Source organism: Callithrix jacchus, chromosome 4, assembly GCF_049354715.1.
Source record: "Callithrix jacchus isolate 240 chromosome 4, calJac240_pri, whole genome shotgun sequence".
NCBI classification, from domain to species: domain Eukaryota; kingdom Metazoa; phylum Chordata; class Mammalia; order Primates; family Cebidae; genus Callithrix; species Callithrix jacchus.
In genome coordinates, this window is record NC_133505.1 from 88220869 (window position 1) to 89374301 (window position 1153433).

The following is a 1153433-nucleotide window of genomic DNA, read 5'->3' on the forward strand; positions in this document are numbered from 1 at the left end:
CAGCGTGCAGGGATAAAATGCTATTTCATTGCCAGTGGCCACAGATTACATTCCAACGCTAGCCAGAAAGTTGAGAAATTCATAAGACAGGACCCAGATTCAACATGAAAGACCAAACATATGCATCAACTACTGTTACTCCTCTTGCATCTTAATAAAATGGTAAAAAGTTGTTGGTTTTTTTAATGAGCCTACAACAAAGCTCATAAGAAAGGAATCAAGCAAAAGAACAGAAAGTTCAAAGAAATCAGGAAGAGAAAATGGAAATATGATCAGATGAACAAAGAAAACCAAACAGGGAAAACAGCACTTCCAAACCACATTGTCCAGTGAAACTCCAAGATCTAGGTCAACTAACACTAAGCAAGAATGGGACCTGGGCACCCATGAAAGTAATTAATAAAAAACTGAATATAGAACAGCTGAACCATTTGGTCCCTTGCAATTTCCAAAAATATAATGGAAGACTTTTATTGAAGACAAAAAAGTCAGATGCTCACGAATCTTCATTACAACTCTCTGAAGTAGACTCTACCTTATTATCCTAGTTGTTAAATAAAGAAACTGAGGCACTAAGATGATAAATAACTTATGGTCACATGGATAATGACTGATATAACAGGAATTCAAACCCAAGAACGGTTTGGCTCCAGAAAAGAAGTTCCTCAATAACCATGCTATACTGCCACAGAAAGCCAGTTGAAAACTGCCTTTATTAAACTGGGAGGCTTCAGATTCGGAATGGCAGACTGAGAACAAGCTCTAGTCTTACTTCCTTGCACAATCCTTAGAAAAACAGCCACCAACGTTATAGCACTCATCTTTACAGTGAAAAACAAGGAAGATGCCATCCTTCAAGACAGTGGCAACAACAAAAAAAATTAGCATCCATTTCTACACTGAGAAAAAAATGTCCGCATAGGACCAGAAAATTTGAAAACTCCTAAAGACAGAAGTCAAATGGGATCAGGTTAAAGAAGGAAACCACAAACTAAAGCATATGCAAAAAAGGTACTGCTTAATAAAAAAAAGAAAGGAGGCCCAAAGGTGCTTGAAACCCAGATATGGCAGTGACTATGGAGAGAAATGGGCCTTGGGGCAGCTAATGAGCAAGTACCATTCTAATCCCAACTGGAAAGCCGGCTTTCAGTGGGAACTTTGACTGCAAGCACCTGGGTCATGAAAACAGAGTAAAGCCTTGGGTAAAATGAGGGGAAACAGGTATTCACTAGACCCATAAAATGCCTACATGCTCTAGACATAAGCACTACTGCTCCTTCTCCAGTCACTGGAGAATGTACCTAGGTAGGCAGCACATGCTGACCCTCTCCCCAGAGCAGACTTTATAGACAGACTACTGGAATCTGGAGAAGAATACAAAACCAGGCTGGGTGCAGTGGCTCATGCCTATACTCCCAGCACTTGAGAGACCAAGGCAGGTGGATGGATGACTTAAAGTCAGGAGTTTGAGACCAGCCTGGCCAACATGGTAAAATCCTGTTTCTACTAAAAATACAAAAATAGCCAGACATGGTGGTGCACATTTGTAATCCCAGCTACTTAGGAGGTCAAGGCAGGAGAATTGCTTCAATGTGCAAGGCGGAGGTTGCAGTGAGCTAAGATTGCATCCCTGCACTCCAGCCTGGTGACAGAACAAGACTCCATTTCAAAAAACAAAACAAACCATGAATCATTGATATCTGATTAGAGGTACCAAACATAACAAATGGAAGCAATTGCATCCTGAAAAAAGAATAAAACTTTAGGATGGGGTATAAATAATTTCCTCAAAGACATAAAAGTGAACATGATATTCACAAAGTGAATCAAGTCTAGATTTTGAACACTAACAATTTAATCATTTAAATTAAAAATAAAAAGATCAATAGCTAAACGAAGTAGCAAAATGGACAATGAAAGCAAATTAATTAGCTGGATAATCAGACTGAGGAATTCACAACAGAACTCAAAGGACAGAGAATTTGAATACACCACAAAAAAATTAAGAAGTTCAGAGTACAGACCCTAAAGTTTCCAATATTTATCTAAGTATTATTTCAGAAAGGAGATCATATAGTATTAAAGGGAAAAAATATTCAAAGCAATAATGAAAGAAAAATTTCCAAAACTGAAGACAGGCATCCTCAAGGTAGGTAGAAGCACCCATTAAGTGTCAAGCAGCATGAATCAAAAAGACACATTATGGTATAAATGCAGAACTCCATTGATAGACAAAGCTCAATTGCCTTATATAATTTAAATATCTTGATTCTGTATAAAGGAACAAGAATCAGACTGACATAGGCTACCTCATCATCCACAGCACATCAAAGAATGTTTTTTTGTGGCTTCCTCTTAAAAATTTACATGGGAAAATTATTTTGAACCTAGAATTCTATGCTCAGCAAACTATCATTCAAGAGTAAATCAAAACAAAGACAGATTCTTTGAATATATAAAAGAATCAAAAAATTTTTTAACCTATTAACACTCTCTCCAAGAATTACTAAAGTACATTAGCAAAAAAAAAAAAAAAAAATACACACAAAGAGAAAGCAGTTTGATCCAAAAAAGCAATAAGCAAAAATATATTAAAAATATATAATATGTAGACTCTATTATATATAGTCATAAAATTATATATAAACATATTACATTTATTAATATCCTTATGTACATATTATATATCACATACAATACTATAATCAGACTGAGGAATTCACAACAGAACTCAAAGGACAGAGTTTGAATATAGAACAAAAAAAGTAAGAAGTTCAGAGGACAGACCCTACAGTTTCCAATATTTATCTAAGTATTATTCCAGAAAGGATATTATATAGTATTAAAAGGAAAAAAATATTCAAAGCAATAGTGAAAGAAAATTTTTATATCATATATATAATATATAAATATAAATAAAATAATATATGTCAAGTATACAAATATTTCTAATAATCTGAAACTAAAATTCCAGATAATCTCAAAATAGGAAGGATAAGTAGAGAAGGAAATAATATTCTAAGGTTCTTATCCTTTTTGGAGGAAAAATGATATAGATATTGATAAACATTAATACCAATAGAAACATATGTTTAATTATTAATATTAAAATTTAAAGATCAACCACCAGAAGATTAGCAATATATAGATCGTAAAATTTCCAAACCTTAGGATGAGGGGTGGAAATGAAACAAAAATGATCTGTTCAAGAAAGACCAAACAGAAGGAAAAAAGTTATTAAAAGAATATAAACTAGAAAACACAAAAGATGACAAGTAGAATAAATAAAAATATATCACTAATCACAAATAGGAATGACTTAAAAGAGTAAACATAAAAGACATTACTTCAATAAGGACAAAAAGAACAGAAAGACTCTAACAATAAAATTTGGGAAGCTGGAAACAAAAATAAATGATTACTGACTCAGCAAACCCTAGACAAAATAGAAAGTCTCTGGACTGGAGGAAATGTAGCACAGCTGAAGGATTAGTCTCCATATTAAAAAGAGGAAAATAAGTAAAAGTCTAGGTACGTACAGAATCTTGAAATCCATCACACTGTTCCCAGTTGGATCTCAGAACATTTTCAGTGATGCATCTATCCTCCAGATAGAATACTAGGAGATTCTTTTCTGGAAAATAAGAACAGTATAAAAGAAAATGACCAAAGGGTACTGACATTAGTAATTTCCCAATTAAACCTCCTAGTCAATCTCCCTGCTGGGAGACCAACAGTCAACAAGTCCTAACCAGGTTCACAGAGTTTCCCATCAGCTTATTAGTACCCATTCTTAAATGAGTATAGAACCAGATATTTGAGGAGAACCTAATAGGAGAGATCAAAACCACACAGAGAATAAAGCAAGTTGGAAGAAACAGAGTCTGTTTTTTGTTTTTTCTTTCTCTTTTTTAAAGCCTTTAAAATGTATTCATTGATTGATTCATTTATTAATATCTCAGAGAAATGAGAAAATTTTACATCCATAAGAAGAGGATGCTTTTAATAATGAACATTCAGCATAAAAAGATCTCTTAAAATTAAATATATGATGGATAAATTTTAAAATTTATCTGAGAACAACAATGTGATACTACATTACTCCTGCAAGAATGGCCATAATTTAAAAATTAAAAAAAAAATAGATGTTGGTGTGGATGTGGTAAAAAGGGAACATGCTTACACTGCTGGTGTGAATGTAAACTAGCACAACTGCTATGGAAAACAGTATAAGAACTAAACCTAGAACTGCCATTCAATCCAGCAATCCCACTACTGGTTATCTACTCCAAGGAAAAGACGTCATTATATGAAAAAGATCAGGCACACACATGTTTCTAGCAGCACAATTTGCACTTGCAAAAATATGGACCCAATCTAAATGCCCATGAACCAACAAGTGGATAAGGAAATTGATACACACACACACACACACACACACACACAATACTATTTAGCCATAAAACTGAACAAAATAATGGCCTTTGCAGCAACTTAGATAGAGCAGGAGGTCATTATTCTAAGTGAAGTAATTCGGGAATGGAAAACCAAACATCGTATGTTCTCGATCATAAATGTAAGCTAAGCTATGAGGACCTAAAGCATGAGAATGATACAATGGACTTTGTGAACTCGGTAGGGCTGGTCGAGGGGAGTGTGGGAAGGAGGTGAGGGAAAAAAGACCACATATTGGGTACAATGTATACTGTTTGAGTGACCGGTGCACTAAAATCTCAGAAATCACCATCAAAGAACTTCTTCATGTAACCAAAACCCAATTGTTTCCCCAAAACTATCAAAATTAAAATTAAAAAAAATTCTGGAAACAAAGAAACAATCCTGAAAGCTTTCATAGGGCAAAAATAGGTCACATGTAAGAAAAAAAAATCAAAGTTACATCAGACTTTTCAATGTTGGAAAACTTGGAGGATGATGCAATGTCTTCAAAAATTCTGCGAGAAATAGATTTCAACAAAGAATTCCATATCCAGTTAATTACCAACTAATTACGATGATGGAGTAAAGATATTTTCCGGCATAAAATGTCTCAAAAATTTATATTCCATGCACTCTTTCTCAGGAAGCTACTAGAGGAGGTGTTCCTACAAAACGAGTAATGAAACAAGATATAATGCATGGGATTCTAGAACCCCAAGTGGGTGAGGAAATTCACCAAATAATGGTGAAGGGAGACACTAGGATGACAGCTGTGTGGGAAGCCTAGGAATAAACAGGTTCAAGTTGGAAAAGTTGAGAAACTTCCAGTAGAGATTTCTCCAGAAATACAAATTGATAGCATACCGGATGTGCTCAAATATATCAAAAGGATATTTAAACAATTGGCAGAGTCTGGGTATAAATTAATGATAAGCATATATTTTAAAACTAAAATAAAAAGAAATAAATACTGTAATCCAGCACTTTGGAAGGTCGAGGCGGGTGGATCACGAGGTCAAGAGATCGAGACCATCCTGGTCAACATGGTGAAATCCTGTCTCTACTAAAAATACAAAAAATTAGCTGGGCATAGTGGCGCATGCCTGTAATCCCAGCTACTCAGGAGGCTGAGACAGGAGAATTGCCTGAACCCAGGAGTCGGAGGTTGCGGTGAGCCGAGATCGCTCCATTGCACTCCAGCCTGGGTAACAAGAGCAAAACTCCGTCTCAAAAAAAGAAAATAAATAATTCCAGGGAGAGCAAAAAGAGGTGTAAGAGAGCTTTGAATAATTTTACATAATCCAGTTATTAAAATATAATATTCATCTAACCAAAATTAAATATAAGTTCATCAAAAGGATAGAAGGAATTGAAGACTACTTGCAGTAGCTATGAAAGAATGCTACATCTTCGGTCTCCATAAGGGAAGGTCAATAGATAATGCTTCAAACAAAAAAAAAGGAAGAAAAGAAGAAGAAGGAAAAGAAGGAAGATAAAGGAAGAAAAATAAAAATAAAAAAGGAAGAAAGAAGAAAGTGTCAGTAAAACATGTTATTTAATAAGCTTGTTATAGCTATTTGACTCTTTAATCAGAAAACAGCAATAGCAACTTGAAAGGACTCATGTACTACTTTGCTAAAAATAAATTTTAAAGGCTCACATTTAACCACAAAGAAATGAGGACCAAACTGGCAACAGGCCATCAACAACACTGCATACTAGACTACCAAGCTGCAACACCTTCAAAGCTCCAAGGAAAAATACTTTTCAACCCAGAATTGTATATATCTATAAATATACATATATATACATGTATACATTTCAATGATCAAACATTATAAGAATGAAATAATCTCAGCCATGTATGAATTCAGAAAGTTTACATGCATGCATCCCATATGAAAACTATTTCCCTGGGAAAAAAATTTCAGCAAAACTCAAAAAGGAATGCAAGAAAGAATATGACTTGAGATACAAGCAACCATGGCTACCAAGTAATAACTAAAAGAAGAAAAGAAACTGAAGATGCAATTGAAATGTTCCTTTCCCAGTAGTTAGATTGCAAAAGCAGTATTATGGTGATTTTTTTAAAAAAACGAAAATATTTTGATTTTGGCAATAAATTTTTTAATACTTTGGATGTTACTTTAATTTGGGTTTAAAGTTGTTTTAGAGTCAATCTACAGATAAATCAGGGAATGCTGAATTCTAGCTAAAGATTGCACTCTAAATGTTATAAACTTTGACCATAAAAAATATGAATAAAACTTTTGTTAAAAGCAAGAAATTGAAGAGGTTGTGATTGAGGGGTTGTGTACTAAATTCCTTATTTTTCATAGTTAAGATGTAAAATGTACCAGCCAAATTATGAATTATAAGTTATGAATCATAAATATTTTATTTAAATTATAAAGAAAGGTACCAGAAGACATAAAATAGAAGTAGTTAAAAGTGGTACTAGTGTTTTCTTTGGGAAGTGGAATTAGGGATTGGGAGAGAGAACTATTATTTTTCTTTTCATATATTTTTCTTATGATTTGAATACTTTCACTATGCCTAGATGAAACTTTATTTTTTTATAGAAGACTAGCTTAAAATAAAGGTGGGCCCTTTCTAAGAGAGAACTAGTAGTATATCTTCCAATAGTTCATAAGGAATCCATGCAATTGAGTCCTTTGTGGAGGTCAAAACCCTCATAGGAAGATGTACAAATGTGATGGGGGTGAAAATGTTTCATTCATTAATTTATTTATTCAATATTAATCGAGGGCCTGTTATATGCCTTGCACTGTGTTAAGTATTGGGTACATATTGAAGAGTAACAGTTCTTATGTAGTTTACATGCTGGCAAGGAAAAGAAACAATAAACAAACATAGAAATAAGTATAGTAAAACTTCTGTACAGAGACTGAATCCTAAAAAAACATATATATATCAGTTTGGGGTTAAAACATTATATATTAATAATTATGCATTAGGAATATAGGTTTTTAGATGCATAGGAAGAGGACTGAAAGGATGAACACTGAAAGATCAGAATCAGGAACAGTAGGTGGAGGAAGGGAAAGAGTTTCACTTTTTATTTTCACATTTGTTTTGGGTAAGGAAGAATTTTGCAATTTTTATATTTAAAAATTAAAATAAGAAACTCATTGTAAAAAGAAGCTGGTCAAAGAAATGAATAACTGAACAATCCACTTACCAACACTTCTGGAAGAAATAAAAACATTTTCCCCATGAAGAAAGAGTTGTTAGCACTGTAGTACTATAAAAAGGAGAACATGGTATTATTTACTATAATTTATGTATTAGCAAACACCTGGCCAAAGCAGTGTTCTAGAGCATTACTTTACAGCCCTTTAAAATACTGAATTATAGGGGCACTGATTCCTATTTCTGTATCATAGGCCTCTTGTGTTTTACTTACGATAATTTCTTTATAGAAAGTCAGAATCGTGACTTTTTTTTGCAGGTCTTTAAATTCTAATAATTCATTTCACTTAGATTGAACAAACTTTTGATGAGCATCTGTGTGACAGGAACTTTGCCAAGGACCTGAAGGACACAAAGGTAAGACAGACAAATGACCCCCAGGAAATTTACAGGAGAGTCTACATCCATATCAGAATTTCAGCATCTTTGAGAGCCATAGGAATCTTTCACAACTGGCCTGTGGTTCTTTAGCACCTTCTCATTTCTACATCAAGTTATTGGGCTGTTTTCAAGGCAGTCAGGAGCCATTAGGCTTTTCATTTTTTTTGAGACTGAGTCTCACTCCATCACCCAGGTTGGAGGGCAGTGGCACGATCTCAGCTCATTGCAATCATCACCTCCCGGGTTCAAGCGATTCTCCCACCTTGGCCTCCTTAGTAGCTGGGACTACAGGCACACACCACCATGCCTGGCTAATCTTTTGTATTTTTTAGTACAGATGGGTTTCACCATATTGTCCAGACTGGTCTCAAACTCCTGACCTCATGATACCCTGCCTTGGCTTCCCGAAGTGCTGGGTTTACAGGCGTGAGCCACTGCACCTGGCCATTTGGCTCTTTTGGTTAATGGATATAGGAAACGAGGTACCATGCTCTTTGGTGAGTGATATCAGCAACCAAAATTAGAGTTGTGCCATGACCAAAGTCATGTATGTAAACCGATGTTAGAGCTTCGGTATTCACATTCCCAACTGGATTTTCAGACAGAGGCACCAACTTTATAGAGGTAGAGTATTGGCTCTAGCTCCTTAAAGTTTCATTTTGCATTGACTTGAATTCAGCTGCAGGTCCCTATCAGGTAACTATAAGCAGGTTCAATTGCCCTTACATCCTTTACAAACACTGAAGACCAAAAATATCTGGCAACTCAGTGTTTGTAGCTTTGTTATGGCACTCTTGGTATCATTTGTGAGTTTATATGTTGACTTGTCTATCTTCCTTCTCCAAAATATGAATTCTCTGAGGGCAGGGATGTGTCTTATTGTTCTTTGTCTCCCTAGTGCTATGCAAAATATCTGAAAATACATTTTTTTAAAAGTATTGAATAAATGAAAAAAATAAGGTTACTCAGTGGACAATCTACCCTGCAAGAATTATATCAAATATTCTTTGTTTTTCATAGACGTTCACTCCTATTTCCCAAAGCATTGAATCTTTGACTCTGTACTTAAAGAACATCAATGAAAACCCGGCCTTGATAATATTAGCAACATGAATTAATTCCTCTCTATGTTCCAAATCATATGCTGAGTCTGTGTGTGTGTTTACCTACATGTTGCATCATTTTATCCTTACAACAATGCATTAATTAGGTATCATTATCATGACTGCAACACATGAAAGAATCAAGGTCTAGAAATAACAAGCCTATGTGAGGACACAGTGAATACAAAAGAGACACAGGATTTGGATCCACACCCTTATGTTTTTAGAGCCTAAACATTTAGCTATTACACTATCCTAAAGGTGGAGTTCTCATGACTGTGAAATGTGAGAAAAAATAGTAAAGAAATGTATTAACTTCATGAAATGGTAGAGACAGGCAGGGTGACTTAGAAAACTGTGGCTATCTGGAATGCTAAGCCTTTGGTTAGGTGTAAGTTAATTCCAGTAGTATGGAATTGCTTTAAATAAGAATAATATATTTGAAAAGTCATTTCATTATGTTTCTTAGGCAGCATTTAGCCACTTACTTATTTACATCATGAGAATAATTAGAACTCATTTTGTAATTTGTAAAAATATGCATACTGAACTATTTACAATATTAAGGGCCATGATAATGCCATGTAATTACAGCATAATGGATTTTTTTTACAAGGGTTGATAAAATTAATCTTTTACTTGGTATTTTAATAATGTCTTTTTAAAAATGCCAGTGTTTGTTTAATTACTAATATTTTTGTTTTTAACATTTTTGGTAAAACTCCTTCACCTTCTCATGGAAATAGTTTTAAAGTTTAAAAAGTCGTAAAGGCCTAGGTTTACATCTTGGCTTTCCCACTTTCTATCTGTGTGACACTGGACATGTTACCCTAATTGAGCTTCAGAGAGCCACATGGAAAGCAAGAAAAGCAGCACTAATTTGTGAAGCTTTTTGAGGAGAAGAGATAATGTATAAAAATCCCCTAGCACGAGGTCTAGTCACCTTGTAGTGGTGATGATGATGATAACATCAACAACCTTTACTGAGTGCTTGCTACTTTTGGGCCCTTGTCTGAGCATTTTACATGAATAAACAGATTTTCTCAATAGATAGTAGCAGGCAATAGCAACTGTAGTAATGGTAGCACTCAGTCTGAGGACCCCATTCCCAATCCCACCATTTCCCTATCAAAAACAGAGCAATGGAAATTTTTAAAACATCTTGTATTTAAAATTTTCATACCCAAATGAGATGAAAATTTATGTCAACACTAAAACCTGCACACAAATGTTTATAGCAACTTTCTTCCTAACTGCCCAAACTTAGAAGCAACTAAGATGTTCTTCAATAGGTAAACTGTGGTGCATCCACACCATGAAATATGAAGCAGTGATTTAAAAAAAATGAGCTATGAAGTCACTAAAAGATATAAAGGAACCTGAAATGTATGGGAACCACACAGGTCCCTGTTAAGTGAAAGAAGAAATAAGCCACTTGAAATGGCTACATCTTGTATGGTTCCAACTATATGACATTATGGAGAAGACAAAACAATGGAGAGAGTAAAAAAAAAAAAAAAAAATCAGTGTTTGCCAGGTGTTTTGTAGGGGAAAGAGGGGAGTGAATAGGTGGAGCAAAAAGGATTTTTAAGGCAGTGAAATTCTTCTGTATAATATCATAATGTCATCATATATTTGTCAACACCTGTAGAATGTGCAACACAGAATGAGCCCTAATGTAAAGTATGGATTTCAACTGTGAATAATGCATCATGAGTATTAATATTGGGTCATCAGTTCTAACAAATGTTCCACACTCATAAAAGATGTTAGTAATAGAGGAAACTATTCAGGGGTTAGAAGTAGTAGTATATGGGAACTCTGTACTTCCTATTCAAATTTTCTGTAAACTTAAAACTGCACTGAAAAATGAAGTCTACTAATTTAAAAACAGCTATCAAATTGTACACTTTAACAAATATTATAGAGCTGTTTCAGAGACTTGTTAATACAAGCACTAATTTTTTCTGAAAAAAAGTCATTATAAAGCACTAAAAGTTGGGAATTATCTTCAGATTAGATGTAATTGGTTTCATTACTATGTTATTATTGCTTCTTGTTCATACACATGCACATAAAGAAAAAATTGCTCAAAGACTAAATAAAGAGACCTACCTCATCCATGCTGAACAGTCTCAGACACAGAGGAATCTGCATGTCATTGATTCTTAGTGTGGGATATATAACAGCAGCAGCAGCAGCAGCAGTTATCACCTGTAACTTGACAGAAACCCAAAGTCTGGGGCTCTGGCAACTTGCTGAATGAGTGGGCGGGGCCCAGCAAGCAGTGTTTTAACCAGCCCTTCAGGTGATTCTGATACTTGCTGAAGTCAATGGATGTCTACCCAAGATTCCTCCCAGACACACAGATACACAAGCAACAGACTCCCATGCTTGGCGATGGAGCTTCAACATAAGATTGGGACAAGAGTGAGGCCAGTGAGGTCCCAAAATATTCAACAATCAACATGACTAATACTTTAATGCAGTATTTTAAAAAATCATATGAATGCAAAAAAGTCGTGATGAGTAAAATACTAAAGTTTTCAATAAAGACAGGATCAGTGTTACTGATATTCCCTTTCACCTCAGGCTGCAGTCTGGCTCTGCAGTTAGTGCTTCAGCATCAGGAGGTGGGAGAGGGCCAAGGACTAGGGTCCCTGAAGCCAGCTTTGGCCCTCTTTCCTCACTGCAGCGCACACTCACACCAGTGTGTCCTGCTACTCTTGTCAGAGTCACAGTTTCCTCATTGCTACTTAGACTTCCCTTCACTACACTTATTAAAAAGTAATAAGTGTATCTTTCCGTCTCTATGAAAGATACAAAAAATTAGCTGGGCGTGGTGGCAGACGCCTGTAGTCCCAGCTACTTGGGAGTCTGAGGTACTCCTACCTCGCTTGAACCTGGAAGGCGGAGGTTACAGTGAGCCAAAATCACACCATTGCACTCCAGCAATGGGCAATCTGGCAACAAGGCAAGACTCCATAAAATAAAAAAAGAACCCCCACAATGTATTATCTCTTCATGCAAGAACTCACTAAGAAGGGTGAACTGAGCCACATGAAGTTCATTTGATAACTTTGCAAAAGTGCTTTACGAACTGAACATCACCACAAGAAGTTAGCTGTGGTTATTCTCTTCCTGGGAAGTATCAGCTGTAAGCCACATTTGGAACAAAGTAAGGTTTATAGATCTGGTGGAGGGAATTAGAGAAAAAAACAAAGACTACCATAACCAGGAAGAAGCACTGAGAAAACAGGGGAATGAGGAGGAAAAAAAAAGACAGATTTGCTTCCCTCCTATATACATAAAGAAAACTGGAAGAGATAAAGTGGGTGTAAGAGAGAAAGGGCAAAATGAGAAAATGAAGGTAGGGGGTATTGCTGTGCCAAAGAGCGTGGCTCAGCCTGAATCTCACCTGAATTCAGGAAGCTGAGAAATTATGGATTCTGATTCAAGTTAAAAGCAGCCAACAAGTAAAAAGAGCCAATGACATTAAAACTGAATTAGGCTGGGAACAGTGGCTCACGCCTGTAAGCCCAGTACTTTGGGAGGTCGAGGCAGGCGGATTACCTGAGGCCGGGAGTTTAAAACCAGCCTGGCCAACATGGTGAAACCCGTCTCTACTAACAATACAATTAGCCGCGTGCAGTAGCGTGTGCTTGTAATCCCAGCTACTCAGGAGGAAGGAGAATCGCTTGAACCTGGGAGGTGGAGATTGTGGTGAGCTGAGATTGCATCATTGCACTCCAACCTGGGCTACAGATTGAGACTTCATCTCAAAAAAAAACTGAACTAAATGGTCATTTTTAAATTTCAAGTGAAGAAACCTAGTGGAGACTTTAGCACAATTCAAACTTGTTCTATTAAATGGCAGGGGCTGGGGGAGTGCCTACCATAGCAATTATTTCTTTAAAAGAATTGAAAAGAGGAAGAAAAGTTCAGTTTGGAAGCCTTGATCAATCCCTGGAAACTTGAGTCATTCTGAATGAAAACACTAGGGAATCTATTACCCTAGTGATTTGGCCAGGGCAGAACTTTGCAAATTGTTTTCTTTTTGGAGAAACATATTTTTCTTTTTCAGTAATTGTTAATGAAGACCTGCAGCTGAGAGCCAGCAGCAGCTACAGGAGCTAGAACAGGACAAGGCTCAGCAGGTTACAGAAATCAGAGATCTAGCTTAAGCTGAGGAAACAGATAGAGGAATCAGGTGAAATAGGTGAGCTCCACCTTGACCTGCTACTAAGAACTAAGTTGCCGTAAGTATTAGGGTCCAGCAAAAATTAAAAGTCACCGCCATTACTTTTAGAAACAAAGAACAAAAGGAACTCCTCAGGGTTATCAGCATAGCTTATAAGAACTAAAATTATTTAACATCAATGTCCCAAAGAAAGCCTATTAAGGGAAACTGTGAAGCAGTGAATGGCAGTTGAACAGAGCCTCGAAGAGAGCAAGTATTGGAATCTGGGCCTCTCAGTTCTATTTAGCAAATTATCTAACAAGAGCCATCAGTCAGATTGGATGTAGGAAAGAATGGGAAGGCCCCTGCAAAGCAAGGACTTTGTGGAATAGGATAATGGAGCAGATGTGTTCTGGCAACAGATTCCCCAGAAAGTGCTCACTGCACTGTCCCAGCCCATCACGTTACAGTGAGATAAGGGTATTTTGATTAGAATATTCTTCATACAAGAGGTCAACACAGGCTGGTCAGGTCTAGGAGGGGAATTCACCATACACAGCTGGCATGCAACCCAGGTCTAGATCTAAGGAGATGACAACCTTGGGCCCACACTGAGGTAGAAAACAAAAAATTGAAAAAGGTTTCTAGAGGGACAGATAATTCTATCAGCCCAGGAGCCATGCCAACTTGAGGGTTGAGAGTGAGGAAAGAAATTCAAAGCTCTGATCCTGAGGGTTGTATCAATAAAGTAGATAATGGTTTTCCTAAAATAAAAAAAAAAGTCTGTTAATCTATGTATTCTCATATTTAGGTTTTTTTGGCTTTTCTTTTAGAGTGGAGTGATAGGCCTTTTTGACAATACTAACTTGTCTCTTATTAATTGGGAGTAAAAGATTCTTGTTACTGTTGGATAATAAAGACAAGGCCAAAAAGTTAAGATCTTTGCATAATAGAGCAGAGTTTTTGAAGATTCCTGATCACATCACCTAGGGATGTGATAAAATCAATCTTCCTTTTTGAAAGATTTCAGCAGCAGTGTGTAGGATGAATTACAAAGGAGACTGAAGACAGAAAGCCTATGATTTCATGCTGTTAGGATGATTTAAAATGTAAGAAAATCATTGCTAGGACTTGATGATAATTTTAGAATGGGACAAATTTGACAAAGAATTGTTCAGAGCTACATGTAGGTAGAAAACAGAGTAGAGAAGATCCAGGTCTTTGGGAGGGCACTAGAAGGATGGAGGAGCTCTGGAGAGCAATGAGGCAAGTGGGTGGAAGTGACTTTGAGGGGGCCAGATAGCAAATCATTTCAATGTTAGATTTTAGATTAAGCATAACATCCATATTTTGTGGACAATTAGAGATATGACAATGGATAGTGGGTGAGAGGTGGAAGAAAATTTAGAAAAGAAAATAACTAGAGTTAAAACTATATGCATAGTACTAGAGAAAACAGCAAAATGCACAGAAATAATAGTAACAGTAATTACAACTTCCACTTCTCATTGAATGGCTGCTGTATTCCAATCATTGTACCAGAAGTTTCATTTATTTGATCTCTAGACACTCTGAGATAGATTTGATTGTCCTATTACAGATGGGAAATTGAGCTCCACGTGGTTAAGGGACTTGCTTATATCACACATTAAAGAATCACAACTAGATTTCAGGCTGCCCAATCCAATGCCCTTTACACAGCCTATTTCCTTTCATGTATGGTGGTACAGTCTCCTTGTCACAAAACACTTGAGATAGAAAAATGAAAATATAGATATTGTAGAAATACAACTGGAGTAATTTTAAGTGGAACAGAGTAAGGGACAAGGAACATCAGGGTGTAAAGACTGGGTTCCCAACAGGGCACAGGCCTGGTCTAGAAAGAGGCCAAGAAATTTGTAATGCCTTCCTGTGATAATGAGAAGTCACTAAAGGAAGTCACTAATTTCCTCCTTTGTCCTTAACCTGACACAGCACAAAGATAGAACTTTGAAACATAATTTGGTTTTGAAACACTTAATTATCTTCCCCATTGATGCAAAGGGAAAGATGAAACCAAAACAGCAGCTTCAGAGAGGAGCAGAAGTTTCAGCAGGGAGTTGAACAGAGAGAATGGAGATGCTTTATAGCTTCATTAATAAATTCCCAGAATATTATACTTACCCACATTCAGTTATAAGCTTCCCTTTGGCCCTGTACATTCCAATGCCAAATGTAAACAATTTCTATTTTCCTAGTATTAACTATAATAATTATATGTTTGTTTTGAAGTCAAATTATAAGATGTTTAAATCAGTTCTATTTATTCTGCATTTACTAGTCAATTAATACGTGTTAATCTCTGGTAGATCTCTAGTATACAGAGACGAAGTAGACATTTCCTGCCTTCAAGAAATGCACCAGGGCCGGGCGCGGTGGCTCACGCCTGTAATCCCAGCACTTTGGGAGGCCGAGGCGGGTGGATTACAAGGTCAACAGATCGAGACCATCCTGGTCAACATGGTGAAACCCCAACTCTACTAAAAATACAAAAAATTAGTTGGGCATGGTGACGCATGCCTGTAATCCCACCTACTCGAGAGGCTGAGGCAGGAGAATTGCCTGAACCCAGGAGGCAGAGGTTGCGGTGAGCCAAGATCGCGCCACTGCACTCCAGCCTGGGTAACAAGAGCGAAACTCCGTCTCAAAAGAAAAAAAAAGAAATGCACCATCCTTACATAGGCAGCCATAAATTATACCACATGATAAAGCCTATCAGAGAAATATAAGTACATAGAGCATAAAGAAAAGCATTAAATTCTTGGCCTGCTATTGCCAGACAGAATATCATCAGGAGATAATGGTTTCTCTGGGCATTGAAAGGTGAGTACATTTTCTGAAAGGATCAAGGACACATAGAAGGATGGAGTATTTTAATTTGGACAAAAATGGAAACTAGAGTAACTGACCTGACTAGAACTGGCCCCAAAGCTCACAATCTAATAGACAATGTGTAAAGGAGCCTGAAGGATTTGTACCCTCCTTTTCAGTCCTGGTACCAAACTCCCATCAATTGAGTTGGACAAACACAGAAGCCTAGACCGCAGAGAGCATGTGAAGTTAGAGTGTGAGCAAAACCATGGTTCCAGGCCTTCCTCTCTGCCCATGAAAGCCCAAGCCTGGGAGAGGCTCTGACAAAGACCCGGCTGTGGGCTCAAGACAGGGTACAGTCCCTCTCGGTGTTAGAGTGCTTAGGAGAAGCTAAGGCTGATGAAGACAGGTCCTACCCATTCCAACAGGAGCCAGAAAAGGCCTGAGGCAAAGCCTTCTGATGCCTAGATCACAGCTCAGGAAGATCAGATACCAGGTCTGGAGCAGTAACATTAATGGGAGACCCCACCAAACCCAACATGATATCGTTATGAATATTTGTAATAATTCCCCGAGTTACTACTACAACAGAAGGTAAGTATTCATAATTTATTCTCTCAGTAACTAAATGAATATGATTTTGTGCTACTTTATACCTGTTTTACTTCTATTTCCTTCATAACTACAGGCTATATCATTCACATCATCATCATCATCATCATCATCCCAGCTACCAATTACGATGTATTTATAACGTGCCTGAAACAATGCAGGGAGATGGGGGTCTCTAATCAATAGAACACTGCTATAAGAAAGACATTATTAGCCCCATTTTATAGACAAAGAAATTCAAGTTCAGAGGGAATATAGGTATTTCCCTAAATCCCATATAGCTAATCAGGGGCAAAAATAGTGGGATGTCAAAGCCGATGTTTTATCTGGTAACAAATTAGTCATCTCAATGGTAAATAAGTCATTTTAATAAAAAATTTGGTTAATTAAAAGAGAATAAAAGTCAGATTGTTCAGTTGTTAATGTAAGAATGAAACAGTTGGGCCAGGCATGGTGGCTCACACCTGTAATCCCAGCACTTTGGGAGGCCGAGGCGGGTGGATCACGAGGTCAAGAAATCGAGACCATCCTGGTCAACATGGTGAAACCTCGTCTCTACTAAAAATACAAAAAATTAGCTGGGCATGGTGGCGTGTGCCTGTAATCCCAGCTACTCAGGAGGCTGAGGGAGGAGAATTGCCTGAACCCAGGAGATGGAGGTTGCGGTGAGCCGAGATTGTGCCATTTCACTCCAGCCTGGGTAACAAGGAAGAAACTCCGTCTCAAAAAAAAAAGAATGAAACAGTTGAGTGACTTTTTAAAAGGTTTTATTATATATACAGAAAAGTAAAAAAAAATTATTGAATTTTCACCAGCTGAAAAGACTGATTTTCACATTTTGGTTGGAGGTATTATAGATCCACGGATATAGTACAAAATCATATTTTGTTTATTACACCCTTACAACAAATAAGAGAGGAGATGTAATTTCCAATCTACAGACTTATATAATCTTATTCTAAAATGTACAGCCTTCTGACCCCATAACTTAAGTGTCTTGCCTGCTTTTCTGACCTTCACCTATTAAAAATTAGTCAATACATGCAATTAACTCCATCACCAAGAATTTTACTCCACTACATTCAGGTTATCTTTCCCACAGAAATATCTTAATTCTTCCCATATCTCCTAAGGAAACTCAACTCCCCTGAACTCAGTTCTGAGTTCTTCAGAAGTTAGAGATCTAGTGGAACCTGAATGGCTCCACTTACTCTCATCACACAAAACTGCAAACTATAGCAAGGAAGTCACATTTGACTGTAGCAAAGAACCTTGCAACATTGCATTTTTAAAGTTTTCCTGTCTGTCAGAGCACATGAATTATTATCCTACTCCCCCGACTGCTAAATCTGCCCCCTCTCATGGAGGTGCCAGATGCTGCCTATTCACTAGCAGTGGCTCTGTCACTTTTACTTTGCATCCTAATTAAGAAGACATAGAGAGACACAGGGAAGTTCAAGTACCAGAAGGATTCTGCTATCTGTCATACTGTCCTCCAGATGTTCTAATGATGCCTTTGAATTTGGATGGAGGAGACACACAGAAAGAACTCTGGCACTATGAAACCTTTCCGTGACTACTTGTTGAAGGAAGACAATTAACGACCGAACAGCTGCTAATGGGAACCTTTAGCTAGAGAACTTGTTATGAAGAGCATTTACCAGCACTCAGAGGAATTCATACTGATAAACACCTTACTTACATGCCCTATTTTTGTTCCAAAATGCACAATTTAGCCTTCCTAAATCAATTTCCTTCAATTACAAACAGAACTTATTAAGACAAGAAAGATTTATCACTGTTTTTTTAAAAAATCGTTCTGTGAGCTCGTGAAAGCCTGCAATAGGAATTATTTCCCTGAAATGTTTTAAAAACTTTGCACGTATTTGACTAGTAGCTAGCCCCTGGTATTGCATAAGGGAATTGTAAACAGATACTTTTGAATACTGGAGCCAGGCAGTAGGAACTTCCCTGTTGGACATTATTCACTAATTCACTTTCAAAAAGATACTGTGCTTAGAGTTCTGCGACAGCTCCACACCCCTATCCAGAGGCAATTAATACATGTTCTTGCTTTGGATATATGTAACCTGCAGAAGAAATAAAAGGATACAGTCAGTCATTCTTAAGTTATCATGGCAGTGGGCCTTGCTTTCAAAATGGCCAGACTTTATTATAACGATGGGTTGCTATTGTTCACAGTTGCTCCAAAGGGTGGGGTGGGATTGAAAAGGAAGCTTCTGGTAAGGAAAGAGAATTTGATCTCATTCTTTGAGGGAAGAGAAGGGCTAATTAATAAGATGGTCTTTTAAATAGAAATGCAGATAATTCTGCCCAATTTCATTATTCCAACAACCTCTTTCTCCACTCCCAAAGAAAAATGAACAATTCTTACTAATTTTCATAAACACTGTGCTAAGTAATCAGGAAATAATTAATTTAGATCTCTTCATTAGTAATGGGAATCAAATTCCTTAATGAACAGCCCCCCTTTTATTCAATGATAAGGTAACTATTACCAAAATATTTATTGATATAAAATTAGATCAGAGATAAAAAGCTTTTTTTCTTAAAAAAAAAAGGTCAAATATTCTATAAGGTGTAGCTGATTGCTGTCCTTTTTGTCACTGAAACAATACAATTCTAAAAAGTACTAGAACTTTGGAAAATAAGTTTAAATATTATTTTTGTTAAAAACATCAGCCAGTCGACAGCTACTATGTATCTTCTCAGCTGCAGCACTGGATTAAATGATATGGAGTGATACCAGTAAAAGCAAAGACTTTCCATCAAGAAAATTATCATGTAATTCATATTTTCTCAGCAGCAGTTCTCCTGACATTTTGGGATGAATAATTACTTGCTGGGAGGGTTGTCCTGTGCATTGAAGCCAGGGAAGAGGCCAGGGGCATTACCCCCTGTCCCAGCCATAGCAACAAAAACTGTTTTTCAGACATTACAAACTGTTCCCTGGGAAACAAAATCACCTCAGGTTGAGAACAACTGTCTAATTAAAATATCTAAAGCTCTGAGAAAACCTTGAAGCACATAGTTTTCATGAAAGGGATACACTAATATATTGAATAATAGCTCAGCATCTAAAAAGGTATCCAAATATATAGCCCTCTAGCTCAATAAGTGGGTGACCTAGTGGTTAAACTTTTGACTGTAGAGTCAGATGGCTTATGTTTAAAACCTGGCTCTACCTTTTACTAATTTCAGGGTAGTTACTTCTCTAAGCCTCAGTCCCCACCTCTTCAAAATGGGGATAATAACAGTACTTACATATAGTTTGTTTTGAAGATGAGACAAAATAATACATAGGAGGGCCTGGAATGACTCTTATCAACTATTAATATTATCATAAGTGGCATTCACATTTTGGTTGAATTGGAGAGACTAGACCTGTGATACATATTCATGTAGACATTAAGTGAAAAATAACTTTCAATAATTATTTTAGTGATGATGGAAATGTTAAGCATTTCATATGCATTGGTAGAATGATATTTACATTTTAAATAATGTTTTATAACAAATAATAACACATCTAATCTCATTAGTTTTTTTTTTTTTTTAGAGTAAAAGGGCACATACTGATCTAAGAATAATTAATCCAGAATGATCAAAATTGAGATGTATCTTAGGAAGTTATTGAAGTTTAAATCCAAAATTTGGGGGGAACCTAGGCAAAAATATGAAATAATATATAAAGAAAAAGAAACAAGGCTGACCATTGAATTCTCCACAGAATCCAATGCCAAAAACCAGTAAATCAACATATAGCAGAGCTTCAAAGAAGGAATTGTGAGCCAAAGACTTTATATCCAGTAAGCTCTCCTCCAAATTTTATGAAGGCTTCAGTCAAGCCATTTAAAATATGCAGAAATTCATGAAATTTAGTTGCCATGATTCCTCCTTAAGAAAACTGCTGGATGACAAGTTTCCTTCAGCTGAAGTATAGCTGGGGAAAATTGAGCAAAAGAAATTATGGCGAACCCTGAATGTATTTAATTGTAAACTTAAATTAAGAACAAAAGTTTGGAGAGAACTTTTATTTTTATAAAAAGGTCAAAACAAGGTGATAGGTAAAATAAGTTCTCTGATTGTTTCAGCTTTTATACCTAAAAATCCAAGGATCTCAAAGGTAACAAGTTAAATAATTATATAAAAGTATAACTAAAAGGTAGTCAATATAAAAATGTAAACTTCTCAATATCAAAAAAGCTGCATGAGGCAAACTAAATGAACAGACCAGAATGTGACAGACTTTTCAAAATAGAAACTATAACATGAACGAACATGACAGAATCAAACCAAGCATCTCTGTCATTTCAGTACATTTGAATGGCCTACACCAATTAAAAGACAAAAACTGAAATACAAATCAAAACCTAGTTCCAAAATAAAGTGATCCAGAAAGTGAAAATATAAATATAGTCAACCTTATAATAAGAAAGCAAATAAGAAGAAAGCAAGACTTAGAATTTGAACATCTGGCAGAATGGAATTCAGAACTAAAAGCATTAAATAAGACAAAGAAGCCTACTTAATAATGACAAAATGTAAAATTCACAATGAAGATTCAAGTGCTACAAATATTTATGCACCAACTAGCATAGCTGCATCATAATCAAAGCAGAAATGATAGCAGCTTCAAAGAGAAATACCTAGGAGTTCATTAGTAGTAAGAGACTTGAAATCACCTCTCTCAGTTTTTGACAAACTGTGTAGGAAAAAAAAAAAAGCAAGGTTATAGAATAATAAAATCAAAATCAGTAAATAGAAATCTGATTAATAAATATAAAACCCTATAAAACAAAAATTATACCTCATTTCATATGAACATAAACATTCACAAAAATTAGCATATTAGACTCAAAGATAACCTTTGTAAATTCAAAAAAGTAGAATTAATGCAATTAAATAGAAATTCCCTGTAGTTTTAGTTTAGAAATATACACATATGTGAGATATAATATGAGATACATAGAAATTATATTTATACACACATCTATGTACAAACATATATATGTGAGATATATTATCAGATATACATATTTCCCAATTTTCTAAGTATGACACCAAATCCATAATTGATAAATGAAAAGACTAATAATTTAAAACACATAAAACAACATTTTCATGTGGCTAAAACCACCACATGGTAAAGATAAAACATAAAGGAAAAAATGGTTAAAAATATTTGCAACAGATATTCCAAATGGCTGCTATTTCTAAATTAAAAGGAGCCTTATAATTCCATATGTAAAAGAGCAACGACTCAATTTTAAAAGGCTCTGAACAGTTTGCAGACGAGAAAATAAAAATGGCTCTTGTACATATGACAAGACGCTAAACTTCACTCTTAAGAAAAATGCAAATTAAAACAAGACTGAGATTATATTTTTCACTCATATTGGCAACAATCAAAGAATTAGATAACACACTGGGCTGGCAAGAGTGAGGGAATAGGCATTATCATGCATTGTGGCTAGGAGACTAAATTCATACAACCATTTTGGAGAGTGATTTAACAACATCTAGTGTAATTACCAATGTCCTTACCCTCTAACCCAGCAGTTACACTTCCAGAAATGTATCCTACAGACAGATGTATACTCACATATCTGATATTGTATTTGTACAAAGGTATACACAGTCACACAAAAATGGCAAATGTTTGCAAACAACCAAAATGACTATTAATAGAAAAACTGGTATATAAATTTTGGTATATTTATGTAATAGAATTAGAAAGAATAAAAATGCACTGATAAGAATGTATTAAAATAGAATGGACTCCAAGATATAATGTTTAAAAAGAGAGGGAAGGAGGGGAGTGAAGGATGGAGGGATGGAGGGAAGGAGAGAAGGATGAAAGAAGGAAGAAAGAAAGGGAAGAAGAAGAAAGTAGTGTAGAAAAGTGTGTGTAAAGTTGGGGTTGGGGAATGAACACACATATTTGTTTATAAACACATTTGCACAAACTGTCTCTGGAAGGATCCATTAGAAATTGATTAGTTTCTCAGCTGGGAAACAGCAGTGGAAGAATTGCCTTTCACTTTATGACCAAAAGGTATATTAAACTTTTTTAAAAATCTATTTTTGAGCCTATAGGTTGGATTTGGCCTGTGATTCGCTAGTCTGTAATCTCATCAATGGTCATTAAGCCAAAAGGGAGTACTTTATTATAAAATTGCTAACTTTCTGTTTAAATTTACCTAGAACCCATATATTTGCATTATTCAGTCAACTTTATCCCAGTATGAACAATTATTGTGATGCAAGCACTCTAACTTCTAATGCCCCCAATTCTGAGTTTATTATAAAAATAAAACATTTTGGTATGTCACAGATGAGATTACTCTGTTGCAAACTAAATTACACAGGTTTCACTTACAAGCTGTCTACTTCTGACTTGATAACTTTATAGTGTAGATAGATTCTTTCAGACTGAAAAAAGTTTTAATCTTTCCTGTTAGAAATTCAGGGAAGAGAAAAAAAGAAAGGTTTATCTTGCTCTATTCATTTCTCAAGAGAAACATAAGCTACATTTGCTCATATTTGGGGAAGAGTTTAAAAGCATAAATGTTGATAAATAGTAAGTAATCATATAAAAGAAGGAAAAAAACTAATCATATCTGACAGCATAATTCCCAAAACAAAGTTTTTCTTTTTATACCAGAAAAGTTAGGGGGAAAAAAACCCATCCTGTGTTGACTCTCAAATTGCTCTATAGATTCAAGTCTCTTTTGTCAGTCTCTGTATGGTTCAAATTTCTCAGATCTGAAGGCTTTTTGACCTTTGCAAAATGCTTATATTGTATAGATACACAATTTTTTTATGTATCTTACTCCCAATTAAATTTGTAATGGGTTTTGACCAAATTGATACCTATTTCAAGTAATATTTAGTGCCACGTCTAAAGAACATAGTGCAAATAGTAGATACACAGTGATCTCATTTTAAAGCTTTTCTTCCCAAAAGACCGCTTGAACTTCTCATCACATAAGCTAAAACTACCCAAGGTCTTTATTGAACTATTTATCTATATGCTCTGGGCCATTATTTCATACAAAAAGGTTTTTGGTGAAACAAGAGCATGGTCTCTTGAACCTTGCCTTTTAATTAGTATAAGCTCCTTGGAGGCTGATGATGTGACTTCACAGCAGATAACAGAATGGACCTAAGAAACAGTGCTAAAATTAAACATTCCTTCCAAATGTTTCAGGCAACCCTAAGCCATGAAATGCCTGCCAACCCCCTGAGAAGATCAATAGAGCAACCACTGGGCATATAAAGCAGAACCGCCCACTGGAAAGACCAGTTAACAAAAGTCCACAATGGGCAATCCGTCTACAGTATAAGCACATTCTTACAGAAGAATGGATTCCCTTTATCTATGCCTCTAACTCTGGTAGATGGTTCAGTGAGCAATTAGATCTGCAAAAACTAACACCCACATGCCCCAAACTGATAAGATGGCTTCACATGAATAGAATTAGATTATCACTGAGTTCTTGCCTTTAGGAATCACTTGAGTACTGATATTAAACACAAGCATTCTAGGGTCATCTTGAATAATAAGGCTTTTTCTTTAAAAAATTCAATTCAAATCACAAACATTAAGATGGGTTTTGTGGAAAAAGTATTTGTTCTTTTACTGACCAGCACATTTATCCATGTCATTTAGTTTGCTTCATTAAATTTAATGCTCATGTATTGTACATTATTTTTAAGAGGAAAAACATGCTCAAGCATTACATGCTCTTCCCAATAAATCTGTCAATGCAGAAGTATATACTGTATCTACTTTGCAATTCTGTACTAGGTTAGAATCTCTCTTTCAACAGCAAGTTATTTATCTATTGAAATAAATATCTCCTATGGTACTGTATAATTAAATATTTTTCACAGCTGAAATTATCCAGCCCCCTTACACAGAATTAACAGCCCTTTGTTCATACATATTGCTCCGGTTTGAATATCTCCTCCAACACTCATGTTGAAATTTAATTGCCATTGTGATGGTATTAAGAGGTGGGACCTTTAAGAGTGATAAGGTCAAGCGATTCTGCCCTTGCGAATGGATTAATGCCATTTTCATGGGAGTGGATTAGTTTTTGGGAAAGTTCAGCTTTCTTTTTCTCTCTGGTGTGCTTCCTTGCAATATGATGTCATCAACCATATTATGAAGCAGCAAGACAACCCACCAAGATGTGACCCCTCGATCTTGGACTTTACAGCCTCTAGCACTGTGAGCCAAATAAGTTTGTCTTTAATGAATTACCCAGTCTGTGCTATTCTGTTACAGTAGGAGAAAAGGGACTAAGTCAGAAAATTGGTACCCGGAAGTGGGGCTGTTGCTAAAACAAATACCTAAAAATGTAGAAGTGGCTTTAGAACTGTGTAATGGGTAGAGGCTAGAAGAATTTGGAGAAGCAGGCATTTCAGAGCTTAAGTTTGCCTGAAACTTTTGGAAGGAATGTTTAATTTTAGCACTGTTTCTTAGGTCCATTCTATTATCCTCTATGAAGTCACACCATCAGGCTCCAAGGAGCTTATACTAATTAAAAACCTAGATTGCTGTAAATGGACCAATAAGAGCAGTTTTTTTGTGAGGGCTCAGAAGAAGAAAAGAGCTGTTGGGAAAATACTCTTGAAGAGTACTCTTAAAGAGTAAATGAAAGTACTCTTAAAGAGTGATCAGCATGTTAGTACAGGTTAAGTATTCCTTATCCAAAATGCTTGAGACCAGAAGCATTTCAGGTTTTAAAAATTTTTTGAAGTCATTGCAGAAACATAATGAGGTATCTGGGGAATAGGACCCAAGTCTGAACATGACATTTTTAATGTTTTATATACACTTTATACACATACCCTGAAAGTACTTTTATATAATATTTTAAATAATTTGAAGCATGAAACAAAATGTGTGTATAGTAAACTATTTTATTACCCTTTGTAGGTGTGCTTTTGTGAGGGAATCTGGGTATGAGAAGAAAAATATATTGCAGCTGGAGGGGAATGAGAGGGTCTTTTATCCCTCAGGATGCTGAATAAACCATGTGTTGTGCACCTCAGTTTTGACTGCAATCCTTCACATGAGGTCAGGTGTGAAATTTTTCACTGTGGCATCATGTTGTTATTCAAAAAGTTTTGAACTTTGGAGCATTTCAGATTTGGGACTTTTGGCTTAGGGATACTTAACCTGTAGAAATATAAACAGTAAAGGCCAGTCTGACTAGGTCTTAGAGTAAAACGGGGAACACGGTATTGGAAACTGTAGTAAAGGTCATTCTCCCTATATAGTGGCTATTGGCTGAATTGTGTTCATGCCTGAGGGCCTGATAAGCTAGGACACCTGGTAGAAGAAATACCTAAGCAGCAAAGCATTCAGGCATTTGTGTGGCTACTCTTAACCTCATACAGTGAGATGCAAGATGAAGAAAAGGATTTAAAATGGAAGTTATAATAATAATAATTTTAAAAAAACAAAACAGAAAGATTTAAAAAGTTTATAGCCATGTAAAGAATGAAAAGGCATCTTTAGAAGAGCAAACCAAGAGTGTGGCCAAGCAACTATTTGCTAAAGAGATTACCATGGTTAGCAGGGAGCCAAGTGTCTTCATATAGACAATGGGGATAAGACCCCAAAGGCATATCCAAGATCTCTAAAGCTGTCCCTCCCACCACAGGCCCAGGAGCAGAATGGTTTTCTGGGTGCCCTCCATGGAACCACTGCCCATATCCAACTCAGAATCCATACAGTGTTCCTCAACTGCCCCATCTATGGCTGATCTGAGCCCAGGTGTGACTCTACCTGCCACTCCAGAAGTTACAAGCCACAAATGCTTAGCAATACCCATGTGATACTAATTCTGCAGGAGCACAGAATTCAAGAGTTGTGGAGGCTTAGCCACCTCCATACAGACTTCAAACAGTTTCATACATAGCCTGGGGGCCCAGGCAGAGACTTGACACTGGAGCAGAGCCACCACAGAGAGTCCTCGCTAGGGCAATGCTAAGCCCCAGCTAGGGGTCAGAGCCACCACAAAGAGTCTCCACTGGGGCAATGCCTAGTGGAGCCATGGAAGTGGGACCAACCCAAGACCACAGAACTATAGGGCCACCAGTGTGCAACTCCAGCATGGGAGAACTGCCATCAAAAGGTGCCAGTCCATGAGAGCTGCTGGGTGGACTGAGCCTAGCAAAACCATAGGAATAGGACTTTCTAAGGCTTTGGGTACCCATTGGCCCCACCCCACCCCTCCACCCCCAGCATGCCCAAGCTGTGGGACATAGAATCAAAGGAGATTATTCTCCAGCTTTAAGATGTGATTTTTTTTTCTCCCTGTTGGACTTTGGCTTACTTGGAACTAGTTACCCCTCTTTTCTTACATATTTCTCCCTTTTGGAATGGGAATGTCTATCCTATGCCTGTCCCAACAATATATTTTGAAAACAGATAATTCATTTAGTTTCACAGGCTCACAGCTGGAGGAAATTTGCTTCAGGATGAATCATGCCTTGAGTTTCACATATATCTGATTTAGATGGGACTCTAAACTTTGGATTTTTGAGTCTGTGCTAGCACAACTTAAGACTTTTGGGGCTATTAGGATAGAATGAATATATTTTCTATGTCAGAAGTATGTGAGTTAGGGGGGACCAGGGTTAGAATGCTATGGTCTGAATATTCCTTCCAAAATTGAAGTTGAAATCTAACTGCTGTCATGATGGTTTGGTACCCGCCTTATACTCAGAGGATATATATTCCAAGGCCCTCACTGGTTGCCTGAAATCATGAACTGCACCAAACCCTATATATACTATGTTTTTTCCTATGCATACACACCAAAGATTAAGCTTAATTTATAAATTAGGCTCAGTAAGATTAATAATAACTAATAAAACAGGATAATTATACTAAGAGTTATATATATCTCTCAAAATATTGTAACTAGAAGCACAGAATGTAAAACCAACTATAAGGGGGGACTACTTAAGAGGTGATTAGGTCGTGAAAGTTCCACCTTCCCTCATGAATGGATTAATGCCATTACCATGGGAGTAGGTTAGTTATTATGGGAGTTTGGCCCTCTTTTCCTCTCTCTCTCTCTCTCTCTCACTTCCTTGCCAGGTGATGTCATCCACCATATTGTGACACAGCAAGAAGGCCCTCATCAGATTTGGTCCCTTGATCGTGGACCTTCCAGCCACCAGATTCATGAGCCAAAGAAATCTCTTTTATTTGTAAGTTACCCAGACTGTAGTATTCTGTTATAGCAGCATAAAATAGACTAAGACATATATATTATACTGTTTCTCACATTTTCAACAGGTGTGGTTGTTGATAGATCTTCTGTTCACACCAGATTGGGACCCTCCTGTTGAGAGTGGAAAACAGATCTTCTTTATCTTCAAGTAAGCTCCAATGACTTTCACAGAGCCTCCCACATTATAGATGAATGAATAATGAAAACTTGTAGCCAGAGGTTTGTAGTCTTCTCTCTTTTGCCTAATCCCCACAGCAACATTGTGATGTGGGTGGCAAGGCAGGGGGGTGGAATGTTGAAGCAGTTAATTTCACCTGAGTGCCTCTCAAACTCATAGTCACAGTTCTCTTTTTTCTCTTAAGTTCTATTAAAACTATAACTTGTAGATTCACAATATAACTCTCTTCTGAATGTGGTAGGTGCTGCAAAAAAATGTCAATTAAGATCCATTGCAGTTCAGTGCAGAAACAGGCAGCCTGTGCAATGAAATTACCAAGTGGCATGTGAGGTCCCTAGTGGTGACACTCTACATTACCTACTGCATAGCCCTTTTTTATTCATGCCTCAACAGCCCCTCCCCCTCTCTTTGTCTTGCTCTACTCTGATCCTCTTTTTTCTTCCCCCACTCAACTATTTCAGCTTCCCTGCTTGCTCTCACAATGGCCCATGAGCTAAAAATATTGCCAGGTAGGGAAAGAAAATGCTTGGTGGAGTGCCACCATTCTTCTCTCACTTGCCCAGGACAAAAATCATTAACTGATTTTTTAACACTCTTACTTGCAATCTCAAAATCCTAAACATCGCTAGAGAGAGCCACCACCAACTAATAAGACTGGGCATGGAAGATGACACTTCTTGCAATCTCTGGGGGATTTTTATCATCTTGGCAGTAGAAGGTATTGACTTCAGCCTCAGTATCGAACTGGCAAAAAAAATAACTTCCTTTTTTTTCTCTTGCCCATTCCACCACTGTGATTGACTACTAGTGGCTCTTCTGGAGCACTGTTAAAGGTGATCAAGAGATAGCATTCTGGCCCAACAAGAAAGAATGCTATTATGCATTAGTAATGTCTTGCTAAGCGATCAGGAATACAGAGTGGCAACATACATGCTATGTATTTGCCCCATCTACCTTATTCTCATTTGGTAAATTACTATTCCAATACCCTCAATGCAACCAACAGAGCTAGCAAAGTTTATTTAGTTATTTAAACAATTAGCTGAACTTATATATGAGTTAATTAGAATTGAGTGTGAGCCCAGCATGACACTAGGCACTGAACACAGAAAGACAACTAAACACATCAATAATCTCAGGCAACAAATGAAGTCTAGTTTCTAACAAACACAATATGCCATTTGAACTTAAAACCAACCAGTAGGCAATACTGTCCATGTTCTTAAAGTTTAAAAAAAAGACTTGGCATTCAAACAGAACCATTCTTTTATGTTTAATCTTAACCTCGGCTTTGCAAAAGCCTAAACAAGCCATAAATACTTGCAAGAAATTCCCCAAAGTTTCTTGTTACATTAAAAAGGGAGTTAGGGTCCCTGATGTAAGTTCAAATAATTAAATATTGAATGCTGCCACTCCAAAGTGTTTGAGAATTTGTGGATTACATGTGCATTGTAGGTGATATCAATAACAATAGCTGAGGCCGGGCGCGGTGGCTCAAGCCTGTAATCCCAGCACTTTGGGAGGCCGAGGCGGGTGGATCACGAGGTCAGCAGATCGGGACCATCCTGGTCAACATGGTGAAACCCCGTCTCTACTAAAAATACAAAACAAAATTAGCTGGGCACTGTGGTGCGTGCCTGTAATCCCAGCTACTCGGGAGGCTGAGGCAGGAGAATTGCCTGAACCCAGGAGGCAGAGGTTGCGGTGAGCCGAGATTGCGCCATTGCACTCCAGCCTGGGTAACAAGAGCGAAACTCCATCTCAAAAAAAAAAAAAAAAAAAAAAATAACAATAGCTGAAATCAGAGCAAACGGCGAAAATAATAGACTAAAGCAATATAATTCTCCACAGATATAAGAATATGCCACACAAACACTAACTTTCCATGATAATCAATTCAGGAGAGTTGCAACAAACATAGAAACTGTGACACTGACGCATAAGAACAACAACTTGTCTGTGTTAAAGAAGATCTGTTTCCCTGCAAAATGCAACTTGAGAACAGAGGCAGCGGCAGGGCAAAGACAACAGATCAGAATGGTGTACATACAATTTAGCCTTCTGAGTTGAATCATCTTCTGCCATCAGTCTCCTCCCCTCTGCTATCGATCATGGTGGTTTCAGGTCCACTACTCTTCAGATCATTAAGCTGCTGATGTTTTTTTAGATCTCAAAACTTTGTTTGCCTCTGACATCTATTATATCAATACACTTTTGCTTGTTTATTTGCTTGGGAACAGGTTCCAAGCTTTTAAGTTTTTAACTAGATATATGCAACATATTAAATACATAAATTTTAACTAGATACATCCCTATATGAAACTGGAAGATAGTATATTTTTCCCCAAACTAGTCAAATAATCCAATAATTGGTCTATTTTTCAGCTGCCATTTTCTACTCAAAGGTTAGGCAGGTACCCATCCACCCAACCATCCCCAATCATTGAAGTAAAACAGAGCCACACGACAGATAAACATATTCACTGGCAATATATTTATCAAGGTGTGGTCTATAGACTGCCCAACTCAAAAATCTTTCTGACAAATGTTAAAACATAGATTTCTAGAGCCCACCAAATCTGTATTTTAGCAAACCCACCAGATGATTTCTAAAGGGACTGAAGTATGAGGAGCCCTGCCATTCGAGGGTAACTGCTAAATCGCAAAGGGCCTCTTCCATCTAGTCCCTAAAAGCATTTAAAATACATCAGTCAAACCAGTCACATCTGTGCAGAAGTATTAGGGTAATTCAAGGTCCAAAAGACTGGAAATTCTCCTAAGGTCGGCATGAGGCTCCCACCCTCAGCCTAATGGGTCCAGAACAGTCCTGCTCTCTGAGTGCACAAAGCATCTGGCAGCCATGTATGTCAGTGATGAAGTGACTCTACAAATGTTTATGCATTGGGTAAAAATCCTCAAACCTCATATAGGTCTCTTTCTAACCAGGCACCCACCTTCACTGAACAGGCAGTGCCTCTGGCCACCTGCCTTGCTATTATTTATTGACTGATATTACTGGCTCAGAAGGGCAGCTGCAAGTGAGTCACAGAGGAATTTTTGCAGCATCTCTGGCTGGTGCTGCTCATGGTGCAAGCACCCATAATTCCTCTGGTTGCCATCGATCAATGGCAGACACAACAAAAAATACTAACCAGGCAAGTTTAAAGCTCAAACATGGCTACTGAGGGACAGCAAGGCCATACACTGATTCCCCAGTTCCTTTTTAAGAAAGGAAACCTCAGAGATAAATACAAAAAATCATTCTCTTACTATTTTCAAATATCTAACCTTTAACTTTGTTTAACTTCAATAATTGCCTGAGTTGAAACTGCTTGTAAAGACAAGTTCAAGTTGAATACTAAGTTCCTCACTTGATTTTATTCAGCATAGATTTCCTTTTAGAGAAGTTATTTTGATTCAGACACACTAAATTCACATACATTTTACCACAAAAAAAGTCCCTATGCTAATGCTGGCACAGAATAAAAACACTTGTATTTGTGAATTCCAGAAGAATTTGTAAGCCTCCTGGTACTTGTATTATGCTTCCAGCAAATATACTTCTACCAAGGGCATGCAGAACATGACTTTGTACAGAAATGTTACTTTGCAGGACCACAGAAGCATGAAAGACCAGAACAGTGAAAGAACTGAAAACTTAGAGACAAAAATAACTGGAAATTATCTATTCTGCAGTCCTCATTTTGCAGTTAAAGAAGGCAGATTCTCTAGAGTAAACTCAGTTGCCTTCCAGCCCTGAAATTGGATTTTGCTTCATACAGCAGAGGTTCTTTGTGCCCAGAATTATCACTTCCCCAATCAGGGTTCCTATATCTGACCAGTTATCTATGGCAGCCCTTCCTAAGGGTTCCCGTATCTCCCTTCTCTGGCCACAGAACATACTGAGTTTATGCATGAGTGGGAAGAAGGTGCTGGAAATGTAATGCTTCATACCAGCTCTCAGCTAATGACAGAAAAAGTCAGATTATTAACCAGCTTCTCACTCTCAGGTGAGACAGCCCTTAAGTGTGCTTTACACCATCTCTCAGAGGTCAGGTAAAGTGCCTGCTGACACACCCTGTGGGAGCTTCCCTGACTCATTTCACTTTCCTATCCATGTTCACCGAATACTTACCCCTACTGGCACTCAAATCCTGGCCTTGGAGTGTTCTACTGGGGAAGTCCACCCTAATACAAAAGGTCCCGAAGCTATGGCAGAAAGGGAAGACCAAGCCAGTTTGGTTTTGCATATTTTAAGGATATTTAAAAAAAATATTTGTGGGCAGTGGTTTATGACTATAGTCCTAGCACTTTGGGAGGCCACAGTAGGAGGATCACTTGAGCCCAGGAGTTCAAGAACAATCTGGGCAACAAAGCAAGATCCTGCCTCTACAAAAAAAAAAAATTAAAATTTTTAATCTTTTAAAATAAATAAATAAAAATTAGCCAGGCAAGGTGTCTTGTATCTGTCATCCCAGCTACTCAGAAGGCTGAAACAGGAGGATGACTTAAGCCCAGGTGTTTAAGGCTGCAGTGGGCTATGATCATGCCACTGCACTCCAGCCTGAACAACAGAACAAGACTTTGTCTCCAAAAAAAAGATAAATATATTGGAACATGTCATGGGAACCTAGAATAATAAGTAAATAGTCTGTTTCAAATAGTATGACACATATTCAACCAATTCTTAACAAGAGCCAAATTTTCAGAAGCTTTGTTTCAGTTCAATCAGACAGTTATTCAGAACTGAATATAAATCAGGCTTAAACCTGATTTAACAAGCAATTTTGAGGTAAAACTAAAAAATCAACCATATTTATTCAAAAGTAGTATTTGGCATACTTGACTTATGAAATGAGGATAAAACATAGCAATTCTGTAAATATCTTCAGAATTAGGAGGAGAAGCAGGGAAAGATGACTGAAGAGAAGCCTCTAGTAATCATTCTCCCCTAAAAAGCACCAAATTGAACAACTGTTCACACAAAAATCACCCTAATAAGAACCAAAAATCAGATGAGTGATCACAGCACCGGGTTTTAACATCATATTATGGAAAGAGATACTGAAGAGGGTAGGAAAGTCTCCAATTGCCAATACCACCCTCTCCTATTCCCCGGCAGTGGCCTCATGACATGGAGAGAGAATCTGTGTGCTCAGAGGAGGGAGAGAGCAGAGCTTGTGGGAATTTGCACTGGAACTCGTTGCTGCCCTGTCACAGCAGAAAGCAATACTGAGCAGAACTCAGCCAGCTGAAGGCAGCGTTTAGACCAGCCCTATCCAGAGAGGAATCACCCATCCCCGTGGTTAGAACCTGAGTTCTGGGAAGCCCTGCCACCACAGGCTAAAGTGCTCTGAGGTTCTAAATAAACTTGAAAAGCAGTTTAGGCCATAAGGACTCCAATTCTTGAGCAAGTCCTGGTGCTGTTCTGGGATCAGAGCCAGTAGACTTGGGGTACATATAATATATGGAGACTCTAGCCAAGGCAGCCATGGGAGTGTTTATGTCACCCCTTCTCCAACCCTAGGCAGCACAGCTCACAGCTCCAGAACAGACTCTCTTTCTGCTTGATGAGAGGAGAGGGGAGAGTAAAGAGGACTTTGTGTTGCAATTTAGATACTGGCTCAGCCACAGTGGAATAGGGCACCCTTCAGAGTCCTAAGGCCCCAATTCAGGACCTAGCTCCCAGATAACATTTCTACATACTCTGAGCCAGAAGGGAACCTTCTGTCTTGAAGGAAAGGAGGAAGTTGTGGCAGAATTCATCATCTGCTGACAAAAGAGCACTTGGGCCCTGAATACTCAGCAGTGGTAGCCAGGTAGTGCTCACCACAGACCTTGGGTGAGACTCAGAGCTGTGTTGCCTTCAGTGATGACCCAGCACATTTCTACTTGTAGTGGCTAAGGGGAGAGACCCCTTCTGCTTAAAGAAAGGAGAAAGAAGAGTAAAAGAAACTTTATCTTACTGTTTGGATACCAACTTGGCAACAGTGCAGTACAAAACCAAGTGGGCTTCTGGGGTCTGTTATTCTAGGCCTTGGTTTCTGAAACTACTGTGAGCCAGAGGGATGCCCACTGCCCTGAAAGGAGAAACCCTGACCCAGAGCATTCACCGCAAGCTGAAGGAATAGCCCTTGGACCTTGAGTGAACATCAGCAATAGCCAGGTAGCACTCACTGCAGGCCTCAGGTAGTGGTGACCATGGGGAGAAACTCTTCTGCTTGTGGAAAGGAGATAGAAGAGTAGTAAGGATTTTGTCTTTATGGTTTGGGTATCAGCTCAGCCACAGTAGAATACAGTACTAGGTAGACTGATAAGTTTTCCAAATCCAGGCCCTGGCTCCTGGATGGCAACTCTTAACCTGTCTGGAGCTGGGAGGACCTTGCCTCCATGAAGGGAAGAACACAAGCCTAACTGCATTCACCATCTGTTGTTTGTAGAGCCCTAGGGCATTGACAGAACATAGGTGATAGCCAGGAGGTAGTCACTGTGGGTCTTGGGAGAGACCCAGTGCTGTGGTGGGTTTGGATTTGACACAGCACAGTCCCAATGGTGGTAGCCACAGCAGTGCTTGTGTCACTCCTCCCACACCTCCAGGCAGCTCAGCACAGAGAGAGAGAGAGAGAGAGACTCCACTTGTTTGGGTGAAAGGAGGGGAGAAGACCCCAACCTAGCAAGGGAGACCAATATTCAAGTCCAGGAAATACAGAGAACACCACAAAGATATTCTGCAAGAAGAGCAACCCCAAGGCACATAATCGTCAGATTCACCAGGGTTGAAATGAAGAAGAAAATGCTAAGGGCAGCCAGAGAGAAAGGTCGGGTTACCCACAAAGGGAAGCCCATCAGACTCACAGCAGATCTGTCGGTAGAAACCCTACCAGCCAGCAGAGAATGGGGGCCAATATTCAACATCCTTAAAGAAAAAAACTTCCAACCCAGAATTTCATATTCAACCAAACTAAGCTTCATAAGTGAAGGAAAAATAAAATCCTTTGTGAACAAGCAAGTACTCAGAGATTTTTGTCACCACCAGGCCTGCTTTACAAGATCTCCTGAAAGAGGCACTACACATAGAAAGGAACAACCAGTACCAGCCACTCCAAAAACATACCAAATGGTAAAGAGCATCAACAAAATGAAGAATCTGCATCCACTAACGAGCAAAACAGCCAACTAGAATCAAAACAGCAGTATCAAATTCACACATAACAATATTCACCCTAAATGTAAATGGACTAAATGCACCAATCAAAAGACACAGACTGGCGAATTGGATAAAAAACCAAAACTCATCAGTGTGCTGTATCCAGGAAACACATCTCACATGCAAAAATACACAAAGGCTCAAAACAAAGGGATGGAGGAAGATTTACTAAGCAAATGGAGAGCAAAAAAAAGCAGGAGTTGCAATTCTCATCTCTGATAAAATAGACTTTAAAGCAACAAAGATCAAAAGAGACAAAGAAGGACATTACATAATGGTAAAAGGATCAATACAACAAGAAGAGCTAATGATCTTAAATATATATGGACCCAATACAGGAGCACCCAGATACATAAGGCAAGTTCTTAATGACTTAAAAAGAGACTTAGACTCACACACAATAATAGTGGGAGACTTTAACAGTCCACTGTCTATATTAGACAGATCAACCAGACAGAAAATTAACAAGGATATCCAGGACTTGAACTCAAACCTGGAACAAGCAAACCTCAAAGACATTTACAGAATTCTCCACCCCAAATCCAGAGAATATACATTCTTCTCAGCACCACATCACACCTACTCTAAAATTGACCACATAATTGGAAGTAAAGCACTCCTCAGCAAATGCAAAACAACAGAAATCATAACAAACAGTCTCTCAGACCACAGTGCAATCAAGTTAGAACTCAGAATTCAGAAACTAACTCAGAACCGCACAGCTTCATGGAAACTGAACAACTGGCTCTTGAATGTTGACTGGATAAACAATGAAATGAAGGCAGAAATAAAGAATTTCTTCAAAACCAACGAAAATGAAGACATAACATACCAGAATCTCTGGGATACATTTAAAGCAGTCTCTAGAGGAAAATATATAGCAATAAGTGCCCACATGAGAAGGGTGGAAAGATCCAAAACTGACACCCTATCATCAAAATTGAAAGAGCTAGAGAAGCAAGATCAAAAAAACTCAAAACCTAGCAGAAGACAAGAAATAACTAAGTTCAGAGCAGAACTGAAGGAGATAGAGACACGAAAAACCCTTCAAAAAATCAATAAATCCAAGAGCTGATTTTTCACAGAGATCAACAAAATTGACAGACCGCAAGCCAGATTAATAATAAAGAATAGAGAGAATAACCAAATAAATGCAATAAAAAATGATAGAGGGGAAATCATCACAGATTCCACAGAAATTCAAACCATCATCAGAGAATATTACAAACAACTCTATGCACATAAACTAGTAAACCTGGAAGAAATGGATAAATTCCTGGACACTTGTGTCCTCCCAAGCCTAAACCAGGAAGAAATTGAAACCATGAATAGACCAATAACAAGATTTGAAGTTGAGGCAGCAATTAAGAGCCTACCACACAAAAAAAGCCCATGTCCAGATGGGTCCACAGCTGAATTCTACCAGACACACAAAGAGGAACTGTTACCATTCCTTTTGAAACTATTCCAAATAATTTAAAAAAAGGGAATCCTTCCCAAAACATTTTATGAGACCAACATCATCTTGATACAAAAACCTGGCAGAGACCCAAAAAGAAAAGAAAACTTCAGGCCAATATCCATGATGAACATAGACGCAAAAATCTTCAATAAAATACTGGCAAGCCCATTGCAACAGCACATCAAAAAGCTTATCCACCATGACCAAGTAGGATTCATCCCGGGGATGCAAGGCTGGTTCAACATATGCAAGTCTATAAACGTAGTTCACCACATAAACAGAACCAAAAACAAAAACCACATGATTATCTCAATTCACACAGAGAAGGCCTTTGGCAAAATTCAACAGCCCTTTATGCTAAAAACCCTCAATAAACTGGGTATTGAAGGAACGTATCTCAAAATAATAAAAGCTATTAATGACAAACCAACAGCCAATATCATACTGAATGGGCAAAAACTGGAAGCATTCCCCTTAAAATCAGGCACTAGACAAGGATGCCCTCTCTCACCACTCCTATTCAATATAGTACTGGAAGTTCTAGCCAGAGCAATCAGGCAAGAAAAAAAAATAAAGGATATTCAAATAGGAAAGGAGGAAGCCAAATTGTCTCTAATTGCAGAGGACATGGTAGTATATCTAGAAGGCCCCATCATCTCAGCCCAAAAACTCCTGAAACTGATAAGCAACTTCAGCAAAGTCTCAGGATACAAAATCAATGTGCAAAAATCGCAAGCATTCCTATTCACCAATAACAGACATAAAGAGAGCCAAATCAAGAATGAACTGCCATTCACAATTGCTACAAAGAGAATAAAATACCTAGGAATACAACTAACAAGGAACGTAAAGGATCTCTTCAAGGAGAACTACCAACCACTGCTCAACAAAATAAGAGAAGACACAAACAGATGGAGAAACATTCCATGTTCATGATTAAGAAGAATCAATATCATGAAAATGGCCATACTGCCCAAAGTAATTTACAGATTCAATGCTATCCCCATCAAGCTACCAATGACCTTCTTCACAGTACTGGGAAAAACCACCATGAACTTCATACGGAACAAAAAGAGAGCCCGCATAGCCAAGTCAATTCTAAGCAAAAAGAACACAGCGGGAGGCATCACACAACGAGACTTCAAACTATACTACAAGGCTACAGTAATCAAAACAGCATGGTACTGGTACCAAAACAGAGATATAGACCAATGGAACAGAACAGAGGCATCGGAGGCAACACAACATGTCTACAACCATATAATCTTTGATAAACCTGACGAAAACAAGCAATGGGGAAAGGATTCCCTGTATAATAAATGGTGTTGGGAAAACTGGCTAGCCATGTGCAGAAAGCAGAAACTGGACCCCTTCCTGACACCTTACACTAAAATTAACTCAAGATGGATTAAAGACTTAAACATAAGACCTAACACCATAGAAATCCTAGAAGAAAATCTAGGCAAAACCATTCAGGACATAGGAGTAGGCAAGGACTTCATGACCAAAACACCAAAAGCATTGGCAACAAATGCCAAAATAGACAAATGGGACCTAATCAAACTCCACAGCTTCTGCACGGCAAAAAAACAGTCACTAGAGTGAATTGGCAACCAACAGAATGGGAAAAAATTTTTGCAGTTTACCCATATGACAAAGGGCTGATATCTAGAATTTACAAGAAAAAAACAAACAAGCCCATTCATAAGTGGGCAAAGGATATGAACAGACACTTTACAAAAGAAGACATACATGAGGCCAACAAACATATAAAAAACATATAAAAAATCACTGAGTATTAAATCAAAACTACATTGAGATATCATCTCATGCCAGTTAGAATGGTGATCATTAAAAAATCTGGAGACAACAGATGTTGGAGAGGATGTGGAGAAAAAGGAACACTTTTACACTGCTGGTGGGAGTGTAAATTAGTTCAACCATTGTGGAAGACAGTGTGGCGATTCTTCAAAGACCTAGAAATAGAAATTCCATTAGAATTTAAAATGGGATTAAAATAGCAATCCCATTACTGGGTATATATCCAAAGGATTATAAATCATTCTATAAGGACACATGCACATGAATGTTCATTGCAGCGCTGTTTACAATAGCAAAGACCTGGAACCAACCCAAATGCCTATCAATGATAGACTGGACAGGGAAAATGTGGCACATTCACCATGGAATATTATGCAGCAATCAAAATGATGAGTTCATGTCCTTTGTAGGAACATGGATGAACCTGGAGAACATCATTCTCAGCAAACTGACACAAGAACAGAAAATGAAATACCACATGTTCTCACTCATAGGCAGGTGATGAACAATGAGAACACATGGACACAGGGAGGGGAGCATTACACACTGGGGTCAATTGGGGGGAATGGGGAGGGACAGCGAGGGGGGAGTTGGGGAGAGATAGCATGGGGAGAAATGCCAGATGTGGGTGAAGGGGAGGAAGGCAGTAAATCACACTGCCACGTGTGTATCTATGCAACTCTATTGCATGTTCTTCACGCGTACCCCAAAACCTAAAATGCAATAAAAAAAAGAAAGGAGGGGAGAAGAATAAGAATCTCTTCATAGTAATCCAGGGAACTCCTCCAGATCTTACCCAAGACCACCAAGGGGATACCTCTTCAAGTCTGCAAGAGCCACAGCATTACTGGGCCTGGGATACCCAGTAATGAATATATGGCTCCATTGAGCAAATGTGAAGATGATAACACCCAAGTTCCTTCAAGTATCTGGAAATTCTTCCCAAGAAGGATGGATACAAACAAACTTAGACTGCAAAGACTACAAGAAATACCTAACCTTTCAATGCCCAGACACCAACAAACATCCACAAGCATCAAGACCATCCAGGAAAATATGACATCACCAAATGAACTAAATAAGGCACTGGGGATAAATTCCAGAGACAGAGACATGTGACCTTTCAGAAAATTCAAAATAGCAGTTTTGAAGATATTTAGTAAAACTTAAGATAACACAGAGAAGGAATTCAGAATCCTAGCAGATAAATTTAACAGAGGTTGAAATAATTTTTAAAAATCAAATAGAAATTCTGGAACTGAAAAATGCAATGACATATGGAAGAATGCATCAGAATCTCTTAACAGCAGAACTAATCAAGCAGAAGAAAGAATTAGTGAGCTTGAAGACAGGCTATTTGAAAATGCACAGTCAGAGGAGACAAAAGAAAAAAGAATAAAAAGAATGAAGCATGTCTACAAGATCTAGAAAATAGCTTCAAAGGGGCAAATCTAAGAGTTACTGGCCTAAACCCATTTCCCATTTGCCCAAGAATACTCTTGTCTCTAATCATGTACATTTCTGTTACATTAGGATTAGAGATATGTTCTATTTAGAAATAACTCCAATAACAGCTTTTATATTTTATTTTCACATTGCAAATCAGTCAGATTTGCTTCAGCCTCAAAGAGTATGTTTATGTAAAATTAAATGAGCACTTGGCATCGAACCACACTTCTTTTTCCTAAACAGGAAATGGATTAAAGAGGAGACTGAGGAAGAGATCAAGGGAGAAATTTTATTCAAAAGAATAATAAGAGAGAACAGCTTAAACCTAGAAAAACATAAAAATAATCAAGTACGATATCATATTTGAATATTGGTCATATAACACCAAGCAGATTCAACCCAAATAAGACTACTTCAAGACACTAAATAATCAAACTCCCATAGGTCAAGGATAAAGAAAGGATCCTAAAAGCAGCAAGAGAAAAGGAATAAATAACATACAATGGAAGTCCAATATGTCACTCAGTAGATTTCTCAGTGGAAACCTTATAAGCCAGGAGACAGTGGCATGACACATGTAAAGTGCTGAAGGAAAAATTTCTATCATGAAACAGCATATCCAGCAAAAATATCCTATAAACATAAAGGAAAAATAAAGACTTTCCTAGACAAAAAAAGCTGAGGGATTTCATCAACATCAGGACTGTTGTACAAGAATTGCTAAAAGAATAGACAATATGTTAGGCAACAAAAAAAATGTCTTAAAATTTTCAAAAATATTTGAAATTATATCAAGGACCATCTGTGACCACAATGAAATAAAACTAGAAATCAATAACAAGAATAATTGTGGGAACTATACAAATACATGAATATTAAATAATATGCTCCTAAATGACCAATGATCAAGAAAAGAATCAAGAAAAAAGTTTAAAAATTTGTTGAAACAAATGATCATGAAAATACAACATACAAAAACATATGGGATATAGCAAAAGCAGTTCTAAGAGGAACTTTTTTTGAAACGGAGTCTCACTCTGTGGCCAGGCTGGAGTGCAGTGGCACATTCTCGGCTTACTGCAACCTCCGACTCCCTGGTTCAAGCAATTCTCCTGTCTCAACCTCCCGAGTATCTGGGATTACAGGCACACGCTGCCATGCCCAGTTAATTTTTATATGTTTAGTAAAGACAGGGTATCACCGTGTTTACCAGGATAGTCTTCATCTCCTGATCTCGTGATCCATCCACTTCGGCCTCCCAAAATGCTGGGATTATAGGCATGAGAAGAGGAACATTTATAGCAATATGCACCTACATCAAAATAGTAGAAAAACTTCAAAGAAACAACCTAAAAATGCATCCCAAAGAACCAGAAAAGCAGAAGCAAACCAAACCCAAAATTAGTAGAAGAAAATAATAATGATTGAATCAGAAGTAAATAAAATTTGAATGAAAGAATAATACAAAGATCAACAAAATGAGAACTTAGTTTTTTGAAAAGATAAGCAAAATTGACAAACCTTTAGCCAGACGAAGGAAAAAAAGAGAGAAAATTCAAATACATAATATCAAAGATGAAAAAAGAAACTTTACAACTGATAACATAGAAATTCAAAGGATCATAACAGGCTATTATAAGTAACTATATGCCAGTAAATTGGAAAGCCTTGAAGAAATGAATAAATTTGTAGACACAAACAACATACCAAGATTGAACCACTAATAAATCCAAAACCTGAATAGACTAAGAACAAATAATGAGATCAAAGCTGTAATTCAAAGTCTCCCATCAAAGACAAACCCAAGAACCAATGGCTTCACTGCCAAATTTTAGCAAACGTTTAAAGATGAACTAACACCAGCTCTACTCAAGCTATTCTAAAACATAGAGGAAGAGTGAATACTTTCAAACTCATTCTACAAGTCCAGGATTACCTGATACCAAAACCACAAGGCAACATCCCTGATAAACAATGAAACAAAAATCTTCAACAAAATACTAGTGAATTGAATCCAACAACACATCAAAAAAATAAAACACCATAATCAAGTGGGATTTCTCCCAGGGATGCAAGAGTGGTTCAACATATGCAGATCAATAGACGTGACACATCATATCATAGAATGAAGTACCAAATCATATGATCATTTTAATTGGCCCTGAAAAAGCACTTGATAAAATTCAACATCCCTTTATGATTAAAAGAAAAAATTTAAAAACTGAGTATAGAAGGAACATATCTCAACACAACAAAAGCCATATATAACAGACCCACAACTAATATCATACTGAACGGGGAAAAGCTGAAAGCCTTTCCTCTAAGATCTGGAACACGACAATTCTGCCCACTTTCACCACTGTTACTCAACATAATACTGAAATTCCTAGATAGAGCAATTGGACAAGAGAAAGAAATAAAGAGCATCCAAATTGGGAAGGAAGATATCAAATTATCCTTGTTGGCAGAAGATATAATCTTATATTTAAAAAAACCTCAAGACTTCAATGAAAAACTATTAGAACTGATAAACAAATTCAGAAGTTGCAGAATACAAAATCAACATACAGGAATCGGTAGCATTTCCACATGCCAACAGTGAACAATGTGAAAAAGAAATCCCATTTGCAACAGCTACAAATAAAACAAAATACCTAAAATTAACTTAAGAAGTGAAACCTCTCTACAATGAAAACTATAAAACATCATTAAAAGAAATTGAAGAGGACACAAAAAATTGGAAGATATTCCATGTTCATTAATTGGAAGAATTGATACTGTTAAAATATCCATACTATCTAAAGCAATCTAAAGATTCAATGTAATCCCTATCAAAATACCAATGATATTTTTCACAGAGCTAGAAAAAACAATCCTAAAATTTATATGAAACCTCCAACAGCTCAGAATAGCCAAAGATAGCTTAAGCAAAAAGAACAAAACTGGAGGAATCACACAACCTGACTTCAAATAATACTAAAAAGCAATAGTAGCCAAACAGCATGGTGGAGCATAAAAACAGACACACACACACACACACACAGAGAGAGAGAGAGAGAGAGAGAGAGAGAGAGAGAGAGAGAGAGAGAGAGAGAGAGAGAGACCAATGGAACAGAATAGGGAACCCAGAAACAAATACATTCATCTACAGTGAACTAAATTTTTACAAATGTGCTGAGGACATACATTGGGAGAAAGACAATCTCTTCAAAAAATGGTGTTGAGAAAACTGGACATCCATATGCAGAATGAAACTACATTCCGGTCTCTCACCATAAACAAAAGGCAAATTATATTGGATCAAGATAAATCTAAGACCTCAGACAATGAAACTGCCACAAGAAAACATTAGGGAACTCCCCAGGACATTGGACTGGGCAAAAATTTCCCACAAGCATAGGTAACCAAAGCAAAAATGTATAAAACAACCCACATCAATTAAAAAAGTTTCTGCATAGCAAAGGAAACAATCAACAAAATAAAGAGAAAATGAATGGGTGAAAATGTTTGCAAACTACCCATCTGAGAAGAGATTAATAACCAGAATATACAAGAAACTCAAACAACTAAGTCGGAAAAAAACCCTAATAATCAGATTTTTTTTAATGGGCAAAAGATGTGAACAGACATTTCTCAAAGGCATACAAATGGCAAATAGGTTTATGAAAAGGGGTTCAACATCACTGATCATCAGAGAAATGCAAATCAAAACTACAATGAGATATCATCCCAACCCAGCTAAAATGGCTTTTATCCAAAAGACTGGCAGCAACAAATGCTGGAAAGGATGTGGAGAAAAGGAAACCTCTGTATACTGTTGGTGGAAATGTAAATGAGTACAACGACTATGGAGAACAGACTGGAGGTCCCTTAAAAAACTAAAAATAGAACCATCATATGATCTAGCAATCCCACTGCTATATGTGTACCCAAAAGAAAGGAAATTAGCATATAGAAGAGATATCTGCTTTCCCATGTTTATTGCAGCTCTATTCATAAAATAGCCAAGATTTGGAAGCAACCTAAGTGTCCATCAACAGATGAATGGACAAAGAAAATGTGTTACATATATACAATGGAGTACTATTTAGCCACAAAAGAATGAATGAGATCCTGTTATTTGCATGCAGCAACATGGATGGAAATGGAGAACATAATGTTAAATGAAATAAGCCAGGCACAGAAAGACAAACTTCGCATGTTCTCACTTATTTGTAGGAGCTAAAAATTAAAACAATTGAAACTCATGGAGATAGAAAGTAGAATGGTGTTTACCAAAGGCTGGGAAGGGTAGTTGGGCAGGATGGGGGAAGGGAGCATGGTTAATGAGTAAACACTATAGTTTGACAGAATGAGTAAGAGTTATTATAGTATATGATAGCACAACAAGGTGACAACAGTCAACAATAACTTGTTGCACATTTAAAAACAACTAAAAGAGTATAATTGGATTATTTGTAACACAAACAAAAGATAAATGCTTGAGATGATGGATATCCCATTTACCCTCATGTGATAATTATACACTGTATGTCTGTATTAGAACATCTCATGCACTCCATAAATATATATACCTACTATGTACCCAAAAAATTAAAGATTAAAAATTTAAAATAAATAGAATTAATATTTGGTCTGAATAAGCTCGGTTTCCATATTTGGTGCACTATATTTCTGTTTTGTTGTAACTAAGACAGTTTTTCACCTATATTTTATTAAATTTGTATTGGGTTAACCCTAGAAATATTTTTTTAAAGGTTCACCTTTATCTTACATTTTTACTTCACTGGTATTTGGTAATGCTTTAGTCTCTGAAGCAATATACAATCTTTATTAAAATAGGTTTTGTCTATACGTTATAGGTTTTCAAAACACAGACTTGCCTCTCTTCCATTGTTGTTTTAATGGATATATAAAGACATAAAGGAAGACTTTAAATTAGAGCCTTTGCTTCACTGAGTCCAAGGTCACTCAAAAATTAATTTAGGATGAAACATATAATACTGTGGTATATTGGTACTTTTTTCCAAAGAAAATATACTGTGTCTATAAAATAGTCATTGCTTGCTACAGCAACACTGTTGGAAAAAAAAAAATTTTAAGTATCTGTGTTTTCGAGAAAAAGCTAAGATGCTAAGACTCCAAGTGAGCAAGTTATTTAAATGAAACCACTCAGTGAGCCAAAGATAAGAATGAAAACAGGCTGCAGGACCCCCTAATTCCAAGTTATTTTGTATAGGTTAAAATCTGCTTATTTAATCTCACTGCTGGGCAGAAGTGGATTTATCCTGAATCCACTGAAGCTTAAACTCCAGATCCCCACATATGCATACATCCTTTCAGAGCTCTGGAACCAGAACCCAATTACCCTCACTTAGTGTATGACTTTGTAAAAATCACAAAAGTGCACGCTGAAACCTACTTCACTCTGACTTTAAAGAAGATTCTTTAAATTTTTTAAGCTTCAGATTCTGCAAAACAGGAATTCCTTCCTGTGATGCTTGTCTATTAAAACCTACCTCTGTTTCTCAGCTGATTACTTACCCAACTACAACTCACAAACCAGCCAAAACATTTTGTCATTCAGAAGAGACTTTTTAGTTCAAAATTAACTCAGTCCTCACAGCATCTCCCCAACTCACAACTTCACTAATCCATGTCTTCCAGGAGGTATTTTACAATTACTCTGAACCTTTGTGAGAAACTTAGAAAGCTTTAGTGCATCATTGAGCAGTTAACATCTGTGGATTCCTACTGAGATCTGAGGCTTAAACCAATTAGTGGTAACCAGGAGCTTTGCAATGCGCTTTCATACAGAACAAGCACATGTTGATGTTTGAAATTAAACACATACTCTCCTGTAAGAGAATGTCCACACAGCATTCTCCTTCTTTGGCTCATGTAATTATCATTACATATTTTGCTCCAAGAGTGATTGATTATAGGACTCACAGAAACACTGAGTACCAAAAGAAAATATTTCTATGTAAGAAATCATACTCTTTGAATCACATTATTTTGTGGACTTCTATTCACGTAGTTCTTTTTATCTGTTTCATTGCAAGCCTCCACACCTTGCTCTTCATTCTCCACTCCCAGATCCCAGCCAAAATACTAAATAAAAAGAAATGAGCCTTAAAATAATGCCCAGACACTTTAGTGGTACAATCCTTTTAGGCTAAAAGTTAGCCATAAAGAAGAGATGGCAACTCACCCTTATCTCCAGCTCCTGAAATTCTAAATAATGTTGCCCAGTTTGTCCATTCTAGTTTCATTAATAATAAAAATACCTAACATTTATTAGACTAGGACTATTTTCCAGGCACTACACTAAGTACTTGAGTATCACACTACCTCATTTAACCAACCCAATAACAATAGAGGGTATTCTTTAATGTCTCTTTGTAAATAACAAAACTGAAGGTTAAGCAATTTTCCTAGAGTTAACTTTTGGTGACGACCATCTTTCTTTCCCAGGAATGCTCAGTCCCAGCCTCTCTCAAGGGGTGTGACTTAGGCTGGCCAGTTAAAGAATCCCATTCCTCTAGCCACAGTGATTAATTCAGGGATGAGCATTGTATTCATTTTCTACTGCTGCATAACAAACAACCACAAACACAGAAGGGTAAAACAATACCACCGGTTTATCAGCTCATATTTCTAAGGATCAAAAGTCCAGGCACAGCATGGCTGCCTTCTCTGCACAGAGTATTATAAGACAAAAATCAAGGTGTCAGGCAGGATGCGTTCTCATCTAGATGCTCCAGGATTGAAATCTGCTTCCAAGTTCATTCTTGTTCAATTCCTTGCCATTGTTGGACTGAGGTCCCATTTTCTTGCTGACTGTCAACCAGAAGCCACTCTCAGTTGCTAGTGGCGGCTCACATTCTCTGCCACAAGGCCCCCTTCACCTTCAAGCCAGCAAGTGTGTTGAATTCTGCTCATACTTTGTATCTCTGATGTCACCATCTCTGACCTAGACCCAGATTTAAAGGGCCCAGACAATTTCTCTAGTTTAAGAGCAACTGATTTGAGACCTTAGTTACATCTATAAAATCCTTTTTCAGCAACACCTAGATTAGTGCCTGATAAAATAACTGGAAAAAGGGTGTTATGGACACCATGGGCTGGGAATTTTCAGCACTGTCTTAGAATTCTGCCTCCCACAGGCACATAAATAAACCAAGCTAGGCTAGTCAGTATCCTCTTTACAAAGAAGTCTTCTTTCTTCTCTGAGCTCACTAACTGTATGCACAACATATGGCTGGAACTTTGAGATGGAGAGAGCATGAATGCAAATGAAACTAAAATAGAAGGAAGAAAAGTTGAAAGAGAAGATGCATTATTAAAGTCTCTGGATGCAGCAGCTTGAGTTAGCCTTCTGTTATATGAAACCAAAGAGTTCTAACCATCACAACTCTCTCACTCCAAAGCCCAAGCTCTTAACTACTAGGAAATGTTTCACTTTCTTTGACTAGGCTTTTGTATTCTAAGTGTTATTTTTATGAGTTTTTTTTGCACATTTATATAAAAAAACAAGCCAGCACTGTCAATCCTTATTTTTCCTTCCTATAATTATCTAAACATTCAAACATAAGAAAGCTATATCAATTACAGACAAGCATTTTTTAAAATGATAGGTAAACATCAGGGGAAGCTGAGTGAGGGCACACACAAACTCTCTGTACTATTTCTGCAACTTCAGTTAAGTCTTAAATGACTTTAAAATTTTATATTTTAAAAGTCCATTGATTGCTTGGGTATCAAATTAAGTCAACCATACTGCTTTGCTATATATTTATCAAATATTTTTTTCTGTTTTGAGGTAAAATATGCAAGATGAAGAAGCAGCGACCGACTGTGCAAGAAACTGTGTATAGTGCTCCAAACTGAAAAGGTCTAAAAGTAAAAATATTAAATACATTGTATATAATATACAACGCAAATATTTAGGTGTACTGACATCTAAAAAGTGTGCCACCATTCTTACTGATGTCATTTGTTACTACTGACAATGTTGAAAGTATCAATAGTTTTCTCTCTCCTGTAATGTTTTCTTCTTTAATTATCATTGTTTTGGGGGTTTTTGGTTTGTTTGTTTTTTATTTTTTCTTGAGACAGTCTTGTCTATTGCCTAGGCTGGAGTACAGTGGTGCAATCTTGGCTCACTGTAACCTAGACCTTCCAGGTTCAAGTAATTCTCCTGCCTCAGCCTCCCGTGTAGCTGGGATTACAGGTATGCACCATGACACCTCGGTAATTTTTGTATTTTTAGTAGAGATGGGGTTTTTCCATGTTGGCCTGGTCTCAAACTCCTGACCGCAGGTTATCTGCCCACCTTGGCCTCCCAATGTGCTGGGATTACAGGAGTGAGACATCACATCCAGCCTTTAATTATTGTTATAGGCTGAACTCAGTCCCTACCTCAACTCCAAAATTTACCTCAGAATTGACTGCATTTGAGGACTGGGTATTTAAAGAGACAATGATAGTTAAATGAAATGATTGATGGGTCTTAATCCAACTAGACTGGCATCATTATAAGTAAAGGAGATTAGAACATATGCATAGAAAGAAGATTGGGTGAAGATACTGGGGGAAAACAGCCATCTACAAGCTAGGGAGAAAAGGAAAGAGGGCTTAGAAGAAATCAACCCTGTTGACACCTTGATCTTTGATTTCTAGGACTTACAACTGTGGGAAAATAAATTTCTGTTGTTTAAGTCACCCAGTCTGTGATACTTTGTTATGGCAGCCCTAGCAAATTCATACAGCTTTCTATGATGTTAAATAAGGTACAGGCATATCTCATTTTATTGTGCTTCACTGTACTGTTCTTTGCAGATACCGCATTTTTTACAAATTGAAGGTTTGTACCAACCATGCATCAAGCAAGTCTATCAGCATAATTTTTCTAATAATGTGCTCACTTCATGTCAATTGTGTCACATTTTGGTAATTCTTGCAGTGTTTCAACCTTTTTCATAGGGTGACCTGTGTTCAGTAATCTTTGATACTACTATTGTAATTGTTTTGTGGTGCCATGAGCCACACCCATATAAGATAGTAAATTTATCCAATAAGAGACTGCTCCCCTGTCTTTCTCCCTCTCTTCAGGCTTCCTTATTGCCTGAGACATATCAGTATTGAAGCTAGGATAATTAATAACTCTACAATGGCCTCTAAGTGTTTAAGTGAAAGGAAGAGTTACATATCTCTCACTTTAAATCAAAAGCTAGAAATGATTAAGCTTAGTGAGGAAGGCATGTCAAAACCCAAGATAGGCTGAAAGGTAGATCTCTTATCAAACAGTTACCCAAGCTGTGAATGTAAGGAAAAAGTTTTTGAAGTAAATTATAAGTGCCGTTTCTTTCTTTTTTTTTTTTTTAGACTTTCGATTTCTTTTTCTTTTTTTTTTTTTACTTTTTTATTATTTTATTTTATTTTTTATTGCATTTTAGGTTTTGGGGTACATGTGAAGAACATGCAAGATAGTTGCATAGGTACACATGTGGCAGTGTGATTTGCTGCCTTCCTCCCATTCACCTATATCTGGCATTTCGCCCAATGCTATCTCTCCCCAACACCCCACCCACTGCCCCTCCCCATTCCCCCCAACAGACCCCAGTATGTAGTGCTCCCCTCCCTGTGTCCATGTGTTCTCATTGTTCAACACCCACCTATGAGTTAGAACATACGGTATGTTCTTGTGTCAGTTTGCTGATAATGATGTTCTCCAGGTTCATCCATGTCCCTACAAAGGACACAAACTCATCGTTTTTGATTGCTGCATAATATTCCATGGTGTATATGTGCCACATTTTCCCTGTCCAGTCTATCGTTGATGGACATTTGGGTTCATTCCAGGTCTTTTCTGTTGTAAACAGTGCTGAAATAAACATTTGTGTGCATGTGTCCTTATAGTAGAACAATTTACAATCCTTTGCATATATACCCAGTAATGGGACTGCTGGGTCAAATGGAATTTCTATTTCTAGGTTTTTGAGGAATTGCCACACTGTCTTCCACAATAGTTGAACTAATTTACACTCCCACCAGCAGTGTAAAAGTGTTCCTTTTTCTCCACATCCTCTCCAACATCTGTTGTCTCCAGATTTTTTAATGATTGCCATTCTAACTGACGTGAGATGGTATCTCAATGTAGTTTTGATTTGCATTTCTCTAATGACCAGTGATGATGAGCATTTTTTCATGTTTATTGGCCTCATGTAGTCTTCTTTTGTAAAGTGTCTGTTCATATCCTTTGACCACTTTTGAATAGGCTTGTTTTTTTCTTGTAAATCTGTTTGAGTTCTTTGTAAATTCTGGATATCAGCCCTTTGTCAGATGGGTAAATTGCAAAAATTTTTTCCCATTCTGTTGGTTGCCGATTCACTCTAATGACTGTTTCTTTTGCCGTGCAGAAGCTGTGGAGTTTGATTAGGTCCCATTTGTCTATTTTGGCTTTTGTTGCCAATGCTTTTGGTGTTTTGGTCATGAAGTCCTTGCCTACTCCTATGTCCTGAATGGTTTTGCCTAGATTTTCTTCTAGGGTTTTTATGGTGTTAGGTCTTATGTTTAAGCCTTTAATACATCTGGAGTTAATTTTAGTATAAGGTGTCAGGAAGGGGTTCAGTTTCTGCTTTCTGCACATGGCTAGCCAGTTTTCCCAACACCATTTATTATACAGGGAATCCTTTCCTCATTGCTTTTGTCAGGTTTATCAAAGATTGTATGGTTGTAGATATGTTGTGTTGTCTCCGATGCCTCTGTTCTGTTCCATTGGTCTATATCTCTGTTTTGGTACCAGTACCATGCTGTTTTGATTACCGTAGCCTTATAGTTTGAAGTCTGGTAGTGTGATGCCTCCTGCTGTGGGTTTTTTTTTTTTTTTTTTTTTTTTTTGCTTAGAATTGACTTGGCTATGCAGGCTCTCTTTTGGTTCCATATGAAGTTTATGGTGGTTTTTTCCAGTACTGTGAAGAAGGTCATTGGTAGCTTGATGGGGATAGCATTGAATCTGTAAATTACTTTGGGCAGCATGGCCATTTTCATGATATTGATTCTTCTTAATCATGAACATGGAATGTTTCTCTATCTGTTTGTGTCCTCTCTTATTTCGTTGAGCAGTGGTTTGTAGTTCTCCTTGAAGAGATCCTTTACGTTCCTTGTTAGTTATATTCCTAGGTATTTCATTCTCTTTGTAGCAATTGTAAATGGCAGTTCGTTCTTGATTTGGCTCTCTTTATGTCTGTTATTGGTGTATAGGAATGCTTGCAATTTTTGCACATTGATTTTGTATCCTGGCACTTTGCTGAAGTAAGTGCTGTTTCTTTCCCCATATTAGCATTAAGACTGTTTCTCTTATCGAGTAATAAGAAAGAGAAACAGTCTTAATGCTAATATGGAAAAAGTTTGGGTGGTCTAGATAGACAATCAAACCAGCCACAACATTCCCTTAACCCAAAGCCTAATCTAGAGTAAGGCCCTGACTTGCTTCAATTGTAGGAAGGCTAAGAGAGTTGAGGAAGCTGAAAAAGAAAAGGTGGAAGCTAGCAGACATTCGTTCATGAGGCTGAAGGAAAGAAGCCATCTCCATTACATAAAAGTATAAGGTGAAGCAGCAAGTGCTAATATAGAAGCCAGAACAGGTTATCCAGAAGATCTAACTATGATCACTGATGAAGGTGGTTACACTGAACAACAGATTTTCAATGTGGGCATAACAGCCCTCTATTGGAAAAGTATTTCAGCTAGGACTTTCATAGCTAGAGAGAAGTCAATGCCTGGATTCAAAGTTTCAAAAAACAGTCTGACTCTCTTATTAGAGACTAATGCAGCCAGTGGCATGAAGTTGAAGCCAGTGCTCATTTAACATTCTGAAAATCCTAGAGCCCTTAAAAATTGTGTGAAATCAACTCTGCCTGTTCTGTATAAATGAAACAATGAAGGCTGAATGACAGCATATCTGTTTACAGCATGGCTTACCGAATACTTGAAGTCCACTGTTGAGACCTACTCCTCAGAAAAAAAAAACCAAATATTTCTTTCAAAATATTACTGTTCATTAACAATGTACCTTGTCACCCATGAGGTCTCATAATAGAGATGCATAAAGAAATTAATGTTTTTATGCCTGCTAACAGAACATCCCTTCTACAGCATATAGAGCAAGGAGTGATTTCAACTTTCTAGTCTTATTATTTAAGAAATATAGTTTGTAAGGCTATAGCTTACATACACAGTAATTACTCTGATGAATATGGACAAAGTAAATTGAAAATCTGCTGGAAAGGATTCACCATTCTAGAAATCATTAAGAACATCTATGATTCTTAGTGAGTGGTCAAAATATCAACCCTAACATGAGTTTGAAAGAAGCTGATTCCAACTGTCATGAATGACTTTGAGGGGGTTCAGGACTTCAAAGGAGGAATTTAATGCAGCTGTGGTGAAAATACCAAGAGAACTAGAATTAGACATGGAGCCAGAAGATAGGACTGACTTGCTATAATCTCATGATAAAACTTGAATGGATAAGAAGTTGCTTCTTATGGATGAGCAAAGAAAGTGGTTTCTTGAGATGGAATCTACTCCTGCAGATGATGATGCTGGGAATATTGTTAAAATAATAATAAAGGATTTAGAATATTACATAAATATAGTTGGTAAAGCAGCAGCAGCTTTGAGAAGACTGACTCCAATTTTGAAAGAAGTTCTGTGGGTAAAATGCTATCAAACAGTAGCACATGCTACAGAGAAATCTTTTGTGAAAGGAAGTCAATCAGGGCTCCCGAATACCTGGGACCACAGGCAGGCATCACCACACCCGGCTTTTTTTTTCCTTTTTTGTATGTTTTGTAGATATGCAGTCTGCTTATGTCATGTTGTCCAGACTGGACTCAAAATCTTGAGCTCAAGCCATCCACCCACCTCGGCCTCCCAAAATGTTGGGATTACAGGCATGAGCCACCATGCCCAACCTTCACTGCTGTCTTATTTTTTTTTTTTTTAATTTTTTATTGGATTATAGGTTTTGGGGTACATGAGCAGAGCATGCAAGACAGTTGCGTAGGTACACACATGGCAGTGTGCTTTCTTTTCTTCTCCCCTTCACCCACATTTGGCTTTTCTCCCCAGGCTATCCCCCCACCTCCCCCTCCCACTGGCCCTCCCCTTTTCCCCCCAATAGACCCCAGTGTTTAGTACTCCCCTTTCTGTGTCCATGTGTTCTCATTTTTCATCACCCACCTATGAGTGAGAATATGTGGTGTTTCATTTTCTGTTCTTGTGTCAGTTTGCTGAGGATGATGTTCTCCAGATTCATCCATGTCCCTACAAACGACACAAACTCATCATTTCTGATTGCTGCATAATATTCCATGGTGTATATGTGCCAGATTTTTCCAATCCAGTCTATTATCAATGGGCATTTGGGTTGATTCCAGGTCTTTGCTATTGTAAACAGTGCTGCAATGAACATTCGTGTACATGTGTCCTTATAGTAGAACGATTTATAGTCTTTTGGATATATACCCAGTAAAGGGATTGCTGGGTCACATGGAAATTCTATTTCTAAGGCCTTGAGGAATCGCCACACTGTCTTCCACAATGGTTGAACTAATTTACACTCCCACCAACAGTGTAAAAGTGTTCCTTTTTCTCCACATCCTCTCCAGCATCTGTTGTCTCCAGAATTTTTAATGATCGCCATTCTAACTGGCGTGAGATGGTATCTCAATGTGGTTTTGATTTGCATCTCTCTGATGATCAGTGACGATGAGCATTTTTTCATATGATTGTTGGCCTCATATATGTCTTCTTTCGTAAAGTATCTGTTCATATCCTTTGCCCACTTTTGAATGGGCTTGTTTGTTTTTTTCCTGTAAATCTGTTTGAGTTCTTTGTAAATTCTGGATATCAGCCCTTTGTCAGATGGGTAAACTGCAAAAATTTTTTCCCATTCTGTTGGTTGCCGATCCACTCTAGTGACTGTTTCTTTTGCCGTGCAGAAGCTGTGGAGTTTCATTAGGTCCCATTTGTCTATTTTGGCTTTTGTTGCCAATGCTTTTGGTGTTTTGTTCATGAAGTCCTTGCCTACTCCTATGTCCTGGATAGTTTTGCCTAGATTTTCTTCTAGGGTTTTTATGGTGCCAGGTCTTATGTTTAAGTCTTTAATCCATCTGGAGTTAATTTTAGTGTAAGGTGTCAGGAAGGGGTCCAGTTTCTGCTTTCTGCACATGGCTAGCCAGTTTTCCCAACACCATTTGTTAAACATGGAATCCTTTCCCCATTGCTTGTTTTTGTCAGGTTTATCAAAGATTGTATAGTTGTATGTATGTTGTGTTGCCTCCGGTGCCTCTGTTTTGTTCCATTGGTCTATATCTCTGTTTTGGTACCAGTACCATGCTGTTTTGATTACTGTAGCCTTGTAGTATAGTTTGAAATCCGGTAGTGTGATGCCCCCCGCTGTGTTCTTTTTGCTTAGAATTGACTTGGCTATGCGGGCTCTCCTTTGGTTCCATATGAAGTTCATGGTGGATTTTTCCAGTTCTGTGAAGAAAGTCAATGGTAGCTTGATGGGGATAGCGTTGATTCTGTAAATTACTTTGGGCAGTATAGCCATTTTCACGATATTAATTCTTCCTAACCATGAACATGGAATGTTTCTCCATCTGTTTGTGTCCTCTCTGATTTCGTTGAGTAGTGGTTTGTAGTTCTCCTTGAAGAGGTCTCTTACGTTCCTTGTGAGTTGTATTCCAAGGTATTTTATTCTTTTTGTAGCAATTGCAAATGGCAGTTCGCTCTTGATTTGGCTTTCTTTAAGTCTGTTATTGGTGTAGACGAATGCTTGTGATTTTTGCACATTGATTTTATATCCTGAGACTTTGCTGAAGTTGCTTATCAGTTTCAGGAGTTTTTGGGCTGAGGCGATGGGGTCTTCTAGGTATACTATCATGTCGTATGCAAATAGAGACAATTTGGCTTCCACCTTTCCTATTTGAATACCCTTTATTTCTTTTTCTTGCCTGATTGCTCTGGCTAGAACTTCCAGTACTATATCGAATAGGAGTGGTGAAAGAGGGCATCCTTGTCTAGTGCCAGATTTCAAAGGGAATGCTTCCAGTTTTTGCCCATTCAGTATGATATTGGCTGTTGGTTTGTCATAAATAGCTTTTATTACTTTGAGATACGTTCCATCGATACCGAGTTTATTGAGGGTTTTTAGCATAAAGGGCTGTTGAATTTTGTCAAATGCCTTCTCTGCGTCAATTGAGATAATCATGTGGTTTTTGTTTTTGGTTCTGTTTATGTGGTGAATTACATTTATAGACTTGCGTATGTTGAACCAGCCTTGCATCCCCGGGATGAATCCTACTTGATCATGATGAATAAGTTTTTTGATTTGCTGTTGCAATCGGCTTGCCAATATTTTATTGAAGATTTTTGCATCTATGTTCTGGATAGTGGATATTGGCCTGAAGTTTTCTTTTCTTGTTGGGTCTCTGCCGGGTTTTGGTATCAGGATGATGTTGGTCTCATAAAATGATTTAGGAAGGATTCCCTCTTTTTGGATTGTTTGAAATAGTTTTAGAAGGAATGGTGCCAGCTCTTCCTTGCGTGTCTGGTAGAATTCGGCTGTGAACCCGTCTGGACCTGGGCTTTTTTTGTGTGGTAGGCTCTTAATTGCTGCCTCAACTTCAGACCTTGTTATTGGTCTATTCATAGTTTCAGCTTCCTCCTGGTTTAGGCTTGGGAGGACACAGGAATCCAGGAATTTGTCCATTTCTTCCAGGTTTACTAGTTTATGCGCATAGAGTTGTTTGTAATATTCTCTGATGATGGTTTGAATTTCTGTGGAATCTGTGGTGATTTCCCCTTTATCATTTTTTATTGCATCTATTTGGTTGTTCTCTCTTTTCTTTTTAATCAATCTGGCTAGTGGTTTGTCTATTTTGTTGATCTTTTCAAAAAACCAGCTCTTGGATTTATTGATTTTTTGAAGGGTTTTTCGTGTCTCAATCTCCTTCAGCTCAGCTCTGATCTTAGTTATTTCTTGTCTTCTGCTGGGTTTTGAGTTTTTTTGATCTTGGTCCTCTAGCTCTTTCAATTTTGACGATAGGGTGTCAATTTTGGATCTCTCCATTCTCCTCATATGGGCACTTATTGCTATATACTTTCCTCTAGAGACTGCTTTAAATGTGTCCCAGAGGTTCTGGCACGTTGTGTCTTCATTCTCATTGGTTTCGAAGAACTTCTTTATTTCTGCCTTCATTTCGTTGTTTACCCAGTCAACATTCAAGAGCCAGTTGTTCAGTTTCCATGAAGCTGTGCGGTTCTGGGTCTGTTTCTGAATTCTGAGTTCTAACTTGATTGCACTATGGTCTGAGAGGCTGTTTGTTATGATTTCAGTTGTTTTGCATTTGTTGAGCAGTGCTTTACTTCCAATTATGTGGTCAATTTTAGAGTAGGTGTGATGTGGTGCTGAGAAGAATGTGTATTCTGTGGATTTGGGGTGGAGAGTTCTGTAAATGTCTATCAGGTTTGCTTGCTCCAGGTCTGAGTTCAAGCCCTGGATATCCTTGTTGATTTTTTGTCTGGTAGATCTGTCTAGTATTGACAGTGGGGTGTTAAAGTCTCCCACTATTATTGTGTGGGAATCTAAGTCCTTTTGTAAGTCCTTAAGAACTTGCCTTATGTATCTGGGTGCTCCTGCATTGGGTCCATATATGTTTAGGATCGTTAGCTCTTCTTGTTGTATCGATCCTTTTACCATTATGTAATGGCCTTCTTTGTCTCTTTTGATCTTTGTTGCTTTAAAGTCTATTTTATCGGAGATGAGAATTGCAACTCCTGCTTTTTTTTGCTTTCCATTTGCTTGGTAAATCTTCCTCCATCCCTTTATTTTGAGCCTTTGTGTATCCTTGCATGTGAGATGGGTTTCCTGTATACAGCACACTGATGGGTTTTGGCTTTTTATCCAATTTGCCAGTCTGTGTCTTTTGATTGGTGCATTTAGTCCATTTATATTTAGGGTTAATATTGTTATGTGTGAATTTGATACTGCCATTTTGATGCTAAGTGGCTGTTTTGCCTGTTAGTTGTTGTAGATTCTTCATTATGTTGATGCTCTTTAGCATTCAGTGTGATTTTGGAATGGCTGGTACTGGTTGTTCCTTTCTATGTGTAGTGCCTCTTTTAGGAGCTCTTGTAAAGCAGGCCTGGTGGTGACAAAATCTCTGAGTACTTGCTTGTTCGCAAATGATTTTATTTTTCCTTCACTTCTGAAGCTCAGTTTGGCTGGATATGAAATTCTGGGTTGAAAGTTCTTTTCTTTAAGAATGCTGAATATTGGCCCCCACTCTCTTCTGGCTTGTAGTGTTTCTGCCGAGAGATCTGCTGTGAGTCTGATGGGCTTCCCTTTGTGGGTGACCCGACCTTTCTCTCTGGCTGCCCTTAGTATTCTCTCCTTTATTTCAACCCTATTGAATATGACGATTATGTGCCTTGGGGTTGCTCTTCTTGCGGAATATCTTTGTGGTGTTCTCTGAATTTCCTGCAATTGAGTGTTGGCCTGTCTTGCTAGGTGGGGGAAATTTTCCTGGATGATGTCCTGAAGAGTATTTTCCAGCTTGGATTCATTCTCTTCGTCCCCTTCTGGTACACCTATCAAACGTAGGTTAGGTCTTTTCACATAGTCCCACATTTCGTGGAGACTTTGTTCATTCCTTTTTGCGGTTTTTTCTCTAATCTTGGTTTCTCGTTTTATTTCATTGAGTTGGTCTTCGACTTCAGATATTCTTTCTTCTGCTTGGTCAATTCGGCTATTGAAACTTGTGCATGCTTCGCGAAGTTCTCGTATTGTGTTTCTCAGCTCCTTTAATTCATTCATATTCCTCTCTAAGTTATCCATTCTTGTTATCATTTCCTCAAATCTTTTTTCAAATCTTTTCTCAAGGTTCTTAGTTTGTTTGCATTGATTTAATACATGATCTTTTAGCTTACCAAAGTTTCTCATTATCCATCTTCTGCAGTCTAATTCCGTCATTTCGTCGCAGTCATTCTCCGTCCAGCTTTGTTCCCTTGCTGGTGAGGAGTTTTGGTCCTTTCTAGGAGGCGAGGTGTTCTGGTTTCGGGTGTTTTCCTCATTTTTGCGCTGGTTTCTTCCCATCTTTGTGGATTTGTCCGCTGGTCATCTGCGTAGTTGCTGACTTTTCGATTGGGTCTCTGAGTGGACACCCTGAATGTTGATGATGAAGTATTTCTGTTGCTTGGTTTTCCTTCTACCAGTCTAGCCCCTTCGCTGTACGACTGCTGAGGTCCGCTCCAGACCCTGCTTGTCTGGGGTGCACCTCTAGCAGCTGTGGCACAGCGAGGGATGCTACCAGTTTCTTTTTCTGCTATCTTTGTCCCAGGATGGTGCCTGCCTAATGTCAGTCTTTTGGATATAGAGGGGTCAGGGAGCTGCTTGAGGGGACAGTTTGTACTTTATAGGGGTTTAATTGCTGAGCTGTGAGCTGTGTTGTTCATTCAGGGCTGTTAGGCTGCTATGTTTGATTCTGCTGCAACAGAGCTCATTAAAAAAACCCTTTTTTTTCTCAAATGCTCTGTGTTGAGGGGTTTGGGCTTTATTTTTGGATGTCCGTTGAGGTCCTGCCCAGCTAGGATGCAGACTAGCCACTGTTTGCCTGCCGAGGCTCCGCCCTGCTGTTGTGAGGCTCGCCCTGGCTCCGCTGTTCTGCTGTTCTCCGCCACGCCCTGCGGCGGAGTCTCTTTGTTGTAGCGTGTTGCCTCGGCAACGGCTGGCTGCGTCAGCAGTGGGCGTGTATCTCAGTAGGGACGGGTTGCCTCGGCAATGGCTGGCTGCGTCAGCAATGGACATGTATCTCAGTTGGGGCGGGTTGCCTCGGTAATGGTGGCCGCCCCTCCCCCTCAGAGCGTCTCGGGCCGTCTGCATGGGGCTTGTTTGAAATTGCGGTTTTGTTCGTCCCACTGGGCCAATCCTAACGCTCTGTTCCTGCAATCCCCTGGGCTGGCCCACTGTCCAAGTCTAGCTCAGTCTCAAGTCCAGCCCTCTCACGTCTCCGGTTGCCGGTTCAACGGGGCACCCGGACAAATGCGCCCTGTGGGGAGCCTGGGTAGGGCCGGCCACCGCCACCCCGGCTGCCGGCTTCGCCAGGCGGAATATCTGCCTGGCGTCCCGCGTCTCCTCTTCACTTGGGAATTTCCCCGTTCCGTGGGCAACAAAGATCAGTCTGGAAATGCAGCTCAGACTCACCTCTCCGCAGACACAACGAGAACTCCGATCCTGGGTTGTTCTCACAGCGCCATCTTGAGTCCTCCTCCTTCACTGCTGTCTTATATTAAGCAATTGCCATAGCCACCACAACTTTCAGCAACCACCACCCTAATCAGTTAGCAACCATCAACATTTACGCAACATTAGGACTCACTGAAAGACTGTTACCATGTTTTGCAATCAAGTATTTTTTAATGAAGATGCTTACATTGTGTTTTTAGATATAATGCTATTATACACAACAGATTTTAGTATAGTGGAAACATAACTTTTATATGCACTGAGAAGTCAAAAAGTTTATGTGACTCACTTTATTGCAATATTTGCTTCCTTATAGTAGTCTAAAATCAAACAGGCAATTTCTCTGAGGTATGCCTGTATTTAGTTCCAGTTCTAAGCAACGGTCTTTGGCAAGGAGGAGATTAGGTCCAATTTTAGGTTGTGAACTCTGATCCACTAAAAATTTAATGAACCTTCTGGTTCCAACCTAACAGTGGATGTCAAGCCAGCTTTCCCAACAGGGCATCTTTCAGTGAAGTAAAAGGAGAGGTTTAAGTTTGGAGAAAATTTGAGGACTCTACAGAGGACTGTCCAAGAGATTGTTAAAATGGTGCCCAGTTGGGTATCATTATGCTACTTGCAACTTGGTACCTTTGAAAAACTATCTGTGAAGGGAAGTATGTTTTCCCACTGACTTCCATTAATAAATCCAAAGGTGCATCCATGAAAAATAGAGACAGTAGAAAAGGGTGACACTAGCACAGCTTGGAGAATACTATTCTTCAGTGAGTGTCTTACTATCAGAGATTCTGATTTAATTACTAGGCAGTGTAGTGCAAGTGTTATAATTTTTTTTAACTCCCTAGGAGATTCCAAAGTGCAGTTATAATTGAAATCATCTGATATACAACATCGTTTCTCCAACATGAATAAATATACAGATTACCTGGGGATCTTATTAAAATGCAGATTGTGATTCAGGAGGTCTAAAGTGGTGCCTAAGAGTCTATGTTTCTAAAAAGTTCAGGGACTACCAGGGCTGCCGGTCTGTGAACCACACCTGGAGCAGAAAGGCTCCAGAAGACAGTAACATGCCAGGATGACATTGATTTAGTCAGAAAAACCCGGAGGGCAATTTGGAGACGTGAAAAGTGGAACCTATATGAAGCAGAAACAATGTTCTTTAGCTTTGGCTACTGTGAGATCACCTTGCAGAGAAATCCATGAATGCAACCCCATCTTCCTTGCACTGTTTCCATAAACTCATTAAGCAACTAATTATTAAGCTGTTGTGATCTAAGTCAAACACTATAGGGATGGGGAGAGAGCAGCTTCCTTTTATGAGTAGAAACAATCTGGAGTGGGAAAGATGTATTCGTCTTCTTTTGAAGATGGCACTAGCCTGCTACAAGCTGTAAACAACAGGGGAACTCATTTGGCACACTTTCCCTGCAGCAATTTGTCAGATGTCATAATTCCATAAATAAAAGGCCCTTGGGAAAGAATAATGAATGTATTCCTTAGTATTGAATTTCTGTTCTGATATCTCTTGAGTCTCAGCTTTTATCTGTATACCAACATTATTTTAATATTAATATTATTTAGCTTTTGGGAAAAAAATTATTATGCTTTAAGTTTTGGGATATATGTGCAGAAGGTGCAGGTTTGTTACATAGGTATACATGTGCCATGGAGGTTTGTTGCACCTATCAACTCGTCATCCTCATTAGGTATTTCTCCTAATGCTATCCTTCCACTTTTTCCCAACCCCCCCACAGGCCCTGGTGTGTGATGTTCCCCTCCCTGTGTCCATGTATTCTCATTATTTAACTCCCACTTACGAATAAGAACATGCAGTGTTTGGTTTTCTGTTGCTGTGTTAGTTGGCTGCAAATAATGGTTTTCAGCTTCATCCCTATCCCTGCAAAGGACATAAACTCATTCTTTTTTATGGGTGCATAGTATTCCATAATATATGTTTGCCACATTTTCTTTATCCAGTCTAACACTGATGGCCTTTGGGTTGGTTCCAAGTCTTTGCTATTGTGAATAGAGCTGCAGTAAACATACATGTGCATGTGTCTTTACGGCAGAATGATTTATAATCCTTTGGGTATATACCCAGTAATGGGATTGCTGAGACAAATGGTATTTCTAGTGCTAGATCCTTGAGGGATCACCACACTGTCTTCCATGATAGTTGAACTAATTTATATTCCCAACAACAGTGTAAAAGCATTCCTTTTTCTCCACATCCTCTCCAGCATCTGTTGTTTCCTTTTTAATGATCACCATTTTAACTGGTGTGAGATGGTATCTCATTGTGGTTTTCATTTGCCATTTCTTTAATGACAAGTGATAATGGGATTTTTTTCATATGTTTATTGGCCGCATAAATGTCTTCTTTAAAAAGCGTCTGTTCATATCCTTTGTCCACTTTCCTATGGGCTTTTATTTTCCTTGTAAATTTGTTTAAGTTCCTTGTAGATTCTAAATACTAGCCCTTTGTCAGATAGATAGATTGCAAAATTTTTTTCCCCATTCTGTAGGTTGTCTATTCACTCTAATAGTTTCTTTTGCTAGGCAGAAGTTCTTTAGTTTAATTAGATCCCATTTGTCTATTTTGGCTTTTGTTGCAATTGCTTTTGGTGTTTTAGTCATGAAGTCTTTGCACATGCCAATGTCCTGAATGGTATTGCCTAGGTTTTCTTCTAGGGTTTTGTGGTTTTAGGTCTTACAGTTAAATCTCTAATCCATCTTGAGTTAATTTTTGTATGTGGTGTAAGGAAAAGGTCCAGTTTTGGTTTTCTGCATATGGCTAGCCAGTTTTCCCAACACCATTTATTAAATAGGGAATCCTTTCCCCATTGCGTGTTTTGTTCCAGTGGTCTACCTATCTGTTTTGGTACAAGAACTATACTGTTTTGGTTACTGTTGCCTTGTAGTATAGTTTGAAGTCAAGCATGATGCCTCCAGCTTTGATCTTTTTGCTTAGGATTGTCTTGGCTATACAGGCTTATTTTTGGTTCCATATAAAACCTAAAGTAGTTTTTTTTTTTCTAATTCTGTGAAGAAAGTCAACGGGAGCTTGATGGGAATAGCACTGAATCTATAAATTACTTTGGGCAGTATGGCCATTTTCACAATATTGATTCTTTCTAACCATGAGCATGGAATGTTTTGCCATTTGTTTGTGTCCTCTCTTATTTCCTTTAGCAGTGGTTGGTAGTTCTCTTTGAAGAGGTCCTTCACATCCCTTGTAAGTCGTATTCCTAGGTATTTTATTCTCTTTGTAGCAATGGTGAATGGAAGTTTTTTCATGATTTGGCCCTCTGTTGGTCTATTACTGGTGTATAAGAACGCTTTTGATTTTCACACATTGATTTTGTGTCCTGAGACTGTTGAAGTTGCTTATCAGCTTAAGGAGATTTTGGGCTGAGATGATGGGGTTTTCAAAATTTACAACCATGTCATCTACAAACAGAGACAATCTGACTTCCTCTCTTCCTATTTGAATATTCTTTCTTTCTTTCTCTTGCCTGACTGCCCTGGCCTGAACTTCCAATACTATGTTGAATAGGAGTGGTGAGAGAGGGCATCTTTGTATTGTGTGGGTTTTCAAAGGAAATGTTTGCAGTTTTTGACTATTCAGTATATTGGCTGTGGGTTTGTCATAAATAGCTCTTATTATTTTAAGATATGTTCCATTAATATGTAGTTTATTGAGTGTTTTTAGCATTAAGTGGTGTTGAATTTTATCAAAGGCCTTTTCTGCATCTATTGAGATAATCATGTAGTTTTTGTCATTGGTTCTGTTTATGTAATGGATTACATTTTTTGCATATGTTGAACCAGTCTTGCATTTCAGGGATGAAGCCGACTTGATTGTGATGAATAAGCTTTTTGGTGTGCTGCTAGATTTGGTTTGCCAGTATTTTATTGAAGATTTTAGCATCAATGTTCATCAGGAATATTGGCTCGAAATTTTCTTTTTTTGTTGTTGTGTCTCTACCAGGTTTTGGTATCAGCATGGTGCTGGCCTCATAAAATGAGTTAGGGAGGAGTTCCTCTTTTTCTATTGTTTGGAATAGTTACAGAAGGAATGGTACCAGCTCATCTTTGTACCTCTGGTAGAATTCAGTTGTGAATCTGTCTGGTACTGCACTTCTTTTGGTTTGTAAGCCATTAATTACTGCCTCAATTTCAGAAGTTATTATTGGTTTCTGCAGGGATTCGACTTCTTCCTGGTTTAGTCTTGGTAGGGTGTATGTGTCAAGGAATGTATCCATTTCTTCTAGATTTTCTAGTTTATTTGCATAGAGGTGTTTATAGTATTCTCTGACAGCAGTTTGTATTCCTATGGGATCAGTGGTGATATCCCCTTTATCATTTTTTATTTTGTCTATTTCATTCTTCTCTGTTTTCTTTTGCTCTTGTTACCCAGGTTGGAGTGCAATGGCATGATCTCGGCTCACCGCAACCTCCACCTCCTTGGTTCAGGCAATTCTCCTGCCTCAGCCTCCTGAGTAGCTGGGATTACAGGCACGCACCACTATGCCCAGCTAATTTTTTGTATTTTTAGTAGAGACAGGGTTTCACCATGTTGACCAGGATGATCTCGATCTCTTGACCTTGTGATCCACCCACCTCGGCCTCCCAAAGTGCTGGGATTACAGACATGAGCCACCACGCCCAGCCCTCTGTTTTCTTCTGGCTAGTGGTTTTTGTTAATTTTTGTTTTATTTTGTTAATCTTTTCAAAAAATCAGCTCCTTATTGATTTTTTTTAAAAGATTTTCTGTGTCTCTATCTCCCTCAGTTCTCCTCTGATCTTAGTTATTTCTTGTCTTCTGATAGTTTTTGCATTTTTTTTTTTTTGGTCTTGCTTCTCTAGTTCTTTTAATTGTGATGGTCGGGTGTCAATTTTAGATCTTCACTGCTTTCTCCTGTGGGCATTTAGTGCTATAAATTTCCCTTGAAACACTGCTTTAGCTGTGTGCCAGAGATTCTGGTACGTTGTGTCTTTGTTCTCATTGGTTTCAAATAACTTTTTTATTTCTGCCTTTATTTTGTTATTTACCCAGTAGTCATTCAGGAGCAGGTTGTTCAGTTTCCATGTACTTGCATGGCTGTGAGTGAATTTCTTAATCCTGAGTTATAATTTGATTGCACAGTGGTCTGAGAGGCTGTTTGCTACGATTTCCATTCTTTTGCATTTGCTGAGGAGTGTTTTACTTCCAATTATGTGGTCGATTTTAGAATAAGTGCTATGTGGTGCTAAGAAGAATATATATTCTATTGATTTCAGGTGGAGATTCCTGTAGCTGTCTTAATAGACAGCTTAATAGGTCAGCTTAGTCCAGAGCTGAGTTCAAGTCCTGAATATCCTTGTTAATTTTCGGTCTTGTTGATTTAATATTGACAGCGGGGTGTTAAAGTCTCCTGCTATTATTGTATGGGAGTCTAAGTCTCTTTGTAGGTCTCTAAGAACTTGCTATATGAATCCAGGTGCTCCTATATTGGGTGCATAAATATTTAGAATAGTTAGGTCTTCTTGTTGCATTGATCCCTTTACCATTATTTAATACCCTTCTTTGTCTTTTATGATCTTTGGTGGTTTAAAGTCTGTTTTATCAGAAAGTAGGACAGCAACCCCTGCTGGGTTTTGTTTTTTTGCTTTCCATTTGCTTGGTAAATCTTCCTCCATCCCTTATTTTGAGCTTATGAGTGTCTTTGCACATGAGATGGGTCTCTTGAATACAGCATATTGATGGGTCTTGAGTCTTTATCCAATTTGCCTGTCTGTGCCTTTTAATTGGGGCATTTAACCCGTTTACATTCAAGATTAATATTGTTGTGTGTGAATTTCATCCTGTCATTATTATGCTAGCTGGTTGTTTTGCCCACTAGTTGATGCAGTTTCTTCAGTGTCAATGGTCTTTACATGTTGGGTTGTTTTTGCAGTGGCTGGGACCATTTTTTTCTTTTCCATATTTAGTGCCTCCTTCAGGAGCTCTTGTAAGGTAGCCTGGTGGTGACAAAATCCCTCAGCATTTGCTTGTCTGTAAATGATTTTATTTGTCCTTCACTTATGAAGCTTAGTTTGGCTGGATATGAAATCCTAGGTTGAAAATTCTTTTATTTAAGAATGTTGAATATTGGCCTCCATTCTCTTCTGGCATGTAGGGTTTCTGCAGAGAGATCTGCTGTAAGTCTGGTGGGCTTCCCTTTGTGGATAACCCAACCTTTCTCACTGGCTACACTTAACATTTTTTCCTTCATTTTAACCTTGATAAATTTGACCATTATGTGCCTTGTGGTTGCTCTTCTTGAGGAGTATCTTTGTGGTATTCTCTGTATTTCCTGAATTTGAATGTTGGCCTGTCTTGCTAGGTTGGGGAATTTCTCCTGGATAATATCCTGAAGTGTGTTTTCCAACTTGGTTCTATTTTCCCTGTCACTTTCAGTTATGCCAATCAAATGTAGGTTTGGTCTTTTCACATAGTCCCATATGTCCTGGAGGCTTTGTTCATTCCTTTTCATTCCTTATTCTCTAATCTTCTCTTCACACTTTATTTCATTAAGTTGATCTTCAATCTCTGATATCCCTTCTTCTGCTTGATCAATTTGGCTACTGATACTTGTATATGCTTCCCACAGTTCTCGTGCTGTGTTTTTCAGCCCCATCAGGACATTTGTGTTCTTCTCTAAACTGGCTATTCTAGTAAGCAATTCCTCTAATCTTTTATTAAGGTTCTTATATTCCTTGCACTGGGTTAGAATATGCTCCTTTAGCTCAGAGTAGTTTGTTACTACCCACCTTCTGAAGTCTACTTCTGTCAATTTGTCAAACCTATTCTTTGTCCAGTTTTGTTCCCTTGCTGGTGAGGAGTTGTGATCCTTTGAAGGAGAAGAGGTATTATGGTTTTTGGAATTTTCAGCCTTTTTGCACTGGTTTTCCCTCATCTTTGTGGATTTATCTATCAGTCTTGGCTATAGGTGGTCTTTGGATGTAGTTTTTGCATGGTCATCCTTTTTGTTGATGGTGATACTATTGCTTTCTGTTTTTAAGTTTTCCTTCTAATAGTCAAGCCCCTCTTCTGAAGGTCTGCTGGAGTTTGTTGGAGGTCCATTCCAGACCCTGTGTGCCAGGGTATCATGAGTGGAGGCTGCAGAACAGCAAAGATTCCTGTCTGCTCCTTCCTCTGGAAGCTTCATCCCAGAAGGTCACCTGTCACATGCCAGCCAGAGCTCTCCTGTATGAGGTATCTGTCAACCCCTTCTGGGAGGTGTCTCCCCATCAGGAGTCATGAGGGTCATGGACCCACTTGAGGAGTCAGTCTTTCTGTTAGCAGAGCTCAAGTGCTATGCTAGGAGATCTGCTGCTGTCTTCAGAGCTGGCAACCAGGAACATTTAAGTCTACTGAAGCTGCATCCATGGCCATTCCTATCCCCAGGTACTCTGTCCCAGGGAGATGGGAGTTTGATCTATAAGCCCCTGACTGGGGTTGCTGCCTTTCTTTCAGAGATGCCCTGCCCAGAGAGGAGGAATCTAGAGAGGCAGTCTGGCTATAATGGCTTTGCAGTGCTCTGGTGGACTCTACCCAGTCCAAATTTCTGGTGGCTTTATTTACACTGTAAGGGGAAAACCACCTACTCAAGCCTCAGTAATAGCACATACCTGTCTCCTCACCAAGCTCAGGCATCCCAGGTCGACTTCAGTGCTGTGCTAGCAATGAGAATTTCAAGCCAGTGGATCTTATCTTGCTGGGCTCCATGCAGGTGGGATCTGCTGAGCTAGACCACTTGGCTCTTTGGGTTCAGCCCCCTTTCCAGGGGAATAAATAGTTCTCTCTCACTGGCATTCCAGGCACCACTGGGGGATGAAAAAAAAAACTCCTGCAGCTAGCTGGGTGTCTTCCCAAATGGCCACCCAGTTTTGTGATTAAAACACAGAGCTTTTGTGGTGTAGGCACCAGAGGGAAATCCCTGGTCCATGGGTTGTGAAGACCATGGGAAAAGCACAGTATCTTGGCCAAATAGCTCCATCCCTCACAGCACAGTCCCTCATGGCTTCCCTTAGCTAGGAGAGGGAGTTCCCTGACCCCTTGCACTTCCTGGATAAGGCAACGCTCCACCCTGCTTCTGCTCATCCTCCATGGGCTGTACCCACTGTCTAACTGGTCCCAATGAGATAAGCAGGGTACCTCAGTTAGAAATGCAGAAATCACCCACCTTCTGCACTGGTCTCTCTGGGAGCTGCAAACTGGAGCTGTTCCTACTTGGCCATCTTGCCCAGGAATCCCATTTATTTATTTATTTAGATCAAGTTTTTCTCTTGTCACCCAGGCTGAAGTACAATACTGCAATCTCAGCTCGGTGCAACCTCTGCCTCCTGGGTTCAAGTGATTCTCCTTCCTCAGTCTCCCATGTAACTAGGATTACAGGTGCCCATGACCATACTCGGCTAATGTTTTTTTATTCTTAGTAGAGACAGGGTTTCACCATGTTGGCCAGGCTGGTCTTGAACTCCTGACCTCATGTGATCTACCTGTCCCGGCCTCTCAAAGTGCAGGGATTACAGGCATGAGCCACCATGCCTGGCTGAGAATTTTTAATTGATACATAAACACATGGTATTTTGGGTAAAGTAATACAAGAATAATATTTTAGGATTTCCATTCTCCATAAATGTTTGTACCTAGCTTTAGTAGTTACAACACTACTGAAGTTTTTTATGGCTTTTTTAAACCATTAGTTGAAATGGTAATATGGGTGCTGATTTTAATTTTCATATGAGCAAATAAAGATGCATGAATGAACTTGAATGTGATCTTGGGAGATTTCTTCTAGGACAGCAGTCCCCAAAGTTTTTGGGGTTCCTTTTCATTGTTACAAATTATGAGGATCCAATTTGCTTTTGTTTATATGGGTTATTTCTATTGACAATCTTTTAAAAACTAAAACTGATAGATTTAAAAAATATTAGTTCACTTTAAAATAACAATAATAAAGTCTTTACATGTTATAAATATTTCAGAAAAAAATAAGTTTGTTTTCCAAAATAAAATTAAAAGAGTTGCATCTATAAAATATTTTTTGAAAATCTTTTTTGAGTCTGCCTTAAGAGAAGACAGCTAGAATGTTATATCTGCTTCAGGATTTAATTCGTTGTGATAAGTGGTATTAGTTAAAGCATATAAGGAAAATCAGGCATCTCAAGATTTGCAATCTAGAAAAGGAAGAGTATTTTAATATTCTTCCAGATAACTGTGGCTATCCCTCTTTTATTCTACACTAAAACTCAACAAGTGGTCCTCTCTGAGGTTAGCTGCAATATGAAATGAGAAACCATATTAATAAACTTCCATTCTCTGTTACATTAAAATCCACTCTATCTTACTCTTTGAATGGATCTTTTACCCAGGCATAATTTTGTGACATTTGGACTATCTTGTCTCCCTGACTTATGGAGATTTCCCAAATGTTGGTGCATTTCAATGCACAATATCAAAAAACACATTCATTATTATCCTTACCAGTTTCATCAGAAAAGTCTTTACGTGTTGGAAAATTATCAAGTTCATGGTGGCAAATACGAATTTTTAAAACTCAAATTGTCACTAGTAAGCTCAAATGTTATCACTGGCAACAAATGCTGTTAGTTTTCCTTAAAGTGACAGAACCAATTTGTTCATTAAAAAAATAAAATTGGCCAATTAGTCATGTCTTAATACCAACAGTTTGTTCATTAGCCATTCTTTCAACTGAAAATGGTGTTCCAAGGAAAACGTGGTTAGTTCAGCTACAACTCAACTCCACAAGTGCTTTTCCTCAGGATAATCATCATAACTCACAAGTAGAAGTGTTTTCTATGAGTACTTTCCACTTAGTCACACAGGATTATTGAACATGTGCTCAATAACCAAGATTTAGTAAAAATTATTTATACTACTCTATTGAAGATCCTAAGTAAAACTGGCCTTTTGTTTTTTAAACTGCAAGTGTGTGGCAATGACAACTAGTGCAGTTTGAAGCCTTAATTTTTCCTAAGGCACCAGCCACATTGCCTACCGTTAATTTTGCACTACCATTATTATTATTATCATTATCACTCTGTCACCCAGACTGAAGTGCAGTGGTATAATCCCTGCTCATTGCAACCTCCACCTCTTGCATTCAAGCAATTCTTCTGCCTCAGCCTCCTGAGTAGCTGGGACTACAGCCGCTTGTCACTACACCTGGCTAATTTTTGTATTTTTAGTAGAGATGGGGTTTCAGCATATTGGTCAGGCTAGTCTCAAACTCTTCATCTCAAGTGATCCATCCACCTTGGCCTCTCAGAGTGCTGGGATTATAAGCATGAGCCTGTGCCCTGCCTGCACTGCCATTATTTGACCACAGAAAGGGTTTATATTTGTTTTCCTTTTTTTTTTTCTGAGACAGAGTCTTGCTCTGTCGCCCGAAATAACTACTATCTTCTGCAATAGTGCTCTGTGTAACATATCTGTGAAATGCTGTATTAAAAACCTTCTTTAGTCCTTTCTACTTCAACATCCTATGAGAGTTTATGGTTATATTATATTTCTGCCATATTATATTTCTTTGAACTGACATAATTTTACAGAATGGAGAAATCTTACCAATTTTCATTAGGCTTCAATATTCTTTTCTACAATTTATTAATCAAGTTTTGATTTACATCTACAACATTTAACACAATGCCTGGAATAGTATATGTGTTTTGAAAATGTTTACTCTTTTATATCTTGTCACTTTTAAAAGAGAATTGGAGGTATTCTTTGTAAAAACACATACAATATGACAAATGCATTCTAAAAACCCAATCTAACAAAAAAGTACAGCATGAACAATTATAATTGGGTCATAAATTTGATGCCAAGCTTCCTGAAGTCCAAAGAAACATGAAATTTCAATCATTATTATAGAAAAGCCACATTATCGGCTGGGCATGGTGGCTTACACCTGTAATTCTAGCACTTTGGGAGGCCAAGGAGGGTGGATCACAAGGTTAGGAGTTTGATACCAGCCTGGCCAGCATGGTGAAACCCCATCTCTACCAAAAATATAAAAAATTAGCCAGCCATGGTGGCACACACCTGCAGTCCCAGTTACTTGTGAAGCTCAGGCAGAAGAATTGCTTGAACCCTCTACCCAGCAGGTGGAGGTTGCAGTGAGCTGAGATTGCACCACTGCACTCCAGCATAGGTGACAGAATGAGACTCCATCTCAATAAAAAGAAAAAGTAAATAAAAAAGAAAAGCCACATTATCAACTTAAGTTTTAATGGGAATTGACCAGAATATAATTCAGGGCCATATGAAATGATTTCAAGACAGTTTAATAAATATTAGATGTGAATTTCTGTTCTAATTTGTGACTAGTAAAATATTATTTTTCTATAATTTGACTCTTTCATTCATAATTTTTATAAAAGTTACTTCTGATTATACCTGGGAGGAGCCAAGTTGTCTAAGAAGTAGCCTAGGGAGTTCTCTCTCTCGTTTGTTGAATAAGGTAAAATCCTCTCATTATTCACTATGAAATCTCCAGACTCACAACAGCACATGCCAATCATTCTAGAAGGATTAAAGTTGGTATTAAAAAAAGCCTTTATGTATTTATTCATATATTTATGTATTCAGAAATTGAGCATCTTCTGTGTACAAAACCACAGTGTATGTGGTATAATCACCTCTATAAGACCTGCATATTTGCTTGGAGTCAGGTATCCAGATAATACATCATACAAATAATTTTTTTACTATAAAAAACATTAATACTTACAATACTTAAGAAGCAGCTAAAAGTAACCAACTTTTTCATTAAGTAGGGGCAAATTGTATACAGGACTTAGATAAGAGTATCAAGTAGATGTGCTAATAAGCTTCAGTCTACACAATATAATATGAAGATGCATAGAAAATATAAATAGATTTGAAGTGGATTTGGGACAGATGAATTATGTGTGAAGGGAAAAAAAGAGGAAGATTACATGTTAAAGCAAGAAAGCATGAGTAATAAAAGAGCACAAAACTGAGAACCAGGCTCTGTTTGTCTTTGTTTTGCAGTTACTAGTGAAGCAATCTTGAATAAACCTTTCAAAAACTTTTTCTTTCACTCTTCTAAACGTGAGTCCTTCACTACAACCAGGAGGGTTATTCTCATATCTTGGAAATCAGGTTTAGTCTACCTAATCATTATGACTTTATTCAAGTTGGTCTCTATCAAAGAATAATCTCTTCCATTTCTCTCCTTTCATTCAAAGTTCTATCTGTTCTCCAAGACAGAGTTCAAACTTCATGTCATACATAAAACCTTCCTCAATATTTTGCAACCTATGGCATTCTCATCCCCATCTTATTTCTTAGAGTATGTATAACATGTATATCATTCATTTAGAAAATAATTCACAACATTTGCCCTGAACTATTTGGTCATCATATGTCACATCTCCCTATTTAGTTACTATTCACCTTACAATACTAAATTCTAGCCTTTGCTGTCCCTAACACAGTACTAAATACATACATGATAGTTGCTCAATAAATACTTGTAGAATTTAATGGAAATTCACTGATCTGTGAAAAAGATTACTTACTGCCTAACAATGATGAAGAGATATTTCTAGTAACATGATGGTCACTAGTTACCAAAGTGATACTTACACTATCTGATCATTCATTGAAAGCCTTACAATAGGCTCCCTGAGTATCTTTAATAGAATGTTTCCCCCCAAATACGCTACCCAGACCTTCATAGCTTTCACTTTATCTTTTTATTAAGCAGACCCACTAGGTTTCCCCACCCTGTTAATTGCCTGTGGTTCATTTATTCATGTAATAGAGCTGGGCAGATCACAGTGATTAACAAAATAATGTAATTTCCCATTTCCCTTTGCTGTGTCCATTTTGTTGTGTCAGAAACTCATATAAGGATATTATATTCATCCTTACTCACTAAGTTCTTTTCAGTTTATAGTTCCAGTAGTAAATAAATGAGGGTCATTTGTTACTGTCACAGCTGTTCTGGCATATAATATTTTCATAGATTTTAACATGATTTTGACTTGCTTCTTTCAGAACAAAAATAATAATTTATATAGTACAAAAAGACCAGTTATTATGCTAAGTCAATGAAGGAGCCAGTCCATGTCATGAAAATCCTCATGGCATCTTGCTCACACATGGAGATGTCCAGGTAGATTACATTTGGCCCTGAAAAATCCATTAGATGTACATCACCAGGGTGACTAGAATCATCATGCTGGAACTGTGCGGCCTATTAATTCTTCTTCTTCATTTTTTTTTTTTTTTTTTTTGGACGCAGTTTTGCTCTTGTTACCCAGACTGGAGTGCAATGGCGCAATCTCGGCTCACCGCAACCTCCGCCTCCTGGGTTCAGGCAATTCTCCTGCCTCAGCCTCCCGAGTAGCTGGGATTACAGGCGCGTGCCACCATGCACAGCTAATTTTTTTTTTGTATTTTGAGTAGAGACGGGGTTTCACCATGTTGACCAAAATGGTCTCGATCTCTTGACCTCATGATCCACCTGCCTCGGCCTCCCAATAATTCTTCTTAACTCTGCATGGTGATACTTAATAGGTTTATTTTAATTATTTCGTACATTTATATTCTTAGAGGATAAAAGGGAAGAAAAATCTTGTAAAGAGCAAAAACATAGGCTTTATTTGGTATCCCATATTCAATGGCCCTTTAGGGTAATATACTTCAATTAGTTTTTCTAACAAATATCATCCAAAAGGTTAACATGGGTTAAATGTTAAATAAAGGACCTAAACATCCAGACAAGACATTTTCTCAAGCTGGAAACAATTTGCACAACATAAAATTAATATTTCTTCTATAATTACCTTGAGAGTTCATGTAATTGATCTAATTACACCCCCATGTGAAGCATCCACACTGCCTTTTTTATGATTTAAACCTAAACTTTAATGTGTTCTTCATGAATCATTAATGACAGGCCCAAACTAAAACTCAGAAGAACTGCTGAGCTAAGAAATCTTTGACTCTGTCAGCTAATTTACAAAGAGGATTTACAACAAAGGATCCTTAAGGATGTGTGTGACTTGTCTTGTGCAGTATTTTGAGGAGTGGTAGGAATCATATATCTCAAAGATCCACCCAGAATGTCTCAGGAATTATATTTCTCATCACAAATGGTCCTACTAAAACATCAAACACAGATGACTTGTAGCATAGTATTTTGTGATCTGTATTGAAGAATCCATTTGATCGGGGTCTAAACTCAGAATTAGAATTGCTGCAAATCTTTAATAATTACTAGAATCCCTCCTACCATTTATGATATGCTACATTCCACATACCAAGTCCAGTTAAACTGAGATTAATGTCCCCGTTTTACAGATATTGAAAAATCAATGAAGTTAAATAACTTGCAACAGGTCACACAGCTAAAAAGTAGAAAGAGAGAAAAAGGAAGAGTGTGAAGTGAAGTATAGGCAGATGCAGTGGTCCAGATAAGAGTGAATAGTAGCTTGGACAAGAATGCTGGTGGAAAGGTTAAAAACAGGAATATTTGAGAGAAATTCAGTGTGATCACATTGACAGGAGTTGGTGATATATTGGATATGAAGAGTAAGGGAGAAGTCAGCATCAAGAATAACTCATGGGTTTCTGGCTAATAGAAATAGACTGATCTTTTACGGAGATAAGGAACACTGAGTATTGATTGGCAAAATTCTAAGTTCTGGGCTGGACATGTTCAGTTTGAGATATGCTTGAGATCTCCAAGAGAAGTCAGTGGACTGTGGGACATATAAGACTATACTTAGGAGATCTTGAATGAAAATATTCATTTGTCAGTCATCTGGGCATCCATGGTAATTGAAATATAGTTTTGGCTGAGATTCCTTAGGAGAGGAATACAGCATGAGGAAAACAGGTGGTGGGGAGCAAGCCTAGGACTATGCTTTGAGGAAGATGGGCATGTATGAAGGACACAGAAGAAGTGGTCAGAAAATTTAACATAACAAAAACATGTATAAGAAAAGTTGAGAGAAGAGGTTATCTCAAGTAGAAGGGTGTGGTCATCAGAGTCAGATCAGGTAATTGGGCTCTGACATTATCCATTGAATTCAGCTACACTGAAGACATTGGTGATGTTCATAAAATGTATTTTGGTAGATTGTTGAGGGCATAAGTTAGATTGCAATGGATTTGAGAGGAGTAAAAAACGGAGATAATGATTATAGACAACTCAAGAAACTTGGTTGTGAATAGGGAGAGGAGAAATAGGATAAAAACTTATGAGGAGTATGTAAGGTTTAGGAATTTATTTTATCTAAAGAGATTTAAACAGGTATAAGTATGTATAGAAATGATTCATACTCATGGTGGAAGTGAAGCCTGTGATCCAGATGCCAAAGTCATTAACAAATGGACACCCAGAGGCTGCCAGATGACATATACGAGGAAATAGAGTGATAGCGCTGAATGGCATGAATCTCAATAGATTTTTTTCTTATAAAAGGGTAAGGGAGTGTTAAGTTGCAAGAAGCAAAGATAACAGTTTGTTTAATCACCAACCACAGGTTTGGCATGAGTAGTAAAAGAATAAATAGCACTACTTTGAGACGGCTATAAGAAATGCTCTGTCCTCAGGAGACGGGCTGGTTTCAGGAAAGGCAAGGAGGCCTTGGGAAAACCGAAAAGAGGTTAGGATACAAGGGCATATTAGACTGCCTATTAGACCATAAGCTCCTTGAGATCAAGCATTCTGCCACATTGATGAGACAGTTTAGACCTATGGTTCTTAAAGCTCTAGCGTGTATCAGAATCACCTGCAGGGCCTGCTAAAACACAGATTGCTGTGTCCCACCCTCAGAGTTTCTGATTTACTAGACCTCAAATGAGCTAAAGAACATGCATTTCCAACAAATTCCCAGGAGATGCTGATGCTGCTGTCTGGGAACCACATTTTGAGAACTCCTGGGATAATCCCTGCTGTGTGGTAACAAACCCTGAAATCCCATCAGCTTAACAAAATAAAAGTTTATTTTCACTTATTCAATGTGTAACTGGATACCTCTCCAGGGTAGTTCTCTTCTAAGCAGAAATCCAGGAATCTACGTTTCTCCTCCCTTGTAGTGATGTCATTTGGAACTTGTCGCCTCCTAGGTCAAAAGGCAAGGGAAGACTTAGAGAGTCATTTGAGATGTTTTCAGCAGTCAGGACTGGAAATGGTTTATATTATCTCTGCTCAGCTCCCCTTGATGAGAACTTAATCTCATGGTTCAAACATCATTGCAAGGGAGACTGTATGTAAATGTAAAGGAGAGAACATGAAGGTTTTATGACATTTATCATCTCTGTTGAGGCATCTTCTGTCTCTAACTTCAGCAGAGGGGATCGTACCAGTCAAGATCAAAAGCTCAATTGTATATTGCCTGATTCAATAAATGGAATAGAATTTAACAGTTATTTACTAAAACCTGGGTTTTAGCTTTCCTTCAGACAAAGCACTATTTCTTCAACTAACCACTATTACCTACTCATATTCCCAACACACACACACACACACACACACACACACACACACAAATCATGGCCTCCTCTGAGTTATCTTTTCTCACCTTGCCAGGCTCAACTTTCCATTGCTACATTTGGGACATTCATAGATTAAAGTGATATGCACATGTTGAAATGGAAAAGGAAATTATACTGATTAAAAAAGCAAGGCTATTTCAAGTTCATTCTCCTTTGCTCTGAATTCAAACATTTGAAGTAGAGTATTGGGTTCAACAAGCAGCCTTATTTTTGAGAAGGCTACCCCCTTGGGATGCTTCAGTTCCTGTATTACCTTCAAGGTCTTTATTATATTCTAGGGCTGGAGATGGCCGAGTGACAGGAGAGCTGACAGTTCTATTAGCCATAGAGGGAAGACAGGTTAATCGAGATTTCTCACATCTCCAGGTAATTAACTGGGTTTCCAAAGGTAACCCAGATTCCAGTAGGGCAAGCCACAAAGTCTTGTTACAAGATAAAGTGGGCTCTTCAAGGGCCGCTTTTACCTCTATGATCATCCATCACCCACTTGAAATAGAAAGCATTAGTCCTGTTTCTAACATGCTTCCTGCCAATCCCTGGTAGCACCTAGTGCAGAGTACAGAAATACAAACAAGAAAAAGAGAGCAATTTTCTGGGCTCCATGGTGCCTGGAGAGCGAGCTTTATCCTCTACTACTTGTGGTCTTGCAGAAAAGAAGAGATGGCGTGATGGATACTTGAGGTAAACACATTTTGATTTCAATCCATGGAGATCAAAGAGGTCATATTCTAATCTTATTTTCATCTCATTTGCATCATATTTTCATCTCCAATTGTAGCACAAATCTCACAAAGCTTAATAATGTGATAAGCACATCTCTTTTGGGAAAAATGAGAAAACTAAGGAAAAAAATAAAATAAATTCCCATGAGGAGTAAAAAATGTACTTATTATTCAGTTTCAATATAATTGACGTAATGGAGAAGTTTCCAATCAAACAGCAGTTAGATAGATGTTTTCTCAGAAATATTTTCACAGTGTATCATAGATAGAAATTACATTAAAACATGTAGTACCTAGCTATGGCTGCAAATTTTTGCATAGTACAAATATATTTAGCCTCAAGTTTTCATGACAGAGACCAAAGGAACAAAAAGTTAGTTTCTTAATTCTTGACCTCACTGAGATGCCTTTCAAAAAGAGGCTGAGACATCTGTAGCAACTGTCACTGAATTCACTTTTCAGGCATAAAACTGTACTGAGACTTGGACGAACATGATCCACATTCAGATGTCTATATATCTTGGGAAAGTATTGGCTGAATAATATTGTATTTGTAAAATGTCAGTGTGGCTGAAGAGCTCTAGTCCACAGAGAGAAGTTGTTTCAGCACCAGCAATGAATGCCTTACTTTTTATATGCTGTTGTAGAGATCCGGGATCCAGAGCTGTCCAGTCTCCATCAACACACAACGCTCCACAGAGAAACTTTCAGTAAGGTGCTTTAAAAAGACAAAGATGATATTGTTCTAGAATCAATCCTGCACTCAATCTGTAAATGCAGTGGTCCTCGGTATCCATGGTTCCAGGGCCCCCCTAGAATACCAAAATCCGCAGATACTCACATCCCTTAAATAAAATGGGGTAATATTTGTATATACCCTACGTACATCTTCCCATATACTTTAAATCATCTCTAGATTACCTTTAATACTTAATACAATGCCTATATGTCACTTCACTCACATGGATTCAACATAGTGCTTGGCATATGGCAAATTCAAATTTCGCTTTTCGAAACTGTGTGAATTTTTAAAACCTGCAGTTGGTTGTATCCACACAGTTGGATAGGAACTTGTGGATCTAGTGGGCTGACTGTATTTATTGGAGATCTATTATGTTCAATAGAAATACTTCTACATGATTTTCTACAATATTTACTAAGCATATGGAAAAGTGAAAGCATGAGCCTAGAAACCATGGCTCAGATTTTAGAACATAAATAGTGAGAGAAAGTTTAAAAGATAAATAAATATATGTGAAATTGCACTGTAACTTATTCAAACCTATGTGGTATAATGGCAGGGTTTTTATGGATTTTTCAAATTCCAGACTTGAGTTTCTTTATCACTTCATCATTTCTACCTCTGGATCATGGGAAAATTACAACTCACTGAGCCTCAGTTTCCTTATCTATAAAAGAAACATAATCTTATTTACCTGTAGAGATGCCATGAGAATTAAATGAGATATATGAAAGAGACTAATGGGTCATAAATGTTCAATAAATGGTAGCCATATCTGAGTTATAATTATTATCATTCAGCCTTCTGTGAACAGTTTATATTATATTAATATATACATTAATATATATTAAATGATGCTTATTGGTCAGCTATGTTGGCTCATACCTGTAATCCCAGCACAGTGGGAGGCTGAGGCAGGAATAGTGCTTAAGCCCAGAAGTTGGAGACCAGCCCATGAAAAATAGTGAGTAGAGGAGAGACCTCACCTCTACAAAATGTAAACAAAATTAGCTGGGCATGGTGGCACACACCTGCAGTATCAACTACTTGGGAGGTTGAGGTGAGAGGATCACTTGAACCTGGGAAGTCAAGGCTGTAGTGAGCCAAGATCGTGTATTAACAAAAAGAAATAATAATGCTTTTTATCAAAAAGGATGTAATTTCTAAAAAGAAGGTTTTGTTTATGAAAAATTTAAAAGGATTAAAAAAAATTTTTAAATTATCATACATTTGTGTAAGAGTTAACATCAAACATGTATTAACCTAGAAAGCTGGTTTATGTTTCAAAGTAAAGATGGATAAAAAATAAGAGAAAATTTATTCTGATTTGCTATTTAATTATACTTTCTATTGGATATTTGGATTTTAAAATTTCCATTGACCTTTAAACTGTTTATGTATCACAGTGTACATTTTTTAATGTTCTTTTAGACACATCCCTAGACAATTTAAAAGAAACAAACTAATGCTGGGTACCAACTACAGCACACACATTGAAGTTTACCAAACACCATAAAACACCATATAAGAGAAAGATGGTTCCTGAGTCACAGGGTCTAAAGAATTGCAGACATGGACGTTATTTTAAAAGTTGGTCATTTCTAATTAGTTCCTGTAACATCATTTATCATGGTAAACTGTGAGAGACCTGTTCATAAATATTGGAATTTGAAGGTTGCATTTATAGATAACATAGCTTATAGGCTTTTTCTAACTGGTCAATTGTCTACAGGTAGATCATTTTTCATAAGGACTAGACACACATTCTTATAGCTTTCAAAAATATTCATTTCTAGAAGGTCATAGTCACAGTTTCTTAAAACAAAAACTGTAAAAGACATGCATTATAAAAAAATTAATGTCTTTTTACCAATAAGAAGTTTCTGAATTTTATTTTCCACACTGTTCAATGAATTAAATGTCAGAAATCAGTAACAAAGCTTAAATGTTCCATGCCATCTGACAACAGTGTAAATTAAAAGCTTGTCAAGTTATTTAGTTTTAAAGATGAAGATAGACTTCCTGGCAGTCACATTTTCCATCACTGATGACTCTGACCATATCCAGAAAGGATATGAACTAACAAAATCCAGACAGGAAAGGAAGGAGAAGGACAAAAGGAAGTGAAAATCATAATGAAAAAAAGAAAAACAGAAAAAGAATAGTTCCCACAGCAGGAATAGAAGTAATGGAAGTAAACAGTTATTTTTCCAACTGCTTGAATATAAAAAGAACTCAAGAAAATCAGAAATTTTTTTTTCAATAAGTTATAGTAAATAAACAAAAAGACACCCCTTCAGAATCATATGTTTTTAACTTAAATGCAATTGTCCTTGTGGGGAAAAACACACTATAAGCAAATGTTTTCAAACTGCATTATAAATACAGATTGTATTTCATGTCTTAGTGTTAGGAGTGGCTTAATAAGCCTGCTAATTTGGCTCTCCTACCCAATAAAAGTAGTGGTATCAAGGCAGCAGCTCCAATGAAATAATTTAAGAATAAAAGCAGACTTGGGAAACTAATTGGATTTCTTATCTAATTTGAAATGAAAGAGTTTCATTTCTTTCACAAAAGTAAATTCTAGAATTAGGATTCATTTACGCTAAGTTTTGTATAGATATCTGATTGTGCTATTTTTATATACAATATCATATCTGTATATTTTACTATAAATATACTAAAATGAGGGCTGGGTGCGGTGGTTCATGCCTGTAATCCCAGCACTTTGGGAGGCCGAGGTGGGCGGATCACAAGGTCAAGAGATCGAGGCGATCCTGGTCAACATGGTGAAACCCCGTCTCTACTAAAAATACAAAAAATTAGCTGGGCATGGTGGCACGTGCCTGTAATTCCAGCTACTCAGGAGGCTGAGGCAAGAGAATTGCTTGAACCCAGGAGGCGGAGGTTGCGGTGAGCCGAGATTGCGCCATTGCACCTCCAGCCTGGGTAACAAGAGCCAAACTCTGTCTCAAAAAAAAAAAAAAAAAAAAAATATATATATATATATATATATATATATATGTATACACACACACACACACACACTAAAATGAACAATGATACAAACAAAGATTAGTGTTAATCTGTGCAGATCACAAATTCCTATAGAGGATAAAGACTAGCATATGATGGTATTTATATTGTTACAGTGAGATACCATTAAAACAGATGGATTTAGAATACTGCTGCTAAAATATGCTCCCTAAATTGTAATTCAATACAATAAAACATAGGATTCAACAAGGCCCAGTGTGACTGTCAGGTAACATTACCTTGTAATGGATTCCACTACATATACATTTATCCACACAGGCACATTAATAAATGTACAGGCGAAATGCCATGTTTTGAAAAATTGTGAATAGCAAATAGCATCAGTTTCTGATCTTTCTATTATTAATTTTAGTTTCTTCTGTAGCTGTCATGTATAACTAGCCTGTTTGCATTATATGAGCAGTCCCAAGAATACAATATTTAACAAAAAAATTCCACAAATCCAAGATAGCAGTGGCCACAGGTCCTAGCCATATGATATATACTTGTCCTTTGAGTTTCTGCTTGTTAAAAATAACCAGAGTGGTTTCCAGCACAGACAGACAGGACAACTCCTAACAGACTTCCCTTCTTGGATACTTTCTAGGTAACTGACATTATCCAGCAGGTGTATATAAGTCTTCTCATTTGAAAGTCAAACTCAGAAGCTAGCATTGATTATGAACATGTGACAGAAAGAACACAGTAACATGTACAATGAATTCAACCAAAAAAAATCTCTATATATTCTTTTAGGGTTATATGGTACTTTCACATGCTTAACAATACTGTAGATACCATTTTATAGCTTGCATAGAATAAGTTTAATGTGATTCCAGACCCACTGTCTGCCACTTCCCCTTTCTTTCCTTTCCCTTCCCTAGAAATTTAGTTAGGTAGGACAGAATGACATAGGTGTCCATACCAAGACGGGGGCAGGAAGCACAGTGGTTCACAGCAGGTATCAGGGCCCAAGGAGGGTGAGGAGGCATATATGTTGGGGAGGACCCAATGTGGGGTGTCAGAGCCAGAGCTGGGTGATGAGGGAATCTGTCCAATGAAGAGTGTGGCAGCTGTGATAAGAAATTGGTGACTTTTGGGAGAACTGATCAAATAAAAAAAATACATTAAGCATAGTGGGTACCAGGTGTCTCCCTGCCAGTAAAGGGAACTACCAATATGAAAAGAGAGGGAACTAGCATGAGGCCTCTGGTGTTGGATTGGAAGGTATCAGGGTGACCTCAGTTTTACATGTGTGTGTGTGTGTGTGTGTGTGTGTGCGTGCGCGTGCATGCATGTGTGTGTTTTCATACAGAAATAGATATAAATATATATAAATGTGTGTACACACACACACATATATTCTCTAGCTCTGTCTACTGATATTGCTACCCCAGTAGCAAGGACCATCCTAGCACTAAGATCTAAATACCATTCTTACTGAAAGAAACCAGAGCTCCTTGGAAAAGTGGCTAATTCCAGGGCTGGAGCAGGGAAAACATGAAATGGGCTGGAACATCTTGATGTGCCAGATAACAAGAAAACACTCACAGATGAATGAAACATTTCAAAAGAATACAGAAATCATCCTGAAGCAGTTCCCAGTGGTCAAATCTAAGACAACTGGGTCATTAAAATACCTAATGGTAATGATGAATTAAAATGCATTGTATTAGGAAAGCCTGAGAAAATTGAGTTATAAATAAATAAGCAAGCAAATTAAAAGTATAATATTTACATGTTTACATATTTTAACAGTTTCACAGCAATGTCCCACAAAATATTTGTTAATTACAGAAGAAAAAAGAATAAGATTGTGGGGAAACCTGGCAGAAACTACTTTAATCAAGCAATGAAAGTGAACATCATCAGTAATGGAACTGATCAGAACTGGTGCCACATGAGAGGATGCAATGAGGAGACTGCATCACTTCTGTGATGTTCCCGCAAAAGATGTATAATCATAATCTAATCAGGAGAAAACATCAGACAAACCTAATTCAGGAACATTCTACAAAAACAATGACTTGTTAAGTTTAAAAATAGTAAGGCTGTGAAAGAAAAAAAAAAACTAAGGAAGTGCTCCAGAGCAAATAATCCTAACAAGACTTGATACTAAATGCAACCTGTGATTTCGAACTGGATTATTTTGTATAAAGAACGTTAGCACATTTGATGAATGGAGTCTGAAGATTAGATGGCCATACTTCATTCATGTTAACTTCTTCACTTTGATGGTTGGTATAGCTGAATTGTGTCCTTCTCCCCACATTCACATGTTAAAACCTAACACCCAGTACCACAGAAGTGACTGTTTTTGGAGATAAGGCCTTTAAAAAGGTGACTAAGTTAAAATGAGGCCATTGGGTGGGCCCTAATCCAATCTGACTGGTATCCTTGTAGGAAACTTGGACACAGAGAGCAATATGAGGAATGCATATGCACAGAGATAAACCATGTGAGGACACGGTGAGAAGACAGCCATCTGCAAGCCAAGGAGAGAGGCCTCAGGAAAAACCAAAGCTGCCAACACCTTGATTTTGGACTTCCAGCCTCTAGAACTGTGAGCAAAACAAACTTCTGTTGTTCAAGCCACCCAGTCTGTGATACTCTGTTATGACAGCACTTTCAATTTAATATAATGATTACACTGTGGTTATGTAAGAGACTGTTCTTGTTTGTAGGAAACTAAACAAACAGGAATGGTGAGGTGTTAGGTTACTAGCTTATTCTTAAGTGCTTCCGGAAAAAATGTTCTTTGAAATGGACTTACAAATTTTCTTTAAGTTTTTTATTGTTTCAATATAAAAATATATACTACAACTTAAAAGTCCTAAAAGAAGTGTTTTCAGAGTTGAAAGAAGAGCAGAAAGGATAAAATCCATGCTGTTTTTGAGATGCAAACACACACACACACACACACACACACAGACACACACACACACAGGTGTCTCCAGGTCACTGACAATTACAGGATGAGTGGAAGTGGGTTTAAACTGAAAGATTAAATATATGAATGAAAATATATATCATCTCCTTAAACAAAAATACTTTTACACTCTTGGTGGGTATGTAAATTAGTTCAACCATAGTAGAAGATAGTGTGGATCTAGAACCAGATATACCATTTGACCCAGTAATCCCATTACTGGATATATACCCAAAGGATTATAAATCATTCTACCACAAAGACACATGCACATGTATGTTTACTGCAGCACTATTTACAATAACAAAGACATGGAACCAACCCAAATGCCCATCAATGATAGACTGGACAAAGAAAATGTAGTACATATACCCTATGGAATACTATGCAGACATAAAAAAGAATGAGATAATGTCCTTTGCAGAGACATGGATAAAGGTGGAAGCCATCATCCTCAGCAAACTAACACAGGAACAGAAAATCAAACACCAAAAATGTTCTCACTCATAAGTGGGAGTTGAACAATGAGAACACATGGACACAGGGAGGGGAATAACACACACTGGGGTCCGTTGGGGGTGGTGGGGCAAGGGGAGGGAGAGCATTACGACAAATACCTAATGTATGTGGGGCTTAAAACCTAGATGATGGGTTGATAGGTGGAGCAAACCACCATGGCACATGTATACTAATATAACAAACCTGCACATTCTGCACACTTATTCCCAAACTTAAAGTAAATAAAATTAAAATTAAAAGAAGAAACTATATATTGTCTCCTGTTAATAAAAGGGACTCTAAAGGCATTGATTGATTGATTGACCTGGTCTCACTCTGATGCTCAGGGTGGAAACCAGTGGAGCAATCACTTAAGCCTCAATCTCCTTAGATCAAATGATCCTCCTCTCTCAGCCTCCCCAGTAGCTCAGACTACAGGCACAAGCCACTACATCTAGCTGATTTTTAAAATTTTTAGTAGCGACAAGTTCTCACTATGTTGTCCAGACTGGTGTCAAACTCCCAAGCTCAAGCTATATTCCCACCTTAGCCTCCTGAAATGCTGGGATCACAAGCATGAGCCAGCATGCCCAGTTGCTCTAAAGGCTTTTATAAGTAGAAATTTCCTTACATTTTATTTCTATATTTAACTGATTTAAGCACCTGCCTTCATGCTCTGTGAAACTGTGGTTTCCATAAATTTCTATTCACAAACTCAATCTTGTGAGGGTTCCCAATTACGTTAGCAGTGAAAATGGAGTTACTCTGGATAAAATACTGGTTCTAGATGAAAAAGTTTACTCACCCTCCTTTCTCCTTTTCTCATAAGCTCAGGAACTGTGGGGTGCCTACTAAGTTTGTATTTCAATGAGGGCTCCTCTGGCTTCAAAAAGAGTGATGTAGGTTTTAGGTCTTTATCCCCCACCTACACACACACACTCATACCCAGGATTTCCTTAACACTCATATGGGTCAGAGGAGGAGGCAACAGGTTGGTACCATGCTGGCAAGAAGATGGTACTGACATCTAGATGCTCTGGCACGTCAAGGTTAGCTTTACAGCCATTTCAAAGCTGCACACTTTTTTTGGAGTCCAGACAAACTCCAAAGCAAAGATTATGCTGTAATATCTGTCTAGACTGAACCAGAATACTTCTAAACCTATCTTCAGGAGCTGGGACACTCAAGCATTGAGGGGATTGGTGTGTGTTGAAAATATAAGGTGAAAAATGGAGCTGCTGGACCCAAGACTGTCTAGACTAGAGTTGGCATCTATAAAGCTTCTAGCATAGCGATGGGTTCCTTGAGTCTATCCTCCCCTCCCCCTATTGCTTGCACCCCTTTAACACAAAGTCAGGATCTCCACCGTAAACTGCATTCTTGTTCAAAAATATTCACTGCTCCTGTTAGGGTAAAGATTATACTCTCCCACACCATTGATGTCAGACTTGGTCTCTAATTTCTTTTCAGCCAATAAAACATGCCAAAGTGACTTGTGTCACTCCTGGGCAGAAGCTATAGGAACAAGCACATGGCTTGCTGTCTTTTCCCTGCTCTGTCACAAAGCTAGCAATGATTCAGGTAAAGGCTACTGCACCCATCTGACCCCAGAGTCAAGAGTATGGGGAGCAGATTTGTAGTTTACCCATTGATGAACCTGTTTATATTAGCAATGTAGCGTGGAGGAAAAATACATCTTTAGGCTATAAACCTTTGAGATTTTGGAGGAGTTTGTTAACATAGAAAAATCTTTTGACTAATACAATATCCTATTACCTAGTTTCATTTCATAAAAGCAAACAATTAATTAAATACTTTTCAAATATTTAAATGGATTATCAGATATTTGGTTTTAAAGATATCTTGAACATAATATGTCATATTGTTTTGTGTCTATGAATTGATTACTTGCTAGATAGGTAAAGGTAAAACCATTTGTAGACCCCAAATTTGAGGTCACAAACTCAACTTTAAAAATATACTTCCACCCAGGGCTTTTCTTTTAACCCACCAGAGAGCACATGCATTATTTGCCCTTCCTTTATATCACATATTACATTATCCACAGACCTCAGAGAGAGATACCTGTTCCCCAACCACAAGTACTTGGGGATCGTAAGATTCTGTGTCACCTTTTCTTTTTTTTTTAGAGACTCATTATTATTTTTTTTTTTTTAGAGACTCATGATTTGAGCTATTGCTTAGTCCTGGAAGAACTTTAAAGAACCAGAAAGTTCAAGCTCCACTGTAAGCCTCCATGTGAGAACATCACATTCAAAGGCCTCTTGTTAATAAATTATGCCATCTCAAGCAGGACAGAGAGTAGTCTGGGCTGCTTCTATTTTTGGCTAAGAAAGAGATCTGATTCTGACAACTAACCTTCTGGGAAATGACTTTTCTACTATACCAAATTATAATAAAACAAATTTCTAAAACTCAAGAGTAAGACCCAGGCAGTGTCCTACTCTTGTTTTAGTGAATCTTTTAAAAAATTAATAAAAATAAAAAAACTGTGTAACCATGACTATAAACCAAGCAACTGAAGTTCTTCCACTGGAAATAATCTGTTTCTCTTTTAGTGAACTAGATGTTAATCCCCAAGATCATAATTTGGAAGTTTAGGACAGGAGGTGACAGATTGTGCCCCAATGGCTCAGAAAGGTAATTTAGCTAATACACTCTTGTTAAAGAAGTTGGAATTTACCTAGAAATAATAGCTCAGCTCTGCCAAGGGTTGATAAAAATTCAAAAGACCACGCTAATGTTTTTAATTTCTGTAAAACAATATTTCTCAAACTTTATTTCTTAGAACAGTATTATCCTGAAAGTTATTAACAAGAATTATGTGAGAAAAATATGTTAATAAGTACTCTATGAAAAATACTCAAATAAATTAGTGAAATGCCTAATATTATAACAAATTCTCTTTTTTCTAATGTACATTAGCGTATTAAAAACCCTGAAAAATAGTGCAATAAAGAAACCTGTTTTACATCATTTAACCAAGTGATTCACAAACTTTCAGGGAGTACCATATAATACCCTTTGGAACTAGTAATTCTCTATAATTTGATAAGATCCCTTGGAACCAGTAGTTCTCTGTAACTTGATCTAAAATATCAAATCTGTATAAGCAACACAAGATGGTCATCTAGTTAGAACTGAATTTTCAAAACTGTCTCCAAAGTCCTCAGGGGATTTTGTGTGATAAAGATATACGAGTCTGAAGAGGCACAGTTTAGAGCAAATGTCACCCAAATGATATCAGGCAAGAAATGGTTAAAAAGAAATACTCCTAAATCATTCCTGAGGCACTGCAATAGGGAGTGTTAAGAGGGATTACATAGGAAGTATCATCTGGTTAGGCAAATATACATGCATTTACAACATCAACTCCAATTTGCAAATGTTTCTTCCAACAAAGATTTATACTCTCTGCTATCACCTCTCAACTCCCAGCCATCGCCACCGTGGTATAAAGGAGAATGTGGACTCAGGATGGTGCCGTGAGAACAACCCAGGATTGAAGCTCTCGGTGAACGCGTGGAGGGTGAATCAGGGCCGCATTTCCAGACAGATCTTTGTTGCCCACAGAACGGGGAAATTCCCAGGTATAAAAGAGACACGGGACGCCAGCGCAGCAGTTTTGGCTGGTGCAGCTGGTGGCCAGTGCAGCCGGCAGCTGGCGCTACAACGCAGCGGCACTACACAGTGCTCCGCACAAAGCGCACTGGTCCGGGTGCCCTGTTTAACTGGGAATCTGAGACTTGAGAGGGCATATTGGCATATCCATCTGATTGAAAGGGACTTGGACAGTGAGCCAGGCCAGGAGATTTCAGGGAAATGGCGTTTGGGCCAATGCAGTGGGACAAACAAAACGGCGATTCCAAATGCTCCGGGTGGAGAGTTTCACTGCGGGCACAGCTGAACCCAGGATGGTGCAGCTTGGTGGGGGAGGGGCGTCCGCCATTACTGAGGCAATCCACCCCGACTGAGGTTACACTCCCATTGCTGACGCAGCCTGCCATTGCTGAGGCAACCCACCAAAACAGAGAGACTCGGCCGCAGGGCATAGCCCGTGGCAGCAGGGCGGAGACCGCAGCAGCAGGGCAGAGCCTACAGCAACAGGGCAGACCTCACATCAGCAAGGCGGAGCCTCGGCAGGCAAATACTGACTAGACTGCCTGCTAGCTGGGCAGGACAGCACAACAGACACTCATGAAGAAAGCCCCAACCCCTGAGACAGAGAATCTGGGAAAAAAAGGGTTTTTTTATGAGTTCTGCTGCAGCAGAATTAAACATAGCAGGCTAACAGCCCTGAATGAACAACAGAGCTCACAGCTCAGCACTTGAGCTCCTATAAAGTACAGACTGTATCCTCAAGCAGCTCCCTGACCCCTCTATATCCTGACATTTGGCAGGCATCATTCTGGGACAAAGATAGCAGAAAAAGAACTGGTAGCATCCCTCACTGTTCCACAGCCGCTATAGGTGCACCCCAGACAAGCAGGGCCTGGAGTGGACCTCAGCAGTCATATAATGGAGGGGCTAGACTGGTAGAAGGAAAACCAAGTAACAGAAATACTTCATCATCAACAATCTGGGCGTCCACTCAGAGACCCAGTCGAAAAGTCAGCAACTACTCAGACGACAGGTGGATAAATCCACAAAGATGGGAAAAAACCAGTGCAAAAAGGAGGAAAACACCCAAAACCAGAACACCTCACCTCCTAGAAAGGACCAAAACTCCTCATCAGCAATGGAACAAAGCTGGACGGAGAATGACTGTGACGAAATGACGGAATTGGACTTCAGAAGGTGGATAATGAGAAACTTTTGTAACCTAAAAGAACATGTTTTAAATCAAGCAAAGAAACTAAGAACCTTGAAAAAAGATTTGAAAAAAGATTCAAGGAAATGATAACAAGAATGGATAACTTAGAGAGGAATATGAATGAATTGAAGGAGCTGAAAAACACAATAGGAGAACTTCACGAAGCATGCACAAGTTTCAACAGCCAAATTGACCAAGCAGAAGAAAGAATATCAGAAGTCAAAGATAAACTAAATGAAATAAAACGAGAAACCAAGATTAGAGAAAAGAGCGCAAAAATGAATAAACAAAGTCTCTAAGAAATGTGGGACTATGTGAAGAGACCTAACCTACGTTTGATAGGTGTACCAGAAGGGGACGAAGAGAATGAATCCAAGCTGAAAAATACTCTTCAGGATCTTATCCAGGAAAATTTCCCCCACCTAGCAAGGCAGGCCAACACTCAAATGCAGGAAATACAGAGAACACCACAAAGATATTCCACAAGAAGAGCAACCGCAAGGCACATAATTGTCAGATTCACCACGGTTGAAATAAAGAAAAAAATACTAAGGGCAGCCAGAGAGAAAGGTCGGGTCACCCATAAAGGGAAGCCCATCAGACTCACAGCAGATCTCTCGGCAGAAACTCTACAAGCCAGAAGAGAGTGGGGGCCAATATTCAACATCCTTAAGAAAAGAACTTTCAACCCAGAATTTCATATCCAGCCAAACAGAGCTTCGGAAGTGAAGGAAAAATAAAATCCTTTGTGAACAAGCAAGTACTCAGAGATTTTGTCACCACCAGGCCTGCTTTACAAGAGCTCCTGAAAGAGGCACTACACATAGAAAGGAACAACCAGTACCAGCCATTCCACAATCACACTAAATGCTAAAGAGAAGCAACATAAAGAATCTACAAGTAATGGGCAAAACAGCCAGCTAGCATCAAAATGGCAGTATCAAATTCACATGTAACAATATTAACCCTAAATGTAAATGGACTAAATGCACCAATCAAAAGACACAGACTGGCAAATAAAATAAAAAACCAAAACTCATCAGTGTGCTGTATCCAGGAAATGCATCTCACATGTAAGGATACACAAAGGCTCAAAATAAAGGGATGGAGGAAGATTTACCAAGCAAATGGAGAGCAAAAAAAAGCAGGAGTTGCAATTCTCATCTCTGATAAAATAGACTTTAAAGCAACAAAGATCAAAAGAGACAAAGAAGGTCATTACATAATGGTAAAAGGATCGATACAACAAGAAGAGCTAACGATCCTAAACATATATGGACCCAATACAGGAGCACCCGAATACATAAGGCAAGTTCTTAATGACTTACAAAGAGACTTAGACTCCTACACAATAATAGTGGGAGACTTTAACACTCCACTGTCAATATTAGACAGATCAATCAGACAGAAAATCAACAAGGATATCCAGGGCTTGAACTCAGACCTGGAACAAGCAAACCTGATAGACATTTACAGAACTCTCCACCCCAAATCCAGAGAATATACATTCTTCTCAGCACCACATCACACCTACTCTAAAATTGACCACATAATTGGAAGTAAAGCACTCCTCAGCAAATGCAAAACAACTGAAATCATAAACAGTCTCTCAGACCATAGTGCAATCAAGTTAGAACTCAGAATTCAGAAACCAACTCAGAACTGCACAGCTTCATGGCAAATGAACAACTAGCTCTTGAATGTTGACTGGATAAACAATGAAATGAAGGCAGAAATAAAGAAGTTCTTCGAAACCAATGAGAACGAAGACACAACATGCCAGAATATCTGGGACACATTTAAAGCAGTCTCTAGAGGAAAATATATAGCAATAAGTGCCCATATGAGGAGAATGGAGAGATCCAAAATTGACACCCTATCGTCAAAATTGAAAGAGCTAGAGGAGCAAGATCAAAAAAACTCAAAACCTAGAAGAAGACAAGAAATAGCTAAGATCAGAGCAGAACTGAAGGAGATAGAGACACGAAAAACCCTTCAAAAAATCAATAAATCCAAGAGCTGGTTTTTTGAAAAGATCAACAAAATAGACCACTAGCCAGATTGATAAAAAAGAAAAGAGAGAACAACCAAATAGATGCAATAAAAAATGACAAAGGGGAAATCATCACAGATTCCACAGAAATTCAAAGCATCATCAGAGAATATTACAAACAACTCTATGCACATAAACTAGTAAACCTGGAAGAAATGGATAAATTCCTGGACTCCTGTGTCCTCCCAAGCCTAAACCAGGAGGAAGCTGAAACTATGAATAGACCAATAACAAGGTCAGAAGTCGAGCCAGCAATTAAGAGCCTACCATACAAAAAAAGCCCAGGTCCAGATGGGTTCACAGCCGAATTCTACCAGACACACAAAGAGGAGCTAATACCATTCCTTCTGAAACTATTCCAAATAATCCAAAAAGAGGGAATCCTTCCCAAATCATTTTATGAGACCAAAATCTTCCTGATACCAAAACCCGGCAGAGACTCAACAAGAAGAGAAAACTTCAGGCCAATATCCATGATGAACATAGATGCAAAAATCTTTAATAAAATATTGGCAAGCCGATTGCAACAGCAAATCAAAAAACTTATCCATCATGATCAAGTAGGATTCATCCCAGGGATGCAAGGCTGGTTCAACATACACAAGTCTATAAACATAATTCACCAAATAAACAGAACCAAAAACAAAAACCACATGATGATCTCAATTGATGCAGAGAAGGCCTTTGACAAATTTCAACAGCACTTTATGCTAAAAACCCTCAATAAACTGGGTATCAATGGAACGTATCTCAAAGTAATAAAAGCTATTTACGACAAACCAACAGCCAATATCATACTGAATGGGCAAAAACTGGAAGCATTCCCTTTGAAATCCGGCAGTAGACAAGGATGCCCTCTTTCACCACTCCTATTCAATATAGTACTGGAAGTTCTAGCCAGAGCAATCAGGCAAGAAAAAGAAATAAAGGGTATTCAAATAGGAAAGGTGGTAGCCAAATTGTCTCTATTTGCAGACGACATGATAGTATACCTAGAAGACCCCATCGCCTCAGCCCAAAAACTCCTGAAACTGATAAGCAACTTCAGCAAAGTCTCAGGATATAAAATCAATGTGCAAAAATCACAAGCATTCCTATACACCAATAACAGACTTAAAGAGAGCCAAATCAAGAGCGAACTGCCATTTACAATTGCTACAAAAAGAATAAAATACCTAGGAATACAACTCACAAAAAACGTAAGGGACCTCTTCAAGGAAAACTACAAACCACTGCTCAAGGAAATAAGAGAGGACACAAACAGATGGAGAAACATTCCATGTTCATGGTTAGGAAGAATCAATATCATGAAAATGGCTATACTGCCCAAACTATTTATAGAATCAACGCTATCCCCATCAAGCTACCATTGACTTTCTTCACAGAACTGGAAAAAACTACCATGAACTTCATATGGAACCAAAAGAGAGCCCGCATAGCCAAGTCAATTCTAAGCAAAAAGAATACAGCGGGGGGCATCACACTACCGGATGTCAAACTATACTACAAGGCTACAGTAATCAAAACAGCATGGCACTGGTACCAAAACAGAGATATAGACCAATGGAACAGAACAGAGGCATCAGAGGCAACACAACATATCTACAACTATACAATCTTTGATAAACCTGACAAAAACAAGCAATGGGGAAAGGATTCCGTGTTTAATAAATGGTGTTGGGAAAACTGGCTAGCCATGTGCAGAAAGCAGAAACTGGACCCCTTCCTGACACCTTACACTAAAATTAACTCCAGATGGATTAAAGACTTAAACATAAGACCTGGCACCATAAAAACCCTAGAAGAAAATCTAGGCAAAACTATCCAGGACATAGGAGTAGGCAAGGACTTCATGAACAAAACACCAAAAGCATTGGCAACAAAAGCCAAAATAGACAAATGGGACCTAATGAAACTCCACAGCTTCTGCACGGCGAAAGAAACAGTCACTAGAGTGGATCGGCAACCAACAGAATGGGAAAAAATTTTTGCAGTTTACCCATCTGACAAAGGGCTGATATCCAGAATTTACAAAGAACTCAAACAGATTTACAGGAAAAAACAAACAAGCCCATTCAAAAATGGGCAAAGGATATGAACAGACACTTTACAAAAGAAGACATATATGAGGCCAACAATCATATGAAAAAATGCTCATCATCACTGGTCATTAGAGAGATGCAAATAAAAACCATATTGAGATACCATCTCACGCCAGTTAGAATGGCGATCATTAAAAAATCTGGAGACAACAGATGCTGGAGAGGATGTGGAGAAATAGGAACACTTTTACAATGTTGGTGGGAGTGTAAATTAGTTCAACCATTGTAGAAGACAGTGTGGTGATTCCTCAAGGGCCTAGAAATAGAAATTCCATTTGACCCAGCAATCCCATTACTGGGTATATATCCAAAGGACTATAAATCGTTCTACTATAAGGACACATGCACACGAATGTTCATTGCAGCACTGTTTACAATAGCAAAGACCTGGAATCAACCCAAATGCCCATTGATGATAGACTGGATTGGGAAAATGTGGCACATATACACCATGGAATATTATGCAGCAATCAGAAATGATGAGTTCGTGTCGTTTGTAGGGACATGGATGAATCTGGAGAACATCATTCTCAGCAAACTGACACAAGAACAGAAAATGAAATACCGCATATTCTCACTCATAGGTGGGTGATGAAAAATGAGAACACATGGACACAGGGAGGGGAGTACTAAACACTGGGGTCTATTGGGGGGAAAAGGGGAGGGCCAGCTGGGGAGGGATAGCCTGGGGAGAAATGCCAAATGTGGGTGAAGGGGAGAAAGGAAGCAAAACACACTGCCATGTGTGTACCTATGCAACAGTCTTGCATGTTCTGCACATGTATCCCAAAACCTAAAATGCAATAAAAAATAAAAAAAAGAAGAAGAATGCAAATCCAACAGAAAGAGCACAGATTTAGAGCACTCAGATCAAAGATACAAACATCTACAGCCCCACAAAGCTATCCCTAGGGTTACCAGGCAAAGACTAATCACATGATCTGTGATTAGCAGGCAACCAGTAACCTCAACTGATCAGAAGACCCTCATCGATGATTCCTCACCTCTGCTGTCCTATGGTTCTGAACTGTCAGCCATGCTGCCCAATTGTGCCACACTGGTTTCTGCTATGCTAAGTACAGATCCTTGTAAATCTCCCATTTCCTGGTGTCTTGAGAGCTTGATAGAATCTTCTGAAGTGAAAAGTCAAGTGCTTCCTCCAAGTAACACTTCTGGCTGGAGAGGGTCAGTTTCAAGTATATGTAGCATTCTCTCTCTTATATCTGAAATCATTACTTCCTCAGACCCTCAGCATCTTCACTGTTCCTATATGAAACCTGAATTCCATTGTCCTCTACCCTCATTATCATAACATGCCCACATACTCCTGAACTTCCTTGGAAGTCACAGCAAAAGACAGGTTATTACTGTTGCATCCAGCAGGTTCTCTGACTCCTCTGTATATCACTGGATATAAATAGTTTTTCGAGACAATCACACATTTCACACATTACACTCAATTAAGTCTCAGTTCTAGACCACTTATGGCCCTTTAAATATACTGTCTTAGTCTGTTCAGGCTGCTGTAAAATACTAGAAACTGGGTAATTTAAACAACAGACATTTATTTCTCACAGTTCTGCAGGTTAGGGAGTTCAAGATCAAGGCACTGGCAGATCTCGTGTCTGTGAGGGCCCTTTCTCTGGTTTGCAGATGGCCATCTTCTCATTGCAGCCTCACATGGTGGAGAACAGAGAAAGAGGCAAGCTCTTTCATATCTTTTTTTATAAGGGTACTAATTCCATCATGAAGGCTACACCCCCATGACCTAATTACCTCCCACAGTCCCGCCCCAAACACCATCACAATGTGGGTTGCAACATACGAATTTGGTGGGGAGGGCATAAACACTTAGTCCATAATATTCTGCCCCTATTTCCCCCAAATCCATGTCCTTCTCACATGAAAAATACATTTATTCCACCCCAGCAGCCCCAAAAGTCTTTATTCATTCCAGAATTAGCTCTAAAACCTAAAGTCCAAAGTCTCATCTCAATATTATTTAAATGCGATATAGGTGAGTCTGGAGGTACTATTCGTCCTAAAGTAAAATTTCTCTCTAGCTGTGAACCTGTGACAACACCTGTGAGTGGGGTCAGTCATTTGCCAAAATGTAAAAGTGTGAAAAATATCTCAAAAGACCAATCTTAAGTTCTACAGTAGTTACATCATCTACAGAAGTAATTGGGGAAGTCACAAATCTCCAGAACAATAGTTGGTATCATTCAACTACATCTACTTTTATTAAAATTCATTAGTTTTATAAAAGGCAGTTCATTCTGGGGAAGGGCTAATATCATCCTTGCTTTAAGATTAAACTATAAACTAAATTCATCCCAAAGTTAGCTTGGCCTATACCCAGGAATGAGCAAGGACAGCCAGCATGGGAGTCTAGTAGCAAGATGGAGTCAGTCATGTTAGATTTCTCTCAGTGTCATTATCTTTGCAAAGATGGTTTCATTCCAAACAGGAGAAAAAAGAGAAAAGGAAGAAGTGACAGGCCTCCAGCAAGTTCAAAACCTAGCAAGGCAAACTCTATGAGATCTTAAACCTCAAGAATAATCCTATTTGACACAATGCTCTGCTTTCCAGATACTGAGATGACAGTCCAAAATGTTATGCCCCTAATCCCCCAAAATTCATTTAAGTGTATGAGTTCAGTTATACTTAACAAAATTGTCATATATAGATTGGCTGCTGACCTGAACTAAGCCAACAGAGTAGATTCAAGATTGGCTGAATCTTAGTTGACAATCTACTAAGCTAGCAGAGTAGACTCAAGATTCTGAATCCCTTTATAGAATATTCTCTGGGTATGCTGCATATCACACCACACAACTACAGGCTTACCTATTTGGGGGAAAGAGAGATTCACACCTACACAGAAGTACTCTTAACGTTAAGGTCAAGAGACAACATCGATCCAGCAGAAAGTCCTCCTGTAAGCATTGGTATATTTGCATTTCAATTTTGCTACCCCTTTCTGGTTTTAGTACAGGGAGTCCATTTTAACATATCACTTTTTTCCAGACAAGTATAATTTTTTTTCAACTTTCTTGGAACCTAATGAAGATTGACCCCTGACCTCTTGAGCCTGACCTTTTATTACCTGGCCCCACGTGTTTGTTTACTTGTATGTTATGTTGTTCTTGCATTGCTATAAAGAAATACCTGAGGCTGGGTAATTTATAAGAAAAGAGGTTCAATTGGCTCACCATTCTGCAGGCTGTACAGGATGTATAGCACAAGTATCTGTTGTTGGTAAGGCCTCAGGAAGCTTACAATTATGGCAGAAGGCAAAGGGGGAGCAAGACATCTCACTAGACAAGAGGGGGAGCAAGAGAGAGAGAGAGTGGTGGGGGAGGTACTACACACTTGTAAATAACCAGATCTCTCAATAAATCAGTCACTATTGCAAAGGCAGCCCCAAGCCGTGAGGGTCCCACCCCCATAACTCAAATACCTCCCACCAGGCCCCATCCCCAAAATTGGGGATTACATTTCAATATGAGATTTGAGGAAACAAATATCCAAACTATACCAAACTGGAAAGTTACTGTTGTTGTTTAGAGGTGTTTTTCCTTCTCTCCTAAGTAATGGTCATCCCCTCCGAAACTTTATGTTACTGAAAAGGCTACCAGCCTTTCAGCTGAAAATTATGACTAAAGCAACAATATATTTACAGCATTTGGGCCAAACTCTTGACAAATAATTTAAATATAATTGGTAGAGTTTTTTAAAAAAAAGCCTTTCCAAAATTTTTTTCAAAATCTTATTGTGACTACATATAACAGATTCCTTAATGATTTTAACTATGTTTTATTTATACATATTTTATTTGTACATTTTACATATTTCTATAATTAATGTCATTGGTTTAGACATTTAAATTTATAAATGTTTACCTATCTATAATTATCTACTTTTATTATATCTATACATATTTAACTATATTTTGTAGTATACTTTTTTAAGACAAATAATTTCAACGTTACTACAGAGTAACCTTAATAGCAACAACTGCATGTTTGGATATCTTCAAGCTCTTTCAAATCTGAAACTATTCCTGTGTAATACGGCAAATTCATTGGAACTTACCGCTTCCCTAACACTGGAGCAGCATTTCTTTTTTTTTTTTTTTGAGACGGAGTTTCGCTCTTGTTACCCAGGCTGGAGTGCAATGGCGCGATCTCGGCTCACCGCAACCTCCGCCTCCTGGGTTCAGGCAATTCTCCTGCCTCAGCCTCCTGAGAAGCTGGGATTACAGGCACGCGCCACCATGCCCAGCTAATTTTTTGTATCTTTAGTAGAGACGGGTTTCACCATGTTGACCAGGATGGTCTCAATATCTTGACCTCGTGATCCACCCGCCTCGGCCTCCCAAAGCGCTGGGATTACAGGCTTGAGCCACCGCGCCCGGCCTGGAGTAGCATTTCAAGAATGATGATCGAGGCACAGGAAAGCAACTTCAAAACTGCCATTTTTATGTGATAAAAACGTAGGTTAAAATTTAGAAAACAAAAACAAAAACAAAAACAAAAACCTGCATCTCCAGTCATGGGAAAATAATGCCCCGTTCCCTAACTTGGGCAGTAACACTTCCTAATACTGCCTCTCCCTGTGGACGTGAGATTAGCCATCTCTGCTTTTCTTCAAGTCCTAGAGTTCTCCAGCCTACATTGCTATAGCCATCAGGAGAGAGGAGAAGCAGCACAAAGAAATATTGGAACTTGAGTGAAGAACTCAGGAGAACTTGTTTTGGTTCACAAAATTTCATGACGAGAGTGACACAGGCACATGCTATTTCAGAACAGGTGATCAGGTGAATTTTGTAACTATTAAACATATTTAAAGAAATATAGTTCCATTATTTTCAGGTACACACTGCCAGCAGGTAAGACAAGGAAGTATAATTTAGATAAAGTTTCTCAAAGGAATTGTTTTAAAGAAATTCTGAGTGACTTGTAATTAACAAAACAATTTGAGGACACATGGGCATTTCTGAAGTGCTTGAAGGTATTTAAATGATTTTGTTCTCCTCTGAATATAAGCAACTGCCTATAATTTGGTTTACAGCATGTATTACTCTAGTTTAGTATGGCTTTCTTTATCGCTTTCCAGCAATGGCCTCAACTTACCCAATGACCACAGCAGGACGCTAGCCATGAGCTTCCTTTGAGCCTCAAACTGCACTGACATCCAGGCACTGTCTCCCAGACTTCCATTAAAATCTTGAGGTCTACATTTTCCTTGGCTGTGGCTCAAAACAGAAGCAACTCTTATCACCTGCGTTCTTCACCCATGTCCGGTTTTGCTCCGTGCTTTCTCTCCCCACCTCAGGATTCCCCGCCGGCCTTCCCGCCTTCCCAGAGTTTTCTTCCTCCGAAACGATAAACAAGCTCCCCTGCGCCCTTCAGCGCCTCACAGAAAGCTCGTTCCTGCTCCCTCCCTCACTGCCCTCACTAAAACCAGCCTTGCCTAAGATGGTTGCTTCTTGCTATTGACAGGCTTCGGGAGACAGTTCTAGCTCATTTTCTTACGCTGCGCCTGGGGATTGGGAATTGGAGTTGGCATTTTCAACAAAAAATAAAAATACATGCCACTTCCAGACCATTGGGTTTTGTTGTATTGTAAAAAATCGCCATTCCGTTTAAGACACTGACATTTGGCTATATGACTTTTTTTTTGAGACGGAGCCTTGCTCTTTCCCCCAGGCTGGAGTGCAGTGGCACGATATCGGCTTACGGTAACCTCCGCCACACGGGTTCAAGGGTGATTTTCCTGCCTCAGCCTTGCGAGTAGCTGGGATTACAGGCGACCATATCCAGCTAATTTTTTTTTTTTAGTAGAGATGGGGTTTCATCATGTTGGCCAGCCAGGCTGGTATCGAACTCCCGACCTCAGGTGATCCGCCCACCTCGGCCTAGATTCCCGAAGTGCTGGGATTACAGGTGTGTGCCACCATCCCGCCACCATCCCCCCGCCCTCCCCTGTCGGCTATATGGCTTCATACCCCTCCTCATCTCCATTGACTCCACCTCATTCTGAACTGTTCATTGCCCTGCTGGAATTCTTCCTCAGCTCTGGAATTCTGCCATCTGAGTTCCGGGCCATCCTGTGAGACTTTATGCAGATGGCCATTCAGGTCCCTAACCTTTATGGTTCATCACAGTTCCACTGATTATAGCTTTTGTCATTCCATCTATCCCTTTCCCCAGTCACACTGGAGCACTTGTCATTACTCAGAATTGCTCCTATTTTGAAAATTCATTTTCTATATTCTCTAACCTTCTGGCTCTGCCTTTCTTTACTCCTGATATACCAGTTCAGAAATCTCAGCAAGATTTCCCAAGCCCTAACACCTTTCTCTTCAAATTTACCAGTCCTTAAAATGTGTTCATTGTCTTTACTGCCTGAAGCCTCAAGACTCATGTTCCATCAATATCCCTTATCTTCCTTTATATTCTTTATTATAGTGATAATTATCAAAAGTCATATTGTTTTGATTTTTATGACTCTTTGAATAGAACGTAACCTCCTTAAGGGCAGGGACTCCACTCCTGCAATCCTAGGGTTTAACAGAATGAGCTTCTCATGAACCTCATACACAGCACAGATTCATTAAATATTTGTGGAAGGAAGAAAAAAAGGATACAATCATTTCTTCAATTCGGAGACTAAGAACCCCTTAATTAGTCCAATAAGTTTTAATTTGAAACAACTTTTCAGAAATGTGCATAATGATTCAGTAAATCTAAAAATGTATTATTCAACACTAGAAGGTTGACCTAATACTTATCAGTACATCTATGTAAGAGAATACTAAAGCAGTTAATGAAAAGATGCTCTAGAAGAATATCTAACAGTGTGAGAAAAATTTGCAATGTATCATTAAGAATGAAAAGCAGCCGGGCGCGGTGGCTCATGCCTGTAATCCCAGCACTTTGGGAGGCTGACTCAAGTGGATCACAAGGTCAGAAGATCGAGACCATCCTGGACAACATGGTGAAACCCTGTCTCTACTAAAAATACAAAAAACTCGCTGGGCATGGTGGCATGCGCCTGTAGTCCCAGCCACTTGGGAGGCTGAAGCAGGAGAATCGCTTGAACCTGGGAGCAAGACTACAGCTTGGCAACAGGGCAAGACTCCATCTCAAAAAAATGAAAACAAAAACAAAAGAATGAAAAGCAAGTTGCGGTGCAGTATACACAGTACAATCTTATGTTGATAAAATATATAGGCATAAAAAAGACTGGAGAGAAAATCTACGTGATTTTGAGTTTGGTGATAACGTTTTAGATATAATACCAAAATTACGATATATAAAAGAAAAATAATTGTTGGACTGTATTAAAATTTTAAAAGTCTGCTCTGTCAAAGACAGTTGAGTATCAAAATGTAAGCCACAAACGGTAGGAAAATATTTGCAAAACATATCTGATAAAAGACTTGTATCTAAAATATGCAAAGATGACTCAAAACTCAATGATAAGAAAACAACCCACCAAAAAATAAGCCAAAGATCTGAACAGATGCCTCACCAAACAAGATATACAAATGACAAAAAAGCATATGTAAAGATGCTCAATATTAGCTGTCATGAACTGCAAATTAAAATAAGAATAAATGGTTGTGTATGCTGGCTCACACCTGTAATCCTAATACTTTGGGAAGCCAAGGTGGGTGGAACACTTGAGATCAGGAGTTTGAGACCAGCCTGACCAACATGGTGAAACTGTGTCTACCAAAAAATACAAATATTAGACTGCCGTGGTGGCACGCACCTGTTGTTCCTTTGGAGGCTGAGGCACGAGAATCGCCTGAACCTGGGAGGCAGAGATTGCAGTGAGCTGAGATTGCACCAATGCACTCCAACCTGGGCAACAGAGTGAGACCCTGTCTCAAAAATAATAATTAAAAAAAGCAACAAAACAATAAAATACAAATACAACTACACAGTTGTTATAATGGCTAAAATCCAAGAGGCTAACCACGCTAATTATTGTTGAGGATGTGGAGCAGCAATAACTCTCATTCACTGCCGGTGAGACTGCAAAATGGGATGGTCATTCAGAAGCAACAAGGAGAGGACGCTAGAATGAAAATGAATCAGGGTTTGGCAGTTTCTAATGCTTTTAATTTTAATTGCTTTTAAGAGGCAGGCTGGAGTAAAATGGCATGATAGATCATAGTTTACTGTATCCTCAAGCTCCTGTGCTCAAGTGGTCCTCCCACCTCAGACTCTTGAGTAGCTGGGACTACAGGTGCGCACATCACTATGCTTGGTTAATTTTTAAATTTTTTGTAGAGATGAGGTCTCTGTTTGTTGCCCAGGCTGGTCTGGAACTCCTGGCTTCAAGTCATCCTTCTACCTCAACCTTCCAAAGTGCTGGGATTACAGGCAGGAGGCACCACGTCTGACCAAGTTTGGCAGTTTCTTACAAGACTAAACATAGTCGTTTCATATAATCCAGCAATTGCACTCTTAGCTACACACCCAAAAATTTTTAAAACTTACATTTACACAAAAACCTACGTGTGAATGTTTCTAGCAAGTTTAAATTGAAAATTGAAAGCGACCAATTTGTCCTTCAACAGATGAATGAATAAACAGTGGTAAAATTATTCAATGGTAAAATGTAGATTATTCAGTGATAAAAAGAAGTGAGCTATCAAGCCATAATAAGATATGGATAAATCATAACAAATGTTGCTAAGTGAAAAAAGTCAGTCTGAACAGGCTACATACTGTATGATGCCAATTATATGACATTCTGAAAAAGGCAAAACAATTTTAGAAAGAACAGTTGTTAAAGGGGTTTCAAGAAGAGGAGTGGGGGTTGAAAAGATGCAGCACAGGATTTTTAGGGCAGTGAAACTATTCTGTATGATGCTGTAATGGCAGATACATGTTTTTATATAGTTGGCAAAACCCATGTAACTTTACAACACTAAGAGTGAACCTCAGTTTGTGAAAAATTTTTAAAAAGCATTTAGGAGTTCAGGGGGTCTTAGCATGTCATCCTCAAATGCAGAATGTGACAAACGAATTTAACTTATTACAAATGTATGAAACAATTTCAGTGAAATGGGTAGGGGAGAAAAGGTACTAATAAGTAAGTTCAGAAGTGAGTGAATATAGGAAGACTAGTAGCAAAATAAGCTGCACATAATTACTGTGTTCCAGTTAATAAAGTTGTCTCCATGGGAATACAGGTTAACAATTCTGATTCTGCTAAACATGTATACTGTTATCAAAACATATGTAAATGGATGGCAGATGGTGGGAGCCAGGATTTTCACTGTTTGGAGTGGGAGGTTTTATACAAGCAAGAAGAGGAAGCTAGAATGATCACTATGGTAATGAATTAGATTTGGAGAAATCAGTATGAACACAAGTTTTAGCTTAAAATAAGTATTGATAGCTACATATAGAAATATTTTACATATATACACAAGTTGATATATATATATATGTATTTTCTTGCTCTATTGTGCTGAAAGGACCTAGAAGTAATGACACCCCATATTAATAAACACCCCTAGCACCCAGATCTTGCTTTCTAATGCCATTCTTTCATTAAAAGACAAAAGTTCATTGGAGAAATGGTCAATTCCAATTCTAGGCCTGGGGTCATGAATATGAGCCATTGAAGATGAGTAAGTACAGTACCAGAAAGTAAACAATTACTCCAAAAAAATCCCCCCAAACAAGCCCACAATTATAAGGGTATTTCAAAGGGCAAGCATACAGGAGCCAATCAAAAGAGCACTCAATGGCAAAAGTTGGGACAATCTGAGCAAGAAAACAAGTAAAATAATATTAGATTATAGCCCAAAGTATAAAATACATATCCATGAGTCCATACTGATATAAATTAAATGACTGAATAAATCATAAATGGAGGAGACAAATCTCTCATGCAAAAGAGTCTCAAATAATGTATGTAGATACTTCACCCTCAAGGTGGTAGAGCATAAGTCCCCATTCCATAAGTTTGGGCTGTACATAGCAACTTCCTTCCAAAGAGTACGGTATGGAGTGGAATAGGAGTAATTTCACAATGAAGAAATCTGACAAACAATACCTCATCCAGGTCATCAAGGTTAACTTAAACAGTAATAAGTTATGTGTATTTATGTTGCCCTGGATTATCTTTGAGGCTTTGTGGTATTCCTTCCACAAACACAAAACCTCAGTCTAATTATGACAAAAATATCAGACAAATCCCAATTAAAAGACATTCTAAAAAATTTCTGACCAGTACTCCTCAGAACTATCAAGATCATCAAAAACAAGCCAAGTATTAGAAACTGTCATAGCCAGGGATGGCCTTAGGAGGCATGACAACTAAAAATAATGTGGCATCCTGGATGGGATTATGGAATGCAGAAAGGACATCAGGTAAAAATTAAAGACATATGAATAAAATGTTACTTAGTTATTAATTATGTATTAATATCAATTCATTAATTGTACTATATGTGCCATAGTGACATAAGATGTTAAAATAGGAAAAACTGGGTATAAGGTATATGAGAATCTTTATACTCTATTTGCAACCTTTTGTAAATCTAGAACAATTATTTTTTTAAAAATATGTATTTAAAAAGAAGAAAAAACTGGAAAGATATCTCTCAAAAATCTTATTAGTAGTTGTGTTTTAGTGGCAGGATTATAAATAATTTTTCCTGTTTGTTTATCTATATTTTTAAAATAATACCATTGAATTTTTATTTTTAGACTCTTGAAAGTTTGACATTAATCTAACAGTCCCAGCATTTGGTCTCTGGCCTCTTCAGATAGGTAGCATTTTGGCCCTTGTCAAGCAAGTGACACCTGTTACCATCTCTAAGGGAGGAGTTCCACTGCAGGGAGGACAGCAAAGAGCATGACAATCAATGCCTTGCCAACACCAGGAGCAGCAGTCCCACGATGGCACCTCACGCATCAAGTTACCAAGAAAGACATGACACACAGGCACTGAATGGAACATCGCTTTTCTTGCATAGAGAAGAAGCAGAGAAAGATTGACTTCAAACAGGTGCTGTGAAGAGCAGGTCTTGCTCCAGAGCCAACACAGGGAGACAGTCTGCATGGGCCCCTCTTGTGCTATAGGTGAAGGACTCTATTTCTTCCTCGACAAGGAAAAGAAATAGCAATGTGATTGACCAGGTGTCATAAGATACACACAGTTTATGCAGAACAAAAAAGTATACACTGAACCTGGAGCAGAAAAAAGATACTCCCAAACAAGATGATATGCCCAGCACGGGTTGTGAGGGCTCCTTATCTCTACGTAGGAAAATGTTTCGGGACTAAGGCAATCTTTTATGCAGGCGTGCAAGGGTCAGTAGCCTGTGCATGACTGTTTTTTGCAACAGCCCTCATTCATAATATATACTAGACCCTGTAATCTCCTTTTGAAAAAGGAAATAAAGAAAATATAATTATCTCATAGTAGGTGATAGAAGTAAGTCATTTTAAATATTAGGGGAATACAGTTAGCCGTTAGTAGGAAAGGAATCATTACTTTTGCAAATTAAGCTGAAAAATTATGCCAAAAGGTAGCTACAAAACTCATAATGCTTAGTAAAAGTAAAATCCCAAGCTCCCCAGAAAAAGAACCCTTTGCTTGTGTTACAGAACTCAGAGAGACCAGCAGGGCAGACATTATGTGCCTATCTTTCACAGAGAATGATAATGTCTCACAGGGCATATAAGAAGACATCAGCTCTACCCTTGGCTGATACATGAATCCTTCTCAAACTTGCTTCACATCTTCCTAAAGTGTCAAATTTCAGTGACAGCAAGCGCATTTGCCACTGAGGTGACTGGTTTCATTTTCAGATAGATTCCAAAATCAAGTTATACAAATTAAGACTAAAATACTCCATTATAATTTGCATTTTTGTAAACAAATGGTTAATTAACAATAACCATGAATTGAGGAGATGAATATTATCTATAAATGATGGGTGCTTTTTTGTTACTTAAAATGGCAGTATAGAGTATAGAAATTAGAGTATAAGCTCATGTTTAATGTTGGGCAGTTCTTGAACCTCTCAGATCCTCAGGTTCGGCTCTTTTATGTTTTATTATTATTATTTTAAGATGGAGTCTCGCTCTGTTGCCCAGGCTGGAGTGCAGTGGTGCGATCTCGATTCACTGCAACCTCTGTCTCCTGGGTTCAAGTGATTCTTTTGCCTCAGCCTTCTGAGTAGCTGGGATTACAGGCGAGCACCACCATGCCAAGCTAATTTTTGTATTTTTAGTAGAGACAGGGTTTCACCATGTTGATCCCGCTGATCCCAAACTCCCGACCTCGTTATACACCTGCCTTGGCCTCCCAAAGTGCTGGGATTACAGGTGTGAGCCACCACACCTGGCCAGTTTCTGCTCTTTTAAAATATAGCTCTTTATAGTCATTGTAGGGGTTAAATGAATTCATACATGTCAAGTACTTGGGATGGTATCTGACACACAGCAAATTCTATATGAAAGTTAGCTGTTGGCCAGGCATGATGGCTCACATCTGTAATCCCAGCACTTCGGGTGGGCGAAGTAGGTAAATCACTTGAGGCCAGAAGTTTGAGAACAGCCTGCCCAACATGGCAAAACCCCATCTCTACTAAAAATACAAAAATTACCTGGATGTCTTTGGTGCACACCTGCAATTCCAGGAGAATTGCTTGAGCCTGGGAGCTGAGGCAGGAGAACTGCTTGAGCCTGGGAGGCAGAGGCTGCAGTGAGCCAAGATTTCATCAATTCCCTCCAGCCTGGGTGACAGAGCAAGACCCTGTCTCAAAAAAAAACTTAGTTGTCACATTAAGTAAGGTCAGTCAGTGGTTTTTACCCATCTCTTTTTAACTCTTTCACATTCCACTCAGATCTCCAACCCCAACCTTACACTGACTCCCTTCATCCCTGACAGCTTCTCACTCCTTCATGGCACAACCATTCTCTGAATTACCCAAGAGCAAAGCTTATTAATTCTTCCCTCTCTAACTTCCTTTGCAATTGGAGTTGCTACCTTCTAAAATCTAACTTTGGTTATGGGTCTTACATTTTTCCCCATTTCGATCACTAACACTGAGCTTAAGCACTTGTCAATTAATAATCTATTAACTTGGCTATTCTACTTTTCTCATCCACCCCAATCAGTTTATACCCTGATGCCAGGTTAAAGGTTATTTTTATTTTAATAACAGCTTTGTTGAGATATTCACATTCCATAATACTAAAATTTTTGAAGCATATAATGCAATAGTTCTTAGTATTCACAGACCTTTGCAACATTTACCATTATCCACTTATAGAATATTTTCATCACCTTAAAAAGAAATCTCAGACACATAAGTAGTCACTTCTAATTTTCCTTTTCCCCCAGCCAAACAATCCCTAATGTACTTTCTATTTTTTTCTTTTTTTATTGCATTTTAGGTTTGGGGGTACAGGTGCAGAACATGCAAGGTAGTTGCATAGGTACACACGTGGCAGTGTGATTTGCTGCCTTCCTCCCCTTCACCCACATCTGGCATTTCTCCAAATGCTATCCCTCCCCAGCCCCACCCCCGCTGTCCCGCCCCTATTCCTCCCAATAGACCCCAGTGTGTAGTGCTCCCCTCCCTGTGTCCATGTGTTCTCATTGATCATCACCTGCCTATGAGTGAGAACATGTGGTATTTCATTTTCTGTTCTTGTGTCAGTTTGCTGGGAATGATGTTCTTCAGATTCATCCATGTCCCTACAAAGGACACAAACTCATCGTTTTTGATAGCTGCATAATATTCCATGGTGTATATGTGCCACATTTTCCCAATCCAGTCTATCATCAATGGGCATTTGGGTTGATTCCAGGTCTTTGCTATTGTAAACAGTGCTGCAATGAACATTCGTGTGCATGTGTCCTTATAGTAGAACGATTTATAGTCCTTTGGATATATACCCAGTAATGGGATTGCTGGGTCAAATGGAATTTCTATTTCTAGGCCCTTGAGGAATCGCCACACTGTCTTCCACAATGGTTGAACTAATTTACACTCCCACCAACAGTGTAAAAGTGTTCCTTTTTCTCCACATCCTCTCCAGCATCTGTTGTCTCCAGATTTTTTAATGATCGCCATTCTAACTGGCATGAGATGGTATCACAACATAGTTTTGATTTGTATTTCTCTAATGACCAGTGATGATCAGCATTTTTTCATATGTTTGTTGGCCTCATGTATGTCTTCTTTTGTAAATCCTTTGCCCATTTTTGAATGCGCTTGTTTTTTTGTTTTTCTTGTAAATCTGTTTTAGTTCTTTGTAAATTCTGGATATCAGCCCTTTGTCAGATGGGTAAACTGCAAAAATTTTTTCCCATTCTGTTGGTTGCCGATTCACTCTAATGACTGTTTCTTTTGCCGTGCAGAAGCTGTGGAGTTTGATTAGGTCCCATTTGTCTATTTTGGCTTTTGTTGCCAATGCTTTTGGTGTTTTGTTCATGAAGTCCTTGGCTACTCCTATGTCCTGAATGGTTTTGCCTAGATTTTCTTCTAGGGTTTTTATGGTATTAGGTCTTATGTTTAAGCCTTTAATCCATCTGGAGTTAATTGTAGTGTAAGGTGTCAGGAAGGTGTCCAGTTTCTGCTTTCTGCACATGGCTAGCCAGTTTTCCCAACACCATTTATTATACAGGGAATCCTTTCCCCATTGCTTGTTTTTGTCAGGTTTATCAAAGATTGTATGGTTGTAGATATGTTGTGTTGCCTCCCATGCCTCTGTTCTGTTCCATTGGTCTATATCTCTGTTTTGGTACCAGTACCCTGCTGTTTTGATTACTGTAGCCTTGTAGTATAGTTTGAAGTCTGGTAGTGTGATGCCTCCTGCTGTGTTCTTTTACCTAGAATTGACTTGGCTATGCATGCTCTCTTTTGGCTCCATATCTAGTTCTGTGAAGAAGGTCATTGGTAGCTTAATGGGGATGGCACTGAATCTGTAAATTACTTTGGGCAGTATGGCCATTTTTACGATATTGATTCTTCCTAACCATGAGCTTGGAATGTTTCTCCATCTGTTTGTGTCCTCTCTGATTTCATTGAGCAGTGGTTTGTAGTTCTCCTTGAAGAGGTCCTTTACGTTCCTTGTGAGTTGTATTCCTAGGTATTTTATTCTCTTTGTAGCAATTGTGAATGGCAGTTCATTCTTGATTTGGCTCTCTTTAAGTCTGTTATTGGTGTATAGGAATGCTTGCGATTTTTGCACATTGATTTTGTATCCTGAGACTTTGCTGAAGTTGCTTACCAGTTCAGGAGTTTTTGGGCTGAGACAATGGGGTCTTCTAGATATGCTATCATGTCATCTGCAAATAGAGACAATTTGGGTTCCTCCTTTCCTATTTGAATATCCTTTATTTCTTTTTCTTGCATGATTGCTCTGGCTAGAACTTCCAATACTATATTGAATAGGAGGGGTGAGAGAGCGCATCCTTGTCTAGGGCCAGATTTCAAAGAAAATGCTTTCAGTTTTTGCCCAATTAGTATGATGTTGGCTTATGGTTTGCTGTAAATAACTTTTATTATTTTGAGATATGTTCCATCAATACCGAGTTTATTGAGGGTTTATAGCATAAAGCGCTGTTGAATTTTGTCAAAGGCCTTCTCTGCACCAATTGAGATAATCATGTGGTTTCTGTTTTTGGTTCTGTTTATGTGGTGAATTATATTTATAGACTTGCATATGTTGAATCACCTTTGCATCCCTGGGATGAATGCTACTTGATCATGGTGGATAAGCTTTTTGATGTGCTGTTGCAATCGGCTTGCCAGTATTTTATTGAAGATTTTTGCGTCTATGTTCATCATGGATACTGGCCTGAAGTTTTCTTTTCTTGTTGTTTCGCTGTTGGGTTTTGGTATCAGGATGATTGGTCTCATAAAATGATTTGGGAAGGATTCCCTCTTTTTGGATTATTTGGAATAGTTTCAGAAGGAATGGTAACAGTTCCTCTTTGTGTGTCTGGTAGAATTCGGCTGTGAACCCATCTGGACCTGGGCTTTTTTTGTGTGGTAGGTTCTTAATTGCTGCCTCAACTTCAGATCTTGTTATTGGTCTATTCATAGTTTCAGCTTCCTCCTGGTTTAGGCTTGGGAGGACACAAGTGTCCAGGAATTTATCCATTTCTTCCAGGTTTACTAGTTTATGTGCATAGAGTTGTTTGCAATATTCTCTGATGATGGTTTGAATTTCTGTGGAATCTGTGGTGATTTCCCCTTTATCATTTTTTATTGCATCGATTTGGTTATCCTCTCTTTTCTTTTTTATCAGTCTGGCTAGTGGTCTATTTTGTTGACCTTTTAAAAAAAACCAGCTCTTGGATTTATTGATTTTTTTAAGGGTTTTTCATGTCTCTATATCCTTCAGTTCTGCTCTGATCTTAGTTATTTCTTGTCTTCTGCTAGGTTTTGAGTTTTTTTGATCTTGCTCCTCTACCTCTTTCAATTTTGATGATAGGGTGTCAATTTTGGATCTCTCCACTCTTCTCATGTGGGCACTTATTGCTATATATTTCCCTCTAGACACTGCTTTAAATGTGTCCCAGAGATTCTGGGATGTTGTGTCTTCATTCTCATTGGTTTCGAAGAACTTCTTTATTTCTGCTTTCATTTCATTGTTTATCCAGTCAACATTCAAGAGCCAGTTGTTCAGTTTCCATGAAGCCGTGCAGTTCTGAGTTAGTTTCTGAATTCTGAGTTCTAACTTGGTTGCACTATGGTCTGAGAGACTGTTTGTTATGATTTCAGTTGTTTTGCATTTGCTGAGGAGTGAGTTACTTCCAATTATGTGGTCAGTTTTAGAGTAGGTGTGATGTGGTGCTGAGAAGAATGTATATTCTGTGGATTTGGAGTGGAGAGTTCTGTAAATGTCTATCAGGTTTGATTGTTCCAGGTCTGAGTTCAAGTTCTGGATATCCTTGTTAATTTTCTGTCTGGTTGATCTGTCTAATATTGACAGTGGACTGTTAAAGTCTCCCACTATTATTGTGTGTGAGTCTAAGTCTCTTTGTAAGTCATTAAGAACTTGCCTTATATATCCAGGTGCTCCTGTATTGGGTCCATATATATTTAGAATCATTAGCTCTTCTTGTTGTATCGATCGTTTTCCCATTATGTAATGTCCTTCTTTGTCTCTTTTGATCTTTGTTGCTTTAAAGTCTATTTTATCAGAGATGAGAATTGCAACTCCTGCATTTTTTGCTCTCCATTTGCATGGTAAATCTTCCTCCATCCCTTTATTTTGAGCCTTTGTGTATCCTTGCATATAAGATGGGTTTCCTGGATACGGCACACTGATGGGTTTTGATTTTTTATCCAATTTGCCAGTCTGTGTCTTTTGATTGGTGCATTTAGCCCATTTCCATTTAGGGTTAATATTGTTATGTGTGAATTTGATACTGCCATTTTGATGCTAGCTGGCTGTTTTGCCCATTCATTGATGTGGATTCTTCATTGTGTTGATGCTCTTTACCATTTGCTATGTTTTTGGAATGGCTGGTACTGGTTGTTCCTTTCTATGTGTAGTGCCTCTTTCAGGAGCTCTTGTAAAGCAGGCCTGGTGGTGACAAAATCTCTGAGTACTTGCTTGTTCACAAAGGATTTTATTTTTCCTTCACTTCTGAAGCTCAGTTTGGCTGGATATGAAATTCTGGGTTGAAAGTTCTTTTCTTTAAGGATGTTGAATATTGGCCCCCACTCTCTTCTGGCTTGTAGGGTTTCTGCTGAGAGATCTGCTGTGAGTCTGATGGGCTTCCCTTTGTGGGTGACCCGACCTTTCTCTCTGGCTGCCCTTAGCATTTTCTTCTTCACTTCAACCCTGGTGAATCTGATGATTATGTGCCTTGGGGTTGCTCTTCTTGCAGAATATCTTTGTGGTGTTCTCTGTATTTCCTGGACTTGAATATTGGCCTGCCTTGCTAGGTTGGGGAAATTTTCCTGGATAATATCCTGAAGAGTATTTTCCAGCTTGGATTCATTCTCTTTGTCACATTCAGGTACACCTATCAAACGTAGATTAGGTCTCTTCACATAGTCCCACATTTCTTGGAGACTTTGTTCATTCCTTTTTGCGCTTTTTTCTCTAATCTTGGCTTCTCGTTTTATTTCATTGAGTTGATCTTCAACCTCTGATACCCTTCCTTCTGCTTGGTCAATTTGGCTGTTGAGACTTGTGCATGCTTAGCGAAGTTCTCGTGTTGTATTTTTCAGCTCCATCAATTCACTCATATTCCTAAGTTGTCCATTCTTGTTATCATTTCCTCAAATCTTTTTTCAAGGTTCTTAGTTTCTTTGTATTGAGTTAGATGGTGTTCTTTTAGCTCACAGAAGTTTCTCATTACCCACCTTCTAAAGTCTGTTTCTGTCATTTCGTCACATTCATTCTCCATCCAGCTTTGTTTCCTTGCTGGTGAGGGGTTGTGGTGCCTTGTAGGAGGCGAGGTCCCCCAGTTTTGGGTGTTTTCCTCCTTTTTGTGCTGTTTCTTCCCATCTTTGTGGATTTATCCACCTGTCATCTGAGTAGTTGCTGGCTTTCCAATTGGGTCTCTGAGTGGACGTCTAGATGGTTGATGATGAAGTATTTCTGTTTCTTAGTTTTCCTTCTAACAGTCTAGCTCCTCTGCTGTAGGACTGCTGAGGTCCACTCCAGGCCCTGCTTGCCTGGGGAACACCTGAAGCAGTTGTGGAACAGTGAGGGTTGCTACCAGTTTCTTCTTCTGCTATCTTTGTCCCAGAATGATGCCTGCCAAATGTCAGTCTGATCATTCCTTTGTGAAGTGAGTCTTTGGATATATGGGGGTCAGGGAGCTGCTTGAGGAGACAGTCTGTATTTTATACGAGCTCAAGTGCTGAGTTGTGAGCTGCGTTGTTCATTCAGGGCTGCTAGGCAGGTACATTTACGTCTACTGCAGCAGAACTCATAAAGCCCCTTTTTTCCTCAGGTGCTCTGTTCCAGGGAGTTAGGGCTTTATTTATGAGTATTTGTTGCACTGTCCTGCCCAGCTAGGAGGCGGTCTAGTCACTGCCTGCCTGCAGCAGCTATGCTGAGCTGCTCTGGGCTCTGCCTTTCTGCCGTGGGCTCTGCCCTGCTGCCGTGGGCTCTGCCCTGTTGCTGTGGGCTCCACCCTGCTGTTGTGGGCTCCACCCTGCTGCTGTGGGCTCTGTCCTGCTGCCATGTGTAATTCCCTATAGTCCTGTTTATATGGGTGTGGTTAGAATTGCTGTGGCGATGGTGGCCCGCCTCTGTAATGGCAGACTCTCTCTGTTATGGCGGGTTGCCTTGGCAATGGCAGGCTGCAACAGCAATGTCAGAGTACCTCTGTAGGGGTAGAGTGCCTCAGTAATGGTGGACACCCCTCCCCCACCGAGCTGCACCATCCTGGATTCAGCTGTGCTTGTCGTGAAACTCTCAACCCTGAGCATTTCCAATTGCTGTTTTGTTTGTTTTTGTGCGGGTTGGGACCTGCTGAGCCTGATCACCTGGCTCCCTGCCTTAGAGCCCTTTTTCTTTTTTTAAAGTTGAGCGGTTGAATCTCTCCCAGGTGTTCCAGTTGCCTGCTGAAAGGGCACCCGGATCTGTATGATTTCCCATGTGGCAACCCACTGCACCAGCTGAAACAACATTGCTGCCCGGGAATCTCCTGGCCTGGCTTACTATTTAAGTCCCATTCAATCAGATGAATATGCTAATCTGCCTTCCCTAATCTCAAATTGCTGGTTTAATAGGGCAACCAGACAAGTGTATTTTGTATGGAGTGCTGCTGCACTGTGGTGCTGGCTGAAACAGCTGCACTGGCAGCCCGTGGGGATCCTACACCTGGGAATCTCCTGGTCTGTGGGCAATAAAGATCCGTCTGGAAATGCGGCGTCCACTTACCCTCTGCACTTTCATTGGGAGCTGCAATCCTGAGTTGTTCCTATAGAGCAATCTTTTCCTCTCCCCCGTACTTTCTATTTCCCCTTGGGTTCAGCTGTGCTTGTCATGAAAATCTCAACCCTGAGCATTTCCAATTGCTGTTTTGTTTGTTTTTGTGGGGGTGGGACCTGCCTAATATGAAGCTGCCTAATCTGGATATTTCATATAAATGAAATCATATAATATATAACTTTTGTGTCTGTTTTGTTTTCAGTTAGCATAAAGTTTCTAAGGTTTATTCATATCATAGCATACACCAATGCTTCATTCCTTTTTGTCACCAAATGCTATTCCATTATATGAATATAACCACATAGCATTTATTCATTCATCCAATGATGGGCATTTGGGTTGTTTCTGTATTTGGCTATTGTCAATAATATTGCTATAAGCATTTGTGTACAGCCTTCAGGAGGAACATCCATTTTTCAATTCTCAAGGGTATACATCTAGGAGTAGAATTGCTGGATCATACGGTAACTGTTATTTGAGATTTGTGAGGCACTTCCACTGTTTTTGAATGCAATTGCATCATTTTACTTTCCCACCAGGATATATGAGGGTTCTAGTTTCTCTGTCCTCATCAACCATTGTTATTATCCATCTTTCTATTATGGCCATCCTAGAGGATATTAAGTGTTAACTAATAGTTTTGATTCATATTTCTCTAATGAATAATTCATTGTGCTATATTGGACATTATTTTTTGTATATGTTTTTGTAGAAATATCTATTCAAATCATTTTCCATGTTTAAATGGAGCTGTTTATTATTTCATTGTTGAATTGTAATACTTCATTATATTTTTTGGTAATAAGAGTTTCTTGGTGGATATATATTTTGTGAGAATGTTCTCCCATTCTGTGGAGGCTGTCCTTTCAGTTTATTGATATTGTCCTTTATAGCACAAAATTTTTAATTTTGATACATCACCACTTATCTAAATGTTCCTTTGCTGCTTGTACTTTTGCTATTGTATCTATGACATTATTGCCTATGCAAAGTTAAGAGGACTTGCTCCTTTGTTTTTTTCTGAGTGTTTTTTTTTTTTAAGTTTTAGCTCTTTCATTTGGGTCTATGATCAATTTTGAATTAATTTTCGTGTATGGTGCTAGGTAAGGGTCTAGCTTCATTCTTTTGCATGTGAATATTATGTTGTCCCAGAATTATTTATTGAAAGTACTATTCCTAAATGGATCATTTCAGCAAAAGGATATAACAATTTAAAACTGCACCCCACAATGCACCCAACACCCAAGCACCACAGATATACAAAGCAAATATTATTATATGTAAAGAGAGAAATAGACTCCAATACAATAATAGTTGGAGGCCTCAACACTCCATTCTAAGCATTAGATCATCTAGACAGAAAATAACAAAGAAACCAGGGAATGCACTATACTTTAGACCAAATGGACCTGATAGAAATGTATAGAATGTTTAATCTGATCGCTTCAGAATATGCATTTTTCTCATCAACACATGGAACATTCTTCAGGATAAACCATATTTTAGGTGACGAAAAAAGTGTCAAAAGTTTTTTAAATTTGAAATCATATTGAGTATTTTCTAAGACCAAAATAGAATAAAACTAGAAATCAACAACAAGAGGAATATAGGAAACTATAAATACATAGAAATTAAACAACATGCCCCTGAATGATCATTTAATCAATGAAGAAATTAAGAAAAAAATCAAAAAAGTTTTTGAAACAAATAAAAATGGAAACACAACATATGGGATACATCAAAAGCTGTGTTGAAAGAAGTTTATTGCAATAAACACCTACATCAATGAAGTTCAAGGACAGACATAATAAGACTCTGTCTTCAAAAAAATTGTTTTTGTGTGTTAATTAAAAAAAATACTTTAGAGCAAGATGGCTGAATAAAAGCTTTCACCAATCATCCTCCCTTTAGGAACACTAAATTGAACAACTATTCACATAAACAGCACTTTCATAGGAATTGGTGTCAGCTCAGCCACAGTGGGGTAGAGCACCAATGGGGCTGTTGGGGTCCCCAATTCCAGGCCTTGGCCCTTACACAGCATTTCTGGACTTACCCTCAGTCAGAGGGAAGCCCACTGCTCTGAAAGAAGAGACCCAAGCCTCACAGCAATCACCACAAGCTGACTAAAAACCTCTTGAGCCTTGATTGCACATCAGTAGTAACCAGACAGCTCTGGCCATGTGGCTTTGGTGGTTGTAGCCTTTGGGAGAGACTCCTCTACTTGCAAAATAGGGAGGAAAGAGGGGAAGGATTTTGTTTTGTGGCTTGGGTGCCAGCTCAGCAGCAGTAGAATGGAACACCAGGTAGATTCCTAATTCCTAAGGTTTCCTACTAAAGGCCCTGGCTCCCAGACAGCATCTGTGAATCTACCTGGGAACTATGGAAACTTGCCACCCTGAAAGGAAGGACACAAGCCTGGCTGGATTCACCACATGCTGATTGTAGAGCCTTAGGGCCTTGAGCTATCCTAGAAAGTAGCCAGGCACTGGTTACTGTGGGCCTGGGGGATACCCAGTGCTCTGCTGGCTTTTGTGCTTCTGTTCTGTATAATCCTTCCCCTAGTTCCAGAGAGCTAAGCATAAACAGAGGGACTGTTTGCTTGGGAGAAAATAAGGAAAGAGAACAAGAGTCTCTGCCTGGTAATCCAGGGAATTCTACCAGGTCTTATCCAAGACCTCCAAGGTACTACCTTGGTAAAAGTCTGCAAGAGCCACAGTGGCACTGAGTTTGGAGTAGCCTCTAATACAGGTATAGCTGCAGTGACCAAAAACTTACACCTAAGTCCCTTTAATGCTTGGAAAGACTTCCCAAAAAGAATGGGTACAAACAAGTTGAGACTGTGAAGACTACAATAAATACCTAACTCTTCAATGCCCAGACACCAACAAACATCCACAAGTATTAGGACTATCAAGATCATAACCTCACCAAACAAACTTAAAAAGGCACTAGGGACCAATACAGGAGAAGCAGACATTTGTGACATTTTGGAGAATCCAGAATAGCCATATGAAGAAAATTCAATGGAATTCAATATAACACACAGAAGAAATGCAGAATTTGATTAGATAAATTTAACAAAGAGATTGAGGCCAAGGCAACCTGCCACTACAGAGAGAGTCTGCCATTACAGAGGTGGGCTGGCTTTGCTGAGGCAGTTCTATCTACACCCATATAAACAGAACTGCAGGGAAGTTCACACAGCAGCTGGGTGGAGCCCATAGCAGCTCAGCAAAGCCTCTGCAGGCAGACAGCGACTAGGCTGCCTCCTTCCTGGGCAGAGCAGCCCTGATAAAAAGGCAGTAGCACAATGGAAACTCATAAATAAAGCCCTAATTATCTGGGACAGAGAACCTGGGGAAAAAAAAGGGGTTTATGAGTTCTGCTGCAGCAGACTTAAATATACCTGCCCAGCAGCTCTAAATGAACAACAGAGACCACAGCTCAGCACTTGAGGTCCTATAAAAAACAGACTATCTTCTCAAGCAGCTCCCTGACCCCCATATATCCAAAGAGTCACCTCATAAAGGAAAGCTCAGACTGACATTTGGTGGGTGTCCTTCTGGGACAAAGATAGCAGAAGAAGAAACTGGCAGCAACCCTTACTATTCTGCAGCTGCTGCAGGGGATTCCCAGACAAGCAGGGCCTGGAGGGGACCTCAGCAATCCTACAGCAGAGGAACCAGCCTGTTAGAATGAAAACTAAGAAACAGAAGGAAATAACTTCATAATCAACAAACTGGATGTCCACTCAGAGAACCAATCTGAAAGTCAAAACTACAAAGATGACAGGTGAATAAATCCACAAAGATGGGAAGAAACCAGTGCAAAAAGGATGAAAACACCCAAAACCAGAACACCTCTCCTCCTACAAGGGATCACAACTCTTCACAAGCAAAGGAACAAGGCTGGATGGAGAATGAGTGTGATGAATTGACAGAATCAGGCTTCAGAAGGTGGGTAATAAGAAACTTCTGTGAGGTAAAAGATAATGTTCTAACCCAATGCAAAGAAACTAAAAACCTTGAAAAAAGATTTGATGAAATGCTAACGAGAATAGACAACTTAGAGAGGAATATAAGTGAATTGATGGAGCTGAAAAACACAAGAGGAGAACTTCCTGAACCATACACAAGTCTCAACAGTCGAATTGACCAAGCAGAAGAAAGGGTATCAGAGGTCGAAGATTAACTCAATGAAATAAAACGAGAAGCCAAGATTAGAGAAAAAAGCACAAAAAGGAATGAACAAAGTCTCCAAGAAATATGGGACTGTGTGAAAAGACATAATCTATGTTTGATAGGTGTACCTGAATGTGACAAAGAGAACGAATCCAAGCTGGAAAATACTCTTCAGGATATTATCTAGGAAAACTCCCCCAACCTAGCAAGGTAGGCCAATACTCAAGGCCAGAAAATACAGAGAACACCACAAAGATATTCTGCAAGAAGAGCAACCCCAAGGCACATAATCATCAGATTCACCACAGTTGAAATGAAGGAGAAAATGCTAAGGGCAGCCAAAGAGAAATGTCGGCTTACCCACAAAGGGAAACCCATCAGACTCACAGCAGATCTCTCAGCAGAAACCCTACAAGCCAGAAGAGAGTGGGGCCAATATTCAACATCCTTAAAGAAAAGAACTTTGACCCTGAATTTCATATCCAGCAATACTAAGCTTCATAAGTGAAGAAAAAATAAAATCCTTTGCAAACAAGGAAGTACTCAGAGATTTTGTCACCACCAGGCCTGCTTTACAAGAGCTCCTGAAAGAGGCACTACACATAGAAAGGAACAACCAGTACCAGCCACTCCAAAAACATAGCAAATGGTAAAGAGCATCAACACAATGAAGAAACGGCATCAACTAACGGGTAAAACAGCCAGCTAGTATCAAAATGGCAGTATCAAATTCCCATATAACAATATTAACCCTAAATGTAAATGGGCTAAATATCGCAATACAAAGACACAGACTGGTGAATTGGATAAAAAGCCAAAACCCATCAGTGTGCTATATCCAGGAAACTCATCTCACATGCAAGGATACACAAAGGCTCAAAACAAAGGGATGGAGGAAGGTTTACCAAGCAAATGGAGAGCAAAAAGAAGCAGGAGTTGCAATTCTCATCTCTGATAAAATAGACTTTAAAGCATCAAAGATCAAAAGAGACAAAGAAGGACATTACATAATGGGAAAAGGATCAATGCAACAAGAAGAGCTAACAATCCTAAATATATATGCACCCAATACAGGAACACCCAGATACATAAAGCAAGTTCTTAATGACTTACAAAGAGACTTAGACTCCCACACAATAATAGTGAGAGACTTTAACAGTCCACTGTCAATATTAGACAGATCAACCAGACAGAAAATTAACAAGGATATCCAGGACTTGAACTCAGACCTGGAACAAGCAAAGCTAACAGACATTTACAGAACTCACCACCCCAAATCCAGAGAATATACATTCTTCTCAGCACCACATCACACCTACTCCAAAACTGACCACATAATTGGAAGTAAATCACTCCTCAGCAAATGCAAAACAACTGAAATCATAACAAACAGTCTCTCAGACCACAGTGCAATCAAGTTAGAACTCAGAATTCAGAAACTAACTCAGAACTGGACAGCTTCATGGAAACTGAACTCTTGAATGTTGACTGGATAAACAATAAAATGAAGGCAGAAATAAAGATGTTCTTCGAAACCAACAAGAATGAAGACACAACATCCCAGAATCTCTGGGACATATTTAAATCAGTCTCTAGAGGAAAATATATAGCAATAAATGCCCAAATGAGAAGCAAGGAGAGATCTAAAATTGACACCCTATCATCAAAATTGAAAGAGCTAGAGAAGCAAGATCAAAAAAACTCAAAACCTAGTAGAAGACAAGAAATAACTAAGATCAGAGCAGAACTGAAGGAGATAGAGACACAAAAAATCCTTAAAAAATCAATAAATCCAGGAGCTGGTTTTTTGAAAAGATCAACAAAGTGGACAGATCACTAGCCAGATTGATAAAAAAGAAAAGAGAGAATAACCAAATAGAGGCAATAAAAAACAATAAAGGGGAAATCACCACAGATTCCACAGAAATTCAAACCATCATCAGAGATTATTACAAACAACTCTATGTACATAAACTGGTAAACCTGGAGGAAATGGATAAATTCCTGGACACTTGCCTCCTCCCAAGCCTAAACCAGGAAGAAGTCAAAACCCTGAATAGACCAATAACAAGATCTGAAATTGAGGCAGCAATTAAGAACTACTGCACACAAAAAGCCCAGGTCCAGATGGGTTCACAGCCGAATTCTACCAGACACACAAAGAGGAACTGGTGCCACTCCTTCAGAAACTTTTCCAAATAATCCAAAAAGAGGGAATCCTTCCCAAATCATTTTATGAGACCAACATCATCCTGATACCAAAACCCGGCAGAAACTCAGCAAGAAAAGAAAACTTCAAGCCAATATCCATAATGAACAGAGATGCAAAAATCTTCAATAAAATACTGGCAAGTCTATTGCAACAGCATATCAAAAAGCTTATCCACCATGATCAAGTAGGATTCATCCCGGGGATGCAAGGCTGGTTCAACATATGGAAGTCTATAAACATAATTCACCACATAAACAGAACCAAAGAGAAAAACCACATGATTATCTCAATTGATGCAGAGAAGGCATTTGACAAAATTCAACAGCCCTTTATGTTAAAAACCCTCAATAAACTAGGTATTGACAGAACGTATCTCAAAATAATAAAAGCTATTTACGACAAACCCACAGTCAATATCATACTGAATGGGCAAAAACTGGAAGCATTCCCTTTGAAATCTGGCACTAGACAAGTATGCCTTCTCTCACCACTCCTATTCAATATAGTACTGGAAGTTCTAGCCAGAGCAATCAGGCAAAAAATAAAGGGTACTCAAATACAAAGGGAGGAAGTCAAATCGTCTCTATTTGCAGACAACATGATTGTATATCTAGAAGACCCCATCGTCTCAGCCCAAAAACTCCTAGGCTGGTAAGCAACTTCAGCAAAGTCTCAGGATACAAAATCAATGTGCAAAAATCACAAGCATTCCTATACACCAATAACAGACTTAAAGAGAGCCAAATCAAGAATGAACTGCCATTCACAATTGCTACAAAGAGAATAAAATACCTAGGAATACAACTAACAAGGAATGTAAAGGACCTCTTCAAGGAAAACTACAAGTCACTGCCCAACGAAATAAGAGAGGACACAAACAGATGGAGAAACATTCCATGTTCATGGTTAGGAAGGGAAAAAAAAGGAGATTGAAATAATTACAAAGAATCAAACAAATTCTAGAGCTGAAAATGCAATTTACATAATGAAGAGCATCAGAATCTCTTAACAGCAGAATTGATCAAGCAGAAGAAAGAATTAGTTAGCTTGAAGGCAGGCTATTTGAAAATAAACACTCAGAGGAGACCATAGAAGAAAAGAATTATGAAAGAATGAAGCATGCATACGAGTTCTGGAAAATAGCCTGAAAAGGTCAAATCTAAGAGTTATTAGCCTTAAAAAGGAGAGGGTGCGGTGGCTCAAGCCTGTAATCCCAGCACTTTGGGAGGCCGAGGCGGGTGGATCACGAGGTCAAGAGATCGAGATCATCCTGGTCAACATGGTGAAACCCGTCTCTACTAAAAATACAAAAAGTTAGCTGGGCATGGTGGCGCATGCCTGTAATCCCAGCTACTCAGGAGGCTGAGGCAGGAGAATTGCCTGAACCTAGGAGGCAGAAGTTGCAATGAGCCGAGATTGCACCACTGCACTCCAGCCTGGGTAACAAGAGCAAAACTCCGTCGCAAAAAAAAAGAAAAAAAAAAGGAGAGGGTGGTAGGACGCTTATTGACAGGGATAATAAGGGAGAACTTCATAAATCTAGAGAAAGCTATCAATATCCAAGTACAAGAAGGTTAACAAACACCAAGCCCCCATATAAGACTACCTTAAGACATTTAATAAACTCCCAAAAGTCAGGGATAAAGAAAGGAGCCTAAAAGCACCAAGAGAAAAGTAACAAATAACATACAATAAAGCTCCAATATATCTGGCAGCAGACTTCTCAGTGGAAACCTTACAGTCCAGGAGAGAGAGAGGCATGACATATTTAAAGTGCTGAAGAAAAATAACTTTTATCCTAGAATAGTATATCCAGCAAAAATATTCTTCAAACATAAAGCAGAAGCAAAGACTTTCCCAGACAAATAAAAGCTAAGGAATTTTATCAGTGCCTGACCTGTCCTACAAGAAATTCTAAAGGGCATTTTTGAATCTGAAAGCGAAGGTTGTTGGTGAGCATTGAGAAATCCTCTGAAGGTCTAATACTCACTAGTAATAGTAAGTACACAGAAAACCACAGAATATTATAATGCTATAATTGTGGTGTGTAAACTACTCATATTTTGAGTAGAAATACTAACAGATAAACTGGTCAAAAATAACTACAATAAATTTTAAGATATATAAGTATCAATCAAACATAAATAGAAACAACAGAAAATTAAAAACGGATAAATTTAAAATGTAGATTTTTTTTAGTTTCCTGTTTGCTTGTTAGTTTGTTTATGCAAATAACATTAAGTTGTCATCAGTTTATAATAATGGGTTATAAGATATTTTTGTAAACCTCATGGTAACCTCAAATCAAAAAACATACAACAGATACACATAGAAAAATTAAAAAAATTAAAACATATCACCAGAGAATATTATATTCACTAAAAAGAACATGGCAAGGAATAAACAAAGAGAGAGAAGACTATAAAACAACCAAAACATAAATTTTAAAATGACAGAAGTAACTCCTTACTTATCAATAATAATATTGAATGTAAATCAACTAAACTCTGAAATCAGAAGACACAGAGTGGCTGAATAGATTAAAAAAGAAAAGCAAGACCCAGTGATCTACTGCCTAAAACACACTTGACTTATAAAGGCACAAATAGACTGAAAATAAAGAAATGGAAAAAATAATCGATGCAAATGAAAACCAAAAAACCAGCAGGAGTAGCTATACTTATATATGTATAAGTATATACATACATACTTATATATGACAAAAAAACTCAAGACAATAACTATAAAAAGAGACATATAACATCCTTGTATATTATATTTAATAATATACAAGGATGAAGAGGTCTATTCAGAAATGGAATATAACAATTGTAAATATATATGCACCCACAGTGGAGTACCCAGATACATAAAGCAAATATTGTCAGAATTAAAGAGAGAGATACACATCAATCCAAAATGGCTGGAGACTTCAACACCCCACTTTTAGCATTGGACAGATCAGACAGCAAAGAAACATCAGATTTAATCCATACTATAAACCAAATAGTTCTAATAGATATTTACAGAAAACTTTCTCTGACATCTGAAGAATACATTCTTCTCAGCACATGGATCATTATTAAGTATAGACCATACACTAGGTCACAAGAAAAAGTTTTTTAAAATTCCAAAAAATTGAAATTATATCAAGTACATTCTCTGACCACAATGGAATAAAATTAGAAATCAATAACAAAAGAATTTTTTAAAACATGTGGAAATTAAATGGTATATTCCTGATTGCGTGTCAATGAAGACATTAAGAAGGAAATTGAAACACTTTTGAAATAAATGATAATGGAAACACAACACACCGAAACCTATGGGATGTAGCAAAAGCAGTACTGAGAGAAAAATTTATAGCTATAAGCACCCACATCAAAAAAGTAAAAAAAAAACCTTCAAATAAACAACCTAACAATGCATCTTAAAGAATTACAAAAGCAAGAGCAAACCAAACCCAAAGTTGGTAGAAGAAAAAAGAAAGAACAAAGCAGAAATAAATGAATTTGAAATAAAGAAAACAACACAAAGGATCAAAAAATTAAAAGTTAGCCTTTATTTTAAAGAGAAACAAAATCAGGCCTGGCATGGTGGCTCATGCATGTAATCACAGCAACTTGGGAGGCCAAATTGGGAGGATCACTTGAGCCCAGCCCAGGAGTTTGAGACCAACATGGGCAACACAGTGAGATCTTATCTCTACAAAAAGGCAAAGAATTAGTGATCTCATGCACTTGTCGTTCCAGCTACTAATCAGGTTGAGGTGGGAGGATCACTTGAACCCAGGAGACAGAGGTTGTAGTGAGCCATGATCATGCTTTTGCACTACAGCCTGGGCAACAGAGGGAGACTCTATGTCAAAAAAGAAGAAGAAAGAATAAAAGAAAAGAAAAGAAGCAGCAGCAGCAGCAGAGGAGGAGGAGGAGGAGGAGGGAGAGGGGGAGCGGGAGGGTAGGGGAAGGGGGAGGGGGATATACATGGAAAAACCTTTAGCCAGACCAACTACAAAAAGAGAGACACAAGTAAATAAAATCATAGATGAAAAAGGAGACATTACAATTAATACCACAGAAATTCAAAGCATAATTAGAGACTACTACAAGCAATTATATGCCAATAACTTGGAAAACCTGGAAGAAATGGATAAATTCCTAGATACATACAACCCCCCCCAAGGTTGAACCATAAAGAAATTCAAAACCTGAACAAACCAATAACAAGTAATGAGATCAAAGATGCAATAAAGACTCCAAGCAAATCAAAGTCTGAGACCTGATGGCTTCACTGCAGAACTTTACCATGCATTTAAAGAGAACTATTACTAATTATACTCAAACTACTCTGAAAAATAGACAGAGAGGGAATACTTTCAAATGCATTCCTCGAGGCCAGTATAATGCTGATACCAAAACTGGACAAGGATACATTTAAAAAATTAAAAACCATAGGCCAATATCACTGATGAACATTGATGCAAAAATCCTCCACAAAATACTACCAAACTGGGTTCAACAACACATCAAAAAGATCATTCAGCATAACCAAGAATGACTTAACCCAGGGATGCAAGGTTGGTTCAACACATGCAGATCAATCAACATGATAAGTTGCATCAACAGAATAAAGGGAAAAAAAACAACACGATCCTTTCAGTTGCTGCTGAATAAGCATTTGATAAAATTCAACGTTCCTTCATGATAAAAACCATGAAAAGCCTGGGTATAGAAGGAACATACCTCAATGCTATTAAAACCATATGTGAGAGATCCACAGCTAGTAGCACATTGAATGGGGAAAAAGTGAAAGCCTTTCCTCTAAGATCTGGATCTTGAGAAGGATGCTCAGTGCTCAATTCACCACTGTTATTGAACATGGCAATGGAGGTCCTAGCTAGAGTAATCAGATAAGGGTAAGAAATAAAGAGAATCCAAATTGGAAAAGAGAAAGTCAAATTATCCTTGTCTGCAGATTACATAATCTTATATTTGGAAAAATCTAAAGACTCCACCAAAAACTATTAGAACTGAAAAACAAATTCAGTAAAGTTGCAGGATACAAAAGTAACATACAAAAAACAGTAGTACTTTTATATGCTAACAACTAACAATCTGAAAAGGAAATCAAGAGAGCAATACCATTTACAGTAGCTACAGATAAAATAAAATGCTTAGGAATTAACTGAGATGTGAAAGATCTCTATAATGAAAACTATAAAACATTGATGAAAGAAATTGGAGGACATCAAAAAATGAAAAGATATTCCATGGTCATGGATTAGAACAATCAATATTGTTAAAATATCTATACTATCCAAAGCAATCTACAGATTCTATGCAATCTCTATGAAAATAATAATGACATTCTTCACAGAAATAGAAAAACAATCCTAAAATTTATATGGAACCACAAAAAAACCATAATAGCCAAAGCCACTCTGAGCAAAAATAACATAACTGGAAGAAACACTAATGTGTTTCCTGACTTCAAATTATACCACAAAATTATAGTAACCAAAACAGCACAGTACTGGCATAAGAAGAGACACATAGACCAGTAGTACAAATTAGAAAACTCAGAAATAAATTCCTACATCTACAGTGAACTCATTTTTTACAAAGATGCCAAGAACATACATTGGGGAAAGGACAGTCTCTTAAATAAGAGGTCTGAGAAAACAATATATCCATATGCAGAAGAATGAAACTAACCCCCATCTCTTGCCACATACAAAAATCAAATCAAAATTAAAGACTGAAATCTAAAAGCCCAAACTATGAAACTAAAATAAAAAAAAACATAGGGGAAGCTCTCCAGAATATTGGACTGGGAAAAGACTTCTTGAGTAATATACACAAGCATCGGCAACCAAAGCAAAAATGGAAAAATGAAATCATATCAAGTGAAAAAGCTTCTGCACAGCAAAGGAAACTATCAACAAAGTAAAGAGAAAACCCACAGAATGTAACAAAATATTTGCAAAATAGCCATCTGAGAGGGGATTAACAACCAGAACACATAAGGAGCTCAAACAACTCATTAGAAAAAATCTAATAATCTGATATTAAAATGGGCAAAAAATCTGAATAGACATTTCTTAAAAGAAGACATACAAGTGGCAAATAGGTATATGAAAAGGTGCTCAGCATTACTGATCATCAGATAAATATAAATCAAAACAACAATGAGATGTCATCTTAACTGGCTTTTATGCAAAAGACAGGCAACAACAAATACTTTAAGGATGTGGAGATAAGGGAACCCTTGTACGCTGTTGCTGGGAATGTAAATTAGTACAATCACTGTGAACAGTTTGGAGGTTCCTCAAAAACTGAAAATAGAACTACCACATGATCTAGTGACCCCACTTGTAGCTACCTCTCCAAAAGAAATGACATCAGTATACAGAAGAGATACCTGCACACCCATGTTTATTACAGCACTACTCATAGTAGCCAAGATTTGAAAGAAACCTGTTTCTATTAACAAATGGAGAAAGAAAATGTGTACTATACACAATGAAGTACTATTCACCCTCAAAAAAGAACAGGATTCTGTTGTTTGCAACAACATGATGGGAGTGGAGAACATTAAGCGAAATAAGCCAGGCCCAGAAAGACAACCTTCACTTGTTCTCACTTGTTTATTGGAAAATTAAAATAATTGATCTCATGGAGACAGAAAGTAGAATGATGGTTACCAGAGGCTGGGAAGGTAGTCAGGCAGGTGGGGGAAGGGAGTATGGTTAATGCACACAAACAGATAGAGAAAGATTAAGATCTAGTATTTGATAACACAACAGGGTGACTACAGTCAACAGTAATTTATTGTACATTCTAAAATAAAAGAATATAAATGGATAGTTTGTAACACAAAGAAAACATAAAGGTTTGAGGTGATATATGTTCTATTTACTTTCATGTGATTATTATACATTGTATGCCTGTATCAAAATATCTCATGTATTCTATAAATATGTACAAAAAATGTACATTTTTTACATACCTACAAAAAAATTTTAAATTATAATCACCCCTCCCAACTTACATAATATTAGTTGTCAAGTATTTTAATTCTTCCCTTTGTTTTAAGCCCTCACAAATTAGATATCACTTTATAAAGATGATGTTTGTTTTGACTTGTTTTATAATTTTATCAATTTCTTTGTTCACCATTCTTTTGCATTTCAGATCTTTCTTCTAGAATAATCTTTCTTCTTTCTTAAATACATCCTTTAGAAGTTCCTAAGTATGATATGTAGATAATTCTCTCAGTTTTTGATTATCTGAAAATGACTTTATTTTATTTCATTTTATTCTTAAAAGATAGTTTTGGTTGGTACAAACGAGTTGATTTTTGGTGTTCTAGTTTCATAACAATATAGATAGACAGATAGATAGATGGATAGATAGACAAACAGACAGATAAATATCCTACTTGGTATAAATAGATTCATGTCTTAATTCAATTTTGAAAAATATGTAATTGTTATCTCTTCAAATATTGCTTCTTTTCTATTCTCTTTATTTTCAGTCTGGGATTCTGACTATAAATTTATTCACCTAGTTCTTCACAAACCTTGGCTATATATATGGTCACCTGGGGAGCTTCCTAACCAATAAAGATTCTGATTCAAGAGGTCAGCAATAAGGCTGAATCTGAGTTTCTAACAATCCCCCAGGTGGATCTCTTACTACTGTTTCTTGTACATGTCACATGGGACATAGTATTAGACTTTCTCTTTTTATCCTCCTCATCTCTTTTTTTTTTGAGACAGAGTTTTGCTGTTGTTACCCAGACTAGAATGCAATGGCACAATCTCGGCTCACCGCAACCTCTGCCTTCTGGGTTCAAGCAACTCTCCTGCCTCAGCCTCCCGAGTAGCTGGGACTACAGGCGTGCCCAGCTAATTTTTGTATTTTTAGTAGAGATGGGGTTTTACCTCGTTGACCAGGATAGTCTCGATCTCTTGACCTCGTGATCCACCCGCCTCGGCCTCCCAAAGTGCTGGGATTATAGGCGTGAGCCACTGCGCCCGGCCCCTCCTCATCTCTTAACATTTCTTTCATTTTACACCTCTCATTTCTCTGTGTTGCATTCTAGTTAATTTCTTTGAGTCTGTCTCCCAATTAACTTATTTCTCTTCCTTTATATCTATTATGCTCTTTAGCCTCTGTTTTTCAACAACTACATTTTTTATTTCTAAAATTTACATTTGATACTCTTCATAAATGCCTGGAAATTTTTATGTGCTTTGTTGCTTACACAATTTTTGTTGTTCCATCTTCCATTTATTTAAATGGTTCATAAAATGTTATTTTATAGTCTACATCTTATGCAACTATATTTTATGATTATCATGTCTCAAGTCTTTGAGGGTTCATATGTGTTGTGGGTTACCTATGCTAATTATCATTCTTTTTATTTTCTTTGCATGTTTGGAAATTTGTCTTTGTGAGTTCATATTTGGCTGATCTCGATCAATGGAAAACATAAGAGCATAAAATAAAGATATTTTCACCAAAGTCGATTTGGTTTCTATCAAATGCAAGCCAGGATAGTCTACCAAGCTCTATGATGACTTAAGTCACCTTTGAGGTTCTTAGACTTAACCTGGGACACTCAAGTTTAGCAATTTCCCACATATATCTTTTCACCAGACCGAACCACAGTTTCTTGGCATCAGAGACAATCTGGCTCCTGCCTTTCTTGGAATCCCTTACTACTTCTGTGTTAATTATTTTTTAAGTTCTCACAGCTTTTCCTTTTTTTCTGGTCTCTTTGGAAATTTCCCTTTCTTCAAACTCCAAAACATAAGAACTATGTCGTATGAAGTACCTAACTTTAGTTCCCAATAAGAAGACCTGCATGCACATGCGCGCGCACACACACACACACACACACACACACACACTGAATCCATTATATTTCCAGAGCCACATGTCATGAAAATATTTTTCACTTGAGTCTCCCCCACAACTGGCTGTGTGTGACTCTCAACCCATTACATGGTTATTTCCCCAGGTCCTGAATAAAGTTTGAATACATTTCAGTAGCTAGAAAAATACTCACATTAGATTCCTAACTCATAGAGTAAGAGCTATAGAAAAATAAGGACATGCAGAGGCCATGTATCTCTCTTTTCATGCAGAATAGTAAGTCAAGAACAATACTACACCCCTAGGAGAAGTGCAGAAATTATTGCTACCATGGAAGGCTAGAAAATGCAGAGTAGTAATTATAAAATGATCAACGTAATTCTCTAGTTTAGTTAGTGCAAAAAGTGATTGATTTTGGGAGAGCAGTAGTGAATTTTCATAACCTGAGTTAGTTGATGACTCCAATAAAAGCTACTGTTCCAGATAGAATATTTTTAATGGACTTTTTAACAGTTGTATTAAATTAATACAACCATGGATACCTAATAATTAGTTATTGATCCAGTGACTTTTTTTCAATCCCAACAAGCAGCAACTACCAGCAACCAATAGCTTCCCTGGGAAAAGAGATTAGTACAGTAAGTCATCCTTTAATGTTGTCAATAAATTCTTGGAAATTGTAACTTCATGCCAGACAACAACACTCTGAAACCAGTTTTATCATAGGCTAATTGATACAAACAAAAGTTAATTCCTACAGCATACTTTTGGTCACAAAACCATTACCAAACTTCTAAAGGCTCAAAACACTTATAGTATTAAAAATTGAAATAAATGCGGGCTACACATAAATTTTAGAAATAAATTTTATTAAGAAAGATTAATAAAAGCAAGTAAGATAATTATTTAGCCAGATAATTATTTACTGGTTTTGGTAAACTGGTGAGCAACCTCAGTCCTTGTGATAGGTTAAATCAAGGAATAACTGTTTACAAGTCAGAAATTGAAGAGTACCTCTTACCACTACACAGTTCAAAACCACACAATAACAAATATGGTGGGATCATTGAGCCCTTTCATCCTGTATCATTTACGTTTATGCATTTGGATGATTATTGTATACTTTGTGAATTTTTATTGGACAATAATAAAATTCATTATTCATTCATTCATTCATTTCCCAACCCACTTATTGCAGTTCGGGGTTGCCGGTGGATGGAATCTGTCAGGGCACAAGACTGGAACCAACACTATTCCATTGCAGGATGCACATACACACACACACACACACACACCCCACACATGCTGACATGCTTACTCAGACTAAGACCATTTAGAAGATATACCAGTTAACATAATGTACACATCTTTGGGATGTGGGAAGAAACTGGAGTACCTGAAGAAATCCCAGGCAGAATGGGGAGAACATGCAGACTCCACATAAAGGCCCCAGCCAAGAATCAATTCTTATTTTTCTCATCAACATTATTTATAATGAAAAACATTGAACAAAAAGATGTACATCTGTACATCTTTGTTATTGTGTTAGGACATAGCTGTACATCTTTGTTATTGTGTTAGGACATAGCAACTCCTCAGTGCTATGACACAGTTTCTCAGGGATCCAACTGTTTCCCATTCCACAAGATATCTCCCTACTTCATCACATTGTTGGTAACGATACAACCTGAAAAACAAAACAAAGCTGATTGCCTAGAAATCAAGCTCATCAGAAGATAGAAGGTGTCCTCCACAAAATTATAAAAATCTGAAAGCTCAATAAAGTTTTTGGCAGACCAGTAGGCTGCCTAAGCATATTCCTTCCAAAATATAAAATAAGTTGCAATATTTTGTACATACAATTCTTGGTGGGATCTTTGCATTTTTGAAGTAATATATACTATATTTACAAGGTAACACTTATTTCGTGACCTGAAACCTTGTCTAATTTGAGTAAGGCCCAGAGCAAGAGAAGAGTCTTCATCTTGTCCAAGCTATACTGCAAATAGCTCTTTGCACCTTGATCCCCATGACTTGGCCAATGCTATGGCTAATTAAATGCCTTGGGCAGATTAAGATAATACATGAAGGCTGTAGAAATTCCCACTAGAAGAATTACAATGAAGTCTCCTAAGAATTTGGGAGAAAACCGCATCCTCTTTGGTATGTAGCTATCATTCTTTTGGAAAACAGTAGTTTGATTGCCACTAGGCCCTGCTAACCATGGTATACCTGGTGATAAGGGACTCAGTTGACCATTATAAACTTGGTGTTACCAGATCTACCTACCCCTACAGTGGCTGCAAACAATACACTCCACAGTCAAGGAAAAGTTAGTGTATTAGAGACCAGCCTTAGACAGATCCTCAAAAGAAAGTTGAATAAGTATGCTGCCTACTCTTCTAGCAGGACTGCATCTTCCATGCTGCCATCTTCCCCTCAACTTACTTCATGGACCCACATTGCTGTGTGGAAAGTTCCCTATGATGCAGTGATATAAAAGAGAAACATGTGGCTGACAATAGGCAGAGACAGACCTCCATGATATTAGTGCCCACTCAGGAATTGAAGTGGAAGAGAACACTTTTTCCAGTTGGCAGAATTTCAAGTACGTTTTTTGTCCTCATTGGCTAGGAGAAGGGCAGATTTATTGGATTTAAAAGATCATCAAGCTCTTCGAAGAAACAGGATCAGAGGATTGATGACAAGAAAAATATCTATGTCTTATAGTGATGCTTATTATAATGCCTCCACTGCAGAGAAGTTTCTTAGTTGTCAGGTGAAGCTCAGCTAACCTGTGGTATTAGTTAGCCTCTTTCTCCAGCCAGCCAGTCCTTGTTGAGTGGGTTCTAAAGTCATCCATATTGACAAAGACAGAGGTTTTACACAAGCTCATCAACAAAGACCTCCTCTCACTGTGGTTGACTAAGTTACAGTCAGAGTCAGGTGCCAAGTCTGCCAACAACAGTTACTGACCCTGACCCCTCCGGTAAGGTAGAATATCTAATTGAGCCAGGAATTCACCTGTGGCAGATTCATTACACTGAATTCTGCTACATCCTTGGAACAGACATTTATTGTGAATTTGGGTATGCCTTCTCCTCACATAGCATGTACCAGAGACTTACTAGATGGCTTTTGCATCCTCGTGGATGAATCACACAACATTGCTTTTGGACAAGAAAGTCCTTATAACTATAAAAAGACATAAGAAAATGTTATAAAAATTCACTGGTCACAACTGCTTCCTCATTATCCATATGAAGCTGAAATTTCCTATTAAAGACTCAGTTACTGTATCAGCCAGTATCTAACACTTTGCAAGCTCAAAATGCTCTACTGTGGAATTTGGTAAATGCTCTGAAGAGCAATCAATTATTGCTAGAAAACAGGAGTTCCAGCACTGAAAGGGTGAATAGGGTTGGCCCTTTTTATAGCTATGACTCATGACTCATTTACAAAATATGTACTCCCAATCTCCATTACTTTTTACTCTACCGACTTAACTTTTCCATATCCAAGAGAGAAATGCTCCCATCAAAGGGTTTAACAATAATACCACTAAATTGGAAGTGGCAACTGCCATCTGCTCAGCTAGTCTCTTGAGGACACCAGATAAAACGACAAAAAAGTGGTGTTTGATCCTGATTGTCTAGGAGAAACAGAATAACTGCTACAAATTGGGGGCAGGAAGACTTTAGCTAGAATCCAATTGATCTGGTGTGCCTCTATTAAGTCAAGAGACAAAGATTAATGGAAAGGTCTTACAATCCAAAACAAACTGGACACCAAGTGTTTATATTCCTCAGAAATGAAGGCTTCACTGAGAAAGTCAACAGTCTGAAGGAAACTCAACCATGGCTCATGCCATGTAAGAATTATGGCATCTACCCATCATTTCTTCCTTGCTGTGTTGTATATATAGTTATATGCCTAGATAAAATGCCCTTCTCTTTTCTTTCCTTTCTCAGGATGGTTAGCTTTACTGTTTGGTACTCATATTGCAGAACTTGGAGTGAGAATTTGATTGATACACTAAATAAATTTTAGTTTCCTCCCTTCAGGAGTTTCTGATCATTCAGAATGTGGTCACACAACATTAGGCAATTTTTGGAAGTATAAGTTTAGGACTAGATTTTAATCTCTGTACACGGTACATAACACAATGCAAAAGATTAAAAGTATCACATTCATAATGTTTATGTCATTGAAAATGTTATCTGCCATCCCTTTACAAATAGCTCTCTTCAGATCTATCTTCCAGTTCATGAAATTGCTCTTCAGGTGTGTCCAAAATCCTGTTTAAAGTGCTCACTCAGTTTTTGCTTCATTTACATTTTCAATTTCTGGAAGTTCTATTTGGCTTCTTTGATAGTATATTTCTTTTCACCATTTTAATATACCTTTTAAAAGTCTAACAGATAAATATAACATCTGAATTCTTATGCTTGTGACATTGATATTTATTTATTGTCTTTACTAATTCTCATTCGGGGTAAATCTTGAATATTTTGTAATTTTAGAGTGTGAGCTCATCTTTAGAGGATCTATTTCTGTGGGAAACCACTTTGGCCTAGGGAGTGTGTTTGCTTTTCCCAGGTACACATGGGTTTCACTGACCTGTGATAACTTCTTGTCTTGTCTCTCAGCTTGTGGGTTCATATCATAAAGAAACATATATATTTGAATCATAAACCATGAGATGGCAAGCCTGTGATTATAAAGTTCTCCAGGGGAGACTTTGTCCCCAAGCAACAGATCTTAGCTAGAAAAGCTTTCACATAGCTTCCTTGTGTGGGTGAGAATATTTATTTTCTAGTTACTCTTTTACTAAGTGTTGCCCTTCAAGGGTCCCAGCTTTATACATATATCTCAGTCCCAATTCCTGTCTCTTACAATCCCCACATCTCATCATCTGTCACTCCATGGTGTTATAGTCTACATCCCTAGCTTCTCATGACTACTGGCACCCACTCCCACCTAACACACACACACACACACACACACACACATATAGCAGTAACTGCTATGGTGTCATTTATGACTTTCTATTCACTTTCTCCATGGAGATAATGTTTTATCAACTCATCAATGCATGTAAAGGAGAGGTTTAAAAAATTGCTCATATAGAATTTCTAGGCATTTTGTCATGAGAGGATTTGCAGTTTATTTCATATAAAATATTGTCTGGAAAGGAAGTCTCAGGTGGTAATAAATTAGAAAGGGCTGTGAGATAATGAATCTTAAAGAAGAGGTTGATTTGCTGAGAAAGAAAAAAGGAAATGGTAGTGGGAAAGAGGAAAAAGGTACCCTGCAGGAGTGTGGTGGTCATAAAGAACCACAACAGAAAAGGGTAAAGCAACTGGCTTTCATGACTGAAGACAAAAATCTTTGACCCCATCAGGGAGGACTGTTAGATGAAGGTGCACAGAAGTTGGAGAATGTGCTGGGTCATGTGCATTCTGGGAGGTGATGGGAATTTTATATTAAAGATCTGTATCAGGTCATCGTTAAAAGAAAGAAACAATATATACAGCTTTAAGATCCAGCCCAAATTCCCAGTTCCGTCGGGAAAAGGACACATGAAAAAAGCCTGACAGTTTTAAAATGAAACTCATTTAACCAAAGGAGATATAATAGAGCTGAGAGATGACTACTGAAGTCCAAAAGGAGACTGAACCCTCTGATACAATTTGACATTGAACAAGTGTTGACAGATTAGCATCCACAAGCACTTCTGACAAGACATAGTGCCCTCAGGCTGTGGACAAACGTGGAAGTGGGCAACTGACAGCCTGCAATACACATACCACTTTATTCCTCCTTGCTGCGTTTTATGATTACGAATCAGTTTTCTTTGACGTGCCCCATTTTTCACTGCAGCATCTTCGTCTCAGTGCCTTTATCAGTTATAACTTCATCAGAGCATTTGAGTGTACCATTTACAAAATTGTTTTTTGCTGAAAGTTAGAGAGTACAAAACAGTGCAATTCTATAGAACAAAAGAGAAGAAAGAAGCACTACCTGGAGACTCCAGCACAGACGGCTTTCATTTTTCTAACGTAACACCCTTGTGAGGTGTTTTGGCAATAAATTTCTTTATATGTTACAGTAAGATGAAATAACCATTGAGTTGATAATGTGTGTAGGTTTTCTCTATAGGTGGATAAGAGAAGAAAGTAGAGGCCTTTGATGTAATGTAAAGGATTCAATGTAATACTTAAATGCACAGTGAAGCATTTGATGATTATGCAGAATATCCACATGCAAGCCTCTCTTGCAAATCCTCTAGCTCATAATACAGTCTGTTATTCCTGTTCCAAATGAGAACTCAGTTCTCTCTGTAGGCAGCTCTACCTTATGCCCCTCGCTGTCTGTGTTCTCAGGCTTGTCTAATATACTTGAAGGACTACAGTAGAAGACTGGCAAATCCTGTAATTTTTTAGAAGCTGTCCGCATTCAGTTCAGCTTGGGCATCTTCTTCTGTGGACAAAATTGCTTGCATTTATTCTATCATCCCACATGTTAATGTAATGCTAATCGCCGTGGAATGATCAGCTACAATGGCTTTATTCACAATTATGGTCTGTAAATAATCTATAACCCATGAATAAATCTGGTAAATATTATTCATGAAAGCAACATAATGTCCTTAAAGTCACAGATTTCTCCAGGTATCAGTTGCAGCAAACAGGAGTTGGCATTGCAACACAGTTTCTGCTGTGCCTCAAATGTCAGATCGCTGCAACCAGATTAGTGTCTCTGTGTTCCTATCCTAACTGTGCCACAAAGCCACTAGTCCAGAGGAGGTAATTTATCCTCTTTCTGCCTCCCTTTTTCAATCAGCAAGGTGAGAGCAGGCTACTATTTGTAACTCAGCTAACGGAGTTCAATAAGTGTCAATAAATGAATAAATTGACCTTAATATAAGTTTAGATTCATAGAAAGTAAATTTTCTGGAAACATGCCTGCAAAAGTACCAGGTGTCATTCTCCTACTAGTTACTTCAAACTACTAACTACTAGTTACTTCAAATTTCAAATGTTTGGCTTAAAAGTTAAATCAAGGCCATTTTTTTATTAAAGTTTAGTGCCTCTTTGTATAACACATTATTTTAGTTTAACACAAAATAAATATATGCTGTGCTTGGGTATCTACCAAATCCCATCCCTTTTAGAAATATGGTCCACATAATCTATTTAGTAAAAAAGCAAATAAAACCAAACAAACTCCAGCTGCCCTTATGGAAAGTTACTGTCTGGGTGAGCTGAGTGTTCACCTCCAAGAGTCTTAGATTGGGTGGGCAGCTAACTCTTTCCTGAATCTGTTTTGTATCCAGTACAGTGGACAGGAAATAGCTGATAACTTTTGAATTCCATCAGCCCTGCAGTGACCAGAGGCGGCAAGGTGCCCATCTCTGCCCAGGGCGTCAAGTAATTCACGGAGTCAGCGGCTCCTGTTGTGCTTTTTCTTCTTTTCTTTCCTTTTATTTTTTTGGGAGTTCTAGCAGATGAATTAATCAAAGTCCCAGAGCTCTTGTGCCCCTCAAAAAAGAACCCTGAGAGACCCCATGTATGAATACATTTCCTCTCCTTCACTGATGCTCATTTTTCTTCTCATTAGCAGATAAAACTGAACTGGGCAGGATGGTTATTAAGTCAGTCCTTCTCTTGCTTTCACCATGATGTCTGCATACGCTCTGGCTTATTCAGTCTTCACATTGCTCTCCCCTTTTCTTCTTCCTCCTCTCTCTTCACCTTCAGATTTGATGTATACATGATTTTCAGAAGAATTCCCAGCAAATGTTCCATGAGTGGCCTTGCTTAATGGATCTCACCCATCACTTACATTTTCCCCCCAGCAATGTTCTCATCATGGCAAAGCTGCTCTACAGCGCCAGTGGGATGAGGTGGGATGGGGTTTGGGTCCATGATTCTCAAACACCTGTATGCTTAAGTGATACCATGCCACATCGTTGCCTGGTTATTAAGAGACAAATATATTAATATGTCTTGCTTTAAATAGTCAATGCCTTTTCTTGATCTGCATGTTATAGATAAGCTGTATGATTCCTTCTTATCATGTACTCTGAAATTAAGTTTTTTTTTCTGCTACACTGCCTGGAACTGACCTATCATGCACTCTGTACTTTCACATATTTATAATTGAAGCACAATTCCTGTATAATATGATTTGTCTCTGTGTTCCCACCCAAATCTCATGTTGAATTGTGATCCCAAGTATTAGAAGTGGGGCCTGGGGGGAAGGTGAGTGGATCATTGGGGTGATTTCTCATGGTTTGGCACCATCGCCCTGGTGCTGTCTTGTGATAGTGTTCTCATAAGACCTGATTGTTTGAAAGTGTGTAGCACTTCCCCCTTCATGCTCTCGCTCTCTCTCTTTCTCGCTCTCTCTTGCTCACTCTCTCTCTCTTTCTCCCCCTGCTCTCTCTCTTGTCACCATATGAAGACGTGCTTGCTTCTCCTTCACCCTTCTGCCGTGATTGTAAGTTTCCTGAGGTCTTCCCAGCCATGTCTCCTGGACAGCTTGTGGAACTGTGAGTCAATTAAACCTCTTTTCTATATAAACTACCCAGTCTTAGGTAGTTCTTTATAGCAATGTGATAGTGGACCAAATACACTGTAAAAATCTGGAAAATTGATCATATTAAAACTAGTACCCATCAGTTAATTTCACCTCTGGTCCTGAAAAAACATATTATTACAAAGAATTTTGCTCCAATGCCTTGGCCATTCTTCTTGGCCACCATTCTTTTTCATGTCACTCAGAACGCAGCCTAAGTTCGGGAAACCATCCTCACTTGTTTTGTGGCTGTGAAGGGGTCTGTCTGGTACACTTCCCAGCTGTTGTCTCTTCCTAACCTATCAGGCTAGGGCCCAGGTGCTGAGACAGCTCCACCCTGGCTCCTGTCAGTCTGCAGAACCTCAGAGGTCTGTTAATATTGGTCATTCAATTCCTGATCCAGACTGTCCCCCTCTGCCTTTGGCCACAAGGTCACTTCCACCCACACCAGTGATACACCCTGGCCATATCCCTTGTATCTCTCCCCAGGAGCAGGTAGAAACTTCTCTGTCCCATCTGGTCACATAGGTACCCAGGATTTCTTATAGAAGCTCAACTCAGACCCTTTCTTCCTCCATTCTGGAACTTCAATCAAATGTACCCTGATGGTCAAGGTCTATTAGGTCTTGACACATGAGTGATAAATATAAGAATCAGAGAATTTCTCTGCCTTAAAAAACATGTCTGGCTTTTAAGAGCTGTGTCTTTTTGCAAAATCCTATTTTGGATTTCAGGAGCTAATTTAAAACTTCTTGCTTTTCTTTTTATCTTCTTCTCCCCCACCCTTGCCTCAACACACACCCCGTCCCACTTTGTATTTCTGTTATAACAATCTTCAGCCTCCCCAAGGCAAAGCATGCTCTCCAGAACAGTGGGATGAACTGCAAAAGAGAAAGTATTACGTAGTTTTTAAAAACTGTCCCCTCACAAGGACAAGGAGCCACATTCTGTCTGTAACTCAATCAAAGTGCCTGACATCTACAGCTAATTCCTTTGTTTCCTTCAGACCCCCAAACCTGTATTTCTTCCTTTTGAAACCATTCCTGATACCATCTTCATTTTTTCTTTTTCTCTCTTTAAATCACTGCCCACTTTTCTCTGTCCCTTGTACACTCTGGAGATGAGCCCTTTATTGTTGCGTGAACTTCTCTGTCTTCTCATCTTCCTGATATTATCTAAACTTTTCACTTCCATTTTAATTTTTATTACTTTGACTTAAATTTCTTTGCCTCCATCCACCCCAAGCCTCATCTCCATTAAATACTTTTGCAACTAGGTATATATATTTTAAGCCTTTGGATTCATTTCTTCCCCCTAGTGCTTCTGGGACTAGGAACAGAGAGGATATTTAATGTGATTATTCAGGCAGTGTTAGAACCTATGTACTGGATGGGTATTCATTTTTTAATTTTTTATTGAAGACAGGTCTCACTATAGCCCAGGCTGGTCTCAAACTCCTGGGCTCAAGCAATCCTTCCACCTTAGTCTCCCAAAGTGCTAGGATTACAGGCATGAATCACTGTGCCCAGAGGACATCCATTATTATCTAAGGCCCAAAGAAAGAAATACCTCTAAGTAAGAAAAAACTGCTACCAACTAAATGGAGAATTCAGGACAGGCCATAGTACCTGGCCAGAGAAGAATACACAGGTTAGAGAGAGAGCTACAAAACAGAGTCTAACAACTGCAAGAGACAACTTTTCACGTTATAATTTTCCAGTAAGGCAAACAGCCAGCATTTTGCAGAGCATGGTGAAGGACCTCTATAAACACTATACTTACAATGAACAGTTTTCATTTGCATTTTTATTGACTGAAAACTTGTAACCAGCAGTAAGAATGCTGAAAGGAAAGAGAAAACAAACCCCACCACTATTTAATGAGTGTTTACCATGTGTTGGGCAGAATGCAAAGTATTTCACATGTGTTATCTTAATTTTCACAACCAACCCTATAAAATCAAACTATAATTTTAGCCATCACACAGAAGATGAAATTGAGGTTCAAATAAGTAAGTTGCCCAAAATCACACAGCATATACGTGACAAGATCTAGGTTGTTTTAACATAAGCCTACACTCTTTAGCCAGAATCAAGAGAGACAAGAAGTGATCACAGGCTGTAAATGGGAAATAAGGCGAATTTGGACAACATGGGGAGAGGAGGAATCCAAAACAGAAACCCCTCCCTTGGATATCTGTAGAAGAATGATTGTCCAGTGTTTAATGAGAAAGAACATGATATTGACATCAGAACCCCGTTCAGCAGTATATATAGGTATTATATATATTTACATTTTAAAAATTGTATAGCAATATATATTACTCTCTATACAGAGTAGATTGATTCTGAATGGATTATTTTTATATCTTTATAAAAGTATAAGTTAAAAATCCTCTCTGTTGTCAACTCTAGATACATAAAAATTTCAGTAAATGTTTTGTTAGGAATCATGAAAAAACAAATGAATAGTCTCCTTCTTATAGAATTATATTTCAAATAGTGTTTTAATTGTGTATGCCAATTAATATTCTTCATTTCATATTGTGTTATGTCACACTATTCTATATTGTCCTGAAAAGAGACAAAATGTTCTCGCTTGTAATCATTTTAAATCATATGTTAACATTTTCTCTTATTCAAACAAGATTTTTAAATCCTCTATGTATTCTTTGCAAAGTATTCTAGTGCCTGAGAAATTTTTTCAGTTATCGCTAAGACATGATCAGAAAGAGCAATTGTTTCACATTATATTTCATAGCCTCTGTTCCTTTTAGTTTATAATCCTATTAATTCTTTTGGGTCTATTTCCTTTTCTGTCAATATTTATACTTCAAAGTGTTAGCAGACATACCTAAATAAATACATTTAAATTCTCTTTTCTTGCAGGCTGATAGAAAATGTGATGGCACTATTACTTTGTAGACTCCTAGACTGTAGTGACCACAACTTATTAATGGTGTCTACAGAGTATTGGGTGCATAAAAGGTGCTGAGTAAATATTGGTTGATAGAATGTTGGCAATCTTTATACTGAATTTTTAAAAATAGTAATAATAATAAACATTTTCTGAATGGAGGTAACAGGTGTGTTTGGCATCATGCTAGATTTAAATTACTTCTGTTACTTAAGCCTCAAAAAGCACATTATTTCTATTTTACAAACGAGGAAATTAAAATCAAGAGAGGTCAGATGGCCTACTCAAGACCACATACAATAAGTGACAGTAAGTGATGGTGTCAGACTCCATCCCAGGTGTATCTGACTCCTGGGAGTCACTTAAAGAGCCCATCACTTAAAGAGTACACTTTTCCGGCCTCTCAACTTTCCCTAAGAAATTGCTGAAAACATTTTTGACCTCATCATTCCCTTTCACATTTTCTTGGAAAACATAAACATTTACAAATTTCATTTCCCAACCCTTGTCCAATTCACATCTATACTCCTGCAAGGAAATTTCAGATTTTTATCCTGTGTGCTCATTATTTATGGTTCTTCCCAGTTGTGTGCTGATAAATGTTAAACAGTCAATTTGGGAGAGTGGGATATGAACCCTGATCTATAATGCTTGTATGATTTCCATGATATAGATATTGCTGCCATAAATGATTTCAAGCTACCAACATGATGTCACTGAACAGAATTGGAAAGAGATATTCAATCTCTCAGGTACAGCTTTCTGTACCTGATGCCGGTGAATTCTAGCATGCCATCAGATCCTTCCCATACTGGCTTGCATGAAGGTGAAAGAAAGCATTAAAAAATTAAAATCCTCTCTGTTAGGATTTGTTCTGGGCAAGTACCTAGTGATATAGTTTGGCCCTGTCCCCACCCAAATCTCATCTTGAATTGTTGTTCTCATAATCCCTATTTGTCATGAAATGGACCCAGTAGGGGGTGACTGAACCATGGGGGCAGTTAACTCCATGCTGTTCTCATGATAGTGAGTTCTCATGAGATCTGATGCTTTTATAAGGGGCTTCCCTCCTCTTCACTCAGCATTTCTCCTTGCTGTCACCATGTGAAGAAGGGCATATTTGCTTCCCTTTTTGCCATGATTAGTTTCCTGAGGCCTCCCCAACCATGTAGAACTGTGAGTCAATTAAACCACTTTACTTTAGAAATTACCCAGTCTTTGGTATGTCCTTATTAGCAGCATGGGAACTGACTAATATATCTAGTTAGCACACATCTGTTTTAAACACTTTGAGTACTGTTTGATAAATTAAATGATTTTTTGCTCTTCCAGAACAGTAGTTCTCAAATTGTGGTCCTCAGATCAGCGTCATCAGCACCACCTGGGAATTTACACAAATGCAGATCTTTGAACCCACTTCAGGCCTACTGAATCAAAAAACTTGGTGGTGATCAAGGAAGGTCAGCAATTGTTTTAACAGGCATCCAGTGATTCTGTATGCTAAAGTTTGTGAATGACTATTCAAATGTAAAAATGTTTTCCATTTCAGCCCACAAGGTAGAGCAAATCTAACAAGGGAGAGTCCAGATCAATTTCAATTTTTTAAAAAGTGGGGAAAGTCCAAGTTCTGGCTAGTGCATAATGTAGACTGCAGAGAAGAAAGGTCCTGGCCCAATTATTACTGACATCTGAGTCAGGAGAAGTGTGTGTAAAACCTACCTGAGGAAAAGCCCTCCAAACCAGAGAAGAAATTTGCTGACTTTTGGAGACTCATTCCAGAAACAATGCCTTAGTAGGCATCAGAAGAGAATGGACCCAGTTGGAAAGCTTCACTCCTTAGCCTACATAGCTAGGGTGCCTCTGTGTTTTACATAAGTGAGTTAAAACACAGATTTCCTACTTAAACACCACCTGGGATAAATTTTTTCTGCCTATTTCAGTAGTTTACCTGTATTAGATTCTTCTGGTGGGCTTGTTACAACAACACAGATGGCTGACTTCCTCTCTCCCCGCCTCTTCACCACCTGACAAAGATTCTCTGCTTCACCAAACTCCAGTCAGCCTCCTCTGAACTCTCTTCTCAATGAGGCCCTGGCATGTAGGCTTCTGTGTTTGTCTCTGCATTGTCCATGTTAGCAAGAATCCTACTAAATCAGTTTAACCAGAACTCTCCACCCTGTAGATCTGATTACCCTGAATATCTAATCAGCCACCATCCTCTAGGTGGTCTGATCACCATGGCCTGCCTTCTGCAAGAATCCTCTTAGGTTCCTTTAGCCAGAATTTCCCCTTATTCCTGATATTTCCTCAAGTAAGTTTTCATCTTCTGATACCCCCCTGCTCCTTAGCTATTGTGATAGTTCATACTGAGTGTCAATTTGATTGGATTGAAGGATGCAAAGTATTATTCCTGAATGTGTTGCCAAAGACATAAACATTTGGGTCAATGAACTGGGAGACGCAGACTCACCCTCAATCTAATCAGCTGCCAGCATGGCTAAGAGAAAAGGAGGCAGGGAATATGGAAGCACTAGGCGGGCTAAGTCTCCTGGCCTCCATCTTTCTCCCATGCTGGATGCCTCCTGCCCTCGAACATCAGACTCCAAGTTCTTCAGCTTTTGAACTCTTGGACCCACACCAGTGGTTTGCCAGGGGCTCTCGGGCCTTCAGCCACAGACTGAATGCTGTGTTGGCTTCCCTACTCTAGAGGTTTTGGAACTTCCTTGCTCCTTAGCTTGGAGACGGCTCATTGCGGGACTTCACCTTGTGATTGTGTGAGTCAATACCCCTTAGTAATCTCCATATACATCTATGCCATTAGTCCTGTCTCTCTAGAGAACTCTGACTAATACAACTATAAATTCCCACTCATACTTGTTGTATTTGAAGTTGAGCCCAAACTCTCTCCTGTTAAAAACGCTGTGTAGTACCTTCGTTTGATAAGGTCTGTCTTACCATCTTTAACAAGGGTCATGGCACAGCTTTTCTTTAAGCCCACCAAGTTCCTGATTCAGTAGGGTGGGGTAGGGTCCAGGAATTTGCATTTGTAACAAGTTCCCAGTGATGCTGCTACTGGTCTGGGAACCACACTCTGAGAATTATTGGCACTGCCTACATTCTGTAAGTTCTGGGTAGTGTCCTTGAGTTGTTTAGAAGCTGTTGGATTTTGCCTCAGGGGCTGTTCTGAAAGGGTGTTTGGTGAGGAGATGCATACAGTGGAGCCAGCAATAGAAAAACTTACATTTTGGTCAGACCGTCACTGCAAAGCAGAGACACAGTTTAATCAGAGCCATAATTGTTACACTGCATAGGAATTCTAATTTTCTCTAGTGTATCTCATTTTATTGTGAAGAGACATTTACTGCAGAAAATTTTTATAATTAAAGCATGTAAGTGTAATCAGTTTTGGCTTATGGGAAGGCTTTGCTAGAAATCAAAATGTATACTGGCATCAATGTACAAATATTCTAGAAACCTACATTATGTAATTTATGAGGTATTCATTAATATTCGAACACATGATTTTCAGCACCTCATTCAGGAATGAGCTGAGACTTTCTCTGTGAAGATTCAGTGTTCCTATTACTGAAATGACCCAAATGTAGCAGGCAGTCAGTGCAACCTGTCTTCCTCATTCTGCTCCTAACGACATAAATAACCGAATAGTATTCATTAAGTTTGCAAATGGCATCATGCTGGGAGAGAAATTACCACAAAGGGGAGAAAAAAACTTAATACAACATGACCTTGATAATTTGGAGCAAAGGAGAGAAAATATAACAAACATTATCAAAGCAGAGTACTACATTTAAAGAGAAAATCCAAATTACAAAATAAAAGGAAGGTCATTATACATGCAAATTTGCCTCTTATTTGTTCATCTATTCAGCAATTTATTATTGAGCACATATTACATGCCAGGCTCTGGGGATAGAGTGGTAAACAAAACAGACATTGTTTCTCACTCAGGGAACTTACAGACAAGAGGGGACAGGGGCCTTAAACAAGGAAATAAACAAAAAACTTCCAGCTGTGATAAGTGTTTTCAAAGCAAAGAGCAGAGTAATATGAAAAAGAACAACTGATATGTGAGAGAAGAAACTATTAGGAGAGTGATTAGGGAAACCTCTCTGAGATATGAGCTGGAACACAAACAGAAGCATCTGCTTTTGAAAGAAGACTGTTCCAGACAGAGAGGGCTGTCCAGGCAGAGTGAATATTCTATGCTAAGTCTCCAGGCAGGAAAGGTCTTGGTATGTTCCAGGAACTGAAAGGAGGTAGGTGTGGCTTGAGCATACTGGACAAGACGGGGGAAGAAAAATATGAGGTGGTAGAGAGATGAGAGCAAGGGGAGAGAGAGATGAGGCTGCAGAGAAGGCATCCAGGGTAAATATGGCTCACAAGTGTAGTAACATTTTCAATCAGGAGCTGGCAAACATTTTCTGTAAATGGCCTGTATTAGGGTTCTCTAGAGGGACAGAACTAATAGAATACACACACACACACACACACACATACACACATACAAAGGGAAATTCATTAAGTATTAACATACACAATCACAAGTTCTTAAAATAGATAATCTGCAAGCTTGAAGAGCAAGGAGAGCCAGTCCATGTCTCAAAACTGAAGAACGTGGAGTCCAATTTTTGAGGGCAGGAAGCATTCAGCTTGGGAGAAAGATGCAGGTTGGGAGGCTAGGCCAGTCTCCCTCTTCACATTTTTCTGCCTGCTTTATATTTGCTGGCAGCTGATTAGGTGGTACCCAGCAGATTAAGGGTGGGTCTGCCTTCCCCAGCCCACTGACTCAAATGTTAATCTCCTTTGACAACACCCTCACAGACACACCCAGGATCAATACTTGGTATCCTTCAATCCCATCACGCTGACACTCAGTCATCACAGGGCCAAAGATTAACAGCTTAGGCTTTGATAAGTCATAAGGTCTCTGTGACAACTATTCAGTTCTGCAGTTGCAGCACAAAAGCAGACACAGACAATACTTAAATGAATATAGGTGGCTGTGTTCTAGTAACATGTAAATATTTATCAAAACAGGCAGTGGGTGGACTTAGCCTATAGGCCAAATTCTTTCAGTTGCCAACCCCTGAAAGAATAAAATTGGGCACAATACTATCCTAGGAAACATAGGTAGGAGCAGGATACTCATCTTCCAGATGAGTCAGCATTAGTCAGACCATCACTGAATGAATGTTTTCCTTGGGCTCCACACTTAAGTGGAATAGGATAAAACTTGTGTAGGTTCTAAAAAAGTGATGATAAAAGGTTTGGAAAACTGGCCAAGTAAAAAGTTTAAATGAGCTGATGTATTCAACTTGAGCAATAAAGAAGTTAATAAAATAGTTTCCACATGTTTTAAGTGTTATTTTGCTAAGAATTGTCCAACTGTTTGTTCACTGAGTAAAAAGACATGGGAATTAAAGAGAAGGGAATAGCAAGATGTGAGAAGAAAATGGAACTGGAAGAATATAATGACCTGACGAGGTAAACACCTATAAACAATGGGCCCCATTAGCTCTCCTCTCTGCCTTTATGGTAGACTCTTCTGTCCAGTAGTAAAATAATATTTTAATTAATGCATATTAATATATCTCATTTTAAAGGAACACCATAGTGTATACTTTTATCAAGTGAATAGTTGCCCATAATTAGTCATCTTTAAAACATCACACTTTCTTTTTTTTTTTTTTTAAAGCCACATTGTATAGATCAATTACTATAGGCCAAGTGTGCTGAGCATTTGACATGCATCATCTTGTCTACTCTTCACAATACTCCTAGGAAGTCAATACTATTCCCATCCTCATTTTACTAAAAAAGAGGACAATGCTATTATCTTCATTTCACAGAAAACTTAGACTTAGTGTTACCAAATAATTTGTCCAATGCCAACTAGCTAATAAATGGTAAACCCAACTAATTTTATTTTTTAAGTGAGGCTTAGTAAATGAGGTACAGCTGTATTTACACTTCTTTTTAAAATAGCACTGAGTAATATTTATCATAAGATTTCTACTTTTTGAATCAAAAAGGCCAAATATTAGAATGCACTTTTGGCTACAGCCAATCTAGCTTATCTGCAGTTCTATAAACAATAATTCCTACTTATTGTCTATGTGTGCTTGTTATGTGAAGAGGCTCAAATCTTAAAAAACTCTAAGCTATAGATTCATTTTTCTTAGCTCTCTTAGTATCTTTTGTAGTAATTAGGGCTTTTAAATTTCTTTAAAAAGAGGAAGCATAGTTTATTATTTCTCTGATACTTCTAATATTCTAATACAAATATCTGAAGTATTTGTAGGTCTGTTTTTGCTGTTTCTTATTCTGTTGGTTCCTACTCTTGGGTCTTACTCTCATATTGTGTTTAGATATTTTGTGCTATAAGCTGCTTGTTTTTTTCCAGAAAATTTATTGTGAGACTTCTTTGAGGCCTCAGATAAAGGAATATTCCTCCAGTAAATTCCAAATTGGAATTTACTTCTGCCAAATGATAGGAGGCACTACCACTTCAAGGCCAATTTAAACAAAATTGACAACCTGTGGTTTTATTGGATTGCAAATCTGGGAGACTGGGCTGCAAATCTGTGTCAAGATTAGCTTGTGGTTATATCTCAGGGATAGCTTTCCCTCTTTCTGTCACTACTTGGTGCCAGGGTAAATATGCTTGCACTCTTTGGAGGAGGCTATGAGGTGAATTTTTTTCTGGGTGACTCTTCTATTTTGAGATCCCAGTATTATGAGCAGATAGGTCTTCTATCACCCAAAGAGCCATATGCCCTTTGCTCTTGGCTCCTGGGAGAGGATCTCTAAGCCCTCGGAATGTACTGCCCAATAAGAATGTCTGTGTGTACCCGAGAGCCTGGACCACACCAATAGCATAATGTGATTTAGAGTTGAGGCTGTGAGTCACATGGTGTCAGCTTAAGCTCTAGAGGGGCTGGACCACAGGTCAGCTACAAGGCAGGCAGCCAGGTCTAAGTGACTGGGCCCCAATAAAAACGGAAAACCATGGCTCAGGTGAGCATCCCTGGTTAACAAAAGTGTGCACATTGTCTCGCATCCTTGCTAGGAGAAGTTGGCACTGCCCATGACTCGGCTGGGAGGGGACAATGAAAGTTCAATATGTGGATTCTGTCCCATGTGTCTCTGCCCTTGGCAGATTTTAATCTGAATCCATCTGCTGTAATAAATCATAGCTATGAGTATAAAAGCTGTCAGTAAGTTATGTGAATCCTTCCAGCAAGTTTTCAAGTCTGTGGCTATCTTGGGGACCACAAACTTGTAATTGGTATCAGAAGTGATGGTGGTCTTGGAGACTCCCCTACCTCTGCAGTTGTTTTCAGTAGAAAGTGGTTGCTTCAGTGAAAAGGTGGTCTCATTACCCAGCCAGTCACATAGTTAGAAATGGAAGAGTCTGTAGTAATTAGGAGACACAACAGTTTCCTGCCATATCTGTTTCACCTAAGTTGAGCAGTATGACAGAACTAACTTTAGTCAAAATGTCAGAACAGGCTTCTATGAAATTCAGATGTAGTCAAAGATTGACTAGTTTCTCAATAAAACAAATTTCATCATATGTGTATGCATCTATATATAAGATATACATTTATGGCTATATATGTGTGAATATACCTAACGAAATATCACTGGATTGAGAGTAAACAGATGTGGATTACATTTAGAGTTCTGATTCTGCCACTTCCTAGCAAAGTCAACTTTGGCGATTCACTTAAATTTTTTGAGTCTACTTTTTCATAAACCTAGTCACCTAGGTCAGGTGTTCTCAGTGGGGATGATTTTGCCTACCATGGGCCATGTTGGAAATTGATGGGCTACTTTTGGTTGTCATAATATTTAGGAGTACTATTGGCATTGAGGAGAAGCCAGGGATTCTAAGTTTCCCACACAGCACAGCACAGCACTGCCCATCAAAGAACTGTTCCACATCCCACACAAATATTGGATGTTTTATCAGACATTCCCATAGGTAAGATAGCTTTATATAATTATCTGAGCCCAGAATCGAACTCCATTTTATGCAGAAAAACAAAGTATGTTTTTGCATGATTTTAATACACATGGAATTTTCCTGATTTACAACTACCATGTATTGAGGGGAGATTGCACTTTGTTTGGTTTGGCACATTCCCTGAGATGCCGCTAGAGTAAGTCACTGAGGCCGCCCACCTGCGTGAGTCTGCACGTGTAGCTGCACATGTGTGGTGCAGGCATAGACTGCTCCACAGGTCTTCCGGCATGGTCCTAAACTGAGCATCCCCATATTAAAGGGCAGAGTATTTATCACAAATTACTTTTATTTCTCCTCTGTGTTGTACGTAGTGCATTATTTGTGCCTGTAAGTTATAGTATCTGTGGAATTAATTTCCAAAAAAAATTAAACTTATTCCTCCCATCTAACTGAGGCTTTGTCCTCTTTGACTATCATCAGTTTGATTTTTTTGTGAGATTAATTGTACAATATGGTGAATATGGCTAATAATTGAGTACTGTGTATTTCCTTTTTCTTTTCTTTTTTTTTGAGATGGAGTTTCACTCCGATGCTCAGACTAGAGTGCAGTGGCATGATCTTGGCTCACTGCAATCTCTGCCTCCTGGGTTCAAGTGATTTTCCTGCCTCAGCCTCCCAAGTAGTGAGAATTACATGCATGCATCACCATGCACAGCTAATAATTTTTGTACTTTTAGTAGAGACAGGGTTTCACCATGTTGGCCAGGCTGGTCTCAAACTCGTGACCTCAAGTGATCTGCCCATCTTGGCCTCCCAAAGTGCAGGGATTACAGGCATGAGCCACCACACCCAGCTAACTTTTGCATTTTTGGTAGAGACGAGGTTTCGCCATGTTGACCAGGCTGGTTTCGAACTCCTGACCTCAGGTAATGTGCCTGCGTTGGCCTCCAAATGTGCTAGGATTACAGGCATGAGCCACTGCACTTGGCTAAGTACTGTATATTTCAATATCACTAAAACAGTAAATTTCAAATCTCCTTATCACCAAAAATGTGAGCTATTTAAGATGATGGATATATTATTTCATGTGATTTAATTATGACACATTATATTAAAAATTATAATGTAACTTTGTACCCTATAAATATACACAATATAATTTGTCAATATATAATTAAAATATCTGATATAATTTAATACATAAACCACATAAATTTTATTCTGTGTGATATCCTAGTATCCTGTCAGATTTGCCCTATGTAGATTGCACACACATGTAGAAAATGATTTAGGATCCTCCTTTTTATGAAAAAATATCCACATTGTTAAGAATATACCAAGGTCCATAACTCTGTAAACTTTCTTCCTGTTTTCACTTCAATTAATTAGCCTAGTTTGGGATTTATGCAGTAAAAAGCTCTTGATATATTTCTAAGCCACCTTGTTCCATGTGGCTTATAACTACCTGCTCCTCAATATATGGTCTTTTATCAAGGATGATCTTCTGGTTCAAAGATGAAAGGGGCCATCAAGGTGATTTTCGAAGGTAGCCTCTACTTGGGACCAATTGATTATGTCTTCATTTCAGCAAAATTAATTTCAGTGGACTTACTACTAAGTAGTGAAATCACACTAGTGAATAAGATGTGTCTTTCATCATAAAAGTCTTGTAGTGTAATTGGGGAGAAAGTCTTCAACCCCAAAGGCTATGACATAATGCAGGGAATGTGAGGTATAAGCAAATGCTATGAGGGACCTGGGAGAGTAACTCATTTGACCTGAAAGAATGAGGAAGGGCTTTTAAGAAGTGAGATGGGGAAAAAAAAAAACAAAGTGGGATGGTTTGGGCAGCGGTGTTTCAAGCCGGAGCACTTCATTAACAGGGGGTGAAGAGGAGAATAGAAAGCATGAGGGAAGCCTCAGGGAAGTCTGGTTAACATGTTCAGAAAGTTAACATCAATGAGGAAATGTGGGCAAAAAGGCTAGAAAGATAGGTTAGGACCTATCATAGTTAGCTCAGGCTGCTATAATAAAGCACCATGAACTCCGTGGCTTATAAACAATAGAAATTTATTTCTAACAGTTCTGGAGCCTGGAAGTCCAAGAGCGGGGCACCATCATTGTTGGGCTCTAGTGCAAGCTCTTCCCTGGTGTGCAGACTGCTAACTTCTTGTTATGTCCTTGCATGAGGAAAAGAAGACAAGAGCTCACTGGAGTTTCTTCTATAAGGGCACTTATCCCATTCATAAGGACTCTTCCCTCATGACTTAGTTGCCTTCCAAAGGCCCCACCTCCTAATACCATCTCATTGAGGGTTCAGATTTCAATACATTAATTTTAGGGGGACAGAAACATTCAGTCAATTGCAGGATTCAGTTGCGGGGACCTTGAAAGCCAGGCTGAGAGGTCTGGAGAGAATCTTGCAGGTAAGAGGGAGTCATGAAGTTTGGAGGACAGTGACATGATCAGAGCTCTGGTTTTGAAAAATTCCTTAGCCAGCAACTTCAGGATGCACTGGGGCCAGGAGGAGGTAGGGAGAAAGGGATTTTGTTAAGTTGGTAGTTGTGCCAATGCCCCCAGGTAGGAATATGAGGGTGGGAAGCAGAGAAAAGCAACCATACTAGAATAAGAGGGCAGACAGAAATTCACAGAAGAGGAGGATTATGAGGAGGCGCTGTACCTTGACTCCACGGGTTCTGCCTGGGTGCCTGAGTGTTTAGTGATGATGCGGTAACCTGGATACCACCTTCAAGGGGAGGAAATGATAATGAGCTTGGCTTTTAGACCAGTTGGATTTGAAGGCAGATACTATGTTCATATGGCGATGTCCCGCACAATATTAGAAAAAGAGACTGAGTGCTCTAAAGTTTCCAGAGTATCTGTCACTTCTCTACTGCCTTTTCCTCCTCTGAAAAAAAGGCCCTCTTCTTTGTCACAGCTGAGGGGCTATAGATAGCACTGTGGTTAACAGCTCATGTGGAACCCAGTCATCCTAGAATCACATACTAGTCCTGCCTCTCTCTAGCTGTATGACCTCAGGTGAGTTATTGGATTTCTCTGAGCCTCATCAGTTTCCTCACGTATAAACTGGTGATAACAAAAGTATCTTCTGTATAATGTTCCCCAAAATAAATTAATTAATGCCAGTCAATACCTGGCATATTGGAAATGCCTAAAAATATCACCTGTTATTAAGCCAAATTATTTACCATTCAACGCACACACCCAGAACTTTCCTTCCTCCCATCATTTGTCCCTACTGCTGCCCTCCACCTACAGTGCTCTCCTATTCTCACCCCAGTTCATCCCCCAAAGGAACTGATTCCTCCCGATCACCTTACTCTCTACACAAGATTCTGAAATCCTACATACTTGACTCTAGGAGCCAGGGTTTGAATATATAATTATCCACAAGATTGGAAAATCTTGTACACTCACTGTGATAATTAAAAAAGACTTGACTGGCTTAGAAGGGGAAATCCAGACTTTATCCTATTAAAGAAAATACGCTCATGCTGTAGGGCTTTCCTAAAACCTTTAACAGAGGGATCATATAGCAAAGCACCTCAGCAAAATAAAGGCTTTATTGGAATATAAAAAAGGAGAAAATAAAAGTTTGGAAACCACAAACATGCGGTAATATCTAATGTTTGCTACTGTTCTTGGTGTGTGTGTGTGGGGACAATTGAATAGTTGGCACCTCTACTTTGGATTCCTCTTTGGCAGCACTTTCCCAGGTTAAAAGGGCTACCAGTCAGTTTTTCCCAGATACCTTCCACCTATGCTTTATTTTGGCAAGCATAACTTGCCTGAGAGCTGCAGAAATGCTTCTTTCTCTTGCCAGACTGGAAAAGATATTGTTCTCTGTAAAACTAAGATAAGAGATTTTGAAGCAGAAGGGCCAATCTGCTTCAAACTATGACTTTAACAATGTTTTCAAGTTATCTGAAACAGCAGCTCAATGTCATTCTTTGGGTTTCTACTTATTACAGTATCTTTCTTCTGTTTTAGAACAGTTCCTATAGCAGTATAATGAAAATAACCTTTTTTTTTTTTTCAGCCACAAAGAGAGAACTATAAATTATTCTTCACCCTAGTTTCCTTTCAGCACATACAAAAGCCCATGCTTGCTCGGCTCCAATAAATCAAAGCTTCAAAAAGGGCAAGGCAGCTAATCAGAGAATGCAGCTTCTTCTAACTAGACAATAAATTTCTGTGTCTGTCATCTTTGGAATTAGTAAGAGATAAAGGGCCACTTTACACAAAGTTTCCAAACCAGGTCAAGCAAGAGTCAAGACATAGAATGGATTTGTAAACCTGGTCATTATATACGTCTAAGACTTACTTATGTGTAAAATGCACATTAACTTTCACTTCTTGTTAGATTATATGGTCTTTGGTCTTTTCCAACAGGACCAATGACTTAATCATTTTATTTTCTAAAGGTTTATTTTCAAAAAATAAATGAATATTTTTAAGCTGGGAGGAATAAGGAAAATGTCTCTTAGAGGAAGGGATATTGGAAATAAATCTTAAAGGATATAGAACCTTCTAACAGCCAGGGAGATTCATAATCGTTTTATAAGATTGGATTAACTCAAATCAGTCATACCCTATTGACCCAACTTTTCTAGTTTTTCAATATGAATGTCCCCAGTAGAGTAATTAATGAAGCCAACATTGACCAAATTCATTCTCTGCATCAGACATCATGCTAAGCACAGGATTAAGATGAATAAAACACTGAAACTGCCCTCAAAGAGCGCCCACCCTTCAAAAAGTTCAACTGTTGCTTAATTTTATTACATAAAATAAAACACAAGAATCATTATAAATTGATTCCCAACTTTAATTGGAAGCTCTACATGAAAGTTTTGTTCCACAGCAATTTTCTGAAAAACAAAAACAAAACAAAACAAAAAAATCGAGTGACCTAAGCTACAGAGAAGACAGCTTTCCCAGGATAGAAAGGAGTTGCAAAAAATCAACTAAATCTAATATACTTTCACCAAAGCCACAGTAAAGCTGGTAATTTTACATAACCGCTTTAAAACTAAAAAAGAACAAGAACTATCAAAGCTTGTGATACAGCACTTCTATAAAGGTAGAATAGGCAATATATATATTATATATTATATATATAATTATATCTGTGTCCCAGGTTGAACCCAAACAGTGCTAACACCTGAGATTTCTGCCCTGAATCTGCTTATGTGCAGATCTAAGGACCAAGAGAACTTCTGCGAGAACCTCTGTTTAGAAGAGAGAATTCATCACTTGGGTTTGGTTGAAAAATAGTGTTTTAGTGTTTGAGTATATGGTACTCAAAATTTGTCCTCAAGTCTAGCCCTGGGCTGGGATGAGAATTTCAAATTTTAAAACATTCAAAAGAGCAACTTTCACTAAGAAACCACAGGGAAACACCCGTCTTGGGATCTGTGTCACAAAGTGCAACACATGGTGGAAAGGATCTACTTTTTCCTTCCGTCTATACCCTACACAGTGTAACTTTGACTTATTGAAGTTTCCAAGACTGTTTCACTCCTTTGCTCCATTGGAGGCTCCCAGGTAGGAGGGGAAACTACATCTCACATGGGGCAGCAGTGAAGATTAACAGCACCAAATGATGCTGGAGAAAAAAAGGAAGAAAGTGGCAGATGCCAAGAGGAAAATGATGCATAGGTGCACCCCATAGGGCACCCTAGACATAATTGGATACTATTTTGCAGGGAGAAGCAGGACTTTCAATAGTAAGTGAGGATAAGAATCAGATAAATAGGGTTTATTCCTGCTCATCTCATCTCATTGTGTACTCCCTGTGTTCTGCTCCAGAAACATAGGTTACTCAAGTATTAGATCCTAATTCATTTCAAGAATATGTTGAATTATTCTTCAAGTAGAAATAAAAGTGCTCACTTATCTGAAATTTGGTAACATAGTCAACAACTTCTTTCCCATCATGGTATTTCAGGTGGAACACTTAGATTTGATATTGCGGTGATCCCACAGCATAATTCTGAGAAGGAAAATGCATGGGGAAATATGAATAGAAGGGAATAGGGCTGGTTCACCAGGGAAGACACTTTGCCTCATTCTCCTGAGAACCAGTGAGACTGAATTAAAAAGATTCCTGGTACTTTTGAAATTAGATAAAAAGTAAATTGAACTTTAGTCCAGAGGGCATCCCTGTAGGATGCCTGGTCAGAAACTTTGGGGCTGGATTCCTTTTCTTACTTAAAGATTTTTGCAAAAGCTTTTCTGCTTGCAAAAGAAGATTCTAAAAAAGATCTCATTTTAAAATATCTGTATGAAAATGCTTAGAATGGACTGTCACATCCATTATTAGAACAAAGTTGACTGGAGATGGAAAACCATGTATTCCATTGAACCTTTAATGGGCTTCACAAATAATTCAAAGAATAGAAAAGAAAGCACTGACAAAGCTATTTGATCAAGACATATTTTGAGTTTTTTTGGAATTGGGAAACCTCTTCTTGTTTTGCAACAAGAGATCTTTTCTTCTTCTCCTCAACCTACCTTGTGTTCTGTAACCAGATTGATTTTTCTATGCATCACTTCTATATTATTGACCTGCTTAAAAACTCAGAAAATCAACTCCATAGGAAATGACAAGGAGGGGCGTCAGAGCAGCAAATTTAGAGTAACCACTGTATCTAAAATGTATTGCACACTGTGTGCCAGGTGCTGTTCTAAACATTATGTATGCATTAACCCATTTAATGCTCAAAAAATCCCTATAAGACAATGCTATTTTTTTTTACCCCATTTTCAAGATGAGCTTAAAGAACGTGCTCAAGATTGCACAGGTGGCATTTCAACCCAGGCAGGTGGATTCTAGAACCCTCACTCTTAACTTCTGCATCTATATTTCAGAACTCAAAAAGCCCTCAAGGGTATGAAAAATATATATTTTCTGTTCATGTTGTGCTCAAGCCCTGAAAAGTCAGAAGGGAGGGGAATGTTCTTCCGCTTTATGATGGCATTCAAAGCTTTCCACAATCTAACAAGAACTCTTTCCTATCTTATTATTCACGGTCCAATCTCAATTCCTCCAATCTAGCCAAATGTTCTTACTGTTTCAAAATTTCATTCTTCCAGAGTGTCTCATTCTTTCCATCTTCCTAATCTTAATCATCACTTAAGGCTCACATAAAATCCTGCCTCATCCAGATAAGGATGCCTTCTCTGTCCATTGGGAGGACCCCTTATTACCCCACAGCTGCTGGAATCCACACCAGCAGTTTGACATCATCACTCACTGCTTGGCAGGTTTCTCCTGTGTGTTTTTTCTCACCTCCATTCTTAATTTTACTTTCATACAAAGCAATCTCTAATGACAGTACTCATTTCAGAAACACTTTATGTCTGTGTAAGCAAAACAACCACTGTGGCACAACCACAAGTGGTCACCTTTGCTTACACAGGGCAGCGGCCCTGAACCTTTTTGGCACCAGGGACTGGTTTTGTGGAAGATGCTTTTTCCATGGACCGGTGGTGGAGGGGAGATGAAACTGCCCTCAGACCACCAGGCATTGGTTAGGTTCTCGTAAGTGGCCTGTGCAACTGAGATCTCTCCCAGCAGTTCAGAAGAGGGTTCACCTCCTATGAGAATCTAATGCCATCTGATCTGATAGGAGCTTAGGCGGTCATGCTTGCTCACCCTCCACTCACCTCCTGCTGTGCAGCCTGGTTCCTAATAGGCCACGGACTGGTGCTGGTCCACAGCCCAGGGGTTGGGGATCCCTGATGTAGGGACATCCTTGGCTTGATGGAATAAATGGAGACAAAAATAAACACAAGCACTGAAACTGGCTCTTCTATAATTGCCAGGAGCAATTGTCTTGGGGTTTGAAAGATACATAGGAAATGTGTTTTCTTGATTAAGCTCTCTGTTTCCTCTAGTGATTTTTAACACACACATTTCTAATTTACTAGTGATTTCATTAGAAGTTTAAAAATATTTATTTCAAGTTAATTTTCTCCCTATATCAACAATACATATCTCTTGTCTATGCTAGACAAAGTATCTGTGCTTGGACGCTGTTTCTTCTCTTCTTGACATCATCACTTTTCAAAAGGTATTGAATTGAAATGTGGAATTTTATTTCAATTCTTTTGTCACAGTATGCACCTTATTTCAAGAATTCTTTAACACTGGCACTAAACACAGTGTGCATAATCAAATGAACAATTCAGAGAATTTATTATTCAAAATACCTGTATTTGGACCTCGTGCAGTGGCTCACGCCTGTAATCCCAGCACTTTGGGAGGCTAGTGGGTAGATCACTTGAGGCCAGAAGTTCAACACCAACCTGGCCAACACGGTGAAACACTGTGTCTACTAAAACTACACACACACACACAAAAGCTGCGTGTGGTGGTGTGTGCCTGTAGTCCCGGCTACTTGGGAGGCTGAGGCAAGAGAATCACTTGAACCCAGGAGGCAGAAGCTGCAGTGAGCTGAGATTGCGCTACTGCTTCTGTACTTCAGCCTGGGCCACAGAGAGACACTTTGTCAAAACAAACAAACAAACAAACAAACAAACAAACAAACAAAAAACTGAACTGCACATGGGAGAAATCTCAGTTGCGAAGGCCACTTATGAGAATCTAACCAATGTCTGGTGGTCTGAGGGCAGTTTCATCTCCCCTCCATCACTGGAAGGGAGGGAAGGGGTGGGGAAGGAAGGGAACCCTGTATTTGGAGGATACAGTGACAGTAACTATTTTTTTTTTCAGACAGAATAGTGGGCTGAGCATGGTGGCTCTCACCTATAATCCCAGTACTCTGGGAAGCCAAGGTAGATGGATCATTTGAGGTCAGGAGTTTGAGACCAGTTTGGCCAACATGGTGAAACCCTGTACAAAAATTAGCCAGGTGTGATGGCACATACCTGTAATCCCAGCTTCTCAGGAGGGTAAGGCAGGAGAATCACTTGAACCCAGGAGGTACATGTTGTGGTAAGCTGAGATTGTGCCACTGCACTCTACTGTGGGCAACAGAGTGAGACTCCATCTCAAAAAAAAGAAAAAAGAAAGAATAGTAGATGGTATACTTTCTGAGTCCAATATGTACTTCTATGGAACATATAACTAATGACTAGTTTTGATACTTATATCGCCATCCTATGAAGAGAAAGTTTCAAGTGAAGGGGTCACACAGTGATCAACCCTTAAGTGTGGATTCAGGAAATGGGCATAGGAGTGATCAATGCTGGCACGTCTGGCTCTTTTTAAATGGTATTGCCTAGGGAGAGAGGAAGAGGGTGTGAGAAATGTAAGGGGAGGTACAGGTCAGAGAGATCCTTTTCGCCAAAGACTGGTTCCCTTCAGTGGTTTCCAGTGAAAAAAGAGAAGATTCTATTATTTTTGTGGGCATTTATGAAGCACTTTGTTTTTAAAATTTATTTCCCAGTTTTGATCTGCAGAAAGCCTGCCATGTCCGTTTTAGGCTGGGAAGGGCACTGGGCAAAGGGTGACAAGCCCTGTTTTCCTTGAGTTTAGGAAGAGTTCAACCAGAACCTCCATAGAGGAAATCTACTGCTGCTAACTGCTTGAAATTATATTAACCACTTATTGGTGTTCATAATTTTGTTTGTTTGTTTTTTAGCAGATTTATTGAAATTTGCAACCAAAACACAAATACAGTGCATACAAATTATGACAATAAAAATCATTTTCATCTTTTTCTAAAACAAGTAATAAAATAGTAAATAGTTTTAATCTATGCAATGTTAAAAAGATTTCAAATACAAATATTCAAATATTGATAGAAAGAAACTAATCAGGTTGCATATAGTAGACGAGAAAGGTGAATAAAGAAAATGTAGGCATCTGGTCAGCAATTGTCTTTCTGACCAGAAAGGTTGCCAAAGGTCCAAGCAAGTTTACTAAGAGACAGAACCACGACACAAATCCTACACTCTGCTTACCTTGTAACCAAAGGATCCTAGAATAAGCATGGCCCTGAAAATGGGATTGAGAACAAATCGGTTTAGTTTATTACAGAATAGAAAAAGGGCCATATTTTTAAAAGAATGGTAGTCCGGTTTAGATGCTTTTTTAAAATGTAGTTTTGAACAATTATGTGTTTGTCATTCTTAAAACTGGAGAATTTACCTCTTAGAATGACTGATTTCCATTAACTCCCTCGTACATTTTCTCCCAGATTGAGGATAGATGATGAGCTGATTCGGTAAATGAAATCTCAAATGCATCTTACAATGTAAAATACATCTTAAAAGGTAAAACATACAGGTAGAATGTAAAAATCTTAAAACATAAACCAAGAGAAATGGTTACATGAAATCATATTGAATGATCTTGTGTAGTTAAGATTATTTAAGAGTGTGCAGAACTCTTAGATAAGCATGTAGTGGGACACACTCCTCTGATGGGTACCATAAATGGTGATTCTTTTCTAGCTGCAGACTAAGATGTACCAATCATTCCTACATTCCTGAATAATGATGAAGTGTGGATCTCAATTAATCTTTGTTATACATTAGGCACAAAAACAAATGTACAGGGACAACTAGGTTTGCTTTATCTATCACACAAAATGAAAACTATCACTGTCAGCACTTTTTACAAGTCTGGCTACTAAGCAGACTTAATTACCAAACTTTTTTCTGGTATCTATGGAATCAAACATGCTTTGCTAATATTGGTGGATCCTTGCTTGGTCAAGCTAATTTGGCAAAAGTAGCAAGACTGCAGTTTGTATGTAATCTGTTGGCATTTGACAATGCAGCTGTTGACAGAATTGAATTATTTTAACCATATATGGTACCAACAGTATATGTACACTTTAAGCTCAATTGAGCCATGTCTGAAATAGCATCTCCCTTTACTCTTTCTTAATTCATTTTTTTCTTATTGTGCTTTTTAGAAATTATATAATAATTTTATGATAAAACATAGTACTTCTTTTTTGTCTGCTTCCCCCATGAGAATGTAAGCTCGATGAGGGCAAGGACTTTCTCTTATTGTCACTATCTGCAGTATCCATAGCTACTCCTGAAATGTAGTAGAGGTTCTAAAAGTACTCACTGAATGAAACCTGTATAGGTTTGCCATAACGAGTGGCCAACAAATTTTCAACAGGGTCTATCCACTGCAATTTTACCATGACTTTATACTGGGTAAGAGCGAGTTCACAGAACCATTTGTTTACATCAGATTTGAGAGACACAAAAAATGGACTGGAAAGTTGCTGTTTTACTAAGAGGTCCTTGGTAAACTCTTTTTTTTTGGTTTTGAGGCAGAGTCTTGCTCTATCACTCAGGCTGGAGTGCAGTGGCACAATCTTGGCTCACTGCATCTTCCACCTCCCGGGTTCAAGCAATTCTCCTGCCTCAGCCGCCCAAGTAGCTGGGATTAGAGGCATGCGCCACCACAGCCAGCTAATTTTTGTATTTTTAGTAGAGATAGGGTTTCACCCTGTTGGCCAGGCTGGTCTCAAACTCCTGACTTCAAGTGATCCGCCTGCCTCAGCTTCCCAAAGTGCTGGGATTAGAGGCGTGAGCCACCGTGCCCAGCTGGTCATTACTAAACTCTTAATAGCATGTCTGCATTCTGTGACATCCTTATCTAGGAATGCTACTGAAGAGATTGTGGAATTATACTGACAAAACATAGGACGCTAATGTGGAATGACTTCCAAGGGTCAGCATTAATATTATACTGCCTACTTCAGTTCTGTCTGGCCCTTCCAGCATGGTTTAAAATGAAATTTAAGTCTTTAATGCTGTCCCTGTGTCTCTTTGTCTCTGCATGTGTCTCATACACATCAATTTACCCACCCACAGCAATTTCTTTATTTAGACAAAAAGATAGAAAGGGCCATTTCCCTTTTCCCTTCATGCCCTGTAGCTTCAAAGTAGACTCTCACAGGTACAGACATGTTACCCCTCAGACCTATCCAGTGACGAGATGTAAATAGTTCACTTTAGGCACTGGCTCAGCAGTGCTGGCCCTTTCTTCCCAACTGTGGAAGATCCAATGGAGACCTGTTGAGCTTGGGAACTTCACTATGACAAGATTCATGTGATTCATGACAGACGCAACTTAAAGCACAGTAACTATAGTGTCGCTAGAAACCTGCCCTTTGTGTGCATGTGTGTGTTGCATGACCTCCTCTTACATCTGTCACTTCTTATCATCATGGACATTCTACCTCCACTCCCAACTCTGTGCCATCAGAAAGGAGGCTAGCTTGGTTCCTCCTAAGACCCAAGGAAGAGGTAAGATGAGGGTGTCTCACTACATTTGACTCAACTTGATTTTTCTAGGCAGGAAGGTTAGTAAATTAATATTCTTCTAGTTGAGTTTTTTGGGCAGTACAGTTATCTATGGAATCATGAGCACCTCTAGCATCTAAACCATAAACATACATTAGGATGGTAGTATGGCCATTGCATTTTTCCAGAGGGAGAAAAACTATTTCAGAAGAAAATTCTTTTTTATGCACAGGCTGAACTCTGTTTCATCTAATTTATTCCAATTTCTAACATTAGACAAATACAAACTGAACTCTAAGAAACAGTCAGACACAATGGTACTCACCACTAATGCATTCATTTGTGGAAAAAAATGGCATACTAAGCTCGGGCTACATGCCAAAAAGATTCAGATTTTGTAATAATATGTCAGGGGAAATCCACAACTCTATAGACAGTCACCAAATCTTGTTTATCAGGCCGTATCTTCTACAGCAGTGGTTCTCAGCATGTTGATTTTGTCAATATCTACAGATATTTTGGTCAACACAACTGGAATGGAGGAGGGGCTGTGCTAATGAATCTAGAGGTCAGGAACATTGGTGAACATCCTCCAATGCACAGAGCAGTCTCCCACAAAAAGAAGTATACAGACCAAAAGGTAAACGATGTTGAGGCTGAAGAACCCTGCTGTATACTGACAGATAGAAATCTGAAGCGTGGAAATTCACCTGATGTTTGGGAGCCTAGTAGCTAAGTGAACCCAAACTAATTTTTTTCTGTGGCTGTGAGTCTTGGACACATCACTAAAAACTTCAGTGTTTCAAACTGTGCTTAATAAAATGACTCTGTAGGATTAACAGTTGGGTACTATTCCTATGTCAGTTTACCAGTTACAGAATTAGGAGTGCCATACCACTGGTGGGCAAGTAGGACAAATGTTTTGGTTGTACTACAAGGAAGAAGATATCATGAAAGTTTTACCCAATCATAAAATGCCAGGTGATACCTGGGTTAAGAATGTTAGAGGTCGTCACGGTGGCTCACGCCTGTAATCCCAGCATTTTAGAAGGCTGAGGTAAGTGGATCACTTGAGGTCAGGAGTTTGAGACCAGCCTGGCCAATATGGCAAAACCTCATCTCAACTAAAAATATAAAAAATTAGCCAGCCGTGATGGTAGGTGCCTATAATCTCAGCTACTTGGGAGGCTGAGGCAGGTGAATCACTTGAACCTGGGAGACAGGCTGCAGTGAGTTGAGATTACACCATTGCACTCCAGTCTGGGCAATGAGAGTGAAACTTCGTCTCAAAAAAGAAAAAAAAAGAAAGAATGTTAGAAAACCTGGGGATAGAAAACTCAGTGTTTTTGAGGCACGGTTATTAGGTGGTCTGTAGGGATTAATCCTAATAGGTTTGATGAGCAGCAGGGATATTTGCAAATCTGGAGATTGTCCTCCTAATCCTGGAGGAGGAAAGGAGGATGTCAGAGAGAGATAGATCAGATCTTGGACAGAGGAGATGGACGTGCCTGGCTCCAGTCCCAGCTTTGATCCTAGTGGTGTGATTCTAGGCAAGTCTCAAACCTCTGTGAAATTAGGAGCTAGCCTGTACTCTGTGGGATTCCTTCTAGCTCTATCATTCTCTCTCAAAGGTTTCCTCAACATCTGTGATGGTACACAAGGATTAGAACAACTCTGAAACAGGCTGCTAGTGAGGTATATTTATTAATTTGCAATACTGTATGGTAAAGAAAATAAAGAACAAAAGAAACATGCAGATTTGCATAAACGAGAAAACCTCTGCGAATCATTCATTCAACACACATCTACTCAGCATCCACTCTGAATAAAGCATAAAATGTTTTTCTATTTGTTTTAAATGATCCTGTGAAACTCTTTAAAAGTTTATTTCCTAAGATTTATAGCAGTTAACATTCAGTTCCACCAATAAAATTCCTCATTGGATTCCACAGGACAGATGGGTCTCCATTAGCTAATAACCTTCCAGATGGTGCTGACAAAGCACATATGTGAATACTCCTCTCAGCGGGAAATAGAGATGTAACTTCTATACTTGCCTCAACCTGCTACTAAGACTTTCTTCACAATCCTGGATTTTCAAAGATCTAAAGTTAACTCTTGTCTTAGAGAATATATGCAAACAAGTAAACTTAAAACTTAAATGCAATGCTCTCAACCCATAGCTCTGGTTCTTGTCTTTGTAATCGATGCCTCCTGAGCAGACTGCCAGCCTCGGTGTACTCCTGCTTGAGAGATGTCTGTCAGGGGAGGAGAATGCCCAGCTCCAACAGTTACATCTTCAAAAAGGCCACCTGGAGAAGGAAGGAAGACCCATAACGCTTTACTTCTATAACATGACAAAAGGACTACATGCACATCAAATCAGAATCAGGTAAGTTTGGTCAATAAGAACACATGCCGATTTAAACAGAAAAATGACTCTTAGTGGAGCCTGACACTGCATTTTACAGCGGGAACCAATTAGCCTTTTTTTTTTTTTTTTTAAATGAACCATACAGTAATTAAGATGATTCACATCCATTTTACAGAAAAATAGAGTTTTAATTGAAACTAAAGTTCTATTGCCATGAAGTAATCCAGTCCTCATTCCCATTGGTTCACAACTATTGTTTTGGACCTTACATATTTAGAATTCTGAGTCTCATTCCTATGTGATTCCAGGTCCTCATCACTATAGGTAATTATACCAGTCTCTCCTAGGTCATGGTGGTACTTTCACTTATATTGTGTTGGTCAGCAGCAATTCATCTCAAAACCTAGAGTTAAAAAAATTAATTCATACAGTCTTAGGTTCAAAATATTTTCAGACTATGTAATGAGGCCCAAATCAAATGCATCTAATTTACCAATAGTTTTGGAAACAGACACAAACATAACAAAGTCTATCATAAATGTTTAGAAAGGTTTAGTTGAGGGGTGACAATAAATTGGGAACTGTGCCATATGAGGGAGAGAGTCAAGGATAGAGCAGAGATAGATCGTGAAGTATGGCAGGCTTGGGAAGCTTGTATGAGGCCTTTACTGGGGAGAAAGTGTGAGCAACAGAAGAAAAAACACTCTACTTTTTTTTTTTTTTTTTTTGAGATGGAGTTTTGCTCGTTACCAAGGCTGCAGTGCAATGGCACGATCTCAGCTCACCGCAACCTCCGCCTCCTGGGTTCAGGCAATTCTCCTGCCTCAGCCTCCCGAGGAGCTGGGATTACAGGCATGCGCCACCATGCCCAGCTAATTTTCTTTTTGTATTTGTAGTAGAGACAGGGTTTCACCATGTTGACCAGGATGGTCTTGACCTCTTGACCTTGTGATCCACCCGCCTCGGCCACTCTACTCTTAAAGAAGTATGGGACATCTGTCAATAGCATCAAAAGTTTGTCCTTAAGTCCTGAATGCAATAAAGAGAGGTATGTATTTAACTATCTCTGTTAAAAGGAAAGGGAAAGGAAGGGTCACACAGGGCAGAAAGCATCTGCTTTATGCTGAGTAATTCGGGATGTTACCCTTCATACAGTGCTAGTGAAAAGGCACCTGCTGAGTTTCTGTATCAACTTCCTGCTGAGTTTCTGTATCAAGAGAACACCAAATTGGAAAGAGCAGCAAAGAGGAAAGGTTAATTCCTAAACAAAATGTAAACACGGACAACTAATGCAAACCTCAAGAGCTTACTGTGAAGCTCAAATGAAATCATTGTTAGTTCAAGCTGCACCATTCTGTAACTCCCTCCACCACTTCACAGACCCTGGTCAAAGTAAAACGTTCCATGAGGGTTTGGACCATGACAAACATCCTGCCCAACCATCTGACTTTTTTATCATACCCTGGCGGGCAAAGACCCAACGGAAGTAACATCCCTATCATATCTTGCTGGACAAAGATCCAAGGAACATCCTATGACATCCCATTGGAAAAAGGGCCAAACCACCTGATCACAGGAACATCTTATCAATATCCCGCTGGGCAGCAAGCCATACTGCCCAAACCCCTCCCTCCCACACTTGTAAGTACTCCAGCCTGTAAGCAGTGGTGGGCTCTGGTATTAAGCTGGTCCCTTACCTCTGCAGTTCTTATGCTGGACATAAAACCTGCATTGCTGTAGACCCGCTAACTCTCTGTCTTTAACCCTCACCTTTCCTTCAAAACCTAACAGTAATTGTTAGGAACATCCCTGTGTTTTCCCTGTCTCTCAGCTGACAGGAGATATTAGAAGCCTGTGAATACACCAGATGAGAAGAGAGGCCCGTAGAGCCTGTTACAGGGGAAGGAAGACCAGAGGCCATGGAGTCTGACGTAGGGCTCACTGTGGGCAGTGTCCCTGGCAGGTAGCATTCGGCTTCTACATAGACAGTTTACAGGGACAGGAAGCTCACAACTGTACAAAGAAGACAATGCTGCTGCTTATATTCAAACAGAAAGACAATGGAAGAAAATCAGTTATCTCTTTTTTTACCTCTGAAAATTGCTGTCATGGAGTATTCCAACCAGAAACTACTTAGCGTAAGGATAACACTGATAAATTACGTTACAAAAATGGTTAAGAGGCTGGGCACAGTGGCTCATGCCTGTAATCCCAGCACTTTGGGAGAGGCCAAGGCAGGCAGATGGCTTGAGGTCAGGAGTGCAGGAATAGTCTGCCAATATGGTGAAACCCTGTCTCTACTAAATACACAAATTAGCCAGGCGTGGTGGCAGATATCTGTAATCCCTGCTACTTGGGAGGCTGAGGCATGAGAATCACTTGAACCCACGTGGCAGAGGTTGCAGTGGGCCGAGATTGCACCACTGCAATCCAGCCTGGCTGACAGAGGGAGAGTCCATCTCAAAAATAAATAAATAAATTAAAAAAAAAAAAAAAAAGGTTAAGAATTTTAGCTATACAGAACAGTGGTTCTCAACTTGAGGTGATTTTGTGTACTGGGGGGCATATGGCAGTATCTGGAGACATTTTCAATGGTCAATATTTACTGGAAGGGGGTGCTACTGGCATCCAGTGGACAGAGGCCAGGGGTGTTCACCTACCATGTAGAGAGCCCCTATGACAAAAAATTAGCAGCTAGCCCCTTTCGGCCTTTCCTCATCCACAAAATGGGAATTCTAACAGGATGTACATGAAATTTGTAAAACACTTTATTAAGCCTATTTTGATTGTTTTCGTCCACAGCATGGTCCTATGATTTAGTAAAGCAGGTATTTGAAACTTTGTTTTACATATGAAGAAACAGAAGTTCAGAAAATGTAAGAAACTTGCTCAGGTAGCAAAGCTGTTAAGTGACAATGGTGGGCTTAAAAAGAAATTGATTTCTAATCCATGCTTTTCCCACTATAACTTTACAGATGAATGACAGAAAACTATAGAGGCTTAGAGACTTCCAATCTTTGGTATTGCCGCAAATACTAAAAGATTTCTTTTGCCTGCCTGTGAATATGAACTCAAGATGAGGAACACTACAAAAGAGGCTGAGCTGATTAAATTAAATGATGCAAAATGGAGCCTCCCACTGAAAAAGAAAGAAGTTTAAAATTTGGCTTAATGCCTTTTTTTCCGTCTAGTTTTTATAGTTCCATTTGCCAAGCACATTATGTATTTTTAAAGACAACGTGAAACTGCAGTCATCCTTGGGAACAGGTACTGTACAATGCATTTTATTACTTATATTTTAAACACTGTGAGTTAACATATTTCAAATGCTGGTTTTGTGTTCTCTACCATTTATCCATGACAGGAAAAATTACTTCCCCTAACTGCCATTTATTTTAAGAGAGGATAATTTTATTTTGTTCCACTACACTGAAAAAGATCTCTATATTTCATCTTTTTAGTTTTATTCCCCAAAGTAAAAGTTTTAAAGCTTCGCATTGCATGTGACTATCGCTGCAGCTTTAAACTCTGTTGGTTGTTACATTTCTGGAATATAGTTACAAAGCATAAATAATTATTTTAAAAAACAAAAGACAATCTTTTCCTGTTGGTTGTAAGATTTGACTTAGTTTTGTGCACCTGAATAGTGACACTTGGGAATGAAGAGAGGGAGAGGACGTTAAGATATCTAAAAATTATTTCTCTGCTTAGAGTCATCATCGAAAAACAATCTTTTAAACCACAATAAACATGGCCAGGTTGATGTACTGTTGACCAAATGTAAGCCTGGGAAGCATTAATACATTTGTGTGAAACATTAAATACTTTTTAATGTGATTTTTACCCTAGATAACAAATTTATATTATTTCTCAACATTTATTTAGAATTTCAATCACTACAAAGATATATCATCAAGGCTGGCTACATAGAAAGGCTTTAGAAAGGACTCTTCACACTAAGTACACAGACACAAATGTTCCTTTTAAAAAGGACATTGTTGACTTAAAATCCAGTTTCTTGGCCAGGCATGGCGACTCACACCTGCAATCTCAGCACTTTGGGAGACTGAAGTGGGTGGATCACCTGAGGTCAGGAGTTCAAGACCAGCCTGGCCAACATGGCAAAACCTCATCTCTGTTGAAAACACAAAAATTAGCCAGGTACAGTGGTGGGTGCCTGTAATCCCAGCTATTCAGGAGGCTGAGGCAGGAGAATCGCTCGAACCCAGGAGGCAGAGGTTGCAGTGAGCTGAGATCCCGCCACTGCACTCCAGCATGGGTGACAGAGTGAGATTCTGTCTCAACAATAAATAATTACTTGAATAAAATAAAATAAAATCTAGTTTCCAAGATCCAAATTTCCTTTACAAAATATACATGTAAAAACAAAAATTAAATAAAAAACCCCAACTTTTTCTAGTATCTATCAAATATACTTGATGTCTTGAAATCACACTGGGATTAAGTAGTTTTTACTAACTCACTAATTTGGCATTAATCATGCCATGATGAGGATACCCTGGACTCAACTTTCTGTGTTGAATAAATACTGTAAGATATTCCTCTCTCTGGGCTGGGAGGCTAGCTTCATTCATTCAATCATTAATAATCATCGATGTGACACTGATTGTTCCAGCCACAGACCACACTGAGAAGGGATTCCTAAAATGAGAATGGGAGAGGCAGTCAGAGAATCAGGTGATTCCAGTAGCATGGAGTAAATTTAAGATGGACATTAACACCTGTTGGGAGAAACAAAACTATTTTTGCGTTATGAAAGCAAGAGAGCCTTCTGAGGCACTACCCTGGGAGAGGCAAAGAGAGCCATAAACCCTGGCATGGCACAGAGTTTCCCACACACTTGATCCCCCTAGGATGCTGGCCTGCTAAATGAATAACTGGCAGACAGGAAAGACCAAACAAAACACCAAAAATGTGAGAAACAGTCCAATGAGGAAGAAGATCCTGTCCCTCCAAATTGGCAACAATTATATGTGTAAGGGACAGAAACTATAGACTAAGGGAACACCAGTGTAGCCTTCCAAACCTGGACTTTCTGCACACATTCTGTAAAGACTTTTAAAAAGGAGAGAGAAAAAAAGATGGATGTCTGTAAATTAAACTTTCACTCTGTATTTGCTTTAAGCCCTGATGTACCATGAAAATTTACATATAACTAAAAAGCTTGTTGATTCCAAAAGTTAAGCTGAGCCTTGTTATGTCCTTAGCAGACATCTAGGTAGAAGGCTAGCAGTCCACTTAAAGGATGAGATGTACTACAAGAGATGTGTACATGGCAGGGGACTACTGGTGCCTTTTCATCTCTAGATGGGGCTGAAATCAAGGACCACTGTAACGGTTACTGTATCTTGATCCTATTCTTTGACAAAGCAAGTAAGTCCTAGACATGAACTTCTCCTCACTTCTTTTAGAATAACTGGACTACTGACAATATTGTTGGCATTGCATGGTGATATTGTAACACTGTAGAGAACAAGCATTTCTGATGCTCCCAGTCATATAAAGCAAATCCAGTAACTTTACTAATGCGATCAAACCCACGGGGCCAACATTTATATAGCAGTAGTCTTCTAATGTTACATTAAAACAGACTGCCTCTGAAGCACAAAACATTTGTACGAAAATAATTCTATGATATGAATATGAGTGGGTGTTAAAACACAAGATATAAAATGGTGCTACCTCAATACACACAGACTCACAAATCAAAAAGTCCCTGTAATTTCTCCTTCCTATGGAATATCTGCAGGAAGGAACCCGAAGAAGGGAACAGTGGCACTGCTGCAGCTTTGGCCTAAAGTGGTGTTTTGAAAATCACCACTGTGCTGCGACGTGCCTCTGATCAAACACATTTATTCAGAAACAGAGTTCCTAGAGCTCAGAAATAAAGTACTTTTCGCTAGTATCAATTAGTTGAAACATTTACAATTGCTTAAGGAGAGGTGCCTTTAGCAGCAAAACCATTCTAATACATCATATTTAAAATAAACCACCCCCTCTCTTACCTTAAAGTTAAGAAGCATGGCTGTTGAAGAAATGATATGCTTAAAATATTGGTACAATTAGAAATCCCAGGAAGGGACATGAACTCCTATATTATGGAACAAAATAGATTTCTACAGCAGTTGAATGGGTTCTGTCATTTAAATAAATTTATTTCACTGGCAATCTTTAAATTCCTATTTTAACTGTAATATTAATTCTTCAAAGAGACATGCAACCAAGAAGAAAACCTGCTTCATGCAGATAAAACACTTTCTGACCCACTGTGAAGGAAAGTAGAGGAACCAGCTTGTAAGCTTGTGGCTGTGGATCCCAATAGTTGTCAGTCGAAAAGTGTCATGGAAATACTATGCAGGCAGTAAGGAGATGCTGCAGTGAGTGGCCTGAGGCCAGGGCTACTTGTGCATGAGTGAAGAATTCTGTCCAGTAGGAAGAATGGCAAAAGGTGACCTAATACACTTTTTTTTTTTTTGAGGCAGAGTCTTGCTCTGTTGCCAGGCGCCAGGCTGGGGTGCAATGACACAATCTCGGCTCACTGCAACCTCTGCCTCCCGGGTTCAAGCAATTCTCCTGCCTCAGCCTCCCAAGTAGCTGGGACTACAGGGACACGCCACCACACCCAGATAATTTTTGTATTTTTAGTAGAGACAGGGTTTCACCATGTTGGCCGGGATGGTCTTGATCTCTTGACCTGGTGATCCACCCTCCTCGGCCTCCCAAAGTGGACCTAATACACTTTTTAAGAGAAAGGGCTAAGGAGGGTCATACCTGCCTTTGAAAACCAACCTGGACACTTTTATTTTATACCGGAAATAAAAAGCTTTACTTCTGTTGCTTAGTATTCAACAAGTTCTTTATTGCAATTATTGAAACTTAGAAAAGTCTAGATTTATATTGCCTATTATAATTCCTGTTTAAATACATGATTTATGATTATATGAATTATAGACAAACTGAGAAAACACAGAAAGGTACAAACAAAATTTTTGTGGCTACATCATTTAGGGATAACTACTATTAACATTTTGGATATATATTGTTAGATTTTTATTTCTATGTTTTCTGGACATTTCCATATAGCTGTTTTGTGAAATATAAGTTTTAAAACTAAATGTAATATATACTGTAGTAATTTTCATATAATACTGTTCTAGGATATTTTTAATTGCTGCATTATATTTTACTATGCATCTGCATCACTTAAAAAACAACAAAAAAGAGTAAGTGAATAACTTATTTCACCAGAAAGCAAATCTGAGTAGTTTGGTGAGGGAGCAGGGCTTGGGGAGGGGGTAGTATTCACTGACAGTCCCAGGAAGCACTTTAAAATAGTCCAGCCGAGTGGTTCTCAGGGGTTGTTTCTGGACCAGCATTGCTGGCCTCACTTGAGAACATGTTAGAAAGGCAAATTACGGTGCCCCACTCCAGACTTACTGAATCTAAGGGTGGGACCCAGCAAGGGGTGTTTTAATAGGTTATCCCGGTGATTCTAATGCTTGCTAGGTTTGAGAGCTGTTGATCTAGTCCAACCATTTTATACAGCTGAGCAAACCATTCTGGAGAAGGAAACTGGGTTAAAGTGACATAGCTAATTAGGCAAGGACTCTAACAAATGTCTTCTAACTCCTACTCCAGTGTCTTCATTTCTAGACCAGTGCAAACTCAAAGGTGCTGATTTGGGTGTTCAAAAATCCTTTCAAAAAATATCTCTTTCCTCTAGAAGACAATAAAATTGTCAAACAAGGGAGAAAGAAACAAATTATAACCAAGCTCCTTTATTAATATTTCCCAATATTAATAAATTGGGAAATATTAATAAAGGAGCTTGGATATAATCTGTTATTGCTGTTGACAAAAGGAAAGCCGAGCCCTTTTTTGTTCATTATGTAGAGACTGAAGAGGCCAATATCTCAAAATCAAATTGACTTATCATACAAAGTTAGGCTGTTAAAAGTTAAGTGAATGAATTTTCTGGGGGAGAGTGGCATTTAGTGGGGACACTTCCATTATGCCCTGATATGGCATATAACTAGACTGTAGCATATCACATATGACTACATTCCTTTCTAAATCTGGTCACTCCACATGGGTTTCTAGCAAATTTATTTGGTTAGCTCAAGTAAAGAAAGCGGTCACAAATTTGGCTTCAAAATAAGCTACAGTACCACCACCAAAGGCTGGCAAGGAAACTGAGTCTTCCATACATTGCTGAGTAGGGGAATATAAGAGTAGAGCCATTCAAGAAAACAGTTTGGCAGTTTATTTTAAAAACTAAACATGTAATGACTACATGACCTAACAACATCAGATTAGGATTTTGTCTCAGAGAAATAGAAACTTATGGTCACACAATAATCTGTACACGAATGTTTAAGTCGGCATTATTTTGATAGCCAAAACCTGGAATCAGCCCAGGTGCATGGTTAAATTGTACATCCACACAACAAACACGCCTCAGCAATAAAAAGCAGCCCACTATCAATATACATGTCTTAGAAGAATCTCTAGGGAATTATGCTGAGTGAAAAAAGTCAGTCTCTAAAGGTTACATATTGTAGCATTCCATTTACATAACGTTTTTGAAATGACAACATTTTACAAGTAAAGGACACAGCAATGATTGCAGGGGTTAAGGATGGTGGAGAGGAGAGGGTGTGATTACAAAAGACCTAGAGGAGGGATTCCTGTGTTGACAGAACTGTTCAGTGCCTTGACTATGTTGGTCGATACACAAGCATACACAGGTGATAAAACTGTATAGAACTCAGTGCACCTATCAACACTGTTTACATTTTTCAGTAGTTTGTATAAGCTCTTTAGTAAATGTTAATATGTTTTTGTACAGTGAAGAAATTAAGTGCCAAGCATGGTACCATCTCACTAAATCCTTAAAAAATCCACTTGAATTGAATATCTAATTTAATTCTCTCTAAATTATAAGTGAAGACTCAAAGGTCAGAGAAATTAAGGAACTTTTGCTAATGGCTGTAAAGCTAGTAACAAGACTAGGGGTACGAGCTGATATTTGTCTCAGCCTCACATTCATTTCATCATAAAGGCTCCCTTCCATTTAATTATGGTGAGTGATAACTGCTATGGTAACTTTAATTGAAGAAGGAATCCATAATGCAATTTTAAGCCAGATTTGGTAGCAGTTGAAATGATGCAGGCATTCTTTTTTTTTCTTTTTCTTTTTAGAGATGGGGGTCTCGGTTTGTAGCCTAGGCTGGTCTCAAACTCCTGGCTTCAAGTGATCCTCCCTCCTCGACCTCTCAAAGTGCTGGGATTACAGGTGAGTCACCATGTACAGCCAGCATCCTATTTTTTTGAGAAGAAAGTAGATTCCCTCTTTTGGATTAGTGGTAAGGAGGAGAAAGAAGAGATAGAATGGCAAAGTAAAATCCTACTTATAAGGGGGAAATAATTCTTTGATTAGAGGAGGAAACTTCTGGCAGCGGAAGAAAGTCAACAGGATAGATGACAAATTGGCCTGAAATCTTGGGCAGGAACTTTAAAGCTGGATACGTCATAGTAGCATAGTTCAATCAGTTCAGTAAAAGTGATTATGACTTGGAATAATCAAATAACAGGTAAGGACTGGCAAGAAAGGGATCAAATTGTAACCAGATGCTCATTTCTTTAGCCATTTACCACTCAGACATTCCTTTGAAAATACACTTAAGACATGCAAATTTTAAAAAGAAAAACATGCTAATATAGCCATTTAAAAATAAATATCATTTGTTTCTTAAGTGGACTTGCTGGAAATAAAGAGGGATCACAAAACAGTAATTAGCCTGTTTATTTTAAAGGAGGGGTTAATAATGGCTTATGAGGAGTTTACAAACAGTCATATCAACAGAGGGGAACAAACTGAAGAGGATGCTATGTGAGGTTTTAACAGAAATCTTGGCTTTTTTACTTTTATGCACATAGAAGGCAAAGGGGTTTCTTTTATAGATGAGAACAGTCCACTGAGCTTTTCCAGGTCAAGAACAGTGTAGGGTGTAGGAATAGAAAAAAGCTCTCAGCATTCAAAGTGGTAGATTCTCCATGAGAAGCTGGAAGTCTCAGGTGGCTACTAGGAAGGTGTAGAAAGGTGAATTCTAATTGATATGAAAAGACTGAAGAATTGGAGATAAAGTACAGTAAGTCCTCACTTAATGTTGTTGATACATTTTTGTAAACTGATTTTAAGCCAAAAAAGTATTAATGAAGCAATTTTTTTCATCAATGTTACAATGAAATGACGTTGAAGGAAACAATATTATTCAAGGACCTGCCATATGTCATTTTACTTAAGTCGCAGTTTCCAAGAACCTATCAATAATGTTAAACTAGGACTACTGTACATTACACAGAGAGAAGTAAAAACAGATTAGTGTAAGAAGGCAGCAGTTTGTACACTGCTAGACATGGTGGGAGAGCAGAAAAATATAGGCTCTTGGGAGAGCTGAGATTGAATACCTCCCTGACATTTACTAGCTGAGTGACCTCTTGGAGGCTTAGCTCCCTGCAGTTCTGCCCACCAGTGGTTGTGGGGATTAGTAATAAAGGACATAAATGGCTGGGCAGGCCATGGCACAGATGAGGTCTTCGATAAATGGAAGAGCTTAATATTATTACACTAAACCTTAATGTTTCTTTTAAATATTGCTGCAGATGTATCTCTTTCTCTACCTGATTCTAATGAACAAATTCATGTTTAATTGTTTATTTTTAAAGGAGAAGCATAAATGGCTAATTGTGTATATAAAATATCCAAGGCTTAAATAAGGCTTTTTTCCACCTGTTATCCCAAGTAACAAAACATCTACCAGTGACAGTCACTGAAATTGCAGATATTGCATCTGAAGAAAAAACAAAACCTATAGCATTTTCAAATATAAGAATGTAGGTGACTTAGTGTAAAATATCACCCACTACTTGAAAAATAACTTGAAGCCCAGAGGCCACTGACTGGACTGTGTAGGGGGCGTCTAGTGGTGTGTAATGGGCAGCACTCCTAGGGATTCAAAACAGCACATCCTGGATTGCTGACATAATCCATTCCTGAGAAATTCAACTCTGAATCCAGGATTAATGATTAAGCCATGGATCTTTAATACATGAAACGATTTGGCCGAATAGGCCTTTACTAATACAGGCACATCTCATTTATTCTCCTTTACTTTATTGTATGTTGCAGATATAGCATTTTTTACAAACTGAAGGTTTGCAGTAACCCTGCATTAAGCAAGTCTGTTGGCCTCATTTTTCCAGCAACATGTGCTCATTTCATTTTCTGCATCACATTTTGGTAATTCTCTCAATATTTCAAACTTTTCCATTAATATTATATTTGTTTATGGTGATCTGTGATCAGCGATCACTGATGTTACTGTTGTAATTGTTTTGGGGTGACACAAACTTAATCAATACATGTCATGTGTTCCGACTGTACCAATGACCAGCCATTCCCCTATCTTTCTCTGTCTCCTAGGGCCTCTCTATTCTCTCACACAAAACAATACTGAAATTAAGCCAATTAATAACCCTTCAGTGGCCTCTAAATGTTTAAGTGAAAGGAAGAGCCACACATATTTCACTTAAATGAAAAGCTAGAAATTATTAAGCTCAAGGAGGAAGGCATGTTAAAAGCCAAAATCAGCAAAAGCTAGGCCTCTTGCACCAAACAGCCAAGTTGTGAAGGAAAAGGAAAAGCTCTTGAAGGGAACTGAAAGTGCCACTCCAGTGAGTGACAAGAAAGCAAAAGTGTCTTAAAGCTGATATGAAGAAAATTTGGACAGTATAGATAGAAGATGAAACCATCACAACATTCCCTTAACTCAAAGCCTAATCCAGAATTAGGACCCTAACTCTCTTCAATTTTATAAACACTGAAAGAGGTGAGAATGCTGCAAAAGACAAGACTGAAGCCAGCAGAAGTTGGTTCATGAAGTTAAAGGAAAGAAGCCATCTCTAAAACATAAAGGTGAAGGCACAGGTGCTAATGGAGAAGCTGCAGTAAATTACTCAGACGATCTAATTAAGATCACTGATGAAGATCACTATGCTAAGCAACAGATTTTCAACATGGACGAAACAACCTTCTACTGGAAGAAGATCTTACCTAGGACCTTCACAGCCAGAGAGAAGTCAGTGCCTGGCTTCAAGGCTTCAAAGGACAGGCTAACTCTCTTGTCAGGGCCTAATGCACCTGCTGACTTTAAGTTGAAGCCAATTCTCACTTATCATTGGGAAAATGATAACTACTGCTCAGAAAAAAGATACCTTGGAAATATTACTGCTCGTTGACAAGGCACTTGGTAACCCAAGACCTCTTATGGAGATGTACAGGAGATTAACATTTTCATACCTGCTAACAGAACATCCAATCTACAGGGTATGGATTAAGAAGTAATTTCAATTTCCAGTCTTAGTATTTAAGAAATACATTTCGTAAGGCTATAGCTGCCATAGAAAGTGATTCCTCTGATGGATCCGAGGAAAGTAAATTGAAAACCTGATGGGAAGAATTCACTATTCTAGATGCTATGAAGAACGTCTCTGATTCATGGAAGGAGGTCAAATTATCAACATTAACTGTGAGCTGACCATGGACTGTGAACACTTTAAGACTTCAGTGGAGGAAGTCACTGCAGATGTGGTGGAAATAGCAACAGAATTAGAACTAGAAGTGGAGCCTGAAGATATGACTGAATTGCCAAAATCTCATGATAAAACTTGAATGAATGAGGAGTTGCTTCTTATGGGTGAGCAAAGAAGGTGGTTTCTTGAGATGAAATCTCATAGTGAAGATACTGTGAACAATGTTGAAATGACAACAAAGGATTTAGAATATTACATAAACTTAGCTGATAAATCAGTGGTGGGGTTTGAGAGGACTGAATCTAATTTTGGAAGAAGTTGTACTGTGGGTAAAATGCTATCAAACAGCATCACATGCTACAGAGAAATCATTCATGAAAAACAAGACAATTGACGTGGCAAACTTCACTGCTGCCTTATTTTAAGAAATTGTCACAGGCACGCCAACCTTCAGCCACCACTCTCTTAGTCAACAGCCATCAACACAGAGGCAAGACTCTCCACCAGTGAAAAGATCAGGACTCATTGAAGGCTTAGAAATCATTAGCTTTTTTCTTTTCTTTTTTTTAGCAGCAATAAAATATTTTACAATTAGATATGTACATTGTGTTTTTAGACATTTATAGTACAGTGTAAACATACCTTTTATATAAACTGGGAATCCAAAAACTTCATGTGACTTCCTTTGCTGAGATACTCGCTTTATTGTGCTGGTCTGGAACCAAACTCGCAATCCCTGCAGTATGCCCTGTATATTCAGCTTAAATCATAAGATTAACTTAAGAGTCTGGATGATTATTCACTCAGACACTGAATAATCATGGGAATGGATAGACTAAATATGACCTGTAATAACTAAATAATTAGTGTATTTCATTGTGGACTGGACTTTTCTGGTTACTGGGACACTGAATACTTGGAAATGACCAATGCTTACTCATATTTCATTGGAAAATATCATGAGCCTTTAATATTGGCTATCACAAACTGCCGGCTTCTAGTTCACTATGAGACCTACATCTTGCCATCCTTCTATAGAAATGCAAGTTCTATGACTTGTCCTCATTAGTTCACTAATTTGCACACTTCAATCCAAGTCAGAGCTGGCCCAGTGTACAGCTAAAGGGGCAGCGTGGCTTAGGAGGAGGAACATGTGTGTCAAGAGACAACATGGTGAGACTGCCCAGTCTTCAGGCTTTGGTGTCTTCATCTGTAAGACAGGCCTCCCCTCCTCTTCTGGTTGGTCAAGGATTGAGTCAGATACTGCAATTTCTGTGATTGCCCCCTGCAGGCACTCTCTCAAACTCAAGTCTGGGAAAGCTTACAACCAAAGGCCTCCACCTGCCTCAATGGGACCTGAAATTCGTGATTGAAGAGCTGCAAATGTAGCACTAAAAATTCAGGGGCTCTTCTGCAGCAAAATGAGAAATAATTTCTCATCAAGTAAGTCTATTGGCCCCAGTTTTCAGGATTGAAGAAGTCCTGAAAGGAGACGCAGAAACATAAATTTTAATGTGATGGGAGTAAGGACCATAACCTGTTGAAAGTATAAAGCCATGAAAGAAAATATACTGTTTTGATGGGGAGTAGAGAAAAATTTGAAACTCATATATTATTTTATATGTCTTTAACACACCTAAATTGCTAAAAGATTATGAACATTAACAATTATGTCATTGAGCCTAGTGTTCTCTCAGAAGTATTCCATTTGGTATATTTAAAGATAAGGCCTTATATACTCCTTTGCAAAATGTTCTCCTCTATTTTCTTTCAATTTAGGGGTAAAACATTCCTTTGAAAACATACTTTTATAAGTTTTCCGCTAGTTTTCTTTGAGTCTTCATCTTTCTAAGGCATTAAAGATCAATGGAAAAACAGTGGATCCAGATGGGTCCCTCAGTAGGGATCTTTGGACAACCAACCAGCATGAAGTAAGCGTGCATGCTCTCATTTCTTTTCTCAAGAACCCCGGGTTTATAACACTAGTATGATGCTAATAAACAAATGCAGAGAGGAAAATGTTGGGGGCAGGTTAAATCACTGGATATTAATCTTTTCACAGCAACATACCAACAAACAAGGCCAGCAAGACACAGTTTCTTACTTACATCTAGTCATCCCAGCAATCCTCTCTCCCTGTTCAAACATCTGCTTTCACTCTCCAATAAACCCTTAACACTAATAGTCTGTAGTGTACTAAACTGGTTTTGTTTTTAACTTACGGAAAAATTTCAAATACTAATATATTCTCTAGTGAAGATATAATTAATCTACAAGTATTTATTAACCAGAAACAACGATTACAAGCTCACGACCATTTGTTTCATCCAAATCCCTGCCACAGACCTCTTCTGAAGCAAATCACATATGATTCAGTATGTATGTTTAAAAGAGAAAGGCTACTATAAAAATAAAACCACAATGCCATGATCACATTTAAAATATCAACAATTCCTTAATATAACCAAATATCCTGTCAGTGACCACATTTCCCCAACTAGCTCATACATTTTTTTAACAGTTGATGTTAGTTTAAGTCAGAAACCATGTTGTATAAGTATTACAACTAATAAGTCTTGGCTCTTAAATAATAGATTCTTCTTCTTTCCTCTTTTCTCCATTTGCAATTTGTGTTTCAAAGAAATTAGGCCTTTTGTTCTGCAGAGTTTTCCAAAGACTAAAATGTGACTACTTTTATGCTTTTAGTGTCCTTGTGAATTCATGGATTTGAAATATATTTGATATGCTTTAATCCACTGCAGTCTTTCTCACGGATACTCAAACCTGCCCATCGTTATCAGTAGGAAACTCTTCAACTTAAAGCCTGAGTCCTTTTGACATGATCCCAGTAGTTTATAATAATTCGATTACTTTTCTCCTCACTTTACGGTAAGACAGAACTCAGTCTTGTCTTGCACATTTTTATCTCAGACATAGAATCAGCCATTTTCCCAAGAAGCCTGTTTCCTTTTAGTGGAGAATGGTATTTAGCCATCACATCTGGAGATTGCTTTATTGCTTACAAAGCACTTTGAACACTTAAACACATGTATACACCTAATACACGCCACTCCCCTTCTGCAGGCCACTGCATTCCCTTTTCAAAGTGCAGTGAGAAAACACCCTGCTTCAAGTGTCCTTGTATCCTGTTTAGAAACAAGGTCCTAAACTACTCAGAGATGAATCTTTCTGTAGAAAATACTACCTTAAAACCGTCTTAACTAGTAAAAAGTTCATGAGTTCCTCCCTTTTCCACTGTAATTAAAAGGAAACAGCTAAGCTCTGTTATCAGAAAATAGGAATGGAAAAAAGAATTTTTCTAGATAGAGGAATTAATTTTTTTTTTTAACTAGGTAAAGACATTCCTGTATGAGTAAAAGAAAAATGGAGGGAGAAGGGAGAAATAACTGCTTCCAGAAAAAGGCTCACCACAAAACTCCCTTGGGCATGGAATTATAAAAGTGACTCACTGCTTTATGTGGGGACAGGTTCCTGCTGTTAATTTGCTTGTCAAAGCTGTGGAAGGATGAGGTCAGGCTGTTGCTGTGTAGGGGCTGTGCGCACTGGAAGGCTATGCCATAGAAAATTAAAGTAGTTCTGTATACCTGTCTGGCTAATTAGGAGGAGTATTTCTAACCTCTAAGGAAAATACTCTCTAAACTCACAGGATGTTTGGAAGTGGAAACAAACAAACAAAATCCAGAAGGCATGTTTCATAGTGGTTTTTATAATTTAGATCAAATTTATTCAGATGCCCAAAGGTTTCTCAGTCCCTGAGTTTCCTGTAAAAACTCAAAACAATTATGAGTACTGGTGGGGGATGTAGGAAGGGAAAAGGACTCCTACAATCAATGATAAAAAGCCTTAAACAGATCTTTCACAAGAGAAGATAAACCACCTGAAAAGGTGCTCATATCATTGATCCTTAGGGAAATGCAAGTGAGAATCATAATTAGATATCTGGAATAGCTAAATAAAAGGTTGGCATCACAAAATGATGTCATTGATGAAGCAGGGAACAGCTGGAGCTCTCAGACATGGATGCTGGGAGTGTAAAATGGCACATGCACTTTGCAAAAGTGTTTAGCAATTTATTAAAAGTTAAATATCCGTCTACCCTACAACCCAGTAATTCCATTCCTAGATATGTACCTGAGCTGAAAACAAGTCCACAAAAAGATTTTACCAGAATATTTACAGCAGCCTTATTCAAAATAGCCCCCAACAGGAAACAATGTATGTGCCCACTAACAAGAGAACTGATTAACAAATCGTGGCATATTTATTCAGTGAACTACTATTCTGCAACAAAAAGGAATGAAATACTAATAAATGCAATAATATGGATAAATTGCAAAAACACTATGTTAAGTGGCAGGTCCAGACAACAAGGAGTACATACTGTATGATTCAATTTATACAAAGTCCAAATACAGGCAAAATGAATCTAAGAAGATAGAAAATAGAAAGAGTGGTTTTCAAAGAGGGAAGATTGACTGTAAAAGACCTGAAGGGAACTTTATGTGAAATGGATATAATCTAAATCTTCTTTTTGGATAATGGTTACATGGGTGTGTATCAGTGGTTCTCAACCAGGGAACATTTGGCAATGTCTGGAGATATTTTTGATTGTCATATTGTCATAACTAGGGGAATGCTACCGGCTTCTATAGGTAGAGGCCTGAGATGAACAGGACAGCTCTCTACCAAAAAAAAAAAAAAAAAAAAAAATACATCTTAAAATGTCAATAGTTGGGTACAATGTACACTATATGGGTGACACTAGTGCATGGACTTCACGGCTACACAATTCATCTTTGTAACCAAAAATCACTTGTACAAAAAGAAACTCAGTAACACCTTTTCTAACTCCTGAAGATTGAGGGGGCGTGGGGGAATTTCATATTTCAATCCTATGAGTTTCACTATGCTTAATATATCTTTATTAAAATAAAAAATATTAGGAGAAAGATGGATGGGGTATAGGACTTCATCTCAACAACTCTCCTTTCAAATACACTCTTTCTTTCTTCCCTTTTTCCACTTGTATAACTTACTCATGTTCTGTGCCACTCCAAACGTCCTGAAGGCCTCAGGGAGATGTTTACACAGTCAGTGCACAAAGACAGCCTTGGAGTCATAAAGCAGTGTGGGAGTGGAACAGGGCCTGGCTCAGGCTTCAGGTGAGTCAGCCCAGGTTTCCCAGTAAGCCTCAGCATTTCACTCGCTCCACTCTGGAGTACCACACTCTTCCTGGGCCCATGGCTCTGTGCTCAATTCATGCAGTTTGAAGTAGTCACGGAGTGTGACAAGTATGAAACTGGGTGAGGACTGTCCCACAGGTCACAGTAACAAGTTGGCAACTTACTTCTGTGGTTCTCTCTGAATCTAAGAGAACACTCCTGGTACAAAGTTAAAAGTTGTTCTTATGTGGAAAGAAAAATGAATCTGAAAATGCAATGCCATGAACTAGTTTAGGGTACAGGTACTATTAACTCTGATGTTTGCAGAAAACAAGCAGCTTATGATTCAGGTTACTAACGTTGAATTGCATAAACATTTTCTTCCTTGAGGGAATCTGAACTGTATAACATTAGCCTTTCTGCCAGTGATTTTCAGGCCTTCCCTAATACTTACAATGGTACCCAGAATATATTCTCTGTTAAGCCTGGAGGCAGCTCTGAGTCAGCTTTTCCCATTACCTGTACAGCTAAGCCATTCAACAGAGATATTATTCAGAAATGCCTCCAGAGAAGATGCTGCAGAGCTCCTTCAATTTTCTGGCCTTTGCTGCAGCTAAGAACTTTAGCTGACTTTTAACATAAGCATTCACATCTGCTTTCTTTCCCTTTATGCAGGGGTAGCTGCTTCAGATTTTGGGTGTGGCAAATTAGAACACCTGGGTTAGAAAAACTGCTCACAAAAACTTCCTCACTTACTCACTCTTAGAAGCTTCAAGTTTTGTACTTGTCTCTCACCTTCATGTTGATTCTCTGGGATTCGAAGTCTATGAGCAATGAAGCCCATTAGCTAAATTCTTTTGGAAACCTGACAACCTCACACTGTGCAGTTGTTCCTGTGGGCACATCTGCTGCTCAGTAGGGGAATGAAATTGGATGCTATCCTTCCCCTACCTCTCAACTTCACTGTTTAAAATGGCATGGAGTTTCAGAAGTGATTGTGGGGGACAAGAAAGGCACCTCTGTACTTTGGTCACCACCTTCAACATGTTCAAATCCTCCAGCTTTATGTTCGTCATTGATTAAAAACTTTAATTTCTGATTCCTGAAAGCTACTTCTTAGACTGGCATTCAAGAAAAGAGGAAAAGCACTGGTGATTTTAAATTCCCAAACCCTGCATGTGACACAGTCCACACACACAGACACTGAAAAGGGGACCCAAATGCCTCTTCTTGGCTACACTATGTGTTTTAGATTTCCCAGTAATACCCTTGCTTATCCACTCCTGTCCACAAAAGGACCATTCATGTGGAAGGGCAATGTCTTATCTAAATCTCTGTATATCCCTCTATGAGGTCTTGCACACAGGTTTTTAGTAAATATTTGTTGCCTGAATGAATGATTGGCTAAATTAATTATATAACTAGAATCTAGGTTTATTACTTTTCTGCATCAACATCAGAGAAAATAACCTTTTATAGGATGGAGCTGAAAAGAGACTGGAAGCTTTGTTATTTTCAACCCAGACTCTATTACTTCCACATTACTTGGCAAAGCATCCTGGCCAGAAAATGATCTCCTCTTTAAAACTTTGCTCAGAGTTCTGCTCTGTACTGCCTCAGAAGCCTCAAAGTTAAGACCAAGGTGCCACAGCCCTCACTGCTCTTCCTGGTTCTGCAGAGATGGCTATCAAAGAGCAGTGTCCAGGAGATTCCATGGTGATTTCCTGATTTTTCACAAAATCCATTGGGATAACATTGCAAGATTTCAAGAATTAGAATTAGGTGATAAATTTTCAAGCTGAAACATAAAAATAAACTCAATTGGCGAGTGATTTAAAATGTAGGCATTAGGCAGGTGGTGACTCTGACAATGTGAAGACTATTCTGAGTGTTATTCTGAACACTGCAGTATAGTTTGGATCCTAACAATCACTGCAGCTCGCCAGTTTTTCAAATGTTTACTTGCCATGCATATTTTGTGTCATCCTCGTCTGTTTAACTCAAAAGATCTAATCCCACCAGATCACCTATAATTAGAGAGTGATGATGCATTCTTAGAAGACAAATATAGACACCCCAGAGGTGATGCATCAGCAGTCTGAAAATAATTAATGCTTATTCTCACAAGGCCACCTACACCAAGACACTTGGGAACAGTTCACTATAGCTATAATGTCATAGAAGGATGGCAAAGTCATTTTTCTTATCTGCAGAAGTAGGTCACAGCAAGAACATTTTGGCAAAAATACTAGGGTGGACATGAATAGATTTTGTGACACAGCCTTTTCATTTATTACCTTAATATAAGACTTGATCATCAGTTCATTCTGTACTCTCCAGTCGTCTTCCTACATGGTAAAGAACCAGAATTGAGGCTTTGAAATTCTTTTTGCTGAAGAATTCCCAAATCCTTTGCAAAAAGCTCCATTACCAATATACTGCTTCTAAATGGAATAACAAGGACTCAAACATTTGAGACAATAACTGGTTTTTGTTTTCCTAATTACATGAAAATAGAATTTATCATAACTTAGAACACTTCTCACAAGTCTGAGCTAGGCAATATATAGTCACAAAGGCTAAAGGTTAGCTGAGTTTCCCATAGCAACCTTTTAAACTTAGCACATGGGCCACAAATGAGACAGATTTTATTTCTTTTGAGACTTTCATTTAAACACAATGGTCGACTCTTGCAAAAACAATCTGAGTTTTGTGCATTCACTAGTGCTGCTGCCTTCTAAATAATGAATAGCTTTCCCCAGTGAAGATGAGGGGGTAGAAAAAAGGTGATGTATAGGATCAGGAATGGGGACCACGACATTTACACTGGTAATTTTATAATCTCAGGAAAAGTCACGGTAGGAGTTGATATCTACCCAGCTTAAAACTTTATCTTGTCGTCAGTCAGAAATGCTCGAACTCTTCCAAATACCTGATTCTAAGGAGCTGCTCCAATTAATGCTGCACCTCCTTAGAATCAGGTATTTGGATTCACAGACTGACTGACACTGGACTTTCTTCCTGTGCGACAGAAAAACCACATGTCTCCAGGAAACCAGGCTTTTCTCCTAACTATAAGCTCCTATGAACCTATATTTTTAAGAAATTTGCTCTGAAGTTCTGGTAAGGGTTAGAACCCACTCTTTGGCTCCAACACAGCTACTTATTTGGGTACACAGTCCTTCCTCCCTTCTGTCAAATGTACTAAAAAGATTTCTTCCATGCTTTCCCCACTTTTTATCTCGCTAAGAGCAATTCTATTTCATTTTTCACAGAATATGATTTTCTATGTTCACTTTATCATTTTTACTCCTCTTAGTGTCATTAACGACCTTTGAGCTTAGTCAGTTATTCTATGCTTTTTTTCTTCCACATTCATCCTTTTTTTTTCCATTTTAGCACTGAAGGACAATTTTACAATGAGTAAACTGCAAAATTGGGTCCAAGTTCTCCTAGAGACATTCTTCTTTCTTTGAGCTATTAAATTGGAACTTTTTTTTTTAAAATCAAGGCTTTGACACAGAATAGGTACAATTATTACAATGTAAAATTAGTCTTTTTTCCAATGAAAGTGGTGTAATACTCTACTTATAACTGCACAAAAGGATTTGGGAAGCAGCGTATAAAAAAACCTATCAAGAGCTTCAAAGAGTTATGTGTAAAGTTATGATATTTTGTTCCTGACATGTAGAAATAGCCATACCAGTGTATAATGTTAACATTTTGCTTTCTGTATTTGCTATTGCAAATCAGTTCATTTAAACATTGTAGAATGAACTGCCTTTCATTCACCCATACATCCACTGGGTTCCTCCAATGTGCCAGGCAGAGTGATGAATTAAAGCAAATCAAAATAAAACAACAAACAACCTTTTTTTTTTTTAAATCCTGAGAATCTTGTCAGTGGTTATTCTGTGTTCTAGGCATGCCACACTCCTCAAAAATTATCTCATAAATTGTATTTACCTGCAAAAGATGAGGAGCCACAGTAACAATAACCCTACCTGCAGGCAGATTCAGTAAGTTGGACACAGTTTTACAGGACTGTTTCACTAATTATTAAGTGAAAGCACAGGGGCTATGCAGTCTATTGGGGAAAAAGAGGCTTTAGAATCAAATAACCTGTGCTTAGATTCTTGCTTTGTGGTTTGAGACCTATATGGCTTTGACTTAGCTTCTCTAAACCTCAGTTTCCTCACGTGAAAAACAGAAGTGGTTGTACAAGTACCAAAGGGTGGTTATAATAATTAAGTGAATTAAAATCCACAAAGTTTCTGTCACTGTACCTGTTGCAAAATTGATGTTCAATAAATTATAATTTTAGCAGCATCATTATCATGGCTGGGTTTTACAGCCTGGGAGAAATGACTGCCCGAAGCAAGGAATTCTTTTTTCTCAGAAAAAGAATGACAGGGTTAATTTTGAGTAGGCTGAAAATAACTAGGTTGTAAAAGAAGTGTATCACATGTCCTAACCAACCCCTCTTCTCTCTTGAGTTGTGCTCCTGATTCATTCACCTAAGGACCCATTATCTCCATAGATGCCCCTTTACATTAGCACCCCATTCACTGGGCCTTACCTGTCACCATTATCTTTTCCTCTATCATCAAAACTTATTTAGATACTTTATTTAGCTCAACTCAGGGTTAGTGAATTACTTTAAATGGGTCAAGGGAAGGGAAAGTGATAACTCAGTTTACTTTTTGCTTGGGGATGGAGGTGATAGAAATATAAGGAAGAGGACTGGATAGCTGGATCAAAACAAAATGAACCCAGAACTTAATGATTCAAACTGAAGGGCAGAAAGTGTCTTTTTACATATAAGCATGTCAATATTGCCCTGCTGATCAACTACAACATTCACATCTAGCCTGAGAGAATGGAAAGGCCATTCCCTCATAAGCTAAAAATGAATGAATGGATGCAAACAGCATATGCTCAGTCATAGGAGTACTGGCTTCATGGGACCTCATTCTGACTCACAGAATTACAGAAGACTACAGCTGAATACACAACACTAGAGTTTACAGATAGAGACACTGAGGCCCAAAGATGTCTTATATGACTTGCTGAAGGCAATCTAGCTACTAGCTGCAGAGCTAAAACCAGAACCAAGGTTTCTTTCAGTTTCATCCAAAACGAATTTAAAATGATGAAAGTATAGTGTGTTTAGGTGGTTAGAGTTATATTTTGTTTTTGTTTATTGTTATTTTGTTTAGTGTGAAAAGATGCAGTTTGATTTTTAGAAAGGGCTTAGGTCTGAGGAATTTTTGTGCCTATGGTGATGGTGGAACAGTCCATGAATGCTTTGAAACAGCAAGCAAACTTTCAAGCAGATATGGTTTGTTTTTCTTTTAAAGGAATAGGACCCAAAGCTTTTACCAGATTTTCAAGGGTGTCAGTAAGCAAAACCAGGTGAAACACAGTGGATTGGGTAGAGACTAGAGCAATTAGACTAGTGGTTTCCAAGATGCTGAAGGTGGGAATGTGTCTAGTGCAGACACAGGTGACATGGGGTAGGGAGAAGTTGGCTGGCAAAGTGGACTCTGCAGTGGCACCTTGAGCAAGCAGGGCAGCTTTACTTTCTTCCTGCTTTCCAAATTAGTGTTCTGCTCCATTTGTTGGAGGAAGGTTTCTGCTGCCAGGAGTAGAAGGACTGATACTATTGTTAGATGACATGCTATACAATATCAACAAAGCTGTGATCTCCACACTCATTTTTGAAAAAAATAATTTATAGCATTCTGCCAAGAGCCCCTATCTACTGCTGTCCTATTACTTCCCCATTTAGCAATCAAGATGATACCTCTTCCTTCCCAACATCTTTGTGAATGCATGCTGGTGGTAAGAAAATAAGGACCAAGAACTGAAGCCCCTTAGAAAAAAGAAACTAAGTCCATCCTCTCTCATCATGAGAGGATAATGGAAATTATTTTTTCCATTTCCCTGGCTTCTCAACACCCCAAAGGCCTGAGTGTTGCTATAGTTGTACCCGAAACCCTGAGTGGTCTGCCCACTTTTTTCTCTTTTATAACCTATCAATGCTCTCCTTTCCATTTTTTCTTCAGACAATAAAGAGTCGAGGGCCTATTTATAGAAGCAAAAAGTTTTAAGTTTTATAGAATGTTTGATAACTTCGGATAGGGAAAAATGAGATCTAGCAAAAAGCAATAAAGCTTAGGAAGCAATATATTTGGTCATTCTTACCCAAAATTAGAGCTTCATGCCCCTAAGACACAGTCTAAATAATGTTGTTTGTATTGCATTAACCTTGAGCTATAATATGGCAAAAGTAGATTACAGGAGATCACAGAAAAAATAGTTGTAACATTAGCAGCAGCTAGCAGGAATATTTTGGCAAGCAATTACTCTTACAGATTCGATTATAAACACAAGAATCACAGACTGGGCCTGTATGAGTCTGTACAAAATTCAAGTATAAATATTAAATATATGACCTGACAGATAAGTACAGTACTGAAAAATGACCATTCCACCAGCCAGTTTTGTAAGTTAGTTTTGATGTGTCTTCTTTAGCTTTTACCCGCCTCACTGAATGTGTTTCTGAAGGGTGGCAGAACCTAGGGTGGGAGGGGTAGTGAGAGACCAGCTGGTCCAATTCTACCTCTCCCACCCAACACAGGTGCAACCATTTCTTCTTGTCAAAATGCTCTCTTTGAATGATAATTTTTTCATTTTTTTTTTTTTTTTGAGACAGAGTTTCGCTCTTGTTACCCAGGCTGGAGTGCAATGGCATGATCTCGGCTCACTGCAACCTCCGCCTCCTGGGTTCAGGCAATTCTCCTGCCTCAGCCTCCTGAGTAGCTGGGATTACAGGCATGCGCCACCATGCCCAGCTAATTTTTTGTATTTTTAGTAGAGACGGGGTTTCACCATGTTGACCAGGATGGTCTCGATCTCTTGACCTTGTGATCCATCCATCTCGGCCTCCCAAAGTGCTGGGATTACAGGCGTGAGCCACCGCACCCAGCCTCAATTATAATTTTTAAAGATATTCTCTTATTGAACAGCTGGGCTTACACTCAGCAATGTTCCAGGTGTTGTGAGTTACCTTATAAAAGTGTAAGATAATAATCCTCTTTAACAGGCACCTATGATCTCACTGGAAACTGAGACAGACACTTGAGCAGCTGTTAGTCATGCTATGTGACGACAGGCAGAGCAGGAAGTGATGAAAATATCAGTGTTGATCTTACTGTCTTCTTTGATATCCTTTATAATACCTAGTATTAGGTATATGACACAGCTTGTTGAACAAGAGTTCAACAGAGCACTGGGCTGAGGAATAGGAGCCTGGCCTCTAACAGTCATTGAAGTAGATGTTTAGAATTAGAAATGGCATAGTCATAGGGACAGAAGTCATAATCATTTATTTACTATTTATTATATTCCAAGGACTTCTTGTACATTCACTGACTTTATCATTACAATACCCATAAAATAAGTAATACTCTTACTATACAGGTGAAGACGTCTTTCCTGAGGTTCTGTGACCAGTGTGTGGAAGGGTTGCAATTTCACACCTGGCCAGTTGTAGAAGGGCTGTGATTTCATACCAGACCTGTCCAGTTTGTAGGCCCATATTCCCGTCCTGCCCAAGTCCAACCCTTTCTCAGATTCTGTAAATCTGTGTTAAAATATCTACTATCATGTCATTTTCAATTATTAAATATAGCAAGGCTCATAAAATATTTAGACATTACTGACATCTAGGTATGTAACAATATTTTACTTCTTACATTAATACATCTTAACTACTACTACGACAGCAACAGTAAAATAACACAGAAGACTATAGTTCACACATCTTATTTAGTTTCCGGAGGTTCACACTGAAGGCTGGCACAATCAGAATACATTAATAACTAGTAAATTTCGTAGCCATTTTATTTCACTTCGATAAATGAAACATTGAGTTGAACTTGACATATGTGAGTAGTGAAGTAAATAAATATTGTGTTGCTGACTGGAAGGAGAATATACAAATCTGACAAAGATTTAACAATATGGTTACAAGAAAATTATTGTAGACAAATAATATCTACATACCTTTCAAGTGCTAACTCTCAAACAGGAAAAACAAATACAAATGGGCTCTATCTCCAGTACTAAGGACCATCTCATGTTTAAACAAAGTCAGCTGAAGATACAATCACTTCCTGATATGGCAACTAATTAGGGGGACTTGCATGAAACACCTGTATGTGCTCAGCTGGACCCCCTGATGCCAACTTTATTTAGTTTTAGAATGTTTCAATTAATCCACCCAGCTTCCTGCAATAAGAAGTCAGACAATGGTTATTAAAAGCCACTTTCTCCTACTGAGTCTAAAAATGAACACTGATAATTTGAGAGAGGGAGAAAACCCAGGAGCACTTAGAGAACAAGGGAAAGGCTAAGGTTCTGCCTCCAAATCCTGCTTTATCTTCCTTTTCTAAAGAATGTGGGAAAAAACGACAGTTCAAAATGAGAGCTCTTTCCCAATTTATATTCCCAGCATTGAATTAAAGGTGTAAATTCTAATAAGGAAATGCATTTCCACTCTCCTGAGAGATTACAGGAGCTTGACTGGGAAGAAAGAAGGGAGGGAAGAAAGGAGAAAGGAAGGAAGGTAAGGCTAGCATAAATGCTAGGACATGCAAATAGCTAGACATGAACAGGAAGGGGGAGCCCCTGGGAAAAGGAGGTCTGGAAATTCTCACACCCCAGAGACTACCCGAAACATGCATGCTAGATATGAGCAGAGAGGAAGGAAAATACTTAAGCAGGAAGGAACACCCTGGAACGTCTCTTAAGATAGATGCTCAGTAATTATTCACTCTGCAGTTAAGCTGTCAGAAAATAGCTGATGAAGAAGGAAAGAGGGCAAAAGTGAAATTCCTAAGAGGTACACAGGTGCAATAAATACATATTTAACCACTGTGAGACCTTCCTGGGGTGACTGTAATGAGCAACACCATCATTAGGAAGGAGTTACTTCCAACAGTGAGCCTATATCTGTGCATTAACTGACAGTGAGGGAGAACACCACATACCTGGAATGAGAACTCGGTGGATGAAAGGCAGAGACTTAGGGCAGAAGAGGGAAACTAGACAAAGACAAAGCTCTTTCCAGCAGCCCATTATGCCTTTCCTTTCAGAGTGTATTGTCTCTAAACTCTGCCACTGCTTTAACCCTTGCTGCTACGGTGGCTGTTTTCCAGCCAGAACCACCTCCTCCTCTCTCAACTGTACTTCCTTCCATAAACTTTCTGCTCTTCGTTTTCCTTCAACAAACTCCCTGCTCTTTGTTTTCCTTCAATAAAGTTTATGCTTTCTTTGCTAAATTTGTCTCTTGGCCTACTTCTTTCTCCAAGTAAGACAAGAACCAAGGACTCCCGCACTTTCCAGTAATACAATTGAAATGGATACAGAGGAATTATCTTTCTAGTTTTGGGGAATAACTTTATATTTATCTTCAAGTTGTCTTTTAATTCTGAAAAGAACAATGTTCATTTACCCTTCTATCAGGCAAATAAGGTAAAGGGTAAACATAAAACCTTTAATTTCCTGAATCTTATTGTCATGTGAACCTTTCACCAATCTGAGCTTTTCATGCTCCTCCTATATATGACTTATCATAAAGATACAATGTTTCTAAGTCATTTTACAAATAAGAAAATGATGGTATCAGGTATTAAGAAACATATCTGAGTTTTACTCAATGAAAAAGTTGAAAAACAAAGTATTTCCAGAAAAGGTTCCTAGTAGCTTAAATAATTAAAGTACCATGGAAAATAGAATTTGGTGTAACAGGATGAATTATGGAGATATATACTAGTGTACTATCTCCCTTGTTGATATGGATTTGAAACTAGCCCAACTGTCCCATAGAACTAATATTTACAGTCATTTAAAATAAACATAGAAATTGGCTCTCCTGATCCTAAAACTTAGATTTGTCTTATCTGAGTTCCTTCCTCAGGCCTCCTGGATAGTTTAAAGGAAGTGAAATTCACCAGATCACCACATCCAGACAGTGAGAAGCCAGACCCTCTCATCTCTCATGATTTCTTCACTTCTCCCTAATTCCTGTTTACCTACATGTAGTTACATTCCTTCCCTGCTATATATATATAAGCCCCTGATTTTAATTGGTCTGAGAGTTGGATTTGAGACTGATCTCCCATCAGCTGCAGCACTCAGATGAAGCCTCTTCCCTGGTAATGCTCATCTCAGTGACTGGCCTCCTGTGCAGTGAATATCAGGACCTAGATCCATCCCCTGGTGTTTTGGTAACAGATTCATTCACAGAAGCGTTATAAGAGAGTTTCCACTTTCTTCCTCTTCCCACATGCTTAGAAAGGGCAAAAAGACCCTCGTGTAGGGATGTAAGTATTAACAAGAAGAGGGGTGGGTTAGGTTCCCAAGTCGTGGTGACCCATGCTCTTTTTCAGTGGTTGTCCTTAGAAGTATCAGTACCTGCAAGGACAGATGATAATAAAGATGCTAGTGGAGACTCTGGAGGTAACAGCACAAGGTTCAATTACTAGCATGGCATAGAGGAAGTTAAATCACCAGGGAAACTGCCTACTTTTGAATTTGGGACAAAAGTGTCTTCCTAGCAATCTCTTTCCTGATTTTCCTGCACTGATGGATAGACCTGGTTACTTTAGGAGAATGAGAACTTACTTGAGAAAAACACACAGACACTGTAGTTTCACAATCTATCCCCAAACTGGCAATCAGAAAACAATATCACACAAGAAAAAGAGGGTTCACTGAAAACACTCCCTGAGAAAACTGTACTTCAAGTATCACCAAAAAAAAATGACTGTACTGTGAAAGTTACATTTTCCAAGTTTGTTTTATAAATTATGCTTCAAATGGAATATATATATATATGTGTGTGTATGTATATATAAATTATTTATATATATATAAATTATATTAAAAAAACACTTTCATAGGGAGAAGTATCTATTAACACTATAACCAAATACCACACAGTTGACTGAAGTGGGAGAGTAGTTTGAGATGAATTGTGAAACAAAGGGGATCCATGTCTAGTAATGAGTCTTTAAAGTCCTTGGCCAAAGTTTCTCTTTTCATCCAGGCTGACAAATGTGTTTTGGGATATGACATTCAGAAAAATCCTTGGAAAGTATTTTAAGAGTAATTTTTCTTACAGGAGACATAGTAAACTGGCTTCTGCATTCCTTTGACACACGTATCTGTTTAATATGATACGACCACACTTATCTATAATAGCACAAATTAGATGGAAATTTAAGATATGTTATACATTTTGCTGCCTTTTAAAATAATAATGCACCAAATATAAAGAGATTCCATCTAGCATTACTTCTTTTCTTGATGACCCAAAATAAACATTATTTTGTTTATTGTGTGAACTTGGGCAAGTCATTTGAACCTCTCCAAATTTTCAGTGTCCTCATCTTTACAATGGGAATGAAAGAATCATGATGGTGGATTAAATGAGATCTTCCTAATGAAACGCTTGGTATAGAGCCCCATATATTATTAAGGATTCACCCAAAATGTTAGCCACTGCTACTTTTTCACTTAGATCCTTTCTTTTGACTGTGATCTCAAAAATTGAGGTTGACCTATATATGTAGCTTTAAAAAAGTTACCACATAAGATTTGCAACTCCCATTTCTCTTCTAGGAAGGGAAAGAAAAGAAAAGAAGGAAGAAAGGAAGGAAGGAACGGAGAAAGAAAAGATTTAACTCCTATTTTTTCCAGTATCACAGCCTGATGTCAGAGGAAGCCCTCTCAGTATAGTACACTAAAAATACTGATTTTTTTTTTTTTTTTTTTTTTGAGACAGTGTCTTACTCTGTTGCCTAGGCTGGAATGTAGTGGCACAATCTGAGGTCACTGCAGCCTCCACCTCATGGGCACAAGTGATCCTCCCACCTCAGCCTCCCAAGTAGCTGGGGCTACATGTGCCCACCACCATGCCCATCTGATTCTTGTATTTATAGTACACTAGGTTTTGCCATGTTGCCCGGGCTGGTCTTAAATCTTGAGCTCAAGGGATCCACCCACCTTGGCCTATCAAAGTGCTGGGATTATGGGCATAAGCATCTGGCCCTGAATAAATATTTAAAAACAATGTTTTAAACATATAACTGAGCTATCAGGAGAATAACCAACTCTTCTGAGGTAGAAAAATTCCTGAACCCTCTTCAAAATCAGGGCTGAAGACAGAATTTTCCCTAAAGCCTCTGATCATCCTGGAAGGTCTAGACTTGAGCTGGTGCTTTAAACTTGTAAAAGGCTGAGGGTCAGCAGACAAGCCTGTGGCCCTGCAAAATGGCATGCTGGATCACACACTCCTGAGATCCTTCTTCCTCCATTCCATTCTCCCATAGTAAACAAACTGGAGAAAAAAAATCTACCTTTTAGAGGCAGATGGTGAATGAAGCTACTTGCCTATCTCAGCCTCAGTTCAGAATGTGGCATGAAGGGTCAGGGGAAAGGCACTCCTGAGAATTCCTGATCACAGGCGTGTTTGGGGTTGGAATTTCCACACTATTTATGGGGCCTCACTAACAGTTCTATCTGCAGGAACATATTTTCAACCAGGCCTTGAAGAACCCTGCCTAAGTCCCAAGTAGAACATGAGCTCGCCATCATAAAATCACCCAACATGTGAGCAAGTCAACAGAAACAACATACACAACAAGACCTGTAAACCTGTAGATATTTTCACTGGGAAGAACATATAGTAAGTATAAAGAAATAAAATAAATAGCAAGAGTATGCCTAGGCTACAAGAGACTTTTAGAACTTACAGGCAGATTTGAAAATGAACCAAACAGTATATCTAGAAAGGAAAAAACATAAGACTTGCTATCAGAAATGTAATAGATTAGACAAATAGGAAACTGGACATAGTAGAAGAAAGATGAGTAAGACCAGATAATAGCTGTAGCAAACATAAAAGGTATATTCTGAACAAATTCTATGAAAATTCTGAAAATACAGATGAAATGGACAAACCCCTAGAAAAGTGAAAATTATTGAAACTGATTCCAGAAGAAATAGAAAGCCTGAATCATCTTAAACATTTAAAGAGGCTGAAATCAGCAGTTAAAAATTCTTCCAACTTACAAAATACCATACCCAGATAGTTTTACCAACGAATTTTACCAAACTGGTAATTTCAATCTTATATAAAGTCTGCCAAAAACAGAAAAAGAAGAAACTCTCTCCAAGTCATTTTATGGGGCTATCAAAACCTTGATATTAAAAACCCACTGACAGTATAAAAGAGGAAAGTCTGTAACTTATCTAGACTCTGAACACAAACACAGATAAAAAACAAAATATGAATTTATATCATGACCTTCATATCATGACCAATTTAATTCAAGAATGTCAATTTAAAATTTGAAAATTATTTCAGGTAATTCACCATATAAACAAAATAAATGAAGAAACAAAACAAAATTGTGTGTTGGAAAAGCCTAGAGTCAAAAGTAAAAAAATAAATTTCAGCTTGTTATATTCTTTGTAGAACAATCACACCCTCACTGTGTACCTTGTCCTTCAAAATGGTGAAGAAGTGAAAAGAGGCTTTTTTAAAGCAGAAACATGCATATGCACAAGCAGCGTATTAAAAAAAGGAGGAGAAACAAGAAAAGTATTTGGAAGACCACAAATGGTAGCCATTAAACACATATTCTAACTAACTCAAAAATATTTACTTGAAAAGTTACTTAAAAATAAAAAGAAAAACAAAACCCAGATATAGCCATTTCCTCGTAGAGCTTAAAATTACTAACTGATGAAAAAATACTTGGATGAAATAAAAGTTGATATGAACATTTTAGAGAATAATTTGGTAAAATGTCAAAAGTCTCAAAACTATTCAGAGTTTTAATTTAGGAAATGATCAGGTGTATAGCCAAAGCTTAAGGACCAGAAACTTTACTACAGAACAATTTATTTTTTGTATAAAAAGTCAAATTTATTATGACAACAGCATAGTAACTTTGTTCACAGTTTCTAGTATAACAAATTCAAAACAATATTTTGCCTCACACTGGAAAGTGATTAGGTAATGTGTGAATTAATTACCATCTATAGAATATAATTTAAGAATATTTGCCAAGCAGCACAGTAGCTCTATCTTTAAAATCACTGAATCTTTGAATAAATTGAAAAATAAAGGCATATATATCTCATTTTGTTCTGCATTTTCAAATAACACCATTTGTTTCCTTTAGAAATTTTTCATCTATTTATTTAAAAATATTTTGAAGTTCAACTGTCCAATTTAAGGCAGAATATAGGAAACACATAGTATTTATATTAAACATTATCCTTCCTTTGAGTGGACCTAATTAAAAACTTATAAAGTTTTTATAAAGAATCCTTGTTGGCTTTCTGGTCATGCTTTTCCTAAGATATGGAACCTCATCTCTATTGCTCATCACACCTGCTGTGCCTAAATGAGCCCACTTCTGGGTCACAAATTCATTCAGCTATGTTGCAATTGCATATGCCCCGACAGATTGATATTTCTCAATGCTATTAACATAGCAAGTTGACAATCTGCAACTTTTCTTGCATAATGTTCACAGAGACAGTCTCCAGCCATGGTACTCCATTGCAATGCTAGCCTCAAATAGTTCTGTCCCTGTATATAGGGACAAAAAAGTGAATGATAAAGGCAAGTGATACAGACATATCTGTAAACAAAGTCTACTTTAAAAATAAAATAATGATTCAAAAAAAGGAATATAAACCAAAGTCATCTTCCTTTTAATTTGAACATATGTCTATCTTTATGAACCCATTTACTGACAAAAATGTCCTTGGAGTGCTGTCCTACTTTCTGCCTGCTCAGCACTTCTTCAACATTTCTTAAAATGTCTGAGGAATTTCTTCCTTACTCACCCTACTTTTTTTTTTTTAATTGTACTTTAGGTTCTGGGGTAGATGTGCAGATCATGCAGGACTGTTGCATAAGTACATACATGGCAAGGTGGTTTGCTGCCTTCATTCCCCCCATCACCTATATCTGCTATTTCTCCCATTATTAACCCTCCCCACTGTCCCCACTCCCAGCTGTCCCACCCCTACCCTTCCCCAACTGACCCCCGTGTGTGATGCTCCCCTCCCTGTGTCTGTGTGTTCTCATTGTTCAACACCCACTTATGAGTGAGAACATGCACTATTTGATTTTCTGTTATTGTGTCAGTTTGCTGAGAATGATGGTTTCCAGATTCATCCATGTCCTTGCAAAGGACATGATCTCATCCTTTTTTATGGCTGCATAGTATTCCATGGTGTATATGTGCCACATTTTCTTTATCCAGTCTATCATTGATGGGCATTTAGGTTGGTTTCAGGTCTTTGCTATTGTAAACAGTGCCGCAATGAACATATGTGTGCATGTGTCTTTGTAATAGAACAATTTGTAATTCTTTGGGTATGTACCCAGTAATGGGACTGTTGGGTCAAATGGTATTCTATTTCTAGGTCCTTGAGGAATTGCCACAGTGTCTTTCACAATGGTTGCACTAATTTGCACTCCTACCAACAATGTAAAAGTGTTCCTATTTCTCTACATCCTCTCCAGCATCTGGTGTCTCCAGATTTTTTAATGATCGCCATTCTAACTGGTGTGAGATGGTATCTTAATGTGGTTTTGATTTGCATTTCTCTAATGACCAGGGATGATGAGCATTTTTTCATATGTTTGTTGGCCTCCTGGATGTCTTCTTTTGTCAAGTGTCTGTTCATATCCTTTACCCACTTTTGAATGGGTTTGTTTGTTTTTTTCTTATGAATCTGTTTTAGTGCTTTGCAGATTGTGGATATTAGCCCTTTGTCAGATGGGTAGATTGCAAAAAAATTTTCCCATTCTGTTGCTTGCCAGCTTGTGCTAATGATTGTTTTATTTGGTGTGCAGAAGCTCTTAAGTTTAATGAGATCCCATTTGTCTCTTTTGGCTTTTGGTGCCATTGCTTTTGGTGTTTTAGTCATGAGGTCCTTGCCTATGCCTATGTCCTGAATGCTATTGCCTAGGTTTTCTTCCAGTGTTTTTATGGTCTTAGGCCTTATGTTTATATCTTTAATCCATCTGGAGTTAATGTTTGTATAAGGTGTAAGAAAAGGGTCCAGTTTTGGCTTTCTGCATGTGGTTAGCCAGTTTTCCCAACATCATTTATTAAACAGGGAATCCTTTCCCCATTGCTTGCTTTTGTCAGGTTTGTCAAAGATCAGATGCTTGTAGGTGTGTGGCATTACTTCTGAGGCCTCTGTTCCACTGGTCTATATTTCTGTTTTGGTACCAGTACCATGCTGTTTTGATTACTGTACCCTTACAGTATAGTTCGAAGTCAAGTAGCATGATGCCTCCAGCTTTGTTCTTTTTGCTTAGGATTGTTTTGGCTATGTGGGCTCTCTTTTGGTTCCATATGAAGCTTGAAGTGTTTTTTTCCAGTTCTGTGAAGAAGGTCATTGGTAGCTTGATGGAGACAGCATTGAATCTATCAATTACTTTGGGCAGTATGGCCATTGTCACAATGTTGATTCGTCCCAACCACGAGCATGGAATGTTTTTCCAACGGTTTGTGTCCTCTCTTATTTCATTGAGCAATGGTTCGTAGTTCTCCTTGAAGAGGTCTTTTACATCCAGTGTTAGTTGTAGTCCTAGGTATTTTATTCTCTTGTAGCAATTGTGAATGGGAGTTCACTTTTGATTTGTCTCTCTGTTGTCTGTTATTGGCGTATAGAAATGCTTTGAATTTGTGCACGTTGATTTTGTATCCTGAAACTTTGCTGAAGTTGCTTATCTTCTTAAGGAGATTTTGGGCTGAGACAATGGGGTTTTCTAAATATACAATCATGTCATCTGCAAATAGAGACTATTTGACTTCCTCTTTTCCTAACTGAATATCCTTTATTTCTTTTCTTGCCTAATTGCTCTGGCTAGAGCTTCCAATACTATGTTGAATAGAAGTGGTGAGAGAAAGCATCTTTGTCTTGTGCCAGATTTCAAAGGGAATGCTTCCAGTTTTTGCACTTTCAGTATGATATAGGCTATGGGTTTGTCATAAATAGCTTTTATTATTTTTGTGATACGTACCATCAATACCTACCTTATTGAGTATTTTTAGCATAAAGGTCTGTTGAATTTTGTCAAAGGCCTTCTCTGCATGTATTGAGATAATCATGTGGTTTTTGTCTTTGGTTCTGTTTATGTGACGAATTACCTTTATAGACTTGTGTATGTTGAACCAGCCTTGCATCCCCGGGATGAAGCCTACTTGATCATGATGAATAAGCTTTTTGATTTGCTGTTGCATTCTGTTTGCCAGTATTTTATTGAAGATTTTTGCGTCGTTGTTCATCATGGATACTGGCCTGAAGTTTTCTTTTTTTGTTGCATCTCTGCCCAGTTTTGGTATTAGGATGATGTTGGTCTCATAAAATGAGTTGGGAAGGCCTCCCTCTTTCTGTTTTGTTTGGAATAGATTCAGAAGGAATGGTACCAGTTCCTCTTTGTATGTCTGGTAGAATTCGGCTGTAAACCAGTCTGGACCTGGGCTTTATTTAGTTATTAGGCTATTAAGTGCTGCCTTAACTTCAGCCCTTGTTATTGGTCTATTCAGGGATTCAACTTCTTCCTGATTTAGTCTTGGGTGGGTGCAAGTGTCCAGGAATTTATCCATTTCTTCCAGATTAATTTGTTTGTGTGCATAGAGTTGTTTGTAGTAATCTCTGACGGTAGTTTGTATTTCTGTGGAATCAGTGGTGATGCCCCTTTATCATTTTTTATTGCATCTATTTGATTCTTCCCTCTTTTCTTTTTTATTAGTCTGGCTAGTAGTCTATCTATTTTGTTGATCTTTTCAAAAAACTAGCTCCTGGATTTGTGGATTTTTTTGAAGGGTTTTTTCTGTCTCTATCTCCTTTTCTGCTCTAATATTAGTTATTTCTTGTCTTCCGCTAGCTTTTGAGTTTTTTTTGATCTTGCTCCTCTAACTCTTTCAATTTTGATAATAGGGTGTCAATTTTAGACCTTTCCTTGCTCCTCATATGGGCATTTATTGCTGTGAATTTCCCTCTAGACACTGCTTTAAATGTGTCCCAGAGATTCTAGTATGTTGTGTTTTCATTCTTCGTTTCAAAGAACATCTTTATTTCTGCCTTCATTTCATTATTTATCCATTCTACATTCAGGAGTCAGTTGTTCAGTTTCCATAAAGTTGTGTGGTTTTGAGTTAGTTTCTTAATCCTGAGTTCTAATTTGATTACACTGTGGTCTGAGAGACTGTTAGGATTTCCATTCTTTTTCATTTGCTGAGGAGTGATTTACTTCCAATTATGTGGTCGATTTCAGAGTAAGTGCAATGCGTTACTGAGAAGAATGGATATTCTATGGATTTGGTTTAAGATTTCTGTAAATGTCTATTAAGTTTGCTTGGTCCAGATCTGCATTCAAGTCCTGGATTTCTTTGCTGATTTTCTGTCTCATTGATCTGTCTAATATTGAAAGTGGAGTGTTAAAAGCCTCCCACTATTATTGTGTGGGAGTCTAAGTCTCTTTGTAGGTCATTAAGGACTTGCTTTATGTATCTGGGTGCTACTGTATTGGGTAATATATATTCAGAATAGTTAGCTCTTCTTGCTGTATTGATCCTTTTACCATTTCATAATGCCCTTTTGTCTCTTTTGATTTTTGTTGGTTTAAATTCCATTTTATCAGAGACTAGGATTGCAACCGCTGCTTTTTTTTTTTTTTTTTTTTTTGCTCTCCATTTCCTTGTTAAACTTCTTCCATTCCTTTATTTTGAGTCTATGTGTGTCTCTGCATGTGAGATGGGTCTCCTGAATACAGCACACCAATAGTTCTTGGCTTTTTATCCAATTTGCCAGTCTGTGTCTTTTGATTGGGGCATTTAGTCCATTTACATTTAATGTTAATATTGTTATGTGTGAATTTGATCCTGCCATTTTATTACTAGTTGGTTGTTTTGCCCTTTGGTTGGCGTAATTTCTTCACTGCGTTGTTGGTCTTTACCATTTGGTTCTTTTTTGCAGTGGCTGGTACTGGTTTTTCCTTTGTGTGTTTAGTGCTTCCTTCAGGAGCTCTTGTAGGGCAGGTTTGGTAGTGACAAAATCTCTCAGCAATTGCTTGTCTGTAAAGGATTTCATGTCTCCATCACTTATGAAACTCAGTTTGGCTGGATATGAAATTCTGCATTGAAAGTTCTTTTCTTTAAGGATGTTGAATATTGGCCACCACTGTCTTCTGGCTTGTAGGGTTTCTGCTGAGAGATCCACTGTGAGTCTGATGTGCTTCCCTTTGTGGGTGACCCAGTCTTTCTCTCTGGCTGTCCTTAGTATGTTTTCCTTCATTTCAACCCTGGTGAACCCTCAACTAGAGGAGTATTGCTGTGGTGTTCTCTGTATTTCCTGTATGTGAATGTTTGCCTGCCTTGCTAGGTTGGGTAAGTTCTCCTGGATAATATCCTGAAGAGAGATTTCCAACTTGATTTCATTCTCCCTGTCATCTTCCGGTATACCAATCAGGTGTAGATTAGGTCTTTTCATGTAATCCCATATTTGTTGAAGGCTTTGTTCATTTCTTTTCACTCTTTGTTCTCTTTTCTTGCCTTCTCATTTTATTTCACTGAGTTGATCTTTAATCTCTGATATCCTTTCTTCTGCTTGATCTATTTGGCTACTGAAACATGTGTATGCTTCATGAAGTTCTTGTGCAGAGTTGTTCAGCTTCATCAAGTCATTTATGTTTTTCTCTAAGCTGATTATTCTACTTAGCATTTCATCTAACCTTTTTTCAAGGTTTTTAGTTTCTTTGCCTTGGGATAGAATACGTTTCTTTAACTCAAATAAGTTTGTTATTACCCACCTTCTGAAGCCCACTTCTTTTCAGTTCGTCAAATTCGTTCTCTGTCCTCCTTTGTTCCCTTGCTGGTGAGGAGTTGTGATCTCGTGGTGGGTGAGGGATATTTTTGATGGTTTCATTCTTCTTGCACTGGTTTTTTCCCATCTCTTGGATTTATATAGTTTTGATCTCAGGTAGCTGCTTGGGGAGGCAGCCTTTCCTTTGTCTGCCTGCAGAGGCACTACTGGGCTGCCACAGATTCCGTGGAGCTGCTGGGTCTTTTACTTACTCAGGAAAATTAGGCCAGCTTCTGTAAATGGCGGCTTCCCTTCCCCCCACCAAGCTCTATCATTCCTAGTCGCTCTCTAGCTCGTGTTCTGGGTGTGTAACTCTGGAGTGAGAGTTTTTTTTTTTAGTCTGCTGGGCTTTGTGCAGGTGGGACCCATCCTACAGTTTGGGCTGTTTCTCTGCGTTCAGTTCCCCTTCTTACTGGGGGACAGGTAGCTCCGTCCCACCAGCTTTTGGCTTTTGCGTCAGCCAGTGCTTCTGCCTAGATCTATGCTGACAGCCCCAGTACTGGCCAAAGTTTCTGTTCTGCCCTGTTCAGGCAACTTGCTGAGGTTTTCCAGCCCAGCGAAGATCACCTGTTCTGTGGGTTGTAGAGGGCTTGGGTGGAGCGTTGAATCCAAACCGAAGTGCCAGAGGGGGAGATCCCCTGGTCCTTAGGTCGGTTGCATGCACCTCCTGGGTGAGGCAGTGCCCTGCCTTGCCTCAACTTGCCCTATTTGGTATATACCCACTGTCCAACCAGACCCACAAAATGAACCTGGTACCTCATTTGGAATTGTGGAGACCACTTGGCTTCTGCGTCCTCTCTCACTGGGAGCTGCTTTCCAGAGCTGCCTCTTATTTGGCCATCTTGGGATCTGTCTGACCCTACTTTTTTAAGTCAAAAGCCAGAAAACTTGTAGCCAGGACAGCATCATGTGATCAGGCTCTATTGAATAGACACCTGGCTTAGGATTAGCTTCAGAAGCCTATTCTATGTTGACCATAGAAAGGAAGTTTTTGTCTTTCTGAGGACATCCTGGTAGAGTCACCTGTATAAATGATGTAGTGACATTTTCCTAAAAGCAATCAGGATAGTGTTGGGCTCTATTCTTGGCTGCATGCTTAACTGCTCAATATCCTTCAATAAACCCTGCTTCTACTCAAACTAGTCAAGAGACGATTTTGTTCCTTTAAGAAGCCCTGACCAACAGGAGGGATGAAGACAGAGTCAGCCTCTAAAATATGGGTAATGACAATAAGTGCCCCATAAATTATCAGAATATTAAATAATGCTTCATTTTGTGGTTCTATACTTTGTTCCTACTAAGTACAGACTAAACGCTCATTTACGTAGAAAAATCTTCCCAAGGTCAAATAACTGATAATTATATGATAGAACCAGCATTCAAATCCCCAGATTTCTAGCTCTATATTTAAAATCTTATTTTTAAAAAATGTCCCTGCCTCCCTTCCTCAATAGAGGATATAAAAACAACGGTCTCATGATCATCTTTCAAAACTATTTCCTAAAGAAGGAAACCCCAGCTCCCCAGCTTGCTTTACTCAAGCCCCTTTCAATTTACCTAACTGTGACTTCTAAACTTGAAGGTAAAATGGAGAGGAATCCAGGTAAAAGGTAAATAAGAAAGTCATATATCTGGTACCATATAATATGTAGCCTCTTTAAACTGTTTTTTTTTAACCTAGTAATATGCATTTAAGTTTTCTCTGTGTCTTCTAGTTTGACAGCTCATTTCTTTTTAGCACTGAATAATATTCCATTGTCTAGAAGTATCATAGTTTATCCATTAACCTATGGAAGAGACTGTTAGTTGTTTGCAAGTTTTGGCAATTATGAATAAAGCTGCTATAAAGATCACTGTGCAGATTTTTGTGTGGACATAAGTTTTGAGTACCTTTGGTATTGACCATAGGCAAGAATATGTTAAATTTTCTAAGAAATTGCCAACCTGTCTTCTAAAGTGGCTGTATCATTGTGCATTCTTACCAGCAATGAATGAGCATTTCTGTTGCTCCACTGGCATTTGGTGTTGTCAGTGTTCTGGATTATGGCCATTCTAATAGGTATGTAGTAGTTTCTAACTGTTGTTTAAATTTGCATTTCCTGATGATATGTGATGTGGAGTATCTTTCCATATATGTTTATTTGCCATCTATATATCTTCTTTAGTGACATGTTTCTCAAGGTTTTTGACCATTTTAAAATCCAGTTGTTTAGGTTTTCTTCTAGGGTTTTTATGGTGTTAGGTCTTATATTTAAATTTTTAATCCATCTGGAGTTTCAGGACATAGGCATAGGCAAGGACTTCATGACTAAAACACCAAAAGCAATGGCAACAAAAGCCAAAATAGACAAATGGGATCTAATTAAACTTAAGAGCTGCTGCACACAAAAAGAAACAATCATTAGAGCGAACCGGCAACCGACAGTGGGAAAATTTTTTTGCAATCTACCCATCTGACAAAGGGCTAATATCCACAATCTACAAAGCACTAAAACAGATTTATAGGAAAAAAACAAACCCATTCAAAAGTGGGTGAAACTTGACAAAAGAAGACATTCAGGAGGCCAACAAACATATGAAAAAATGCTCATCATCACTGGTCATTAGAGAAATGCAAATCAAAACCACATTGAGATACCATCTCACACCAGTTAGAATGAAGATCATTAAAAAATCTGGAGACAACAGATGCTGGAGAGGATGTGGAGAAATAGAAATGTTTTTACACTGTTGGTGGGAGTACAAATTGGTGCAACCATTGTGAAAGACACTGTGGCAATTCCTCAAGGACCTAGAAATAGAAATACCATTTGACCCAACAGTCCCATTACTGGGTACATACCCAAAGAATTACAAATTGTTCTATTATAAAGACACATGCACACGTATGTTCATTGTGGCACTGTTTACAATAGCAAAGACCTGGAACCAACCCAAATGCCCATCAATGATAGATTGGATAAAGAAAATGTGGCACATATACACCATGGAATACTATGCAGCCATAAAAAAGGATGAGTTCATGTCCTTTACAGGGACATGGATGAATCTGGAAACCATCATTCTCAGCAAACTGACACAATAACAGAAAATCAAATAGTGCATGTTCTCACTCATAAGTGGGTGTTGAACAATGAGAACACACAGACACAGAGAGGGGAACATCACATACTGGGGTCTGTTGGGGGTGGGGGGACCTAGGTTAGGGACAGCAGGGGCTGGGGAGATTGGAGAGGGATAACATTAGGAGGAATACCTAATGTAGGTGACGGGGATGGAAGCAGCAAACCACCATGGCATGTGTATATCTATGTAACAATCCTGCAAGATCTATACATGTACCCCAGAAATTGAAGTAAAATTTAAAAAAAGAAAAAAAATCCAGTTGTTTTCTTTTCTCTCAGATTGCAGCTTTTCTTTTTATTCTCTATAGGGTCTTTTGCAAAGCAGCAATTTTTATTTTAATGAAGTCCAGCTTATCAATTCTTTCTTTCATGGAGTATGCCTATGCACTACATTTAAAAAGTCATCATCAGATGCTAGGTTATCTAGAGTTTCTCCTATGTTTTCTTCTAAGAGTTTAATAGTTTGGTATTTTACACTGAGGTCTGTGACCCATTCTGAGTTAGTTTCTGTAAAGGGTATAAAGTCTGTATCTAAATTCATTTTTTTGTATGTAAATGTTCAATTTTTCCAACATCATTTATTACAAAGACTAACTTTTCTCTGTTGAAATGCTTTTGCTTCTCTGTCAAAGATCAGTTGACCATATTTATGTGGGTCCATTTCTGGGATCTCTATTCTGTACCATTGATCTGTCTGTCTTTTTTTTTTTCTTTTCACTAATATCACACTGGTGGTGATTACTGTAGCTTTATAGTAAGTCTTAAAGTAGAGTAATGTCAGTTCTCTAACTTTGTTCCTCCTTCAATATTGTGTTGGCTATTTGGGTATTTTGCCTCTCCATATGAACTTTAGAATCAGTCTGTCAATGTCCCAAAATTACTTGCTCCGATTTTCATTGGGATTGCATGAAATCTACAGATTGGAAATCTAGAGTTATAAAGAAGTTACATCCTGACCACATGTAGTCTTCATTTCCATGAACATGGAATATCTCTCGATTTATTTAGCTCTTCTTTGATTTCTTTCATCAGAGTTATACAGTTTTCTTCAAAGAAATCTTATATATATATATTTTGCTAGATTTATACCTACATATTTGACTTTTGGGGGGAGGATACTGTTTTTAATTTCAAATTTCATTTATCCATTGCTGGTATATACGAAGGCAACTGACTTTTGGATATTAAATTTGTATTGTACAACCTTTATAAAATCACTAATTAGTTTTGGGAGTTGTTTTTTGTTTTTTTTTTTAATTCTTCAGGATTTTCTAGATAAGACAATCATGGCATTTGTGAACAAAGACAAATGCTACTCTGGAAAAAAGCAAAACTACAGGGACAGTAACAGTGGGTGCCAGGAGTTGAGGGGAAGAAGGAATGAACAGGCAGAGCACAGAGTATTCTTAGGGGCAGCCAAACTACTCTGTATTATACTACATTGGTACATACGTGTCATTATACATTTATTCAAAATCATAAAATGTACAATATCGAGAGTGAACCCTGATGTAAACTATGGACTTTAGGTGGTAAAAATGTGTCAGTGTAGGTTCCTCAACTATAACAAATGTACCAATCTGGTGGGGGATATTGTAATGAGGGAAGTTATGAATATGTAGAGGCAAGGGGTATTTGAGAATCTCTCAACCTTCCTCTTAATTTTTCTGTGAACCTTAACTTTCCATAAAAATGAAGTCTACTTTTAACAATGATGAATAAGAATACAAAATTTGGTCAGATGCTAAAATGGATCCTGGGAACCACATACGATTGACTTTCTTTTTAGAGCCAATTCCTGTCAACCACTAAAACTAAAACAAGCCAACCAATCTCTCAGGGACTTCTGAAAACATTATTAATGTTGTTATATGTATCATAAATAAGCAGAGGAATAGGCGATAATATGATGAATTTTTAAAAAATACAGTTCAACTATGTCCTGATTTCTGTAATCAGATCTACACTGCAAATTGTCACTTCATCACGGTCAATTTGCAAATGTATCGAGAAGCTTAAAAAGATCTTTTAACACCTGTTTTAAGGACACCAACTACCTTACATTAGCCTGTCTGCATATTTAGGTAACAAGATTCATTTACCAAGTCTGCTTAAATTTTAAAACATGAATGCATTCAGTGATCATTTTATTTGCAGAGTAGAAAGAAGCACAGGGGAGCTTCTAAATGTTGGCTCTCATTATACTTCCAATTATTTCAATTATTTCAGATTATGCATAAGGCAATTTCCCCTTTGACAAAATGCTAGATAAAGATATCCATGGGAATCCAAACAGCAGCAGTCCCTGTCCATATGGTAAGTTATGTTCTTCTAGGGAAAAAAGCTGTAGTTAGGAGAAGTAATATAAATTTGATTGTCTTATGGAAATACTACTATAGCAAAGATATGCATAACAAAATCTAGTCCCAACTTTATAGACTACAAACACCTTACAGTTTATTCAATTATTCTGCATTATAATTTCAAACATAATTATTTCAAACATAATTCCAAAAGAACCATAAAGTGACCAAAATAAAACTATGGCTACTATGATTCTTGCTTCATTGTATGATGTAAATCCAAGGATGCAGAAGTAACATCATCAAAGTCATAAAAATAAACAAATCTTTCTTTGGGTAAACATAAGATATCCATCCAGTCCATAAGTCAATGAACCCTTTCTTAAAGACTTCCTTATTCATAAGAGTGGTTCTTCAATAGCCATGTTTATCTTGCATAACTCTGGGCCCTAATTACATCTGATAGAGATCAACTCTGACATAATAAAATCCTCAGTCTTACCATGGAACTAAGACTTTTGTGGGGAAAGAGTCACTTAATTGTGTTTTGAAAAAAACTGTAATTTTTGCTAAGCTTTCTTGATAATTAAGGAACTAATTAAGGGCTTTCTTTTAGTAAAAGCCTAAAGATATCCTATTTTTACAAAATTTCTCTACTGATTTTAATTTAATTTTGTTCATTTTTATGAGATTAAAGGGTTTGAAAAAATTCTTCTTTTAAAAAATGACCTTTTCTGTCAGTCTAGCAAACTCTAGTACTTTAATGGTTTTTTTTTTTGTTTGTTAGTGTGTTAGTTCTGGTTGGGGTGGGGGGAGTGAGTCCTCTGATTTTGTGATTTTCTGACAAAAGCTTAAGCTTTTCCCCTTTCTTCTTTTCTCTTTCATCCAATTGCTAAAAAGCTCTTCTTTTCTTCTCCAGAAATTACGCCATTTTTATGAAATAGACTTTTTTTTTTTAAAAAAAGTAGTTTTAGGTACACAGCAAAATTGAAAGGAAGGTGCACTGAATTCCCATATTCCCTCTGTACTCACATGCATAGTAATTGAGTCATGGGGGTGGTGACCCTCATGCTATTCTCATGATAGTGAGTTTCCATGAGATCTGATGGTTTTTTATAAGGGGCTTTTCTCACCCTTCACTCTAATTCTTCTCCTTGCTGCCACCATATGAAGAAGCATGTGTTTGCTTCCCCTTCTGCCGTGATTGTAAGTTTCCTGAGGCCTCCCTAGCCATGTTGAACTGTTAGTCCCTCAAACCTCTTTCTTTTATAAATATGTCTTTATTAGTAGTGTGAGAACAATTTAATACAGTAAATTGGCAATGGGTAGTGGAGTGCTGCTGTAAAGATACCCAAAAATATGGAAGCGACTTTGGAACTGGTTTATAGGCAGAGGTTGGAACTGTTTCGGAGGCTCAGAAGAAGACAGGAAAATGTGAGAAAGTTTGGAACTTCCTAGAGACTTAGAGAGCTCAGAAGACAAGAAAATGTGGGAAACTAGAGACTTGTTGAATGACTTTGACCAAAATGCTGATAGTGATATGGACGATGAAGTCTGGGCTCAGATGAAAATGAGGAACTTGTTAGGAACTGGAGTAAAGGTCACTCTTCCTATGCAAAGATACTAGCAGCATTTTGCCTCTGCCCTAGAGATCTGTAAAACTTTGAACTTGAAAGATATGATTAGGTTATCTAATGGAAGAATTATCTAAGTGAAAAAGTGTTCAATAGGAAGCAGAGCATAAAAGTTTGAAAAATTTGCAGCCTGACAGTGCAGTAAAAAAGAAAAACCAATTTTCTGGGAAGAAATTCAAGCCCACTGCAGAAATTTGCATAAGTAACGAGGAGCTGAATATTAATAACCAAGACAATGGGGAAAATGTCTCTAAGGCATGTCAGGGACTTTCACAGCAGCCCCTCCCATTACAGGCCTGGAAGCCTAAGAGAAAAAAATGGTTTCATGGGCTGGGCCCAGGGCTTGCTTGCTATGTGTTGCCTAGGGACTTGGTGCCCCGCACCCTAGCTGCTCTCATCATGGCTAAAAGGGGCCAACTTACAGCTCAGGTTTTAGCTTCTGAGGGTGCAATTTCCAAGCCCTGGTGGCTTACACATGGTGTTAGCCCTGTGAATACACAGAAGTCAAAAATTGAAGTTTGGGAACCTCCGCGTTGATTTCAGAGGATGTATGGAAGTGCCTGGATGCCCAAGCAGGATTTTGCTGCAGGGGTGGAGCCCTAATGGAAAACCTCTGCTAGCACAGTATGGAAGGGAAATGTAGGGTCAGAGCCCCATAAAGAGTCCCCACTGGGGCACTACCTTGCACCATGCACTTGGAAAAGCCATAGACACTCAACACCAGCCTGTGAAACAGTAAGGAGAGAGGCTGTACCCTGCAAAGCCACAGGGATGGAGCTGCCCAAGGCTGTGGGAGCCTACCTCTTACATCAGCATGACCTGGATGTGAGACATGGAGTCAAAGGAGATCATTTTGGAACTTTAAGGTTTAATGACTGCCTTATTAGATTTCAGACTTGTGTGGAACAGAGTGACCACTCTGTTTGGGTCAACTGCTCTCATTTGGAACAGGTGTATTTACCCAATGTCTGTACACTCATTGTATCTAGGAAGTAAATAACTTCCTTTTGATTTTACAGGCTCATAGGCAGAGAAGAACTGCCTTATTTCAGATAAGACTTTGGATTTGGACTTTTTAGTTAGTCATAGAATGAGTTAAGACTTTGGGGGAGTGTTGGATGGGCATAATTGTGTTTTGAAATGTGAAGTCATGAGACTTGGGAGGGGCCGGGGTGAAATGACACGATCTGGCTGTGTCCTCACTAAAATCTTGCCTTGAATTGTAGTTCCCATAATCCCCACATGCCAAGGGAGGAATCTGGTAAGAGGTAACTGAATCATGGGGGCGGTTACCCTCATGCTTTTCTCCTGATAGTGAGTGAGTTCTCATGAAATATGATGGTTTTATATGGGGCTCCCCCACCTTCACTCTCATTCCTCTCCTTCCTGCCATTATGTGAAAAAGAATGTGTTTGCTTCCTTTTCCACCATGATTGTAAGTTTCCTGAGGCCTTTTAAATCATGCTGAACTGTGAGTCAATTAAATCTCTTTTCTTTATAAATTACCCAGTCTCAAGTATGACTTTATTAGGAGCATGAGAACAGACTAATACATATAATACACATATCTACCAGTTATAGTATCAGAGAGTAGTTTCATTGGAAATTTGCTTTGGAATACTGACCCATTAAATGATACCTATCCTTTTAAATCATGTTTGTCCATTTAAATAGTACCTGTCTCTTTAAATGGTATATCTGGTCCTATGTGGCCTTTGGCTCTTTAAATCATGCACCCTTAAAATACCTTCCCTATACTCCATGCTCTGATCTGCTTGGCCATTTCCCGGCATTTTAACATTTAGGCTAAATTAAATCTTTTTGGTGGCCATTCCAAATCACCCTTAGGCACTGTCACTAGCCTATCTCTTCTATCTTCACAGTTTTTTTTGGTCTGCCTTTGCCCTCCATAAATCTTGGAAAGAATGGAAGTGGGAAGTAAGTGTGAAGAACTGAACACTAGAACTTACTTATGTTTTTTTCCCTATTTATTCACTGCTATTTGTGTTTTGGTATTATCTGTCTATAAGTAATGCTAAGGGTGTGGCTTTGTGCAGTGTTTTCCTCATTGGAAAGTTGTTTCTTACTTTAAGTTTAGGAGACTGATTACTACACATTGTCACTGTTTTCTGCTACTGGGAAATGTGTATGGAGCATTTTTAGACACCAGCAGATGTGCCAGAGGATGGAGAGAGAGGAACACAAATTTTAAATTAATAAAAAATGGCTAAAGGAGAAAAGCAGGGCTCTAGTTGTCTGTTAGAAAGAATGTGACAGTATGAGAGGGGAAAACATTTCACTTTGTGTATCCAGGGTCAAATTCAGGCTATGGCTTCTCTTGTTGATTCCTACCACCTGACCAAGCAGATCTGGGATTTTTTGGGGGGATGGGGGAAGATACAAACTAAATGGTTTACAACACTGATAAAAGGTATCACCTTCACAGTATGACTCGCTAGGCTTCACCATTATGCAATGATGGTGATAAGCACCTGAAAGACAAAGTTTAATAAACTCTTTTATATCTAGAGCAAATCCATCTTAAGTTTAGACAGATTTTATAAAGTACCTAAGCAGCAAATGGCAAGTTACACTTTGGATACCATCACTGAGTTTAAAAAGCAACAGCAGAGTTAAGAAAAACTAAATAATCCATTGAATAGTGAGCCAGCTTTACTGTCATGAAAAACAATTTCATTTTCATGCAACTCTAAAAGTAAATATATAGTCACAATCCATTTACCTGTAGAAAACACTCTACAGTTTGTGGACTAAACCACTGACAATATTTAGCACACAACCTTAGGGATGTTTACATAACCCTATTATTACATAAGGTATTTCATTCCCCCAGCATGCCACACACCCACCCTGAACATCCTTGACTCCATAGGTAGAGTGTAGCAGTAAAATGTAACACCAATTACATTAATTATACAAATGGCCACACCTTGCCTTTTTTATTTACAAAGTGCTTTCACAGATGGGAAGAGCAGTTATTATTTTCCTTCTGCAGCTATGTAATGAAAACCAAAGTTAGATCACAGAGTCAGAGATTACACTAAAAGTCTTTGCCTTCTTTAAAGATAAGGCAATGACAGGTAAAATATAAAATGAGAGAATTCCAAATTATAGCAATACTCCGCAAACAAGCTAAGCACTTCCATGAACCAAAGCACACAGTGAGGAGGCAGAGCTAGAGCTATGGAACTGCCTAATGGGCCTCAAGTTAAGTTTTTTTTTAATTTTCAAGGTATCAAATTAAAACAATCATTATGAGTGATATGGTGTAGCTCTGTGTCCCACCCAAATCTCAGCTTGAACTGCAATCCTCATAATCCTTGTGTGTTGAGGGAGTGCCCTGGTAGGAGGTGATTGGATCCTGGGAGCCATTTTCCTCACAATGTTCTCATGATAGTGGGTGAATTCTCACAAGACCTGATGATTTTCTAAGTGTTTGACAGTTACTCCTTCACACGCCCTCTCTCAACTGCTGCCATGTAAGACATGCCTTGCTTCCCCTTCCACCATGATTATAAATTTCCTGAGGCCTCCCTCCCCAGCCATGTGGAACTGCGAGTCACTTAAACCTCTTTTCTTTATAAATTACCCAGTCTCAGGTACTTCTTTATAGCAGTGTGAGAATGGACTAATACAATGAGGACATTAAACACAGCTTGCAAATCTTTTAGTTTGTTCTGTTATTTTAAATTTTTAACAGAGGGTCTGGACTTAGACTGCATGAAAAAGGAAACCAAAGAAAACTGTTGCTGACAAATGCTGCAAATTATGACTTAAATGGGGCTTCTCATCTAGAGAAATAGAAAAATACAGATATAGATATAGAAGCAGCTGCAAAACTACCATGGGGGTGGGGCAAGTTCTGGGAAGGAGTAAGGAGGAGAAAACAAATGTTAAACAAGGTTAGCTTGCAAATCAAAATTCCAAAACATGTGAAGACATCTAAGTTGGCCACAAAATTAACAAGCAGAAGAATAAGCACTTTTAGAAAAAATTAAAATAACAGAACAAACTAAGATTTATAGGCTATGTTTAATATCTTCATAAAGAAAGGATTTTAAAATGTGATACCTTGGAAATGAAAAAATATAACCACTGAAAAAAAACCCAGTAGTGGAGATAAACACCAGAAAGAGTGAACTGGAAGACCTAGTACTGAGAATTTTATCCTGATACAGCTATGAGATAAAAATAAGTATAAGTGGGGTCGACTCAAGATGGCGCTGTGAGAACAACCCAGGATTGGAGCTCTCGTTGAATCCGCAAAGAGGTGAGTCCAAGCTGCATTTCCAGACTGATCTTTGTTGCCCACAGAACGGGGAAACTCCCAAGTATAAAAAAGACACGGGACGCCAGGCAGTAAGTCTGCCTGGTGAAGCCGGCAGCCGGGGCGGCAGCAGCCGGCCCTACCCAGCAATCCCCACAGGGCGTGCTTGTCCGGGTGCCCTGTTGAACCGGCAACCTGAGACTTGAGAGGGCTGGACTTGAGACTGAACGAGACTTGGACAGTAGGCCAGCCCAGGGGATTGCAGGGACAGAGCGATTGGGGTACCCAGTGGGACGAACAAAACCACGATTTCAAACTATCCCGAGCAGACGGTCCGAGACGCTCTGTGGGGGAGGGGCGTCCACCACTACCGAGGCAATCCGCCCCAACTGAGATACACGCCCACTGCTGATGCAGCCAGCCGTTGCCGAGGCAACCTGTCCCTACTGAGATACACGCCCACTGCGGACGCAGCCTCCCGTTGCCGAGGCAACCCATCCCTAATGAGATACACGCCCACTGCTGACGCAGCCTGCCGTTGCCAAGGCAACACGCTACAACGAAGAGACTCCCCCGCAGGGCGTGGTGGAGACCACAGCAGAGCCTTCAGGAACAGGGCGAATCACACAACAGCAGGGCGGAGACTCGGCAGGAAAACAGTGGCTAGTCTGCCTCCTAGCTGGGCAGGACACCTCAAAGGACATCGAAAAATAAAGCCCGAACCCGCCAACACAGAGCATTTGAGAAAAAAAGGGTTTTTTTAATGAGCTCTGTTGCAGCAGAATCAAACACAGCAGCCTAACAGCCCTGAATGAACAACAGAGCTCACAGCTCAGAAATTGAGCTCCTAAAAAGAACAGACTGTCTCCTCAAGCAGCTCCCTGACCCCTCTATATCCAAAAGACTGACATTTGGCAGTCTTTATCTGGGACAAAGATAGCAGAAAAAGAAACGGGTAGCATCCCTCGCTGTGCCACAGCTGCTACAGGTGCACCCCAGACAAGCAGGGCCTGGAGTGGACCTCAGCAGTCATACAGCGAAGGGGCTAGGCTGGTAGAAGGAAAACCAAGTAACAGAAATACTTCATCATCAATAATCTGGGTGTCCACTCAGAGACCCAATCGAAAAGTCAGCAACTACGCAGACGACAAGCGGATAAACCCACAAAGATGGGAAGAAACCAGCGAAAAAAGGAGGAAAACACCCGAAACCAGAACACCTTGCCTCCTAGAAAGGACCAAAACTCCTCACCAGCAAGGGAACAAAGCTGGACGGAGAATGACTGTGAGGAAATGACGGAATTAGACTTCAGAAGATGGATAATGAGAAACTTTTGTGAGCTAAAAGATCATGTATTAAATCAATGCAAAGAAACTAAGAACCTTGAAAAAAGATTTGAAAAAAGATTCGAGGAAATGATAACAAGAATGGATAACTTAGAGAGGAATATGAATGAATTAAAGGAGCTGAAAAACACAATACGAGAACTTCGCGAAGCATGCACAAGTTTCAATAGCCGAATTGACCAAGCAGAAGAAAGACTATCTGAAGTTGAAGACCAACTCAATGAAATTAAACAAGAAACCAAGATTAGAGAAAAAAGCGCAAAAAGGAATGAACAAAGTCTCCAAGAAATGTGGGACTATGTGAAAACACCTAACCTACGTTTGATAGGTGTACCAGAAGGGGACGAAGAGAATGAATCCAAGCTGGAAAATACTCTTCAGGACATCATCCAGGAAAACTTCCCCCACCTAGCAAGACAGGCTAACACTCAAATGCAGGAAATACAGAGAACACCACAAAGATATTCTGCAAGAAGAGCAACCCCAAGGCACATAATCGTCAGATTCAACAAGGTTGAAATAAAAAAGAAAATACTAAGGGCAGCCAGAGAGAAAGGTCGGGTCACCCACAAAGGGAAGCCCATCAGACTCACAGCAGATTTCTCGGCAGAAACATTACAAGCCAGAAGAGAGTGGGGGCCAATATTCAGCATTCTTAAAGAAAAGAACTTTCAACCCAGAATTTCATATCCAGCCAAACTGAGCTTCAGAAGTGAAGGAAAAATAAAATCCTTTGCGAACAAGCAAGTACTCAGAGATTTTGTCACCACCAGGCCTGCTTTACAAGAGCTCCTGAAAGAGGCACTACACATAGAAAGGAACAACCAGTACCAGCCATTCCAAAATCACACTAACTGCTAAAGAGCATCAACATAATGAAGAATCTACAACAACTAACGGACAAAACAGCCAGCCAGCATCAAAATGGCAGTATCAAATTCACACATAACAATATTAACCCTAAATGTAAATGGACTAAATGCACCAATCAAAAGACACAGATTGGCAAATTGGATAAAAATCCAAAACCCATCAGTGTGCTGTATCCAGGAAACCCATCTCACATGCAAGGATACACAAAGGCTCAAAATAAAGGGATGGAGGAAGATTTACCAAGCAAATGGAGAGCAAAAAAAAGCAGGAGTTGCAATTCTCATCTCTGATAAAATAGACTTTAAGGCAACAAAGATCAAAAGAGACAAAGAAGGCCATTACATAATGGTAAAAGGATCAATAAAACAAGAAGAGCTAACGATCCTAAACATATATGGACCCAATGCAGGAGCACCCAGATACATAAGGCAAGTTCTTAATGACTTACAAAGAGACTTAGACTCCCACACAATAATAGTGGGAGACTTTAACACTCCACTGTCAATATTAGACAGATCAACCAGACAGAAAATCAACAAGGATATCCAGGGCTTGAAATCAGACATGGAGCAAGCAAACCTGATAGACATTTACAGAACTCTCCACCCCAAATCCACAGAATACACATTCTTCTCAGCACCACATCACACCTACTCAAAAATTGACCACATAATTGGAAGTAAAGCACTGCTCAACAAATGCAAAACAACTGAAATCATAACAAACAGCCTCTCAGACCATAGTGCAATCAAGTTAGAACTCAGAATTCAGAAACCAACCCAGAACCGCACAGCTTCATGGAAACTGAACAACTGGCTCTTGAAAGTTGACTGGGTAAACAACGAAATGAAGGCAGAAATAAAGAAGTTCTTCGAAACCAATGAGAACGAAGACACAATGTGCCAGAACCTCTGGGACACATTTAAAGCAGTCTCTAGAGGAAAGTATATAGCAATAAGTGCCCATATGAGGAGAATGGAGAGATCCAAAATTGACACCCTATCATCAAAATTGAAAGAGCTAGAAAAGCAAGATCAAAAAAACTCAAAACCCAGCAGAAGACAAGAAATAACTAAGATCAGAGCTGAACTGAAGGAGATTGAGACACGAAAAACACTTCAAAATACCAATAAATCCAAGAGCTGGTTTTTTGAAAAGATCAACAAAACAGACAGACCACTAGCCAGATTGACTAAAAAGAAAAGAGAGAACAACCAAATAGATGCAATATAAAATGATAAAGGGGAAATCACCACAGATTCCACAGAAATTCAAAGCATCATCAGAGAATATTACAAACAACTCTATGCACATAAACTAGTAAACATGGAAGAAATGGATAAATTCCTGGACTCCTGCATCCTCCCAAGCCTAAACCAGGAGGAAGCTGAAACTATGAATAGACCAATAACAAGGTCTGAAGTTGAGGCAGCAATTAAGAGCCTACCACACAAAAAAAGCCCAGGTCCAGATGGGTTCACAGCCGAATTCTACCAGACACACAAAGAGGAGCTGGTACCATTCCTTCTAAAACTATTTCAAACAATCCAAAAAGAGGGAATACTTCCCAAATCATTTTATGAGACCAACATCATTCTGATACCAAAACCCGGCAGAGACCCAACAAGAAAAGAAAACTTCAGGCCAATATCCATGATGAACATAGATGCAAAAATCTTCAATAAAATATTGGCAAGCCGAATGCAACAGCAAATCAAAAACCTTATTCACCATGATCAAGTAGGATTCATCCCGGGGATGCAAGGCTGGTTCAACATACGCAAGTCTATCAACGTAATTCACCACATAAACAGAACCAAAAACAAAAACCATATGATTATCTCAATTGATGCAGAGAAGGCATTTGACAAAATTCAACAGCCCTTTATGCTAAAAACCCTCAATAAACTCGGTATCGTTGGAATGTATCTCAAAGTAATAAAAGCTATTTATGACAAACCAACAGCCAATATCATACTGAATGGGCAAAAACTGGAAGCATTCCCTTTGAAATCTGGCACTAGACAAGGATGCGCTCTTTCACCACTCCTATTCAATATAGTTCTGGGAGTTCTAGCCAGAGCAATCAGGCAAGAAAAAGAAATAAAGGGTATTCAAATAGGAAAGGAGGAAGCCAAATTGTCTCTATTTGCAGACGACATGATAATATACCTAGAAGACCCCATCGCCTCAGCCCAAAAACTCCTGAAACTGATAAGCAACTTCAGCAAAGTCTCAGGATATAAAATCAATGTGCAAAAATCACAAGCATTCATCTACACCAATAACAGACTTAAAGAAAGCCAAATTAAGAACGAACTGCCATTCACAATTGCTACAAAAAGAATAAAATACCTTGGAATACAACTAACAAGGAACGTAAGGGACCTCTTCAAGGAGAACTACAAACCACTGCTCAACGAAATCAGAGAGGACACAAACAGATGGAGAAACATTCCATGTTCATGGTTAGGAAGAATTAACATCCTGAAAATGGCTATACTGCCCAAAGTAATTTACAGAATCAACGCTATCCCCATCAAGCTACCATTGACTTTCTTCACAGAACTGGAAAAAACCACCATGAACTTCATATGGAACCAAAAGAGAGCCCGCATAGCCAAGTCAATTCTAAGCAAAAAGAACACAGCGGGGGGCATCACACTACCGGATTTCAAACTATACTACAAGGCTACAGTAATCAAAACAGCATGGTACTGGTACCAAAACAGAGATATAGACTAATGGAACAAAACAGAGGCACCGGAGGCAACACAACATATCTACAACTATACAATCTTTGATAAACCTGACAAAAACAAGCAAGGGGGAAAGGATTCCCTGTTTAACAAATGGTGTTGGGAAAACTAGCTAGCCATGTGCAGAAAGCAGAAACTGGACCCCTTCCTGACACCTTACACTAAAATTAACTCCAAACGGATTAAAGACTTAAACATAAGACCTGGAACCATAAAAACCCTAGAAGGAAATCTAGGCAAAACCATCTAGGACATAGGAGTAGGCAAGGACTTCATGAACAAAACACCAAAAGCATTGGCAACAAAAGCCAAAATACACAAATGGGACCTAATGAAACTCCACAGCTTCTGCACGGCAAAAGAAACAGTCACTAGAGTGGATCGGCAACCAACAGAATGGGAAAAAATTTTTGCAGTTTACCCATCTGACAAAGGGCTGATAACCAGAATTTACAAAGAACTCAAACGCATTTACAAAAAAAAAACAAACAAGCCCATTCAAAAGTGGGCAAAGGATATGAACAGACACTTTACGAAAGAAGACATATATGAGGCCAACAATCATATGAAAAAATGCTCATCGTCACTGGTCATCAGAGAGATGCAAATCAAAACCACATTGAGATACCATCTCATGCCAGTTAGAATGGTGATCATTAAAAAATCTGGAGACAACAGATGCTGGAGAGGATGTGGAGAAAAAGGAACACTTTTACACTGTTGGTTGGAGTGTAAATTAGTTCAACCATTGTGGAAGACAGTGTGGCGATTCCTCAAGGCCTTAGAAATAGAAATTCCATTTGACCCAGCAATCCCATTACTGGGTATATATCCAAAAGACTATAAATCGTTCTACTATAAGGACACATGTACACGAATGTTCATTGCAGCAATGTTTACAATAGCAAAGACCTGGAATCAACCCAAATGCCCATTGATAATAGACTGGATTGGAAAAATGTGACACAGATACACCATGGAATATTATGCAGCAATCAGAAATGATGAGTTCGTGTCGTTTGTAGGGACATGGATGAATCTGGAGAACGTCATCCTCAGCAAACTGACACAAGAACAGAAAATGAAACACCGCATATTCTCACTCATAGGCGGGTGATGAAAAATGAGAACACATGGACACAGAGAGGGGAGTACTAAACACTGGGGTCTATTGGGGGGAAAAGGGGAGGGCCAGTGGGAGGGGGAGGTGGGGAGGGATAGCCTGGGGAGAAATGCCAAATGTGGGTGAAGGGGAGAAGGAAAGAAAAGCACACTGCCATGTGTGTTCCTACGCAACTGTCTTGCATGCTCTGCTCATGTACCCCAAAACCTAAAATCCAATAAAAAAAAAAAAATAAAATAAGTGTATATTTACAAATCATACATATACATATGAAAAAACAGTTACAAGACAAAGAGAATGCAAGAATGACTCCAATAGTATTAGGCTGTTCTTACACTGCTATAGGGAAATATCTGAGACTGGGTAATTTATAAAGAAGAGAGGCTTAACTGGCTCATGGTCCTATAGGCTTTAAAGGAAGCATGGTGCTGGCATCTGCTTGGCTTCTAGGGAGCCCTCAGGAAGCTTACAATCATAGCAGAAGGCGAAGGGAAAGCAGGTCCATCACATGGAGAAAGCAGGAGCAAGCAACAGAGAGGGTCGGGAGGTGCTACAACACACTTTTAAACTAGCAGATCTGTGTGAACTCAGGGCGAGAGCTCACTTATCACCAAGGGGATAGCCCATGCCATTCATAAGAGATGCACCCCTATGATCCAACTTCCTACCAGGCCCCATCTCTAACGTCATGGATTAAAATTCAACCTAAGATTTAGATGGGAACAAATATTCAAACTATATCACCAATATATATCTAATACAGGGACAGAAGAAGGAAATGGGGGTGGAGATAATGGAAATTTAATATATAACAGCTGATCATTTTATAGAACTACTTAAAGACAGGAGTTCTTACATGTATTCTCAAGAGTACTAGGTGGATTAAGGTTTTAAGACTCCACACTTAAGACATCACTCTAAATCTACAGTACATCAAGTACAAAGATAAAATCTTACTGGCTACCAAGAAAAAGAAAGGAGACAGTTTATCTTCAAAGGTATAGCAAATAGTCTTACAACAGCTGTTTTATCAACAAAAATAGATGTCAGCAGGCAATGAGTGATAGATCTTCAAAGTGAAAAGGGGTACAGAATTCTATACTTAGCTTAGCCATCACTAAAGACTGTGAACAAAATAAAGCCATTTCCAGATGTACAAAGACTGAGAGAGTTTCCCATTCACAGACTGTCAGTGACAGGAATACTACAGAAAGTGAGATGCAAGAAAAAAAAAACCTGACAATGATATGTATTAGGTAATGAATATGAAAATATTTAAAATAATAAATTTGTGTGTTTTTAAGTGAAACCAACAAAAACAACAGATAATAATAATGGGGAAATGTGGGGTGAGAGAGTGGAATGTGCCTAATAGGTGGTTAAAAAAAAAAAGGTAAGATCTTTGCTTGTTTAAAAAAGGTAAATATACTGAACAATTTAGTCTTTGCTAGAAAACCATATATACATTCTATCCTGCCCCTGCCAAAGATGGTAGACATAAGTCTGACTACATTAATAACATGAAAATGTAATATAAACAGATTTAACTCTGCTATTTAAAATAAAAATACCAAGAACCAAGTCTATTTTCAGTGCTCTGATTTCTGCTAAAAACATTAGCATACTTGGGGGACTTGATGAAAAGCAGCTGATGGTTAAAATGACCGATGTCTCAAATGCTTATTGCCTTTACAAATGATTTTCAAGCTGAAGTTAAATGACAAGAAAACAATAATTTACTACTAGCAGGAAGAGAATCAGAAATATAGGGACTATGGACACACGTAATTTTTTTTTTTAATGAAGAACTGCATTCAGATCTAAAGAGACAAGAAAAGGAGCCAGTACTAAAACATTATTCTGCTAATTTCTTACTCCAATTTAGCCTGTTCTCTGTTATCACATCTTTAGACTATATACCAGACAACCTTTGGATGCTACAGGTTAATCGCACTGTCTTAGATTACTGAAATCCAACTGTTGATGCTAATTGCATTAAGCCCCTAGTTGAAGAAATACATCCCTGCTGCCCAAACATGATCATTTGGTTTGTGACCATCACTTCCAACCTCTAACCCCCATAGAAGCAATGTGCTAATCTCAGAGAAGAGCAAACTGGATGATAATTTTTCTTCTTCAGGCTAATTTAATCCACAGGCTCTTACACTTCTGTGACTATTTCAACTACTAGAAGTTAGAATCAGTGGGTTTAGCTCTGGAGGAATGAAAACACAGGGGTAGCCAGGGAAAGTGACTTAGGCCCAGTCACGCTGGTTGCTGATTTCATAACAGTCATGAAGGATCTCAAACATATCTTCCACCTCCACTGCAGGCCCTTTTATTTATCTTACTGCACCAAAGATGAGATCTATAAGAGCAAGGCCCAAAGGGACAGTAAAATTATGTCATTCTTGTTTCCCATGTGTCCTTTGACCTATTCCCATTTAGACTAGAAAAGATGCTTAGACTAGAATATTCTAAATATTCTCACTTTGCTGAAATGATTACTCATTATCAGAAGGGCTCACAAAAGGTTCTCGATGGAGGCTTAAAACAGTTTCACCTTCTAAAACACATTCCTTTGAAGGCTGGCATCCTTCCCAGGCTGTTGTTTCCCCCACTAAGTAAAAAAAAAAAAAAAAAGATCCTGAGAACAACACAGCAGCTCTCTCCAGGACTGAGGCAAGCTCAGTTATTTCTTGATCCCACTTTGCTTCTAAAAGCAGACATATATCTTTAGCCTCCTTTCCAAGGAAGTAAGACCCACCACCAGGAAGCCACTTGACTGAACGCAGCCATGCTCAGTGTGTGGGAAAGAATGAAATCCTCTCGTTAGCAGCTCCAGGCAACAGAAGAGGCTCACATTTTAGAAAAATTCTTTGGAGTAACTATATTTATAAATAAAATACAAATACAAAATCACTGAAAAATTCCTAAGCCATACATTGTTTCAATGTGCACGAAGAACCAGAGTCAAAAATAAAAGGGGAAGAAGCCTAAGGGAGGGTAGAGAAGGAAGAGGTAAGGGGAGAAATTATAGGCTGTCAGAGCACATTCCAAGTTTCTGTGACACACAGCCCATCAGACAGGGTTCTTCCTTTGCTAGCATCCACATGAAAGAGTCACCTACATCTCAGAGGCGGGAAGAGCCAAGGGCCAGATAGCTCTCTAACCCCATCATTCCTGTCCCTTCCTGGCAGCTGTTTGGGAAATCTTTTTTTTTTTTTGAGATGGAGTTTCACTCTTGTTACCCAGGCTGGAGTGCAATAGTGCTATCTCGGTTCACCGCAACCTCCGCCTTCTGGGTTCAGGCAATTCTCCTGCCTCAGCCTCCTGAGTAGCCGGGATTACAGGCACGTGCCACCGTGCCCAGCTAATTTTTTGTATCTTTAGTAGAGATGGGGTTTCACCACGTTGACCAGGATGGTCTCGATATCTGGACCTCGTGATCCACCTGCCTCGGCCTCCCAAAGTGCTGAGATTACAGGCTTGAGCCACCGCGCCCGGCCTGTTTGGGAAATCTTACAGCATTAACTCCATTCTCTTGGAGAGCACATGCATACACACACACACACACACACACACACAAAACAAAAAACAACAACAACAAAAAACCCTATGTAATCTGACTTTATCTATGTTTTTCCTCAGTTAAACACTTTCAAGATGTTCACAAGAAATAAGGTCCTATAACATTTAAGGAATAGTTACATTATGCAGCCTGGGTGAATAAATTAGGAACAGCTTGGAACAAACAAAAACGACTCTGTGTTTCTACTTTAAACGAACTTCAAAAACACTTACATATATAATTTAAACTAACTCTTCATGGCATAAAGAAACTGGCATCCACAGTGGGTTATCTGACTAGGAGAGGGTCAGCAGACCAGACTAGACTTCGAGCGTCTGTCATTGGTGTGAGTGACTGTCCTACCATGTCAGACTTGCCGTGAGAACAAGAGAGGACTACAGAGGCTGCACATCCCTGAGAAAAGCAAGAAGCCCAGAGATTAGGAGACGCGGGGATGTCGGGTGTTCACACCAATAGCAGAAAGAAAAGTGACAGAGGTAACACCAGGATTCTACAAAGCATCTGAGGGTAAAGAAAGACGGAAAAAGTAAAAGAAAAAATACAAACTTCATGACAACTATTCAGTTGAGTGCAATAGGGACTGTGTTAAGTGCAGCTTAATAAGGAGAAGTGAAGACAACAGGAAAATAAGCTATTTGGATTAGTGACTAGGTGTATTTAAAAAAAATACGATTTTAAAATTTCACTTCTCACTTTAGTTGGGGTATATTCTCTTATCATGTGTTTCTTACTGTTTACTTCTTGAAATTCCCTATCAGATACACTTTTGGATGCTTGTTGATGCAGATTTTTGGACTCTAGAGTTATCGAATCGGAATCTCTTTGGCTAGGATTCTGATTTCTTAGATCACTAAGAGAACTAAATTTTAAACAAGACTCTCATGTACACTGACATTTAAGAACTAGCACCACAGTCTGATATAGTGGGACACACCTATAATCCCAGCTACATGGGAGGCTGAGGATTACTTGAGCTCTACAGTATTCAGTAAAAATGCTGTATAGGCTTGCAGCCCAGGAGCAATGGGCCATACCACATAGACTAGGTGTGCAGTAGGCTGTCCCAGCCCACCTAGGTTTGTGTAAGTGCATCTTACGACATTCTCTGTGATGCCTCAAGATGTGTTTCTCAGAATGTATCTCTATCATTAAGTGATACATAACTGTATTTCCTTTAGAATTAGGAAAAAAATAACTTACTAAAAACAAGCAAAGAAAACAAAAAGCATAATTATAGACTTAGTAAGCTATATATCAACCCTGCTTCTCTCAATAAAGCAAAGGGCAGAGCATCCTTAGCCCCATTAGACCTCCCCTACCAAGTGCTATAGAAGGCACAGAAACTGTCCAGCTTTGCCCACAACCTCAACTCCTTGGTAGGGACAGAAATGTCTGAGGAGAAGGTCATGTGGCAGGCATCTGAGTAGGGGATCAGCCTTTGAAAGATGTGATGTCGCAGCAACGTGGATCTGGCTAAATGTCTGGTTTACCTCTAGACTCTCTGCCTGGCCCCATCCTCCACATTCTCTCTAGAGTATGGCAAAAAGGAGAGTCTAAAATGAAAGGAGGAAGAGAAAGAGACTATTCAGCCTAGAGAACTATATTCAACTAAAAATACCTGCTTATTTCCCCAGACCACAGAATATCCTGCAGGACAAAAAGGAATGAAGATGGCAACATGTTTTCATACCCAAATTGCTAAGGCAATTCTCAGAAATTGTTTTGAGCAGAGGGACGGAAAATAGGACAGTAATCACTACCTTTGAGAATGAAGTTCCTAAATATAATGACTAGCACTCAACTCCTGATTATCTCTGCACACTGATGACAAAGGGATTAGCAGGAAGGGAAATATAGTGGACACATCCAGGGACCTGAGGTTGACAACACCACTCCCATCTCAGTTCCCTGGGATGCACACATGGATTACCACAAGTACTGAGTGAAAATTCTAGGAAGTGCCTGCCCATTTTGGTTTAGGTCTATCTGCTTCATGACTACACCTGCAGAAGCCCCTGGACATGCAGAATCACTCACACCTTTCTTCCCTACCAACTCTCAGCTAATAACAGGGCCCTGAGACCCTAAAATATAAAATCCCCAAGGCCCACTGATAGTCTCTTGGGAAGAGTAGATGTCTTCATGCCAGGAGATGAAACAGAGGAAAGAGCAGATTATTATCAGTACTGTGCCCCAGCTAGCATCTTCAATGAGCCCAATTTTATGTTAAATAAAAATATATTTGTGTGTGTATAAGCCTCCATTAAAAGCACTATTAAGAATTACTCAAAAATGGCTGTGTGCCATGGCTCACATCTGTAATCCCAGCATTTTGGGAGGCCAAGGCAGGCAGATCACTTGAGGTCAGGAGTTCAAGACCAGCTTGGCCAATATGGTGAAACCCCATCTCTACTAAAAATACAAAAATTAGCTAGGTGTGGTGGTGGGCACCTGTAATCTCAGCTACTTAGGAGGCTGAGGCAGCAGAATTGTTTCAACCCAGGAGGCAGAGGTTGGAGTGAGCTGAGATCCTGCCACTGTACTCTATCCTGAGCAAGACTATCTCAAAAAAAAGAAAATTACTCTAAAATGTCAATACTGGTTACTCCCAGTGTTCTTAATTTTCTTTATATTTTTCTGAATTTTCCAAATTTTTTATGATAAAAGGGTTTTTTTTTAAATAGGGGAAAGCATTACTTTAAAAAATAATAATGGCTATTATTCACCCAGAGATAAAAGTGCACTATAACAGATGAGGCCATTTATATAGTACAATGTTTGAAAGTACATAGAAAAAAAGAGTGCAGAGATTAAAATGTCACTTCCTCTTCTCTATAGCCTGTTGTTGCTACTTATCTGTAAGATTCCCATGCCTCTGTCTATCTATTTCTAGGAACCACTATAAGCTATTACATTATTATTTTTAAAGTTCTTAAGTCATACAGTTTGGCTCTGTGTCACCACCCAAATCTCACTTTGAATTGTAATCCCCAGAATCCCCATGCCTCAGGGGCAGGAACAGGTGAAGGTAATGGGATCATGAAGGCAGTTTCCCTCATGTTGTTCCTGTGATCCTGAGTTCTCATGAGATCTGATAGTTTTATAAGCATCTGGCATTTCCCCTATTGGCACTCATTCCTTCACCTGCTGCCCTGAGAAGAGGTGCCTTCTGCCATGGTTGTAAGTTTCCTGAGGCCTTCTCAGCCATACTGAACTGTGAGTCAATTAAACCTCTTTTCTTTATAATTACCTAGTCTTGGGTATTTAATCATAGCAGCATGAGAATGAACTAATTCCTTAAGTCTAAACCACAACTTTAAACTTCTATACCATCAAAGCTTTTCATGTGAGTTGCCAACAAATGGCAAAATGACTAAATCTAATTTTCATGTTATTTTGTTTTGTTTTCTTTTGATATAGCAATCGATAGGTAGTAAAACACTAGCTGAATGAGATAATTATAAAATTATTAATATGTGAATAACTGTGAAGTTAAATACATGATTTTTACATCACGAAAAAGATGCAAATTTAAGTATCAGTCAGTTTCTTAAAGTTAAAATCAAATTACAGGTAAGTAACATAAGCAATGGAGAACCTCCTTGTTTAGAATAGTATGTGGGTCTGATATTTAAGATGCTTCAATTGTTTCACCCTTCGCCACAGAACAGTGTATGATTTCAAGTCCCTCTAGAACAGGAAATATCCCTGACTAACCCTAATTATCAGCTGCTAATAAAGTCCATACAGCTTTTTATTTCTTCTTTTCTACATATTTTCACCATATGATTAAGCTATACAACATATACAGAACACTGTAATTTGATGATGCTCTACTTATTGGCATGATCCGTAATGCTTATTTCTCACACTGTTCCCATATATGAAGGTTGTTGTTCTCTAAAGGATGACATTAGTGAAAGAGATATTGTTGCTGCCACATGGTAAAAATAAGTTATACAAGACACAGGACTGTCAAAGAAGACCATTTGGCATTTTCTTTGATGTATCGGTATGATGTAGAATAAATAATAGATTCGGAATTAGAAGACCAATATTTAAAACATAGTCTCACATTTTGGTAGTTAAATAATTATACTTGCCCACTTAACTTACCTTTTTCACCTTTACTTACTTTTTAAAAATGGGAGTTAGATTGATTTGGAGGGGTGGAGCAAGATAGCAGGATAGAAAGCCCTACTCACTGTCCCCTTGACAAAAAACCAAATTCGACAACTATTTACACACAAAAAAGCACCTTCATAAGGACCAAAAATTAGTTGGGCACAGTGGCTCATGCCCATAATCCTAGCACTTTTGAAGGCTGAGGCGGGAGGATTACTTTAGTCCAGGAATTCAAGACCAGCCTGGGCAATATAGCGAAACCACGTGTCCACTAAAATTACAAATATTAGCCAGGTGTGGTGGCATGTACCTGTAGTCCCAGCTACTCAGGAGGCAGAGTTGGGAGAACTGCTTGAGCCTAGGAGGTGGAGGTTGCAGTGAGCTGAGATCACTCCACTACACTACAGCCTGAGTGACAGAGCAAAACCCTCTCTTTCAAAAAAAAAAAAAAAATCAAATATTAGGTAAGGATCATGGTATTTGATTTTAACTTCATATCACTGAAAAGGGTAGGAAACAGTCTTGAATTGCCAATGCCATCCCACCCCTATGCCCCATAACAGCTGCTCAGCTCAGAGAAATCTGTGTTTGAGGGGAAGAGAGTGCAGTGATTATGAGACTTCACATTAAACTCAGTGAAATAATTTTAAAAAATCATGAAGAAATTCTAGAGTACAAACATGCAACTTATATATTAAAGATTGAATCCAAGTCTCTCAATAAGAGAATTGATTAAGCAGAAGAAAGAATTAGTGGGCTACTTGAAAATACACAGTCAGAGGAGACAAAAGAAAAAAGAATAATGAAAGAATGAAGCATGCATACAAGATCTAGAAAACAGCTTCCAAGGGGCAAATTAATAGGCCTTAAAGAGGAGGTAGAGAAAGAGACAGGAGAAGTATATTCAAAAGGATAATAATAGAACCTCCCAAATCTAGAAAAAGATATCAATATCCAAGTACAAGAAGGTTATGGAAAACCAAACACATTTAATCCATAGAAGATTACCTCAATGCATATAATAATTAAACTCCCAAAGTTTAAGAATAAAGAAAGGAGCCTAAAACCATCAAGAGCAAAGTAACAAATAACATACAATGGAGTTCCAATACATCTGGCAGCAGACTTTTCAGGGGAAATCTTACAGGCCAGGAGAGAGTGGCAAGACATACTTTCAAAGCCGAAAGAAAAAAATTCTTACCCTGTGGTATTATATTTGGAGACAATATTCATCAAAAATGAAGGAGAAATAAAGACTTTCCCAAACAAACAAAAACTGAGGAATTTCAATACCAGACCTGTCCTTGAAAAAATGCTAAAGGAAGTACTTCAATCAGAAAGAAAATAACATTAATGAGCAATAAAACATCATCTGAAGGTACAAAACTCACCAGCAAAAATAAGTACATAGAAAAATACAGAATATCGTAACACTGTAATGGTGGTATGTAAACTACTATTAGATAGAAAGATGAAAAGATGAATTAATAAAAAAAACTTTAACAACTTTCTAAGACACAGAACAGTAAGATATAAACAGAAACAAGAAAAAAAATTTAAAAATTAATTAAAGCGTGGGGAACAAAGTTAAAGTGTAGATTTTTATTCTTTTTAGTTTTGCTTGCTTGTTTATGCAAGCAGTATTTAGTTGTTATCAGCTTAAAATAATGAATTATAAGATAGGTTTTGCAAACTTCATGGTAACCTCAAATCAAAAAACATACAACAGGAACATAAAAAATAAAAAACAAGAAAATAAATCACATCGCCAGAGGAAATCACCTTTACTAAAAACAAGACAGGAAGGAAAGAAGGAAGCGAAGACCACAAAACAACCAGGAAACAAATAACAAAATGGCAGAAGTCTTTACTTATCGATAACAACACTGAATATAAATAAACTCTCCAATAAAAAGATGGAAAAATATATTCCATGCCAATGGAAACCAAAAAAAAGCAAACTAGCTATAATTATATCATCTAAAATAGATTTAAAGACAAAAATGATACAAAGAAACAAAGACGGGCATTAAATAATGATAAAAGGGTCCATTCAGCAAAATGATATCATGATTGTAATTACATGTGCACTCAACACTGGAGCATCCAGATATGTAAAGAAAATATTAAAGAAAGATATGAATTCCAATAAAATAATAGCTGGAGATGTCAACAACCCACTTTCAGCATTCAACAGATCGTCTAGACAGAAAATAGACAAAGAAACATCAAACTTAATCTACACTATGGACCAAATAAACCTAAAAGATATTTACAGAGCATTTCATCCAACAGTTGTAGAATACATATTGTTTTCTTTTAATTTTTAAAAATGTTTTCTTTTTCTTGCCCTGTGCTATGGTGCTGAAGAATATACATTCTTCTCAGCACACAGATCATTCTCGATGACAGACCATATGTTAATGTCACAAAATAAGTCTTTGAACACTCAAAACACATTGAAATAACACCAAGCATCTCCTCTGACCACAATGGAATGAAACCTGAAATCAATAACAAGGGGAATTTTGAAAACCATATAAATACATGGATATTAACAATATGCTCCCGAATGACTAGTAGGTCAATGAAGACATTAAGAAGTAAATTAAAAAATTTCTTGAAATAAATGATAATGAACACAATATACTATAACCTATGGAATACAGAAAAGAAAGTTCTAGGAGGGAAGTTTATAACTATTAAGTACCTACATCAAAACAAAATTAAAACCTTCAATAAACTACCTAATGATTCATCTTAAAGAACTAGAAAAGCAAGAGCAAACCAAACTCAAAATTAGGAGAAATAGTAAAGATAGGAAGAGAGATAAACAAAATTGAAGTGAAGAAAACAATACAAAAGATCGACAAAATATTGTTTTTCAAAAGGCAAACAAAATTGACAAACTTTTAGCCAGAATAAGTAGGAAAACATGAGAGAATAAATAAACAAATAAAATCAGAGATCACAGAGGAGAAATTACAACTGACACTGCAGAAATTCATAGGATCATTAGTGGCTACTACGAGCAAGTATATGCCAACAAAGTGGAAAATCTAGAAGAAATGAACAAATTCCTAGACACATACCATACACCAAAACTGAACCATGAAAAAAAATTCTGAACAGACCAAATGAGATCGAAGCCATAATACAAAGTTCCCCAGTAAAGAAAAGCCCAGGACCTGATGGCTTCACTGCCAAATTCTACCAAATATTTAAAGAAGAACTGATACCAATCTTACTCAAACTATTCTGGAAAATAGAGGAGAATGGAATACTTCCAAACTCATTATACAAGCCCAGAAGTATTACCTTGATACCAAAACTAGACAAAGACACATTAAAAAAAGAAAACTATAAGCTAATTATCTCTAAAGAATATTGATTTAGAATCCTCAACAAAATACTAGCAAACTGAATTCAACAACACATTAAAAAGATAATTCTACATAGCCAAGTGGGATTGATCCCAGGGAAACAAGAATGGTTCAAAATATACAAATCAATCAATGTGATACATCATATCAACAGAATGAAGGCCAAAAACCACATGAACATTTCAATTTATGCTGGTGCTAAAAATGCATCTGGTAAAACTGCACATCATTTCATGATTTTAAAAAACCATTAAAAAACTGGGTATAGAAGGAACATGCCTTAACATAAAATAGCCATATATGACAGACCCATAGCTACTGTCTTACTGAATGGGGAAAATACTAAAAGCCTTTCCTCTAGGATCTGAAACATGACAAGGATGCCCACTGCCACTGTTATTCAACATAGTACCAGAAGTCCTAGCTACAGCAATCAGATAAGAGAAAGAAATAAACAGCATCCAAACAGGAAAGGAACAAGTCAAATTATCCTTGTTGGCAGATGATCTAATCTTATATTTAGAAAAACCTAGAGACTTCAACAAAAAGCTATTAGAATTGATAAACAAATTCAGTAAAGTCACAGGGGACAAAATCACCATACAAAAATCACTAGGATTTCCATATTCCAACAGGGAACAACCTGAAAAATAAATTAAAAAGTAATCCCATTTACAATAGATACAAATAGAATAAAATCACTAGGAATTTAATTAACTGAGGAAATAATAGCTCTCTACAATGAAAACTATAAAACATTGATGCAAGAAATTGAAGAGGACACAAAAAAATGGGAAGATATTCCATGTTCATGGACTGGAAGAATCAATATTGTTAAAATGTCCATACTACTCAAAGCAATCTACAGATTCAGTGCAATCCCTTTCAGAACAATAATGACATTCTTCACAGAAACAGAAAAAAAAAACTTAAAATATATATGGAACCATAAAAGACTCACAATAACCAAAGCCATACTGAGTAAAAAGAACAAAACTGGAGGAATCACATTACCTGACTTGAAATTATGTTACAAAACTATAGTAATCAAAACAGCACAGTAGTAGCATAAAACCAGACACACAGACCAATGGAATAGAATAGACAACCTAGAAACAAATTCATACATCTATAGTGAACTCATTTTTTACAAAAGTGTCAAGAACATATAGTGGGGGAAGGACAGTCTCTTCAACAAATGGCTCTGAGAAAACTGGATATCCTTACACAGAAGAATGAAACTAGTCCCATATCTCTCACCATAAACAAAAATTAAATCATAATGGATTAAAGACTTGAATCTAAGACTTCAAACTATAAAATTACTATAAGAAAATATTGGGGAAACTCTCTAGGACACTGAACTGGGCAAAGATTTCTTGAGTAATATCCCCAAAACACAGGCAACTAAATTAAAAATGGACAAATGAGATCACATCAAGTTAAAAGTTTCTGCATAGCAAAGGAAACAATCAACAAAGTTAAGAGACAACTCACAGAATGGAACAATACATTCACAAACTACCAATCTGACAAGAGATTAATAACCAGAATATATAAGGAGCTCAAACAACTCTATAGGAAAATATCTAATCATCTGTTGAAAAAAATCATCTGTTAAAAAAAAATCTGTTTAAAGAAGATATGAATAGACATTTCTCAAAACAATATACACAACTGACAAACGAGTATATGAAAAGGTGCTCAACATCACTGATCATCAGAGAAATACAAATCAAAACTATAATGGGATATCATCTTCACAGCAGTTTAAATGGCTTTTATCAAAGGCCTTCTCTGCATCTATTGAGATAACCACGTGGTTTTTGTCTTTGGTTCTCTTTATGTGATGGATTACATTGATAGATTTGTGTATGTTGAACCAGCCTTGCATCCTGGGATGAAGCCTACTTGATCATGATGGATAAGCTTTTTGATGTGCTGTTGCATTCAGTTTGCCAGTATTTTATTGAAGATTGTTGCATCAATGTTTATCATGCATATTGGCCTAAAATTTTCTTTTTTAGTTGCATCTCTGCCAGGTTTTGGTATCAGAAGATATAGTCTCATAAAATGAGTTACGGAATAAAAGCTATTTATGAAATACCCAAGCCAATATAATACTGAATGGGCAAAAACTGGAAGCATTCCCTTTGAAAACTGGCACTAGACAAGGGTACCCTCTCTCACCATTCCTATTCAACACAGTATTGAAAGCTCTAGCCAGAGCAATCAGGCAAGAAAAAGAAATAAAGGGTATTCAACTAGGAAAAGAGGAAGTCAAATTGTCTCTATTTGCAGATGACATGATTGTATATTTAGAAGACCCCATTGTCTCATCCCAACATCTCCTTAAGATGATAAGCAACTTCAGCAAAGCCTCAGGATATAAAATCAATGTGCAAGAATAACAAGCATTCCTACATATCAATAACAGACAAACAGAGAGCCACATCATGAGTGAAATCCCATTCACAACTGCTACAAAGAGAATAAAATACCTAGGAATACAACTAACAAATGACGTGAAGGACTGCTTCAAGGAAAACTACAAACCACTGCTTAAGGAAATAAGACACAAGCAGATGGAAAAACATTCCATGCTCATGGTTAGGAAGAATCAATATTGTGAAAATGGCAATAATGCCCAAAGTAATTTATAGATTCCATGCTATCTCCATCAAACTACCATTGACCTTCTTCACAGAACTTGAAAAAAAACACCTTAAGCTTCATATGGAACCAAAAATAGCCTGCATGGCCAAGTCGATCCTAAGCAAAAAGAATAAAGCTGGAGACATCACACTACCTGACTTCAAACTATACTACAAGACTACAGTAATCAAAACAGCATGGTACTACTACCAAAACAGAGATACAGACCAGTGAAACAGAACAGAGGCCTTGGAAGTAACACCATACATCTACAACCATTTGATCTTTGACAAAAGCAAGCAATGGGGAAAGGATTCCCTGTTTAATCAAACAGGAAAGGACTCTTTGTTTAATAAATGATGTTGGGAAAACTGGCTAGCCATGTGCAGAAAGCTAAAACTGGACCCTTTTACACCTTTTGCAAAAATTAACGCCAGATGGATTAAAGATTTAAACATAAGACCCAACACCATAAAAACCCTAGAAGAAAACGTAGGCAATACCATTCAGGACATAGGCATAGGCAAGGACTTCATGACTAAAACACAAAAAGCAATGACAACAAAAGCCAAAATAGACAAATGGGGTCCAATTAACTTAAGAGCTTCTGCACAGCAAAAGAAACAATCATTAGAGTAATATGGCAACCAACAGAATGGGGAAAAATTTTTGCAAGCTACCCATCTGACAAAGGGCTAATATCCAGAATCTACAAAGAACTGAAGCAAATTTACAAGAAAAAAAAACCATCAAAAAGTGGGTGAAAGATATGAACAGATACTTTTCAAAAGAAGACATTTATGTGGCCAACAAACATATGAAGAAAAGCTCATCATCACTGGTCATTAGAGGAATGCAAATCAAAACCACATGAGATACCATCTCACACCAGTTAGAATGGCAATCATTAAAAATCTGAAGACAACAGATGCTGGAGAGGATGTGGAGAAATAGGAATGCTTTTACACTGTTGGTGGGACTATAAATTAGTCCAACCTTGTGGAAGACAGTGTGGTGATTCCTCAGGATCTAGAAAAAGAAATACCATTTGACCCAGCAATCCCATTACTGGGTATATACCCAGAGGATTATAAATCCTTCTATTATAAAGACACATGCACAGGTATGTTTATTGCAGCACTGTTCACAGTAGCAAAGACTTGGAACCAACCCAAATGCCCATCAATGATAGACTAGATAAAGAAAATGTGGCACATATACACCACGGAATACTATGCAGCCATAAAAAAGGATGAGTTCATGTTTTTGCAGGGATATGGATGAAGTCGGAAACCATCATTCTCAGCAAACTGACACAAGAACAGAAAAACAACCACCACATGTTCTCACTCATAAGTGGGTGCTGAACAACGAGACCACATAAACACAGGGAGGGGAGCATCACCCACTGGGGACACTGGGGTCTGTTGGGGGGTTGGGGGGTGGGAGGTTAGGGGAGGGATAGCAGTGGGTGGGGTGATTGGGGAGGAATCACCAATGTGATTCCTGCTAATCACATTAGCAGGAATACCTAATGTAGGTGACAGGGGAATGGAAGCAGCAAACCATCATGGCATACGTATACCTATGTAACAATCCTGCAAGATCTGCATATGTACCCCAGAACTTAAAGTAAAATAAATAAATAATAAAAATTAAAAAAAGAAGAAAATCGAATTGAAAGCTAATTGCAATTTCATTGTATGAAATAACAATATATAGAATTAAAATATATGTCTAGGTAATATAAGTGCAGAGGGATGAATAAAGTTAACATTTTCTATTTTTTACAAATCATGCACAAGTAAAGAAAGCACAAAACAAAATGACTTTTCTCCAAAGACAGGCTAACAAATACTGGTAAGGATGTGGAGAAAAGGGAAATCTCATACACTTTTGGTGGGAATGTAAATTAGTACAACTGGTATGAAGAACAGTTGGGAAGTTCCTCAAAAACTAAGAATAGAACTACCGGCTGAGCACAGTGGTTTATGCCTGTAATCCCAGCACTCTGGGAGGCCAAAGTGGGCAGATCACTTGAGGTCAGGAGTTCAAGAGCTACCATGCAATCCAGCAATCCCACTCCTAGGCAGGTACCCAAAAGAAAGGAAATCAGTATATCACAGAGATATCTCCACTCCCATGTTTATTGCAAGACTATTCACAGGAGCCAAGATGTGGAAGTAACCTAAGTGTCCATCAACTGATGAGTGAAGAAAGAAAATGTGGTACATATTTAAAATAGAATACTTGTTAGCCATAAACCTGAATGAGATCCTGTCATTTGCAATAACACGGAGGGAACTGGAGGTCATTATGTTAAGTGAAATAAGGCACAGAAAGGCAAAGAAAGGCACAGAAAGGCAAACTTCACATGTTCTCACTTGTTTGTGGGATCTAAACATTAAAATAACTGAATTCATAGAGATAGAGATAGTGAGAAGATGGTTACCAGAGGCTGGGAAGAGTAGTGGATGGATGGGGGAGGTGGGGATGATTAATGGATTAAAAAAATAGAATAAATAAAATCTAATTTTGCTAGCATAACAGGATGAATATAGTAAAAAGTAATTTAATTGGACATTTAAAAATAACTAAAAGAGTACAAGTGGATTGTTTGTAACACAAAGCATAAATGCTTGAGGTGACAGACACCATATTTACCCTGATGTGATTATTATCCACTGTGTGCCTGTATCAAAATATCTCATGTAACCCATAAATATATACACCTACTATGTATCCATAAAAATTAAGAATAAATAAAATAAAATGGGAATTGTGAGGATCTAAAAAAGACAAGTGTTTGTGAAAACATTTAAAACTGTTTAGAATGCTGTCATCTACCTGGGGCTCTATGCCTTTAGAAATTCTATCCATACCATTTAGATAGCCTGGAGCAGCTGGTTGGAACTGGAGTTAATGAGGTAAGGTAAGGGAATAAACAGGAAGGGTTTCCTCCACTCAGGGACCAAGGCTATGAAACACTCCTTCCTTATCTTAGTTGAGTATATTTTCCAAGGAAGACTCTTCTGGGGCATTCTTAGTGGGAGTTAATCCTTAAGTTAGAGGAGAGGCAGAGCTTAGTCAGATGGCTCAATCTACCAGCAGAACCCTTTGCCATGTTACTACTTAGGTATACAGTGCACAGAGTGGATGAGTACCAGATGAAATAGAACTGGGAACAGGTACAGGGTAGGAAAGCAACGCTTAGCCAGGGACCTTCTGGGCCGCAGGCTAAATTCAGTGTATACCAAGGAATGCCAAAAGTAGATTTTGTTCCTACCATACCATTTTGACCAAAGAGGTTCTAACCAAAGGACAACCATCTAGTCTTAAAAGAGATGCTATCCTCCTGACAACTGGCTTCTAAAACTGTAGCACTACTTCTTGTGAAGGTAAAGAAAGTTGCCACTAAAAAGGTACTTAAGGGTCTTTAGTGACAGAAGTATCTCCCCATCTGTGTTCTGTTAACATTAGTCACATAAAATGCCACTAGAAAAAGTATTCCTGCTATCAAGTACATTTGGGAAATAATGTTTACATATTCCTCAACTAGGAGGATCACACTACCCTTTAACCACATGCAAGGTGCTGACAAGTCATGCCACTTAAAAAAATCTAACTTTGTTTAACTAATCTTATTAAAAGAGGTTAACATTATTTAGTGGTTAAGAATGGGGGTTCTAGAGCCAGGCCTTGTGCCTCACGTTCCTCTACTTATTAGCTGTGTGAGCTTGGGCACATTCTGCACATATGGCTCAGTTTCTACACCTATGAAATGGAAATGATAACATACTTTCCTCATGGAGGTGTCATGAAAATGAAATGAGCTACTAAGTACAAATCATGGAGAATAGTACCTGGAAAACAGAAAGCATTAAAAAATTAGCCATTATAATTTATATTACTATTTGATTATTAATTTCTAATTTTTTTAAATCTGTCACCCAAACTGCAGTGCAGTGGTGCAATCATGGCTCACTGCAGGATCGACCTTCAGGGCTCAAGCAATCTTCCTATTTCATCCTTCTGAGTAGCTAGAGGAATAGGCATATGTCATCACACCTGGCTAATTTTTTAATTTTTTACAGGGACGGGTCTTCTTATGTTGCCCAGGGGGGACCTGAACTCCTGGGCTCAACTGATCCTCCTGCTTCAGCCTCCCAAAGTGCTAGTGTTACAGCTGTGAGCCACTCTGGCCAGAGAAATGCTAAGTACAGAAAAATCCCCTCTCCACCCAAAGAGAAGTCAACATACTTTATGTAGCACAAAAAGCACAACTAAGAAATCAGAGTTTCAGTCTCCAATAGCAACTTAACCTTCTTGGGTATATGTTTCCTTATCTACAAAAATAAGATTATTAGACTAGCTAGTCATTCAAGCTTCAATAGGCTAGGATTCTAGGGAAAATGCATAGTTACCATTAAAACCAGCAGCTCTTGCCCAGTCCTGGTTCCAACCTGGTTGCTTTTAAGGTTCTACCGTCCAGACATCTTACTCAGATTTAAAGCTGCCATTTCAGGACTTCAGGTTAAGAGCTGGTTGCTGCCTAGCAAGATGAGTATGGAAATGGCCTTGTGCCACCTAACCCCAGAGTTCTGAAGCACATAGAGTGAAATAAACTAGCAACAGCAATGAAGTCAGCAGGCTGCAACTTTTCAGCTCCAGAGGACCCCTCTGTACCTCTAATGCCCATTGTCTTGGTTTCTGAAATAAAAACACGGGCATCATTCCCATTTCCCCTACTATGGTACTGTTGTCTCCAGTACCTACAAAGCCCCATCTTATCTGTACAAAGTACCAGGTTGTATTTCAATGTGGATACCCATCTGTGCTCAACTTTGTTGACAAGTGTCAAATCCAGACCTTATCTGTTGAGCCTAGCACTGTCCCAGTAGAGAAAGGGCTGGGGCTTCTGTGCTGAGTGTGTACTGCACATATCTCTGTGTAACCCAGTTCCGTCTTTTAGATTTCTAGAATGTCACATGGCTGTGTCCATCTGCATTTTAATTGTGCCTTCATCCACCCATCCAGCCACCTGGCCAACCATCCAATATTTATTAACTTCCTTCTACATCAAGGTACTATACTAAGTTCTACTGGCACAATATTGAACAAAAACAGACATTCCCCCACTCATTCATTCAAGTAGAAGAAAAAGACAGACAAATTAATGAACAAGATCAAACAGTGGAAAGTACTATGAAGAAATTTTAAAAGGTAAGGTTAGGCTGCGTGCGGTGGCTCACGCCTATAATCCCAGCACTTTGGGAGGCCGAGGCGGGTGGATCACGAGGTCAAGAGATCAAGACCATTCTGGTCAACATGGTGAAACCCTGTCTCTACTAAAAATACAAAAATTAGCTGGGCATGGTGGCGTGCACCTGTAGTCCCGGCTACTCGGGAGGCTGAGGCAGGAGAATTGCTTGAACCCAGGAGGCAGAGGTGGCGGTGAGCCGAGATCACACCATTGCACTCCAGCCTGGGTAACAAGAGCGAAACTCTGTCCCCACCAAAAAAAAAAAAAAAAAAGGTAAGGCTACAGAGTAATGGTGATGTGAAGAAGGAGGGTCAGGTTGGGCCTCTCCTCAGAGGGGATACCTGAACTGAGACCTGAACAACAAGAAGCAGCTGGCCATGCAAAAAACCTGGTGCAGAGTGTTCTCCCAGTAGCAGAGAAAACAGCCAGTGCACAGATCCTTCAGCCAGAACCAGCTCATGATAAGGACAGGGAGACACGGCCAGTATGCCTGGAGCAGAGTAACCGTGAGAGAGCCGGAGATTAGGTCAGAAAGGAAGGCAGGGCCAAGATGTTCCCCGGCTTTATTGGCCTAGATAAAGAGTTTGGATTTTATTTTCATTGCAACAGGATACGATGGAAGAATTTTGAGCAGGAAGTGACATGATAAGGAATGATAAGTCCATCCATCTTCTTGGGATCACTGCAACAACTATAGTATATGCTTAGCAATATGTCAGTTCATTTCAACCAAATCCTACATTTTGATCACATTAGAAATATTATGGTAGTGTAACAGAGAGAAAGCTATAACAAAACCACGAAAAGAGGTCCCTGTTGGCCTGAGAGAATTGTTAAAGTGTAATTTAAGAAGTCAGAATATCCATTCGGCAGACATCATCCTGGGACAAAGATAGCAGAAAAAGAAACTGGTAGCATCCCTCGCTGTTCCGCAGCCGCTACAGGTGCACCCCAGACAAGCAGGGCCTGGAGAGGACCTCAGCGGTCGTACAGCGAAGGGGCTAGACTGGTAGAAGGAAAACCAAGTAACAGAAATACTTCATCATCAACAATCTGGGTGTCCACTCAGAGATCCAATCAAAAAGTCAGTAACTACACAGACGACAGGTGGATAAATCCACAAAGATGGGAAGAAACCAGCGCAAAAAGGAGGAAAACACCCGAAACCAGAACACCTCGCCACCTAGAAAGGACCAAAACTCCTCACCAGCAAGGGAACAAAGCTGGACGGAGAATGACTGTGACGAAATGACGGAATTAGACTTCAGAAGGTGGATAATGAGAAACTTTTGTGAGCTAAAAAAACATGTTTTAAATCAACGTAAAGAAACTAAGAACCTTGAAAAAAGATTTGAAAAAAGATTTGAGGAAATGATAACAAGAATGGATACCTTAGAGAGGAATATGAATGAACTAAAGGAGCTGAAAAACACAATACGAGAACTTCGCGAAACATGCACAAGTTTCAATAGCCGAATTGACCAAGCAGAAGAAAGAATATCAGAAGTCGAGGATCAACTCAATGAAATAAAACGAGAAACCAAGATCAGAGAAAAAAGCGCAAAAAGGAATGAAAAAAGTCTCCAAGAAATGTGGGACTATGTGAAGAGACCTAACCTACGTTTGATAGGCGTACCAGAATGTGATGAAGAGAATGAATCCAAGCTGGAAAATACTCTGCAGGACATTATCCAGGAAAATTTCCCCCACCTAGCAAGACAGGCCAACACTCAAATGCAGGAAATACAGAGAACACCACAGAGATATTCCGCAAGAAGAGCAACCCCAAGGCACATAATCGTCAGATTCAACAAGGTTGAAATAAAGGAGAAAATACTAAGGGCAGCCAGAGAGAAAGGTCGGGTCACCCACAAAGGGAAGCCCATCAGACTCACAGCAGATCTCTCAGCAGAAACCCTACAAGCCAGAAGAGAGTGGGGGCCAATATTCAACATCCTTAAAGAAAAGAACTTTCAACCCAGAATTTCATATCCAGCCAAACTGAGCTTCAGAAGTGAAGGAAAAATAAAATCCTTTGCGAACAAGCAAGCACTCAGAGATTTTGTCACCACCGGCCCTGCTTTACAAGAGCTCCTGAAAGAGGCACTACACATAGAAAGGAACAACCAGTACCAGCCATTCCAAAATCACACTAAATGCTAAAGAGCATCAAAATAATGAAGAATCTACAACAACTAACGGGCAAAACAGCCAGCTAGCATCAAAATGACAGTGTCAAATTCAAACATAACAATATTAACCCTAAATGTAAATGGACTAAATGCACCAATCAAAAGACACAGACTGGCAAATTGGATAAAAAGCCAAAACCCAGCAGTGTGCTGTATCCAGGAAACCCATCTCACATGCAAGGATACACAAAGGCTCAATATAAAGGGATGGAGGAAGATTTACCAAGCAAATGGAGAGCAAAAGAAAGCAGGAGATGCAATCCTCATCTCTGATAAAATAGACTTTAAAGCAACAAAGATCAAAAGAGACAAAGAAGACCATTACATAATGGCAAAAGGATCGATACAACAAGAAGAGCTAACGATCCTAAACATATATGGACCCAATACAGGAGCACCCAGATACATAAGGCAAGTTCTTAACGACTTACAAAGAGACTTAGACTCCCACACAATAATAGTGGGAGACTTTAACACTCCACTGTCAATATTAGACAGATCAACCAGACAGAAAATCAACAAGGATATCCAGGGCTTGAACTCAGACCTGGAGCAAGCAAACCTGATAGACATTTACAGAACTCTCCACCCCAAATCCACAGAATACACATTCTTCTCAGCACCACATCATACCTACTCTAAAATTGACCACATAATTGGAAGTAAAGCACTGCTCAGCAAATGCAAAACAACTGAAATCATAACAAACAGCCTCTCAGACCATAGTGCAATCAAGTTAGAACTCAGAATTCAGAAACCAACCCAGAACCGCACAGCTTCATGGAAACTGAACAACTGGCTCCTGAATGTTGACTGGGTAAACAATGAAATGAAGGCAGAAATAAAGAAGTTCTTTGAAACCAATGAGAACGAAGACACAACTTGCCAGAATATCTGGGACACATTTAAAGCAGTCTCTAGAGGAAAGTATATAGCAATAAGTGCCCATATGAGAAGAATGGAGAGATCCAAAATTGACACCCTATCATCAAAATTGAAAGAGCTAGAGGAGGAAGATCAAAAAAACTCAAAACCCAGCAGAAGACAAGAAATAACTAAGATCAGAGCTGAGCTGAAGGAGACTGAGACACGAAAAACCCTCCAAAAAATCCAAGAACTGGTTTTTTGAAAAGATCAACAAAATAGACCACTAGCCAGATTGATTAAAAAGAAAAGAGAGAACAACCAAATAGATGCAATAAAAAATGATAAAGGGGAAATCACCACAGATTCCACATAAATTCAAAGCATCATCAGAGAATATTACAAACAACTCTATGCACATAAACTAGTAAACCTGGAAAAAATGGATAAATTCCTGGACTCCTGCATCCTCCCAAGCCTAAACCAGGAGGAAGCTGAAACTATGAATAGACCAATAACAAGGTCAGAAGTCGAGGCAGCAATTAAGAGCCTACCACACAAAAAAAGCCCAGGTCCAGACGGGTTCACAGCCGAATTCTACCAGACACACAAAGAGGAGCTGGTACCATTTCTTCTGAAACTATTCCAAATAATCCAAAAAGAGGGAATCCTACCCAAATCATTCTACGAGACCAATATCATCCTGATGCCAAAATCCGGCAGAGACCCAACAAGAAAAGAAAACTTCAGGCCAATATCCATGATGAACATAGATGCAAAAATCTTCAATAAAATATTGGCAAGTCGATTGCAACAGCAAATCAAAAAACTTATTCATCATGATCAAGTAGGATTCATCCCAGGGATGCAAGGCTGGTTCAACATACGCAAGTCTATCAACGTAATTCACCACATAAACAGAACCAAAAACAAAAACCACATCATTATCTCAATTGATGCAGAGAAGGCATTTGACAAAATTCAACAGCGCTTTATGCTAAAAACCCTCAATAAACTCGGTATCGATGGAACGTATCTCAAAGTAATAAAAGCTATTTATGACAAACCAACAGCCAATATCATACTGAATGGGCAAAAACTGGAAGCATTCCCTTTGAAATCCGGCACTAGACAAGGAGGCCCTCTGTCACCACTCCTATTCAATATAGTACTGGAAGTTTTAGCCACAGCAATCAGGCAAGAAAAAGAAATAAAAGGTATTCAAATAGGAAAGGTGGAAGCCAAATTGTCTCTATTTGCAGATGACATGATAATATACCTAGAAGACCCCATCGCCTCAGCCCAAAAACTCCTGAAACTGATAAGCAACTTCAGCAAAGTCTCAGGATATAAAATCAATGTGCAAAAATCACAAGCCTTCCTATACACAAATAACAGACTTAAAGAGAGCCAAATCAAGAATGAACTGCCATTCACAATTGCTACAAAAAGAATAAAATACCTTGGAATACAACTCACAAGGAACGTAAGGGACCTCTTCAGGGAAAACTACAAACCAGTGCTCAACGAAATCAGAGAGGACACAAACAGATGGAGAAACATTCCATGTTCATGGTTAGGAAGAATTAATATCGTGAAAATGGCTATACTGCCCAAAGTAATTTACAGAATCAACGCTATCCCCATCAAGCTACCATTGACTTTCTTCACAGAACTGGAAAAAACCACCTTGAACTTCATATGGAACCAAAAGAGAGCCCGCATAGCCAAGTCAATTCTAAGCAAAAAGAACACAGCGGGGGGCATCACACTACCGGATTTCAAACTATACTATAAGGCTACAGTAATCAAAACAGCATGGTACTGGTACCAAAACAGAGATATAGATCAATGGAACAGAACAGAGGCATCAGAGGCAACACAACATAGCTACAACCATACAATCTTTGATAAACCTGACAAAAACAAGCAATGGGGAAAGGACTCCCTGTTCAACAAATGGTGTTGGGAAAACTGGCTAGCCATGTGTAGAAAGCAGAAACTGGACCCCTTCCTGACACCTTACACCAAAATTAACTCCAGATGGATTAAAGACTTAAACATAAGACCTGGAACCATAAAAACCCTAGAAGGAAATCTAGGCAAAACCATCCAGGACATAGGAGTAGGCAAGGACTTCATGAACAAAACACCAAAAGCATTGGCAACAAAAGCCAAAATAGACAAATGGGACCTAATCAAACTCCACAGCTTCTGCACAGCAAAAGAAACAGTCTCTAGTGTGAATCGGCAACCAACAGAATGGGAAAAAATTTTTGCAGTTTACCCATCTGACAAAGGGCTGATATCCAGAATATACAAAGAACTCAAACAGATTTACAGGAAAAAAACAAACAAGCCCATTCAAAAGTGGGCAAAGGATATGAACAGACACTTTACGAAAGAAGACATATATGAGGCCAACAATCATATGAAAAAATGCTCATCGTCACTGGTCACCAGAGAGATGCAAATCAAAACCACATTGAGATACCATCTCACGCCAGTTAGAATGGCGATCATTAAAAAATCTGGAGACAACAGATGCTGGAGAAGATGTGGAGAAAAAGGAACACTTTTACACTGTTGGTGGGAGCGTAAATTAGTCCAACCATTGTGGAAGATGGTGTGGCGATTCCTCAAGGCCTTAGAAATAGAAATCCCATTTGACCCAGCAATCCCATTACTGGGTATATATCCAAAAGACTATAAATCGTTCTACTACAAGGACACATGCACACGAATGTTCATTGCAGCACTGTTTACAATAGCAAAGACCTGGAATCAACCCAAATGCCCATCGATGATAGACTGGATTGGGAAAATGTGGCACATATACACCATGGAATATTATGCAGCAATCAGAAATGATGAGTTCGTGTCGTTTATAAGGACATGGATGAATCTGGAGAACATCATTCTCAGCAAACTGACACAAGAACAGAAAATGAAACACCGCATATTCTCACTCATAGGCGGGTGATGAAAAATGAGAACACATGGACACAGAGAGGGGAGTACTAAACACTGGGGTCTATAGGGGGAAAAGGGGAGGGCCAGTGGGAGGGGGAGGTGGGGAGGGATTGCCAGGGGAGAAATACCAAATGTGGGTGAAGGGGAGAAAGCAAACAAAACACACTGCCCTGTGTGTACCTATGCAACTGTATTGCATGCTCTGCACATGTACCCCAAAACCTAAAATGCAATAAAAAAAAAAAGGAAAAAGAAAAAAAAAAAAGAAGTCAGAATATCATATATGTTAATGGTTTTAATTAATAAGATAAACCCTTCCTTTTGAGATTCAGCAGTGGTAACGGCTCAAGCAGAAGCATCAAGTGAGTTCTAAAATGACAGTTTTACAGAAAAAGAAGCACTGCTCACAGTGACTCAGCCAGAAAAGTAAGAGAATTGGAAATGTAAAGATATCTTTAACAAGTGTCATTCTGTTATTTTAGATAGCTCTTGCCGATATAGCTCTTTAAAAAATGTGCTTGAAAGTGAGTTTCCAATTAAAAAAAAAATTCTAAACACAGGCAAAATTAGAAGCCTCATTCCTTGTCATTATAATAAATGATGATGTGGGAGTTACAAAGATGAAAAAGCAGAGCATCTCTTTCTAATCCTGACAGACACTTTCCTCATTTTCACTGATCCTTCATCTTGGAGTGAAGACCTGCACAGGGAAGATGATTCCTGGTATGTTCCTTATAAGAATACATCTTTCCAGGGGTGACAGCAGGGACCAAACTTTAGTAGACACTTCGTAAGATTCTGAAAATTTTCTCTGTATCTGTGAATCTGGGAAAGCATGTGTGTTTTTGAAAATAATACTGAGCAAATGGACTAAAGCCACATGAACTACAATCACCAATACAAAAGGACATTGAGTAATTAACATGCAGACCACTCTAAGAGCTCCTCTAATTAAAGGTGCTAAGACCACCCTATTGTTGCCAGTTGCAGGCCAGGCTTCATGCACCTGTGTTTCCATGAGACTGAGATGACATCCTTAAAGCAGGCAAGGCCTCCTGGGGCTCATGGGGAAGAAATATAAATTAGTCTTCCTCTCAAACCTCCAATACTTGGTTTAGATTACTCTTTTACCTTTAATTTCGTTAAGAATGTGTTGAGGCTACGTTGTAATAAAATTACTCTCAAGTTAAATCATACATGGGAGTGTCCTGTTTCCCCCAATATGCCATAAAATCCTTGAAGTCAGAGTAATTTCTCTTGCTACCCACTCACCCATGGCATGAAAATTTCAAACAGTACATGAAGGAAGGAGTAAAATAAAAAATTATTGTTTTCCATTTTCATGCCTCAAAGATAACCACTATTAAGTTTCTTGTCTCTTTCTCCATGAACGTTTGTGGGCATATACTAACTTTTTGCATTATTCAATACCATGAGCAGAACTTAAAGAAATATGAATATATAGAATTTTAAATCATATCTAGTTTAAGGCAGTATACAAATAAATAAATACAAACTACTGCAAAATAAGAGGAGGCTATGGACATTCCAAGGCAGACCTAATAACCTGCCTCCACCCAGCATTCACACCCGCTCCACCCCCAGGACCTTAGTGGGCACTGCAGTTAGTGGCAAAGGGAGTAACCCTGGCGAGTGAGTCCAGTTTGGTCTCTGACCCACTGAGTGTTCCCTAGCCAGTTCACTCCATGCTCCAGGTCGCAATTTCCTCTCCTATAAAATGAGAAGATGTTCTAAAATCCACATCTTGTTTTACCACGTCAGAGGTACCAAGCAATATACAATGCTCCTGAAGTTTTCTTAGGATACAACAACAACCCCTCAGAAGTAGAAATAACCCATGTTTATTTACTTCTCAGCAATATATGTTGTATTCCCACCAGCATCAGAGAGCTCCTGAGTATTTTTCCATTGTCAAGAGTCACAGATAAGTCCAATTACATGTAGTAGTGATAAGGCCACAACTTAAGCCACAAGTTAACATCCTGATTCTCATTTGCCACCCCATTTGACAATTAGCTGACTGGGAGGGTGGTAGGAGGTCTCTTCATGCTGGTCATCTTGCTGGCCAGTTTACATTTGCAGCACTTAGACTATGGGAACAAATCAATATCCAGGGCAGTAGGGCAGTGATAAGGGAGAAGGCTAAGGAGAGAGAGGGAAATGGTTCAGACAGTAGAACTCTATTAAACAGACCAATCCTGTTAAACATCCACTTGGCAATCTGACTTCAGGCTAACAGCAGCAAAGCCACTAATAATGGTTTAGATTCCTGGGTCTCGTGCAAAGTTGGGAGAAAGGAGTTGGCATTCACAAGTATCTGCTGGATCTTCTTGACATTTCCCAGAGGCAAGATGGGAGCCGGAAGAACAAAGCCTGGAGTTATAGAGCTGTGGGTTCTGCCTGACTAGATAATTACCTAGTCAATTCTGCGCCTCTGTTTGTTCATTTATTTAAAAAGAGATAGACAAAGCCCAGGCACGGTGGCTCGTGCCAGTAATCCCAACACTTTGGGAGGCTGAGGCAGGCCGACTGCCTGAGCTCAGAAGTTTGAGGCCAGCCTGGGCAACACAGTGAAACCGTGTCTCTACTAAAAACACAAAAAATTAGCCAGGTGCGGTGGCATGCACCTGTAGTCCCAGCTACTCAGCAGGCTGAGGCACAAGAGCCACTTAAACCTTGGAGACAGAAGCTGCGGTCAGCCAAGATCACACCACTTCACTCCAGCCTGGGCAACAGAGTGAGTCTCCGCCTCCAAAAAACAAACAGAAAAAACCAGATGGACAAAGCAATACAGACATTATGCTTATTGTTATGATTTGAAACTGGGGAATTCCATGGGCTATCTCCTGTGAAAGAGAGGATCCTTGAAAAATAATTCCAAGTAAGACTGAGAAATCACAGCCTAGAAAAGAAGCCATTACTCACCTGAAAGGAATTCATATGGCGAAGAGATGAAGGCAGACTGGCATTACTCTTCAATAATATCAAAAGCAGCTCCAAGCAGGTTGCAGAGGGCAGGGTTAGGGGGTGGATGCTGATGTCACTTTCCCACGAGTTGACAAGGCTGGAACATAAGAACACATTAACTTTCAAAAATGTATTATCAGAATTATTTTTAAAATCTGATAGGAAAGAAAACTCAACTGTGAGAGAAAAAGGCGAAGTACAAAAACTAGAAATAAACTATATTAAAAATTCACAGAGAACATGCCCAAGACATTTTTATGGTGGTGATGATATAAAGCAGATGGATCAGACAATCTTTCAGGCCATCATTTCATACTCTAAAGTATACAGTCACAAATGCAGTCTCAGTTGTGTGGGACCTGCTGGGGGAAGGGGTGGCAGAGATTAACGGCTAACACACTGAATGCTTCCTGCATTCTATGCCCTGTTCTACATGTAGTATCTTGTGTACCCCATAGAACCAAAGAGAAGAAACTATTGTTCCATAGAACAATCTACAGCTATGAAAATTGTTTCTGAGCCGATAGGCCCTTATGGAACATTTACCTCAGTGATTTTCAAACTTTAAAAAAGTGACAGAATCCTTTTGTCAAAAAAAATCTTGTGACAGCCCCAACTTATAATACAAATAAAAGCAAAGCTGCTCTGTCTGAAGGGGAAAGGTTGGCAGGAGGCCTCCCTTCATCTTCCAGAGTGGCCCTTGAAGTATCTCTCCCATATCCTGCAGAACCTATTTGAAAATCCTTTTATTTGAGAGATCAGGAAACCAAGGGCTCGAGAAGTAAAGGGATGTGTCTGAGATGAGGCAGATGTGTAGAAACTGATATGGCTGGGTCTAGAATCCTGGCTTCCTGGCTCCTCATCTAATGCTTACACTAAAGGGAAATGTCAAGAAGTAATTATGAGAAAATAAAGTAATGAGAACAGCATGAGCTTTAGGTTTTCAATTTACTTGATTATTTCCTGTCTGATCTGCAACCAAAGTGTCTCTTATCACTAATTTTAAAGATATATGTATATAAGATTTATGTTTGTTTATATAAATATATATGTATTTTTTGCCACTTCTATAAACTTCTCTCTACAAAGTGATCTTTAACCAAGTCAGTGGTGAATAATGGAAACTTAGAAAGAATCAGTGGTTTGGGGCACCACGAATTTTTAACACTTTAGAGAACAAGTCATGGCAACTGGTTTTGATGTTTTATCAATCAAGTTACTTATTATGCTGATACATTTCTGATGTGGGGTGATGGCGTTCACTCTCCTTTGAAGCACTGGCCAATGAGCTGGATGGAAATAAGACACTGGTCATCTTCCTGAAAATGGTCCAATTTTAGTGTGGGGGAGTAAAAGTTCACCTCTAACGCCCTTTCAGCTCTTAGTAGGCTCTTCAGTTGGATCTGGGAGCCCAACTGACACCAGGCAGATTAACAAGAGAAAAGTCTACAAATTTTATTAGTTTTACATGTATATGGGGATCTTTACAAGTAAGTGAAGTCCAAAGAAGTGGCCAAAGCAAGGTGTTTTTATACATTTTTAGGCACAGAGTGATAAATATGAGGAAAAATGACAGGACAAAGAAAATCTGGCTAGAGGAAGTAAATTTTCCAGGGGAGTCACCAGAGATATATGGTGGGGGTGTGTAAAGCAGATGGAAGACAATGTAAATATGTTTATTCAGTTCCATTGCAGCCTCCAATTCCAACTCTGGTGATAACCGCTGTTTTGTCACCCTGGTATGGAGAGGGTGCCCCTCCCAGAGGAATCTTGATCGCTGCACACAGAAAAAGACAAAGCTTGCCCTTTCTTCTTCTTTTTTTGTTTTTAAGAATAGAAAATTTTAATCTTTACATATAACATGTCAAGATCCCTAATTGTTTTACAAGGTTCCCCCCCTCCCTCCAAAATCTGTATACTAAGTCTTGGCCTACATTGACCTGATTTGTAAAATATTTTCCTCTGTGCACTTTTTCCTTCAGCCTGAGGCTCTTTGCTGATCCATTCACAACAGAAACAGCTCAGCTTTCCTCTGGGAGTACCAATTTGAAAGCCCACCAGGCAGCAAACCTAGAATGTACTCTCTACTGCTGGGTCACAGAACTTCATTGTCATCTGCTCTGTAACCCAAGGACTCTACTACCTCTGAGGTGTTAACACCCAAGCTTTTCCTTACAGAAGAGCTGAGATGCTAAAGAGACCATCTGTAGCATCACCATAGGCTCTTGGGATTTCCTGAGCTCCCACATGGCTTTCTTCAACCACCTGGCCCACTTTCTTTAACCACGTTCCACTTTGGAATGCATGTCTTTAAAGCACCAAGTGATCTTAAGAATTGGCTGTTTCTTTGAATCCGGAGATCCAAGTTTCTATTTCGGTAGTACCTCCGAAAAGAAAAACAACAACAAAAAAAGGACTGGCACTGTTTCTAATGTAAGGCCTGCCTTTTATGCACCAGTTTTGTGTTAGTGACTGCTGAGTGCCAGTCCACACCCCTCAAACACCTCACAGTTGCAAACAGGGTGCTCCTACAGGTCCCAGGGTCCTGTTAGTGGAATAAAGCAGCTCCACAGTCTTTATCTAGCCTTCATGATAGAAGTAGTTAATCCTCTGGGAAATAGACTTGCAGCCCTGGGAAGAAAAGAAGTGTTCCTCCTTGGGGACATACACCATCATCTTGGCAATGTCATTCAGTGTCTCTTCTGTATACTGGAACAGCTGGCTCAGGAAGGCATTCTGTGCATACAGCCTCATGAAACTCCAATTTCTCCAAAGTTTTCACCTCGAAATAATCAATATACCAATCTGACATATTTTGGGATGGCATGTGCTTCACCCTTTCATAGGCAAAGGCACATTTAAGTGTCTTTTCTGTGTTTTAAAAATTATCTTATATTGATTGATTGGCTCTGCTATTCTTTTTGCTTTTACTCATTATATAACATTCTCAACATTTCTCTGCAATGAAAATTAAAATATTGCTATATTTTCTATAATTCAAACTTAGTACTAGAGCAGTGGCCCTAAGCTCACTCTCCACCCCTCCCTCATGCTCCCCATAATCCACTGTTGTCTTACATACACAGTTAACTGGGCCTAGAAGGCAGTTACTTTTGCTGGTGAATTTCTATTTATCTTGCAAGATCCACTTACATATCATTTCCTTAGCGATATTGTCTTGTTTCCTTCATAAGAACTTACCTAATACCATACTTATATCACTTACATACTAGTATATTTAAATACACTTCCATACTTACATCACTTATGAATGCCTTACTAGTGTTCTTATTTCGGATAGGTCTATGTCTCTAATTCTTTCCATATCAGAAACAAGTGATTTCCTCTATTTTTCTCATCTTATTTGGAAGTAAAGATTAAAAAGTTGCCTCGAAGATGGCCCTTTAGAAGCAGCTCAGGACTGCAGCTCCCAGTGAAAGCACAGAGGGTGAGTGGACGGCACATTTCCAGATGGATCTTTATTGCCCGCAGACCAGGAGATTTCCAGGCGGAGGAGCCCCATCGGTCGCTGGCACGGCTATTTCAGACGGCGCGGCTGTTTCGGCCAGCGTGGCTGTTTTGCCAGCGCCCTGGCGCAGCGGCTCTCCGTACAAAATACACTGGTCTGGTTGCCCTTTTAAGTGGCAATGGGAGCTCCGGGAAGGCAGATTAGCCCATTCATCTGATTAAATGGGACTGAAACAGAGAGACAGGCCAGGAGATTCCCGGGCACGTTGTTTCAGCCGGTGCAGTGCGTTGCTGCACGGGAAATCACACAGATCCTGGCCCATAATGCTTTGGACTTTCTGAAATGAGGTAAACACTGTAGCCTGGACCATGGCCTGCCAGAGTAGAAAGCATCTCAAGACAGTCACTTTTTGATCATTTTCCATTCATTCCTCTTTGGGTAGTAATATATTTGCAAGAGAAAGGAAAAATGGTAAATAATGCAAATAAATATTTTGAAGACATAGCTACTTAGTTAATTATGGGTATATCATGGTCGCCTTTAATTTTTCCAAAATTACTTCAGTTGTGTAAGCCTTAGGTTTCTTCTGACTATCATTTATCCTATTCCTAACATATCCAGATACCAGGTAAGGCACTTTAGTCATATTTGTTTCCCTAATCCTAATGCAGCCCTGAATGGCAGGCATTTTTCACCCCATTTTAAAGATAAGAAACCAAAGGTGAGAGAGGTTAAGTTATTGTCCAACATCAGGCAGTTAGTAAGTAGTGGGACTAGGATTCAGTCAAGTCAGCCTGAATGCAAAGCCTGTGCTATTCACACCACACCACACTGACTGCTGAGGATACTATATATATATTATTATCCTCTCCAGACAAACTATAAGTAGGACTTTAATTGCTGAATCTGCTAATGCTTATTTCTTCTGCAAGTTAACTCTTTGGCTTGCAAAATATAGTTGAGTATTTTCATCTTATTTTACTCTTTTTAAGATGCTAATTTATGTGTGTGCGTGTGCGCGTGTGTTTACTTCAAAACTTGACTAGTAAGGGTAGTTAAGACAGACACTGAAAAACACTTATGTTAGAGTAAGCGAAAATAATAACCATGTGGTGAGAAAAATGATTAGGAGGCAATACATTCATGGTTATTTCCATTACAAGGAAATAATAATCTGACTTTTACATTTTCTTCTTTACACTTTTAGTTTTCAAGTGTTACTTTTATAATCGGAAACAAGTTAATGTTATGCTGTTGATGTGATTTCCGGTTCAGACAAAAGAAATTAAATGCTGCATAAAAGTTTCAACATGCTGTTAAACGGCTATGGTATGCCCTATCAAAAAAAGGACACTCAAATAGAAATAAAAATACATTTGCACTGCCTTATCACTCACCAGCTAGTGATCATGGACAAACACTCTGGAGCCTAGTTTCCTCATAGGACCTTGGAGTCAGGTACACAACCTGTCCAGTGTATTAAACTATCCAATTTATACAAAAGGACACCTTTACACTAATGATAACCACAGTCACAAAAAAGATACAATTAATTCTCATTTAGTTACCCTTATCTCTATCTAATTACAGACATTTGCATGGTATGTGAATCCAACATTGGCATTTTAAATTTAATCCTTAAAATATTCTATGATTTAACACTTTTTATTCCCATTGAAGTCCATAAAGGAAAAGAGTGTTACCTTGATCACAGAGTCAACATAAGATAGCAAAAAAACCTCAAGTATGACCTTTACCATCTAAATCTCATTCTTTTTTTTTTTTGCACTGTGTAATTCCTTTATTTTCTGCATATTAGTGCTTTACCAACACTACAACCATAAAGAACACAATTCCAAGTACTGTACTTTTTCTTTTGGGGAGATCACAGTCTACAGACTCATTTACTTATATTAAACAAGATTAACCTCATTCAAAACTTACTGCAGTTTATAAATTCACATAAATACAGAAATTGATGCAATTAAACAACTTCAAAATTTTATTTTTTCAATTCCTAGAGTATAACTTTTCTGAAGGCTATAATTACCTGCTCCATAGTCACCAATGGTTATTGTTCAATTTAACTACATCAATTGTCAACCTTTTATATCCTTAAAGAAAATGTAAGTGAAAGTTACAATTTCTTACCAAAAGGTTTACGGTATTCCAAATTTCAACTATTTGCTTTCCCCTCCCCCTTTTCCAGTCAAACATTTCAAATAAACTAAAAATAACCACATCTCACGTGCAACATGCAATAATAGCAATCACTTGATGTATAAAATTTTAACTATGCCCCCAGTTATCTTAAGACACAAAAAAATGGCTGCCTACCAATCTGTCTTCACAAGTTAGAAATACATTTAAGAGTTAACATGACGGTTTCAAGTTTCCTCCAGTTTAAGCATTTATACCTTTGTGCTTGTTTTGTTTCAGGATGTTACTATAGCATTGATATTTGGATAACCCATATTTATGTACCTTAAGATGCAATCATTTAAAACACTAAGAATTACATTTATGGTGGAGCTTTGGGAATTTTAGAAAGCAACCAGTGTTCTTAGATGTGTTTATCAGCCTCATTTCTAGGGCTATTTCTACTAAAGTGAAACTGAGAACTCTTTTTAATATACCACGAACAAGGCAAAAGTATTTAGGCATGATTTAATTCCACCAAAAGAGATTAAAAACCTCACAGGCAAGTGATACGATAAGTTCTAGGTATCTTAAAACATGTATTTTAAAATAATTTGAAGAATCTTTGAATAAATAAGATTCTTCAAATTATTTGGTTCTAATATAGCTCAAATTCCTAATGTTCATCCTGCTGTTTCTATTCCCATAAGATGTTTTTCATGAGTCTCAGGATTTATTTCTAATGTTGTAATTTATAAACTTTCTCTGTAAATTATTTCTCTGTAAAAACACATAAAATATTACTTTAATCACAGGAAGCATTCATACATATGAACAAAGAAAGTAACAAATAAAAAATGAAATTACTTGTTTAGGAAAGTAAGTCTTACAGGTAACTTTCCCTCAAAGCTTCAGGTAAAGTTTTCATTTTGTTTTGTTTTGTTTTTTTTTGTTTGTTTGCTTGCTTTCCATTTAGGAAGAAATAAAGAAAAGAGAACAAAATAGAAAGAGGAAGAAATGGCTTGCATAATGAATCTATAGTATATATCCTAAAACAATCACCAAACTCATTATGTAGAATTTAGGACATATATTGACAAAGCCAGAGGTGTTACTTGCAACTCTGCCCATGACTCACATATTATATTAGTTGGAGTTCTCTAGAGAAACGGAACTAATAAGATATATGGGATTTTATTAAGGAGTGTTAACTCACATGATTGCAAGGTCCCACAATAGGCTGCCTGCAAGCTGAGGTGCAAGGAAGCCAATGCCAGTCCCAAAGCCAAAGAATATGGAGTTCAATGTTTGAGAACAGGAAGCATCCAGCATGGGAGAATGATGTAGGCTGGGAGGCTAAGTCAGTCTAGCCTTTTCACCTTTTTTTCTGCCTGCTTTATATCCTGACTGAGCAGGCAGCCGACTAGATGGTGCCCACCCAGATTAAGGGTGGGTCTGCCTTTCCCAGCCCACTGACTCAAATGTTAATCTCCTTTGGTAACATCTTCACAGACACCCCCATGATCAATAGTTTGCATACTTCATCCTGATCAAGTTGACACTCAGTATTAACTATCACACATATTAATACAAATGTCTGTTGATCCAAGCATTTTAAGAACCATTGGGCAGAATCTGGAATATTTCTGGTATTTCCTACAAAGATATCACAGACTATTGTACCTAAATCAGTAATCATCCACTATAAGTCAATAAGAAAGACATTTCAAAGGAAATAATGAACTGAACATTAGTTAAAACTTACTTCCGTGACTTTTAAAGTACTGAGAGAGGAAAAGCTTTCCTAGGAGACCAGAACTGACAGCCAGATGATCTTAGTCTAAAAGACCAAAATAAAAGTAGAGGACATACCATCCTTATTTCTAAACCCTGCCTTGTCAAAATCCCTAGAGAAATAACTATAGCCTATCTACTTTGAAAGAGGCATTGAGAAGGGAAAAAAGTCACTTTCTATCACTTCTACTGGTGAAATTGAGAATGAATCAAACCAATCAATATCAAAAAAAGAACCTGAGTAAATAGAAAGGTGATATAGTCTTCTAGGAAACAAGGAGGTCACTTAATGTAAGACAGGTTAAATTGACAAATAGAAATGATATAACAACATTACCAAAATTAAAATATTTAAAAGGAATCCAAGATATTATTGTGTAGAGAAGAAAAAAAATGATATGTATGAGAGAGCTCAAGATAAAAATATTTAACTTAAACCTCATTTCTCATATTTTAGTAGGTAATTTGAACTCTTCAGCCCTAGAAGAACCAAAGAAAGCAAAGAGTCTACTAAAAATGCTGAAACATTATGTTGTTTATACCTATAGACTTTAAATACTCAATTTCAAAGCTGTATCAATGATACGTCCATCAATGCAAGCTCTCAAACTTGCAAAACAAGCAAATGACAATTTAGTAATAACATTTTTATAAACATTTACCTATTTAATACATAATCCAAAATTTTAAATTCTTATAAGTCACTCAGGAATACAACATTTTAAAACAACTAAATGTATTGGAATGTCTGTTCTGATAAGCCATATTGACTGCATTATACTTAAAATATTTCAAAAGCATTAATTCAATAAAAATCTACCCTGAAAAAATGCATATACCAACTACTGTTAATCTAAATAAAGTTCATTAATTAATGAACAGTATCTACAAGAAAATCTTTCTTGAAAATTACAGAAGAAAAATTTGACCCTTTAAAATCACAAATGCCAAAACTGGTCTTTAATTCTCTTTGAATGAAAGGGATCTTGAGAGAATTTAAGTACACAGTTCCTGAAGGCTATGTCTTTCAAACTTCGCTCACATGACCTGTAAGCTTGTCAAGTCAAATCTCCCACACATCAGAAAGCATGGGGAAAATGGCTCTCATTTAAATAAGATACCAATAAGGCAGTCTCAAAATTAAATGTATTACTTCATGCCAAAAAACAAGAAATTTTGTCTTTTACAAATGCCTGTATCATTGCAAGACATCAGTTACTGAGAATGCAGAAATTAGATTAAGAACGCTTTCATTAAAGACAAGAATCTGTGCTACAAACAAACCTGCCAGAAACTTCATAATTAGAAGTGATATCATTAAGAACATAATAATTAGAAGTCCATCTAAAGAGGCCTGCTACTTCTTCAGATTCAATAAAAACTTTCATTATGGAAAATTTCAAATATACGAAGATAAGAGAGAAAAGTATAATAAACCCCATGTACCCAAGACCCAGCTTCAAGCCATCATTCTCACATGGCCAACTTTGTTTTATTTGTATCCCCACACACTACCCCACAACACCTCTGAATTATTTTGGAGGAAACCCCAGACAACGTATCATTCATTTCATGAGGAAATAACTCACTATGTATCTTTAAAGATAAATTCTTTAAAAAAGAATACCCATAATATAATTTATTACACTTTGAAAAAAGGAACAGTTCTTTCACATCAAGTCTGTAGTTAGTGCTCAAATATCCTCAACTGATTCATTCATTTTTTTAGTTTGTTTGAGTTTGGACTAAGTAAGAGCCACATATTGCAACTGATTGGTTTGTCTTTTAAGACATTCCTAATCTATATGCCACATATTGTATGATTCCATTTATATAAAATGATCAGAATAGGCAAATCCATAAAGACAGAAAGCAGATTAGGGGTTGTCAGGGGCTGAAAGGAGGAATGGGGAGTGAGTGCTAGTGGGCGGAGTTTCATTTTGAGGTGATGAAAATATTCTGAAATTGGATAGTGATAGTGGCATAACCTTGTGAATACACTTAAAAACCACTGAACTGTACCCTTTAAAAGAGAGAATTTTATGGTATGTATATTACATTTAAATTTAACAAAAAAGAAATTTGTAGAAAAATTAAGTCAGCTATAAGGATCCCTATATATCTATTCAGCTCTTTCTTATCAAGATGGAAGAATGTTGAATGCATTGATTTATTTATGTAACAGTAAACTAGTAGAAAGAGTAAATATTCACAACAGAATCTCAAACATATTATGGTTGCAATTGTAATTAATTCTAGAAAATTTTTACTTGCAATCAAAATGTGAGACAAATTGGCCTCTATACCATGTAGTTCACTACCTTAAAAATATTTTTTTCATTTATTTTTACTTCCATTCCCTGACTCAAATGGGAAAATCAAGCTCCAAATGATTTACTCTGTCAAGCTGGGATTTGCTCTTCCTTGTCCTTCATTTTTTCCATTTTAAATATTTAAACCATTTCTTCCAACTTTTTATTCTGAGATAATTGCAGCATCATATGCATTTGTAAGAAATACAGAGATGCTGTCTATCCTTCACCCAGTTTCCCCCAGTGGTAACGTTCTGGATCACTACATCAACATTGATATAAATCACCACCTCTTTTAAACCTCATGTTTAAACGTGCATTCGTTTGTGTGTTTCTGTGTATATTTACTTCTAGGCAATTTTTTTTTACATGTACAGATTCGTGTGACCACATTAACACTGAACCACTGATCCTTAACAAGGATCTCCTAAGGCAACTCTTTAGAGGCACAGCCACCTCCCTTCCCCATCTCCTCTACTCCCTACCCCTGGCAACCACTAATCTGTTTTTCATCTCTGTAATTTTGTTATTTTAAGAATGTTACATAAGTAGAATCATATAATATGCAATCCTTTTTTTTTACTTAGTATAATTCCCTCAGGATTCATCCAAATAACTGTATCAATAGTTTATTTTTTCTTTTTTAAAAGGAGATGGGATCCTGCTCTGTCACCTAGGCTGGACTGCAGTGGCATGATCATAGCTCACCGTAGCTTTGAATTCCTGGGCTCAAGTGATCCTCCCACCTCAACCTCCTAAGAAGCTGGTTCTAGAGGCATGTGTGCTATACCAGGCTAATATATATATATTTTTTAATTTAAGAGATGGATCAATATATTGCTGAGGCTGGTTTCAAACTCCTGGCCTCAAGCAATCCTCCGGCCTCAGTCTCCAGAGTAGGTGCAATTACAGGTTACTCAACTCCACATCCAGCTTTCATTGCTTTTTATAACTGAATAAATTTCCATGGACTATAATCATAGTTGTTTATCCATTCATCTACTGAAGGACATTTGGGCTGATTTCAGTTTGGGGCTATTATAATAATAGCTATGAGCTGCTATGAACATCTTTGTACAGGTTTCAGGGTGAACATTAAGTTTTCATTTCTCCAGGATAAAAGCCCCCAAAATCCAATTGCTGGGTCATATGATAAGCACATGCTTAAAACATTCTTAATGTAATCAAGCTTTTTGCATTTTAAAATTTACCACTTTTGGTGTCCTGTTTAAGAAATATTTGCCAAATCTCATATTGTACTGATCCTACCCGTTTTAACTTCCCTCACCTCTATTTCCTCTGTCTTCCCCCACATCATTGATCTCTCACTATCCAATGGCCACTCTCTGCCCTCAAATCAACTGCTTTGGCACTAATAATTCACTCCCTTTAAGGGCTATATAACATGTCAAGGTATGTGTGTCTAAAAACTGTACCTTGGTTATCTTTGCTCCCAGTTTTCTTTCCCTGCTATGAACAATGCTACAATAATGTCCTTGCTTACATTTCCTTACATTCTGGTACTTTCATTTGTTTGGAATAGTCCCAAGAGTGGTAATATCTGATTAAGGTATACATGAATTTTTAAATTTTAATAGATATTTCTGGAAAGTCTGTGCGAATTCACATTTCTACAACCAGTCATGAGAGTACTCTTTGCCTCATACTCCCACCAACAATGAACTAACAGTTGAAATTTTTAAAGTTTGATGGAAGTAAATTTATTCTGTGCTATTCATCTGGTTTATATTTGCTTAATTCTATTGAACTTGAGTTTATTTTCATATATTTGTTGGCTGTTTGGATTTGCTTTCTGTGAATTGCATTTTAAAAATTTTATCTTATTTTTAAATTTTGTTGAGTCATTTGCAGAGGTGCTTCACTGTACAGCTTCAGGAATGCCATCAGTAGCCTTAATTAGTAGGCCTTTTCTCATCAGTTTGTAAGCAATATGTAAAATCAAATTATAAATGGCAAAACATACAACTATTGTAATTGAAATCAGGAAGTAGACAGGAGTGGTCACTATCATTACTGATTAACATTTTCTTATAAAGGAGATGTTAAAATTAATCCCCCTTTCCCCTGGTGATATGACTGTTTTACCTAGAAAGCCTGAGAGGCTATGTTAACAAGTGTTAAAAAAAAATGTGGCCAAGATAACTATGTAAAAAGCAAGAATCTCTATTCCACAGGGCAGGGGTGGGGATGAGGTGGGGTGGGGTGGAAGTGAAGCCTAAAAATAGTAAGGAAAAACATTCCTCTTTTACAATAAGAACATCATTATAAAAATACTTAGAAACAGTCCAGTGCAGTGGCTCATGTCTCTAATACCAGCACTTTGGGAGGCCGAGGTCGGAGGATCGCTTGAGCTCAGGAGTTTCAGACCACCCTGAGCAACATAGCGAAAGCCCCTCTCTACTAAAAATACAAAAAAGTAGCCTGGCATGGTGGCTTACACCTGTGGGCTCAGCTACTTGGGAGGCTGAGGTAGGAGGATCCCTTGAGCCCAGGGGGTAGAGGTTGCAGTGAGCCAAGATCATTTCACTGCACTCCACACCGAACAAGAGTGGACCCTCTCTAAAAACAAAACAAACTTGGAAGTAAAAATTAACAAAAAAATACAAAGAACCTGCAGAAATTAGACTATATAACCTTACTCAAGAACATAAAACAAGACATGAAAGAATGGAAAGATATACTTAAATCATAAAGTGTCAATGGTCCCAATATTTATATTTTAATTTAATGCAATTTCAGTTAGAATCCGAAAGGGGTTGTCATAAGAACTGGATAAAATAATATTACTTGTAAGAATAAATGTTTGAAAGTGACCATGGCAAAAAGAATACTGATAGGCATAGTTGCTTTATGGATTAAAATATACAATAAAACCAATGTAATCAAGTCAATGTGGTGTTGATATAGAGGCAGACAAATAGATCCATGGAACAAAACACAAAATCCAAAAGTAGACCTTACTGAAATGTAACATATTTCTTTGGTATCTACTCATGATATACTATTACAATTTAAGGACAGAAAAATTGATTATTTATTAAGGGTGATAGTTCAAATAACTGCTCATCTGAAAGAAAATAAATTTAAATACTTGTATCATTTTCAAAAATAAATTCAAGATGTATTACAGGCATACATGTAAACATAAAATAAATATTGCCAAAAAAAATCTAAAAAAACTACTACAAACCCATAATCTACAAAGGTTTTATAATTTTTAAAAATTATATTGCTATCAAAAAAGTTTTACATCACAGGCAGACAGCAGAAACCCCTATTGACAGAAAGAACACCTATGAATTTATAAAAAGAGGACAAAGGACAGATTTCATTTTTTAAAAAGTTTCCAAGTAGTGATTTTTAAACAATTTTGAAGGTCATAGGTCTCAATGACAATATGGTTAAACTAGGGACTGTCTCCCCTCAACAACATTCATCTTTATGAAGAACATTTTGCATATAATTTTGGGTGTTTCTCAGATCACCCCTGTCTCCAAGTCCATTCATTTCCTTCTGTGATATAAATGGAATCATACAGTATGTGGCCTTTTTGGTCTGGCTTCTTTCACTTAGTATAATGTTTTCAAGATTTGTGGACCGCTGAGTAAGGATCAATGCTTTTCAGTCAAAATTCTCTTTTTCTAATTTACCATTTTTTGACAATATAATTTAAACAACTCCATTTTGAACTAATTATATATCATAATATTTGTTAGTATATTAATAAATATAACCATTTAGGAAAAGTTTTCAAAAAAAAGGTAACTTGCCTCACATTTTTACTATGTTCTATTATACTACCAGAGGAAATCAGTTAAAAACTTAGGAGGCTGAAAAATGCATTTCCAATCCTCTAATCACCCTCCAGAGTAACTGGCAGTCAAAGTATGTGGGTTGAGACATAATTAATTAGGTCCACTCTAAAAACATTCACATAAGAAAATCTGACACTTGGCATTACTAGATTCCCTGTCTCACAGGGGCCAACCCAGCTGACACTTTCATTAATCAGCATTACCTGCTCTGTCCCAAAGTGGAAGTCCTTTGCCAGTATGAATACAAAGTGTTTAGGATGCACAGGTACAAAGCAAGGATTTAAGTTTTTCTTTCTTTCTTTCATTTTTTTTAGAGACAGGGTCTCGCTATTTTGCCCAGGCTAATCTGGAACTCCTAGCCTCAGGTGATCCTCCTGTCTTGGCCTCCCAAAGTGCTAGGATTATAGGTATAAGTATAATGGCCTTTTAATTTTTATAAATAGCTCTTGATGTCTTTTCTTAGCTTATTTTTGCAAGAAAGAATCTTAAAAAGATACATCAGGAAATATGTTCACATTATTAACACAGACATTATTGGTATTGATAAAATGGCATTACTTATTTATAAATGCTTTATTTGGAGTTGTACTAGAGCTATTCAAGGTGTTTGATGTTTTCTTCTTTGATGATTTCCTAGACCTCGTATAACAAATAGGTTCTCTTCATTTTAAAATTCAAACTAGTTGGCAGTGACTGTGCTGAAATAGATGGTGAGACCAGAGATAGAGGGTGAAACCATGTCTTGTCTCAGCAGAAAAGAGAGAGATGATCTAGCAGAACTCTCTCAGCCCATGCCTTGAGAACAGGGTTCTGGCTATCGGCATCATATCCAACCACAGAGTTCCATTTCTACCTGCACAGGGTACCATCATCTTCAGTATCCTTGGCTTCCCTTTACACCTCTTCCCAAATCTATCCTCCGATGCCCTTCCTTTGGAAACCCAGATACCGTTCCTTCACGAGAGGGCAGTTGGCAATTGTATAACTCAATTCAGATGAATAAGGCCTGGCCAATCTCGGTATCTTAGCTACCAGTGAATGAATTTCATAGCCCTAAGTCATAAGTGGCTTTCTCTGACCCATTAGAAGATAAATCCTAATGACTAAGAAGTCTGTCCCTCCAAGAGAAGAGATTAGAATCCAAATACAAAGATCTCATGCTCTCAGTGAAAGAGCCCTTGATTTTGAAAAATGCCCTCAGGTTTAAGCCTTTAGACCTTCTGTGAAGTCACGTGTCAATGTAACTCTAGTAGAGTTGATTTTAAGTTTGCTCTTAAAAATAATCACATAAAAGCATAAGCTATATGTTGGAAATACCCTGGTTTTAGTTCTTCACACACTTAAAAATGTACATAATTCTACAAATTTAAATGTACCATAAAAATATAGTATGTTATTCCTTGTTGTACCGTTTATAATCCAGACTGCTGTAATTTCAAGAAGTGATATAAATAAAATGATGCACTTTAAAACATTTTCCAGTTTTGAAATCTGAACATGAATCATTCACATAACCAAAAATTATATTTTTAAAAAGAAATAAATGCCTAATCTATCCTTCTAAAATAACTGTTCTCTTAAATAAGCTATGATAGAAATAAAATCATTACCAGTTAATTTTGAAAACACATCTGTTTAAGAGTATTGTTTTAAAGAATATGCTAAGAAATTATTTTCAAAAGCTACATAAATGAGAAGCTACTAATATTCTGAAATCTGTTGTTTCTGCACAGGTAAAAGTTTATTCAGAAATCCCCAAATTTGTATGACTGAATAAAAGATAACACCATGTTATAGTACAAAAAACAAGACAACACTGGTCACACCTATTTTATGTAAGGTAGGAGAATAAATTTCCAACTTATTTGGCATAGAGAAAAATTCATTTCTACCAACTTGGATTTCATTATCCTGTAAGAATTTGATTTGTATACACCTAGATAAGATAAATATAACCAACAAAATCTACCAGGTCAGTCCTTACAGTCTCCTAAATTTTATATCTGTTACTTACTCATTAGCTGACTTGTAGAGAGATCTGATAAATTGAAACTGGAAAATATGCCCCAGTTTCATTCAAAGGTTTTAAGCACTAAAAGGCATCTCCCCGAAGATCATTTTGAGTTGAAGAGAAAAATATTTGCTAAGTTTTTCCAAGGTAGAGCAAAATATTTTTAAATGGCAGCTTTTGAAACCTAAGAAGAATTTCACTGAAATTTCCAAAGGCCACTATTTTTTTACTAAGAATAATAAAATTCTTAGCTTCTCTTTCCTTGTTACCACACCCTTAACATGAGCTATCTCTGATAAATGGATTTCATCATTCTACATTCTGTTCATTTTGAAGAGGCTAGCCTCAGTATTTGGTACCAAGGTATAAGAAAGACACTTAAAATGTGGGTAATCATTCCTGTCCAGCAGGGGTACCCAACCCTTGGACCACAGACCAATGCCAACCAGTGAGCCGAGCAAGTGAAGCTTCATCTGTATTTACAGCCACTCCCCATCACTTGCATTACCACTTGAGCTCTGCCTCCTGTCAGATCAGCAGCAGCATTAGGTTCTCTTAAGAGCCTGAACTCTATTGTGAACTCTGCATGCCAGAGATCTAGGTTGGGAGGTCCTTATGAGAATCTAATGCCTGACAATCTGTCACTGTCTCCCATCACCCCCAGATGGGACTGTCTGGTTGTAGGAAAACAGGCTTAGGGCTCCTGCTGATTCTACATTATGGTGAGTAGTATAATTATTTCATTATGTATTACAATGTAACAACATTAGGCTGATGCGAAAGTAATTGCAGTTTTTGTCATTAAAAGTAATGGCAAAAATAAATAAATAAATAAAAGTAATGGCAAAAACTGCAATTACTTTTGCACTAACCTATAACAGAAATAAAGTGCACAATAAATGTAATGTAATCGAATCATCCCCAAACTATGCCCCTCCCCACACCACCCTGGTCTGTGGAAAAACTGTCTTCCACAAAACTGGTCCCTGGTGCCAAAAAGGTGGGGAACTGCTGCTGTACGTGTATTTGTGTACCGTGATCCCTAAGTATCTACAGGGGAGTAATTCCGAGATGCCCCTGCAACAAACTCACATACACACAACCTGAAGATTACAACATTCATGTTCACTACACCCTTAAAATAGTGTATTGTTTGCATATAACCCACACATATCCTCCTATAAAAAACATCTCGAGATTACTTATAATACCTAACACAATGCAAATGCTATGTAAATAGTTGTAACATAGTATTTTAAAATTAGTATTTTTTTAATTGTATTTTTTTTTAACGTTTTTTAACCCCTGAATATTTTCCATCTGTGGTTGGCTTAATCCTCTGATGAGGAACCCGGGGATAATGAAGGCTGATTGTTCCACTTGGTGTGGCAGGGACTGGGGAAGGAGTTAAATATAACTACTCAAGAAATCAATATTCTAGAAGCATTTTAAAGTAATTGTAAGAAAACAGTGAAAGGTAAGGAAGCACCTGAATTTACCAATGTTAAAAGAGCTTTTTAAAAAAACTAACTTATTCTTTTTAAAAAACATATTGTGAATATTAAAACATTGTCATTCTCTGAAGCAATTCATACTATAATGAGAAATATTTATGAACGTTAAAGTGAGGAAAGCTTATAATTCTTAGCCTAGGGGAGCCTAGGGTATAGGAAGAAAGCACAGTGTTTCTTGATGATCTGAATAAAAATGCTTACGTTTTTATTTTAACAAAAGTATCACTTATAACCAAAATACTTTTGTTCAAATTTTGATAAATATATCTAAAATACATAAACTTGCTTTAGTTTAATAAGATAAACACATAGATTTTTCCATGAAAGCAGCAAAATTATACTTTTGATATCTGAGTTCTTCTCTTTATTAAGTCCCCAAGCATATTCTTCAATTTTGCTTCCTAATTACTTACAATATTGAGTTTTAGAAACTAGCAAAAATAATTGCTTTAAAGTAAGAAATCTCTAAAACTCAAGACTTAAATGACTGTAGATCTAATTGACATGGAAAGATGGTTATAATATTTTGATAAGTTAAAAAAAAAATAAAGAACGGCACATATAACTACACTTAACTTAGGCAAACTTAAATTTTCTAGCCATATCCTTCTGTGTATATGTACACAAAGAGATGCAAGCGAAGAAGAGTACCAAAATACTAGCAGTAGTTGTCAGTGTGGGCTACGAATATAAAAATTCTGCTTGCCCTCTTCTGTTTTTTCTTGTATTGTTTCAAATAAGTTCACAAGAAATATATACTATTTTGGTGATATACACAAAGTAGAGTTACTTTTGTTTTGAAGATATATAAAATGAAATGTCTTTGAAAGCTTTAAAATATGGATTAATGTAATATTTATATGAGAAACTGACCAAGTCATCTTAATGAGTAAACTTAATTTTTATTTAAATTAAGTTTTAAAAAACTAACCTAAAAAGTAGTCTTCTCCATGAAGGTTCTAAATTTGGAATTTAAGATTTTTGTCATTAGCATCAGTCAAGTTGCTGTAGATATTAAAAATGTCTACAAATTGACAAATATGGTGGATGCTATTAACAGAATTCTTAAGTAACAAAGAATACAAAATAAGTAACACAAATGATGGACTATTTGGGGTGATCTGAGTAGGTATATTATCTATTATTAAGAGAAGTATTACTAACAGATAAAATGAGATGTTAATAGAACCAGGAAAAAATTTTTTTAAGTACAAGGAAAAAAAGCTCACATCCAAGAAATGTAAGGCAAAATTATTTCAGGTAATTTCCATTAATTAGGAACAAGGTAAAAAAGCCTGTGTTATAAGAACAGAAAACCAAAGACCACATGTTTTCACTCACAGGCAGGTGATGAACAATGAGAACACTTGGGGACAGAGAAGGGAACAACACTCGTAGGGCTAGGTCGGGAGGGGAAGGGGAGGAGGGGATTGGGGGGATAGGAGGTGGGGAGGATGGGGAGGGATAACACCAGGAGAAATGCCTGATGTAGGCGACGGTTGTGTTGGGGAGATGCAGAAAGCAAACCATGGCATGTATGTACTTATGCAACAATCCTGCAGGATGCAAGACGTGCACATGTACCCCAGAGCCCAAATACAATTAAAAAAAAAAAAAAAGCCCATGTTATTTGCCATAGTACTTGGCAGAAACAAACTGTGGAATGTGGCTTCTTTGGAGAGCCGGTGTCTAACCAAACATTCAAACTAGTACCTATTCAGATTTTTTATTATGTCCAATAAAATAAAATCATAGAACCATAATATCCTGGTGCTATGGTTGCATTAAGTCTTGCAACTTAATCAGAGCCAGCTTAAGTCTAATCAGACCAAACAGCTGTTTTAACAGTTGGGTTTTTCCAAAATTAAAATATTCTATTCCTGACAGTGCCTAGCAACTCAACTGTTCAAACAGCTGCTCATGTTGAAGAGTTAAAAACTGAGTGTACATTCAAATTTTCCCCCATTTACAACAGCTCTGAGATTCTTTCAGAGAATAGAAGTTCCTAAACTTCATACCGACATCTCCCAACCTGTTTAAGTTTTTATACTTGTATTGCCTCTACATCTGTCCTTCAGCCAATATTTCTGCCATCATCGCCTGTCTTGGTGTTTGTTCTTTGTCTCCCACCATACTCTAAACCATAATTGCCAACTGGTGGTTTTGTTCTTCCCTCCTTAGAAACATCATCTGTGTGCTTTACACTTACTCCTCCATTGTCTTGGAAGCATTTTTACTTCCTCTGAAACCGGTGGTAACTCAGAGTCTCCAGGTTCTACTAAGTGAAATATTATTTCTAATGACTTACACTAGTACTACTCAGGTTAAAGAAGGTAAAGGCAAGACCCTTAAAAATAATCCAAAAATGCCCTCTGACACACGATTTTCAATTTTAGTCACTTTATAAATGTCTTCAAGGCCAGGCCCAGTGGCTCAGGCCTATAATCCCAGCACTTTGGGAGGCCGAGGCGGGAGGATCACAAGGTCAGGAGTTGAAGACCAGCCTGGCCAAAATGGTGAAACCCCGTATCTACCAAAAGCACAAAAATAACCCAGGCATGGTGTGTGGTGGGAGGTGCCTGTAATCCCAGCTACTCAGGAGGCTGAGGCAGGAGAATCACTTCAACCTGGGAGGCAGAGGTTGCAGTGAGCCAAGATTGCGCCACCGCACTCCAGCCTGAGCAACAAGAGCAGGACTCCGTCTCAAAAAAAAGTCTTCAAAATGTTGCATTTTCACCATGATCCCTATCAAAGATGCCTATTTGTCTATTTGTCTAATTTTCTGTAGCATACAAACCTATTAACCAACAATTATATTACCTACAATGATTATTTAGCTTTAACAATATATCCAAGTCTCTACCCAACCTTTCTATCCACCCTTTCACCCATCTATTCACCTACAGTCTCAGCTTAAAATCCTTGCCAAGTGGACTGGATACAACAAAGCTAAATTGACTCTGATAAGCTCTTAATGAGTACAAAAGATATTGATCCTCATTTTGTAACATTTGTTTTATTCTCTCATAATGTCCTTACTCCTCACAAATGTAATGCGTTACAAATCTCCCAGCACTTTGGGAGGCTAGGTGGGTGGATCACCTGAGGTCAGGAGTTCGAGATCAGCCTGGCCAACATGGTAAAACCCTGTCTCTACTAAAAACTACAAAAATTAGCTGGGTGTTTTGGCAGGTGCCTGTAATCCCAGCTACTCGGGAGGCTGAGGCAGGAGAAATGACTGAGCACAGGAGGTGGAGGTTGCACTGCAGCCTGGGCAACAAGAGTAAAACTCCATCTCAAAAAACAAAACAAAACAAAAAAAATCTTAACTCCCAGATCTGTCTAAAAATAGAATTACTACAGGACCCAGACTTATCAAACCTGAACATACCTACAAAAATGCTGAACACGTTTCAAGATTACAAGTTTCCCTGTAGCAGCTCCAGCTCTTCCACTGGGTTATATACCGAGAGATTCCGGCACATTAATCTCAGAAACAACCTCTCTCTCATGCCTCACATCTCAGTGGGAAAGGGCAGAAGCCAAAGACACTTCAACAAGTACAGATACCACAAATGAAAAGGTGCTCCCAGATCTTGTACCAGGCTACACGGTCCTGGGGCAAGTTGATGCTAATGGAGACACTGGAGTGCTGAGTCAGAATCAAGCAACAGCTTGATTCTAGGGCTGGAAGTCATTTTAATAAGTCATGTCAAAGCCTAAATTATAAGCCTGTAGAGCTAAGTTTTCCTAATTAAAGGAGACTTTGAAATACTGGCTTTGCTGTCACTATCCTATTATCGTAACGTCAGTGCAGAGATCCCAAAGTCTCCTAACTTTATTTTCAAGTAAGTCTGCAGAACAGTGTTCATTCTTCCAGCTTACAGTATTGTTAGGATCAGTTTTGCTTTACAGGGCTAAACATAGAAAAGTTTTCATTTTTAATAAGAGCTTAGATAAATAACCCGAAGTCCCAAAGGGCCTTGTTAAAGCAGCCTCATAAAAGTTTTACACTTGCATATGAGTTTGGAAAAAAAAAGTCTACCTAGCAGTTTGAGCTCCTGCTGACTTCTCTAGCCTTGGGGAAGTTATTGTTAAAATTCATATATCTTGGTATTTCAAATGATTTAAATCAGTCTATTATGATAAATCACCATGAAGTACACCAAATGAAAGATGCTGTTCAAACAAAAATTTCACTTTTAAATACACAAAATACACACAATGCACCCATCCGTATGTTTAAATAGCATTAAGGTTCTGATACATTTCTCATCACCACATTTTATCCTCAGAGCCTAGCATGCAAAAACGTATTTTGTGCTAGGTGATCTATTTTCCCTTTCTTTTTTTAGGAGGTCATTTCAACATATTTTGACTCTACTCTGAAGAATGAAAGTCTATGCAGGAAAGGTCCAATAAAATTGGAAACTAAATCAGTTGAAATAATATAACATACATAGTAGATAATGTTAACATTTTATCGCCTCCCTTACAAGACCTGGGAAAATCAAAACTGAAAGAGTATATTCAAAATGTGAGCCAATGATTGCTAGCAGAACAGAATGCTATGTTCAAACAACAGAACACTAGAGAGGGCTTTTTAAAAGAGCCCCAGTACCTAGCACTTCATCTTGCAATATGATAAATGCTTAATACATACTTGCTAAATGATTTTTTCATCATCATATAGATAATATTTTAAGATTTTTATGCCATTACCTGACTATTATCATTAGTGGCTCTCTGAACGTTGGACCAGTAACCAGAAATCGCCATGCAACTCTGAAATTGTGTAAAATTTCAATGATAGAACCTTGGAGTACATATTAACCTGAGATGAATTTTGCTCCTCTGCAACATTCCTAACATGTGGCTCTCTGGTCTTTGTTTGAAAAACTCCAGTGGCAGAGAAACTCACTACCAGAAAGTTCTTTGAACTGAGTGAAATTTGCTCTTCAGAACCTGAGCCCTTCAGAAAATACCTGACACTTCAGAGAATATTTAACACTTTCTCCTGATTTCTTTCTAGGCTTAACATTCCCCAAGTTTCTTCCAACACTGATTTCTTATTTATTTTTATTTGTACAAATTATGGGGTAAAGTGCAATTTTGTTACATGGATACATTACATAGTGGTGAAGTCTAAGCTTTTAGTGTGTTATCACCAAAATAATCTACAGTGTACAAACGAAGTTAATTTCTCATTACCTCTTCACACCCTTCCAACTCTCCAGCATCTATGGTTCCACACTCTATGCCCATGTGCACACAATATTTAGCTCCCACTTTTAAGAGCATGCAGTATGACTTCCTATTAATCAGTTGTCTTACATTTATCATTCCACACTCTATGCCCATGTACACACATTATCTAGCTCCCAGTTGTAAGTAAGCACATGCAGTATATGACTTCCTGTTTCTCAGTTGTCTCACGCAAGATAATGGCTCCCAGTTGTATCCATATCGCTGCAAAAGACATTATTTCATTCTTTTTCAAGGCCAAACAGCATTCCTTTTTTAAAAAATATATATATCGCATTTTCTTGATCCAGCCATCCACCAACGGACATTCAGGTTGATTATGTACCCTTGCTATTTTGAGATTTTTGAGTACTGCTGGAATAAAGATATATATGCATGTATCTTTTTAATGTAGTGATTTCTTTTCCTTTGGGTAAATACGTAGTAGTGGGGTTGCTGGATTGAATGGTAGTTCTATATTTAATTGAGAAGTCTCCACACTGCTTTCTGTAGAAGTTGTTCCAATTTACATTCCTACCAACATTGTAAAGTGTTCCCCTTGCTCTGGATTTTCTGTTTTTGACATTTTAGTGGCCATTTTATAACATATGGATGTTTTTGACATTTTAGTAGCCATTTTGACTGGTGTAAGATATCTCATTATAGCTTTAATTTGCATTTTCCTAATGATTAGTGATGTTAAGCATTTTCTCATGTTTGTTGAACATCATCTTTTGAATAATGTCTATTCATATCCTTTGCCTGCTTTATAATAAAGTTATGAGTTTTTTTGTTACATTGAGTTTTTTGTAAATTCTGGATATTAGTCGTCCATCAGTTGCATAGTTTACAAATATTTTCCACCCTTCTTCATGCTGTCTGTTCACTAAGTTACTTCCTTTCCTGTACACAAGCTTTTTAGTTTAATTAAGTCCTATTTGTCTATTTTTGGTTTTGTTGCTTGTGCTTTTGAGGTCTTAGTCATAAATACTTGGCCTAGGCCAATGTCCAGAAGAGTTTTTCCTAGGTTTTCTTCTCATATTTTTATAGTTTTAGGTCTTAAATTTAAGACTTTAATCTGTCCTGATTTCCATATGGTAAGAGATAGTTTCATTCTTGCATAAGGATTTCCAATTTTCCCAGCACCATTTATTGAAAAGGGTGTCCTTTCCCCAGCGTGTATTTTTTTAACCTTTGTCAAAAATCAGCTGACTGCAGATATGTGACTTTTTATCTAGGTTCTCTATTCTGTTCCATTGGTTTATGTCTCTTATTTTTATACCAGAACCATGTTCCAACAGTGATTTTATATCATATGGATGAATTTCCTTACTATTCCAGTTGTTTTTATCAACACAGTGATCATTTATTAAAATAATCCTACCATGATCTTCTTCAGTTACAAATGGAAATTTGCATAGCACCTTATATGTTATCCAATTCCTTCACATATATATTTTGATTTAGTGTTTATAACAACATTGTAAAATAGGCTTTCATTTTACAAACAAACAAACTAACTGAAGTTCAGGAGGTTAAATGAACATGCACATGTTTCTCCAGAAGAGCCAGAATTTGAGTCCTGGCTCCCAAGTGTTTTCTATCACACCTTTGAGGCTGTCTTGTTAGCTGTAAAATGGAGGTAATGATATTTGCCCTTTAAGCTTCAAAGCTTTCTTGTGAATATCAAAGAGATAATACATGAACATAGAATAAAAGGTAGGTTTTTATTACCAAGATCATCCATATGCAGAAGATTTCTGCTCTCTTAAGTATATAATTTATGAATGGGAGCAGTTCAAATAATAGGTGACATGTTACTGTTTTTTTACCTCCAGAATGCAAAGCGTATAGCAACTAAATGATCCAGTAGTATAACAAGACCAATGCTGCCTATAAAATAGTAGGAAAGTCACTCATCTTTTGGAGTCCTAAATTCAATGAAGAAACCATTTTTCTAATTTTTGTTTTTTTTTAACTTAGCCTATAATTATTTTATTACGGGCTAAAACACATGAGAATAATTCATTATGGGCATATGCAGGAGATAATTATTTGCATTAATCACTTTTTTTTTTCAAATTATACTTTAAGTTCTGGGGTACATGTGCAGAATGTGCAGGTTTGTTACATATGTATACACATGCCATGGTGGTGGGCTGAATCCATCCCACAGTCATCTACATTAGGTTTCTCTCCTAATGTTATCCCTCCCAAATCATCCTGCCCCCTGCTATCCCTCCCCTATCCTCCCCAACCCCCAACAGGCCCTGGTGTATAATGTGCTCCTCCCTGCATCCATGTGTTCTCATTGTTCAACGCCCAGTTATGAGTGAGAACATGTGCTGTTTGGTTTTCTGCTCTTGTGTCAGTTTGCTGAAAATGATGGTTTCCAGCTTCTTCCATATCCCTGCAAAGAATATGAACTCATCCTTTTTTATGGCTGCATAGTATTCCATGCTGTATATGAGCCACATTTTCTTTATCCAGTCTATCCTTGATGGGCATTTGGGTTAGTTCCAAGTCTTTGCTATCGTAAACAGTGCTGCAATAAACATACATGTGCATATGTCTTTAAAACAGAATGATTTATAATCCTTTGGGTATATACCCAGTAACAGGATTACTGGGTCAAATGGTATTTCTATTTCTAGATCTTGAGGAATTGCCACAATGGGTGAACTAATTTACACTCCCATCAACAGTGTGAAAGCATTCCTATTTTTCCACATCCTCTCCAGTATCTATTGTCTCCTGATTTTTTTCATGATTGCCATTCTAATTGGCATGAGATGGTATCTCAATGTGGTTTTGATTTGCATTTCTCTAATGATCAGTGATGAGGAGCTTTTTTTCATGTTTGTTGGCTGCATAAATGTCTTCTTTTGAAAAGTATCTGTTCATATCCTTTGCTCATTTCTTGATGGTGTTGTTTGCTTTATTCTTGTAAATTTATTTAAGTACTTTGTAGATTCTGGATGTTAGCCCTTTGTCAGATGGGTTGACTGCAAAATATTTTTTCCCATTCTGTTAGCTACCAGTTCACTGTAATGATAGTTTCTTTTGCTGTGCAGCTCTTAAGTTTAATTAAATCCCATTTGTCTATTTTGGCTTTTGTTGCCATTGCTTTTGGTGCTCTAGTCATGAAGTCCTTGCCTATGCCTATATCCTGAATGGTATTGCCTAGGTTTTCTTCAAGGATTTTTATGGTGTTAGGTCTTAAGTTTAAATCTTTAATCCATCTGGAGTTAATTTTTCTATAAAGTATAAGGAAGGGATCTAGTTTCAGTTTTCTGCATATGGCTAGCCAGTTTTTCCAACAACATTTATTAAATAAGGAATCCTTTCCCCATTGCTTGTTTTTGTACAAAAGGTTTGTCAAAGATCAGATGGTTGTAAATGAGTGGTGTGTTACTTCTGAGGCCTCTGTTCTGTTCCATTGGTCTATATCTCTGTTTTGGTACCAGTACCACAGTGTTTTGATTACTGTAGCCTCATAGTATAGTTTGAAGTCAGGTAGTGTGATGCCTCCAGCTTTTTTTTTTTTTTTTTTTTGCTTAGGATTGTCTTAGCTATGTGGGCTCCTTTTTGGTTCCATATGAAGTTTAAGGTGGTTTTTTCCGATTCTGTGAAGAAAGCCAATGGTAGCTTGATGGGGATAGCATTGAATCTATAAATTACTTTGGGCAGTATGGCCATTTTCACAATACTGATTCTTTCTAACCATGAGCACAGAATGTTTCTCCATCTGTTTGTATCCTCTCTTATTTCCTTGAGCAGTGCTTTGTAGTTCTCCTTGACAAGGCCCTTCATATCCCTTTTAAGTTGTATTCCCAGGTATTTTATTCTCTTTGTGGCAATTATGAATGGGAATTCACTCGTGATTTGGCTCTCTGTTTGTCTGTTATTGGTGTACAGGAACGCTTGTGATTTTTGCACACTGATTTTGTATCCTGAGAATTTGCTGAAGTTGCTTATCAGCTTAAGGAGATTTTGGAATAAGACGATGGGGTCTTCTAAATACACAGTCATGTGCTCTGCAAATAGAGACAATTTGACTTCTTCTTTTCCTAACTGAATATTCTTTATTTCTTTTTCTCATTTGATTTCCCTGGCCAGAACTTCCAATATGTTGAATAAGGGTAGTGACAGAGGGCATCCTTGTCTTGTGCCACTTTACAAAGGGAATGCTTCTTTTGCCCATTCAGTATGATATTGGCTGTGGGTTCTGCCATGCTGGTGTTCCAGACACCACTGTGGTATGAAGAAAAAGAAAAAAAAAAACTGCTGTGGCTTCACCCAGGAAGCAAACTTTTCTGGACACTCTGGCTCAGATACTGCACTTTTCCCATGGTCTTCACAACCTGCAGATGAGTAGATTCTCTCCGGTGCCTACCACACCAGCACCACAGGTTTCCAGCACAAAACTGGGTAGCCTCAGCCTCCCAAAGTGCCAGGATTACAGGCTGAAATGTATTTTTGGCTCTTTTCTGGTATCATTATGAACTCATGGATGTAAATATATGTTACCTTTATTCAGTTATTAACTTTATCGAAGCTCATATTTACCCATTTTTTTGGCCAGTGAAGCCTATTCAAGTTGTCTCCTGATATGTCTCTTTCTGACATGACCCCAATAAGGCTTGATAATTTTTTTTCTATTACAACAAGACATTACAAGCTGTTCTTGTATTCTACATGCTACATCCTGTGATCAATCCACTTCCAGTTGGATCCCTGGTTGTTTTTAGTGGGGAATGGTATTTAGAGATAAAATAATGTAGGCCCTAGGGATGCACTGCCACTGGGTTAGTCAACACTTTTAGGCTTTTTCAGCGAACAGAGCTAAAAAGTAGTATTTTTTTTTAAAGGTTAAAACAAACCATGTGCTCATTTAAATACTTCTATTTCAAATTCAGGACTATACGGCTTTATTTAATCTCATCAATCTTGCATCTGTAATACTTTCTCTCTCTCATCCCAAAATCCCAGTTCTCATGACAGCAACATAATTGTTCATTTGACTTATCCTAAAATCCACATATAACAGTCTCAGTTTATTACTACCACATTGTAACCAGTAATATGATTGTGAAAAAAGTCTTAAGATGTTTTTGTAGTTTCTTTTGTCATTAGGATATATCCCAAGAGAGATATACACTCCAATGACTGTGTTTTAAAGTCTCATGGAGTACGTTTTTGTGTGTTTATGAAACCCAACTGCATATGCACTTATTTTTCCATTCCCTTTGGATTTTTTTTTTTTTTTTGAGACAGAGTCTTGCACTGTTGCCCAGGCTGTAGTGCAGTAGTGCGATCTCGGCTCACTGCAATCTCCACCTCCTGGGTTTAAGCAATTCTCCTGCCTTAGCCTCCCGAGTACCTGGAACTACAAGCATGTGCCACCATGCCCAGATAATTTTTTTGTATTTTTAATGAAGACAGGGTTTTGCCATGTTGGCCAGGATGGTCTCAATCTCCTGACATTGTGATCTGCCTGCCTCGGCCTCCCAAAGTGCTGGGATTACAGGAGTAAGCCAAGGCACCTGGCTTCCTTTGGATTTTTAAAGGTGGTTTTAAAAATCATATTTTGCCTTAAAACTACGTAAAATATACACTTGTTCCCAAGTCAAATCTATGAAACCAGATATATTTTTTAAAACTTGAATCCTTGTTCTGTTCACTCTCTTTTCTTCCTTCCTTTATAAATTACTTTGTTTAAATTTTATTGTTTAGCCTTCGATTTTCAAAATGTAAACAAATATATTCATATTCTTATCATTCTTCAATAACAATAGTACACTGTACACTTTTTTCTTCACCAGAGTAGCATACAGTGATATTCATCATTCCTTTTTATAGTAGTATATTTAATTGCAAGAATATAATTTATTCAGCCAGCCTCCTATTGATGAGTATTTTGGTTGATTCATTCATTCACTCATTCATTCATTTTATAAATAGTGCAAATGAATAGTTGTATACATATGTTCTTTAGTTTCTAGCCAATGTGAACCTGAAATAAATTCCTAGAAATGTAATTATTGTATCAAAAAGTAAATGCACATGTAATTTTGCCAAATTTCCCTCCATAAAGATTACACTATTTTTATTTTTACCTAAGTATGAGACTTCCCATTTCTCACAGTTTCACCAAAAAATTATGTGGTCTAACTTTTAAATTTCTGCCAATCTAATAAAGCCCAGGAGAGTTTTATTTACATTTCTTTATTAGGAGTGAGGGTGAATATCTTTTTATATGTTTAAGAGTTCTTTTCATTTCTTTTCCAATGAAGTATCTAAGAATATTTCTACTCCAGTTTTCTATGGGGTTGTTAGCCTTTTTCTTCTTTATTTGTAGATTTTTAGAAATTGGAGATATTAGCCTTGGTCTCTTATTTAACTTACAAAAAGTTTTTCATAGTTGTTGTTTTTATTTATTTACTTATTAGATACAGGGTTTCACTCCGTTGCCCTGGCTGGAGTTCAGTGGTGACTATAGCTCCCGGCAGCTATAATCAGCTTTACCTTCCAGGCTCAGGCAATTCTCCCACCTCAGCCTCCTAAGTAGGTAAGACTGCAGCCCTGCACAACCACATCTGGCTGTTTAATTTTTGTCTTTTTTCTTTCTTCTTCTTCTTTTTTTTTTTTTTGATAATGTGGAGAGGAGCCTTGCTATGTTGCCCAGGCTGGTCTCAAACTTCGCCTAGCCTCCTAAAATGATGAGATTACAAGTGTGAGCCACACATGCCTGGCCTCATATTTATTCTTTATTTTTTATTTTTTACTTTGTTTATGATGCTTTTTTGTGTACAAAAGGGTTTTCTTTAATTTCTATGTAATCAAATTCATCACTCTCTCTCCTTATTACTTCTAGATTTGAGTCACTGTTAAAAAGCCTGCCCTACTCCAAGGCAATGAAAGAATTCATTCATATTTTCTTTCAGTACTTATGTGGTTTCTTTTTAAACCTCTGATCTGTTTGGAATAGATCCTCATGTAAGATGTAAAGATTAAATTTTATCTTATTCTTTGCATTTATCTCAGCATCACAACACTAATTATTATACATTTTACATTTCCTCACTGTTTGAGAGGCCATCTTTTCTAGGTATTATATTTATAGCTAAAATCAGGTCTATTTGATGTGTTCCAATGGTCTGTCTATTCATAGGTCAGAATCACACTACTTGAATTATAGTAGCTTAGTAATATATTTTAATATTAATATTTGATAGGGCTAGTCTTTGGTCTGATTTCTTTCATTTTCAAGGGTTTTCCCACTATCATTTCCAAATAAACTTTATAATCAACTTGTCTAGCTGACAAAACAAAACAAAATTTGATGTCATTTTTATTGGGTTTTAGTTTACTGTGTTTGTATATTAACTTAGGGATAACTGACATTTTAATGATAGTTACCTTCTTTTCCAAGGAATATGATATATATTTCCATTTGCTTAAGAACACTTTTGTACTGGCCGGGCACAGTGGCTCATGCCTGTAATGCCAGCACTTTGGGAGGCCAAGGCGGGCAGATCATGAGGCCAGGAGTTCAAAACCAGCCTGGAAAACATGGTGAAACCCCGTCTCTACTAAAAATACAAAAATTAGCTGGAAGTGGTGGCACATGCCTGTAATCCCAGCTACTTGGGAGGCTGAGGCAGGCGAATCACTTAAACTTGGGAAGCAGGGGTTGCAGTGAGCCGAGATTGTGCCATTGCACTCTGGCCTGGGTGACAGAGACAGACTCTGTCTCAAATAATAATAATAATAATAATAGTAATACTTCTGTACTGTCTTCCAAATGTATTTTATAATTGACCTCATATATGTTTTTGAGACTTCTGATTAAATTTAGGCATTTTAATTTCTTTTTTGTGTTGTTAGTGTACATGGGGTCTTCTCTTCCATAATATGTTGTGACTTTTGAAAAACTATATATATATATATTTATACATATGTATGAATTATACATATATTTATATTTTATGTATGTATGCATTATACCTATCTATGTATGCATGTATTATACAAATATATATATTCTTTATTTATAGATTTTTATATATTGAGGATATTAGCCTTGTCTCTAGTTTAAATTACAAACCATTTTTATAGGTGTTATTTTTATTTTATTTTATATATAATAAAACAATTACATTATATATATGTATAATAGCTTTGATATGTCCTGCCTGCCTTTCTTCCCCTTCCTCCCTTCCTCTCTTCCTTTCTTCCTGAGACAGTCTTGATCCGTCACCTAGGCTGGAGTCCAGTGGCATGACCAAGGCTCACTGCATCCTTGACCATCTAGGCTCAAGCTATCCTCCTGCAACTACAGGTGCTACACTGGGACTAGGCCACCACACCTCGCTAATTAAAAAATTTTTGTATAGACTGGGTCTTACTATGTTTTCTTTCTTTTTTTACTGTTATTTTGAGGCAGAGTCTCACAATGTTGCCCAGGCTGGTCTTGAACTCTCGGCCTCAAGTAATCTTTCCACCTCAGCTATCTGAAGTGCTGGAATTACAGGGATGAGCCACCATGCCTAACCTGTAATTTGCTAATTTAATAAATTATTTTGTTTGTAGTAGTTTTCTCATGGATGCTTTTGGGTTATCTTGATATATAATTATACTATTCCAAGAAAAGATAGTTTTACTTCTTCCTTTCCAATTTCTTGGCCTCTAATCGCTTTCTATTTCCATTATCTATGATCTCCAACATAATGTTAAAGATAAATAATTAAAGCCAATGCTCAAATATACTAGTAATTAGGCAAATATTACTTGTAGCAATAAAGTATCAAATTGGCAAAATTAAGAAGTACTGATCATGATGTGAAGAAATAGGAATGCTTACAACGCTAGTGTGGATGTAAATTCATATAGTTACTTCGGACAGTTGTTTGGAATTACCTAATAATACTAAGTCCCAATCATTCCACTGCTTATGTAAAGAAGAGAAAAGCTCACACATGTTCAAAAGAGATATGAACAAGAATGCTCACTGCTGTATTATTTTAAATGTAAAAACTGAAAACAATTTAAGTGTCCACAGAAATAACAGATATGTAAGTTGTGGTTTATTGTGACAAAAGAATACCTTACAGCAATTAAAATGAATAAACTACATGTGTCAACATGGAGAAGTCTTAAAAACAAGTGAAAAAAGCAAGTTGCAAAAAATACAATGTAATACCATTTATATGCCATTTAAAAATATGTAAGAGAAGGAAATAAAGGGTATTTGAATAGGAAGAGAGGAAGTCAAATTGTTTCTGTTGGCAGATAACGTGATTGTACATTTAGAAAACCCCATCGTCTCAGCCCAAAATCTCCTTAAGCTGATAAGCAAATTCAGCAAATTCTCAGGATACAAAATCAATGTGCAAAAATCACAAGCATTCCTATACACCAATAACAGACAGAGAGCTAAATCATGAGTGAACTCCCATTCACAATTGCTACAGAGGGAACAAAATACCTAGGAGTACAACTTATAAGGGATGTGAAAGGCCTTGTCAAGGAGAACTACAAAGCACCGCTCAAGGAAATAAGATAGGACACAGACCGAAAAACATTCCATGCTCATGATTAGAAAGAATCGATATTGTGAAAACGGCCATACTGCCCAAAGTAATTTACAGATTCAATGCTATCCCCATAAAGCTACTATTAACTTTCTTCACAGAATTAGAAAAAACTGCTTTAAATTTCATATGGAACAACAACAACAAAAGTCTGTATAGCCAATACAATCATAAGCAAAAAGAATAAAGCTGGAGGCATCATGCTACCTGACTTGAAACTATACTACAAGGCTGCAGTAACCAAAACAGCATGAGACTGGTACCAAAACAGATATATAGACCAATGGAACAGAACAGAGGCCTCAGAAATAATGCCACACATCGGCAACCATCTGATCTTTTGACAACCCTGACAAAACAAACAATGGGGAAAGGATTCCCTATTTAATAAATGTGTCGGGAAAACTGGCTAGCCATATGCAGAAAACTGAAACTGGACCCTTTCTACACCTTATACAAAAATTAGCTCAAGATGAATTAAAGACTCAAATGTAACACCTAAAACCATAAAAACCCTGGAAGAAAACCTAGGCAATACCATTCAGGATATAGGCATGGGCAAAGACTTCATGACTAAAACACCAAAAGCAATGGCAACAAAAGCCAAAATAGACAAATGGGATTTAATTAAACTTAAGAGCTTCTGCACAGCAAAAGAAACCATCATCAGAGTGAAGAGGCAACCTACAGAATGGGAGAAAATTTCTGCAATCTATCCGTGTGACAAAGGGCTAATGTCCAGAATCTACAAAGCACTTAAACAAATTTAGAAGAAAAAAAACAACTCCATCAAAAAGTGGGCAAAGGATATGAAAAGATACTTTTCAAAAGAAGACATTTATGTGACCAACGAACATATGAAAAAAAGCTCCGCATCACTGGTCATTAGAGAAATGCAAATCAAAACCAAAATGAGATACCATCTCATGCCAATTAGAATGGCAATGATTAGAAAGTCTGGAAACATCAAATGCAGGGGAGGATGCAGAGAAATAGGAACACTTTTACACTATTGGTGGGAGGGTAAATTAGTTCAACCATTGTGGAAGACAGCATGGCAATGCCTCAAGAATTTAGAAATAGAAATATCATTTGACCCAGCAATTCCATTACTGCGTATATACCCAAAGGATTATAAATCATTCTGCTATAAAGACATATGCACATATGTTTATTGCATCACTGTTCACAACAGCAAAGATGTGGAACCAACTAAAATGCCCATCAATAATAGACTGGATAAAGAAAACATAGCACATATATACCATGGAATACTATGCAGACATAAAAAAGGATGAGTTCACGTCCTTTTCAGGTACATGGATGAAGCTGGAAACCATCATTCTCAGCAAACTAGAAAACCAAACACTGAATGTTCTCACTCGTAAGTGGGAGTTGAATAATGAGAACACATGGACACAGGGAGGGGAACGTTACACATTGGGGCCTGTTGGAGGGTGTGGGGCTATAGAAGGGATAGCACTATGAGAAATACCTAATGTACATGATGGGTTGATGGGTACAGCAAACCATCATGGAGTGTGTATACCTATGTAACAAACCTGCACATTCTGTACATGTATCTCGGAACTTAAGGTATAATAATAAAAGTTAATAGTATATAATTTTAATATGTATTCTTAGTAAAAATACAAAAGTACTTGTATTTAGTAAAAGTATATATGACGGTCAATAGTCTTCTTAGTTGCAAAATTAAGAAGTTTTCACAAATTCTTTTTGTTTGGTAATGATAAACACCATGTTTCGGATACCATGTTTCCTCTGAGGAAGGATAAAAGAGAATGAACTTAGAGGAAGCTTCAACTGTGTGAATGCTTTACTTTTAACACTCTATCTATCTCTTATCAGGTTTTATTAAAAATGGGAGTAAGAAAATGGATTTTTATTACACTGTTCTGTAACTTTTCTGTAAATTCAAAACAGTTCATAACAAGTTAATTAATTAAATTATGAACTTGGTTAGAACTTTCAGAAAATTAGCAAAACACTGACAGACTGACCTTCTCGGTGAAGTAGAAGACATGAGAAAAAAAAAATTCTTTAACTGACACAACCAGCAATGAAGACAGATTTCTTAAACGATTAACTCTGAAGACAGTTGAATAAATTTGGTTATTGCTCTTCCTGCTGAGGACATCAGCCAGTAATCACATGAGGTCTCTCTAGGACATCAGTCTTCAGCTAGAGCACATGGGCTGTCACAGTCAGCATACATATTGTATACTGCATGCATGAAAGAGTGTGTAAAACATTGATATGGTCTGCCATGTGCCATTTCCTTTCTTTACTTTTTCTAAACCCTGGCAAACTTTTTCTAAAGTTGAGAAACATCTGAGATATTAAAGGATAAAGATTTAGCACATTAGAACCTAAGGTACAAAGTAAAACCAGCTGTTACCAGAAGATTAACTACCAAAAAGATAAAAAAGGCACAAAGAAAAACCAGCTGTTACCAGGAGATTAACTACAAAAAAAAAAAAAAGAAAAAAGAAAAAGAAAAAGAGAAAGAAATCAGACTTAACGTCTCCAAATTAAGCCCAATTCTAAAGTGAATATCACTTTTATCTGGAAGAATCAATCAGTAACTCTCAGTGACAAGTGAGTTCACAACACTACACAAAAATAGAATTAGAAAGGAAATAGACTAGAATCCAGCCCTCAAGCATCTTATTTCAAAATAACATATGTGTCATTTATAGATCAGGTTTATGAGATTCTTTGGGCAGAAAAGAAATATGTCAAGTCGAGACAAATACAGAGGAAGCAAGAGCTCCTTTATAACAGCAAATACCGCAAGCCTCTACTACTTAACTGTTAGCAGTGCAAGGCCCCTGGGTGTTCACCTCTGAGGCAGCATTATTAACCCCTGGCCTCTGCTCTACAAATCTCATTTCTCCAGGAGACTGTCCAGATAGCCACTTCCTTAGTCCAGGGAGCAGTTACTCCGATGGGGTTTGGAAAGCAAATGTTAATGTATTACTTACCTGGGGACAGTTGGCTACATGGCATGTAGTGCGTTCACTCATTAGTTAAAAAGATGAATTTTAGCTACTACTTTTATGCAACAAGAATACCAAACTATTCTCAATATTCAGAAGTAAAGGTTAGCAAACTTTTTTGTAAAGGGCCAGATAGTACATAGTTTATTATCTGTTTATAGGGCATATATCGCAACTACTCAACTCTAATGTAGCACGGCAAATGCAGACACAGATAATATGTATACAAACAGACATGGCTGTATTTCATTAAAATTATAAAAGCAGGGTAAGTTCCTGGATTTGTCTTAGTGGCTATAATTTGCCTAACCCAGATCTAAAGCAATCAAGGATCCTTTGAAAGGGAACTGTCCCATATACCCAAGTTAAGTTATTTTCACTTTTTAAAGCCCAATTCAATGCCAGCTTCAAAAAATACACAACACTTACTCACATATAAGCTCTGCCTCCCTCAGTGAAACCTTTCTATCTAATTTTCCAGGCTTCACTGCCCTGTTTCCTCCGAACAAAACACATAATGCAGGATTTTTAGCCTTTCAGAGATTAAGGAGTCCTTTTAGAAACTGGTGAAAGTTATGAATACTTGCCAAGCAAATGCACACATACATACACATAATTCTGCATCCATTTTTACAGAGGTCACTGATATGCTGCAGTTTGCTGGAAGTGAAGCCAATATGTCCAAGGACTCCACGTTTCTGCCATATCTCTCGACTTAGTTACTAACGAACATCTCACAGTTTAGGTAGGACAGGAATTTGAAAACAATTTGGCTGGGTGGCTCTGGATTAGAATCTCTCATGTGGCTGAAGTTGTTTATAAAAGGAAAATAAAATCTCAGGACCTCAGTTCACTATGACAAAAGGAAAAAATTAAACTGAAAGCTGAGTCATGTGAGAAACTGCCTTCCCTTCTTTTATTTTTTTTGAGACAGAGTCTTGCCCTGTTGCACAGGCTGGGGCGCAATGGCACTCTTTGGCTTACTGCAACCTCTGCCTCCCAGATTCAAGGGATTCTTCTGCCTCAGCCTCCCAAGTAGCTGAGACTACAGGTATGCACCAGCACTCCCAGCTAATTTTTGTATTTTTAGTTGAGATGGCGTTTTACCCTGTTGGCCAGTCTGGTCTTGAACTCCTAACCTCAGGTGATTCACTCACGTTGGCCTGCCTTTCCTTTTGTTCCTAAGCAGATAGCTACAGATAAAATGTTAAAAATCTCCAGAGGACTCTATGTTCACCTTATCTTATGTAAAGTGCCCATATACTGAGCACTATATGAATACATAATTATTCCTCTACCTGCTCCTTTTATCTTGCAACATGTGGATTTAGTAATGTGACCATACTCTCCCTCTTTCCCCTCCAGCCACTTTCCCCCTTTATATAAATACTGAAACCCTCAAAATCATCTTTGGAAAAAGGCATGAATCACAGATTGTTCATGTGAATTTGGGGTCCTTTTTTCCAGGCACATCTTTAATGTTGGCAAAATAAACTTCTAAATTGATTGAGAACCATCTCAGATACTTTTTGTTTTACACAGTCAAAATGCCAACAGGTGCTATAGTCATCCACAGGCCAGATGGGGACTAGGGTTACTGCTTCCGAGATGGTATATTCACAGGGCTACTGGCAGGAGGCCTCAGTTCCTTATCATGCGGGCTCTCCATAGGCCCTGGTGTCTTCATGCTGGCAGCTGGATTCCCACAGAAGGAGTGCTAAAGACAGAGCAGGGGGAAATCCACTGTGCCTTTTATGACCTATTCCCAGAATTAAAACTGTCATATCATCTTTGTTCTATCCCTGAGAAGTGAGTCAGTAAGTCAGTACACACTCAAAAGAGAGGGAAATTAAGCTCCACCTCTTAAAGAAAGGAACATGAAAGAATTTTTAAAACCCCATTTTACAACCACCAATACCTCCCAGGAACCCAAAACTAAGAAGGTGGTATTATGTTTATTCTGCCTGGAATCCCTCACTGTTTCTAGCACCATAATTATCACAAAAATACCCAGCACTGACTCATTACTATACTGAATTAGGTAAGGGTCAAGTAGTTTTTCATAATAATTTTGTGAATATGGTAGCAAACAATCTTTGGAAGTATCTAAATAGAATCTTTAACCCTCATAAATGAATTAAACTGTAAAATGAAGAATAGATGACAATTCCCAAACTATGCTCCAACAGCTTAAGAGTAAATCCTCCTCCCCCAAATTCTGGCTAAGGAAGATCTTACATAAGAAGGTAAAAATGGATAAATTTTGTAAAGAAATTTAACATTTTGAAAATTAAAAAAAAAAACAACAAAATAAGCATAGCAATCCCGTAACAGTTAAGATTTACTTTCTTTACTGAAAAAAGAACCATCTTCTGAGCATTTCCTGAATTCCCAACTTTTGGATTTTTCCCTTAAGGTTTTTCACCCAAGCTCTGTGTATATATAAATCTGCCAAAGACATAGCCTCAGGTGGTAGAGCTGCCAGCCATAATCAATAAGGTCATAGAGAATTAAATGCGCAAGTCATATTAGCATTACTTAGTGTCACCTGTTAAAAGTCCCTAGAACATAAATTTTAAAAAATTAAGATCTTCATGTAAAAAAAAAAAAAGATAAGTTTAAAGTTTTTATTACATTTTCTTTTAATAGATTCCAGCACAAACATGCACAGAGAATGTGTATAAGTATTCCAACACGTCTTGGAATAATAAGCACTCCAACATTTATAGGTCATGCCTCCAAGGTAAAGAAGTGGGATTTGTAGTTAGTCTGTACCTGTGAAGGCATCTGCAATTTTTTCTTTTGAGATGGAATCTCACTCTGTTGCTCAGGCTGGAGTGCAATGGCGTAATCTCTGCTCCCTGTAACCTCCGTCTCTTGGGTTCAAGTGATTCTCCTCCCTCAGCTTCCTAAGTAGCTGTTATTCCAGATGCCTGCTACCATGCACGGCTAATTTTTGTATTTTTAGTAGAGACAGGGTTTCACCATGCTGACCAGGCTGGTCTCAAACTCCCAATTTCAGGCAATCTGCCTGCCTCAGCCTCCCAAAGTGCTGGGATTACAGGTGTGAGCCACTGCGCCCAGCCGACATCTGCACCTTTAGGGAAGGGAGTATAAAGTAGGAGAAACTCAATTTCCCAATGGAATTGTGAGCTAGTAGATGATAGCGTTGGAATGCATAGTTATACTCTTCCTTTTTGTTTCCTCTGTAGGAAATGGGCACTGTCGGTCCCTGGTTGTGTGGGTATACTTGAATATCAGATCCAGTACTTGTAATTCCTCATGGGCTAGTATACTGCTATCTATAATTCTGAGAATCCAGAATAGTGGACAGGTTCATTTGACGTATTTCATATTATAAACCATTCCAGAGCTTACTTCTATCTGAGTCCTTTATTAAGAACTACCTCGGCCACTTGAGTCCTTTTCAGATAAGTAGTGATGGTGTCCATAATACTAGATACAGATTAGTCCCATTAATTCACACTATTAGAGTATGTGTTCCACAACTGCAAGAGTTTCGTAGTTTTTATTTACTAATGTGTACCTACCACCTAATACAGTATCAGTTAGTTGAATATATGAATAAACAAATAAATAAACCTTTTACCTTATCTCTGTTGTTAGGTTACTGTGAGAGAGAAAGAAACAGGGTATGGAGAGAGAGAGAAAGAGAGAGAGAGTCAGAAAAAGTATAATTCATTATTCAAGTGGTTTAAAATATAAAATCTTAAACGTATAAATAAATTCAAATTCTCTTTCTTTGATGGACAGGCATGCTCAGAAATTACCAACATATGACTGTCTTCTTCCAATCTGTTCCTCTTGCAGGCCTGTACCCAAGCTGTATTTGGCATATGCTGATACCTATCAGCCGACAAGGAAAATGGTTTACCTCTGTGAATATACAGTCATCCCTTCGTATCCACAGGGATTGGTTCCAGGACTCCCCTCGGATAGCAAAAATCCAGTCATGCTCACGTTCCTTATGTAAAATGACAGTATTAGGATATAACCTAGGAAATCCTCCTGTATACTTTAAATAATCTCTAGATTACTTATGATACCTAAGACAATGCCTACCCATCACTTCATTCATGTGGATTCAACATATAACTCAGTGGGCTACAAATCCAAGTCTTGCTTTTTGGAATTTTGTGGGTTTTTTTTCCCCAAGAAATATTTTCTTTCTGAGGCTAAAACCATGGGTGTGGAACCCACGGTGACAGAGGGTTAACTGTACATTCTCTAAACTTCTTTCTTAAATTTCTATTTTCCAATTTTCATCCAATTAATAACAGGGAAATCTCTTTCTATATGTACAATTTCTCGAAAGTGTATTCTTTGGACCTAGTGTTCCCATGAAAAAGAGTTACATGATCATGTAAGATTCACAGTGCTACATACTACATGTTTGTCAATTTCCCTGTTTTAATTAATCTAGAAACAAACTCTGTGATAAAATTAGCAAGGTTAAGTCACATCACCAGTAAAGATATTATTTAAAGTTGCTGAATGGAGAAAAAAATGGAAATAACAGATTCTAGGGAAATAGGAGTAAAACAATAATCCATAGAACCTAAAATAAACTTCCATGTATTCATATATTAATTTATATTAATTTTTAATTAATTCCCAAAGATGTAAGAAATAATTTATTAGCCATGGACAACAGAAGAAAAAATGTTAATATATTTGTTAATGACATTACCCATGCAATACTTATAAGCAAAAACACTAATTTGTATATCAATCCCCTACTTACAGAAATATTACCAAAAAGATAGATCCTAACTGAAATGGAAGGTTGAGAGTACTCTGAGAAAACACAATGAACTGTACATGACCTGCACAGATGAATTAACATTTGAGTAGTTGCAGTTTACCATTCTGATTGGATATGACAAAGAGTATGACATGCACAGGAGAAAGCAGGGGTAGGGAGTTAAACTGGAGCCAGGCTACAGAAGACCTCTAATCCTAATCCAAGGAGATAAGGATTTACAGCAGGCAAACGGAGGCAGGGGTATGAATGTAATGACCAGGCTAGGTGGATTCGAGGTAAGACAGGTTGAAGAGATGCATGTAAATACCACATGAAGAGGACAAAAACCTGAACTAGCTTGACATAATGATGAAGAGAAAAGAAAGAATGGATGTGAAGGAGTTTTTGAAGACCGAATGAATATGACTTCATAACACACTGGATGTGGGGGAAGTAAGAAACAATTTTAGGTTTAGTGGGGCCAACTTTAGCTTTTGAGTCCAGTGACCAGGAGAATCATGATGCCATTGGTAGACACATAAATAAGGGGAAAGATATGTTTGCCAGGAATGGTAATGAGTTTCTTCTGCCTTGGGCATACTGAATTTGAGAAGTTAGTGGGATATGCAGCAGGGACAACATAGAGACAAGAGGGAGAAGTAAACAAATAACTTAAGTGAAAGGACTGGAAATGTAGGCTTGAATGTTTTTACTCAACAGAAATTAGAGTTTCCTTTATGAAAGCAGATAAATTTAGCAAAGGGGAAGAAGGAGGCAGAGAGAATACGCTGCTAGCAAACTACAGAAAAAAGTAGAAATAAGGAGAAAGGGAAGAGGTCAGAGGCCAGAAGAAAATCAGGAGAATGCCAAGGCAAACACTTCCAAGAAGAAACCATGAATAATGCCAAATGCTATGGATTCAGAAAAAGCAAATAATTTTGCTTAACAACTGTGTTCATTTGAGATCTTTGAATCCGCAGTTTGCAATAAAAGCATAAGTGGGCATGCTAGAAAGATCTCCTTAAACATTATACAAAAGCAAAAGTCTTCAATTTCAATTGCGACAGTATCAAAATTTAAAACTTCTGTATGTCAAAAGAAATTATATAATTTAAAAGTAAGTTACAGGGTGAAAAAAGGACTATTCATCAAAACCAGATAAAGGATTAATACTAACGATCACACAAACCACCCACACAGACACACATACTCTCCCTCCTCCCCTCCACCGCCCCCAGTAACCAGCTTAAGTAGGTAAAGGAACAAGAACAGGCTAGTCACAGAAAAGGATGCTCAAATGTCTAATAAACATAAACAGATGTTTAACCACACTAGCAATCAGAGAAACAGTCACTTAAAAAAGACACAATTCTATCAGGCCAAAATTAGTAAGCCTGATAGTATCAAGTATTTTAACAGGTCTGAGGAGAAAAATAAAGGTGTCAACTAGAAACGCCCATAAGAGAGCAATTGGACAGTAGCTCTTAACCTTTAAAGTATTGGTAGTGCTGGGCATGGTGGCTCATGCCTGTAATCCCAGCACTTCGGGAGGCCAAGGAAGGTGGATAACTTGAGGTCAGGAGTTGGAGACCAGACTGGCCAACATGGTGAAACTCCGTCTATACTAAAAATACAAAAATTAGCCAGGTGTGGTGGAAGGCACATGCAATCCCAACTACTGGGGAGACTGAGGCAGAACAATCACTTGAACTGGGAGGCGGAGGTTTCAGTGAGCTGACATCATGCTGCTGCACTGCAGTCTGGGACACAGAGCAAGACTCATCTCAAAAAAACAAAAAACATCAGTAGTAGGGAGTACTTCCAACCTCTGATAAAAATGAACAAGGGCTTCTTTTATGGTTGATCTAGGGCTGGGGCAGGGAAAATATAAGGTGAGTCTGGAGTATTTTGTGAGATCAGGAAGCAAGGAGGTACTCAAAAATTAAAAGTTTGGGGTTAGACAAAGGGACATGGGAGTCAGCCCAAAAGAGCTCCCAATGGCCAAAGCTGGAACAATTTGAGCAACAAAATAAACAAATAAATAAATAACAAAATAGCACAGTACTGGATTACAACCCAAACTATAAAATAAATATACACAAGTCCTTAAGATATAATTGAATGAACAAACCATTGAGAAGAAACAAATATTTCTTACAGAAAAATTCCAAATAAAAGACAATACCTTCCTCCAGGAAATAGTGCTTATCACTCCTACCCCTTTGAGTGTGGGCTAGATTTAGTGACTCAATTCCAAAGAATCCAGCATGGGAAGAAAAAAAGAGCAGCTTAGTAGAAACGCCTGACCAACACTACCTTGGCTAAGTTATCAAGGCTAACATTGCCAGTGACGGCATGTGGATACCCTGATATAATGTGATGCTATTTTCTCCAAACCCGCCACCCAGTCTAATCATGAGAAAAACATTAGGCATGAAGGGGCATACTACAAAATGCCTAAACAATACTCCTCAAACCTGTCAAGGTTATGAAAAACAAGAAAAGACTATCATGGGCTAGAGGAGACAAAAGAGATACGACAAATTAATGCAATGTGGTATCATGAATAGGATCCCGGAATTATAAAAAGACATTACTGGAAGACCTGATGAAATGTGAATTAAGTCTGAAATGTAGTTAATAGCAATGCACCAATGTTGGTTTCTTAGTTTTGACAAAGATGCCATAATATTATCATCTTACATAGGGGAAACTGAAAATGGGTTACAGGTACACAGGCACAGCCTGTAGCATCTTTGCAACTCTTCTACATATCTAAAATTACTCCAAAATGAAGTTTTAAAAATTTTAAAATAAATATATCACAGGAACATCACCACCACTTCTTTCCATCCACTTTAAACAAATTGTTGCAAGCTCATCATCACTGGTCATCAGAGAAATGCAAATCAAAACGACATTGAGATACCATCTCATGCCAGTTAGAATGGTGATCATTTAAAAAATCCAGAGAAAGTAGATGCTGGAAAGGACGTGGAGAAATAGGAACACTTTTTACACTGTTGGTGGGAGTATAAATTCGTGCAACCATTGTGTAACACATTGTGGTGATTCCTCAAGGACCTAGAAATAGAAATACCATTTTACCCAGCAATCCTACTACTGAGTATATCCCCAAGAGATTATAAGTTGTTCTATTATAAAGAAACATGCACATGTATGTTCACTGCAGCACCGTCTACAATAGCAAAGACCTGGAACCAACCCAAATGCTCATCAAGGATAGACTGGATAAACAAAATGTGGCATATAGACACCATGGAATACAATGCAGCCATAAAAAAGGATGAGTTCATGCCCTGTACAGGAACATGGATGAAGCTGGAAACCATCATTCTCAGCAAACTGACATAAGAACAGAAAACCAAACACTGCATGTTCTCACTCGTAAGCGGGTGTTGAACAATGTGAACACATGAACACAGGGAGGGGAACATCATACACCGTGGCCTGTTGAGGAGCAGAGGAGATAGGGGAGGGATAGCAGGGGGTGGGGGGATTGGGGAAGGATAACATTAGGAGAAATACCTAATGTAGATAACTGGGGGGTGGATGCAGAAAACCACCATGGCATGTGTATGCCTATGAAACAATCCTGCACAAGCTACACATGTAACCCAGAACTTAAAGTATTAAAAAAAAAATTCTCCAGCAAAATAACCCCTATCTAGAGTAAACACTCTTCAAAAAGTTAATTAAAAAAAAAAAAGAATTTGTTGCAGAGATGCACAAGAAGGCATGTGCAAAGGTCTTCACTGCAGAATTGTATCAAATAAAAATTAAAAATAATTTTAATAGAATGACTAAATAAATCATAAAATACTTATGGAATATAGGTTTAAAGAATGAGATACATCTATATGACCTGAGAAGATATAATGTTGTGTGAAAAATAAATTGCAAAAAGACACTATGGTATATATTATTTATGTTTGTATATACTTCTAGAGGCATGTATAAATATATGTATACGTTTAGGTAAAAGGTCTGGCAAGATATACAGCGACCTCGTTACAGTGGTCGTACAGATGGGAGTGAAATTAGAAATGGTAGTAAAGGGATTTGAAATTGATCCTGTGATTTGAAATTATTTTACAAGGAGAATGCCTTCACCATTTATTTATTAGGGGAATTAGCAATGATTAATTTTCTTAAATAAGGGAGACAGTTTTCTCTAACACGGAGAGAAAATCACAAGAGTAAGGTTCTGGCAGTTGATACTGTGCAGTGAGGCAGAGGGTGTCCCACGGAGGATGGCACTATTGCTAGAAGCCTTGCGTAGGTCCCTGGAACAAGCATTTCCTCCCACAGTGGATGTTACAGTAGCAGCTAGACTTAACAGTGGGAACTCCAATAATGAAATGTTCCTTTTATTTTGCTTTGCAATAGAGGTGCATGCACCTGGAGGGCTCTTATGGCCATTGGGATAAAAAGTCCCCAAGTGATAATGAAAGAAACTGACTTCTTCCCTCTACTCCAGCTGACTTTAGGATTCAAAGATTATTTTTCAAACCCAAAGTCTAAAATAAAAGCAGAACCAGCCAGGAACATTGCAGTTGCTTTACATGACAAATGTCAAACTAAAATTCTGGCAGACACTAAAGATTATGCACTGTTTTCTTTATACTTGTCATCTCACATTAGGCCAATACATTTCCTTACAAAATGAGATTACAAAACTCATAAGGAAAATCTTGAAGGAAATTTAACTCAGGGCATGTACCTGAATAAGTGCTAAAACTCCATTAAGGGATTAGAGTTTTTCTTAATATATTTTAAGGGGATCATTTCCCATCAATAATCTTTGATATTTAAAAAAAAATTATAAGAAGCTTCATCTATATAATTAAAAGCTTTCTCTTCTACCAGATCTAAGTTTCGGTAAGTGATTAAAGCTACAGCTTCTTTCCAACTCTTAAGTCATTAAAACAGGCCCAATAGAATCTATAGTCCATCACTATAAATAATATTTAATACAAGAGTTACACAGTACTCTTTGCATGGGAACAATCAAACTTTAACCCTGATGAACTCATTCTCTGTGCTAGCACTTAGTAGAAGATAAGCTGGAAAAAATCACAGCATAAGAAAGGTTAATATCACTATGAATTTGTGATCATGAATCTCAAATGGGCAATGAACAATGCCTACCAATTACACACATCTCTGGTCATCTCACTCATCTCCTCTCCAAATGATCATTTTAAATCTTTTCCATTCTCTTCAAACCTGCAACTCTCCACTACCCTCATCCCTTTCCCTCTTGTGCCTCCTCCCCTTTGACTCCTATCTTACAAAACAGAAGCCATCAGAAGACAAGTATTTCATGTTCTCAAAACCCAATATGAAATCTATTCCATCAACTCTAATACTGATCTTCTGTCCTGTTACAAAAGGGGAGATATCCTCCTCCTGAGGCTGGTTGTTCCACCAGAGCTTGAGATACCAGACCATCCTATCTTGTCCTGGAATCCTGCGTTATCAGTCCTTCCTTCTTTCTCATGTGTAATCAACCTCTTCTCAACAGAGAGCTTCCCTGTTGGCATTTTTATTTTCTGAGTCAGAGTCTCATTCTGTCATCCAGGTTGGAGTGCAGTGGCACGATTTCGGTTCATGGCACCCTCACCTGTCGGGTTCAGGCAGTTCTCCTGTCTCAGCCTCCCAAGTAGCTGGGACTATAGATGCACACCACCACACCCAGCTAATTTTTGTATTTTTAGTAGAGACAGGGTTTCACCACATTGGCCAGGCTGGTCTTGAACTCCTGACCTCAAGTGATCCATCCACCCCAGCCTCCCAAAGTGCTGGGATTATAGGCATGAGCCAGTGTTGGCTTTTAAATAGACTAAAGTGACTCTAACCCCACCTGCCTACCTTAAGTAGCTTCCCATTCCCTACCTCTCTCTTCTGCCCTTCACAGTCAAACTTCTTGAAACAGCTGTACACACTTACTGTCTCTCATATCACCTCTCACTCATTATTCACCCATTCCATCCCATCCCAGGAACCCTACAAGATAATTCCTGCTAAAGTCATTAATAACCTTTGTAATCTACATCCAATGCATGTTTTACATTCAACATCTTACTTGACCTCTTTCTCAGCAGCATTCGACCACTTTCTCCTTCTTAAAGCAGTTTCCTCCTTTAGCTTCTAAAAAGCAACACTGTTGTTTTCCTTCTGTCTCACCATTCCTCCATCTCCTTTCCAGAAGCACCCTCCTTTAGCCCATAAATGTGGGACTTCTTCACTGCTCTGTCTTCTCTTCTCTTTTCCTAAATAGTCTTACCCATGTCTTTGGCTTCAGACCAATATGCAGATGGCTCACAAATTTACAGATCCACCCCCCAACCTTTCACTTGAACCCCAGGTGTATATATTAACATTCTGTTTGCTATTCCCTTTTGAAAAACTCAAAAGTACCTCAAACTCAACATGTACAAAACTGAACCAATTATCTTCTCCCAACACTTTATCTTCTTCCAGTGTTATCTATCCCAGTATATAGTGGCCCATTCCCCAAATCCAATCAGTCACCAAGTACTGCAATTTTACTTACTAAGTATCTCTCAAATCTATCACAGCTACCATCACCCAGGTCCAAACTATAATAATTTCTCTTAAGCTACTGCAATAGCTTCCTGTCTGATCTACCCAAATCCAACTGTTCTCTAGATGGCTGCCAGAATAATCTTTCTGAAGCTTAAATTAAACCACCTCTTCCTTCTCTCTGGATAAAATGTTCAACCAGTTCTTATTGTTCTTAGGATAAAGACCAAATTCTTTCAATTCCCTTTGGGACCCTGAGATGCTTTGTCTCTTGCCTACCCTATGCCTGCTGCTCTCTCTCTCTTTCTCTCTCTCTATTGCAGTCACCTTTACCTTCCTGTCACTGTGCTACCTCCCACCCCTTGCCTAGAAGCTCTTTACAGAGTAAACTCCTTCTCATCCTTCAGGTAGCAGTCAAGCATCAATCCTTTTTTTTTTTGAGACACAGTCTCGCTCTTGTTGCCCAGGCTGGAGTGCAATGGTGCAATCTCGGCTCACCACAACCTCTGCCTCCTGGGTTCAAGCGATTCTCCTGCCTCCGCCTCCCAAGTAGATGGAACTACAGGCATGTGTCACCACACCTGGCTAATTTTGTATTTTTAGCAGAGACGGGGGTTTCTCCATGTCGGTTGGGCTGGTCTCGAAATCCCAACCTCAGGTGATCTTCCCACCTCGGCCTCCCAAAGTGTTGGGTGTGAGCCACTGCACCCAGCCCAAGCATCAATTCTTCATGGATTCCTATCCTGACCCAGTTGGTCTCTCTCTGATTTGTTCTCATAGCACCATTTATCTCTTCATCATAGCACTGATCAGTTTGCAATTTTGCATTTATTTATTTTTCCTGCTAGACTTTAGTAAGTCTGTGATACAAGGCACAAGGTCTCTTTTAGTTCAATATTAAATTCCTAATACCTAGCACAAGAGTATACATTTAATAAGTATTTGCTGAATGAATGAATCAATGACCTTCTCTAATTCCTGAGGTTGAACACTTTTCTATTAACTGCCCAAATTCTATGGATTCTTAAAATTCAGCTTCTTTTGTTTAGTTCCATTGAAGATGCCTTCTCCCTTTACATCTAAATTTCCTACAGCAGCCTTGTAGGATGTATCCTTAGCTTTAGCTTCTCTCCATTTCACCTCTTACTACACAACATTGACAGGATTCTGGGTAACACCTTCTTACAGGCAATCAAGATGGTAATAGGAGAGAGGAAGGACCAGAAGGAAAAAGAGATTGTGCAAGGAAAGGGAAGGTTGAAGCCACCCCATCTGAGGATGTTTGGCCTGGAGAGAGCAGCAGGTTATCTGAGTAACTGAAGAGCTATCACATTAAAAAATTAGCAGTTCTGGAAGAGTGTTGAGGAGGCAGATTTCTCTCAAATGAAAAGACGACCATTCTAACAATTAGAACTTCAGTGTAGTTGTTTTCTAAGTCATAACTTTGCCATTAACCCAGAGGATTCAAGCACAATCTGGTGAAACGCATATCACAGATTCTTTAATATTACCTCATATCAGAGTGGTTCTTAATCTTTTCTCAGCTGTGGAACCCTTTCTTCCAAAAATCCCCCTTGAGTATAGACTAATATTTGAAAGAGATAAATGTGAGTATCTCTACAGTAGGTGGCTGACCCTTCACCCACCCTCCCAAGTCCTCTGGGAGCCACATACTCTCCTATTAGCTAGAATCTACCATATGAACATGTGCATGCTTTCCCTTCCAGCTCTTTTCAGTTTTTCCTGGAGGAGAAGTGGACGGGGGACAGTACTTACTGCCTTTTTTTCTATTTTCTTTAATTCAGCGAACAAATACTATTCTTCATGAAAACTTGTTCCGTAGCTGCTGTGGTCTGAATGTTTGTGCCCTCTCCAAAAGTCTTTTTTAAACTTAATTCCCAATGCAACAGTATTAGACCAGGATGGGTCTGCCCTCATGGAGATGAGATTATCACCTTTTAAAAGAGTTTGTAGGGGCTAGCTGGGCTCTTTTGCTCTTGTATCCCATCCATCATGTAAGGATATAGCAACAAGGCACCATCTTGGAAGCAAAGACGGGGCCCTCACCAGACATTGGACCTGCTGGCACTTTGATCTTAGACTTCCCAGCCTCCAGAATCCGGATTAATTCATTTCTGTTGTGTATAAATTACCTAGTCTCAGATATTTCATTATAACAGCAGAAGAGACTAAGATATTAGCATTTATATCCATTTTGGTCTTTTGAATAAATTCTGGGGGTATATTTACTATGTTGCCTTAACTTGACCATAAGTTCCTTTTTGGCAAAATCTTTTTTCTCCTGCTTTGAAATCACTTATTAATATAGTACCAAGTATAGCTGGAGGCAATAAAAAAGAGGAAAAAGAAAAACTTAATCCTTTTTCATATGAAAGGTTAAGATAACTACTTCAGGTCTGACTCATAAACTATCTCATATACAATTAGAAAACACAGAACAGAGAAAAACAATTTTATATACAGATTCCCCTTCCATCCTCTACCCAGTCCTGGTCCCTAAGCCCTTTTTATTCTCACAGGTCATGATTATACTTGTTTCATATTCTTTCATCAGAAAAAGGAAATATTCTCCTCAAAGAAGCAATCTCAAGATAATAACTGCTTTTCATAGGAAACCTGGAATTTCTAGGGAAAAAAGTTTCCTTTTATTATGTCTTATTTTCTGTCTCTTCTTTTGTGATTACTAATGGATTCAAGGATAGTAAAGGAATTTCAAATAAAATAAGTTTTAGTTTAGGCCACTGTACAGTCGTGTGTCACTTAACAACATGGACGCGTCCTGAGAAATGCGTTATTAGGCGATTTCATCTTTGTGTGAACATAATGGTGTATACTCAAACAAACCTAAGTGATACAGTCTATTATTCCTAGGCTACAGACCCACAGTGCACATTACTGTACTGAATACACTGTAGGCAACGCTAAAACGATGGTAATTATTTATGTATCTAAACATATCTAAACAGAGGAAAGGTACAGGAAAGATAGAGTATTATAATCTTATGGGACCACTGCCACACATGCAGTCAGTCACTGTAATGTCACTGTGCAGTTCATGATTATACTAACAATTTTAAAGGAGACATTTGCCATTTACAAATGAAAAAAATACATGTTTAATCTGCTTAATGAGTGGTCCCTTGATGAATCCATTTTGGTGATAACATAATAACAGACAAATATGTGAAAAGTGATTTCAAATGATGCATTTATATTTTTTCATAGGCACCTAACTACTTCTCTGTATCTTTAGACTAATTTCCCCTCAATAGACTTCTATTCTAAGGAGATAAGGCATTGGACATCTAAAGAAAATCACATTTGTACCCATAACTTCTGATCTAACATCAGATATGCACATACTGTAAATCAGAAGTTTCTGCTATTGATGTTACAGATTAAGAGACATAACTTTCACTGAATATAGTATAGCACACAGTATATTTTGGGGAGTAATCAACATTCTAAACTACCAGGAGAGTTTCTCTTGAGGAAAAAAATTCATAGTGGCCTTTTCGGATGTCCTAATATTTTATGGTGAGAGACTACATGATACAATGAAAAGCTGTGAATTTGAAATCAGGACAACTCAACCCTAATTCTAGTTTTGTCAGTAACATACTGACTGCCTGAAGTTATTTCTCTTTTTGGTTTTCAGATTTCTCAATTGTAAAATGTAAAACTTAAACATGCAATTTAAGTTTATCCTATGCTGCAAAGGCAATGTACTCAATTAGGATGCACTGACAATGTCACCTTGTGACTCCTAAGTGGGAAGTGGAACAAACAATTACTTGAGATTACACTCTTTAGGGTGTGGTGACACTTGTCAATTCATTCATTCATTTACTCTAGCATCATATTAACACTATTCAAATAAGTTAACATAAATTGTTTCAGCAAGTTACATAACTATTAAGTAATAGTCTTAGGTACTCTGCTGAATACAAAATCAGCATAATTAACCTTTGTTTGTTTTGTTTTTAATGAACCAAAAAGACAATTTCCTCTAAATATTCTCAAAACAACCTAATTTTATTTCCAAAGTTGTTTCAGGCAATGACAGTCTTTGCCACATCAGGTGCAGTGTCTCAGAATTAAGCAGAGTTTGGCAATGATATCTTGGAAATGACACTAAAAGCACAGGCAACAAAAGCAAAAATAGACAAATGAGACTATCTCACACTTAAAAACCTTTGTGCATCAGAAGACACGATGGGCAAAGTGAAAAGGCAACCTCCAGGATGAGAGAACTTATTTGATGAGGGATTAATATCCAGAATATAAAGCATTCATGTAACTTAACAACAAATTAAAAGAACTTGATTAAAAGGGGCAAAAGACTTAAACAGACATTTCTCTAAAGATGTTATACAAATAACAAACAAACATGAAAGGATGCTCAGTATCACAATCATCAGAAAAATGCAAATTAAACCACAAAGATATCACCTCATATCCATTAGATGGCTGCTATTAACAACAACAACAAAAACCAGAATAGCAAGTGCTAGGAAGGATGTAGAGAAATAGGACTGCTTGTGTACTTTTGATAGGATTGTAAAATGCTTCAACTGCTATAAAAGACAGTATGAAGGTTCCTCAAATAATTAAAAATAGAACTATCATATTATCCAGCAAACCCACTTCTAGATATATATCCAAAAGAATTGAGACTGAGCATGGTGGCTCATGCACGCAGTTTCAGCACTTTAGAAGGCTGAGGCTGGAGGATCAACTTGAGATCAGGGGTTCAAGACCAGCCTGGGCAACATAGTAAGATGCTGTCTCTGTGTTTTTTTTTTTAATTAAAAGAAAAAAAAGAGAAGAACTGCAAAGAGGGCTTCAAAGAGGTATTTGTACACCAATGTTCACAGCAGTGCTATGCAAAATAGCCAAGAGGTAGAAGCAACCCAAATGTCCATTGACAGATGAAAGGATAAACAAAACGTAATATATACATACCATGGAATGGTATTCAGCCTTGAAAAGGATGGAAATCCTGTCACATACTACTATGTGAATGAAACTTGCGGACATCACGCTAAATGAAATAAGCTAGTCACAAGAAGACAAACACTAAGATTCTACTTACAGAAGATATCAAAAAGTAGTCAATATTTGCTGGGCACGGTGGCTTAAACTTACTCCCAGGACACTGGGAGGCCAAGGTGAATAGATCACTTGAGGCCAAGAGTTCGAGACCAGCCTGACAATATGGTGAAACCCCTTCTCTACTAAAAATACAAAAATTAGCCAGGCATGATGGCTCATGCCTATAATCCCAGCTACTTGGGAGGCTGAGGCAGGAGAATTGCTTGAACCTGGGAGGCAGAGGTTGCAATGAACTAAGATAGTGTCACTGCACTCTAGCCTGGGTGACAGAGTGAGACTCTGGCTCAAAAACAAATAAACAAACAAAAAGCAGTCAATGTTATGGACTGAATCACATCCCTTCAAATTAATAAGTTGAAGCCCTATCCCCAATATCTCTGTATTTGGAGATAGAAGCCTGATGTCCCTGTATATGGAAACAGGACTCCAATGTTCCTGTATTTGGAGACAAAAGGTCATTAAGATTAAATGAGGTCCTGAATTTGATAGGGCTCCTGTTCTTACCAGAAGAGGAAGAGACAAAGGAGATCTCTCTCTCCTTTGACATGTGCAAGAGGGAAAGCCATGTGAGGACACAGAGAGGAGGCAGCCATTTACAAGCCTCACCAGAAACCAACCCTTGATCTTGGACTTTTAGCCTCTAAAATTAGACTTTTAGCCTTCAGAAAAAAATCAATGCCTGCTGTTTAAGGCCTAGTCTGTGGTATTTTGTTATGGCAGCTCTAGCCAACTATAACATAGTTAAATTCATAGAAGTAGAAAGTAGAATGGTGGTTACCGGAGGCTGGGGTGAGTGGGAAAGAGGGCTGTGGTTTAATGAGTATGGAGTTTCAGATTTGCAAGATATAAATGTTCTGGATATCTGTTTCACAACAATAGAGTATATTTAACACTACTGAAGTGTACACTTAAAAATGGTTAAAATAGTAAATTTTGTGTTATGTGTTTCTAAACACAATTTTAAAAATTAAGTAAAGTTTCAATTTTACTGCTGAAATAAAGAAAAAATAAGAAAACACTACTTTACAAGAAAACTACTAATACTATTCTAGGAGTCTGAAATATATATGGGTAAGGTTATACGTATTTTTATTTCACTGGAAAAACCCCAGTTTTTAAAATATCTTAAACTAAAACAGCAAGTCTATTTTGGAGGCAATATTTAGCAATATGTAGCAAAAGAAACCAAATTAGTTTATACAATTTAGTCTCTATATTCTACTAAAGCTAGGGATAAATATAACATTTCATCATTGTTTTTTCCTCAATATATTTTCTGAGAAAATGCTAATAATAATAGTTGAATGTAGAATTGTTCTTCCCAGCTAAAATTTTCACATTCCTAAGTTAGATACTTTATTCTTTGAAAAATGTGGGAAGAACCACTACCAATACCAATACTAGGACTCATGTAACTTATAAAGTGAAGAGAATTCAATTTCAGCTTAAATAAAAAACACTTCTTTACTCTTGGTAATTACATTCTCTTAAGTCTTTTTGTCCTAAAAATATAAATTAAAGGAGCTTTGTAACTATGAAATTCCTCACAAACATTTAATAAAAACAAGTCTATTCTTCCTATTTTCTTTACATAAAAAGAGAGTTGTGACGTAAACATTTATGTTTTGTCACTTATTCTGTTTATCCTAATACAGTTAATGAGGATTATATTTAATAGAAATTTTGGCTCACTGGATGCAATGGTTCATGACTACAATCCCAACATTTTGGGAGGTTGAGTTGGTGAATTACTTGAGCCCAGCAGTTTGAGACAAGTCTGGGCAACAAGGCAAAACACCATCTCTATAAAATATACAAAAAGTAGCTGGGTGTGATGGTGTGTGTGCCTATAATCCCAGCTATTTGGAAGGCTGGGGTGGGAGGATCGCTTGAGCTCAGAAGGTTGAGGCTGCAGTGAGCCGAGATTTCACTACACTACACTCCAGCCTGGGGAGATCACCAGAGTGAGAACCTGTCTCAAAAAGAGTAAAAAATAAAAGAAAAAAGAAATTTTGGCTCATGTGATAGTAAGATTTTCTTATTTGCTGGCCTAAATACAATTTCAAGAAAATTGTGGGCTATGTAACACACAGAGGGAAGAGGCAGACACAGTTTGATTTCAGATGTCTTGATTAGGGTTTCTCAAATTTGGCACTTCCGGCATTTGGGTTGAAAAATCCTTCGTTGAGGGGGTTCTCCTGTGTACTGTAGGATGCTTAAAAGCATCCCTATTTACTAGACACCAGTAGTTCTCCAAGTTGTGACAACTAAAAATGTCTCCAGACATTGCCAAATGTTTCCTGCAAGGCTAAATTACTCCCAGTCTAGAGCATATGAGGCCACAGGTGAACTGAGGAACTGGTAGACTTAAACTACAGAAGTTAATATAGATTCTAAAACCAAAAAGTTAATATTTAACATCTAAATGTTGATACACAAACTAAAAAATGTGATATATATAAAAAAAATTATTTCCACAATGCAAAATGTGGAGCAGTAAAAAAGCCACTGATGCTCACCAAGATATGAAACTCTGCTTGGAGTGGGCAGGAGGGGAGGAGGATGGAAAGTAATACACTTCAAAGTGTTGAGAGAGATGAGTGTCTATTGCTAGAAAGAAGGAACACTCTAAAAATATTACAAGCCACTTTTGTGTATGCTCAAGAAAACAAAACCATAGTTACATTTGATATTTTCCTCTTTTAGACTACCATCTGGCAATCCACACTTCCATTAGATAAAAGTTCTAGCCAATTGGACTAAAATAGTTAATACACCACCCCATGTACCAAAAATATGCCAGGAAGTCTACAGCTTGTTCAGTCACGCCCAAAAAGAAAGACACTAACATCCTTAAATGACAAAGTAAGTAACTCACAGCATGTATACCTACTTCTCTTTCTACATTGGGAGCAGAGAGTCAAATAGTAGTAGGAGAAAAATACAACAAAAATAGTTATATGCAACAGGCCAACTAAAGTAACCAAACTAATTTATTAGATGTCAACTTGTCCCTAAGACATCTGGAGTTTAAAAAAATCTACTAACCAAATATAACAGAACACATATGACTATGGTCACAATATTTCCAGCGTCAGAGGAATCTGTTAAGAATGAGTGAAGTAATGAGGCAGATGCATCAAATACTTAAAATACTCTTCAAGAAAGGAAAGGTAAAGATTCTACATATAATGAATACAAAAATCATCTAAATAACCACTTCCTTTTAACTAATACTTAAAAGTTGTCAAAAGACAAACTGGTATAGCCATGCTAATATATCCTTTGAGTTCTCTTTCACTAATCTACACAGGCAGGCTACGGTAACAAGAACCTACAGTTACCAATAGATAAACAATGATTATCAAATATGACAAAGATAAGCAGAAAATCATGCACCACTACATAGACATTAATTGTATAGGTTGGGTACTTTTATAAGTACTTGTCTAGGTGAGCAAGACAGAGATGGCCCCGATTCACATGGAGTTTACATTTCAGGGCAGGAATTCTAGTGAAATAATCAAACATTTGGGAAAAGCACCACCATAAAAGAGAGGTACCAATCTCAACCTTTGTTTTCAGAAACAGAAAAGCCAACACCCAAGGAAAACGTTAATAGAGAAAACACAAGACTTTAAGTAAAAATATTATTCTCACAGAGGTTGAGTAAATACTGTATCTGTAAAAAGAGTTTATGACATAAGAGAAAATTTTGAGTGAACACTCACCTTTAAACATATCTGTTTAATCTTAGAAAACCAAGGATAAAAAGAAAATCTTAAAGGTTTTTAGAGAGACAGAATAGGTATAATACATTTTCAGATATTCATGAATTGACTATAAAGTTAAAAAACTATTAAAAAGTATACTTCATCAAGTAAAAAATCAAAAAAAGAATAATGAGTGAAAAAATGACAAAAAGACAACATATCAAATAATACCATATCTTTTTAAGGAAGTATTTATAATAAAGATACAAAACATTCATGGTCATGATGCCTGAGAGTAAACAAATGGAAGAGAGCTTCAGCTTAATTCGGCTTAATACTTCTTTAAGAAGAAACATAACCATCATGTCATCAGAATCACAAAGAATCTCAACATAGGGAAGAGAGGAGGTTAGGGAGGGAGCAAGAAGACAAATATGAATCTCTAAGTCTTTTCTTGTTCAAGTGAAGAGTATGAATACTAATTAAATCTAAATATTGACAGTTAAAAAAAGAGTAAATGTAAATGTGTATTAAAATTTTAAGGTTAATCACAAATAATCATTTTGAAATAAATAAAAAAGTTATGTTTTACTTCCAAATCATCAGAGGAAAGAAATGACACAGAGAAGCAACCAATCTAAAAGAGAGCAAACTATGTCCAACTGCATCAAAATCATAACAAATGTGAATTAGTTAAATTCACTTTTAAAATAGAAGGACTCTCCTACTGGAGTTTTAAACTATCCAGCTATACACAGTTCATAAGGTATATCTTAATGCAATATACACTTAATTAAAAGAAACAAGACAGGTGAATATAAACACAGAAAAAATCAATAATTTTAAAAAAGTAAGTACAGCAATATTAACATCAGGAGAGATGGAACTAATAGGACATATTACACACACACACACACACACACACCCACACACATACATACACATATACATACGTACACACAAACATAAAGGAGAGTTTATTGAGGGGTATTAACTCACGTGATCAAAAGGTCCAACAATAGGTTGCCTGTAAGCTGAGGATTAAGGAAGCTAGTCCAAGTCCCAAAGCTTAAAAACTTAAAAACTCAGGAGTCCAATGTTTGAGGGCAAAAAACATCCAACACAAGAGAAAGATGGAGACTGGAAATCTAAACCAGTCTAGTTTTTTCATGTTTTTCTGCCTGTTTTATGTTCTGGCCACGCTGGCAGCTGATTAGATGGTGCCCACCCAGATTAAGGGTTTATCTGCCTTTTCCAGCCCACTGACTTAAAGGTTAATCTCTTTTGGCAACATCCTCACAGATACACCCAGAATCAATACTTTACATCCAATCAAGTTTATACTTAGTATTAAGCATCACAAGTCGACCCCTTGTCAACTTGACCCCACACACATGTCCTGAGATCATGCATAATCTTCAAATAAAGACAATAATAAGGTCATAATTACGCCTAACATAATACAACTATCCTTTGTACCACTGGAAATGCACCAATTCCCAACCCTATATTAATGAAGTTAACAATACTTATATGCTGATATGAAGTCAATAAATCTTATGCCACATGATAAAGGAAAAAGGAAATACTCATGATACTGACAATCCTCATTTCTGCAACTGGTCACCTGGTCATAGCTGGTATTGATAACTACCTTCTTCTACTATCCATCCTGTATTCCCTTTGCCTTCCACAAGCATCCCCGCCGCAGGTAGAGTGACCCAAACCTTTATTCCTGAAAGGTCTGGGTCATTTGTAGTCCTGCCTGGGTTGGGCTGTTGCAGTCTCCTGTATCCATGCATACACTTCCTTACCTTGTTGTGGAGTAGTAGACTGATTTCATCTTGATAGTCCAGGTCAATCACCCCAGCCAACACAGTTACTCTCTTCTTAGCCTGTTGACATAAAGGCAGGAGCCCAAAGTGTCCAGGTGGCAATCTTAACATCCAGTTTAAGAAATCATTGTTGTGTCTCCTGGTGGCAGCCTTCCTCCCTCTGGAACTATAACCTCTAAGCCAGTGGAAAGTAATGTTGCAGGAAGAGGAAGCAAAAATTTTGCTAGTGAATGGATCACTAGGAGTGATGGTAAGTGGTGCCACTTCCACTTCTACCCCTTCGTTCCTGGATCCGTGAGTCTTGGCTATGTGAAAAACAGTACCATACATTGGACACTCATTCAGAGTATACACAGCCTTCTGGAGAATTTTGTCCTGGCCCTGCAAAGTACTGTCACCTACTTGGCATTGTGACTTCAAAAGGCCATTCCACCATTCTATCAATCCAGCTGCTTCAGGATGATGGGGAACACAGTAAGATCAGTGAATTTCATGAGCATGAGCCCACTACTGCATTTCTTTAGCCATTAAGTGAGTACCTTTGTCAGAGGCAATACTGTGTGAAATATCATGATGGTGGATAAGGCATTCCGTGAGTTCAGAGATGGTAGTCTTGCAGAAGCATTGTGTGTAGGATAGGCAAACCCATATCCAAAGTTTCTATTTCACTGAGGACAAACCTCTGCCCTTTCCATGATGGAGTAGGTTCAACATAATCAACCTGCCACCAAGTAGCTGGCTGATCACCCCCCAAAATGCTACTATATTGAGGGCTCAGTGTTGGTCTCTGCTGCTGGTAGACTGGGCATTCAGCAGTGGCCATAGCCAGGTCAGCCTCTGTAAGTGGACATCCATGTTGCTGAGCCCATGCGTAACCTCCATCCCTGTCACCATGGCCACTTTGTTAATGGCCCCATTGGGCAATGACACAGGTGGCTGGGGAGAGACACTGAGCTATATTCACAGAATGAATCATCCAATCCACTTGATTATTAAAATCCTCCTCTGCTGAGGTCACCCTTTGGTTAGCTCTCACATGGTATACAAATATCTTCAGTTTTCAACCACTCAGAGAGGTCCATCCACGTACCTCTTCCCCAAATTTCTTTGTCACCAATTTTCCAATCATGCTTCTTCCAAGTCACTGACCATCTAGCCAAACCATTGGCTACAACCCATAAATCAGTATATAATCACACATCTGGCCATTTCTCTTTCCAAGAAAAGTGCACTGCTAGAACGAAGTTCTGCCAACTGGAAAGATTTCCCTTGGCCACTGTTCTTCAGGAATGTCCTAGAAAAGGGCTGTAGTACTGCAGTTGTCCACTTCTGGGTGGTGCCTGCATATCATGCACAGCCATCTGTAAACCAGGACCTCGTCTTCTCTTCCTCTGTCAACAGATCATAGGAAACTCCCATTGAGGCCATCAGTGCAGGCTGGGGGAGACAGGGCAGGGTGGCAGGAGTGGAGACCATGGGCATTTGAGCTACTTCATCATGTAACTTACTTGAGCCTTCAGGAGCTCAAGCCCAATCATGTAATGTCACTTCCATTTAACAATGGAAAGCTGCTGTGCATGCCCCACTTTATGGCTAGATGGGTTAGAAAGCAGCCAGCTCACGATATGAAGTTCAGATCGCATGCTGACTTGATGACTCGTAGTCAAATGTTCAGTTTCTATTAAAGCCCAGTAAAAGGCCAAAAGCTGTCTCTCAAAAAGGAGAGTAGTTATCTGCAGAAGATGGCAGGGCCTTGCTCCAAAATCCCAGAGGCCTTTGTTGTGACCTATGGGGGCCTGCCAAAGGCTCCAAACACCTTCCCCATCTGCCACTGACACCTTAAGCACCATTGGATCTGCTGGGTCATATGACCCAAGTGGCAGAGCAGCTTGCATAACAGCCAGGACCTGTGGCAAAGCCTTCTCTTGTTCTGGACCCTACTCAAAACGGACTGCCTTCATTCATGGGCCCATTGGGCGATGACAGGGATGGCTGGTGAAAGAGACTGAAAATGAGTCATCCTATTCACTTGATTATTAAAATCCTCCTCTGCTGAGGTCACCCATTGGTGAGCTTTCACATGGGATACAAATATCTTCACAGTTTTTCACCACTCAGAGAGGTCCATCCATGTACCTCTTCCCCAAATTTCTTTGTCACCAATTTTCCAATCATGCTTCTTCCAAGTGTTTGACCATCCAGCCAAACCGTTGGCCACAGCCCATGAATCAGTATATAATCACACATCTGGCCATTTCTCCTTCCATGCAAGGTGTACTGCTCAAAGTTCTGCCCACTGGGAAGGTTTCCCTTCACTGCTGTTCTTCAGGGATGTTCTAGAATTGGGCTATCGTGCTGCAGCTGTCCACTTTTAGGTGGTACCTGCATATCATGCAGAACCATTTGTGAACTAGGCCCTAGTCTTCTCTTCCTCTGTCAACTAATTATAGGGAACTCCCCAAGAGGCCATTGGTGCAGGCTGGGGGAGAGAAGGCTAGGTGGCAGGTGTGGAAACCATAGGCATTTGAGCCACTTCTTCATGTAACTTACTTGTGCCTTCAGGACCTGCTCAAGCCTAGTCATGCATATACTACTTCCATTTGATGATGGGATGCAGCTGTGCAAGACCACTTTATAGCTAGATGGGTCAGAAAGCACCCAGTTCATGATAGGCAGTTCAAGTCACATGGTGACTTGAAGATCCACAGTCAATTGTTCACCAAAGCCCAGTAACAGGCCAAGAGCTGTCTCTCAAAAAGAGAATAATTATCTGCAGAAGATAGCAGGGCCTTGCTCCAAAATCCTATAGGCCTCCACTATGATTAACTTATGGGGCCTGCCAAAAGCTCCAACAGCATCCGTAACTGCCACTGATAACTCAAGTACCATCGGATTTGCTGGGTCATATGGCCTGAGTGGCAGAGCAGCTTGCATAGCAGCCTGGACCTGTTGCAGAGCCTTCTCTGGTTCTGGACCCCACTCAAAACTGGCAGCCTTTTGGATAACTCAATAAATGGGCCAGAGTAACACACCCAAGTGAGGAATGTGTTGCCTCCAAAATCCAAATAGGCCCACTAGGAATTGTGCCTCTTTCTTGGTTGTAAGAGGGGCCAAATGCAGTAACTTACCCTTCACCTTAGAAGGAATATCTCAACAGGCTCCACACCACTGGACCCCTGGAAATTTTACTGAGGTAGAAGATTCCTGAATATCAGTCGGATTTCTTTCCCATCCTCTGGCATGCAAATGTCTCATCAAAAAGTCTAGTGTGTTTGCTACTTCTTGCTCACTGGATCCAATCAGCTTCATGTCATCAGTGTAAAAGACCAGTGTGATATCTTGAGGAAGGAAAAAGTAATCAGGGTCTCTCCAAATAGGATTATGACACAAAGACAAAGAACGGATAGACCCTTGAGGTAAGACAATAAAGACATATTGCTAGCCTTGCCAGGGGAAGGCAGATTGCTTCTGGTGGGCCTTATGAACAGGAATGAAGAAAAAGGCATTTGCCAAATCAATGACTACATACCAAGTATCAGGAAATGTGTTAATCTGCTCAAGCAATGAAACCACAACTGGTACTCCAGTTGCAATTGGAGTCACCACTTGGTTAAGCTTACGATAATCCACTGTCATTCTCCAAGACCCATCAGTGTTCTGCAAAGGCCAAATAAGAGGGCTGAACAGGGATGTGGTGGAAACCACCACCCCCATATCTCTCAAGTCCTTGATGGTGGTACTAATTTCCACAGTCCTTCCAGGGATGCAATATTGTTTTTGATTTACTGTTTCTCTAGGTAGAGGCAGCTCTAACGGTTTCCATTTGGCCTTTCCCACTATTATGCCCCTCACCCTACCAGTCAGGGAGCCAATGTGGGGGTTCTGCCAGCTCTTAAGTATGTCTATGCCAATTACACATTCTGGCACTGGGGAAATTACCACAGGATGAGTCCAGGGACCCAATGGACTCACTAGAAGTCAGACCTGAGCTAAAACTCCAACAATTACCTTACCTCTCCGTAAGCCTCTATTTTAACTGGAGGACCACAATGACGTTTTCAGTCCCTTGAAATAAATGTCAGCTCAGAGACAGTGTCCAGTAGTCTCTGAAATGTCTGATCATTTCCCTTTCCCCATTGTACAGTTAGCCTGGTAAAAGGCTGGAGGTCTTGTTGGGGAAGGATGAGAGAAAGTTTCACAGCATAAACTGTCAGTAGTGTAGTGGGGTCCTTCCTCAAGGGGACCTGGCTCTCCTTCATTCAAGGGGTTCTGGGTCTGTAAAATGGCTCAAGTCTGAAAATTGATTGAGGGACTGTGATTCTCTGCCTTTACAATTCAAATTAGTCTGGAAGTTTTCTGCTTATACAAATTAAGTAAGAATACAGTAGGCTTCCTATCAATTTCATTTCTAGAAACATTGCGATTAATTAGCCAATGCCAGAGCTCTACACAAGTCAAATTGTTCTGATTACTGCTTTGCCTCTGCTCTATTATGGTAGCTATGCCTACCTTGCCTTTGACAGCTGAGTGCCACCACTTGGCCCCTGCTACCTTGGGATGCAATTATTCCCATAGTATTTAAATTTTGTAGTTGAGTGACTACAGTTCCCACTGTTAGATCTGACATACAGAGAAGAGCAATTACAGGGCTCTTCAAAGATGCAGGTGCTGCCTTCACAAATCTATTTCACCAGGCATTGCTCAAGGGTAATACCTTCTGGACCCTCCCAGCTGGGATGAGTAGGTCTAAAGTGACTAATTCACTCCACTACCCCAATCTCCCTAAGCCTTTGGATCCTTTCCTCCACATTAAACCAAGGGAAATCAGGCATTTCCAGCTCACTCACAGTGAGCCATTTTTTATCCATATTTCAGCTAACCAAGCAAATAAACTATTAGAACCTTTTGTAACTCCCAAAGCTGCAACCATAAATGCAGAGCCCCTACTTAGTGGGCTCAAATAAATAAATTCAGCCTGATCCAACTATGTTCCTTCCACCATTATCCCACAACATTAATATCCATTCCCATGCCTGTTTTCCAGATTTGTGTTTATATACATTAAAAACTCAAGCAGTTCTTGGAAAACTGTGTAGCATACTTCCTTATGGGTCACACTCTAATCCTCACCTCTAGGGGCCTGTCAGTACTTGTCTAGTTATAGGTCTAGAAGCAAATAGGGGAGTTGGGGGTGGCTCCTGATGAAAATCATTATTATCTTGCCTGGCAACTGCCTCAGGGGAGGCTATCACTGTTGCCTCAGGCAGAACAGGGTTTATCTCCTCAGACAAAGGGAGAAAAGATGATAGCAGCATGGGTCCAGGAGGGGATGTTGCCACTACTGGGGTTGGGGATGCTGTTTCTTCTGGCAAAAAATGTTCATTGGAGTTTACAAGCCCAGGATCCTCAACTTCATCAGAGTCCTCCCACACATCCCCATTCCAAGTTGCAGGGTCCCATTTTTTTCCAATTAATGCCCTCACTTTAATTGGAATGCCTCACCAGTAAACACCTGGTGAGACCATGCCTGCATTTTTCACTGCAGGTCAGCCACTCGCATGATAAAAGCTTGTGTCTGATTTTCCACAATTTCAGCTCTTTCTCTACAGGAGATAGGACTCTCACTCAGAGCAATTTTAGCAGATTTGAGGCTTAGTATCTGTTTCTGAAGCTGAGAGTTAGAATCCCTGAGTTCATTGTTTTCCTTCATCACTTTGTCCAGTGAACTTAGGAGAAATCAACCAACTTCATTATGTTCCTTAGTTCTCCACATACAGTCAAAGGCATTATATATAGAGTCACTAAACTCCTTGACTCTCATGAGTGGTGAATCAAGAGTGTCAAACACATTTATTTTGCATAACTCTCTAAACAGTCCATGCCAAGAACTATCAGTGTTTTCCATGCTATCAGAAGTACAGTCCTTAGCATCTTTGGGTGTAATCATATCAAGCAGCAGAAACCTCAAAACCAACAAATATACTCCATCCTTAATATTCTGTTACTCTAGAGCCATTCCTGGTATCAAAATCTGAATTAGTCAGGGCTCTCTAGAGGGACAGAACTAATAGGATATATGTAGATATATAAATCTAAATCTTTATATATATATATATAAATCTTCATATATATAAAGATATATGTATAAATGTTCATGTATACAAATCTATAAATATATATATATACATATATCTATACACACACACACACACACACACACACACACACACAAGATTGTATTAACTCACATCATCTCAAGATTCTGCAACGGGATGTCTGTAAGCCAAGGAGCAAGGAAACCAGTCAAAGTCTCCATGATGAACTTGGAGTGCAATATTCGAGGGCAAGAAGCATCCAGCACCAGTGAAAGATGTAGGCTGGGAGGCTAAGCCAGTATAGTCTTTTCATGTTTTTCTGCCTGCTCTATGGTCCAGCCACATTGGCAGCTGATTAGTTGTTACCCACCCATATTGAGGGTGGGTCTCCCTTTCCCAGCCCACTGACTCAAATATTAATCTCCTGTGGCAACACCTTCACAGACACACCCAGGATCAATACTTTGCATCCTTCAATCTAAGCTAGTTGACATTTAGTATTAACCATTAGAGCAAGTTAGAAAGAAAGAAAAACTAGCATTAAATTGAAGAAAAGCAAAATCTTGTATTGTTAGTATATTCAATTAGTTGTCATGCCACAAACTTTTATTTATTTAATAATACAGCTTTAAAATACATAATGTGAAAACTGGTATCAAAACAGAAGAAAATTAAATAATCATAATGCAAGATTCAACATACCTGTCAAAAAAGTCCACATTTCAATAAACAGAAAAGATGAATATAAAGGGTTTTAATAAATTTCATGATATAAACCTAAATATATAAAAGTACACACAAACACACACACACACACACACACACACACACACGTCAACAGAATATAATCAGCTTAGTTGTTGACTATAAGGGCACCAAAAATAAAAAAAAACACAAACCCTCTAAAAGAGTCTCGAAAGCATAAAACTGAGTCCCATCCTTCAAACATGCCTCAATAAAATATAAGGATAGTGTCAAGTAAATCTGTTTTCTTTAGAATCACATCAGATAGGCAAAAATCTAAATGGCAATTTGGGTGAGAATGCAGGAAAATGGGCATTTATAAAAGCTTCAGGTGGGAGTATAAATTTATGATGCCTTTTGACAAAGCAATTTGGTATTAGCTCTCAAAATTTTAAATGTCCATACCCTTTGACTCAATAATTGTCCCTCCAGAAATTCCTCTAATATAAAAAACTTATAATCAGAAAACAGATATACAAGAGTACAACACTAATAACAGCAAAAAGGTAATAAACCAAATATCCATTAAAAGAAAAATGGCTAAATAACTTATAGTACCTCTATTTCATAAAATATCAAGCATATTTTAACTAATTATGTTTAGGTGCAAAATGAATAGAAAAAGAAGTAGAAGAGTAAACAACAAACTTTTTACTTCTAGAGAGGGATATGATGGAGAACTTTTACATTTAACTTTACATATGTTTTTAGTGTTTGAATCTTTTATGACTGGTACTACTTGCGTAAGAAACACAATTAATTTTTTCCAATGTCTTATTTACTTTCCAGAAAAAGACTAAGATCCTTCCATTCTTAGGACAAATTTGATCAAAATCATCTCAGAGTACAGGACAAGTACAAACTTTGAATCTGTGCCCATAAAAATACTTGCTGTTTCCTTTTCTGGGAATGATCTTCCATCAGATATGGCTCACCACTTCACTTCCTTCAAGTTACCTGCTTAAATTTCACCTTATCTGAGGGACCTTCCCTGACTTTGCAATTTAAAATGACAACAGCCTATACCCATCCTACCACTCACCAACTACCTTACCTTGCTTCATTTTTCACTAGAGTAATTTACTACCAGTGTCTTAGTGTGCTTATCTTTAAAATGTAGGTGATATTAGTATCTACCACACAGGTTGTTGTTAGGCTTAAATGAACCATAAGTTCTTAGATGAGTGCTTGACACATAGTAAGGGACATATGAGTCTGTATATGTCCTTCCCCCTATTAGAATAACAATGCTAAGAGGTATGGCCTGTGTTTTATTTATTATTGTATCCTGATGCCTGGAAAGTAATTATTTGTAAATATTCACCACTGTTGAAGTCTGATTTAGTACTGCAGCTATATGTATAGACAGCTTATATTACAAGAAAAAAAAACAATAATATTTGGTAAAAGCAAGCTTTCTGCATATTAACATGAATCATCTATAATGATTCAACCTATTTTAAACATAATATTTAGCAGTATGGCTCCTAGAAGCTCATGTAGGGGAATGGTACAGTGGCATATAATTTATTACTTTCTTAACACCAACATGGCAACAGAAGCTAAAACATAATGTGGAATGGGAAAACAAATGCACAACTTACTTTTCATTCCTGCTTTTGATGCATGGTTGGTAGAGGACCTTGACAGCACTCCAGGCAGAACTAGAATGTGCTTTCAATGTGTCTTCCAACAAGGGGAATGCTTTGATATATTTGGAATTTCTCAAAGATTCAATCAGCAAACTGTCTGAATTTAAAAGCCATAGCTAAAGATGTGAAGAGAAAGTCCAAGTGTAAGAATATTGTCACCTTATCCATATCTTATGACCTCTCAAAAAAAAAAGTCTACGAAAACACCAGAAAAAATAAATAAGACAATCATGTACATAATTTTAAAGTTAAGTAGGCCTTTCAAAATTAACATTTGGTAGAGCAACTGACATAAAGTAAAAAAAAAAAAAGACAACTGATTTGGAGAAAATAATACATATATAACAAAGTTATTATCTATAATATACAGAGCTTCAATAAGGGGGTAAAATAGCCCAAGAGAAATACAGGCAAAGAATATGAACACAATTAATAGAAAAAGTAAATGATAAACACTTATTAAAATCTTAATGTAATAATGCAAAAATTTTGCCACCAATTTTCACTTATCAGATTGCCAAATATAAAAGGATTGATAACATCCACTTCAGAAAATGGGTTTGAAGTCAGCATCCCATAAACTGCTGGTGGGAGAGTGTTTTGGGATTTGGATGCGTGTGATTCACTGAGGGAATACTCACAGGAGAAAGGAAGTGAAGGAAATGGGATAAAGCAGGGGAAAGAGCTAGTCAAGAATACAGAATTATCTGGAGTCGGGTTTCAGCCTGATCCATGGGGATTTCTACAGCATGAATCCCACCTACAGAGTTTGTTCTACCTTAAGACAAGTGTCCCTTGCTTTCTGTGTCCCAGGATCAAATCACTGGCAGCAGGCTGACCAAGGTTGGGTGGGTCAGGGAGGTGGGACTGTGGTAGACAGGTAACATCTATGCAAGGCAACACCTGTCATCTAAAGAGGAAGTCTGTGGAGAAGGGGGCAGCTGTGAGCCATTATCAGCCAACACTGTCAGCAGCTGGGAATGGGTGCACCAATCTAAAATGGGTGGCTCACCAAAAATGCCCACTATAAAGATAAATTAGTACAAGTTTTTTGAAAGGTGATAATCATCTGAGTTTCAAATATAAAAATTCGAATACTATATTAGATTAGAAAGAGGATTTCTAAAGAAATACTAAAATATACAGGCAATAATTATTTTCATTGCAGTTCGGTCGTAGCTTTACAGCAGAATACCAGTCATTAAAGAGCCAGACCTATATTTAAACTAATAAAAACTATCCTCATGATACATAATGTGAAGCAAGCAAGTTGCAGAAAAACACTAATCATGTGATACTGTTTTGTTTTTTTTTTTACAAATAGACAAACACCTGGGAGTGTGCCTATATATAGTTGTATACGGAAAGAATAAAAACAATGGAGGACACATATCAGACTGTTAATACTGATTGCCCCCGAATAGTATGATACAGTAAGGTAGGACAGGGACACACCTTCTTTATGTTCTTCGTGTTGCCTGAATGTGTTTCCAAAATATTTTACTTTTATAAAAAAGAAAAATCTAAATACATGTTAGAAAGTTTAAGAAGTTCCTACTCCTGATTTTCAACTTGAAAACTTACAATAAAAGAAAAACTAAAGCTGATATCTGGTAACTGTAAGGTATATTTAGTACCAACATCAGTCAGAAAATATTTCAGGTTTTTGTAGAAATGATCTGCATTTAGAAGAGCATGGGGTCCCCATAATGGATGGCCAGCTACAGAGTCACATCTACCAGCAACCTCAGGCCCTTCCCTCCTTTTTGTTACCATGTTTCCCTATTACCTTTTAAGTTTCATGAAGGCACTTGTATTCTACCTTGAGCACCTGGAACAGTGTCTTTCAAATAAATGCTCCATACATGTTTACTGGTTGAATAAAATAGTTATAGAAGGAGAGAGGATACTTGGGCCATGATACTTGGTTATACAGATAAATGTCCCAAATTTGTTTCTGCAGGACACTATTTTTAATAGAGGCAGTATAATATTAGATTCTGGTGGTACATGCTGGGATGATTGTTAGTCACAGAGCCTCTTCCTCAAAAAATGCCACCGATTCTCAAATATCACAGAATCAGAGGCATTTATTTTCAAATATCACAGAATCAGAGGCATTTAAAAACAACAGAAGAGGGCCAGGCTTGGTGGCTCATGCCTGTAATCCCACTATAATCCTAACAGTTTGGGAGGCCAAAGCAGGAGGACTACCTCAGCCCTGGAGTTCGAGACCAGCCTGGGTAACATAGCGAGACCTCATCTCCACAAAAAAATTTGTTTAATTGCCTGAGAATGGTGGAGTACGCCTGGAATCTCAGTTATTTGGGATGAGACTGAGCAAGGAGGGTCACTTTAGCCTGGGAAGTCAAGGCTGTGGTGAGCCATAATCATGTCACTGCACTCCAGCCTGTGTGACAGGTAAGAACTTGTCTCAAAAGACAAAAAACAAACAGGAGCAATAGAACATGTTTTAAACATAAGAGTACTAAATAGGAAAAAAAGCGAGACAGAATAGTGTTATAGTGACCAAAAAATGGCCATTACAAACTGAGAGGAAAAAACCTGATTTTGTGGTATGAGCTTCTAAATAGCAGGAATTAGGATTTCTTTCTCTCTGTATACCTAGTACCTACTACATAGAGGCATTTGATCATGTGTTATTAAATTAAGGGAGCTGATTTATGAATTAAACTGATATTAACATTTTTTATGACAGAGTCTTATTCTGTCACCCAGGCTTAAGTGCAGTGGCATCATCTTGGCTCATTGCAACCTCCACCTCGCAGGTTCAAGCGATTCTCCTGCCACAGCTTCCTGAGTAGCTGGTACTACAGGTGTGCGCCACTCCGCCAGGCTAATTTTTGTATTTTTAGTAGAGATGAGGTCTCAAACTCCTGACTTCAAGTGATTCACCTGCCTTTGCCTCTAAAAGTGCTGGGATTACAGGTATGAGCCACCGTGCCCAGCATGATATTAACATTTTTAATCCCTTATTTTCAACACCTGATAATTAAGAAAAAACTAAATAATTCTGAGACCGTGGATTCCTAGGCTACAAGAAGCTGGATAAAATAATTTCTTACCAAGATATACACTTTGTTGTCCTGACCTTGAATCATGAATCTAAAAGTGCTTCTAGCAGAGGAGAGCTGCACCAGACACTGGGCAATCACGCTCTGGACAAACTGAGACCTGTTTGAACAGAAATCAGTTTTCACAATGTGTGTCTCATAATAACTCTAACTGGCAAGATAAGCAAAAAATATCCACAGGGTACCTAAAAGCAGAGACATCCGCATGCCAGACTTTTCTATGTACTGCTCATTCCCTCACAATCTGTACTGATGTGGAATTTAATATATTTTGATGTATTCAGGTTTGCTACATTCCTTTTAAAACCTATTCTCCAATCCTTGATATGCTTTCCACCCCAAACCTAACTATTCACCCCTATTAAATGAAAAAAAATCCATGCTAGAACAAGTCAATATTCCATTTGTGGTGTAGCATATTAAACAGATAACTAATTCACAAAAGAAGGCAAGAGATTTCCTGCCAAACATCAGACAGTATTGTCTACTTTTTTTTCCATTTGGATCTCCCTCAAGTGTCAGCTTTGAGGTACAGAATCAAAGTATTTACATAAGGATAAAAGTCAAGGCTATATTCAGATTGCCATAATTGTTGGATATCAACAAATAAGCTGGAATAAAGGCATACCATGGTTAACTTGTTTGAAAACTAAAAAGAGTCAAAGAAACACTAATAGATTTAGTAGATAAGTACCATGTTTTTAAAACATAGGAGTCATTTGAAACTGACCCATATTTTTAATGTTAAATAATTCAAATTAAAACCAGAAATTATGTAATCCCAGCACTTTGGGAGGCCGAGGTGTGTGGATCACGAGGTCAAGAGATAGAGACCATCCTGGTAAACATGGTGAAATCCCGTCTCTACTGAAAATACAAAAAATTAGCTGGGCATGCTGGCGCATGCCTGTAATCCCAGCTACTCGGGAGGCTGAGGCAGGAGAATTGCCTGAACCCAGGAGGCGGAGGTTGCGGTGAGCCGAGATCGCGCCATTGCACTCCAGCCTCGGTAACAAGAGCGAAACTCCGTCTCAAAAAAAAAAAAAACCCCAGAAATTATTCAAATACTTATTGGTTACTAGGTGACAAGACTCTGGATATCTGGTAAATAGAAGCATAAAAAACTTTCAGAATTAGATTTATAAGAGCACATTTGTCTACAGCACTACATGAGGAAAAGATTTTTTTTAAATCCTCAAATCTTTTATATATGTATTTTGGTTCAACTATCTAAAAGGCTTTCTCTTTCCTTTTCCAAATAAAGAAAGATATGAATAAAAATGAATTCCCAAATGATCAGTTGTACTTCCTTTTCCCTACCTTCGAAATTACAAATATATACCATAGAATACTATTTAGCCACAAAAAGGAATGAAATAATGGATTCAGAGCATCCTGGATGTAACTGGAGACTATTATTCTAACTGAAGTAACTCAGGAATGGAAAACCAAACATCGTATGTTCTCCTTCATAAGTGGGAACTAAGCTACTAGGATGCAAAGGCCTAAGAATGACACAATGGACTTTGAGGACTTGGGGAAAAGGCTGGGTGAGAGATGAAAGATAAAAGACTACACACTGGGTACAGTGAACACTGCTTGGGTGATGAGTGTACCCAAATCTCAGAAATCATCACTATCATGTAACCAAACACCATCTGTTCCACAAAAACCTACTGAAATAAAAAATAAATTCAAAACCAAAAAATAAAAAATTAAAAGTCTGAATAGGGGAAAAAAATTACAAATAAATAAAAGTAATTTGCTATTTGTACCTTGGCATGATGGGAAAACTTCTCTCAGATGACTGAATAATGATCTCTGTCATATAAAACTTGGTAGTTTCTAGAAACGAAAAAGAAAATTAATAGTCTCCCCAATACACTAATAATTTTATTGTGGGCATGTTGCTCCAAATTATGACATTCCAAAGTAAATATTCAATATACTGGTAAAATTAGTATTCAGTATACATTTTCCAAAAACTACTTAGTTTCAGAAGACAAAGCATTGGTCACTAAAGGAGATAGTTCTGAAGCTTCTGTGTCTTTTTAGAAAATAATGCCCAGAGACTCTGCCCACACATACGGAAGATTATAAAAATTAGTTACACCACAGGCATAGTGCACGTATGTAGAAATTAGTCACTGGGTTTCCTCAATTCTACAGAACAGCTATAAACCTCTAAGTCAATAAAAGATATTTCTGGTTTGTTTTTGTTTTTGATTTACTATTTTCCCAGATAAAGTAGTTCTAAAGGCTTCCACTTGGTCTTTTCTACCATCATAGCCTAAATTCACAGGTTGAAAAATTAATGTGGGGATTCTGTCAGCAGCTAAGTGTGTTAATTTCAGTTAAGCACTCTGGAGTTAGGGAAATAATCACAGGAAGCATCCAGGGATCCACCAGACCCATTGTGAAATGGCCCTGAGCCAAAATTTTATTGATCACCTGATCCCCCACCCCTACTCTAACTGGAGGGCCACAGTGATGTTTTGGGTCTTCTAGAATTGATGTTCATTTAGAACCAGTGTCCAGTAGTCCCTAAAGTATAATTATTTGCTTTTCCCCAGTGCACATGGGAACTGTTACCCTGATAATGGCCATGGTTCCCTTTGTGGAAGGCTGGGAGAAAGATTAACAGTATAAATTTTAGGGAGCATACTAGGGTTTTTCGTTGAGGGCACCTGGCCTCTCCTTCATTTAAAGGGTCCTGGGTCTACAAAGAATCATGTGTGCGAATTGACTGAGGGGCCAGGACTCTATGTTTTTATGATTCAAGCTGGGCTTTTATTCACTTGATACAGAACTTTCTGCTTATACAAATCAAATAAGATTTTAGTAGGCTTCTTAACTGTTTTACTTCTAGACAACACCATGATCAACTAGAAAACACCACAGGTCTGAATAACTCAAATTACTGTGATTGTTGTCTTGATTTTCCGTCATTACACTAACCACACTCACCTTGCCTTTGATGTTTGAGTGTTCCTACCCTAAAAGGGGTTTTTAATCACAGCATCCCAAAACACAGATGCGGTGAACCTCACATTAGAATCTACCCAGAATCTTACTGACTCTATTGAGATACAATTCACACTAAATCTGGTCATGATTACTTACAGAAAATTTTAAATATCACATTAGATATTTAATAGACATAAATGTAAATACAACCATCTTGGATTTCTAAAAAAAATCTAAGAACAATGTTTAATCTTACTAACAATAAAAAAATGTACATCAAAACAAGATTTTTTTTTAGCATCAAACAAAATATTTTAAAATATGGTGTAGCGCTGGATACACTTATTCGCGTAGATGGATACGCTTATTCACACACTGCTGTGAGAACTGCAAATGACAGTTTCTAGAAAACCACTTTGCAAAGGCCTTAAAATTGTATAGGTACTATGGTACCATAATTAACTATATAAGAATTTATTTCACGTAAATACTCACTGGTATATAAAAACACTTATCTATAATGATTCTTGTAATATCAACAGAAAAATACTGAAAACAAATGTCTAAAAATTGAGAATAGGTTAAACAATTAAATGTTCAGGCAACATAATTCCATGCATGCTTCAAATTTTAAATTGGTCAAATTAAAACCAGAAATAATTAAAAATGAGGCTGTCATTAAAAATGGTATTGTAGGCCAGGTATGGTGGCTTATACCTAATCCCAGCACTTCTGAAAAGCCAAGGCAGGAGGATCACTTGAAGCCCAGGAGTTTGAGACCATCCTGTGCAAGGAAGTTACAGCCTGTCTCTACAAAAAATTGTTTTAAAAATTAATCAGGCACAGTGGCATGTGCCTGTAGTCCCAGCTACTTAAGGAGGCTGAAGCAAGAGGATCGCATGAGCCCAGAAGTCTGAGGCTTCAGTGAACTACTGTGCTCAAGCCTGAGAGACAAAGTAAGATCCCATCTCTTAAAAAATAATATAAAACTTTGTTGTCAAACAACTTTTAAAAAAACAGAAAATTAGTTTTTGACAGTGTGTAATTGCTCAATATTACACACAGAAAAGGTCAAAAATAAATTAAGTAGTTTAACAGATTATTATATCGATAGCCATGATAGATTTACCCATTTCTCCTTGAAGATTGGTCAATATTTACTATTTGAAGTTATGTTAGATGCAGAACTAAACTAAACCTTTTTAACTTTATGAAATAACTATGTATTATTTATTTACTTATTTAAGACAAGGTCTTGCTATGTTGCCCAACTGGATTGCAGTGGTGTGATCATAGCTCACTGTAACCTTGAACTCCTGGGCTTAAGTGATCCTTCTGTGTCAGCCTCCTTAGTAGCTAGGACTACAGGTATGCACTACTATGCCCACATAATTTTTTGTAGAGACAAGGTCTCACTATGTTGCCTTGGCTGGTCTCAAGAGATCCTCTCATCTCCACCTCCCAAAGCAGAAGTGAACCTTTTTATCCCAGCTGTTATTAATCTATAATTTAATTATATTACTTTACTCCCACAGGTATTATTTCTATTATGTTACAGTTAATACTCATTTAAGTGTTATCTGAATATTCACTACCTAATCAAGCCTTATTGAACTTAGACCTTTTATGTGGGATCATTTTCTTCTACCTGAATACAGGTAGAATTTCTTTTCATAAGAAACCACTAGTAGTGAATTATCCTAGTTTGCATTTGTCAGAAAACATACTTATCTTAGCCTTCATTTTTGAAGAAAATTTCCACTTGATATTAAGTCCTAGGATCAACAGTTATTTGCACACATTGGCAATATTGTTCCACTGTCCTCAGACTTTCATTATTGCTATTCCTTTGAAGATACTCTATCAGTTTTCTTCAGCTGCATTTAAGATTATGTTCACTTTTTATTCTACAGTATTACTTGCATGTGTCTAGAACAGATTTATTTTTATTTTTCTTGCTAGGATTTCACTGAATTGGAATTCACCGGGCTCCTTGAATCTAGAGATCGCTGTTCTTCTTCACTTTTGTAAAACTCTTAACAATCTGCTCTTCAAAAATTGAACATGCTCCATTCTTTTCCTCATGGAAGTCTGATTAAACATACATCACATAGGCTCCGTCTGTGTTCTATTTCTCTTACTCTCTCTTCTATATTTTTTGCCTTTTGTTTCTCTGTGCTACGTAACAGGTTTTTCTTGTCATCTATCTTTTGTTCATTAATTCTGTCTTCAAATTGTACCTAATCTGGTGTTAACCCACTGGCTGAGTTTTTTAAATCAATTATAATACTTTTTTTTAGAAATTTTATTGTCTTTCCCAAATATGCTTACTGTTATAGTTTCCTTTTTTTCCCCAACGACCTTCAAATCTCTCATATTGCTAAATATGCTAAGCATGGTTATTTTACAGGTTACATGTAATTCCGATAAGAAGTCTATTTTCATTATTGTTTTTGGTAATGCTTGTTGATGGAAGTCTAATTTACTTGTGTGCCTATTTATCTTTGGTTGCATGACGAATACTATACCTGAAAAATTATCTGTGAGAACAACATGAGTTTTACAATAAAAATATTTCCTTACAAAGGTGATTTTGCCAGGCACCTGGCAAATGTCTTAGAACAAGGCAAACTAAACCAAATTTAAGACTTGAAATTCCCTAAAGTCCTAAAGGATTGATCTCTGTCTTTAATTCCACAGGGCTGTTCTACTTCCAATTCACCCTCACTGTGAGGGCACAGCATTTAGGGTCTCATATTTTTATTAGGTTCTCCTCTTGGGTAGTCTTTCATCTTTGTTCTTCTTAGAACAAAAGTTCTAATTTTAGAGAATGGGCAAATTGCAAAAAAAATGTGGCTTGAATGTTGTGCTTACCTCTTTTGAGTTTGCTTTTGTGGTAATTTGCCCACATTATTTTCCATTCTCCCTGATTTTATCCTTCCTATAGTTTCCAGTTACCACCTGGTATCTTTTGTGTCAGCCTGAAGAACTGTCTTTATCATTTCTTGTACAGCAGGTTTGCTAGTAATCCATTATTGCTATGTATTTATTTGGAAGCATCCTTATTTTGCCTTCACTCTTGAGAGTTTTGCTAGATATAGCACTGTTGGTTGTCACATCTTTTTCCCCCCAGCGCTTCGCATTATCTTATTTCAGTGTCTTTTAGTTGTCATTATTTCTATTAGAAATTCACCTTTATTGTACTATGAAATCCCTTACATATGAGGTTTTTCTCTTTCTAGTTCAAGGATTCTCTCATCTTCAACAGTTTACCAGAACATGCCTAAGTGAAGCGTTTCTGTGTTTATTTTACTGCAGGTTCACTGAAATTCTTAAATCTGTAAGCCAATATTTTTCAAACAATTTGCCAAGTTTTCAGCCAGTTTTTTTCTACAATTTTTTTTTCTGACGCTTTCAATGTGTCCTTATCATTTGAGATCCTATTTACACATTTTTTAAACACCTGATATTGTCCCACAGACTGGAGGTTCTGTTCATTTTGTTTCAGACTGTTTTATGTTTGGTTAATGTGTGTTAATCTAAAAGTTCTATCTTTTTTTAAAAAATCTTTTGTCATCTCAAATCTGTAGTTTAGATCATCTAGTGAATTTTTCTTTTCTGTTATAGTACATTTTAACTCTAGAATTACCAATTTGTTTTTCTTTGATTTTTCTAATTTACTGAGATTTGCTATCAGTTCAAAGGTTTTCTTAAAAAGCTCCTTGCCATATTTATAATAGCTGCTTCCATATGTTTGTCTGCTCAACTGAATATTTGTGCTAAGTACCTGTTTATTAAGCCACTTTTTCTTGAGTATAAAACATTTTTTCTGTTTCTTTACACATCTAATAATTTTTACACAGAAGCATGATATTGTGTGCAATATGTTGTAGCAACTGTGGATTTTGTTTTGCTCTTCTGAAGGTTGTTGGTTATTGGTTGGGATAGCAGTTGATTGACTCACCTGGACTCAAACTGTGAAATCTATCTCTCCACAGTGTGTAGCCACTAATATCTCTACTCAGCTTTAATTTTGTTTAGTCTGGCTCCCTGGTAAGTATCCACTGTACCTGCATAGGTTAGCTGTCAGCAAATAATTTGGGATGAGGCTCTACTCAGATACCTCAAGCTAGTAACACTTCTTGCAAGAATTACCTTCTGCTACCCAAGTTGTATGAGTAATGCAATTAAAGTCACAGCAAATTCACAGGTTCCCCCTAAGCTTTCAATCCTTATTGAAAATACATACAATAAATACTCCCTGCCATTTTTTTGTCTGTATGCAGAGTTTAGCAGTCAGCCAGAGCTGTGTGAGGACAGAGAAGTTATCTCAGCCCTTCTGTGACGCTTTGTGCAGCAGGTGGTTTTTGCATTGCTATAAATACCTGAGGCTGAGTAATTAAAAACAAAACAATAAAAAGCTTTCTGATATGGTTTGGCAGTGTCTCCACCCAAATTTCATCTTGAATTGTAGCTCCCATAATTGCCACCTATCATGGGAGGGACTCAGTGGGAGGTAATTGAAACATGGGGGCCTGTTTTTCCCATGCTGTTCTCATGATAGTTCATATGACTCAGGAGATCTGGTTTTATAAAGGGCAGTTCCCCATACATGCTCTCCTGCCTGCCACTATGTAAAACCTGCCTTTCCTCTTCTTTTGCATTCTGCCATGATTGTGAAGCCTCCTCAGCCATGTGGAACTGAGTCTATTAAACCTCTTTTTCTTTATAAATTACCCAATTTCAGGTATGCCTTTATTAGCAGCATGAGAACATTCTAATATAGTAAATTGGTACTGGTAGAGTGTGGTACTATAAAGATATTGGAAAATGTGGAAATAACTTTGAAACTTAGGTAATAGGCAGAGGCTGGAACAGTTTGGAGGGCTCAGAAGAAGGCAGGAAAATGTGGGAAAGTTTGAAACTACCTAGAGACTTTGAGGGCTCAGAAGATAGGAAAATGTGGGAAAGTTCGGAGCTTCCTAGAGACTTATTGAATGGTTTTGACCAAACTGCTGATAGTGATATGGACAATAAAGTCCAGGCTGAGGTGGTCTCAGACAAAGATGAGGAACTTATTGGGAACTGGAGCAAAGGTGACTCTTGTTATGCTCTGGGAAAGAGACTGGTAGCCTTTTGTACCTGCCTAGAGATCTGTGGACCTTTGAACTTGAGAGAGATGATTTAAGGTATCTATCTGGTGAAAGAAATTTCTTCCTCTTCTTTGAAACCAAGTCTCATTCTGTGGCCCAGGTTGGAGTGCAGTGGTGCTCTACTGGCTCACTGCACCCTCTGCCTCCCAAATTCAAGCAATTCTTGTGCCTCAGCCTCCTGAGTAGCTGCGACTACAGGTTAAGCACCACTATGCCTGGCTAATATTTGTATTTTTTTGGTAGAGATAGGGTTTCACCATCTTGACCAGGCTGGTCTTGAACCCCTGACCTCAAGTGATCCACCTGCCTCAGCCTCCTAAACTGTTGGGATTACAGGCATGAACCACTGTGCCCAGCCTGGTAGAAGAAATTTCTAATTAGCAAAGCATTCAAGAGGTGACAGAGCATAAAAGTTTGGAAAATTTGCAGCTAGATGAATAGGTATAAAAGAAAAACCCATTTTCTGGGGAGAGATTCAAGCCTGCTTGAATCTCAAGCAGAAGCTGCTTTCACAAAGCTGCAGAAATTTGCATAAGTAACAAGGAACCAAATCTTAATTACCAAGATAACGGGCAAAATGACTCCAGGCCTTGTCAGAAATCTTTGCAGCAGCTCCTCCCATCACAGATAGGAGGCCTAGAAGGAAAAAATGTTTTCCTGCTGTGCACAGCCAAGGGATTTGGTGCTGTGTTTCCCAGCTGCTCTAGCTGTGGCCATAAGAGACCAAGGTACAGTTTGGGCCCTGGTTTCAGAGGGTGCAAGCATCAAGCATTGGCAGCTTCCACGTGGCTTTGAGCCTGTGGATGCACAGAAGTCAAGAACTGAGGTTTGGGAACCTCCACCAAGATTTCTGAGAATGGACAGAAATGTCTAGATGTCCAGGCAGAGGTGTGCTGCAGGGCTGCAGCCCTCATGGAGAACCTTTGTTAGGGCAGTGCAGAAGGGAAAGGTGGTGTGGGAGCTCCCACACAGAGTTCCCACTGGGGTATAGCCTGGTGAAGCTGTGATAAGAAGGCCATCATCCTCTACACCCCAGAATGATAGATGCACAGACAGCCTGCACCATGTGCATGGAAAAGCCACGGTAACTCAATACAGGCCCATGAAAAAACTGGGTGGGGGAGACTGTTCCCTGCAAAACCACAGGGCCAGAGCTGTTTAAGGGCATGGCAGAGCTGTTCAAGAACTCTGCAAGCCAGAGCTCTTACATCAGCATGACCTGGATGTGAGATATGAAGTCAAAGGAGATCATTTTGGAGCTTTAAGATTTGACTGCCTTGCTGGATTTCGGACTTGCCAGGTGCCTTCAGCCCCTTTGTTTTGACCAATTGTTTCCCATTTGAAATGGGTGTATTTACCCAATGCCTGTACCCCCATTGTAACTAGGAAGTACCTAACTTGCTTTTGAATTTATAGTCTCATAGGGGGAAGGGACTTGCCTTGTCTCAGATGAGACTTTGGGCTTGGACTTTTGAGTTAATGCTGAAATGAGTTAAGACTTTGGGCGACTGTTGGGAAGGCATGATTGGTTTTGAAATGTGAGGACATGAGATTTGGGAGGAGCCAGGAGCAGAATGATATGGTTTGGCTGTGTCCATACCCAAATCGCATCTTAAATTGTTGCTTCCAGAATCCTCATGTGTCATGGGAAGGAGCTAGTGGGAATTACCAGAATCATGGGGGTGGGTTTTTCTTGTGCTGTTCTTGTGATAGTGAGTAAGTCTCACAAAAGCTGATGGTTTTATAAAGGGCAGTTCCCCTCATATGCCCTCTTCTCTACTGCCATGTAAGATGTGCCTTTGTCTTTCTTCACCTTTTGCCATCATTGTGAGGCCTCCCCAGCCATGTGATACTGTGAGTCCATTAAACCTTTTTCTTTATAAATTACCCAGTCTCAAGTATGTGTTTATTAATAGCATGAGAACAGACTAATACAGTTTCCTTGTCTCATGGTTCTGCAGGCTGTACAAATATGCCTCCAGCATTTGCTTGGCTTCTGGTGAGGGCCTCAGGAACCTGACAATCCTGGTGGAAGTCAAAGAAGGAGCAAGGTGTCTCACATGATGAGAACAGGGATGAGAGACAGGGGAGGTGCCATGCACTTTTAAAATAACCAGATCTCATGAGCATTACTCACTATCATGAGGATAGCACCAACACATTCATGAGGGATCTGCTCCCTGACACAAACACCTCCCACCACACCCTACCTCCAAAATTGGAGATTACATTTTATTAACAATATGAGATTTAAAGGAGACAAACATCTGAACTATGTTACTGATATGGTCTGGATCTATGTCCCCACGCAAATCTCATGCTGAATTGTAAACCCTAATGTAGGAGGTGAGACCTGGTGGGAGGTTACTGGATTATGGCTGTGGGTCCTTTATGAATGGTTTAGCACCATCACCTTGGTGTAGGTACTTGTGACAGTGAGTGAGTGACTTCTTACAAGATCTACTTGTTTAAAAGTACGTAGCACCTCCTCTAATTCTCTCTTGCTACTGCTTCCACCATGTGGGACGCCTCACTCCTCCTTTGTTTTGTGCCATGATTGTTAAGTTTCCTGAGGCCTCCCCCAAACCAGAAGCTGTTAGGCTTCCTGTATAGCCTGAAGCACAATAAGCCTATTAAACCTATTTTCTTTATAAATTACCCAGTCTTGAGTATTTCTTTATAGCAATGTGAGAATGGACTAATATAATTACTTTGCTTCTAAATATACTCCTTAAAATTTCTACTTTCTCCACCACCTACCCTAAACCAAACCCACCATGTAGAGATAGTAAAGCCGTGGGCTTTTCCTGCGTTAGTTGGGAAGACATAAGGTGGCAAGGTCCACCTGCATACCCAGGCAAAAAAAATTACAACTTGTTGTTCTTTCCCAATACAGTAGCAGTTTTCCATTACTTAATAGTTCTCAAACTGCTGCTTTACTTTTGTTCATTTTCCAGTACCCTACTATGGTTCTTATAATTCTTAAAATTGTCCGGTTTTGTACAGGTTTTCTACAGATTGCCCATTCTCTTCATGACACCATTTTTGGAAGTGGAGTCCTAGTGATTTACTTTCAGAACACATGTGGATATAGATATCTTATACCACCCCAAAAACTCACACATACTGACCTCCTAATATACTTTTGTATCAATTACAATGTTTAATTAAATGAATATTCAGTGTTTACATTATTATTATGATAATAATACCATGGAGATGTTTCCTTCCTTTTTCAACCTTTTGTTTTTTACTGTAGTGAATAACTGCTTCAATCACCTTTAGCTAATCCTTTCTACATAATAAAATAGTTTCTTTCAAGATTATCTGTCACATATTGATATGGTTTGGCTCTGTGTCCCCACCCAAATCTCATGTAGGATGTAATTCCCATATGTTAAAGGTGGGGCCTGGTGGGAAATGACTGAATCATGCGGGTGATTTATAATGGTTTAGCGCCATCCCATTAGCGTTGTCTTGTGATAGAATTTTCACAAGGTCTGATAGTTTAAAAGTGTGTGGCAGTTCTCTGCTCTCTCTCTCTCATCCTCTTGTGAAGAAGGTGCTTGCTTCTTCTTTGCCTTCTGCCATGGCCGTACGTTTCCTGAGGCCTTCCCACCCATGTGGAACTATGAGTCAATTAAATCTCTTTTCTTTACTAATTATCCAGTCTTAGGTAGTTCTTTAGAGTAATGTGAAAATGGACTAATATACATATGGTCAAACAAATCAACTAATTTATAACAACAAAAAAAATCGGCCAGCTATGTTGGCTCATGCCTATAATCCCAACACTTTGAGTCCAGGAGTTTAAGATCAGCCTGGGCAACACAGGAAGATGCCACTTCTACAAAAAATTTAGTCAGACACAGTGGTATGCACCTGTGGTTCTAGCTACTTGGGAGGCTGAGTGGGAGGATCAGTTGAGCCCAGGAGGTTGAGGCTGCTGTGAGTCATGATCACGCCACTGCACTCCGGCCTGGGCAAGAGAGTGAGACTATGTCTCAAAATATATATATATATTACAATCTTCTCTCCCATTGGCATCAATACAGGCTGCTATTCTCTAGGCCTGCTGCCCACTCCTTATCCTGCTCTCCTGAATTGTACAACTTGTTACCCAATTCCATGTCATCTCTTTCTAGATTAAATTCCTATTTTCAGTGATCTATATTTTATGGTGAATTACTAAGAAAAATAAACTGTTAAGAATTGTGTTTTGAGACTTTGTTATTTGCAAAATGGCTTTTATTATTTTCATATTTGACTGATAGCTTGACTGTGTATAGAATTCTGGACTGAAAATCTTTTTCCTTTCAAATTATGAAGGCATTGCTTCACTGCCTTCTAGCTTTCAGCTCTGTTGTTAAGAAGTTCAGTGCTATTCTAATTCCTAATCTGTCATATATTGACTGCTTTATTCCCTCTGGAAACTTCATCTTTGGTGTTCTGAAAATACTATAGTGGCCTTGAGTGGCTTCCTTGCTATTCCTCTATTAATTACAATGGGTGGCCCCTTTCAGTCAAGAAACTGAAGTCCTAGCTGTGGAGAATAGTCTTGTATTTGTGGTATTTTTGGTATTGGATAATTTCCTACATTCTGTTGTCTCTATTCTCTCTTTCTAGAACTTCTACAAGCTAGATGTTAATTGTCCTGAAAGGCTCAGTTCACTTATTCATTCAACAAATACTTACTGGGTACTTAATATGTGCCAGATGTTATACTAAATGCTGAGATTACAGGGATAGACAAGATAGACAATATCTCTACCTTCAGGAAACTTAATTGATTATATATATTTTTTGTACTTCTTCTTTAATCTCCTTTCTTTTCTTCCTTTTTTTTTTTTGAGATGGAGTCTCGCCCTGTTGCTCAGGCTGGAGTGCACTGGCACAATCTTGGCTCACTGCAACCTTATCCTCCCAGGTTTAAGAAATTCTCCTGCCGCAGCCTCTCTAATAGCTGGGATTACAGGCGCCCATCAGCATGGCTGGTTGATTTTTGTATTTTTGGTATGGATGTAGTTTCACCATGTTGGCCAGGCTGGTCTTGAACTGCTGCCCTCAGGTGATCTGCCCACCTCAGCCTCCCAAAATGCTGGGAATACAGGTGTGAGCCATGGTGCCTGGCCTCTTCTTTAACTTTCAATCTCTGTCTTTTGGTTTTAATTTCTGGCCTAATTCTTTAATTTTATCTTCCAAGTGTTTGATTTTTCTTTTTTGAAGTATCACATTTTAAAATTCCATATTATCTGAATTATGGAAGCAACATGATTTTATTTCTCCAAGGGCATTTTATGTATTTTTTAAAGGTTTTCTTCTGGTATACATAATGCGTTGCTTCTCAGTGCTTTTAATCTGCTTGCTAAATTATTTATTTGCCTTGGTTTCTTTTTTGTTGGAGATTTCCTCAAATATTTGATGATCCTCAACAATCCATTTCAATTTTAGTGCAAGGCAGTGAAATGCTGAGAGGAATCTCTTGTACTTATACCCAGTGAATGAACAAATACAAGTTTTTTGTACCTATACCCAATAAATTTTTTTTTAAGAGATGGGGTCTCCCTGTATTCTCCAAGCTGAAGTACAGTGGCTATTCATAGGTGCAATAATAGTACACTACAGCCTCGACCTCCTGGGTTCAAGTGACCCTCCTGCCTCAGCCTCCCAAGTACCTGGGACTACAGGCATATACCACTGTGCCTAGAGTAAGCTCATTTTTGTTGAACAATAATATAAGCTCATTTTTGGTTGAATCATCCCAAAGAATCAGTGTTTGCAAGTCTTTTCTCTAGTTGGTACTCTTCCATTATTCAAAAAAAAGAGGGGGTGGTCTTCCAATCTCCCACCTTGAGGATTATAAAAGCAAGTTGAAAATGAAGTGGGAAATCCAGGAGTCTAGTAGCTCCATATATACACTTTGAACCAATCATCCTGCTTCCAGCTCCTTGCCTCAGACTGCCTTCCCTGTTACTGGCTGCTTCCACATTCAAACCTGTTCTAGGGTTTTACAGTGAGTACTGGCTCACTCCTCATCCAAATTATCTACAGACACTGAAACTGCAGCTTCCTTCATGCTGCCAAGTGTATTCCAAAAAAGTCTGCTTACATCTCTTGTTTATGTCATTGTCAACTCTTCTCCATTTCTCTTTGCCTTTGTAGATATATATCTTTTCATTCCTCAACTGACATTTCAACAGGACTTCAGGGAGAAAAGAATTTAAAAATCAATTCACCTTATTTAACCAGAAGCCTTAACATTTTCTAAGGTGTTGCTTCAGGGGCTTGCTTTCATTTTCCAAAAATGACATTGAGGATGGTATCCTTTACTAACTCATTTTTCCTTTTTGGCTCACTGTGAACAAGTAACTGCTTACAAGATTCTGATGATTAAACAAACAAAAAAATACCATCATCTGCCTTCCCTTAAGTACAACTGCTTCATATAAATCACATCTTCTAATTAATTGTATTAACAGCAATTATTCATCATCCACAAAGCTAACACAGAATGCTGTGGCTCTCTAGACACTTTAAACCATATCTTTAAACAGCAATGCATTTTAATTATCAGGATTTTCATTATTATATTTTAAAGTAGTGTAACAGAGCTTACATAAAATATAATCAAAATATTGGGAAATAAAAAAGAATAAGGAACAAAGTACAAAACTCAGAATGTGTTTTCTTCCATTTCAACAGGTCCTCTCCCATCCCCAGCCCCAAAATACAGCCCCAAGCCAGATGGCAGCCAAGGAAAACAATTTCTCCATCTCTGGGCACCAACTCTTCTGACTGAGGAGTTGTATTAACAAAAAGGCTCTGCTCTGTAAGTTACCAGGAAGGTAACATCACAAAATAAAAAAGGAAGAAAGAAAGAAAAAGAAAAAAGCTCCAATTTTCTTTAAAATAGACCCAAGTACAAACTTTATACTATTACTTTATATCTACAAAAAGGCTATGAAACACTGAAAATGACTCAACTTCTTAATGCTTAAAACTCAATACTTTTGTACTTACGAAGGTCCAAATACAGAAATTTCTTGGTATACTGAATGATATGTTAGTTGGGGTCTATTTTGAAAAGGACCAATTTTACAACATGTATTAATCATCAATCTTTCCTATATATTTACTATAAGATATCATTCTGGCTTTTAAACAAGAAGGCAATAATTTTGCCTTCTTGTTATGAAATTCTTACCTGATGACATGGTCTCTCCCAACATTACCTTGCAACGCTTACAAATTACTTTGGTATTTGCCTTTGGTTCCTGTAGAAGAGAAAAATGTCATTTAAATGTCATTCAGCTTTTCTTAAAAGGAATATATAATTTTAACACAGTCCCCAGAGTGTACATTGAACTTTACATTTTATTCTGCCCTCTACTAAATACTGCAAATACACTTAGCTTGTATGCATAATTCACATGCACAGAGATCAGTTTTTCAAGTCTTAAGAAACAATAAAGCACAGATTCACTTTTCCAAAACTAGCCACTTCTTGATAATTCAAATATTGCCAAATAATTTGAATAAGTAGCACCTTAAATTTCTAAAAAGCTCTTCCAAATAGCCTTATAACTTAGAACAGGCAGATAGTGGACAACAAGACAGGGTTGATGACTTGCCTCAACTCATGTGTATACCACACAGAAAAATCAGAACTTGAACTCACACTGTTTGGACTCCTAGTCCAGTGTAATTTATATCAAAGTAACCGATAACCCTTAACTACCAAAAAATGAAAAGTTAAAAATATCTAGTCTGTTCATATACTTTCATTTTTTCCACTTAGGATAGGCACTGTAACTGGAAAGACAGGTAGTGCTCTGGAACAATTCCTGAAACAATCCTAACCTTTGAAAATCCAAATTCACTATTTGAGATACAGATTAAAATAGCATTTGCCTAATCAATAAACAAAGAATACTCCTTCTCACATCCATAATTCTACCTTTGTTAAAACCATACAACATTTCTCTCATGCAGATACACTGCAACAAGGCAGAAGCCATAGAAAGTGGGCAAGGAAAACTAGACTCTGCAACTCTGGACACTCCAGGGAACCCTTCCTGGGAAACCACAAAATAGGTCTAGGCTGAGGTAAAGAAGGACAGTGACTTCTGATGTGGGATAACGTGCATTTAATCTAAGGAAAAAAACTTTTTCCTGATTAATATACATTTGAGTATAAATATTTTTTCCTTGGCATAATTTCCTGAAAAGTTGTAGAAGTAGTACATTTAAATTGTGTTCCATGGATGTGCTGCTAGTAACTGACAGAACTGATGTTTGAATTTGGGCCCCTCTGATGCTAACGCTTCTAAACACTATGCTAAGTGTTTTTCAAACTACAGTTCATGCATCCCATCAGTGGGAACCAATTCATGGAACCAATTCAGTGGATTACTGTGTTTTTAAAAAACGAAATACAATAGAACAGAAAATATGGCAGTGCTTCAAACACTGAGTAAGTTGTGCTTCAAACACTGAGTAAATTCTGCTTCAATAAGCTGTTGACGTGTGTTTGTATATGTATGTATGCATACATGAGTGTGTGTGTGTGTTATCAGATCTTGATGTAAAAATATATATATTCAATTAGAGGTCAAAGTCAAGAGTAACAGCACAATTCATATTGGGCTCTTTCTCTAATGACCTATTCTTTCTCCCAGCATCAAAAACAGACAACCAGTAAAAAAATCCATAGATGTCCACAGCTCTTCTATTTAGAAACTCCCGAGACGAATCCCTTCATACACTAAAGTAACCTTCAGTAATATAAACACTTATTCCATTTTTTCCTGTTCTAGCTGCAGTATTTGCACAGATTCTGCAGACTTTCTCTAAAAGTCTCTGCTGAGAAAACGAAAGCACACATGAAATTCATAAGTCAGCTCAGACTTGGCTCAAACTTTTATCCAGGCACACTCACAAAGTGGGCCCCACAGTGTGCCATCTCTGGCCACTGTACCGACATCTTTATCAGGAACATCACAAACGGCAGGTCTCAGAGCCTGACCCAGGTGGGAAACTGGATGGGGTCATTCCCATCGGAGGTAAGAGACAGACACAGAAACCTAGGAAGGTGCCAATTTGTTCAGGTCCAGGAAAAAGAGAGCTCAGAAAATACTTTCTGAGTGGTATTCTGGCACTTTCATGCTTTCTTAGAGTAAAACATACCTGTATGGCTCCAAGTTGATATTAAAAATATTTTTTAAAGAGTACTATTTTGTACAAGTTAAATCTGATCACACTTATTAGATCTTACCAAAAACCAAAGGCTTTACTAAAAACTAATATTTGTATTGTAATAACAATGCTTGAGAAGAAAGAATCTTTCTATTTGAAGCAGAAAAATTTTTTTTCAAGTGCTCTGATATTTACTTCATCTGTAATTGCTCTCACAGAACATCTCACCTTGTCTTTCAAGGGGGCAGGTAAAGTGTTTTTTGTTTGCTTGTTGTTAAAATAAGACTCTATCCTTATCAGACATGGTTAATCAGGATTTAAGAATCAGATTAACAATAAGCAAATTACCTCAATCATATGTGTGGATCTTGATTCAAACAAACCTATAGTACAAGATACTTTTAAGACAATTGATAAAATCTGTATATGGCCTGGTATTTTATCATCAAGGAATAACTGTTAATTTTTGTAAGGTGTGATAATGATAGGGTGGCTACATTTTTTAAAATCCCTATTTGTAGATGTACATACTGAAACACATAGGGGTAAAATGACATGACTGTTTTAAAGCACTTCAGAAAAAAAGAGCAGATGAAGCATACTTGATAAATCCATATTGAAGTTTATAATACTATTCTTTTTATACTTGAGAATACTTAGAGTTTAACAACACATTTTTCTAAAAAAACAAAAAAGACACACATGGATTTAAAAAAACAAATTGCCAAAATCAACTAATTATTACCAAGTACTCCAAGAAAGAACAAAAAGATAAAGATGTTAATCATCCTTGCCAGCAGTAATATTAATATAATCAAAGATCAATTTTATTTGTTCTTTAAAAAAGAGTGAAGTCTTGAATAATAGTTTGAATCTTATAAAAGGATGAAATGCCATCTTTATCATCCCATTATTATAAGATCCCATTTTTATTATGTGGGTAGGCACAAAATAGCACAAGAGAGATGATACATGAATACGTGAATAGGGAAATCTTCAGCAGGTATCTTTTAAAAATAAGTAGATACTGCTGCAATGACAAAGGCGCAAATAAAGTACTGTAAGTTCTAAAAGGCTACGGAAGAAAAGAAATTAATAGAGTTGGGTTTCATGTCTGTTTGTTTGTGCTGTTTTTAAAGCAGATTTTTTAAATTAAACATATTACAACACATACATTTTGTTTAAAGAGAATCTCTTTTTGTAATGCATTTTTCTTCACCTAGCCTTCAAAAATAATAAAGCAAGTTGTGCAATGAAGCAGTCTAACAGTGTGGGAACTCTACAGAGCAAAGACAGACACTGTTGTGGACTAATTAAGTCAATATATCTGAGACATGGCAGGGCTGCTCAGAGAGGTGGATTAGCCTCCTGTCCCTGCTTTATTTTCTCTTTGTGTTGTTTCAATTTCTAAGGACTCTTGATATAATCTCACCAAAAAAATGTTTCCCAAGAGATACCATTAGGATGCTTTGTTACCATGTGACATTTCAAAACCTTGCTAGATGGCTAGAGTGGGTGATAGGAGAAAAAGGTTTTCAATAGCACAGAGAAGCCTTGTTCCCACAAGAGCCTTGAGAGCACTGTTTAAGCAGTCCCTCCAAATTTATGTTTCTATTTTGGTCACAGGCACACTCTTTGGACTACTATAATATACAATTAAAGCAGAACTTTCATCTAGGCTAACTTGAAGAAAATCTTGTCAACAGCAGCTTGTCATGATAGTACAGAATTTCCCACAGTCTCCTTGATACTAAAAACTGTTATGTCTAAAAATATGAAGGGACTTTCTTTAATGGATCAGACAGCTGTTTACTATGAAGAGAAATTCTTGTAAATGGCATCACATAACTGATAAAGATGTAAATGTGAAGAATATATTTCAGCACAGAGTGCTGAGTTTATTCAAAATCATGTTTCCCTCATTTAATCTTTCTCTGCTTTTCTGCTCACAACTTCCAAATATTTTTAAATGTATAGCTTAATCATAAAGATGAAATTTAAAACACATAAAATAATAAAGTATTAGTACATATATTTAGATCAAAATACAAATTAAATTAATCATATTAAATATAACAAATTTATATGAACTTACTATTCACCTTTTAAAATATAAAATGTAAAGTACTATAGTTCATCAGAGTTAACCATATTTAGTAAAGGGATTTCTGTTTACAGTGTAAGATGGGGCACTTAAATAATTTTATCTGACAACAACTTAACTTCCACATTTAACATTCATCTCCCTCAAAATAATTCTATAAAACTAATTTAAACCTAAGAGCTGCCCAACTACTACGTATTTCCTGCAGTCGCTCAGTTCTTATTACAAAAATTAAATGAGTTCTAAATGAAATTTAAAATACAATGTTTTTGTTCCCACCAACAATCAGATGCTAAAATGATTCTCTGGCAATGATTTTCTTTACTTTTTAAATAACATCTATTTTGACTGCCCATCAGGGGAATGATTTCTCATAGGGCCACGCCAATGCCACTGATTTTCTTTTAAAATAAAGTAAAACACTCGTTCTCTGCAGTGAAAGAAAATTGCCTTCTTCCCAAAGCAACTTATACAGCAAGAGCCATCAGACCTCACATTGTCAAGCACCAACTTAGACCCTGCAACACGAGCTTTATCTCCATTCCTGGGCTCCTCCATTCCTCTTTTTACTTGATGACATCTGCATTTATGACTTCGGTAGAAGTCTAGTCTATGGGCAGAAATACTAAAATACCTCAGCTTAATCAGATAGTACATATCCCAGAGCAAGAGAACACTTTTAACTTAAATCGGACTATTTAGGATAAAATGCACACAAATTATGGAATATTGTCCTAAGAACAAGAAAGTGGGACATTTTGGTTTGTAAAGTGGTAGTACTCCCCATTCTACACCTGCAGAGGTCTTCCTCTCCTTATTCTTCTAGGCCCCTGTGGCTGTTTTAGTTTAAAGCCAAAACATGATTCTTCCTGTTTTGATAAAGCAGATAGAGATGACAGTTGAACATAATGAATTTTGGTCTCTACAGCAGTCTGTGTAACAAGTCCTGAACTACGAGAAGATTGAAGAAACCAGTATCTAAGACAACCTCTAAATTAGCATTTATTTTGAAATGATATTTTACCAATTTACAATGGTTGTCAGAAGAAACACAGCACATCTCCACAGGAGATAGTTCAGGTCTTGGCTGCCACAAACTGGTTCTTAAATTCACCAAAAAGAAAGAGTCTCCAATAAAGCAGTCCTCTTCTTGCGGATGAAGTGGTTTATTAGCAAAGGGGTCGGGATGACAACACCATTCTCCAATTAGAGCTCCCCAATTCTCACTTGGCAGTGGGAGCACCCTGAGCAGCTTCCTAGTGGAAAGAGGAAAAAATTGCTTTACACAGAACAAAATAAAACTAACATTCTCTTAATTAAATGAACATAAAAGATGAAAGAAATTCATTAACCACAAGGCTTGCAATGCTAATTTTTCCCCAATTATAAAAGTAATATATACTCACTAGAGGTAATTTTGAAAATGCAAGGAGGAATACACAAAGCAAAAATCGTCCTTTTATCTCACTACCCAGAGGTAAGTACTACTTTTCACATGACATTGTGTTTCTCTGCCATCCATTCAAAAGATATATTTGGAATGGTGACTATACATACTATATCTTGTTTTTGTTGTTTTATTTAGATGAATCCTAATTAGTCCACAACATTCTATTCCATAAGTACATCAGAACTTTTGAGATCATTCCCTCACCTGTTAGACATTTACGTTTTGAGGATTTCATTATCAATAACTCTGTGATGAATGCTCCTGTTAGAACATTTATTAACGTATCTATTTCCTTGGAAAGAATCTTATATAAGTAAGAGATGATAAGCACAAATGATATGCATATTTTAAAACCCAACACCTAATAGATGAACTTCTTTCCAGAAAGGTTGTGCCAATCTCTAATTCCTCCACTCACCCTTTTCATAATTGGATATTATCATTTTTCCAATTCTGCACTAGTAATAGGTGAAATTATTTTCAGTACTGCTTTAATTGGCAACTCTTAAATTACTGGTGAGATTCATCTAGTTTTTCTACTTAGAGATCACTGTGTTTCTTCTGTGAATTGTGTTAGTGACTATTTTCCAGGATATTATTATGTTTTTATTAATTTGTAAAAATGTGTTCTATATTAAGAGTATAAACCCTAGCTCTATTAGTCTGTTACAAATTTTTTTGGTGTTCCTGACTTTTATTTCGGTTTACGTGTCTTAACTGTCAAATCACCTAACAACTTTCTTCTATAAATTCTTCTATTACTATGTTTTAACAAACTTTTTATTTTGGAATAATTTTAGATTTACAGAAAAGTTACAAAGGTAGTATATTAGTTCCCATATGCACTTCACCCAGCTGTCCCTAATGTTAATATTTTATGAGACCATGATACATTGGTCAAAACTATACACTTTGAATTTCACCTGTTTTTCTACTAATATCCCTTCCTTCCGTTCCAAGATCTAATTCATGATAACACTTTGCATTTAGTAATCATGTCTCCCTAGTCTCATCTGGTCTGTAATAGTTTCTCAGTATTTCCTTATTTTTCAGAAACTTGAGACTTTTGAAAAGCTCAGGTATTTTACAGAATATTCTTCAATCTCAGTTTGTCTAATATTGTCTCAAGATTAGACTGGTGGTATGGGTTGGGGGAAAGTCTCATAACATCAGAGAATATATCATATCAATACAACTTAGTGATGAAAATCTTGATAACTTGGTTAACATAATATCTGCTAAGTTTCTCCTTCTAACAAGATACAAATACTAGTAAATTATTGTACATTCAGATGTTATAAGTTAAAATATTTAAGATGTCAATTAAAAAAAAATATTTAAGATGTGAATGCAACTTTTTTTTTAAACAATGCCCCCGTGTTAACCATTTTCCTTTGATTTCCCCAAACAACTGAATCACATAAAAGGGCAATTACAATTTGGAAGAGGGTACACAATTTATAACTGCAGAGGACAAAGCTAGGAACAAGAAAGGTTGATTTTAGTTTACCATAAGGTAGAAGTTTTCCTTTGAAATTAGCATACACTGCACCATTGGTATCATCAAGGTGCTGAACCTGGTAGGCATACTAAGAAGTGATTCTTTCAACATACATTTCCTAGAAGTCTACTATGATGCAGGCATTCTCCTGGCACAAAATATGAATACATAACAGTTGTCTCATTTAAGATACTCATGTTCTAGTAAGAAATATAGACCTATAAACAAATAACAAAACCACATGTTATAAATGCTCATAACAGAGTAATGGTTCTAAATTCTTGGGGTGGCAGGTGCAGGGGGAGTAGTACAGATCCCACTGAACAAGAAAAGTGTTAGTCCCTTTCCTCAAACATACATTCCTATGAGCACACAAAATCTGCATATTACTTTAGGGGATTCATGGATCCCCAAGACCAATCCATGAATTCAGGGCAATATACACAAAGTGCTAGGGGATTAGATTGTGCATAGACTTCAGAGAAAAGGTAATATCTGAGCTGTCCTTTGAAGGATAGTTTTCCAGGCAATGAAAGGAATTAGGGGCATCATGGAAAAAACACTATGAAGGTAAATGCCATATCTGTTTACCTTGACACTGTACTTCTGTCTTACATTGCTCTTAACATATAGCACGAGCTCTTAAATATTTGTTGAAGAAATGAACTAGCGTATTTTGAGAACTGTAATGTGTGAAGCCCCTGGTTGGGTCTGTTGCACATTAGAATGAATGGGTTAACAAACCTTTTCCCTTGCTGCTTGAGAATCTAAACTTTGGTTTAACCACCTAGCTCTGTTACCCTGGAAACCAGGTAAGATCTTAGACATTGACTATATTGCTAGGCAACACTGCTTTACAGTAAAAATGATCCTTGGTTGGTAAACTGCATCTGAATCAGGAAGAAATGTGAATGCGCTGTAACTGTCTGATAGGAATGCTATGCTTTGGCCTTCCCTGAATGCAGTCTCTTCTTGGGAACCCTAGAAACAATGTCAAGAATTGCTATAACAGAGATCAGCTACTTAAAGCAGGAGACTTCTAAGCCAGAGCAACTCCTGTACCTCCCTGATCTGGAGCTTATGCTTTGTACCTGGAACTATGTCGTGTGGGGAGACAACAGTCCCCAGAAAGGTCTGTGAGCTGTCACTTGTGTAAACATGCAGAGGCCCTGCTGAGAGGACTTCTTGAAGCTGCCCTGCTGGCAAGGAACGTGGCCTGTGGTAGCCTTGTGAGTCCTCGTGTTTAGTTAACTTAAGAAGACCCTTGGTGGGCACTACACACACCTTATTTTATTTAATGCTTGCAACAACTTTGTGAGACAAGAAATATCATTTCTCTGTTCAGAGGAGGAAAGTGAGGTTGAGAAACGTCAAATAATCCGTGTAAGTTCACAGAATCAGAGGTGATCAGTAATGGCAGGTTCTTAGCCCAGGTCTTCCTGACTCCAAAACCAAACTCTTTCCTTAGAATATATTCCCTCTCCTGGTAATGCAGAACAGCAATAGAGGAGACTTGGGCAGGTAGGATGGTGGCAAACTGTGTGGGGTCTCCAGGCCATGCTAAGGGATAGGGATTTGGTACTTCAGGTGGGTGGGAAGTATTACAGAATTTTAAGTAGAGAAGCAGCAGGTCAGATTTGAATTTTACCAAGAAGCAGCAGCAGAAGAGGGCAAATAAATTGCCTGTTTAGAGTGGGAGGGAGTTAGGCCTAAATAGGCTCCTGGACTTTCTCCATCATTAAGCTCTTTTGTCTCCTGACATATTGCATGTCGTGCCAATAAACAAACCCTCAATACAGTGCAAATTATAACAATGTCAAAATCCCCTACATGATCAGGGAAATAAAATATTTACAGAGATCTGGGAGACAACTCACATTAACACAAAATGATATTTTAAACTTAATGTGACCACATATCATGGGAATAAAAGCTATAATATATCCTATAACAATCTATGTAAGATGCCAGGAGCAAGAAAGTGCCAAATCTGCAAGTCATGGCAAAGACAAAAGAGTTTTTAAAGTAGATTTTTTTAAATGTTTTGAAGAAAACATAAAACCTTTAAGGACAAAATATTTTAATCATTGCTTTATTGAAAGCATATTTATCCAAAACCATGAAAAATATACTTTGATATAATCTACTTCTCAAGACAACTTTCAAAATAAAATAGATACCATTGTTTTCAAGGTTAGTTTTTAGGGAGAAACCTGGTGGAGCTCAAAGAAAGAATGAAATGATTTCCTAAATTTCCTCTCAGCTTAAGATTCTATGACGAGCAGCAACACAACTTCAAAATAAATTAAAATTTGCTAGTTTTTAATGCACTATAAGCACAAACTTATAGAAAATAACTTAAAATACACATAAGATAAAGTATGCCCGCGAACTTTAAAGTTAATAGAGGTAAAGAATGTGAAAATAAAGAAACGTATGTAAGAAAATAAAATTATGCCCTTAACTTTAAAATCAACCATTAATCAGTGATAATAACAATAGTAATAACAGCTTTTACACATTGGATTATAACCAAGTGGACATTAAAAGTATTAATAGGGCCAGGCGCGGTGGCTCAAGCCTGTAATCCCAGCACTTTGGGAGGCCGAGGCGGGTGGATATTGAGGTCCAGAGATCAAGACCATCCTGGTCAACATGGTGAAACCCCATCTCTACCAAAAATACAAAAAATTAGCTGGGCATGGTGGCGCGTGCCTGTAATCCCAGCTACTCAGGAGGCTGAGGCAGGAGAATTGCCTGAACCCAGGAGGCGGAGGTTGCGGTGAGCCGAGATCGCACCATTGCACTCCAGCCTGGGTAACAAGAGCAAAACTCCGTCTCAAAAAAAAAAAAAAAAAAAAGAGTATTAATAACATCAATGATACCAAAACCCGGCAGAGACCCAACGAGAAAAGAAAACTTCAGGCCAATATCCATGATGAACATAGATGAAAAAATCTTCAATAAAATATTGGCAAGCCGATTGCAACAGCAAATCAAAAAACTTATTCATCATGATCAAGTAGGATTCATCCCAGGGATGCAAGGCTGGTTCAACATACGCAAGTCTATCAACGTAATTCACCACATAAACAGAACCAAAAACAAAAACCACATGATGATCTCAATTGACGCAGAGAAGGCATTTGACAAAATTCAACAGCCCTTTATGCTAAAAACCCTCAATAAACTCGGTATCGATGGAACGTATCTCAAAGTAATAAAAGCTATTTATGACAAACCAACAGCCAATATCATACTGAATGGGCAAAAACTGGAAGCATTCCCTTTAAAATCTGGCACTAGACAAGGATGCCCTCTCTCACCACTCCTATTCAATATAGTACTGGAAGTTCTAGCCACAGCAATCAGGCAAGAAAAAGAAATAAAGGGTATTCAAATAGGAAAGGTGGAAGCCAAATTGTCTCTATTTGCAGACAACATGATAGTATACCTAGAAGACCCCATTGCCTCAGCCCAAAAACTCCTGAAACTGATAAACAACTTCAGCGAAGTCTCAGGATATAAAATCAATGTGCAAAAATCACAAGCATTCGTCTACACCAATAACAGACTTAAAGAAAGCCAAATCAAGAGCGAACTGCCATTCGCAATTGCTACAAAAAGAATAAAATACCTTGGAATACAACTCACAAGGAACGTAAGGGACCTCTTCAAGGAGAACTACAAACCACTGCTCAACGAAATCAGAGAGGACACAAACAGATGGAGAAACATTCCATGTTCATGGTTAGGAAGAATTAATATCGTGAAAATGGCTATACTGCCCAAAGTAATTTACAGAATCAACGCTATCCCCATCAAGCTACCAATGACTTTCTTCACAGAACTGGAAAAAACCACCATGAACTTCATATGGAACCAAAAGAGAGCCCGCATAGCCAAGTCAATTCTAAGCAAAAAGAACACAGCGGGGGGCATCACACTACCAGATTTCAAACTATACTACAAGGCTACAGTAATCAAAACAGCATGGTACTGGTACCAAAACAGAGATATAGACCAATGGAACAAAACAGAGGCACCGGAGGCAACACAACATACATACAACTATACAATCTTTGATAAACCTGACAAAAACAAGCAATGGGGCAAGGATTCCATGTTTAACAAATGGTGTTGGGAAAACTGGCTAGCCATGTGCAGAAAGCAGAAACTGGACCCCTTCCTGACACCTTACACTAAAATTAACTCCAGATGGATTAAAGACTTAAACATAAGACCTGGCACCATAAAAACCCTAGAAGGAAATCTAGGCAAAACTATCCAGGACATAGGAGTAGGCAAGGACTTCATGAACAAAACACCAAAAGCATCGGCAACAAAAGCCAAAATAGACAAATGGGACCTAATGAAACTCCACAGCTTCTGCACGGAAAAAGAAACAGTCACTAGAGTGGATCGGCAACCAACAGAATGGGAAAAAATTTTCGCAGTCTACCCATCTGACAAAGGGCTGATATCCAGAATTTACATAGAACTCAAGCAGATTTACAGGAAAAAAACAAACAAGCCCATTCAAAAGTGGGCAAAGGATATGAACAGATACTTCACGAAAGAAGACATATATGAGGCCAACAATCATATGAAAAAATGCTCATCGTCACTGGTCATCAGAGAGATGCAAATCAAAACCACATTGAGATACCATCTCACGCCAGTTAGAATGGCGATCATTAAAAAATCTGGAGACAACAGATGCTGGAGAGGATGTGGAGAAAAAGGAACACTTTTACACTGTTGGTGGGAGTGTAAATTAGTTCAACCATTGTGGAAGACAGTGTGGCGATTCCTCAAGGCCTTAGAAATAGAAATTCCATTTGACCCAGCAATCCCATTACTGGGTATATATCCAAAAGACTATAAATCGTTCTACTATAAGGACACATGTACACGAATGTTCGTTGCAGCACTGTTTACAATAGCAAAGACCTGGAATCAACTCAAATGCCCATTGATAATAGACTGGATTGGAAAAATGTGGCACATATACACCATGGAATATTATGCAGCAATCAGAAATGATGAGTTTGTGTCGTTTGTAGGGACATGGATGAATCTGGAGAACATCATCCTCAGCAAACTGACACAAGAACAGAAAATGAAACACCGCATATTCTCACTCATAGGTGGGTGATGAAAAATGAGAACACATGGACACAGAAAGGGGAGTACTAAACACTGGGGTCTATTGGGGGGAAAAGGTTAGGGCCAGTGGGAGGGGGAGGTGGGGAGGGATAGCCTGGGGAGAAATGCCAAATGTGGGTGAAGGGGAGAAGAAAAGCAAAGCACACTGCCATGTGTGTACCTATGCAACTGTCTCGCATGCTCTGCTCATGTACCCCAAAACGTATAATCAAATAAAAAATTAAAAAAAAACATCAATTATCTAAAGCTCAAAAATACGGCTGCTGAAATTAGATAAATTCAGGTGACATTCTCTGACTGGCAAGCCACAAATCCTATAAAACTAGCTTAGCATTTTAATACTATTATGTACATAGTATGATTAGAGCCACAAAAGTATAATTTTATTCTAAAAGTTCCTACAATGTTAGCAACAGTGCAGCTGGTGCCTGTACTCTTTTTTTAACCTCTTTGTTCTCTTTCATGTAGAAAACTGACAGTATTCTTGGGAGTAGTTATTTTCAGATTACAATTGTAGCTCATCTGCCCAGTCAATCAATTGAGTGGTTGGATATCCTGACATCTCATGTTTCCAAAGATCCCATCTTGCTTGTTTCTCTCTAGGGTCTCAATGCCCTCATAAGCTCTGGTTTCCCTCTAGGGTCTCCATGCCCTTATGAGCTCTGAGCTGATACCTAGCACTACCCTGCCAGTGCAGGGAGAACAAGGTGGACCATCAAGAGACCTCAGGAGAGCCACTCTGTTTCAAATCATCTGAAAATCAAAAGGCTTGAGTTTGAAAGTTTGTTTGGCCAACTGATTTCATTCATGTATGAGATGAATTTATCTCTAGAAGACATAAATTCCAAACACAAGGAATATCTGGCTGTTTCTGAGAGTATTCACAACAAAGTAAATGTTACTACAGTTGCTGGCGATTAGGGCCTGTTAATCTTAACAAAAGCAAAATCAAAAATTACATATATTCACACAAATTTTAGAGAAAAACTATTATCTGATAAAATATAAATTGGAGAAATTTATTATAAAGAAATGAGACATTTGTTTTCAAATAACCACAACAAATAGCTAAGAATATGTGACCTTAAATTAAGAAAAAAAGCCACAGCCGGGCGTGGTGGCTCACACCTGAAATCCCAGCACTTTGCGAAGCCGAGGTGGGTGCATCATGATGTCAGGAGAACAAGACCATCCTGGCCAACATGGTGAAACCCCAACTCTACTAAAAATACAAAAATTAGCTGGGTGTGGTGGCTCGGGCTTGTAGTTCCAGCTACTCAGGAGGCTGAGGCAGGAAAATGGTTTGAAACCAGGAGCTTGCAGTAAGCTGAGGTCCCACCAATATACTCCAGCCTGGCAACAGAGTGAGGCTCCCTCTCAAAAAAAAAAGAAAGAAAGAAAGAAAAAGAAAATAAGCTGCCCTCATTAGCAGATGCCATGTGCCCTGGTGCTAGTAAGTATTAAAAGCCATTAATGAGTTTTAATGTTTAAACTGCCCTCTACAACATCTTATTTCTATAATTTGGTTGACAAGAACCTTTTTTATTTTTTTTTTAAAAAAAGGAATAAGCATTAGTTTCATACTGTCAAATAATCATGAATCACAAAGTACATGATATCTCAAATACGAAATGAGGTTCACTGATCAGGGAAATTTTGTGCCTCACAGAATATAACAGGTTTATCTAATCCAACATCTTCATTTATATGAAGAAACTGGAGCCAAGGAAATTAATGTAACATGTACCCAGATAATAAGACTAGCCAGTAAGCATATCTTAACTCTGGTCCACTGCTCCTATGGATTTGCTCCCAATACAGATAAATCAACATATTCCAAGGTAACTTCCTGGGAAATATGTTTACAATTAGTTGATTTTGATTATGGCACACACATACTCTTTTGAATACCTTTGGTCTTGTTTCTATTTAACGAGCACAAAGTTGTCCTTACCACTCATGTAAAACAGAAAACTGAGGGAGAAATAAGAATACTGGGTTTAACATTAACGGTCAACATGAAATGCATGTGCAGATACTTAAGAAACCATTTTTTTTCCATACAACATAGTCACAGGGCATGCTACCTAAGAGTTAAAGGTAAGTGAAGCCTTAAGTCATTTACTAAGGATTTCTCTGCATTATTGAAGAGGCATGCATATGCCAGGCACACGGGTGTGATACGAAAAAGCTTTTGTGTAAGCCTTGCTTAAATGAGGCAAAGGCTAAGTCAAGTCCACTGTTTATCTTCTCAGAGAGAAAAAGAGAAAGGGAACTCATTTCCTGGACACATATAGAGTATGTGAATCACAGTCCTGAAACCAAAAGCTTTGAAATGCTAAACTAGATAATTTTCTAGTTTGTTAATAGGAACAATTTGGAAAAGGGGGTAAAAGTCTATAAAACCAACTTAAAAGACTTGCTGAGCATTAACTATTACATATGTTACACCCTTTAACTCGCTTGACAAGTTTAGGAAACAGGCCTTATTAGAAGGCTGTATTACAAGAACCAGACGTAGCACAAATGTGACTTCCCAGCTACTAAGTCACAAAGCTGGAGTTCAAACCCAGGTCCATTCTCCTGCTCCTGCCTCCAGGGCCTGCGGATGGTCAGGGGTAGAGAGAGTGATTGCTGCCCTTCTAGTTCTCAGTTCCATGACTGTAAAAGGGACTGACACAGATGATACAGTTCTTGAACAGAAAAAATGGGGGCAACAGATAAATATTTTTCATATTATCATCCTCTTCCAATGAAACACGAATAACAGCCAATAATGAATGAACACATCCTTTACTGTAAGCAGCACCAGGAAATACTGTTACACGGATTTAACATGTTCTGACTATAACTTCTAGGTATTCCCATTGTTGTCTAGGAATGAATGTTTCATAAACTTCATTTGAGAATTCAACCAAAGCCTAAACTAGACTGAGGGAGCGGAAACACTCTTGATTAAACTACAATGTAAACTGAGATTCCCCTGAACCTTTTAGGATAAAGTGGGCCTGTCACTGAGTACATGCAGTAACTTCAACCTTTATGTAATCCAAGCAAAGATAAGGTCTCTCCTCTGCAAATTTAAAGTCACCTCATTTCTTAGTCAAGATAGTCCTTCTGAGGATCCTCCATTTGTAACCTCTCACTTATGCCAGTGTAACTCTGCACCATCTCATCCACCTGGGACACTGCCAGAAATCAGGAAGCAAGCAAGAGAGGTTGGTGGAAGGCCAAAACAAACATGTCAATGTTCATTCCATTCAACCAGCAAAAATTGATTGAGACCATACCATTCACCAGGGACAGTGCCTGATGCTGAGGATGGGAATGATGACGATGATGAGAATGGTAATCATAGCAGTAGCTAATTCTGAATGCTTGCCACATGCCAGGCACTGTCATAAACACTTAAACTCACTCTATTCTCCTAGCAAACAAATGAGGTAGGTCCTTATTGTTAGCCACATTTTTGCAATAAGACAATTGAGGCACAGAATGGTTAAGACTTGCCCAGAGTCACACAGCTAGTAAATGGCAGGTGTAAACCCAGTTGGTCTGGCTTCTGAGTCTGTACTACTAGGCAGACTCAGAAGGGACTACACTATATGGCACTCTCAAAAGACTAAGGATAAAGGATACAGTGGACAAGATTATCTCCACTCCGAGAGCCTACAGTTTAATTGTGAAGACAGGCAAATAAACCTTAGAAAAGCACCTAAACCAACCCAGGGTTGAGAGAAGGCTCCTAACAGTGGTTGTTCTGTCAGCTGAATTATGAAGTTCAGGTAGGAGCCAACAAGGGGGAGACAGGGTGTGGGGTGCATTCCAGGAAAGGAAGTCACTTTCATAAGGCCCCAGATGAAAAGAATCATGAAGAGACTACTGGGCTTACACACTAATCACCAGAGCTGTGTACAGAATGCTATTCAATAATGGGATGTTTTTGGGGCGAGGAGGAATAGGTTGGGGAAAGAAGTATGAAATGTGAGGGTGGAGAGTTAAATAGAGGTAAACTCACAAAGATCCTAACGTAGCATGTTTCTGGAATTTATATTGGAGAAATGGGGGGCCCAGGAGGGGTTTGACCAGTAGAGCCTGATACATTTGAGAACAATGACTCAGTTGTGCTAAAATAGATCAGACGAGAGGGTGAAACTAGAGGGAGGCTCAGTGGATGAGGAGCTGGCAACAAGTGTAATTAGGTGAGAAGACAGTGGCCTCAACTAAGGTGGAGGCACTAGAGTGGAGGCAAGTGGACTTACATAAGACATGCTATGCAAAAGAATCTGGCAACTAACTATTTATGGGCGGAACCCCTTAGAGCAAGCTTGTCTGACCCATGGCTGCTGGGCCACATGGGGCCCAACAGCTTTGAATGTGGCCCAACACAAATATGTAAACTTTCTTAAAACATGAGATTTTTCCCATTCTGTTTCACTCTAATGATTGTTTCTTTTGCCGTGCAGAAGTTGTGGAGTTTAATTAGATCTGATTTGTCTATTTTGGCTCTTGTTGTTTTAGTCATGAAGTCCTTGCCTATGCCTATGTCCTGAATAGTTTTGCCTAGGTTTTCTTCTAGGGTTTTTATGGTATTAGGTCTTATGTTTAAGTCTTTAATCCATCTGGAGTTAATTTTAGTATAAGGTGTCAGGAAGGGGTCCAGTTTCTGCTTTCTGCACATGCCTAGCCAGTTTTCCCAATATCACTTATTAAACAGGGAATCCTTTCCCCATTGCTTGTTTTTGTCAGGCTTGTCAAAGACCAGATGGTTATACATGTGTGGCGTTGCCTCTGAGGCCTCTGTTCTGTTCCAATGGTCTTATCTCTGTTTTGGTACCAGTACCATGCTGTTTGGATTACTGTAGCCTTGCAGTATAGTTTGAAGTCAGGTAGCGTGATACCTCCAGCTTTGTTCTTTTTTGCTTAGAATTGACTTGGCTATGTGGGCTCTCTTTCAGTTCTATATGAAGTTTAATGTGCTTTTTTCCAGTTCTGCGAAGAGGGTCATAGGTAGCTTGATGGCGACAGTGTTGAATCTATAAATTACTTTGGGCAGTATGGCCATTTTCACAATATTGATTCTGACAAACGGTTAATATCCAGAATCTACAAACAACTAAAACAGATTTACAAGAAAAAAAACAAACCCATCAAAAAGTGGGCAAAGGATATGAACAGACACTTCCCAAAAGAAGACATATATGAGGCCAACAACCGTAGGAAAAAATGCTCATCATTGCTGCTCATTAGAGAAATGCAAATCAAAACCACATTGAGATACCATTTCATGCCAGTTAGAATGGCAATCATTAAAAAATTTGGAGACAACAGATGCTGGAGAGGATGTGGAGAAACAGGAACACCTTTACACTGTTGGTAGGAGTGTAAATTAGATCAACCATTGTGGAAGACAGTGTGGCGATTCCTCAAGGACCTAGAAATAGAAATTCCATTTAACCCAGACATCCTATTACTGGGTATACACCCAAAGGATTATAAATCATTCTATTATAAAGACACATGCACACGTATGTTCACTGTGGCACTGTTTACAATAGTAAAGACTTGGAACCAACCCAAATGCCCATCAATGATAGATTGGACAAGGAAAATGTGGCACATATACAGCATGTAATATTACACAGCCACAAAAAACAATGAGTACGTGTCCTTTGTAGGGATATAGATAAATCTGGAAACCATCATTCTCAGCAAACTGACACAAGAACAGAAAATCAAACACTGCCTGTTCTCACTCATAGGTGGGTATTGAACAATGAGAACACATGGACAGAGGGAGGGGAGCATTACACACTGGGGTCTGTTGCGGGGGGACTACAGGAGGGAGAGTGATGGGTAGGAAGTTGGGAAGGGATAACATGGGGAGATATGCCAGATACAGGTGACGGTGATGGAGGCAGCAAACTACATTGCCATGTATGTACCTGTGCAACAATTCTGCATGTTCTGCACAGGTACCCCAGAACCTAAAGTGCAATAAAATATATATTTTTTTTAAAAATTATGAATTTTGGCAATTCTTTTAAAACTCATCAGCTATTGTTAGTGTTAGTGTATTTTATGTGTTGCCCAAAACAATTCTTCATCTTCCAGTGTTGTCCAGGGAGCCAAAAGCTTGGACTCCCCTGCCTCAGAGGGAGGAACTGAAGGCAATATCAGTATTCTACCTTGAGGACGCAGGTAGAAGTATAGCACTACTCAGGTAAGGAACACTGGAAGAGAAGCAGGTTTCAGATAAGGAGAATCTGTTCACTTATAAGTCTTAGGAACCTGACTCAGGAAACCCATCTAATGAAGAACTCTAAGTCCTTTCTTTAAACATTGTTAACAATAATTAGGATTTAATCTGTCTCTCTAGCCTATGAGTGACTAGTGGCTGACATTTCAGCGGGGAGGGTTTGTGCCCAAGAAACAAGAAGGTTGACATGAGGAAGAAAGAAGACCAAAAAAAAGAAAAAAGAAAAATTAAAACAGCCTTTGGGACCACAAAAAAAACCCTGATAACAACAACAAAAACCCAGCAAAGAGCCCTTCCCATCTCAACAGGGTAATCACAGCACATGGCAAGAATAAGTCATAAAATTAACCTAATCATTTACAAAAGGTTAATTTGTGCTCTGTATGCTCTGTTTTAATAAGCAGGAGTAATAGGAAATGGATTTTAGAAGGGCACTGATAAAAATAGTTAAAAAAAAAGTGTTGTGCAAAGCTTCTGTTATGTGCAAAAAAATCACTGAATGTGGGAAACGTCACTCAGCATTGCGCTGGATAAAACATGTGACAGATGCCATGTTTCTTTTCAGGAAGGAGGTGCTTCAGTGATCAGCACATGTTCTTCGGCCAAGATCAGCTCTCGTCCCTCAAAATCAGCATCCTAGTGCTCCCCTTAATGTTCCTAAGAGCTAAGCACTCTGTGATTACTAGCAAGTTTTGTGGCTGATTTTATTCAAAGTGACATTAAGCTGGCTTTCACTTTAAGGCCATATACTACTCCATTGACAATTACTTCAAAAATTTTGATGGGAAAAGAGATAACCATTGCCAGACACAGAATTAATAAGTGTTAAATATATTCCTTACCTGTCTTTTATTATGACTTCACCACAGGATTGGCAATAAAATGTGCAACATTCTTGGGCTTGTAAGTGTTGATTAAACATTGAAATCAGTTCTAAAGGAAGTCAACAAAATAGCAAATCTTAGAGGTTGAAACAAATATATTAACATACTTAAACAGTTCAACAGCCATGATAAATTACCATCCATAAACAGTTTATGATCCACCTAGAAGTACACATTTAATTAATACTATCTGATGACTCAAGCAGAAGCAAATATTGTGAAGTGTTTTCAAAAACAACAGATTTTGCTAAGTATTCCACAGCTAGGTGCTGCCCTACATTATGCATGTAACATTTGTTATTTCTCTCATTCTATAAATACCAACATTAAGAATGAGTGAAAAAGAACTATTTCCTCCTCATCAAGCTAACTACACAGATCTCCAACATGCTCAGCTTTCCTCTGCTATGTCTTACAGTAGTGTTTCATCAGAGTGAACAAATAGAGCTCTTAAATTTGAATTCATTTTTATTTTATTATTATTATCATCATTACTGAGATGAAGTTTTGCTCTGTTGCCTAGGCTGGAGTGCAGTGGCACAAACTCAGCTCACTGCTACCTCTGCCTCCTGGGTTCAAGCAATTCTCTGCCTCCGCCTCCCAAGAAGTGGGGATTACAGGCACCCACGACCACACCCAGCTAATTTTTTGTATTTTCAGTAGAGGCAAGATTTCAACATCTTGGCCAGGCTGGTCTTGAACTCCTGACTTGGTGATCCACCGGCCTTGGCGTCCAAAAGTGATGGGATTACAGGTGTGAGCCACCATGCCCAAATTTGAGTTTAATTTTATTTAAACAAGGTTTATGTCCATTCTAGCTTATTACCAAATGAACAAACAATAGACCTCAAACTCGTGTTTATTGGAAATCTCCCTGGGAATGAAACGGCTCCAAAAAGAGTCCAGTCTTCCCAGAGCAAAATTCAATTTCTAATGAAAGCTATGGGAAAACATTGAAAGCTGTGGGAAAAACATATATTTCTTACACTATGGGAAAGAGCAACATAAGGCAGCAAGTTTTCTTCATTTACAATATTTCTTTTATGAAATAAGGAATCTTTCATTTAAAAGAAACAACTAAAATATATCTATACAAGTCTAACTAAAGAAATGAGGTCATATCCATCAGTATCAAGCAATGTAGATTTTGTTTGTGTTCTTCTATATGTATTTTAAGATTTAAAAAAACTGATGCTAAAAGGTTTACACCTTGGACATTAAAAATCTTAACAGTTTTTAAGGGATGGCCAGAAATCCCTATAGCACTAAGGTGAAATAAACAGTATTATTCTTTAACTTTCAGCAGATTAAGAGGAGACCTAGGAATATAAAACAGTCTTTCCAGACCCACAAATTTTCAGTAAAACACTACCCTCTGCTGGCCACCCAGTATGATGCACTGGGTCGGGTTTAAAATTCAGTTTCTGGCCGGGTGCGGTGGCTCACACCTGTATTCCCAGCACTTTGGGAGGCCGAGGCAGGTGGATCACGAGGTCAAGAGATCGAGACCATCCTGGTCAACATGGTGAAACCCTGTCTCTACTAAAAATATAAAAAATTAGCTGGGCATGGTGGTGCATGCCTGTAATCTCACTCGGGAGGCTGAAGCAGGAGAATTGCCTGAACCCAGGAGGCGGAGATTGTGCCATTGCACTCCAGCCTGGGTAACAATAGTGAAACTCCATCTTAAAAAAAAAAAAATTCAGTTTCTGGTATAGAGAAATCCTGGGAGAGATCTGCTGCTGAGGATCAATCTACAGCTTTGCTCAAATACATACTACTATAGCTAGTTCCACATGGAGGGTCACAGTTTGAACTCAAAATAGCAGTATACCAGTATGATGTTTACTATACTTGTCCTTAAAGGGTGTTCTTAGCATTGAAAAGTCAACTTTTTAAAAACCCTGAAACATAAACTGAAGGCCAAAACTTTCAAAAGTCCTTTTCTACAAAACAGTTTGATTCAAGTTCATACCAGTACACATCTATTCACATTTATTCATTCAGCAAATATTTATGCACCACCTATTATATGGAAGGCACTTAGGCAATTAAGTGCTGAGGAATCTGTTTTGCATACTCTTTCATGCACTATGGAACAGACCTTTGATAGTTTTCCTTTTCAGATACTTGAGTAAAATATATTAAAAGTGTAAAGAAATAGGAGACCAACGAACACAAACAATGTGCAAATCAACACAGAGCAGTCAACTGAATTTTGTCCTATAGTTTAAACAATGTTTGCAGATTTAAATTTTTTAAAATAATTCCAGTTTTGATTATTTGTATATTAAGTTACAGAATACAGAATATGGATGGGCAAAAACCCAATACTATGTCCCCAGTGGTCTCTATTCCTCCATCTCAAAATCACAGTCCCAGAAAACACTCCACTGTGGCTTTCATGCTTGCCTTTCCCAAATTTCCAGATCCCAAAAAAATTCCTGCTGTGGTTACTCATGTAAAAGAGATAACTGTTTTGAAGGAGAAGGTGATGACAACACAACATCCAGATTTCCATGGTCTCTTCCCTGAAACAAAACTTTCTCTGCCCATTATTAGGTGTTCTCAGGGAGTCTACTTCCCATCTTGGTGACCCTAACCTTCTTGTTATGGTTATTCCAATAGTCATTCCCAGTATTTATCCTATAACATTTAAGTGCCATGACATCTCTTTTCCCTATCCCTTGGTCCTAAAGCCAACCCTGCCCAACTAAAACTAGTTATTCACTAATCCAGGACTTGAACAAAAATTGCTCTCCAGCAAAAAAAGAAATGAAACCCTTTCTGTCTTCTCTTTCCTCACAAAAGCCAAGAATAGAGACTCAAGAGAATGCTCAGCATCTCCCAAGTGGCTCTTCCAAACACTCCCGCTGACCCCACCTCCAGGATCCACACAGTTCAGATGAAAGGTTTATTACAGATGAGGCAGCAGTGAAATGTCAGTGTGCAGCTGAAAGAATTATAATCTTTCTCTGATAATAAACGTCACATAAGTCTTTTACACCCTGTTTCCCCTTTTGACATAATTTTAATCCCCCAAAGCATATATTACATATATTGTAATAGATGTTATGAATCAATAATTTTATTCAATAAATAACCTCTAGGTCTTAGGAAAAGCAAATTTCTACTGCCTTACTTAATCAATAAACCAGTTAAAACATGCAGTAAATATAACAGGCACAGTAAAAATCAAAATTAAATTATGTATCAAACTCAACTGCAGAACATTTTATGTACTCTTTTCTTTATCTGGACCCCTCAGAGTGGCCTTCCTGATCATCCTTCAGCCAACACTAGTCACTCCCTATCCCATTATTCTGTTTTATATTATCATAACATTTATCAAAATATTTTCTTAATATTTAAATTGTTCATTATCTGCTACCACCAATTAGAATGCAAGCTCCATGAGAGCAAACATCTCCCCTACCTTGTTCACTTCTGTATCCCCAGCATCTAGGTTGATGACTAGCACATAGCACAAACCAAAATGTTTGTTGAATGAATAAATTTCCATGTAATGTTTTCAAACCAATCAGGTCTTACACAATTGCTATCTGATTTAATCTTCCCATCCCTGTGCCAGAAAATTTTACAATTAAAGACACCAGGAAGTAAATGGGAAATCCCTACACTTTCTGCTCAGTTTTGCTGTGGGAGGAAAACAAAGAAGGGAGAGAAGGAGGGAGGAAGCCTCAGAGAGGTTAGGTAACATGTTCAATTGCATACAGTCAATAACTGGCAAGGCTGACAAAGACCCTAGATCTTCTAAACCCCAGCTTTTACCATGCTGCTGATGAGTCCTTTTATCACCTGGGAAAAGTTCACTTTACCAAAGGAAAAATCACCTTTGCTTTATAACAGAAAGGTAAATACAGAAACAGAGTGCTAATATTACTCACTTGTGCCTAATTCTGCCTTTGCCTGCAGCCGCAGGTGCAGTCCATCTCCAGCAACAAACTGCAGCCCACGGCAAGAGGAAGGTACAAGCCTGACCTCTGCTGGAAGCTGGATTTCCGTGCAGCCTTCAGGGGTTTTCACCTGGAGTGAAGATGGCATTATGGAAATATCCAGGGGCATAGCTCCTTCTTTTGGGTCTCTGGTAATTAAAACAAAACCCAAACCAATTATTTCTCATAATGATATCCACATGACAAAAGAAACAAAAATGGCTAAGGATCTCTTTGTTGCTCTTCAGTATGAGCTCTAAATTAACTGCCCCAGAAAAACAGGACCAAACAGATCATAAAGGAAAGCAAACTACACTAGATTTAGATCTGGTCAGAAAGTGCCCTTCATCATCACCGTAATATGCACATCCTGGGACGGATTTTTGGTTCTTTCTTCTGAAAACAGTACTAAAATCATGTTTTATCTTACAGTAAATCAGAGCAAAGTACTGTTATTTCATATATAAGATTTTAATAAGGAGACCAAGATTCAGTGAAACAAAGATACAAGAGAAAAATTTGTCAATTTTAAGAATAAAAAGGAAGAAAACAATATAGTGACATGAATATCAGGTGTGAAAGGACTTACTAATCCAATTCACAGTAAACATAAATTACTCAATATAGGCAAAAAAGAGTAAAACACAGTCCCTGTCAAAAGCCCCCAGGTGTCAAAAGTATAGTGGGGATAAAGGCATGTATGGAAATGACCCTCCTCTGAAGCTGCGATTGGCTTAGCATTGCAACAGAGGTGCAAAGTACCATGGCTGTCTCTTAAGTGCTCACAGCAGGCCATCTACACCGTGTCAACTAAATGCAGATAGCAGGTCATCCACACAGTGTCAACTAAATGCAGACAGCAGGCCATCCACATGGTGTCAACTAAGTGCAGACAGCAGGCCATCCACATGGTGTCAACTAAGTGCAGACAGCAGGCCATCCACATGGTGTCAACTAAGTGCAGACAGCAGGCCATCCACATGGTGTCAACTAAGTGCAGACAGCAGGCCATCCACATGGTGTCAACTAAGTGCAGACAGCAGGCCATCCACATGGTGTCAACTAAGTACAGACAGCAGGCCATCAACACGGTGTCAACTAAGTGCACACAACAGACCATTTGCTTGAGTGTCATCTAAGTACAGAGGGCAGACCATGTATTCGAGTGTGAACCTTGGTTAGGCCTTAGAAATTCACCTTAGAATATTTTACATCTACTTTCTGGCAGTTCCTTTTCAAAGCATATGGATCTGCACTTAACTGGCAATTAAGAATATTAAGCACCTGAGTTTTTCTTCAGGGATGACAGCCTCAAACCCGAGTCAAAGTCCAATTTCAAGAAATGGTGTTTAAGAAATGATACTCTAAAACAAGGGTCAGCAACTTTTTTTAAAGTGAAAGACCAGGTAGTAAGTATTTTAGGATTTATCAGCCACATATGGTCTCATCAACACAGTGATGTATGAATACACATTCTACTTTTTAGTTTTTAAAATACCCTTTAAAAATGTAAAATCAGCAGGTCGAGATGGCTCACGCCTGTAATCCTAGCACTTTGGGAGGCTGAGGTGGGAGGATGGTTTGAACCAAGAAATTTGAGACCAGTGGACTTCCGCCAAGATGGCCAAATAGGAACAGCTCTGGAGCGCAGTTCCCAGCAAGAGTGAGGCAGAAAGTGAGTGATCTCTGCATTACCAACTGAGGTACCAGGTTCATCTCAGTGGGACTGGATGTACAGTGGGTGTAGCCCAAGGAGGGTATACTAAGGCAGGGTGGGGTGCTGCCTCACATGGGAAGTGCAACAGGCCGGAGGGCCCTCCCTCCTATACAAGAGGCCACTGGGGATGTCCGGCCACTCCGGAGCTTCAGTTCTGATGGTGTGCTTTTCCTGCAGTCTTTGCAGCCCACAGACCAGGAGATCCCCGCATGCTGACAGGTGCCACAGGTTTCCAGGGCAAATCTGAGCAGCTGATTAAAATCTGAGCAGCAAATTCAACTGACACCATTAGTCCGCCCGCAAAAATCCAAGCAGCCGTTTTGACTGGCACCTGGAATGCTTGTGAGACAGAATCGCCCATACACCTGAGAGAAAGGGGGCTGAAGTTGGGGAGCCAGGTGATCTGGCTTGGGGGGTCCCATCCCCATGGAGACCAGTAAACTGAATCCCACTGGCTTAGGATTTTCGCAGCCAGCACAACAGTTTGAGCACAACCCTGGACAGTCAAGTTCCTTGGGGGTAGGGTGTCTGCCATTAACCTTACCTGCATAAACAACAGGACAAAGAAGTTTACACAGCAGGTGAGGGGAACCTGTGGCAGATCAACAATGCCTCTGCAGGCAGACTGTGACTAGAATCCCTCCTTGCTGGGAAGAGCATCTCTGAGAAAAGCAGCAGCCTGTCAGACTTAAAAATAAAGCCACACCTTCCTGGGACAGAGCACCTGGTAAAAGGAGTAGCTGTGAGTTCTGCTGCAGCAGACTTACATGTCCCGCCCAGCAGCTCTGAAGGGAGCAACTCAGCCCCAATCACAGCACTTCAGCTCTGACAAGGGACAGACTGCCTCCTCAAGCAGCTCCCTGACCCCTGTATATCCAAAGAATCACCTAATACAGGAGAGCTATGGCTGACATCTGGTGGGTAAGCATCTGGGATGAACCTACCAGAGGAAGGAACAGGCAGCAGTCCTTGCTGTTCTGCAACCCCCACAGGTGATTCCCAGGCAAGCAGGGTCTGGAGTGGACCTCCAGCAGTCCTACAGCAGAGGGGCCTGACTGTTAGAAGGAAAACTAAAAAACAGAAAGAATTAGCCTCAACATCAACAAAAAGATGCCCACTCAGAGACCCCATCCAAAAGTCACCAACCTAAAAGACCAAAGGTAGATAAATCCATGAAGATAAGAAGATACCAGCGCAAAAAGGATGAAAACACCAAAAACCAGAATGCTTCTCCTCCTCTAAGGGATCATAACTCCTCACTAGCAAGGGAACAAAACTGGATGGAGAATGAGTTTGACAAAGTGACAAAAGCAGGCTTCAGAAGGTGGGTAATAACAACATTCTTCACTATCACTATTAGATCGACAAGACAGAAAATTAACAAGCATATCCAAGACTTGAACTCAGATCTGGACCAAGTGGACCTAATAGACATCTACAGAATTCTCCATCCCAAATCCACAGAAAATACATTCTTCTCAGCACCACATCACACTTACTCTAAAATTGACCACATAATTAGAAGTAAATCACTCCTCAGCAAATGCAAAAGAACAGAAATAATTAACAACCAGTCTCTCAGACCACAGTGCAATCAAATTAGAACTCAGGACTAAGAAAGTCACGTGAAACTGCACAACTACATGGAAAGTGAACCTGCTCCTGAATGACTACTGAATAAATAATGAAATGAAAGCAGAAATAAAGATGTTTTTCGAAACCAATGAGAATGAAGAAACAATATACCAAAATCTCTGGGACACATTTAAGCAGTGTCTAGAGGGAAATTTATAGCACTAAATGCCCACATGAGAAGCAAGGAAAGTACTAAAATTGACACCCTATCATCAAAATTAAAAGAACTAGAGAAGCAAGATCAAACAAATTCAAAAGCTAGCAGAAGACAAGAAGTAATTAAAATCAGAGCAGAACTGAAGGAGACAGAGACACAAAAACTCTTCAAAAAATCAATAAATCAAGGAGCTGGTTTTTTGAAAAGGTCAACAAAATAGACCACTAGCCAGACTAATAAAAAAGAAAAGAGAGAAGAATAAATAGATGCAATAAAAAATGATAAAGGGGATATCACCATCGATTCCACAGAAATACAAACTACCATTAGATATTACTACAAACAACTCTATGCACATAAACCAGTAAATCTAGAAGAAATGGATAAATTCCTGAACACTTACAATCTCACAAGACTAAACCAGGAAGAAGTTGAATCCCTGGATAGACTAATAACAAGGTCTGAAGTTGAGGCAGCAATTAATAGCTTACCAACCAAAAAAACTCCAGGTCAGATGGTTCATAGCTGAATTCTACCAGATGTACAAAGAGGAACTGGTACCATTCCTTCTGTAACTATTTCAAAGAATACAAAAAGAGGGAATACTCCCTAATACATTTTATGAGCCCAACATCATTCTGATACCAAAACCTGGCAGAGAAACAACTAAAAAAGAAAATTTCAGGCCAATATCCATAATGAACATAGATGCAAAAATCTTCAATAAAATACTGGCAAACTGAATCCAACAGCATATCATAAAGATTATACATCATGATCAAGTAGGCTTCATCCCAGGGATGAAAAGCTGGTTCAACATACACAAATCAATAAATGTAATCCATCACATAAACAGAACCAAAGACAAAAATCACGATTATCTCAATAGATGCAGAGAAGGCCTTCAACAAAATTCAACAGCCCTTTATGCTAAAAACTTTCAATAAACTAGGTATCGATGGAACATATCTCAAAATAATGAAAGCTATCTACGAAAAACCCACAGCCAATATCTTACTGAATGGGCAAAACTGGCAGCATTCCGTTTGAAAATTGGCACTAGACAAGGGTGCCTTCTCTCACCATTCCTATTCAACACAGTATCAGAAGTCCTAGCCAGAGGAATTAGGCAAGAAAAGGAAATAAAGGATACTGAATTAGGGAAAGAGGAAGTCAAATTGTCTCTATTTGGAGACGACACGATTGTATATTTAGAAAACCCCATTGTCTCAGCCGAAAATCTCCTAAGATGATAAGCAATTCAGTAAAGTATCAGGATACAAAATTAACGTGAAAAAATCACAAGCATTCCTATACACCAGTAACAGAGAGAGTCAAATCATGAGCCAACGCCCATTCACAATTGCAACAAGGAGAATAAAACACCTAGGAATACAACTAACAAAGGACGTGAAGGACCTCTTCAATGAAAACTACAAACCACTTCTCAAGGAAATAAGAGAGAACACAAACACATGGAAAAACATTCCATGCTCATGGTTAGGAAGAATCAATATTGTGAAAATGGCCATACTGCCCAAAGTAATTTATAGATTTAATGCTATCCCCATCAAGCTGCAATTGACCTTCACAGAACTGGAAAAACCACCTCAAACTTCATATAGAACCAAAAAAAGAGTCCACATATCCAAGACAATCCTAAGCAAAAAGAACAAAGCTGGAGGCATCATGCTACCTGACTTCAAACTATACTGTGAGGGTACAGTAATCAAAACAGCATGGTATTGCTACCAAACCAGAGATACAGACCAGTGGAACAGAACAGAAGCCTTGGTAGTAACACCACACACCTACAAGCATCTGATCTTTGACAAATCTGACAAAAACAAGCAATGGGGAAAGGATTCCCTGTTTAATAAATGGTGTTGGGAAAACTGGCTAACCATGTGCAGGAAGCAGAAACTGTACACATTCCTTACACCTTATACAAAAATTAACTCCAGATGGATTAAAGATTTAAAGATAAAACCTAACGCCATAAATACCCTGAAAGAAAACACAGGCAATACCATTCGGGACATAGGCGTAGGCAAGGACTTCATGACTAAAACACCAAAAGCATTGGCAACAAAAGCCAAAATAGACAAATGGGATCTAATTAAACTTAACAGCTTCTGCACAGCAAAAGAAACTATCATTACAGTAAACCAGCAACCAACAGAATGGGAAAAAATTTTTGCAAGCTACCCATCTGACAAAGAGCTAATATCCAGAATTTACAAAGAACCTAAACAAATTTACAAGAAAAAAACAAACAACCTCATCAAAAAGGGGGAAGGATATGAACAGGGATTTTTCAAAAGAAGACATTTACATGGCCAACGAATATATGAAAAAATGCTTATCATCACTGGTCATTAGAGAAATGCAAATCAAAGCCACATTGAGATACCATCTCACACCAGTTAGAATGGCAATCATTAAAAAATCTGGAGACGACAGATGCTAGAGAGGATGTGAAGAAATAGGAACACTTTTACACTGTTGGTGGGAGTGCAAATTAGTGCAACCACTGTGGAAGACAGTGTGGCAATTCCTCAAGGACCCAGAAATAGAAATTCCATTTGACCCAGCAATCCCATTACTGGGTATTTACCCAAAGGATTATAAATCATTCTATTATAAAGACACATGCACACATATGTTCATTGTGGCACTGTTTACAATAGCAAAGACTTGGTACCAACCCAAATGCCCATCAAAGATAGACTGGATAAAGAAAACAGTGGCACATATATACCATGGAATACCATGCAGCCATAAATAAGGATGAGTTCGTGTCCTTTGCAGGGACATGGATGAATCTGGAAACCATGATTCTCAGCAAACTGACACAAGAACAGAAAATCAAACACTGCATGTTCTCACTCATAAGTGGGTGTTGAACGAGAACACATGGACACCAGGATGGGAACATCACACACTGGGGTCTGTTGAGGAGTAGGGGGCTAAGGGAGTAGTAGCAGGGGGTGGAGAGGTTGGGGAGGGATAACATTAGGAGAAATACTTAATGTAGGTGATGGGGCATGGAGGCAGCAAACCACCATGGCCTGTGTATACCCATGTAACAATCCTGCAAGATCTGTACATATACCCCAGAACTTAAAGTATTACAATAATAATAATAATAATAAAAGAAGTTCAAGATCAGTCTGGGCAACATAGCAAGACTCTACCTCTACAATAAAATTTAAAAATTAGCTGGATATAGCGGCACACACCTGTAGTCCTAGCCACTCAAGGGGCTGAGATGGGGAGGATCACTTGAGCCCAGGAGGCCGCAGTAAGCCATGATCACACCACTGCACACCAGCCTGGGTGACAGATCAAGAATCTGTCTAAAAAAAAAAGGGGATAAAGAATAAAGAAAAATCCAATTATTAGTTCACAGGCTGTACCAAAACAGGCTGCAGGTAGAATTTGGCCAATGGTCCATAGTTCTCTGACCACTGCTCTAAAGATAATACAATGTCTATTTGCTACCTCAATGACTTTCAAAGCAGACTGTGTAGAACTGACACTTCTAAGTGTCGCAAGACATACCACTGGGTTCCTAAGTCCCCACTACCACCCCATCTCTGGTTTGCCACATTTCTTTGCAGTCCCAAAAACTTCAGTCGTTTAATAGGGCCAAGCAAGGGAGGCACCAATACAAGGGTGGTGACACAGTGGTCCAGCATGGATATGAAAACCAAGCAGGCTGTGGAGGGCAAAACGGGTGAGGTGGAAATATTAACAGGAGGTGAGGGCGGCAAGTCTTAGCTCAGCTGCTATAACAAAATACCATAGATAGGTGGCTTAAACAACAGACATGGCAGAGCAAGAAGTTCAGTGTCTCTTCCTCTTCACATAAGGACACTAATATTGGGGGGCCCCACCCTCAAGACCTCATCTAAATCTAACTACCTCTCAAAGCCCCATCTCCTAACATCATCACTTTGGGGGTTAGAATTTCAACATATATATTTTGAGGGGACACAAACATTCAGTCCACAACAGGGTCCTGGCAGGCGAGGAGAGTGTCAACAATAGGCAGGGGGAGGTGGCAAAGGATGCCAGCAGACAATCACATAGAGGGAGACTGACTAAATAATAAACGCCAGGAGGACAATGAGGGCCATGATTCCCACTGTGGGAGAATGGAGTTACAAAAAGAGAAAGGGAGATAACTAGAATGGATGCTATGGTGGTGGGCCAGAATTGGAAATATCTGTGGGAAGTGATGGTTTTCAATGTTTATAAATACAGTAATAGAGATTGATGTAAATGCATCTATGTACATATGTATGTAGGCACATCCATACATAAACATCATATATAAGTCATACACAGTTCTGGGAGAAGTGACATCCAATAGTGATGAGTATACTTAGTGCCCAGATCTTGGTTTGTAAAGGTCACCTTCCACTTTTAAAAGAACAGAACAAACAAATAAAAACAAAGTTCCTCAGTAAAATGACTACATTCAGGGCTATAACAGGGAAAGAATGAAATAAGTCCGGAATATGCTGTTGAAACATGAAGAAATCAAAGACAGACAGGGACGTTTCAAAAAAGACCTAGAAACCATCCAGAAGGGATTTCCTTGGCCACATCTGGTATAATATGAGCAAAAAAGTAGCCCATTGAATAAAACAAAAATTAAAACCCACTGAGTAACCCACAGTAAGAATCATTTGTCCTTACTGATATACATAAATGAATAAAATGAAACTCTGATGAGGAACAGGGTATTTACATAATCTCAGAATACCTCTCAATTATTGATTACGAAGAGAAAAAGCATAAATTTAAGGTAGAGAAGCCTGGCAGACATCATCATTTCTTAAGTGCTCAAAGTTAACACAACCAATTTGATGGAACAAAGCAAAATCCTGTGCCACCTGATGGGAAGCGTCACTTCTCTTATATTCTGTTATATTCCTGCCAAAGATGCAAAAACTGAACTTTGTCTTGAAGAAACAGAAGACAAATCCAAATAAAAGGATTTTCTACAAAATGATTGTGCTATCATCTTCTAAACTGCCAGGATCATGAAAGTCAATGGAAAATGAGGAACTCTTCCAGACTGAAACAAAGAAAGCGTGACAGTGAAATGCAATGCATTATTCTGAACTGGATTCTTTCGTTATCAGGGATATTATAACAGACAACTGGCAAAGCATGAATGATGTAAGATCGTAGCAACATATTTCCCAATTCTAAGGGTTGGATGATGGTTACATAGGAGAGTCCTACTTTGAGACTAAGTCTGATGACAAGGTCCATACAATATTTTTATAGTTGAGGCTTTCTTCACCATTGACTTGTCTTCTGTGAGGTATCACACCCTGCTTTCAACTATCCAATGACTTCATCTCTCATTCTACAGACTAAAGTCCTTTCGATGGTCCATAAGTCACAGTGGTATAGTAGGCCAAGGCCACTACTAGACTCTAGTATGCTATAAGCTTTGGAGAACCTGTTGTTAAAATTCTAGCAGTTCTGCAAAGCAGGTCAACTCACCCAGTTGGTAGGTTGAAGGTCATCCATGGCAAAAGTATTCACACCAAAGAAATCAACAAATGCTGCAAATCAAGACCTTTCGTGTGTCTTTTTGTTTCCATGGAGAGTAGAATATTAAACATGTGCCAGCACACTGCCATAAGACGTTTTGCTGTGTGTTGCCCCACCTCACCCGCATCTCTCTGAACTAGGAACCCTTTCAAACATACTTTCTTAGAAATGGAAATTGTCTCACACAAGTATGTCACTTCTACATCTCACCCTTTTTAGTTTAATACTCAAATGTCTATTTCTCATTTGAAATAAAAGATTATAACTTTTTCCTCCCAGTCCCTTTTGGAATTCTCTACTTCTATTATATTTTATTTATTTTGTATATTCTCTGCTGCCTCTTCCACACTGCCACCATTAGACTGTAAGCTCAGCAAAGGCAAGTATTCTTGTCTTTGCTGCTATTACTGTTCATGGCTGTATCCTCAGCACTAAGAATTTGAATTTTCCGTACTAGAGTAAGAACACAATAAACATCTGTGGATTGAATAAATGAATGGCCAAAGTTTATCCCAAGAATGCTAAGACTGTTTAACATAAATAGATCTTTACATCTGTGAATGGAAAAATGAGGAAGCCAGACTCTTTTTAACAACCCACTATTGCAGGAACTAATCCATTCCTGAAAGAGAACTCACCTACCCATCTCCCATGGGAGGGCATTAATCTATTCAAGAAGGATCTGCCCCCAGGAACCAGGCACCTCCCACTAGTCTAGTCCCTATGTCTCAACAGTGCCACACTGGGGATCAACATGACAAAACATAGGGACAAAACACACCCAAACCATAGCAATTAGGAACGAGAACACCAATATTTACATTAACTATAAAATAAACTAAATATTTTAATTAAAACACACAGATCAGGCCAGGCGCGGTAGCTCAAGCCTGTAATCCCAGCACTTTGGGAGGCTGAGGCAGGTGGATCACGAGGTCAAGATATCGAGACCATCCTGGTCAACATGGTGAAACCCCGTCTCTACTAAAGATACAAAAAATTAGCTGGGCATGGTGGCGCGTGCCTGTAATCCCAGCTACTCAGGAGGCTGAGGCAGGAGAATTGCTTGAACCCAGGAGGCGGAGGTTGCGGTGAGCCGAGATCGCGCCATTGCACTCCAGCCTGGGTAACAAGAGCGAAACTCCGTCTCAAAAAAAAAAAAAAACACACAAAACAAAACGCACAGATCAGAATGTTTTTAAAATCACCAAAGTATATATTCTTTAAAATAGCATTCAGTTTTATGCTATTTTTACAGAAACACAGTATTTTTACAGTTTTATGCTTTACACTGAAAGACATAAGACAAGTTAAGAGGGTAGAAAAGACATACTATGCAAACAGTATAGTCAATTGATTTCTCATGAAGATACTGAATTATTTTAATGGGAGAAATTATGGCCTTTTCAACTCATGGTGACAGAATAACTGAATATCCTCATACAAAAAAAAAAAGAACTTTGATCCCTACCTCACTGCAAACACAAAAATGAACTCAACATGATCATAGATCAAAATGTAAAAGCTAAAACTATATAACTCCCAGAAAATAAACCTAGCAAAAAATCTTCACAACCTTGAGGTAGGCAAAGATTTAAGACACCAAAAAAAAAAAAAAAAAAAAACCCTTAAAGAAAAAGAAAGCAATAGAGTGGACTTTATTAAAATAACAATTTCTGTTCATCAAAGGACACTATTAAGAAAATGAGGCTGGGCATGGTGGTTCACACCTGTAATCCCAGCACTTTGGGAGTCCAAAGCAGGCAGATTGCTTGAGTCCAGGCACTTAACATTATTAGTCATCAGTGAAGTGAAAATTAAAACTACAAGATACTACTTTACACCCATTAGAATGGTTCAAACTAATAGGACTAACAATACTAAACCCAAGTGAGAATGTAAGCAGCTGAAACTCTTTTTTTTCCTGGTTGAGTGTGTAAAGTGGTACAATCACTTTGGAGAACTGTTTGGTAATTTCTCACAAAATAACACGCACATTTGTCCCATGACCCAGAAATTTCAGGTAAGTACCCTTAGGTACCTACCTAAAAAGAAATGAAAATGTATGTCCAAAAAAAGATTTATACAATATTGTTATGACAACTGTAGTCATAATAAGCAAACTCTGGAATCAAGAAAAACATCCAACAATAGGAGAACAGATAAATGAATTGTAGTATATTCATACAATGGAAAACTCAGCAAGAAAAAGGAACGAACTACTGATACATGCAGCCACATAGATGGAATATGAATCTTTAAAATATTATGGAAGGAATGCAGCCAGAAACTATATATATGCTGCATGAATCCATTTATAAGCAGTTCAAGAAATGTCAAAACTAAGTCGAGCAAAGTTAGGTTTCCTAACTTGCTTAAACAAGGGAGAGTAGTCCAAGGGAACTGTGAAAGGACCCTGGATGAGAGGAAGGGAGGGTTTGTTGGTGTGTGTGGTTTGTTTTTTGTTTTGATTTGGTACGGCTTGGGCTCCTAATTACAAGGTGCACCAGAATTGGAGATATTTGTCCAAATTCATGATTTTTGAAAAGAGAAAAAGAAATACATTTAGAGTACTAAGTATTATTTCCATTTCAAGATTGAAGAAATTCAGATTAAATTATTCTAACTTTGTGAGGAAGCAAGCATTTGAACTCAGTTCTCACGCCATATCCCAAACTGCCACACCAGATATCTGGCAGATTGAGAGAAAAGAGGAAAAAACTAAGCATCAACCTGTGACACTGTGTAATAACATTCTCAGGATTTTAACATCTAACTTAATCTCTCTCTGAGAAAGCGATCACAAAGGAATAGACAAGGGCGCCACAAATCATTAAAACTGCTTTCAAACAAAAAGAGAACATTTTCCCTAAAAGTTTCTTGTTTGTGCAGCAAATAACAAGCTCAACGTTCTCACTGGAACTCAGAATATGAATAAAAAAACGAGCTCCAATGAGAAGTCTGTAACCTTTCTTGGGGGTGCACTAAACTCACGTTTATTGAATGATTGTGTGGTTTCTCTGCAAAGAGCAGTTTGAAGAGAAAAGACCCGAAGTTATTTACAAAACAAGAAGCGCACACATAGGAACTGATCCAGTAAGGAGGATCCCGAAGAGAGGTAGACGAGGCATTTTTTGCATTGTTTTGTAGGAAACGCCAGGCACTGCCAACGGTGTTTTACATCACCATTCCTCAAATCTTAACGTGCATTTGATTCCTGGGAATCTTGTTTAAATAAAAGTTCTGATTCCATAACTCTGGTGTGGGGCTGAGACCCTGAGATTCTAAAAAGCACCCCAAAGATACCCAGACTGTCAGTAGGGGTGGAGGTAGCGGAGGCGACTACAGGGGAAAGCTTCACTTTGAGTGGTCGAGAGGTACTCAACTGGAAACAAGAAACTCAAAGTCCCTCGTTCCGAGAGAGCAGAGAGAGACTCACCAACCCCCAGCCCCCGGGAGCAGAAAAGCGTGCTGGGCACCGCGCCGCCTAGGATCCAGTTCTTACCCCAGGATCAGCAGCGCGCTCTGCAGCTGTCTCCGGACCTCCAGAAACACGCGTGTCTTCGCCGCAGTTGTCGCCATGGCGAGCGTCCAATCCCGGACTGGACCAAGCTGGAGGGTCCAAAGGGCCCGGGTCAACGTGACCAGGTGCGGTTCCACGTGCGGACCAACCAGCAGCAGCGTCGCTGCGGCGCAGGCGCCTGTACCAGACGCGCGGCTAGCACCGCCTACCAGCTCACAGCGCCACTTGCCGGCCGGAGAGCGCGCTACAGTGAACGCGCGGGACCCCGGAGGGCGGGGCGGGGCGGGGCGGGGCGCGCGTTTTCAAAACCAGGCTTTGGCCCAGTGCTGAGAAAGGTGGGCGACGAGAGGCAAGCTATCCTCCCACTTTGCTTCTCATGAGCGTGACTTGACGCGTTAGCCTCCCTGGAAATTACCATAAAAATCAGACCTAGGGTACACTCTGGCTAGCTTGAAGGGAAGGAGATGATGGAGGCAGGTGTTACAGGTGCTTTGTCCCCAGGAGATCCAAGAGCAGAATTCCCCGCCCCAAACCCACTTTATCCTGGTCTCTTTTATGAACAAGGATAGTTTGTTAGCCTCTGTCTAAAGCAACAAAAATTTCAAGAATTGACTTGCCATTGCTTCTCAACTTAGGATAGCTCCAAAATTGAAACAGGTGCAAAAACGTAAGGAAGTTTTTTGTTACCTGATGCAGAAGAGTGTGGCTGAAGTCTATCTTGAATACAGGATTAACCATTTTTTAGGGGGTAAAAAAGGACGTTGAGAATGATTACGTATGTACAGCTCCACTATTCACTTTCACAGAAGTAAAAACTAAGAGAATTCGTCATTCCGTTACGACTAGAAGACAGTTTTGAAAAGTTTGGCACAGTAAAGAACCTGATATAATGTAAGTACTTATAATGAAGAACCACTAAAATGTAAGACCAGGGTAGAATTTACAATAGGATTTCTTAAAAACAAAAAACTGCTATTTTTTGAAACAAAAATAGTGATGGCTTGTATACATAAAACCTTGTTTATTGATGTTCTATTATTTCAAAGTAATAATTACTGCACACCAAACACATTAATTTGAAGTATTTCTAAACAAAATAATTAGACCATATATATATATATATATAGATATAGACACGGAGTGCAGTGGCACAATCTCAACTCATTGCAACCTCCGCCTCCCAGGTTCAAGCAGTTCTCCTGCCGCAGCCTCCAGAGTAGCTGGGAGTACAGGCGCGCACCACTATGCCCGACTAATTTTTATGTTTTTGGTAGAGACGCGGTTTCACCACGTTGGCCAGACTGGTCTAGAACTCCTGACCACAAGTGATCCGCCCACCCTGGCCTCCCAAAGTGCTGGGATAACAGGCGTGAGCCATAGTGCCGGCCTAGACCATAAATAAATTCTTTTTTATTTTTATTTATTTATTTTTTCGAGATGGAGTCTCACTCTGTTGCCCAGGCTGGAGTACAGCAGCGCGATCTCGGCTCACTGCAGCCTCCCACTCCTGGGTTCCAGCGATTCTCCTGCCTCAACCTCCCCTGTAGCAGGGATTACAGGCGGTAGCCACACCCAGCTAATTTTTGTATTTTTAATAGAGACAGGATTTCACCATGTTGGCCAGGCTGGTCTCGAACTCCTGATCTCATGTGATCCGCCCGCCTAGGCCTCCCAAACTGCTAGGATTACAGGCATGAGCCACCTAGCCCAGACAATAAATTGTAAATAAATAAATCCTGTCATATATTTTAAGATAACAGCTTGAAACAATTTTTCTAAAATTAGTATTTGGGGTTATTAAAGTTCATCATGTTGACGCACAAATTATTATATCTATCACAATAATTTGAAATCATACATGGAAGCAACAACTCAGTTAAAAAAATTAAGTTTACTACTATTTGGTCTCAATTCATCTATTTGAAGTATGATGATTTCAGCTATGCATATCCTCCATCTTTAATCCTCGAAGCTATTGAATGTTTAAATATTGACACATTATATTGAAATACACATATTCCTTAGCACAGCTTACTCTTCATAATTGTTTTGTCAGCTTAAAAGATTGCTATATATTTAATTACGTATTTGTAAAAACTTCAATCATTTTTTGGACCCTACAGTGTTGACAAAACGGTGCAATCCACCTTGGAATAACTAGACATGATTGACAGAAAAGAGCTCTAGACTCAAAATAGTTCCAAATCTGATACCAAATATTTGTCTCCTAACTTCACAAGTCTCCTAACCTCTCTGGGCCGCAGGTTACTCACATGAAATATTGAGAAACTATTAAAATAATATTTACATAGTTATTTCAATAATTTAAAAGCTGTTTTCGGTTCCTATTATCCCTTCAAACTCTCCATCAAGATGAGACTGGCGCTGGCAAGTTGAAAACACCTGTTAAATCCCTTTCTAGCCACTCCTGAAATTGGTAGCCATGGCCGCTTCCCGCGACAGTCCACTTGAGGGCGCTGTGGTAACAGCTATCGCCGGGAGGCAAGAAGCCGACCGGGGGCGGGGATCGAAGGCCGCAGACGTCGACGCCGGCGTGGGCGCGAGCGCGGTGCACGCTGGGAGCTGTCACTAGGCCCTTCGGCTCCCGGCCTCGGTGTAGCTGCCGCGGTTGCCAGGAGAGCGGTGCCGGCGGGGAGCGGCTGAGCCCGCAGCAGGTAAAAATGTTCCCGCTCCCAGTGCGGTCGCTTGGCTGGTCGCCGGCTCTGAGCATCCTCCTCGGCCAGGATAGGCTAGGTTCTGAGCCCCCGGGACGCCTAGCGGGTCTGACTGCTGTGGCGTCGGGGGTGTTGCCCCTCTGGCCCCGCCTGGAGCCGCGAAGCTGGTCAGCCGCCTTCTGATTTCCGGGAAGTCGGGAGCTGCGCGGGGACTGGAGGGCCAGGGCTGGGGCCGGAGCCGGGACCTGGCGGAGGCGCTAGGGCGGCTTCGGGCAAAGGAGGCTGGAGGCGGGGCCGGGCCCGGGGGCAGGTCCAGAGCCTCCCGAGCTGGGGCGGAGCAGTGCGCAAGCTGGGGCAGAGGTCGCACCTGTGAGGTGGAGGCGCGCGGAATACCCTCTTTGTTGGAGGAATCGAGGCATTGTGCCTTCTCAGTTGCTGGGTTCTTTCAGCATTGAGGAGACACGAAGGCCCGCGATGGTTCCTGTTCTCCAGGGGGCTTAGAAAGGAGTACCGAAGTTTATTAAGAGGAGGTCGGAAGAGTCAAACGGCAGTTGTTAACAATTATCACCTTTGATTTCCTAGCCTTTTAAAGTTGCAACATAACAATAGCCACTTGTTCGGCTTCCTGCATTCCAGTACCCTGAGCAGGCGGGGAATGCACGCAACTATTCTCAAAAGCTAAGTAAATTGTGTTTTGAACATTTTTACACTATCTTAGAGTTCTGTGGAGCTTGAAAAACATAAAGATTGGAAAAATTACTTCGACTCCAGCTAAAGCAGTCAAAAAATTATAATTACCAAAAATGTAGGAAACTGTTTGCCTGACAAATAGGCCCTGAACTGTAGAGAGACAAATAACTCTGTTTTGATGTTGTTGGCTATTGTCTATGCAGACATAAGTTCTTGCATTTTAATTTTGTTTGTAGGTATTAATATGATCTACAGTGAATAACATGTCAGCATTACTGTGTTAACTCACCACCTGATAGATAACACAGTGATTTAGGTGGGCCGACTGAAGTTATGAGTAAATTAAAACCACCGAATAGTCTAAATGCTTTATTTTATGGTGGAGTGATTACTTTCAGCCACAATTGATAACTAAATCATTCTCTATAATTGTTAAGCAGTAGCAAATCTCCACGAGGGCTTGATTATTCAGCTAGTGCTGAAAGAACTAAAACACCTGAGTTGATACACGAACCAGAAAATGTGACACCATATCCCAAATCTTAAAGGTAGGTTAAGTGATGTCAGTTAAATGTTTGATTGTATACGTTCAAAGAATTCCTATTTTGTAGTTAAAGTAATGGAATGAGCTCTGACCTGGGGATGAAGAGATTAGATTGAAGTCCTTTAGTATGCTACTAACCAGGTGTGATCTCTAGGCTTTAGTTTTGTCATTGTTTAAGGGAATTTGAAAAGACCAGGGTTTTCCAAACTGGTGTTTCCTTCAGAACAGTCTTCTAAAGTCATTTGATAGGCTTACTTCCCCCAAAGCAGTGTTCCATGGCAAATAATTTGAGAGCACACTAGGTTAAGCTAGGTTTAACTTTTTTGCCTATAAAGGCAGGACTCTTCAAAACCTTTACTGTTAGGCTTATACATGGAAAATCTCCAGGGGAAGGTTATCCTAGCATTCCCTATACTTATCTAATCTATTTTCTCATGGCCAATTGGTTAACAGCTCTCAGAATGTAATTACCTGGAATACAAATGTGAAAACTACTGTACTTGAGTTGAGTCCCTTTCAACTATAAAAGTCCATGCATTAGGCTTTTTTTTTTTTTGGCTGTCATTCATTTTAAGCGTTTTGGGGCATGAAGATCTAGTGGCAACTCACTTGTATTAACAAAAAGAAATTATATTTTTCTTAGTAAAACATTAAGGACACACTTAAGTTCCTGTGAATCTTGATGCTTTAGTTATTGGCAGAAGAGTTATTTTTTTGTGTTTAAAAAAAAATTTTTAAGACCATAATTAACATTTTGAATTTGATTTTATGGTGGAGTGGAGTTGATTTTATTCAAAATGGCATTTTAAAGTTCCAAGTGAAGACTTGTTGATAATGGCATCACTTATATGATTTCTCCTTAAGTCTTGAATTCCTAAAATGCATTTAGGAATTAGGAGAAATCATAAAAGTGATGCCATTATCAACAAGTCTTCACTTGGAACTTTAAAATGCCATTTTGCTTACTGTGTAATAACTGCATAATTTTAAGAGGTTATATCATGGAAAAGAGCTAAAGGCTAAAACACAAATTCTGAGATGGTTATTTCTAAATTGCTTTACAAACAGGATGTGTGCTGAACACAATCTTAAATTGTTTTGCTAAAATCTGTTAAGTGTCACTAGCACACAACCATTGTGGATAGTCTGTCCATTCCTTGTTACTTTCTTAGGGTGAATGGTGTTAATGTACAGTTTTGCTTGGGCATAGAGGTGGGAAAAGAACATGAAATTTTAATAGATAAGCCTTAATTCAAGTAAATTCTCTTCCTGGAACTATTAAGCAGAAATCTAAAACTAATATTTTTTGTGTAATAGCCAACAGTTTTTATTGAGAATTTATTATATGAAAATATGATCCATTTGTCTTTAATTGGCGGTTTCCCTTTTTTCTTTATTGTATTTACTTCCTCCTCTGTAAGCTGTCCAAGCCTGAAATCTCAATGACCTTTCATTGCATTAGTCAATGATATGGTATCAAATTTATTAAGGAAAAATTTATATACACTGCTGTACATTCATTTAAGTGTGCATTTCAACAAGTCTTAGTAGACATATACACGCCTATGTGACTACCACCATAATCAAGATTTGGAACATGCTGCCACTCAAGCACATATTATACTTTTACTTTCTCAGGATGTTCTCCTGTTTCTGAGTGTCTAAATTATACCTATCTTTCAAGACCTAGCTCAAATGCTACCTTGTGAACCTTTTTTTGATTACCTCATTTTGAATTTATTTCCCCGTCTTCTGATTTTCCTATTCATATTGTTTTAAACATTATTCTCTGTGCTTTGTGGTGGCTAACCCAATGGCGAACATATAGCAGGTACTTATTTGTTGACCAAATGGATTAGTGTAATATTTTCTAAACTTCAGTCATTGGGATATTATATTCAACATTTTGGCCATATAGTCCTGTTTGACATTCTGTTATTAATATTTCTTTATATCAATGTGTAATGTTTTAAAGGAAACTTGAGATAACTATGAGTAGAAAGCAGGTGGCACTTGGCATAAACAGAAGCTGGACATATACGTAAAAATAATGAAAACCAAATGTTGTTAATTTCTCTGCCAGAGGCTCTAATTCTAAAACTTGCCCTTTGTTTAAAAGTAAGATTGGGGCCGGGCGCTGTGGCTCAGCCTGTAATCCCAGCACTTTGGGAGGCCGAGGCGGGTGGATCACGAGGTCAAGAGATCGAGACCATCCTGGTCAACATGGTGAAACCCCATCTCTACTAAAAATACAAAAAATTAGCTGGGCATAGTGGCGCATGCCTGTAATCCCAGCTGCTCAGGAGGCTGAGGCAGGATAATTGCCTGAACCCAGGAGGTGGAGGTTGCGGTGAGCCGAGATCGCGCCATTGCACTCCAGCCTGGGTAACAAGAGCAAAACTCTGTCTCAAAAAACAAAAAAAAAAGTAAGATTGGGAAGAATTTCAATGGTGACATCTTGCCAATGGTTAACATCTTGGCACTAAACTGGGACTTTGTTCTTGATGCAGCCAGAGGAACTGAAAGAGAATGAAGAGGGAATAACCTTGTTTTTTGTTTTTTTTGAGATGGAGCCTCGCTCTGTCACTCAGACTGGAGTGCAGTGACATGATCTTGGCTCACTGCACCCTCCGCCTCCCAGATTTAAGCTATTCTTCTGCCTTAGCTTCCCAATTACTTGCAATTATAGGTACCTGACATCACACCTGGCTAATTTTTGTATTTTTAGTAGAGGCGGCGGGGTTTCGCCATGTTGGCCAGGCTGGTCTCAAACTCCTGACTTCAGGTGGTCTGCCTGCCTCTGCATCCCAAAGGGCTGGAATTACAAGCATGAGCCACCACACCTGGCCCTTCATTTGATTCATTGTCACCTCTGCCCTCAGATCTGATAAAATCATCTCACATCTGTCCATTTGGTGGCCCAAATTTTTGTAGCTACCAAGTTAATCAGTGCTTAAAAATGACTTAGAATTTTATCTGTGCAATAATTGGGAAATAAAGTCTTAATTAAATTAAATTGAGAAGTGTGCTACATTTACCTTAAAAAATATAGTTACTTTAGAAAATACAGTACAACGATAATATAATCATTCTTGAATCAGATATGTCTCTTTTTTCAAAAATGTTCTGAATGTTACTGATGTTACATCTTATTAGGGTACATTACCCTTAAGATAAATATTTAAATCTAAAATCTAAATCTGAAAACAAGTGGGAACCTGTTAGATGACAAAGTGATGACTGTTGATTCAGGAGTGATGAAATGTTAATATAATTAACTAGGAAAGCTGCTGTATGAGTAGATGAGGTATTAAAGTTAATCTCCTATTGCCTTTAGTTTTTTCTCTCGTCACTTAAGTTTTATATAGCTATATTTTCATATTTCCATCCTGCTAAAGACATTTCTAGACTTTTTCTTTCTGAGATGACACATTCTACTCTCTTATGGATGGAGTTTCATATGAACAGACTGGAAAATAAATTCCCCGCTCTTAGTTTGTAACATACATCTTTTTCTGTGTGTGTGGTTTTTTTTGTTTTTTGAGACGGAGTCTTGCTCCCAGGCTAGAGTACAGTGGTGCAATCTTGGCTCCCTGCAACCTCCGCCTCCTGGGTTCAAGTGATTCTTCTGCCTCAGCCTCCTGAGTAGCTGGGACCACAGGCGCGTGCCACCACGCCCGGCTAATTTTTGTATTTTTTTTTTTTTGAGACGGAGTTTCGTTGGTGTTACCCAGGCTAGAGTGCAATGGCATGCATGATCTCGGCTCACCGCAACCTCCGCCTCCTGGGTTCAAGCAATTCTCCTGCCTCAACCTCCTGAGTAGCTGGGATTACAGGCACACGCCACCATGCCCAGCTAATTTTTGTATTTTTAGTAGAGACGGGGTTTCACCATGTTGACCAGAATGGTCTTGATCTCTTGACCTCGTGATCCACCCGCCTCGGCCTCCCAAAGTGCTGGGATTATAGATGTGAGCCACCACGCCCAACCTTAATTTTGGTATTTTTAATAGAGACGGGGTTTCACTATGTTGGCCAGGATGGTCTAGATCTCTTGACCTCGTGATCCACCCACCTTGGCCTCCCAAAGTGCTGGGATTACAGGTGTGAGCCACCGTGCCTGGCCTTGTAACATACATCTTGTATGTAAAGTTGCTGTTGTTAATTACAGGCATATATCCATATTGTGAGCTTAAAGTTTGCTGTTACTTTATGTTCATGAACAAAGAGCTTGGTTAAATAGACCCTTTCATTTGGTATTAACTGTTTTCCAAAAAAAAAAATTAACCTGAGTTGTGATAAGTTTATCAGTACACATAGTTTTTTGCTACTCAACCAGAGGTCAGATTCCTGTTAATATAAATTTCTGGGATACAACCTCAAAAATTGGAAGTAAAAAAAGCCATCTTGGATGCATAACCAAACAAGTGGTTTCTTTCCTGCTTCTCTACAGTAAAAGGAGCAGTATAGAAGCAGTACAGTTAAACAGTCATCCTTTAGAAGTGACAGCTGACTGTAATCTAAAAACCATAAAAGCACTGCAGTCTTAGTCCTTTGAATTATACAGGTAAATAGCCCTACGTTTTTCACTTGCTTTTGATTGTGCTATTATATTATGAAAAGGTACTATAAAGTATCAGCTACCTAAACCCCTAGAATATAAGTGTTATTTTTGGCAAATGTTCTAGATAGCTAGAATTTTTATGTACTCCAGATGCCATTGCAGAGCACTGATTATGCTTTTTGCTTGTGTTCAGCATGATGCAGCTGGCACAGTGGCTTTTCCATACATGCTCAACAATTAAAAAATTTCCTGGAGAGGTTTTTCTCCTGCTGGCCTGTTAAAAAATAGAATATAGTACAGTACTTGCTTTTAAAGAGAGTCTCCAACATTTTGGAAGAAATATGTATTTGAATGACTTTTCATATTGTATACAGCATTACCACCAATTAGCAGCCCATTTTTTTGCAAGGGGGGGGGGTCAATGGGGGGGGCGTTGGGTACTGAGTCTCTCTCTGTGGCCCAGGCTGGAGTGCAGTGTTGTGATCTCGGTGCTCACTGCAACCTCCACCTCCTGGGTTCCAGTGATTCTCTTGCCTCAGTCTCCCATGTAGCTGGGACTACAGGTACACACAACCAAACCTGGCTAATTTTTTTTTGTATTTTTTAAAATAGACAGGGTTTTGCCATGTTGGCCAGGCTGGTTTCAAACTCCTAACCTTGAGATCCGCCCACCTTGGCCTTCCAAAGTCCTGGGATTACAGATGTGAGCCACGGCACCCGATCAGCAGTTCACATTTGAGCCTGAATGAGGGATTCCAGAAATATTATATGGCCTCTGACATTTTATTGGAAGGCTGTTCTCAAAGCACTGTGTTCCAAAACTACATGATTCCATAACTTCAGGCTGCCAATTAGTTTTGTGTAATCTGGTAACTTTTATTATGTCTTAATATATAGAGGTTGTGGTTGAAAAAAGGAAAATATTATTTGAGAATAAACTGTTTTTAAGTTATCTATTGCTGTTGAAAAAAGGAAAATACTATTTGAGAATAAACTGTTTTTAAGTTATCTATTACTATATGACAAATTATCTTGAAATGTAGTGATTTAAAACAGTATCTCCCACAAATGTTGTCAGAGGGGATAGGGAAGTTGTTTGGGTTGAGTTCTGGCTTGAGTTTCTTATGAGGTTGCAGTCTGATGTTGGCGTCAGCTGCAGGTAGTCTGATTGCAGTTGGAGAACCCACTTCCAAAGTGGTTCACTCATGACTGGCAAGGCAAGTTGTTTCTGGCTTTTAGAGAAAAGACTCAGTTACTCCCACATGGGCCTCTTCATAGGGCTGCTTGAGTGTCCTTATGACATAGAGGCCAGCTTGCCCCAGAATAAGAGATTCTGGAAACATTAAGGTGGGAACTGCACTGTCTATTATGGACTTTTACTTCAGCAGTGTTCTACTGATTATTGACAGAGGCCAGCAATATTCTGTGTGGTAAGAAATTGTACAAGAGCACGAATATCAGGAAGTGAGGATCTTTGAAAGCCATCTTGGAAGCCAGTATGTGAATATGTATCTAAATTTTAAGCAATACCTGTTTACTCCGTGTGTGTATATACATACCTCATTATGATTTCGGAAAAAATATTCAAAGATGAACTTAAAATGCCACTTGAAAATTATGTGCCATACAAATCAAGCACTTCAACAAAATTCTTAGTCTCCATGGTGTTTTGGGAGGAGGTTATGATTTTGAGTTGAGATGTGGCATTTAAGATACAGATTTTAGTTTTATTTTCTTTTTGTTATATATTGGATGAAAGGAAACAGCACATTTTACAGAGTTGCTATTTCATGTTTTTTAGAGACATTATTTGTTATTTTACCCTTTATTACCATAAATAGAGTAATATGATTTTAAAAGTGTAAGAAAGTATACAGACAGTCCCCAAAACATGGTAGTTTTTTCTTTACACTGATGCAAAAATGATACACATGCAGTAAAAACTGGACTTGTAATACCCATACAACCATTTTGATTTCTTCTTCCAGTATAGTATTTAATAAATTACATGAGCTATTCAACACTTTATTATAAAATATGCTTTATATTGGGTGATTTTGCCCAACGATAGGCTAATGTAAGTGTTCTGAGCACATTTAAGGTAGGCTAGGCTAAACAATGATGCAAATAATAGTGAATCAACATGATGTACTTAACACTACTGAAATGTACACTCAGTGATTAAGGTAATAAATTTTGGCCAGGCTCAGTGGTTAATTCCTGTAATCTCAACACTTTGGAAGACCAAAGCCAGAGGATTGCTTGAGCCTAGCAATTTTAAATGAAATGTTAGATACATTTTAACTTAGGATATTTTCAACTTAGATGAGTTTATGTGAATATAATCCTTAAGTCAAGGAACATCTGTACAATGAAAAGACTCCCTCTCCTGGACCGTCATCCACCCCATTACCACCTGTCTCCTAGGAAGTAATGTTTTGTTTTCTTGTGTGTTCTTTGAGATATGTGTTGCACATATGCAAATTAATACATATTTTCCTTTTTTAATGTAAATGGTAGCATATTATAAACACTATTCTGTACTTTGCTTCTTCTAGTTAATGTATCTTCGCACTTTAAAAATCAATGTACAGACTTAATTCATTATTTTTACCAGCTGAAAATATTCTATTGTCATTCAATTTTTATAATGTTTATTGACTATTTACTGTGGATCAGGCAATTTGCTAGGAGCTGGGGATTTGAGAGCTAAAATGACAGATGAGGTCTCTCTGTTACAGGGATTACCACCCCTGGAGTTACAGTTCAATTACAATAAAGCAAGGTAAGTTCTATGATAGAGGAAGTTTACTGTGTAGTAGGAATTGACAAGAAGGAAGTGTGTATGTGAGTGTTGGAGAAATGGTGAAATGGTCACAGAAGACTTCCCAAAGGGGATAAAATCTCAGACCCAAATTAAACACTAGTTTGTATGGTCTAATGGTGTTTGACAGGGGTGCCAGGATGACTAAATGAGGAAAGTGTTGGGTAAACTGGTTAGATAGTAGGTAGATCGTGTTGGGTAAACTGATATCCCCGATGTGAAAAAATTAAGTTGTATGTCTTATACCATATACAAAGATTAACACAAAATGGATTAAAGACCTAAAGATAAGACCTAAAACTATAAAACTCGTAGAAGAAAGCATAGGAGAAAAGCTTTATGACACTGGGTTTGGCAGTTTCTTGGATATGGCAGCAAAACCACAGACAATAAAAGCAAAAATAAAAAAAGGGATTATATTAATCTTAAAACTTTCTGTGCATCAGAAAACATAAAGTGAAAAAGCAAACTATGGAAAGGGAGAAAATATTCATATATTGTATGTTTTGATAAGAGGCTAATATCCAGAATACATAAAGAGCTCATCCAGTTCAATAATAACAGCAAAATAACCAAATTTTAAAATGGGCCGAGGACTTAAATAGACATTTTTCCAAAGATGATATATGAATGGCTTACAAACATCTGAAAAGATGTTGAGGCCGGGTTCGGTGGCTCACGCCTGTAATCCCAGCACTTTGCAAGGCCGAGGCAGGTAGATCACGAGGTCAGGAGATTGAGACCATCCTGGCCAGCATGGGGAAACCCAGTCTCTGCTAAAATACAAAAAATTAGCCAGGCGTGGTGACGCACACCTGTAGTCCCAGCTACTCAGCAGGCTGAGGCAGGGGAATCGCTTGAACCCAGGAGGCGGAGGTTGCAGTGAGCCGAGATTGCGCCACTGCAGTCCCTCTCAGCAACAGAGCAAGATTACGTGTCAAAAAAGGAAAAACAACGTTGAAGATCACTAATCATTAGAGAAATTCAAATCAAAACCACAAAGAGATACCTAACCTTACAACCATTAGGATGGCTACTATTAAAAAAAAAGTATTGGGAAGGATATAGGGAAATTAAAAACTTGTTGGCCACTGTTAGTAGGAATGTAAAATGGCTCAGCCACTGTGAAACACAGTATGGCTATTCCTTAAAAAAAGTTTTAAAAATTACTCTCTAAATTCTGCAATCCCACTTTTGGATGTATCCAAAAGGATAAAAAAGCAGGATCTGGAAGAGGAATTTGCATGCCCATGCTGATAGCACTATTCATGATAATCAAGAGGTAGAAGCAACTAAATGTGCATCTGTGGATTTATGGATAAGCAAAATATAGTGTCTATATACAATGAAATATTAGCCTTAAGGAAATTCTGACACATACTACAACATAGATGAATCTTTAGGACATTATGCTAAGTAAAATAAGCCAGTCATAATAAAAAGACACATACGTATCTAAAGTAGTCTAATTCATAAAAACAGAAAGCAGAATTGTTGTTAATGGGTTAGAGTTACAGTTTGCAAGATGAAAAGTTCTGGAGATTGGTTGCACAACAACGTGAATGTACTTAACCACTCAGTGGTTAAGATGGTAAATTTTGACTAGGCTCAGTGACTCCTTCCTGTAATCCCAACACTTGGGGAGGCCAAGGCCAGAGGATTGCTTGAGCACAGAAGTTCAAAACCAGCCTGGGAAAAATAGGAAGACCCCTTTAAAAAAAAAACATAGTAAATGTTGTATGCTTAAAAAAAATTTTTTTTAAAGGACTATAGGCTGAGTACAGTGGCTCATGCTTGTAATCCCACCACTTTGGGAAGCCAGGGCAGGAGAATCGTTTGAGGCCAGGAGTTCAAGACCAGCCTGGAAGAGAAAGCAAGACCCTGTCTACAAAAAAAAATTTTTTTTTAATTAGCCATGGTGGCACCCACCTGTAATCCTGGCTACTCAGGAGGCTAAGGCAAGAGGATTGCTTGAGCCCAGCAGTTAGAGACTTCAGTGAGCCATGATTGTGCCACTGCATTCCAGACTAGGTAATAGAATGAGACCTTGTCTCAAAAAAATAAAAGGGACTTTAAACTTTTAAAACATGAAGGATATGTACATTTTTTTACATTTTATACTGTCATGTAAGCCATGTTTCTAAATCAAGAGTGTCCAAACTTTCGGCTTCCCTGGGCTACATTGGAAGAATCATCTTCGACCACACATAAAATACAGCTGATGAACTAAAAAGGTCCATACATAAATCTCATAATGTTTTAAGAAAGTTTACAAATTTCTTGGGCCATATTCAGAACTGTTTTGGGTTGTGGGTTGGACAGCCTTCTTCTGAATATTGAAAAAGATACTGATTTAAACATTAGCCAAATCAAAGGAGTTGAATCACAAGGTATCATGCAGAGGCATAGCATTTTGAGTTTAGTATGATTTAACAGAAAATTAAATTCTGTCTGTAAAATTAATAGCATAAAGGCACTGAGATGGGAGGGAGCAAGTCTTTAACAGTGGACAGTCACCTAGGTTTTGCTTAGCTGGGACAGAACTGTGAATGATAAGATTGAAGGAATGGTTCTACTTTATGAAGACCTTAGTTATATGGCTAACAGCTTGGATTTCATATCTCAGGAAATGAATGTCATAATTATAGCAGTAATAAGAGCACTTCCTATGTGCTTAGTTAACACTGAGCTAAAGTGCTTTCCAGGAATTATCAAATGTACTTTTTTGAGCTTTTAGCAGGGAACGTGCTCCACCTGCTCTTTCCTGGGTAGAATTAATTGGCTTTTGGAGAAGGTGAAGGTAATGAAAATAGGCTATTGTCATAGTTTAGGAATAAGATAGGCTACATGAATAAAAGACCACTCTGAAAAATGTGCATTTGTAGACTTTATTAAAACTGCTTCAAAACGAAATCGTCCAAGTACAAACTTGTTCAATATAGGAAGATGATGGTGCAGTTGACAGTTATGAAGGAAAAAGGGAAATTCTGAAAACAGTAGCAGTGCTTAACAGATTTTATAGCATTTCTTATATTGAAGTGATATTCTGACAACAGGTAGTATGAAATGGAAAGTGATATAATAACTTTATATTCATCGGTATTTTCGAGGGTGCCTATATTTTGTAGAGATTCTGAATAAAGATTTTATAATAAGCAATACCTTATTTTGGCTCTCATTCTGTTAGGTGCTTCAGAATCTACAAAAATATCTAGAGTTAGTTCTCTCTTACAGAGTTAACACCTCAGCAAAGTTATTTTGTTCTTTCATGGTGAGTATTAGTAATGCTGTTGTTTTGTTTTCATCTTGACCTTACAACATGAGAGGGGATGAACACTGAAGGGTTGTAGGAGCTGGGAGAAGGTCTGCTGTAGGCCAGACCCCATTTTTCTCAGTTAAGTGTCTTGATATCCTCAAAATTCATTCTAGATTTCTGTCCTTTGCCTATCAATGGAGTTAACCCTTGTGCAAGACTGCTTTCTGTCACCATTCTTTCATAGCTTTTTGTAAACTAATGTGCACAGATACATGCGTGGTCTGCATCCAATGTGAATCCTTATTTTTTAAAAACCTTTAAATTAGCCTGTTGGTGACTTCCTCTGTAATATTTTCATGTTATCCTTTAGATACATAGGCATGATTGAATTTGCATCACAGTGAATTTTTTGCATGTGTATTTTCTCTTATGATTTTACTTTTGGAACAGTCTTAATGTGCAAAAGAAAAAATCTTTAAAAAAATTGCATGGGGTTTTTTTTTTTTTTTTTTCTTTGAGACGGAGTTTCGCTTTTGTTACCCAGGCTGGAGTGCAATGGCGCGATCTTGGCTCACCGCAACCTCCGCCTCCTGGGTTCAGGCAATTCTCCTGCCTCAGCCTCCTGAGTAGCTGGGATTACAGGCACGCGCCACCATGCCCAGCTAATTTTTTGTATCTTTAGTAGAGACGGGGTTTCACCATTTTGACCAGGATGGTCTCGATCTCTTGACCTTGTGATCCACCCGCCTCGGCCTCCCAAAGTGCTGGGATTACAGGTTTGAGCCACCGCGCCCGGCCTGGGTTTTTTTTAATAGGAAAATTTTTTTTCTACTGGCTGTGATTAAAATTTATTTACAGATATTCAGCTAAATTGGAACACACTAGGAAGTATAGAAAAATGTTTGGCAGTATGTACAGTACAGTGCTTTTATGTTAAATTATGTAAAAACCAGTCTTTATTTTAAAATCCAACACTATAATAAGTTAAGAGAATACTATTTATTTTTAAATGTTGAAAACATTGTTAAATTACCAATTTTTAAATATATTGGTTAAATATTATTTTGCAAATAATGATTTAACGTATGGGTTTAATTATGCTGTAAAATTATTTTTGCTTATTTTACTTTATTTTTAGTAGTATGTTTTAGAATATTTAAAAGTTTAAGCAAAATTGTTGTCATTAAATGAAGAACTATAGCTATAAATAAAGATACTAATTTTGAGAAAGGTACTTTCTGATGAAAAGTGACGTTTCAAATAAGCTGGAAAAAAAAACCATGGTGAGATAGTTAAAAGTTATTCCTCGTCTTGTATTTCACGTCTCTATTTCTAATCATTCTGAATAGCCATGCATTCATTTTTATCATTATTCTTACGTCTTACTTTCTGCTATGTATAAAAAATAATCAATGTCTTCTTGCTTCTTCCAAACTATTAATGAAAGCAAAACAGAATATGGTCAATCTGTATAATTTAGATGTTCTTTAAGTGTACCATTCTGATTTTACTCTTAGACTGACTTTTTTTCCCTTGCCACCTAAAATGTTTGTTTCATTTCCCCCTACCCAATCAGTGTATACACAAGGAATTCATATATTTTAATGTTAGCAAAAACAAAACATTAGAAAGATATGTTTGAGAAAAGCAGATACATCCTAAAAGCAAAACTTAGTTGTTTGGGATTCTGTTTTAGATTATCCCCACAACTACTTCTTTTTATAAATACGGTTAATACAATGATATATAACTAAACCATAATATGTAATTGAACTATCAGTGATGTTCACAGGTTTCATCAAAATTTAGGAAACTTCCTTGATATATTTGTTTTCTGAACTACTGTTTTGTCCCCTTATAACTAATAACCCTCAGGAATTATGTCTCCTTTTGCCAAGAGAAAAAAACCTGTGTTTAGTAGGTCCTATAAGGCATCACTTAGATGCTTAATAATAGAATTTCTACACTAAAGCATACTCCTAGTTGATCAGGAATCCTGTTATCAGCCCTGGACATCCTAAATTTTGGGACAGCCAGATCTGTGATTCTGTTTTTGGATGTGCAGCCCAACGTGCAGTACCTCTCTAGTATTTCATCCCATTTCGGAGCATATTTTTACCTCTTAGGAATTATTTTCTTGGGAGGAGTAGATTGTTGTCTTCTATGTTCTATATGTGGTTCCCTTTGTATATAGTTCCACCATGGCCATTTATTGAATTAGAATCCCTGTTTATAATGTCTGCCACCCAAAACAATCTATACATTCAATACACATTGGTATTCTTTTTTTTTTTTTTTTTTTCTGAGACGGAGTTTCACTCTTGTTACCCAGGCTGGAGTGCAATGGCGCGATCTCGGCTCACTGCAACCTCCGCCTCCTGGGTTCAGGCAATTCTCCTGCCTCAGCCTCCCGAGTAGCTAGGACTACAGGCACACACCACCATGCCCAGCTAATTTTTTGTATTTTTAGTAGAGACGGGGTTTCACCATGTTGACCAGGATGGTCTTGATCTCTTGACCTCGTGATCCACCCACCTTGGCCTCCCAAAGTGCTGGGATTACAGGCTTGAGCCACTGCGTCTGGCCACACATTGGTATTCTTATCAAAATACCAATGACATTCTTCACAGAAATAGAAAATCCTAAAATTCATGTGGAACCACGAAAGATCTCAAATAAGCAAAGCCATCTTGAGCAAAAAGAATAAAGCTGGAGATATTTTACTACCTGACTTCATAATATACTACAAAGCTATCGTAACCAAAACAGCATGGAACTGGCATAAAAACAGACACATGGACTAATGGAACAGAATAGAGAGCCCAGAAATAATTCCACACTTTTACAACTGTTTGTTTGTTTTTTGATACAGAGTCTTGCTCTGTTGCCCAGGCTGTGGTGCAAGTGGCACAGTCTCAGCTCACTGTGGCCTCTACCTCCAGGTTCTAGCAATCCTCCTGAGTAGCTGGGATTACTGGGATGCACTACCATGCCCGATTAATTTTTATTAGAGATGAGGTTTTGCCATGTTGGCCAGGCTGGTCTCAAACGCCTGGCCTCAATTATTCCACCTGCCTCAGCCTCCCAAAGTGCTAGGATTATAGGTGTGAGCCACCATGCCCAGCCCTACAACAAACTGGCTTTTGACAAACTAGACAGTAGTACATGATGGTTTTCCTCAAAGCTTGTCCTGTCACCTTCTAGTCTTAGTTATTCTGAGGATAAGACCTCTTTTGATGCAGCAGCAACAGCAGCGTCTTAGCTAACCCTGCAGTGTACTTATACTCTAAAAACACATATTCCAATACAAAGCTTAAAATAATATCCAAACTCAAATACAGCAAAATTTTTTGCATTGTAGGCATTTTGTTCTTGCTATTCTTAAAATCTCTTAGGTCAACTCTGTGTGACAAATTTGTTTCCATCCTTCAGTAATATCAAACCGTAACAAAACCCTTTCTGATCAGTGTAAGTACCCTGCCTGGGGCCCAAACTCTTACCATCTTCCCCATAACATCACATTATTTCCTTGCTAGCGTTTGTTAACATTTGAAATTTTCATATTTGTTTGTTTCCTATCATCTCTCAATGGAATGCAAATACTATGATGTCAATAACCTTATCTTACTAGTTCATATCTGCATCGGCAGTCCCATCATAGTGACTGATAAACAATAGGCCCTCAAATATGATCTAAATAAATGAATTAATCTATCAATGACAATGTAGTTAACCATTTTTTTTTTTCTGAGAAAAGCTTTGTAGAAAAAAAATAAAAAGCAGTATATTTCTACTACAGTATATTTCTTAACTGGTATAGTCACACTTGGCCTTACTCTCCTCAAATATAGACTATATTCACATGGCTATTAAGTGCTTAAAAAAACAAAGATTACCTAAGAACATCTATAAAAAATGTGCTATATCCAGTAACTCTTTTTAAAAAATCTTGTTCAGTTTAATCTGTATTAAACATAACTGTAAATGTGAAGGAAGTCATTCCAGCCCTTGTGAAAGGAGATTTTAAAAATATTATTTAGACTGGGTGTGGTGGCTCATGCCTGTAATTCCAGTACTTTGGGAGGCCAAGGAGGTGGATGACTTGAGGCCAGGAGTTCGAGACCAGCCTGGCCAACATGTGAAACCGTCCCTTCTAAAAAAAAAAAAAAAAAGACAAAAATTAGCCAGGTATGATAGTATGTGCCTATAATCCCAGTCTCTCAGGTGGCTGAGGCACAAGAATAGCTTGAACCCGGAGGCAGAGGTTGCAGTGAGCCAAGATGGCACCACTGCACTGCAGCCTGGGCTACAAAGTGAGACTCTGTCTCAAAAAAAAAAAAAAAAAAAAGCTACTTAAGTATGATACTCCCAGAAGTCAAGTCAAATCTTTTCAAATTAATTAGATGCTAATCGCTAGTTGCAGAAAATTTTGGAAAAAGTTTTATTATACTTATGTAGTTATTACAGTAATGCATTGCTTGATGGGAATATATTTAGCTGCATGAGCATTAGAGCTAGGATTTGAATTTAGGCCATCTTGAGTTTAACCCCTGTTCTTGGAAGCCCTACCCTTTACTGCCTGTCTTTTCATTGCCTGGGGTTTCTGTGAAACAGTTTTATTATTGAATATATGTATTTATTCTGGAGAAGAGGCATGATACAAAGTTTGATACAATATGGGGATATGTTATATTTACATTTTGATCTAAGCCATGGTGTTTAAAGTGTGACATTCACAAACTTTGTTAACAGACGTGATGAAATAAGCACAGAGATAAAAGTAAACATTTAGAAACTTCTATAACAATTTAATGTTGCTGCAACAACTAAAGCACATGATTTTATATTTTAGAAAAGTATTGGTCAGTGTCAGTGATGGGTTGGGTGGAAATAATGAACTTTCACTACAGCTAGTTTGAGACGTATTGACCTAAGCCATTATAAAATAAAATATGGGGGAAAATACCTGAGAACTGCAATTTGTACTTACATATTGGATGAAAAGTTTAAAAGTCATGTATCTTTACCCTTCTCTTCTGATATATAATGAGTAATTTTATTTGTATTAAAATCATGAGGAATTATAACTAAATTTTTATTCCCAGGATTTGACCATTGTATTAGTTTTCACACTGCTGATAAAAACATACCTAAGACTGGGCAGTTTACAAAAGAAGGAGGTTTAATTGGACTTAGAGTTCCAAGTGGCTGGGGAAACCTCACAATCATGGTAGAAGGCAAGGAGGAGCAAGTCATGTCTTACATGGTTGGCAGCAGGCAAAAAAAAAAAAACTTGTGCAGGTTTTTTTTGACATCAGATGTCATGAGCCCCACCCACCACCATGAGAATGTCATGGGAAAGACCTGCCCCCATGATTTGTTTACCTCCCACCAGCTCCCTCCCACAACATGTGGGCATTCAAGATGAAATTTGGGCAAGGACATGGCCAAACATACCAACCACGTTTTCATATCAAAAATAATACAGCTCTGCTGATGAAACTTCTACAGAATGCCCCCTCTCATTTTTCAGCAATTTTCATAAGATTTTACTTTTAATATTCTGTGTTTTATGTGTGTCTTAAGCTATATGAACACTTTTAAATCATATTTAAATATTTAGGAATATTTTGGCTAAAAAATAAGAAAGTTCAAATTAATTACCTGACCAAACATTTTAGCTGTAGAAGCATGCAAGAGTTAAAAACCTTAGCTGGTCATTATTCATTGTTTTTTTTTTTTTTTTTAATAGCAAATAAGAAAAGATTATCTGAAGGATGTGTATGTTGAGTTAATATTGCTTAAAAATTGTTAGACTGATAAATGCCCTCTTTTCATTAATAGAAATTACTACTAAATTGCTTTGCAGGTTAATCTTCCTCATGCACTGAATATTATATATCTTCAAAATGAATGCTGTTTTCTATCTTATTCTGGAAATCTTGCTAAGGAAAGAAAATTGTTGATAAAATTTCAACTGCTGATAAATTTATGCATGTGTTTTACTCTATCTACCACAACAAGTACATTCTTAGGTTCATTGACTAAAATGTAGTTATTTTATGCTAATTTTATATGCTTTCAGAAAATCCAGTCCAGTCGATACTTTTCCTGAGTTTAATTTGGTTTTGCTGTCCTTTTGACTCTGAGAAACAGAATTAGAAATGTTTTCGATTGTGTTCACTCTATCCTTCATTCCATATATGTCACTATTAGTATTAACTGTTTTATTAGCTATCAAAGTTTACAGCTTTGCTTGTTTTAGTATGCTAGTCTTTTGTATCTGACATATATACAGGTATTGCTTTGTATGTATTCTGTGTATGTGTGTTTATGGTTAAATCTTGTATTTAAAAGTTGGTAATTAAGTAGCTTGTATCATTTTTAATTTATTACCAGTCTTTAACCATTATGTTTAAACACTTTAATCATGAGTCCAACTTGAGCCTCACTATATTGTAAGTTACATGTTTTCCAGCATACAGACATGTATAAAACATAGTTCCTACTCTTAAAGAACTTCCCTGGTAGGAAAATTGCATAGCGATTTCTTACATAAAACAAAATTAATTTGATGTGCAAGGTTAATACTATTTTGATTCACGTATTTAAGTTCATATTTATTGTGAGTTCCTTCGAGTACTTCAAAATACTGTTTTATGTTCAATTTGCCGCTGAGTCCAAAGCTTGAAGGCACAGTAGTGTCTCTCCCACCCTCCCATATTTGCCGGGGATATGTTCTAAGACCCCCAGTGGATGCTGAAACTGCAGATAATACCAAACTCTGTAAATACTGTTTTTTTTTTCTATACATATATAACAATGATAAAGTTTAATTTACAAATTAGGCATAGTACTGCTGCACTTTACAGCTATTATTAAATAAAATAAGGGCACAAGCACTGTGATACTGTAACAGTCAATCTGATAACCCACACAGCTACTAAGGGATTAATGGGTAGTTAGCATCAGTAGCATGAATACACTGGACAGAGGGAGGATTCACTTTGTTATGTGAGAGATTTCGTCATGCTACTCAAAATGCTATGTAATTTAAAACTTATAAATTGTTTATTTCTGGAATTTTTCATGTAATATTTCCAGACTCTGGTTGACTGAGGTTAACTGAAACCCCACAGACAACGAAAATGTGGATAAGGGTGGGAGAGAACTACTGTATGACTGTTTTTCCCCCCACATAAACTTTATATTAAGTCCCCTAGCATCAATACCCAGTTTTAAAGAGAAAAATAGATTGACTATATTATTTTGTTCTCTACTCTCACCCATCCCAATTGGGAATGAAAGTATCATGAGATCAGGAATGTTCTCTCTAGTCAGCACCTAAATATAGTGCTTGGCACATGGTATAGTGAAGCAAAATAATTTCATGTCAAGTGAAATCACATTTACGGTGATTACTCTCTTCAAAGATAGGATTTGGGGCTTGTCATTTTTGTGGATAAAAGAAGTGAAGTAGAGAATTGGGAAGCCCATCTTACCTCTCTTTGGCACAGCCTTAACCAAGGAAATTTTGATTTTATAAATCAATAGATTTTTTTTTTTTAAACACAAACAAGTTCTACTCATTGGCTGTATTCTCTAGTGGCTCTGAACCTTTGTGTTAAAAAACTGTTTTAACAGTTTTCTCAATTGTTTGAAAATATTATAAAAGAAGTAGACTCTCCATTGAAATGTAAGATGTGTAAATTTTCCATGTAATTTAAGGCAATTCATAGATCCCTGCAATTCACCTATTTAAAGTATATAATATGGGTTGGATGTGGTGGCTCACATCTGTAATCCCACCACTTTGGGAGGCCAACATAGGTAGATTATGAAGTCAAGATTTTGAGTCCAGCATGGTGAAACCCTGTCTCTACTAAAACTACAAAAAGTAGCCGGGCATGGTGGCAGGTGCCTGTAATCTCAGCTACTCAGGAGGCTGAGGCAGGAGAAGCGCTTGACCCCTGGAGGTGGAGGTTGCAGTGAGCCGAGATTGCACCACTGCACTCCAGCCTGGGTGACAGAGCAAGATGACTCTGTCTAAGGGGGGAAAAAATATATATATATACACATACATACATATATACGTACATACGTATACATACATACACATGTATGTATATATGTATGTATACGTATGTACGTATATATGTATAGTATGTGTGTATATATGTATGTATATATATGTATGTGTGTGTATATGTATATATATGTATATGTATATTTGTGTATGTGTGTGTATAATATGATGGTATTCAGTATATTCAGAGTTGTAAAATCATCGCTACAATTAATTTTAAAACATTTTTGTCATCCCCAAAAGAAACCCTATATTTATTTTGAGTTCATTCTCTGTTTTCCACCAAATCCTCTTCTCCCCCCAACTCTTATCAACCACTAATTTACTTTGTCTCTATAGATTTTTCTACTTTTTTTTTTTCGAGACGGAGTTTCTCTGTTGTTACCCAGGCTGGAGTAAAATGGCGCAATCTCGGCTCACCGCAACCTCTGCCTCCTGGGTTCAGGCAATTCTCCTGCCTTAGCCTCCTGAGTAGCTGGGATTACAGGCACGCGCCACCATGCCCAGCTAGTTTTTTGTATTTTTTAGTAGAGACGGGGTTTCACCATGTTGACCAGGATGGTCTCGACCTCTCGTGATCCACCCGCCTCGGCCTTCCAAAGTGCTGGGATTACAGGCTTGAGCCACTGCGTCCGGCCACGACATTGGTTTTTAAGTGGAACCTTGATTAAATTCTTCCTATTATCCTAGATTATCTATGGCTTGTAACAAATTACTCCTGAACTCAGTGGCCTGTAACAAAATATCCTGTGGGTCATGAATTTGAGATACTTAGCCTATGTAGTTCTGGCTTCCGGTCTCTCATGAAGTTACAGTCAGGCTGCCAGCTGGGGCCATAGTCAAATTAAGACTTGGCTGAGAATGGAGGATCTGCATCTAAGGTGGCTCACATGGCTGTACAGAAAGCTTCAGCTCCTTGTCATGGGTCCTGCCTTCTCCATAGGGCTCCTTGAAAGTGTCTTCATGATATGGCAGCTGGCTTCCCCCAGAAGTAATGATAAGAGAGTAAAGGAAACCAAAGTGCTTTTATGACCTGTTGGCCATTAAACATTGTCTCTTCTATGCTATTCTTTTCATTAGAAATGAGTCACAAAGTTGACCCTACGGTGCTGGGGGACTAGGCACTACTTTTTCAAAGAAATATCAAAGAATTTGTGGATTTGTTTTGTTTTGCTTTAGTAGAGAAAGAATCTTGCTCTGTCACCCAGGCTGGAGTGCAGTGGGGCAATCATAGTTCATTGTATCCTTGAACTCCTGGGCTCAAGCCATCCTGCCGCTTCACCTTCCTGGGTAGCTGGGACTACAGGTGCCACCATGCCTGGTTAATTTTTATTATTATTTTTAAATATATTTTTATTTTTTAGAATCTCACTGTGTTGCCAAGGCTGGTCTTAAAACCTTGGCTTTAGGCCATATTTCATCCTCAAGCCTCCCAAGTAGTTGGGATTACAGGTGTGAGCCACTGTACCCAGCTATGGACATACTTTAAATCACCACATGTTCTTGTCTGTTTTATTCAAAAAGTCTAATTCCAAACAGCTAATGGGCCTTCATTGCTCACTTATTATTTAATAAAATGATCTCCAAATTATTCATTTTAAAAATTGCCTTCTATGTTCCTGATTCTGCCAATCTAACCAGACTTAGTGTATTTTAGGATCAGAACAAAGTAAAGGAGCGTATATATCAGAAATGTTACATAAATATGACAGGGAAATAACATGATTTCTAAATTGATATAAGAAAATTTTCTACACTATTACATAATAAATTTTCACAGTCATTTTTCCAATTCCTAGGAAGGGACACACAGATTGTTATCTTTCAGGCTGTCTTTGAATACGTCCATGACTCTGCACACTAGCTGAAAAGAGTTTCAACCACTGCTAACAGTAGGAAACATTTTCAAGTTAGTCATTACCTTTGTAGTAGGATCATATGAACCCATTTTAATACTTTGAACCTTGGTTTCTCCTGCAAACTCTTTTGTAGGTAATGACTTTACATGAGTTTGGAACTGGTCTCTAGTGGGACATTGTGGGAGGATGAACACAGAAGAGCTGGAGTTATTGAGTGACTCCAAATACAGAAACTATGTAGCTGCAGTTGACAAAGCACTAAAGAATTTTGAGTACTCCAGTGAATGGGCAGATTTGATATCAGCACTTGGAAAACTTAATAAGGTATGTCTGCATTATCCATTTTGTAAAAGGAGTAAAAATTAGAAATCTGTATTTGTACTTGTTAGATTTCTCTAAATCTTGAAGTAAGAATGCAAAAACATAAATGAACTTTGGGTTACTCTTGGTAGTGCTATTTTTCTTCATGAGTTGCATGTCTATATAGTCAAGTATATTGTTAAGGCTTTGGAAGTTTTGATTGAAAGAAATAACAGTGCTTGAAAAATACAGTTACCACTATGATTATTAACTATAAAAACAAGAGAAGGAAGGAAGCAACTGTGTTAACTATGAGGGCTAGTAAATTTCTGTAATTGAACATCAGAGATGATCCTGGAATTCCTGGCAGCAAAATGAAAACCTACAGATGGAAAGCAGAAATTCCTGTGTCCTTTCCGAATGGCATATAGCAGCAAGCAAACACTTTGTATCTAGGCAAGCTGTAGTTATAATTTGGTACTTTTTACAAAGGCAGTTATATACAAGCAGTTGGTTATGCCTTGCAGCTTGTTCTTGAGTGATTCTTCTTGACATGTCTGAGTTTTATTCAGTTACTGTGGTGGCATCATTGATCAACTTTTGGCTCTTTGTTTTGACCTTTTTTTTTTTTGTAAACATCAGTTTTTTTCACCTCATACCCATAGTTAAGGTTTTGTTTTTTTTTTTAAATTGTTACTGAATGGGAGCATTTCTAAATGTTAAAGGGGTTAGATAGGAAAGGAGTGGTTTTTCAATAACTTATTTTATTTTAGATAAGGTCTTACTCTTTCACCCAGTATGGAGTCCAGTGGCATCATCATAGCTCATTGCAGCCTCCTGGACTCAAGGAATCCTCCCACCGCAGCCTTTGAGTAGCTGGGACTGCAGGCATGCCACCGTGCCTGGCTTATTATTGTTTTTATTTTTTTAGAGACAGGGTCTTGCTATGTTGGCCAGGCTGGTCTTGAACTCTTGGCCTCAAGTGATCCTTCCACCTTGGCTTCCCAAAGTGCTGGAATTACAGGCATTAGCCACCACACCCAGGCTATCAAATAGCTTAACATACAAATAAGGAAAGAAATTTTTCTCAAAATACATACAAAGATGTGTGTGGGGGAAAAAATGCAAATTGCTTTTCCTCTCCTCTCACACCACTACAATCAATGCAGAAGACTTCCATGAACCTAAATTAAGCGGTTATTTCTCCCTTATCAGCAAGCAAGCAGTCAGTTCTACCATGGACACCAGCTTGATGTGCCCCACTTCAATTTGGGTACTATCTACTGGAGATAGTATCAGATCCCACAAGGTTGAGGGCTAAGCCCATAAGACTGCCTTTCTCTTTTGATGCCAGTTAAAGCCCCAGGTTGTTTTACCTGTGCTTCTGACCAACTGGCTATAAATCAGATTTCCACAATCCTTTCTTTAGGTTTTATTTGCTAGAGCGGCTCACAGAACTTAGGGAAACACATTTACTGGTTTATTATAAAGGACATTACAAAGGATATAAGTAAAGTGGTACATAGGGTGAAGTATGAGTGAAGGGATGTAGAACTTTCATGCCCTCCCTAGGAGTGCCACCCTCCAGGATTCTCCACATGTTCAGCTGGCCTAGAAACATATTTTGAGCCTTTTGAGACTTCATTGGATTGGCATGATTGAAGCATGGACAGCCGTGTAGAAATGGCCTCTCTGTGCAGCATTCCTTCCTTCTGGTTAGGGGGCAGGACCCTTTCTGAAATGGGGGTCTTTTGACCTACAATGAGACCAAGTACTCCAGAGAATTTCATTATGGCCAGCTCCAAGATAGAAAGATAGGGGAAGATTTCTGCCTTAGGGAGAAAAAGGAGATGAGAAGAGGACAGGAAAAAGTCAGAGAGAAGTTGTTTTTTTGAGGCCTGGTTTTGAGGCCCCAAAGTTCCCCAATATTATAATAAGGTCAGTGGGAGTTATGAGCCAGGAAACATGGATGAAAACCTACACATACACTCTCACAATACCACACCAGGACACTAGTTTTCAACCTGATATGACAGATAATCACTTTGATACTCTAAAAAGAAAAGTTTACATTTTCAGTATGCCAAGGATTGATCTTAAAATTCGATACAGAAGCTTCTCTTTAACATGTTAGAACTTCTGACATTTATCATTTGAGGTTTGAATAATTCTTTATTTCTTTACAACATCCACAAGAACTTGCATCTAAAAGTACAAGTTTTCTTAAAGGTAGTTAGGTTATTTCTTTTTCTAAAGAGTTCTGAAGAGTCTGTTTCTGAAGATATACTGGGAATTGGTATTAAAGACAAGTCATTAAATGATGGAAATTAATTTGCCTAATTAGGTACATAATTCATTTTTTTAGATTAATCAATAGTCATGAAAATAGATTTCATGATATCTAGATAACTTAAAAGTAGAATACCCAAGTTATTAATGAAACAGCCAAAATTGTGATGGAAGGAGGCAAGGATTACATATGTGTATATATATACATTTGTGTGTGTGTGTGTATGTGTGTGTGTGTGTGTATTTTTTGAATGTAGTCTAAACATGTTTTAGTATATAAGTTTAATGAACCAGGAGATCTGGTGCGGACTCTTCTATTATACTGCCTTTGATAGTCATTTCATTTATTATGGGGAAAAAAAACTAATTTTTTAGTTTTTTGAAAAAAACTAATCTAAAATTTCAACCTCAGTTTATTCTTCTGTAAAATAAGACTTTTTATATTTCTTCTAAATTCCAGTTCTAACACAGTCCGTATTCATTCTGAGTCTTCACTTTATGACATTCTATCAATACTTTATCATAATACTGACTTCTAGGTTCAAACTAAAGAATTACATTTATTATAAGATCTTCTTTACTTAACTACCCTTGAGTGGTTGGTAAGATAGGATCTCTCTACAGAAATTTGGCCCAGACCATTATTTCTAAGGAAAGTTATGGTTGAATAAATAAAACAAAAAGTTGTTTTGTCCAATTAGAAAATGAGTTTATAAAAATAAATGGGTAATTATAATCTCGTATAGGTTTTCTTATAAGCGTTAGAATTACTTGCTATAATTTGATATGCCAGAACAATGGTTGTACTTTTTCCAAGTATTGTAAATATCTATGATGAGGCCAGACTTTATTTCAAACAAAGTAGCAAAAATAGATTGAAGGCTGATTCATGTAGCTATCTTCTCTTACATCAAATATTACAAATTTACCAAAAAAAAAAAAAATCTAAAATGCCTCTCTGCTCCATAAATTTGTTTTGGAAAATATTATTTTTCATTAAAAATGTTATTCTGTTAACAGGTTTATTTTTTAAAGAAATTAATTAAGTTTTTAACATTTCCTCAATTTTAATTTTAAATATGATATATATAGGCAAATTGACAAAATATACAGATCTACAATGATCATTTTTAATGATATTATGCTAGAAAATGGAAGTAAAATGAATGCAGTATTTTGTTTTTCTCAACTACATTAAAATGCTTTCTTTAAGGTTTTACAAAATAATGCAAAGTACCAGGTAGTACCCAAAAAGCTGACCATAGGCAAACGCCTAGCTCAATGTCTGCATCCAGCATTACCAGGTGGAGTTCATCGGAAGGCACTTGAAACATATGAAATTATCTTCAAAATAATTGGACCTAAGCGACTTGCCAAAGACCTTTTTTTATATAGGTAAGAATAATTTTACTATATACATATACACACACACACACACACACACACAAATAATATAAAGAAAATATAGTGCTAAACTTTTATACTTTCTGCACTAAAAATTAAAAACTTGAAAATTCCTTAATGATTAGAAGTTTTCAGATATCAATCTTATTGAGTCAGAAAAATGTCTTTAATGTTCGTTTTGTTTTTTATTCTTATACGTCATTTATTAGAAGTTTTCATTCAAAGTTGTTCAAACTATAGTACATTCTACCTTCTTAAGCTTGAAAACTGGCCTGAGGAAAAAAAATAAGATACCTTGATCTCTCAGCAACTTTCAACATAGTTGAATCTTCACTTGAAACAGTCATTTCCTTTGGTTTCCATGATACCACATTTTCCTTTTTAGTTACTCTTTCACAGTCTGCTTTACCAACCTTTCCTCCTTTATCCAAACTCCACACAGTTTCTTAGGGCTCACTTAATACAGTACCTTCTTATGTTTTCACTTTGCAGTCTCTCCTTAGGCAAACTTAGCTATACCCATGATTTATTTTTTATTTTAAATTATACTGTATGCATTTAAGATGTGACATAACATGCTGCAAAATACCTAAAGACAGTAAAACAGTTACTATAGATAAACAAATTAACATAGCTGTTGTCTTACATAGTTATCTTATTTTTTGTGTATATGACAGGAGTAGTTAAAATATATTCATTTAGTAAAAATCCCTAATAAAATATTATTAATTATAGTTATCATGTTTTACATTAGCTCTAGATTTGTTCCTCTGTCATTTCCCATTTCCTCTTGCCCCTGTAAACAACTGTTTTCTATATGCTGACTCCCAAATGGACATTTCCAGTTCTGGCAACAGCTTTAAACTCCTGCTTGCTTGACGTCTCCATATAGATCTTTAAAGGCAACTAAAGTTCAAACTGTTTAAAACTAAACTTACTTCTCCTCCTATTAACCTGACCTTTCTACAGTGTATATATTAAAGCTCAATAAATGGTATCACCATCTGTCCATTTATACAACCCTCAAATCCAAGAGTTACAGTTTCTGCTTTGTTTTCCCCACCCACATTCTCCCACCTCCCATGTACACAGTCTGTTGTTGAGAGTTCTGTTTCTTAAGAGAAGAGATGGTAGAGTCAAACTACCTCTGTGATCTGGGGCCATTGTCCACACCTGTTTGTGTCATTACCTGCACAACAAAAATAAGATTATCAACCTCATAGGGTAGTTAATAGTATTGAAAGAGTTCATACATATAAAATGCAATGGGCAGCATATAGTAAGTTCTCAGTAAATGTTAGCTGCTATTCTGATAGCTGTCTCAAATATATCTACTTCCCTGAACCTTCACTGGCAGCATGCAGTCTAAGTAAACATCTCTAGCTTGGGCTTTGTCACCAGCCTAACATTCGTCTACCATCTTTTCTTACCTCTTCTACCCTTTTCTCCACATAATACCAGAGTAGTCTTTTTAATATATTAAATAATGTTACTCTCTTGCTTAAAAAGTTTTATTGACTTCTTCTCAGCTCACTTAAGAAAAATTAGGGAAAAGCCTTTACCATGACATTGAATACTTCCTGAAGTATTCTGACCCTGGCTCTGTCAGTGACCTCAACTCTTAATAAACTAAATCTAAACGATTACTATTTTCCCCCAATTTATTCCACTCAGATCACACAGGTCTCTTTCTTTATTCTCTTTGCTATTCCCTTGCCCTGTAATTCTCAAATCCAGGCCTTTGATCAGATATCAGCTCCTCCATAGACTTGTTTAATTATCATCTGAAATGGCCCTTCTTCCACATTTTTGTCCCCAGTATTCTGTTCTATTGTGATGTGTTTTTAGTTAGGTTTTTTTTTTTAATCCTGTTGTTATATGTTGGACTTAAAAAAATCTATGAATTGGATAAAAAGGAATAAAATAATGGCATTTGCAGCAACCTGAATGGAATTGGAGACCATTATTCTAAATGAAGTAACTGAGGAATGGAAAAGCAAACATTGTATGTTCTCACTCATAAGTGGGAGCTAAGCTATGAGGATGCAAAGGCATAAGAATGATACAGTGGACTGCCGGGCACGGTGGCTCACGCCTGTAATCCCAGCACTTTGGGAGGCCGAGGCGGGTGGATCACGAGGTCAAGAGATCAAGACCATCCTGGTCAACATGGTGAAACCCTGTCTCTACTAAAAATACAAAAAATTAGCTGGGCATGGTGGCGCGTGCCTGTAATCCCAGCTACTCAGGAGGCTGAGGCAGGAGAATTGCCTGAACCCAGGAGGCAGAGGTTGCAGTGAGCCGAGATCGCGCCATTGCACTCCAGCCTGGGTAACAAGAGCGAAACTCCGTCTCAAAAAAAAAAAAAAAGAATGATACAGTGGACTTCGGGGACCCAGGAGAAAGGGTATAAGGGGGTGAGGAATAAAAGATTACATTTTGGGTACAGTGTACACTACTCAGGTGATGGGTGCACCAAAATCTCAGAAATCGCCACTAAAGAACTTAATCATGTAAGCAAACATGGCTGTTATGCAAAAAAGCCATTGAAAAAAATTTTTTTAATCTATGAATTGATGCCTTTCACCAATTTTGGAAAATTTTCAACCATTCTCTTTTGAGATTGCCTTTACTGCATCTGTCTCTCCCCACTTTTGGAACTATGTTTAAACATGTTATGTCTTCCCACTATGGCTTTTCCATCGCTTAACCATTTTTCAGTTTTTTAACTTTTTTGTCTTTATGCTGCATTCTCAGGAATTTCCTCTGACCTAGTTTCCAGGTCCCTAATTCTGCCTCCCCTTTTCTTAACCACTTAACTTTTCTTTTTAAACTGTCGATATAATTTACATACAGTAAAATGAACAGGTCCTAAGCGTTTAGTGTGATGTTTTGACAAATTTAGTCAATTTTGTAGCCACCATTCAAAATAAGATACAGAACATTCTTGTCAACCCAGAAAGTTCCCTCCTACCCACTTCTACTGAAAACGCCTACCATTTAACTACATGTATTTCCCTCAATCTGCAGCTTAATTTTTAAAACTTTCTAAACGGTATCTTTGAAGAACCAAAAGTTCTTTATGCTGTCTTTTGAAGTTTATTTTAATGAAGTCTGATTTATCAACCTTTTATTGAGTGGTCCTATTTGCTTCTTGTTTAAGGAATATTTCCTTGGTATATTGGTGTTAGAATGAAGAAATACAAAAAGTGTTTTTCTGTATTGACATTGTATTTAGAAATTTAGTTAAGTTTACTTATTCTTTCTAATAGCTTTTGGAATTTTGAGATATACAATCACACTATCTGTGAATAGCAAGTTGTATTTCTTATTTTTCACTTTTAATAATTTTTTTTTTTTTCCTTATTGTATTGACTTAGGTCTATAGTAAAGTGTTGAAGAGAGAGTAGGGACAAGTATATTTTTGTCTGTCTTCTCACTTCAGGTAGGAAATGTTAAATGTTTTGGAAGGTTCAGTCAACCTTCCATTTCTGGAATATATCCAGTTGGCTCGTGATTTAGAATCCTTTTTGTATCACTGGATTTTTTTTTTTTGTTTATTTGTAGTTTTTAATCTTTATTTAGTAGAGGATGGCCATGATATTACATTTCTATCTGATTTTGGTTTCAAGTTTATACTAAGTTCATAAAACAAATTTCAGATTGTTCTCTCTTAGTCAGCTCTCTGGAACAGTTTTTATAACATTGGTATAATTAAATATTTAGAAAATTTTATCTGAAATTTGTCTTCATGGGAAGATTTGTAATTACAGATTAATTTCTTTAACAGATATGGAACTATTCAAATCTATTTGTTAGTTCAGTAAATTTTTTTCTCTAGAAATTTACCCATTTTTACTAAATTTTTAGATGCATTGGCCTAAGTTCATAATATAGTCCTTTCTTTGTCACATGTAGGATCTATAGTAATGCCTCCTCTTTCACCCTTGATATTGGTGACTCAAGCCATCCTTTTTTTCTAATTGATTAGTCTTATCATAAGTTTATAAATTTTGCTAGTCTTTTAAAAACCAGCTTTTAGTTTTACTGATCTTTTCTACTGTGTATGTGTTTGCTCTCTGTTCTGCTCAAATAAGCCTTCTCTGACCACCCTGTTTAGAACCTGCTTCTGCTCCAATCTCATTGTTATTCCCCTGTACCTTTTTCTCCTCTGCTGTGACATTTATCACTATCTGATATGCATGTATGTGTTAAGACATGGAATAACCAAGCAATTAAAATACATACATATATACTCTCCAAAAAATAAACTTTATAAAGTTAAGGAGCAGGGATTTCTTCCTGTGATTAAGTGCTCTATTCTCAGTATCCTAAAGAATTGACAGATAGCAGACCCTTAATGAACATTTGTTTAGTGAATAAAGAAACACTATTTGCTGTACTCAACTCTTAGATATTTTAAAATATTATTAAAGAGAAATTAGCATGGAAATATAATAAAGATAAATGAGCATGGATGTCTTTTTTTTTGGGGGGGGGGACAAAGTCTCACTCTGTCCCCCAAGCTGGAGTGCAGTGGTGCAATCTCAGCTCACTGCAACCTCCACCTCCCAGGTTCAAGCAATTCTCCTGCCTTAGCCTCCCAAGTAGCTGGGACTATGGGTGCCTGCCACCAATACAAAAGTACAAATAATGTTTGTATTTTTAGTAGAGATGAGGTTTCACTATGTTGGCCAGGCTGGTATCAAACTTCTGACTTCGTGATCTGCCTGCCTCGGCCTCTCAAAGTGCTGGGATTACAGACATGGTGTAATCCCACACCCAGCCAAGCATAGATGTCTTAAAGATAGTATGTAAAGCCAGTAAAAGTATTTTTAATAGTAATAAATAATACATTCCAAGAGTGGTGTTAAGAAAACTGAGCATTGCTTAATCAGTGTTGCATGTAATTTTCTAATAGTTGATAGATTTTCCTTTCTCAAGGCAAGATTTACATAATTCCTGCCTGCTACTTTTTAACTCTTAAGAGTAAGTTTACCTTAAGCAACACAGTTATTCTTCAGTTGTAGTGTACCTGTTTTTATCCTTAGTATGTTATGTAAGATTAAATTCTAGAATACCGTTTCTAAGTATGGCACATATTCTTGTACACATGCACACACAAATGTTATGGAGTAAATTATATCATGGTTTTATAGTACTTTGAAGTATAGCTATTTTAAAAACCAAAATTTATATTAAATGTAAATACATTTATTTTTAATTAATGATTTCTTTTGTCTCAAGGTTTATAGTTTAACATAAATACAAATACTTTTAAAGTTTTATAACCTTTTACATGATAGAGTACCATATTGCCTTGTCAAGGTTATTTCTTTTTAATGTGATACAGTGCAGAAAGATGTTACTAAGAAGGCTAGAAGTGGAGTTTGAATGCATTAAAATATTTAGATGGGCATGTAAAGTAAGCTTTTTGTAAAATAATAAAATTAATTACATATAACATGATTCAGCAATGCTTAGTTTTCTTAACACTATCCTTTGAATGTATTATTTATTACTATTAAAAATACCTTTACTGGCTTTACATACTATCTTTAATGTCCTATCTGACCTCGTGATCTGCCTGCCTCAGCCTCTCAAAGTGCTGGGATTACAGGCATGGTGTAATCCCACACCCAGCCAAGCATGGATGTCTTAAAGATAGTATGTAAAGCCAGTAAAAGTATTTTTAATAGTAATAAATAATACATCAGTGTTATAAGACACTATCAGTGTCTGCAGACACTATCAGCATTTAGGTGACAAGAGAATAATTGAAATTGCCTAGGCACATTGTAAGTAACAAGGAGGGAAAAAGGAAAGTGGGCATTTTTAGAGTATTTAGGAGTCTCAGTATTTAAAGATTAGGTGGGGGAGAGTAGCCAGTGAAAGAGAGTCAGAGATAGGAAATGTACCAAGAGGCTGGACTCAGTGGCTCATGCCTCTAACCCCAGCACTTTGGGAGACTGAGGTGGGTCACCTTAGGTTAGGAGTTCAAGACCAGCCTGCCCAACATGGTGAAACCCCATCTCAACTAAACATAAAAATTAGCTGGGTGTGGTGGTGAGTGCCTGTAATGCCAGCTACTAGGGAGGCTGAGGCATGAGAATCACTTGAACCTGGGAGGTAGAGGTAGCAGTGAGCCAAGGTCGCAGTGAGCCGACATTGTACCCCTGCACTTCAGCATGGGTGACAGAGACTCTGTATCAAAAAAAAAAAAAGAAAAGAAAAGAAAATGTACCAGGAGACAGAGCAATCCTGGAAGTCAAAATAGAAGAATACTTCAAGAGAATGCTGTGGTTAATAGTATCAAATGTTAAATAAAATAGGATAAGGGTTGAAAATAGAGCATTGGATCTGGCAGTTGGTAGACATTGGTGAGCAAAATGAGAACAGTTTCAGTGGAGGGGGTAAAAGTATGGTGATTGATTAATGATGGAAGGTAATAAATAGAAGAAATGTATATACATATGTGTGTGTGTGTGTGTGTGTGTGTATATATACATATATATATATTTATATTTATATATATGTATGTATTAACAATTGATAGAGGATTGTGGCTTTACACCAGAAAGTTACTTAGAATAAAGATTTTGGGGCCGGTTGCAGTGGCTCATGCCTGTAATCCCAGCACTTTGGGAGACTGAGGCAGGTGGATCACAAGGTCAGAAGTTCAAGACCAGCCTGGCCAAGATGATGAAACGCTGTCTCTGTTAAAAATACAAAAAAAAAATTATCCAGGCATGGCAGCAGATGCCTGTAATCCCAACTACTCAGGTGCTGAGGCAGGAGAATTGCTTGAACCTGGGCAGCAGAGGTTGCAGTGAGCTGAGCTCATGCCACTGCACTCCAGCCTGGGTGATAGAGTGAGACTCCATCTCAAAAAAAAAAAGGTTTTGGGATTTGGTTGTTGCTGTTATTTTTTTCTAATTTTAGAATTTTGAAGAAAGATGTGAGTACATTTGTATTAAAAAGCAAAGTTGTCAGTTGAGGAAGAAAGATAGAAATTTCGGAAAAGAAAAAAGATAACAGATGAAGCAGGTCCCTGGGTAGGCAGATCATGGCCCTGGGGCACAGTGAAAAAAGGTACCCTGGAAGAGAGAGACTGTGACTGTATCTTTAGATCAAACAGTACCTAAAATGAGAGATGGAAAAGTAGAAAGCTGAAGCCATTCTTGATTATTTCTATTTTTTATAAACTAGGAGCAAGAGAGATTCTTAGTTCATTTGTTCGTCACTTGCTAACTACAGGACATGGTGCTTGAAACTTAGGATACAGAAATAAAAAGATAGTCATAGTCCCTTGTTTTCTGATATTCACAGTCTGTTGGAAAGATACACGTTAAGCAATTCAAATAAAGAATGATAAATGTTTTAGTAAGTAAATATTGGGTACTATGAGAACATCAAATACGGGGCCTAATCTAGTCTAATTAGGAGATAGTCTCCCTAAGGAAATGGCTTCTTAGGCTGAGGCCTGAAAGTTTGGGAATCACCCAGACAAAAAGGCTTTAAGTAAGAGATTGGAAATTATATCTATCAGAGCAGCATAGGGAAAGGTATGGACACTAAAAAGAGTGTAGAAGGTTCTAAAAGAAACTAGAAAGGAATTCTTCAGTATAGCTCGAGCAGAGGTTACAGGAGTAAAATTGGTGAGAGTGTATATGGACTGTACAGAGGTATGTAGTCTTCATTTCTTAAAAGACGTTAAAGGCCACATTGGCAATGGGAAATCAGTGAAAGGTTTTATTGAGAGCTGCTTCAGGGCAATAATGAAGCAATACATGTTAAAACATGAAGAGCAAGATACGATAGCAGCTTCTAAATAGCTATCTAGTGGAGATACAATTTATTATATTCAAAATTATCTGGGAGAGTGACTTGTAGAGAGAACTTGACCTGATGACTGATTGCAGGTTACAGTAGAAATTTTTTTTTTTTGATCTAGGGTCTCGCTCTGTCACTCAGGCTGGAGTACAGTGGCATGAGCACAGTTCATTGCAGCCTCTACCTCCCAGGTTCAAGCAGTCCTTCACTCTCAGCCTCCCAAGTAGCTGGGACTACAGGCACATGCCACTGTACCCAGCTAATTATATTTGTTTTTTGTAGAGATAGGGTCTCACTATGTTTCCTGGGCTGGTCTTAAACTCCTGGGCCCAAGCAGTCCTCCCACCTCAGCCTTCCAAAGTGCTTGGTTTACAGGTATGAGGCAACTTAGCCAGGTTAGAGTAGAAGATTTTTAAAGCTACTGAGGAGGCTGAGGCAGGAGGATGGCATGAGTCAAGGATGAGTCCTAGATTTATAGCTTTTGATCAGCCAGATAGAAGCCAGATAGATAGTGATTCCATATTTTCAAATGACAGTTATTACAGGGAAGGCACATGTTTTGCTGGGGCATGTTGGTGAATTCTGTTTTGGAATTGTGAAATATGAGAACTTTGTGAAACAGCTAGGTAGCTATTGGGTTTATAAGTATAAAACTTAGGTGAGATAACTGGTCTGGTTTAATGGATATAGTCATTAATATACAGGTATCATTTTAAGCCAATCAGTAAAACTTTTTAATCAAAAATAAGTAAAATATTTATACATATAATTGCATATGAATTAGTATTTTATAGTTACTTTGCTTCCCTCTCCCTGTTTGTCCTTATTTTTTTTTTTAACAGTTCTGGATTATTTCCTCTTCTTGCAAATGCTGCCATGTCTGTGAAACCAACATTGCTCAGTTTGTATGAAATATATTATCTGCCTTTGGGTAAAACACTGAAACCTGGTCTACAGGGATTGCTTACTGGTATTCTTCCTGGCTTAGAAGAAGGATCAGAGTACTATGAGAGGTAAGATTATATTTGGTTCAGTTAGGTAATTGAAGTCATGGATTTTTCAGCAAGCATCTTTAGGTAAATATGTTTTAACATCACAAATGAATTATTCTAGACAGTTCAGTGTATCACATGAGTAATTTTATAGCAATAAAACATTATTATAGTTTATCTAGTCTGTGTATCATACTGAAAACATAGCTAGTGGTAAAAGCATAGACTTCAGAGGTGGATATACTGAGTTGAAGTCCTGCCTATACAAACACTGATTTTAGGCAAGTTTTTTTTAGTGTCTATGAACTTCAGTCTCCTCTTCTTTAAAACAAACATAATACCTATTTCTTTGTGTTATTATAATAAGAAATTACTTAGTCCTTTGCCAAGCACATACAAGTCACTCAAGAAAATTGTGACTGATAATTTAAAATAATAGATAGGACATTTAGATTAATGAAAAGGATGAAAATTAGTTCATGTAGTAATAATTTTTAAATTGCTAATGGGAGAAAATAGCTTAGTAGCCAGTACAATGCTGTTTTGCTAGCTGTTAACATGGTAGTCTTGGTATTTAACTGTTATTTGATCTGTTTGGTGCCCATTATTATTTTTGGGAGTTAATAATTGTAGGCAATGCATTATGGCATTAAGTATCTCTAATATCGCATTACTAATATGCTTATTTTAAAAAACTGAGTTGAGGCAGCAAAAATAGAAAATACCAAACTTACTTTATAAGTAGACTTAATTATTAAATTTAAATATTTTATTCACGTGCATTGCCTAGTTATTATTTTTCAGCTGCTCCCATCATGCAGTAAGAATCCGATTCTTAATATATTGAATTACCTTTTTAAAGGCTCCTTGCAGAAAAAATAATTTTGTCCTCAAAGTTTAAAGCTTATCATCTCACTTGTTTTAATTAATTTTACTTTTTTACCTATTTGCCTTTAGTTTCATAAATGTAATATGAAATTATTTCATTAAGCTTATAAATTAGTTTTGTTTAAAACTGTTATTTTTCTCTTAAGCATGGACTTGATACCAATTATAACTCCGCTAGTTACAATTTAAAATTTTATAGAAGTTGAATAATGATCTTTATAACTGTGCTATTCCCATGATTTACCTTGTTAATGTTTTGCTAGTTATTTCATGTAAGTTCTGTAAAAAGATTTGTAAATGTTATTCTTTTACTGTGTAGATAAATTGAGGCCAGAAGAAATTACAGGGTTAGTTTTAAGTAGCAAGTAAACAGTAGAACTCATCAAATTCTCTTCACTATACTACAGTGTAATAGACTTTCATGTATTGCATTGTTTATCTTATGTTAAAAACAAATTTTTTTTTTTTCAACTTTTATTTGGATTCAGAGAGTACATGTGCAAGTTTATTACATGGTTATATTGCATGATGCTGAAGTTTTGGGTTTGGATGATCCCTTCACCCAGGTAGTGAGCTTAGTATTCAATAGGTTGTTTTTTTTTTAGCCCACTCCCCTTTTTTCCCTCTCCTAAAAAGTAATCTTTAAGTGTATTTCTTCTTAAAGCAGTGAGGTATCTTTGATTTTGTCATAGATCTAATTCATTGAAGTTTTGAACTATATAATGATTTCAGAAAGAAAGATTTGAAATGTCTTTTTAAGATTTTGTCGAAAGTCAACAGAACATATATTCTATAGGATTACTATTAACTGAAATGTATATGGTGTTTTAATACTCAAGAGTACTTTAACAGCCCAGTGAGGTAGGTTTGTGATGTCTTGTGATGTTTGTTTTTCTTGTCTTGTGATGGAGTTTTTCAGATCTCTGGATCTGTTGTTCTCTTCATTTTACAAATGAGGAGACTGAACTGAAGAACAATGAAGTGACTTCCTCAGCATATATAGTTAGTAAATGGTGGAGCCAGGGCTTAAAGTCAGTCTTCTGACTTCTTTCAGTCTATCACACTTGTTTCTAGGGTGGAACATATGACTGTAGCATGGATATTTGCATACATTCTGGGAAGAAAGTGATTTATTTTTAAAAATATGAAACTAAATGTTTCCCTTTTTAAACCACTTTATTTATACCTCAGAACAAATACGTTGTTGGAAAAGGTTGCTGCTGCTGTGGACCAGTCAGCATTCTACAGTGCCCTGTGGGGTAGTCTTCTCACCAGTCCTGCTGTGCGTTTACCTGGAATCACATATGTTCTTGCCCATTTAAACAGGAAGCTTTCTATGGAAGATCAACTTTATATCATTGGCAGTGATATTGAGCTAATGGTAGGTCTAAAAATATGGTTGCTCATTTCACAAATATTTCCTTAGAACCAGACACTATTCCAGACATATATTAAGGATTGTATAATGAATAGAGTTTCCATTTTCATGGAGCTTACATTTTTCAGATCTCTGGAGTGGTATACTCCTTAAAATACAAAATATTTCTATCACCCTTAAAAGTCCTCCATGTCTCTTTTCAGTCACTCCCCTTCCTCTATACTCCCAAGCCCTTCAAAACACTGATCTGTTTACTATTTCTATGGTTTTGCCTTTTCTAGAATGTTACATAAATCACTGAATATAAGTGGACTCATTTTTTGTGATCTTTAGATCCATGTTGGTCAGACTGGTCTTAAATGCCTGCCTTGCTCTCCCAAGGTACTGGGATTACAGGCATGAACCATTGCACCCGGCCTGTGTGCATATACCATTAATCAGTTAATGGACATTTGGGTTGCTTCTATATTTTGGCTGTTAAAAATAATGCCCATTGAACACTCATGTATGAGTTTTAGTATGGACATGTGTTTTCATTTCTTTCAGGTATATACCTAGTAGTGCCATTTCCTAGTTTTTTGGTAACTCTGTTTAGCTTTTTGAAGAATTGGCAAATTTTTTTCCTAAGTGACTGCACCAATTTTTATTCCCACTTGGAGTATATGAAGATTTCAGTTTCGTCACATCATTGCCAACACTTCTCTTTTTTATTATACTTCTCCCAGTGGGTATAAAGTATTGTCATTGTGGTTTTGATTTGCATTTCCCTAACGACTAATGAAGAACATATTGTGATAATTGGCATTTGTATAGCTTCTTTGGGTAAGTTTCTGTTCAGATGCTTTGTCCATCTTAAAAATTGGGTTATTTGCCTTTTTATTGTTGAATTGTAGGAGTTCCTTATATATTCTGAGTATTAAACCCTTATCATATTATATGATTTGAAAATATTTTCTCCCATTCTGTAGATTGTATTCCCATATTCTTGATAGAGTCCCTTGAAGCAAAAAATTTCAATTTTGATCAAGTTCAGTTTATCTAATTTTTTTTCTCTTGTTGCCTATGCTTTTGACATTATATTTAAGAAACCATTGTTTAATCCAAGGTATCAGAGATTTACTCTTTTTTCTTCTAATGTGTAAATTTATTAGAAATTGCCAAACTGTTTCCAAAATGGCTATGCTTTTTAAATTCAGGTTTTAAAATATACTGTTACATTTATTTTTAATGACTTAATGTAAATTTTAAACAAATCTTTTTTTACTTATTAAACAAATGACACACATGGAAAAACGTGCAAAATATCACAAAGGAATATTCTTTCTAATATTCAAAGAGATTTAGATAAATATGAATAATCAAGTAGAAAATGGATTTGAGTAGATAATTAACCAAGGAAATAAACATAATTCAAATATAAAGAGATGATCTATATTGTAATAAAGAAATAAAAGTTTAAACTACACCAAGCCAGTTTTCATGTCTAAAAAAACAATGGGAAAAAAAAAGGTATTAAGCAAGCATGTGGAGAAACAAATCATCATGCAAACTTGGTGGGAATATAAAGTGATAGAAACCTAATAGAAAGCATTATGCTATTTATTTATTTATTGACAGTCTCACTTTGTCACCCAGTCTGGAATACAGTGGCAAAATCTGGGCTCACTGCAACCTCCGCCTCCAGGCTTCAAGCAACTCTCTGCGTCAGCCACTGAGTAGCTGAGATTACAGGCGTGCACCACTGTGCCCGTCTAATTTTTGTATTTTTAGTAGAGACAGGGTTTCACCATGTTGGCCAGGCTGATCTCCAACTCCTGACCTCAAGTGATCCACCCACCTTACCCTCCCAAAATGTTAGTATTATAGGCGTGAGCCACCACGCCCAGCAGTATTATGCTATTTAAATTGTAAGTGCACATATCCCAAGAGCTGGCAATTCTATTTTGAGGGATTTATTTTAGAGATATAGTTGTATATTATGTAAATATTATATATTGCAATGTTACTTACAATAGTAAGTGCTTAGAAACAGTATAAGTGCACATAATTAGAAGCTTGGTTGAATAAATTAGAGTTCATTTACATAATAAATACTTTGGCCATTAAGAAATGAAGCTCTTTATGTAGTAATAAGGGAAGATCTCTGAAACATGTTAAATAAATGAAAAAGGCAGAGTTTAGAATATATGTATGTGTTTTTCTTGTATTCGCAGAAGATACTTACTAGTAAAACTGTTGCCTATGAAAGGGAAATTGGATAGTTGGAAGTTTTGCTGTATAGTCTTTTGTACTTCTTAATTTTTAAACTGTCATGATGTGTTTACTATTCAAAATAATGTAAATATCTTTAAATATCGATTGGATCCTCAGAAGCATACTTTTGAGAAAATTAAGAGTTGTTAACGTTTTTATAGCAAAATATTCTCAGTGTAATAAACAATAGATGTTAAAGATGCTGTTATTTCAGGTAGAAGCAGTAAGTACTTCGGTGCAGGACTCAAGTGTCCTTGTACAGAGAAGCACACTGGACCTCATACTCTTCTGTTTTCCATTCCACATGAGTCAGGTAAAATATTAATGCTGATATTAATATAAAGCATTCTTGGAAAACTGTAGATTGATAATGTGTAGTTTTTTTTAAAGGCATGTATGTTGAATTCTTGTATAAATCAGTAAGCACATAGAAAATAAGTTCCTTTTGAAGGAGTGGAATTTGTCATAAAAAAGAAAAAACTAAAAAAAGCTCCACTGATTTGATAAGAATGTGGTAATTCAAGTAGATTATTTCATACTTTTGAAAAAAATGATAACATATAAAAAGCAAGAGGTTCTCATTCCTAACTCTGAGTAAGCCAAGACTGAGACGCAGGCCTTCTACCCAGCCATCATCTGTATTGATGTTATATTATCTTGTTATGCTGATTTTAACATGCATGCCAGACCCTTAGAAGAGTTGACTATAACTTAAGAGCCAGCCATATGTTTACTCATTGTGATACTCTTTTTTTTTCTTGGAGACAGAATATCACTCTGTCACCCAGACGATAGTGCAGTGTCGCCATCTCAATTTACTGCAACCTCCACCTCCCAGGAACAAGCACTTGCCTGCCTCCGACTCCCAAGTAGCTGGGATTGCAGGTGTCTGCCAACACACTGGGCTAATTTTTGTACTTTTAGTACAGATGGGGTTTCACCATCTTGGCCAGGCTGGTCTTGAACTCCTGACCTTGTGATGCACCCGCCTCAGCCTCCCAATGTGCTGGGATTACAGGCGTGAGCCACCACGCCCAGCCTTGTCACTGTGATATTTATTACAAATAAGTGCAACTTATATTAAATTTATTACAATAAGTGCAAGTTATTGTAATAAATTTACTACAAATAAGTGCAACTAATTTGACAAATCATAAATGAAGATAATTCCTAGAACTTAATTTAATCAGTGCCCTCATTTTAAAAGAGATTATCTAAATTTCTTTGAGTTCTAAACCTTGATGAAGGTGATTTACAGCACCAAAATATAGGCATTCAGAATGGTAGAACTACATACCTAACAAAAGTAATAAGTATAGAGAATAACTACCTTGGACAAGAAAATTTATTCCTAAAAAGATATTAGTTGAAGAGACTATTAATTGAGTTTTTCCTTAAGAACTGTGATTAATTGATAACTGTAGTGAATTTTCATTATGACTGGACAAATTTTTCTTCATTACTCTATTAAGATTTTTCTTTTACTTTAATTTGATGTTGAAATGTTAATAAATAATTCTACACTTCATTGTATATACTGTCACTAATTGGAATGTAAATCACTCTCTGTTTCTATTTTGAGTCTTTGACCCTTAAACCAAGGGATTTTATTCTATCCTTTGGCTTCTTACAAAAAGAGTCAACTCAGCATAATCTAAATTTAGCAAATCTCTAGTATAGGGAGGGCCAAACAGCCCAAAAGATAAGAATGGTTTTTGCTTTGTCTTAGAAAACAAAGAATATGCCAAAGTGACATATGTAATCCAAAAGTCTAAAATATGTGCTGACTGGATCTTTAGCCAAAACATTTATTGACTTTCAGTCTTGAACTTTCCCATTGCTTTCTTACCTTCAAAATATTCAACATCATTGGGCCCTCATTTGATACATGTTTCAACAAGATCTGAGGAATTAAGTCATAGTAGACTCAAATTAAGAACTTAATTGGTAATCTTAATATTATTATCAGTGTTTCCTAAGCTTTTCTCAGTCTATTCTTTCTTACTCTACCTTCTCTGTATTCCTATCAGCCAAAATGTTCTAGATTCTTCCATTATGTAATATGTATTATGAAAACAATAGCTTTGTTGAATGTGTTTTTTAAAAGTACACACCCAATTCTAATAATCTTGTAATTCTAATACTTTTCTCCTTGTTAAAACTCACTCTTTGAATGAAGAGACCCCCACAAACAGCCTTTGTGTGAGTAACATGGCTGTTTATTCACCTAGGTGCAGGTGGGCTAAGGCCAAAAAGGGCGTCAGCGAAGGGTGTTGAGATAGGAATTGGTTTTATAGATTGCGGCAGATCTTTTGGGGAGGGGGCAAGGGTGTTGGAATAAGATCATTTATAGTGGCGGGAGTAGGGGCAAGGAGTATACATTACCATAATTTCAGTTACAGTGGTGGGTGGGGTAAGGCATAAGAGTAGTTAAGATGGCAGGGTTGGGTGAGGAGTATTCACATTATCATAAGAATGGTTAAGATGACAGGGTGGGGTGAGGGGAAGTTTATGTCCAGGTGAAGCTCTGCAGGCTTGGGGTGGGGGGTGATCAGCTGAGGCAGGCAGGATTTTAGCCTTTCTGGGTCCGAACTTGCACATGGAGGCCTTACACTCCCTACTACTCCACTCAATTCTAATACAGTTCTCCCTATTACTGTACCAAACTGAATAAGGATTATGATGTAGTCACCTTAGTTTCCCACTTTCCCTCTTTCTGTGTCTTACAGATTCTTGGCAAGTATGGATTGTATTATAATTGTGACTTAACAGTATTTTCATTACCATATTCCAAAAGGATGATTGCTGTTAGGAACTTTAGCAGTGGGACGGACTGCTACATTTCTTTTACTTGTTTCCTGGAAAGCACACCCAAATCTGTAGTACTTACACTTTGAGATTATAGTAGACTTTTTTCATATTAGAAATAGATGGTGATATCAGTTGTAATCAAGAAGCAATTTTTTTTATTTTTTAATGGACATGAATTATATACATTTATCCTGTACAATATGATGTTTGAAATACGTATACATTCTGAAATCTGTAAATTGAGCTAATTAACATTCATTACTTCACACTTAATTTTTAAAGTGAGAACACAAAATGTATTCTGAGCAGTTTTAAAGAATACAGTACATTGCTAACAACTATAGTTACCATGCTGTACAGTAGATCTTTTTGAACTTAATTTTCCTATCTGAAATTTTTTATCCTTTGACTAAAATCTTCTGCTTCCTGCTTTCTTAAGAAAAGTAGTTTTTCTCCCAAAATAAGATGGGGAGACTTTTGTACTTTTAAAGTTTTTGTGACAATATAATCCTTTATCTGATGTTGGTTAGATCAGAAGTTCTCAGATGCTTTAGTTGTAGCGCCCCATTACATTCTTTAAAAATACTGAAGGTCCTCAAAAATCTTCTGCTTGTATTGGTTAGATCTATGTTTATCATATTAGAAATTACAACTGGCAAATTTTAAAATATTTACCGATTCATCTAACAATAACAGTTATTAGCATAAATAACATTTTATGTAAGTAACTCTTTTCCAACATATAAAAAAATTAGTGAGAAGCATTGTTTTGTATATGTGCTGATTTCTTGATTGTCTGGCCTAATGGCAGAAAGCAGAGTGCTTTACATCTGCTTCTGCATTGTCTTTTGTGATTTGTTCTTTTGGTTAAAGTGTGTGAAGAAAATCTGCCCTCACATTGATAAATAGCTAGAATATTGAGAAGTATTTCAGTAGCATTTTGTGTTAAAATTACATGTTCTTTGATATTATACCAAATTTTGCAAGGTGTAGATTTTAAAAATTAGTTACAATATTGAGTCTTAAACCATATAAATGAACTTTCATGTTCTATTTCATTAAAATCCACTAACCTTTCTTGTACTTTGAGTGGATCTTTCAGTCATACATGCTTTTGTAACGTCATGATTGGATATTTAGGAAATACTGGCTTACTGAATTATGAAGATCTGAATGTTTTCACATTTATTATACGATACCAATCGTGTTTATTACTGTTGGCACTGATCTCATTGGTAAAGATTCTTAGATATGGGGAGAAACTTTTAAGCCCAGTATTGAGAAGCTTTCAAGCTAGTTCAAATCAAAATAGTACAATTTCAGCAGATGTGGCTCACAGCTGTAATCCCAGAACTTTGGTAGGCCTGGGCGAGCAGATTGCTTGAGGTCAGGAGTTCGAGTCCAACATGGTAAAACCCCATCTCTAATAAAGATACAAAAATTAGCTGGGCATGGTGGCACATGTCTGTAACCCCAGCTACTTGGGAGGATGAGGCAGGAGAATTGCTTGAACCTGGGAGGGAGAGGTTGCAGTGAGCCAAGATCACACCACTGCACTCCAGTATGATACAGCGAGACTCCATCTCAAAAAAAAAGTACACACACACACACATATTTATATACACACACAGTTTCAATCTAAGTGCAAGTTTTCCATAATTCTACTTTACTCTTGGAAATTCAGCTTTTATTATTTGTCATGATTAGTATTATTTTCCTTGAAATGACAGGCTCACTTTGAGAAAATGACTACAAAATGCCCAAGTCTGCATAATCATAGTTGGTGTTAGTAATTCTTTCAGGTAAAAAAAATGACATTTTGTGAGAAAACTGGTAGTTAAACTCACAACCCAGTTACACAATTGGTTTTTCTTGAGACAACTATCATACTTCAGTATACATCAGAAGTACTTTAAGTGTATCTTTCACTTTATGATGCAAAATATTGAAAGACATGCACTCAAAGGTTAATATTTAAGAAAAAAAATTTATATCATTTTAACAACACTTTTAAATGGAACTGACTTCTTTTTTTTGTTTTTGATTTTACTACAAGTACATGGCAGTAAAAATATAATGATTACAAGTATAGTGGGTGCCACTGTTGTGCTGCCTCTTTTCATGCTGAGGTGCATCAGGGCAAATGTCAACAGAACAAAAAGCCCCATAACATCTTGGTATTGTTATGAATATGCATAGTTTTATTTATTATGAATATGATTAGTTTTTATTTTGTGGACCCCCTGAAAAGGTCTTAGAGGTACCCAGGGGTCTTGAACTGTACTTTCAGAATCGTACAGTTCAATAGAAGACATTCGTGTTCAAAGGAGTGAACCTAATTTGTCAGTTGTTGGTGATCTGTGTTCTGTATCATTTCAGTTCTTTCTCTGATTCCTTTAAAATAAATAATCTGGGTGAATCCTTTCTAATTCTAATTCTATCAAAGAAGCATGGTATAGGACAAAGTTCACTGGTCTATGATTAAGGAGAAGTGTGTTCGCCGTCTAGCTGGGGCACTTAACTAGGCATTTGAATTTGGCTAAGCACTTAGCCAAAACCTCCAGAACCTGTGAGGCTTAGGTTCTTTATTTATAAAATGGTTGCTAAATTAGTTTCTACATTTTCTTCTAATTCTCATTCCAAGATTCTATTGTAAAGTAATTTATCTTAAAATTAATAGCAAGTTAGTTGCTTTACTTCTATTTTGATTTTTATAACTTTACCTCTTTTAGCTATAACCAGATCTCCTTTAATCATTTTTTAAATATCAAATTAAGGGTATTGGGAAAGTAGAAAAAAAAATCTCTTAAAAAGATCTGGAAGAAAATGAGAGGAAAATTAAGATTCATTAAAGCTGAATGATTGGTGGAAAATGGTCTATTATGTTGTTTTCTGTATTTTTCAATATGTTTAAAATGCTACAGGATAAAAATTTTTTAAAAGAATAAATGACTTTGAGTTGATGAAGTTAGTGACCTAAGTTTATAGTCAGTTGACAACATTGTAAATGTGAAAGACTAATAGCATATGATTTTCTTTTCTTTTTTTTTTTATTTTTTATTGGATTTTAGGTTTTGGGGTACATGAGCAGAGCATGCAAGACAGTTGCGTAGGAACACACATGGCAGTGTAGCATATGATTTTCTTATGTCTGTGCTATCTTGCTCCATTTTATTTTATGTCAATTTGCTTTATATAAAAAACTTTAAACTGGAAATTAAAATAAGTTACAGTTTCAGTTATACAACCAAATAGCCATGTTACCTAACTTTTTTCTTGTTTCCTATTCCTATTCCTTCTGTAAAATGGAAGTAATAATTTCTGTGTTTGAAATAATATATGAAAGTATTCCATACACTCTAATGTTCTGAGCATATTGCAAAGCATTTTTTAAAGAGGAAAAACGTAATATATATTATATATTGTTAAGTACAACCATTTTCCTAACTCTTTCAGGCCACTCGACCAGATATGATTAGGATCTTGTCAGCAGCCCTTCATGTAGTACTAAGGAGGGATATGTCTCTGAACCGAAGACTTTATGCGTGGCTTCTTGGTAGGTATTTGATGTATTCAGTCATAATTGGGAAAAAATGGAGGGAGATTTGTCACGTATCAGGATTACCAAGTTGTGTGTATGTCCTAAATTTTAACATTAAGATTTCTTGTGTAAATGGACAATAAAAATATAAACAGTATTAGTTGTGTATTACATGAAGAAATTTCAGAAACTTAATAGTTGAATAGGCTATTTGAATCCATAAAGTCATGGTGCCTAGTCTTTAATTTATTTTTCCCATTACAAATTGAGGTGGTTGTACTCTAAGTTAGTAGGCAAACAAGGATGAGCTAATAAAATGCTGGCATACTGTCCACAACTCTGAAGTCATCAAAGGAATCAGGACTAGCACTATTGTCTTATACATCATACGAATGTCCCACTCAGGCATTAATACATGTGTACACTTTGATTTTCCATGTTTTTTGTGTGTTTTGCCTGTCTTCACAACTCTTCACTCCCTAGAGTGAGGGGACATAATGTAACTTATTGTGGATGTTCTGCATATTCAGTTATTTCACTGTTAGTAAAATTGGCCAAAAAAAAAAAAAAGGATAATTCTGGAAGAATACTATGATACTTATGTATTGGTTTCCCTTTATTAAACTATCTAAAATGATCTCTCTTGCTGACATTGAATGGGCTACTAATTGGTAAGTGTTTAGTGCTGTTTTTGAGATTTTGCTGTTTTGGTATTTAGTGAACAACAGTTTTGAGGACTTTTTAATTAATTTTGTAATTTGTTTCCCTGGAGGTTTTGATAACAATGGTGCTATCATAGGACCCAGAAGCACAAGACACAGTAATCCCGAAGAACATGCCACTTACTATTTCACTACATTTTCAAAAGAATTATTGGTCCAGGTAATGAATATTTTCATTATTCTTTGGTCACTTACTGACCACTAGAGTTACTGAAAAAGTCTAAGATGAGGTCCTCCCTTAATTGATTTTACATTTGAAGCATGGAGACAAAACTTAGAAATTTCCCAAGAATGTTTATAATGCGCAAATGCATGTAAAATGATAAATAATCATATTTTAGACTACCACATAAGACAAAAGATTTTTTTCTCTTACTTTGTTTTCATTACTTTATTAAAACATGGTTGCAGCTTCTCACCTGTCTGCCCTGTGAAAGTTGGAGCTTTTCCAAAAATGAGTCAGGACCTGTGCCTTTTCTTGTGAAGCTCTGGAGAAGTTTTATATAATTTTTATTTCAATTATATTTGTTTAAGGTATTTCAAATAAACTGAAGAAAATACATGGTATCTGAAGCATTTTAAAGGAGTGAGGTTATAAGAATATAGTTATTAAGTCACTAGTGGGAAACTAATCTACTTACAGCAGATACTGCAATGATAATGTGGCATAGTTTGAGAAGGATTATCTTAAATAGAAATTCATCTGTAGGGAAAACACTTGGCTCATGAATATGTTTTTCTAAATTTACTTTGATATTTCACTATGTTTAAAGTAAATTTAGACAGTTTTTTTCTCAAGATAGATAAATATATTTTTTTCCTAGCAGCATAAGAAGGCCAAGGTTGGTGAAAAGGCTTCAGAAAAGCAATGGGTGCATAAATCTCCATTACATATGGTTATATTTAAAAGTATTTTTTCTTAAGGAAAAAATCTTTGAATATGTTTATTTAAATGACCAATGCATACTTTCCTTTTTTAAAGGCAATGGTGGGAATCTTACAAGTGAATGGATATGGAGAAGAGAGTACTCTAATGCAGGATCTAAAGCCTTTTCGAATTTTAATCAGTTTACTGGACAAACCTGAGCTAGGTAATATATACTGTCCTAGGGCATAATGTCATGTGTGGTACTTTGGGTTAATAAGAAAATAGAAAGTCATCAAGGAAATTGTTATATTTTGAGGTGGCTGTTAAATTTAAGTTCTCAACAATTTCTTAAAGTTCACTCTATGAAGTTAAGATACAGGTATTCATCCAGCTGATATATTATTATACGTTTGTCCTGTGCTATGTGTGTAGCAGAAGGAATCACTTTAAAGATGCTATTTAAGCTTCTCTTAATCCTGATTATATTACTGAAATTGAAACATTTATCTATCATGACCAATTTATAGTTCACAGAATCCAATGACTTGAGAAAAAATATTTGTTATATGAACTTTTTCTCCACATTCCCTTTATTTTGTAAACCTACAAAATATTCTCTTTATTCATTGTGTATTTCTTATGTATTATGGCACTCGAGACAGAAATCAGGAAACATCGTAAATATTTGCAACAATAAAATGAAATCATAAAGTATGTAATTTCTTCCAGTTATATACAGATGTGTTAATAGATGTCTTCTCACCATTTCTTAAAAATGAAAAAATTTTAAATGTAAGAATAACTTGAGTTATATAAATTGTCTTGAGAGGTATTTTAGCTATTATAACAAATGAAACTCAGGAATTTTTTTAAGGAAATGATATCTGTAATAGCAAGAAAATTTAGCCTTATGCATTTTAGTATTAAATTAATAGAAGTAATTACGAGTAGCATTTGTTGAATATTTATTTATTATATTTTAGAAATTATGCTACCCATCTTACAAATATTTTTTCTAACCCTTAACAGTCCTGTAAGCTTTGGTATTGCCCTCATTTTGGGTGAGGAAACCAAAGCTCAAAAAAGTTAAATAACGTGTCCATGGTAACAGAACTATTGCTGGCAAAACCAGTTTCTCTGATTCTGTAACTTCTGTTGTGTTAACCTGCACTTTAAATATTTGTTCAATTATGTAATGTTTTGTATTACCATCTCAAAAAAATGTGCATTTAGCTTAGTTTAGCTTCTGAAAGAATGTAATTTAAAAAATACTTGTTTTTAAAGCATTGTTTAATTAGGCCAATTTTCAGATAAGCATGATTTGCTCATGCCAATTAATTACTGTCTTTAATTTGCATATTAATTTTAGGACCTGTAATTCTAGAAGATGTCCTGATTGAAGTGTTTAGAACATTATATTCTCAATGCAAAGCAGAGTTGGATCTTCAAACAGAACCACCCTTCAGCAAGGATCATGCTCAGTTAAGCAGGTAGATTATAAAAAAATTAAATACGACTTAAAGATATAGTATGTATTCTCTTAATAGAAACTTGAAGTGTTAGTAATAACTGGGGATCATATTCTATGAAGTTTGTGTTCTAATAAGTTAAAATATAACTGTATTTTGATAATTTATTATAATTAACTGCACTGTAATCTTTCAAACAGACACTTAACAGCACGATGTCAGCACCACCACATTCCAGGGTTGGTTGTTAATCTCACCTGTTTAGAAAAATTAAATTTTACTAGTTTGAAGATACTGGCTCCAGGGAATTTACTTTCATTTACCAAACTCACAAGAAACTAATTGCCACATATTAGTTAATAATTGGAGTTGTAACAAATCAGGCGTATGTATGTGTGTGTACATGCATACATAGGACAAGTCATGTAACATTAGCATGTCCTGTTTTCTAATCAGTAATAGATGCTGACAAACATTTTTTTCTTCTCTACATTAAGTAGACCAACACTTTTCCCATATCATCTGTCATTGTAATATGGCAGAGGTTCCAAAACTACAGTTTTATTTTTTACATAGTTTGCATTTCAGTGGTGTCTTCTTGCTGAGACTTTGGAGCTACCCTGGGCTTTCCTAAAACATATATATACATATAAATGTTTTAAGACAGTTTTTAATTTCTGGTGATATAATCCCCTGTATTTTTTGTTGTAGAAGTTAGCATTAACTAACCTGGTACTCTTTTTCATTCTGTATGCTATCTATCTGAGAATTGATATTACCCATAGAGTATTTAATTAGTTTTCTCCTATGACATACTAGTTGTATTGGCAGTACCTCAGTATCTAAAGACAGTTGTTTTAATTGTTAGAAAAGACAGGAGGAGAAAATAGCTAGTAGGCTAAAAGGTTGCCACTTGAAATAACAAAGTTATTTTTTCCTGATGCAGTTTCAGTAATAATGACTATTAACAGCACTAGTTTGTTTTGTTGTTGTTGTTTTTCAAACTAAGAATAATAATTTGATTGAAGCTGGTCAAAATAAACTAAACCTTTTTAAAGAAAATCCTGAATGGCACAGGGAAGCAGATAAAATTCTTGAGAATCAAGGCTGTGAAAATCAAATCACTACTCAGTTTATACGTGCCAAGGGAAATAAAAGAATTTTGCCAAATTAACAGTACCACACTCTAATAGTTCAGAAAGAACTTCTTGTTCTTTGTCTTTTTTATTCAGAAATTATGCAAGGTGAATTTCTTATCTTGACCACATATTTGAGTTACAAAAATTCAAATTTGGAAAAATAACTGCACATAAAGTAATAGGGAAGTGGCAGTAGATAAAAATTGTTTGTTGCAGTCTTCTTAATAGCATGTATTCTAACAACTACCTAGAAATATGTACTGGCATTGCACTCAAATTTGAATTTGAAGAAATAAATGTTAATATTTTTTAGTTTTGTTTTCTTTTCTCTTTTTTCAGTAAATTAAGAGAAAATAAGAAAACAGCAGAGCTGATTAAAACTGCCAACCTTCTCTTTAATTCCTTCGAACCTTATTATATGTGGGATTATGTTGCACGTTGGTTTGAAGAATGTTGTAGGTATGTTGAACTTTCATTCCTTTTAATTTAGTAGCATCCAAAACTAACCTTTGAGTTTTTTCTAAGTTGTTAAATTTAGTGAATGTTCTTTTATATGTTCTACTACTAACAACTATTAGTTACTTACTATCCATAATCTGACTCTATGTTGTCACATAGTATATAAACTCATTGATCATATAATCTTAGAATTGGAAAGGAGTTTAGAGATCATTTATTCATACACCAGAATAGATTAAAGATTTTCCCTCTTCAGTTTATAGTAATCCAGTTTTTTATTGTATAGAAAAGATAGAAAATTTTTGGCTACTGCTTCAGCACACTTTCCCAAAAGAATATCCACTTTGATTAACAAAAAGTTTCTTGGCCTGACTTATGTTTTTAAAGCCGTTAGAACTAATTCATACTGTCACTGGCAAGTGATAAAAGCCTTCTACCCCTTAGGAAGTAAAGCCAAAAATATGTCTGAAAACCCTAGGATACTAGTGAGCCTATGTGGAATCTCTCTCTGGCTGCTACACCATATCCTCTCAACCGGATTAATCACTCAAGGCTCAGAAGCATGTAGTCAAAATGTAATTATGTATGATCTCGCATTAGAAGTCTTTTAATAAAAAATGTAATTATTGCGCCTATACATTAATCTCTTTAATGGTTTAGAAAGTTCTTGGCTTATTCAGCAGATGTTGAACACCCAGCTAAAAGCATCATGCTAGGCAGAAAGACAGTCCCTGTCTTCAAAGATGTTATAGTGAGAACAAATAAGACATGCACATGTATATTCCTAGTATTAAATGAAAAATTACAAATGTCTTAGTAGATTATAAGAATGCAGAGGAATCGTATCTTTGTGCCACCTGATGCTACCCTGGGATTTTTTCCTTCTACATTCAGAAATGCACACATCCACAGTTCTTCAGCCAATCTGGACCATTCTCTGAAAGTTAGAAAGTTATCTTTCATGCTGCTGAGGCTTCACTTGTGCTATTCTTTCTAAAATACTCTTCCCCCTTGCCCATCTGCTGAGAGCCTATGTAGAGGTTACCCACCTTTCCTTCCTTGACCCTCAAACCTCCTATCAGAATCAATACCTCCGACACTGTCACATTGTTGCATTTATTTGTCTACATGCTTATATTCTTGTTGGTCAGGGACTGTATTATATTCTTACTTTGTCTTCAGAGTGTAGGGCAATGTATAGTCATATAGAATTTCTATGATTTAATATGAATGTTTGTTGGAGGAATGATCTCTACTACTTGGATCAAAAGAGGCTTCCTGGAGGAGGTAACATTTGATCTCAGACTTTGAAGGATGGATGCATTCTGAACATGGGAAAATGAGATTGGGGAGGAAAGTAGTACAGAAGGACAAATGAGCCTGTTTTAAGACCCCAGTGTTAGAAATCAAGTAGCAATTAATCAATGTTAAGTGGGAGGTGACATCTGTGGTAGAAGCAGTGGGAAATAAGTCCCAGAAAGTGATCCATTCAGAACACTTTGAAGTGCAGAATGGGAGTTGCAGGGAGAGGTTCAGCCTAGGAATCTTGCTTTGAGAATTTTCCACATAAAGGTACAGTGTCCTAGGGGAAATAGAATATGTTGTCACAAAAACATTTCTGTGTGTGACCCAGTATTGACTTGGCCTTCATTAGAAGGATAATGATGCTGTCACAGGTACTCATGTCACTTGACAGTATACTTAATAAAGTCAATTTTGTCTTTTTAGGAGGACACTGCATGCCAGACTTCAGATTGGGCCTGGAGATAGTAGTGACTCATCTGAATTACAGCTGACCAATTTCTGCTTACTGGTGGATTTTTTGTTGGACATAGTTTCTTTGGTAAGACCACCTTGGTAAGAAAATACCAAAGAAATCTAATAATGCAGTTGAAATATTTCATATTGGAAGCAAGTCTTGTCTTTAGATACATTTCATCTTTAAAATTAAATTGATTTTTTCCTCTTTGGTAAGCTTTTTTAAATAAAACCTTTCAAGTGTTTTGTCTTTTGACATATACACATAAAAAATATATGGAGTATACATCATAATTGCATGTTATAAAATCTTAACTGTTTAGTGTATAGTGGTCTAATGCTGCATTTATATTAACATATTTCTATTAAATGAAGACTGTTGGAAATCTTTTCCCTTCTGTTTTCTCTCCTCACTTCTTTGCTTTCTCATTTTGAAGCCTACTAGAAGTATGAGGGTGCTGTGTCAGGTACGACATTCAGCCTGTTTTGTTTTTAAATGATTCTGTTTACTTTTGCTATGTTATAATTTTAATAATGTAGCAGATAAAACTGGGGTTCTTTTATAATATATGCTTTGCAATATTTAAATTGAGAATTTGGGATTAGAAATTTTATAAGGCATCAATAATAAAATATACAGTGTTAATTAAGAGCATGATGTGTATAAAACATTAAAGAGTAAAATTATTGCCTTATTTATATAGATTTTAAAAATGTAACTTTTGGGTTACACATTGTTTAAACTTTCCTTATTTCACTTTTATTTTCAGGAGACTTATATTGAAATCCAGACAGAACACTTGCCTCAGTTGCTACTCAGAATGATTTCTGCCTTGACGAGCCATCTCCAGACATTGCACTTATCTGAACTCACAGATTCACTCAGACTCTGCTCAAAGATCCTTAGCAAGGTTCAGCCTCCACTGTTATCTGCTAGCACTGGAGTTGTGTTACAGTTTCCAAGTGGACAGAACAATTCAGTCAAAGAATGGGAAGACAAAAAGGTAATTTTAACTATTATTTTTGGTATTAGACCATTTACATTTCTTCAAAGCAGAACGGTTACTTAGTAAAATCACTTATACATAAGCATTTAAATAATAGTGAGTCTTTCTTAGCTCCAAATGCAGTGTTAGTAGGCTTTTGGTTGTAGGGCAGTTTATATCAGTAATTTTCAATAGAAGTATCGTGAATGGCATATGTAATTCAAAATTTTCTAGTACCCACATTAAAGTAAAAAACACGTGAAATTAATTTTAATTAGTTTATTTAGACAATTGTAGCCAATATATTATTTCAGTGTGACCTACATAAAATTGATGTCATACAAAAAAATAAGTGAGGTAGCTTAAATTCTTTTGTCTACTGTCTTCAAGATCTAGTGTGCATTTTACACTTACAGCACATCATCTTCGTGCTAATTGGTTTTTGAGTATACAAAAGAGGCTAAAACAAAGGCACCACTCAAAGGTGGGCGCAACAGTATAAATAACCAATTAGGGAAGGGTAGGTATATGTTAAATAGGTGAAGAGTGGGGATCAATCAGAGGAAGGCATGCCACATGGGAAGAGAGGTTCTCAATCTGGTCTGTGGATTTATCCAGGACTTGCAGCTAGGCTTTAAACTGTCTTTGGCTTGAAGGTAGGGTTTCACCAGACCATTCCTGGCTGCCTAGGATTTGTCTGCCTCCTCCTGCTATCACTGCTAGTTGCTGGCTATCCAGTGGTGAGCTATGCATAGTCTCTGCCCTTCTCTATCCTTTCTTTCTAATTGGGAGACAGATATTAAACAAGTAAATGGGTATTTAATTACAGTTGTGGTAAATGTACAAAGGAAGATAATCAAATGGTAGGAATGTGGAAAATGGGGTGACCTGACCTAGGCTGGGGTCAAAGAATGCTTTTTTGAGGAAGGAATGTTTGAGTGAAGCCCTAGAGAGATTGGTGTGGTGAGAGAGGTAAAAAGAGAGCACTTGACAGAGGAGGAAGTCTAACAGCCCAGTGGGTTCGCCTTACCTACTGCCTAGACAGAGTCGATTTATCAAGACTGGAAGTACAATGAAGAAAGAGTAATTTATGCAGAGCCGGCTGTGTAGGAGACTGAAGTTTTATTATTACTCAAATCAGTCTCCCCGAAAACTTGGGGATCAGAGTTTTTAAGGATAATTCGGTAGGTGGGGGTGGGGGAGTGCCAGTGAATTGGGAATGCTGATTGGTTGGCTCAGGGATGAAATCATAGGGAGTTGAAGCTGTTCTCTTATGCTGAGTCAGTACCTGGGTAGGGGCCACAGAACTGGTTGGCTTGTCCAAAAGTGGGACCATTCAGTTGTTAGAAATATGAAAACTTAGGTTCACATAGTGATGTTACCTACAAGAGTAATTGGGGAAGTTGCAAATCTTAGGACCTCTGGAATAATGGCTGGTAATATGTAGAATTCCAGACCTTATGATTCTAACCTAGTAGCCTTTCATTTGTTTTACAATAACAATATAGCTTTAAACTATAAACTAAATTCTTTCGTAAGGCTAGTTCAGCCTATACCCAGGAATGAACAAGGACAGTTGAGAGGTTAGAAGCAAGATGAAGTCAGTTAGGTGTGATATCTTTCATTGTTGTAATATTCTCAGCTATGATTTCGCAAAGGCTGTTAAGCAGAGATGAGCACCAAACAGACTAGAGATGCAGCTCTAAGATAGGCAGAGGCCAGGTCTTAGAGGGCCTTGAGCTATTCCAGGGCTTTTATTATTTAGGAACAACGAGAAGACCTTGAAGGGGAAAAGGCAAATGGCATAATTAAGTTAGTGTATTAGAAAAGTTACTCTGGCTGCCTTGTGAAATGTAGATGAGAAACAGAAATAGATGTGGGAAGACCAGTAGTAGCACAGGTGAGAGGTGGTGGTACTTTGTACCAAGATATGAGGAGTAAAGATAGAAATGGATGGATTAGCAATATATTTAGGAGGAAAAATTGACTTAGTAATAGATTGATAAGGGTAATGATCGCTAACACTTAATGAGTGTTTACTAGTGCTAAGCATTGTGCCTTGTGCTTTATATATACCATCATGTAATCTTCATAGAAACTGCAGAATGTAAGAATTATGGTCTCAATTATATATATTAGGAAATGGTGGTTTGGAGAGGTTAAAGAGCTTGCCAGGTATCACATAACTAGTGAATGGCAGAGCCCTAGTTGATTCAAGGCCTGCATCCGTAACCCCTCTACTGATACGAAAATGGGGAAGGAGAGGAGGGGTGGAGAAGGTACCAAGAATGACCCCTAGGTTTCTATGTTACTGACTCAAGAAAAAGTGTGTCATTCACTGAGGCAAGGAACATTGGATGACACCCAGCTTTGGGCAACCGAGCATTTAGTTCATATATTAATAAGATCACTTTTTGTGATCTTATTCAAATGCAAATTATACTCTGACACAGTCACCCAAGGAATTCTTAGGTACAACTTTTACTTAAACTAAGCCAGAAAATATGCTTGATATTTATACTTACTCTATTCAGTTATAGGAAGGAAAGGCTAATATACTCTAGTTCTACTCCAGGAACTGGTTCATTTGTTTGTTTATTGTAATTGTCTCTTATCTTCCCCTCTAGATTATAAACTATTCCCTTTATTCCTACTACTTAATACAGTGTCTGGCACATGATATGAGAGTTCAGGAACTAGTCACTGAAAGAATGTAAGATTAATAGCAAAGATTTAATTATTACTTTGCATATTTCAATAAAAATTTTATATTCATGTGGCCCTGAACAGATGATCTATTATATTTTATTTGTAGTTATTAATATGTCATTTTTTAACCTTACATATCTCATTCCTTGTATTGTTTAGACATTAGGAGAGTGGTTTCATGAAGTAAATGAAATAGTCATTTGAAAACAAGGGTATAGATCCTAGAGATTTGTATGTGTGTATTTTTGTCCTCAATCTAACCTTACATATGCTGTGTATGTAGTCCATAATACTTGGTGAATGAATGTATATTAATATATTAGAACTGTATCAGTATTTTCTATTGATTACATATAAATCAGTGTAGGGGCTGCTTTAAGAGTTAACAGAATGGGTAGGTTAAATTGTGAATAATCTAAAATGTCTCTCAAACATGGCCATTTCTAGTTCCTAATATATCCTTTGCTACTTAGCCTTTTGCTTTCTTAACAATCTAACAGGTATCATCAGTTTCTCATGAAAATCCTACTGAAGTGTTTGAAGATGGAGAAAATCCACCAAGTAGTCGATCATCAGAAAGTGGATTCACTGAGTTTATACAATATCAAGCAGACCGAACTGATGACATTGACAGAGAACTGAGTGAGGGTCAGGGACCAGCTACCATCCCAATTGGTAGCACATCCTCTGAGACAGAAACAGCATCCACTGTGGGATCTGAAGAAACCATCGTTCAGACCCCTTCTTTAGTCACTCAGGGAACAACAACCCGAAGTGGGAAGACAGCCCAAAAGACTGCAATGCAGTGCTGCTTGGAATATGTCCAACAGTTTCTTACCAGACTTATCAACCTCTACATCATTCAGAGTAACTCTTTTTCTCAGGTTTTGGCTACAGAGCATCAAGGGGATCTTGGTCGAGAACAAGGAGAGACTTCAAAATGGGACAGAAATTCACAAGGAGATGTAAAAGAGAGAAACACAAGTAAACAAAAAACTTCTAAAGAATACCTTTCTGCCTTCCTTGCTGCCTGTCAGCTCTTCCTAGAGTGCTCAAGTTTCCCAGTTTACATTGCTGAGGGGAACCATACGTCAGAGTTACATTCTGAAAAATTGGAGACTGGTAAGGTCATCTCACTTTGGCTTATATTTCAGTATTTTCTGTAGTATGCTTTTTTTTTTTTTTAAAGAGGCACTCATTAAAACTGGGTTTTTTTTAGCCAGTTTTTTTTAAAGTTTTAATTTGTAAGTTTTTTTTTTTAAATGAAATACTGTATGCAGAGATTGATACATTGGAAGATTTTCTGAATTCTGATGTCTTTCACAGTTTTCTTGCAGGTAAGTAGGAGCTGAAAAGGAAATCTGCAGAAAAGTAATGTAGCAGTAGTTCTGCTTTTCTTTATTATGATGAGTAACATGTGTTTACCTTTATTTTTATTTTATTTTATTTTATTTTATTTATTTAAATATTTTGAGGTGGAATCTCGCTCTGTACCCAGGCTGGAGTGCAGTGGCACAATCTCGTTTCACTGCAACCTCCACCTCCCTGGTCCCAGTTGAAGCAATTCTCCTACCTCAGCCTCCCAGGTAGCTGGGATTACAGGCACAAGCCACCATACCCAGCTAATTTTTGAACTTTTTAGAAGAGAGGGGGTTTCCCCATGTTGGCCAGTCTAGTCTTGAACTTCTGACCTTGTGATCTGCCTGCCTCAGCCTCCCAAAATGCTGGGATTACAGGCGTGAGCCACTGTGCCTGGCCTGATTTTTATATATACACACATAGTGCAGTGACTACTGCATAATGTTTATTGATCAATATACTGATTTTAGGGACAGGAAAATAGATTGGTGACTTGGCATAAGAAAAATGTATATTGAAAAAAATATAAGAAGTTCTTCTTGCTACTTAATTAAAGCTCTAGACTAGGTGAGAAACCATGGTTTTGCTAACAGGTCAAGGCCTTAAAAGTATTTAGTGGCTTCGTTTTTCAAAATTAACTTAGAGTGTGTGTGAAATGTTTAGTATGATGAACTCTGATTCTACCATCTTTTGTTTCAGACTGTGAGCATGTGCAGCCTCCACAGTGGCTCCAGACTCTGATGAATGCTTGCAGCCAAGCAAGTGATTTCAGTGTTCAGAGTGTTGCTATTTCACTAGTCATGGACCTGGTGGGACTGACAGAGTCTGTGGCCATGGTCACTGGGGAAAACATCAACAGTGTGGAGTCCGCACAACCCTTAAGTCCAAACCAGGGAAGAGTAGCTGTGGTTATTAGACCTCCCCTCACTCAGGGCAATCTGAGGTACATAGCTGAGAAGACTGAATTTTTCAAGGTAAATTCTAAGAAATGCATATGAAAATTACAGCCATGTATGATACTTGGCCTAGTTTGCTTTAAGAATTATTTTAAAGATGATAATAAAGCTTCATTAAACACCTCTTAATATGTCATACCATGTAGAAAATGATGCTACAGCTGATATACATACTGCTCTCCCCATCTTATTCCCAATTTTGTGAGCAGGGGAGAAAGATAAGGATCAAGGAATAGGTATAGTAGGATAAAGAAAGAGAAGTATTAGGGCACTGAGGCAGTGGAGGAAATAATTTCAGCTGAAAGAGGAAAGCAGTAGAACTTACTTTCAAATTAAGTGGTTGTGACACTTTTGCTTTTCATACAGCGAAGTCTCCGCGCTCCAAAACACTCATGAAAAGCTTTTCTGACTCTTCATATTGTCTCATTATCATCTGTGGTATATAAAGTCATTCAGGAAAAAAATTCAGAAAATTCAGTCTTTGATTTCTGTCACAATCATATAAATATTATCCTCTATAACAAACATCAAGTAGATTTCGATTGTGTACATCTTAAGCAGGTAGATTATTTATACTGGACATTAAAAAAAAAGTTTTAAAATCTGGTTTCATGTCCTTGTGCCCCTTAAGATATTTCCTCCTGCTAGAGTTGATTTCTATAGTATTGTGGTGAACCCTGAAGATTATTGTATTATTATTATTACTAATTGCATTATTATTAATACTGTCACAGATCAAGCATATGTAGCTCTGAAATACCTGTTACCTATTTTATAGATTTTAATTAGTTTGGTTATTTGGACTATAAATTATTTTTCACTCTGTAATATACAACCATAAACATTAAATTGCATTCAGTTTGGGATTTGTATCTTATTAAGGATAATTTATTCTAGCATCACTTTACCAAACATCACTAAACAGCGTCTTATCTGGGCGCTGCAGAAAACATTTACATATCTGATTTTTTTTCATTAAGATGAAGTTTTGCTCCGTCTCATGATCTCAGCTCACTGCAGCTTTCGCGTTTCGGGTTCCAGCAATTCTGTCTCAGCCTCCCGAGTATCTGGGATTATAGGTGCATGCCACCGTGCCCAACTAACTTTTTGTATTTTTAGTAGAGATAGGGTTTTGCCATGTTGGCCAGGCTGGTCTCAAGCTCCTGACCTCAGGTGATCCACCTACCTCAGCCTCCAAGACACTGGGTTTACAGGTGTGAGCCACTGTGCCCAGCCAACATGTCTGATGTCTTAAAAATAAATATCATTAAAGGACTATCACAAAAGGTTCCAAGGGCTTGGGTGATCAGAAAGTAGGCACATGGAAGACTGCACTTACTAATCTCATCCTTGGGGAACAGAATATTAAAAACCTTTCACGTCTGACAGAGAGCAGGCATTCATTTGTACCTAATAGGAAATATTTGTTAAATAAATTTTCATGTATTGTATTGTAACTGTCACTTTTATATCTTTTTCTATAGCATGTAGCTTCAACATTGTGGGACCAGTTGGGAGATGGAACACCTCAGCATCACCAGAAGAGTGTGGAACTATTTTATCAATTACATAACTTAGTTCCTTCTTCTAGTATCTGTGAGGATGTTATAAGTCACCAGTTAACCCATAAAGATAAGGTAAATCCTCTTCTTATCTTGTGCACACGACCTTCCGCTGTACACGCGTGCGTGCGCGCGCACACACACACACACACACACACTCTATACTAAAAAGTCAATTAAGAAAACTTTAGGGAAATTATTGCAGTTAACATGGGAGTAAGAGAAAATAGCTTTGTTCACAGTGATCTTAATATCTATAAAATAAATGTATTCAGTTCTTTCTAGAAGCAAGTTCTTTACAAAAGCTCAGTAATATGAAAAATTAGGTTGTACAGAAATCAAATGCTGGGTTTCTTTGTTCAGGACACCACTTATGGATAACGATGTTTAGTATTGGTGGTCTCAGTTCTTGGGTCATTTAAAGAGGAACCAGTGGCCTCAGTTAGGGAACTTATGGATATATTAACTAATATATATGAAATGAAATAATGTATAAAAGTATATTTATAAGCCAGAGAATGCTAGTATGTGATATATTATTTGCATTATTATACTACATATCCAAAATAAGAATTTGGTATCCTAATATATGTGAAGTGTGATAAATAAGTCAGTCAGAGGTGGCTATTTGTCAGCCTTAGAAGAAGCTGGAATAAGCATTTTGACTAACTTAATCAGGGTAATTTAATGATGTTTGTGGTCTTCCTGTGCTGCTCTGTAATATAAATTAAAGATTTTATTGAAGAACTTATAGAAGTGGATTGTCCTATTTTTAAAAGCTCAAAATGCTAGTGAGTTTGAGTGGGTCATATTCAAGAAAGGAATTGTGTTAAATAAATGAAACATTTGGCAGAGGAGAAAGTGGTATATGATAGAGTAAATAAAAGAAATGAAAGCTTTATTCCAAGAAAAATGTTAAAATTCTATTTCTGCTATAATACTTTTTTTTTCAAAATTGTTCAGAAATAAGATTTTAGATAAAGCACTCTATTCTAAGAATTTAAGTTTTACATTAGTGTAAATCTAGGACCAATTATATGCCTATGTTCACTTGGGTAGCATTTGATTTTTAAAGAAATACTCCCAAGTTCTAAATAAAGACATACGTCCATGAAAAAAATTAAAATATCTTTTATTACTTAAGTTTTACATTTCTGTTGGTTGATATAAATTCAGGCTTCGTAAGAAAAGCATGTATTAAGCTCATAGAAAAAACAAGCACTCTTCTAACCTATCACAAGCAATTTAGAAACTTGCTGTCTGGTTTCTTGGGGCTTTTGCTTGGAGAATCCATAAATGCTAAGGAAAGACTTTAAGAAATTTGGATAATGTGACAATTTCTACTTGATTTATATTAATACATGTTTATTATCTAATACCAAATGTGCTTGCCTTCCTAAATTATTTTACATTTTTCTACCCATTATTATGTTAATCTTTTCCCAGGTAATCTCAAAAGTAGTTTAATATTTTTTTGTAGAAATGATTTTTAAGTGTTTAAATTTTTTTTAGTCAACTAAATCAGCTTTATAAGTGATGAAGAACTATTTGGGATTAATGCATCATTTCTGGAACAAAAATATATATAGTGCAATATAATCAATTTTAACAACTAAATGTTTATGCTAAATGAAGGACGAAGTACTTTCTTGACTCTAGATATGATGTGTGTTACTTTTTTCTTCTGTTATACAATAATCCAGTAAACTCATTATTTAAAGTCTAAACTCAGTAATAATTATTTATGAGACAGGATGAGATGGTCCTTCAGGTTCAATATTTCTGTATGTATTTACATATTTTCTATGTTTCTACCTCCGTAAAGAATATAAAGTTTATTGCAATGTGTGTTTGAATACTGTGGACATTGAACATATACATTACTCCTAAAATAGTTTGATTTTAATACATTACTCCTAAATACTTTGATTTTACTAAAATCACTTAATATCTTCAAGAGAGAATAACATAATTTAAAGTCCCATGTTTCTCCTCAGAAAATAAGGATGGAAGCACATGCCAAGTTTGCAGTCCTTTGGCATCTAACAAGAGATCTCCATATAAATAAATCTTCATCTTTTGCACGTTCTTTTGACAGGTCAGTCAAATTTTATATTAAGATCTCACAGTCAGATATCTTAATGTTGTCTCTTTCCTTGAGTCTACTGTCTAGCTTGGCAAGTGTAGGAGATAGCAATTTATAACTTTTATAAAGAAAATTTATTATTTTGAAAATTGTAAGCTGTATTAAAATGCATGGCATTTTTGCTCACCAGATTATTACTTGTTGATTTTATATTACCCAGCTCCCCTTCCCTTCCTTGGACAACTATTATTCATCATGTTCCTACTATGTGTCAGGCACCATTCTAGGTACCAATGATAAAGCAATGGATACAGCTTTCTTGAGTCTATATTCATGTTTAGTGAAATTGCATATAAATAATATATGGTGTGTTTCTCAAGCAATTATTTTCAAGCTTCTGCCTAAATTAGATTTTTTAAAATCTATAGCTGAAAACACTAACAGCTTCTTTCCATGAATCCAGAGAACTTGTAGCTGCCTAAGAGTGGGTTTGGTTTTTGTCCAGACTACATAGTTTACTTCAAATACCAGATCTGCATTAAATTCCAAGCTGCCATTTATAAGTGTTTTCACATATTGTCATAAGATAGTCTCATTAGCCGGTCTCATAGTGGTGGTCACGAATCTGTGTTCGAGCTCAGTCAGATCAGTTGTGGGGTTTACCGAACAATTTCAGCTGGTGCTTTTCAATGAACATTACCATTTTTAAGTGATCTGATATTGAACCCCTACAATGTATTGAATATATTGAACCTTTACTTTGTAAATAATCATCTCTAATTTGACAACTGTCTTTCCAATTTTAGAAGTGAGGGAATAGAGGTCAGGAAAAGTTGTTACTTGCCCAATACCATACAAAAGATTTGAATCTTGCGTTTTCTGATTCTGTACCACACCTTCATACCTTTCACAGAAGATCTTTACTTGAATTAAGCGTATAGCTTTGACTTACAAAGAGAGTATGAGCAGAGGAACATGGACCAATATGGAGTAATGTTGACTTGCAGAAGGCTCAGTTTATGTAGCTAAAAGAAGACTAATTTTTTTTTATTCTTCAGTAGTAATCTTATAAAAGTAATGTATGCTTGTGAAATTTCAAAGCAAAAGTATATTTTTAGAAGGGCAAAAAAATGTTTTCCTTTCTTCTTATATCTACCAAGAATGTTGGGATTAAGGTTATTAAGATGCTATGATTTTTGCTTAAGCATAAATTAATGTAAAATTTATGTTAGGTATGACTACTTCAAAATAGTTAATTTAAAATAGGAAACAATTTATTTTAGAAAAGAGTGTGACAGTTAACGTAGATGTTTGGTTCTTTGTTTTAATTATTTGTGTTTATTTTAGGTCACTGTTCATCATGTTAGATAGCCTTAACAGTCTTGATGGTTCTACTAGCTCTGTGGGACAAGCCTGGCTGAACCAAGTCCTACAAAGACATGATATTGCACGAGTTTTGGAACCATTGCTATTGCTCCTACTTCATCCAAAAACTCAGAGAGTTTCAGTACAGCGCGTACAAGCAGAACGTTACTGGAATAAGGCTCCCTGTTATCCAGGAGAGGAGAGTGACAAGCATTTCATGCAAAATTTTGCCTGCAGCAATGGTGAATATCACATAGAAGTAGACAGCTTTATTTAGAATTATTAAAATAAAGTGATAAGTGAATACAACTGTAATTGGCAGAAGAATTACATGTGAGATTTTCTCCATGGGCTTATTTTCTCCCTCCTGATGCACTAACAATGCCATGTGGACCATGTTAGAATATACATCAGTGACCATCTTAGAGGATGTGGGTCTCTCAGTTGACTCAGGGTAGGAATCAGGCACAGCTCTGGTTAGAGGCAGTCTTCAGTTTTGATGGAAATACCGTTAGAGCTTAGTTAGCAATTCTGGTCCTACAAGGCTCTGTAGATACTTTATTGGGAATTTATAGTAAACCTGTAATACACATTTTGCATTTCATGAGTCATTTTTCTCATCTTTCAAGAGAATAATAATGCCCAACTTTCAAGGTTTTATTACGATCATCAGATATAGTCATATTTGTGACATGCCCAAATATTCACTATTCCAACATTACTACAGAGTCCACACTTTATAAACTGTTGAGTGATGCCTTCTATACAGTGACAATGTCCCATTGAATTTATTTAAGGGACAAAACACTCTCATATATGTCATTTGTCTCTTGAGGGATTACTCTGTGGGGTCAGTATTGAAAAGATGATTTTACTAAGCAGGTTGTTGATGCCTAGAAGGCCGTGCCTTTCTCAGAGTTCCATGAAGCTGAAAGCAAACTGTCATATACCTACTTCATCTCTAGTGTGTTCCTACAGAGGCTTGCTTCCTCTCTATGACTTCTTTTCTACTGCCTCTTCTGAGTCTTCTAAGAATTTGCATTACCCTACGTATTGCCAAAACATCATTGTGTTAATGCTTTATCTGACTGTGCTGAATTCCCACTTCCTCTCTGAGATCAGTACCAGACCTCATAATGGTATTTTGATTCTTTCCCTAAATTTGCTAGCATTTGTTATGTACTACTTTGTATGGCACTGAGCCTTTCACCTTTTCTAAAAGAATGTCGTCATCATTGTATGCCCCCTAAAAAATACAGAAATGAATTATATATTTTTGGTTTGCTGCTAATTTTAAACTCTTCAGAGAGTTTAGAAACAGCATAACTAAAGTGAGATATTACACAGTGAGGAAAAATAAAATTTTAACCTGCAATAAAATGTAATTTTAATAGGAAAATACAAGTAGATGCTGACACTGATGATTAAAAATTTTGGTCAGTTTACATTTCTGCATTTCAGTTATTTTAATGCATTTTGTATTTTTCTTCTTTTACTGTTTTTCTCTACCAGCAAGCCAAGTACAACTCATCACATTAAAAGGAAATGGAGAAAAGCCACTTACCATGGATGAAATAGAGAACTTTAGTCTCACGGTTAATCCATTGAGCGACAGACTTTCCCTCCTAAGTACTAGCAGTGAGACAATTCCAATGGTTGTGTCTGATTTTGATCTTCCGGACCAACAGATAGAAATACTTCAAAGTTCTGACTCAGGATGTTCACAGTCCTCTGCAGGGGACAACTTGAGTTATGAAGTTGATTCTGAAACTGTGAATGCCCAAGAGGATTCTCAGATGCCAAAGGAAGGCTCCCCAGATGATGATGTTCAGCAGGTAGTGTTTGACCTGATATGTAAAGTTGTAAGTGACCTCGAAGTGGAATCTGCATCAGTTACATCTCAATTAGAAATTGAAGCTATGCCCCCAAAGTGCACTGGTACAGATCCAGGTGAAGAGATGATTAAAATTGAAGATGACTCCAATCAACAGAGTCAGAATGCTTTGCTAAGTAATGAAAGTTCTCAGTTTCTATCTGTGTCTGCAGAGGGAGGCCATGAGTGTGTGGCAAATGGAATCTCCAGGAATAGCTCCTCACCTTGTATTTCCGGAACCACACACACTCTTCATGATGGTTCTGTTGCTTCCATAGAAACCAAATCTAGACAGAGGAGTCACAGTAGTATTCAATTTAGCTTCAAAGAAAAATTATCAGAAAAAGTTTCAGAGAAGGAAACAATAGTTAAGGAGTCAGGTAAACAACCAGGAGCAAAACCTAAAGTAAAACTTGCCAGAAAAAAGGATGATGACAAGAAAAAATCTTCAAATGAAAAACTCAAACCAACCAGTGTATTCTTTAGTGATGGTCTGGATTTAGAGAACTGGTATAGCTGTGGAGAGGGAGACATTTCTGAAATTGAGAGTGACATGGGTTCTCCAGGATCTCGGAAATCTCCCATTTTCAACATTCATCCTCTCTATCAACATGTGCTCCTGTACCTCCAGTTGTATGATTCATCGAGGACTTTGTATGCTTTCTCTGCCATCAAAGCCATCTTGAAAACTAACCCTATAGCTTTTGTAAATGCCATTTCAACTACTAGTGTAAATAACGCATATACTCCTCAGTTGTCTCTCCTTCAGAATCTATTGGCTAGACACCGGATTTCTGTTATGGGCAAAGATTTTTATAGTCACATTCCAGTAGACTCAAATCATAACTTCCGGAGTTCTATGTACATAGAAATTCTTATTTCCCTCTGCTTATATTACATGCGTAGCCATTACCCAACTCATGTCAAGGTTACTCCACAAGATTTAATAGGCAATCGAAACATGCAGATGATGAGCATAGAAATTCTGACACTACTCTTTACTGAGCTGGCAAAAGTAATAGAAAGCTCAGCGAAGGGTTTCCCTAGTTTTATTTCTGACATGTTATCTAAGTGCAAAGTTCAGAAAGTGATTCTTCATTGTTTGCTGTCATCTATCTTTAGCGCTCAGAAATGGCATAGTGAAAAAATGGCAGGTAAGAACATGATTGCTGTGGAAGAAGGTTTCTCAGAGGACAGCCTTATTAATTTCTCAGAGGATGAATTCGACAATGGCAGCACATTACAGTCACAACTTCTTAAGGTGCTTCAGAGACTGATTGTTCTAGAACACAGAGTAATGACTATTCCTGAAGAGAATGAAACAGGTTTTGATTTTGTTGTATCTGACTTGGATCACATTAGTCCCCATCAGCCCATGACTTCTCTTCAGTATTTGCATGCTCAGCCAATCACGTGTCAAGGCATGTTCCTTTGTGCGGTAATACGAGCTTTGCATCAACACTGTGCGTGTAAGATGCACCCACAATGGATTGGTTTAATCACATCTACTCTGCCTTACATGGGAAAAGTTCTACAGAGAGTGGTGGTTTCTGTGACACTACAACTGTGCAGAAATTTAGATAATCTAATTCAGCAGTACAAATACGAAACAGGATTATCTGATAGTAGGTAAGAGGTGATTTTTAATTTTATTGTTATTGACATTTTTCACATATGACTGCTTAATGTCTGGAAAGTAGGTCACAACTTGAGTAAATTAGTGGTTTTTGGTAGGTTACAAATAGTATGTTACATTTCACAAAAAAAGAAAATTTGACTTGAAGAAGAGTATCAATAAAAGAATCTAGAATGGAAAGGGAAGAAAAATTTAAACAGGCCTGTTTTCTCCCAAGGTCTGAAATTAATTTTAATGTTCTTCTTGCCTGAGCTGGCAAAACTAATAGGAAGCATAGGAAGAGGTTTCCCAGGTTTTGTATTTTTATCTAAGTGCAAATACATTTCAGACTGAAAATAATTTAAATTTACAAATCTTTTCCATGCAATTTTATTTCTTGTTTTGGATTTTCATGGTTTAGAGGCAGATTTGATCTGAGTCCCCATGCTCAAAATGAAGTTTGAAAAATTAGTTCAAGTAGACTGATGTCTTATTTTTCTTTAGAGTAATCTCAGTTTCTACATTTAAAATAATAAGAAAACTGCCTGTATTGTTTAATGTTAATATGCCTCCCATTTCCCAATAGCTAGAGACTCACTGGCCATCATTTGTTTATTTCGTATAGAGTTCTGTAGTCAAAAGAACTCTAGTACATTTACTCCAACTCACTTACTTTATAGATGCAGTAGTAAAAGCCTTTTAGCCATTTATTAATCTAGTATTTATTGCACATTTACTATGTGCCTGACACATTGTATTTACTAGTGATAAAATATGAACTATGCTATCATAAAACTTGGATTTAAGTGAATTAACTTTATTTCAGGCCTCTGTGGATGGCATCAATTATTCCACCAGATATGATTCTTACTCTTTTGGAAGGGATTACAGCCATTATTCATTACTGTTTGTTGGATCCAACTACACAGTATCACCAAGTAAGACTGTACATATATTTGACTCCTTTTGAAAGACTATGAGGTCTAATGAATTTCCATTTGTAAATCTCAGTAAATAATATTATATATTTTTTCCTCCACTGTTAATAGCTTTTGGTCAATGTAGACCAGAAACACTTGTTTGAAGCACGCAGTGGAATCCTCTCAATCCTTCATATGATCATGTCCTCTGTGACATTGCTTTGGAGCATACTGCATCAAGCTGATTCTTCAGAAAAGATGACTATTGCTGCATCTGCATCTGTTACCACTATTAATCTTGGAGCTACAAAGGTTAGACAATTAATATTTAATCTGTAGAGCTCAAGAGTCTTTTTGAGAACCTTCCCAAAGATTATATTCAGAATATATGAATAATTTGTGTTGTATTTATAGGAAACTGCATAGATGAAGTAATTATCAATTTTTAATATTTTTCTTAGGCTATGGATAACATATCACAGAATTAGCCCTTTTTTAAGTAAATTTATAGAGTTGTGAACTCTATCAATTTTTGAATATGTCTTTTACCACAAAGATTCTTTGTGGCCATTTCCACTTCCTCTTCCCATTCTTAATCCCAATCAACCACTTATCTGCTTTCTCCATATATTGATTTGCTCTTTCTGAAAAAGGTCATATAAATGGAATGATAACAATATTTGGTCTTTTGTGTCTAGGCTTCTTTCAGGTGATTTAAGGTTTATTCATACTCTGCTCCTTTTTTTAGGACATTTTAAGTTGGCATTTTAATATGCAAAGCCCTCCTGGAAAACAATTTAGCAATCTGTACAGAAAGCTTTAAAGGTTTCATAGTCTTTGACCTAGTAATCTACGTTAGGAATGAATTCTAAGGTAATCGAAATTATGCAAAGATATATATACAAAGTGTTCATTATAGTATTATTTAATGGCAGAAGAAGAGAGATCCTAAACAAGAAATTAGGGAATGTTTAAATTATCCTTTTGGTTTTTAATTAAACAGGCAATAATAATCATGGTTTTGAAGAATTCTTATCAGATAGAGAAGGGCTCAAAAGCTCAATGAAATAGGGATGTTACATAATTGAACAAATAGCATGTTTTCAATTATGTAAAAAGTAAATCTGCAGAAAAAGGAATAAAGAAAGTTTACATTTTATCAGTAATTATCTCAGGATGATAGGATTAATTATTTTTAATTTTTTTTCTTCCTTGCACTCTGATATTTTCCAAATGCTGTGCCATGTCAAGTTGTCAAACTGACATCCTTCAATAGTCTAATTTTACTCCTAAATCAGACCACCTGGACCTAGGATCCATAGGAACACATACGGAAATGGGAGAAGGATATGGATGGGAACCATTAGAACATTTAATCTAAGTTTTGGATGCTTGGATTAAACTATACTTTTTAGGTTTTTTTTTTTGTTTTACTTAAATAAAAAATAAGGTGTTGTATAATTATAGAATGCCTCACCTTTTTTTAAAGTACTCTATATCAAACTTAGTCTAATTTCATATGTTGTGTTTTTCTAGTATCTTTTCACAGTGAATAGACTTGTATTTGGCAGATTGGTAGCCGTCATTTTATAGAATTTGTTTCTCTTTTAGAATTATAGTCATGGTGTAGCTCTTAATGTTATTAAAGGTTCCTCGTATTATTTAGGTAGGATAACCTATAAGAACTATATTATTTCAAAGAAACTAAAAATGCACTCTAGTTTTGAATATTTTCATTGTTTTAAATTTCACTTTCATTTGCTTCAAATTGTTTTAGAACTTGAGACAACAAATTCTTGAATTGTTGGGCCCCATTTCAATGAATCATGGTGTTCACTTTATGGCTGCCATTGCATTTGTGTGGAATGAAAGAAGACAGAATAAAACAACCACCAGGACAAAGGTATGTATTTAGGCATTTGGCACTTTTTGTTTTTGCATTTGATGTGTACATGCTAATTTTTACCTCTTCATACATTGCAGTGGGGCTGGGGTAGATTGGAGTATAAAGCAAAAGTTTTTCAACAGGGTTAGATAAATTATTGCCTTAATTTGTTTAAGTATTGATTAAAATTTGAGGTCAAGACCATGCACAGTGGCTCATGCCTGTAATCCTAGCACTTTGGGAGGCCAAGGTGGGCAGATCATGAGATCAGGAGTTTGAGACCAGCCTGGCCAACATAATGAAACCCTGTCTCTACTAAAAATACAAAAATTAGCTGGGCATGATGTCACACACCTGTAGCTACTTGAGAGGCTGAGGCAGAAGAATCGCTTCAACCTGGGAGGCAGAGGTTGTGGTAAGCTGAGATTGCACCACTGCACTGCAGCCTGGGTAACAGAGCAAGATTCCATCTCTAAATAAATAAATAAATAGATAGATAAATAAATAAAAATAAAATTTGAGGTCAAATATAAAAGATATTATGTGAAAAAAAATTTAGTATGATACTAAAACTAAGTAGAAATGGTAATATGGTAAAGTATGTTTTTAAAGTGCTAGTCATTTAGGGTACAAACCAAGGATATAGAGAAAAGTTTTCATCTTGACTCTTTTTTCATTATGTGTTAGTTCAAATAGTTCATGTTTCTGAATATAATTCACAATTTTTTTCTTCTTTTTTTACTTTTTCGGTAGAGATGAGGTCTCATTTTGCTGTTGGTCTTATATATGTCAGTTTTGTTGCTTTGAGTTTCAAAGCTCAAGAGAAATGCTCTATATTGGAAATAAATAATGGCACATTAGAATAGTAAGGCTATTATGTAACTTACATTTATTTTAAAAATATGATTTATCCACCTAAATTATATAACTTACATTTATTTAAAAAATATGATTTTGTTTTTATTTCACATTACATTTCTAAAGTAATCAAAATAAACATTCACACCCTATTACATTATTTTGCATGTGAAGATTCAGTAGTAGATGTCACTCACATTGAAAATTGAAATCCTGGACTACTTAAAAGCGGTTAAGGACATGTGATTTTACATGGCATGTTGAAGCCAGGCACAGTGGCTCACAACTCCCAGCACTTTGGGAGGCCAAGGCGGGAGGATTGCTTGAGGCCTGGAATTCAAGACCTCATGAGACCCTGTCTCTACAAAAAAATTTAAAAAAAATTAGCCAGGTGTGGTGGCATGTGCCTGTAGACCTAGCTACTCAGGAGGCTGAGGCAGAAGGATTAGCAGGCATATTATAGCTGATAACATGTAATTCACATAGAGCAATGCCTGGTACTTAATAATCACTCACAAATATTAGCTGTAATATTATTCCTCATATTTAAATAAAAATGCGGAACCAAGGATTACCAGTCACATGAAGAAAGTCTCTAATGTGATAGACAAAGACTGAAGCATCTAGATTTTCAAAAGTCAAACAATGCAGATAACAGAAGAAAACGTAAATAATAATAGTGTCCTTCAGTGAGTGGGACTGTGAAGTAGAAAGGGAAATTATAGGAAAGACCATTCCAAAAATTAAAATTTTTCATGGAAATTAAAAATTCTACGGCAGAAACAAAGCAATGTTTGTAAGAAAGTTGGAACAGAAAGTGGATACATACCAAAAGTAGAATATAAATTTAAAGATATGGAAAATAGGAGAAAGAGATAAGAATATTAGAGGAGTGATAACTAGAGACCCAGTATCTTTCTGCAGAATTTAAAAACAAGAGGAGAAAAATACAAAGAAACAATACAATAAAATTCCTCAGGAATAAAGTAAATATTTTGCAGATTGTGCCTAGCACTGTGAAAAGTGATGTGTGCAAAGATTAGCATATTATTTCAGAGCACTGGCGATAAGAGATCCTAAAATCTAAAGAAAGAATACTGGTCACATTCAAAAGAATGAAGATGAGATTTGTTAACAGCAACACTGGGAATATTGATTGGAAGCCAGTTTCAACCCATAATTCTATCTCCAGCCAAACTGTCACTCAAAACATTTTCAGCTATGCAGTGCCTCAACAACAACAACAACAACAGAAAATTGCCATCAGTTCACTTTTTCTTAGCTACTGGAAGATTTAACTCCACCGGAGGAGGAATAATCCAAGAGTGAAGAAGACAGGGGATCCAAGAAACGGGGGTTCCCAGACAGAAGAGAGAGCAAGGGGAATCTCTGGGATAATGGTAACAGGAGAGATATCAAGGTGACACTCTGTAGCAAACCTAGAGAGTAGCAACCCAGGGTAGAATAAAAAGACATCTAACAGAAATGTCTCCAGGAAAAAAGAGAAGAGAGGGAGGAAATGATACCTGATTAATTACCCCCACAGAACTCAAACTGAAACTCTCGCGAGAGAGGCTGACAGCAAATAACACCAGATTGAGCTCTGGGAGAGACACCATTGGAAAGGTGGTGCCAATCTCACCTGCAAACAATCTCCAGGAAGGACCACCCACCCAACAACCTGACTGAACCCAGGGAGCCCAGCAATGTCCTCTACAGGCCAAAAAAGATACAGCACCTCAATAGAAAACCTCAATAGAAAAATAACTGTCTGCTCAGACACTCCTCCTGAAATCACCAACTTCAAAGATTAAAGGGAGATAAATCCATGAAGATGGAAAAAAACCAGCACAAAAAGGATGAAACCACTGAAGAACAGAATACCTCTTCTCCTCTCAGGGATCACAACTCCTCACCATCAAGGGAACAAAAAAAGATAGAGAATGAATCTGATGAATTGACAGAAGCAGGCTTCAGAAGGTAGGTAATAACAAACTTCTCTGAGTTAAACGACCATGTTCTAACCCAATGCAAAGAAACTAAGAACCTTGAAAAAGGGTTAGATGAAATGCTAACTAGAATAACCAGCTTAGAGAAGAACATAAATCACTTGATGGAACTGAAAAACACAGCATGAGAACTATGCGAGGCATACACAAGTTTCAACAGCCGAATCAATCAAGCAAAAGAAAGGATATCAGAGACAGAAGATTGAATCAATGAAATAAAATGAGAAGGCAAGATTAGAGAAAAAAGAGTAAAAAGAAATTAACAAAGCCTCTAGGAACTGTGGGATTATGTGAAAAACCCTAATCTACTCTTCATCAGCGTACCTGAATGTGATAGGGAGAATGAATCCAAGTTGAAAAACACTCTTCAAGATATTATCCAGGAGAACTTTCCCAACCTAACTAGGCAGGCCAACGTTCAAATCCAGGAAATACAGAGAACACCACAAAGATATTCCTCAAGAGCAACCCCAAGGCACATAGTTGTCAGATTCACCATGGTTGAAATGAAGGAAAAAATGCTAAGGGCAGCCAGAGAGAAAGGTCAAGTCACCCACAAAGGAAAGACCATCAGACTCACAGCAGAACTCTCAGCAGAAACCCTGCAAGCTAGAAGGGAGTGGGGGCTGATATTCAACATGCTTAAAGAAAAGAACTTTGAACCCAGAATTTCATATCTGACCAAACTAAGCTTTATAAGTGAAGGAGAAATAAAATCCTTTACAGACAAGCAATTGCTGAGAGATTTCATCCCTATAAGACCTGCCTTACAGGAGCTACTGAAGGAAGTACTAAACAGGGAAAGGAATAACCAGTACCAGCCACTGCAAAAACGTACCAAATGGTAAAGAATAACGACGCAATGAAGGAGCCACATCAATTAATGGGCAAAGCAACCAGCCAGCAACAAAATGGCAGGATCAAATTCAAACATAACAATATTAACATTGAATATACATGGCCTAAACAGCCCAATCAAAAGACACAGACTGGCAAACTGGATAAAAACACAAGACCCATCGGTGTGCTGTATTCAGGAGACCCATCTCACATGCCTCACATAGACTCAAAATAAAAGGACGGAAGAAGATTTACCAAGCAAATGGAGAGCAAAAAAAAAAAAAAAAAGCAGGGGTAGCAATCCTAGTCTCTGATAAAATGAACTTTAAGCCAGCAAAGATCAGACGAGGCAAAGAAGGGCATTATATAATGGTAAGAGGATCAATGCAACAAGAAGAGCTAACTATCCTAAATATTTCTGCACCCAATGCAGGAACACTGAGATACATAGAGCAAGTTCTTAAAGACCTACAAAGAGACTTACACTCTTGCACAATAATAGTGGGAGACTTTAACACTCCACTGGCAATATCGGACAGATCAAGAGACAGAAAGTCAACAAGGATATCCAGGACTTGAACGCAGATTTGGATCAAGCAGACCTAATAGACATTTACAGGACACTGTACCCCAAATCCACAGAATACACATTCTTCTCAGCACCACATTGCACTTACTCCAAAATTGACCACATAATTGGAAGTAAATCACCCCTCAGCAAATTCAGAAGAACGGAAATCATAACAGTCTCTCAAACCACAACACAATCAAATTAGAAATCAGGATTAAGAAAAACACTCAAAACAATCACATGGAAACTGAACGACTTGCTCCTGAGTGACCAATGGATGAACAGTGAAATGAAGGCAGAAATAAAAACATTCTTTGAAACCAACGAGAATGAAGACACAACATACCAGATCCTATGGGACACATTTAAAGCAGCATGTAGAGCGAAGTTTATAGCAATAAATGCCCACATGAGAAGCAAGGAAAGATCTAAAATTGACACCCTGTCATCAAAATGTCTTCACTCATAGGCCGTGATGAACAATGAGAACACTTGGGCATAGGGAAGGGAACAGCACTCACAGAGCTAGGTAGGGGGTTGAAGAGGAGGGGAGGGGGGCACATTGTGGGGGCTGGGGAGGAGCAGGAGGGATAACACCTGGAGAACTGCCTGATGTAGGCAATGGTGGGGGAGGATGGAGACAGCAAACCACCATGGCACGTATGTAGCTATGCAACAATCCTGCAGGATGCAGGACTTAAACATGTACCCCAGAGCCCAAATACAAAAAAAAAAAAAAAAAAGCCTGGTGCAGTAGCTCATGCCTGTAATCCCAGCATTTTGGGAGGCCAAGGCGGGTGGATCATGAGGTCAGGAGTTCAAGACCAGCCTGGTCAATATGGTGCAACCCCATCTCTACCAAAAAATGCAAAGTTTAGCCAGGCATAGTGGCACACACCTGTAGTCTCAGCAACTCAGGAGGCTGAGGAAGAAGAATCACTTGAACCCAGGAGGCAGAGATTGCATTGAGCTGAGATCACGCCACTGCATTCAGCCTGGGTGACAGTGAAATAAATAAAAATAAATTTTTAAAAAGGTCACAGAATATTTTCTTAATTATGTAACGTCCCCTAAAAGACTTATATGCACATATACATAAATAAAATGATGTATTACCTAGGTCATTCCTGCAGCCAGTGAAGAACAGCTTTTATTAGTGGAACTGGTTCGTTCAATCAGTGTCATGAGAGCAGAAACTGTTATCCAGACTGTAAAAGAAGTTTTAAAGCAGCCACCAGCCATAGCCAAGGACAAGGTAAGAAAAAAACTCTTCTTCTCATGTGTTTACAATTCTGTTTCGGAAATGATGCAGGTAAGTAAGATCTTTTTTGTACAATAATGTCCTTTCATTATAGTACAGATTGCAGAGATGACTGCATGTGGGTCTCACACTGCTTCAATCAAAACAATTATCAATATTTGTAGTGACTTGCTATTCTGATTCTTTAGTAACCAGTGAAGAGCTGTTAACTGCTCGTATCTTCATATGTACATCAGAGGCAGTCAGGAACCATATGACTAAATTCTCAGGGGAGATTTTTCTGGTCACTTAAAGAACATAAGCCAGAGCTCAAGGTCAGCTTTCCTTAGTTGTTGCCATTTTTCACAGCTTCCTTATTGCTTGCTTTTCTAAATGAATCTCTTAATTCTGTGAACTCCCTCAAAGTTTGCTATAACCTTAGTTCTAGTCAACGTTATTTCTTGAACATGTATAATACTGTGCTATGCAAGGGCTACACTATGAATGACATAGTCTCTGCACATATGTTGCTTTGTCTCTATGCAAAAATAAAAGTCTACAAATTAGGAGTATTATGAACTTTTCTACTTTTTCTGCTCTTTGTTCAAGTAATACCAAGAGGTCATATTTTCTCAGAAAGTATATACCAACCCCAGACATGATACTTTGAGACAAGCCAAAATAGATCTAATCACATCCTTTAAAGAAATATAATGTGTATCTGAAAATGTTGAATTGTGTTTTCCTTTTATCTTGAATCCAAAGAGAATAAGATGTATGTGAATAGCCTGCATTCTTTTTAAGTTTTTAATAAAAACTGGGGCATTTGTCACAGGATTTTTAGTTTGTATTTTGAGTACCTGTTTGTGCCAGACATTGGGCTACATATGACGGATATGAAAAATTAGAGCCAATCCACCCTCTGCCCCACCAACCTGTGTCCCCTTATTAAGTTCTGAATCTATTAGACACTTGATTTTTCTTTGTGGTAAAAGAAGAAACCTTCAAGGAAATAGTTGGAACTAAAAAAGAACAAATTGGTAAGCATCAGTGGACATCAATATCATTCTCTGACCTTTTAGTAATTTCCAGAGGCAGGTGTTTTATTATATATTACACTCAACACTGTCTTTAATTTAGTGGCTATATTTGAAGCTGTTAGGAATTGATCACAAATTTGAACTACACTAATTGAACAGATATGTGTAATAAGTAAAGACTTAAATACACGTTTCATTAAAAATCTCAACCTAATTCTGACAGCACCGAGCATAAGCTACCTAAGATAGTGTTGGTACTTACAGAGTACATGGATCATTTAAAAGTGAGTGGTATGGAAGGAAAAATTGACAATCTTTCCATTCCTACCATCTATTTTTAACTTTTAAAATAGCTCTTGTATTACGAATTTTTCCTACTGAGTGGAAGAGAGGTGCATGGCTCATGAATGAAAAAATTATGATTTTGTTTTCTGTTAATTTTTTAAATTAAAAATTAGCAGTAAGATACAGAGTAGTTTCAACAATGAAAAAGCAAAGGCAGTATTCGTCACTATAAAACTGATTTCTTTTGTTTGTAGAAACATCTTTCTTTGGAAGTCTGCATGCTTCAGTTTTTCTATGCTTATATTCAAAGGTAAGATTACTCATAATGATCTCTCCTTACTATGTTGTTAGAAACAGAGAAACATTATTTATGGGTATATTAATACAAGTCATGAGTATCTTAGTGACCCAGCCATGTATATTCTACAAACCTAAAGACCTAAGGATATTGAAGATTCCTAGATAGTAAAACACTGAATTGTGACAAAAATCATTTAAATATAAATGAAAAGCTGAATCTACTCTTGAAACTATACATATTGCCACTGAATCCATTATTTTGGTATAGGTGAACATACAGTAATTCATTCTGCTTTTTAATATTAGGAATGACAATGTGAAAATACCTTCTTGCAGGCCAGGCGCCATGGCTCACGCCTGTAATCCCAGAACTTTGGGAGGCTGAGGTGGGTGGATCACCTGATGTCAGGAGTTTGAGACCAGCCTGGTGAAACCTCGTCTCTACTAAAAATACAAAAATTAGCTTGCCAAGGTGGCATGCAACTGTAGTCGCAGCTACTCAGGAGGCTGAGACAGGATAGTTGCTTGAACCTGGGAGACAGAGGTTGCAGTGAGCCGAAATCGTGCCATTGCACTCCAGCCTGGGTGACAGAGTGAAACTCTGTCTCAAAAACAAAAATGAGTATTATCTTCTTGCTATCATACTCCATTTTGCATTTAACTGACCTATGAACAGAAGTTATGATTGAGTTTTTGGAACTTCTTAAGAACCTGACTCTTAATCTTCCTTTATAGGATAATTCATTTTAATCACCAAACTCAGTGACCATTTGTAATCTGTGACTAGCATTATAAGATCATGCTATTTAGCACATTTAAACTGGTTGTGACCTAGAGCAAGGACTGCCTAAAATCTGAACTTACATACAGAAGTGTTAGTTCAGTCTAAGGTCAGACTGAAACAAAGATAATCTTCATTCTTTTTGCAGGTTAAAGACTAATGTTCAGTTGACAGCCCTCCATAACATGAGGTAGAGACTTACTTATAAGGTGAAGGAAGGAAAACTAATATAAGGGGGAAGTGGAGAGACCAGGTTAGGGAGTAGGTGACTGTGATGTCAGTAGTTAAACTGAGAATTATTGCAGTTTTATTTTACTTTTGAGGTTCCATGTGATAAATGGGATTTCAATAGCATAATTTCTAGATTAGGAAATTGCAGGCTGGGCTTGGTGGCTCATGCCTGTAATCCCATCACTTTGGGAGACTGAGGTGGGTAGATCACGAGGTCAGGAGATCAAGACCATCCTGGCCAACTCAGTGAAACCCCATCTCTACTAAAAATACAAAAATTACCCTGGCATGGCAACCCACACCTGTAGTCCGAGCTACTCAGGAGGCTGAGGCAGGAGAATTGCTTGAACCGAGGAGGCAGAGGCTGCAGTGAGCCAAGATCGTGCCAATGCACTCTAGCCTGGGCAACAGAGCGAGACTCCGTCTCAGAAAAAAAAAAAAAGAAAAAGCACTGAGGCTAGACACAGTGGTTCATGCCTATAATTCCAGCACTTTGGGAAACCGAGGCAGGTGGATCACTTGATCCCAGAAGTTTGAGACCACCATGGGTAACATAGTGAAACTCCATCTCTGTTAAAAGAAAAAAAAAAAGAAAAATGAAATTGCATTGGTATTTTAACTGTGTTGGTTTATTTATTAATGTTTATTTATTAGTGGTATTTTAACTGTGTTGGTTTATTAACTTATAAAATAAATGATTTATTAATGTTAGTAAAAATGTAAAGCTTTTAGGAATTTTGTTCTATCGTTGTCTATAAATGTAGGGAATGTTCCAGAAACTAGTAGAAAATTATAATTTGTTGTGGCTTTTGATACATACAGACTATATTTATCTTGCAGGATCCCAGTGCCCAATTTAGTGGATAGCTGGGCATCACTGTTGATACTTCTGAAAGACTCTATACAACTGAGTCTTCCAGCTCCAGGGCAGTTTCTTATACTTGGGTAAGTAATTTCACTTAAAAATATTATTTCAAATAAAAGGATAATGTTCATTATCCTTATTGTCCAGTATTAATAACAGCTGTTTTAGGTGACAGTGTGATCTTTCTACCTTTTCACACTGTTTTTGAGATGCAAAACTAGATGTATAAGGCCTATTTTGTTTTTGTTTTTTTTTAAAGAGTAGGGGCAGGGTGAGAAGAGGAAATACTCTTATGTTTATACATATACAGAATGTAAATACACTAAAATAAAACTGTTACAACAGCAGTTTTGGTGGTGGTGGAAAGTATGGGATGGAAAGAAGGGATCACATAGCGTGTCTGAAGGGGAACTTCATAGAGGAGGGATACTTGAGCTGGATCCCAAGCCTAAACAAGCTGGGAAAGTTTTTCTTTGTCTTGGAGTTTCCTGATTTATCTTAATGATTTATGTGATTATCTGATAAATGCTAGTCACCCATGACTGCAGGTACTGTGATGCCATACACAGTCTCTGTTTTTTGCTTGCCATTATTCTTGATTCTTAATAGGTCCCCAGTAAATACTTGTTCAGTGAATAGAGGTGGTGGGTGCAGAAAACCTTTGTGGAAAGAGGAAGGGGAAGAGAGTATACTGGGGCAAAGTACGTTGTTTGGTTTGGTAACCGAACAGGGCACAGACAGTGGTATAGTGGAAAATAAGGCTGGATGAAGAGGGAAATGGGAGCTAGATAAGGAAGGATCTTGAATTTTAAAGAATTTGGTCTTGAAAGGGAGTCGAAGTGGTTGCAGGTTTTTGAAGAGAGATCAGAGGGGAAAGAGGCTAGGCTTGGAATTCTATTTCAAGTGGGAGGTGTGAGGATGGTTTCAACTATTGACGGTATTGAAAGAACAGGATAAAGAAGGAAGAGGGGCCAGCAAAGGAGATAGAAAGGGAAATATCAAAAAGTTAGAAGAAAACTAGGCATTTAGTTGTTCCAGAAGCAAAGTGAGATTAAGAGGGCATGGTTGACACCTTCGGAGAGGTTTAGGAAGGTGAGGGACAATAAAAGGCTATGTTTGTTGACAATCTGGATAGGCATCCTAATTATCTAATCACCAGTTATCTGGTGATATAGGAGAGAGGGTTTGGAACGGTAGTAAGCACATGTTAAGAGCAAATGCTTAGTGTGGGAAAGTAAGTGTTGATTCTTCTTTGAGGATATTTGAAAAAAGCCAGGTGCAGTGGCTCTTGTCTGTAATCCCAGCACTTTGGGATGCTGAGGCAAGAGGATTGCTTGATGCTGAGGCAGGAGTTCGAGACCAGCCTGGGCCATATAGGGAGACCCTGTCTCTACAAAAAAATTGAAAATTAGCCAGATGTGGTCACACATGCCTGTAGTCCCAGCTACACAGGAGTTGATAAGGTTCAAAGAGCAAATGTATGTACAGTTCTTGGAATCATCACCAAATAACCCTGTTGGCTAATTTCATTAAAAAATTAAGTTCATTTGTTGTGATCTGTAGCTGCCCCTCTACAACATTATACTGTTTCCTCGCATGCCTTTTCTTCCTTTCAGAATGAAGGATCCTCTTCCTTTTTAACGTGCATATTCTGAATGTTAAAACAAAAAGTTGCAAGTTGAATATTTTCAATTATACTGGAAACTTAATTTCTTTTTGAAAATGTCAGTTTATCCTTTTGCCAACCATTCTACTGATCCTGTAAAATCACCTAGTTAATAAATAGAAATAGATACGAAGGTTGCTCTTTGGTTTCATTTTACATATTAGTTTGGAAGTAACTGTGCATATAATTTATCCTTTAAAAAATCATGTCAGTAAATATTGAGTAGACTTTTAGCAAATAATGAAAATGGAAATTTTTTCTTGAACTATTTTTAATGTGTTATGGTAAGAAATAATTTCTCTTTTACAGTTTAAGATTTTTTAAACTTCTCTGTTTATATATGAAACACATGTAGAAAAATATGCAAAGAATTAGTACCCAACTCTACAAATAAAAAGTTTGTAAAAAGTCAACATACCACTATACATTACAAACCCAAACTAAGAAATAAAACACCATGTGTTCCTCTACACCCCTCCCAATTAGTATTATTTTATTTCCCCAAATGTAACCACTATTCTAACACCACAGATGCATTTTGCCTTGCTTTCGAACTATAAGTATTTATAAATATTTTGTGTCTGACTTCTTTTTGTTCAGCGTATGTTTATGAGATTCGTTTGTATAATTCACATATCTATAACTTATTTCCATTGTTGTTTGGTATTTTTATGAACCTTCTGCAGTTTGTGGTTTTTTCTTTGATATGGGATTATGCCAAGTTTCCCAGGCCAGAATGCAGGCGTCATTCACAGCATGATCATTGCGCACTGCAGCCTTGGACTCAAGCAATTCTCCTGTCTTAGCCTACCAAGTAGCTGGAACTATAGGCATACATCATGACGCCTGGCCACATTCTACAATTTATCTTTTCTGCTCTTGCTGGACATTTGGGTTCCTTCCACTTTGGGGCTCTTAGAAATAATACTGCTTTGAGGATTCTTATACAGTGTCTTTTTATGCATACGTTTACGTGTGTCAGTTGAGTCATAGGATATGTATATACATATTATATATTTAAAATGGAAATCAAGACCACTAAGGCACTTATTCATTGTGAGAAATTAGATCAAATTATTTTCTCTTAGACTGATATTTCCCATTTCTGTTTTCTCTTTGGCCCTTTTAGGGTTCTGAATGAGTTTATTATGAAAAACCCTAGTCTGGAAAATAAAAAAGACCAAAGAGACCTTCAGGTAAGGCAGTCTGAGTTAAGAACTGTTGCCAAAACTGTTTCTCAGTGCCCTCAATTTGAAAATGAGAGAGTCAAATAAGATAAACTGTGAAGTTTTTTCAACTCAAACATTCTATGGGAATCAGCAGTCTTTTGTAAAACATTTATTATCAGAACTATAAACTACAGAAGTTCATAAGTAGTGTACATGTGTGTACATATATAGTTGTTCGTCCTTTTTTCTTCAGGATGTAACTCACAAAATAGTAGATGCAATTGGTGCAATTGCTGGTTCTTCTCTGGAACAGACAACATGGCTGCGACGAAATCTTGAAGTTAAGCCTTCTCCCAAAATAATGGTGGATGGAACCAATTTGGAATCTGATGTTGAAGGTATTCCTGTCAAACATTTAGGTTTATTATCTGTAAATAGGCATATGTTTACTAAGAAATCATTTTGGCTGGTTCTATAAGTAGCACAAATTTATACCTTGTGTCCAACAAGTAGCTCTTTTCCCATGGCAACTATATATATATATATATATATATATATATGTATGTACACACACAGACACACACACACACAAAACTTGTTTTCTGTGGGAACTAGCCATATCTTTAATTTTCTCTTATTTATAGATATGTTATCACCTGCAATGGAAACTGCAAACATAACTCCTTCTGTATATAGCGTCCATGCGTTGACATTACTCTCTGAGGTAAATATCATCAAGCTTTTTCACATGAACTTTCAAGTAGACAATTTCATGATTAAAAATTAGCAAGTACTTTTTATAGAGGAGTTTTTAATTTGAGAAACTATTTTGTACTTTTAGAAATCACTATATAGAATTAACAAAGTTTTTGCCTTGTATGTATTTGGATTATTTAGTTTGCCAAACATTAGTGATAAATTTAGATATTGCTCCCCTTCTCCATGTTCTGTTCTTTTTTAAGTGTATGGGGGTTTTTTAGTTTTTGTTTTTGTTTTTGGAGACAGAGTGTGATTCTTGTTGCCCAGGCTGGAGTGTAATGGTGCAATCTCGGCTCTCTGCAACTTCCACCTCCTGGACTCAAGCGATTCTCCTCCCTCAGCCTCCTGAGTAGCTGGGACTACAGGCGTGTGCCACCATGCCCAGCTAATTTTTGTATTTTTAGTAGAGACAGAGTTTCATCATGTTGGCCAGGCTGTTCTCAAACTCCTAACCTCAGGTAATCCTCCTGCCTCTGCTTCCCAAAGTGCTAAGATCACAGGCGTGAGCCACAGCACGCAGCCTAAAGTGTACTGTTTAAGAAAGGAAAGTGCTTTTGTATCACTATGGTGGCGAGGGGTGGAGGTGATCTAATGATGCCTGTCACTATAATGTATTTTACAGTTTACCAAACATTTTTATGTACATTGTCTGACAGGCTCTTTTTATACCCTATTATACACATGGCATTTTGTTTCTTCTTTGCAGATGTAGCTAGTGACCTTTATAAAGATCAGAACAATAGGATGAAGGTGAAATAGCTGTTAATTGACAGTGTTGGGATTTGAACAGCCCAGTGCAATTGTTTGGGATTTTTTCTAAGCCATATTTTAGCTGAGTCAGGGAAAAAGAATACTGTAGTTCTAGTCCTAAATTCACTTTACTCACTGTCACAGAAGGTTCTTGAACTATTTTCTTTGTTTTACTTTCCTATCTCCATTGGTAATGGCAAGATTTAACCATATTTATATCCTACAGTAACAATATACAAAAAAGCTAGATGGTGGCAAAACCCATTAACATAAAAATGATTCAGGAGTATTTAATTTTAGATTTTTTAATTTCAAGTAGACAGGGTTCTCTAACAAACTGAAAATCAGTACTTTGGGATGATGTCAGTTTCAGTTCATAGGTTACTCTTCATTTTTATGTTTTTATAGGTTTTGGCTCATCTTTTGGATATGGTTTTCTATAGTGATGAAAAGGAGCGGGTTATTCCTTTACTTGTAAATATTATGCATTATGTTGTGCCCTACCTCAGAAATCACAGGTACTATTATTATTTAAATAGTTTTTTAAAATTAATTCATAGCCTGTTAGAAACAAGTTCTGTTCCCTTATTGCCATTTCTAGAATTTTTACAAAATGACATTATTTTTACCTTGAATTATAATTGTTTAAAAAAAATTCATGTTATTTTTCTTACGGTACTTTCTCTTTCATATCTTCATGTCACTGTCTTAGGTAAATGTGAACATTTATCTATAACTTGATAGAATGATTAAAGTTAGGACATACAGGTTAAGGTTGTTTTTCTTCTTCATAGCGCACATAATGCCCCTAGTTATCGAGCTTGTGTCCAGCTGCTCAGCAGTCTTAGCGGGTATCAGTATACACGAAGAGCTTGGAAAAAAGAAGCTTTTGACCTCTTTATGGATCCCAGTTTCTTTCAAATGGATGCCTCTTGTGTTAATCAGTAAGTTTTTCTCTTGTTTGTATTCAGCATGATAATGTACCTCACAGTCTGCTGAAATCAGCTACTCTCTTGGACCGTCAGAATACTGTTCTTTAACAGCAACAACTAATCTTAATTACATGTTGTAACCGTTATCTCTTTCAGTTGGAGAGCAATTATGGACAATCTGATGACACATGATAAAACAACATTTAGAGATTTGATGAGTGAGTATTATGGGATGACAATCAATTTCTTTCCTGTGCATGATTCCTTCTTACTATTTACTCTTTTCTGGAGACTACTGAATTAGCTCTTTGTCAAGTTATACTTAGTACCCTATGGGAATATAATCTTAAAATTTACAGAGGACAATTTAAGTAGTAAATAATAAAACTATTTGTCCTTTTGAAGCAACTAGTGGAGGGAAGGGGCCGTCTCTAATTTGACTCTAAATTATTTCCTCAGCACACAGCATCATACCTCGCATATAATAGCACTCAATAAATAATTATTCAGTTAATGAGAGACTGACAGATGGTGAAGCATAGAAAGGCAGGCAGTTGAATCCAGCCTATCAGAAAAGTCACTTTAAATCTCTGGGGCTCTGTTTACTTCATCTTAAGGAAGAAAGAGGGGTGCCAAGAAGGACAGAACCACTTTCCATCCCCTCTTTCTAGTCTATCTTGATTGGGTTTATAATTTAGGATTCCATTTATAATTTCCATCTGAAAAAGTTTAGAAAATGTTTGAAAGTTACTAAATAAACTTAAATAGCAGTGGCATTATATGATTTCGTAATACTTTTTTTTAACAGATTCTTTAGCCAAAGCTACAGTTTTCTCATTTGGAAAAACGGCAGCATATCTGTTTTATCTTCATAGGGTTGTTTTAAGGTTCAAATTTATCCATTCAACAAATGTTTATTACAAGACAGCAGTGGGTCACGTGTTGTGCTAACCTTAATCAAATTTTAAAAAATTATTTCGTGGAGTAAGAAGTTGGGAAGAAAATAGGACAGTGTATGATGGATTTGAAACAACAGCTAAGCAGTTCATATTCAAGGTGAAACTAAAGAAGCCAACCATGAGAAGGCCTAGGGTCAGAATATTCCAGGAATAGGGAACAAAAATTACAAAGGTTGGCTGGGTACAGTGACTCACGCCTGTAACTGTAGCACTTTGATAGGCCAAGGCAGGAGGATTGCTTGAGGCCAGGAGTTTGAGACCAACCTGGGCAAAATAGCGAGACCCCTGTCTCTACAAAAAGAAAAAAAATTAAAAAATTAGTCTCAACTACTCAGGAGGCAGGAGGATTGCTTGAGCCCAGGTGGTTGAGACTGCAGTGAGCCATGATTGTGCCACTGCACTTCAGCCTGGGTAACAGAGCAAGATACCATCTCAAAAAAAAATAATGATAATAAATTACAAAGGTCTGGGGATGGGAGCAAACTTGGTGCATTGAAGGTATGACAAGCAAGACAGTGCTGCTAAGCAGAATGAGTCGAGGGTAAGTAATGACATGAGGAAGGAGAAGGAGGTAGGCAGGGCTACACCGTAAAGTATTTTTAAAGTAATGAGAAGGATTTAAGCAGATGGCCTCAATTAATAAAAGGGTTTCCTTGGGGTTTTATAAAATGGTATTATTAGTGGTTTTACCTTCTAAAACCTACAGTTCTAAATTTTCTTCTCTACATCACAACTTCTACCCCTTTGGTCTCCTGGCTTATATATGCTGGATCTGTTTGCCAGTCCATCTGCCCCAGAGAGGGGCATCAAGTTTTGTACCCCAAGATCCTCTCAGTTTTGGATGTCCTAGAGCATCCAGCTATTTTTAATAACAACAGAACAATCTTTTTTCAAATAACAGTGTCACAGTCTCTTTTACTTGCTTTTTCAGCTCGTGTAGCAGTGGCTCAAAGCAGTTCACTTAATCTCTTTGCAAACCGTGATGTGGAGCTAGAACAGAGAGCCATGCTTCTTAAAAGATTAGCATTTGCTATTTTTAGCAGTGAAATTGACCAGTACCAGAAATATCTTCCAGATATACAAGGTAACAAATGAAAAACCCTTTATTTTCTCTAACTTTAGGTTTTTTGTTCCTTAGAAAATACTTCTCTAAATTCTAAGTTGGGGTAAAATATATAAAGTATAGATCAATGGGGAATTAGAAATTTTTCTACTGAAACAACAAAAATTATCAACTTGCTGGTATCTAAAAGAAATCATCACTGAGTTGTAGGACGTGCCTAAATGTGGTCTCTATTTTATTTAGTTCAAATTTCTTAGAAATTCATGTTTGAGGATGAGGTATAAGATGATTTTGCTGTTCAGCATGTTAGCATGTTTTCCTTGTGGACAAGAGTTTGTATAGTCTGAGAAGACCAAATTATAAGGCAAAGCCAGGAAACTGTGGCTAGAAGTAATATCCAGAGATCTGTGATTTGGGTACTGCATGGGAGATTATGTAACATTTTTGGTAACCTTCATCAAATGGGTTTGGTGAACTTCTGTGTCCAGAAGGATATCAGTACACACATCCTCACCCTGTACCACCAAACAGCTCCACAAGAAGGACTTATCCAGAGCAGAATTATTTGCTGCTCAAGTCGGCGTACTCTAAAGCCTCAAGCCTCAGTAGCTGACATGGGAACATGATAGTTGTCATCTCTCTAGGGAGAATTTTCTTTTGATTCCTTGTTTCCTAACCTTTTATGCCTAATTTCAGACAGCATGTACACTTTTTGTCCCTATGATTTTTTTGTTTAAGTTGACTAGATCATTGCTACTCAAAGTATGGTCCATGGACCAGTATCCGGTCTGTGATCCCATCCATAAGTACAGAAATTTAGAGTAAACATTTTAAACTTCTGCTATTTGACAGAATCTGCTTAATAAGAAAATGACATTTGTATTTTGTGTATCTTTAATTGGAGCTCTCTTATAATTCATTATTATATTTTATGAAAATACCCACAATAGTTTGGAATTTTTTTTAAGTTTATCTTTCACTACAGATCAGTTTGAGAGTACTGGATCAGCTGATATAGAAAGTTTTATGTGATAAAGATTATTTAGTTATTGAAAATGCTCTGCATGTCTTTCAGAGAGATTGGTTGAGAGTCTCCGTTTGCCTCAGGTGCCAACTCTTCATTCTCAAGTGTTCCTGTTTTTTAGAGTGTTACTTTTAAGAATGTCGCCCCAGCATCTTACCTCACTCTGGCCTACGATGATTACAGAACTTGTGAGTTAATTTTAATTCAATCAGATTATAAATCTAAATGATAAAACGGTGATTTGTTTCCACGTGCTTACCAGATAAAAAACAAATCTTGGGAGAGAAATGAACTATAGTCAAACCAGTTACATATTACTTTTTACAGTTGAAAATAGTAAAACAAGTCAGATTCCATTTCCATACAGTTGAAATTTACAAATATGCAAAGTAGGTGGATGGCCAGCTCCTTGTGAATGATTATTTTCTTGGATCTGGTTTAGTGTTTAGTCTGTACTACACTACATTTTTAACTCTGTCATGGCCTGCAGTCCTGCAGCTGGAGCCATTTACAATAGCTATAGCAATACCCCTAGCGATAGAGATAGCTGAGCTGGATTTAACTGCTCTGGCATATATTCACTCTTGAAGTGCAGCACCAGTTAAACTTACTTCAGAGACTTTCACAAAGATTTTGTAAACCAACAGACAGTAAAACCTTCCCAAGTCCCACCTACACCATTCTGTCCCCTTCCTCAAACCATATCCAGCCATCCTCCTTCTCATCAGAATGATTTGAGGAGTTAGGAAAGAGGAATGAGTAAAGAAAGGAAAAGGTGTCTGTTTCTCTGAAAATCTAGCTTTATACTTTCCCTACAAATATATTTGCTTCAGTACTTCTTTTCTTTTTACTTTTTTAATAATTTTGACTCTGTTCCATAATCACTAAAAACAAAAGCTTGCCTTCATCTCACTGGATTCCACCAAATGATTAGCAGGGCTCTATGTGGCTAAACTTGCAGTTTTACTTTCAGACACTAAGTATAATTTAAAAGATTCTTAAAGTGTATTCTAAAATTTGCTTTTGTGTTAATGAAAATATAACTTAAAGATAACTTGAAAGGATTAAATATCCAGTTTAAATAAACATTTAACATTTATTTCACCATTTTCAGGTACAGGTATTTCTACTGATGGAGCAGGAACTCACTGCTGATGAAGATATTTCACGGTAATATGTAATTTAAGTATATTCTTGTCCATCATTTAATATCCTGAAATTATTCAGAATATTACTCAGCATCTAGGAGAATATAGATAGTATTTTTCTGAATGCTTAGTCTATTATCTAGTTGATCACATTTGGATATAATGTAGTTTTACTTATTCCTTAAGCACTTTAGATTGAATTACACCATCAGCATTCATTGCCTCGGGCCCCTAGACACAAATTTAGTTTAAAGCAGTACAGTATTGTTTCAGCTACATGAGCTAGGTTGATTTGGATAAGTCAAATCTGGTCTCTGAAACATTGCAACATACAGCAAACTCTGTTACGGTAGGTAACCCGAAACCAGGCTATCCATATGTGCAGATCTTACAGACGGTCTCAATTTAATGTACTTTAATTTTATTCTTTTTAGTAGAGACAGTTTATTAATATATGACTAAATATAACTTTTTATACAAATTTTTACACAAATTTATAAATTGAAAAGTTCAAGACCAACTTGAATATATTTTCTTCTTCAGCAGATTTATAAAAAGGCTCTCCTTTACTAATAACTATGTTTATTATTATAGAGAACAGTCTTATCTTTGCAGAAATAAACTGAGTAGTAAAGAAGTTTCTTGCTTTTCAGTTTATATTTTTATATTTCTTGAATGTAATACAAGTATACAAGTTATGTACTACCTTTTTTTTTTTTGGTTTGGAGACAGGGTCTCACTCTGTCACCCAGGCTGGAATGCGGTGGTGTGATCATGGCTCACTGCAGCCGCAACCTCCCCGGCTCAGGTGATCCCCCCACCTCAGCCTCCTGAGCAGGTGAGACCACAGGTGTGTGCCATCATGCCTGGCTAATTTTTATTTTATTTTATTTTTTATAGAGACAGGGTTTCATCATGTTGCCCTGGCTGGTCTCAAACTCCTGGGCTCAAACGATCTGCCTCTTTGGCATCCCAGAATGCTGAAATTACAGGCATAAGTCACTGCGCCCAGTTTATGTACTGTTTTTACATTCTTAAAGAAGAAAAGTAAATTTTTGATTTGAAAAAGGTGACATTTCGTTATGACCTTGCTTAGCAATTACTGGCACATTTAACTCAGGATGATTATGAAAAATATTAGCTGGCACTTTTAGATCTTTCCAGGAATTCCTGAGTAAATGGGTCCAGCTGCTGATGGCACTGTCTCCTATTTACAGGACTTCAGGCCCCTCTGTAGCTGGTCTGGAGACAACATATACAGGAGGTAATGGCTTCTCTACTTCATATAACAGCCAGCGGTGGTTAAACCTCTATCTGTCTGCTTGCAAATTTTTGGATTTGGCTCTCGCATTGCCCTCTGAAAACCTTCCTCAGTTTCAGATGTAAGTAAAATCAAGGAAATTAAATGTGTATTTTTTAAAGTGCATTTGCTTTTGTCACTGACATCTATGACTAATTAAAAAGTTTTTTGTGTAAGTTGAAATATTAATAATTTTTAATAAAATGTAATTCTTTTGGCACAGCACCAGTTATTGGAAGTAAATGGTTGATGTGGATACATTAACAGGCTATTGGGACAACAGATTGATTACCCTCCAGTTGTAAGACAATAGGGTACATAACATACACATGCTTCAAATCCAGGGAAAGAGACATACGATTCAACACATGATAGAGATAGATACTGTGGTAGCTCACGTGCAAGACACAGTGAGGCCACATAGCAGAGATCCCTACTAGCTCTGAGGGTCAGAGCAGGCCCTCAGGAAAATCTTAACCTCAGGTGGTAAAGATTGACAACTGGGAGGAGGCACAACTGTGAAGACAGAAGCAGGAGCAGATATGATAAGTCTGAAGTGTGGAGAGACCAGTATTGATGGAGCAGAATGTTGAGACGAAACTGAAAGGGAACTAAACCATGTAAGACCTTCTCAGCTGTGTTAGAGAATTTGGACAGCTAAGGAAGGATGTGATTTTGTTAGGCTTGAATTTTAGAATGTTTATTTTGCCTATGTAGTGTGGAGAATGGACTGGAGATGGGCAAGACTAGAATGAAGGAGGCAGTTTTATCTTAGATGATAATGAATTAAACTGAAAGGAATAGAGGAAATGATAAAATTCTCACAATGCCTTGGTTCATAAGTGGCAAAACTATTTAATTATGGTTTTTCATATATAAATTTAAAAAATAATGGGCAAGCTATGTAAGATTGTCTTATCAAAATGTAGCTAAGGTAATAGAATTTATCCACAAGATCAAGTATGTATTAATATGACTTATTATATTGTGTCATATTTTTCTTCTGGAATGGAAATAATAGGATGAAGAGTATACTAGAGCTTTTTCTCTTTTTTATTTGGACATGCTTCAAAATTTGTTTCACAAGGTTACTTTTCATTACATTTAAGGGTAAGAACTAGAAATTACTTTTAGTCTATTTCCTTTAATTTTTCTCTTCTACTTGAAAACCATATATATCTATGTTTTGATGAATTTCATTGGTTGGTATCTGTTACACAGATGTTACTCCTAAGGAAGTCCAGAAAAGAATACTAAACAGAATTGTAGGAAAATGGCCAATATTAACCAAGATACTTAACTTCACAAAAGTGATAGAAACTCTATTCTGTGGTGCTTTTTGAGGGACATTAAATAGTATGCTCACGATACTGACTTTTTACCTTTCATGACAAGAACCAAAATGAGTTTATCCTCTTGTCAAGATGTTACTACCAAAGGGAAGGAAACATGCCATTCTATTAACTAGTTTATTAAAAACTTTTGTCTTTCTAAAAATAACCTATAAAGTAGAAAATGTGAAGATTTTAATTATCTTGAAAGAGTAGTATCTTAGCATGATCCATATTTGGAAAGTTCAAAGTATTTGATAAGTTTACTATACGTAAGTTTAAAAGTAGCCATGTAACTAAACGGTACTATAAAGTTTGAAAGATAGCAATGAATTGGCAAAAGATATTTTCAATGTATATGACACAAGTCTAAAATGCTTTATAAAAATAACTTGTTAGAAAAATGGGCCAATGAGCAACACAGTTAATAATTTATAGGATGGTTTCCAAACATAGGAAAAGCTGCTCAGTTGCTCTCCTGAGTTTCCAATTAAAATTACAGATAACCAGTTTACTGTCTAGGAATGACCAGGAAAAGGTGGTGAGGACTGACTCACCTCTGAGGACTGACTCACCTCTGAAGACTGTGATCATCAGTCAGGTTCCCACTGAGAGCACTCCATGACCTGCCGTGGCCCCCACTCCATCCCTTATATGCATCTACCACGATGCCTATCTATCTTCTTACTAGTGGCCGGAAGACTCTTAATGCCAAGGGCCATGAGTTATTATCTATTGTCAGTTTCCTCCTCAAACAATGGCTTAGAAAATGCTGACTTAACTGACTGATAAACTGGGCTAAAATATTAAGTAGACAGAAATTAAACAGAAAAAAAAACCCATATTAAATGGCAAGGTGGATGGTGGTGGTGGGGGTGCTCTAAGATCAAGACATGGAATGAAGGTGAAGGAAAATAATAAAGCAGAGGTCTCAAAGAGTATGATGTGCTCCCGCAATTGCAAATGATGTTTCCTGGGTGGAGTGTTGGGTTGGAACCACTGAAAAGGTGGGCAAAGCCTAGTAGAGAACCAGTGCACCTCAGGTTATATATGGTGGGGTTGGGGCAAGGGAGGGTTCACAAATTGGCAAAGCAGCCCTGTAGGCTTCAAAGAACCAGTGTAAGCCAACTAAAAGGAACTGAAAACCTAGGTGTTAAACAGTCTTCACAGTCTCATGTAGACCAAAATGCTGATCATTTTTGAGGCTGTTTCAGAAAGTGTCAGTATGATTATAATTATTTGTATTTTGCTTGTGCTGTTTTTGTTTTTCTTTTGTCATTGTGATGATCTGTGTGTTTTATGGGGTAGAGTGAATTTGTCTACTTTGGCTATAAAATATCCTAACAACATTGTGGATAGGTGTACTTTATTTGGAAGAATAAAAAGGATCATACAGTTAAAAAAAAATTACAGATAACCATCAGCATGGTAAAGATCTAAAAATGGCTTTCATTTTATGTTTAGTAATAGATGCATTCTTACTCTTTTGGAAGTATACACTGATATTGTCCAATATGATTCAGAGGTTATATTTACCAAAATTTAAAATATTATTTTCTTTAAGCCTATAATTCTGCTAATCCAAGGATTTATCCTGCCTCTGTACTCTCAGATATGCACAAAAATAAGCATTACATAAGGGTATCCATTGTGGCACTTTTCTAAGTGCAAGAGACTGGACAATCTAGGAGATTGGCTGTGGTGTGTACTACTATGTTGCTGTTAAAAATAATGAAGTTTTATATGATGTAGAATTATCTCCAAGATAATTAATATCAAATAAATTACATCAGAAATATCCTACATGTATGATTAAATCAAAACAGGCAGCAGTCATTTTTTTTTTTTAAAGGAGAGGGTTGGTTGTGTGAGTATGTACTCTTCTGGGCATAAACTCTCTGGAAGGGCTTAGGAAGCTGACAACATTGATGGATCCTGTGTGGGGAGGAGACTACCTTTCTTTGGTATGCCCTTTTATACTGTTTGAATTTTTCCCATGGTCAGATATTATTTAGTTATAAAGACAAAAACAAAAATACAAGTGTAAAAAAAGTCTTACTTAAAGTTTTCTTAAATTCATTCAATTTTTTACTCCTTTACTGTGCAGCTAGGGAACATTTGGCCAATTATATGTTGAAAAATCAAGTCTTTGTCAGACTGTTATGTTACAGTACAAAGAGATAAGCTATATGAAAAAAAATTTCCTTTAAAGGACTTTTTGCCTATTAGCTATGAGAAAAGAAACATTTGTTGAGTACTTGATTTGTGCTAATGAAAAAAGTAATGATAAGAGTACTTTACAAGTTTTCATATCCTTTATTCCTTACAACCCTATGAGGTAGTTAATAGTATCTTTATTTACTGATGAAGGCTCAGAGAGGTTACGAAACATACCCAAAGTGACAAGGCTACAAGTGGTACAACTGGCATTTGGATTTTTATAAGCAGTGGGGTCATGATCTTTCTACTACATTATGTGGCCTTATCTTAGATGGCATAAAGTCTGCCTTACTGATGCTGATGTCATTATTCTATACATAGGTACCGATGGGCCTTTATTCCAGAAGCCTCAGATGATTCAGGTTTGGAAGTCAGAAGGCAGGGTATGCATCAACGAGAATTTAAACCTTACGTGGTACGACTAGCAAAACTTCTTCGGAAAAGGGCAAAGGTATTGCATTTTTTTGTGGTTGTTTTGTTTTACATTACTACATGTTGCATTAGTGAAGTATTTATTAAATACTTCATGGGAAACAACATTATCAAGTTCAGCTATTTTGAAAGCAAGTCCCTCGTTTTGTGAATTAATGTCCGTAAGATTCATATTTCTGGACATTAGAAAACATATGTATTTTAAAGGAATATGTGGTTATAATTTTTTTAAAGAAAAGAAAAAGGAAGTCTTTTCTACATTAATAGCATCTACCTTAAAATATTTTCCTCTCAAAAAAGAAAATAACTTTGGAACCATACACATGAGTACTTAAGACTGTAATCCTGAACAGTGTTCACGTCAAAAACTTGAGAATGTACTATATTCATAGTGTTCATCTTAACACCGTGATGAGAAACAGGAAAATATAACTTGAGAAAAATCAATACAAAAGGGATTTTTAGAACCTGTCAGACTTGTTTCAACAGAACTAATCAATGGGTAAGAAAATTATACATTTTAAATTTGTAAAAAAAAGAGTGAAATTTCATTAAAATTGAATGAGCTAGACATCAGTCCAAACAAAGGAAATAATCAGCATTCATTCTGTTTATATGAAATAAAATGTATATGCTAAAAATTCATTTTCCAAGTGTTCTTCATTTTCTGACATTAAGAAATGCATTCCTTATCCAATACGGTTATATAACCGAATCTGAAGTTTCACAGAACCATTCTGGCCCTTAACATGTGAGGTATTTTCCTTTTTGTAGTTCACAGTGATGATGCTGATTACAGATCTGAAGACATCCCCAACCTGCACTTTTTAAAACACTGCTTGAAATTAAACTGGCTCTACAACTCATTAATATAAAGCATCTTCTTAGAGAAATTATATAAGGTGAAAAGTAGGAATTTACTTAAAACATATACCATTAAAAAGTGTAGGAAAATAAAACTTGTAAAATATGTTATATCTTAACATACTTTTTATCTTCCCTAATCATGCTAATTTATTACAAATCTTTTCCCAAGAACCTACCAGCAGTGACACTGGTATGCTCGCTACTGGGCTTTGTTACTAACCTTTTGTCAGATTTTCTTTTGCATTCAACAAATTTCTAAAACAAATTGTACAATTTAGGAGTGATCTTGGTTGGTTGGTGAGCTCTAGTCTGCAGTGTGTGCTTTGAGTGCTCAGATATTTTCCAGTTTTCTGGAGTCCTTCTAATCAGGCAGCAGCTCTTAAAACTGAATTCCATAAACTATAGATATGGAATGGAAGAAAGTGATTAAAGAGGTTTTACTGGAAGAAATTTACATGAGAAACTTGATTTAAATTCCCAGTTGCTTCTGTAGGGGATTAATAAAGGGACAGGGATGAGGATGAAAGCTGGGTCCTGAGTTTAGAATAGGACTTTGGTACTTTCACTTTGATATTTCAGAGTTTGGGCAAGTAATCATGACAGATCTAGAAGCAAATATGACCCTAGCCACATGTCCATTCTGTTATGCCTGCCTTTCATTAGTAATGAGAATTTTTATAAGACCCCCTCCTTTATCTAAATAATAAATATGACAGTCTTTTGCCAAAATTTGTCCCACAGAGTAAGAAAAAATTATTTTGATTGAAAGGCATCTTCCCATCCAGATCACTTTAACCAAGGTCTTCATGGCCAAGCATACTTTTCACTGGAACAAAGGCTGTGAGTTCTCCTCTTTCCTTCCGCAGGACAAGGAGGAGGACTTTAAGACAGTGGTTTTGGAGGGATTGGAGATGGCCAAGAATCAGGTGAGGGTGGCAGTTTCATACTTATGATATGGCAGTAAAAGTTGCCAAATACCGAGACACAAACCCAGGTCTGAATGTCAACAAATGTAAGAGGTAAACAGGAAGGAAGTCTTTTTTCAAGTGTAGGTTGGTGAAGTCCAAGGAGAAATCATTTGTATGGAAATGTTTGACTTTAAATACTGAAATGATAGATATAGTTCTGATTAAGAGCATCAGAAGCTCTGAATCAAGTGTATTCTTGTCAAGAGCTTAATAAAAGTCCTTCTGTTAAAGGCTCATCTTGTTAAGAATATAAACAAAAGGTTTCCCCATAGTTTCTATATAGAGGGTAGAAGGATATTATTCATTTTCCTTCAGGATAAAGTCATCTCTGTACACTGTTGTTGAATTGCAGTTTGATTTAGGGGATTAGAGTCAGTATGGTACCAGTACTTGAGTAATAGTTGAAATGTGAAAGTCACAGAACTCTCATTGTTGCCAGTGTCAGTTAAGAAAGAAAGATAGTTTCGTATAACCTATAATCTAGACTGGAAGTTAAATAATTACTAAGAAGCAAACTTAAGTGATAGCTATTGAGTTTTATGGTTTTTGACCAGAGACAGATAAAGTAGGTAATCTTTTCTTGGTTCACTCCTGGATTCTTCCATTTTAACGTAAATCTTTAGTTTAGTCCAAAAGTAACTGCGGTTTGGTACCTTCAATTTTAAATCATTATAACTAGGTACAAACAAATCTTTATTAATCAAAATAGGAACCATTACAATCAACACATTTCTGTCAACAACAAGTAAGTTTGTTTCTATAGCATAAAAGTCCATGCTTCCAAATTTGATGAATTCTTAGAATGCATTTACTGCATCCTCTTAGTTGGGGAAGCATTTTCCCTGCAGAAAGCTGTTGAGATGCCTGAAGAAGTGGTAGTTGGTTGGCAAAAGGTCAGGTGAATATGGCAGATGAGGCAAAACTTCGTAGCCCAATTAGTTCAACTTTTGAAGTATTGGTTGTGTGATATGTGCTCCAGCATTGTCATGGAAAAGAATTTCCGTTGGCCAATGCCGGCTGCAGGCATTGCAGTTTTTGGTGCATCTTACTGATTTGCTGAGCATACTTATCAGATGTAATGGTTTGACTTGGATTCAGAAAGCTGTAGTGGACAGCAGACCACCAAACAATGACCATGACCATTTTTTGGTGCAAGTTCAGCTCATTGTCAGTCGTATAAAATCCACTGTTTGTCGCAGGTCACAGTCCAGTCAGGAAATTATTTGTTGCACAGAATAGGGAGGATGACACTTCAAAACGATTTTTTCTTTTTCACTCAGCTCATGAGGCACCCACTTACTGAGCTTTTTCACCTTTCCAATTTGCTTCAAATGCTGAATGACCATATAATGGTCAATGTTGAGTTCTTGGGCAACTCTCTTATAGTTGTAAGACAATTAGCTTTGATGATTGCTCTCAACTGATCGTCAATTGCTGATGGATGGCCACTGTGCTCCTCATCTTCAAAGCTGTAGTCTTTGCAAAACTTCTTGAACCATCACTGCATTGTATCAGAACTGTATGTTTGTTAGCAGTTCCTAGGCCAAATGCATTGTTGATGTTGCATGTTGTCTACTGCCCTATGACCAATTTTGAACTCTAAGAAAATGACTCATTTGATTTTTGTCTAATATCATTTCTATAGTCTAAATATAAATAGCAGTAAGTAATTAGCATAAAAGTGAGAAATGTGCTTAAAATGATGTATAATATAACCAAAATTTAAGAACATACTCCAACATAAAACGGCAAATTTCAACAATGCAAAAACCGCAGTTTTACGTTGCCAACTTAGTATTTTCCTTTTTCAGGATTTTACTTTAAGCAACAAGCTTGAGAGCACATAGAAGAAAAGCTGGATTTTGTATCTGCTTTACCCACTAGGAAACTAGTGATAATAAATTATTAGGTAAACAATGAGTTTCTCAGCAACATCTGATCTTAGAAGGCACACTCCATTTGTTAATATGACAGATAATAATTCTGCTTCCTAAGTCTTCATTATTTCTTCCATCTGTCTAGTTCACTGCTTATTTTCATTATCCTTAGTGTGGTATTGTATCTGTGATTCTGCCCAAGTTCAACCAACCTCAGTTGTCTTGTATCTTTCTCTAGACAGAATGATGTTTGTGGCTGTGTTTGTGTAATTCAGGTGGCTTCTTAAACTAGCCTCTTAATACACAAATTATTTGTTTATATCTAATGGACAGTTTTCATTAACCTTCTCATAGACTGTCCCATTTTATAAGTAAGGTACCTTTGTGTATCAGGGATATCACAAGTATGGCAGAGTCAGTACACTAACCCAATTCCTTTGACTCCAGGTCCAGCTTTCCTCCCTGTGTTGTTGAGCACAAAGAAAGAAAAAGCAGTGTCTCTCCTGAGGGATCCCTTCCTTTCTCTGTGATGCAGGACTGACAGTAATTCTGCACTCTGGACACTGCTACCATCAAAGCAAATTTAGGCCATTTGGATAAATGGGAATTAACTAATTATAATAAAAGGGGATGTATAAAGCTCTTCATTCCTTTTTTCTGTAGTCATTTTGTGACCTAGTCCGTGGTTATATACATTAGTGAGAGTTCAGAAACCTGGTACAGGAGCTCTCAGATACATAAAGCAAGTTCTTAATGATAAAAAAAAAAAAAAAGAAAGAAAGAAACCTGGGTGCTTTTTGAGTAAATACAAAGCACAACATAAAACTTTTTTGTTTGACTCTAATCGTGTTCAAAGCTATTTGTTAACTAAGCTTATCTGTCCATTCTAGTTGGGAACTATTACTACAGTGTTAGACTGCTCCATATAAAACTAATAGATGACACTAAAAGGTCTCAGAAGCACCAACGGTTTTGATCAGGTCAGGAGTAGAAACCTAATGTCATTTATGTTCATTCCTTGGCCAACTGCCAATGCTTATATCTTTTTAATTTTTCTAACACACCACATTCTTAATACCAATTCACTTTTTGTTTTCTGCAGAAAAATCCAGAAGAAGACAACTCAGGGAGGACGTTGGGTTGGGAGCCAGGGCACTTGCTGCTCACCATCTGCACCGTGCGCAGCATGGAGCAGCTTCTGCCATTCTTCAATGTGCTCAGTCAAGTCTTCAACAGCAAAGTCACAAGCCGATGTGGAGAACACTCAGGAAGTCCCATCCTCTACTCAAATGCCTTCCCTAATAAAGACATGAAACTGGAGAACCACAAACCATGTTCCAGCAAAGCCAGGCAAAAAATAGAAGAGATGGTAGAAAAAGATTTTCTGGAAGGGATGATAAAAACTTGAGCACCACTGGTGGTTCCATTTAGCTTACATGTAAATGTAATTATTTAAAACAAACACACTGCTCTGAGTTGTATAGTTTTTCTTTTTCTTTTTTGTATGTAACAAAACACATTTCAGGTTGTATTTAAGTTAAATATTTGTAAATAAGAGCAAATGTCTGAGCGTGGCCTGAATCAAGTTTAAATATTGTTGGCTCATATTGATTATGGTGCCTAAGAGAGCTATATATACATGTAAAGTCCATTGTTTTTATTGTCCTGAGTTGTCTTAAACCTGCAAAATATACACCACACATTTTTTCCATTGGTTTCAGGTTTGGTTTAATATAAGATTGGTTGAGGATTTTTCTCTTTCTTTCCCATATTAACCGTGTTCTGATATCAGAGTGGTGTCCCTTCTCCATCAGAGGCTGGGAAATGTATTACAATTAGTTTTCTCCCACATACCTTCACCAAGAGCAGTTAAGAATAACTAAAGGCTGGACCATGCATCCTTCTAAGTATTGCACGAGCATCTCCACCTCAGTATGTAGGGGGAATGGACAACCCCCTCCCTATTCACACCTCTGAGTTCCTGATGGCATCAGTCATATAGGTAAGTCATATAATAATCTTTCTTAAAACTGCAATGGAAAAACTGGTTATAAGTCTTCTCCACCTTCTCCATTTGTATCAGAAATGGGAAATGCTGTAAAACATCATCTTGCTCATATGATGGCAATGACAAAGATGCACAAAAAGTTAACAAGATTTAATTTTCCAGTAGTCTGCATGAGTTTTTCCCACATACAACTGTTGGGTTAGTGATTGAATTGTATACTTAAACCCCAATATTTTACATTAGTGAGAATCAGATGAGAGGTATATTTCTTTAATAAGTGTAAGGCTTACCTATTTATAAAGAATTATTCTGGTAGTGTTTTAAGAATAACAATCAGACCTAGAGACAAGTAGGGGTGCACTGTAAACATTATGATAAATCTATTAGTATTGCCATTATTGACCGCTTTGTAAAGACTTTTAAAAAGTCCAGTTTCTCGGGATTATGAAAATAATCTTCAGAAACCTGGTTGGGGTCTTTCTCCAATTCCTCCAGCCAGCTGAAATACTGCCAAGCTCACTTCATGTGCAAGGTGATCTGCACTTTCCTGCAAATTACATTAAAAGAGATTAGATGAGAAAGACATAGAATGTGTGTAACGTGTAAGACCATGTTACTTGGACTTCTGGGGGAGAGAAGGGTGATTCTTGATTTTGTTTCACAAATTCTAATGAAAATCTTTTTTCATCTTTCAGTAACAAATTCCAAGTCCTTTAAAAAAAAAATGGAAAACAGGCCAAATTTTTCCAAATAAGGTAAGTTTTTAATTAATTCATATTATAAAAATAGCTTTCATTCTAAAACTGAAAAATTCAATAATACCATAGTCCACAATTGGCCTAACAGTAACTATTGCTGCCTCAGTTGCCATTATCCTCATCCATCATGGATATTCATTCGACTCTGAAATGGCTTAAGCTTCTTTAAAAAGCTGACAGGTCCAGACGGGTTCACAGCCGAATTTTACCAGACGTACAAAGAGGAGCTGGTTCCATTCCTTCTAAAACTGTATCAAACAATACAAAAGGAGGGAATCCTCCCTAACTGATTTTATGAGATCAATATCATCCTAATACCAAAACCAGACAGAGATTCAACTAAAAAAGAAAACTTCAGGCCAATGTCTATGATGAACATCAACACAGAAATCTTCAATAAATACTGGCAAACTGATTGCAACAGCACATCAAAAAGCTTATTGATCATGATCAAGTAGCTTGATCCCAGGGATGCAAGGCTGGTTCAACATACCCAAATCCATAAACATAATCCATCACATAAACAGAACCAAAGACAAAAACCACATGATTATCTCAATAGATGCCGAGATGACCTTTGACAAAATTCAACAGCCCTTCATGTGAAAACTCTCAATAAACTACGTTTTGATGGAACGTATCATGAAATGATAAAAGCCATTTATGACAAACCTACAGCCAATATCATATTGAATGGGCAAAAACTGGAAGAATTCCCTTTGAAATCAGGCACTAGACAAGGATGCCCTCTCTCACCACTCCTATTCAATATAGTATTGGAAGTTTTAACCAGAGCAATCAGGCAAGAAAAAGAAATAAAGGGTATTCAAATAGGAAAGGAAGAAGTCAGACTGTCTCTATTCAGAGATGACATGATTGTGTATCTAGAAGACCCCCATTGTCTCAGCCCAAAATCTTTTCAAACTGATAAGCTACTTCAGCAAGGTCTCAGGATACAAAATCAATGTGCAGAAATTACAAGCATTCCTATATACCAGTAACAGACAAACAGAGCTAAATCAAGAGTGAAATCCCATTCACAATTGCTACAAAGAGAATAAAATACCTAGGAATACAACTAACAAAGGATGTAAAGGATCTCTTCAAGGAGAACTACAAACCACTGCTTAACAAAATAAGAGAGGACACAAACAGATGGAGAAACATTCCATGCTAATGGTTGGGGAGAATCACCATTGTGACAATGGCCGTACTGCCCAAAGTAATTTATAGATTCAATGCTATCTCCCATCAAGCTACCAATGACCTTCTTCATAAAACTGGAAAAAACTATTTTAAACTTCATATGGAATGAAAAAAGCCCGCATAGCCAAGACAATCCTAAGCAAAAAGAATAAAGCCTAAGGCATCATACTGCCTGACTTCAAACTATACTACAAAGCTACAGTAATCAAAAGAGCATGGTACCCAAACAGCAACACAGACCAGTGGAACAGAACAAAGGCCCAGAAGCCATACCCCACATCTACAACCATGTGATCTTTGATAAACCTGACAAAAACAAGCAATGGAGAAAGGACTCCATGTTTAATAAGTGGTGTTGGGAAAACTAGCTAGCAACATGCAGAAAGCAGAAACTGGACCCCCTCCTGTCACCTTACACTAAAATTAACTCCAGATAGATTAAAGATTTAAACATAAAACCTAATGCCATAAAAACACTAGAAGAAAACGTAGGCAAAACCATTCAGGACATAGGCGTAGGCAAGGAATTTATGACCAAAACACCAAAAGAATTGGCAACAAAAGCCAAAAGAGACAAATGGAATCTAATTAAAATTCAGAGCTTCTGTACAGCAAAAGAAACCATCAGTAGAGTGAACTGGCAACCAACAGAATGGGAAAAATTTTTGCAGTCTACAAAGAACTAAAACAGATATACAAGGAAAAAACAAACCCATTCAAAAGTGGGCAAAGGGTATGACCAGACACTTTTGAAAAGAAGACATATATGAGGCCAAGAAACACATGAAAAAATGCTGATCATCACTATTAGAGAAATGCAAATCAAAAGCACAATAGATACCATCTCATGCCAGTTAGAATGGCGATCATTAAAAAATCTGGAGACAACAGATGCTGGAGAGGATGTGGAGAAATAGGAACACTCCGACACAGTTGACGGGAGTGTAAATTAGTTCAACCATTGTGGAAGACAGTGTGGCGATTTCTCAAGGAAGTAGAGATAGAAATTCCATTTGACCCAGCAATCCCATTACTGGGTATATACCCAAAGAACTATAAATCATTCTACTATAAAGACACATGCACACCTATGTTCATTGCAGCCCTGTGTACAATAGCAAAGATCTGGAACCAACCCAAATGCCCATCAATGATAGACTGGACAAAGACAATGTGGTACATATACACCATGGAATACTATGCAGCCATAAAAAACAATGAGTTCGTATCCTTTGTAAGGACTTGGATGAATCTGGAAGCCATCATTCTCAGCAAACTGACACAAGAACAGAAAACCACCATATGTTCTCACTCACAGGTGGGTGTTGAACAATGAGAACAGGTGGACTCAGGAAGAGGAGCATCACACTGGGGGCAGTTGTAGAGGGATAGGGGAGGGTGGAGAGGGATAACATGGGGAGAAATGCTGGATATAGCATACACCTAAAGTAAAATAAATAAAAAGTGAAGAAAAAAAAGCTGCCAGGTCGTGTATAAATTACTTGGAAATGTCTCCGAGTCCCTGTTCAGTGCACTCACTGTACTCTGCCCTGGCTTTGCAGGCACTTTAAAGAGTATGTGAAGTGGGCAAATAATAAAAATCCATATGACAAGTCTTGAGCCCTTTCGGGAAAACAGAGGCACATAGTAAGGCTGTTCATTTAAAGGAAATATTTTGTAAAACAAATCAAGAATCCAGAATGCTATCAGTTGACTTAAAAATGAACTACAAAGTTGGTTGTTTTCATAACCTCATAAGATTATATTTTTAAAAGAAGAGAAAAGGATCTTCTACCTTATAAAGCAACTGTTATTCCTGCCAGTTAAAAATATGACACTTTCAGGAAGTCTAGAATAAGTCAAAAATATTTGGGGAAATAAACTAAGTGGGTCTAATTTTGTTCAAATATATATTTACTGAAAATTTTGTAGTCTTAATGTGAACCTAAAAGGCTCAACAAAATAAAGCCTTAATCATCATAGTAAGTGAGATTCTAAACACTATTAAAATAGTTTGCCTCCCCATCACCTAATATTAGGCTCTTTTTCAATATAACTATCCTAGCTTACTTGTGAGTCTGCTTCTGCATATACTCGGACGACATCTTCTGTACCAGAGGGCCGGACAAAAGCTCGCGAAAGCTTGTACTTCTTCACCAGGTCATTGATTGCCTCCTGCAATCCTGGGGGTGTAACTGCTTGTCTTTCAGCATTGGTAGTGCTAATAACTCTTCTGTCTGCAACCTAAGTGCAAGCATTTCATATTTGTTACTAGATTACACTTTTTTTCAGAAGCTTAATCTGTTAAAGTCTACCAAAATATTTTCACAGTAATAAACCTACATTTCAATTTATTGTACCACAAAATACAACACTGAGATAGTAAAGTCTCAGACCAACTATAAAATTACAATAAAACTTCGTAAGTATTTCTCCAAGGTCAGGGTAACTAATTTCAACACTTAAACAACTTTTCTCCTCTTTAGTCTATAAAGAATTACCTTTAGCAAAAAAGTATTTCCACAGACACTTGGAGTTACCACTAAGATAATGGCCAGTAAATACAATATGACCTTAAGTCCCATCATCACACATAAAAACAAGATAAGTGGCCCATTATATAAGAAAACTGATGGGAATCTCTTAACTATGCCAAAAATAATCTGAACAATCAATAGCCATTTCTGGCTTTCACAAATTCTGTTGCTATATAAACTGGCATAAACATGTACAGAAATCAGCAATTCATCTGAGTTCTCTCCCTCAGGAAGTACTCTGTGAACTAAACATAATGCAGAGGAAGTACTTTCACTTGAAATAACAGGGTATCTGAGTTTTGCTTCAAAATAATGTCGGGGCCAGGCACAGTGGCTCACACCTGTAATCCTAGCCTTTTGGGAGGCCAAGGGAGAAGGATCACTTGAGCTCAAGAGTTCGAGATCAGCCTGGGCAACATCATGAGACCTTGTCTCTAAATAAAACAAAATATATAGAAGAACATTGGGTGGGGGTATGGTGAATGTATAGGGCAATAACTGAAATCTGTTGAAGCCGGGTACATAAAAGTTCATTGTTTTGTTTATCTACATGTATATTTAAAATTTTCCATAATAAAATCTTCTTTTAAAAGTGATGCAGTCATTCATAGTATTATGTAATAAAGTTGGAAACCAAATACTTCTTAAACAATAGAATGGTTAAGTAAATGAACTTACTCTATAATTTTTTTTAAGCTATAAGAGAATATAGTTAGCTATCACTTATTTTCTAAGGCCTTATTTTCTATGTATTATGTGTTAATGTATAGAATGATGTATACTTAGGAAACATTTGTCAGTGAGATATAGTAAGAACTGGGATAATAGGTTTTACTTAGCTAATATTCAGAGAAGTTATTTTACAGTTTGTTTCTCTCACACCTGAACTTTAAGTTGTCTGTTTGGAAGATCTGTATAAAGAGCATCCCACTGTTGTACAGTCAAGCCCTTCAGAGCCAAGATTGCCTCAATCACCAGCATGTCAGAAATAGCATCACCAGCTGCCTGCAAAATGGGGAAACAAAGTCTAAAGAAACCACTTAACACAAGCAAATCTTGGAAACTGATGTTTTGTCTTAGAAAACCAATCAATCACAGTACAGGTTGAACATCATGAATCTGAAACATTTTAAGCACCAAAATAACATCACAAGTGAAAAATTCCACACTGACAGGTCAGTCAAAATGCAGGTACACAACTGCCAGGTATGGTGGCATAAACCCACAGTCCCTGCTACTCAGGAGGCTGAGATGGGAATGATTACTTGAAGCTAGGAGTTTGAGGCTGCACTATGCTGTGATAATGCCTGTGAATAGCCAGCACACTCTAGCCTGGGCAACATAGTAAGACCCTGTCTCTTAATAAAAAACAAATGTACTCCTGACTGTGAGGTCAAAACCAGCCTGGCCAAAATGGTAAAACTCCATCTCTATTAAAAATACAAAAATATATTAGCCAGGTGTGGTGGTAGGCACCTGTAATTCCAGCTGCTCAGGAGGCTGAGCAGGAGACTGGCTTCAGCCTGGGAGGCAGAGGTTGCAGTGAGCCAAGACTGCGCCACTGCACTCCAGCCAGGGCAACAGAGCAAGACTCCATCTTGAGGAAAAAAAAAAAAAGGCCCACAGTTTATTCAGCATCCCCAAGGGAAGAAGACGACCTTCTCAGCTTCCTTCTGCTATGACATATCCTTTCCATGCATGCCAGATATGTATCATATTTTTTACTATTAAATACTTGTGTGTGAGTAAGTGTTAAAAAAATGACTGTTTATTGATAGCATATAAATTCAGTCAGGAATGATGCTAATGCCAAACCACCACAGATTGTCCAATGGGTGGCTGAGAGTGACACTTTTGCTTTCTCATGGTTCAGCAGACATGTTTCATGCACAAAATTTACAGTATTCAATGAAATCACCTTTAAGCTTATGCAACATATATGAAACAAAAGAATTTAGTGTTTACACTTGAGTGCCATACCCAAGATGTCACATTATATATATGCAGATATCCCAAAATCCAGTGAATCTGGAATCTGAAACACTTCCAGTCCCAAGCATTTTGGATAAAGGATACTTGCCCTGTATACCGTGCTTTCTCACATGCAGCATGATTAATTGAAGTGTTTTTGTGGATGGATGAGTATGAATAATGATGTAAAAATCTCCATGGAAGACAATGGAGTATACAAAGAATACTGAAAGTAGCTCTTGAGAAATTTGCCTTTAGTACTCATTATCTATGAAATGAAATTAGACTGGATAACTGTAAGGCTCAGCCTAACATTCCATCACTCATTTTTCTTTATAATTAGATCCTTTTTGAGCTATTACCCCACAACAATGGATAGCATCATGGTAAAATGGAGAAACATGAGCTTTGGTGTAAAAGACGTAACTGATGATAGACCTCTTTTTTTACCCTATAGTAATTCTCTCAGCCCTTGTTTCTTCACTTATAAAATGGGAATTACAGTAATAACCTCTCCCTGTGTTACTGCAAGGATTACACAGGTATATAAAGTATCCAGTGTGTGCAAGACACTCAAATGACTGAATCACTTTCCTCCATCCTGAGTATCAAAAGACACCCCAACCCCAAGTCTCTAACCCACATATATGTCCTTTATCAATGAGACAGCCAGTTATTTTTACTGAATTTCCTCGAGGTTTGGCTAAAAAAATTTAATAATATGTATGTATGTATACACTCAGTAGCTGGATCTGTGATCCTAGGTAGAAGCTACCCAATATACTTAATTTGCCATCATAAGTACAGGGGAAGGGAAGCATATTAAAAATGTTCTGTCATTTCATTTCAGTATAAATCTCAACTGAATATACCACTATTGCAAGGAAGCTACCGGATGTCTCCACATTAATTTTGTGTGCAGCCACACTCTGTTCTGTCCATCTTCTGAATAATGTAAAGGTAACCAAGAGTACACTGCCCTATCAGTTCTTACCTGGTTAAACAAGTCAATAATGTTTTCAAGCATCTTAGCAGCTTTTCTTTTCTTTTCCTCCAGTTGTTCTGATTGTTTTATCTTCATTTCAACAGCCGTACTAAACAATGCCTGCAGCCAAACCATAAAAAATCATTCTCAAAACACTATCCATGCCCTAATCATAAGTAGTAGTATTCTACCCAACCCGCTTTTCTATCTTAGTGAATCTGGAGAAACTGAGGGGAAAAATAGTGGGAGCCTTAAAATGTATGAAATTAATGTAAGATCACATAAGAACCCAAAGATAGTACTAGGGAAAAAAATTTTATTGTGGATTATGTAACTGGTAATAAAAATTTAAACATGTGATTACAAAGAAAACACCACTGTGACAAGAGGTGAACACACACAATGAGTTCATGTTTTCCCTTCAACCAGCTACATCACTTCTGTGCAACCAGGTTACTTAGAGCCTGTCTATATTCTTTTTACTTTGAAGGATATAATTCACTGCAGCTAGTGCAGTTTTATTCTAAAACTTAAGGGTATGAGCTAGGCAAAATCAGAGAGTTCACAATATTTATCAAAATACAGCAAACAGTGCCATGGACAGTTATTACAATATATAATATAGATGCTTCTCAAGAGTCTCATCTCATTTGGAAACACCATCTTTTTTTTTTACTGTCTTCAAGAGGCCTAATACTAAGCAAGATTAGCATACTATGCTCAACTACTTGATAAAATAACAGTTTTCTTGAAAAAATAAGGCACAGGCTAGTCACTTATTTTTGTAAAGTTTTACTGGAAGACAACCACACCCATTCATTTAAGCTAGAGCAGCAGAGTTGAGCAGCTGCATCAGAGACCTTATGGCCCGAAAATCCAAAAATATTTACTGTCTACCTTTTAAAAAATAATTTACCAACTTCTCCTACTAGATCACTGAAGTTATGTCTTAATTGCATTTTGTAGGAACTTATTTTTCCCCTTTTTATATTTATGCCCTCCAAAAGCCAATTTTAAATTGTTGAGGAAAATTATTTGGTTTATGCTCAAATGTCCTATTAGCCACCTCAAGTGCATTTGTTAAATGAGGTCAGTATAAAAACATTTTTAAAATATTCTGAACATCATGAATCTACTAAGAACTACTTAAGTATACACTTTAAAATGTAATTTTATGTAAAATGTGAATTTGACATTATATAAGTTGAAATGTTTTTCAAATACTAAGAAAGCCATTAAAAAATTTCATACGCCTATCACTAAATTCATTTTCACTTCTTTTTATTAATTATCAACTTTCCAACACTTTGCAATTCACCATAGCTACTGAATTTTTCTTTTCCCCTCCTATGTCCAGTTAGAAAATGCAAAGACAACATGCTTATAAGAAAATTAAGAACTGCAAATTTTAAACTATTCAAAACACCTTAGTATATCTCTTTATATTCAAAGAAGAATCGTTATAATCTAAAAGAGAATCAGTTTTATAACACATCAATATATAAGATAACAAAATAATCTTTTTGTCACATCCAATTATTCCAACAAAGTACAATATTACCTATTACCTCCCAGATACAGAAATTTCATCATAAAAAAAAGTGCCAGCTAAGGTCAACTTACAGAGATCAAGAGAACTTACAGTGCCATGCCCGTTTGCTTCAAAATAAACTCCAATGTCAAACTCTTGAGCCTTGTGGTGCAAATGTTTTACACCAGTCTTAGTGCAATAGACAGGTACCTATAACACATGCATTTAAAGAAATACAGCAATTACTCAGATGTCAAATGTTTCTTGTATACCTAGTACCCAGAGATACAAGGGGAAACAAAACGTACTGGAGCTGAGTCTAGTGAAGAAGATGATTAAGCATTAAAACACAAATGGTATGTATACAATAGGAGCGCGAACGTACTCCAAAAGCATGCAACCAAGGGTAAAGCATGCAACCAAGGGTAAAGCATGGTGAGAGAGATGAGGGGCTCCTTATGAGACACGAAAGATAACAAGTGGGGGTGTGACATGACCTAACTGTTTTAAAAAGCTGAGTTTAGCTACAGTGTAAAGAACAGCTTAGAGTAGGATTCTGCAAGCTTTTTCTGTAACAGGCCAGACAGTAAATATTTTAGGCTTTGCAGGCCATATGGTCTCTGTCACAATTACTCTGCCATTATAGTGCAAAGGCAGCCACAGACCACACACATGAAAACAAATGAACATAGATCTATAATAAAACTTTGTTTACAAATAGTGGTAATTTCAATTAGAAGGTTAAGAAATGCAAGCAGGAGGCTTCTAGTACTAATCCCAGTAAGAAATAGTGGCTGGATCAGCAACAGTGAATAGGGAAAGTCATGGATGGATGGATGGATCTGAGAGAGCTTTAAGAATGGTTAAGAAAAGATAAGAGCAAAACTGCAAAAGAAAGATTAGCATTAGATTGGATGTAGGAGACCTCAGGAATGGCAAGGGCTGAAATATTTCATCTGGAAGACTGAGTTGAGAATTAACAGTTTCTTAAACTAGCTTATTTTATCTGTAATAAATTTTTAAGACAGAAAATGAAAAAACTAAACCCAAGTGCTGTGAAATAACCTAAACCCTGTGAAAGGGAGGCAAATAGGCCCCAGATGGAGTCCCTTGAATGAGTTTATTATAACCATGTATTAAAATCAGGTCACAAACTAGCAGCCTCAAGATATATTCCCTTTTGTCCAGCCACTGTTTCTTTTAAAAAAAAGTAGGAAATTCACATGAAAATTCATATTTCGTGCTTCTCTTGAAGAATCTGCCTACATTAAACATCAGCTAGCACATACTTCCCTGTTTTTAAGCACCTGCTGCCCTCATTCACTTTTCCTGTCCAAATCCTGCAGGAATCTGACTTTACAATTCCTGCTTTCTAGAGAATGGAAAGGTAACTAGAGCTAGTATAAATGCCAGAACTTGAAACAAGATACCAAAAGTTGGAAAAATGTTATACTCGTTAATGAGAAAAAGAGTAAAGGCAAACGGGCTTCCAGTTTTATTCGTTAACCCTGGTAACTCTCTGATCAAGTAGTGTGGTGCCGAGGGTGGTCATCTGGTGGACACCAGGGAAATAATTAGAATCTCCCACCACCCCAGAAAATCTCTCCAAAAAACATAAAGGCAAGAAACAGTTCTATTACTGAATAAGTATCAAGACAAACTGATGTTCAATCACAGGTGAATTTGCCAAGAGATAGCAAAGATAAACTCTCACCTTTTAATATAGCCAAGCAAATACATTCCAATCCAATTTTTCTAAGATAAAAGATGACTAATGATAAAAATTCTCTCCTTGACCAAACTTTAGTCAGGCTTAGGTGAGCCTGACTAGGCCTTGTCCTCATGTCTTCCAATAGTCTGATTTTAGTAAGAGTCATGGTAGGTGAGCTTAGCCAGAATCCCTCATCCTAATATCCCTCAATCCCACTCTTGAAATCTGATCTGAGTTCTCATTCTCCACCGTCCCCCAGGTAATATGTGACCAACTATCCTGGCCTACCTTCAGCAAAAGTCCTGTTAGGTTAGTTTAGCCAAAATACCACCCACTTAGCCTCGTTTCCTCTCAGTAATTTTTCACCCACTGACCAACACCCAGGCCACACACACCGTGCTCCTTGACTATAAAACCCCACTTCTCCTTTCTTCATTTGGAGTTGACCCCAATCTTTCTCCTACCATTGCAAAACTCCATCACATTAGTCCCTGTACCTATCACAGGGTCCTGAATCAAGTCTGCCTTACCATTTTATCAAGTGTCATGAATTATTTTTTAACACTAGTCCTCAAATAGGAAAACATGACACCATTTGTCACACACATGGTTTATCCTGAAATAGGGACAACCACCTGTGTTAACTGCCTCTCTCTAAGGGAGTAATAAAACTTTTCGTGCCTCTGTGACAGACAGATAGTTAGAAATCGGAGCCAGACACCTAAGTTAAACTCTCACGAGACTGGGAGACGGGGAGCTATCTTCCTTGATGTTTATACTTGAAATTGGTGATTCTCAGCCCTTAAAAAAAAGTATTCCTGAGCTACAAAACTGGCTTATTAGGCCTTTAAAAAGATTTATATTCATTGCAAAGGGGCAGAGAAATAATTCACCAGTTTTCTAAAGGAAAACTCCCAAGAAAAGGAAGGAAGAAAGTCTTCCTTTTTTCATCAAAGACAACTAAATTTTTTCTTATTTTTTATTTCTCTTTACCCTTACATAAACAGCAGCTCAGCTTCATGCACTACAACATAACCACTTTTATGAGGGCAGTATCTTCCTCACAGAAACATCTTATAATGTTAAGAAACTATCAGAAAACAAAAACGGTTCAATACCTTCATAACTTCTTCAAGATACCGTGTTGAACTTCCATTTGCATATGCAGTTTGTACAACACCAATATTCAAATTTTCTCCAATCTAGACAAAAACAATGTTACTTGCCATCAAAAGTATGGTTTACAAAAACAAATATAATGAGAGTTCTAAATGCTAACAAAATTATCAGCTAGTTCAATTGTACCTTAGTTTATGCAATAAATGTCTGACTGAAATTTTACATGTATACCAGAAAAAAGGCCTAAAATACTTTTGAGCACTACTTAAAAGCAATTCTATGAGAAATCCTCTTTTAAGAGGCCTGTATCTCCTGATCTTCACCTCTCTTAACGTTTTAAATAAAGTATCAGACCAGATGCAGTAGTTCATGCCTGTAAACCCCAACATTTTGGGAGGCCGAGGTGGATGGATAACCTGAGGTCAGGAGTCTGAGACCAGCCTGGCCAAGATGGTGAAATCCCATCTCTACTAAAAATACAAAAAAACAGGCATGGCAGCATCCACCTGTAACCTCAGCTACTTGGGAGGCAGAGACATGAGAACTGCTTGAGCTCAGGAGGCAGATGTTGCAGTGAGCCGAGATTTCGAGATTATAATAATTTCTAGCTACATCCTATACTTAAAGCTTGCCTCTAAGAGATTTCTAAAAAAGCAAAATGAAACAAATCTCACATTAGTAAACTTATAGTTAATGTATCTCTCAGATAATGAGATTTCCTATTAGAATTTAGGGCTTCAGGCAGTGACCACAGAACTCTCATTAAAGTTTCAATTATGAAGGAAGCAAAACTTCCTATAGCTTCAAATCACAAAACTTGGCCAGTATAAGGAAGAAAAGAGTACCTTCAGGTTCCAAAGCCAATGCCTCAAGTGTTCAAATGACTGGAATTACCATTGCTCTTTTTTTAAAAAATGTTCTGGCCACTAATGTAAGGAACTTGCACAAATTCTGCCTTTCTGACAAATGACTATGAAATATGGAACTATTTCACTAGTAAGTCTTGTTTCAGAGGGTAGCAATCCCCCACCATACCTCCATCAGGAGCTCTTTAAGGAAGCTGCTAATTAACGTTGCTATCTTGTCTCCATCTATGAGATGAAAATGGCCATCTGCATCATGGTAGTAATAAACAATTCTGTCTGCATCTCCGTCAAAAGAACAGCATCTTTCATTGGACTTAATTTCCATTCCTAGCACAGAGGATAATTTAACATGCATTTCAGTCTACAAATTTATTATAAAGAGTTTTAGAATTTTCTCTTAAAATCATCTTCCTAAAACATCAGTGTCTTAATCTTTAAATAGTACATAGTTGATTAGTGGTTTTTTTCTTTTTTTTTTTTTTTTTTTTGAGACCGAGTTTCGCTCTTGTTACCCAGGCTGGAGTGCAATGGCGGGATCTCGGCTCACTGCAACCTCCGCCTCCTGGGTTCAGGCAATTCTCCTGCCTCAGCCTCCTGAAGAGCTGGGATTACAGGCACGCGCCACCATGCCCAGCTAATTTTTTGTATTTTTAGTAGAGACGGGGTTTCACCATGTTGACCAGGATGGTCTTGATCTCTTGACCTCGTGATCCACCTGCCTCGGCCTCCCAAAGTGCTGGGATTACAGGCTTGAGCCACCGCGCCCGGCCAATTAGTGGTTTTTACAGGTCAAATTCATTCACTGCAAAGTGAAAAAAGGAGCATTCAAAATCTATTTATGCTGAAACTTGCTATAAAACTACCATAAAATTCGACTTTACAAGCCGGTTGGTTTGGCTAGACAGGTGTCCCATTAAGTTTTTTTTAAAGCTTTTAAAATGACATTTCTGAAGGTCATTTACCTAGTACCATGATCTTTACACAGAAAAAATCATCAGCAGATGAGTTATGTGCTTTAATTCTAACAGAATTGATTTTTATTTGTTCATACCACCAATAAAAAGAAGCAAAGAATTTTAACTTTGAGAGATAAATGGCTTGGAAATTTACATAACGTTGCTGAAATCTCAGCAATTGTCACATCAAATTTATTAGAAAATTTGGCTCTTCCTTAGCCATGACCACAGCGACTGACAAATCCAACATGAGGCAACTAAGAAGTAAAAGGCTTTTGTCAGGAATGGGATCATAAGATTTACTAAAGGACACGATGCAAGTTTCAGGAAAGCAAGGGCTATGGTTTTGTTCATACTGTAGTCCCAATGCCTAGAGCGTACAGAGTAAGAGCTCAGTATTTAATGAATGGATAAATAAGTGACAGAACTGAACTGTCAGTCGAGTAAATGTCAAAACAAGCAATTCAACGAAAAGGAGCTCAGATTGGTTGATTACACTGACATTTTAAATGCTTACTGAGTAAGGCATAATAACATGAATGAATGAGGCAACTGGATGATGAAGTCTATAGAGTTCTAGAATGCATGTCCTATTTAAGTGGGGCAACACCTATCTGATTGCAGTGGATTAATGCCATGTGTGACCATTTTCTCATTTTGGTAAAGAGATGCTGGAGATTTCAATATATAAGAGAAGTCACAGAATTTTTAAACACTGGCACACAGACACACACACAAATGCAGTGGGCCAAACAAAACATATCTGCAAGCTGGGTTTGGCCTAGGTGAATAATTTAGGGTCCATAATGCAGATAAATCCAGAACACCTCTTACTACAACTAAAATCTTAAGAAACGTCTTCCTCCTAATCTGCACTCAGTGGAAAACACTGACTGCTGAAAATTGTATAAGCAGTTACATTCACTTTCCGTAGTATATCTAATTCAGATAAAGTATCTAATAATACTTACTATGCTACCCTTTAGAGCTGTGATTCTCAAAAAGGGATCCCCAGACAAGCACTGTGAACAAAGCCTGCAAACCTGATAGAAATGCATTTCTATCATATGCAAATCCTATGCCAGACTCTAGAAATGCAGAAGTGGAGCCCAGGAATCTGTGTGCTAAAAAGTCCTCAAAGTGATTCTGACACACGCCAGTTTGAGAACCAGTGTTCTAGAATGCCACTTCCTGACTTTGCTTTCCCTACCTGATTTCCTGTAGACTATGAGGAGTGGTGTGATTTACAGACAGAGAGAGCAGACCATGTTTCAGTGGCTCTGAGAGTGGAAAGATTTCTCAGTGTCTAAATGTGGCAGAGCCAGGACTAACTGCATGATTGTTTTTTTGTTGTTTGTTTGTTTGTTTGTTTTTGAGACAGAGTTTCGCTCTTGTTACCCAGGCTGGAGTGCAATGGCGTGATCTCGGCTCACCGCAACCTCTGCTTCCTGGGATCAGGCAATTCTCCTGCCTCAGCCTCCCGAGTAGTTGGGATTACAGGCATGCGCCACCATGCCCAGCTAAGTTTTTGTATTTTTAGTAGAGACGGGGTTTCACCAAGCTGCATGATTCTTAACACACTTTACCACCTTAGTTTATAAGTGAGATTGGCTTCAAAGAGCATTAAAAACAAATTTTTACAGTGCTAGTATGACATACCCTGTGGAGGTTTTTGATGACTTTTCACAAAGTCAGCTCCACATAAATGATTGAGTTTTCCCTTAGACCCATCATTAAACAGCTGAACTGACAGGCCCTGTGAGAAGTAGTGTTCCATTTCCCTTAGCTTCAGGGCCCCTATGCCATTTGCACAGTCGACCTTAAGTGATCTGTACTCATCACCACTGCAGGAAGCCTACAAAGGAAAAAGACACATGGAAGAAATATTTCAAGTTACAAAAATAAAAGTGAAATATAAAGCATATATACATATGTGCCTATGTAAATATCCAGTTAACTCATCTATTTTAATTTTTAAATTTTATCAATTATAATTTATTTTAGCAATTTTTATAATTATAAAACACTAAAATCTAAAAACACCTGGAACAACAGAACAGTTTCGCTGATTCAACAACTTACAGAAATAGAACTTTATTAGAATTTAGTCTCAATTAATAGGGTCTCTTAAAAGTAATATTACAAGGCAGACATTCAAATGCAAGAATATGCATAAAGACAAGCAGTAATGACATGTCATTCTTTTTATAGTATGTGACATCATCATCAGGCAGATTTGGTTTTTTTCTAATTGTCTCCTCTCCCAGCTATCCTCACCCTAAATTATAAGTTCTATCAGAAAAAGGGCTTTTAGTTAATTGTCCCTGGTAAGGACATACACTCAACATTTGTTGATCAAATGAAGTATACTTCTTAAATCTCTCAACAGTAGATGCCTCAGGTACTGAACCAACAGCACCTACATTAACTAAGATCAAATTCATCTGAATAAATATGATAACCATAATCAAGACTCCCACCATGTTTTCTTCCCCAAAGGATCTCAGAATGTACCATGTGCTTTGCCAAATAAACGCCAACATAAGTTAGCAGGATACATAGAACAGAAACTTGTGTGGCCCTAAAGGAAAAAACAAAACAAAACAAAAAAAGAGATACACGGCATTTTTGGAAAAGGAAGGAGGAGGCGTGACAAACTTAAGATATTTTGTTCAACAGACTGTGCTACTTTATTTATTTGTTTTAACTCTAACCATATTCAAGAGAATTTTCACCTGTTTGATGAGTTCCACGAAAGCCTTAGAGAGTTTCTGGTAGTAACCTTCTAAGGTTGCCTTTCCATATCGGCCGCCCGTGTTTCGACAGTACACCATGTAGTGCAACTGGGGTGTTGTTAACAAGCCATAATCTGTCATAGAAATACCAAAAGCAGTTCACCACATTTCTTAACAGACAGAAAAATGTTCAAATTCATTCATATTTAGGAATTTCAGGGTGACAAATCCTTTTTTTGTCATCTCAGACATCTTAGAAAACATAAAAACGATCTTAAAAAGAAATATAAACTATTAGTAGCAAAAAAATCATTACATATAAACAGGTAACAATTTAAATATAAAGCAATACAGAAAAGTAATAATTGAGTTGTTTCCAGTAACATTGCAAACTATGTAACTCAGATGAATCCTCCTTCTGAAAACCACCAAAATGCTAGATAAAAGACAAAAATCTCCTTTTAAAAAGAACTACAGTGCGGACAAGTTATGGAACTATCAGGTCAAAACATGCCTAAAGGCAAGGACTCCAAGATCTAAGATAGTTCAGAAGCCAGTTTTGTTTTGAGGTAATTCCTCTAAACTAGAAATTGAGCTATGGTTTCAGAAGAAAAAGGCCATGCTGATCTAAGATCCAGAGCCCAGCAGAAGACCAGACTCTCATGAAGTTGAAATCCCAAAGAACCATACCTTCAGTGCAAGAGTGAGTCAGAAATTAATCACCCCATCTCATGACTCCCAGGACAGTTAGCTTAACATTGAGCAGGGAAGAGGGGGAAACCCATTCTTGAAGAGCTGTTACCAAGCACAGACCCTTGCATGGATTTCCTGCCCAAACATAACCACTGGGGTCCAAAAGAACTTTGTCATGAATTTTTTTTTGAGATGGAGTTTCACTGTATCGCCCAGGCTAGAATACACGGACACTATCTCAGCTCACTACAACCTTTACCCCCCAAGTTCAAGTGATTCTCCTGCCTCAGTCTCCTAAGTAGCTGGGATTACAAGGGTACACCACCATGCTTGGCTAATGTTTGTATTTTTAGTAGAGACAGGGTTTCATCACGTTGGCCAGACTGGTCTCGGACTCCTGACCTCCTGTGATCCACCCACCTCGGCCTCCCAAAGTGCTGGGATTACAGATATGAGCCACCACACCCGGCCTGTCATGTATCACTTTAAAGTGAACCCAGCCAGTGCCCCAGGTACCCAGCAGAAGCAAAAGACTAAACTTTACCAAAGACTATACCTTCACTGTAAACCTCAAAAACTTCTCATAATCCAAAATAGAAAAGAAAACCAGCTTACAGTTAAACATAGCTAACATATAAAAAAGGCACCATGAGCAAAAAAAGAAAAATGGGCAGCAAAGATGGACCAGTATCCAATAAGTAAATATTCAGTTACTAAACCTATCAGTTGGACCTGAACCTCAAACACAAGACTTTGACTGAAGGCAAAAAGGAGTCACTTTAAATTCTTGAGCCCTAAAGTTATTTAACAGAAATGATACCTTATGAAGGTAACCTTAGCTCTGGTATGATGATGAGATGGGAGGAGATGGAGAAGCTCAAAAAAATGCAAATAAGAGCATAGATTTTTTTAACAGAAGTGTTTACTACAGGAGCCCATTATTCTAAAAGGCATGCTAAAGGAAGAAACAAAAGAATTTTGTGACCAATATCAAAATTACCCAATAAACATTTACTAAATGACTAGTATATATACCCAATGAAAAGCAGCATCATCTATCCAACCTGTCAACTTAGAAACCTGGACTGTGTTCTTCACAGTTCTGTCCTCCCCACATATCACAAAATCCATTGAATGCAATACTAATTTTTTGAGAGTGACCCAGTTGGTCTCTTTCCCTTTCTTACAACTTTCCTTTCCCTTCTGTCTACAACACAGGGACTGGCTTAAATGAAAATATGATCATATCACTCTCTTGCATAAAATCCTTCACGGAGAGTCCTACTGCATCTGGGATACAGCCCAAGTCCTTGCCACGACCTCCAAGGTTTGAAATGAACTTTCCCCACCTTACCTCCTTACTCTCTTCTCCTAGCCCCCATTCTCCCTATGCTGCAGCTACATTAACCTTTTTTCATTTCCTGAAATACACTAAGCTGAAGAGACAAATGAGGGAAAGGTTAAAAAAAATTACTCTCAACTTTTTCCAGACTAAAACACTAGAAGATTGATGGTTCCAGCAATAGAATGAAAATGCTGAGAAAGACAACCATTCTGGAGATGACAGAAAATACAGTTTGGGGCAGGGTGAACACGAGATAGGAGCAGGCCATCTATGGCAAGATACCACTCAGATCAATGCTTTACAAATTGCAGGCCACAGACTGCCAATGGACCATGGAATTTACTCAGTGAGACCACAACAGGCATTTCCGCATTTTAAACAGATGACTGCACGTCATGTAGGATGGGTGAGCATTGTTTACTGAAGCTATTTCAGTTATACACACAAGCATACATTGACATGTCATGATACATAATGGGTTTCTTACTATGGGTTGATACACAGCAAAACAAATAGGCTATTAGAGGGATGTACACTGCAGATAGTAAAACATGTTTGATGAATTAATAAATGAATGAATAAAGGTAGTTCAAGCTATGGCAGTAGAGATAATCATTCAGAAATCATGTAGAAAGAGAGAGAGTCCCAAGGAATGCCCTCCTGGAAAGAGACAGGAGAGGAGCCACTAGAGAAGACCAATAAGGAATAGTGGCCAAGCAATTAGAGGCTCAAAGAAAGAGCTTTAATGCTATGGAAAGCTACAAAGACTTCAACTGTAACAACTTAACAGCATCAATTATTAAAATTATTTTTAGATCACAGCTCCTAAGAGTATCTGAGCAGAGGTATGTGTGTACTTCCTGGTAAAGTGCTTGCATGGCTAACACTCTGTACATCATATCATGAGGTCCATAGGACCTCTGCAGCATTCCCAGACATCCCACAGAGGTCCCTGGTTAAGAATCCCTACTTTATAATATCCACCAGATTGAGCAATCACAATGCAGATGGATGTCAGGGGTGGGCTGCGGAGACATTTATTTTACAAAGAGGTAAGGATAGAGACTCACCTGCAGAAGGCTGAAGAATGACAGAAAAGGAGGAAACAGAGAAGGTAAGCAGAGGGAGCCCTCAGGAGAGGCCAGACTTGACTGTGCAGGAAGGGAACACAGCTGGAACTCGAGAGGAGGTTTTAAAGGTCAAGAGAGGATGTTTGTTTTACTAAGAAAGATCTCACACTAGGAAATTATTCACCTCAAAACATAGTGGAGACAGTGCCTTCACAACAGACACAATGTGAGGAGGATCATATTCTCTTTTGTCTCATTTGATTCTCTGTCATTTGATATAAAAGAAAGAACAATCTGTCAAATATATTTCCCATCACTACTTGACAGGTAACAGCTGATTTCACAGGCGAGCAGCTATTAGGGAAGACCTAATATTGACAAAAGCTACCCCCAATGAACATCTTCAAGTACTTAAAAGGCTTTTGAGGAAATTCAGCCTTACCAAAGTAAAGGAAATTGTATTACTTTAGCCTTTCCCACCTGTAATCTCCTATAGTACTGCCATAGGTCAAACAAAACATGCCTGTCCAGAAACAACCTGGAAGATTGTTTTTAAAGTTATTATTTTGTATCTAGGAGTTCATTTTTTTAAACATTTTTTGTTCAGCTGTATTTTCAAACTTTTCTAAATCAATATGTATTACTTTTGGCAATTAAAAGCTTTTTAACATTAGTTTAATTGGTTGGGTGTGGCAGCTTATGCCTATAATCCCAGCACTTTGGGAGGCCGAGGTGGGCAGATCACGAGATCAGGAGTTCGAGACCAGCCTAACAGGGTGAAACCCCGTCTCTACTAAAAATACAAAAACTAGCCGGGTGTGGTGGTGCACCTGTAATCCCAGCTACTCAAGAGGCTGAGGCAGGAGAATCGCTTGAACCTGGGAGGTGGAGGTTGTAGTGAGCTAACATCACACCACTGGACTCCAGCCTGGGCAACAGAACAAGATTCTGTCTCAAAAAAAAAAAAAAAAAGATTAATTTCCAACTCAGGATAACCACATACCATGGAATTGACCTCCTAGAACAGTCACACCATCCATTACGGATTGTGAAAGTTTCTCACTGCTGGGCCTAGGAAAGAAAAGGAAGAAAATAATATATCCCATTCTGAAACTGGCAGGGTGACTGTTCTGCAAGCAAATGCAGAAATTACATGCTACAAATTTCAAAATAATAAGTTCCTTGTATCTGAGGTGAAAACTATAAACTCTGAAGATACTCGTAAATTATAAGCATTTTCTAGTAGCCTTTCACAATCTAGTTCTTGGGGAAATTTTGGCTTTTAAATGAATTTAGAGAACAGATATAAAGAACACTCTAACCACACGATACCCAAATACCTTTTTAGGTTTGACCACACCAACATGTCTGAACTCTAAGAACAGTAACCATAAATACTAAGTATACATGGTGTGTATAAGACTGTACTTGTATTAAGCCACCAAGTATATAGAACCTGTTTTCCATTTTGTAAAGTCAGAACAAATTATCTGAAAATAAAACAGATTACAAAACTCCCTTGTTGGAAAAGATGTTTTATCACTTACATTAGTTAATAGTTAAGAACCAAATACATGTAGGATGGCTTTACTGTGGTGGGATAATTTACTTCTGAACGTAAGTCACTTGGCTATTTCTGCTACCATCATCAGTATCTGGAAGACCCTCCGGTAACACAATAGAGGGTTAAAAAAAAAAAAAAACACCAGTCTAGGCCATTGGGAGATTGAGTAGAAATTTCGCTTTGAAAGAATCTCAGGTTAAAAATAGATCTTATGCAAAAAGAAATGCTACTGTTACAAAGTACACTTTTCATCTAACATTTTACAAAAAAATATATTTTTATTAAGGAAGGCAAAAGCTGCAAAATGTATGTGGAAAATAATATTGTATTTTTCAGTGAATTCCAGCATGGGGAAAATTATATAAATATTTGAAACAATAACATAGATTATAAAGTAAATCTTTAAAATTAATGAGTTCAAATCATGTGTTCTGACTCTGTAGGCAAAAAAAAATAAACCTACAGAGGGGGTGGGAAACATTTATTAAGTGCTTCTCTTGTGTCCGGAAGTATTTTACATACATTATTCTGCAGCTTGGGTTTTGGAGTGAGGGTTCAAACCAGTCAGCTCCCAACACCAATCTGTAGTAGTGACTTAGCTACAATATCCTACTAAAAAAGCCATGCAGGTAGACATGTGACTCAGGGTAGTTCTACTTTACTTCCATCCATTTGTCTTCAATATTAAAATTGATACAACTGTTTATATCATGTTTCCAAAGCTGCTTTTTTTTTTTAACAGTAACTCTTATCATCACCTGGTGTCTCTACCAACAACTACAAAGGCATCTTGTTGCAGATTCACAGCTTCTTTCTCGCTGATGTCAATAAGCACTCTCTGCATATCTTGTTCCTCAGCGTTTGCTAAACAGGTGGCATGTTCCTCCCAGGATGGTGCCAACATTTCACCCAAAGGATCAACCAATTTTACACCATTATCTTCCTTAAAAGAAAAACAAACAATAACCAATCTGCACATACTCATGAGGCTGGGTTGAGAGAAGAACTCAAAAGCCATTTCCCCTCAACCAAAGACAGTGATGGCTAAGCAGCTTCAACAATAAACACCAAATATTAACACTAGACCCTGGATTAGGTATTTTATATATATATATATCTCCTCATTAAATCCTCATCATACACATGAATTAAACTAATAATCCTGTTGTTATTCCAATCTTACTTTGAGAAAACTGACCTTCAGAGAGAGGTTAGGTTAGGTCATTTACTTATGATCACACAGCTACTAAGTGTCAGTACTGATATTAAAACATCGAGTCTATCTGACTTGCCTAACAACATTATGCCACACTACCCTTTGTAAAAAGGCTGTGATCTGTGCATTCACTATCAATAAACTGACCAGGGCACAAGTGGAGCAGAATAAGGGCACACAGAGACCCTGCTCACTATGACTCAGAACTCCAAGAACACACTGGCCAGCTTGTCAACCAGCGGGTGGGACAGAAACTGAAAACTGCCTCCCAACACCAGTCTGCTCAAATTCCTAGAAAGAAAATGTAGTTCACACAGTGAATGTCACCTAAAAGAAAAGAGAATTGTTTTGAGAAATGCCTCTGGAACTAGCAAGGAATATGAGGCTCTTTCTATAAGTCAAGTCAGTCAATCAATTATGGTAACTGCCATATTTAGACATTTACACATTTTTAGTGATAACACATTTGGACAAGCAATGCCCTTATTTGGGAGAGTAGGAGTTTACAATCCTTCACAGACCTACCCCACTTTAACTTGCTGCTGATTCAGCTACAAAGGCAAACATCTCACACCCTCAGCAATCAAATAGAAGCATATTACTCAAACCTGTATTAATGGCCCATAGGCCATACGGAATAGTAACATTGTGTCAAAAGGTAGACCAAGATATAAAAACAACCTAAGTGCTCATAAACCGGTAAATGAAGAAAACTATAATATATATATATATATATACACATATACACGTATATGTATATACACACACACACACAACAGATTATTCAGCCTTAAAAAAAATACTGCCATTTGCAACATGGTTAAATCTGGAAGACATTATGCTAAGGTAAATAAGCCAGACACATGAAGACAAAGACTGCAGGCTCATAACATCCATCTGTTAGGTAAAAAAGTGGAACTCATAGAAACAGAGAGTAGCATGGTGGCCGCCAGAGGCTACAGGGTAAGGGAAATGAGATGTTGGCCAATGGGTACAAACTTGCAGTTATAAGATGAGTAAGTTCTGGAAGAATAACGTACAGCCTGCTGACTGTAGTTCATAATAATCTCTGCCCTTCCCCACCCATCCCTAATATCTAATCACTGCTAAGTTAATAAAGGAAACACTTTTCAATTACTGAAAATGTCCTTGTCTTAAATCAATAATTTGGAAGGACATTGTTATTTCTTTAATATGGACACTCCAAAAATGACAGTCTCTGTTTATTCTTTTTTTTTTGAGACAGAGTCTCACTCTGTCGCCAGGTGCCAGGCTAGGGTGCAGTGGCACGATCTCGGCTCACTGCAACCTCCGCCTCCCGGGTTCAAGCAATTCTCCTGCCTTAGGCTCCCCAGTAGCTGGGACTACAGACGCGGAGACGTGCGCCACCACACCCAGCTAATTTTTATATTTTTTAGTAGAGACAGGGTTTCACTGTTGGCAGGGATGGTCTCGATCTCTTGACCTCATGATCCGCCTGCCTCGGCCTCCCAAAGTGCTGGGATTACAGGCGTGAGCCACCACGCCCGGCCTATTCTTTCCACACCCTCTAAGGAATTACAAACTAAATGATCATGCTTGTTAAAAAAAAAAAAAAAAAAAAAGTTGTTTCACATTCAAAGGCACATATAAATGAGAAGGCACATTCCTAAAATTAGAATTTGTACTTTAGATACAACTGCTCAGACATTAAAGCTTGAACTTGTAAGTAAGTGATAGTCTCCTTTATCAGGGCACTAAAATCATTACCTCAGGATTGTGGGATGCTGTTACCATGACTCCTACAGTGGATTTTGTCTGTTTGGACCTCAGAGCAGCTAATAATCCCATGCGAAACATGACATGATCAAGATGTTCTGCCTTTGTTCGAAATCCAGCAGTCCCGTATTGAAGAACCAGTCCACTGGGCTTGGCATGTAATGCTGAGTATTTTGTAATAGCACCTAAATCCATATCTACAAATTAAGAAATATTATTTTAGGCATAACAAGTAATCTCTCAAGAACCATATGCTTCAATAATTGCCACCCCAAACTAATAAGTCTGTCTCATTCTGAACCTCTTTAAAGAACCCTATGTTTAAGAGAGTAGTGGGCAGGAGAGTAAGTCCTGTGGGTAAGAATTACCAACTAGAAGATCTTGCCCAACTTGTATGGTCCACTCCTGGGCAGCCTCAGGGCAGATATCAGATTGTCCCCAACTCTCCTCCCATTTTAGCTCCAGGACTATTCCTGGACCCCGGGCACACTTAAAATGGCCCGCTCTCAAATAAAATGAAGATTTTATACCTATTCAGAGACTTGTATGAGCTCAAAGATCATTTCATTTTACAAAAGGGGAAACTAAATTAACATGGATAGCTGGTGAGGCCTAAAGTCAGATTCTTGAGTGGACTGAAACTACATACCCCCAAATATCTGAGAAATCTTTGTGGTTCTTTTGCTATTTCTCCCAAGCTACAGACACATATTCTCAAAGGCAAAGCAAAAGGCAACAGTTTCTTCTCCAAGACTACCCACATCTTTTTCCTTTTTTTTAAGGACAATCAGGACACCCTTCTAAAATGTTGCTCTAAAACAAGTAGTATCTTCTTTCTAAAGAATGCCACTTTTTTCCTTTACTTTTTTTTTTGAGATGGAGTTTCGCTCTTGTTACCCAGGCTGGAGTGCAATGGCGCGATTTCGGCTCACCGCCACCTCTGCCTCCTTGGTTCAGACAATTCTCCTGCCTCAGCCTACTGAGTAGCTGGGGTTACAGGCACGCGCCACCATGCCCAGCTAATTTTTTGTATTTTTAGTAGAGACGGGGTTTCATCATGTTGACCAGGATGGTCTCGATCTCTTGACCTCGTGATCCACCCGCCTCGGCTTCCCAAAGTGCTGGGATTACAGGCTTGAGCCACCGTGCCCGGCTTCCTTCACTTTTAAAAACCAAACATCGGCTGAGCACGCTGGCTAGCCAGCAATCGTAGCACTTTGGGAGGCCGAGGAGGGCGGATCACCTGAGGTCAGGAGTTCAAAACCAGCCTGGCCAACAAGGCAAAACCCCGTGTTTACTAAAAATACAAATAATAATAATAATTAGTCAGGCGTGTTGGTGGGTGCCTGTAATCTCAGCTGACGCACGAGAATCGTTTGAACCCAAGAGGCGGAGGTTGCGGTGAACTGAGATCACACCACTGCACTCCAGCCTGGGTGACAAAGCAAGACTTGTCTCAAAACAAAACAAAATCGGCCCTTAGCCCACTAATACTGCTTTCTGTGGGACACTCCAATTAAGTGGAACTTGGAGTTTCCAACTTCAGGCAGTAGCTTTCCTTCAGTGGTCTATATACTACGCATTTCCTGGGTCAATTAATTCCCAATTAGCACAGAGATGAGGAGCAGTCCCCCAGCTGTAGCCTCATAATCTTGTTTTCTTTACTGTCCTTCATTGCTTCAATGAACAGAATTTACAAGAAATGGTGAAAAATACTTGCTTTTGTCCAGTTGGAAAAAGCTGGCATTCAGCAAGCTAATTTAATTCAAGCCAGTGATCAAATCTCTTTCCTAAGGATGAATACATACTTGTAAAAACTAAGCAGCTATGTGTCATGATTATTCATAAGGGTGTAAACCAGTCCTGTTAACTCCAAAAAGCCGTTAAAAAAAAAAAGTCCAGATTATAAGCTTTCACCCTTCCATGTGTTTTAGGTCCTACAACTGCTTTCAATATGTCTGCGAATGCTTTTACGAAAGTATATTTGCCAAATCCAAAGTCCTCCCTAAGAAAGTTAAGAGTATCTATCCCCTTCTCTCCATTCAATCTTCAAACCTCCTCGGTGCCTCTCTCCCGCCTGCCCTCGAATCACCGCACCAGAGTGATTCCCCGCACTCCACCGTGAGGTCCCCGCCCAGGACCGCGGACCAGAGTCCCCGGAGGAGACCGCGGCCGGGCCCGCCCAGCCCGCACGCGAGGCGCAGGGACCTGTAGGTGTGTCCCGCGCGTTCCGCCGCTCCGTCAGGAGCCCGCCGGCCCTCTAGCCCCTCAGTCCGGCCGAGAATCCGACTTGTCCCGCTCCCACCGAGCCCCTGCCGACCAAGTAGTCCCTTTTCGCAACTCCAAGCCTCGGGCCCAGCTTACCTCAGTCAGGAAGCCCCCTTCACCTCCACAAAGCGGAGAAGCGATCAAGCTGCAACGTCGGCACCCAGAGCTGGCCCTCGCAACCGCAGACGTGGCCCTGCGTGGCTTCCGGCTCGTCGCCACGCCCCCCTGCCAATCACGGCGGAGGAAGGTCCGCCGGCCCCGCCCCCGCTTCGCCGTCGGTCGCGCGCAGCTCGCGCCTGAGGAACTGCGGCTGCGGTTCCGAGCGGGCTTTGGGTCTGTTTCCATTGAATGACCAGGAAGGGTGAGGCCCCCCGCGGTGGCCCGAGGGTTGGGGTCGAGGGTTGCGGGTCCTCAAAGCACTGCGACCGCGGAGACGCAGCCTCCGCCTCCAAATCCGGGCCTCTGGGGGCGGCAGGCCCCGCGTCCCTGGGAAGCTGGGGTTCCTAGTGGTCTTCGATGGGGGCGGGGGTGGGGAATCAGCCCTGTCGCTGGGCCTCCGACATGGCTACTTCGCCTAGCGTGAGCGCAGCCAGCGGCCCGCATCCCCCTCCACGTCGTCGAGGTCTCCTCCCAAACCTTTGAATCCGGGAAGCCTTCTCCAGCTGCCGTCTCCCCGAGTATCCCCTTCCCCCAGCACGCTGTAGACATCTTTTCTTTAATGACCTCTGAGACCCCCCACCCTCTCAGCCTGGGTCAGTCGGGGCAGAGGCCAGTGAATCCTAAACCTCAGGAGCCCTGAGATGCGGCCCTGGCGAAAAAGCAACCCCGGGGGAGTCCGGGACCGAGAGGTGGTGACGGGCGCTATGGGTGACCCCTGGGCTGGGGAACCCGGAGCCCATCCCGCTGGCACTGCGGCCTCTGTCGCCGCACCATCTGGCTCCACCCAAGCCCGGCCCCAGCCTTTACCAGAATTCAGGCTTGCAGAGCGTCTGCAGGCGTCGGCCAGCCACCTGCAGCGGGACAATTCCAAACACCTGTTGAAAGTGCAGATTCCCGGATCTAGTGCGGGAGGCGGGAGACGGGAGCCCCGACACGCGAAATTGGATTTTAGCGGAGTGTTTTAGGAGATGTTATGCATATTAGATTTTGGAGTGAGGAAATAAAGCAGAAGAGTGTAAGTGTCCGGTTTGTGCCCCTAGCTCTGGTGCAAAGCGTTCCTGCAGACCTGCTTCCACGTAAGGGGACCTTTGGGAAATTTCGCTGGACACCGCTGGCATTGACAAACCCAGCGTCGCTGGGCCTCGTGAGGTTTTCCGGCAGGTTGATTTCGAGGCGACATGTCTGCTTCAGTGAAAGAAAGCCTTCAGCTTCAGCTACTGGAGATGGAAATGCTGTTTTCTATGTTTCCTAACCAAGGAGAAGTAAAACTTGAAGATGTAAATGCCCTGACGAATATAAAAAGGTATTTGGAAGGCACAAGGGAGTCGCTGCCACCAAAAATTGAATTTGTGATTACACTCCAGATTGAGGAGCCCAAGGTAGGTGCCCTGATTTAAGTGTTTGCCAGGTGCGTAGTTTTTAACGGAAACATCTGGAACATGAGCTTTCTGTCAAGGAAATAGAAATATTCAAGGTGTATATTTCCTTGTTTGAAAGATATGGAATGCCCTATAAATTGTTTTCAGTAAATATCTTGAATTTTATATAAACATACACACCTTTTAACAAATATATATGGAGTTTTTATTGAAGCTATCTCACAGTCTTATAATGCCATTATTATTTTGTTCACTCATCCAGTTGGACTACCTTTCACATGTATTGTGATTTTCCTAAATCTAAGTATCGCCTGTAACAAAACTGGCTTTTAAGGAGTGAATGAGTGGTTTTTTTTTTTATGGCACCATAACAAAGCAAATATACCGATGAAAAAATCTAAAGACTAAAAATGAATTTACCTCCATCTTCTGATCCATTTATCATTAGCATAGCATAGGTAACACGTGGACTGGGCAATTGAGAACCACTGTTTTAGCTTTTCCTACTCCTTCTTCAGTTGCCATTCTCTCAGAGGAGACTTCCTGATTCCCCAGAATGGAATCTGTCCTGCTGGGTACACACTTCAGTGGAACCCTCCACTTTTCCATGGCACTGCTTCTCATAATTGAAATTAAATACTTGCTCTGTGTAATTATTTAATGTGTGTCTCCTTCACTAGGCCCTGGACTTCATGAAGGGCAAAGATAGTGTCTGGCTTCCTCACTTTTTTATCCCAGCACAAGGGCACCTGGCACATGTAGTTGTTCAATAAATATTGAGAGAAGGAATGCATAAAAGGAAGGAGTTGTGTATGTAAGGTACCTGGTACACAGCTGACAATAGTAGCAATAACTCATTTTTCAAAATCATGCAGTTGCTATTGATAAACCAGCTTATGTGATATTATGGTATTTAAATCTATTTGATTTTCATTTTAAGGTGAAAATTGATTTGCAAGTGACCATGCCTCACAGCTACCCCTATGTAGCACTGCAGCTGTTTGGACGGTCATCTGAACTTGACAGACATCAGCAGCTACTTCTCAACAAAGATCTCACTTCTTACATAGGGACTTTTGATCCAGGTGAGCTCTGTATATGTGCAGCAATCCAGTGGCTACAGGACAACAGTGCATCCTATTTCCTGAACAGAAAGCTTGTGTATGAACCATCTACACAAGCAAAGCCAGTCAAGAACACATTCCTCCGAATGTGGATCTACAGTCACCATATATATCAGCAGGACCTAAGAAAAAAGATTTTGGATGTTGGGAAAAGGTTAGATGTGACTGGATTTTGCATGACAGGAAAGCCTGGTATAATCTGTGTGGAGGGTTTTAAAGAGCACTGTGAGGAGTTCTGGCATACAATTAGGTACCCCAATTGGAAGCACATTTCCTGTAAGCATGCTGAAAGTGTGGAAACAGAAGGAAATGGCGAGGACCTGCGCCTTTTCCATTCTTTTGAAGAATTACTCCTTGAGGCCCATGGTGACTATGGATTAAGGAATGACTATCACATGAATCTGGGCCAGTTCTTAGAATTTCTCAAGAAGCACAAAAGTGAGCATGTTTTTCAGATACTATTTGGTATTGAAAGCAAAAGTTCAGACTCGTAAAAAGTGATTAAGAGGCCTATGTTTGTAATTTCACTAAGTCAGTATTTCTGTTAACAAGAGCAAAATAAAAAGTCTGGTGGCTGTGTAGCATCCTTGGTGCAAAACCTAGCTTCAGAATTTGCACCTGGTAATGAATTTCAACTGACAGTGAAACGAACAGGCCTTTAAACTTTATAACAGTGCAATTGTGATGTTATCTCTAGGTTTTTGTGTTAAGTCATTCAAAAACTATTTCATTATAAATTAATAAAAACAATCCATTTAACCTGTGAAGCTGATTTGATTGACAAGGAGTCCAAAGCCCATAGCTAACATCAAAAATCAAACTCCAGTTATGAATCAAAAAATATAAATAGCATTTCTGTTTTACATTGCAAGCACACGTGACACACCCACTTGTCTTTCATTATTGGAAATCAAGTTTAAAATGAGAACAGAAAAGAAGGACATGTTTACTTCATTTCTTACTTTAAACTCCTATTTTGAGTGTTTTAGTAAAACTAGATCCTAAAAGCAGTGGCAAAGGACTCGGAAATGAAGTCCCAGGAGTTATAAAGATGACACACCATGCTATGTATTCTTCTTCTGGCTGTTTGTATCAGTTAATGACACTAGCAACGTCGATACCAGTATTCTTAGCTTAATCCTTATACACAAAAGATAAAGACTTCATTCTTTGTCTACAAAGTATTCCTTTTCAATCCAGTCTTTGCCTGTGTGCCAGTATGCATTACTATACAGGATAAGAGAGTGTTGAGGGGACCAGTGTGGATGTCTGTATCATTGCCTTATGGGGAAAAAAATCTAATTCTCCAGTTAGGTGGTGGTAACTGCCATCTCCTCTGAAAATTCCAAGCTCCACAGGCTTCACCAGGCTTTTCAAAATGAGAGTTTATTTTAATGATAAAAACCCCTATTTAAGTAGCTCTTGCCAAGCCTTTTCATTACCAGGTATCCACCCCTCCCAAGTATTTCTGTGATTCTCCTGTGCTGAGATGTCTTGAGCAGCCTCCACAACTTTCCCCATTTCTGTGGTCTCTGTAGGTACTGATACCCTTTCCCGGGAGGCATTCCATTCTCCTACTAGGTCCTCTCAAGACGCCAAAGCTGGGTGCTGGGATTTAGGAAGATGCAGGGCAACACCTCACTCTCCATCCTGTGACACATCCTGTTAGATGTCAGACGGTGCTGTTTGTGCTGAGGAGCCTACAGAACTGATAAAACTACCTTCTGGTTTTACCCTCTGTGCTGTGGATGCAGACATGTCCTTGGGCTACAGAGAGGACATGATGGACCAGAAAGCCGTATGCCCAGGAGGTCTTAGAACTGGGTCCACTTTGTACTGCCTCTTTCTTCTTAGGTCACAATGAGTTTCCTCTCAGGGCACAATTCAGATCTTCAAGACATGGCTCAATGTGGGCCAGCCCTACCCTGCCAGGTCCTTCATCTTGCCATTCATGTTTCCATCCTAGCCTTGGTTGTGCTGGAACTCAGGCTGGAGCCTCACACTTTGCCTATATGCAAACAGAAGAAATAGGACTTACATTGCCAAAGAATTATTTCTTAATGTTTGCCAGCACTAAAAACAAAGTATGGGAATCTTTTTTCCCACAGTCTCTACAAAACTATCAATAAGTATACTTAACATTTACAAGTTTTTAGGCCTTAAACAGATGTAACTCCATTAACTTTATTCCTTTGAAATGAATCATTATATGCCATCTACCTACCTAATAGAGGTTTTTTTCCAGATTACATGAGCAAAAGTAGCTACAGAAAGATAAGTGTAAAGTAAAATAAATTCTAGGTTGTGAACTCTACTGCTTCTGGAGCTATTTCTGAGATTTTTTCAGAACCTGCTTTTATAAGCCTAATTTGATCATTCTGCAATAGTTTTTCCTGTCAGGAATACTAATGCAGATAGTATTATGGGGAAGGGTAGGTTTTATAGAAAAAAAGTACATGTCTAATTCAAAACTCAACTTTGTATGTATAGGAGACTGCTGGTTGTTGGCACAGCCTGATACGAGCACACACAAAATGTCCGGCATTCCCCTCCCCACTTCCCCTACACATACTGCTTATTTTAGGGAACTGCCCCTTCTCTGTGTGATTCGGGAGAAAGTGGCAGGAATCAAGGTGTCCTCTGGCAGCCTCCTGGAGAGATGGCTGTGAGCTCTTGCCACTGAAGCCTCTAGTGCCACCCTAATTTCTGGCCTACTACTGAATGCTCAGCTGTTCGGCTCCTCCTTTGAACGACCCAGCATTTTCCCTTTTGTTGTCAGAAATCAGCATTGGTCTCTATTGCTTGTAACTTACGAATCTGGATATTCTATATATTATATTTTTAAATGGTTGTTTGGAAAATGTGCTCATTTATAAAAAAAGAGCAGTGTCTTTTTAAAGTTTGCTGAATTAAATCAAGCATATTGTCAAGTATGTTCTTTGCTTTTCATTCCTTGGTCTGTTATGTGGTAGGCTAAGAGCTGAGGATACGTGCATAATGAATTGAGTGTCCCAGATGAGTTGGCAGACCACAACACGGGGACCTCTAAAACATTCCTTATTAAATCAAACATACATTGCCTGTGAACTCGAGCATTGATACATGACTGCTTACATGCCATCCATCTCCTCAGAACTGGAGAAGGCTTTGATGCTGTCTGCTGCAGTCTTTATGGAACCCTTTTGAACAGGTTTTTTTCACTTGTTTTTATCTCAATAGTTACTGTCTGAAGAGGGCATAGTGTTGCTCACACTTCCTGGTTTTATACCTAATCCTGATTTGCCACAGAAACTCTGAGCCCATTGGGTTTCCCTTATAAGGTCCACATGGTGGAACTAATTTCACCACACCCTGGACTAGCTAGAGAGACCTCTGTTTCTGAACCCAGTCAAAACTAAACACATTTGGATTAACCCATAAATTAATTTGAGCAAGGCACACGGAATTTAAATAGGCCTACTGTATTAGTTCATTCTCATGCTGCTAATAAAGACATACCTGAAGCTGGGTAATTTATAAAGGAAAAAGGTTTAATAGTCTCACAGTTCCACATGGCTAGGGTGGCCTCACAATCATGGCAGAAGATGAAGGCAGCACAAAGCGACGTCTTACATAGGGGCAGGCGAAAAAGCCTGTTGTAGGGGAACTCCCCTTGATGAAGCCATCAGATCTCATGAGACTTATTCACTACCTTGAGAACACTATGGGGGAAACCACTCCCATGATTCCATTATCACCACCTGGTCTCATCCTTGACATGTGGGGATTATTGCAACTCAAGGTGAGATTTGAATGGGGACACAGCCAAACCATACCACCCACCAAACACTGAGAGTTCTCAGTAGTTACAGGAGAAACATTGAGAAAATACAATTTTCCTCATTATGAAGGGGAAATCCCAGTGTGTACCAGACACTGGACCTCTATAAAACTTGACTGGAGGCCAAGTGCTTTCATGGGATTTATCATTCACCCTCTGGCATGATACATCTCACCAGGCATCCAGAAAACGTGACTCCATTCTCCATGTTTTATCAGAATATCACCTGCAGACGTACAGCATGCTGCCCGGTACAGTGGTAAGCTGATCAAAGGTCTGATATTGAGACTGACATTCTGACATAGAAAGTTAATGTAACATTGGAAAATGACAATCTACATTGCTTACTGAGATAGAGTCAATGCTTCACGTGCTCTTTACTTACTGGATAAAGGAAAAACAAAAAAAAAGCATTGACCAAATCAACAGCCAGCTACTTTCTGATTTCCTCCAAGAAAAATAACTTGTGTAACAGCAACTGCAGTTGGATTCACCATCTAATTAAGTCTCTGAATATGTGCAGTCATCTTTTATTTTATTTTTTTAAGATAATAGATCACTCACTCTCTCTGTTGCCCTGGTTGCAGTGTGGAGTGCAGTGGCCCAATTTCGGCTCAGGGCAACCTCCCCCTCCAGGATTCAAGTGATTCTCGTGCCTCAGCCTTCCCCGTCGCTAGGATTACAGGCATATACCACTATGCCTGGCTAATTTTTGTATTTTTAGAAGAGATGGGGTTTCACTATGTTGGCCAGGCTGGTCTCGAATCCTGGCCGCAAATGATCTGCCCATCTCAGTCTCCCAAAGTGCTGGGATTATGGGTGTGAGCCACTGAACCTGGCCTGTACAGTCATTCTTAGAGACCCTTCTCTCTCCTCCTATATGTGCCAAAGATCATGCTAAACCAAGACATGGTAAGAACCACACTCCTGCTGCTTTTAAAGCTTTTGATGGTGGGGCTCATCTCTGCAAATCTCTTCATACTTCCTGATAAAATAACCTTCTTTGTATGGATCAGGGATCCAATATTGCCACAGAGGATGAAGAAATTAACTCTAACTCTTCACTGGAAAAATAACTGGAGGATGGGTTTATTCCTATAGCATATACTTTGTTCCATAGACCACAATGGTTTCAGAGACCCCAGAAATTTATATTTGTTCAGAGCTGTTCCCAGGTGACCTTTGAAAAGCCGAATAGTTTCCTTTCTGCAGTGCAGTGTTACCTTAGCAAATGGAAACCTCAAAGGAAGATTTTGGAAACAGATTTATGATATTATTACAGAGTTCTTCATCTTTAGGGATCTTTCACTCATATCTGTGGCAATTTGGTGACACTGTATTTTGGTGGCTCCAGTCAGGCTTTTCTGCTATTGTTATATATATCAAGTAGGACCTATGTGGACTGCCAGTGTATTCGGTCCTAGGCCAGGCTGGCATTTAGCTGGTATGTACTGGCATGGCTGCATCAGTTTTATACAATGGTATCAATTTTTCTTGGTCAGTACCTATGCTGCCTCATTAATTTTTGAACACCATTTCAGGCCAGGAGTCCACGTGTTATCCACAACCAAGATTTCTGTGGGCTGAACTATTGATTACACTGGACCTGCTCCCATTCTAATCACTGTTTTCACCTTGTCTCCAGTTGTTAATTGCTACTAAATGCTATTAAGCCTGTACCAACCCCCAAGAGTCTGATGTCTCCATTGAAATCGGGAACCCCTTTTAACCACAGCATTTTCCACAAGCCTTCCTAGCTTAAAGATAAGCATCATTAAAAGTTTTTCATGGATGCTGGTACCCCTCTCACCAGTGGTATTTCTCTCAAGGCCTTAGTGAAAGGAAAGTGAGTGATAGGTCCTCTAAGGAGACTTAGGGGATCAATAGATTAGGATAGTCAGATTGCACACGAAAACTCCACTATAGCATTCCCATCTTTGTAAATCTTTGAATGCCTTTATTTTATTCAAGGAATGTTTGGATTCTCAATGTCATTTAATGTGGGCCATTATTAAGTTCATGTTTCACTCAACTAACTGAACAAGTACAATCACCCCCAGCTGCTGAAGACAGCACGCATAATCCAGGATCTGTGACAGGCATACCCGATTAATCATTTCTGCACAATCCAAAATTATGGTTCTCCTTGTCAGAGTAATGCTCTGAGAATACCACACATTTTTCTTTGGCTTTGTGCCAGTATATTTGAGAAAAGTCTAGAATTTTTTTTGGCATAAGTCTCCTCCTCCTGGATTTGCCTTTTAAATTCCAGCCACCACAGCCTCTCTCCATGCTGAAATCTGATTTGGGGTATATAGAAATAATATGAATACTGGAGGAGGAGCATAAGGCAGATTGGTTTCCCTTTACAAGGTAATTATTACCTCAAGTGAGGTCATTACAGGATATTCTAGCAAGGCAGTTAGAACCTCTTTAGACAGGAAGAGCAACTGTTCAGATTAGTGAAGGAGAACATGTCAACTATCCCAGGTTTCCTGGGACTGAGGGGGTTTCTGGGACAGAGGACTTTCAGTTTTGAAACCTGGACTATTGTTCTCCCTAGTGTAGAATATTATGAGTCCTCCAAATCCCCTTCCCCATTCCAAATCAAGGTCCTATTGTTTCTTGGTCAATACTCTAAGTTTTACCCAAGAGGCCTAATGAGGATGGCAGTTTAACTCATGGTACTAAAATAATTTGGCAACCAGCAAGATTAAATATGACCTTGGTTTTCAACTGTTACAGCCTTATTAACTAAACAGAGAGAAAAGACTTTGTTAACAAAAACATGGGGCTTTTTCTGGTTTTTAGATTGAGAATTCAGTTTAAAATTTTTGAGCTGAGGAGTTCAGATTCAAGCCTAAATTATCTTTCTTTATGTATCCATCTCTGTTAGCAGCAATAACACCACCTCACAGTCCCGGAATTCCTTGTCCTGTACACTGTTGTATGGCAGCAGTCATTTGATCCACCTAAATCTTCCCTTCCTTAGATAATACGTCTCATAAGTGTTTTACCTGATAGTTGTGTTTATGAGGTCCCAAATGTATTTTGCTACATTGATTTTCATTAACTGTATATTTTTACCATTCATACCTAGGTCTCTAATTCATCTGGAGTCTACCTATTCATACAGTGTAAGGTATGGTTCTAGTTTTAATTTTCTCCATATTGTCGGCCAGTTTTTCCAGTCCTTTTACCAAGCAGTCTGTTCTTTATTTATTATTTTTTGTGCTACCTTGGTGTATTAGTCCATTCTCACACTACTAATAAAGACATATCTGAGACTGGGTAATTTGTAAAGGAAAGAGGTTTAATTGACTCACAGTTCAGCGTGGCTGGGGAGGCCTCAGGAAACTTATTATCCTGGTGGAGGGAGAAGCAAATGCGTTCTTCTTCACATGGCAGCAGCAAGGAGACGTGCAGAGTGAAGTAGGGGAAAAACTCCTTATTAAAAGCATCAGATCTCATGAGACCTCACTTGCTGTCATGAGAAGGGTATGAAGGTAACTGCTCCCATGATTCAGTTGCCTCCCACCTGTCCTTTCCACATCGTGGGAATTATGGGAACTATAAGATGAAATTTGGGTTGGGACCCAGCTAAACTGTATCTCATATTCCTGTGGGTTTCCTGTTCCATTCCATTGTCTTGTGTGTTCTCATGACTTTGATGTATATCCAACTATCTGTAGAGTAATTCCGCCTTTGCTTTGCATTTATAAATTATTATTATTTTTTTCAGAGACAGAGTCTTGCTCTGTCACTGAGGCTGGAGTGCAGTGGGTATGATCTCGGTTCACTACAACCTCCACCTCCCAAGTTCAAGTGATTCCCATGCCTCAGCCTTCAGAGTAACTGGGCCCCCACACCCAACTAATTTTTTTTTTTAAAAAAAGAGATGGGGTTTCATCATGTTGGCCAGGCTGGTCTTGAACTTCTGATCTCCCAAAGTGCTGGGATTACAGGTGTGAGCCACCATGCCTCATGACAAATTGCCTTAATTATTTGTGGGTCATTATTTTTCATTTATGGAGAGAGGTAAGTTAAAATATCCAGCTATTATGGTGAATTTGTATATGCTACTATTTATTTCTGCCATGTTTTCCATGTATTTTGAAGCTGTTTCATTAAGAGCATAGTCAGATTTGTGTCTTTTAATGACTGACCCATTTATCACTATCTCTGGTAATATGTCTTGCCTCCTAGTCTACTTCTCTGATATTAATAGAACCACACCAGCTTTCTTGGGCTTACTTTTTGTATGAGATATCATTTCCCATCCTTTTACTGTCAAACTTTTTGTGTCATTACATTTAAACTATGTCTTTTATAAACAGCATGTAACTGTAAGCTGGGTCTGGTGACTCATAACTGTAATCCCAGCAGTTTGGGAGGCCAAGGTAAGAGGATCACTTGTGCTCAGGAGTTCAAGACCAGCCTGGGCAATATAGTAAGACTTCATCTCTATAATAACAAAAAAATATATAAATAGCATATACTTGGATCTTTAAAAAAAATCCAATCTGACAATTTTTGCTATTAAATTGGGGTGTTTACTTCACTTGCATTTAAGGTAATTACCAACAAAGTTGGGTTTAAGTCTACCATCTTGCTATTAGTTTTATATTTATCCAAGGAGTTAAGCTCTTATGCTCTTCGTTTGCAATAATCAAGTATTTTTAAATTGTTCTATTTCTTCCATTAGCTTTTTTTTTTTTTTTTTTTGAGGCAGAGTTTCACTTTTGTTGCCCAGGCTGGAGTGCAATGGCACAATCTCAGCTCACTGGAACCTCCACCTTCTGGGTTCAAGTGATTTTCCTGCCTCAGCCTCCCAGGTAGTTGGGATTACAGGCATGTGCCACTACACCCAGCTAATTTTTTATTTTTAGTAAAGACAGGGTTTCACCATGTTGGTCAAGCTGGCCTTGAACTCCTGACCTCAGGTGATCCACCTACCTCAGTTTCCCAATGTGTTGGAATTACAGGTGTGAACCACAGTTTCCAGCCTATTACCTTGTAAACTATATTTTTTGTATTATTTTTAGTGGTTTAGAGGTTATAATATTCTTATTTCAATATTCCTTGAATTCTTGCAATACACTTTAAATTGTAAGGTTTCTAGACTGTTCATGAAGTGGTATATTACTTACTACAGTATTCCTTTTAGAATTGATGAACCACTTCATGAATAATGTATAAAACATACAGTAGTATACTTCCATTATTAATCCCCCTTTCACCCTTTTCCCTACTGTTGCAATACATTTTACTAATACATATTTTATAGAACCCACATACATTGTTATTTGTATTAGTCAAACTCTAATACAAATTTTAAAATAATATTATTTATTCTTACACATTCACATTTTCTGGTGCTTTTCATTTCTTCCCAAAGATGCACGTTTCTATCCAGGATCATTTTCCCTCAGCCTGAAGGACTTCCTTTAGTATTTCTAGCAGCATATATCTGCAGGCCATGAATTATCTCAGATTTCATTAGTCTGAAATGTGTCTATTTGATTTAATTTCTGAAGGATATTTTCCCTATGTAGAGAATGCTAAGTTTTATTCTTTTGACACATTAAAAATGTCTTTCTATTATCTCTCACATTTTTCTGTTGAGAAGTTGGCTGTCATTCTTATTGTTGTACTTCTGGAGGCATTATACATCTGTTTCATTTGGCTGCTTTTAGGATGTTTATTTTTGGTTTTCAGGAATTTGATTATGATATCCCTAGTTATGGCTTTCTTTGTATCGATGCTGCTTGGGGATTGCTAGCTCTGACTCTATCAGTTGACACTTTTCACTAATTTGAGAAAATTTTTTCCATAATCTCTTCAAATATTTGTACTCCAGTATCTTTTCTTTCCTTAAAGCACCCCATAGCACATATATTCGACCACTTCATTTTAGCCAACATCTTTCTTTTTTCCTTTTTAAAAAAAATCTCTCTTTAAACTTCCATTTGGAAATATTCTGTTTATGTAAGACAAAAACGACAGGATTATCTCAATAGATGCAGAAAAGACATTCCATAAAACGCAACATGCCTTCATACCATCAACACTATGAAGAAACCACATCAACTAACAGGCAAAACAACCAGCTAGCATCAAAATGGCAGGATCAAATTCACACATAACAATAATAACCTTAAATGTAAATGGGCTAAATGCCCCAATCAAAAGACACAGACTGACAAATTGGATAAAAGGTCAAGACCCATCAGCATGCTGTATTCAGGAAACCCATCTAACGTGCAAAGACACACATAGACTCAAAGGGATGGAGGAAGATTTACCAAGCAAATGAATAGCAAAAAAAAAAGCAGGGGTTGCAATCCTAGTCTCTGATAAAACAGACTTTAAACCAACAAAGATCAAAAGAGACAAAGAAGATCATTATATAGTGGTAAAGGGATTAATGTAACAAGAGCTAACTATCCTGAATATGTATGCATCCAAGATAGGAGCACCCAGGTACATAAAGCAAGTTCTTAATGACCTACAAAGAGAATTCGACTCCCATACAATAATAGTGGGAGACTTTAACACTCCACTGTCAATACTAGACAGATCAATGAGACAGAAAATTAACAAGGATATCCAGGACTTGAACTCAGATCTGGACTAAGCAGACCTAATAGACATCTACAGAACTCTTCACCCCAAAACCGTAGAATATACATTCTTCTCAGCACCACATTGCACTTATTCTAAAATTGACCACATAATTGGAAATAAAACACTCCTCAACAAATGCAAAAGAACTGAAATCGTAACAAACAGTCTCTCAGATGACAATGCAATCAAATTTGAACTCAGGATTAAGAAACTCACACAAAACCGCATAACTACATGGAAACTAAACAACCTGCTCTAAATGACTACTGGATAAATAATGAAATGAAGGCAGAAATAAAAATGTTCTTCGAAACCAATGAGAATGAAGATGTAACGTATCAGAATCTCTGGGTCACATTTAAATCAGTGTCCAGAGGGAAATTTATAGCACTAAATACCCACCAGAGAAGTAAGAAAAGATATAAAATCAACACTTTAACATCACGATTAAAAGAACTAGAGGAGCAGGATCAAACTCAGAAGCCAACAAAAGGTAAGAAATAACTAAGACCAAAGCAGAACTGAAGGAGATAGAGACACAAAAACCCCTTCCAAGAAATAACAAAATCCGGAAGCTGTTTTTTTTTGAAAAGATCAACAAAAAAATAGACCACTATCCAGACTAATAAAAAAGAAAAGAGAGAAGATTCAAATAGATGCAATAAAAAATGATAAAGGGGACATCACCACTGATTCCACAGAAATACAAACTACCATCAGAGATTACTACAAACACATCTATGCAAATAAAGCAGTAAATCTAGAAGAAATGGATAAATTCCTGGAGACTTATGCCCTCCCAAGACTAAACCAGGAAGAAGTTGAATTCCTGAATACATCAATAACAAGATCTGAAGTTGAGGCAGCAATAAATAACCTACCACCAAAAAAAGTCCAGGACCCAACAGGTTCACAGCCGAATTCTACCAGAGGTACAAAGAGGAGCTGGTACTATTCCTGATGCAACTATTCCAAACAATACAAAAAGAGGGAATCCTCCCTAACTCTATTTTATGAGACCAACATCATCCTGATACCAAAACCTGGCAGAGATGCAACTAAAAAAGAAAATTTCAGGCCAATATCCATGATGAACATTGATGCAAAAGTCTTCAATAAAATACCGGCAAACCAAATCCAACACAACATCAAAAAGCTTATGCATCACAATTAAGTAGTCTTCATCCCAGGATTTCAAGGCTGGTTCAACATCTGCAAATCTATAAACATAATCGATCACATAAACAGAAGCAAAGACAAAAACCACATGATTATCTCAATAGATGCAGAGAAGGGCTTTGACAAATTCAACAGCCCTTTATACTAAAAACTCAATAAACTAGGTTATCAATGGATTGTATCTCAAAACAGTAAGAGCTATTTATGACAAACCCACAGCCAATATCATACTGAATGGGCAAAAACTGGAAAGCATTCCCTTTGAAAGCTGGCACTAGAAAAGGATGCCCTCTCTCACCACTCCTATTCAACATAGTATTGGAAGTTCTGGCTAGGGCTATCAGACAAGAGAAAGAAATAAAGGGTATTTGAATAGGAAAACAGGATATCAAATGGTACCTGTTCACAGATGACAGGACTGTATATTTAGAAAACCCCATGTCTCAGCCCAAAATCTCAAGCTGATAAGCAACATCAGCAAAGTCTCAGGATACAAAATCAATGTGCAAAAATCACAAACATTTTATATACCAATAATAGACAAAGAGAGAGCCAAATCATGAAGAGCCAAATTCTGAACTCCCATTCACAATTGACACAAAGAGAATAGAATACCTAGGAATACAACTAACAAGGGATATAAAGGACCTCTTCAAGGAGAACTATAAACCACTGCTCAAGGAAATAAGACAGGACACAACATATGGGAAAACATTCCATGCTCATGGTTAGGAAGAATCAATATCATGAAAATGGCCATGCTGCCCAAAGTAATTTATAGATTCAGTGCTATCCCCATCAAGCTACCCATGACTTTCTTCACAGAACTGGAAGAAAACCATCTTAAACTTCATATGGAACCAAAAAAGAGAGCCCGCATAGCCAAGACAATCCTAAGCAAAAAGAACAAAGCTAGAAGCATCACACTACCAGACTTCAAAGTATATTACAATGCTACTGTAATCAAAACATCATGGTACTGGTACCAAAACAGAGATATAGACCAATGGAACAGAAGAGAGGCCTCAGAATTAACACCATACACCTACAACCATCTGAACTTTGACAAACCTTACGAAAACAAGCCATGGAGAAAGCATTCCCTATTTAATAAATGGTGTTGGGAAAACTGGCTAGCCATGTGCAGAAAGCTGAAACTGGACCCATTCCTTAAACTTTATACAAAAATTAACTCTAGATGGACTAAAGATTTATACATTAGGCCTAACACCATAAAAACTCTGGAAGAAAACCTAGGCAATACCATTCAGGACATAGGCATGGGCAAGGACTTCATAACTAAAACACAAAAAGCAGTAGCAACAAAAGCCAAAATAGACAAATGGGATCTAATTAAGCTTAAGAGCTTCTGCACAGCAAAAGAAACTATCAGTAGAGTGAACTGACAACCAACAGAATGGTCAAAACTTTTTGGATGCTACCCATCTGTCAAAGGGCTCATATCCAGAATCTATGGAGAAGTTAAAAAAATTTACAAGAAAAAAACAACCCCATCAAAAAGTGAGTGAAGGATATGAACAGACTCTTTTCAAAAGACGACATTTATGTGGCCAACAAACATATAAAAAAATGCTCATCATCACTGTCATTAGAGAAATGCAAATCAAAACCACATTGAGATACCATCTCATACCAGTCAGAATGGTGATCATTAAAAAATCTGGAGACTACAGATGCTGAAGAAGACGTGGAGAAACAGGAACACTTTTAAACTGTTAGAGTGTAAATTATTTCAACCATTGTGGACAACAGTATGGCGATTCCTCAAAGATCTAGAAATAGAAATACCATTTGACCCAACAATCCCATTACTGGGTATATAACCAAAGGATTACAAATCATTCTATTATAAATACACATGCACATGTATGTTTATTGTGGGGCTGTTCACAACAGCAAAGAGTTGGAACCAACCCAAATGCCCATCAGTGATGGACTGGATAAGGAAAATGTAGCACATATATACCATGGAATACTATACAGCCATAAAAAAGGATGAGTTCGTGTCCTTTGCAGGGACATGGATGAATCTGGAAATCATCATTCTCAGCAAACTGACACAAGAACAGAAAACCAAACACCACATGTTCTCACTCACAAGTGGGTATTGAACAATGAGAACACAGGGACACAGGAAGGGAAACATCACACACTGGGGCCTGGGGGGTAGCGGGGGCTAGGCAAGGGATAGCAGGGAGTGGGGAGATTGGGGAGGGATACCTTTAGGAGAAATACCTAATGTAGATGATGGGGTTATGGATGCAGCAAACCACCACCATGGCACATGTATACCTATGTAACAAACCTGCACCATCTGCACATGCACCCCAGAACTTAAAGTATAATAACAACAAGAACAAATCACAAAAGAACACAAAAACTCTCTGTAAACTAGATATTGAAGGAACATGACTCAAAATAATAAGAGCCCTCTATGACAAACCCACAGCCAACATTATACTGAATGGGCAAAAGCTGGAAGCATTCCCCTTGAAAACTAGCACAAGACAAGGATGCTCTCCCTCACCACTCCTATTCAATATAGTATTGGAAGTCCTGGCCAGAGCAAACAGGCATGATAATAAATGAAGGCATGCAAATAGGAAGAGAGGAAGTCAAACTATCCCTGTTTGCAGATGACATGATTCTATAATTAGAAAATCACATAGTCTTGGCCCAAAAGCTCCTACAGCTGATAAGCAACTTCATCTGTTTCAGGATGCAAAATCAATGTAAAAAATCACTAGCATTCCTATGCATCAACAGCAGCCAAGCCGAGAGCCAAATCAGGAATGGAATCCCATTCATAACTGCCACAAAAAGAATATAATACCTAGTAATACAGCTAACCAGAGAAGTGAAAGATCTCTACAGAGAGAACTACAAAATACTACACAAAGCAATCAGATAAGACAAAAACAAATGGAAACACATCCCATGTTCATAAATAGGAAGAATCAATATCATTAAAATGGCCATACTATCAAAGCAATTTACATATTCAATAATATTCTGATCAAACTACCAATGACAATGACATTTCTCTTTTTTTTTTGAGAGTCTCACTCTGTCACTCAGGCTGGAGTGCAATGATATGATCTCAGCTCACTGCAACCTCCACCTCCCAGGTTCAAGTGATTCTCCTGCCTTAGCCTCCTGAGTAGCTAGGATTACAGGTGCCCACCACCATGCCCAGCTAATTTTTATTTTTTTAGTAGAGACAGGTTTTCACCATGTTGTCCAGGCTGGTCTTGAACTCCTGACCTCAGGTGATCCTCGCACCTCAGCCTCCCAAAGTGCTGGGATTACAGGAATGAGCCACCATACCTAGCTGATATTCTTGAAAGAACTAGAAAAGACTATGTTTAAATTCACATGGAACCAAAACATAGCCTGAATAGTCAAGGCAATACAAAGTAAAAAGAACAAAGTAGCAGGTATCACATTATGAAACTTCAAACTATACTGCAGGTCTACAGTAACCAAAACAGCATGGTACGGGTACAAAAACAGACACATAGGCCAATGGAACAGAATAGAGAACCCAGAAATAAGGCCACAAATCTACAACCATCTGGTCTTTGACAAAGCTAATAAAAGCAAGCAATGTGGAAAAGACTCCCTGTTCAGTAAATGGTGTTGGGATAACTGGCTAGCCATATGTAGAAGATTAAAGCTGGACCCCTTCCTTATACCATACAAAAATCAACTCAAGATAGATTGAAGACTTACATGTAAAACCCAAAACTGTGAAAATCCTGGAAGACAACCTAGGCATTACTATCCTTGACATAGAAAGAGGCAAAGATTTCATGACAAAGACATCAAAAGCAACTGCAACAAAAGCAGAAATTGACAAACAAAATCTAATTAAATTTAACTTCTGTAAAGCAAAAGAAACTATCAGCAGAGTAAACTGACAACCTACAAAATGGGAGAAAACATTTGCAAACTATTGCATCTGACAAAGGTCTAATATCCAGCATCTATATGAAACCTAAACAAATTTACAAGAAAAAGCAACTGCACTAAAAAGTGGGCAAAGGACATGAACAGACACTTTTCAAAAGAAGTCATTCATGCAGCCAACAAACATGATAAAAGGCTCAATATCACTGATCATTAGATAAATGCAAATGTCATTAGAGAGATACTATCTCATTGTGACATTAGTCAGAATGGCTTCATGACATTCTGGCTATTATTAAAAAGTCAAAATATAACAGATATTGGCAAGGTTGTGGAATAAAGGGAAAATTTATACACTGTTGGTGATAGTGCAAATTAGTTCAACCATTGTAGAAAACAGTATGGCGATTCCTCAAAGAGCTAAAAGTAGAAATACCACTCAACCCAGTAATCCTATTACTGGCTATATACCCAGAAGAATATAAATCATTCTACCATAAAGTCACACACACACACGAATGGTCACTGCAGCACTATGACTATTCCATGTCATAGCATAGACATGGAATCAACCTAAATGCCCGTAAATGCCAGATCAGAAAAAGAAAAGGTGGTACAGGAACTCCATGGAATAATATGCAGCCATAATAAAGAATGAGCTCATGTATTATGTGGAAATGTAGATGGAGCTAGAGGCTATTTTCCTTAACAAACTAGCACAGGAACAGAAAACCAATATTCCATGTCCTCACTTATAACTGGGAGCTAAATGATAAGAACTCATGAAAGAAGGGAACAACAGTCACGGGGGTCTACTTGACAGTGGAGGGCAGGAGGAGGGAAAGGAGCAGAAAAAATATTAGGTACTAGGCTTAATACCTGGATGATAAAATAATCCATACAACAAACCCCTCATGATACAAGTTTACCTATATAACAAACTTTAGCATGTATCTCCAAACCTAAAAGTTAAAAAAAGTTGGTAATTTCTAATGACCTGCCTTTGAGGTCATTGATCCTTTCCTCCATGACCTCCAGTTGGCTGTTAAGCCATCTGTCTAATGAATTCTTAATTTCAGATTTTTTTTTTACATTTAGAATGTAAATTTAATTCTTTGGATATTCTATTTTTGTGATAAAGTGATCTGTCTTTTAAAATTTTTCTCTTTTTGTCTTTTATTAACATTGATATGTTGTTATATTCTTTTTTGTGACATCTCCTTCTCACTATATTATATAATTTATTTGTTCCATGTGTGCTCTAGTAGCATTTTACATTTCTTCTGTTAATAGCAAAGTTAGCATTCTATAAAAAATTGTTAAATAATGTCTTGTTCCGGGGCAATGCTCCCTTCCTAATATGCATGGCAGGCTTATGAAGAGAGGCTGGTATAAATTGTTTTTTATCTATTTTATTGGGCATTATTTACCAAAATATTTTTGAAAAACATTTCCTGCAAACTTATTCTTCATTTTTCTCATGGAGATGCAGTGTTACAGCTATTTATACATAACTGTCTCTTCTAGACATGCACCATGCAATATGGTGTCACTAACCAGATGTGGCTACTGAGAATTGTGGCTAGTCTGAACTCAAAAATTTCAGCAAAGTCTCAGGATACAAAATCAATGTGCAAAAATCACAAGCATTCCTATACACCAATAACAAACAGAGAGTCAAATCATTACTGAACTCCCATTCACAATTGCTACAAGAGAATGAAATACCTAGGAATACAGCTAACAAGGGATGTAAAGGACCTCTTCAAGGAGAACTGCAAACCACTGCTCAAGGAAATAAGAGAGGACAAAACTGATGGAAAAACATTCCATGCTCATTGTTAGGAAGAATCAATGTCATGAAAATGGCCATACTGCCCAAAGTAATTTATAGATTCAGTGCTATCCCCATCAAACTACCATTGACCTTCTTCACAGAACTGGAAAAAAACATTTAAATTTCATATAGAACCAAAAAGAGAGCCTGCACAGCCAAGACAATCCTGAGCAAAAAGAATAAAGCTGGAGGCATCACACTGCCAGACTTCAAACTATATTACAAGGCTACTGTAATCAAAACAGCATGGTACTGGTACCAAAACAGAGATATAGACCAATGGAACAGAACAGAGGCCTCAGAAGAAACCCCACACACCTACGACCATCTGATCTTTGACAAACCTGACAAAAACAAGCAATGGGGAAAGGATTCCTTATTTAATAAATGGTGTTGGGAAAACTGGCTAGCCATGTGCAGAAAGCTGAAACTGGACCCCTTCCTTACACCTTATACAAAAATTAACTCCAGATGGATTAAAAATTTAAACATAAGCCCTAACACCATAAAAACCCTAGAAGAAAACCTAGGCAATATCATTCAGGACATAGGCATGGGCAAGGACTTCATGACTAAAATACCAAAGCAATAGCAACGAAAGCCAAAATAGACAAATGGGATCTAATTAAGCTTAAGAGCTTCTGCACAGCAAAAGAAACTATCATTAGAATGAACTGGCAACCAACAGAATGGTAAAAACTTTTGGCAAGCTAGCCATCTGACAAAAGGCTAATATCCAGAATCTACAAAGAACTAAAACAAATATACAAGGAAAAAAAAACAAACCCTATCAAAAAGTAAGCAAAGGATATGAACAGAAACTTTTCAAAAGAAGACATTTATGTGGCCAACAAACATATGAAAAAATGCTCATTATCACTGGTCATTAGAGAAATGCAAATCATAATCACATTGAGATACCATCTCATGCCAGTTAGAATGGTGATCATTAAAAAATCTGGAGACAACAGATGCTGGAGAGGAAGTGGAGAAACAGGAACACTTTTGCACACTTGATGGGAGTGTAAATGAGTTCTATCATTGTGGAAGACAGTGTGGCAATTCCTCAAAGACCTAGAAACAGAAATACCATTTGACCCAATGATCCCATTACTAGGTATATACCCAAAGGATTATAAATCATTCTATTATAAAGACACAGGCACACACTATGGCACTGTTTAAAATAGCAAAGACTTGGAACCAACCCAAATGCCCATCAGTGATAGACTAAAGCAAATGTCGCACGTGTACACCATGGAATACTATGCAGCCATCAAAAAGGATGAGTTCATGTCTGTTGCAGGGACTTGGATGAATCTGGAAACCATCATTCTCAGCAAACTTACACAAGACTAGAAAACCAAAAACCACCACATGTTCTCATTCATAAGAGGATGTTGAACAATGAGAACACATGGACACAGTGAGGGGAACATCACACACTGGGGTCTGTTGGTGGGGAGTAGAGGAGGGATAACATTAGGAGAAATACCTAATGTAGGTGATGGGGGATGGAGGCAGCAAACCACCATGACATGTATATACCTATGTAACAAGCCTGCAAGATCTACGCATGTACCCCAGAACTTAAAGTAAAATAAAAAAAAAATGTAAGTGTAAAATATGTGCTGGATTTTGAAGACAGTAGGATCAAAAGAAACTATCTTAATAATTTTATGTTGATTACATACTGAAGTGATAATATTTTGGATATACTGGTTTAAACAAAATATATTATTACCATGAATTCCACCAGTGTCTTTTTTTTTTTATGAAGCTACTAGGAAATTTAAAATTACACATGGGACAGTGGCTGTTCCAGACTACAGCCTAGGGAAAGGAGAAGAAACTAAAGAAAGGTAAACATAGATTTCAAGGTTACTTTCTTTACTTATTAGCTTTGTGGACTTGGCAAGTTACTTAACATATCAACTTCATAAGGAAAGTGAGGGGACTACATTAAATTAAAATAATGTATGTGACATATCTGACACCTAGTAAGTAACTATCTAATCTTGATTTCATTATCTTTACCTGAGGACAAGGAAGTGGCTCATACATCACAGTGTCCAGAATATGTGATTATGTAGTTTTTTTTTTTTTTTTTTTTTTTGAGACAGAGCCTCACTCTTATCTCCAAGGCTGGAGTGCAGTGGCATGATCTCAGTCATGGCAACGTCCAATTCAAGTGATTCTTATGCCTCAGCCTCCCAAGTAGCTGGGATTACAGGCATGAGCCACCAAGCCCAGCTAATTTTTGTATTTTTTTTAGTGGAGACAGGGTATCACCACATTGGCCAGGCTGGTCTCGAACTGCTGACCTCAGGTGATCTGCTCGGCTCAGCCTCCCAAAGTGCTGGGATTATAGGCACGAGCCACCGCGCCCAGCCACATATATTAAATGAATGATGTTCGTACTGAAATTAGCAGTTATTAGAATATTTTACAAATTCATCACACATAATCATACAAACCCAAGACCCAGCATTACAATGTAACATTTTAAGAAACAAGGACAATTATTTTATATTTTTATTCATTCACTTTTTCTATGCTTGAATAAATCTTTTGCATGGGTAAATATATTTAGTTAGAACTCTAAGACAACATAGAAGAGAAATACATAGACATTCTGATTCTTCTCCAAATAACTATTTTGAGGAAACTCTTGACTATATGTTGCCATTAGAAATACCTTAACCTCTTTTGCTCATACCTAAAACAATTTGTGTAACCTTCAACTTCCAATAAAATCATTTTATAGTAAAATTTATCTTGAACATCTTATACTCCTTAAAGCATTACTTCAAAAACAAAATTCTTCAAATAATTCTACAAATAAATAGCAAATGTTATTGCACCTTAGGTTTATAATTTATTAAAACTTTTTCCATTACTTCAACCATTAGTTTAGAAAATAAATTAATACAGTCTGGGCATATAACTACTCTTTCTTATAGAATGGTCTTGGTAGTCAAGTAATTTTAATACTTTAAGATAATTTCTGATATTGGGAACTTAATTATAACACTTTGTCCAAATTCAGAAGAAAGTGAGGTGATTGTAACACAGTGAGCCCTTAGTTACTCGAGTTAATCCAGAAGCCATTATGGCAGGTTACTCCAGTAGGAACTGACTCCTGAGATCTTTAAGAGGTCAGTTCCTCAGGCAGCCCCTTCTCAAATATCTTACCTTTATTCTCTCCTTTCAGACCTTCTCACTGCTCAGGCTGTGCTGAACTAAAGGTATCAACCTCTGGACAGGGGCCACAGTCCACAAAGGCCCTGTAGCAACAGTATAGTAGCTGAAGGATAGGATGACTGATCAAGGGGAAATAAAGGTGGTTTTAGGTGGGATTTCTGGCTCTAGAGCAAGGTAATAATAGCTTTACTCTGTGAGCTATAACACTGACAAAATAATAATAAAATCTAAGGCTGTACAGGGCATTGTAAACAGCGATGATCTTTCTTAGAAATGTTATAATTCGGCTGTACTAAAGAACATATATGATCTAGGACTGGAATAAAAATACCTGAGAAGCTATCTTTCTCTAGGCAACAATGTAGTGATATGTTATTTCTGCTTAGCAAAAGTTCACCTACGCCTAGATTCATTTCTACCTTTTTTTTTTTAAAAAAAGTAGATTTTAACAAAATGGTCAACAAAAGAATTATGCATTTTAATGTTGATTATATCAATTTATTACTAATTTTGGTCTTCCCATTAGTTTCATGTATAAAAACAATCAGTTTCTCAGTAGTAGGTTCAATAGCTTTTAAAGAGAATGTAGGCAGAATAATTCAGATAGAAACCATAAATAACGAGAAGCCAAAATGAAGCAAAATTGTCTCAAATGATGTTTATCCCAATTTATATCAATATTCTTCCATCAATTTTTAGACTGTAAAGTAAAATCTTAATCTAAGCATTTTATGAATCATTATAAAAGATTCCAACTTATAAAAATTATGAAAGGTTTAAAGACCTCATTAATAGAATTAGAAATGTTTGCTATTATCCTACTGGTCAGCTTTGGTCTGTATTTTCTGGACCTCTTCAGGCCAAGAATAACAATCAGGTAGAATCTGGTCATAATCAGTACTATACATCTGGGAGAGGATAAATGCTTCTTTGTTTTGCGGTTCAGGATAAACTGTGGCTGTCTTTTCTTGGTATGCATCTTTCACAATCTAGATATAAGAAAATAGTATTAATTATTTTAATAAATAGAGGTGATGGTGAGCCCATGTGAGTGGGAGTTTTTATCCATTTCAAAAACATTGTATATCTTATGCCTGCAAAAACATTGTGTATTATAATAAAAGCACATATAAGCAATGAAGATATAAGATGAAAAAGCAATTATAAATCATATAGTGAGAGAGGAAAATGACACAAGCAACTAAGGAAAGTGTGAATAAGTGAGGCTGATTCAAGCACTATCACACCTGGACTTCTCGGAGAAGCCCGTGTTAAAAGCATTGTCATGACCTGACTGATAATTAACTTGAACTAAATACCTAAATAGTCCTGCTAAACCTGAAGCTTGAATTTTTGTTTGTTTGTTTGTTTTGTTGAGGCAGAGCCTCATTCTGTCACCAGTCTGGAGTGCAGTGGTCTGATCTCGGCTCACTGCAACCTCCACCTCCCCAGTTTTAGCGATTCTCCTGCCTCAGTCTTCTGAGTAGCTGGGATTACAGGCTTGTGCCACCATGCCCGGAACCTTGAATTTTTAAGAATCCCTATTCTGACCACAGCCTCCTGAAAAATCTCCTCCTGTACTCCAGGGTCTCCTGATCCTGCTCAGCTTATCATCTGCACACTACAGTCAGTATCAGTGCTCTTTGCCAGTATCAGAGAATCTTGTCACCACGTTCTGTGTTACATGCATAATTCTAGTCCCTCGTTTGGGGACCCCTCATAGCTGGCTTTCTGCTTTCATAGCTGTGCATCCTAGAATCATGCAGTAAACTTTCTGCGGTGCTATATTTTTTTCTAGTCTGCACATTATATTTCCCTCTTTCTCTCTTTTCTTAAAACTTTCTCTTGTGGTTCCCAAAAAGCAATTCCAAACCTTCCTGCTGTCTTCAAGTTTCCATTTGACTTTCATCACTCGCTGGAGTGATTCTCCACTCATACACTGGAGAATCAGATTATCACATCATATCACTGGAGAAAATTCCAACTACTCAGAAAAAATGACCTTAATTTCCCCTTTGACCAACTCAAACTATCTCCTTAGTATCTTCACACATCTTCTCTTTCCCTACTTTCTTTTAGAAAAAGGGACTCTTCTCATCAAAATTAATCATTCCATATGTACTATTTAACTCACAAGCTTTTGTTTGTTTGTTTGTTTGTTTTGAGATGGAGTCTCACTCTATCCCCAGGATGGAGTACAGTGGCACAATCTTGCATGTTGCAGAATCTCTGCCACCTGGGTTCAAGCGATTCTCCTGCCTCAGCCTCCCGAGTAGTTGGGATTACAGGCTCCTGCCACCACACCTGGCTACTTTTTGTACTTTTTTAGAAGAGAAGGGGTTTCGCCAGGTTGGCCAGGCTGGTCTCAAACTCCTGACCTTAGGTGATCTACCTGCCTTGGCCTCCCAAAGTGCTGGGATTACAATGTGAGCCACCATGCCCAACTTAATTCATACCAGTTCTTAAAACAATATTTATATGACTGATTTATTTTGATAAGTCTGATTTCAAAGAATATCAGAATGATTAAGTATCTCTTCTCAATGTAAAACTATGCATTTATGAACAATTAAGGTTATAAATATTGTGCTGTGTTATGAAGAGATGTCTATGAAAAAGCAGGAAACAATATGTATACTTCATAACTATAATGATGTTAGAAAATAAAAAAATTAAAGACTCAAAATACAAGAAAAAAATGATGCTTACATTAGAAAAATAGAATATTGGTTATTTTCCTGTTCTCCTTTTATTTTCCAAAGTGCCTATAATGTGGTTTTATTACTTTTTAAATGGATTTGTTGAAATATAGTTAACACAAAATTCAACCATTTTAAGTGCACAACTAAATTATTTTTGTAAATTTACTGCACAACAATATACCACATTCAGTTTTAGAATATTACCATTACCCAAAAAAGATCCTCGTGCCTGTTTAAGATGGCTACATTAATTTTATAATAAAACACATTGTTTCATTACTGACACAGACTCTGTGGATATTCATCTCCTCTTTCTGCTCCCAGGTATATACCATAGAAATAATCCCCTCTCTCAATGAAATCTTCAATCTCTGTCCTGTCCATGCCAAACTCTCTGACAGAGAGCAATATTCTATTGCTTTCCTAATTCTCTGACTTCTTAACCTTTTGAACATCTTGAAATTTCTTTTGTAAAAATCTCTGATAACTTGTAAAGTACCAAATAAAAGTCTGCATCTGTTTTTCTCTCCAAGATTTGGCTGTGTTGGCCACAACTTCCACTCCCATTCTGAAATTATCTCTCCTAATTCTTGACATGCTGCTCAGTTTGGAGTCTCTTTTTAAAATCCTACCACTTCTCTTCTCAGCTGGTATCTTTCTTCTGTCTTCTAGACAGAATAACAACCTATATGCTATCCTCATTTTCCTTTCTATACTTGCTTTCTTGGCAACCCCACCCACTCCTAGACATTCACCAGTTACTTCATCCAGAAGATGCCCAGGTCTTTTATCTAGCCTCTTTTTAGGTTTCAGTCATTTCTATCTACTTGAATAAAATGGTACATCTGAATGTGCCACTGATACCTCAAACTTGCAGTGCACTTATATGGTCCTCCTCTCTGAAGTTGGTTCTTTGTTCTAATTTCTCAATTTCTGTGTATGCACTCTGTATTCTTCTATTACTCTAAGTGTAATAGCTGAATCTTTTTGCACTCCCCTGATGTCCCCTGCTTTTTTTCCTTCTCTAACTGTAAGCTAATTCCTTTTCATTTAAATCTCCAAAATGAACTTAAAATAATAATATGCTATTCAGCATATTAATAGTTTAATCTACTTAGAAACTAGCAGATACACATTAGTAGAAAATATGAACATATTTTTTCATAATTAGATAACGAAGCAGATTATTGTGTTAAGGTTTTTGGAGGATTACTTCTTTTTAAAACTCTACCTTTAGTCAACAAGATAAATAACGATATGTGACTCTTAACTGGTGTTGTTTAGATAACTTGCTAATAACTTAAGCTAGTGATTTTTAACCGAAACCAATTTGGCCCCCAAGGGACTACCTGGCAATGTCTGCAGTTTTGGTTGATACAACTGAGCAGATGCTACTGACATCTAGTGGGCAGAGGCCAGGAATGCTGCTAAACACTGTACCATGCCCAAGACAGCCACATGACAGTTATCCAGCCAAAATGTCCACAGTGCTGAGGTAGAGAAACCCCAATTTAAACATATAACTACTGTCATGGCTGAAGTGTGCTCCCCCCACCCCAAATTCATCGTTGAAGCCCTAACCACTAGTGCTTCAGAATGTGAGTGTATTTAGAAATAGGGCCTTTAAGGAGATAATTAAGTTAAAATGAGATTATTAGAATGGTCTAAATCCAATTTGATGGTTATTCTTATGAGAAGAGGAAATTTGGACACACAAGTGTGTGCATACACAGAAAAAAGTCCTCATGGGGACACAGAAAAAGGGCAGCTATCTGCCAGCCAAGGAGAGAGGCCTCAGAGGAACCAACCCTGTGGACATCTTGATCTAAGACTTCCAGCTCCCAAAATTATGGGAAGATAGGTTTCCATTGTTTAAGCCACACAGTCTGTGGCTTAAATATTTAAAAACAGTTACTAAATAACTGGTATGTAGTTACCCCAGCCTAAGGAAACTAATACAATTACACTGCAAAAAAAAATGTCCACCTATCTTCCAGTTTAGTTCCAGAAAGTTTCTCTGCCTTTGGGTTCTTCTTGGCTAATTCCCTCAGTAGCTCACCTGCCACCCCAACAGCTTCCAAGTTCTTGGCCCTCTTTATTTTGCCTCCAGTCCCAGTATTATCAGTTGTGATCTGTCATTTAAGATGCTATACATCATAGTGACATGGGTATGGAAAGTGGGGTTCAAGGTCTAAATGTCATGCTACCATATCTGTAATATTTTGCTAATTATCACAAATGTGATATAGAAAAGAATAACTTTCAAAAGGTGAAATAGGAGAAATCTGGCTGATAGGAAGCCATAAAAAATTATTTAAATTTTAGGAGAAAAAAGAATGACAGGAAGGAAAATTAATTATTCAGCCCAGTTCTTCCTTTCTTCTCTGAGGAGCAAATGCAGCTCCTAAGCTCTATGGAGTCACTATGCCTCACTTCTCTGACTTCTGACATAATAAGGAGATACAGGTATACATTTCAAGAAAGCAGATTTTATTTTTTATTTTTTTGAGATGGAGTTTTGCTCTTATTACCCAGGATGGAGTGCAATGGCACGATCTCAGCTTACCACAACCTCCGCCTCTGGGGTTCAAGCAATTCTCCTACCTCAGCCTCCCGAGTAGCTGGGACTACAGGCTGCACCACCATGCCCAGCTAAGTTTTGTATTTTTAGAAGAGACAGGGTTTCACCATGTTGACCAGGATGGTCTCGATCTCTTGAACTAGTGATCCACCTGCCTTGGCCTCCCAAAGTTCTGGGATTATAGGTGTGAACCACCATGCCCGGCCAGAAGCAGATTTTTAATATTTAAAAATGCATATTTAGCAAGAGAAGGAAGGAAAAATAATAAAGCTTGAACAAGAGTGGTTTTACCTTTTCTGCAATTTTCAGAGAAACATCTCTAATGGTATTCAAAGGAGGATAAAGCCGACCCTCTTCCAAGTGTTTATCTGACACTTGCTGAGCTATAACCTTATAAAAAAAGAAAGAAAGTGTTTATACTTCACATCATACAATGTGGCAGGTATACAAATAAGTGAATGTCACATATAATGGTCTATATAAATACCAGTGACATTAATAGGATTATCTAATTTCCTCATCACTTCTATCAATAAGGAAACTAAACCCAGAGAGGTGCGGTGGTGGTTGGGATCACACAATTGTTGAAAAAGATGGGAACAGAATCTAGGTTTCCTTTTAGTCCACTTCCTTTTCTACTGTACCATGAAATGCTAGATACTTTCCAACTGATACATTAGGGGAACAAGGGAAAAGAAAAGGAAGAGGAAGATGATAGAGTAATGAAAATGGATCCTGAAAGCAGAGGAGGACAGCTATCCGAGGCTAAGCATGCCATTACTCCCAGCTCCTTGTCATACTCCTGTGCAGAAGGTAGAGCAAAAAGCTGAGAAAGCTAGTTCGAAGTCTCACTATGAGTAGGATATTAATTTTATACGGATTCTGCATTATCTGAATCACCTAATTAGCCTTAACGTTTGCTTTCCCCAAACTATTCCCTAGTTCCAAATCAGTGTTACATTTTGTATTGAATCTTAAGGCAGAGACGGAGACTCAGTAACCCTGATGTTCTCTCCAGCTATAAGACTTTGATTAAATTTCTAGATGGGGGCGAATCTAAATCACCTTATACGTGGGCCTTTGTTCCATGAAAATGTGGTTGCAGAGAGGGAGTAGGGAACCTTCCTCTTCTGCAACATTTTAAATAATATTTATTTTTCAGTATATCTTAATAGCTTTTAGATTTTTAAATCATGAAATTATTTCCAAAATATTTATTTTTTGCCATCAACAAATATATATGACACTGAACAAGCATAACACTGCAGAAAGCTTAAAAAAAAGTGTTGCTGTCCTTGAGAGATTTGTAATTTAGTGAGGTAACAGTGTATGGGAAGAAAAAGAGAATGCTGAAAGAGAAGATGGCTTATGCTAAAGGTGAAATATGGGTGCTAAGAAATCCAGAGGAAGAGCAGTTCTGGAAGGCCTCATATGCAGAACAGCTTGAAAGGCAAACCTACAGGAATGCCTGGAGTTAGACAAACAGAAAGGGGGTGGGCATCCCAGACAAAGAAACAAAACCCAAAAAAAACCAGAGTCAGACCAAAGGCAGAGATGTGTGTGAGCTGGACTCAGCAGGCCCAAGTATCGTGACCTGGGGGAGCAGAGAGTCTGGGTAGTACAGAAATAAGGACTGGAGCACTACCAATGTCAAAAAAAGGAGTTTGGGGTTAAATCCTGTGGGTGACTGAGGATTTCCTGGTCATTTAGGCAGTGGGATGAGGGGAAAGAGAGGAAGGTAAAGTTACTGGTGTAACTGTTTGATTAGTATTGCTCTACATATTATACAAAATATTATAACATATAATTGCAGGGTGTTGACCATAATTTTATAATAACTTCATCATTTAACTCATTAATTTCTTGCCTTTGTAACAGGATGTTTGCCCTAGAATTGATGATCAGGGTCCCAAACTGTAGGACAAAGAGACATTAAGCATTCCAAACTATCAGGAAGCCATCAAACAAGTGAGGCTTGCTATCAACCTCAGAAGTAGAACCAGTCCTGCCAACCACACAACCACAGCCACCTGCTTCCCGAAGGCTGAGATGGTGAAATGCAGAGAAGTTTGCTGAAACCATGATTTGTCCTCCCCACTTCTTGGTGCATGCTACTCCTTCTTAAAGGCTTACAGTGTCCTCGAGGAAAGACTAGGGGGCATTCTATTTCCCTACTGAGCCTGAGCAGTTATAGATATGTGTATTCTCTATCTGCTATTGCAGGCTTCGTGTATTGCAGGGACAGGACATGACATTTGAATTGGATATAAAATTTTGAACTGCACAGATGTTTAATTATTGTTCACTGATGTATTCCCAGCACTCAGAATAATGCCTAGCATATGTCAGTTATTTAATTAAAAAATATTAAAAGAATGAGTGAACTGAAAGTTATGGGATCTTACCTAAATGTCACTAAGAGAAACAAGAGGGAAAGCTGGTAGAGAATGACTTAAAACAATGACTGAGACAAAATAAAACCATTTTATGTTAATTGCTCCATTGAATTGAAACTTTTAAAAAATCTTGTTAATTCTTGTTCTGCAAAGGATATGCAGCAGATTTAAATCAGAATTTCTCAGATGTGAAGGCAAAAACTTTTCAGGGTATCAGGTATGGTTATTTAATTGGATAGAAGAAAATGAATAGCACAATGTTAAAAAGATGTCACAGCATGGTGACTGAAGGCTCAGGCTCTGGTGTGAGGTAGACCTATATCTGATTTCTAATTCCATCAATTACTATCTGTATTTGAGCAAATTAGTTAACCTTTCTAGGCCTCAATTTTCTCCTTAGTAATATAGGATTAATAATAGTTCCTAAATCATAAGAATTAAATGAAATAAATGCTAACAACGAATTTACCACAGTGTCTGTCAGAAAGTATTCAATGAAACTTAGCTGTTTTGTTTTATTTGTTTATTTATTTATTTATTTATTTGAAACAGGATCTCACTCAGATTGCCTAGGTTGGAGTGCAGTGGCACAATTTCGGCTGACTGCAACCCTCTGTTTCTCCGGCCTTGGGTGATTCTCCCATCTTAGACTCCTGAGAAGCCAGGACTATAGGCATTTGCCATCATGCCCCACCACTTTTTCTTTCTTTTCCTTTTTTCCCCTATTTTTAGCAGAGATGGGGTTTCACCATGTTTGCCAGGCTAGTCTTAAACTCCTGAGTTCAAGTGATCCACCTGCCTTGGCCTTCCAAAATGCTGGGATTACAGATGTTAGCCACCGTACCTGGCCTGCTATTTTGTTTTAAAAAGAACAAATATGCAGCCCACATGGCCGAGTGGAAGCAAAATAGCTTTTGCTGTCAGATCTGGCTGTACAGTGTATAGCTTGTTAGCTATTTGATTTGGGGGCACGTTTTATAACTAATCAACTTCAAGTTTTTTCAAGTATTTATATGACATAATGTATGTATTCCACCTCTAACCACCAGCACACTGCGGGCATTCAATATCACTATTTCTTCTCAGAATGCCACACAAATATCATTTTAAAGTGATTGGAGACAGTGAGAAGATAGCTGAGTAAAGAAGAATCATTCTGAATCCTTACTCTCCATGTATGACTGTCAAACAAAGAAGGAGCCAAAGAATTGTAAAACAAAATCAAATAGCAAACAGGTGACCATGAGGAGATGCACTAAATGTAAGGACTTTATCTTAGGGGGAAAGGAGGGCGCATACACAAGTCCTAGCCTCACTCTATTAAATCATTTATTCAAAAACTCTTTGCTGCCTTTGATGTGCTTTGGTTCTCTCTCTCTAATGACATTATGGCTAATTTAAAATAATCTTTCTCCATTTTGTTTTGACATTGTTATGGCAGTTGGATTTCCAATTATCTTAAGTAAGGAAAAGGTTTCTCCAGATACTGCTGTCCATGATAATTATCTAAAGGGTCCTCTGAGGAGATATGAGAAAGGAGTGGCACGGGGCGGATGAGAAGGCACCAACAGGTGATTCAGGAAGAGTGGTGTGAAGTTAGGAAGCTGAGATTTGTCTCCCAGGTATGGACAGGAGGTGAGGAATCTATTCCCAGGCTATAGTGCAGACCACAAAAGGCCAAGAGGGCTGATCCAGGGGAGCACTGTGTGCTCTCAGCAGAGGTCCAGAAGACTGTCTACAGTGCCAGGAAAGCCAAAAATCTCTTCATGATATAACAATGTCCAGAAATGGCTGGGCGAAGTGGCTCACACCTGTAATCTCAGCACTTTGGGAGGCCAAGGTGGGTGAATCATGAGGTCAGGAGTTTGAAACCATCCTGGCTAACATGGTGAAACCCCCCATCTCTACTAAAAATACAAAAAATTAGCCAGGTGTGGTGACACGTGCCTATAGTCTCAGCTACTTGGGAGGCTGAGGCAGAGAATCACTTGAACTTGGGAGGCGGAGGTTGCAGTGAGCCAAGATTGTACCACTGAACTCCAGCCTGGGCGACAGAGCGAGACTTGGTCTCAAAAAAAAAATGTCCAGAAATATTTTTTGAGATTGGTGCTAACCCATAAAATTTCTAGTTCCATAAGAGATCCAACTAGTATTTTTGACAATAATCCTAACAGTTATTAAATTTGTAGTTGCAAAACAAAAAATTCAGATAGATCTCCTATAATTACTTTTGTTAATGACAAAATATAATCTAGACAAGAAGTACTTTTCTTCTTTTTGCAGCCATCTAGTAGTGAATGTCTGTAGTATTGTATTTATTCTTCTTGCTAAGATACATGAATAGTTCTATTTAATCCTATTCGACAAGTATTTATTAATTTTCTGCTTTGTGTATAGCATTGTGCTAGGTGCTACTGAAGTTTTAAAAGAAGTATATTGAAGATTCTCTGTCTTTAAAAAAGATAATCTACAACTTAGTTATAAAGAATACACCTAATCTTTTATGACAAGAAGCTCTCAAGAGCGTAATATAACCAGAAATAAAATTAAATGTCAAAGTGTGTAATAAAGACGGCCATGGCTTGGGAGAAAGATCAAGATGAGCTAGACTTGTCACTGAAAGATTCCAGGATGTGGTGGGATTTAAACAGTACCCTGAAGGGCAAACTTAGATCAGTAGAGAATAATTCTGAGGACTTTCTAGGCAGGATAAGAGATAAAGCAGTTACACAGGCATACATACACATGATGTGTTTGAAGGCTATGGGATGAGGGAGAATGAAAAGAATGTCAGGCTTCTAAGCTTTGGTGCCTGCTTGGAAAGGAGGTATCATTAATAAAAATGTGGATGCTGAGAATGAGGGAAGATAATCATCTTGTGTTTAAGGACACAGCAGGGCATTTCTGTGGAATTATTCAACAGGCAACTGGAGATACAGAAAAAGATGAAAACAGAGATACACAGATTTGGCCACTACTAAAATGAAGATGATAGAAAAAAATGAATGAGATCTTTGAAAGCATAAGAAAAAGAGAAGAAAAAACTGGTAACAAAAAAATGAATGCTAGAAAAAAGCTCTTACTTAAAAGGGAGATAAAAAGGAGACAGACAAAATAATGAATGGGGACATGATAGAGATGATATAAAAAACAGAGATGTTGGGTTGAAGCCTAAGAGAAAACCAGTAGAAAGCCCAAAAGATACAGCCAGAGAGATCACTAGCTATGATAAGAATTAGTGATGTGGTATGTTGACAACACCACATTTTTTTCTTCAAAGTTTTTGTTTAGTAGTGATTATTACCTTTCTTGGAGAGTAAATTGAAAATATTTTTCATAACATTTGTCACTAGAGGGCACTAGAGTTATTTAAGAAAGAAAACACTGACTATTGCAAGTAACCAAAACCGACAATGATTACATTTTCCTTAATGCAAAAACAACTTTCAAATGCTCTCTTAGTAATGAGACATCCATTTATGTTTAACAAGATTTTCTGAGTTAAAGAAAACCTGATACATCAGCTGGCATGCTTTTAATGCAGTGAAGAAAACAACAGGAGAACATTATAGCTTCCAGATATCTGTTCTCATAGAATGATGCTGGGCGCTAGCCACCAAAATTATGTTCCTTTAGATCATATCAGTAACATAAGACTCTGTCTATATATTTGGGATTCCTTTTCACAATGGAAAAAATAGTTGTAGGATAAAAATATTTGACTATCAAATTCTATTTGGATCAGTTCAACTGCGAAGGTTTAAAATTCAAGTTTCTCATACAAATCGTATCCTGTTCAAATCTGAAAACATGGAATCAACCTGATGAACATTCTGATTACCAAAAGCTCATGATTTTACAAATATATGCCCAATTACTGTATCATCGTGCTGAGGATTGGGATAAGGAGGGAACTAATAGGAACATGCAGCTCATATCACTTGTGCCAGGAATAATCAAAGCCCTTTGTCTCTGACCTAAGAGTTACATGTCTTCTGTCAATATCTATGAAATTGCGGCTAAGTTGTTATCTTGAAAGTAGAGTAAAAGCTCAGATCTTTCACAGTTCATGACAGTACAAGATTCCCCAGTGGGATTGCTCTGTGATGTTCTGAGAATCTTTTCTCAAGGCCCAGACAGAGCTCCCTTCTCCTACTCTTTTAATAATTTCATAAACAACTAATTTTCTACTCTGATTTAACTTCTGCTTAAATACTAGGGTGGTTTCTGTTTCCTGTACTGAACCCTAAATGATAAACATGTTCACTATACCATATCAGAATTTCACTTTAAACCTTCAAAATGCCATTCATTATTAAGCAATGTTCTCAATGGGGAAATATTTACCACTTAATCATCATTTGGAAACTTTTGTTGTTGTTGTTGTTTTGAGATAAGAGTTTTACTTTATAGCCCAGGCTGCAGTGCAGTGGTGCAATCTCTGCTTACTGCAACCTTCACCTCCCAGGTTCAAGCGATTCTCCTTCCTCAGCCTCCTGAGTAGTGAGTGGGGGTCACAGGCACGCACCACCATGCACTGCTAATGTTTGTATTTTTAGAAGAGAAAGGGTTTTACCATGTTTGCCAAGCTGGCTTCAAACCCCTGGGCTCAAGCGATCAGCCTGCCACGGCCTCCCAAAGTGCTGGGATTACAGGCATGAGCCACCGTGCCAGCCCTGGAAACAATATTTTTAATTGTCTCATCGCTGTCACAGAGCTTGATCTGATGTGTGAAGACACAAAAATTTTCCTCTTAAGAAATCAAAACACAACTATTCTGATATCTATTGAAGAAGAACCTTTTGTTTGTTATTCAGTATAAACATGCTACCAACTCCTTATTCTCCACTGGAGAGTTTCTCTTCTTCAGACTTTACTTCTTCCAGAGAGCAAGCTGAGATGCTAGATAAATAAAACATTAGACAACCTAGGCTGAGCACATGTGGTATTTTATACCCTTGGTAAACTTAGAGGATTTTACAATACCTCAGCAGTAGTGAGGAAAACCTTATCTGTGATGTGCTTCAATCCACACGCCACGACACCAAGAGCAACTCCAGGGAACACATAGGAATTGTTGCCTTGCCCAGGATATAGGGTCTGTCCATTTGGTAGAGTGACTGGATCAAAAGGACTGCCACTGGCAAAAATTGCACGTCCCTACAACAAAGACACACACAACTTACTTTAAAAAGAAGCAGGATATTTTAAAACAAATGTGTCATAATAGAACTACCCCGTAGCCTAAATTATGAGCACTTAGAAAGAAGTCTGTTTTTATATTAACTTCCTTATTAGTCTGGACAAGCTTTTGCAATATTGGGCCACCTGTTTTGGAATGGGTGATTATTACTATTCTCTATCTTACTCTTTACTCCCAAGAGGAGCACGCAAAGTACAGGACGCCCTAAGACAATCACTCTATTCTCTGCAGTGGTTCAACTCATAGGCTCATTAACCATTTCTATATAGGCTTCCAATTAATAGATTTCTGAAGATAAAAAATGATGGGCTAATATTTAAATATTAAAAATCATGATATTTTGGGTTGGGGCTTAGGAACTCACACATTTCCAAAATAAGAACTGAGAAAATCATATATATTTCTATATTGTAAACAATTATGTGAGCTGGGCATGGTGGCTCATACCTGTAATCCCAGCACTTTGAGAGGCCAAGGCAGGCAGATCACTTGGAGTCAGGAGTTTGAGACCAGCTTGGCCAACATTTCTCTACTAAAAATACAAAAATTAGCTGGGTAGTGGTGGTGGGTGCCTGTAATCCCATGTACTGGAGAGGCTAAGGCAGGGGAATCACTTGAACCCAGGAGGCAGAGGCTGCAGTGAACCTAGATTGCACCACTGCACTCTAGCCTGGGCAACAAAGTGAGACTCCAGCTCAAAAAAAAAAAAAAAGGCATTAACTTAGGGCCTGTTAGGTGCTGCATTTCATACTGCTAATCAAAAGAATATTTGTCTCATCTGTGATGGTGAGTGGACATCAAGTTGAGAGTATTTAGGTTTCAAAGGAGGAATCAGAAACCCTCGACAAATAATCACAGTCTAAGAAATCTATTTGAAAAGTCTAAAGCATCAAATCCTCAAGCATAGTTTAAATGATGACAGAATGGGTTTTAACGTTCATATCTCTTGGATCTAGAGTCTAAATTATAACCTGTTTTTAGGAAATGTCATAACATACCTTTTAGTTGTTCTTAAACTTGTATAACATAAAAATTCAACCTTCTTCAAGATATAAAAAAATGAAAATAGATGAGACAGAAAAACAGAAATTCTCAGCTAGCTGTATATAAGACACTTATGTTTTACACAGAATTTGGTTTTGTTTTCTAACAAGTCAGATACCTTAAGCTCTTTAGCAGATAAAATATTTTGTTATAAATAACTTTCTAATGTAACTAAATTATTATTTCATGTATAAAGGCTTTAGAAAATTATATTTGAGAAAAAGGCCTGTAACATTATGTATCTCCCTCCCCTCTTTCACTCCTACTCTTCCTGCCTATCTTTCTATAATCACCGTATGTTAAGGAGAAATGTCATTAAAAAAATGATAGTACTGGCTAGCTCAACATTCTCAAATATATGTTATTAATGTGGCAAAGGAAATCTTCCCATAACATTTTTGGATTATATTTTGCTTGTTCAATAGTCTTTTTGTATATTGTAATTTAAGTTTTCCTACCTTCACCTGTGCCTGCAGCAAGAGAAATTCACATCCACCAACAGGCAGAGACCTTTCCTTTTTATCCAATCCTTTAGCCAAAACAGTGTCTAAATTTTCATTCTCAAAATAACTTTTAATGTTTTATGTAGAAAAGCACAGACCATTAGGCAAGATCATAAGAAAGATATGAAGCATACATTTATATCAGATACATTCAAAGTTTAAAACATAACTACATAAATATGGCTAACTTTATGTGTGTTATAGATAAGTCTCTTAACCTTGGAGGCCTGTTGAGATATATTAAGACAAAATAATTATTAAACACTTATTAAATGCCTACTATGTGCAAGACACGATGCTAAAATTTTGTTGTTGCTCAAAGGACATTTGTTGTTTCCTTTAAGGATTTAAGGACTACTGAATAATGTGAGGCAAATTTCCCAATTTAGAGATGAGACAAAATTAGTGAGAACACTGATGCCATCCCAAATAAGAGAGATAAACAATGGAGTGACTCCTTGCCAAAAAAAAATCATTAATTCTAGCAAGCATTTAAGGATATATGATTAAAGTAGAGCCATTAAGTTCCAATTAGTGCGGAGTGACACAGCTTTCATGTTTACCTCTCTAGTTTGTTTTGTATTTCCAAAATAAATATTTTAGCTAGATAAGACTCAATCTCTATTTTGTTGTATTGATGTTTTAAAGTTTTTGAAGGGAAAAAGGCTCCTTTCAGCATATCAGTCAAATATAATATTACTTCAAACATGGTATAAAATAAATCATAGTAAAATACTGAAACACTGAGGACTCCTTTCCCAATCTGGCTGGATGTCAAGATAGTTGCCCAAATGTTCTACTCATGGTACCAAAACCCAAACCCAGGATTTTGCAGAGCAAAAATAAGGTTGTGGTTTTACACTGTATGCTTCAGTGTTTGGGAATAGCTAGTTAAAAAAGCTATTTTAATAAGTCTCTAGAACCAAGCTTTTATCCTTTCTATTTAACTACTATGTTTAAATCTTAGATATTTCCAAATAGTTTGATGAAAATTATCAGTAACACATTGAAATATGTATTTTATTTTATTGAAAGAGGATATATATAACATTCTAGAAAAGGAGATAGTTCTTATCCCTCTGACCTGTATGCTTTTCTTTCCATTTTGGGTGTATTTCCAAAATAAATGTTTTGTTATAATTTTTAAACATAAACAGTAAGTAAGCACCTTAGATATCCTAGGTCTCTCTATAATAAAAATTTGATTATTAAAGTATCAGCTATAGTTTTACTTTACCTTGGTTATTTTATAGCACTGCTCTGCAGAACATTCTGCTTTGCTAGTTGGATTACTCAAAGCAAAAATAATAGGCCGTTCATTGAAGGCAGCCATATCTTTGAGAATTTGTTCTGAGAATGCACCACCAATTGCAGCAACTCCTAATGAAGAAAAAAGAAACTGGTGATTAATGCTGCTATTGGTTAATTCACACAAGAAGCCCATGCCCCAAATCAATGATCTCTGTCAGGTCATTTTCTAATAGGCCCTAAATAAAATACTGTATAGAATATTTGTATTAAAATATAGTGACAAAAAGAGGCAAGTTTGTTAATGCCAACAATCCTTACAATCCTTAGGGTCACAAATCTACAAATACCTATTAAAGATAATATTTGGCTCCTATAATACAGTGAATTAGTGGCCAATCACTTGGAAATCTGTGTCTAGTATGTATACTTTCTCTATAAGTAATTCTATAAGTATATTTCAGTGTGTCAGGCTATCAAGCAATTAAGTTTTATAAACCAATGCTGTCACGTAAGACAACCGTCTGATTCAATTTCAAAAGTGAAGTACCACCCACTGAAATAACTTTAACAGAAGAATAAAGCAATTAGCATAATGGAAATGCAAAACAATAAGATTATTGACAGAATATATTTTGTAAAAACAATATTAAACACTTAGTAAAGTTCCTGTAATGGAGTACTTGTTTTATTATGATTATCATCATTATTTTCAATATTATCATCTGTTTCACAAGAGCTTCTAGGAATGGAGTATAATACAAGGTAAAAATCAACATTATATATACACAAAATAAAGAATAAAGTTTCATAATGTCCTTTGAGTTTTTTTTGTTTTTTTTTTTTGAGACAGAGTTTTGCTCTTGTTACCCAGGCTGGAATGCAATGGCTCGATCTCCGCTCACCGCAACCTCTGCCTCCTGGGTTCAGGCAATTCTCCTGCCTCAGCCTCCTGAGCAGCTGAGATTACAGGCACGCACCACCGTGCCCAGCTAATTTTTTGTATTTTTAGTAGAGACGGGGTTTCACCATGTTGACCAGGATGGTCTCGATCTCTTGACCTCGTGATCCACCTGCCTCGGCCTCCCAAAGTGCTGGGATTACAGGCATAAGCCACCGCGCCCGGCCCTTTGAGTTTTTTTTTAAACCATTTTAAAGTCTTGCAGTGCACATGCAATGTTTAATTACGGTAGTAAGTGCTATAAAGAATATAAAGATTTGTGACATGTAATCCCTATTTTCCAGGAGGGTCTTATCTATTTCAGTGTTTCTCAGCCTCAGCAGTATTGACATTTTAGGCTGGATAATTCCTTGTCTAAGGGGCTGTCCGGTGCACTGTAGGATATTCAGCAGAATCTTTCAGCAGCCTCTATCGGTTAGATGTCAGCAGCCCATCCCTTTACTCCCGTTACGACCCTGCTGCCCTAGTTAAGACAACTAAAAGCTTCCAGGTTGCCAAATGTTTTCTGCCTGGCAAAAATCTCTCTTATCTGAGAACCACTGTCTATCTGGAGTAATCAAGCCTAGAAAAGTGCTGAATGTGCCAGGTATTATTAGCAGGCTGACAGAGTTAAAGAAGGAGGCCACACACTTCAGCTCAGATCAGTAAATCAGTAAGAGAAAGAAGACAGGACTGAAGTTAAACATCTAGGTCTCTACAGGGTACTGTCACTTGAGTGAACATGTGGTTTTGTTTTTGAATTCAAAGGGTTAGAATTTTAAAAAGGCTAAATTATAACCCCAAAATTGGTAGTAAAAACACCAATCAGGTCAAAATGGTGGGCAGCCTGAAAGTGGAGAGGAGAAAAAGTTTACCTATGAGGGCAGTTGGTTTTATTTCTTGAACAATGGTTTCTAGATTCTTCATTTCTTCATGTTCATGGGCAAACTTCTCTTTCTCTTGTGTTAAGGAAGCACGTCCCTAAGTAAAGCAAGTAAGAAAAAAACTAAGAATCTGCCAAACATGTAAAAGAAATTTCAGTATATATATTAACAGTATTTATGCTTAACATTTTTATGTATGATGTGTTATAGCTATTCTTAAAGTCTCTTCTTCAATTGTCAGAATATTGTTTCACTCATTCTTTCAACAAATATTTATGTGTCAATGTTCTAGGCAATAGAGATATAACAGTGAACAAAACAAAGTCTTTCCTTCATTTTTTTTTTTTTTGATGGAGTCTCACCCTAACGCCCAGGCTGGAGTGCAGTGGCATCATCTTGGCTTAGTGCAACTTCCACCTCTCAGGTTCAAGCAATTCTCTGCCTCAGCCACCCAAGTAGCTGGGATTACCTGTGTCTGCCACCACGCACCAGCTACTGTTTTTGTTTTTTAAGTAGAGATGAGGGTTCACCATATTGGCCAGGTTGGTCTTGATCTCCTGACCTTATGATCCACCTGCCTCAGCCTCCCAAAGTGCTGGGATTATAGGTGTGACCCACCACACCTGGATGTTCCTTCATTTAACCGATATTTAAAATCCTAATTTTACAGACGTGAGAACTAATTAACAAAATGGCAATGCAAAATATCATTTAAATAATGATATTGTTTGCCACACATTGTGTTCTATAGTACATCTCAAAATCTGCAGTTGGCTTTAGCTGTAGCACTACCGATTTATTCTAAGAAAGGAATTTGAAGCTATATTTATGTCATTGTTAGATTTTCTCAATAAGTATTCATTTTTTATGTTTTTAATCTTCTGATTATACATGTGCCACGTGTTACCTAGTAAACATCTAATTATAATATTCTAGCTGTAAATTTAAAAAATTTGACCATATAATAAATTGCTGCCTAATTTTATATGGTACTTTATGACTTATACAAGTTGTTTTCATGTACTTCATTTGATCCTCTCAACAATTCTGAGAAGCAGGATAAGTAGAATCATTTTACATATGTGGAAACTGGGGTACAGAGGTTTTAAGGAACTTGCTCAAGGCAAGAGATTGTACTGGAACTCAGAGTCTTTTCTATACACAGAACCACCCTGGGCAAAAAGCTTAACAAATAGTAAGTCACAGTCTTTGCAAATTGTTAATAATGAAGATGCTATAATTTTCTTGCTTTAAGTGGTTATTACTATTTTATTTCTGTTTTTTTGTTTGTCTGAGATGAGGTCTCACTTTATCACCCAAGTTGGAATGCCATGATGTGATCAGAGGTCACTGCAGCCTTGAATTCCCAGGGTCAAGGGATTCTCCTGCCAAAGCCTCTCTAGTAGCGGGGACTACAGGCATGCACCACCATGCCTGGCTAATTTATCATTTTCTTTTACAGATGGGGTCTTGCTACATTGCCAGGCTTGTCTTGAACTCTTGGCCTCAGGAGGGATCTTTTCAGTTCAGCCTCCTGAGTCACTGGGATTATATGCATGAGCGACCATGCCAGGCCCTGTTTTTAAAAGCAATATACTTAATTATAAAAAGATTTGAAACATATGAACCTCTTTGTGATTGTCTCTTCATCTGTAAATAAAGATAATAAGAATTTCTACCTCGTCAGGTTGTTTGTAGGGTAAATGAAATGTAATATATGTAAAACACTCAGGACTGTACTTGGTTTATAACAAGAGCTCAATGCTAGTTGTTGCAATTACAATTTTTGTGAAGAAGAAAAATAATAACAATTTCAGCACTTAAAATTTTGGTATATTTTCTCCTATTGATAGTCTGCTGTAAAGTGCTATACTTCTGTACCAGTTTTCCATTGAGTGTAACATCAGATTGGATGGCTTTCTAAAAACAGAATTCACCATTAGTCATTTCTGAATTCTAAGATGTTATTATCTTACCTTTCCCCTATACATCAAAATATACTACATCTGAGAAACCGTGAAAAATAATCTTACTTAATTCATTCAGAATCAAATTTGAAGGTTACTATTTCATATTCATTTCAGCAGAGAACATTCTCGACTCTAGTAATATTAAGTTGAATATCATTAGTCCATACTCATGTTCATCACACTTATTAAAGAAAAGCTAGTCAAAGGAATCATATAATTCAGTTTTTTTCATCAAGATGCATCACATTGCTTAATAAAATTCATCTATTATCATTGCCTTTTTAGAATCAGTCATGGGTCCAAAAGAACACATAGTTGATTCTAGACTGATTTTGTGAGTAAACACTCAGTGTTCTCAAACACGTCTTTTCTATTTATGAAACAAGATTTTTTAAAATTGCCTTTTATTTTTTGAAACAGTCTTGCTCTGTCTGGAGTGCAGTGGTGCAATCACAGCTTACTGTAGCCTTCACCTCCCGGGCTCAAGTGATCCTCCCACCTCAGTCCCTGAAGTAGCTAATTGTTTTATTTTCTAGTAGAGATGAGGTCTTGCTATGTTTCCCAGGCTGGTCTTAAACTCCTGAGCTTAAGTGATCCTCCTGCCTCAGCCTCCCAAAGTGTTGGGATTATGGGTGTGAACCAGTGTACCCGGTCTCAAAATTGCCTTTTCGTATTTTAAAATCTATTACAATACTGAAATAATTACAATTCTCCAATTCTCACAAAATTTGCAATGATTGGGGGTGGTGGTGACACCTAATCTTTCATTGTCACCTCTCTTAGATTCACAGCTAGGAAATTTATTTTCTTTACATATCTCAATCACAGAGATTAAATAAGCATTATCCTAGCATGTAGAATGTGGGTAAACCTAATGATAATTTATTAGTCACAAATAAGAAAACAGAGGTATTTGAGGTATAAAAGAATTATCCTCAAATCATCAGACTTTTTTGATGATCATCAGACTTTGACTTGGCAGAAGCAATAGATTCAGTTGGTTCCAATTCCTCATGATCCCTTTCCTGTCAATCTTCTTTGCCATTTAACTTTGCAGTTTCTTCTACAAAAGGCAGAATATATACTTTCTCATCCTTGTTTTTGGACTTGAACATGTGACTTGCTTTGTTCAATAAAATGTGTACTGAAATAAGTGTGCTAGTTCCAAGCCTAGGCCTTAAGAAGAACCGGTGTTTCTGCTCACTTTCTTGTGGCTTTGTCATTGCTTTAAAAGTATGTGACAGGCTGGGTGTGGTGGCTCATGCCTGTAATACCAGCACTTTGGGAGGCCAAAGCAGTTAGATCACTTGAGGTCAGGAGTTCGAGACCAGCCTGGCACCCAACATGGCAAAGCCCCATCTCTACTAAAAATACAAAAAAGAAAAAAAATAACAGGGCATTGTGGGTCATGCCAGTAATCCCAGCTACTAGGGAGGCTTAGGCAGGAAGATCTCTCAAGCCCAAGAGTTCAAGACCAGCCTGGGCAGCATAGTGTGACCCTGACTCTATAAAAAATAGAAGTTTTTTTAAAATTATGCTTTAAGTTCTGGGATACATGTGCAGAATGTGCAGGTTTGTTACACAGGTATACACATGCCAAGGTAGTTTGCTGCACCCATCAACCTGTCATCTACATTAGGTGTTTCTCCTAATGCTATCCCTCCCCTAGTCCCCCACCCCCGACAGGCCCTGGTGTGTGATGTTTCCCTCCCTGTGTTCATGTGTTCTCATTGTTCAACTCCCACTTATGAGTGAGAACATGCAGTGTTTGATTTTCTATTCTTGTGTCAGTTTGCTGAGAATGATGGTTTCTAGCTTCATCCATGTCCCTGCAAAGGACAAGCACTCATCCTTTTTTATGGCTGCATAGTATTCCATGGTGTATATGTGCCACATTTTCTTTATCCAGTCTATCATTGATGGGCATTTGGGTTGATTCCAAATCTTTGCTATTGTGAATGGCACTGCAATAAACATACCTGTGCATGTGTCTTTATAGTAGAATGAAAATATCAGCCGGGCATGGTGGCATGCACCTGTCATCCAAGCTACTTGGGATGCTGAGGTGGAAGTATTGTTTGAGTGAGGAGGTCAAAAGTGTAGTGAGCTGTGATTCTGCCACTGCACTCCAGTCTGGGTGACAGAGCAAGATCCTATCTTAAAAAAAAAAGTGCATGATCTGGCTTGCTGCTGGTCTGGGGAGAATGAAAGCCTTTTTGAAGCAGATGTGCACCCATTCTCCCATCCTGTAGCTAACAACCACAGAGCCAATATCTTCACAGCTGTCCCATCTGACCCAAAGATAAGTAATAAATAAATAATAATTGCTGTATATCTCTGAGATTTTGTGGTTGTTGATAATATAGCTGACTGATACAGAAGTGATTTTAAGTTTGATTATATATTCCAACTTCTCTTTAACTCAATATTATTCCTATCTGTTGCGTTGTGAGTAGAAAGTTCTTTTCCCTGAAGGGCTTTGATGAAAAGATGCTTTTGTAAACTATATGCTACTTCAACACCCTTATTACTGCCTTCATTACTTGGCAAAAATAAATAATTTTTATTTAAATTTTATTATTTATTTTTTCTTATTACTGCCTTCATTACTTGGCAAAAATAATTCTCTTGAACTATGAGAAAGAAAAGAGCAATTCTGGTCATGGATAGGAATAGGAATTTAAAACCATTTGACAGTTACTGTTTTTTAACTATCTAAATCATTTACAAACTACGTTTGGAAGTAGTGTAAGCTAAAATTCATGACTATTTTGACTCTTAAACAGTGAGGAGAAGTACCAAATAAAGTTTCAGCTTAGGAAGGTGTATTTCGTGGGAGTAATAATTTTCAGCTTCAAGCATTCTAAACAAAACATGATACCGTTTTGGCTTGTTACTCTTTCCCAGAAATACAGGGACTAAACTGCAGATGTAAGGCAAGAAATTCAACTAATATCCTTCTGAAGCCATATGTGGCAAATACCACCAAACTCCTAATTGCTTCTAGCATGACTTCCTGTATATTTGCAGCTAAAAGTCTGAACTATGTTCCCCCAGACTCTCTCTTGCAGCTAGACTTTCTGCATGAAACATGTCATTTGCCAAGCTGATATATCTTCACACCACATTAAAGGAGAAATGGGCATCACCGTGACTATGCGGCTCTTCTGGAAGCTTGTGGTAGTGGTGTTTTGGTTTTTCTCAGGTAGATATGGCAATCTCTAGTATCTAGTACACTAAACACAGGTAGATGCTAAGTAATGGTGGTGGCAGCTACAATATCTGATAGCTTTCCTGTTTCTGGCTGAAACGCTAATTTTTGAGTAAGCAGTAATAGCAGTGGCAACAGTAGCTTCCTTGCTGATGGAGATTTGTATTGCAAGAATTGTTACTTAAAACTTAGCATGAAGCCTAATTCTCCAAGAGTTTACAGAGATTTGCTTTTTGGGACATTTTACAGATAAGGAAACTTATCTAATGTATGCTAGGTTCTCTACAGAGAAAAAAAGATCTCAAGATAATCATTTACTCCAAACTAGCTATAGTTATCTCAGTGAAATGTTACACAATAATCTTGAGGGCTGCTGAGAAAACTTATGTCTATAGAGAAGACTGAATCAATCTCAGTGTTTGCCTATTAGTCTTTTTGGCTTTCCACTAGACAACATGTAAATATTATGTAAATACAATTGCACAAATTTGCTAAATTATCTTAATATGTTACATAACTTTTGTTTCCAAATATTGAAACTCTTTTTTCATGCTGTAGCAGAGAATTCTAACGGCCCATCAATATTCTCTTCTTTTTTATTATTTATTTCCATTCTCTCCTTTTTAAAAATAATTATTTCCAGTTTTTGCTGGCTACATGGATTCCCAGGTGAAGACTGTATTTCTCATCTTTCTTGCACCTTGGAGGGACATGAGACTACCTGCTGGCCAAAGGGATGAAATGAAAAGTGATGTGTGAAACTTCTGAGTTGGGTCCCTAGAAAGGAATGAGACACACTACCCCACAGTCCATTCTCCATTCCCCTCAGCTGACTGAAAGATGGTAGTAAGTTAAAAGCTTCTTTCCACCCAGCAAAGGATGGTGGTTACATTCTAAGTCAGTGGTCTGTGTACCACTACACTATTAGGTGGCAAAAAAAACCCCACACTTTATCTTGTTTAAGTTACTATATTTTGGTGTCTCCTTGTATAGTAGCTTAACCTAAAACCTAGTTCCTTCAATTTAAATATGTGAAAATAACACAGAGAGACAGACTCAGAAGACTCTGCCTTGACAAGCTCTTATCTTCGAGGGCAAAGAAAGTCAGTGATCAAACTAGTAAGACCAAGAAAGTGTCCACACAATTTTGAAAGATTTGCAGTAATGTAAATTCTACCATCTTTCTATATTTAGGCAATTCTTTTTTATTCCTAACCAAATTACTGCTTACTGCAATGTAATTCCACTTCTTTCCACTCAATTTTGTACCATTACCCTTAAATAATCTTTTATAAATCTGAAGACATAATTAATCACATTTTCATTTTTCCCATATAAGGTACCTATATCTGTTCTCATGGGGCCACTTTCTTTCTTGTAATTATCAAAGTGGCTCTATTTGGAACTCTCAGATGCTTGTGTCACCCTCTATATATCACAGAACCAAAAAAAAAAAAAAAAAACTCCACTGAAAAAAATAACCAGTGATGAATACGGTCAAGGATATGCTCAAGGATTTTCCCATTAATGTTCTACTAATGTATTCCAGTATCATGTTTTATTTTTAAATAGCAGTAAAATATTATAATTATTCTTTACCTTGTGGTTTATTTTGAAATAGAAAAAACCTACCAAAATGATTGTGAGAGACATGAACATTTATAAGATTTTTCAGGATTGTTAACAGAATAGGAACAAAAAACAGTAAAAATGGTTTAAGGGGAAAATGTGCCACCAGTTATCTTTATTTTAGAAAATGCTTGGGCTCACCAAACAGTAAGATTCCGCACAATCCATGGTAAAACAGCACAGCCCAGCATGAAACAGAAATGGTAGCTCCCAAGGCAGGTTTGTGAAAGCAGCTGAGTAGAGGTTCCTAGTCTAAAAAAATGACCAGTCCTAGGCCATTCAACTACTGACAAACAACATGACAATGATAACATATCCAAACTGCTTCTGGCATGTAGTTTAAAAATTTGCATATGATAGCCATAAACATTGAAATATCTTCCTTTTCATTAGATTACTAAACCAAGAAGTAGTCACCTACAGAAGAAAATAAAATTAGCATAAGAGTAAATATCTTAAAGATGATTTTGCTAGCAGCTGAAATAACCAAATTCAAATTGATACATAATGATTATTGCTAAAAGCTACACATGAATAAGGGAGGAATTTGTTTATATTGTATGTGGACCCACATATCCATAATGTAAAATAAATTTACAATATGGTAAATAATCTGAAAGTGAGAGATATATTCCCTATTTTCTTAATGCAATGACTCAAAATATTTTCCTCAATGCAGTGCCCTGAATTATCCAAAACAGCAAATTTAAAATGTTTTAATGTATGTTACAGTGTTGTCTTCATCACTGTTGATGATAGTTAGTATGTCAATAGTTTTTGAATAAATTTTGTTTAGGAACATAAATATCTAGTAGCAGAATGGATTCTAACAGCTAACATCAAATAAATTTATGTTATTTCTGATATTCAGGAAAAGAAAGGCTCCACAATCAGACACAGAGTATGTCTAACTGACTATCCAACATATATAAACATTGGAGACAGAATATGGGACTAAAACTCAAGACAGAGGCATCTTTAGGCTCCTCTATGTACCACACTACCTTGGGCAAGGCATTGCATACTTCCAGTGATCTTGGTTTCTCCATCTATAAAATGGTTTGGATTGGTGATCATGGCAGTGCTGGTAAGAATAAACCAGATGTGTGCTTTTTAAAGCTAACTGAGCACCAGTCATGTGAGGAAAAATAGCCTAAGCTTCCAAAACAAATTCAGTTCCAGGATGAGGTCCTGGTATCTCTGTGTATTTTTTAAAGAGCTTCCCAGGTGAACAGAAATGATTAGCCAGTTTTGAGAATCAGGGTACTAAATGATCTATCATATCCCTACCATATGTATTTTTTAAAAGTTATGTGACATGTTTTCAAAAAAGTATATATACAATAATGAGTCTAATGAAGACAAACTATAGAATAAGATAAATTGGAAATCACAGCTTTTTTTGGCTGATAACCTGAGATATAATGAAAAATATTTAAATTGCCTAGAATGGGAAACAAATAATAAAAAAGACAGTTGAATAATGTATGTAAAGATATATGCTTAATCATAAACATCTTTATTAATCACAGTATAGCCACTGGCAGCTCCTAGACACTGAAGCCAGAACTTAGCCAGAAGACATTTCATCTAGTAAGAAGCCTAAATTACCCACAGCACCACCTTCAAAGGCTTGATTCCTGGTATGACTTACAAATGCTAAAAGAATGCTTAAAAAAGGCCAGGAATCACAAAATGGTAATATTAGCAATACCAAAAGTCTTACTTGACAAAACAGAAGAATCAAAAGACACACATACAAAAGATCTCCCACGTATGTTCTCTACCATTTTCAAAATTGACTTGATGATCTAGTTTAGATTAAAGCAACTACTGGAATGTGATAACCCTTTCTAAATCCAGTAATACTGAGGCAACTACCTGTACCTTTGGACTTCTATTTTCTAGACTAATGGCTTATGTTTCTTTATTTTTTCAAAATCTGATTTGGAATACATATTCTTATGCCAGTAACTTCAGTTGGTATGGAGATGAGTAGATGTATTTTCTCTTCATTCTTCCTTTTCAGAATCACTTGCTGAAATTTTTTTGCCTTCTTTTCGCAAAGTGCATGTGGACACCTCTTACCTCAGAAATCCCAAATTCTATACTGCTTCTTTTCTCTCTCTCTCTCTTTTTAAAGAGTCTCTAATTATGTCAATAATATGGATAGCTGAAACTTTATTTATATTATTATTATTACTTTAATCTCCCCTCTTCCTTTATATTATGATGATTCTTACTATATGGTTGAAGATATAACCAGATTGAATTACTACCTTTTTCAAAAGCACATAAGTTTTTAGTGAGGGTAGCGGGGAGAATGTGGCAAAGGTTGCCAAGATTTTGGGCTATCATTCCACAGCCCAGGAGAGGTATAAGTAAATTAGTCCTAGATTACCAGCAATATATATTTATTCCTTCCTACAAACAGGGACTTGAAAACTCTTCCACAACTGCCTACATTGAATCCATGCCCAGTTGGACTACCTATCCTCATTTTACTGGCCTGTTTTTGCTGTCATGTCATTAGTTTATCAGAGATGAACCTGGCCCTGCTATGGCTCTGTAGTGGGGGACTTCTCAGCACATAGTAGCATTTCACTGCAATTGTTGCAAATCAGGTATATGCACTCGCGAAAGAGTCCAGAGTTGTGAGAGTCCAGAGCTGTGTTTCATCATCTCATGCAGATTAAACAAAGATAAATTATGTGACAAAAGTATAGTAAGGGGGCCTCCATCAATATTTAAATCTGTACATTAAAAATCAATGTTCATAATCTTCTAAGACTCATGCATATAATCTTTGGCCTCTGTTCTTTTTAACACCTACATGCGTTGATCATACTTTATATGAAATGAAAAATGGAGAAAATAATCAAGCCAGATACTTTTCACCAGCTTGCATGGTCTCTTGGGGGTTAGACTTTTTTTTAGTTAAACCACAGCATATGAAATGTATTAACCATCATTCAGGGTGAAGGCAGCCCCCATCAAGAATTCTGATAAAATAGCAGAGAAACTATAGTTTCAATAGCAGAGAAACTATAGTGTCTGTAGTTTCAAGCCCTTGACCTAGAGATTATACTCTCAGGAATGAAATAACTGTATTGTCAAAACTACCTTTATAACATACAACATACCTTTATTCACTATCTCTTTCTACTAGAGCTAAACATTTAACTATAAATCAGAAAAATACAGTACAGTAAAATTATTTAAAACAAAAAGAAATAAAAATAAAAACAAAATTCAGACCAGTCTATGGCCTCATTCTGGGTTAGATAAACTCTATCCTTCATAACACCTGTTAATATCCTACTTTTTATTTTGATGTTCTGTCTTAGCATTAATTTGGTTTATTAGTAATATCCAAAATATAATATTTATTTAAGAAAAAGATTAAATCTTAAACTTACTATGTGTGGAACTCATCCTGTTACTTCCCTTAAATTAGTCTGTTCTTTATTCCTTTTTTACATTAATGGCTGCACTTATCTTTCTGGCTTCTTATCCTCCCTGAAAATGCTCCAAATCATCACTGCAAAATGCAAATACTATGTTGGCAACATTCCCTTTTCATCCTCTCTTCACTGTCTTTATTCTCACTCGAATTTTTATTTCGAAAGCTTTTTTAAAAACTAAGTATTAGTTTTACATTAAAAGGTATTATTATTTGAAAATTAATATGTCAATTATTTCCCATCATAAAACATTAAAGTATATTTAGTACTTTATACTAAAGTATAAAGATATTTGGGTATGATCTGTGACCAAGTAATTGACTTCAATTAACCTTACTGATACTGATGAATTATTTATAATATTGGTATTTTTAGCATAAATGCACATATGGATATGGGGAAAATGATGGAAACTACTATGGCTATGATGTTGAAAGTTAAAAGAGAAAATGTGCTGTAATAATAGTTACCTAGTGTGATGATGATATAACTTCAAAGATGAGCTGATTTCACAGTTTATGTTTTAGTTTTTGGCGTGGTGTTTTTAAAAAGTAGAGTTTCACCAAGAAAATCCTTTATTTAAAACTTTATGTTATTTTTACATTTATAAACAGTTATATTACAAGTTAATAAAATTATTACTGGTTCTCAGAAAATGTAAAAGTACTAAGGATGAAGGATAAAAAACAAAAGAATCATGTAAATTTGAAAACAGGATTACACTAATTTACTGGTTATTCTAAGACTTAGTTCTGCAACAAAAGTCAGTATAAGGATTTTGACTGTTTAAAAAGCATGAAAGAAAAAGTGATTGAAACTTAATATGTATCTTTTATATTAAGTAGTGTACAAGCTATTAAATATATAACAACCTTTTAAAATGTAACTTTATCTTGGCAAGCAGAACATATGAACTTCTTTATTTTGGCAAGTAGAATATATGAAGTAAGAGTAACTGACTAAGTCTAGTCAACGACTTCACAGTTATTCCAAGTATTATAATCCATGGACTTTGGAGTCTCAGCTCAGTAAATTACGTTACAATTGTTTGAGATGCTAAAATCTATATATTTTTATAAAGATTTCAAGTAAAAATGTCATAAGAGACCACAAAATAAAACCACAGTCATAGACCTCCCCTTTTTGGACTCTTGAATATTTTATATCCCTAAGGACAACAATTTGTATACCTTTCTCTACAGCTCCTACTATTCCTACTATTTACATGCTGATGACCTCCAGATCCCTATCTCCAACTCAGACCCTATCCTCTGTACCAGTCCCATGACTCCAGCTGTCAATGGGGTATCTCTGTCTGAGGTCTCCACAGGCACCTTAAACTTACTATGTGTGAAATTGATCCTGTTACTTCCCTGTCTGTTCTTTATTCCTTTTCCACATTAACAGCTGCATTACTTACTAGACCCCCAAGGAGTCCACCTAGACTCCTTCCTCCACTATACCTACTCCTCTTTCCATATTTCATCAGTGATTAAGTATGCCACTTCTATTTCCTAAATATCTACTTAATTAAGCTTCTTTCAATCACCTCCATGGTCATGCCCCAATTAATTTTTATCTGGATTATTGAAACAGCTTTGTAACTAGTTCTTTTTCTCAGCTTCCCGTCATTGCAATTCATCCTCCACAATGCCATCAGAGTAAAGGAGAGGCAAACCCTCCTACACAGGTTTCTTCAATTGTTCATCTTTGGGGTTCAGAAAGTCCTCCATCTCTTGCCATCTGCTTCCTTTCTAATCTAATCTGTAAATGTCCCTTATACCAAAATATTTTATTTTGTACATGCTTATTCTTCTGCCTGTAAAGCCACTTATTAATTCATTTATTAACAAAATATTTGTTGTCAGGAATGTACTATGCATTGTATAGAACTTTGAAGATATAAAGAGACAAAAGACATCATTTTTACCTTTGATCAAGATATCTCAGTGCACTTGCCATCATGCCTCCTTTGTTTTAGTTTTGTATATAGGAAATTTAAGATATCTATGGAGACCCTAGATAAACTCCTAACTGTCCTTTCCAACTTAGCTTAATAGACACCTTGTCTTGAAATCTTCCTCAGTATTCCCATCTTTTTCCTTAGTGCAGTTGGGAGCTTCATCTCCTGTGCACCCTGATGCCCATGAACATATTTTTATAACACTTTCATATAGTTCTAGTTCTGTAACTCATGGCTTGAGTTCTTCTCACAAGGCTATGAGCTTCCTGATATCAAGCTTCATTGAATCCCCAGAGTCTGGAACAACACCTGATCCACAGACGATTTTATTCAGTAAATGTTCTTACTTCACGCCCACAACTTGTCACATAATGGCAGTGTACAAATTTTTATAGTTATGCTGATTCTTCAAAGCAATAGCAAATTTTAAGCCAAGAAATCCATACCAAAAGTCTGTCTTTATATATACTTATTTGCTACAAAATGTTGTACCTATATTTTTCTTCATTTAAAGGAAAATATGTCTATGTATATTGATTTTTAAAAACATTTTTCTAGCTTTAAAGGAACAAATTACTAACACTTCAAAATATTACATAAAAAGACATTAGAAATAATGTTTCCAGGTAATATCTATTTGATGTATTTCCTTCTATGACTTTTATATACAACTGTATTTTAAATAAAACATTATATATACTATGGTATTTGTTTTTTTTTAATCTAACATTATGTTATGAATCCTTTACCACATCATTTATTGCTCTTTGAAAACAATTATAAGCCTACACAGTATACTAATGTGGCTATTCCACAATTCATTTTACAATCATTCTTTATTTAGATTAAGTGTAACATACCAGTATTATAATTAATGTGTTATAAACCATATCATTATTGTAAATAATGCTGTATCCTCATACATCCTCATACATAAAACACTGTATACATCTCTACCTCCATGGGATGAATTCTTTGAATGGTAACTATTGGCTCAAAGGTATAAACTTTTAAGGGCCCATAAAACAGCTTTCCAGAAAGTCTGTCTGTACACATTCACATTTATTTCTATACTACATTCCAGAAGACACTGCTTATCATTAGTTATTCCTAATCATTCATCTTCACACAGGAAAGGGATTTATATGTACTTTTTTATAGCAGTTTAAAGAATGATTGATATGCACAGGTGGCATAAGTATTAATAATGCCTTATAACTATATAGCAATATGGCCACAAACCTCATCTTATTTAGTTCTGACATTAATACTATGAAGTAGGTACTATTATCTCTACTAAACATGGGGAAACTCAAGCTCTGATAAGATAACATTTGAACAAGCTATGTATCAAAGTTTTCTCTCAGGAATTCCCAATCAAACCCTTAAGAATTTGGTTGAGAGAAAGTAGCAGGTAAAGAGTAGCTGTTTCATTTCTTTCCTCATTTCTTTCTAGCCAACATACAATTTGATGACCAACTCTCAATAAAAAGTGATATATCTAGATGTTTCATCTGTATCAATATAAAATTGCTAAATTTAAAACTAAATTGGCCAAGTGTAGTGGTTCATGCCTATAAATCCTAGCACTTTGGGAGGCTGAGGCAGGAGGATAACTTGAGCTTAGGAGTTCAAAACCAGCTTGGGAAACAGTGAGAGCTTGTCTTTACAATTTTTTTTTTTTTAATTAGCTGGATATGGTAGCATTCGCCTGTGGTCCCAACTACTCAGGAGGCTGAGGCAGGGTAGGGATCACTTGAGCCCATGAGGTCTAGGCTACAGTGACTGGTAGCATCACTGCACTCCAGCCTGAGTGACAGAGCTAGACCTTATCTCAAGCAAGCAAGGAAGCAAGCAAACAAATTGAACTAATTCAAATGGACTGTCAATTCAAAGGGATGTAAGAAGCCAACTCACATTGCAGCTGGAATCTATCCAGAGCCATAGTTTTCTGTTTTATTCAGAAGAATATCAGTATTACTGTATGACATGATCATTCGTATTTAATGACTACTCTTTTAACACAGTCTAAAGGAGGTGGTAGAAACAGAGTAGTTTTTGAGATTGACATCCAGAATAGAAAGTTGGTTTTTAGTCTGGTTATAAATGAGAAATTCTTACCTTAACTATTAATCCTTTTGAATCAACCAACCATATCTTTTTGATGGCTTTCTCTTTTGGTAAACCTTCTTTTTCCATTGCCATCACAATCAGGTGTGCAATCCCTAGGGCAGCCTGGGTAATGAAAAGAAAAATTTTTAAAGTTGTTCCACATGATATCTTATCAAGGGTTACATTTCAACCCAGTTTGTCTTTGTTAGTGGGAACAAAATATTTTTGTCACATTTAAGTTAAGCCAAGTAACAATTATTTACCCTTTTTACTACAACAGAACCACTATTATGTGGCTTGCTATTTGGCCACAGAAAAACTGGTGATATTCTTGATTGTCAGTGTATTTAATCCTGTTAATACAACCAAGATTTGCTCCAAGAAAAAATACTGAATTTAAAATAATGAACTGGTCAACCTTGCTCATTGAACTGTACTGTTTATTGTTAGGTTCAAGCTCCTCTAATTGAATTTGAAGAATGAAGCCTGGTCATTTGGATGGGAACTTGACCAATTAGGCAACAGAATGAAACTAACAAAAAAAAAAAAATCTGTGTTCCCAAGCATCTACTTACTCTTCTAATTTGGATATCAAAAGTGCTGTGAAATTTATTCAAAGATTAAAGGAATCATGGAATTGGTATTTGGTACATTTTATAATAATCTGTGAAATTTCCAATATCTTTTCAGGGGCAAACAAGTGCTGGTTTTGAATCATCCAACCATGAATTCTTCTGCTTAGTTGAGTATCAAGAACTGGTCTGTGCCATTCATCAAACTCTTTGAAAATTCAAAGAGGTTTACTAAAGTTAAATACAGCATGTAATAATCCACAAAATAAAGAACTCAAATGTTAATGAGCTGTCATTTAGCCTTGATTATTATTTCAATGTAAAAGTGAATTTGTAATTTACATTCTGAATACTTTCACATATTTGTATCTTGGCATTTGCGTTCTAACTTCATGTATTTTGTTTTATCTAAAGACAAGCAAAATGAAAACCAACACAACATACACAGATATCTACCAGTGTAATGTATTGTTTTGTTCATAATCATATTCAATTTGAAAATTTAAAATTTCTTGAAATATATATATATATATACCCACAAAATATTTCTCTAATACTTACATTCTATAATTCTAAAGAGATTTTGGCAGTTTTCTCTTAAGAAACTCAAACTCCACTAACATTTTAATTTATATTTTGGGGGTGAATTATTATTACAGGAGTCTGGTTTTCTTCTTTTAGATTATTAAATTAAGCAAATAACAAAAAGCATAATTTGGTCTTGCAGTCTCTTTCCAACAATTTAAAATATTTTGGGATTTTTGCATGTGAACAGTAATAATGTACTATGAATTCCTAATTAGAAATATTTTTTCTTAAAAATACATATATAGTTACATACTCAACTGAATTGTGAGTCAAATTTTCAAAACTTGTGTTTGTAACACTAGAGTATACTAACAGCCAGCATCACATAAACTAGCTTAAATACTTAAAGGCTTGCATATATACACTGACACTGGAAACTTTCCCTGTGTGGCACCTTAGATAAGCATAACAAATACCTATGGCAACATTTGATAATATTGCAAATTTAAAACTCTGAAAAATATTTCAAGACCTCTGTACTAAATTAGCCTATGAATGATTAACATGTCTCAGTACTTAATTTGGGAATCTTCCATAAAGCCTACAGTCATAATATACTAAAAATTTGAAAGAATACCTCAAATCTTGAGTTAATGAGCAATTAACACTAATTATATGTTAGTTTAGGAGAACATAAGTATTATACAAGGCAAATACCTCTCCAGCTCCTTGGAATAGTATTGTTTGATCAGACAGTTTGTTCTTGGTTATTCGAAGAGCTGCAAGGAGACCTGCTACTGCAACAGACGCTGTTCCTGAAACAAGTAATAAATATCCTTGAGTAATCCTCAGACAGATTCTGCCAACTTCCAGGCTTTTATTCACATCTTGAAATCATCATAACACAGGTTCACTGGTACAGAAGAGAAACCTGTGGTTGTCTGATCCATACTTGCATATGAGGTAAAGTTCTCAGGCTACTAACATCAATATTTTAAGACAGCAGCTTACCACTATTCTTGAAAACTTCCCTAAAAGAAGATTCTGTGACTTCTCTTAGTGACATAATCAATGAAAGCATGGGATCTGGAATCTTTAGAGTCCAGCTCAAAAACTCACTGCCTAGCTGAAAGAAGTTAGAGAAATTATTGTGTACATCAAATAGATAGTTTCCTCATATGTAAAGTAGTTTTGCTTTATGATATAAAATAGTAATAAGTGCTATTAGATTCTTCCATCTAATTACTCTTGGGGTTTTGAAATCTATTAATGATCCCCTTCACACAAAGAAGGCACAAAGTGAATTCTTGCTGATGATGGTATTGGTGCTCACAGACATTTTTGATACATTTGGAATTTAATGTTAATAGCAACTAAAATATAATTTTATTGCTTTATTTTTGAGTCTGTCGCCAGGCTGGAGTGCAGTGGTATGATCTTGGCTCATTGCAACCTCTGCCTCCCGGGTTCAAACTATTCTCCTGCTTCAGTCTCCTGAGTAGCTGGGACACGCCACCATGTCCAGTTAACTTCTGCATTTTTAGTAGAGATGGGGTTTCACCATGTTGGCCAGGATGGTCTCCATCTCTTGACTTTGTGATCTGCCCGCCTCGGCCTCCCAAAGTACTGGGATTATAGGTGTTAGCCACCACACCAGGCCCTATTGCATTATAATAGACTTTTTACCTATGACAATTACTGGTGGATCCCAAAGGTGCTAGACAAAACTAATGCAAAATTTCTTTAAGATGCAATTTGTATTTTCCTCATCATTTCTCATAGGCATAAACTCTTTACCATTTCTAATATTACTTCAACATATAAGCTTTCACAGATCACAGAGAAGTTCTCTTGCTTTAAACATAATTATAGCTCAACTTCCTTATGGCGTATGCCTGAAATAAAGCAGCAGCTTCTAGCAGCACTTTCCAGCTGTATCTACACTTTACTCCTCTAAGGTAACATTATACCTGTAATAATTCCTACATCACTCAGCTGGGTAGTAAAGCCTAGCTGACCATTCAATACCCTCATTTAATGTTACGGTTAAAACAAAGATTAGACTAGGTTTGATGAATGACACAACAATGAAGCATTATGCAGGTCAAGTATCAAAGATACTCAACATTTACTATCAGCAAATTTGTTCTATTCAATCTTTTAGTTAGTTTCATTCTTTTATAATTAGGTAGTCATAAATAAGAACATAATAAATAACAATTGTTGAAGGCCTGTTTGTTCCATATGTGTCTTTTATTTAGGATGAAAATGTGGGCTACAAAAATAAAATGTGTGCAATTTAGAGTCCCTATTTCAATAACTATGAACTGTGCTAAGTTATATATTATGAAAAGGCCACTCTTCTATACATTATTTAAGGTGAAAGTCCATGCAAAAAATATGGCTAGTGTATTTAGAGAATATATCATGACATGATCAGAATGATATTTTCCTCATGTAAGATATATTCACTAGAGTTCTTAAACAGATGAAAGAGAATTTAAATTAGAAAGAGAGGTATAGATATCCACGTACTAAATAAGAAGTTACTCAGAAATAGTAAATATCCTATTTAGTACCTTATTTTCATATGGTTATGCTAGATAACTCAAAACTCAAAATATGTTAAGGTCAAACATTATATTTAAAGATATATTTCATAATATTTCCTGAGAATATAATGAAAACACTAATCTTCCATTTATAGAATTAATTAATAAAATCAGAAAGATATTTTTAGCACTATCAAAAATTTAAACTTGAACATGATTCTTGTACATGGCCTGGTACTACCTTGATTTAAATTTCATTGCAGAGAAGGGAATACATGTAGAAAACTGATTTCATAAAACTGTAAATTTTTACAATAAATTATTCCATAATAACTTTTTCTTTAAGATTTAAAAGTAAGCTGCTTGTAAATGAGATAGAAAGCATGCTTAAATTTATCTTCATACTATCAGATTTTTTGGTTTTTTTTTTTTTGAGCCAGAGTCTCACTGGGTCACCCAGGCTGGAATGCAGTGGCGCGAACTTGGTCACTGCAGCCTCTGCTGCCCAGGTTCAAGCGATTCTTCTTTTTCAGCCTCCTGAGTAGCTGGGATTACAGGTGACTGCCACCATGCCTGGCAAACTTTCGCATATTACTAGAGACAGTGTTTTGCTATGTTGGACAGGCTGGTCTCAAACCCCTAACAGGTTATCTGCCTGCTTCAGCCTCCCAAACTGCTGGGATTACAGCCGTGAGCCGCTGAGCCTCACCTGTACTATCAGTTTTAAAGAGGACTTATCATTATTAACAAGATACCAAATAGATCAAATATTTCTTAACATTTTAGAAACTTATGACTTTAACATAAACATAGCAACATATGGTTGTTAAATAAAAGTCTCACCTTTCATCAAAGAATAGCCTCTACTAATGTAATAATTTATTAAATCTGATTAAAATTACCATATATATTTAGTAAGGGAGATCAATATGTAATCAAATAATTATAATCCTATTAAAATAGTTCTTGTATTTTACCCAATCTATTTAATAGCACATAAATATAAATATGTGCTATTAAATAGATTGGGTAAAAATACAAGAACTATTTATGTGCTATTAAATAGATTGGGTAAAATACAAGAATTCTAAGTACCAGGGGGAGAGGTGAATTTATCTAGGCAAAGGTAAAGGCATTTAGAGTGCCTTCTACCTGAACACAGTGTTGAAAAATTAATGTGAGAGTTCCAGGACCTCAGACAGGAGGACATGCTGAGCAGGAAAAACATATGCGAAGACATGGAAGCAGGGATGACTCCCTATTAAAAATGGAAGATTGAACACATGATTAGTATTCCTTTCCCCAACAAACTCTACTAAAACAATATAAAGCCGTTTTTTTGAAAAGAAAAGAAAAGAATTTTAAAGGCCAAGAGAAAAGGGTAGCAATAACATTTTAGAAGCTGACAGGCTTCTAAATGAGCAAATGGCAACTAACTTAGCAGACCTGAGAAAGCTGAATTGCTGGCCAGCAGTGGGGAATAAATGACCAGACCAATATAGCAAAATTTTCAAAAACCCAGGTATAGGAAGCACCAAGTGCCTCTGGTAGTGGGGATAAAGGAAAGGCTGAAAACAGGAAGCTGGTCAAAAATCTATTAAGAAGGCTGGGGTACAGAGGTTCATGCCTGTAACCTCAGGACTTTGGGAGGCCAAGGCAGCAGGATTGCTTGAACTCAGGACTTTGAGACCTGCCTGGGCAACACAGAGAGACCCATCTCTACCCCTCAAAAAACATTAAAAAAATTAGCTGGGTATAGTAGTGCACATCTTTTTCCTAGCTACTTGTGAGGCTGAGGCAGGAGGATCACTTGAACCCAGGAGTTTGAGGCTGAAGTGAGCTATAACTGCACTGCTGCACTCCAGCCTGGGCAATGAAAGAGATACTGTCTCAAAATGTAAATATATGTGTGTGCGTGTGTGTGTGTGTGTGTGTGTGTGTATATATATATATATATATATATATATATACATATACACATATCAGTTAAAACCCAGCTCTGCTTCCCTCTCCTAGAAGATAGCTAACTTCCCCACACTGTGGAAGTTTCAAAGAAAATTTGAGGCTCATTTTCTGGAAGGGGTCACTGGAGTATAAGACACCAGGTGGCTGTGTGCTGTGTGCTGGTATACACCTGTAATACCAGCACTTTGGGAGGTTGAGGCGGGTGGATCACCACATCAGGAGTTCAAGATCAGTCTGGCCAAGACAGTGAAACCCTGTCTCTACTAAAAATACAAAATAAATTAGCCAGTGGTGGCGGGCATCTATAATCCCAGCCACTCCAGAGGCTGAGGCAGAGAATTGTTTGAACCTGGGAGGCGGAGGTTACAGTGAGCCGAGACCTCACCACTGCACTCCAGCCAGGGCAACAGAGTGAGACTTGGTCTCAAAACAAACAAACAAACAACAAAAACAAGAGCCCAGGCATAACTGGGGGCAAGGGGGCCATACTGGAAACAAGATTAGTTGAAAGTTTCCATATTCAATACAGAGACCCTCCAAACTTCTACTTAAAGAACACTGGCAGAAAGGCAGTATCCAGGGAGATACTGGAAAAATCTTTTCTGTGGAATCTCAGCAGTGTAAGAGAAAAAATGCAAAAAGACTGACAAGGAAGATCGCCTAAGGAAGTGGCCCAACCAAGTCACCTTACAGTAAAGACTCAGAACACAAGCTCCATCTGTATATCCAGCCTTCCAAAACATAAAAGGAGAGAGGACATGAAACACATGTGAAACTCTGAATAGAGCAGTTTTGTTGATGCAAACACAACTTATCAGAATGCAAAGTGATATGAAGCTAGAGAAGTTTTAGGGTCAGATCATGTAGGACCTTCTACTATATAGTGATATTACCTATAGGTATATATGACTATCTGTAATTATAATATGGGTAGTAGATGGTGTTGAAAGATTTTAAATTCAAGAGTCGTGGTGGGTGGTAGGCTTGAGAGGTTTGAGGCTGTGGGTATGTAAACAAATTAGAAGGTTCAATTTTGAGCTTTTGCACAAAGCTTATGCTTTCTGTCATGAGTTATTCTGGGCCAAAGATAAAGATGTATATTATTATATTACATTTATATTATTATATTACATTTATATCATTATATTACATATAATCAGGGCCACAGATAGATTTTAAAACATGTAGTTGTATTGAGGTCATATGGATTGATAACATTATTCAGAGTGAGTGGCAAAAGGAGAGAACCTAAATGAACATGAACATTTAAGGAGGAGAGGGCAAGAAATGTGATATGGGGAAGATGACAGAAAAAAATGGTCAAAGAGATAAGAGAAAGTAGAAGAGCATATGGTTACCTGAAAAAAGAGAAGTAATAGTGATAGAGAACAAAGGTCAATCAAGAAAGAAAATGAAAAATTGTTATTGGATCTTGCAATCACACCACCTGTGACATATCAGAGAGCTGTTTTAGTGGCATGCATGCTAGGGCTCAAGATGTACAGCAGTGTTCTGAGGAAGAAATAAAAGGCAAAGAACAGGGAGAGCAGGTGTGGAAAACTCCATGGAGAAGCTTAGATGAGAAAAATAAGAATGGGGTGAGGATGGAGATGGGGTAGGAGGGAAACAAGATTGAGGCAAATATCTTATTTTTATGTTTTTAAGAGAGGAAGAACATGGGCTGCTGGAGGGAAGAAAGTAGAATTGAGGCAGTAATTTTAAGAATCAAAGCAATTTAAATATGGTCATTGACTAAGGAGAAGGCAATAGAGAGAAAGAGGTTGAAGTTACAGCAAAAGAAGCTATCTTTCAACCATGATCATGTTTCCCAAAGTGGTGGGGTGTCATTATTAATAAGGCAAAGTAATACTTTAAAATTCTTCTATGTTACATTCTTTTGTAATAAAAATATTTAACAAAATATTCTTATATTCTAATTCATGTGCTGATTTTTGGATAAGTATTTGACAAACACATTCCAATATAATAAAATAATCTAAAATATTTTCTTGCATATTAATATAAAGAAAACCTATACTTTTAGGATCTACACATAAATATAAGATCTACACATAAAAAAGTTTCAGAATATTATACTGTAAGCATTAAATGAGTATTAACTCAGAAAATTCTATGAGTAAGAAGTATAGTTACAATGCTGTTATCTTTCTTTGCATAACTTGTCTCGTCTGCTATGATCAGTTATGTCCAATATTTTGTCAAATAAGTGGTGACATAATGAAGAATGTCATTGATATGAGATGATGGCAAATTCCAGATTACAACATAAAAAACAATACCACTTTGGGAAGAATACTAATGGAAGTTAAAAGATTTGATACTAAGTTATCTTGCTAATCAAAGAATATATTTTAGGTATTTTTGATATGGCTCAATAATTGTGCCATGTTTGATCTTTTTGCAGTTGAAATAGTTATTCATAGATACATGCTCATTGTGGTAAATGCATCAAACAGTTAAAATCCAGATAAACAAAGACAAAAAAGTCACCTGTAATCCCACTGTCTAGCTACAAGCATTTTCAACATTCTTATGTATAGTCTTAACAAATTTTAGTCTCATAGTGACACGTGTATATTCAAAAATTTTAATTTACAAAAAATACCTAATTAAATACTTACTATTTTAACATGCTTTCATCTCTTAAAAATAACTTGTGACTACCTTACCATGTCTATATTTAAAAATATTATTTTGTACAGTTATAATATTCCCTACTATGGGTATGTGGTAATTTATTCAACCAAACCTCTATTTTTAGATATTTAGGGGGTTCTGATTTTTTGCTATTAAAGATAGCACTGCAATACATTGTATATTTGTTTTGCACATCATTATTTCTTCAGGATAAACTTGTATAAAAGAATTGTATCAGGTAAAAGATCTGAATGTCTTTAAGGTTTTTGACACAATCTGCCCCCTGAAAGAGTACCAACTTATACTTCTATCATCAATGTATGCAAGCTGTCATTTTCTAAAAGCATCATTAACAGTTGGGATTATAATGAAAATCTTTGCCAGCTTGATAGAGAAAAATCAGTTTCTCACTTGCTGTTTAATAAATTTTTAAAAACTTTATAGTAAGGCTAAACTTCCAAAATACGTTTACTGGCCATGGTATCCTTTTGTGAAGATCTGTTTAACCATGTCTGATTTTGATCTTTTCAATCAAAGCACTCAGTATAAAATTAGACTATATTTACAAAAATGTAGCCCAATACAGTAAATGTATTTTAAAAAAATTGTAACAAGTCAAACTAGTTTATTATGGCTAAAATTTCCATGTGCAATATTTAGAGTATCATGTTACAGGAAAGCAATTCCAGAGAGGCTATTATGAGAAGAAAAATTTCTTTATGTAGTTTATTTTAAATGACTAGAGGTTAAAACTGTAATTTTTTTCAGTCTGAATTTGCTGAATTCTGATTGTCTTCAGATTATATAATTACACATCCAATTTCTTAATAGATTCAATTTGTTGCATTTTTCCAGTTTAAAATAATTTATAGGAACACATTCATGTCTAAAATACATTTTGAACCAAAATCTCTATTATTTAAGGTTATTTTAGATAACTAACTTAGTAGACTTCTAAGTATATATAATTTTAATCAAATACTTTTCATAAATCATATCTTTAAATAGCACATCTGTTAAAAAGAAAAAGAAAAGAGTCCACCCAAGGGTCCAGTGTAAACACACTTATTTACATGGTAAGGCTGTAATGGTTAGATAATTATTTTTGTTGGCACTAGAATGCAATTTTTGTGCCCACAAAGAGGAAAGTATTACATCTGCGGACATAATGGTAAGAACACAAGGTTAAAAAGGTAAAAAAGAACCGTATGGAGAAAATGTGTCATAAGGACACAATTTTGCATGACGTGCACAAAATGGTTTGGACATTTCTAGTCAGAACCCCAATAACTTACCAAAGGTTTTCTCTAGTCAGAGATTAGACATATTTTTCTCAAACCTATCTTTTTGTTTCCTAAGGCAGTAATACTTTCTGCCTTATGAAATACTTTCTGAACACAAATTCCTATATGGAAATAAAAAGACTATATATGTACATATTATATTTTAGGACAAATTAGTCATGGTGAAAAACTAGTAATTTAATGCCTCCACTGTGGTGCCCTGCTCAGGGGGAATATTCTGCTGTGGATCCTCAGGGCTCCTTCATGCACTGCTCTGGACCTAGGCTTGGCTCTTGCTTCTGATTTCTTGTGCTCCAGACTTTCATTCTGATGTACCCAGAGCCTGATCTGTAAATTCCTGGCCTTGATGGATAGAAATCCTGACCCTAATTGTTTGTTTTGTTTGATAATTTGAATTTAGAATTCTTTTTCTTAAACTGAACTCTGTTTCCCATTAACTCTACATGATGATTCAAAATTATTTAATACTGGTCTTTAACCAGTAGGGACATTTTATGGACATTTATGGACTTTGTATGGACATTTACATGAGACCCACAAAATCAAAATATATATAATATTAAAGGAATTCTATAGGTTTGTTCAACAGTTTACTGGTGGCTGTTTTAGAGAACACTGCAAAATGAATTGATAAGTGACTTCAAAACACTGGTCTACAAAACATGTGTTTGTAGCAACAAAGGCACTCTATAATTATTATACATGGTATCTTCAAGTTAGTGTGCAATACCGATATGGTTTGGCTCTGGGTCCCCACCAAAATCTCACCTCAAATTGTAATCCCCACGTGTTGAGGGAAGGACCTGTAGTCCCCATGTGTCAAGGGAGGAAGGTGATTGGATCATGGGGGCAGTTCCCCCAAGCTGTTCTTGTAATAGAGAGTGAGTTCTCATGAGACCTAATGGTTTTATAAGTGTTTGGAAGTTCCTCCTTCTCGTCTCTCTCCCATTGCCTTGTGAAGAAGGCACTTGCTTCCCCTTTGCCTTCTGCCATGATTGTAAGTTTCCTGAGGCCTTCCAAGCTATGAGAAACTGAGTCAATTAAACCTCTTTCCTTTATATAAGTTACCCAGTCTCAGGAAAGTTCTCTGTAGCAGTGTGAAAATGGACAAATACAAATAACATTAAAATTAGGCTGTCTTTCTATAGCTCATAATTCTTAACACCTGGAAATTTTGAGGTTTTTTTTTATTTTTGACATCTCCAAATATTCATTTTTCATGAATACTCAATGAGAAATTTAATATGAAAAAGAATAAAATGAAGCTTAAATAACTTAAGCATCTTTGTCATGAAAATTGGCACTACAGGAACAATGTAATTAATATCACAAAGAATTTGGGGAAAAGGAAGATTTGACCAATTACTTTCATGTATGGTCTACAACCTCCTATCTTCCCAGGTCTCTTATTCAATTATCCTTCTCTACCCATTCTTCAACCCCATTGAAATGTCTAGGCCTTTTCCCCTATCTAACAATCTTTTTATCTTCACTTACTTCCCTATCCAGCTTGGTGTCATGGTCATCACTTTAACCTTAGCTCTTTTTCCGTTGTCCTTTTTTTGCACAAATACAATAAAATTTCTAATGTAGATAAATCCAGTTCTTCATTATAGCCTTGCCTATTCCTGAACTGTTAAAACTCAAGCTACTCAGACAGGCATCATGAAATATTTACAGTATTAATTTCACTGAATCTGCAATGTCCACTAACTGAATCCTTATATGTTTCATAGTCAGTGGCTCTCTTGCCCTCTACAATAGTTCTTTCAGATCTGTTTTTTATTTTCCTCAAATTTCCAATCCTGTTATTTCAAAGAAAAATTACAGGCTATTAGATATATTTTTTTGTCTTCCACAAACTTCTGATCTATTGTTTCCAAGAAAAAATAGAAACTGTTGTGTAACTTTCTGCCATAGGAAAGTTTCTTCCCTTAATAGGAAGAAACCTGGCTCATTTCAGGACCTGAGAAAGGATGTGCAGCTAGAATAAGAAAAACAGGGGTCAGACCATGCATTTTGGGCCACATTCAGATTTTCATCTTTATCCTAAGTACAATGATAATCCATTAAATTATTTTGAGGAAGAAATAATATGATCAGATTTCTATAACCAAAACAAAACTATCTGTTCACCACAAAAGTCTCAGCACTTAGTAAGATCTAATCCCAGCACTTTGGGAGGCCGAGGCGGGTGCATCATGAGGCCAAGAGATCGAGACTATCCTGGTCAACATGGTGAAACCTCGTCTCTACTAAAAGTACAAAAAATTAGCTGGGCATGGTGGTGCGTGCCTGTAATCCCAGCTACTCAGGAGGCTGAGGCAAGAGAATTGCCTGAACCCAGGAGGTGGAGGTTGCGGTGAGCCGAGATCATGCCATTGCACTCCAGCCTGGGTAACAAGAGTGAAACTTCATCTCAAAAAAAAAAAAAAAAATCTATATCTGACAAACTGTAGAGATACTATGCAGAAAACATATAAGAAGGGGAAGCAAGAGTAAATGTGGATAGATTTCTCAGATGATAGTAATTTACAGTAGGGTGATGAGGAGAAATCTATTGAAAATGCAGATTTTTATGATAAGAAATGGGAAAGATTTAGTGACAGACTATATTTGGTGGGAAAGCTGAAGAGGGAGCTATCAGAATTCACTGAAAAGAACACTGGAAGAAGGTCAGGTATGGTGGGGAAATAAGAGTTTGATTTGGGAGTAGGTTAAGTATGAGATAACTTTGAGATATCCAACAGGAGTTTTGTTGTTGTTATTGTTGTTGCTGCTGCTGTTGTTGTTGTTGAAGACAGGGCCTTGCTCTGTCACACAGGCTGGAGTGCAGTGGCATGAGCATGGCTTACTGAAGCTTCAAGCTCCTGGGCTCAAGAGATCCAATCCTTCCCACCTCAGCCTCCTGAGTAGCTGGGACTACTGGTACACACCACCATGCTGGGCTAATTTTTGCACTTTTTTGTAAAGACAGTTTTGCCATGTTGCCCAGGATGGTCTTGAACTCCTAGGCTCAAGCGATCTGCCTGCCTTGACCTCCCAAAGTGCTGGGATTACAGGTGCCTTAGAGGAGATTTTAAATAAAGAGCTGGGTATATAGACCTGGAACACAAAGTCTGGACTGGTGATATAAATCTGCTAACTGAATCTGTGGACTTGGAGTCCTAACAACATAAAGGAGAACAAAAAGAAAATGACCTGGCATTGAGTGGGTCATTTAAAAATAAAGTGTTTTGTCATTTAATAGCTAGACAGTAAAGGATGAACTTTCAGAAGAAAAAGAAAAGGCCAACAGCCGAAGAGGTAAGAAGAAATCAGCAGAATGCTGTGACATGGAAGCCAACAGCACAGAGTATTTCAACAAACAAGGTGAGTCAACAATGTGGAATGCTGCTGAAAAACAAGTAACATAAACACTGGAAAACATTTATTAAAATTAGTGAAATGGAAGCATTTTAAATCTTATTTCAAGTCACAAAAATTCTTTATGGTCTTTCTCCTCAGGACATCTACCTGTGCTTTCCCCCTACCTTCCAATAATGAAACAGGATCCCTAACATTCTCATAGTGAGACATGTGTATAGGGGGTGGGCTCTGAAAGGATCTGTAGAGGATTAAAAAAGTAGAGCTTAAAGAGGAACAAATTCAGCAGCTCAGACAAAGGCAGGTAGCCAAGCATCTACAATCAAAGACAAATAGTAGAATGCAGCACACGGTACAAAGGCGGCTCCTACTGGGGTAAAGCACAAATTGGCTGACTGAGATGAGGCTGAAGAGAGAAGTACATACACTTTTATTTTTAAACAATGAATAATATGGTCTCATACATTTCATTCTTTGTTTAGGCATAATCACCAGGGATTTTGTCAGATTTCTTGGAGCTCATTTTCTAGCTAATGGATAATATGGTATATTCTAGAGTCAGAGAGTACTTTCCTCAAATATTATGCAACTAGATGAGAAACAATATGTGACATCAACAAGCATAATTCCTGGAATTTAAAGGTACTCAGTATAATTGATTTAATTGGAATCCATAAGCAGTGGAAATTGCATTACCTTGAATATCATCATTGAATGTGCAATAGTGGTTTCGATACTTGTTCAGGAGACGAAATGCATTCATGTTGGCAAAATCTTCAAACTGAATAAGGCAATTCATGCCATACCTATGGGACAAAAACATTCATATTAAAAGAGCTAATAAAATACTATTTGAAAAGAAACAAAAAAAAAATAAACTTTTAAAATTAGCCCATAGAAATAGGAAAACATTATTTTCTTTTAAAGGTTTTATCTTGGAGGACTCAAGATGGCACTGTGAGAACAACCCAGGATTGTAGCTCTCGTTGAATCCGTGGAGAGGTGAGTCGGAGCTGCATTTCCAGACTGATCTTTGTTGCCCACAGAATGAGGAAATTCCCAAGTATAAAGGAGACGCGGGACGCCAGGCAGTAAGTCTGCCTGGCGAAGCCGGCAGCCAGGGTGGCGGCGGCCGGCCCTACCCAGCACTCCCCACAGGGCGCGCTTGTCCGGGTGCCATGTTGAACCAGCAACCTGAGACTTGAGAGGGCTGGACTTGAGACTGAATGAGACTTGGACAGTGGGCCAGCCCAGGGGATTGCAGGGACAGAGCGTTTGAGATAGCCCAGTGGGACGAACAAAATGGCGATTTCAAACGATCCCGAGCAGACGGTCCGAGATGCTCTGTGGGGGAGGGGCGTCCACCATTACTGAGGTCCCACCCCAACTGAGATACACGACCACTGCTGACGCAGCCTGCCATTGCCGAGGCAACCCACTACAACAGAGAGACTCCGCCGCAGGGAGTGGCGGAGACCACAGCAGAACAGCAGAGCCTGCAGCAATAGGGCGAACCTCACAACAGCAGGGCGGAGCCTCGGCAGGCAAACAGTGGCTAGTCCGCCTCCTAGCTGGGCAGGACACCTCAACGGACATCGAAATATAAAGCCCGAACCCCCCAACACAGAGCATTTGAAAAAAAAAGGGTTTTAATGAGCTCTGTTGCAGCAGAATCAAACATAGCGGCCTAACAGCCCTGAATGAACAACAGAGCTCACAGCTCAGCAATTGAGCTCCTATAAAGTACAGACTGTCTCCTCAAGCAGCTCCCTGACCCCTGTATATCCAAAAGACTGACATTTGGCAGGCATCATCCTGGGACAAAGATAGCAGAAAAAGAAACTGGTAGCATCCCTCGCTGTGCCACAACTGCTAGACATGCACCCCAGACAAGCAGGGCCTGGAGTGGACCTCAGCAGTCGTACAGCGAAGGAGCTAGACTGGTAGAAGGAAAACCAAATAACAGAAATACTTCATCATCAACAATCTGGGTGTTCACTCAGAGACCCAATCGAAAAGTCAGCAACAACGCAGACGACAAGCAGATAAATCCACAAAGATGGGAAGAAACCAGCGAAAAAAGGAGGAAAACACCCGAAACCAGAACACCTCGCCTCCTAGAAAGGACCAAAACTCCTCACCAGCAAGGGAACAAAGCTGGACGGAGAATGACTGTGACAAAGTGACGAAATTAGACTTCAGAAGGTGGATAATGAGAAACTTTTGTGAGCTAAAAGAACATGTACTAAATCAATGCAAAGAAACTAAGGAACTTGAAAAAAGATATGAGGAAATGATAACAAGAATGGATACCTTAGAGAGGAATATGAATGAATTAAAGGAGCTGAAAAACACAATACGAGAACTTCGCGAAGCATGCACAAGTTTCAATAGCCGAATTGACCAAGCAGAAGAAAGAATATCTGAAGTCGAAGACCAACTCAATGAAATAAAACGAGAAACCAAGATTAGAGAAAAAAGTGCAAAAAGGATTGAACAAAGTCTCCAAGAAATGTGGGACTATGTGAAAAGACCTAACCTACGTTTGATAGGTGTACCAGAAGGGGACAAAGAGAATGAATCCAAGCTGGAAAATACTCTTCAGGACATCATCCAGGAAAATTTCCCCCACCTAGCAAGACAGGCCAACACTCAATTGCAGGAAATACAGAGAACACCACAAAGATATCCCACAAGAAGAGCAACCCCAAGGCACATAATCGTCAGATTCAACAGGGTTGAAATAAAGGAGAGATTAAAAAGGGCAGCCAGAGAGAAAGGTCGGGTCACCCACAAAGGGAAGCCCATCAGACTCACAGCAGATCTCTCGGCAGAAACTCTACAAGCAAGAAGAGAGTGGGGGCTAATATTTAACATTCTTAAAGGAAACAACTTTCCACCCAGAATTTCATATCCAGCCAAACTGAGCTTCAGAAGTGAAGGAAAAATAAAATCCTTTGCGAACAAGCAAGTACTCAGAGATTTTGTCACCACCAGGCCTGCTTTACAAGAGCTCCTAAAAGAGGCACTACACATAGAAAGGAACAACCAGTACCAGCCATTCCAAAATCACACTAAATGCTAAAGAACATCAACATAATGAAGAATCTACAACAACTAACAGGCAAAACAGCCACTTAGCATCAAAATGGCAGTATCAAATTCACACATAACAATACTAACCCTAAATATAAATGGACTAAATGCACCAATCAAAAGACACAGACTGGCAAATTGGATAAAAACCCAAAACCCTTCAGTGTGCTGTATCCAGGAAACCCATCTCACATGCAAGGATACACAAAGGCTCAAAATAAAGGGACGGAGGAAGATTTACCAAGCAAATGGAGAGCAAAAGAAATCAGGAGTTGCAATTCTCATCTCTGATAAAATAGACTTTAAAGCAACAAAGATCAAAAGAGACAAAGAAGGGCATTACATAATGGTAAAAGAATCGATACAACAAGAAGAGCTAACGATCCTGAACATATATGGACCCAATGCAGGAGCACCCAGATACATAAGGCAAGTTCTTAACGACTTACAAAGAGACTTAGACTCCCACACAATAATAGTGGGAGACTTTAACACTCCACTGTCAATATTAGACAGATCAACCAGACAGAAAATCAACAAGGATATCCAGGGCTTAAACTCAGACCTGGAGCAAGCAAACCTGATAGACATTTACAGAACTCTCCACCCCAAATCCACAGAATACACATTCTTCTCAGCACCACACCACACCTACTCTAAAATTGACCACATAATTGGAAGTAAAGCACTGCTCAACAAATGCAAAACAACTGAAAACATAACAAACAGCCTCTCAGACCATAGTGCAATCAAGTTAGAACTCAGAATACAGAAACCAACCCAGAACGGCACAGCTTCATGGAAACTGAACAACTGGCTCTTGAATGTTGACTGGGTAAATAATGAAATGAAGTCAGAAATAAAGAAGTTCTTCGAAACCAATGAGAACGAAGACACAACAAGCCAGAACCTCTGGGACACATTTAAAGCAGTCTCTAGAGGAAAGTATATAGCAATAAGTGCCCATATGAGGAGAATGGAGAGATCCAAAATTGACACCCTATCGTCAAAATTGAAAGAGCTAGAGGAGCAAGATCAAAAAAACTCAAAACCCAGCAGAAGACAAGAAATAACTAAGATCAGAGCTGAACGGAAGGATATTGAGACACGAAAAACCCTTCAAAAAATCAATAAATCCAAGAGCTGGTTTTTTGAAAAGATCAACAAAATAGACCACTAGCCAGACTGATTAAAAAGAAAAGAGAGAACAACCAAATAGATGCAATAAAAAGTGATAAAGGGGAAATCACCACAGATTCCACAGAAATTCAAACCATCATCAGAGAATATTACAAACAACTCTATGCACATAAACTAGTAAACCTGGAAGAAATGGATAAATTTCTGGACTCCTGTGCCCTCCCAAGCCTAAACCAGGAGGAAGCTGAAACTATGAATAGACCAATAACAACGTCAGAAGTCGAGGCAGCAATTAAGAGCCTACCACTAAAAAAAAGTCCAGGTCCAGACGGGTTCACAGCCGAATTCTACCAGACACACAAAGAGGAGCTGGTACCATTCCTTCTAAAACGATTTCAAACAATCCAAAAAGAGGGAATCCTTCCCAAATCATTTTACGAGAGCAGCATCATTCTGATACCAAAACCCGGCAGAGACCCAACAAGAAAAGAAAACTTCAGGCCAATATCCATGATGAACATAGATGCAAAAATCTTCAATAAAATATTGGCAAGCTGATTGCAACAGCAAATCCAAAAACTTATTCATCATGATCAAGTAGGATTCATCCCAGGGATGCAAGGCTGGTTCAACATACGCAAGTCTATCAACGTAATTCACCACATAAACAGAACCAAAAACAAAAACCACATGATGATCTCAATTGACGCAGAGAAGGCATTTGACAAAATTCAACAGCCCTTTATGCTAAAAACCCTCAATAAACTCGGTATCGATGGAACATATCTCAACATATTTATGACAAACCAACAGCTAATATCATACTGAATGGGCAAAAACTGGAAGCATTCCCTTTGAAATCTGGCACTAGACAAGGATGCCCTCTCTCACCACTCCTATTCAATATAGTACTGGAAGTCCTATACAGAGCAATCAGGCAAGAAAAAGAAATAAAGGGTATTCAAATTGGAAAGGTGGAAGCCAAACTGTCTCTATTTGCAGACAACATGATAGCATACCTAGAAGACCCCATCGCCTCAGCCCAAAAACTCCTGAAACTGATAAACAACTTCAGCAAAGTCTCAGGATATAAAATCAATGTGCAAAAATCACAAGCATTCCTCTACACCAATAACAGACTTAAAGAAAGCCAAATCAAGAACGAACTGCCATTCACAATTGCTACAAAAAGAATAAAATACCTTGGAATACAACTCACAAGGAACGTAAGGGACCTCTTCAAGGAGAACTACAAACCACTGCTCAACGAAATCAGAGAGGACACAAACAGATGGAGAAACATTCCATGTTCATGGTTAGGAAGAATTAATATCGTGAAAATGGCTATACTGCCCTAAGTAATTTACAGAATCAACACTATCCCCATCAAGCTACCACTGACTTTCTTCACAGAACTGGAAAAAACCACCTTAAACTTCATATGGAACCAAAAGAGAGCCCACATAGCCAAGTCAATTCTAAGCAAAAAGAACACAATGGGAGGCATCACACTACCGGATTTCAAACTATACTACAAGGCTATGGTAATCAAAACAGCATGGTACTGGTACCAAAACAGAGATATAGACCAATGGAACAAAACAGAGGCACCGGAGGCAACACAACATATCTACAACCATACAATCTTTGATAAACCTGACAAAAACAAGCAATGGGGAAAGGATTCCCTGTGTAACAAAGGGTGTTGGGAAAACTGGCTAGCCATGTGCAGAAAGCAGAAACTGGACCCCTTCCTGACACCTTACACTAAAACTAACTCCAGATGAATTAAAGACTTAAACATAAGACCTGGCACGATAAAAACCCTAGAAAGAAATCTAGGCAAAACTATCCAGGACATAGGAGTAGGCAAGGACTTCATGAACAAAACACCAAAAGCATTGGCAACAAAAGCCAAAATAGACAAATGGGACCTAATGAAACTCCACAGCTTCTGCACGGCAAAAGAATCAGTCACTAGAGTGGATCGGCAACCAACAGAATGGGAAAAAATTTTTGCAGTTTACCCATCTGACAAAGGGCTGATATCCAGAATTTACAAAGAATTCAAACAGATTTACAGGAAAAAAACAAACAAGCCCATTCAAAAGTGGGCAAAGGATATGAACAGACACTTTATGAAAGAAGACATATATTAGGCCAACAATCATATGAAAAAATGCTCATCGCCACTGGTCATCAGAGAGATGCAAATCAAAACCACATTGAGATACCATCTTACGCCAGTTAGAATGGCGATCATTAAAAAATCTGGAGACAACAGATGCTGGAGAGGATGTGCAGAAAAAGGAACACTTTTACACTGTTGGTGGGAGTGTAAATTAGTTCAACCATTGTGGAAGACAGTGTGGCGATTCCTCAAGGCCTTAGAAATAGAAATTCCATTTGACCCAGCAATCCCATTACTGGGTATATATCCAAAAGACTATAAATCGTTCTACTATAAGGACACATGTACACGGATGTTCATTGCAGCACTGTTTACAATAGCAAAGACCTGGAATCAACCCAAATGCCCACTGATAATAGACTGGATTGGAAAAATGTGGCACATATACACCATGGAATATTATGCAGCAATCAGAAATGATGAGTTTGTGTCATTTGTAGGGACATGGATGAATCTGGAGAATGTCATCCTCAGCAAACTGACACAAGAACAGAAATTGAAACACCGCATATTCTCACTCATAGGCGGGTGATGAAAAATGAGAACACATGGACACAGAAAGGGGAGTACTAAACACTGGGGTCTATAGGGGGGAAAAGGGGAGGGCCAGTGCGACGGGGAGGTGGGGAGGAATAGCCTGGGGAGAAATGCCAAACGTGGGTGAAGGGGAAAAGGAAAGCAAAGCACACTGTCATGTGTGTACCTACGCAACTGTCTTGCATGCTCTGCTCATGTACCCTGAAACCTAAAATCCAATAAAAAATTAAAAAAAAAATACTCAATACACCTGAAAAAAAAAATAAATAAAAATAAAGGTTTTATCTTGCTGCTTAGTATAAATATGCAATATCATATCTGTTCAGCAAATATTTGCTACAAGCTTACTATGGAAAAGGCATTGTGTTGGCACTGTGAAATAACATAAAATGACCAAAATATGTTCCCTTTCCTTAAGGAATTTAACTTTTAGTAGAAATAAAACTCTTTTTGAAGTAAATGAGAAGTAAATAAATATGGTATAAATAAGGAATAATCGGTGTTCAGAGGACAGATACCACTTCTGGCTGTGATCAAACACAAAGCAACAAATGAGCTAAGTTTTAACGAATAGTTATTATTCCAAAAGTAGAGATGGGGGGCTTTATAAGCTAAGGAAAAATAGAAGCAAAATAACTCAGGTGAAAGATGAAAAAAAATTGTTTAAAAAATGGTTTAAAAGCCCTATTTGGCTATAAAGTGGTAGTATATGTAAGCTTATAGTGAAAGATACAGTCAGATCTTCCTTGTGGCCCTTCCATTCCTCCCATCTAGCTTCATCTCTGTATGCCAAAGACAGTTATTTCAACTGTGTACTGGCTGTCTCCTTAAGCTTACTTGTCCACTTGTTTTTTATCACTATGAAGCTCTTTTTCTATTAAGATAGCACATAAATCAGTGCTATTGAATCTCAGCCAGGATCTCAATAAAGTCCTGAAATATTTGTTTTCATCTGTTACTGGTCCACAACACAATCCCCATAGCAGTTGCTATCAGAAAATATCTTCTACTAGGTAATTTATAAGCAATAAAAATCTGTTGTTCCATAGCTCTGGAGGCTGAAAAGTCCAAGATTAAGGTGTTAGCAGATTCTGTGTCTGGTGAGGACCCTTTTCCCATAGATAGTGGCTTTTAGTTATATCTTTGCATGGCAGGAGTAAGTAAACATGTTTTCTTCAGCCTTTTCTATAAGGACACTGATAAAAGATTCATGAAGGATGAGTCCCCATGGCTTAATCATTTCCCCAAAGGCCCCATCTCTTAATATTTTCACAATGGGGACTACATTTCAACATATAAAACTTAACCATGGAATAGTAATGATTAGACCATAGCAGCAGCTTTTACGAACCTTCTTTTATTCTCCTGGTCTCCCAAGTCTCTTACCAGTCACTACCTCATTAAGATCAATGCTAGAGAGAACAATATTAACCTTCTCAATTTTCCCCTACATTAAAATATTTCGTACTTTTATTTCTATGTTCTTTCTCAACTTGTGAGAACAATTCTTGCTTCCTTGTTTCTAATCTCTCTATGGACCTTACTGAATCAACTGCACCTCTTTATAGTGACAGCTTCAATTTCTCCTCTTCCACTGGTCCTTTCCTGTCCTCAAGCATTTTCAGGACTACCTGAGTTTAAAACCACTTCCCTTGACCATGACAAAATCAAACCTATTGCTACTTACCTTTCTTCCCCTGAATGTCAAACCTCCAGAAAAGAGAATGTTAAACCCTGCACTCATTTGTCATTTCTTGTCAACATTATAATTCAAGGACAGTCTCAAACTACCACTCCCTGATATCACAAGGCAGATGAGCTTTCTCTCTTTTGCTTCTGATACAATAAAAAAAAACTCTGTAATTCTGTTATTTCCCTTCCATTAAGTTAATTTATATATAATTATATATTTATCCTTGACAGACTATCTTTTTAAATTATTATAACAGGTGAAAACTGGTATTAACTTTTTATTTTTAGTTTTTATTATTACTATTGTAGCCTAGCACCTTTTTCTATGTCTATTGGTCATTTTAAATTCTTTCTGAAAGATTCTATGTTTGTTCATTTTTCTATTGTTATAGCTGTTTTCTTTATTATTTCATAAGAATAGTACCTTCTGTTATACATGTTGCAAATAGTTTTTCTAATCTAGTACACTGTACCATTACTTATTTAGACAGTGTTCCTAATTGTTTTCACCAAATAAATTTTAAATTTTTATGTGGTCAGATTTTTCAATCCTTTTATTTATGTTTTCTCCTTTGATGAAATGCTTACAACAGTCTCCTCTACATATATTTAACTATTAATCAAAAATTTCCTCAAATTGTATCATAGATTTAGAAAATAGTTAACCTCTAAATCCAGTATACTTTTACTGTTAGGCCATAGATTAAAAAAAACAAGCTATATCAAAATTTCTGTTTTCTATATAATCACCCACCTATGGCAGTACATAGGTGGTAGTCCATGCTTTTCCTAATCACGTGTAATCAGATACTATATTCTGATACATATGGTAGGGTCTGTATCTGTGCTTTTCTATTTTATTCTACTACTGCTGATGACAACAAATATGTTTACACTTTATATTACACACACTCACACACACACACACACACACACTTACTCTTCACAACCACTCTATGAAGTAAGTACTATTATTATTCTCATCTCATAGATGAGGAAACAGGCACACAGGTATACCACATTGGTACTGCTCAGTAATGACAGTCTAACAGTAATGATTAGTCTTACTAATCTATCAAGAAAAAAATACCTCTCTGCTTTAATTCCTATAGTGTTATAGTAACTTTAATATTTAGTACTATTAATCATCTTTTATCCTTCTTTTTAAGTATTTACTTGGCTGTCATACTAGTTTACAAGTATAGGCTCGGGAGTCAGAGCTCCTGGGATGAATCTTGTCATCCTTACATACTATGTGTCCTGAACTGTTCTGTGCCTCTGACTTCCTATCAGAAAAATTAGAATAGTAACAGCCTATGACCATAAGGTTGGTGGCAGGATTAAATGAAGTCATAAAAGTAAGTGCTCAATACAATGACTGACACTTAAGTACTCTATAGCCACCAGATTTTTAAAAATTATTTAATTGTAACGATAGAAGCCACAGGCAGGTAATACACATGATTAACAGTACTAAATACTGAAGTTACTATAAAGCTATAGGAATTAAAGCAGAGAGGTATTTTTTTCTTGATAGTTTAGTAAGACTAATCATTACTGTTAGACTATCATTACTGAGCAGAATGGATGTAGTATACCTGTGTGCCTGTTTCCTCATCTATGAGATGAGAATAATAATAGTACTTACTTCACAAAGTGGTTGTAAAGCCTAGAGGCTATAGAACCCTCAAGGGGCTAGGGGAAAATAACTGCTATCCCAGACAAAGCTATTGTTCAACAGTAAGGTTAAAATGAAGACATCTTTAGATAAATAAAAATCAAAAGACTTTTGCTAAAGAAACTTCTAAAATGTGTATTTCAGAAAGAATAAAAATAATCCCAGCTTAAAAGGTTGATATATAATAAAATGGTAAAATGTATGGAAATACAAGCAGTTTTTATCCAAGCAAATTTTATCCAAAATAGTAATAAAAATAAGTCTACTTCTACTTCACTGCATGACATAGTGAAGAGGTTGGCAAATTCATTCTCCAAACAGCAATAATATTGCAAGACAAAATATTTAAAACAACCCTTTCAGTGCTCTGTAAGTCACTACAGACAAAAAGAAGCAAAAATTTAAAAGTAAAATGGGATAGTGGGGTCAATTCTTAAAGGAAATGTAAAATTTTTTTACTCCTTTTATGTATGATGCCATTCATTCTCCAAGGAAACTCTTTAGCTAGCTGTATTGGTAATTACAAAAATGTTACTAAAAACTGGTAAAACTATTTCTATGGTTACAAATTACTACTTTTTTATAACCTAGCAGAGAAGCAAACTTTGTCATAGCAACAAAGTACCCCAAAAACAAGTATCAGTCAATAATCAGGAGGTGCTTGTAATGGTTCCTCCTACTTCTCTGGTTTCAAAGTAGGCCTTTAGAAAGTAAAGCCTGTGTGCCTTTGGAGAGTGCTGGCATATAGTTTGCTCCTAATGTATCATATACTGGTGGTCTAACAGCATTGGATGAGCTGTCATTATGTTCAGAAGGAACAGAACACTGTGGTCTCAGTATGTGAGGAGGAATCAGAGCCTTCTCAATTCTATTCCTGGATCTACTACTTACTTGGTTCTGCGGTTTTGCGCTTGTTACAATTTCTCTATGGTTAAAATAAAATCCCTACAATATGGTTTGCCTTTAATGTTTAGGGCACAGTGTGGTCAGGCTATAAATTTATAATGTTTCTTAAGTGAAATCTGGGAATAGGCATAGGTAGTAAAGTGGTGTGTAGAATACCTTATCATTTACAAAAATTTATTTTATAAGTATCCCTTGGAAACTATCTATCAGTTTTAATTTTATGACTTTTCTCTACCTGATAGTTAACTCTGATTTGACTCCTGAAGATTTAGACAGAGGGATTCTGAATTCATTTTGTGATACAAGCATCTTGCATCATATAATAAAAGAAAGTCATGTAAGTGATAGTTAGCTCCAATTTGAACCCACTTCATTGCTATAAAATTACAAGTAGTAGAACACTGAGAAGTTAGCCATTTCAGTTCTACATAACTATGAAAAGAACCTACTATTTTATGATCAAAATATCACATAAAATAGTAGGTGCAAATGGTTTTGAAAGTTAACAGAAATAGCACCCATAAAATTAACATGTAAAAACTGCAGAGATTTTGCTCTTATGGCATTGTTAAATCTGACAAGTACCTAATTACAGTGACTAATCACTATACCTAGCACTTCCATGTGTCAGGCACTATGCTTCAAACTTTACAGGGATTATCTCAATTCTGTCAGCAAGCCAGTGAAGAAGGTAGCATTATTATCCATTTAACAAATAAAGAAATGAACTCAGTAAAATTAAGAGCCATGGGTAAGTTCATACTGCTAATACATGGTAAGGTCTGGACTGAACAACAGGGCCCTTGGTTGGTTTTCACTCCTATATATACTGGCTACCACAGAGCACCAAGAGAGTTATCAAATCAATGAAATGAAAAGCATATTTACATCTGAAACGATTGCACTGATAAAATAAGGGTGTTATAATTTTATCATAAAAATATTAACAGCAAAACAACATTTGCATACATTGAACATACCAGGCCCTTTTATTACAGGAAATGTATGAACAGATACTGGGAAAAACATGACTCTTTCTTTGATTATAAACTATCAAGAATTCACTGTAACCAGGTTAACCAAGCATGCTTTAATTTTTCCTATGAGATACGGTAAAATGTTTTCATAGGATTTATTACATATGTAGAACCATGGAACATTCAAGATCCAGTGCACTTTAGCGCTGATGAGTACCTTAGGGATAACATATTCCAAATTATTCATTTTTGATAATGTATTAACGCTTGAGTGCTCAATGAATTAAGCAGCAAATAGAAGCAGGGATCTTGCCCTGGAAATGCTCTCTGGGAAACAGTCTCATTGGGAAGAATAACTTAAAGGAGGTTCAGATTAAAAGCCAAAGCAGTGGCACATTGATCACTAAAGGACTGAGGGGAGACATGAATTAGGTGAGACTCAAGATGAGCCCTTGGTAGAAGTCAAATAAGGAGAACAGTGGAGTGAAGAATCAATTATAGAACAGAGGTCTCAAAGTTTGTACTGGGGACACTGACAAACATTAGTTAGAAGGACTTCAGAAGATCAGTACTGGTTGCTGAATTTCAGATTATGAATGGTCTTGAATGCTAGAATAAGTAATGTGAAGTTGACTCAACTTCTCTCTGGCCAAGAACCACTCACATTCAATTCTTCCTTGTAGGTAAAAATGAAGAAGACAGATGTGTTCACTTCTTTCATTGCAATATGGCTTTTTTCCTACTACTTTATTTCTGTATTATTTTGTAACATTTAGACAGTCCTTTCATTTCTCTTGCCATTCATTTTATTATATTTTACTGTTACTTCTTAATAATTATCTGTGACAGTAGAAATGATAAAGATTCAGCCACAATCATCCATTTTTTCCTATACTCTCATCCCCTCAAATTTCTCTTATTTTTAAGAATTTGACAATCATGTTTCACACAAATGACTTCTAAATTATATCTCTGTTACTGATCTTTCAAAGAAACAATTCTGTTTCCAAAATGATACCAAGGACTTCAAATGTTATACTCTGAATCTTTTTTCTTTTAGAATAAGGGATAAATAATTAAAATAATATTTCCAACCATTTTTTATTCAGTATTTATTTCTGCAAAAGAATCTATAATATCAAAAATCACACAACTTTTAAAGCAAGGACAAAAAAAGGAATCACAAGCAAAATAGAATAATTTCGTTTAGGTGTTGTCTGCTTTTCAAAAACAAACAAAAAAAAGCAAACCTAAGAGATTCTAGGTTCCTTAAAATTCAACAAGATTGAAGCTTCATTTATAAATAAACTTGCTATTGAGTATATTTTACTAAAAAGCATTAAAAAATCCTCATCTCCAAAATTATGAAATCTTTTCCCTTGTGATTTTAATTTTATTATTTTGTTGTTTTTAAACTTTTACTTTAGGTTCAGGGGTACACATGCAACTTCGTTATGGAGGTAAACTCACGTCATGGGGGTTTGTTGTACAAATTATTTCATCACCCAGATGCTAAGTGATCATCCAATAGTTACTTTTTCTGCTTCTCTTCTCCTCTGATCCTCTGCCCTCTGGGGTGAAGATAAGAACACATGGACACTAGGCCCCAGTGTCTGTTGTGCCCCTCTGTGTGTACATGTGTTCTTATTTTAGCTCCACTTGTAAGTGAGAACATATAGTACTCGGTTTTCTGTTCCTGCACTAGTTTGCTAGGGATAATGGCCTCCAGCTCCATCCATGTTCCTGCAAAGAATGTAATCTCATTCTTTTTAATGGCTACATAGTATTCCATGGTACATATGTGCCACACTTTCTTTATCCAGTGCATCATTGATGGGCATTTAGGTTGATTCCATAACTTCACTATTGTGAACAGTGCTGCAATAAACAAATAAAAATGTGCATATGTATCTTTGTGGTAAAATGATTTATATTCTTTTGGGTGTATACCTACTAATAGGATTGCTGGGTCAAATGGTAGTTCTGTTTTTAGTTCTTTGAGGAATCTCCACACTACTTCCGCAATGGTTGAACTAATTTATACTCCTACCAGCTGTGTATAAGCATTTCCTTTGCTTTGCACCCTTGCCAGCATCTGTTACTTTTTGATTTTTTAATAACAGCCATTCTGACTGTGTGACATGGTATCTCATTATGGTTTGATTTGCATTTCTCTAATGATCAGTAATATTGAGCTTTTTTTTTTCATATGGTTATTGGCCATATGTATGTATTCTTTTGAAAACTGTCTGTTCATGTCTTTTGCCTACTTTTTAATGGCATTGTTGTTTTCTTGCAGATTTATTTATTTATTTATTATTATTATTTTTTTTAATTTTTTATTGGATTATAGGTTTTGGGGTACATGAGCAGAGCATGCAAGACAGTTGCGTAGGTACACACATGGCAGTGTGCTTTGCTTTTCTTCTCCCCTTCACCCACATTTGGCATTTCTCCCCAGGCTATCCCTCCCCACCTCCCCCTCCCACTGGCCCTCCCCTTTTCCCCCCAATAGACCCCAGTGTTTAGTACTCCCCTTTCTGTGTCCATGTGTTCTCATTTTTCATCACCCACCTATGAGTGAGAATATGCGGTGTTTCATTTTCTGTTCTTGTGTCAGTTTGCTGAGGATGATGTTTTCCAGATTCATCCATGTCCCTACAAACGACACAAACTCATCATTTCTGATTGCTGCATAATATTCCATGGTGTATATGTGCCACATTTTTCCAATCCAGTCTATTATCAATGGGCATTTGGGTTGATTCCAGGTCTTTGCTATTGTAAACAGTGCTGCAATGAACATTCGTGTACATGTGTCCTTATAGTAGAATGATTTATAGTCTTTTGGATATATACCCAGTAATGGGATTGCTGGGTCAAATGGAATTTCTATTTCTAAGGCCTTGAGGAATCGCCACACTGTCTTCCACAATGGTTGAACTAATTTACACTCCCACCAACAGTGTAAAAGTGTTCCTTTTTCTGCACATCCTCTCCAGCATCTGTTGTCTCCAGATTTTTTAATGATCGCCATTCTAACTGGCGTGAGATGGTATCTCAATGTGGTTTTGATTTGCATCTCTCTGATGACCAGTGACGATGAGCATTTTTTCATATGATTGTTGGCCTCATATATGTCTTCTTTCGTAAAGTATCTGTTCATATCCTTTGCCCACTTTTGAATGGGCTTGTTTGTTTTTTTCCTGTAAATCTGCTTGAGTTGTTTGTAAATTCTGGATATCAGCCCTTTGTCAGATGGGTAGACTGCGAAAATTTTTTCCCATTCTGTTGGTTGCCGATCCACTCTAGTGACTGTTTCTTTTGCCGTGCAGAAGCTGTGGAGTTTCATTAGGTCCCATTTGTCTATTTTGGCTTTTGTTGCCAATGCTCTTGGTGTTTTGTTCATGAAGTCCTTGCCTACTCCTATGTCCTGGATAGTTTTGCCTAGATTTCCTTCTAGGGTTTTTATGGTGCCAGGTCTTATGTTTAAGTCTTTAATCCATCTGGAGTTAATTTTAGTGTAAGGTGTCAGGAAGGGGTCCAGTTTCTGCTTTCTGCACATGGCTAGCCAGTTTTCCCAACACCATTTGTTAAACATGGAATCCTTGCCCCATTGCTTGTTTTTGTCAGGTTTATCAAAGATTGTATAGTTGTATGTATGTTGTGTTGCCTCCGGTGCCTCTGTTTTGTTCCATTGGTCTATATCTCTGTTTTGGTACCAGTACCATGCTGTTTTGATTACTGTAGCCTTGTAGTATAGTTTGAAATCCGGTAGTGTGATGCCCCCCGCTGTGTTCTTTTTGCTTAGAATTGACTTGGCTATGCGGGCTCTCTTTTGGTTCCATATGAAGTTCATGGTGGTTTTTTCCAGTTCTGTGAAGAAAGTCAATGGTAGCTTGATGGGGATAGCATTGATTCTGTAAATTACTTTGGGCAGTATAGCCATTTTCACGATATTAATTCTTCCTAACCATGAACATGGAATGTTTCTCCATCTGTTTGTGTCCTCTCTGATTTCGTTGAGCAGTGGTTTGTAGTTCTCCTTGAAGAGGTCCCTTACGTTCCTTGTGAGTTGTATTCCAAGGTATTTTATTCTTTTTGTAGCAATTGCGAATGGCAGTTCGCTCTTGATTTGGCTTTCTTTAAGTCTGTTATTGGTGTAGAGGAATGCTTGTGATTTTTGCACATTGATTTTATATCCTGAGACTTTGCTGAAGTTGTTTATCAGTTTCAGGAGTTTTTGGGCTGAGGCAATGGGGTCTTCTAGGTATACTATCATGTCGTCTGCAAATAGAGACAATTTGGCTTCCACCTTTCCTATTTGAATACCCTTTATTTCTTTTTCTTGCCTGATTGCTCTGGCTAGAACTTCCAGTACTATATTGAATAGGAGTGGTGAGAGAGGGCATCCTTGTCTAGTACCAGATTTCAAAGGGAATGCTTCCAGTTTTTGCCCATTCAGTATGATATTGGCTGTTGGTTTGTCATAAATAGCTTTTATTACTTTGAGATACGTTCCATCGATACCGAGTTTATTGAGGGTTTTTAGCATAAAGGGCTGTTGAATTTTGTCAAATGCCTTCTCTGCGTCAATTGAGATCATCATGTGGTTTTTGTTTTTGGTTCTGTTTATGTGGTGAATTACGTTGATAGACTTGCGTATGTTGAACCAGCGTTGCATCCCTGGGATGAATCCTACTTGATCATGATGAATAAGTTTTTTGATTTGCTGTTGCTTTCTTGCAGATTTAAGTTCCTTAAGATTCTGGATGTTAGACCTTTGTCAAATGCATAGTTTGCAAACATTTTCTCCCATTCTTTAGGTTCTTTGTTTACTCTGTTGATTATTATTATTTATTATTTGCTGTGGAAATGCTCTTTAGTTTAATTAGATCCCATTTCTACATTTTTGCTTTTGTTGTGATTGCTTTTGGCATCTTTGTTATGAAATCTTTGCCTGTTCCTATGTTCAGAGAGCCACTTCTCAGTAAAGTGTGGAGGTAAAGGGAACATCCAGTGAGGAAGTGAGCGGGTAAGGGAGCCTGCTCTTAAAGTGTGGGTTTCCAAGTAAACAGTGGAAAGATCTGACAAGAAGAATGTTAGGAGTCTGGTTTAGGGAAGATGAAGCACAAAACATGAAGTACGAAAAAGCACAGGCTGGGTGCAGTGGCTCACGCCTGTAATCCCAACACTTTGGGAGGCCAAGGCTGGTGGATGACCTGAGGTCAGGAGTTCAAGACAAGCCTAGCCAACCTCGTGAAACCCTGTCTCTACTAAAAATACAAAAATTAGCTGGGTGTGGTGGCAGGCACCTGTAATCCAAGCTACTCAGGAGGCTAAGGCAGGAGAATCACTTGAACCCAGGAAGCAGGGGTTGCAGTGAGCTGAGATCCGGCCATTGAACTCCAGCCTGGGCAACAGAGGGAGACTCCATCTCAAAAAAAAAGAAAAGAAAAGAAAAACAAAAACAGAAAAAAAAATCATGAAGTATGTGAAGGAATATATGGAAAGAGACAAATTACATGTTATTTTTACATTTTAATAGGCAATCAAGTTTAACAATAATGTGAAGCAAAACTTCCTAATTATGTGCCCAGGCCATCTGATGAACTGCAAAGGTGGAGCATGGGAAGATGAGTATGTGAAAGAGGAAACACGCTGCCTCTGAGCTGAAGGCAGCATGGATACAGGCTCAAATCCTCAGAGAAGCTTTGGCTCTAAAGGACTTATCTGTGCTTCAACATATCATTGCATTCGTGTCTTCTATTTCTAGTTTGTACCGTTCCTTATGCCCAAAATGCCTTCATATAAGGGATGCAGAATTTTAGAAAATGCTTTTATAAACTCCATCTGCAAACTTACAATAGAGCAATAGAGAATTAAGGTCTCCTCAAATGCATGTTTCAGTAAATACCTCAGTTCTAACCTCAATCATGTCATTTACTTCTGTAGTTTGAATCACTAAATCTGTGTCTTTTTCTCCATTTAGTCTGAATCAAACTGTTTCTTTCTAAAAGCCAGCAACTTCTACAAAACACTAGGGGTCACATATTCAGCAGAAAAGAGAATTGTGTATTATTTTACGGAAGAATGTTACAGTCATAAAATTTCAGATCTAGAAAGGTCTTCAGAGACCATTTAGCAATAACTGATGACCAGGAAGGTTAAATAACACCCAAGGTTCCAGAAAAAGATATGCTAGTCAGTATTGTCACCTAAGAGAAAAGCCAGAGGGACAAAGTCCAATAGCCACTTAGAGTAGACTTCTTTTGTAATGTAGTAGATATCTTCTTATTTCATACTATAAGAATACAGATTATTTTCAGATAAATTTATCAGAATTTATATAAAGGCACATCTCATTTTATTATGCTTTGCTTTACTGCATTTTTCAGATACTGTAATTTTTTTACAAATTGAAGACTGGTGGCAACGCTTGATGAGCAAATTTATTGGGACCATTTTTTCCAACAGAATGTGCTCACTTTGTATCTCTTTATCACATTTTGGTAATGCTCACAATATTTCAAACTTTTGCTTTATTATTATATGTGCTATGGTTATTATATGTTATATATTATATTATTATATATGTGTTAAAGATCACTGTGATCAGTGATCTTTGATGTTATCACTATAATTGCATATAAGATGGCATACTTAATAAATATTGTGTATGTTCTCACTGCTCCACTGACTTACCAATCCTATGACTCTCTCCTTCTCCTAGAACCCACTATTCTCTGAGACACAACACCATTGAAATTAGGCCAATTAACAGTCCCACAATAGCTGTTAAGTATTCAAGTGAAAGAAGAGTCACACGTCTCTTTAAAAACTTGAAATGGTTAAGTTTAGTGAGAAAGGAATGTTGAAAGCTGAGACAGGACAAAAGTTAGACCTGTTGTACCAAGAAGTTAGACAAGTTATGATGCAAAGGAAAAGTTCTTGAAGTAAACTAAAAGTGCTACACTAGTGAACACATGAATGATAAGAAAGTAAAGTATTTTTTGCTGATATGGACAAAGTTTGAGTGATCTGGATAGCTCAAACCAGTCACAACTTTTCCTTGAGCCAAAACCTAATCCACAGCAAGGACCTAACTCTCTTTGATTCTATAAAGGCTGAGGAAATTGAGAAAACTGCAGAAGAAAAGTTTGATTCTAGCAGAGTCTGATCCGTGAAGTTAAAGGAAAAAAGCTGTCTCTATAATACAACAAGCAAGGCGAAGCAGAAAGCAGTGATGTAGAAGCTGCAGCAAGTTATTCAGAAGATCTACTTAAGAACATGAATGAAGGTAGTTACATTAAACAGCAGATTTAAAATGGAGACAAAATGGCCTTCTGCAGAAAGAAGATAGCATCTAGTGCTTTCATAGCTACAGAGAAGAAGTCAATGCCTGGCTTCAAAGCTTCAAAAAATAGGCTGACACCTTTGTTAAGGTCTAATGCAACTGGTGATATTATCTGAAGCCAATGCTCATTTACCATTTTGAAAAACACAGGTCCCTTAAGAATTATGCTAAATAGACTCTGCCTGTGCTCTATAAATGAAACAACAAAGCCTGGATGACAACATATCTGTTTACAGTATGGTTTATTGAATATCTTAAGTCCACTCCTGAGACCTACTGCTCAAAAAAAATAAGATTCCTTTAAAAATATTGCTGCTCATTGACAATGCACTTAGTCAGCTGAAGAGCTCTGATGGAGATGTACAAGGACAATGTTTTCATGCCTGCTAACACAGCATCTATTCTGCAGCCCATGGATAGAGAGGTAATTTCAACTTTCAAGTTTTAAATTATTACATAGAAAATAAACTTCCTAAAGCTATTGCTGCCCTAGACAACAATTCCTCTTATGAATTTGGGCAAAGTAAATTGAAAATCTTCTGGAAAGGATTTGCCATTCTAGATGTCACTAAGAACATTTGTGATTCATGGAAGGAGGTCAAAACATCAACATTAATGGGTGTTTGGAAGAAGCTGATTCCAATCCTCATTGATGACTTTGAGGGGTTCAAGTCTTTAGTGGAGGAAGTCACTGCAGATGTGATGGAAATAACAAGCAGAACTAGAAATAGAACTGGAGCCTGAAGATGGGGCTGAATTGTTGCAATCATGATAAAATTTGAAGGACTGAGGAACTGTTTCTTATGGACGAGCAAAGAAAGTGTTTTTTTTTTGAGATGGAATTTACTTCTGGTGAAGATGCTATGAATACTGTTGAAACAACAATTTTGAATATTTAGATGTGGAATATTACATAAACTTAGTTGATAAAGCAACAACATGTTTGAAAGGATTGACTCCAATATTGAAAGAAGTTCTACTGTGGATATAATGCTGTCAAACAGCATTGCATGCTACAAAGAAATCTTTCATGAAAGGAAGAGTCAACTGATGTTGCAAACTCCATTGCTGTCTTATTTTCAGAAATTACCACACTCACTCAGCCTTCAGTAACCACCATTCTAATCAGTCAGCAGCTATCAATATCAAGGCAAGACCCTCTACCAGCAATTATGACTTTCTGAAGGCTCAGATGATTATTCACATTTAATAGCAATAAGGTATTTCTTAATTAAAGTATACAAATTTTTTAAACATAATGCTATTGCACACTTAATATGCTTCAGTATAGTATAAACACAATTGAGGTCTCTCTTTTTTTTTTTTTTTTTGAAGACAGGATCTCACTCTATCAACCAGGCTGGAGTGCAGTGGCAAGATCACAACTCACTGCAGTCTCAACCTCCAGGGTCAAGTAATCTTTCCACCTCAGCCTCTTTAGTGGCTGAGACCCCAGGAGTGTGTCACTATACCTGGCTAAATTTTCTTTTAATGTTTTGTAGAGACATGGCCTCACTACATTGCCCAGGCTGGTCTCAAATTCCTTGGCTCAAACTATCCACCCACCTTGGCCTCCTAAAGTGCTGGGATTACAGGCATGAGTCACCAGGCCCTATCTTAAACATAACTTTTATATTTACTAAGAAACCAAAAAATTCATGTGACTTGCTTTATTGTAATATTTGCTTTATTGTGGTTGTCTGGAACCAAAGCTTTGAACCAAATATCTTTGAGGTATGCCTGTATTCAAATGAATAAGAATGTTATTTATCCTTCTGTGCACACTTTTAGGCTATATGTTTACAAAATGATGCTGTAACTGCTCAACTACTTTCAAGGTGAATTTAAAATCAGTTTCATTGCTTTATAGTTATATCCTGTAGGTAATTTTCTATCCTTTTTCTTTACAGGGCAATAACAGATTTGAAAAAATATTTTGTGAACTGTAATTGAATATACATACTGATTGGATCAATATTCTCATTCTGATTATTCTCAAAAGTCAATATCCACCTTAATTAACTTTTCCTGAAATGTCACTATTACAATACTTAAAATAATTGCTTATAGGTTCTATACATAATCTTCAAAGAGGCATTCCAAAAGTATTATGACCATTAGCAGTTATCATTGTAGAGTTTCAGAGTACCACTTAGAAAGTTTACATTCATTCAGGTCTGTGTTTAAAAAAAAAATCAAACTATTTCATAGTGAAATCTCAAAATCAGAGTAAAAATTAAAAAAAAGGACTTTGCATGTATAACTACCTAAAATAAAAACTTTGAAAGCCAATATCCATTCCTAGGCCACAGAGTAATGGAAATTCATGCATAGTATTCAAGAATAATCACAAGAGTACATTAAGAAATAGCTGAAAGTGCAAATCCAATGTAAAGTACAAATCTAGCTTCTCTGGCACAGTCATCTGGACTAAAGTCAAAGTTGAACACTAACTACCTTCCATAATTAGCACTCACCTACCAATAAGATGTTCTGAGTTAGGTCTATTTATAATTCCAAATTAATAGTGTTTCTTATGGCAGTGTTATTGTCTAATACTAATAAAAATGCCAAAATATTATGTTCCCTGTTTATAAATAAGCTCTTTTCCTCTCATATATTGAGGATGTCATGAACTAAGCCATCATATGTCCAGTGGTATTGAAGCTATTTAAGCCCAAACTGTTTGAGAATGTTTCCATTGGCATCCATATGGGTACAATTACCTGCATGCGAATCTCTGCCCACCTTTAAAATAATGCAATAATTATTTAATTTAATACAACATACTACTAAAATTAGAATTCTATTAGCAGAGTCTCTGTTTAATTCTTAATTTTTAGGGACAAAACATGATGCCATCTATGTAGTTCTACTAATTGTTTTGACTTCTTTTCATATTAAACCATTTATAGATGACTGAAACTTTTTGAATTAACAAGTATGCTTATATTTTAGCCAACATTTTCAAGAATGCAACTTCCTCTCTGCCACATTGACAAATTTCCATAATCTGATTAACAAACTATACTTTAGGTAGTTTATCTTTTAGAAAGGGTAATTTCGGTAGTTTACTGAGTTTATTAACATAGGGATGTGTTGAAGCTCAATAATTTATAATTTTAAACTAATAATTTTATTATGGTATCACTGAGAAACATAAACAAACACAAGAAATTTCTGTGCCTAAAACAATACTTACTGAAAAGAGCCCAATAATTCAGCAGATTATTACAAACAAATTGAGCCTTTTGGGTTAAAATCTCATCTTTCCACTGCCCTTCTAAGAACTCCTTGTGCAATTCTAAATCAATAAAAAGAAGTGGAAAAAATATACTCAACAGAGATCAAATGAACAACCCCAGGCAACTTGTTACTAAGCAAAATATTCAGGTTTTGAAAACGTCTGACCCTGTCACTAACCTGATTAGTGAAAGTGAGGAAGTAAAAATCTGATAATTTTGCTCTCAGTGCAGTCCAGTCAGAAGGGAACACTTTTAGCTTCTCTGATGAAAAATGTGTAAATAAAACTATGTCTCTTAATGAGGCATATAAATTTTGCATTTTCCAGATAAGAGCATTTTGGTCCAACTGTTTTCCAGAGATGTGCAAGAAACATAGGTAACTTCTGAAAAAGATAATTATGGTTCATGCTGGCAAATGCCATAGAATTCCATTCTCACTTCTGAAACTAATAGACTAATAAGGTTCAAAGAAATACTGAATTAATATATCATATATTTTTTTGTTTTTATGTATAAACATATATATTCTGTATATATGATAGTCACTGATAATCCATGGATAAATATTAATATAAGAAGAACACACATATATGATATTTGATAACCTATTATTATAAGCCAGTAGGTCCAACATTCTCCTCACTCAAACAGCCTAAGTTAGCAAATGTCACATTCCTCTTTTTCTCATACTCCATTAGAGTTTAAACTGAATAATAAAACTGAAAAAAGGTGCTATGTTCATATGAAAAAAGAAAATAAAGAAAATGCCTGGAAAAATCTAAATATTGATAATAAAATCTATAAAGTTGCCTAGATAAACAGTGAGGTACTATTGTAGTTTTATTTCAGGATAAAACTTTTACTGCATCTTGCTTTCTTGTAAATTAATTTAAATGATGTATTATTTACATACAATAAAAGTACCCCTATTAACTGTACAATTAGATAAGTTCTGATAAATGTATCTTTTTTTGGGTTGAGGGGGGAGAGAGTCTCGCTCCGTTGCCCAGGCTGGATGGAGTGCAATGGCACAGTCTCGGCTCACTGCAACCTCTGCTTCCCGGGTTCAAGCGATTCTCCTGCCCCATCCTCTTGAGTAGCTGGGATTACAGGCACACACAACCATGCCTGGCTAATTTTTGTATTTTTAGTAGAGACGGGGTTTCACCATGTTGGTCAGGCTGGTCTCAAACTCCTGACCCTGTGATCCACCCGCCTCAGCCTCCCAAAGTGCTGGGATTACAGGCAGGAGCCACTGTGCCCAGTCAATAAATGTATCTTATGTCTCACCTTTACAAAGCTGAGATATACAATATTCACAACATCCCCAAAAAGTATCTTGTGGCCCATCTCAGTAATCCCCAGTCTAGCACTGGCCCCAGAAAGTCACTGACCAGCTTTCTATCACTGGAGATAAAGCTTTTTGTCACCCAGGCTGGAGTACAGTGGTGCGATTTCAGCTCACTGCAGTATCCACCCCCTGGGCTCAAGTGATCTTCCAGCCTTAGCACCATAAGTATCTGGGAGGACAGACGCACACCAGCATGCCCAGTAAACTTTTCTTTTTTTGTATTTTTAGTAGAGACTGGGTTTCACCATGTTTTCTGGGCTGGTCTTGAACTCCTGAGCTCAAGCAGTCTGCCAGCCTCAGCCTCCCAAAGTGCTGGGGTTACAAGTGTAAGCCATTGCATCTGGCTCACACTTTTGAGACGTTAAATTAATACAAGCCCCCTTGGAACAAACTCTGGTACATAATAAAGATTCACTAATTACTAGTTATTGTTTGCCAAGTGGGATTTTGTTATTTATCACAAGAGTTGTGAGTAAGCTTGGTGGTATAAGAAACCATGGCTGAGAAAACAATGACCCAGGAATATTTACTGGTCCCTTTGTTAGATATCTGTATATATTTATGTAGGTGTTACTATAGCATGTGGGTAAAGGTAATATGATGCCAAATGAAATACTCAGTGCTAATAAACAGTTCCAGTCTGACTACCTTTCAGTTACTGATTCATCTGTCATTTGTGTTTTTATCTATAATAAACTGTACATGCAAGTATATAATACATATACAACACATATATAATAAATTGTATGCAAGTAACACTAAGGAACACTAATTATGAATTTCATAAATATTCTTGGGAGGCTTTGATTACATGCCTTTTCTATCAGAAAGTACACCATATCTGAATTTCATAATATACAAATGTCGAGACAGTTCTGTTAGTTTACTTTAGGGGAGCTATTACAAAGTAGTCAAATAATAACATAAAACATTATTTAGACAATGCTTAAGTCAAAATATAGCCAGTTTTCTAAATCAGCTAATTGGCTTTCCCTCATGAAATGCATTTTTCAGATATACCCAATTGTTCCCCCTTTTTACATCAATAATATTATAAAATTTGAAATAATTACAGGCCTAAATGAATCTATCTATAAAAAGAGATTGGGAGAGGAGTTCAGTAACTAACACATTCTGGTTGTGCTCTTGTCCTCAGAGACTAGGTTAATGAGAATTTGGAAGAGCATTAAGTCTTCCAAAATGACCTAAACAGATTTATTACAATGAGATTGTAGTGGCTATCTTCAGTTTTTAAACTAGAAGTTTGGCCAAATGTAAATGTCTGGAATGTGTAAGTGTTTTTAAAAATTAATGACTTCAGGACCGATTCAAGATGGTGTGGTGAGAACAACCCAGAATTGAAGCTCTCAGTGAATGCGCAAAGGGTGAGTCAGGGCCACATTTCCAGATTGATCTTCGTTGCCCACAGAACGGGGAAATTCCCAGGTATAAAAGAGACATGGGATGCCAGCGAAGCGGTTTTGGCTGGTGCCGCCAGCAGCCAGTGCAGCCAGTGGCCGGCGCTGCAGCACAGTGGCGCTCCACAGTACTCTGCACAAAGCGCACTGGTCCAGGTGCCCTGTTGAACCAGCAATCTGAGACTTGAGAGGGCAGATTGGCATATCCATCTGATTGAAGGGGACTTGGACAGTGAGCCAGGCTAGAAGATTCCAGGGAAATGGTGTTTGGGCTAGGGCAGTGGGACAAACAAAATGGCGATTCCAAATGCTCTGGGTGGAGAGTTTCACTGCGGGCACAGCTGAACCCAGGACAGTGCAGCTGGGTGGAGGATGGGCGTTTGCCATTACACTACCATTGCTGACGCAGCCTGCCATTGCTGAGGCAACCCGCCACAACAGAGAGACTCTGCCACAGGGCATAGCCCATGGCAGCAGGGCAGAGATCGCAGCAGCAGGGCAAAGCCTGCAGCAACAGGGCGGACCTCACACAGGCAGGGCAGAGCCTCGGCAGGCAAATAGTGACTAGAGTGCCTCCTAGCTGGGCAGGACAGCACAATGGACAAATAAAGAAAACCCCAACCCCCCAAGACAGAGCATCTGAGAAAAAAAAAATGTTTTTTTTTAATGAGTTATGCTGCAGCAGAATTAATGAGGCAGCCTAACAGCCCTGAATGAACAACAGAGCTCACAGATCAGCACTTCAGCTCCTATAAAGTACAGACTGTCTCCTCAAGCAGCTCCCTGACCCCTCTATATTCAGGAAACTGACACTAGGCAGACATCATTCTGGGACAAACATAGCAGAAAAGGAAGCTGGTAGCATCCCTCACTGTTCCACAGCCGCTATAGGTACACCCCAGACAAGCAGGGCCTGGAGTGGACCTCAGCAGTCATACAGTGGAGGGGCTAGACTGGTAGAAGGAATACCAAGTAACAGAAATACTTCATCATCAACAATCTGGGCATCCACTCAGAGACCCAATTGAGAAGTCAGCAACTACTCAGACGACAGGTGGATAAATCCACAAAGATGGAAAGAAACCAGCGCAGAAAGGAGGAAAACACCCAAAACCAGAACACCATGCCTCCTACAAAGGACCAAAACTCCTCACCAGCAAGGGAACAAAGCGGGACGGAGAATGACTGTGACGAAATGACAGAATTAGACTTCAGAAGGTGGATAATGAGAAACTTTAGTGAGCTAAAAGAACATGATTTAAATCAATGCAAAGAAACTAAGAACCTTGAAAAAATATTTGAAACAAGATTTGAGGAAATGATTAAAAGAATGGATAACATAGAGAGGAATATGAATGAATTCAAGAAGCTGAAAAACACAATAGGAGAACTTCGCGAAGCATGCACAAGTTTCAACAGCCGAATTGACCAAGCAGAAGAAAGAATATCAGAAGTCAAAGATCAACTCAATGATATAAAATGAGAAACCAAGATTAGAGAAAAAAAGCACAAAAAGGAATAAACAAAGTCTCCAAGAAATGTGGGACAGTGTGAAAAGACGTAACCTACATTTGATAGGTGTACCAGAATGTGATGAAGAGAATGAATCCAAGCTGGAAAATACTCTTCAGGATATTATCCAGGAAAATTTCCCCCACCAAGGAAGGCAGATCAATATTCAACTCCAGAAAATACAGAGAACACCACAGAAATATTCTGCAAGAAGAGCAACCCCAAGGCACATTATCGTCAGATTCACCAGGGTTGAAATAAAGAAGAAAAAACTAAGGGCAGCCAAAGAGAAAGGTCAGGTCACCCACAAAGGGAAGCCCATCAGACTCACAGCAGATCTCTCGACAGAAACTCTACAAGCAAGAAGAGAGTGGGGGCCAATATTCAACATTCTTAAAGAAAAGAATTTTCAACCCAGAATTTCATATCCAGCCAAACTGAGCTTCAGAAGTGAGGAAAAAATAAAATCCTTTGCAAACAAGCAAGTACTCAGAGATTTTGTCACCACCAGGCCTGCTTTACAAGAGCTCCAGAAAGAGGCACTACTCATAGAAAGGAACAACCAGTACCAGCCATTCCAAAATCACACTAAATGCTAAAGAGCAGCAACATAATGAAGAATCTACATCAACTAACAGGCAAAACAGCCAGCTAGCATCAAAATGGCAGTATCAAATTCACACATAACAATATTAACCCTAAATGTAAATGGACTAAATGCACCAATCAAAAGACACAGACTGGCAAATTAGATAAAAACCCAAAACCCATCAGTGTGCTGTATCCAGGAAACCCATCTCACATGCAAGGATACACAAAGGCTCAAAATAAAGGGATGGAGGAAGATTTACCAAGCAAATGGAGAGCAAAAAAAAGCAGGAGTTGCAATTCTCATCTCTGATAAAATAGACTTTAAAGCAACAAAGATCAAAAGAGACAAAGAAGGACATTACATAATGGTTAAAGGATCAATACAACAAGAAGAGCTAACAATCCTAAACATATATGGACCCAATACAGGAGCACCCAGATACATAAGGCAAGTTCTTAACGACTTACAAAGAGACCTAGACTCCCACACAATAATAGTGGGAGACTTTAACACTCCACTGTCAATATTAGACAGATCAACCAGACAGAAAATCAACAAGGATATCCAGGGTTTGAACTCAGACCTGAAACAAGAAAACCTGATAGACATTTACAGAACTCTCTACCCCAAATCCACAGAATACACATTCTTCTCAGCACCACATCACACCTACTCTAAAATTGACCACATAACTGGAAGTAAAGCACTCCTCAGCAAATGCAAAACAACTGAAATCATAACCAACAGTCTCTCAGACCATAGTACAATCAAGTTAGAACTCAGAATTCAGAAACCAACCCAGGACCGCACAGCCTCATGAAAACTGAACAACTGGCTCTTGAATGCTGACTGGATAAACAATGAAATGAAGGCAGAAATAAAGAAGTTCTTCGAAACCAATGAGAACGATGGCACAACATGCCAGAATCTCTGGGACACATTTAAAGCAGTCTCTAGAGGGAAATATATAGCAATAAGTGCCCATATGAGGAGAAAGGAGAGATCCAAAATTGACACCCTATCATCAAAATTGAAAGAGCTAGAGGAGCAAGATCAAAAAACTCAAAACCCAGCAGAAGACAAGAAATAACTAAGATCAGAGCTGAATGGAAGGAGATTGAGACACGAAAAACCCTTCAAAAAATCAATAAATCCAAGAGCTGGTTTTTTGAAAAGATCAACAAAATAGACAGACCACTAGCCACACTGATTAAAAAGAAAAGAGAGAACAACCACATAGATGCAATAAAAAATAATAAAGGGGAAATCACCACAGATTCCACAGAAATTCAAACCATCATCAGAGAATATTACAAACAACTCTATGCACATAAACTAGTAAACCTGGAAGAAATGGATAAATTCCTGGACTCCTGGGTCCTCCCAAGCCTAAACCAGGAGGAAGCTGAAACTATGAATAGACCAATAACAACGTCAGAAGTCGAGGCAGAAATTAAGAGCCTACCACACAAAAAAAGCCCAGGTCCAGATGGGTTCACAGTCGAATTCTAGGAGACACACAAAGAGGAGCTGGTACGATTCCTTCTGAAACTATTCCAAATAATCCAAAAAGAGGGAATCCTTCCCAAATCATTTTAGGAGACCAACATCATCCTGATACCAAAACCTGGCAGAGACCCAACAAGAAAACTTCAGGCCAATATCCATGATGAACTTACATGCAAAAATCTTCAATAAAATATTGGCAAGCCGATTGCAAAAGCAAATCAAATAACTTATCCATCATGATCAAGTAGGATTCATCCCGGGGATGCAAGACTGGTTCAACATACGCAAGTCTATCAACGTAATTCACCACATAAACAGAACCAAAAACAGAAACCACATGATTATCTCAATTGATGCAGAGAAGGCATTTGACTAAATTCAACAGCCCTTTATGCTAAACACCCTCAATAAACTCGGTATCGATGGAACGTATCTCAAAGTAATAAAAGCTATTTACGACAAACCAACAGCCAATATCATACTGAATGGGCAAAAACTGGAAGCATTCCCTTTGAAATCTGGCACTAGACAAGGATGCCCTCTTTCACCACTCCTATTCAATATAGTAGTGGAAGTTCTAGCCAGAGCAATCAGGCAAGAAAAAGAAATAAAAAGCATTCAAATAGGAAAGGTGGAAGCCAAATTGTCTCTATTTGCAGATGACATGAGAGTATACCTAGAAGACCCCATCGTGTCAGCCCAAAAACTCCTGAAACTGATAAGCAACTTCAGCAAAGTCTCAGGATATAAAATCAATGTGCAAAACTTACAAGCATTCCTCTACACCAATAACAGACTTAAAGAAAGCCAAATCAAGAACGAACTGCCATTCACAATTGCTACAAAAAGAATAAAATACCTAGGAAAACAACTCACAAAAAACGCAAGGGACCTCTTCAAGGAGAACTACAAACTACTGCTCAAGGAAATAAGAGAGGACACAAACAGATGGAGAAACATTCCATGTTCATGGTTAGGAAGAATTAATATCGTGAAAATGGCTATATTGCCCAAAGTAATTTACAGAATCAATGCTATCCCCATCAAGCTACCATTGACTTTCTTCACAGAACTGGAAAAAACCACCATGAACTTCATATGTAACCAAAAGAGAGCCCGCATAGCCAAGTCAATTCTAAGCAGAAAGAACACAGCCGGGGGCAGCACACTACTGGATTTCAAACTATACTACAAGGCTACAGTAATCAAAACAGCATGGTACTGGTACCAAAACAGAGATACAGACCAATGAAACAAAACAGAGGCATCAGAGGCAACACAACATATCTACAACCATCCGATCTTTGATATATCTGACAAAAACAAGCAATGGGGAAAGGATTCCCTGTTTAATAAATGATGTTGGGAAAACTGGCTAGACATGCGCAGAAAGCAGAAACTGGACCCCTTCCTGACACCTTACACTAAAATTAACTCCAGATGGATTAAAGACTTAAACATAAGACCTGGCACCATAAAAACCCTAGAAGAAAATCTAGGCAATACCATCAAGGACATAGGAGTAGGCAAGGACTTCATGAACAAAACACCAAAAGCATTGGCAACAAAAGCCAAAATAGACAAATGGGACCTAATGAAACTCCACAGCTTCTGCACAGCAAAAGAAACAATCACTAGAGTGAATCGGCAACCAACAGAATGGGAAAAAATTTTTGCAGTTTACCCATCTGACAAAGGGCTGATATCCAGAATTTATAAAGAACTCAAACAGATTTACAGGAAAAAAACAAACAAGCCCATTCAAAAGTGGGCAAAGGATATGAACAGACACTTTACAAAAGAAGACATATATAAGGCCAACAATCATATGAAAAAATGCTCATCATCACTGGTCATTAGAGAGATGCAAATCAAAACCACACTGAGATACCATCTCACGCCAGTTAGAATGGCAATCATTAAAAAATCTGGAGACAACAGATGCTGGAGAGGACGTGGAGAAAAAGGAACACTTTTACACTGTTGGTGGGAGTGTACATTAGTTCAACCATTGTGGAAGACAGTGTGGCGATTCCTCAAGGCCTTAGAAATAGAAATTCCATTTGACCCAGCAATCCCATTACTGGGAATATATCCAAAGGACTATAAATCGTTCTACTATAAGGACACATGCACACGAATGTTCACTGCAGCACTGTTTACAATAGCAAAGACCTGGAACCAACCCAAATGCCCATTGATGATAGACTGGATTGGGAAAATGTGGCACATATACACCATGGAATATTATGCAGCAATCAGAAATGATGAGTTTGTGTCATTTGTAGGGGCATGGATGAATCTGGAGAACATCATTCTCAGCAAACTGACACAAGAACAGAAAATGAAAGACCGCATATTCTCCCTCAGAGGCAGGTGATGAAAAATGAGAACACATGGACACAGGTAGGGGAGTATTGAACACTGGGGTCTATTGGGGGGAAAGGGGGAGGGTCAGCTGGTGGGGGAGCTGGGGAGGGATAGCCTGGGGAGAAATGCCAAATGTGGGTAAAGGGGAGAAAGGAAGCAAAACACACTGCCATGTGTGTACCTATGCAACTGTCTTGCATGTTCTGCAAATGTACCCCAAAACCTAAAATGCAGTAAAAAATTAAAAAAAAATTAAAGTCTTCATTAACTTTTAAAATATCTTTGCCTCATTCCAAAATTCTGCTCTGTATTGTTCCAAAACTTGTCATAAAATATAGACCAGAGGTCTGGATTTATAGGCCTCTGCAATGATTTTTTTTACAAATATATCATATATCTCATTCTTTAATCCATCTAACAGAAGATAACATAGTACATCAAAAAATGGTGTTAGGGCAAGGGGTGGGGTGACCTGTATTATTGTGTAAGTAAAATAAATGATATTACTTTACTTCAGTTGATTTGCATAATAAATTCCAATTTGATTTTTCTAAGACATATACATTTTAAAAACACATTTCTTAGCAGACCATATCTGTTTTTACATTCTATATGTTTTAAATTGCTACTCTTTATTCCTTTTCTTTTTGAAGTTGTTAGCTAAACTGCAGAACAGATCAGGTCCCAGATTTTTTGTTAAATGATCTACTCTACTTCAAAATCTCTTTTCTCCCTAAAGTCTTCTAGAAAATAAAAAATATATATTTATATAGGATATTTAATTATTATACTTTCCTCTGGCAAACGTGATCACCATATTCTATAGTGAATAGAAATACCTGATAAACTGGGTTTCTCAGAACTGCACATTACTGCATGCAGTCGCTGCACGCTAATGGAGGGCATTAACTGGGATTGTGCAAACACAGCAATCCTGACTAAATGATTTTGGAAACACTAGGCAAGCAAAGCAAAACAATGGGGTTTCTTTACTCAGCATTCAAGTTCTCTGAATCCTAACATGCTACTGTAAACTGATCTTAGAGAAGGAGATGCATAATATGTGGAATTTCTCATTCTTAATAGAAAATACCTTTTCACAGTCCAAAAGAGTTGAAAAGATTACTGAAAAGACTCTACACATGCAATTCTTAAAACAGAGTAAGAAAAGTTTCAAGTTGTTCAACAATTTATAATAAAAATCATAAAATGAAAAGGATTAATAACTGTTCCACACTAATAAACAAGAATGTCATTTTTTTGGAGATGAATATTTAAACAAACAAGATAAATTTATAATCAAAGCCAAAAAATTTTAGTTAATTTCAAATGAAGTAAAGTTGTAGATAGGCAAAGCAGGTAAAAAAAATCTAACTTGAAAACTCACACTAAAATGTCAGGAAAGGACCTTTTACTTTCTGGTAATACCAAATGAAAATATCTCAAGATGAATGGCCCCATAATTTGGGACTATTCCCACCTCAGGATTACTTGTTGATACAGCACTAACACTTTTCAAAGACAGGCTTACTAAGTAGTAAGTAATTTCATAAAGCTCCAGAAAATTCAAAAGGGATAAAAATTTAAAAACACAGTAAGTTAAATGACTTGCTGATGTAAATTGTCTGAAAACCATGTTCTTTTCCTAGGGATGGCTCTATCAGGTCATAAGCCAAAAGAGCTGTGTGTCAGTTTAACAGAGAAGGGGAGAATGTGGCTACAACTGAATCATATGGAAGCTGCAATTGGTTTTTTAAAATTTGGCAATGTTGAATAACAAGCATATGTGGAATAAAGAGGTCCCCATTCCTCTTTCTCATATGAACTATATTAGTTATTGATATGATTAGTCTTTCTCAAATCAACGATATCAGTCATTAGTTATATATTAGTCATTGTGTTTTTATGTAAGCTGATCGCAGTAACATGTTGTGGGTTCTGCGGTATCCAGAAAAAAAAGGTTAAAGTTATATTTTCAAACCCCCAGTTAAGAAGAAACTTGGCAATAAAGAAGAATATGGGTTCAGAGCAATCCTGGTGGCAAGTCAAAATATTAAATATGGGACATTCCAAATTCCCCACATACCAAGGAATGCAAAGACAATATGAACTACACAGGAGGTTAAACTTCAAGTAAAAATATTCAATTTCATAATCAAAATATAAGAAAGTAAGGGAAACATTTTATTTTTATTACTATTTTTAAAATTTTTTGTGGGTATCTACATAGTAAATATATGTATTTATGGGGTACATGAGATACTTTGACACAGGCATGTGATACGTAATAATCACATTATGGGAGATGAGGTATCTGTCCCCTCAAGCATTTATCTTTTGTGTTACAAACAACTCAATTATACTCTCTTAGTTATTTAAATATGCACAATTTTGCATTTCAAATTTTAATGCAAAAAAATGCACAGGTGACTATAGTCATCCTCTTTTGCTGTCAAATACTAGGTCTTATTAATTCTTTTTATTTTTTTGTACCTGTTTTAAAATGTGGACATCATTAACCCAACTCACCTGATATATTAAAGGATCCTAAAGCTGTGACTATGAAATATCCTTAACAGGGCTACCAAATATCCAAGTAAACAAATACATAAAAATTTACTGTAGGAAGACATCCAAGATGGCCGAATAGGAACAGCTCTGGAGTGCAGCTCCCAGTGAGAACAACATAGAGGGTGAGTGATCAATGCATTTCCAAACGAATTTTTACTGCACAGACCAGGAGATTCCCAGGCCAAAAAGTGCCACGAGTTTCCAGCACAGCTGTTTCAGCTGGTGCTGTGGGTTTCCACACAAAAACTCACACAAATCTAGGTGGCTGTTTGAACAGGCACCTGGAACACCTGGGAGACAGAGCCGCCCATTCAACTGAAAAAGAGGGGGCTGAAACAGGCAGCTAGGTGATCTGGCTCGGCGGGTCCCACCCCAACAATCACCAGCAACCTGAAACACTTTGGATTGAGAGTTTCACAGCAAGTGCCTCTGGGCACAGAACAGTCCAGCTCGGTGGGGGTTAGAGCGTCTGCCATTACCGAGGCAGTCCACCAATACTGAGGCAGTTCGCCATTACTGGGGCAGTCCACCATTACCAGAGAAGTCCACCATTACTGAAGCAGGCTGCCATTACTGAGGCAGTCAACGATTACTGAGGCAGACCACCATTATCGAGGCAGTTCTAACTGTACCTCTGTAAACAAACCACAAGGAAGTTTAAACAGCAGCTGGGAAGAGCCTGTGGCAGCTCAGCAATGTTTCTGCTGGCAGACTATGACTACTCTATCATCTTGCTGGGCAAGGCATCTCTGAAAAAAGGAAGCAGCATGGCAGGAACTTATAAATAAAGCCCCACCTTCCTAGGATAGAGTACCTGGGAAAAAAGGCAGTTATGAATTCCGCTGCAGCAGACTTAAATGCACCTGCCCAGCAGCTCTGAACAGAACAATGGGACTCCCAGCTCAGTGCTTGAGCTTCTATAAGGGACAGACTGTCTCCTCAAGTAGCTCCCTGTCCCCTGTGTATCCAAAGAGACACCCCATAAAGAAAGGCTCAGGTTAACATCTGGTGGGTACCTTCTGGGACAGAGATAACAGAAGAAACCAGCAGCAACCCTTACTCTTCTCCAGCCCTTGCAGGTGAGCCCCAGGAAAGCAGGGTCTGGAGTTGACCTCCAGCAGTCCTGCAGCGGAGAGGCCTGACTGTTAGAAGGAAAACTAAAAACCAGAAAGAAATAGCTTTATCATCAATAAAAAGGATGTCCCCTCAGAGAGCCCATCCAAAACTCACCAACTACAAAGATCACAGGTAGACAAATCCATGAAGATGGGAAGAAACCAGAGAAAAAAGGATGAAAAAACCAAAAACCAGAACAGTTTTCCTCCAAGGGATCACAACTCCTCACAAGCAAAGGAACAAAGCTGGATGGAGAATGAGTCTGATGAACTGACAGAAACAGGTTTCAGAAGGTGGGTAATAACAAACTTCTCTAAGCTAAAAGAACATGTTCTAACCCAATGCAAAAAAACTAAGAACCTTGAAAAAAAGGTTAGATGAAACGATAACAAGAATAAACAATTTGGATAAGAATAAAAATGACTTGGTGAAGCTGAAAAACACAAAAGGAGAACTTCATGAAGCACACACACATTTCAAAAGCCAAATCAACTAAGCAGAAGAAAGGATATCAGAGATTGAAGATAAACTCAATGAAATAAAAAGAGAGGCAAGAAAAGAGAAAAAGAATGAAAAGAAATGAACAAAACCTCCAAGAAATATGGGATTAAGTGAAAAGACCCAATCTACCTTTGATAAGTGTACCTGAATGTAATGGAGAGAATGAATCCAAGCTGGAAAACACTCTTCAGGATATTATCCAGGAGAACTTCCCCAACCTAGCAAGGCAGGCCAACATTCAAATTCAGGAAATACAGAGAACACCACAAAGATACTCCTCAAGAAGAGCAATCCCAAGGCACATAACTGTCAGATTCACCAGGGTTGAAATGAAGGAAAGAATGTTAAGGACAGCCAGAGAGAAAGGTTGGGTTACCCACAAAGGGAAGCCCATGAGACTCAGAGCAGATTTCTCGGCAGAAACCCTACAAGCCAGAAGAGAGTGGGGACCAATATTCAACATCCTTAAAGAAAATAACTTTCAACCTAGGACTTCATATCCAGCCAAACTAAGTTTCATAAGCAAAGGAAAAATAAAATCCTTTACAAAAAAGCAATTATTCAGAGATTTCATCACCACCAGGCCTGCCTTACAAGAGCTCCTGAAAGAAGCAGTAAACATGGAAAGCAACAACCAGTACCAGCCACTCCAAAAAAGTACCAAATGGTAAAGACCACTGACACAAAGAAGAAACTGCGTCAACTAATGGGCAAAACAACCAGCTAGCGAAGGATCAAATTCATGCATAATAATATTAACCTTAAATGTAAATGGGCTAAATGCCCCAATCAAAAGACATAGACTGGCAAATTGGATAAAATGTCAAGACTCATCAATGCGCTGTATTCTGGAAACCCATATCACATGCAAGGACACACACCAGGCTCAAAATAAAAGGATGGAAGAAGATTTACAAGCAAATGGAGAGGAAAAAAAAAAAGCAGGAATTGCCATTCTAGTCTCTTATAAAGTAGACTTTAAATATACAAAGATAAAAAGAGACAATGAAGTGCATTACATAATGGTGAAAGGATCAACGTAACAACAAGAGCTAGCTATTGTAAATATATATGCACCCAATACAGGAGCACCCAGATACATAAAGCAAGTTCTTAATGACGTATGAAGAGACTTAGACTCCCACACGATGATAGTTGGAGACTTTAACACTCCACTGTCAATATTAGACAGATAAATGAGACAGAAAATTAACAAGGATATCCAGGATTGAACTCAGATCTGGACCGAGCAGACCTAATAGACATTTACAGAACTCTCCACACCAAACCCACAGAATATACATTCTTCTTAGTACCACATCACACCTACTCTAAAATTCAACACATAATTGGAAGTAAATTACTCCTCAGCAAATGCAAAAGAATGGAAATCATAACAAACAGGCTCTCAGACCACAGGGCAATCAAATTAGAACACAAATGAAAAGAAATGGACAAATTCTTGGACACTTGCACCCTCCCAAGCCTAAAATAGGAAGAAGTTGAAACCTGAATAGAACAACAACAAAGGCTGAAGTTGAAACAGCAATTAATAGCCTACCACCCAAAAAAAGCCCAGGCCCAGATGGGTTCACAGTTGAATTCTACCAAATGTACAAAGAGGAGCTGGTACCACTCCTTCTAAAACTATTCCAAACAATACAAAAAGAGGGAATCCTTCCCAAATCATTTTATGAGACCAACATCATCCTGATACCAAAACCTGGCAGAGAATCAATAAAAAAAGAAAACTTCAGGCCAATATCCATGATGAACATAGATGCAAAAATATTTAATAAAATACTGGCAAACTGATTGCAACAGCACATCAAAAAGCTTATCTATCATGATCAAGTAGGCTTCATCCTGGGGATGCAAGGCTGGTTCAACATACGCAAGTCTATAAATATAATCCACTACATAAACAGAACCAAAGACAAAAACCACATGTAGATGTAGAGAAAGCCTTTGACAAAATTCAACAGCCCTTTATGCTAAAAACTTTCAGTAAACTAGATATTGATGGAATGTATCTCAAAATAATAAAAGCTATCTATGACAAACCCACTGCCAATATCATATTGAATGGGCAAAAACTGGAAGTATTCCCTTTGAAATCTGGCACTAGACAAGGATGCCTTCTCTCACCACTCCTATATAATATAGTATTGGAAGTTCTAGCCAGAGCAATCAGGCAAGAAAAAGAAATAAAATTTGACTTCCTCTTTTCCTATTCAATTAGGAGAGGAGGAAGTCAAACTGTCTTTATTTGCAGACAACATCATTGTATATTTAGAAGATCCCATTGTCTCAGCCCAAATTCTCTTTAAACTGATAAGCAACTTCAGCAAAGTTTCAGGATACAAAATCAATGTGTAGAAATCACAAGCATTCCTATACACCAATAACAGACAAACAGAGAGTCAAATCAAGCGTGAATTCCCATTCACAATTACTACAAATAGAATAAAATACCTAGGAATACAACTAACAAAGGATGTACAGGACCCCTTCAAGGAGAACTACAAACCACTGCTCAAGAAAATGAGGACACAAACAGATGGAAAAACATTCCATGTTCATGGTTAGGAAAAATCAATATCATGAAAATGGCCATATTGCCAAAAGTAGTTTATAGATTCAACACTATCCTCATCAAGCTACCAATGACCCTCTTCCCAGAACCGGAAAAAACCACATTAAAATTCATATGGGCCCAAGAGAGAGCCTACATAGCCAAGACAATCCTAAGCAAAAAGAACAAAGCTGGAGGCATCAAACTATCTGACTTCAAACTACACTACAAGGCTGCAGTTATCAAAACAGCATGGTACTGGTACCAAAACAGAGATCAATGGAACAGAACAGAAGCCTCTGAGGTAACACCACACATCTAAAACCATCTAATCTTTGACAAATCTGACAAAAACAAGCAATGGGGAAAAGGATTCCCTGTTTGACAAATGGTATTGGAAAAACTGGCTAGCCATGTGCAGGAAACAGAAACTGGACCCCTTCCTGACACCTTACACTAAAATCAACTCCAGATGGATTAAAGATTTAAACATAAGACCTAACACAGAGAAACCCTAGTAGAAAACCTAGGCAAAACCATTCAGGCCATAGGCATAGGTAAGGACTTCATGACTAAAACACCAAAAAAATTGGCAACAAAAGCTAAAATAGACAAATGGGATCTAATTAAACTCAAGAGCTTCTGTACAGCAAAACAAAAACAAAAACAAAAACAATCATTAGAATGAACCAGCAACCAACAGAATGGGAAAAAATTTTTGTAATCTACCCATCTGACAAAGGGCTAATATCCAGAATCTACAAAGAACTAAAACAGATTTACAAGAAAAAAAACAAAGCCATTCAAAAGGTGGCAAAAGATATGAACAGACACTTTTCAAAAGAAGACATTTATGAGGCCAATATACATAAGAAAAAATGCTCATCATCACTGGTCATTAGAGAAATGTAAATCAAAACCACATTGAGATACCATTTCACCCCAGTTAGAATGTGATCATTAAAAAATCTGGAGACAACACATTCTGGAGAGGATGTGGAGAATTAGGAACACTTTTACACTGTTAGTGGAGTGCAAATTAGTTCAACCATTGTGGAAGACAGTGTGGCGATTCCTCAAGGACCTAGAAATAGAAATTCCATTTGACTCAGCAATCCCATTACTGGGTATATACCCAAAGGATTATAAATCATGCCATTATAAAGACACATGCACATGTATCTTCACCGTGGCATTGTTTACAATAGCAAAGACCTGGAACCAACCCAACTGCCCACTGATGATAGACTGAACAAGGAAAATATGGCACATATACACCATGGAATACTATGCAGCCATAAAAAACAATGAGTTCGTGTCCTTTGTAGGGACATGGATGCATCTGGAAACCATCATTCTCAGCAAACTGACACAAGAACAGAAAATCAAACACTGCATGTTCTCACTCATAGGCTGGTGTTAAACAATGCGAACAAATGGACACAGGGAGGGACAGCCAGGGGTGGGGAGGTTGGGGAGGAATAATGGGGGGAGAAATGCCAGATATAGGTGACAGGGGGATGGAGGCAGCAAACCACATTGCCACGTATGTACCTATGCAGCAATCCTGTATGATCTGCACATGTACCCCAGAACCTAAAGTACAATTAAAAATATAGATATATTTTTAAAATTTACTGTAAAACAACAGACACAGAAAAGTCTAAACACTGTCATGAAATCCTAACAGAGAAACATTTTTTTTTTTCTGAAATATAATGTACTATCTTGAATTTCCATGCTGGTAAGTATTAAGTTTTTAAAGGTACCAATTTCAAGTGTTACAGAAGATAATTTGTGTGTAACATAGTTTAATTGTATCTGAAAACAACATTCTAGGCCTTAAAATTGAGGTATATAATATTTTTGAAAAACGCATGAAAGAGGAGAAAGTGAAACAAAGGATATCCAGGTTAAAGTTGGCAAGACTTATATATTATACTTGCAAATATTCCCATGGCTCTATACTTCAGGGAAGCTATGCTTTATTTCTTTTAGGGGTGATTAGAAAGGCAATGCAGTCAGTTACTTACCCACTAAGTCCAAGCATTAGATTCAAACAACTAAATGCAAGACAAAACTTTCTCTAAAACGGAGGATATACATATCATGTTCAATAATTATATTTAAAGAACTAAATGCAAGATAAAGCTTCCTCTAACTGAGGACATACATATCATGTTCATAGAATTTGTCTCTCTTTATAGATTTAGCAGTTATATATGCAGATATTTATATATGTGTATATATTTAATTTATATTGATATTTATATACATATTTATAGAATTAACCTTTACATGTAGACTAATTTTCTAAAAGCAACTAATAGTGCCTTAAAATATAGGCAAAAGGGCTTGGCAAGGTGGCACATATTTGTAATCCCAGCACTTTGGGAGGCTGAGGCAGGCGGATCACCTGAGATCAGGAGTTAAAAACCAGTCTGGCCAACATGGTGAAACCCTGTCTCTACTAAAAATATAAAAACACTAGCTGGGCATGGTGGTGGACACCTACAATCCCAGCTACTCAGGAGGCGGAGGCAGGAGAACTGCTTGAACCCAGGAGATGGAGGTTGCAGTGAGCTGACACGGTGCCACTGCACTCCAGCCTGGAAGCTAGAGTGAGATGCCATCTCAAAAAAGGAAAGAATATATAGGCAAAAGATAAGACACTGCATAAAGCTGTAATATTAGTTTCTAAAATGAGAATTTCAAATTATCCCTTTTAAGAAGACATAAAATAAGGTTTTAATATGACTATGAGCAAATCTTTTGTAAAACAATAAAGATAAACAATTGACTCAAAATATATAGGAATGCTATTTTTTCAAGGTTGGCTTCATAAAAACCTTGGTTTAAACACTGCTCTCCAAGTTCTTTTAAAACTTGTTTTGAAAAACTTTTAAGCAAAGTTTTTAAAAGGTTCTATAACAATCAACCACCTCAAGCCAACACTTAACGTTTTCAATAAAAATCCCAAACTTGTCCATTAACGAAAACAAGAATCCATGATTGAAAAGTAATTTTTCTTCTATGATAAATTATTTTTTACATATAAAAAAGGTTGATTTTCCTTTAAACTCTTGAAATATAATTATACTAAGAGATTCAGATGATTGATTTTACAGTGCTAAATCAGGTAAAATCACTACTATTTTAGAAAGAAGATTTTATGTCAGCTGACAAGAATCTACTTCATGTTATGTGTTATAAAACGAAAGTTATATGACACTATCTCTGCTGCTTCAGTTAAGTCTTATTCTGCCAAGCTTTTCTAACTATACTAACCTGTGTGCTCCACTGACCTTTTCAGTTATTTGGTTAAGTACCTTTTAACCCATTCATGTAAAAGTATCCTACTTTTATAGTGTAAAAGTGAGTTTTCAATGGAAACTTAAATGCTTGCCTTGCTTGCTTCACTATGTTTGGCCTTATTAATCCCTTCTTTCTTCAAACTTGTGTCCCTTAGCTTCACAGCTACCTTTCCAAAATCTGACTCCCTTCCTCTGAGGTGCTAACACTCAAATATTGTCAACTAATGGTCTACTAACAACAAAATATGGAGAATAAGAATGTGAAACTATTTTATGCTTGCTACCTGATTTTTAAAATTTCCATTCTGATTTCTCTTATCATATTGACAAGTAATCATATCCATGGTTAACTTAAAAAGAATAAATGGAACATGTATGTATTTTGGGTAATGATAACAGAGAAAAATAACACATTTGATAAAAATACTGCCTCAAGTTAAGCAGTGAATGGATGGGAAAAGGGAAGTACAGGAGCTTATAAAAATGCTCCATCTCTTCAACTCCAGGGAACATTAAAAACAAAAACCTGAAGGACTGGATCTTTTGGTAGTAATTTCTCTTGATGTAAACACATAAATAGTATATTATAGATGAGTCCATATATAATATTAGTTATTTTAGCAGAAATTTACTAAAAAAACATTTTTTAAAAGGATTCATAAAAGGTTGTTTCAGTTCTTCTATCTAGTTTTCATTACTTTTCTTTAATATAAGTGAGAATCTTTATAATTTAACTCCAGGATAGAAGGCCATTTAAACTACCACTAAGCATCAACATAAAATACATCTAGAAGAGTTTATTTCAGAGTATAAGACATATATTGGGACTTAAAACCACCAAGTAAGCAATTGACTTACATTTTGAAATCTGTTATAGAAAATATACCAAACCAGGTGTGCTTGCTGCTGTTCACAAATCACTACATAAATAAGAGATGCACATCAGGATCAGTGATGAATCATGTCACTTCTTTTCAGAGCCTACTATTGATTGGTCATCATGTGTCTGTTACCTCATGCATAGACAGCAAAGTATGTAACTGTGTTGTCTCCAAGTAATAAACTCCCAGTGACATTTCACAAAAATGTTTAATAAAAAGAGGAAATTTATAAAAATGCCTTAAGAAAGTACAATGAAGAAATAAAAAGTAACATTGGAAGTGAAATTAGATCTGACTAGAGAATTTTAAAATGGTAAAAGCAAAGTTAAGATAGGACAAAAATAGGCTGGGCTCAGTGGCTCATGCCTGTAATCCCAGCACTTTGGAAGGCCAAGGTGGGTAAATTACATGGGATCAGGAGTTCAAGACCAGCCTGGTCAATATGGTAAAATCCTACCTATACTAAAAATACAATAATTAGCTGGGCATGGTGCCAGACACCTGTAATCCCAGCTACACGGGAGGCTGAGGCAGGAGAATTACTTGAAGTTGGGAGATGGAGGTTGCAGTGAGCTGAGATTGTGCCATTGCATTCCAGCCTGGGTAATCAAGCAAGACTCCATCTCAAAGAAAACAAAAAACAACAACAAAAAAAACCTAACACTATATGGAAGTGAATGAAGCTGCTGTATAAACAATATTGAAAAGTCCAGTGGGTATCTAGAGAATTAGGTAAAATAGTTTTGACATTTTTTAGTTTAATCTGCACAACATACAGGAAGTCACTTATTGTTGAAATGAAGCAGTTACTTTTTTGCACTGAAGATCGTACAATAAAACAAATCCATGAGCAGTTGCCTAGCATTTAGGTCCAAGCACCAAAGTTAGGCATCACACTGAAAGAACACAGTAATTAGATTCAGGAGAAGATGGCACTGTAGGACCAACTCAGGATTGCAGCTCCCAGTGAATCCGCAGATGGTGAGTAAATGCCACATTTCCAGATGGATCTTTATTGCCCACAGACCAGGAGATTCCCAGGTATAGGAGCCGCACAGGCCGCCAGCACGGCTGTTTGGGCCAGGGCTGCAGCGCAGTGGCACTCTGTACAATATACACTGGTTTTGTTGCCCTGTTAAACTGGCAATTGGAGATTTCAGAAGGCAGATTAGCACATTTATCTGATTAAATGGGACTTAAATAGAAAGCCAGGCCAGGAGAGTCTCAGGCAGCAACGTGATTCCAGCTGGCGCAGTGGGTTGCTGCATGGAAAATCACACAGATCCCGGTACCCTTTCTGCAGGCGACTGAACACCTGGGAGAGAGTCAACCATTCAACTTTAAAAAAAAACAAGGGCTCTGAGGCAGGGAGCCAGGTGATCAGGCTTGGTGGGTCCCACCCCCACAAAAACAAACAAAACTGCAATTGGAAATGCTTGGGGTTGAGAGTTTCATGGCAAGCACAGCTGAACCCAGGACTGTGCAGCTCAGAGGGGGAGGAGTGCCTGCCATTACCAAGGCACTCGACCCCTATGGAGGTACACTGCCATTGCTGATGCAGCCTGCCGTTGCCGAGGCAAACCACCATAACAGAGAGAGTCCACCACTACAGAGGCAGGCAATCATCACCACGGCAGCTCTAACCACACCCATATAAACAGGACTACAGGGAATTATACACGGCAGCAGGGCGGAGCCCACGGCAACAGGGTGGAGCCCACGGCAGCTCAGCATAGCCACTACAGGCAAGTAGTGATTAGACTGCCTCCTTGCTGGGCAGGACAGTGCAACAGATATTCATAAATAAAGCCCTAACTTCCCGGGACAGAGCACCTGAGGAAAAAAAAGGGGCTTTATAAGTTCTGCTGCAGCAGACATAAACATACCTGCCTAGCAGCCCTGAATGAACAGTGGAGCTCACAGCTCAGCACTTGAGCTCCTATAAAGAACAGACTGCCTCCTCAAGTATAAAGTACAGACAGTCTCCTCAAGCAGCTCCCTGACCCCTATATATCCAAAGAGTCACCTCACAAAGGACTGATCAGACTGATATTTGGCAGGCATCATTCAGGGACAAAGATAGCAGATGAAGAAACAGGTAGCAACCCTTATGGTTCCGTAGCTGCTACAGGTGTACCCCAGGCAAGCAGGGCCTGGAGTGGACATCAGTAGTCCTACAGCAGAGGGGCCAGACTGTTAGAAGGAAAACTAAGAAACATAAATACTTCATCATCAAAAATCTGGATGGCCACTCAGAGACCCAATCGGAAAATCAGCAACTACTCAGAAGACAGGTGGATAAATCCACAAAGATGGTAAGAAACCAGCACAAAAAGGAGGAAAACACCTGAAACCAGAACACCTCACCTCCTACAAGGGACCACAACTCCTCACCAGCAAGGGAACAAAGCTGGACAGCGAATGAGTGTGATGTAAGGACAGAATGAGACTTCAGAAGGTGGGTAATGAGAAACTTCTGTGAGCTAAAAGAACATGTTCTAACTCAATGCAAAGAAACTAAGAACCTTGAAAAAAGATTTGTGGAAATGATAAAAAGAATGGACAACTTAGAGAGGAATATGAGTGAATTAAAGGAGCTGAAAAACACAACACGAGAACTTCGTGAAGCATGCACAAGTTTCAACAGCTGAATTGACCAAGCAGAAGAAAGGATATCAGAGGTCGAAGACCAACTCAACAAAATAAAATGAGAAGCGAAGATTAGAAAAAAAAAGCACAAAAAGGAATGAACAAAGTCTCCAAGAAATGTGGGACGATGTGAAGAGACCTAATCTACATTTGATAGGTGTACCTGAATGTGATAAAGAGAATGAATCCAAGCTGGAAAATACTCTTCAGGATATTATCCAGAAAAATTTCCTCAACCTAGCAAGGCAGGCTAACATTCGAGTCCAGGAAATACAGAGAACACCACAAAGATATTCCACAAGAAGAGCAACACGAAGGCATATAATCGTCAGATTCACAAGGGTTGAAATGAAGGAGAAAATGCTAAGGGCAGCCAGAGAGAAAGGTCAGGTCACACACAAAGGGAAGCCCATCAGACTCACAGCAGATCTCTCGGCAAAAACCCTACAAGACAGAAGAGAGTGAGGGCCAATATTCAACATCCTTAAAGAAAAGAACTTTCAACCCAGAATTTCATATCGAGCCCAACTGAGCTTCAGATGTGAAGGAAAAATAAAATCATTTGCAAACAAGCCAGTACTCAGAGATTTTGTCACTACCAGGCCTGCTTTACAAGAGCTCCTGAAAGAGGCATTAAACCTAGAAAGGAACAACCAGTACCAGCCATTCCGAAAACATACCAAGTGGTAAAGAGCATCAACAAAATGAAGTATCCAAATCAACTAATGAGCAAAACAGCCAGCTAGCATCAAAATGGCAGTATCAAATTCACACATAACAATATTAACCCTAAATGTAAATGGACTAAATGTACCAATCAAAAGACACAGACTGGCAAATTGGATAAAAATCCAAAACCCATCAGTGTGCTGTATCCAGGAAACCCATCTCACATGCAAGGATACACAAAGGCTCAAAATAAAGGGATGGAGGAAGATTTACCAAGCAAATGGAGAGCAAAAAAAAAGCAAGAGTTGCAATTCTCATCTCTGATAAAATAGACTTTAAAGCAACAAAGATCAAAAGAGACAAAGAAGGACATTACATAATGGTAAAAGGATCGATACAACAAGAAGAGCTAATGATTCTAAATATATATGGACCATATACAGGAGCACCCAGATATATAAGGCAAGTTCTTAATGACTTACAAAGAGACTTAGACTCCCACACAATAATAGTGGGAGACTTTAACACTCCACTGTCAATACTGCAAAGATCAACCAGACAGAAAATTAACAAGAATATCCAGGACTTGAACTCAGACCTGGACCAAGCAAACCTGATAGACATTTACAGAACTCTCCACCCCAAATCCACAGAATACAGATTCTTCTCAGCACCACATCACACCTGCTCGAAAACTGACCACATAATTGGAAGTAAAGCACTCCTTAGCAAACGCAAAACAACTGAAATCATAACAAACAGTCTCTCAGACCAATAAAAAGGTCTGAAGTTGAGTCAGCAATTAAGAGCCTACCTCACAAAAAAAGCCCAGGCAAAGATGGGTTCACAGCCGAATTCTACCAGACACACAAAGAGGAACTGTTACCATTCCTTCTGAAACTATTCCAATTAATTCAAGAAGAGGGAATCCTTCCCAAATCATTTTATGAGACCAACATCATCCTGATACCAAAACCCGGCAGAGGCTCAACGAGAAAAGAAAACGTCAGGCCAATATCCATGATGAACATACATGCAAAAATCTTCAATAAAATACTAGCAAGTCGATTGCAACAGCAAATCAAAAAGCTTATCCACCATGATCAAGTAGGATTCATCCTGGGGATGCAAGGCTGGTTCAACATATGCAAGTCTATAAACATAATTAACCACAACAACAGAACCAAAAACTAAAACCACATGATTATCTCAATTGATGCCAAGAAGGCCTTTGACAAAATTCAACAGCCCTTTATGCTGAAAACCCTCAATAAACTCGGTATTGATGGAACATATCTCAAAATAATAAAATCTATTTATGACAAACCAACAGCCAATATCATACTGAATGGGCAAAAACTGGAAGCATTCCCTCTGAAATCCGGCACTAGATAAGGATGCCCTCTCTCACCACTTCTATTCAATACAGTACCGGATGTTCTAGCCGGAGCAATCAGGCAAGAAGAAAAAATAAAGGGTATTCAAATAGGAAAGGAGGAAGCCAAATTGTCTCTATTTGAAGACGACATGATTGTATATCTACAAGACCCCATCGTCTCAGCCCTAAAACTCCTGAAACTGATAAGCAACTTCAGCAAAGTCTCAGGATACAAAATCAATGTGCAAAAATCACAAGCATTCCTATACACCAATAACAGACACCAATAAAAAGAGCCAAATCAAGAATGAACTGCCATTCACAATTGCTACAAAGAGAATAAAATACCTAGGAATACAACTCACAAGGAACGTAAGGGACCTCTTCAAGGAGAACTACAAACCACTGCTCAAGGAAATAAGAGAGGACACAAACAGATGGAGAAACATTCCATGTTCATGGTTAGGAATCAATATCGTGAAAATGGCCATACTGCCCAAAGTAATTTACAGACTCAACACTATCCCCATCAAGCTACCATTGACTTTCTTCACAGAACTGGAAAAAACCACCTTAAACTTCATATGGAACCAAAAGAGAGCCCGCATAGCCAAGTCAATTCTAAGCAAAAAGAACACAGCGGGAGGCATCACACTACCAGACTTCAAACTATACTACAAGGCTACAGTAATCACAACAGCATGGTACTGGTACCAAAACAGAGATATAGACCAATGAAACAGAACAGAGGCATCGGAGGCAACACAACATATCTACAACCATACAATCTTTGAATAAACCTGACAAAAACAAGCAACGGGGAAAGGATTTCCTGTTTAATAAATGGTGTTGGGAAAACTGGCTAGCCATGTGCAGAAAGCAGAAACTGGACCCCTTCCTGACACCTTACACTAAAATTAACTCCAGATGGATTAAAGACTTAAACATAAGACCTGTCACCATAAAAATCTTAAAAGAAAATCTGGGTAAAACCATTCAGGACATAGGAGTAGGCAAGGACTTCATGAACAAAACACCAAAAGCATTGGCAACAAAAGCCAAAATAGACAAATGGGACTTAATCAAACTCCACAGCTTCTGCGCGGCAAAAGAAACAGTCATTAGAGTGAATCAGCAAACAACAGAATGGGAAAAAATTTTTGCAGTATACCCATCTAACAAACAGCTGATATCCAGAACTTACAAAGAACTCAAACAGATTTATAGAAAAAAAAAAAACAAGCCCATTCAAAAATGGGCAAAAAATAGGAACAGACGCTTTACAAAAGAAGACATACATGAGGCCAACAAACATATGAAAAAATGCTCATCATCACTGGTCACTAGAAAAATGCAAATCAAAACTACATTGAGATACCATCTCATGCCAGTTAGAATGGCGATCATTAAAAATCTGGAGACAACAGATGCTGGAGAAAATGTGGAGAAACAGAAACACTTTTACACTGCTGGTGGGAGTGTAAATTAGTTCAACCATTGTGGAAGACAGTGTGGCGATTCCTCAAGGCCTTAGAAATAGAAATTCCATTTGACCCAGCAATCCCATTACTGGGTATATATCCAAAGGAATATAAATCATTCTACTATAAGGATACATGCACACGAATGTTCATTGCAGCACTGTTTACAATAGTAAAGACTTGGAACCAACCCAATTGCCCATTGATGATAGAATGGACTGGAAAAATGTGGCACATATACACCATGGAATATTATGCAGCCATCAAAAACAATGAGTTCATGTCCTTTGTAGGGACATGGATGAATCTGGAGAACATCATTCTCAGCAAATTTACACAAGAACAGAAAATGAAATACCGCATATTCTCACTCATAGAACAATGAGAACACATGGACACAGGGAAGGGAGCACTACACACTGGGGTCTATTGGGGGGAATAGGGGAGGGACAGTGGGGAGGGGGGAGCTGAGAAGGGATAGCATGGGGAGAAATGCCAGATGTGGGTGAAGGGGAGGAAGACAGCAAATCACATTGCCACATGTGTATCTATGCAACTATCTTGCATGATCTGCACATGTACCCCAAAACCTAAAATGCAATAAAAAAAAAAAAGAAAGAAAAGAAAACAGTAATTACCAGAAGACTGACAATGAATCTCTAACCTCCAGTAAAGGCTGATTTCTTTGTTTCAAAATTCTACATGAATTGATTAATGTTAAGCTATCTTAAGCTATCTGTTGAACTGCTGGAGCAGATAAAGATTCTGCTATGAAATCCATATGCAAGAGAACTTTATCAACTCAGGAAAGTAGTTGTGATGCAAAGCATAACGATGTACCAGAAGCGGTGATGCCAGCAAAGATCTTCACATTAAAAGACCTTTCAGATATTTCAGGATATCAAAAATACACAGATCAAAAGTGGACAGCTTATCCACATTTGGAAAGGAGTATGATAATTTGCCAAAGCATAGAAAACCTGTTGCTCCATAAAATGAAAACAAGGCAAGAAGTGTTCAAACTACTCTTGGAAAGTTTCTACAAAGAAATAAAACACTTTAATTCTGAATGTTTCTGATGTTTCCAATTACAGTATACTAAATGTTAATTTTACTATTTTTTCATTCCCTAATGTACTTATAATCTACCTTAAGAGAGTTTTTAATGTTTTGACAAAAAATTGTGAAGGTCATAGAACAATTTTAATTTTTCCTATTGGTCACTAAAATAACTAATAATCACAGTTTCAGGTTCCCTGGTCATTTAAAATTATCACTGATTTACTTGCAAAAAGTTCTGTCACTGATAACAAATTGCTATAAGAAAGAGACTAACGTATATGCTACACTACAGTTCTCTAGCTCTGCAGTAAACTGTTAAGTGGTTAAAATTCCAAAATCAAATTTTAGCATACTAAGTCTTAAAAGAGATAGTCATCTGTGTTGGAGTAAACTCCATTCTGCATCAAAGAAATATTTAACAACTGATAAATGTTTAAGATGGCATTTCTTTAGAAGAAAAAACAGCAATAAATGTTCTTTTAAATATAATTTTTAATATATTTTGTGAACCAAACAAAACAAGCCTGGCTACTTACATATCCATCATATTGTCTTTGATAAAGAGAGTATTAACATTCACATATTCACTGTCTTAAGTCATATAATGCTGACCCCTTAAATATACAACTTTTTTTTTAATAACATGAAATTCAATGGCTTTCGAATCTGGATATAAATTCCCCAGCAGGCCTAGCCTTAGCACCTCTAGTTTAATCAGGATTAACCAGTAATTCTAATATATTAGCAGAAAACACAACTGAAAACCAATGTCCACTACACATGTGTTGGCTCTGTGTCATGGATAGTCATAGGCCAAGGAAGATGAGAGGCTCAGTTAGGCTTATGAAAGAATAGTTAGAATACCATACTGTTTAACACAACATGGGATAAGGATTCATACAGTACATTCTAATCTATAGCTTAGATTATCAAACTAAAACTAAGAACAAAAATATGATTTGGGGCTGGGCATGGTGGCTAACATACAACGTAATCCCAGCTCTTTGGGAGGCTGAGGTGGGTGGATTACTTGAGGTCAGGAGTTCGAGAACAGCCTGGTCAACATCGTGAAACTCCATCATTACTATAAATACAAAAATTAGCCAGGCGTGGTGGTGCTTGAACCTGGGTGGTGAAGGTTGCAGTAAGCCGAAATCACGCCACCAGACTCCGGCTTGGGCAACAAAGTGAAACTCCATCTCAAAAAAAATAAGAAGATTTGGAATTCAGCTCAGTGTGACAGAAAGCTTTCTTATTTTCTCGAACCTCCTGCCATTTGCACCCTAGACTTCTGAATCTAGGGACAGAGTTTCCGGTTCTTACACGTAAAGAGCTTGGAAACTGTTAGTCCCATCTCACAAGAAAAATGCTGAACAAACTGCAAGTTAACAACTCAATCTATCATGATGCATTAGGTTGCCCCCAAAACTAGAAAGCTAGGTAAATACAGAGAATCATGGCGTTGAGTAGAAGCCCAGGAGCAGAACCCTGCAGCAAGAGCCAGTGTCAGTAGCAAAGCTTTAAGCTATAATTAATGAATTACTGGAGACAGTGTATACTGACTTGCAAGTTAAAAACTTGCAAGTTTTTACTAGGAGGTCCAGTCTTATGGGGGCCTCCACACTTTGATAAATTTTATGTCCAGGAGCTTCATTAGGTTTTGACTGTAGATTTGAGGAAAATCCCCTTATGCTTCCAGCAAGGGGGGAGAGAATAGTCATTTAAACTTTTTAAATTTGATTGTTTATATTTATTTTATTTTTAGAGATGGGGTCTTTCTCTGTCACCCAGGTCATAGCTCACTGTAACCTAGAACTCTTAGGATCAAGCAATCCTCCTGCCTCAGCCTTTTAACTAGCTGTGATTATGGGTGCTTGCCACCATGCCTGATGCCTCGCTAGAGACTTTTTTTTTTAAATTTCTTGTAGATATGAGGGTTCTGCTACATTGCCCAGGCTGATCTTGAACTCCTGGGCTCAAGGAATCCCTCACCTCAGCCTCCAAAAGCACCAGAATTACAGGCATGAGCCACCGTGCCCAGCCAAGTAGTCATTTAAAATTGAATTAGTAATAAAAACCCTACCAACCAAACCAAACCAAACAAAACAAAACACAAAACCCAGACCAAATGGATTCACAGTCAAATTCTACCAGATGTACAAAGAAAATCTGGTACCAATTCCACTAAAATTGTTCAAAAAAAATCAAGGAGGAGTGACTCCTCCCTAACTCATTCTATGAAGCCAGCATCACCCTTATACCAAAACCTGGCAAAGACAACAAAAAAAGAAAACTACAGCCAATATCACTGATAAGTATATACACAGCAATACTCAACAAAATACTAGCAAAACAAATCCAGCAGCACCTAAAAAGTTAATATATCATGATCAAGCAGAATTTATTCCTGGAATACAAGGTTGGTTCACCAGGCACACATCAATCAATAAATGTGATTTACCACATAAATAGATTTAAAAACAAAAACCATATGATCTTCTCAATAGATGGCAGAAAAAACTTTCAATAAAATCCAACATCCCTTCATCATAAAAACCCTCAACAAACTATGCATAGAATGAACATACCTAAAAATAATAAGAGCCATTTATGACAAACTTAGCCAACATCATATTGAAGTGGCAAAAGCTGGAATCATTCTCCTTAAGAACAGGAACAAGACAATGATGCTCACTCTCACCACTCCCATCCAGCATAGTACTGCAAGTCCTAGCCAGATCAACCAGGCAACAGAAATAAAAGGCATCCAAATAGGAAAAGAAGAAGTCAAGTAATCTCTCTGAGTAGCATTCCATGGTATATATTTATCACGTTTAAAAATCCAACCATCTGTTGATGGACACTTAGATTCCATGATTTTGCTATTGTAAATAGCACTGCGATAAACACATGAGTGCAGGTATGCAGGTATCTATCTGATATAATGATCTGTTTTCCTGTTTTGTCTTTTCTTAACATTAGACTGAAAGTAAGTGAATGGGGGTATAGTATATTACAAAATTGATTAATACAACAATGTTAACCAGCAGAGTATAATATATATCTAAGAGTTATTGAAAATGTATGTGCATTAGGGACTGTTCAAAACCAAATGGATTGGTTTTTTCTCTTTTGTTTTTTTTTTTGCCTGCATCAAAACACATAAAAGCTTTAAATCTACTAGACTGTCAGATAAATCTTAATGTAAACTGCTTTGAAACCAGAGATAAAGTAAATACCTTTAACAAATTTATAGTGAGTGTTTACTTGCAATCAGGCTCTGGGGATATGACAGTAATAGACATAAAAATCTATTTTTTGTCTATTTTGACAAAATAGACAAAAAAAATCCCTGCCTTTATAGAGTTTGTATTGTACTTGTTGAATACAGATAATAAATAAGAATACATAAACTATACACCATGCTATAAGGTGATATGTGCTGTAAAGAAGTATAAAGCAGAAAAGGAAGAAGGAGAAAGCCACTATGAGATATGTAAATGTCGCAGGGAAGGCATCACTGAGAAGGATCCACTGAGAAGTTAGTAAAGACTTGCAGAAGAGGAGACAGGGATAAAGAAAGGCATGTAGACACCTAGAAGAGATTTCACATTCAAGAGAACAGCAAAAGCAAAGACCTTAAGATAGGAGTGCACCTGAAGTGTATAAGACAGCAAGATTTGGAATGCCATTGAATGAAACTTCTATTGAATTCACGTAAGTTTTTTATTTGTTTGAATTTCAAATACAACAAAAGATTATCAAACTGTCTGTCTTTTTAAGGGAAGTTATAATGTTTAGGAAAAGAGGAAAATGGATAATTTTCAACTGAATAACCAAGTTTTCCATAGCTGTTTTTTCAGTTGTTCAGGTACTGCTTATCTTGATGTTTAAAATTCAGCCAAAAGCATATAGTAATTGTCATTTCTATTTTCACATTATACCAAAAGTGGTGCTTATAAGATTTCTGAAGTCTGAATGTACTAGAGATGCCATCCTGTTTGTACTTGACATATCTGAACAACATTTCTTTAAATAACACAGGAGGGTCATGCACTGATTAAAAGTATGGGCTCTAGAGCCAGAGAGTCTGGATTTCAATCTCAGACCGTCACTTTCTGATTGGGTAGCTATAGTAATTTACTCTGTGCCTCTGTTTTCTTATCCTGAAAAATTAAGATAAATAATTATAAGTATCTCAGAGTTGTTTTGAGAATAAAAATAATGTAAAGCACATATAGAATTGAGCAACAAATGTACTAGCTGTGATTGTTGTTATTAACATTGATGGAAAAGATCAGGTGGGTATTTTGATATGTCATAGCCAAAATAAGAAAAAATAATGCTTCCTTAACTCTTCTATTTTTCTCTCTTGATGTCAATAGTTAAAATCATTCTTCAGTTCCTAAAGATTCAAATCCATGATAATATTTGAGTCAAGTATTCATTCTAACATTTAAAGAGATATTTTAAATATTGAGAATCAATGAATTCAAATTAAGTTACCTTCTCATAATATCTAAATTAGAAGAAAATATGCTTTTTAATACCTAATATTTGTTAGTGCTCAGCAGTATATAAAAAGCATACTTAAAAGCAAATTCTTTTGTATTTATAATATTTAGGAGAAAAATACAAACAAGTAATAAACACAGGAGCAGGCTGGCTATTTCAAGGAAAATGAGTCATTACAAAGCATAAAATATTCCTGAAAATGTATATTTACATTAAAATTTTCCTTATAGCCTTGTGGTGCTCTATGTCTATAAATAGTCCTCATGAACTATAACAGATCTTTTTGAGTGACAGTTCAAGTACCTTTTCAGTAAAAGCAGCTTAAAAAGAAAGCATCATATTGCATTGGAAAGTGAATGTTACATATTCAATCATATTATTTTTAAGCGCTTAGTACAGGTACTAGCCCAAGCACTTTATATGAACTGTAAATTTCACTTAATAACAAAAATAATAAAACAGGTTAGTATATAACACTAAATGATATTTCAACAATCCTTTAAAACTGTTTTTATGAAAATTTTCATCGATGAATACTAAAAATCTTTTTATTGTGGTAAAAAAGTAACATTAAACTTATCCACATAATCATTTTTAAGTGTACAGTTCAGAAATGTTAAGTATATTCACAGTGTTATGCAACAGATCTCTAGAACTTTTTCGTCTTGCAAAACTGACACTCTATACCCATTATACTAATTCTCCCTCCTCACTTCCCCCAGCTTTTAGCAACCAATTTCTACTTTCTGTTTCTATGATTTTTCCTACTTTAGATATAGCATACGAGAAAAATAATATTACAGTTTCCCACAGGCAAAATTTTATTTAGGTATGTTTTACTGAAACTGAAGTGCCTAGCACTTTAACCAGGACCGGAAAAAAAAAAGTTTTCTAAAATAAATTGAATATAAATGAATTTCGCCCAGGAAATCAACTGCATGAATGTGTGGAATGAGGAAAGGGGTGAAATTAAATAAGTGAAAGAAGCTGTAATACTATATCTGCTTCTGGCTCAGCTGTTTCACTGCACTTGCCTTCATTCCAGGGTATCTCCTTAATTTCTCTTTTGCCCAATTCCTATTTCCAAATGACATCTCTAACATACAAATTCGCCAGAGTCAGGTTTATCACCAACACTCAAGTGAGCTACTATACTCATTTTAATTCTTCTTTTGCATTTAGTTGTAGCATCTATTTACTCTCTATGTACACTTGAGATTTACATTAGCTATAAATACTCCTTGGCAGAGACTATAGTTATAGACTAATCAAGAGTTTAATATGAAAACTAAAATAAGGGTAAAGTTGGTATTCTCAACTATTTGTAACCAGAAAACAACATAAATGCTTGTAGATTATATTATATATTAAGTATGGGACATGCATAAGGCTAAACTTTTACTTTCTATGCAAGAAATTCTTTTGCCACTGATATACATTCAAAATACCTTTCCAAAAACACCAGACAAATATATAACCACTCTATGTATACCTTTTTCATTTATTAGGAACTGTTAATTTTATGTTGTAAATCCATAGGAAAAAAGAAACACGATTTCATCCAGAATTCTGAATTAATTTCAAGTAATTCCCTTAAGATTACATAGTCTTCAGTTACACCATCTCTGACATTCCAATTCTAAGATTTTACCTCAGCCCTCATTCAACAACCAGTTGTTGACCATCTAATAAGCGTTCTATCCAAGCTTGGACCATGCCATGGTCACCATATAGAGAGAACAATCTCTCATCCTGGTGAGCCCTAGACCCCTCACTCCCAAACAAGCAGAGGCCCCCGCTCAGGCCAGCATTGTAGCCACCCAAACCCCTGTGAACACTCCCAGTGGCAGCAGCTAAACGACTCTTGGATGTGAAGCACCCAGGGGTACCCAGAAGCCCTTCTGCCACTTCCTCTGCAGTGGTACTGCCCCTGAGGTCCTCACACTGGATTAGAAGCAAAGACCCTAAGTGCCTCATCTACATCTCCAGCAAGGTGCAGTTACCCTAAGGAGGGGAGGCCAATCTGTCTCCCACAGTTCCCCCGAAATCTCCCTGCTGATCAATAGGCAGTGCAGCCTCCCCATCCCAGTTGATTGCACTGATAGATTGCAGTGTCACATCTCTCTAGGGGTAGAGCCTGAGAAGAAAAGGGAAAGAGAAAGACTCTCAGCCACAACCACTGCTACCTCCAAGTTGGAGAGGGAACATAAACACTAAGATTTCCCCAGAGCTGTGGTGTGCAGCCCAGTAGTGCCAACCTTCGATCTGCAGCCAGCACTTAAATAGGAGAGGAACACACTTTCAGAGCATAAAGAGGGGCATGGCTGCAACTGTGGGGAAATGTAAAGTACCCTTCTGATTAACAGCCTACCGACTTGACCATTATGCTTAAGCGCCACCTACTGGATCACACCCTAAAACTTCAATACCAAAAATACTTTGCTAACATACCCCCATGTGAAATCAAAGACAAGAAGACAGCTAGAAATAAAGACCCTGAACAAAAGCTCAGCCCTCTGGAGACATCTAGAAAAGAATTTTACTGATTTTAATCAAACTACATGGCAGTTAAAGGAACACTGAAACACAGAGATGAGAAAAAACAAGAGCAAGAACTTCAGCAACTCAAATTGCCAGAGTATCTTCTGTCCTCAAAATGGCCACAGAGTTCTCCAGCATGGATTCTTAAATAGGCTGAGCTGACTGAAATGACAGAAATAGAATTCAGAATATAGATAGGAATGAAGATCATTGAGAGTTAGGAGAAATCAAAATTCAATTCAAGAAATCTTTTTTTTTTTTTAGATGAAGTTGCACTCATTACTCAGGCTGGAGTGTAATGGCACTATCTTGGATCACTGCAACCTCTGCCTACTGCAGTCAAGCAATTCTCCAGCCTCAGCAAACCAACCAACCCAAAGCTAACAGAAGATAAGAAATAAGTGAAATCAGAGCTGAACTAAAGGAAATTAAGACATGAAAAATTATTTAAAAGATCAACAAATCCAGGAGTGGTTCTTTGAAAAACTTAGTAAAATAGATATTCCACTAGCTACATCAATGAAGAAGAAAAGAGGTAAGATCTAAATAAACCTAATTAGAAGCAACAAAGGGGATGTTACCACTGATCCCACATAAATACAAGTAACTACCAGAGACTGTTATGCACTTTATGCACCCAAACTAGAAAACTTTGAAGAGATTGTTAAATTCCTGGACATACAAATCCTCCCAAGACTAAACCAAGAAGAAACTGAATCCCTGAACAGACCAATAATGAATTCCAAAATTGAATCGTAGTAAGTAGCCTACCAATCCCTCAAAAGCCCAGGAACTGAAAGATTCACAGATAAATTCTATCAAATGTACAAAGAAGGACTGGTATCATTCCTACTGAAACTATTCCAAAAAATGAGAAGTAGAGTCTCCTCCTTATTCTATGATGCCAGCATCATCCTGAAATCAAAACCTGGAAGAGACACAACAACAACAACAACAAAAACTTCAGACCAATATCCCTGATTAACACTGATGCAAAAATCCTAAAAAAGAAAAGACTTACAAACTGAATCCAGCAGCACATCAAAAAGTTACTCCAACATGATCAAGTAAACGTCATCCCTGTAATGCAATGTTGGTTCAACATGTACACATCAATAAATGTGACTCATCATATAAATAGAACTAAACACAAAAAACACATTATCTCAATAGATGCAGAAAAGGCTTTCAATAAAATTGAACATCCTTCATCTTAAATATGCTCAATAAACTATGTATTGAAGGAACATACCTCAAAATGATAAGAGGCATCAATGACAAAGTAACAGCCAACATCATACTGAATGGGTAATAGCTGGAAGCATTCTGCTTGAAAACTGGCACAAGACAAAAATGCCCTCTCTCACCACTCCTATTCAACATAGTATTAGAAGTCTTGGCTAGAGCAATCAGGCAAGAGAAAGAAATAAAGGGCATCCAAATAGGAAGAAAGGAAGTCAAACTATCCCTGTTTGCAGATAACATGATTCTATATTTAGTAAACCCCATTTTCTCAGTCCAAAAGCTCCTTCATCTGATAAACAACTTCAGCTAAGTTTCAGGATACAAAATCAATATACAAAAACCACCTGTATTAAACATCTCTAACATGTTTCAACTTCAGGATTCTACGAAAGTGCTACAAAACTGTATTTTGTTTCAACATTCAGGACTGGTTGGATCATAAAATTCAATGATTCAGCCATACCTGTGATCATTATGGTCAGTTGAAATGGATCATCATAACATATTTAACCCAAAGGAATAAACTCCTCATTCAACATTTTAAATTATTTTCTTTTGTATAAGAAAATAACATTAATAAACTTCAATAGACTTTAGCTTTCTCTTGTTACCTAAGGGATGTAAAGTACCTGCACATAAAAATACACCAGCAACAGCCAAGCTGAGAGCCAAATCAGGAACTCAATCCCATTCACAACTGCCACAAAAAGAAGTAAAAACCTAGCAATACAGCTAACCGGGGAGGTGAAACATATCTATACTGAAAAATACAAAACACTGCTGAAGAAAATCAGAGAAGACACAAACAGAAAAACACTCCATACTCATAAATAGGAAGAATCAGTATCATTAAAATGGCCACAATGCCCAAAGCAATTTAGAGATTAAATGATATTCCAATCAAACTATCAACGACATTCTTCACAGAACTAGAAAAGGCTATTGTAAAATTCATGTGGAACATGAAAATAACCTGATTAGCCAAAGCAATTCTAAGCAAAAAGAATAAAGCTGGAGGCATTATGTTCCCTGACTTCAAACTATGGCATAGGGCTATGGTACCCAAAACAGCATAGTACTGGAATGAAAACAGACAAAGACACCAATGGAACCGTGTAGAAAGTCCAGAAATAAGGCTGCACACCTATGACCATCTAATTTTTTTTTTTTTTTTTTGAGACGGAGTTTCGCTCTTGTTACCCAGGCTGGAGTACAATGGCACGATCTCGGCTCACCGCAACATCTGCCTCCTGGGTTCAGGCAATTCTCCTGCTTCAGTCTCCTGAGTAGCTGGGATTACAGGCACGTGCCACCATGCCCAGCTAATTTTTTTGCATTTTTAGTAGAGATGGGGTTTCATCATGTTGGCCGAAATGGTCTCTATCTCTTGACTTCGTGATCCACCCGCCTCGGCCTCCCAAAGTGCTGGGATTACAGGCATGAGCCACCCTGTCCAGCCCATCTTTTAAAAAAAATATTATTTTAAGTTCCAGGATACATGTGAAGGATGTGCAGTTTGTTACATAGCTAAACATGTGCCATGGTGCCACCTATCAACCCATCACCTGAGTATTAAGCTCCATATGTATTAGCTATTTATCCTGATGCTCTCCCTGCCCCCACACCCCTGACAAGCCCCAATGTGTATTCTTCCCCTCCCTGTGTCCATGTGTTCTCATTGTTCAGCTTCCACTTATGAGTTTCTGTGTTAGTTGTTTGCAGAGGAATGGCTTCCAGCTTCATCCATGTCCCTGCAAAAGACATTACCTCATTCTTTTTTACACTGCATAGTATTCCATGGTGTTTATGTAGCACATTTTCTTTATCCAGTCTATCATTGGTGGATATTTGGGTTTATTCCATATCTTTGCTATTGTGAATAGCGCTGCAATGAACATATGTGTACATGTATCTTTATAACAGAATGATTTATATCCTTTTGCTATAAACCCGGTAATGGGATTTCTGGGTCACATGGCATTGCTAGTTCTAGATCTTTGAGGAATCATCACATTGTTTTCTGCAATGGTTGAACCAGTTTACATTCCCACCAAGAGCGTAAAGGTGTTCCTACTTCTTCACAGCCTCATGAACATCTATTGTTTCTTGACTTTTTAATAACTGCCATTCTGACAGGCATGAAATGGTATCTGATTGTGGTTTTGATATGCATTTCTCTAACAATCAGTGATATTAAGCTTTTTTCCATATGTTTTTTGGCCACATAAATGTCTTGAGAAGTGTCTATTCATGTCCTTTGCCCACTTTTTAATCGGCTTATTTGTTTTTTTCTTGTAAATTTGTTTAAATTCCTTGTAGTTTCTGGATATTGAACCTTTGTCTGATAGATTGCAAAAGTTTTCTCCCATTCTGTAGGCTGTCTGTTTACTCTGATGATAGTTTTCTTTACTGTGCAGAAGCTCCTTAATTTAATCAAATCCCATTTGTCAATTTTTGCTTTTGTTGTAATTGCTTTTGATGTTTCTGTCATGAAATCTTTGCCCATGCCTATGTCCTGAATGGTGTTCACTAGATTTTCTTCTAGGATTTTTATAGTTTTGCATTTTACATTTAAGTCTTTAATCCATCATGAGTTAATTTTTGTATAAGGTGAAAGGAAGGAGGTCAGGTTCAGTTTTCTGCATATGGCTAGCTAGTTTTCCCAGCACCATTTATTAAATAGAAAATCCTTTCCCCATTGCTTGTTTTTCTCAGGTTTATTGAAGATCAGATGGTTGGAAATGTGTGGTCTTATTTCCTAGAGCTCGAATCTGTTCCATTTGTCTATGTGCCTGGTTTTTTGTTTGTTTGTTTGTAGGGAGCAGTGGCCATCTTGAGCGTCATGATAGCCGTCTTGTGATCTTGTTGCTCAAGCTTCTGCTTCCCTTATCTAAGTTTCATGTTCTTCTTAGTCACGAGGCCAGCCTGCAGCCTCGTCTCCATGATTACTTTCTGACGTCAGAACTCAGAGCTTCCTGCCTTTGCTTGCTTATAAGCAGCTGCTTTGTACCTAATAAACGAGACTTGATCAGGTCTTTTGACTTGTCTCCATTCTTCGTGTCTCCTGTCTCTCTCTTAATCCCCACTCCCTCCCTAGGGTCTGCGTTGCTCGTCCCGCGGGTCAGGACATTTGTTTGTTTGTTTTTTACCAACCATCCTGTTTTGGTTACTGTAGCCTTGTACATAGTTTAAAGTAGGGTAGTATGACGCCTCCAGCTTTGTTATCTTTGCTTAGGATTTTCTTGGCTATGAGGGCTCTTTTTTGGTTCCATATGAATCTTAAAGTAGCTTTTTCTAGTTCTCTGAAGAATGTCAATGGTACCTTAATGGGAGTAGCATTGAACCTATAAGGTACTCTGGGCAGTATGGCCATTTTCACAATATTGATTCTTCCTATCCATGAGCATGGAATGTTTTTCCATTTGTTTGCATCCTCTTTTATTTCCCTGAGCAGTTGTTTGTAGCTCTCCTTGAAGAGGTCCCTCATTTCCCTTGTTAGCTGTATTCCTAGGTATTTTATACTTTTTGCAGCAATTATGAATGGGAGTTCATTCATGATTTGGCTCTCCGTTTGTCTATTTTTGGTGTATAGAAATGCTTGTGATTTTTGCACATTGATTTTGTATCCTAAGACTTTGTGAAGTTGCTTATCAGCTTAAGGAGCTTTTGGGCTGAGACAATGGGGTTTTCTAGATGTAGGATAATGTCGTCTGCAAACAGAGATAATTTGACTTTCTCTCTTCCTACTTGAATGTCCTTTATTTCTTTCTCTTGCCTGATTGACCTGGCCAGAACTTTCAATACTATAGTGAACAGGAATGGTAAGAGAGGGCATCCTTGACTTATGCCAGTTTTCAAGGGCAATGCATGCAGCTTTTGCACATTCTGTATGATATGCACTGTGGGTTTGTCATAAATGGTTCTTATTATTTTGAGATATGTGCCATAAATATCTAGTTTATTAAGAGTTTTCAACATGAAGGATGTTGAATTTTATTGAAAGACTGTTCTGCTTCTATAGAGATAACCATGTGGTTTTGGTCTTTAGTTCTGTTTATGTGATGAATTTTTTTATTGATTTTCTTATACTGAACCAGCCTTGCATCCCAGGGATGAAGCCAACTTGATCACAGCAGATAAGCTTTTTGATGTGCTGCTGGATTCAGTTTGCCAATATTTTATTGAGGACTTCTGCACTGATGTTCCTCGAGGATATTGGTCTGAAATTTTCTTTTTCTGTTGTATCTCTGCCAGGTTTTGGTATCAGGCAACCATCTAATCTTCAATAAAGCTGACAAAAACCAAGTGATGGGGAAAGGACTCCCTATTCAATAGACAGTACTGGGATAACTGGCTTGCCATATGCAGACTAAAGCCGGACTCCTTCCTAACACCATATACAACAGTCACCTCAATAAAGACTTCAACATAAAACCCAAAACTATAAAAACCCTGGAAAGTAACCTAGGAAATATCATTCTGAACATAGGATCTGGCAGAGATTTCATGACAAAGATGCCAAAAACAATTGCAACAAAAGCAAAAATTTACAAATAGGATCTAACTAAACTAAAGAGCTTCTCCACACAAAAGAAACTATCAACAGAGTAAACAAAGAACTTACAGAATGGGTGACAATATTTGTAAACTATGCATTCTGACAAGGTCTAACATCCAGTGTCTGTAGGGAACTTAAACAAATCTACAAAAAAAAAATTAAAAAGTAGGCAAAGGACATCGACAAATACTTTTCAAAGGAAAATATATATGTAGCCAATGAACATACAAAAAAAGTTCAATATCACTGACCATTAGAAAGATGCAAATCAAAACCATAATGAGATACCATCTCACACCAATTGGAATGACTATTATTTAAACATCAAAAAACACAGATCCTAGTGTACTTTCAGAGCAAAGGAAACACTTATACACTGCTGGTGGTAGTATAAATTAGTTCACTCATTGTGGAAAGCTGTGTGGAGATTCCTCTTAGCACTAAAACCAGAACTACCATTCAACCCAGCAATCCCATTACTGTGTATATGCCTAAAAGAATATAAATCAATGTACTGTAAATACACATGCACATGTATGTTCACTCCAGCACTATTCAAAATAGCAAATATGTGGAATCAACCTAAATGACCACCAATACAAGACTGGATAAAGAAAATGTGGTACATATGCACCATGAAATACTATGCAGCCATTAAAAAAACTGAGATTATGTCCTCTGCAGGAACATGAATGGAGCTGAAGGCCAGTATCCTTAGCAAACTAATGCAAGAACAGAAAACCAATTACCCCATGTTCTCACTTGTAAGTGGAAGCTAAATAAGAACATGTGAACACAAAGGAGAAAACAACAAACACTGGAGCTTACTTAGAGGAGGAAGGTGGGAGGGGGGAGGGAGCACAAAAAATAACTATCAAGTACTATGGTTAATTCCTGGGTCACAAAATAGTCTGTACAACAAGCCCCCATGATACAAGGTTACCTATATAACAAACTTGTACATGTACTCCTGAACCTAAAATTAAAGTTACTGGCCAGACGCGATGGCTCACGCTGTAATCCCAGCACTTTGGAAGACCAAGGTGGGAAGATCACGAGGTGAGGAGATTGAGACCATCCTGGCCAACATGATGAAACCCCATCTCTAATAAAAATACAAAAATTAGCTGTGTGGTGGTGCGCACCTATATTCCCAGCTATTTGGGAGGCTAAGGCAGGAGAATCTCTTGAACCCGGGGGACAGAGGTTGCAGGGAGCCAAGATTGTGCCACTGCACTCCAGCCTGGAGACAGAGCGAGACTCCATCTCAAAAAAAAATTAAAGTTGTTAAAAACAAGTATCACAACAACATATATCATAAAGGAAGACAGAAAAGAATGAGGTCCTGATCTATTATATCTTTATGACTTAATGCAAAGTCAAAAAAATAAATATAATTACAATACAGTGTGATACATGCTCTTTAGGTGTATCTATGCTAGAATACTGTACAGAAAACTTCTCTAATCCAATCTAGATATTTAACCTGAGTTATGAAAGACAAGCATGAATTAAATAAGCAAAAGTAGTGGGGCAAGAAGGAGCAGTTTATACAGAGAAAGAAGTGTGACAGAACAACGACATGTACAGGCCACTAAAACTATTTATTTATACAATGGTGTAAAGGATAGATGGAGGGGTAGAGGATGGCAAGATAGGAACGTGAAGTGCATGGGCCAGATCAGAAAGGGACTTATATGTAGGTGAAAACAGTCAATAACAGGGTAAAGGTAAGTTCCTGAATACTTATTAATATGATCCAAAAGACAATCAGAAGTTACTGAGATGGTGTAAAGATATAAAATGGTCAAGTTGGGTTATGGTTATAGAAACTGAGTTATGGTTATGAAAATGGATCAAGGACATAATAGAGGAACTGTCTGGATAGATTTAATAGTGAATCTCCTCTTGAGATAAATGCATAGGACAATAATAGGGTCATAGAAGAGACTCAAGAACAATAAATTATTTCTATATCTGCTCTAGGATATAATCATATGACACTGAAACAGAGGTTTCCAAAAAAGAGAGAGTTGAGAACTGGTCTAGTTAATTGGCATAAATGGCTTATGTAAGCCCACATCTTTCTTTATTCTTTGAAAGTTAATTCGATAGTTGCTTGCATATACATACCATTTTTTTATTGTGAAAATAATCTTTATTACAAATTTACTTTGAAGCTAGCTATACAATTAATAGGTAGCATAGGGAGTAGCATGCAAAGCAAAGAAAAACTTTGTGAAATTTTTTTCTCTTGAATTATTTACCTTGCCAATTGTCTCATGGGCTCCTTATGAAATAAACTTTGGGTATCAAGGGAAAACTATAAGTTTACTGAAGTTTATTAAAGTTGTTTTGTTGCGCAAAACAAAATAAATTACAATGTTGAATGAAATGATTATTCCTCTGGGTCAAATACATTGTGATGATCAATTTCAACTGACTCAATGATCACAACCATGGCTGAATCACTGTATTTTATGATACAACCAGTCCTGAATGTTGAAACAAAATATGATTTATTTTTAGCACTTTCATAGAATTTTAAACTTGGAACATTTTAGGGACATTTAAGTCTAATTCATCATCTCACTTAAAACTATAAATCTTTATATCTTTAAGCACATCTGTCCATGTTCTTAGAGTGACCGAGAGGTCACAAATAATATGAACAACTGAAACAATAAGGAATAACATCCTCTGAGTAATTTTTATGTAAAAGTAATTTTATATACATTGTTTTATTTTTGGACAATTCCAACAATTAAATGCTCCATTTAATATTAAGCCAAATTTCCCAGACTACACCTTTTAACTAAATTGGTCCTAGTTATCCTTCCTGAAAAATGAAAATTATAGTTACTATTTATAGCACTTGATAAAAGTAATTTGTTTTTTATGTTTTCTCTCAATCATTATAAAATAGTCTGAAGGTACTATTGAAGGTACTATTACTATTTTCTCCAAATTTACAGGCAAGAAAACTAAGCCTTAGATAAGGTAAGTAATTTTCCCAAGGTTGCAATTGTAGTAGTTGATGAACGTGAGGATTGACTCCAAAGTGTGGGTTTTACTTATCACATGTACCTAATATTTGGGCTTTGTGAGCTGTCAAAATTAGATTTCTTTTTTTTTAATTGCATTTTAGGTTTTGGGGTACATGCAAAGAACATGCAAGATAGTTGCATAGGTACACAAGTGGTAGTGTGAGTTGCTGCCTTCCTCATCTTCATCTATATTTGGAATTTCTCCCCATGCTATCTCTCCTCAACTCCCCACCTCCCGCTGTCCCTCCCCTATTCCCCTCAACAGACCCCAGTGTGTAGTGCTCCCCTCCCTGTGTCCATGTGTTCTCATTGTTCAACACCCGCCTGTGCGTGAGAACATGCAGTATTTCATTTTCTGTTCTTGTGTCAGTTTGCTGAGAATGATGTTCTCCAGATTCATCCATGTCCCTACAAACGACATGAACTCATCATTTCTGATTGCCGCATAATATTCCATGGTGTATATGTGCCACATTTTCCCAATCCAGTCTATCATCAATGGGCATTTGGGTTGGTTCCAGATCTTTGCTATTGTAAACAGTGCTGCAATGAATATGTGTCCTTATAGTAGAACGATTTATAATCCTTTGGATATATACCCAGCAATGGGATTGCTGGGTCAAATGGAATTTCTATTTCTAGGTCCTTGAGGAATCACCACACTGTCTTCCACAATGGTTGAACTAATTTACATTCCCACCAGCAGTGTAAAAGGATTGATGCAACAAGAAGAGCTAACAATCCTAAATATATACGCACCCAATACAGGAGCACCCAGATATATAAGGCAAGTTCTTAATGACTTACTAAGAGACTTAGACTCCCACACAATAATAGTGGGAGACTTTAACACTCCACTGTCAATATTAGACAGATCAACCAGACAGAAAATTAACAAGGATATCCAGGACTTGAACTCAGACCCAGAAAAAGCAAACTTGATAGACATTTACAGAACTCTCCACGCCGAATCCACAGAATATACATTCTTCTTAGCACCACACTCTAAAATTGACCACCTAATTGGAAGTAAATCACTCCTCAGCAAATGCAAAAGAACAGAAATTATAACAAACAGTCTCTCAGACCACAGTGCAATCAAGTTAGAACTCAGAATTCAGAAACTAACTCAGAACCACACAGCTTCATGGAAACCGAACTGGCTCTTGAATGTTGACTGGATTAACAATGAAGGCAGAAATAAAGAAGTTCTTTGAAACCAACAAGAACAAAGATACAACATACCAGAATCTCTGGGACACATTTAAAGCAGTCTCTACAGGAAAATATATAGCAATACGTGCCCACATAAGAAGCAAGGAGAGATCCAAAATTGACACTCTATCGTCAAAATTGTAAGAGCTAGAGGAGCAAGATCAAAAAAACTCAAAAGCTAGCAGACGACAAGAAATAACTAAGATCAGAGCAGAATTGAAGAAGACAGAAACACACAAAAAAAAGACCTTCAAAAAATCAACAAATCCAGGAGCTGGTTTTTTGAAAAGATCAACAAAATAGACAGACCACTAGCCAGATTAATAAAAAAGAAAAGAGAGAATAACCAAAATTAGATTTCTAAACTTCCTGAGCTGAGAGTCAGGCTCCAAACCATGGTAAACTCACTGACTTAAGAAATGTCATTCTATGAGGCCTCTGAAGAACAGGACTGCAAACCTGTCTCAGGTAACACCACTCCAACATGTGCTCAGTAGGATGAGACTTTCTTTCCATCTAAATTTCTACACATCCCAATCTAACAATATTGGTCAACAAAAATGTAACAGTTGCTTATTTTATTTTCTATTCACAAATGTGGAATTTTTACCATGTATATGCAGAATATGATATTATTTTCATGAGGATATGAAAAGAAATGGGTGACCATCTGTGGATACCACAAAGAAAAACAGTCAAGAATTAATCACTATGATATGGTTAAATCAAAAACATGGCACACTGTTAATTCTGGCTTGCTTTGTAGTTAGTGAAATAAAAATAACAGTCAATTCATGGAAAACTGAGTTAGCCAGAATGTGATCATCTTGGCAACAGGAATGATTATTTTGTTCTTACATCTTGATTATGGCAAATTTTACACACATTTTGCTGTACCTTTAAATAATGAGATATTGAAATATGTTGGCCCAAACAATATTTACCATCAACTTGCATTAAATGTTGTTAGATTGTGCTATGTAGCAAGCTAACTAGAACTAACCTCTAACTCCTTGAGGGATAATCTGTTCCTGGGACCTGAGACAATCAGGTATTCACCACTTACCATGTGCTTATGACTCTCCTTTCCACATAAAAATGATGCTAGTAATTCAATAAAAATAAGACATAAATTTAAATAAAATAATATTTTAGTAATGGTGAAAGATTTCAGCAAAACCACTCAGATTCTCTTGTGTGGCCTCCCTTGGAGTAGCTCAATTTAGTTCAACAAATATTTATTGTTGGGGAGAGGACTCAAGATGGCGCTGTGAGAACAACCCAGGATTGGAGCTCGCATTGAATCCACAAACGGTGAGTCAGAGCTGCATTTACAGACTGATCTTTGTTGCCCACAAAACGGGGAAACTCCCAAGTATAAAAAGACATGGGACGCCAGGCAGTAGGTCTGCCTGGTGAAGCCGGCAGCTGGGGCGGCGGCGGCCGGCCCTACCCAGCAATCCCCACAGGGCGCGCGTGTCCGGGTGCCCTGTTGAACCGGCAACCTGAGACTTGAGAGGGCTGGACTTGAGACTGAATGAGACTCGGACAGTAGCCCAGCCCAGGGGATTGCAGGGACAGATCGTTTGGAATACCCAGTGGGATGAACAAAACCGCGATTTCAAACTATCCCGAGCAGACGGTCCGAGACGCTATGTGGGGGAGGGGCGTCCACCACTACCGAGGCAACCCGCCCGAACTGAGATACACGCCCACTGCTGACGCAGCCAGCCGTTGCCGAGGCAACCCGCCCCAACTGAGATACACGCCCACTGCTGATGCAGCCAGCTGTTGCCGAGGCAACCCGTCCCTACTGAGATACACGCCCACTGCTGACGCAGCCTGTCGTTGCTGAGGCAACACGCTACAATGAAGAGACTCCACCGCAGGGCATGGCGGAGACCACAGCAGAGCCTGCAGGAACAGGGAGAATCACACAACAGCAGGGCGGAGCCTCGGCAGGCAAACAGTGGCTAGTCTGCCTTCTAGCTGGGCAAGACACCTCATCGAACATCCAAAAATAAAGCCCAAACCCCTCAACACAGAGCATTTGAGAGAAAAAAAAAGGGGGGTTTTTTAATGAGCTCTGTTGCAGCAGAATCAAACATAGCAGCCTAACAGCCCTGAATGAACAACAGAGCGCACAGCTCAGCAATTAAGCCCATATAAAGTACAAACTGTCTCCTCAAGCAGCTCCCTGACCCCTCTATATCCAAAAGACTGACATTAGGCAGGCATCATCCTGGGACAAAGATAGCAGAAAAAGAAACTGGTAGCATCCCTCGCTGTGCCACAGCTGCTAGAGGTGCACCCCACACAAGCAGGGTCTGGAGCAGACGTCAGCAGTCGTACAGCGAAGGGGCTAGACTGGTATAAGGAAAACCAAGCAACAGAAATACTTCATCATCAACATTCCAGGTGTCCACTCAGAGACCCAATCGATAAGTCAGCAACTACGCAAACGACCAGTGGACAAATCCACAAAGATGGAAAGAAACCAGCGCAAAAAAAAGGAAAACACCCGAAACCAGAACACCTCGCCTCCTAGAAAGGACCAAAACTCCTCACCAGCAAGGGAACAAAGCTGGACGGAGAATGACTGTGACGAAATGACGAAATTAGACTTCAGAAGATGGATAATGAGAAACTTTAGTGAGCTAAAAGATCATGTATTAAATCAATGCAAAGAAACTAAGAACCTTGAAAAAAGATTTGAAAAGAGATTCGAGGAAATGATAACAAGAATGGATAACTTAGAGAGGAATATGAATGAATTAAAGGAGCTGAAAAACACAATACGAGAACTTCACGAAGCAAACACAAGTTTCAATAGCCGAATTGACCAAGCAGAAGAAAGAATATCTGAAGTCGAAGACCAACTCAATGAAATAAAACGAGAAACCAAGATCAGAGAAAAAAGCGCAAAAAGGAATGAACAAAGTCTCCAAGAAATGTGGGACTATGTGAAAAGACCTAACCTACGTTTGATAGGTGTACCAGAAGGGGACGAAGAGAATGAATCCAAGCTGGAAAATACTCTTCAGGACATCATCCAGGAAAATTTCCCCCACCTAGCAAGACAGGCCAACACTCAATTGCAGGAAATACAGAGAACACCACAAAGATATTCTGCAAGAAGAGCAACCCCAAGGCACATAATCATCAGATTCAACAGGGTTGAAATAAAGGAGAGATTAAAAAGGGCAGCCAGAGAGAAAGGTCGGGTCACCCACAAAGGGAAGCCCATCAGACTCACAGCAGATCTCTCGGCAGAAACACTACAAGCCAGATGAGAGTGGGGGCCAATATTCAACATTGTTAAAGAAAAGAACTTTCCACCCAGAATTTCATATCCAGCCAAACTGAGCTTCAGAAGTGAAGGAAAAATAAAATCCTTTGCGAACAAGCAAGTACTCAGAGATTTTGTCACCACCAGGCCTGCTTTACAAGAGCTCCTAAAAGAGGCACTACACATAGAAAGGATCAACCAGTACCAGCCATTCCAAAATCACACTGAATGCTAAAGAGCTTCAACATAATGAAGAATCTACAACAACAAACAGGCAAAACAGCCACTTAGCATCAAAATGGCAGTATCAAATTCACACATAACAATATTAACCCTAAATATAAATGGACTAAATGCACCAATCAAAAGACACAGACTGGCAAATTGGATAAAAACCCAAAACCCATCAGTGTGCTGTATCCAGGAAACCCATCTCACATGCAAGGATACACAAAGGCTCAAAATAAAGGGATGGAGGAAGATTTACCAAGCTAATGAAAAGCAAAAAAAAGCAGGAGTTGCAATTCTCATCTCTGATAAAATAGACTTTAAAGCAACAAAGATCAAAAGAGACAAAGAAGGACATTACATAATGGTAAAAGGATCAATACAACAAGAAGAGCTAAGGATACTAAACATATATGGACCCAATGCAGGAGCACCCAGATACATAAGGCAAGTTCTTAATGACTTACAAAAGGACTTAGACTCCCACACAATAATAGTGGGAGACTTTAACACTCCACTGTCAATACTAGACAGATCAACCAGACAGAAAATCAACAAGGATATCCAGGGCTTGAACTCAGACCTGGAGCAAGCAAACCTGATAGACATTTACAGAACTCTCCAACCCAAATACACAGAATACACATTCTTCTCAGCACCACATCACACCTACTCTAAAATTGACCACATAATTGAAAGTAAAGCACTGTTCAGCAAATGCAAAACAACTGAAATCATAACAAACAGCCTCTCAGACCATAGGGCAATCAAGTTAGAACTCAGAATTCAGAAACCGACCCAGAACCGCACAGCTTCATGGAAACTGAACAACTGGCTCTTGAATGTTGACTGGGTAAACAACGAAATGAAGGCAGAAATAAAGAAGTTCTTCAAAACCAATGAGAACGAAGACACAACGTGCCAGAACCTCTGGGACACATTTAAAGCAGTCTCTAGAGGAAAGTATATACCAATAAGTGCCCATATAAGGAGAATGGAGAGATCCAAAATTGACACTCTATCATCAAAATTGAAAGAGCTAGAGGAGCAAGATCAACAAAACTCAAAACCTAGCAGAAGACAAGAAATAACTAAGATCAGAGCTGAGCTGAAGGAGATTAAGACACGAAAAACCCTTCAAAAAAATCAATAAATCCAAGAGCTGGTTTTTTGAAAAGATCAACAAAATAGACCACTAGCCAGATTGATTAAAAGGAAAAGAGAGAACAACCAAATAGATGCAATAAAAAATGATAAAGGGGAAATCACCACAGATTCCACAGAAATTCAAACCATCATCAGAGAATATTACAAACAACTCTATGTGCATAAACTAGTAAACCTGGAAGAAATGGATAAATTCCTGGACTCCTGTGTCCTCCCAAGCCTAAACCAGGAGGAAGCTGAAACTATGAATAGACCAATAACAAGGTCTGAAGTTGAGGCAGCAATTAAGAGCCTACCACACAAAAAAAGCCCAGGTCCAGACGGGTTCACAGCCAAATTCTACCAGACACACAAACAGGAGCTGGTCTCATTCCTTCTAAAACGATTTCAAACAATCCAAAAAGAGGGAATCCTTCCCAAATCATTTTAGGAGACCAACATCATCCTGATACCAAAACCCGGCAGAGACCCAACGAGAAAAGAAAACTTCAGGCCAATATCCATGATGAACATAGATGCAAAAATCTTCAATAAAATATTGGCAAGCCGATTGCAACAGCAAATCAAAAAACTTATTCATCATGATCAAGTAGGATTAATCCCAGGGATGCAAGGCTGGTTCAACATATGCAAGTCTATCAACATAATTCACCACATAAACAGAACCAAAAACAAAAACCACATGATTATCTCAATTAATGCAGAGAAGGCATTTGACTATATTCAACAGCGCTTTATGCTAAAAACCCTCAATAAACTCGGTATCGATGGAACGTATCTCAAAGTAATAAAAGCTATTTATGACAAACCAACAGCCAATATCATACTGAATGGGCAAAAACTGGAAGCATTCCCTTTAAAATCTGGCACTAGACAAGGATGCCCTCTCTCACCACTCCTATTCAATATAGTACTGAAAGTTCTAGCCGGAGCAATCAGGCAAGAAAAAGAAATAAAGGGTATTCAAATAGGAAAGGTGGAAGCCAAATTGTCTCTATTTGCAGATGACATGATAGTATACCTAGAAGACCCCATCGCCTCAGCCCAAAAACTCCTGAAACTGATAAGCAACTTCAGCAAAGTCTCAGGATATAAAATCAATGTGCAAAAATCACAAGCATTCGTCTACACCAATAACAGACTTAAAGAAAGCCAAATCAAGAGCGAACTGCCATTCGCAATTGCTACAAAAAGAATAAAATACCTTGGAATACAACTCACAAGGAACGTAAGGGACCTCTTCAAGGAGAACTACAAACCACTGCTCAACGAAATCAGAGAGGACACAAACAGATGGAGAAACATTCCATGTTCATGGTTAGGAAGAATTAACATCGTGAAAATGGCTATACTGCCCAAAGTAATTTACAGAATCAACGCTATCCCCATCAAGCTACCATTGACTTTCTTCACAGAACTGGAAAAAACCACCATGAACTTCATATGGAACCAAAAGAGAGCCCGCACAGCCAAGTCAATTCTAAGCAGAAAGAACACAGCCGGAAGCATCACACTACTGGATTTCTAACTATACTACAAGGCTACAGTAATCAAAACAGCATGGTACTGGTACCAAAACAGAGATATAGACCAATGGAACAGAACAGAGGCACCGGAGGCAACACAACATATCTCCAACTATACAATCTTTGATAAACCTGACAAAAACAAGCAATGGGGAAAGGATTCCATGTTTAACAAATGGTGTTGGGAAAACTGGCTAGCCATGTGCAGAAAGCAGAAACTGGACCCCTTCCTGACACCTTACACTAAAATTAACTCCAGATGGATTAAAGACTTAAACATAAGACCTGGCACCATAAAAACCCTAGAAGGAAATCTAGGCAAAACCATCCAGGACATAGGAGTAGGCAAGGACTTCATGAACAAAACACCAAAAGCATTGGCAACAAAAGCCAAAATAGACAAATGGGACCTAATCAAACTCAACAGCTTCTGCACGGCTAAAGCAACAGTCACTAGAGTGGATCGGCAACCAACAGAATGGGAAAAAATTTTTGCAGTCTACCCATCTGACAAAGTGCTGATATCCAGAATTTACAAAGAACTCAAACAGATTTACAGGAAAAAAACAAACAAGCCCATTCAAAAGTGGGCAAAGGATATGAACAGACACTTTATGAAAGAAGACATATATGAGGCCAACAATCATATGAAAAAATGCTCATCGTCACTGGTCATCAGAGAGATGCAAATCAAAACCACATTGAGATACCATCTTACGCCAGTTAGAATGGCGATCATTAAAAAATCTGGAGACAACAGATGCTGGAGAGGATGTGGAGAAAAAGGAACACTTTTACACTGTTGGTGGGAGTGTAAATTAGTTCAACCATTGTGGAAGACAGTGTGGCGATTCCTCAAGGCCTTAGAAATAGAAATTCCATTTGACCCAGCAATCCCATTACTGGGTATATATCCAAAAGACTATAAATCGTTCTACTATAAGGACACATGTACACGAATGTTCATTGCAGCACTGTTTACAATAGCAAAGACCTGGAATCAACCCAAATGCCCATTGATAATAGACTGGATTGGAAAAATGTGGTACATATACACCATGGAATATTATGCAGCAATCAGAAATGATGAGTTTGTGTCGTTTGTAGGGACATGGATGAATCTGGAAAACATCATACTCAGCAAACTGACACAAGAACAGAAAATGAAACACCACATATTCTCACTCATAAGTGGGTGATGAAAAATGAGAACACATGGACACAGAAAGGGGAGTACTAAACACTGGGGTCTATTGGGGGGAAAAGGGGAGGGCCAGTGGGAGGGGGAGGTGGGGAGGGATAGCCTGGGGAGAAATGCCAAATGTGGGTGAAGGGGAGAAGAAAAGCAAAGCACACTGCCATGGGTGTACCTATGCAACTGTCTTGCATGCTCTGCTCATGTACCCCAAAACCTATAATCCAATAAAAAATTTAAAAAAAATAAAAATAAAAAATTAAAAATAATTTAAAAAAATATATTTATTGTTTATCTAGTCTGTGCCATGCATTGATATAGGAAAGAACTTGTTAATAAAATGAACAAAGTACATCCCTGCCCTTGAGAGCATACGTTTTAGTGGAAGAGACACACAATAAGCATAAACATAATAAAGGTAATAAGTGGTATTTAAAAAAAGGAAAAGTCGAGCAAAACAAGGGTGATCAGGAGAGCCAGGGTGGGGAGAAGATCGTACAGGTTTCAGTATTATATGGGGTAGTCAGGGTAAACCTCAGAAGAAGGTTAAGATTGAGCTAATATATAAAAAAGATTAAGTTGTTAACCAAGCACATTTCTGGGAAAATAAATTTTAGACAGAGGGAAAAGCAAGTGCAAATATTCTAAATTAGAAACAGGCCTTGAGAGTTCAATGACAGCACAGGCAGCATGGAGAGTGTGGGGCAGGAGAATGAGTGCATCATGGAAGTCAGGAAAGGGGCTATGCTGGGTCTTGAGGGCAATTATAAAAACTTTGGCTTCAAGTAACTGAAATGTACTGACTGCCAATACTAATGTTAGGTTCAGACATGATACTGGTTGCAAATTAAAGTTTCAATTTCCTAGAGAACAAAAAAAGTTCCCTTAATTGGACCTTACCCTCAAACCAATTTTCTAACTTAGCCCTTTAATTATTCTTTTCCTTTCAGCATCTTTAATCTCTAATAATGAAAATATATTATTTCTGTTTGGAAAACTCTGCCCCTACCGCAAAAGCTCTCTCTCTCTTTCCCTCCCCCACAAAGAGGCTCCCTTATCTCTCACTTTACATACCGGCCCTAGCCCTCACGCTGCCCAGCTTCCCGCCGCCCAGCTTCCCACCCAGCAGTTCAAATTGACCAACAGTTGCCCACCACCTCGGCTTTTGGCTTCCCCACCCCCAGCCCTTCAGCCCCCTATAAAACAACCCTGCCCCTCTGAGCGGCGCGGCCATTCTCCTCTTCCTCCCGGCTGGTCCACCCGGAGGCTCTTTCCTCTCAATAAAGCCTGAACTTAAGGAATTTCCTCTAGCCTGCGGTCCGGTTTTTTCCGAACGAGCTCAGTCTTCCCGCAGAGGGTAGGTTGGACAAATGGTGCCGAAAACCCGGGAAGGGAGGGGCCATTGGCCCGGCCACGGCCCCCCTCCCTGACCTACCCAACACTGGCCCTGCCACCTCCACGTTCCGATTAAGGTAAGCCAAGTTTTTCTTGCTTTGCCTTCCCCCGCTTCCCGTCTCCTCTTCCTACGGCATGGTGCAGTTGCTCCCTCTCCGGCGTTCCGCACGGACTCCTTGCCTAGTCTCGGCCAGCCAAGGTAGTCTTCTGTTCCGGCTCCAGGAGCCTTCCAAGGGACAGCCGCCAGACGGGGGACGCCCCTCTGACCGCTTCCCTTTCCGTACTTAATTGTACTCTGGGGAATTTGCAGCGAACGGGGATGCCTTTTCGTTGCATCTGCCCTTCCGCGCCAGAGAGTCTGTAGCTGTGCCTGCCATGGGAAATTCGGAGTCCAAAATACCTCTGAGCACCCCCCACGGGTGCTTGCTGCGAAATTTTACCAAATTGGGATATTCCCAAACCCTCAGAAAGAAAAAGCTTATTTTCCTGTCCCAGGTGGCTTGGCCCCAATACAAACTCAGTAACCAGTCACATTGGCCCCCGACTGGCACTTTTGATTTCAACACCCTCCGAGATCTTGATGATTTTTGTCACCGCGCGGGCAAGGACAATGAAATTCCTTACGTCCAGGCTTTTTGGGACCTCCATACCCACCCCAACCTATGTTCTTCCTGCTCCACCTACCAAATCCTCTTATCTCGAACCCCCTGTAAATCTTCCTCCACTACCTCTCCCCCTCCCACTCCTCACCGGAGGATCTGCCTGAACATCTGTCCTCTCCTGCCAATCTCAGCAACCACTCGCCATCAACAGCACGCCCTTCCCCCACTCCCTCTGCACCTCCTACCTCAGAGGCCATGCCTCACTCTCCCTCTACTCCCTCCGAGCCCCCTCCCTCAGAGGCCGCACTTCCTCTTGCCTCTCCGGTGGCAGCCCACACCCGCTCCCACCAGCCAGCTATCCTGGCCCCACTCTGAGAAGTAGCAGGCGCAGAAGGTTTAATCAGGGTCCATGTTCCTTTCTCACTCCAAGACCTGTCCCAAATTGAGAAACGTTTAGGATCCTTCTCAGCAAACCCATCCACCTATATTAAAGAATTCCAATACCTCACTCAAACATAAGAAGCCCTAGTCCGGTACACTCGACTAGATCCAGCCTCCCAAAATGGAACCACTGTATTAGCCTCCCATTTTATCTCCCAATCAGCACCCGACATAAGAAAGAAACTAAAGAAAGCAGAAGAGGGGCCAGAGACTCCCATCCAAGACCTGGTAAAAATGGCCTTTAAAGTATTCAATGCCAGGGAAGATGCGGCTGAGGCTGCCCGCCAAACTCACATGAAGCAAAAGGCTGCCTTCCAGACCCAAGCCCTAGTGGCAGCTCTAAGGCCGGCAGGGAACCAGAGGCCCAAGGCCGAAACCCATGCCCCTCCGGGAGCATGTTTCAAATGTGGAAAGGAAGGACACTGGTCCCGAGCCTGTCCACAACCACGGCCACCAACTAAGCCTTGCCCTATCTGTCAGCTCCCGGGACACTGGAAGTCAGACTGCCCCAGCTTCCCCAGGGTGCCGGTTCCTCAAAACAGACACACTGGCGTTACGCAGCCGGCGGTCACCCTCAGTAGGGAGGAGCCTGCTTGCCAGGAGCCGACCTCTGAGGGAACTCCATTCCCCAGTCTATTAGGGCTGCTAGACGACTAGCGGGGCCCTGGCTTACCGACTCCGGTTACCCTCGCTGAGCCAAGGGTCAAAATTCAGGTAGCGGGTAAAAGTGTCTCGTTCTTGCTCAACACGGGGGCTACCTACTCCGCACTTCCTTCTTATTCTGGCCGTCTCACCCCTTCCCAGGTCTCGGTCATGGGAATCGACGGGACCCCGAGTATCCCCTACCAAACCCCACCACTCATGTGCTCATATAACTCCACTCCCTTCACCCACTCCTTTTTAGTAATCCCCACCTGCCCAGTTCCCCTTCTGGGGCGAGACATCCTTTCAAAGCTGAAGGCCGTCATAACCTTCCCCTCCGCCAACCCACACAGTCTCTTTCTCCTAGCCCTCACCTCAGACACTGAACCCCAAAAAGCCCTGTCAGAACTATTCCCCGGAGTCCACCCTCAGGTCTGGGACATTAAAAACCCATCTGTAGCTACACACCACCAGCCAGTTCAAGTCCGCCTTAAAGACTCCTCGCCTCATTTTCTCTGCCACCCCCAATTTCCTATCTCTAAAGCCCACCGTATGGGTATCCGACCCATCATAGAGAAACTAAAAGGTCAAGGCCTCCTAATTCCCATTAACTCCCCATGTAACACCCCCATCCTCCCAGTACGAAAACCATCAGGACAATATAGGCTAGTCCAGGACTTGCGCTTAGTCAATGAAGCTGTAATTCCCATACATCCAGCTGTCCCCAACCCGTACACCATTCTCTCTAACATTCCCCCAGAGGCCACCTGTTTCTCAGTCTTAGACCTAAAGGATGCCTTCTTTACTATACCTCTACACCCCAACTCCTACTTTATCTTTGCCTTCACTTGGGATGATCCCCTCATGAACATGTCCCAACAACTGGCCTGGACAGTCCTTCCACAGGGCTTCCGAGATAGCCTGCACCTATTCGGCCAGGCACTCGCCACTGACCTACTCCACTGCAACCTCAAGCCCTCTCACCTCCTCCAGTACGTAGATGACCTTCTTATCTGCTCCCCCACCCACCAGGAGTGCATCCAGGCCACCACCGCCCTACTCAATTTCCTAGGAGATAAGGGATACCGGGTGTCACCAACCAAAGCACAAATAGCCTCACCCACTGTCACCTACCTAGGCATACAGCTCACACCTGGGTGACGGTCCATTACAATTGACCGACTACAAGCCTTAAAGGCGCTCTAGGCCCCTGAGTCAGCAAAAGAAATCCTCTCCTTCCTAGGACTGGTAGGTTTTTTCCGCCATTGGGTACCTAATTATGCTTTGCTAGCAAAACCTCTATACCATGCTGCTGCAGAAGCCCCCGAGGGACCACTCTCCTCACCAGGTTCTGTCAACCGGGCATTCAAGTCACTGCTTAGTGCCCTATGTACTTCCACCAGCCTAGCCCTGCCTAATCCCAACTTACCCTTCCAACTATATACAGACGAGAAACAACATACAGCTGTAGGAGTGCTAGTCCAACCAGTAGGAAAGACCCTTCTGCCTATAGCCTACCTGTCTAGACAACTTGACCCAACTGAGCGAGGATGGCAGCCATGTCTTAGAGCCCTAGCTGCAGCTGTCACCCTAACCACAGAAGCTCTTAAGATCAATCTACAACTCCCACTCCAAGTCTTTTCTCCACACAGGTTGACTGAACTGCTCAGTCAACACTCTCTGCCCCACCTTGGGCCCTCCTGTATTCAACTGCTTCACCTACTGTTTATTGAGAATCCCAACATCACTCTTTCTCACTGCTCCTCATTAAACCCAGCTACCCTCCTCCCTTGCCCTCCGTACTCCAGCCCCCTACATTCCTGTACTGAAATCCTCAAATTAGCCCAGTCTCCTTGTCCCGACTTGCTACCTCAACCCCTACCATCTGCCTCCATTACCCTATTCGTTGATGGCAGCTCTATACCTCATTCCACTGGCCCACAGAGAGCGGCCTATGCTGTAGTAACTCACTCTGAAATTATAGAGACCCGCCCCCTTCCTCTTGGGACCACTTAACAACAGGCTGAATTAGTCGCCCTTACTCGGGCCCTATCCTGGTCCCAGAACAAAGAAGTAAATATATATACTGACTCCAAGTATGCCTTCCTCATAGCTCACTCACACTGCATGATCTGGAAGGAACGAGGCTTCCTCACCACTAAGGGCACGCCCGTTCTCAATGGAAAACTCATTGCTGCCCTTATTCAAGCCGTTCAACTCCCTAGCAAGGTAGCCATCATCCACTGTAAAGGGCATCAGTCCCTGAACTCACCCATAGCCGCAGGGAATGCCTTTGCAGACAGGGTAGCTAAAGACACGGCAAGAAACCATCCACCACCCACCTCCACTCTCTGTTTCTTGTCCAAATCATATAGCCCTCAATACTCTACCTCAGAACTCCAGGCCCTCCAGTCTACCCCTGGGGTACGGTTCAGGGATGATTGGGCCTTCAAGCATAACCTCCTCATCCTCCCCAAAAAGCAAAAGTACCAGATAATCCAAGACATCCACAATTCACTCCACATTGGGCCCAAAGCCTTATACCGGTTCCTCAACCCACTTTTTCACCCCCACCGCCTCCTCAGTACCATACAGGAAGTCCAGTCCTCATGTACTGTCTGCGTGAAAACTAATTCCCAGGGTTCCTGTCATCCCCAGCGCCAGCTTCATCAGCTACGCAGGTTCCTACCTGGCCAAGACTGGCAAATTGATTTCACCCATATGCCAAAGCACAAACAGTACCGGTATCTGCTAACCATTGTTGACACTTTTTCAGGCTGGATTGAAGCTTACCCCACAGCCTCTGAGTCTGCCGGGACAGTAGCCACTCATCTCATTCAAGACATCATCCCATGCTTTGGACTCCCGGCTACCATACAGTCAGACAACGGCCCAGCCTTTATCTCCAAAGTCATTAATGCCGTTTCTACCTCTCTAGGAATTCAGTGGAAGCTACACACCGCCTACCATCCTCAGTCCTCTGGTAAGGTGGAACGGGCCAATGGCCTAATAAAGGAGCATCTGACCAAGCTCATGCTTGAGCTCCGCCAATTCTGGGTAACCTTGCTTCCTATAGCCCTCACCAGGCTGAGAACAAGCCCCTGGGGCCCATCACAGCTTAGCCCGTTTGAGCTGTTGTACGGTCGCCCCTTCCTACTTTCAACTCCCCCACCACCAGAGACCACTCCTCTAGACAACTACCTCCCCTACTTTACTCTCCTTCGCAGCCTTCTCCGAGAACACGCCAACGCTTCTCTTCCCCAACCCACCCAGTCATCTGAAAATACACAGAAAGTCTCCCCCAGGGACTCAGTCCTTATCAGGTCCCTCTCCCCAAAGCCCCTCGCCCCCAAGTGGGAAGGACCATACACAGTCCTCCTTACCACTCCATCAGCTATAAGAGTTGCTGAAATCCCATCTTGGGTCCACCTGTCTCAGGTAAAAAAGGCCCCTCATGGACCCTCCCTATGCTGGAAGGCTGTTCCTACTGGCCCTTTATCTGTCAAACTTACCAGGGCCTAGCAGCCACATCCCCTATAGATGGAGATTCTTCCTAACTGAAAACTATACCAAAACCACCTTCATCTGTAATACCCCCCCATACAGCCACAACCATTTTCTTGCAACTTCCGACTGCCCCACAGCCGGATGCCAAAGGGCCATATATCTGAACTTCACCAAATTCCACAACATCCATACTAATATACCTCTCATGTGCTTCAACCACGACCAACCATCAGGAGCATGCAATAATATTCCTTGGCGCTCCTGCATGGGATGTACTTGGATGAACTGTCGACTACATATAGCCATCAAGTCCACAGTACCTGCCCGATCTCAGCTCAAAATCATCCCAGACATAGATGGAGAAGGAGACACCATTATTGGTTCTACACAGTATTCCATTCTCATACCTGACCCCTGGGACAACCAGTGGAAAAGCCCCCAGAAAGCTGCCGTGTATGACCACATAGATACCAAATATCCCTCTTCCCACCTGTACATCTGGCGGACATACGTATGTACAGTCCACCAATTCCACTCTGATATTAGCCTACAAGAAAAATCTCTGAATGACCAATTACAACCACATTCATCTCCATTTTCCTGGTTAACTTTTCTCCAAGAAGGAATCAAGTTAGCTAACCTCTCAGGACTAACTGACCTAACCTCATGCCTCATGTGTGCCTTCTTAGGACAGACTCCCTTCGTTGCAGTCCCTTACCCCATCCCTCTCAACCCTTCAGCCTCAACTTCTTCCTTCTCCCCCATCAGGGAAGTCGATCTCTACACTCCACCTGATTTTGAACAGCTACCTGTGTGCTATTCCCTAGGCCGAAACTTCCCTAGCTGTAACAGAACTATACGGGTAAACACTAATATAACAGCCCCACGAGGAACGTTTTTCTGGTGTAACAGGACCTTAACAAAAACTCTCTACATCGGTCTTTCCTCATCTCTTTTATGCCTCCCAGTAACCCTAGTCCCTCGACTCACTATATATTCTTCAGCCGAATTCCAGATGCTGCAAGCTCCCCATCGCCGCACCCGACGAGCTGCCTTCCTACCCATTGCCATTGGAGTCTCCCTTGCTGGTTCAGCACTTGCAGCAGGATTGGGAGGAGGGGCACTAGTCCACTCTCACCTGGCCATAGCCTGACTGACCTCACAACTCCAAGCAGCTATTGATGACTCTACTGAGTCTTTAGCATCACTCCAACGACAGATCACCTCAGTTGCCCAAGTTGCCTTGCAGAACCGAAGAGCCCTAGACCTGCTCACTGCTGAACGAGGAGGGACCTGTATCTTCCTACAAGAAGAGTGCTGTTACTACATCAATGAATCCGGCCTAGTAGAAACCCGAATCGAGAGCCTCCAGAAACTCAAAACTAACCTGCAGAGTCAGAATTTCTCGGCTGAAGCCACAGCGTGGTGGTCTTCCTCTATGTATACCCTCTTGTCCCCATTGCTTGGGCCCCAGTAGCCATTTTCCTAATCTTACTTATTGCTCCTTGCTTTCTACAGTTCATACAGCGGCGCTTTCAGGAACTGACTCGAGTCACCATCCACCAGATGCTGCTCCAACCCTGCCCTGAACGAGTGCAAGAAACAGACCTCTCCCTGAACATCCAGCCTCCTTAGGAAAAGAGACCTCTTCAGAACCCTCCGTCGACCCTTGTCAGCAGGAAGTAGCCAGAGAGACAACCGACGCCCCTGACCCCCTCTTTTTCTTTTCTTTAAGGAGTCGGGAATGTTTGGAAAACTCTGCCCCTACCGCAAAAGCTCTCTCTCTCTTTCCCTCCCCCACAAAGAGGCTCCCTTATCTCTCACTTTACATACTGGCCCTAGCCCTCACGCTGCCCAGCTTCCCGCCGCCCAGCTTCCGGCCCAGCAGTTCAAACTGACCAACAGTTGCCCACCACCTCGGCTTTTGGCTTCCCCACCCCCAGCCCTTCAGCCCCCTATAAAACAACCCTGCCCCTCTGAGCAGCGCGGCCATTCTCCTCTTCCTCCCGGCTGGTCCGCCCGGAGGCTCTTTCCTCTCAATAAAGCCTGAACTTAAGGAATTTCCTCTAGCCTGCGGTCCGGTTTTTTCTGAACGAGCTCAGTCTTCCCGCAGAGGGTAGGTCGGACAATTTCATTTTAATATTGCTATAAGATTTCCCCAAACCAATCATATAGCTGATCTTTAAAAAAAAAAAGTAAACTGCTTTCATATGTTCATACCTGCTTTACCTTTGTCTATAAATACATGTAAATTAAGGATTGGCAAGAATAAAATATTATAAACAAAAGACCTTATTTTAACCTATAAGATATTGCTATTGATAATACTTTTTGTTTTTAGGTTAATCTATAAGTATAACTGAGGAAATCACACTGAGTCTTTTTTTTTTTTTTTTGAGTCTTTTTTTATGTTACCAATGAGCAGATATATCTGTCAGAGTTCCACATGGGATCAGGGAAAACTGACATTGTGCCTGCAGGCAGCTCAACTTCTTCCTCTGCTCATTCCTGCTTCCTCTGTTATTTCTTCCACAGAGGTTTATCTCAAGGGCACTTCTTACAAACCTCTTAAACACTAAATTTCATTTCTGAATATGCCTCCCAGGTAACCTAATCTTGGAATAGTCTGAGAAAGCAGGTGATAAGATGAGGCCTTGGCACTGGTCCACTTGCTGCCATGGTGGCAATGAGGACCCCTCCACTGGTAGTAGATGGAGCACATGCCCAGTCTAAGATAGCAGTGCAACTATTAAAACTCACCAGAGGTGGGTTGAGATGTTGGGAAGGGAACACGCTAGCTAGAGTGCTATTTCAGATGTTTTACAAATGTGGGAGAAATAGTAACCATAAGGACAATGGAAAAAGATCACAGAAAGCTCAGGGCAAGTCATTGCCAACATGAAAGCCAGAAGGCCTACTTTGTAGATACAAAGATATTCTCAGCTTCTGTAGGTCCTGGGTAGAGAAAGCTTATGTCCAGAAACCGGGCTTAATCATCAGAATATTCAAGCTCCCAAACTCAAGGAAAGCAGAGCTGCTAAGTCAGAATCCTAGTTGGAAAAGAATGAGAATCTGCCACATGGAATGGGATGTCTGGTTTGATGTCTTTTGAAATCTTGAATCTCCAGATTCCCCCAGAGTTTTCTAATCTCACAAAAGCGGCCTTCCTCTTCTTTACTGGGGTGATAAGGATAGAGATTTCACCCCTATAAGATAACATGTGCCCCCTAACTACCATCTACCTCTGCCTCCCCTCCAGATCCCTGGGCCAATAACTAAGGTTTTATCACAATATAACCTAACTGGGACATACTAGAGTTGATAAAAGAAGAAATTGAGACTTTACCTCAAAGGAGCCACAAGACCTAGATAGCTGGTATTAGCCAGGAGAACACATATAGAATTAAATTCTGAGAGTTTTGATTAAAAGGGCTGGAACCTAAGATAAGGGAGAGTTTACTGATTTGCAGACCCTCTCCTGAGATGTAGGATTTAACAAGTGGCAAGAATCCTGGAAGATGGTGCAAACTTACTGTTAGGATGGTTCCAGAAACATAAACAAATTAATGGCTGATACTAACATGACTGAAATGCCAGGAATCCTGTTGCAGATGGCAGAAAAGGGGATTGCAAGGCTCAGAAGACTGGGCATTCTTGCATGTGGATAGTATATAAAAGTCAGAAAAGTCATCAGATGAATATATTCCACATGAAGGCCCACAAAACACATCATTTCCCAAAGCCATAAGGAATATCCCAATGAGAAGACATCAACATTATTAAAAATTTGTGGTGGCTCTCCTCTGAAAGTCAGGAGTGACAGAAGAAAAGGATGACATATAACTAGACTGACTGATAGCAATGAGGATGATAGGACTAGGTGAGAATGCTTACCCATCGGAAGTGAGGTGGACACAATTATCATAAGAGTGGCAAAGTGTGATGTGTGTGAGACTAACCCACAAAATGCTATTGTGATAATTAATGGAATGTTGCATCCCTAGAGGCAAAACAGAGCTAACAAAACTACTACTCAATATTTACCATCAAAAGATGAATGACCATAAAGCTGAGGATAGCTGCTCCAATGAAGTCACAATCTTGCTCAGCTTCCAAACCTGCGCTAATTTTTAGACCCACAACACACCAACTGAAGAAGAGGTCTAGTTCCTAGAATAAAGAACCTTGTAACACCATGACAAGAAAACAGGGTAATAATTCCCCCAGTCTTTATCCACAGGGACTAAAGCCCTTTACTCAAGTAACTGTGCACTGGAGAAGGACTATCCAAATGTTTGAGGACTAATGAGCACAGTTGACACTGATACCTGGAGACCCGAGGCATCAAAACACCGTTCCCCTCTCCCTGTTAGAGCAGAGGCATGCAGGAGCCAGTAATAAATGGAGCCCCAGCCAAGGTCTAGCTCATAATAGGTCCACTGTGACCACAGACCCACCTAGTGGTGATTCTCCAGACCCTAAATGTATAATCAGAAAAGACAGACTTGGTAAGTGCCACAAGACCCATATTAAATCCTCAGCCTGTGAGGGAAGAGCTCTCCTTGTGGAGAAGACCAAGAGGAAGAATTTGAAGCTGCTCTACCCAAAATCTGCCAAGACGGTAAACAAAAAAACCAACATAGCATTGAAGGAGAAAGAGTGGGAGGTTGATGGGCAGAAATAAGTGTCCATGTGAGTATCGAAATAGCAAGCAGAGGTGGTCCCAACTAAGTTATCCATGGCTATTGGTGGGTCCCTGTTGCAGTAGAACTTCAGTACTAACCCCTCTCTTCCAAAGAGGTTTATTCCAAGAGTACTCCTTTTTTTTTTCTTCCTGCAGAAGAGTTGCTCTGTTGTCCAGGCTGGAGTGAGGTAGTGTGATCTTGGCTCACTGCAAACTTAACCTCCCAGATTAGGTAATTCTCATGTCTCAGCCTCCCAAGTAGCTTGGATTACAGGCATGTGCCACCATGCCTGGATAATTTTTTTGTAGTTTTTAGTAGAGACAGGGTTTCTCCATGTTGGCCAGGCTGGTCTCCAACTCCTGGCCTCAAGTGATCCACTTGCCCTGGCCTCCTGAAGTGAAGGTGCAAGCCACTGTGCCTGGCCCAAGGGTACTTCTTAATAAACTCTATCTCAGAGTCTGATGTCTAGGTAACCTGTAATAATCATTTCTCACTTTGAATTTAAGTTATGTTTTCTTTGAAAATAATCTTGAGTTCATCTCCAGGACTACTTCTCAATTTAGGTTTCACACCTAGATAATTTTCCTGAAACAATGTTATGACAGGAGCTATTTTTTTAGTCTTTGGCATTTTTCTCTGGAAGTACAACCCCTGATTTATAGTTGCTCTATACATTTAAAATTATTGTTGACACCTGTCAATCGCCATTTCTTTACAAAAAACTTAGATAATCCCTCAATTTCACATTAAAAATAACCAGGTTTTCTGATTCTGGATTAACACAAAGTATTCAAAATTCACTTTTCATTGGTTCCCAATAATAAAAACTTATTCTCCCTTTACTTCATCAGTACTTAAGTACAACTAACTTGTTAACAGTGTCTCTGTTTGTTAAAGTTGCTTTATTTAGATAGACTTTATTCCAGACTGCATTTCCTTTCCTTTTATATAGTCTTACAGTATTATCTACATGTCTTGATTAATGTTGCTACTGAGGAAGTAAGATAATTTCAAAATCTTACATGAGCATTTCACAAGGTAAGGCACTTTATGAAAAACTATCAGAAATTAACTGTATCATGTGATCTCAAACTTAAACTGAAAAGTTTCTCAACTATTTCTATAAATAAGTATAGTTTAATGAAATAGGTCAAAAATTTACAATAAACAAATCAAGCATGTGGTTCTAAAATGTAGTCCATACTAATTGGTAAATGTACTCAGCACTAAAACCTTGAGTAATGAGAGGTTCAATACATTTTAAATGTTGTGCAAACTGATGAAAGCACTTTCTGCTGTTGGATTCAACTTCTTAAAAATAAACATTATAATAAAAAGAAACCAGAAGTGCATCTCTAGTTACGGTTAATTCTAGTGATGACTTTATTTCTAAGAAAAACCAAGGCAACATATGTGTTTTTAAATAGAATGTGGTTTTTGTGGCTATACAGTAACCAAGGGATGACTGTCAGTGTGACAAAATTCTCTCAGAATATATTACTAAATTATGGTGGGAGTCTGTTTTTTGAAAAAAAAAATAAAGGAAAAATTTACAATAGCATCTGGCCCAAAATCAAATGCTAACTGGAAAGATGAAAATACAGGTTGAGCATTTCTAATCCAAAAATCCGAAATCCAAAAATGCTCCAACATCTGAAACGTTTTGAGCACTGATATGATGCCACATATCCTGAACACATTATTTTTTTCATTGCATTCATGGTATATCATGTTTTTTACTGTTAAGGATTTATGTGTGATAAGTATTAAAAAAAAGTTTGCTTATTGGTAGCATGTAAAATTCAGAGCCAGGGATAATGGTGATGCCAAACAACCAAAGATTGTCCACATGTGTAGCTGAGAGAGTGACATTTTTGCTTCTGATGGTTTGACGTACACAAACTTTGTTTTACACACAAAATTATTTAGACTTTTGCATGAAATTACCCTTAGGCAGCGAGACATGGTGGATCACGCCTGTAATCCCAGCACTTTGGGAGGCCGAGGCAGGTAGATCACAGGTCAAGAGTTCAAGACCAGCCTGACCAATATGGTGAAACCTCACCTCTACTAAAAATACAAAAATTAGCCAGGGGTGATGGCACACACCTGTAATCCCAGCTACTCAGGAGGTTGAGACAGGAGAATTGCTTGAACCCAGGAGGCAGAGGTTGCAGTGAGCAGAGCTTGCGCCACTGCACTCCAGCCTGGGTGACAGAGGGAGACTCCATCTCAAAAAAATAAATAAATAAAAAATTACCTTCAGGCTATGTGTATATGGTTTACATGAAAAATAAATTTCATGTATAGATATGGGTACCATCCCATTATATATGTGAAAATACTTCAAAATCTGCATAAACACTAATGGTCTCAGGTGTTTTAGATAAGAGACACTCAGCATATATACTACTGCATTTTAATCAAATACTATAGATTTAATCAGAGATGCATGGATTGTAATGGAGTGCCCTGTTCTTGCTCCATCTGGAACCCTGTGGACTGTACGAACTCATGCTCAATCACTACCTCTTCCTTTGCTTTTCTTTTGTGGCTAGTAGTTGACCATAAAAGAATCAAAGATGACTGAAGATCAGATTTTATCATCAACCAGAAAGTATAGATTGTCAATAAACATAAAAAGGTTTGCCACATAATTTAGTCACTGGTCATTGCCTCCTTTACCATAGTCACACATTTCAACAGCCACAGGTTCTAAAGATTATCGTAAAAACAAAAAAAAAAAAGCATATTCAGGGACAGCAACAGAGATAATCTCTTCTGGATAGACACATGTCCATTAATAATTATGAGGAAATAGAATATATACTTTTTTCATTCAAATTACTTCTAATTATTAAATCATGTTGCATAAATCTTAGATTTTTTAAATAGTCTGTTATGTTATTGTTATTGACTAAAATATAGATAAAATAAAAATACATACTTGGAAGAAACTGCCTCCATGAATTCATCCAAAAAATCATCATATTCAGAACCTCTTACTCTTCTCTGCCGTAGTCCAATGTAGAGTGGATCTTTAAGTAACTCCTATTAAAAAAAATGTTACCATAAAAATAGAAATAACTATAGGTAACTAATTTTTTGAGCCTCAGTTTTTTCATCTATATAAAAGGGATTAAAAATAGAAATAAAAATCTGACTATACTGATTCAGAATTAACCTAGAGTTGTGACTTAATGTTACATAGACTATATTTATAATATTTATCCACCAAATAAGAAAAATAATTCCTAAATGTTAAAAACATTCTGGATTATTCTGAGGAAAAGAAAAAAATTAAAATATCTCATTTGTGTTTATTTGAAAAGTGCAATTCAGATTTTACGAAGGTTATCATACGGAGAAATAATATTGAGTTTTAAAATATTAGCTTAAAGAATGGAAAGACTGCAATTCCTTTTTTTGAGACAGAGTCTTGCACTGTCACCCAGGTGGTAGTGCAGTGACACAATTTCAGCTCACTGTAATCTCTGCCTCCTGGGTTCAAGCAATTCTGCCTCAGCCTCCTGAACAGCTGGGACTACAGGTGTGAGCCACCACAACCAATATTTTTTTGTTGTATTTCTTAGTAGAGATGGGGTTTTACTATATTAGCCAGGATGGTCTCAATCTCCTGACCTTCTGATCTGCCCACCTGGGCCTCACAAAGTGGTGCTGGGATTAGAGGTGTGAGCCAGCGTGCCCGGCTTAGCAATTGCTTTCTTAATTTTCCACTTCCAAAAACAAAATTTTCAAACAACAGTTTTATTTTACCTTAACTATGATAGTTAACAGACTTTAAAATAAACTTTTTAGCCTTTGCTAGTATTTTCTTAAAGTTTTTAACTTTATACAGTTTAAGTTGTCTCTTAAACTGATATATCTGAGAACATTGCTCTGCATAAGTTTTGATATATATATAGTATGTAATATAAATTTTACTAAATCAATTTTTAAATTGAGATATAATTTAAATACAGTATAATGTACCCATTCATAACAAAAGCTCTCAGTAAACTAGAAGCTGAATGAAGCTTCCTCAATGCAATAAAGGACATCTATGAAAAAACCAAAGCTAATAGCATATTTATAGCATTCATAAAGACAAGAAAATTTACCCTCATCACTTCTACTCAATACTATACTGGAGACCCTATTAGAATAAGGCAAGAAAAATAAAGGAATACAGATTGGAAGAAAAAAAAAGAAGCAAAACTTTTTAAAATTTGTATACACGTGATTGTGTACATGGAAAATACTAAGAAATCTACAACCAAAAGAAAACCCAGTAGAAAAAAATACATGAATTTAACACAATCACAGGTTATAAAGTAACACAAATCAATTATACCTCGATAGACTTGTAATGGAATATACATCTCCATTTATAATACCATCCCAAAATGCAAAATTCACAGGGACATATTTGACAAAATATGTGTAATACCTGCATACTGTAAACTACAAAATATTGCTGAAAAAAAACTCAAAAAGACTTAAACTGGGAATAGCCCAGGAAAAAAAAAAAAAAAAAAGACCAAAGTGACACCTTCAGTAATGTAGAATAGAGAAAATCAAAATAATGAACTTGTGAAACTGGCTAATGAGATTTCCAGGCAGAATGCTGAATTGGCTTCTTGTGTCTATATAATAAGGTATAAAACAGAGAAGAGCTAGAGAAGAAAATGTTCAGTATGTGATCAAAATTGAAGGAATATAGACAACACAGGACTTGCTGGTGAAAGATTTGCAGAGTAAAATAAGTTCTTCAAAGATCAAATTAAGTGTGTGGTTATAATAACTTTTTTAGAAACCTCTGAATGATTTAAAATGAAGCCTAATGGGTCACCTTGACAAGACAAAAGGAACTGGCCCTGCAGCACTCTGACATACCAGCCAATAAAGGAAGGAGGCCTACTTTAAAGAGAATTGTAAATAGAGCCTCTGTCAAATTGAGTAGACTATAACCTGATATAGAGAAAGCCTAAAGAGTTTTTAAGGGTATGGTACTATCTTGGATTATTAAGACAAAGACACTTCAAAATTAAAATAATTATCTGGGTCCCCAATTTTCTATAGTCAGGAAACAGACTGAAAAGTTATTCAGCTGCTAATACAGATCATTTCTTATGAAAAAAGAAGGATATCTCAGAGGACAGAGCCAAGAACCAAGAGGGCAAAACCAAAAGGCTAAAAACAACAATGAATTACAGAACTACTCTGAGGAAACAGAATGGGCCTTATTCACCCCTTATCCCAATGTAGGTAACCTGGCAACATGTGTACTGTGAGATTTCAGAATTGCTATGGCCCATTTAGAGCCATATGATTCCTATTCCTCCAGCTTTGAATGAGAATATTCATGGTGGTTATTCTGTCCTTCCCTTGCCATTGTATGTTTGATATGTAGGAATACAGAAAGGAGTCCCACCAAGGCAAAACCCAGGAAACCTCATTTGCATCTAGACCTCATTTAGATGACAGTATCTTGAACTCTGGACTCACTGCTATCAGTGAGATGAAACTTTCGAAATCCTAGGATGGTGATGAACATATTTTGCATATGGAATGTGAATAATTTCTGAAGAATGAGAACTGATGTGGAGAAAGGCCCAGCTGTGGCAGGCATCCTTCCTAGCCATTCCAGTACAAACTGCCAACCCACAGAATCATAAACGTTAATAAAACAGTAATTGTTTTAAGCCACTGAGTCTGTGGGTGGCTTTGGTAAATGGTAAGGTTTTTCAGAAATGGCGATGTTAAGAAGGTTAAATCTTCAGATGTTAAGAATAATCTGAAGTGGACTTTACTTAAAACCAACAGAAATTATAGCCCAGTTGTTCACACTTGTTGTCCTGTGTAATTAGTAATGGCACCCTCTGTCATTGTGAAATTGTCTTGGTTTGGCCAATATATCTTACTTTTAATGTACTGCATAACAAGAGTTAAGGATTTCCAGCCAGCTGAAAGTTAACATGTCATATCATATAAATGTATTTCAGATGAAATGTGAAATCTGAAACCAAGTGCTGCTGTAAAGTGCAGCTGCTCAAGGCATAAAAACTTTAAACAATCTACTGGCAGGCTTCTAAGCAGCTGAGGTTGAAGTGCCAATGCACTACTAATGGCTGCCAGAATTAAAATACTTTCTCCTTGTCTAAAATATATTTAGACTTCTAAAATGTGAATTAGAAAAGAACAAAATTGAGAAAAATGTTACGTTTCCCCTTCTCTTTTCTCCCTCCTTTCCCATGTTAATAATTAAAGTATACACCATAAAGAAGTCTAACTACAACATAGTAAAATACAACGATTTATGAATAAGATAGAGATTTTGAAGTAAATCAGAATGTTAAAAAATTCTTGATTCCTGGGCAAGATGGCTGATAAACAGCTCTGGTCTGTAGCTCCCAGAGAGACCAATGCAGAAGGTGGATGATTTCTGCATTTCCCACTGGGCTACCTGGTTCATCTAACTGGTACTGGTTAGACAGTGGGTGCAGCCCACAGAGGGCAAGCAGAAGCAGGAGGGGGCATCACCTCACCCAGGAAGTTCAAGGGGTCAGGGAACTCCTTCCCCTAGCCAGGGGAAGCTGTAAGAGACCATGCCATGAGGGACTGTACACTCCAGCCCAGACACTACACTTTTCCTGTGGTCTTTGCAGCCCACAGATCAGAAGATTCTCTTGAGTCCCTACACCAAAAGGGTCCTGAGTTTCAAGCACAAAACTGGGAGGCTGTTTGGGTAGACCTCAAGCTAGCTGTAGGATTTTTTTTTGTACCCCAGTGAGACAAAACATTCACTCCCCTGGAAAGGAGGCTGAAGCCAGGGAGCCATGTGATCTTGCTCAGCAGATCCTACTCCCATGGAGCCCAGCAAACTAAGATCCACTAGCTTGAAATTCTCACTGGCAGCACAGCAGTCCAAAGATGACCCCAGACACTGGAGCTTGTTGGAGATGGGGCCTCTGCCATTACTGAGGATTGAGTAGGCTGTTTTCCCCTCATAGTGTAAACAAAGCTGCCTGGAAGTTTGAACTGGGCAGAGCTCAAGGCAGCTCCACAAAGCCACTGTAGCCAGACTGCCTGTCCAGATTCCTCCTCTCTAGGCAGGGCATCTTTGAAAGAAAGGCAGCTGTTCCAGTCAGGGGCTTATACATAAAACTCCCATCTCCCTGGGACAGAGCATCTTGGAGAAGGGGCAGCTGTGGGCATAGCTTCAATAGACTTAAATGTTCCTGCCTGCTGGCTCTGAAGAAGAGAACAGCAGATCTCCTCAGGACAATGTTTGAGCTCTGCTAAGGGACACACTGCATCCTCAAGTGGATTGCTGACTCCTGTGCCTCCTGACAGAGAGACACTTCCTAGTAGGGGTCAACAGACACCTCATACAGGAGAGCTCCGGCTGGCAATTAGTGGGTGCCCCTCTGGGAAAAAGTTCCCAGAGGAAGAAACAGGCAGCAATCTTTGCTGTTCTGCAGCCTCCGCTGGTGATTCCAACCAAACAGGGTCTGGAGTAGATATCTAGCAAAATCCAGTAAACCTGCAGAAGGGGCCCTGACTGTTAGAAGGAAAACTAACTAATAGAAAGCAATAGCATCAACATCAACAAAAAGGACATCCACACAAAATCCTCATCAGAAGGTCACCAGCTTCAATGAGCACAGGGAGATACATCTACAAAGATGAGGAAAAAACAGTGCAAAAAGGCTGAAAATCCCAAAAACCAGAACACTACTCCTCCTCCAGAGGATCACAACTCCTCACCAGCAAGGGAGCAAAACTGGATGGAGAATGAATTTGACAAATTGGCAGAAGTAGGCTTCAGAAAGTAGGTGATATCAAACTCCTCTGTGCTAAAAGAGCATGTTCTAACCCAATGCAAGGAAGCTAAGAACCTTGATAAAAGGTTAGAGGAGCTGCTAACTAAAATAACCAGTTTAGAGAAGAAAATAAATGACCTGATGATGTTAAAAAAACACAGCACGAGAACTTTGTGAAGCATACATAAATGTCAATAGCTAAATCGATCAAGCGGAAAAAAGGATATCAGAGATTGAAGATCAACTTAATGAAATAAAGTATGAAGACAAGATTAGAGAAAAAAAAATGAAAAGGAACAAACAAAGCCTCCAAGAAATATGTGACTCTGTGAGAAGACCAAATCTACATTTGACTGGTTTACTTTAAAGTGACAAGGAGAATTAAACCAAGTTGGAAAACATACCTCAGGATATTATCCAGGAGAACCTTCCAACCTAGCAAGACAGGCCAACATTCAAATTCAGGAAATACCGAGACCACCACAAAGATACTGCCCAAGAAGAGCAACCCCAACACACATAATTGTCAGATTCACCAAAATTGAAATGAAGAAAAAAATGTTAAGGGTAGCCAGAGAGAAAGGTCAGGTTACCCACAAAGGGAAGCCTATCAGACTAACAGCAGTTCTCTTTGCAGAAACTTTGTAAGCCAGAGAGAGTGAAGGTCAATATTCAACGTTCTTAAAGAACTTTCAACCCAGAATTTCATATCCAGCCAAACTAAGCTTCGTAAGTGAAGTAGAAATAAAATCCTTTACAGACAAGCAAATGCTGAGGGTTCTTGACACCACCAGGTCTGCCTTACAAGAGCTCTTGAAAAAAGCACTGAACATGGAAAGGGAAAACCAGTACCAGCCACTGTGAAAACAAACCAAAATGTAAAGATCATTGATACTAAGAAGAAACTGCATCAACTAGTGGGCAAAATAATTAGTTAACATCATAATGACAGGATCAAATTCACACATAACAATATTAACCTTAAATGTAAATGGGCTAAATGCTCCAATTAAATGGGCTGAATGCCCCAATTAAAAGGCACAGACTGGCAAATTGGATAAAAAATCAAGACCCATTGGTGTGCTATATTTGGGAGACCCATCTCATATGCAAATACACACATAGGCTGAAAATAAAGGGATTAAGGAAGATTTACCAAGCAAATGGAAAGCAAAAAAATGCACTAGTTGCAATCCTACTCTCTGATAAAGCAGACTTTAAACCAACAAAGATTAAAAAAGACAAAGAAGGGCATTAAATAATGGTAAAGGGATCAACACAACAAGAAGAGCTAACTATCCTAAATATATAAGCACCCAATACAGGAGCACCCAGATTCATAAAGCAATTTCTTAAAGACCAACAAAGAGACTTAGATTCCCACACAATAATAGTGGGAGACTTTAACACCCCATTGTCAATATTTGACAGATCAATGAGAAAGAAAATTATCAAGGATATTCAGGACTTGAACTCAGATATAGAACAAGTAGACCTATTAGACATCTACAGAACTCTTCACCCCAAATTAACAGAATATACATTCTTCTTAGCACCACATTGCACATATCCTAAAATTGACCACATAACTGGAAGTAAAACACTCCTCAGCAAATGCAAAAAAATGGAAATCATAACAGTTTCTCAAACCACAGCACAATCAAATTAGAACTCAGGATTAAGAAACTCACTCAAAAATCACACGACTACATGGAAAATGAGCAACTTGCTCCTGAATGACTACTGGGTAAATGATAAAATTAAGGCAGAAATAAATAAGTTCTTTGAAATCAATGAGAGAAAGGATGCGACGAACTAAATCTCTGGGACACAGCTAGTGTTTAGAGGGAAATTTATAGCACTTAACCTCCACAGGAGAAAGCAGAAAAGATCTAAAATCAACACCCTAACATCATAATTAAAAGAACTAGAGAAGCAAGAACAAACAAATTCAAAAGCTAGCAGAAGAGAAAAAATAGCTAAAATCAGAGCAGAGCTGAAGGAGATTAGAGATACAAAAAACCCTTCAAAAAATCAACAAATCCAGGAACTGTTTTTTTTTAAAAGATTAACAAAATAGACCCCTAGCCAGACTAATAAAGAATTAAAAAAGATAAGAATCAAAAAGACTCAATAAAAAATGATAAAACATAAGACCTAAAACCATAAAAACCCTAGAAGACAACCTAGGCAGTACTATTCAGGACACAGGCATGGGCTAAGACTTCATGACTAAAACACTAAAAGCAATGGCAACAAAAGCCAAAATTGACAAATGGGATCTAATGGATCTAATTAAACTAAAGAGCTTCTGCACAGCAAAAGAAACCACCATCAGAGTGAAAAGGCAACCTACAGAATGGGAGAACGTTTTTGCAATCTATCCATCTGACAAAGGGTTAATATCCAGAATCTATAAGGAACTTAAACAAATTTTCAAGAAAAGAAACAAACAACCCCATCAAAAAGTGGGCAAAGGATATGAACAGACACTTCTCAAAAGAAAACATTTATGCATCCAGCAAACATATGAAAAAAAGCTTATCATTACTAGTCATTAGAAAATGCAAATCAAAACCACAATGAGATACCATCTCACACCAGTTAGAATGGCAATCATTAAAAAGTCAGGAAATAACATGCTGGAGAGGATGTGGAGAAATAGGAATGATTTTACTCTGTTGGTGGGAGTGTAAATTAGTTCAACCATCGTGGAAGACAGTGTGGCAATCCCTCAAGGATCTAGAACTGCAAATACTATTTGATCCAGCAAACCCATTACTGGGTATATAAATATACCCAAATGATTATAAATCATTCTACTATAAAGACACATGCACACCTATGTTTACTGCAGCACTATTTACAACAGCAAAGACTTGGAACCAACTCAAATGCCCAACAATGTTAGAGTGGATAACGGAAATGTGGTACATATACAACATGGAATACTATGCAGCTGTAAAAACAATGAGTTCAAGTCTTTCAAGACACATGGAAGAAGCTGGAAATCATCATTCTCAGCAAACTAACACAGGAACAGAAAACCAATCACAGCATGTTCTCCCGTATAAGTGGGAGTTGAACAATGAGAACACACGAGCACAGGGAGGGGAACATCACACACCAGGGCCTGTCAGAGATGAGGGACAAGGGAAGAGATAGCATTAGGAGAAATACCTAATATAGATGATGTGTTGATGGATGCAGCAAACCACCATGGCACATGTATACCTATGTAACAAACCTGTATGTTCTGAACATGTATCCCAGAGCTTAAAATGTAAAAAAAAAAATTCTTCCAATCATAATATCCCTGTTAAAAATTAGTTTTTTCAAATTTCATAAGTTTAATAAGATAATGAAGGCTTGAATAATGAGCATATTCTCAGAGATTTGGTTGACAAAGAAAATTAGTATCTACAAAAAGCAATTTAACAAGATTATTCAATTTTGATAATGGTTCCACAGACCAAATAGACTGGCACAGAAGAAGTGATAGTAATTTACTAGATTAAAAACTTCTTATAGCCAGTACTAAATACTCAATAGATCATTGTTAGAGAATAAACACTTGCTATTAAGCAAGCACTTAAAAAAATGTCATGCTAAATGCATGTGGTGCCACTGAAGACTTATAAAAATTTGTAAGTGTGAGAAAAGGAAAAATACTGGGGAAAAAGTAAGGAACATGACATATGAAAATATAGGAGAGCTCAAAAATGGAGGTAAGAAGGGCATATGTTGGTAATTATACTAATTATCTTACTTGTTAATACTATCTCAACTCTGGACTCTTCAGAATGTACAACTAAAGAATCCATTTATTTGAAGCTAATCATTATCAAATCTCACCTTGTTTTTGTTTCTCACATTTGTTTCTTTCTTTTTCTTTTTTTTTTTTTTTTTTTCTTGAGATGGAGTCTTGCTCTTTCTCCAGGGTGGAGTGCAGTGATGTCACCTCAGCTCACTGCAACCTCTGCCTCCTGGGTTCAAGAGATTCTCCTGCCTCAGCCTCCTCAGTAGCTGGGACTAGACACCTGCCCCCATGCCCAGCTAATTTTGTATTTTTAGTAAAGATAGGATTTCACCATGTTGGCCAGGATGGTCTCGATCTCTTAACCTCATGATCTGCCTGCCAAAGTGCTGGGATTACAGGCATGAGCCACTGCGCCCAGCCTGTTTCTCACATTTCCTGTTTCTCACATTTCTATCCTTACAATCTGAAGTATCTTAGAATTAAAAAATATTGTCTTAATATTTTATTTTTAAGTGTTTTTGTCATTACAAAAGCAGTATTTGTTTATCACAAGTGTTTGAGGGCACTGAAAAGTAAAATTAAAAACAATACCAGTAATTCCTCCCCACTCAAGAACTATGCAATATTAGCACCTTGATGTGTATTCTTCCAGGTCCTTTTCTTTGTGTCTATAAATATATAAGATTATCTGTCCAAATTTGGGATGACAGCAGAGTATATGTTAACCTCTTTTCACAAAGGAATATATGATGAAAGTTTTCGTGTCCATAGACAAACATCTATATTGGTACTCTGCTCTCCTAGAATGTATGAACAAATTAACAGCCCCTCATCACACCTCCAGGGGTATATAATAAGTATGTCTATTTTGTTGTAGTCTCAAATAAGATATCTTTTCATATAATGCCTGTTTATGAAGTATACCTATAAACATACAATAGCATACAATAAGTAAATATCTATACTACCTGCTATATGTATGTCTCTGTGTGTGTGTGGCAAGTAGGCACAAAAATGTTGTCAAGTAGCATTCATTTATATTTCTTTTCTATTACTGCTGTACATTTTTTCATAAGTTTATTGACCATTTTTACTTCTTCATTTGTAAATTGTCTGTGTCCATGTGTCCTTAGGCAATCTGTATATTGGACATTTGACATTTTCTTAAAGTGTTCTTTTTTTATGTTTTATTTTAAAATCATTTTTTAGAGACAGACTCTCACTCTGTTGCCTATCCTGGAGTACAGTGGCATGATCATAGATAGTTCAGTGTAGCCTCAAACTCCCAGACTCAAGCAATCCTCCTGCCTTGGCCTCCCAAGTGACTAGGACTACAGGCACCATGCCTAGCTAGTTTTATTTAACTTTTTGCAGAGACAGGGTCTCATTTATGTTGCCCAGGCTGGTTTTGAACTCCTGGGCTAAGAGATCTTCCCACCTCAGCCTCCCAAAGTGTAGGGATTACAGGTGTGAGTTCCTGAGCTTAGTCTAATATTCTCTTATCAACCTGAAGGTATTCTTTGAATATTAAGAATGCTACATACCTTTATCTTCCATACTGTTCTAACTATTCCTCATTTTAGCATTTATTCTTAAACTTTATTTATAATCTACAAAAAATTATTTTCTTTGTTACCATTTGTTATTTTTTATTACAGATTCTATAATGAAGTAACATATAACTTTTGCTGTTTTGTTGGCTCCTGTCATCAACAGTATTAAGCAAAGTCACCATTACATTCAGGCTGGAGTCTAAAACCAGTAGCACTAAAATGTCAGCTTGCATATGAGTTGGCATGATTGTTAAAAAGTGCTAGAAATAAAAATGATTAAAATTTACTTGTGATTCAGTATGTCTGGAGTGGGGTACAAAATTCCACATTCTTAACACATGCCCCTGATAATTCTGAAGTGGTGAGAACTTGTATTATTATTTTGAACTTACACTATTAAATTAAAACCATTCTCCTATTTCCTACCAGGTCTCTATCTCATTTAAATAATTTTTCTATTTTGTTTTATACAATCAGTATTTCTGAAATTTACCTCAAAATTTCAAGAAGTTCCTTCTAGTTATAGTGTGTATAAAATCAAATGAAAGAAAGACCCCATTCTCTTTCCCAAGGCACTAGTGTAGTGTCTCAAAAAAACAGATAAATTCTTGATAAAATCTATTACCACCTTCTAATTTAGAGAAGATGGGGCGAAACGAGATAACAAAGAGCAAGCGAATAAAACACCACACCAATATCCTGAGAGTTGAAAATTTTCTTCTTTCCTTGGCTTTACTAATGATGACTGTTATTCATTCCAATACATAATCACTTGTGTGAAGTGGCAAGCAGTATAAAAGTATAAAGGGTAGAAATGAAGGAGGGCTAAAGGACAGATGATGATACTCTAGTTGGTATCACATGGTAAGCAGAATAATGTCTTCCCCCCAAAATGCCCACATTCTAATCCCTGAGACATGTGAACATATTATCTTATATGGTAAAAGAAATTTTATGTGACTAAGGGTGAGTCCTTAAAAGTGAAAACTTTTTCTGGCTGAAGTCAGAGAAAGAGATGTAAGATGGAAGCAGGGTCAGAGAAATGCTGCTATATTGCTGACTTTGAAAATGAATAAAGGGGGCCACAAACGAAGGAATGCATGCAGTCTAGAAGCTGGAAATTACCAGGAAATGGAATATAGTCATACTGACACCTTTCATGATTTTAACCTTTTGAGACTATGTTGGCCTTGTGACCTACAGAGCTACAGGAAAATGCATTTATGTTGTTTTAAGTCACTAAATTTGTAACAATATGTTACAGCTGCAGTAGAAAACAAACACAGGCCACATTTTGGTGATAACATCAGATTTTGTAGAGAGGCTAGAAGATAGACAGCAGGTACACACAACACAAAATCTATAAGGTTTTTCCTTCATTCAGTTTCTTTCCAGCAGGGCTGGTTCATGCCAAAGATGATGACTACTTTCTGGAACACACAGGGGAATCGTCTAAATGGGAAAGGTCACTCTTCAACTTTGCCAGTTCAAGCAATAAGGATTCTGTATCAGGGTATACATCAGCTGAAGGCCAGACTAAACATAAAACTAGACATAAAAGCTGAGACCTGGAGCAATGGTTTAATAAGCAAAGAATAATTATGCAGAAATGATGTTTTCCTACTCATTTTGCCCATGACCTCTTGAGGACTGACCGTGTGCTGTGGGCTGAATGGTGTTGCCCTCAACTTCTTATGTTGAATCCTTAAGGAAAGTTAAGGGCAATCCCTCAACTTCTGAGGGATTAATTAATCCCAAAGGACACCTGCACATATATGTTAATCACAGTACAATCCATAGTTGCAAAGATATGAAATCAACCTCAAGTGCCCATCAACCAATGAATGGATAAAGAAAATGTGGTATATGTATATAAGAAAATGTGGTGTATGTGTATATATATCATAGTATACTATACTATAGATATACTATATATTATACTATGATATATATAGTATAGTATACTATGACATATATGTGAAAATATAGTGTATGTGTATATATATCATAGTATATATGATACATATCATAGTAAAATAAGAAAATGTGGTGTATGTGTATATATATCATACACCACATATCACCACTATCATATCCTATGATATATATACACATACACCACATTTTCACATATATATCATAGTGTACTACTCAGCCATATAAAAGGATGAAATGATGCTCTTCCCAGCAACTTGGATGAAACTGGAGGCTATTAGCATAAATGAAGTAACTCAGGAATGGAGAACCAAATACTGAATAGTCTCACTTATAAGTGGGAGCTAAGCTATGGGTACACAGGAACATACAAAGCAGTATAGTGGACACTGGAGACTCAGATGGGAGGAGGGTAGAAGGTAGGTAAGGGAAAAAAAATTATCTATTGGGTACAATGTTATTCAGGTGTCTAGCCAAGTACTTCTGTGTACTTCTGTTGTGGTGTCTTAGTTCCTTAAACTTCCTTTAGCTCAAAGCTAAACTTTAAAGCAGTCAGGCAAGTGTAGCTTTATGGCAAGTGAAGACTGTCTTATTAACTTGCAGCAAATTCATTTTCTGTTTTCATTACTATCTAGTATATGTAGATATGATAAAAGAGGAAAACATTTATAATTTGTATTAAAAGGGGATTTACTTTTATTAAAATTTGCTAGGTTATTCTAGATAAGAAACTAAGTGATGTTATCAAGCAGTTTTTATACTTTGGCTATGAAGTGTAAAACTATGCAGAGGTTCAAAAAAGCAATAAGATTAAAAATTATTACTACAGGAATATTTTGACTAAAATCAGTTTCTACATGTAAAACTGTCACTACATAAAAACACCATTCCATTTTAAACAAACCCATAGACTCAGTGACAATTAAGTTTTCCTTCCCATCTTCTCAGTAAAGCAGATCAGTTTTCTACATGTGAAACTGTTATTACATAAAAACACTATTATGATTTAAACAAACCCACAGACTCAGTCATAATTAAGTTTTCCTTCCTGTCTTCTCAGTCAAGCAGCAGTGGAAGAGTAAATACAAAGAATAAAATGTAAGAATGAATAAAATAAGAACATTACAGCCGGGCGTGGTGGCTCACGCCTGTAATCCCAGCACTTTGGGAGGCCGATACGGGTGAATCACGAGGTCCAGAGATCAAGACCATCCTGGTCAACATGGTGAAACCCCATCTCTACTAAAAATACAAAAAATTAGCTGGGCATGGTGGTGCGTGCCAGTAATCCCAGCTACTCAGGAGGCTAAGGTGGGCGAATTGCTTGAACCCAGGAGGCAGAGGTTGCAGTGAGCCGAGATCACACCATTGCACTCCAGCCTGGGTAACAAGCGAAACTCCGTCTCAAAAAAAAAAAAATAAATAAACAAAAAACATTATGCGTGCTAACTCAGTTGATTCCAAATACTTTTCTATCCTTCACCACACATTATTAAAGACCATAAAAGTCCAGATTAGGATGTTTTACAGGTTACAATATTACTAACACAGTTTGAACTCCAAGAACTCAAACAGAAAGATAAAGTTATGTGTCAGAGAATTTCTATCTATTTTAAGCAACAGAAAAGTTAAACCAGAATCTTAAACAGCTTCTATTTTTACCCTGAGAAGTACTGTATTGCTAATGGAATACAGTTGATATGCACAGCCCAGAGTCAATAAAAGTAACAGCAAGTTGAGTCAAAGATGAAAAGATATTTTGCTTAATAAATGCAACATACCTTGATCAGATTTGAAAAAAAATACTTGCCCCCAAATTAATTCTTCTGATTAATCAAATAATATGTAACTATTTCTTTGCTTAGAAATGTAAAATACTATATAACATTAGCAGACTAGAATATTGTTGTACTGTTAATGAGTTAATTTTTTAACTGGCTATTACAATTACATAGAAAAGCTATTAGGTTTTGAATATTTATTTTATAAGCAGCCACTTTACTGAGTGCTATAATTTGACCACAGTATTTTTAGTTGGTTTTCTTGGATTTCAGTAATAGATAAACATATTATATAAAACTAATGATAATTATTTTTTTCCTGTCAGTTATATCCCATTTGTTTCTGTTGTCTCAATACATAGACTAGAATTTTCTGAATAATAAAAAAGAGAACAGCAGTGATAACAGCTCTCCTGTCTTTTAAAAGAAGGCCTCTAATATATCACCACTAACTATGACATAGCTAATGGTTTGAATAGATTTCAAACATTAACATTATTTCAACATGAAAATATTCTGCAAGATTTTACTTGCCAATAGTTTATAAAGAACTTTTGCTTCCACATCTACATTCATGTGAGCTAACATTTACTAAGTGCTTACCACATGCCAGTCACAACTTAAGCATTCTAAATGTATTAAACCATGACAGCTCTATGAGGTAAGTACTCATTTTACATGAGTACTCATTTTAAGATTATATAACTAGTAAGTGATAAAACTGGGAGCATGGGTAAACATGAGACTAATTAGCAATTTCTTGGTTTCTGCTATTTCTTCTTTTTTTTTTAACCAGGTTTGGATATCAAGGTTATACTCTTTTTAAAAACTGAAATGTTAATCTGTCAATTTTAATATGCTCTGGGACAGTTTATTTAACATAGAAACTATATTTCCTTAAAAGCTTGAATGATCAAATCCTTAATTTTATCTTAGCTTAAAACTTAATTCTGCTTATTTAACAATAAAATTTACATCTATTTTTCTTTTTTTTTTAGACGGAGGTTTGCTCTGTCGCCCAGGCTGGACTGGAGTATGGTGGTGCGATCTTGGCTTGCTGCAACCTCTGCCTTTGGGGTTTAAGCAATTCTCCTGCCTCAGCCTCCTGAGAAGCTGGGATTACAGACATATGCCACCATGCTCAGTTAATTTTTTTGGTATTTTTAGTAGAGATGGGTTTTACTGTATTGGCCAGGTTGGTCTCTAACTCCTGACCTTGTGATCCTCCCACCTCGGCCTCCCAAAGTGCTGGGATTACAGGCATGAGCCACTGTGCCTGGCCATCTATTTTCCTTTTTGTCTGTTTGCCTCTTATATTTTTATTTATTCTGTGCATGGGCTCTGGTGACAATTGATAAGCATTCCACCAGTTTGAATAGGGCCTAATCCTTTTAACTAGTAGCTTAGTGATCATAACTGATAGTCAGCAGGTGAAGGCTGGTGATGCCAGAAAGACTAACCATGTGATCTGGGGTAGGGCCTTCTCATTATATAGTACCAGTCAACCTGAAGACTGAGTTCAACTACATAGGCAATCAATCAATCAATCATGACTAGGTAATGGATCCTCAATAAAATTCTGAATAGTGGGACACATTTTGATATTTAATATCCATATTGAGAGGGTGACATGTTCTGATTCTACAAGAAAATGGACACTTCACATTTGGGACTCTTCGAGACACTTCTCTATGCATCTCTTCTTTTGTGTGATTTTAATGTGTATCTTTCACCCATAATATACTGTAACTGTGAGTACAATAGCTTTCAGTGAGTTTTGTGAGTCCTAGCAAATTAACAAGCCTGAAGTTGGTTTGGGGAAGCTCTTGAACTTGCAATTGATGTCAGAAATGAGGGCAATCTTGGGGAGTATACCCGTAAACTTTGTAGTGTAACTAACTCTGCGTACAGCTAAACTGTCTTTTATGAAGGGAACAAATAATTTACTCTTCTTTTATAACAAGAACTCTAGGTTGATCATTTAATAGTATACATTTTTACAATTAAATTCCCCAAATATGATTTATTTAAAAAGATATAAGAAGATAAGAGTAATGCTGAGTTTAAAACTAAGAGTGAGGCAGGAGAATAGGATCTGGAGGCTGGAAACCTAAGGCCATTTCACACTGACTTTCTAGAACCAAATTGAAAGGAAAACCCTAAACTTCCACGCCTAAGTATCAAAAGGACCAGAGGCTACTCCCTTTGCAAACCCCTACCTTTTCTGCTAGCAGATGAGAAATTGAAAGTACCTCTGATTGGTTGGCTTTTGCAACCAATCAGACGTTTGCATAGGAGTGTAACTTTGTAACTTCACTTCAGCCTCTGATGAGTTGCTGTCCACAACCAGTCAGTCAGACTGACTGTGGGCCAAGTCTTCATATGCATAGAAGTGCAGCTTTGTAACTTCACTTTAGCATCTGATTGGTTACTTTCCACAATCAGAGTGTGACCTTTGTAACTTCACTGATTGCAGGCCACCACCTCATTTACATGGGGTGATCACAAAGGGGCCAATAGGAAATCTCTAGGCGGTATTTGGACTTGAGAAATTCTGTATCCAGGTCCTTGAGTGGCTGCTCAGGCCTGCTCCTGGGCTGCGGGCTCCCACCCACTGCCCTGACATACACACACCCTTCCTAGCCTTTGGCAACTACCATTCTACTCTCTACCCATAGGAGCAACTTTTTTAGCTTGGTTGTGAGAACTTGGGATATTATGCTTTCATTTTAAATAAATCTCTGCTTTTGTTGCTTCATTCTTTCCTTGCTTTGTGTGGTTTGTCCAATTCTTTGTTCACCGGTAACAAGACTATATAATAATGATCAGATAATTGGTTTGCTAAATGCTTTCAAAAGTCTTTACCAAAGCAACTAATACATGCTGAAACTAGTTACATGTGTATCTCTTCTAGATTCAGAGCACCCTGCTGGCAAAATTTTAAGTTTCTTACTCCAATAACATCTAGGCTTTTCTTAGGCTTTGATGGATAGCAGATATTCAATATTTTTAAAATTTGATTTATTGATACATAAATTTGTACATTTTTATGGCATACATGTGATACTTTGTTACATGCATGCAACGTGTAATGATCAAGTCAGGGCATTTAGGAAGTCCATCACCTTGAGTATCATTTCTACGTGGTGGTAGCATTTCAAGTCCTCTCTTCAAGCTATTTTGAAATATACAACACATTGTTGGTAATTGTAGTCACCCTAATCTGCTATTAATCATTAGAACTTACTCCTTCAATCTACATGTTTGAAGTAGATTGGTCCCTTAACCAACCTCTCTTCATCCTCACACCTGCTACTCTGACATACACACACCCTTGCCAGACTTTGGCAACTATCTCCATGAGATCAACTTTTTTTAGCTCAAGTGTGAAAACATGGGATATTTGCCTTTCTGTGCCTGGTTTACTTCATTTAACATAATGAGTAGGTACTCAATATTAGTCTAATTCAATTAAATCTACCAAATGGAATTTGAGGAGTTTCAGACAGATCTCTAAGTGACAAGTATGCTCCAGTGACCTGTCAAAGAGTTAAAGATCCACCATTCACTTACTTAATTTTCTTCCCTTAATAATCCTGAAAGTGGGGGAACAATCCAAGATGGCCGATCGCTAACATCCCGAGATTGCAGCTCTCAGGGAAGGCGCGGAGAACTAGAGGATGCCACACTTTCAGACAAAGTCTGGTTGCTCACGGAGCAGAAGATCCCCCAGTGGAGGAAACACACGGGTCGCCAGCGTGACTCTCGTGGCCGGCGCAGCGGTTCAGCCCGCACCTCGGCGGGGCAGCTCTCGGAGTAGAGTAAACACATTTGGAGGACCCACACGGGCCCCCAGCACAATACCAGAGCCCGGCGCAGCGGCAGTGAAGGCACCTCGGCGCGGCAGCGCTCGGCGCAGAGTAAACGGGACGGGTTCCCCTTCTGACCGCGGTTTGGAGCCCCGGGAAGGCAAAGTCGCCTACTACGGACACAAGAAGGAAGCCAGACAGGAGAATCCTGGGCAGAAAAGCACCATCAGTTTTAACACCGCTGTTCTGGCCCTGGGAACTAACAACCTGGACGCCCACTCAAGAGACCTAATCTGAAAGTTGGTAATTTCAAAGACGACAGGAGGATAAATTTACAATGACGGGAAGAAACCAGCGTAAAAAAGCTGAGAATACTCAAAGTCAGAACGCCTCTCCCTCTAAAGATGATCACAGTTCCACATCAACAATGTAACAAGGCTTGATGGAGAACGAGCGCATCCTGATGACAGAATCACTCTTAAAGGAATGGATAATAACAAACTTTGGTGAGTTAAAAGAACATGTTGTAGCCCAACATAAAGAAATTAGGAACTTTGAAAAAAGGTTTGATAAAATCCTATTGAGAATAGACAACTTAGAGAGGAGTATGAGTGAATTAATGGAACTGAAGAATACAATACAGGAACTCCGAGAAGTATGCACAGGTTTAAACACTCGAATTGTTCAAGCAGAAGAAGGGATATCAGAGGTCAAAGTCCAACTTAATGAAATAAAACGTGGAGAAAAGATTAGAGAAAAAAGGATAAAAAGGAATGAGCAAAGTCTCCAAGAAATGTGGGACTATGTGAAAAGACCAAATTTATGTTTGATAGGTGTACCTGAATGCGACGGAGAGAATGAATCCAAGCTGGAAAATACCCTTCAGGATATTATTCAGGAAAATTTTCCTAAACTAGCAAAGCAGGTCAACATTCAACCCCAGGTAATACAGAGAACACCACAAAGATATTCCTCAAGAAGAGCAACCCCAAGGCACATAATCGTTAGATTCACCAGGGTTGAAACGAAGGAGAGGATACTAAGGGCAGCCAGAGAGAAAGGTCAGATTACCCACAAAGGGAAGCCTATCAGACTTACAGCAGATCTCTCAGCAGAAACTCTACAAGCCAGAAGAGAGTGGGGGCCAATATTCAACATCCTCAAAGAACAGAACCTTCAGCCCAGAATTTCATATCCAGCCAAACTAAGCTTCACAACTGAAGGAAAAATAAAACCTTTTATGAACAAGCAAGAACTCAGAGATTTTATTACCACCAGGCCTGCTTTACAAGAGTTTATGAAAGAAGCATTACACACAGAAAGAAACAACCAGTATTAGCCTTTCTAAAAATACACCAAAAAGTAAAGAGCACCAACATAAAGAAGAATTTACACCAACAAACGGATAAAACAGCTGGTCAACATCAAATGGCAGTAACCCTAAATATAAACTGACTAAATCCCCCAATCAAAAGACACAGCCAAAACCCAATGGCATATTACATCCAGACCTGTTTCACATGCAAGGATACACAAAGACTCAAAACAAAGGGATGGAGAAAGATTTACCAACCAAATGGAGAGCAAAAATAAACAATAAATAAATAAAAAGCAGGAGTTGCAATTCTCGTATCAGATAAAATAGATTTTAAAACAACAAAGATACAGTGGTAAAAGGATCAATGCAACAACAAGAGCTAACGATCCTAACACCCAGATACGAGACTTAGATTCAATGAGACAGAAAATTAATAAGGATATCAAGGACTTGAACTCAGATCCGGAACAAGTAAACTTAATAAATATTTATAGAGCTCTCCACTTCAAATACACAAAATCTACATTCTTGTCAATACCACATCACACCTACCCATAAGTTTAAATGAAACACTGATTGGCCATTATTAATACCCAATTTTTTTCAAAATAAAGCAATATTTCCATTTACTCTCCCTCTTTTTCTTCCTCTTTCTTCCTCTCCTTTACTTATTTTTTTTTTCTTTCCTTCTCTCAAAAAAAAAGAAATCAACTTGTAAACCTCTAGATCCAGGTCGGCAATGTCTCTCTCATTGCTTGATTTCCTTCCTCCCCTTCCCTTCCTCCCTCCCTCCCCGCTTCCTCCCTTCCTTCCTTCCTTCATCCCTTCCTTCCTCCCTATGGTCCTTCTTCCCTCCCTTCCTGCCTTCTTCCCCCCCCCAAAAAAAAAAAAATTATAATAATCCTGAAAGTCCAGTGGCAGTAAGCAAAATCTCTAGAAATAATACATAGCAATTTAACAATAGATTAATTTAGATTATCAGATTATTTTCTAATTTAACAGCTTAAAAACTTTGAAATGTAGTATACAAAAGACATATCTTAATAAAACAAGAGCAAAAAAGCTAGATCTACAGCTGGGTAAAGTAAGAAATTTCATGAAGGGTAAATGGATGGGTTCTGCAGGCTGAGGAAGTAAGATACTGGACAGAAATGTAATAACATAAAAACACTGAACACCAAAAGAGGAAACAAATGCACACTAAAAAGAGATAATGTGGAAAATTCAAAGACAACCATCAATTTGGCAATTTTAAGACCTACTTTCATGAAATCAATTCTTTCATATAATACAATCTCTTTTATGAAATCAATTCTTTCATATAATACAGTCTATCAATGCATGAGTCAGTGTTACAGTTTCACTAGTGCACAGCTTTTTTTTTAATGTTCACCTTATACAAACAATCTCAATAAATGGCTCAGTTTTAAACCTGAATTCTTGCTGGGCATGGTGGCTTGCACCTGTTATCCCTGTGAAGCAGGAGGATTGTTTGAGACCAGGAATTCAAAACCAGCCTGGGCAACATAGCAAGACCCCATCTCAAAAAAAAAAAGTTTAAAAAATTAGCTGGGTGTGATGGTGCACACCTGGAATCCCAGCTACTCGAAAGGCTGAGGTAGGAGGATCATTTGGGCTCAGGAGTTTAAGGCTGCAGTGAGCTATGACAGTGCCACTACCTAAAGCCTGGGTGGCAGTGCAAGATCCTATCTCTTACAAAAAAACAAAAAAGCCAAATTCTTATATTTTTGCATGCCTGTTTTGTCATTATATATTCACTTCTTCATAGAATTTTAAGATATACTATATATTTTTGTGACTTTTAAAATTTGATTTCAATGTAAACAAAAAATTAGCCAGGCATGGTGGGAAGTGCCTCTAGTCCCAGCTACTTGGGAGGCTGAGGTGGGAGAATCACCTGACTGTGGGAGACTAAGGCTGCAGTGAGCTATGATCATGACAGTGCACTCTAGCCTGGGCAATGGCAGTGACGCCCTGTCTTAAGAAAAAATAAAAAAATAAGGAAAAAAACTTTTATTTCAATGTAACTTATCACATACTATTTTTAGAATGTCTTTTAAAATAAAGTAGAAATATATTTATTTTATTTAATTAAAGTTTTTTAGAGCAGGGTCTCACTCTGTAGTCCAGGCTGGAGTTCAGTGGCACAACCATAGCTCACTGCAGCCTGAATCTCCTAGGTTCAATCTTCCTACCTTCTAGTCTCCTAATGAGTAGGTAGGACTATAGGTATGCACCACCACTTCTGGCTTGAGGAAAATTTTAGAATAATTGTTTAAAGAGGTCAGCTTTGATCATTTCTAAGCCATTTCTATTGGTATTGTAAAAGAAAATACCAAATAAGCCATGTATTTTTATCAAAATATATCCTTTGATAAAGGTTAAGTGAGCATTCATACAGAGATCAAGTTAAATATAATTTTGTATGAGTAGATTAAAAAACATAATTGGTTAAGTTACTATTGTAAATATATTTTTACTCATTTAAAAAATAAACTTCACATTACTGACAGACCAAAACTTATATTTTCAATTGTTTTAGAAGGAGACAAAGAACATAAACATAATGCATGTACATACTTATATCAAGGTCTTATTTGGTGATCTATCTGTTTGGGACCTAGGTCTGATATTTGTAAATAATTTTTAAAAGTTCATCCTTAACTGACTATTTTTTTCTTTCTTTCTTTTTATTACATTTTATGTTTTGGGGTACATGTGAAGAACATGCAAAATAGTTGCATAAACATGTGACAGTGTGATTTGCTCTCTTCCTCCCCTTCACCCACATCTGGCATTTCTCCCCATGCTATCTTTCCCCAACTCCCCACCCCCCACAGTCCCTCCCCTACTCCCCCCAACAGATCCCAGTGTGTAGTGCTCCCCTCCCTGTGTCCATGTGTTCTCATTGTTCAACACCCACCTATAAGTGAGAACATGCGGTATTTCAGTTTCTGCTCCTGTGTCAGTTTGCTGAGAATGATGTTCTCCAGGTTCATCCATGTCCCTACAAAGGACACAACCTCCTCGTTTTTGATTGCTGCATAATATTCCATGGTGTATATGTGCCAGATTTTCCCAATCCAGTCTATCATCAATCGGCATTTGGGTTGATTCCAGGTCTTTGCTATTATAAACAGTGCTGCAATGAACATTCGTGTGCATGTGTCCTTATAGTAGAACGATTTATATTCCTTTGGATATATACCCAGTAATGGGATTGCTGGGTCAAACGGAAGTTCTATTTCTAGGTCCTTGAGTAATCGCCACACTGTCTTCCACATGGTTGAAATACTTTACACTCCCACCAGCAGTGTAAAAGTGTTCCTATTTCTCCACATCCTCTCCAGCATCTGCTGTCTCCAGATTTTTTAATGATTGCCATTCTAACTGGTGTGAGATCGTATCTCAATGTAGTTTTGATTTGCATTTCTCTAATGACCAGTGATGATGAGCATTTTTTTCTTATGTTTGTTGGCCTCCTGTATGTCTTCTTTTGTAAAGTGTCTGTTCATATCCTTTGCCCACTTTTGAATGGGCTTGTTTTTTTCTTGTAAATCTGTTTTAGTTCTTTGTAAATTCTGGATGTCAGCCCTTTGTCAGATGGGTAAACTGCAAAATTTTTTTCCCATTCTGTTGGTTGTCGATTCACTCTAATGACTGTTTCTTTTGCCATGCAGAAGCTGTGGAGATTGATTAGGTCCCATTTGTCTATTTTGGCTTTTGTTGCCAATAATTTTGGTGTTTTAGTCATGAAGTCCTTGCTTACTCCTATGTCCTGAATGGTTTTGCCTAGATTTTCTTCTAGGATTTTTATGGTGTTAGGTCTTAGGTTTAAGCCTTTAATCCATCTGGAGTTAATTTTAGTGTAAGGTGTCAGGAAGGCGTCCAGTTTTTGCTTTCTGCACATAGCTAACCAGTTTTCCCAACACCATTTATTAAACAGGAAATCCTTTCCCCGTTGCTTGTTTTTGTCAGGTTTATCAAAGATTGTATGGTTGTAGATATGTTGTGTTGCCTCCAATGCCTCTGTTCTGTTCCATTGGTCCATATCTCTGTTTTGGTACCAGTACCATGCTGTTGTGATTATTGTAGCCTTGTAGTATATTTTGAAGTCCAGTAGTGTGATGCCTCCTGCTGTGTTCTTTTTGCTTAGAATTGACTTGGCTATGTGGGCTCTCTTTTGGTTCCATATGAAGTTTAAGGTGGTTTTTTCCAGTTCTCTGAAGAAGGTGATTGGTAACTTGATGGGGATAGCATTGAATCTGTAAATTACTTTGGGCAGTATGGTCATTTTCATGATATTGATTCTTCCTAACCATGAACATGGAGTGTTTGTCCATCTGTTTGTGTCCTCTCTTATTTCATTGAGCAGTGGTTTGTAGTTTTCCTTGAAGAGGTCCTTTACATGCCTTGTTAGTTGTATTATTATATTCTCTTTGGAGCAATTGTGAATGGCAGTTCATTCTTGATTTGGCTCTCTTTAAGTCTGTTATTGGTGTATAGGAATGCTTGTGATTTTTGCACATTGATTTTGTATCCTGAGACTTTGCTGAAGTTGCTTATCAGTTTCAGGAGTTTTTGGGCTGAGACGATGGGGTGTTCTAGATATACAATCATGTCGTTGCCAATAGAGACAATTTTGCTTCCTCCTTTCCTATTTGAATACACTTTATTTCTTTTTCTTGCCTGATTGCTCTGCCTAGAACTTCCAGTACTATATTGAATAGGAGTGGTGAGAGAGGGCATCCTTATCTAGTGCCAGATTTCAAAGGAAATGCTTCCAGTTTTTGCCCATTCAGTATGATATTGACTGTTGGTTTGTCGTAAATAGTTTTTATTATTTTGAGATACGTTCTGTCAATACCGAGTTTATTGAGGGTTTTTAGCATAAAGGCTGCTGAATTTTGTCAAAGGACTTCTCTGCATCAATTGCGATAATCATGTGGTTTTTGCCTTTGGTTCTGTTGATGTGGTGAATTAGGTTTATAGACTTGCGTATGTTGAACCAGCCTTGCATCCCTGGGATGAATCATACTTGATCATGGTGGATAAGCTTTTTTGATGTACTGTTGCAATCGGCTTGCCAGTATTTTACTGAAGATTTTTGCGTCTATGTTCATCATGGATATTGGCCTGAAGTTTTCTTTTCTTGTTGAGTCTCTGCTGGGTTTTGGTATCAGGATGATGTTGGTCTCATAAAATGATTTAGGAAGGATTCCCTCTTTTTGGATTATTTGGAATAGTTTCAGAAGGAATGGTAACAGTTCCTCTTTGTGTGTTTGGTAGAATTCAGCTGTGAACCCATCTGGACTTGGGCTTTTTTTGTGTGGTAGGCTCTTAATTGCTCCCTCAACTTCAGATCTTGTTATTGGTCTATTCATGGTTTTGACTTCTTCCTGGTTTAGGCTTGGGAGGACGCAAGTGTCCAGGAATTCATCCATTTCTTCCAGGTTTACAAGTTACGTGCATAGAGTTGTTTGTGATGTTCTCTGATGATGGTTTGAATTTCTGTGGGATCTGTGGTGATCTCCCCTTTATCACTTTTTATTGCATCTATTTGGTTATTCTCTCTTTTCCTTTTTATTAATCTGGCTAGTGGTCTGTCTATTTTGTTGATCTTTTCAAAAAACCAGCTCCTAGATTTATTGATTTTTTTGAAGGGCTTTCTGTGTCTCTATCTCCTTCAGTTCTGCTCTGATCTTAGTTATTTCTTGTCTTCTGCTAGTTGATCTTGCTCCCCTAGTTCTTTCAATTTTGATGATATGGTTTCAATTTTGATGATATGGTTTCAATTTTGGATCTCTCCTTGCTTCTCATGTGGGCACTTATTGCTATATATTTTCCGCTAGAGACTGCTTTAAATGTGTCCCAGAGATTCTGGTATGTGTGTCTTAGTTCTTGTTGATTTTGAAGAACTTCTTTATTTCTTCCTTCATTTCATTGTTTATCCAGTCAACATTCAAGAGATAGTTGTTCAGTTTCCATGAAGCTGTGCAGCTCTGAGTTAGTTTCTGAATTCTGAATTCTAACTTGATTACACTGTGGTATGAGAATTTCAGTTCTTTTGCATTTTCTGAGGAGTGCTTTACTTCCAATTATGTGGTCGATTTTCGAGTAGGTGTGATGTGGTGCTGAGAAGAATGTATATTCTGTGGATTTGGGGTGGAGAGTTCTGTAAATGTCTATCAGGTTTGCTTGTTCCAGGTCTGAGTTCAAGTCCTGGATATCCCTATTAATTTTCTGTCTGGTTGATCTGTCTAATATTGACAGTGGACTGTTAAAGTCTCCCACTCTTACTGTGTGGGAGTCTAAATCTCTTTATAAGTCATGAAGAACTTGCCTTATGTATCTGGGTGCTCCTGTATTGGGTGCATATATATTTAGGATCATTAGCTCTTCTTGTTTTATCAATCCTTTTACCATTACGTAATGTCCTTCTTTGTCTCTTTTGATCTGTGTTGCTTTAAAGTCTATTTTATCAGAGATGAGAATTGCAACTCCTGCTTTTGTTTGCTGTCCATTTGCTTGGTAAATCTTCCTCCATCCCTTTATTTTGAGCCTTTGTGTATCCTTGCATGTGAGATGGGTTTCCTGGATACAGCACACTGATGGGTTTTGGCTTTTTATCCAAGTTGCCAGTCTGTGTCTTTTGATTGGTGCATTTAGTCCATTTACATGTAGGGTTAATATTGTTTTGTATGAATTTGATACTGCCATTTTAATGCTAGCTGGCTGTTTTGCCCATTAGTTGATGCAGATTCTTCATTTTGTTGATGCTCTTTACCACTTGGTATGTTTTCGGAATGGCTGGTACTGGTTGTTCCTTTGAACGTGTAGTGCCTCTTTCAGGAGCTCTTGTAAAGCAGACCTGGTGGTGACAAAATCTCTGAGTATTTGCTTGTTCACAAAGAATTTTATTTTTTCTTCACTTATGAAGCTTATTTTGGCTAGATATGAAATTCTGGGTTGAAAGTACTTTTCTTTAAGGATGTTGAATATCAGCCGCCACTCTCTTCTGGCTGGAGAGTTTCTGCAGAGAGATCTGCTCTGAGTCTGATGGGCTTCCCTCTGTGGGTGACCCAACCTTTCTCTCTAGCTGCCCTTAGTATTTTCTCCTTCATTTCCACTCTAGTGAATCTGATGATTATGTGCTTTGTTGTTGCTCTTCTTGAGGAATATCTTTGTGGTGTTCTCTGTATTTCCTGGACTTGAATATCGGCCTGCCTTGCTAGGTTGGGGAAGTTTTCCTGGATAATAACCTGAAGAGTATTTTCCAGCTTGGATTCATTCTCTTCGTCACATTCAGGTACACCTATCAAATGTAGATTAGGTCTCTTCACATAGTCCCACATTTCTTGGAGACTTTGTTCATTCCTTTTTGCATTTTTTTTCTCTAATCTTGCCTTCTTGTTTTATTTCATGAAGTTGATCTTCGACCTCTGATATCCTTTCTTCTGCTTGGTCAATTCAGCTGTTGAAACTTGTGCATGCTTCGTGAAGTTCTTGTGCTGTGTTTTTCAGCTCCATCAATTCATTCATATTCCTCTCTAAGTTGTCCATTCTTGTTATCATTTCCTCAAATCTTTTTTCAATGTTCTTAGTTTCTTTGCATTGAGTTAGAAACTGTTCTTTTAGCTCATAGATGTTTCTCATTACCCACCTTCTGAAATCTAATTCTGTCATTTCATCACAATCATTCTCCATCCAGCTTTGTTCCCTTGCTGGTTAGGAATTGTGATCCCTTGTAGGAGGTGAGGTGTTCTGGTTTCGGGTGTTTTCCTCCTTTTTGCGCTGATTTCTTCCCATCTTTTTGGATTCATCTGCCTGTCATCTGTGTAGTTGCTGATTTTCAGATTGGGTCTCTTAGTGGACGTTCAGATTGTTGATGATGAAGTTATTTCTGTTTCTTAGTTTTTCTTCTAACAGTCTGGTCCCTCTGCTATAGGGCTGCTGAGGTCCACTCCAGGCCCTGCTTGCCTGGGGATCACCTGCAGCAGCTGCAGAACAGTAATGGTTGCTACGAGTTTCTTCTTCTGCTATCTTTGTTCCAGAATGATGCCCACCAAATGTCAGTCTGATCAGTCCTTTGTGAGGTGACTCTTTGGATATATGGGGGCCAGGGAGCTGCTTGAGGAGACAGTCTGTTCTTTATAGAAGCTCAAGTGCTGAGCTGTGAGCTCCATTGTTCATTCAGAGCTGCCAGGCAGGTATGTTTAAGTCTGCTGCAGCAGAACTCATAAACCCCCCCCCTTTTTTCCCCCAGGTGCTCTGTCCTGGGGCATTAGGGCTTTATTTATGAGTATCCATTGTGTGCTGCTTTTTTCTTTTCAGGGCTGCCCTGCCCAGCAAGGAGGCAGCCTAGTCACTCTCTGCCTGCAGAGGCTTTCCTGAGCTGCTGTGGGCTCTGCCCTGCTGCCATGTGAACGTCCCTGCAGTCCTGTTTATATGGGTGTGGCTAGAACTGCCTCAGCAATGGTGGCCTGCCTCTTTAATGGTGAACTCTCTCTGTTATGGCGGGTTGCCTCGGTAACAGCGAATTGCCTTGGCAATGGCAGGCTGACTCAGCAAGGGCAGACTACCTCCGTAGGGGTGGATTGCCTCGATAATGGTGGATGCACCTCCCCAGCAGAGCTGGGCCTTCCCGAGTTCAGCTGTGCTTGCCATGAAACTCTCAAACCTGTGCGTTTCCAATTGCTGGGTTTTCTTTTTTTTTGTGGTGGTGGGACCCGCCAAGCCTGATCACCTGGCTCCCTGCCTCAGAGGCTTTTTTTTTTTGAGACAGAGTTTCACTGTTGTTACCCAGACTGGAGTGCAACGGCATGATCTCGGCTCACTGCAACCTCTGCCTTCTGGGTTCAAGCAATTTTCCTGCCTCAGACTCCCAAGTAGCTGGGACTACAGGTGCACACCACCATGCCCAGCTAATTTTTGTATTTTTAGTGGAGACGGGGTTTCACCTTGTTGACCAGGATGGTCTCAATCTCCTTACCTCGTGATCCACCCACCTCGGCCTCCCAAAGTGCTGTTATTATAGGCATGAGCTACTGAGTGTTCCAGTCGCCTGCTGAAAGGGTGCTGGGATCTGTGTGATTTCCCATGCGGTGACCCACTGCGCTGGCTGAAACAATGGCGTTGCCCATGAATCTGGCCTGGCTCCGTGTTTAGTCAGATGAATGGGCAAATTTGCCTTCTCGGAGCTCCAATTGCCAGCTTAAAGGATCAACCAGACCAGTGTATTTTGTACAGAGAACCACCATGCTGGGGCACCGGCAAAACAGCTGTGCTGGCCGAAACAGCCACGCTGGCCGAAACAGCCACGCTGGTGACCCGTGGGGCTCCTCCGCCTGGGAATCTCCTAGTCTGTGGGCAATAAAGATCCATCTGGAAATGCGGCACCCACTCACCCTCTGCGCTTTCACTGGGAGCTGCAATCCTGAGCTACTCCTAAAGGGCCATCTTGGATCTTCTCTCCTTAACTGAGTATTATTATCTTTCGTTTCTGTTTCAGAAAATTCTACCTTTAGCTTCTAGTATCCATCTAACTAATCCTAAATGTTAGCAGTAAAGGATGAGCAAAAGTAAGTAATACTTAACATCTAACTTTAGGATTCTAAATAATGAGTCAGGAATGAGAAAAGCTAAACTCCAAATGATCTACCTCAGGTTCAACACAGTTTTAAAACAAGAATATTTCAGACTGATTAAACTTAATAAATCCCATAGGATTAATTCCTATATAATACAAAAATAACAATTTGAAAAACTATTAAGTCTTAAAGTAAAACATACACTCTATGGAATAATGGTGTAAATGCATACCAAAGCATCACAAGGCACTAGGGAAGCAGATAAAAGATTGATCATGTTATAAAGATGGGAAAAAGAGAACAGAAGAAGTAATTTTCTTATAATAGCAAAGGGCAGATTTGGAGAGAGAGAGAGAACCAGACAAAAAAGAATGAATTTTATGAAGTTCCCAGAATAAGTTCAAAATGCAAGAATTGGTGCCATTTTTTAAAGATACACAGCTTCCTTACAGACTTAAATTATTTACCTCATTTTCAGTTCCCACATCCAGAATGACAGGTAGACATTCTTGAGGATTCATCCCTCCACAAGCTGTATATAGAGCCAATTTACCCACAGGGATGCCCATTCCATTACAGCCAAGATCTCCCAAGCCAAGAATACGCTCTCCATCGGTCACCACAATGGCCTAGAAAAAAAATTACCTATTAACAAGTTTCTGCAAATACTGAGACACAATTTCTGACAGATTTCTGAAGTTGATACTAGTGAAATATTAAGCTGTTAAAAAACATAAATTGAATATATATGGAAAAGATTTTATAATTGTAATTGTGGCAGAATAGGGTGAAGAAATGAACTTAATTAATAAATATATTTAATTAGGTTATGGAAAAAAGAAGGGCAAGTGTGCACATAAAGATTCAAACAAACCAAATATGTTTACAATCAAGAGGAGCAAGTGGGTAAAGTATAGGGAAATAAGAGCTCAGACTGGGAACCAAAAGAAACATAGGGAGGCTTTGAACTTAGTCACATCCACTTTGAGCACAAGAGTGTCCTTAGTAAAGTAATGCATAATTACTAAAGGAGATTGAGAAGGTTATACCTCTGCCCCAAATGCTCTGATCTTTGGTTTATCCATCCTGGCACCATCCTCCTATTTTTACAACAATCTGACCCATTCTCCTTAACTCCTATAACCACTTGATAGCCATGAAACATGTCCAGTACAGTCTGCTACTTCTCTTACCTGTAAATCTTCCACTAGACTTAATGAATTTTATGTTCTTTCTTTTTTATATATGTTTTTTAATTTATTATTTTTTTTCTCCAAGACCAAGTCTTGACCTTTTGCCCAGGCTGGAGTGCTGTGGCATGATCTCGGTTCACTGCAACCTCTGCCTCCCAGGTTCAAGCAGTTCTCCTGCCTCAGCCTCCTCAGTAGCTGGGATTATAGGTGCATACCTCCAGATCTGGCTAATTTTGTATTTTTAGTAGAGATGGGGTTTCAGCATGTTGGCCAGGCTGGTCTCTAACTCCTGACCTTGTGATCTGCCTGTCTTGGCCTCCCAAACTGCTGGGATTACAGGCATGAGCCACTGTGTCCAGCCTGTTTAGTTTATTTCTAATTACCATGAATATTTATGAGGCATATACTTCAATCATGTGGAGATTTTACTTCTATGTAATTGGATATTATTGAACATCTTTGTGTTTCATGGCAATTATATAAATTTAAACAAAACCAATCTTATGAAACAATTTATTAGATACTCTACAAACTGCTACACTCATCATATTCAGAGAAATGTGGAAAAATGTCAGTTATTTGGCCTTGGGTGAATTTAAGCTTCTGTTTCCTATTGGTAAGTTGGGAGCAATAAATGCACTTTTAAGAGTAGCTGTATAAAATTGAGAACCAGCTCTTTTTGCTTACCACTGTCCAACAGCACCTAGTACACTATTTGGGAAACAGTTAATAATCAATAAATGTGAGTAAACTGAATAAAACCATGATTACATAAAATGAAATCATGACATTAAAATAATTTACCACAGTACCTGGTACATTACAAAAATTCTTAAAAATTTACAACTATTATTACTATTATTTCCTCAGAACTAATTATAAAGTCATAACATTTTAGAAGCCAAGAGAAATCTAAAGTACATTCCATCCATTCCTCTTATTTTATAAATTAGGAAACCAAGAAAATCAGAGAACTGAAGTAATTTGCCTAAGGTGATTTACTTGGTTAATATCAAAGAAGCAGAAACCCAGGTATGTTAATTCCTAGTACAGTGCTCTTTTCACCAAATCATATTGCAGAATATATTTTAAAATATACTTTTAAGATATTTCCTTTAATTTCCTGTTCACCTATATTATGCAGCTCTTGAAAAATTATCTTAAAGGTAAATACATTTGAGAGTTAGGTGAAAATCATTTTTGCATATTCTACACATTTGTCTTTGGAAAATGTTCCATGTCAAACAGCAATGGGTCAGTATGTGATACTCCTTTGGAGGAAGTAATCTGATACCACTGGCTTAACTTAGCTCTGATTTAAGGTAAAATAAATACTGGAAAGAACTATTACTTTGGTTTTTAAACTAAATTAAGGCCAAATTTTCAAAGTCCTAATATTTCTAATGTGTATTTAACATTTTTATTTATTGCATTACCACAAATAGAGATACTTTTACATATCATTGATGTTATATACTTTTATGAACATGTTCTTTGTATAGGTAAAGTCCAATTGGCCTGCCTGTATTTAAAAATATTTTTATGATGTGTTTTATAAGGAGAGTAATATTGTCATTTAGCTTAGTTATGACTTAAACAGTAATTTATAAAATGCTGAACCCAGGAGGCAGAGGCTGCGGTGAGCCGAGATTGTACCACTGCACTCCAGCCTGAGCAACAAGAGTGAAACTCCATCTCAAAAAAAAAAAAAAAAAAGCACATCATTTCTTGTTTCTTCATAATTTTTATTCCCTAAGTTATTCTTTCAGAGTTATTATTTATATTATTTAGTTATATACATATACATGAACATTTATATATGTAGTAGTTTGAGATATTTTTAAAATGTTTTCTGTCATTTGATATTTATGATTTATTACAAATGTATATTTATGGCATTAATTCATAAATACTTCCACATAAAAAATATATATTAACAGTAAATTCTCTCAAAGAAAAACATTTTGTCACTTACATACTTTATCACAATTAATATTCCCTTGCTTTTTTCCTTTTTAACTTACTTTATCTCCTGCTTCGGAAAAATGAAGCAGTTGGATGTTTTCCATACAATAATCAAGTCACAATAGCAGGATTAATATCAGTAAGACAACTACAATTCTATCAATGATGTCTGTTTTTCAGAATTAAATCTTCGCCCCACTATACAAATTATTATCTAGGCATTACCTGAATAGAAACTCCTGTATGAAATATGCAGATTTCTCCTGAACACATAAAAATACTCTCTAAGTGTCCAGTCTTCACCCCTTCTTTTTCCTTCTGAAGGCCCATCCTCTTGTAGCCTACCTAAATGTAGAACCTTTGCAACTTCTCCTGCTTTTCTGAAACTATTCTAAAATCTGTTTCCAGGTGAAGCTTCTTCAAATATTACTTACATAAAGTATTATCAAATATGACATTCTATTTTCTCAAATCTAAATCTCTTTCTGAATTTTAAAACCTTTTATAATCATTTGATCACCACTTAAGCAATCCTAATTCCACTATATTCCAATATTAACACTCAGCTTTATTCAGGCTAGTGAATTTCCTTATTGTCAAAAAACACTCCATTCTCTTACTGAACTTGATACCTACATTTATCTCTTCTCTTCCTAGAATAGTATGTTCTTCCCTTTCTAATTATCAAAGGTTGGATTAAGTTCCAACTTTGCTAGAAATGTTTTCTTAACTGTTCAGACAATACACTCCTCAGAATGAATAAATAAGGCACTTATAATACACAGTTTGATTACATTATGTCTAATAATTGACTTTGTTTCATGTGTACTTTCTTTTTTTTATTTTTTATTGCATTTTAGGTATTGGGGTACATGTGCAGAATGTGCAAAATAGTTGCATAGGTACACACATGGCAGTGTGTTTTGCTGCCTTCCTGCCCCTCACCCACATTTGGCATTTCTCCCCAGGCTATCCCTCCCCAGCTCCCCCCCCCCGGCACTGGCCCTCCCCATTCCCGCCAATAGACCCCAATGTGTAGTACTCCCTTCCCTGTGTCCATGTGTTCTCATTTTTCCTCACCCGCCTATGAGTGAGAGTATGTGGTATTTCATTTTCTGTTCTTGTGTCATTTTGCTGAGAATGATGTTCTCCAGTTTCATCCATGTCCTTACAAAGGACACGAACTCATCGTTTTTGATTGCTGCATAGTATTCATGGTGTATATGTACCACATGTTCTGTCTAGTCTATCATCGATGGGCATTTGGGTTGGTTCCAGGTCTTTGCTATTGTAAACAGTGCTGCAATGAACATTCATGTGCATGTGTCCTTATAGTAGAACGATTTATAGTCCTTTGGATATATTCCCAGTAATGGGATTGCTGGGTCAAATGGCATTTCTATTTCTAAGACCTTGAGGAATCGCCACACTGTCTTCCACAATGGTTGAACTAATTTACACTCCCACCAACAGTGTAAAAGTGTTCCTATTTCTCCACATCCTCTCCAGCATCTGTTGTCTCCAGATTTTTTAATGATCACCATTCTAACTGGCGTGAGATGGTATCTCAGTGTGGTTTTGATTTGCATCTCTCTAATGACCAGTGATGATGAGCATTTTTTCATGTTTGTTGGCCTCATGTATGTCTTCTTTTGTAAAGTGTCTGTTCATATCCTTTGCTCATTTGTGAATGGGCTTGTTTGTTTTTTCCTGTAAATCTGTTTGAGTTCTTTGTAAATTCTGCATATCAGCCCTTTGTCAGATGGGTAAACTGCAAAAATTTTTTCCCATTCTGTTGGTTGCCGATACACTCTAGTGATTGGTTCTTTTGCCATGCAGAAGCTGTGGAGTTTGATTAGGTCCCATTTGTCTATTTTGGCTTTTGTTGCCAATGCTTTTGGTGTTTTGTTCATGAAGTCCTTGCCTACTCCTATATCCTGAATGCTTTTGCCTAGATTTTCTTCTAGGGTTTTTATGGTGCCAGGTCTTATGTTTAAAAGTCTTTAATCCATCTGGAGTTAATTTTAGTGTAAGGGGTCAGGAAGGGGTCCAGTTTCTGCTTTCTGCACATGGCTAGGCAGTTTTCCCAACACCATTTATTAAACAGGGAATCCTTTCCCCATTGCTTGTTTTTGTCAGGTTTATCAAAGATTGTGTGGTTGTAGATATGTTGTGTTGCCTCCGATCATGTGTACTTTCAATTATATAGTAGAGACCATATGTGATATTCTTATTTATCTTCAGTATTCTTTTACAATCAATGGCTGTCATGTATAAGTACCTACTATGTGTTAGGCACTATGCTAAGATTTTTAAATAAAAGAGGGCATAGCTAGGGATAAGAACATCAGCAAGGACCCAATATAAAGGGTCCAAAGGATAAAAGTAGGCTATGAATAAAGTTAAAGATGCAGAGATCAACTAGTTGGAAGAACAAGAAACATAGTGTGATAGCTTACTCCCTAGCTGTTATGATTACAGGGATATTGACGAGAACTTTCTACTGCAGAACTACTTCCTCTATTGACTTGTCAATTCTTTTCTCTTTTTCTCTGACACAGGGTTTTGCCCTGTTACCCAGGCTAGAGTATAACGGTGTAATCATAGCTCATTGCAGAATAGAACTCCTGGGCTCAAGTGATCCTCTCACCTTAGCCCCCGGCAAGTAGCTGGAACTACAGGCATGAACCAGCATTCCAGCTAATTTTTTTTTTTTTTTTTTTTTTTTAGAAATCAGGTTTTTTTATTTAATACATTCTAATCAAATAGTAACAGCAGTAAATAAACACTTTGAAAAACAGGCAGGTATCCCCCTGTATCTGGAAGAAAATTAAGTCAAAATATTCTACACAGTAGAAGGGAGACAACTGTTTATGTCCATGGTTAGACAATTCAATGACAACCTGGAAATTTCTAAAGCCATTTCCAAAAAATCAATGGCAACAGGTTGGGACACAGCTATTTCAAAGGGTGAAGTGCCTATACCTACATTGGTTTTTATTAACAGGGATTGAGTTGCACCTGTATAGCATGACATTCTTGTCTTTAGCCTTAAAGGAAAAGAGAAAGTCTTTTCCATTTGCACCAGTTTGAAATATTTCAAATAAGGCTCCCTTAAAATGGATTACTACAGTACTCATTCACAGGAGAGTTCATACATGTAGTAAAAAGACAAATACAGGACTTCATGGTCACTTTTTTTGGTTGATTTGGTTAATTGCATAAAGTGGGATAAATACACATATAATCTGTTTAACAAAACTAGGTACATCAGAATGCAAAATATAAAATGCCCAAAAGAGACTCTGATCAGCAGGCACATCAAATTGCAGTGAAGCCTGTATCAGCTTGGTTCCTCCCACTTCTTCAGTATTCCTCTGAGTAGCTCTTTCTCTCCTACTGGAGCCTAGACCTTTGACCTAACAGAAAGGAACCTAAGAAGGCAAGGCATTCTGATAAAACGCGCCTGGGGCCTTTACATGGGACATTTTATTTTTAATCTAAAAAGATCTACTGGTCTTGGTCAGCCTTAGGAAGGGAAGCACCACTCAGGTAATGTATTTGGAGGAACTTTAAACACCTAGCTACCTCTTACATGCATTTAAATTAGATTAGCTTCAGCCGTTCTTAGAAAGCATTCCATATAGTTATCCAGAGCACTCAAGTTTTGGTTCTCTTTTACATAGCTGCATTCGGAGATAACTCTGTGTGAGACATGTTTAAAAAAAGAGAAACACTTATACCTGGAATTTATATTCTTCCAAGTAATCTTTTAGTCTTGTTGGTAAAGGCAATCCCCAGATGGCACCAGTACATTTGTTAATGGTGAGCCTACAGAGATGCTGCAGAGATGGTGCTGACGTGTAGAGAGGTTTGGTCAGATAAAGGTGAACAGTGCCCCAGCTAATTTTTAAATATTTTCTAGAAATGGGGTCTTACTATGTTGCCCAAGCTGGTCTCAAACTCCTGAGCTCAATCAATCCTCCCATCCACCTCGGCCTCCCAAAGTGTTGGGATCACAGGCATCAGCCACCATTTTTGGTCAACCTGTTTATTCTTAAAATCTCCTTTAGATTCCTGATTAAAAGTAAACATCTTTAGGTGATCAGATACTTCTGCTTTATAGAATTAAGATGTTTCTTAGGGTAGTTTCAAAGACCGGAATCTGTGTATAACATGGTCTAGTTGATAGCAGAAAAGCTGAGGAAGCAATTTAGGTGGAAATAGCAAAAATAAATAAATTAATAAATATAACAAAAAAAATTGAGGACACTGGAAATAATAAAAACCATTTTAATTTATAAGTTTTCCTAGCATGAGCCTTAGCCAAATTAATTAATTATAGCCACAAATAGAAAAGATCACCCAGGCATTGTAGCTGACACCTATAGTTTCAACACTTTGGGAAGCTCAGGAAGGAGGACTGCTTGAGGTCAGGAGTTAAAGACCAGCCTGAGCAACACAGCGGGACTTTGTCTCTAAAAAAATTAAAATAATTTTAAAAAGATCATTAACGGACTTACACTTCAGAAGTTACAGCTGAAGTTCCTTTGTACCACCGAAAGGCATTGATTTATTCCATCCTAGTCCTAAAAGATTCCACAAAGTTGCTAGGTATTCAACAGAAAATAAAAAGGGAACCAAAGGGAGAACAAATACTTCTCACCTCCCTTAGACAAGCAAGATGGCATAGTCCTGTGTCTAAGAACAGGGACTCAGGGGCCAGCTCTGGGGCCTGCATTCAGTTCCTACCACTATCTTATACTACTTTGTAACACATCTGTGCCTTCCTTTCCTCAATGAATTATTATTATTATTATGAGTTAATCCATATAAAATGTCTCATTCAGAATGCTACCAAATGTCAGGTATTATTACTACTTTTATTGTCATTACTTACAGAGGGAAATCAAATGAGCTACTTAAAGTCATAATGATAAAAGAAATAAATTAACGGATTTTTTTTTTTTTGCCTACTTGGATTCCTCTTAGTGGGATAATTAAACACAGCAGATAGAATTTAAGGGTTTGCTTAAAGAAATTCAGATGCTACCGCATATTCAACATTTATTATCACTTAGAATGGAGGTACGAAGAAATTAGACAGAAATAATGAGAACACTTAGTATTTAAATGGCATCAGAATAAAATTAACCCACTATGTAAAAGTCAAAAGGATATCAATTAGGTGATATTCACTAGAAAAGCTAATAAATGCTACCTATTATCATGAGAATTGTCAGTATGTTTTAAATTGTTTTATGGGACAGAAAAGAAAAAAATTTCCATAGTGGAAAATTGTGATAACTTACCTTGATGACATCTTCTGGCCATGCATTGAGAACTGAAGCAATATGCCCACGATCATGGATACTAATAAAGAGACCTCTGGCAGAAAACAACAACAAAAGGAATAGTTTACATTACAGGACTATCAAACTATCATGAATATCTTTTACATTTTCTCAATAATTTAATATATCTCAATTTTTATCAAACTAGTGAACATTAAACAAATTTGTTTAATATTTTGTTTCCTTTGTTGAAACAAAACAAATTTGAAATAAAAAAACAAATAAGGGCCAGGAATCTTTTAAGTATGGGAGAAATTACTTGAACAAATAAGGGCCAGGAATCTTATAAGTATGGGAGAAATTACTTGAAATAATATATTCACATCTACAAAAAAGGTAGGTTTGTTCTCTTAAATATTTTAAAATATTTTTAAATTAAGAAACATTTACTATTTTTACGTACAGAAAACTTAAACAGCATTATCAGTTCCACTCACAAATTCATTCAGAATCTGTTATGAAATAATATATACAAAAGCACGTTGAAAAGCAACATGAAGCAGCTCTAAACAGGCATTTTCAGCATATATTCCACTTAATTCAACTTCAATATGAAGATAAGAACATGTGTTAAAGATGGCTGAAGTGACTGAGCAGTTCCTTCATGTGGAGCTTACTTGATTGTTTGATTTGCGATCTTAGTTGCAAACTGCCATTTGCAACTCCGTTATTTACACTCCCAATTCTTTAACACTGCTGGCCCCTCCCATTTCCTACAAAAGCTTAACAAGTAACTTCACGAATTAAAATAATAGAATTTTAAATATGTAAATAACTTATCCTCACTTAAAAATTTTGCTCTAGTATTGTTAAATATAACTTATATACAGAGAACCACATACAGCTTAATGAATTGTTGTAAGACAATCACCTTTTACATAAAAATATTCATTTAAACAGAATCTTTCCAGCTATTCAGAACCCATCCACAGGTTTTCTGCCAAAGACTCTTCCCTTCTAGGTGTAACCACTATCCTCACTTTTATGGTATCACTTCCTTTATAGTTAATTTTTTGTTTTATCCCCCAAATCATAAACCTTCCATAGGCACTATTGTTTAATTTCTCTAGTAGAGTTTCCCATAATATGGATTAAGTTAATTACATCCCTATGGTATAGGTTAACATAATCTTTCCTCTGTACTCTTGGACAATTGGTAATTGAATCTAGAAACAATCAGATTCATGTTCAATTTTTTGGACAAGAACTTTTATTTGTTGATGTTATCAGAAGGCACACTATATTTGGAATTCCTTTTTGTAATGTCAGTAGCTTCTTTTGCTAAATGTCTAAATTCATGAATTCATCTAGCATTACAAAATGGAGACATTCCAAATTTATCATTCATTATTTATTTACTGGAACACTCCTTTAAAGAGAAATTTCACCACATCTACTATTTGGGTATCCAAGGATACGGCTGACATAGAAAAAGGAAAAATGCTTGATTCTCTTTGCTTATCAGTTTTTAAATTAAAAAGCTAGTTAACTAGAATTCTTCCAGGGTTTCCAGTTAGTTGTTGTTGCTGTTGTTGTGTGTATGCGTGTGTGGTTTTGTTGTTGGTTTTATTTTGGATCAATTTGAACTCATGGATTTAAACATATTTGATGTGTTTCAGTCCATTTTAGTTACTTTCCTTATTGATATTCATATTATCTCACCTTGAGCAAGTGAAAGACTCTTCATGTTTTCCTCTGAGTCCTTTTGACATGACTATAGTAGTTTTTGGTAGCTTCCTTGCTCTGTTATCATTAAATGTTCCAGGTTTGCTTTGAAATGTTCTGCCCCAGGCCTAAAATTAGCCATTTTTCGAATCTGTTTCTTTGAGCAGAAAGTAGTTTTTCAAGAATACAATCTAGGTAATAGAGATGCCTACTGCTACTGATTGGCAAAAGTATTGTTTTAGAAAAATCACAAAACAATGTTGATAAGATTTACTTCCTATATATGGCTGCAAATCTCCAACTGGTACTCTTCTCTGTGAAGTTTACCAGTATGATGTCTTAGCAGATTTAACTTATTATTCTCAGAGAAGACAATTTTACGCCTTCTTTCTCCCACTCTCACACACCCATCCCCCGTCATGCTTTGTTGATAGTTTAATCTTGAATTACAAATGGAAGTAGATGCAAAAGGGTAAAAACTACTTCGTCATTCTAATATAAATTCTACTAACCCAGCTGCATCTTTTTCTTTTTTTCACAACTTCTGCCTTCCCTCCTTGTTAAAATAGAAACAATTTTCCTACCATAATTCAGGCCATCCTCTTGTGCTCAGGGTCCTATCCCATCTTACCTTTTCAAAGGCTTCACTCCTACAATTATTCCATCTCTATGCTGCATCACTGCTTTTCCTACTGGATCAATTTTTGGCACAAAAACCTGTGCTATAATATCCATCTTTTCAAAAGATTGGATTTTATCCCCTACTCTCCTCTGATTCATAGCAAATCCTTCAAGAGATTTGCATTTTCTTATTGTCTTTGTTTTTTTTTTCCCCCCACCTATTCTCTCTTTCATCTGTTGATAAGGCTTTTTTTCCCTCACCTCTCCACAGACAGCTCTTACTAAGTCACTGATTTTCATCTCAATACAGGCAAAGGTCAGCTCTCAATTCTCATTTTATTTGACATCTTGACTGTGTTTGACATTGTTGACTTTCTCTTTTGTGAAAGACTTTGTTTTCTAGCTGCTGAGATACCACATTTGCCTGAGTTTCCTTCTCATCACTACCTGCTTCTTCTCAGGTTTCTTTGCTGCCTCCGCCTCCTCTCCTAGTCTTTTTAATGTTGAACTGTTCGGGGGCGCTATACTCCTCTCTTATTCAGCTACACTCACTGATGTAACTTAAGCACTCTCATGGTTGGTTGGTTGTTTTTGAGACATTGTCTTGCTCTGTCACCCAGGTTGGAGTGCAGTGGCAGAGTGTTGGCTCACTGCAGCCTCTGCCTCCTGGGTTCAAACGATTCTCCTGTCTCAGCCTCTTGGGTTTAAACGATTCTCCTGCCTCAGCCTCTCAAGTAGTTTGGATTACAGGTGCCTGCCACTATGCTCAGCCAATTTTTTTTATTTTTAGTAGACATGAGCTGGGGTTTCACCATGTTGTCCAGGCTGGTCTTGAACTCCTGACCTCCAGTAATCTGCCCGTCTCAGCCTCCCAAAGTGTTGGGATTACAGGTGTGAACTACTGTACTTGAACTCTCATGGTTTTAATATCATATGCATAATAGTGACTCTCAAACTTCTATCATTGCCCTAGACCCCTTCTTGAGCTCCAAACTATACATCTAACTACCTATTTAATTCTTTCTCATTAGTCAATCTTCGGCTAAAATCTTGGCTCCTCAGACAAGCCTTCTCTGATAACACTAGTCAATGCACTTCCACCCCAACATTTTTATCACCTTCATAATACTTTTTTTTTTTTTTTTGAGACAGAGTTTCGCTCTTGTTTCCCAGACTGGAGTGCAATGGCACGATCTCGGCTCACCGCAACCTCCGCCTCCTGGGTTCAGGCAATTCTCCTGCCTCAGCCTCCCGAGTAGCTGGGATTACAGGTACGCGCCACCATGCCCAGCTAATTTTTTGTATCTTTAGTAGAGACGGGGTTTCACCATGTTGACCAGGATGGTCTTGATCTCCTGACCTCGCGATCCACCCGCCTCGGCCTCCCAAAGTGCTGGGATTACAGGCTTGAGCCACCGCGCCTGGCCCATAATACTTATAAATATCTGGAATTATTTATTTATGTATTCGCATGTGAACTATCTGTGTCTTCTCTGGTACCATCACCTACACAAAGCATTAAGGTCCTTAAGTACAAAGACTCTCTATTTTGCTTACATTTCTAACCCTGATGCCTCTAAGTATGCTAGCAAGTAGTATGTATCCAACAATATGTGCTGACTACAGTGCTGAAAAAATAAGACTTTTATAATTATAAAGCACAGAAAACATGAAATAAATCCAGACTTATACTGACTCATTAAGTAACCAAAAATTATGTCAGTGCTATAGGAAGACTACTGATGAGTGTCTGACTCAACAAGAATATTAATTTAATAAGCTGACACTTCATTATATCCTTTCATGGTTTTCCTGCTATTTTATATGAATGTATTTTGTTTCTCAAAATTGACTGTAAGTTCTTTATAAAGTACATATTTCTTTTGGGTCCCTGTCATAGCCAATGTGAGCCTATAAAATCAGCAGGATCTCAATAATTACAAAATTGAAATAAAATATTTTGGACTTTTTAAAGAAAGAGGTTTTGTTGAATTACTAAGATGTTCTCGGCAATAAACTATTTTAATGTGTATATACTTAGGGGGTACAAGTGCAAATTTGTTACATGCATAGCTTGCATAGTGGTCAAGTCGGGGGTATTGGGTATCCAACAATATTTCTCAGGAACTTATTGGTTAGCCAAGGTTTTCCAAGTAACACTGGTTTCAGGAAATTTCATTTTTTTTTTTAAATAAGAGAGATAATGAATTATACCAAAATTAATACCAATTAAATGCCAATGTCTATTATATCTGAGTTCAGCTTCAGAAGAAGAGCCATTTGGCCACCTGTAATTTCTTGCACTGAGTAAAGTTTTATTCATAGAAAGAATTATTACTTTTGAAGAGAGCTCAACCAATAAAGGATCTGTAATGTCCCACCAAAACCAAGCATTTTGGGAGAGTTATTTACAATACTTCCTGAAATGTCTTCATAACTAGAAATTTAATGAGATTTCCAAAAGTGTTTTGGCACAGAAATGACTCATACTTTCTGGTATACAGTTGGATATAAAATATTGATTTCCAACATATACATATATGTAGTTATAAAATAAAAAAGTTTAAATAAGAAGGGTATATCAATAATATTTTCAAATGAATGGAATTACAGTGAATGCCTTTTCACCATCCTTTTATTCTTGATCAATTTAAAATGTTTAATTCTAAACATGCCAACCAAAAATACTCATATTTTCATTCTTGTTTCATGTTAGAACTGAGACAATTTTAAAATATGGACTGCTTTTTCCTATGTAAAGTTCAAATTTTTCTCATAACCTCTTATGTATATAACCTTCAAAACAGATTTGAGAGATGAGATCATATTCTTACTTCTTCATGTTATCTCAGATAATATCCTTAAAAGTTTATTTATTATCAAGATAAAATTCATTTTATAACATGCAACTTTCCACTGTAATTAAATTTGTATTTTATTTTGGTAATAAATTTACAAACCCTGATCCTAGATCAGTACAGGAAGTAGTCATTCTGAAATTCTCTTTATAACCCTCTGTTTCCTTAGAGAAGCCAATTTTATTATCTTTTGAAATAAGAAAAGTAAACCCCATATTTTGTACAAAATATGACTACATATTAGGGAGCCCTGAGTGTTAACTCAATGCTGAGTTATATAACCATAGGTCTGGATTGACAGAAAAAGAAGTACTAAAAAAGACTAACTTCAAGTAAACTGTAGGTCTAAAGATCAGGAAATAGCTAGGATAAAGATGCAGATTTAGGAGAGATAGGCCTTGAGTTGAAAGGAATAGAAGAAATTATCAAATGGGAAAGAAGAGAAGGCCAAGAAAGAACATTACAAATTAGTAAGCACAATAAAAGAATAAGGTGACTAAGAATAGCCCTTGAGAAAATAATGATTCTAACAGGTAAGACGACCAGTGTTTCTGAAGCCAAAGGAAGTCAAAGGAAAAAAATGTTAAGAAAGCATAGATCAATATGATCGTTAAGTGCAGTAAATTGTTTGAATTCTTCTTTGAACTACATTACATAAATTTTTTTTTCTGAACTGTGATTTAAATAGCCAACATGATGCCTCATCACTACCAAATGATGTAATGCATGTCCACTGTTAAAGTGAGGGAATTGACTGGAAAAGAATGGGACCCTGAAACTTGGAATGGGGACATGTGGGAGGACCCTGATGAAGCTGGGGACACTGAGTTTGTAAACTCTGATGAACTTTTTTTGCCAGAAGGAACAGCTTCCCCATCTCCAGTAGTGGCAACATCCCCTCCCATGCTGCCATCAGCCTTTCCACCTTCTTCTGAAAAGATAACCCTGTGCAACAGTGATAGCCTCCCCTGAAGCAGTTGCTAGACAAGATAATGTTGATTCTCCTCAGGAGCCACCACAAACACCCCTGTTTGCTTCTAGACCTATAATATAACTAGTCTAAAGTCTTGGTAGGCCCCTAGAGGTGAGGTTGAGAGTGTGACATATGAGAAGGTGCATTAAACAGAACTTGAGTTTTCGAATTTATATAAGCAGAAATCTGGAGAACAATCATGGGAATGAATATTAAGGGTGTGGAATAGTGGTGGAAGGAACATAGACTTAGATCAGGCTGAATTTATTAAATTGGGCCTGCTGAGTAGGGACTCTGCATTTAATGTTACAGCTTGGGGAGTTACAAAAGGTTCTAATAGTTTATCTGCTTGGTTAGTTGAAATATGGATTAAAAGATGGCCCACTGTGAATGACCTGGAAATGCCTGATCTTCCTTGGTTTAATGTAGAGGAAGGGGCATAGGGAGAGTGGGGTGGTAGAGTGGATTAGTCACTTTAGACTGACTCATCCCAACTGGGAAGGTTCAGAAAATACACCCTTGACCAACTGACCAACATCTTGATAAACAGATTTGGGAGGGCAGCAACCTACATCTTTGAAAAGCCTTGTACTTGCTCTTCTCTGTATGTCAGATCTAACAGTGGGAACTGCAGTCACTCAAGTACAAAACTTAAATACAATGGGAATAATTGGATCCCAAGGTGGCTGGGGCCAAGTGGCAGCACTCAGTTGTCAAAGGCAAGGTGGGCAGAGCTACTGTAATAGATAGCAGAGGCTGAACAACAATCAAAATAGTCAGACTCGTGTAGAGCTAGAAGTAAAATTGACAGGAGGCCTACTGCATTCCTACTTAATCTATACGAACAGAAAACTTCTGGTCCAATGGACAAAAGACAAACTTAGATTATAAAATCAGAGAATTATGGCCCCTCAATTAACTTCTAGACTTGAGCCAGTTTACAGACCCAAAACCCCTTGAATGAAAGGGAGGCTGGGCACCCTGGAGGAAGGACCCCACTATATATCTTACAATTTATGTACTGAATCTTTCTCCCATCCTTCCCCAAGGAGACCTCCAGGCTTTTACAAGTTAACTGTGCATTGGGAAAAGGGAAATGATCAGACATTTTGGGGACTACTGGCTTTGAGATGTTGACTCTAGGGTACTCAAAATGTCATTGTGGTCCTTCAGTTAAAGAAGGGGCATATGGAGGTCAGGTAATTAATGGAGGTTTAGCTCAGGTCCAACTTACAATGTGTCCTGTGGGTCCCCCGACTCATCCTATAGTCATTTCCCCAGTGCCAGAAATGCATAAATGGCATAGACATATTTAGCAGCTGGCAGAACACCCACACTGGCTCCTTCACTGGTGGAGTGAGGGCTATTATGGTAGGAAAGGCCAAATAAAAACCATTAGAGCTGCTTCTACCTAGATAAATAGTAAATGAAAAGCAATATCCCAGAGGGACTGCAGAGATTAGTGCCACCATCAAAGACTTGAAAGATCCAGGGGGTGATTCCCACCACATCCCCATTCAGCTCTTCCATTTGTCCTGTGCAGAAGACAGATGGATAATAGAGAATGACAGTAGGTTATTGTAAGCTTAACCAAGTGGTGACACCAATTGCAGCTGCTGTACCACATGTGGTTTCATTGCTTGAGCAAATAACACATCTCCTGGTTCCTGGTATGCAGCCATTGACTTAGCAAATGCCTTTTTTTCCATTCTTGTCCATAAGGTCCACCAGAAGCAATCTGCCTTCAGCTGGCAAGACCAGCAATATACCTTTACTTTCCTACATCAGGGGTATATCAACTCTCCAGTTTTCTGTCAAAATCTTATTCAGAGGGACCTTGATCATTTTCACTTCTGCAAGATATCATACTGGTCCATTACACTGATGACTTTATGCTGATTAGATCCAGTGAGCAAGAAGTAGCAAACATACTGGGCTTTTTGGTGAGACATTTGTATGCCAGAGGATGGGAAATAAATCCAACTAAATTTCAGGATATTCTACCTCAGTAAAATTTCTAGCAGTCCAGTGGTGTGGAGACTGTCAAGATATTTCTTCTAAGGTGAAGGATAAGTTGCTGAATTTGGCCCGTCCTACAACCAAGAGAAAAGCACAATGCCTAGTGGGCCAATTTGGATTTGACAGGCAACACATCCCTCATTTGTGTGATACTCTGGCCCATTTATCGAGTGACCTGAAAGGCTGCCAGTTTTGAGTGGTGTCCCAAACAAGAGAAGGCCCTGCAACAGGTCTAGGCTGCTGTACAGGCAGCTCTGCCACTTGGGCCATATGACCCAGCAGATCTGATGGTGTTTGAAGTGCCAGTAGCAGATAGGAATGCTGTTTGGAGCCTTTGCTGTAAGCCCCCATAGGTTAATCACAGTGGTGGCCTCCAGGATTTTGGAGCAAGGCCCTGCCATCTTCTGAAGATAAATAATCTCCTTTTGAGAGATAGCCCTGACCTGTTACTGGGCTTTGGTGGACACTGAACATTTGACTATGGGTCATCAAGTCACCATGTGATCTAAACTGCCTATCATGAACTGGGTGCTTTTGGATCCATCTAGCCATAAAGTGGGGCATGCACAGAAGCATTCCATCATCAAATGGAAATGGTATATAAGTGACTGGGTTTGTTGTGAACTGAATGCAAGCCCGGGAATCTCGTCCAGTGGGAGGGTCCCAAACCTGGAAGAGAGCGTGCGCTGGAAAAAAAGGAGATAGAAAAGAGTGAGGTCTGGAGGGCTACATGCTCTATGCTCATGCAGCAATTTTATTTTTGCAATATGTTTCATTATATGCTTTTCTGTTAAAGTTGTTTACGCCAGATCAACATACTTGTTACAGTAAGCAAGTTACGCCCACTAAGTTACACCCAGTAAGTAAGTTAAGCCCAGTAAGTAGGTTATGCCCAGTAAGTAAGTTACTTCCAGTAAGTAGGTTACACCCAATAGGTCAAGGTAAGTAGTTACAGTCACGCCCAGTAAGTTATGGTAAGTAAGTTACCAAGTGTAAATACTTAAGTTAATATTTTACAATGAAGGTAACAAGGGTCCAAATGAACACAATGAGACAATAAACCATAAGGAGCTGAAAGTAGACACAATGCCTCCCAAGTCCTCATATCCATAAAGTAATGTCTGCTAATTATTTTGAATAACATATAGTTCCTCTCTCGGTTCCTGCTTTCCCTCAGCTCGACTCCCCCAACCGGGGATCTGTGTCCAGACTCCAGCTCACTGTATGGTGAGGCCCATTTCCTAGGGGCCTCACACGGGAGCGATCCCCACAGGTCTCCCTTATGGGTTCAAGCAGATCCTGAAGGCACAAGTAAGTTACATGAGGAAGTGACTCAAATGCCCATGCTCTCCACTTCTGCCACCCTGCCTTCTCTTCCCAAGCCTGCACCAGTGGCCTCATGGGGAGTTCCCTATGATCAGTTGACAGAGGAAGAGAAGGGCCTGGTTCACAGATGGTTCTGAACAATATGCAGGTACCACCCAAAAGTAGACCGCTGTAGCATTACAGCCCCTTTCTAGGACATCCCTGAAGGACAGCACGGAAGGGAAATCTTCCCAGTGGGCAGAACTTCAAGCAGTACATCTGATTGTGCACTTTACATGGAAGGAGAAATGGCCAGATGCATAATTATATAAGAATTCATGGACTGTAGTCCATAAATGATTGAAAAGTTGGTGACAAAGAAATTTGGGGAAGAGGTATGTGGGTGAATGTCTCTGAGTGGTCAAAAAGTATGAAGATATATTTGTATCTCATGTGAGTGCTTACCAGTGGGTGACTTCAGCAGAGGGTTTTAATAATCAAGTGATAGGACATGACCTGTTCTGTGGATACCACTCAGCCTCTTTCCCCAGCCACCCTGTTATCACCCAATGGGCCCATCAAGAAAGTGGCCATGGTGACACAGATGGAGGTTATACATGGGTTCAGCAACATGGACTTCCATTCACCAAGGCTGACCTGGCTACAGTCACTGCAGAGTGTCCAGTTTGCCAGCAGCAAAAACCAACACTGAGCCTTCAATATGGTGCCATTCCTCGGGGTAATCAGCTAGCTACCCAGTGGCAGGTTGATTATATTGGACCTCTTCCATCATGGAAAGGGCAGAGGTTTGTCCTCACTGGAATAGGCACTTATTCTGGATATGGGTTTGCCTATGCTGCAGGCAATGCTTCTGCAAAGACTACCATCTGTGAACTAACAGAATGCCTTATCCACCATCATGGTTATTCCATACAGCATTGTCTCTGACAAAGACACTCACTTTACCGCTAAAGAAGTGTGTGGCAGTAAGCTCATGCTCATGGAATTCACTGGTCTTACCACCATCCTAAAGCAGCTGGATTGACAGCTGCTTTGAAGTCACAGTTACAATGCCAACTAGGTGACAATACTTTGCAGGGCTGAGGCAAAGTTCTTCAGAAGGCAGTGTATGCTCTGAATTAGTGTCTAATATATGGCACTGTATCTCCCCTAGCCAGGATTAAAGGGTCTAGGAATCAAGGGGTAGAAGTAGAAGTGATACCACTCACCATCACCCCTAGTATCCACTAGCAAAATTTTTTGCTTCCTGTTCCCACAACAGTATGTTCTGCTGGCCTAGAGGTCTTAGTTCCAGAGGGAGGAATGCTGCCACCAGGAGACAAAATAACTATTTTATTAAACTGGAAGTTAAGATTGTCACCTGGACACTTTCGGCTCCTCCTACCTTTAAGTCAACAGGCTAAGAAGGGAGTAACAGTGTTGGCTGGGGTGACTGACCTGGACTATCAAGATGAAATCAGTCTACTACTCCACAATAGAGGCAAGGAATAGTATGCATGGAATACAGGAGATCCATTAGGGCACTTCTTAGTATTACCATGCTGTGTGAATAAGGTCAATGGGAAACTACAACAGCCCAATCCAGGCAGGACTACAAATGACCCAGACCCTTCAGGAATAAAGGTTTGGGTCACTCCAGTCACTCCACCAAAAAAAAAAAAAAAAAAAAAACTACAACCTGCTGAGGTGCTTGCTGAAGGCAAAGGGAATACAGAATGGGTAGTAGTAGAAGAAGGTAGTCATCAATATTAGCTACGGCCACATGACCAGCTGCAGAAAGGCGGACTGTAATTGTCATGAATATTTTCTCCTTCTTTTGTTAAAAACATGTTTGTGCACGTATATACTTGTACTAAGAAAATATCATTTTATTTCCTTTCCCCTTTATCATGTGACATAAGATTAATTGACTTCACATCAGCATTTAAGTATTGTTAACTTTATGTATGGGTTGAGGATTGGTGCAGTGCCAGCTGTAGGAAGGATAACTGTATTATGTTAGGCATAATTATGACCTTATTATTATCTTTATTTGAAGATTATGTATGATCTCTCTCAGGATATGTGTGTGGGTTCAAATTGACAAGGGGTGAACTTGTGACAATTAATACTGAGTGTCAACTTGATGAAACCGAAGCAGAAAAACGTGAAAAGAGAGACTGGCCTAGCCTCCTAGCCTACATCTTTCTCCTGTGCTGGATGCTTCCTGGCCCCAAACATCAAACTCCAAGTTCTTCAGCTTTGGAATTCAGACTGGCTCTCCTTGCTCCTCGGCCTGCAGATGACCTATTGTGGGACCTTGTGATAGTGTGAGTTAATACATAGTAAACTCCCCTTAAACTCTCTCTGTATATGTCCGTTACTTCTGTCCCTCCAGAGAACCCTAATACACCAATCATTTTTCAAGTACTTCCTTACTTTTTGGTACATATCCCAAGCTCATCTTTTACTTACTCTGGCACAGCCCTGGAGTCAGCAATTTTTCTAAGAAGTTCTGGTTCTTAATGAGGAGTTTTGGTAAAGAATGCTATTTACATGTCAGTGTTCCATGTACTGATTGCTCCAGGTGTGTTGCTGCTTCCAGACCAATCCAATGAACAGAGCTAGAGACTATATGTAGGTACATACATACTTCATACATATGTAGGTGAATATGTGTGTATACACATACATATCTATTATCTATCTATCTATATCTATCTATCTATCTATCTATCTATCTATCTATCTATCTATCTATCTATCTGTCTATTGAAAGCATAAATCTGCAACAGTACTTCCAACAGGGTTCATTCTGGTTGTCACTGTCTCCTTTCAGTTTTCACTTTTTCTTATAGTGAGAAAACTAGTTCCCATTGTGTTCAATATATTTGCTTATCTGATCAGTCCTCCTGAATGAAACCAATTGCCTCCCCTCCCCAAGTTGATGCCCCAATCACCTTACTCACACACCAATCTCTGAAGGGTAGCTCTCCTACCCAGAAGTCTTCCTCATCCCACTGGGGTTCTGTCCCCTGGCACTGGACTGCCCTCCTACACAGATTCTCCTCTCACCTCCTTTGTCCTCACACCCTGAGGCAGGCCACCAACCTATGCGGATGTTGTTTTTTTCTTTGAGACAAAGTTGTGCTCTTGTTCAGGCAGGACTGCAGTGGTGCAATCTCAGCTCACTGCAACCTCTGCCTCCTGAGTTCAAGCAATTCTCCTGCCTCAGTCTCTGGAGTTGCTGAGATTACAGGCTTCCACCACCATGCCCAGCTAATTTTTTGTATTTTTAGTAGAGACAGGTTTCATCATGTTGGCCAGGCTGGTCTTAAACTCCTGACCTCAAGTGATCCACCTGCCTCGGCCTCCCAAAGTGCTGGGATTACAGGCATGAGCCACTGTGCCTGGTCCTATGTGGGTGTTTTTAACTGTGCCCAGCCTTCAACATTTCATGCAGGGGCTCCAGTCCTTTCAATGAGAGAATGAAAGAGCATGACACAGAGAGGGGTGCAGGCCGACCGTTGCTGCTACCTCCAAGGAACACACGAAAAAAGCTGGTTGCAAGGTATACAAAAACAAGCTATAATTATTTTACTGTTGGCTTGGTACAGTGGCATATGCCTGTAAGCCCAGCACATTGGGAGGACAAAACAGGAGACTACTTGAGGCCAGGAGTTCAAAATGAGCCTGGCCAACAGTGCCAGATCTTGTCTAAAAAAAAAGAAAAAAAAAAAAAAAAAGAAAGAAAGAAAAGAAATTACTGCTGCTGGAGGAATACCAACCTAGGTCATAGCTTTACATATTAAAATTTTTTTGTCTCTTGCTTATACTTGTAGAAATTGTCTTCCTATTTATCTTTCACTTTTCTTTGTTGTTTCCATTTGTATTTAGTGAAATAAACTAAATTTTTTTTCCTTTCAGATTTCTGTTTCTTTTAAGCATGCCTCACTAACCACTTTTCTGTATTTCACTACTTTTCCTAGGTTTAATCTGACTTTTTAAATCTAAAATTTCAGCACAGTCTGTTAGGTGGGAATCCAAAATTGCATTTCATACTTTTACAAATATACTTCTGGTATATTATATATATTTATATATAACTATGCTTTGATCTCATTAATGTCTCCTGTCTTTGGATACCTGCTTTATTTTTTTCTTAATAATTATCAATGTATCCTTCCTGAATTTATTTGAAAACCTCCAAAAATGTATCAATTCATCTGCTTTCTCTTTTCTGCAACCTCTACTGCAGAATGATGATTGAAAAAGGCACTCAACCTTGTGTGTTAGATCCACTAAAACCTTATAATCTTTCTAGTGTCGGCTAGGTCCTCACAGCTCAACATGACTTCCTCAGATACCTCCTACTAGCTATACTTAGATTCTTCACAAGAACTACTTCATATTTCCCCTGTCCCTCATTCCCACCACTCTATACTCTCATTAGATTAGTTCACTTCCATTTGCTCCAAAGAGAAACAGGGACTCAGCTCCTAGCTATCCACCTATAAACTTCCTTCCATCTGTACCCAATTCTTTCCTTTATTATAGTATTAGTAAATGAAGGATCAGTGTCTCTGTCCTCTAGTCCAGTTGACCCTGACACTGTCAGTCTCTGGCTACCCCTCAGTCTTCTTCGCAGTCTCTTTGTTTCTGCTTATCCCTTAAATGTTGGCTTTCCCCAGGCTCCAGCGTACAACTCTTCTCTTTTTTACTCTAGCAAACAGTGAATGCCTAGGGAATCCTTGCTTTGCTCCAATCCTTGGACTCATTCTCAAAGTCCACTTTGTTTCAGCTTCTGCTATATCAGATCGTTTGGCTTCTTCTCCCATTAAAGTTCCCACCCTTGTTCTTGGCATTTGATCAGCTAAGCCTGAGAACTATCTGGTTTCCAACTTTGAGCGATATTTTAAGGATTCATTTAGGCATCTGTCCAATACCTCCAGCTCCTTTTCACTGCTAGGCTAACTCTTAATTGCTTACCAGAGGCAGTTCAAGTGTTAGTGCCTCTTGGAAATATTTCCTGACCCACATTCTCAAGCTGAATCCCTCAGAAATCCCATAGAATCCTGCTGCTTTTCTCTTCTATGGATACTTATCATACTGTCATATAATTTTTCAATTTCTTATATGTCTGTCCTATCCCAACTCTTGAAGTCCGGAATTTTGTGTGAAGAAGGAATTTGCCTTCAGAAAAGAAGGAAACAGGGAGAAACAGAAAGGATAAAGGTAAAAAGAAAGAGAGATAGTTCAGATTGGACTGGGGCACTAGCTGGGACAAAAGTGGGTGTAACAAAAATCCTAGGATGAAGAACATTGAGGAGCTATATGATCAATATAAGGACTATCAGGCTTTGCTATATACCTCTCTTGTCACTTCTGTAACCAAATTACCAATGCATTGAATTGATAGTTTAGATTTAAATAGCACATGTAGATGGCTGTAGTTTCCAGAAAACAAAAGACTACTGAGATTTCCAATATTATTCCAAATGGTGGTAATAAGCTACCTATTACAATTCAACTTTAAGAATTTCAAAAGGAGGCAAGACCAATATTCTTCTAAAAATGCATATATAGTATGATAATCTCAGATATGTGGGAAAACAAGAATATTTAGACAAAGGAATCATACATGTTTGAAAAAAAATCACTTTAAATGTTATATTATGTATATTTTAAGATATTCTATTTCAGACCTCTATGGGGAATATATAAATAATTGTAAGGGCAATGGGAGCAAGGTTAGAGGGCAAAGGAGACTTCAATGTAATCACTAACTTTTTTTTAATGAAATATGACAAAATGTTAACAAATCTGAATTCCAGATGATGAATACATAGGCATTTATAGTCTTTTTACTTTTCCTACATTTGAACTTTTTTCAAAAAAGTGATTTTATTTCATATTTTTAAGAGAAAAGTAAATACATTTCTCTTGAAGCAGAAAGGAGATGAGTGATTTCCTTCTTTTTTTTTTCAAAGTTGGATAGCTACTTAGTAGCAGAGGTGGAATAGGAACTCTGCTCTTCTGACTCCTAGAGCAGTGCTCCTTCCATTTTACCATGAAGTACAATCAGAATCTATAAAGAACTTAAACACATTTTCAAGGAAGAAAACTAACAACTCAAAAAGTGGGCAAAGGATATGAACAGACATATCGCAAAAGAAGACATTTATGCAGCCAAGCAGACAAAAACATATTAAAAAAACCTCATCTTCACTGGTCAACAGAGAAATACAAATCAAAACCACATTGAGATACCATCTCATGCCAATTAGAATGGCGATCATTAAAAAATCAGGTGACAACAGATGCTGGAGAGGATGTGGAGAAATAGGAACGCTTTTACACTGCTGGTGGGAGTGTAAATTAGTCCAACCATTCTGGAAGACAGTGTGGCCATTCCTCAAGGATCTAGAAATAAAAACAGCATTTGACCCTACAATCCCATTACTGGGTATATACCCAAAGGATTATAAATCATTCTACTACAAGGACATACACACATGTATATCTAATGCAGCGCTATTCACTATAGCAAAGTCTTGGAACCAACCCAAATGCCCATCAATGATAGACTGGATAAAGAAAACATGGCATGTATATACCATGTAATACTAAGTAGCCATTAAAAAGGATGAGTTCATATCCTTTGCAGGAACATGGATAAAGCTGGAAACCATCATTCTCAGTAAACTGACACAAGAACAGAAAACCAAACACCACATATTCTCACTCATAAGTGGGTGTTGAACAATGAGAACACATGGACACAGGGAGGGGAACATCACACACTGGTGCCTGTCAGGGGGTTGGGGGCTAGGGGAGAGATAGCAGGGGGTGGGAGGATAGGGGAAAGATAACATTAGGAGAAATACCTAATGTAAATGATGAATACAGCAAACCACCATGGCATGTGCATACCTATGTAATAAACCTGTATATTCTTCACATATACCCCAGAACTTAAAGTATTATTTAAATAAAGAAAAGATTTTTTCTGAGCCATATGTCTCAACAGTGGGCTTAAAACAATAAATCATGTTGTAAACAGATGTGCTGTCATTTAGACTCTTGTTCCATTAAGAGGTAAGGTAGATTTAGCATAATTTTTAAGGACTCTAGGATTTTCAAAATGCTAAGTGAGTATTAGTTTCAACTTAATGTCACCACTACATTAGGCCTTAACTAGAGAAGCAGTCTGTTCTTTGGAGCTAGGAAGCTGTGGAGAAGAAACCAGGCATTGACTTCTCCTCTCTAGCTATAAAAGTCCTATGGCATCTTCTTCCAATAGAAGGCTTCTATGTCTCCACTGAAAATCTGTTGTTTAGTGTAGCCACCTTCAACAATGATCTTAGCTAGATCTGGATAACTTGCTGTAGCTTCTCCATTAGCACTTGCTTCTTAGCCTTGTACTTTTATGTTATAGAGATGACTTCTTTCCTTAAACCTCATGAACCAACCTCTACTAGATTCACCATTTTCTTCTGCAGCTTCCTCACTTCTTTAAGCCTTCCTAGAAATGAAGAGTTAAGGCTTCCTCTCAATTAGGCTTTGGCTTAAAGGGAATGTGGTGGCTGGTTTGATCTTCTATTCAGACGATTCAAACTTTCTCCATATTAGCAATGTGGCCGCTTCACTTTCTTATCATTGGTATGTTCACTGGAATAGCACTGTTAATTTCATTCAAGAAGTTTTCCTTTGCATTCACAACTTGGCTAATGATTTGGCACAAGAAGCCTAGCTTGCAGCTTGCCTTCTTCACTAAGTTTAATCATTTCTAGATTTTGATTTATACCAAGAGATGTGTGATTCTTCCTATCACCTGGACACTTAAAGGTCACTGTAGGGTTATGGATTGGGCTAATTTCAACACTGCTGTGTGTCTGGAAATAGGGCCGAGAAAAGGGAGATGAGAACTGCTGTCAGTGGAGCCGTTGGAAGACATATATTTATGGGTTAAGTTTGCAGTCTTATATGGAAGCAATTCATGGCACCCCAGAATAATTCCAAACTAATATCAAACATCTGATTACAGATATAAGATCACTATCATATAAAAACAAAATTATTTGAAATATTGTGAGAATTATCAAAATGTGACACAGACATACTAATACAAGTGAGCACATGCTATTGGAAAACAGCATGGATAGATGCTCAATGAAGGATTGCCACAAACCTTCAATTTGGAAAAAAAAAATCTGCAAAGCCCAATAAAGTGAACAAAAATTAAATGAGGCATGCTTGTACTAATAAGCTTGGTTCTAATTCATATTAAATATTTCAGCATGCTTTGCATTGAGATTTAAATATTAACTATTAATTACATTACTTTTATGGCCACTTTTATGGCCACATTTCTAATTTTTGTTGCATTTAGTCCACTAACTTCAAAGGAGTTGCATGTTATCATATGATAAAATGCAATATAACTACATGCATTGATCTCATCATTTACAACATTGATTTACCAAACTAACACATTACAAATTACTGAGTACACTCTATTATATTTTTTACTTCTTACTAGGAAAGGCACTGGATAGGAATAGGAATTTTAGTCACAGCTATTAATCCTTTGAACAGTCTGTTATCTTCTCAAGCCTCAGTAATTTAGAGATAAGAAGAGCTGGGCCTAGAATGATCAGTAAGCTGAGACTCAATATTCTCTAAGTCTATGATATTGTCTTTCCCAATCCTGAACTTGCCATAGAAAGATTTTCCCATTTTATTTTCATTTCCCTCTGTAATATTTGCTAGCAACCAGAGAACTGCAGGAAAGTTCAAAGAAGAAATCCTCCTTTCAAATAAAATAGACTTTTAAAAAAATTGTACTTTAAGTTCTAGGATACATGTGCAGAATGTGACATTTAAAGAATAGATATATATTCTTTAAAGAATTTTCTCCTGTATTTTTTTCCCACTCCTTGTACTTCCAGGCACACAGTGAAGTGTCATGGGTCATTACATGGAGAAAAGGGTGATGAATGGCAGATTAAAGACCTAACTGAATGTTGGTAGCCCAAAGAGGACACGTCATTGGAAATTTCTTTTCTATTCCTGACACTAAACTTACTGTAGGCACTCTAAATGTCTACTGAAGTGAATTGAGGTGTTTGTTCCATAATTTTAAAAATATATTTTATTGGCCAGGCGCGGTGGCTCAAGCCTGTAATCCCAGCACTTTGGGAGGCCGAGGCGGGTGGATCATGAGGTCAAGAGATTGAGACCATCCTGGTCAACATGGTGAAACCCCGTCTCTACTAAAAATACAAAAAATTAGCTGGGCATGGTGGCGCGTGCCTGTAACCCCAGCTACTCAGGAGGCTGAGGCAGGAGAATTGCCTGAGCCCAGGAGGCAGAGATTACAGTGAGCCGAGATCGCGCCATTGCACTCCAGCCTGGGTAACAAGCGAAACTCCGTCTCAAAAAAAAAAAAATATATATATATATATGTGTATATATATATATTTTTTTTGATCACATCATGAAAGAGCAAGAATGTCTACTACTAAAAAAAATATATATATATATATATATATTTTTTTTTTTTTTGAACAGGGTTTGGGCCTAACAGATTATATTAAAGTAACTCTCTAGTATTTCCAAGTCAATGACCTTATTTTCTCCCTCTACCTAAATGCAAAATCTGCCACCATATAATAAAAACATTACCCTTACTAAGATGGTGATAACACCTTTCATTTTCAAATGACTGGTAGAAAAATGATCCTTCTATTTTCTAAGATGATAGATGTTGATTATTGTTAATATTACCTTATATATTTTGACCATTATATATAATATTGTTAATATTACATTATACATTTCGATTCTCAAAAATTATCACCAATTGGTCAAAATTGGTGATAGTTTTTAAGAATGCTTCATCAAGCATAACAAATGGGTGAATTTTCCTTTTCTTCAATTCATAAGTACAAACTGGCATTCATTATGTAATGATCACCATATTATTGAACAAAACAAAATTTTTTAAGTAAATGATTTTTTCTCCTATATAGGCCATGCCAACTGATCTGAAATGGCAGCTCCTTTTATATAGATGGCAAGTAGGCTATACATAGATGATACTGTTTCAGTCATTTTATAACATGCAACCTTCCTATTCTCTATTTTTAGGCAACATCTGGATTTTAGCTTTATATTTAGCTATATCTTTTAGGAACAAGGCAAACATCTCCTATGTTGAATGCCTGCACAGAGTTGAGAGCCTGGTAAGTGTTTCATTGTTAATATGCTAAGAAAGGATGTTTTCATTCCGATCAATAGATCACATCATGAAAGAGCAAGAATGTCTACTACTATTGAAAATGAAAGCCATAGAAAACACCCCAGGCACAGTGGCTCACACCTGTAATCCTGGCATTTTGGGAGGCTGAGGTAGAAGGATCACTTGAGTCCAGGAGTTCAAGACCAGCCTGGGAAACATAATGAGACCTCAGCTCTAGAGCAAATTAAAAAAATTAGGCAGGTGTGGTGGTGCATGCCTGTAGTCCCAGTTACCCGGGAAGATGAGTTGGAAGGATAGCTTAACCCAGGAAGGTTGAAGATGCAGTGAGCCATGATCACGCCACCGCACTCCAGCCTGGGCAACAGAGTGAGACTTTGTTAGGGAAAAAAAAAAAAGAGGGGGTAGGGGGAAGAAAGAGAAAGAGAAATGAAATTCATTGAAAACAAAGCTATTTTTTACAACTTGAGAGGAAGCAAAATGTTCTTTCTTGGTTCAAAACTTGACAGTCAACTATATCAAAGTCCTATATATTACCATTCAAATAAACTTTGGTATAATAAGATTTAAACTGATTACAGAGAATTTTTAAAGGGTCATAAAAGAGCAGTAAAGATGATTCAATGTTTTAAAAGGGAACCCTTACAGGAAAGGTTTCAAAAGAATACAGCAGAGAAGATATGAGGAGAAAAAGATAATAGTTCTTAAATATTTATAGGATTATTGTAAAGAGTTTAAGAATCTATATCTCAATCAAAAATAAAAACAAGTGAAATACAAGTGATTCAGGCTAAAATTTGTAAAGACTGTTACATACTAAAACAGATAAAGTTAGGAAGACATGTTCATACTTTTCTGTGACACTGGAAGCTAAAGAAATGAAGTAGCTGACAAATCCCTATCTTTCTCAGTCTGTACTGTAATTATTTCAAGATACTATATGGTAAGAGGAAAAGGCATAATAAATTCTACTACTTTGCAGGAAAAACAGTCAACTTTACTTACACTGTGTCCAATCCCTTAGGTGATAACTTGGTTTTTCTAAACTCCCTTTCAGAAAAGAAGGTGGCAAAAACACTGTAATATTTAATGGAACAGACTGCAGTTGTTTGAATATGACATTATAGAGAGGGAAATAAGAGACAATTTGAAATGAGAATGGAGAAACACAGAAATATCCATAGAATAATAAGCTTCTATGCATAAAAACAACTGTATAAGTACCAAAGGTTTGCCAAGTATCTATCCTACTCATCCAGTTTGAGTTAGTGAATTCTACCAAATAAAATAATTACTTAGCCTCATATCTAGATTAATATCTCCTATTTCTTTCCAAATATTACAAATAATAGCAATGAAGTAAAGGGGGGGAAGCACTTCTCACTGTTAAATGAAAATACATACATCCTATCAAGCATTTATTGGCAATGCAAATTTAAAAATATTTCCATTACTTAATGTCCAGGGAATGACAGTTATATCTAGGGCCAATATAAACTGACTATGCAACGGAATCCAAGAGTGGAAATAGAAGAGACATTCTATGATGGAAGAGCACCACAGTAATGCCACACTTTTTATGCAAGAAGTCAAAGCATAAAGCACAAGAAACAGCAATGAAGGAAAGGAGGATACAGTAGAACTCAATTACTTCCCAACATATAAAACTTTACTTAGACCATTAAGATTTTCCCCAATGTTTACATGAAATTTACCTATGCTGGGTCAAGATCTCAAGTCCCAAATCTTTAGGTAATCTCTATGATTAATATAACTTTCATTAATCATATTGCTATCACTATAAACTTTCTAGTAATTTCATTTATAATGTATTCTAATAATTTAATTATTGTTTCTCTGATAAGCAGCATTCTCAAATAGCAAGAGTTTCTTAGTTGAAGTTTTATTTTCAAGGTCCTTTCAAACTGCTAATAAAGTAAATCCCACAGCCTTGACTCGGCCTTTATCTAGAAGTCTTTCTGTCTCCTGATCCTTACTTTGAAAGTCTATATTCTTGCAGATTAGTGTATCTAAACCCAAAATGAACTGATCAAATCATTCAACAAATCAATCTCATTTTCTTTTCTGATGTTTTAGAAAAATGACAGAGAATCATATTCATATGCTGAAAACTGTAGGAATTGGCCTAAACAGAAAAACTGCTTGCTTGTTCACAAGCCTTGTTGCTGGGTTTTTCCTTTTCAGAGAAAAGAAAAGTTATCAATATAAAAATATAAGCCATATGGACAGACTTGGTATACTGCCAAATACAGTTCAAGCAAATTCTTCTGATATGAAGCCACTTTTCCAAGGAATTTTCCGGGGAGGTTGCTTCTGCTGGGTACTAAGAAAATGATCCCTCCAGTTCTACTCTATAAACCAAATAATGCCCATTTTCCCTCAGATCTAGATCATCTCGTCACAAATTCAAATTTATACTATGAATGAAAATCTGTCACTAGTTTCCTTTAAGTTTAGCACGAGTGAGAAATACATTTTTAAAAAGTATAGCTGTATTATTATCATATCAATATTTCAGGGTACTTCCTATGGGGAGCTGTGCCTGAATTCCAGTACTCTCTGGTTAGGGCCCTCTCCTGTATGATTCCATAATACCCTATATTTGCTGTTTATCACACAATATTATAATTGCTTGCTTGTCTCTTCTGTTAGACCATATGCTTCATACAACAAACCATTGTGTCTGTTGTATTTATTATTTTATTCCAGCGACCTAATACAGTGTCTGGCAAATAGTAGCTGAGGTATATTAAAGATGATCACAAATCCTTTGACATTTCTCACATAGGGAAGTGGAGTAGATGTCTTCTTGATTTCACATGGCCTCTCTAACTGCTTTGACCCATAAAATATGACAGGAGTAACGTTGCACCACTTTCCAACCAATTCTTAAGAACTATTGGTCAGGCACAGTGGCTCATGCCTGTAATCCCAGGACTTTGTGAGGGCTGAGATGGGTGGATCACCAGATCAGGAGTTCAAGATCACCCTGGCCAAGATGGTGAAACCCTGTATCTATTTAAAAAAAAAAAAAAAAAGAACCTTCAGCTTCCATATTCTGTCTCTTCAAGCATTTGCTCTTGGAACCCCAAGACTGACAGGGGTATGGTTTGAGAGACTTTCCTAGGAAACAAAAGCATCACTAGTTTTACTGTAATCAATTTCTAGATATTTACCTTCCACACCTCTCTTTCCTAAATTGGATCTGCTAAGACCTAGTGTGGTTCTCCAAGATTGATCCACCAATGTAGATTCTGCATTCCCTAGCTGCTTTAATGCTAGACCTTTTCCTGTCTTACAAAAGAAAGACACCAAATTATCTATCTCAAGTTATTACTGGTACTGTCTCAAGGTGTAAAAACCTTTGGGATTTTACTGGATTTGGTGAGGTAACTTACATGACCAGGTAAGGCCTGCTAATGTATGCTTTATCTGTCTTTCACATATTCCTGTTACAGGTAAACTCTGACACTCGAATGAGGGTATTTAGTTCTGAATTCAGACAACATAGAGTAGATCAGTGGGAGATGGCTTCACTGTTAGAGGAAACACTCATAAAAGTAAGGCAACCATATGTTGAAAATGGCTTTTCCCCCTTAGATATTTGACAAAAGGCATACTTTTCCAGCTATTCACAATGGTTACAACATGTCCACTGAAAAGAAAGAAATATTCAAACAGCTGAAATAAGTAAATGTTTAGTGATATTGTTTTAATATTTTCTAAAACTACTAAATATTACTAGATATACTAGCTAAAACCTGCAGATAAAATTTCATGTTATTTTCATTCAAGTAAAAGGTCCATCATTCAGTAGCATTGAATCTATAAATTACTTTGGAGAGTATGGCAATTTTCACAATATTGATTCTTCCTATCCATGAGGATGGAATGTTTTTACATTTGTTTGTGTCCTCTCTTATTTCCTCAAGAAGTGGTTTGTAGTTCTCCTTGAAGAGGGCCTTCTTGTCCCTCGTTAGAAGTATTCCTACGTATTTTATTCTCTTTGTAGCAATTGTGAATAGGAGTTCCTTCATGATTTGGCTCTTTGTTTGCCTCCTGTTGGTGTATAGGAATGCTTGTGATTTTTGCACATGGACTTGACATCCTTTGGTAGAGTTTGCTGCAGCTACTTATCAGCTTAAGGAGCTTTTGGGCTGAGACGTTAGGGTTTTCTAGATATAGGATTATGTCATCTGCAAACAGAAACAGTTTGACTTCCTCTCTTCCTACTTGAATACCTTTCATTCCTATCTCTCGCCTGACTGCCCTGGCCAGAACTTCCAATACTATGTGGAATAGGAGTGGTGAGAGAGGGCATCCTTGTCTTGTGTCAGTTTTCAAAGGGAATGCTTCCAGTGTCTGCACATTCAATATGATATTGGCTGTGGGTCTGTCATAAATGGCTCTTATTATTTTGAGATATGTTCCAACAATTCCTAGTTTATTGAGAATTTTTAACATAAAGGGATGTTGCATTTTATCAAAGCTTTTTTTGCATCTATTGAAATAATCATGTGGTGTTTATCATTGGTTCTGTTTATGTGATGGATTATGTTAATTGATTTGTGTATGCTATTTCTAAATGCCCAACACCAGAACTTAATATAGAGATACACATATACTTCCAAGTAATATCATATTTGGAAGTGTTTCATACTCTCTACTACATAAATAAACTGGTACTTTCTGCTATATATTATGCTGCTTTATTACAAATTAACAAATGAGAAATAATTATCTTGTTTTATATTTTATTTTTAAATAAATCAATTTACTTTTATCTGCATGTTAATCTTCACATTATAATTTTTATTAATAATATAAGATGTGTTCTATAAATTATTTCTCAGTGCTGTTTATAATATTTTTAAAAAGAGGCCAGGGCCAGGCATGATGGCTCATGCCTGTAATCCCAACACTTTGGGAGCCCAAGGCAGGTGGATCACTTGAGGTCAGGAGTTCAAGACCAGCCTGACCAACATGGTGAAACCCCATTCCTACTAAAAATACAAAATTAGCTGGATGTGGTAGTGCATGCCTGTAATTCCAGCTACGTGAGAGGCTGAGGTAGGAGAATCACTTGAACCCAGGAGGCAGAGGTTGCAGTGAGCAGAGGTTGCAATGAGCAGAGATTGTGCCATTGTACTCCGGCCTGGGCAACAAGAGCAAAAGTCTGTCACACACACACACACACACACACACACACACACACACACGAGGCCTGGTACAGTAGCTCACAATCCCAGCACTCCCCCAAGGCCAGGAATCCAAGATGAACCTGGCCAATGTGGCAAAACTCCATCTCTACCAAAAATACAAAAAAAAAAAAAAAAAAAAACCACCTATAATCCCAGCTTCTTGAGAGGCAGAGGCATGAGAATCACTTGAATTCAGGAGATGGAGGTTACAATGCACTGAAAATGTGCCACTGAACTCCAGCCCAGGCAACAGAACCAGACCCTATCCAAAAAAAAAAAAAAAAAAATTTCAAGGAAGAAATATTAACACATTTTGATTGAAAATGAAGTCAGAATATTTCTGACAGAAAGTAAGTCTAATACACCTGTATGATTTGATAAAGAGGACTGCTTGGGCCAATGAGGTTACATGGCAAGTATTTTCCATTAAGGCAATGAATTAAATCTGTAACTTCAAGTTTATGACAAAAGTGTAAGATATAAACATTTTGTAATGAAAAAGTTTATACTGTGTAAATGTGTCAAAACTAATATTTTAATTTTCCCAACCCTTTATGAGTATCTCAGATTAAATGACTTTATTGACTTTAAGTGAAAAAATAACAGATAATAGACCATTTGAAAAATCTTAGTAAAGACTTTTGGAGATAGTTTTCAGATACTGAAAAATTGATCATCATGATGATGGGGTAACAAATCCTTTTGCAATTCAAGTGGCTTCTAATTCTTTGCTTTCAACAATTTTGAAGGAGAATATAATCTAGTTGTCAATTGGTACATCAGTACCTTTCCATAATGTACCTCTGCATGTTTTTTGACACATGAGTTGGAAAAAGTTCTAAGAATTAAATTACATTGCTAAACAAAACTTTTGACATTCAGTAATAAGAAAGAAAAAATAACTTTTTATCAAAAATGTCTCTTCAGAAAGAGGAATGATAATCATTTGGCATTGATGAAATTACTATTCACTCTCAAACATGCAACTGCAGATTTGAGAGCATAGTTTTTGAAAATACTTAAATTTAACCTAACATTTGGCAGCATGCCAGCAATCAAAATAATTTAACCTTTTAAACTCCCAAATATATAATAACTTATTTTATTTTATTTTTTTTGAAACGGAGTTTTGCTCTTGTTACCCAGGCTGGAGTGCAATGGTGCGATCTTGGCTCACGGCAACCTCCGTCTCTTGGGTTCAGGCAATTCTACTGCCTCAGCCTCCTGAGTAGCTGGGATTACAGGCATGTGCCACCATGCCCAGCTAATTTTTTGTATTTTTAGTAGAGACGGGGTTTCACCATGTTGACCAAGATGGTCTCAATCTCTTGACCTTGTGATCCACCCGCCTTGGCCTCCCGAAGTGCTGGGATTACATGTGTGAGCCACCACGCCCAGCCCAATAACTATTTTAAAATTAAATATGTATATATATATGGGAGAAGATTCAAGATGGTGCTGTAGGAGCTGCTCAGGATTGTAGCTTCCAGTGAAAGCACAGAGGGTGAGTGGACGCCACATTTCCAGATAGATCCTTATTGCGCACAGACCAGGAGATTCCCAGGCAGAGAAGCCCCACGGGTCGCCAGTGCAGCTGTTTCGGCTGGTGCCACAGTGCAGCGGCTCTCTGTACAAAATACACTGGTCTGGTTGCCCTGTTAAACTGGCAATTGGTGATCCAGGAAGGCAGATTAGTCCCTTCATCTGATTAAACGAGACTGAAACATAGTGTCAGGACAGGAGATTCCCAGACAGCAACATTGTTTCAGCTGATGCAGTGGGTTGCCACACGGGAAATCACACAGATCCCAGCGCCCTTTCAGCAGGCGACTAGAACACCTGGGAGAGCATCAACTGTTAACCTTAAAAAAAAAGGGGGGGTGCTCTGAGGCAGGGAGCCAGGTGATCAGGCTCAGCAGGTCCCACACCCACAAAAACAAATAAAAAAACAGCAATCGGAAACGCTTGGGGTTGAGAGTTTCACGGCAAGCACAGCTAAATGTGGGACGGTCCAGATCTGTGGGGAAAGGGTGTCCAACATTACCAAGGCACTCCACCCCTACGGAGGTAGTCTGCCATTGCTGACGCACCCTGCAGCTGCCGAGACAGCCTGCCATTGCTGAGGCAACCCACCATAACAGAGAGAGTCTGCCATCACAGATGTGGGTCACCATTGCCGAGGCAGTTCTAACCACACCCATATAAACAGGACTGCAGGGAAATTCACACGGCAGCAGGGCAGAGCCCACAAGAGCAGGGTGGACCCCACAACAGATCAGCAAAGCCTCTGCAGGCAGACAGTGACTAGGCTGCCTCCTTGCTGGGCAGGACAGCGTTGAAAAAAAAAAAGGTAGTAGTGCAACGGATACTCATAAATAAAGACCTAACTCCCTGGGACACAGTACCTGGGGGAAAAAAGGGGGGTTTATGAGTTCTGCTGCAGCAGACTTAAACGTACCTGCCTAGCAGCTCTGAATGAACAATGGAGCTCACAGCTCAGCATTTGAGCTCCTATAAAGAACAGACTGTCTCCTCAAGCAGCTCCCTGACCCCTGTATATACAAAGAGTCACCTCACAAAGGACTAATCAGACTGACATTTGCCGGCATCATTCTGGGACAAAGCAGAAGAAGAAACTGGTAGCAACCCTTAGTGTTCTGCAGCTGCTGCAGGTGATCCCCAGAAAAGCAGGGCCTAGAGTGGACCTCAGCAGACCTACAGCAGAGGGACCAGACTGTTAGAAGAAAAACTAGGGAGGGGACTCAAGATGGCGCTGTGAGAACAACCCAGGATTGGAGCCCGCGTTGAATCCGCAAACGGTGAGTCAGTGCTGCATTTCCAGACTGATCTTTGTTGCCCACAGAACGGGGAAACTCCCAAGTATAAAAAGACATGGGACGCCAGGCAGTAGGTCTGCCTGGCGAAGCCGGAAGCCGGGGCGGCGGCGGCCGGCCCTACCCAGCAATCCCCACAGGGCGCGCTTGTCCGGGTGCCTTGTTGAACCGGCAGCCTGAGACTTGAGAGGGCTGGACTTGAGACTGAACGAGACTTGCACAGTAGCCCAGCCCAGGGGATTGCAGGGACAGATCGTTTGGGATACCCAGTGGGACGAACAAAACCGCGATTTCAAACTATCCCGGGCAGACGGTCCGAGACGCTCTGTGGGGGAGGGGTGTCCACCACTACGGAGGCAACCTGCCCCAACTGAGATACACGCCCACTGCTGACGCAGCCAGCCGTTGCTGAGGCAACCCGTCCCTACTGAGATACACGCCCACTGCTGACGCAGCCTGCCGTTGCTGAGGCAACACGCTACAACGAAGAGACTCCGCCACCGCAGGGCGTGGCGGAGACCACAGCAGAGCCGACAGGAACAGCGCGAATCACACAACAGCAGGGCGGAGCCTCGGCAGCCAAACAGTGGCTAGTCTGCCTTCGAGCTGGGCAGGACACCTGATCGGACATCCAAAAATAAAGCCCAAACCCCTCAACACAGAGCATTTGAGAAAAAAAACAGGGTTGTTTAATGAGCTGTGTTGCAGCAGAATCAAACATAGCAGCCTAACAGCCCTGAATGAACAACAGAGTGCACAGCTCAGCAATTAAACCCCTATAAAGTACAAACTGTCTCCTCAAGCAGCTCCCTGACCCCTCTATATCCAAAAGACTGTCATTAGGCAGGCATCATCCTGGGACAAAGAGAGCAGAAAAAGAAACTGGTAGCATCCCTCACTGTGCCACGGCTTCTAGTGGTGCACCCCAGACAAGCAGGGTCTGGAGTGGACCTCAACAGTTGTACAGCGAGGGGGCTAGACTGGTAGAAGGAAAACCAAGCAACAGAAATACTTCATCATCAACATTCTGGGTGTCCACTCAGAGACCCAAACGAAAAGTCAGCAACTACGCAGACGACCAGCGGACAAATCCACAAAGATGGGAAGAAACCAGCGCAAGAAGGAGGAAAACACCCGAAACCAGAAAACATCGCCTCCTAGAAAGGACCAAAACTCCTCACCAGCAAGGGAACAAAGCTGGACGGAGAATGACTGTGACGAAATGACGGAATTAGACTTCAGAAGATGGATAATGAGAAACTTTTGTGAGCTAAAAGATCATGTATTAAATCAATGCAAAGAAACTAAGAACCTTGAAAAAAGATTTGAAAAAAGATTCGAGGAAATGATAACAAGAATGGATACCTTAGAGAGGAATATGAATGAATTAAAGGAGCTGAAAAACACAATACGAGAACTTCGCGAAGCAAACGCAAGTTTCAATAGCCGAATTGACCAAGCAGAAGAAAGAATATCTGAAGTCGAAGACCAACTCAATGAAATAAAACGAGAAACCAAGATCAGAGAAAAAAGCGCAAAAAGGAATGAACAAAGTCTCCAAGAAATGTGGGACTATGTGAAAAGACCTAACCTACGTTTGATAGGTGTACCAGAAGGGAACGAAGAGAATGACTCCAAGCTGGAAAATACTCTTCAGGACATCATCCAGGAAAATTTCCCCCACCTAGCAAGACAAGCCAACACTCAATTGCAGGAAATACAGAGAACACCACAAAGATATTCCGCAAGAAGAGCAACCCCAAGGCACATAATCGTCAGATTCAACAGGGTTGAAATAAAGGAGAGAATACTAAGGGCAGCCAGAGAGAAAGGTCAGGTCACCCACAAAGGGAAGCCCATCAGACTCACAGCAGATCTCTCGGCAGAAACACTACAAGCCAGAAGAGAGTGGGGGCCAATATTCAACATTCTTAAAGAAAAGAACTTTCAACCCAGAATTTCATATCCAGCCAAACTGAGCTTCAGAAGTGAAGGAAGAATAAAATCCTTTGCGAACAAGCAAGTACTCAGAGATTTTGTCACCACCAGGCCTGCTTTACAAGAGCTCCTAAAAGAGGCACTACACATAGAAAGGATCAATCAGTACCAGTCATTCCAAAATCACACTGAATGCTAAAGAGCTTCAACATAATGAAGAATCTACAACAACTAACAGGCAAAACAGCCACTTAGCATCAAAATGGCAGTATCAAATTCACACATAACAATATTAACCCTAAATGTAAATGGACTAAATGCACCAATCAAAAGACACAGACTGGCAAATTGGATAAAAATCCAAAACCCATCAGTGTGCTGTATCCAGGAAACCCATCTCACATGCAAGGATACACAAAGGCTCAAAATAAAGGGATGGAGGAAGATTTACCAAGCTAATGGAAAGCAAAAAAAAGCAGGAGTTGCAATTCTCATCTCTGATAAAATAGACTTTAAAGCAACAAAGATCAAAAGAGACAAAGAAGGCCATTACATAATGGTAAAAGGATCGATACAACAAGAAGAGCTAACGATCCTAAATATATATGGACCCAACACAGGAGCACCCAGATACATAAGGCAAGTTCTTAATGACTTACAGAAGGACTTAGACTCCCACACAATAATAGTGGGAGACTTTAACACTCCACTGTCAATACTAGACAGATCAACCAGACAGAAAATCAACAAGGATACCCAGGGATTGAACTCAGACCTGGAGCAAGCAAACCTGGTGGACATATACAGAACTCTCCACCCCAAATCCACAGAATACACATTCTTCTCAGCACCACATCACACCTACTCTAAAATTGACCACATAATTGAAAGTAAAGCACTGCTCAACAAATGCAAAACAACTGAAATCATAACAAACAGCCTCTCAGACCATAGTGCAATCAAGTTAGAACTCAGAATTCAGAAACCGACCCAGAACCGCACAGCTTCATGGAAACTGAACAACTGGCTCTTGAATGTTGACTGGGTAAACAACGAAATGAAGGCAGAAATAAAGAAGTTCTTCGAAACCAATGAGAAAGAAGACACAACGTGCCAGAACCTCTGGGACACATTTAAAGCAGTCTCTAGAGGAAAGTATATAGCAATAAGTGCCCATATGAGGAGAATGGAGAGATCCAAAATTGACACCCTATCGTCAAAATTGAAAGAGCTAGAGGAGCAAGATCAAAAAAACTCAAAACCCAGCAGAAGACAAGAAATTACTAAGATCAGAGCTGAGCTGAAGGAGATTGAGACACGAAAAACCCTTCAAAAAATCAATAAATCCAAGAGCTGGTTTTTTGAAAAGATCAACAAAATAGACAGAACACTAGCCAGATTGATTAAAAATAAAAGAGAGAACAACCAAATAGATGCAATAAAAAATGATAAAGGGGAAATCACCACAGATTCCACAGAAATTCAAACCATCATCAGAGAATATTACAAACAACTCTATGCACATAAACTAGTAAACCTGGAAGAAATGGATAAATTCCTGGACTCCTGTGCCCTCCCAAGCCTAAACCAGGAGGAAGCTGAAACTATGAATAGACCAATAACAAGGTCTGAAGTTGAGGCAGCAATTAAGAGCCTACCTCACAAAAAAAGCCCAGGTCCAGACGGGTTCACAGCCGAATTCTACCAGACACACAAGGAGGAGCTGGTACCATTCCTTCTAAAACTATTTCAAACAATCCAAAAAGAGGGAATCCTTCCCAAATCATTTTATGAGACCAACATCATCCTGATACCAAAACCCGGCAGAGCCCCAACGAGAAAAGAAAACTTCAGGCCAATATCCATGATGAACATAGATGCAAAAATCTTCAATAAAATATTGGCAAGCCGATTGCAACAGCAAGTCAAAAAACTTATTCATCATGATCAAGTAGGATTCATCCCAGGGATGCAAGGCTGGTTCAACATACGCAAGTCTATCAACGTAATTCACCACATAAACAGAACCAAAAACAAAAACCACATGATTATCTCAATTGACGCAGAGAAGGCATTTGACAAAATTCAACAGCCCTTTATGCTAAAAACCCTCAATAAACTCGGTATGGATGGAACGTATCTCAAAGTAATAAAAGCTATTTATGACAAACCAACAGCCAATATCATACTGAATGGGCAAAAACTGGAAGCATTCCCTTTGAAATCTGGTACTAGACAAGGATGCCCTCTCTCACCACTCCTATTCAATATAGTACTGAAAGTTCTAGCCAGAGCAATCAGGCAAGAAAAAGAAATAAAGGGTATTCAAATAGGAAAGGTGGAAGCCAAATTGTCTCTATTTGCAGACGACATGATAGTATACCTAGAAGACCCCATCGCCTCAGCCCAAAAACTCCTGAAACTGATAAACAACTTCAGCAAAGTCTCAGGATATAAAATCAATGTGCAAAAATCACAAGCATTCCTCTACACCAATAACAGACTTAAAGAAAGCCAAATCAAGAGCGAACTGCCATTCGCAATTGCTACAAAAAGAATAAAATACCTTGGAATACAACTCACAAGGAACATAAGGGACCTCTTCAAGGAGAACTACAAACCACTGCTCAACGAAATCAGAGAGGTCACAAACAGATGGAGAAACATTCCATGTTCATGGTTAGGAAGAATTAATATCGTGAAAATGGCTATACTGCCCTAAGTAATTTACAGAATCAACGCTATCCCCATCAAGCTACCATTGACTTTCTTCACAGAACTGGAAAAAACCACCATGAACTTCATATGGAACCAAAAGAGAGCCCGCATAGCCAAGTCAATTCTAAGCAAAAAGAACACAGCGGGGGGCATCACACTACCGGATTTCAAACTATACTACAAGGCTACAGTAATCAAAACAGCATGGTACTGGTACCAAAACAGAGATATAGACCAATGGAACAAAACAGAGGCACCGGAGGCAACACAACATACATACAACTATACAATCTTTGATAAACCTGACAAAAACAAGCAATGGGGCAAGGATTCCATGTTTAACAAATGGTGTTGGGAAAACTGGCTAGCCATGAGCAGAAAGCAGAAACTGGACCCCTTCCTGACACCTTACACTAAAATTAACTCCAGATGGATTAAAGACTTAAACATAAGACCTGGCACCATAAAAACCCTAGAAGGAAATCTAGGCAAAACTATCCAGGACATAGGAGTAGGCAAGGACTTCATGAACAAAACACCAAAAGCATTGGCAACAAAAGCCAAAATAGACAAATGGGACCTAATGAAACTCCACAGCTTCTGCACGGCAAAAGAAACAGGCACTAGAGTGGATCGGCAACCAACAGAATGGGAAAAAATTTTCGCAGTCTACCCATCTGACAAAGGGCTGATATCCAGAATTTACAAACAACTCAAGCAGATTTACAGGAAAAAAACAAACAAGCCCATTCAAAAGTGGGCAAAGGATATGAACAGATACTTTACGAAAGAAGACATATATGAGGCCAACAATCATATGAAAAAATGCTCATCGTCACTGGTCATCAGAGAGATGCAAATCAAAACCACATTGAGATACCATCTCACGCCAGTTAGAATGGCGATCATTAAAAAATCTGGAGACAACAGATGCTGGAGAGGATGTGGAGAAAAAGGAACACTTTTACACTGTTGGTGGGAGTGTAAATTAGTTCAACCATTGTGGAAGACAGTGTGGCGATTCCTCAAGGCCTTAGAAATAGAAATTCCATTTGACCCAGCAATCCCATTACTGGGTATATATCCAAAAGACTATAAATCGTTCTACTATAAGGACACATGTACACGAATGTTCATTGCAGCACTGTTTACAATAGCAAAGACCTGGAATCAACCCAAATGCCCATTGATAATAGACTGGATTGGAAAAATGTGGCACATATACACCATGGAATATTATGCAGCAATCAGAAATGATGAGTTCGTGTCGTTTGTAGGGACATGGATGAATCTGGAAAACATCATCCTCAGCAAACTGACACAAGAACAGAAAATGAAACACCGCATATTCTCACTCATAGGTGGGTGATGAAAAATGAGAACACATGGACACAGAAAGGGGAGTACTAAACACTGGGGTCTATTGGGGGGAAAAGGGGAGGGCCAGTGGGAGGGGGAGGTGGGGAGGGATAGCCTGGGGAGAAATGCCAAATGTGGGTGAAGGGGAGAAGAAAAGCAAAGCACACTGCCATGTGTGTACCTACGCAACTGTCTTGCATGCTCTGCTCATGTACCCCAAAACCTATAATCCAATAAAAAATTAAAAAAAAAAAAAAAAGAAAAGAAAAACTAAGAAACAGAAATAACTTCATCAGCAACAATCTGGACGTCCACTCAAAGACCCAATCTGAAAATCAGCAACTACACAGATGACAGGTGGATATATCCACAAAGATGGGAAGAAACCAGCGCAAAAAAGAGGAATACACCTGAAACCAAAACACCTCACCTCCTACAAGGGATCACAACTCCTCACCAGCAAGGAAATGGAGCTGGATGGAGAACAAGTGTGAGGAAATGACAGAATCAGATTTCAGAAGGTGGGTAATGAGAAAATTCTGTGAGCTGGAAGAACATGTTCTAACTCAATGCAAAGAAAGTAAGAACCATGAAAAAAGATTTGATGAAATGATAACAAGAATGGACAACTTAGAGAGGAATATGAGTGAATTGATGGAACTGAAAAACACAACACGAGAACTTCGCGAAGCATGCACAAGTTTCAACAGCCGAATTGACCAAGCAGAAGAAAGGATATCAGAGGTCGAAGATCAACTCAATGAAATAAAATAAGAAGGCAAGATTAGAAAAAAAAGTGCAAAAAAGGAATGAACAAACCCTCCAAGAAATGTGGGACTATGTGAAGAGACCTAATCTACGTTTGATAGGTGTACCTGAATGTGATGAAGAGAATGAATTCAAGCTGGAAAATACTCCTCAGGATATTATCTAGGAAAACTTCCCCAACCTAGCAAGGCAGGCCGATATTCAAGTCCAGGAAATATAGAGAACACCACAAAGATATTCCTCAAGAAGAGCAACACCAAGGCACATAATTGTCAGATTCACCAGGGTTGAAATGAAGGAGAAAATGCTAACGGCAGCCAGAAAGAAAGGTTGGGTCACCCACAGAGGGAAGCCCATCAGACTCACAGCAGATTTCTCAGCAGAAACCCTACAAGCCAGAAAAGAGTGGGGGCCAATATTCAACATTCCTAAAGAAAAGAACTTTCAACCCAGAATTTCATATCCAGCCAAACTGAGCTTCATAAGTGAAGGAAAAATAAAATCATTTGCAAACAAGCAAGTACTCAGAGATTTTTGTCACCACCAGGCCTGCTTTACAAGAGCTCCTGAAAGAGGCACTACACATAGAAAGGAACAACCAGTACCAGCCACTCCAAAAACATACCAAATGGTAAAGAGCATCAACAAAATGAAGAATCTGCATGAACTAACAGGCAAAACAGCCAGCTAGCATCAAAATGGCAGTATCAAATTCACACAAAACAATATTAACCCTACATGTAAATGGACTAAATGCACCAATCAAAAGAAGCAGAATGGCAAATTGGATAAAAAGCCAAAACCCATCGATGTGCTGTATCCAGGAAACCCATCTCACATGCAAGGATACACAAAGACTCAAAATAAAGGAATGGAGGAAGATTTACCAAGCAAATGGAGAGCAAACAAAAGCAGGAGTTACAATTCTCATCTCCAATAAAATAGACTTTACAGCAACAAAGATCAAAAGAGACAAAGAAGGACGTTACATAATGGTAAAAGGAACAATACAACAAGAAGAGCTAAGGATCCTAAATATATATGGACCCAATACAGGAGCACCCAGATATATAAGGCAAGTTCTTAATGACTTACAAAGAGACTTAGATTCCCACACAATAACAGTGGGAGACTTTAACACTCCACTGTCAATAATAGACAGATCAACCAGACAGAAAATTAACAATGATATCCAGGGCTTGAACTCAGACCTGGAATGAGCAAACGTGATAGACATTTACAGAACTCCACCCCAAATCCACAGAATATACATTCTTCTCAACACCACATCACACCTACTCTAAAATTGACCACATAATTGGAAGTAAAGCACTCCTCAGCAAATGCAAAAGAATGGAAATCATAAACAGTCTCTCAGACCATAGTGCAATCAAGTTAGAACTCAGAATTCAGAAACTAACTCAGAACCGCACAGCTTCATGAAAACTGAACAACAGGCTCTTGAATGTTGACTGGATAAACAATGAAATGAAGGCAGAAATAAAGAAGTTCTTTGAAACCAACGATAACGAAGACACAACATACCAGAATCTCTGGGACACATTTAAAACAGTCTCTAGAGGAAAATATATAGCAATAAGTGCCCACATGAGAAGAGTGGAGAGATCCAAAATTGACACCCTATCGTCAAAATTGAAAGAGCTAGAGGAGCAAGATCAAAAAAACTCAAAACCTAGCGGAAGACAAGAAATAACTAAGATCAGAGCAGAACGGAAGGAGATAGAGACACGAAAAACCCTTCAAAAAATCAATATATCCAGGAGCTGGTTTTTTGAAAAGATTAACAAAATAGACAGACCACTAGCCAGATTCATAAAAAAGAAAAGAGAGAATAACCAGATAGATGCAATAAAAAACGATAAAGGGGAAATCACCACAGATTCCACAGAAATTCAAACCATCATCAGAGAATATTACAAACAACTCTATGCACATAAACTAGTAAACTTGGAAGAAATGGATAAATTCCTGGACACTTGCATCCTCCCAAGCCTAAATCAGGAAGAAGTCAAGACCAATAACAAGATCTGAAGTTGAGGGAGCAATTAAGAGCCTACCGCACAAAAAAAGCCCAGGTCCAGATGGGTTCGCAGCCGAATTCTACTGGACACACAAAGAGGAACTGTTACCATACCTCCTGAAACTATTCCAAATAATCCACAAAGAGGGAATCCTTCCCAAATCATTTTATGAGACCAACATCATCCTGATACCAAAACCCGGCAGAGACTCAACAAGAAAAGGAAACTTCAGGCCAATATCCATGATGAACATAGACGCAAAAATGTTCAATAAAATACTGGCAAGCTGATTGCAACAGCACATAGAAAAGCTTATCCACCATGATCAAGTAGTATTCGTCCTGGGGATGCAAGGCTGATTCAACATAGGCAAGTCTGTAAACATAATTCACCACATAAACAGAACCAAAAACAAAAACTACATGATTATCTCAATTGATGCAGGGAAGGCCTTTGACAAAATTCAACAGCCCTTTATGCTAAAAACCCTCAATAAACTCGGTGTTGATGGAACATATCTCAAAATGATAAAAGCTATTTCTGACAAACCAACAGCCAATATCATACTGAATCGGCAAAAACTGGAAGCATTCCCTTCGAAATCGGGCAGTAGACAAGGATGCCCTCTCTCACCACTCCTATTCAATATAGTACTGGAAGTTCTAGCCAGAGCAATCTGGCAAGAAAAAGAAATAAAGGGTATTCAAGAAGGAAAGGAGGAAGTCAAATTGTCTTTATTTGCAGACGACATGATTGTATATCTAGAAGACCCCATCGTCTCAGCCCAAAAACTCCTGAAACTGATAAGTAACTTCAGCAAAGTCTCAGGATACAAAATCAATGTGCAAAAATCACAAGCATTCCTATACACCAATAACAGACTTAAAGAGAACCAAATCAAGAACAAACTGCCATTCACAATTGCGACAAAGAGAATAAAATACCTAGGAATACAACTAACAATGGATGTAAAGGACCTCTTCAAGGAGAACTATGAACCACTGCTCAAGGAAATAGGAGAGGACACAAACAGATGAAGAAACATTCCATGTTCATGGTTAGGAATCAATATCGTGAAAATGGCCATACTGCCCAAAGTAATTTACAGACTCAACACTATCCCCATCAAGCTACCAATGACATTCTTCACAGAGGTGGAAAAAACCACCTTAAACTTCATATGGAACCAAAGGGAGCCTGCATAGCCAAGTCAATTCTAAGTAAAAAGAACACAGCAGGAGGCAACACACTACTGGACTTCAAACTATACTACAAGGCTGCAGTAATCAAAACAGCATGGGACTGGTACCAAAACAGAGATATAGACCAATGGAACAGAACAGAAGCATCGGAGGCAACACAACATATCTGCAACCATACAATCTTGGATAAACCCGACAAAAACAAGCAATGGGGAAAGGATTCCCTGTTTAATAAATGGTGTTGGAAAAACTGGCAAGCCATGTGCAGAAAGCAGAAACTAGACCCCTTCCTGACACCTTACACTGAAATTAACTCCAGATGGATTAAAGACTTAAATATAAGACCCAACACCATAAAAACCCTTGAAGACAATCTAGGCAAAACCATTCAGGACATAGGAGTAGGCAAGGACTTCATGACCAAAATACCATAATCATTGGCAAGAAAAGCCAAAATAGACAAATGGGACCTAATCAAACTCCACAGCTTCTGCACGGCAAAAGAAACAGTCATTAGAGTGAATTGGCAACCAACAGAATGGGAAAAATTTTTTTGCAGTTTACCCATCTGACAAAGGGCTGATATCCAGAATTTACAAAGAACTAAAACAGATTTACAAGAAAAAAGCAAACAAGTCCATTCAAAAATGGGCAAAGGATATGAACAAACACTTTACAAAAGAAGATATACAAGAGGCCAGAAAGCATATGAAAAAATGCTCATCATCACTGGTCATTAGAGAAATGCAAATCAAAACTACATTGAAATACCATCTCACGCCAATTAGAATGGAGATCATTAAAAAATCTGGAGACAGCAGATGTTGGAGAGGATGTGGAGAAATAGGAACACTTTTTCACTGCTGGTGGGAGTGTAAATTAATTCAACCATTGTGGAAGACAGTGTGGCAATTCCTCAAGGACCTAGAAATAGAAATTCCATTGGACCCAGCAATCCCATTACTGGGTATATATCCAAAGGAATATAAATCATTCTATTATAAGGACACATGCGCACAAATGTTCATTGCAGCACTGTTTACAATAGCAAAGACCTGGAACCAACCCAAATGCCCACTGGTGATAGACTGGACTGGGAAAATGTGGCACATATACACCATGGAATATTATGCAGCAATCAAAAATGATGAGTTCGTGTCCTTTGTAGGGACATGGATGAACCTGGAGAACATCATTCTCAGCAAACTGACACAAGAACAGAAAATGAAATACTGCATGTTCTCACTCATAGGCAGGTGATGAACAATGAGAACACATGGACACAGGGAGGGGAGCACTACACACTGGGGTCTATTGGGGGGAGTAGGGGAGGGACAGCATGGGGGGGAGTTGGGGAGAGATAGCATGGGGAGAAATGCCAGATATAGGTGAAGGGGAGGAAGGCAGCAACTCACACTGCCACGTGTGTACCTATGCAACTATCTTGCATGTTCTTCACATGTACCCCAAAACCTAAAATGCAATTAAAAAATAAAAAGAAGACCCTCAAATTAAAATATATATATACATATATATATATATATATATATATATATATATATATATATATGAAGCCTTTGGGATCTCAGCCTTCAGATTCCCTCAAGATTTGCTATTTAACCATGTCCATAGCTGGGAATACAAAGGGATTGTTGTTTTTTGTTTACGAAGTATCTTTTTCAAAAAAAGACTCAAATTATGGTCTTAGTTTCTTTGTTTTCCATTAAAAGTAAAATAAAATAATCAATAAATTGTTAAAGGTTTCAAATAAATTTTAAAAGGCATGAGGTAATAATATAGTTACAGATTCAGCAAAATCATGAAATTATTCAAACCACAGAAAAATGAGAGGAGATCCAAAAGACAGGCAAGATTTACTCTGTCTCTGTTTTTTCTGAGCTGCAGTACGATGCCCCATACCCAGAGGGGAAAGTGTGAGACTCTGCTAAAATGGAGCAGAAACTCATGCTTTCTTTTTTTTTTTTTTTTTCTTTTCTTTTCTTTTTTTTTTTTTTTTTGAGACGGAGTTTCGCTCTTGTTACCCAGGCTGGAGTGCAATGGCGTGATCTCGGCTCACCGCAACCTCCGCCTCCTGGGTTCAGGGAATTCTCCTGCCTCAGCCTCCTGAGTAGCTGGGATTACAGGCACGCACCACCGTGCCCAGCTAATTTTTTGCATTTTTAGTAGAGATGGGGTTTCACCATGTTGACCAGAACGGCCTCGATCTCTTGACCTTGTGATCCACCCGTCACGGCCTCCCAAAGTGCTGGGATTACAGGCGTGAGCCACCGCGCCCGGCCTTTTTTTTTTTTTTCTTTTAAAGGACATGAGAAAAAAAAAAAAAGGCCGGGCGCGGTGGCTCAAGCCTGTAATCCCAGCACTTTGGGAGGCCGAGGCGGGTGGATCACGAGGTCAAGAGAATGACACCATCCTGGTCAACATGGTGAAACCCCGTCTCTACTAAAAATTACAAAAAGTTAGCTGGGCACGGTGGCGCGTGCCTGTAATCCCAGCTACTCAGGAGGCTGAGGCAGGAGAATTGCCTGAACCCAGGGGGCGGAGGTTGCGGTGAGCCGAGATCGCGCCATTGCACTCCAGCCTGGGTAACAAGAGCGAAACTCCGTCTCAAAAAAAAAAAAAAAAAAAAAAAAAAAAAAAAAAAAAAAGGGCTAAAGACCATCCAAAATGTGTGTTTGCAAGACTTATTCATTAAAAAATAATTAATACAATGGGGTTGGGGAAAAGACAGGGAAAAGATGGTCTAAAGAAAACTACTGTAGTTGAGCATAAAGTACTGTTTAGGCAAACTCAATAAGGAAATTGAATTGGTTCTCAATTCTAGCAAGAGGGAAAGACGAAAAAAGGCATTTCTTTGATATTGAGAAGAATTTATCCAATGCGTCTTTATATAAAGCACATTGAACAATATAGCAGACACTGTTTCTTACCACGGTTTCAATGAAAGGTATAAAAGAATCTTCTCTATTTGGTATTTTCTTTTTCTGATATAGACTCTGACAAGAACTAGATACAATAAAAGTTACAGATAACTATAAATCAGGTTGAATGAGTCAGAAATAATCTTCACCAAAGACAGTTTGTTATATTGTTAAAGTATCAAACTAGAAGGTATCTTCTCTATTCAGATATTTATATTTGTCTATTGATTGGAGAAGACAGCAGAAGGAAGGTTTTTTTCTTTTCTTTCTTTTTTTTTAACCAATTCAACGTGGCAGTTACCAGATACTTGGATAAAAGAAATCCTTCATATAACTCTTAAACTGACTGAACCAGCTTAATACATAAATGAGACTTTCAGTAACTTGTTCATCTGTTTCCAACCACAGGAAATTCTTCTCACCATAGTCACTGGTGGTTTTCTCTGGGTACAAGCTAAGGAAGGTTGCCCTCTGGGATTGCTTGAGGTTTTTGTTTTATTTTGTTGTTTAGCATGTACCTCATTCCAAATAAAAGCAAGAAGAAAACAGTTCTATATATTCTTTGGCATTGCTCATGATAATGACTTATTTATTATACACAGTGCTCTAATTACTTCCTTATTTTTGACATTAATAAATTGAATTTTGTTGGTATAACTTTTCACATTTTTGAGTAAACTCTGCTCTATTTTGTTACATGAGATATAAAGAAAAGTAATAAAGAAACGATATTACCATCTCCAAAACTCTAACAGTCACATAGTAGGAATGTTTTATAACTGCAAGGTAAGTCACAAGCTAAATTTAGTAAAGAAATCATCTTTGCAAAAAGAAGTCTACAACATCAGTATTTAATTCACCACATAAACAGAACCAAAGACAAAAACCACATGATTATCTCAATAGATGCAGAGAAGGCCTTCAACAAAATTCAACAGCGCTTTATGGTAAAAATTCTCAATAAACTAGGTATTGACAGAACGGATCTCAAAATAGTAAAAGCTATTTATGACAAACCCACAGCCAATATCAGACTGAATGGGAAAAACTGGAAGCATTCCCTTTGAAATCTGGCACTAGTCAAGGATGCCCTCTCTCACCACTCCTATTCAATATAGTATTGGAAGTTCTAGCCAGAGCAATCACACAATAAAAAAAAATAAAGGGCATTCAATTAGGAAAGGAGGAAGTCAAATTGTCTCTGTTTGCAGACAACTTGACTGTATATTTGGAAGACCCCATCATCTCAGCCCAAAATCTCCTGAAACTGATAAGCAACTTCAGCAAAGTCTCAGGATACAAAATCAATGTGCAAAAATCACAAGCATTCCTATACACTAATAACAGACAAACAGAGAGCCAAATCAAGAACGAACTGCCATTCACAATTGCTACAAAGAGAATAAAATACCTTGGAATACAACTAACAAGGAATGTAAAGGACCTCTTCAAGGATAACTACAAACCACTGCTCAATGAAATACGAGAGGACACAAACAGATGGGAGAAACATTCCATGCTCATGGTTAGGAAGAATAAATATTGTGAAAATGGCTATACTGCCCAAAGTAATTTACAGATTCAATGCTATCCCTGTCAAGCTACCAATGACCTTCTTCAGAGAACTGGAAAAAACCACCTTAAACTTCATATGGAACCAAAAGAGAGCCCACATAGCCAAGTTAATTCTAAGCAAAAAGGACAAAGCTAGAGGCATCATGCTACCTGACTTCAAACTATACTACAAGGCTGCAATAATCAAAACAGCATGGTACTGGTCCCAAAACAGAGATATAGACCAATGGAACAGAACAGAGGCATCGGAGGCAACGCCACACATCTACAACCATCTGATCTTTGACAAACTTGACAAAAACAAGCAATGGGGAAAGGATTCCCTGTTTAATAAATGGTGTTGGCAAAACTGGCTAGCCATGTGCAGAAAGCAGAAACTGGACCCCTTCCTGACACCTTACACTAAAATTAACTCCAGATGGATTACAGACTTAAATATAAGACCTAACACCAGAAAAACCCTAGAAGAAAACCTAGGCAAAACCATTCAGGACATAGGCATAGGCATAGGCATAGGCATAGGCATAGGCATAGGCATAGGCAAGGACTTCATGACTAAAACACCAAAAGCATTGGCAAGAAAAGCCAAAATAGACAAATGGGATCTAATTAAACTCCAAAGCTTCTGTATAGCAAAAGAAACAATCATTAGAGTGAACTGGCAACCAACAGAATGGGAAAAAATTTTTGCAATCTACCCAGCTGACAAAGGACTTATATCCAAAATCTACAAAGAACTAAAGCAGATTTACAAGAAACAAACAAACAAACCCATTCAAAAGTGGGCAAAGGATATCAACAGACACTTTTCAAAAGAAGACATATATGAGGACAATGAACATATGAAAAAATGCTCATCACTGGTCATTAGAGAAATGCAAATCAAAACTACATTGAGATACCATCTCATGCAGTTAGAATGGTGATCATTAAAAAATCTGAAGATAACAGATGCTAGAGAAGATGTGGAGAAATAGGAATGCTTTTACACCATTGGTGTGAGTGTAAATTAGTTTAACCATTGTGGAAGACAGTGTGGCGATTCCTCAAGGATCTAGAAATAGAAATTCCATTTGACCCAGCAATCCTATTACTGGGTACATATCCAAAGGATTATAAATTGTTCTATTATAAAGACACATGCACATATATGTTCACTGCAGCACTGTTTACAGTAGCAAAGACTTGGGAACCAACCCAAATGCCCATCGATGATAGACTGGACAAGGGAAATATGGCATATATACACCATGGAATCCTATGCAGCCATAAAAAACAATGAGTTCGTGTCCTTTGTAGGGACATGGATGAACCTGGAAACCATCATTTTCAGCAAACTGATGCAAGAACAGAAAATCAAACACCGCATGTTCTCACTCACAGGCTGGTATTGAACAATGAGAACACATGGACACAGGGAGGGGACTATCACACACTGAGGTCTGTGGAGGGAGACTAGGGGAGGGACACTGGGCGGTAGGGAGTTAGGGAGGGATAACATGGGGAGAAATGCCAGATATAGGCAATGGGGGTGGAGGCAGCAAATCACATTGCCATTGTGTATGTACCTATACAACAATCCTGTATGTTCTTCACATATACCCCAGAACCTGAAATGCAATAAAATATATTTTATTAAAAAAAGAAAAGAAAAATTAGTAAAATTTTTATTTAAAAATTAGTAAATTTTTAAATAAAATATATTTTATTAAAGAAAGAAAAGAAAAATTAGTAAGCTCATCTGCCCATGTGAAAAGGAAAGAACTCCATAATATAAAATAGATTGTTTTCTGGGTGAGGACTTCCTTGAGAAAGTTTATATAGTTTTAATTATTGCTTAGATTTAACACGTTCCATCTGTCTTCAGAAATATTTGTATTTCCTTTAAGGTACTAAATACGATATACAAGTCATGAGGCAGAGTAACATATTAGCTTCCTTTGTATTTTATGAATACTTGTAAACACTGTTTTTACTTTTTATATTATTCTTGATTTGTTAGTGTCTTAGAAATATCTTAATTAATGGTATTTATAATACATAATTTACATTTGCTTGGTTTTTTAAAATCCAGTCCTTAAAATTAGAAGTTTAGTTGATGAGTAAGTTGATATCCATCCTTTTCCATTCTTATATACTAAATACATGTTACAACATTAGAACTAGTTATGTTCCAATGATAATTTCTGTAATTATGGTCAAAATAAATTTCAATACTTAGAAAAAGAAATGTTGGCTTTACAAGAAGAATTTGATATTTGAGAACTGTAGGTACATTTGAATTTTAGATAAATCAGTTTTAAGTTCTATATACCTCTTGTCAAAAGAAAAGTTTCAGAGGGAACATTTTACTTAAGCAAAGTAACAATATTCATTTTACAGAAGAGGAAACTAATGTTCAAATCAGACATTTAGTAAGGAGAAATAGAGGGATTCACACCAACCCTCTTCAGGTCCAAAGCACATACAAGGCTGGCAATATTTAGTCATAATTTACTGCCCATTTATTCACTTACCAAAAATTGCTAATTCTACTTAAGTTCAGGGGTAGAGCTGGAAAATAGAGTTGCTACCCTCAAGAAAAAAATTAGTCAATAGAAAAGAAAGTCAGTTACTATACCATCAATATGATATAGATTCTGAAAATGCCCAGGGGATTTTGAGGGCATTCAACTTGGGGTAGGGACCTGGGTGGGAGGAATAGGAAAAAGATGACAGAGAAGCAGGCAAAGGAGTCAGATTATAAAAATCATTGAATATCATGCTAAGGAGTTTGAATTTTACCATGGGGTAACTGGGGAGTCGATCAGTTATTTTAGTCAGGAGAATGACATAGTTAGATACATCTTTTTGAAAATCTACTCTCTTTTGACAGTTTTCAAGGGTAAGTATGCAGCAGCAGTCCAGGAAAAAAGCAAGAAGGGCCTAGCTGAAAAAGTGGCAATGGGGACTGAAAGACAAAAGACACGCTATAGGTAATTAAGAGGTACAATTTCTAATGCTCAAAAAGGGAAAGGAAGGGGAAAAATTCCTGTATATCTCTGAGGTGTTGGTATAGATAGCTGAATGAATGATGTTGCACCTTACAACATTAGAAAACCTGGGAGTCTGGGATGTTAGGCTGCGGAGTGAGTAGGTGGAAGTAGTTGCTTGCCATACAAGATGACCTACTTAATAATTGAAAATGTGAGTAATAATCTTAGGAAAAGAGATATAGGCTACAGATACTGACTTAAAAGTTCTCCACTTACATGTGAATAAGAGAATATACAGAATAAACAGAAAATAGAACCCAGAATAAAACTTTACCAACATTTTAGTGGGTGGAATGGATCACTGCAGTTAGTCAAACAGATTAAGAAGGAAATATATTATATCGAAGAAAGGAAATGTATTAGATTTAGTTCATGGAAATAAAATGTTGAACCAATAAATTCCTGGGGGACATGGAGAGAAATATATGAGATAAGGAGGATAAGGCTGCAGAGTGTTTAAATTCTTGTAACCACAGGAGTGAGATGAGCCAAAAACACAGCTGGAATGAAACTGAGGAGCAGAAGTCCTAGCTGAAATTGAACTGTGCAGGCAGAGTTATAGCACTCCAACCACACATTAATAACATTTTAATTTAAAAAAAAATAGGTGCTTTTTCTGTTCTTGTGTCAGTTTGCTGAGGATGATGTTTTCCAGATTCATCCATGTCCCTACAAACGACACGAACTCATCATTTCTGATTGCTGCATAATATTCCATGGTGTATATGTGCCAGAAAATGAAACACCGCATATTCTCACTCATAGGTGGGTGATGAAAAATGAGAACACACGGACACAGAAAGGGGAGTACTAAACACTGGGGTCTATTGGGGGGAAAAGGGGAGGACCAGTGGGAGGGGGCGGTGGGGAGGGATAGCCTGGGGAGAAATGCCAAATGTGGGTGAAGGGGAGAAGAAAAGCAAAGCACACTGCCATGTGTGTACCTACGCAACTGTCTTGCATGCTCTGCTCATGTACCCCAAAACCTATAATCCAATAAAAAATTAAAAAAAAAAAAATAGGTGCACAGAAATGAAATGAGTAATACTTACTAGCTGGGTAAAACATGATCTAGTTGGTTCTTCTGAGAGGGTAAGAAAGGTTGGTTCAGGATGGACTTGTGCAGTGAGCAAAGGACAAGATAGTGAGGGGATTGACTTGGGCTATAAATAAAACAGTTTTAAGCCTGCAAGCTTGAGAAATTCTTATTATAGGAGACCATCTTATTTCCAGCTGATGTATTTAGAGTCTATGTATATAACTAGATATTGTGTATCCATATCATATCCCTATCACCTCACCTACCTACAGCCATCACTACAGGACTACAAGATGTGGAATTATTCCCATGTGAACTGGTTGCTGCTATTAGCAACTCTGTTAGCTTACAGCTTCTCTCGATTTCCTTGCTCTATAACCTAAGAGCATGTGCATTCAAAGCAATTAGGATTGGAAAGGGAGCCAATACTTCAAGTTTTCTTAGTGCTCTTTCCATTCCATTCTAGCTTCTCATTTCTAATATTTTAACCACATGGTAGCCATAGTAATCTTCTAAAACTTTAATTAGATGCTGTCATTCCTCTACTTTGAATATTCAGTGGCTTTTTAAATGGATTAAGCATTATAATGAAACTCTATCATGACCCAGACACCCTACAAGAGACTGCTGTCTTCCTCAAACTTCATCTCATGCCACCTCCCCTGTACCAAATATTTCGAACATGCTATTCTCTTAGGCTCAAAAGTTTTTCTTTCATTTTCTTTTCTGATTTTCACAAGCTCCTTCCTTATCCTTCAAGTGGCCACCTAAATATTATCTCCTCAGAGGTACATCTCTAACTACACTGTGAAAGGAAATCCCATTACTGTTTATCATTGTCCTCTGTTCATTTCCTTTATAACACAAACAGTATTCATGTTCCTTTGTTCATTTGACTATTACCTGTAAATTCCACAATTCTAGAAATTAAATTTTTATTTACCTATTCTCAATGCTTAGTAAAGTGCCTGGCATGCAGTAAACAATAAATTGCTGGTAAAGGAAGGAAGGAGAAATGAAATAATAAACACAGCCAATAACTTAAAAGATTGTAAAGAAATGGCAGAGTTGGGGAAAAAACAAAGCAAGAGGCTTCTGGAAGAATTGAATGATCAATAATGTTATCTGGCAATTTCTAAAACTAGGTTTAAATGTTAAATTACTATAATTAATCCAATCAGTGTTAGGAACTTTTAGAAGTGAAACCATAGTAGAGCAATATTCCTAAGAAATATCTGTTAGAATTAAGTTCTTCTGAAAAGCAATATATGAAACTCTTCATATATTGTTTACTCCAGTATTTGAGAGAATAATCTTAATTAACAAACATATCATTTTACCTTTTGAAAATTAGAACACATATTAGTCAATACGGAAAGTTCCAGGAACCTACATGATAGAGTGAAGCTTCTCTGAACATCTCAGAGCTGAGTTGGAAAACATAATCAATCTAAGATAAGAAGACTCAAGACTGATCTAGGAATATGTATTGGCTAATTTCATGTGTCACCCTAGGTAGGCACAGTACCCAGATGTTTGGTCAAATATTCTAAATGTTTCCATGAAGGTAAGTTTGAGATGATACTAATATTTAAATTAGTAGATTCTGAGTAAAACAGATTGCCCTCCACAGTGTGTATGGGCCTCATCCAATCAGCTGAAACCTTATTTGAAAAGACTGGCCTCCCCTGAAGAAGAGGAAATTTGCCCAGCAGACTGTCTTCAGACTCAACTCTTCCTTGGGTTTCCAGCCTGCTAGCCTACCCTGCAGATTTTAGATTGTGGGCAGTGGCCACAATCTCATTGAAAAATTCCTTAAAATGTATAAACACACACATATACATTCATATACATACATGTACACATATATACTATTGGTTTTGTTTCTCTGGAGGACTCTTACTAATACAGAGGATTAGGAGGAAGAAAACAAGTTCAAGTCCCAACTCTGGCATTCGCTACCTGGTGATACTTTCCTTACAATGACTACTTTCTATTATAAAAGGAGCAGACTTTAAAAATCAACAAATAGCAAATGTTACTGACTCAGTCTCTACATATCACAGCTCAACTACTGTTTCCAAATAAATGTGAGCTCAAAATGCATACAAAATAATTTTATATAACGTCTTCATTTACTCATTTTAAACTAGTATAAGCACCCAATTAATTAAATATAAATAGACTGTTGTTCTGATAAACTCCAAAGTACTTTTCATGGTAAAAAGCACTGGAAAGAATCCTAAGGTAACACTGATCTCATCTGACAGATGGTATTTATTTGGCATGCTGACAATAAAAATAAACTTATTAGAAGTGGGAAATAATATATTTGCACATTTTCAGCTTTTAAAATAAATTACCTCATTTCATAGTAAAAATATTTTATTTCACAAGGCAGCACTACTTTTTTAATATTTAAAATATGATACTCTCCAAATTATTATAAATGCCATTAATTCAGCCACCAATCATATTAAGATAAGGGTTTACACTGTTAAATGAGAAACTTCATTGCTTAGAAAATATAAAATTTGATAACTTCAAGGATTTAAGTAATTATTTCATTTGGAATCCTACCAAGAATTTTATAAATTTTACCATACCAAAAATAAAATATTATTGTAACATATATAATAAAATATATAGTATTGCGTTAAAATCAACAATTTGCTACATCCATGTTGCTGCAAAGGACGTGATTTCATTACTTTTATGGCTGGGTAGTATTCCATGTAGTGTATGCACATTTTCTTTATCCAGTCCACTGCTGGTTGGCATTTAGGTTGATTCCATGTCTTTGCCATTGTGAATAACGCTGCAATGAACATATGAGTGCATGTGTCTTTTTGGTTGAATGGTTTATATTCCTTCGGAAATATACCCAATAATGGGTATATACCCAAAAATAGAATCTCTGTGTTGAACAGCAGTTCTGTTTTAAGTTCTTTATCTCTAAACTGCTTTCTACAGTGGCTAAAATAATTTATATTCTCACCAGCAGTGTATAAGCACTTATTTTCTTTGTAATCTCCCTAACATCTGATATTTTTTTTTCTTTTTAATAATAGTCGTTCTTAGTGGTGTGAGATGGTATCTCCTTGTGGTTTTGATTTGCATTTCTCTGAAGACTAGTGATGTTGATCATTTTTTCATGTCTTCTTTTGAGAAGTGTCTGTCTTTTGCCCACTTTTTAATGGTATTGTTTTTTGCTTGTAAATTTAAGTTCCTTATATTATAGACCTTCGCCAGATGCATAGTTTGTAAATATTTTCTTCCATTGTGTAGGTTGTCTGTTTATTCTTTCAATAGTTTCTTTTGCTGTGCAGAAGCTCTTTCATTTAATTAGGGTCCTTGCCAATTTTTGTGTTGTTCAAACTATACTACAAGGCTACAGTATTCAAAACAGCATGGTACTGGTCCCAAAACAGAGATATAGACCAATGGAACAGAACAGAGGCCTGGGAGGCAATGCCATGCATCTACAACCATCTGATCTTTGACAAACTTGACAAAAGCAATGGGGAAAGGATTCCCTGTCTAGTAAATGGTGTTGGCAAAACTGGCTAGCCATGTGCAGAAAGCAGAAACTGGACCCCTTCCTGACACCTTACACTAAAATTAACTCCAGATGGATTACAGACTTAAATATAAGACCTAACACCAGAAAAATCCTAGAAGAAAACCTAGGCAAAACCATTCAGGACATAGGCATAGGCATAGGCAAGGACTTCATGACTAAAACACCAAAAGCATTGGCAAGAAAAGCCAAAATAGACAAATATAATCTAATTAAACTCCATAGCTTCTGTATAGCAAAAGAAACAATGATTAGAGTGAACCAGCAAACAACAGAATGTGAAAAAATTTTTGCAATCTACCCATCTGACAAAAGGCTAATATCCAGAATCTACAAAGAACTAAAACAGATTTACAAGAAAAAACAAACAAACCCATTCAAAAGGGGGCAAATGTCTTCTTTCATAAAGTGTCAACAATCATATGAAAAAATGCTCATCGTCACTAGTCACCAGAGAGATGCAAATCAAAACCACATTGAGATACCATCTCACGCCAGTTAGAATGGCGATCATTAAAAAATCTGGAGACAACAGATGCTGGAGAAGATGTGGAGAAAAGGGAACACTTATACACTGTTGGTGGGAGTGTAAATTAGTTCAACCATTGTGGAAGACAGTGTGACGATTCCTCAAGGCCTTAGAAATAGAAATTCCATTTGACCCAGCAATCCCATTACTGGGTATATATCCAAAAGACTATAAATCGTTCTACTATAAGGACACATGTACACGAATGTTCATTGCAGCACTGTTTACAATAGCAAAGACCTGGAATCAACCCAAATTCCCATTGATAATAGACTGGATTGGAAAAATGTGGCACATATACACCATGGAATATTATGCAGCAATCAGAAATGATGAGTTTCTGTCATTTGTAGGGACATGGATGAATCTGGAGAACATCATCCTCAGCAAACTGACACAAGAACAGAAAATGAAACACCGCATATTCTCACTTATAGGCGGGTGATGAAAAATGAGAACACATGGACACAGAAAGGGGAGTACTAAACACTGGGGTCTATTGGGGGGAAAAGGGGAGGGCCAGTGGGAGGGGGAGGTGGGGAGGAATAGCCTGGGGAGAAATGCCAAATGTGGGTGAAGGGGAGAAGAAAAGCAAAGCACACTGCCATGTGTGTACCTATGCAACTGTCTTGCATGCTCTGCTCATGTACCCCAAAACCTAAAATCCAATAAAAAATTAAAAAAAAAAACATAAGAATCTAAAAAAAAAACAAAAGGGGGCAAAAAGATATAAACAGATACTTTTCAAAATAAGACATTTATGAAGCCAGCAAACATGAAAAAGTGCTCATCATCACTGGTCATTAGAGAAATGCAAATTAAACCACATTGAGATACCATCTCACACCAGTTAGAATGGCGATCATTAAAAAATCTGGAGACAACAGATGCTGGAGAGGATGTGGAGAAAAATCACTTTTACACTGTTGGTGGGAGTGTAAATTAGTTCAACTATTGTGGAAGACAGTGTGGCAGTTCCTCAAGGACCTAGAAACAGAAATTCCATTTGACCTAGCAATCCTATTATTGGGTATATATCCAAAGGATTATAAATCATTCCAGTACAAAGACAGATGCATACATATGTTCATTGCAGCACTGTTCACAATAGCAAAGACCTGGAACCAACCCAAATGCCCATCGATGATAGACTGGACAAGGAAAATGTGGCACATATACACCATGGAATACTATGCAGCCATAAAAAATGATCAGTTCGTGTCCTTTGTAGGGACATGGATGAATCTGGAAACCATCATTCTTAGCAAAGTGACACAAGAACAGAAAATCAAACACCACATGTTCTCACTCATAAGTGGATATTAAACAATGGGAACACATGAACACAGGGAGGGGAGCATCACCCACTGGGGTGTGTTGGGGGAGAATAGGGGAGGGACAGCGGTGGGTAGGGAGGTCAAAGAGGGATAATATGGGGAGAAATGCCAAGTATAGGTGATGTGGGGATGGAAGCGGCAAACCACATTGCCATGTAGATACTTATGCAACAATCTTGCATGTTCTGCACATGTACCCCAGATCCTAAAGTGCAATTTAAAATATATATATATAAATTTTGTTTTGTTGCAATTGCTTTTAGGGAATTAGTCATAAATGATTTACCAAGGCCAATGTCAAGAATGGTATTTCTTAAGTTTTCTTCCAGGTTTTCATAGTTTCAGGTTTTACATTTAAGTCTTTAATCTATCTTGAGTTAATTGTGAAAGGAAGGTGTTCTGTTTCAATCTTCTACATATTGCTAGCCAGTTATCTTAGAACCATTTATTGAATAGGGAGTCCTTTCTTCATTCTTTGTAATTGTCAACTCTGTTAAATATGACATGGTTGTGGGTATGTGGCTTTACACCTCATCTAGTGATTTAAGTTCTACATGCTGAGACTATATACAAGCATACATTTTCTTCTATATGAAAATCTTTCAAATAATTGAAGGCTTAACTTTCAAGTCTTTCCTTTTAGGCTAAACATTCCTATTTCCACCATTTCTCACACACAAGTTTTCAATAACTGTCACTACTATGGTCACTTTCTCTGAGTATCAATGACACTTCAAAAATATGGTATGCAAAACTAAATACAATATTCCAGATGTGATCTGGAAAGAGGATGCAAAGTGATATAAGAACTATACCACCTTTTATAAACTTCTTTATTTTTAGTAAAGAAGAGTGAGATTTATAATCTTCCTTAAAAATAAATACCCTTCTTAAAGATGAGGAAATAATGCCCAAATAAACAGACTTCCACAAATACCACTTGAGATAAAACTTGGCAATTTTCCGTAATTCTCCAAATGCTAGTGTAAACTTAAGTCAAAACACCTGGATATACCACACAGATTGTAGAAAAGTTATTATTGGATCCTAAACTAAATTTCCATTCAACTTTTCCATATTTAAAATCTCTAGATGAATACGGAGACTCAATGAACTGTTACTTTATATTTGTAATGGCTTTTTACAGTAAAAGATAAGTTTCACTGCTTTGCTAAAAAGATTTATATTTCTATGCACAAATTTAGACAACCCTTAGATCTTGATGTAAAGAACTGATGTTTGAAACATGTCTACATTTTTTCCATTCTCCAAATTTTTCCTCATTAAGGCAATGCTTAGGAAAGAAGATAGTTTGGTGTTTTAAAGTATTTCTGGGCATTTGCTCAATTTCCAGTACTTAAGATATAGGATACTCTACCTCACTCCTATTTAGCACAAGTTATATATACATTTTCATAAATATAACATTATTCTACTTGGAAAAAATAATTGGTTCAAATTAGTAATTTAAGAAATAATCATCTATATTTCTATAATAAATAAAAATCAACTTTTAATAAATAATTGTCTTTAACTACAAAATAAACTAAGGTAACAGTTAAGACGAACTTGTCCAGACATTCCATCTGACTTGTTTCATTTCTTTGAAAAAAAAAAAATTACAGCATGTATTTTTCAGCCAGTTTCAAAGGAAATGAAATAAATGGACCAAATAACATTACAGAATAAGTATAAATCAAAATCAAAGGCTTATTACCATAGTGAAAATTTTATTAATATTGAACATTAAAATGATCACTTTTCTCAAAGCATTAAAAGCTAGTTGCCCTCTTAAACATCAACTACTTGATGTTTAAGAGAATTTCTAGAGATGTAGACAATTATAACACAGTAAAAAATAAAAGTCACACACTAAACCAGAACCATTAGCCAAAAATATTCCCTAGTTCTCAAAAGTTTCCTAGATATTCCTTAAGATTCTAAAGCAGTGTAATTAAAGAAAGGCAAATCTAATTAAGAATAGTCCTGGTACACCTGGACAGCTCTAGTATCCAGGACTACCTAAAGGTTTAGGACCTTCACTCACCCCCTCCCAGAAACTCCCATTCTGGTCCATGACAAAAGCCTAGCTGAACATGTCTCAAAGTGAGAGGACCTAGGACAGCAAGGCATGTCTACTAACTTCTGGGCACTGAATCACCTGGCAGTTTACACTGTGACTGTCAAATAACAAATAGAATTGCATTAAATTATATTGAAAGTTCCTGCAATAGATTGAATGTTTGTGACCCCCACAATTAATATCTTTTGAAATCTAACCCCCAGTATGATAGTATTATGAGATGGGGCCTTTGCGAGCTGATTTAAGTCTTATGATTAGTACCCTTTATAAAAGGAACCCCAGAGAGCGCTCTGCTTTCTGTCACACGAGGAAACAACAGGAAGCTGGCAGTCTGCAACCCAGAACACAACCATGCTGACACCCTACTCTCAGACTTCCCAGCCTCCCCAGAACTGTGAGAAATGAATTTCTGTCGCTGATAAAGTACCCAGTTTATGGTAGTCTATTATAGCAGTCCAAATTGACTAAGACAGTCTTATTTCAAGCATTAATAATTTAACTTGCATTTATTAAAAGTGCTATGAAATCATGTTTCTTTTCCATAAACAACTAAGGCTCATTTTACAATCAATTACAGAATTACTGAAATACTTACACCTTAATTAAGTAAACTTACCATACTATACAGTATATCATTAAAATAGATATAGGAAAAAAAGCCAGGTAGATTTAAAACAAGAGAAAATTTATAAAGCAAGAACAATATAAAAGTTTTATTCCATTAATCTCTCCTTTGATAGTATAATTATAATCCACATAATACAATGAGAACATTCTTTGGTTAAAGAAGTATTAGCTTTGGGAAGGTTTCTTTTTACAGTTAGTCTTAAGTTTCTTTTCTTGCTATTTCACAAATCAAATATTAAAATTAACACCCTCATCATATGAGACAATACTATTGACTATACATCTCTAGAAACTATATGTTTCCATATAAGTAAACATTATTTAGGCTCTCATATTTGTATATATCTCCATTTCTAATCATGGTCATGATGGTATACGAGATATACTTCCTCACATGAAATTACATATTAAGTGATTAGTCCCCAATATTTAAATAATGAATACTCTACTTCAAATAGTTTTGGGATTCTAAAGGAAATAAGTATAAAAATATATTGTTAAATGTAGAAAAAATATTTTAATATTTTGTTTTGGCTGATTTTAATATTTTCTTTTATGCATTTTTCAAAGAACGTTTTAGGAAGACATAAAGCAGCGTAATAGAACATTTTATTGACTAATTCTTTTTAACAATTACTCTTGTTGATAATCTGTGATACTGCCAAAATCAAAACAAATACCATTTGCACAGCATATATAATATGCAAGTTAAAATGGTAGGACATTTTAAGTACCTCATCTACTAAGTTTCAAGTCCATACACTTAATTGACTATTAGACCCTTCTACTTAGAAGTTCAAAAGACATTTAAAAGTTAGCATGTCCCAAAATAAACTTTCTTTTTCCTTAAGACAGGATCACGCTCTATCCCCCAGGTTAGAAAGAGTACAGTGCTGGAATTACAGCTCACTGCAGCCTTGACATCCCAGGCTCAAGCAATCCTCCCACCTCAGCCTCCTGAGTAGCTGGGACTATAGCACACACCACCACACCAGTTGATTTTTTTATTTTTTGTAAAGATGGGGTTTCACTATGTTGTCCAGGCTGGTCTTGAACTGTTAAACTAATCTAACTCATCTGTCTTGGCCTCCCAAATTACAGGTGTGTACCACCATGTCTGGCCCCCAGATGAACTTTCTTTCTCTCTCAAATATTCCAGTATTCTGAAACTTGGTGATCTATTTGATCATCAAGAAACCTGAGAGTTAAAATAATACCAGTAACAATAACCACCATTTGAGAATATCTACGTTGTGCTAAGAATCAGGCTACATATACTTCTTTATTAAATTTATTTCTCACCATCCAAAACACTCACAAAGAAGGTATTATTGTGAGAAACTCTGCTGTAAAGAATCCTGTCTGATTTCATTAATTGCGTTTTTCTCCAATTAATTCAGGTACTGAATACTATTTCCATTATAATTTTTTGGTGAACCAACAGTACTCCTCTAATCACACTTTGGAAATGCTTTTTCAAAAAAGACTATCACGAACAAACTGTTGTATTAGCTCATTCTGTTTGCCAAAATCAAATCAGTGGTGTACTGTATTAGGATGAGTGACTCAAGCCAGGTGCAGTGGTAATCCCAGCACTTTGGGAGGCCAAGATGGGTGGATCTCTTGAGCCCAGAAGTTCAAGACCAGCCTGGGCAACATGATGAAACCCCATCTCTACCAAAACAAACAAACAAACAAAAATGAGCTGGAAATGGTGGTATATGCCTGTAATCCCAGCTATTTGGGAGCCTGAGGCAGGAGAATCACTTAAATTTGGGAGACAGAGGTTGAAGTGAGCTGAGACTGTGCCACTACACTCCAGCCTGGGTGACAGAGTGAAACTCCATCTCAAAGATAAAAAATAAATAATAATAATAATAATAATATTTCATGTCCTCACAGTCTGATTCCTTGAAGTATGTCCAATTTCTTTAATATCTATTACTTATGAGAATTTGCCTGTTAGAATTATAAGCTTAAACAGTAGGAGAAATAAAGAACATGAGTACTTTATATTTTTCTATGTGAGTGAACGAATAAAGTAATTCTAAGTTATTATTTCTATGAGACTGCAAGGAACATATATTAATTGAACACCAACCAGGTATTAAGTCTAAATAGCCTGAGAAATACAAGAATAATTTATAAAATATAATCCCTTTTCTCTGGAAGCTTACAATCTAGTTGAGACAAAATGAATGGTAAAATATAAAAAAAAAAAAAAAGAGAGAGAGATCAAGCATATCTTGATAGAACATTAGAAATATCAAAAGTAGGAACATGAATAATTTCCAAATACATGGTATAATAATATGTAGCTAATCAGAACTCAAAGAGAGGGAGATAAATCTTAGGAAATGCAGTGCAAAAATATAGTAAGTAGAAATATTTCCAAAGAAATTATATTAATCTGCTTTAGCTATCCATTACATATACCTGCATTATCAATTTGCACAAAACTTTTCTTTAAAAAAGTTTCACAAAATACAGGTAACTTAAGTAACAAAGAAGCTCAGCGGTCTGCAAAAATACAAAAAAAAAATTGTCTGTAACTTCCAAAAATCACACCTCTATGTACGAATTAATCACAATTAGGCACTCTGACATAAGCAGATGGCACTACCAAACACTGGAAATTCTTCAAGAATTAAAACGGTATGGGCACATGGGAACAAGACAATCTAAGCAAGCCCAAAAATATTCTTAAAAATGATTATCTATGACATCTGAAAAACTCACACAAAGTATCTATGCCAAAGAGAAGACAAATTTCACACAAAACCAATAAATGAATATTCCAGCAGACATTTAGGAAAAAAGCAGAAATAGGGTTATTCATACGAGAATTTATTTTTGGATACCTAGCAAGATTTTAATGCCATATTCAAAATTAAAAAACATCCAGCCACAGAAAAGTATCACAACATTATATATTTAAAAGTATGATCAAAAGATATAACTGTAACTATGTTAAGCTCAGTACTTGAAGTACTTATTAACCCTTAATTTTCACTATGTTCCTAAGTGCTACCACCAAAATCAAACACAGTAAGTATTAATAGAATAAAAGGTATAATTCTCCTTTGTACTTTCTGAATGTCTTAAAATACCTGCTGTTTTAGTATATAAGGTTTACTAGACATTTTTCCATTTTGGCTTAAAAATAAAATTTATCTATATGCTAATCGAAGATTCATCATTCACAAATCCATAATCCCCTTCTAATCAAATATAACACTTAAATTTATGCTACATAACATAATTTCAAACAGTTTTTTTATTATTATAGGAGAAGCCATAATTATCTTACTGGAAATATACACACTAACTTGCAATATGACAGAAAACTGCCATGAAGAGATCATACCAAAACGGAATTAGAAACTTCACTTTCTCTGGTAGTAAAACATTCACTTACTTAAATTTCAAATATTACAGAAAAGTTGAAAGAATATGAAAGAATAATACAACCAACCAATACCTTCACCTAGATTCAACATTTGTAAGCATTTGCCACAAATGCTCTCCTACCTTTACCGTCTTCCCCATTTCTTCCTCTCCCCCTCCCTAACCATCCCCCATACACACACACACACACACACACACACACACAAATATATATACTTGTATGTTTATGTATATAAATGTATTTATCTCTAAGAAAGCCCCCATAATCAAATACATTAATACATCTACAGAAAAACAAATGACACTGAGATAAACAGACTATTATAGTCTTATAAATCCAGTTTACTGCTGGCTGATGAGACTATACATAGTCTTTGGTACTTCTACCAGTGATTTCGGATAACATCAGGTTTTGTCCAAAATGAGATTCTTTTACATTTTGTCCAAAATGAGATTCGTTTTCAAAGTCTTGGAATTTAAAAATATGGATAAGATACGGCAGGCTGTAGTATTACTCCCAGTTCATAGATGAGGAAACTGAAGCACAGAAAACTTAAATACATTACACCAGACTACAACAACGGGTGGCAAAACCAGTAAGTAAAAACAGGCTACCTACTCTACATAGAGCCCATACTTTCAATCACTACTCTAGGAAGACTTCAGTCCAACAGAAAGCTCTTGTGACTGTCTTCATTTTTATCCAGAATCTGGATTTTAAAACCTACCTCTAATTCCATTACTACCTTCCTAATCTGAACCACCATCATCTCTCACTGGGTTTATTGTAATAGCCTCCTAACAAGGCTCCCTGATTCTTCTTTTGCTTCTTTAGTCTATTCTCAACACAGCAACCAAAATGCTCTTTTTAAAAATATTAGCTCATGTCATGTAACTGCATAAGACCATTTAGGGCTTTACATTTAGCTAACAGTAAAAGCCAATGTTCTTCAAAATAGCCTACAGGAAACCCTAAGATCGATACCCCCTCATTGACCTATCTATGTGAACTCCTCTCTCTCTCTCTCTCTCTCTCTCTCTCTCTCTCTCTTTCTCGCGCGCGCGCTCCACTCCAGACAGACTGGTTTCCATGCTGCTCCTAGTCTCTAGACATGTTCCCACTGAGGGCCTTGGCATTGGCTGTTCTTTCTGTCTGGAATGTTTCCACTTGTATCTACATGACTCCCTCCCTAACTCTCCAATATCATCTTCCAATGAGACCTACACTGTCCACTCTGTTTAAAATTACAACTGCCTCCTGAAAAGCAACTGACACCCCTGATCCCCATTTTCCTGTTCTCTTTCTCCATACCATTTATCACCTTCAAACATTCTAGACAATTTACTTATTTTATATGTCTGTCTCTTCTTCTCTTGGAAAATATGCACACCAAAGTATCCTAAGCCTGAGAAAACCATCTAATACAGTAAAAGCTTTCAAGAAAATAATTGTTGCAGTTCTCTGCTCCTCCCATTTGACAGACAGCCATATCTTCTCATTCATTGCCAGCTGCACTCCTGAGACATCATGGTGAAGGTGAAGGCTGGAGTCAACAGATTTGGTTGTATTGGGTGCCTGGTCACCAGGGCTGCCTTTAACTCTGGTAAAGTGGATACTGTCACCATCAGTGATCCCTTCATTGACCTCAACTATATGGTCTAAATATTCCAGTATGATTCCACCCATGGCAAATTCCACAGCACCATCAAGGCTGAGAACAGGAAACTTGTCATCAATGGAAATCCCATCACCATCTTCCAGGAGCAAGATTCCTCTAAAATCAAATGGGGCAATGCTGGTACTGAGTACATGATGAAGTCCACTGGCATCTTCACCACTATGGAGAAAGCTGGGGCTCACTTGCAGGGAGGAATCAAAAGGGTCATCATCTCTGCACGCTCTGCTGATGCCTCCATGTTTGTGATGGATATGAACCATGAGCAGTATGACAACAGCTCAAGATTGTCAGCAATACCTCCCATACCACCAACTACAGTGACCCTGGCCAATGTCATCCATGACAACTTTGGTATTGTGGAAGGACTCATGACCACAGTCCACACCATTACTATCACCAAGAAGACTCTGGATGGCCCCTATGGGAAAGTGCGGTGTGACAACCACAGGACTCTCCAGAATATCACCCTTGCCTCTCCTGGTACTGCCAAGGCTGTGGGCAAAGTCATCCCTGAGCTGAACAGAAAGCTCAATTGCATGGCCTTTTGTGTCCCCAATGCCCACATGTCAGTCATGGACCTGACCTGCCATCTTGAAAAACCTGCCAAATATGATGATATCAAGAAGGTGGCAAAGCAGGTATCGGAGGGCCTCCTCAAGGTCATTCTGGGCTACAATGAGCACCAGGTTGTCTCCTCTGACTTCAACAGCAACATCCACTCTTCTACCTTTGATGCTGGGGCTGGGACTGCCCTCAGTGACCACTTCATTGAGCTAATTTCCTGGTATGACAATGAATTTGGCTGCAGCAACAGGGTGGTGGACCTCAGCACACATGGCCTCCAAGGAGTAAGACCCCCAAACTACCAGCCCCAGTGAGAACATGACAGGAAGACAGAGGCCCTCACTGCTGGAGAGTCCCTGCCACATTCAGTCCCCCACCACACTGAGAATCTCCCCTCCTCAGTTTCCATGCAGACCCCCTGAAGAGGAAGGAGCCTAGAGAGCCCCACCTTGTTGTGTACCATTAATAAAGTCCCCTGTGCTCAGCCATAAAAAAACCCTATTATTGAGATTTCAATCAACCTCAACCCAAATACTTCATTTAAGCTCTTACACATTTCTTATCATTATTAGTACTTAGTATCTCACAGAAACAGACTTTCAATAAACATCCTTGAATTTAAAATAGGCTTTTATTATGCTTTTATTAAGATTCTTTCTTTATGTAGAAATATATTTTTGGACAAGCCCAGATGTTTATGATACATTCCTCAAAGAAGACAGTAAGGCAAGAAATAGTTTATATCATATGATGGCTTTATCTATAAGAAAAATAGTGTAGGTTTCTTGCCTATAGTAAGGCAAGAAATAGCTTATACAGTATAATTCCTTCATCTATAAGGAAAATTGTATTGTGTCTGTCAGGATTTTTTGGTATGACAACATTAGGCATTTTTAAGTTCCTTCCTTCTGAATATTTGTTTTTTATTTTTTCAGTAATGAATATCTATTTGTATAGTTAAAACAATACTCTTATATACCCAGAAAACAATTACTTTGCAACATAATTAACAGTAAATTCTAACTCTTGTTCTTCCATTAAAAAACTGTATTCATTGTTAATGTAGCTATTATATCAATATAACATGCATGTGTGCTATTAATGTAGTTTATTATGCAGTTTGATAGAAGAAATAAGACCTACTGTATACTTCAACATAGCTAGAAGAAGATGATCTGAATGTTTCTAGCAAAAGATAAATATTTAAAGTGATAGATATCCCAATTACACTGATTTTATCTTTACAAATTATATGAATGTATTAAATTATCACATATACCTGCAAAATATGTACATTTAATATGTATCAATACACATTTTTAATGTAGTTTTGATCATCTATAGATACTTATTTAATTAGTCTCTTTATATAAAGGGATGATGTGGCCAACTCTTTTCTTTATAGAAAGGGTAATGCAACACAAGTATGATAAATATTATCACTACATCAATATGGCCACATGAAATCCACATTCAATATCTTTTTCAGATAATGCCTCTGAAATATTCCTTTTAAGGACAGTACTTTCAATAGGCTTTCGCGTTTGCGGTACATACTTTAAACATTTCTTTTTTATCTTTAAATTCAGAGCCAAAAGTAGCACAGACATATTCAACTTGACCTTTTGTTGTCGCTGTTGTTAAAAGTATTAATATTTATTTATTTCAATTGTTTCTGGTTTCAGAAAGTAATGAAACTAATGTAATGAATAAATAGTGCCAGAAAAATTGTGTTCTATATTTTATGCACCTCAAAGGTGAATATTAGTTCATTTAAGAAAAAGAGCAAAAGAGCTACTTTAAGATCATTTAATTTTGACTTAATTTAAAAAGTAATATTCTCATTTCAGAAAAATGTGGTGTCTTTAACTTGTAAATATATATATACACATATAAATAAAATAGTGGCAATTAGCATATCAAAGGTAAGTTTAATTATGATCAATATTACTTTCCTTTTTTTTTTTTTTTTTGAGCTGAACAGAAAAAAAATCCAGCTGTCATCAGGCTGGAATATAGTGGTGCAATCTCTGCTCACGGAAGCTTCCACCTCCCAGATTCAAGCAATTCTCCTACATCAGCTTCCCTAGTAGCTGGGACTACAGGTGACCAGCATCACACCCAGCAATTTTTATATTTTTAGTAGAGATGGGGTTTCACCATGTTGCCAGGCTGGTCTTGAAATCCTGACCTCAGGTGATTTGCTTCCTCGGCCTCCCAAAGTACTGCAATTACAGGCGTGAGCCACTGCACCCGGCCAATTACTTTCTTTCAAAACAACGAAAAAATTCATTTACTATCTGTAAAAGGGAACCCAAATTGATTTAGAAATACTTTCCATTATCTTAAATCTTAAATTTTTTTGAGAAGGAGTCTCACTTTGTCGCTCAGGCTGGAGTGCAGTGGTGTGATCTCAGCTCATTGCAACGTCTGCCTCCCAGGTTCAAGTGATTCTCCTGCCTTAGCCTCCCGAGTAGCTGGGATTACAGGCACATACCACCATGCTCAGCTAATTTTTGTACTTTTAGTAGAGATGGGGTTTCACCATGTTGGTCAGGATGGTCTTGATCTCTTGACCTTGTAAACCGCCCACCTTGGCCTCCCAAAGTGCTCAGATTACAGGCATGAGCCACTGCACCTAGCCAAATCTTAAATCTAGAGAGAAAATTTGGTACTGGAATTCCTAGCCAGAGCAATTAGGCAAGTGAAAGAAAAAAAAAATAAGGCATCCATATTAGAAAGGAAGAAGTTAAATGGTCTCTGTTTACAGGCAATATGATCACATATATAGAAAACCCTAAAGACTCCACAAAAAACTGTTACAACTAATAAACAAATTCAGGAAATTTGCATGATACAAAATCAACATCCAAAGGTCAGTAATGTTTCAAATATACTATAAACTATCCAAAACTATCAAAAAAGCAATCCCATTAATAAGAGCTACCAAGGCCAAGCGTGGTGGCTCATGCCTGTAATCCCAGCACTTTAAGAGGCTAAGGTGGGTGCACTTGAGGCCAACAGTTCGAGACCAGCCTTGCCAACATGGTGAAACTCCATCTCTACTAAAAACACAAAAATAAACTGGGTGTGGTGGTACACATCTGTAATCCCAGTTACTCAGGAGGCTGCAGCATGAGAATCACTTGAACCCAGGAGGCAAAGGTTGCAGTGAGATGAGATCATGGCACTACACTCTAGATAGCATAATATTGTCTCAAAACAATAATAATAATAATGATAGCCACCAAAAAACAAAATACTGAGGAATAAATTTAACCAAGGAGGTGAAATATCTATATACTGAAAACTACAAAACATTGCTGAAAGAAATGGAAGAAGACACAAATAAATGGAAAAATATTCCATTTCATGGATTGGAAGAATTATATTATTAAAATGACCATACTACCCAAAGAGATCTACTGATTCAGTGCAATCTCTATCAGAGTTCCAATGACATTTTTTTCCCAGAAATAGAAAAGCATAATAAAAAAATTCATATGAACCACAAAAGACTCAAAATATCCAAAGCAATCTTGAACAAAAAGAACAAAGCTAGAGGTATCATACTACCTGATTTCAAAATGTACTGCAAGTTAATAGTAATCATGACAGCTTGGTACCAGGATAAAAACAAACACAGAGACCAATGAAACAGAATAGAAAGCTCAGAAATAAATCCATGCATTTACAGTCAACTGATTTTTTACAAAAGTCAAAAGAATATATGATGGAGAAACAACAGTCTCTTCATTAAATGGTGATGGGAAAACTGGATTTCCATATGTTAGAAGACTGAAATTAGACCCTTACTTCACACTATATTTTAAAAAGTCAACTCAATAGGTACTTGAATAGACTTGAAACTGTGAAACTACTACAAGAAAATTTAGGGGAAAACCTACATGATATTGGTCTGGGTGATGATTTTTTTAGATATAACTCCAGTGGGATAGGTAAAAGCAAAAATAAACATGGAATTATAATAAACTAAAAAGCTCTGCACAACAAAGGAGTCAGTCAACAGGGTGAAGATGCAACTGTGGAATAGGAGAGAATATTTGTGAACTATAGACCTCACAAGGGATTAATTCAAAATATATAAGGAACTCAAATAATTGAATAACAACAAAACAAATAACCTGTTTTAAAAATGAGCAAAATACCGGAATAGACCGTTCTCAAAGAGGACATAAAAATGACTTACAGGTATATGAAAAATTGCTCAACATCACTAATCATCAGAGAAACTGAAATTAAAAGCACAGTGAGATATTACCTTACACTTGTTAGAACAGCTATTTTCAAAAAGATGAACGATAAGGATTGGCAAGGATCCTGAGGAAAGGAAATTCTTATTCACTATTCAGTGGGAATGTAAACTAGTACACCTATTATGGAAAACAGTATGGATGCTCCTCAAGAAAATTAAGAATAGAACCACCATATGATCTAGTAATACCACTACTGGGTACGTTTCCAAAGGAAATGAAATCAGTATGTCTAGGAGATTTGCAATCCCATGTTCACTGCAGCATTATTCACAATGACCAAGATATGGGATCAAGCTAAGAGTCCATCAACAGATAAATGGATAAAGATAATGTGGTACATATATACACTATGACACCCCTCAGCCTTAAAGAGAAGGAAATTCTGCCATTTGCAACAATACAGAGGAACCTTTAGGACATTATGTTAAGTGAAATAAGCCAGACACAGAAAGACAAATATCACGTAATCTTACATGTGGAACCCAAAAATAGTCAAACTCATAGTGGTAGAGCGTAGTTACCAGAGGATAGGAGAAGGGTAGGGGCAGTGGGTTGCAGGATTAGGGAAATGCTGGTGAAAGGATACAAAATTACGGTTAAATAGGAGGAATGAGTTCAAGACACCTAGTGACTATTGCTAAGGATAATTTATTATATATGTGAAAATTGCTAAAAGTAGATTTTATTGTACTCACCCCAAATAAATGATAAGAATGTGAAATAATGCATATGCTAATTAGCTTGATTCCACCATTTCACCATGCATACATGTTTCAAAGCATGCTGTACATCATACATATATACAATTTCATTGTCAACTTTAAAATTATAATAGAGAATTTTAAATTACTGCAAAAAACTTACAAAAATAAAGACATAAGTTGCGTTTAAAATAAAAGTTGACATACCTTGGCTTCCGAAACACTAAACTATATTGTTGGCAAGCCAGACCCACAGTGGGAGTATAAACAATAGGCATGAATTTCTCAATGTCAGATGTTAGCACTCGATAAAAGAGTTTTTCATTTCTATCTTGGAGATCCATTAAGAGAAGATACCTGTAGAAATTGGACATAATCAGATCTCTATCCCATAAAGCCATGAAATAGCTACTTAGAAATCTAAATATTTTCAACCAAATATAAAGTACTTTTAGGTTATATAGAAAACATCTGATTAAAAAAGACTTAAGAAATGTTCTTTTTTTTTTTTCTTTAAGACAGAGTCTCAGCTGGGCCCAGTGGCTTACACCTGTAATGCCAGCACTTTGGGAGGATGAGGGTGGCAGATCATGAGGTCAGGAGTTTGAGATCAGCCTAGCCAACATGGTGAAACCCTGCCTCTACCAAAAATATAAAAATGGCTGGGTATGGTGGCTCATGCCTGTAATCCCAGCACTTTGGAAAGAGGAGTCAGGTGGATCACAAGGTCAGGAGTTCAAGGCCAGCCGAGCCAATATGTTGAAACCCCATCGCCTGAGTAGCTATGATTACAGGCTTCTGCTACCACACCCAGCTAATTTTTTTTTTTTTTCCTGAGACAGAGTCTTACTCTGTTGCTCAGGCTGTAGTGCAGTGGTGTGATCTCAGTTCACTGCAACCTCCGCCTTCCAGGTTCAAGTAATTCTCCTGCCTCAGCCTCCTGAGTAGCTGGAACTAGAGGCACACGCCATCATGCCCGGCTAATTTTTTTTTGTATTTTTAGTAGAGACAGGGTTTCACCATGTTGGCCAGGCTGAGCTTGAAGTCCTGACCTCAAGTGCTCTGCCTGCCTTGGCTTCCCAAAGTACTGGCATTACAAGTGGGAGCCACCATGCTGAGTCAAGAAATATTCTTAAATATCTCAGAGAATAAAGAACCATAAACTTAATTAATATCATTAAAACATTAACATCATTGCTGTAATAGCACAGTTTTCTTTAACACTTAAAGAGACTTAATCCCTATTTTAAAAGATATGAAAATACTACTATAGATTTAGTTTAATAGTAAATAAGTCAGCAGAAAGATTTCATCCTTTGACTTGCAGTACTGAATAACCAAGGGAAATGACACACAGCAAATAAGTAAGGGAATGTAACACTCATCCTAAAATAGCTAAGATAGGGAAATTCCAGAAACTTTTCTTTGTGTCTGTATCTTATGGCCTTTTTCTTTCTAGAGTCATTTCTGACCCAGAGTTATCTTTGTAAATATAAACCTTTTCATGTTATCTGTAACCTTCAATCGTTTATAGAATAAAACTCAAACTGCTCAGTACAACTTAAAAGAATCTTGCAAAATTACTCAACAATTTTACCAGGATTTTTGAATTGATTTTCATTCCCTAGAATAGCTGAAAATGCACAGAATTCTGAGTAAGAGATGCATGGATTCTAATGTTTAGGCAATTAGACATAACCCAGAAAGTAAACATGTGGAAGACAAAGAGTTTTAACTTTAGATATGATAAAATTAATTTGGTAATGTGGAAATTACCATTGCTAAATCAATGGTCTATTCTCAGACCTCATCTTATCTATTAGAACATTTAACACAGGAGATATTCTCTGGGGCTCAATATACTTTCTTTCCTTGACTTCCAGTCTATCATATTCTCACAGTTTTCCTCCTATCTCTCTGGTCATTCCTTTTCTATTTCCTTGCTGGTTTCTCCTTGATATGATTTGGGTGTTTGTCCCCTCCAAATCTCATGTTGAAATATAATTTCCAGGGTTGGAGGTGGGTCCTGCTGGGTATTTGGATCATAGGGGTGGCTCCCTCATGAATGGCTTAGCACCATCCCTTAGTGATGAGTTCTTGCTCTAAGTTGATGCAAGATTTAGTTGGCACTTCCCTCCAATCATGCTCTTGTTCTTGCCATGTGATGCGCCTGCTCCCAAATCATCTGCCACCATGACTGTAAGCTTCCTCACTGGGGCAGCAGATATTGGTGCCATGTCTGTACAACCTGCTGAACTATGAGCCAATTAAACTTCCTTTCTTTATAAACTACCCATCCTCAGGTATTTCTTTACATCAATACAAGGACAGACTAACACACTCGTCTTCTCTGAAAGCTTTCCAACACTCATGTGAAATCCATGAAGAAATTGTGTTGGCTTTACTTCCAAAATATATCCAAAATATGACTACCCTCATTGCTATTATCCTAGATCTAAATCGCCATCATCTCTTGCCTGGATTATTATAATAGTCACCTAAGAGTTCTCCCAGCCTACATTCTATTCTCACCATTGCAGCCAGTCTTTCTGAAACTATAGTTTAGATCATGTGGCTCTTCTGTTCAAAAACCTCAAAAAGCTAACCTTTTTACTCATAGTATAGCAGATGTCCTTTAGCACCCTGCAAAGCCATACTTAATCCATTACCCATTACCTCACTAACTTTCTTTCCCAATTTGCCATTCTTTCCCTAGCTCACTCTACTCTAGATCTAACTCTCCTTGTTGATTCTTGAACATGCCAGCCACAAAATACAGTTCCTTAGACTTCTTCATGGCTAACTGCTTCACCACCTTTGATTATTGCTCAAAACTCACCTTCTCAATGAAGGCTATCCTTAACACCCAACTCAACAATGCAAACTGGCTATACCTACCCTCAGCATTCTCAGTTCCTCTTTACCCTATTCTACCTTTACTTCCCCCACCCCAAGACAGTAATCATTTTCTAGCACATTTTGGAACTTATAAATTTTTATTACTATTTACAAAATTTAATAATTTGTATTTAAAAATAAGCCAGGCATGGTGGTGCATGCCTGTAGTCCTAGCTACTTGGAAGGGTAAGGCAGGAAAGAACTGCTTGAGCCCAGGCTGTTGAGGCGACAGTGAGCTATGGCCATGTCAGTGCACTGCAGCCTGGGCAATAGAGCGAGACCCTCTTTCAAAATAATAATAATTTTTAATAATTTATGTAAATTTCTAAGGTCAGAGATCATTTCATATAACCCCAATATCTAAAGGAGTACCTGACACTGAGTTGATCTTCAATATATATTGAGGAACAGTTTGCAGTAAATATATAAAGGTCACCAGCTCTTAGCAAATAGCTGATAAAATGGCCCATGAAAAGAATATAAAGGACACAAGCAACTAAAGGAAAATGTTATGGAACAAATGAAAGAAAGTTGTGAAGGAGTTTAAAAAGAAGCAAATGTATACACACTGGACAAACTGAGTCAGCCTCTTTGCCCAGCCACCCTATCACATCCAATGGGCTCATTAACAAAGTGGCCATGGTGGCAGGGATAGAGGTTAAATATAGGCTTAGCAGCATGAACTTTTACTCACTAAGGCCAACTATTATAGCCATTGCTGAGTGTTCAATCTGCAGCAGAGATTAACACTGAGTCTCCGATGGGGTACCATTCTGCAGAGTAATCAGCCAGCTGGCTACGTGGTGGCAAGTTGATTATACTCAACAGCTTTCATCATGGGAAGGACAATGTATTTTTTTTTTTCTGGAATAGACATTTACTTTGGATCTAGATATACCTTCCCTGGATGCAATGTTCCTGCCAAAGTTACTATTCAAGGACTTACAAAATGCCTTGTCTACCATAATGGTATTCCACACAGCATTGCTTCTGATTAAGAAACTCACTTTATAGCAAATGAAGTACAGGAATAAGCCCATGCTCATGAAACTCATTAGTTTTACAGTGCTTCCCAAAATCTGAAGCAACTGGTTTGACAGAAAAGTGGAACATACTTTTGAAGACTCTGTTACGGTACCAGCAAAGTGCCAGTACCCTGCAAAGCTGAGGCAAGGTTCTTCAGGAGGCTGTATATGCTCTGAATCCATGTCCAAAAAATGGTACTGTTTTTCTCATATCCAGGATTCATAGGTGTAGGAATCAAGGAGTGGAAATGAGGATGGCACCACTCACTAACAACCCTAGAGACACACTATCAAAATTTCTCCTTTCTGCCCCTGTGACTTTATGCTCTGCTTGTCTAGAGGTCTTTATTTCAAAGGGAAGAATGTTTCCATCCAGAGAAACAGTAATAAACCCACCGAACAGGAAATTGAGACTGCCACCTAGCCAATTTGGGTACCACATGCCTCTGAATTAGCAGGCCAAGAAAGGAGTTACCGTGCTGGCTGGGAAAAACTGATCCTGACTACCAAGAGGAAACTAAACTGTTACACTAGAGTGGAGGTGAGTGTGTATGTCTGAAATACAGGAGATCCCTTCGGGTAGCTCTTAATATTACCATGCTCTGTGATTAAAGCTAACGAAAACAACAATCCAATTCAAGCAGGATTACTAATGGCCCAGACTTCAGGATGGAAGGTTTGAGTCACCCTCACCAGGTAAAGAATCAAAATCATCTGAGATACTTGTTGAGGGCAAAGGGGATATGGAATGGGTCATGGGAAAAGATAGTTATAAATACCAGCTATGACCATGTGATATCAACTAAAGAAAAGACTGTAATTGTCATAAGCATTTCTTCCTTAATTTTCTATTAATATGTGTGTATACACATATAAGCAAAAATCCATATGCAAATATTAGAAAATATAATTTTCTTCCTTATCACCTTATCAGATAACATAAGATATACTTATTCTGCATCATAGTATTTAAGTATTGCTAACATTACATCACAGTGTTTAAGCTAAGGAATATTGATGAGAATAAACATCACCCAAGGATTTGGCATCCTCTTTTGAGGAAAGGGTTGGTTCATTTTTAGTTGTATGCAGGATAGTTATGTTGCACCAGGTGAAAGTATGAACTTTGATATTGCCTTTATTCAAAGATTAAGTATGATTTGAGGAGATGCATATGGGTGGTGTCATAGTAAATTCACCTTGGTATAACAAAAATACCATAAACTAGGTAGCTTATGAACAACAGAAATTGATTTCTAATAGTTCTGTAGGCCGGGAAGTTCAAGATAAAGGTGGCAGCAGACTCTGAGCCTGATAAGAACGCATTCCACATAAACAGTATCTTCTCACTGCATCCTCACATGAGGGAAAGGGAAAGGGCAGCTTTCTTAGGCCTCTATCTTTTATTTTTTAGTTTACTTTAAGTTCTGGGATGCATGTGCAGAATGTGCAGGTTTGTTTTAGGTATATATGTGCCATGGTGATTTGCTGCACCTATCAATCTGTCATCTAGGTTTTAAACCCTGCATGCATTAGGAAATTGTCCTAATGCTCTACCTCCTCTCTTCCACTACCCAGTGACAGACCCCAGTGTGTGATGTTCCCCTCCCAGTGTCCATATATTCTCATTGTTCAACTCCCATATGTGGTGTTTGGTATTCCGTTCCTGTATTAGTTTGCTGAGGATGATGGTTTCCAGCTTCATCCATGTCCCTGCAAAAGGCTATGAACTCATTCTTTTTTATGGCTGAGTAGTATTCCATGGTACACATGTGCAACATTTTCTTTATCCAGTCTATCATTGATGGATGTTTGGATTGGTTCCATGTCTTTGCTATCATAAATAGTGCTGCAATACACATATTTGTGCATGTGTCTTTATAGTAGAATGATTTATAATTCTTTTGGTATATACCCAGTAATGAGATTGGTGAGTCAAATAGTGTTTCTGGTTCTACATCCTTGAGGAATTGCCACATTGGTTGAACTAATTACACGCCCACCAACAATGTAAAACCATTCCTATTTATTCACAGCCTCTCCAGCATCTGTTGTTTCCTGACTTTTTTATGATCGCCATTCTAACTGGCATGAGATGGTATCTCATTGTGGTTTTGATTTGCATTTCTCTAATGACCAGTGATTATAAGCTTTTTTTCATGTCTGTTGGCCACATAAATGTCTTCTTTTGAGAAGTGTCTGTTTATATCCTTCGCTCACTTTTTGAAGGGGTTGGTTTTTTCTTGTAAATTTAAGTTTCTTGTAGATTCTAGATATTAGACCTTTGTCAGATGGATAGATTGCAAAAATTTTCTCCCATCCTGTAGGTTGCTTATTCACTTCGAGGATAGTTCCTTTTGCTGACCATAAGCTCTTTCGTCTAATTAGATCCAATTTGTCAATTTTTGCTTCTGTTGCAACTGCTTTTGGTGTTTTAGTCATGAAGTGTTTGCCCATGCCTGTGTCCTGAATGGTATTGCCTAGGTTTTCTATTCTAGGGTTTTTATGGATTTAGGTTTTACAATGAAGTTTTTAATCCATCTGGAGTAAATTTTTGTATAATGTGTAGGGAAGGGGTCCAATTTCAGTTTTCTGCATATGGCTAGCCAGTTTTCCCAGCACCATTTGTTAGATAGAGAATCCTTTCCCCATTGTTTGTTTTTGTCAGGTTTGTCAAAAATCAGATGGTTGTAGATGTGTAGTGTTATTTCTGAGGTCTCTGTTCTGTTCCGTTGGTCTATATATCTGTTTTGGTACCAATCAATACCATGCTGTTTTGGTTACTGTAACCAAACAAGTTTGAAGTCAGGTAGCGTGATGCCTCCAGCTTTGTTCTTTTTGCTTAGGATTGCCTTGGCTATATCGGGTCCTTTTTAATTCCATGTGAAACTTAAAGTAGATTTTTCCAGTTCTGTGAAGAAAGTAAATAAATGTGGAGCTTGACGGGAACAGCATTGAATCTATAAATTACTTTGGGCAGTATGGTCATTTTCAGGATATGATTCTTCCTATCCATGATCATGGAATTTCTGTCCATTTGTTAGTGTCTTCTCTTATTTCCTTGTGCAGTTGTTTGTAGTTAGCCAAGAAAAGGTCCTTCACATTCCTTGTTACTTGTATTCCTAAATATTTTATTCTCTTTGTAGCAATTGTAAATGGGAGTTCATTCTTGATTTGGCTCTCTGCTTGACTATTGTTGGTGTAAAGAAATGCTTGTTATTTTTGCACTGATTTCGTATCCGGAGACTTTGCTGAAGTTGCTTATAAGTTCAAGGAGTTTTTGATCTGAGATGATGGGGTTTTCTAAATATAAAATCATGTCATCTGCTAACAGAGACAATTTGACTTCCTCTTTTCCTGTTTGAATACCCTTTATTTCTTTCTCTGGCCTGATTACCCTGGCCTGATTACCCTGGCCAGAACTTCCAATACTATGTTGATGGGTGGGAGAGGGCATCCTTGTCTTATGCCAGTTTTCAAAGGGAATACTTCCAGCTTTTGCTCATTCAGTCTGATATTAGCTGTGCATCTGACATACATAGCTCTTATAATTTTAAGATATGTTCCATCAGTACCTAGTTAATTGAGTATGAAAGGTTGTTGAATTTTATCAAAGGCTTTTCTATACCTATTGAGATAATCATGTGGTTTTTGTCATTGGTTCTGTTTATGTGATGGATTATGTTTATTGATTTGCATATGTTGAACCACCCTTGGATCCCAGGGATGAAGCCTACTTGATCGTGGTGGTAAGTTTTTTGATGTGCTGCTGGATTCGGTTTGCCAGTATTTTATCAAGGATTTTCACATTTTATTTATAGGAGATATTGGCCTGAAGTTTTCTTTTTTGTTGTGCCTCTTCCCAGTTTGGGTATCACGATGATGCTGGTTTCATAAAATGAGTTAGGGAGGAGTTCCTCCTTTTTGATTGTTTGGAATGCTTTCAGAAGGAATGATACCAGCTCCTCTTTGTATTTCTGGTAGAATTCAGTTTTGAATCCATATGATCCTGGGGTCTTTTTCATTGTTACTCTGGCCTGTTTTTTTTTCTGTGTATTAAATATGCTTTATTATCTTGATTTTTAAATTTTTTTTATTTTTTATTGCGTTTCAGGTTTTGGGGTCATCTGCACAGCATGTAAGATAGTTGCATAGGTACACACAAGGCAGTGTGTTTTGCTGCCTTCCATCCCCTCACCCACATTTGGCATTTCTCCCCAGGCTATCCCTCCCCAGCTCCCCTCCCACCACTGTGCCTCCCCTATTCCCGCCAATAGTCCCCAGTATGTAGTACTCCCTTCCCTGTGTCCATGTGTTCTCATTGTTCATCACCCACCTATGAGTGAGAATATGCGGTATTTCATTTTCTGTTCTTGTGTCAGTTTGCTGAGAATGATGTTCTCCAGATTCATCCATGTCCCTACAAAGGACACGAACTCACTGTTTTTGATTGCTGCATAACATTCCATGGTGTATATGTGCCACATTTTCTCAGTCCAGTCTATCATCGATGGGCATTTGGGTTGGTTCCAGGTCTTTGCTATTGTAAACAGTGCTGCAGTGAACATTCGTGTGCATGTGTCCTTACAGTAGAACAATTTATAGTCCTTTGGATATATACCCAGTAATGGGATTGCAGGGTCAAATGAAATTTCTATTTTTAAGGCCTTGAGGAATCGCCACACTGTCTTCCACAATGGTTGAACTAATTTACACTCCCACCAGCAGTGTAAAACTGTTCCTATTTCTCCATATCCTCTCCAGCATCTGTTGTCTCCAGATTTTTTAATGATCGCCATTCTAACTGGCATGAGATGGTATCTCAGTGTGGTTTTGATTTGCATCTCTCTAATGACCAGTGATGATGAGCATTTTTTCAAATGTTTGTTGGCCTCATGTATGTCTGCTTTTGTAAAGTGTCCTATTTTGGATGGGCTTGTTTTTTTCTTGTAAATCTGTTTGAGTTCTTTGTAAATTCTGGATATCAGCCCTTAGTCAGATGGGTAAACTGCAAAATTTTTTTCCCATTCTGTTGGTTGCCGATTCACTCTAGTGACTGTTTCTTTTGCCGTGCAGAAGCTGTGGAGATTGATTAGGTCCCATTTGTCTATTTTGGCTTTTGTTGCCAATGCTCTTGGTGTTTTGGTCATGAAGTCCTTACCTACTCCTATGTCCTGAATGGTTTTGCCTAGATTTTCTTCTAGGGTTTTTATGGTGCCAGGTCTTATGTTTAAGTCTTTAATCCATCTGGAGTTAATTTTAGTGTAAGGTGTCAGGAAGGGGTCCAGTATCTGCTTTCTGCACATGGCTAGCCAGTTTTCCCAACACCATTTATTAAACAAGGAGTCCTTTCCCCATTGCTTGTTTTTGTCAGGTTTATCAAAGATTGTATGGTTATAGATATGCTGTGTTGCCTACATTGCCTCTGTTCTGTTCCATTGGTCTATATCTCTGTTTTGGTACCAGTACCATGCTGTTTTGAGTACTGTAGCCTTGTAGTATAGTTTGAAGTCCGGTAGTGTGATGTCTCCCGCTGTGTTCTTTTTGCTTAGGATTGACTTGGCTATGTGGGCTCTCTTTTGGTTCCATATGAAGTTCAAGGTGGTTTTTTCCAGTTCTGTGAAGAAAGTCAATGGTAGCTTGATGGGGATAGCATTAATTTTGTAAATTACTTTGGGCAGTATAGCCATTTTCACGATATTGATTCTTCCTAACCATGAACATGGAATGTTTCTCCATCTGTTTGTGTCCTCTCGTATTTCATTGAGCAGTGGTTTGTAGTTTTCCTTGAAGAGGTCCCTTACGTTCCTTGTGAGTTGTATTCCTAGGTATTTTATTCTCTTTGTCGCAATTGTGAATGGCAGTTCGTTCTTGATTTGGCTGTCTTTAAGTCTGTTATTGGTGTATAGGAATGCTTGTGATTTTTGCACATCGATTTTATATCCTGAGACTTTGCTGAAGTTGCTTATTAGGTTCAGGAGTTTTTGGGCTGAGACAATGGGGTCTTCTAGGTATACTATCATGTCATCTGAAAATAGAGACAATTTGGCTTCCTCCTTTCCTATTTGAATACCTTTATTTCTTTTTCTTGCCTGATTGCTCTGGCTAGAACATCCAGTACTATATTGAATAGAAGTGGTGAGAGAGGGCATCCTTATCTAATGCCGGATTTCAGAGAGAATGCTTCCAGTTTTTGCCCATTCAGTATGATATTGGCTGTTGGTCTGTCATAAATAGCTTTTATTATTTTGAGATACGTTCCATCAATACCGACTTTATTGAGGGTTTTCAGCATAAAGGGCTGCTGAATTTTGTCAAAGACCTTCTCGGCATCAATTGAGATAATCATGTGGTTTTTGTTTTTGGTTCTGTTTATGTAGTGAATTACATTTATAGACTTGCGTATGTTGAACCAGCCTTGCATCCCTGGGATGAATCCTACTCGATCATGATGGATAAGCTTTTTGATGTGCTGTTGCAATCGGCTTGCCAATATTTTATTGAAGATTTTTGCATGTATGTTCATCATGGATATTGGCCTGAAGTTTTCTTTTCTTGTTGAGTGTCTACCAGGTTTTGGTATCAGGATGATGTTGGTCTCATAAAATGAACTGGGAAGCATTCCCTCTTTTTGGATTATTTGGAATAGTTTCAGAAGGAATGGTACCAGTTCCTCTTTGTGAGTCTGGTAGAATTCAGCTGTGAACCCATCTAGACCTGGGCTTTTTTGTGTGTGGTAGGCTCTTAATTGCTGCCTCGACTTCACACTTTGTTACTGATCTATTCATAGTTTCAGCTTCCTCCTAGTTTAGGCTTGAAAGGACACAGGTGTCCAGGAATTTATCCATTTCTTCCAGGTTTACTCGTTTATGTGCATAGAGTTGTTTGTAATATTCTCTGATGATGGTTTGAATTTCTGTGGAATCTGTGGTAATTTCCCCTTTATCGTTTTTTATTGCAGCTATTTGGTTGTTCTCTCTTTTCTATCAGTCTGGCTAGTGGTCTATTTTGTTGATCTTTTCAAAAAACCAGCTCTTGGATTTATTGATTTTTTGAAGGGTTTTTCGTGTCTCTATCTCCTTCAGTTCTGCTCTGATCTTAGTTATTTCTTGTCTTCTGCTAGGTTTTGAGTTTTTTTGATCTTGCTCCTCTAGCTCTTTCAATTTTGATGATAGGGTGTCAATTTTGGATCTTTCCACTCTTCTCATATGGGCACTTATTGCTATATATTTTCCTCTGAAGATTGCTTTAAATGTGTCCCAGAGATTCTGGTATGTTGTGTCTTCATTCTTGTTGGTTTCGAAGAACTTCTTTATTTCTGCCTTCATTTCATTGTTTATCCAATCAACATTCAAGAGCTAGTTGTTCAGTTTTCATGAAGCTGTGTGTTTCTGAGTTAGTTTCTGGATTCTAAGTTCTAACTTGATTACACTATGGTCTGAGAGACTGTTTGTTATGATTTCAGTTGTTTTGCATTTGCTGAGGAGTGCTTTACTTCCAATTATGTGGTCAGTTTTAGAGTAGGTGTGATGTGGTGTTGAGAAGAATGTATATTCTGTGGATTTGGGGTGGAGAGTTCTGTAAATGTCTATCAGGTTTGCTTGTTCCAGGTCTGAGTTCAAGCCCTGAATATCCTTGTTAATTTTCTGTCTGGTTGATCAGTCTAATATTGACAGTGGAGTGTTAAAGTCTCCCACTATTATTGTGTGGGAGTCTAAGTCTCTTTGTAAGTCATTGAGAACTTGCCCTATATATCTGGGTGCTCCTGTATTGGGTCCATGTATATTTAGGATCGTTAGCTCTTCTTGTTGTATCGATCCTTTTACCATTATGTAATGACCTTCTTTGTCTCTTTTGATCTTTGTTGCTTTAAAGTCTATTTTATCAGAGATGAGAATTGCAACTCCTGCTTTTGTTTGCTCTCCATTTGCTTGATAAGTCTTCCTCCATCCCTTTGTTTTGAGCCTTTGTGTATCCTTGCATGTGGGATGGGTTTGCTGGATACAGCATATCGATGGGTTTTGGCTTTTTATCCAATTTGCCAGTCTGTGTCTTTTGACTGGTGCATTTAGCCCATTTACATTTAGGGTTAGTATTATTACGTGTGAATTTGATACTGCCATTTTGATGCTAGCTGGCTGTTTTGCTTGTTAGTTGATGTAGATTCTTCATTATGTTGATGCTCTTTAGCATTTAGTGTGATTTTGGAATGGCTGGTACTGGTTGTTCCTTTCTATGTGTAGAGCCTCTTTCAGGAGTTCTTGTAAAGCAGGCCTGGTGGTGACAAAATCTCTGAGTACTTGCTTGTTCATGAAGGATTTTATTTTTCCTTCACTTATGAAGCTCAGTTTGGCTGGATATGAAATTCTGGGTTGAAAGTTCTTTTCTTTAAGAATGTTGAATATTGGCACCCACTCTCTTCTGGCTTGTAGGGTTTCTGCTGAGAGATCTGCTGAGTCTGATGGGCTTCCCTTTGCGGGTGACCCGACCTTTCTCTCTGGCTGCCCTTAGCATTTTCTCCTTCATTTCAACCCTGGTGAATCTGACGATTATGTGCCTTGGGGTTGCTCTTCTTGTGGAGTATCTTTGTGGTGTTCTCTGTATTTCCTGGACTTGGATATTGGCCTGTCTTGCTAGGTTGGGGAAATTTTTCTGGATAATATCCTGAAGAGTATTTTCCAGCTTGGATTCATTCTCTTCATCATATTCAGGTACACCTATCAAATGTAGATTAGGTCTCTTCACATAGTCCCACATTTCTTGGAGACTTTGTTCATTCCTTTTTGTGCTTTTTTCTCTAATCTTGGCTTCTCATTTTATTTCATTGAGTTGGTCTTCGACTTCTGATATCCTTTCTTCTGCTTGGTCAATTCGGTTGTTGAAACTTGTGCATGCTTCGCAAAGTTCTCGTGTTTTTCAGCTCCTTCAATTCATTCATATTCCTCTCTAAGTTGTCCATTCTTGTTATCATTTCCTCATATCTTTTTTCAAGGTTCTTCGTTTCTTTGCATTGATTTAGTACATGTTCTTTTAGCTCACAGAAGTTTCTCATTACCCACCTTCTGAAGTCTGATTCCATCATTTCATCACACTCATTCTCCATCCAGCTTTGTTCCCTTGCTGGTGAGGAGTTTTCGTCCTTTGTAGGTGGCAAGGTGTTCTGGTTTCAGATGTTTTCCTCCTTTTTGCACTGGTTTCTTCCCATCTTTGTGGATTTATCCACCTGTCGTCTGAGTAGTTGCTGATTTTTCAATTGGGTCTCTGAGTGGAGGCCCAGATTGTTGATGATGATGTATTTCTGTTTCTTAGTTTTTCTTCTAACCGTCTAGCCCCTCTGCTGTAAGACTGCTGAGGTCCACTCTAGGCCCTGCTTGCCTGGGGTACACCTGTCGCAGCTGCAGAACAGTGAGGGATGCTACCAGTTTCTTCTTTTGCTCTCTTTGTCCCAGAATGATGCCCACCAAATGTCAGTCTGATCAGTCATTTTTGAGGTGACTCTTTGGGTATACGGGAATTAGGCAGCTGCTTGAGGAGGCAGTCTGTACTTTATAGGAGCTCAAGTGCTGAGCTGTGAGCTCCATTGTTCATTCAGGGCTGCTATGCAAGTACGTTTAAATCTGCTGCAGCAGAACTCATAAAACCCCTTTTTTCCCTCAGATGCTTTGTGTTGCAGAGTTAGGGCTTTATTTATGAGTGTCCGTTGCACTGTTCTGCCCAGCTAGGAGGCAGTTTAGTCACTATTTGCCTGCCGAGGCTCTGTCTTGCTGCCGTGGGGTCCGCCCTGCTGCTGTGGGCTCTGCCCTGTTGCCATGGGCTCCGCCCTGCTGTCATAGGCTCCGCCCTGTTGGTGGAGTCTCTCTGTTATGGCGGGTTGCCTCGGTAACAGCAGGCTGCGTCAGCAATGGGAGAATATCTCAGTAGGGGCAGAATGTCTCGGTAATGGCAGATGTCCCTCCCCCACCAGCTGCACCGTCCTGGGTTCAGCTGTGCCTGCTGTGAAACTCTCAACCCCGAGCGTTTCAAATCGCCATTTTTTTTGTCCCTGTGGGGGTGGGACCCGTTGAGCCTGATCACCTGGCTCCCTGCCTCAGGGCCCTTTTGTTTTTTTTAAGTTGAATGGCTGACTCTCTCCCAGGTGTTTCAGTTGCCTGCTGAAAGGGCACCAGGATCTGTGTGATTTCCCATGCAGCAACCCACTGCACCGGCTCACAGTTCACTTCCTGGTAATCTCCTGGCCTGGCTCACTGTCCACATCTGGTTTAATCAGATGAATATGCTAATCTGCCCTCCCAAATCTGAAATTGCTGGTTTAACAGGGCACCCAGACCAGTGCATTTTGCGCGGTGTGCCGCTGCACTGTGGCGCCGGCCGAAATGGCCACGTCAGCCGAGATAGCTGTGTTGTCGTCCCGTGTCTCTCCTACACCTGGGAATTTCCCTGTTCTGTGGGCAACAAAGATCTGTCTGGAAATGTGGTGTGAACTCACCATCTGCGTCTTCACTGAGAGCTGCAATCCTGAGTTCCGGCCTCTTCTTTTTACAGTACTAATCCCATTTCATAAGAGTGCCATTTTTTTGTGTGTGTGTGACAGAATTTCACTCATTGCCCAGGCTGGAGTGCAACAGCGTGATCTCAGTTTACTGCAACCTCTGCCTCCTGAGTTCAAGCAATTCTCCTGTCTCAGCCTCCCAAACAGCTGGGATTAAAGGCATGTGCCACCACGCTCAGCTAATTTTGCATTTTTAGTAGAGATGGGGTTTCTCCATGTTGGTCAGGCTGGTCTTGAACTCCCACAAGTGATCTGCCTGCCTCGGCCTCCCAAAGTGCTGGGATTACAGGTGTGAGCCACCATGCCCAGCCGAGGGCACCATTTTTGTGACCTAATCATCACCCAAAGCCCTCACCTCTAAATAACATCACAGGGAATTGATTTCAACAAAAAACTTTGCAGCGGGACACAAACATTCAGTCCAAAGCAAACATGGTGTATCAACATTTGGTTAAACACTATTCTTGATGTTTCTGCATAGGTGATTTTGGATGAGATTAACATTTAAATTGGTAGACTTTTAGTAAAGCAGATTATGCTCCAAAATGTAGGTGGGCCTCCTCCAAACAGTTGAAGGCCTTAATAGCACGGACTGACCTCCTTTCCAGCAAAAAGAAATTTTGCCACCACGCTGCCTTTGGACTCAACTGCAACTCTTCCTTCAATCTTTAGGTTGACAACCTACCTGACGATTTTGGATTTAACAAGTCTTCTCCTTCTCTCTCTCTTTCCATTTATATTTATATTTTCAATTATATATACACATATATGCACATATACATCCTATCAGCTCTGTTTCTTTGGAGAACCCTGATTAATACCCATACTTACTTAACACTGAGTTGGCTATCTCTTTTAACCCTCACAACAATGTTTTCAAATAACTATTCTTCTCTCTAATCCATGGATGAAGGAAAGCTAAGGGCTACAAAGGTTTAGTATCTTAGTAAGAAAGAGTGACGTCAAAAGCAGAACAAAGCAGTTAAGTGGACATGGCAGAGGCTGTAGTGGTTTGCTCAAGGATCTACTGCTAGTGAGACAGAGCCAGAATTTCAACCTAAGGCTATCTAATCCCAAAGGTAGGGAAAAATATTATCTTCATCTTTGTGCAAATATGGAAACTGACTCCTATACTGAATAATACTACACAAAGTAAGTGACCTAAATTCAAAACCATGTTGGAAAAAGTCTGGAAGCTGGAAATGTGTGCTCTCACCTACGATATACTTAAAGTCTGACCAAAAGCCACTCTATTTTGCTTCCTTTAGGATGGTACTTCCTGATAATTTACTTTTACAGTAACAATTTTATCATAAGAGAAACATGGTGTCTCTGAGCATACAGTTTAGAAAACAAAATTTTATTTCATTCAAATGTTCCTAGAGAGAGTAAACTTTTTTTAGAACATCATTGTATTTACAGGCAAATTCTCCTCAAAGTTGACTACCCTTTCCAAATCATTAAATGTTTTCATTTTCTCACACAATAAAAAATAAACTAGACAAGTTCCTAATAGAAATATAAAAACCACCTTCAGCAATCTGTTACCTGTCAAAGTCAGACTTCAGACGCTCAAAATTTTTTAGTACTCTAAGGACCTGAATCTCCTGACTGATGAAGGAAGGTGGCAACAATCCATGAATGTTCAATTGCTGTCTCTCTTCCAGGGTAAAGGCCAAGTCCTACAGAGAGAGAAAAAAAAAAAAACAGAAACAAAACCCACAATAGTATTTGAGAAGAAAATAGACAGAAAGCACATATATAAAATCCAACAAGTGTATGCAATAAAAATCAGAAATCTGCATCACTGGAAGCATGGCCATGTGACTGTGAGTAAATTATGTAATCTTTCATATCTCAGTTTCCCTATCTCTAGAAATTAGAATACTATAATATTTCAGAGCTTTGCCACTCAAGATTATTAGGATAAAATCAGATGATTAATGGAAGGAAACTACTAAAAGACACAAAAATGAAAGCAGATAGAATCATTATTATTAATGTCAGTAAATATAAAAATAAAAAGTCATTATTAAAAGAGATTTTAAAATTATGAACGTGAGTAAGTCACTTGTACCCTGCTGTGATTCCACCTTTAGGGCAAGAAATGCCCTACATGATTCTGAGTTACCTATTTTAACAGAACTCTCCTAAGTTGTAGGCTTTGATTTTCTTACTCCTAGGCATACAAAACTTCTAACCATTGCCCATACATACCATGCCCTTTTATTCTTCCATCGTACATGGTCAAGATATTCATCCCTGTTTCTCTGATCTTCATGCCTTACCTTAAATGCTTCCTCCTCTCTAAAGCCTTAGTATATCCATTACAACTCTATTATTATATCTATGTTATCTGTTTATATGAACATTGATTCTATAAAACAAATGATAATAATGAACAATGAAACTCAAAAACATAAAAACCAAATAGATATTATGTGTTGATACATTAAACCATAATGGACGTTCACTGGCATATAATTCAAGCCACAGTAATAGCAGAGCAGCTCCTGTAGTCAAGAAAGTGATCTGGTAGATTAGGATAAGGAGTTTCTCTGGAGAGGCCTCCCATTGGAGACACTAAAGCCCAAGAGATTTCTTTGTCTAGACTGTGACTGTTGTTCCTCTGGGCCCAGGGTAAGTACACCAACATGATATGATAGTTTGTGCTGTGGTCTGAACATTTGTGTCCCCCATAATTCATACTGAAATCCTCACCCCCAAGGCTATGGCATTAGGAAGAAGGGCCTTTGGGAGGTGATTAACTCATAGGAGCAGACCCCTTAGGAATAGGATTAGTACCCTTATAAAAGAGACCTCAGAGAGCTTTTCAGACCTTCTGTCATGTGAGGACACAGTGAGAAGACCACTGTCTACAAATCTGGAAGCAGACCCCTCACCAGACACCACATTTGCAGTACCTTGATGATGGACCTCCTAGTCTCCAGAGCAGCAAGAAATAAATTTCTTTTGCTTATAAGCCACCCAGTTCATGGTATTCTGTCATGGCAGCCTGAAAGGACTAAGACAGTTGGTTTTGCTCATTGTGACAACTGATATCTCTAAACAACCTGGATGGGTCAGAATGTATTCACTAATTTTGCGTTGTGTGATTCTACAGTGATTCCTCTGTCCCTGAAAGTTTCTTGCAATGACAGCATAGTGACTCTTGAGAACTTACAAAGTGTATTACTTGGGAGAAAGGAGACATAATTTGGTTAATTCCACAGGAAGATGACAAACCCTGATTGGTTAAGAATAAACATGTCCAACCCCAGGAAATTTGTGAAAGAAGTCAATGAATAAACAATCCTCTCTTTCTTCTAATTTTTCTCATAGATATACCCATTAATTCATGTCACTGATGGAAAAGTTTATGTTTAATTAGCCTCCTGGGTTGAGGGCCAGACTGAAGAAAGACAAATTTGTCCACTGAATGGTGCCATGATAGCAAGAGTTTGCGGAGACCAATGGCTCCAGAATCTTCAGCACAAGAAGCAGTGTACAACCTTCAATTCTCATAAGGTCTCTAAGTGTTATCACCACAGCTGGTGTCTAGTTGCAAGATATTTTTCATTAGCAGCCAATCTAATAGCTGCAAAAGCCCCCACTGTTACAGATGGGCATCCTCTGGAGTTCCAATATGTGTGAATGGCAGCAGAATGATCCCTTTCTAAGAGGATAATCCAGTATGTCCACCTGTGTCTGGACCAATCACTCCTTCCTAGATATCTAAATGCCAGACAATACAATCTTTCAGACCTTTGCCCAGCAGTTCCAGTGGGCATCAGGAGATATTTGTGGTATTGCCTAAACTCTTTGCCTGCCATTTACTTTTTTACTTGTGGTTTGTGTCCCCACACCAGAATGAAAACTCCATGGCACCACAGAATTTTGTTTGTTGTCTTCACTGCTTTCTCCCTAATGCTTACAACAGTGCCTGACATAATTAGAACTCAGTAATTTGTTGCACATCAAATTTTAACATATTCAATAGAATATAATTTATTAAAATTTATTAGAAAATTTAGAATTCATAGAAAATTTCAAATATTCAATTTTAGAGACATTAAAAATTCTATATATCTATTAAATTGCTGCTCAAAAAAACTGATTAGAATATTCATTCTGATCAAATTACTTTTAAAATTTAAAGCAACAAGAAAGAGGTATTTGTATAAAAGAGTAATTTATAAAATGGAAGACAGACTTCACTTGTTAAAGATACCTGGGAAGACAACACTTAAAACAAAATGTCATAAAATAACTTCTTGGAATGAGACAAAATTATGGACAGTAATGTATTTGAAAAAGAAAAAAGAGAAAACTCAATGGATTTTTCTCTAACTGAAAATGAAAAGGGTAGGAAAGGTGGCTAAAGTCTCAAAAATATACAAATATATCCAAAAAACCAGTAAACTTCTGAGTGCTTGCCTTGAAAATTTGCCCAAAAACATAATAATCAAAATATCAATATTCTGATAATAAGTCTTATTGTAAGAAGTACTAACATATGCTCTTTCATTCACTTAAAAATGGCATTTAACAACATTTATTGCTATACTTAGCCAGTGTTTTAATATAAATTTTCCAGTGGTGTGCTCTGAAACTGATTCCTAAATCTAACAGTTCTCCATCTCTTATGCCATGTAAATGACAATGCCATCTGGAAATCTTTTTATATTCTTTGATGTTTAGTAACTACAAACTCCCATACACTGTTAGCCAAATTTTCCAAGACATACTAAATTACTAAATTACTTTAGTAAGTGACAATTCAATTCTTTTATAAACAATAGCAGCAAAACCTAGGGCTTAGAAATCTAGGGAAGCACGCCAAGTTAAAGTCCTGGGATTGGGGGAAATAAATAGTTCTATGACTGGGTTCACATTCTATTGCTACCCTTTGTAAATTAAAAGAACATCAATCAGTAAGTAAACTTAAATCTTAAAATCCCTGAAAAATTTAAAATGGATATTGTATGACTTCATTTAAGCCACAGTTTCTATTTTTCATACTAACAGAGACATACTCATTAGAGATATATTTTGTAGAAATTTATAAACTGGTCATTTATGTCTAAAATTTAAAGTAAAATGTTTCAAAGAATTTTTACTTTAGCATAATCCTGCGAGGCCTATACAACAAAAGAGAATGAATTCAAATTATACATGCAGGTTCTAACTTTCATTTGATTTCTACCAAGTCTTTCATGTAGTTGAAAATGTTAGACATCTATCTATCTATCTATGTAAGGTTTCCAGACAACCTGTACATCTAATTCTCTAAACGCATCCTCATATATGCTAAGTTCGACCCTGGTTTTTCTTCTTTTTTGTCTATCCTTTCCTTTCCCTATTCCTTAAAAACCTTTGGACTAGATCCCTAGACAGCAGAATGGTACATTGTTTCACTGCTGAAGGCAGCAAACAGGACAACTATTCTTCTGGATTGTGCTAATTAACCTATGTATATCTTCTTGAGAAAACTGAGACTATCAAGCATCAATGAAAATTCCTGACATGACAAAGGACGTATATTAGAAATACATTTGCAGGGAGCAAGCATAACTGAGAAAGAAACTTTGTCCTGAGTAATTTATCAGAAACTACTATCATAAAAACAGAACAAATATATTCTGTATTCTGTACTAACCAATGAATGACTTTCTTTTTTCCCTGAATAATTACTAAAGTAAATCAAGCTGAATTGAAAAAAAAAAAAAAACAAAAACAGAAGCAAAATGGGGTGGAACTTTATCTTATTCACAAAGATCTTTAAGACAGTTAATCTATACATGTATGAAAATTCATTATAGTAAGAAAGCTTATAATTTACATGCTTGACGCTATGATCAAATAAGGGCAGAGACAGTTTGTGTGTTCTGCTTAACTAGTATAATATCTAGTGTCTAGAATAATACTTGTGTGGTATTATTCTTTATAGGCAATCAACAAAAATGTGTTGGATTAACTAACTGATGATTAACCAATTATACTTGTTATGGTACATTTTGTAGAAGACAAAGCAGAAAAGTTAATAAGGAAGTTTAAAAATAGTAGAGAAGCAAAATGGAAAGTAATAATTGCAAATAATTTGAGAAAACAAAGTCCTTCAACTGGTAAGTGGATAAAACTAAGGTATATCCATACACTGAAATATTACCCAACAATAAAAAGAAACAAACTATTGATACACAAAACATAGACAAATCTTAAATGCATTATGTTAAGAAGCCAGACTCAAAAGGCTACATATTGTATAATTCCATTTATATGACATTCCAAAAAAGCAAGATTATATAGATAGAAAAAGATCAGTAGTTTCCAGGGACTGGGAGTTGAAAGAAGGGTTTGACTTCAAACAGGAAGCAAAAGGAAAATGTTTTTAGGTGATAGAAACATTCCTTATTGTGGTGTTGGTTACACAACATTGTATGTTTGTCAAAACTACTAGAACTGTACATCAAAAAGTAAATTTCCTTATACTGAATTTTATTAGGCTCTATAGAGTCAATTCAGTAACTAATATTCTCTTTACTTAAAAAAGAAATATAGGCTGGGCACAGTGGCTCAAGCCTGTAATCCTAGTACTTTGGGAGGCCGAGGCAGGTGGATCACCAGGTCAAGAGATCGAGACCATCCTGGCCAACAGGGTGAAACCCCGTCTCTACTAAAACTAAAAAAAATTAGCTGAGTGTGGTGGTGTGTGCCTGTAGTCCCAGCTACTTGGGAGGCTGAGGCAGGAGAATTGCTTGAACCCGAGAGGTGGAGGTTGCAGTGAGACGAGATTGTGCCACTGCACTCCAGCCTGGCGTCTGGCAACAGAGCGAGACTCTGTCTCAAATTAAAAAAAAAAAAAGAAATATAATGATGATGACTAAAAATTGTTTAGCAAATTATTGACATATTTCATATTCCAAAAAAAAAAAAATTAAAAAAAAAAAGGTCTCACTCTGTCACCCATGCTGGAGTGCAGTGACTCAGTTCAGCTCACTGTAACCTCCACCTCCCAGGCTCAAGTGATCCTCCTGCCTCAGTCTCCCAAGTAGCTAAGACCACAGGTACATGCCACCATGCTCAGTTAATGGTTTTTGTATTTTTTGGTAAAGACTGGGTTCACCATGTTGCTCCAGACTGGTCTCGAACTCCTGAGCTTAAGAGATCTGCCTGCCTTGACCTCCCAAAGTGCTAGGATTACTACACAATCAAATTAGATAAAGAATATTTTAGGCAGGGCACAGTGGCTCACACATCCAACCTAAAATATTCTTTATTCAATTTTATTGTCTTTGAATCCTTTATCAAAAATTTTTCATAATTTTTTATTTCAAATGAATTATAGGTATTTTATTAATGTGACTTTGCAAATAATATAGATTTATCTTAAAATTATTTCTTCATATCAGAAAAGTTTTAGAATTAATTTTAATACTAATTTGGGGGAGAAATTATTTACATACGAAGAGTACAGAAGAAGGACCCATTATATTTTATTATTTCTTATTCTGAAATAAAGAGATAAAATTGGGCTTAAGTGTTATATTTTCAATTTATTACATACACATTAAGAGAAGTGGTACTAATTTGCCCTGAACACATTCTACTGAAGGGTTCTTTCCTCCAAGGCTTTTATAGTGCCAAAAAATTGTTCTTTGGAAATGATTATTTTAAACTTCGAATTGACAATATAGATAACAATTTCCAGAATTGGCTGGGCATAATGGCTGACAGCTATAATCCTAGCACATTGGGAGGCTAAGGCAGGAGGATGGCTTGAGCCCAGGAGTTCGAGACCAACCTGGGCAACACAGGGAGACACTAAAAATAAAAATAAATGAGCCAGGCTTCGTGGTGCATGCCTGTGGTCCCAACTACTCAAGAGGCTGAGGTGGGAAGATTGTTGATCTCGGGAGGTTGAGGTTGCAATGAGCCGCGATCACACCACTTGCAGTCCAGCCTGGGTGACAGAGTGAGACCCAGTCTTGGAAAAAAAAAAAAAAAAAACTAAACTAAAAAAAATTATTTTCCTGGAGGTATCCAACTTCATTTTTCCCAAAAAAATTAGCCAGATGACATATGTATTTCCAAAGTAAAGTTTATATCAGTAAATAATCATATAAAAATAATTACTTTGAATGCATTTAACTATACAAACAAATTATTTAATACATTGTTGGTCTTAAATAATTGGTTCTGTCCCTTAAAAGAGACCAACAATATATTAAACACAGCTTCTTTACAAAAAAATCATTTAGTTTCATTGTATAGCAATTAATTTTTACTCATATGTGATATAAAGTAATTTTAACCTGGTAGAGTAATAACTATAACAATATATCTAAAATATATTCAGCTAAGTACTGGCCTTTGATACCCTAACATTTATAAAAAAATATCATCACTTTACAATACCCCAAAATTATTTACATTTAATTACCAATTAATTTACATATGAAGTTGCAAATGTCTGTTTCTTCCTGTGTCCTTTGCCTATTCCTGAATAATGATCTACCATAAAATGTTGCATACTTTATTGTTTCTGCTTACTGCTGTTTTACCCAGGTCTGGAAGATAGACACTATGCTATTCATATTTGTATGACAGCACCTAGTACAGTATCAGGATGGAGCAGGGCCATAACAAATTTCAAATAAACAAATAAATGCATAAATATATTAATCTGAAACAACTTTTCAGTACTCTGTGGCTCAGTTCTGTGTAGTTCTATTTTGAATAACCAAATCATCAATTCAAATTTCAAATGAAGATTTATTTATGCAATAGTACAAAGAGCGCTACTTTAAAATCTCCCAAATAATAATTAAGTTTTCCATATATATGTTAGAAAATCATTTACTTTACTAATCCATTTAATAGAAACAGATTTTTTCATTGACTTTAAACCAGGCATTCAAGATCAACTTTGGTTTGACCAAAATATATATCTACATATCAGAATAAGTACCAGAATTTATGGGGATTCTTTTAAAGTATTTTCATCTTGACCAGGATTCTCAATCTTGACACTAGCGACATTTTAGGACCAACAATTACTTGCTGTAGGTAGCTTATTCAGTAGATTTTTGGTATTTAATAGATTATAATAATCCATACACTAGAAATTTAGATGCACACTTAACCAACAAATATGACTGAAGAGCAACATAAGGCTGAAGGACATACCATTTGTCAAGTTTGAGTTACAAGTAGATATTACTTAACACTTGATTTTGAGAAAATATTTAAGGTGTTAAGGGTTAAATGGAGATTTGTTCCAATTTTTGCATCTACTAAATAAGGTTAATCAACTATTTATTGAACACATAGTATATGTTATGTGTGTGTCATTGGGTTGTTAGGAAGAAAAAATGAGACCAGGCATTTTCTCATCCTATGCAAATTTTAAAGTGTTCTTAACACCTATGTTACTAAGTTTAAAAATAAAGTCATTAATATGCACGTGCTCAGTGAATACTGACTTTTATTCTTCACATTCCAGTACTGTCTGAAAGCCTCTGAATTTAAGAATCAGTTTTCAGAGTCCCTAGGTCAGTGCTTTTGGTGAAGAATCAATTTAGCTCCCTATCGAGGTTTTTAACCTAAGGTTCACAGACCTAATCACAGATCCTCAAGGCATGGATGAGTAATTAAGGAGGCCTGAGCATGGACATCTTTTTCACAAAATCTATGAGATTTAGTATTTCCTTCCATTTTAAATGAAATCAACATGAGACATATTAATAGTAGTTCCTGGCCAGGCACAGTGACTCATGCCTATAATCCCAGCAGTTTGAGAGGCCAAGGCGGAAGGATCACTTGAGCCCAGGAGTACAAGACCAGCCTGGGCAACACAGTGAGATGCCCCCCAAAACCATCTCTACAAAAAATAGAAAAAAAATAGCTGGGTGTGGTGGCATGCACTTGTAGTCCCAGCTACTCAGGAGGCAGAGGTGGGAGGATCTCTTTGGCCCTGGAAGTCAAAGCTGCAGTGAGCCAAGATTGTGCCACTGCACTTCAGGCTAGGTGACAGAGTGAGCACTTCAGGCTAGGTGACAGAGTGAAACCTGTCTCAAAAAAAAAAAAAAAAAAAAAAAAAAAGACACCTGTTGTGGTATCTTTGTCATAACAGAAATAACAAATATTTTAATGTTATGTTACATCTGTGGCATATATCTTGAAATAGCATTCATGTCCTTCATTACTTTGAAATTACTGTAGCTTTAGATCTGCAATAAGGTTTTGTTTTGTTTTGCTTTGTTTAGAGACAGTCTATTGCTGAGGATAGAGAGTAGTAATATAATTATAGCTCACTGCAGCCTTGAATTCCTGGGCTCAAGCAATCCTCTTGCCTTAGCTTCCTGAGTAGCTGGGACTATAGACATATACCACTATAGGCCTACACCACCACATCTGGCTTTTTTTTTTTTTTTTTTTTGAGACAGTGTCTCACTGTGTTGCCCTGATTGATCTCAAATTCCTGTCCTCTGGCCTCAAGCAATCTTCCTCTTTCAGCTTCCCAAAGTGCTGGGATTACAGGCATGAGCCACTGTGCCTGACAAACTTAGTAACATGAGCAGGCACACAGACTAGTCATGCAGACAACCTTCATACTAATCTCTTTAAAAAAAAAAACTTTACTTTAAAATGTCCATATTTAAATATAGTATCTTGCTATATAAGTCTTCAATAAAGAGGAATATATCTTGCAATACACATTTGTAAGATATACTTAATTTGTCAATATTTTGATATCCATATTTAATTACAAATGGTTTCCTTTGTAATTCTATGTATATATTTATTTAAAATCATTGCTTGAAGGAGTCCACAGACTTCATCAACTTTCCACCTTTTATGTCTTTGGCACAAAATATGTTAAGGACTCTCGCAGAGAATTACGCTTCAGTTTCTTAAGGGATATATACCTCAGACATGATATTCCCAGAAACACCACAAGATGGCTTTCTTGCTTCAGATCCATTGTGGAGGTTTTCAGAAATGTTTTCTCTCTCCTTTTACAGTTGCTTTATGGAAGGTCAGTTTTTCAAAGAAACTGAACTTTCATATATATGAAGAGATTTATTATGAGAGAAATATCGTAATTGGCTCACATGATTATGGAGGCTGACAAGTCCAATGACCTGCTGCCAGCAAGCCAGAGACCCAAGAGAGCCAATGGCAGTGGTGTAGATCCATTCTGAAAGCCAGGAGGTTCAAGACCCAGGAAAAGCCCACATTTTAGTTGGAGTCCAAAGTCAGGAAAATATTGATGTCCCAGCTTCAGGACAGTCAGGCAGGAGAAGTTCCCTCTTACTCAGCCTTTTGGTCCTTCAACTGATTGGATGAAGCCCACTCACATTAGGGAGGGCAATCTGCTTTACTCAATTTAAATGTTCATCTCATCCAGAAACACCCTCACTGACACTATAAATGTTTGAACAAATGCCTGTGCACCCCATGGCTTAAGCAAGTTGACAGATAAAATTAATCATCATGTTCACAGGTATCGTTGAGTGAATGTTTACAATGCATACAGGCACTACTCCAATGAAACAGTATCTTGTCTTGTTAGGTATGGTCAATAGTCTCATGAGGCTTATGATATAAAGAGCTTAACGGGATATTATATGAAAAGCTACACAAATAACTATAACAATTGTGATAAGTATAGGGAAAAGAAAAAAAAAACTTAAGATAATTTAGGCAGTTAAAAAAGAAAGAGTTCACTGAGGAGCAATGTCAAAATGCAATCTGAAGGATGACTAGAAAGAGTAGCAGTTGACCAGGTGAAAAGTTGGGGGCAGGTGGAGAGGAAACAGTATGGACATAAAGCCTAATGCATAAAAGCTTAGCTTCCTAGGGAAAGGAGAGGGAAGGAAACTGCACTGACTGTGAGAAAATAATAAAATATGAGCACTAGAAAGGCAGGTAGAAACCTGAGCAAGTTCTAGCTAACCAGGTAAGAAGTTTCAAACACTATCCTAAGAGTAATGGGAAGCCCCAGCACCTTTCCTGACTATTTATTCCATTTCATAAAAATGTTGTGAGTGAGTTTAGCAACAGTCAACCTGCAATGTTTATCATTCACCATATTAAAGAACCAACACATAAGGCTAGCTCAGATTTAAAAAAAAAAAAAAAGTGGTGGGTAGACCAATTCTTCAGAACCAGGTTCAGACTACCAGGCGAATCATAGATGATTCAACCTCATATCATGATTCTCAATCTGTTTTCAGTGTCTCTATAAAATTCACAGCCATACTCCCACCTGAAACATTTTTCTTTATAACATTATTTTCTATCTACCACAATAAGGGCATATCTGATATATGCCCTGTATAAATGACATTTTAATTTATGAAAATTAAGTTAAAAAATACTTCATACAATATCTGTAGTATATAATGAAAACACTGGTCACTGGCAACAGTAGTTGCCTCTGGGAAGGGGAACAAGCTAGCCCAGGCACAGAAGTGGCAGACAAACTTTTCACATTTTTATATCTTCTTCTTTTTTTTTTTTTTTTTTTGAGACGGAGTTTCGCTCTTGTTACCCAGGCTGGAGTGCAATGGCGCAATCTCGGCTCACTGCAACCTCCGCCCCCTGGGTTCAGGCAATTCTCCTGCCTCAGCCTCCTGAGTAGCTGGGATTACAGGCACGTGCCACTGTGCCCAGCTAATTTTTTGTAATTTTTAGTAGAGAAGGGGTTTCACCATGTTGACCAGGATGGTCTCGATCTGTTGACCTCGTGATCCACCCGCCTCGGCCTCCCAAAGTGCTGGGATTACAGGCTTGAGCCACCGCGCCCGACCATATCTTCTTATTTTTATACAATGAATCTATAAGACTATTTTTAAAATATTAAGAACCATTCCTCTCAATCTCTAAGAATATTATATTCATATTTAATATTTACATTGATTACATCTCAGTCCTTTTGTTTCTGGTAGCTCTGGCTATGGTAGAGACTGTTAATCGCCTACCACAACATCTGTTTCCCTCTTCGTTCCCACGAACAGAATACTAATATTATTTGGGGTGACAATGCATTAAATAAAAGACATTTCCTGAAGGGGGACTCCACTGAAAAGCAGGCCTTCTTGTAATTCTCTCATTTCTTCCAGCAGCCATGTTGGATTGCATAGGTGGTTTTTTTGTTGTTTTTTTTTTAAGACGGAGTCTTGTTCTGTTACACAGGCTGGCATGTAGTGCTGCAATCTAGGCTCACTGCAAACTTTACCTCCTGAGTTCAAGCGAGTCTCCTGTCTCAGCCTCCCAAGTAGCAGAGACAGGGTTTCACCATGTTGGCCAAGCTGTCCTCAAACTCCTGACTTCAAATGATCCACCTGCCTTGGCCTCCCAAAGTGCTAGGATTACAGGCATGAGCCACAGTGCCCGGTCTGTAGGTAGTATCTTTAGACCTACATACTCAGGACCATGAAGTGATTGTGAAGATGACAGCACAGCAATAGAGAAGCCTATGTTCCTGATGACTTTGTGGACCCACCAAACACCTTATTTTAATTAAGTTTTATCTTAGTTAACTCATTGTTATTTTGCTTTTTTGTTATATATAGCAAAACCTAATCCTAAATGATATACTGGTCATCCTTACACTCAATAAGGAAAAGAGATTCTCCAGCACGCATTCAACAGCATATAAAAGAGGTTATTCTGCATTTATCCCACAATGTAGGATGTTAACTACAGCAGTATCTGCAAGGTAAAACAGAATGTTACTTCAAACATTATCCCTGTTTCATCCATTCAACAAATTATTACAAAATACCTACTACATTCTAATACCCAGGAGCAATTGTGTTAAAAGATAAATCTATAATGCAAACCAGTAGAACACTTCTTCCCACATCCACAAAGAAATTTTTTTTAAGGAGTGGAGAGCTAAATAGGCAAGGAAGAAGGTGGGGAAGGAAGGAAGGAGGGAGGGAAGAAAGGAAGGAAGGAAGGAAGGAAGGAAGGAAGGAAGGAAGGAAGGAAGGAAGGAAGGAAGGAAGGAAGGAAAGAAGGAAGGAGCTCCCCTGTATAGAGACAGGGAGGGGGCTCCAAAGCCAGAAGAGGGATCCCCAAAGAAATTTTGAACCTCATAATTTCTGTTCAGTGTATTTTCTCCTTCACAGCACAAAGAAGGGCAGAAATAAGGTATGTAGAGATCAAAAAGGCAAAACTTTTTTCTAAATCCTTAAAACACAGAAATTTTATAAATTATGTATAGAGTGTATATCTTACATGAACCATTTCCACACAATAATCTTTATTATTAATATTGATTTGTATACCAAATATCTACCCAGTAAAATGGGGAAATTTTTGAGTATACATTTTAGAGCCAGTTCCCTGGTATTTTTCTTTTCTGAACTTAAAATCAAGTTAGATTTAGTTTCACACATTCACACCTTAAAAATAACAACCTAATGGTCTGGTTCTGTGCAAATTGGTGGCTACAGTATACTTTGTCTCTCCCACTGAATCCAACAATAATCCTTGTATAGAATGCATTGAGCAGCTATTTAAAGACTGAAAAATAAATGGTAGCAGAAGAACTAACGAAGAAGATTAGAACCTAAAGTACCACAAAACCAGATTACGTTTCCTGGCATTTTTTTCCCTCCAATATGGCCTGACTTTTTTTTCTCTCCCTGCTGTAGTCCACTGGCCTTGACTCAAAAGTAGCAGAAAAGCTGGAAGTGCAACTGATTATGTACAGAGTGTCAAGAGACTAAGAATCAGAAAGGGGACTCTTGGAAGGTCAGAGGAGGACGAAAGAACATCCAGAATTCTTTTCCATCCTCTCTGGTCCCAACTCCCAGGTAATCCCACAGGGATGTCAGAAGTAATAACCATGACAGATGCCTAAAATTCTAAAGTAAGGGAATCATTCTTTTTACCAGAGGATCTAAACCTGGTCTCAAGATCTTGGGTTAAACGCCTGTTGCACCTTTCTCTCCCTGTCTTCCAATCACATGACCTCAGATGTAAACACATCTGAAGGAAATACACAGCAGGGCAGGAAAACAAAGGCCCTGTTTTCTGGCCAGAGGACTGGAAAAAGGGTCCTCATGGAAACATAAAGTATCAGAGAGATGACAGAAAAAGGGAACTCATGAGAGCAATCCCATAAAGTTGTATATAAACTTCTACATTCACCTTTGAGCTAAATGTGCATAGATCTGACCTTAAACAGCATACCAAAAGTTTTGAGAAGTAAACTATGGAGTAGACTACTGCATAGATCCCACACTATTCAATGGGTGGTACACATAGTGGACAAATCCAAATAAGCAGACTTTGAAAACCAAATTGATATCAAAACCACAGGCCACAGGTGGGTCCAACTTGCAAAATTACCTAACCAGGTTGAGTGACCACTAAAGCTAAAAGGAACAGTATTCCCTTAAGATTTAACCAACAGCTAGAATCTCATAATATGCAAATGTCCAGAATAGATTTAAAAATTACTAAACATAGAAATAAACAGGAAAAAGTTAACTTGGAAAATAAAAGACAAATAACCAAACACCAATCCTGAGATGTCAGACCTTGAAATTTTTGTACAATGTACAAAGACTTAAAATTACTTATTATAACCATGCCTAAAAACATAAAGGCAAAGTCTTTTTAACTAAATGGAAAGAAAGTATTGACAAAGAAATAAAAGCTATGCCAAATTGAACTTTTAGAACTTAAAAATATAATAATTATAATAAAATATTTATCAGATGGGCTCAGGAACAGAATTGAGATGAGAGTAGAAAGTGTCAGTGAACTTAAAGCTGAATCATTAGAAATAAATCAGTTTCAAAAATAAAGAGAAAACAAGTCCTTAAAAAAGTAGGTCTTTTGATACTATCATACAGTTACCTGAGGCTCAGAGCCTTATGACAATATTAAAAGGCCTAATATTTGTTTCATCAGAGTCCCAGAAAGAGAGGAGAAAGAAAAAAATATTTGGAGAAATAATGGCTGAAAACATATCAAATTTGGTAAAAGACATATACTTACAGAATCAAGAAGCTCAGCAAACCCCAAGAAGATAAACCCAAAACCTCCAAGCCCAGAAACATTATATGTAAAATTCTGAAAACCAAAAATAAAGAAAATATCATTAAAACATCCAGAGAAAACCAATGTATTTTAAACATATAAGAACTTGAATGACCTCAGATTTCTCATCAGGAAAAGGAAAGAGCAGGAGGAAGAGAAATGGCTTTTCTAGGTCTTAAAGGGAAAGAATTGTCAACTCATTATTGTATAACTACTGAAAATAACCTACACAAATGAAGGTAAAACAAATTCTTAGAGGAATAAGAACTAAGACAACTGGTTTCTGGCAAATCTGCTCTAAAAAAATGTTGAACGACATTCTTTAAATGAAGGGAAATGATACCCCAAAACAAACATGGAACATGAGGAATGAAACAAGAGCAACAGAAATTATCCTTTCCCTCTTAAACTCTTTAAAATACATGTGACAGTTAAAAACAAAAGTTAGGGCCAGGCATAGTGGCCCAAGTCTGTAATTCCAGCACTTTGGCAGGCTGAGGTAGGCAGACACCTTGAACTCAGGAGGTTGACACCAGTCGTGGTAACATGATGAAATCATGTCACTACAAAAAATATAAAAATTATCCAGGAGTGGTGGCATGTGCCTGTAGTCTCAGATGCTCAGGAGGCTAAGGTGGGAGGATCCCTTGAGCCAAGGAGGTCAAGGCTGCAGTGAGTCATGTTACCATTGCACTCCAGCCTGGATGACAAAGCAAGACACTGTCTCAAAAACATAAATAAAAAATAAATAAAAGTTATAGGCCACACCTGTAATACAAGCACTTTGGAAGGCCATGGTGAGAGTATTGCTTGAGCCCAGGAGTTTGAGACCAGCCTGGACAATATGGCAAAATGCTATTTCTACAAAACAATACAAAAATTAGCCAGGCATGATAGTATGCACTTGGAGTTTCAGATACTCAAGAGGATGGACTGAGTCTAGGAGGTCATGCCATTGCACTCCAGCCTAGATAACAGAGCAAGACTCTACCACATAAAAGAAGTTATAAATATTACATTGAATTATCATTCTAAAAATATTTATGTAATACATGTATAAAGATATAAGAAAATATAATACATATAACTACAATATAAATAGAGGAAAGTAATGAGACCTATATAATGGTAAGATTTCTGTATTTCAATTGAAGTGGTAAAATTTTAACTTTAAGTTGACTGTGAAAACTTCAGTATGTGTATCAAAATCACCAGAAAAAGTACTAAAAACAAGCTATACAAAGAAATATTTTCAAAAACTCACTGAATAAATCAAAATGGAATAATAAAAATATTTAAGTAGGCAAGGTGTGGTGGCTCATGCCTGTAATCCCAGCACTTTGGAAGGCTGAGGCAGGTGGATCATGAAGTCAGGAGTTTGAGACCAGCCTGACCAACATGGTGAAACCCCATCTCTACTAAAAATACAGAAATTAGCTGGGTGTGGTGGCATGTGCCTATAATCCAGGCTACTCAGGAGGCTGAGGCAGAATAGCTTGAACTCAGGAGGCGGAGGTTTTAGTGTGCTGAGATCATGCCACTGCACTCCAGCCTGGGTGATAGAGCAAGACCCAGTCTCAATTAAAAAAAAAATTAAGCAATAAAAAATCAGGTTGGAAAGAAGAAATAGAGGAATGAAAGGGAAACAGATACCTGTGATAAAAATCTGTTTAACTCTCTGTGTATCAATAATTACATTAAATATAAATGGTCTAAACACACAAATCAAAAGACAGAGATTATCAGAAATTGACAATGGCTACAAGCAAACCTGACTAATTAGATCAGTACTGCTTCTCACCTACATGTTCCTATCAAAGTCCAGGAAATGTCAACCAAACAAAGCAAGGGAGAGTGCTATATTATGAAATTTTACCTCAATTACATAAGTATATTATTAGTTTGCTAGGGCTGCCACAACAAAGCACCACATACTGGGTGGCTTAAACAGGAATTTATTTTATTAAAGTTCTGGAAGATAGAAATCCAAGATCAATGTGTTGGCAGGGTTGATTTTATTCTATGGCTTCTCTTCTGGACTTATTAGATGGCTATCTTAAGACTCTGAAAAGACAATTTAAATGTATTTTAATATATTCTAAGCTTAAAGGGCCAATACCTAATATTCTAATGGCAGTCTTAGAACTCCTTCAGCCTCTATATCTCTAAGGTTTTTGTTTTGTTTTGCTTTGTTTTGTTTTTCTGAGACAAGGTCTCACTCTGTCATCTAGGCTGGAGTGCAGTGGGTGTGATCATGGCTTATTGTGGCCTTCTGCCTCAGCCACACAAGTAACTGGGACTACACGTGCACACTGCCATGCCCAGTTTTTTGTATGTTTTTTTCTTTTTTGTAAGATGGGGTTTTGACATGTTTCCCAGTCTGGTCTTGAACTCCTGGGCTCCCAGGTGGAGTTTTCCCAGTCTGGTCTTGAACTCCTGGCTCCCAATCCTCCTACCCTGGCCTCCCAGGTGGCTCACATCTGGCATTACAGGTGTGAGCCTTCACACCTGGCCTCATAACATAATTACTAACATTGATATGAACACTGTATTAGTCTGTTCTCATGCTACTAATAAAGACATAGAGACACTGAGTAATTTATAAACGCAGAGGCTTAATTGATTCACAGTTCACCATGGATGGGGCAGCCTCAGGAAACTTACAATCATGGCAGAAGGGGAAATAAACACATCCTCTTCACATGGTGGCGCAGGAAGAAGAAGGAGCAAAAGGGGGAAAAGCTTCTTATAAAACCATCAGATCTTGTGAGAACTCACTCCTTGCACAAGAACAGAAGCATGGGGTAACCACCCCCATGATTCAATTACCTCCCACTGGGTCCCTCCCATGACACATGGGGATTTTGGAAACTACAATCAAGATGAGATGAGATTTGGGTAGAAACACAAAAAAACCATATCAAACACACAAGTACTTTTGCTGATGTTCTTACTCAACCATAATCTGATTATTGAAAAAAAATAATACCAGTGTTTTTAAATCTAGGGTTTGTACATTAATACAAAACTCTAGGAGTTACAGTCTCATGTTTTTAGAGAACATTATTCATTATTATATTACTTGACTTCCTACTATGGTTTCAATGTGTCGCCCAAAATTCATTTGTTGGAAATTTCATCTCCAATGCAACTGTATTAAGAGGTGGGAGTCACCTTTACAAGGTGACTAGTGTTGTTAATGCAGGAGAGGGTTTGTTATTGTAAGCAAGACTTACAATATATAGCAAGTTCCTTATAAAAGCAAGTTCAGCTCTCTCTTGCTCTTTCTCACCCTCTGTCATCCCCTCTCTTGCCTTCCACCATGAGATGATGAAGCAAGAGAGACCTTCCCAGATGCTACATCACACAGCTAATTGGGAGAATTGGGACTTGGGCTCATTGCTTCTAGGCACAGTTTTATAATGTCCATTCCTTTACATCACATTCTCCTCTACCTGTCTAAAAGTTAGAGGGAGATCAGAGCTGAAAAATGAAAAATCTCAAATACATTCCTCTCTTTGATATTTCTTAAACTCCATATCACCTTTCTCAAGAGTTATATCAAACTCATCTTTCTTATTACAGCACACATTTTGTTATTGGGATATTCTATACTACTGCTGTTGTTTCAACTAAAGCAAAGTAACAGACATAGACAGAGGCATCTGGCTGTACATGGTTTTCATATAAGTGGGATTCTATCTTAAATAATAAATCAGTTTCTCATGTTGCTGAGGCAACTCTAGAGAACTGTGATGGATGAAATTTTCCAAATAATTCATTTGGGTCTAGTGTACATTGAAGAAAAAAAGGTTTAAGGTACTTTTCCTTCATGGTCATGAAACTTATTTCTCTCTCTTTTCCTTACAACACAGCCAACTAGATCTTGTCATTCCAGGAAGCAAACATCTACAAAACCTCATTTTTTAGATTTAAAAGTGAGTAATGCTGACCCAAATTAACTTTGATACAATACTATTTTCCATTGAAACATAACTCTTAAACATGACTTATACTACACCAAATTGCCTGAAATATGGAAGAGTGGTATCTTTTGGAGATTTACTTATGGGTCTTATTATTATTTAATCTTAAGATAAAGAAACCATGTAAGCACAATTATGATAGAACCATCAATTAGTATTTTCTACCATTGCAAAGGGAAATAAACTAATTGAGAAATAAAAAATAAACATGATTATTATGTGTAGAATTTTAATTCTGAAGGGAAATTTCTGAAATATTATTAGTCACATGAAAATTATTGAGAAAAAATGTAAAACACAATTCATCTATATCAGATGAAATCCCTGAAAATAAAAAACACTAACAGTAAATTAGAGACATTTTTATAAGACCAGCAAAGATAAACAACTGAAAAATAGTTTGGGCTATGTACAGAAAAATATTAAATTTCCTAAGCATGAGATAGATTTACTTCCCCAATTGCCTTGATTAAATCCTACCTGGAATGATGCATATTTTAGTATAAGCAAATAGGCTTAGAATCCTACATAAATCATTATAACTGAAGATCCTAATTCTCTTAAGTTTTTTGAAAATTTTTGAATTCATATCACATCTACTGTTAACTTTGATTTTACCAAGATGAAGCACCTCCCTTAGGTTATCCAGCAAGTAACTGCAATTTTATGAGATTATCAAGCTTAAACCAAATTCCAACTTTTCTGACTATATTCCAGCATATAATATAATGAGATAGGAAGTCAACTAAACTTTAGATTTCAATGTGAATTTATTTTCACAAAATTATTTTAAAGAGGATAATGCCCAAACTATCACTGGAAACAGGTGAGTTCTGTTTAAAGACAAAAAAAAAAAAAAAAAAAAAGACATGGCTCATTCATTCATTAAGTAAACATTTATTTAATGTCTACTAAGCAAAATACTGTTCTAAATGTTGTCACTCCTGCCCTATGACAATCAAAGAAATGAGAAAAAATATACAACTTATGGCCAGGTACAGTGGCTCACGCCTGTAATCCCAGCACTTTTGGAAGTCTTAGGCCAAGACAGGTGGATCACTTGAGGTTGGGAGTTTAAGACCAGCCTGGCCAACATGGCGAAACCCTGTCTCTATCAAAATATAGAAATTAGCTGGGCGTGGTGGTGCACGCCTGTAATCTCAGCTACTCAGGAGGCTTAGGCATGAGAGTCACTTGAATCCAAGAGGTGGAGGTTGCAGTGAACCGAGATCGCATCACTGCACTCCAGCCTGGGTGACAGAGCAAGACTTTGTCTAAAAAATTATATAGTACAACTGAATACATAAAAACAGAGGTGTCAAATAATAAGACTAATATAACTAGAAAACGCTTCCTTAGAGAGATCATTATTAAATCAACTAAGATATTATAATAGTAGAAATTACACACAAAAAGAAAAGAATTAAGAGATTCAGCAAATATATTTTAAGTGGGAGCCTACATTGGGAACTAATAAGATAAATTTGGAGAAGACAGTAAACCCAACTGACAGACTGATTTTACATTAAACATGACAGGAAATAATAACATACTATAAATGCTTAAATAATAGAAGAGTAAAGTGAAGAAAATGCTAATTAATGAAGGTAACTCTTCTATACCTACATGTAGAATGAACTATATCAGTGGAAAAAAGCAGCAAAACTGTTGCTGCAGCTACCCAAAGGTACAGTAATGAAGTTCTGTGTTAGTGTGGTTGAAAAAGATATGTGACAGGCTGGGTAGCTGGAAAAAAGTAAAATCTACCATTGTCTCTTTAAAGCCAACGGTTATTCCAAAATAATTTAAAAAAAAAAACACCTCAAAACATTCCTGGGCTACTAGCAACTTAAAAGCCTAGAGGTCTTGAGTATATGACAAATGAAGAAAGTCCCATGGCTGAGGTTTCAATGATACATAAGAAATTCTGTTACTTCCATAAGGCACCAGATAACTATCCCAGAACTGAGTAAAACATTATGCCACTGATTGACTCAAAGTTGGTACACTGGACTGTGAATCCAATTTGATGTAATGCAGATAAAAAATTCAATTATTACAAATTCAAAAATGTGCTTTTAACATATTAATGTTATATCTCATCTTTGATGGAAGATCTTTGTGATACCATTATTTTGAAGTAGGAATTAATCCTTGATTCCTAGTAACCTTGTGAACAGGAGTCAAAAGAATTTTTATATCATAAATTCTTGATGTAATCATAGTAAAGGCAATAATTACTCTTGCTCAGGGATTACCTATGCCATCTACACACTCTTAATAGACACTCTTGCCCCCAAGATGAGGAAAATCAAACAGGTTATACAACTCATGTAGTCCTTCTTAAGTGTAAACCCACAACTTGGCCATAAATTACAGCAGGCAGGTGACACCTATAAGTCACAAATAGTTTTGTCACATCAAATTTTACTTTTGTTCTACTGAAAATAGGTGGCAAACCTGCAGAATAATAAAAGATAATTTTAAAAATCAAACTAGCAATTAAATTTTTTAAAGAAAGAAATAAGTAGGAATTACTTACAATTTCATAATGCTACATGACCACAGATAACACATAACTGTAGAGATGCAGAAGTTGCTTGTCACCACAAAACACACACAAAAAAACTCACACTAACTGTAACTTACTAAATAAATCATGTCTTTAAGCTATTAATATGATCAACAAATTATCAGGAACACCACCAGGAAAAAGCTGAGCTCCTGTTCTTAATGTAAAAAGCATGTCCACCAAAGAGACAACCAAAGTAACTAAATGGATCTCTGTGCTGATGGCATTTTCAATGTCCTGAATAAATAGGAAATGCCCAAAACAAGCGCGCGCGCGCACACGCGCGCGCACACACACACACACACACACACACACACAAGGAACAATCCAGAGACAAACCTGGCTGTAAAATAACATCGTGGAAGCAAAATGATAAATTAGGAGGTATTTTTTATTTGAGAGAGATCCCCAGTGTTTACAGTGCATCACCAGTGAAGGAAAATGAAGTGTTACCCGGATCCAAAAAGGAGTCTTTGAATAGGGTGTACACTGAATTCCCCTTTAATAAAAGGAGAGCAGGTCTAAACAAAATAAATTTTCAACTTCCAGAAGTCAAAATTAAAAACAAAATAAAAAAAGAAGAAAGAAAAGATATGGCTTTACCCACAGTCCCATGTCTGGGACAGAGCTCTTCTACCAGGCCATGCAAAGTGTCCAAGGCAGAGGCCACCCACCAAGCATTCCCAGACTCTGAACCGTGTCACTCTAGAAACCGAGAGGACTTGGATTTCCAGAGTGCTAAAGTGATCTGAAGGTACTCAGTACATTTTTCTGTCTGGGCAGGACCAGTAGAGCCACTTCTCACTTTATCAACCTCCAATAATTGCCACACTGTGTGCAGCCAGTAAGTAGGTGGCATACGGAGACTGACCTGGCAGCCTGCCTGCTACCTTCACAAAAAACACTCCATTCACACTCTTGGATACTACTTTCTTTGGCTGGGCTCTTGTTTTTGGAGAAGAATTGCCAAAAAGTATCGTAAACAAGTTACACCTTTATCTCTATCCTTAACCTGGGATGCCGAGGTGCAGAGGCACCAGCACCGCCCTGCCATCACTATCGGTCCCCCAGGCCACAGCTGCTCATGGGGAACCGTCCCAGGGGAGCGGCGGAGAGGCGAGGCCTGACCCTGAGCGAGAGGAGTTGATAGGCGGCCAGGCAGGCCTGCAGATTTACCTTGTTGAGGTGAGGGTTCCGCGTCAGCAGGTAGCCGCGCTGGTGGGTGTGGCGGCGACGGGGGACTTTAGGCTCCATGGCTGGCGCCGGGTTCTGCAGCGGGGTCAGGCCGGGGCTGGCGGCACGCGTGGTGCAGGCGGTAGATGCTGCTGGGGCGCCGGCGCTGACTGCAGCTGCGGTGGCGGCCGCACGGTGAAAGGCCCAGCAGCTGGGGGCGGGTGTGGGTGGCGAGAGGAGGTGGACGCGTCGGGAGGGGCCCCAGCGAAGCTGGTGTTCCCAGCAGGGCAGGCTGCGAGAAGCGCTGAGTCACGGCAGGAGATCATCCGAGCCGGCGTCTGAGGAGGAGGAGGAAGAGCGAGGCCCTGGCAGCGCTGCTGGTGGCGGAGGGGGGAGGCGGCCGGAGCCCTTGGTTCCATGGGGCCTCTGCCCACCATGGGCTTACGATCACCGCTGTGGTCGCCTCTCTCCATGTGGGTATGCCTAAAGGCTGTGCACTGGGTGGGTCCGCTGACCCCAGAGACCCAGGGTGGGGGTGGGGGTGGGGAGCGTCAGGCCAAGTTTCCCCCGCCAGCCTGAGAAGGCTGGAGAAGGTGCGAGAAGATGCCAGAAGGTGCTAACCTAACTTGATAGGTTCAGGCAGAGCTGGCAGCTGCGCGGACACTCAGGGGGACTACGGGACTGAAGGAGTCATGAGACCCCGGGACTTGACAAAAGACCTCGACTGACTGACTAGAATCAGACTCAGACTCATCTCTCCCTTCTCATTAGCGTCTTCGAAGCTCTTTATCCACGGCCTTAACGGCGCGGTCCAGGATGCTGGCCATGCCTGGGGCCCTGGGGCCCTGGGGCCAGAGGGAACCAACCTTGACCTGGAACGTTGAAGCCAAGGGGAACTGGGAGGAAGCCCAAGAGAGGAGAGCTCAGGTGCCACACCTGTCAGTTTCTATAGATTTTCCACAGGAATTTTATTTGAATACCATTAAAATAAGAGTCAAGGTGCTAGGGTGCAAAGGCCCAATGAAAGGTCCTTTTTATCTTGTATATCATTTTTCTGGGAGTTCTAGAAACCTGATATTCGAGAATCGCTGCTCTCTCTGAATAAGGGGTAAGCAGTCTTTCAGGGCTTTAGTTTCTTCTTTGGTTAAAAAAAAAAAAAAAAAGGTTAAACTAAATGATCTTCCAAAGGTGATATTTTTGTATTGTTTTATTGATATTTATGCTTGGAGGTTCATGGACTGGAGAAATAGTCACATCATACCATAAAGGAGTGTCTGTCTGATAAAAGTAAATTAATAGCAACAGACACTAAAGCCTTCTGTGCCCCAGTTTCCTTTTCAGTTAAATAGGATTGCTAATTTGTCTCATTCATGTCCGCATACTGTTAATACAAAAGAATACTGTTTGAGATTGATTATTTGCTGATTTTGTATCTCCATACAATAGACACACATCCAATCACAGTGTTTTCATTTCTAGTTATGTTACTTTATCTTATCAGAAAGATTTCTTACAGTAATTGTATTTTGTCCATATTTACATCCAGAAGCTTCTTTGACCTAGTCTGAATTATCTATAATTAGTTGTGTTTATAGAGAATATTTTCTAGGCATCACAAAGTTCTTTTCAAAAAAGTCGTTGAAGTTAAATGACACCTTTCATTGTGAATTCTATACTCCATAAATACTTAATCCTACAACATCTAAGAAAAACGTATACTTTACAAAACTCACTCTCCTGAATTAACAGAAGCACATTACAATTAGGGTGTTTTATGTGAGATAAAAGTTTAACAGCAGGCCTGGGAGCCAAATTCAAGCTGCTTAAGAAGAAACAAAATGGTAGTACAATAGACCCTTATTATAATGAGGTACTTATTACATAAATTTAGATATATTACCTGTTTGTTCCTGTTTCTGAGATTTAATATTTACAGAAAGGAAAGCTGTTATAAGTACAAGGAGTAACCCACAAAGAGTATATGGCTGCTCCCTCAAAGGCAACATTACAAGGGTATTACAATATCCTGCCAGAAGTAGGTAAACATCTTTCATTTATATGTTTGCATTAATTATGTAAATAGCCTCAGTCATCTTGAATAATAACAGAATAAGGCCTAGCTGAAGGAGCCATTCAGTACATTCATATGCAGTTCCAAGAATACTGAAAACAACCTATTTTTCTACATAAATGTTAGCTAGAATACAATAATTTTCAGTCCTTTTTATAATAATGTTTTTATAAGGTTAGGTTTTATTTCCAAAAATGTAGGAAAACAGATGCAGAGAAAGAAATTCCTGTTTTAATTTGCCTTGCAACTAATTGTGGTTGTGCTGTCACTCTGCACATAATTTGTAATGTTAAGAATGGGTATCATTAACAAGGGAATAAAACCTATAAATTTCTGTTATATACAGGTGAGAATGCTATCCGTAAAAATCAGATTTTTCTTGCCCAAGTTATAGTTTAGTATGTAAAGAGCTTTTCAACATTGAGTAAAATGTGATTGTAATAGATACTCTGATCAAATGTTAGTTGAGATTGCAAGTAAAGAAAATTCAGGAATATAGCACATACAGCAATTCAAATGCTTTACTTTCATGAGATAAAAAAGGTTAATAGAAAATGATATATCTGTGATGATTTGTAATATTAAGTAAATGATTCTGTTCATATAAAAAGCACACTACGACTTTGAAATTGTGTGCATTTTATAGCACATCTCAATTTAGACACCAAATTTTTATCAAGAATTTGATCTGTATTTCAATTTTACAAAGCTTACAGTTGCTATAGTAGACTCTTACACCTAACTTGTTGCAAATATATCTTAAAGTTTTCCAAGACTACACTGAGTATTTGTTTTGTATTTAAATTAAAATCAAATACAATTTGAAACTGAGAACCTCATTTGCACTGGCGACATTTCGAATGCTTAATAACATGCCAGTGACTATTGAATTAGCACAAGCTTAATCCAATCCATTTGGGCCCTTAATTAAATGTTTTACATGAATAAAGGTCAAATATATATACCTGTGTTTTTGTGATGTTCATACAGAGGTTACATGACTTGCAGAGTAACTCAAGTTATATTACCTTATTAGTCTTTCACAAACATAGCTATTTATAACTGTAAATGCATGCAACATACTGATTTTCTTTACAAAGCAGATTATTTTCCTTCTTCTCAGGTAGCCAATTTAGTTTCATTCCTCAAACCATAGTGTTAAAAGTTCACAGCATCCCATTTGATAACATGGCATATGGAATAAACTTCCAAAATAGTAAAACTGCATTTTAAATAAACCTTTTAAAATTCAGATGTCTATGTAAGTATTGTACTTCAAGACAGCCAACTGCTAGAGAAATTTTGCACATACTCTCAATGTTGCTGCCATTTCCCAACCCCCACCACCACCCCCTTCCCCCTCACCCACAGAGTCTCACTCTGTCACCCAGGCTGGAGTGCAGTGATGCAATCCCAGCTCACTGCAACCAACACCTTCCAGATTCAAGTGATTCTCCTGCCTCAGCCTCCCTAGTAGCTGGGATTACAGGTGTGCACCAGATGGTTGGCAAATTTTTGTATTTTTAGCCTCACCATGTTGGCAAGGCTGATCTCAAATTTCTGACCTCAAGTGATCTGCCCACCTCAGCCTCCCAAAGTGCTGAAGTGCTGGGATTACAGGCATGAACCACCACACCTGGACAGCTGCCATTATTTGAATTGTTTTTCAGTTCCTCTTTTGGAATTAGTTCTTATTTACTCTGGGTAAACACTATACATTCTTTTAAGAGCATTTTATTAGTTTCAGACCAGGCATTGTGGCTCACACCTGTAATGTCAGCATTTGGGGAGGTCAAGGCAGGAGGATCACTTGAGGCCAGGAGTTCAAGACCAGCCTGGCAACAAAAGTGAGAACTGTCTCTACAAAAACCTGGGGGAAAGAAGATTAACCCAGTATGGTAGCATGCACCTGTAGTCCCAGCTACTCAGGAGGCTGAAGCAGGAGAATTGCTTGAGCCCAGGAAGTCAAGGCTCCAGTGAGCCATGATCGTGCCACTGCATTCCTGCCTAAGCAATAGAGCCAAAACTCTGTCTCAAAAAAAAGAAAAAAGAAGATTATATCAGTTTTACATCCATAGGTACCAGGGTTTAGAACTTCAAAATATCTTTTGGGGGCCACAGTTCAATCCATAACAAGTATGAAGTCTGGAAGCAGACTGACTGGGTTTGAATCTTTCTAGCTCTGTGTCTTTGAATATCTTATTCTCTCTGGGGCTCAGCTTTCTCATCAGAGAAATGAGGATTTTAAAGGATCTGCCTTTTAAAGTTGTTATGGGGATTAAATGAGGTGATTCGTGTAGATTTATTCAATAAATACTTACTAATTAACCTACTATGTGTCAGCCCCAGATATAGGCCCTGGAAGATTTATAGTGAATAATCCAAACTCTCTGACATCTGGAAATTACATCCTATTGAGACAATAAACAAGCTACACTATGTCATATCATATAATACAGAAACATGTAAAGCACTTAGAACAGTGCCTGTCCCATAGTAAGCACTCAAGAAATGTTACTCCTTTTCTTCAAGATCTGGTTCATCTTATGAAGCCATTCCCCATTCTCTCACATAAATATTTCCCCCTTAATTTATTCAAAATGTTTGCTGAACACTTTCTATATGCCAAGACTTAGACTAGGCACTGGTATGCAAACATAAGGTTATGGGGACAGCCAATACGCAAGTAAGGACATATAGGTAATTATGAAATCCGAACTGTAAAAGAAATTAGTGTACACTTCAGCAATTAGCAACATGAAGAATAATATTTTTAAATATTCATAATGTTTTAAATTGAATTTTTAATAGTATTTGGGATGTCTTATATTTAAGTATTTGAAAATCACTCTGAATGGTACAGTATTCTTTCAAATGTAAATAAAAGATAACTTCACTAACACTTCACTTGAATGTTCATAGCAAATTTTCCCCCACTGGGGATATTCCCAGAAATACTCCATCAACTTTGAATGGAAAAATACTCATTTAGACAAGTAATAGCTGGTGTACTTGTCAACGAAGCATTAAAGATAGTAATCTAGAATATAGACTTTGGACTAAGAGTTCCTGGGCTCCTGTTCCAACTTTGCCAACTTTGTCAAGTTACTTACCTCCGTTTGTCCCCTCCAATGATTTATCCTCATCATAGTAAGCACTACATGGGTAGTTGTCAAATGAAAACAAAGATAAAAATAAATCAGATGCATTACTCTGTATACTTACTTTCAACTTTTAAAAAGAAAACACTATCCATCACTAAAAGAAATTAAAATATTGGCCAGTCACAGCGGCTTATGCCTGTAATCCCAGCACTTTGGGAGGCCGAGTGGGCAGATTACCTGAGTTCGAGATCAGCCTGACCAACATGGCAAAACCCCTTCTCTACTAAAAATACAAAAATTAGCCAGGTGTAGTAGTGCATGCCTGTCATCCTAGCTACTCGGGAGGCTAAGGTTGGAGAATAGCTTGAACCTGGGGAGGCAGAGATTGCAGTGAGCCAAGATTGCACCACTGCACTCCAGCCTGGGCAACAGAGCAAGACTCTGTCTCAAAAAAAAAAAAGAAAAGAAAGAAAGAAATTAAAATATTTTAAGAATATAAATTTTACTTACAATTTTAGCCATTACAGGTTTTTGGCTTTAGAAAGTAGAATTACATGACTTGACAAGATTAAGTAGTAATCTTGTAGGATTAATTAATGTTGTACTGGATTTTTCTGTTTGGGTTTTCACTCTCTTATAACAAAGTAAAACTTTTTTGAAACTGCTTATTTTTGTTTAATTTTCATGTTTTCCCAGATATTGCCACAATATACCTTCTACAATACATCATTTCTCTATCTAGGTGAGGGGTCAGCTCTCTATGTATGTCATGCTAAAGCTTGCCACTCTCTTCGTTGTACCTGTGCCAATCCAAAACTGTTCTCCAGGTTGAAAATAGTACAGCTGTTCAGATTCTACAAGAAAGGAAATTATGTCACCAATTAGGAAAAGCTTATGGGATATTCCAGTTATTTATCAGTTTGTATCATATTTAATGGCTTAAAACAGTAATAATCATTACATTATCTCTCATGGTTTCTGTGCATTCAGAATTTTTAAGGGGCTTAGCTTGTTAGTTCTGGCCCCAGGGTTTCTCATGTAGTTATAAACAGTGGCTGGGACTGATAAAAGAGGCTGAGGGGTGGCTATGTGTGCTTGCTGTCTCTCTCTCTCTCTCTCTCTCTCTTTTTCCTCCCTCCTCTCTCCTCTCTCTTCCCTCCACCCCATCCCTATCTCTCAAGTAGTCTCAGGCTCTCTTTATTATGGGCCAATGATTGAGTTCCGCACAGCATGGCAGCCTCAGGGCAGTCAAACTGCCTACCAGGAGCCTGAAGACTTTCAGAGCAAGCATTCCAGGGAACAGGACAGAATGTGCTTTTTCTTTGGGTGGCCTAGCCTTACAAGTCACATATTGTCACTTTTTTCTTACTCTCTTGATCTAAACAAGCAGTCACAAAAGCCTGTCTCCATCGGAGGAGTGTCCGAGTTACCTGTAAGAAGAGCTTGTATGATAGGATAAATGTTGCAGCCATGTGGAAAATACAATCACACACATGGAAGTATGAAGAGACCTAACTTTTCTTTTCTTTTCTTTTTTTTCTATTGTTTGAAACAGAGTCTTGCTCTGTCGCCAGGCTGGAGTGCAAGTGCAGTGGCACAATCTCACTCACTGCAACCTCTGCCTCCCAGGTTCAAGAGATTCCCCTGCCTCAGCCTCCTGAGTAGCTGGGACCGTAGGCACACACCACCACACCCGGCTAATTTTTTGGTATTTTAATAGAGATGGGGTTTCACCATGTTGGCCAGGATGGTCTTGATCTCCTGACCTCCTGATCCGCCTGACTTGGCCTCCCAAAGTGCTTGGATTATAGGCGTGAGCCACTGCCCCTGGCAGAAGAGACCTAACTCTTCTTAACTGCTTGTTTCCAACACGTTTTTATGTCACCTTTTTAACTCATTTGAAATAAGGAGAGGGTGGTGCACTTTACATAGACAAAATCTTGACATCAATATAAAATGTGCATAAATAAATAAGTTGAGAAAAACTTATTCCAGGAAGGTAGTTTATAGGGTCTATCATAATTCAGTTTAGATTCAGGCCCCAACCCTTACAACATCTTCAGTGCATCAGATGTTGGAGTTCATGGTGATTCTAAGTACAAAAAGATTTCAAAGTATTAATACCTTCTAAATGGTTTTCAGTGTGGCTTAATGAAGTATATTTTATTTTAGAATTCAGCCAGAATATTATATTACCAAAATACAGCATTCTACAATATTTTAACTACCTTAAATAGTTAGGAGATTACTAAATTAGGCTGATTTTAGAGAATGCTAACAAGGAGCTATGAAAGAATTATATATTAGAAACAAAAGTTGTTTGAGCCCATTGGAACCATGAAGTGATTTAGCTACAGTAAAAATACCATATGAAAAATAATACTAGACACTGAATATTGAACAGATAGAGAATTTTCGTTATAGAGAGATAGTGTCTTGCTATGTTGCCCAGGCTGGTCTTGAACTTCTGGCCTTAAGTGAGCCTCCCATCTTAGCCTCCCAAAGTGCTGGGTCACCACATATGGCCTGAGAATTTTTTCAGTTTGGAAAAATCTGCTTCTAAACTGTTGATGGTGGGTTTCCTTTTGTAGTTCTTTAATGTTTGAAGTTTACAAAAAGAAGTATTACATTCAGGAAAAAAAACATTTAACAGTTGGAACATACTCCAGGGGGGGGATATAATAAAAGCAATATATGATAAAATATTAGGAATCACAGTTTTTTTCCATTTTTTCCAAAGTTAATTTGAGATGATGATTTGGCATCTTACTTCACTACCTTCCTGCAATGTGGATACCTTAAAATCTCTGACTGCTTGCCAGTAGGCCCTGAAGTCAACCAGATAATGCAACTCTGAGTTAGGGAGGGTAAGTTTCAGAATACCTTACTCTGCCAAACATCTGTGCGGATTCACCCTGCTCTTACTTTAAAAAAGCCAGACTAAAAACAAACAAACAAAAACTATCTTAAAAATTAAAATTTAAAAAACTTTATTGAAAGTGTAACTTTTTTTATAACAATATAGATTGAATTTATTTAACCCAGACTCACCTAAAGAACAGATTGTCATATAACTTATATAATAAATAATTGACTTTCAAAAACAACATGAGGTTAATAGTAATTCACTAAGCAACAGTATTATGTGGCTTTTTACTTCTCAGTTTTTTTTTTTACATATTTTGAAAATTTTGATGCTGGAGTTAGAGAAAATATACATTTAATATTTATTGAGTAAAGTTTTTCAAATACACACAAAAAAGTAGTTCAAAAAACAATTAAAATTTTTCTTTGGAATGACTAGCCAATTCTTGCTTTAAAAGTGGCATTATTTTTTGGTACCATGTTAAATTATTTGGCCTCTTATCTCAAAAATATATTATTTTTTAAGTGAATAAAAAAATCACACTGACAGAGTTAGCCTTACCAAATTGCTTTATGTAATTTGAATAATCTGGAGAGAATATTCTTTGTTTAATCTAGACAGAATATACTTTGTTTTGGAGATCAACTGAAAATAAAGTTTTTTAATTTGTTAACTTTGTTAACCACTCTAACTAGTGGTTAACATCCAGTGACCAGCCAGAAATAGAATGAAGCCAGCATTAAGCACAAACTATCCATCTGTAATGTCACCAGAAACTTGGCATTTAAAATCTAGTTCTAAGCTGAACCTCCTAATTTAATGGCAGAGCTCCATACCTTCTGGTTCTTGGAAGAGGGAGAATATGTGCATGAAAGGCTGTACTCAGGAGAGTTACACAGAGATTCATTTATGATAGATGGAGAGACCTGAATGAAAGCACGTAGGCCAGAGGAAATTTAGAGTGTTAAAATGCATTTTGAAGACATGGTCCAATTCCTCAAGAGAAATTGGGGAATCTTTGAGCAGGAGAAAAAAAATCATATTGATTTGGTAGGAAAGTTATTAAGTCACTTTGGGGTTTTGAAAACATCTAAACTTTTTGTATTTGTTATCCACACAAATCCATTCAAGACTTCCAAATTAGAGTGGAACTCATATTGATACAAAAAACTTTATGTGCAATTTTTTAAAATTTCCAGGCCATTCCTATTTAGATTTAGAGATATTCTTTGCTAGAATACTAGAAAACTTTGGATTCTTTGCTAAAACCATATGCAAAAAATTTTGCAGAGTAATTCTGGGCTTCCTCCCTGCTTATTCCATCTCCACTGACTGTTTATCCTCTAAGGCTAATGGAGCAGAAAAGGAGGCTCCTCAGTGTACTTTCCTCTCTGATTGCTATGGAAACTGCTCTGTCATCCAGTTAAATTGGGCTGTGGAAAATCCTGAGACCATTATGCCCCCATTGTGGTTTTAGTGTAGTAAAGTATCAGGGCAAAGCAGGAATTAAGTTTTAACAGGCAAACCAGAGCTGCCCAAAGGGAAGATGAATAATCCAAACACATTTGCTTCATCTCTTCCCTTTCTTTTCTTCATGCTTTACTAAGTCACTCGATGTAACGAAAAAAAATAAGCAGCAACCAGTGAAAAGATCATTCTGAGCAGAAAAGGGAAGAAGCTTCCAGAACACAACCAAAGTTAAAGCAAAACTATAAAAATCATTTAATTAGAAAGAATATAATTATCAAAATGTCCCTAAAGACTTGATATTAAGTTCAGCGACAGGTTCTAGGTTTGCCATAGACTATATGATTAGTTTTAGATCCCAGAGACTTTGATTTGTTTGCCCTGTGTATAGGGAAATTGATATATAGTTGTAGAAAATACATTGTTAACTTACTACAAGTATTAAATCACCTGGACATTGTTATATATAGTTTGTCTGGAAATTTTTATTTCTTCTAATATCTGTTGAAGGGACACTAAGTCCATCTCCATGAGGCTAAAATTCTTTTTTTTTTTTTTTTTTTTTTTTTTTTGAGACGGAGTTTCGCTCTTGTTACCCAGGCTGGAGTGCAATGGCGCAATCTCAGCTCACCGCAACCTCCGCCCCCTGGGTTCAGGCAATTCTCCTGCCTCAGTCTCCCGAGTAGCTGGGACTACAGGCACGCGCCACCGTGCCCAGCTAATTTTTTGTAATTTTTAGTAGAGACGGGGTTTCACCATGTTGACCAGGATGGTCTCGATCTGTTGACCTCGTGATCCACCCGCCTCGGCCGAGGCTAAAATTCTTTTAAAATTATATTTTCTTTCAACACATATAGTTTCTTCATAAGCATATGTGCACATAACAAAAAGTAAAAGAGCATAAAGATAAAGTTATATAAATTCGAAACCTTAGAGTAGTTTCTGTACTATTTAAGATCAGTAGAGAGAATGACAAAATGGTATCTTAATTCTTACACATAAAGATCTCACTTTTTCATATACATGTCTCCCAACCTCCATACTTCAAGGAAGATAATGTATTACAACTTTTCTGGAATTAGCTGCTTTAAAATCTATATCAAACACATGGGAAAGAGTTATTTCTTCCTTCAGTGACACAATTTACTTGAATTTAAGATTCTTTTGTTTACCAGTTCTACTTATGATAGTCTTTATAGTAGTCTTACAAACAGAAGAGGACTTAGCAAACCCAGACAAAGATTCACATCTCCCTAGAGACTTCTTTTTAGAAATGTATAAACAAACATTCACAACATGCCAACTATTTCAAAACCATCGATACTAGCAGGGGATATAAATGTAAATTTATTTTTACATTTATAATTGTCAGGTTTTATCTTCTTATTTCTACACAGTCATTTCAGGAAACTATTCATTTAAAAAAGGCATTGTTAATACTTCTTTCTGTTCAACCTATTAAAATGAAGCAGAAGTGGAATGCTACAAAGAAAGACTTGTGGGGGCTGGACAGGAAGGTTACTGGAGAACCAAATAATTAGATAATTTTTTAAAAAGAGAGTAAACTGAACATTAGTATGAATGGTTTTTATGGAAATATGCTACTCTTACTATGAAACACTTGTTTCACCCTAAAGGCCATTGTAGTGGTATCTGAGTTACATCAGAGTGTTCCTGGCAGTAGATAAGTTAGTACTGATATATTAGTTATCTACCAATGTGTAATAAATTAGTGGCCTAAAATGACATTTTTACTTCACAGTTTTTGTGGGTCAGGAATCCAGAGAGGGTTTATCTCGGTACCCTGGCTCAGGGTCTCTCACAAGGCAGCAATCAAGGTGATGGCCAGGGCTGCCGTCCTCTCAAGGCTCAACTAGGGGAGGGTCAGATTCCAAGCTGACTCACACTGTGGATGTTGGCAGAATTCAGTTTTTAGCTGGCCTTGTTCTGCAGGCCTCTCCATAGGGCAAAACAAACATGGCAACTTGCTTCACCAGAACAAGCAAGCAACCAAGAAGAGCCAGAGCGAGAAGCAGACTAGAAGCAAAATGCAAGTTACAGACTTTTATAAGCTAATTTGATAAATGTTAGCCCATTACTTTGGCCATATTCTGTTAGTTAGAAGCAAGTCATTATGTTTAGTCTACTAAACATAATTGGGAAGAGATTGCACAAAATACGTGGATACCAAGGGGCAGTAATTTTTGGAAGCTTTTTTAGAGGCTGCCTGCCTACCACACCAGATATGGGAAATGCTTTATAGCTCAAGAGATTTTGCAGATCTCGACAATCTTGGACAACCATTTCTAAAGGTTGGCAAGTTTTATTTCAATAAAGGATGGTCTATTTTGTACTCTGAAATTTTAAAAATTGTTTGAAATAATTTCCTATATAAATTTTTAAATAATTTCCTAGTTTTCACTTAATGTTATATCTAAAATGCTCAAAATATAAATAAAATTAAAGGGAGTCAGAAGGAAGAAAATCAATTTTTTTCAAAATGTTTCAGTATTGAGCTAGATAATATCATAGAATACAGATTCTTTGACACATGTATCATGCAATAGCTCTTATTTTACAAATAAATTAAGACAACACTTAAAGATGGATATTAAAATTACCCCCCCAAAGCAAACTCACAAAAAGCCTAATCAATTCTATTCAAATTTTCCTAAGAGTTCTCAAGAGCTCTCAACCAAATATTTCTGTATATTTGTTAATGTCAAAACTTGATGTATGTGTACATTTTTCTATAGAGAGAGTTAATAGCTTCCTGTCTCAGAAAATCCAGGACCGTTGCCCTAGGCAACAAGAATTTAATTACTGAATTCTCATGTAGAGTCCCAAGAATTTGCTTCATGTAACCCCCTCAAAAATAAACCAAATGTATTGAATTTCCTTTTAAATTTTTCATTTCATCAGCGTCACTAGTGTTGAACTCCACATTCATTTAACAAATATTTATTGAGTTTCTACTAGATGCCAGCCACAGTTCTAGGCAACAGAAATGCAAATCCCATCCCCAAAAGCTCACATTCCTGGAGGAGGTGGTCAAATAATAAGCACAATTAGTTATGTGTATGACATAAAGTGTTGTGGAGTGTTGATAAGTGTTGTGGAAATAATAAGCATAATATATCTGAATGCTTTGAAATGTGAAGAACTGTATAATGGGAATATACCATTCTTCTGATCTTGTATAAATCTTTTAATAAGAGTAAAGCACATTAAATTTGGTCCAGCATATATTTATTCAACACCTAGTATGGGCTAGGCACTATGATAGCTGCTGGGGAGAGGCAGTGGTTAGCATGGTGGTCTGAGAATTTTATTGATCGAGTTTAGAGGGTATTGCTTCCTCTAGGAATCCCTCTGGCTTGGGTTTGGGTGTCCCCTCTCAGTGATCACAAAATAAGATGGGCATATCTTTATTGTATTTTCCTCTAGATTGCATTTATATCCAGGTTGCCTATATCTTTCCCACTTAATTTTGAGCTCTTTGAGAGTAAGACCTACACTTCATTCATCTTTGAATCCCTGGTGTTTGGGGCCCTGAAGACTTTAAAAGGCAGTTTATTAACTATGGAGGGCATGTACATGCCCTAGGACATTCTCTAACTTCCATCTTAAGCAGTAAGATGCTGACTGACTAACTTTCTTAGGTGACAAGCAAAATCAGTGAATGTCATTGATATGAAATCTGATACCACGAAAGAAGAAATGTGTTCATCAAGACCATGCTCATGCTTTTAAAGGAAAACTGGTCATTGTTTTAACAACGAAAAATGATTCTTCATCTCAGACCTCTCCCTCTTTCCTCAGCTGAGCCTATGTAACAGCTTTACCTGCCGTGTTTCAGCTCACTCTTGCCCTGAGATCAGCAACAGAAAGCTGGGAAATGGGGAGAAGAGCTGATGTTATTAAGGTGATGACCCTGCTTTTGCCTGTGTTACTGTCAAGTTTTGGAAAAAGACACAGATTAGGTTTTAAGCTAAGTTTTATCAGAAAAAAAACAAATTCCAATGTCAGATCTCCAGGGAAATAAAAGGGTAAATATTCAAGTTGACTTGAACTTCTCAAGGTCAATGTGCTCTCTGTATAAATTGTATCAAGACAATTATATCATGTAAGCATTTCTCCCTGAATAAGAACTAATTTTCTGCCCACACCCGGCAAAATGTTATTTTTTGTTCTAAATTTCTCTCAAAGGCAAATGCTTTCCCACACTCAGAAATGCATTCTTGGTCCTCTGAGTATTAGTTTTATGCCAAGATTCAAAGTTTAAATTCTAAACACTTTTGTTTAGTTTTTTAAGCATACACTATGGCAGAAAACTGCATTTTGTTTCTTTTTATGTTTGACTGACTTAAATAATCACTATTTCTAGGGATTCTTGAGAAAAATACTTTTATTTTATTTATTTATTTTTTTTTTTTTTGAGACAGAGTCCCACTCTGTCACCCAGGCTGGAGTGCAGTGGTACAATCTTGGTTCACTGCAACCTCCGCTTCCCAGGTTCAAGTGGTTCTCCTGCCTCAACCTCCTGAGAAGCTGGAATTACAGGCACCTGCCACCATGCCCAGCTATTTTATTTTGTATTTTTAATAGAGATGGGTTTTTGCCATATTGGCCAGGCTGGTCTCGAACTCCTGGCCTCAGGTGATCTGCGTTGGCCTCCCAGAGTGCTGGGATTACAGGCATCAGCCACCATGGCTGAGCATTTTTTTTTTTTTTTGAGAGGGAGTCTTGCTCTCTTGCCCAGGCTGGTATCCAGTGGCGCAATTTTGGCTCACTGCAACCTCTGCCTCCCTAGTTCAAGCGATTCTCCTGCCTCAGCCTCCCAAGTAGCTGGGATTACAGGCACCTGCCACCATGCCCAGCTAATGTTTTCTATTTTTAGTAGAGATGGGGTTTCACTATGTTGGCCAGGCTTGTCTCAAACTCCTGAACTCATGATCTGCCTGCCACGGCCTCCCAAAGTACTTGGATTACAGGCATAAGCCACCACATCCCACCAAGAAAATTATTATTAAACTAAGAAATAGATTAAGAAATTCCACCAGAAAATCTCATTTGGTTGAGACTATAACAAATAGGATATTGACTCAAAGGTCTGCATCCTTCTGGACCATTATTTTGCTACCATAATATGTTGACATACTAAGTAATACATTTTTATTGCCCAGGTTGAATTGGGTTTAAATTAACAGGCCTGCATCAGCTTATGACGAAGTCTCTAATAGAATGTCACAGAGTTCTTTCATTGGTTTTACTCTTTAACATTTACCAACGTTTTGGATGAAAATATAGATGGTATACTTATATAGTGATATGCATGTCTTCTAACTTTTTTCCTAATTATAACATTAATTAATGCTTAACACAGATGGTTTAGGAAACACAGGATGGTGGTGGTGGGGAATCATCCATAGGAGCGTGGCTTTTCCTTTTCATTAGCAAATTGTATTTCTTGAATAATTTACCAAGGCTCTGAAATATTTTTATATTTGTCAGAATGTCCATTTCATAGACCTAGTAACATATTGCCTAAATTTGTGAATGACATGGAGATGAAAGGAATAGCTAGTATGGTAGAGGAAAGAATTAGGAATCAAAGTCCTCCATAAGCTGGAAGAATTAGTTGAAACACAAGATAAACTGTAGCAAAAGTAAATGAAGGCCAGGCACAATGACTCATGGCTGTAATCCCAGCATTTGGGAAGCTGAGGAGGGCAGATCATCTGAGGTCAGGAGTCTGACCAGCCTGGCCAACATGGTGAAACCCCGTCTCTACTAAACTATAAAAATTAGCCGGGCATTGTGGCATGTGCCTGTAATTCCAGCCACTTGGGAGGCTGAGACAGGAGAATTGCTTGAACCTGGGAGGCGGAGGTTGCAGTGAACAGAGATTGTGCCACCTCACTCCATCCTGGGCAACAGAGAAAGGCTCCATCTCAAAACAAAAAGTAAATGTAAAGTCCTGGTATAGAAACACCTGTGTCTGCATGGGAAGAATGCAATGCGTCAAAATAGGAGTTCCTGTGGAAAAGACTAGGTATTTCTAGTTGATGAAAACTTAGCCAGAATTGGGCTATAGTTCAGAATTGGGCTGCCAAAAAAGATAATGTAAGCTTAGGTGTCATCAGTGAAGTATAGAATCCAGATGGAAGGGGAAAGTTGTTCTTACCATTTCCACCTGGTTCAAGCTACACCTGGAGTATTGTTTTCAATTTAAGGACACATTTAAAGATGGCATTAATAAAACATGAGTCTTCTCAGCTGATTTTTGTTGAAATTGTGTTATATAAAAAACAGTTGAAGTGACTGAATATTCAGCTTGAAGAAGAAAAAACTAAAGAGACACATAATAGCTGCCTTTGACAATTGGAAAGGATTTTTCTGAGCTGCTGCAGAAACCATGCCTAGAAACAAGTGGTAGAAGAATTGTCATTCAGATTTCAGCTGCACCTTGCCTTGAAGCAGCCACCCTGTAATTAGTACGTAACTGTTTTAGCTTTCTGTGTAATAGGTATCTTTATCTATTCACTTAATTTTTTTCCTATAAACTTAATTTTTACATTTATTTTCTGTTGTTCTGTTTCTTCTCACTAGAACATAATTTTCCCTTCTGTCTTGTTCACAGTTATATTCGGTACCTTGAACAGTACTACTATAAATATTTATTGAATGAACTAATTTACGGGGAAGCAGATTTGGGCTTAATAGAGAAAGAATTTTCTTTCTGTGAGGAAAGGGGAAGAGCTTTCAACTACTGACGATGTTTTACATCGTAGAGTTTTATCTTCGTAGAGTTTGTCATCAGCCATTTTTTGAGCACTTATATGCTAGACATAGTGCATGGAAGACCCAGCTCAGAGACATTAAGTAACTTTGCCCTAGCTCATGTTGGTAGAACTGCAATTGTAATCCATCATATCTGTTTCCAAAGCCACTGGGATTTCTACTACACCATAAATGGAATAGGGGTTTATCATGATGAATTTTCCCATCACTGATGGACTTTAGGCAAAGACTAGATGGTTATCCATTGGGATGCTAAATCATGCTAACTAATGGATTCTTGAATTGAGTGGGATGTGGGACTAAACCTAATTCTAAGATTCTGTCATTCTGTGGTAGAAGCTGTCCATTCATGATAGAAAGAAACTCTATGACAGGATTTCTTTATGTTGGAAATAACAAAGAAGAAAGGAAACCTTTTTTGAAACTGTTGCTTGGAACCCAAGAATGTGAACTTACACAGTTGCCGAAATGTTATCCCTTAATCCTAGCTGGATGGCAGACTGAAAGTGGGCTCAAAAATATACTTGCATTTCAAATACAATAGTTCCTATGGTCCACAAATAAAAAATGAAAACCAAAATTTTAAAACTATAAAATGGAAAGTTTTCAATGAAATAAGCAAATTGTACAATAATTTCATAATTGTTCTGGGTGTCTAAGCAAAGCTCACACAATGAACTCTTAAAGGAATCAAAGAATAAAATATAGATGCAGATACTGGCAATGTCCCAAAAGTCATTCTTAAAGGAATTAGTCTACGTATTACAGTATTAGTGTTTATCGGACTAGCTGATACAAATCACTTGAAAATGAAACTGTGTTATATTTGAGCTATTTATTATATTACATCTTGAATATATTCAAAATCGTGGTGGGGGTTGGGTTGTTTTGCTTTGTTTTTGAGACATGGTCTCGCTCTGTCCAGACTGGAGTACAGTTGTACCATCTCAACTTCCTGTAACCTCTGCCTCCTGGGTTCAAGCAATTCTCCTGCCTCAGCCTTCCAAGCAGCTGGGACTATAGGTGTGTGCCACCAAGCCCAGCTAATTTTTATATTTTTAGTAGAGATGAGGTTTCACCATTATTGGCCAGGCTGGTCTTGAACTCCAATCTTGTGATTCACCTGCCTTGGCCTCCCAAAATTTTAAGCACGTTCCAACTTCCCAATTCTGGGCTAATTAATTTTGGCTTAGTTTTTATTCATTTTTTTTCCCCAGACAACGCTTCACTCTGTCATCCAGGCTGGGGTGCTGTGGCGACAGCCGCTTACTACAGCTTCAACCTCTTGGGCTCAAGTGATCCTTCTATCCCAGCCTCACAAGTACCTGGGACTACAGGTGCACCATGCCAGGCTTTTTTTTTTTTTTTTTTTGGAGAGCCAGGGTCTCACTCTGTTGCCCAGGCAAGTCCCAGTCTCCTAGGCTCAAATAGTTCTCCAGCTTCTGCCTTCCAAAGTGCTAGAATTCCAGGTGTGAGCCACTGTGCCTGGCCTGGTTTAGCCCTTTAATCCTTGCAAATGAGAATATTCTATGCAATAGTCTTAAAAGTCTATGATAAGTTTGTCAGCTACTCATGTGAAATTAATACACTTTTTGATTCACATAAAAATTAAAAGTAACTTCTAATGTGTTTGTAGAATATTAAAAATTAACATGTTTAATCAATCATTACAACATGAAAGTGACTTGTGGTATCCAAAGGAATCATAAAATCACTGAAAGTGAAAAAGTCAAGTGAATTCAGGGAAATAACTAAAAATGTACTTACAAAACTGGATGAAAAGAGTCTTTTCTAGGTGCTTATCTAGCATACAGAAATTGCCTGGCAAATGTCAGTTTTCTTCTTCACTATTTATTATATATTCAACTGTTGGCAAGAGGAAACATGGTTATGTAGCTGTGTCTTATTTTACATTATAGATGGGTTCCTTAAAAGTATGAGTTGACATTTTGTAAAGTAAGTATCTTAAATGGATTATTGGAATTTGCTTTAATGGTCTTTGTTAGTAAATTATAATCTTATCACCTCTTCATTATGTAAACCTGAACAATTTTAAATCAACTTGTTTAATTTTGCTTTAACCAAAAAACCTTTCTAGCTATTATGTAATGGGTCCTATCTCCTTGGCATACGGTTCAGAATAAAAAGTCAGTATATAATGCCTCCCTATTATAGGCCAATTATGAAATAAGCTACTAAAATCTATTTATTCTATGTGTCAGCATGGTGGGATCCAAGACCAGGAGTTCCATTATTTTGCCTTTGGTTGAGTATAACACTCCAAATTCCTTATCAGAGAGTACGTATAATTCATTCAAAATGATTCTTTCATATAAACATCCTCATCATGTTATAAAAATTTAAACATCTCTTGGAGCAACTTATCACTATACAATTCCCAGGAGAAAATTAAAACGTTGAAAACAACTGAAAACACATGATAGTGATCAACAGTGGAGAAAAAGCCAAGTCAGACATAGGAGAGAATATAGTGTCTGGGAAAACTAGCCCAAAGCTGTATGCCCACAGCTTAAAAATGTGGAATTCCTGATGGCTGGAGCCACAGTAACTTATTTTCAGACTAAGGCCAATTGTAGTATGCCAACATCCTCATATTCTGTGGAAACACATTTGCCAAAATTGTTCTTTCCTTCATTATATATGTTATTTTTCCTTTTCTCCTCTGTATATCCCACATTTTAAAATAGATAATTCAGTCAGAAAAATACATAATTTCTTTTAAACACATGTAATATATTAAATTGTGCCTTGCATCACAAGAATCTTTAGAAGATGTTCTGACTTAGTCTTTGAAAAGGTTTTTGTTTTAACTCCTCTAAGGGAAAGAATGCATCAATAACATAATGCAATAATAGATTATTATTAAATGTTCTGAGAGTAACCTAAATGTTTTTGATTTCTGATTTTACCATATGGCATTTTATTTGAGTCAGTATAAAGAAGGTGATTGTTTCCAAGATTAAGTAACTTCCTGTAGATTATAAAACAGCCAGAGCATCTATGCCCTGTAAGCATGGGGAGTATCAACACTTCTGCCCCTGCAGCACCCACACCAGCAACTATTTGTTATGTTCTTGATGTTGAACACTCTGCCACAATTCATTTTGTGTCCCCTCAAGGAGACTGAAAACTAACTATCACTAGTGCCTGTTTTGTACTAGGCATTTTGCTAGACACTTTCATATATATTATCTAGCTTAATTCTCACTGCCATCATTCAAAGTGAGTACAAGTGTCTCTAATCACCAGTGACAATTTCCCTTTGGAGAATGATTCAGATTGTAGACATTACATTTGGTAGCAGCAGTTTTTCTGCAGACCAAATGATGATGAAGTAATATGAGGCTACATAGTCCAGTATGGCAGCCACAAGTCATATGGCTATTTAAATTTTAATCAATAAAAATGAAAAATTCAGTTCCACAGTCCCACTTGCCACATTTCAAGTGTTCAATAGCCACCTGCGGCTATTCTACTAGACAGAGCAGATTATAGAAAATTTTCCTCCTTGAAGTCTGTTCTACTAGACAGTGCTAATTGAAGGTTTGCAACAATTAGGCAGCATTTTTACAGGAGGAAACAAAATTGAAGTTCAATATACAACTGAGTAATTAGATTAAACAAAAAATGATTCAATATTAAGTGATCATTTATTATGGAACCAGAGACCAAGATAGCCTTAACATTCCCCTCAGCCTAACTAAACTTCAGAGGGGTTTTTCCTCACTCTAGGCTCTGGCCTTCCTTTCTTAGAGCATCTTCTTTAGAAAACTTTTAAATTCTGTCTCAGCTCCTTTGAGAGATATTTGTTTTTTAAAAAGACTCTTGCCAGTTTTACAACCCAGAAATACCTTGTCTCAAGGACCTGAGAGCAATTTCTTTGAAATATAAATATCAAAGGATATAGTGCTCCTATCTCCTAGTTCCTGTGGGAGAGTATGAACCTAACTTCGGTGGGCATCTCCTCCAAGTTGCAAAACTGCCTTCTAATGTAAACATATGAGAAGTTTATTTTTACTTTGGATGAAGCCAGTTAGCAAACACAGAAGGCCTATGAGTTCCCTCTAATGTCCTCCAGTACTGTCTACCAGTTCAAGTCAGCTCTTAAAAAACCCTGTCCCCTCTGTGTCAGTGGAGTCAAGTTCAGAGTTAGTTCTGGCCTCTCTCCCCTCCTGCAATAGCCCTGAATAAAGTAAAATCATTCTTGCCTATTTTACTTTGTCTGGTACAATTTTTGCTTTAACACCAGTTTTCAGAAAATGAAAATAGTAATTCAACATAGTGTAAGCCAAGTACAGTGACACATGCTGAAGTACAGTAGTCCCAGCTATTTGGGAGGACGAGGCAGGAGGATCACTTGAGCCCAGAAGATCAAATGCAACCTGAGACCCCATCTCAAACAAGCAAAAAAAAAAAATGTCTGAGTTCATACTGAAAACAGTTTTAATGTTTTCTTAAGCTGAATGATTTACATACATAATTATATACAGGTAATAATGTGGCAAAGTGAAATGATTTGATTACAACAATAAATCCAATTTCAGGATTTAGGATGTAGAGGTGCAATTACATAAGCTATACCTGATACCACTTCAGCATCACATGTTTATTACCCACTTTAACTGTTCTACTGTGAATACATGATGGAAAAGGAAGCCAAGTTTTTTGGTCTAGGAATACTTTCTTCTGGAACATGGCCTTCCTCTAGCTGAACATAGTAGAAGACCCCAGCTAGGTTCACTGATGGGTCTTTCAATAATAGCAATCTATTTCCATTATGATTCTCAGGCCCAGCCAAGGCCACACACATTCCAAATCTATATTCTTAGGCCGTCCTAGAATTTATATTCTCTGCAAATTCAAGGAATTAATCATGTCTTTCAGCTTTTTCTCAGAATATTCCCAAAGTTAAATCACTATTAACACGTTCTTCACAGAGAATAAATCCAATAGTTTGTAGAGAAACAGCTCTTCAGTGTGATTTTTTCTTTCTTAGTGGCATCCAAGGGGACTTACTTCCATTATCAGCTAAGCAGCAAAGAGAATAAAAAATGTTGGCTACCATTTAGCTCTATTTCCTGGTTTAACTACTTTTTTTTAAAACCAGACTTAAAAGAGATGGCTCTTTGGGGAGAAGGGATGGTACAAGAAGAATCATAAACTTTCATTAAAATTCCTGATAATAATTGGATGTATTTATACATTTCTGGTGATTTATAATTTTCAGAGAGCTTTCATGTTAATTGTTTTAATTCTCCCAACAATATCCTATGGGGTTTGTGTTCATATAGTCCCTATTAAAACAAAACAAAAACTAGGAAGCTTGGAGACACTGAGTAGCAGTCTGAACTTATAGAACAGTTTTCTGCCTCCATTGTCCTCACTTCTCACTGCCATTCAGATTTCCAATTCCAAACTATGGCAAGCTGTGCTTGGGCTCCTACCACTTCACTAAAACTACTCTCAACAAGGTCTCCAGTAACCTCTTTGTGGAACCCTTTCAGTCCTTATCTACCCAGACTATCATAAGCAGCTGATTTTGTGGGCCACATCTTTGCTTGGTTTCTGGGACACTGCACTCATTTACTTTTTTCTCTTACTTAACCTGTTTCTCTTTTAAGGACTCCACTTCCTCTATCTCAGAGCTTCCCAACAAACAGGAAGCAAAGAGACACTGTTTCACCCATGTGGGACCTGGAAGTACAGAACCACCCAGCTGACTGCTATCATTAGAAGCATTTTTATTTTGTGCTCCTGTGATGGTCATCCAAGAAAAGTGGGTCTGAAAGTGTGTCTCCCTCCTTCCCAGCATCACATGGCACTCACTGCTCTACTGAGAGTGAGAGAGATCTGGGAGATGACAAGTTGGACATCAACTTTAGTAGCCCAAAGAAGAGAGTGCACAGCTCAAGATATAGCTGCCTGTGTTGGGGAAGACAGGTAGGGCTTCTTTACTACTGGAGCTGCAATCAGGATAAAATTCTGTCTTCAAATATATTAGTGTTTATTTCTTATGGCATAATATTTAGAAATAAGTAAATATATAATTTGTGGTAACTACAATTTTAGTGGTTCTATCTAGCTATAGTATGACTATCTTAATAATGTTTGTTTGTTCATCAAGAGAAAATTTGACTGTATCGAAAATCATCACCTTTGCAAGAAATTTACTATTACATTTGCCAGTGGGAAGAAAGGGATGATAGATTATTTAGATATAATCCCAACTGTCATAAATTGTTAAGTGATTATTTAAAAATTCTAACTTTTTAAACTACCTACTCATGTGAACACTTCTCACTAATGGTATTGATCACATATAATTAGAAAGTATAACAATTTCAAACATAAAATCTGATATTAAAGAGTTAGCTTAAATATTATATAAATTCAATATTTAGCACCCCTACTACTTTTTACATTTTTTCTTATTGTAGTTATAGCATATAAAGAATAAGAATTGTGTCCCTACCCAAAAAAGGTGTGTTAAAATCCTAACTCCCAGTACCTCAAAATAAGACCTTATTTGAAAATAGGTTATGATATGGTTTGGATGTCTGTCCCATCCAAATCTCATGTTGAAATGTGATCCTCAGGGTTGGAGGTGAGGCCTGGTGGGAAGTGCTTTTGTCATGGGGACAGATCCCTCATGAATGTCTTAGTGCCATCCTTATAATAACGGGTGAGTTCTTGTTCTACACATGCAAGATCTGGTTGTTTAAAAGAATGTGGTACCTCCCCTCCCTCCAAACTCCTTCTCTTGCCATGTGACACTTCCTGCTCTCCTTTTGCCTCCCCCGGTGATTCATTGTAAGCTTTCTGAGATCTTCACAAGAAGCAGATGTCCATGCCATGCTTCCTTTATAGCTTGCAAAACTGTGAGCTAAATAAACTACTTTCCTTCATGAATTACCCAGCCTCAGGTATTCCTTTACAGCAATGTAAAAACAGCCTTGTAGAGGGTCATCACAGATGTAATTAGTGAAGATGAAGTCATACTAATGTAGAGTGGACCTCTAATCCAATATGTGTTTTCATAAGAAGATGGCCATGTGAAGACATAGAGACACATGAGGAGAACATTATGTTAAGATGAAGGCAGATATTGAAGTCCACAAGTCAAGGAACACCAAAGATCGCTGACAAACCACCAGAAGCAAGGAATAGGCAAGGAAGAATTGCCATACAGGTTTCAGAAAGAGCATGGCTCTGCTGACATCTTGATTTTGGAACTTTAGCCTCCAGAAATGTAAGATGATAAATTTCTGTTGTTTCAAGCCATCCAGTTTGTGGTACTTTGTTATAGTAGCCCTCAGAAACTAATACAGAAAGTAAAGGAAAATTTCATGCAGCCTTATATAAACACTCCTAAATGTCTTACAGTTTACCCAACGTGTCATACAAATGCTATTTTCCATGTTTGCTATGACATGTAAAAAGCTGGGAAGCACATTCCATCACCGTTTCTGCAAACACTGGCATTTCCTAGGAAGTTTTGACCTTGATCCTCTTTTTGTCTCACAGTTAACCCATTCTTGCTGGGTAATCTTACCTACTCAATTTGCACCTGAATGTTAATTATTTCCAAGCTGTGTCTTCCAGCCCAGGTGTCTCTAAGCCCAGATGTCTCTCTTGAATCCCAGATTTTACCTATGACCCTTGGAGGTCCTACAGTCATTGAGACTGCAAAATCCCATTGGGACAGTTAAAAAAAAAAACCAGCAACTCAGATTGGCCTAAATTGAGATTTTCAAGGGGGGCTTGAAGATGTAGGTGTTTGGGCATTGCTTCAGGATATAGTTGTATTATTTTCTCTTTGTTTTAGCCAGAGATCCATCTCTAGGACCTTTCTTGACCTCATCTCCCATCAAAGTTAAGACAGTGTGAAGACCCATTCCTGGAAAATATTATCATGTTGAGGAATCTCAAATGCTCACTAGTACACAATCTATGACGATTCATTCACATTAACAGCCAAATGTGCCACACATAACAGCTACCTAGTCAATAGTGTTAAAGAGAAATTATTCATTGGAGACTTGTTGAAAATGACAAGACAGAATTTGTTTGAGCGACTGTAGTAGAAGAGAAAGACATCAGTACAGTACAAAACTAAACTCAATTTTGCAGAAATAAAAGGTGAGAGGCTTTTTAAACATTTGGGTACACTAAAGAAAATGTACTTAAGGACAGGACATTAGTGGGGGTTGGCTCAAGATGACTTGTGTTCTCTTTGTCTGTTAATTGGAGCTTATCAAAGTTAGGTTCCTATGCTCCCAAGGTGACTGTACAAGAGGGCCTTATAGGACTCAAGATGGCGCGGTGAGAACAACCCAGGATTGAAGCTCTCAGTGAACATGCAGAGGGTGAGTCAGGGCCACATTTCCAGATGGATCTTTGTTGCCCACAGAACGGGGAAATTCCCAGGTATAAAAGAGACGCGAGGCACCAGCGCAGCAATTTCGGCTGGTGCAGCCGGCAGCTGGCGCTGCAGCGCAGAGGTGCTCCACAGCGCTCCACACAAAGCGCACAGGTCCGGGTGCCCTGTTGAACCAAGAATCTGAGACTTGAGAGGGCAGATTGGCATATCCATCTGATTGAACGGGACTTGGACAGTGAGCCAGGCCAGAAGATTCCAGGGAAACGGAGTTTGGGCCAGGGCAGTAGGACAAACAAAATGGCGATTCCAAACACTCCAGGTGGAGAGTTTCACTGCAGGAACAGCTTAACCCAGGACGGTGCAGCTTGGGGGGTGAGGGGCGTCCACCATTATCGAGGCAATCCGCCCCTACTGAGGTACACGCCCATTCCTGACGCAGCCTGCCATTGCCGAGGCAACCCGCCACAACAGAGAGACTCTGCCGCAGGGTGTAGCCCCTGGCAGCAGGGTGGAGACTGCAGCAGCAGGGCAGAGCCTGCAGCAACAGGGTGGACCTCACACCAGCAGGGCGGAGCCTCGGCAGGCAAATAGTGACTAGACTGCCTCCTAGCTGGGCAGGACAGTGCAACAGACACTAATAAAGAAAGCCCCAACCCCCACGAGACAGAGCACCTGAGAAAAAAAGGGGATTTTTTAATGAGTTCTGCTGCAGCAGAATTAAACATAGCAGCCTAACAGCCCTGAATGAACAACAAAGCTCACAGCTCAGCACTTGAGCTCCTATAAAGTACAGACTGTCTCCTCAAGCAGCTCCCTGATCCCTCTATGTCCAGAAGACTGACATTTGGCAGGCATCATTCTGGGACAAAGATAGCAGAAAAAGAAACTGGTAGCATCCCTCACTGTGCCACAACTGCTATAGGAGCACCCCAGACTAGCAGGGCCTGGAGTGGACCTCAGCAGTTGTACAGTGGAGGGGCTAGACTGGTAGAAGAAAAACCAAGTAACAGAAATACTTCATCATCAACAATCTGGGTGTCCACTCAGAGACCCAATTGAAAAGTCAGCAACTACTCAGACGACAGGTGAATAAATCCACAAAGATGGGAAGAAACCAGCGCATAAAGGAGGAAAACACCCGAAACCAGAACACCTCGCCTCTACAAAGGACCAAAACTCCTCACCAGCAAGGGAAAAAAGCTGGACGGAGAATGACTGTGATGAAATGACGGAATTAGACTTCAGAAGGTAGATAATGAGAAACTTTTGTGAGCTAAAAGAACATGTTTTAAATCAATGCAAAGAAACTAAGAACCTTGAAAAAAGATTTGAAAAAAGATTCGAGGATGTTGATAACAAGAATGGATAACTTAGAGAGGAATATAAATGAATTGAAGGAGCTGAAAAACACAATATGAGAACTTTGCAAAGCATGCACAAGTTTCAACAGCTGAATTGACCAAGCAGAAGTCGAAGATCAAAACAATAAAATAAAACGAGAAACCAAGATTAGAGAAAAAAGCGCAAAAAGGAATGAACAAAGTCTCCAAAAAATGTGGGACTATGTGAAGAGACCTAACCTACGTTTGATAGGTGTATCAGAATGTGACGAAGAGAATGAATCCAAGCTGGAAAATACTCTTCAGGATATTATCCAGGAAAATTTCCCCCACCTAGCAAGACAGGCCAACACTCAAATGCAGAAAATACAGAGAACACCACAAAGATATTCCACAAAAAGAGCAACCCCAAGGCACATAATCATCAGATTCACCAGGGTTGAAATAAAGAAGAAAATACTAAGGGCAGCCAGAGAGAAAGGTCAGGTCACCCACAAAGGGAAGCCCATCAGACTCACAGCAGATCTCTCGGCAGAAACTCTACAAGCCAGAAGAGAGTGGGGGCCAATATTCAACATCCTTAAAGAAAAGAACTTTCAAGCCAGAATTTTATATCCAGCCAAACTAAGCTTCATAAGTGAAGGAAAAATAAAATCCTTTGTGAACAAGCAAGTACTCAGAGATTTTGTCACCACCATGCCTGCTTTACAAGAGCTCCTGAAAGAGGCACTACACATAGAAAGGAACAACCAGTACCAGCCCTTCCAAAATCACACTAAATGCTAAAGAGCATCAACATAATGAAGAATCTACATCAACTAACAAGCAAAACAGCCAGCTAGCATCAAAATGGCAGTATCAAATTCACACATAACAATATTAACTCTAAATGTAAATGGACTAAATGCACCAAACAAAAGACACAGACTGGCAAATTGGATAAAAAACCAAAACCCATCAGTGTGCTGTATCCAGGAAACCCATCTCACATGCAAGGATACACAAAGACTCAAAACAAAGGGATGGAGGAAGATTTACCGAGCAAAAAAAAGCAGGAGTTGCAATTCTCATCTCTGATAAAATAGACTTTAAAGCAACAAAGATCAAAAGAGACAAAGAAGGACTTTACATAATGGTTAAAGGATCAATACAACAAGAAGGATCCTAAACATATACGGATCCAATACAGGAGCACCCAGATACATAAGGCAAGTTCTTAATGACTTACAAAGAGACTTAGATTCCCACACAATAATAGTGGGAGACTTTAACACTCCACTGTCAATATTAGACAGATCAACCAAACAGAAAGTCAACAGGGATATCCAGGGCTTGAACTCAGACCTGGAACAAGCAAACTGGATAGACATCTACAGAATTCTCCACCCCAAACCCACAGAATATACATTCTTCTCAGCACCATATCACACCTACTCTAAAACTGACCACATAATTGGAAGTAAAGCACTCCTCAACAAATGCAAAACAACTGAAATCATAACAAACAGTCTCTCAGACCATAGTGCAATCAAGTTAGAACTCAAAATTCAGAAACCAACCCAGAACCACACAGCTTCATGGAAACTGAACAACTGGCTCTTGAATGTTGACTGGATACACAATGAAATGAAGGCAGAAACAAAGAAGTTCTCCGAAATCAATGAGAATGAAGACACAACATGCTGGAATATCTGGGACACATTTAAAGCAGTCTCTAGAGGAAAATATATAGCAGTAAGTGCCCATATGAGGAGAATGGAGAGATCCAAAATTGACACCCTATTGTCAAAATTGAAAGAGCTAGAGGAGCAAGATCAAAAAACCTCAAAACCTAGCAGAAGACAAGAAATAACTAAGATCAGAGCTGAACAGAAGGAGATTGAGACACGAAAAACCCTTCAAAAAATCAATAAATCCAAGAGCTGGTTTTTTGAAAAGATCAACAAAATAGACAAACCACTAGCCAGACTGATAAAAAAGAAAAGAGAGAACAACCAAATAGATGCAATAAAAAATGATAAAGGGGAAATCACCACAGATTTCACAGAAATTCAAACCATCATCAGAGAATATTACAAACAACTCTATGCACATAAACTAGTAAACCTGGAAGAAATGAATAAATTCCTGGACTCCTGTGTCCTCCCAAGCCTAAACCAGGAGGAAGCTGAAACTATGAATAGACCAATAACAAGATCAGAAGTCAGGGCAGCAAGTAAGAGCCTGCCACACAAAAAAAGCCCAGATCCAGATGAGTTCACAGCCGAATTCTACCAGACACACAAAGAGGAGCTGGTACCATTCCTTCTGAAACTATTCCAAATAATCCAAAAAGAGGGAATCCTTCCCAAATCATTTTATGAGACCAACATCATCCTGATACCGAAACCCGGCAGAGACCCAACGAGAAAAGAAAACTTCAGGCCAATATCCATGATGAACATAGACGCAAAAATCTTCAATAAAATATTGGCAAGCCGATTGCAACAGCAAATCAAAAAACTTATCCATCATGATCAAGTAGGATTCATCCTGGGGATGCAAGCCTGGTTCAACATACGCAAGTCTATAAACGTAATTCACCACATAAACAGAACCAAAAACAAAAACCACATGATTATCTCAATTGACACAGAGAAGGCACTCGACAAAATTCAACAGCCCTTTATGCTAAAAACTCTCAATAAACTCAGTATAGATGGAACGTATCTCAAAGTTATAAAAGCTATTTACGACAAACCATCAGCCAATATCATACTGAATGGGCAGAAACTGGAAGCATTCCCTTTGAAATCTGGCACTAGACAAGGATGCCCTCTTTCACCACTCCTATTCAATATAGTACTGGAAGTTCTAGCCAGAGCAATCAGGCAAGAAAAAGAAATAAAAAGCATTCAAATAGGAAAGGTGGAAGCCAAATTGTCTCTATTTGCAGATGACATGAGAGTATACCTAGAAGACCCCATCGCCTCAGCCCAAAAACTCCTGAAACTGATAAGCAACTTCAGCAAAGTCTCAGGATATAAAATCAATGTGCAAAAATCACAAGCATTCCTGTACACCAATCACAGACTTAAAGAAAGCCAAATCAAGAACGAACTGCCATTCGCAATTGCTACAAAAAGAATAAAAAACCTAGGAATACAACTCGCAAGGAACGTAAGGGACCTCTTCAAGGAAAACTACAAATCACTGCTCAACGAAATAAGAGAGGACACAAACAGATGGAGAAACATTCCATGTTCATGGTTAGGAAGAATTAATATCGTGAAAATGGCTATACTGCCCTAAGTAATTTACAGAATCAACGCTATCCCCATCAAGCTACCATTGACTTTCTTCACAGAACTGGAAAAAACCACCATGAACTTCATATGGAACCAAAAGAGAGCTCTCATAGCCAAGTCAATTCTAAGCAAAAAGAGCACAGCAGGGGGCATCACACTACCGGATTTCAAACTATACTACAAGGCTACAGTACTCAAAACAGCATGGTACTGGTACCAAAACAGAGATATAGACCAATGGAACAGAACAGAGGCATTGGAGGCAACACAACATATTTACAACCATACAATCTTTGATAAACCTGACAAAAACAAGCAATGGGGAAAGGATTCCCTGTTTAATAAATGGTGTTGGGAAAACTGGCTAGCCATGTGCAGAAAGCAGAAACTGGACCCCTTCCTGACACCTTACACTAAAATTAACTCCAGATGGATTAAAGACTTACATAAGACCTGGCACCATAAAAACCCTAGAAGAAAATCCAGGCAAAACCATTCAGGACATAGGAGTAGGCAAGGACTTCATGAACAAAACACCAAAAGCACTGGCAACAAAAGCCAAAATAGACAAATGGGACCTAATGAAACTCCATAGCTTCTGCACGGCAAAAGAAACAGTCACTAGAGTGAATCAGCAACCAACAGAATGGGAAAATATTTTTGCAGTTTACCCATCTGACAAAGGGCTGATATCCAGAATTTATAAAGAACTCAAACAGATTTACAGGAAAAAAAAAAAAAAGCCCATTCAAAAATGGGCAAAGGATATGAACAGACACTTTACAAAAGAAGACATATATGAGGCCAACAATCATATGAAAAAATGCTCATCATCACTGGTCATTAGAGAGATACAAATCAAAACCACATTGAGATACCATCTCACGCCAGTTAGAATGGTGATCATTAAAAAATCTGGAGACAACAAATGCTGGAGAGGATGTGGAGAAATAGGAACACTTTTACACTGTTGGTGGGAGTGTAAATTAGTTCAACCATTGTGGAAGACAGTGTGGCGATTCCTCAAGGCCTTAGAAATAGAAATTCCATTTGACCCGGCAATCCCATTACTGGGAATATATCCAAAGGACTATAAATCGTTCTACTATAAGGACACATGCACACGAATGTTCATTGCAGCACTGTGTACAATAGGAAAGACCTGGAACCAACCCAAATGCCCATCGATGATAGACTGGATTAGAAAAATGTGGCACATATACACCATGGAATAGTATGCAGCAATCAGAAATGATGAGTTCATGTCATTTGTAGGGACATGGATGAATCTGGAGAACATCATTCTCAGCAAACTGACACAAGAACAGAAAATGAAATACTGCATATTCTCACTCATAGGCAGGTGATGAAAAATGAGAACACATGGACACAGGGAGGGGAGTACTGAACACTGGAGTCTATTGGAGGGAAAAGAGGATGGCCAGCGGTGGGTAGGGGAGCTGGGGAGGGATAGCCTGGGGAGAAATGCCAAATGTGGGTGAAGGGGAGAAAGGAAGCAAAACACACTGCCATGTGTGTACCTATGCAACTGTCTTGCATGTTCTGCACATGTACCCCAAAACCTAAAATGCAATAAAAAATTTAAAAACAAAAAGGAAGAGGGCCTTATCTTTCTTGATGATTACATTTCACAGGGATGGCTCCCAGGTCCTCAAGAAATTCCCGGAATGTAGAGGATAAATGTCAGAGAGAAAAGATTTACAATAGCAAGTTTCCTAAAGTAAATGCTCTAAGGAAAGGGAGATTAGGGACCTATATTCAGGTTTTTGGCTGGAATGAAAAGTAAATTTTTTTGGCAGTGTTGCGCTTTCTCAGGCAGGCATTTTAAGGGAGCAGGGTTTGTCCTCCTGGGAACATAGTTTTGAGCTTATAGAAACTATACTAGTGTTTTCCCAAGCCTCTTAGTTGGGAGGGCAGAGGAGTTGGGAGAAATAGTTTGTGCTTCCAGTTGCTGCTCTTATAGGCCAGGACTGAGGCCTAGAAGGCATTAGAGGAGCCTAACCAAAGTTTGGTCAAGAAGAGAGTCTTTGTCAACGACTGTAGGAATCCATACAAAGTTTCTCCCATCACACTACTGTTCTTAAAGCTGATTTCACCATATTTAAAATAATTAATAATCCATATTTATGCCTTTTGTGAAGAGCAAGTATCAGACTAGATGAACTTGAGATGTCTATTAATATCAATATCCAAGAGGCAGAAATTTAATTCATATTAGTGGACTATGAGGCTGAGAACAGAATGTTTTGGAAAAGCAAATAATGAGCCTTCTGATATCTCTGTCTTTGGCTTGCATCTTTCATTATAAATAGGCAAGTGGACTTGTACCCTTCTTGGATCTCTTACCTTAAAACATGCTTTTTTTCTTGAAGGAAAAACCCAAATCATTGAACAACTGTTTATTGAGTACCTTCTACAAATTAGGAACTTTTCTAGGCATTGAGGCTACAGTAGTGAACAAGACCAATAGATACCTGCCTTGAGAGGGCTCACATTCCAATGGTGGGAGACAGACAATAAAAAATAAGGCAATTTCAGATAGAAAATTACTACAAAGTAATCCAAACAGGGCTGGAAGTGGTGGCTTATGCCTGTAATCCCAGCAGTTTGGGAGGCCAAGGGGGCAGATATCCTGAGGTCAGGAGTTCAAGACCAGCCTAGCCAATATGGCAAAACCCCACCAATACTAAAAATACAAACATTAGTCAGGCATAATGGTGTGTGCCTGTAATCCCAGCTACTCAGGAGGGCTGAGGCAGGTGAATCGCTTAAACCCAGGAGGCAGAGTTTGCATGAGCTGACACTGTGCCACAGCACTCCAGCCTGGGTGACATAGCCAGGCTCCATCTCAAAAATAATAACAATAATCCAAAGAGGATTATTTTATAATAATTGTGATGTGATAGAGTGATGGGGTGGGAAGGATCTGCTTTAGATACAGAGGTCAGGGAACATCTCTGAGCAGGCATTTGACTGATCCTATGGGCATAACAAAGATCTGAGGGAAGAGCATTCAGGCCAAGGGCACATGTGCAAATGCCTCCATGTGGAAATAGTTTGGGCGAGTTTATAGAACAGAAAGGAGCAGCTGAAGCATAATGAATAAGCAGGGAGTGGTCCGAAATGTGGCCAGACAGGAAAGCCTAGTAATACATGGCCTTATGGGCAGCTGTGAGGTGTTTGTACTTTATTCTAGCTGCAGTGGAAACTCATGATTTTAAGCAGAGGGGTTAGAACGTCAGACTTATACATAAATCTCTTTTAAAAATCATTTTGGTTGTCCGTGAAAAGAGATTGATAAGGGGCCAGACTGGAAGTAGGAGAGTAATTTTGAGGGTATTCAAAAATTCTGGAGGAATTGTGATAATGGCTTGTTCTCAAGTGGTAGTAGAAAAGAAAGAGAGACATGAATGAATCCAAGTTATATTTGAGAGAGTAACTGACTTGTAAGTGGATTTAGTAAATGAAAACGAGGAATCAAGCCTAGATGTATTGGCTTGAGGGAAATACTTGAGGAAAGTAGGTTTGGGGAGGTGGACAAGACTTAGTGTAAAAGGAAATGTCAATCAGGTGCTGCATATACGATTCTAGAATTCATGAAGGATAAAAGCTCAAGATATCCATTTGGGAGTCATCAACATATGGACACTTTTTTAAACACACCAGCTTTAGGGCTTGGGAAACACAAAACAGAAAAATTTTAGCCAAATGAGCAGAAGAGGCAAATGTAGTTGTCTGTGTTGTTACATTTTATGGTAGTTATTTTATGTATTGCACATATGCATTTTATATGCTATATGTTAAACGTGCCCTTAGGCACACACGGAAATATCTAAGGGGAGGAGAGAGGGCTTGCCATTAAGTTTTATAGTGTTGTAATCCTCAAAATATGTATCAGTGTCTCAAGTCAATAGGCTCCACATGCTAATAAGAACAGTACACTCACTGTGTGGTAGAAAGGCAGAGAGGAGAAGTATCAGTCATTATCTTCTGGTACATCCCTACCTTACTGCTCAACAACTGCAATAAATACAGTGACACTTAGCTGTCACTCACTTCTGGATACAAGAGGGTGGAACAGAAGAGCTTTAAACAGAATTGCTTCCATGGGCCACCTGAGGCTATGGCACATTGTGTCATTTATGATTATTGCATAATTGCAGCAAGTCTTTCATGGCACATCCCTGCCAGGTTTGACTGGCAGACCCTGATTCAGCGACAGATGAACAAATACACTTAGACACACATGTTCAGCAAAAGAGCTGCTTAGGTGGCTGGGCCACTCACAGACACCAAGAAAGGTCGGGTAAAGAGTTAGCAGTCATGGCTGTGACCAGCTGGCACTCTGGGCATTTATTTAGTATACATTTAATGACAAAGGCTTTCAGTTAACACACCTGTTGATAATGAATTATTGAAGGCCAGGTTTTGAGGCCTAAAGCAAACACCATTTGTGGATAATAACATTGTTGACCCTCCCTGTCACTCTAGTAGGGAGCAGTTATGCTCCAGTGGACGTTTAAAGGTTGGTCTTAGGACCATATGAGTGAACAAGCTTTTTAGATAAACTCCCCCACACTCCTTTATATTTACTTTTGCCTAATTGCCTCTGCCTTTGGCTCATTCTTTCCCAAGGCTTTTGCAAAAACCTTCTGGCCTTTTAAGAAGGTTTGTATTATTTTACAATTTTTCCCACCACCCTGACTGAACCCCTACATTCTCAAAGAGTGTCAGACTGGCCTTGTAACAACCATTAGGCAATTTAACCATAGTTTGTTTATGCCTAATCTCTATTTCTTAAGCGTTAAATAAATTGTCCTTTTTATGAGATTGTATATTATCCTGCAGCAGGTCAAACGACTCTAGAATTCAGTCAACACTTCAGATATTAGAGGTATTCATTTGGAAAGGTGTCTTTTTCATTGGCTCTGTGCTTAGCCATGGTATAACTATATCCCCAGTCTGAGCATTATTAATAATAATGAAGTCTTAGCATTATTGTCATTTTATAACTATTACTGTGCAAACAAAGTTTAATAATGAGTTTATAGAATTATCAGGGAAAATTATACTTCTGAATCTTGGGATGAGTTTTACACAGTCCAATTATTATGTTAAATGATGATTTCAAGCTTTAATTTTCTATTTTTTAAGTGAATGTCATACATTACTGTCTAATAGAAACTATTTCAACCAAGCAGCCTTCTAGTCTTGCCAAAATGCTTCCAGTGATAAAGAATTTTTACCTCTCTGACATGTTCTGTTCTAAGATAGCAGAGTACTTTAATACTGATGTAGTTATGGTATATTCAGCAGTGGTTGGCACATAGTAGAGCTAAAAATATTAACTCACAGGCTTTGGATTAGGTAGTTATAGCTTCATATCTCATTTCTGCTTTTTTAAGGCTGTGACATTGGAGACAATCTTGTAAACCACACTTTCATCATTTATACAATGTGGCTGAATATTTACCATACAGGGCTTTTTGTAAGTACTAAATGTGAAGTGCTTAGAACAACAATTGGCATCAATAAATGGTAGTGGGATTCATTATTGCCACCCAGTGGTAAGTTCTCCCTTGTACCTCTCACTCCATGACTGTCACCCATTTGGGCTGTTAGAATTGTGGTCTAAAGCTTCCTGTGCTTTAAAAGGGTGACTTCAAGTGACATAAGACTTCAGGAAGGATCTGGATGAATTCATGACCTAATTCCTCCCTACCCTGCTTCCTCCCATTCTCTGACTACGTGAAGATTCTGAAGTAATCCATTGACCTTAAGAGCCAAAAAATTGGTGCAATTCCAAATAAAAGGAATAAATTACTCTCCTCCTCTGAGCTGAAGGGGAGTTAGAGGAGAAGAAAGAATGTTAGACTTTAACTGTTCTATGGTCCCTATCCACCTTGGTGCTCCCTACCACTCAGCCAACATGGTGAAACCGCATCTCTAGTAAAAATACAAAAATTAGCCATGTATAATGGCACATGCCTGTAATCTCAGCTACTCAGGAGGCTGAGGCAGGAACTCAGGAGGAGCTGTAGGACGAGTTCAGGAGGAGCTGTCATATAACATATACAGTTTGCATATATACAGATATACCCACCCAAGAAGGAAGTGAGAGGTAGAGTCTTGTTTGTGCCTTCTTAACTAAGTCCCATACTCTGTTGCTGGCTGGGGGAAGGAGTTCCTTTTTTCTCCTCCACAAAAGCACTAAGTCATACTGGATGTAACTGCATTGACTCAGAGGTGAGGCTTCATCTAATTCACAGGAAGACAGTGGAGGCTCTAGATGGATAAATTTGTGGGCATTGTGCTGTGCTGTATTCCCAGAGCCTTGAGAGTCAACAGGATCTCTGAAGTATTCCCCAGGCTGTTACACTTTGGGAAATATGAAGCAGAGACTGTGGAAGGGCAAACTGTGAGGCCAAAGATCTGAGGCAGTTCCAGAGTTGTACACAGGCCAGTGAGCTCAGGGAATAGCCAGCTATCTTCTTTGGCTGAGAATGGTCCAGGTACAACCCTGAAAGCATGAGGACCTTAGGTATCCTCAGGCTGGGATATAAGAGTTTGGTGTGGAAACTTCAGCAGATGACACTGTGAAAGGCTGACTATCTTTGAGGACTAGATAGGTCTGAAAACCGAAGACCTTGACAACATATAACAAGAATGGAAAGCCTTAGGAGAGCAAGGATTTTTGCCAACTTTTTTCTGTGATGTATGCCTGACACATAGGCACTCAATAAATACTTGTTTAAAAAATGAAGGAACAAAAAAAGGAATAAGACAGATGAGGACCAAGGATTATGTGCTGCCTTCCCATGGATATCCAGGTGAATTAGTTATCAATTTCTGCATAACAATATTATTATAAACTTTGCCACTTAAAATAACACACATTTATTAATCTCATAGTTTCTATGGGTAGGGAATCCCAGGCAGGCTTAGCTAAGTAGCTCTGCTTAGAATCTTATAAGGCTGCAACCATACCAGACACAGTAGCTCATGCCTGTAGTCCCAGAGTTGTGGGAGGCTGAGGTGGGAGGATCACTTGAGGCCAGGAGTTGAGGACCAGCCACGGCAATATAGCAAGACCTCGCCTAAACAAAACAATTTTAAAAATTAATCATGCATGGTGGTTTGCACATATAGTCCCAGCTACTCAGGAGGCTAAGGTGGAAGGATCACTTGAGTCCAGGGTATTGAGGCTCCGAGTGAGCCATGATTGTGTCACTGCACTCTAGCCTGGGTGACAGAACAAGACCCTGTATTGAAAACAAAACAAAACAAAACAAAACAAACACAAGACTGCTGGGGCTATGATTTCATGTGAAACCTGACTTGGGGAGGACCCACTTCCAAGTTCACTTGGGTTGTTGGTAAATGTTATTTCTTTGGCAGCTGTAGAACTGCTCATTTGTAGTAGAAGCCTCATTTACTGGCTGTCTGCTGGCTGGAAGCCACCCTCAGCCAGGGGGCTGCCCACCCACCATGTGCACCTCCTCAGCATGGCTGCTTGCTTCCTCAAAGCCAACAAGGGAAGGAGAAATCGGCACCAAAGTTTTATGTAATATAATCACATACATACAATAGAACACATATAATCATTAAAATCCCGTCACTTTTGCCATAACCTATCACTTCAAAGTAAGTCATAGGTTCTGCCCACACTCAATGGGAAGTGACCACAGAAGGCATGAATATCAGCAGGCAGGGATCATGGAGGCCGTTTTAAGATTCCTTGTGTAACACAGGGCACAGTTATTGTTTTCAGAATCAAACCTGGGAGAATGTGGAGGGGGGAGAATCTTGAACTGACCTAGTTTACACTGAATAGCTTTTTTCTTATAACTGGGGACTTGAGATAAAATCTGATACACTTAGAAAAAAAATTACATTTTTCAGACCCTAGTATATAATTTTATAATTTCTACCTAGCCATAGAAACTGCTGACTTTATATTAACAAATGTTCCTTCATTCTAATTTCTATCTGGTAGTCATATTTCTACCTGTTGCTGCCATAGAAATGTGATTTATCTTTTACCTGATAAACCTTCAAATCTTTTAACATGGATATACTGTGTCTCAAATTTCCTTTAAGATAGTATTCTTAGGCTTGTTAATCATGTATCACACAAAAGTATTCTAGATCCTTCCAAAGTAGTTGCTACTATCTTTACATGCCCGAATATATTTGTCTCTTTTAAAGACAAGTGCCTAAAACTAGTTTGGAAAAAAAAAATTTTTTTCTAAAATTCTCTAGTTTCTTCTAAATGGTATTATATTTCTCTTGAAGGTATAATGATAAAGAACTTTTAAAACAATGGGAATAACATTCTAAGAAAACAACATACTATAGCAACAACTCTGAGGATGTAGCAGGAACTTGAGCTTTGTCACCTCTTTTAGATTCTTCATAAATGCTAACACTTAGTGTGATTATTATAACAGCTGTCAGTAATAAAAACTATTACTGATAGCATCTACTTGTAAAATGTAATTAGTTTAGAAGTAAATATTATGTAATTAGAATGAATTGCATACTATCTTGCTCGTAAAATAAGATCAAACATTTGGAGAATATTATGGGTGTTTTTTAAATGTGAGAAAGTGGCAGATGGTATAAACATCAGTAAAATCCAAATGGAAAATCAACCTATTCAGAAAATAAAACAATCTTGTAAGGATTTTTAATTTTTCACTTTTCTGTCACATAACCAATGACTTGGTTTCTGGTGATGCTGAAGATGATCACACGGCAGGCAATGCAATTCTAGCCTTAAAGATACTATTCTGTGCATTGACCACTGCCGCCATCTTTCCAGATTTCTCAAATTGCATGAGTAGCTTGCAAGCTGACATAATTATGCTGCTCTCATTACCAATTTAAGTTCAGCTAGAAAAACCTTATTAGGATCTCAGTGGTTCCCAATAAGAACTTGCAGATGTGCTGCAGTAGCTAGAGAGCCACTGTGCCCCAGCGATGCTTTGCCACTGCTCTTGAAATGCATTGACTCTTTCTAAGCATTATACAGCATGGCCTCATGGGCAAAGCTGGGGAAGAGATCAAGATTTACAAGGGTTATTCCTGCCCCAGAGCAGATTTCTGGAAAACCAAAACAGGAACACATATTAGATACGTCTGTATCAGCAAAACTTAGTGGAGTAATACTTTCCCATTTAGTAACATGAAACCGTTTCATAAGGGTTTAAATTTTCCACTTGCTTATTCTCATTATCTTTCCATTTTGTCCATTTCCCCACCCATATTTTGTTGGCCTTTCTCCTCTGTCACCTCCAAAGCTGTTTTTGTTTGTTTTGTTTTGAATTCTGATAGCATGTAAATGAAATTTACCCCTTTAACCATTTTTAAGTATATAGTTGAGTAGTACATATGTTAAGTCCATTTACACTGTTGTGTAGCCAATCTCCAGAACTCTTTTTGTCGTGGAAAACTGAAACTCCTATACCGATTAACAATTCCCCATCATCCTCATCCCTGTATCCCAGCCCACTGAAACCTGTATTCTACTTTGTGTCTCTATAAATTCCACTAGTCTAAGTACCTCATATAAATGGAATAATGGAATATTTGTCTTTTTATACCTGGCTTATTTCACTCAGCATAAAGTCCTCAAGTTTATCCACATTATAGTACATGTCAGAATTTTCTTCCTTTTTTTGTAAACTGACTTGCCATAGTTTGTACATCCATTCACCTATCGGTGGACACTTGGGTTGCTCCCTCCCTTTGGCTATTGTGAATAATGTTGCTATGAACTTGGGTGTACAGTTATCTCTGAGAATTGATTGCCTTCAATTGGTTTGGGTATTGGACAGAAGCGAAATTGCTAGATGATATGGTTATTGTATTTTTAGTTTTTGGAGAACTGCTGTACTGTTTTACATAGCAGCTGCATCGTTTTATATTCCCATCAGTAATAAGCAAAGATTCCAATTTTTTTACATACTTGCCAACACTTATTTTGTTTTTATTTTTACTGTCATTGTTACGATCAGATTTGTGTTCTCTTCAAATTTCTATGTTGCAGTCTCAATCTCTGGTGCCTCAGAATGTAACCACATTTGGGGATAGGAACTTTGGGGGGTAATTGAGTTAAAATGAGACATTAAGGGTGGGCCTGAATCCAATCTGACTGGTGTCCTTACAAGATGAGGAGATTAAAATATACACAGAGAAAGCAAGGATGTGCACACACAAAGGGCAGCCCATACCATACTGGGACACAGCAAGAAGACTAATCTGAAAGTCAAGGAGAGAGATGTAAGAAGAAACCAAACTTGCGGGCACCCTTATCCTGAACCTCCAGCTTCCAGAACTGTGAGAAAATAAATTTCTGTTGTTTAAGCCACCCAGTCTGTGGTATTCTGTTATGGCAGCCCTAGAAAACCAGTCAGTAGCCATCTTAATGGATATGGCCTAGTATCTCATTGTGATTTTGATTGGCATTTCCCTAATGATTAGCGATGCTAAGCATATTTTCATGTGCTTGTTAGCCATTTGTATGTCTTCTTTGAAGGAATATCTGTTCAAGTCCTTTACCCAGTTTTGTTTGTTTTTAGAGACGAAGTCTTACTCTGTCACCCAGGCTGGAGTGCAGTGACATAATCATAGCGCACTCTAGCCTAGATTAAGTGACCTGCACACCTCAGTCTCCCAAGTAAGCTAGGACTACAGGCATGTGCCACCACCTCTGGGTAATTGTTTTAATTTTTGTAGGGATGGGGTTTGCTATGTTGCCCAGACGGTTTTCCCAGTTTTTAACTGGGTTGTTTGATCTTTTTGTTGTTGCGTTATAGGAGTTCTTTATATATTCTGAATGTTTTTTCTTCTTCTTTTTTTCTTAAGTTTTTTATCCCCCCTCCCCCATATTCTGGATGTTAATCCTTTATCAGGTATATGATTTGAAAATATTTTCTCCTATTCTTTGGGTTGCCTTTTTGCCTTTTCACACTGTGGTTTACATTCTTTGATACGTAGAAGTTTTAAATTTTGGTGTGGTCCAGTTTATCTATCTTTACATTTGTTGCCTGTGATCTTGGTACCATATCTTAAAAAATTACTGCCAAATTCAGTGTCATGCAGCTTTTTCTCTGTTTTTTTTTTTTTTCTTTTCTGAGTTTAATAGTTTTATCCCTTGTGCTTAGGCCTTTGATTGATTTTGAGTTAATTTCTATATATAGTATAAAGTAAGGGCCAAACTTCATTCTTTTTCATGTAGATATCCAATTTTCCGAAGCTATTTTTATAACCAGTCTTCCTACACTCAGAGTTGAGTATGAGAAATCAACATTTGGGACAGGATCTAAACTGAGTTCCTAATTCCCTAAGGGCAGTTTCCAGATTCTTCACCTTTTAACCCTTTCTATGACAAAGTAGGGCTCCAGAATGCAGATTCAAACATGTCTTTCGGAAAACAAAGCTCCCATACAGACCTAAACCTGTGCTAGTCACACAAAGGACACTTCAGGTGGGATGTCTCAACTCCCAGGACTCCCAAAGCTGTCCCAAATATTCGCCATTGTATTAAGGATTGTTGCCTTTTATATATGACTTAAAATTCCACTCAATTTCACTTCTTTCTCTAGCACTTTCTCATATGTTTTTACTGGCTCTGATGCGGTGGGGTCCTTCAGAAACTCTGGACACTCATACCTGCACAACCTGGAAGTTCAGAAGGGTCAACACCCGTGGGCCCGCCCTTAACTAATGAGCTATGGGAGCTGATGGATAAATGCTTCTTCCTTTCACTCTCTAGTTAGAATCTTCACATGCACTGTACAAAGCTTCTTAGATGGTCCAGGCAGAACCAAGTCCCAGTCACCTGAATCTGTGGCTAATGTGATGCTATATCCTTGTTTGCTTCCCTTCATTCTCTGTTTGCCCTGCTGCTCCGTGGTTCCCCATTTTCCAATAAACTCCCTGCTGCTCCATGGTTCCCAATTCTCCAATAAACTCCAACCACACAAACCATGGTCTCAGGTTCTGCTTTCTGGGGAATCCAGGCTAAGACAGATATTATGCATTTTCAAAGTACCTAATTCTTGATACAGTACCTCCCCAAACACATGGATGTCCTTCTGGCTTGTTTCCTTTGCTGAAACGGGATGGAGGAAACTAGAAAAGATAGTGGAGAATATACAGCTGATTGTATATTCACAGTAATAGAATTCCTTTATATCTTACTGTTTCATCACTTCAAGAGATCGACCCATCTTCATATCTTCCCACCACCACTTCCAAGTGGCAAGAATGGAAAAAAAACCTGACAACAATGTCTGCAGGAATTCATTTCTCAGTATGTCATCAATTACCTGCTGCAAGAGTTCTCCACATTGTGCATCAACCAGAAAGCTGATTCATAAAGAACCTTCTTCCTGAAGCAGAGTGGGTGGCAGTTTCCTGGTAAGTTAAACAGATGTATTGAGTGACACATAGTTTCACTTAATGGTAGAAATAGAAGAGAAATAAGTGCATGGGGCTATGGAGAGAATCTCTGGACTGGGCAGTCAGTAAACACAAGCTCTGGCTGCCTCTGTCATCAAGATGAATAATAATAGCTCACAGGCTCTCCCAAACTCCATCTGCCTTTGCCAGCTCACCTAGCAAGCAAATGCTTTTGGTTTGATTTGAGCTGGGCTTTCAGAAGTTGCAGCTGAATGGTCTGAGAGCATGAAAGACAGTCTTCCATACAAATAAACAGTCTGAAAGTTGCCGTGTAGAGAGGCAAAGACAGAGTCTGCCACCAGGTCACCCAGGAGAAGAAGATTTAAGCAGAGTCCCCAAGGAAAAGCCACAACAGATCTCCTGAGAAACCCATGCATAGAGGGTACCTTTTGTGGTGATCCTCAGCCACAACCCTGGATGGAGATAAACTGGTAAGGACACTAAGACAGTTCAGACACCCTCTCAATTTAATCTCTGGTCCCTTGTTACTCAAAGTGGGATTCATGAAATAACAGTATCAGCATCACCTATGAGTTGGTTAGAAATGCAGAATCTTTAGTTGGGCATCATGTCGTGCACCTGTAGCCAGCCCTAGCTACTCAGAAGGCTCTGATGGGAGGACCCCTTGAGCCCAGAGAATAGAGGTTACAGTGAGCTATGACTGCACCACTGTATTCCAGCCTGGGCAAGAGAGCAAGACCCTGCTCTAAAAACTAAAATAATGCAGAATCTCAGCTCCATACCAGACCTGCTGAATCTTGAATCAGATTATGTATTTTTAACAAGATCCCTGATTGATGCTTATGCCCAGTTTACTAAAGTTTGAGAAGTATCAATTAGTTGACTGTAGTAGTATATGTTTTCTGGTTGTTTATGAATATTTTGGCTCACGGGTTTTCAATAGGGAGAGAAAGTTACAACTACCCCAGGAATATTAGAAAGTAGGGAGTGGGTACATTTTTGTTGTCATGACTGTGGAGATTACTGACATTTAGAGGGCAGGTGCCAAGGCTGCTAAATATTCTGCAAAGTGTGAGATAGTCCCCATAGAGCACATAATTGTCCCATCCAAATCCCACTAGTGTTCCTAGTGAGAAACATGATGATAATTTATTCTTCATCTGTAAAATAAGCATCTGGATTAGATGGACTCGTGTTTCTCTCAGCTCTAAGAATCTTTTGTTCTATCACTGTTTTCACACTGATTTATAACAGAAAGTTCTCAGGTCTGTCTTTCCTTCCCTCTAATTCGGGCTGCTGTAAGCTTAAGTCATTTTCATTTAGATCATCCAGTAAAACCAGTTACAGATATTAACCTTAATGAATGTAAATTTATTCCCTGTTAAACATAACTTGCCCTTTCTGGTTAAAAGTCAAAGGGCTCTTTTAGTCAGTTACATGTATTTGTCATTATGATGCTGATAACACAAAGTATTCCAAAAATACAGTCCACAAGTCCTTTGTTAGTTATCAATTAAAGGCAATCATTTCCCTTCAGAGTTTAGCTGGAGTAGCTTTCTCCCCATTCACACCCCATCTGTCCTACTTGGATCTAGGTGAAGATCTTGCTGGGATAGCATGGCAGTAGGGATGCTGGAAGAGACATAATTCTCCAACAGCTGTTGAACATTGTCTCAAAAGAGAGCAACAGGCAGCAAACATGTGGAAAGCCATAAGCAGGGCTGTTAAGCCTAACTGCACTGAGAACTTTCTGAATGTCTGGGCTTAGTGGAGCAGATGAAGTAAGGCTGGGAGTGGGAGACCCATTGGAAAATTGGAGTTAACAGTCGGGCTTCTCTTGGGCAGGATGTCCCTATTTGAAAATGAAAACTTGAGTTAATTGCTGTTTACCCCCATTGTAGTACTGTCAGGAAAAAGGAAAGCCTCTACTGAAAATGTGAACTTCTTAGATGAAAAGTAATGTCCACCTGTAAAGTGCTACTAGAATTTACCATTGTGCTATGCTTGATACACAGTACAGGTGCAAATGTTAAGAAATTAAATCACAGAAAAAGTACATGTAATCACCACAGCTAAAGGAAAAAGCAATATCCTAGAGGAGATTATTTTTCCTAGGAGTATTTGTCCTGGAATTCTGTGTAGCACGATGTCAGTCCAATAGCCACATCATCCTCTAGCTTCAAAAATTAATGGTGTGTATACACCACGGAACACTATGCAGCCATAAAAAATGATGAGTTCGTGTCCTTTGTAGGGATATGGATGAACCTGGAAACCATCATTCTCAGCAAACTGACACAAGAACAGAAAATCAAACGCTGCATGTTCTCACTCATTGGTGGGTGTTGAACAATGAGAACACATGCACACAGGGAGGGGAGCATCACACACTGGGGTCTGTGGGGGAGAAACGGGAGGGACAGTAGGGGGTAGGGCGTTGGGGAGGGATAACATGGGGAGAAATGCCAGATACAGGTGATGGGGAGGAAGGTAGCAAACCACACTGCTATGTGTGTACCTATGCAACAATCTTACATGTTTTTCACATGTACCCCAAAACCTAAAATGCAATAAATAAAAAAATAAAAATGAATTAAAATTAAAAAAATTTTTTTAAAATTAATGGTGTGACACCTACTATGTACCCAGGAAAAATAAAAATTTAAAAAATTGATGGCGTGGATGAAAAGCAGAGGCTTTTGATAGTTTGCACATTCTTCTTCTATTGATACGTGTTGGTGACTGGTTCCTGAGCTAAGCAAATAGGAGAGACAATGTTCAGGACAGGAGTTCTGTCTGGGACTTAGGTTCAAAGTCAACCAATAGTGTATGAATTATGGCCCCAATATGGTCCGGGTCAGCAGAGTAAGTGAAGACTTTTTTGAGGTGATGGGGAAAGCAGTGGACTAATAAAAGTAGTTATGAATAATAAAAACATGCCTTAACATTTTATTGTAACATAAAACATACAAATGTATGTGACTTGTCAGTCTTTGTTAGATTCTTTTATTTGAATCTTCTGATTTTTCTATAATCACATTTTTGCATAAATGATTTCTATAATACACTTGCCATTGTATCATTTCAGTTTCTTTCTTTTCTTTTTTTTGAGATGGCACGTCACTCTGTCACCCAAGCTGAAGTGCAGTGGTGTGCTTACTGCAACCTCCGCCTCTCAGGTTCAAGCAGTTCTACGGCTTCAGCCTCCTGAGTAACTGGGATTACAGGTGTGTGCCACCACACCCAGCTAATTTTTTTTTTTTTTTTTTGCAGTAGAGACAGGATTTCACCATGTTGGCCAGGCTGGTCTCCAACTCCTGACTTCAAATGATCCCCCACCTTGGCCCCCCAAAGAGCTATGATTACTGGCATAAGCCACTGCTCCCAGCCTCATTTCAGTTTCTTTAAAGTGGAATGAAAACTAATATTTATGAAATAATCTTTGTGCAGAGTCCTAAATTTGTACTTACTGTTTTCTTAGCTTTTATAGTTGCTTTGTCAACTATTTTGACAATAATTTAAAACCTATCGAATCTTTCTTTTTTTTTTTTCAGATGGTGTCTTGATCTTGTCACCCACACTGGAGTGCAATGGTGCAATCTCAGCTCACTGCAACCTGTGCCTTCCTAGTTCAAATGATTCTCCTGCCTCAGTCTCCTGAGTAGCTGTGATTACAGGTGCCTGCCACCAGGCCTGAATAATTTTTGCATTTTTAGTGGAAACAGGGTTTCACTATGTTGGCCAGGGTGGTCTTGAACTCCTGACCTCTGGTGATCCACCCCTCTCGACCTCCCAAAGTGCTGGGATTACAGATGTGAACCACTGCGCCCAGCCTAAAACGCTATTGAATTTTTCTAAAGGATTCAATTTAGTTTTCATAGAAACAACTCCTTTTTTCACATTCTTGTTAGTTTGCATTAAATTAATTTAAATTATATAATTACAATAATAAGTTCAACTTGCATGAACAGGTTTAGTAATCAACATGACTGACTCAAGCTTACTACTCGCCTTGTGAGAATAGCAGCACAGGCCCTGTTAGTGAATAGACTTCTAATCAAGCATTTGTCAGGTCATAGGTATGTACATCTTTTACTAGGAAAATAGAGATTACCAGTTAACCTGGAAAATCAGCTAAGTAGGGGTATTTAAACAGCTATCTGTTATGGACTGCATGATGTGTCCATACAAAATTCATATGTTGAAGTCCTAGCTTCCAGTGTGGCTGTACTTGGAGTAAGGAAGTAATTAGTGTCAAATAAGATCATAAGGGTAGGCCCCTTATGAGTCGGATTAGCAGCCTTGTAAGAAGAGAAACCTCCAGCCTGGGCAACAAAGCAAGATCCCATCTGTACAAAAAATTAGCTGGACATGGTAGAGCCTAGGAATTCTAGGCTGCTAGGTTGCTGTGGGCTATGATTGCACCACCGCAATGCAGCCTGGATGACAGCGAGAGACCCTATCTCTAAAAAGCAAAAAAACAAAACAAAACAAAAACAGAGAGAGACACCAGAGAGCTGTAATCTCTCAAGTGAGAACACAGCTGGAAGATAGCCATCCACAAACCAGGAAGAAAGGCCCTAACTAGAAACCAACCTTGCCAGACTTTGATTTGAAACATCTAGCATCTGGAACTGTGAGAAAATGGATTTCTGTTGCATAAACCACCAGTCTATGATACTTTTTTATGGCAGCCCAAGCAGATTAATAATACAGTATTGTTTCATAGTTAATATTTAATATCATGCCATTGGCCCTGAGGAACAGTTAACAGCAAAGTCCAGTTGTATCAATGCAAACTTATTACTATTTCTGAAAAACTGACTTAAAGTGAAGCACCTAAGCTAATGGATCTTGATAAACAGAACATTTCAGTTTTTGGGAGGGCAAATACTGTAATGTTTTGTTTTGCTTATGTGGGCTGTCACTCTGTTGCCTAGGCTGGAGTGCAGTTGCACAATCTCAGCTCACTACAACCTCTGTCTCCCAGGGTCAAGCCATTCTCCCATCTTGGCCTCTGAGTAGCCAGAAAGAACTACAGGCGTGTACCACCGTGCCCAGCTAATTTTTGTGTTTTCTGTAGAGACAGTGTTTCCATGTTGCCCAGGCTGGTCTTGAACTCATGAACTGAAGCGATCTACCCTCTTCTACCTCCCAAAGTACTCAGATTACAGGTGTGAGCTAAAATGTATTTCTAAGTCTACTTCTAGTAATGAAATATTGAATATAGCTACATAAATCAGCTCCTGGGTCTTACCCCTAAAAAATAATTACAGATATCTCTTTATAGGTTACAGCTTTCCTCTTATAATACCATTAGTGAGAGGCTCATGGCACGAATTTAGCCATACACTAAAATGAGGAAATACAAAACGGGAACAAGATGAAAATACCTGCTATTTTCTACACAACATCCAATTACTTTTCATTAAAAGCCCTTCTGGTATAAAGCACAAGAAAAAATAAGGAGACAGGATTAAAAGAAAAGTCATAAAACTGTCATTATTTTCCACTTATATGCTTTTCTCTGAAAAAATGTTCAAAGGAATCAATAGATAGTGGTCTGCATATCAATTGTTTTCCTAAAAACTAGCAACAAATGGTTCAAAATATAATTTTTGAAGGTATTATAATAATAATGCATATAAGGTGTCTAGAAATAAATCTTTAAGACTTTTATAAAGAAAAATAAAAAATTTGAAAGCTATTAAAGGAACAAATGTTCATGAAGGAGAAGTCTCAAAAACATAAAGGCATCAGTTCATCCAAAATCCAACAAGCTTTTTTGATAAAAGTTACTGAGTTTATCCTAAAGTTATCCATATGAATGAGCAAAAGGCCAGAAATTGCCAAAATAATTCTGAAGAAGAATAAGGAATTCATTCTTTAAGATATCATGAATCTCGCATCCTAAAGATATAGTAATTAGAACAATGTGGTTTAAGGCAGAGTAAGGCTATCTGGACCTGACCTCTTCTCCTTGAGGAATCTTTTTGCCCTTTAGTCTGTGAGTAATAAACCTTATCTCTTATCTGTTGGTGCCTATGTGTCATTCCTTTCAACACCCCTATAAATTCCAAAGTGGGGACTGCTAGCATTCAACCAGGGATACTAGATGCCCAAATGAAATGATACTATTCTCAAAATCATAAGAATTAAAGATGGGGGAAGACACATCTTTCATAAAGTTGCAAACACCATGATGTTTACGAAAAGTTTAAAAAATATGCAAAACAATATTGTATCTTTATTTATAGATGTATTCACATTAAAGAAAGTATAAAGCTTTCTATCTAATTCTAGACAGTGATTACCTCTGGAGAAATATCTAATTCTAGACAGTGATTACCTCTGGAGAAAAAGTGAGGGGAACAGGATTGGGGCAGAGTACACAGGGGTTTCATACGAGTCAGGAATACTTTCTTTATTTCTTTTTTTTTTCTTTGAGGTAGCGTCTTGCTGTGTTACCCAGGCTGAAATACAGTGGCACAATCACAGCTCATGGCAGCCTTGACCTCCTGCACTCAAGTGGTCCTCCCATGTCAACCTCCTGAGTAGCCAGGACCATATGTGCCACCATGCTTGGCTAATTTTTAAATTTTTCTGTAGAGATGAGATCTCCCTATGTTGCCCAGGCTGGTCACAAACTCCTAGGCTCAAGCAATCCTCCCACTTCAGCCTCCCAACCTGCTGGGATTACAGGTGTGAGTCACCATGTCCAGCCAGGTGTAAGCTTTCCTATCTTAGGGTCAACTGATTTGGGACTTCAATTACATGTTCAAAATTCATTCATAGCTACAGCTAGATTGATGTTTGAATAAGTGGAAGGAAGTGTATGTACACCAGGACCCAGAAATTGGGAAGGCCAAATTGTGCCTACCACACATTAGGAATAGGGAGAGTATAGAAAAGAAGGTCAATGCCAGGGGAATTATTAAGTGGTGTCCACAAATGCCCTAGATGTTTAATGTTAAAGATTGGCTAGTATCTCTGGCTCATGACATTCTGTATGCTTAAAAATTAAGGGAAGAGAACAAAGGTCATGAAAATCTCTATGATCTTGGCAGGCTAAAGCTCATCAAGTAATTGTCTAGGTATTGCTCAAGATAGCTACAAGCAGGTCAGTGGAAAACTAATTTGCTGTTGGAACTATTATCTGAGTTATCAATGCCATTATAAGTGATAGGCAAATATAAATCTTATATAAAGACAAATAAGCATTTTTTAAAGCCAGAATATTTATGAAGTAGAATAAGGTAGAGATCATTTATATTTGGGAGACCTGTATTTTATATCCTGTACACATATAGACCATGTTTCCTTATTTTGTATGTCTATAGAGCAGCTAGCCCTATTTTGTAACACATAATAAAAGGAATAAATCGTTAATTGTTTAATGAGTAATAATGATAGCTTGACATTTAAAACCCCCATTGGTATCGTTCATCTTATCTTTCCAGAATTATCTATTACTTCTTTCCTACTTTTACTTTATATGCCAACAAAACAGAACGGCTCATTTTTCCTCCAAACCTATCACTCCATCTTTAGCAATGTGTTTATCTTTAATATTCTTCACTTCATCGGTAGCTAACGTTTCTACCTAGACTTTGGGGCCCAGCTTAAATATCTCCTCCTTTATAAAGCATTTTAAAAATCTTCCTCAGCTCCCATTGTAAGTAATCTTTCCCACTTGAACTCCCTTAGCATTTTGTTCACATGTACAGTGCATGTCACTTTCTACCTTGTGCTATGGTTATCTGTATTCATGACATAGCTCCTCCTACTTGACAAGGTCTTCCTTGAGTAGTAACTTGGACTACTTTATTTCAAATTACCTATGGTGCCTGGCAGAATACCCAGCACTAATAGTGCTTAAAAATTGTGAATTAATCTTTGAATGGCTGTATCTTTTTGTCTTTATCCTAGTGCCAAAAGCAAGACAAAATAAGTTAATATTATTATGGCTAGGGAAAGACCTTAGCTCCCTCAAAGAGACCTTAGTTACAATTACATTTCACAGAACTATTTCTCAAAATTCCCCAAAGTTTAGTTTCATCATTGCACTAAGTAAACCCTTGGTTTAGCATAATCTTCACACATGCACAGACTTGCATCATACCTGTATTACACAAGCCAGGATCGCATCAATTGCCAAGGCAGCCTGCCCCAAACCTCTCTTCCACTACAACTTTCCAAACAAGGTTCAATCAATTTACCAGAGGGAGAGAAAGGTATTTTCTTAAGAAATCTTTTTTTTTAAAAGGTGACATGAAACTGATAGAGTATATGTTTGTTCTATGATAGAAATGACATCTTTCTATGGCTTTCATGAGTTTTAAGATTTTATGAAAATACATACTGAATTAAGTATAGACATTATTCATATCTGTTTCACAAGAAGTTTCATGAGGCATACAACTTTTCTCTTGAAACAGGCAATATATCAGTAATATCAATAATATGGAAGATATGAACAATACCATTAACCAATCTGATTAACTGAGCATTTATAGACTTTATAGAATATTATACTCAACAACTACAAAAAAGAAAAAAAAAGCACATACTATTTATATTCACTTAGATCACTCACCAAAATAGACAATAGACTTGAATTAAATTCTGACTTACGAGTTAAACAGGACAGATATGTTGTCATTTAGCCAATCACTTCAGTGCACTCAGAGATTAATAAAGTAGCAGCCATTAAAAAAAAATAAAACCATGTCCTTTGCAGCAACATGGATGCAGCTGGAGTCCATTATCCTAAGTGAATTAACACAGAAACAGAAAATCAAATACTGCATGTTTTCACTTATAAATGAGAGCTAAACGTTGGGTACACATGGCCATAAAGTTAGAAACCATAGACACTGGAGACTCCATAAGGGGAAAGGTAGGTAGAAGGGAGGCAATAGTTGAAAAACTACCTATTGGGTACTATGTCCACTATTTAGGTGACAGGTTCAACAGAAGCCTAAACCTAAGCATCATGCAATGTATCCATGTAACAAACTTGCATGTGTACCCTCTGAATCTAAAATTTAAAAAAGAAAATAATGAAGTAATAGAATTAAATTAACTATGCTCTTAACTTCCTCACATTTTAATTTATAAATTAAAGGCAACATTCTCATGATATAGTCACATACTACACGTGCAGATACATGTGAAGCAAACATCCAGAAGGCAATAAAAGAGAAGCAAGGAAATAAAGAACAGATGAAGAAATATTAAGCAAGTACAAGTACTGAGAGGGTAGACCCAAAACCATATCAGTAATTACATTAAGTATGAAAGGACTAAACACTCCAACTAAAAGGCAGATAGTTAGACTAAATTAACAAACCGAACCAACAATCTTGTAAGACACAAAATTTAAGCCTGGGCGCTGTGGCACATTTAAAGTTGGGTGTGGTGACTCCCAGCAGTTTGGGAGACTGAGGTGGGTGGATCACTTGATGCCAGAAGTTTGAGACCAGCCTGGCCAACATGACAAAATACTGTCTACTAAAAATACAAAAATTAGTCAGGCATGGTGGCGTGTGCCTGTAATTCTAGCTACTCGGGAGGCTGGGGCATGAGAATCACTTGAACCTGGGAGGCAGAGATTGAAGTGAGCTGAGATCCTGCCACTGCACTCCAGCTTGAGTGACAGGAGACTGTCTCAAAAAATAAAAAGACAAAAAATTTACGTATAAAGACACAGAACAGTTGAAAGTAAAATGATGAAAACATAAATACCATATACCATGCAAACACTCATCATAAGAAAGTTGATATGACTATATTAATATCAAAATAGACTTTCAGGCAAAAGGTATTACTAGGTAGAAAGGGGTATTTCATAATGATAAAAGGGTCAATTCAATAGGAAGTCACAAAATCCTTAACATATATTTGCTTTATAGCCTGCCTTCACAAAGGAAGCAAAAATTGACGAAAATAAAAGGATAAACAGAGAAATCTGCAATTAGAATTGGAGATTTAAAATACTTCTTTCTGTAATTGATAGAACAGGCAGGCAATATATCAGTAATATTAATAATATGGAAGATATGAACAATACCATTAACCAATCTGATTAACGGAACATTTATAGACTTTATAGAAGATTATACTCAACAACTACAAAAAAGAAAAAAAGCACATACTATTTATATTCACTTAGATCACTCACCAAAATAGACAATATTCTGGACTATAAAGCAAGTCTCAATAAATTTCAAAAGACTGAAGTCATATAGAATATATTTTCTTATCACAAATTGAATTAGAAATCAAAAGCAAAAAGATATCTTCAGAAATTAAAAAATGTATTTCTAATCTATTGGTCAAAGAAGAAATCACAAGAAAAATTAGAAAGTATTTTGAATTGAACAATAATACAAATTAATTAATTCTGTGAGATACAATCAAAGCAATGCTTAGGAGAAAATGTATATGTTAAATGCATATATTGGAAAGGATAAAAGTTTTTAAATCAATGATCTAAGATCCCACTTCAAGAAGCTAGAGAAGAAAAGTAAATTTTAAAAAGGTGTGGAAGACCTATAAGCTAAAAGTAATCAAACATGGCTCACAAAATTAAAGACCTGGCCGGGTGTGATGGCTCATGCCTGTAATCCCAGCATTTTGGGAGGCTGAGGCAAGCGACTCACTTGAGCCCAGGAGTTTGAGACCAGCCTGGGCAACATAGTGAGACCTCTTCTCTAGTACAAATCAAAAAAATTAGATGAGCATGGTGGTGCAGCTGTAGTCCCAGCTACTCAGGAGACTGACGGGGGAGAAGGGCTTGAGCCGGCTGCAGTGAGCCAGTGTTTGTGTCACTGCACTCTAGCCTGGGCAACAGAGTGAGACTTTGTCTCAAAAAACAAAACTAAAGATCTAAATAAGTGGAGAGATAAACATTGGCTTGGTGTTCTTGAGATATCAGTTCCTCCTAAAGTGATCTATAGATTTAACAGAATCCCAATCAAAATCCCAGTGGGCTTAATTATTTGTGTGTAGAAATTGATAATATAAATCTGTAGTTTATATGAAAATGCAAAGGATCTAGATTAGCCAAAGCAATCCTACAGAAAAAACAAACAAACAAACAAAAACCGAATACTAAGCTAGAAGACTTACTCTAACAGATTTAAATCTTGCTATAAAGCTTAAGCAATTAAGACAGTGTGACATTGGCATTAAGAGACAAATAGACCAATAGAACTGAAGAAAGGGTCCAGAAATAAGCCCATGGATATTTGGTTACTTGCTTTATAACAAAGACAATCACTTATATCAAAGAAAAAAGAGATGGTCTTATTAATAAATGGTGCTAGAGCAACTGGATATTCATACCTATAAGAAATAAAATTTGACCCTTATCTCACACCCATGCACTAAAGTCAATTCTGGGTGCGTTGAATATAAACTTGAAAGCTTAAAATACCTTGAGATAGGGAAAGTCTTTTTTAACAGGACACAAACAGCACTAACCATAACATTTTTTAATTGATAAATTGGTCTTCATCAAAATTGTAAAATTTATTCATTAGAAGATACTATTTAGGAAGAGAAAGGAGCTCCACAGCCTCGAACAAGTGTGTCCAATCTTTTGATTTCCCTCAGCCACACCGGAAGAAGAATTTTCTTGAACCACACATAAAATACACTGACACTAATGATAGCCGATAAGCTAAAAAAAAAAAAATCACACAAAAAACTCAATGTTTTAAGAATGTTTATGAATTTGTGTCAGGTTGAATTCAAAGCCATCCTAGGCCATGTGTGGCCCATGGGCTGCAGGTTGGACAAGCCTGGCCTAGAAGAACATATTTGCTATATATATATCTGAGACAGGACTTGTATCTAGAATATTATATATTTTACATAACTATGTAAAAGCTTACAAGTTGTATTTTTAGAATTTGTATATATTATTGTTTATAAATTATATATATGTGATTTATTTTTAAAAATCTATTCGGTATACATTATGACTGTACAACTCAATAATAAGGCAAGCAACTCAGCCTGAGAAATATGGTGAAACCCTATGCCTACTACAAATATAAAAATTAGCCTGGCATGGTGGTACATGCTTGTAGTCCCAGGTACTTGGGTGGCTGAGGTGGGTGGACAGCTTGAGCTGAGGTTTAGGTCTTGGGAGAGTTGAGGTGGGCAGAGGCTGTGGTGAGGCAAAATTGCCCCATTGGCAAAAGAAAGGGAAGGGAGGGGAAGGAAAGGGAAGGGGAGGGGAGGGGAGGGGAGGGGAGGGAAGGGGAAGGGAGGGGAGGGAAAAGGAGGGGAGGAGGGGGAAGGGGAGGGGAGAGGAGGAGAATGGAAGGGAAGAGGAGGGAAGGGGAGGAGAGGGGAGGGAAAGGGAAGGGAAGGGGGAAGAAGGAAGAAAGAAGAAGGAAGAAGGAAGGAAGGAAAAACAAATCAAATAGAAAAATATTTAACAAGAGTAATTATAATATGTAATAATTCAACCAATTTCACAGAATTGACACCACACCAGAGTGACCACCTATCACGGTTTGCTCAAGACTGAGGGTTTTTTTTTTCAATGAGTGAATTCGAGTGCTAAAACTGGGACAGTCCTTAGCAAACCAAGATGATCAGTCATTTATTAAAATAGAACCCCATAAAGATTTCAGTATGTATCTATAAAATAACTCTTGTTTTCACACAAATCAGTACATCATTATTACAGCTCAAAATAATAATTCTTTAATATCCACAGGATTATATCCACTGAATAGCCTCAACATCCTGTTCAAATTTCTGTGTCATAAATGTTTTATTTTTATAAGTTGCTTGAATCAGAATCTGAATTAGATATAAATACACTGCAATTGGTGAATATGTCCTTTAAGTTACCTTTCAATCAATAGGCTCCCCTGCATATTTTATCTTTTCCTTGCTATCTATTTTTAAGAAATATGAGTTCTTTGTTTTAAGGAAATTTCTACAGTTTGGATTTTGACAATTGCTTATCTGCAGTTTAGTTTAACATATTCCTCTAGCTCCTGTATATTCTGTCAATTGATAATTGGATTTTGAGGTTTAATCATAGTCAGGTTCAATTATATCAGCATGACTATCTCATTTATGAAAATACTGAGTTTTTAATTTCAGTTATAATCTCATCTTGAAAAATTCTATTTAGTTCTTTTTTCAAATCTGTTTGGTCTTTTAGAAATGAATCTCTTGACATTTATGCATATTTTCAAACACCTTCTTTTATTATTTTAAACCATTTAAACAGACATTTAAAATACTATGTCTGTGGAATCCACCCAAATGCCCATCAACAATAGACTGGATAAAGAAGATGTGGTACATATACACCATGGAATACTATGCAGCCATAAATAGGAACAAGGTCATGTCCTTTGCAGGGACATGAATGGAGCTAGAAGCCATTATCCTCAGCAAACTAACACAGGAATGGAAAACCAAACACAGCATGGTCTCACTTATAAGTGGGAGCTGAATAATGAGAATACATGGACACAGGGAGGGGAACAACATACACTGGTGGGGCTGGGGTCAAGGGGAGGGAGAGCATCAGGATAAATAGCTAATGCATGCTGGGGGCTTAATACCTAGGTGATGGGTTGATAGGTGCAGCAAACCACCATGGCACGTGTTTACCCATGTAACAAACCTGCGCGTCCTGTACATGTATACTGAAGCTTTAAATGAAATTAAATTTAAAAACATACTATGTCTAATAGTTCCAATATGTGCAATCTCTGTGCATCTTATTCTCTTCAATTTTGCTCATGCGTCTTGTTTCCTGGGAGCTTATATTCCTCAGAAATGTTTCTGAAGGAATTATTTGAGGTCTATCTTAAAAGTAGGTCAAGATAAATATAATAAACAGAATTAGAACTCTGATTTCTGGAACCACAAGCCATTGATCCAGAGGAGTGGCCCCTGGAGCAGAAGAAAACAAGTGACAAATGTCAGAGGTCACTACTTCACTCATCAGAAACTGATCACTGGCCGGGCATGGTGGCTCATGCCTGTAATCTCAGCACTTTGGGAGGCCGAGGCGAGTGGATGGCTTGAGGTCAGGAGTTTGAGATGATCCTGGCTAACATGGTGAATCCCCATTCCTACTAAAAATACAAAAGTTAGTTGGGTGTGGTGGCACATGACTGTAGGTCCAGCTACTCCAGAGGCTGAGGCATGAGAATTGCTTGAACCCCAGGAGGAAGAGGTTGCAGTAAGCCAAGATCTTGCCACTGCACTCCAGCCTGGATGACAGCACAAGACTCTGCGAAAGAAAAAAAGAAGAAGAAAAAACTGACTACTGTCTCCACGGCTGAGTCCCAGGAGAGAAATAGTCCCTGAAACCTCTAATGTCAGTCTCTCTACCAGGGTATGTTATGCCTGCCTGTTCTTTCCTCATTATGCCCAAAAGCTCTGACAGAACCTCCTACAGGATGAAAAGGTGAACAGAGGCCAAGGAGTGGCTATCAAAAAGAGAGAGTGATGTGCAAAAGCAACCTTGGAAGGTTATTGGATTCCTTCCTTAATTATCCCTAAAGAAAGTGAAATATATGATTTGGGGCATACATAGCTTTGGGCATATATGGTTCCCTGGCAACCACCATCACCTCCAGCAAGACCTAGGCGGCAGGAAGGCTTGCCCCATCCTAGTGAAGGCAACTACTTGTGAGGTGGATCTGGACAACTCTGACTTCTTTCCCTACCTTGAACTTCTCCATGTGGTGGACTATGAGTACATGGAAAAACAATTAAATATGCAGTATGTTCAGATGTCCCAGGTAAACATCACTTTTCTTTGAAAAGTAAACGAACTTTTGCCATCATCATTATGTCACAAATATGCTATGATTTCAGCTGATTTGGGCAAGTCTGTGAAATTTTTAAAAAAAACATCAAAATATCAATAACACCAGCCTGGGCAACATAACAAGACCCCGTCTCTACAAAGAATAATGAAATTAAAAGAGGAAGCTGGGTATAGTGGTGCTCAACTGTAGTCCCAGCTACTTGGGTGGCCAAGGTGAGAGGACTGCTTGAGCGCAGGAGTTAAAGGTTGCAGTGAGCTATAATTGTGCCACTGTACTCTAGCCTGAATAACAAAGCAAGACCTCATCTCTAAAAAATAAAATAAAGTATCAATAGCAAAGAGAAAAATATTTTCCAGAATATGATAGACAACTGCATAATGTAGGTGTTATATTAAAAGCACACATAAATTGGCAAGAAAAAACTGGTACTTGTCTATGATAAGAACATTATTTTTAAAAAATTTTGACCAGGCCTGGTGGCACATGTCTGTAGACCCAGCTACTGAGGAGGCTGAGGCAGGAGGATCCCAAGTGCCCAAAAGTTTGAGGCTGCTGTGAGCTATGATTATACCACTACACTCACTGGGGAGCAGAGTGAGATTTTTGTCTCTTAAAAAAATTTTTTTAATAGACTTTATTTTTAGAGTAGTTTCATGATTATAAAAAAATTGCAGAGAAAGTATTCCCCCCACACACATTCACCTCTTAACATCCTGCATCAGTGTGATACATTTGCCAAAATTTGTGAAGCAATATTGACATGTTATTATACACTGAAGTTCACAGTTTACATTAGAATTCACTCTGTGAACTTCTGTTGTAGTTACATGGGTTTTGGCGAATGCATAAGGCCATGTAACTACCATTATAGCATCATATAGAAGAGTTTTGTCACCCTAAAAGTGGCTTGTGTTCTAGCCACTCATCTTTTCTCTTCCCTGAACTCCCAATAACCACTCATCTTTTAAATTGTCTCTATAATTTTGCCTTTTCCAGAATGTCAGATAGTTAGAATATTATTGTACTCAGGCTGCCACAAGATACCACTGAGTGAGTGGTTAAACAACAGAAATTTATTTGCTCACAGTTCTGGAGGTTAGACATCCAAGATCAAGATGCTATCAGGGTTGGTTTCTTCTGAGACTGCTTTCCTGACCGTCTCTCTACACGTTCACATAGCTTCTTCTCTGTGCATGTACACAAAGAGAGAGAACTTGGTGTCTCTCATTCTTCTTATAAGAATGCTAGTCCTCTTGACCTAAGGTTCCACACCTAAGACTTCATTTAACCTTAATTACCTCTCTAAAGGCCCTGTCTACAAATATAGTTAGATCGTGGGTTAGGACTTCAACATGAATTTTGAGAATACATCATTCAATCCTTTACACTCTATCCTCTGCCCCCCTAAAATTCATGTCTTTTGTACATGTAAAATGCATTCACTCTATCCCACAGCCCCCAAAGTCTTAACTAATCCTAAATATTATCTAAACTAGGTATCTTGAAACTCTAAGTATGAATCACCTGAAGGCAAAACTCCTCTCCAGCTATGAACCTATAAAAGTTATAGGTAAGTTATGTGCTTCCAAAATACAATGGTGGGGCTGTGCACAGTGGCTCATGCCTGTAATACCATCACTTTGGGAGGCTGAGGCAGGTGAATCACCTGAGGTCAGGAGCTTGAGACCATCCTGACCAATATGGTGAAACCCTGTCTCTACTAAAAATATAAAAATTAGTGAGCAGGGTGGCATGCACTTGTAGTTCCAGCTGAAACAGGAGAATTGCTTGAACCCAGGACGCAGAGGTTGCAGTGAGCCAAGATCGCGCCACTGCACTGCAGCCTCGGTGACAGAGCAAGACTCTATCACAAAAACAAAAACGAAAACAACCCAAAAAACAAAATACAATGAACAGACGTGGGATAGACATTCCCATTAAGAAAGGGAGAAATTAGGCCAGGCTTGATGGTTCATACCTGTAAGCCCAGCACTTTGGGAGGCTGACGCAGGCAGATCACCTGAAGTCAGGAGATTGAGACCAGCCTGGCCAACATGGCGAAACCCTGTCCGTCTCTACTAAAAATACAAAAATTAGCCAGACGTGGTGACAGACACCTGTAATCCTAGCTACTCAGGAGGCTGAGACAGAAGAATTGCTTGAACCCAGGAGGCAGAGGTTGCAATGAGCAGCAATAGTGTCACTGTATTCCAGCCTGGGTGACATAGCGAGACTCCATCTAAAACAAAACAAAACAAAAAATTAAAGGGAGAAATTGGAAAGAAGAAGGGGGTAGTAGTCTCTAGGCAAGTTCAAAACTGCAAATTACATCAGGTCTTAAGACTCAAGAATAATCCTCTTTGGCCTTTTGGGTCTATTGGGGTGGCAGCAACACCCCCATACCCCTAGGTAGAGGCCCTTCCACCTTGGCTCTTGGTGGAGGCCCCACCCACATAGCTCTTTGCTATGGTATTGCCCCTGAGGCACTGGATGGGAGCAGCCTGGCCTGCTGAAACCATGAAGGGGGGCCTCCCCTCTGAAACTGAGGAGGAAACAGCCTCGCTCCCAGGACCTGAGGTGGGAGTGGCAAACCCGATGATCTCTAAATTGGCCTCAGAGTCATTTTTCTTTTTCTCTGAAGGATAAAACATTTTTACAGTCAAATAGCTCTATTATCTGATCCTGTAGAATCCCAGACATTCAAAAGCCTTCCTTTATTCCATCCTGTTCCTGTTTCTTTGGTGCAAACTGGCAGTGTCTCTGTGGGTATAATCCCCTCTCTATTGCTGGTGCTGCTGAAATGGCTGATTAACTCCACGAATAATCTCCTTATGGACTGACTGTCCCACCACACCCTTGGTGTTCTCTCCAGAATATGCTTCTCATTTTTTGAAAATATGTAGGCTAAGAATTTTCCAAATCATCAATTTCTGGTTCCTTTTTGCTTAACAGTTCTTTCAATGTATCTCACTCTGCTTTTTACTGTCAGCAGTAAGGAGAAGCCAGGTTGCACCTGCAAGATCTTGCCTAAAAATCTCCTCTGCTAAATTTCCAGTTTCATTGCTCATAAGTTCTACCTTCCACAAAACACTAAAACACAATTCAATCAAGTTTCCTGCCACTTTTTAACAAAGTTTGCCTTTCTTCTACTTTCCAACAGCCTGTTGCTTGCTTCTGTCTGACACCTCACCAGAAAAGCGCCCTTCATACCTACATTTCTACCTATGGTCCCGTCAAGGCAATCTAGACTCTCTCTAATATGCATCTCAAAATTCTTGCAGCCTCCATCTATCAACCAGTTCCAAAGACACTTCCACATTTTTAGGTATTTGTTACAGCAGCATCTCACGTCTCAGTACTTAAAATCTGTATTCATCTGCTTGGCTTGCCATAACAAAATGCTACACACTGGGTAACCTTTTTTTTTTCTTGTAGGCGGAGTTTCGCTCGTTACCCAGGCTGGAGTGCAATGGTTCGATCTCGCCTCACTGTAACCTCCGCCTCCTGGGTTCAGGCAATTCTCCTGCCTCAGCCTCCCGAGTAACTGGGATTACAGGCACGCACCACCATGCCCAGCTAATTTTTTGTATTTTTAGTAGAGACGGGGTTTCACCATGTTGACCAGGATGGTCTCAATCTCTTGACCTCGTGATCCACCCTCTTCAGCCTCCCAAAGTGCTGGGATTACAGGCGTGAGTCACCGCACCCAGCCCACACTGGGTAACTTAAAGAAATTTATTTTCTCACAGCTCTGGAGGCTAGAGAGATCCAGGATATAGGTGTTATCAGGGTTGGTTTCTGGTGAGGATTCTCTTCCTGGCTTGTAGATGGCTGCCTTCTTGCTATGTCCTCACACGGCCTCTTCTCTGCACATACACAGAGAGAGTGGAAGAGAGTGGAAAGAGAGGGAGAGAAAGGGAAATGGGGGGAGAGAGCTCTCTAGAGCTCTCCTGTCTCTTTTTATTTCTTTTTTTGAGATAGGGTTTTACTCTGTCACTCAGGCTGAGTGCAGTGGTGTGATCATAGCTCACCTACTTGAGTACCTGGACTACAGGCACATGCCACCATGCCTGGCTAATTTTTTTTTTATTTTTTTATCTTTAGTAGAGAGGAAGTCTCACTATGTTGCCTAGGCTGGTCTTGAATCCTCCCGGCTTGGCCTCCCAAAGTGCTGGGATTATTTATGGGCATGAGTCACTGTCCCTGACCCTTTGTCTTCTTGAAAGGACAACAGTTTCATTGGACGACACTGTGACCTAAAAGTCTAACTTCACCTCCGTAAAAGTCCTGTCTCCAAATACAGTCACATTGTGGGTTAAGGCTTCAACACACAAACTTGGAAAAGACACAATTCAGTCTATAACATGCTATGTGTAGCCTTTCAAACTGGCTTCTTTCACATAACAAAATGCACTTAAAATTTCTCCATATCTTGTCATGGCTTGACAGCTCTTTTTTTTTTTTTTTTTTTTTTGAGACGAACTCTCACTCTGTTGCCCAGGCTGGAGTGCAGTGCACTCACTGCAACCTCAGCCTCCTGAGTTCAAGTTGATTCTCCTGCCTCAGCATCTGGAGTAGCTGGGACTACAGGTACATGATACCACACTTGACTAATTTTTGTATTTTTAGTAGAGACAGGTTTTCACCATGTTGGCCAGGTTGGTCTGGAACGTCTGACCTGAGGTGATCCACCCACCTCAGCCTCCCACCTGGCTGCTCACTTTTTTTTTATAACTGAATAATGTGCCATTGTATAGATTTGTTTATCCATTCATCAATTTGAGGACATCTGGGTTGCTTTCAGTTTTTAACAGTTATAAATAAAGTAGCTATAAACATTCATGTGCAGGTTTTTGCGTGGACATACATTTTCAACTCTTTTGGGTAAATATGTGGGAGCACAATTACTAGATTACATGGAGCCTATGTTTATCCTTGAAGGAAACTACTAAACTATTTCCCCAAGTGTCTGTACCATTCTGTATTGCTACCAGCAATGAATGAGAGTTCCTATTGCTCCACACCCTCACCAGCATTTGATGCTGTCAGTGTTCTGAATTTTAGCCATTCTGATGGGTGTGTGGTGGTATCCCAATGTTGTTTTAATTGGCAATTTCCTAATAACATAGGACGTGGAACTTTTTTTGTATGCTAATTTTTCATCTGTATGTATTCTTTGATAAGGTGCACATGCATACACTTTGCCTATGTTTTCATCAGTTGTTTTATTATTGAGTGTTGAGTTCTTTGCATACTTCGAATACCAGTTCTTATCAGATATTTGTTTTTCATATAAATTCTCCCAGTCTGAGGTTTGTCTTTTTATTCTCTTAACAGCATCTTTCACAGAGCAGTTTAATTTTATTTTTTTATTTTTCTGAGACAGGTTCTCATTCTGTCACCTAGGCTGGAGTACAGTGGCATAATCATGGCTCACTTTAACCTTGAACTCCTGGGCTCAAGTGATTCTTGAGTAGCTAGGACTACAGGAATCCATCAGCATGCCTGGCTGTTTTTTTGTTTTGTTTTGATACAGACAGGGTCTCACTATGTTGCCCTGGCTGATCTCAAACTCCTGGCTTCAAGCAATCCTTCTGCCTCAGCCGCCCAAAGTAGTGGGATTACAGGTGTAAGCCACAATGCCTGGCCAGGACTTTACATTTTAATGGAGTCCAATTTACCATTTTTTTTTCTTCTGTAGATCATGCTTTTGACGCTATATCTAAAACTTATCACCAAAGCCAGGTCACCTAGATTTTTTCATGTTATCTTCTAGAATTTTTATGGTTTTTGCCTATATTTAGGCCTATAATCCATTTTGAGTGCATTTTGTACATGATGAAAGATCCATCTAGATTTTGTTTTTTGCATATGGATACCCAGTTGTTTCAGCACTACCAGTTTAAAATACCATCCTTTATCCACTAAATTTTTTTTGTTCCCTTTTTGAAGATCAGTTGACTATATTTGTGTGGTTCATTTCTGGGCTCTCTATTCATTCTACTGTTTCACTTGTCTGTTCTTTCACCAATACTACACTGTCTTTGATTACTGTGGCTTTATCATTTTTTTGAGATGGAGTCTCGCTCTGTTGCCCATGCTGGAGTGCAGTGACGCAATCTCAGCTCACTGCAATCTCTGCCTCACAGGTTCAAGCGATTCTCCAGATTCAAGTCTCCAGAGTACCTGGGACCACAGGCATGCACCACCATACCTGGCTAATTATTTTTGTATTTTTAGTAGAGATGAGGTTTCACCATGTTGGCCAGGCTGGTCTTGAACTCCTGACCTCAAGTGATCCACCTGCCCTGGCCTCCCAAAATGTTGGGATTACAGGCATGAGCCACTTTATCCTTCTTTAATATTGTGTTGGCTATTCTGGGTACTTTTGCCTTTCCATGTAAACTTTTAAATTTGTTAACATTCACAAAATAATTTTCTGAGATTGTTATTGGGAATGTATGGAATCCATAAATCAGGTAGGAAAGAACTGATATCTTAACATTAAGTGTTACTATCCATGAAGATGAAATCTTTCCATTTATTTAGATAGTCTTTAATTTCCTTCACCAGTGTTTTATCATTTTCCTCATAAAGATCTCATAGAAATTTTGTTAGATTCATGCCCGAGCAATTCCTGTTTTTCTTATTTTTTGGTCTTAATGTATATGCTGCGGTCTTTTAAACTGCAAATTTCAATTGCTGAGCAGGGAACATGCCTGTAGTCCCAGCTTTTTGGGAGGCTGAGCTGAGATGAGAAAATGGCTTGAGTCCAAGAGTTCAAGTCCAGCCTGGGCAACATAGCAAGACCCACCTCTTAAAAAAGAAGTCCAATTGCTTATGATAGCATGCTAGGAAAGTAATTGACTTTTGTTTATTGACTTGTTATCTTGAAACCTTGTTGTAATTTCTTATTAATTCCAAGAGCTTTGTTATTATTTGGTATTTTTTACACAGACTTTCATGCTGTCTGTGAACAAAAATGGTTTTATTTCCTCTTTCCAAGTTGATATACTTTTTCATTTCTTATCTTGTCTTACTGCAAATTGTATAGCTAGACTTCCCATATGAAGCTGAATAGAAAAGAGAGATAAGAGGGTAAATATTTGTCTTGTTCCCTACTTTAGGAGCAAAGAGTCTAGTTTCTCGCCATTAAGTATGGTCTTAGCCATAGGTGTTCTTTATCAAGTTAATGAAGTTCCTCTCTATTCCCAGTTTGCTTAGTTTTTCTCATGAATGGCTGCGGGAATTTATAAATGGTTTTTCTGCATCTATTGATATGATCAATATGATTTTTCTTAACCTGTTAACATGATTAATGACATTGATTTTTTTCTTAGGCAATATTTATCTTTAAAACATTAGTTGATTTTTGAATGTTGAACCAGCCTAGAATTAGTCCCGCTTGGTTGTGGTGAAACATACTTATGTCTGCAACTTATTTTGAAATGTATTTTCAAGTGGGGCGTGGGGACTCACGACTGAAATCCCAGAACTTTGGGAGGCCGAGGCGGGTGGGTCATGAGGTCAGGAGATCAAAACCATACTGGCTAACATGGTGAAACCCCGTCTCCACTATAAATACAAAAAATTAGTCAGGTGTGGTGGCACACGTCTGCAGTACCAGCTACTTGAGAGGCTGAGGCGGGAGAATCGCTTGAACCTGGGAGGTGGAGGTTGCAGTGAGCCGAGATCACACCACTGCCCTCCACCCTGAGTGATAGAGAGAAACTCTGCTTCAAGAAAAAAAAAAAACGTATTTTCAAAATAACATGGATAGAAGACTGTCTGTTTGAGATACTTTGTAATAAAATGTTGGAAAAATTATAAATCTATATGGGTAAGGACATTAAAGCCAGAGACAAATAGAAAAATAAAAGTGATTTGATTTGTAGTCATTTTGTTATTATGAGTACTTTCTTTCTCTCTTAAATTCAGAGCACTTTGAATATTTCTAAAACCTTAAAAAAAAATCTGTGAGGCCAGGCACAGTGGCTCATGCCTCAATTCCAACACTTTGGGAGGCCGAGGTAGGAGGTTTATTTGAGGCCAGGGTTTGATGCCAACCTGAGCCACATAGTGAGACATCATCTCTACACAAAGTAAAAAGTTAGCCAGGAACCATGTTGCCTGCCTGCCGTTCCAGCTACTTGGGAGGCTGAGGTGGGAGGATTGCTTGAACCCAGGAAGTCAAGATTACAGTGAGCGATGATTGCCCCACTGCTCTACAGCCGGGGTAACAGAGCAAGACGCTATCTTAACAACAACAAAAAAAGTGGTAAATCCCACTGAATTTTTTTAAAGCTCCTTATAATTCTCTAGAAATACATTTCTATTTTAAAACTCACTTTGTGGTTAAGAGCCTAAAGCTCAACATTCCATCCAATGTAACTTTTTCACTGACATCAGAAATTCTCTTTCTCTGAATCTTATTGCTTCTACTTTCTTATTTACTTTAAAAAAATCTAGTTAAATACATAATTAATTCAACTTTCCCCTAATGTTCTAATTTTTTGTGAACATACTTGGCATTATAGGGAGGAATGGAGGCACTGAAAGTACAGGCAATTAAAACAGTGTCTGCCACTCACCCTGTCTGCTCATTGCCATGTGAATTTGGCAAATGATTCCTCCTCTGAACTTGAAGTTTCATAAATATAAGCTATAGGTTTCTGCATTTGCATTACTATTTTATTCCAACTCCAAAAAACATTTTTTATGAGGAAATGGGACATTTCTCAGATGTTTTTAATAAGAAAATTTCACAATCGAATATCTACATCCAGAAATATCAAAAGAAATGTTTACTGTTGCATTTTTCTCAGTTTCAATTATTTTCAACATTTAAGAAGAATTTGACATTTCAAATGAGTAAGTTCAATTATTTGCTATATTCAAGTTATTGTGCTAGCTACTTTGGGAAATGTAAAAATGAGGCTTTGTTGATATCATTTGACTGTGTCCCCACACAAATCCCATCTTGAATTGTAGTTTCCATAATTCCCATGCATTGTGGAAGGGGCCAGGTCAGAGATAATTGAATCATGGGGGTGGTTACCCCTATAATGTTTTTATGGTAGTGAATAAGTCTCATGAGACCTGATGTTTTTACAAGGGGTTTCCCCTATCATTGGTTTTTATTCTCTCTTTTGCCTGCTGCCATGTAAGATGTGCCTTTTGTCTTCTGCCATGATTGTGAGGCCTTCCTAGCCATGTGGAACTGTGAGTTCAATAAACCTCTTTTTCTTCATAAATTACCCAGTGTTGGGTATGTCTTTATCAGCAAAGTGAAATGAACTAATACACTTACCCTCCAGTTACAGAATTCCCAACATGCAAACAACACCTTATGATGGCTGTAAGAGCAATAGCAGCAAAGGAAGGAGTTAGGTTAGTTGAGCTGACTTTGTGAAAAAGAGAACATTTGAGCTTAGATGCAAAGCAGCTTCAGGGGAAGGTTTCTTAGAAGGGCTCTGCAGAGAAAACGAACCAATAGGATGTAGATACAGTATAGAGAAATTTATTTTTAGGAATTGACTTATGCAATTGTGGAGGCTGATAAGTCCAAAATCAGCAGACTAAGCCAGCAGGCTGGAGGCTTAGGGAAAAGTAGCAGCGTAAGTCCAAAGGCAGTCTGCTGGCAGATTTTCCTCTTACTCCTAGGAGGTCAGCCTTTTTTTATTAAGTTCTTCAACTGATTTGATGAGGCCCACCCACTTCAGGAAGGGTTACCTGTTTTACTCAACGTCTGCTGATTTAATTGTTAATTCCATATAAAAAAATACATTCACAGAAATATCTAGAATAATGTTTGACCAAATACCTGGGTATGGTGGCCTAGCCAAGTTGACACATAAAACTAACCATTGCAGTGGGATAAGCATGTTCTCAGGTTTAGGGAAGAACTGAAGCTTTGTAATAGGGATAATTCATGAAGCAAAGTCAGAGGGAAAGGAGAGGGGAATAATCAAGGTCACGCAGAGAGGGATTGGCCTTAAAAAGAAGGGTGGTAAAGGATGGCTTAGGTGCCAAAATAATTGTGAGAAGATGACAAAAATGACTAAACTATTCACATCAGATAGCTTTGATCTCTCATGGGAAAATGGGGTATTTGTTGGAGGGAAGCGCTGGGAGCTGGTGGCAGCTACAAACACATCTTTGGGACAAGGGTGGTGTTGGAGAATATGGAAGAGTTCTAGGAAGGAATAGCACTCAAGGACTTAGAAGAAAATTGGTTTTAAGAAATGTTGAGCCTGACCGGGTGCAGTGGCTCACTCTTGTAATCCCAGCACTTTGGGAGGCTGAGGCAGGCGGATCACTTGAGGTCAGGAGTTTGAGACCAGCCTGACCAACATAGTGAAATCCTGTCTCTACTAAAAAATACAAAAATTAGCCAGGTGTGGTGGCACGTGCCTGGAATCCCAGCTACTTAGAAGGCTGAGGCAGGAGAATTGCTTGAACCTGGGAAGCAGAGGTTGCAGTGAGCCGAGATCATGCCACTGCACTCCAGCATGGGTGACAGAGCAAGACTCCATCTCAAAACAAAACAAAACAAAACAAGAAAAAATAAATGTTGAGCCTAAGTTGACTTTCTCACCCTCTTTTTTTTTCCAGCATGATTTCTAAAAGAGGTGCAGCTGTGGAATTATACCAGCTGGAATTTGAATCCCAGGAACCCATTCACTAACCTACTACATGATCTTGGGAAAATTACTTAAACTCTTATAGTCTCTGTTATGAAGAGTTACTAAAATGACCTGTGTAAAAGTGTCTGGGATAGTGAGTGGTACTCAACCAGGGGCGACTTTACCCCTCAAAGGATAGTTGGTGATGTCTGGAGACTTTTTTTATTGTAAACAGCTGGGCAGCAAGGCATGGAGCGAAGATGTGCTGTTGGCATCTAGTGGGCAGAGGCAAGGGATGCTTCTAAACATCCTACACTGCACAGGGTAGCCACTTACAATAAAGAATTATAAAGAGCTGGCAGTATCCAGCATGTCAGTGCCTCAGGCATTATACATAGTAAATGTTGATTACTGTCTACTAATCATGGTAAACCAAACTGAACAGAATTTTTCCCAGCTGGCCACATCTGAAGGTCTGTTTTCTGCAATGTTGAAAATGCTATGCCTTTTGAAGAAGGTTAAAGTGTAATTTAGAGACACACACAAAAAACAAACTCTATTCAGAAATTCTTACACAAATAAAATATTCCATTCAGTTCAAGAAATACCCAAAGTCTAGCTTTCTGATACTTGTTTTGAAAAGCTCTGGGCTAGGACAGACTTGAGTTTTAATCTGCTCTGTTCCATAAGCCAGTCTTTGAGGGAAACTTTCAAGTGATTTGGATTTCCATTTGCAAATGCATTTATACATTTTCCCAATAGCAACGACATATTTAGAAATAAAGCAGAGAACTCAGCAAATCAAATGATTATGTTTTATCTAGTCAGATGTGGAATTTCTTGGCTAAAAATAAAATACTCTAAGGCAATTTCAGTGCCAACGTAATACAGCTTTGTCTGAAATGTCTTAGTATGTCTGCTTTCTCAGGAGTGCAGACACTAAACAAATAAGCAATTATAAGGTGATTTTAGTTCTGTGGAAGTGATTGACCATATTTGTGCCAAAATTTCAAGTATTTTCTATTATATTTGTGGGGCAGGGAGGGAGCAACGACTCTGGGTGAATACATTAGCTAGTTAGCTAGCTCTTAGTAATGCTATCACATCGAAACCCTGCATTTATTTAATCCTTTCCTTTACATTTTGGGCAAAACTTGCTAAACAAACCAACAAATAAACAAAAACCAAAAACAAAAAATCTTGCAGAAACTTACAAAAATAAGGGCTTTTATTTGTTAGATTAAATGTGGCTAGGAGGTTTGAAAACATACTTTGAATTTAATGGTTCAGTTTTAAACTAAGAAGTGAGATCAGCTAAAACTGGATGAGGAAAAAACTGTGTGAGCCCTATTGCTCACCGGACAGCAGAGCAGAATTCCTTCCTAGGGCTCAAGTAACTAACCAAAGTTGAGAGAAAAGGGGAAGGGACCATGATCCCCGGAACTGAATGGAGAAATTTCAGTGGATGTTAGGAAGGGACTATAGGCCATGGCTGAAATCATCAATCATGTCACCTTTGTGACACCATGAGCAGGGGTAAAGAGTGATTTTGAAAAGTAGCCGCCATTTATCGAGCGTCTACTATGGGGTGCTACAATACTTTAGATATTCTTCTGTTTGATCCTAACAACACCTTTCAGGGGTGAGATTATCAATCCAACTTTTCAAATAAGGAAAATCAGGCTGAGGGAGATTAAGCAAATTGTCTGAATTCACTCAGCTGCTAAATAGCTGAGGCAGGATTTAGATTTAATGTGGGAGGAATGTTGAAATGGCTGAAAAAAATGCACCCTGATCTGTGTTTGTCTATGTTGATAGAATTTATTATGGTTTTTTAAAAAAATGAATAAGCTTATTTTTTTTCTTGTTGAGACAGCATCTTGCTCTGGCTGGAGTGCAGTGGTGCAATCCTAGCTTTCTGCAGCCTCAAACTTCCCAGCTCTAGCAATCCTCCTGCCTCAGCCTCCTGAATAGCTGAGACTACAGGAATGTGCCATCATGCTCAGCTAATGTTTTATTATTTATAGAGTCAAGGGTTCACTTTATTGCCCAAGCTGTTGCCTTGAACTCATAGGCTCAAGTGATCCTTCCACCTCAGCCTCCCGAAGTGCTGGGATTACAGGTGTGAGCTACTGCACCTGGCCCTAAATTTAATTTTTAAAAGACATGATTTAAAGTTTTAGGATCACATATAGTGGGGAGTGTGTGCAAATTTTATGAACAACCTATAATAATATAAGAAAATTAAAATAAGTTGGAGTCCCTCAAGCCCCACACAACAATCTTATGCATCTTTTTTATGGTTATATAGCCATATATATGTATATTTATGGTTATATAACCATATATATATAAATATATATAACCACATATGCAATCTGATAAGTCAGATACATTATTTGAAAGCTCAAGATGACTTTTTAATACAGATTTTTTGCTGTTTAGTTCTTTCATCCTCCACTTACCCCCATGTTCAAAAATACAGTATATTTTCCATACCTTCTCCTTTATTCACATAATCATAATCAACACACATATACATGTAGGTATACATATCTGCATATAGATACACATGTAAGTTCTTTGGTTGTTGCTTTTCTATGAATGGGACCATCTTATATATGTTCCTCAGTGCATTTCACTTAACTACACTCTGAGGAAATCCCTACAATGCAGCTGGTTTGGTTCTGATTTATTTTTGATAAGAGCAACATAATATCCCAGAGTATGAATATACCATAGTTTATTCAACCATTCCTTTTATGGGCATTCACTTTATTTCTTATTTTCTGCTATTATATAAAAATGATTGCAATAAGTATCCCTGCACATGACCTTGATTTATTTTGAGCCCTGAAATTCTCCCTTTCCTTCGCCCCTTCTGTTCAGTCACCAGCTCACTCAGTTTGATCCCTGACACATCTCTGGAATCTGTTCTTTCCCCATCTCCACCCCCGTGGCTACTGCCTAGTTTGAAGCTTCATAATAGCTAGCTTGAACTATTTTAACAGTCTCTTAGCTGTTCTTTCTACTTCAAGTTTACAAACTTTCTCTCTCCCAACAATTACTTCTGCATCCAGGATTCACTTTTTGATATGCCAACGATCTTTATCTTTTCTGGTAGCCCCCTCGCATGTAGTTTGTACAGTTGGCTAGGAGTAAGAGAAACAATCATGCACTCAAGATGGCAAATGGAAAGCAACACTCAGACAGCATATGGAGACAGTAACAAGGAGTGGCGACATCTGCTGGCCTCAAGAGGGCCTGTTCCATCTAAGTTGTTGGCTCTTAGTTTTGGCTCACCACTGCCACGAGAGAATGTGGACCAGACTTGTCTGATGATCTAATTTAACACACACACACACGCGCGCGCGCGCGCACGCACACACACACACACCCCTAGAAATAAAAATTTAATGAAAATCTTCAAAATTTTCTGGCCAAACCAAAACATCTGCAATCTAAAATGTCTGTCCTTCAGGATAAAATGTGGCTCAGCCTGTGAGTTATTCCCACCTCTCATTGTTCGTCTCTGCGTCTATCACCTCTTCATTGATAATCCTGTCCTGTTCATTCATTTCCTAGGAGGTTACCTAAATGTGATGAAGGTTGTTTGATTTAATGGATACTTAGTCTCTTGATCTAGTGAGAGTCTTGGGACATTTTAAGAAAGGGAAGGAGCCGGGCGCAGTGGCTCACACCTGTAATCCCAGCACTTTGGGAGGCCAAGGTGGGCAGATCACTTGAGGCCAAAAATTGGAGACCAGCCTGGCCAATATGGTGAAATCTCATTTCTACTAAAAATACAAAAATTAACTGGGCATGATGGCGCATGCCTGTAATCCCAGCTACTTGGGAGGCTGAAGCAGAATTGCTTGAGCCTGGGAGACAGAAGTTGCAGTGAGCCAAGATTGTACCACTGCACTCTAGCTTGGCTGACAGAGCAAGATTAGATGTCAAAAAGGAAAAAAAAAAAAAAAAAAAAAGAAACAGAAGGGAAAGTATAACAGAAAGAAGCTGACATTAGAGGTACCTTGGTCTCTTGCCTTTTCTGGGAGTCACATAGAAGCACGAAAGCCAGTTATATGTCACTCACTATACTCTGCTTTTGCAGTTAATTCCTGGCTCTCCTTATTGCGCACCTATCATGTGGCAGGCCACAGCTAAGGGCGTCCACATACATTCTTACATTTGCCCCTCATAACCACTCTTCCAGGCAAGTTTTATCATGCTAACTTTTCAAATGACAGAACAGGGGCTCCCAGAGGTTAAGTGGCTTGCTCCAAATCACATGGCTAATAAGTAGCAGTGTTAAGGTTCAAACCTTAGTTTCCTAATCCCAGATATATTTCGGTTGAGTACACTGTTCCTATCCAAAGTGGGCTTAGTTCCATATTCAGAGGCCATGTAGAAGGAGGAGGAATAGCCTTCATTCCTCCTGACTAGGTATGTCATTAAATAGGTGATTTGCCAGGATATTTTGACTCTAATAAGGCTCTTTATTGAAGGCTTATTTGTGTCCTCTAGTTATTTAATCATCATTTCCAGAACAAAAAAAATGTAATAATAAAAAATAACAAAAAGCTATCCTAAATTTCCAAGCTTGGAATGTAAATGACTCTGCTGCGTTGGCCTCAATTTACATGCCTATGAATTCAACTTTACAAGAGTCTCTGTCCTCTGGCAACATTCTGTGAAATCCTGTCTCTGTGAGACTTTCTGGTTGGGGCCCAGTGCTTTAGTCCTGGCTTCATTTCCTGGAGTTCATGTCCTCCTCAGGTTTTTAATTTATACTTATTTATGATGCTTCTAGGTTAAGTCTCTGGTTTCTGTAAGAAATTCAGTTTCCTCTGAAATTCTCTCTACGATGTAAACTACAGATGAGAGTGGTAGAATGATTCTGATAAGAGTGGTAGTCTTGATTCTACTCAGTCTTATGAGAGTGGTCCATTTTTAGAGACCCTTTGATTTTCTCAGTTAACATTTGTTAAACATCTAAGCTGCAGGTACTGTACTTAGTGCTGGAGATATAAAAGTTTTGCTGCCCTTGAGGCTGTCCTATTTGAGAGGCAGAGATGGAAAAAAAAAAATTCTGAAACAGTGTGGCAAGTACCCAGGACCAGTACTGGCACAAAGGCAGGAGAGAGATCAATACTGCCTATCAGAAAGAACAGGTCTAAATGGAGGAGGGGGTGCAATGAGGCACCCAATTTTCAGATTTTGGGGGGAACATCATTGCTTTTCCTTGGGCCTCCCAGAAAGATAGAGAAAGCCAATGGTTTTGCAGGTTTGTGGTGTGCCAGCAACTGTTCCTCCCATTAGTGGATCATAGGCGGCTTCTATCAGAATATGTCTAATTTGAGGACAAATGCTACCTTATCTTTTTTTCTTATTACATCTACTTAATTTTCTCAGTCTGTCTTAACCAAGGGTCCCCTAGGTTTTTAAACAGGCAGAACCATATAACCCAATGAATAATAAAGTTTTGATAAAACCTTGGGATTAAAAGTTAACCGGATGATTACAGCCACAGCAATTCAGATCCTTCTAGAAGGTTGAGTCATCACTTAGGCCTTCAGCATGGACCATGAAACGTCTCCTCTTCCTGTCTTTCTACAGCTAAAACTTTCCAAGTACATTTCCATGATAAATAAGAGTTAGCCTTGAATAGAGAGTTTTCTATTTTGGTCTCAGCCTCTTGGGAAATCAAGTCTAGAAGAAAAGGCTAAGTAGTATAGCCTTAATCATAGCCAGGCCTGACAGCGGTCACCGTGTCTCTTCTATAGAGGCCACTGTACCTCTTATGACCTGAAATGTGACAGGAGATGTGTTCTAGGCCTCTTGGTTCCATTTCTGGAGAATTATGCAAATGTCCCCATTAAGCTGGGGACCTGTCAAAGGACAGATCATTATCAATTTTGTTGGTGCATTAACCGAGAAGGGTTGTATTAAAGTAATTTGATAAAATATTTGGCCACAATAGTCACAATAATTGAAGATAAAGTCTAGGAGCTTGGGGAAATATGGCTAGAAACTTTGTTATGAGTTTTTTAACTGATAACATTTCTTATAATGCATTATTTCCTTAAATGGTAAGAGTCATATTACACAAAGTGTAAAGTCATAGGACCATCATTATAAGACCAGAATGAGGAATTTGATGGGTTGAGAATATAGTTTGGTATGGGTGTCTGGATTGCTCAGACTGTGGTATTTCACCCAAAAGCGGATAGAAAACAGTATTTGCAAGCAGAACTGCTTAAACAGAGGGCAGACTTTTCCTATATGTGGGTTCCTTAGCCCTGAGGGGCTGGACTAGGCCAGGAGAAGGAATCCTGATTAAAAGAAGGCCTTGTGGCTCACCTCTGTAATCCCAGCACTTTGAGAGGCTGAGGCAGGAGGATCACTTGAGGCCAGGACATCAAGACAAGCCTGGGCAACATTGCAAGACCCTGCCTCTACAAAAGAAATAATTTAAAAAGCTGGGTGAGATGGCATGTGCCTGTCTACCTGGGAGGTGGAGGTAGGAGGATGGCTTGAGCCCAGAATTCGAGGCTGCAGTCAGCTATGATCCTGCCACTACACTCCAGCCTGGGTGACAGAGTGAGAATTTTAAAACCCTGTCTCAAAAATATTTAATGAATTTTTTTTTTTTAAATAAAGAGGATACCAGAAACCTAGAACTAGAGAAATAGTAAATATGAAGCATCAAGAACAGATGAAGTAAAGCAAGAAATTTTGGAAACAGTCAAGTTGATGATAAGACAACCTGGAATGCATTCAAAAATATGGTGCAAGAGGGCTTGGGGTCAAAGGCTCAGAAAGCAGGGCAGGAAAATGAGCGAGCCCTGGAAATCTGCTTTCTGTGATGCTGGTAGAGATGCTGAATAAAGTGAAGGAATCAGACGTGGGTGCACACTGAATCCTTCTGGATTTACACGGTGTTAGAATCCCAAAAACATTTGAGTGCTGCAGGTCTTGGAACTCCTCCAACTCAACCATCTCAATTTACAGATGAAGAAACTGAGGCCCAGTGCACACAGATATTTAGTGTCAGGCAGGATTCCCATTCAGAGTGCTGGGCTTTCTCTGTGACTTCTCCACACTCCATCTGACTAGCTGATTTTTCAGTTCCACATATAATCAGCTACTATATGCCAGGCCCAGTGGTAGATGATGCTGATTCAAAGGTGCCTACAACTATTATGATCTAATTGGTGAAACAGAGCTTCAGAACTATTTCTAACTGGTAAAAATTACCAAAAGATTTTAATACATGGCTAAATGCACATATTAACAATGCTAAATGAGAAAACAGCAATGAAATTGTGTATATATTTGGCCCTTGAACACATATTTGAACTACACAGGTCCTTATACAGATTATTTTTTTTCCACCCCAAAGCAGATAGAAAACAGTATTTGCAGGCTGAACTGCTTAAACAGAAGACAGACTTTTCCTATAGGTAGGTTCCCCAGGGCCCACAGCTAGATTTGAACTTGAATATGAGATGATCTAAGTATGGGGGTGCTGAGGGGAAGAGGGCCTAGAACCAGTCCTTGAGTATACCAAGGGATAATACTAAGTATGTTATGATCTCATTAGAAGTACACAGAATGGGGGATAGGAGGCAGCAAACCACATTGCCATGTACGTACCTATGCAACAATCCTGCATGATCTGCACATGTACCCCAGAACCTAAAGTACAATTTTAAAAAGTATATGGAAACTTGAGATATGTAATAACCCACTAAAGAACCGTGAGTGTTACAGAACACTTCTGTCCTAAGTACTTGTGCACTTACTTGATCTCCCTGCTTTAGGGCCAGGACCGGGTTTTGTACTCATTGATATATCAGTGCATCTTGCCCCAGACCTGTCACTCGCTAGAACTTGTTAAACAAACGCAGCTTCCTTCCTCACGTGGCCCCCTCTCCAAAGGAGTACCTCTCCTAAAGAGGAGAATCAGAGAGAAAGCATGAGGTTAGAATGCTGGTGGGACTGAGACGGGAAAGGGCCTTAATGTTTATCTGCCCAAAGAAGAAAACTAGCGTTTTCCCTGCAGATGGAAACTGACGCGCTCCCCCTGGAGGCAGCGCAGGATGCTTCCGGGGGTCCAGGCATCCCAGCCTGGAGTCCCCATCCTGGTGTTTAGAATGGGCGCCCTTGGGAACCCTGGGCTAGAGGCGGCCATCACGCTTGGCGCTGGTGCAAGTTGGGGTGACCCTGCGGCTTGTGCATCCAGAGAAGCGAGGACCCCGGAGCAGACTGGCTTGAGGTAGGGTTAGGGAGATGCCCTCCGTTCTTCTAGACAGCTGGGGTCTCAACAGCAAGCAGCGGGGAATGAGACTCTAACTGAACAGCTCCTGAGACTATTAAAGGAGTACATACTCTCACAGGGACCTGCATCTCCTGTGAACCTACTGATGAATTTTTCCTAATGCTTAATTCAGCTTGTGGGCAGAAATGCTGGGGCGAGACGGCTGCCAGGTCCACCCCGTTCCTCCAGGGAAATCCCCTCTCCGTGCTGCCTCTGAGTCTCCTCTGCCCACCTCCTCCCCCTCGACTTTCCCCCCATCCCACCGCGCCCACCCCGCGTCATCTCCCCCTTTCCCCTCCCATCTCCCCACCGCGGCGCGGCGCGGCGCGGCAATCTCCTCCTCAGCAGTCTGGGCTGCGAGCTCCGGGTGCTGTGGCCTGGCCCTGGCGGGGCGGCCTGCGGCTCTGGCTGGCTGCGAGGCTCCCGCTGCCGCGTCCCCGCCCGCCTCCTCTCGAGCTCTGATCTCAGCTGACAGTGCCCTCAGGAAGGAACCAGACTCGCAGGTAAAGGTGAAGCTCCCCCAACAGGGCAAGACCTTAGAACTTGGAAGTCTCCCTGAGAAAGGCAGGATCTACCGAGGAGAGCTTCTTTGAAGGGCTCTGAAGAAAAGGAACTTGGCACTTTCTTTCGGTCCTCCAAGAAACTAACCACCCTTCCCGTAGACAATTCTGTGTGCCGGCCTCTGCACAGTTTAATGTTAGCAGCAACAATGTTTGCATTGGAATATAAATGGAATTCTTACTGCTTAAGCAGTACCAGAGGAGACCCTCTTTATTTTTATGATTGTTAACAGATGCCATTGAGAAAGGTGTAAAACGCATTCCTGGAAAGTCTCTTTGGCAGGGTTACTATGAAAGCTGGCCTCTCCCCGCTGCCCTTTTATAAGCTTGGCTGCAGGGGTCAGCAAAAGGAGCATTGGAAAACGTTTAGAAAATGAGGCGAAATGAGATAGAAAACTTTTTTGACTTGCTTTGAAATATTCTAGTTGGAAAAAAAAAGCGTGTGGGGTGGTGAGGGTGGATGAAACAATATTGGTAAAATATTGACAATAGTTGACGCTGGTGAGGTGCACAAGGGGATTACACTTTTCTCTCAACTTTTAATACTTTTCTCTATGCTTTTTGTGTAGTCTTGAGATTTTCTATAATAAAATATTTTTTTTAAAGTTGGAGAGATTTTGTCACTACCGGCTCAGATGTCTTTAAAAAAGAATTTTTTTTTTTTAAAAGTTGTAGAAACACTCCCACTTGATTGCCTTGACATTTTACACTGTTGTTGATTTGAAAAGAAGCTTTGTGCCCTGTCTAGGGGTTTTTCACCCTTCCGACTTCTGAAATTCATTCTTATTTTGTCCAAAATACATTTGTCTCCACGGATTATAAAAGTCGTATTTTGCTGGCTGGAGAATTATACTTAGAATCTGCTTTATAGTTTAGAAGAGAGAAAGTTAAAGTCCCTGCCAACTAAGACATGCAGGCTAGAAAGTAGTGGCCAAGTATCATTTGGAATTTTATTTTTATTGGGAAATATTAGAGGAGTTCCTTTAATGGGAGAAGTGGTGGACGCTGATACTCTCCCCTACTTTTCTTCCAGATAGCTGGGAAACCTGTGTGCTTTTAAGAAGCTTTTTCACATTTTAAATGTGAGATTGTTTAGCATATACTTGGCACATAGTCTGTGCTCATTATATGTTAAAATAAACAATTGCTAGTGTGAGTTAATTTTCGCCATTGGGTAAATTATTTTCTTTTGCCCAATGCCCAAATATCCAACAAGCATATTGCATTTTAACAGTAGGATCAGACTCAGAATTTGGGAGGATGGAGCTACCTTCCCTTAGCACTGACTTAACTTTGCAGATGAGAAATCTGAGATGGAGAAGTGAGGAAACAGTGAAGTTAGTAGTATGTATGCTAAGCTTCGTACAGGTCAAACTGATGTGGATTAGCTAACAACATGTGACAATAGATGCTTTAAAGCCTGAAAAGTAGCATACCTATTTAGAGATATTCTTTGCTTTCAAAGCCAACTCTAAAAATACAGGTAAGTCTAGAGCCATTTGCTGTGCACTTCATAAGGCAAAATCTGAGAGCTCTCTTGGGGTTCCTTTACTGTCATTCATCCCAAATTTGATTTACCCATAGCATTGCAGGAATTGCAGAAATTGAGATGTACAGGTCCTGGAAAAATAGTCCCAAAACAAAGAGAGGTTTTGTTTTTTATTGTGATGAGAAACAGAAGTTGTGGGTTACTGTAAAATAATCAACTGTGTAACTTTACCATCTTCCTTTCCCTCAAGTACTGCCAAACATTTTAAGCAGACATTTTTTTCGGTCTCTATTTATGAAACTAAATTTGAAAATAGTGCTATGATATAATATTTTGAATAGAAATTGGCCCACTGTCAATGAACTTTCTTACCATTTATTCTCGGCCTAGAATCAGTGGAGAGCTTACTTATCCTTTAGTAATGGATTATAAGGTATTTAATAAACATGTGAAATATTTGGCAGGTTTGAGATTTTCCTTAGCATTGAAATAAGTTGCATAAATTGCAGCACGTTTGGGAGACTAGTTTGCAGTGCTGTAGGTCATGCTGGAAGTGTGCTGGCACCACAACTGTTTTTGAAAATCTCTCTGCCAGAAAATTGTCTGGCTGTAGATAGTATTATCAGCCTTCAGTTCATCAGAATGGGCTCTGTGGCCCGTAGGTGGGTTTTCTAAATGTAATAAACTCCATATGTCACAGCCATTTAGTATATTATTAGCCACTTAAAAGTTTTACCTCTGCTGAATCTTACATGCTTTAAAAATAAAATCTATTTTACAGCTGAGTAAATGTAAACAGTTTAAATATCGGCCTTAGATTTGCCATCACTAGGCTAACTTTGCCATCTAGTGGTAGCAACATGAATAACAGGCAAGTTCCTCCCTGATGACTAGGAATTGAACTTCCCTGAGAAGCATTGATGAGTAAATTACTTGTTTTTTTCTTATTTGCGGTTTACTCTAGAACTTTAAAGCTGGAAGAAATCTTAAAAATGTTCTAGTCCAACTCAATAGTTAAGGACTATCAGAGCAATTCTTTAAAAAGGCTTTGAAATGATGCATGGCAGAGATAGCACCTGGTATGCATTTGTCGAATAGACAAATTTATCTACCCTGTTCTAATTCTTGTTTTTCTCTAGCAATATTGCACCCTACCACCATGAAGCTTTGTTGTGATCATCTGTTTTTAGTTTTAAAATTGCATTCTGTATATTTTTTCTTAAAATAACACATTTTCATTTATGTTTTAAGTCCTAGAAGCAAATATTCTTTTTCACTTTCTCTTTTTTTTCCCCCAGACGAGGTTGTCCTGTCTCGTTCTAGTTGCTTAGGCTGGAGTGCAGTGGTACAATCATAGCTCACTGAAGCCTCGACTTCCTGGCTAAGGTGATCCTCCCAACTCAGCCTACCAAGTAGCTGGGACAACAGGCATGCGCCACCACACTTGTGAACTCAAGTGATCCTCCCATCTTAGCCTCCCAAAGTGCTAGGATTACAGGTGTGAGCTGCCACACCTGGCCCTTTTCTCCTTTTTAATCACTCCCTACTTCTCTCTCTTTCTTTTTTTTTTTTTTTTTTTTTTTTGGTCGGCGTCTCGCACTGTTGCTCAGGCTGGAGTGTCGGGGTGTGATCGTGGCTTACTGCAACCACTGCTTCCCAAACGATTCTCTTGCCTTAGCCTCCCTAGTAGCTGGGATTACAGATGTGCGCCACCACTCCTGGCTAATTTTTGTATTTTTAGTAGAGATGAGTTTTTACCATGTTGGCCAGGCTGGTCTGGAACTCCTTACCTCAAGTGATCCAGCCACCTCAGCCTCCCAAACTTCTGAGATTCCAGGCGTGAGCCACGGAGCAGCCACTCCTACTACTTCTTTTTCTTCTAAACAGTCAGGTAGACTGTTGTCAAAATGCGATTCTCACCTTTGTAAGTGTATTCGTTTCCTATTACAGCTGTAACAAATTACCAAAAACTTAGTGGCTTAAAAAAAACACAAATTTATATGTTATGCATCTGGAGATCAGACCTCTAAAGTTTTATCATGATCTTCTGTTTTTAGTTTTAAAATTGCATTTCTGCATTTTTTTTTCTTAAAATAACACATTTTCATTTATATTTCTCCTTCTGGAAGTTCTAGGAAATACTTTTTCCTTACCCTTTTCAGCATCTAGAGGCCACTCACATTCCTCAGCTCATGGTCCTGTCACCACTCTGGCCGCGGCTTCCATCTGGCAGCTCTTCTCACTCTTAACCCATCTGCCTCCTTCTTATATGGGCCCCTGTGATTGCATTAAACCCACCTGGATAACCCAGAGTAAACTCTTCATCTTAAAATCCTTAACATAATCACATTTGTAAAGCCCCTTTTCCTGTGTGTGGCAAATATTCACAGGTCCTGGGGATGAGGATATTTAGCAAACTACAATGAGGCAGTTAGAGATGTATGAAACACCTTTAATATCTACCTGAGTGTTGGCCCCCTCTGTTTGATACTAATAACATTTGCTTTAATCTTTGTTGAGTGCTTACTGTGCTCTGGGCATTGTGCTTATCATATTAGTTTCTCAGAAAAATATTCTCAAATATTATCCATATCTAATAAATGTGGGAAATAATGTTTGGAGAGATTAGGTAACCGTCACAAGATCACAGTGTAACAGGTGGCAACTATACTTAAGTTGATCTGGCTTCAAAGCCCACTTCCCCCATAGTCATTGAAACACCCTGGTTCTTACTCCCCACTTTTATTATGTTACAGACACTGCTATTTTCTCATACACTTTCTAACTTAAATGTTGCCTCCATGCAGTGCTGCTGTCAGGGAGCACTTCAGTGGGTCAGGAATTAGATTTCGTAAGATACTCCTTCTCCTCAGCATCTGTTCCCCCAAAATAAAATTGACTATGAAAAGTTTTTACAATTGTCATCCAAAACATAACCGCTTTCTTTAGTGCTTGCTTTACTCCTGTTTACTGTCACCTGTAACTGTCCTCCTCTTCTGCTGTGGCCTTTTGCCTAAGCCACTTCTTGCTGCAGTTATTCAGAAGCATTTGGCCAGGCCCCAGTGTCTCCCTGTTGTGTGTCAATCCTGTGTAGGTGGAGGATGAAAGTAGAGGAAGAGATGAGAGCATGTCTTCACATTTAGACATGCATGGAAGCAAAGCCAGTGGTAGTTGGGAAGGACAGGTGGTTGGGATTGCAGATGGCTAGCTAGAGGACAGCCAGGTTTTAAAAGGTGGTCATGGAATCATTGGTGTGCCCTAACACACACGCTAAAGTAGAGGGTGGTGTTGGCCCTGCAGGGTCACTGATGGGACTGCACAGCAGTCCCTGACCCACAGCAGCCTCCCAGGAATTGTTTGAGGGATCAATGCAAAGTTGTGTCCCATGGCAACATACTATTTACATGAACATGGGCAAGTACCTCACTAGACGTTACAAGGAACCAGGTGAAAAGAAAGGTGTGAGCAATTGTGAATCTGTCACCTGGTGAAGGAAAGCTGTGCAGGTCCTTCAATGGTAAGTCAGCATCTTTGCTTTCACATAGACAAGAAAAAAATTGATTTGAAATGTTAATATAGTGGACAGCCATCTAATCTTTCATTAGTTGACCTGCTCTATCTAAGCTGGACTATAAACTTCTAGGGTAGAAAATGAAATACAAAAGAGAAACTGAGCCTTAAGGTGTAATTATGTCATTTCATCATAGGATTCCATATACTCCAGATGGACTCACCCAGAAAGTGGAGTTTTTCTTTCATTGTAGATCACTCCCTTAGTGTAATTATGTTGACATAGACTCTTTCTTTTTAGGCTGAGGGTCTGATGCAGTTCCAAAATTCCCAGTGTAGATCCAAGCTATAAATAAGACACAAAAAATGCAATTTAAGTGTTTTGTGGCTGCATAGTGTTTCATCACACTTAAGTTTAATGGCAACGAGAAAAAATATATTACAGAGCCATGGATATTCATAGAAATGAGTAATTAGGAAAGCATTCATTTGGGAAGTCTCTAAAATGAAGCTGTCCTTGAACAAAAAAAAAAAACAAACAAGGCAATTTTAGAGTGAGTTGGAAACTATCCTTAAATAAAAATATTTGACTGTAAAATGGACATTTTAGAAAACTACAAGGTCTCTAATTTTGGTTTATATAATAACCTGTTTTGAAGTGATATAAATTCACCAATTAAGGTAGAATAATAATTATAAAATAACATGTATTAACTGCTTACTGTCCTCTGGGCTCAGTGGTAATTATTTGCATATATCATCTCGTTTAATCTCCACAACAATGTTATGAAGTAGAAATTACTATAATATTATCCCCACTTTGCAGATGAGGAAAGTGAAACTTTGAGGGTTAATGAACTTGCCACATGCGCATGCCTGATAAGTGGTGAAGATGGGAATTGAACCCAAGCCTTCTCACTCCTTGGACTGCGCTCACAACCACTATGCTGGTTTAGGTACACCAACAGTCTCAACACTGTCAGCAATCACATTTCTAAGAAACTATAAACAGATAACAAAAGGATAATAGTAAGTGGTTCTTGTAGTTCAATGTGGTCACTTCTGTTAATAGACTGGGTACAGATGTGTAATTACATCTCTTCCATCAGTAAGAGTTGGTCTACGTACACAGACATTCTTACTTCCTCCTTAATTCCCTTCTACTCTATCTGTCTTCAGGATCCAACCCATAATCAGCTGTGTGTATGCTGACTCACAGCGGTGGAGGGCAATGACTGCAACTTCACTTTCATTAGCCAAATTTGGAATTTGAAGTCCCAAACCCAAGCCATCTGGAAATCGACAGTGAAGGTCACAATTATTTTGGAAGACAGGAATAATGAGGGGGATGGAGAAGACAAGGGACATTAGACTTTAAACATATTATAGCTACTCCATCAATTGGGACTATGTCTTTTTAGATCAATGAGTTAGTGCTTTTTGGATAATGGGCATATCCAGATGTATCCACTGAACAAACTGTGGTTTGCTCTATCAGTAGGAGCTATCATTTATGCCACATTGACATTTTACCACAAGACAAACTTAGATTTTCCGAAAGAAAGTGTCCTTAAACCTTTGCCCAATTTTAAATTACAGGCCAAATTAGGCTAACTAAATCCATGTCCTCTGATTACTATGATTCTGAGGTCATATTACAAAGCTCTGCCCTTACCATGCCTACATGTAGAAGTGGGCATGGCTTTTATTCTGTGGTGTACTGCACAGAGCTCCCTCAAAGGGCACCAGGCAGGACTGGTGAACCAATATCAGTGTATGATCTGTAGTATGAGATATTGTAGGCATTACATATAAACCTTATGAATTTCATTTTTTGAGACATATGATGCACTATGGAGTGCAGTGGCATGAGCTAGGATCACACCACTGCACTCTAGCTTGGGTGACAGAGCCAGGCCACATCTCAAAAAATAAAATAAATAAAAATAAAAGTAAGATATGTTTGTTCTTTATCCATTGGCTGAGTGATTTGATACTGTCAGTTGCTAACATACTGAAAGAGTAAGGTCAGAATAAATTGATTTTGTACACAAGATGAAGCAGATGTCATTTAAAACCCAGGTAAGCGATCATCCTTGGAAAGACCACCTTCTGGGGTATGGCTCATGCTGCTACACCAGAGCCTTGGCTGCTGTAGTGGTTCTTAAACTTTACTGAGTGTCGAAGTCATCTGGAGGGCTGGTTAGACCTAGCTGGGACCACTCTCTGCCACCCTTTCACGAGAGTTTCTAATAGTAGTTCTGGGGCAGGCCCTGAGAATTAGCATTTTTAACAAGTTCTCAGGTAATGCTGAAGCTACTAGGGACTGTCCTTTGAGAATCCCCACTCTGGTGTTTCCTTCTGGTGAGCAACTAAGATTTGGGCTCTCAACCACCATTTGTAACGGCCGTGAGAATGTCACATGAACACACAGCGGAAAAACCATGCCAAATCATTGGTATTATCATTCGGTAAATCAAATCATTGCTTTGTACCAATCATGGTTTCAAAGGGACTAATGGCATTGGAAATTTCCAAAGTACTGGCCAAGGCCTTTAACAAGAATAATAGCTTTATAAACCAGTGTCATCTATATAGCCAGAAATAAAATTATACTTAGATACAATTCAACTTTGATGAGGCTTTCTTAAAAGTGTGGCTACAGAATTATGGCTCAGGACAAACCTAACTGGGAAAAAAATATCACAATACCTATTAAGATGTCCTTTATTTTGCCCAGGAATGCCTTTCACATGTTTATTCCTCCTCAGATGACTAGTTTCAAGCATTAAGATATACCAGCATGGATATTTATTTGGCTGACTTTCAAGCTTTGATGTAAACATATATTAAGTACACAGTAGATGGCTGTTGTCATAAAGAGCTAAGTGAAAAAGCAACTTAAAAGTTTCCCACACCAAAACAACTCTGTTGATTGAAATTTTGCTGAGAATCAAGTAGATTTAAAAATATGTATAATTACATATATTATTTTAATCTATTTTGGTTTGTTGATAAGCTAAGTGGCAAAAAATAACTTAAATGTTCACTTTTTTTTCAGCCAAGGACATAAATTTTCATCCTGGGAACTACAGTTTCAAGAGCTCAGTAGAGTAATTGAGTAATGAGCCTTTTTCACTTTGATCTAATTAAATAAACTTGATGAAATACTGATTGTGAAAAATTGCATAGAAGACAAAATAAAATACTAAGTGCCTCTACAAAATTCTTGCTGATGTAATTACTGCTTTGCAGTGCTGATGATTAGAAAATATTGTGAATAAGTACAGATTTCCCTCTCCTCTCGCCTCCCCTCCCCTCCTGTCCCTTCCTTTTCTCTTCTTTTTGAGACATGCTCTCCCTTTGTTGCTCAGGCTGCTAATCATGGCTTGCTGCAGCCTTGACTTCCTGGGTTCAAGTGATCCTCCTACCTCAGCCTCTTGAGTAGCTTCCCAGGCTGGTCTTGAATTCCTGGATTCAAGCGATCTTCCCATCTTAGCCTCCCAAAGTGCTGGGATTACAGGTGTGAACTACCACACCGGCCTGCCTAATATTTCCAAATGCATAATGTTTCAAATTAATTATGTTATGTTTCATTAATATATCATGTTTAAACAATAAATAGGTTAATGTAGCCTCCCAAAGTGCTGGGATTACACAGGTGTGAACTACCACACCGGCCTGCCTAATATTTCCAAATGCATAATGTTTCAAATTAATTATGTTATGTTTCATTAATATATCATGTTTAAACAATAAATAGGTTAATACATTTTTGTTTGATCAAAAGAATGTTTTACTTTGTTAATAAAATTGGTGTACTTATATATGGCAAAATAAATTCTGTTGTATCAAGGGATACCGATATTGAACTCTGCACCAGGGTTGACTTTTGCCTTTTGTGCCAGTGCACACATCCTGTGGATGTACTCTCTGGTACAATGTCTGTGGGCCATTGCTAACATTCTGAATGTGCTTTCTTTTCCACGCAAAAAAAAAAAAAAAAAAGCTTATCAGAAAGCATTGAGGATGAAGCTATTGTAAGAATAAGTGAATGTTGAATTGCCTCTGATTTATACAAAGTACAAATCCTTTGCTGAAGTCTTGATATTTTAACTATTAGTTAAAAATGACTTGGAGCATAGTGTCACAAATAATAGCGACACAGAGATTCAAAATTGCTGCTCCAGTATGCTCCTGCTACCCCCACCTCTGAGCAAAGATCAGTTCCACTAAATAGATTACAGGTACATGCCAGTGAGCCTCAAGAAGAGAAAAAGAGGGCAAGAAGATGTGAACAGTAGAAGAGGTATTATCTAATTTATTAAGTACTGGCACCTTTAACAGTATTTAAGTAACACAAGAACATTGGTCTTAGATGGTGAGACCTATGGTGAAAAGGGATGATATCTAACCATTATCATAAGCCCCCAAAAGGCAAATGTAGAACATAGCCTGTAATTCATAAATTCTTACAAATAATTTTAATATGCAGTAAAGTCCCACCATAAGATATTTTGTATGTTGCTTTGCTTAGATGGTGGTTTCAAGCATTACTTCATTTTTTAAAAATGCATGGTACACTTTTCTTTAGCATAAAATGGCCTGTGATGTGTATTTTCTTTTTATGACCAGGAGTTTTATAAAAATTGAAGCTGATCAACAGCGGATTAACCAATTTATTTATTGCCAATATTCCTACTGCTTTAAAACATGATCCAGCCACTTGCATTGCACCTTCACATCAGCTTGGGCTGCAAATCCTGGTTCATGGACATTCACTAGATCCAATGAGCAGTTTTTTGAGCTCTGTGCTAGGCAATTACAGTCTAGAGACGAAGTTATGATCCCTATTTTTAAGTAGCTACATGTGGGAAAAGACTGCAGGACATTTGCTGCTATCTTTATTTCTAAATCATCTGGATATAAACTTGTAGGATACCCAGGGAGAAGAGCGTGGCTTAGGTGACAGAGGATCCCAACCTACTACCCTAATCTACTTTCTCAGGCCCTGTGCTGCTAGGGAAGATGACAGGTAGAGGTGACAGGTCGGGCTGGAAGTGAGGTGCATCCCGGCTGGTGGAGGGAAGTTTGGGTGAAAAACAACTTAATGATTTTGGAAGTCTGTGTGAACTCATGTACCAGTGTTTATCTAATCTCAGTAAAATCTAGGTAAGGTGAAAATAAGGACACGTCTTTGTGGTGAAGGTACATTTAGAATCCAAGGCCTAAATGAAATAGTTAATTAGGATTCAAAAAGAAGACATTGTAAACCTTCTCTTTCTTTTTCTATTTTTAAGGACAAAATTAGAAGAGCAAAATGGAAACTATGCTACTTTGGTTGTTATTTTTCACCCCTGGGTGGACCCTCATTGCTGGATCTGAAATGGAACAGGATTTCATGTGGCACTTGAGAAGGGTACCCCGGATTGTCAGTGAGAGGACTTTCCACCTCACCAGCCCCGCATTTCAGGCAGATGCTAAGATGATGGTAAATACAGTGTGTGGCATCGAATGCCAGAAAGAACTCCCAACTCCCAGCCTTTCTGAATTGGAGAATTACCTTTCCTATGAGACTGTCTTTGAGAATGGCACCCGAACCTTAACCAGGGTGAAAGTTCAAGATTTGGTCCTTGACCAAATATCACCGACTCAAAATATCACCACAAAGGGGGCATCTGTTAGGAGAAAGAGACAGGTGTATGGCACCGACAGCAGGTTCAGCATCTTGGACAAAAGGTTCTTAACCAATTTCCCTTTCAGCACAGCCGTGAAGCTGTCCACTGGCTGTAGTGGCATTCTCATTTCCCCTCAGCATGTTCTGACTGCTGCCCACTGTGTTCATGATGGAAGGGACTATGTCAAAGGGAGTAAAAAGCTTAGGGTAGGGTTGTTGAAGATGAGGAATAAAGGTGGAGGCAAGACAAGTCGGGGTTCTAAGAGGAGCAGGAGAGAAGCTAGTGGTGGTGACCGAAGAGAGGGTACCAGAGGGCATCTGCAGAAGAGAGCCAAGGGTGGGAGACGAAGAAAACAGTCTGGCCGGGGTCAGAGGATTTCCGAAGGGAGACCTTCCTTCCAGTGGACCCGGGTCAAGAATACCCACATTCCAAAAGGCTGGGCACGAGGCGGCTCAGAAGATGCTGCCTTGGACTATGACTATGCTCTTCTGGAGCTGAAGCGAGCTCACAAAAAGAAATACATGGAACTCGGAATCAGCCCAGCCATCAAGAAAATGCCTGGTGGAATGATCCACTTCTCAGGATTTGATAACGATAGGGCCGATCAGTTGGTCTATCGGTTTTGCAGTGTGTCCGACGAATCCAGTGATCTCCTCTACCAATACTGCGATGCTGAGTCGGGCTCTACCGGTTCTGGGGTTTATCTGCGTCTGAAAGATCCAGACAAAAAGAATTGGAAGCGCAAAATCATTGCCGTCTACTCAGGCCACCAGTGGGTTGATGTCCACGGGGTTCAGAAGGACTACAACGTTGCTGTTCGCATCACTCCTCTCAAATATGCCCAGATTTGCCTCTGGATTCATGGGAACGACGCCAATTGTGCTTACGGCTAACAGAGACCTGAAACAGGGCGATGTATCGTCTAAATTACAGAGAAAACCAGCTCTGATTATTGTAGCGAGAGCACTTCATAGGTTATGCCTGGACTTGAACCCTATCAATAGCATTTCAACATTTTTCAAAATCAGGAGATTTTCATCCATTTAAAAAAATGTATACATACAGATGGCTGGACGCAGTGGCTCACGCCTGTAATCCCTGCACTTTGGGAGGCCGAAGTGGGCGGATCATGAGGTCAGAAGTTCAAGACCAACCTGGCCAACATAGTGAAACCCCATCTCTACTAAAAATACAGAAATTAGCCGCCGTGATGGCGGGTGCCTGTAGTCCCAGCTACTTGGGAGGCTGAGGCAGGAAAATTTTGTTGCCTTCTTAAAAATTAGATGCACTTTAAAACCTCAAGCTGGTACTATAAATAACATGCAATTTCCTAATGGACTTATGCTCAGGGTCCTACTCTAAGCAGAATCTAATAGGATGCTGGTTGTGTAGTAAATGTGAAATTGCATAGATAAAGGTAGATACTAACACAGTATCAGGACAGAGACAAAAATTTACAACACAATTTGTACTACTCTGAGATGGATCCATTCAGCTCATGCCCTCAGTGTTTATATTGTGTTATCTGTTGGGTCTAAGACATTTAGTTTAGTTTCTTTTTTTTTTTTGAAGAATTACAAATCAGAAGAAAAAGCAAGCATTATAAAAAAAACTATTAACTGTTTTACTGCTTTAAAAATAACAATTACAATGTGTATTGTTTAAAAGTGGAAGAAATAGTTTGTTCTATGAAATAAATCTAGTTTAGAAATAGCGAAGCTGAGACATCTTAAGATCTCAGGTTTTTATTTAACTAATCCTCAAAATATAGACTTTTCATGTATGCATAGGGAAGACTTTTCACAAATTATGAATGATCATGTGTTGAAAGCCACATCATTTATGCTATACCATCTATGTATGAAGTGCTACATTTTTAGGACAAATAATTCTGTAATCTTTTCAAAGAGAACTTTTTTCTTCCTGACAAAATCCAGCTTTTGTATAAGGACTATAGGGTATATTCTCTGATTAGTAATTTTAGATATGTTCTTTCCTAAAAATGAATAAAATTTATGACTATGACTTTTAAAAGAAGATTCTGCAACACTCCTTCTGGCCATCATGTAGTGTAAGCAGAGTCCAGTGACTGCCCTGGGGCAAAACACAGGAGATGCTCAATGTGTATCTCTTGAACAAACAAATATTAGCTAAAAGGCTGTAAAAGGGAGGCATTATGTTCAAAGAGTTTTAGCGATCTATAATCAAGTACACCATAAAATTCAACAATTGTAGGCCTTATTTCTGGTCTGGTCTATTCTTTCTGACAGTTTCTAAGGCCACCTTCTCTTTTCTCACGACACACTCAAGTCATTGATTCTGCCAGGGTTTAAATTTATCTATTTTTTAATAATGGGGAGTTATACTCTTGGCTAGTATGCCAAGAAATTATTGATTATAATTAATGATTTTGTAAACTGTGTTCAAAACAGCAGAAATTCAGTACAAGTGCAGATTCTTTTATGTGAATCTCTTAAAAATAATTCCATAAAAATTAAAAAAATAAATTAGCTATAACTCTTACTGTATCTGTGTATATGCTTTTTAATTTTTTATTTAATTAAAGTAGAGATGGAGTCTTGCTACATTGACCAGCCTAGTCTCAAACTCCTGGCCTCAAATGATCCTTCTGCTTTGGCATTAAAGTGTTGGGATTACAAATTTGAGCCACCATGCCCAGCCATATATGTTTCGTAGGCAGGATTTCAACATGTATTAACTACCATTTTATTTTTTTAATGATTTGATATAATTCTAAGCACATTTCACTGAGTAGGATTTTATTATTGTTTCTAGTGGAATAGGGTTATTGACTCAAAAGTGTTGCTCAGTTTTTAGGGGGGAAAACATCTATGTGATTGCAGAAACAAAAATGTTCCAAGGTCATTTTTGCATATTACACACTTGTAAACACACACACACACACACACACAATCTTTGTCTTTGATTCTTTGAATATAACTCCTAGGATTTGAGTAAGTTTAGAATACCTTTGGGTGCTTAATAAAATAGTTTGGTACTTAAAGTTAAATTCTGAGTATATATTCATTTTATATATAATTCTTAAAATCATTGTTCAATATACTTTTCAAAAATATAAAATTCAGCTTATTTAATTTGTAGAGCTTTTTTCTTGTCTCTTTTTTAGAAATGGTCTTGCTCTGTTGCCCCGGTGGCATAATTAAAGCTCACTGCAGTCTTGAACTTCTGAGCTCAAGAGATTGGGGATAACAGACATGCACCAGTACACCTGGCTAGAGGTTTTTTGTTTTTTGTTTTTTTTGCCATGTACTTTTCTTTTCCAAGTGAATCATGAATCTTATATGACTTATTTAGGAGCTTGTTTAGGAACACTAAAATGAATTGCATTAACCAGAAAGTTTTGCTTCATGTACTTTTTCTCTTATGTTTATCAGATTTGAAATTGAGAATTAGACTGAACTCACTTAGCTAAACAAACATACTTACATGCTACATGATATCTACTGTGTGCAAAGGACTGAACTGACTTGTTGTCTTGGGAATCTTACCACTGGTGGAATTCAAATAACCATTTTCAAAACAACAGAAATTTAAAATTGTGTCATTCCTTCTTTATCTAAATAACATATTTTATTTATGCTTTTTCTTGTTCAAACAAATGTGTGTGAGCAGAGGCAACTTAACATATTTTTCCTTTTTGGTATGCTTCTTAGTTAATCCAATGTTTATTTTGAAAAATATTTAAATAATATTTGATTGTCTTAGTCCATTTGGGCTGCTATAGCAAAATACTTTAGACTGGGAACTCTTAAATGATAGAAATTTATTGTTCACAGTCTGGAGGCTGAAAAGTCCAAGATGGAGGCATCAGTAGATTTAGTGTCTAATGAAGGTCCATGCCTCATACATGCACCTTCTTGTTGTATCCTCATGTGGTGGAAGGGGCACACAAACTTACTCAAGTCCCTTCTATGGGAGAATGAATCCCAGTTATGAGGCAGGAGCCCTTATGGCCTAAGTACCTTCTACATACCCTGCCTCTTAATAATGACACCTTTGGGGTTAGGTTTCAGCATATAAACTTTGGGGGGATGTAAACATTCAGACCATAGCAATGACCAAGATCAGTATTCTGGACACATTTTTACCCTTCTTACTTGTAGATTGAATAATTCTTTTAAATTCTTATTTCATAGAAAGAATCTCAGGATGAGAAGAGACTATAAGAAGAGTTTATAAAAGATCATTGAGCCGGGCGCAGTGGCTCATGCTTGTAATCCCAGCACTTGGAAAGACAGAGGTGGGTGGATCAACTGAGGTCAGGTGTTCAAGACCAGCCTGACCAACATGGCAAAACCCTGTCTCTACTAAAAATACAAAATTAACCCAGTGTGGTGGTGCGCACTTGTAATTCCAGCTACTTGGGAGGCTGAGGCCGGAGACTTGCTTGAACCCAGGAGGCAGAGGTTGCAGTGAGCTGAGATCAGGCCACTCTTCAGTCTGGGCAACAAAGAGCAAAACTCCATCTCAAAAAGAAAAGAAAAGAAAAGAAAATTATCTAGTTTAACCCTATACTTTAAGTTTGAATCCCTTTCTGTAGCATTCTCTGCAAGTGGTTGTCCAGTGATAAGAAAATCTTTCACCCCTTATGTTTAGTTATTAAAATTAATTCAGAAACATAACATATGTTATTCAGTTTGCTACATACTGTAAGAATTATAGTGTATGTCTTGCATTTTATTCCAATGTTGACCATTTTAATTACTCATAAGTCTTTGCCCTTATGTCAGTAAATCAAGTATTTACTCTCATCAGACGTAAACTGTGATTATTAATTAAGAATATTGGGATAAGGCAATTGAAGTAAGCACTGGACATTACAGGAATGTGGCTCTGTAGCTGTAAATAACCTATAATTAGCATCTTTATTCTTTAATGTGGTTTCCCAATAACAAACAATTTTGGCTACTGATTTTTAAAAGTACCTGTCAGGCTTTAAAGATGCTTTAACAAAACTACTTTTACTAAAAATGATCAACAGAAGAGTCTTTTTAATAAATGGATTTTTGCAACTAGGTCATTGCTCTTTCTTCAACAGTCAAATCATTAGGTTCAGAGATATTTAGAAGATTTGGTCTAATCAGTGGTGAACTCATGTCCTCCTCAGATAGCATTGATCTATGGGCAGATTCACAAGTTTTAATTTTTATTTATTCAATGCAGTATCTTGCTCTGTTGCTCAGCCTAGGGTATAGTGGAATGACAGTGACTCCCTGCAGCCTTCCCCCTAGACTCAAAAGATCCTCCTGCCTCAGCCTCCTAAGTAGCTGGGACTACAGGCATATACGATCATGCCTGGCTAATTTTTAAAGTTTTTTGTAGAGATATGATCTTGCTTTGTTGCCCAGGCTGGTCTCTAACTCTTGGGCTCAAGAAATCCTTCTGCTTTGGCCTCCCAAAGTGCTAGGATGACAGGTGAGAGACACTGTGGCTGGGCCACACGTTTTCATTAATTCACTATTCAACTAAGGGGGATAGCCACCCTCAGATGGTTTTCTTTTCTACTTATAAAATCTAGGGAGGGAAATTCCCTGCTTCTTCCTTTCTGTATTTAAAAGCTGATGATTTGGTCCAATTAGCTAAACTATTGAGAACATGGTGGGCAAAATGACTTATGATCCCAATATGGGCTGGTCTGCCTACCCACGGGTAAGGTGGTGTGTTAGTGAGTTGCCATAACAAAACACCACAGACTGGGTGGCTTAAACAACAGACATTTAATTCTCACAACGCTGGAGGCTGGGGAGTCCAAAATCAAGGTAGGTTTCATTCTGAGACCTCTTCTCTTGTCTTGAAGGTGGCTGCCATCTTATTGTGTGCTCCTGTGGCCTCTTTTTGGTGCACAAGCAGGAAGAGTGTGAGAATAAGAGAGGGAGAGAGAGGACAGATTCTCTCTCCCTCTCTCTCTTTTTTTTAATCTTTGAAGGACACTAATCCCATCATGAGGGCCCCATCCTTATTGCCTTATTTAACCTCAATTACCTCCCAAAGGCCCCATTTCCAAATACTATCACAACTGAGGGTTAGAAATTCAACATGTGACATTTTTAGGGGTGGGTGTGGGACACAAACATACAGTCCATAACAGGTATCTCAACCCACAAGCTGCACTAAACTTCTAAACTTAGAAGTTGCACCTTGGACCAGACACAGGGAATTCACAAGCCTGTGTCACTAGAGAAACTCAAAAAAGGGGTATGAATGGCAGCTCAAGCAGCCAATATCTTTCTCCTAACTTTCATCATCATCATTTCAAGTACTAGTACCTGGTACAGAGGCAGTCATTGATAGATGCTTAAACATTTTACTAAGTATTCATTGAGGCTTACTCTTTCAGGACATCACTTACTCTATGCTATATGCTGAAACTCCAAAATGCTATAGGTATTGTCTTAATTGTGTATCATATTAAAGATACAGACAAGTATTTAAATAATGGGAATATTTTCTTGTAATGAGAATTTTAGTATTGAAATACACTATAGTGTGCCACTTAAGGGATTAGATATTTGACATGTACTCTGCTGACTCATGTATATTTCTGATAAAAACTGCCTTCAAACAGACAGGTGCCAAGCTTCTGTAGCTACACCTTATCCTCTCCTCTGCCATGTAAATATTCAATCAGACAATCTCTGCCTCAAAAACTGCCACCAAAGTCTTTTTGCCTTAGTAATATTTAAAAGTTTCCAATAACATCTTAATGGATATTCACTTTTCTAAAGCACTGAGGACAAGTTGACCACTTACTAAGAATATCTGCTTTGATCCACATTGTAATCAATCAATCATAAGATCCATTATTGCCTCCCTGTGTGGTTTTACCAAACTGGATTTACACAGTTCACCAAACTGAGACTGTATGATCACATTTCACTTTATGTTTGTAAATGTTTACTAATATTCAACTAACAATAACTTGTGTTTATCTTATTGAAATCCTCTGTGCATGCTCCTGTAATATTTAAGTGACTGTATACTTTCACACACAGCATAGATAAGAGGAATACTTTGAAAACTGTTTACATAACTGAACACAGATGAGTTTGGAAACTTCCTCCGGGCTTTTGCTCAGCCTAATTAACACTCATTTTCCTTACCCTTCTACATATTTTACATTCAATTTCCTCAGTAATTTGTAATATGCCACACGATTAACATCTCACTTGTCTAGAACTTCCTTTTCTGATGATTTCAAGTATCTAAAATGTAACAAAATTACCTGTACAACATATCTTTGGAATAACTGACATAGATGCCACAAAATTACTTTTACTCGAGAAATATTCTTAACAAGTTTGGTTATCTGATTTCTGAAACTATAATGAGAAGGCTGCTAATGAGGCAAGTTCAACAGTCCCAAGAAGATACAGCTGACAGAGAAGGAGGATATAGACAAACTATTAAACTATATTTTTAAAGACCCAGGTATAAAAGAACGACAAAATTTTAGTAGTTTGGAGCTATTGAATTTGGGCAAGCACCTCTGTGAGCCCTACTAGTCTGTGAAAGTATAGCAATATGTGTTAGGTTTATAATGATGACTGAACAATCAATGTACAATCATGTTCAGTGTGAGTTTTGGAAGGCATTACATTGTAGAAGAATTTTCATGAAAAAATCTTGACATATTTTATTAAAGTCTTGTTTAAAATAAGAGAAACATCTGTGGCAAACAATTCCGTTTGCCACAGATGTTTCTCTTATTTTAAACAAGACTTCTGTTTTTATGCTCAAATAAAATTCTAGCCTTAAAAATTGAAAAAAAAAAAAACCCAAAAACCTTCCCCCAATATTTTGCTCATTCTTCAGAATAAAAATATCTTGAGTATTTTGAAGGCTAATGTGTGCTATTGAAAGTTTGACAACTGTCGAACAGCTGCACCCAATTTATATATACATACCGCACTGGGAGACAGCCACAGCAACTCTGGTGTAATGGAAACAGTTCAGGATGCATAATAAAGTGACTTAGTTGTCTAATCATAGGGGACTGCCCTGTAGAGAGCAAATTTTGACCAAATATAATGTGCTGATGGTTGTAATTAGTATTATAAGATCACAAAAGTTACTTAAGACAATAAATAGTTGCATATGATAAATTAGTTGCATTCTGTTTTACCTTATATTTGTGAAAGACAAACTGGAATTTCCTAAGAGCAGAGAGAGGCAATCATGTATTGCTGAAGAACTAATATGTGTGTGCGCTGGTGCATATTTCATTCTCTGAAACTAGACCTCCTCCCCTCCCCACCATTATGTTACTCCTAAACTTCTGCTTACGGGGGTTTGTAGTATAGCTACCAACACAACGTTTCTCTAAGACCTGTCCATTATAGAGCCTACCTCTTCTCAGCTAGATAAGCAATCTAGGGATCTCCTGAGTAATCTAATACCCAGAGAACTAGAGGCTTCTGGAAGGTAAGGAAAAGAGACCTCTTTCTGTTCCAGGTGTGTTACTTTCACCAGCCCTTCCTCTCCTATTAATTGATAGGAGTCAAGACTGTAATTTTTGCTTCACTTAGAATTTAAACTACTGCTACTAACCTACACTCCAGACCACAAAACAATTTGAATCTCAGGATATCACAAGAAAAGAATACCCTAGAGAGTGATCTAGGAGGACATATGACTTTTTTTTCTCCTTAAGCCTACTTTAAATTGATGAGTTGCAAGAAAAATTTGCAGCCAACAACCTTAGAAGACAGAACTTTTAAATCAAAAGTTTTTTCCTATGCAATACCTGCAAAAATGCAGTTTTACTTTTTCCTTTTAAAAATCAGGACATACTTGATGCCAACATTCTTCTACCAAACAAAAGTACCTCATTATCAAGCAATTACCTAAAAATAAAAGTGTTATTTTTTACACAGAACTGAGTTTAGTGTTCTGCCACCTGTCTTGAACTGTTTCCTTTAAGAGGCATTCTTTGTGGCATGGGGAAATAAGTGACACTATTGTACCCAGCAAATGTGTAGTTGTGCCACTTTATGTAGACTTGGTAAGTGACTGATGTGGCTCCATGAACAGATGTCCTGAAGCCACATCATAGCCATGTGTGGGCAGTCATTGCTCACATATAGTAGCATCTTTCTCCTGCACATACCCCCAAATTAAAGTCGGCTTTTTGGTGGAAACTAGTATACCATAATGCCACTGTGTTTAGGATACAGTATTTAAAAATTGTGCTGTAGGAGGCTGGCGCCTCCTAGTGGCCATGAATTGCAAGAAACAAGGCTTCCAAGCTAGACTTGGAGCAGCTAATGGAAGGTTTTGAATGGTATGCTAGAATGCTTGGTCTTTAACTTTGAGATTACTAGGAATTGATGCAGGTTTTAAGTCAGGTAAATGTGATCAAATGGGAATTTTGAGAAGGAAACCTGAAAGCACTATTTAGGCTGCACTGGGGTGGTCTGAATGGGGATTAGACTAGGAGCAAAGAGCCCAATGCAGAGACTGCTGGAGAAGCTGTGGTAGGGAAAAGACAGAGAGAAAGCAGGAGAGGATACCTTGTGAGATATTCACAGAGCTGAATGTTTACTATACTTCTTGGCATTTGAATACCGGAGAGAAGAGTTGAGAGTGTTCTGTCCCCTGAACTTCTGGTTTGGGAGGCTGGGTAGATGGTGAGACCACTAACCAAGACAGAAAGATTAGGCTTGGGGAAAAGATAATGAGTTCATTCTTAGACATGTATGTTAAAGATGTAGGATATTTATCAATAACATTGACAATACCCTTAACAATAAAAGTTAAGACAAGAAAGTTAAATAAAAAGGGTGGTTCTATAGTGAACTAACCCATTAATTAACAACATAACCAGTAAGTCACAAGTCATATAATGATATTTTGTTCTGAATTCAGATAGTAACTACACTTTCCCCTCCCTTCCTTCTTTTCCTCTCTCCTCCCTTCTCCTCCTCCTCTTCTTCTTCTCCTGCCTCAGGCTCCTGAGCAGCTGGCATTACAGGTGTTCACCATTATGCCAGGATAATTTTTGTATTTTTAGCAGAGTTGGGGTTTTGCCATGTTGTCCAGGCTGGTCTCAAATTCCCGACCTCAAGTGACCTGCCCACCTCAGTCTCCCAAAGTGCTGGGATTGATTACAGGCATGAGCCACCATGCTCGGCCACTTTTACTGCATTGCTTTTAATGGCAAAAATAACAATTACTTTTGCACCAATATAATGCATGAACTAAACAAATGTAAAATAATTTCAGTTTGAATTTCTAACACAGTAAATATTGACAGACATAACCCACATATATAAAAGCTTTGGGGGTGCTTCAACAAGTTTTAAGAATGTAAAGGGGTCCTGAGATCAGAGTTTGAAAACTACTCTGTGAATCAATTATAGAAAGCTTTTATGTTTTAAAATTGAATGTGTATGTGATGAGTGGAAATTAACTCACAGACTTAAATTTAGTGTTTAGCTAAGGTTAACTACTATATCACTAAATCACAAAACATTACTCCCTCCTATGTCTCATTCACAGAGCAGATCTGAATGATGTATCCAGAAATGAAATCTGCTGTCAGCCAGGCTGTAAGAAACAAATTTCCTTAATACCCAAGAGGATTAACAAAACAACAAAATACTTTAAATAGAACAAACAAAACATTTTGTTTCAAAAATATAGGTCAATGTGACTCTTCAACTAATAGAGACACTCGTTTTGATTTCCAACAAGTGCTTCTACACAAACCACATGTAATCACTGCTTCAAATCATGCCTTTTTCCATCAACAAAAATGTGGGCATCTATTGTTAAAGGTGTCTATTTAAGGGTCAGAAAGAAGCCTTTGCACAAGTTTATCTTTCTGTGCATCGAGTTCTCATTTCTTTTTGCATGTCCATGCCTTTCCTCTTCTTCTGAATCTCAGGACTCCTTCCAAAAAGTCTCTAGTCTATTCTTTTTTTTAAAAAAAAGTGCTATAAATAACATAAAAGAGAATGAGGGAAACAATTTAATACTGAGACTGACCACCTTTGCAATTATCATAACGTACATGAAATGATTCAAATCTTCAATTCAAGAAGGGGTGTCAATTAGTGTAAGTTCCACTGTAATAAGCTGACAAAGCTACCAAAATTCTAATAAAGTAGAACTACCAAATAATCTATCTTGCTTCTGGATCTATATGCAAAGGATTTGAAATCAGTGTGTTGAAGAGATATCAGCTCTTCTATGTTCACTGGAGCACTATTCACAATAGCCACGATACGGAATCAAAGTCACTGTCCATCAGTAGATAAATAGACACAGAAAATGTGGTGTATACATACAAAACAGAATACTATTCAGCATTAAAAAGAAGGAGATTCTGTCATTTGAGACAACATGTTTGAACCTGGAAGACAGTATGTTAACTGAGACACCAGGCACAGAAAGAAAAATACTGCATCATCTAATCTATATGTGAAATCTAAAAAAGTCCAACTCATAGAAGCAGAGTAGAATGGTGACTACTGGGGCTGGGTGGGGTGGGAGGTGAGGACAGGGAGATGTTGGTCAAAGGGTACGAAGTTCAATTAGAGAGAAAAAAGGTTTTGAGGTCTATTGCACAGCATAATAACTATAGTTAATGACAATGTATTGCAAAATTCTAAGTTGCTGCGTTTCTTTGTTTTTAATTTTTTTAATTGACAAAAATTGTAGGTATCAGGTACAGCATGTTTTGAAATATGTATACATTGTGGAACAGCTAAACTGAGCTAATTAACATATGAATTACCTCACATATTTATCACAGGAGAGTAAATTTCAAATGTTCTCACCACAAAAAGTATGTGAGGTGATGAATGTTAATTAGCCTGATTTAATCATTCCACATTATACACATATAACATCACATTGTATCCCATAAATGGTAGGGTTGGCAAGGTAATTTCAGGCACAGGGGTCCTGTGTGAGCCAGCAGAGTGCTTGGAGTGCACAGCCGGTGTGGTCATGAACAGAGTAGTGTGTGTGCACACTACTATTTCAATTCTGTCTGAATTGAAAATAATGCTCTTGCAGCTTCACTTATTAAGAATTTATACCACATGGGTCATTCAATGAAGAAAAAAAAGCTTATTAAAATGCATTATTAAATTTCAAATTATTTACAATCTTAAACACACTTTATTGCAATAAGCCCACAAAATAATATATGATTAAAGTGCAATCTATAAAACTCACATTACATACTCGGATACTAGCTGCTGAACATTAGTTCTCAAAATACAAGTCTTAGGTAACGAAGGAAAAGAAAGTTTTAAAATAGCAATAAGAATATGTCTCACTAGAGAAATACTTCTATTTGAGATTGGACAACTTTTTGAGACATAAGAATCTAGTTGAGGAGGAGGACTCAAGATGGCGCTGTGAGAACAACCCAGGATTGGAGTTCGCGTTGAATCCGCAAACGGTGAGTCTGAGCTGCATTTCCAGACTGATCTTTGTTGCCCACAGAACGGGGAAACTCCCAAGTATAAAAAAGACACGGGACGCCAGGCAGTAGGTCTGCCTGGCGAAGCCGGCAGCCGGGGCGGCGGCGGCCGGCCCTACCCAGCAATCCCCACAGGGCGTGCTTGTCCAGGTGCCTTGTTGAACCGGCAACCTGAGACTTGAGAGGGCTGGACTTGAGACTGAAGGAGACTTGGACAGAAGCCCAGCCCAGGGGATTGTAGGGACAGATCGTTTGGGATACCCAGTGGGACGAACAAAACCGCGTTTTCAAACTATCCCGAGCAGACGGTCCGAGATGCTCTGTGGGGGTGGGGCGTCCACCACTACCGAGGCAACCCGCCCCAACTGAGATACACGCCCACTGCTGACGCAGCCAGCCATTGCCGAGGCAACCCGCCCCAACTAAGATACACGCCCACTGCTGATGCAGCCAGCCGTTGCCGAGGCAACCCGCCCCAACTGAGATACACGCCCACTGCTGACGCAGCCAGCCGTTGCCGAGGCAACCCGCCCCAACTGAGATACACGCCCACTGCTGATGCAGCCAGCCGTTGCCGAGGCAACCCGCCCCAACTGAGATACACGCCCACTGCTGACGCAGCCAGCCGTTGCTGAGGCAACACGCTACAATGAAGAGACTCCGCCGCAGGGCGTGGCAGAGACCACAGCAGAGCCTGTAGGAACAGGGCGAATCACACAACAGCAGGGCGGAGCCTCGGCAGCCAAACAGTGGCTAGTCTGCCTTCTAGCTGAGCAGGACACCTCATCGAACATCCAAAAATAAAGCCCAAACCCCTCAACACAGAGCATTTGAGGGAAAAAAAAAAGGGGTTTTTTTAATGAGCTATGTTGCAGCAGAATCAAACATAGCAGCCTAACAGCCCTGAAGGAACAACAGAGCGAACAGCTCAGCAATTAAACCCCTATAAAGTACAAACTGTCTCCTCAAGCAGCTCCCTAACCCCTCTATATCCAAAAGACTGACATTAGGCAGGCATCATCCTGGGACAAAGATAGCAGAAAAAGAAACTGGTAGCATCCCTCACTGTGCCACAGCTGCTAGAGGTGCACCCCAGACAAGCAGGGTCTGGAGCGGACCTCAGCAGTCGTACAGCGAAGGGGCTAGACTGGTAGAAGGAAAATCAAGCAACAGAAATACTTCATCATCAACATTCTGGGTGTCCACTCAGAGACCCAATCGAAAAGTCAGCAACTACGCAGACGACCAGCGGAAAAATCCACAAAGATGGGAAGAAACCAGCGCAAAAAGGAGGAAAACACCCGAAACCAGAACACCTCGCCTCCTAGAAAGGACCAAAACTCCTCACCAGCAAGGGAACAAAGCTGGACGGAGAATGACTGTGACGAAATGACGGAATTAGACTTCAGAAGATGGATAATGAGAAACTTTTGTGAGCTAAAAGATCATGTATTAAATCAATGCAAAGAAACTAAGAACCTTGAAAAAAGATTTGAAAAAAGATTCGAGGAAATGATAACAAGAATGGATAACTTAGAGAGGAATATGAATGAATTAAAGGAGCTGAAAAACACAATACAAGAACTTCGCGAAGCAAACACAAGTTTCAATAGCCGAACGGACCAAGCAGAGGAAAGAATATCTGAAGTCGAAGACCAACTCAATGAAATAAAACGAGAAACCAAGATCAGAGAAAAAAGCGCAAAAAGGAATGAACAAAGTCTCCAAGAAATGTGGGACTATGTGAAAAGACCTAAGCTACGTTTGATAGGTGTACCAGAAGGGGACGAAGAGAATGAATCCAAGCTGGAAAATACTCTTCAGGACATCATCCAGGAAAATTTCCCCCACCTAGCAAGACAGGCCAACACTCAATTGCAGGAAATACAGAGAACACCACAAAGATATTCCGCAAGAAGAGCCACCCCAAGGCACATAATCGTCAGATTCAACAGGGTTGAAATAAAGGAGAGAATACTAAGGGCAGCCAGAGAGAAAGGTCGGGTCACCCACAAAGGGAAGCCCATCAGACTCACAGCAGATCTCTCGGCAGAAACACTACAAGCCAGAAGAGAGTGGGGGCCAATATTCAACATTCTTAAAGAAAAGAACTTTCAACCCAGAATTTCATATCCAGCCAAACTGAGCTTCAGAAGTGAAGGAAAAATAAAATCCTTTGCGAACAAGCAAGTACTCAGAGATTTTATCACCACCAGGCCTGCTTTACAAGAGCTCCTAAAAGAGGCACTACACATAGAAAGGAACAACCAGTACCAGCCATTCCAAAATCACACTGAATGCTAAAGAGCTTCAACATAATGAAGAATCTACAACAACTAACAGGCAAAACAGCCACTTAGCATCAAAATGGCAGTATCATATTCACACATAACAATATTAACCCTAAATGTAAATGGACTAAATGCACCAATCAAAAGACACAGACTGGCAAATTGGATAAAAATCCAAAACCCATCAGTGTGCTGTATCCAGGAAACCAATCTCACATGCAAGGATACACAAAGCCTCAAAATAAAGGGATGGAGGAAGATATACCAAGCTAATGGAAAGCAAAAAAAAGCAGGAGTTGCAATTCTCATCTCTGATAAAATAGACTTTAAAGCAACAAAGATCAAAAGAGACAAAGAAGGCCATTACATAATGGTAAAAGGATTGATACAACAAGAAGAGCTAACGATCCTAAACATATATGGACCCAACGCAGGAGCACCCAGATACATAAGGCAAGTTCTTAATGACTTACAAAAGGACTTAGACTCCCACACAATAATAGTGGGAGACTTTAACACTCCACTGTCAATACTAGACAGATCAACCAGGCAGAAAATCAACAAGGATATCCAGGGCTTGAACTCATACCTGGAGCAAGCAAACCTGATAGACATTTACAGAACTCTCCAACCCAAATACACAGAATACACATTCTTCTCAGCACCACATCACACCTACTCTAAAATTGACCACATAATTGGAAGTAAAGCACTGCTCAACAAATGCAAAACAACTGAAATCATAACAAACAGCCTCTCAGACCATAGTGCAATCAAGCTAGAACTCAGAATTCAGAAACCGACCCAGAACCGCACACCTTCATGGAAACTGAACAACTGGCTCTTGAATGTTGACTGGGTAAACAACGAAATGAAGGCAGAAATAAAGAAGTTCTTCGAAACCAACGAGAACGAAGACACAACGTGCCAGAACCTCTGGGACACATTTAAAGCAGTCTCTAGAGGAAAATATATAGCAATAAGTGCCCATATGAGGAGAATGGAGAGATCCAAAATTGACACCCGATCGTCAAAATTGAAAGAGCTAGAGGAGCAAGATCAACAAAGCTCAAAACCCAGCAGAAGACAAGAAATAACTAAGATCAGAGCTGAGCTGAAGGAGATTGAGACACGAAAAACCCTTCAAAAAATCAATAAATCCAAGAGCTGGTTTTTTGAAAAGATCAACAAAATAGACAGACCACTAGCCAGATTGATTAAAAAGAAAAGAGAGAACAACCAAATAGATGCAATAAAAAATGATAAAGGGGAAATCACCACAGATTCCACAGAAATTCAAACCATCATCAGAGAATATTACAAACAACTCTATGCGCATAAACTAGTAAACCTGGAAGAAATGGATAAATTCCTGGACTCCTGTGTCCTCCCAAGCCTAAACCAGGAGGAAGCTGAAACTATGAATAGACCAATAACAAGGTCTGAAGTTGAGGCAGCAATTAAGAGCCTACCACACAAAAAAAGCCCAGGTCCAGACGGGTTCACCGCCGAATTCTACCAGACACACAAGGAAGAGCTGGTACCATTCCTTCTAAAACTATTTCAAACAATCCAAAAAGAGGGAATCCTTCCCAAATCATTTTATGAGACCAACATCATCCTGATACCAAAACCCGGCAGAGACCCAACGAGAAAAGAAAACTTCAGGCCAATATCCATGATGAACATAGATGCAAAAATCTTCAATAAAATATTGGCAAGCTGATTGCAACAGCAAATCAAAAAACTTATTCATCATGATCAAGTAGGATTCATCCTGGGGATGCAAGGCTGGTTCAACATACGCAAGTCTATCAACGTAATTCACCACATAAACAGAACCAAAAACAAAAACCACATGATTATCTCAATTGACGCAGAGAAGGCATTTGACAAAATTCAACAGCCCTTCATGCTAAAAACCCTCAATAAACTCGGTATCGATGGAACATATCTCAAAGTAATAAAAGCTATTTATGACAAACCAACAGCCAATATCATACTGAATGCGCAAAAACTGGAAGCATTCCCTTTGAAATCTGGCACTAGACAAGGATGCCCTCTTTCACCACTCCTATTCAATATAGTACTGGAAGTTCTAGCCAGAGCAATCAGGCAAGAAAAAGAAATAAAGGGTATTCAAATAGGAAAGGTGGAAGCCAAATTGTCTCTATTTGCAGACGACATGATAGTATACCTAGAAGACCCCATCGCCTCAGCCCAAAAACTCCTGAAACTGATAAGCAACTTCAGCAAAGTCTCAGGATAAAAAATCAATGTGCAAAAATCACAAGCATTCGTCTACACCAATAACAGACTTAAAGAAAGCCAAATCAAGAGCGAACTGCCATTCGCAATTGCTACAAAAAGAATAAAATACCTTGGAATACAACTCACAAGGAACGTAAGGGACCTCTTCAAGGAGAACTACAAACCACTGCTCAACGAAATCAGAGAGGACACAAACAGATGGAGAAACATTCCATGTTCATGGTTAGGAAGAATTAATATCGTGAAAATGGCTATACTGCGCAAAGTAATTTACAGAATCAACGCTATCCCCATCAAACTACCATTGACTTTCTTCACAGAACTGGAAAAAACCACCATGAACTTCATATGGAACCAAAAGAGAGCCCACATAGCCAAGTCAATTCTAAGCAAAAAGAACACAGCGGGGGGCATCACACTACCGGATTTCAAACTATACTACAAGGCTACAGTAATCAAAACAGCATGGTACTGGTACCAAAACAGAGATATAGACCAATGGAACAAAACAGAGGCACCGGAGGCAACACAACATACATACAACTATACAATCTTTGATAAACCCGACAAAAACAAGCAATGGGGAAAGGATTCCATGTTTAACAAATGGTGTTGGGAAAACTGGCTAGCCATGTGCAGAAAGCAGAAACTGGACCCCTTCCTGACACCTTACACTAAAATTAACTCCAGATGGATTAAAGACTTAAACATAAGACCTGGCACCATAAAAACCCTAGAAGGAAATCTAGGCAAAACCATCCAGGACATAGGAGTAGGCAAGGACTTCATGAACAAAACACCAAAAGCATTGGCAACAAAAGCCAAAATAGACAAACGGGACCTAATGAAACTCCATAGCTTCTGCCCGGTAAAAGAAACAGTCACTAGAGTGGATCGGCAACCAACAGAATGGGAAAAAATTTTTGTAGTCTACCCATCTGACAAAGGGCTGATATCCAGAATTTACAAAGAACTCAAACAGATTTACAGGAAAAAAACAAACAAGCCCATTCAAAAGTGGGCAAAGGATATGAACAGATACTTTACGAAAGAAGACATATATGAGGCCAACAATCATATGAAAAAATGCTCATCGTCACTGGTCATCAGAGAGATGCAAATCAAAACCACATTGAGATACCATCTCATGCCAGTTAGAATGGCGATCATTAAAAAATCTGGAGAAAACAGATGCTGGAGAGAATGTGGAGAAAAAGGAACACTTTTACACTGTTGGTGGGAATGTAAATTAGTTCAACCATTGTGGAAGATGGTGTGGCGATTCCTCAAGGCCTTAGAAATAGAAATTCCATTTGACCCAGCAATCCCATTACTGGGTATATATCCAAAAGACTATAAATCGTTCTACTATAAGGACACATGTACACGAATGTTCATTGCAGCACTGTTTACAATAGCAAAGACCTGGAATCAACCCAAATGCCCATTGATAATAGACTGGATTGGAAAAATGTGGCACATATACACCATGGAATATTATGCAGCAATTAGAAATGATGAGTTTGTGTCGTTTGTAGGGACATGGATGAATCTGGAAAACATCATCCTCAGCAAACTGACACAAGAACAGAAAATGAAACACCGCATATTCTCACTTATAGGTGGGTGATGAAAAATGAGAACAACATGGACACAGAAAGGGGAGTACTAAACAGTGGGGTCTACTGGGGGGAAAAGGGGAGGGCCAGTGGGAGGGGGAGGTGGGGAGGGATAGTCTGGGGAGAAATGCCAAATATGGGTGAAGGGGAGAAGAAAAGCAAAGCACACTGCCATGTGTGTACCTATGCAAATGTCTTGCATGCTCTGCTCATGTACCCCAAAACCTATAATCCAATAAAAAATTAAAAAAAAAAAAAAAAAAAAACGAATCTAGTTGAAGGCATGTTACCCAATTTGATTAACATAGGCTAATCTAGGTACTGTGTAAAACCATAGATGCGTGCCAGTGTGCCAGCAAACTATAACGTACCGAATATATTATACTTCCAAGGCTAATTCTCATAAAAATGATTATAAGGCTTTAATTGCACATTTTAAAATAAAGTTCACTCTAAAAATACATATAGATTTTGAAATATAAAATTTCAACTTAGTTGGCAGCAACTACGGAGACCCAAGTTTGATGAAAGCTTGTTAAAATTGTTCTTTTTGTTTTTTAAATTTTTTTGTAAAATAATCAAAACTCTATTGGCATTAACAGCATTTTAAAATCTTCAATATTTTGTCGGCCGTGTGTGTCATTTGAAACAGACCTTTTTCCTAAAATATAATTAAAGAGAGAAAGGTTATGTTTGCATTTTCTTTGTTCAAGGTGTTTATTGCATCTCAGAGGGCATACATGCACTGGATTTTTAAACCGAAATACAAAGAAAGCCATTTTGAAATTGGTTTTAGGTAATTTTTCCCCATTACAGTGTATGTTATCCCCACAGTAAATTCAGATACAACCACTTTTAAATGGTACCATACATCTATTAAATAATTTGAAAAATAGGCAAACACCTTTCCAACCCAATATGCTTTTATGAAGAGCTGCCAAGCCACTAGCAACACTGATCAACAGTGACCTCATTTATGCATCAAAATCTTAAGCCAAGCCATCAGCACAGACAATATGACAACAAATTAAAACTTAAAGAATACAGTATGTACAGTAAAAGATACAATTCTCTGAATTAGTTTAAATCCTAATCACATGGTACAACAAAACCTACTTTGAGCTCAGTTGAAGGATGGAAGAACACTAGTCTACAAAACACACAAAGAAATACTAAATTAACAGATGTACTAAAAACCCACAGTAAAGTAAAAATATTTGCAGTAATTTTAAAATTACAGATATACCTTGGGGTGCCTTCAGAATCACTTGAATAGCACCTCTCTAACTGAATTTTCATGAACATGATACAAACAGACCCTTTACTTTTCAGTGCATTTAATCAAGAATGAATAAATAGGTCAATTTAGATGTAAAACCTGTCAAATATAATTAAAATATATATATTTTAATATAGCAGTGATAAATAGGGGATTCTTCTCATATGACTTTTCATTCTTGATAAGGTAGCTTCAAAGAGAAGTATTTATTATGGATGTTAACCTTTATATTTTTTAAAATAAAATTTCTTAACATATACAGTGCCACAAAAATAAACATTTCTCACAACAATTGAAGTTCCTGTGATTGGAAAAATGTACTCCACACTGAAAAAAGTTTTGTATAGTTATGACTGTTTTCCTTATTATCTGATATTATCACATACGTTTGTAACAGAGATACAGAAGAAAAGATAATTTATGGGAAGAGTTTAGGGTTTGTCCAAAAGTTATATGTACATTGAAACCTTCAAAAACACAGACGCAACTTTCCAAATAGCTCACCACACAACAGCTGCATCATCTGTCCTCAGGCAAAGTCCAGAAAAGCACTAAAGGCATCAGTAACATCCATTCATTGTTTACATCATACAATACACAAATAATCCAAATACACTACAATTTTGAGAGTAGGGATAACAGCTAAGGTAGTACACATTCCTAATGTTCATTTTCACAGCTGTGCTACACATTTTGGAAGAGAAGTTATGAGTAAGCATTGGGTTTGGTACTGGTGGCTCCCTTTGAAATGCTGAGTATCAATCTTATTTGAAGTCTCCAAACTCATTCTTTTTCCTATTTGGTCACAAAAATTGCAGCTGTAAAGAAAACAAGAATTAGAATTAGAAAACAAGAGTATTGCATAGTCCTCAAACTTTGCAATTTTACTTCATAGTTACTGCAAACACCTTTTACATAAAAAGGTCTCTGTATGAACAAAGTTATATTTACATACTTTTCATAGCTCTTTTAAACAAGTTTAAACATTTTTAAATTTTAACCAGAAATTTAAAAACCTTTTGATGTATCGTTTCATTTTAGATAATAATTATATCAACAAATATTTGTAATTTAGATACTTATTAGAAATCTCAGTAGCAGGACATTCAGTATAGCATTCAGTATCTAAGAGCAGCTAACCTTTAAAAAAGGGCAGCCAAAGAAAAAGGGGGCATGGTAATGACCTTATATTATTTTTTCATGTATTCAGTTACGGTGTTCAATGAGTCACTTACTAAACAGCAGAACCAATGACAGAATAGAAGGGGGAGATCTCTGGTGACTGAATGCCTTTTCTCAGCCACTTCCCACTCATCTCTCTGGCTAATTCATGCATCATTCATTTCTGCTAAAAACATTTCTGGGGTCTTAAGGCTTAGCTGCATAGATATCTCTTCAAAAACTAGTCATTCTCTCTGTGTCTCTGTCTTTGTCTGTCTCTGTCCCTCTTTCTTTGTCTCTGTCTCTATCTCTCTCTCAGGCATATCTGTTTCCTGTACTTACCAAAATTCCTGGCATATGATTAGAGTAATATTTACTAAATAAGAGGTGAACACAGGCTGCTCTATGACACTTCCTTGGTCACTCCTGAAACTTATTAAGTGTCCATTGTCTCACTTTTATCTACATTAGCCAATCCAAAGTGAAATAGAAAAGTTGGCATAAGGAGAGTTTACTTGACTGAGATGTTAATACCTTAAAATAATACATCATTAATCTTATATATGAAAAAAAAAGCAAAGCAAGAATCCACAAAAATCTTAGTAGGCATTAGGGAATGTTTTAAAGAAATTTATGTACCATGGTAGGTGTATACTGAAAAAAACACTGGATAGGAGTCCAAAAACATTGACCCTCTTACAGTTCTTCCTGTGGGACCCTTGGCAAATTCCTTAATGCCCAAGAATCAGTTCTTTTAGCTGTGACATGGAGAAAAAAAATCTGGCTTTTTTATGTCATGGGACTGATCTCCTACTGAGAAGTAGATGTGAAGAGTACCGTGTAAATTATATTCACCCGTACCGTAAGGATTTGTTGAGAACCTACCCACTGTGTTAGGTGCTGGGGTCAACAGCAAACATTTTTCCTTCATCAGTTTCCTTCCATAACTTCATCATGAGTCATTTCATAAATTGTACAAAATTTGTGAAATTTAAAACTAGAACATTAGAAATTCAAAACTCTGCTTGAATGCATAAAGGTAAAGGGTAATAATCTGAGCTTTATAAGGCAAAAGAAGAGCTTTATAAACAAAATAAAAATAATATTATACAAATATATTCTTAGATGATTTCTAAATGCAATATTATAAATGTTACCTTTCTACAAATTCCAGTCATCATGTAATAAAGTGGTAATTTTCTAATTTACCAAGTAGCTTGGGCACCTTTTTGCTTTATTAAAGCTAATCACTGTGCTTTTCAGGATAAGGATAATTTGGAGGTTACTTTCCCTCCTAGTTTTATAAATTAAGATTTAAAAAATTCATAAAGATAACTTAATATCAAATTTTAAAGTATAAACACTCAAATAATTACTATTATACACAGCTATTCAAAACGCAGAAATAACCAGTACCTCTGAAATAGCTTAAGTATTGTATAGCTCAATATTACAAGCCCACAGGAAAAGCTCAATATTAGATACCTTTAGTTTACAAGAAATCCTTGATGTTAAGATCCGCTAATGGGTCCTTTGCTGGAGGTTTCTTGGGACTCTGAGTGGCAGGTGAAGGGCTTGGAGAAAGCTAATGGGAAAAAGCCAGCCCCAAAGAGTGGGAGCGGGGGGAGGGGGCGGAGACAGAGAGAGAGGAAGAGAGAGAGAGAGAGAGAGAGAGAGAGAGAGAGAGAGAGAGAGAGAGAGAGAGAGAGAGAGAGAGAGCGCATTAGGCAGAACACATATCAAAGAAAACAAACATGCAGAAGATTAGATGATTAAAGGCTTATAAAATCTACTTGTTCTACATAGTCACGGTGTTGTGTTTAATTCTGGAAAGTCAGCACCCAGAAGTTACATCTGTAACGCAATGAAAAAATAATTTAGATTCTAGTTAAGCAGAAACAAAGCAAGTTAATTATTTGTTACTTTTACTACAAGTCCAATTCAATTCTTTCCTATAGTATTTAATAATTAATTCTAGCATTCTCTGAAAGCTCAATAGATGGCTTTAGAATTTAGTGGTATTCTCTACTAGGAAACTAATTGATCATGTGAAACAAATAGTGCTCTCAAACTTAAATGGTTTTCCCTTAAAATAATATATATGAAATTCTAGTATATTTAGCTAATAAATTAAGTAATTTCTTAAATAGTTTTCTGTAAATGGTTTCCTATTTTTCCTATTTATTATCTAGTATAATTATGCCTCTTCTCTGAGAGAGGAAATGCAATTTAAAAAATGTATAAATATGGTGTTATCATTACCTGGCTTATTATGAATACAATTACTGATTAAAATAATGTGCTTCCATCGTATTATCTATTTTTCATTTTCATTCTTCAAATCACGTAACTAAATACACCTCCACCGATATTTGTCTTTCTTGAACTTCTCTGAAATCAGCTTTAGTGAAAGTAAAATCTGGGGACTCCAGTAGAACACTACGGATATGACTTAGGGAAGATGTGAAAAACTAATAACATAAAGATATTATGAACAAACAATAAAACAAACAACCATTTCTCTATACAAAAGCATTTTTACTTTGAGTCATTAGTACCTCTAAACCGCCATTTAAAGGGCTTTTCTTAGAGTGAGAGTGAGTTTGAAGGAAAAATAGGAAACAGTTTACAGAAGACTATTTATGAAATTACTTAATTTATTAGCTAAATATACTAGAATTTCATATATATTATTTTAAGGGAAAACCAGTTAAGTTTGAGGGCACTATTTGTTTCACATGATCAATTAGTTTCCTAGTAGAGAATACCACTAAATTCTAAAGCAATCTATTGAGCTTTCAGAGAATGCTAGAACTAATTATTAAATACTATAGGAAAGAATTGAATTGGACTTGTAGCAAAAGTAACAAATAATTAACTTGCTTTGTTTCTGCTTAACCAGAATCTAAATTATTTTTTCATTGTGTTACAGATGTAACTTCTGGGTGCTGACTTTTATAGGATACAAGGCCTTGAAAAATCTAATGCAGCCTATAAAGTAATAGTTGACGTCTATAGGTTTTGAGTCTAGTTAATCTCCTATGCTTGTAGAATCATACTGGGATTGTGGGGCAATGATGTATATTTTTATTAGTTCAGTGAACAGAGTTCTGGAAGTGTGGATCTTGAGATTTGGTCCTATGTCCAGAAGCTACTGACTGATTATATTATCCATCTGTCAAATTTCCACACTTAAAACTGGGATATGGGCTGAATGTGATGGCTCATATCTGTAAAATCCCAGCACTCTGGGAGGCCGAGGCAGGAGGAGCACTTGAGGTCAGGAGTTTGATACCAGCCTGGGCAATAAGGTGAGGCCTTGTCTCTATTAAAAAAAAAAAAAAAAAAGGCCGGGCGCGGTGGCTCACGCCTGTAATCCCAGCACTTTGGGAGGCCGAGGCGAATGGATCACGAGCTCAAGAGATTGAGACCATCCTGGTCAACATGGTGAAACCCCGTCTCTACTAAAAATACAAAAACTTAGCTGGGCATGGTGGCACGTGCCTGTAATCCCAGCTACTCAGGAGGCTGAGGCAGGAGAATTGCCTGATCCCAGGAGGAGCAGGTTGCGGTGAGCCGAGATCGCGCCATTGCACTCTAGCCTGGGTAACAAGAGTGAAACTCCGTCTCAAAAAAAAAAAAAAAAAAGCTGGGTATGGTGGCTGTACCTGTGGTCCCAGCTACTCAAGAGCCTCAGGTGAAAGGATCCCTTGAGCCTAGGAGTTTAAGGCAGCAGTGAGCTATGATTGCATTACTGCACTTTAGCCTGGATGACAGAGTGAGACCTTGTCTCAAACAAACAAACAAAAAACAACAAAAAACCTGAGCTATGCTTCATAGAAATATCATTAAAAAAATATAGGCTTGAAGTTCCTCAGATCAACTCAAAGACTGATCCATAATTGATAATGAGGTGAGATGACAATATCATGATACCAGCCAATGAAAGAGTATTAGGATAGTCCAGGTATCAGTAATAAAAAACTACTTTTTTTTCTGAAGCTACAAACTCACATTTATTTTATTATCTAGTATAATTATGCCTCTTCTCTGAGAGAGGAAATACAATTTAAAAATTGTATACATACAGTGTTATCATTACCTGGCTTATTATGAATACAATTACTGATTAAAATAATGTGTTTCCATCATATTATCTATTTTTCATTTTCATTCTTCAAATGACATAACTAAATTATTGCTAACATTGCTATTACACAAGAAAAACAACCTTAATAAAGTTATATTTATTTATCTGAAGCTTTCATTATATCAAACATAATAAGGTTAAAAGAATTGTTCCACCCTTTTTGCGGCCATCACCTAAGCGGGAGTTGCCGAAATGAAGTTCAATCCCTTTGTGACTTCCGACCGAAGCAAGAATCGCAAAAGGCATTTCAATGCACCTTCCCACATTCGCAGGAAGATTATGTCCTCCCCTCTTTCCAAAGAGTTGAGACAGAAGTACAACGTGCGATCCATGCCCATCCGAAAGGATGATGAAGTTCAGGTTGTACGAGGACACTATAAAGGTCAGCAGATTGGCAAAGTAGTCCAGGTTTACAGGAAGAAATACGTAATCTACATTGAACGGGTGCAGCGGGAAAAGGCTAATGGCACAACTGTCCATGTAGGCATTCACCCCAGCAAGGTGGTTATCACTAGGCTAAAACTGGACAAAGACCGCAAAAAGATCCTTGAACGGAAAGCCAAATCTCGCCAAGTAGGAAAGGAAAAGGGCAAATACAAGGAAGAAACAATTGAGAAGATGCAGGAATAAAGTAATCTTATATACAAGCTTTGATTAAAACTTGAAACGAGGAAAAAAAAAAAAAAAGAATTGTTCCAAGTTCATAATAACAGAAATATATTTATTTATTTTTGTCAAAAAGATGATAGTCATGGATCTATTCAAATATCAAGGAAACATTTATGATAAATGAGATTCCTTAGAAATTAAATATATCTAGGTTATATTTAACCTCAACCATTATACCCAAAACTTTCCTCACTGTCCCCAAAAACGACTCTACATAGGGTTCATTAGTCTTCAGGTAGCCTAGAAAATTTCTCCTGAAGCCAATTATGGCCAGTAATGGCCATGAAGGCTAGGGATTTTCACATTCTAAATTTCTCTCTTTCAACATTTACCATTGTATTTCTTGGTCTCTTTTGCTTTTAGGGGGTTACAGTGAAGAAGTTGAAAGCAAATTTTGGGAACAGGTCGATGGAATTAGAGATGGATCAAGAAAGCAGAAGCGATTAAAGTATACTCAGAAAGTTCATAGAGGGTATTCCATGGATAAGACAGTATAAACACCTATTTGATAAGTTAAAAATATTACAGGACTGAAAACATTTACTTGTATCATTAAAATATATTTGAGCTATTTGATTTCATTTGGAAAGCATGCTGCTACTAAAGTAGTAATTTGGTGACCTGACTCCATTCAGGTCAATTTCTCATGATGAAAATTTCTTTGGTTCTACATGTAACATCACCTTAGCTAGACAATTTAAAAGAGGAATCAGGAAAGCATGATTCATCAGTAAGACTAGCAAAATGGTTCAGCAAAGTGTAATATATTTTGGCATTTTTGAAGGGGAAGGAACACAGTGTATAGTAATGAATTTAGCTTTACCTAAACTGAGGTTTTTTTCTTTGCCCAGAAGGTAACCTCTATATCCTTCTAATTTCCCAAATGGCAGCTGTCTCTTTGTGACTCATGATGGGCTCCAGGAACAATACCTGACAGTTTATGCTAACAAGGTGACTCAGAGTGGAGACTGGCCATGCCAGAAAGCCTGACCATGTGATTCAGGGCTGAGTCTTTGGGCCACATTAAACCAGCCTGATATTCAGGGAGGAAAAGGAGTTGGAAATTCAGTTCAACAAAATGGGTAACAATTCAATCAACTGATCCTACATAATGAGCCCTCAATAAATGCTGGACACTGAAGCTCAGGTGAGCTTGCGATACTGCATGTGCACTGTCACACGATGATGCACGGAGGAGAACCTGCCTCTGAAGACAAAGAAGCTTCATGTCTAGAACTTTCCCAGATGATGTTTCTGCATCTCTTCCTATAACTGGATCAAATTTGTATCCTTTTACTACAATAAAACTCTTATAAGTTTAGTACTTCCTGAGTTCTGTGAGTCAGTTTAATCTGAGGGTGGCTGTGGAAAACTGCCTAACCTGAGGGTGGCCATGGAAAAACCTCAAATTTGTAAGCAGCTAGTCTGAAGTGGGGGTGGCCCTGGGGACTCAAAAACTTGTGGCTTGTGTCTGGAGTGAAGAGATTCTTACAGGGACTATTCTCACAGACTTTACAGTTTGGCAAACTTACTGTAGTTAGCGTCATGAGTCTTGGGCAGACATGGCAGTCTAGAGGACTGTGCCACCAACCTTTCTGGCTAACGCTGGAAACACATAACAAAACTACAGACCAGAAGCATCACTTCTCTGGGACACTTGGATGCCCTGAATGTATGGATGTCCTCAGGAATCAGTTTGAATTAAGTAGGAAGACAATGGATGGATCTTAAGACAGTGAATTATTTCTATCACTTTTATCCCCCAAATCTCAAACTTGCAGATCTGTCTTCTATGCTCCCTTTACTTCTGAAGCAACAAGTATGAGGATTACATTAGGTAAAAATACTTTTTAAAAGTTTGCTACACAAGCATGTAATACTTGTTAGTTAATGCCATTGTTTTGTGGACACTCAAGAAACTGACCTGCGTGCCAGGTACAGCGGCAGCTCCAAAGGGTGGCCTCATCATGGGCTGTGCAAACATAACCGGCTGCTGAGGCATCATGGGCATGCCTGTTCCAGCAGGAGGCTGAGGAGAAAGAGTGGAGAGTGGTTCAGAACCTGAGTGGAACCCACTAGGGCACTACCTGTTATGCTGTTATGCGCTTGTGATAATATTTCAGGAATCCAGGACTACAAGAAAGTATAATTTGTAATTTTGACTAGGGATAATGTGAGGCTGTACTGTGAGGTAGAGAGTCACTGAGGTGAGTGGGTAATATAAGCCTGGTTGGCCACATGGTCTGCTCATCCCATCCAAGCTTTGTTGTTCTCTAAGCATTATTCTTGGAGAATTATGTTGTTCTCTAACCATAATTCATCTTCTCTAAGCATAGTTCTTGGAGAGACAAAAATTTGTTTCTTTATGAAGATGGTCCTAAAATTGGCTGGTAAAATTGGTGAGTAAAAAGTCCTAGTATAATGATTAAAGGTTGGTTTTTATGATTGGGCTAATGCTATGTTTTGTAAATATTACAGCAAAAATGATGTAACAATGTACTATGGAAATTAATTTGATGGGAGAACTTAAGTTTTTTTATAATTGATTTTATCACTTCATATGAAGACTACTTAAGGTTTAAAGCAGATGACAACTTTTAAAGTTTTACTTACTGTATTGTGGGAAGAATTATATTCTGTAGGAATACTTGCTAATTTGGGATTTGGCAAAAAATTTAGAAATGTCGATTACAATTTTTAGCACAAGTCATCACTCACCATTCCAAATCCTGCTCCAGGTTGTCCAACTGATGGGGCCCCGGTAACAGGAGGAACTGAACTGGTTGGAGGTACTGCTCCTTGCTACACAAACAGACAGACAGACAGACAGACAGACACACACACACACACACAAAACACAAAAATACACAAAACAAATACATACAAAACAATAAACAAACAAAAAGAACAATGTAATTTGGTTTTTATTTATTTATTCTAAAGATGGGCTCTCACTCCATTGTCCAGGCTGGAGTATGCTAGTATAACAGCTCACTGCTGCCTTGAACTCCTGGGCTCAAGCAATTCTCCCACCTCAGCCTCATGAATAGCTAGGACCACAGGCACATGCCACCATGGCTAATTTTTAAAAAAGTTTTTGTACAGGTGGGTCATGCTGTGCTGCCTAGGCTGGTCTCATGCTCCTGGCCTCAAGCAATCCTCCTTCCTTGGCCTGCCAAAATGCTGGGATTATAGGCATGAGCCACTGTATTCAGTCCAGCATAATTTGGTTTTAAAATGACAGAATATAATTTTAAGATGAATGTATGTCAAATATGTATGAGTGGATATGTAAAAAAAATCTGAAATTTCAGTTTCAAATTTAAAAAGGAAAATGGATCTAGCATGACACCAATGATATAAACAAGATTACAGACTTGATGTTCTCTGTTAAAGCATAATTTGGACTTGCTGGCTTGTAGTTTGCTCACAACACTGGGCTTCCTCTCTATCTTTTTAGACCTGTCCTTACTGGAAATGAGTCAGACTTCCCTAAGCTTATTTTTTCCTGTCATTATATCCTCTAATGGGTATTGGGTTTGACATTTGAGGATTATTCTAATCTTTCTATATAGTTATAATTTATATTAAGCAAGGTTTTTAGGCAGATGTGGTGGCTTATGCCTATAATCCCAGCATTTAAGGGGGATGAGGTGGGAGAATTACTTGAGGCCAGGAGTTCAGAACCAGCAACACAACAGTATGGGCAACATAGTGAGACCTTCATCTCAACAAAATATTTTTAAAAAGTTAGCTGGGCCTAAATTTTGGTGTTGTGTGCCTGTAGTCCTAGCTACTCAGGAGGCTGAGGTGGGAGGATCTTCAGCCCAGAGTTTGAGAATGCAGTGAGTTGTGATAGCATCACTGCACTTCAGCCTGTGTGACAGTGTGAGACCCTGTTTCTAAAAAAAATCAATAACAACAACTAAGAACTTCCATCAAAGAAAAACCCATAACTAGATAGCTTCATTGGTGAATTCTACCAAATGTATAAAGAATTAATATCAATTCTTCTCAAGCTCTTCAAAACAAGAAAGAAAGGGTAACACTTTCTAATCATTCTTTGATGACAGTATTATCCTGACACCAAAGCCAGACAATGATATCATAAACAAAAGGAAACTATAGAGCAATATTTCTTATGAATATTGATAAAAAAATTCTCAACAAAATACTAGCATACTGGATCCAGCAGCATATTAAAAAGATTATGCACCATGACCAAGTGGGTTTTGCCCAGGAATGCAAGGTTGGCTTAATAGATGAAAATCAACCAATGCAATAAACCATATTAATAGAATAAAAGAGAAAAAAGCATGATTATAGTTAATTCTTATAATTTATGTTACCTCAGCATCTATTTTGGATACATCTTTAACTTTCTCATGTCAGAAGCAGGGCTTAGTCACTCTCCACACAGTTTCTAGTTCTCTGTCTCCTCCCAGTTCCTTAAGGTAGTTAGCCAGATATCTGCTTTATACCATCACCTTCCCTATGGAATAGCTAGATACAATCTACTTGACTTACTCCACGGTCCCCTATACTCTGCAGACCTAGCTGTGCAGATATGCCACAACAACCACCTCTTAGTCAGTGTCACTGCATGGAACTTGTGCCTGCTTGTTGTAAACCTACCAATTAAATTCCTGTGGGAAACCTGCTTGGGTGATATCCTAGACCCCAATAAAGGTCTTGGCCCACTTTTGCTCTCTTTTGCTTCTACCCACTGGTTGAGCACATGTGTCCTGGATGGCTCCCCACTTCCCATTGATATGTTGCCCTCTTCTCCCTGGATCTGTAAGTAATAAAACTTCTTCTATAATTTCATGTGTTTTGTTGTATGCCTCATCTGTATCTCAAATGACTGACAACTAACTCTTAGAGAGTGGCTATCTTGGTAGAAATAAATTAAAGAAGAGCCACAAGGGCATTTGCCAGTGTAACAAGCTTCCTGTGAAAGAATCACCTTAGACATGAAGCTGCCCACCACAATAAATGTGCCATGAAAGGCACATTGTAAACAGCCACCTGCTTTGGAAGCCTGTCAGGAAAGGATGAGAATTTGCAGTCCCTTTCTTAAGGGAGACCTCGAGAATGAATTAGAGAAAATCCAACAATGATCATCTCAATAGATGAAGAAAAAGCATTTGACAAAGTCCAACAGCTTCTCAAGGCAAAAAATACTCAACAAACTTGAAATAGCAGGGAAATACCTCAACCCAATAAAGTGTATCTACAAAAAGCCCACAACTAACATCATACTTAGTGACTGAAAAAAATGACTGAAGGGTTCCTCCCTAAGAACAAGACAAGGAGGTACTGAAAGTTCTAAGTCAGGGCAGTTAGCAGGAAAAATCAAGAAATGGCATCTAGATGGGAAGAAAGATTGAAACTACCTCTATTCATAGATGACATGATCTTTCTTATATGCAGAAATCCCTAAAGAATCCATATACTACAAAACTGTCAAGGCTAATAAACATGTTCTTCAAAGTTGCAGGATACAAGACCAATATACAAAACTCAGTGCAGAGTTCCTCTGAAACTAGCAATGAACAATCAAAAAATGTAATTATGAAAACAGTTCCACTTACATTAACAATAAAATATTAAAAAATAAATTTAACAGAATATGAGACTTGAACACTACAACTATAGAACATTGTTGAAAAAAATTAAAGAAGAACTAAATAAATGGAAAGACATCCTTTGTTCATGGATTGGAAAACTTAATATTAAGACAGAAATAATCTGCAAATTTCTATACAGATTCAATGAAATCCCTACCAAAATTTCAACACTTTTTTTGGAGAAATGGACAATCTGAACCTAAAATTTATATAAAAATGCAAGAGAACCAGGATAGTCAAAACAGTCTTGAAAAAGAACAAATTTGGGGGACTCACACTTCCTAATTTCAAAACTTAATACAAAGCTACATTAATCAAAACAGTGTGGTACTGGCATAAGGACAGACATATAGATTGACACAAGCAAATAAAGAGTCTGAAAATAAACCCATACATCTGTGGTTATTATTTTCTCTTTCTTAAATTATCCAGTCAATATGTTAGATGATCAATTAATGTTTGACAAGGTTATCAAAACCAATTAATGAAGAAAGAACAGTCTCTTTCTTTTCTTTTCCTTTTTTTTTTTAGATAGGATCTTGCTCTGTCACCAAGGCTGAATTCCAGTGGCATGATCAGGGTTCACTGTGGCCTCTAGTTCCCCGGCTCAAGTGATTCTCCACTTCCCTGGCTCAAGCAATTCTTTTATCTCAGTCTCTTGAGTAGGGAGAACCACAGGTGCATGCCACTGCACTCTGCTAATATTATTTTATTTTTTTGTAGAGATGAGGTCTCATTATGTTCCCCAGGCTAGTATTAGACTCCTGAGGTCAAGTAATCCACATACCTTAGCCTTCCAAAATGCTGGGATTCCAAGTATGAGCTGTTGTGCCCAGTCAGAATAGTCTTTTTAACAAACAATTCTGAGACAACTGAACTACCACATGCAAAACAATGAATTTGGACCCCTATCACATGAAAAAAGATCTCAAAATAGGTCAAAGATACAAGAGGTAAAACTACAAAACTCCTGGAAAGAAATAAAGGTAAAAAAATTCAAGACCTATGATAAGGCAATATTTTTTTAAAATATGACACCAAAAGCACAAGTAATAAAAGAATAAATTGGAGTTTATCTATTAAATATAATTAAGAACTTTTGGGCATTAAAGGACGCTAGAAAATGAACACACACAATACAAATATTGACAAATCATTCATCTGATAAGCATCTAGTATCCCAAATATTTAAAGATCCCTTTCAACTCCACAATAAAAAGACAACCCAATTATAAAATGGGCTAAGAGTGTTGTAGGGTAGTAGAATATGCCACCCCAAAATATGACACTTTGGCATAATAATTTTTTTGAGCTGAAGGCTACTGAAAAGAAGCAGATACAAGAAAAGCTCTTCCTTCTCACTATTTGGAACATAAATTTAAAGAGATACTTCTCTTCCCCTCTCTATCAGGGATAAAAGTTCATCACCAGAGACAACTTTAGACCCTAATCAGTTGGGAGAAGGCATCAGAACAAAATGCATAACAAACTTTACTAACTAGCCTTTAACAGCCATTAGTTTCTCATATATTTGCCACATTAGAGAGTCAAAGTCCTTTTCCTTTGTCTTGTGACTTCTCTGAAAATGTACTGTTCCTTTGCTAAGATGCTACATAAATATGCCCATGTTCTTATCAAGCCTCTAAGTGCTCCCATGTGTAAGCATGATGCATGTGCTAATAACCTCTGTTTGTTTCATTCTTTTTGTCTTTGGTCAGTCCAATGTACACAGCCCCAGCCAGAGAGTCTAGAAGGGTAGTAGGAAAAAAGAATTTTTCCTCCCCTGCAACATAAATAGACATTTCTCTAAAGAAGATATATCTTTATATGATATATAATTTAAAAATACATCTTTAAATGATCAATACACATATGAAGAGATGTTAAACACTATTAGTCATTAGGGAAATGCATATCAGTGCCACAATAAAAACCTCTTCATGCTCATTAGACTGATATAATAAATAATAAAATAAAAAATAACAAGTATCGGGAGGATACAGATAACTTGAAACCCTATGTATTGCTGGTGGCAATGTAAAATAATATAGCTGTTATGGAAAAGCTTGGCAATTCCTCAAATGTTAAACACTGAGTTACACATGACCCAGAAATCTATTCCTACGTATATTCTAAATAGAACTGAAGATACATGTTCATATGAAAAGTTACATGTGATAATAAAAACAATTTATTATGTGCAATAGAAACAATACAAGTGTTCATCAACTAATGAATGGATAAACAAAATGTGGCATATCCATGAAGTGGAATATATTCAGCCATAAAAATGTAGTACTGATACATGCTACAACAGGGATAAACCTAGAAAATGTTCTGCTAAGTAAAAGAAGCCAGGCACAAAAGGCTACAGGGGTATGGGGAAATTGAAAGGGGCTGTGTTTCTTTTTTTGGGGTGATGAGAAAAAATTTGGAAATTAGATAATGGTGATGGTTCCAAAATACTGCAAATATACTAAGAATCATTGAATATATACTTAAATTGTTAAAATAATGAATTTAAATGTTATGTGAATTTTACCTCAATAAAAGTTTTTTTGAAAGTAAGAAAATATGTATAAAAATTATATTTCAGATTAATGCTTTACCCATCATTTCAAGAGGCGAGGTGGTAGGCTATTTACCAGACCTGAATTGTATCATTAGGACTTCAGGCTATGAAAGAGAAAAGGGCTTTATTAGTTATCAAAGAAAAAGGAACCTGCAGAAATTCCTTATCAAATAAGTGGGTCCAATAATTGAAGAAATTATCTGAGTTAGTCATTTTGCTAAAATGGGAGATTAACTCTTAGATTCAGTAGTGATAAGATTTTAACTGGGATGCCACTTGACTAGTGCAGCTCTAGCACCTTGAGTTCTCTTGTAAGCAAAATGAAGCCCAACATAATAAAATGAAACTAGAGATTTTACCAATCAGAAACTGCCAACTAACTTCTAACTAGCAACTTTGTCAAGCAGAAATCAACAAACTAACTTCTAACTAGGGTCTTTCTATTGTGACCAACCAAATATATTTTGTTGTACTTCCGTATCAGCCAATAAAAGCTCATGGTCCACACTGCTGTGCTGGAGCTCTCTGAACCTCTTCTGTTTCCGAGTGCTACCTGATCCATGGATCATTCTTTGCTTAAATAAACTCTGTTAAACTTGCATAATCATAGCTCACTGCAGGCTCAAACTCCTGGGCTCAAGTGATCCTCCTGCCTCAGCCTCTCATGTAACTACGACTACAGGCATGTGCCACCACACCCAGCTAACTTTTTAATTTTTCTAGAGAGAGGTTCTCACTATGCTGCCCAGGCTGGTCTCAAATTCTTGGTCCCAAGTGACCCTCCTGCTTCTGTTGCTGGAAGTATATGGGTGGGTTTTCATACCCAGCTCAATGCTGTTAAATTTATTTTGTCTAAAGCTTTTCTTTTAACAGTGATCTTCCTGCCAAATGCATGTATTTCTGAATTGCAAGTATCTTCCCACTTTGATAAAAATTTATTAGGTCTGCTGTGCACTGTAAAACAGAAATAAGTAACCCAGGAAGCATAGGGCTCCTGATGGCCATTTCCACAGAGCCTGCCAGCAGACATAGTTCAATATTCAAGTCCTGTTAAGGTTTTTAGATCTAACTTGGGTTCTGTGATCTGAAAAATGTTATAGCTGTACCTCTAAGAAGCAATTAAGGGAAATTTAGAATCAGTGAGGAAAAGTAATCTTAGTTCTTATCTATTAATACAAACTTTAAAAAGATCCCCCATCCCAAATCTGCATCTTTTATCTCCTTCTCAATAGCAAAGACCTGTAGATTACCAGGAAAATTTGGAAATACTGCTTTGCTGCTTCTAAAGCACATGTTTCTGGTGTCTCTCTTCTTTTTCTTGAGTATTCCTAGAAAGAGACTATTAAGGAATAGAAGGATGGAAGAGATCAAATGGGGAGGCAGGGTAAAAGGGCATGTCAGAGAAAGCCAGATTTCCCTCAGAATAATTTCTTAAGTATAAACAAACCACAGCTTTGTTAGGAAAGAAGAGCTTTGTAAAAAATAAGTGGAGGAAATGGCAGTGAATTTATAAAAGAATATAGATAAAACTAAGAATTACTAAAGATAAAATATGCATAAGAGAGCCTTTATACTGTGGCATAAAATGCTAAGGAAAATAAGGAAATAAAACTTCATGTAACTCTTCATTGTAATAAATAGTTTCTGTTGTTCTAATTTCTCTTTCCATAAGCTGCTATGGATACTTTATACTAATACTTTCCATATTTAACTTTCTAAGATTTAATTACCAGTAATTAAAAATTTTCTGCTTCGTAAACAAAAATAAGGAGTTCAGGGTCAAAAAAACAAAACATTATTATCAGTCTGTGAAAGTGCCTACCAATCAGTTGGCAGCTTTGTCATACTAAAGATGCAAAACAGTTGTTAATTAAGTACTTGATGAATTCTTAACTTTGCACAGTTAAGTCTTGATCTCAGGGTGGGTGACAGCCAAGGGAGTTCTTCAACTTAATATTACTTTTAAAGTGCTTTTTCCTTGTTCGCTTCTGGGTTAATGGCCTCATTGTTTAGCAAACTGCCTCACACAGAAAGCTGGGTGATATGGTTTAGCTGTGTTCCCACCCAAGTCTCATCTTGAATTCCCACGTGCTGTGGGAGGGGCCCGGTGGGAGGTAACTGAATCATGGGGGCAGGTCATTGCTGTGCTGTTCTCATGGTAGTGAATAAGTCTCATGAGATCTGATGGTTTTATAAGGGGGAGTTTTCTTGAACAAGCTTTCTCTTTGCCTGCTGTCATCCATGTAAGATGTGACTTGCTTCTCAGTGCCTTCCACCATGAATGTGAGGCCTCCTCAGCCATATGGAACTGTAAGTCCATGAAACCTCTTTCTTTTGTAAATTGCCCAGTCTCAGGTGTGTCTTGATCAGCAGTGTGAAAACAGACTAATACAGTAAATTGGTACCAGTAGAGTACAGCACTGCTGAAAAGATACCTGAAAATGTGGAAGTGCCTTTGGAACTGGCTAACAGGCAGAGGTTAGAACAGTTTAGAGGGCTCAGAAGAAGATGGGAAAATGTGGGCTGTGGTGGTCTCAGACGGAGATGAGGAACTTTTTAGGAACTGGAGCAAAGGTGACTCTTGTTAGGTTTTAGCAAAGAGACTGGTGGCATTTTGCCCCTGCCCCAGAGATTTGTGGAACACTGAACTTGAGAGAGATGATTTAGGGTATCTGATGGAAGAAATTTCTAAGTGGCAAAACATTTGAGAGGTGACATAGGTACTGTTAAAGGCATTCAGTTTTTAAAATGAAAACAGAGAGTAAAAGTTTAGAAAATTTGTAGCCTGACAATGTGATAGAAAAGAAAATCCCATTTTCTGGCTAGACACAGTGGCTCATGCCTGTACTCCCAGCACTTTTGGAGGCCAAGGCAAGTGGATCACGAGGTCAAGAGATTAAGACTATCCTGGCCAACATGGTGAAACCCATCTCTACTAATAATACAAAAATTAGCTGGGCGTGGTGGTGCATGTCTGCAGTCCCAGCTACTCCACAGGTTGAGGCAGGACAATCACTTGAACCTGGGAGGCAGAGGCTGCAGTAAGCTGAGATTGTGCCACTGCACTCCAACCGCCAGAGCAAGACTCCATCTAAAAAAAAAAGAAGGAAATCCCATTTTTTGAAAAGAAATTCAAGCTGGCTACATATGTTTGCATAAGTAATGAGGAGCTGAATGTTAATCACCAAGACAATGGGGAAAATGTCTCCAGAACATGTCAGAGACCTCTGTAGCAGGCCCTCCTATCATACACTCGGAGGTATGGGGGGTAGAAGGAAGTGGTTTTGTGGTCCAGGCCCAGGGTCCCTCTGCTGTTTGCAGTCTAGGGACTCGGTGCCCAGTGTCCTAGCCACTCCAGCTATAACTCAAAGGGCCAAGATATAGCTTGGGCTGTTGCTTCTGAGGGTGAAATTTGCAAGCCTTGGCAGCTTGCATGTGGTGTTGAGCCTGTGGGTGCACAGAAGCCAATAATTGAGGTTTGGGAACCTCCACATAGATTTCAGAAGGTATATGGGCATACCTGGATGCCCAGGCAGAAGTCTGCTGCAGGGGTAGGGCCCTCATGGGGAACATCTGCTAGGGCAGTGCAGAAGGAAAATGTGGGGTTGGAGCCCCCACACAGAATCCCTACTGGGGCATCGCCTAGTGGAGTTTTGAGAAAAGGACCACTATCATCCAGACCCCAGAATGGTAGATCCACTGACAGCTTGCACTGTGGGCCTGAAAAAGCTTCAGACACTCAATGCCAGCCTGTGAAAGCAGCCAGAGGGGGCCTATACCCTGCAAAGCTACAGGAGTGGTGCTTCCCAAGGCCATGGAAGCCCACCTCTTGCATCAGTGTGACCTGGATATGAGACATGGAGTCAAAGGAGATCATTTTGGAGCTTTAAGATTTGACTGCCTCACTGGATTTCAGACTTGCAAGGGTTCTGTAACCCCTTTGTTTTGGCCAATTTCTTCCATTTGGAATGGCTGTATTTACCCAAAGAATGATATCAAGAAAGCCTTAGAGATGGGTATGATTTACACAGGTGGAGGTGATAAGAAAAGGTAGAAAACTGCCAGTAAGTTTGAGAAAGAGTGACTAGCCTAGTTTTGCTAAACATGGAGCAGATATAGAAAAATTATACACTTTGCCCTCCAAAAACATGTTCTTTTTGTGTCAGCAAATTTTATGAAGCAATAATCTTTATGTCCAATGATACATTCTTTCCCAGAGTGAATGGAAGTATTAATATATTAATAGAAATTTAAAATACAGAAATAAAATCCATTAAACCTTATAGAAAAGATGGTGTGAGTAGTTCCAATTTTTAAATGGTAAATAGAAGTAACAGGATTTTAAAATTAACTTTCACTTACACAATAAAAAACTGCCCAATCTTTCTGGTAAGAAAAAAAGTTATTACTTAGTAAGATAATCAGAAAACTTGGGCAAGAAATATGATAAGACAGATAAAATGATCAATGATATTAAATGCTTTTGATAAATCATTTTCATAATTTTACAAATATGGAAGTATAAATATTAAGATGTTTAAAATTTTAAAAAGGTCATAATCTTTATTAAATATAAAGTCAATGGAATCTGCAGTTTGGTAACTTTTGCATCTTACTTATTTCTTCAATGCAGAGGAATAAGCACACAGTCAGCATCTAAGTTAGCAAAATGCACCCTACTCTACCCACTTGGAAACTGGCAAACTGCCTGTGCTGCTATGAGCTCTGACTGCTATGGGCTCTGACTGCTACATACCAAAGGTGCACTTTGTGGAACGCCTGCTGACCAGGTTGCTGGAGCTACTTTCGGCTGCCAGTTGGCTCCACCAGTCAACTTTTTCTCTCCAGCATTCCATTGAAGATCTCCCCTAAAATCAACCATGCAAAACGAGCAAACAAACAAACAAAAAACACAAATCAGAAAAAAAATCGGTGTGTGGCTCCTTAGATTATTTTATTTGGGTTTAAAAGCAGTTTGTTTGAGTCAAGTGGTATGGTAATAAGGACAGCAGTTTAAACTTACAGAGGAATATCACCATGTTGTATCTAAGACAGCTTAAGAGCATTTGAAAAAAAAAAATCATTTAGAGTTTGGACCTCAATAATCATAGGAATTTCCTATCCTCTATTAAGTATGTTGGAAAATCCAACTCAATTCATTTGATAATAAAAATGCAAATAAATATATAATATATACTGTACACTTATATTTGGTTGAATTTAAGATGCATTGATGATGGCACTTTCAGGCTTTTAGAGGGTTCAGCAGAAGGTTTCACACAACTATATCATGACTGCAACCTACCTTACAAGGTTCATAAGACACAATCACTGAAAAATTTGTCTCAATTTCAATGACAAAATATACATCTAAAAAAGGATATAATGTTTACCATTTTTACTATCCTTCCTTACAATTGATATTCCATGAAAAACTTCTAAAAATCTATGATGGATAGAACTATGGTAATGACTCTAGAATATAATGCTATTAAAATATTCAAACCACAATTCCCAAATACTTCTAGATATAACTTAGTGACAATCTTGCAGATTGAAATAGATTATTCATTTTCATTGCAAAGTAACAGTTTGGAGCTTCCAGTAGAATAACAACAACAAAAATCTGAAATGATATAAAAACCAGTTGTGAAATTATCTAGCATGAGAATGAATAATTACTCCAATGTGTAAAATGTTTGATAGTCTCAAATGAATACAAATATACTGTCAAAAGGAAATCAGATAATTCTGAAACACTTACTTTTTTGATGTGGTACCAGAAATTCCAAGATCTATAAATGGATAAAAAAGAATATAAATCTCTATAATAAGGTTATATGATATGACATTTAAAATATCAAACAATCAGAAGTCTGTAAAAAGCCCATATTTTGCCTAGGAACTACTGCATTCAGTAATACAGAAAAGAACTATATTTGGACATATTTTCATAAATTAAAGATTTTCTTTTACTTCATGTTAGACTTAAGAATCCATTTTAATGTCAACGGGTGTCCAAAAAGAGCAAACATAGTTGGTTTGATGCTGCTATTTTAGAAAGGCTGCTATCTGGGAACTTGGCTAGTAAACTGCTCTCTACAATGGGATAAAACTTTCCCCAAATGATAAAGGTGAATCACTGTGCCTAAATTGTTTTGTACAAATGATATGGTTTATGCTGAATATGCACTTTCGTTCTGCAAGTCTGGAATTTTGGCACATGCCAAGCAGAGAGTGCCTACATAATCAGTGTCCCATAAAGACTCTGGGTGTGGAGTCTCTAAAGGTCTTCTTTAGGCAAAAATGTCTCATACATGCTGCTGCAGTTTTGTTGCTGGGTGAAAACTGTGCTCCTCACCTCAAGGGAGAGATAGAGCCTAAGGAAGTCTGCATGTGGATTCTTCTAGATTCTGCTTGTCTTTTCCCCCTATCATCAGCTGTGTATCCTTCCTATACTACTGTAATAAATGTCAGCTGTGCGTACAATGATGTGCTGAGTCCATATGTCCTTCTAGTGGCTCTGTGAATCCCTTGACATAGTTGGCTTAATCAATCTGCTCTAATGTGAATTCATTTGTTACTTCAGAAAATATTTCTTGAGCATCTACATACGCCAGGCACTGTCCTAGGCATTTGGGACATGTTAGTGAAGAAAACAGTAGGAAAGCCCTATCCTGGAGGAACTTGCATTCCTATGGTATCAGACAGATGACAAAATAATCAGAAAGTAAATTATATAGGATATGGAAAGCTTATGGAAAAATGAAAAGGAAGGGCAGAATAAGTTGGGTTGAAGGGGTAGGATAAGCATGAGGGCAGAGAATATTATACAGAGTGCTTGGGGAAGGCTTCACAGAGGTGAGACTGGGTCAAAGCTGAGCAGAGATCTGGGTGAGAGCTTCCTAGGCAGAAGAAATAGCTAGGACAACAGCCCTAATCAGGTGTAGAGTCAATGTATTATAAGATGAAATTAATATTTATTTCTGACCAAATCTTGGCATTACAAAATAGAATAAGGTATATATTAACTGAACATTAAATATAGAAATGATTACCTATAATGTTAGCTATTTTTTCTTTTTTAAAAAACAAAACTCATTTTAAAATTTATTTTTCAATTAGACTATAAAACTAAATCTATGTGTATTAAGTGATTAAAAACCTAAATCAGATATTTATGCTTGTCTATGTGAAAAAGCAAAAGCAAGCAGAAATGTATCTTACATATGTATACATAAATCCCTTGTCAAATTTCAAGGCAGATGGGGATGGGAACCTGAAGACCTAAGCCTCTGCTGCAAGCTAGGTCTCCTGGGAAGAAAAGGCTGGGATGAAGATTTATTGTGCAGGAGATTTATTGTGAAAGAGAAGACAAGAAACTGTGATTGGGCAAGACTGCAATGCAGTCTCAATAGAAGCCTCAGATTACACTGAAAAATGTTTTATAAAAACATTTTTATTGAGATATAATTCATATACCATAAACTTCACCCTTTTTAAAATTATACTTTAGGTTCTGGGGTACATGTGCAGATCATGCAGTATTGTTGCATAGGTACAGACATGGCAAAGTGATTTGCTGTCGCCCCGTCACCAATATCTGGCATTTCCCCCCATGTTGTCCCTCCCAAGTCTCCCCACCCCCCACTGTTCCTTCCCTAGCCTCCCCTCAACAGAGTCTGGTGTGTGATGCTTCCCTCCCTGTATCCACATGTTCTCATTGTTCAACCCTCGCCCATGAGTGAAAACATGTGGTGTTTGATTCTCTGTTCTTGTGTCAGTCTGCTGAGAATGACGGTTTCCAGATTCATTCGTGTCCCTACAAAAGACATGAACTCATTGTTTTTTATGGCTGCATAGTATTCCATGGTGTATATGTGTCACATTTTCCTTGTCCAGTCTATCATCGATGGGCATTTGGGTTGGTTCCAGGTCTTTGCAATTGTAAACAGTGCCTCAGTAAACATACATGTGCATATGTCTTTATAATAGAATGATTTATAATCCTTTGGGTATATACCCAGTAATGGGATTGCTAGGTCAAATGGAATTTCTATTTCTAGGTCCTTGAGGAATCACCACACTGTATTCCACAATGGTTGAACTAATTTACACTCCCACCAGCAGTGTAAAAGTGTTCCTATTTCTCCACATCCTCTCCACCATCTGTTATCTCCAGATTTTTAAATGATCACCATTCTAACTGGTATGAGATGGTATCTCAATGTGGTTTTGATTTGCATTTCTCTAATGACCAACGATGATGAGCATATTTTCCTATGTTTGTTGGCCTCATATATGTCTTCTTTTGAAAAGTGTCTGTTCATATCCTTTGTCCACTTTTGGATGGGGTTGTTTTTTTCTTGTAAATCTGTTTTAATTCTTTGTAGATTCTGGATATTAGACCTTTGTAAGATGGGTAGATTATGAAAATTTTTTCCCATTCTGTTGGTTGCTGGTTCACTCCAATGATTGTTTCTTTTGCTGTACAGAAGCACTAGACAAGGATGCCCTCTCTTACCACTCCTATTCAATATAGTATTGGAAGTTCTAACCAGAGCAATCAGGCAAGAAAAAGAAATAAAGCGTATTCCATTGGAAAGGAGGAAGTCAAATTGTCTCTATTTGCAGATGACATGATTGTATATTTAGAAGACCCCATTGTCTCAGCCCAAAATCTCCTTAAACTGATAGGCAACTTCGGCAAAGTCTCAGGATACAAAATCAGTGTGCAGAAACCATAAGCATTCCTATACACCAATAACAGACAAACAGAGCCAAATCATGAGCAAACTCCCATTCACAATTGCTACAAAGAGAATAAAATACCTAGGAATACAACTAACAAAGGATGTAAAGGACCTCTTCAAGGAGAACTATGAACCACTGCTCAAGGAAATAAGAAAGGACATTAACAGATGGAAAAACATTCCATGCTCATGGTTAGGAAGAATCAATATTGTGATAATGGCCATACTGCCCAAAGTAATTTATAGATTCAATGTTATCCCCATCAAGCTACCAATTACCCTCTTCACAGTACTGGAAAAAAACACCTTAAAATTCATACAGAACCAAAAGAGAGCCTGTATAGCCAAGACAATCCTAAGCAAAAAGAACAAACTGGAGGCATCACACTACCTGGCTTCAAACTATACTACAAGACTACAGTAATCAAAACAGCATGGTATTGGTACCAAAACAGATATATAGACCAATGGAACAGAACAGAGGCCTTGGAGGAAACACCACACATCTACAACCATCTGATCTTTGACAAACCTGATAAAAACAAGCAATAGAGAAAGGATTCCCTATTTAATAAATGCTGTTGGGAAAACTGGCTAGCCATGTGCAGAAAGCAGACAATGGACCCCTTCCTGACACCTTACACTATAATTAACTCCAGATGGATTAAAGACTTAAACATCAAACTTAACACCATAAAAACCCTGGAAGAAAACCTAGGCAAAACCATTCAGGACATAGGCAAGGACTTCATGGCTAAAACGCCAAAAGCATTGGCAACAAAAGCCAAAATAGGCAAATGGGATCTAATTAAACTCCAGAGCTTCTGTACAGCAAACTTCACCCTTTTAAAGTGCATAATTCAATGATTTTAGTTTATTCACAAGGTTAATACAGAACTTTTTTGTCATCACAAAAAGAGACCCTGTACCAATTAGCAGTCACACCTCTTCCTCTCCACTTCCCTCAGCCCCTTGAAGTACCTGATCTACTTCCTATCTCTATGCATTTGCCTATTCTGGACATTTCATATACATGGAATCACATATGAAAGTACACAGTCTTTTCTGACTGACTTCTTTCACTTAACATGTTTTCACAGTAAATCCAGTTGTAGCATGTATTGGTACTTCATTTCTTTTTATTGCCAAATAATATTTTATTATGTAGATATATCACATTTTGTTTATCCATTCATCAACTGATGAACATTAGGGTGGTCCACTTTTTGGTTATCATGAATAACGATACTATAAACATTCGTGTATAAGTTTTTGAGTGCATGCACTTTTTCATTTCCACTCCATTACACCTAGGAGTGGAAATGCTGAGTTATATGATAATCTATGTTTATCATTTTGAGTAACTGTCAGACTTCTTACTACAGCAGCTAAACTATGTTACATTTTTACCAGCAATGTTGTGAGTTTCAAGTTTTCCACATTCTCATCAACGCTGGTTATATGTCTTTTTAATTATCTCCATCCTAATGGATGCAAAGTGATGTATTATTTGGTTTTGATTTGCATTTCACTGATGAATAATGGTGAGCATCTTTTCATGTGCATATTGGAGAACTGTCTACTCAAGTAAATTTTTTGCCATTTTAAAAATTGCATTATTTGACTTTTCATTATTGAATTGTAAGAGTTCTTTATTCTGAGTAGAAGTCTCTTATCCCAAAAATGATTTGTAAATATTTTCTCCCATTCTATGGTTTGTCCTTTCACTTTCTTAATGGTATTGTCTACAGTACGAAAGTTTTAAATTTTGATGTATTCCTACTTACTTATTTTTTCTTTTGTTTCTTGTACTTTTGGTGTCATATCTAAGAAACCAAACATAACCTAATCTAAGGTTATAAAGATTTTCTTCTACATTTTCTTTTAAAAGTAGTATAGATTTAGCTCCTATATTGGTTGTATTAAGACTTATTTTGAATTAATTTTTTTGGTATAAGTAAAGGGTACAACTTCATTCTTTGGCATGAAGTTATTTAGTCTTTCCCCAATTTTTTTTTTCCTGAAAAGAATGTCTTTTCCCTTCCTGAATGGTCTTGGCATCTTTGTCAAACATAATTTGACTATATACATGTGGGTTATTTCTGGGATCTTCATTTGACTCCATTGTTCTGTGTGTCTATCCTTATACCAGCACCATTTGTCCTGATTACTATAGCTTTGTAGAAGTTTTGAAATTGGAAACATGATTACTTCAGATTTTTTCTTTTTCCAGATTGTTTGGCTATTGCTGTAGTGCATTAGCTTCTTTCAGCTGGGATCATTCTCAAAGGTGGTTGACAGCTGAAGGCTGTGTGTTGGTGGCACTCTCAGCAGCTGGAAGTGAGAGTCCTTTATTTCCAAAAGGGGATAGATTACAGTATGCAGAAAATGCAATCACTCAGTGAGATGAAATTTTAGTGTAGGAGGAAGTATTCCAATAACCTCTCCCTGGGTGTCATTAAAGCATTTTCACAGTTGCTCAGACCACAGGGAAGGAATGAAAAACAAAACATATGTCCAGAGGCAAATGCACAGGTAAAGAATTCTGTAACAGTGATCTGCTAAACTTTCGATACTGCCTTGAATAATGATATATATCTACACCGGCAAACCCATTCACATGAATACAAAATTCAGAATTAATGCAAAGGCCGATCTTTATATTAACTGCCTTCCTCTCTACAATTCTCTCCTTCGCCCACTCAGCTCTAGTCACTCATCTCCTGGATGTCCCTTGATTCTCCAAGGCAAACTTCTTCCTCAAAGCCTTTGCACTGACGATTTCATTTTCCTGCAAATGTCCTTCTTTAGATCTTCACATAGTTTACCCCTTTACCTTCAAAATCTTTGCTCAAATTTTACCTCCTTGGTGAGGCTTACTCTAACTGTTACCCTGTAGCACTCCTAACTCTCCTTTGTCTGTTCTTTCTCCATGGAACGTATGATGTATCACACTATACAATTTACTTATTTTAAAGTTGTGACTGCCCTTCCCAAGTGCCATAAGAACAGACATTTTTATCTGTTTTTTTTTTAAACTGTTTTGCTCACTGGTTTATCTCTAGAGCCTGGAAGAATGCTTGGTGCTCAATATTTGTTGAACAAATGACTGCAACTTAGTTGGATACTCAATTAAGAAAGATGCTGTACTTTATATAAGTCATTCTATGTTCTTATTTCCAAATATAATGGAAAGTTAAGTGCTTATTACACATAATACACTTGGTTTCATAATTGTATATGCTCCCTTGTTATATCTTTAATAATGTAGATTAAAATGACATTGGTATTGCTTGTGAGCCAATGACATAGGAACTGTTGCATTCCAAGGACCTGCACTGGTTAAAGCACTAAGTATTTCTATTCCTTCCCTACTATATTCACTCATAAGAGAATCCAGAAACAAAACATAAGAGACAATGAAAGAGAGAGAGAGAGAGAGAGAAAATTCACATATGCTTCAGTTAAAAAACAAAACAAAACTACATTACTCACTGCCTACTAAGCTGGCAAGAGATGAATCAAGATCACTCCCAAGGGCTTTGCTGGCTGCCATCGCAGGACTGGGTGGTACCATTGAGACAGGTGCAGGCTGCCCAGCTGGTGCCATGGTTGGCATCAAAAGATCACCTAGACCATCAAACACTGGAAATCAAATAGACTAGGTTCAGAATAACTGAAAACAAAAACAAGATCATATGCAAACTTAAAAGTAAAACTGTCTTTTGATAAGCTATGGAAACAAGTGAATATACAATCTTATAAAAAGAAGGCATGTAATTCACACTTTTCATGACTAAAACACCAAGAAGAACATGTTGACATATGTCTACTCATAAAGTATGAAAATACAAATGAACATGAACAAAGACAGAAAAAAAATCTGTATAATGTACAGGAATGAACACAGACTTTGCAGCCAGAACTGGGCTTCAATTCAGCTGCATGCCTCACTGGCTATAAGACTTTGTGAAAGTTCCTCTATGAGCTTTTTAGTTGTCTTATCTGTAAATGGGGAGAGTATGACCAATAGATGACTTTGTTATAAACATTAAATTAGTTGATATATATCATGTGTTTGTTAATGCTTGCTTTATATAGGCACTCAATATTGCCATTGTTGCTCTTATTTAAGAAAATAGCAAAAATATTCTAATGTGTTTTAAGGCAAAGTCTAAATAATGTACTCTGAAAACCTAAGATGTTTACTTTAAAAATAATTCTTAAATGAGAAAATAATGCATCTGTTAGCTTCCTACAAAATTAGGAAACAAAATAAAATCTGATATAACAATCAGCATCTAGTAATAGATACCTGAAAAAGTTGATCACATTTTAGAAGCAATAATTTTGATTTTTTTCTTTCTCATTAGAGTAATCACTTTTGGTTATGATTCTAAGGGTGTAAGTACATGAAACACTATTTTAAGTATTAGGGATCAAATGCATCATTAATGGCTCTTGATCACAAAATGATAAGTTATTAACTGTTCAGTTCCTAGAATACAGAAAGTTCATTTAAAATGCAGACACACAGCATTTGCATAAGATATTGCTAATATCTTATCTGTGTGAACAACTTTGTAATTGTAAAATTTTATCAAAAACTACGCATATCTATGACAACAACTACTATACAATAATTTTCAAGTGAAAAAGGACAGCATTCAACTAGGCACTGGCAATAGAAGCAACCAAATTGTCAGGCAGAGGATATATTTAGGGTGTTTCTGAAACACATTTAATTGCCAAAAACTCACCAATTGAAAATTTGTAGTAAGGACCCAGCATGGGAAGAGTAGAATGGAAGAGAATACAAACAAAATGACAGCAGTGATGAAAGGTTAAAGGCAGGCAAAGAATACTATTTGTGTCTCAACTTCATAAAACCAAGGGCCATGCAGGCTTCAGAGGATATAAGCAACAGCAGCGGGAGGGTTCACATATTCAAACACTGTACAAAGATTTAGTACAAAGTATTTGTTTTCCTTTAACCATCTCTAAACCAAGTGCATGTAAGCTCATGCAATAGATGGTGTGTGGGTTAAGTTAGATTTCTGCTAAAAATAAACAGAAACAGAGAAAGGAGTGCAGGTTATTCTTATGGATACCAATATGTACTGTAAATTTTAAGTTATTGAATGAGAGATTTATCAATGTTTTATATACCAAATTATCAGTCAATATTTGCTTGCTGTAAATTTCCTGATCGCATACTAACCTTAGGTAGGATTTATTTTTTATTACCAGGAAACATAAAAAGAATGTTTGAAAGTCACTGACTCACCTGATGGATCAAAGGAGCTGCTGCTGGAAGTTGAAGGCGTTGTCCCAAAAGCTGCCTCAAAATTGGGCTGTAGCAGGTTATTCTGAGCTGGAGTCACTGGAGATGGGGAAGGGGCCATGAAAGAACCCCCAAATCCTGAAAAAAAAGTTCCAGAAAAACATAAGCAGAAACAACATAAAGATTGGTAAAGGCCATAAAAACAAATTTTAAAAAATTATGGAAAACTGAAAAGGAATTGACTGCATGTTGATTAGCAGTAAGTGAAACAGAGAAGCTCATTTCTGAAAAGTTGTTCAAGTATAATATTTTGATGTCTGACATGCATTAATGAGAGATTTAATTTAATTAGAAATAAGACAGCACACAAGAATATATACCTTTATTAAGAGAACTGATAGCAAGCAAATCTATTATTACAATGCAGTATAAAAAACAAGGAAGGCATTACTAGGGTTAAAATGCAGATAGTCTCATTACATTTAAATTTTATGTTTCTTCAAATCATAATATCTGGTTTCTAGAAAATGTTTACTACAAATTATAATAAAATATAAATACAAATCAGAAAAATACACATCAAATCTTTAACATCTATCATACATGTTCTAGCCCCACTGCTGTCATCACCAGTTCAGGTCCCTGCAACACTGCTCTCTGGATTCATGAACAGTCATGGAGTGGGATGGCGTACTGTCTCTAGTCTAGATCTCCTCCAATCTAGTCTCCACAGTGCAGCCAGAGCGATATTTCCAAGTGAAAATATTGACAAATTTACTTCTCTAAAATCTTCTATCAGATCCCCATAGTTTTTCAATTCATATAATTTGAATTCCTTTGTGTAGTGAATGGGTCCTTCTGTCTCTACCCACTGGACCCTCCACATCTCTGCAAAGCAGGCTGCAGCTGTGATCCACCACTTGCAGTGTCAGATGCCTGCTCTGGTAAGACTTCCTTGCCCTCACATTACTACCTACTTCAAGCTACACCCCGCCCATATCCCCATATACACAACAAGTATCCGCAGCACCTAATACGTAACCCCATTCTACTCCCATTACATGTATTTATCCCCACTGCCCCTACTCCAAACCCAGGAGGGCTTTTTAAGGCCAGGATCTGTGTCTTCTTTTTATGTCTTTCCCACTAACATCCCGCACGGTGCCTAAAACACTGAATTAATGTTTATTAAATGAAGGACACTTTTGAATATAAAAGGTAAGAATAAATCAAAGACTACTGTAAAGTAATCCAAATTCAAATTAAGTATTTATCCTTTGAGGGCTGGAAGCAAAACATTTCTCTCAATCAACAAACAGAAACAGAAGCAGGGGTCACTCTGTATTGCTGTTGTACAAAAACATACAACCTGTGAAGGAAGTGATTTCTTACCAAGACACTGAATGATGTTCTATTATATAATTAAATACTACCAGAAGATGTTCCTATATACAGTTTTAGTATATTTTCCTTTTAAATCCAGCCACATTGTCTCTTCACAAACTGCTTGCAAAAACAATGTTTCAAAAACATCCTTAAGTTTATATTTCATAGAATTGATTTATAATTTTGAAAATGACTTCCACTAAAATTCTCTACTATTTTCTAAAGCAGGTAGCAATGCTGTTCAAGTCACATTATTCCTATAAATTGACAGTGATGTGGGTTTAGACTTTCCTCATATGTGTATTAAAAAATTTAATTTAGGAAAAAAGTTATTTATTAGATTATCTTTACAGTTTGTTTTGGCTACTTTAAGTGATTTTAGTATTTGAATGACATAAGCATTACGTAATTTTCTTTATTGAAGAAGCCATCCTCTAAATCAGGAAGACCTTAGCCCAGCAAAAGTAGGCTAAAAGTAATTATTTTTGTGAATGTGACCATTTCGATTTTAGGAAGATTGGTGGCTGTATTAATGTCAGTTTCTAAAAAACATTATCCTGCACCTCAAATTGGAATATGTCTAGTTACTTTAGGCAGCTGCTCTGTGGTGTGATTCTCTTTCTATAGGTGAATGTGGAGACAACTTGACCCTTGACTTCTTAAAACTTGGCCACGGAAGGACCATTTATTCTAAAATCATAGCACATTAGTTTTGGAAATGGCCTCAGGATCATCTGATTCAGTCCTGTCATCTCATGGCTAGAAGAAATCACTTAAAGAGAAGTTAACATCCCAGCACATTGGGAGGCTCAGGTGGGCGGATCATGAGGTCAAGAGAGCTAGCCCATCTTGGCCAACATGGTGAAACCCCGTTTCTACTAAAAATACAAAAATCAGCTGGGCGTGGTGGTGTGCGCCTGTAGTCTCAGCTAGTCAGGAGGCTGAGGCAGGAGAATTGCTTGAACTTGGGAGGCAGAGGTTGCAGTAAGCCGAGATCAGGCCACTGCACTCCAGCCTGGCAACAGAGCAAGACTCTGTCTCAAAAAAAAAAGAGAAGTTAACACACTGACAAGATTCAGTAAAAGGAAGAAAAAGAGTGCATTTACTTAGGACACTCTGCTTAGTGCTATATCCACTTTATGTTAAGAATCCATATATAGGGCCGGGCGCGGTGGCTCACGCCTGTAATCCCAGCACTTTGGGAGGCCAAGACGGGTGGATTACAGGGTCAAGAGATTGAGACCATCCAGGTCAACATGGTGAAACCCCGTCTCTACTAAAAATACAAAAAAATTAGCTGGGCATGGTGGCGCGTGCCTGTAATCCCAGCTACTCGGGAGGCTGAGGCAGGAGAATTGCCTGAGCCCAGGAGGCGGAGGTTGTGGTGAGCCGAGATTGTGCCATTGCACTCCAGCCTGGGTAACAAGAGTGAAACTCGGTCTCAAAAAAAAAAAAAAGAATCCATCTATAAGTGAATAAAGCTGTTCACTGAAAAAAATAGTGCCTTCTCTAAAAAAATTAAAGGTAAAGCCAACATTGGCACAGGGCTCACCAAGTACCAGGCACTGTTTTGATTTCCTCTTTTAGGGTGAGCCATATGAACTACACGAATGGCTGATATTTGACTGTTTGGTCCTAGAAAAACAGCAGTTTTAAATGGTTCAATTTAAAACACATATTAGCTTATTTGATCATTATAATAACCACATGAGGTTGAAGGATGAGAAAGCTAAGATCAGAGATGTTAGATAATTTGTCCAAGGTCACATGAAGTCAAATGGCTGATCCAGGATTCCACACAGGAATTCTCCAGAGTCTGAACTCTTTGCCACTGTACCACACAGCTTCTTTCCCACATCCAGAAAAAACGCTGTAGTGGTATCCTTCCTATACATTTATAAAATTTTCAGAGATCTGGCAGGATGACTTTTTCCCATTATACTCAGTTCTTATGAAGTAAGTGCCCTCACAAGCCTAGAATAATTAAACAGCTCTTAGGTGATATAAGATGACCAAGGGATTATCTCAAAAAAATAATCAGTTGCTATATGAAGAACTGAACAGGAACATTACAGACGTTAATGAAGAGTTTGGGGAATTCCTCCTGTTAACTCACTGAAAAGATGTAGGGCCCTGGAAGAGAGTTAACAGGAAAACCTAAACAACTAATCTTTCTATGTGGTTCTAATTTATATTAAGAAAGATGTTTAGGTGCCTATGGTGGCTCATGCCAGCAATCCTAGCACTTGGGGAGGCTGAGGCAGAAGGATCACTTGAGGCCAGGAACTTGAGACCAGCCTGGTCAACATAGTGAGACCTCATTTATGTATATACATTAGACAGGGGGCATGATGGCATGTGCCTGTAGTCCCAGCTACTCAGGAGGCTGAAGTGGGAGGACTGCTTTAGCTCATCAGTTCAAGGCTGCAGTGAGCTGTGTTCACACTAATGTCCTCCAGCCTGTGCAACAGAGGGTGACCTTGTCGCTTTAAAAAAATAAAAATAAAAACAAAAAGAAACGTGCTCTATGGAATGGAATTGGAAATAAGGTAAGGCTTTTATGTGTCCTGTAGTCATATTTGAACTGTCCCACACTATAAGTGAAGAGCCACCTATTTTCAGGTACTCAACCATCTGTTGACACACTGCTTTTAATCACAGATGATTAGTCTTATGAATGTATCTTTCTAAAGGCGAGTAGCCTACACACTTAATGAGTCCTATTGATTCAGATATATCAAGTCTGTCTGTCATAGCCTACACAGTCCATATAATACATCATATTGTTTCAGTTCCAAGAGTACAATTTTAAAACTATTGATAAACACACTCCCACACAGGATGATAGAATTGATCCTCTGTAGGCTTTTCCCTTTAGAGGAAATTGTTACTTTTTAATTCCACACTGGGCATGTTTGTATTTTAAAGTCAGTTCAAGGACATATTTAGCTCATTTTATGAAATTAATGTGGTTAAGAGAACAAATGCAAAACTACAAGGGCCTCATAGGCTGGACCATATAGTCCCCTTTCTTTGCAATTAGAAATAGGATATGACATACTCTCATACTACTACAGATTTATGGTACAGTCACCCTAAAATTGTGTCTATTAAGGAAGAACACATGGTTGTCCTACTCGATGCCAACCTCAGATGTTAGGCATATTCTTCAACACACCTAACTTCCTTAATAGTCCATTTTTACCTTTGTCATCCAGGAACCAGCCTCTAACTTTCAAACATCTATATTTTCATTTGATATATTTTGAACAGAGTTTGACAGCTTTACTCTTCATGTATGAAATATTTACTTTTATTAGTTAAAAATTTAACTTTCAAGTTTTCATTCTGACCCTACCTGAGATATGGATAATATCTGTATCCTAACCGTAATCTTAATGGCTTGGAGAAAATTACTCATTGGTATTGTTATGGATTCTCCCCTCCGCTTCCCCTTTCCCCCATTCTTCTCTTTCTGCATTATTTTGAGACTTATTTTTCTAGTCTGGCCTCATTGGAAGTTGTCTTCTCCAGAATTTTTTCTCATTTTACTACACTGCATGCACCAAACACCTTAAAATTTTTATTCAAGAGGTAGAAGAAGACTAAGGCAATATTTTAAGTACTGTTTAATTCTGGAATTGGTATTATCGGACAGTTCTAGAAATAAAGAAGTATAGTTTTTATGACAGGTTCATTTTCAAGAGACCATCCAATTAGCCTTTGTTTTATAGTTTCAAAATACATACCAATTTCTGACAAAGCTTTTTCCTCAATATTAAGATGGTCCTTAATTTTTGATTTAAAATCTCTATCATTTTAGCATTTAATATAATATATAGTTATTGCCTTACCTTTATGATTCATATGTAAATGTGTTCCCTCAAAAAAAATCTAATCTTAGGCACTTAGTCCAGTGACCAAGGTTCCCTTTGAGCAGTCTACCCTCTCATGACAGTGTCTACGTATTATTTTTCTTTCTGTTCCTAATAGGCAATCACAAGATTCTAGAGAATCTTTTTCTCTCTTCTCTCTCTGTGATTCTGATCATATTTGTGGGCTTGCTATCTATGACTAGGCTCATTTATTTATTTATTTTTTAAAATTCTCTTAGTTTCAACAGACTGGACTTAGCTGATCCCTCCTCCAAATAAACACCACACAAATATAATATAAATGCTAAGCTTCACTATAAATTACTATACACAGTGCCCCAAATATTTGTCCTACTTAATATGCATTAAACAAAAAATGTATGAGAACTGTGAGAACTCAGAAACAGCCAACTATCAGCTAGGTTACATATATAAATGTGACTGTGATTTTATATTGTGTTTATCAGAATTTTTTTCATTTTTCATTTTTGGCTAGGAAAGTTGCTCCTAGTTCACAGGATAGAATTATATCAATATTCCATGATGTTCTTTAGTGAGAATATGACTTCCTGATGCTTTGATACTTGAACAAGTATGAGAAATATTTTTCTATAGGAAAACAGGAAAGTATGAAAATGTAGTCCCCAAAATTAAGCCCTACAGAAATTATAAGTATGTTAAAATTTCTTATGCCTAGCTTATTTTTGTTTTTTGCTTTTAGTAGAGAATGGGGTTTCACTGTGTTGGCCAGGCTGGTTCAAACTCCTGACTTCAAGTGATCTGTCCACCTCGGCCTCCCAAAGTGGTGGGATTACAGGTGTGAGACACTGTGCCCAACCCCTTATGTCAGGCTATAAGGTGAAATAATATTTCACATTGTACCAAATAAATCAGGCACTGACATATGTATAATTAAATTACAAAAATTGTCTTGAGAGCAAATGAGACATTAAAACCCAGTTATACCAATTTACATTAAATATTTATTTAAACAGAAAAGAGAGAAATAAGAAAGTGTACACAATATATAACTCTTCCTATCACTGAAAGAGTCACAAGGAAGCAATGGAAAGTGAGCAGTAAATGAGACCTATGTAGATGACATTGTTATTTTCATTGCTGATTTTCTCCTCTTTTCCACCCCATTTTACTAAGATTTCAGAATGGATAACACAATTGAATAATTTTATTTTTTGTAAAGTGAACTAACATACTTTTTTGTCCACTTCCTTTGCTGGACCTGTCCATGTACCAAGCTGTGCAGTTGTGACACAGCTATGTGCAATTGTACCTGGCAGCAGGTGACAAACCCCTTCAGGCTTGTTCCAGGTGTGTTTTTAGATCTTATCTCCTCAGGGTCAAATCTCTTGTTCTGTTACTGACCTCTGACTTGGAATTGGATGGGAACACTCCCTTTTACCACAGGCTTTGATTGGCCTTTCAGCTCCAGTTTTTAGTGTCCTGGGCTCTTTTGGAAACAGAATCTCTCAGGTTCTAGCCTTGGAGGGCACAGAGAGGCCACAGTGGAGGAGGACCCTGGAGTAGACAATGTGGTTGTGCAGCGCTGGAGGTGGTCAACAATGGCTGACCACTCCGCCAGGCTCCTGCCTGGTAGGCTGCAAATCCCCATTTGAGATCTGTGGCAAGGGAATGGGATACCCGAGAGAGAAAGAAAGAAGTCATAGACTTCTGTGAAAGGCCAGAACATTTATTTTACCAGCTGTTTTAACCTTAATTATAACATCAAAGCAAAATGTTTGTAATCACTAATCTCATTTTAAAGTTAACAAGGTCATGAATTCCATAGACATTTAAAACTATGCTATTTCTGTGGCATGTTAAAATCTTATTGCTGAACCCCAAACATGTGTATGAAATTTATTGGTTTAATTTGAAGCCGATATAAGAATATCTAGGCCTGGAGGAAAAACTAGGCAAACTAGCTGTTTATTTCCCCAAGTAACCAGCTGTGGTTTGTGTTAAATGCATTGCCTCTTACCATCTCTGCAACTTCACAGTGGAGCCGGGTTCTTCATTGTTGAAGAAAATACCTAGTGGTAGTCACTAGTGTGAGTGGTTTCAGCCTGCAAGACTGTCATGTTTGATCAAGTAGTGTGGAAAGAATGGGAAAGACACTAGAGAACTATTGCCCCCTGGGAAAGACTGTTAAATAGCCAGACTGAATTACTGATTGAAGGAAAGGTTAATAGCTGGGCTATGACTATCTGCTTCAGCTTCCTGAGGAAAGATTTGACCTCAACTCAAACTTCCTACAATCCTGAAGGCTGATGAGGTTCCTTTAGGATCTGCCATTACTCACTACTAATCAAAGTAAAAATGTTCCTTACTTTGCTGTACCTGATGCCAGGATTGTTTATTGTATAACTTGTAATTTTATGGCTACAGCCACGCTAAAAAAAAAAAAAAAAAAAAAGGGAACTATTCATATGCTCTATCAAAGTTTACATGGCTAGCACTAGCACAAAATTTAAGATGAGAGACTTCAGACATGCACGGCAGCTTCTCAGTGGTGATGTGGCCCATGCTCTCATCAGCCCCTTGTCAACCTGAGGACCAAAATCCATCCCTTGTGGTGACTGTGGAGGAACCTCAGAAGCTGCATCTGAGTGTCTGAGTTCTCTGTGATACTACTGTTGTGGTTCCTGTTATGTGCCCTTCTAAGTAAAATTAGAGTAAGGTAAGCCAACAATGTCTTGTGAGTTTGACTAATAATCTGAAATTAAACTTACTATTGTGGTCTTGCAACTGGTCTTTCATAATGCTTTGCTTATGAAAATAATAATTTCTAGGTCAAGGCTATCATTAAGCACACACTTTGTCTTGTTCCCAATACTTGGCTTTTACTGTTTTTGAGTCCTTGAACTGTTTCCTTTTATTCCAATATATACTACCTAGGCCACAAGCAATAATCCTAGGCAAACTGGTACCAATCTATTTCACACAATGACCCTGTTGAACTGGGATCACCCATGAGTTTTCACATAGAAAAATGATCATCTTATTTTTAAAAAGTAGCCTATGTAATGGCAGTTTTGACTCAATGATAGGCCTCTGTAACAGTTTCTCATGGAGTGATTCACATGTTATAAACCTATATTCAATCATCATGGTACGTTTCCCCACAAATTCCTTAAAAAAAAAAAAGATGGGCATAGACACTACAAGACAAAAATTGCTACATAAGCATATTACATTTTAAATAAACTAAAAGAAACATGTTGACTGAAGCTAAGGCATATTTGGAGCATCCAAAAAGCCACAAGGGTGGCTTGTATACAGCTGCGATTTTAAGACCAGTTTCATAAAACCCTGAGAAATAATCAAACTTCTATTGTACAATGACTTAATTTCTAGTTTCATGTCTTTTAAAATCATTTTTTAAAAGTATTTCAACTTTTATTTTAGATTTGGGGGGACAAGTACAGACAGATTTGTTACATGGCTGTACTACGTGATGCTGAAATTTGTGGTATGATTGATCGTGTCATCCAAGTAATACGCATAGTACCCAATAGTCAGTTTTTCAATCCTTGTCCCACTCCCTCAATTTCACATCTTGAAAGAAAGATATAACATGCACCCTGCAATTTATGTAATATTTCTTGTTTATAAAAATATACCCAAATTTAACTTCTACAAAACACCATTTTAATTTAATTACCAGCTAGTAGGTCTGCCGATGCTGATGAAGTAGAAGCAGCCTGAGGTGCAGGTTGGGGCTCAGAGGCACTACTTCCAAATGCATCTATCCATTATCCATTGTGCAGCGGAAAAGTAAGAAAGTGTAAATAGTAAGTACAGTAAGTAATTGAAGTATTATGCAGAGAAATGCAGAGACATGACAGTGTACAGTGAGCTGGTCTTTTGTGGGTATGTGAAATGATCACATGAATTATGCTCTGACTGGTTTATTCTCTCAAAGAGAGTTCTAAAATATTAACAAGTAATACCTCCTTGTAATATTAAGAGAATTCTTTTAAGAATAAATTTTTTTTTACTAAACCCTGTGATCTGTCAAAACAGAAGCAAAGTTTTAAACATTTTACCTAAAGGTAATGAAACAGATTTTTTCCATTTAGAATTCTATTGAATATTTAAAAGAATTAATAAACTAATTCAAGGAACAGCAATATTATCTGTACCTATATATCAAGGTTTAGTGTTTATTTGACACAAGTGTTGAGCCCCCAAATGTCAGAGACTGTGACATCTTTGTATTTCTCATGTACCCATCATGGAATGTCCATGATGCTTCAGTGTACAGGAGGTATACAATGTGGGTTGAACTTTCTAAGGATGATATTTTAGCTCAAGACTTAATTCAGTGCATCTTCCTGCCCTCAGATAACACATAAAGGAGAGGAAAATATATTTAAATCAGCAATACATTTCCAATCCTTCTAATTCTTTGTAAGGATAGTAAAACATTAAACTTAATATAAATAAACCTACAGAATAATGGACAACATCTAGACCTTATGCTTTCAGTTTTAACTGGCTTGCTTTCATTTCTAAGTTATCTATTAATAGATCATGTTTATTTTGCTTTTAAGAACTTAGAGATGTTGATTTAGGCAACAGATCAAGATCACCAAGGAAGAACAGTAGAAGGAAATTCCAGTCAGGTAATTCTACATTAGATGAACAAACAGTTGAAAACATAAAGACTTCAAGTGAAAAATTATGTGTTTTGTTAGGTCATGCACTGAAAATTATAATGAAATAATGAGGATGAAGATGATGATAGTGAAGAAATGAAAATGATCTTAAAAACTTGAGTTTACATTTAAGAGACAGAAGTAATTTTATATAGTCTAAAGAAAAAATAATGAAATGTAATAAAATAGATCTCAAAATTATTCTGAAGAAAAAACCTTCCTTAAGTGTTGATGGAAGAGAAATACGCACCCCCAAAAAGGTCTATGACACCTGAAGAATCCACCTTTGCTGGCGAGGCAGTGGTTGCAGGAGATGGTGCTGCAAACGCATCCACTGCAGTGAAGCACAGATAGGAAAAAGTGCATGTCACCCAAGAGAAAAGAAAACCATGAGCCTTGACAAATGGCATCTTGGGGTTTTATGGTTCACTCCAGGCAGAAAGACTGTAGACAATCTTATCAGTTAAAGAAAAGCAAACAGATTTTAAAATACACATTTTCTGGTACAAAATAAAATTTGACTCCTTGAGGTCATTTTAGTGTGAAAAAACTTTCTCTATTCACTAGCCTTAGATTTGAAATATTAATCCTCACCAGTTGATGATGGTCCTAAGGGGGAGTTTTTCTTTTTAAGTAAGTTTTAAATTTAAAAGAACTCAAGAAAAACCCACATGTCATATTCTTCTGTCCATGCATTACTTCCACCAGACATTTTTGAAGGCCTGACCTTGGCAAAGCACTCACCGGATAAGAGGTCAGCAGTGAGAGAACTCTCGGGCACAGGAGAGACCCCTTGTGGTGGAGAGGAGAAAGCATCTTCCAAAAGTGAAACAAACCAAAACCAAGCAGAGGTAAGTAGTAGAAAGCTGAAATCAAAGTCAAAAATCTAACAAATGCATTATCATGGGTGAGTATAAAGAGCTTAATCAGGAAAACATCTAAGAAACGAAAGTGAAAAAAAGGGTTGCTTTGGTTTTACCTGTACCAAACAGGTCTATGCTAGGAGCAGCATCTGGCTTAGGCGCTGCAGCAACTTCAGGAGCGGACTCAAATAAATCTAAGACCAAGAATACACATGACTTTACTCAACTTGAACAACAAGCCTGAAACAGCATCACTTCTCAGTCCTGAATTAGCACTTTTCAGAATTCTGAATTAAGCGGCAAATGGTTTCTAGAGAACCATTTAATTATACAGTCTTCATGCAGTGCATCTCAAGGACCAGAATTCAATCCACCAGACTGAAGAGGTTGACAACAATAACAAAAAATTACCACCAAAGATATCTAGAGCAGGAGGAGCAGCAGTGGCGGTGGCAGCGGAGGTGGTGGTAGTGGTGGTGGCAGCGGCGGTGGCAGTGGTAGTGGCAGCAGCGGCAGCTGCAACGGCAGGAGCAGGAGAAGGAGCAGTTGCGGGAACCGGAGGGGCTGTGCTAGCTGTAGGGGTAACTACAGGAACACTGGTCTCAGGTGGCTTCATTGCAAAGAGGTCCAGCTCAGGTGCAGCCTCTGCACTACCTTCAGATGGGGCAAAGGGGTCTTTTGGAAAGGAAAGTGGAGACACACACAGCATCAGTAAGGAAAGAGGCAAAAGACAGCATCATAACTATGGCAAGAGACACCCTACACAGATATTTACACATTAGCTTGGTGTGAGGCTCCTTGGATTTAACTACTATGTTACTGGCAGGGGTTAGTGACTAGAATGTTTTTCTAAAGAAAAAGGAAAACTTAGTAGGTACCACAAGTTAGGAAACTAAAGCACTTTGCAAAGTGCTGTAAGATTAACCTACAGTCTAGGATCAGAGATTGCTATCCTCCAAATCTTCACTTAATTTGGTCAATCTGGTAGCTTTGAAAATTTATTAAAACATGCCAATATATTTGAACTCAATGTTACAAGAGTACAATATAGCATTAGAAAAAAAAACATTAAGACAGCATACTTGCACTGACAAAAATTGTCAATCTTAAGAAATTGTCAATTTTGATAAGTATGTACTTCATTGTCTTAATGTTTTAAATGCTGGCATTATTTATTCAGTTACGATGAATGATATTTTATACTCAGAAGAAAATAAAATTAGAAAAACATATGGCCACATCTAACTACGGGGGTTTTACATTAGGACAGAAAAATAACAGACTGGCTAATGACTTTAAACCCACCATTTCCTGAACATGCATCAAGTGCTGCTGCTACAGGGGTTGGGGTAGCTGGTGCGGCGGCCCCTTCGGATGCTGCAGGGGCCTCCCCAGGAGAAGCTGCAAAGGCATCTTGGGTGCAGTTTTTAAAACAATAGAAATTAAAGGAATAAAAAGAGAAGAAAATATAGTAAAAGAACCAAGTTAAATTGTGAATAAGGCTCCCTTATACAACATGAATTTTTTAAAATGCATTTTTATGGCCCATGCACTGTTGGTGGTGACAAAACAATTATTCTTTGCACAACTTCATGTTAGTTAACATGCAAGTGATATAGTGTTGATACTGCTGAGGCCTAATAGGATCCAAAAGGTAATGACATTCTCATTGTATAAGGGCTTGAGAAGCATGTTTTATGTATCATTAGAAATTAATGGATGTAAAAATTAAAATAAAAAATAATTTTATTATGTAATTTAAGACATTAAACTTTCTCATCCAGGTAATACTGATACACTGTGTTATTAAAATGTCCCTGTCTCATAGTTTCTAGCAAATATGATATCTTCTTTAATGCCAATGCAATTAAATATATAATGACAATGTAAACAATTCTAGTTTTAAGATTTTTTTATAATCTAGTACAGGCAAAATTACAGTGTTAACATTAAAGGTTTACTAAGCACTCCTACGTGTTAAGTCTTCACTATCCTTGAAAAGCATTTCTAAATGTAACCAATAACTTATTTTAAAGATATAGATAGATAAAATTAGGGTATGACACCATAATACAATTATATTTTTCTAGTTATTTGGAAAATAATCTATTTCCAACAGATTAAAACTATAGTTTCATATTTTAAGACCATAAGTGTATTATTATTTATAGTAGAATATTGTTAATATACAAGCAGCCACAGTTTATAAATGCCCAATTTACAAATGGTTGATGTGTACAAATGCTTCCCAATGTGTTTCTATCAACAAACAATGTTAGTTAAGGTAAAAAGTCCTGGAGCTTGCATAGAGATGCTATAGTTTCAAAAGTATAGAAGGAATCAAGTAATCATAAGCATGACAGGCTTAGGAGAAGAAAGTCCTGGGGAGTGGGGACCAGCACTCACCTAGAACCTGTCACTTACCTGCTAGACTTCCCACCTCCAAATACTGTCTATAGCAATATCTACTTATGTTTCTCAGAACACTGTTCCTTCCATCATGAAAATAACTTGTCATATATACTTGGGAAGTGCTACACAGTATATCCTCTTCCTTGGAGATTTACTTAGTATATTAGACTCTCGGACATGCTATAGTCAAGAAACTGTTTCTCGGTTTGACCTGGCATGTCCCAAACTCAGTATGAAACACTCTTCAGTAATGCTGAGTTCTAGTTTTATGTGGAATAACAAACATTAAACTAGATACTTATTTGGGTTAAAAGGCCCTTTACCAAATCACAAATATCTCTAGAAGGGACAACAGGACATCAGTTATTCATATCTTATGGATTAGTCTGATCTGATTGCTCCTCTTGTTATACTGAGGAAATATATGTTCCATTCATTTATTATTAGAGACAACGTCTTTCTCTGTTGCCCAGGATGGAGTGCAGTGGCACTATCACAGCTCACTATAGCTTTTAACTACTGGGCTCAAGTGATCCTCTGGCCTCAGCCTCTGCAAGTGCTGGGATTATAGGCCTAAGACACTATGCCCAGCCAGGAATATATATATTTTGAGTACAAGTAGGCTGAGATGCCAAATAAATAAAACTAAAGAATGAAGAATGTATTAAGGGATAGGTTAGGCCAACTTTCTAAATGACATGTTAAGGATACTAGAGGACTTAGAGCAACACACTCCCTAAGAGAGGGGCAGAAGAATATAAGACAAGTATGAAAAGAGGTTGTGAGGGCTGTAAATATTTTGCCATGAGTCAGGTCAGATGTTTTCTTTCTTTTTATTCCTATAAAGTTTGGAACTGAGGCCAATAATATTGCAAAGAGTAGAAACAGTAATAGCAGTCATATATATTGCCATTATTAAATTTAATATCTGTAACTATCTTGTGATGTAGATTCCACTATCTCTGTTCTGTAGATAAGAGAACCAAAGCTTACAGCATATGTGTTCTCACCACAAACAGTAAGTGAAGTAATGGATATATGTTGATTAGCTCAACTTAGCCATTCCACAATGATACATACTTCAAAACATCATGTTGTACATTACACACACACACACACACACACACACACACACACAAAGTTTAATTCTTCAATTAAAAATTACTTTTTAAAAAAAGTCTGATGACTTGACCAATGTTACAGAGCCAGAAAATGGCAGAGTTAGGATTTGGCTCAAAGCTGTCTGACTGAGCTTTGTGGGTTTAGCTACTGTACTGCATTTTTTATGAAATGTGCCTCATTCTATGATATTACTCCCTCCTTGAATAAACATCAGTTACATTAGTGCCATGGATCAAATAGATATTTGTGGGCTGACCCTTTTGGGTTATCACTTATGTGTAAGTAGAGAAAAAGCCCATATTGTTATAGTTACATTCTCAGAAGAGGGTTTTTAAAAAATTCCCTTGTTAGCAAGATATCTCCTTTAAATGCTTCTCTTGTTACTTAAAACTAAACATAACTCATCTACAACTCTCAGAACTTTCTTTAAAAATAGGAGCTGCAGGTGTTCCCACCCCCAGCTGTTTGAATCTTCCCAGACTCACAGGAGACATGAATGAGTGTGCAGATGGTACCAGGCACAATCATTGTCTGATTGCAGCCACAAAGGGGACCTTGAGTGAGAACTGACCAACTGAGCTCAGCCAGCCACCAGAACTGTGAGATAATAAAATCTGAATTTGTTAAAAAAACAAAACTTTATTTAATATCGATTTTTTTCATTAATGGCAGCATTATCTTTCCAGTATTGCAAACTAAAGCTATTTCCAGTTCAGTTTTCTTTTTCATGTTACCCACTTGCAGTTAATTTCTACATTCTGTCAGTTTTTCAACCAGTGCTATTTCCTGGAAATGCATGCTCCTGCTGTTCTTCAATTATGGACTCAGTCTAGGCCTTAATCCATAAACTGATCTGACTGTGCAGACTAGTCTTTTTTTCCCATCTAGCACTCTAAGAAAGAATTTTCCCCTCAAACTTTTTATCCTGTGACTGACTACCTCTCACAAATCTAAGAGCTGTTGTTTCCCCCAGCCTGACCTATTCTCCCCATCTACTTTGGCCACATAAGCCATTTTAAATCACACACTCGGAACAAAGGGTTCAATTGTTCTCAACAGCCCAAGGGTCACATTCTGGTTCCTTTTCTTCCCCAAAGGTCCCAGGTTATAAGGCTTTTACATGAAATCTAGTAGAAAGTGCCCAAGCATTGGTTTTAAGGAAGGTTGGCTAACTTAGTTTTTTGACCAACATGTCCCCATAGGATCAGGCTTGTGAGGTGAGTTCTCTGGTTTTCCAGCCACTTGGTTTAATGTTTGCAGACTACCAAACTCATGAAGATTTGCTCACAAATTGACACAGCTGATTGAAAGAGTTTCCTTCTTGGTGTTCAGAGGAACTGGCATCAATTTAGCACTCCAATGTTTAGAAAAACCCTGAGTTGTTCAAATCAATGTGTTATTGTTAGTAAAATAAGCATCGATATAAAAATGGACATTTTAAAGAATTTTGTCTTTTATTTTTATGAATATTTATAAATTTTACTAATTTTTTAAAGCATAATACTGCCTTGCAATCCTGTTCTGCAGGATCATAAAAAGCAGATCTCATTTCTTAAAAGTTCACTTTAATAAATGAAGCATTTAATAAATGTATCTGACAAAAAATTTTTAGTGACTTACATGATGAACTACGTACATTGAAATGACTAAAACATTATTTGTGTATCAATCTGAATATTTCTGTTATAAATAATTATTATTGTAAAAATTTTAATTTTAAATATAGTACTAATTCATTAAACAGTTTTAAAATTTCATAGGCATGAAATTAGCCATTTTTCTGAAATTCAAATCCATTAAGCTTTATTTTTAAAGAAATCTACTTAGTTGCTGTACATATTGCATAGGACCTCAAAAAGGCATGTTTTAAAGTTGTAAAGTTAGGCTGTGTTAAACAAAACATAACCGGTTTTCTGATTATTCTAGAGTTCTACCTTGCCCATTGTAGAGATACAAAATATTTAAAAAATGGCCACACAAAGTAGCCAAAGAGATTTTAGCTTAGGTTTTTATTAAAAACGTAAATCTCTGAATAACTTCTTATAAACCAATGAAGGCAATGAAAGAAATTAGAGAAAATCCCAAGACAGATAACGATACATATAGACTCCTGAACATAAAGGATGGAGATTTTACAGCTATCAGAGGCCAGGAGACAGTTTTAGAAGTATACAGATCAATAAAACAATTATGATGAGATTTTTAAATATAATTGTCATTGTACACTCATTTCTCAGCCAGATTTTTTGAGATGGAGTCTCACTCTGTTGCCCAGGCACAATTTTGGCTCACTGCAACCTCTGCCTCCAAGTTCAAGGAATTCTCCTGCCTCAGCCTCCCAAGTAGCTGGGACTACAGGTGCCCACCACCATACCCAGCTAATTTTTTGTATTTTTAGTAGAGGCAGGGTTTCACCATGTTAGCCAGGATGGTCTCAAACTCTTGACCTTGTGATCTGCCTGCCTTGGCCTCCCAAAGTGCTGGGACTACAGATGTGAGCCTCTGCACCTGGCCCAGGACAGTCTCATTCTTTGGCACTAAGTTACATGATCCTCTGCAGTACTCACCCTTTAAGCTTATATTTAAAGATAAAAAGAATGCCATCATGAAAATTTTCTAAACATACAGATTTTTCTACTTGATGAATATAGTCAAAGCAGAAATAAATAACAAACACAAACAGCATAATACCACAAAGAATATTTCAAAGAAATATCTTAGGCTTTATTATTCTAGAGGGCTATGCAGGAAGTAAGATAGAGTTGATTGATTTCTTTGAAGTAATCACCTTCTCATAAGTGGACTGAAAACAAAAAATCTAAACAGCTAAGGTATAGAAATGTTTCAGCACAAAATTATTGTGCATCCCGTTCATATTTTCCTTAGAGTTCTACTGTTAAGACAAGCCTATGAGAAACTACCCGCAGCAACACCAATAATAGAGGGAGGGAAAAGGATACATTTTAAGTTAAATACGTTTACTAAGTGTATTACATATTATTATTACAGTACTTTCAAGCTAGAAGGGACCTTAGAGATCCTCTAGACCAAGGTTCCTATAGTATAGATGGGAGAACTGAGGGCAAAGGAGGTCAAGAGGCTTATCTTACCTTAAGTCAGGCCTAAACAACTTTGACCTACCAGATTTAGATTTGTGGAAGAATTTCCTAGCAGATTTAGATTTGTGGAAGGAAGAGGAAAGAAGTTGATTTTAGAATTGTAAGCTAAAACTTAAATTTTTGGTTTCAAAGGGTATAGGGGCATAAATAAAAACCTAACCCTCTATAGTGTGTGACTCTTTTAAATTTAACTTTATTTTTGAGACAGGGCTTTGCTCTGTCACTCAGGCTAGAGTACAGTGGCATGATCATGGCTCACTGAAACCTCCACTTCCTGGGCTCAAGCAATCCTCCTGCCTCAGCTTCCCAAGTAGCTGGGACTACAGGTGCACACCACCACAACTGGTTAATTTTTAATTATTTTACAGAGACAGGGTCTCACTATATTGCCTAGGCTGGTCTGAAACTCCTGAGCTCAGGCAATTCTTCCATCTTGGTCTCCTTCCAAAGTGCTGGGATTACGGACATGAGCCACTATGCCAAACCATGGGTGACTCTTCATTCAAGGGTCTGCAATTCCTTCTCTCCTACTCTTTTATAAACAGGTTTCTCCTGTAATAAGAAGGACAGTGCAGCAAGGCAGCGGGAAACTTTTGCAAAGCAGTGGAAACAATGCTGTGTCTAGTTGAGTGCTCCTTATCTTGGATGATGTTGGCCAACCTTAGAGACATGGCATGTAGCAGAGTCGTAAGTGACAGTGTGTTAAATGCATCTTCCCAGGGGTACATATTGATTACACTAAAGCCTGCCAAATCTCTCCTGTTCTCACCATTTTCTTCCTCCAATTTCTTTACCATATTCTCAAAATGCTCTGGGAAATATGTTATATGGTAATGAAGATACACAAAACTATAATGACTATAACATCACTTAATGTATATATTTGATATGAGAACTTCTCTAGGTACAGACATTAGCACCACAAAGATGGGGATACATATATGAATAAATCAGCTTCACATGGCTCATCAGGTCCTGGCATATTATACTGGCAGAGTCCAAGATATTTTAGTGAGTCAGAATTTACATTTCCACGGAAAGCATATTTTTAGACAATCATTTCAAAGACGGACTTAAATCTGTTTTCAATTAGCCTTTCAAGTGATGCTTCAGATGTTTTCTCGGAGTTCCAAAACTACAGATGATCCAAGTTTTTATTTGGACAGAGCAAGCTTAAAGCTGTAAAAACAGGCACATCCCTAAACTCTCTTAAGAGAATTCCAAATCTGAATTACTTTTAGATGATTTTTTTTGCCTTAAATATTAAGAAATAACTTAGGCCAGTATTGCTCCTCCCACATTCCCCAAATATTCTCTGGGCTAATTTTAAGCTGGCCAAAAACTAAATAAACCTAAAGGTGACAGAGAGCTCTGGTACCACTTTTACACAGACACTGGAGAGCAGGAACATAAAGGCAGGAGTTCTGGTAGCAATTTGAATTCTAATGTTAATAAACCTGAAAATCAAATGGGCCTGATGCACTGCAACCTCGGCTATAAAAGTACTAAAATTAAGTGAAGAGAAAGTTGATAAATTTAGTGAAGATAAATATACATGAATGAACATTGAAAAAGTACTTAAACACTCTGGCATGCTGTTATATAATGTTAACAATTTTAAACACCTTAACTCTCAAGTAATTTTTGCAATCCTGAAAGGAAACAAAAATAGTGGCGAGACTAACTAACCTCCAAAGAGATCCACTTCAGCAGTGACAGCAGTAACAGTTGTAGTAGTAGAGGCAGAAGCTGAGGCAGTTGCAATTTCAGCACTTGTAGTAGGAGGGGTAGGTTCTGGTGCAAATGGGTCTGAAATCTGTGCTTCAGAGGGAACAGAGGAGAGTGCAGCCAAAGAATCTATATTTTACCAGAGACAGAGAGAAAATGGAAGAGAAGGAAAAGACGAAAGATATACCAGACTCCAAATGGTCAAAATGAGGACAGTTGTTACACACAGAAGTCACTCAAAATGGAAGTTTAAAAACAAAGCTTTACTCACCCTCTCCTAAAAGGTCTACCGATGTCCATTACATTGGCAGCATATGAATAAATAAGAGCTAAAGTTGAAACACGCAACCATACCAATGTCCAAGCCACATAAGGCAGTAACTAAAAAAACCTTAGCTTTATGTATCTTCTACACCATTTGTAATTAAAAAATAAATGCACTACCTATTATTGTGGAACTTTCAAGCTAGAAGTCACCTTATAGATCCTTTAGACCAAGTTTCACCTATAGACATATACACTAGATTTTATTAACAAGAAAACAGGTCACAAAACTACTTGTACTATAGTTAACCTTATACATGAAGATATCAGAATCATATGATCACATAATATTGATTAGCTTTCCAATATGTGTTGGTAAATAATTTTAATTCTAACAAATTCTGGTAGTAATCCCATATATCTCAAAAAAGTAGAAATTTCACTTTAAGCATGTACAAAAAGAAACAGTTTTCCCATGTCTAAAATATACAGACATAAAACACACACTTATGGCTGGGCGCGGTGGCTCAAGCCTGTAATCCCAGCACTTTGGGAGGCCAAGGCGGGTGGATCACGAGGTCAAGAGATCGAGACCATCCTGGTCAACATGGTGAAACCCCGTCTCTACTAAAAATACAAAAATTAGCTGGGCATGGTGGCACGTGCCTGTAATCTCAGCTACTCGGGAGGCTGAGGCAGGAGAATTGCCTGAACCCAGGAGGCGGAGGTTGCCGTGAGCCGAGATCGCGCCATTGCACTCCAGCCTGGGTAACAAAAGCGAAACTCCATCTCAAAAAAAAAAAAAAAACCAAAAAAAAAAACAAAAACAAAAACACGTATTTGTGCTCTGCAACATGAATTTATTATGAAGAAAATAAAACACTCTATTATGGAACCAAAGATGAGGATTTTAAAAATTCTCTATATTCTTTCAGCTGACGGGGTTCATCACCAACCTGTAGAAATGCCAAATCTTACATGCACAATTTAAATTAAATTTACTAAAGTGAATTTGCTAAAATTTGTTGCTCTACACCAACAGGGGAAAAAATGCTATCATTACAGTATGTCCCCTGAAGTAAAAATTGTGTGTTAGAACCTATAACCCCCAAGAGAAATTTACAGAAATCAGAGTGGCCATGGTCCTTGGAAATGAGACCATCCAAATAGTCTAATAGAATTTTAGAGTTTATATTTTATTGTCTAGCTATACAGAATTCAAATATGCTTCACCTTATCAAACAAGATTGGCTTAATCTTATCTAACAAGATTGAGAAAACAATTTTATTTTATTTTTTGCTTAGTCAAATGAATGAACACATATCTGTTACAATTTAGCATCATCTTCAACCATGACTGGGTATCTACTGGGCAAATGCAAATAGAAGGTAACCATTATTTCTCAATTACATATTATAAAAGTGTACTTCAATTTCTTGAAGTCTTATAATTTTTACTATTTTGCTTAGAAATTTCTTTATTAGATTTCTCCCCACTGCTCCAGCAAAGGTGACTTTTCAATTGCTATGAAATGCTGCAGTTACAGATATTTTGTTGAGGCAAAAGTGCTGTCTAATCATCAAAAGATGACCATCAGGCCCTATATGGTGCCTTTGTATTAATTATAAAAATGTACTCCCTGGGGTAAGAGAGGGAGAGCATTAGGACAAATACTTAATGCTTGTGGGGCTTAAAACGTAGATGATGGGCCAGGCATGGTGGCTCACACCTGTAATCCCAGCACTTTGAGAGGCCAAGGCGGGTTGATCACGAGGTCAGGAGTTCAAGACCAGCCTGGCCAACATGGTGAAACCCTGTTTCTACTAAAAATAGAAAAATTAGCTGGCATGGTGGCACACGTCTGTAATCCCAGCTAATCAGGAGGCTGAGGCAGAAGAATCACTTGAACCCAGAAGGCAGAGGTTGCAGTGAGCCGAGACTGTGCCACTGCATTCTAGCCTGGGCAACAGAGCAAGACTCTCTCTCAAAAACAACAATAACAACAACAACAAAAACTTAGATGACAGGTTGATAGGTGCAGCAAACCACCATGGCACATGTATACCTACGTAACAAACCAGAACATTCTACACATGTATCCATCCGGAACTTAAAGTTAAAAAAAAAAAAGAAATAAGAAAGTTTACATGATTTTCACATTTTTATCATTTTAAACAAGTTAGAGATAGTACCTTTCTTGTAGTGTAGTGATGACCAGCATAGTACTTGTCACAGAAGGAGCATTCAACAATATTAGCTTTCACTGTAACTTTAGAACTTAGTTTTTATTTTTAAATGAATCTTATAAAAAATTTTTTTTAATTTTTTATTGCATTTTAGGTTTTGGGGTACATGTGCAGAACATGCAAGACAATTGCATAGGTACACATATGGCAGTGTGTTTTGCTTCCTTCGCCCCTTCACCCACATTTGGCATTTCTCCCCAGGCTATCCCTCCCCAGCTCCCCCCGCCCCACACTGGCCCTCCCCTTTTCCCCGCTATAGACCCCAGTGTTTAGTACTCCCCTCCCTGTGTCCATGTGTTCTCATTTTTCATCACCCGCCTATGAGTGAGAATAGTCACTTAAAATTTAAAAAAGCATAAAAATATGCTTTTAAAAATCAAACTACTATGGAAATTTCTTTATTCCAAATTTTGGCCCATTAGCTTACCTGTTGGGACAACTGATGTTTAGCCATGTGAACAGGCGCCATTTCTCAGAAATATAATTTGGATCCAACAGCCTTTTTGGTGTATTTTTTTTAGAGAAAGGCTCTCACTATGTTGCTCAGGCTGGACTCTGACTACTAGGCTTAAGGGAGACTCTCATCTCTGCCTTCGCAGAAGCTATGACTACATGCATGAGCCACTGTACCCAGGATTTTTTTAAATCCAACTGTCTTTGGTAAACCAGTGGGTTTGTTTTACTGTTTCATGGCTAAAATTCGAAAATAAAAGCTATAATATCTTAAAAAAAAAAAAAGAAAAAAAAATACTCCCTGTAGTGAGATAGATTAGAAAAAGAAAAGCGTCTCTTCTTCAAGGATATTAAGAAAGGCTCGTAGCTTGGCTACGGAGTTTAAAGCCCCCTTGTCCTGACTTTGAGCAATGCACAATCTCCATGTCCATATAGTACAGCCCTGGCTAAAACCATACTGCTCTGCTTTTTTAAAATGTTCAATTATATTTTAATGTTTCATTCATTAACAGTTATGTATTTCTAACTAGTAAAGACTAAAATATATTCTAATAAAATTGGTTATTACAACCAAGACAACAATTGCAAATGTTATATTGCAATTCAACAAAATTTCACCTAGTTTTTTTCCTTTTATTTATTTAGCATTCTTCTTTGGTGGCAAACATTTAAAAATATATAAAATTTATCTTCAGTTTCATGCCAGGGAATATGAAAAAGGGAATAGTTTACGGTTTCACTGTTTGTTAGAAATTCATTAAACTTCTAACAAAGACACTATGGTAAGAAAAATAAATTATTAGAAAATTGAAATAATCAATGATGAAGCTCAGAATAAAAATGTGAGTAAAAAAAGAATGCCCTTATAAAATCCCTTTGGCAATATTTTTCTTTACCAACTGAAATTTAATAAAGTTAAATACAGCTGAAAGGAAAGTTTTATTTTAAAATTGAAAGCTGTAGCCTTAGGAATTGAACATTTTAATATGGGATAAGATTTACATATTTAAAATGGAAATGTGCCAATATCTAAAGTGCTCATATTTATAGTTAGCAACATTATTTCAGAACTTTCAAATCTTTTTCTTATTTTTATTACCAAAATAACTTGAAAATGAGATCAAGAGATTACAGATAGGACTTTTGATGTTATACTAACACACTGTTTAACAAGACCACCAAAGGATATTTAATTATTTAGAGAAATATATCTTCATTTGACTTAATTATTATTGTGCATTAAAGCCTCAGCTTCTGCAATATGTGGTTACAGAGCTTTTCTGCTAGTGATGCAAATAATTTCTGTCTGGGAGAAAAGATAACCTCAAGGCTATAATTTTTATTGCCCTATAGAACATTAACAGCTTTCTATCTAACCTAGCCATCTTATTCTAACATTCCTTTTAAAATACCTATAAATAGTCAGTTCCTCAAAATGTTCTTTCAGACAGCTTTATCATCTTACTGGTTTCCTCACTGGTGAGTAACTAAGTCTTTTTATTTGTGTTGCTTCTACAGTTGTACAAGACATGTCTTAAACTTTTTGAAAATTTTATTCTGATAGTTTGATGCAGGAGAGCATAGTACTTAAAACCAACTCTTTGCAGCTTTGAGCATTATGAAGCAATTAGTTTAATTTTTATATTAATATTAAATGTTTTAAATCAAATATTTATATAAGGCTGATTTTTTTTTCCCTGAGATCCATAATCAAATGGGAATCAAGTGCTTAGATATCATTCATCTTGGTAATCAGTTTAAGTATGAATTTTTCTTCTGGCACAAATAAGAATCTGTAAAAGACTTTAACTGTATGAAGTCAAATACAATGTGAATAAAACCAATTTAGGCCTAAAGGAATCCAGGAAGGAGGCTATATCTGACCAAATCAAATTGGAAATGCTACCTTTGAGTAACTAAAGGGAATACTCAATCCTCTGAGGCCTAAATCTCTAGAGAACAATTACTAAAAATAATCAGAATTTTAGAGTAGCAATAAAAAAGAACAACAAAAAATCCCATAAAACTTCTTTGTTCTAATTGTTAAAATAAAAACTATATGACTATTTGGACATTCTCACTGTATTACTGGCAGTTTCTCTGTCTCTCATTATATATTTCAATATTTCAATCAATAAATGCCATTTTTAGCATTTTCCCTCCAAGTTTCTAACACCATTTTGAATAATCAAAATGTAAATATTAACAATTATAGCCTAAGTAAAAACAACGAAATAAAATGAACCAAATAACGGCAAGGCTGTGTGGTTTCACTCACCTCCCCATGCAGTGGCTCCTCCAGCGGGTGGTGGTGGTGCTGGTGCTGCCGCTGCTGCTGCCCCTCCAGAGGAAAAGTCTGGCTGGAGGTCCAGGAGATCACTAGATGGTTTAGAAGCACTGAAAGGAAAATAAAACATTAAAATCATATTTTGAAATTTTATGACATAAAGTTGTTTTTAAATAAAAACAAGCAGAAATCACCAAAGATTTTAGGTATTTTAAATCCAATAAAAGAATAATACTTTGGAAAGTATAGAGATATAGCATATACCAAGAGTTGTCAGACTACTTTTGTCAAAAGCAAGATGGTAACTATTTTAGACTCTGAGGGCCAGTTGGTCTCTATGATTACTCAACTTAAGTTTGCCTGTAAACCACTATTGCACCTAAAACAACTAATGCATTTTTTATTTTCATTCAGGTGAGGCTGTGCTTTTCAAATCTTCTCTGTCTGTAGAAGCTCCAAAGAGCAGCCTTACTATTCAAAGTATAGGCCCCAAACTAGCAGCATCCTGGGACGTTGTTATAAATTCAAAATCTTAGGCTTACCCTATAACTACTACCTCAGAATGTTCATTTTAATAAGATGCCAAAGCAATTCACATGTACATTCAGATTTGAGGAGCTCTGGCTTAAAGGTTACCAGGCCAGGTGTCAAGCCATCAGGGTCCCAGGTTCCCCACCTGCCTTCACAAACAGCAGTTTCATCTTTATCATTGTTTACATACTAGATTTCCAAGTAATATTGTTTTGAAGAAAGGATTCTGCTGCTTTTAAAAAAAAAGTTTCAGGCTGGGCGCGGTGTCTCATGCCTGTAATCCCAGCACTTTGGGAGGCCGAGGCGGTTGGATCATGAGGTCAAGAGATCGAGACCATCCTGGTCAACATGGTGAAACCCCGTCTCTACTAAAAATACAAAAAATTAGCTGGGCATGGTGGTGCAAGCCTGTAATCCCAGCTACTCAGGAGGCTGAGGCAGGAGAATTGCCTCAACCCAGGAGGTGGAGGTTGCGGTGAGCCGAGATCGCGCCATTGCACTCCAGCCTGGGTAACAAGAGCGAAACTCCGGCTCAAAAAAAAAAAAGTTTCAAATTCACTGAAAGCATTGCTTAGTTTGGATGGCCATTTCATAAATACAACTGGACTAAATCACAGGAAAAGAATTCATATTTATTATTAATCACACATTTTAAGAAGCAATTTATCTTAGTACAGCAACAGAAAGGACTTGTTTATACCAAGCTTGCTATTATAAAATGCAAAACTAAGCAAGTAGAGAAAAATGCATACAGTTAATATGGGTATAATACTTGGATTTCTTGCTCAGTTCAAAGTTCAAGTCTCCAAATAAAAGGCATTCATAATCAGAGTCAAAGATACTATAAAATGACACTAGAATCCTCGTAAGGCAAATGAACTATAGATTTTGCCTAAATTTTTTTTTTTTAATATTGATGTTGAAGTCTCCCACTATTATTGTGTGGGAGTCTAACTCTCTTTATAGGTCTTATGTATCTGGGTGTTAGGATCGTTAGCTCTTATTATTGCATTGATCATTTTACCACTCTATCTTTGTTGCTTTAAATCTATTTTATCAGATGCGAGAATTGCAACTCCTGCTTTTTATTTATTTATTTATTTTTGCTCTCCATTTGGTTGGTAAATCTTTCTCCATCCCTTTGTTTTGAGTCTTTGTGTATCCTTGCATGCGAAATGGGTCTGGATGTAGCATACCATTGGGTTTTGGCTGTATCTTTTGATTGGGGGATTTAGTCGATTTAAATTTAGGATTGCTGCCATTTGATGTTAACTGGCTGTTTTGTCCATTCTTTGATGTAAATTCTTCATTATGTTGATGCTCTTTACTTTTTGGTATATTTTTAGAAAGGCTAATACTGGTTGTTCCTTTCTATGTGTAATGCTTCTTTCAGAAGCTCTTGTAAAGTAGGCCTGGTGGTGATAAAATCTCTGAATACTTGCTTGTTCATAAAAGATTTTATTTTTCCTTCAGTTGTGAAGCTTAGTTTGGCTGGATATGAAATTCTGTGCTGAAAGTTCTTTTCTTTAAGGATGTTGAATATTGGCCCCCACTCTCTTCTGGCTTGTAGAGTTTCTGCTGAGAGATCTGCTGTAAGTCTGATAGGCTTCCCTTTGTAATTAACCTGACCTTTCTCTCTGGCTGCCCTTAGTATTTTCTCCTTCATTTCAACAACCCTGGTGAATCTAATGATTATGTGCCTTGGGGTTGCTCTTCTTGAGGAATATCTTTGTGGTGTTCTCTGTATTACCTGGGGTTGAATATTGTCCTGCTTTGCTAGGTTGGGAAAGTTTTCCTGAATAATATCCTGAAGAGTATTTTCCAGCTTGGATTCATTCTCTTTGTTGTATTGAAATGTAAATTAGGTCTTTTCACATAGTCCCATATTTCTTGGAGATTTTGCTCATTCCTTTTTATCCTTTTTTTCTCTATTCTTGTCTTCTTGTTTTATTGTATTCTTCTCATTATTTGAGGACACCCCTATGAGTTGGGGATTGATTTTAGGTGGCCTAAGATTTCAAAGAATGCAGAGTCATCTCCAGATTTCTCCACTGTTCTGATCTGTAGGTGCTATAAAAACTGATTAGGAACACCCCGAAGACCTCCTTCTACCACCAAAGTGTGAGTTCCTTATATGCACTAGCTAATTGGTAACAATTCCAAGTTTGGTGTGTGTGTATTTTTTTTTTTAAAGCATTTTAAAATACCTTTTGAATTTCCCACAAGAAGAACCTAATTTTAGAAAACACTTTCCGTATCAGCCAGTGTCATAAAAAATTGTATGTATCATTCTTCTATTTCCTTTTCTAGTTTGTGACAATGAGGTGATTTCTATAGCTTAGGTCTTTCTAATGATTGAAGAGGCACAGGAGTAAAACAACTTACTTTGTGTAGTAAAAAACCCCAACATATCACATTACAATGATTAGATTTCCTTTGGTAAAATAATTTGGGTACAGCATATAAAAATAAAACAAAATTCTAAGAAAAGTGTTAATAAACAGTTAACTGCATACTTATTAACCAACCTGACTGGGACAGCCGCAGATGCAGTTGCAAATAAATCAACCGGTGGGGATGTGTCAATAGTTTTAGCTGGTGTAGAATTAGGAGACGTAACAGTTGTGGCTGGAGAAGACTGAAAGTGAAGATGCACAACACACTCAAGTCAAGTTTGAATCTACAGGACACAGAGCAACAGGACTTTTCTCTGCAGACCCATGACATGCCCAGCAATGTTTCTGTAATTCTTTGTGGAGAAAAAAACTAAAAAATTAATTGAAATCAATAATTGTAATAATCAATATTGAATAAAACATTACAAATTTTAAAAGTTAAATGTAATTTACATAAAATGATAAAAAATTTGGCCTAATATTGCAATGACTTCTATTCATTAATTAAAATAAAAGCTAGATGTATTTCTTGAACATAAAATAATTAGGAAATATCTTATTAGCTGCAAAAAAATTCAAAATTATCAATCATAATAATTGATAATAAGTCAATGTCATTCTTTTTCCTTGTCATCCTAAAATGATTTAATGTGAAGTCCTCTCAGATGACTTTCAAATCCAGAAATATAACTTGCAAAATAGTTCACAGTTGGAAGAGAACAATTCACAAGCAAGATTCAAGTCACTGATGTTTTGAAGATATAGTGACTACAGCCCATCACTAATATGACATAGACAAAACTAAAAAAAGTAAAAATAAAATCCAGCATTTATTTTTCTGCACTGAATTTTTAAAAAGAGGTGTTAATAGTCAAGTAATACATTTAAAAAATTTTGTTCAGCTACTGTAACTAAAACTCTGTCTGGAATATTTAATTCTCCATGCATTCACAAAAGCAAGATTATTGGCACATTTCAAGACAATCTATTGATACTTAGTTCTGTAAGTGGAGATGAGATATAACAGCAGATAAAATACATGAAGACCAGGACCAAGCCAGGGCTATCAGATACTCTTCTAACTGGACTTCTGACTTCAAACAGACCAGACTTAAAGGAAGTTTTTAAAAGAATAATTTGAGAAAAAAAAAACTGAGGAGAAAAGAAATTTACAGACTTAAATAATATCCATTTGTCCAAGAATGTCACTAATCAAAAAGTCTAAATTCAATAGATATGCAAGTGCCAAGCATTCAGCTCTTCAAGATAGGCGGACACATGAGCCGTGTGGATATTGTTGATCAGGAAATGTCAACTCAGACCTCTCTTCAACAAAAATCCTACCTTCCAAATGGAATTCAAAACATGATCAATGGAAGAGAAAGGACTAGTTCAAGCAAATTGTATGTCATCCATTGGGAACATTGAGAAATCATCTAAGAAAAGATTTTTAAAAGCCAATACACGTAAATAGGTTCATAAAAAATGATACTGATGAAACACTGAGAACTTAATGACAGCAATAAATATTACCTACATAAATGCAAAAAATGAAAGTCCATGGAAGCCCATTTAAAAAATGTCTGGTAACAACAAGCTCTGAGGAGATGTAAGAGCTAAGAAAACAGAACCCAAATAATCCTGTTATTACAAAAAGTCAGAAAAAGTCAATTTGGCCAAAACGTAGAAACAGACCAACCCAAAGGATGCCACAATTTTACAGCACTCTACTCAGCAGTCATATATTGGAGTTTTTTACATATACATAATGGTTTTAAACCTGGCCTTATAGCAGAATAAATGGAGCTTTTCACTCATGTGTTTTGACTGTTCAAGGTCCCAGAGGGGATTTTAGGCAGCCAGCCAACATGGCACTGGCATAGTACATGGTGTCTGGGAATCACCAGTGCAGTCATAATGATATCCTTGAATATCTGTAATGACAACAATTATATAATGGAAATTTGTCAAAGAGGAAAGAACACACCTATTACATTTTTTTGGTCTGAAGAATACAATGGTAAATGTGAACTGCAGACCTATAGAAGTAAATACTCTGGTCACTAATAACCCTAGTCCTGTTCTTCCACATGCTAAAGAAGAGATGAAGAAGTAAATGAGTTATTAAAGTTATTATAGTATATAATCTAAAAGGCATGTTTGTGGAAAGTCACCCAATTACAATGGATTTCTCATAGGACTCTGATTTAGAATATATAAAAATGTCTTGCAACTATTAAAACATTCTACTGATAACATTTGTTTTCTGTTGTAATATAAATACATGAAAATCTCTCCAACTTTAAAAATACTTAGTCCAAACAGAGGACTAAATTACATATACTATACTACATTGGACTTAGAAATAAATATGAAGGGGGATACACAAAAAACGTAACTTACCTTTCCTCAAACAATTTAAATTAGAATTACCATATGACCCAGCAATTCCACTTCTGATTATATACCCCCAAAGAATCAAAATCAGGGGCTTAAACTGATATTTGTATATCAACATTCATGGCATCCTTATTCATAAACCCAAATGATACAAGCAACCTAAATATCTACTGACAGATGAATGCATGAATAAAGTGTACTATATACATGTAATGGAATATAATTCAGCCTTCAAAAGGAAGGAAATTTAGGCACATGGTAAAACATGGCCAAACCTTGAAGACATGCTAAGTGAAATGAACCAGTCACCAAAGGACAGATACTATATGAGCTCACATATATGAGGTTGCTAGAGTAATCAAATTCATAGAGACAGAAAGCAGAATGTGGTTTCCAGGGGCTTGGGGAGAGAGGGTGTGGTGAGTTATTATTTAATGTATAGTTACAGTTTTGGAAAATAAAAAAAGTTCTGAAAATGGATAGTGTGGATGGTTGTACAACAATGAAAATGTACATAATGCCACTGAACTGTACAATTTATGACGGTAAAATGGCAAAAAAACAAAAAAAACCCCAAAACCAAAACCAAACTTACCTTACTTAATGGAGAGGGAGCACCAGATCTAAAAGGCAACATAAAAAAAATAAAACTGAATATATATATGAATATATTTGTAGAAGCATTTAAGTTGTATTTCACTGGGTCAAGCATTAACTTGTTTTATAGACAGACTTTTAAAATAATGGACAAACTATTTAAAAAAACTTTTAATATTTTACTTAATAATGACATCTCCTGCCAATGTTTTCATCTACTTAATTTCTAGTACTAGAAATACTTAAATTCAACATTATTTTCTATATCTTAAGCAACTCAAATTATTTGGGTCAATCATTATTGCCTAGGTCCATAAAAAATAAACTGTCCAAATGGGAATTTAAAACCATTTTCCCAAGACTTGGAAAAAAACATGCTTTGTAGAATTATAAAAAACCCCAACACCCAGTGGTTTAAATCACTAAGGTTAAACTACATTGTGAAGATCCCTATGAGTCCCATATTTGAAATATGTTTCAGCTTCCATATTCATACTCTCGAGGTCTGTTTGTTTCTCCTATGACTGTAATAAAAACTCTAGCAAGAACATTCTAGGAAAAATATTCCCATCATCCTGTTATAACTAGTGGGAGCTTGGAAAAAACCAGCAACTTCAATGCTTGTCTCTAAGAAAATGAAGGAAAATTAGAAAGGAATGAATTTTAAGTTATATTACTGATAGCATTGACTATTGTAGATCATTTCTAGCAAAGAACTTCAGAAACAACTGCCAGAACCACTCACATTTTACTAACTTCAGTTGGTGGAAAATTAATAACAAAACAATATGAAGACTAAATAAATTTCAATAAACAGCTTATATTCAGGGCCTTATTGGATGGCAGAGATGTCTTTTTAAAAATTCAAAAAAATAATAGCCTTAATTCTGCAAAGAAAACATAAAAGCCTCATCTGCAGAGCAAGTGTCACACACATAGCAGCAGCAAAACAAAATCACAGCAGAAATTTAGTAAGTGGAATTTTGTACAATATTATGAATTTTTGTCTTATTGGATATAGCAAATTTAACAGTATTATATGCCACGTTAATATATTTTAAGTTCAACTTCATTTGCAAATACATGTCTGTCATTTCCTGTTTGAATTTAATTTCTACACATCTATAGACAAAGTGTAGCAAGGGCACATGGAGATTTCTGCTATATAACAAGCATAAGGATAACAACTTGGTTACATGTAGTTTGGCTAAATGTTATCTTAAGAGTAGCCTATGAGGGAAAGGACATATCTTTATCTATACTGTTTATGTCAAAGGGTCTACTGAAATATCTACAGAAAGTTACTTAAGAACTTAAAAATCTAGTACAGCATAAAGTTGAAAATGTCCTACTGAGTTTTGGCTAATAATTTCTCTATTCCCATTATTTTTTCCTTTTATGTATGGAAAAGGAAGGGAGTTAAATCTAAATAAAAATTCAAAAAAATAATAGCCTTAATTCTGCAAAGAAAACATAAAAGCCTTTGACATGGTCACTTTCTAAGAATGAATTAATTTAATTTGTTTCTCTCTCAATCAATTTTCATAAACCAATTCTTAGTGATATTGGTACAAATACTAATCAAGAAAAGAGATTAGGCTGGGTGTGGTGGCTCACGCTTGTAATTCCAGCCCTTTGGGAGGCTGAGGTGGGCAGATTGCTCGAGGTCAGGAGTTCAACCAGGTCAGCCTGGCCAACATGGCAAAACCCTGTCTCTACTATAAACACACAAAAAAAATTAGCTGGGCATGGTGGCATGCACCTGTAATCCTAGCTACTCAGGAGGCTGAGGCAGGAGAATCGCTTGAACCTGGTGGGTGGGAGTTGCAGTGAGCTGAAATTGCAACACTGCACTCACTTCAGTCTGGGAGACAGAGACTCTGTCTCAAAAAAAATAAAATAAAATCAAGGGCTTTGGAAATGTATTTCCAAACTAATGCCTAAAATATTATAATTTCTATAACATATACTCCATAGCAAGAATGAAGATATAATAAAAATGACAGAATTGTTCTACCTGCTATAAAAGAATATCATACTCAAAGTTAAGTATGAAAAATCATAATTGGTACAAGAATCATTTTGCCAAGATTCCACATAAACAATATTACTAAACGATACTTGTAGTTATCCCACAAATTAGGCAAAGAAACAAAAATCTACTCTCTCTGTGGAGATATCATCCCACTTACCACATTATATCTTAATTGTCTGTTTAATTCTCTATCTTCTTCACTAAATGTCAATTTTTTTTTGAAAGGAAGGAACTCATCCTATTGTTTATATCCCTAGCACTTTACATAGCACCTGACATTTTCTATATTATTTGAATTTTAAAATTAGAATATATTCAAGCGTTCATTCTATAATCAATAAATTAACCAGAAGTCTTGAAAAAGTTATTTTCTGTGAAACAAAACTGTCAGGATGTGTGACTTATGTTTCTATAAACCAGAGCTGGCTTTTGCTATGATTTAATTAAAGGGGTAAGAATCAGAGGTGCTCCAATGGGGCCACAGCTTTCAGAAGCATCACTTATCACTGATTAAACACTAAAATTTCCCAGGCTTAGAGAGGATAATAAATTTCCCATGTCTCATCATGCTTTAATGGTGGATTCCAGATTCTAGTCCAAGTCTATCTGCTCCTCAGAGCCTATGCTCATTCCGCATTCCAACCCCCCAAACACAGATAAGCTTGGCACATTTGCTTTTCTCTTACACAACATATAAATTACTCTTCTTTTGTTTCTTGCTTCATTTTCCATCCTACTTCTAGTCATTTCCCTTTAGGAAAGAAGATGCTATATCATTTATGTACAGACAATATTTATTTAAAAGACCAATACTTATATTAATAATTTCACCTAGAAAAATCGAGTAGATAATGAACCATGTTGGGAAAAACAAGTTATTAAGAAAATTGTAGAAGAAAATGAATGACCCATATGAATAATCTATTCTAAAGTCTATAAAATACTACATGATACATGAGTTTCACTATGAACACAGCAAATGTCCATATTTCCTTCCAAGATGTTAATAGGATGCTGTCAAAGAGAATATGTTGTTATGTTTTGTTTGAGTCATAACAAAAATCCCTACATAGTTTTGAGTATAAATGCTAGGCAAAAAAACTACAGATGTGAAAGATCTATCTATATCCTCCAAATAATTTGAATTATAAAGGACTTAACTTAAATTTCCTGTAACCTCAACACTTAGTAAACTCACATAAAGAATAAAACAAATTTCTCTTTTTTGTCCTGTGGAATTATAGAAACATACAAAATATAAAGGTATATCATACAGTATTGCATACAATTAAAAAACTATATAGCAGTGGACACAAGGCACTAAATATAAAAAGCATGCATATTCTTTATAGCAGACATTTGCAAATGCTTCAATTTATGTATATACTTGGCTTAGAGGTTAGAATAGTTTTATACTGTGACCAGAAGACAAATAAAACAATTTCAAGTAATTATTTTTTAAATAAATTTGTCTTTTGGCCTTTGTGCTATATGCCATGGGGAAATCTTTTGTTTACTAAACAAATAAAAAAATCTTTTATTTCTAAAATCTAAGGGGAATATATCAATATATATACGTATATATATATATATACACACATCTAAGAGAGATTGTTAGTCTAGATCCAAGAAGACCAAAAGAAAGTAAAACCATTTATGCCAGTCACCTTGGGAGACAAAAATAAAGCATAATGTAAAACCACAGATGTGTAAAAGGGACAGATATCAGTTTTAAATGTTCTAAATACCAAATGTGGAATCTTGAGTGTTTTTTGCATTTTTAGTAATTACTAAATGCAAAAAACTCACTCCATACAGTACTCACCCTTCACTTAAGTTCCGAGGTAAGCACAAACATATAAAGAAGAAAATAGTTAACTATTATAGTTCATTTATTTTTTAAAAAATAGGGAATAAGCAAAAGACAACTTCAAATGTGGTCTTAGCCAATTCAGAAGAGAAATATGACAAGCATAAAATGATTTTAAAGGAAAAAGAAAAATTATTCTAAGAAAAACATAATTTGAAGTGGAAGATTATTGAATTTTAAATTTCACTTCTCTAGAAATGTAACTAAATGTTCATAGCTATTTTTTTTTTAAACAGCTGGCGGTGACCACAAGGGGGTGAATTTAGATTTGAAGTCAGGGCCCCCTCTGGCTACAGAAGGAGGCTTCTCTGTGAGTGCTGCCCTGATGTGATTGCTGCTGGCCTTAAGAGGGGTATGGGGGACCCTGAGTGGAAGGGAGAGGAACTGACTTACTGCGTGCATCCAGCACTGCACAAGAGACAGACTAACTTTAGGGGATGTGTGTATTTCCTTAGCTAAAGACATCCTTCTGTCACAGGAGCAGAAACATTTCTCAGCTTCCCGTCTCCATTTGCTTAAATCCTAGGCAACTCATTTGGCTTCCCAGATACCCAAATAGAGGGTAGGCCCAGAAATAACTGGACTAGAGTATCTCTTACTGTGATCTAATGTACTCTCATGTCAAGTCTGATTATACCTGGCCACACTGAAATTGGGGGCAGAGCCTGGACAGTAGAAACAACCTTGAAAGAACCCCTGAGAGCTCCTGCTACCTATCATTCCAAATAGCTCTGCCAAAATTGCCTGGAAGACTTACACTGTTGCTTACCATTGCAAATTTAAAACGTACAGTAATTTCTACACTAACTTGAAAAAATATTATAGAAATAAAACAGCTAATGAAATAACCAGAAAAAAAGTAACATCAAGACACAAGCCTAGATTCTGGGAGAATGTCCAGAAGGAAGAAAGTCAGAAAGTTGCGTTTTGTTATCTCTGTCATAGGTAAAAACTGTTATCAGTCTACAGCCCTGAAATGATAATTTCACTGGTTGTGTCTACTAATTCCTGCTGTCAACCTAAATGGAATAAACAAAAAGCTATTATCATCAACAAAGACAGATTCCAAGCTCTCTCTGTAGAGGACCTACATTAAGTGTTTAAACAGACATAATGAAGTATAAAATAGTTCCTAGCCTTTAGATTCAGAAAATCTACTTAAATCATACATGTAAAAAAAAAAATAGCCACAATACTATGCAGTTCAGGATAAAGAAAGGCTTCATGAGAACGTAAGACTAGAGTTGGCCCTCCCAGGATGCATAAAATTTACAAAGCAGGACAAGGAGGGTGGGCATCCTAAGACTTGAGAATTACAGTCTGAATAAGGCAGAAAGATTGGAAAGCATCAGGCCTTGTGAATAGACAAGTTTCACATCCGCTGAAGAGATGGGGGAAAAAAAGGAACCTGGACATTTTGTGCATGTAGTGAGAAAAAAATAGTCAAAAAATATAAGTACCCAAACACAAAGGTATGAAAATCTAGTAAAATTGTACTTATCACTGCTTGATTGCTATTCTCTATATAAAAGAGTCTATGAATAAAATGTCAGTAGGGAGAGACTGGAGTTCAAAAAACTATGTTTGAGGGCTTTTCTTTTTTCACAGTGGGGTTGATAACAATCATAGAGTGTTCAAGGCTGCTTGTAAAATTGTGCTTGTTTTCACTCATGTCCAATGATAACACCTTCGATTTGTAAACACAAATAACTATTTTTCCATATATTGTGAATTCCTTCTAAGGGCAAATGTTCAAATCATCAGGTTCAGTTAATATAAGTACAATCTACTAATTGGCTGCATTAGCCAGCAGAGAGACTGTCTATACCTGCTGTCATAAGTTAATAGTAAGGACAGGGGTTCTGAGGGAGCCCAGAAAGATTACAATAAAGCACGCCCTAAAACTAGAGCAATATAAGTTGTACCATGATAAATCTCATTTTTAGAAGAACAATTCTAGTATTTTTCTTCTTATTTAGAATATACAACTAATGCATACTTGTTTCCAGGTTTCTTTCCTTCTAACGTATTTAGATGTTGTTCAAGCGTCTCCATAAGACTGCTGGGAGCCTACAATAAGAAAGTAAAAATAAATGTATGCATTGTTTACTTTCAATGTAAACACACTGTAACATCACTGTAACTCTACATAGTGGAAGTCTGTGGACGGACCCCGATATATATGTGAGATAATTTGATTCCAGATTCTTTCAGTATTTAAATATTTAAATTCCATGGACTTTCAGACAGGCCCGTCTTAAATATACTTAACTCCACTGCATAACAAATAGCATCACAGTATAGCAAATAGCATTACAGTGTGGTTTCAGTGTAGAAGTTACATTGGATAGACTTTTACTAAGATATTACTTATATGCAGTAAACTCAAGACAAGTTCACCACCTCCTTCCCATAAGACCACAGTAAAAAGTAGTATCTGTATCCAAGTCAAAAATGTAAGTGCCCAAATACAAATTTACAGAAATTTGAAAATACAGTAAAATCTCACTTATCTACATTCGACTGAAATATTAGGAACAACTATTTTAATATATTTTAAAAAGGTGGTAAGAGTTGTGGGGAAACAAACATAATTCTAATAATTAATAACAAGATTTTATTATTGACCTATTTATATATAATATAAAAATATATTTATATGTATAATAAAGTAACTTTTAGCAAATATTAGAGCATGTGTATTGACGATTTAATAAATTTCAACTCATTAAGAAGTACTTGAATGTTTCCTTTTTATAAATAAAATTTTAGGCGATATAAAGTGATGATATTTTATTGTATATTTAAGGAGAAATAATAGGTTCATGCAAATATTTCACCCAATCTATTTCTTAAGCATTAGAGATTTAATTTCATCTTTCTCAAATAGTTGCAATCGAAATTAGACCTTAACAGCAGCATAGGCATTCAAAGAATGGCATTTCTAAAATGAAATATATAACTATACTTATATTTAATTCTAACAATTTTTCTTTAAATTAATGTGAAATTAATTTTGGAAAGACATTTTAAAGATAATCAAGTAACTATGCTAACTGATAAAAGAACTCACAGAATTAACAGACATTCATATAACGGTATCTATTACACTATACCTTTAGTGACAGATTAAAATACTTATTAAAAATAATATTGAAAATTCAGAACTTTTATTTAATACTCATTTTTCATTTCACCAATAGAGTTGTAAACTATCTTAACATTATGTGATTATTATACTTGTAATGATATGATTATTATAAATGTAAATTACCAAATGAATGAAAACATGTAAATTTAGATATATAAAAATTACTAAGTGAACCAAAATATGAACTTGATCAAAATGATGAAGGTAAGATAGAAAAGAACAGCCCTGTCAGCATTAATTTAAAAGCTTTAACTACAGAGTTAAAAAAAAAAAAAAGATTACCAGGGAGATATAACATGTTTAGAAAATTATAAGAATTAGGATTTTAAAATATAACTCAGATGAATATGGACTTAATAAATTTTAGTAAACTACAACTAAGACTATACTTCTAAGTTTAAAAAATGAATTTTAAGAGAGATACAGAAAACTTTGTTCTAGATACCAGATTATAAACTATAAAGAAATGCTCATTGAATAAAGAATGTACACAGTAACCTTAAAAAGAAAAAGTATAAATTGCTTCAAAATTTTTAGATGAAGTCACATCTGATAACTTCAAAATTGTCATACTAATTGCCAATGTTGTTGATGATGATGATGATGGATTTTAGGAGGATTGGGCATACAAATTTGTCGTATTTCTATTTTTTTAATTGGGATAGCAGTAAGGAAAGAAAATAAGCCATAGAACTTATTCCCAGTTAGAAGACTTAGATATTCTGAATGTTAAATATAAAGTAAAGAAAGTGATTCTTTTGCTAAACCTAAGTTTAAAATACGGTCTAAGAAAAATGCTATTTATAGTCACAAAATAGCAACAAATACGGGATAACCAAAAATAGGTAATATTTTATCCTATTAAGTTCCTTAGTTACCTAAAACAAAACAAAACAAAAAACCCAGGAAGAGAGTTCACCATTTCATCCATTGTGTAAAGCTTCTTACTAAGTGAGAAAATTGAAAAATTAAGTAGCAGTCATAAAAGAAATCACAACAGCTGAAAGAGAAATTTGATCAAGGAATACAAGATGATCAAACTGACTTTTGTGTTAAAGGGAATTATTTAGTAATAAACTGCACATAAAATTAAGTTTGGAGCATTCCATCCTAGAGGCTTGAAAGTGCTTCATCATTTATATTTCTTATAAGGACATGTGAAATCAAAGGGAAATAAATTCCTCAAATGACTTTGGAAAAAAAAAGTGCTTTGATAGTAATATCCAGGAGTGCAGGAATGTCTGCCTTTCTAACTGCATCTATGGCAGCAAGGACATCCTGGCATGCAGTAGAAAATTAGTGAAAAAACTACCTCTTAAACTTCCAAGGAGCAAAACTTTGAGAATGCCTCTGCTGTTGTAAAAGGAATTCAATATAACAAAATATAATTAGCAGGCTCTACGGTTGCTTATTTTAAAAAATGCCACAGTCAGTAGACCAATCAGATGAGAGCACCAGTCCAAAGAACAAGAGTCAGCCTGTGAAAGCTAATAGATAACAAACATATCATGGTTGCCGACTCATCAGTTGTATGGTCCTTAAAAGGAGACCTTTCTTTACTGGTAGTTTTCATATCAACCAGAATTCCTGACATCAAAACCTAAGATTTTTTTCATAAATGAAGATATTTTACATTTGGAATGCACATATGACACAAACAGGAAATAATATTAAAAATTATTTTCTTGGAACAAATTCATAGCTGATTGTGAGCCCAGTCTCCAAAAGAAAGCATTCATCTACAATTTAGATGCTATAGATTATAGAGCATCATTAAAACCAAATTTTAAAAAAGCAATCAAAAGATCATTCAAATTTTTAACATTAGATCTAAGAAACCATTTGAAAGTGCAGAGGAGAAATATTTCAGTTCTGATATATTCAGTTCTTACCCAAAACAGTTATTTTTGAATGTCCTTAAAAATTTCATTGATATTCATGAATAATTTAAATGTAATAATTATGATATTATGTGCATAATTTTAAAAGGGTTACAGATGATCGCATTCATGTTTAATGTACAGTTTCTAACCTAAAAGATATACACTAAATTCATAAAGACATTCATGAAATTCCTCCATTCCATTTTGCTTCAAGAGGAATTCTAATCGTTTTTTAAGTTACGAGCATTCTATTCCTACTCCCAGTAGGAAGCCCTTCTGGTCTGTGTTTCTTCTTTAACACTCTCTTCTGACAGGTATTTTTGTTCATTACCATGGCTAGATTGAGTGGCTGTGGTGGCCACAGACAAGCCTGGTAGAGAGCAGAAGCTAATCTTAGAAGAGTAGATCCAAATCTGTATAACCTGGTACTTCTAACCCATCTGTAGATTAATCCTGGTTTCAAGGATGAAACACTGTCTAAAGGACTAACCCCAGAAGAATTCACATGCTAACTCAGAGGTAATCATAACTGTCAGAGGTCTATATCCTCAGTTTAGTTAGAGACTTCCATTAGACCTAGGGGCTCTACATTAGAATAAAGAAGGGTATTTAGCTCTATGTCACTCACAACCCCAAAAGAAACCACAGGTTACTTATTAAGAAATTTCAGAAGCGTATCATATTCTTGTATTGGGATTTAAATGTACAAGGAAAATTGAACTAGCGGAATTTTTCTACAAACAGGTAATTTAAAAATAAATATTTTTCCCCATTTAAAAAATCTTTTAGGTTCGGGGTACAAGTGCAGGTTTGTCATATAGGTAAATTGCAAGTCACAGGGGTCTGTTGTACAGATTATTTCATCACTCAGGTAATAAGCATAGTACCTGATGGGTGATTTTTTAATTCTTACCCTCCTACCACCTTCCACCCTCCAGTAGGCCTCCATGTCTGTTGTTCACTTCTTTGTGTCCATATATACTCAGTGTTTAGCTCCCATTTGTAAGTGAGAATGTGCTGTATTTGGTTTTCTGTTTCTGCATTAGTTTACTTGGGATATTGGCCTCAAGCTCCATCCATGTTGCTGAGAAAAATATGATCTCTTTTTTTAATGGTTGTGTAGTATTCCATGGTGTATATGTACCACATAAAAATAAATGTTAATATTGAAATTAATATGGTGCTTAATGTCCTAACAAAAGCAGAGGACAGAGTGCTAACAGATTCTGATGAATTTCCACCATGGAAAACTTCCTAATAGACCCAGGACAAGATTTTATTTTCTTTGAAGGAGGAGTCTCTGTTTCCTAAATTATGAAAACACACAGCTTAAATCATTTAGTAAAATACTATGTTTCTGGGCTTCTTCAGGGAGAGACTATAAAAATCAAAATGACTATTACAGTATCATTAAAAATTTAATCCACGTGTACGATTTCAATGATGTACTTTTCGGTGATATGCTACCATTGTCTCATGTTAAAAGCAAAAAGGAATTTAAGTAGTCCTTTGAATATTTCCTTGTCTCCTTTCAGACTCTGCTCAAACTAAGTGTGACAGATAAGAACCTATCTTCTTAACTGAGAGCCTAGTTTCTCTTTTATTCTACAGTAAGGGTGTCCACAGAGTTGAAATACAGATGATTTGCTACTTCTAGAAGCTATTCATTAGCTTCTAAATGACAGAGTTAAATATTTTAATATCTTAAAAGTTAACATGTATTACTTTTGTGGGTTATTTTTTATAATGTACTATAAATTTTACTAAAACTGATTAGTTTAAATGAAAACACACTTATTTTCTTTGCTTTTAGTTATAGTTTACAAAGATAAATCTATATCTAATAAAGAGATTTTTAATGGTATTTTAGACACACTTAATTTTTTGGCCATATCCAAAATGATTGCAATATCTTATTCAGGCATGTGCCTCATCAAAAAAACACTATTTTCTCATAGTAGCAGAAATATTTCATACCAATATTCTGTCTGTGAGAAAGAACTATCTCCCAACTTTTAACTGAAAAATACAATGCTACCATGTTCTGAATTTCTCTGTGAATTTTATTCATAAAGTATTCTTGATATTTAATTGTTATTTTAATAATACAAATACAGAAGATCATTTCTTTGAGTTTCCCTAATTTTTAATAAAAATTTAAGGATTAATACTGTTTTAAAGATGGAAACATTTCAAGGCATAATAAAGACAGCAAATTATTTAATGCATTTTGATACTATTAAAAAGTGGATATCTTTCATTATAACAATTTTTTCTATTATAATGACTATATTTACAAGGACAGAAAGTTCATATATTCATTACTGGTATATAAGATAGCAGCTCTATGTTTTCTCCTGTTATCTCTACAATATAACATTATTTCTAGTTAGATAACATGTTTGAGATATAAATTTACCATAATAGAGTGCTTAGCAAAAACAGTTCCTGCCAATTATGAGAAAAGTTATACAATAAAGCTGTACCTTGAATCTATATATTAGGATCCATACAAAGTACCCTCTTCACAGATAAAGTGATTGATACAGAGCCTCTCTATTGTTGTTATTTACTAGATGGGCTCCAGAACAGTCACTCATCTACCACTATTTTGTAAGCTTATTTTATACACGGACATGCCTTCACTTCATAGGGGAAACAAGTAGTTAAACCGTGACATCAGAGTTTTCCCTATTCATAGTCTTTCTTCATATCTGGGACATGTTAGAAACTAGGAAGACAAGCAGGAGGAAAAGTTCTAATATTTTGATTATCAGGCCTACAAGTAGCTAAAGCTACTTTCATAGCTAAAGTACTTTTATTAACATTATTCAAGGTTTCCTTTTGATCAGGTTTAAAATGAAAAGATGAGTTCATTTACTAAATTCAGTTGCCTTTAAATAAGAAACTGTATCATATGAGTAAGCAAGTCTTCCTATTACCTCCAGAAATATATTCAATAGCTAGAAAAAATAAGTAAGGTAGAATAATTTCCAAGAAAGTTGGTTGGCCTAAATTAAAAATGTATGACATTCTTACAAGACTATGCCTATTTGTGACAATATATGGGTTAATAACCTCATGCATCTTCCACTGAGAGAGTTGCTTACCTGTGTGAGGTCAGGAATGTCACCTTTATCAATACCAACTTGCTGTGGATTTAAAAAATTAGAAATTAGAATTTTTTAAAATTATTTTTTTCATTTAATAGATGATCACCTACATAAATAGTTAAAACAGCTCAATATTGAGGTACATGAATTATTTTACATATTACTCTTACTTCGAACATGTACTTTTTAGGCAGTTTTTTACTCGATGTAATAGAGCAATAATTTCATTAATATAGCTAGATACAACAAATGTCTAGAATTTTACTAGAATCCAGAAAGAAATGACAATAAATTGAAGCATAAAATGTAATGGTATCCTCCTTAGTTAATAGAAGCTGAAAATGTAAAACACTGCTTAGATTAAATTTAGTTAATTATGCCCAGCTTCTGGATAGGGAATGTTCATTTAGTTAAAACTCATTCAAAGTATAATTTCCACCCTTTCTCCCACAGACCTAACTTTGTTAGTTTCTTATATATCCTTTCAGAGTTTCTTTATGTATATTCAAGGAAATAGGAAATTATATATATATACTCATTTCCCCATTACTATACAAATAATAGCATATTATATACAGGAAATTTCATCTTTCACTTGAAAATATATTTTAGAGATATATCTATATCAACACACAGAATGTTCTCATTTAATAAACAGCTTCATAGAACTTTCTTGTCCTATAATTTAATTAGTAATTTATTAATGGACATTAAAGTTGCTTTCAATCTCTTGCCATTGCAAACAGTGCTGCACATACCATTTTGCACCTGTGTGTACATATCTGTATGACATACTTGTAGAAGTGAAATTACCAGATAAAAACATATTGTTAATTTTGTTAGCATGTAGGTAGGGGCAGATAAAGAGAGAGGGGAGGAAAAGCAAATATGAAAAAAATTAATAAAAGTGAATCAATGAAGAGACCATATTTGTTTATTATATTGCAATTCTTTTGCAGGTTTGAAAATTATTCAAAGTAAAAACTTGGGAAAAAACACAAATCACATGTATCATTTTATATAAATAGTGAAATTGAGGTTCAAAGAAACAAAGTGGGTTAAGCCAAAGTATCTCTCTCTGAGAAATGAAGAGCTTTGATTATACTGATGGAAATGTAGAAGTAAATACATGAAGCAAAAGTGCTGGGCTGCTATAAAGACAATAAAGCAAACTGGCTATCAGAAAGTCCATTTGTGCGTCAAATGCTGAACTACCTTCTTTCCTTTTTCTTCTCTATGTCTACAGCAGGTTTCCCCATCTTGGCACGATTGGCATTTGGGAAGAACAATTCTTGTTGGGGGCTTTCCTGTGAATTGTAGGATGTTTAGCAGCATCCTGGCATCTACCAACAGGATACTAGTAACCACCCTCTCCAGTGCGATAGCAAAAAAAAATCTCCAGATGCCATACTTTTGACCAAAGAGAGTAGGGGAGAGGCGAAAGCAAAATCACTTGCTGTAAAGACCACTGATAGTACTTGCCCTAATCTCTCTGGATCGAATAATATTTAAATCCAGAATTCCATATTTTCCTTCTTTTTTTCTGTACTACCAAATATTATTTTTTATTAATTTCTTTTTTTAGATCCATTTTTATTTTAGATTCAGGGGTACAAGTGCAGATTTGTTACAAAGGTACATTGTGTAATGCTGAGGTTTGGGCTTCTATTAATGCCGTTACCCAGATAGTGAACACAGTACCTAACAGGAAGGTTTTCAGCCCTTGACTCCCTCCCTTTGTACCTCCTTTTGGAGTCCCTAGTGTCTATTATTCTCATCTGTATGCATGTATCCAAGACAGCTCTCAGTAACAACTGAAAAATGTGGTATTTGGTTTTCTGTTTCTGCATTAGTTCACTTAGGATAATGACCCCAGCTGCATTCATGTTGCTGCAAATGGCATGATTTCATTCTTTTTCATGGCTGCATAGTATTCCATGGTGTATATGTGCCACATTTTCTTTAACTAGTCCACCACTGATGGGCACCTAGGTTGATTCCACGTCTTTACTATTTTGAATACTGCTGCAATGAACATATGAGTGCATGTGTCTTTTTTGGTAGAACAATTTATTTTCCTTTGGGTATATACTCAGTAATGGGATTACTCAGTCAAACAGTAGTTCTATTGTTAGTTCTTTGAGAACTCTCTGGACTGCTTTCCACAGTGGCTGAACTACATTACATTCCCACCAACAGTGTATACTAGTAGTTCCCTTTTCTCTGCATCCTTGCCAACATGTTGTTTTTTGGCTTTTTAATAATATCCATTCTGACTGGGTATAAGACAGTATCTCACTGTGGTTTTGATTTGCATTTCTCTGATGATTAGTGATGTTGAGTGTTTTCTTCAATTGTTTGTTGGTCACTTTTATGTATTCTTTTGAGATGTGTTTGTTCATGCCCTTTTCCTACTTTTTAATGGGGTTGCTTTTCTTTCTTGAAAAACAACCCGAGAAGTATACATCACCCGAGAAGTATACACTGCACCCTATTTATAGTTTTTTATCCCTCACTCCCTTTCCACCCTTTCCCTGAGTCCCCAAAGTCCATTATGTCATTCTTATGTCTTTGCATCCTCATAGCTTAGCTCCCACTTATGAGTGAGAACATATGATGTTTGGTTTTCCATTCCTGAGTTACTTTACTTAGAATAATAGTCTCCAATCTCATCTAGGTTGCTGTGAATGCCATTATCTCATTCCTTTTTATGGCTGAGTTATATTCCTTTGTGTATATTCACCACAGTTTATTTATCCATTCATTTCTATTCTTGTTGATATGTTTAAGTTCTGTATAGATTCCTTAGTCAGACACAAAGGTGATGAATATTTTCTCTCATTCTGTAGGTTGTCTGTTTACTCTGCTAATAGTTTCTTTTTCTGTGCAGATCTTTAAACAGGCTTCAGTTGTCAATTTTAATTTTTGTTGCAATTGCTTTTGAGGGATTGGTCATAAATTCTTTGCCAAGGCCAATGTCCAGAAGGGTATTTTCTAAGTTTCCTTCTAGCATTTTTATAGTTTGTGGTCTTTTCATTCATCTTTAGTTAATTTTTGTATATGGTGATAGGTAGGGAATCCAGTCTCATTCTTTTGCATATAGCTATCCAGTTTTCTCAGCACCATTTTTGAATAAGGAGTACTTTCCCCTTATTATGCTTATTTTTGTCAACTTATCAAAGATCGGTTGGTTGTAGGTGTGCTGCTTTATTTCTGGGTTCTCTATTCTGTTCCACTGGTCTATGTGTCTGTTTTTGTACCAGTATCATGCTGTTTTAGTTATCATACCCTTGTAGTATAGTTTGAAGACAGGTATTGTGATAACTCTGGCTTTGTTCTTTTTGCTTAAGATTGCGTCAGCTACTCCACCTCTTTTTTGGCTTCATAAAAATTTATAGTAATTTCTTTTAGTTCTGTGAAAAAGTGACATTGATAATTTGATAGACATAGCATTGAATCTACAGATTTGCTTTGGGCAGTAGAGCCATTTTAACAATATTGATTCTTCCAATTCATGAGCATTAGATGTTTTTCCATTTGTTTATGTCATCTGTCATTTCTTCCAGTAGTGTTTTGTAGTCCTCATTGTAGAGATCTTTTATCTCCTCCGTTAGAGGTATTCCTAGATTTTTAATTTCTTGTGGCTATTGTAAATGGGATTGCATTCTTGATTTGGGTTCTCAGATTGAAAGTTACTGGTGCATAGAAATGCTATTGATTTTGATGTTTGTAGGTAGACTTTGTATCCTAAAACTTTACTGAAGTTGTTTATCAGGTCTAGGAGTTTCTTGATGGAGTCTTGAGGATTTTCTAGGAATAGAATAGTATCTCAGCAAAAGAGTGATAGTTTGACTTCCTCTTTTCCATTTGGATTTCTTTCATTTCCTTCTCTTTCCTGACTCCAGTATTATGCTGAAGAGTAGGTGAGAGTGGGTATCCATGTTTTGTTCTAGTTCTTAAAGGGAATGCTTCCAGCTTTTGCTCATTCAGTGTGATGGTGGCTATGGGTTTGTCACAGATAGTTCTTGTTATTTTGAAGTAAGTTCCTACAATGTCTAATTTGTTGAGGGCTTGTATCACAAAGGGAGGTTAGATTTTACAGAAAGCTTTTGCTGCATCTATTGAGATGATTACGTGGTTTTTGTTTTTAATTGTTTATGTGGTGAATTACATTTATTGTTTTGCATATGTTGAACCAACCTTGAATCCCAGAAATAAATCCCATTTGACTGTGGTGAATCAACTTTTTGATGTGCTGCTAGATTTAGTTTGCTATTATTTTGTTGAGGATTTTTTGTATCTATGTCTGTCAAGGATATTGGCTTGTAGTTTTCATTTTTTTGTTGTGGCTGTGCCAGATTTTAGTATCAGGATGATACTGGTTTCAAAGAATAAGTTACAGAGGAATCCCCCCATTCTCAATTTATTGAAATAGTTTCAGTAGGATTGCTACCAGTGTTCTTTTTACACCTGGTAGGATTTAGCTGTGAATCCATTTGGCCCAACGCTTTTATTGGTTAGTAGGTATTTTACTACTGAAGTCAGTTGCAGAACTTGTTATTGTTCTTTCAGACCAATAACAGACTTTCAATTTCTTCTTGGTCCAATCCTGAAAAGTTGTGCATTTCTAGAAATTTATCCATTTTCTCTAGATTTCTACTTTGTGTTCATAGAGGTGTTCATAGTAGTCTAGAGGATTTTTTTCTATTTTTGTGGGATCATTTGTAACGTCACCTTTGTCATGTATGACTGCTTATCTGGGTCTTCTCTCTTTTTGTGTTAATCTAGCTAGTGGTGGATCAGTCTTTTTTTTTTAATTTCACTGATTCTTTGTATGTTTTGGGGGGTGGTGTCAATTCCATTTACTTATTTAATTTCCATAAGTTATTGGGAAATAGGTGAAATGGTGTTTGATTACATAAGTAAGTTCTTTAGTGGTGATCTGTGAGATTTTGAAGCACCCATCACACGAGAATTATACACTGCACCCTATTTGTGGTTTTTTATCCCTCACTCCCTTTCCACCCTTCCCCTGAGTCCCCAAAGTCCATTATGTCATTCTTATGTCTTTGCATCCTCATAGCTTAGCTCCCACTTATGAGTGAGAACATATGATGTTTGGTTTTCCATTCCTGAGTTACTTTACTTAGAATAATAGTCTCCAATCTCATCTAGGTTGCTGTGAATGCCATTAACTCATTCCTTTTAATGGCTGAGTTATATTCCATTGTATATATACACCACAGTTTATTTATCCATTCATTGATTGGTAGCCATTTGGGTTGGTTCCAGGATTTTGCAATTGTGAATTGTGCGGCTATAAACTTGTGTGCAAGTATCTTTTTTGCATAATGACTTCTTTTCCTCTAGGTAGATACCCAGTAGTGGGACAGCTGGATCAAATGTTAGTTCTACTTTTAGTTCTTTAGGGAATCTCTACACTGTTTTCCATAGTGGCTATACTAGTTTACATTCCCACCAGTAGTGTAGAAGTGTTCCCTGTTCACCACATCCATGCCAATATCTACAGTTTTTTGATTTTTTGATTATGGCCATTCTTGCAGGAGTAAGATGGTATTGAATTGTGGTTTTGATTTGCATTTCCTTGATCATTAGTGAAGTTAAGCATGTTTTTTCACATGGCTGTTGGCCATTTGTGTTATCTTCTTTTGAGAATTGTCTATTTATATCCTTAGCCCACTTTTTGATGTAATTGTTTTATTCTTCTTGCTGATTTGAGTTTATTGTAGATTCTGGATTTTAGTCCTTTGTCAGATGTATAGATTGTGAACATTTTTTTCCCACTGTGAGGGTTATCTGTTTGCTGTCAATTCCTTTTGCCTTGCAAAAGCTCTTTGGTTTAGTTAAGTCTCAGAAATGTATCTTTGTTTTTATTGCATTTGCTTTTGGGTTCCTGGTCATGAAGACCTTGCCTATGCCAATGTCTAGAAGAGTTTTTCCAAAGTTATATTCCAGAATTTTTATAGTTTTAGATCTTAGATTAAGTCCTTAATTCATCTTGAGTTGATTTTTATATATAGTGAGAGATTAGGATCCAGTTTCATTCTCCTACATGTGACTAGCCAATTATTTCAGCACCATGTGTTGAAAAGGGTGTCCTTTCCCCACTTTGTTTTTGTTGGCTTTATTGAAGATCAGTAGGCTGTAAGTGTTTGGGTTTATTTCTGGGTTCTCTGTTCTGTTCCACTGGTCTATGTGACCAGTACCATGCTGTTTTAGTGACTATGGCCTTATAGTGTAGTTTGAAATCAGGTAACGTGATGCCTCTAGATTTGTTCTTTTTGCTTAGTCTTGCTTTGGCTATACAGGCTCTTTTTTGGTTCCACATGAATTTTAGAATTTTTTTTCCTAATTCTGTGAAAAATAATGGTGGGATTTTGATGGGAATTGCATTGAATTTGTAGACAGCTTTTGGCAGTATGGTCATTTTTCACAATATGGATTCTACCCATCCATGAGCATGGGATGTGCTTTCATTTGTGTTGTCTATAATTTCTTTCAGCAGTGTTTTGTAGTTTTTCTTGTAGATGTCTATCACTTCCTTGGTTAGGTATATTCCTAAGTATTTTATTTTTTTGCAACTATTATAAAAGGGGTTGACTTTGGGAGGCCAAGGTGGGTGGATCACGAGGTCAAGAGATTGAGACCATCCTGGTCAACATGGTGAAACCCCGTCTCTACTAAAAATATAGAAAATTAGCTGGGCATGGTGGCGTGTGCCTGTAATCCCAGCTACTCAGGAGGCTAAGGCAGGAGAATTGCCTGAACCCAGGAGGTGGAGGTTGCGGTGAGCCGAGATTGTGCCATTGCACTCCAGCCTGGGTAACAGGAAAACTCCGTCTCAAAAAAAAAAAAAAAGGGAGATTGAGTTCTTGATTTGATTCTCGGCCTGGTCGCTGTTGGTGTATAGCAGAGCTACTGATTTGTGTACATTAATTTTGTATCCAGAAACTTAATTGCATTTATATCAGGTCTAAGAGCCTTCTAGAAGAGTCTTTAGAGTTTTTGAGGTAAACAATTCATATCATCAGAAAACAGCAACAGGTTGACTTCCTCTTTACCAGTTTGGATGCTATTTATTTCTCTTGTCTGATTCCTCTGGCTAGGACTTCCAGTACTATGTTGAAAAGGAGTGGTGAGAGTGGGCATCTTTGTCTTGTTCCAGTTCTCAGAGGAATGCTATCAACTTTTCCCCATTCAATATTATGTTGGCTGTGTGTTTGTCATAGATGGCTTTTATTATATTGAATTATTCCCTCAGATGCTGATTTTGGTGAGAATTTTAATCATAAAAGGATGCTGGAGTTTGTCAAATGCTTTTTCGGCATCTATTGAGATGATCATGTGATTTTTGTTTTTAATTCTGTTTATATAGTATATCACATTTATTGACTTGTGCTATGTTAAGTCACCTCTGCATCCCTGGTATGAAGTCCACTTGATAATGGTGGATTATCTTTTTAATATATTGTTGGGGCTGGGCGCGGTGGCTCAAGCCTGTAATCCCAGCACTTTGGGAGGCCGAGGTGGGTGGATCACGAGGTCAACAGATCGAGACCATCCTGATGAACATGGTGAAACCCCGTCTCTACTAAAAATAAAAAAAATTAGCTGGGCATGGTGGTGTGTGCCTGTAATCCCAGCTACTCAGGAGGCTGAGGTAGGAGAATTGCCTGAACCCAGGAGGCCATTGCACTCCAGCCTGGGTAACAGGAGCGAAATTCCGCCTCAAAAAAAAAAAAAAAAATATATATATATATATATATACAGTGTTGAATTCAGTTAGCTAGTATTTTGTTAAGGATTTTAGCATCTACGTTAATCAGGGATATTGGTCTGTAGGTTTTTTTTTTTTTTAATGTCTATTTCTGGTTTGGGTATCAGGATGCTACTGACTTCATAGAATGATTTAGGGAGGGTTCCTTATTTCTCTATCTTGTGGAATAGTGTCAATAGGATTGATACCAATTCTTTGAATATCTGGTAGAATTCTGCTATGAATCTGTCTATTTCTGGACACTTTTTTGTTGGCAATTTAAAAATGACCATTTCAATCTTGCTGCTTATTATTGGTCTGTTCAGGTTATCTAATTCTTCCTGATTTAAGCTAGGAGGGTTGTATCTCTTCAGGAATTTATTCATCTCTTCTAGGTTTTCTAGTTTATGTGTGTAAATGTGTTCATAGTAACCTTGAATAATCTTTTGTATTTCTGTGGTGTCAGTTGTAATATCTACTGTTTCATTTCTTATTCAGTTTATTTGAATTTTCTCTCTTCCTTTCTTGGCTAATCTTCCTAATGGTCTATCAATTTTATTTATCTTTTCAAAAAACAAGCTTTTTGTTTCATTTATCTTTTGTATTGTTTTTTGTTTTAATTTCGTTTAGTTTTGCTCTGATATTGGTTATTTCTTTTCTTCTGCTGGGTTTGGGTTTGGTTCATTCTTGTTTCTCTTGTTCCTCGAGGTGTGACCTTAGATTGTCTGATGGGCTCTTTCAGATTTTTTGATGTAGGCATTAAGGGCTATAAACTTTTCTCTTAGCATTGCCTTTGCCATGTCCCAGAGGTTTTAATAGGTTGTGTCATTACTTTCAATTAAGTTTGAAGAATTTTTAAATTTCCATTTTGATTTCATTTTTGACCCAATGTTCATCAAGGAGCATGTTATTTAATTTCCATGTATTTGCATGGTTTTTGAGGTTCCTTTTGAATTTGATCTCCAGTTTTGTTCCACTATGGTCTGAGAGTGCTTGATATAATTTCAATTTTCTTTAATTTACTGAGGCTCATTTTGTGGCCTATCATATGGCCTATCTCAAAGAAAGTTCCATGTGCTATTGAATAGAATGTATATTCTGCGGTTGGTGGATGGAATGTTCTGTATATATCTGTTAAGTTCATTTGTTCCAGGGTACAGTTTAAATCCGTTGTTGACTTTCTGTCTTGATGACCTGTCTAGTGCCACAAGTGGCATATTAAAGTCCCCCATTATTATTGTGTTGCTATCTCAATTACTAGTACATTACTAATTTATTAGTAATTGTTTTTATAAATTTGGGAGCTCCAGTGTTAGGTACATATATGTTTAGGACTGTAATATTTTCCTATTGGATGAAGACTTTTATCATTATATAATGTCCTTTTTTGTCTTTTTAAACTACTGTTGCTTTAAAGTTTGTTTTGTCTGATATAAGAATAGCTCCTCTCCTGCTAGGTTTTGCTGTCCATTTTCCTGAAATGTCTTTTTCCAGCCCTTTACCTTAAGTTTGTGCAAGACTTTATGTGTTAGATGAGTCTCTTGAAGTTGCCAGGTAGATGGTTGGTGAATTCTTATCCATTCTGCAATTCTATAACTTTTAAGTGGAGCATTTAGGCCATTTACATTCAATGTTAGTATTGAGATGTGAGGTATCATTCCATTAATAATGCTATTTGTTGCCTGTATACCTTGAGGTTTTGTTTGTTTTTTAACTTGTATTTTTGTTTTATAGGTCATATAAGATTTGTGCTTTAAAGAGGTTCTGTTTTGATGTGTTTCCAGGATTTGTTTCAAGATTTAGAGCTCCTTTCAAACAGTTCTTGTAGTGGTGGCTTGGTAGTGGTGAATTCTCTCAGCATTTGTTTGTCTGAAAAAGACTGTATCTCCCCTTTATATATGAAGCTTAGTTTCACTGGATACAAAATTCTTAGCTGATCATTGTTTTATTTGAGGAGGCTGAAGATAGGGCCCCAATCCTTCTAGCCTGTAGGGTTTCTGCTGAAAAATCTGCTATTAATCTAATAGGGTTTCCTTTATAGGTTATCTAGTGCTTCTGCCTCACAGCTCTTAAGAGTCTTTCCTTCATTCTAACTTTGGATAACCTGATAACAATGTGCCTAGGTGATTATCTTTTTGTGATGAATTTCCCTGGTGTTCTTTGTGCTTCTTGTATTCATTTATATATCTAGGTCTCTAGAAAGGCTGGGGAAGTTTTCCTCAATTATTCCCCCAAATACATTTTCCAAACTTTTAGAATTCTCTTCTTCCTTGGGGACACCAATTATTCTTAGGTTTGGTTGTTTATCAGAATTCCAGACTTTGTGGTGGCTTTGTTCATGTTTTCTTATTCTTTTTTCTTTGTTGGATTGGGTCAATTCAAAGACCTTGTCTTTGAACTCTGGATTTCTTTCTTCTACTTGTTCAATTCTATTGCTGAGACTTTCCAGAACATTTTGGATTTCTATAAGTGTGTCCATTGTTTCCTAAAGTTTTGATTTTTTTTCATTTTTGCTATCTATTTCCTTGAATATTTCTCCCCTCACTTCTTGCATCATTTTTTGGATTTCCTTACACTGGGCTTTGCCTTTCCCTGGTGTCTCCCTGATTAGCTTAATAACTAACCTCCTGATTTCTTTTTCAGGTAAATCAGGGATTTCTTCTTGGTTTGGGTCCATTGCTGGTGAGCTAGTGTGATGTTTTTGGAGGTGTTAAAGAACCTTTTTGGTCACATTACCAGAGTTGGCTTTCTGGTTCCTTCTCATTTGGGTAGGCTCTGTTAAAGGGAAGGTCTAGGGCTAAAGACTGTTTTTCAGATTCTTTTGTCCCACAGGGTCATCTGTTGATGTAGCACTCTTCCTCTTTTCCTATGGATGTGGCTTCCTCAGAGCCGACCTGTAGTAATTGTTATCTCTATTCTTGATCTAACCATCCAGCAAGTCTATCAGACTCCAGGCTGGTGCTGGGGGTTGTCTCACAGAGTCCTATGATGTAAACTGTCTGTGGGTTTCTCAGCCATGGATATCAGAACCTGTTCTGGTGGAGGTGGCAGAAATGAACTCTGTGAGGGTTTTTAGCTTTGGTGGTTTCATGCACTATTTTTGTGCTGGTTGGCCTCCTGCCAGGAGGTGGCACTTTCTAGAGAGCATCAGCTGTGATAGCATGGGAAGGAACAGGCAGGAGGCAGAGAACTCCCAAGAGTATAATGCCCTTGACTTCAGTTACCAGGGTCGGTAGGGAAGCACCACTGCGCAAGAGCAAGGTGAGGCACGTCTGAGCTGAGACTATCCTTGGGCAGGTCTTGCTATGGCTGCTGTGAAAGGTGGGGGTAAGGTTCCTAGGTCAATGAAGTTATGTTCCTAGGAGGATTATGACTGTCTCTACTGTGTCATGCAGATTGTCAGGGAAGTGGGGGAAAGCCGGCAGTCACAGGCCTCACCCAGCTCGCATGCAATCCGAAGGACCAATCTCACTCCCACATGCCTCCCAGCAACAACACTGAGTGAGTTTCCAGGCAGTGGGCAAGCAGGGCTGAGAACTTGTCCCAGATTACCCACCTCCCAGCTGCAAAAGCAAATATGGCTTTTCTTCTTCCCCTGCCTGTAGTATCTGCACACCAGATTCATGCCCTCCCGGGAGCTCTGGCCAAGAGGCTTCTCTATCAGTTCAAATTGTTACAAAGTTCAACTGGAGATTTCTTTCTCCCTGTGGTCTTTTCCCAGTGCCTCTGGCAACCCTCCTGAAGGACCCTTGTGAGGCTAGAGAAAAATGCCTTGCTAGGTGACCCAGCAAGGACACAGGGTTTTCCCATTGCTTCCACTATCCCTGTGTTTCGCTTGGCTCTCTAAATTGACTAAGTTTCAGGTAAGGTCAAAATCTTCTCCTATTATCTAGGCCTTCCCCTGTGGAGGCATGTGTTCAGGGACAGATGATCTCCCTTTCCCACCTACACAGTTTGGACACTCACAGTATTTGGGGTGTATCCTGGGTCTTATAGGAGCAACCTGCTTTCTTCAGGGGGGTCTATGGGTCCTCCCAGGATTCCTAATTTACTCCTGGAGTCATTCTGGAGCAAAAATTCATGAAGTGAGCCTCCATATGCTGCTCTGTCCATCCAAGTTGGAGCTGCAATCTAGTCCTGCCTCCCATCCAACATGATACCCTCTTCTCATCAATTACATTTAGTTCTGCTCTAATTTTGGCTATTTCTTTTCTTCTGCTAGCTCTGGGATTAGTTATTGTTTTTCTAGTTCCTTTATGTATGATGCTAGGTTATTAATTTGAGATCTTTCTTTCTTTCTTTTTTTTTTTTGAGATGGAGATTCCGCTCTTGTTACCCAGGCTGGAGTGCAATGGTGCCATCTCGGCTCACTGCAACCTCCGCCTCCTGGGTTCAGGCAATTCTCCTGCCTCAGCCTCCTGAGTAGCTGGGATTACAGGCACGCGCCACCATGCCCAGCTAATTTTTTGTATTTTTAGTAGAGACGGGGTTTCACCATGTTGACCAGGATGGTCTCGATCTCTTGACCTCGTGATCCACCTGCCTCAGCCTCCCAAAGTGCTGGGATTACAGGCTTGAGCCACCGCGCCGGGCCTAATTTAAGATCTTTCTAACCTCTTGACGTGGGCTTTTAGTGCTACAAACTTTCCTTTTAAAACTGCCTTTCCTGCCTCACAGATATTTTGATATGTTGTGTCTCTGTTTTTGCCTGACCTCACAGGGGTCCTTCAGGAGGGTGGCCAGAAGCACTGGGAAAAGGCCACAGGGAGAAAGAAATCTCCAGCTGGACTATGTAACAATTTGAACTGATTGAGAAGCTGCTTGGCCAGAACTCAGGCGAATTCTTAAAACTGCCTTCCTATTAAAACGGCCTTCCTCTTAAAACCACCTTTGCTGCCTCACAGATATTTTGTTATGTTGTGTCTCTGTTTTCATTTGTTTCAAAGAATGTTTTGATTTCTGCCTTAATTTTGTTGTTTACCCAAAAGTCATTCAGTAGCAAGTTGTTCAGTTTCCATGTAATGGTGTGGTTTTGAGAGTTCTCTGGGCATTGATTTCTATTTTTATTCTGCTGTGGCCTAAGAATATACTTGTTATGATTTGATATTTTAAAATTCATTAAGATTTGCTTTAATGCTCAGCATGTGGTAGATCTTAGAGTATGTACTCTGTGCAGGTGAGGTATTGTGCTTACGAGTGTCAGAGCAGGTTGTGGGATATGACTACTGTGGTCTGATGTTGCAGTGGGTTGGGGTGAAGGATCCCTGGGCAGGGAAATGGCATCATGGGTATGCAAGTGGAAAAGTGCCTGTGGCCCAGATTTTTCAGCCTGGCAGACAGCTGTGCGGCCCACTCAGCTTGTGCTCTTCTGACCAACAGGTCTTCCTCCAGTTTCTGCCCTGAGAGCATACTGACTGGCTAGACTTGTCCCAAGCTTACTGCTCCCAGATAACTGAGCTGTTCCAGATGATGTGGGCTGCAGGGCTCCCTGTGAAAGAAGCTGTGGCTAGCCATGCCATTCCCAGACAGGTCTTATGAAAGGAGAGACACGCAGCTCTTTCATTTGCACAAAAACCTGCACCAGCACAAGAACCTAAGTCACAATCTTCTTTTGTTCTGACACTGAAGGCTCTTCCCCAACTTGAGCTCAGGCCATAGATCTTAGCTTGATGTTCATGGGCAATGTGCTTAAGTCCTGGGGAGTTGAAACTGGGCCTGCAGATTGGTCTTCTGGCCCATTGAGGTAAAGCAGTGGCTGCACTGGGGGTGCCGGACTGCTTCCAGGCCCCCAGCAAAATACTCAGGTAGGGAAGCAGGGGTTGTGCTGTGGAAATCCTCCTGTGGGAGTGGGCAGACAGGCAGTCTTGGGAGGAGCCAGCAGGTGAAGGGGCATGTGGATCAGATACATCCTGGTTCCACAGCAATGGCAGCTCTGATCTCTCCTGGCCAGTAGAGAACAGGAACTGCAGAGCAAGATGGAGAGCCTTGGGATGGGCACTATGGTCATATTTTACTGCAGCTGGCATGTGGTGTCTCTGAGCAGGCTTCCCAGCTTCCTCTCTCTTCTACTATGGTGTCTGTGTTGCCTCTACTGATTTTCAGTACTTTCTCTCAAAAGATTTGTTAATCATCAATGTCATGATTCACTCGATATTTTGGTTCCTCTTGGTAGGAGAGGCATTTGCTGGCTTTGTCTAGTTGGCCATCTTCTTCCTTCTCTGGAGTTCACCTTCTAATTGACCTTCTAATGAACTCTGGCTTTAGGAACAGCTTGGCCAGTGATGCTTTCCTAAATCCACTTATATTATTACAAATTATACAAATTATAAATTAAAGCAACTGTATTATTTATTTGTACATTTTAACACCACTTTAGATGATCCATTTAAAAATACTAATGTGAATGAAAGAGGCATTTTTATGAGACTGACTTGCTGCCTACTGTGCTAAGAAGGCACTGAAAGAGGGATTTTTAAAATACAAATATTAGGGATCCCTAATACTGAAATCACTTTGAGAAAAGGCAATGTATTTCCATTAAATGGATAATTCTGTTAAAAGAGGCAATTTAGGAATTCTCCTCAACATTGCTATTTTTATTGCTCTGAACTTCTGAACCACAATATAATTAGAGGATTAAAGTGTGTTACTCATCACTTTTTGTATGCAAATATTCTGGGAGATGTAACTCCTACGATTCTGATATCCACCTTAGTATAGAAAACTAAGAATAACTTGGTTATATAAAAGAGAAGAGTATTTAGCAGAAATATCTCTTACCTGTAAAAATTATTTTACAAAATTTTACTTGTCTGCCATAGGAGACTTCATAATAAGAATATAAGACAGAGTAAGTTTTCTGTACTTCAAGGAATTTCAGAAATTTGAATATTCCAAAGAAATTGTTCAACTACATTACCTTTTCTTTAATACAACAGACAACTTACTGTTACTATTTTCCAAATAACCAATAAATAAAGTTGTATTTTGAAAATTATATTCTAGAAGTCTTCTTCAGACTCTCAGGTAAATGGTACTAACTAAGGGATGGCTATTGAATATGAATCCACAGATAGACTACATGAGTACTGTATAGTACAGAGAGATTTGTACATTTGTTGAAAATTTCTACATTAACCAATCATAACAACCACTCAACACTGGTATTCAAACATTTTGTGTTCAAATTATGAACAATGTGATTTAAGTGTGAAAGAAAACACAAATGGTGATGGTTGTCCCATTGTGGTTTAATGTTTACTCTATTAAAAAATTTTTGTAAGTTAGTATCCATTCCATGAAAAGTCTTAATCATAATGTTGAAATAAAAATAATTTTAAAATTTATTATCCAGTTATTTAAAGACAGACTCTTAAAATGACATCTGGTTTCTGTATATCTCTTTCTCAATGGCCTCAGTTGGGCTTGTGCTAACGTAAGACAAAAAGTAGAATTTTACATGTTAAGACAGAAGGAATTGACAAATAAGTAGAACTTTTATCATGGGAACCTTGAGCCCAGACTTGTAATGCTGATTAGAGAAATGTATACTCCAGACTGCTACATGCCAGCTCCTTACTTATGTACAACAACAAATGAGAAATTGGAATGAATGTACACTAAGATTTAATAAAACCATAAGATAATCCGTTCTTGGTATTTGGGCATAATTTATCTTTTTGCAGAAAGAAATTTGGCAAATTTTACTAGATTATGCTGATAATTACGATTAAACCATGGCAAAATTATACCAAATACAAAACCTATATAGTAGCAAAAGAAAAAATTTCAAGCAATTCTATCTTTCCTAAAAGACTACCAGCATTGATAAACCCATGAGGAAAGACACATGAATGTGCTTTAACGTATATACTATTTACATAAGTTAATCTTTACCTTTTGTTTCCCTTATTTAAAAAAGATGTTTATTCTAATTACATGTTGTATGGGTGAAAGTTCAAGAATCAACATTTTGTGATATTGGTACCAGAATTTGCTTGTGACAATTATTACTACTATGAATAAAATATTTTAAACACAATTTATGGACTAGAATACTTCTGAAATTGTGGCTATAAAATGCTTGTTCTTGCAGTGTATTCTCAAAATGACAAAGACAGCAAAAACATGGCATGAATGTCCCATATCCACAGCATTGTATGGCTTGCTGCTGAGCCTTAGAACCTCTTTCACACAACATTCCAGTCAGTTCCTAGTAATCAGTTAATTGACATATAAGAGAAAAATACACTTGCCATTCTTCCAAAGGACTATAATAACAGTATCATAATTTCCAATATCAACATGAATCATTAATTGGATTTTATAAGAGAAAATACCAATTTACAGATAATTTCAGGAACACCAACTATATAGTTACACAGGTATTCTAATCAAGTATAAAAATATATCCTTAAGAAACAATTTGTAAACTTTATAAAACAAATTACATTTTGTTTTATTTTTCATTGTATATAAATCATTGACAAAGTAAGGAGGGTCAAAATTTATGATTTATAATTTACATGCTAAGAAAAATCAACAGGTTTTTCTAAAGGCAAACCTAAGGTTCAATGAAAATAAAGATTTTCTAACAATTAAGATAGCTGTTAGATGGAATGGAGGAATAGACTACCTTGCAAAGCGGCAAATGACCTTATTATCCATGAAACTTTTATTCAAATGCAGAATGATCATCTGATTAGGATGCAGGCATACAGAGTAGAACTCTGAGTGAGAAGTTGGATGAGACAACTTCCATAGTCACTTCCAACTTTAATATACTGAGGCACTTCCAACCCTAATATGTTGTGACTCCCTTATACATTCTATTATATACTCCAAATACATGAGCAAATATTTTAAAAATTATATTCCCCACAAAAGTTAATATTACTTACCTCTGCAACCTTGAGAAATTCAGACACTCGTGTCATTCTAGTTAGAAATCGTTTGTAAATTTCTAGAGCATCTTTACATTGTCCTTTCTTCATTTCAAAAAACTTTTCTAGAAAAGATAAAGAGAAAAGCAATTTGAAAGAGTATTATATTCTATTTTTTTTCTAAGCTTATGTTAAGATTACTACTTAAAACTTAATATTTGAATCAAAACACTTGGCAGTAAAACTTACATGAGGTATTAAGGCACCTAAACAAAGGGAAGCTCAATAGATTAGGAAAATTGTTACGTTCCAAGATAATAATCTGTCTCAAATAAAAAAATTTAAATAATGAGAACTGAACTAAAGTTGAATATATGAACTGCCACAACTGGTTAAATTCATGTTCCATATATCCCAATATCCTGTCTTGGAAAATAGCAGCAAATTCTTCCTGATGATAATCTCAAAATTCATGACTGCATTCTACAGAATCCTTATTTTCTTATTAGCTCACTATAAACTAATAATCTATAAATTATAAGAATAGTCAACAAACCTTCAATTCTTTATGTTTTCTACACTAAGTTGATACTTGCTTTTATTGGTCATAAATTTTTTATTTCAAACATTATGATGTGGCTTTTATTTATAAAACTGTAGGGTTTTGTGAAATACCTTTGTTTTACTATATCCTTTATGACTTTCTAGTCTGTATTTATGTTCTCTTTCTCAGTCTTTAGCTTTCTAGACAGAAAAACAGAAGCTCATTTTATTGTGCTCTTTCACACTCCCAAGACTAGAATTCAGTCATTAGGGAACTACAGCTCCATTACATTTGCAATATGAGAATATATTTACTTCCATACATGCTTTGAAGAAATCATTAGTGTTTTAATCAGTTATTTATTGATCATTCAGTCAATAATTATGGACATTGCAGATGGAGACACAGCAGGCTATGTCTGTCTACAGCAGTTCCCAGGCAACTCTGGATTATACCTGATGGCTCAGCATCTTCTTTATAAGTTCATTATTTTGTGTTTGCACATGGTTCAATATATGGTATTTTTATATTCTTTCATACTTGAGAGTTATTTTATTCAGCATGTAATTTTACTTGCTCAAAAGTATTTTTAATTTTCTCAAGAAAAGTTTAATAATTATAATTACACAAAGAACTAATTATCAAGAGAAGTTACTTCTGTTGACAGTCTTTGGGTAATTTTACTTTTAACATGGACCTCCCCTGTAGGGTATTTAAGGGAAGCAAAAAGATGAAGAAAACAAATACATACTGTTTTCTACTTGCTAGGAGTTTAGAGAAAAGAGAGTCTTTTAAAAAAATGACCAAATCTAAGGATACTTTCTTTATCTACTCTGTCCTGTTTTCTAATGCAATGGATAAACTCATGATTCTATAAACGGGAAATCTTTTCTTGTTAAGAAATTTGAAAATAAGGATTTATTCTGATAAAATATATTTTTTGTTCTCTCTTTTTAAAACAATATTTATATAAATAATTTCTTTCAAATATCCAAATCCAAATTACTTCTCTTTAGTATAATCTGAGTTTATGTCATTGCATCTGCTCTTCAGCAATAATACCAAAAAAAAAAAAAAAAAAATCAAGTGAAGTATCTCAATTTCCTTTTAAAACCAGTGACCAAAATTTTAACCAAGTGTTTTCTGTCTCCTCTGGATATGTTTAAAATTGTATCCTTCATGATAATTTAGGACTCAGCAATAGCAGTTGATCATTATGGATTTGGGTTATAATTTCATAATTGCTTCTATAATAGTAGCATTAACACAGAAAGGCAACATGTACTATTTCACTGACATAGGCATAGCTATGAGGCTCTCCTGCCCAGACCAGTGCAGGGCCTAGGGAAATCAGCACTTTTTTTTTGAGACAACAGTCTCACACTGTCACCAGGGCTGGAGTGCAATGGCGCGATTTTGACTCACTGCAACTGCTGCCTCCAGGGTTCAAGTGGTTCCACAGCCTCAGCTTCCTGAGTAGCTGGGATTACAGATGCCTACACCATGCCTGGCTAATTTTTTGTAGTTTTAATAGAGATGGGGGTTTCACTATGTTGGCCAGGCTGGTCTCGAACTGCTGAACTTGTGATCCACCCACCTCAGCCTCCCAAAGTGCTGGCATTATAGGCGTGAGCCACTGCACTTGGCCAAAATCAGCACTTTTAGAGAGGGAATTGGTCATCTAAAAATGAGCCTCTACCTTTCTTTCACAGTAAAGAAAAAATATGTTAATTTTCAATATTTAAAATGGTCAAATTTTATGTTTGTAACATGAACCTTTTTAAAGCTGTGATAAATTAACCTTGTCATACTAGTATTAACTTTTGAAGGATAATTGTCCTAGGAAATAAACCAAATAAAAAAATTATCATCTCTGACAGACAAACTAAGAGTTTCTACATAAACTATTACTAATGATCATTAGTCAGGGAGACAGCTGACTTACAAGTCAGTTTCATTATAGCAATAAAGCATTTGTGAAGATTTATAACACCAATATTGATTCTAACATTAGATGTAAAGTACTGGTCATGAAGTCCTTTATTAAAATTAACCCACAACATATTTATGAGGTTAACTCCTAGCACTATCTAGTAAACAAATGAAAAACACAGCTGACTCAAAATTTATCAAATTGGGTGAATATGCCAAAATGTGTGAAATCAAAGTGCTAGTTTGAGCATCCGTGAGTGGTTCTAATAGAATGATTCCCAAACTGAAGTCCCGAAGCCACCAGGAACAGCATGACTTTGGCCCTTATTAGGCATGCAAATTCTCAGGCCCCACCTCTGACCTACTGAATTAGAAATTCTGGGTTACAGGTTCAGCAACCTAAGCTTTAATGAATCCTCCAGATATTCTTAAGGAAAGTCCTTGACCACTGGTTAAAGTACTTTTTCTTCATCTTCTGCAAACAGACCTTTACTGGAGTGACTATACACAGGGAAAAGGGACATATCCAGCATTTTTTTTTTTTTAGAAAAATACTTTTTTTAAAGAGTAGTTTTAGGTTCACAACAAAATTAAACAGAAGTTACAGAGATTTCTCATATTCTCCTTGCCCCTAAGCATGCATAGCCTCCCCCATTATCAACATCTCCCAAAAGAGTGCCATACTAGTTACAACTGATGAACCTACACTGAACGTCATTATCACCCCAAGTCCACAGCACATTATTGTTCACTCTTGGTGCTGTACATTCTATGGATTTGGACAGATGTATAATGACATGAATCTACCATTATAGTATCTGTATACAGAGAATTTTCACTGTCCTAAAAATCTAGCCAGGCATGGTGGCTCATGCCTATAATCCCAGTATTGTAGGAGGCTGAGGCAAGAAGACTGCTTGAAGCCAGGAGTTTGAGACCAGCCTGGACAACATGGCAAGACTCTATTTCTAAAAAAAAAAATTTTTTTAATTAGCCAGGAGTGGTGGTGCATGCTTTTAATCCCAGCTACTTGGGAGGCTGAGGCAGGAGAACTGCTTGAGCCCAGGAGGTCAAGACTGCAGTGAGCCGTGCTTGTGCCATTGAACTCCAGTCTGGGTGACAGAATGAGACCTCCACTAAACACCAATGATCTTTTTATTGTCTTCAGAGCTTTGCCTTTTGTATAATGTCAGAGAGCTGAAAACATGCCTTTTCAGACTGGCTTGTTTCACTTAGTAATATGCATTTAAGATGCCTTCATGCATTTTCATGGGTTGATGCCACATTTTCTTTTAGCACTGAATAATATCTGCATATCTTTGTTGGTGAGTTACCAAAGTCTTTAGCTCATTTTTTTTTTTTTTTTTTTTTTTTGAGACGGAGTTTCGCTCTTGTTACCCAGGCTGGAGTGCAATGGCGCGATCTCGGCTCACCGCAACCTCCACCTCCTGGGTTCAGGCGATTCTCCTGCCTCAGCCTCCTGAGTAGCTGGGATTACAGGCACGCGCCACCATGCCCAGCTAATTTTTTTTGTATCTTTAGTAGAGACGGGGTTTCACCATGTTGACCAGGATGGTCTCGATATCTTGACCTCGTGATCCACCCGCCTCGGCCTCCCAAAGTGCTGGGATTGCATAGCTCATTTTTAATTTGCTTGTTTTATTATTTTTTAGTTCTAAGGGTTCTTTGTATATTTTGGATAACAGTCTTTCATCAGATGTGGTTTTTGCAAACATCATTTTCCGGTGTGTGGCACATTTTACCGTTTTCTTGACACTGTCTTTCACAGAGCAGAAGTTTTTAAGTTTTAATGAAATCCAGCTTGTCAATTATTTCTTCCATGGATCATGCTGGTGTTGCATGTAAAAAGTCACTACCATTCCCAAGGTCATTTAGGTTTTCTCATATGTTATCTTCCAGGATGTTTATAGTTTTGCATTTTACATTTAGGTCTATGATCCATTTTGAGTTAACATTTGTAAAGGGTATAAGGTCTGTGTCCAGGTTAAATTTTTTGGTGTATGAATGTCCAGTTGTTCCAGCACCATTTGTTGAAAAAATGGTCTTTGTGCCTTTATTATAGATCAGGTTCTATTAATATGGGTTGATTTCTTGGCTCTCTATTCTGTTCCACCGGCTTGTCTATTCTTTTGCCAATACCACAATATCTTGAATACGTAGCATTATAATAGGTTTTAAAGTGGGATAGGTCAGTCCTTCAACTTTCTTCTTCATCAATATTGTCAGCTATTCGGGGTCTTTTGCCTGATTAGAATCAGTTTGTCAATATCCACAAAGTAACTTTCTGAAATACTGAATACTATTATAATGAATCTATAGATAATGTTGGAAAGAACTGACATATTCACAATATTGAATCTTCTTATCCACAAACATGGAACATCTCTCCATTTATTAGTTGTTTGATTTCTTTCATAGGAGTTTTGTTGTTTTCCTCATATAGATCTTATAGACATTTTGTTATGCTTATACTTAAGTATTTCATTTTAGGGTGTGCTGATGTTAATTGCCTTGTTTTTAATTTCAAATTCTGCTTATTCATTGCTAGCATATCAGAAAGCAAATGACTTTTGTACACTAACCATTTTTCTTGCACCTGTGCTATAATTGCTATAAAAAAGTTCCAGGAATATATTTTTTTTGTCAATTCTTTTGGATTTTCTACCATAGATAGTCATACAATCTTGGAACAAAGAAGGTCTTATTTCTCCATCCCAAATATGTATACCTTTCATTTCCTTTTCTTTTCTTACTTCATTAGCTAGGACTTACAGTATGATGGTGAAAAGCAATAGTGAGAGGGGACACTTTGCCTTCTTCCTGATCTTACTGGGAAAGCTTGTAGCTTTTTGACCATTAAATATAATGGTATCTATTAAGTTTTTGTAGATATTCTTTATCAAGTTGATGAAGTTCCCCTTCTATTCCTAGTTCACTGATAATTTTTATCATGAATGGGTGTTGGAGTTCATCAAACCCTTTTCTTGCATCTACTGATATGATCATAAGATTATTCTCTTTTAGCTTATGGCTAAAAGATAAGATTTACAGATTACATTAATTGATTTTCAAATGTTGATGGCATTTGCTTTGCAGAATATATTAACTGATTTTCAAATGCTGAACCAGCTTTGCATACCTGGGTAAATCCCCTTGGTCATGGTTTATAATTCTTTTTATACATTATTGGATTTAATTTGCTGATATTTTGTTGAGTATTTTTCAACTATGTTCACGAGAGATATTGGTCTGTAATTTCCTTTTCTTTCATTTTAAATAAAACTTACTGAGATATTATTTATATAGTGTATATTACATTCTTTTAAACTGCAGATTTTATGTGTCTTGACAGTTGTATGCAACATCAATTACTGTTACAAGCAAGGTACATGTCAGTCCCTTTTCTGCTGCTACCATGGAATACCACATACTAGATAATTTGTTAAGAAAAATTTATTTGGCTCATAGTTCTTATGGCTGGAAGTCCAAGATCAAGGAGCTATATCTGATAAGGACCTTCTTGTTGCATCACGACATGGCAGAAGGTATCACACGGTGAGAGAGTGCATGCCTGAGAAAAGTCACCTCTTAAAAGTACCATTGCCATGGAATATTATGCAGCAATCAAAAATGATGCGTTCGTGTCCTTTGTAGGGACATGGATGAATCTGGAGAACATCATTCTCAGAAAACTGACACATGAACAGAAAATGAAATACCACATGTTCTCACTCATAGGTGGGTGAGGAAAAATGAGAACACATGGACATAGGGAAGTCGGTACTACACACTGGGGTCTATTGGGGGAATAGGGGAGGGGCAGCAGGCGGGGAGATGGGGAGGGATAGCCTGGGGAGAAATGCCAAATGTGGGTGAAGGGGAGGAAGGCAGCAAAACACACTGCCATGTGTGTACCTATGCAACTATCTTGCACGTTCTGCACATGTACCTCAAAACCTAAAATGCAATTAAAAAAAAAGTACCATCACAATCCCAATTAAATTTCAATATGTGTTTTGGAGGGGCCATTCAAACCACAGCAGTGCAGAACATTTTTATCACTCCCAAAAGACTTCTGGTGTCCTTTTGCAGTTAATTCCTTCCTCCACTCTGAACCATGGGTAACCACTGGTCTACTTTCTGTCACTATAAGTTAGTTTGCATTTTCTAAAATTTTATCGAAATAGCATACAATATGTACTCTCTTTTCTTTGGCTTCTTTCAACCTAATGATTTGGAAAATCATTTATGTTATTACATAAATATAATAGCTCATTCCTTTTTATTGTTGAGTAGTATTGTATAATATGTATACATCTTATTTTGTTTATCTATGTACCTATTAATGACTATTTAGTTTCTTTATGGGTTTTTTTGCTATTATGGACATTTTTGAACATTCATGTGCTAGTCTTTGTATAGATACTTATTTTTATTTCTCCGGGGTAAGTATCCTAGGAATGGATCATAAGTTAGGTGACTGTTTAATCTTTTAAGTAAAACAATAATGTAAAATGGTCAAACAATTTGACATTTTACCAAGAGGTATCTCACTGGGATTTTAGTTTACATTTACTCAGTAAATGATGACATTGAGAATCTTTTTGTATGCTTCTTAGTCATTTAGTATCTTCTTTTGTAAAGTGTCTGTTCAAATCTTTTGTACATTATGAAAATTGAGTTGTCTTGATTACTGAATTCTTTATATATTCCTGATAGAAGTCCTTAAAATGTATATATATATATATATATATATATATATATATATATATATATTTCCTCCTCCTCTGTGACTTGTATTTTTATTCTTAATAATGTCTTTTGAGGAGCATGAGTACTTTTGATAAAGTCCAACTTGTTAACTTTCTCTTTTATAATTCATGTTTTCTGTGTTTCACTTAAGAAATCTTTACCTAGTCCTTGTTTTTTTCTAGAAACTTCATAATTTTAACTTTTATATTTAGGTCAATAATTATTTTGATTTCACTTTTAGGCCTGCTATGAGGTATATTCTCTACTACTGAATAACAAATTACTCCAAAATTTAGCAGTTAAAGCAACAAATAAATTTCTGGTCTCACACAGCTTATAAGAGTCAGGAGTTTGGAAGAGGCTTAGCTCAATGATTCTGGCTCAAGGCCTCATGAGGTTATAGTCAAATCCTGGCCATGGCTGTAGCACTCAATAGTCTGCATGGGGCCAAATGTTCTGCATGCATGGTAGCTCACTCACATGCCTGTTGACAGAAGGTCTCAGTTTCTTGCTGTATGAAACTCTACAAGACTGAGTATCCTCACAACTTTGCTGCTGGCTTTACCTAGAGCAAATGATCTAAGCAAGAAGTAGTGAGGAAGACATCAGGGTGTCTCTTATAAGTCAGTGTCAAAGCTTCACACCATTGCTTCAGCTTGACTCTATTCATTAGAAATGATTCTATAAGTCCATCCCACATTCAAAATGATAGGAGTTAATTTATATCTTTTTTTTTTTTTGAGGTGGAGTCTCACTTTGTTGCCCAGACTGGAGTGCAGCAGCATAATCTTGGCTCACTGCAACCTCTGCCTCCTGGATTCAAGTGGTTCTCCTGCCTCAGCCTTCCTAGTAGCTGGGATTACAGGCATGTGCCACCATGCCCAGCTAACTTTTTAAAAATACATTTTTAGTAGAGATGGAGTTTCACCATGTTGGCTAGGCTGGTCTTGAACTCCTGACCTACCTAGCACATGATGTTCCAAAATGTTCATAATAGCAGGAAAAAAAAACCCATAAAGGAATTAATATTCATTAATAGGTACGTAGATAAACAACATAAGATATATACATATTATATAATACTACCTCAAGTGATCCACACACCTTGGCCTCCCAAAGTACTGGGATTACAGGTGTGAGCCACCACACCCAGCCAATTTATACCTTTATAAGGGATGAATATCAAAGAATCTGTAGGCCTAGTTTGAACAACCAACCAATTGAGATAAAGTTCAAAATTTATTTCTTTCCCATGTGGATATCTAGTTGTTCTACTATAATTTTTTACTCTGTAGTTGGCATTATGAGTTCTAATTTCTTTTCCAGATAACTATTATTCATGATTATACTTCAGAAGCAAACTGAATTTTTAAGAAGTTAAGCCTATAGCAAAATGTTATTAAAAATACATAAATGCAAAATTCGAATGATGGTATTAATGCTAATAATATACGTTCTGTTAGCTTGCATTTTCAATTTGCAATTGCAATAGTTAGTACAATCTTCGGACATTAATGTTGAAAGACATCTAAGATATTACCTAATTAACCTCAGTTGTTTTATGAATATTGATGCAGAAGAGTTAGGAGACTAAATGAATGGTTCAGGACATAATACAAGCTACAGGAAGAACTGAGAATATTAGCTATTTAATATCTTGGTTTGGTAATCTAATACTCAAATTAATCTTTTTTTTTTTTTTTTTTGAGATGGAGTATTGCTCTGTTTCCCAGGCTAGAGTGCAGTGACACGATCTCAGCTCATTGCAACCTCCACCTCCTGGGTGCAAGTGATTCTCCTGCCTCAGCCTCCTGAGTAGCTGGGATTACAGGCGCCTGCCACCACACTTGGCTGATTTTTGTATTATTTTTTTTCTAGTTAATTCTATATTTTATTTTTCAATTATTTTTAGTAGAGACGGGGTTTCACCATGTTTGCCAGGCTGGTCTGGAACTCCTGACCTCAAGTGATCTGCTCTCCCTTTGCCTCCCAAAGTGCTGGGATTACAGGTATGAGCCACTGCACCCAGCCAATTTCCTTTTCTTATAATGTCTTTGGTTTTGATGTTAAGGTAATGCTTGTCTCATAAAAGGAGTTAAGAAGAATCTTCTCTATTTCTATGTTCTGAAAGAGACTGAAAAGAAATGGTATAATTTCTCACTTAAAAGCATGGTAGAACCCATGTGGGCCTGATGCTTTTTTTGTTTTCAAAGGTTATTAGTTATTGACTAAGTATCTATAATAGATATAGGCCTACTCAGGTTGTCTATTATTTCTTGTGTGAGTTTAGAGAGATTCTATCTTTCAAGGAGTTGGTCCATTTCATCTAGGTTATGAAATTTGTGGGTATAGAGTCTGTTCATAATATTCTCTTATCTTTTTAATGTCCATAGGCTCTGTAGTGGTATCCCTTCTTTAATTTCTGTTATCCGTAATTTGTGTCCTCTTTTCTTCTTAGTCTGGCTAGAGAATTACTGATTTTATTGATCTTTTCAAAGAACCAGTTTTTGGTTTCATCATTTTTTTCTCTTGATTTCCTGTTTTCAATTTCATTGATTTGTGCTCTAATTTTTATTATTTCTTTTCTTCCATTTACTTTGGCTAATTTGCTTTTCTTTTTCTTGTTTCCCAAGGTGGAAGCTTAGGTGACTGATTTTAGATCTTTCTTCTTTTCTAGTATATGCATTCAATACTATAAATTTCCTGTAAGCACTGCTTTCAATGCATCCTACACATTTTGATAAGGTGTATTTTCAGTGTAATTTAGTTCAAAGTATTCTTAGATTTCTCTTGATCTTTATTCTTTGACCCACATGTTATTTAGAAGTGTGTTGTTTAATCTCCACCTATTCTGAAAATTCCAGTTATTTTTGTTATTATTTTTAGTTTAATTCCATTGTGGTCTGAGAGCAGATGGCTGTTATGATTTCTATTATTTTAAGTGTGTCAAGATGTATTTTATGGCTCAGATTGTGGTCTCTACTGGTGAATGTTCCATGCAAACTTGAGAAGAATGTGCCTTTTGCTGTTTTTAGATCAAGTAGTCTATATAGATATATGCCCATTATATCCAGTTGATGGTGGTGTTGAGTTCAACTTCATCCCTACTGTTTCTCTGCCTTCTGAATCTGTCCATTACTGATAGAAGGGTGTTGCAGTTCTACCTCTACAAGTATATTCATCTATTTGTCCTTGCAGTTCTAGCAGTTTTTGCCATACATACTTTTTGATTATCTGCTGTTAGGTGCATACATATTAATGACTGTTGTGTCTGTTTGAAAAATTGATCCTTTTATCATTATGTAATGTCCATCTTAACCTTTGATAACTGTCCTTGCTTTGAAGTCTGCCATGTCTGAAATTAATATAGCTACTCTTGCTTTCTTTTGATTAGTGTTAGCATGGTATATTTTTCTCCATCTCTCTACTCTTAATTTACATGTGTCTTTATATTTAAAGTTGATTTCCTATAGACAACATAGAGTTGGGTCTTGTTTTTAGATCTACTCTGGTAATCTCTGTCTTTTAATTGATGCATTTAGACCATTGAGGTTAAAGTGATTTTTGGTATAGCTGGATTAGTATCTACCATTATTTGTTACTATTTTCTATTGTTGCCATTGCTCTTCGTTCCTCTTTTTGTCTTCCACTCTTTTTCTTCCATTTGTGGTTTTAAATGAGCATTTGATATGATTTCATTTTCTCTCCTTTCTTAACATATTAATTAGACTTCTTTTTTACTTTTCTAGTTGTTGCCCTAGAATTTGCTATGTACATTTGCAACTAATCCAAGGCCACTTTCAAATAACACCATAGTGCTTCACTAATAGTGTGAGTATCTTATGATAATAAAACATCCAAATTCCTCCCAACTATCCCTTGCATTATTGTGGTCATTCATTTCACCTATACATAAGCATATATATGTATATATTTTATAAATACATAACCATGTTATTTCTATTACTATTTTGAACAAACTGTTGTCTGTCAGAACAACTACTAAAAATAAGGGAAATAAAAGTTTTTATTTTACCTTCACTCACTCTTCTTTTGATATCCTTCCTTTCTTTATGTAGACTCAAGTTTCTGGCCCCTATAATTTTCCTTCTCTCTTCAGAACTTTAAGCATTTTTTGCAATGCAGATCTGCTGGCAATAAATGCTTTCCATTTTTGTTTGACTGAGAAAGTCTTTATTTCTCTCTCACTTTTAAAGACGATTTCACAGGGTGAAGAATTTTAGGTTAGTGGGTCGTCTCAACACTAAATGTTTCACTGCTTATTTTTGCTCCTCCATAGACAAGGTGTTTTTTTCCCTCTGGGTTTTTCATGATTTCTTTCTTCATTTTGATTTTCAATAGTTTGAAAATTATATGACTCACAGTAGTTTTAGGGGCATTTATTCTACTTGTTGCTCTCTGAGCTTCCTGGATATGTGGTTTGATGTCTGACATTAATTTGGGTAAATTATCTGTCATTATTATTTCAAATTTCTTCTGTTCCTTCCTCTCTTTTCCTTCTAGTATTCCATTATACATATATGACATCTTTTGTTGTTGTCCCACAGTCTTACTCTCTTCTGCCATTTTTTTTTCATCTTTGTTCTCTTTGCTTTGCAGTTTTGGGGGTTTCTACTGATATACCATCAAGCTTAAAGACTGTTTCCTCAGCCATGTTCTGTTTGCTAAAAGCCCATCAAAGACGTTCTTCATTTCCGTTACAGTGATTTTGATCTCTACTATTTCCTGTCAGTTCTTTTTTAGGATTTCCATCTCTCTGCTTATATTGCCTATCTGTTCTTGCATGCTGCCTACTTTGTCCATTGGAGCCCTTAGCATATTAATCATAATTGCTTTAAATTCCCAGTGTGATCATTTCTTCATCCCTGCCATGTCTGGTTCTGATGCTGGCTCTATCTTTTCAAATGTTTTATTGTCATTTAGTATTACTTGTAATTTTTTCTTGATAGCTGTACACGATGTACCAGGTAAAAGATACTGCTATAAACAGGTCTTTATTAATGTGGTGTTAAGGTGAGGGAAGGGGAAGTGTTCCATAGCCCTGTGTTTAGATCTCACTTTTTGGTGAGACTCTGTTTAAGTAGTATCTCCTTCTTAAGGATAAGAGTGCTCTGGCATATTTCAAAATGGTTCTTTTTCTCCTCCCTATCCTGGAAGCACAAGATTTTCCCCTAATATTTACTATAAGAGCCTAGTTGTGCTCCTGGAGTTAAACAAAAGTGTGGTGTGCCCTATGACTGGATTCCCTGGGAGTTTTTAACTCTCCAACTTGGCCATATTGAGCCTACAACAATTCATCAATTACAGTTCAAATCTTCCTATTTCAGCACCGTTTTCTGTGGCAGTTTTACACTCATGAGTCTCTGTTCCAGTAATCCATGACTTCTTGTATTTGCCTGTCTCTCCAATCTTGGGCACAGAGGTTTGTCCTGTGTCTTCACTTCTCTTGTGGATCCCAGAAGGGCTGTTGATTTTTCAGTCTATTCAGCTTCGTACTTATTTTTAGGACAGAGTGGTGACTTCTAAGCTCCTTCCATGTGGAACTGGAATTCGGAAGTCAGCTTTATCTACCCAGACTGTTCAGGGACACTGACTCTAAGCTTGTTCTACTCCTAGGGTCCCAATATGTCACTGTATATTCTAGCAATCTGAGTGGAGGCTTTGTGGGGATTAAGTTATAAAAGGAAGTCAGGTACAGTGAATGCACAAGACTGTCTGTGGTTATATCTTCAGTATACTGAATGCATAGTTTGAGTAGATATACCTTAAAACTAGTAGAATCCACAGTTTTCCTGATTTCTGTAAAGATATGGGGGTAGAAATGCGAATCCTCAGTATACTTGCATATTTGGTTTATGAAAAGATGTATGTATTTGAAAGGATAACAGCAGATTATAAACTTAATTGGGTAATAGCTGCTAATGTGCAGATTTCCGGATGTATCCTCATTTACCAGAAGAAAATCAATGCAGACCCTGGAACCTCACAGGCAGCTATGGAACTAGGTAATGCTTTTATCTCTATTTAAATAGGCAGAAACCATCAGAAGTAGTTTTCTGTCATGTAGCAGAGATGTCTTTATAGCCTCACTGTCTCATTTCTGGGATATCAACCTATTTGTCTGTCATACTCACATAGGATATCATTTGGATGACATAAGGTTGATTCTATGTAGTGGGCAAAAATGGAAGGTTCTAGTTGCCTTGATAGGTCACATGCATGTCAAAGTATGAGAGCCAGAATCTACGAAAATTCAGAGAACTGCCACCTCAAGGAAGTTTCTAAGGGCACCAAAGTCTGAGCATTTCAGAGAAATCCCTTCAATGTAAAAAACAAATTTTGCACCTTGCACTCTTTGTAACTAAAAAGAGGCAGAAGTTGCTCTTTAGAGCTGCTTCAGTGACAACATAGAGGACGTGTGCATGTGCTGCTCTAAGCAAAGCATCTGTATGGTGTCACATAAGAGTCGAGCCCAGATTAAGGCAAGACTCTACAACTTCTCCAAATGGAAGCCACGTGGGGCTCTGTTTCAGCAGATCTAAAAGTATTCAAAGTGTATCTGGCATATTCAAATGCTGTAGAGTGTCTCTGGTACACTCCAATACAGGCCTCCAGTGCTTTGGAATAGAGCCATGTCTTCTTCACACAGTAGTACAGTAATTAATCTCCTTTGGAAAAACTGCTTTTGGTTTACTTTTACTTCAGTTTGCCTTGGTTTATTTGTACCTACCTTTTACTTTTAGAGACTTAAATTTTGACCAAAGAACATCAAGTGATCATCAGACCTAAAATGGGTGTTTCTAATGTACCAAACAATAAAGTTGGACAAGCACAATAATTCTTCATTATCAAACAGAAGTGGTCTATAAGAGATAAGCCTCAAGCAGGCTGTGAATAAGCAGGTAGACTGTATGAAAAGATGGTTCATATCACCAGTGCATGTACTCTTTTTCTTTCCCATTTCTCCCTCAAATTATACCCATGGACTCTGGGGGAGTTCTCTATCACCAGCTGACTGAGGAAGAAAACATTCAAATTTGATTTAGAGATGGTTCCTCATGTTGGCACCAGCTGGAAGTGATTAGCTGGCTAATATCCCCACAAAGAGGTGGCCTTGACATAGAAAGAAATCTTCACTGTGAGTCAAATTTTCAGCAATACATCTATCTAATTTTCCACTTTACGCTAAAGAAGAAATGGCAAGACACATTGAACTACATGAAATTATATGTAACAACTAACTGTTGGCCTGGATAATAAGGTACTTGAAAAAAATAAAACTGGAATATTGGTGACAAGGAGGTCGAGAAAAGGTGATGGATGGGTCTCTCAGGATGGAAGAGAGCACGAGACTATCTTCATCCCATTTGAATAAAAACCAAAGGGCATATCCCACAAAAAAGCTCTTGCTAATCAGAAGGCTAAGAGAACTCTATAGGAAGTGGACATGATATCAGAAATGGACGTTATGAATAGGCTAAACAGCATAGGCTTCCCATCACCAAAGCTTATATGCCTATCATCAGTGCTGAGTCCTTGGCTGGCCAACACATGGATCAACAGAGCTTTCATCATAACACAATAGTCTAGAAAGACCAGCCATCTACCTAGTAACAGGTTGAAGATTAATTCCTTTTACTAGGGTGGCTAGCAGCAATCTGTCTACACTTCGATTAGCACCCAGTAATCCTAGATGTGGATTTACCATCTCTGCCCATATTGTCCTGCCAGTACCACCATCTGTGAACTTACTCGCTATCAGGGTATTCCACACAACACTGCCTGCCAAGAAGTGAGACAACAAACTCATCCCACAGAATTCATCAGTTACCGTGTATCCCATCAGCCCAGACATGTTTCAGTTGTTCTACCTACCTAGTAAGTTAATAACGCCATCATTGTAGCAAGCAAAAAGTTTGATAAGATCTTTGAAAAGAAGCATAAATGCTGCATTTATGACACCATTTGTTAGTTCGTTTGGATGTACCTAGAAAAACAGAAAAATTTAATATTAGCTGCATATCATCAAGTCATAATTTTTCTTGAATCACATTAAAATGTCTCAAACGAGTACTAAGAAATTCATGAATATTCTACAAATGTTGGTAACTCATTTGGTAACCCTACCAATAACAAAACATGGACTACATATGTTTTTGCTTCAATTTAAGTCAATGAAGTTAGTCTTATCAATTAAAAGACACATATGTCACCCAGACTGCAGTGTAGTGGCATGACCTCAGCTCACTGCTACCTCTGCTTCCCAGGTTCAAATGATCCTCCCATCTCAGCCTCCAAAGTGGCTAGGATTACACCACCACACCTGTATAAATTTTTTTTTTTTTTGTATTTTTAGTAAAGAAAGAAAATGTTGACCAGACTAGGCTAGTTTCAAAGTCCAGACTCAAGTGATCTGCCGCCGTGGCCTCCCAAAGTCTGGCATTACAGGCATGAGCCACCAATCCCAGCCTGAAGGTTCTTCAAAATTAATCTTTTTATTTTAAGATAACTCTCAAATTTACATGCAGGTGTCAGAAAGAATACAGAAAGATCCCATATACCATTTTTCCAGTTTATCTTAATGGTAACATCCTATAAAACTATAGCATAATATCACAACCAGGATATTGACAATGAAACAATTCACTAATTTTTCTAAGATTAAACACAATTCTTTCATGGATAGTGACATTTAAGCAATACACATAAAAAAGCAGGTCAAGTTATTTAGCTTCCTGAAGGCACATCTTGTAGATACTTCATTCTGTCAAGTACAATAGGAGGCTACCATCCTGCTCAGAACATGAGGTTCCAAGAATGTACCATTCATATTTTTCCATGACTTATGTAAACACCTGGTAAATGGCTTAGAAAATCAGGGGAACCTAAATAATCTTTCTCGAGCTTAACAGCCTGAACAAAATATTTATCTAAATGAAGAAGATCTATAGCTGCTTCCCGGGGAAGTCTTTGGATTTACCTGTAGCCCATCTTCAAATGAAAGACAATATTGATTGTGTAAGAAACATTTTCTAGTGAGATACATACATCAAATTCAAGCAGTGCATCAATTTGTCCCTGTAGTATTGGCATACTCTTTAGTAGCTTTTCAGGAGCCATTGTCCTCATTACACCATCGGCCCTACAATTAAAATAAAAAAACAATTTCTTTGTATATGGACACTTTAAGACCATATGCATTGTTCTAAGCTGTTCCCTCACACTGCCCCATTTTCTTATTAATCCTTTGGGATCAATTTGAGTTATTAGAAGGTTATAGTTATTTTCCTTCTCTATACTTCTTCCTCTTATCTATTCTTATTCCTCAACTGCACAGGTAATGCTTGTTTATTTTCTATCTATACTGCCCTTAGGAAGAAAACAATCCAGTCTGGATAAAAGAGGCCAGCTGAATTTATGAATGTATTTTTCTAAATCTATAATAAAGGTGATAGGGTTGAAAAGTATGTTTTCTTTTTTTGAGATAGTCTTGCTCTGTTACCCAAACTGGAATGCAATGGCATGATCACAGCTCTCTGTAATCTTAAACTCCTGGGCACAAGTGATTCTCCTGCCTTAGCCTCATAAGTAGCTGGAACTACAGGTGCATGCTACCACACCTGGGTAATTTTTAAAAAAATTGTTTTTGTAGAGATGGGAGTCTCACTATGTTGCCCATGCTGGTCTTGAACTCCTGACCTCAGGCACTCCTCCCTCCATGATCTACCAAAGTGCTGGGATTATAGGCATGAGCCACTTTGCCCAACCAAAATATAAGCTTTCTAAAGAGCCAGGTTTTTTTTCTTTTTTCAAGCAAGAGAAAACATGTCTTGGAAGTTTATAAAACCTATATGACTTGGAGTACAGAGTTTATGCTATTAACCATCAAGGGAAGAAAAATGCATGCTAATAAAAAGTTTTCCCAAACAAAGATAAGAGTTTAGCTACAGAAGATGAGACTGAAGGTTAGTGCTGGTGTCAGAGAGAGCACTGTACCCTGTCTCTACCTATAGGTCTCTTAGGAAGCCCTTATATCCAGTGATGGTGATGATTGAGGAGCAACAGTATTGTAATAGCTGAGAAAAATACCCAGATGATGTGGACATGCTAATCATGGCAACTTTCAGAGTCTCTCCCACACCAACAGTGGAGAAAGCAACCCAAAGTGTCCATATATATCCATACAGGAGTGCAGAAGTTTCTAGGAAGGCTATGGACCTACTGCAGAGGTCACAATGCAATGGTTGCACAGTGCCACGTAAGAAGTTAGAGGATGGCATATGAACTAGAATCATCTCTTGTGAGAAGAGGATGAAGGAAAATACCTATTTTTATAAAGATTCATCTACAATAAATTATTTTGAATAGGCAAGTTGATGTTTTTCACCACCATGGTAAAATAGTAGCCCAAAGCTAAGGTTAGGTTAGCTATTGCAAAAATAGACTTACATCTTTTTGTGTGGATTCTGGAGACTAAAATATTAAAGCTGCTATAGTATCCTGCCATTATTTCAAATGAGGAACAGATATAAGATATGTGCAAATGTGTGGCTGAATGCTTCTGACTAGTTATACATATATTTAGAGGGAAACAAATGGTGATTATGGATAAAATTCAAGTGTTTCTGTTTCAATGAGGTTTTCTTAATCAATTAGTAGTATTAACAATTAGTTTGATTACAATGTGTGTATGAGTGTGTGTATGTGTTTTCTAGGATGTTATTATGTCTCAAAAACAGATCACCACACACAAAGTTCAGATTCACCTCAATCAGAAAACATTTATATAGCTATTGTCTATTTCCCTTCCCTCTCCTCCCCTCCCCTTCCCCTCTCCCCCTCCCCTCCCCTTCCCTTCCCTCCCCTCTCCTTTCCTTTCCTTTCCTTTTTATAGGGTCTTGGAGACATGGTTGCCCAGGCTGGAGAGCAGTGGTCCGAACATAGCTCACTATAGTCTCAGTCTCCTGGGATCAAGTAATCCTGCTGCCTTAGCCTCCCAAGTAGCTGGAACTGCAGGCACGCACCACCAGTCCTGGCTAATTTGCTTGATTTTTAGTAGAGAGAAAGTCTTACTATATTGCCCAGGCTGGTCTTTAACTCCTGAGCTCAAGTGATCCTCCCCTCTTGGCCACCCAAAGTGCTAAGATTGCAGGTATCACTGTGCCAGGCTAAATAGCTAATGTCATCTACAGTCACTGTATTTTTAAGTGAATCTTGTCTTAATTCCCTCCTTCTTAACTTATTTAAAGGTATATACATTTTTAAGAATTTTGAATTAATTTTAACAAATAAAATGTTATATAATCTGTCCTGGGATTAGAAAGAAGAAAACAATGTTGTAGCATATAAACTGAGAAGCAAATCAGATTTTTCTGCATGAAGATATAAATAAAATAATGCATATTGTAACTTCAAGGCTAACTTCTACAATATTATTTACTGAATTTCTTTTTTGGGGTGATTGTAAACTGGGCCTTCAAGAAAATTAGTTGGCATTTAAGCTTTGTCAAAAAGAAATCAAATATGCCTCAAGGACTTATTCTCCTCTAATAAATGTAAGAAAGAGAAAAACATACCCTTTTTTCACCCTGGCAAAATCAAAGGCCATCTGTCTGTAAGAAAAAGCCTTTTCATTCAAATATCTACTATAGCGCCTTATGAAGGTAGACATATCATAACCTGGGGGAGCGGAAAGAAGAAATAAAATTAATTAATAAAATATTTTCAACTGTGCTTTGCATAGTAGTACTTTTTTTTTGTAACTCTCTAAATGGTGTTAGTCCTAGGATAGGGTCAATAACTGCAACAGATAGGCCTCATTTAAAATCCTGCTTCTAGGCAAAAATACTTTTGACATGAGGCATTCCAGGGTTATTTGATTACTTATCCCACCATTCTAGTACAGAACACGTTTTTAAATTTTCCTTCAATTTTTGTTCATTGTTCAAATAATAGCCAGTTTCAGACTTAATTCATGCAGCTATCTGATAATGTTTCATTTGCTTGATGTGCTTGCTTTACACCTAACAGATATGCTAAATGAACAAATGAATACAGTTCAAACTCTATTAATCCACACAAAAAATTTCTTTAAGACTGGAATAATTTTTTTTAATTGAGAAGGCATCTCTTATTTCATTGTCTCCTGCACCTTCATAAAAAACAACTATGGGTCTACCACACCCACTATTACTTTTTAAGGTAAACATGTGGTAAAAATGCCCAAAATAAACTTAATATATGTTTTATATGCTGAGTTGTCTATAATTATTTTAAAGCTATATTTAAATATAATTATTTGTACATCCTTAAATAGTCAATGAAACCATCAGTTGCAATGATTTTGGATTAATAGCCTCACTTCAAAAATCAAAGCATTGGCAAAAAAATATAAAATATAAATATTCTCACCATGGGATCCACTTTTGTCCAAAAAATTGCTGAGATTGAATAATGTATTTCTAGAAGCCAAATATTGAATAAATCTCTGAAAAACAAAAATTAGAATTAAACACACATATTCTCAAATAATACCTTTAAACAATTTCTGATACTTAAGGAATTTTTTAAAACAAATTCTCATTGTGATCTCTCTTAGTTATAAAATTTCCCAGGATGCTGAATTTCTCTGAGGGGAAAAATCTTCATGAATTAGAATTAAATCTTATGATATTTCATTTCTGCATATAATGGAAATACTACAATTTACTAGGATTCAGTAGGCATCCTACATAAAATAGGTAATTTTAATTTTATCAGTATTTTCCAAAATAAACATCTTATGAATGCAGTTTTCACTCAAAAAATACAAAGGAATATTTCCTATGGAAAAAATAATTTTATTGTTCTTTCTCCTAACATTTTTGCTTACAAATAGGTTTACATGGCATATCCATTTTGTGAACTTGTAATTTTAACACAGGCATATCTCGTTTTATTGAGCTTAATTTTTATTGCATTTTTTGCAAATTGAAGATTTATGGCAACCTGGGAATAAGCCAGTTTATCAGTGCTCACTTTGTGTCACATTTTGGTAATTCTCACACTATTTCAAACCTTTTCATTATTATTGTATCTGTTTTGGTGAACTGTCATCAGCGATCTTTGATGTTACTACTGTAATTGTTGTGAGGTACCATGAACTGTGCCAATAAATGATAGCAAACTTAATTGGTAAATGTTGTGTGTGTTCTAACTGCTCCACCACTGGTTGCCTCCTGACTCTCTCCCTCTCCTCAGACCTCTCTATTCTCTGAGACACAACAATATTGAAATTAAGTCAACTAATAACCCTACAATGACCTCTAGGTGTTCAAGTGAAAGGAAGAGTCGCACATCTTTCACTTTAAGTCAAGAGCTAGAAATTATTAAGCTTAGTGAGAGTGGCATGCTGAAATCTGAGAAAGGCCAAAAGCTAGCTATCTTGCGCCAGTTAAATCAAGCTGTAAATATAAGGGAAAAATATTGAAGAAAATTAAAAGTGTTACTTCAGTGAACACACAAATGATAAGAAAGCGAAATAGCTTTCTTGCTGATATGGAGAATGTTTGAGTGGTCTGGATAAAAGATCAAACAAGCTACAACATTCCCTTAAGCCAAAGCCTAATTCAGAGCAAGGTCCCAACTTTTATTCAATTCTAGGAAGTCTGAGAGAGGTGAGGAAACCGCAGAATAAAAGTTTGATGCTAGCAGAGGTTAGTTCATGAGGTTTAAGGAAAGAAGCCATCTCCATAATATAAAGGTACAAGGTGAAGCAGGAAGTGCTGTTGAAGATGCTGCAGCAAGTTATCCAGAAGATCTAGCTGAGATAATTCTTGAAGGTGGCTACACAATTTTTATTGTAGACAAAACAGCCTTCTATTGGAAGAAGATGCCATCTAAAACTTTCTTATCTAGAAAGGAGAACTCAATATCTGAATTCAAAGCTTCACAGGACAGCCTGACTCTCCTGTTAGGGGCTAATGCAGCTAAGGACATGAAGACGAAGCCAATGCTCATTTACCATTCTGAAAATCTAGGGCCCTTGAGAATTACACTAAACCTACTCTGCCTGTGCTCTATAAATGGAACAACAAAGCCTGGAGGACAGCACATCTGTTTAGAGCATGGTTTACTGAATATTTGAAGCCCACTGTTGAGACCTACTGCTCAGAAAAAAAGATTCCTTTCAAAATATTACTGCAGATTGACATGCACCTTGTCACCATAAGAACTCTGATGGAGATATACAAAGAGATCAATGTTGTTTTCATGACTGCTAACACAACATTCATTGTGCAGCCCATGGATCAAGGAGTAAATTTTAGTTTCAAGTCTTGTGATTTAAGAAATACATGTTGTTAGGCTATAGCTACCACAGATAGTCATTACTCTGATGGATGCAGGCAAAGTAAATTGAAAACCTTCTAGAAAAGGTTCACCATTCTACATGCCATTAAAAACATTTGTGATTCATGGGAGGACATATAAATACCAACATTAGCAGGAATCTGGAAGAAGTGCATTTAAACTTTCATGGATGACTTTGAGGGATTCAAGACCAGTAGAAGAAGTAACTGCAGACATGGGGAAAATAGCAAGAAAACTAGAGATGGGACTGAATTGCTAAAATCTCGTGATAAAACTTGAATGGATGAGGAGTTGCTTATCATGGATGAGAGAGAAAGTGGTTTCTTGAGATAAAATCTACCCCTAGTAAAGATACTTTGAACATTGTTGAAATAACAACAGAGGATATAGAAATTACATGAACAGTTGATAAAGCAGCAGCAAGGTTTGAGAGGACTGACTCTAATTTTGAAAGACATTCAACTGTAGATAAAATGCTATCAAAGAGCACTGAATGCTACAGAGAAATCTTTTGTAAAAGGAAGAGTCAAGGAATGTGGCAAACTTCACTGTTGCCTTGTTTTAAGAAATTTCTATAGTGATTTCAAACTTCAGCAACCACCATCCTAATCAGCCAGCAGCCACCAACATCAGGGCAAGACCTTCTAACAACAAAAAGATTACAACTCACTGAAGGCTCAGATGATCATTTAATAATCATTGTTTTAAGCAGTAAAGGGTTTTAAAATTAGGATATGTACATTGTTTTTTAGATATAATATTATTGCATACTTAATACAGTATAGTGTAAATGTAACTTTTACATGCACTGGGAAACCAAAACATTTGTGTGACTTGCTTTATTGCAGTATTAGCTTTTTTTGCAGTCATCTGGAACCAAACCTACAATATCCTGAGATACACCTATAGCTCATATTTGTAAGGCAATGTCTAATTTAAAGTTTATTTTTTGTTAAATAGCTAAGGAGAAGATTAAACTTGTATGCTAGATGATCTGGAACTGTTTATTTCCTTTTCTTTTTCTCTTAATTAGTGAAAATTCAAAGAGCCTTAAATCCCCACCATACTCTTCCCAAAAGCCTCCTTCTGTCATAAAAAAAAGAAAAGTTTACTTAGTTTACCTCATTTCCATGTACCATGAGATGATGTGTTGTCACTAAAGCCTTAAATACCACCACCCAGCTACTGTTTGTTGCCCGCTCAAAGAGCGTGTCGGCCATCTGAGGAATATTAACATTGGTCTCGTTGGTAGCCTGGATCAAATCTATGAAAATAGAAGATATTAATCAATGATATTAACAATTACATACAAAAACTCATTTCAGACTTGGAACATTTAAACCTGTTTACTAAAATATGACCTCAAAAGTACTTTGATAACAGCTGATAACAAAATTTTAAAAAATTAAACTAATATTTTACCCATGGACACATATATGTATTATTTACCCAATGTATTTATTTATTCTTGAGTATATTTTACTACTAAATTTTTTTCTGTACTCTCTTCTGAATTTATCTGTTTGTAGGTACTTATGCCATTTTTAAAATTATAAACTCCAGGAAGGCTAAGCCTCATATATTTATTCTCCTCTGTTATTGCTATAAGCACAATGACTCAAATGCGGGCACTTATTCTATATGCCATTTGAAGGCAAAAACATAAATGTATTCTTCAAATTTAATAGCTAAAAGCCTATCTAAGTTGGATTTTAACTTTGAACGGTGCTAGTAAATACACTTACCACATGAGTGGCAGAATGAGATCAAATATTAAAAGAGAAAAGAATTCTATACTCATGTAAGCATTCATAGGACAACATGCATGCATTAAATGACTATAATTTGATCTGAGTTCATAAGAGAGTAAACATAATACATTCACTGTTTACATCTACATATATTAGTATGAGTCCAGGTGAATTTTAAAAATAAATGACCTACTGGCCAACAGGGGGTATCCAGCATTCAGAAAAGCAGTTAATGCTGTCAAAGAGGACAACCAAAGATCATGTGCTAAGGAACAGAAGCTAAGCCACAGTGGGACAGTACAGACTTAAGTACTTCCAACAGTACAGGATGACCTCTTCAGGACAGCAGACACTGCATGACTTCTGTTACGGGCTACACTTAATCTTGCAGAGACCTGCATGTGATACCCAGTTCCTAGGCAATCCCATGTAACAAACATGCACTTGCAACAAAAATGTAAATGTATTCTTCTTCCTCCAAATCCACACTCAGTAATCATTAAACTATACATTTTATGTGTTACATTTCTCTTCACAATAGATCAAAATTGATATTCCATCACTGAAAAATCTCTAAACTCTTTAGACTAAAGGATATTGATAACTGTCCTGAATTATGAGTGGCTCAAGGCAGGCTTATTTCTTAATTTACATGGATTTTAAATTTCTGTCATCATCCCTATCCCATCAACACCCTTCTCTCAATATTTTCCTTTATTGGACTTTTCCTCATCCTTCAGGAAATCTTTCCTGGTCTCTTTCAAATACAGTCCCATGTGGCCTCCCTGTGCTTTAAAACTTGAGGCACTTTGTTCCTGCTGGGTGTTCAGAATAGATGTATATTTATCATAATTTCTACCATACCACAGCTCCTTAAAGGTGGTCATGTCTGTTTCCTGACCAGCACTTTGCAGAGCACTGTGTACAATATTTGTTGAGCAAAATGTATAAAAGACATCCTTCAGCCAAAATTATCAAATGAGTCAAAATTTGGAAGATATAAATAACTCAGTGAACCAACATTTCCCAAATGACTAGTATATAATTTCACAAAATAATGCATGGGTAAAGAGATCCATTCAAAGTATGATACAGACCAATGCATTTTAATGTAACAGAAGATTTAAAAGTTCACTGATGTCATTTCAGAGTCAATGTTGCAATTTAAACTTAAGAAACTACAAGTTGGAGAATTGTATATTACCAAAGAAGAATATTCACAATGTTCTGAAAATGATTAAAATAGTTCTCATTTTTCTAAATGAGTATCTTTGTGATGCCAGGTTCTCTTCATATACTCTAACTAAAATAATAAATCCCAACAGATTGATTACAGAAACTAGATGTAAATATTGGTCTTTTATTGAGCAAGAAATTAAAGAGATTTATAAAAATGTAAAATACTACTCTTTTTATTGTTTTTTAAAACAATCATTTCCCCTAAAAGTATTATTTATATTAACATGTTTATATGTAACATGTTAACAGATTATTATTTAAAAGTGAATTAAAAGAACTATCCCAGTTGTAATTTTTAATACAGTAAATATCTCACATATGCAAAAGGTTTTTCAGTTCCTTAGTAATTTAAGAGTACAAAAGAATCCTGAGACCAGTTTGAGAACTACTATTCTTCATCTACAGATACTACTTGATTTATTATGGATAACATCTTAATAAACCCACTGTGAGCTAAAAATATTGTTAAGTTGAAAATGCACTTAACACACCGATCCTACTAGAGATCAGAGCATAGCTTAGCATACCTTAAATGTGCTCAGAATACTGATATTAGCTTGAAGGTTGTAGGGTACATATATATTTAACTTTAAAGTGTTTTTCCATAGTAATTGCTCCAAATGTTCTCATAAGTAGTTATTATATAAGTTTCTACTCCTCTACTCCCTCACCAAAAATTTTATTTAAAGAATTTCAAAATATAAACAAAGTATAGATACAAACACAAAAAAATCTTAAAAATTGTGAGCCCTAAATGCTACGTGTATGTCATGTATCAGTTTCTTAGAATTCTAAGCTTTATTTGAACTTGAGAAGATATATCTGGTATCTTTTTGGTAGTTGATAAAACAACTTTATTGAAGTATAGCTGACATTAGAACTGCACATATGTAAAGTGTACTATTTGATGAGTTTTGAGAAACCTACACACTCATAAAACTATCGCCAGAAATAAGATAATGAACATATCCATCACCTCCAACAATTTCCCCATACTCTTTAAAAATTCCTCTTTCTCTTCTCCTGTTGTCCCTTAGCAACCACCAATCTGCTTTCAGTCAATATAAATCAGTGTGCATACTCTACATTTTATATGAAGGGAATAAAACTTTTTCCTTGAGAGGGATGCTCTGGATTCTTTCAGTTAGCTAATTATTTTGAGATTTATCCATGTTATTGCAAGTATCAATAATTAATTCCTTTTTATTGTGGAGGTGTATTCCATTATATGAACATTCAAAAATTATTTATTCATTCACCTGTTATTGAACAATTAGGAGTGATTCTAGTTTTTGGTGAGTAGAAATAAAGCTGGTATGAACATTTACATATATTTATTTATATGGGTATATGCCTTCATTTCTCTTGAGTAATTTTCTAGAAGTAGAAAAGTCGAGTCATTTTTAAGTAAACATTTAATTTTAGGGAACTGCTTTCAGAAAGCTGTTTTCAAACTACCAAAAAGATACCAGATATATCTTTCCAAGTTCAAACATTTAATGTTAGGGAACTACTTTCTTGCCCAAAGGCATTTCTCCCATGCTACATTACCACAAGCAGTGTATGAGCATTCTAGTTGTTCTACATCCCTGCCAAGACTTGATATAATCTTTTTTTTTTTTTTTTTTTTGCTATTCTAACAGGTATGTTGTCATATATCTTGGTTTTTCATTGCATTTCCCTGATGCCTATAATACTGTTGAACATTTATTTCATGAGCTTTTCATGTGTTTATTTGCTATTGATATACATTCTTTTCCTATTTTTATTGGATTACTTATTTTATTATTGAGTTGTCCTGGATCAAATCCTCTAATATATGTGACTTGCCAATATTTCCTCTAAGTATGGCTTCCCCTTTCATTTTCTTAACAGTGTCTGAAAGAACAGAAATTTTTTAATTATGATGAAATCCTAGAATGTTAGAATTTATTGAGGTTTTTTTAATGGACTATATTTTTGGTGTCATATGTAAGAAACCTTTGCTTAATCCAAGGTCACAAAGCTTTCTTCTGTATCTTCTACACATTTTATAGTTTTAGGGTGGTACATTTAGGGTTGCACACTTAGGTCAATAATACATTGTTAGTTTTTATAAATGGTATGAGGTATGGATGTTTCATTTTTCTTTATATAAATATCAGATTGTTCCAACACCATTTGCTAAAAAAAACTATTCTTTCTCCACTGAATCACCTTTGCATCTTGTCAAAAATAAATGGACCACACATTTTTGAGTCTTTTTTAGGACTCTTTATTCTGTTATGTTGACCTATTTTTCTGTCTTTATACCAATAGCATACTATCTTGATTACTGTAAATTTATTATAATTCATAAAATCAGATAGTGTTAGCCCTCCAAGTTTATTATATTTTTTCCAAAATGTTTTTTGGCTCTATTAGGTCCTTCATATTTCCATATGATGGAGCTTATCAACTTCAACAACAACAACAAAAAAGGCTTCTGGGATTTTGATTGGGATTATGCTGACTCTATAGATCAATTTGGGGTAAACTGGCATCTTAACAATATTGAATTTTACAATTGGTCTATTTATTTTGGTCTTTAATTTCTCTCAGCAATGTTTTGTTCTTTTCGATATACACATATTTTGCCAGATGTGTTCCTAATATTTTGTAATTCTTTAAGATATGGTGATATTTTGTTTTCTTTTCTTTTTTTTTGAGACAGAGTCTTGCCTGGTCACCAGGTTGGAGTGCAGTGGTGCGATCTCTGCTCACTGCAACCTCCACCTCCTGGATTCAAGCAATTTTCCTGCCTCAGCTTCCCAAGTAGCTGGGACTGCAGGCACATGCCACCACACCTAGCTAACTTATGTATTTTTAGTAGAAATCGGGTTTCACCATGTCGGTTAGGATAGTCTCAATCTTTTGACAGCATGATCCGCCCACCTCGGCCTCCTAAAGTGCTGGGATGACAGGAATGAGTCACCATACCTGGCCTATTTTTCATTTCAATATCCAAATGCTCTTGCCAATATCAAGAAATTCTGTACATTGGTCTTGTATTCTGAAACTCTACTAAACTTATCTATCAGTTCTTTTCAGTAGAGTTCATCACATTTTCTGCATAAATGATCATGTTATTTGTGATAAATCTAGTTTTACTTTGCCTGGTGTTCAATGTGCTGACAAGACTTATTTAATATGCTTTCATCCAGTTTTTTTGGTTTTAGGCATGAGTGAAAATAAAGATCCTCCTTGTTACCCCATCTTGCTACAAAGTACTAGTCTCTCTTTCTGGTAGTTTGAAGCAATTGAAAATTAATCTCAGAAAATCTCTCTGAGATATATTATAAATAATAGAATGAAAGAAATAGATAAAACTAGAAAGACAACTTTAATTTTCAGGAGTTACAAATAACTGCTCACTAAAACAAGAAAATATTAACAAATCTGAATAGTTCTCAAATTTGTGGTCCCCCACTTCTTTTCCCACTGCTATATGAGTTGTCAATCACATAAATTCTAGGAAAAGATAGCTCTTTGTGACAGGGCCCTCATTATTGGACTACTCTATAAACTCTTCTCTGAATCATCTCCAGCATAACTAGACATATTTGTGGAAAATTAATTACTCCCATGTACTCTTCTGATTGTAGCAGTCACTTGGTCAAAACTTCCCAGGGGCCTCATGCTGTCCATTTAATAAAATATAAATACCTCAAGTATGTACTTTATACCTGATATTTTGAGTATTTTTTTGACCTCTCATTAGAAGACTCAGCTACCTTACTGATCTTTTCACTGCTATAAATTGTGCCAACAAAATTATTATGATACATTTACATGCTATTCTCATTGCCTAGAACGTCTCTGCCTTCACCCTACTGAGAGCTCATCTCTCAAGATCAATCTCAAATACTATTTGCTCGATGAAGTCTTTTCCAATATTATCCTTAAAGAGTGGCTCTGGTTTTCTCTTCCATGCAAGTAAGGCAAAGGACATCAGACTGGGAGCAAGAGGGCTAGTTCACAGTCTCACTCTGCTACTTACGGACAAGGTAATTTGACTACTCTGCAGCTTCATTTTTTTCATCTAGAAATAAGGATAATATTAACTACTTTACCTGCTAGACACCGTCATTAGTGCTAATTATCACCTTTTATGACTTTACTGTAGTCCTTATTATACAGAATAATAATTGTTAATTTACATAGGTCTCTCCTCCATTGAAGCTCAAGGTCTAACAGGTAATAAGGGGGCCATATCCGTATCTATGGATCCCTAGCACCTACCACAGGTCTTTATGTATAAAAGAAACTTAACAAATGCAAGATGGCTATAACTGGCTTGTCATATGTCTCAATATAAACTACTTTCATATTAAAATTGATGGTAGACATTATAGGCCAATTATTTCAATAACTCTTACTAGACATAAGTGAATCAACACATTAGAAAGAGTTACTTTCTATCTCATTTTTATGTATACTTTTATCAGCAGCCTAAATTTAGGAATGCATCCTCTATTCCATTTTAAAATCTCTCCCTAAGTTTAATTGTATGACTCTGTCAAACCCCACTAGTGTAGCAATTTTCCTTTGCTCAATGTCAGAAAGGGGAACAAAGATTGATCACTCTTTTATCTTATAATCATCATGTAAACCTGAGCTTCCACAAAGAGAAAATGAGAAACTATAGACCAAAGTCCAAGGTCACACTAAAATGCAATTTAAAAATATTCCTGTCACATAATAATAGCTCAGAATACTTGCCACATCGACAAACTTACATATATGCAAGATTATTCATTGTAATTTTTTTTTGAGATGGAGTCTCACACTGTTGCCCAGGCTGGAGCACAATGGCGTGATCTCAGCTCACTGCAACCTCCGCCTCCCAAGTTCACACAATTCTCCTGCCTCAGCCTCCCAAGGAGCTAAGATTACAGGTACACACCTCTACACCCAGCTAATATTTTGTATTTTTAGTAGAGATGGGGTTTCACTATGTTGGCTAGACTGGTCTCGAACTCCTAACCTCATGATCTGCCCACCTTAGCCTCCCGAAGTGCTGGGATTAGAGGCATGAGCCACCATGCCCAGTCGTAATTCTTTTAAATTTACATCTCATTCCTTCCTACTTTCCTTCCTTCTTCTCTTTCTGTTTTAGAATGAATATTTGTGTCTCTCTCAACCAAATTCGTATTTTTTTTTTTTGAGATGGAGTTTCGCTCTTGTTACACCCAGGCTGGAGTGCAATGGCGCGATCTCAGCTCACTGCAACCTCCGCCTCCTGGGTTCAAGCAATTCTCTTGCCTCAGCCTCCTGAGTAGCCAGGATTACAGGCATACGCCATCACGCCCAGCTAATTTTTTTGTATATTTAGTAGAGACAGGGTTTCACCATGTTGACCGGGATGGTCTCGATCTCTTGACCTTGTGATCCACCCACCTCGGCCTCCCAAAGTGCTGGGATTACAGGCTTGAGCCACCGCGCCGGCCGCCCAAATTCATATGTTGAAATCTACACCCATGTAAATGGTATTAGCCGAGGAAGACTTTGGGAGGTGATTAGGTCATCAGAGTGGAGGCCTCATAAATGGGATCAGTATCTTACAAGAGAGTCCCCAGAGAACACAATAGCCTCTTTCCATCACGTAAGGACACGATGAGAAGTCAGCAGTGTGCAGCACAGAAGAGGGCCCTGACCAAACCCTGACCATGCTGGATTTCCCATCTCCAGAACTGTGAGGAACAAATTTCTATTGTTTATAAGCACCTAGTCTATGATGTTTTCATAGCCCCTGAAAACTAATATCTGCTGTCCCTCTCTCCCTTCTGTGATATGTCTCTTCCAGTTAACAACAAAGATTTCAAACTTGCAAATATTTGTAAGCAGAAATAAATCCTTCCTATATGGACAATATGAAAAAGTGATACAGATATTTCAGACATTTTTCTTCTTGGGTTCAGCAAGAATGAGAGACATTAACATTGCCTCACCAACAGCTATTTCCTTTCCTCTTCACTGACAGCAGAATCCTGCCCCCATCCCTTCTCTGCTCATGAGAAAGGCCAAAATGCCAGACAGGTACAATCCAGGCTTCCCTTATAGCTAGACATGTAAGCAGCAGTCTGCTGAAGTCAACTGGGAAAACTTTTTCTTTCATAATAAACAGAGTTGTTACTAATATAATAAAAGAATGGAAACATGTCTCCTCTCCTTCAAGAATGTAGTTGCATGTGATGTCATGGCCATCTCAACAGGAGGACAGAATTCACCTATAAGTTGAAGATACCAGAGAGCAATTATAGAAAGCACCTGGGCCTAAATGATAGGGGTTTTTTCCCACTGCAAATCAACCCCTGGAAGCACCCTTGACTTCTTGTTAAGAAAGATAGTAGTCGGAGCACAGTGGCTCATGCCTGTAATCCCAGCAATTTGGGAGGCCGAAGTGGGCAGATCACTTGAAGTCAGGAGTTTGAAACTAACCTGGTCAACATGGTGAAATCACATCTCCACTAAAAATATAAAAAAGTTAACCGGGCATAGTGGTGGGCACCTGTAATTCAACTACTCAAGAGGCTGAGGCAGGAGAATTGCTTGAAGCAGGGAGGTGGAGGTTGCTGTGAGTGGAGATGCTGCCACTACATTCCAGCCTGGGTGACAGAGCAAGACTCCATGTCAAAAAAATAAAAAAGAAAAAAAAGAAAGATAGTAAATAATTTTATTGTTTTGTCTTTAGTTGGGGTATTCTATTACTTGCAACCAAAAGCATGCTAAGTGATACAAGCTACAACAAAACACCAAAGAAAAGGAACCAGACCTATGGCCTCTCAAGTATCTTCCAGCTCTAACATTCTCTAAGTATCTCACTGTTCCTCAAAATAACAAGGCTTCTATCCTTTCAAAAATGTTCAAAATTCTACTAGTGTCTTCCCTTAGGATAAGAGCGCTTTGCGTAAGTTCAGTTTCAGGTGAGTTAGTTACAGAAACTTAATGGGTTATATTTTGGGAAGGAGAAAGGCACTATCTTTTCCCCATGTGGAATGTGGACCTAACAATGTGAAACAATTTTATAAAACATAAATTCTGCACACAGAAGTTCCAAGGTAGCAGGGGAAAGACTGGGAAATCAGCAGAACAAGAATCTAAAGAGATGATTGGACATTTCATGCCCTTCGTAGAAGAAGGGAACGTAAGGAGAGGTATTGAAACTGTGCAAGTCTAGGCAAGACTGAGCTAGAGGGGATCTCTATTGTAAAAGGAAAGGACCTAGTGAGGGTTTAGGTGCAAGGGATACCTGAAGGGGAGGGGCTGAGAGCTGCATAAATGAGAAAAAAGGAGGGAAAAACAAGAATAAGAAGTGATAGTCTTTAATTGCTAACTGTAGAAAAGGGATGAATAGGGCAAATAAGAAAAGAATAGACACCTTCTAAACTTATATAGATAAAGAGGAGCAGCTTATAAATATGCCCAATATGATAAACTTTATTTGTTGTACCTAACAACAGATATCCTTTTTCAAATAAATTCTTTAAATAGAAAGATGTGAGTTTTAAAAATACATTATTTACTTTAGATGATGTAGCTGAAAAAAACCTGTATTTTTACATTAACAAGTGAACTTTAATGTAATCTAGTTTCTAAACTATTTCAGTACCTTCCTTCATCTCAAAGAAAATATATATACTTTGTAATTTTTTGTAGTCCTTTGTGAAAATACATGCTACAAAAGTTCTTAAACTATTTGTTCCCTAATAGGATTTTTGCAGATTCAAAATTAGGAAATGCAGCATATATCACAGTTATTGAGTTAAGGTTTCAGAGTTAGACCAGATCTAGTTCAATTACCTTATATTATTTAATACTGTGTGAACTTGTGCAAAGTTGCCTCTCTGAACCTCCATTTCTTTATTACTGTAAGGGAAATAATAATGGCATCTACCTGACAGCTGCTTTTTTCTTTTTTTTTTTTTAATTTTTTATTGGATTATAGGTTTTGGGGTACATGAGCAGAGCATGCAAGACAGTTGCGTAGGTACACACATGGCAGTGTGCTTTGCTTTTCTTCTCCCCTTCACCCACATTTGGCATTTCTCCCCAGGCTATCCCTCCCCACCTCCCCCTCCCACTGGCCCTCCCCTTTTCCCCCCAATAGACCCCAGTGTTTAGTACTCCCCTTTCTGTGTCCATGTGTTCTCATTTTTCATCACCCACCTATGAGTGAGAATATGCGGTGTTTCATTTTCTGTTCTTGCCTGACAGCTGTTTTACTAAACTGGGTAATGCAAGCAAAGTATATAGCACAGAGCCTGATATACTAGAAGGAACACACACACATACACATCACTCACACACACACACATACACACACACACACACACACACACACACACACACACACATAGATTTATAATTAGATTTACCCTCTGGCCTATGTCAAAAAGGATTTGGCCATGGCAAGAGGATTGCTTGAGGCTAGGAGTTTGAGACCAGAGTGGGCAACATAACTAGACATCATCATCTCTACAAAAAGTCCTAGCTGATGGGAGGCTGAAGTGGGAAGATAACTTGAGCCCAGAAACTCAAGGTTACAATGAACTATGATTGCATCACTGCCCTCCAACTTGGGCAACAGAGCAAGACCCTGTCTCAAAAAAAAAAAAGTATTTGGCATTCTGTGTTAATTCCATTAATTTATTAGCACATATTTATTTAGTGCCTAAAATGTGCCAGGCACTGTTTTATCTATTATCTAGAGACAAGAGCAGTGAACAAAACAGACAGTGTCTGCCTTTATGGAGCACACATTCTTATGGAGGACACAGGCAGACAACTAGATGAGCAGAGACAAGTAATACTAAGAAAAATAAAAAAAGTAAGATGATAGATAGAGGATACAACTTCAGATAGGGTTATCAGAAAAGGCCTCCCCAAGGAAATGACATTTAAAGTGGTCTAAATGTAGTGAGACAGCCAACAATTCAGTCATCTTGGGAAGGAATATTCCAGGCAGAGGAAAATAGCAAAAGCAAAGGCCCTAAGGCAAGGGTATGCCTGACAGATTCAAGAAAAAAAACAGAAAGCCAGTGTGACTGGAGAACAGCAAGGGACAGAGTGGCAGACAGAACTGACCAGGTTTCAGAAAACTCTGTGGATTATAGGTCACAGAAGAGACTTGATATTTCATTTAAAATGTACTGGGAAGCTGCTAGAGGATTTTGGTCAGGTGAGTATTGTGACTTAAGTTTTATTCTGAAGAATTACTATGGTGGCTATATGGAGCACAGACTGGGTGGGGCAAGGGGAGTCAGGGAGACCAAAAAAAGGTTATTTTAATAGTTCAAGTGAGAGGTGATAATGAGCTTATATCAGTGTGTCAATGGGATAGAAGCAGGAAGACAAAAGGTAGGATTCTGGATATTTCAAAGGAAGAACCAAGAGGAATAGCTGATAGATTTGATGTGGGGAGGAGGACATAAGATACCAAAAGGAACGAAGAATGATAAACTTACAGCCCTTGAACAATTGGACAAATTACCTCTTGAACACTCTCAGGAAGAAGAAAAGAAAAGCACTGTAGGTGAGACATGCTTGTACTTAATTCATGTTTCTCTTTCCACCCACTTCTGCCTACATGCCACTCTCTTCCTTGACTTCATTCCCAACCACAGGGGACCCCAGGCCTTGTGCAATGTTTGAGACACATCCAAAGGGATGTCTATTTTCTATGGAGCAGATAAAAGGGTACCCTCAGAGGTATGTCAGTCATTTCAGAATCACTGGCAAGCTATACTGAAAATATTCTCAACGTAGGCCAGTGTGAGGTACAGGAATCAGCAACACTTCAAAATGAACATTATAAATTACTGATTATGATTCTTCTGACCAGTAGTAGTAGAGGAGATAATGACCATGAATGTAACACTATGAACTCACAGAGCTCCAAAGAGCCAGCAAAATGCCCAACCACCTGCATAACTCTGAAACTAGGGCCACACACCACTATTACTTTGGAAGGAGGGATGGTGGAGGGAAGCTGCCTGTGTGCCAAATATTGTCAGTCCCTAGGGTGGCAGAAAATTATCCGTACAAAAATTGGAAGTTTATATTTTTGTCTTTTATGCTTTGTGCACAGCTTGTTGTGGCATTAACGATGTGACCTTAAGCAAGTCATTTGATTTCCTTTCCTAGAGTTTTATGTGAGGCAGATATGATAAATGCCAGCTGTAATATTAAATTGCTTTTATATTTTATCCTCTTTTGAGTGTTTACTTATACATTATCATGGGATTCTCAAAAGAACTCTGTGTTTTAAGAATCAGAAATTTATAGGAATAGAACTTTATAAGGATAAGTAAAAGCAAAGATCATTCTGTAGAGGTGGAAGATGACCATTTGTAACAGACTACTGAAACAGAAGATCTTGGTGTTCTGGGCAATCCACAAAGAATCTCAAGCCAGTTCTCTAAGCTGGCAGTAATTGCTGGAAGGCTGGCCTTTGCTGACTTCGTTGCTAGGGACATTTTAGAACCTATGAGCAGCTTAGGTTACTGATTTCCTGCTATGGCCACACAATGACCAACTACCACGTCTTCAAGTATGTCAGGTAAATTAACACCTGTCCTATTTACATCACAGCCTTAATGGTTTTTTTTCCCTTTTTCAAAGAACCTTGAACTAAAAATAAACTTAAGGAGTTTACATTCAAATTATCTCCAAAACAGTATTTTAGGCATCTCTAGAGAATAATTTACCATAATGGTAAACTTACCATTTCCCAGCACTGAATGACCAATCCTGAATATCTTTTAAAAATATCTAATCCTCATGCTGTAACCACAACCCATCACTTCCTACTGTATCCTCAGGAAAGAATAGCTATTTTATCCTCAGTTAACTCCTTATATTCAATACTTCCTCTAGAGTGCTCTCAAGCCACAAAAAAAAAAAAAAAAAAGCAGTGTTTCATAAATGGGACTCAAGCAGCAGACACCAGGCATTAGTGTTCTGTTCCAATCAAGCTGCCTACCCACACACGTGAAACTTATGTTTCCTAAAAATAAATAGTTCAGAAATGGCAACTGCTGCCACAGGCATTTGAGACTTTTCTCCTTTGCTGTATCTATAACCTAATCTCTAAGATGTCTCCCAAATTCGTTTCCATTTTTCATTCCAAGGCTATCACAGGACTGGATCTAACCTCCACCTTCCACTCCTGTGACTCCCCTATGGAGAATCCTTGATACCATCTCCCAGCTTTATCCCACCTCTTTGGCCTTGCCCAAAGCCTTACTGTTATTATTCTTTATGGCCCTCATCTTACTTCCTAGGAGGAATCACCCAATAAAAATCCAAGTCTGTTTTCTCTCTGAAATACCAAGGAATACAACTTTAGTTCTTAATACACTTTTTTTTTACTTTACTGCAGGATTTAAGTAAAAAGAAATAAATAATAGCTAAGTGAAATGAAAAAAAAAATACAGTTGGCACTCTGTATCCACAGGTTCCATATACTCAGATCCAACTAAACTCAGATGGAAAATATTTGAAAAGAAAACCACCACACAATAAAAAATAACAGTACTACAATAAAAAAAATGCAAATTTAAAACCCATATGGGATAACAACTATTTACATAGCATTTGCATTGTATTAGGTATTATAAGTAATCCAGTGATGATGTAAAGTATATACAGGAGAATGTACACAGGTTATATGCAAACACTACATTTTATATCAAGGACTTGAGCATCCATGGAATTTGGTATCTACGGGGAGTCCTAACATCAATCCACCATAGATACTGAGGGACACCTGAATTTAAGTTTCCCCTCCATAAATATCCTTAATTCCTAGGGGGAAAAAAAGACCAAAAAAAAAAAAAGAAAGAAAAAGAAAAGGAAAAACTAGTTAAAAAATGGTTTCTACACTTCTTTAAAAACACTAAAAAGAAGTTGCTGAGCCTACATTTGCTGATGAGAAAATTGTGGGGAGAAATGAAGACTGGTCAGAAATTTAGAAATAAGAGTCAATAGCACCAGAAAGACAAACCAGTAGGTTAACCCCTGAAGCCCCAGGCCCCATCCCTATCTCTCCTTTTTCTACAAGACCCTGAACAGCTGAGATCCTTGACCAGGCCAACCCATTCCATTCTCTTCTATCAAATGAGTAGAAAAATGAATAAAGTTCCTAGTTCCACTATAGTTCGGGGTCAGGAGGGAAGATCTTTCTGACATCCCCAAATAGAACTATATGTTTTTAATCCTTGAAGCACTGTAACAACAATTAGTTTCTTCAGTAGTTCACCCCTAGGCTTCAATGCACTTCAGACACATTATGAGTAATACGGGTTTGGTGAGCTACCTAGTGAATTTAAATATTAATCATAATATAGTTCTAGAATAAAGTGTTTTCTAAGATTTAAAAGGCTTCAGTATTCACACTCAGCAACACAAAATTATATATTACTCATGTCCACTTACATTTTTTTCAAAAAGATAAGCTAAATCAAAATATGGCTATTTTTCCCATAGTGTCATAAACTCAACTATTAACAGTTCTTTATAAGGATACCTCTTAATATCTCTTTATAGATCTCAGAGCTAAGAGCAACTCAGTCAAATTATTTACAAAACTTTCTGGGTCACCCAGGTAATTTATGCCAAAGAAAAGGCTAGACCTTTCTCAATCAAGTTTAAAAATTTAGAATTAAAGAGTTTATTATATTTCCCCCCATTCATACCTATACCACTATTGGTACTCGAAAATGTATGCACCTTAGTAACCACAGTAGTAGACACCTCAACTACTCAATTTAAAAGGATTAAGTAAGGTTTTAAATTTTTACTTTCTGTGTGGCAACATCCCTCTCATCCTATTCTATAACTTCTGTTGTTGTTTTCATTTCCTTTCATTCAAGCGGTAGAAGAAATTTGGCACTGTCACATTCCATCGAAAACTCACTCTCCAATGACCCAACTCTTCTTTAAAACCATCCATGTCTAAGTGCTCTGTGCATGTTCACCAGACAGGAAGCTTCAGAACTGTAGGATATTTAGGCAATCTGTTTTATTTTATCTTCTCCAAACTTAATTCTTCTTAGTTCTGCCTTTCTCTTTTATAACTTTCCATACTCAGCACTAAAAAGGATGATATACAAGTTTGCAGGTATTTTCTTAAATTTCTAGTGCTCAGTCTAGAACAAGTTTCTTAGTCTTGGCACTACTAATATTTTGGGCCAGAAAATTCTTCATTATGAGAAGCTTTCTTGTGTATTGAGGATGTTTAGTAGCATCCCTAACCTCCACCTACAAGATGCCAGTAGAATCCTACTTCCCTCCAAGACAATCAAAAGCACCTCCGGACATTGTTGTAGACTGTTGAGAACTGTTTGTCTAGAGTAAGAGTTTGGAGATCTCAGGGGTTGAAGTTGGGCTGGAGTAGGACCCCAGGGAAGCTGTCCCAGCTTGTGACCAATACTTTATCTAGTTTTGGTTGTGGCAAAATGACCATGATGCATGATTAACAGTCAGTAAGAACCTAATATGTATGCATAGTGCTTACTATTATAACCAAAAAAAGATTTACAGAAAAAAAACCTCTCACATATAATCAAGCATAGCAGTCCTTAGCTTTTGAACTGGTTACAATCCAAAAGTATGTTTTAGAATCACTGGGTTGAATGATAAGAAATTACCATTTTTGTCTGTGAAAACTAGTTAACACCATCAGCAATTTCAATCTAATAGTTGTCTAAAGCAATTGTAGATTCCCACAAAATCCTATCAAACTCTTGTATCCTGGCTGGTCCCTTCTTCTCCTGAGGTCCCCAGATAGCACTGGACTAAACTTTGGTTTTCACCAAGGGCAGTCACTGCTTCTGAGGAGGTTTTCTATATTTCTAGGCCCTGTGGAACAACACAACTTTAGAGCTTTTCTAAAACCCTGCTGTCCAAAGAGAGAGATGTCTATTTCCTATGTTTCTCTTCAACTCCTCTTCCTCATTTAGATCCTCAAGATAAAACCACTGGTACATACACAAAAATCCACAGAAGATTCATCTATAGTTTACAACTTGACAAAGATTACTAGCCAGCTCAGAAAAAAAAGTTAGAAAACAAGGGAGACCAGGCACAGTGGCTTATGCCTGTAATCCCAGCACTCTGGGAGGCTGAGTCGAGGGGATCACCTGAGGTCAGGAGTTCGAGACCAGCCTGACCAACATGGAGAAGCCCCATCATTACTAAAAATACAAAACATTAGCCAGGTTTGTTGGTGCATGCCTGTAATCCCAGCTACTTGGGAGGCTGAGGCAGGGAAATTGCTTGAACCAGGGAAGTGGAGGTTGCAGTGAACTGAGATTGCACCATTGCATTCCAGCCTGGGAAAGAAGGGCAAAAATCCATCTCGAAAAAAAAAAAGAAAAGAAAACATCAAGGGAAAAACAAGCAAGGAAAAGAATAGAACTGTATTTACTGGAGGTAGAGAATACTATAAAATATAGGTAACTGAAGGGATGTATACTTTGAGCAGCAGTGCTCTATAGAAACTATGGGTCACAGAGCTCCCATTATCAAGTAACAGAACAAAGAACAGTGAGAACACAGCAATGTTTCTTTAAGCTGAAGGTTAATGAAAGCTTTCTTGAATTCTCCTGATACCCTCTAGACCTCACTTCCATTTGATGACATGATGGTCCACTGTTTTCTCTCCTCAATCCTGGAAAAAAAAGGAGTCCCTCCTCCTCCTTAAGACCACACTACATTCTTGGCTATCATTCCTATAGGAGGCTTTCTTCTCCCTCCTCTTTCATTATTTTATTTATTTGTATTTATTTATTTATTTATTTTTGAGACAGAGTCTCACTCTGTTATGCAGGCTTGAGTGCAGTGGTACATTTATGGCTCACTGCAGCCTTGACCTCCTGGGCTCAAGAGATCTTCCCAGATCAGCTTCCAAATGAGTAGTTGGGACCACAGACACATGCCACCATGCCCAGCTGATTTTTGTGGGATATTTTTTGTAGAGACAGAGTTTCGCCATGTTGCCCAAGCTGGTCTTGAACTCCTGTGCTCAAGTAATCTGCCCACTTCAGCCTCCCAAAGTGCTAAGATTATAGGCTTGAGCCACTGCACATGGCCTATTTCTTTATTTTTTCTATTATAACCTTTCTTCTATATCTTATAAGTACATCTTTAAAGTAGCCATTTTTAGAGGAAAAGAAAACATAAGATCCCTCTCTTAGGTCTGTTACACTCTAGATTCCCTAATCTCACACCTTCTCTTTGTCTCCATTTCTTCACTCAAGATTTGGGAACCCATTATAATCAGCCAGCCTCTGGAAGCCTCTACTATATAACAATCATCCCCATCATGCTTCCTAATCTGCTCCAGGGTCAGCTGTGTCCTCTAAAATGCCAAAAACAATGGACATTCTCCAGTTTCTACCCTATTCTGTGTGTCAATCCTGACTTAGGTTTTAAAAGTCACATTTCCTGGGATTTAGGGAAACTACCCTTTTCTGGCCCTTTTCTTATTTCTGCCTTTCCTTCTCAGTCTCCATTACTCGCCCTTCTTTATTCCCCCAGTACCTTAAATAACAGTTGTGCCTAAAATGACTTCCTTAATCCTCTTCTGTTCTTAGTCAAGACTCTCTTACTAAGTGATATAGTTTGGCTATTTGTTATCTCCAACTAACATGTTAAAATTTGATCTCTAGTGTTAGGGGTGGGGCCTAACGGAAGGTATTTGGGCCAATGGGTGGATCACTAGTGAATGGGTTAGTGCTGTCCTCACAGTAATGAGTGAATTCTTTCTCTATTAGTTAATGGGAGATCTGATTGTTAAAAGGAGCTTGACATCTCCTCTCTCCTGCTCACTCTCTAGCCATGTGACATGCCTGTTCCCCCTTTGCCTTCCACCACAAGTAAATGCTGAGGTCCTGACCAGAAGCAGATGGTAACACCATACTTCTTGAACAACCTGCAGTACCATGAGTCAAATAAAGCTTCATTCTTTATAAATCACCAAGTCTCAGGTACTCCTTTATAGTAACACAAAATGGGCTAACACATTAATCAATCTCTTCCATGTCCATACTTTCAGTAGACCTTGGATAATCAAAATGGATCAACAGGACAAAAATGGAAATCATTACCTTGTTTTCAAACCTACTTTGCCTACCTCAGATAATGGCACCACCACCCACAAAGTCCCCTCAGCTTTCTAGCTCAGGATCATTCTTGTCTTCTTTCTTGCTTTCCACATTCAGTTCAACCACCACATCACACAGATGCCGCCTCCTACAAATCTCTGGAACAGTTTCCCTGCTCTATGTTAATAATCTTCTTAGTATTTTCTGTGTGGATCACTATCACGATTGCATCATACCTTTGTTTCCCTGCCATTTTTCTCCTTCTATTTTTAATCAGCTCTCAAAAATATAGTTCTAAATACAAATGTGATAATGTCTGATGAAATGAATAGTTTCATACAATCTAGTCCACTTCAACCTGGGTTTCCCAATACCCTAAAGCAAAGAAGTTAACTTCTCTTTCATGAATCTGGACTGATATTAAATACTATCATTGGAAAAATTAAGAAAATAGTCACTCAAATCATGCTCTGAATTCAGATGAGGAACCTGGGTTGGGAAAGGCTGACACAAGCCTCCTGCCACCCACCTTCCATTACTGCTACTTCACACACACCCTGCTTCCAAACAAGAAGCCCCATGCTCTTTCACAACTGTATGTGTTTGCATATGTTATTTCCCTGGCCTGGCATTTTCTTTTTCCACCTGTCCATGAGTGGGCTTCTATTCATCCTAGATGCTCAAACAATACCTCCCTTGCAAGCTTCCTTGGACCTTGCCAAACAAAATCCTTTCTGTCACACTCTGTACATGCCTTTACAGTTCATCTCACAATATCATGCAGATTTATTTATTCACATATCTGTGCATTTTACTATAATGCAAGCTTTGCTTCACCAGCAAAATTCCTGAAATACACTGGATATGAAACAAGTCTTTTTTGAGAAAACCATAATAAATGCTCCTTTTTCCTTATCTAACCTGCAATAGTTGCTCCAATTCTTGGAGCTCTGTTACTTTTTTAAAAATCAGAAGCTATTTAATATCACATTGATATTAATCATAGTTATAAGAAACCCTAGAACCATTATGCAATGACTCCACTTTTTCAAAAGAACAGATGGAGGGAGAAAGCCATGAAAATTACTCTTAAAATGAGATACACCAAGATCTGTTCCTCTTTCCTAGAAGATAACCAACAACTAGCAAAAAAAGGAAGGAGAATATTCAATATGGGCATAGACCTTGTTAAAATTCTCTTAGTTTAAAGAACATATTCCTTTACGGTTCTAAGTTCCTGTTAAAAAAAGAAGCAAAACTTGTCCCTCAGTGTCTAAACAAGTATTTATGCTTCAGAGAAAGTTTTAAGAATAGCTAGAATATATCCCATGTTAATACAGTTGCCTGGTCACACCCTCAGAGCATGATTTCTGGCTGCAGAAAACCCTCTCTCTGTCACCTGCAAATACAGCAACACCCGACAGTTCATGGGTCCAGGCCTCCTTCCATATTGGAAAAAATCCTGTTTCTGGCAAAAAGCTAGAAGTAGCAAGAACAATGCCTGCTGTGTTGTTTGGCACGGACTAAGAGAGAAAAACAAGAAATAATAAATACTTTGGTTTTCCCTTTCAGAAAACACCCATCTCACTGTCATTAAAAATAATTAAAGTTAGAAAAACACAAGAGTAATCTCTAATTTCAGCAGGTTATAAGACTATCACACACTGTTTAATTTCTTCTTTAACAATTCCATAAGAAAATCCAGGGTAGGAACCTCTGTTATCTTTGATCTTGCTTCTTCCTATGCTGACACCTTACTAAGTGCTATGAACTTCTTCACGTCTTCAACTCTAACCTCCCTGTAACCAGCTCCTACCAACCTTGCAGAACCTGCTTCTGGACTTCTAAGACAGTTCCAACAAGTAGATTCCCCATCTCTCCAATCCTTTGTGCATTCAACAAAACTGAGGTTCTCAAAACAATTTTTTGAGCTGATCATTCTTTTGCTCCAGATAATTTCAATAGCCAATCAGCTAAAAGAAAATCCAGTCATCTTTATCTCACATTCAAGGTCCTACCGAATACATTCCCATATCTGTGCTTCCATTTTTTTTTAAATAGCTCTTTTCTTCATCTTTAACATATTACCCAATTGACTTGCTTTTTTGTTTATTTCTTTTTGATTATATTAACCTTACCTCACATGTAAGCTCTACAAGGAAAACATTTTTAGCTGTTTGGTTCATTAAGGTACCCCAAGCATCTATACCAGTAGATGCACAGTAGACACTTACTAAATACTTGTTGTAAACTTGGAACATACTCTGCTTTTACCTCAGTTGCCTAAATTCTAGCCTTCCTTAATATCCCACAGTCAACACTGTTTTTTTTTTCTTTTCTTATCTTTTACTTGAGTTCTTCCTGTACCAGGCCTACAAAACAAACGAAATTAGATGAACTCTCACAGGTAATAGTTGCTTGCTTAGTTAAGCACTATTTTGGTGACATCAAATGCTCATCTGAATTAAGCTGATAATATTTATGTAACTCTCAATAAAATTCACTACTTAGTTTTTAAGAGTTACTGGCCACGAAGGTATTTAACAAAGAATCAAAGGTACAGTTTAAGGAGTTTTATTAAAGTTTAAACATTAAAGCCGGGCGCGGTGGCTCAAGCCTGTAATCCCAGCACTTTGGGAGGCCGAGGCGGGTGGATCACGAGGTCATGAGATCGAGTCCATCCTGGTCAAAATGGTGAAACCCCGTCTCTACTAAAGATACAAAAAATTAGCTGGGCATGGTGGCGCGTGCCTGTAATCCCAGCTACTCAGGAGGCTGAGGCAGGAGAATTGCCTGAACCCAGGAGGCGGAGGTTGCAGCGAGCCGAGATCGTGCCATTGCACTCCAACCTGGGTAACAAGAGTGAAACTCAGTCTCCAAAAAAAAAAAAAAAAAAAAAGTTTAAACATTAAGAAAGAGTCTCTTTTGTTCAAAGCACTGATAAAGATTTGTGCTTTAAACTGTGTCTAGTAAGTTGGCCTTTGGTGACTAATTCAGCTAAGAAATTTTCGAAATTTAGGGCCAAATTTGGGCCCAGGCCACTACATGGGAAATAATTAATCACTTTCATACTTTTATATTATCTAGTGCTTTAGGTGGCTCCGCTAAATTTCAAATGTAATATATAGCAGCTTAAAGCTCTTTTAGGCCAATGATTATATCCATTTGGATTAACAGAATGATTTAATGGATGACACTAAATTTACCAAATCTCATTTCGATTAGTAGAGCATAATCAAACTTTTCTTTACGGCTGTTTCCCACGAGAGTACAGCTAAGGATGAGATGAATGCCAACTTCTATAGAGCCAATAATAGGAAAAAAGAGAGGCACTGTTACCACTGTGTTAACGGCACACTCTTGCTAATCAACAATAATGCCTTTTTTTGTTGTTGATGGGCCTGAAAGTTATGCTACTTAGGTTTTGATTTTCTTGGATAATAATTTTAAAATAAAAATATAAGTCCTTGATAAAGCTCAAGTTCATTAAGTTTTGGTACTGAGAAATGGACATAATACAGGACTTAACATGACTTATTTGATTATAGTTAGCCAGGTACTCTATGCCTCATGCAACCTAGCTGTTAACCCTTTAGCTTCCTGATAATCTCATACTTGGGTTTAATGAGTTATTGTAATATAGATAGAGTAAGGTATTCAGTGGGATTTGTGGTAAAATATCAGTCACTTCCAATGAACTTATGCTTACTGTTTTAGTTATTCTTACCTAATACGATGACAATGAAAATATTGTTTTAAGAAAAAGCAGCAAATTATTTCATGCCCTTCAGGAAATAAGAATAATAATAAATATCCTAAACAGGCCATACATTTCTGACAAAGGTCATCTGAAATTCAACTAAAATATAAACGTTTTAGAATTTCTAAACTATACTTGTATCACAGTGTGTCCAAGAACTTAAAGATAATTAATAATATGATTTTCTTTTTACATATATTCCTTTTTCTCCCTCTTGGGCAGAGGCCACTTCATGTATTCACTCATCCAGATATTTGAAAAGGCCATCATAAACCATTTGAAGTTTTGACTGAGTAAAATGGGGGCTACTAGCATAGCAGTGCCATGACTGGAATTACGTTTGAAAGGATTACTCCAACTGCTGTGTTGAGAGTATTTTGTTGGAAATGAAGGAAGGACAGAAGCAGAATTAGGCAGCCATCACAGCCATCCTGGTAAAAGAAGATGGAAACTGCTAGCAGGGGCAGTGGAGGTTGTAGGATTTACATTTATTTTGCAGATAGCTGGAGTCAACTAATTTTCCTGACTTGAAGGAAATAGGGGTAGGAGAGAAATAAAGAAGTCAGGCAACTTAAAGTTTTGGCTTTAGTAACTGAATGGATGCAGTTCTTATGTACTGAGAGACAGATGACTGAGAAAAGATGGGTTGATCAATGGGGAAGAGAGGGTTCAGTCTTGGATGTGTTGAGTGTGAGATGTCTTAAAATATTTTCAAACCCATGAATGTTGATGCCATTATGGGCCGAGATTAAAATTTTAGGTTTCTCTGATCTCTTATCCCTCCCCCTTACATTTCATATATGATCCCATAGCCTCTGCATCAGAATTTCCTTTCAGTATTTTCTCCATTTTATTCCCTTGGTTATTTCTTTATTCAGGCTCTTATTATCACTTGACTCACTCTTATATCTTTTTATATAGTCTCCTTTTGCTCCAATGAAGCCATCTCCTACATAACCAGATGTATATTTGTAAAACATAAAGGTGATAATGGAACTCTCCTGTTTAAAACTCTGTATTTGCTTCTCACTGCTTAATAAAATAAAACTTAGGGCTGGCATCAATTATTCTTTCTACAAAGCCCCAACCTTCCTCTATTTTTACTATATACAAAATATGCTATGTCTAGTCATGCTTCTTTGTCTGGAAAACTCCTATTTGTCCCTCAACATCCAGCCAAACATCACCATTTCTTTTCTTTTTTTTTTTTTTTTTTTTTTTTGAGATGGAGTCTCACTCTGTCACCATGCTGGACGGCAGTGGCACGATCTCAGATCACCGTAATCTCCACCTCCTGGGTTCAAGCAATTCTCCTGCCTCAGCCTCCTGAGTAGCTGGGACTACAGGTGTGCACCACCACGCCCAGCTAATTTTCTTTTGTATTTTCAGTAGAGACAAGGTTTCACCATGTTGGCCAGGATGATCTCAATCTTTTGACCTAGTGATTCGACCGCCTCAGCCTCCCAAAGTGCTGGGATTACAGGCGTGAGCCACGGTGCCCAGCCCAAACATCACCACTTCTAAAAAGCCTTTCCCAACTACCTTCAGGCAAAATTTGCCATTTCTACCTCTGTGGTTTCAAAATACATCAGTTATACCTCCATGGTATCACTTATAATGGTATATTATTATTAGTTTGCTTATATATCTATTCTATAAGGCTCTCAGTAGAGGCTGCTATGTCTTTTCTGTTTTCTTACAGCATCTCAGTAAGTGGTAAGTTCATGGAAGACCCTCTGTTTTCCTCCCCACCAACCCCCAATGAAATTAAGTGTTACTTAGAGGTAGCAAGGGTGTCTATATTCTAATATCTTTCACCTTCAGGAGTGCCACCCATCATGGCTCAGTGTGGGGCTTAGAAAGCCTTCGGCTATGCCATCTACAACACTAGGGACAAAGACATTTAGGTATCCAAAGAAAGGGAAGCTGGTGGCAGGCCAAAACAGCTTGATAACAGAGCAGCCATCATGATACATCAACTGTCAGCTATCTCTTCATACTTGGATATACTGAGGTCTTTATAACATGTCTATGAGACTTACATAGCAGAGTTTTCAAACTGTCATCTGATTAATCCCTCAAAATTAAAAATTCTGTTTTTGCGCTCCTACCAAATTATAAAACCATATAAGGAAGAAAACTAACACCTAGAAGAATATACTATGGTCTCTAGTAAAAATAAGTGAAATATAACAATGATAAATGAAACAATATATTTTACTCTTACAAGAAGTGGTAGATTACTAGTAAAAATAAACACAAGACAAGCACTAAAAATGAAAACCTCCAAATAATTTTGAGATAGATATTAAAATACCTACTAAAAATTAATTCAAATTCAGTATGATGGGGCTCCCTTCATTCCATAATCTATGCACAAAAATCAAAAGAGAAGACAATAAAGAAAATAATGAGATCACACATTTATGAAACAATTCATTAAATAATTTTTGACATCACTCCTCGACTATTGTGAATATTGGATTATCCAAATAGTTAATTTTCTATGAATCACGCCAAAACTCTGTTTCCAAACATTTTATTTCTTCATGTTAGTGATCTTGTGTTCCTTTCTTGTCCATCTTACATAATCTACTTTGACATTTAACTCTTTACCTTTTTCTCAAGATATAAAATTTTATCTTAAGTATATTACTATAATTGTCTTCATTTTTTCATTTTATTTCCTTTCTATTTCTCATTATTTACTTTTTCTCGTTATAAATTGAAACATTTTTACTAATCTTAATGATTTTTTCCTATTCGACCCTTTTGCTGAACAATCAGTTAAAATCTTCTTTGCATTTTTGATTAACATAAATATCCTCTCAAGTAAATTTTTATAAACACAGAATAAAAGTGAGCATCACATTTGAGGGTTTTCCTATTGATTATGGTTAACAATAACTTAATTTTAATATTTGAAATTTATTCATGGAATACTTCCTAATATCACTATGATGAACAAGTCTCTTCTTGAGAAATAAATAATACTGTGACCCAAAACAATTCTAGCACATTTCTGAAGTATTTCTCCTTCACATTTTTTTTTTAATTATATTTGGGCTTTGGGGTAAATGTGCTCATCCTGCATCCTGCAGGATTGTTGCATAGTGCTGTCTCCATTCTGCCCCCGGCCACCACCACCTACATCAGGCATTTCTCCTAGTGTGATCCCTCCTCATCCTCCCCACACCCCCCTTCACTGTCCCTCCCCTCCCCTTCCCTCCACTCCCTCACCTAGCCTTGTAGCACAACTTTTTAAAATACTTCTAATCTCCTTATACTTTGGTTGTATAGCTCAAAAGATGCTAGAACATACTTTCAGATCTCAAAATTAGGAAGCATTAGTTGAAAGAAGGTTTGTAGGTCTAAGAAAACAATGCAGCTCAGTTACACATTAATAATGAAATGCTCAATTCTCTGCTAAAGCAACAGATCCATTGAACAAGTGTTTTGTTTGGTTGGTTATATCCATTCTGACAAATATACCTCTAAGGAAAGAGAAGGCCTATTAAAATCTCATGCATTTCCACAGGAATAAATTTTGAAACAGGCATAATGAATCTTTAGCTCACAAGAAACAGGTAAGTCTTATAATGGGCAATTTCTGCTTATATATCTCATGCTCTAAGACCTTTCAATTTTTACCTCTTCACATATAGGAAAAATGAGATGAGCCATATAGCTTGTTTCCTATACTAACTAGCAGTCTAAAAATTATTAGTATGAGAAAGGTATTAATATTTTTAAAAGCTTTCATAAAGTATAAGAAAAATTACTTAAACTACAGTATAACACCATTTTAGATAAGATAACCAAAATTTGATGTACATAATGAATCAAAGTATGATGTAGAAATTGCTAGTATTCAATTTCTTACACATTTCAAGTCTAATGCTCTACTACTGATAATTCTTGGGTTTTTAAAATCAAAAGTTTAACTCAAAAACGGTACTTCCAAATCAAGGTAGACATTTGTCCTTTTCATACTCTTAAACAGAGCCTGGCAAAGTGTAGCAATTTTAAGAAATACATAATAACACATACAAAATGTTTAAAAATAAGATAGCTCACAATAATGACCTACTTAAGATTTTGACAAGCTTTATAAATTATAACCTCCCTAAAGTTCTATTGTACCTGGTCAATTAGTTCATCAAATATTATAAATTCTTAACCACAACTACATAGCTTACTGTTAGCTATAAGGACTAAATTCTTAAATGTAAAATTTAAAATAATTTAATTATCTACTAACAATTTTTCAAAACATCTTCAATCCAAACAATGAACATCAGTAACCTTATTTACTAATTAAATTCTGCCATATGGTTCTACTCAGTCTTGTTTGTTTTTTCGTTAGTACTAAAGTCCAAATATATTTCACTGATCATCATTTTCTAATTAATTTCCTTATTAGATCAACTGTTTTCTAAATATTTTACAAATTATTTGTTAATGGCAATTTATTAGTACTCAATGCAAATGAGAAAAGTATTAATATTTTTAATATTAGTGTCTCTCTGTTGGTATTTATGTCTTCAACTCTAACCTAAGAATAGTATACAATGCTGACCATGAAGAATCCAGGCCCAATAATAAAGTTACTCCATATACTTTTTCTTTATTGCTTTCTATGTATCTGAAACACTTCAATAAATGACCACCATTATTTTCTTAAAGAAGCAATAATCTTCTTTAACAAAAACCTCAATATTTGATAAGTATAAAGTAATATCTAAAAAATACTAAGTCTAAACCTATAGCATCAAGTCTCAATAATCTATACTAATAAAGGAAAGCCATAACAGACATTCCAAAGTCATTTGCGTTTGATTTTAGGAGATGATTTTAATAAAGTGTAAGTTATATTTTGATAATTACAATATTTATCAACAAACAAATTATGAAATAGTACAGTGAAGGCATAATTGCCCCATTCTCTTCTCATTTCTTCCAGGAATAAACTATCACCTCTCAAGCAGATGCCAGAGATAAGCCCAGAGTCACTGAGGCTGAGCTCTTTGTGCATATCTATTCTGCATAAAGTACCCAAAAGATACCTAGGAAGATAACTGTTAGATTCTAAATGGCTCTCTCCTCTAATAACAATAATTTATAGAGTAATTAAGGATTGAAGTTTGTTGTTGCTGTTAGTGCCATTTTTAACAAATGTATTCACCTGTAATCTCAGCACTTTGGGAGGCCAAGGCAGGTGAATCACTTGTGGTCATGAGTTCAAGACCAGCCTGGCCAACTTGGTGAAATTCTACTAAAAATACAAAAATTAGCTGGGTGTGGTGGTGTGCACCTGTAATCCCAGCTACTCAGGAGGCTGGGGCAGGAGAATCACTTGAACATCAGAGGCAGAAGTTGCAGTGAGTCGAGATTGCACCACTGCACTCCAGCCAGGGCAACAGAGCGAGACTCCATTTCAAAAAAAAAAAAAAGTACTCATTGAAAAGTTACCATAATTCCATGTTGCCTTACAAAAGAGGAGATCGACGCCTAAAGAAATTAAATTAATCTGACTAAAATCATAGGCAGAAAGCAGCAGAGCCTGGAATTATACTAGGTACTCTGATCACAAATCAGTGCCCTTTCTGCTGTACCTTCTACCATCCCCAAGGTCCTTAATTAAAGGACCTTGTTAAAATAAATGCTTCAGTAGGAAATCATCAAAAGACATAACTGATGAGAGGTAAGACTGGATCAAGGACAGTCATTTGAACCCACCCCCTTCCACTTTTTTCCCTATTAGCTAGAGACTGGCCTTCACAGGGCTTTACCCATCTGGTTAATTAGCTGTCTTTGGATCTCACCCGATTTTTCCTTACTAAAACAATTATATGGTCCATGTGGTATATTTTCATTTTTGTTTTTGAGACAGGGTCTCACTATGTTGCCCATGCTGGGTCTTAAACTACTAGGCTCAAGTGATCCTCCCTCCTCAGCCTCCCAAATAGCTGGGATTACAAATGTGCACTACCACACGGGGCCTGATGTTCTGTTTTTGATTTTTTGCTTTTGATTATTGCTACTTGTGACACTAGAGACAGAGAACAAGCAAAAATCATTATGCAAAAGAAAAAAGCATGAGTCTTGCAGTTAGGACCACTGAAGAAATCCTGACTCCTCTCCTCATTAGGTGTGGGACCTTGGATGAATTCCTTAACCTTTGGGGTCTTGTTTTCCTCCTCTGTAAACTGAGAATAAGAGTGTTTACCTCACGGGCTTTGTGAAGATGAAATCAATCAATCACATACATGGGCGAGGCACATTAAGTGCTCACACATCAGCCTCTCCTTCACTCTAAAGAGCTCTTTTATTTTTTCTTCACTTAAATTTTGTAGTAAAGGAGAGACTGCTAATGCATCATACATCAAATAATTGAATCAAAATAATCTTAAATTGAAAAAGAAACTCTATTCATGTAGGTACCTAAGTAACAACTCAAGAAAAATTTCTTGGGTACTAATATGCTTTGCATTAGGTGTATTTTAAGGTAACTGATTAATATCAGACTCGGTGCCAAAAGAATGTTTAAATATTCAATGCAAAATTCAAAATATCTTTTTCCTGTCTCACAGTAGCTATTACTGCCTCCCCTAATACAAAATGTAAAATCAAGAACAACTAACTTTTGCTGTCAAGGAGAAAGAGGAAAACTTCTCTCTAAGACCTAACCATACAAATCACTGAATTACTAGCTTATCAAGATAAGGCCACCAGCAGATAATCCCAGCTCGGAACCATCCACGCTGAATGCCAATTCTGGGTCTATGTAAATCTAGCGAGCTGCTTGCTTTAATATCCAGCATGGATAAATTGCCTAAACTAGGGATAGCTGGTCTGCTTCATCTTAAGTGTCAACAATTATTGACATTGACAATCTAAAGCACTGTATGTGGATGCACTTTGAGGCAAAATCAAAGCTTTGCAGAAAAGAGTGCCAGGATTAATCTGCAATGTCTGCCAAGGATGAAGAAATATGCAGTGAGTCCACTGACAGTAATGAAGCATTTTTAAGTTATAGGTGAAAAACTATAATTTCATTTCTTTTTCCATGGTCGTGATAGAACAAATGCTGTGTAGTCACATCCCATTTCCCTGGACTCACAACTTGACTTCGTCTCCCAGCTTTCCCTGTCTTTGGATGAGGCCATTAACAGACTTCCTGCCAATGGAATATAGGTAGAAATGATATGTAGTCCTGGACCTAAATCTTCTCTTGCAATACTCCCCTTTTTGTCTGTCTCCCTCTGTCAGTCAGATGCATAGATCACAGTGGAGGACTCTGAAGCTCTAGATGACAGAATTTCTAGACCAGGGGAGACATCCATGGCAGACTATGATACGATCAAAAAATTAAACTTGTAGCATGCCACTAGCTCTTGGTATTCCCAACAATGTAGTTCTGGTTGAAACTTAAAATCATAATACATGGGTCAACCATGACCTGTGCTAGGCAAATCAGAATTCTTCCCTATGATTTTGGAAAACTCTCTCTAGGAAGAGAGTCAATTTCTCTCAGAGAAGCTATGATAATGTGAGCCTGGGAGCTTTTAGTTCAGAATCATTGAAAAAGTCTTCAAGAATGGAATGGGTACTTCATTACTAAGGTATGAAATAGATACGAGAGAAACAGGAGGTGAAGAAAATCCTGAGCAAGCACTAGAGAGGTCCAGCTTCATATGCCTTTTCCTCATGTTGGTTACAAAGGCCAAAATGCTTCTCTTTTTGACAAAACAATTTTGATTTAGAGTCTTGTAACCTGCCAACACAACAGTTACAACTAGTATGGGTATAAAGTAGAAAACAAAAGTCTTTAAACTGACAGACAACATTTTGACATATATACTTTCAAAATTATGGGCATACACATACTTTTAGAAAAAATGAAAACTGTGCTGCTGGAAGTGGTAGCTCATGCTTATAATTCTAGTATTTTGGGAGGCTGAGGTGGGCAGATCACTTGAGGCCGGGAGTTTGAGACCAGCCTGGCCAACATGATGAAACCCAATCTCTACTAAAAATTAAAAAAAAAAATTAGCCGGGTATGTTGGTGTGCACCTGTAATCTCACCTACTAGGGAGGCTGAGGCAGGAGAATCACTTGAATCTGGGAGGCCAAGGTTGCAAAGAGCCGAGATTGAGTCACTGCACTCCAGCCTGGGTGAAAGAGTGAGACTGCATCCCCTGATCCCCAAAAAGAAAGAAAACTGTGATTTATCGTCACGCCTCACTAATTTTCCTTTCCATGTCAAATATACTTTAAGGAGCTCATTTTTCAAGGTTGGCCAGTATCTTATTGTTTGAATACATTATCATTTTTAAAAAAGTATTCAATTTTGCATTCCCATGTATACACTGATGCAACAAATTTTGGTGACACAAAACATTTTTTCCAGTTATTTATCTGATACAAAGTTGTAGAATTCAACTTGCTGGTCAAAGGATGTTCAAAGGTTTTCATTAACATTGCCAACCCACCCTCCCAAATATTCATACCCATTTATACTCCCAGCGATTAAGTGCTCAATTGATACTATTTCTCCACCTGAGAAAGCTATGCTAAGCTGAACTGAAAAAACACTTGTTTCTTAATTCACAGCACTATCCTATAAAATGATTAGTATAATCTACAATAGGGGCCACAGTCAAATTTCTATTCCATTAAGATACATATAGAATAGACCACTGGCACAGTTACGTCACCAAGGCACACAGTCCTTCACAAAATGCAATAAAATATAGCTAAAAATTAAGCAACTCCTTTGGAACAATGATAAGAATTATTGTGAGGGGGGAGGAACCACAAAGCAGTGAGGAGATGCATATGTTAAACAGTTGGTCACAGCCCACTCATTAGCACAGTCTCCAAACAGCCTCCCATGGAACCTTCTATGGGTACACTCATGCTCATGCGGAGGTAGCCAAAACCAGAATGTTTCATGTTAAAACATATAATGAAGAGGCTAGAGAAACATGAACACACTGCAACCTTGATGGTTTAGGGACTAAAAAACACAACAAAACTACATGAAGCCATTACCTAACTGAATTATTTAGCTATAAGTTTGAACAGCTGTAAGTTCTACAATTTGACACTAACCAGGTTAATAGTGATATTATTAGTGATATCCACTGGTATAGAAGTAACAATCAGAACTGGGTGAGTAAGGCAATTAAACATTAGGGCACCTGTTCAAGATAGGTAGAGAACAATTATTCAGTACTAATACATACAGAAAGTGTAATTTTGCCTCTTTGGAACTCAGCTTACTCATCTATAAAAATGAAAAGGCTGATCAACTTCTAAGACTCTCCTGAGCCTAAAAGGCCCTGCAGATCTCAGGCCATCTACAACCTTGGAGTTATCTCTTTAACATTCTCTGTCCTCCTATACTCATTCATCCAGCAACCTTCAACTTTTTCAAACTCCTCAAGTGTGTCTTGCTCTCTGTGAGCCTCTTCATAGATAGCATTCTGCAGTAGTTCTCATTCACACCTCACCTGCTTTAAAAGTCTGCTTCATTCTTCAAGTCTGGGTTTAAACAGCTCTTCCTCTGCAATGTTCTTTACTGTGGTCTTCACCTTCCTTATTAAAACTTAATTCTTTTTGAATCACCTGTAATTATTTCTTTAATTTTCTATCTCCTCTACTAAGTTGCAAGCTCTCTGATGCCAAAAGTTGTGCATATCTTGTTCACCATGGTATCCCTGTTTCCTGGAACAACTCCTGGCCTTTGGAAATTATCCAAATATTTGTTCAATGAATAAATAATGAGATTGTGCTAAGTAAGCTAGTGAAAGCCTCAGCACTGAAAGTAATTTCTAATTTTTCCAAGTAGATTATTAGAAATAAAATTAAATATGTTGATATTTATTACTTTCTTTACAAAGGCAAAAGAACCCTAAGTTTTAGGTTAATCTTACCCCCTTTCCTCGCTGCTTGTCAAAAGCCCCCAAGTTGTTAATGGCAATTTTATCAAGTTAATGAATAGTATCATCAAGTACTTAGTGAATACTATCATTTCAGTGAATATTGAAAGTGTGTAGACACTTTTGAAATTATGTTTTTCTTTTTAAATTATTTTTATCAGGTATAATATACATAGTTATGAATTATAAAATGAATATTGAAAAACAATGCAATCCAGTTGTATCCAACTCTAAATAGTTGCGTATACACATACACACACACACACACACACACACACACACACACACAATTCTGGCAGAGGATTTTCTCTAATATTAATACTTAATAATCTAACATCTAATAATGTTATGTACTAAGAGAAGTACACATACGCTTTAAACCCACAACCAAAAAATTATGGATATAATTGTTTAAAATCTAATGTTTTTTTCAAATTTACCAACTTGCTCATCATTCTAATTTTGAATATCAAGGTTCTAATTTTCCCCAGATTAAATCTTTGTCACATTATGAGCATGGAAGTGTTGAAAGGATATCAGGAAATACACATTAACTATACATGCTAAGGAATTTAATGTTTCTTATTTGTTTGCATTCCTCCAATATTACACTTCTATTGCTTTTATAGTCTTTTGAGAGAAAGAATTGAATTAACTCCTTGCTCTTCTGAAGTTTATTGGGTAAAAGTAAAATTTTTAAGTAGAAAGTTTATGAGAAAATAAAGATCTAAAATTAAAGAAATATGAAGCAAAATAAGAAAAATTGTTCAACAAATATTTACCAAAACCTGCTACCACATTATTGCCTGGTGTTAGGAATAAGGCAGTCTCAAAGAAACTAAAGATTAGAGGAAGAAAACAACCACTAAAGAGAATCCCACTACAGCTCTGGGAGGGATATGACAGAGATATATGCACGGGGGCCATCTAGGCACTGAAAAGAATGCCTAAAGCTAGAGTTTTAGAAATGAAATTTTAAAAATATATTAAAACTTAAAAACAGCACATGCAAAGGCCAAAAAGTAATGCAGATATAGTTAATCTAATGAATTTCAAAGTAGTTCAGCAATGAACTATGGGGTATGTGTGTGTGTAGGCAAAAACAAAGAATATGAAAATAGGCTGGTTCCATATCTAGCCTACAGGTAGATTATTAAGGGAAAAACACCTGATAACCTGGATAAATATTACAAGCATCTTCCACTCATTTGGCTGAACTCACAAGAAAATAAAAGCAATCTTCAAGGCCAAAAAAATTAAGAAATTGCAGAAAACCACATGGTAAAGTAATACTGAAGAGGAGGCTGCCCTGAAGTCATGTGTTAATCTAAGTGGCTTAGAGTCTTGGATTCTAGCAGCCCTGTGGGGAACAGGGGACAAGGCTTTTGAGACTACACAAAGTGACTAGTTGGAACTAATGGCACCATATAAAGCTAGAATCCTCAAAGGGTTACTCCCTTAGTAAAATTCAGAGACAAAAAAAAGAATACCTTTGAGCAAAAGAAGACAAGGGAAAATGTGTCTTGCTCATCCTAGGCTCAGAGCAGATAAGGAGAAAAATATCTCTGGGGCATTTGTGCCCTTAGCTTTCCTCCTGATGAACTTTGGGATTCAAATTCATACTACAGATACACATTTGAATATCTAAGACCCTTAGGGCCATATATGTTTGGGGGCTCATGAGTTTTCAGAGTCTTCAAAGGTATTATGGTACAGCATCACATATTAAGTAAAAACTCACTATAATCTGAACAGCATATGCATTATATGACAATATTTTATAGTTTAACATATGACTCTTCATGATAGGTAGTATAAAGACTATATAGGGTCACCTTTTGCTACCAAATGATTTATAAAAATAATTTTGGTTTTCTGAGCAGTCTGGATTTTCAAATTATGGATAAGGATTATGGATCTGGACCTGCACTGAATAGGAAGTTCCAAGAGCAGAAATCAACTTCAGGTGCTCTCAAAATGGCAGCACCTGTGGGACCTCTCTGAAGCAAATTCTTTTCAGGTGACCCCAGGCTCCCTCGGATTCTCACAAACGAAGTCCCAGCCAACATAACCTCAGAATCTAAAATCTAAAAATACAAAATACATAAAGATTCATTATTGAACATCAGGCAAAACCAACAGAAACAGAATTTCATGCGATAGATCTATGAGATACAGAATATAAAATTAGTTTTATTCAAAATGGCAAAGAAATAAAAGAGGAACTCAAAATGTTAGCAAGAAACATACATTATCCAGAAAATGGGCAAATTTAAAAAATTCAAAAATAAAAAAATATAAATAAATAAAATAAAAGCAGTCAAGATACAGATAAACAGAATTAATGAACAGGAAAATATCTGAAAAATAAATCATGCTGAACAGAAAAGAAAGCATTAGAAACTACAAAAGGTATATTTAGATTTATATGGATGTAATAAAGTCTAGCACATGTCAATTCATGTTTGAAGGATAAAGAGAATGAGTATAAAAAATAATCAATGATAACTGAAAAGCTGAGAATTTTCCAGAACTGATGAGACACATACATTCTCAGAATAAGAAAACCCAACAAATTTCAAATAGGATAAACAACAAAAAGTGCCATATAGACACACATCCACTACAGAAGAACAAGACAAACAGCAGATTTGAAAGCAGCCCCCGCCAAACAAAGGAATTACCTAAAGGCAGATAGGCAGATAAATTCTCCTAAGAGCAATAATAGAAGCCAAATGAGTGAAATAGTATCATCAAAGTGAAAATAACTGTCATTCTAGAACCTCATATACAGATACATTATCCTTCAAAATAAAGTTTTAAGAAAAGGATATATTTCTAGGAAATCTTATATATGGCTGGAGATATATGTGAAATTGTTACCGTGGTAGTAGAAGCAGTAATTATACTAGTAATGTTTAGCATTAGTAATGGTTTAATAACTGATTGTTACTGCATATTTGTGTGTCAAGTTCTGGGCTAGGTATTTTACATACATTATCTCATGCATTACTCACTAAAAGTGAAGTAGGTACAGTAGGTACTATAATCTCTGTTGTACAGACAAGGCTTATTACTGATCTAAATCAATCAGAAGACCACTAAAGAAAGATATTTCAGATCGTTTTTTTATTTTGTTTTGCTTTGTTTTAAACAGGGTCTTGCTCTGTCACTCAGGCTGGAGTATAGTGGCATGATCATGACTCACTGCAGGCTTAACTTCCTGGGCTCATGTGATCCTCCACAGCCTTCCAAGTAGCTGGGTCTAGGGGTACATAGGATCAGGCCTAATTTGTGTTATTTTTTATAGAGATGGGGTCTCCCTATGTTGCCTGGCTGGTCTCAAACTCCTGGGCTAAAGTCATCCTCCTGCCTTGGCCTCCCAGAGTGTTGGGATTACAGGTATGAGTCACTACATCCAGATCAGAGAGTTTTTAAATAATTGATGAGTCACTGGATTTGAGGAATGAGGGTTAACTTTCAAGTGAGTGGCTTGGGCAATTGAGTAGGCAATGCCTGGCACCCAATAGCAACTCCAAGATTTCATGCATGAATTAAGCCGATCAAGGACAGGATATTTAAAGAGGGGTACAGTTGTATCTGTTTTCTTTAGAATGGTGAGCTAATCACTGTTTCAAGTAGCTTGGTCATGGGGGGACAAAAAGCAAAGAATGACAGGTTGGTTGCTGAAAACCTATTATTGAGATAATAGAGGCGAAAGAGATTTGTGTGTGGTTGTTTGTTTTAAATGGAGATACTTGAAAATACTTGTAAGAGAGACAGAAGGAGATGTTAAAGATACAGATGACAGAGAGAATGGCTCATGTAGAAACGACAGTTATAATTTAAGATAAAAATGCTAACCCTAGGAGAAAAGTTGAATGGTGAGGCCCAAAAGCAAAACTACACCAAGCAGGGAGAGATCTAGCTTCTCTCTCTCCTAAGTAGCCAGGAATGGCACATCAAAAATTCTTTAGAAAATGCTAGATGCTCCTTAACGATGAATAATAAAGAAGGCTTCTGTAAACAAGGGAAAGGAGGATCCTCACACATCTGGGACAAATGAAAAGACGGCAGAAAAAACAGCTACTGAAATACTGTGGGCTTCAGGGTACAATTCTCTCTGGTTTGTGCTTTCACTCAGTTGTATCAAGGAATAGTCCATAATTTCTTACTCTTAAGTCATTGTTCATTTGATACAGGGGTATGCCATTCAACCAATCTTCCCTTTGTGAGAAAGAAAAAAATAGGCAACTCTCACATTACATAAATGCCTAAGGAAAAACACAAGCCAACATTCTGCTTCATAAACAATACATTTTTCTAAAAAGAGGAAAAAATTATAAAATAAATGAAACTAAGGATAAGTATTTTTAATGGCAAGGAATGTGATTTTTCAAAGTATTTAAATGCACTATGAATATGTTTGAAGGTTCTCTCAGTAGATGCTGGCTCAGGAGTTGAGTCACTTAAAATAAAGCTCTGTATGGAAAGCATCCTCAGCCCTTAGGGCATAGGGTTATATGTCACTTCTGACCTTCTTTACCCACCGTACCTCAACATCAGCCAATTGAAGGGAGGAGGTAAGGTAATTAAAGGATATTTATTAGTGAAAAGCTAAGAGAGAGGTCGTTGGCAACTAAGTGCACAGATTAAATTACAAATAAGTCTTCAACTACCACTGAACATTACAACTAATGTGGCAATATACCAAGAAATTTATATTTTAATCTAAAATGTTATAAGCTGATATTGCAATTAGGATATGAATTTGCCTACTATCTATATAATTTTGATATGTTTCCATATCAACATTTTAAATCACTAAAACAAGTTTTAAAAAATCGAACTGAGTTATCAATTTTATTCTAAGAAAGTATCAGCTAACCACACTGATTGCAAAAAAATGAAAAAAAAAATCTAAAGAGACCCAAATATATTCAACATTATACCATTTAAAAAAAGATTCTTTTGAAAATGAGAAAGTAAAAAGATCTGGAAAAAAAATCCCTATTGTTTCACAAGCTGCTATAAAGTCTGTTTCATTATTTTGGGGTCTTTTTTTTTTTTTTTTTTGAGACGGAGTTTCGCTCCTTACCCAGGCTGAAGTGCAATGGTGCAATCTCGGCTCACCGCAACCTCTGCCTCCTGGGTTCAGGCAATTCTCCTGCCTCAGCCTCCCGAGCAGCTGGGATCACAGGCACGCGCCACAATGCCCAGCTAATCTTTTGTATTCTTAGTAGAGACGGGGTTCCACCATGCTGACCAGGATGGTCTCAATCTCTTGACCTCATGATTCACCCGCCTCAGCCTCCCAAAGTGCTGGGATTACAGGCTTGAGCCACCGCACCCGGCCATTTTTGGGTCATTTTTAAAGCAGGCTCTCTCCTATTACCTAAGACTCTTGGTCACTCTACTTCCCCTGCTCTTGTCAACCCTGATCACATGTTCTCTTCCCTTCTAGGACACTGAGCATCTTCCAAGAATGTCGCAGAATCACACACACTGGGCCCCTTACACATGTATGGTATAAATTATAATTATATTGTATGCTTTTCAGAAGGGCATCTCCCACATCTCTTCACCCTTAGGCTGGGTCTTCTGGTGAAATCAAGAGGAAAGAACAGATTATACCCCATTACAGAAAAATGAGAGGGTGTGTTTTAAAAGAAATTAATAATTAAATGAGAACAATTGGAATCAAACTAAAATATATTTACAGTGTTAGTATACTTTTCAAATTGAAAGTTATTCTAATGTTCAGTAATTTTTTACATATTGTTCTACTTAATTTTATTCGGTAAGCTTTGCTTACTTTTTGGATCTTTCAGCACTTATAGAACGCCCTATTAAATTATCACAAATACTAATATATATTGTATCTACTGAATTAGTGTGCAAACAGAATTTCTGTTAGTTAAAATATATTTTATATTTACTAAGCACATTTATGCAAAGCAAACTCACTTTTAGGTTTAAATTTTCATTCTATTTTTACTCACAAAATTTCTTACTTTTTTGCAGATATTTTATGAATAAAATTAAAGCAGCAGGAATTTGTGTTAATGGGTCAGTATTTACCTTGAATCAAAACTCAGTCCATATCTCCTACTACCTTTACCAGATAGTCTTATAAAAAACATAATATTTTTGTTTTTCGTAATTTGGGAAGAACCGAATCATTAGTAAAATTCTAGTATCTCTCAAACATCAGATTCAGAACCTGAAGCACTTGCTTTTTATGTGGGATAAGCTCATTACTAAATAGCTTCAAGTGTTTAATACAGAAAAAATAGGATTACTGAAAAACAAATTGGCTTTTCATAAGTTTTGTTTTGATGCTAACAGTAATGTCTAGGTTTGAATTCTGATAATCATAAATAGGATATTCAATAATGTAGCATATATAGAAATCATTCATAAGCAGTATTAACTGAAATGAATCATACAGCAGGGCTGTGAAACTTTCCAAATTTACCCCTGCAGGTGTTACTTTGGACCAACTATTATTTTTGTTTAATCACAATACTGGGTAGGTACTGGGTGCCTATTGCAACCTGATCTTTTTACTTTATGATTTGACTTGGGCTATCCTTTCAGAGCATCAAATACATAATAGAAAAAAAAAAACAAACCAACCACACTGAAGTGTCAAACAGTTGTAACCAAGAAGGCAAACATTCGCTGAGTCCTGGATGTTTTATATGCTAGCAAATATGTACAAAAAGTTACAAAGGAAAGGAGGTGAGAATGTATAGATAGGACCCAGAAAAAGTTAGTGTCAAACCAGTATTGGTTAGGCATTTAATTTTCACATGCGAAGGGCAACATTATTATAGTTGAGTATGGAATGAAAGTTTTACATAATCCCAAAGTACCATAAAATACATAATCCTCACTTAGATTATAAAGTGCTGTTACTGAAAAAAGAAAAAAAAAATCTGGGGATAAATGCATAGTTTCTTCATCTCAACCTTGCCACCATATGGAATTCTGCCCCCAGATGTTAACAAATCATTTCTTTAAAAGTGTGTAAATCGTATATCTTTAAGAATCATTTTATAAGTCATCATAATTAACAACAATAATTTTCTTGGCCTATCAACCTAAAGAGAAAAGAATTTATAATTTAAACCAGTACCTTAATATTAAATACATATTTCATAAGAATTTTGAGCCCAACGAATTCAAGAACTTTAAAAATCACAGAACCATAAATCTATTTTTATAATCTTCCAATCTAAACTCCAAACTAAAAAGTTATACACAAATCAAACTAATTGAAATTCTTTTTGTTTCAAACCCCAAACTCTACATTTCTTGCTCTTTTTCTTGCAACCAGTATTTAATATTTTCAAAACTAAAACACCAACCACTTGAAAATGCTTCACTACCTATAGAGAAACTTAGTTATGTGCTTCCATGTTTCAATAGCAATTCAGTTTTATAACTGTTAACTGAAAACCTGTGAATAAATTACTGAGGTAGTTGATTGTTTTTTTAAAGGAACTTCACAAAGAATTCTGAGCAAAGATGTCCTCTTAATAATGCATATAACATGCCAAGTGCAGTGGCTCACACTTGTAATCCCAGCACTTTGGGAGGCCGAGGCGGGTGGATCATGAGGTCAGAAGATCAAGACCATCCTAGCTAATGTGGTGAAACCCAGTCTCTGCTAAAAATACAAAAAAATTAGCCAGGCATGGCTAAAAAATTAGCCATGTGCCTGTAGTCCCAGCTACTCAGGAGGCTGAGGCAGAAGAATTGCTTGAATCTGGGAAGCAGAGGTTGCAGTGACCCAAGATAGTGCCACTGCACTCCAGCCTGGGAGACAGAGCAAGGCTCCATCTCAAAAAAAAAAAAAAAGTTAGAATGGCGATCATTAAAAAATCTGGAGAGGATGTGGAGAAAAAGGAACACTTTTACACTGTTGGTGGGAGTGTAAATTAGTTCAACCATTGTGGAAGACAGTGTGGCGATTCCTCAAGGCCTTAGAAATAGAAATTCCATTTGACCCAGCAATCCCATTACTGGGTATATATCCAAAAGACTATAAATCGTTCTACTATAAGGACACATGTACACGAATGTTCATTGCAGCACTGTTTACAATAGCAAAGACCTGGAATCAACCAAAATGCCCATTGATAATAGACTGGATTGGAAAAATGTGGCACATATACACCATGGAATATTATGCAGCAATCAGAAATGATGAGTTTGTGTCGTTTGTAGGGACATGGATGAATCTGGAGAACGTCATCCTCAGCAAACTGACACAAGAACAGAAAATGAAACACCGCATATTCTCACTCATAGGTGGGGGATGAAAAATGAGAACACATGGACACAGAAAGGGGAGTACTAAACACTGGGGTCTATTGGGGGGAAAAGGGGAGGGCCAGTGGGAGGGGGAGGTGGGGAGGGATAGCCTGGGGAGAAATGCCAAATGTGGGTGAAGGGGAGAAGGAAAGAAAAGCACACTGCCATGTGTGTTCCTATGCAACTGTCTTGCATGCTCTGCTCGTACCCCAAAACCTAAAATCCAATAAAAAATTTTAAAAAAAAGTATATAACGTATATATTCAGGTTTTCCATAGCATCTTTTCTTAGAATAGTACATATTAGTAATGTGATAGCTATCTCTTCAAATTCCACCCAAAAGTCAGTTTTAAACAGAAAATGATTTATTTTATGACTTACTGGAAAAGTAAAACATTAAAGAAAAACTGCTAACCAATACTCCCCAGTGCTTGGTTTTTGGTCATTTTTCTATGTGACAATTAAAATTTTTTCATTCAATTTTTTCATGACAGAATTAGAATTTTTTCATGCATAGTATAAAGGCTGCAATATGTTTGCAAATTTTGATGCTCAATTCCACAGAAAGCTATGCAAGCAAGGTGGGTGTGTGGGTGTTTTGGAGATTAGACCATTTAGGTTAATATGTTTCCTTTTCTCTCCTCTCTAAAGAGAGTATATTACTAAATAAAGTACAGATGGTAGTTAAGTGCACTAGTTAAAAGCTATGAAAGTTTTGGCCAGGTAAAGTGGTGGCTCACTCCTGTAATCCCAGCACTTTGGGAGGTCAAGGTGGGCCGATAACCTGAGGGAAGGAGTTGAAGACCAGCCTGGCCAACATGGAAAACCCCATCTCTACTAAAAAATACACAAATATTAGCCAGGTGTGGTGGTTTGCGCCTGCCCCAGCTACTCAGGAGGCTGAGGCAGAAGAATCGCTTGAACCTGGGAAGCTGCCGTGGGCTGACAACACACCACTGCACTCCAGCTAGGTGACAGAGACAGATTCCATTACACACACACACACACACACACACACATACATATACACACAAAGCCATGAAAGTTAATTATTCTCCCTGAACCCATTAAGTGGTGAAAGATTAATAATATAAAGCTCAGTGCCTGCTATATAGTAACTGCTCAATAAATGTTCAGTTCTTATGACCATTCATATTAATAATTAAACACCAGTTCCTATTTCAGCTGCTTTCATTTATAACATGAGATCTTCCCCCTATTTTCCACATCTTAAAAATCATATTGGAAAACCTCCCACCTTCGAAATTTTCAAAAGACTTTTCCACTAAAATACTAATGTGACTAAATATTTAGATCTGGAGAAGTCAGTCTTTATCTGAAGGATGTGTTAATGAAATGTTCAAACATGTGAATGTTCTGAATTATATCAGTATACTGATTTATCATTTTCATTATAGATCAGCATGTAGCAAATTCATAACCCATACATTTTTTATTATGAGGGTTTTCTAGACTGATATACACCTTTAAGACATGAGTCATCCTTCCAGAGTTGGGGAAACTGATGGAAAAATGGCTAAATGATTCAGCATGCTGCAGCAAAATGAGCTGGTCATGAATTTAACATTTCTACTCTGTTAGGTGCCCTGGCCTTGGTGGCCTCTTTCATCTTGTACTGCATATATAACATATGATGCTGTAAGCAATACATTTTGTTAAACATTCCCTCGCAAAAGGCATAATGGTACTTTCCTCTCAGATGAGCTTCTAGAAACAAAATTATTCAATTCTATAAGACAACAGGTTGACAACCCTGGGCAACTCTTACAATGTCCAGTTGTAAGCTTCATCAAGCTTGGCTTATACAGATAATAGGGCTAGAGTGAATTCTGACACTGGTGCCATTTTCTTAGCTGCACAGAGATAGTGGGGGAAAGGCCTGAGGCTGAAAAAACCCAGAAGATGGTCAAACGAAGCCAGATGAGGAAATGGCTATGGTTATACCTGTGTCTCTCATGCCAACATTGACCTTTACCAAAAACATCACAATACAACAGAAGATCCTAAGCAGGTCAAGAAAACTAAATAGCAAATGCTGAATATACACTCACATAGCCTGACTTTATGGAAGATTCTCACCACCCAAAGCAAGTGAAAAACTTTTTCTTTTCTAAGTGTCTCTGTTTATCCTTCAATGACAAACAATTTTACGTTAAAGTATTTCAGAAATATATAGATTTCAGACTAGAATAAAGCATTTTCCATCAAATAACCAATTATGAAAATGATATTATGAATTAAATGTTTTAATATAAAATTGCACCATATCAGATGCTGGGGAAGTACATCCATTTTGTGACCACAGCATAGTCATCTCACCCAGCATTTTCTGAGAATGGGACAAAGTATGCCAGGATGTGTAAAATGACACTACCATATCTGTGAAGTCCGATTTCCTCATTCAATACCTTCAATTATTTCAGTTTGGTATGTAACATATCACAGACACACACACACCCATACTCACAAATGAAACCTCAAGAGCAACACTGAAAAAGATGATACTATCTTAGAACTATCTGAAATGTATTTAGGAAAGAACTAGGGTGACAAGTTTGACCTTCTATAAATCCATCTTTTTTTATTTTTGACTGTGCAACCTCTAATTTCCTCTAAATTGGAGAGGGGAGGGTGGGTGGAGAAAAAAAAAGGTGAAAAACATCTAATTCAGAGTGTACAATCTCCCTCTATATATATACACGTATGTGTGTGTGTCTGTATTTTTTTTCCCCCTCCACCAAGACTTTGGAGGTCAGTAAGAGGAAAAAATGGCTCATAAGACAAGGTTTCAGGGCTAACCCAAGGGAACACCTCAACAGTTGGAGAATTTCAGCTCAGGGGCAACCTGACTGGGGGTATCAGAGGCTGCAGCATTATCAACCAAGAGCACAGGCCGCACCATCAGCATCCCGGGCGCCTCTGCCGTGCGCATGTCCCTCTTATATAAAGAGATGCTTACAGTCCAGGTGCTTTTTCTTGGGGCCCATCACTTCATGAGTAGTGGCTTTGCAGACCGCTCTCGCTACAGCAGAGCCTGTCACGCTGTACTGCGCGGCTGCGATCCGATCTGTGAGCGTTTGGCCCGACATCTTCTCTGGTCGCTTCTACCGCCTCCTTTTCTGCTGGAAACAAGGGAAGACGGTCCCGCTTTAATCTGCAGACCCTACCCTCCAACACCCAGGCCCTGCCTCCTCCAGCCGCACGGCGGCTCTCTCCGCCTCCATTCCCACCCTGGCACCACCTCTAGGAGCCAGCAACGCGCCAAAGCCCCGCTCCTGCGATGCGGTCCAGGGAGTCTTGGCCGTGAGTAGAGCCGTCACGGAACCCCAGCGTGGGCTCCAGTCACAGCATCGTGACACAGTCCCCATTCTTCCCCGGTCTCCCCGTAAGGTCAGATTCGCCCCCTCGGTACCCTCCTGTCAATCAGCACTTTCCTTGCAACCTGATCTGCGGTGCCAGGCTAGCCACGACGTGTGTCGGGGTTATTCTCTGGATGCTGCACCCACCGGTGCCAACCTCCCACCTCCGCAGACTTTCCTCCCAGCAGCCAGTAGGCTTCGGGGAATGCATCAAATAAATACCCAAGCCCTGGCCTCCTTCCTCCTCCTCCTTGCGCTGCTGCAGCAAAGGGCTCGTCCTCCCTCAGTCGCGAAGGAGATTATCCTAGCGTTGCGCCATGTTATGCCCTCGCCTCCCCTTTCTTCCTTGCCGCAGCCTCCAAAGACTCGCCGAGGCCCATCGCCCGGGCTCCTTCTCCCCGGTCTCCAAATCCCTGCCGCAGGGGCCGCCCAGGAGCTCTGAGGAGGCACCGGGGTCTCGGGGCGCCTCACCCTTCCTGGCTTTGGAGCAGAGCCGGACTGACAGCACAGCCCAGCCCCCGCCCGCTCTGTAGAGCGACACGGAGCTGTCACCCGGCCGCTGCCCTTCTCTGCACCCTGGGATTATCCTCTGTGGATCCCTGCGCGGCCCTGGCGCGGGTAGGGGGGCCGAGTCCGGCCGCGGGTACTTACCCCGCCCCTGAGCGGCGCCGCCCGCCGCAGGATGAGCAAAACCCGGGCGGCTGAGGGAAGCCGCGCTGGTAGGTGTGTGCGAGCGCTTGCAGACCCGGTGCCCCGGGCGCAATGTCTCCAGCCCTGGCCGGGCCCGGCTCCTCAGCTCCGCGGTCCCGGCGCCCGCCGCCGTGGCCGCAGAAGCCAGTACCCGCCCGCCGCCGCCTCTTCTGCCAGCGCCGCGGCGTCTCTCTAGCGCTCCAAGCTGCGTCCCCATCCCCGCCCCCACCTCAGCTGTGGTTCCTCCGACGAGTCAGGTGACGGCGGCGGACAAACCCGGACGAGCCCTCCCGGAGCGCCCCGCGGCCCCCTCCCAGCTACTCACACACACAGCCCCCCGGGGCCGCGAGCTTAAAGGCGAGGGGGCGCCGCACGCAAGCATCCCCGGCAAGTCGGAGGGGAGAAGAAGGAGGCGGAGAGGAGGGGAGGCCGACACCCACCCAGTCAGCCGCCCTCCGCCTGCGCCCGGCCGCCCCTACGCCGCTGGCTCCGCACTCCGCACGCACTGGGAGCGCGCACCCGGCACACCTGTCCGTCGACTGCGGGGGGCGCCCTGGGCGGCGGGGGCGTTGGCCAGACCGGGCAAGTGGGCTTCTCGGGTTCTACTCAGTGAAGGCCAAGGCAAGGGCGTCGTCGCGCGCTGCCTGGCGAAGCCCAGCCCCTTCTCCCCCACACTGTCGCTGACACGCCCGCCTGCCAAAGGCGACCGAGGCTCAGACGAACAGGGCGATTTTTAAATGTCAGATCCTACCTGCCAGCCGCGACCGTTACCTGTGCGTCCTTAGTTCCTCGGGCTCCTCCGCTTGTCTCAGTTACCTGGGATTCCGGGTGGGCAGGTAATTCTAGCCCCTTTAGTCTAAACGGATACTGAGGTCTACCGCAGGGAGAATAATTAACAAAGCCATTAATCAAGTCCCAGATTACCTTCGACAGTAATCATTTGAGTGCATAACGAAACATCTTTGTACCCTTAAAAAGTAATTTCTGCCATTTAAATATAGTGTTGGAACTTCCGTCAATTGAATGTCAAGTGTATATTTGACTAGTACGCAGTAATTTCTGAACAGGGATGTGGACTTGGTTAATAGCGTAACGTGTTGACATTTTCAAACGTTGTTATTTATGTTCACCTTTTTTGTTTTTCAAATTCAGTAGCATGAAGATCAAAACTATATTTGTGAACTTTCCTGACTTTCTTTTCCCTGGCTTCTGGTGGCTTCTGTTCGGCCTTGAAGCCATATGTTTACCTGTCCATCTCAAGGTTTTGTTATATATTCCTCTCTTTCACCTGGTACAGTGTTCAGTATGCAGTCATGATTTCGTAACTATTGGGACTGATTCTAGCATTAATTGGAAGCTTGATGACCAAAGAAAGACAGCTTAAGGGCAACATTGTCTCAGATACGAGTCTTACCATGTTTACAAGGGAAATAAAACCACAATTTTATTCAAAAACTTGTACTCCAAATTTATAGCAGCTTAACATAATGGCCCCAAACTGGATGAAAGGCAAATGTTATTCTATCAGTAAATGAATAAACAAAATGTGGTATATCTATATAATGGAATACTACTTAGCAATAACAAGAAACAAACTAATACCATTCATGAACCTCAAATGCATTAGAAGAAAAAGAAGCCCAATCCAAAATTCTACTTATTATTTTGATTTCATTTATGTGACATTCCGGGAAAGTTGAAACCATAGAAACAGAAAACATATCAGGTGCCAGTGACTGTGGCATTGGGGGAGGGGACTGACTGCAAAGGGGTAGAAGAGAACTTTTAGCAGAGATGGAAATGTTTTATATCATGACGGTGATGGTGATTCTACAACTGCATGTATTTCTCAAAACTCATCAATTTGTGCACTTAAAATTGGCTAATTTTGTTGTATATAAATTATACCTCAATATAATCGGATAAAAAGAATTGGAGTGGCAATATTAATATCAAAGTAGGTTTTACAATAAGGAATATTAATAGCAATAAAGAGGCACATTTCATAATGAAAAATTTATCAAGACCATGTAACAATTCTACGTGTTTACATATCTAAGAACAGAGCTTTAAAATAGGATGAAGCAAAACCTAATAGTATTAAAAGGAGAAACAGGCAAATCCATAATTATACTTGAAGATTTCAGCACTTTTCTCTATGTAATAAATAGGACAAGTAGGCAAGAAACCTGTATGAGTATAGATTACTTGAAATAGCCCTGTAGACCAATTTGACCTAATTGACATTTATAAAATAGTCTACCCAACAATAGTGAAATTCTTCTTTCAAGTGTGCAAAGAGCATTCACCAGGATTGACCATATATTGACTGAGACTAAGCCATAAGGCTAGTCTCAATAAATTTAAAAGGATTACAATCATACCCATTATGTTCTCTTACCACAGTGGAATTTAACTAAAAATCAGTAACAGATAGATATATGGAAATCTCTAAATATTTGATAATTAAACAACATATTCTAAATAACCATGGGTTCAATTTTCTCATAAGGAAAATTGGAAATTTATTTAAACTAAATAATAATGAAAATGCAACATATCAAAATTTGTGGGTTACAGGCAAAGTGGTGATTACAGGCAAATTTATAGCATTAAAATGGTTAGGAATAAAGAAAGGTCTAAAAATAACTAAGTTTCAACTTTAAGACACTAGAAAAAGAACAAATTAAACTGAACATGAGCAGAAAGACGGAATAAAGATAAGAGTACAAATCAATGAAAGAGAAATGACAAATAATAGATAAAGTCAATTAAACCAAAAGCCACTCTTTGGAAAAGATTACAAAACTGATAACCCCCCTAGCCAGACACAACGGAAAAATGGCACAAATTTTCAATGTTAGGAGTGAAAGGGGAAATCGATTCTATGGACATTAAAAAATAAGAGAATGTTATAAACAACATTGTGTAATAAGTTGGACAATTTACATAAAATGAGGAAATAGTATAAAATAATGGTTCTCCAACAGTCCAGTAATGATGTCATGTTACATATATTGCTATAAGTTAAGAGGTTTTGAACACATAATGTGTTTCCAATAATAATTAAAATAATACAATCTGTGATTTATTTTTCAAAGTAGATTGGAGTGGGTTCAAAGCCAATCCTATAATATTCTGAAATTACATACAATACACTGGGAAGTATTTGAAGCCAGAACTTATTCTTGATACACTACTCCTGTCTCTGGTACTATGCATGGGAGAATATCCCACACATAAACATTCTGCCATAGTGTTAGCAGAAAGTTTGAAAATCCCTCAACTATAGAAGTATATACAAATCAATAAATAATGTCAAGAATGGAACCAATATATGAAATATTGGTTGTTTGGGAAGATCTTACTGAGCTTTGAGAATAGTAGAATATTTTTGTGGCAAAGCTTTGGAGATGCTGGCTTCTTACAGCCGGAAATATCTAGAATTACATCCATAAATGTTATACACTAAAGTGAAAGAAAGAAAATAGGCTTCAGGAAAGAATATATTGACATAAAAATTGACTTGTTAATTTTTTGAAAGCACAGACACATAATAAATGATATTCAATAAATCTTAGGCAAGAATAAGAATTGGCATTTAATATTTTAAGTTGAAAGATCTTTTGATCTCAGTGGTCAGAAAATAGGGTAATTATAATAAACATCCCAAATTGCTTTTTAAAAATACATATTGAGGCTGGGTGTGGTAGCTCACCCCTGTAATCCTAGCAGTTTGGGAGGCTGAGGCCAGCAGATCACTTGAGGTCAGCAGTTTGAGACCAGCCTGGCCAACATGGTGGAACTTCATCTCTACTAAAAATACAAAAAATTAGCCCGTCATTGTGGTGCATGCCTGTAGTCCCAGCTACCGGGGAGGCTGATGCCCAAGAATCGTTTGAACATGGGAGGTTGCAGGGAACTGAGATCATGCCTCTGCACTTCAGCCTGGGCTACAGACTGAGACTCCATTTAAAAAAAATTCATATTGAATTTTTTTTCTGAGTCAATATAAATATATGCTACTAGACAGATTTTTCTGAGTCTCTGATTATTTATTTATTTATTTATTTTACTTTTTGTATAGACAGGGTCTGATTATATTGACCAGGCTGATCTTGAACTCCTGGCCTCAAGTGATACTCCTGCCTTGACCTCCCAAAGCACTGGGATTACAGGTGTGATTCACCATACCCAGCTAAGTCTTTGATTTAATACACATGTTTTCTTCTGAGTATCAGATTTAATATAGAAAAATCAAGCCAACAATAATTACACTTAGACCAACAATTTATTTCAGCACACATGAGGGAAAGTATTGTCAAGTTCTTGGTTTCAGTTTATTTGCAAGATACAACAAGAGACATATACAAGAGACAGAGAGAAATAAAGCTGAAGATAATTTGATTGCCTCAGATAACAACCTGAGGTGAAATTAGCAAATTTATATATTTCTCCTAAATCTATAATATCATTCTCAAGATAAAACTATAGGGTGAATTTCATTCCAGGAATGCTTTTCTGTCAAAGTAGAAAAAACATATTGGTACAAGAATAACCACACTTGTATATATCCACTCCTACACACAAATGTGATATCTCCACCCAAACTCAAAAGCAATTGACAACAAAAAGCAAATTTTGGTATTCTGAATGCACTTTAGCAGAGACAAAAATCTTGCTTCTCTTTTATGAGACAACAAATAAAAAAAAGACCATAAAACTGATGAACTCTCTAGTATAACAAAAAAAATTGTAGGTTGCACAAAATATCAGTAAGATTTAGATTCAAACAACTTGATCATCTAAGGGAAATATAACATTCATCCATGAAACCATTCAAGTTACTTTAAAATTACAGTTAATGAAGTATATTCCAAGCCAGAACAAACTTGTTTACTAAGGTTTGTTTTGCCTATAATTCTGGTTAGAAATGAATTCATCATGGTAACTGATATGATAAAAGGAACATGTATATTTTACATGCCGAATGGCATAAAAACAGTTTAAGTATGTCATTTTCATTTGCTTCCCTGTTTTAAATCTATTGTTTATTGTTGTATAATGAACTTTGTGGCATACAACAGCAAGTTTTTATTCTTTCTCACAATTTTGTGAGTTAACAGGGCTCTGCTGGGTAGTTCCCCTTTGAAGTCTTTTATGTAGTTGCAATTAGGTGACAGCTGGTCTGTAGTCATTGGAATTCTTCACTGGGCTACCCAAGATGGCTTATGCACTTTGACATCTGGCAGATAAAACTGTTTTTTTAAAATTATTATTATACTTTAAGTTCTGGGGTACATGTGCAGATTGTGCAGGTTTGTTACATATGTATACATGTGCCATTGTAGTAGTTTGCTGAATTTATCGCCCCATCATCTACGTTAGGTATTTCTCCTAATGCTGTCCCTCCCCAATCCCCCCACCCCCTGCTATTCCTTCTCTAGCCCCCCACCCCCCAGGCCCCAGTGTGTGATATCCCCCACCACCATGTCCATGTGTTCTCATTGTTCAACACCCACTTATGCATGAGAACATGCGGTGTTTGGTTTTCTGTTCTTGTGTCAGTTTGCTGAAAATGAAGGTTTCCAAAACTGGCTGTTTAAATGAGAGCTTGGCTGGGGTTTTGACCAGAGCACCTGCACAGGGCATCTCTGTGTGTCTGTGTCTGGGCTACTCACACAGAGTGGTTCAGGGTAATCACATTTCTTACACAGTGGCTGGCTTCCAAGAGGGAACATTCCAAGTTGGAATGTTCTAAGAAACATAGGTGGAAGCTGTAAGGTTTCTAATGACCTAATCACCAAGCATCAGTCTGTTGTGTTCTGTTGATCAAAAGCAAATTACAGAGACAGCTCAGATGCAAGGGGAGGAGATTTATTGGAAGACTAATTACCATAGTGACATACGAAAGTAAAACTTTGTGAAGAATCTGCGGAAACCTCTGAGAGGTGTAAAGTTAAGTGTTTCATACAAGATTCATTGAGGTATGAGATTGATTACGTGATTCATATAAGATTCATTCATCAGAAAATTAGTTTAACACCTTGAATTATTTCCTCCGGTTGGAATTATTCTTTTTCATATAGCAAGCCGTATTAGTCTGTTCTCACACTGCTAATAAAGAAATACCCAACAAGGGGTAATTTATAAAGGAAAGAGGTCTAATTGACTCACAGTTTAGCATGTCTGGCAGGTCTCAGAAAACTTACAATCATGGCAAAAGAGGACGCAAACACGTTCTTCTCCACATGGCAGCAGGAAAAGAAGTATGAGAGCTGGGCAAAGAGGGGGGCCCCTTATAAAACCATCAGATCTCATGAGAACTTAGTATCATGAGAATAGCATGGGGACAAGTGTCCCCATGATTCAGTTACCTCCTACCTCCTACCGGGTTCCTCACACAATACATGGGGATTATGGGAACTACAATTCGAGATGTGGCTTGGGTGTGGACACAGCCAAACCATATCATAAGTGAATTCCTACAAGATTGTGGTCAAGCTGCAAATCTTTTCCAAAGCCTCTGTTTTAGTCTTTTATTTATATATATTAGGAAATTTAAGACTGGAGAGTTTAAATGACGTTCTTACCATCACACACAGTGAGATAACAGTATAACGAATGCTAAACTTCAGTTGTTGAACATCCAATCCAATTTTCTTTCCACTGCATTCATTGCTTCTGATAACGGTGTAATAGTATGATTTAGCCTCTTATTTCATACTAACTAATTCTTCAGTCCAAAAATCCTTCTTTTTAAAATTTTTTGGGCTGGAAGAATGGTGGCTAATATCTTAGGTTATAGAAGTGGACAAGCCCTGGTTTGATTCTCTAGCATTGGTCCTTATTATCTGTGTGACTTTGGGCAAGGTTTGTAGCCTTTAAGAATGAGTTTCCTCATCTGTAAAATGTGCTTGAGCCATAATACCTACCTCAAAGGATTGCTATTACTATCAAATGAGGTAATGCAAATAAAGCCAATAGCACAGTATTTGGCACACAATAAAAACCTAATAAACGTGACTGATGATACTTTGTGAGTAATTGTTGATAGAGTGATTTTATTATTTTACTAATATATTACTATATTTTCATTTTTATTTTATTATTTGGAACTACAACTCAAGTGTATATAGTTCTCTGATTGATATATTATTCTACTAGTATCATCTTGAAAGTGAGAAAATAAACTAATAATTTACCTAGCTTCTGAGATGTGAAATCATGTTACTTCAATATTATCATGGAAAATATCAAGCTTCTATTATTTTCAGGAAACTAGAGTAGAAAACATATACATATGTAAATAGACATTGTACAGCAATACTGTTATGAACAGCAATTTGTTATTTTCTTTTTTTATTCAAAAAAGATGTTTGCAAAGGAATTCTTTGGAGTGAGAAGATTTTGCTTTGAGAAAGGAGAATATTAGTCAGGAAAATTTGTCTGAAGAAGGAAGTTTCACAAGTAAACTTCTAATTCAAGGGCATAGGAGAGCCAAAGCAGTGTGCCTCACCTTCAAATGTGTATCTACAGGTTTTCCTCTCAATTCTTTAACTTGCTCCTGTATTTTAAGTTGCAGTTTGTGTTTGTCTACAGCTCAGTTTATGTTTGGAGTTGCTTAGGGGAAATGACACTGACTTTACCTGATATTTCATTGCATGAGTATCATATAAGCCACATGCATTTGTCTTTGTGCAGCTCCAGGAACACAGCAATGGACTGTGAAAAGAGCTAGTATTTTTCATACTCCTTCTAATTGTGTATCCAAAACATATACATGTTACTGATCACTTCAAATATTCTCATGCCAAAAATGAGTGAGATATATATAGTGTATCGTGTATATACTTATATGTATGTGTGTGTATATATATGTGTATATATATGTGAGTGTGAGTATGTATATATACATATATGTATACACACAGACACACACACACATATAGGTCTTAGTCAACCATTTCTGTTTCTCTGGTAACAAGAATATTAAAGAGAAATGGAAAGTTTAGTCTATTTGATATTTAGTATAACCAGATGAGAATGAAGTGCTGTATTATTGTTTAAACTAATTTTGGCTACCACAAGTAAAGCCTTACTCTTTCTGGAGCATAATGCATTTAACAATATTGAATTTCTTTTTTCATTTACCTCAAGTACTTTCCTTTGTCCAAGGACTTAGGCTTCAGACAGTCAGGAGTCATACATAGCACAGAATATTGTTGTGGGAGGTTCAGATAATTAGTAGATTCTACCCTTACAGTTTGTTCAAATATTGTACGTGAATTATGCTAGCTACATATCAGAAATTTCCCAAATAAACTCCCAAATAAAAGTATAATGAAACAAAATGTATAGTATTATTTCTTATAAATGTTTGGAGAAAGTTTTCAGCTGAGGATCACTTTTCATTTTTGAGTTGGATAATAAATTAGAACACTACTAGAGTGCCAGTGATTTTCCATGGGGAAACTTAATAGTAAGTTAGTCATTATACTTGTTCCAAGTTATGGCCATTATTGATATGATAAACAGATGTCTTCACCTTAAAATTTCATCTCATTCAGCCTAAAACAGGGTTAATTCTGCTGTTATTGTGAATGATTTTAAACATATCCATAAAAACAAAACTCAAGAAATTATCTGGCACCATCTCTCCTGGTTTGGGTCCTTGTTTAGTCCCTGTATCAGATGTTTTTAGGTGGGCGTTATCAGAGATGTACATTTGGTTTATGATACCATGTCAGTGTTAATGGTGTATTTCTTACATCTGGTAGATACGGAGAGTCAATTTGTTTCCATTGTTACTGACTTCATTCTATAACCCCAGCTCCTGTCAAGTTTGCTTTGGATTTTGCTGATAAAAAAGGACAGATATTGTGCCTGTATTCCCAGCACTTTGGGAGGCTGAAGTGAATGGATCATTTGAGGCCAGGAGTTCGAGACCAGCCTGAACAACATGATGAAATCCTATCTCTACAAAAATACAAAAAGTAGCTGAGCATTGTGGTGCATGCCTTTAATCCCAGCTACTCTTTAGGCTGAGGCAGAATTGTTTGAATTCAGGAGGCAGGGGTTGCAGTGAGCTGAGATCATGCCACTGCACTCCAGTGTGGGTAACAGAAAGACTCCATCTCAAAACAAAAAAACAAACAAAAAACAAAAAATCCATAAAACCAGACATTGGCATTACAATAAAATTCTGAAATTTCCATTTCATTGGCAAAAGTAGTAAAATGTGACTCAAATAAGTATGTTGATAAATCTAGTATTTATGCAACAATGTTTATTAGGGATATCAAAATATTTCTTATTAATAGTCCGCGCAATTTTAAAGAAGTACATATTGCTGACTTAACAAATACTGATTTTTGTATCTTTGAAGGTTTGTTGGGGATTTTAGCCCTTAGCCTGATGCTATCTGGTGAGGGGAATTATTTAGCAGCTGCATGATATATTGCTGGTTGCATTTGGAGATGTTACTGATTGCCATTATCACATGATCCCTATTAGGAAGCCATAGTCCATTCTAAACTGTGTATATAAATATTGTTGATTGATTTCCAACTATAGTAATGGATTATGTGGCTGCCTCTATTTGCAGCCCACCTCAGACACACAATCTTTTGCTTATAAGCCCTTAATTATGTCTGCTTAAGTACTTCATCTTTCAGGGCTTATAATCCCCAGCAGCCTTGCCACTTACTAGGCATCAGTTGAGTTCTTAAAATATCTCTTGTGTTTTCTCTAGTAGCAGTTGTCTAAGCTTCAGCTGGCCATCCTTGAGGTATTTACATGTCCTTATTCTCATCTGCTTCACTCCATACAGCTGTATGTAGGAGGAATTGTTTCAATGACAGGGAACTGACCACAGTCGCAGAACTCATTGCTCAACAGTCTTTTACTACTTGGTTCCTCCATAGTGACCATTTCAAAAGCTGGATATGACATTTATGATAGCTTTAAGTGTCACTGTCATCTGGAAAGTTGAACACATACCTCTGGAACTTGATACCTCACTGGCTCTAAACTTTGTCAGTTTCATCTTGGCCTCTTTATTCAGGAAACCAAAGCACCTATCATCAAATAATACACTAGGTCTTTTAGCACCACAGAGTAGATGAAAGGTCATGATTGTGGGTAGGGCTACCTGACATAGGCTTGTCTGAAATCTGGCCTGTAGACAAGTACTCATTCCATGGTTAGCAAGTTTCTTCCTATATGGAAACTTCCAGAAGAACATAATTAGTAGAATCATTTGAGAAATTAAATAACTTGAGCTACCTTCATAATGTGGAAGATGTCTTGGGGTAATGAATCTTGTTGCACATGTGGAAAAATACTCTAACACAATCTATGTCTAATTTTTATAACTATGAACAAGCATATGTAGAATAGATTGCTTTAACTATTGCTGAAAGCCTGTACTCTGATGCTTCATTTAAGTGGGCCCAGCTATGGAAAAAGGAAAAAAAAATAAGATGCAGATTTCAGCCTACCTCCAGTATTCAAGATGCAGGTACCTAAGCCCAAATTGCATATACGAAGATAACATTCGACATTTCAGAAAATAATAGGTATTTGTTAGCCATAGCAAGCAGAGAGCCAAGCAGGCAGTAGTTGGTTATCCAGGCAAATCTACCGTGAGGAAGCACAGCCCAGTTAGCAAACTAGGAGCAGGGGTAGGACTCCAACTTGAGTGGGAGGAATGCTGGTAAGAAAAAACCCAGAAGAATTAAATGTAATTCTTAAATACTACCTGGCTTGTATCAGGCTTAGTTTTGACTTAGAATAGCATAGATCCTGCAGGTATGAATAAAATAGTCCCATTTCTAAGAAAGGGTGCAGAGGCAGGAAATGAAGGTAGCAAGAATTCTGCCATTTTAGTCTTATTATCTTGCACTATCGTTTCTTGTTTAAACTGTCTTCAAGAGGTCTAGGGAGTAAACTATTAATAATATGGAAAGATATTTCCTTATAGTGTTAAACATAAAATTCAAATAATATAATTACTTTTTGGTGTTTATATTTGGTTTAATATATCTATATATGTTTGACAGATAATTTTAATCATAATCTCATCTTGCTTTCAGTATTACCTACAGCAAAAATAAATTTTGAAATTGGTGTTAATTGGATGTGTTCTTTTTATAAAAATAAAATGTCTCCTGGTCAACATGGTGAAACCCCGTCTCTACTAAAAATACAAAAAATTAGCTTGGCATGGTGGCGTGTGCCTGTAATCCAAGCTACTCAGGAGGCTGAGGCAGGAGAATTGCCTGAACCCAGGAGGCGGAGGTTGCGGTGAGCGGAGATCGCGCCATTGCACTCCAGCCTGGGTAACTAGAGCGAAACTCTTGTCTAAAAAAAAAAAAAAAAAAATCAAGTGTCTTCCTTTATTTTCCTAAGCCTTCTTGATTTTTATAGATGAATGAATTTACTGACTATGCAACTGTCCCATTTTACCTCTTAAAATTTGTGCCTCTCCACAGTACAGATATGTTTGATGAGTGAGCTAATGAATAAGTTGACCAATATCTAGCACAGTTGTAAAGCTTAGTAGATGTCTAATAAATGAATTTAATAAATGAATTAATGTGAAATCATGGGTAGTAATGACACTGGTAAAGGAAATTAATTTTTTGGAAAATTTAATTTCTGAAATAAACCAGCAACTTCTGATTATGCGAAGTCAGATACATAGAGAAATTAGAAGGCCACTACCTGACTTATTTATTTTTTTTTTTTTGCGAATCAAATGTCTTTAAGAAATTCTAGACATTATCACAAGTTGTAATTTGCCAACTGCATATGAATCCTTAAAATACCTTCAAGTAAGGTTACAATGATTATTCAAAAGTAGATTTGTAGAGTTAATCACTGCCATGCTGTGAAAAAAACTACAATTTTGTTAGCAAGCAGTACATTTTGGTAGGTGTATGTAGCCACATTGTAAAATAGCTAAGCTGTCAACTGTGACTCATGACTCTTGACCAAGTTTCATAATCCTTCTTCCTAAAATTTGCTCAAAGCTTTGATATTTTACCAACTAAAACACTTTTCCATAAGCCTTAATAAGCATGTGATGAATTTCTGCTGCAAGAGCAATTTTCATATTTAAGAATTAAATCACAGTATATGCTTTGCCTAAGGACCATATAGTTAGGAGACGGTTATTTTAAACTATATATATTAAATCATAAACACTGATAGACAAATCATCTTATAACACAGCTTTAAATCATAATGTGATATCACATTAATTCAACAAATATTCGTCGAGAACTCATGTCAGGCACTTTCTAGGAAAAAGAATTCTAGCAAGAAAATATAGACAATAAACTAATAAGTAAATTGTCTAAAATATTAGAAAGTGGCAAATACTCTTGTAAAGGAGTAAGCAAGATCTGAGGGCTGGTGTGGAAGGAGTGACGACGTGATCTTAGATAGGGTGGTTAAAAGTGAGTGCTCATGAAGCAGGTACATTTGAGTAAAGGAGGTGGAAAAGGAATGAGCCACTCTTATGTACAATACATTAATAATTACTCCTGTAAATTTCCTTCTGAACAGCCTTCACTGTCTATAGGGATGATGTCATTCTCTTCCCAAAAACTCTCCAATGACCTCCTATGGCATTTAGCACAATATGTAATCTCCTTAATTTATTCTATGACTACTTCCGTGATCTCAGCTCAGCCTCACTCTCTAGCCCCCTGCCTTTTTCTCTTGATTACTCTGCTTCAGCCATACTGGATTTATTTTAGTTACCTTGTGAGTACCAATGACTTTCCCACCTCTTGGCCTTCCCACAAGCATTTCCTTTTCTCCACTTGTAAACATTCTCCAGACTTTTACCTGACCAGCTTCCCAACTAGCTGACTACTCTACTTTTCCCTGTTCTTACATTCTCATTGCACAATGTTGGCCTTCCCATCCCTTATTACAATCATGAGTAAATAACCATGTAATCATTTGCCTAATTTCTATTTTTCTGATAGATCTTAAGCTCCTTGATGATAGGGATGTTGTGAGACGTCTGCCTTGTTCATTACTATATCTCCAATACCTGCCACATGGTAGATGCTCGGTATTTATTGAATGACTAAACCATGCTTCAAAAGGGGTGAGATTCATGTTGCTGTGCTGGGAAGAGAGAATATACCTAAGGTTAGGATGGGAAAATAAAAGTGAAAAGTGTTTTTCCCTGACTGAACTTAATAGTTCAACAAGTTAAATAGCCAAGACTGAAAGACCTTTAAGGTCTTTAGGCAGTTTTTTAGGGTGTATTCTTCTCATGAATTCATATATAGCTGCAAGGAGTCTCCTTAGGTAATGATTATAGACTAGGAAGTATAGCTGTTAGGCACTTCTCCAAACATTTTGGTTCTCCTTGTTACTAGGCATGTGGTAGAAATCTACTTCCCTACCCTCTTGAAGTTGAGAATGGTCATGTGACCTTGGATTATGAACTGTGAGTGGATATAGGATATGTCACTTTGGGGAAGAAGCGTTAAGATTCACTACACAATTAGCACCTTTCTCTTTGCCACAGTATCTGGCAGTGCTTCAGGTAGTCTGTTATTGGGTCCCTGTTCCATTCTTCACTGTTTTGCTTTCTGCCTGTCTCTGCTTATCTCAGGCTTCTACCATTTCTCTCCTAGATAGCCTGCCTCTTAACTTATGTACTATTTTCACTTTCATGCCCCTTCTGCTGGTTCAGTGGTTCTCGGACACTTGCCACATTTATCTCTGGCTCCACCTGAGGGCTAGAGTCTCTTGGAGGTGGTGACTAGGATTGCAGGGTTGTTTTCCCTGAAACCATGTGATGGGAGCCTTGATGCTTATGTAGGAAGCAGTGATTCAGGCTGCTTTCCTCAGAAGTGTGCTGAGTCATAGGATTTTGACAACATATGCACACCTCTTGAAGCCCAACAGGAGTATAAGGTTGACTTATCCTGTCTTATTATTTGGAGTGACTTGGTCTGTGTTTTGAAGCAGATGTGTTCTCTGAATTTTCTCCTTACATATAAAAGAGGAATGTTAGTGTGGAGGAAAGGAATGTATAAGAAAGAACTGTCTAACAATGAGACTTACAAGAATGGAGTGATAATTTCTTCGCTCAGAGAGAAAAAAATCAGGAATTAGGTAGAGTTGAAAACACAATATGGAAGGGTTTTTCTGGTGAAGTGTTTGCTAAACACATTTTAATAGCTTACACTGGGAACTCAAAATTGGCATCTGATTGACTGAAAGTCCCAAACTATTTTTTAATATATTATAAAGACTAAATTATACATGCATAGACAGCAGACCCTTATCCAGCTTGGAGTTACATTACTTGTACTGTTTAAACTATAATGATTGGCAACTTCCACTTGCCCAGAATATTTAAATCTGACATTTCCTTTCTAGGATTTCTCTCCTCAAGTATTCCTGGGAATCCTTAGAGAATGCTACCACATCCTTCTAAGCCATCCTGGTGGCCACTCTGCCATACAGAACTCTGTAAGTCACCATTGACCATTTCTAAGTGAGAACTGACACTTCACAACACATTGTTTTGTTCCTAATATAGATAGATCCTTTCTCTTAAGCTTTCCAAATCTCAGCAAGGTGAGGGGCAATGATGCTTTACTGTTTCAGAGATTAACTCTGGTACCTCAGTGATTTACCATGGACATTTGAATCCAGTGTTGGGGTTGTAGCCTGGCTCTGTGCAGACTCTTATGTGTCTGGACTCCAGTACACTACTCCAGCCAAGGAGAAATCTCCATGTTCCTTCACTTTAAGACCCCTATTTCTTTGGTCCTATATTTCAGAAATGCCCCAAGGACCAGACCCACCAATTCTTGCTCTACCTAGACTAACATTAAAAATAGGTACCTGGTATTTTAGCAGAAGAAACCAGACATGGTTTGACAGTCAAGGCTTAAATAATATAATCATAGTAGGTGAAAAATGTGCTTCCCAAGTTTTTGGATGATTCAATCTTAATATGGAGGCCACTGACATTCTGTTTGTATCTGTATTTTGGGAAAACAGTTCTCTAACTCTACAAGGATATAGTCTGCCTAAAAATGCAGCCATTCATATTACTAAATTCAAATTGTGGAGACTTAACAATTTTCTCCAGGAACAATGGTAGGTACTTTTATGTAATTAAAAGTTCCATCCTGCTGAATTTCCCAAAACAAAGGGAATTTGTTCTAAAATGTAGTTGATATTTCCAACTCTGGGAACCGAAGCATTCAGCAATCACAAATGGCAGTCCCTGTTCTAAAAGTAATTTTAAAAAGTAATTCTTAATTCTTCCCCAAAAGTCCACACAAAGTTATAGTTAATATTTGCCATGAGTTCAGGTTAATATGGGGTAACATAGAACAAAGATGAGATATTCACATGCATTTCTTTTTAAAAGCTATAATTCAGAGAAATACATTGCCATTTTCAACTGTATATCATTGTTTTTTCTGGAGAAAAGTTCTAGTGTAGGCCCTCTTTCTATGTTCACAACAGCATTGACACACATTTCTTCCAACAGAATTATGTTCTAATTCAAATAATTTATGAAAATATACATCTTAAGCTACAGAGGTGATTGGAGCAATTAGCTGGAAATGAAATATATGAAAAATTAATAGTGATTTTATAACATTTTAAGCATGAAGGTTTTTCACTTACACAAATAGTACCTATTTATTGTCTTCAAAAATTGTGAGATATAGGAAGGTATAAATAAGAAAAATACTTACCAATAATCTTACTATCCAAAGACAATTAATGCTGTCTTTCCTTGGTGTATTTTTCTAATAATTAAAAAATGGTTGCAGGGCCAAGTGCGGTGGCTCACTCCTGTAATCCCAGAACTTTGGAAGGCTGAGGTGGGCAGATCACGAGTTCAGGAGATAGAGACCATCCTGGCCAACATGGTGAAACCCCGTCTCTACTAAAAATACAAAAAAAAATTAACTGGGCATGCTGGCACATGCCTGTAGTCCCAGCTACTTGGGAGGCTGAGGCAGGAGAATTGCTTGAACCCAGGAGGTGGAGATTGCAGTGAGCTGAGATTGCACCACTACACTACAGCCTGCGCAACAGTGCGAGACTCTGTCTCAAACAAAAAAAGCAAGGTTGTGATTATATGCTATCCTAATGTTCCCATGTTATTTGAAATAAAAGTATTTTTCTATATAATTAAAAATGATTTACAAGTATCATTTTAAAGAAAAAAATAATATTCTTATTAACCTTGGCTTGTGGTGATCTTTTTAATTCCTGAGATTGGTTATAAGCCATGCTTGTACAGGTCAATGTAGAACAAATAGTTTTGTTCAGAATTGAAGTTCTGTTATATTCCAGTTTAACTTATCATATCATTATGAGAAGACTAGACTTTTTAGAAACCAATAAAAAGCACAGAGCAAAACACATGGTTTGCCTCCAAACTGAGATGGAATCCTTAGTTCAAGAATTTTATAGGCCAGTGAACATTCTCATTAGTCCTGGAAGAGCCTCTAATGCTGGGAGAGCTGAGCGAGTTAATCATACCTACAATGGATTGTGCTATCTAGTTCTCCTAATGGATGTTTACCAAAAGCCTTCTTTGATCTCCTTTTATGTATCAGACTTTTCCCTAGATGTTGTACAGTAGTAAACAATTAGAGCTTGTCCTGCCCTTCTGGCCTGTATGGGTGAAAGATATGCTCTCTGTCCTCACTCATCATAAGGGTCATGGTCAACATTCCTATAACAAAAAACAGGTTTACAAGAAAAATCATAGAAAATTTTTTAATCTAAGTTTTAAGTGACACAGGGGTCTCAGAAATGATGAGCTAAAGGCCCAGGGAAAACTGTTTTAGGTTCGATGAAGAACGAACAGCCATGTAGGAATGTGATTGGATAAAAAATATGATCTAATGATAATAGACTGGTGGGAGAAATGTACGAGACCTTTCTGTTCAGATTCTCCTTGGCCTGTCTGTGTAGCATCCCTTCCTCTGAGGTACGAACAACACCCCTCTGGAATGAAGATCTTCAAGGGAAAAGGGAGAGGGGGAAACTTTTCTAGACTTTATGGCTTGCTTTGAGGGAGACAGGTTCTAGTTTATATGAACCAAGTCATAGTCAAGTCTATTATTGGCTTTGAAAGAGGAATTTTGGTTTCTATAACCTGTTTCTGGAAAGAACAAGGGGAAAGAGATAGGAGGTTAGGAGTAGGTCATAGAAAATTTTCTTCTGAGGCCTTTCAGTCTTCTTCAGTTCAAAATACTCAGCATGCCAATGTGCCATACTTTGGGGTATCATATTCTAGAAACCCAGTGTCTACTGACAATACAAAAATTAATCTGATGTGGTGGTGCACATCTGTAATCCAAGCTACTCAGGGGCTGAGGCAGGAGAATCACTTGAACCCAGGAGGCGGAGGTTGTGGTGAGCCAAGATTGTGCCATTACACTCCAGCCTGGGTGACAAGAGTGAAACTCCATCAAAAAGAAAGAGAGAGAGAGAGAGAGAGAGAAGGAAGGAAGGAAGGAAGGAAGGAAGGAAGGAAGGAAGGAAGGAAGGAAGGAAGGAAGGAAGGAAGGAAAGAAAGAAGGAAAGAAGGAAAGAAAGGAAAGAAAGGAAGAAAGGAAGAAAGGAAGAAAGAAAGAAAGAAAGAAAGAAAGAAAGAAAGAAAGAAAGAAAGAAGTAGAAAGGAACAAAGAAAGAGAATGGAAGGAGGAGGCCAGGAAGGAAGGAAGGAAAGATGGGAGGGAGGGAAGGAAGGAAGTAATTTTGTAATTCTTCAAAATAAAACAAATGAAGAAATGTCTATTTGAAAAAAAAGAAATGTCTATTTGATTATCTGGCATATTTCATTTCTTGAACCTTACAAAATAAAGAATGCCATTTATAGTCTAGGGAAAGTAAAAATATGCAGTTATTCTGTTTATGAGCAGATCACAAGTCTGAGTCAGTAAATAATCTGTTAAAAGTATATTGCACAAAATGTGTCCTCATAGAGCTTATAATCAGAAGATTGTGTACTAGGCAATAAATTTTGTATCCAAAATAATCAAATAGATGAAATTCTTATAGTATAAAGAAAAGCTATCTATTTTATATTTTTTAACTTTTAGTTTAGGTTTGGGGCATTTGTGCAGGTTTGTTATATAGGTAAACTCATGTCATGGGGGTTTGTTATACAGATTATGCATTGCCCAGAGACTAAGCGTATTACCAATAGTTATTTTTTCTGATCTTCTCCCTCCTCTCACCCTCAAATAGGCCCCAGAGTCTGTTGCCCTCTCTTTGTGTCCATGTGTTCTCATCATTCAGCTTTCACTTATAAGTGAGTACATGTGGTATTTGTTTTTCTGTTCCTGCATTAGTTTGCTAAGGATAATGGCCTCCAGCTCCATCCATGTTCCTGCAAAATACATGATCTCATTCTTTTTATGGCTGCATAGTATTCCATGTTGTTATATGTACCACCTTCTCTTTATCCAGTCTACCACCGATGGGCATTTAGGTTGATTCCATGGTTTTGCTATTGTGAATAGTGCACCAATACACATAGAACACATAGAAGTGTAAGTGTCTTTTTGGTAGAACAATTTCTGTTCCTTTGGGTATATGAGATTGCTGTGTTGAGTGAAAGTTCTGTTTTTAGCTCTTTGAGGAATCACCTACAGCTTGCCACAAGGTTTGAACAGCATGTAAGGATTCCATTTGCTCTGCAACCTCACCAGCATCTGTTATTTTTTGATTTTTTTAATAATAGTCATTCTGAGTGGTATGAGATGATATCTCATTGTGGTTTTAATTTGCATTTCTCTAATGATCCGTGATATTAAGCTTTTTTTCACATGCTTGCTGGCAACATGTATGTCTTCTTTTGAAAATTATCTGTTCATGTTCTTTACCCACTTTTTAATGTAGTTGGTTTTTTCTTGTGAATTTGTTTAAGTTCCTTATAGATGTTGGCTATTAGATGCATGGTTTGCAAATATTTTCTCCCACTCTGTAGTTTATCTGTTTACTCTGTTAATAGTTTCTTCTTGTTTTTACTTTTACATGAATGTTTACAGCAACAATATTCACAAAAGCCAAAAAATAAAAACATCCTAAATATCCATCAACTGTTAAATAGAAAAACAAAATGTGGCATATCCATACAAAGAAATATTATGCAGCCACAAAAAGAAATGATGTACTGTCACATGCTTCAACATGGATGAACTTTGAAAACATTATGTTAGATGAAAGAAGCTATACATGAAAGGCTACATAGTATATAATTGCATTTAATTGAAAATACCCAGAATACATAAATCCTTAAAGGCAGAAAGCAGATTAGTGGTTAATATACATTATTATTATTATTATTTTTGAGATGGAGTTTTGCCACCGCACCCAGCCTATACATTATTATTAACTAAACACTTATTTAGGTTTCCTTGGTTGTTACCTAATACTCTTTTTAAGATACCATGTCAAATGTACTCACCATTTCCCTTACTGTTAATGGTTTCTTCTGCTATGCAGGTGCTGTTAAGTTTAATTGGATCCCATTTGTCAATTTTTACTTTCTTTGCAATTGCTTTTGGAGTCTTCCTCATAAAATATTTGCCAGGTTTCTATTTCCCAAATGATATTGCCTAGGTTGTCTTCCAGGGTTCTTATAGTTTTGGGTTTTACATTTGTCTTAATCCATCTTGGGTTGATTTTTGTCTATGGTGTAAGGAAGGGGTCCAGTTTTAATCTTCTGCATATGGCCAACTTGTTATCCCAGTGCCATTTATTAAATAGGGAGTCCTTTCCTCATTGCTTCTTTTTTCAAAAAAAGCTGTCTATTTTAGAATAAACAATTCTCCCTTCATAAAGAAGTATTCTAGGTGGATAGATGAATTTTATGGCAGCTAATAATAACTATACATTTGTTATTCAAATCTGAAGAACATGACAATCACCTTAGGTAACTTATTCTTGAATAGCAATAAAGTCAATGTCTTAAAAAAAAGAATAACAGAGAAAGGGAAACAAATAGGGAGAAGCCAAATATAAAGTTCTAGATGTATATTTATATATCTAACACCTGCTACTGAGAAAATTTGAAGATCTCATTCCATGCATGCTCTACTAAAAGCAACCATTTTATCACATGTGCATTTAAATTGTTGGTGCATTAAATAATACTCTTTTTTTTCCCACTTGTTTTCAACACTCAGAGATTCTTGAGAGTGTAAAGTGTGACTAATTATGGTGTATATGGTGTATGAAGATGAAACTCTGTTAGCACACAGACAAGGGCAAATTTTATTCTGTTATTTGTACTGCAACAGCAAAATTTACTCATCACTACAATGTAAGGATTTAACATTTTTCATTACACTCATTCTGTTGTGTGTGTGTGTAACCATTAATCTTTCCTAAAGTGGCCACAGTATCTTTTTCACTAAATGTTTTCATATGATGTCTTTGCTTGATACCTGCATTAACATGAAATGAATTGTGACAAAAGATTGATGGCTAACATCACATTAAACTTGCCCTCTTAAACTAAGTATGCAACAGTGTTAATTGCCCATTTATAAGTGTTATAGAACCGAACTCAAATGTGTGTGACTGCAGAGGTAGTCATATGTGTTGCTAGTTTATTTTTACAATTAGATATTGAAGGAAAATGGCCCAGAAATTGTCCTACACAATACATGAGAAAAATAGTATTTGATAATTAAAACAGAGGGTTTAGGTTTTGAACATGTTATTCCTGACAAAATGTTAAAGTGGACGGATGCCTTCCATATGAGAAAACAGTTGTTTACTGGGTGTTAACAATGAATCACTGAAAAAACACTGCATTTAAGGAGCCAAAAACAGTGCAAGCTTTCTCATTTTATGCTTTCTAGTATTCAGTGGGGGTAGTTACTGAATTTCCAATTTACAAAATGCTCATTCTTTTCAGTCTTGCTTACAGAAGTGAAAGATTACTGGACTAATAAATTACATATTGCCCTAGAAACATAGAAACTTAAAAACAGAAATCTGTATTAGATTCTGTGTTTAATGGTGAGGAGTTAAACAAGCAGTTTTAACTCTGAAACACCACAGAAAAATATCATGAGAGCTTTCCATGGGGAAGCAGTAACTGAAAATCTAGGTTTTATTAATTGTCTCTCTCTCTCATACTCATTAATCATCCCCACTTGTTCTCCACCTGCCTACTACCCTTCCCAGTCTCTGGTAACCATTCTTCAACTCTCTAACTCCAAGTTCAATTATATTTTCACTTCTGTTGCCCAGGCTGGAGTGCAGTAGCGTGTTCCTGGCTCACTGCAATTTACCTCCCAGGTTCAAGCGATTCTCATGTCTCAGCCTCCCGAGTAACTGGGATTACAGGCCTGTACCACCATACCCTGCTGATTTTTGTATTTTTGGTAGAGGCAGCATTTCACCATATTAGCCAGGCTGGTCTGGAACTCCTAGCCTCAAGTGATCTGCCTCTCTTGGCCTTCCAAAGTGTTGGGATTACAGGCATGAGCCACTGCACTGGGCCAATTATTTTCATTGTTAGCACCCACAAATAAATTCAAACAAATGAAGTTTGTCTTTGTGTCTGACTTATTTCACTTAACATAATGACCTCCAGTTCCTTCCATGTTGTTGCAAATGACAGGATTTCGTTATTTTTTATGACAGAATAGTACTTCATTGTGTATATGTACCACATGCTTTATCCAAATATCTATTGAGGGATATTTAGGTTGCTTCCAAGTCTTGGCTATTATGAAGAGTGCTGAAAAAATAAAAAACAGCATGGCAGATATATCTTGAATAAACTGATTTCCTTTCTCTTGGGTATATACTCAGCAGTGGGATCAATGGATCATATAATAGCTCTATTTTAGTTTTGTGAGGAACCTCCAAACTTCTCCATAGTGGTTGTACTAATGTACATTCCTACCGACAGTGTACATGGTACAAGGGTTCCCTTTTCTCCATTTTCTCACCGCCATTTGTTATTGCCTGTCTTTTGGATAAAAGTCATTTTAACTGGGATGACATAATGTCTTATTGTAGTTTTGATCTGCATTTCTCTGATGATCAATGATGTTGAGCACCTTTTCATATGCCTGCTTGCCATTTGTATGTCTTCCTTTCAAAAATGTCTATTCAAATATTTTGCCTGTTTTAAAATCTGATTATTAGATTTTTTCCTCTGGAGTTGTTTAAGTTCCTAATGTATTCTGATGATTTGGTCAGATGGGTAGTTTGTCAGTATTTTCTCCCATTCTGTGAGTTTTCTCTTTGCTTTATTGTTTCCTTCACTGTGTAGAAGCTTTTTAACTTGATGTGATCCCATGTGTCCATTTTTGCTATGGTTGCCTGTGCTTGTGAGGTATTATTCCAGAAACTTTTGCCCAAACCAGTGTCCTGGAGATTTTTCCCAGTGTTTCATAGTTTAAGATCTTAGATGTAAGTCTTTAATCCATTTTGATTTGGATTTTGTATATGGTGAGAAATAGGGGTCTGGTTTCATTCTTCTTCATATGGATATCCAGTTTTCCCAGTACCATTTATGGAAAAGACTGTCTTTTTCCCAATGTATGTTCTTGGCACCTTTGTTCAAAGTAAGTTCACTGTAGATGCATGGATTTATTTCTGGGTCTCTATTCTGTTCTGTTGTTCTATGTGTCTGTTTTTACGCCAGTCCCATGCTGTTTTGGTTACTATAGTGCTATCATATAATGTGAAGTCAGGTAATGTGATTCCTTCAGTTTGTTCTTTTTGCTCAGGACAGCTTTGGCTATTCTGGGTCCTTTGTGGTTCTATAAACTATAGAATTCTATAAACTATAGAATTGTTTTTTCAATTTCTGTGAAGAATGTCATTGGTATTTTGATAAGGATTGCATTAAATATATAGATTGGTTTGAGTAGTATGTACATTTTAACAATATTGATTCTTCCAATTCATGAACATGGACTATCTTTAGATTTTTTGTGTGTCCTCTTCAATTTTTTTTCATCAGTGTTTTATAGTTTTCATTGTAGAGATCTTTCACTCTTTTGGTTAATTCCTAGGTACTTAATTTTATTTTGTGGCTGTTGTACATGGTATTACTATTTTTATTTCTTTTTCAGATTGTTCACTGTTAGCATATAGCAATACTATTGATATTTGTATGTTGATTTTGTATCCTGCAGGTTTACTCAATTTGTTTATTAGTTTGAATAGGTTTTTGGTGAAATCTTCAGGTTTTTCCATCTGTGAGCTCATATCATCTGAAAACAAGGATAATTTGACTTCTTCCTTTCCAATTTGGATGCCTTTTATTTCTTTGTCTTGTATGATTGTGCTAGCTAGAAATCCAGTACCGTATTTAGTAATAGTGATGAAAGGAGGCACTCTTGTCTTGTTCCAGATCTCAGAGGAAAGGCTTAGTTTTTCCACATTCAGTATGATACTTGCTGTGGGTCTGTCGTAAATGGCTTTTATTGTGTTGAGGTATGTTCCTTCTATATCAAGTTTTTAAGGGTTTTTATTATGAAGGGATGTTAAATTTTATCAAATGCTTTTTCAACATCCATTGAAATGATCATATAGTTTTTATCCTGCATTCTGTTGATATGATGTATCACAATGATTGCTTTGTGTAGATTGAACCACACTCGCATCTCTGAGATATATCCCACTTGGTCATGATGAATAATCTTTTTAATATATTGTTGAATTCAGTTTGATAGTATTTTGTTGAGGATTTTTGCATTAACATCCATCTCATGTATTGGCCTGTAATTTTCTTTTTTTGATGTGTCTTTCTCTGGTTTTAATATCAGGGTAACATTGGCCTCATAGAATGAGTTTGGCAGTATTTTCTTCTCGGCTTTTCAGAATATTTTGAGTAGGATTAGTATTAATTCTTTAAATGTTTGTTATAATTCAACAGTGAAGCCATTAGATCCTGGGATTTTCTTTAATGGGAGACTTTTTATTATAGTTTCGATCTCATTACTTGTTACTGGTCTATTCAGGTTTTGGATTTCCTTATGGTTCAATTTTAGTAGATTGCATGAGTTTAGAAAATTATACATTTCCTCTAGATTTTCAATTTCTTTTTTTTTGGGGGGGGGGAGGAAGGCAGGAAGGAAGGGAATAAGGACGGTAGGGAGGAAGGAAGGGATGAAGGAAGGAAGGAAGGGAGGAAGCGGGGAGGGAGGGAGGGAGGGAAGGGAAGAAAGGAAATCAAGCAATGAAAGAGACATTGCCGACCTGGATCTAGAGGTTTACAAGTTGATTTCTTTTTTTTTGAGAGAAGGAAAGAAAAAATAAATAAATAAGTAAAGGAGAGGAAGAGAAAGAGGGAGAGTAAATGGAAATATTGCTTTATTTTGAAAAAAATTGGGTATTAATAATGGCCAATCAATGTTTCATTTAAACTAATGGGTAGGTGTGATGTGGTATTGACAAGAATGTATATTTTGTGTATTTGAAGTGGAGAGCTCTATAAATATTTATTAAGTTTACTTGTTCTGGATCTGAGTTCGAGTCCTTAATATCCTTATTAATTTTCTGTCTCATTGAATCTAAGTCTCCTATCTGGGTGTTAGGATCGTTAGCTCTTGTTGTTGCATTGATCCTTTTACCACTATATTTTTGTTGCTTTAAAGTCTATTTTATCCGATACAAGAATTGCAACTCCTGCTTTTTATTTATTTATTATTTATTTTTGCTCTCCATTTGGTTGGTAAATCTTTCTCCATCCCTTTGTTCTGAGTCTTTGTGTATCCTTGCATGTGAAACAGGTCTGGATGTAACATGCCGTTGGGTTTTGGCTGTGTCTTTTGATTGGGAATTCAGTCAATTTAAATTTAGGGTTACTGCCATTTGATGTTGACTGGCTGTTTTATCCATTTGTTGGTGTAAATTCTTCTTTATGTTGGTGCTCTTTACTTTTTGGTGTATTTTTAGAAAGGCTAATACTGGCTGTTTCTTTCTGTGTGTAATGCTTCTTTCAGAAGCTCTTGTAAAGCAGGCCTGGTGGTAATAAAATCTCTGAGTTCTTGCTTGTTCATAAAAGATTTTATTTTTCCTTCAGTTGTGAAGCTTAGTTTGGCTGGATATGAAATTCTGGGCTGAAGGTTCTGTTCTTTGAGGATGTTGAATATTGGCCCCCACTCTCTTCTGGCCTGTAGAGTTTCTGCCGAGAGATCTGCTGTAAGTCTGATAGGCTTGCCTTTGTGGGTAATCTGACCTTTCTCTCTGGCTGCCCTTAGTATCCTCTCCTTCGTTTCAACCCTGGTGAATCTAACAATTATGTGCCTTGGGGTTGCTCTTCTTGAGGAATATCTTTGTGGTGTTCTCTGTATTACCTGGGGTTGAATGTTGGTTGACCTGCTTTGCTAGTTTAGGAAAATTTTCCTGAATAATATCCTGAAGGGTATTTTCCAGCTTGGATTCATTCTCTCCGTCGCATTCAGGTACACCTATCAAACATAAATTTGGTCTTTTCACATAGTCCCACATTTCTTGGAGACTTTGCTCATTCCTTTTTTCTCTAATCTTTTCTTCACGTTTTATTTCATTAAGTTGGACTTTGACCTCTGATATCCCTTCTTCTGCTTGAACAATTCGAGTGTTTATACCTGTGCATACTTCTCGGAGTTCCTGTATTGTATTCTTCAGTTCCATTAATTCACTCATACTCCTCTCTAAGTTGTCTATTCTCAATAGGATTTCATCAAACCTTTTTTCAAAGTTCCTAGTTTCTTTACGTTGGGCTACAACATGTTCTTTTAACTCACCGAAGTTTGTTATTATCCATTCCTTGAAGAGTGATTCTGTCATCAGGAGGCGCTCGTTCTCCATCAAGCCTTGTTCCATTGTTGATGTGGAACTGTGATCATCTTTAGAGGGAGAGGCGTTCTGACTTTAAGTATTCTCAGCTTTTTTACGCTGGTTTCTTCCCGTCATTGTAAATTTATCCTCCTGTCGTCTTTGAAATTACCAACTTTCAGATTAGGTCTCTTGAGTGGACGTCCAGGTTGTTAGTTCCCAGGGCCAGAGCAGCGGCGTTACAACTGATGGTGCTTTTCTGCCCAGGATTCTCCTGTCGGGCTTCCTTCTTGTTTCCGTAGTAGGCGACTCTGCCTTCCCGGGGCTCCAAACCTCGGTCAGAAGGGGAACCGGTCCTGTTTACTCTGCGCCCAGTGCTGCCGCGTCGAGGTGCCGGCGGAACCACTGCGCCGACCACGAGAGTCGCGCTGGCGACTCGTGTGTTTCCACCACTGGGGGATCTTCTGCTCCGTGAGCGACCAGACTTTGTCTGAAAGTGTGGCGTCCTCTAGTTCTCCGCGCCTTCCCTGAGAGCTGCAATCCCGGGATGTTAGCGATCGGCCATCTTCCAATTTTCAATTTCTTGACATACAGTTGCTCATAGTAGCCACCAATAATCCTTTGAAATTCTGCAGTATCAGTTGTAATGCCTTCCTTTTCATCTTTGATTTTATTTATTTGGGTTGTCTCTCTCTTTTTTTCTTAGCCTGGCTGACAGTTTCTCAATTTTATCTTTAAATAATTTTTTAAATTCATTAATTTCTGTCTCTGATTTTTATTTCTTTTCTTGTACTAAATTTCTGGTTTGCTCTGGCTTTTCTACTTCTCTGGTCTGTATTGTTATTTTTTTTTCTTGTACTTTTGGTTTGGTTTGGTTTGCTCTTTCTTCTCCAGTTCTCTGGTCTTTATTGTTTCTTGTGCTAACTTTTTGGTTTGGTTTGCTTTTGCTTTGCTAGTTTTTAAAGATATATTGTTAGGTTATTTAGTTGAAATTTTTCTTCTTTTATGATGTAGATACTTATAAATTTTCCCCTTAGTACTGTTTTTGGTGTATCCCATGGGTTTTAATATGCTGTGTTTTCACTATAATTTATTTCAAGACATTTTTCTGTTACCCTCTTAATTTCTTCATTGGCCCACTGGTCATTCGGGGCATGTTGTTTAATCTCCATGTGTTTGTATAGTTTTCAAAATTCCCCTTGTTATTGATTTCTAGTTTTATTCCATTGTGGTCAGAGAAGGTGCTTGATGTTGTTTCAGTTTTTTGAATGTTCTAAGATTTGTTTTGTGACCTAACATATGGTCTAGCCTTGAGGATGGTGCATATGCTGAGAGGAAGAATGTGCAAACTGCAACCTTTCAGTGAGATGTTCTGTAAGTATCTGTATATTAGGTCCATTTGTTCTATAGTACAGATTAATTTTGATGTTCCCTTGTTGATTTTCTGTCTGGAAGATCTGTCCAGGAATGAAAGTGGAGTGTTGAAGGCTCCAGGTCTTACTGTATTGAGGTCTATCTCTGTCTTTAGCTCTAATAATATTTGTTATATATCTGGGTGCTGCAGTGTTGGATACATATATATTTATTGTAATTGTTATTTCTTCTTGCTGAATTGAGCCCTTTATCATTATATAAAATCCTGCTTGATCTTTTTATACTTTTTATCTCAGTCTATTTTGTCTGAATAAATATAGCTACTCCTGCTCTTTTCTAGTTTCCATTGACATGGAATATCTTTTTCCATCCCTTTATTTTCAGCATATGTGTATCTTTACAAATGAAGTCTATTTCTTGTAGGCAAGAGATGGTTGAGTCTTGCTTTCTTATCTGTTCAGCTAGTGTATATCTTTTGATTGAAGAGTTTAGTCCATTTACAGTCAATGTTATTAATAAGTAAGGACTTACTTCTGCAATTTTGTTATTTGTTTAGTGGTCTTCTCTTCCTTCTTTCCTTTCTCCCTGTCTTTCTTTTAGTTAAGGTGATTTTCTCTGGTGGTATGAACTAATTTTTTGCTTTTTATATTTTGCATATTTGTTGTATGTTTTTCCCTTTGAGGTTCCCATGAGACTTGCAAATATTATCTTATGATCCATTATTTTAATCTGATGACAACTTAACACTGGTTTCATAAAGAAACAAATAAGTAAACAAATTAAAAACTTTTAAAAAGTCTGCCCTTTCACTTTGTCTCCCTCCTTTTTAACTTTTTGTTGTTTCTATTTAGTCTTATTGTACTGCCTATGTCTAAAGTTGTAGTTATTATTTTTGATTGGTTCAAAGTTTAGTCTTTCTACTTAAGAATATTCACACATCACAGTTATAGTGTTATAATATTCTGTGTTTTTCTGTGTGCTATTACCAGTGAGTTGTGTACCTTTTTATGAATTCTTACTGCTCATTAACATATTTTTCTTTTAGATTGATGTACATCATTTAGCATTTCTTGTAGAACAGGTCTGGCATTGATGAAACCCCTCAGCTTTTGTTTGTCTGAGAAGGTCTGATTTCTCCTTCATGTTTGAAGGGTATTTTCTCTGTATACTATTCTAGGGTAAAGGTTCTTTTCCTGAAGCACTTTAAATGTGTCATAACACCCTCTCATGGCCTGTAAAGCTTCCACTGAAAAGTCTGCTACCAGACATATTGTAGCACCATTGTATATTATTGGCTTCTTTTCTCTTGCTGCTTTCAGAATCCTTTCTCTTTCTTTGACTTTTGGGACTTTTATTATTAAATGCTTTGAGTTAGTCTTCTTTGGGTTCAATCTGCTTTCTATTCTATCACCTCCTTGTACTTGCATATGGAAATCTTTCTCTAGGTTTAGAAAGTTCTCTGATACTATCTTTTAAAATAAACTTTCTACCCTTATTTCTTTCTCTACCTCCTCTGTAAAGTCAGTAACTCTTAGATTTGTCCTTTTAAGGTTATTTTTCTAGATCTTGTAGGTGTGCTTAATTCTTTTTTTATTCTTTTTTCTTTTGTTTCCTCTGACCATGTATTTTCAAAGATCCTGTCTTCAATCTCACCAATTCTTTGTTCTGCTTGACCAGTTCTGCTATTACAGGACTCTGGCATGTTCTTCAGTATGCCAATTGCATTTGTTCCTCCAGAATTTCTGCTTAATTCTTTTTAATTATTTACATCTATTAGTTACATTTATCTGATAGAATTCTGAATTCCTTCTATGTGTTATCTTGGATTTCTTTGAGTTTCCTCAACACAGCTTTTTTGAATATTCTGTCTAAAAGGTCATATATCTCTATTTCTCCAGGATTGGTCCCTGATGCCTTATTTAGTTCGTTTGGTGAGGTCATGTTTTCCTGGGTGGTCTTGATGCTTGTTCATCGGTGTCTGGGCATTGAAGAGTTAGGCATTTATTGTAGTCTTTACAGTCTGGGCTTGTTTGTACCCACCCCTCTTGGGAAGGCTTTCAGGTATTTGAAAGGACTGGGGCCCTGAATTCAATAATGCTGTGGTTCTTGAAGATTCACAAAGTTATTGCTTGGTGATCTTGGATAAGATCTGGAAGAATTCTCTGAATCACCAGGCTTAGACTCTTGGTTTTTTCCCTTACTTTGTCCAAAACAAACAGTCTTTCTCTCTATGCTGAGCTTCTTACAGCTAGGTGTGGAGGGACACAAGCACCTCTGTGGCCACCACCACTGGGGCTATACTGGGTCAGACCTGAAGCCAGCACAGCACTGGGTCTCACCTAAGGCCTGCTGTAACCACTACATGGCTACCACTTAAGTTTACTCAAGTCCCTAGGGTTATACAATCAGCAGGTGGCAAAGATAGCCAGACTTATGTCCCTCCCTTCAGGGTAGTGACTTCCCCCAGGCCCTGGGTGGGTCCAGAGATGCTCTCTGGGAGCCAGAGATTGAAGTCAAAAATCTTGGAAATTTACTCAGTGTTCTAGTCCACTGTGGCTAAGCTGGCACTCAAATCACAAGACTAAAGTTTCCCACTCATCTGTCCTCTTTCCCTAGGCTGAGGGGCCTTTCCATGTGGCCACCACCATCATTGACCCACAGCGGGTTCTGCCAGGCCACCACTAATGTTCACTTAAAGCCCAGGGGCTCTTCAGTCAGCTTGTGATTAATGCTGCCAGGCCTGAGACTCACTCTTCAGGGCAGTGGGCACCCCCTCTGGCCCTAGGGCAGGTTTATAAATGCTAACCAAGAGCTTAGGCCTATACTTGGGAAGCACAGGGGCCTGCTTGGTGCTCCACCCCATTGTAGCTAAGTGCCTAAGGTGCCAGATAGAGATCCCCTTATTTTTTTCACTGCTTTTCTCAAACAGAAAGAGTCTTTCACCATAGCCACCAGAGCTGTGAATGTGCTGGATCACTCCTGAAGCCAGTAAGTCTCAGAGTCCAAGGCTCATGGCATATTACCTGGGTATTTCTTTGGTCATTCAGAGCCCAGGGGCTTTTTAGTCATCAGGTGCTGAATCCTGCTAGGTATCTGTTGTGACAGAGCAGCAGAGTGCAATGTAAATACCCTGCTGCTGCCTCTCCCTCTCCCAAGCACATAGATTTCTTCATGCCACCTACCCATTGCTAGGAGGTAGAGAAAAGGTGGCACAGTCATTCCCTTAGCCACCCCATCTGGTGTCTCAGTAAGTCATGTGCCCCCCAAGTCCACTGGCTCTGAGCCCAGCTCAGCACTAGGACTTGCCTAGGAATTGCAGTCTTTGTAGCCTAGACTGTCCCTCAAGTTCTCTTAGGGCTCCAGAGCACTCCACCTCCCAGTGGCAAGGCTTGCCGAAACTCAAACTCCAACTACTGGAGCAGGAAATTCCCTTCTTTCTAGGGCTGGTCCAAATGCTACCTCCATGTGTGAACCTTGGCTGAGTTCAACCTGGTTTTCCTTTCTGCTGTGACAGAGCAGCACTGAGTTTACTACAAAATCCCACATTTGCTGCGCTCTCCCTCTCTGTGCAGCACTGCTCGGGGGTTGGGGAGAGAACATCAGCATTTCAAGATAATCTTTCCTGACCTCTCCAATGTCTCTTTCAGTAATATAAAATTAAAACCAGGTAATGTAATTGCTCACCTGATTCTTGGTTCTTATGATAGTGCTTTTTGTGTGTAGTTAGTTGTTAACATTTGGTGTTCCTATAGTGGGGTATGAACAGAGGGTAGGCTTCCATTAGGCTGTCTTGCTCCTTCTCTCCTGGAAATCTATTTTCATGCCAATCTAGTGATCAATAATTATCTGATGAGTTAAATAAAGTAACAGTCAATTCTACCTTCTGAAATATTAATGGCTCTTCCAAGAAAACTTACGCAGAGGAACTTTGAGAAACTATAAAACGTGGAACTTTGGTAGTAGTTATTTTTGAAACCTACAGGGACTACTGGAGGTGGATAAAGATCAATAGCCATTTAGCAATATTCAACATCAACTTTACAACTTCTGAATATGGAAGAGAAATACATTAAGATAAAAATAAACACATATATTTAAAAATCCCTAGGGACAAATCTTTCTCTCATAACACAGAAACATATTATTTTATTAGGCAAACCTGTGTTAATTAACTACCTGGATTTCAGGAAGGCATTTCTTAAAGTTTCTTATGGTGACATAGTGGACAAGAGGGAGATGGACTAGTTTACAGTGCAGCTGCGTGGACCCCTAGGTGTTTAAAGAAGAGACAAGAACTTAAGCACATGTCAGCAATGCTATATTTGACACAAATTTTGAGTCAGTAAATTAGGTGAAAATATAAGAAACATTTATCGTAGCAAATTTTTGTTTGTTTGTTTGTTTTTATATTTAGAGACATAGTCTTGCTCTGTTTCCCAGGCTGGAGTGCAGTGCTGCAATCATGGCTCACTGCAGCCTCGAACTCCTGGGCTCAAACAATTCTCACACCTCAGACTTCTGAGTAGCTTGGGCTACAGGTACATGACATTGTGCCTGGAGAATTTTTCAATTACATTTGGAAGAAACAGGGTCTTTCTATGTTGCTCAGGCTGATCTTGGACTCATGGCCTGATGCAGTCTTCCTGCCTCAGCCTTCCAAAAGCACTGGGGTTGCAGGCAAAAGCCTGGCCCTTATCAAGTTTTATATAAATTTGCTTATGTTGAGGAACAGAATTTATATTCAGAAGGATCCTGAAAGGTATATTAATGGGTAAAAATAAAAAGGATGGAGATTTTCATTTTTTGTATGTGGTTTTATTTGTGTGTGTGTGTGAGTGTATGACAAGATCTCATTCTGTTGCCCAAGCTGGAATGTGGTAGTGTGATCCTGGCTTGCTGCAGCATCAACCCTCTGGGCTCAAGTGATCCTTCTGCCTCAGCCTCCTGAGTAAGTGGGACTACAGGCATGTACCACCGTGCCCGGTTAAGTTTTTAATTTTTCTGTAGAAATGGTGTCGCATTATGGTACCCAGGCTGATCTTAAACTCCTGGCCTCAAGTGATCCTCCTGCCTCAGCCTCTCAAAGTGTTGGATTACAGACATGAGCAACCACAGCAGACCAAGATTAAGATTTAAAGGAAGTGCATGACACTTCCTTGCCAGTCCCAATGTTTTTCAAAATCTGTCCACTTTCTGAGCTTTGAAATAAGAGGACAAATCGTAAAGGAAAAGGCCAACAGATTCTCGAAATGCATTGAGGTAGGCTAGGATCTCTATAGGGGGCAGTGGCCAGTGTACAACTAAGAAGTGGCAGAGGTTGCTGAAGCTGGGTTCATAGGCTTGTTCATATCTGGACTGTGATTTGGATAGTGGGGGGCACTGCATTAATACTCCAAGGGATTCCATGGTGTGTAGGAGTAAAATGAAGTTTGAAATTATGACATCCAAAAGGTGAGGTGGGTTCAGACTCAAAAAAAGACCTTTAATTATCACTCAGAATTCTGATAGTTGGGGTAAAGCAGTGGGAGTTCCTCAGGAAGAGGTACAGTCTGCCTGGTAGTGTCCAGGTGGTATGCCTGAGATGACTAGGCTGATCTGATGGAGGAACAGCACAATCTCCAGCAGTGGAAGCTGCAAAAAGTGATGGAGAAAGTCAGTCTGATTAACTAAATGAATCTCAGTTTTAGTAGCAAAAGGGAATTACTTTCTGGAAATAAAAGTAAAATTTTCACAATCAGGATTGCATGGGTAGATGAGGAGTCAATAAATAAGATTCTCAGAGCCCACTTTGAGATGTTAGATGCCAGGCTGAGCAAATCAACATTAAAAGCAACCAACCTATTTGATGGAGTGTGGTTCCAAGGACCATAATCCATCTTTGGTTTGGATCATACTAGACACAAAATTATTTGAAATTTTCAATACAACTAATATTAAACTATAAGTTAAAACAATATAAAAGCTATAAAACCCACAGCAGGCAAATTGATTGATTCTAGGAGAGATTACAAAAAGCTAATATTAAAATGTAAAATAGGAATAACATAAAATAGGGATTAGGAGCATGGACTCTGAAGTTCCCAGATTTATATTTTGGCTCTACCATTTGCAAACTGTGTGACTTCAGAAAAGCTATTTAGTTTCTCTATACCCCTGTACCAAAGACAGCACCTATCTCAAAGTAGCTTTGCAAGGATCGAGTTAATATTTTTAAAGTGATTCGAACAGTACGTGGCAGATAATAAGTGTTATATAAGCATTTGATGAATAAAAAGAAATTCAGTGAACACTCAGGTTGATGGGAGTAATATAAAGGCCTATCCCAACATATAAATGGACAAAAAACATAAACAATCACACAGTATATGATTTTCAACCTTAGTAGTAATTGATAGAATGGTAATACCATTGTAGACAGGATTGAATGAATACATTCATAAAACATACCCTTTATGTTAGATACACTTCACTTGCATGTACTGGTAGTAGAAAAATGAAGACCTCATCTTTCCCTTGAAAATCCCACAGTGTAGGTGAGAGACAAATACATAGACAACATGAAACGATGAAACAATGTGATGAGTTGTGTGCCTTATACATGCACTTGTATAAGTGGTTATTGGAACAGACAAATGGAAGTTATTGACTCTGTCCAGAGGAAGAGAGGACAGTAAGAGGAAAGTATCTGGGAAAGGTAATTGCAGGCCAGACTAAAACAGATGCTTTTATAGCATTTTTAGGAAGCATGACACAAAGTAGGAAAGGGTCCTAATTGCTTTTCATTTTCTAACATTAAGAAGTTAAACCCAATAGTTGTAACATCCATACCTCAATCTGAGAGAAACGAAGATGCTCTTAAATGTTTAGAGGATACTCCTTATGCTCTTACATGCTTACAAGATAGCATTTCCTTTCATTTTGGAAGCAACTTGGCAATGGTAATGTGAATTCATAAAGGGCTTTCCTAACTTTATATTCCTGAGAGTTTATTTTAAGTCAATAAGTAAACTATAATAAGTATTTATAGTAAAAAAATGTGATAACAAAATAACAAAAAAAGCTTAATGAAACTGTGGCACATCAACTTGATGAAAAATTTTGCAGAAGATTTTTAAAAAATGAAAATTTTGGGTTCCATGTAAAAATGTGAAAACATGTTTATGACATGATGTGAAATGAAAAAATTTAAAATGGTATCTGTGGTATGATTAGTACTAAAGATATGAAAAAGACTTAAAGGAAAATTTTAATTAATTGATTTCACATGTTTAGATGGCTAAAACTCTGAGTATTTAAGTATTTTTAGGATCTTATTTTTGATAATTCAATTTATTGCAAAAGAAAACAAAGAATATTTCATCACATAGGTTCAAAAAGATAAATACTAAATTAAGAAACCTGGTGTAATAACACATCAGATGGAAAGGCCCAAAGACTTTAATCAACTGTAAATTTGAAATGAAACAACAATTTGACATCACTTCCCAAGAAAGTAAATTTTATATTAAGGAGCAAAGGCACAAGAAGAAGATTTAAGAACTGTCTTGGGAAAATCACAAGCATTCCTATACACCAGTAACGGACAAACAGAGAGCCAAATCATGAGTGAATGCCCATTTGCAATTGCTACAAAGAGAATAAAATATCTCAGAATATAAGTAACAAGGGATGTGAAAGACCTCAAGGGAGGACACAAACATATACAAAAAATTCCATGCTCATGGTTAGGAAAAATCAATATTGTGAAAATGGCCATACTGCCCAAAGTAATTTATAGATTCAGTGCTATCCCCATCAAGCTACAATTGACTTTCTTCACAGAATTGGAAAAAACCACCTTAAACTTCATAGGAAACCAAAATAGAGCCCACATAGCCAAGACTATCCTAATCAAAAAGAACAGCGCTGGAGGCATCACACTACCTGACTTCAAACTATACTACAAGACTACAGTAATCAAAACAGCATGGTACTGGTATCAAAACAGAGATATAGATCAATAAAACAGAACAGAGGCCTCAGAAGTAATGCCACACATCTACAACCATCTGATCTTTGACACACCTCACAAAAACAAGCAATGGGAAAAGGATTCCCTATTTAATAAATGGTGTTGGGAAAACTGGCTAACCATATGCAGAGAGCTGAAACTGGATCCCTTTCTTACACCTTATACAAAAATTAACTCCAGATGGATTAGAGATTTAAACATAAGACCTAACACCATAAAAACCCTAGAAGAAAACCTAGGCAATACCATTCAGGACATAGGTATGGGCAAGGACTTCATGACTCAAACACCAAAAGCAATGGCAACAAAAGCCAAAATAGACAAATGGGATCTAATTAAACTTAAGAGCTTCTGCACAGCAAAAACAAAACAAAACAAAACTATCATTAGAGTGAACCAGCAACCAACAGAATGGGAAAAAAACTTTTGTGATCTACCCATCTCACAAAGGGCTAAGAAGAATCTACAAAGAACTTAAACAAGTTTACAAGAATAAACCCCATCAAAAGTGGGTGAAGGATATGAACAGACACTTCTCAAAAGAGGGCATTTATGCAGCACAAACATATGAAAAAATGCTCCTCATCACTGGTCATTAGAGAAATGCAAATCAAAACCACATTGAGATACCATCTTATGAACGTTACAATGGTGATACCATCTCACACCAGTTAGAATGGCAATCATTAAAAAATCAGGAGACAACAGATGCTGGAGAGGATGAGGAGAAAAAGTATTGCTTTTACACTGTTGGTGGGAGTGTAAATTAGTTCAACCATTGTGGAAGACAGCATGGTGATTCCTCAAGGATCTACAAATAGAAATTCCATTTGACCCAGCAATCCCATTTCTGGGTATATACCGAAAGGATTACAAAACATTCAATTATAAAGACACATGCATATATATGTTTATTGTGGTATTATTTACAATAGCAAAGACTTGGAACCAACCCAAATGCCCATCAATGATAGAATGGTTAAAGAAATTGTGGCACAAATACACCATGGAATACTATGCAGCCATAAAAAAGGATGAGTTCATGTCCTTTGCAGGGACATGGATGAAGCTGGAAACCAACATTCTCAGCAAACTCACACAAGAACAGAAAACCAAACACCACATGTTCTCACTCATAAGTGGGTGTCGAACAATGAGAACACATGGACACAGGGAGGGGAACATCACACACCAGGGCTTGTTGGGGTGTGGGGAGGCTAGAGGAGAGACAGCAGGGTGGGGGAATTGGGGAGGGCTAACATTAGGAGAAATACCTAATGCAGACGACAGGCGGATGGATGCAGCGAACACCATGGCATGTATATACCTAGGTAACAAACCTGCACATTGTGCACATGTACCGCAGAACTTAAAGTATAATTAAAAAATAATAGTAAAATAAAAAAATTTTTTAAACTCTCTTGAAGAAGACAGAATGAACTTTATGTAAATCCAGGAGTCTTAATTAGCGGGCATTACATGAAGGCAGATCTGGGTTTATAGAATTAAGATCATTAATAATATACTTTAGTACTATTTGAAACAAAATAGGTTGGGCATGGTGGCTCACAACTATAATCCCAGCACTTTGGGAGGTTGAGGAAGGCAGACCACATGAGGCCAGGAATTTGAGACCAGCCTGGCCAACATGTCAAAACCTCATCTCTACTGAAAAACACAAAAATTAGCCAGGCTTGGTGGTGCACTTCTGTGATCCTAGCTCCTCAGACGCAGAGGCACAATAATCTCTTGAACCCAGGAGGCAGAGGTTGCATTGAGCTGAAATGATGCCACTGCACTCTAGCCTGAGTCTCACTCTGTCCCTCAGACCCCCTAAAAATTAAAACAGAATGGTCTGAAATGAAAAATAATAAATTCCTTGAAGTTGAACTGGTTTAACCAGATGCTGTATACAACTTGTGGGAGATATTGCAGAGGGGAGTGAGAGTTTGTAATAAATGTCATTTAACATGTATCCCAGTCCTGAAACTCAGTAACCCAAAGTAATGTCCTCTGAAGAAACTCACAACTTGGCATGCTCTTCCAAACCTGCAGAACCTACTTGTTACTTCTCTTTTGGGTTGAGCATAGGAGTAGTAATCACAAAGGACTAAATAAGATATGAGAATGACAGCTGAAATGAAGAAAATTGATATTTAAAGATGAAAGAGATGACTTGAAGAAAGCGCTCCTATCAAATCTTGTAATCAAAAGTTTGATGAGTAACAGAAAACTTGTGTTGTGGTAAATATTCCAATCACTGACATTCTGAAATAAAGGACAGTTTCATTAAAATTTAATTTCAGTAAAAATTAAATCCATTTAAATCCTCAGAAAAAATGTTGAAGAAACATTGCAGAACCTTAGAGAAGCAGTTATGGCCACACATAGTTTCTGGTCTTTGAGGATGAAAGATGTACTTAAAATATATTTTAAAGTGGATTCCTTTTATTCATGGAGAGCTAATTTCTGAACTAGGAATTTTCTGTGAGTTAACTATTAAAGACCCGTCTACCCAAAGTTTCCAATATAATAGTGTATTTATTGCTTTCTGCTTCAGTGATTTTCATAGGACAGCATTATTTTCTTTGGGGTAACAGCATAAACAAAATCAGAGATTCAGAATATATTATAATAATTTAAGATTTTTTTCTCTTATTTGATTGATTTGTGACAAACTGCAAGGACATACCTCAGTCAGAGGAATGTTCTGAATCTCTTTTGGTGTGTTCTCATGACCCTTGAAGTGTTACATGGTGTAATCACTGAAGAATGACTAATCTTTCAGAAGTTCCTTCTTATTATAACTCACTTTAATCTATTAGATCTTAAAGTTTTTGTTTCAATGTGAACATTTAAGGATAACTTTTGGTATCTGTTTTTAAATTTCCTATGAATTATATATACTATGTGTAGTTCTTTAATGAGGGTAATGGGGTGCTGTAGTAGGCTAGTTTGATTAAAGATGATTAATTGAAACTATTTTATCTTGTGGAAAATTGATGTTGGGGCTCCAAAAGAGATGATCTATGTAGCATACATCTTATTTCAAGTCAATTTGGCTATGTCCTTCTTGACTATGAGATTTTGTATTGTTTTGTTTGTTGTTTGTTGTTATTGTATTACCAGAAATTTTGTTGAACTTGAAACTTTGATTTAGTTTAAATTTTATGGTTTTATTTTGAAAGACAATATGTATATATGTATGTATGTATGTACATATGTATGATGTATGTATACGATATATATACTTGCATATATATTATAGGTAGATATTACTTGTCATCTCAAAAACAGTTGAGAAATTATTCTACTTTGCAATATTTTCTTTCATCAATTCAGAAGAAAGTATTTATATTTTAATCTATTTTTCCTTGGTTATTAGTAGGCCAAGTGACATTTATTGCAAAGATAGCAGATATAAATAAATGAAAATGAACAGAGTTAATTGGGTTCAATCATATAACACACTGGTATCTATAAACATTTGAAATTTTCCACTGCTGAATAAACACACAGCCAAATAAAACCAAGTTATGGTTTTACCATTTCCTATGTTTATCATATTAAGCTTTAAAGCTTACATATGGAAAAACACTTAGTGGATTAAATATGAACATAATGGCATATTTATATTAGATTTCTATAGTTTCCCCCTCTCAAATAATTAAAATTCAGAACAAATACTTTATAATCAACAAAGTGCAAGGCAGGGGAAGTAGAGCTTAACAATTGCTAGAAAAGATTCTTTTCTTTAAAGACTTATAAGCAGGTGTCCCTAGCAGGCAAAAACATACACAAACACACACCCACACATGCCCTCCATCAACAACTGCTGCTCTACCTTATAGACTAATTCTATTCTTGGATGACAGCCATCTGTTTCTGGCCTTGGGCCTTGACATTGACCTTAAAAAAGGAAACAGATGACTGTAGGAAATTGGTCCAAGAAAATGTAGGACTAAATTTTCAAAATAGTCCACAAGTTCATGGTATACTTTGATGGCAAGAAACAAATGAAGAGTGGCATTAATTGATAGAAGAACCCTTGTAGGGACTGAGAAGTATCACATCAAGTCTGAATGCTACACTGTCCTGGCTATATCCTAGGGATTTTAAATTAGTAAATTAATCAGGAACTATGTTTTAAATACTATAAGTTTAACTATTTCAGAAGGCATTACAGTACAAAAGTTTCTTGAGAGAAACTAGAAAAAATGACTTGATTAAATGGAAATGCAGACAGTCCATGTTTCTGGTTTGGAAGTCTAAAGTGTGATATCAATAGTTCAGAAATTAATTTAAAGTTTTAACATATCTAAACAGAATCTCAATGACATTTAAAGAAATATATGCCAATATTACTATAAATAAACAAACAGATGAAATATGATATAATTAACTGATGGAGACTTATTTCCCCATCCCACCATTTCAAACACATAGAAACTCCAGATAAAACAAAGTACAAAAAGGAAATAGATGTGAGAAAAAGAAACACTAAAAACAAAAAGAAACCAAAACTTTCCATTCAAAATGACCCTACAAACCAAAATTCCACCATACATGACCAAACTTCCATAATGTGTGAAGAAATTGAATCTTAGAAAGCCATCTGTCATGGTTAATTTTATCGTCAACTTGACTGGGTTAAAGGATGCCCAGATATCTGGCTAAGCATGATTTCTGGGTGTATTTGTGAGGGTGTTTCTGAAAGAGATTAACATTGGAATAGGTAGGCTGAGTAAAGAAGATCATGAGCATCACCAATCTCTTGAGAGCCCAAATAGAACAGAAAGGCAGAAGAAGGGTAAATTGACCCTCTCTCTTTGAGCTGGGACACTCATCTTCTACAGTCCTTGTATAGGAAGTGCTCTTGGTTCTTGGACCTTCATATTCAGACTGAATTATGCCACCAGTTCTCCAGCTTGCTAACACCAGATTGTGGAAGTTCTCAGCCTTCATAATTGTATGCTCCAATTCTTATAATCTCTCTCCTCTCTCTCTCTCTCTCTCTCTCTCTCTCTCTCTCCCGCCCCCCCCTCCCTCCACATATATATGAATCTCTCCTATTGGTTCTGTTTCTCTGGAGAACCTTGACTAACATACAATCTAACAAAGTTAACAATGCAACATGGATTGCCCTCAGAATAAAATTACATTACAAATACTTAGATAAAAACTTTAAGATAAATATATGTAGAATACTCAAAGAGCTAAATGAAGGAATCAGAATGCCAAAAATAATAAGGAAAAAATAAAATAAATGGACACAAAAAATAAACATTTGGGGCTGGGCATGGTGGCTCACTCCTGTAATCCCAGCACTTTGGGAGGGTGGGTAGATCATGAAGTCAGGAGATCGAGACCATCCTGGCCAACATAGTGAAACCCCATCTATACTAAAAATACAAAAATAAACTGGGCTTGGTGGCATGTGCCTGTAGTCCCAGCTACTCAGGAGCTTGAGGCAGGAGAATTGCTTGGACTTAGGAGCCAGAGGTTACATCGAGCCAAGATTGCACCACTGCACTCCAGCCTGGCAACAGAGTATGAGACTCCATCTCAAAAAAATAAAATAAATAAAAATAAATTTTAAAATGAATGTTTAGAAGTCATTAAAGGAAAAAGGGTGAGTAGGAGACAGACTAATGTGCAGCTCCCACTTGGACAAACAGAACAGCATGTGGAAACTCACATTATAAACTTTAGATCCAAGAACCACCACAGAAACATATCAGGAAAACCAAAAGATTTCATAGACCCTTTGAAAAAAGAAGATTGCTGCTGCAAATTCTGTGAGACAGCTGAAAAACTGAGTTCCCAAAGTGTGAGAAGGGGAAATGTCTGCCTCCAAATACACATCCCCACAGAGGAATCTGAAAATCCAGATCAAGGGAGGATTTAATCTTACCTAGAGCTGAAATGAATTTAGGGAGCCAAGAGAAATACAGAGGTAGAAGAAGCAGTGAGAAAAGCCTTGTAGGCACTCCTGGTCCCCAGCTTGAGCCCAGGGAATCCATTCCTGATTTTATCTCACAGGGGTTCTTGAAGAAGACAGCCAGTGGAGCTGGGGAGGGGCCCCAGGATAAAAAAAAAAAAAAGCTTTTATTTGAACTGTGTAATAATTTCTACTGAGCATGAATTTTCCTGAGCAGAATTTAGGGGGGCAAATGGGAAGTGGAGATATGAGTGCAGAAGCTGGAGCCAAATGATGCAGGCCGGTTGAGGAGGGGCAAGGCCTGAGAATCCTGCTTGGTTTCTCAGCAGGGAGGCTTGTAGCCTGGGCCGAAATTTCATCCCTGTACTGGCAGCCTGGATACAAAATCAGCACTGTTGGTGGGGCATGGTGAAACTCTGGGAGTATACTTCACTCCTCTACCATCTCCACTATAGTAGGTGCTGGTATCCATAGTTGGGAAACCTGAGGATGGATCACATCACAGAACTTTTTGTAGATACTCTCCAGTACCAGTCTGGAGCCTAGTAGCCCCACTGGGTGGCTAGACATGGAAGGGTAATAACAATCTCTGCAGGCTGGCTCTCAGAAAACCCCATGTCTAGGGGAAGGGGGAGAGCACCACATCAAGGGATCACCCCATGGAACAAAAATATATGAACAGCAGGCCTTGAGTTCCACACCTTTCCAGTGAAATAGTCTACCTAAAAGAGAAAGACCCAGAAAAGCAATTCTGGCAATATGACAAAACAAGGTCCTGGATATCCTTGTTAATTTTCTGTCTGGTTGATCTGTCTAATATTGACAGTGGAGTGTTAAAGTCTCCCACTATTATTTTGTGGGAGTCCAAGACTCTTTGTAAGTCTTTAAGAACTTGCCTTATATATCTGGGTGCTCCTGCATTGGGTCCATATATATTTAGGATCATTAGCTCTTCTTGTTGTATCGATCCTTTTACCATTATGTAATGTCCTTCTTTGTCTCTTTTAATCTTTGTTGTTTTAAAGTCTCTTTTATCAGAGATGAGAATTACAACTCCTGCTTTTTTTTTTCTTTTTTTTCTCTCCATTTGCTTGGTAAATCTTCCTCCATCCCTTTATTTTGAGTCTTTGTGTGTCCTTGCTTGTGAGATGGGTTTCCTGGATACAGCACACTGATGGGTTTTGGATTTTTATCCAATTTGCCAGTCTGTGTCTTTTGATTGGTGCATTTATCCCATTTACATTTAGGATTTATATTGTTATGTGTGAATTTGATACTGCCATTTTGATGCTTGCTGGCTGTTTTGCCCCTTAGTTGATACAGATTCTTCATTTTGTGGATGCTCTTTAGCATTTGGTTTGTTTTTGGAATGGCTGGTACTGGTTGTTCCTTTCTATGTGTAGTGCCTATTTCAGGAGCTCTTGTAAAGCAGGCCTGGTGGTGACAAAATCTCTGAGTACTTGCTTGTTTGCAAAGGATTTTATTTTTCCTTCACTTCTGAAGCTCAGTTTGGCTGGATATGAAATTCTGGGTTGAAAGTTCTTTTCTTTAAGGATGTTGAATATTGGCCCCCACTCACTTCTGGCTTGTAGGGTTTCTGCCGAGAGATATGCTGCCAGTCTGATGGGCTTCCCTTTGTGGGTGACCCGACCTTTATCTCTGGCTGCCCTTAGCATTTTCTCCTTCATTTCAACCCTGGTGAATGTGACGATTATGTGCCTTGGGGTTGCTCTTCTTGCAGAATATCTTTGTGGTGTTCTCTGTATTTCCTGGACTTGAATATTGGCCTGCCTTGCTAGGTTGGGGAAATTTTCCTGGATAATATCCTGAAGAGTATTCTCCAGCTTGGATTCATGCTCTTCGTCACATTCAGGTACACCTATCAAACGTAGATTAAGTCTCTTCACATAGTCCCACATTTCTTGGAGACTTTGTTTATTCCTGTTTGCACTTTTTTCTCTTATCTTGCCTTCTCATTTTATTTCATTGAGTTGATCTTCGACCTCTGATATCCTTTCTTCTGCTTCATCAATTCGGCTATTGAAACTTGTGCATGCTTCACAAAGTTCTCGTATTGTGTTTTTCAGCTCCATCAGTTCACTCATATTCCTCTCTAAGTTGTCCATTCTTGTTATCATTTCTTCAAATCTTTTTTCAAGGTTCTTAGTTTCTTTGCATTGAGTTAGAACATGTTCTTTTAGCTCATGGAAGTTTCTCATTACCCACCTTCTGAAGTCTGATTCTGTCATTTCATCACACTCATTCTCCGTCCAGCATTGTTCCATTCCTGGTGAGGAGTTGTGGTCCCTTGTAGAAGGTGAGGTGGTCAAGTTTAGGGTGTTTTCCTCCTTTTTGTGCTGGATTCTTCCCATCTTTGTGGATTTATCCACCTGTCATCTGAGTAGTTGCTGATTTTCTGATTGAGTCTCTGAGTGGACAACCAGATTGTTGATGATGAATTATTTCTGTTTCTTAGTTTTCCTTCTAACATTCTGGCCCCTCTGCTGTAGGACTGCTGAGGTCCACACCAGTCCCTGCTTGTGTGGGGAACACCTGTAGCAGCTGCGAACAGTAAGGATTGCTTCCAGTTTCTTCTTCTGCTATCTTTGTCCCAGAATGATGCCCGCCAAATGTCAGTCTGAGCAGTACTTTGTAAAGTGACTCTTTGGATATATGGGGTCAGGGAGTTGCTTGAGGAGACAGTCTATACTTTGTAGGAGCTCAAGTGCTGAGCTGTGAGCTCCATTGCTCATTCAGAGCTGCTAGGCAGGTACGTTTAAGTCTTCTGCAGCAGAACTCATAAAACCCCTTTTTTCCCTCAGGTGCTCTGTCCTGGGGAGTTAGGGCTTTATTTATGAGTATCCATTGCACTGTCCTGCCCAGTGAGGAGGCAGTCTAGTCACTGCCTGCCTTCAGAGGCTATACTGAGCTGCTCTGGGGTCCGCCCTGCTGCCATGGGCTCCACCGTGCTGCCATGTGTAATTCCCTGCAGGCCTGTTTATATGGGTGTGGTTAGAACTGCCATGGTGATGGTGGCCTGCCCCTGTAATGGCGGACTCTCTTTGTTATGGCAGGTTGCCTCAGCAATGGCAGGCTGCATCAGCAATGGCAGTGTACCTCCGTAAGGGTGGAGTGCCTCGGTAATTGCGGACGCCCCTCCCCCACCGAGCTGCACTGTCCTGGGTTCAGCTGTGCTTGCTGTGAAACTCTCAACCCTGAGCATTTCCAATTGCAGTTTTGTTTGTTTGTTTGTTTGTTTGTTTTTGTGAGGGTGGGACCCGCCAAGCCTGATCACCTCGCTCCCTGCCTCAGAGCCCTTTTTTTTTTAAGTTGAACAGTTGACTCTCTTACAGGTGTTCCAGTTGCCTGCTGAAAGAGCACCGGGATCTGTGTGATGTCCCGTGCAGCGACCCACTGTGCCAGCTGAAACAACGTCACTGCCCGGGAATCTCCTGGCCTGGCTTTATGTTTAAGTCCCATTTAATCAGGTGAATGTGCTAATCTGTCTTCCCAGATCTTCAATTGCCAGTTTAACAGGGCAACCAGACCAGTGTATTTTATATGGAGTGCCGCTGCGCTGGCAGAGCTGGCTGAAACAGCCACACCGGCCAAAACAGCTGCACCAGCCAAAACATTGCGCTGGCAACCCATGGGGCTCCTGCACCTGGGAATCTCCTGGTCTGTGGGCAATAAAGATCCGTCTGGAAATGAGGCGTCCACTACCCTCTGCACTTTCATTGGGAGCTGCAATCCTGAGTTGCTCTTACAGCGCCATCTTCTCTTCTTCATTGAAATGCTACTGATTTTTGTATATTGATTTTGTATGCTGCAGTCTTACTGAATTTGTTTATCAGTTCTAAGCATTTTTGGTGTAATTATGAGGTTTTTCTAAATATAAAATTATGTCACCTGTAAACAAGGCAAAGTTGATGTCTCCCTTTCCATTTTGGATCCTCTCTGTTTCTTTCTTTGCCTAGTTTCTCTGGTTAGGACTTTCAGTAGTATGTTGAATAGAAATGGTGAAAGTGAACATCCTTGTCATGTTCCAGATCTTGGTGCAAAGGCTTTCAATTTTTTCCCATTTAGTAAGTTATTAGCTGTGGATTTGTCATTTATGGCTTTTATTGTATTGAAGTGTTTTTTCTATACCCAATTTGGTGAGTTTTTTAAATTAATTTTATTATGAAAAGATGTTGAGTTTTATTGAATGCTTTTTCAGCATCTAATGAAGTGATCATATAAATTTTATCCTTGATTCTATTGATACGAGGTATCATATATTTATTGATTTGTGTATGTTGAACCATCCTTGCATCCCTGGGATGAAGCACACTTGATCATGGTGAACAATCTTTTTAATGTATAATTGAATTCTGTTTGCTAGGATTTTGTTTGGGACTCTTGCTGAGTATTTGATGATGTACTTTTATGGAGTTATTGGCCTATAACTTTCTCTGCTTTTTTGTTATATTCTTGTTTGGTTTTGATAGCTTTCTCTGTTTTTGTTGTTGTTGTTGTTGTTGTTGTTATGTTCTTATTTGGTTTTGGCCTGTAGCTTTCTTTTTTCTTCTTCTTCTTTTTTTTAATGCCTTTGCCTGAGTTTGGTATCAGGGTAATGCTGGCCTGACAGAATGAGTTTGAAATTATTCCCTTATCTTCAATTTTTAAAAAAAATAGATTGAGGACAATTGGTATCATTTCTACTTTAAACATTTGGCAGAATTTAACAGTGAATTCATCAGGTCCTGGGCAGTAACTTTTTATGACTGCTTTATTCTTGTTACTCATTATTGGTTTGTTCAAGTTTTCTATTTCTTCATGTTCAGTCTTGAAAGCTTGCATGTTTCCAGAAACTTATCCATATTTCACAAGTTGTCCAATGTGTTGGCATATAGTCATTTATAGTAGTCTCTAATGGGCTATTGTATTTCTGTTGTATCAGTTGTAACATTTTCCTTTTCATTTTATATATTTTATTTTTTTCTCTTTTTTCTTAGTTGCTGTAGCTAAAGGTTTGTTAATTTTGCTTATCTTTTCAAATAACAAACCTTTTATATCTTTGATCTTTTGTATTTTTATCTAAATTTTATTTATTTCTCCTCTGACCTTTATTACTTGTTTCTTTCTACTAATTTGGGGTTTTGTTTGTTCTTGCTTTTCTAGTTCCTTGGGTTTCATGGTTAGGTTGTTTATTTGAAATCTTTCTACTTTTTTTATGTAGATGTTTATTGCTATAAACTGCCCCATTAGTACTTCTGTTGTTGTACCTCATAGGTGCTGATATGTTGTGTTTCTACTTTAATTTATTTTAAATAATTTTAAATTTTTTCTTTGACCTATTGGTTGATTATTCAGGAGCGTGTGTGTGTGTGTGTTCTCTTCAATTTCTTTTGCCAATGCTTTAATGTTTTCTTTGAAGAGATCTTTCACTTCTATAGTTAAATTTTTTTCACCTCTATGGTTTAATTTTCATATATTTGTACAATTTCCAGAGTTCCTCTTGGTATTAATTTCTAGTTTTATTTTGCATCCAGAAAAGATACTTGATATAATTTTGACTTTTTAAAATGTGTTGGGAATTATTTTATGCCCTAACATATGGACAGTTCTGGAGAATGTTCCAGGTGCTGATGAGAAGAATTTGTATTTTGCAGCAGTTGAATAAATATGTAACTGTCTGTTTGGTCCATTTGATCTAGATAATAGTTTAAGTTCCATGTTTCTTGATTTTCTGCCTGGATGATCTTTGCATTGCCAAAAGTACGGGTGTAGAAGCCTGCTAATATTACTGTAATACAGTCTATCTTTTCAATTAGAGCTATTAATATTTGCTTTATTAATATATTCAGGTGCTCTGGTGTTGAGTGCATATATATTTACTATTGTTTTATTCTCTTGCTAAATGGACACCTTTATCATTATATAATGATCTTCTTTGTCTCTTTTTCTGGTTTTTGACCTAAAGTCTATTTCATGTGACATAGGTATAACTCTTTGTCTCTTTTTCCAGTTTTTGACCTAAAGTCTAATTCATCTTATATCGTTATAACTCTTATATAGGCATACTACTCTTTTGGTTTCTGTTTGCATAAAACTTCTTTCTGCATTCCTTCACTTTCAGTTTGTTTGTGTTTTCATGTAAAATGAGTTTCTTGTAGGCAGCATATAGTTGGTCCATGTTTTTTGTTTTATTCACCTTATGTCTTTTAATTGGAAAATTTAGTCTATTTCCATTTAGTGTCGTTATTGATAGGTGATAACAGTAAATACTGCTAGTTCGTTGCTTGTTTTCTGGCTGTTTTGTAACCCCTGTCTTCCTTTCTTCTTTTCTGTTTTCTTTTGTGATTAAGTGATTTTCTTTGGTAGTATGTTTTAATATGTTACTTTTTTATTTTTAATGTATCCATTTTATGTTTTGGCTTAGTGATTACCATGGGGCTTACCAAAAACATTCTATAGTTCAGGGGTGTCCAATCTTTTGGTTTCCCTAGGCCACATTTGAAGAAGAAGAACTGCCTTGTGCCACCCATAAAATACACAAACACTAATCATAGCTGATATGCTAAAAACAATAAATCACAGAAAAGTCTCATAATGTTTTAAGAAAGTTTACAAATTTGTTTTGAGCCCCACTGAAACCTGTCCTGGGCTACTAGGCCATGAGTTGGATAAGCTTGCTATAGTTATAAAAAATTATTTAAAACTAATACCAATTTAACTTTTATCACAAAAAAAGGAAACAAATGGACCACCAACAAAAAAATCTGTATAAATTAATTCCCTTTGCCTTCCACATTTAAAATTTTTGATATCACAATTTACACTTTTATGTGTTCTATCTCTTTACAAAATTTTGTAGTTCTTGTTTTTATTAGCTTTCCTTAGTGGTTTTATAAAGTTGTAAGTGGTTTATACACCATGGTTACAATATTAGATTAACAATCATGTTAGCATTTTTTTCTTTTGGTTTGAAGAACTCGCTTTAGCATTTTTTTAGAACAGGTCTGTTAGCAACTAATTCCCTCACCTTTCATTTCTCTGGGAAAGTCTTTATTGCTCCTTCGTTTTTGAAGGACAGCTTTGCTAGATATAGCCTCCTTGGTTAACAACCATTTTTTTTTCTTTCAGCACTCTGCATATGTTTTCTGACTTCCTTCTGAACTGTAAGGTTGCTGCTATGAAGTCTGCTGCCAGCTGTATAGGATCTCTCTTATATGTTATTTGTTTCTTTTCACTCTCTGCTTTCAGTATCTTCTCTTTTGCTTTGGCCTTTGAGAGTTTGATCATAATATGTCTTGGGATATTCTTATTTGGATTAAATCTGATTGGTGTGATTTTTGACCTTCCTGTAGCTAGATATTTCTATACTTTTCCAGGCTTTGAAAGTTTTTCATAATTATTTCTTCTAAAAGCATTCTACCCTTTTGTCTTTTTCACTTTCTTCTTTAACTCCAATAACCAAATTATTTGCTCTTTTGATGTTTTCTCATAGATCTCATAAAGCTTCCTTCTTTTTTATTATTTTTGTCATCTCTATTTTTAAACAGTCTGTCTTCAAGCTCACTGATTCTTTCTTCTGTTTGATCAATTCTGCTGTTGATGCTGTCTGTTGCAGTTTTCATTTTTTTTCGCTGTACTGTTCAGCTCCAGGATTTCTGCTTAATTAAAAAAATTATTTCAATATTTTAAATTTCTTTGATAAACTTATAAATTAATTTTTGTGTTTTATTGAAGTTCATTAAGCTTTCTTAAAGCAGATGTTTTGAATGCTTTCTATGAAAGATCACTTATCTTTATCACTTTAGGTTCAATCTCTAACCCTTATTTTGTCCATTTGGTAAGGCCAGATTTCCCTGAATCTTCTTCATGCTTATGAACATGCAACAATGTCTGCACATTGAGTGATTAGGTATTTATTTTAGTCTTAACAGTCTGGCTTTGTTTGTGCTTGTCCTATTTCAGAGGGCCTTCTGTAGATTCTAAGCAGACTGATTGTTGTGTTCCCTGAGCCTGTGACCACTGCAGCTGCCTCAGCAGTAGAGAATGCTCTAAGTCCACGCTTGCTGCAAGTCTCATGAGGACTCTGAAATTTATATGGCAACAGTGGGGAGGGAACTGAGTTCAGAATACTTACCCAGTGGCCCAGATGGGTGTGCCTCCCAGAAGGTCTCTGCACATAAAGATAGGTTCCCACTGCACTGAGAGGGGTTGGAGTTGAAACTGGAGCCTCTCAGGATTTACTGGTAGGAATGAGGCTGGTAGGCTCATGTCATTGGCTCAGGTGCCTGTGCATCACCCAGCAGGACCCTGAAAATGCCAAATAGTTCCTCAACTACAACAGGAAGGTCCAGAGCTAAGGTGGGATCTTCTTAGAATCTGCTGTGGAATGAAGGCTGGCATGTTTATCATGTTATCTCAGATGGGTATGCATCTCCCAGCATGTCCATGCATGGACAGACTAGTTCTCCAACTAGGCCAGTCAGAAACTTCAAGGATGAAAGAAGTAACAACTTTAGAAATCTTAGAAACTCCTAGAAGTTTTGCTTTTGTCTGCTTTTTAGAGGTTCTATGGCCTAACTCAGGCAAAAAAAAAAAAAAACAGAACAAAACAAAGCAACTAGTACATAAACAAAATTAATATTTTTATTTCATTTCATGCAAGCAGGAGTTGGAACTGAGACTGAAATATGAGATCTGCTGTAAGAGGCTGGAAAAGCTGACTGCAGTAGCTCACACCTGTAATCCCAACACTTTGGGAGGCCCAGGCAAGTGGATTGCTTGAGCTCAGTAATTTGAGACCACCTGGAAAAAAATGATGAGACCCCATCATGAAGCAAAAAGTTAACCAGGCATGGTGGCACCCACCTGTAGTTCCAGCTACTCAAAATGCTGAGGCATGAGAATTGCTTGAGCCTGGGTGGTGGAGATTGCAGTGAGCTGAGATTGTGCCACTGCCTAGGTGACAGAGTGAGACTCTGTCTCCAACTCTGTCTCCAAAAGAGAGAGAGAGAGAGGAAAGGTGGGAGAGTCTGGTCTCATTGGATCAGAGTGGCACACACTTCCCAATAAGTCTCTGCACATATGGAATAGTTATTTGACTGCAGTAGGAGGAGCTGGAGCTGAGACTCAGTCCCCTCAGGATCTGTGGGGAAGGAGGTTGGTGAGACCATCTGGGAAGCTCATATTCCTGGACAATGAGTCATGGGTGAATCTCCCTCTGGGTCCTTGCATGAACAGCTCTGAGTGAGGACTTCAGCAGAAGGGGGCTGGAGCAGAGCCACTGGACAACTTTCGGGTTCACTGCTGAGACTGCTTTCAGTGAGTAGATAAACCTTTCTGCCAAGGATGAGTGTGTGTCATTCCTTCTGGACCCCTTGGCAGATAGTTTTAGTTGTAGGCTCAAGGCCAAATGGGGCTGTAGACAAGCTTTGTGGAGGACTGGGCCATTTCCAGGCTTGAACCCAGGAGCAAGCTTGACAGATTAGTTACCTGGGTGTTGGTTTTCACTCTCAAAGTGACCCTCCAAGATCTTGGACTCCCCTGGGGTTTCACAAACTATTACCTGAATCCTGAGGCGCTTGCTGAGAGACTGTGGATAGGTGCAGAATTCTTGTTATGGGGGGATATTATTGGTTATCTTCTGTTTTGCCGTCTTGATGATATCACTCTCTTTTAATTGTGGATACTTTCTATGCTTTGAAATACTCTCCTGTATTCTCCATGTATTGCCTTTTGTTAACAAGTAATAAAATAAGAACAAAAATAGGCTGGAGAGGGAATAACAGGCCCGTCAGAAACTTCAAGGATGAAAGAAGTAACAACTTTAGAAATCTTAGAAACTCCTAGAAGTTTTGCCTAGTGACCAAGACTTTTGTCGGCGTTTTAGAGGTTGAATGGCCTAACTCAGGCAAAAAACAAAACAAAACAATTAGTACATAAACAAAATTAATGTTTTTATTTCATTTAATGCAAGTATTTACTGAGTTGTTCTTATGATGGTGCTTAGAAATATTTATGAACTGTGGGGTTATACTCCAATGTATTGTCACGTAATCAAACTTCTCATTCAATTACTGGTCTTTTGTTAGTAACTAAAACCCTGCTCTTAATAATGTTTGTTAAATTACCTGAACGCAGTGGCACACACCTGTAGTCCCAGCTACTCAGGAGTCTGAGGCAGGGGAATCGCTTGAACCTGGGAGACAGAGATCTCAGTGAGTTGAGATTGCACCAGTGCACTCAGCCTGGTGACAGAGCAAGACTCCGTCTAAAGAATAATAATAACAATGATGTTTGTTATATATTTTTATGTTACTTCTTCTCGAGGACCAATGAATTAATTCATCAGCAAATCTTTACTGACACATTTTATTTAGATACCTAGCTTGAGATCTATTTATTAGATACCTACTTTATATCTCTGGGTCAGTTTTCTGGTACATATAATGGAAGGTGTGGCTTTCAAATTTGTCTGTGTATGTAAATGACTTGAGGATCTTGTTAAACCACAGATTCTGTGTAAGTAGTTGGAGGGGGTGCCTGAGAGTCTGTATTTCTATCCAAATGTTACTTTTACTAGCAGGATTTTAGAGAACTCCAAGGCCCTCAACAATTTCAAGAAGTCTATGATATCATTTCTTACTATTAAGATGATACCTACAGATGTGTGGGACTTAGGACTAGTTATGCTGTAAAGGGCCTTTTCTTCATTGTCTCCTTACCAACAAGTTTTTCGACTTAAGTTCTTTGGCTGGAGGGCAGAGGTGGGAAGTGACATCTGCCAGATTGTGACTGTCAGTGTGAAAGAGGTGGCAGAACGGTGACAGTGGAGGGAGGAGAAAGCAGAATTACATGTTGACATGAATTGCATTTGCTGACTGACTTCTATTTTTATGACACTGCATCCTTCTTCTGCCTTCTCACTGGAACTAATTAATTAGGTCCATCAGGCTGAGATGTGACACAGCTTCAACCCCATCAAATTGTAAAATTACTTTCAATTGTCCCATTCTTCCAGGCCCTAGGGACTGTTTTACCCAGTGGACTCATGCAAGACACTCAAGACAATAAAAAACAATGGTGCTTAATTTTTTTTCTCTGGAGAAGCTGACACCCCACTTGAGGAGAAGGAAATTGGGAGAAGCAATGAGAAAATAAGAAATTGGAGTATTGTTCATTACTTTGAAGAATTGAGGACATCAAATTAACTTTGTTTTGTTTGAAGAAATTTTTAGTGTGAATTTAATAAGAGAAAACATTGCATCTGAATTAATTCCAATCAAGGTAATTGAACAAAGGAAAGCATTCCAAGAATACCTTTAGTACTAAATGAGAACATAGATTTTCATTATATGGTATAGATCCTAAGGAAGCCTCCATATCTTTTTGGAATAAAATGTAAATACGTACAATAAAATTATTCCATTTGTACATTATTAGCAGGATCCAACCATAAATTGGGAATATTAATGTATGTTCTAAATTTATAATGCTAAATTTTTTTTATTTCAAGAAATATTTTTGATAAAATTGTTGGCTACCAGAGAAACAAAGAAATTTGGTTTGACATTTGGTAAGGCAATTAAAAACAATGGTTTAGCATTCCTGCTGTTGAAACTGTTATTGAAAGTACTTTTATTGGCCTGACATCAGAAAAGTATAGTGTGACCTTGTGAAATCGAATGCATAGAAAATCATTTTAAAATTAGCTCACAGCTGTCGGGCGCAGTGGCTCACACCTATAATCCCAGCACTTTGGGAGGCCGAGGCGGGTGGATCACAAGGCCAAGAGATCAAGACCATCCTGGTCAACAAAGTGAAACCCTGTCTCCACTAAAAATACAAAAATTAGCAGGATTGCAGCTCCCAGTCAATCTGCAGAGGGTGAGTGGATGCCGCATTTCCATACCAATCTTTATTGTTCACAGACTAGGAGATTCCCAGGTGTAAGAGCCCCACTTGGCACGCGGCAGTTTGGGCCGGCGCAGCTGTTTGGGCTGGCATGGCTGTTTGGGCCGGACGCGGCTGTTTGGGCCAAGGCCGAAGCACAGTGACACTCCATACAAAATATGCTGGTTTGGTTGCCCTGTTAAACCAGCAATTGGAGATTTCAGAAGGCAGATTAACACATTCATCTGATTAAACAAGACTTAGACAGAAAGTCAGCCCAGGAGATTCCCAGGAAGCAACATGGTTTGAGCCGGCGCAGTGGGTCGCTGCACAGGAAATCACACAAATCCCAGCGCCCTTGCAGCAGGCAACTGGAACACCTGGGAGAGAGTCAACAGCTCAACTTAAAAAAATAAAAAAAGGGCTCGGAGGCAGGGAGCCAGGTGATCAGGCTGGGCAGGGCCCACCCCACAAAATCAAACAAAACAGCAATTGGAAACGCTTGGTGTTGAGAGTTTCATGGCAAGCACAGCAGAACCCAGGATGGTGCAGCACGGAGGGGGAGGGGCATCCATCATTACTGAGGCACTTGACCCCTACGGAGCTACACTGCCATTGCTGATGCAGCCTGCCATCGCTGAGGCAACCTGCCGTTGCTGGGACAACCCGCAATAACAAAGAGAGTCTGCCACTACAGAGGTGAGCACAATCATATAAACAAGACTACAGGGGATTACACACAGCAGCAGGGCAGAGCCCACAGCAGCAGGGAGGAGCCCACAACAACAAGGTGGAGCTCACAGCAACAGGGTAGAGCCCACGGCAGCTCAGCATAGCCACTGCAGGCAAGCAGTGATTAGACTGCCCCCTTGCTGGGCAGGACAGTGCAACAGATACTCATAAATGGAGCCCTAACTCCCCAGGACAGAGCACCTGAGGAAAAAACAGGGGCTTTAGGATTTCTGCTGCAGCAGACTTAAACGTACCTGCCTCTCAGCCCTGAATGAACAACGGAGCTCACAGGTCAGCACTTGAGCTCCTAAAAAATTACAGACAGTCTCCTCAAGCAACTCCCTGACCCCCATATACCCAAAGAGTCACCTCACAAAAGGACTGATTAGACTGACATTTGGAGGGCATCATTCAGGGACAAAGATTGCAGAAGTAGAATCCGGTAGCAACCCTCACAGTTCTGCAGCTGCTACAGGAGTTCCCCAGGCAAGCATGGACTGGTGTGGACCTCAGCAGTCCTACAGCAGAGGGGCCAGACTGTTAGAAGGAAAACTAAGAAACAAAAATACTTCATCATCAACAATCTGGAGGTCCACTCAGAGACCCAATCAGAAAATCAGCAACTACTCAGACTACAGGTGGATAAATCCACAAAGATGGGGAGAAACCAGCACAAAAAGAAGGAAAACACCTGAAACTGGAACACCTCGCCTCCTACAAAGGGCCAAAACTCCTCACCAGCAATGGAACAAAGCTGGACGGAAAGTGAGTGTGATGAAATAACGGAATCAGACTTCAGAGGTAGGTAATGAGAAACTTCCATAAGCTAAAAGAACATGTTATAAATCAATGCAAAGAAACTAAGAACCTTGAAAAAAGATTTGAAAAAAGATTTGAGGAAATGATAACAAGAATGGGCAACTTAGAGAGGAATATGAGTGAATTGAAGGCGCTGAAAAACACAACACGAGAACTTCACGAAGCAAGCACAAGTGTCAACAGCCGAATTGACAAGCAGAAGAAAAAATATCAGAGGTCGAAGCTCAACTCAATGAAATAAAATGAGAAGGCAAGATGAGAGAAAAAAAAGTGCAAAAAGGAATAAACAGTCTCCAAGAAATGTGGGACTATGTGAAGAGACTTAATCTACGTTTGATAGGTGTACCTGAATGTGACAAAGAGCATGAATCCAAGCTGGAGAATACTCTTCAGGATATTATCCAGAAAAATTTCCCCAATCTAGCAAGGCAGGCCAATATTCAAGTCCAGGAAATACAGAGAACACCACAAAGATACTCTGCAAGAAGAGCAACCCCAAGGCACATAATCATCAAATTCACCAGGGTTGAAATGAAGAAGAAAATGCTAAGAGCAGCAAGAGAGAAAGGTCAGGTCACCCACAAAGGGAAGCCCATCAGACTGGCAGCATATCTCTCGGCAGAAACCCTATAAGCCAGAAGTGAGTGGGGGCCAATATTCAACATCCTTAAAGAAAAGAACTTTCAACCCAGAATTTCATATCCAGCCAAACTAAGCTTCAGAAGTGAAGGAAAAATAAAATCCTTTGCAAACAAGCAAGTACTCAGAGATTTTGTCACCCCCAGGCCTGCTTTACAAGAGCTCCTGAAAGAGGCATTAAACATAGAAAGGAACAACCAGTACCAGCCATTCCAAAAACATACCAAATGGTAAAGAGCATCAGTAATATGAAGAATCTGCATCAACTAACAGGCAAAACAGCGAGATAGCATCAAAATGGCAGTATCAAATTCACACATAACAATATTAACCATAAATGTAAATGGACTAAATGCACCAATCAAAAGACACAGACTGGCAAATTGGATAAAAAACCAAACCCATTAATGTGCTGTATCCAGAAAACCTATCTCACAGGCAAGGATACACAAAGGCTCAAAATAAAGAGATGGAGGAAAATATACCAAGCAACTAGAGAGCAAAAAAAAAAAAAAAAAAAAGCAGAAGTTGTAATTCTCATCTCTGATAAAATAGACTTTAAAACAACAAAGATCAAAAGAGACAAAGAAGAACATTACATAATGGTAAAAGGATTGATAAAACAAGAAGAACTAACGATCCTAAATATATATGGACCCAATACAGGAGCACCCAGATATATAAGGCAAGTTCTTAACAACTTACAAAGAGATTTAGACTCCCACAAAATAATAGTGGGAGACTTTAACACTCCACTGTCAGTATTAGACAGATCAACCAGACAGAAAATTAACAAAAATATCCAGGGCTTGAACTCAGACCTGGAACAAGCAAACCTAATAGACATTTACAGAACTTTCCACCCCAAATCCACAGAATATACATTCTTCTCAGCACCACATTACACCTACTCTAAAATTGACCACAAAATTGGAAGTAAAGCACTCCTCAGCAAATGCAAAACAACTGAAATCATAACAAACAGTCTCTCAGACCATAGTGCAACCAGTTTAGAACTCAGAGTTCAGAAACTAACTCAGAACCACACAGCTTCATGGAAACTGAACAGCTGACTCTTGAATGTTGATTGGATAAACAACGAAATGAAGGCAGAAATAAAGAAGTTCTTTGAAACCAACAAGAACAAAGACACAACATACCAGAATCTTTGGGACACATTTAAAGCAGTCTCTAGAGGAAAATATATAGTTATAAGTGCCCACATGAGAAGAGTGGAGAGATCCAAAATTGACACTCTATCATCAAAATTGAAAGAGCTAGAGGAGCAAGATAAAAAAGCTCAAAACCTACCAGAAGAAAAGAAATAACTAAGATCAGAGCTGAACTGAAGGAGATAGAGACACGAAAACCCCTTCAAAAATATCAATAATCCAAGAGCTGGTTTTTTGAAAAGATCAACAAAATAGACAGACCACTAGCCAGACTGATAAAAAAGAAAATAGAGAATAACCAAATAGATGCAATAAAAAATGATAAAGGATAAATCACCACAGATTCCACAGAAATTCAAACCATCATGAGAGAATATTACAAACAACTCTATGAACATAAACTAGTAAACCTGGAAGAAATGGATAAATTCCTGGACACTTGTGTCCTCCCAAGCCTAAACCAGGAGGAAACAGAAACTATGAACAGACCAATAACAAGGTCTGAAGTTGAGGCAGCAAGTAAGAGCCTACCACACACACACAAAAAAAACCCAGGTACAGATGGGTTCACAGTCAAATTCTACCAGAAACACAAAGAGGAGCTGGTACCATTCCTTCTGAAACTTCCAAATAATCCAAAAAGAGGGAATCCTTCCCAAATCGTTTTATGAGACCAACATCATCCTGATACCAAAACCCGGCAGATATCCAACAAGAAAAGAAAACTTCAGGCCAATATCCATGATGAACATAGATGCAAAAATCTTCAATAAAATACTGGCAAGCCGATTGCAACAGCACATCAAAAAGCTTATCCATCATGATCAGGTAGGATTCATCCCGGGGATACAAGCCTGGTTCAACATACACAAGTCTATAAACATAATTCGCCGCATAAACAGAACCAAAAACAAAAACCACATGATTATCTCAATTAACGCAGAGAAGGCCTTTGACAAATTTCAACAGCCCTTTATGCTAAAAACCCTCAATAAACTCGGTATTGATGGAATGTATCTCAAAATAATAAAAGCTATTTATAACAAACCATCAGCCAATATCATACTGAATGGGCAAAAACTGGAAGCATTCCCTTTGAAATCCGGCACTAGACAAGGGTGCCCTCTCTCACCACTCCTATTCAATATAGTGCTGGAAGTTCTAGCCAGAGCAATCAGGCAAGAAAAAGAAATAAAGGGTATTCAAATAGGAAAGGAGGAAGCCAAATTGTCTCTATTTCCAGACGACATGATAGTATATCTAGAAGACCCTATCATCTCAGCCCAAAAACTCCTGAAACTGATAAGCAACGTCAGCAAAGTCTCAGGATATAAAATCAATGTGCAAAAGTCACAAGCATTCCTATACACCAATAACAGACTTAAAGAGAGCCAAATCAAGAATGAACTGCCATTCACAATTGCTACAAAGAAAATAAAATACCTATGAATACAACTTACAAGGAACGTAAGGGACCTCTTCAAGGAAAACTACAAACCACTACTCAACGAAATAAGAGAGGACACAAACAGATGGAGAAACATTCCATGTTCATGGTTAGGAAGAATTAATATTGTGAAAACGGCCATACTGCCTAAAGTAATTTACAGACTCAATGCTATCCCCATCAAGCTACCATTGACTTTCTTCACAGAACTGGAAAAAACCAACTTGAACTTCATATGGAACCAAAAGAGAGCCCACAGAGCCAAGTCAATTATAAGCAAAAAGAACACAGCGGGAGGCATCACACTACGGGACTTCAAGCTATACTACAAAGCTATAGTAATCAAAACAGCATGGTACTGGTACCAAAACAGAGATATAGACCAATGGAACAAAACAGAGGCATTGGAGGCAACACAACATATCTACAACCATACAATCTTTGATAAACCTGACAAAAACAAGCAATGCAGAAAGGATTCCCTGTTTAATAAATGGTGTTGGGAAAACTGGCTAGCCATGTGCAGAAAGCAGAAACTGGAACCCTTCCTGACACCTTACACTAAAATTAACTCCAGATGGATTAAAGATTTAAACATAAGATCCGGCACCATAAAAACCCAAGAAAAAAATCTAGGCAAAACCATTCAGAACATAGGAGTAGGCAAGGACTTCATGACCAAAATACCAAAAGCATTGGCAACAAAAGCCAAAATAGACAAATGGGACCTAATCAAACACCACAGCTTCTGCACAGCAAAAGAAACAGTCACTAGAGTGAATCAGCAACCAACAGAATGGGGAAAAATCTTTGCAGTTTACCCATCTGACAAAGGGCCGATATCCAGAATTTACAAAGAACTCAAACAGATTTATAAGAAAAAAACAAACAAGCCCATTCAAAAGTGGGCAAAGAATATGAACAGACACTTTACAAAAGAAGACATACATGAGGTCAGCAAACATATGAAAAAATGCTCATCATCACTGGTCATTAGAGAGATGCAAATCAAAACCACATTGAGATACCATCTCACACCAATTAGAAAGGCGATCATTAAAAAATCTAGAGACAACAGATGCTGGAGAGGATGTGGAGAAATAGGAACATTTCTACACTGCTGGTGGGAGTGTAAATTAGTTCAACCATTGTGGAAGACAGTGTGGTAATTTCTTAAGGACCTAGAAATAGAAATTCCATTTGACCCAGCAATCCCATTACTGGGTATATGTCCAAAGGACAATAAATTGTTCTACTATAAGGACACATGCACATGAATGTTCATTGCAGCACTGTTTACAATAGCAAAGACCTGGAACCAACCCAAATGCCCATCGATGATAGACTGGATTGGGAAAATATGGCACATATACGCCATGGAATATTATGCAGCAATAAAAAATGATGAGTTCATGTCCTTTGTAGGGACATGGATGAATCTGGAGAACATCATTCTCAGCAAACTGACACAAGAACAGAAAATGAAATACTGCATATTCTCACTCATAGGTGGGTGATGAACAATGAGAACACATGGATACGGGGAAGGGAGTACTACACACTGGGATCTATTGGGGGGAATAAGGGAGGGACAGCGGAGGGGGGAGCTGGGGAGGGTAGCATGGGGAGAAATGCCAAATGTGGGTGAAGGGGAGGAAGGCAGCAAAACACACTGCCACGTGTGTACCTATGCCACTATCTTGCATGTTCTGCACATGTACCCCAAAACCTCAAATGCAATTAAAAAAAAAAAAAAGAAAAAAAACCCAGCCTTTGGATTTTCAAGATCTCCTTGGCTCAATCAGTCCATCCACCTTGGTTTCCTGAAGTGCCAGGATGACAGGTAAGGGCCACTGTGTCCGGCCTCAAGTACAAATACTTAAGATAACTTTTGCATAGTATTTATAAAATTTGATCATCATATAATCATATATATCATTGAAAGAAAGACCTTCAAAAAAGTTAACAACTTTTCTTTTTCTTCAGTAGGAAAACTCAAAGTCATATATAATAATTTCTAGTTTGTTCTTACTGACCTTAAACTTTGTCAGTTCTACCAAAAAGTAGAGAAAATGATACTTTAAATTTTTATTATAATTTTAATATCATCAAACAACCACTGCATATGTCAATTTAATAAAGCTTGTATGTTATTAACAGTCAAAAAAAAATTAGCTGGGCATGGTGGTGCGTGCCTGTAGTCCCAGCTACTCAGGAGGCTGAGGCAGGAGAATTGCTTGAACCCAGAAGGCAGAGGTTGCGGTGAGCCGAGATCGTGCCATTGCACTCCAGTCTCGGTAACAACAGTGAAACTCCATCTCAAAAAAAAAAAAATCAGTTCACAGCAAAGCTCTGGTGTCTTTGGATAATATCCATGCCTGCTCAATGGACATTTTTCTTCTTTAGGGTGCTCTGCTGGTTAATGTTAGCTGTTTCAAACAGGGAAAGCTTAGTGGTAACATGGTGCTCAGTCTTATGGTAAGGCATAAGAAAGAAAAGTCTCAAGAGGGAAAAAGATTAATGCTTCTAAATTAGAAATTTTTAAATGTCTACTAGATTTAATTACAGTGGTTAAAGTTTTCAGTGCCCAGGATGGAATTTAAACTACAGAATTACTGAATTCTGGTCTGAATTCAGTAAGACAGAAAAAGACAAGGAGATTTTTGGAAAATGGTCCCTAGACACCTAGAATCTGGCTGAATCTCATAAGATCAAAAAGTAATATCTAAAGCAGAGCCTAAGGTCAAACAACTATATAAGATGCTGTGAGTTCCCTCCCCAAATCTTTCCTGATTTGGGGAGGGAACTCACAGCATCTTATATAGTTGTTTCCTGATTAAAATATTAATTCAATTTTAGTTGGAGTTATATCGTTTCCCCCCAAAACCTTTGTTTTAATATGTAATCTTTTTTGCAAACTAAACTAGAAATCCCTTTTGAAAATACACTTTAAAAATCTCTTAGCAACCTTACAATGCATGAAGAATTTAGGCCAGTGAGATTTTGGAGTATTTTCCAAAGCAAATGGGAAAATTTTGGCCCACACTCTGGGCTTCAAATTAAGATCAGGCCTGAAAGAAGCCTAAAGTCTTTCTAGGGTGCGATCTAGGGTTATTTTGGAGGATTAGAATTATTTTCAGACCTGACATAATCTGCATTTGTCCTCATGGATCTCTGTGATAGAAACAATCAATTCCTATTCCAGAAAGAACTTAATGCCTCAGGTGTCAGCATTTATTTAGTCTGAGTTTGCCTCAATTGCACAGTCTCATTTTTCAAGGGCAAAGGCCTTCCCAGTGGCCCACATCCAACAACTGATGACAGATATAATAACTGATGGTGGTGGAGTAGAGAGGACCAATATGGCACCCCTCTGATGAATTATATGTTCTCCAGCTCCCCTGGGGATTGGCTGAGGCTGTCTTCCTATATCACAGTTTGGCATATCCCTTTGCCCAATTCTGGCCCCATCTCTCCTTTATACATAGTTGATTTCTGAATTCTGAGAAGCTAGTCTGAGACATTACCAGGAGTGGTGCTAGAGTGCAGGTGATAAGATGGAGGTTTGGAGCTATATCACTTGCTGTCTAGTGGGCAATAAGGACTCCAATAATGGTGATGGATTTGGTGGATGGAGCGCAGTGCACCTGGCATTGACTGTGAATTAGGATGGTATACTGATGGAAAGGAATTCACTAGCAGATGTGATTTATCAGCCTTGTTGAGAAGTATGAGGAAATAGCAAATATAAAGAAAGTGGCATTGGATAGCTATTGTTCAGCATCATTGATAAATTTGAAGATAAAAATGCTATAGGCGAAGAAACAGTGCTTTTACCAATAGAAAATGAGTTGGGATTCAGATAAACTAATAAGGAAACACATTTCTAGGCCATAGGGCATTCCGTATAGGTGACAACTCTCAGGAATAGAAAAAAACAAAACAAATAGTTGAGAAGTGATTAAAGATTACAGAAAAGCAAAAAGATGTGAGAGATTCTCCCCACTAATATAACTTGTCGAAATAAAGCTGATTATTATTGGTCACTCTTCTTACTAGTTTTTTTTTTAACTTTTCTACCTTTCCTTGTGGTTTTTAAGGGATTATAAATACCCACATTTGTGAATTTCAACTTTGAATATTCAAATTCTTTTCACATATAAATGTGTCAATTGATTTTTCTTTGTTGGGCTATTCATCATGATTGCTATTAACTAGATGTACAAAGAGCTAATGCATCTCTTTTGTTTATCGGAGATAGTCTTAAATTTTGTTGATCTGAATGCATTCCACATTGCTCACTGCAAAAGCAGAAAATGTGAACATTCTTCTGCCTTCATTATCTTGTCAAGTAGAATTGGCACTGAATGAACATAATAAGCATTTTGCAGCGAACCACTGTTTCTCAATCTCCTGATGGAGACAGAAACTCTTTCTTTCCCAAGTCTTTTCAGAATCTTTCTAAATGCTTTTATAAATAAACAGAAAGTAAAAACCACCAAAAATCAGAAGATTAACGCTGGGATATCAGAAAAATGGTTTAACTAATATCAGGTAGAGATATAAAAATGACACCTGAGAGAAATATATATCACTTCTTTAATATTTATTTATGCTTTTACATACTTATAATTTTTAAATAGTAGAAATTATCAAAGAATGCTTTCATGGGAAAAGAGAAATGTTCGCTCACTCTTAGGTGAAAAAAGAGATCTCTTGGACAGCTCATGGAATCTACATAGATGGGCTTATTAGAGAAAATATATACAGTTTAAGGTTTGGGATTCCATCATGTGGTACATATAATGAAGTGCAGTTTTGAATCTTTTTTCCCGAATGACAGCAGCAGCGAGGAATCAAGAGAGCTTGGCCAAATTACCTCACCTTCTGGGCCCTGAGTTACCTCCTTTGTATATAAGTGGTTCTCAAACCTAGATACACATTAGAATCATTTGGGAGCTTTTTAAACAATATATATCATTCAGGAGGCTGAGGCAGGAGAATTGCCTGAACCCAGGAGGCGGAGGTTGCGGTGAGCTGAGGTTGTGGTGAGCCGAGATCGCGCCATTGCACTCCAGCCTGGGTAACAAGAGCGAAACTCCGTCTCAAAAAAAAAAAAAAATATATATATATATATATATAATTATAGGTTAGTTTTGCCTTTCTTTAAACTTAATAAAACAAAAGAACATAAAATATACTTTTTTCTGCCAGCTTCTTAAGTTCAACATTTTTTCTATGAAATTTTCCTTGTTCCATATACTAGTAATTTATTCTTTATTATTTCCATAAAACATTCATTGTATAAATATGTCATAGTTTTTCCATTTCCTGTTGGTAGTCATTGGGTTGTTTCTAGTTAGGGGCTATGATATAGAGCACTGCTATAACAATTCTCATCTGTGCCTTATAGTATAAATACATACTCATTCCTTCAGGGTAGATACCTCATCTGTGCCCTACAGTATAAATTACATACTCATTCCTTCAGGATAGACACCTCATCTGTGCCTTACCGTACATACTCATTCCTTCAGGATAGGTACCTCACCTGTGCCTTACAGTATAAATTACATACTCATTCCTTCAGGGTAGGCACCTCATCTGTGCCTTACGGTATAAATTACATACTCATTCCTTCAGGATAGGTACCTCACCTGTGCCTTGCAGTATAAATTACATACTCATTTCTTCAGGATAGGTACCTCATCTGTGCCTTACAGTATAAATTACCTACTCATTTCTTCAGGGTAGGTACCTGGAAGTAGAACTGCTGGATCACAGGGATTTCTATGTTTAACTTAATGCTATTGCCAATCAATTTTCCAAAGAGGTTGTGTCAAACAGCAGTATATGAGTTCCAATTGCTTCATATCCTTTCTGACCCTTGGTATCATCATTAAAAACATTTCAACCATTCTGGCAGATGTGTCATAATATTTCATTGTGGTATTAGTTTGCACCTTTCTACTGGCTATCAATCTTGATTACTTTCTAAAAGTACTTATTGAATCCATGGGTATCCTTTTTTATGAAGTGTCTATTTATAGTTTTTTCCCTCTAAAAGTTGATTTGCTTTTCTTTATTGAGCTGTAGTGGTTCTTTATATATTTCAGATATAAATCTTTTGTTAAACATATCTATTGAAAAATTATTTTCCTTCTTGGTAACTTTTCACTTTCCTGATGCTCTCTTGATAGAGAGCATTTATTATTTTAATAACGTCTAATTTAATAAAATACAATTTATTGTGGTTTATGATTAATTTTTTGTGTGTCTTATTTAAGAAATCTTTGCCACCCTGTGGCCATTACATATTCTATGTTTCCTTCTCACAACTTTATTATTCTTAAAGCATTTATAGTTAGATCCACAATCCATTTTGAATTAAGGTTCATGTTTCATTTTGCCATATGCATATCTAATCATTTATTAAAAATATTTTTTGCATTTAAGTTCATGAAATATATTGGGTTATAACTGACTTTTTTTATAATGTCCTTGCCAGGTTTTTATTTTATTTTTTTTCTTTTCCCTTTCCTTCTTTTTTTCTTTTTCTTTTTTTTTAATTGCATTTTAGGTTTTGGGGTACAAGTGCAGAACATGCAAGATAGTTGCATAGGTACACACGTGGCAGTGTGTTTTGCTGCCTTCCTCCCCTTCACCCACATTTGGCATTTCTCCCCATGCTATCCCTCCCCAGCTCCGCCCCCCCCAGCTGTCCCTCCCCTACTGCCCCCAATAGATCCCAGTGTGTAGTACTCCCTTCCCCGTATCCATGTGTTCTCATTGTTCATTACCCACCTATGAGTGAGAATATGCAGTATTTCATTTTCTGTTCTTGTGTCAGTTTGCTGAGAATGATGTTCTCCAGATTCATCCATGTCCCTACAAAGGACATGAACTCATCATTTTTTATTGCTGCATAATATTCCATGGCGTATATGTGCCACATTTTCCCTGTCCAGTCTATCATCGATGGGCATTTGGGTTGGTTCCAGGTCTTTGCTATTGTAAACAGTGCTGCAATGAACATTCGTGTGCCTGTGTCCTTATAGTAGAACAATTTATAGTCCTTTGGACATATACCCAGTAATGGGATTGCTGGGTCAAATGGAATTTCTATTTCTAGGTCCTTGAGAAATCGCCACACTGTCTTCCACAATGGTTGAACTAATTTACACTCCCACCAGCAGTGTAGAAATGTTCCTATTTCTCCACATCCTCTCCAGCATCTGCTGTCTTTAGATTTTTTAATGATCGACATTCTAACTGGTGTGAGATGGTATCTCAATGTGGTTTTGACTTGCATCTCTCTAATGACCAGTGATTGACAGGTTTTTAAAATGTGGATTATGCTGGCCTTATAAACAAGTTTGGAAATGTTTCTTGTTTCTCCATACTCACAAAGAGTTTATGTAAGAGTAGTGTTATTCCTTCTTTAAATGTTCAGAAAACGTCAGCAGTCAAGCCATCTGGTCAGTTTCCCAAATCAAACTCTTGGTTGGTTACTGGAATAGCCTTCTAGTTATTCTCTAGCCTGCGTATGCCCCCCACCCCACTCCCACAAGATTTTGCTTATTTGGTCAGTTCTGAAGCCATTTTGTAGCACAAAAGAGAAATTAAATCTCATTACAAAAGATTTTCAGAGAGTATTCACATTAATTCCACAGAGGAAATTCTAGTTGTGGTTTAGAAAACTAGGAATCATGTGTCATTTCTTCATTTAAGTGCGTTTAAGGGTATTTAAGTAGATGGAAACGGGGAAAAATAGGGTGTAGGTGTGATAAGTGTTCTTTCCTTTTTGTACCAAACAAAATAGGAGAGCTGTGTCTGTGATCTAAGGATGTATTTGTTTATTTGTTAGATTTCTAAAAATATGTCTTCACCAATAGGCTGCTGGGTGTTGGTAAAAATAAGCATTGTAATTAAACAAACTAAATGGCATGGCTCTGTTGAATTGTGAGTTTTGTTCCACACAGGAATGATGGCAGTCCTATTTAGGGGAGGGGTAGAGAGTAAATGGATAGGTTATCCAGGTAACAAATATTATCACTATCTGCTAGAGGAGGAAGGGAAAAATGACTGCCTCCATTAACTTAGCAGTATATGAAGTGACTTTGAAAGGATTAGCAACTGCAGCAGGTTGGACTTTTCTATAGAGAATCAATCTCTCTCTCCCTCACCTTTCCTCTCTGCCCCATCTTTGACCTTCTGTACTTAGATTCTGGCTTTTTTGACCTCCCTGACTCCCATAGTCCTGCCAACATAGCTTAACTATATGGTGTAGAAGAACACCCGTCTCCTAACAAATTAAATGAAAACTAGAGAGTAAAATAATTCACAAAAAATTAAACGAAAACTAGAGACTAAAACAAGTCAAATGGGCAGGAAGTAAAACCAATAAAGTCTGTCTGAAGATGTGTGATATGGTTTGGCTTTGTCCTCACCCAAATCTCAGCTTGAATTGCAGTTTCCATAATTCCCATGTTGTGGGAGGGACCTGGTGGGAGGTACTTTAATCACGGCGGTCTTACCCATGCTGTTCTTACGCATGCTGTTCTCCTGTTAGTGAATAAGAAATTTGATGGTTTTATAAAAGGGAGTTTCCCTGCACACGCAATCTCGCCTGTGGCTACATAAGATTTGCCTTTCTCCCCTTTTGCCTTCTGCCATGATTGTGAGACCTCCCCAGCCATATGACACTGTGAGTCCATTAAACCTCTTTGTCTTTATAAATCACCCAATTTAGGGTAGGTCTTTATAAGCAGCACAAGAACAGACTAATGTAAGGTGCTATGATGTTTCATTTGGGGTTGTTTAGAAAGTACAGACCAGGTGTGGGCCTTGGAATGTGAGCTCCCTGGGGGACGGAGGAGACCCTAGGAGTTAGAAAAAGAATCACTGGAAAAATTAAAAGCAAACGTGAGTTTTTAGAGAAAGTTTTGGAATATGAAGAAGTAGTTACAACATGAATAACTTTGAGCCTCTGGACCAGGGATATGTAAATGGTGATAATTTTATGAACAAATTAAGTTACAGTTGAAGAATAGTTAAGCAATGCAATGAATGTGACCTGGAAATGGGTGTGAACCTGTAGCTCAAAGAGAAGAAATTTTACTTTCCTATTAATAAGGAGGCTGGGAGAATTGGCTCTGCTTTTCAAGGAAGATACAAGTACAGTCAAATCAGGAAAGGGACAGCGAAACTGCCATAAAATGCCATCACATTTGCAACTTGTACCAAAAAGAACATATCACTACAAACTCATGAGGCTTGTAACTCATTTGCTTTACAGGTAGTAAAATATTTGTACTTCCCATATAGCTGACTGAAGAAATGGGGAAAGGACCTTGCAATAACATGAAGAATCATGCTCTAAGGGACACAGTCGCTTCAGGGGAATCTTCTGGTCTAATGGATGTTAGAAGGTAGACTAAATGAAACTGCTGAAAGCCTTTTTGCAGCTGTCTTTGGCCATCTTATATGGCTGCAGCAAAGCAGCCAAGACAAAGATTGTTTACCAAGCTTCAAAGCAAGTCCAATTTGGTTGGCTGTAAGAATTCCATGTGTAACCTTGTGTAAGTGTCTTGACCTCTAGGGCATGATTTACAGCTTAGCCTTTTTTGTACTTTTTGCATTGCTTCAGCCCAATAGGAATCCTCTGGGCCCTGATGTCAACACTCTGGGATTTTCAGTCAGTTAACAGTGTTTCTCTGCTGTCACAAACTATGTTAAATTGTTCCCAGCCACACTTCTGTGAAACCATGAAGTATTTTATCAGACTATTAGATGTACTGATTTCCTCTCCCACCCCACCTTGCTTGCTGGCCTTTATGAAGCCAGTGCTGATGTACTCAGCTATTGTTCTTCTGCCTGTGCCTTCCTTGTTGGGTAACCTGAGTTCACACACAGTTTCACTTCCTTTCCAGAAATGAACCAGAAATATTTTGCTCACTTGAGGTGAATGAAGCGCCTTATGAGAGAGAGGCATGTAGCTTAATCCCAGTGTTGAATGTGGCTCTTGAGATCAGTCTACACTAAAACTCAGGATAAGAATGCTTTTCTAATTCCTTCTTCTCATCCTTAGTGGTTGGTTATTCTAGAGACAAAACAGTTTTTAGAGAGTCATTAAAGCTAAAGATTAAGCTACACTTCTAGGCAGGAGGATAACTGCTAATGACCCTCCAAAAGTCCACTTTTATAGCCCTAAATGGTAATTATTTTATTGCTTCCATGCTGGCAAGTGAAAGCACATCTAGGAGATCATGCAGGTGAGATGGGCCAGAGGGATCTCCAAAAGAAAATAGCCCAAGTTACATGTGTCCCCAACACTGCCGTTGACCATAGGTAGTAAAATCTATAAATCTATATGGACCCTCCTCTGATTCTTGCAGAGTTTGGGCCCACACTGAGCTCATTAAAGCCTTGCTGATGGGTTCAGTTTTTGCTAATCCCACTGTAGTCATATCTTTCTACCCTGCTCTTCTGTCTCAAAGGTATAAAAAGTGCTTGCATGTCATGGAAGCATTGCTCTTTGATCACTTTCTTCTTTTTGTCCATAGTAGGAAATTAACAAATGTTAACTGAGTATATGAGTGAGTGAATGTTACGTATTTCTGGACAACATTAGTCAAGGGAATGTGAAAGAGCAGAGCAGTCAAGGAAAGAAAAGACAGCTTGGAAGAATGGACTAAAAGACAAAGAGGTCCAATGGCAAAGGGATTTGAGGAATACAAATGGATAAAGTTTTGTAAAGAGAGTTAGAGAGTTTGTAAAACAGTGCTCCCTAGATGCTAAAAATGAAGCCGTAATCTCTCCGTTTCTCCTCATCTGCTTGTGCACACCAACGGTAAGACATAGGGAGGAAGAACTAGATATTTGACTAGTACCTGTATTGGGGTGGCCATGGAAAGTATTCAAGGAGGTAAAGCCACCAGACCTCTAGTCACTCTTCCTGTCAGAACTTGAGTTTGTGTGCATTGACTCTCTTTCCTTAGGAGTTCACAAGTCCATCTTTTCTCCATTCCAATGGTATGCCTTAATTCCAACCCTCACATAATTTCTTACTTTGAAGGCTAGAGTGATCATCGAACTTATTTCTTAGCCTTCAGTAGTACCTGTCCAATCCATTGCCAACATTGCTACCTGAGAGATCTTCATAAAATGCAAATCCAATTGTATTACTGCCTTATTGAAAATTATTTAGTGGCCCCATTGCCCTCCAAACTTGAAGCCTGCAAGATACTTTATGATATTGCCCCACCTACCTCTTCATCCTTTTTCTTGCCAGGCCTCTGGCATTGCTGAACCACTTACAGTCCCAGAGATTTACAGTGAATTTCTAACCTTTGTTCCTTTCTACAAATGGCTCCATCTGCCAGGAGTCCTCTGTGTTCTTCCTTTTCATCTTCGCCAGCCTCCTACTCCCATCACTTAGGTGACTCTTATTTATTCTTTTAGACCTTGTTCAGGTATCATCTTATCTGTGGAGCCTCTCTGGCATCCCCATCAGTTGAGGTGCCCTTTCTGGGGGTGAATCTTAAGAACTCTTTATTGTAGCAGTTATGACAATACCTAAAAGTTGTTGCTAGCTTTCTTTGCTCTTTGGACAATTAGCTTCTTGAAAGTAGAGGTTGAGGCTAGAATAGTAATGAGTACATAGTAGGTATTCAGTAGCTATTTGAAAAAAAATAAAAGAAAAATAGAAGACTATACTAGAGATGTTGATTATTGCCTGCCCTGCTCATAACTCTTTCTGTATCCATATGATCCTATCCCTCAGCCTGAGTGGTTTCTGACTATCAACAGCCTGGCTTGAAAAGACTAGCTGAGACAATAAGATTCCTTTATTGGGTATTTTGGAATTGGGGAATGAGAAACTGAGTAAATTAGGAAAGGGAACTGGCACTGAAGGTATGATGTAGAGTCAGGATATAGAGACATGGTTGGTGGAAACAGAAATTATACTGAGAAGTTAGTTAATAGAGAAATGCAAATTGACCAAATGCACACAGAAAAACAGAGATGTCATGAGAGAAAGGTCATATGAGAGACAGAGAGAGAGAATCTTCTGCTGTTTCTATCATTTTCTCTTAGGTGGATTCCTGCAAAATCTGTTTTGTTTGGGGGCTGTTTTGTTGTTGTGTTTGTTGTTGTTGTTGTTGTTTTGACAGTATCTCACTTGGTCACCTAGGCTGGAGTGCAGTGGCACCATCTTGGCTCACTGCAGGCTTGACCTCACAGGCTCAAGTGATCCTCCTGCTTCAGCCTGCCAACTAGCTGGGACTACAGGCATGTGCCACTATAGCCACCCCTCTCCCTCTCCCCTCCCTCTCCATCCCCTTCCCACTCCTCCTCCTCCTTCCCCTTCCACCTCTCCCTCTCCCTTCCCCTCTCCCTCCCCCTCTCCTTCCCCTTCCCACTCTCCCTTTCCCTCCCCCATCTCTCTCCCCGCCCCACCTTCTCCCTCTCCCTCCTCCTTCTCCTCCTCCTTCTTTTCCTCCTCCTCCTTCTTTTCCTCCTCCTCCTCCTTTTCCTCCTCCTCCTCCTTCTCTTTCTTCCTCCTCCTCCTCCTCCTCCTCCTTCTTCTTCTTCTTTTTCCTCTTCTTTTTCTTCTTCTTCTTCTTCCTTTCTTCTTCTTCTCCCTTCTTCGTCTGAGTCAGAATATCCCTCTATCACCTAGGCTGGAGTACAGTGGCCTGATCTCAGCTCACAGCAAGCTCCAACTCCACAACTCAAACAATTCTCCAGCCTCAGCCTCCTGAGTCGCTGAAACCACAGGGACACACCACCATGCTGAGCTAAAATCTCTGTATTTTAACATTAATCATTATGAGAACTAATATGAACAAACTTCTGTTTTGAGTATGCAAAGGATTCTAAACTGAAATAGCGAGAGATGAGAGAAGGGGAGAGAGAAAGAAAAGAGGGAAAGAAAGGAAAAGAGCAAATAAGATTTGTTCTAGACCACCAACTTCCCTTTTCCCCTAGGCTTCTCTGTTTGCTTGGGATTTACTCCATGCCAAAAAGGAACAAGGAAACCCTCTCCATTAGCCCTGACCAAGGAGAAAGTCTGCCGAGGGTTTGACATCCATCATTTCTCCACTCCTGTGAGCCCATCTTGGTCACTCACTGCTCCATAGTATTGTCATTGTGAATTATGCACAAATAAACAGAAGTCTGAAGAAACACCCTAAATCCCTGGTGCTAACATAAAGCAATTAACTAAGGAAGTTAAAAATGTCAAATACCTTATTGAACCCCAAATACAGTTCATAAAAGCAAAACTTTGGTAACAAAAAATAGTTCAAAGAAATATTTTTGACCTTAGAAAATTGATTAATAAATGTTTTGAAAATATGCATGAATTAAATATCAATGCTATCAAAGAAAAGTTGCAGAACAAATAGGAGACAAAAATTATTTTGTTTCTAATTATGTATCTCAACAATTGTTTTATTGGTCTCTTGTGTGGTTAAAACTTAATAATTTATTATGTAAAATGGACATGAGGATTTATAATGCCAAGAGACAGAACTCTGTTTTGCTCTTTCCTAGAGTTCTCTAAAGGAATACTTTGAAAGAATGTCTCATAAGAATGTTCAAAATATTTTGAGCTACTTATTGATACACAAAAATTTATATCTTACATGAGATGCCAAAAAACTGATAAAAGGAAGTAATAATTTTATTTGGAAGCATGGCTAATATTTTAATACATGTATAGGCATTTATCATAATTGCCTGTTAGATATTTACTACATTTATCATAATTAAAATTTCTGATAAAGTGTTAGATGCTGGCACAAATTCATTAACTCTATGTGATAGCTGTCATGGAAAGACTTTCTTGGAAAAAGAAAAGTCTTCAAAACATATTTGTATGGGAATGACCGAAATTTCCAAGAGGGGTGGATTTTTACTTGTTAATTGACTTAATTCTTGAATTCTTTCTTGATAAAAAGCAGAAGTTAGAAACCTGTCAACTAGAATGATAGATGTGCAGTACAAAATTTAATGAACACTTTGGGGAATACCGCATATTTTAAAGCAGTTGCTTTTCTTAAAGAAACACATTAATGGAATGGGTTCTTTTCTACAGAATCATTTTATTTATTATTTTTATTTTTTAACTTTCATTTTAGGTTCAGAGGTACATGTACAGGTTTGCTGCATAGGTAAACTGGTGTCCCAGGGGTTTGTTATAAAGATTATTTTGTAACCCAGGTACTAAGCCCAGTACCCAATAGTTATTTTTTCTGGTCCTTTCCCTCCTCCCAACCTCCAACCTCAAATAGACACCAGTGTCTGTGTTTCCCTTTTTATATATGTATATTCTCATCATTTAGCTCCCACTTATAAGGTGCAGGATGTGGTATTTGGTTTTCTGTTCCTGTTAGTTTGCTAAGGATAACACCCTCCACCTCCATTTATGTTCCTGCAAAAGATATACTCTCATTCTTTTTTATGGCTTGATAGTATTCCATGGTATATATGTACCACATTTTCTTTATTCAGTCGTCATTGAGGAGCATTTAGGCTGATTCTGTGTCTTTGCTATTGTGAATAATGCTGCAATGAACATTCACATCCATGTGTCTTTATGGTAGAATGATTTATATTCCTCTGGATACATACCCAGTAATGTGATTGCTAGGTTAAATGGTAGTTATGTTTTTAACTCTTTGAGGAATCTTCATATCGTTTTCCAAAATGGTTAAGCTAATTAATATTCCCACCAACAGTGTAAAGTGTCTGTTCATGTTCCTTGCCCCACTTTTAACATGGTTGTTATTTCTTGTTAATTTGTTTAACTTTCTTATAGATGCTGGCTGTTAGACCTTTGTCAGATGCAGATGCTTTTCTTTTCTTTTCCTCTGCTGTACAGAAGCTTTTAAGTTTAATTAGCTCCGACTTATCAATTTTTGCCTTTGTTGTGATTTCTTTTGGTGTCTTTGTCATGAAACCTTTGCCTGTTCCTATGTTCAGGATAGTATTGCCTCATTGTCCTCCAGAGTTTTTATACTTTTGGGTTTTACATTTAAGTCTTTAATCCATCTTGAGTTGATTTTTGTATATGGTGTAAAAAAGGGGTCCAGTTTCAATATTCTGTGTATGCCAGTTATCCCAACACCCTTTATTGAGTACAGAGCCTTTTCCCCATTGCTTATTTTTGTCAGGTTGTTGAAGATCAGATGGTTGCAGGTATGCAGCCTTATTTCTGGGCTCTCCATTCTGTTCCATTGGTCTATGTGTGTGTTTTCATAACAATACCATGCTGTTTTGGTTACTGTTGCTCTTTTACAGAAGCATGTTAGCTGTATTGTTCTTCATTAAGAAGACTATAGCTGATATAAACAAAATCAAATTATGTATATTCATAGAAAGTTTAACTAGAGAACTTACTTTTTAATCAAGGGCCACTAATTTCTTTTTTTAATTTTTTTGTTTTTTATTTTACTTTAAGTTCTGGGATACATGTGCAGAACATGCAGGTTTGTTACATAAGTATACATGTGCCTTGGTGGTTTGCTGCACCTAACAACCCATGATCTAGGTTTTAAGCCCCTCATGCATTAGGTATTTGTCCTAATGGTCTCCTTCCCCTACCCCCAATACTGACAGAATGTGATGTGATGCTCCCCTCCCTGTGTCCACATGTTCTCATTTTTCAACTCCCACCTATGAGTGAGAACATGCAGTGTTTGGTTTTCCATTCCTGTGTTAGTTTGTTAAGAATGATGGTTTCTAGCTTCATCCATGTCCCTGCAAAGGACATGAACTCATTCTTTTTTAATGGCTGAATAGTATTCCATGGTATATATGTGTCCTGTTTTCTTTATCCAGTCTATCATTTATGGGCATTTTAGTTGGTTCCATGTCTTTCCTATTGTAAATAGTGCTGTAATGAATATACATGTGCATGTGTCTTTATAGCAGAATGATTTATAATCCTTTGGGTATATACCCAGTAATGAGATTGCTGGGTCAAATGTTATTTCTATTTCTAGATTCTTGGGGAATTTCCACTGTTTTCCACAACCGTTGAACTAATTTATGGTCCCACCAACACTGTAGAAGTCTTCTTATGTCTTCACAGCTTCACCAGCATCTGTTGTGTCCTGACTTTTTAATAATTGTCATTCTAATTGGCATGAGATGGTATCAAATTATGGTTTTGTTTTGCATTTCTCTAATGACCAGTGATGATGATTTTTTTCATATATCTGTTGGCAACGTAAATGTCTTCTTTTGAGAAGTGTCTGTTCATATTCTTTGCCCACTTCTTGATTGGATTGTTTGTTTTTTCTTATAAATTTGTTTAAGTTTCTTGTAGCTGGATATTAGACTTTTGTTGAATGGGTAGCTTACAAAAATTTTCTCCCATTCTGCAGGTTCACGCTGATGATAGTTTCTTTTGCTGTGCAGAATCTCTTTAGTTTGATTAGATAATGGCCTCTAATTTTTAAATGTTAATCCACTGTAGGACATATAAAAAGAAAACCAAATACCTTGATTTTTTTCTGAAAAATAAGAAATGTTCAACTCATCCATTTAAAATCCCAATAGAGAAAGATTACATAACCACAGATCCTATGGAAAGTAAAAGGATAATAAAGAAATATTACAAGCAATTCTATGTACACAGATTCAATAACATAGATAAAATAGGCTAATTCCTTGAAAGGCACAGTCTGCCAAAACTCATACAAGAAGAAATAGACAATATGAATAGACCTATATTTATTAAAGAAATTTAATCAGTAATTAACAACATCCCAAAGGAAAAAGCATCAGGTCCAAATGAGTTCGCTGGTGAATTCTAGCAAATATTTAAGGGAAAACCTATACTGATTCTCTACAATCTCTTTCAGAAGATATAAGCAGAAATACTTCCTTACTAATTCTATGAGGCCAGCATTACCCTAATGCCAATACCAAAGATACTATACATAGTATTTTCATATAACTTGCATACAACTTCCTGTATCCTTTATAATCTCTAGATTACTTGTACTACCTAATATCATATAAATGCTTTCTAAATAGATGTTATACTATATTGTTTTTTAACTTGTATTGTTTTTATTGTTGTGCTATTAGTTTTGTTATTTTGTTCTGAATATTTTTTATACTCCATCATTTGAATCTGTGGATGTGGGTTCCACAGATACAGAGGGCCGACTTCATGTAGAAATTCTGAAAGAATTGACAAAAAAAACCTCCTGGAACTAACAAGCAAGGTTGCAGGTTACAAGGTTAACATATAAAAATTAATTGCTTTTCTATATACCATGAATGAACAAGTGGAATTTGAAATTAAAAACACATTTTGCACCTCTCCACAAAATACTTAAGAATAAATCTAATTAAATTTTTATGACTTATTTCCTCTTGTATAAAGTTTTTGTTTGTTACAAATGTAAAGCTAATATGAGGTTATAGATGAGGAAAACTACAAAAATCTAATGAAAAAGTCTGACGAAAGATATCAAAGAAGAATTGAATAGAAAGATATTCTAGTCTATTGAAAATAAGACAATATTATGAAGATGTCAATTCTTCCCAACTTGATCAATAGGTTCAATGCAAATCCAATCAAGATCCTAGCAAGTTATTTTGTAGATATCAACAAACTGATTCTAAAGTTTGCACAATGAAGCATGGCAGGGTGTAGTGGTGCATGCCTGTAATCCCAGAATTTTGGGAGGCTGAGGTGGGTGGATCACTTAAAGGCAGGAGTTTGAGACTAGCCTGGCCAACATGGTGAAACCCTGTCTCTACTAAACTTACAAAAATTAGCCCGTGTGCTGGTGCATGCATGTAATCCTAGCTACTAGGGAGGGTGAAGCATGAGAATCGCTTGAACTAGGGAGGCAGAGGTTGCAGCAAGCTGAGATAGTGCCACTGCACTTCAACCTGATCCACAGAGTGACATTGTGCCTTATGCCCCTCCTGGGAAAAAAAAAAGTTTATACAGTGAAGCAAAAGGCCAGAATTGCCAACTATTGAATAAGAATAAAGTTGAAGGACTAGCACCACTCCTCTTCAAGACATACTTTAAAGCTACATTAATGAAGGCAGTGTGGCATTGGCAAAAGAATAGGCATATAGAGCAATGGAACAGAATAGCCCAGAAATATACCCACATAAATATAGCCAACCCATCTGTGTTAGCCAGTATTCTCTAGAGGGACAGAACTAATAGGATAGATGTATATATGAAGGGGAGTTTATTAAGGAATATTGACTCATACAATGACAAGGTGAAGTCCCACAATAAGGCATCTGCAAGCTGAGGAGCAAAGAAGCCAGTCTAAATCCCAAAACCTCAAAAGTAGGGAAGCTGACAGTGCAGCCTTTAGTCTGTGGCTGAAGGCCCAAGAGTCTTGCTGGTATAAGTCCAGGAGTCCAAAAGCTGAAGAACTTGGAGTCTGATGTTTGAGGGAAGGAAGCATCCAGTATGGGAGAAAGATGAAAATCAGAAGACTGTGCAAGTCAAGTCTCTTCCAACTTCTTCATGCTTGATTCCAGCTGCACTGGCAGCTGATTAGATGGCATCCACCCAGATTGACAGCGGGTCTGCTTCTCCCAGTCCACTGACTCAAATGTTAATCTCCTTTGGCAACACCCTCACAGACATACCCAGGAACAATACTTTGGATCCTTCAATTCGATGAAGTTGACAATCAGTGTTAATCATCACGCAATCTTTGTTAAAGAAGCAAAGGCAATACAGTAGAGCAAAGGTAGTATTTTCAACAAATGGTCTGAAACAACTGGACTTCCATATGCAAAAAAAGTGAATCTAGACACAGATCTCACACCCTTCTCAAAAATTAACTCAAAATAGATCACCAACCTAAATGTAAAAATGCAAAACTATAAAATTCCTAGAAGATAACATCAGAGAAGTCCTAAATGACCTTGGGTACAAAAATGACTTTTTAGATACAATACCAAATGTATAATCCATCAAATAAATAATTGATAAGCTGGACTTTATCAAAATTAAAAATTATTGCTTTGTAAAACACAATGTAAAGAGAATGAGAAGACAAGCCACAAACTGAAGGAAAATATTTGCAAGACACATCTGATGAGGACTGTTAGTCAAAATATACAAAGAACTCTTAGAACTCAAAATAAGAAAATGAAAAACCAGGTTAAAAAATGGGCAAAAGATTGTATAGTTGTATGTATGTTGTGTTGCCTCCGGTGCCTCTGTTTTGTTCCATTCGTCTATATCTCTGTTTTGGTACCAGTACCATGCTGTTTTGATTACTGTAGCCTTGTAGTATAGTTTGAAATCCGGTAGTGTGATGCCCCCCGCTGTGTTCTTTTTGCTTAGAATTGACTTGGCTATGCGGGCTCTCTTTTGGTTCCATATGAAGTTCATGGTGGTTTTCTCCAGTTCTGTGAAGAAAGTCAATGGTAGCTTGATGGGGATAGCGTTGATTCTGTAAATTACTTTGGGCAGTATAGCCATTTTCACGATATTAATTCTTCCTAACCATGAACATGGAATGTTTCTCCATCTGTTTATGTCCTCTCTGATTTCGTTGAGCAGTGGTTTGTAGTTCTCCTTGAAGAGGTCTCTTACGTTCCTTGTGAGTTGTATTCCAAGGTATTTTATTCTTTTTGTAGCAATTGTGAATGGCAGTTCGTTCTTGATTTGGCTTTCTTTAAGTCTGTTATTGGTGTATGAAAAAATGCTCATCGTCACTGGTCATCAGAGAGATGCAAATCAAAACCACATTGAGATACCATCTCACGCCAGTTAGAATGGCGATCATTAAAAAATCTGGAGACAACAGATGCTGGAGAGGATGTGGAGAAAAAGGAACACTTTTACACTGTTGGTGGGAGTGTAAATTAGTTCAACCATTGTGGAAGACAGTGTGGTGATTCCTCAAGGCCTTAGAAATAGAAATTCCATTTGACCCAGCAATCCCATTACTGGGTATATATCCAAAAGACTATAAATCGTTCTACTATAAGGACACATGTACACGAATGTTCATTGCAGCACTGTTTACAATAGCAAAGACCTGGAATCAACCCAAATGCCCATTGATAATAGACTGGATTTGAAAAATGTGGCACATATACACCATGGAATATTATGCAGCAATCAGAAATGATGAGTTTGTGTCGTTTGTAGGGACATGGATGAATCTGGAAAACATCATCCTCAGCAAACTGACACAAGAACAGAAAATGAAACACCGCATATCCTCACTCATAGGTGGGTGATGAAAAATGAGAACACATGGACACAGAAAGGGGAGTACTAAACACTGGGGTCTATTGGGGGGAAAAGGGGAGGGCCAGTGGGAGGGGGAGGTGGGGAGGGATAGCCGGGGGAGAAATGCCAAATGTGGGTGAAGGGGAGAAGAAAAGCAAAGCACACTGCCATGTGTGTACCTAAGCAACTGTCTTACATGCTCTGCTCATGTACCCCAAAACCTAAAATCCAATAAAAAATTTAAAAAAATAAAAAAATAATAATGATAAAAATAAAAATTAAAATTAAAAAAAAATGGGCAAAAGACTTGAACATACACCTCAACAACAAAAAATATATGGATGCTTATGAAAAACATATGAAAGATATTCAAAATTATATGTCCTTAGGGAATTATAAACTTAAACAACAGTGAGTTACCACTACCTACTAATGAGAATGACCAAAATTCAAAACTGTGACAATAGCAAATGCTGGCAAGGGTGTGGAACAATATGAACTCTCATACATTGCTGGTGGGAATGCAAAATGGTACAGTCACTTTGGATGATAATTTGGCAATTTCTTACAAAACCAAATATATTCTTTACATACAATCCAGCAATTGTGCTCCTTGGTATTTACCCAAATGAACTGAAAACTTATACTCACAGAAAAGCCTGCACATGGATGTTTATAGCAGCTTTGTTTATAATTGCCAAGATTTGGAAGCAATGAAAGATATCCTTTAGTAGGTGAATGGATAAATAAACTTGGACCACCTGAACAATGGAATATTATTCAGCACTAAAAAAAAGAGCTATCAAGTCATGACAAGGCGTGGAGGAAACTTAAATGCGTATTACTAACTGAAAGAAGTCAATTTGAAAATACATATTTATGACTCTAGCTATATGACATCTGGAAAGGGTAAAACTGGGGAGATAGTAAAAAGATCAGTTTTTGCCAGAGGTTATAGTGGAGGGAGCAGAGAACAGATGAAGCACAGAGGAATTTTAGGGCAGTAAAATTATTCTGTATGATGCTATAGTGGTGAATACATGTCATTAGGCATTTGTCCAAGCCCCAATATCAACAATAAACCCTAATGAGGCTGGGTACAGTGGCTCACACCTGTAATCCTAGCACTTTGGGAGGCCAAAACTTCAAGACCTGCTTGGGCAACATGGTGAAAACCTGTCTCTACAAATACAAAATATTAGCTAGGCATGGTGGGACATGCCTGTAGTCCCAGCTACTTGGGAGGGCAAGGTGGGAGGATCACTTGAGCCTGAGAAGTCAAGGCTACAGTGAGCCATGATTATGTCACTGCAATCCAGCCTGGGCAACAGAATAAGATCTTGTCTCAAAAATAAAATAAATAAAAAAACTTTAATGTATACTATGGACTTTGGGTGCTAATGATATGTCAGTGTAGGTGTATCAGCTGTAACTAATTTACTACTCTAGTGAGGATGTTGATAATGAAAGAGGAAGAGGTTGTTTATATGTGTGTATAGACAAAGATATATGGGAACTCTCTGTACTTTTTGCTCAGTTTTACTGTGAACCTAAAACTTCTCAAAAAAAAATTAAGTGTACTAACTTAAAAAAAAACTGATCACACACTGTGTCTGCTGGGGGCGGGGAGAATAGGGGAGGGACTGCAGGGGTGGGGAGTTGGGGAGAGATAGCATGGGGAAAATGCCAGATATAGGTGAAGGGGAGGAAGGCAGCAAATCACACTGCCATGTGTGTAACTATGCAACAAACTTGCATGTTCTTCACATGTACCCCAAAACCTAAAATGCAATGAAAAAATAATAAATAATAAATTAAAAAATAAAAATATAAAAAACTGACTAGAGAACTATATTTAATAAGCACAGAAAATAATACATTGTTTTGATTACATGTTATAACCAATTTAGGGAAAAGTGGCACTCTCCTAGTCACTAGTTCCTCTCGCACACTCCATTTTCAAGGTCTCAACTTCCGAAACTTGTGTCATTATCTATTCCTCCCCTAGGTCTAACAAAAGGAACTTGGTAAAAATACGTGAAAAATTTTAGAAATGCAATGTTATAACATGCACAATAGTTCTGTTGATTTTATTGTTAAGAAACGGTTATCCTTTAGGACTCAACTAGGAAGTATCTAACAAGACTGAATGGAATTCAACTATTCAACAAATCAAGTAGTAACTTACTGTTTTAGCATCTCTGAGGTCTTTGAATCTAATCAAAATTAATTTTCTCCTGAAACTGACAGAGATCTCTAAATAGTCTTGATTCAGTACCAATCCTAAATCATGATTTGTTTATTGATTTATATGTCATATAAGACCTATAATTATCACTAACTTGCCAATAGTTTATTATTGATTATGTAGTCACAGAAATGCTAAGGTGATGAATTATATTATAATTTCATGAATTAAAATTTTTGAAGTGAAAAAGTTCTTAGGAATAATCTCATAAAACACTCATTTCAGGGAAATGAGTGACAGTGAATTTAGTGACCTGATCAAAGTGTCATGGCTCATTTGCAGCAAACCTGAGATTGGAACACAATTTTCCTGACTCCATAAATCAAGAGTTAGGTCCATAGAATATACAAAGCATTGACCTGAAAAGGGAAATAGGAAAATATTTGTAGACTTTGCTTTTATCAATCAAAATTTTTGGCAATATTAATTATTAATTTGAACAAAATGAGTTAATTTATTAACTCAAAGTTTCTTGGACCTGATATAGCTCACTTGTCATGGCAGTGAACTGTAACACAACTCAAGGAAACAAGAAATTCACTGTAGGATGTGATCTCAGTTAGGTCCGTCAAAATAGAAGCTAGCTCTATTTAGAGAGCAGGTGTGTTATCAGGAGAAACATACCAACTTTACACTTTGAGTATACTCCAATGCAGTACTCAATTACTGACAAAGAGAAGAGAGGAAATATGCTGAATATTTAATAATATGCTGTTTTGTGGTTTTTCCTAAACCTCAATGTGGAGACAATATTTGTTTGTCTTGAGTGATTATTATATTTGGTGCATTATATTACATTTAGTATGCAATCTATGCTATGTTGAAATCATTAGTGCTATGATAAAAGGAATAAAACAAAACTATAGTTGTTTATGGTCCTAGAGAAGAGAAGCAATGTTTTCATTAGGGTATAAATCACTTTTCACAGATAGAATGCCTCTTCACCAGAGACAAGAGAATACTACTACTTATTCCCTTTATTTGAGCTTGTGTCCCTTTGATGACTCTTCCTAAAATGACTAAGATGACTCTTCCTTCAGGTTAAAGAAAGAACATATTTGAGTGGTTTTTTTTCACTTCACTAAATTCATTGATTCACTCCCCATCTTATAACAGAGGACTAAAGAACTTTTGTTAAAATATTTTCAGATTCCCATAAAAATCAAGGCTGAAAGCTCCCTACCTTGAACTTCATTCGCATATTTTGAATCTCCCTGCATGACATTTCTCACTCCTATCTAGTCCCCAAAAGCTATTCTAATTTTAACTTTTTCCTTGACAAAGGAACTTTTTCTCTTCTAAAGAGAAAAAGAAAACCACCTTGATTTTAGAACTAATGCTCACAATGATGTAAGCCCAAGCAAGCAGTGTATTGACTTTTTTTCTGTAATTATTCCTTATTTCTATTTAGGTTAATATTGACATTTAGGAAGTGTGTTATCAGATCTCAAAAATTAAGCTCTAAATGAAAACATTGCTTTTGTCACATGATCAAATGCTAAAACGTTATTTTTCTTGTCATAGTCCCTTATGTTGTTGAACTATCAGACAAATTCCTTATACTTTGGTATAAGGAATTTGCACCAAGCATGCAAATAACTTTGAAAAACCATTAGGTGGCAGAAATTGTACATTGATTGGCCATTCTTAACGTTTACAATTTCTCCTTCCATCCTCTCCTGTTTTATCCTGCTGCTGCTTTTCAGCACTGATGAGGAGAGTGCTATTGCCTTACAAAAGCAGTTACTCTGAGATGGTGTGTAGACTCTCATTACCCAGCAAAGCAAACCAGAAAGGAGGGACAGGATCATTTTACAAAAAGTGAAATAATTTATGTGAGAGGGATTTGTGATTGCAAAATAACATAGTAAAAATGTAAAGCCAAGGTATTACATTATTATTACGAGTTGTTGAAGCCAGGATAATAGACTGGCGAGCAGGAGCACTTATTTCTGGACTCAACCCTGCCACTAACCACTTACATGATTCTGGGATTTAATTATCGTTTTCTCCTGTGCTTGTGTCACTGCATAAATTAGTCTAACACCAAACCTATTGTGTTATAATTATTTGCCTATGTATCTTTCTTACCTATCAAAATTACATTTTCCTTAAGTATAAGAACCACATTACACACATTTCTCCATCACTCATGAACAGCTCTGTTCCTGATACAAAGTAAGTGCTTAAAAGAACTTAGAGTTGATGAATACATTTAACCAATCTTTGCATCTAAGATCTTATGGCTTAATTTTCATAAAGTCTAGTTAAGGTACAAAGTCTGGTGGCTGTTCTTTTCACATATGATTTAAAATAATCTCTGTGTAAGGAAGTGAGATAGAGAATATAAGGTGCAAGGGATTATTTTACAGATAAAACTTCGGTGGAATATCAGCAGCAGTCTTACTCAGGGGAGGTATTTTATAAGATCACTGTCAAAGTTTAAACGTATGCATGTGAAGCTCCCACTGAGATGGGAGTTACACATGTCAGCGTCTGCCAAATTGAGCCTGCCTTTCCTATTTCTGTCAGGCAACTCACCTCCCACATGAAAACCACCGCAAACTCCTGCACATGCTATTTTTAAATGCATTTTTAGGGTGTGCTCTTGAGTGAGCACCACTTCTAGCCATCCATTCCTTGTGATATAGATTTCATTTGGGTCAAGTTGTTGGAGCACTATGTTTAGAAGAATTCCATCAGAAGTTTTTCGAGCCAATGTCTATATTCAATAGAATCATGTGTTCTTTGTTCAGGTTGTGGTCATACATGTGCCAACGGTTTGTCCTCTTGGTTGAGTATGTTTGATGGGTTTGATAATAACAATGTCTAATATTTATTAAACACCTACTATGACAGGAACTCCTACACAGCATTTTACAACCATTAGTTCATTTGATCCTTTCAATAAGCCTCTGAAATATGTACAAAAATCACTATTTTACAGAGGGGGAAACTGATGTTCAGAGATGTTAAATAATTTGTTCAAGACTATTTGTATGTCTATACAGTAGCTGGTCTGCCATTTAAACACAAGCCATCATTTTCCAGGGCCTGTACACCTGACACTAATACATACTAATCCAGATATATTCACCATGAAGAATCTTATTTCTCTCTGATATCAACAATAACAACAACAACAACAAAATTTATGGCACTATGAAGGCTCTCAAGTCCTCTTCCAACTGTCATGGCCTTTTCTTAAAAGGAAAAACAGACTACAATACTCAGGAGACTCTGCTTCCTTTCTGAAATGGACTTGAAATGGCATATCTCCACCATATGCATCTTTAAAAAAAAAAGTGTAAGTTTGGAAGCTAATAGAGGCTGTGGGATTATTGAGTTCATTGCTATTTCTTCCCTTTTTCTCCAGTGAAGACATTAGCCATGATATTATCTGACAAATGCTTTTGCTTTGAATGTAGTTGCTTCTTTAGTAAAAATCTAAATAAGGTGGAGCCTACATCTTGTTACCAGACCACACTTCCAAATCCTATGTATATTGAAAGGCACAATGTGTACCAATTTAAACTCAAGGTCTGTGTCATAAAATACAGGGGAAAAAAACCTTTGACTTAGAAGGGTTGTTTTTGAAATATGTCTTGCTATGTTGCCCAGGCTGGAGTGTAGTGTCTTTACAAGGTGCTAATATAGTGCACTACAGCCTTGAATATCAAGGAATCTTCCCATCTCAGCATCCTGAGTAGCTGGACCACTTTGAAGATGGAAGTAGTAAAATAACCTCACTCATATTGGTCCTCATATGACTTACCAGCATTACATCTTTACATAGCTCCCCTTGCATATTTATTTTGTACAGAAAGGTAACCTTACAACCCTGTCAGATTCAATAGGTATTTTTTTTTTTTTTGCAAAACCACTATATGCTAGTATCTGCGCCAGATAATATTAGCTACAAAATAGACTCTGAGCAAATGAGCTGATCAATACCATTGTTTGATAGCATTTATTAGCATGTATGTTTAACTAAAACAGTTTGGAGGTTAGTATAATTAATATTTAGATGTTTAAAAACATATTCAGCTTCTCATAAGACCATTTCTAGCACTGAAAGACTCACACAAGCAGAATATGAATTTTTACCATCATGTTTGTTATGGTTAGGGTCACCTGGTTTGCTGGGACTGTTCATGCTGATACTTTTTTTTTTTGAGACAGAGTTTCACACTGTCACAAAGGCTGTAGTGCAGTGGTGCGATCTTGGCTCACTGCAATCTCCACCTCCTGAGTTCAAGCAATTCTCCTGCCTCAGCCTTCCAAGTAGCTGAGACTACAGGTGTTCACCAGCACGCCCAGCTACTTTTTTCGTATTTTTCGTAGAGACAAGGTTTCACCATGTTGGCCAGGATGGTCTCTATCTCCTGACTTTGTGATCTGCCCACTTTGGCCTCCCAAAGTGCTGAGATTACAGGCGTGAGCCACTGTACCTGGCCCGTGCTGATATCTCTTGCTTTGGTTCAGTTGTTAATCGGATCCTATTTTACTTTCAAAATTGCCCTGATTTGGATGACAAGCTATTATCTTAGTATTGGCATGTGTCATAACTCAGACAAGCTCAAGCATGCTGTGACTCAGCAATATGGCTGAAATGGGGATCAAGAGGAAAACCTCAACAGAATTGGGAATGGATGTGAGAGTGGAAAGATCTCATGAAACTAACACACTAAGAAGTCCCGAAGTGGTGTGTTTTTGTTCTAGAGGGTGTTACACAAGATCTAATATGGTGGATGGGACCATCAATAGGCAATCCTCAAAACCAGCCATATAATCTAGTTCTGCTTAGGATAAGACTGAATATGAGTGACTGCACAGAACAGTTGATTGTGATCGTGATGGTGGACATATACAGGCAGAAGCTGTGTGTGTTAGGGCCCCCAAAAGTGGTCTGACTTAAGGCACATCCCAGGCCTGGGAAGGAGACTAAGATGCTAGTTGTGAGAACTAAAACATAGACCTTATTCTGTGGATTGGGCAATACAGCAGAAAGTAAAAGAGGGTTACAATGTGGTGGGGTAGTTTCAGGTACACTGGATATTGGGTCCACAACAGAAAGACCAATGGCAGATACAATCCACCGTTAGTGCTGCATCTCCTCTGATTAGTATTGGCTCAAGAGCCAGATGTGACTAAATGACAGGTAGAAGCAATCATAGTAACTACAGATGGAAGGGGCTGGGAAAAGGGCTAAGTCCCTCCTTGGGGAATAAGGAACAAATTCAAGAACTAGATTTCAAGGCAGGTTTCTTGATACATATTTGCTGTTTTATAAAGATTTATTGAGTGAATGAATGCCCAAGTGGTGCGATTTTACCACTGAGAAAACCCCAAATGAATAGAACTGTTAGTATAAATGCAAGCCAGGGGTCCTTCACATCCCTTATAAGTTGCATTCCTAGGTATTTCATTCTCTGTGTAGCAATTGTGAATGGGAATTCACTCATGATTTGGCTCTCTGTTTGTCTGTAATTGGTGAATAAATGCTTGTGATTTTTGCACATTGATTTTGTATCCTGAGACTTTGCTGATGTTGCTTGTCAGCTTAAGGAGATTTCGGGCTGAGACGATGGGGTTTTCTATATCCAATCATGTCATCTGCAAACAGAGACAATCTGACCCTCTCTTCCTGTTTGAATACCCTTTATTTCCTTCTCTTGCCTGATTGCCCTGGCCAGAACTTCCAATACTATGTTAAATAGGAGGGGTGAGAGAGGGCATCCTTGTATTGTGCCGGTTTTCAAAGGGAATGCTTCCAGCTTTTGCCCATTCAGTATGATACTAGCTGTGGGTTTCTCATAAATAGCTCTTATTATTTTGAGATATGTTCCATCAATACCCAGTTTATTGAGAGTTTTTAGCATGAGGGGGTGTTGAATTTTGTCAAAGGCTTTTTCTGTATCTATTGAGATAATCATGTTTTTTGTCATTGGTTCTCTTTATGTGATGGATTATGTATAGATTTGCATATGTTGAATCAGCCTTGCATTCCAGGGATGAAGCCGACTTGATTGTGGTGAATAAGTTTTTTGATGTACTGCTGGATTTGGTTTGCCAGTATTTTATTGAAGATTTTTGCATCAATGTTATTGACCTGAAAGTTTCTATTTTTGTTGTGTCTCTGCCAGGTTTTGGTATCAGGATGATGCTGGTCTCATAAAATGAGTTAGGGAGGCATCCCTCTTTTTCTGTTGTTTGGAACAGTTTCAGAAGGAATGGTGCTAGTTCCTCATTGTACCTCTGGTAGAATTCAGCTGTGAATCTGTCTGATCATGGGGCTTTTTTTGTTTGGTAGGCTATTAATTACTGCCTCAATTTTAGAACTTGTTATTGATCTAGTCAGAGATTCAGCTTCCTCCTGGTTTAGTCTTGGGAGGGTGTATGTGCCCAGGAATGTATTCATTTCTTCTAATTTTTCTAGTTTATTTGGATAGAGGTGTTTATAGTATTCTCTGATGGTAGTCTGTATTTCTATGGGATAAGTGGTGGTATCCCCTTTATCATTTTTTACTGTGTCTATTTGATTCTTCTCTCTTTTCTTCCTTATTATTTCTGACTACTAGTATATCTATTTTGTTAGTCTTTTCAAAAAACCAGCTCCTAGTTTCATTGATTTTTTTGAAGAGTTTTTTGTGTCTCTATCTCCTTCAGTTCTGCTCTGATTTTAGGTATTTGTTGTCTTCTGCTAGCTTTTGAATTTGGTTGCTTTTGGTTCTCTAGTTCTTTTAATTGTGATGTTAGGGTGTCAATTTTAGATCTTTCCCCCTTTCTGTGGTGGGCATTTAGTGCTATAAATTTCACTCTAAACACTGCTTTAAGTGTGTCCCAGAGATTCTGGTACATTGTGCTTTGTTTTCATTGGTTTCACAGAACTTCTTTATTTCTGCCTTAATTTTGTTATTTACCCAGTAGTCATTCAGGAGCTGGTTGTTCATTTTCCAGGTAGTGGTGCAGCTTTGAGTGAGTTTCTTAATCCTGTGTTCTAATTTGATTGCACTGTGGTCTTAGAGAGTGTTTGTTATGATTTCTGTTCTTTTGCATTTGCTGAGGAGTGTTTCACTTCCAATTATGTGGTTGATTTTAGAATAAGTGTGATGTGGTGCTGAGAAGAATGTGTATTCTGTTGATTTGGGGTGGAGAGTTCTGTAGATGTCTATTAGGTCTGCTTAGTCCAGAGCTGAGTTCAAGTCCTGAGTATCCTTGTTAATATTCTGTCTTGTTGATCTGTCTAACGTTGAAAGTGGGGTGTTAAAATTCCCATTATTATTGTGTGGGAGTCTAAGTCCCTTTGTAGGCCTCTAAGAACTTGCTTTATGAATCTGGGTACTCCTGTATTGGGTGTGTATTTAGTTAGAAAAGTTAGTGATTCTTGTTGAATTGATAAAGAGCACTACAAACCACTGCTCAAGGAAATAAGAGAGGACATAAACAAGTGGAAAAACATGCTCATGGATAGGAAGAATCAATATCATGAAAATGGCCATACTGCTCAAAGTAATTTATAGATTCAATGCTATCCCCATCAAGCTACCATTGACTTTCTTCATAGAATTAGAAAAAAACTACTTTAAATTTCATAGAACCAAAAAAGACCCTCTATAGACAATCCTAAGCAAAAAGAACAAAGCTGGATGCATCATGCTATCTGACTTCAAACTATGCTACAAGGCTACAGTAGCAAAAACAGCATGGCACTGATGCCTAAACAGATATAATGGAACAGAACAGAGGCCCCAGAAATAGCATTGCACATCTATAACCATCTGATGTTTGACAAACCTGACAAAAACAATCAATGGGGAAAAGATTCCCTATTTAATAAATGGTGTTGGGAAAACTGGCTAGCCATATGCAGAAAACTGAAACCAGACCCCTTCCTTATACCTTATACAAAAATTAACTCCAGATGGATTAAAGACTTAAACATAAGACCTAAAACCATAAAAACCCTAGAAGAAAACCTAGGCAATACCATTCAGGGCAGCCATGGTCAACAACTTCATGACTAAAACACCAAAAGCAATGGCAACAAAAGTCAAAATTGACAAATGGGATGTAATTAAACTAAAGAACTTCTGCACAGCAAAATAAACTATCATCAGAGTGAACAGGCAACCTATATAATGGGAGATATCCCATTAGATAATAAGGGCTAATATCCAGAATCTTCAAAGAACTTTAAAAAATTTACAAGAAAAAAAACAACTCCATCAAAAAGTGGGCAAATGATATGAACAGACACTTTTCAAAAGAAGACATTTCTGTCACCAACAAATATATAAAAAAAAAATCTCATCATCACTGGTCATTAGAGAAATCAAAATCAAAATCACATTGAGAACTCATGCCAGTTAGAATGGTGATCATTAAAAAGTCAGGAAACAATAAATGCTGGAGATGATATGTAAAAATAGGAATGTTTTTACACTGTTGGTGAGATTGTAAATTAGTTCAACCTTTGTGGAAGACAGTGTGGTGATTCTGCAAGGATCTAGAACTAGAAATACCATTTGACCCAGCCACCCCACTACTGGGTATATAACCAAAGGATTATAAATCATTCTACTATAAAGACACGTGCATATGTATGTTTATTGCAGCACTATTCACCGTAGCAAAGACTGGGAACCAACCCAAATGCCCATCAATGATAGATTAGATAAAGAAAATGTGGTACATAGACACAATGGAATACTATGCAGCCATAAAAAAGGATGAGTTTATGTCCTTTGCAGGGACATGGATGAAGCTGGAAACCATCATTCTCAGCAAATGAACACAGGAACAGAAAACCAAACACCACATGTTCTCACTCATAAGTGGGAGTTGAACATTGAGAACACATTGACACAGAGAGGGGAACATCATACACCAGGGGCTGTTGAAATGTAAGGGGCTGAAGGAGGGATAGCATTAGGAGAAATACCTAATGTACATGACGGGTTGATGGGTGCAGCAAACTACTATGGGTTGCGTATACCTATATAACAAACCTGCATGTTCTACACATGTATCCTAGAACTTAAAGTAAAAAAAATAAATAAATGCAAACCAGAGTCTTTGAAGGGGAATCAAGGTATGGACCAGAAACTCAAGACTCAAGGTCAGGAATGGGATCACACATAACTGATGGAGGCAGGATCCAGAAACAGACTGGGTCACAGGAGAAACAGATGGAAATGAGTGAGGAGGCCTATGACAATGGATGTGACAGCCAATGGATAGCAGCGGTGTATCTTTTTGGCCTGCAGATATATGCAAAGAAAGTATGTCTATTGCAGATACAGAGTCAAGCTTGGTGATAGGCAAAACTGACCACAGGAAGAAAGCAGCTTTGTTTTCTGAAAACTGACCCAATTATGAAGTATACATTGAAGAAGACAAGAAGGGATAGGGTAACGTCCTGTCTTATACCAATCTAAAAAATATGATAATGCCAGAAAGGCTTTTCTGCCCACACTAATTCAAGTGTGGTGATTTTAATAAAGAAGCTGAGGGAGCTCTAAAAGCTTTAAATCAATACTGTATTTGTACCACTTTCTCCTAAATGTGATTCTTTCCCATGAAGTAAAAAAGATAACATATCATTAAATACTTCTAAAAATAAACTCAATCATTTATTTTATGCAAAATTGTCTTAGTTAAAACAATATGATAGTTAATGGTGTGATTGAACTTTAAAGGTGATGACTCTTCCTCTGAGATAATAGACTGAGAAACTCATAGTTTAATTTATTAGAAAATAAAGTGGCATATCATTTTAAGGAGAATGTTTCATTGAAAGAGATTTGTAGTGTGGGGAAACTAATAAATTTATTATTTTATTGATGTGATATAGACTATATTTTATGGCTACTATATCCGAAATCTTTTTCCGGATTAGATTGTCAGACACACACACACACCATTCTCATAACCATCCTACAAGTCTGTAACATTTCTTTAATAGATGAGGAGTCTGGGGTAACTCACCTAGGGCTAACTGCAAGGCACTGGTGCAGGGTTTTAAATACAGGCCCAATTTAACCTCAAAGCCAACTTTGTTTCCATAAACCAGACCTCACTATGCCACCTCACTTTACTTTACTCCTTGCCTGATTTTATGCATATGCTAGGAACTCAATAAACAATACTTACTGATTAAATACTTACTGATCAATACTTATAGATTTATATAAATAAGCACATTAAATACTATCAAAGTTCCATGTGAGATTAAAATCTACAGGGTCCTAAAACTGTAAGTTCCTACTCATATGTATATCCTGTGTATTTGACATGGATCAAGCACCTAAACATTTGGTAAAGGAAGGGTGAGAAAGAAAGAGGAGGGAGGAATGAGAGGAGGAAGAGAAATATAGCCCTGAATACTATATGATTATGAAGAATGGAAAAAGGGGGATTTGAAATATTAGTACTTAAAGGTAAAGATGATTTCACAGTGGGAAAGTGGTGCCTGAAGCAAAAATCAAACAATGGAAGAATGTTTCCGACTCATATGAAGAAAATTGAACACAAAGGGCAGAGAGAAATGTGGAAATCCATGATTTTGAGGATTGAAGTCTGGAGAGCATTTGGGTGAAAAGAGAGAGAAAAATCAAAGAAGACAGAAGACCATAGAAAACACACTGTTCCCAAGAGGTGAACTAGGAGACTTGTCAGACCTATAACCCAGGTAGAAAAGCAATTCCTCTTTTGTGCTTCTGGCTCTTTCCTCTACCCGGTGTCCATCTCAATCAACAGACGTTTTCAAGGGAAACACATAATAGATAAAAGGAGACTTAAAATTTCAAGGATCCGTATGTGTGAGTGACAGAAGCTTAGAAGGATAATATCAGAAAGAATCAAGTGTAAAATGTGCTCACTCTTGCAGAAATGCTAACAATATTTTCAAAAGGTTTTGAGTGATCTTTTTCTTAAACTAAGTTCAGAGCAAGGAAAACAAAAAAGAGACATGGCCAGTGGTATAGTATTAACAGATGGCAGAGAAAATGCAAAGCTCAACTGTCTTTTTTATTTCTCTATCAAGAAAGATGATACTTAAACTGGGATTCATGAAGTAAATGTTGTTAAAAGGGCACAAAAGACCAGCTTAAGTGAAGCAATTATTGAAAATCATTTGCTTCTTTAACTGTTAAAACTTCAGGTTTACGTGAATCATACCTGAGATACTTAGAGATATCTCCACTTCGTAAGCTTTGAAGTTCATGGCGAAGAGGAGGCAGAGGCTGCAGTTAGCCAAGATCATGCCACTGCGCTCTAGCCTGGGTGACAAGAATAAGACTCTGCCTCAAATTTAAAAAAAAAAGTGACATTTTTCTACTTCTGGTACCTAATCTCTTCGAAGCACTATAGTCAATTTCAAGCTACCAACAACACATCACTGAATGTGGAGTGTGTAATAAGTAGCATGTGTAATAAGTAGCATAACCTTCTATGGTATTTCTACAATGTAGACACAATAGATGTCAATAAACTCCAGATAATAGTAAAATGTAGTAAAAAAAGAAATTGGGAAGTGATGGGTTTAAAAGTGTATCATTTTTAAATGCAATTTATTTACCTATCAATGAATAAAATTTATTTTTTCTCTGTTAATATTTTCTGCTCTTATTATTTTTAACTGACATATAATAATTGTACATATTTGTGGAGTACAGTGTGATATTTTGATACATGTATATAATGCATAACAATCAAATCAGTGTAATTAGCATATCTATCACATCAAGTGTCTGTTAATTTTCAAGTTTATGAGTAAAAAATGACTTTAACTCATTAAAAGTTGAGGTGGTTATTACAGAGCAAAAACTGACATGGTTCTATAATCTTCAAGAGTTTATACTGGTTCTTCCTGTTACTTAGTTGAATTAATCTTTATGAGTCTTGTGAGTATGCATATTTAATCATATTTTAATTCTTAAAGGACCTGAGGACACTGGTTAGAGGAATATAATAATCATGAAGTTGAAGAGTACATGGAAGGGTATATACAATTTGTGTAAAGACTTTCACACTACCTGACTTCAAACTATGCTGTAAAGCCACAGTAACCAAAACAGCTTGGTACTGTGCAAAAATAGGCACATAGACAAATGGAACAGAATAGAAAACTTAGAAATAAAGCTATACACCTGCAACCATTTGATCTTTGACAAGGCCAATAAAAACAAGCAATGGAGAGAGGATTCCCTATTCAGTAAATAGTGCTTAGATAACTTGCTAGCCATATGCAGAAGACTGAAGCTGGATCCACCTTTCATCAGACACAAAAATTAACTCAAAGTTGATTAAAGATTTAAATATAAGACCTCAAAGTCTGAAAATCCTGGAAGATAACCTAGGAAAAACTCTTCTTGACATCAGCTTTGGCAAAGACATTTAGGCTAAGTTCCTAAAAGCAAATGCAACAAAACCAAAAATAGACAAATGGGACCAATTTAAACTGAAGAGCTTCTGCACAGTCAAAGGAACTATCAACAGAGCAAACAGATCATCTACAGAATGGGAGAAGATATTTGCAAACTATGCATCCAATAAAGGACTGATAACTAGAATCTATATGGAACTTAAACAAATCAACAAGCAAAATAATAAGAATATTAATAACTCCATTAAAAAGTGGGCAATGACATGAACAGACACTTCTCAAAAATTCAACACACATGAAAAAATGTCCAGCATCACTAATCATTAGAGAAATGGAAATCAAAACCACAATGAGATACTATCTGATACCAGTTAAAGGCTGTGAAGAAAAGGGAAGCCTTATACCCTGTATTGGGAATGTAATTTAGTCCAGCCACTGTGGAAAGCAGTCTAGAGATATCTCAGATAGCTTAGAACTACCATTTGACCCAGCAATCTCATTGCTGGGTATATAACCAAAAGAAAATGAATAGTTCTACCAAAAAGACACCTGCGCTAGTATGCTCACTGTTGCACTATTCATAATAGCAAAGACAAGGAATCAACCTAGGTGTCCGTCAAAGTGTAGTACATATACACGGTGGAATACTATACAGCCATAAAAAATAACCAAATCATGTCCTTTGTAGCAACATGGAGGGAGGTGGAGGCCATAATCCTAATCAAATTAATTCAAGAACAGAAAACTATATACCTCATGTTCTTACTTATAAGTGGGACTAAACATTGAGCACTCATGGACATAAATATGAGAACAGTAGACACTGTGGACTACTAGAGGGTTGGGGGGAAGTGTTTAAGAACTACCTGTTGGTTATCATGCTCACTAACGAAATGATGGAATCTGCACTCCTAACTTCAGCATCATGCAATTTTCCCATGCAACAAATCTGCATATATACCCCCGTATCTAAAATAAAAGTTGAATTTTTTTTAAAAAAAGAATATTCACAGAAAGTGTATTAGAGTTTAAAATTGGTATGTTGAAAATATTTGAGAGATGAGACATAAGGAAGTCTATTTTTTTTAAATTTTTTATTGCATTTTAGGTTTTGGGGTACATGTGCAGAACATGAAAGACAGTTGCATAGGTACACACATGGCAGCGTGTTTTGCTTCCTTTCTCCCCTTCACCCACATTTGGCATTTCTCCCCAGGCTATCCCTCCCCAGCTCCCCCCCCGCTGGCCCTCCCCTTTTCCCCCCAATAGACCCCATTGTTTAGTACTCCCCTCCCTGTGTCCATGCATTCTCATTTTTCATCACCCGCCTATGAGTGACAATATGCGGTATTTCATTTTCTGTTCTTGTGTCAGTTTGCTGAGAATAATGTTCTCCAGATTCATCCATGTCCCTACAAACGACACAAACTCATCATTTCTGATTGCTGCATAATATTCCGTCATGTATATGTGCCACATTTTCCCAATCCAGTCTATCATCAATGGGCATTTGGGTTGATTCCAGGTCTTTGCTATTGTAAACAGTGCTGCAATGAACATTCGTGTGCATGTGTCCTTATAGTAGAACGATTTATAGTCCTTTGGATATATACCCAGTAATGGGATTGCTGGGTCAAATGGAATTTCTATTTCTAAGGCCTTGAGGAATCGCCACACTGTCTTCCACAATGGTTGAACTAATTTACACTCCCACCAACAGTGTAAAAGTGTTCCTATTTCTCCACATCCTCTCCAGCATCTGTTGTCTCCAGATTTTTTTAATGATCGCCATTCTAACTGGCGTGAGATGGTATCTCAATGTGGTTTTGATTTGCATCTCTCTGATGACCAGTGACGATGAGCATTTTTTCATATGATTGTTGGCCTCATATATATCTTCTTTTGTAAAGTGTCTGTTCATATCCTTTGCCCAATTTTGAATGGGCTTGTTTGTTCTTTTACTGTAAATCTGTTTGAGTTCTTTGTAAATTCTGGATATCAGCCCTTTGTCAGATGGGTAAACTGCAAAAATTTTTTCCCATTCTGTTGGTTGCCGATTCACTCTAGTGACTGTTTCTTTTGCTGTGCAGAAGCTGTGGAGTTTCATTAGGTCCCATTTGTCTATTTTGGCTTTTGTTGCCAATGCTTTTGGTGTTTTGGTCATGAAGTCCTTGCCTACTCCTATGTCCTAGATGGTTTTGCCTAGATTTCCTTCTAGGGTTTTTATGGTGCCAGGTCTTATGTTTAAGTCTTTAATCCATCTGGAGTTAATTTTAGTGTAAGGTGTCAGGAAGGGTTCCAGTTTCTGCTTTCTGCACATGGCTAGCCAGTTTTCTCAACACCATTTGCTAAACAGGGAATCCTTTCCCCATTGCTTGTTTTTGTCAGGTTTATCAAAGATTGTACAGTTGTAGATATGTTGTGTTGCCTCCAGTGCCTCTGTTTTGTTCCATTGGTCTATATCTCTGTTTTGGTACCAGTACCATGCTGTTTTGACAACTGTAGCCTTGTAGTATAGTTTGAAATCCGGTACGGTGATGCCCCCCACTGTGTTCTTTTTGCTTAGAATTGACTTGGCTATGCGAGCTCTCTTTTGGTTCCATATGAAGTTCATGGTGGTTTTTTCCAGTTCTGTGAAGAAATTCAATGGTAGCTTGATGGGGATAGCGTTGATTCTGTAAATTACTTTGGGTGGTATAGCCATTTTCATGATATTAATTCTTCCTAACCATGAACATGAAATGTTACTCCATCTGTTTGTGTCCTCTCTTATTTCGTTGAGCAGTGGTTTGTAGTTTTCCTTGAAGAGGTCCCTTACGTTCCTTGTGAGTTGTATTCCAAGGTATTTTATTCTTTTTGTAGTGATTGTGAATGGCAGTTTGTTCTTGATTTGGCTTTCTTTAAGTCTTTATTGGTGTAGAGGAATGCTTGTAATTTTTGCACATTGATTTTATATCCTGAGACTTTGCTGAAGTTGCTTATCAGTTTCAAGAGTTTTTGGGCTGAGGCGATGGGGTCTTCTAGGTATTCTAACATGTCGTCTGCAAATAGAGACAATTTGGCTTCCCCCTTTCCTATTTGAATACCCTTTATTTCTTTTTCTTGCCTGATTGCTCTGACTAGAACTTCCAGTACTATATTGAATAGGAGTGGTGAAAGAGGGCATCCTTGTCTAGTGCCGGATTTCAAAGGGAATGCTTCCAGTTTTTGCCCATTCAGTATGATATTGGCTGTTCAGTATGATATAGCTTTTATTATTTTGAGATACATTCCATCAATACCCAGTTTATTGAGGGTTTTTAGCATAAAGGGCTGTTGAATTTTGTCGAATGCCTTCCCTGCATCAATTGAGATAATCATGTGGTTTTTGTTTTTGGTTCTGTTTATGTGGTGAATTACGTTTATAGACTTGCGTATGTTGAACCAGCCTTGCATCCCCGGGATGAATCCTACTTGATCATGATGGATAAGTTTTTTGATTTGCTGTTGCAATCGGCTTGCCAATATTTTATTGAAGATTTTTGCATCTATGTTCATCATGGATATTGGCCTGAAGATTTCTTTTCCTGTTGGGTCTCTGCCAGGTTTTGGTATCAGGATATTGGTCTCATGAAATGATTTGGGAAGTATTCCCTCTCTTTGGATTATTTGGAATAGTTTCAGAAGGAATGGTACCAGCTCCTCTTTGTGTGTCTGGTAGAATTTGACTGTGAACCCATCTGGACCTGGGCTTTTTTTTGTGTGGTAGGCTCTTAATTGCTGCCTCGACTACTGACCTTGTTATTGGTCTATTCATAGTTTCAGCTTCCTCCTGGTTTAGGCTTGGGAGGACACAGGAGTCCAGGAATTTATCCATTTCTTCCAGGTTGACTAGTTTATGTGCATAGAGTTGTTTGTAATATTCTCTGATGATGGTTTGAATTTTTGTGGAGTCTGTGGTGATTTCCCCTTTGTCATTTTTTATTGCGTCTATTTGGTTGTTCTCTCTTTTATTTTTAATCAATCTGGCTAGTGATCTGTCTATTTTGTTGATCTTTTCAGAAAACCAGCTCTTGGATTTATTGAGTTTTTGAAGGGTTTTTCGTGTCTCTATCTCCTTCAGTTCAGCTCTGATCTTAATTATTTCTTGTCTTCTGCTGGGTTTTGAGTTTTTTTGATCTTGCTCCTCTAGCTCTTTCAATTTTGACAATAGGGTGTCAATTTTGGATCTCTCCATTCTCCTCATATGGGCACTTATTGCTATATATTTTCATCTAGAGACTGCTTTAAATGTGTCCCAGAGATTCTGGCATGTTGTGCCTTCATTCTCATTGGTTTCGAAGAACTTCTTTATTTCTGCCTTCATTTCATTGCTTATCCAGTCAACATTCAAGAGCCAGTTGTTCAGTTTCCATGAAGCTGTGTGGTTCTGGGTTGGTTTCTGAATTCTGAGTTCTAAGGTGATTGCACTATGGTCTCAGAGACTGTTTGTTATGATTTCAGTTGTTTTGCATTTGCTGAGGAGTGCTTTACTTCCAATTATGTGGTCAATTTTAGAGTGGGTGTGATGTGGTGCTGAGAAGAATGTATATTCTGTGGATTTGGGGTGGAGAGTTCTGTAAATGTCTATCAGGTTTGCTTGCTCCAGGTCTGAGTTCAAGCCCTGGATAGCCCTGTTGATTTTCTGTCTGGTTGATCTGTCTAATATTGACAGTGGAGTGTTAAAGTCTCCCACTATTATTGTGTGGGAGTCTAAGTCTCTTTGTAAGTCATTAAGAACTTGCCTTATGTATCTGGGTGCTCCTGTATTGGGTCCATATATGTTTAGGATCGTTAGCTCTTCTTGTTGTATCGATCCTTTTACCAGTATGTAATGGCCTTCTTTGTCTCTTTTGATCTTTGTTGCTTTAAAGTCTATTTTGTCAGAGATAAGAATTGCAACTCCTGCTTTTTTTTTCTCTCCGTTTGCTTGGTAAATCTTCCTCCATCCCTTTATTTTGAGCCGTTGTGTATCCTTGCATGTGAGATGGGTTTTCTGGATACAGCACACCGATGGGTTTTGGATTTTTATTCAACTTGCCAGTCTGTGTGTTTTGATTGGTGCATTTAGTCCATTTACATTTAGGGTTAATATTGTTATGTGTGAATTTGATACTGCCATTTTGATGGTAGCTGGCTGTCTTGCCCATTAGTTGTTGCAGATTCTTCAATATGTTGATGCTCTTTAGCATTTAGTGTGAATGGCTGGTACTAGTTGTTCCTTTCTATGTGTAGTGCCTCTTTCAGGAGCTCTTGTAAAGCAGGCCTGGTGGTGACAAAATCTCTGAGTACTTGCTTGTTCACAAAGGATTTTATTTTACCTTCACTTATGAAGCTTAGTTCGGCTGGATATGAAATTCTGAGTTGAAAGTTCTTTTCTTTAAGGATGCTGAATATTGGCCCCCACTCTCTTCTGGCTTGTAGTGTTTCTGCTGAGAGATCTGCTGTGATTCTGATGGGCTTCCCTTTGTGGGTGACCCAACCTTTCTCTCTGGCTGCCCTTAGTATTTTCTCCTTTATTTCAACCTTGTTGAATCTGACGATTATGTGCCTTGGGGTTGCTCTTCTTGCGGAATATCTTTGTGGTGTTCTCTGTATTTCCTGCATTTGAGTGTTGGCCTGTCTTGCTAGGTGGGGGGAATTTTCCTGGATAATGTCCTGAAGAGTATTTTCCAGCTTGGATTCATTCTCTTCGTCACATTCTGGTACACCTATCAAACGTAGGTTAGGTCTCTTCACATAGTCCCACATTTTTTGGAGACTTTGTTCATTCCTTTTTGTGCTTTTTTCTCTGATCTTGGTTTCTCATTTTATTTCATTGAGTTGATCTTCGACTTCTGATATTCTTTCTTCTGCTTGGTCTATTCGGCTGTTGAAACTTGTGCATGCTTCGCAAAGTTCTCATATTGTATTTTTCAGCTCCTTTAATTCATTCATATTCCTCTCTATGTTATCCATTCTTGTTATCATTTCCTCTAATCTTTTTTCAAATCTTTTTTCAAGGTTCTTAGTTTCTTTGCATTGATTTAAAACATGTTCTTTTAGCTCACAAAAGTTTCTCATTATCCACCTTCTGAAGTCTAATTCCGTCATTTTGTCACAGTCATTCTCCATCCAGCTTTGTTCCCTTGCTGGTGAGGAGTTTTGGTCCTTTGTAGGAGGCGAGGTGTTCTGGTTTTGGGTGTTTTCCTCCTTTTTGCGCTGGTTTCTTCCCATCTTTGTGGATTTATCCACCTGTCATCTGAGTAGTTGCTGACTTTTCGATTGGGTCTCTGAGTGGACGCCCAGATTGTTGATGATGAAGTATTTCTGTTACTTGGTTTTCCTTCTACCAGTCTAGCCCCTCCACTGTACGACTGCTGAGGTCCTGTCTGGCCCTGCTTGTCTGTGGTGCACCTATCGCAGCTGCGGAACAGTGAGGGATGCTACCAGTTTCTTTTTCTGCTATCTTTGTCCCAGAATTATGCCTGCCAAATGTCAGTCTTTTGGATATAGAGGGGTCAGGAAGCCGCTTGAGGAGACAGTCTGTTCTTTATAGGAGCTCAAGTTCTGAGCTGTGAGCTCTGTTGTTCATTCAGGGCTGTTAAGCTGCTACGTTTAATTCTGCTGCAGCAGAACTCATTTAAAAAAACCTTTTTTTCTCAGATGCTCTGTCTCAGGGGGGTTGGGGCTTTCTTTGTGAGTGTCCGTTGTGCTGTCCTGCCCAGTTAGGAGACAGTCTAGTCACTATTTGCCTGCCGAGGCTCCGCCCTGCTGGTGTGAGGTTTGTCCTGTTGCTGCAGGCTCTGCCCTGCTGCTGCAGTCTCTGCCCTGCTGCCACAGGCTACGCCCTTCAGTGGAGTCTCTCTGTTGTAGCGGGTTGCCTTGGAAATGGCAGGCTGCATCAGCAATGGGCATTTTCCTCAGTAGGGGCGGATTGCCTCGGTAATGGCAGATGCCCCTCCCCCACGGAGCTGCACTGTCCTGGGTTCAGCTGTGCCCACAGGGAACCTCTCCACCTGGAGCGTTTGGAATCGCCATTTGTTTGTCCCACTGCGCTAACCGAAATGCTGTTCCCTTGGAATCTCCTGGCCTGGCTCACTGTCCAAGTCCTGTTCAGTCTCAAGTTCAGCCCTCTCAAGTCTCAGATTGCTGGTTCAACAGGGCACCCGGATCAGTGCGCTTTGTGCCGAGTGCTGTGTAGTGCCACTGCACTACAGCGCCTGCTGCCGGCTGCACCAGCTGCCGGCTGCACCAGCCAAAACCTCTGCCTGGCGTCCCACGTCTCTTTTATACCTGGGAATTTCCCTGTTCTGTGGGCAACAAAGATCCATCTGGAAATGCAGCCCTAACTCACCCTCTCCACGCATTCACCGAGTGCTTCAATCCTGGGTTGTTCTCACCACACCATCTTGAGTCCCCTCCCAAGGAAGTCTATTTTTGTTGAGTAATTAGTACATGTTTACTTTCATAACTGTAAAAGTTGGATCACTTAAACACATGAGAAATATACTGTAGAACCCTCACACTTAAATTTTAAAATAAAGTTAAGTATTTAGAGGAATCAATTTTCTTCACAAAAAGTCTGAGACTCTATCTGACAGTTACTACTAGTTATTTTACAATAACCCTCAATGAGTTTTGAAGTTGAATGTCTTTTCTGAATTTCATAAAGCTAGTTTAAATTCAAGACTCTTTACTGATACAAGGACTATTAATATGTATTTCATTTGGCCAAGATATACTGTAACTCCTTAATTTGAACTAATAAATTAATAGAGAAGTTTAAAGCTCTCTAAATTATATATACACATGTAAACTTTTAAGTAATGAATTCATACATATGAAATTAATTTAATCTTAAAATTAGAAAAAATCTGCAATGCCTTTACTTACACAAACCTTAGTTTTTATTAAGACACTGAATATAAAAATGCTGAATTTCAATTATTTCTCCAACTCCCATTATTCTTGAGATATTCTCATTTCTTAGCTTACACACACACACACACACACACAAACTGTTCTGGATGAGATATAAAATCTGCCATCCTGGTAAGAGTGCCTGTCTGCATGCAGCAAGAAACTGCTTACCACTTGCTTACTATTGTCTTCTTTATGAAAGAAGATTATTTGGGGACCAGCTCCCAAAAGTCATAGGGAAACCGCCAGAATTATTTGCACATTTCTTTGCAAAAAAGTTGCAGAAGGCATAAAGCTTATTATGAAGATGCAGTGTTGATCACAGGCAAATCATGAAGAGGGTCACATTTGTCTTTGAGGGCCCCATTCCCTTCTTCCACTGCTGATGTTCCAGCATTCTCATCTTCCCTTCACACTACCAAGGCTTTATTGTATTGCTCATTCTAACAAGCATTTGCATTTTTATAAGGACCAAATGCTTAAAGTAAATGGATAAAACTTTTTTGCAAACAATTCTCGTGTATGTGTGTGTGTGTGCATGCATGTGTGCAAACAGGATCATTGTAATATCATATCATAAGGCCAGTGATTTTGTTTCATGTGTGCAGATTAGAATCTTCAGTGCTCTAAACAGAGATTATATTGCCCTTCCTCTCATTTGTTATTTAAAATAAAAACAATGTTAACCTATAAAATAAATGCAAGGCATTCAGCAAAGTTCTGGCTTTTCTAACGGTGTTTCCTTGAATTTATTTTAATATTAATCTGAAATGTTTTCAAACATGCTGTTCTTTTTTTCACTGTCTTTGGGCCTCTGCTTACCTCTGAGGCCACAAACCAGATACTGGTGCTGCCTGTTGATGGCCCAGCACAGTGTGCATGGTGAGGTATTTTCTGCTACAATGAAAGCTAGCTTTCTAGGAAAAATGATGGTGAGACAGCCTCATCAAAGGTCATTTGACATGGGTACAAAATGCTGACTTCTTATTAGCACAGTTATGAATTGCTAAGTATTTGGAAAGATTCTTTTTAGGGCTAATGAGCTCCCCCCCAAAAAAAGCTATATGCAAATTCATATAAAGTCAGGAAGGATGATAGTAGTAATACCTCTTGGGTATCTGGGCTCCTTTCTTACTCTCCAAGCCTCTTCCTGGCCTAGCTCTTCTACTGCTCCCAGCTCCTGAGTCAATACTATCTACATCATCCCTCGTCTGGTAGGATTTGACTAAATCCCTAAACTTTTGTCCTGGTCTTAGAGTTGCAATTACCTGTTGTAGTATTGTCTTAGGGTGCTCAAGACAAATCAGGCAGAGGTGAGGCAAGGCCTGGCTGCACAGCAGGGTCTATACAAAAAATTGTGTAATGGGAGACTCAGGCCAAGAGGCACCTCTAAGCTGGTTTGGTGTGCTCAAAGAATCTGAGTAGGGTGAGGAAACAGCCTAAAGTGATGGGTTCCACCAGCAAAATGCCTGCCCTTCACCTTCTGCCCTATTTCAATCTGAGTAAACTACCATGACTCACTAAGAAAAAAAGAAAACAAGGCCCCAAACACAGCAGTCAGATCCTTCTGAGTCATCAATTCTGATATCTTGAACCATGCCACGGGCATTTATACAAGAATGAGTAATTTATTTTTAAATACACTTTTGATTAT

General features: G+C 37.7%; 8 protein-coding genes and 2 long non-coding RNA genes across 106 annotated transcripts; 5 read left to right on the plus strand and 5 right to left on the minus strand.

Annotated features, from left to right (window-relative positions):
- Positions 1 to 27966: 27966 nt before the first annotated feature.
- LOC144582269 (uncharacterized) lies at positions 27967 to 83329 on the plus strand. The gene is made up of 4 exons (XR_013534705.1): positions 27967 to 28035; positions 28124 to 28206; positions 48001 to 48072; positions 82991 to 83329. It is a non-coding gene; the product is annotated as an uncharacterized LOC144582269 (long non-coding RNA).
- Positions 83330 to 156646: 73317 nt separating this feature from the next.
- Positions 156647 to 159228, minus strand: LOC144582174 (uncharacterized). Its single transcript, XR_013534367.1, has 3 exons — positions 157876 to 159228; positions 157689 to 157722; positions 156647 to 156772 (listed from the first exon to the last, which is right to left on the minus strand). It is a non-coding gene; the product is annotated as an uncharacterized LOC144582174 (long non-coding RNA).
- Positions 159229 to 161683: 2455 nt separating this feature from the next.
- Positions 161684 to 365589, minus strand: UBE3D (ubiquitin protein ligase E3D). 8 transcript variants are annotated; one of them, XM_035296189.3, is made up of 12 exons: positions 365400 to 365589; positions 352761 to 352957; positions 348811 to 348901; positions 334614 to 334845; positions 329495 to 329564; positions 315946 to 316015; positions 314162 to 314270; positions 311028 to 311191; positions 284461 to 284550; positions 284176 to 284196; positions 245589 to 245727; positions 161684 to 162310 (listed from the first exon to the last, which is right to left on the minus strand). In XM_035296189.3, the coding sequence occupies exons 1-12, from the start codon at positions 365474 to 365476 to the stop codon at positions 162290 to 162292; spliced, it is 1281 nt and encodes a 426-aa protein (XP_035152080.3). In that variant the 5' UTR covers positions 365477 to 365589; the 3' UTR covers positions 161684 to 162289. The 8 variants fall into 8 exon arrangements, 7 of the variants coding, with proteins under 7 accessions (XP_035152080.3, XP_008992957.3, XP_078225746.1 ...); XM_035296188.3 differs by lacking the exons at positions 161684 to 162310; positions 365400 to 365589 and adding exons at positions 182202 to 182518; positions 355470 to 355595; XM_035296191.3 differs by lacking the exon at positions 161684 to 162310 and adding an exon at positions 182207 to 182518.
- Positions 365590 to 367983: 2394 nt separating this feature from the next.
- Positions 367984 to 466531, plus strand: DOP1A (DOP1 leucine zipper like protein A). 40 transcript variants are annotated; one of them, XM_054254187.2, is made up of 41 exons: positions 367984 to 368092; positions 368675 to 369330; positions 376632 to 376675; positions 390049 to 390239; positions 393718 to 393899; positions 402584 to 402754; positions 404813 to 405002; positions 407467 to 407565; positions 413520 to 413619; positions 414377 to 414486; positions 415309 to 415417; positions 416564 to 416684; positions 418142 to 418261; positions 419990 to 420104; positions 420457 to 420486; positions 420790 to 421023; positions 424215 to 424836; positions 425773 to 426047; positions 427514 to 427666; positions 429589 to 429689; positions 431025 to 431284; positions 432555 to 434544; positions 435357 to 435468; positions 435580 to 435762; positions 437228 to 437353; positions 442734 to 442868; positions 444433 to 444488; positions 446331 to 446435; positions 449151 to 449217; positions 449444 to 449588; positions 449835 to 449914; positions 451108 to 451217; positions 451494 to 451643; positions 451788 to 451849; positions 453522 to 453674; positions 454729 to 454865; positions 455792 to 455847; positions 457043 to 457207; positions 460998 to 461127; positions 462842 to 462901; positions 465923 to 466531. In XM_054254187.2, exons 4-41 carry the CDS (start codon positions 390102 to 390104, stop codon positions 466226 to 466228), a joined length of 7458 nt encoding a protein of 2485 aa, XP_054110162.1. In that variant the 5' UTR covers positions 367984 to 368092; positions 368675 to 369330; positions 376632 to 376675; positions 390049 to 390101; the 3' UTR covers positions 466229 to 466531. The 40 variants fall into 40 exon arrangements, 39 of the variants coding, with proteins under 39 accessions (XP_054110162.1, XP_078225748.1, XP_078225749.1 ...); XM_078369622.1 differs by having other exon boundaries at positions 414404 to 414486; XM_078369623.1 differs by lacking the exon at positions 420457 to 420486.
- On the minus strand, positions 466523 to 493300 carry PGM3 (phosphoglucomutase 3). Of its 3 annotated transcripts, XM_002746768.7 has the most exons (13): positions 493214 to 493300; positions 490841 to 491046; positions 488634 to 488818; positions 487315 to 487382; positions 483204 to 483337; positions 482128 to 482323; positions 479682 to 479839; positions 478646 to 478729; positions 475928 to 476026; positions 474295 to 474405; positions 472212 to 472334; positions 470863 to 471036; positions 466523 to 467375 (listed from the first exon to the last, which is right to left on the minus strand). In XM_002746768.7, the coding sequence occupies exons 2-13, from the start codon at positions 491042 to 491044 to the stop codon at positions 467286 to 467288; spliced, it is 1626 nt and encodes a 541-aa protein (XP_002746814.2). In that variant the 5' UTR covers positions 491045 to 491046; positions 493214 to 493300; the 3' UTR covers positions 466523 to 467285. The 3 variants fall into 3 exon arrangements, with proteins under 3 accessions (XP_002746814.2, XP_078225770.1, XP_008992961.2); XM_078369644.1 differs by lacking the exon at positions 488634 to 488818; XM_008994713.5 differs by lacking the exon at positions 472212 to 472334.
- Positions 493301 to 493391: 91 nt separating this feature from the next.
- RWDD2A (RWD domain containing 2A) lies at positions 493392 to 498712 on the plus strand. Of its 2 annotated transcripts, none has more exons than XM_002746769.5 (3): positions 493392 to 493478; positions 494317 to 494655; positions 495596 to 498712. In XM_002746769.5, exons 2-3 carry the CDS (start codon positions 494455 to 494457, stop codon positions 496271 to 496273), a joined length of 879 nt encoding a protein of 292 aa, XP_002746815.1. In that variant the 5' UTR covers positions 493392 to 493478; positions 494317 to 494454; the 3' UTR covers positions 496274 to 498712. The 2 variants fall into 2 exon arrangements, with proteins under 2 accessions (XP_002746815.1, XP_035152096.1); XM_035296205.3 differs by having other exon boundaries at positions 493392 to 493450.
- A 16981-nt stretch (positions 498713 to 515693) lies between these two features.
- ME1 (malic enzyme 1) lies at positions 515694 to 790445 on the minus strand. 2 transcript variants are annotated; one of them, XM_078369643.1, is made up of 15 exons: positions 790275 to 790445; positions 782499 to 782573; positions 768021 to 768154; positions 752208 to 752357; positions 686801 to 686876; positions 678798 to 678959; positions 649685 to 649788; positions 561868 to 561977; positions 550044 to 550141; positions 548236 to 548349; positions 533869 to 533974; positions 532043 to 532185; positions 529042 to 529215; positions 521951 to 522049; positions 515694 to 517365 (listed from the first exon to the last, which is right to left on the minus strand). In XM_078369643.1, the coding sequence occupies exons 1-15, from the start codon at positions 790350 to 790352 to the stop codon at positions 517195 to 517197; spliced, it is 1794 nt and encodes a 597-aa protein (XP_078225769.1). In that variant the 5' UTR covers positions 790353 to 790445; the 3' UTR covers positions 515694 to 517194. The 2 variants fall into 2 exon arrangements, with proteins under 2 accessions (XP_078225769.1, XP_002746818.2); XM_002746772.6 differs by lacking the exon at positions 782499 to 782573.
- Positions 790446 to 865608: 75163 nt separating this feature from the next.
- On the plus strand, positions 865609 to 880646 carry PRSS35 (serine protease 35). 2 transcript variants are annotated; one of them, XM_008994726.5, is made up of 2 exons: positions 865609 to 865789; positions 876691 to 880646. In XM_008994726.5, exon 2 carries the CDS (start codon positions 876711 to 876713, stop codon positions 877959 to 877961), a length of 1251 nt encoding a protein of 416 aa, XP_008992974.2. In that variant the 5' UTR covers positions 865609 to 865789; positions 876691 to 876710; the 3' UTR covers positions 877962 to 880646. The 2 variants fall into 2 exon arrangements, with proteins under 2 accessions (XP_008992974.2, XP_008992973.2); XM_008994725.5 differs by lacking the exon at positions 865609 to 865789 and adding an exon at positions 866175 to 866334.
- Positions 880647 to 896422: 15776 nt separating this feature from the next.
- On the minus strand, positions 896423 to 1051937 carry SNAP91 (synaptosome associated protein 91). 46 transcript variants are annotated; one of them, XM_078369647.1, is made up of 29 exons: positions 1051899 to 1051937; positions 1050038 to 1050200; positions 1007033 to 1007175; positions 1003974 to 1004049; positions 1003139 to 1003241; positions 1000611 to 1000704; positions 999438 to 999549; positions 984311 to 984417; positions 967631 to 967672; positions 961486 to 961556; positions 955580 to 955607; positions 952717 to 952826; positions 949649 to 949767; positions 944678 to 944692; positions 944368 to 944535; positions 937331 to 937438; positions 936437 to 936700; positions 936142 to 936219; positions 935907 to 935978; positions 935413 to 935496; positions 934166 to 934249; positions 925226 to 925360; positions 923434 to 923583; positions 916950 to 916980; positions 915942 to 916053; positions 905702 to 905785; positions 904908 to 905012; positions 899650 to 899749; positions 896423 to 897821 (listed from the first exon to the last, which is right to left on the minus strand). In XM_078369647.1, exons 2-28 carry the CDS (start codon positions 1050165 to 1050167, stop codon positions 899657 to 899659), a joined length of 2718 nt encoding a protein of 905 aa, XP_078225773.1. In that variant the 5' UTR covers positions 1050168 to 1050200; positions 1051899 to 1051937; the 3' UTR covers positions 896423 to 897821; positions 899650 to 899656. The 46 variants fall into 46 exon arrangements, with proteins under 46 accessions (XP_078225773.1, XP_054110176.1, XP_078225772.1 ...); XM_054254201.2 differs by lacking the exon at positions 1051899 to 1051937 and adding an exon at positions 1051656 to 1051800 and having other exon boundaries at positions 1050038 to 1050197; XM_078369646.1 differs by lacking the exon at positions 1051899 to 1051937 and adding an exon at positions 1051656 to 1051800.
- LOC108591240 (large ribosomal subunit protein uL24) lies at positions 902477 to 903001 on the plus strand. Its single transcript, XM_017971234.4, has one exon. The coding sequence runs from the start codon at positions 902507 to 902509 to the stop codon at positions 902942 to 902944; it is 438 nt and encodes a 145-aa protein (XP_017826723.1). The 5' UTR covers positions 902477 to 902506; the 3' UTR covers positions 902945 to 903001.
- Positions 1051938 to 1153433: the final 101496 nt, after the last annotated feature.

What these genes read in the sequence shown, in the direction of transcription:
- UBE3D (XM_035296191.3), bottom strand. Translation starts at nt 365,476, where the DNA reads ATGGCGACAACTGCGGCGAAGACACGCGTGTTTCTGGAGGTCCGGAGA. An exon ending in AGCGCGCTGCTGATCCTGGG is followed by an intron (nt 352,958 to 365,399) that starts GTAAGAACTGGA and finishes TTTAATTACCAG; the next exon opens with AGACCCAAAAGAAGGAGCTA. An exon ending in GAAGTCATAATAAAAGACAG is followed by an intron (nt 334,846 to 348,810) that starts GTAAGGAATATA and finishes TCTTTCCACTAG; the next exon opens with GAAGCTGCTCAGGGTGCTCC.
- DOP1A (XM_054254187.2), top strand. Translation starts at nt 390,102, where the DNA reads ATGAACACAGAAGAGCTGGAGTTATTGAGTGACTCCAAATACAGAAAC. An exon ending in GCAGTGATATTGAGCTAATG is followed by an intron (nt 405,003 to 407,466) that starts GTAGGTCTAAAA and finishes CTGTTATTTCAG; the next exon opens with GTAGAAGCAGTAAGTACTTC. An exon ending in TTTGGAATCTGATGTTGAAG is followed by an intron (nt 449,589 to 449,834) that starts GTATTCCTGTCA and finishes TCTTATTTATAG; the next exon opens with ATATGTTATCACCTGCAATG.
- PGM3 (XM_002746768.7), bottom strand. Translation starts at nt 491,044, where the DNA reads ATGGATTTAGGTGCTATTACAAAATACTCAGCATTACATGCCAAGCCC. An exon ending in TTAAAGAGCTCCTGATGGAG is followed by an intron (nt 478,730 to 479,681) that starts GTATGGTGGGGG and finishes GTTTTTGTCTAG; the next exon opens with ATTGGAGAAAATTTGAATAT. An exon ending in ATCTTGAAGAAGTTATGAAG is followed by an intron (nt 476,027 to 478,645) that starts GTATTGAACCGT and finishes CATGTGTTATAG; the next exon opens with GTACCTGTCTATTGCACTAA.
- RWDD2A (XM_002746769.5), top strand. Translation starts at nt 494,455, where the DNA reads ATGTCTGCTTCAGTGAAAGAAAGCCTTCAGCTTCAGCTACTGGAGATG. An exon ending in TCCAGATTGAGGAGCCCAAG is followed by an intron (nt 494,656 to 495,595) that starts GTAGGTGCCCTG and finishes TTTCATTTTAAG; the next exon opens with GTGAAAATTGATTTGCAAGT.
- ME1 (XM_078369643.1), bottom strand. Translation starts at nt 790,352, where the DNA reads ATGGAGCCTAAAGTCCCCCGTCGCCGCCACACCCACCAGCGCGGCTAC. An exon ending in TTGCTGAGCTTCTTGATTCT is followed by an intron (nt 768,155 to 782,498) that starts GTAAGTATATGT and finishes CTCTCTCTGTAG; the next exon opens with GACTTGGCCTTTACCCTGGA. An exon ending in ATGTGGGAACTGAAAATGAG is followed by an intron (nt 649,789 to 678,797) that starts GTAAATAATTTA and finishes TTTTTTTAATAG; the next exon opens with GAGTTACTTAAAGATCCACT.
- PRSS35 (XM_008994726.5), top strand. Translation starts at nt 876,711, where the DNA reads ATGGAAACTATGCTACTTTGGTTGTTATTTTTCACCCCTGGGTGGACC.
- LOC108591240 (XM_017971234.4), top strand. Translation starts at nt 902,507, where the DNA reads ATGAAGTTCAATCCCTTTGTGACTTCCGACCGAAGCAAGAATCGCAAA.
- SNAP91 (XM_078369647.1), bottom strand. Translation starts at nt 1,050,167, where the DNA reads ATGTCGGGCCAAACGCTCACAGATCGGATCGCAGCCGCGCAGTACAGC. An exon ending in TCTGCGGCTGTCCCAGTCAG is followed by an intron (nt 949,768 to 952,716) that starts GTTGGTTAATAA and finishes TTTTCCTTTCAG; the next exon opens with TGCTTCTAAACCATCTAGTG. An exon ending in TTCCACAAAGTGCACCTTTG is followed by an intron (nt 905,786 to 915,941) that starts GTATGTAGCAGT and finishes CTGTTTGTGTAG; the next exon opens with CAAGGAGCAGTACCTCCAAC.